This window comes from Mustela lutreola, chromosome 15 (genome assembly GCF_030435805.1).
Source record: "Mustela lutreola isolate mMusLut2 chromosome 15, mMusLut2.pri, whole genome shotgun sequence".
In the NCBI taxonomy this organism is placed as follows: Eukaryota; Metazoa; Chordata; class Mammalia; order Carnivora; family Mustelidae; genus Mustela; species Mustela lutreola.
Genome location: NC_081304.1, coordinates 57,212,240 through 58,291,845, shown reverse-complemented (window position 1 = coordinate 58,291,845; position 1,079,606 = coordinate 57,212,240). Strand labels below are relative to the sequence as shown.

General features: G+C 49.8%; 18 protein-coding genes, 7 long non-coding RNA genes and 1 other non-coding gene across 51 annotated transcripts; 12 read left to right on the top strand and 14 right to left on the bottom strand.

The window, feature by feature from the left end:
* The first annotated feature begins 3,577 nt into the window (after nucleotides 1-3,577).
* ARHGEF15 (Rho guanine nucleotide exchange factor 15) lies at nucleotides 3,578-14,568 on the top strand. 5 transcript variants are annotated; one of them, XR_009348013.1, is made up of 17 exons: nucleotides 3,578-3,712; nucleotides 5,851-6,503; nucleotides 6,795-7,127; nucleotides 7,330-7,384; nucleotides 7,968-8,026; nucleotides 8,129-8,340; nucleotides 8,439-8,599; nucleotides 8,759-8,911; nucleotides 9,013-9,142; nucleotides 10,411-10,485; nucleotides 10,601-10,693; nucleotides 10,773-10,933; nucleotides 11,049-11,201; nucleotides 11,361-11,443; nucleotides 11,555-11,659; nucleotides 12,948-13,655; nucleotides 13,821-14,568. XR_009348013.1 is itself a non-coding variant. In XM_059149006.1 (16 exons), exons 2-16 carry the CDS (start codon nucleotides 5,900-5,902, stop codon nucleotides 13,097-13,099), a joined length of 2,529 nt encoding a protein of 842 aa, XP_059004989.1. In that variant the 5' UTR covers nucleotides 3,578-3,712; nucleotides 5,851-5,899; the 3' UTR covers nucleotides 13,100-14,568. The 5 variants fall into 5 exon arrangements, 3 of the variants coding, with proteins under 3 accessions (XP_059004989.1, XP_059004991.1, XP_059004990.1); XR_009348014.1 differs by having other exon boundaries at nucleotides 13,818-14,568; XM_059149006.1 differs by having other exon boundaries at nucleotides 12,948-14,568.
* Nucleotides 14,569-22,809: 8,241 nt separating this feature from the next.
* Nucleotides 22,810-26,526, top strand: ODF4 (outer dense fiber of sperm tails 4). The gene is made up of 4 exons (XM_059149178.1): nucleotides 22,810-23,615; nucleotides 25,357-25,530; nucleotides 25,798-25,932; nucleotides 26,135-26,526. Exons 1-4 carry the CDS (start codon nucleotides 23,108-23,110, stop codon nucleotides 26,317-26,319), a joined length of 1,002 nt encoding a protein of 333 aa, XP_059005161.1. The 5' UTR covers nucleotides 22,810-23,107; the 3' UTR covers nucleotides 26,320-26,526.
* A 14,124-nt stretch (nucleotides 26,527-40,650) lies between these two features.
* KRBA2 (KRAB-A domain containing 2) lies at nucleotides 40,651-45,818 on the bottom strand. The gene is given in 5 exon segments (XM_059150558.1): nucleotides 40,651-44,792; nucleotides 45,555-45,635; nucleotides 45,638-45,700; nucleotides 45,703-45,740; nucleotides 45,742-45,818. Coding segments are annotated over 5 exon segments (1,500 nt in total). The 5' UTR covers nucleotides 45,804-45,818; the 3' UTR covers nucleotides 40,651-43,536.
* A 3,676-nt stretch (nucleotides 45,819-49,494) lies between these two features.
* Nucleotides 49,495-54,864, bottom strand: RPL26 (ribosomal protein L26). Its single transcript, XM_059150566.1, has 4 exons — nucleotides 54,722-54,864; nucleotides 53,623-53,795; nucleotides 51,958-52,098; nucleotides 49,495-49,661 (listed from the first exon to the last, which is right to left on the bottom strand). The coding sequence occupies exons 2-4, from the start codon at nucleotides 53,788-53,790 to the stop codon at nucleotides 49,533-49,535; spliced, it is 438 nt and encodes a 145-aa protein (XP_059006549.1). The 5' UTR covers nucleotides 53,791-53,795; nucleotides 54,722-54,864; the 3' UTR covers nucleotides 49,495-49,532.
* A 6,096-nt stretch (nucleotides 54,865-60,960) lies between these two features.
* On the bottom strand, nucleotides 60,961-61,581 carry RNF222 (ring finger protein 222). Its single transcript, XM_059150565.1, has one exon. The coding sequence runs from the start codon at nucleotides 61,579-61,581 to the stop codon at nucleotides 60,961-60,963; it is 621 nt and encodes a 206-aa protein (XP_059006548.1).
* A 20,837-nt stretch (nucleotides 61,582-82,418) lies between these two features.
* On the top strand, nucleotides 82,419-137,264 carry NDEL1 (nudE neurodevelopment protein 1 like 1). Of its 5 annotated transcripts, none has more exons than XM_059150563.1 (9): nucleotides 82,419-82,509; nucleotides 105,522-105,619; nucleotides 107,603-107,756; nucleotides 108,603-108,751; nucleotides 110,376-110,512; nucleotides 112,391-112,564; nucleotides 116,155-116,246; nucleotides 119,536-119,687; nucleotides 126,512-127,721. In XM_059150563.1, exons 2-9 carry the CDS (start codon nucleotides 105,534-105,536, stop codon nucleotides 126,603-126,605), a joined length of 1,038 nt encoding a protein of 345 aa, XP_059006546.1. In that variant the 5' UTR covers nucleotides 82,419-82,509; nucleotides 105,522-105,533; the 3' UTR covers nucleotides 126,606-127,721. The 5 variants fall into 5 exon arrangements, with proteins under 5 accessions (XP_059006546.1, XP_059006545.1, XP_059006547.1 ...); XM_059150562.1 differs by lacking the exon at nucleotides 82,419-82,509 and adding an exon at nucleotides 97,495-97,675; XM_059150564.1 differs by lacking the exon at nucleotides 82,419-82,509 and adding an exon at nucleotides 104,017-104,035.
* MYH10 (myosin heavy chain 10) lies at nucleotides 133,495-251,890 on the bottom strand. Of its 6 annotated transcripts, none has more exons than XM_059150553.1 (43): nucleotides 251,747-251,890; nucleotides 244,443-244,818; nucleotides 231,087-231,243; nucleotides 224,491-224,518; nucleotides 210,273-210,375; nucleotides 209,681-209,710; nucleotides 202,872-202,964; nucleotides 194,945-195,008; nucleotides 193,180-193,278; nucleotides 191,135-191,278; nucleotides 190,792-190,887; nucleotides 189,790-189,908; nucleotides 189,069-189,221; nucleotides 186,060-186,233; nucleotides 183,352-183,525; nucleotides 182,950-183,064; nucleotides 178,899-178,961; nucleotides 169,808-170,001; nucleotides 169,591-169,712; nucleotides 167,993-168,062; nucleotides 167,747-167,907; nucleotides 164,622-164,730; nucleotides 164,408-164,539; nucleotides 163,422-163,628; nucleotides 160,405-160,542; nucleotides 159,926-160,049; nucleotides 158,506-158,677; nucleotides 157,341-157,553; nucleotides 153,934-154,078; nucleotides 152,816-153,022; nucleotides 151,045-151,149; nucleotides 149,812-149,964; nucleotides 149,207-149,455; nucleotides 148,685-148,897; nucleotides 146,898-147,110; nucleotides 145,778-145,939; nucleotides 142,284-142,412; nucleotides 139,599-139,687; nucleotides 138,676-138,799; nucleotides 138,389-138,597; nucleotides 136,679-136,787; nucleotides 135,751-135,923; nucleotides 133,495-134,986 (listed from the first exon to the last, which is right to left on the bottom strand). In XM_059150553.1, exons 2-43 carry the CDS (start codon nucleotides 244,785-244,787, stop codon nucleotides 134,842-134,844), a joined length of 6,024 nt encoding a protein of 2,007 aa, XP_059006536.1. In that variant the 5' UTR covers nucleotides 244,788-244,818; nucleotides 251,747-251,890; the 3' UTR covers nucleotides 133,495-134,841. The 6 variants fall into 6 exon arrangements, with proteins under 6 accessions (XP_059006536.1, XP_059006535.1, XP_059006537.1 ...); XM_059150552.1 differs by lacking the exon at nucleotides 251,747-251,890 and adding an exon at nucleotides 251,481-251,631; XM_059150554.1 differs by lacking the exon at nucleotides 251,747-251,890 and adding an exon at nucleotides 251,260-251,373.
* LOC131817124 (uncharacterized) lies at nucleotides 229,442-231,407 on the top strand. Its single transcript, XR_009348338.1, has 3 exons — nucleotides 229,442-229,995; nucleotides 230,103-230,179; nucleotides 230,994-231,407. It is a non-coding gene; the product is annotated as an uncharacterized LOC131817124 (long non-coding RNA).
* A 5,794-nt stretch (nucleotides 251,891-257,684) lies between the features above and the next one.
* On the bottom strand, nucleotides 257,685-257,757 carry TRNAK-CUU (transfer RNA lysine (anticodon CUU)). Its single transcript has one exon. It is a non-coding gene; the product is annotated as a tRNA-Lys (tRNA).
* A 41,666-nt stretch (nucleotides 257,758-299,423) lies between these two features.
* Nucleotides 299,424-302,451, bottom strand: LOC131816288 (uncharacterized). Its single transcript, XR_009348003.1, has 3 exons — nucleotides 302,241-302,451; nucleotides 300,627-300,827; nucleotides 299,424-300,103 (listed from the first exon to the last, which is right to left on the bottom strand). It is a non-coding gene; the product is annotated as an uncharacterized LOC131816288 (long non-coding RNA).
* A 22,319-nt stretch (nucleotides 302,452-324,770) lies between these two features.
* Nucleotides 324,771-336,168, bottom strand: CCDC42 (coiled-coil domain containing 42). Of its 2 annotated transcripts, XM_059149788.1 has the most exons (7): nucleotides 336,019-336,168; nucleotides 335,590-335,695; nucleotides 335,200-335,304; nucleotides 333,545-333,742; nucleotides 329,022-329,243; nucleotides 328,726-328,884; nucleotides 324,771-325,024 (listed from the first exon to the last, which is right to left on the bottom strand). In XM_059149788.1, the coding sequence occupies exons 1-7, from the start codon at nucleotides 336,099-336,101 to the stop codon at nucleotides 324,947-324,949; spliced, it is 951 nt and encodes a 316-aa protein (XP_059005771.1). In that variant the 5' UTR covers nucleotides 336,102-336,168; the 3' UTR covers nucleotides 324,771-324,946. The 2 variants fall into 2 exon arrangements, with proteins under 2 accessions (XP_059005771.1, XP_059005770.1); XM_059149787.1 differs by lacking the exon at nucleotides 324,771-325,024 and having other exon boundaries at nucleotides 328,097-328,884.
* Nucleotides 336,169-353,744: 17,576 nt separating this feature from the next.
* Nucleotides 353,745-356,006, bottom strand: MFSD6L (major facilitator superfamily domain containing 6 like). Its single transcript, XM_059149242.1, has one exon. It carries the CDS (start codon nucleotides 355,820-355,822, stop codon nucleotides 354,080-354,082), a length of 1,743 nt encoding a protein of 580 aa, XP_059005225.1. The 5' UTR covers nucleotides 355,823-356,006; the 3' UTR covers nucleotides 353,745-354,079.
* A 1,070-nt stretch (nucleotides 356,007-357,076) lies between these two features.
* On the bottom strand, nucleotides 357,077-406,657 carry PIK3R6 (phosphoinositide-3-kinase regulatory subunit 6). Of its 3 annotated transcripts, none has more exons than XM_059148844.1 (20): nucleotides 406,490-406,657; nucleotides 391,162-391,263; nucleotides 383,306-383,389; nucleotides 382,795-382,886; nucleotides 382,037-382,105; nucleotides 381,081-381,213; nucleotides 380,711-380,780; nucleotides 379,518-379,701; nucleotides 376,273-376,438; nucleotides 375,524-375,610; nucleotides 374,102-374,525; nucleotides 373,695-373,773; nucleotides 372,794-372,916; nucleotides 370,046-370,156; nucleotides 366,352-366,439; nucleotides 366,012-366,082; nucleotides 365,415-365,505; nucleotides 364,484-364,599; nucleotides 358,276-358,388; nucleotides 357,077-357,722 (listed from the first exon to the last, which is right to left on the bottom strand). In XM_059148844.1, exons 2-20 carry the CDS (start codon nucleotides 391,172-391,174, stop codon nucleotides 357,569-357,571), a joined length of 2,268 nt encoding a protein of 755 aa, XP_059004827.1. In that variant the 5' UTR covers nucleotides 391,175-391,263; nucleotides 406,490-406,657; the 3' UTR covers nucleotides 357,077-357,568. The 3 variants fall into 3 exon arrangements, 2 of the variants coding, with proteins under 2 accessions (XP_059004827.1, XP_059004828.1); XR_009347994.1 differs by lacking the exon at nucleotides 357,077-357,722 and adding an exon at nucleotides 364,658-364,813 and having other exon boundaries at nucleotides 358,348-358,388; nucleotides 364,484-364,554; XM_059148845.1 differs by lacking the exon at nucleotides 406,490-406,657 and having other exon boundaries at nucleotides 382,037-382,101; nucleotides 391,162-391,259.
* Nucleotides 406,658-414,313: 7,656 nt separating this feature from the next.
* On the bottom strand, nucleotides 414,314-478,766 carry PIK3R5 (phosphoinositide-3-kinase regulatory subunit 5). 3 transcript variants are annotated; one of them, XM_059147887.1, is made up of 19 exons: nucleotides 478,616-478,766; nucleotides 438,132-438,247; nucleotides 436,178-436,278; nucleotides 433,587-433,655; nucleotides 432,721-432,859; nucleotides 425,517-425,586; nucleotides 423,494-423,668; nucleotides 422,898-423,051; nucleotides 422,580-422,663; nucleotides 421,558-422,275; nucleotides 421,290-421,446; nucleotides 420,831-420,938; nucleotides 420,257-420,388; nucleotides 420,033-420,126; nucleotides 419,847-419,923; nucleotides 419,135-419,228; nucleotides 418,965-419,047; nucleotides 418,562-418,674; nucleotides 414,314-418,461 (listed from the first exon to the last, which is right to left on the bottom strand). In XM_059147887.1, exons 2-19 carry the CDS (start codon nucleotides 438,232-438,234, stop codon nucleotides 418,314-418,316), a joined length of 2,619 nt encoding a protein of 872 aa, XP_059003870.1. In that variant the 5' UTR covers nucleotides 438,235-438,247; nucleotides 478,616-478,766; the 3' UTR covers nucleotides 414,314-418,313. The 3 variants fall into 3 exon arrangements, with proteins under 3 accessions (XP_059003870.1, XP_059003871.1, XP_059003873.1); XM_059147888.1 differs by having other exon boundaries at nucleotides 420,257-420,385; XM_059147890.1 differs by lacking the exon at nucleotides 433,587-433,655.
* A 26,443-nt stretch (nucleotides 478,767-505,209) lies between these two features.
* On the top strand, nucleotides 505,210-676,605 carry NTN1 (netrin 1). 3 transcript variants are annotated; one of them, XM_059147609.1, is made up of 7 exons: nucleotides 505,210-505,438; nucleotides 520,277-521,358; nucleotides 616,147-616,335; nucleotides 629,637-629,786; nucleotides 632,131-632,184; nucleotides 659,426-659,500; nucleotides 672,667-676,605. In XM_059147609.1, the coding sequence occupies exons 2-7, from the start codon at nucleotides 520,341-520,343 to the stop codon at nucleotides 672,993-672,995; spliced, it is 1,815 nt and encodes a 604-aa protein (XP_059003592.1). In that variant the 5' UTR covers nucleotides 505,210-505,438; nucleotides 520,277-520,340; the 3' UTR covers nucleotides 672,996-676,605. The 3 variants fall into 3 exon arrangements, with proteins under 3 accessions (XP_059003592.1, XP_059003590.1, XP_059003591.1); XM_059147607.1 differs by lacking the exon at nucleotides 505,210-505,438 and adding an exon at nucleotides 519,373-519,473; XM_059147608.1 differs by lacking the exon at nucleotides 505,210-505,438 and adding an exon at nucleotides 519,518-519,747.
* A 5,029-nt stretch (nucleotides 676,606-681,634) lies between these two features.
* On the bottom strand, nucleotides 681,635-926,434 carry STX8 (syntaxin 8). 5 transcript variants are annotated; one of them, XR_009347944.1, is made up of 9 exons: nucleotides 926,324-926,434; nucleotides 920,659-920,758; nucleotides 913,049-913,143; nucleotides 903,322-903,432; nucleotides 880,185-880,309; nucleotides 868,247-868,339; nucleotides 858,252-858,315; nucleotides 778,087-778,188; nucleotides 681,761-681,809 (listed from the first exon to the last, which is right to left on the bottom strand). XR_009347944.1 is itself a non-coding variant. In XM_059148481.1 (9 exons), the coding sequence occupies exons 1-9, from the start codon at nucleotides 926,338-926,340 to the stop codon at nucleotides 716,512-716,514; spliced, it is 804 nt and encodes a 267-aa protein (XP_059004464.1). In that variant the 5' UTR covers nucleotides 926,341-926,433; the 3' UTR covers nucleotides 716,497-716,511. The 5 variants fall into 5 exon arrangements, 4 of the variants coding, with proteins under 4 accessions (XP_059004466.1, XP_059004464.1, XP_059004465.1 ...); XM_059148481.1 differs by lacking the exons at nucleotides 681,761-681,809; nucleotides 858,252-858,315 and adding exons at nucleotides 716,497-716,560; nucleotides 757,071-757,182 and having other exon boundaries at nucleotides 926,324-926,433; XM_059148483.1 differs by lacking the exon at nucleotides 858,252-858,315 and having other exon boundaries at nucleotides 681,635-681,809; nucleotides 926,324-926,433.
* Nucleotides 687,761-699,047, top strand: LOC131816104 (uncharacterized). Its single transcript, XR_009347946.1, has 3 exons — nucleotides 687,761-687,923; nucleotides 690,478-690,557; nucleotides 697,626-699,047. It is a non-coding gene; the product is annotated as an uncharacterized LOC131816104 (long non-coding RNA).
* LOC131816102 (peroxiredoxin-6) lies at nucleotides 703,876-704,699 on the top strand. Its single transcript, XM_059148485.1, has one exon. The coding sequence runs from the start codon at nucleotides 703,933-703,935 to the stop codon at nucleotides 704,605-704,607; it is 675 nt and encodes a 224-aa protein (XP_059004468.1). The 5' UTR covers nucleotides 703,876-703,932; the 3' UTR covers nucleotides 704,608-704,699.
* Nucleotides 810,991-816,965, top strand: LOC131816105 (uncharacterized). Its single transcript, XR_009347947.1, has 4 exons — nucleotides 810,991-811,187; nucleotides 812,824-812,991; nucleotides 814,996-815,110; nucleotides 816,878-816,965. It is a non-coding gene; the product is annotated as an uncharacterized LOC131816105 (long non-coding RNA).
* Nucleotides 823,529-837,426, top strand: LOC131816106 (uncharacterized). Its single transcript, XR_009347948.1, has 5 exons — nucleotides 823,529-823,783; nucleotides 827,507-827,637; nucleotides 835,039-835,268; nucleotides 837,007-837,048; nucleotides 837,155-837,426. It is a non-coding gene; the product is annotated as an uncharacterized LOC131816106 (long non-coding RNA).
* Nucleotides 926,435-926,948: 514 nt separating the features above from the next.
* Nucleotides 926,949-963,422, top strand: CFAP52 (cilia and flagella associated protein 52). Its single transcript, XM_059148480.1, has 14 exons — nucleotides 926,949-927,171; nucleotides 933,735-933,934; nucleotides 934,377-934,513; nucleotides 936,951-937,079; nucleotides 939,572-939,671; nucleotides 940,720-940,836; nucleotides 942,815-942,915; nucleotides 945,688-945,858; nucleotides 951,932-952,080; nucleotides 954,767-954,912; nucleotides 957,412-957,563; nucleotides 958,800-958,902; nucleotides 962,012-962,123; nucleotides 962,972-963,422. Exons 1-14 carry the CDS (start codon nucleotides 927,102-927,104, stop codon nucleotides 963,145-963,147), a joined length of 1,863 nt encoding a protein of 620 aa, XP_059004463.1. The 5' UTR covers nucleotides 926,949-927,101; the 3' UTR covers nucleotides 963,148-963,422.
* LOC131816103 (uncharacterized) lies at nucleotides 960,681-963,165 on the bottom strand. The gene is made up of 2 exons (XR_009347945.1): nucleotides 963,028-963,165; nucleotides 960,681-961,778 (listed from the first exon to the last, which is right to left on the bottom strand). It is a non-coding gene; the product is annotated as an uncharacterized LOC131816103 (long non-coding RNA).
* A 1,675-nt stretch (nucleotides 963,423-965,097) lies between the features above and the next one.
* USP43 (ubiquitin specific peptidase 43) lies at nucleotides 965,098-1,017,129 on the top strand. Of its 2 annotated transcripts, none has more exons than XM_059148478.1 (15): nucleotides 965,098-965,712; nucleotides 972,903-973,034; nucleotides 980,345-980,448; nucleotides 985,843-985,935; nucleotides 987,187-987,322; nucleotides 990,024-990,159; nucleotides 991,319-991,454; nucleotides 993,788-993,899; nucleotides 997,961-998,064; nucleotides 1,000,428-1,000,505; nucleotides 1,001,070-1,001,196; nucleotides 1,001,300-1,001,633; nucleotides 1,003,354-1,003,512; nucleotides 1,004,603-1,004,767; nucleotides 1,015,361-1,017,129. In XM_059148478.1, exons 1-15 carry the CDS (start codon nucleotides 965,203-965,205, stop codon nucleotides 1,016,428-1,016,430), a joined length of 3,396 nt encoding a protein of 1,131 aa, XP_059004461.1. In that variant the 5' UTR covers nucleotides 965,098-965,202; the 3' UTR covers nucleotides 1,016,431-1,017,129. The 2 variants fall into 2 exon arrangements, with proteins under 2 accessions (XP_059004461.1, XP_059004460.1); XM_059148477.1 differs by having other exon boundaries at nucleotides 1,001,300-1,001,648.
* A 2,424-nt stretch (nucleotides 1,017,130-1,019,553) lies between these two features.
* On the top strand, nucleotides 1,019,554-1,026,489 carry LOC131816270 (uncharacterized). Its single transcript, XR_009347995.1, has 4 exons — nucleotides 1,019,554-1,019,639; nucleotides 1,020,468-1,020,607; nucleotides 1,021,216-1,021,300; nucleotides 1,026,373-1,026,489. It is a non-coding gene; the product is annotated as an uncharacterized LOC131816270 (long non-coding RNA).
* Nucleotides 1,026,490-1,030,257: 3,768 nt separating this feature from the next.
* Nucleotides 1,030,258-1,031,234, bottom strand: LOC131815656 (hepatitis A virus cellular receptor 1-like). The gene is given in 2 exon segments (XM_059147431.1): nucleotides 1,030,258-1,030,752; nucleotides 1,030,755-1,031,234. Coding segments are annotated over 2 exon segments (975 nt in total).
* Nucleotides 1,031,235-1,061,011: 29,777 nt separating this feature from the next.
* Nucleotides 1,061,012-1,077,712, bottom strand: DHRS7C (dehydrogenase/reductase 7C). Its single transcript, XM_059149707.1, has 7 exons — nucleotides 1,077,567-1,077,712; nucleotides 1,077,185-1,077,344; nucleotides 1,069,103-1,069,215; nucleotides 1,067,349-1,067,559; nucleotides 1,065,027-1,065,119; nucleotides 1,062,137-1,062,292; nucleotides 1,061,012-1,061,284 (listed from the first exon to the last, which is right to left on the bottom strand). The coding sequence occupies exons 2-7, from the start codon at nucleotides 1,077,336-1,077,338 to the stop codon at nucleotides 1,061,076-1,061,078; spliced, it is 936 nt and encodes a 311-aa protein (XP_059005690.1). The 5' UTR covers nucleotides 1,077,339-1,077,344; nucleotides 1,077,567-1,077,712; the 3' UTR covers nucleotides 1,061,012-1,061,075.
* Between the last annotated feature and the right edge of the window lie 1,894 nt (nucleotides 1,077,713-1,079,606).

Here is a 1,079,606-nt window from a genome sequence, read left to right as displayed (position 1 = left end):
TGGCTCTGCTTTCCTTGGGTATGGGACTCATTTTCTCCCACTATTGACTGGTTTCCTCCATCACAGGGGAGTGGTGGGTGGTGGAAGGGAGGCCAAGTCTGATCGCTTTGGACTTACATTGTTCCTGCTTTGTGACCTTGGAGGAAAAAGAAAGCAGCTCTTTCCCAGGGGCCCGGAGAAGGAGGCTATCTTGGCTGGGGTGACTTATGCATTCCTGGGCCAGTCACTATGGCCAGAGGAATGGGAACCCGTCACTGACCAAACCTGGGTCAGATGGCCACGAGGAGGCTCTTGTGGTTGGTTGGAACCAGATGGAGTGGGGAGGGTTGCGGGGGGAGGCGGCGAATTTCCTAGAAGGTTGTTATTACTCTTACCAAGACGGTAAACCCTAGTTGATGGGATATTATAGTCCAGGAAAAGGTGTAGTGACAAAGACCATGTAGCAACATGATCACTGGTCATTAAGCAATGCTAAGAGAAGGAGGCAGAATACAAACTTGAAACCATGCGGGGCCCTTTGGAATGCAGTATCAAAGAAAGCCTTCACCTGGCGGGGGCGGTGGGAGACTGTATGACTGCATTCAAAACGCTCACTCCCTTTGCAAAAGCACTTGTACAACACAATATGTGTGTGCAAAAGAAAATAATTTGGCGTCTATCGCATGATCGGATTTTCAGAGCTCAGTTTCCTTTTGGAAGGAGACGGGGCAGATGTACAAAGAAACAGACGGTGATTTTTATAGCTCTGCAAAGTCTCATGGTCTGGGTCTTTGTGGTTGCTTTGAGCAGTGAGCCCGGTAGAAACTCTCTGTCGGGAATGTTAGAACATTCGGTGCATTGTTTCAAGGAACTTCCATTCCCCCCAAACACACTGTCCTGCCTCTGGGAGTGGGGAACATGTCTCACCAACAGTCAAGCCGATGAGAAGACTCTAGGTGGGTCTGTTGGGACAGAGAGAGAGAGGAAGGTCAGAGCCCAGGGTGGTCCAGGTCACTCCGGTCCTCTGCTGCCTACGTTCCCTCTCACACTGCCTGGCATGGTTTATGGGACGCCAGATGCCACTCATGTTTGCAGCTAATAACCTTCACTTTGGGGATACCTTTTTTTTTTTTTTTTTTTGAGATTTTATTTATTTATTTGACAGAGAGAGATCACAAGTAGGCAGAGAGACAAGCAGAGAGAGAGAGGAGAAAACAGGCTCCCCACTGAGCAGAGAGCCCGATGCGATCCCAAGACCCCGAGTTCATGACCTGAGCTGAAGACAGAGGCTTAACCCACTGAGCCCCCCAGGTGTCCCGGATACCTTGTTTTTGTTTACTTTTTTTTTTTTTTTTAAATATTTTAAAGTTATCTCTACACCGAGTTGGGACTTGAATTCACGACCCCAAGTTCAAGAGTCACACGTGCTATGGACTGAGCCAGCCAAGCGCCCCTTGGGTTATCTTTTTTAATGTTATTTTTTAGAAAAGATTATTTATTTGAGAGAGATAGCACAAGCAGGGGTGAAGATCAGAGGGAGAGAGAGAAGCATGCGTCCCACTGAGCAGGGAGCCTGATGCAGCGCTCGATCCCATGACCCTGGGATTAAGACCTGAGCTGAAGACAAATGCTTAACCAACTGACTGACCCACCCAAGTGCCCTTAATGTTATTTTTATAAGTAGCAAAATGAATAAGATATTCCTATTTCTAAACAAAACAGGATTCGTTTGGCTACATATGTCTATCTAGCTTTCTTGAGTGGGTCTGTGAGGTAATCTTGGAGAGATGTCCTCTTTTGGAAAGCCCAAAAGGACCTAGAGGTGAGGGCTGGGAGGTTGGATTTCTGGTCTGTGTGTGTGTGTGTGTGTGTGTGATGGAAAACCAGTGGGATCAACAGAGTTGTGGAAATGGTCTGTAGGGAAGGTGAATCAGGGGACTAGTGGGCTATTGGGGAGGGGGGAAATTCAATTCAATTTAGTTTAATTTCTAAAATATTAAACACCTATTATATGCCTGACCCTGTTCCAGAATTTTAGGATATATCAGGGAACAAAATATAAAGATTCTGCCACCAGGAAGCTTAGTTTTTAACATGAAAACATAATTAACTATGAACATAATCTATCAATTTAATGGTAAACGCTGTGGTGTTTTTTTTTTTTGTTTGTTTTTTTAGATTTATATACTCAGGGGTGCCTGGATGGCTCAGTTGGTTAAGCCTCTGCCTTCAGCTCAGGTCATGATCTGGGGGTCCTTATGATGTGGGAAACAAAGGCAGAAGAATGATCAAATTTCCTTACTACCTACAGCCCATTGACTGGTCCTTGAAACAACCAGAGTGACTTTCCTCTAGGGACTCAAGGGCCTCAGTGTTAACACTTTGCTGAGGGCAAGCGGCAATCCTAGCCTGAGTCCCCCACACCCCCCCCCCCCTTCCTGTAAGTCTACTTTAACCTATAAAAATTCCTTTGGAAACTTCCTTTATCTCTAACCACCCTCCCCAGATACATTTTGGCAATCATCCCCCAAGCTTCTAACCCACAGATTTACCTCTAAAGGGTCTCATGACTCAGGTTTGATTAAACAGTAATAAATGACCTTTTCCCAACAACAGCTAGCCCCCTCAAGGTCCTGGAAACCTTGCTTCCAAAATTTCTTAGAGACTTACACTCTCCCTAGCCCCCTCTTGACTTGGAAGTATATAATGGGCCATGGCTAATGACCCCAGTCAGCTCTTCCTGCCCACGGAACCTGTCCCTGTGCTTTAATAAAATCACCTTTTTGCACCAAAGACATCTCAAGAATTCTTTCTTGGCCGTGCGCTTTGAATCCTAATTTCTTTCCTACATCACTTGGATGGAGCACCAGGTCATAGGCTCCCTGCTCAGTGGGGAGCCTGCTTCTCCTTCTCCCTCTGCCCCTGGCCACCCCACTTCCCCTGCGAGCAGAGGGCAGGGTGGAGGGTAGATCCTTTAGTGCCTGGTCGATCACTGAGAAAAATTTGCCTTTCACTTGGAAGGGAACATTTCTATCCCAGTTTTCTGGCTTTTCTTTGCAGTGTTTTGTTTGGGGGTGTGTGTGCACGCATGGATCTAGATCTAGAAAGAGATGCACCTGGGCGTGGGCTGAGGCCCCAGGATTTCAAAACTGCCCTTGTATCTTCCTCCCTGTCACCTGCAGCCAGGCTTGGGTGTGGCTCCTGCCACCCCCTCAGCTGCTTTTACGGCGCACCCCCTGCCCTCTGGACTCAGCTCCCTAAGCACAGAGCAAACTGGAGGTGAGAGGGTCCCCTGCCCACCCAGCCCCAGCGGTGCTGACTTGGACACCAAAGTCCAAGTGCTCGTGGACACCAAAGCCTCCCACTGGGAGAGGCAGAGTCAGCGCCTAGGACCCAGAGAGAGGCAGACTGAGAACAGGGGGCAGGCAGGGGTCCCAGCAAATGTCCGGCACCCACCTGGAGGAGATGGTCTCAGCTCTCCTCTAGCTCCTGGGCCCTCTCCCGCTGCTTCCCTGCCCGCCCCCCCCCCCCCCATACACACATGCACACACGCCTGACACAATGGCCGGGTGGGGCTGAGGAACTGGCTTCCTCTGTGGAGATCTCAATCTGGGCCCTCGGTTCCCGCCCCAGAAACACAGGAACAGACATTCAGAGACTGGGCCCCACACTCCTCGCTCCAAGGGGTTGGCAGGACCCGCTGAAAGTAGAAACTGCTTCCAGAAAGATAAAGGTAAGTTCAGGGGGCACTATCGCAGAGCTGGTAGGGGGCAGAATCCTGGATGGGGGTGCCTTGGTGTGAATAATGGCCTGGCACACCCCGCGAGACAGGTTAGCAGTTAAAGGGACAGGCTAGGGGCGCTTGGGTGGCTCAGTGGGTTAAAGCTCTGCCTTTGGCTCAGGTCATGATCCCAGGGTCCTGGGATCAAGCCCCACATCAGGCTCTCTGCTCAGCAGGGAACCTGCTTCCTCCTCTCTCTCTCTCTGTCCGCCTCTCCACCTACTTGTGATCTCTGTCTGTTAAATAAATAAAATCTTTAAAAAAAAAAAATAAAGGGACAGGCTATGGTGTGAGGTGCGGGACAGAGGGTCAGACAGTAGTGGAGGGACTCAAACACCGTTGGTGTGTGAGTGGCTGACAGAGAAAAGTTTAGACCCTGGGCCCTTCTGCCATCCCAGCCTTGTGCTACTGCTACCCCGTCCTCACCGCATCCCCTGAGAGACCCCCGTCTACACAGCAGGGCAAACCGAATGGTTGGTACAGCAGAGACCACCCTCTGGGCTTGAGGTTCAGCCTTTCCCGGGACCCTCAGGATCCTGGGTCTCTCGCATCTTCCAGACCCTAGTGTGCGCATGTAGAGTGCCGTGTGGTTTGGGGGGGGCTTGTCCGGTTGGGAGGAGGATCCGATTCCTGTTTCCTGCCCCTACTCACTCAGCCCTCGGAGGGGACAGAGGGGACAGGACTGAAGGGTGAGTGCGTGGGGCCCGAGTACCTGGGTCCTGTGAGAGGCCCGAGTGGGGGGCGGGAAAGGAAGTAAACGCAGGTACCTGGGGGTGGGGAGGGATCCTGGAGAGGGCCAAGGCTGGGGAGGAGCTGGAGGGCTAGTGAGGCCACTGGCCAGGCCACCTAAGGAACTTCCTGCCTGAACACAGAGGCCATTGAGCTGTAAGACTCCAGCCTCCGGCCCGCAGCCGCCACCCGGCATCATTTCTCCCGAACCCAGCCTGGGTCTTGGAGGGCTCTGACTCTCCTGCCGACTCCTCTCCGGAGTTTGGGGGCACCGCCCTGAAACCCCCCCCCCCGCCGCCCCCCCGCAGCCTGCTCAGGATTGCTGCCGCCTGCGCCTGCACGCAGGAGGAGGTGAAGCCCAGATGCGGGTATCCCAGCCCCACTGGTCCTCACCTTCTGTCTGGTCTCCTGCCCACCCACCCGGCCTCCTGGCAGGACCCAGGCTGCCTCCGGGCCTCTCAGGCCAGACTGGAGGGGTTAGGTCGGGGTGGGGGGGCAGACAGGGATGGGGACAGGGCAGGACAGACCATGCCCGGGGCCTCCTGGTCTCTTGGGGTCAGAGGCTCCAGGAATCTTCAGGGCAGGAAAAGGAGACTAAAAATAATCCGGAAAGGGAGAGTCCGGAGAGAGGAACTGGGAAATGGGGGGCGGAGGGCGGGCTGGGGCAGGGAAATAGTGATGCATCCCTCACGGCCCGGGCTCGCGCGGCGCGCCTGCGCACACGGCGGCCCAGGCGCTACCCGCCCCCCCCCCCCCGCCCCCCGTCCTCCCCAACAGACGGCGCCGAGGATAGGCGCCCCGGCACACCCCACCTTGCCCCCACACACGCCCAGCAGCCTCCGCTCGCTGGCGCCTGTCTGCTCAGAGCGGTGCGCTCTCAGCGTGTCTCACCGCAGCCGTGTAAATGGCACACGAGCGCGCGCGCACACACACACACAGCACACGCGATCACACACGCGCGCACACGTGCACACACACAGAGCTCGACAGCTAGATGCATCTGGCCACAGGGCAAGCCCAACGTCCCTTACATTTCCAGTTCTCATGTACTCCCCCCCCCCCACACCCCGCCGGCCCCCGCTGGGTCTCTAACTGGGCGCCCCCAAGCCGGCTCACTGTCTCCTCTGGCCTGACTCTGGCAGCAGAAGCCAGAAAACAGAAATGCAGGCGGGGAGGCAAGGAGAGGTGAGCGGTGAAGGCAGGAAGACAGCGAGAAGAGAAGGAAGCCGAGGGCAGGCACCAGCCTGACATCCAGCCTGACATCCTGCCCTTTTTGTTGGCTCACAGTTTCTGCTGGGAGGCCTCAGTCTACCCTCGGGCTGGGGGCACTAAGGGTCTCTTTCTCCCTCCCTCTTCCTCAGGGGATGACTCCAGCAGAGCACCCCACTCTTTTGAAGAGCCCAGAGGGAGATGTCAGCCCAGTCTCTTCCTGCAGCAACACCCCCTACCCAGAAGCCCCCTCGGATCATCCGCCCCCGCCCCCCTTCTCGACCCAGGGCTGCCCAGTCCCCAGGGGATCACCACAACGGCTCATCTCCCCAAGAACCTGCCCTCACCTCCAATGATGCACCAACCCCAGTGGGCACACCCATCCACTGGGACCCCCCTGCCTCCTCCCTCAAGCCCCCTGCCCTCCTGCCTCCATCAGCTTCTAAAGCCAGCCTTGACTCCCAGACTTCCCCAGACTCGCCTTCTAGCACACCCAGTCCCGTATCCAGGCGCTCTGTTACCCCAGAACCTGCTCCCCGGTCTCCAATCCCACCCCCCAAACCCTCCGGTTCACACACTCTGCCCCTTCTCCCCATGCCTGGGGTCCCCGCCCAGGGCGGCTCTGCCTCAGCCCCGGGCACTGTGCGCAGACTGGCTGGCAAGTTTGAATGGGGGACTGAAAGCAGGGTCCAGGCTGCAGAGGCACTAGAGTCGGGTCCCCAAGGGGCAGCAAATGTGAACGGGGAGAGAGAGGCTCCACAGGGCAACCTTGCTGGGAGTGGATCCCAGGAGAACGGCACTCCGGGTAAGTGTGTCATGGGGCCCCGGGTGGGCTCCTTCTAGCCCATCTTCTTTGATCTCGGTGCTTTAAGACTGGGTGCTTTCAGAGGCTATGATCTTAAAAATGGATTTCATGTTTGGAAAATCTGGTTTGCATATTTGCTGGGGTCTGAAGACAGGCGGGTGGAGGAGAGAGAGACTTGAGGCTAGACCGCCGTGTCCCCCTGCCGGACGGGTTCAGGGGAGGGAGGGGGCCTGGGCAGCATGGGGCCAGGCCCCAAGGGCCTCCATCTTAGGACACCTGTGTCTCCCACAGATGCTGGCCTGGCCTGCCCTCCTTGCTGCCCCTGTGTCTGTCACATAGGCCGGCCTGGCCTCGAGCTCCGCTGGGTGCCTGTGGGGAGCTATGAGGATGGCCCCAGGGCTTTCTGCCGTGCCTCCCCACTGAGGGCCTCCCGCTCTCGCCCCAGCCCTCCAAGCATCGGTCTCCCCCCAGTGGTCCTTACGTCCTACCGCTCCACAGCTGAGCACAAACTCCTCCCGCCCCTCAAAGCCCCCAAACCAACTTGGGTCAGGCAGGACACCACCGTCTCTGGGGACCCGCCCCAGCCAGATCTTGATCCGCCCTCGGAAGATGGAATCCATACAGGTACTGGGCCTGGGAGAGAGGGCTTCTGGGCTGGGAAGGGGCCGAAGTAGAGAGGTCTAAAAGCCTCCAGACTGCCACCCTCAACAGGCCCTGGGGGCTTTGGTTCCTCTGCCACTAAGTGTCTTTGCTGGGTCTGGACTCAGGGGTCCTGGGCTGGGGACATGGAGGTCTGTTCTCTTCACTGTGGGCAATCTCTCTCCAGAGGACAATCCTGATGAAACTCCTCAGAACACACCTCCAGCAACAACGGAGGGCAGGTACCAAACCCCTGCACACTTACTCCCTACCCCAGAGCTCAACCCCCACCCTGCCCCAATATGGGGCGAAGCACATCTCGGGCTCAGGAGACAAGCAACTCTGTCCCTTGCCGTGTGACCTGAGACAAGTCACTTCGACTTTCCGAGTCTCAGGGTCCTCATCTGTGGGCGGGGGTAAGCCAACCAGCGACCTCACCAGGGTGCTGAGGGTGGTCTTGGGGGTCCGTTTGACGGTCCCCCACCTCCAGCCTCCCTCTGCAGCCACCGTCCACAAATCTGTCTGGCACCGGGAACATCTCTTGTGTGTCCTTTGGGCTTGTCATTCATTTTAGATTCAGGACCCCCAGCTGGCATGAATTCTCCTGGGCGGGTTGCTCGGTTGCATGGGACAGAGCAGGGGGGTGCGAGCTTGGGTTGATCACATGGAGTGTCCCTGAGGCACAAACAGGGTATCTCAGACAATGGTTCATCCTGAAACAGCTGAGAGAGAGGCTTTACACTAGCGTGTGAATAGCAACTACCCCCCATCCCCAGGGGTGTCCCAGTGGGGGCTCTGAGGCACTCCATCCCTTTCTCTCCACAGAGACAAGGAGGGATTGGAGGAGCTGAAGGAACAGAACTGGGAGCTGCCCCTGCAGGATGGTGAGGGCCTCCAGATGTGGGGGTCCCTGCTGTGACCAGCAAGCTGCAGGGGAAGGGTCCTGGGGTGCTGGCTTTTCCTGATGTGCTCTGTATCCTTTGCAGAGCCCCTATACCAGAACTATCGAGCAGCTGTGCTGTCTGAGGAGCTCTGGGGGGTCAGCGAGGATGGGTGTCCCTCCCCCACAACCCCCGGCGAAGGTCCCACCTTTGCACGGCCCCCTGGACCTCGCAACACACTGTGGCAGGAGCTTCCAGCCGTCCGAGCCAGCGGCCTCCTGGACACACTGAGCGCCCAAGAGAGGCGCATGCAGGAGGTGGGCATGCCTGGGCTCGGGCAGCACTGGCGCAGGGGATGGGGGGGATGGGACCTGGGAGCTGGGCTTTGCACTACGGCCCAGCTCTGCCTCCTCAGAGCCTGTTCGAGGTGGTGACATCGGAGGCCTCCTACCTGCGCTCGCTGCGGCTGCTGACAGACACCTTCGTGCTGAGCCAGGCTCTCCGGGACACGCTCACCCCCCGGGACCACCACACCCTCTTCTCCAACGTGCAGCGTGTCCAGGGAGTCAGCGAGCGGTCAGTGGGGTCCTGTTCCTGCAGCCACAGCAGGCCTCGGGTGGCTGAGCACTCCCTTAGCTTTCTGCTTGCCCCAGGTCTTCCCTTCCTCACGCCCGCTTAGTGCCCAGCTCTTGTGCAAACTCAGGTAGACTTGGCTCTCTGCCCCCTCCCCTTCAGGTTTCTAGGGACACTCCTGTCCCGTGTGCGCTCTTCCCCCCACATCAGCGACCTTTGTGACGTGGTGCACGACCATGCCGTGGGTCCCTTCTCTGTGTACGTGGATTACGTGCGGAACCAGCAATACCAGGAGGAGACCTACAGCCGCCTTATGTGAGCGTGCGGGAGGTGGAAAGCGGGGCCATGCATGCGTGGGAGAGGAAGCTGGGAAGCCGGGTTCGGGGCCAGGGCCTGGAGGTGTCCTGCTTTTGCAGGGACACGAACGTGCGCTTCTCCGCGGAGCTGAGGCGCCTGCAGAGCCTCCCGAAATGCGAGCGGCTGCCCTTGCCATCCTTCCTGCTGCTGCCTTTCCAGCGTATAACCAGGCTCCGTATGCTGCTGCAGGTGCCTGGGGAAGGGGGTAGGGGCGGGGATTGGGGGAAGGGAGGATGGGAGGGGGCCAGGGGAAGAGGTCCTCTGCTCCTCTGCCCCTCTACCCCCACACTGGCCCCCTTGGGGGAATTCTCCCCGGGCTTCTCAATCCAGGACACACCAAGCCTTCCCTGGAGGTAAACAGTTGTCTCCGGGAGCCATCTGGGTGCAGCTGAAAAGCGCCCCTGGCTAGAGACGCGAGTTCTAGACCTAGCTCTGCTGAGAACTGGCTGAGGGACCTTCGACAGGTCCCTTCCTTTCTCTGGGTTTCAAGAGGAATATGGGGGGTGGTCTTTGGGCTCTCCCACCGCATGCCTTTTCGATGGCAGAGATGTCACTCCCAAAGAGGCAAAAATTAGTTCTTCGGGGGGAAAATCTTTGCCATGCCAATGTTGGTGGTACTCCCAAGGGCTCGTAAATAGACACGCAGTGTATCTGGGGTATTAATATGTCATGATGGGTGGGACACTTAGGGAAAAGCTGTCTAAAAGGCTTCCCCGTGGAGAGAGAGGCAGAGTGGGGAGTGGGGGTGGGATCAGATTGAGAAAGACTTTTCCTGGCAAAGTAGAAACTTCTCCCTAAACCAGGTGATGCAATGGGGGTGCCTTGGTGTGAGGAGTCCCCATCTAGATTATCGGCATTTTCATATCCTGTTCAGCTTTGTGTATCCCCAGTGTAGACAACCTAATAATTGTAACACTAGTCATAGCAGTTACAGGGCTACAGAGTGCCCCGTCCTCGACATGGTTCTAAGTGCTCTGTACCTGTTTACCCTTACCAACAACTGTGGGTAGGAACTGTTATTGACCCCACTTCGTAGATGGGAAAACTGAGGCACGGAAAATAATTGAGAGAGGCAACGTGTGAATCTGGGCACTCTTAGTCACTCTGCTACATTGTTGGCGCTAAGAGTTGTGGTTGATAATGATTAAAACAGTAGCCACCCTCTCTTTTGTATTTCCCATGTACCCAGGACTATGCCGAGCCCTTTATGTCTCCTTACCTCACTGAATCCTCACAACAGGGCTATTGGTGGTATGCTAGGTGTGTTTTCTCCCCATTTGACAGATGGGGAAAACTGAGGCTCGGGGAGGTAACCCGAGGTGCTCAGGGTTGTGCAGGCAATGAGAGGTGAGGTCTCTTGGCCTGATCAAGGTTGGTTCCCCAACACGTGAACCCAGATTAAGCATTTTGTCAAGCCAGGTGGGTTCCTATTAACTGAAGCTCCGCCTTGTCCCCAGAATATTCTGCGCCAGACAGAGGAGGGGTCCAGTCGCCAGGAGAATGCTCAGAAAGCCCTGAGTGCTGTCAGCAAGGTAGGCAGCAGGGATGCTGGGGATGGGAGGGGACAGGGACAGGGGCGGGCAGAGGGTGGGTGGGAGAAGAGGTAGGGGTGCGTGGGGGTGGGTGACACGACTCCCCTAACCCCAGATCATTGAGCGTTGCAGCGCTGAGGTGGGGCGCATGAAGCAGACGGAGGAGCTGATCCGTCTCACCCAGAGGCTGCGCTTTCACAAAGTCAAGGTCGGTCCCTGCCCTGGTTCCCACCTTCCCTTTCCCGATCCCCACCCCCAGTGCTGCAACAAGCCCCGTGCTCTCACAGGCCCTGCCCTTGGTGTCCTGGTCCCGGCGCCTGGAGCTGCAGGGGGAGCTGACCGAGCTCGGCTGCCGGAGGGGCGGAGTGCTGTTCACCTCGCGCCCTCGCTTCACCCCCCTCTGCCTGCTGCTTTTCAGTGACCTGCTGCTTATCACTCAGCCCAAGAGGTGGGTCCCAGGGAGGGAGGGCGCCTGGGCTGGGGGAGGGAGGAGGGGTCCGGCAGGATCCCTGTCCTCCCTCTCAACCGCCTCTCCTCCCCAACCCACCCCCTCCACCGGGCAGCGGGCAGCGGCTACAAGTTCTGGACTATGCCCATCGCTCCCTGGTCCAGGCCCAGCAGGTTCCAGACCCATCCGGACCCCCCACATTCCGCCTCTCCCTTCTCAGCAACCACCAGGGCCGCCCCACCCACCGGCTCCTGCAAGCTTCGTCCTTGTGAGTTGTGTCTCCTTCAGAAAACACCCTGGGAACCCTCACTAGGCTTCTCAGAGCCCACCACCCTCCTCCTCCTCTGTCTCCCTCTTCTGCAGCCCTTGTCTGTCCCCAAGAAGGACCTCTTGGTTCAAATGTGACTCCTCCCTCTGTCCCCACCAGATCAGACATGCAGCGCTGGCTGGGAGCCTTCCCAACCCCGGGCCCCCTACCCTGCTCCCCGGATACTGTATATGAGGACTGTGGTGAGTGTCCCCCAGAGGGGAGGAGGGAAGGAAATGTCAGGCTTCAGGGGAAGATGGGGGAGAAGCTAAAAAGAGTCTCTATCCCACTATGTGTCACTCGCCCCCAACCAGACTGTTCCCAGGAACTGTGTTCAGAGCCTTCTGCAGCAGCCAGGACAGAGGGACGAAGGCTGGAGTCTAGGGCTCCCCCCAAGCACCCACACAAGAGCCCCGAAGGTGAGAAATTCTTGTAGTTATTATTCGTTCAGTGAATTTTTATTAAGCACCTCCTGGGTGCTGCTTGCTGTCCCAGGCCCTGAGATTCTTGCCCTGCTGGAATGCATGTTCCAGTGGAGGAGAAACAACAAAGAATTAACAAGATATACAAGTAAATGATACTGGCGCGCCTGACCGGAATATCCGACTCTTGATCTCGGGGTCATGAGTTCGAGCCCCACTTTGGGTGTAGAGATTACAATGCTACAGTGTGTCTGACAGTTATAAGTACTGTGGGAAAACACAAGTGGAACAGAGTCAAGGAGGTCAGGAGTCCCAGGGTTGGGTAGGATTACGATTTAAAATTGGGAGGTCAAGGAGCACCTGGGTGGCTCAGTCATTAAGTGTCTGCTTTTGGCTCAGGTCATGATCCCAGAGTCCTGGGATTGAGCCCTGCATCAGGCTCCCTGCTCAGCGGGAAGCCTGCTTCTCCCTCTCCCACTTTCCCTTCTGTGTTCCTTCTCTCACTGTGTCTCTCTCTTGTCAAATGAATAAATAAAATCTTTTTTTTTTTTTTTTAAGATTTTCTTTATTTATTTGACAGACAGAGGTCACAAGTAGGCAGAGAGGCAGGCAGAGAGAGAGGAAGGGAAGCAGACTCCCTGCTGATCAGAGAGCCAGATATGGGGCTTGATCCCAGGACCCTGGGATCATGACCTGGGCCGAAGGCAGAGGCTTTAACCCACTGAGCCACCCAGGTGCCCCAATAAATAAAATCTTAAAATAATAATAATAAAATAAAATCGGGAGGTCGAGATGTCCCTCCATGAGGAGGCATATGTGAGCAGTGACTTGATAGAGGTGAAGAACTTAGGCACATGGTATCTGGGGGAAGAGTGTTGGGGAGCCCAGACAGGAGTCAGTGCAAAGGCCCTGTGGCCAGTGCATTTGAGCAACAGTAAGGAGGCCAGTGTGCTAGAGGGAGTGAGAAAAGGGGAGAGGGGCAGAGGAGGTCACAGAGGTAATGGGGACCGGACCATGCGGATCCTCTTAGATTCCCCTGAGAAGTCCTGCTCTTCCTCTGAGTGAGATGAGCGGCCATTGCAGGGCTGAACAGGAGGGACTGCCATCCTCTGTTGCTGCTGTGGCCTCCGCCTCTAATGTCATTTCTCGTGATGCTCCAGGCTTCTTCACTAATCCCTGCACTCACTGGGACCCTTGGGCATTAGACCCCATGGGACCTCCTCCTTTCCTTCCCGACCTCTTCCCTCCCTTGGTTCCACCTGGGCCCGTGTCTCTCTTTCCACAGGCTGGCTGAAGGGGTTTCCGGGGGCCTTCCCTGCCCAGTTGGTGTGTGAAGTCACAGGGGAACACGAGAGGAGGAAGCACCTTCGGCAGCACCAGAGGCTCCTCGAGGCTGTTGGGCCCTCTTCGGGCTCCACCAGTGCCTCCCCACCCTAATGCAGGATGGGCGGCGGTGGTGCACAGGCGGGGACAGCTGGCAGCTGGGCGCGGAGAGGACAAAGCTCATCCATCCATCGGATTCGCTGTCAGTGGAAACGCTACCTCTATTGGCAACCAATAGGGACCAAGCTTCGGGAGAAGGCAGCCAATGAAAACAAGGCCGTCGGAGCCTACCGGCGAGGGATGGCTTGAGTGGGTGGCCAATGGAGACAGAGGCCTGGTGCAGAGCAGCCAATGGGTCCTGAGCTGGTTGAGCCGCTGGCCAATGAGTATCCCTGCTCGCTCACAGCCAAGGAAGACTAATAAACCAAGTCAATAAAGTTTTTAAAAAGGGCTGCGCTGGAAATGAAGGCCCGGGATAAAATAGCCAACAGCAGTGAGCAGGGACGTCCAGCCATGGAAGGTGGTCTGGGCCCCAGAGACCTGTGCTGCCCCTGCTTGGTTCTATAGCAATGACTGTCCTGCCCTTTGAGTGTGGGAAGCGCTTCATTCCATTCCTGGGGGGCCTCCTGTGCCCTCTGAAGCCACTTCTTCTCTTCTAGAAGAATCCAGAGTGAGTGTCTCAGAGAATCGGCGCATGTGTCCCTGTGTCTCTGTAGGTGTCAGGGGAGGTGTCCTAGGGAAGGCGGTGTGTGGGGGGGTCCCGCCTCCTCCCCGGGGACTGAGCGCTCTATTTCTCCCCTCACCCCCTGCTTTTCCTGTTATTTTCTCCAAGAAGACAGGAGGTCTGGGCTCCCCCGGAGGTGATGTGCTGGGTGTGGCTTGGCAGCCAGAGGCCAGAGTGGGGTAGGAGAAGCCTGAGCTCTGGGCCAGTGGTCCACGGCAGCTGGAGGGTGATGCTGGGGCTCAGCCACACAGCCTGGTAGAGGAGCCCGAGGGACTGAAGACGGCCAGTAGCCGCGGCCTGAAGCCCCCGGAGGCTTCCTTGCCCCAACCTTGGCCTCCAAACTGAACCGTAACCAGCCATCCATCCAGCTCAGCTTCGGGCTTTACGATGGCTCTGGGCCCCAGATTTTGGGGGAAAAAACAGGAGCTGTGGATCGTGGGCCACCCGGGGAGCCTCTCCAGCTTTCCTGCCTTCATCCTGGACCTCTCATGGAAACTCTGAGCTCACCAGTGGCGAGGGAACAAAGAGCCAGTGTGGCGTCCCAGCCCTACCCCAGCATCTCATTCCAGGGGAGAAAGTGCCCCGGGAGATGCCAGAAGGAGGTGAGGGATGGAGACAGAGCAGAGCCCACAGTTGCTGGTGACTCGGCCTGGCACCAGGCCTTCCCTGAACTGGGCCGTCACACTGTCCCTTCAGCTCACGTATGGCAGCTGGCCCAGGACGGCAACTGCCCCCAACTGCAGGAGAGGCAAGGACTCTGGGAGGCTGGGAGGGAGAAGGGGACTGCCCTTTGGCCACCCAGGACTTTGCACAGTGCCTGGCTTATGAGAAACCCTCAATAAATGTTGGTGGGCCTGTACTGGGGGGAGCGTGTGCTTAAAGGAACAATAGTCTCCAAATTTGGCTTTGTAAGGGGGTGAGGCTGCTTGCAACAACATTCTTTGAGAGCTGTGGTCAGTTAGGCTGGGAGTGGGCCTTGGAGGCCAGGAGCATGGCCCCAGTATGTTGGCCCACTCCTAGTTTCTGAGGAATCTAGGGATCTAGGTTGTGGTAGGTCTGCAGTGGGAGGCAGGAATAGAGGGCTGGTGTGGGCTGGGGAGGAGCACAGGGCCAGGCCAGGTATGGCTGGGGCTCCAGCAGGGGAAAAGCTGCAAGCGAGAAGGACAGAAAGGACAGTAAGTCAGCAGCAAATGTCCTTTTTTTTTTTTTTAAAGATTTTATTTATTTATTTGACAGAGAGAAATCACAAGTAGGCAGAGAGGCAGGCAGAGAGAGAGAGGAGGAAGCAGGCTCCCCGCTGAGCAGAGAGCCTGATGCGGGACTCGATCCCAGGACCCTGAGATCATGACCTGAGCCGAAGGCAGCGGCCTAACCCACTGAGCCACCCAGGCGCCCAGCAGCAAATGTCCTTTACCGACCAGCCAAGCATCTCTGTTCAATGCAATTCAATTCGCCACGTGTTTATTCAGTGCCTTCTAGAACATAGTGATGCGGAGATGAAAAAAAACAAGGGTTTTGCCCTCTAGGAGCCTACATTCTGGGAATGACAAGAAGGAAGCAGCCCTGGGAGCTTTCTAGGGGTGGCCACAGGGGGCCTGAAGTCCAGGAAAAGGAGGTAGTGGTCATGGGAGGGAGCTGGTGCACATGCTCCTTTAAGTTTTCTGGTTGGGGAGCCCCTCCCCACTCTCTACTCTCCTCCCTTCTTCCTCTGAGATATTGAGCCAGACAGGCAGACATGCAGAGGCTGACCCAAAGCTACACAGGTACCCTCTATACACTCCCTCCCAGCTTCCCCCATTCCTGTCCCTACAGATGTCTCCATTCTCCGGTTCAGATGTCCTGATACTGGGATAATGGGGAGATGGGGAGAGGACAAGACACAAGGCACATAAAATGCAGCCACATGTCCCTAAAGGGACAGAAAAGGCAGGGAGGGAAGGGGTTGGCATGTTTCTGTTACCTTGGAGGCCTCTTTATGTTGGGGCGGGGGTGACCTGGGTGTGTCTGTGCAGTCCTGGAGGGGTCTGCCTTCTGCGGGCCTGTGGGGGGGGGCGGGGCACTCAGCATCAACCATAGGGGGAAGGGGTGCGGGCAGGAATGAGGGCCACCGTGCACGCAGAGTGGATGAGGGAAGGAATGGGACTGGGTAAGGAAGACAGAGGAGGCGGAATAGCGGGGAGGCGGTAGAGGTGGTACTTGGGGGCGATGGGTCACCCGTTCCATCCTGCATTCCTCCCCTCTCCCTCCCACACACCCCAGGCATCCATCAGCCTCTCCTTCTTTGTGCAGCTCCTTCCTGCCCCTCTGGGTGCTTTGGGCAACTTTCTTGGAGGTGTGGTAGGAGGGTCCAGGGGAGAAGGCCCCTCTCAGGGCTGCTCAGTCTGCCACTCCAGGCATGGCGGAGGGGGTAGCGGAGACACATGTTGCATTACCCCATTCCTTCACATTCTGCCATGCTGGGGGGATGGAAGAAACAAATATTGTCACAGACTTAGGAAAGGTGCAGGAGGGGACAGAGTGGGGAAGCTGGGCCCTTGTTGGGAGTCTCTCTCCGTGAGTCAATAAGCCCTTTCTCCACCCACAGCCCTGCCCCTCATGTCTGTGGCCTTTGTGTTTGGCGAGTGGATGATCAATGATCATAAAGATGGGACAGGGCACTGAAGGGTCTTTGCACGGGCCCTTTTATGGCTCTGGGTCAACGCCGTCGTGGCGGAGGGGGGTTCAGCCACGACCACAAGCAGCAGGTGGATGAGAAGAGCTGTCACCCCCTTCTCACAGCCTGCTCGCTAGCTCTCCCCCACTGAGCCCTCCCACCTCCCTGAGATCCTTTCCAGAGCCCTTCAGCCTGGCTCTCTGTCCAACCCTGAAAGCTGCTCTCTCTCTCCCTTCCCTCTTTCCTCACAGGGCTCCCTCTCTCTTCAGGCACAGGGGTATGTGATGGTGATGGTTCCTGCTGTCAGGCTTAGCCAGGTCACCAGGGAGGCACTCCCATCGGGGCAAAAGGTAGTGTCCTCCGAGAGCTCCTCCGCCTGCCCGGCGAACCCCTGACCTCGGTCCCCAGAACGCCCAATCCAAACTACAGACTCCCCACCACGCGGCCCCAGAGCGCGTCTGGCCAGGCCTAGGGAGCGCAGAGGGGCAGAACTCCGCTTTCGACTGCGCGCTGAAGGCAGGCACCCCGGGGGGCACGGCGTGGCCCCGACCCTTTGGGCTCGGAGCTCACGGGTTAGCCCCGCCCCCAGTCATGGCCCCGCCCCTCCGCGTCCGGCTCCGCCCCACTCTCCGTGCGGACCTGCACCTCCGGTGCTGGGAAGGCTGGCTTCCCGCCTCCGGGCCTGAGGGGTCCTCCCGCCGGGCTCCGGGTTCGGGACATCTGCCCTCGCGCATGGCAGGGCCTGGGAGACGGCCCGCCCCCGCCGAGGAGCCCCTGAGAGGTTGAGGCGCAAACTGCGGGCGCGTGCGGGTCACCTGATCCCCGGGCTCCTGGGCGGTCCCCAGCGACCGCCCGGCTCTCGCCCCGGCCCTATGTCCATCTCCCAGTGTGGTTCTGGGGCCTGCAAGAAGCTCACCTGTCAGCTCCTCCTCCATCCCGATCGAGCTCTTGGGCGTGACTCTCTGTCCCGCTCTTCTTTCTGCGAAGAACCAGCATCGGTCTTGATGGGAATTATGCCACCCGCCCACCGGAGAGCGCAGAAGTCACTTTTTTTTTTTTTTTTTAAGATTTTATTTATTTATTTGTCAGAGAGAGAGAGGGAGAGAGAGCGAGCACAGGCAGATAGAATGGCAGGCAGCAGAGGGAGAAGCAGGCTCCCTGCCGAGCAAGGGGCCCGATGTGGGACTCGATCCCAGGACGCTCGGACCATGACCTGAGCCGAAGGCAGCTGCTTAACCAACTGAGCCACCCAGGCCTCCCAGAAGTCACTTTTTTGCTATTTGTAAAATAAAATATTTTTTCTGCTCTTTAAAAAAATATACATATATATTACATAATATAGACGTATATATCACATACTATATATATTACATAATATATATCACATTTTCATACATTTAATACATTTTTCATTTTTGTTTATTTACATTTTTATTTCATTTTAGGGGGCGCCTGGGTGGCTCAGTGGGTTAACGCCTCTGCCTTTGGCTCAGGTCAAGATCTCAAGGTCCTGGAATCGAGTCCCGCATGCGGCTCTCTGCTGGGCAGGGAGCCTGCCTCTCTGCCTGCCTCTCTGTCTACTTGTGATCCCTGTCTGTCAAATAAATAAATAAAATCTTTCAAAAATATTTTCATTTTAGTAAACATACAGCGTTAATTTCAGGCGTACAATATAGTGATTCAAAAATTCTATACATAATTAGGGTATATTTTTAGGGTACAATTTACATTCAGAGAAATTCACCCCTTTCAGTGTAAAAGTCAGAGATTTTTGGCAAACATAACTAGCCATGGAGCCACCATCGCAACTGAGAAACGAAGGACTTCCTTCCATCACCCTGGTGAATTCCCCTGTGCCCTTTGTGGTGAACCTCTTCCTCAATTCCAGCCTCTGGCAACCCCTGATCGGTTTTCTGTCTCCTATAGTTTTGCCTTCCCTGTAATGTCATGTAAATGGAATCATAGGGCAGGTAGACTTTCAAGTTTGTAGTCTTTCACTTAGCTTAGGGTATTTGGGGTTCATCCAGGTACGTCATTACTTTTCACTGTTGAGTAATATTGTGTTGTATGGATATATCAATTTTAGTGGGGGGGCATTTGGGTTGTTTCTAATTTTTTAAAAAAGATTTTCTTTATTTGAGAGAGAGCTTGTGAGCAGGAGCAGGGGGAGAAGGGAGGGGGAGGAGGGAGATATGAGGGAGAGGGGGAAAGGGAGGGGGAGAGGGAGGAAGAGGAGGAAAGAGAGAGAATTCCAAGCAGACTCCCCACTGAGCCTGGAACCCCAGGCGGGGCTCAAACCCAGGTCTCTAGGGTCACAATCTGAGCAGATGCTTAACTGAGCCACCTAGGAGCCCCTTCATACGGTTTTAATCTCTGATTCTCTCATAGCTAATAATTCTGCTTTTTTTTTTTTTTTACTTTATTTATTTAATTGAGAGAGAGAGAGAGACAGAGACAACCAGCAGGAGGGGAGCAGCAGGCAGAGGGAGAAGCAGGCTCCCTGCCGAGCAAGGAGCTTGATCCAGGGACCCAGGGATCATGACCTGAGTGTAGGCAGACGCTCAGCTGACTGAGCCACACAGGCCCCGGGATTATTGTTTTATAAGGGACGTCAGGGGCCCACGCCACCAGTGGGACAGTGGCCACTTTCCTTTTTGGAAAGCTTCCAGTCTTGTACGCCATTCTGGCTTCCACTCTGTTCATGTGTCAGCAAGTTATCATTATTTTTATTTTTTATTTTTTTAAGTAATATCTATACCCGCGGGCATTGGGGTGTCTCAGTCGCTTAAGCGTCTGTCTTTGGCTCAGGTCATGATCCTGGGGTCCTGGGATGAGCCCCTGTGGGACTCCCTGCTCAGTAGGGAGCCCACTTCTCCGTCTACCTCTGCCCCCCTTCCCCATCCCTCATGAATGAATAAATAAAATCTTTTTAAAAATAAGTAATCTCTATATCCAATGTGGGGCTTAATCTCACAACCCTGAAACCAAGAGTCGAGAGCTCCACTGACTGAGCCAGCCAGGCGCCCCCATTATCATTACTTTTTGAGTGCTTGGCTTCCTTTCTTTTGGGGAACTGTCCCTCTCCAAGTCCATGTGGCTCTTGGTGGGCTGTTGGTCAGGGCATCTGCCTTCCCATCTCAGAGGTGGGCAGGTGACACAGTTGAGGCCATGCGGACTCTGAGATGTGGAATCCTGATCAGAAATAGACAAGGGTAGAGGAGGTTTAGTGGGGAATTCTATGGGGAAGCAGTAAGCAGGGGAGGGGGGCAGCTCCTGCTGAGGATTCTCCTGTGCTCCCCTGGCTCCTGCTAGCCTGGACTGGACATCCGGCTTCCTGTTTGAGTCTAGGTTCGTTCACTACTGGCCCAAGACATTCCTTTTCGCCTAACTTAGCCTGGGTCGGTGCTTGCAACCAGAGAGCCCCCACTGATACACAGTCATGTCATTGGCTGGAATGCTGCTGCTTGTGCCTCTAACCTTGTGCTTAAAAGGCAGCCCCTCTGAATGGATGTTGGGGTGGTTGTCTTGGGGGGAGTGGCACCTTTATGTGATATTGAACAAAGCACTTCTTCCTCCCATTCAGTGGAGCCCCCTTGGAGGGCCCTCAATTATTGAGCAGAATGCAGACTGGACTTCAGTTCTCACTCACCCCCCACCCCACCCCCAGTTGTGTGCTCTTGTGCAGTGCACATCCTGCACATCCTTTTGTGGAGACCCTGTTGCCAGGTCCCCCCACCCTTCCCTTCATTTCTCTTCTCCTCCTTCCACCTGCCAGTTTACCTCTTCTAAGTGTTTACTTGGACAACATCAAGGCTGATAACAGCTATGTTTACTTTTGTAGCCATAGTTCAGTCTTCCGTGCTTTGTCCATCTGTTGATTCTAAAAGTTGAAACTCAATTAACAGTGTTTACCTTATATATTGTGACTACATAAATAGCTTTCATTGCAGACCTAGTAATCACTAAGATTGCATTTCCTTTCTTAGACTATTTTTAATTACCTTTTGAAAAACAGGACCTGGTACATTCACGGGATCATATGAATTACACGTTCATTATAAGAGATAATTATATAATGAATATCTGTGTACCTATCCTAACTCAGGAACCAATAACCTATTACCAATAACATGTATGTACCAGGGCCATCCTCCTGGTCCCATTCCCTTGCCTCCCCTGTGAAATAAAATAACCACTATTCTATGTTTTGCATTTATCATTCTGCTGACTTTTATTTTGAGTCTTGTTTACATTTTTATTTATTTTAAGTAATCTCCACACCTAATATGGGGCTTGAACTCACAACCCCAAGATCATGAGTTGCACGCCTTTCTGACTGAGCCAGCCAGGTGCCCCTCTGCTGATTTTTAAAAACTTACCATGCCATCATAGTAGTATGTGTGCTTAAATAGTGTTTTGTTTTGCTGTATTTGTTTACAAGCTCTATAAAAATGGTATCGTGTTTACAGCGTAGTCTTTTGGGAGTTAATGTTTTTCGGGAGATACTATATTTCCAAAATTCTCCTGTGTTGTTTTGTGTTACCGTTAGAACTGCTTGTTAGGATGAGAAACTCTTAGAAATTCCAGGAAAATGAAAACAGATCCAAGGAAGGAAACGAAATCCTGAGGATCACCAGCTCTGCTCAGCCTCCTGACCTGGATGCCCCTGACCATGACCGAGGGTTCTAAGGATGGCGTTTGTCCTTGGCAGGGCCAGATCGCGTGCAGACTTGGCACGGAGAGGTCTCTGCTCTGGTGATTGAAGGAGTAAGACAGACAACTTGAGGTGTGAGAGTCGCGTTTCTCATCATGTGGACCAGAGGAGAAGAGGAGGTTGGTCTGGTGAGGAGGAGAAGGACGCTCAGGGATGAGCAGGCACAGAGCCAGACTCTGTGTCTCCAGAATTCCCGTGTTGGCAAGCTAACCCCAAGGTGATGCTTTTAGGAACTGGGGCCTTTAGGCGGGGGTGATTAGGGGCTTTTGGGAGTCTGTCCTCACAAATGGAATCAGTGTCTTATAAAAAAGACCCCACAGGGCTTCTTGGTCCCACATGAGCGTGACAGGAAGAAGTCCGAGACCTCCAGCGGGCCCTCACTGGCCCAGGCTGGCATGATGAACTTGGACTTTCAGCCTCTGAAAATGTGAGGACTACATTTCTGTTGCTTACAAGCTACCCTGTGTGTGGTGTTTTGTCGTGGCCGCTGGACGGACTAAGAAACCAAAGAAAGAGCTCTCACAGGGTTTGAATTCCTAATTCCAACTGTAACTTGGGTCTAGTGAGCACATGACCTTGGGATTCACGATGAACTCCCCTTTTTGCTTAGGCTAATTTGGATTCTCTTGCCATTTCTGTCTCTCTCTCTCAAATATATAAATAAAACCTTTTAAAAAATTAATAATGTAACAGTCACCACTCTCACTTTCTGGGAATTTACTATGAAGCAATGAATGCTTACTGTTTCTTTACCTCATTCGATATTCAAACCAAGTCTGAGACAAGTCTCATTGTCCCAGTGCTACAGATCAGTAAACTGAGGCACATAGAAGCTAGAGGGTACATGCGAGTTCACAAGCCTGTACTCCTCTCTCTGCCTGTTGGACCCCAAAGCCTGTGTTCTTAAACACACATATCACTGCCTCCACAGCGTAAACCAGCTCTGGTGGGATTCAAACTCACATCCCAAATCCAAAAGCCTTTTTTCTTGGGAGAGTTCCCAGGGTCTCTCTTCTCCCAGAAGCCACCATGATCAGGTGACTCATTTCTATTTTCTTAACTTAACTTAAACTCTATTTTCTTAACTCAACTTAACTATTTTCTTAACTTAAAAAGGAAGTTAGAGGGGTGCCTGGGGTGGCTCAGTGGGTTAAGCCGCTGCCTTCGGCTCAGGGTCAGGTCATGATCTCAGGGTCCTGGGATCGAGCCCCACATCGGGCTCTCTGCTCAGCAGGGAGCCTACTTCCCTCTCTCTCTCTGCCTGCCTCTCTGCCTACTTGTGATCTCTCTGTCAAATAAATAAATAAAATCTTTAAAAAAAAAAAAAAAAAGGAAGTTAGAAAAAAAAAAATATCTCAGCTTGTGGAGCTCCTGACTGACTTAGTGAGTGGGGAATGCAACGCTTGATCTCGGTCTTATAGGTTCGAGCCCCACGGTTGGTGTAGAGATTACTGGGGGGAAAAAAAATCTTAAAAAAAAGAAAGATCTTAGGTTGTGCGATGCCCGCCCACTCCTCCTTAACCTATGTCCCTCCCCTTCTAGTACTGAGGGGAAAAAGAAGGGAAGAAAGTACAGAGAAGAGGGAGGGGAATGGCAAGCGTTCACCAGAAACAAATGGGTGTGGGAGGGAGGGGAAGAGGGTGGGGGAGGCAGTGAGAGGGTGCCCCCCCCCCCACTTTGGAAGACAATTCCAAAGAACAATGGAGGGAGGCTATTTCCCTGAGGACTAGCGCCTTCTCCCTCCTGCTCTGCCAGCATTTGTGGGTAGGGTCAGAGCAAAGCACACAGGAAGAGAAGGGGACACCCTCAGAAACCATAACTCTTAGGAGTGGGGCTGTCCCATGGGCCCCTCCCCCACTTGACGAACCCCCCCCCCCCTTCAAGAATATTCCATGGCAGTTAGGAGCCCTGTCTTACTGAATGGTTTGTGCTTTCCCTGCCCCCAGGCCCCGTGGTGCAAAGAGCTCTGCTGCATAAAAATATTTACAAGATGAGGGACGACTGAGTCCAACAAGGGAGAGGGGGAATGGGATGGAGGGGAGAGGGGGAGACAGAGGGTGCACAAGATGGGGGCAGGGGACTTTAGGGATGAGTTCCCTGCATCTGGAAAAGAAAGGGATGAACACTGGAAACTTGGAAGGGAAGGGGGGTGCTGAGAAACAGGAGGGGGTGGAGGAGAGTAGGGAACAAGAAGCCGGGGGACAGAACTCATTCTCTGAGCCCAGTGGGAGCAGGCAGGGGCTCAAGGATAAGCGCTCAGAGCCCCGGAGGGTCTCTGTGTTGCCCCTGCAGTGGAGAATTACCCACAGCTCCCACTGGATAGCGCAGGTGCTGGCCTCCGAGCTCAGCCTGGTCGCCTTCGCCCTGCTGCTGGTCATGGTGTTCTCCAAAAAATGGCTGGACCCCTCTAGAAGCCGCTTCTACCAGCGCTGGCCCACCAACGTCAGTGCCAGAATCTACACGGCCACCCACGTCATGTCCATGGGGCTCCTGGAGATCTGCAGATCCAATGGCTGTTTCCACTCAGAAAACTGGAAAGGTGAGACCCTCCCCAGCCCCATCCCACCCCCAGGGCTCCAGTCTGCCTTGGTCACTGTGGGTCACCTCATGCCCTTGTCCCCTCCTTCTGGTCATCCACAGTGATCTGACCCGCAAGATGGCTTCACAGGTGGAGAACACCAAGGATCGGTCTTCCTGTCCCCATCCATCCTGGCCACATCACTTTGCCTGACTCAAATCACTGCTTTAGGGAAGGTTCTGAGCCTCATCTGGGGCTATCACCATGTTGCAAGGGGCATAGACTCTCAGTGCCGGTGCATCACTCCTTAATCACACAACTCTCCCTGTTATATGGGGAGAAGAGCTCCAGGGAGGTGGAGATTGCCTTCCTCCGGCTTGTGTACCCCGAGGGTCCAGCTTTGGGAGGAGTTCTCAGGATGCTGTCCCTCCCCGGCCCTGGCCCCAGCCTCTTCTGTCTCAGGCCCTGCTTGATCCTTCCTTCCCAGCCTCTCGTCGCCCTTCACTGCCAGTTCCCATACTTAGAACACCACGTCTCCCTTCACTGTTCCATGTCGCTTTCAGAAAGCATGATAGTGGTGTGCCTGGGTGGCTGAGTGGGTTAAAGCCTCTGCCTTCGGCTCAGGTCATGATCCCAGGGTCCTGGGATGGAGCCCCGCATTGGGCTCTCTGCTCAGCAGGGAGCCTGCTTCCCCCACCCCCCGCCTGATTCTCTGCCCACTTGTGATCTCTCTCTGTCAAATAAATAAATAAAATCTTAAAAAAAAAAAAAGAAAAGAATCCTGGCTTATTTAAGGAGGGAAAATGATATTTCATTGTTATCTCACATGTGCATTTCTGGAGCACTTGGGTGGCTCAGTTGGCTAAATGTCTGACTCTTGATTTCGGCTCAGATCCTGATCTCAGAGGGTCATGAGCTCAAGCCCTACATGGGCCATGTGCTCCATGAGGAGTCTGCTGGGGTTTCTCTCTCTAACCCTCTACCCTTTCCCCAGCAAGTACTCTCTCTCTCTCTAAAATAAATACATAAATCTTTTTAAAAAAATGCATATTTTGGGGTGCCTGGGTGGCTCAGTGGGTTAAGCCACTGCCTTCGGCTCAGGTCGTGATCTCAGGGTCCTGGGATCAAGCCCCACGTCAGGCTCTCTGCCCAGCAGGGAGTCTGTGTCCCCCTCTCTCTCTGCCTGCCTCTCTGCCTGCTTGTGATCTCAATCTCTCTCTCTGTCAAATAAATAAATAAAACCTTTTTTTAAAATATGCCTTTCTTGGGATACCTGGGTACCTCAGTCTGTTAAGCCTCTGCCTTCGGCTCAGGTCATGATCCCGGGGTCCTGGGATCGAGTCTTGCATTGAGTTCCTTGCTCGGCAGGGAGCTTGCTTCTCTCTCTGCCTCTGCCTGCTTGAGCTCTCTCTCTCTGAATAAATAAATAAATAATAAATAAAATATTTTTTTAAAATGTGCATTTCTTTTTTTTTTTAAGATTTTATTTATTTATTTGACAGACAGAGATTATAAGTAGGCAGAGAGGCAGGCAGAGAGAGAGGAGGAAGCCGGCTTCCTGCTGAGCAGAAAGCCCCGATGCGGGGCTCGATGCCAGGACCCTGAGGTCATGACCTGAGCCGAAGGCAGAGGCTTTAACCCACTGAGCCACCCAGGCGCCCCCAAATGTGCATTTCTTTAGTTAACCTTTTCTCATGTCATTCAATTATATATTTTTTCCCTTTGTGAATCTTATGTTCATCCTGTTTCTCATTTTCTCCAGATAATTACAAGCTGTGGACCAATCACCCAATCTTTGGGGCGGCCGTGATAACTTTCTGCCTGACGCTCGTGCTGGGCTTTCTCTTTACCATCTGGTTGCACCTGCCGTACATACCCGGTCTTCAAAGACTGCACTGCTTCAGCTGGGTTGGGACTATCATGAGCTTCTTTGAAGGTACCCCATGGCTCTGGAAATGGTCATTGGTTTCTCCCCAGACACATCTTCCGGGTCCTTCTCCATTTTTCTTTCTTTGAGGGTAGGGCAGGGGTTTGGCCAAACAGAACTGATCATCCTTGAGAACTGAGCTCTGCCATTTCCTTGTCCCCGGAGAGGTGGGGTTGGAGGGGTGGATGGTGGTTTGTGGGTGCATCCCAGCAGGTGAAGGAAAATCCCTGTGGGTCCTCAGGTAAGAATAAGCTCTCTCCGGTTCCTGTCTCCTAGTTTTCCTTATTTTCTTCACCATGATGTTGTTTCCTATTAACCTCTGGATCTTTGAGTTGAAGAAGAATTTATCAGTCCCCATTGGCTGGAGCTATTTCATAGGCTGGCTGGTGTTTGTCCTCTATGTCACCTGTGGTGAGTGGCCTGAGGGTCCCAGGAAGAGAAGACCTGGGTGGCTGGGACAGAGGAAGTGTACAGGGAGGCAGTTGGTGGGGGCGGGCTGGTAATTCCCAGGGACAATTTCTTAGAGATTGCCTTTTCCTTTGGCCTCACCTCGCTGGCCACATTCTTCCAGTTCTCCAAATTTCCTCTCCCCCATCCCTTTGTGATTTCCCAGCGGCCCTGTGCTACTTCAACCATAAACATTTCTGGAGGGTGATTTTGAGCCGTCCCGCTGGCACCGTGCACTGTAGCAACTTTTCCAGCCCCAAACAAAACTTGAAGACGAAGCCGGTTGTCTCACACAGCTCGGGCGACCAGCGGGACGTCCGGGATCCTGAGCAAAAGGAGGCATCTCCGTAAACTTGTCGGAAATCCTGGCGCCACGTTCTGCCCATTCATCCAAATCCCTGTCCTCACCCTTTTCTCCCAACCTTGGGGTGGGTGGCGTGGCCGGGCTTGGCCTCCCATCACTGCCAGGAGTTAGAGAGGGAGGATAGTACTTCTCCTCCTGGTGCCTATTTGCTTATAGCTTGGGTAAAGTGGAATAAATGGTCTCTTATGATCATGTCTGGCCATTTTTGAGATAAGACAACAACTTGAAGGAGAGGAAGGGAGAAAGAACAACTTTGTTTCCCAATCGTTCCTGCCTAGGAGGCTTTTGGCACCCTGGGTTCCCAGAATTGCCCAATTTCTCCCATAGCGCACTTGGACACAGGTGAAACTCCTCTCAGGAGCTAAGCCTCTTTCAACTTTGTCCCCACTGTTCCAACATGTTTAGTGGGTCGAGGGGAGTGACCAGGAGGGAGAGATCATTTGTGAACTAGTTGCTTTATTCAGAGTGAACAATTCAAGAGCAAACTGGCCCAAAGAGGCAGGTCATCTGGGGATGTGGCTGTGCTGTGTGCACGAGGCAGCCATCCCACCTTCTGTGTCCAGATCAGGTGACGGAGAAGTCCTAGAGCCCTGTGTCTGGGTACCACCATCTCCGCCTTCACCTCTACCACCACTTCACCTCCACCATCCTTACCTGGTTGCTACCGCTCCCCTCCTAAGCCTCCCTTGTTCTCCACCCTGTAACAGCATGACATGAAGGAAAACATTAGAGCTAGGCTCTAAGCTCAAGACATAGACTGCACCTTTGGGTTATAACCTGAGTCTCACGAACAGGTGCATCACCCACTGTTGGCAGCACTGGTGATGACTATTGGGATTCAGACATCCTGCCCAGAAAGGCTGGCCTCCGAAGAGAGCAGCCGTAACTGATCTTTGTCATAGCTCTACACATGCCAGTCAGCTAGAGGAGGGAAAGGACAAATAATGAGTGGACTGGATATGTTGAAACTACATTATTAGGTTGAACCACACGATACTGCTGTTTTAGCAGTTAAATGCCAGCAGCTTCACAGAGTTCAACCTAATCTATATGAACAATTTCTCTTTGGTTTTGGGGTTCCTTTAAAATTCTTATTTTTATCAGACCTGACCAGCAGTAGTAGGATTCCTAACTGAGCTCCAAGCAAACATTCTGAGCAAAGAATCAGATACAATGGCTTGAAATTTGGGCAGAACAGGCATTCCGCAAATCCCTACTCATGGTCCCCCTTATGCTCCTTCTCCCTGGTAGCAAGGATCTATCGAGGGGCTTATTGAATTAATCATCCTTGGGGAAGGGACATCAAACAGAGGGATGTCATGACCTCAGATATCTATCTATCTATCTATCTATCTAGATATATCTATTTATATAGATCGATATATAGATATATGTAGATATATATTTGGAGAAAGGGAATTTGTAATTTGGAAGAAGTCATAAACTCAAATGCCTACAGAGGCTAGGCAGGTAGCATAAATAAATAAAGGGGGCTAAACTTCCAGTCTATAGTTTCTCTCTTTTGATAAAGACTTAGTATATTATCTATTGCTAGATAACAAATCATCCCAAACTTAAAATAATAAGCATTACATTATCTCATATAGTTTCTGGGATCAGGAATCCTGGAAGAGCTTAGCTGAATGGTTCTTGCTCAGGGTCTCTCATGAGGTCATAGTCAAGATGTCAGCTGGGGCTAGAGTCATCTGAAGGCTTGACTGGGGCTGGAGGACCTACTTCCATTGCTATGACTGTTGGCAGTTCCTTGCCACAAAGGCCTCTTCATGGGCTGTTAGGTTGTTGAAGATAATGCCCTCCACCCCCCAAAGTGAGCGATCTACGAGTAAGGAAGGAGGAAGAGGTGGAGGAAGAGGAGAAGCACCAGTGTCCTTTATGACGTAGTCTTGGAAGAAATACATTTACTTTCACCACATTCTACTTGTCGGAAACCAGTCATTAAGTTCACCCCACACTCAAGAGGAAGGGAATTAAGTTTCACCTCTGAAGGGGAAATGTATCAAGAATCTGTAGATTACATTAAAACCACCATATTCAGCCTTCTGGTCACAAATTATTTACATTCCTCCCCTTGCAACACACATATACCTCTCTCAAGGCCCTGAAAATCCACATCCCAGCAAAGCATCAATCAGCTGAAAGTTCAAAATTCTACTGTGTTGTGAGGAACTAACTAAGTCCTCATGGGGTCTTTAAGGATTTCTCCAATAAGACTGTGGAATATGCACTCAGAGAGGTGTATGGAAGTGAAGGATTCATTACATCCATGGGTCCTAGAAGAAGGAGGCATGATATTCCATATGGAGGCCACATAGAAGGGGTGCCCAGAGAGTAGGCTCAACCATGCAGATGGGGAGCTGAAAGAGTGAGGACCCATAGCCAAGTGTCTTTATTTGGGTCAGGGTGGAGCACACAGGCAAATGTATGAGGGAGTTTTATTAGTGCATTTAAAGGTTACTAGGTTATAGTCAGGGGAGGGCAAGAAAGGAAGCTTGGGCAGGATCCAGCCTCATCACCCTGGTGCACCTGCTTGCATGCCCACAGGAAGGACCCTGCGAAAAGGTGTTCAACTGCAAGCCAGGTAAGAGAGGTTTCAGAAGAAACCAAACCTATTACACTTGATCTTGGACTTCTAGCCTCTAGAACTGTGAGAAAATAAATTTCTCTTGCTTGAACTTCCTAGTCTATGGTACATTGTTACAGCAGCCTTAGCAAACTCATATATCACCTAAATTAGGTCCAGATGCAAGATGAGACTTTGTATGTAATGCCTGAAGCACAGTTGTTCTCACTTTGAATGTCTGTGAACTATAGAGACACGACGTGACCATCTCCCCACATATCCAGAAAACACAGCGGGACAGTCAAGGGATAATCATTACAGACGTTACTGCTTAAAAAGGGCCACAGTGATGTATAATGAACACTGAGTAATGTAGAGAATTGTCAAATGATTATGTTGAACACTTGAAACTGATATAACACTGTATGTTAATTACAATTCAATAACAAGGCTGGGGTGGGGGAGGAATGAGAGGCACACAGGGGTCACTGGTCCATAGCAGTTTTGGAATCCAGCTGGGAAGATGTTGAAATTTCCTTGATTCAGTCCTGAGTGACTGATTCACCTGAGTGACTCAGTCATTAAGCGTCTGCCTTGGGCTCAGGTTATGATCCCAGGGTCCTGGTATGGAGCCCCACATTGGGCTCCCTGCTTGGTGAGAAGCCTGCTTCTTCCTCTCCCACTCCCAATGCTTGTGTTCCCTCTCTTGCTGTCTTTCTTTGTCAAATTAAAAAAAAAATTCAATCCTATTTCTGTCCAGAACCTGTTTCCATGGTTGTTGTTGTTGTTTTAGATATAATGCATATGTGATAAAATTTATCATTTTAGGGGTGCTTGGGTGGCTCAGTGGGTTAAAGCCTCTGCCTTCGGCTCAGGTCATGTTCCTAGGGTCCTAGGATCGAGCCCCACATCAGGCTCTCTGCTTAGCAAGGAGCTTGCTTCCTCCTCTCTCTCTTCCTGCCTCTCTGCCTACTTGTGATCTCTGTCTGTCAAATAGATAAATAAAATCTTTTTTAAAAATCACCATTTTAAAGTACATAATTCAGATGTTCTGGTATATGCACAATGTGCAATCATCACCACTGTCCAATTTCAGAACACTTCACTTCTCTAATTATTCCCCATCCCCCATTGCCTTCAGCCCTTGGAAACTACTAGTTCACTTTCTTTCTATGCATTTGCTTTTTTTGGACATTTCATATAAATGGCATCGTATGAATACAGTTTTTTGTGCCTGGGTTCTTTTCTTAGCATCATGTTTTCAAGGTTCATTCCTGTTGTAAAACGTATCAGTACTGAATAGTATCTTATTGTATGGATATGTCATATTTTAAAAATCCATTGGCAGGGTGCCTGGGTGGCTCAATGGGTTAAGCCACTGCCTTCGGCTCAGGTTATGAGCCCAGAGTCCTGGGATCGAGTCCCGCATCCGGCTCTCTGCTCAGCAGGGAGCCTGCTTTAAATCTTTAAAAAAAAATAAAAAGTCCATTGGTAAGTGCATGGACATTGGGGTTGCATCCACCCTTGGGCCATTATGAATAATGCTGTTGTAAAGATTTCTTTCTTTTTTAAAAAGATTTTATTTATTTATTTGACAGACAGAGATCACAAGTAGGCAGAGAGGCAGGCAGAGAGAGAGAGGAGAAAGCAGGCCCCCGGCAGTGCAGAGAGCCCAATGTGGGGGCTCGATCCCAGGACCCCGGGATCATGACCTGAGCCGAAGGCAGAGGCTTTAATCCACTGAGCCACCCGGGCGCCCCTGTTGTAAAGATTTCTGTCTGAGTTTTCATACATACGTTTTCAATTCTCCAGGGTGTATGACTAGGCATGGACTCACTGGATCACATGGTAGCTCTATGTTAAACTTCTTGGGGGAACTGCCAGGTTGTCTCCAAGCAGCTGTACCACTTTACCTTCCCACCAGTAACATGTACGTGTTCCAAGCTCTCTACATCCTGGCCAACACTTTTATTATTTATCTTTTGGATTCTTGACCTTTTAGTCAAGGGCAAGTGGTATTTCATTGTGGTTTTGATTTGGATTTTCCTAACACATTTCCCCAAGACGTGTCTCCTGTGCCTTTCAGCCATTTGTATGTTCTCCAGAGCTCCACCTGTGAGGCATTGGGCACTACCTTCTGAATCACGCTTCCTTTCCACAAAAGGCAGCCTGTATTTGTAGCTGTATAATTTTCTCAGCCTACATTCTGCTGGTAGAATTTTGGGGTCCAAAGCCCTCTCTTTTCTTTTTGTATTGTCTCTATCATTTGCAGACTGCCATAGACCACATGTATGTCAACTTTATTCTGTGAGACACTCTGTAGCCTCTTGAGATTTTTACTGAGATTGACTCCATTGGACAAACATGGCTTCCGGGCGAAGATTAAGGGACAAAATGCGGGCGCTGCAGCTTAGCATCCCTCATGAATTTGCAGTCAAAGTATTGGCAAAGTATTGGTGACTCCCTTCTAGGAGACTCACCCATATAGGACTGTTTGCTGGAGGTCTAAATGTCTTGCCATGTGGACCCAAGGAATGCTTAAGAGTTCTCATGACATAGCAAGTTGCTTAAGAGTTCTCATGACATAGCAAGTGGAACGTTCAAGAACAAAAAAAAATCTACAAGAAAGAGGAGAGACATCTTTAATGATGTAGTGTCAAAAGTCATACATCATCACTTCCACTGCATTCTATTTGAAGAGAGTCACTAAGTCCCAGCCCAAACTCAAGAAGAGATGAATTAAGCCCTTCTTGAAGGGGCAGTATTAAAGGATTTGTGGACATCATACCATTAAACTTATAACAGGACAGCATGATTGGAAATGACAAGGCACTATTTCAGCCCATGTACATTACTGCCTATTTGCCGGGTCACCTAGATGGCTTGGGGCAGCCCCCAGACCTGAAATTCTTCCAATTCCTGCCAAATTCTCCTTCCACCTCTCCAGTTCCTGAGCCAAGGTTCTGTTCAACTCCATGGTGATAGACAGGGCCCTCCCACTGTCAAAGTTGGAGGCTTGGAGGCAGTAGGAGACCAGCACAGGTATCAGCCCATCCTCAGGAGTCTTGTCTCAGCCTTGTAGGTTCTAGTTTAGTTCTTGAACTCACTTTCAAATCTTTCCTTCCCGACTGCCTACTCCGACAACTTCAGGTTCCAGAATTAGGCACAGAAACATCAGTCTTACATAGCGTATTTAACTGACTTCTCACCTGCAAAAAATAAATCCCTTAGTGGTTCTGCTTCGTAACCAGTAACACCAGTAATACCAGTAACACCATCTGGGCCTGCTATTCAGTCCATCCTCTGAGTTTTCATTTCAGTTATTGCATTTTTCAGTTCTAAAATTTCCATTTAGTCATTCTACATATTTTCTATTTCTTTGCAGAGACCTATTTTTTCATTTGTTTCAGGCATGTTTCTAATTGTTTGTTGAAGCATTTTTGTGACTCTCCTTAAAATCCTTATTGGAAAATCCCAATCCCAAGGGCTGTGTCATCTCAGTATTGTCATCTGCTGGGTATCTTTTCTCATTCAACTTGAGATTTCCGGGTATGCTGCAGGATTTTGTATTGTATCCTGGACATTTAAAAAAATTACATCATAAGACTCTGGATAGTACTTAAATCTGTTTTCGCAGTCCCTCTCTGACATTGTGCCATGGAGAAAAGGAGTGTTTCCTTGCTAGAGTGTGGTGGGAGTAAAGGTCCTGGTTCTCCACTCCTGCCTATTTTAGACAGGGAGAAGGGTACTTCATTACCGCTGGTCAAAGGTGAGATTTCAGGTTCCCCACTAGGCTTCCCTAGGTGGGAGGGGGAAGGGTGCCTTGATATTGCTCTACAGGTGACTTCTATTGGGGGTGAGGTGGGGGCCTTTTTTTTGTTTGTTTTGTTTTTAACCACTGGATGAAAGTTCCAGCTTCCCACTCAGCCTCCTCTGACAGAGGAGAAGATCCATGTCATTACCAGGGGGGTGGGGTGGAAGTCCAGGATGCCCATGTGGTCTCTGTTCTTACTGTGTGTATGGGGGTGGGGGGTTGTTACCACCTGGCCAAAATGTACATCTCGGTTGCCCAGTACATCTCGGTTGCCCACTAGGTCTTGTCTGTCACCACCTCTGCTGGAGGGGGGGAAGGGAGGGTAAAAGATCCTGTTAAGGGTGGAAGTCCAGGCTCCCCTATTCAACCTCTGCTGGAGAATGGCAAAAGAGCCATGGTTTTCTCCATGGTGTTTGACTGGAATAAGGCAGGCATTTTCTAAAAGTTTTCTGTCTTGCTAGGTTGCCTCTTTCCTGATCCTTTGGCTAAAGAGAGCAGACTGTCTCTCTCTCTCTTTCTCTCTCTTTTGGCTTGCTCCCATTGGCATTTCCAAGTCGCTGGCTTGGCCACCACTCAGTCTGTGATACTCTGGGGCAAAAAGAAAACCTGGCAAGCTCACTGTAGTGTTGTTCTTAGGATCCAAGATCCCTAGCAAGACTGTCTTGACTCTATCCATCAGAACCTTCTTGTATTTGTTTTATATTTAATGATCAGGGTTTAAGCTGCATAAGAAATCTGTCTATTCCAGCCCTATCTGGGCCAGAAGTTCAGCTATTTCCCCCCCCCCCCTTTTACTACTTACTTTTTCTAGCCTCTTAAAATAGAAGCTTAGATGATTGATTTTACATCCTTTTTAAAAATTTGAGTTAAAAATATAAATTTCTTATAAGAATTAGTCAATAAATTCTCTTTAAGTACTGCTTTCCCTGCATCCCACAAATTTTGGTATATTGCGTTTATATTACAAAATGTTTTCTAACTTCCCTTGTGATTTTTTTTCCCTTTGACCCATGGGTTATTTAGAAGTGTGTTGTTTGATGCTCAAATACTGGGGCATGTTCTCAAGGTCTTACTATTGATTTCTAATTTAATATCATCTTGGTCAAATAATATACTTTGTATGGTAATAATCCTTTTAAATTTGTTGAGACTTGCTTTATGGCCCAGCATATGGTCTATTTTAATGAATGTTCATGTGCACTTAGAAAGAATGTGTATCCTGCAGTTGCTGGGTACAGTGTTGTTTAAGTATCAATTAAAAAAACTAGTTTTAATTAATAAGTTATATAATGAATAGTTATTAATAAATAACTAATAAGTACATAATCATTTATTTAGTTGAGAGAGAGCATGAACAGAGGGCTCCCCACTGAGCAAGGAGCCCCATGTGGGACTGGATTCCAGGACCCTGGGATCATGACCTGAGCTGAAGGCAGCTGCTTAACTGACTGAGCCACCCAGGTGCTCTGTTTTGGTGTCAGTTAAGCCAAGTTGGTTGATGGTGTTGTTTAAATCAGTATCTGTACTGATTTTCGGGGGTGGGAGGTGACTTGTTCTATTAATTTTTGAGAAGGGTGTTAATATCTCTAGATTTATTATTATTAATTTGTTATTATTGTACATTTACTTGCTTCTCCCTTTGGTTCAATTTTTGCCTCAAGCATTTTGAAGCTCTTTTGTTATGTATATATTCATTTAAAAACTTTTTAAAATTTAGATTCAGTTCAGTTCAATATAGTGTATTATTTAGTTTCAAAGGTAGAATTGTGTGTGTACATACACACGTAAAAAAAGTATTTTATTTATTTATTTGATAGAGAGCGACCACAAGCAGGGGGAGTGGGAGAGGGAGAAGCAGGCTCCCCACTGAGCAAGGAGCCCCATATGGGGCTGGATCCCATGACCCCAGAATCAGGACCTGAGTTGAAGACAGACACTTAACCCACTGAGGCACCCAGGCGCCCCTATACACATTTCAAAAAAAAAAGATTTTATTTATTGGAGAGAGAGGGAAGGAAAGAGGGCAAGCAGGGGGAGGGGCAGAAGGGCAAGCGAGAGGGACAAGCAGACTCCAAGCTGAGTGCAGAGCCTTACCTGGGCTCAGGGGCCTCAGATCATGACCCCAAGATCACAACCTGAGCCGAAATCAAGAGTCAGACGCTAAACAAGCCGCACCAGCCAAGCACCACAAGAATTCCACTTTTCTAGAGGCTGAGTAAGATTCCCTTGAATGGGTATATTTCATTTTGCTTATCCACCCATCCATTGATGGACAGGTGGGCTGTTTCCACCCGTTGTCTACTGTGAATACTGTTGCTGCGAATCAATCTCCTATATGTGACTTTAAGCCAAAGAGTCTGCTGGCTTCAGTAGTAGCCATTTATTTTCCTACAGTGGCCATTAATGCTGCTCCCCCCAAATCTCTAGCTCTTCGCCTTCTGGGGATACGCTAAAATGGCGCCCTCTGGCTCCCCTGTGATTGGTTGGGGTCATGTGACTCGATCCGGCCAATAGCTTGCCAGACACACTTCTTCCAGTTCAGAGACTTTAACTGCCTGTGCGAGCTTCTTTAGCGTTCTTATTGCCGCTGTTTCAGTCAAGATGGTGGCTTCTCTGTCTCCTTGGACCCCAGAATGAGGAGACGCAGAGCTGTCTCCGCGCAGCACTGTGGACTGAATTGTGTCACCCCCTCCCCAAATTCATACACTGAAGCCCTAACCCCAGTGGCTGTATCTGGAGGTGGGGCTTTGGGAAGTAATTAAAGCTAAATGAGGTCACGGGAGTGGTGCGCTGAGCGGGTAGGATTAAAGTCTTCAAAAGGAGAGATGGCGGAGAACTCCTCCCTGGCTCTGCCGCTGCTGCGCACGCGCACCAAGGAAGAAAGGCCTCGTGAGGGTGGAACCAGGAGGCAGCCGCCTGCCGACCCGGAAGAGAGCTCCCGCCGGAGACCCGGCTGCCCGGCACCTTGACTTTGGACGTCCAGCCTCCAGCGCTGAATAAATGCGGGTCTGTCGTGTGAGCCCCCAGCCTGTGGAATTTTGTTATGGGACCCGTGTAGACTACAGTATGTGGTGTGAAAGAGAGTTTAGCGTGGTCGTTACCGGATTGGCGGATTTTAAGATTTTCGGGTCTCCGGCCCCTTAGCAGAGCAGAGACTGTCCTGATCGTACAACCCCTTTGGCTGAAAGGGAAAGAGAAAGGTACAGTGACAGGACGCCTAAGTGGCCGAGTTGGTTAAGTTGGTGCAGCGTCTGCCTTGAGCTCCGGTGGTGATCCCGGGGTCCTGGGATCGACGCCTCCATCGGGCTCCCTGTTTGGTGGGGAGTCTGCTTCCCCCTCTGCCTGCCCCTGACCCTGCTTGTGGGCGCGCGCTCTCTCCCTCTCTCTCGGTCAAATAAAATCTTTTAGAGAAAGACAGAGACAGGTGAAGCTGAAGTCACTCCCTTTACGGAGACCCTCGCAAACCCACGGAGCTGGGGCTTCCTAACGCGGTTCAGATGACGATCAGATGGCAAGGCTTGAAGAAGCTGCCCATACTGCGTAAGGGACACCAATTCATGTATGACGTCAGAATAACTAAGGAAATGTTAAAAAAAGGAAAGAAAGAAAGAAAGAGAGAGAGAGAAAGAAAAGAAAAGAAAAAAGAAAAGAAAAGAGGTTTTATTTTAAGTAATCTCTGTGCTCAAGGTGGAGGTTGAACTCGCGACCCCTGATATCAGGAGTTGGGGCTCCAGGGACTGAGCCAGCCAGGCACCCTGCAAGAGAAACTTTTACAATAATCGTGACAGAAAAATAATAGAAAGATTTTAGCACACAAGTATATACATTTTGCTTTGGGGCCCTTTCCCCTCGATATAGGTTAGGATTTACAGTCTTTGTATCTTTTATCTAATGTCTTAATACTCTGCAGCTTTGTTATTTTCTACATTGACTCACTGCAGGGGCTCCTGGTTGGATCAGTCCTTGAGTGTGCGACAAAAGAAAGTTTGGGATCATGCCCCGCATTGCCATGTCTTTTAGCCCACTTTTCCTGGGGCAGTTCCTTAGTCTTTCTTTTATTTCCTTCAGTCTTTGTCTTTCCCAGCTTTGACCTTTTTGAAGAGCACAGGCCAGCTGTCTGTAGGATGGCCCTCAATCTGGGTTTATCTCTCGTTTCATTGTAATTAGACCCACATAATGCATTTTGGGTATAAATGTCGCAGAAGCATTGGGTCGGACAAATGCTGGAGGTGTTCATTTGATCGCTGGGTTAAGATGACGTCTGGTCGGGTTTTCTGTGGACGATCCCACCTTCGAGAAGTCCTCTGATACACAGTAGGCGGGATGGGGCATGTTCAAGGGTGAGCCCGCAGACCCTCTTTCAGCACTCCGCTCAGTGGCCTTCGTGCGGGGCCTTCACAGAGCCCCTGATACGGCTGAGAAGGCTCTGCGGTGTCCCTGTATCAGCATGTGGTATGCTACCATGATCCCTGGCTTGGTGGTGCCTCCACAGGCCAGCACACAGGTGTCTGTAGGCATTGAATGGATGGAAGTGAGGGGCAGAGGACTGGGGGTGTGGAGGCTCTCTTCCGGGTACAGAAAGTGTCTGCAGTAGGGGAGGCAGCCGTCAGGTGTCTAGCCTGGCCCAACCCTAGTTCAGGTAGAGGGCTCTGCGACTGGGTTGTTACTGGTGATCTGGGTTACTCTTGGAAGGAAGATCCTGGTGGGGGTCCCTGCAACGTAAGGGGGGCATTTCCAGGATTCCTGCCTCACGGAAAGGCAGAAAGAAAGGTGCTCTCCTTTTTTTTTTTTTTTTTTAAGATTTTATTTATTTATTTATTTGACAGAGAGAGAGATCACAAGTAGGCAGAGAGGCAGGCAGAGAGAGAGAGGAGGAAGCAGGCTCCCTGCTGAGCAGAGAGCCCGACGTGGGGCTTGATCCCAGGACCCTGAGATCATGACCTGAGCTGAAGGCAGAGGCCCCAAAGGTGCTCTCCTTCAGGGCACAGCACACTCTGGGCTCGAGGTAGAGTGGAGAGGGGAGAAAAGCAAACATCTGGTTGCTGAATGACTCACCAAAGTTAGGAGGGACCCATCTGTGCAAACGCCAAGAGGCAAGGCTCCTCAGAGCTCATCGGCTGCTAACGCACATGGTCCTGTCAAGGGAAATGCCTAGAAGAGCCTAGAAGAAGAGAAGAGATCTGAAGCCAAAGTTCCAGGTGTGGAGAAGCTGGTCTGAGTGAGGAGCTGGTCAACAAAAAGGATGTTACCATTGACCTTAAACAGAACAGTGGATTCTACGAAAGAGAAAGAGACTCAGGGAAGCAAAAGGCAAAATATTAGGACTACTTGTGAATTGGGAGAAGGTAAAATCTAATTAGATCCAAATGAAAAAAATCTTTAATCAATTATAAATAGAAGAAGTAGACATGAAAGAAGCAAGCTTCTGAAAGGCAAAGTCTCATACTAAAACGGAAGGCCGATTTGCTCAGGAAACTCTTATTTCCTGCCCACTTTGTTTGCTTGGAAAACACAGGAGAGCAGACCATCTGGGGTAATTAATTCTGGGGTAAAAATGTCAGAACCTGGGTAAACAAAGATTAGCGCCAAGATAAAAACAATAAAAGGAACCAGGAACTAAAAGAGAAACCACATTTCAATACATTCAAAGGGATAGGATTCTGGACAAAATTCAGAAGAAGATTCCAGGGACAAACAGATTCTGCCATTGGTTAACTTTTGGAACAAGAGTCCTGGGAAGGACTCTTTCTCTTTCATATTTAAAAGTATCTCAGGTTTTAAATTGATTTCTGTAAAATGTCCACAATCAAGTGGGAAGATTTGTTTTTTTTTTTTTAAGATTTTATTTGTTTATTTATTTGACAGAGAGAGAGAGAGAGAGAGATCACAAGCAGCAGAGAGGCAGAGAGAGGGATGGGGAAGCAGGCTCCCCGCTGAGCAGAGAGCCCCTGAGATCATGACCAGAGCCGAAGGCAGACACCCAACCGACTGAGCCACCAGGCGCCCCAAGTGGGAAGATTTGTAAATAACATTTAAAAACAAAATCAAAACCTCCCCCTTCAAATACTACAACCCAAAGCTATGGGACTGGAAAAGGTTAAGGTAACTGGGCAGAGGTAATTGACCTGCATAGCGATAGAACTTGGCCTTGGCAAGCCGTGCTTTAACGGTCTGTTGCCCTCATGTCCAAAAAGCTTGCAACATAATTGGGAAGCAAGTGTGTAAGTCAGGTCCTCAGGCAGTTTCCCTCGCTTCTCTCAGTGTTAAGGGCACTCCGATGCTTGGCTTCACAAAACCGCTGGGAACAGCATCTCACAAATATCAGAAGAAAGTGTCCCTCTTCTCCGAGAGCTGCAGAAAAGCAGGTTTTATCCCACAACATAAAGCTAGTTCTGATAGGGGTGCCTGGGTGGTTCAGCGGGTTAAAGCCTCTGCCTTCGGCTCAGGTCATGATCCCAGGACCCTGGGATGGAGCCCCGCATCCAGCCCCACATCTGGCTCTCTGCTCAGCAGGGAGCCTGCTTCCCTTCCTTTCTCTCTGCCTGCCTCTCTGTCTACTTGTAATATCTGTCAAATAAATAAATAAAATCTTTAAAACAAAACAAAAAGCTAGTTTTGATAAAGTGGCAGATGGAGAACAAAGCATCTATCTCTGGATCTCCCATCTTTTGTCACCTTCTCGGAAGCGGGGACATGAGCCCTGATGGGGAGCTTCGGCATGGTGGTCTGGGGAGAGGCAGGAAGCGTGAAAGTGGGAGAGGACAGTTTCCATATGACACAGAGAGTAGGAAGAACACTCATCTGGGCCGGTTCAGCCATCTGTTCTGGGTTGAGGGAACCAAGTCTTGGCAAGTATAAGCGACTCTAGCAGGACCTAGACTGGCTGGTGGTCTCTCTCCTTACCGCAAGGGCAGTGGAACCGAAGCTGCTCTTGTGCCTGAGTTGGGACCACACTGTGTGCCAGCTTACACATCAAGTTGGGCCATCAGGTTTAAGCCATTTTCCCATGAGCAATGGGCACCCCTAGAAATTCATGAGCAAGAGGGGTGGTTGTAAGAGCTGACCTCGGACTTGGAAAGACTTGGATCTGAGTCTTGGGCTAGATGTTTCTGAGCAACATTTCCTCTTCTGCCTCATTGTTCAATTCAATGATGGGGTCCTTATTAGAAGGGGACCCTTGGACACAGAGACAGACAGACACACAGATGCAAAGGTGTCATCTGCAAGTCCAGGGACACCTGAAGCTACCAGAAACTAGGAGAGGCACGGAAGTCTCCCCAGCGCCCTGGCAAGGAGCCAAACCTGTGGACACCTTGATCTCAGACTTCTGGCTTCCAGAACTGTGACACAATACATTTCTGTTATGTCAGCCCCCCAGTTCATTGTGGGGTGGCAGCTGTGGGAAATGAGTACAGTGGTCTTGAAAATAACCTAGTAATCACTGTAGCTCCTTATCTGTAAGGTTTGTCCAATCAAGACAGGATCACTAGGCTCGTGTCTCTTCTCCCACCTGCACAGTGGAGAACATTAAGATTCCCAAATAACTTGAGTCTGTTTTGTGAAACGAACAGCCTCGGGGTTCTTCGAACACAACGCAGGTACACGCAGACACGTGAAGCATTACCTGTTTCTTTTCCTTCTGTTAGCCTCTGCTCGCTCACTGTTGGCTCCTCTTTTCATTATTCATTTGTAAGCAAACTTTTAAAATATGAGGATGTTTTAGGTGTTGCAAGTATTTTCTCCCAATGTCACTTACCTTTGTTCACTTTTTTTTTTAAAGATTTTATTTATTATTTATTTGACAGAGAAAGATCACAAGTAGGCAGAGAGGCAGGCAGAGAGAGAGAGGAGGAAGCAGGCTCCCTGCTGAGCAGAGAGCCCGATGTGGGACTCGATCCCAGGACCCTGAGATCATGACCTGAGCCGAAGGCAGCGGCTTAACCCACTGAGCCACCCAGGCGCCCATTGTTCACTTTTTAAACGAGGATTTTCCATAGATGTTTGAGATTTTTATGAAGAGCAAGTGTATTAGCTTTTTCTTTTACAGCTTTTGAATTTCCTGTAGTGCTTAGGAAGGTTTTCTCCATTCCACGATCACGACAGTCCCGCATTTCCCCCAACACTTTTGTAGTTTATTTTCCTGTTTTGGAATCAGACTTCATGTGTTCCCTCCTTAAACACATTAACGGAGTAATGCCACCCCTCTCACTGATGTGGAATGCCACTTTCTTTCTTTCTTTTTTTTTTTCTTTTAAGATTTATTTATTTATTTGTCAGACAGAGATCACAAGTAGTCAGAGAAGCAGGCAGAGAGAAAAGGGGAAGCAGGCTCCCTGCTGAGCCGAGAGCCAGATGTGGGGCTCTATTCCAGGACCTGGGATCATGGCCTGAGCCGAAGGCAGAGGCTTCAACCCACTGAGTCACCCAGGCGCCCCTGTAATGCCACTTTTATAAAAAATTCTTAAAGCAAACAGAGGTCGGTTTCTGGCCTTGGTTCATATTCTGACTTCATGTGCCTTTCTCCAGCAATGGCCACAGAAATGCACCTGGCCATATTCTGTGGGGGCCTGACAGTGGCCACCTGGAGGACTGGAGGACGCATGCGCAGACTGCCCCCTGGGGGCTGCCACCGAGCTCCACTCCGCTGTGATGCAAAGATGCAGGCCTGGTGTGGCTAGATCTTCCAACTTTTCCAGAGATGTATGTGAAACCTGGTTTTCTAGAGTGATGGTGGTGATAGTTTTCAGTTTCGCACACGAACTACATTTGCACGCTGCAAGCAGCTGGTGGGACCCTGGAAGCTTCTGTTCCAGATGCTGAAACGCAGAGTAAGGCCATAGCAGGTCTCAGTGTACACCTCTAACTCTTCTCCCACCACCAGCATTAAGAAGGAAAAGGGGAAGGAAGAGTGGAGATGCAGCAGCTCGGGAGACCTGGGTTCTCTGCAGCCCCTCCCTGGGACAGGCGGGGACGCTGTGCCTCATCTCACCTCTCCCCTGCCTGGGTCCACAATGCGGTTCCTGGTTTGCCTGGCAACCACGAGGCAGCAGGTCAGCAAGAGCGTTGGTAACATGAGTGGAGCTGGGCCTCCCAGACCCTGCCAGGGTGAGTGACAAAGGAGCAGTGCAGAGTGAGGTCCCTGCCAAGGATGGAACAGGATCCCCCCCTCCCCCGGAACAAGCTGGAAGGTGCTGTCACCTCCTTTCTAATAATAATCATGTAGCCTCCCGGTACCACTGTTTAACCAGCAGAGGAAGGGCAGAGGCCTCCAGCTTTCATGTGGGGGATGCGCTCCACTGGTAGCAAGGACAACTAACTCAGCGTTTAGACAAAGCCCTTCCCACATTTTCTCTCCGGTTCTCACAACACCCTGTGAGGCTGGCAGTGTTGCCCCTTCTGTGAGTAGGGGTAGGTACTGCCCCTTACAGAGGAGGGAACTGGCTCAGGGAGTGATCAGAATGGGCTTAAATGGCTCCAGGATACGCAGGAAGAGTGCACGGGGGAATAAAGACCAGATCCCTCTCGTTCCCGTGGTCACCTCTGCAGAACTATTCGTTCCCACGACAGATCCTCCCAGAACATCTCCAGTGGGCTAGGCTTTTGTCTCGGCCATAGGAACACAGCAGGACCCAGATCCAAGGCACTGTCCTTCTCCTTGTCCAGGTCAGCTCTCCTTACCCTGAACCATGACTCAGACTGGCCCTTGCTCTAGTCTCCTCTGGCCAGAGCAGGGACATCTGGCCCATGTTTGCCCTTTGCTCCAGAGTCCCTGGCGACTGGTCACTTCCTGGAATGTACTGACCCGTTCCAGAAAGACATGCTTTGCTATTCTTAAGGCAGAGACAACTGGCAGACTCAGACTGAAACCCTAGCCATGTCTTAATTCTGGCCAACTTTTAAAGTACGCTCCAGGCAGGTCACACCGTTCCCTGCACATGCTGTTCTGAGAGGTGGGACGGCACCTATGGTATTTCTTGAAGCAGGAAATAGAGAGCAGGTGCTGAGGTGGCCACTCCCCAGGGTGTGCTGGGTCAACATCTTCTCTCTTGATTTGTCCTTCATCTCCATCTTTTCCTCTGTGCCCTGTCTTTTCGGATATTGTCTGAAGAGCAGGATTTGGCAGAAGGAATGCGTACTAGAAATAGGGAGGGCACCCCTACCAGCTTCACTGGTAAGACCCCATCAGTTCACATCCTGCAGGCAAACACACTCGGTAGTTGGTAGAACTCTGTCGCCCAGAAAGTTATGCCCAGGGCCAAACCCCCAGTACCTGAGACTCTGACCACATTTGGGGAAAGTGTCTTTGTAAATATAATTTAGGGGAGGCTCTCGAGATGAGATCACCCTCAAATGGGGTGGGCCTTAAACCCAATGACATGGATTTGGTATCCAATGGGTCCATCTAAGAGAAGGAAAAGGAGAACACATATGGAGACCCACAGGAAGATGGGGCAGAGACTGGCCTTGTACAAGCCAAGGATTGCAAGCAGCCATCAGAGAAAGGCCAGAGGCACGGAATGGATTCTCCTTCAGGGCCTCCAGGAGAGGCAGACTCTGCCGACACCCCGATTCTGAACTTCTGGCCCCAGAAGGACGAGAGAGTAAATTCCTGCTGTTCTAGGCTGCCAAGACTGCGGTCCTTTGTCATGGTGGCCCCAGGTCACAGACCTCACCAGGTTTGCCCCTTCAAGCAAGGACTTCCATGGACAATTTGACTGATGGGAAGGTCTACCCTTCGAGCTCCTTTCCCCAGGGAATTTGGTGGTAGTTCCCCAAGGGCCATATGGCGCCCACTCGGCAGGTGCCTGGTCACCAGCAAAAGAGACGTGGGGCCCCCTGTGAGGTGCTGGGCTCTGCTGCTTCTGGAGCTGTGGGATCGAGATCCTCGTCCACATCAGATCTGTCTGCTGCAACCTCAGTCCTTTCTTCCTGCCCCCTCCAAAGGCTACTCTCTAGTTGTTCTTCAGCAATTTCCAGCTCCTCCTCTGTTTGTAAGATGGCCACAGTTTCCCGGGGTAAGTGCGAAGAGTACAGCCCGAGTTTGGCCTTAAAACCAAACATTGCCTCATATGGACTTCGCTGCAGGGACACGTCAAACATCTGATTCCTCGCCATCTGTATGAATCTCAGGCCTTCGGCCCAGCAACGTGAGTGGTTACTCTGCATCCAGGCCCTTACCATGTTCTTGACATCGTGGCTGACTTGCTCCAGGGAGCCTGGGCCCTGGCCAGGGCGCTGTTTACCACAGGCAACCTTTAGGTCTGGCCATACCTTACTGAGCTCATGCACAACCTGGTTTGTGAACTCCACACCACTGCCAGAGTCTAACACGCGAGGTGTACCAAGAATCGTGAAGATGTCCAAGAGGACAATGACCACCTCATGGGCCCGCTTTGCTTTCAATGGCCGTAAAATAATAAACTTGGTTAAGTGGTCCTGGTAATACAAGATAAACTTGAACTCACCGTCAGCATTTGACTGCATGTCCAGGACCTCAACTTGGCACCTGGAGTCAGTGTCCTTCAAAGGCATGGGCTTGGGGGCAAGACCTCTCTTGGGTACCGGGTTCTTCTGGTAGCACTGTTTACAGAGCGTCAGGTACAAGACGATGACTTCTTTGGTGACATTCCCGTACTTTCCTTGTAGCTCCTTGAGCATGCGTGTCCGCCCGCCGTGTCCAATGTTGAGATGTGTATCATGGAGAATGTCAAACAACTCTTCCTTATGCACGTAATACCGAATTCGGTCGCGTTCTCCGTGCGTCGCCTCGATCAGTTTCTCTGTGCCTTGCACAGAGATCACGTCGTATTTTGCCGCACGGCGGTAGTCACGCGAGGATTTCTTCCCCTTTTCCTTAGCTTCTTTGACTTCCTTTATCGTTTGAAAGTACTTTTCTTTGGAAAATACCTTACTGTTGTAACTTTTGCTTTCAACTAACTTGGTCACACTTGCAAGAAACTTTTCTCTCATGTGATGTATCTCCGTTTCCGTGTCACTTGTAGTGGACACATGAGGAGGGTCGTTTCCAGGTTTCTGGGGCATCGTGGACAACTGTAAGAAGGAGCCTAAGACAGGGAGAGAAAAAACAGAGTTAAAATCCCCGATATTCCCTCTGGGAGACTTTCCCTGCCAGTTCCTCATTCTTCATCTGATTTTTGAAGACCACCACAGAAAAGGAAGATCACAGAGGAATAAAGTTACTAAGATATATATAGAAATATGTAGTAATTTTAGACTTTAGGCAAACAGAGTGAATGAAACTATTCGCTCATAAAGTGAAACCTAGTTAACTGGTCTTTATTTATTACATGAGTAGGAGAGAGGATACATGGAAATGCTTCAGGCAGTAGACGGACACTCTCCCTCAGTAACTTTTAAAATAACATAAATAAATGGGAGAATGTTGCTGGAAGGCACCATGATAACTGCAAACTTGAACCTGAAGTTAGCACCAGGAAGGGGCTTTTTTTTTTTTTTTAAAGATTTTATTTATTTATTTGACAGAGATCACAAGTAGGCAGAGAGGCAGGCAGAGAGAGAGGAGGAGGCGGGCTCCCTGCTGAGCAGAGACCCCGATGCGGGGCTCGATCCCAGGACCCTGGGATCATGACCTGAGCCGAAGGCAGAGGCTTTAGCCCACTGAGCCACCCAGGAGCCCCAGGAAGGGGCTTTTTTAGCTTTCCCACAATCAATGTAATCGATTTCTTGGGGCCGAAGAGTCTGTCTGCATTTTAGGAGAATGAAGGAGAAAGTGCTGGGAAATTTTTGAATGACATTTTCCCCTGGTGACGGCACACAGGAGTAGTGAGTGAAGACTGAGTCCTTACCCTGAGGGACCACGTTCTCATAACCGTCCAGCATCGTGTCCATGCAGCAGGCCTTCCCAGAGGCTCTCAAACACTGGCCATATATGGCATATCCTCAGATGTTGCTACCGCTTGAAATGACACCAGCTGGTGCCACAGGGACCATTCTCGGGGCCTGGGCTAAGGAGTGGCTGCAGCAGGACTGGGGGAGACAGTAGAGGGTACCAGGAATGAAGGCACGCCAGCATCAGTGACTCGGAGTGTGATCATGTGACTGTTACAAGGAAGGCAGAAGAAGTAATAAATGGTCTCCTATCCAACCAGAGGAGTCCAGCTTTGTGGGTGAGGAAACAAGTTCTGCCCTCCTGGGAGGTCTGCAGGCTTAGACTAGTTTTGATTCTGCCTGAACTGAGGCCCACATATTTCCAGAACAAAGCAGAAAGTCCAAATGAACTTGGGCATTCCAAGACTGGAGACCCCTTCCAGTACGGGCTTGACGGCTCTGACTAGAGGCGGCAGGGTCTGTCTGTTTCCAGAAATGGAAAAACTCCAACTCTGTGCAGAGAGGTCTGTCAGGGGCTCGTTATGCCAAAAAGAGGTACTCCGGTTGGTACACCCCACCAAGATGGGAGAATTCCTCAGGGAGAGAACTTGAGGGTCAACTGAGACTCCTTAGAACCACTCCGGGTTGTAGGATGGCGATGAGGCCAGGGGAAGAGTTCACGTGATGAAAACAGGAGTAATGGCAATAGGGGGGAAAACAAAATCCATGGGATGCCACCATCGGAGGGAGAGCCGAGAGGCGGGGCAGAACCCTGGAAAGCAGAGAAAGTTGAAAAGGCTTCAAAGCTCTGAGCGACAGTCTTAGTTAAGCTGAGGTCTGGAAGATTCTCCACTAAAAAGGCTTCAAACTCTCGTGTTCAGCATCACTGGCTGACCACAGAACATTCCTGATTCTAAGACTCTGCTGACTGTAAAACCGCTGACTTTCTGATGACTTTTTTTTTGAGGGGGGAAAAAACAGAGGACCTACGTTAAATGAACACATCCAGATTAATATATGTGGAAAACATCCATTTCAGTGTTGAAGAAATAGAATGTTTGCAAATGCTGTTTAAGTGTGAGCTCAAGATCCTCAGTGTAAATGGACATTTTAAAGGCTCAGAGGGGGTACTTGGGTGGCTCAGTTGATGAAGCATCTGACTCTTGGTTTTGAACTCAGGTGGTGATCTCAGGGTCCATCACGTGGGTCTCCGCAGCAGAGTCTGTTTGAGATTCTTTACGTTTGCCCCTCTCCCTGCTCACAAGTGCCCACTATCTCTCAAATAAATCTTTTTTTTAAAATAAAGTCTCTGAGAAGTTCTGCAGTACATAAACCAGTTTGTTTCATCTACTAGTCACACTTATTTATTTATAAGAATTTATTTATTTGACAGGGAGAGCACAGCAGGGGGAGCTGCAGAGGGAGAAGCAGGCTTCCCACTGAGCAGGGAACCCGACGTGGGGCTCTATCCCAGGACCCTGGGATCATAACCAGAGCTGAAGGCAGATGCTTAATGGAGTGAGTCACCCAGGCGCCCCTACCAGTCACATTTAGTCATTTAATCACGTTTAAAAGGAATATGTTATCATCCCACAGCCAAAGGTCCTCAGAAGAGACCACGAGATATTCAGCAGGATCCAGGAAAGCACTTTCCAGACTCGTCCCTGAAACCAGCAGCTCTAATTGAGTGGCTGCCCTGGCTGCTATTTGAGGCCCTTCAGGGGACTGCAAGGGAAGCAAAAGCTTCAAATTCATCCTATAAAAGAGTGAAGACAGGTTGGAAGTAATTTATAGCAAAAAGATTCAAAATTTCAGCCTTTAATCTGAGATACGGTCCTCACAATATGCTAGGAAACGCTACAGTTTGCTAACGGGCCTATTTTGGTTAGTCCATCAGTGTTTGTTTTTTGAGAAATGAGAACGATTTCTCTATAGGTACAGATGGGATTTCATAGAGGAATCTTGGCTGCCCTTCTTGGAAAAGGGGATGATCTGGCCATCCTGGGAACTTGGCTGCCTGGCAACAACTGGCCGCAGGTCGGGTTAGAAGAGCCCGCACTCTCCTGCTTCCCAGCGTCTCTAAGCGCTCTACAAACGTGTCCAACTTATCTGCCCCTCCCTGCGGTCGTCTCGGTTTTCAGCACCTGTTCCACAGCAGCAGGAAAGAACCGTGTCGAGCTTCCTGACGCGGTCTGTGACGGCGGGGTAACTACGGATACATGACCTTGGTTAGGGAAAGCTGGAGCCATCTCCCGTCCTCACCCACCTGTGAGTCTTTGCTTCGGCGTCCCAGACCTGGAAGGCCCTTTCGTTGGTCTTGTGAACTCAGCCGCCTTCCTGATGGGTCCAGCGACTCCAGCCGATTGCCACCTCTCCGTCCTCTGGACAGCCCGGTCTCTGGAGCACTTGATCTTGTGTTCGTCGTCGACTGGTTCGGGCGTACACAACCTCGCAGGTAGGTGCTGATCCCTCTACCGGGCGGTATTGCCTCAGACGGCCAAGGATCCGGCGAGACAAAAGATGCTCAGAGGACCATAGGCAGACGCTTCCCGTGCAGGTGCAAGGGCGAGGCCGGCAAGGGGAGGGCTGAGGGGTGTGTCCCTGCCCGGGGCGGAGTTACTGGGCTTCAGCTCCCTCAGCCACAACAAGGGGACGTACTGGTTTCCTGATGCAGACGCGGGGATAACGCAGGTGAAGCACTTAGCAGAGCCTCCCCGCATCCCCCGACAGACGTCCCGCCCGCTCCTGGAGACCCGCTGCGGGCGCCACCTCCCCTGCGTGCGTGGCCTTCCTCCCTGTACTCCCTCCCGGCTTGGCCCCCTCCGCCCCGCCTCCCAGGCTCGTCTGCACCCCTCCCCGCCCCGCCCACCGATCGCTGCCCCCGACTCCTGCGAGGACCGCGAGTTCGGGGATGAACAAATGAGCGAGGCCGAGAGACGCGGGGAGGATCAACGGCCGCCAAACCCAGGCCGGAGGCCTGGGCTGTGAGGGGGATGCGCTGGGGGTCGCGGCGTCGGGGGCCCGTCCTCCCCTCCCCCGCCACCGCCCGCACCGGAAGCTGCTCCGTGCCGGCCGGAAGACCCGCCCCCGCCGGGCATCTTTTTAACTTCCCGGAGGGACGGGGTCCCGCTAGGGGTTTTCGCCGCCTGTCGTTCCGCGGTCCCTGGGGCTGGGGGTACCTGCGGCCGGCCCACGCGTGACCTTGGCAGTGGGAGCCGCTGACCCCGTCCCTCGCGCTGTTGCAAAGCCCGTGGTCTGGAAGTGAGGAAAGTGAGCTGCATCCCTCATTCTGCATCTAGAAGCTTCATGGGAAAGGAGCGAGGCCGGAGGCGCGAGGGCTGTCCCTTGCGGGAGCCTCTTCACGGAGCCCCGGGAACCAACGTTTCAGAGGAACGTTTACTTCGAACTGCAACGTAAGCATTTGCACTTTGAGGTTTTGGCGCGACTGGCACCAGTGCCCGCGAGATTACGGTAAAAGATGAGCACAGCTGGGGGCAGTGGCTCCTCACTTGTACTCAAGCCCCAGCACGTGGGCAGTGTCACTTACATGCAGCACGCCACAAGCACACCTACATAGTCGTCGCCCAGCAGCAGGGAGATAGCAGGTTTGGCCGTAGCCCACAGGTCTCTTTATCTGAGCTTTCCTCAGTGAGCCATGATGCCCCCCCAATTACCGCCTGCTCTAATAAGGGAGACACCCCCACTATGTTAGCCGAATCTCATTACTCTCGGTGACTAAAAAGAGTTGGTGCTCAAATGGGAAAACCCCCTCTATCTAGATAGTATTTTTCTTTAGCACAGTCCAGGCCCAGGATGGGGGAACCTGCCTCCAGTAGCAAATGCCACCTGACTTCCCGGAAAACCCACCGGCTGGCAGGGGGGTGTTATCCCCAAGCTCCACACAGAAAGCAAAGGCTCTTCATTTTAACAGTTTTTATTTCAAGTCACAAAGAAGACTACTCCTGCATCTTCTCAATTGTTTCTTCCTTGTATTTGCCCTTTTCCTTTCCTACTTGGCGAGATTTGGCTTTCCGTTCCAGGATCTTTTTGCGGTCTTTGTCCAGTTTTAGTCTAGTGATAACCACCTGCAGAGCAACAAAACACTTCTAGAGTTACCAGCTTCACAAGCTAATCAAGTCATACACATTGTTGTTTTTACCGTAACTTGAGAATCAAGTTGGAGTATAAATGTAGTTTCACAAAACCAGAGTCTAGATTCTTCTTGAGACAAATCTAATAGTTAAAGGTCTCCAGGTGATGGTAAATTTAGGTCTTATGAAGGAAGGCAAGGAACAGGGGCAAAGAGCACTGAACCAGGTTTGGGAACACAGCAAAACCACCAAAAAGAAATCTCTGCCATCACAGAGCCTGTACTTTGGTATGGGGAGTGAGAAAACAAAAGACGTGGATACATGTCAGACTCTGATATACAGAAAAACAGGCAATATGGGGGAGACTAAGGACTGCTGGTGAGCAGGGGCTAAATCCTATAGGGTGATCAAATAAGGCCCTACAGTTAGGCTACACTCAGACACCTGAAACCTTGAGCACATTATGGTGAGAGACATCAGAGAGACCAATACTGTATGATGGCAGGGATAGGTACTATTGTAAAAAGTCAAACTTGTGACAAGATTAAAATGGTCAGCCAGGGATGGCAGACAGGACACATGTTAAGGTATAAACTTACAAACTGGGGCGCCTGGGTGGCTCAGTGGGTAAAGCCTCTGCCTTCGGCGCAGGTTGTGATCTCAGGGTCCTGGGATCGAGCAACGCATTGGGCTCTCTGCTCAGTGGGGAGCCTGCTTCCCCCGCCTCCCGCCTCCCTCTCTGCCTACTTGTGATCTCACTTTGTGTGTCAAATAAATAAATAATCTTAAAAAAACAAAACAAACAAACAAAAAAAAAACAAAAAAAAAACCTTACAGACTTTTAAGTCCTACAGATATGATCAGCAGTAGTGATATATACACAATATTGCATCATAATCACTAATCTTGCTGAAAGACTACAACTTTGTTACTCCCACTACTAAAATGAGCAACTGGGAGGACAAAGCTGCTGTATTGGTGGCAAACCGTGGACAGAATCATAAGTCTGAACACATTAGGTTTGATGTTACCCATCAGAAATTCAAGCTAAAATGCAAAACAGCCAACTGGGTGTTGAGGTCCGGGCCAGAGTCCTCTGCCTTTAGAGGTCTGAAGTCCTTAGACTGAAATAAAGAGATGAAGACAATCACAGAGCCACAGTGAAGGAAACTTACATCCTACACTGTGCTACCTGGAAAAGACCAAGAAGCTATCACTGGGCTGGTGACCTGGATAGTAGCCGATCTACTGGTGGGACAGACACAGGACTGGTGAAGGCCAGAGAACAGCAAAGTCCTTGCTCTCAAGAGACACATACTAAAGGAATTAGAGGGAAGCATCACCACGCTGGTAATCCACTAGGGGTAGTGAAGAGAGGCAAAGAAAACACAGGGAAACACTAATAGTGAATTCCAAGTCAAAGAGATGCAGGAGTATTGCCACACCAATCCTTCCAACTTTCCTGTAGTTTGGAAACAGATTTATGGCAGCATCATAAGATCTTTTAAAAACCAGAAGCGAGAAATTACAATATCCGAGAATTCACATCCAAGTTCCAGACAGGTACCTGCATGGGAAACAGACCAGATTTTCTATGCTGGCTCAGACACTACCACTATCCAGGAGATCTTAGCTTGTGGGCTTCGTTTTTTCCCCCCATTTGTAAATGGTTTAATACTTTACAGGGTTGTAGAACTGACATCCTGTTTACCTGGCGTTACTTACTTTTTAAGATTTATTTATTTATTTTAGAGGGAGTGGGGAGAGAGGGAGCAGGAGTGAGACAGTGCATTAGTGGGAGGGGCACAGGGACAGGGAATCTCAAGCAAGCTCTACGCTGAGTGGAGAGCCCCACTTGGGGGCCTCAATCCCAGGACACTGAGGTCACAACCTGAGCCAAAACCAAAAAGTTGGGACACTTAACTGACTGAATCCCCCAGGTGCCCCTGCTTACTCAGCTTTAATACTGAGAATGAACAGGGCATCAGCTCCATTTAATAGAAAAATTACCCTATTTCCTAGATTTTAAGATTTGTTCACCATAGCTTTTGAGGAGAAGATACATTAAATATACATCATGACCGATCAAGATGCCTTGATCTCATAAAAAATTTCAGCCTGATTTCTAGAACTCCATTCAAATACTGTGTTGGCTTTTAAGACTGGTTTCTAGAACCTCTAAAATCAAGGATTCTAGTTCTCTAGGAGGGCCCAGCGAACAAGCAACCACATTTGCCAACACCTCCTGTAAATTCCTTCTCTTCTCTCAGGCACTCTCAGAAACACCTACCTTGCTAGGGTGAATGCCCACATGGACAGTTGTGCCATTCGCCTTCTCTCGCTGCACTCGTTCAATGTAGATGACGTATTTCTTCCTGTAGACCTGGACGACCTTGCCAATCTGCTGACCTTTGTAGTGTCCTCGCACAACCTAAATGTTATGTTCAAAAATAACAGAAATATTAAGATTAACCTTTGGGCGCCATCTGGGTGGTTCAGTTGGTTAAGCCTCTGCCTTTGGCCCAGGTCATGATCTCAGGGTCCTGGGATCGAGCCCCACATCAGGCTCTCCGCTCAGCTCCCTGCTCCTCCTGTCCCCTGACCTGCCTCTCTGCCTACTTGTGAACTCTGTCAAATAAATAAACAAAATCTTAAAAAAAAAAAATCAACCTTGGGATCTAGGAAAGCTACAGATCATGGAAACGTCACTGACTCGAACAGATCTGTGAGACCTTTCAATTTTCAAAGACAGGACGGCTAGCGGAAACGTGCCAATAATTCTCTCTGGCTTGAAGCTGCAAATAAACCATGTCCCCATATAAATCCAGTGATGGACAGCACATCCATCAACTGGTGGTCCACAAGCAGCCGCGAGCTTGGTGAAAGGTTAAAACACGACCCCACTTTGGCTTTAGTAGCAGGTGGACAACAAGGAACTTTACTCCCCATCGAAGGAGGCAAGAGGCCACAAGACTAAATTTACAACCCATTAACGTGTCCAACCCAGTGTCAGGGCAGGCAGCAGCAAGGATGTGTGGGAACCAATTCTTTCCCAAAGTCCAGTTTCCCACCCCCGAGTCCCAGTGATGCTCAGTCATTCTGGAAGCAACCCAAAGTGCTTCTGCACAGATGTTTCTTTCCAGCTGCAGATTTTCTCACATTAAGAGACCTTGAGGGGTGCCTGAGTGGCTCAGTGGGTTAAGGCCTCTGCTTTTGGCTTGGGTCATGATCCCGGTGTCCTGGATGGAGGCCAGTATTGGGCTCTCCGCTGAGCAGGGAACCTGCTTCCCCCTCTCTGCCTACTTGTGATCTCTGTCCATCAAATAAATAAATAAGATCTTTAAAAAATAATCTTGAAAGCCAAGACCACGTCCTGAAAGCACCGACAAATCCCGCACTAGTACAGTGGCAACCAACGGCGGGTGTCAACCCACATGGCCATCTGGAGACTGGCCTTTTACCTAAACGCCCGCTAACCCCATCAATACTGGCGACAGGCACACGCTGCTCTAGAGCCGGGCCTCGATCCTGTCATCCCCAGCTGCAGGTTACAGCTAAGCAAACACAGAAATTTTCACTTGAATCGACCTGACAAGGTGTCCACCGGCAAACATAAAACCACCACGTAAAACTACGGTCCAGGGAGGGCTCCCCTATCTGGGCTTTAACTCGGACAGAGCCCGAACTGGTCCTCAGACGCATCTCTGCTGACCAACCGCACCGAGAAAAAGCGCCTCACAAAGTAGTGCGTTGGTTCGGAACCACCTCACTTCTTCCGGTTACCTGGCCCAGATTCTGGTGCTTGGGACGACTGACACGGTTTCCCGTTGGACTTTACGGCTCCCTCCTGCCCTCCTGCTCCGGGAACCGCGTCTCAGGCGCATCGCGGCCCGAGCGCAATCCCTCTCCCGGGCCCGGCGTGCGGGCTCCGCCGAGACCCCCGCGCGCTCCAGACCTGCACTTCGTCATCCTTCCGGATGGGCATGGACCGCACGTTGTACTTCTGCCTCAGCTCCTTGGAAAGAGGGGAGGACATGATCTTCCTGCGAATGTGGGACGGCGCATTGAAGTGCCGCTTCCGGTTCTTGCTCCGGTCGGAAGTCACGAAGGGATTGAACTTCATCTCGGCTGAAGAGGAAAGTCAGAAGCCGCGTCAGCCCTTAAGGGACCACGGTCGAGTCCACTTTCCACACCGGTAACGGTACCACTGCCAGCTGGGCAGGTCAGAAAGCCCCGGGAACGATCCTAGTCTACCGCGGGATTTTCTGTATTTGTTGATGGGATAAAGAATTCCCGAGAGCCCGGGGTCTCCGTCCCTTAGGCATCCGCCTTCGGCTCAGGTCATATCCCAGGGTCCTGGGATGGAGGCCCGCGGACCGCTCCCTGCTCAGCGGGGAGTCTGCTTCTCCCTCTGCGTGTGCTAATAAATAAAGTCTAAAATAGTAACGATAGTAATTCCCCATCAGTAACACACCTGCTTCAGCTCACACCCTCCAACTCCTGCATCACCGGGTAGTCAAGACGGGACTCGCACCCCTGATGCGTGAAGGCAACGGAGACCCACAACTCACTCCCTTAACATCACACTCTGCAGAGACCGACCACCGTCCACCCACTACAGACCCGGGCGCGAGCGCGTTTAGCTCCCCACAAAACCCATCGGCTCCTCCGTCCCCAAGCCTGGGCAGGACTGCGCATCTCGGGTCCAAAAAGCCTTCCCCTGGGCGAGCGCGGCCTGCCAAGTTCCCTGGCTTTACCAGGTAACTATTTCCAGACCATCTCTAAGGAACTACACTTAGTAGACTTGTCTCCATCCCCAGAGAACGCTTCCCCTCCAGGAGCCGATATGCGGGGTTCCCAAACCCCCCTCTCCTCCGCCATTCCCAAGCTCGGCGGCCCTCAGGCTTGCGGGAATACAGATGGAGGCCATCCCGGCCCCTTTCCCTGGGTGCTATTCATCCGCCGGGAGAGTATCGGACCCCCGGGGTCAAAAGACATCGCGCCCGCCAACGGATGGCCGTGGATTTTCTCGCGCTTGCATGGCCAAAACTCACCCACAGGAGCCTCAGCGATGGCCGCAGAAGGGAAGAGATCCACACGTTACTTCCGGTCCTGTAAGTTGCCGAGAGATCTCGCGAGACCGATCATCTTTTGGCGCGAGAGAGGCGCGGGGTTTGAACGGGAGAAGGAAACTGGGAAAGAAACTGATGACTAGTGCACTCCGGCGGCTTGGAGGGGAACTGCAGGAAACGGCAAAACCGCCTTCTCCAGGACCTGGTGCCTCCCTTGGGAAGTCTGGGTTCTGCAGGTGGGTGCTCCGGAAAGGGTCGTTCCTGGGCGGGTGGTGGCGGGGGCTGCTCAGGGTGTGGCTGTTCCGGTGCGTGGTGAAGAAGCCGGCGCCTCCTTCGCCGGGAAAGAGCAGGTTTTACTAGCGGCCGCCAGGTGGCGCTGGGCCTGCGTCCGCCCGTCACACCGGTTCCGCGCGTGCGCGGGTCTTTGGAAGCGCTCCACCGCCCCGCCCCGCAGCGGCCGCCAGCCTTGCGGGGGCAGGGACGCGAGATCGTCCCCGCCCCGCGCCAGGAGGTCTGCACCTGCGTGTCTAACGAGCTCGCGAGTGATGCCCCGGGTCCGGATCCGAGACCACACTTGGAGGGAGGCCTTTGCAAGCAGAGAGCTGCGTCCCTTTCCGATCGTTACTGCCCGCTGCCTTGCGGTCCGGGGTCTGATGGAAGCGGGGGCGCGGGCCGGGGTCGCCCGCAAACGGACGCGGGGGCAGGCTGCGGGGCAGGGCGGGGAGTGCGGGAGGGCGGTGAGCTCCCGCGGCTTGCCTGGCCGCGCACCTGGTGGGGGATCCGTTTCTGTCGGATAAATAATGCCTTGTCCTTGACGGAGTGATGCGGGATCCTGGACGGAGTGATGCGGGATCCTGGAGGCAAAGACACGCACGTCGTTGTAATTCATAAGACTGAGGCAGAGAGAGAATCTTATGCAGGCTCCATGCTGAGCCCATTGCTCGGCGGGATCTCATCATCATCCTGAGATCACGACCTGAGCTGAAACCAAGTGGTAGCCACTAAACCGACCGGGCCCCCCAGGCGTCCCGCCCTTGGTGCTTCTGTGTGGCAGGAATAGCAGAGAGCTTTGGGGTCAGGGAACACTTCTGGGGTGAGATCACCCTTGGCTGAGTTTGGAAGAATGTTAAAATTAGCTCCATGAGGCAGTGGGAATCGCTGGAGGGAGGGCTTGGAGATGGGAAACAGCTTGACTTAGTGTTTCCAGGAGCCAGGTCCTTGCGGCTGGAGGAAAGAACCTTCAGGGAGAAGCCCGTGGGGCTCTGGGCTGAACTGAATTTGCTTGGGTTGCTAGAAGTTCCAGGGAGCCGCTGCTTGCCCCTGCCTTCCTAACCTTGTCTTCCTTTCTGGTCCTGCAGACTTATCCTCTCTCTTGTTCTTATTAGTTCCCCCAACCCCCTCTTTTCTTTCTTTCTTGCCTTTTTTTTTTTTTTCTTAAGGTTTTGTTCAAGTAATCTCCGCATCCCACGTGGGGCTCAAACTCACAACCCCGAGATTAAGAGTCAAGGGTTCTTCCGACCGAGCCAGCCGGCTCCGGCTAAGCCCCTCTTCTAGGTCTCCCCTATTCTCTTCCTCTCTTCCCACAAAGGCCTGCTCTGTTCCCTCAATCTGCCCATCATTCTCTGTTGTCACCCTTCCCTCCGGAGGACTCCTGAGCTCCCTCCCCCATGCAACACTGAGTCATTGAAATTAAACCTCCAGGCCACCATTTGGAGAGCACAACCACTTTACATGGTGTGAAGATTGCCAGGGTACAGATCGTACGCACAGGTGCAAAGTATGAGTAGCCTCGTGGAGTTTTGACCGGCATAAAATGTCTCATCTCCGCCCTGAGCGACCCTTGGGCCACCTAGCCGGGCTGCTCCCTCTCTCTTCCTTCCGTGCCTCCTACATGATTTGAAACACGTCTTTTTAACTGGACTCCTCGGGGTTGTCTCAAGGCTGGTCTTTGTGAAGCCCTAAGACAAACCAGCTGTCCCACAACCTAAGTCCCTCGGACTCAACTTTGTCCCTGGCCCCCAAACCATCCCATTTGTTTCTTCCTTCTTTCCTGCTTGCTCGCCTTCGTGCAGGTGTTCTTGATATATCTCTCCAACTCTTACTCGTTACCATATCGTAGGCCAGGCACTGAGATCCAGAGATCAGGAAGATCTAGCCTCCCCCTGAAGGAGCACAGTGTCTAGAAGGGAGAAATAGCCCCCTGGACAAATAGGGATAGCAAAGTGTCACTGGGAAGACGGCGGGATGGGTCAACTCTGACAGCGGTAGGGCGTGGGGAGCTCTTCACCCGTGAGCCTTGAACTGCTTCTGGAAAGCTAGGGAGGAGTTCTGTAGGCAGAGATCCACCCAAGCCAAGGCCCAGAGGTCTGTACCAGCACCACCTGTTGGATCTACAAAGAGTTTGTGTTGAGAATTATTTCGTACCAGGTGAAAGGAGGATGCGGGAAAGTGAGGATGGGACCCTGGTATTCTGTGCCACAGCGGGATGCTTGGGTGGCTCAGTTGGTGGGGTGTCTGCCTTTGGCTCAGGTCATGATCCCAGGGTCCTGGGATCAAGTTCCAAATGGGGGACTCCCATCTCCCTCTGCCTGCCGCTCCTCCTGCTTGTGCTCTCTCTCTCTTTCTCTCTCTGACAAATAAATAAATTAATTTAAAAAAGAAAAGGTTATTGTGAGGTAGCAATAAGTGTGCATAAGTGCCATGCCCTTGGACAAGGGGCAGAAGAGAGGAGCAACAGTTCATGTTTAATCCCAGGCTTCTGTCTGTCTGTCTCTCTTTTTAAAATTTTATTTATTTATTTGACAGACAGAGATCTCAAGTAGGCAGAGAGGCAGGCAGAAAGAGAGGAGGAAGCAGGCTCCCCACTGAGCGGAGAGCCCGATGCAGGGCCTGATCCCAGGACCCTGAGATCATGACCTGAGCCGAAGGCAGAGGCTTTAACCTACTGAGCCACCCAGGCGCCCCTGTTTGTCTGTCTCTTGATGAACGGTATCTTCCTGCAGTATCATGATGTCAGGGGGGTTGTTCAAAGTAAAAGCTTTTACCTGATGAAGGAAAGGAAGGGTAGAGAAAAACCAAAACAATCACATTAAATGATCCGGCTCAAAGAGAAGTCCAGAGGAACTGAGAAACCCTGAGTCAAGTATTAAGCTTTCTACCTTCCTTCCTGGTGTGCCTGTTCAGCAGACGATGTCACACTACTAACCAGACAAACCAGCCCCACCGAGCCAAGAGCTGACACTCTCAGCACGATGGGTAGGTGGGCGGCTCCCGAATGTTCTCGGGGCCAGAACCTCACAGGGCAACAGGTGTGTTCACTGAAGATCTCTTTTTAGCATCTAATAGCATTTTTCAGGTTAATTTTTTAAAGATTTTATTTATTTATTTTTGAGAGAGAGTGAGCACAGAGGGAGAGTGAGAGGGAGAAGCAGGCTCCCTGCTGAACAGAGAGCCTGATGTGGGGCTTGATCCCAGGACCCCGAGATCATGACCTGAGCCAAAGGCAGACGTTTAACTGACTGAGTCAACCAGGAGCCCCCTTCAGTTTAATTTTTGAGTAAATAGGACGTTTGCTTGTTTCAAAAAGTATCAAGGGGATGGGGTGCCTCGGTGACTTGATGGGTTAAGGGTCTGCCTTCTGCTCAGGTCATGATCCCGGGGTGCTAGGATCAGGTTTAAAGTTGGGCTCCCTTCTCAGTGGGAAGTCTGCTTCTCCCTCTCCCTCTGACCCTCCCCCGTCTAGTGCTCTCCCACACTGTCTCTCAAATGAATTTTTTTTTTAAGATTTTATTTATTTGACAGATCACAAGTAGGCAGAGAGGCAGGCAGAGAGAGAGGGGGAAGCAGGCTCCCTGCTGAGCAGAGAGCCCCACGTGGGGCTCCATCCCAGGACCCCAGGATCATGACCCGAGCCGAAGGCAGAGGCCTTAACCCACTGAGCCACCCAGGCGCCCCTCAAATGAATTTTTTAAAAAAATTTCAAAGGGAAAGGGAAAATCATCCCCATTCTGTCCCATCAGTTTCTCGTCCCCTTACCCGGTTAATCACTGTTATTAATTTTTTGCGTGCTCTACCCAATTTCTTAATGCATACATAAGCACATAAGAACGTGAATTTTTATTCCCCCTCTCTTCCACAATGTTCCACACCACATTTATCCCATTGGCCATTGTCTCTTGGAGACGTTCTATGGGGATATATGCACGTCTATCTAGATGATACATTTTTAGGACAGGACTTGCTGGATCAAAGTGGAAGTTTTGATTGTTAATGTCAAATTTCCCTTTGTGGGGTTTTCCTTGTATACATCCCCACCACTTCCCCTACTTTCCCTTAGCTTTGGCACCAGAGTGGGTTTTGAATCTTTCAGCGTTTGAGGTGAAAAGAGGTGAAAAATGGTATACCCGCAGAAGTTTTAATTTGCATTTCTTTCACAAGTGTGACTGACGAAATGTTTAAGACCCATTTGCCTGTGTCTTTGGGAGCTGTCTCTCCCATCGAATGTGAATTATCCAGAATGTCAGAGCTCAGGGCTTCCCACATGCTTTGGCAATGTCTCTGGAAGCTTTGAGAAAATAGATAGCTTTATTTAAAAAATAGCTGCTTGGCATCCTTTGAAAATAAAAGAAGTACCGTCTACAGTTCACCACCCGACAATATGGAAACGCTGCAGGACTCATTCGAGTCTTTGTAAGTGTAACATTTTTAGTCCTTTGTAAGTGTAACATTTTAGTCCTGTAATAAATATGTTTTCCACGAATCCACCTGTATTCATCCCCCCCTCCAATAGCACCGATGGTCTTCTCTGGTCTTGAAAAGAGCATAAAGAAGTCCAGAAGTTAAGTGTTTTAAATCAGCCCTCTCTGGGTCCCAAATATCCCCTCCCCCAGGGGTCCCCAAATGCGCACCACTACGGGGGTTTGGGAAACAGCTAAGAGGCAAGGCCCCCCCCCCGGGGAGGTGGTGAGAAACCACCTAGCTGAGAGAGGAGTTGGACGTTTTAGTTGTTTTTTTAATCCCCAAATAAAGATTATGGGCTTTCGCGAACAGAAAACAGCTGTTGGCAAGTGACTCGCCCCCCCAGGTAAGACCCAATCCCAGGCTCTTCGAGCGGCCCTCCTGGCCTAGCCCCAGCACCGTCCAGGGCGGGGTCGGCAGGACCTGGGGTTCAGCCTGTGTGGTGACAGTGGCGTCCCTGTCAAGTGCAGCTGTTTCCCTCCCCACCCTCCTCGCCCAGCCCAGCTGGGAATCCGCCCCGCCCCGGGGAAACTGGTCCAACTGGTGTGACCTCTAATGAATGGTTGGGTCATGAGGAGGAGGAGGACCTGGGCTGGGAGGGAAGTGGGAGCCCCCAGGGCTTAATTGTGCCCACATAGTTCTCCACTGACTCAAGTCTCGGCCATCAGGCTCCCCCCTGATGCCCTGACTGCTGGTGCATCCTTGAGAACCCAGGACTCAAATTCTCAACCATTCCTTGAGGCTGGGGGAGACCTCTGGCTCTGTGGGCCACTTTGCTAGCCTCAGCCCCCTGTTCCCCAGGATGACCCTTTTCCATTATGTCCCTCAGAGATCCTGGACCACAGCCTCTGAGATCAGCTTCTCCCCCAGTGAAGACCTTCCAGGCTGGTAACTTGGGGTGGGAAGACACATGCTGGCCTAACGGTGAGGGTCGTGGATGGTTGCTGAGATCACGGGCAAGGGGCTTTTGGCCCCTGAGCCGCCCCTTTTATTGGTTCCGGAGAGGCAGCTAGAGAGGCCTGGGTGGGAATTCTGACCTGGATGAGTCCTGCTGTTGGGCCCCCCTCCAGTCACAACACAGCCCCACTTGGCTTCAGGCAGATCACCCAGGAGATAGGGACAGCGCCTTGGGGCTGGCGACCCCACAGGAAGGAGGGGACCACCCAACTTCCCACCTTGCTCAGTTCCTGCCTGGAGGAAGGGAGAGTATCTGTAGAAGATCCCAGCCCCTCTAGGGCAGGGGCACAGCTGTTGCTTCTGTGGGGGGGAGGGCACCCCATTTTCTACCCTTGTCTGGAGCGTAGAGTTGGCGTTTGGGCCCCGAGCTCAGCTCCACCGCAGGGATCGTCAAACCCCAGCCTCCCTGACCTGACGGGAGCCGGCATGTGGAGTGGAGGGTGAGGACGCCGTCCAGGCCGCCCTTCCCCAGGGGCCTCACCCCTCCCAGGCGCCGCCCCGTACCCCAGTTCGGCCCAGGGCGGCGCTCAGGCCTGCTTCCTTACCAACAGCACCCAGGGCAGGATGGCGGCCACCACGGCCACCACGGCGACAAGGGTGATGAGCAGCAGGGCCCGCGAGCGGCAGCAGAAGGCCCGGCCGGAGCTGGGGGCCGGGGAGGCCTCGGACAGCTCAGCCAGGCTGCGCCGTGGCAGTACGCTGTCCTGCTCCCCCAGGGGCATCCCATGACGGCTGATGACGAAGATCTGAGGCTCCCGGGCCAGGCCCGGTGGCAGGTCCAAGGGCAGCGGGGCGCCCTGGCTTGGGGCCGGCCTCCACACCTGCTGGGTGGCAGCCAGAGGGTTTGTGTGACCCAGGGTGTCGGGCGGGCCCACGGGCACGGCCAGGGTCTGCGAGCTGCGGTCCAGCATGGAGGGCCAGCGGGAGCTCTTCTTGCTGAGGAAGGTGACATAGCGACAGATCGGGCAGACGATGGTTCTCTGCACTTGGCCGTCCACGCGCGTGGAGAGCAGGTACTTGACAAGGCAGTCGTGGCAGAACACGTGGCCGCAGCTCAGCGTGCGGCTGGCGCCCTCCAGGTCGCGGAACTTCTCGTAGCACACGGGGCACTCGCTGCCGGAGCTGTCCTTGCTCTCCCCTTCGGACATGGCCACGCTGCGAAGGCCCTTCCGCTGTGGGAGGGAAGGGCGGTGAGCCGTGGCCAGGCCATTCTCTCCTTCCCAGGGCCTCCCGCACCTCCCATCTCCTGCCTCCCTGCATCTCCTCCGGGGGGCCTCCCTGACTTACACCAAGACGGGGGCCCCTGGGCCCAGGCCCCTTGGGCGGAGATGAGGGGGTGCTTCTGGAAGGGGGGTTGGAAGACCGATAAGGAGAAACCCCAGCCCCTCTGAGACTCTAGATCAAGGCGCATGGAATGTGCTGCCGGTGTAGCCTGCTGGATACCCTCCCCTCAGCCGTGACAGGGACCTCTGGGTGAGGTCACCACCTCGCCTCTTCCTGCTTTGATGCCCGAAGTGAAGGCGGGAGGACCCAGGTGTCCCCACCCACCCCACCCTGGGAAGCAGGCAGCGAAGCAGATGTTCCCCCAGACTCAGCCTGGTCTCCAGTGTGAGTCTGTTTGTTTTGAGAGAGAGAGAGAGAGAGAGCACAAGAAGGGGAGGGTCGGAGGGAGAAGCAGACTCCCTGCTGAGCTGGGAGCCTGATGCAGGACTCGATCCTGGAACTCCAGAATCATGACCTGAGCTGGAGGCAGTCACTTAACCCACTGAGCCACCCAGGTGCCCTGGAGTAGTCATTTTCCAGGAGATTCTCCGCTCCTCCTCTATCTACCTCCCCCCAATCCTGACTCAGGGACTGGCTGGTCCATTGGATGGTATCCAGCCGTGGATCACATTCCTCTGTGCTAAGCGTGGCCATAAAGCAATGACTTCTTTGAAAACAAAGCTCAGAACTTACACATCCAAATGCCTGCTGGCCCTCTGTTCAGTCACGGCCGAGAGCTGTGGGCTCGGACCTCCACCTGCCCCAGCTGGCTCATTCTTCAGATTCTTACTGGGTGCCCAAGGCTGATTAACCTTGGTAAAGGCAGATTTTCATCCTTCGAGGAGATGTCTGGTGTGCTGGAAATGGCCCAGGTCACTTGGAGCCAAGCCTGGTGAGAAAGTTACCAGGTGAGTGTTAAACATGATCGGGGAGCAAACGAGTGACCCCAAAGATTTTCTCAGCAAGGGCAGAATTGTTGGATTAAGTCCAACAGTTTCCCAAGGAGTTGACTTTGAAGGCAGACACCTGTTTGGGAGGTCCAAGTGTCCTCCCTGAAAAGTCCCCCGTATCAGGGTGCCTGGGTGGCTCAGTTGTTAAGCGCCTGCTTTTGGCTCAGTTCATGATCCCAGGGTCCTGAGATCGAGTCCCGCATTGGGCTCCCTGCTCAGCGGGGAGTCTGCTTCTCCCTCTCCCTCTTCCTGCTGCTTCTCCTGCTTGTGCTCTCTCTCTCTCTCAAATAAATAAAATCTTAAAAGTCCCCTTTATCACAACTGTGTGGCCTCAACTCCTCTAGATCAGCCTCTTTAGAAGGAGCAGTGATCACCTGTCACTGATATTCTCTTCCATCAAGGAGGTAGACAAAAGACCCCTGAGCACGAACAGAAATCTGGGCCAGCCTCCAGACCCAAGAGATGACCTGATGGGAACAGGGCCAGTTACTAGAAAAGACCACAGCTTCTCAAATCATAAATTTCCTGGAATCTCTCTCTTCTCTTGGCTTGGTTCTCAATGCATTTTGCCAAGTTGAAAATGTCCCATAAAGAATAAGGAGCAAAAATATGGAAAGGTGGGGATAGCGGACCTGGGACCCTGGAGGCAACACCAAGAGCTTTTTAAGCTTTGGTCTCTGGGTGTTCAGTGTGGCCCTCCAGGCTGGGGCTGAGGGTTTCAAGGGTTCAGACTTTGGAAATGAGTTCAAATCCTAGATACACCCGTTATCGTCTGTATAACCTCAGGCAAATTATTTAACCTGAGCCTGTTTCCCACCTTACAGGTGGGGTTAATAATATCATTTTCCTCTCAGAGTTGTTCAGGGTATTTTATTTTATTTTATTTTTTTAAAGATTTTATTTATTTATTTGACAGAGAGAGATCACAGGTAGGTAGAGAGGCTGGCAGAGAGAGAGAGATAGGGAAGCAGGCTCCCTGCCGAGCAGAGAGCCCGATGTGGGACTCGATCTCAGGACCCTGAGATCACGACCTGAGCCGAAGGCAGCAGCTTAACCCACTGAGCCACCCAGGCACCCCTGTTCAGGGTATTTTAAAAAAGATTTTGTTATTTATTTGAGAGAAACAGTTAGCATGAGCAGGGGGAGGGGCAGACAGAGAGGGAGAGGGAGAAGCAGGCTCCCCACGGAGTAGGGAGCCCGACACGGGGCTCCATCCCAATACCCTGAGATCACAACCTGAGCCAAAGGTGGGTGCTTAACTGACTGAGCCATCAGGGGGCCCTGGAGGTGTTCAGGCTATTAAATGAGCTAATTTAATTTAATTTAATGAAGGAAGAGTCTGGCACACGGTACATGCTCGACAAATGGTAGGTATCACTGTTAAGACCAGCCGAAGCCTCTCCCCTCCTAGCATTCACCCTCCTCTCCCTCCCTCTCCTTCCCAGTTGTTCCTTATTATGTAGATAACTAAACACACACACACACCCCGACAGAGGGCAGCTCCCCTCGTATTAGAATAACTGTACAAGATGATGAAGATCTGTGGCTCCTGCGGCAGACTGGGCAAGAGTTCCAAGGAGAGATTAGGTAAGCGATGGGCAATAGATAACAATTAAGATGGTGATTCCAAGGTTTCTGTCATTTCTGTTTCATAACACACAGGCAGGTGTCTCAGCTAAATGGGGATTTTCTCAAGGAGACCATGATTCTCTTAAGCCCATGGCTAACATGTCCCCCTGCATTTCAGTGTCCCACAGGCATATGGCAATTCCACCCATCCATCCATCCATCCACCCATCCATCCATCCACCCATCCATCTATCACCCGTCCATCCGTCCATCCGTCCATCCACCCATCCATCCATCCATCCATCATCCACCCATCCACCCACCCTTTCATCCGTCCATCCATTCAATTATTCAACAGATAGTTATTGAGCTCCTGCTGTGTACTAGCTACTAAGCTTTGACATTGGAGACAAGCAGCTTTAAAGCCTAGTGGACATGTGCAACTGTTTTTGAAAAAGACATTTTTTTTTTTAAAGGAGGAATGGTGGTTAGTAGCTGAAGTCTTTTGGGTAATTGAAAAATAGGTATCAAGGTAGACAAGAGAATTAAAGCAGATAGTTAACAGAATGCTAGGGGAAGGAAGGACTTTGGAGGTCATTTAGTTAAATCTAGTTTTATAGGGGAGCAGACCCACCAGATCCAGAGAGGCTTGATTGAGGTCAACTGGGAAGGTGACAGAGTGGGAGACAGCAGAGAGAGAGAGGGAGAGAGGAGATTTCATAGGTGATGTAGAGAATATTAGAAGAGTTGTGGGTAGCTCTTTAGTTGAGTCAGGGAACACTACCCTCCTTGGGATGAGCAGGGGAAGGGGGAGCAGAGCCTCTAATTCTGGAGGTGGAAGAAAAGTAAAAGGGATCCAGGCATGCAGAAGACATCCCAGGTCCCTCCTGGTGGCCTCCCTGGGCAAACCTTTCTTCCTCCTGTGCTTTGGGAGCAACATGTCACTCATGCCTGGACAGTGTCACCCTCCCGCACCTTCCACTCACCTCCCTCTCTCGCCTCCCTTTCTTGGGCTTTCCCTGCCCTCTCCCTCCTCGCGTTCCTCTCTTTCTCTTGATTCCATTTCGTCCTTGATCCTTGAGATCTTCTCATGGGCCAGCCTCTGTCTGGGGTGCTGGTGTGAGGGCAGCAGGAGAAATGCAAGGAACGTGCTCGGGCTAGGGCTCACTCTAGCTCAGTGACAAAGTGGACATTATGTGCTGAAAGGTACACCCCCACTGGCGCCTTGGGAAACTGGGAGAGGAGGCCTGGAAAGCCTTCCTAGCTGAGGTGGGACCAGAGTCGAGCTAATAATAAATGATTATAACAGCAACCATTTATTGAACACTAATTATGTGGTTGGCATCCTTCCTCATAAAACCCTGACAACAACTCCGGGAGGTAGATATTATTCCCATTTTACAGATGAGGGAACTGAGGCTCGGGGCTTAAGTAACTTGTTCAAAGCCGCACGGCTGGGACAGGGGAGACCTAGGGAGCCAGGGACTGCTGCCTCTGGTGAGGGTTTGGATGTGTCTCCATGGAGGGCGGTCCAGACCTTGTGTCACTGGGAGCTGGAATAGGAGATCCCAGCCCCCATACCTGTGTGGAGACACCGATTCAACAAGCATCCATGGAGAAAAATACCTTACAGGAGCTCCAGAATCCAACTAGATATGTTAAATTTGTACAGCTTGCCTTGTGAAGGGGTTTATACATGTATATAAAAAAAGGACTACGTGAAACTTGCTTCACCCTGGTCGGGTCCCTCTTCAAATTGACACTAAACAGGGTTGTGACTACAGCCACCTGGGAGGCAGGGGGATGACCAGGCTGGCTCAAGGTGGGGGCTGACCTCATGAAGCCCTCAGCATGCCCCCCCAAGAACAGTAGCCCACTGTGAGGACTGGTTAGGGGGTATCCGCGGTCCAGGCAGTTCCCACCTCCTTCCCCTCCGCCCCCCCCCCCCGGGGACAGAGAGCCCCATGGGGCAGGGACACTTCTAGGCAGCTGGGCTTCCCTCCTGGGTTCCCAAAGCAAGGCCCCATAGCTTCGGTTGTGACTACTCCCCTAGACACCACACACACACACACACACACACACACACACACACCCTGTGCCACTCTGGTTTCAGCCAAACGCTGGTGGGATCCCGCTCCTTCCCCGCCCCAAGCCAGGCCCCCAGACTCACTTTGGCTGGGACCAAGGAGAGAAGCATCCACCTGGCCGCGGCGTCCTCCGCGGAGCAGGTCTGAACCGCCCACGGGTGCTGGGCAGACAGCACGTCTTCCTGCTGCTGTCACCGCGACAGCCGCCGCCGAGGCATTTCCTAATGACTGAGCTGGTCGGGAGGACAGCGAAGGGAAGTGAATGTCGCCCAACCCGTTTGAGGTCAGGAGGCTCTTGGCGTTGCCCAGGGGTTCGGCGGCTGCTGGAGTCAGGTGATCTTGACTGGGGATGCTCAGAGCTAGGCCCCCTGCCTGAGGGGGAGCCCAGGGATGGGTCTCCCAATGGAGGCAGTGACCCAGGACCCCTCTGACCGAGGCTCCCCGCAGGTGGGTCTCCGCATTCCAGCAATAAGAAAGCTAGCCTCACGTCCTTAACCCTCCGGGACTCATTTCAGGGATCCTCCCCCTACACCCCTGCTCCCCTGCCATGCCCAGGGGAAGGGGTCACATTACCCTCAGCGAGGCTACAGCACCCAACGTCGCATACCAATATTTGGGTGCTGTGTTCGCGTGCATTTGCCATTCATCGAACACCCACAGGGGCTCAGAGCTCCCAAAGACCAAACACCATGCGGATAAAGAACAGGGCTGAATTAAACCAATGAATTAGAAGCACAGACCCGCCTGGAAAGAAATCCCTGACATCATGGGATATAGGGGTAAGCTTCCAAACAGTCTGTAAAATACGATCCTATCTATGGAAATTACACAGTCTTTTGCAAGAGAAAAATCTGGAATAAGACACATCAAACTGGTAGTTATCTCTGGTGGGACTTTCTAACTTAGACATTTCTGTGGTATTTGAATTTTCACTCTGGATGTGTGCGTCTTTTTTTTTTTTTTTTAAATTTTATTTGTTTATTTGAGAGAGAGAGAGAGAGAGAGAGAATGCCCAAGCAGGGAGGAGGGGCAGAGGGAGAGGGGGAAGCAGGCTCCCCGCTGAGCAGGGAGTCCCCCGATGCGGGGCTCGATCCCAGGACCCTGAGATCATGACCCGAGTCCAAGGCAGACGCTTAACCAACTGAGCCACCCAGGAGCCTCTGTGTGCTTCTTTGTGATCAGGAAAAAAAAAAAAAAATCAAGAATAAGGCAGAAACAAAGAGGGGGACGGTGGTGGGGACAATGGGAAGCCACTTGAGGGATTGCCCTCCTAGTTTTCTCAGGTCTGGAGGGCCAGTTCTCAAGAAGTTGGTTTTCTTCTGAAAAAAGGAGCTTCTTGATCCAAGGCACAGTCAGGCCTGAGTGTGACTCAGTAGGGTGCCCCAGGATGGCCCCTCTTTGACCTGTCCCGTCGTGGCCTGGCTCCAGGGGCACCCTGAGGCTGGCTGGGGAGGGCAGTCAAGGTGGTGCACCCCGCCACCTCACCCAGGGACACGGGCACGGCTGAGTGCCAACTGTCGAGACAGTCTCTCGTGTTCTTTCCCCAGGAGCGGAAGGGGAGGAGTTCCAGGCAGTCCCAGATTTAACAGATGGAGATGCAGACTGCCCCAGGGGAAAATTTGTATTTCAGATAAGTAACAAAGACTTTGAGTTTAAGTGTGCTCCGTCCAGTAATGGGGACTGACGTACTAAAAAATGATTCGTTCTTTATCTAAAACCCCAATTGCGCTGGACATTCTAGATGGTTCATTCTGCCTCTCCAGTCTCAGAGGGCTCCCCGGATTTCTCTCTCTTTCCATCAGCACTTCGAGGAGCTGTTCAGTAGCTTGGCTCATGACTCTGCCTACGGCTTTTGGGGGTTCCCAAAAAGGGGACTCAAATACGGGTTCTCCATACCCTGAGTGTCCCCAGGGGAGGGGACTGACCCAGGCTGGGCTGTCTTTAGACTAATGTGATGTGACCCTGGGGTAACGTTTAGTTCCCGTGGCCCCCGGATCTCTTCCACTGGACCTGCCATGAAGCTTGTCTTTGAAGGTTACTTTGAATGTATAGATATTTATGACCGTAGTCTCTCATGGTTTTATGTTCCAAAATAAGAATGCAATTTTTAAAATTCCATACACCTGTGTATACATAAATGTGTACATGCACGCATGTACACACACACACACACACACACGCCTGGGAGAGTAAATGTATCAACCAGAGAAACCTTAGCTCTACTTTCTTAGGTTGGCTCCAGCTGTCTTGCCCCGAGAGCGTGGGGCATAGGACTGTTAAGTGTTGATGGGGAGGGGGGAATTAGCCATCAGGAAAGACTGAGATCACAGGTGCACGAACCAGAAGTATCTGCACTGTAGGATTTGATAGCAGGACCTCTGGGAAATAAAGACCACTCCCTCCACAAGCATTCACACTTGCTCTGGGTCCACCTAGAGAGTATAGCATGCGCTATGTACCTTTGGGTAAGTTGCTTAATCCTTTTGTGCCTCGGTTGCTTCATCTGATAAATGGGGATAATAGTACCGATTCTATAGGATTGTGACAATCAGTGAATGGGGGCAAGTGATGTGCCTGGAACCACGCCTCTTGTATGTTACCTCCCACTATCATCACTGTCATCGTCCTAGCAAAAGGAGAAGGCTGACGAGGTGAGGACAACATGAAGACTTCCTACTTCAAGGGGCCTGGTCAATCCGGTCCTGCCAGTCTCGCCACCCCAGTTTATAGTGTCCTGTCCTTCTCAGCAGAGAGGACAAATGGAGGCGAAAGACTGGAAAGCTAGTTTTCAGCTCAGAGAGGGACGGGACCGGTGGCCTCCACTCCGGTCAGGCCACACTGGAGAGTTGTGTCTAAGTCTGGGGCCACACTGTGGGGGGTTGCTGGGGGACTGATACGTGTTCCGGGGAAGAGCCCCGCTGGATGGGAGGATGGGTCTGGAGACCACGGTGGCCCCATGAATGACTGGAGGTATAGTTCTTGCAGGAGATGAATGGCTGGCCCAGGACAGAGGGTCTCCAGGGGCAGAATCACCTGGAGAACTGATTAAAGACACAGATTCCAAAAACAATCTGAGGGTTTTGAAGGGGCGGGAGGTGGGAGGTTGGGGGAACCAGGTGGTGGGTATTAGAGAGGGCATGTATTGCGTGGAGCACTGGGTGTGGTGCAAAAACAATGAATTCTGCTATGCTGAAAAGAAATAAAAAAACAAAAAGAAAGAAAGAAAGATACAGATTCCAAGGTCTTGCCTTGAGATGTAGCAGGTCTTGGGAGGGGCCTAGGAAAATAGAGTCTATAATTAATTTTTTTAAAGATTTTATTTGTTTATTTGACAGAGAGAGACACAGTGAGAGAGGGAACGCAAGACAGGGGAGTGGGAGAGGGAGAAGCAGGCTCCCCGCTGAGCAGAGAGCCCAATGTGGGACTCAATCCCAGGACCCTGGGATCATGACCTGAGCTGAAGCTTAACCAGCTGAGCCACCCAGCCCCAATAGTCTATATTAATTTTTAAATTGTGTGGATAGGGTGGTGGCTCAGCCATTGGGCAGCTGCCTTCAGCTCAGGTCATGATCCCAGGGTTCTGGGATTGAGCCCCACATCAGGCTCCTTGCTTAGCAGGAAGCCTGTTTCTCCCTCTCTCATTCCGCTTACTTGGGTTCCCTCTCTTGCTGTGTCTCTCTCTGTCGAAATAAATAAATAAAATCTTAAAAAAAATAAATTGGATGGATAAATGAGTGGATAGATAGAACGTGCGGATAGTGCGTGCTGATGGTGGGATCTAGGTATTGTGTGTATGGGTTCTCCGTAAAACTCTAAACTTTGCCATACATTTGGAAATTGTCATAATAAATGCTGGAAAAAGTATTTACTTTCTTAAAAAATGTGGGGCGCCTGTGTGGCTCAGTCAGTTAAAACATCCGACTCTTGGTTTCAGTCTGGGTCATGATCTCATGGGTCTTGCGATCAAGCCCCACGTCAGACTCCATGCTCAGTGGGGAGTCTTCCTAAAGATTCTCTCCCTCTGCCTATCCCACTCCCACCCCTGCTTGCTTGCTCTCTCTTGCCCTCCCTGTCTCTCTAGAATAAATAAATACATATTTAAAAAATCAAAAAACAAAAAGGAAAGAAAAAGTTTAAAATCCTGCTGTAGAGATTCCCTCCCCTCCTTTCTCCTTTCCTGACTGACCATGTTCTGCGTATCCCAAAAGGTAACCACTAACTTGTACCCATTAGAGTGGCTGTTTTAAAAAACAAAACAAAACAAAACAGAAAACCCAGAAGATAACCAGTGTTGTCGAGAATGTGGAGAAATTCAAACCTTTCCACCCTGTTGGCGGGGGTATATAAAGTGGGGCAGCTACCACGGAACACATTATGATGGTTTTTCAAAAAATCAAATGTCGACTTACCATGGGAGCCTGCAATCCCACTTGCGGGTCTATACCCCCAAATAATTGAAAGCAGGGACTCAAACAGATGTTTGCACACCTGTGTTTAGAGTTCACAAGAGGGGCACCTGGGTGGCTCAGTGGGTTAGGGCCTCTGCCTTCTGCTCAGGTCATGAATCTCAGGGTCCTGGGATCCAGCCCCGCATCGGGCTCTCTGCTCAGTGGGGAGGCTGCTTCCTCCTCTCTCTCTGCCTGCCCCTCTGCCTGCTTGTGATCTCTGTCTGTCAAACAAACAAATAAATAAATAAATAAATAACATCTTTAGAGTTCACAAGAGCTGCAGGGTGAAACCAACCCATGCCCCCAGCAGGTGAGTGGTTATACACAGGGTGATACCTACATGAAACATGGTATCAACCTTCATCAAGAAGCACATTCTGCCTCACGCTCGTGGGTGCACCTTGAGGACACGACGATGAGTGTAATAAGCCAGTCACTAAAGGACAAATATCGCAGGATTCCATTTATAGGAGGTTCCCAGAATCATTGGATGCACGGAGACAGAAAGTAGAACAGTGGCGGCCGGAAACTAGAGGAAAGGGAATGGAGTGTCATTTCTTAACGTGTCCAGAGTCTCAGTGTGGGGAGAAGAAAAATGTTCTGCCCACGGACTGTGGGGCGGTCGGTGGCATGGCAGTGTGAACGTGCTGAATGCCGCTCAGAAATGGTTAAGATGGTGAGTTTTATGTCTTATGGGGTTTACCACAATTCTTAGAAGAGTTGACCCCTGTTGTTAGTGGTTATTCTTGCGAATCCTCTTTATCTTTATGCCTACGTGAGCAAATACAGAAATTGATTTGTATCCCTTCTCTGTCCCTCCCCCCAAGAGATAGCGCACCGTACACAGGCTTCTGCCTCATGCCTGTCTTACCTGAATCTACATCTTACTTGAATCTGCAGCTCCACAATCATACGTGGACAGTGTGCTTTTGGCATCCAAGAGCTTAGCAACTAACCCAAGGAATGTCGGGGACCCTCTGGCTTGGGAGAGGGAGGCCAGGGTCCTGGGCAACTTGGAGCTGGGCTCCCTCTTTCCTCCAGGCTGGATGGACGGGGACCGGGAGCAGGGGTGGCTCTTTCCGAGACACTCCTCCGTCCCCATCATCCCTCCGGAGCATCCCCAGGGGACTGGGATTCCCGAAGGTCCTGGCTCTCTTGCTCCCCCGGAGAGATGTCAGGTGTCCAGCAGCAGGGGCACACACAATCTTTCCACCTGCTGTGGGGATGGGGTGGGGGGCACGAGGCAGGGCCCACCCTAAGAGGATGGGGTCACTCCTGCCATTCAGAACCTCGTGCTGGGGCCAAAACTTTGATAAGAAGAGTAAAAGTGAGTCATCCCAAATATTGAAAGCCAAAAGGGACAGGGGGAGGGCAACGGGGTGGCAAACTTGGAGCCAGAAGCTGCAGGCTGCATCCTGAGGCCGTGGGAGGGGGGGAGTGGAAGGGGTGCAGGGGAAGGAAGGAGGTAATCCAGGTGATCTGTGCTGGGGCAGAGGCTCTTGGTCTTGCTAGCACTGCTGTCCTGAGAGAAGACACCTGACAATGATCATCCTCCGCTGACCATGCTCCTGTGGGGGCCCTTGAACTTGCCATATTCTGGCAGTGGAGGCTCTGGGTGAGGCTGGGGCAGGGTGCAGGATGGGGGCTGAGCGGGCCGTGCCCTGTGCATGCTCATGGAGGTTGCAATTAAATGATGCCTGTGGGCCAGGAAGGAGGTAAGTATCTCCTTGCTTTGCTTGAGAGTGTGTGTGTGTCTGTGTGTGTGTGTAGGATCTTGGACCCTCCTCCCGCTCTGCCTCCACTCATCAGCATCTTGACTGGCCTGGGGAATGTGGGCAGATGGGAAAGCCCAGCCAGGGAGGGTAGAGGACCCCCGAAGTATGGAGCAGAGGAGCCTCTGGTCCCCGGGGAAGCTCACGCAGAGACTAAGGCATTAGTGATCCTGAGGGTGCCCTGCTCCCCTCCCTGCCACCAGCCAGCAGAGTCCGGCCACATAGGGCTCCTCAGTGAGGTCACACCCCACACCATGCAGCCCGGGGAGGACTCAGAATGGGCTGCAGCCCTGATGGTCTGCCCACCCCTGTGCAATGGTGGGACCCTGGCCTTGTTTCGTGCCGGCCAGCTCTGGGACCTGCTTTGGGGTTTCCATTTATTCTTGCTCCTATACATTTCCTGGGCTCACCTCCTCCCCCGAAGCCCGCCCAGGAGCCTCTGAAATCTCTATTTCCCCTTTTCCCTTCATCACACCGCTTCAACTCTCCCCATTTACTACATAGTCTGGGGCTGCTGGTAGCACAGGCGAAACCTGGGGCCTTTGAACAGAAAACAAAGATGCTCCTTGTCCAGGCCCCTGCCAGGGCCCCAGGCTTGGTAGGTGGAATAGGGGCTGCTTTGCATTCCCAGCTCCCCCGTGGGCCCTCAGCCCCCTTAGCCCCACTGCAGCATGGTAGGCAGCAGTCACTGAGTGTTTTCACAGGTCTCTCCCCATCCCTCCTTCCCGCCCTCCCTCTGAGGTCTTCCGTGGCTCCCCACTGCCCTCGGTGCAAAGCCCACGCTCAGCCAGCCCACAAGGCCTGCACTGCTTTTCTCCTTGGCTGTCTCATACCATGCAGCGTGGCCATGAGGCCACTTTCAGTTCAGATCCCTTGAGGGCCTTGGGCCTTGGGGGGCTCTGTGATTTTTTTCATGCTTTTTTTCCTTCCCAGTGTGAACATCTTTCTCCTTCATCACCTGCCGCTCCCACCTGCATCCCTCTCTTTTAAGACCTTGAAGGAGGGGGTGTAGCCCCTCTCTGTAGCCCAGGGGCCCCGTATCCTTCAAGCCCAATAAATCAATGTTTGTTAATGAATAAATCTACCTTCACAAGCCTAGCTCAAGGGCATGGGGCTGGGGGCTGGGGCAGTGTTCCAGGCAAGTTCAGGAAACATGGTTTTAACACTTTCTGCTCGACACTCCTTTGGAATCCACACGGAAGTCCCTTCCTCAAAGTCGTGATGGGCTGAGACCCTCCCATCTGGCTGGAGACAGGTGACTGAGCCCACTACAGGGTGTCCGAGCCTTACTTTAGCCACTGCTCACCAATGCTGTCTTTGAAAAAGCGTGGTCTCGAGCAGGTTCTGCAGGAGGTGAGTCTGGGGATGAGGGAGGAAGGCTTCACTACCCAGCATTTTGTCGTCAGTGATTTTTGCCGTACCAAACTGCCCCATGGATAGCCGTTTACTTGATTTGTCTTGAAAAAAAGAGAATCACATTTTAAAAAAGATTTTATTTATTTGACAGAGAGAGAGAGGGAGCACAAGCAGGGGATTAGTGACAGGCAGAAGAAAAGGGAGAAGCAAGCTCCCCACTGAGCAAGGAGCCCTATGCGGGGCTTTCACCCAGGACCCTGGGATCAAGACCTCAGCAGAAGGCAGACACTTAACCTACTGAGCCACCCAGGCGCCCCTAGAATCACATTTTAAACTTAAATATAGACTCTTGCCTCCTAAGCACCCATACCCCTGAAATCACACTTCTGACACTCTATCCTTCTTTTTTTTTTTTTTTTTTGAAAAAAGTTTTTTTTAAGTAATTTCTATACCCAGCATGGGGCTCAAACTCATGACCCAAAGGTCCAGAGTCTAACACTCCATGGACTGAGACAGTGGGGCGGGGGACCCCACAAGTTTCTCCTTGCATACCGCCTGAAGTCATGCACATAGATAATGATGCCCTGAGACGGGGCAGAGGAATGAGGGATGGTGGCTAGTGGGCGGGCTGGTTGGGGGCACGGGAGGGGCGGGCAGGGGGAGACAGAGGCCTGAGATCTTAGTGCAGGAAAGAGGGCGCCTCAGGCTGAGCCCAAGGCTGGGTTTAAATGCTTGAGAGTCCTTAGGCCCGGAAGCCACAGAATGGAATCAATGAAAAGAATCCTGAGAGGAGACACCTTGGATACGAGGATGCAACTGGCAAGGACAGGGGTGTGGGGTGAGAGGTGCCTGCGGAGGAGAAGCAGGGGTGGGGCAGCGGACTAGGCGAGCAGGAAGGCTGGGAGGCAGGTCCCAGCGGGCTGCGCCTGCGCACGAGACTGTGCACCTGCCAGGCACCTGGTCTGCGAGTGCTCCCGCCCCCTTGCCTCTCGCAGATGTGAAACTCCCACAGCTGCCTTGCGGGGCACGAAACTGACACAGCTGCCTTGCTGGGCAACGACCGCAGGTGCGCAGGCGCTCTGGGACAGGTGTGGGAAGGGCGCCCTAGGTGTAAAAGAAACCTCTCCCCACTTCCTGGGGTCGGTGGCAGGAGAAAGAGAATTCAAAGGGAGGCTTTGATGGAGGATCTGCTGAGCCTTCGCACTTTATCTTGGAACTTAAAGCCTCCCTGAGGGTTGGGAGTCCTTGGGACTTGAGAAAGGTAAGGCCAGAGTCAGGGACAGAGTCGGGAGTGAAAAAACTTTACATTTTTTTCTGATTATTAAAACAACAACAACAACAACAACAACAAAAACCAAAAAACTTGCCATTGGGGGAAAAATGTAGAAAATTCATAAAAGCGCACATGAAGAAGAAAAACATAAAGTCTATGCCACTTCTCCAGGGAGTGCCCATAAATGTTTTGGGGTTTGTTCTTCCAGACTATTTACATGTAATATTTACCATATATGGTGATGTTGAAATAGTGATGTATTATATAATATATGATTATCATAAGTTAATAAGTGGGATCACATTGTATACTTTTAGGACCTGATTTTATTTGGTGGTTACCTTGTGGTCTCCAATAGTCTTTTATGCCCCCCCCCTTTTTTTTTCTTTCTTTCTTTCTTTTTTTTTTTAAAGAGAGGAAGGGAGGGGTGGAGGGACAGAAGGAGAGGGAGAGAGAGAATCTTAAGCAGACTCCACACCCAGTATGGAGCCTGAGGCGGGGCTTGAACTCACCACCCTGAGATCATGACCTGAGAGGAAATCAAAAGTTGGATGCTTGACTGACCGAGCCACCCAGATGCCTCATGTCCTCATTTTTGATAGATGTAGTCATTTATTTAATTTACTGATTGACATTTAAGGTGTTTTCAATTTCCCTTACTATAAAAAATTTCTGCAGGAAAAATTTTTCTTTCAAAGATTTTTTCTTTTCAAGATTTATTTATTTGAGAGGGAGAGTGTGTGTGCGTGAGCAGGGATGGGGCAGAGGGAGAGGGAATGGGGAAGCAGACTCCTCAGTGGGTGTGGAACCCATCACCAGGGCTCGATCCCACCACCCTAAGATCATGACCTCAGCTGAAACCAGAAGTTGTCACTCGACAGACTGAGCCAACCAGGTGCTCCAGGCAGTGTTTTTATTGCAAAATCTTGGTGTTGTTTCCTTAAAGTAGTTATTGAAATGGAATTGATGAGTCAAAGTATAATATGATTTTTTAAAAGATTTTATTTATTTATTTATTTGACAAAGACATCACACGCAGGCAGAGAGGTTGGCAGGGGGTTGGGGGGAAGCAGGCTCTCTGCTGAGCAGAGAGCCCAGATGTGGGGCTCAATCCCAGGACCCTGAGATCATGACATGAGCTGAAGGCAGAGGCTTAACCCACTGAGCCACCCAGGTGCCCCAGTATAATATAATTTTAAATACTTGTGATAAATATTGTCAAATTTCATTCTGTAAATGTACCAGTTTAGACTCCCTCCAGCAGCATATAGAATTGCCTTGTCATCCTCACTCACCTTGCTTTGTCTACTATAACTTTATCTTTATCAAAAAACAAAAAATCTGAAATTTTCCACCTCTCTGTTGCCACCATCAACATCCTACCTCATGACACTATCAGTAACTTGTTCAGAACCCTGAAAAATAGCCTCTCCATTTCCTTCCTGCTACCCCTGCCCTCCCTCACCTAGCTCCACATGGTCTTTGTTCCACAGAATAGTCCAAATTATCCTTTTTTTTTTTTAAAGTAGGCTTCATGCCCAACATGAAGCTCTGAACCCACGACCCTGAGATCGAGACCTAAGCCGAGATCAAAAGTCAGATGCTCAACTAAGCCACCCCCGTACCCCTGAATTATTCTTTAAAAAAATGTGTACTAGTTGAGTTTTGGTTCTGTTCAAGACAGACTGACTTGTATCAGACCAGAATTCCTTTAGAGAACAATGTAAAAATTAGATCACTTGCATAAGCACCCATGCTCACCCACACTGACACACACAGTTGTTTAAGGACTTCAGAGAGTAGCCAATGTGGACAGAACTTAGTTAATCAGGATCCTGTAGAGAAAGAAAACACTTTGAGGTGAGGGGCATTGTCTCTACTGCTTTTCTTAAAAAAATTCCTTAAGGAATTTGCTGATTTGCTTGAGCAGTAAATGGTGGTCTAATGTCTTGACATTGTCACAGTGCTCAAAATTTGAGTTCAGGAACTGGCAAAAAGAAGAATCTGGTTGACACCCTGGGGTTTCAGTTGAGATGTCTGCAGGGATATGACCTAGAACTAAGGACAATCCAGACATCAGCCAGTCCATACAGAGTCTGATCAGATCAAACAATTTGACCCTACTCTAGCTGCCTGAAAAAAATGCCAACCAGAAATGTACATCCCTTCTGGAAAAATAATATCATTCAGAGACTTTGCAATTTCTCATTCTACCCAGCATCCAGCATTTAACAAAAACTAACAGATACACTAGAAGACAAGACTATATAAACAAAAACCAAGGGAAAAAATAAGATGGTAGAAAAATAAGAAGGAGAAAAAGTTAGTATTATTGTACATGGACTCCGATGTATTTAAGAAAGTAGAAGATTAACTAGAAATAGTTAAAAAAAATTTTAAAGGTTTTGGTAGTCCCATTTGTATGTATGTATATATGTATGTATGTATGTATGTATGTATTTTGAGAAGGAGAGAGGCAGAGGGAGAAAGAATCCTAAGCACTCTCCATGCCCAGTGTGGTGCCGACCATGGGGCCCATACTTACCACCCTGAGACCATGGCCTGAGCCGGAATCAAGAGTCAGACATTCAACCGACTGAACCACTGAGATGCACCTAAAAATTTTATCTTAACCTGAGTATAGTTGACACACAATGCTACATTAATTTCAGGTGTGCAACATAATGACTCCACTTCTTTATGTGGTATGCTACTCAGCACAAGTGTAGCTACCACCTGTCACCATACAATGTTGTTACAATGTCATTGACTATTTATTTCCTATGCTATGCTTTTTATTCTCATGACTTATTTACTCCATAGCCAGAAGCCTGGACCTCCCACCCTTTTCACCCATTTTGCCCATTCCCCTACCCCTACGAGCAATTCTTTTTTTTTTTATTTAAGATTTTATTTATTCATTTGACAGAGATCACAAGTAGGCAGAGAGGCAGGCAGAGAGAGAGAGAGAGGGAGAAGCAGGCTCTCTGCCGAGCAGAGAGCCCGACACGGGTCTTGATCCCAGGACCCTGGGATCATGACCCGAGCCGAAGGCAGAGGCTTTAACCCACTGCGCCACCCAGGTGCCCCCCCCCCCGCCATGAGCAATTCTTAAATTGAATGGGAAACTGAATGGAAATTCTAAAACTGAGATATACAGTTACTGGAAAAAAAAAAAAAAACTATAGATGAGTTTAACAGCAGGTTAGATACAACAGAAGAGAGGATTAGTAAACTGAAAGATAGGTCAGTAGAAAATAGTCTGGAGCATGGTGTGGGGAGAAAAAAGATGGAAAGTAAGAAAAGAAAAGAGCATCAGAGAATATGTAATGTGGTGTAAAGTTCTAAATACATTTAACTGGAGTCAGTCAAGTAAAGGAGAGTGAGTGACCGGTTCAGAAGCAACAGTTGAAGAGTTACTGATTACAGATTATACGATCTTAATGAAAGACATTAAATCACAAGTTCAACGAATGACACATCTCAAGCAAAATAAATATAAAAAAAATCCCCACATAGGCACATTGTGGTAAAACTTCTGAAAACCAAAGATGAAGAGAATTTTTAAAAATTGGCTGAGAGAAAAAGACACATAACTTTTAGGGGAGTAATAACACTATTGATAGCTCATTTGCAAGACAGGTGACGGGATCCAGGAGACAGTGGAAGTCAAAGCTATGTATTATAAGCTTTAAATGAGTGAAGGAAAATAACTGCCTATCTAGAATTTTATTTTATTTTTTAAGATTTTATTTATTTATTTGACGGAGAGAAATCACAAGTAGTCGGAGAGGCAGGCAGAGAGAGAGAGAGGAAGCAGGCTCCCTGCTGAGCAGAGAGCCCGATGCGGGACTCGATCCCAGGACCCCGAGATCATGACCTGAGCCGAAGGCAGCGGCTTAACCCACTGAGCCACCCAGGCGCCCCCTATCTAGAATTTTTATTAACTAAACTACCCCCACTGTGGGGCTCGAACCCATGATCCTGAGACCAGGAGTCCTGTGCTCTACTGACTGAGCCAGCCAAGCACCTAGAATTTTATATAGAAAAAATATTCTTCAAAAATGAAGAGGGGGAACAAAGAGGTTTACAAATGAAAACAGAGAGAACTCTTTGTCAAGAGAACTGAAATAAAAATTACTAAAGGGCACTCTTTATGCAGAATAAAAATGATCCCACTGGGAGCAAAGAATGAAGGGATGAATGAATGACAAGAGATACACGTGTAGAAAAAATACATGAATATTGACTGTGCAAAAAACCAATATCGTAGGAGTTTAAAAATATGTGAAACATTAAAATAACTGACAATAATAACCATAAGGCAGGAGGGCAATAAGTAGAGTAAAATTGTAAGAATCTCAGTTTGTCTGGGCAGTGGGAAAAGCAGAAGTTATAGTGGATTAATAATTCAAAGATGCACATAATTTCTTGATAGCTATTAAAAGAATAGTGAAAGAATGTATAATTATGAAACTAATGGGGGAAAAGAGAATCATTTTAAAAATCAAATTTAAGAGGTGCCTGGGTGGCTTGGTTGTAAGCGTCTGCCTTTGGCTCAGGTCATGATCCCGGGGTCCTGGGATCAATCCCCATATTGGGCTCCCTGCTCCATGGGAAGCCTGCTTCTCCCTCTCCCACTCCCTGTTTGTGTTTCCTCTCTCGATGGCTCTCTCTCTCTCTCTCTGTGTCAAAGGAATAGATAAAATCTTTGAAAAAAAAATAAAGAAAAGCTTGGGGCACCTGGGTGGCTCAGTTGGAAGAGCGTGTGACACTTGATCTAGAATTCACGAGTTTGAGTCCCACCTTGGGTACAGAGATTACTTAAATAAGCAAATAAACTTAAAAAAAAAAAAAAGAAGAGAGAATGTAAGAAAGGTTTACCTATTTGTATTTCTATTTACCTATTTACCTATTTGAATTTCTTCTGCTATGATCTTATCTATATCTTTTGCCCAGTTTTCTAGCTGGATGCTTTCCTTTTCTTATTGATTTTAGATGGATATAAATACAGGCAAATAGAAACATATGCCTGTGAATATTGTGAATACTTTCTGTTTTAAATCTTTAAGTCTTGCTTTAAGTCAAGTTTTAAACCTTGACGTGGTCAGAACACTAAGCACCTGTTTGGACCACTTGTTCTGCTGTTGGGGAGAAGAGGACTGGCCAGTTGAAGTCAGGGTTTGCATCCAGTAGGAGCTCAAGAAATGTCTATTGGTCAAACATGGGGTACTGCATTACTGCTATGTACAGAGTGAGGAGTTATCTGAACCGGTGGCAGGAGTAGTGAGGAGTGAGTAGTGAACAGTGGATCCCCCAGGCGGGCAAAAACTGAGAGAAACCCGGAGAAAGAGCTCAGCCAGGGCTGGGGCTCTTGGCCAGGATGCTGGGAGCAGAAACGTAGGCTCATACCTAAGTAGAGCCAGCAGGTGGCGCTCTAAAGACGCGCCGTGGCCCTCCAGACTTGCAGGGGGCCAAGATCTTGATCAAGCACCTAGAAGTGGAAAGTGAGGCATAGGGAACTTTAAGCCCTAACTTTTTTGTTCTGTGCTTCCTCCAGAGGTGAAATCCCCAAGATCAAGAGCCCCGTGGATTTTGTTTTTCCTATGATTGCTCTCCCTCTGGGTGCCTGTATAGCACATCTATTCACTTCACTTTGGACCATTGTGCGTCCAAAACTTTGATGAGCAAACCAATGACTTAGGTCTTTTGTGAAAATGCAGGTTCTGATTCAGTAGGACTGCGGTGGGGCCCGAGCTTCTGCATTTCTAACCAGCTCCCTGGTGATGACTCGCGCCCAGCCGCTCTCAGTCTCATTTCTAGGAGCAGGGGGAGGGCTCTGCCCCCAGAGCTTGCCAGCTTCTGGAGTAAACTCTCGCTGAAGTGTCTCTGGTACAAGTTAGAGAGAGCGTGGGTCCCCTCGCTGGGGGACCTTAGGCAAGCTGTGTGACCTCTTGGGGTCTCAGTTTCCTGATCTGCAAAATGGGAAGGGGGTGCCAGCCTGGCTCAGTGGGAAGAATGTGCAACTCTCGGTCTCGAGGTTGCGAGTTCAAGCCCCACGTTGTGTGTAGAGATTACTTAAAAGCAACAACTTAAGAAAAATGAGGAGAGTTACAGCTACTACCTTAGAGAGTGGTTTGAAGGTTAAAGCAACATTTAATATGGTGCCTGGCACATAGTAGGCCTCAACAAGGCTTGGGGCACGCTTAAAGGAGAAGCCAGGTGGGCACCCTGGAGGAGTGGCTGAGTGGACAGAACAGTCTTGAAGAAGGTGCCATCGTCTGAAAAGGAGGAGGTCAGGGAGGTGAGGGCAGAGAGCCAGGAGGAGGGCAGGTCTCCTGATCAGGTGCCAAGACTAAGGATTGCTTTTGAGGGAGATTTGAGGTTGCAGCAGGCTAAGCAGGGATCTTTCTGGAAATGGTGAAAGTGGGTGGGATCTGGACTGCCAGGCACATCAAGTGTGCCTTGTTGCCCCATTTCACATCTTTGGGGATCTTAGGAGGTTGTGATCAGAGCTAAGAGGAGCCAAGGCTCACCCTGGCCCTGCCTTCATGCCAGGCTTTGCCAAAGCCCGTTTAGCCTCCTCCCACTGCGATGGGGTCCTCAGCCGAGGCTCCCATGCTTGCCTGTGTGCTCTGAACAGGGTAGTGTTTCCCCAGCATCGCGAAGGCCGGAGCACATTTACGGACTAACTTCCAGTGCTCTGCTGAACGTTCTGGGGACACAGAGACACAGCCTCCACTCTCCCTGGGTGACCCTGGGGAGGTCGCATGTCACCACTGGAAAGGAATGGTCTGTGTGGGAACTCACTGAAGCATCCACGGACCTGCGTGGCCGGTACTGGGGTCACCTCCATTTCATCGAAGGGGAAAAGGAGACCCCAAGCAGCTCGTTCCAGGTCTCCCAGCCATAAAAGGGGTGGGCGGTGGCCCTCTGCCTTCAGTTCATGGGCAATGCCAGATGCTAGGCAGCTCCTGGCCTCGGTGACAGCTTTGCCCTTGCCCTTCCCCTCCAAATACAAGGACAGGGGCGGACCCGCACGCAGTGACAGTGGGGAAGCTTGAAGGCCTGGCTCAGGAGCCAGGACAGTACCCGATTTCTCTCTTCCCTTGCTTGGCAAGGAAGGAATCGTTTCTCCACTCTAGCCGAGCGAGGAGGCTAGCGGGGTTGCCTCACCTCTAGATCACGGGGTCCCCTCCGCCTTTGCGGCCAAACCCACTTCCTGTCCTTGTACCTCTTTTGTCATATGGTGATTCTCACATTTCCTGTTGACTTCTACTTCCCTTCAGCTGGTTCAGGGCCAGCAACCGTGGGGCCTGCTGTTGGTCTGATCGGCGAAGCCCTGGACACAGGAGCAGGTACAATGCGATGGTGGCGGGGGATGGGGGAGGGGGTGGGGGTGTCTGATTGGACGTCTGGGCCAGGTGAGGGCCAGCCAGAGGCGCCCCAGAGCGGGAGGGCTCCTGGTGGTCAGCAGACCCTCTCTCTGTCCATGGGACTGGGGGCACCGTCAAAGGCTGAGGTCAGTGTTGTGAAGTTGGTTATGTCCCTGTGGGGGGAACACCAGACGTTGCATTGATGGTGGCGTCCTGAAACCCCGTGCTCTATCCCCATCTCCCCAAGATCCCATCACCCTGATTTGTCTTTCCTGGGTACCAGATAGCATTTTCCAGGCTTGCAGACAGGGTCTCTTGGGTTCAGACAGGTTTATCTCATGTGATGCTTAACATTGCGCTGAGCTGACCAGGTTAGGAGATTGCCACCAGGAGTCCCAGCTCCTTGTCTCGTTCATGGGCAAGTCACTCCCCTCTGAACCTATTTTCTCATCTAGAAAACGGCACCATGTCTCTCTTTCAGGGGACTTCTTGTCTTAAGCAAGACAGTGATTATGAAACTGTTTTATAAACTATAAGATGGTATCTTTCAGAATTTGAGATTAGTTTTATTTCATTTTCTAAATGGAACTCCACTTTTTTTTTTCCTAGTATAGAAAACCCCCCCAATACAGAGAAAGTTCAAGTTTTTGCATGATTCCATCCGCGAAGATTACCATGGACCCTTTGACATACAGATTTCTAGACCTCAAAAAATTTTAAAAACGTGTGGCAGTAAAATATACATAAAATTTACCTTAGGTCCACAGTTCAGGGACACCAAGTGCGTTCACGTTGTTGGACACCCATCATCGCCCTCTGGTTCTAGAACTCTTATCGTCTTGCAAAACTGAAACTCTGTCCCCACTAAATACTGCGTCCCAACTCTCCTTTTCCCTAGCTTCTGAAAACCACCATTCTGCTTTCTGTTTCTGAGTTTGGCGACTCTAGACACCTCATATAGGTAGAATCACATGGTATTTGTCCTTTCATGGCTGGCTTGTTTCACTCAGCATAAAGGTCTCAGGGTTCATCCCTGTTGTCACAATTGCCTTCCTTTTTAAGGCTGAACACAATTCTGTTGTGTGAATAGACCGCGTTCTGTTCCACCGTCTGCACGTGGGTTGAACACTTGAATCGTCTCTACCTTCTGGCTATTACGACCCTGAGTTCAGCAATATCTGTGTGAGCCCCTGCTCTCAGTTCATTTGAGTGTATGTCCACAAGTGGAATTGCCGGGATCATATGGCAATTCTATTTTTAATTTTTTGTGGAATTGTCTTACTTCGTACATAGCGACTGTGTCATTTGACAACCCTATGGTAGTGTGCGAGGGGTCTGATTTCTCTACATTCTTGCTGACACTTGTTACTTTCTGTGTTTCTGATCGCAGCCATCCTGATGGGTGTGCCTTGGTATCTTACTGCAATTTTAACCTGCATTTTCCTAGTAATCAGTGGCATGGAACGTCATTCTTTGAGGCTTATTGGCCATTTGTATACTTCTTTGGAGAAACGTCTAATCGAGTCCTTCATGCATTTTTCAATCGAGTTGTTTGTTGTTGTTGTTGAGTTGTAGGAGTTCTTTATATATTCTGGAGAGCAACTGGACCTTTCAAACAAATATTTCTTATGTAAAACTCTGTCATTTAACCCTTTTTTACTTGATAATATCATTTGAGTATCATCTCTGGTTAATTTATAAATATCTCCCTTGTCTTTCCTTTTTAAAAGATTTTATTTACTTATATATTTAAGAGAGAGAGAGTACTTGTGTGTGTAAGAGCACAGTGGGAGGAAGAACAGAGGGAGAGGGAGAAGCGGGCTCCCCTCTGAGCAGGGGGCCTGACACAGGGCTTGATCCCAGGACCCCAGGATTGTGGCCTGAGCCAGAGGTAGATGCTTTGCCACCCGGGTATCCTTACCTTGTCTTTCTTAACAGCTGGGTAGTATTTCAGTGTATAGGTATACAGAATTTATACATAGTGATGTATAAATACCTACTGATGGGTGTTTAGGCTGTTTTCAACATATTGCTATAATAAACAATGCTCCAGTGAATGCACGTCTTTGCATACTAGCCCTATTATTTCCTTAGTGTAAATCCTTACAAGTTTATTGCTGGGTGAAAAGTTATACACCTGTTTACAGTCTTGGTACTTTTGTCTAAATTCCTTCAGTAAGTATCATACTTTTTATGTGTTTCAAATTTCACATCCACTTTTATTAAAGCAACACAGAGCAACACAATGAAAAATACCAATTCCCCTTCCCACCTTCCCACTTCCAAGTTTTCTTTACCAGACACAAACACTTTTAATGATTTTAGTTGTTTCTAAAGTGACTGGATGGCTGTTTTTTTTTTTTTTTCTATTTTAGTCATGATCTATTGACTTTTTATGAAAAGGAAGGATACATCACCCTATCTATAGTAATGCCCCTCCCATCTTCCTGGTCCTTCCTGATAACAAATTTTGCTTAAATCAGTGTTCATGTTTGTGTTACAAAAGTATGTTGAGCTGTAACTATGTAAGTATTGCTCTCTGAGCTCTCCACTTTACTATTATTCTTTCCTTCCTTTTGTCTAATTTTTTCCCCCGGAGTTGATGGTTGCCTCAGGTTTTCATTTTCTTAGCTTTCACCCACATATCACTGTTTCCTCTCCAACAGGGCTTTTAAATTTCTCTCAATAGGATCAGACACATCAGATGATTTCCCAGTTCCCATCTTTATTTCAACTGTACATTTTATTTTATTTTTTTAAAGATTTTATTTATTTATTTGACAGATCACAAGGCAGAGAGGCAGGCAGAGAGGGGGAAAGTGAGCTCCCTGCTGAGCAGAGAGCGGGGCTCGATCCCAGGATCCTGAGATCATGACCTGAACCGGAGGCAGAGGCTTTAACTCACTGAGCCACCCAGGCACCCTAAATGTTCATCTTTATGATCAAGGAACTAGACGCTGATTGGAGGTTCTGGAGGGGGCAGGCGGAGGGTCTTGCTGTCTGTTGGGCTTCTCTGTGACTACTCCAGATCAGGCCAGTGGTTGGGAGACTCTCTAGATCCAGTTGGGTTCCGCTGAGAAAAACTCTCTGATCTCCTGGCTGGAGGATACACGTCAGGCTGTAAGCATTCTGGGAGGCTATCAGGAGAAGGAAGGTAGGATCTCTTCATTCCATACACAGCCTTTGAAGGATCTGCCCTCCCTCCATTACCCTTCTTTTTGTAGTGTGGTGACTTAGCCTTGTCCTAGTCTGGACAAGGGGTGGCCCAGTGTGCCCTAGTCTGGAGCTTTTCTAAACATCCTCCTCCTGCTGGGGTGGGAGAAAGGTAAATACCTTGGCTTGTCATTTGCCTGAGCTATGAAGTCAGCCTCTAAAGTGCTTTGTAAACATAGGGTGGTTTCAACAGATCTTCCTGTGTGTGGCCCCGCCCCGTCCCGCCTTCCGTCGTCGCAGCCAGCACCTCCGGCTGGGGAGCCGTCTGGTCTGCGGGTGGAGACGCCGCGCTGCTTGCGTCTGGGGGACACTGAGTCTCCCCTCCAGCCTTCTCTGATCACCCCATCAGCAGCCACTCAGCGATCTACTGTCCATTTTACAAGATTCTGTTGACATCTCATGTCATCATTGTCTTTCCTGCACTCTGTCCTCCTGGAGTTCTGCCTTTTAGAATTTTTTTTTTTTAAGATTTTATTTATTTATTTGACAGACAGAGATCACAAGCAGGCAGAGAGGCAGGCAGAAAGAGAGGAGGAAGCAGGCTCCCCGCTGAGCGGAGAGCCTGATGCGGGGTCTCAATCCCAGGACCCTGAGATCATGACTAGAGCCGAAGGCAGAGGCTTTTACCCACTGAGCCACCCAGGCGCCCTGTCTCTTTTTTTGGTCCTGTCTTTTTAGTGGTGTTTCAAGAGGAAGTGAGGATACAAGTACTCAACCCATCATGGTAGCTGCCGTGGTTGTCACGCCGGCCCTCTGACCAGCGTGGTACAAACGCACTGACTTCCTCATACCTCTCATAGCAGCGAGCAGCATCATTTATTTTAAACGTAGCTAATCTGATAGACAAGTTGTACGGCATTGTATTCTAATTGACATGTTCAAAACTCATTAACGATACGGCCGAATATCTTCCTACATGTTTATGGGCCATTTTTTGTCTTTTTCTGCAAACAACTTATTTTTATCCATTGTTCTTTTTTTTTTTTTTTAAAGATTTTTATTTATTTATTTGATAGGCAGAGAGGCAGGCAGAGAAAGAGGGGGAAGCAGGTTCCCCACTGAGCAGAGAGCCCGATGTGGGGCTCGATCCCAGGACCCTGAGATCATGACCTGAACTGAAGGCAGAGGCTTAAACCACTGAGCCACCCAGGCGCCCCCCCATTGTTCATTTTTTGAGCGGGGTAGGAAAAGTGCTACATTGGGATATGTGGCCAGCTCTGCAACGAGGCATAGGGTCGATGTTTTATTTTCTTGTATATTCAGTCTCAGAGCACAGGCTTCAGAGAACAGTGGATCTTAATGACTATGTCCACATTTTTGCATGATTTTTTATTCCCTCCCTTGGATTAAGAAAATAATCTGTAGGGGTGCCTAGGTGGCTCAGTTAATTAAGCGTCTGACTCTTGATCTCAGCTCAGGTCTTGATCTCAGGGCAATAATAATGCCCTGATCTCAAGGCAATAAATTTAAGCAGCTCTATACTGGGTGTGGAGCCTACTTAAAAAAAAAAAAAAAGAAAAGAAAAAAGAAAGTAATTTTTGTTCACCGCAGCACGTTTGGAAGACACAAACAAGCAGAAAAAAGAAAATATAAATCACCTTTTCAAACGTTACGTACCTGTGACAATAAGAGTCATTTTAATTTGTATTCGTGCTTTCGACTTACTAATCATAGTTCATCCTCCTATTATTATACACTGTTGTATGACATCATTATTCGTGGTAACGTGGTATTCCGTTGCGTGGCTATGCGATCATTTATTGAGGCCGTACCCTACTGACCGACATCTTGGTTCTTTTGGATTAAAATCTTCATTAACAAGTTCCCCTTCGGATCAGGACCCCATGTAACCTTGTTTCCACTCTGTTAATCTGTTTAGCAATCTCTTTTTTGGGGGAGGGGAAAGGACAAAAGTCACACTTTAATCCTTTTCTGGTTAAATTGTTACTAATGCAAAAACAGACTCTCAGAAATGTTCTAGCACTTTCTGTCTTTCTTTTCCCCCTCTGTGGTTTGGAGGAAGATGGAGAAAGGTCATTCGGGGGTTCTCCCTAGATTCCTCCATGGCTTTTAACCTTGGGTGGAAAGGGTGGAGGGCCAGAGCACCAGGGTGGAGGGATGTTTGTAAAGAGGAGGAAACAGAAGCGGATCGGGCAGGTGTCCGAAGAAGTTACCCCAGAAATACTAGCTTAAGTGCAAAAATCAGAAAGAATGAACTGTCCCTGAGTCTGCCATTGACTGGGTGTCCTCTGCAGGAGTCCCCACTCAGGGGGATTTCTAAGTTCCCTCGTGTCTTCCAAGGCATTCTGAACACAGACTTTGTCACCCCTGCCTTGTGACCCGGACAAACTGCTTGACTTCTCTGAGACTCATTTTTCTCATCTGTAAAGTGGGGACACGAAGAGCTACTTCATAGTGTTGTCGTGAACGGGTGTTTGGCAAGCACTTACCCGAGCCCTGACCCACACTAAGAATCCAATAAATGAAAGCTATTTTTATTGCGTGCCGATTGTTATGTAAGACGAGGATAATGATAGCATCCCACACCGTGTGCATGGAAAAGGACTCTGCCTTCTCAAAAGTGGTTTTCAAAGCTCAGCCTGCAGCTGGGACAGATGCCAAGGAGAGCCCAGTACAAAGTCACCACTGGCCACTGACCTTCCCTTTTGGCTCATTCTTCCCTGGGGCTTGGATGCTGTCCAGATGCGGGCCAAGTAAACATGAGAGTGTTTAACACAGATAAGTGGGAGGCACGAGTGTGAGTCCGACGGGGGAAGCAATAGGAAACACCACTTTCTAAATATAAAATATCTGTGAGCATAGCACAGGGGACCTGAGCATCAGCTGGTTCGAGTCGCCGGTGCAGGGATGCCGGGAAGAGACACTGACATGCTGTCAAGTTGTGCCCAGTGAGGACGGAGCCGGGGCTGCAGTTTTGCTCTTTGTTGCTGTGCATTTTTGGCCAAATTACCCTCTTCTGTAAAACCAGCAGGCTGGATTCTATTTTTGTCCCCCAAATGCTGGCCTTGGTACTCCCGGAGGCATGCAGAGTGATGTTACCCGGGACAGGCATGGACAGTTGCCATCTTAGTAGTTACGGATTTACTTGATGAAATATTAGGGAAACTAAAACTGGTGGTTCATTCCAGGAGTTCATGGATATGATCGTTTAGGATGAGGCTAATGAAGGATGTAAGTCTATTAAAAAAAAAAAAAAAGCAAACCAATTCAGGGGTGCCTGGGTGGCTTAGGTGGTCGAGCGTCAACTCTTGATCCTGGCTCAGGTCTGGATCTCAAGGTCATGAGTTCGAGCCCCGGCTTGGGCTCCACACTGGGCGTGGAGCCTGCTTCAGAAAAAGGGAGGGAGTCAATTTAAAGAAAAGCTCAAAGATGATAAGGAGAAGTGGCAAATATTGTGACGAGGGTAGAATGAGCACATCAGATATCGTAGGCAGAATGATAAGCCCTGGAAGATGTCCACACCGTAACCCCCAGAGCTGTGAGCATGTCCTCTTACGTGGCAAAAATGGCTTTGCAGAGGTGGATCAGGCTTTTTTTTTTTTTTTTTTTTTTAATTTATTTGACAGAGATCACAAGTAGGCAGAGAGAGAGAGGGAAGCAAGCAGCCTCCCTGCTGAGCAGAGAGCCCTATGTGGGGCTCGATCCCAGGACCTGGGATCACGACCTGAGCCAAAGGCAGAGGCTTTAACCCACTGAGCCACCCAGGCACCCGTGGTTAAGGCTTTTGAAATGGGAAGATTATTCTGGGATAGCAGGGTGGGCTTCATGTATGGAAAGGGTCCTCCTGAGAGGAAGGCGGGGGTCAAAGTTAGACCGAGCAATCTGACACCAGAAGGCCTGGTGGACAGAGGCGGCTGTGAGCTAGGAGCCCCTGGAAGGGGCAAGGAGCCTCCTGCAGGAACCAGCCCTGCCAACACCTTGGTTGGGTTCCTATGAGTCTCATTTCGGACACCTGACCTCTAGAACCTGAGGAGGATACCGTGGTGTTGTTTTAAGCCACTCAGGATGTGGTGATGTGCTACAGCGGCCCCAGCAGACGAACACGCGGCCTTTTAGATGCCCTTGGAAGTGGTCCATTCTGCAAGTTCAGGGCCTCCTCAGGACAGAGCAAAGCAAGCTCTGCCAGGGTAAGACGGTCCTCCATCATCCGCCCTCACCAACCCACTGAGGAGGGGCCTGACCTTCCCATGACTGTAGGGCAAGCTGGCCTCAGAGAGGCAGGGACCTCAGCTCTCCTCGAAAGGGTGCTCGGCACCCAGAGGGCAGGACCAGTCCAGACTCACAGGAGCTGCTAACAAGCTGCTCTTTTTACAGAGGAAGAAAAGGAGATGCAGAGAGGGGAAGTGATGGGCAAAATCGCCTGTTGATGGGGCCCAATGTGGCCAGGAAGAAATTCCTAAGGCGGTGGGAGGGAAGGGCTCCCCGGGGCTGAGGCTGACTGCGCCCTCACACCAGGGTGGGGAGCCCTGAGAAGGGGCGTAGCTCCGGCTGGGGGGGGAGGGTGGGTCTTGCCTCCCTTTGATCACCTCATCAGTGTGTCTGGGCCTCCTGCTCTCACAGGGCTGCCTTTAATATCTTTCTATCATGGTCTTCACAACTGTGCTGCCAACACAGGACTTTTGGAAAATTGTTGACACAGCAACAGGCTTGGAGAAAGGGCTTTCCTGCTCCCCTTCCCCTCACTCCTCCCTGGTGTTCTACCACTGGCACTTAAATCGATGCCTGCTCCCCTCCAAAGGGACACGTATTTCCTTTGTATGGAAGGGGCATTTCTACTGTGATTGACATGCCCCCTGGGCTGTTTTTCGTTTCTGCACTTTAGCCTTTTACGAGTCAAAATTGGCCTCCATACATTGGAACATACAGTCCTAGAAAAAGCCCGATCCGATTTCGAGCAGAAATTGTTTCTCATGCACAGCCCACAAACCCCTCCTCTGTCATTTTCCAAGTGGACATTGGGACCCATGCTGTATTTATGTAGGAATTGACAAAGGCTTGTGGGCAATTTCCTCCAAGATCCCGCGGACTCGGGCTAGGTTGTAAGCCCCTGTTAGGTTATGATTATAAACGGTCAGGGTACGGCGCCCCTTCCTGAATCCATGGTCTCCACATGTGTGACACCCCCCCCCCCACCATCCCGCCGAAAAGCAATCCCCATTTTCCAGGTTAGCTATAGTTGACGTCCAAGGTAGTGACACCCAGCCTCCTACCCCCACCTTCTTGCTGTTCTCTTTGGAACGCTTTTGATTAGGAGCGAGCTGACGATGACATGTGTGTTAGTCACCTTGTAATTTTAAAATTTGTCAGCAGCTGCTGATTGCTCATTCTGTTTCATTGGAGAGGTCTTTACTGGAGTTTGAATGATAAAAATGATTTGATGAAAGGAAAGAAAAAGAGGGGCACCGGGTGGCTCAGAGGGTTAAGCCTCCGACTCTTGATTGGCTTGGGTTGTGATCTCGGTGTCATGAGATCGAGACCATGCTCAGCAAGGGGTCTGCGTGAGCTCTGTCTCCCTCTCCCTCTGCCCCTCCTGCCGCTGGTGCTTGCGCTCTCTTTCAAATAAATAAATAAAATCTTTAAAAAATATTTTAAAAAGAGAAAGGAGCATCTGAGAGCCAGGGAAATATCTCAGAACTTAACAAACATTCAACACAAGGCATTTGTTCATGCTCCATGTCCGGTGTTGCCCTCCGTGCCCCCCAAAATACAAAATATTGAAATGTCTTGGCCTCTTTGTTTCTTCTCAGTACTTAACACTACTGGACAGGCTAATGTTTCCTTCTTTCTGTTTCTTCTCTGTGAGCTCATGTCATTAACTGCTCTGTTCCTGGAGCCTAGAACAGGGCGGGCACTCACTCTAGGCGATTTGTTGAATGCCTGCATGAATGGTCGTTCAGTCCTGTATGTCTGGTAATAGAAATTTGCCTGAAATTACCCGATACGCCCAGCGCAGCTCGGAAGAAACGCTCCATCTCTTTCCAGCCTTGTCATTTCATCAGAAGGGTTTGGGGGTGAGCAAAACCGGTGTCACCCTGTCTCCGTGAAGGTATGGAGCAGATCTTGCTTTGGTCTGGGGACAGTCACGCTGTTGATGTAGGTATGATGGCAACAGCCCGTGAGGTTGCCAGGTGTTAACCAAGCCAACAATTAATAGTGTGGAGCCTTCCTTTCCTGGGGAGGCGGCTGTCACTCCGGGGCGTGGGTAGTGACACAGGGGCTGGCTGGGAGCCAGGGCTGACAGGGAAGACAGAAGCTTGGGGGAGTGGAGGCTTTGAAGCCAGGAACACCACGAGGCTGCAGATAGTTCCAGAACGGGAGGAAGCCCACAGCTGAGGTGGGTTGCTGGGGAGGAAATTGAGGCAACTCCAAGATTCATGGGAGTGCGGCTGGGTGTCAGTTTCCATTAACAGGGAGTGGGCAAAGGCTGAGCCAAGAGTCTTAAGCCTCAGTTTAGCCCCCAGATAAGGACAAGGTGGGGTCCTTTCCTCCCAGGTATGAGAGCAGCACTCTGACAGGGAGGCCTGTGATGGCTTCAGCTTGACTTGTCCTCGTTCTCGCCTGTGAGCTACACCCGAGTCCTGCCATGGAAGGATCTGGAAGCTGGCAGCGTTCTCAGACAGACACAGCAGGAAGGGAAGGGACAGCAAGGAGGTCTGGACCCTTCTGGGTCATATACCCAGCTCCTGGCTTTCTGTTGACTTACAGACCTCTGGAGTTTGGGGAAGGAGGGGATAGAGAATCTGACAGGAGAGTGGGGTTTAGAAGGCATCGAATAGCTTTGAGCAGTTTGCTGCACTCGGTTTGATCGAGGAGCTGCTGAGCAGGCAACATACACATCGAATGGAGCCCATCATCTCTTTGGGGTGGTGCTGGGTTACCCCTGCTCGGCTGTTCACGGCTGTCTGGCTCAGGGGTCGGGGACCAAGCAGCAGGGGGCATTTTTTAAAATATAATTTTTATTTTCTTATTAACATATAGTGTATTATACTGGGAGTGTTTTGGAATCAGATGCGAACTGGCTACCATTCTTTATCTTAGAAGGGGGGAATTTATCATCTGGTTGGAGGCTGGGCATTTTGTAGACCACACAGCAAGCCCTTTATCCAACTGATTTATCGAACGCCCACTCTATGCCCGGCACTGTGATGGGAAGTAGGATGAGCTTCTCTATGTGAGACACTGGCACGTATTATCATGTTCTTAATTTCACATCTCTCTTGCATTTTACATAGCAGCCTTTATCATAAGAGTCCTGACAATTTTGTGGAGGAAGACAGTCGCTCCCGTGACAAAGCCTGATACTCAGGGAAAACTCTTGCCATATCTTATCCTCTTGCTCTGGGCAGATTCCTTCCTTCCTTCCTTCCTTTCTTTTTTTTTTATTTGAAAGATTTTATTTATTTATTTGACAGAAAGAGATCACAAGTAGGCAGAGAGGCAGGCAGAGAGAGAGAGGAGGAAACAGGCTTTCTGCCAAGCAGAGAGCCCTATGCAGGGCTTGATCCCAGGACCTGGGATCACGACCCGAGCCAAAGTCAGAGGCTTTAACCCACTAAGCCACCCAGGCGCCCCCCCTTCCTTCCTTTCTAAGATTTTATTTATTTAATCGACAGACAGAGAGCACAAGCAGGCCAGGCAGGGAGGGAGAAGCTGGCTCTCCACCGAGCAGGGGCCCAATGTGGGGCTCGATCCCAGGACCCTGGGATCACGACCTGAGCCGAAGGCAGCCACTTAAACCACTGAGCCATCCAGGTGTCTCTCTGGGCAGGTTTCTTCCTAGCATCTATCATGATTGGACAGAAAGACATTTATTTGTCTATTGGCTTATTATCTGTCTTCCCCATTAGAAGATAAGCTCTACGGGGGTGGGGTGCTGTGACTGTGACACACTTGAATCCCCAAGTTCAAGAACGGTGCCTAGAACTTAGCAAGCGCTAAACTCACAACTGGAGAATGAAAGACTTCATTCTCTCTAGAAAACCACTTCTCACCTAAGGTCCCAGAGCATAATTTTATCCCTGCCAAGAATAATTTTTAAATAAAAATTCCTATTTTTATTATAACTATTCTTTTTTATTTATCAAAAAATGTTATTTATTAGAGAGAGAGCACACAAGCAGGGGGAGGGGCAGAAGCAGATCCCCCGCTGAACAGGGAGGCCGACGCGGGGCTCGATCCCAGGACCCTGGGATCATGACCTGAGCCAAAGGCAGAGGCTTTAACCCACTGAGCCACCCAGGTGCCCTTGAAACACGTTTAACTGACTTTTTGCTAAAGATCTGTTGCTGAGGAATAGTGGGACAGTCAATATTATCCCAGTGCTCAGTGAGATTTGGTTCCTTTGTGGGGAGCCCAGACACCTCCAGAACCAAAAGGCCATGTTCAGTAAGTCTCCTGTGAACTATTTGGGGTTATGCTTGAACTCAGAGGAAGGAACACTCATTTGGGGGCATTAGGTATCGGGAAGGCTTCCTGGAGGAGGTAGCATATGAATGAGATTTCCAAAGGCAGAGAGGAAGGTGGGTTGGCCGGGCTCAGGGAGCAGGTGTGGGAGTCAGTAAGAGGCCCAGAGATGAAGGGAACTCTGTGGGGGACACAGTGGAAGGTCTGGCCGGACCCAGATTGGTGAACTGTAGGAAGTAGACTGTGGACATGTGTTGGAGTTGCTTTGGGAGGGCCTCGAATGCTAGGTTTTGTAGTTTGTACGTTATCACCAAGGCAACAACAGGATGCCGAAACCACTTTTGGAGCAAGTGATGCTCTGTACACAGAGGGATTTTGGAAAGGTTATCCTGATGGTGGTGTGGTCTGCTGGGCTGGGACCGGGAGGAAGTGAAGGGAAAGAAGTTCGGAAAGGGCGGGAGAGAGAGATAGGAGACTGTGAACTAGGGAGATCCAGGAGGAAAATGCTGCGAAAATGGAATTGAGAGAGTTTATGATGGGCGGGTCTCTTGGGTTCGGTGACCTTCTAGAGTGAAATGAAAGCTGGGGGGAGATAATTAAGGGTGACTTGAGGAGGCTTTTGTGCCTTAGTAACTAGGGGAATGACAGCATCTTTGTCAGAGACACGAAGTCATTTTGGAAATTTCAACTGGGGTAAAAGGAGGATTTGTTTGGGGTTCACACATGAGAGGTGGTGGGACCCCTGGTGGAGGTATCCAGCAAGACTCTAGTGACCAGCCAGCCTTTGGGAGTCCTTTGGCCAGCCTGGGTACAGGAGATCTATGCCCCTAGAGATGGGCAGAAAATTCCAGTCACAAAAGATGCAAGGCTGAATCAAACCTTTGCTTATCAGGTCTCTGCTTGCCTGTTTCAACAGAGGGTTCCATGGGCCCCACATCCCCTTGGAGTTTTCGAGGCAGGCCTGTGTTCACCGTGTCACCTTCCATGTGTGATGTGGCTGGAGTCTACGTTCTTATTAGCTTGCGCTTACATTAGTGTCCAGACTTCTCGTAAGGCAGCTGGTCAACCCCTACCTCCCAGTGGAGACTGGCCTCTGTTTCCCAAGTCTCTGTGAGTTACTGCCAGGAAAGGTGGGATGCTTATGCCTGCTCTCAGAGACTGTGATATTGACCTGCTTTGGCTAGATCCATTCCTCATGGAAGCAGAGGATGTAGCAACCTCTTTCATCTTTGTTAAATTCCCAAAGCCGATTTTGCAAATTTTGTTTCCCTTAGAGGCTGCTTTCAGGTCTCACTTCCACTTTACTTCCCCAAGATGGGCAGGGGAGTGGGGCAAAGGCTGTTCACTGTTACTTGGGAGAAAGCACAACAGTGCTGAGGAAGGAGATCAGTTGGGGGCTTTGCGATTATTAACAGCCTTGCCAGGCAAAGCCCATTCATTGAGATGGGGCCAACGCATGTAGGGGGAGTGGTGGGGCCTGGAAGATGACGCCAGCATTTTGTGCAGGGCTTGCCCTGCCATTAGGTGACTCAGTGTATTTCCCAGGACTTCAGCCAGGAGGCGGGGACAAGAGTTGCAGACTTTGTTTTTTCCTTTGGGCTGGGACTGCTGGGTCTTGGCAGGAGGTCCACAGGAAGACCTCCCTGCCTAATTACCTCTCTGTGATCTCATCTAACAGAGCACAGCTTCCTGCCAGGGAAGCAGAGCCCCAGATCCGGAAAGAGCTTCTGCAGTGTCCCCCAGGTCACTGGGCTTGGACAAAGATCTGCTTGGGTTAAAATTCCAGCTCCTCAGGGCCTCGGTTTTGTAAAAGTGTATTACTCGAGGTAATAATTGTGGCCTCACAAGCTGCTTGTGAGGACTGAGGGAGGTAATTTATTTAATGCACTTAGCATGGTGCTCTAGCCCCCAAATATTGTTAATATTAATTAAATTAAATAAAATTATTAATAGACACCCTGAGTGAAAGTATAGTAGTGGTGAAGAGCATGGTTTCTGGAATTAAACCATCCAGACTAGCTGGATTTGGATCTTGAGTCCACTTTTTTCTAGTTGATTGACCTTGGGCAACATTATTTTGCTGACTCAGTTTCCTCACTGGTGAAATGGGAATTTTAACAGCACCGATTTCCCAGGGTCCTTTTGTGGATTAAATTATGCAAACCGAGCATTTCTCGTAATTGCCAGTGCCAGTGCCTACAGATGGCACAACAAAAGGGCACTTCTCTTACTGTCATTATCATGATCTTTTCAACCCTCTTTCAGAGTCTAGCTCAAGGTGCCATCCTTCCCGCAAACACCGTTCATCATGTTTCCAATTTTTATTGATTTGGACACCTATTACAATTCATTTTGCATTGTTCCCACATAGGTCTATTTCCTCAAAAACGTGACTGAACTTCCCAACCTCACCTTGCTTTCACCTTGAAGCCTGTCTTTCACATGATTATCGCGTCCAAAAACCCCACAGACCCAATCCCGAGAGCCCTGACATCAGGGGTAATTACACGGCACATTGTGCACTCAAAGTTCCCAGAGCTGTTTTTTGAAAGAGCTCCGTTCTAGCTTCCGCTTCCCAAGCCGTTGCTCAGCCTCATCTCTCCCCTTTCTGAGCTGAGCACCCCTCGGCCCTCTTCCCTCCCAAGTCACCTAGGAGGCCAGGCTTCAGGGGCCCCAGGGCGATACACCCCCAAATAAATGTACGCTCAGATATGCAGAACACGTAAGTGGATGTTACTTGTATTCCTCCCAGCGAATCCATGCATTCCGACCAACAAGTATTTGAGCGCCCACTTAGTGTGCCAGCTCCCGGGTGGGAACGAGAAAGACCTGGGGGGGGGGTCCTGCTCTCCGGGCACTTACAGTCTGCGGGGGAAGACAAGTCCCGGCACACAGTGCCCGCCGGAGGGAGAGCGCAAACAGCACGCAGATCCCCGTGGGAGTGACAAGGGGGACGGGGATACCCCTGTTACTCTGCAGGGTGCTCGGGGGTGTGCTACGGGGTGAGATCAGACCCGAGAGTCACGCTACGAACGGGCGCCCGGACACACGGACACTCGAAGGACCTCGGTGGCTGAAAGACGCGGAGGCCAGAGGGTATCACCCCCAAATCCCCTCCTTGGGGCGTCACTTCCCGTACCCGCTCAGCTGTTTTGGGGGAGCCGCGACGACTGAGGGCGCCTGCGCAGAGGCCGCCGCCAGCCTGACGTCAGCGCGCCGGGCCCGGCCCGCCCCCCTCCCCCCGCGTGACGCCATCCCCGCCGCAGCCACGCCCCGGCCGCGCGCGCGCTCGCGCGCATGCTCCGGGCCCCGCCCCCGTGCGTCACAGAATGGCCTCGGACACCGAGGCGGCCCCTGACGTGTCGGGGAGGAGCCGGGCGCCGAGGTACGCGGAGTGGAGCTCTGGGCTGCGGAGGGGAGCCGAACCCAGTGGCTGGGCGGGCCTGGCCAGGCCAGCGGAGCGGAGACGTCGGTCGAGCGGCGGCGAACATGCGCTTTTGACACATTGAAGGTGAGCGGGCGGTGCGGGGCCGCTCCCGAGGGGGCCGGGCCGGGTGGCGGCGCCGAGGCCTGTCCCCGGGGGAGCCCGCTGCGCCCGCGGGCCGGGTCGGGCCCGGGCTCTGGGGGCGGCCGACCCCGGGCGACTGTTCCAACCGCTCTAACTGCCCCCCCAACCCCTGCCCGCCCCGGTCCGAGGTGTGGCCCAGGGAGGGGGTGGCCGGGCCGCCGGGGCGAGGGGTGCGCGGACGCAGGCCGGGACGTGGCATCGCGGGCCGGGGCGCTGGTGGCCGCGGCGCGCCCAGCCCTCCCCCCCCCCCCCCCCCGAGCGCCCTCGGCGGGCAGGGCTGTCGGCCGGCTCGGATTCCCAGCTCCCGGGGCCTCTCCGCGCTGGGGGCGGCAGCGGCCCACGTCGGGCTTCGGTGGCATCCCCGTGACTCCCCGTCCCTCCTGGAGTTCGCAGAAGTGTCCCCAGACGGGTTCGGGTTGCCTGTCTGCTCGCCTCCCCCCCCCCCCCCCCTTTTTTTTTTGGCTGGTAAGCAACGAAGTCACCTTTTAAGTTTTGCCGAGGCAGTGCGGGTTCCTTCGGTGTTGATAATTACATTCTAATTCGGCAGCGCCTTGACGCATTTCAGAACGCTGCTTGCTGTCTCGGGAGCCTCATCTCCCTGGGTGGTGCCTGATTCTGTTACCTCCACTGGACGGATGGGGAAGTTGAGCCCAGGTGGGGTGGGTGGAAGGAGGAAGTGATCCACGCCGGAGTTTGGATTTTCCCAGTTGGTGAATGGCTTCGTTTGGATCAGAATTTACGGCTCTAGCCTCGACGTTAAGGTGTGTGTGTGTGTGTGTGTGTGTGTGTGTGATTTTTATACCTTATTCAGCTAGAAAGCACAGCAGAAAATTTGGCTTGCCGAAAATACGCCAGAAGCTAGTAGGGAGAAGATGGATTCGAGTATTTTTGAGCAGACGTACTCAGGATAAGAACTGCTAGTGGGGCGGGGGCGGAGGTGGGGGGAATGCCTGGGAGGCTCAGACAGTTGGCTCAGGTCGTGATGACAGAGTCCTGGAATCGAATCCTGCATTGGGCTTCCTGCTCATCGGAGACTCTTTCTCCCTTTCCCTCTGCCACTCCCCCTGCTTGTGCTCTCTCTCTCAAATAAATATCTAGAACAAAAAAACAAAAAACTGATACTGGGTCGTTAAGAAAATCATTCTCTGTCTTGAAAGGTTCATGGGTCGCTGGCTAATTATTCTGTCTGATGAACTGTGTTGCTCTTAATCCACTTCTGAAATAGGGTAATGGCTTTGCTAAATCGTGCAGCACTAAGTCATGGGTTGAAGAGAAGTAAAGGGGAGAGGAGGAAGATAGCTCTTCTGAATTTTTTTTCCTAAGATTTTATTTATTTATTTGGCAGAGACCCCAAGTAGGCAGAGAGGCAGGTAGAGAGAGAGGGGGAAGCAGGTTCTCTGCTGAGCAGAGAGCCTGATGCGGGGCTCTCCTGAGACCCTGGGATCGTGACCTGAGCTGAAGGCAGAGGCTTTAACCCACTGAGCCACCCACGTGCCCCGGGAGATTGTATTTATGATCAGCTTTGAAAAGGAAAGAATTCTGTAAATGTCACCTTTGGGAGAAGTAGATTTTGTTCAAAGGCACATATCACCTACAGTGAGTTCCAGAAGAACTCTCTCAGTCTCATTAGTCGATACTACAACTTCTAATAGGATGGCAATATCATAGGGGATGGATATATATATTTTTTTACCATTGCACAAAATGTAGCTTCTGGGTAAGTGTAGCATTTTGCACAGGCTATTTTACACCCAAATGAGTTGATTTGTCAGTTGCTGACCATCTGAAGGTCACATACAGTGTGATAATGCCGCTACTTTTGAGATCCATCCTCCCATCTGTATGAGACACAGGATGGAGGGAATGTTTGGGTAGCAGGGGAGAGTACATAATTATCTGCTTTTATTTCAGCCTCATAAGATTATCGATGTATCATTAAAGCTTTTTAAAGAAAATTTTGAGCAGTGAATTTTTCCATATTGGCTAACTTTCTGTAGCCTTAGTATCTCCAGTTACATAGTTTCAAATAACGCAGTGAACACATCCTCCCACTGTAACCCGAAGCAAACTGAACAGACTGTCTTTATAGGCTGGAGAAGGTCTTTTGAATATCTGCAGCGGTGGCAAATTTTGGTCATTTGCAAAAATTCTGATTTTTGGGAAGGGTATTCCTTTTTTTTTTTTTTAAAGATTTTATTTATTTATTTGAGAGAGAGACAGTGAGAGAGAACATGAGCGAGGAGAAGGTCAGAGGGAGAAGCAGACTCCTCATGGAGCTGGGAGCCCAATGTGGGACTCGATCCCGGGACTCCAGGATCATGACCTGAGCCGAAGGCAGTCGTCCAACCAGCTGAGCCACCCAGGCGCCCAAGGGTATTCCTTTTTAATTATTATTTTAAGATTATTTATTTGACACAGAGAGATCACAAGCAGGCAGAGGGAGGGGAAAGCAGGCTTCTTGCTGAGCAGGGAGCCCGATGCAGGGCTCCATCCCAGGACCCTAGGATCATGACCTGGGTGGAAGGCAGAGCTTTAACCCATGGAACCACCCAGGCACCTGTGGAAAGGATATTTCTGATGAATAAAATCAGAGTGATAAAGTGGGATAAAGCAGTCAGGAAGCAGTAAGAATGAGGTGTGACTACAAAGAAATAACTTTTTTTTTTCCTGTTTTTAATTTTGTTCTTCAGGGCTGTTCCGAAAGAGGTTTTAAAAAGTGTTTTCAGGAATGGTGGTATCACAGGACTATGTGCAGTCCTATTTAAGAGATTCACTGCTGAACTATTTTTTTTTCACAATTTAATGGAATTTATGCTGCATACACTATGTGCCAGGCTCTGTACTAAGTACTTTACAAATACTTATTCCCCTAATCTTTTCCCTAATCTTCATAACAGCCCTATTATTATCCTCATTGGGCAGGTGAGGAAGAGGGGGGCACAGAGTGGTTGAGTAACCTGCCCAAGGTCATCCAGCTAGTGAATAGAGGAGTCTAGCTCCAGGGTCTGGGCTCTCCACTGCTGTGCTGTATTGCTTCTACCCCTTGTTTCTAGGCTGAATGTCTTTAATTGGTTTCTTCTGGAAAAGATGGTCATTTTAGTAAAAGGTTTCAGTTGTAAATTGTACTGTTTATGGGACCAATAAACAGGTTGTAAAAGTAGCCTGTTAATTGGAGAAATTGGCGACAACATTCGGTTTACATAAGATTCAGCAAGAAAATAGGAGATGCACGTGTGAAATAAAAACACACATTAAAGTGGTTTTGCTGCTGTTACTTGGCACCGAACTAAGGAGTTGGATAGGCAGGACACAAGAAATGGAGTTAGATACTGAAAAAGCTTCGCAGGAAACTCTGTTTATAACCCAAGTCATCAGGGAATGCCTATGGCAATGTTGATGATTGTGTTAAGAATGTGGCCCCATTTAAGCAACAAAAATCAGGAATAAATGGATACTTTATAGGACACCCAGAAGTGTAAACAGATAGATTCCGTGGGGAACACAACTTAGAGTGGCCTCACTCAGAAAAGTTTCACATTGGGCATGTGAATGATAAGCTGGAGGCAGTCCTGCTACAGATAGTTTGTTTGTAGAAGGATTGGCTCCATGTTAAATCCATTCAAATAAATATTAGGTGCAAGGACGGCATCTGATAGTCATTACGAACTTCCGTAAGGACTCTGGGCCATGGACCACACGACCCCCCACAAGCAGTTGCTGCCTACTAACAGGAAGAGTCCTGAAAACTTCAAAAGTACCCTACCTGTGAAGAAAATGTTGAAATACCGAAGAGGCACCAGTCACCCAATTCCAGAAAGGCATACATGTCACCTAGACAAGGTGCAAAGCATGACAGCGACATCCCTGTGGGACCAAGATGGCTGCCAGGTGACTGTAAGCTACAAAGTAATATATAATCAGCAAATTAAGATTTCATTTTTAAGTAATCTCTATCCCTAACAGGGGCTTGAACTCAACACCCTGAGATCGACAATCACACAGCCTCCTGACTGAGCCAGCCAGGTGTCCCCCTTGTGCTTTCATCACAAGCTCACATGGATCCCGCTTCCCAGGCTGCCCGTGACACGGGACTCCTCGTTTCCCCCGGAGCCACCCATGTAGCTGAGCGGGGGCCGGGCTTCATCTGGGGCCTTCTCTTCCTCCCGGTCCTGAGTCGGAGCCGCTGTTCCTTGCACCTGGTGCTGCCTGGGCGTGGTTTTCTCTGCCTTCTGTAACTATCTCAGGAAGTGTGTGGGAGGTCATCCTCCTGAGTTCTTGCAGGAGAAAAAAATTCTCTCATTGTCTGGATTACCTGTTTCCGCTCAGTTCAGTAGCTCCTAGGATTTTCTTGTGTTCCTGGGTCTTCTCATTTGTCTGGTGCTTCTTGGTTGTCCATTTCTATTAGAGACCGAAGGGCTGGACAGTGATTATTTTAGATAGCAAGTGTGTGGCTGTGGCTCCCAGGCTCTGCCCAGCGAGTCCCCTCTAGCCCTGTTCTTTGGAGCAGAGCCTGTTTGGAGCTTGTACGAGGCTGTGGATGTGGCCTGGTGTGCGTCAGACTGGCCATGTCTAGCAGGCAATGGTGGGTCTTACAGGCCTGATGGAGTATGTGGTGGTGCCCCGTGAGGCAGAAATAAAGTGCTCACAAGTGTTTTTTTGCTTCCACTATTCCCGAAATAGGAATTTAGGTTTTCATAAAGGAAAGCAGTACTTTAGAAAGTAGAGAGGGACTAAGGAGAGGAAGGGTATAAGTCATTTCAAACATTTGTTGAATTTCTCCCATGTTCCATGTAATAAATCACTGGTTCTGCCCTCAAGGAGAGATTTCCCTTTCATTAAAAAAATATATATTTCTTATTTGAGGGAAAGTAAGTAGCACCGAACTTTGCTTCTTGCGTGCCTAAAAAAATATATATATATTTCTTATTTGAGGGAAAGTAAGTAGTACCGAACTTTGCTTCTTGCGTGCCTATGATCTTCGTAACATTTTACAAAGCCATAATTTATTGGAGTGTGTATCAGCATCTGAGTATCATCGATGAACTGCTCATCGATACATGGTTGCCAGTGTTTGATATGTGGTTGCCAGTGTTGGAAGGATGAGTGGAGGACCTGTACCCATGAGGTTCTTCAGGGCTGGATTCATAGATTTCAGATAGATTTCAATTTTGGGAAAGACCTTACAGAGAGCATTCAAGGGACACACTGATTGTTCCCTCACCTTGAGGTGCCGCTTCGTGCACTGATTGTGTCTTGATCTGGATTGTTAATATGCAGTCTGCCCCTTCCTTCCACGAAATGGGAGGTAGGAGTCCTCAAGAGTTGTTGAAACCATGGGGTGATACCTTCAGGGTTTTGGATATTTTTTTGAAGTACAAATACTTCTGTTCTTCACTAACCCCTTACTACAAACTGTGGCTATAAATGAGATCACTCCTACAGCCGGGGACATGGAGTGCGAATGGGGATCTCTGATGAAGGGGTAGGATTGTAAAAATGATCCGTAATATTTAGTAGTCACTGTGCAGACTTGAAGAGACTTGTCATCTGCTCCAGACTCTCATGAGAGGAGAAAACGGAGACCTTGAGGGGTCAAGCGGACGGCTTAAGGAATTGAATGGCAGGATCGGAACCCGAGAGTCCAGTCCGGGCAGGCCTCCCCCTCCGTGAGGTTTCCATTTTCATGTGCTGTGGGTCCTGAGCTCATGTCCCAAGAGTGGAGTGGTCCAGCCAGGGGGGTGCCAGTGGAGGGCTGACGGCGCTGGAGGAGGCCCGCCTGGGGTGCCAGGTACTCCTCCAGTACCTCACCTGACACGTAGCAGTAGATGAGTAAATGCTCGGAAGTACTCGTACTTCTCTGTGCCAGGTGTTCTGCCTGGTGCCATGAGGTGCACAAAGCATGGTCAAGAACCCATCTCTCTCTTTTCTTTCTTCCTTTTTTTTTTAAAAACTTTTTATTTATTTATTTATTTATTTTTTAAGATTTCATTTATTTGACAGACAGAAATGACAAGTAGGCAGAGAGGCAGGCAGAGAGAGAGGGGGAAGCAGGCTCCCCACTGAGCAGAGAGCCCGATGCGGGGCTTGATCCCAGGACCCTGAGATCATGACCTGAGCCAAAGACTAAGGCTTAACCCACTGAGCCACCCGGGCACCCCAAGAATCCATCTCTTTTCAGAGAACTCAGACGGCTTGGTAATTTCGAGTAATTGGAAGATCGGCCAAGATGCCGAAAGTCAGAGAAGGTGGTGTGGTCCGGAAAGATGTGGCTGCAACAGAACACGCCGGTCAGCCTCCAGCTAAGTGTGTTGAGTTACGCGTTTATATCACTCAGCGAGACATCACTCTCGTACCTCTTGGCACACTCACCCTGAAGCGAGAGTTTCTGGTCTGTGACTTCTTGCTCAGCCTGTATGAGTAGCTTGTGCTGTGTGAACTCTGGGTTTCTCTTAATTTACTTTTAAAGCCGCTCGTTAGTTCTTGCTGCCGAGTGTGCATTAGGTGGATTTAATTTTGGTTTCGTTTAGCTGATGTCACTGAACATCTATTGTGCAGACCCGGCCCTTGGTCGAAATAAGAATGATACACAGCCTGACGGGGACACAGGTTTCAGCAAGTGCTTTACCATGTGTTAAGTCTCGCCAGGAAAGCAAGTGTGGGGTATGCTGTAAACAAGAGCGTGGCAGATTTCAGTGCTGTCTGAGGGTAAGAAAGGCTTTCTGGAAAAGATGACAGCTAGGTTTTCAAGGACACATAGGAGCTTTCCAAATGCACTAGGAAGGGAGAGCCCTTCCAGGCGGAGGAAACAGCCAGACCTGAAACAGAATGTCATGTTCAGACCGTTTTGATCAGTGTTGCTGGAATACAAAGTGGGATGTGTGGGAAGGGGGTTGTAGGAGGGAGGGCAGGCATTTTGCTCCAGGTATGAATGTAGAGTGAGCCCAGTGTCCGTGGCAGTTCATTTTCTGGCCAGCCAGTTGGGGTTTTTAGGCGGTCAGTCCAAATGTGACGTCACAGATACTCCACACCCCCCCCCACACACCCCCCATGCTTTGGGAGAGCAACCAAGATGAGAGAGCGTTAAAGTTGGGGATGAGTGAGCTCATGGAGGAAGCTTTGGACTTCAGATAATTAAGTTTTTAGAACTGTAATAATAGTGAATTACTGAGAATGTGGTCCCTGACTTGCTAGTGCATCACCAGGTGCAGGCTCTGCTAGGTCTCCTGAAGCGGTTGTGTGGCAGGGAGGGACGTGCAGGGGGAGCGTCACCTCGGACAGTGACCTTGTTTCTGTCATCTGATTCCTGAAAGACCGGCTGCTGGGGCCCGGGGTACAGGATGGTCCTGTGGGGCCAGTTCACTGGGAGCTGGTGCCTTTACCCAGAGTGTCCCACGTTCCTTTCCACCCGACCACACTGCGGATCTCCTGTCCTGATGTCGTCCGTGGGCCTGGTGGGCCCTGAGGTTGGGGCAGTAAAGTGATTTATGTGTCTGACTTAGAGTCGTTATTCGCTCTCAGAACCTGTCGTGTTTACTTCCCTCCAGAATGCTGATTTAATGTCCCAGATTTTAGACTTTTAGATTCCTGTGTTCTCTCTTTGGAAATTTTTTCTTACTTTGTAGGATTTCATTTTTAACAGCCGTCATTTATTGACTGGTTGATTGTAAGCTCTCTGTGCAGTGCAGGGCTTGACATGCCCCGGAGGTCAAGAGCTGCTGCCTCTGCCGCCCGAGAGCCAGGTGCCCCTGTTCTCTGTTTAATGTCAAAGGTTGTCTTTAATATTTCACAGGCTTTCTTGATCATGGATGGTGAAGATATACCAGATTTTTCAAGTTTAAAGGAGGAAACTGCTTACTGGAAGGAACTTTCCTTGAAGTATAAACAAAGGTAATATTGGAAAGCATCCTGAAAATAGGGGAGGGCATTTAGAATATGCCATTTCTAGCCAATGGATTTCATTTATTTATTTATTTATTTAAGCATAAAGCTGAATTTAGAGTTTCAGATTTAGTTTTGGGATTCTGGAAATAGTCATAGCATTGCTGTATTTAAATAGTATGAAAATGCCATAAATCTTTATTACTCAAATTATTGTTATTATTTTAAGAAATATTTTATTTATTTATCTGGCAGATGGAGATCACAAGTAGGCAGTGAGGCAGGTACAGAGAGAGAGAGAGGAGGAAGCAGACCCCCTGCCGAGCAGAGAGCCTGATGCAGGACTCTATCCCAGGACCCTGAGATCATAACCTGAACCGAAGGCAGAGGCTTTAACCCACTGAGCCAGCCAGGCGCCCCTATTACTCAAATTATTAAAACAATAAGAAAACTTCACGTTTGTGATTTCTTTTGGTTGTTAACCTCCTTTTGTGCTTACTGCGTTTGGCCATTCTGGGCCTGCTGTGTCTGCCCTGATTCCGCCGCCTTGTGTGGTCTTTGGAGATGCCACTGGGCTGGGTGGGGCATGCACGGCAGAGTCTAATTCTCTCTAGGCAAGCATTGTCAGTGTCGGGAGCCAGCAGAGCTGGGAAGGGGGCGAGAAGAGTTTCAGGGGTATGGAATATTTTATAAAGTCTCACTTTTTTTTTTTTCTTTTTCAAAGATTTTATTTATTTATTTGACAGAGAGATCACAACTAGGCAGGGAGGCAGGCAGAGAGAGAGGAGGAAGCAGGCTCCCTGCTGAGCAGATATCCCGATGCAGGACTCGATCCTAGGACCCTGGGATCATGACCCGAGCCGAAGGCAGCGGCTTAACCCACTGAGCCACCCAGGCGCCCCAAAGTCTCACTTATTTTAATTAGTTGGGAAAGCTTTACATAATGACCTTTGAGCACCAACATTTGTCTTAGATTTCTTTTTAAAACATCCTCTAACATACACACAAGTTTTCCTGCTTTTGTTTACAGAGCTTGTTATCAAACTTTTTACCACTGGTTCATTGTTATTGTTGAAGGCTGTTCCTGTATTGTGCCCATGGATCTAGAAGGCTCTGACTGCGGCAGGAGTTCTTAATCTTTTTTATGCCATAGGTACCTTAATAGGCTGGGGAACCTGTGGACCCCTTCTCAGAATAACACTTTCAAATGGATAAAATTAAATCATAGAGGGGCTCCTGGGCGGCTCAGTCAGTTAAGTGTCCCACTCTTGGTTTCTGCTCTGGTCCTGATCCGGTCATGGGAGTGAGCCCCGCGTTGGGCTCCGTGCTCAGCGGGGAGTCTGCCTGGGACTCTCTCCCTTCCTCTCTCTGCTCCTCCCCTCCCCACTGTGGGCACTCTTTCTCTTTCTCTCTCTCTCTCTCAAATAGAGAAAAATCTTAAAAAAAAAAAATTACAAAGGAGAACAACTGTATTGGAAAACATTACCTAAATATTAAACTACTTTGTGGTGTAGTGTATGTGCTGCTTTATTTATACCTTAAATAAGAAGTATCTAGTTGTGAGTATATAAAATGTAAGTCCTCTGGACCTTTAAAACATTTAAAAAATTTTTTAAATTTTCTAAAAAGCTTTTATTTATTTGAGAGAGAACCCAAGAGAATGAGCAGGAGCTAGGCAGAAGGAACGGGACCAGCAGACCACCTGGCAGAGCAGGGAGCCCAGTGTGGGGCTTGGTTCCAGGACCGTGACCTGAGCTGAAAGCAGACACTTAACCAACTGAGGTCCCCAGGGGCCCTCTTTTGGGCCTTTTAACTCACTTTCACTGAACCCCCGAATGCAGAGTCAGAACTGCAGAACAGGTTGTCCTTACTGTGTAGTGTAGTTTACGGTGGTGCCAGCGCCCAGGTCGCATTCTTGAACTGGCGGTGATCATCTTTGGGCTGACTCTGCTTCCTGCTCTGACTCCTCGTTCCCATGTGGTCTCTGATCAGCTTCCAGGAGGCTCGGGATGAGCTAGTGGAATTCCAGGAGGGGAGCAGGGAGCTGGAAGCAGAGCTGGAGGCACAGTTAGTACAGGCCGAGCAGAGGAACAGAGACCTGCAAGCTGACAACCAAAGACTGAAGTACGAAGTCGAAGCATTGAAGGTAACCGCAGCAGGTAGCTGGGGTCCTGCGGGCTCCTTGCAGCAACCCGGGAAATAGAGCTCTTTTTTCGGTAGAGCCTCCGAGCGGCCGGTGGCAGGAAAGTAGCGAAGGCTCAAAGTCAAGTTTTGAAATAAACTTTTCCTTTCCGGGGACCAAAGACAGGTGGCTTGGCATTGAGGCGTTCACTTAGAAGCTCTGTAGCTGTTCGTTTGTTCGCTACATTGCTGCTGTAGTATCGTAATTCCCATCGTTTTCAGAAGTGGCCCAACATGACAGATGGCCTCATTCCAGGTCGCTTTAAAATTGTATTTGTATGAATTACACGTTTGTTTCATTATTGTTCATAGTCTCTCTAGTTTTGAAGTTCAGTTGGGGTTAAAAAAAATTCCTTTTAGAAAAGGGATTTCCACGAGGGAAAAAAATCAGCCCCGTTTGCTGCTGTTCAGCACCGGCCTTTGCCCAGCGCTTGAGCTGTCTCTGTGCCCGGGGGGAGCGCGGTCTGGGGGAAGGTAGGGAGCTCGGAGCCGTAGTTAGCTTGCGGGGTTCTGAGGGCAGCAGTCTCATGGTTGTACGTCTTTTCAGACATTGTTATTCGATTTCTTTCTGACAGGAGAGTTGTTGACTCTCGAGATTTATGTGTTAAGATACTTTGAATGTGGGTTTTTGGATTTTTTTTTTTTTTTTTTTTAGTTTTAAATGTTTTAAGGAGGAGAGTGCTACTTCTCCCATCAGCTCAGAGTGGGGGTGAGTTGCTTGGGTCTCCCCCACGTCCGTGTCTTGGGTTACTTCTTTGCTAAGGAGAGCTGTGTTAGTGACACCCTCACCTTCCTGTGCCCGCACGTCCAGGAGAAGCTAGAGCACCAGTACGCGCAGAGCTACAAGCAGGTGTCGGTGCTGGAGGATGACCTGAGTCAGACCCGGGCCATAAAGGAGCAGCTGCACAAGTACGTGCGAGAGCTGGAACAGGCCAACGACGACCTGGAGCGTGCCAAGCGGTGAGTGGGGCCGGGCGTCCGGCTGGCGGCTGCGAGGCAGGTCTGGCTCTCTGCGCTTGGCCTGTCCCCTGGGTCTTGGTTCCACAACATCGCCCTTCGCGGTTTCACGCCCCATCACGTCAGCACTCACCGCAAATCCTCATGTCCCCAGATCGGATCCTTTGAGGGCTTTCTCCCACTGTCCCCTCCCACCCCGTCGTTCCTGTTGGTTTTCCTCTGAAGCCTGTGTCCTCTGTTCCTCTGTCTTTCCCTCCATGTTCTCAGTCTTCCCACGCTTGTCATCAGCCCTGCGTCTGCTACCTGAAGTCTGTAGTTTCTTCCTTGCCCATCTGTCTGTCCATCCCTACTCCTCTCCCTTCTCTTGGCCTTTCACACCAGCACATGGGTTTTTTGTGGGTGCTGCTTCCCTCACGGTCATGTGGCGTGGCCGGAGCGGCTCCCCTGGGGTTGGAATTCGTAGTTTCTTAACCATCCAAACTGAGTTCCTTTCACTGTACGGTTATTGATATGTGGGTGACTCTTCAGTGCCTGGCCTGGTGCTAGAGGGGAGGCTGCCTTGGGTGTGACAGGTGGGGATGTTTCTCATGACAACTGCTCCAGCAGGGAGCCCATGCAGGTGGCTGCTGGGTGTGGAGGACGGCGCCAGGCACGTTTGCCGCTGGTGTTGCAGCTGCCCCCGAGTCGGCAAGGAGGAAGGAGGCCAGGCGGGTAGAGAGAGGGATGTGAAGGCCGAGAGGCAGGAAGGCTCGGGAGCTGCGTGTATTTCACTTTGCAGCGCATGGAGACGGTGTGGCTGACCAGGATGAGGCCAGAGGGTGGTCGGGCCAGGGTCGGGAGAGCCTTGTGTGCTCTCTCCATTCTGGAGGCAAGGAAGGGCTCTTTGAAGAATTTGTTAAGCCAGGGAGTAGCATCAGATTCTGAGTTTCCAGAGTCATGCTGAGGCATTGGAGGGAGGAGGACCATTTAGGAGCCGTCCAGGGTTGGGGGTGGGGGTGGTTGAGGAGCTAAGCCAGGGCAGGAGGTTGGAGGAGAGCAGGTGGAATTGAGAGACATTTCGGCAGTTGAAAGCGTTTGGTAAAGTTGGCCAGAGCCTTGAGTTAGAGCTGGAGGTCAGGGAATGATGTTTCTGTAGCAAGCAGCACATAGTGGGGTGGGGTGCGTAGTAGGTGCCCGGCACTGTCTGTTGTGAGTAAGCTGAGGGATGCAGAAGGACGAGTTGGTAGGGACCTGGGACTTCATGTTTTAAACAGATTCTTAGTTAATTCTTAATGTTCTCTAAAATTGTTGAAAAGTTTTCTTCCTGAAAACATGTAAACTTCAATTGTTCTGTGTTTAAAATCCAGTGGGGAGATACAGTGTGTAATAAATGTCTGCCTTTTAAGGAACTGTGACGAATTTTGGTGGGAATTTAAGAGAATATATTAAATGGCCCAGAGTAGTGGCAGAAATACTAAATGCTGCCAGAGTCTGGAAGGGACTGAGATCCGTTCTCGTTCAACCGGGCCAGGCTTTCTAGGTCAGGAAATGCCATGAGAGAAACTGACAGTTTCCTTTTGTATTAGCTATTTGCATGCTATTTATTTAATTCATGGACTTCAGTTTATTTTATTTTATTTTATTTTAGGGCAACAATAGTTTCACTGGAAGACTTTGAACAAAGGCTAAATCAGGCCATCGAACGCAATGCATTTTTAGAGAGCGAGCTTGACGAAAAGGAATCCTTGTTGGTGTCTGTCCAACGGTTAAAGGATGAAGCAAGAGGTATAATTGACAACTGAACTTTTATCCTTTACCTTATTATCCCTAAGCCCAAGGGCTATGCTAGCTTCAGGATTCGCCTTTAAAGCTATGTACGTTATCTACTTTCATCAAGCACTATGGCTAAGTGCTTTTTAGTCTCTTAATGTCTACAGTGTCAACTGTAAGAGGTAGGTAGTATTACCCCCATTTTATAGGTCAGAAAACCGAGGCATGGAGAGTTTGAGTTTTGTCCAGAGTCTTAGAACTTTTAGGTTGTGGGGGGGCGCCTGGGTGGCTTAGTCAGTAAGTGTCTGCCTTCAGCTCAGGTCATGATCTTGGGGTGCTGGGATTGAGCCCCACATTGGGCTCCCTGCTTACTGCGGAGTTTGCTTTTCCCTCTCCTCCTTTGCTCCTTCCTCTGCTCGTGTTCTCTTCCCCCGCCCCCAAATTAAAAAACAAACAAACAAACAAAAAACACTTAAAAAAAAAAAAAAAACTTTTCAGTTGGAATTCAGAGACCCTGGTCTGTTTTCCAAAACCTTATTAACTGCTACTATTGTGTGTGTCTTGACTGGTTTGTTTAGCTTTTTCCTTTTCGCTTATATGTAAATAATTTTGTGTTAGGCACATAATAGTAACACTGTGTCTGTGCACTTATCGTAGAAACCATTTTCTTCTTTATAATCTGCATTTTACCACATACGAAAAAAAGAGGGAGGGAAGAAGAATTTTATTCATTTATTAAAGATTTTGTTTATTCAGTTGAGAGAGAGAGAGAGGTAGAGAGAGCACAGGCACAGGGAGAGGCTGAGGGAAAGGGAGAAACAGTCTCCCTGCAGAGCTGGGATCCCAACCTGGGGCTCGATCCCAGGGCCTGGAGATCATGACCTGAGACGAAGGCAGATGCTTAATCATCTGAGCCACCCAGTGCCTCAGGAAGAATTTTAAAGGAAAGCATATAATCATCATAGGCATAATAGTGTGCAGCAGTCTATCTCTCCCCTTCTCCTCCAGCCCCTGGAAACACCCTTCCCTTTTCTGTGTCTGTGAATCTGACAACTCTAGGAACCTCGCAGACATAGAGTCACACAGTATCTGGTCTCTTGTGACTGGCTCGTTTTCACTTAGTGTAGTATCCCCACGGCTCATTCGTGTGGTAGCCGGGGCCAGAATGTTCTTCCTGTTTGAGGCTGAATAAGTTCACATTACATGCATGTACCGCATTTTCTTTATTTATCCATGGTAGACATTTGGATACATACCCAGAAATGGGGCAAGTTTGTATCCTTTTTTAACATGAGTGTTCTGTACATCAGTTGTGTAACTGGAAGAGAAAAATGTTAATTTTAGCTTAAAAATTCAGTATTTGAAAGCAAGAAAAAATTGCAACTGTTTTGAATACTTCCTTTCTAAAACGAAATAGTGCATTTTGATAATAAAAAATTTAAATTTACAAAATTTAAAAAATTTTAAATTTAAATTTAAAATTACAAAAATGAACTTCATTGATTTTGCTGTAATCCCAAAGTGTACATCATTTCAAAATAAAAACAAATGCGGTGGAAAGAGTATTTAGTTTTGTGTCGTGCAGGCTCACTGCGAGTTCTTCTTTGGACTCTGCCCCCCATTTTTTTTTTTTTTTTAACATATGAGCATAGTTAATTGTTCTCCTAGGTAAGAGCATTTGTATGTGATCTTAGCACTCTCAACCATCATTTAGGCAGTAAAGTTATCATTTTTTATACCCCAACAAATAAAAAGTATTACACAGGAAACACTTAATTTATATATATTATAACCATAATTTAGGAAGGACGTCTTTATGGCATTTCAGAGGTGACATTGCTGGTTGGATTTGCTTCCTCTGGTGAGTTTTGTTATCTGTGCCCCATTTTGCAGATTTAAGACAAGAACTGGCAGTCCGGGAAAGACAACAGGAGGTAACCAGAAAGTCGGCCCCCAGTTCTCCGACCCTTGATTGTGAAAAGATGGACTCTGCGGTCCAGGCATCACTTTCTTTGCCAGCCACTCCTGTTGGCAAGGGCACAGAGAACAGTTTTCCTTCACCAAAAGGTTTGTGATGTCTTTTTTTTCTGAATCTGCGGGAGGTTGTTCAGCCTGGGAGGGTTTGCTGGGGAGGTGGGGCGAGGCGCATGTGAGGTTTCAGGGTAGAGTCGCGCGCTATGAGGTGGAAGGAGAGGTTGGTTTCCGGGGCCACAAGCACACGGGGAGCAGGGCGACAGTGGCTCTGTGTAACATGAGTGGCTCAGTCAGTTGCAATGTTAAAAAGTTGAAGGTTTTCAGGCAAAGTTGATCTTTTGATGCTAGCAGTCATCCACACTCATGTCAGAAAATGGAAAAAGAAGAAGGAAAGTGGCCTTTCTGCTGTCTTACCCTGGAGGCTGACTGCTGTTAACCCTGACTCTCCCTGCCATGAGAACGAACCGATCTCGGGGACTAGATGCCTTCACACGCAGCCTACCAAGACAGGTCGAGCTGCCCTTCACGCTCGTAAGACTGGCCCAGGCAGACTCGGCTGTCCTCTTACATGCCCCCGTGGCTGCCGTTTTCAAAGGTGACGTTTGGAGTCACTGATGACTAGTACATAAAGAATGTTCTCTTGCTGTCAGCAAAGGTGTTTTTTAAAAATCTAGATAAGCAGAAAAGCCATTTAGCAGACACTGCATAGAATCCTAGAGAGGAACCCGGAAGCACTTAATTCAGATTTATTTCATTTTTCCAGCTTATAGATGTTTCAGCCACTCCCACTCCTTTCATACTTTTTTCTTCCCAAAATGAAGCTCTCTTTTCCCCTCTTATTTATTTATTTATTTATTTATTTTTAGAGATTTTGTTTATTTGACAGAGAGATCACAAGCATGCAGAGAGGGAGTGGGGGAAGCAGGCTCCCTGCTGAGCAGAGAGCCCCATGTGGGGCTTGATCCCGGGACCCTGAGACCATGACCTGAGTTGAAGGCAGAGGCTTTAACCCACTGAACCACCTAGACACCCCCCCTTTTTTTTTTTAAATAAAGGGTTTTATCTTGCAGAATGATAGGTGAAGGTTTTGTCTCCAGGCAGATAGTGACCTTCCTTGTCTGTGCCAGCCCTTCCCGTAGCCACTAGCCACATGCGACTGTTTACATTTTTATTAATGTAATCGAGTTAAAATTGGAAATTCAGTTTCTCAGTTGCACTAGCTGCATTTCCGGTGCTCTGTAGCCCTTGAATAGATAACTCACCCTGCCTTCTCCTAGTCCTAAGGTGACATTCGGTGAGAAGTGTGGCAATGCTGTATAGTGCTGGGTGTTGCTGTGTGTCCTCATGCTGTTTGCTGCTGAGGACCTAGAGCAGGTCGGGTATAGAGGACGACAGTCACCAGCAGCCCTCACTGTCCATGTTCAGAATGGCTCCTTGGGCATTTGAGGATCTCAGAATTCCTAACATTTGAGATTTAACAAAGGTTTGCTTTTAGGCGCTAATTAGAATTCTGCAGGTAAGTTCTGAAAATGCGTTAGTCAAGCACGAATCAGTATAGTGTGGAGCTTCAGTCGAGGTTAAATCCCAGAGACGTGTACATCCTGTAATAGCTCATTATAGGTTTAATTCAGGGACTTGGTTGCGCTGAGCCGGGTGAGGTCAGTGGGACGCAGAGCTTGCTCACTGTGGCACAGGATTAAGATACGTCAGCCCTAAGACTGGAGTCTTAGTCTGGGCAGACACAGTTTTAGCTGGTGGCAAGGACTTTCACTAACCTTAGAGCTGCTGTGCATTGGCTCCCGGCAACTGCGTGATGGAGAAGGCGGCACAGAGCTAACGAGAAGCAGGATATGAGAGAAGTCAGTGCGAGACCAAGGGGCTGAGCTCGGTGGTCTGCCTGTAACTGTGTTTTACTGGTAACAGCGCCTGTTGCCAAAAAGCATTTAAGACAACTCCCCATAAAAGCACAGATTTCATAATTTGAGGAGAATAAGGGAAGAAGAGATCTGGAAGTCCCTGCTGAGAAAAGTACGGCAGCTTCTTTCTATCCTGTCGAGCGCCGGTCGGATGCTGCACGTTATTCTGGATGCCGAGAGGCTCCTGGTAAATTGGGCAAAGGTGCTACCTTCAGGGTGATGATACTCTGGAGGCCAAGGACAGCGAACAAAGCGACTACGAGCTGATGAGACTCTGGAAAGTGGATGAGAGAGTAACAGCTGCATGAGAGCTTGAGTACTTAACGGTGCTGTGCTAGGCATTTAACGAGTGTATTAACTAATTTAAACTTCACAACGACTTCATAAGTGTTGTTACCAGCCCTCTTTGAAGTATGGACCACTTACTAAGGCTCCCACAGTCTATAACTGGCAGGGATGGATTTGCCTCTTAAAGTTTAGCTCAAGAGCCCTTACCCATCGTGTTGACAGTACCTCAAAAGTAAATTGAAAAAATGTGCGTGACTGAAAACCTTTGCTGAGGGGCTTTCAAAAATATGTGACTATCACCTTGGATAACCCCAATTCTGAACGGGAAGCTTCTTGCAGTAGCCATTGTTCGCAAATCAATCAGCAATTTAAATTTCTTTTTTATTTTATTTTTTAAATTTTTATTTATTTGTTTTTAGCAATTTAAATTTCTAATAAAAGACAACACAGGGTTTTTTAAGTTGGCAAGTTTTAAAGTTACGCTGAAGAATAAATGTGCCAAGGAGAGTTTGGATTAGCTTAATAACAAGAAGCTTTCTCCTTTAGGATACCACAGGCTGTTTTAACATTGTAGCAATGAAAGCAGCCTATTTCCGGTGGGACAGACTAATAGTTTAATGGAACTAAAGTATATTGGGAATTCACGTAGGTGAAGTGTCATTTCAGCTGAGAAGAGTGTTCATGACATGGTATTAGTACAATTGGTTATCCTTTTGGGTGAAAAAAGAATTAGGTATTTGTTGAATTAAAAGGATCTAAATGTAAAAAAAAAAAACTAGGAAAGCATTAGGAGGAGATAGGAGCAACATTTTATAATATTGAGGAGAAGAAGCCAAAACTTCCCCCGCCTGTAGAACAGAAAGTATGAAAGGTTAATACCACGCTGAGAAATTCAAGATCGAGGAGAGAAAGGGGGGCCATCTGTGGTGTTCAGCGCCCTTGCCCATCGATTGAAGGAAAGACAACCCAGTATCAAATCGTAAATCATAAACATGACTTCCTGAAGAAGAGATTCAAATGTCTAGTTATTAAGGAAACAAAAGAGAAAACGAAATGATTGTCAGATTGACCAAAGCAAAAAAAGATCACATCTAATATTACTGAGGGCATGCCATACAGATCACTGACATTGGCATGACCTTACCAGCATTTTGGCAGGATCTCTTCAGGTGGATGAAAGGCCCATATCCTCTGATCCAGCAGTTCTATCCATTTTTAGGAATCTCTTCTCTGGAAATACCTGTCTAGATGTTTTAACGATATGTGCCCTTTTAGCATTATTCGTGATGTAAAATTGGAGATTGTCTCAATAGCCATCAGTTGAAGGAGACAGTTTATGGTGTCTCCGTTTTATAGCTTGTGTCCCCAGTTTGGAACACCGTCTTGACCTGTCCCTGAGTGTATCCTGCTCAGGGACACCCGACCACAAAAGGGAAAGATGCCTGCAAGTGTACTCTTCCCCCTTTCCTTTCCCTCTAGCTATACCAAACGGTTTTGGTGCCAGTCCGCTCACTCCTTCTGCTCGGATCTCCGCGCTCAACATAGTGGGGGACCTCTTGCGGAAAGTCGGGGTGAGTATTCAGCCCTTTAGCCTGAGGTACTGCCCTGGTTTTGAATTCTGAATTTGGGGCGAGAGAAGGAGAAAAAGGGTTCCTGTGTGTGGGGAAAGCTGTGATGATTCAGAGAGGCAGGAGCGTGCAGGGATCCGCGGAGACGGCGGCAGATAAACATGCTGGGGCGCCTGCGGGAGGCTCGGTGCGCTTCACTCTGGAGATCCCCGGGGCTTTCTTTGGTTTCCCCTTGGCTCTTTCTGCCTCATGACTCCTCCGTCTTTTCCTAAGGTAACTGGTCTCTGGCCTGCTGTGTGTTTTATCCCACTCTCGGGTCCTGTTCTTGCTGCAGGTCGCCCTCCGTGTGTCCTCCCCTTGAGCTCTGTCCCCGGAGGACTTTAGCACTGGCCCTCGGACAGGACTTTGTGCTCTTAGTCACGCCTGTCTCCTCGCTCTTGGCCGCTTCAGCTTCTGTGCTATCTCCTTGGCTCTGACCTTGGCTTCCAATTGAGCTTTTGAAGTCTTCCACTTGTTTTTCTGCTTATTCAGTTTTTGCTTGGTAGAATGCCTGCTCTTTGACACCATCAGCAGTGGGACTCTGGGTGAATGAGTGAAAGCTATTCTTGCTTTCATTTCTTCCTGCTCGTTGGTGACCCCGCAGATGGCTTCCTCTGTCACTGACGACTCATGCTCTTTTTGGCCGCAGAGGAGACCCGCTGTCTGGGTCAGTCTGGCCATTGGCGTTCGCCTTCCCTGAATCTGGATTGCAGGAAGCAGTTAGATAACTGGGGATTCATGCCACCGTGAAGTTAGCGTCTCGTGCGTGGGCTCCCTTTCCTGTTTCCCTGGGCAACTTTTACCTCTCTCTTCAGTAATTTTCCCCTGAAGCTGCCCGCTGTCTACCGCTCCTTCACTTACTTGTTTGTGAGAGACATTTTCTGACAAAAGCAGAAATTGGATTTTACTTCACATAATGAAGAAACGGGAGGCCTTTTCTGGCTTATAAAATTATTTTCTGACCATCACATTAATTCTGAATCTGTGTTTCAAATTTGCTATAGAAAGCAACCTGCACAAAGTCCATAGAGTAATTTTCCCTCCTAGCGTAACCATTTTTAAAAATCCCATTTGCTGTAAGAGTTGTGGTATTTGGCTCCAGAGATCAAAATAATATGCTTATTTTTTGGTATCTTACCAGCTTCAAGCAGTAAGATGAAGAATTTAACTCCCATCTCCCACTTTTTAACTCTTTGTTCTTTTGGTAATATTGAAACTTTAAATGGCATGCTTAAACCTTGTTTCTGAGTTTATTAGACCGTATCTCAGCTCCTTGCTGCATGTGTCTTTCTCTCTGTCCTGTCATGAACCCTCCATTAGTTGGTTCTGAAAAGTAACTGAAAATCATTGAGCGGCTTCTACGGTACTCTGTGCGTGTGTGGGTTGTAGTCTGCAGAATCACAGAGAGCCTGGGCTCCTGGGTCGTTTATCTCTGTCACTCAACAAATGTTTCAGGGATTTTTTTAATCATTTTACTCAGAACCATACCACGTGTTTTCATTTTTGTATCAGAGCTGACTTGTATGTTTTTTCCTTCTCCTGGCGTTGTTACTTACCTTCTTTTTCTTGGGGGTAGAAGAAGCCTGTCCTTTCTCAGCTACGTCTCGTGTCTGTAGCTTCTTACCGGTACTCTCTCTGCCGGTGCCCCGAGGGGTGCTGCCCCAGTTCTCTGCCTGGATTACTTCTGCCCGTTCCCAGGCTTCATGTCCGTAGCAGCTTTCTCTGGTCCTTGTTTGTTTTGCTTATGACGTTACATAATTTGTTCAGAAATGGTGCAGAAAGGTGACCTTGGGAGTCCCCGTGCGGTTGGTCCGTCTGGCTGATGGTCCACCTTCCGAGAGGCCGCTGGGACCTCGGGCATGTGGTTCCCTGCCAGCCCCGCACGTTCTTCGGAGTTTCCAAACTCCCTGCTTCTCTGTCCTCCTCTGTCTGCTGCCTCGAGCTGGAGGCTCCAGCCCCTGCCCTGCATCCTCTTGCACTGAGAAATCAAGGCCATCTGATCTCCACCTGTCTATTCTCTTTGACTTCTGTTACTACTCTCCTGTTAGTAACTGTTTATAGCCATTCTTCCTCGTTACCGCGGTGCTTCAAGGACCATGTTCCTGCCCATGGCTGACTTTGTCCCTCTGTGCCTTGGAACCCTTCCCTCCCCGCCCTCTCATCAGTGTCTCCCGTGCTTTTAGCCTCTTACCGTGTTTCAGTATCTGTGTGTAATCTTCATGGATTGCCACGTGTCACATGTAATATTTGTGTATTACAAACTGACTAATTTTTTAATCTTAAAAAGCAAAAGTAAAAAGCAGCAATTTTTTTTTTTTTTACCCTACATCTGTCTTTAGCTGTCACCCTCGTTCTCTCTTCCCTTCACAGCCAAGCTCTCTGAAAGAGGCCTCCGTTTATTGTTAGCATGGGTGACGATGTGCCTCCTCCCCAGACATCCTGGTCCGGACTCTGATTCCTGCTCCCTCCCCCAGAATCGCTCATCGATGAGCTCAGCACCGTCGAACCCAGTGGACGCTGTTCTGCCCTACTTTTGCTTGGAACATTCAACACTGGCTTTTTTTGTTTTTTAATGCTTTCTTTCCTTTGCCTCTCCGATGCTGTGTCACGTCTGCCTCCTGCCTTTCTGCCCATTCCTCTGTCATCTGATTGGGTCTTCATCTGCCGCACCCTTCCCGGGTTGATTTTATTCAGAATTCTGTCCTTGAATTCCCCATTCACAGCCCTGACTTTGTCTGCTACTTGGTGTGACATCTTCTAAGTTTTCATTTCTAGACCACTCTCACTCTTTTCCCCAGTGCCAGACCCAGGACTTGCCTTTGTGCATCTGTCCCACTGAGGCCTCGGACACAGGTTGGGCCTGCTCTGTGATCACGCTCAGCAAGTATTTGAATGAATGAATGTCGTGAATAAGGATATTAGGGGCTTTCTAATAGTCCCCAACTCAGAAAGGGTCAAGAGACCTGGGATCTGTTTACTTGTGCCACATTTTGCTTAGTTGTAAGGTCAGGCTTATATCCGTGTTCGTCCGTAATACTGAGAGGAGTAAGTGCATTGTTCTGAGGTCGTTAGTTGGCCGTCAGCATAAAATTCCCCCTTTCCAATCAGAGAGGTGATGGATTGTGGCTTGAACGGCTACTGCGATCAACAGAGAGACTGTAATTTTAATCTTGAAATAGAAATGATTTGAAATGCAGATTTTTATGTACAGCTACTGTTTTGACAACCAAATCATTCCTCCTTCTTTCTGTAGGCTTTAGAATCCAAATTAGCAGCTTGCAGGAATTTTGCAAAGGACCAAGCATCGCGGAAATCCTATATTTCAGGGAATGTTAACTGTGGGGTCATGAATAGTAACGGCACGAAGTTCTCTCGATCAGGACATACGTCTTTCTTTGACAAAGGGTAAGTAAATCCTGGACATTATATTTATTTTTTATTTTTTATTTATTTACTTTTAAGATTTTATTTGACAGATGGAGGTCACAAGTAGGCAGAGAGGCAGGCAGAGAGAGAGAGAGGAGGAAGCAGGTTCCCTGCTGAGCAGAGAGCCCGATGTGGGGCTCAATCCCAGGACCCTGGGATCATGACCTGAGCTGAAGGCAGAGGCTTTAACACACTGAGCCACCCAGGCGCCCCAATTTTGGACATTTTAAATGATTTTTCTTTTTCTTTCTTTCTTTCTTTCTTTTTTTTTTTTTTTTTTTTGAGTTAGTAAAGTCGCACTTTATTAAGTGAGCTTATTTTACTTTGAAAAGGTAAACTCAGTTTGATAAGCCTACCTGAAGCGGTATCATTGAGGTCTTAAGGGACATAAATCTGTTGTCATCTTCTGGTCCCCGTGGAGTCGGTTGCCCCGAGAACTCTCATGCTTCTGTCTTGGGAAACACTCTTGCAAGGTAGCTGTGCTAGGCTCTGGGAATTAAAGACGATGTGGTAATAGTTCTTGTTCTCAAGGCGCTTGAAGGCTGGTGGACTTGCCTGGCCGGTATTTGTAAGGGTAGAAAACACCATGACCATGTGTGTGTAGACTTTGCAAGACACCTGCTATCTGAAGATTTTGGAAAAATATGAAACCACTGGATCAGATACAGTTTAGGGGACACAAGTTTTGTATGATATGAAGATGTTTTCTGGGGAGTTGAGAGTGTAAAAAAAAATGGCATAAGATTTTAGCACTGGTATGTCCTTAATGCAAAAAGAATTTCGGTTGGTGCCGCTACGTAGAAGTGAAGAGTAGATCTTTTCTGTTTTCACACTACTACATCCTTACATGTACTCTCTCAGGCAGGTAAAATCATATTTTTATGCATCTGCTATATGCTTTTTAAAAATTTATGGGATTAGACTTTGAATCCGACTCTGCAACCCAGCCCCCATCATGACTTACAGGCCAGTATCTTCCTGTCCATGCAGCGTTCTCCCTCAAGTCCAAAAAAGACACTGCGTGGTCATACTTGATTGAAAGCTGTCCTGTAGCTAACGAGCGGTCAGGACCCCGTGGTTTGGCTCTGCCAACCAGGTTCCACGAGGTGGCTGTTCTTGGAACAGCATCTAGGCACCAAGCTCCCTTGCCCGGTCCCTGTTTCGAGTGGTAGAGCCCGTCTGGTCCTGTTCTCTGCATGCAGGACAGAAATGAGTCTAGAGAGGTTTCAGTTTCTTACAGGAGCTTATATTTTCTACTTTCCTCTGTAACCGTGGCACATTTCTGGAAGACTTGACCCGGCACACAGGCCGCTCTGAAAAGCTTATGTCCGCCCTTGTGGAGTGCGGTGTTCTGGTTTCCCTCTCTCCCTTCAGGGACTTCTACCCTGAAGGGCACATGCTTCATTAAGGAGCACGTTCTGAACTGGCAATAAGTAAGTCAGAGCTTCATTCTGACCGCTGGGTTTCCTTGGGGAGTCAACATAAAACCAATTTTCCTCAGGTTTAGGAGTTTGAGGAAACCTTGAGGAGTCCCCATGTTTATATCGTAATGGCAAGTGGAATAAATAGATATTTCACATTCAAGTTGCCATTTCTCCCGAATAACACAGGGAAAGTTGAGGGGCAGATGAGCATTGAAAACAGTACCTAATTATTTTGTCCAGCTTGTACTTTTTGTGACGTCTAACTCACCTCCAGTGGGGCAGTTACAGGTCTGTTTCTGGAACCCTGTTTCTTGCCTCAGGTGCCCTGTAACGTGAGAGTGGGCAGGAACCAGAAACGGGGTGGGGGTGGGGGGGCTGATGCCTCTTTCGCAGTCCTCAGAGCAGTCACGGCAGGGAGGGACCACTCTCCGGGGAGGGACCGCTCTCCAGGCAGGTCCCTACTCCTGGCTTCCACGTGGCCCCAGCGTGGGGCACCTGGGCGTGGCAGGCCCAGAGATGGACCCTGTTTCAGGGGGCTGTGGAGGGCACAGAATCGCCCAGAACCAGGAGCTTTGGCTTCTGTCCCGGAGTGCCTGTCCCCTGAGGAACATGCTAGATGCACGCGCAGGCTTTATTTCCTGAACTGGGCCTAGAGACGGGCTTCCTGAGAGAAACAGTTGCAGATGATACACCTAGTTTTGCTTGAAGTAGTACAAGTTTTCAACTGTACTGTGTTGGTTAAGGATTAAATACACTTTTCTGGGCTGGCCTCTTCTCACGGGTTCAGGTCACAGCGGAGTGGATCGTATGTCCACATTGCAGCATTGACCTTCGTGAGCCACGTGTCCGGTTGCCACGTGTCCGAGGCTGGCTGGTGGCTTCGCGTGTCTGTGGATCCTTGTCGCTTTGCTTTGATTCTGGCTTCCTTCTGGCCTGGCTTTGAACTCTGGCCTTTCTCCCCGGTGACCTGCTGACTAGATAGTCATGACGGCGTGCACCAGCCGCGACAGGAAGCGGGGGAGCGTCCCAGCCCCCACCTCCGTTATGGAGTCTGGCAGGTAGAAGTCAAAACACCATTTCCAAGTGTCCAAGCGTGTAGCTTGGAGTTGTAGCATGAGAGAAAACTCCATTTTCAAAAGCCTCCAGTTGGAACTTCCCTGCCCTGCCTCCTGCTCCCGAGGAGTGTGTCTGCAGGTCCCTGTGTTTTCCCCAGCTGTCCTAGAGACCTGGGGTGGGGTGCTCCTTGGGGGAGGTGCGCACCCCCAGGTCCTGTGATGCCTTGAGGCCTTACCTTGCCCACCAGATGTGGCCCCTTGTTAGGTGTCCGTACGTGTGGCCTGAAAACACTCTGGATGTTCTGGTGGTTTGAGGACTTCCTGCAAACAGGGTTTCCTCTAGTCTGTGCTGGCTTTTGCCAGGTTCTGGATCTCCTTCTTGGCGTTGCTCTGTGTCCTCCAACCACCGACAGCCCCTCGTGCTCGTCATCTGAGCCCCACGTGTGGTGTGGTCACTGGACTTCTCTCAGACCCCCTCTATTTTCGCTGTCATTTTCATTCAGCCTCTTAAGTGTCCCTTACCCTGATTTTGTAAGCCAGTGAGGTCTCGGTGGGGCTGTGTGTAGGGGGGCGTAGACCAATTTTAGGGCAGGCTGTGAAAATAGGACTTGTATTACTGTTTAATGTTTTTTCCTTTTTTTTATTAGGCAAGAAAAGGTCATATTTCCCACGTTGTTCATGGGTAACTGAATTTGTTTGCTGTGCTCTTTCTGCTTCTCTCTCCATCCCGGTGTGCGGTGCAGGACCCACTAACACACTCGTTTCACTAATGCATGGGGCTGACTCTGCTCTAACCGACTTACAGCCTCCGAGTGAGCGCTCAGGCTCCGGTCCGAGCCGGCTCCCTGCCCTCGTTGCTGCTTCAGCCACGCAGCATGGAGGCAGCTCGTGGTCACGGGCCCCGGGCAGGGTCGGGGCAGAGGTAGGGGGTAGCTAGCGGGCCTGGCAGTGCTCCTGGTCCAGGGTCAGCGCTGTAGCGGTGACACTGCCGGGGGTCTGGGTGTGGGGGTCAGGCCCCAGAATCCCATTTGGCTTGACATCCTGGGAGACCGGGCTTCTTCCTGCCGTCCAGAGTCTTCTGTTAGGTCAAGGTGGGCGCCGGTGGTAATGGAGCCTCACCGCCCCCCAGGGACTCTGTCCTCCTGCTCACTCTTGGATGCCCTGTGTACAGCGGGAGGGTAGAGGGAGACGTGTGTGCATGTGTGTGTGTGCATGTGTGTGTGAGAGATCTGCCCTTCCAGGAGCGTGCATTTCTGTCTGCAGCACAGGCTGGAGCTTGTCTGAGCATCTGCTGCTCCCATCTCCCCAGGCTGGCAGGCCGGGAGGGGCTCTGCCAGCGCTCCCCATGCCTGCTCTGACCTTCTTGCGTCCTGTCCGGGCTGCACTCAGCTGCACTAGCCCTTGCTGCCGGGCGGGATCTCGTCTCTGTGCTCTGCTCCGGCACTGAGGCTTCCCGTCCCGCTGACAGCTCTGTCCCGCTCTCCACGTCATCTGCCGTGTCACACAGACCACAGGCCCTGTGCGTGGCCAGATCTGCCACTTTTCAGACTCTTGAGGTAGATTTTGGTGGTAAGACTGTGACATTTCTGGAACCTTCCTGTATAGATGATTCCCAGATCTGTCTCTCCCTCCCTGCATGTTCTCCCTCCACTCAGTCCCATGTCGTCCACCAGGACATTTCCCTGTGGCTCTCTTGCTGTCCCCTGCAGCCCACATGGGGAGTGTGGCGGCGTTGCTCCTCTGGAACCCCTTCCCCATGGCACAGCTTGGCCGTCGCAGGAAAGGGACCTCACCAGACAGTTTCTCGTGCCTGGAGGGTCAGCATTCTTCTCCCTCTGGCCTTTCCCATCCCACTCCTTGCCTCAGGAGACGGGTGCTGGGTGTGAGCCTGGCGGGTTTTGCTCCCCGGGCTGCATCTGGCATTCACTTGAGAATTCTCATTTCGGTCCACGCGGGGAAATGGCCCCGTTGAGTTTCTTGTTCTCCTTTTCTCTGCTGGTTGGCACTGCTGTTTGTCCCCTTAGAGCCGAGCCGCATCAGAGTTACCGCAGGAGTTGCGGCTCGTGGAGGGCTGTCAGGTGTCCTCCTGCAGGAGGAGCCTGGGAAGGGAGAGGGGCCTGGGCGCCCACTGACTCGCTCGGGGGTAAGCCCAGGCTGGCATTCGCTTGCTTTGCTCTCTCCGGCCGCAGAGCGATAGGGGTGAGCTTGCCGTGTGTTCAGGTCTTTCCGGCTCGAGACTGCAGGGGTCCCAGCCCTAAAATCTGCGTGCGGGAGTCCTTCTTGTGGGGCTCTTGCATCCCCTTTGGATGGGTGCCGGCCGCTTCCTGGTGCCAATGGAGCTCGGCCTGACGGCCGGAGTATAACATCCATGTTTCTGAGGCCAAGGCTGTGCGTGAGGCCTGCCTGGTTCTCGCTGAGGTTCCGGGACTGTCCAGACACATGGTGGCGGGGGGCCAGTGCCGTGAAGGCTGCAGGGGGTTGCGGCCCACATGGGGAGTGTGGCGGCATTGCTCCTCTGGAACCCCTTCCCCGTGGCACAGCTTGGCCGTCGCGGGAAGGGACCTCACCAGACAGTTTCTCATGCCTGGAGGTTGTAGAGGACAGGGAACAGATGATTGAAAAGCCCAGGAAGAAAAGGGAGGGTCCCAGGTGCACATCTCGGGGAGGAGGTTGTGCAGCAAGAAGTCTCGTGCCTGCGGGCTGTCCTGTTGCTCTTGGCCTGCACGGGGTTGCTTGTTTTCAGACTCATTTCTGTCCTCCGGGGTCAGTTACTTCGGACCTTAGCCCTTCTTCGTAGTTGTCAGCTGGTTCTTCGTCTCCCTGCATGCCGGTTCTCTCAGGTCACACTTACTTCCGCAGCGCGTGAAAGCATTGTCTTTGTGGGGAATGTGTGTCTGCACCCGCCCCCCCCTTTGGTTTGGTTTGGTTTGTTTTGTCTTTTTTTTTTTTTTTTAAAGATTTTATTTATTTATTTGACAGAGAGAAATCACAAGTAGGCAGAGAGGCAGGCAGAGAGAGAGAGAGGAGGAAGCAAAGCAGGCTCCCCGCTGAGCAGAGAGCCCGATGCGGGACTCAATCCCAGGACCCTGAGATCATGACCTGAGCCGAAGGCAGTGGCTTAACCACTGAGCCACCCAGGCGCCCTGGTTTGTTTTGTCTTTTAAGAGAACCTCTCTCCTTGAGTCTATACTCAAGGCCCTGGCCCCTGCCGCTGAGCAGGTGGGGGGACAGCGATGGCCTGTGGGTTCGGCACAGCCCCCACAGTTGCCCGCACCTCCCGTATTGCTGCCAGGAGGAACCTTCCTGGGAAGGGTGATGCGTGGAAGGCTGGTGTGGTTTCCCTGTGCTTTTCCCCTCTCTGCTTCTGGTGGCTGTGGGGGGCCGGCGGGTGGGTCTGGGGTGGGGATAGTGGGCGGGGCCGCAGCCAGAGGGCGGGGTTGGGAGGCTCTGCATCCTCGCTCCTGCGTGCTGGGGCCGGTTGCGGGCTCTGGGCTGGGTGGGGGCCGGCGGGGCGGGCCCCTCATGTCCACAGACACACCTACCCATATTGCCAAACAACTTAACAGAGTTATTTTTTTCCCCTTTATTAAGATATTCATGTACATTGTAGGAGATTTGGAAAACAATAAAAAGTGGAAAGTAGTAAAAATTATCCACCACCCAGATGGAGGAAAAGTAACCGTCGTTAAATTTCCTTTCTAGAACATAAATGATTTTATACACATGTATGTGCGTGTGTGTGTGTAGCGCGCCCACATTGTGAATTCAGCTACACAGAAGTAAGGTCCATAAAAAAGGTTGTATGTTAGAGTCTGGAATGTCTGTCACTTACTCTTTTCCTGCCCGGCATTGAACCTATACAGTTTGGCGACTTGCTGCTTTTCCACGTAGCATCAGTTACATTCTGAGTATTTTCCCGAGCGGTTAAAGAACTCTGTGGAGTGTGTTTAATGGCTGTGTAAACTGTAAACTTCTTGTTTAGTTGTACCAGTATTTATTCAGACAGTTCCCTTCGGGCAGACATTTAGACCAGCTCTGCAGGGGAAGTCAGGGCTGTGGTGGCGGTGGCCGGCAGGACGGAGTCGTTGAGGAAGAAGCACGTGAGCGCCTTGCTCTCCATCCTCTGATTCTGAAGTCTCTGACCCGCTGATGCCTTCCAGTCGCCACTGTTCCCAGGGCTGCCGTGATTCCACCCTGGGCAGGAAGAGGGCTGATTATAGAGAGCAGGTACATTTCTTGTGTGTCGAGTGATTTTAAATGACCGTCTCTCTCTTTCTCTCTTTTCTCCCCTCCCTTCCCCTCTCTGCTCTGGTCACCCCCACAGGGCAGTAAACGGCTTTGACCCAGCGCCGCCGCCTCCTGGTCTGGGCTCCTCGCGCCCGTCTTCAGCACCGGGTATGCTGCCTCTCAGTGTGTGAGTGCCCGGCCTCCAGGTGGGGGCTCCTGCCCTCCTCCAGCAGCCCAGGACACCCACGCCTCACCCCTCGGTGCCTGGGCCCAGCTTGGGCCCCTGCGACCGCCTCCCCGTGGCCGGCAGAGGGCAGGCTGCATGCGGTGGCGGCTGCCGGGCCCCGCCCAGCCCCAGGACTCTGCGCGCTATCAATGCTGGCTATTTTCTCTTCTCGCCGTGGTGCCGTTGGTTTCACATGATTGCACTTTTGTGGGTCACAAGGTGATACGTACGTGTATTCCTTGGTCACTGGATGCAGAAGTACCCATTCGTCACACCTGCCTCATAGCTCCCACCCTGTTGTACCGATAGGATTTAGTTGTGTTTAAGACATGGCAGACCTTCTAGAAGTTCTCCCCCAGATCAGGTCAACATGTGCCCTCCTCCTGAGCTCTCGCTCAGGCATCTTCAGTGCTCACGATCATGTATCCCCCAGCCCCATTCCCCACAGTTTGGCCTGTTGCTGGAACAGAGTCAGGAAGGTCACTGAATTCGGGAACATTTTCTGCACCTTCTGATTTTACTTTAGCAGTTACCATTCCATAGACTTGCCTCCTGGAGAGCGAGACGCCCGTCTGATCCTCAGGGAGCAGGAGCCTCTGGGCCGGGGTGCCCACAGTGTGGGTCCTCCGCGCCGTCTCCTCCTCTGCGTGGCTCTGGGTGAGGGCGGGGGCAACCTCCTGGCCAGCTTTCTGGTCCTTGAGTTAAGTGACATCTTTCAGAGCGTTTTGTTTTGTCCTCTGAGGGCCTGCGCGGTCGTGTTAGGAAAGGTCGCGCGCCTGAGTCGAGGCAGACCGGCCGCCGTGGTGGTTCTGTGCGTCCTTTGGTTCCTCTCATGCTGCATTACTGTTTACATTTGTGTTACTGTACATAGGTTTGTAAACATTACCGCCCGAGGTATTTGTATATAACCTGGGCTTTGTAGCTTTTATTTATTCAGAATTCATATGGCATGTTAACGACTGACGCTGTCCGACTTGGGCGGCTGTATAGGATCATCATGTGGTTAAAAGAGAAAACAAGAAAATACTTCCCCTCAAAAAAATCTTTTAATGTGGAAACAATAAATTTCACAGAAAACAAAGGATGGAGGTTGCTTTCTTGGGTTCCTGCCTGCCTGCGGAAGATGCGGAATTCCTGAGCCGGGTTCCGGTGTCTGTGCTCCCGCACCGGAGGAGTGGGCGCTTGGTGGCCATGAGCAGGGGCAAGAAAAAGCCTGGCGGCCTCGTGAGGAGGCGTCTCACGGCCAAAACGGGCGTTCTCGGCCAGATCCCTGGGGCTGGTTTCTGCCCGTAGCTGTGATGCCCAGGAGGGCCCTGTGGGGCGGGTGGGGAGGAGGGGCTCGGCCGTGGAGGGGGGCTGTGTTCTAGGTCATGGATCCGGGCGCCTGGCTGTGCTGCCTTTCCCCATGCGTGTCTGTGTGTCAGGACAGGCCGTCCCTTGGGTCTGGGCTTCTGTCCTCCCTCAGGTTGGTGTTGGCAAGTGCGGGAAGGTGCCGGGTGTGTGGTCGCAAAGGCACAGAGTGACTGGATGCAGGAGCGGCTACACTGGGGGCGTGTATGGGTGCATCAGATTCCACACCCCGCTTCTGAAGAGTGTGGTCTGTCGTTTTAAAAGTAGAAGTAAATGAAAAGTGAATCAGATTTGGCCCGGAGACCTCTCTGTGTCTGAGCCTCGGCTCTGTCGTGGAAGCAGAGCTGCTGCCGTTGACGCAGGACAAGTTCTGGGCCTGACTGCTCGGCCCTGGCCCCCAACAACTCCTCAGTTGCTCCCCCACTGAGCGCTGCTGCGATTGGCTCGTGGACGCGTGTGTCAGCCGATGGCCGGGCCGGGCCGGGGCCATGGCTGCGGGAGCCCGTGTGTGGTTCACCAGCTGTCGCTGCCTCTTTGGGCCCAGGACACCGCGGGCCAGGTCCATGCGAGGGCGGCGGTGTGCTGTATTCCCGGGCTCCTTGCTGGGGAGACCTCACAGGTTTGGGGGGGTCTTCTGTAGCTGCAGCAGGCCCTAGCCTGTTATGAGCCCCTGAGGAAGCTGGCTACTTCCTGGCCTCATCTTCAGCATTTGGGATCCTGCAGTGCAAGTCACTGCTTTCTACTTGCTCACGTAGGGCCCTGGGCCACCCGGCATGAAAGTCACGCAGGCTGTTTGCAGGTGCAGCCTCCTGCCTTGGTGCGCGTGTTCCCCGCCGGGCTGCTCGGTGCCCAGGTTAGCCTGGCGCTCATGGAAACCTCCAGGAACGCGCCTGTCCCTCAGTGGGGTCCCCGCTGTGCTCTCTCCTGGTGGAGGGGGTACTCTTGCAGGAGCCGAAGGACTGCCCGTTGCCTCCAAGTGTTTCCACCTCGCCCCCCACCCCCATCCCCCCTCCCCCCTTGCCCCCATCTTCACCCCCCCTGCCCTTACCCCCTCCCTGCTCTGGAATCTTCCCGCAGGAGGGTAGGAGCCAGCGCTCTACTTCCTTTCAGCCCAGAGTAGCCAGAAATCGTGCCCCTCGGCTCAGGAGCGGAAGCTGAGGTGGAATGTCAAGTCTCATGGGAGGACGGGACTCGGGAGGCCTGGGAGCAGGAAGAGCCCACTCACCCCAGTTTACGGGAGGGAAGGTGGGCCCAGAGTTTAAGGTGGCCTGAGCTCCCCCAGCGAACGGATGAGCCAGGATCGGACACCAGCTCAGGTTCGTTTCCTGAATTATGCTCCACTTCTCCAAACCTGAGGCCTCGCTGGCCTGGGTTCTGTTTCCTGCCTCAGCGGATGAGCTGCTTTGGGACCCTTAGAAACGACGGGCTACGGGGCCTGGGGCAGGGCTGTCTCTCTGTAGCAGGAGGGACAGGCTTCGTCCACCTCTGTCTCCCGGCCTTAACTCTGCTGCTCTCAGCTGTCCCCAGGGCGCCCTTAGCCTCTCCTGAGAGCCACGTGGAAACTGGCGTCTTCCCGGAAGGGGGGGGTGTCCAGGGCACAGCGGTGGGCTTCCCGGGGGGCGGCCCGAGGCCACATCTGTCCTGCCAGCCAGTGACGGGAACAGGTCCAGGAAGATCTCAGGCCTTTTCCTCATTGCGGCTTCCTTCCTGGCAGCTCTCCCGTGTGCATCTGCCTGGGAGTTGGGAGCCGACGGCGGGTGCTAGCCTCACTGTCCAGACGGAGGCGTGTTCCTGGGGTCTGTCCTAAAAATGGGGGCCAGCCGAGGAGGCATCTTTGTAAATCACTTTGCTATGACTTGGAGCATCTTCTCTGAAAACTGGTCCGTGACTATTACAGATGTGCTCTGTGAGCATATCATAGCCCTTCTCTAATTTTAAGGAAGAACAGTCCTCTTGAGTGAATGGGAACATAGTGACTTCCTTGGTGAAATGGTGCATCTGTCTCACCCTTCATCCGTCTGTCTGTCTGTGCCCACAGGAGTTAAATTGGGGTTTCCTTTTAGCCCTGAAGCCTTCCCCGAGGGAAACCAGACGCAGATTGAACTGAGATGTAACTTGCTTGTATAGCGGATGTTTTCTAAGAGACGGGTTTGCTGGCCCCATCCTGCCTGGGTCATGATCTGCAGGTGGCAGGCCTGGGCAGTAGTGGCCCCCGGGCACGTGCTTGGATTAACAGTCAGGTGACAGAGGTCTGGATGAGCCCAGAGCCCCACTGCGCCCTGTAAGAAGATGGTGGGCTTAAGCACTGTTGTTTATTTGCAAAAAATAATGATTGCTTTAGCCAGGGAAAAAAAATCAGCAAGTTGCAATATCATCTAGAATTTAGGGGAATAGGTACACTTTTATGTTCCTGGTGTCACTAGATGATTCTCGGAGTCTGCTCAGCATGACAGTGCGATAAGCTTTGAAAACTCTTCTCTTTCTCCTTTGGGTAGAAGAACCCATGGTAATAAGGCAAATGAAATAATCTCGAGAAAGGAACGAAAGGGTCTCACGGCCGCGGAGCGGTGGGATGACTTTGTTGCCAAGCCACTGTGGCGTGGACGCACTACCACAGGCGAATGGGAGCAGTCGGGGGGAGATGGTGGGCACAGGTGAGCACCTTTGTTAAAAACAGTTAAGATGCAGATAGTTTGTGGGTTCTCTAAATTTTTCTATAAAGTTGCCCAAATTAATTTTTTTTCCCAAATTCACTGTTTAACATGGAAGTAATGAAACCAATTTTTTTTCATTGTCCCAGTTGGCCCAAACCTGGGCTGAGAGGCTCGGAGGTTCGAGCCAGTAGGATAGAGCAGGGGCTCTCCGAGCTGCGGGTTGACCGGCGGTCACCCTTGAGGAAGTTAAAAGCTGGGTCCCCCCGGGCTCCGTCCTGTACCGGCCCAGTGAGGGCCGGATTTCAGAGACTCAGACCCAGCACTTCCAAGACATGCCTGTCTTTCACGAACCATTAAGAAAAACGTGCCCCTCAGAACTACGGAACGCTTCTCGTGAGACGTTTTTTTAGACTTTAGACAGATTTCCATATCGCACTCCAAAAATAAATAAAATGTTAAGAGAGATTCGTACGACTTGGCACCATGATTCGACGCTCTGGCTGGTCTTGACCCAGAGTTGTCCGTGTTTTCCCAAACTGTCTTCTGTGCCATGGTGAGTGCTTAGGGCTGGAGAACTTCTGAAAAGCGGCTCCCGCTGTTGGTTCCAGAAGCTGCTTCTAAGCTGCTGAGACCCATTCTGTAGGATCTCATGTTGGGCTCTTGACCTTGCCGGGAGGAGTCTGGCAATGATACCCACGTCATGTCACTGTTGCCTCCTGCTGATGGCGACTGGGGGACGCGTGAGATTTTACACCTGCATGAACATGGGCATCTTAGAACCAGGGCGGTACGTCGAGGGAGGTTGTGCTGTGCTGGGCGGTTTCCCTCAGACCTGGTGTGTCCTAGTCTGGTGCCGTCCCAGGACATCATTGCGTGTGGTTCCGTGATGTCACTTGGCAGGGGCAGAGCCATTAGGCTCCTTTGAGAAAACAGACGTCACTGGCGTGACGGATCAGATACGAATTTCTAGTTTCAGCAAGGGTAGAAGGACGTGGTCCCACTTTTTGCGGATGTTAATGTTGGCCTCAAACGCTGGCATCGTCCTGTCAGTACACCCTTACTGAGAGTTTGATTTCCAGTAAGCAGCACGGGGACACGTTGCACGATTGGCTAGTTTCCCAGATGGCAGCCGGCTGCCCCTGGAAGTGGAGCACCCGCCTGGTCCTTGGAGCCGGTGCAGGACACAGCATCCCAGAAACATGGGAAGGTGCTCGGTGTGGCGTTGTCCCTCCCAGAGTGACAAGAAAGCCTGTGTGTGTAGGGACTCTCCTCCAGTCTCAGCCCTGCCTGGAACTCTCAGAGATACGTCTGCTTCTGTGCGTTCCTAAAGGCCCCCATCCCATGGTCTATTCCAGCATGGCTTTTGGTTTAGGGAGGTGGTCAGGTTCCACTGGGACAGGGTGTGGTGTTTCCTGGAGTGGGACACCCATGAGTACTTTCCTTCTCCGGTCTTGACCCAGACACCTGTGTCCCGCCAACACCAGCTTCAGGACGAAGGCACGACAGGAGAGACCCAGAGCCAGGGGGCGTTTCCAGGGATGGGGACGACTGGTGACAGGGCTCTAGTGTTTCTGATGGCCGGGCTTCAGAAGTAAGACGCTTCTAGCCCTCCTAGGAATGTGTGTTACCCCACTAGAGCAAATGAGTATCATCCCCGGGATGTCTGCATCAGACAAACACCTCTGGGCAGGGGCGGGCGGTTTGGTGTGGGCCGCGGAGGGACAGCCCTAGTAGAGCCTCACCGCGTGTCCACTGGGTCTCTGCAGAGGACAGGGCTTGCCTGTGTCTGGTCGGAGCCCTTCCTGATGAGGAACGAGTGCTGCTGGGCAGAAGCCGGCCTGCTCCTCGGAGTCGCTGATGCACTGAGAACCCAGCATCCATGAACCCTCTTCCTAGGGCTGTCTGTGCCCGGCAGAGGTTTTAGGAACCGCCTTTTCCTTGGACGATGAAGCAGTGGTTTGTTGAGTGGAGGAAACTTACTTCTGAGGGTCTTTGTGGCATCAGAACTGCAACCAGCCCACGTAGCTTAGGTTTCTTCCGATGAGGCTGGCCTGGGATCGCTGGGCTGTGGGGAGACTGCGTGGATGTTAACGCCAGTGAAACCAGCCAACGGGGAAGAATTCTTTTTTGAGAAGCTCCTCTGAGTTCTCTGCTGAATGCCAGGGTACGGACACATGAAACGTGACTGGCACTTCTGCCCATTTTGCTTGGCCAAGCAGAACCGCCCTGGCCCGAGAGTATCGTGGAGTATGTGTATATATGAATCCGCGCCGTCTGCGGGATCGCGCATTCTCCTGGCATTTCATTCCAGCCTGTCCAAACTGGCCGACACTAGAGAGGCTGCCGTTGGAGCTCCCTGAACCCTCCCGACAGCATCTTCGAAGTGCGTCCTGCCCGAGAGCGAAGGATAAACCAAAACCCTCTAGGACCGTTCCGAGCTGAGCTGGCTGGTGAGCAGAGCCCTCCCGGAGGGAGGCTCCATCCTGCCTCCCTGACCCGCTCCCTTGGCCACTAGCGTTTGGGTCTCCAGCCCCAGCGGCCCTTTCCCTCCCCGCACGTGCACGCAGAGGCCAGCGTGCAAGCAGGACGCAGAGCCAGGGCCGCCGAGGGCTACCCCGTCATCCGCCAGTTCCTGGGAGCACAGCGCCCCCCTGAAACCGTGGGCCTGGCTGGCCGCGTTTCCGGTCTGGACCCCCCCCCCCCCCCCCCCAGCCTCAGACAGGCCACAGGCGGGACACGGAGAACAGAAGGTGAGAAGACAGATTCCATGTTGACGTGACTTCGTGTTTATTGAGGTGTGTTTACTGTCAACGGGTGCTTTCTCCTCCCAGTAAACAGAGCAGGCGTGAATATCTATAATGAATAAATTTATTGTCTTACAAAAATCATTGTCTAGAAATATGGGAATACAAGAAAAAAGATATTTGCAGTCAGGTGTCTGGTGGTAACAGCCAGTACAGTTCATCAAGGGGAAAAGCAAAGATTCCAAACCCACGTGACAGTTCTTCCTAACAGATGTTAAAGCTTTTAACCCAAAAGGTTTGTGTTTTCAAGCACGTCGCAGAGGATCAAGGATTTAGAATTAACACTGATTCGCTGTCGCTGAATGTCTCTAATACCACTTTGACTGGAGAGGTACATGATACGAAGCACAGTCAGAACTTATATGTTAAATTGTTACAGAGGCAAATCATAGGTTTAACATTGTCTTAGTACTGTAGTGTCTAAGGCACTTTCTGTAATGTCAGTTTGCTTAACTATCAACCAAAACCAGAATGCTAGATGGTCACTGTAACACTGTCCGGGGGGGACGGGAGGAGAAAGGAACAAGGATTCACATCCACTGGCATGTCAACATTCAGGCAGATGGCGTCGGTTGGGGAGGCTCTGTGAGCCTCCCGCACAAACTTGGAATAAATCTGGGACACAAAACCGAGATTTCCATTTTGGGCTCAAAGCAGTGGCTGGTTTGCAAGGTCAGCATGCGAGCCTGGCTGGCGAGGGAGGGCCCCCTGCGGACCGCCGCGAGCGTCTGCTGAGCCAGTGGGCCCACGGACCGGCCCCGGCCAAGGAGAGTTCACAGGGAGAGACGCGGGGATGCCACCAGCTCAAGGGAGAGGGGCGGGGGATCCCAAATGGATGTGGCCTCCCCCGTGTCCGCCCCACTTCCTCATCTTGCCATAGCTCCTTTCACAGTTTGCGCACTAGGTCGTGCTGCTCGTTCTCGGAGGAAAGATGGGGTCACAAGTGCAGTTCAGGTTCCACAATGTTCTAGGAGACTCGATGTGGCTGAGTCGTCGGGGGCCACACGGACACGGAACGGAGTTACCTGTCTGTAGAGAGAGCATGCAGAGCGACGGGCGGCCGCCACACGGCGGCCCTGGGACCCCCGCCACCGGAGACTGGTCTGACAAATGGTTCTCTTCTCACCGTGAGTTCGAAATGGTCTCGTGAGGACTATATGGAAAACAGATGCAATGAGGAGACTCTGTTTAACGGGCGCGTGTCTCGGGTGTGTATATAGAAAAGGGGCGCGGTTGTATTCAGATGTGACGTGGGATACAGTAGGGTCGGCCGGAAGCCTTAAGACACGGTTGATCTTCCAGGAAGGAGTCCCAGGCGCGGGGGCGGCCCCTGGCAGGTGGGCTCGGGGGCTCATGCGTGTCCCACTGTATCGCCTCCTAGGCCTCCCGGGCTCTACTCGGACTGGGGCGGCTGTGTCTCGTTGACGTCGCTGGTCTTGCTCTCTGTGTCGTCGTCCGACAGCTCCAGGGAGGCCCCCTCGATGTGCAGCTGGCGCCGGCCTGATCGGCTGGATGAGAAGCTGATGGGGCCGCCTCGCCTGGGGAGAAAGGGGAGGACGCGCAGAGGTGAGGCCGGGAACACGCGCGGCTCTCCAGCTCTCCAGCCGCTGAGGACCGCACCCTTGCACCCTTGCACCCTTTCTGCGGGTGGCTGGGGGCGGAGGCGGACGTGATTTGGAAGCCTCTGCGCTTTGCCCGTTCTCCAGCCCCCCTAGGCAGGCCTGGTGCAGCCACGGCCGTTGCCGTAGGAACAGGCAGGGCAGCGGGTGGAGGCCAGGTTCCCTGTGCCCAAGGGGCAGCAAGTCCTTATGGGCCGGTGGCTGGGCCGTGGAACGTGGAACGTGGACTTGTAACACACTTCATAAACGTAACAAAGTGCATAGCGCACTGAACAAGGAGCGGGCATACGTGGCGTGGTCCCTGGGCCGCTGTCCCCCACGCCCCAGCTGACCTGCTCTGCGGGAGGGAGCGTAGCTATCGCCCCCACCCACTCGGCCTCTCCCTGGCACCAGCCACATCCTGTGGGCAGGCGGGGGCGGGCGGAGGGTGGAGGGCACTGTTCTGGGCGGCCAGTGCCTCCACACCAGGGAGGTCCAGCAGGGAGCGAGCGTCCCTCCTCCGTCCTGCTGGAGGACGACCACGGCCAAAACCCCGAACGCGCGAGTGCAGAGCAACTGCCGCTGCCCGAATGGGACGCTCCCTCTGGACCAAACGCCGAGCCCCCGCGCACAGCTGTGCTTGCAGCTCTGGGCACAACCTCTGAGGCCCTGCGGCCTTGTGCCGGCAGCCCTGGGTCGCTCACCTTAGCCGGTTCTTGAGTGTGCTGACCTCGCGGCTCAGGCCCTCGTTGGCCTCCGTGGCATCGTCCAGTTCCCGCTGGAGCTTGCGCCGAGATGCGTTGGCACGTGTGGCCTCCTCCTCAGCCTCCTCCAGCTGCCGCTTGAGCTGTTTCATCCTGGCGGTGGCCTTCTCCATCTGGTGGATGGCACCGAGCCCGTCAACGCCAGCCCGGCCGACTCAGTTTCAGCACGGCTGCGTCCCCAGTGTAGCATGGCTCGGGGCCCTGATGGCCACATGAGCGAGCGCACGCATGCGCACATGTACCTGTGTGTGTGCACGCCCGCCCGCCCGCCTGCGCGGTGGCCCGTCAGTCACCCTACCCCTCTCACGAAGCCCGTGTCTACAAAGCCAACTCTGCTAAAGGACACCGAATGGTCAAATTCTGTTTTCACCCGAGTTTTCTGTAGGAGTAACGACACCTTCAGCACCTTCCCGAGTGACCCAGGGAGCACGAAAAGGAACGGCTGTTCCTGCAGAAACAGGAGAGCCGACGACGGGGACCGTCTCCAGCCCCAGGAGCTGGTACGGTTGGTTTTGTGCCCCCACTCAGCATGGCTGGTTTGGATGTGACGCTTTGATTCAAAGAGTGGACACTGGCCAGCCAGCGCCTTGTGGGTCCGGCTCACAGCCACCCAGAACCACCGTTGGGGGGCGCTTGGTCCTGCGGGTGAGGGTTGGGAGAGTGGGCACGCGTCTAAGTGACCTCTGTGTCCCCAGCACCCCAGTGTCTCATGCGCCCCAGGAATATGAGAGTGAACATCTCAGGTAGCATTTTCTTACTCTTGCTGCTCCAGTGGTTGCCCTGGGCTCCTCCTGCCCCAATGTCCTTGCTAAGCAAAGCATTTCTGGGGCAGGAGGCGTGGTCGCCCCGCTTGGGCTGCGCCCCTTACCTGTTCCTTATACTGGTCCGCGTGTCGACGTTCGTCTTCAACCTGCATGAAGATCTCTTTCAGCTTCTTTTCGGTACGACGGACTAGTTTGTTGGCGGCTGCTCGTTCCCTGTTGAAACAACCCGTGCATGAGTTTGTGCAACTCTAGGAATGATCGTGGAACGCGGCGGACAGGATTTTGTAAGACCTTTTTCTCCGGAAGAGGACAACGTGCTCGAGTGCCTCTCAGGACCTGACCAGAGTCATAGAATTAACACGGCCCAGAAGCTTCTCCCTTGTGACTAAAATATGGATTATCCGTCGTCTGATGCTGACAGACAGGAAAAGTACATTCATCATTTCCTCCTCACAGATGGTGAGCACGCTGGCGATCTTCTGATCAGAGCTACCTGCCCCAGGGATACTGGGTGGCTCAGTCGGTTAACTGGCTGCTCAGGTCATGATCTTGGGGTCCTGGGATCGAGCCCCACACTGGGCTCCCTACTCTGCGGGAGGCCTGCTTCTCCTCCTGCCCCTCCCTGCCCAGCTCGTGCTGGCTCTGTCAAATAAGTTAAAAAAAAATTTTTTTTTTAAACCACTTTCCATATATATTGAGTTCAGATTTTTTGAAGACAAAAACCTCAGCTGGTTACTTTGATTGCCTAACTTTTTAGCTGGGAAAACAAAACCAAGACCTAATTTATGAATGAGTGACTTTTTTTTTTTTTTTTTAAAGATTTTATTTATTTATTTGACAGAGAGAGAGAGAGAGATCCCAAGCAGGCAGAGAAGCAGGCTGAGAGAGAGGAGGAAGCAGGCTCCCTGCTGAGCAGAGAGCCCGACGCGGGCCTCGATCCTAGGACCCTGAGATCATGACCTGAGCCGAAGGCAGCGGCTCAACCCACTGAGCCACCCAGGCGCCCTGAGTGACTGTTTTTGATGTAAAATTTACTGACTGCCCACCAAGATGCTGGGGGCTATTACAGTTACTGGTGAAACAGACAAACAGAAATCCCACACTCCCCCTTCAGTTAGAGCCAAGCATGTCGCCCTGCTGGCGGACGGGGTGCTGAGCCTCGTTAAGAACATAGAATGTCCTTTTGTTCCTTCATAAATGTTATGCAAAAACGGGCATCGAGGGAGTTCTTCCCTGAGAAGAGCAAGTCATGCTAACTACAACGAATGCGAACAAGCCCTTCGCTTTGAGTGCAGCGGAGGCTGATGAGCCGGAGGTTCGGGGAGGCCGTGTCTGGGAGGAGGCCGCGCTCGGAGTCCAGGCTCCGAGGGCAGAGGCGCGCGCTGGCCCGGGCGGTCTGGGATGCGGAGAGCTGCGTCTGCATCATGCGCAGTCCCCCAGTGCCCGGCCTGCTGCCTCCCGCACGAGAGAAGATGCTGGGCTGCCCTCTGCTATGGGAGAAGGAGAGCTTTTGTCAAACCACGCTTGTTCTCTGACAACAAACTAGCATTTCATGGGATGCCGGCAACATCAACTATGGCACCTGGGAAATCGTGGGGACGAGAGGACACTTGAGTCTGGGAAGGGGCAACAGGCGAGCCCAGCCGTCCCCGGGGCTCATAGCATCTCCCTGTCCCGCTCAGGTCATGCGTGCGCGGTCCTTGCCTTCCGTGGCCTGGAGCTCTTGTGGGGCGGGCCTAGCCCGGCCCCAGCCTGGCCCCGGCCTGCAGCAGAGACGTGGTCCGCTGGGGTCAGTGGCAGCAAACCCCTCTTACTTGGCTTCCTGCTCGAGCTGCTCCTCCAGCTGCCCGATCTTGGCCTCCAGGGCGGAGATGGTGGCCTTGAACTTGGACTTGACGGCGCCCTCCAGCTCCTGCAGCTTGGCCTTCAGCTCCTTGTTCTGCCGCTCCAGCTGTTGGCGCGCGTTGTCACTCTTCTGCGCAGCGCTGCGCTCGGCCGCCAGCTCCGCGTTGAGTGTGTCAACCTGGAGTGGAGGGGAGAGCCGGGTTCAGTGGCTCAGCCCAAGGGGCAGCGCGGCCCCTCCCAGTGATAGCACGGCCACCTGCAGCGTGGTCTTGCGGAAGCGGTCGTTGAGCAGCTCCATGTTGCTCTGCTCCTCTTCCAGCTCCTCCTCCAGCTGCGCGATCCGCGCCTCCAGACGCCGCTTCTCATCCAGCAGCGCAGACCTGGCCGGGCCGGGGAGGGGAGGGGAGGTGCCGGCTCAGCTCGGGGCTGCACGGCCCCGGGACATGCGGGCCAGGGGGCAGCTCCCCACCCGGCCATGTCCTCCTCTGCCAGCTTTGTCTGGCTGCCGTCCCCCAGTCCGCCAGCAAGTCCACCCCGCCACACTTCACACTTGCTGCCCTTGTCCCCCCATCTCTCCCCAGGCCTTGCCGGATCGCTGTGCCCCTGCCCACTGGCAGCACAGACGGCAGCCGGGGTTCCCTTCTGGAAGGGCGAGACGACCGCGCGTGCCCTAGCTTGGACGGCGTGGGTTTGCCAGCGCACTGCGGTCAGATGCCCGGTGCGCACCAGGACCTGCCACAAGGCGCATAAAGCACCGTAACTGGGAAAAAGGGCTTCCTGAAAAACGTGCTCAGAGAAGAGCAGGTCTTAAGAGATCTGCTTGATCCAGAAGTGAGGACTCGCATGGCAAGGTGGCCTGCAGCCTGCGGAAATCGGAGCTTTCAGATGCTCCTCCACACCGAGTGTGGGAGTGACCAACGCGGTGGGGTGGCACAGGCTGCATAGTGCAGCCGCAGGGCGGTGAGGCAGGTTGGAGGCCCGGCGGTTTGCGCTCACCTTCCCAGACTCAGAACAGGAGCAGATCAGCCCCTGATTGCCAGATGCCGGACGTTGCGGCCTTCCCTGGGGATGGGTGGGCCCCAAGGGGGAGTGGGCCACAGGTGCCTGAGAGGACCAGGGCAGTGGGGGCACTGCTGTTGGTCTCTAGCCCAGCTGGCCACCTCCCTCCGGGAGACTCACTTGCCAGAGGCGCTGTTGGCGATCTCGTCCGCCAGCTCATCTCGCTCCTGCTCTGCATGGCGGCGCGCTCGCTCGGACGAGGCCAGTTCCTGTGGGAGGTTGCATGCCATTAACCATTTCCCCCGCGGTGACACCGGACTGCCCTGCTGTCCCACAGACAAGCTGGAGACCCGGGAGCATCCAGGCCCCAGGGTGCTTGGCAGCTGGGGTGCGCTGTCCGGTGGGGTGTAGGGGAGAGGCAGGGAGGAAGAGTGCTTGGGCTTGGGCGGGAAGCAGGGCTCTTCCTCAAAGGGACAGGGAGCACAGCCATCCAGGCCCTGTGGCCGCGCGGGCGGCTCCTGGCAGACCAGGGCAGGGCAAGGGACAGCGCCGGGCCGGCCACTTCTCTATAGAAGAACTGCCTCATTGCAGCTCTTCCGTACATTTCTTTGGAAGGAGGACTTGCTGCAGGAAGCAGCTCAGGTGCATTTCTTACCCCACATGGGTAAAGATGGAGAGGACACTCGTGCTGCTGTCCTCAAGGTGTGGAGGAGGGGAGCTGCCAAATCCTAAGGCTGGTTGACAGAAACCCCAGGTTCTAACTCCTCCTGGCCCAGCCGGCTCCACGCTGCTGGTGGAATAGGGCTGCTACAAAGTTGTCTGCCCGTGCGCCTGGCACGTGTGTGCGCCTCTCAGGTTATTAGCACACAGGAGGCAGGTGATGCCTGGGTTCGAGCACACACAGCCCTCACACATGGGACACGGCGAGCCCCGCTGCAAGGGCAGCTGGCAGAATGCTCTGGGCCAGACCCAAGGGCCTCCAGTTCACAAGCACCGGGTCAGCGTCAGCTCCAGCAGCACCAGCCTCTGCTGCCCCTGTGTCCTGGGCCCAGCCAGGGCCCTTCCTGTCCGCCGGCTGGGTGCGCTACACACAGGCTGGGGGACCCATGGGAGAAAGGGGAGGAGCCTGGGGCCTAGAAGCCGAAGAACAAAAGTGGTGTGAGGGGAGGAAAAAGAGCGGAAGGGTAGGGCAGGGCAGGCCCTCTTCTCCCTAATGCCATGGGCCCTTGTCTGAGGGCCTGAAACACACACTTTCTGACAAGGCTGGGAGGGAGCTGGGCAGCAGGTGTGCACGTGGGTTGTGCCCTGGGGCCCGGATCCTGGAGCCCCAACACCTTTGGTCCGAGCCCCGTCAGCTGCATGATGCACCACACAGGTCTTGAACAGCTGCGTCCCTCAGAACCACGTGCACGTTCTTTTAAGCACACCTGGAACGTTCTGGAAGACTGCCCATGCCTGGCCCTGCAGCCCAGCAGCCCTAGCCAAGACGCAGCAAGACCAAAATCAAGGGCAAAAAACAAGGACCCCCCCCCCCCCCATGGAAAACCAAGAATCACACATTTGGAAACTTAAACCACACTTCTAATTATTCATGTAATAAAAAAGAAAATCATCACTGAGATGAGAAAAACTAAGAACCAGGGGGCCCGGGCAGGGGCTCAGTTGGTTGAGCAGCAACTCCCGGTTTCACCATAGCTTGTGATCTCGGGGTCCGGAGACGGAGCCCTGGGTCGGGCTCGGCGGGGAGTCGGCTAATCACAATTTTCCCCCTCTGCCCCTCCCCACTCTGGCATGCTCTCGAGAATAAATCCATCTTTTAAAGAAAAATTAGAATTTAAATGGCAACGTGAGCCCAGATTTTGCAGGACCCAGCGAACACAGAACTTTGAGGGGAATTTGGTTTTCTAGAAGCAGAATCAGACAAGAGAAATGTGTGAAAAATCAGTGAGTGTGCAACTCAAAAAGTCAGGAAAAAAAAATCCATAGGAAATAAAGACCAGAGCAAAAGAAATCAGTAAAACGGAGATCAGAGAAGCTCAGCAGCAGGAACGGCCCCTCAGAGGCAGCTCAGGGTCCACTCGGCATTACCCAGCCCCCAGTCCTCCGCTGCCCCGACGCCGAGGGCGTCCCCTTCCCCTCCAGCCAGCCTGACCCCACACCTACGGCGGCCTTCGCCACCACTGAAGCCCGCCTTTCTAGGGGGTGGTATGGGGGGGTTTCTTTTTTTCTTTTTAACTGGTAACAGCGTTACCAGTTGAGGTTGCTGCTATCTTTTGGGGTTGGAAGAAACTCTAATCATGTATGCAGAAACGGGGACACACTGAATGCATAGTCAGGTCTCCGTACAGGTAGTGACATGGTTACCGTGTGTGTGTGCGGGCATGCCCACCAGGGACGGAACCCCAGACCCTTCGTCAGTCCCTGCTCCTGAGAACTCACTAGAGGGACTGGAAGCATTGCCCACAAGCAGATTCCCCAAGGAGCTCAATGAGACCTACTCGTTCCCTGGGAGGTGTCCCCTGCTTGCTCCTGTGGAAGACTAGGCAGCCTTAGCACAGTTGGGTTAAATGACCCTCACGCTTAGCAATACCGGAATCTATGACCTTTTCTGACGTAGGAAATGAAGCCTGGAAAGTCGCCTGGAGAATTACTAACCGCCCCTCGGCCTCCGGCCAGCTGGGGGACTGGACCCACGAGCCCCAGGGGAGTGTGACTGGCCTGCTTGCTGTGCTGAGGTCGGGGGTGGGCCAATGCCTTACTAGACATGGTCATGAACTTAGGCTGGCTACCCCGGCAGCAGCACACCACTTTGACCTTGGAGAGATTTCAGGGGTGAATACTGAACAAAAGGCTGAGTAAACAGACCTCCTGCAGCTGAAGGACTTCGGCTTCTAGACTCTTCAGTTTCTTTTCACTCTCCTTGGACTGAGCAAAAATTTCATCCCGGGACGCACGCGCTTCTTCTAATTCACGCTGGTAGTCCTTCATCTGAGCCTAAGATCAAGAATATGAAAAGGTTTTAGAGCGGTTTGCATTATTAGTTCTTCAAACATGTATTTTTTCCAGATCAGAAAAGTCCTATCCAGCCACCGAAAATGTAAAACTGTCAGAAGTGACACAAAGTGCCACACGAAAGCATTTAGGACAATGTCCCTTATGAACACAGATGGAGAAATCCCCAACAAACACAATGACAAATTAGGAACATAGCAGCAAACTGAATCCAGCGGCACGTCACAAGAATTAGACACCGGTAGATCCCAACACCCTGGTGGGATTTACCTGCGGAAGGCAAGGCTGACTGGAAACCCCAAATGAAGGGCTATGGCTGCGGGACATCGCGATAAAAGCAGACGCAGCAACGGACTGAATCTGACATGCTTTCATTATAAAAACATTCAGAAAATGAACAGAAAGAGACGCCTCCACTCTGGTAGGCGGCAGCCATGAAAACCACAGCGGATACCACGCTTCATGGTCCAGAGATGGGTTGCCTTCCCCTGAGGCCACCGGCGAAGCAGAAATGTCTGGCTTTGTCCCCTCTGTTTAACACTCTCCTGGTGGTTCTAGTCAAAGCAGTTACACCAGGACAAGAGCAACAGCAAAACGACATCCGGATAGGAAAGGCTTTAAGCAAAGACAACCAGCGGCTCTGCTGACAGCGGGATCCGAGGTGCTGCGAGGGGAATCCACTCTAAGGATAAATGATTTCCGCGGGTTTTAAGACACGAGATCAACACACAAAGCGAAATGCACTTCCTTGCATTATGGACGTTCCAAAAATTAGGAAAGCAATTACCCTTGTGAGCATCAAAAGCAATAAAATATTTAGGCACAAGTTTAGCTTAAGTAGTATATAACTTGAACACTGAAGCTATAAAATAAAATATCACTGAAAAAAGAATTGCTAATTAAGCGGAAAGACTGTTGTGTTCGGGAACTGGGAGCTAACACCGTCAAGATGGCGGTCCCCTCCACACTGTCTCCCCAAGTCAAGGCTATCGAGACTCAACCCGGCTGCCCCTCCCCCCATGACAGAAATTGACCAGTTGATCCTAAAATTCATACGAAATTGCAGGGAACCCAGAATAGGTAAACAATCTCAAAGAAGAAGAAGAAAGCTAGAGATTCACACTTCCCAATTTCAAAACTTACAAAGCCACAGCAATCAAGACTGTGTGATACGGGCGTGAGGAAAGGCATTAGAGACCAACGGAACAGACGGAGTCCGGATACACACAAACCCACAGTCCATGGATTCTTGACAGGCGAGTCCAGAAAGTCAACCGGGGATAGAATGGTCTTTACAGCTGGTGCTGGGACAACTAGATGTCCTTGTCTGGAAGAACAAGGCTGGGTTTACACACCAAAAAAACCACACCACAAAAATGGGACTCCATGGACTTAAATCTGAAAGTATAAAATTTAGACTACACAGGAATAAATCTCCATGACCTTGGATTGGGCCACAGTTCACACAGATCTGATCACCAAAGCACAAGAAACAAAGCAGGAAATAAGCTGGACTCCATCAAAATTAAAAAATCTGCACTGCACACAATACCATCGAGCATGTGGCCAGACTAGAGGATGGAAAAGGTATCTGGAAACCTGTCTCACAAGAAGCACCCGGAACGCACAAAGAAATGTCACAACTCCGTTATGAAAGCTATGGCAGTTGAGGAGGTGAGCTGAGGGAAAAGGTTCCCCTGCTGAGATGACGGCCAACGAGTGCGTGAAAAGACGTTCGTCACTGGTCATCAGGGGCTCCGGCAGAACTACAGTGAACTGGGACGTCACAACATGGGTGACTACAGAAGAGGGTAGCAGTGAATACTGGTGAAGATGCAGAGACAGCGAATCTGCACGCCCGGCTGGTGGGAACGCGAAATGGGACCGTCGCGGTGGGACGGTCTGGCAGGTCCTCCCCGTGAACCAGAGTGAGTGATGAACCTGGCATCCTGCCAGCGGGTCCGCGTGGACCTTGGAGCTGAAAGCATGCGTCCGCACAGGCGTCCGGGAGCTCTCGCAGCAGGACCCCCAGGGGCTGCCGAGCACCGGGTCATGCCGCGGTGTGGAGATGCCCTGCAAACACGGACGGGGAGGAAGCCTGCTGCAGAGCCGCCCTGGTTGCTCCCTGTACCCGACACGGCCGGCAGAGGCAGCGCTCCAGACACTGAAAGCAGATTCGTGGGTGATTTGCGCTGGACGGAGCGGGGAGTGGGGGGTGGTGGTGACAGCAAACGGGGCACGGATTCTTGTAGAGGGAACCACAGTGTCCCAGCTTGGACAGTGGTGATATCTGTACACCCTATGGCTGCATGAAACACTGAAAATGCTTTAAAGCAGTAAGTTGTGTGGCTTGTGAACTGTGTCTCCGTAAAGCCGGGACATACCCAAAACCAGTGTCCTAGACATTCTCCACAACGTGCCGCGTGGCCTTTGTAATTAGCTCGTCAAAAGCAAAAGCTTTGTCCTTAGATTTTTAAAAAAGTGTAAGGAGGGGGGTGGCGCCTTCGGCTCGGGTCATGATCTCGGGTCCTGGGATCGAGCCCCGTGTGGGGCTAGGCTCTCTCTCGGCGGGGAGCCTACTTCCCTCTCTCTGCCTAATAAATAAATAAAATCTTTTAAAAAAAAGTGTCAGAGAGCAAATATAAATTAGTCCTAACCCTATGCTGCGGAGCTGACTTTCCTTTTACCCTTTCTCCTGAGTACGTCGGGCTACCGCAGCTGCCTGCACGGTCTTCCTCCCTCAGGCCCTGTTGTCTCCCCCTCAGCGTCACCAGCCGGTGGGCAAGCCACCCTGCAGCTCTGAGCTTGCATCTCAGTATTTCTCCTCCTCCTCTGAATTTTGTTTGAACACATTCTTAAGGTACAGAATCGCCACGGTCCAGGGAATGGACCTTTGCTGAAAGCTTTTGTCACAACCAACCGATTTCCTCCGGGGAGAAGTTGTGCCTACATGGAGAGGGCCCATGACGGCGTGCCACCAACCACGAGTTATTCTAGAAATCCTGTTGACACAGTGACAGTGACAACCGGCCCATCATCTGGGAACAAGTACTGATTAAATCAGACTCAAGAGAAAAAAAATCCGGCCCTGCACCGGGGTGCCCAACGCCCCCCTCCTCGTGGGTGGCTCCAGGGTAAGCCAAGCATCCCCAGAGGCTGTCAGCCGGGAGAGCGTGATGGCCCTGGTGGATGCTCCCCTGCTGACCACGCCAGCACCGTCCGGGACGTGTGCGTGTCCTGCAGACACAGGAGATACGCATGGGCCATCCTCCTGCCTGACCAGAGCCCTGGCCCGGTGACAGCCCTGCAGCCCCAGGCCGCTGTCCACGGGGCCGGAGGTCACCCACCTGAAGCTTCCGGAGCTGCTTAATCACTTCATCCCTCGCTTTGTTCGCCGCCTCGATCTGGGCTTCGAGGTCCTTCAGGTCGATTTCCAGTTTCTTCTTGGAGGCCACTGCCAGCGCCCGTTGCTTCCGCTCGTCCTCCAGCTCCGCCTCCAGCTCCCGCACCTGGAGGACAGCACCGGGTTAGGCCCAGCCAGACCCACGTGTCCCCTTGCAGGGCCCGGTGGCCTGCCGTTGGAGCCGGGATGCTGGCTTTAACCGTAATGCCCTGCAGGCACCTTCACTCTCCCAGACTACCGTGAGGGCCCATGGGTAGGCGGAGTCCTTGACCTTATAGCCAAGATGACGGACAAGGGGACAACCAGGAGACATCTTGCAGGGACACTCAAGGGCTTATGGAAGGGCCCCATGGCAAGAAGCCGAGGTCTCCCACCAGGACCCTGGGCTGCGGGGGCAGCCAGCCTAAGGCGGGCCTTGAGTAGGTGCAGACAGATCGGTTCAGAATTCAGACCCACAGAAACTGGGAGCTAAGTAAGTGCTGTTCTCAGTCACTGAGTCTGAGGTTATCAGTCATGTAGCAAGGAACGGCAAATACACGAAGTGTTACTGACCTGGGAGTAACCAAACAAGATGGGCCCAGATCCAAGACTGGACCCCGTGAACTCCAAGGGACTGTCAAAACAGTTAGTTTTGAAAGTGAACTTTTAAGTTAGAAATCTGACATATGTTCAGAAAAGTGTACGAATCCTAAGTCCCCAACAGCTTTTTAAAACCAAACAAAATCATCTGGCTTTCTCCCCTCTCAATCCTGGTGTTGCGAGGGTGCGGGGTCTGAACCGCCAAGGCCCCTCGCCCCCTGCGGACGGCTCCTCTCCTTCCCATACGGTTAAGCCCCACTGAACTCGAAGCCGCCGACCGTCGGCTACCTAGTCATGGAGCAGCGTTCCCGCTCGTGAGCAGCAGCGGTGGTGCGGGGGGCACAGGAGTCAGAAACAGGGACATGAACCTCAGACAACAAATGACCAGGGGAGCTGGCTCACCGCCGCTCACATGCTCTGACCCAGCGCCGTGCTCGGAGACCAAGCGGCTCCTGTCCCCCGAGACCACGCGGCCTCCCACCCACCTGCTTCACGAGGAGCCGCTTCTTCTCCTCGTTCTGCTCGTCCCTGGTCTGCAGGTCCCGCTCGAACTGGGCCTTCATGGCCTGCATGTTGACCTCCAGCCTCAGCTTGGCGTCCTCTGTGGCCTGCAGCTCGTCCTCCAGCTCGTCCAGCTGCGTCCGCATCTCCTCCACCTGCTGCTCCAGCGCCCGCTTTGATTTCTCAAGTTCGTGCACCTGCAGCACACAAAGTGGTGGGAAGAGGCCCCCGTTCAGCACGAAGGCCCCCCGGGGCCAGCTTCCCGTGACGCTGCCGCCCCCCTCACTCCAGAGCATGTCGTCTACACGGGACGGAGCTCCTCACTGACGAGGGCCCTGGAGTCACCAAGTTATTCTCCAGTGCCTGTGAAGCCGAGCGAGCTTTGTGAGCACAAGAGCAGGGGAGTGAGCTCAGCGTCAGAGAGCTGGTCTGGGGCCCGAACTGCACGTGGCACCTGGTGCGTCTGACGACGTGCTGGGGCTGGGAAGTGGGCTGCTGTGGGACACAGGCCTCACCTCTCTGGACAGCGGTCCCCGTCCCAAACATCCACCTCGTTCTCGGGCAAGTGCGTCCATCCCATGGCCCCTGTGCTCTCCCCCGAGACACCCCGCAGGTGCCATGCCTCCCCTCTGGGGCGCCCCGGGACAGCGGGAGGCCAGGTGCGAGGTGGCCCCAGGGTCTCCACAGCGTCTGGTGCTTCTCAGGCTCAGAAGCGGCGTATGTGGAATGGATGTTGACTATTCTAGCGAATGACTAATGTGAACACGCGGATGGGGCGCCTGGCGTGACTCCTGATCTCTGGGCCGGGAGCTGCAGCCCTGTGCTGGGTGGAAAGCTTACTTGATTAAAAAAAAAGAAAATGAAAGCAACTGTGGGGTCCTTGCTCTATGCTCTACTGTGTGACCACGGCCGCTTCGGCTCTAGGAGGCCTCTTGCTGCTGGGGCCCATCCCCTTGGGTTCAGAGGGCTGTCAGACACCCAGCTGGAAGGCGGGAGGGCCTTCTCTCTGCCATGATGGGTGCCCACATCCCATGATAAACGGGACTTTAGCTTTCCAAAGCACGTGCCATAGCCTCATGAAATGGGAGATGTGTCCTGTCCATGACGGAACTTGGGCTCAAGAGGAAAAAGGTGGCTTCTGCCCAGAACGGAAGCTGGGGCAGAGCCGACCCCCACGCCTGGCCTGGCTGCCATCCTCTGTACCTCGTGCCCTGGGGGGCAGGTGCGGGGCACGTGCAAATCATTGCCATTCTCATGCTGTGTGCATGTGGTAAAAGGACAGTATCGCAGAAATTTCCAGACCGTGAACGAGTTCCCAGAGCTTTTGAAGCCTTCTGGGAAGACCAAGGGTCTCAACTGGGAAGGCCCTGGTCAGGGAGAGCGGCAGGTGCCTCTGGGCCCCCGCCAGGGTCCCACTGCCCCTGGTCTGAGGGGCCCTCATGGTTCTCGTGTTTGGTGACTACCTGTGACTCGGGGCTGAGGACATCGCCTGTTCAGCGCTCCCCACCACGACGCGGGGAAGGCCACGAGGGCCCGCGGGAGAGATGCCAAAAATCGAGGCCTCCCCATCTACGAGCGCTGCCACGAGGACCCCGCAGAGCCTCTGACGGCTTCTCTCCAGGCATGTCACCCTCTCCTTACGCACCGGCCGAGACACCCCCGGACCACTTCGTGGCTGGGCGAGGCTTCCCTGCATCCTTCAGGGCTTGTGGGGTGGCCCGCCCCGCGCTGCCCCGCGCTGCCCCGCGGATTGTTCCGGGGCGCTACTCACGCTCTTCCCCACGTCGTCCTTGGAGCTCATGACGTCTTCCATGTCCGCCCGCAGCTGCCTGTTCTGCCTCTCGAACTCCTCCTTGGCCTCCAGCGCCTCCTCGAGGGCCCGGGCCAGGGACAGGGCCTTGGTCTCCTTCTCTCTGGCCTCGGCTTCGGCGCGGTCCCGCTCCTCCGCATAGCGAGCGGAGATGTTCTTCTCCTCCGCGAGCAGCTGTGCGGGGGGCGGGGGGGCAGCGGCGGTTACTCGAGATGAGGTTTCAAGAGCCACGGAGCCACTGTTCCCTCTCCGTGGCTCGGACTTCCAGCTGAGCGCAGCCCCAGGAAGGACAGATGGTGTCCCTTCATTTCTGCCTTTCTCCCTTTCCAACCCTCTACAGGTAAGTGTGGTTTTCAACTAAAATTACGTTAATTACTCATTATTTTATTGTAAACCATAAACCGCTAACAGCAGGGCGCTGCCGGGAGGAGACCGTGTGGGTTGCCGGGGTTGCGCCTGGGACACGGGGCGCAGGGGACCCACCTGGTCGAACTTCTTCTGCTTCTTCTCCAGGCTGGAGGCGATCTGGCGCTGGTGGTCCAGGTCCACGGTCAGGTCGTCGAGCTCCTGCTGCAGGCGGTTCTTGGTCTTCTCCAGCTTGTCGTAGGCCAGAGCCTTCTCCTCCAGGCGCTGGCCCAGCGCCTCCACGTCTTTCAGAAGCTTCTTTCTGGCTTCTTCCAGACTCTCGATTGTCCCCAAGTCGTCATCTACTTTCTTCTTGGTGTCCGCGAGCTAGGTTTTACGGGAAGAGAGATCCACGTCAGACCACTGCGCTGGTTTTTACAGGAGAAAGTGAGTTCCAGATCAATACTGCGTGGCTCTGAGCAAACGAACCTTCGCCTGTCACAATTTCTGAGCTGGAAACCCACACAGGGATGACTGGGGGCAAGCGCGGACACAGCCCTGGGGCTGTTTACATGCTCCCAGCACCGTAACCACCAGCGTGGTACCACCATGGCTGGGTCAAGGGAAGGACCCCTCCTGGGCTTCGTCTAGTTCAGCCTAATTAACTGTCCTGAACGCTGAGGGAAGGATGCGACGCGGCAGGGACACGGGGCCGGCGAGGCCTCCCAGGGGTACGCCCGCACCTGGGACTGCAAGGCCAGCACTTGTTTCTCCAGGTTCTTCCTGGCCTCCTCCTCCTCCTCCTGCTGCTCCTGGAGGCTGTTCTTCTCCTCCTCCAGCTGCCGGATGCGACTGCTCAGGTGCAGCTTTTGGCGGGTTTCCTCCTGCAGAAGCTCCTATTGGCGGGAAGAGGTCAAGACGGAAGTCATGTCAGGCGCCGCCACAAAAACGGCTGTAGGTCACGAACGCCAGAGCCCCTCCCTGGAGGAGTGACACCCGGGGACACTAGGACATGGAAAGGACTTGGAAACGCACGTGGTGGTTTTATAAAAGCCCCCACCGCAGCTATGCAAACCCTCCGCTCTGCTCCCCTGCCCGCCCCCGTCCAGGGTCAAGTACTGGGCGTTTCTCACTAGGATCGCCTGTAGGATGGGGCCGCCCCTCCACTGTCTGCCCTTTCTGCCAGACTCCTTTTTTTCAAATGTCAATGCAAATGTGTCTTTCCCTTGACTTTCAGACTAGGAAATTCTCAAAGGCACGGACGGAGGCTTTCTGCGCTGACCAGGATGTGTCACAGCATCAGCGTGACGGGGCTCATGCTGTACTGAAATTCTCAAAGGCACGGACGGAAGCTTTCTGCGCTGACCAGGATGGGTCTCAGTACAGCGTAAGCCCCATCACGCTGATGCTGCTCGCCTGACGATTTTACCCTGTGTCCGCAGCACCTAGCAAATACACTAGGAAGTTAGAAAATTGAATCCAATGAAGACAGAAAACTCCTAGGAAAAAGTGCTACATTATTTTCCTATCAGAGTCATTATCCTGACTCCTCTTGGACTTGAACACATTCCCGAGAAATGTTTCGATTCAAGTTTAACGGTAGGATTTGGTGAGCTTCAACCTCTCCTTTTACGGTAGGGCCTCTGTAAAGTCAAGGTCACGGAATTTCAGCCACAACAGAATAGTCCTGGTGCAAACGGCCAGTGATGGTTGTGCGCGCAGACGGCCGCCTGAAACACTTCCCAGGCGGGATCTGTGTGCAAGTCCGGGTCCCCACCCAAGCTGCCCTTGTGCCAACCAGACAGGGACCAAGGGCTCTGCATCCAGGTGCGAGCATCAGCGATTTCCTGAGCAGGATGATGGCTCCGGATAAAAGTGGAGTGCAAGCCAGAGGTGATCGGAAAGCTACTCTGGGACTTGCCCGCAGACACCAGACATGGCACAGCTACAGTCAGGGGCCCTGACCCCCAGATTACCTGCGTGTCCTGTAGCTGGGACTCGAGACTGGCTGCGTCCTTAGCAAATTTAATGCCCTTCTTCTCTGCTTCTTCCAGGAGACCCGACACGTTGTCCAGTTCATTCTACGAGGAGTATGAGATTTCGTGTATCAGTCCACCAGTGAGTGGACAGGAAGGGCTCAGACTCTCCGCCTGTAAATGCTCACAAACAGAGCAGTATCGGGGGGGGGGGGTGACCCTGAAACTGCCAAGCCCCGTTAAGGCAGGCTTCCCTCACGGGGGTTCTGCTGCCCCCCTCAACAGCACTGGCTGCTGCGGGACAATGTCTCAGTCTCTATTGGACAGACGGGGAGGAGCGTAACAGCGGAGGCCACACATGTAGCGGGTTTCTCCTGACTCCTGTGTGCCCCCTTGTCATTTTATCCTGAAGGGACAGAGGGAACACTAAATCCTCTGGGTTAAGGTTTTGCTTTGCCTCAGAAAGAGGCCCAGAGATCAGCAGATGCTGTACTTTTGGTCCTTTTTCACTTGAAGGTGCATTAACCCTGTGTCAGAGGATCCAGTACGTTCAACGTTCCTACAGAACTTGAGAACTTTATTATAGAGATTAAAAAAATTCAACTCCTAGTATTTAGTCTTTAGTACTTTTTAGGCTTAAAAATCTGGCAGTATATATTTATCAGGTCTATTCAGCTATCTCTTATATATTTATCAGGTCTATTCAGCTATCTCTTATCCTGACTAACCACCCCCTTCCAGTCCCCATGAAATCTTTCCTCAGGGACAGCGGGGCCCCCTTCACTCGGGTTTGTCCCTTGGTCATATTAGCAAAGGGGAGACGTGCAGAGGACACGTCAATATACGTGACTCAGGTCAATGACCTTTCTGTTCCTCTGGAGGGCCCACGTGTCTGCAGTCTCGGTGACAGCGTGGCATGGAGGGCTCTGGACTCAAGAGAGGCCACCAGCCTTCAGCTCTGGCTCTGTGAGCTGTCGGGGGGGTTCCCAGAGGGTGGCGTGCCCCTAGCGTCTCTGAGGCTCCCAGATGCCCTGGGGCAGCGTGAGCATGGGAGGGGAGAGCCCGCACAGGAAGCCGGAGGTGTGCCCGGCTCGCCTCCCTGCCACAGAGATGGGAACACGTGACGACAGTCACTAACACGGTTTACCATCTTGTCTCTCAAGCACACACCGTGCGGGAGGACACACTCGTGCAGGGAAGAGTTAACCGAGGAGGCTGCAGACTGCAGCCTTTACCAGGGCCTGTGGCTGGTGATTTCCAGAAAGTGCCTACCATTCCCTAAATAGAGAGGCTCACTGTGCCGAGCGGGCGGGTGTAAACACTGTAGTACACGGGGCACCGGCTCCCCTGGGATCTGAAGCGTTGGCAGGCAGAGGGGCCAATGGAACCGGCCCCCCAACAAGCCACCAGCCAGAGTCTCCGCGAACACAGAGTGTACATCTTCCCCCGCAACGACAACGTCCAGCTGCCGGATCATTTTTCCTGACTGCATAGGAGTCTGTCCTGACCCGAGCTTACCCCGCTGAGCCACCAGGCACCTGATTCTGATCGTCTTTAAAAATAGTAAAAATAGTATTTATTGATTTTAAGTCCTCTCCACACCTAGTGTGGGGCTTGAATTCACGACCCTGAGACCAGGAGTCACGTGCTCCTCGCGCGAGCTGCCGTGCACCCTCTTGCCGTCTACTCAAGTACTCGTGACCTCGCAGTGGCCCAGCCGGGCCGGGGTTCCAGGGCGTGTGCCTGCTGCGGGGGCCTGTCCTGGGCTTACCTGGAGCTTGCTGGCTTTCTCGGCCAGCTCCACGCGGAGCCGGTCCCCCTCCGACACCTTGGCGTGGAGCTCCTGCACCTGCGCGTCCAGCTTCTTCCTCTTGTGCTCCGACTCAGCTTTGACCTGCTGCAGCACCTTGACCTCGCACGCCAGCTCTTTGTTGTCCGTCTCCAGGCCCTGCTTGTTCTTCTCCAGATTCGCTTTGAACTAGGAGGCGAGGGAAGAGAAATGTGCTATTTTTAGAACATTCCATACAAGGCGCTGCTTTTCCTCTAGGTGGGGTCGCGCCCGCTGCGTGGTCTGCTGTCGGCGTCTCAACGGAAACCTCCCTTCTCCTCAGAGGGTGAAGTTTCTAGAGCAGGGACCCCCCGGGGCACGCTGCCTAGGGGAGGAGACCCAGATACCTAGAGGCTCACTGCGCTGCAGACTTTATCCTTGTTGGTGTTGGGAGGTCGACACGGGGCGCCTTCTGTCCCACATGCCACGGTTCATGACCCGGGACTGGGGACCGGGACTTTAAGGCCGCACTCCGGGGTTCAGTGGGGGCTCCGGGGCTGGACTCCCTGGGTTCCCTCCCCCTTGCTGCTTACTGGCAGTGCGACCCCCTGGTAATCTCTGCACCCCGCGGGCAGAGGCTACCCCACAAGGTGGCAGTCAAAGGCACTGCGTGGCGAGTACTCAGTGTGACGAGGGATACATGGGGATCTTGATGCCATCGCTGCTGCTGTGAGCGCACAGATCAGCAGGTGGCCGGGCGGGGGAGGAGGCTCGGGAAGAACGAGGAAGAAAGGAAGACTGTCTGCCAGCGGGGGGGCAGTTCTGAGGGTGGAGGGGATGTAGTGTGGTCAGGACAGAAGCTGATATGAGACAGAGGGGACAGCGACAGGCATGGTGACACCGTGCACAGTGGCGAGGAAGGGTGGCTAAGCGGCCTGGGGAAAGACAGCAGGACTCGGGGACTGGCAGCACGAGAGACTTCAGGCCACTAGAAGTTTCCAGCTCAGTCGTTGGGAGGGAACGCTGCCAGAGGGATGCCCGGGAAGGAATGTGGGATGGGGACGGTGGCTAGAGGGCCCAGTTACTCCGCGCACACCCCCAAGCCCTGGGCGCGTGCTCACCCGCTTGGCCTGCTCCAGCTGCTCGGACAGCTCCTCCAGCGCCGTGGCGTGCCGCTGTCGCATGTCCTGGATCTGAGCCTCGTGATTCCTCGTCTCCTCCTCCAGGGCCTTCTTCAGCTCCGCGACCTCCTGCTCCCGTTTGGTGCTGCACGAATGCATTTTCAGAGAGAGCAGCTCAGGACCAGCCGGCCAACTGGACCACTTATTTTTTAAAAGATTTACTTGAAAGAGAGACAATGAGAGAGAGCGAGCAGGGGCGGGTGGAAGGGAGCAGCAGCTCCCCGCGGAGCAGAGAGCCCGATGCGGGGCTCGATCCCAGGACCTGAGACCATGACCTGAGCCAAAGGCAGAGGCTTAACCCAGGGCCACCCAGGCGCCCCTGAATTAGAAAAGTACGTCTTTAAGGTGCTGCATTAGTTTTAAATGTGCTCCATCCTCCCCAGAGCTGACGGATGTGGGCTCAGTTATGGCTCTTACAGTGCCAACTCCGGGACCTTGAACACCTGAGCTCTCCACCTCGGTGTGTCCATCTACACACAAGGGTCACCCGAGCACTGGTCTTGGGGCCGCTGTGAGGCTCACCCAAAGGAAGCCCCACGGTCTGTCCCGTAACAGCCTATAACAGCCCTCGGTACATCTGGGACATGGTTAGGGTCACAGAAAACAGATTACATGAATTCCCATGAGAGAATTATTTGGCCTGTTACATTCCAGAAGGCTGCGTGCCCACTACTGTGAGAGTGGAAATCCTTCTAGAATGAGCCCAAGCGCGGCTCCTGTTCCCTGTGCGACAACGGTCACAGTGTGACACCTCTATGGGCCTAAATTTGGACCATTCTAGGCAGCTCGGTGGCCTGCAGGCCGGGGCTCGCTTACCGCGAGGTGCCCCAGCACCAGACGACACCGCAGTACAACAGGAAAAGGGGGTCCTGAAGAGGTTTCAAAAGCCAAGGGGTGGTGAGGGCCCCAGGAGTCAGGACGCTGGTCCCGACAAAGGCGGCACGGCACCCGGCCCGGGAAGGGACAGCTGGGGCGCTCCCTCCTGAGACCTCCTCTGGAGGCAGCTGAGGCTGGGGGCCGAGGGACGCTTGAGCTCTGAGGCAGGCGGAGGAGCCGCACCTCTGACTCAGAGGGACAAAGCCCGGGCTCTGAATGTCCCAAGGTGAACTGAGGGCTCCTCTAGCCTGAACCTGGGGAGCAAAGGTCACACGAAAGTACTCTGTCTTTACGCAGCTTTCCAGGACTTTCACGCTTTGCCATAATGTACACAGGGTGAGCTGGGAGACCAGGCGGCTCTGCTGAGACGTCACAATCTGTCCATGTGGGCACATGGCTTGGCGGAGCCCGAAACTGGCCAGGTGAACCCCTGCCTGCTCAGGGCCACAGGACGTCAGGAGTTGGAGCAGGACGGTGACTTGGGGGTGGACCCTGTGGCCACATCTGTCTCCCTTTCCCAGTGGACCGGGGATGAGGTCAGCTGTGCTGAGCGGCCCGGCGCCAGCTCTGGGCTCACTGGGCAGCCGGACAAAAGGCATCAGCAAAGATTCTGTTGTCCAGCTGGGCTCAGGCCGGTGGGGCCCTGTCCCCAGAGTCTCCTTGAGAGAAAGGGACCCGCAGAGGGGGCAGACGGATGCAAGCACTGGTCCAGACAGACGGACACCTTCCTCTGGTGACTTCAGCTCACCCCAGTGAACGACCAGCACTTCCAAGGATGCGACAGCAGCAGCAGCTCTCCTCCCGCACGTCATGTCCGGGGAAGACATTTGCTCCTAACTCCTATGTGACACCCCGTCCAGAAGCCCTTCCTTCCTTCCTCCAGGCTCATCGACCCAACCGCCCCCGGCTTTCCAGGCAAGTCCTATAGGGAATTCCGTGCCAAGCGTGTGGGAGGCGCTGGCCGAGCCGAGGCCGGCCACTTTCACGTGGACCCCAGCACTCACTGCCTGGGAACTGGCGGGCGGGCAGGCAGGGGGTTCTCGGTGAGAGTGGCGGGCCCGGGCGCTAACACAGCACAGCAGGGGCAACTGTGAGTCTCGGCACAGCAGCCCCCCGGGAGCGGAGCCCCCTCCCCGCCTGTTTGAGCACAGCCATGGTTCGATAAATACGCACGTGTGCTTTTTCCTTTTTTTCTTTTTTTTTGAAGACTGAATGGAAGAAATGATCAAGGCCTTTTTTCCTATTGTGGCCAAAAGTCCAGCTGAGAACAGCTATTTCAACAAAGTCTAGCGCCGTGGTTTCCAGGTTCTGAAGTATGGATGTTTCATGGGGAAGGCCAGGACTTAACGTTGCTGGAAGCAGAGCTGCTCTGCTGCTGGGGGTGGGGGGAAGCGGGCCTGCCTGGCTCAGATGGACTGCAGCAGAGACCCCCGGTGTCTCGGGGGACATGACCTCCATGCGCAGCCGCAGCCACGTGCATTCACGGCAAAGCCCTTGACACACCATTAGGACCCCCCACCTCTGCTGCTTCACCACTGATCGCCCCCCCGATGCCCATAACCTGACCTCCACCTCCTGGGCAGAGCTGCGACGTCACTCTCCAGCCACGCCCCTGGGACAGCCCACCCTTGTCCTCCAGAGGGCACCCCCACATTTCTGTCCCCGTGGCTCTGTCTCATTTCCTACCTCTCTGCCCACACCTGTCTTCCTAAGTGATTCCCTTTCTGCCCTACCTGCTTTATTCCAGGCCTTTCCTGAGCTGCCACCTCAGAGCGAGCACAGCCTGCAGCAGCCCGGACAGGTGTGCGCGCGCGTGTGTGTATGTGTGTGTGTGCACGCAGCCAGCCACATCTCGCAGCCACGGCACCTGGGGGGGCCCTCCTGCCCTGGCATGAGGAGGGAGCAGACAGGAGGCGGCGGCCTCGGCAGCCACGTGGGAGATTCCCAATTCAGGGCTCACAGGAGCCCCTCTGCCTGGCCTACTCCCCAGCTTGGGGCTCTAGCTCTTCTGTGACCTCCACCGGGCCGTTGAGTGGAGGTTTCGGCGCAGGAATCCTCTCCGGCTGCACGTGCCTGTGCCTGCCGGTCGGCTCACCGGTCCCATGGCACACGCCTCTGCCCAACGCGCACTCCAGTCCGGGTACCTGCCCTCGCCTGTTTTTGCAAGGTGAGCACGCACCTCGCTTCTCATCTGTCTACCTGCCGCGGTTCACACCCGCTGCCGCCGCCGGCTGCAGCCTAAGCATGCCTGATCCCACCCATGCCCCCCACCCCGGTACCACGCCGGGCCGCCCCGGCTCTCTGTGGGGCGCACCTGCCCCCCGTGATCCCGCCGCAGCGGCTTTGTTTCTGACCACGGCTATTTTGTTCCCCGTCACCTGCCGGTGTTTCCAGGAGGGCGAGAAACACCCAAAATGCCAGCAGAAAGGCAGGCCCCCAGCCCGTCCGGAGCGCTTCTGCCCGCTGCTCACCGGAGCTCCTGCTGGGCTGCCGTGGTATCCAGGGTGTCCTCCAGCTCCGTCTTCAGTGCCTCCAGCTCCTCGCTGAGGTCCCGCTTCTGCTTCTCTGCCTTATTCCGGGAAGCCTTCTCCGACTCGAAGTCCTCCTGCAGCTCGGCAATCTGGGCCTGCAGCTCCCGCACCGCCTTCAGGGCGTTGTTTTTGTGCAGCGTCTCATCATCCCCCCTGCGGAGACACCCGAGGGACCGTCTGGGTGGCGCCCCCTGCCCCCCAAGATCCAGAAACGGCAGAGCCCACACCGGAACCAAGCCAGCCCCCTCGCCAAAGGGTGACGATTCTCCATTAAAAGGACGGGCAGGCTCATTTTCATGATCAGGACAGAAACAATCTCCTCTCAAGCGAAGCGTCAGATCAAGGCCACCGCTCAAGGTGGCCTCCAGCCCAAACTGTCTGCCTCCCTTGATTCCAGGGATGCCCCCATAACGCAGGGGGAGGCCACCGTCACACATGTGGTCCCCTCACTCCCTCCTGTGGCGCTTCCCTGCGCTCCCATGCCTGTGGACCTTCTGACCGGAGGGGTGGGGTGTCTGCGGGGAGGGAAGGGGCACCAGGGGATGGGACAGCCTGTGTGGACAGCTGTCCTCCTAGATTCTAGCTCTCAGCTCTGAGAGAGAACACAGATCGTCTGGCCAAAGTAAAACCAACTGAGAGGACTGGAAAGAACTTGTTAGGAAATGTACTCCTTTGTAATAAATTATAAATGAAACTCGAAGATCCCTGACCATGCAGCCAAACGGTTATAAACCTCCGTTCCATTAAAAGTGACGCTTTAGAACCGAAAAGCAAATCATGCTTTAGGTGCGGAGGTCATCTCTGAAATTTCTGCTCAACTTCTGAAACTCATCTCTGCTGAGTTGAGTGCCATATGGGAAACTAGTTTCTCCTGGGATGGACTCCCAGGGACCTCAGGTCATGACTCGGGGATCCTGGCGTGCGAAGGCCCAGGCTGGTTTACATGAGCTTCCTGCCAACCTGATGCAAACCAGGGACTCCCGGCTGCTCCAAGTGCCTCGTCACACCCCAGCAAGGAGACGACGTGGCCTCGCCCCGGGTTCCTGTCTGGCCCCAGACGTGAGACCCTAGGCAAGCGCGCAGCCCGCAGCAGCAGGAGGCAGACCTGGCCAGTGCGCCCTGCAGCTCCTCCTCCTTCTTGGCCAGCTGGACCTTGAGCTCGTCGATCTGTGCCTGGAGCTCAGCGATCTGATCCTGCAGGTCAGTGGTCTCTCCATCCAGCTTTCTCTTGGCCTTTTCCAGCTCCTGACGTGTCTTCTCCTCCTTCTTCAGCCTTTCTGCAGGGGAAGAGGCCAGAGAAGTGTTTCGAAACCCACGAGCGGGCGCCGGACAAACAAACCCAACATGTGAACTGGCTGAGGTTGAACATCGCCACTTGACTCAGCAGCACGCCGCTGCCTCGACGGCCCTGGGCCAATGGCTCAGTCATCGACACCCATGAACGTCAAATAGAAGGGGAGAAAAATCAGTGGGAGGATGAAGTTCAGGGAAGAAATTGGGGGGGGGTTTCTAACGATGTCCCTTTGCGAGAAGTGAGCCCACCTGCCTGGAGTGGAAGTGACCCGGCCCCTCTTACTGCGTCCATCGCTGGGCAGAGCACTCGTGTGCAGAGGGCTCAGCAGAGGCGAGGACCGTATGTGCCACTGCCTGTCACCCCACGCCCCTTTCCGGGAATCCCTGGTTGGAACCAGGACCGCAGCTCCCAGGCAGCAGGGGAGGGGACGGGCAGTGGGTCCTGGGATTCCCACCCTCCCTGCCACAGTCCCCCAGGGACTCCCTCACCAGGCCAGGGAACCTCCCCTTCCCGCAGCGGCCCTCACAACACCGTGCCCTGTGCGCCTTGGGTTCTCCCACATGACCGGCACATGGAGACGTGGGGACAGAGTGTCACAGGCCAATCACGTAGGTCCAAAGACTGGGTGCGTGTGCCTTGGGCCCCCCCCAGCAGAAGAACCCCACACGGGCCAGAGAGACCCTCACATAGCGCCTGGGCATCGAGGGCTGTGCCCCTCCCCCTGCAGTGCAGACGCTGGGGTTTGGCTGCCCATCCCAGGAGAGGCTACATGCTCTCCCCAAGAGCCACCCTCTCTCTGTCTCTTCTGCGCAAAGTTGGCCTCCGTTTTGTAAACCTCCCAGGATTTCCCGACACTTGTTTGCCGTCCCCATGCACTATGGCTGCCCTCAGCGGTCGCGCCAGTCCCTGCCACGCTTGGTGGCAGTAGCGGTCCCTTTGTGACTTCCCGTCACTCACGCTGCTCTGAGAGCCACGGCTCACGAGGTCCAGCGGCCCCTACAGCTCACGCCATGGAGGGCCCAGCCGGGTCCGCCCCGGAGTGTGCCTCACCCTGGAAGCCAACTTAAGTACGATCCTGCCAGTCCCAGCCCGTTGCGAAAGCTTGTAGACAAGGCAGGACACGAGAACTGCAAACAGGCCTGTTGTCACACCTGGACCCAAGCAGCTTACCTGGCGGCGCGCCAACACCCATGGGTTCCTGGCCCACGTTTCTCCAAACCCAAACACTAACCTTCTAGATCTGAGATCATCACTTCCTGCTTATTCCGGATTTTGGCCAAGTTTTTGGCCTTTTCTTCCTCCTCAGCCAGCTGGGAGGAACACTCCGTGATGCGGTCTTCCATGAGTTTCTTTTCCTGAGAAGAAAGAACCGTGGCGTTGGAGAAGGCTTCCAAAGCACACCAGGGCCCTGGTCTTCCTCTGAGCACAGGCGCTCGTGTCCCCATCTCGCAAGGGGACAGTAGGCCTGCACGGACGGGTCCTGGTCACTGAGTGGGGATCAGAGTGTGCAAGACAAACACACCAAACGTCTATAGGATCAGAAGGCTGTTTGGCAGATTTCGATCACTACATAGTTTCTTGTCTTTAGAGATCACACAGTTAGAGCCTTAGGACAGTAAAGTACGTAAGTGAATCCAAATTCTTGAGAATTGCTCTCTGGGCGCCCCTTTCACGGAATGCATCAGCTCCGTCACGGAAATATGCTCTTACTTTGATAAATTTGGAATTCTGGTCCTCGAGGAGCAGGATCTCCTCTTCCATCTTCTTGATTTTGGCCTCAGCGGTCACCTTTTCCAGCTGGAGCTTCTGGCGTGCGCCTTCCTCCTCGTCCAGCTGCTCTTCCAGGTCCTGGGGAGTGGAGAACATAGTCAGTGTCGCCCGCCTACCGTCGGACGCGTGCTCGCCAACGTCACATGCCGAAGTTTGCTTTTCAAAGTGGCAAGGACGTCCTGACGTGTCACGGCGTGAGCCCACCCCTGCCGGGTGGGGGTTCAGGGGTTGGAGCCCATGTGGTCGTAACACACCTTGTGAGTTCCCACCCTGCCTCGTGTCCCGCAATAACCAGACGCTACGGAACAGGGTTCGTTCTACACAGAGATCAACGTATGGCCAAGTCCAGAAATTCATCCTGGCTGATTCCGGAATGAAACCCGTGTTAAGTGATCAACTTTACTGTGTAAAGCCCTGACAGACGAGCCGGAGCGCAGAGTAGCACGCAGAGCCCTGCATGGACGGGGCCAGGGACTCTGCCTGGAGGAGTGCCGACTCCCTCCACGTGCCCCCAGCTCCCCCCACCCCCAACTGCCGGGTCATCTTGAAGCAAATCCCAGACCTCCTGCTTTCTCTGTAAAACCTTCCAGCTGTCCTTCTGAATGATACAGACCTCCTGCAAATACGTCTGTTCGCCTGTGCGGGAGCCCAAATAAGGTCCACAGACGGCGACAGAAAAATCCTCCTGAGACACCTTCATCTTCTAGGCTCCCCTGTGTCCCTCCCTCGCTGCTTGGTTGTTTTGAAAAAAACCCAAACAGGTTCTTTGTCCTACAGTTTCCCACAGTCCGCTGTCAGGTGGCCCCCCGCACCATACGCTCCTAATTTCACAAAAGCAGTGAACGTAACAGCGTGTTTAGTATGTCTGTTCTTTGTAAAGATGTAAGAGATAAAAAGGACAAGCAACGGTCAGAGGGAGATGGAGAATCCCAAGCAGACTCCTGCTGAGCACAGAGCTGGAGAGGGGAGGCTCGATCTCACGACCCCGAGATCACGACCTGAGCCATAATCAAGAGCCAGACGCTTCCCTGAGCCACCCAGGTGCCCCTGTAATTTCCATTAATAAGTCAATCCACGTACTCTTCTTGGAAATCTGCATAAGCAGACAGAACAGCGTTAAACGGTGGTGGTGAAAGCGAGGAGATGGGGAGTGCTGTGTTCCCTAGGTCTTCTACAATAATCATTTACTGAAACGTAATTAGACAGTTCATCTTAAAAACAAAATCACACCAAAACCAGCTCCACTAGTTCTGGCTGCAAAGGATATAGATCAGAAGCCCCTCAAAGCTGCACAGGTCAGAGAAAGGACAGAAGAGGGACCAATGAGGCCGAGTTATCCCAGGGGTCGTCCGGGGACTGTAGGGCTTACAGGAGCCTAACTTCTGATACATCTGCTTTCCTTGGATTGAGGTAAAAGGAAAAAAAAATCACCTATTTTTAGAATGTGTCTGAATGAGTTTATATGTCACAGAAAGAGATAATGAATTCAGACAGCAGTGCCAAAAACAAGAAGTTAAAAGAGTCTGGTAAGGAATGAGACAGAAAGTACTGGAAAGGCAAAACCCAACGCAAACTTTGCTGGTCTACGAGGACGTACTTGTTCCCCTAAATAGACTAGAAAAATGCAAGCCTGGGGGTCCCTGGGGGTGCTCAGTCGATTGAGCATCTCACTCTTAATTTTAGCTCAGGTCATGGTCTCAGGGTTGTGAGATCGAGCCCTGGGTCAGGCTCCGTGGTTAGCGTGCAGTCTGCTGGAGGTCCTCTCTCTCCCTCCCACCCGTTCATTCTCTCCCTCAAATAAATCAATCTTAAAAACAAATACAAGATGCAAGCACTTCCCGTGAGTGTACTGAAGCCTGGAGCATAAGAAACGAGGCTGAGGACACTGGAGGGGACTTGGGTGCCCTTGTCCCACAGGAGTCACAGGTTATTTCTGAGACGAGCACATGCCCTTCACAACTGTGGATCATGCCCTATAAGGAGTGGCGGTGAACATTCTGGGTTCCTGTGTGCTCAGATACACAGTCATGCACACGAATTTCTATGTTACAGGAATGTCCTTCTACTTGGATCTTACTCTGTGTCTGCTCCTTTGCGAGTTAAGGGCTCGCCATGGAAATAAATCTCTTTATTCTGATTATAACCGCCTGGTCCTACCGTGGCTTACCAATTCCTAGCTATTAAATGGCTTCCATCAACTTATGCTTAACACGAAGCCCCAGAACTAGATTCGCCGGATGAACGAGCATTTTTTATGGCTCTGGGCTATGGCCCCCCAGCGGGAGGTATGTTGGGGAGTGGCAGGTCTCCTGCTGGCTTAATGCTGGGGTATTTGTCCAGGGAATAAGGTGGTATCTTTTGTGCTTTTGAGAAACGTCTGGATCGCCGGCCTGTTGCCAACATAAGCTACGGGATGAGAAAAAGTTTGAGGAGAGACCTGGAAGGAAGTTCGGTGTGGGACCCAGGAAAGGGCAGTGGCCGTCGGGACACCTGGACACCCAAGAACGTAGCTGGGAGGTGGGGTGTGGGAGACCATGCTGGGGGTGCATCCCGGGGGGCTGGCAGTGAAGAAGGGTCCACACCGCCTGTCTGGGTGTTCAACCACGGCTGTGATTCACGCGAGGACAGCCCATGTCCCAGAGAGACAGCCTGGAAAGAGCTAAGTGTTTATTCCGCCTCCTGGGTCAGAGTCTGGCATGTCCCATGAGTAACGATAACACAGGCCAAACGAGGTCCCAGCGTGCTGTAGACCCCGCGATGTTCCTACTCTGGGTCACTGTGCGTGCCGTAAGAGGTTACCCCATAAAATCACAGATCCGCACTTGAAGATAGTCTATTCCTCGTGCTCCGTGAGGGGCCGGACCTGGGCCTGGGACTCCGGCCACAATCCTACTCCCCAGCTTCTACTCATCGACCCAGCAGACCCACTTGGGAAGCCTAAAACATAACATACCCACCTGAATATGTGCTTGCATTTTCTTCTTTTCGTTCTGGAGGATTTGGTTTCTCTCCTCTTCTTCTTCAACCCTGGATTCCAAGTCGTGGAGAATCTCCTCCAGCTCCTGCTTCTTGGCGGCAAGCCTGGCTCGCATCTCCTCCGCCTCGGCAAAGAGCTCCGTCTCGGCCTGAAGCTGCTCCGTGAGGATGTTCTTCTCCTCCAAGAGCTGCAATCACAAAGAGTGCCCGGCACGGTCATGCTGCCCCTGGGCCCACAGCAGAGAGTCACCAGGACAACGGGGCCAGCGCTCGACACCGAAGAAACTGAGGGTTAAAAATACGCAACGTCGCTGGTGAAACTCTCAGACGGTCTGTAGCTACAGCCCAATGAGCCAGATGAAAGCGTCTGTGGCTGCTTCTGTGGTCTCAGGCGACCCTGAGTGACCTTCATTAAATTCAAGCTATTTCAGAAACTCTCCTTCCGTGCAGATAACTGACAAAGGGGAAACAAACTGATTCAAATGTGCTCACGGTGACAACAGGCAGGGGGTACTGAGGGACAGTCCGGCCTCTGCCACTCATCGTCGTGGCCCTAACACTACCGTTCTGTGCTGGTCTGCAGAACGTGGCCTGAGGCCTGGCTTTGTCAGGGAGATGTAACCACGGGGACGGGACAGTAACTCAGGACCCATGGTGGCCGCGGGCGGTCTCATTCTCTTTTTTCCCTCGGGGTCCCATGCAAGCAGTCCCAGGGAGGGGATGCTGCTGGGAGCCTCAGAGAGGGAAGGTGTCAGACACCCGCCCCATGGCAAAGGTGACCAAGAAAGACCAAGGCAAAAACACAGAGGCCGGCTGACTTCAGCGTCTACAAACCCAACTGTGTGGAGCTGCCTCCTTCCCAAATGCCTGTGCTTTGGGGGAGCAGTGAGGACCCGAGCAGGGTCGGAGGCCAGGGGGGGAATGGCCCGAGTGGGACGGCTTGGGGCGTGGTGGCTGCGGCACGCACCTGCTGGTGCTTCCTCTCCATCTCCTCCAGCTCGCCCTCCACCTTCGTCTGCCTCTCCTTCACCTTCAGCAGCTCCTCGTCCTTGGCCTGAAGCTCCTCCTCCTGGCGGGTCACCTGCAGGAGCGGCTTCACCTGTGGCAGAAGCGTGAGGTGAGAGTGGTGGGGTCGCGCATTCGCCGGCCTCCCCGGGCAGGAGCGCGCATGCAGGGCCCACCTTCGTGAAGACGCGCCACCACTGCCAGTGCCTCAGCTTCAGGTAGGCCGCGCAGTTCCGCTGCAGGACCTTCAGGGCGCTCAGCTGCTGCTGCTTCTTGGCGAAGGCCCTGCAGAGCCCACGACAGTCAGCGTGGAGAGCGGGCAGAGCGGGGGCGCACGTGGCTCGCGGCCCCCTTCCCCGATGCTGCCGCGGGGCACCCCTCGGCTGCCAGGGACCCACATTCACTGGACCCACGTTTGCAAGCAATTGTGTGCTCCCGGCCACCAGTAAGCCCCTACTTCCCCGGGGTGTGAGGACGGGACCGACCTCCCCATCCTCCCTTTGCTGGCGGGCAGTAACCTTCAGGAGCCACTGCTTTTCCTGCACGCCCCCTGCCCCTTTCCCAGGTGATCTCCCTCCTCCTCCCCCAACTCTGTAGGGCCTAGGTCCAGTTAATGCCTCTCCTTCACAGACAAGGACGCAGATGCTTCTGGAACCCGGTCTCGCCGCCAGGTCTGGGGTTTCCCATCTTCCCATGCTGCCTTCTCAGGCCGTGGGACCTGAGACCCCCTTGTTGAATTGTCCGGAATCCAGCATTTTCAATTTCTCACTGGCCTTGGGGAACAGAGCTGTTTCTGAAGTACCCCCCCCCCCCCCCGCCGCGACCAAAACAACACCCAAGGGCCCAGCCAAGTTCACTGGGCTGCCCCTCCTCCTAGGAGGCCACTAGTTTGTCTATGCACGATGGCACTTCCAGGGAACACAGGCTCCCCATGTCCTGCTCCCTCCCCGTCGGGCTCTGTCCCACTACCTCGGGAACCTGGGTTCACTTGAGCTGTCCCCTCTGCCAGGTCTGGTTTGCCCGTGGGACCACATGCTACTTAAAACATTCAGATCCCCCTGGGTTTCGGGGCACTGGGGTGCGCTGTGGCCTCCTTCACTCTCTGTCGCAGTGAGCACGACCCAGGAGCTCTGTGGTCCCAGCCTCCAAGCCCGCGAGCCAGCGACATACTCAGGGCCCCTCAGAGTACGGCTGCCGCAGCAACTAACACCTCTAGGCCTGTGGCGGTTCCTCTCACGACCTTCCCATAGCACCTTGTGAGACTGGCGACAGGGTTCTCCTGGGAAGAGAAGTGCTTGGTGGAATTGGAGAAGATGGTAAGAATAATTTACGATCGTCCTTTTGCCGCAGCAACGACCGGTATGCACTGCGATCACGGAGGACAGTCTTCAGAACGGAAGGTTCCAGGTCTAGGGCACAAACGGCGGCGACTTTTCACCCTTCTGCAGCCTGAAGGTCACGTGTCCTCGCAGGAATCCCAGAACTTCCCTGTTGCCCACTTGCTGGTCAGAATGTCCTCCAGCCCGCTGCGCGGCTCCCTACAAGGCCTTCGTCCTTCTCACAAGGAGCCCACCAGCCGGGCAAGTTTGGGCGAGCCTGAATCACAGTAGTTTCTGCTATAAGAACAATAGTTTCAAAGTATATTTTTGGGGGCTACAGAATAGCTTCTGCCTCCCAGTTCTCCGAGAACACGGTCAGCGTCCTCCTTGCTGACAACCACTGCCCGGTGGCGTCCATGCGTCTCCGGGAGGAAACGGTCAGAACAGGCCAAGAACATGCCAGTCACTCGTCCGAACGAGGCAGCTGGATTTCCTTCCCTGCAACCCTCACATGAACCCGAACGCTGGCCGGGCAAAGGGTGCCACCCCGCTCTGTTCACAGCGGGGATCGGTGACCTGCGTCTGGTACTCAAGTGTCAAAGCCACCTGTCTCCTCCCGCATCTCCTGGCGGCTCCCCTGCACCCCCACCTCAAGTTCATGGACTCCTGGGCACATGCCTGTCTCTCTGCCTACTGTCAGCACGATGCTGAGGGTTCCCCGCTCTCCGCTGACTCTTCTGAGGAGACACCTTCATTCACTGCCGGACCCGAACCCTAAGTCCAGCCCAGCACACACTTTGTGGGACCGACGGGCTGCAGGCACCGAGCCACCCCTTCCGCAGTGGTCACACAGGCGCGCCCGTTCTGAGTCCGTGAGATGAGATCTCTGGTTCTGATTACTGGTCTCCACATGACTCTCACAGGGCTTAGATTTCAGTGAAAAGGCCGCACACGCTTTTACCACGTACGTAGTTCATTCCCCATGCTTCAGACAGTTCTGTGTTTCTGGTCACTGTCAAAGCGTTACCTGGAGGCAGTTGGCTGTGCCCCCTCACGTCCCCGCAGGCACCTGTGGGCTGCGGCTCTGACAGTTACCATGCTGTCTCCCAAGGCTTTTGCTCCTTCTGCCCACGTGTTCTGGCGTGAATCACTGAAAATGTCACATTCTTCTTGGGGTTTCCGCACCTCCTCCTTAGCTGGGATCCCGTTACGTGTGGGCACAGACTCACAATCTCGCGTCCACCTCGTGGGGCAGAAACCCCTCCTGGCACCATGGGGCAGACCAAGCCCCGAGCTGTGGACCGAAGCCTCTGGGCAGACGCCGCCGCCTACAGGACCCCGAGAGCAAACTGTACCTCCTTCCCCAGCGCCGGCCCCCTGTGGGAGGAGGTGAGGAAAAGCCCATCACCAGACCTAGGCCCTTCTGATCAGATCTCGAGTCCAGCAACCACTCTCGGTCTCCATCACCTTCCTTGGGCCAGGGAGAGCCGTCTTCCCGGCATCACCCCAGAGCTGCCCAGGCGGCCCACCCGATGGCCCCACTATAGTCTGTTCTGCCAGCTGGGTGACCTGGAAATCCCAGCTTACCCGGCCATGCTCCCCATGCTCCTGCCCCATGGGGCCACAGCACCTGCTCACAGGATGGTGACATGTTCCAGACTGTGCCATGCTCCCATCAGTGGAAGGCTGCTCTGCCCCCACCCCCATCCCAGAGCCAGGACATTCACATCCTGTGGGTCTCACAGCCTCAGAGCAACCTTCACTGAGAACCTGTGCTGAAGTGAACACCTGAGCCCTTGATCTTCTGCCTCGGTCCCTTGTTTCTTTCCTCAGGGCAACGTGTCCTCGGGTGGGACATCCAGGCATGCACCTGGACGTCCGTGCCGTGAGGACACGATTCCCACAGGACGGGGACCTCATGTCCCACAGTGCTCGGCAGGAGCATGTGCTCGAGGAGCATCTTGTTCGTGACCCCCACTTACTTCCTGGCCAGGTAGCCGCGGCAGACGGCCTGGAAGAAAATGATGATGTCGGTAATTTTCAGGTCCCTTTCTTCCTCCAAGTGGGCCAAAACGCCAGCTCTGAAAAATATCTTGCTCTGTCCGATTCTGTACAAGTTTGGGTCCAGTTCTAAAGCCCGGATCTGGAAAGAGAAAGAGCCCGTTTACTCCTGGCCACGGGACAGACTGTTGGCGGTCCACAGAGCAGAGAGGCCCCGGAAAGCTTACCATCCGCTCACACGCCTGTTTGCCGTCCATGAAACCCTTAGGGATTGCATTGGGAGTGAGGATCTCGTACCTGTAGGAAAACCAGCCCAAAAGTCTCCTGTAAGAATCTGTGGGAACGTCTGCCTCCTAACTGTGATTTCAGGTTCTCTAAGAGGCGAGGAAGGGATAGGACATCATGTCACAGAAGAGTCAGGACGGGACAGGCTTCTGATTCCAGACGATGGGGTGATGGCCTCAGACTTTCTGCAGGTCTGGCTTCTCTTTCTTACAACAGGAGGCAAACTGGTGTCCTGGTGGCTCCCTTGCGCCTTGACCTCAAGGACAAACACCGGGTTCCCCAAGGACAAACACCGGGTTCCAGAAAGTGTGGCAGAGTCAAGGCATGGTGTTTGAAAAAAACCTTACTTGTCATTTTCCCCCAGATGTTCACAGGCCTTTTAAAACACAAGGAGAATGTGGCCCCCTGTGTGATGTGTGGACGTTTACTATGGAACAGAGTAATACCCAGAGGCCTCCACTTCCAACAGCAGGAGGAAGCAAGGGGCGTTCAGCACAGCACTGGTCCAGGCGTGCCTGTGCTTGCTGGGGTGTACATATAAGATCTGGGCACTCAGGTAGGTTGTACCGCAAGAAAATTACATCTTAGCAAAAAAAAAAAAAAAAAAAAAAAACGGTTTAAGGCACGAGTCCTGGCTGTATCACTCGGCTTCGTATTCTGGATGCCAGCTGAAGTGCTCTTTCTCCTATCAACACAAAGTGAAATTCTACCGTGTTTATCAGACAGTGGGGCCACGGTTAAGGTCTCCCGAAACCCCTAAAGACGGGAATCGTTTCTCAGCTGGGTTCTATCTGGAACGGTGTCAGAAAGCGCCTTTCCTTGACCTGCGGACTTGTTTCTAAGATGGAACAGCCAATGCAGTCAGAATGGAAAATCTGATTTCCAGGGAAAAATGGAAAAAAGCAAATGGCACAATACCTAAGGATACATAAATTATACAATATGTATAAAAAAATCAATTTCTCCTGTTTTCATTCATTTCTATTGCAACCACTTTTGTTGATCTTCTGCTATCTGATTCCCCTCCCCACCCCGCGTTAGTAAAAGGATGGCCAGCGTCCACGTGGGCATGCACACGGTGGAAAATGTATATACACGTTTGCACACGAACACACCTACATCCCCAAATGTCTGCAAAGTCGCTTCTGAATGACTTATTGATTTCTGACTTGAGTTTTTAAATCTTTCTGAAGGAACACACACGTTACTCCTATTCTTAAAAAATCGGATAGAAAATAATCACATGTAAATCCCAAGTGGGACTGGGTGCGTGGCCGACTCGGAGGTCCAGCTCCCACCGCCGGGAGCTCCCCTGCCACACACCCTCAGTGGCCTCTGTACAAAGACAGCGCTTGGCAGTCTTGGCCACCAACACGGTAATAGTGACAATAATGATAATCATCATCATCCCTTTCCTATGTGAAAAGGCAACCGAAACCATCCAGGAAGCGAGGAAATGGTCTTCCCTGTCAGCTCCCTGTTCTGAGGTATCAGGAGCAGCTCTGAAAACACCTGGGAACAAGGTCAAAGTCGGCGGTACCTCTGCCGGAACTCCTGGAAGACGATCCGGTTGGGGAAGCCCTGGCGGCAGATCCGGATCCCCTCCAGGACCCCGTTGCAGCGAAGCTGGTCCAGCACCAGGTGCGGGTCCAGTTTTCCAGCCTGACAACCAAGCAAACGACAGTCGGACCCCTGAGTTGCCATGGCCCGACCCGGGGCAGCCGGAAAGAGCCACAGGCACCTAGTGGGACACGCACCCGCTTCTCGTGATTTGGGATGATGCAGCGCACGAAGTTGGGGTTCGTGTTCCGCAGCGTCGCCATCAGTTTGGCGAGAGACTCCTTGTACAGCTGCCCGACGGTCCGGAACATGCCCTTCTTGGTTTTGTAGGCAGAGCCAAAGGCCGTCTCCGTCATGCCCGTCACCTGGTCCAGACCCACAATGCGGTCCACTGTGGGGAATAAGAAAGGGACGGCAAGTAAGGCCCCAGGGACTCTTCTGCGGGGGCAGGAGACACAGCGATAGTGCGGCAGCACAAGCTTTGTGGGGCGGATGAGAGGAGGTGCTGTAGGGAGGTGAGGCAGTCAGCGAAGACACCGCACAAGCCGTGGGACCCACAGCCACACGCCCCCATGGCAGGGTACCGGGTGTTCCAAACCCCCCGCCAGCAGAGGCCTCCTGCTGACGGACACACGGGCTCTGGGAACGGCCTGCCTGTGTCGCGTACCAGCGCGGGGGGAAAGGCGGGGTCGCCACAGGCATGATTAATACACAAAGGGACACGGGGACAGGTCTTAGGGTGGGAAGCGGCCTGCGGATACACGCACCTGCACCGAGCAGAGCCCCTTAAGGAAGAGGCTCCAGTAGGGGGTGGGGCCCAGGGGGAGGGACCAGGGTCCTCTCTCCTCCGTCACCAGACTTTCATGCCAATCACTCAGGTTTCAAGAACAAAGGGGGGAAAGCCTGGAGGAGGGACGGGTGTGCACCAGCTCCGTCCTCCAGGCAAGAGGATGCTCGCAGCGGAGGAGCTCCTGATGGTGATGAGACCAATCGGGACGCCTCACTCTGTGGGCAGCGTGGACGCAGCCGGGGACCCACACGGCCTTGACCCTTCTGAGCAGGACCATGCGCATAGCCACCTTGTGGGGCGTTGCGTGCGGAACGTGTCCTCACTTAAAACAGCCGTGAAGGACAGGAAAATCATGCAAGTATCCGCTCAACGCTACACACTGATGCCCGGCCAGTCCTAACAGCCACCTCCATGTGTGCGGTTTGTTCCCTAGACGTACAGCACGTGGGGATCCGGCCCTGGGGAAGAACTTTGTGAGCAACACCTTGCTCACGTCTCCACTCCCAGTGAGGCTCTCAGGGAACGGACACCCTGACCCTGGAGGGAGGTCCCCGAGCCCACGGGGCAGACCTTCAACACAAGCCGGGGACACGATGGGCTTCGCCTCCAGCCCCATGCACACACCCTGTCCTACAACGCTGGCGAAGCAGAGCCACCGGACTTGGAGGGGGTCAAGGCTCCTCCTGCCTGTGCCCCCAAGGCAGGCCACCATCTACCTCAGAGGCTGCCAACTGCCATTCCTTCCTGTGCCTCCAACCTGTCGCTCCTCACTTGTTCCGGCAGAAGACAGCCCAGCCCTACCCCTGCACGCGCCACCATTCCGTGAACTTCCCTTGACCTTGGGTCTGCCCACTTCTCGGTCTCCTCCATGCCAAGCTCCCTTCCAGAAGAGTTCACACACTTGGTACCCCTTGTGCCTTCCACGAGTTCCTGCTCCCTGGGCACCTGACTGGCTTCCAGTCTGCCCTCCTCCCCCAGCCTGATGCCACTCAGGCAAGGACAGGCCCGTGGCCAGCTGCAGACACCGCCCAGTGCTAGCGTGGCCTGAGTGCGTCTGCTTGTGGGACCAGCCTCTCTCCACCCCTGACTTCTCCTCTGGACCCCATCCCCCTCTGCAGCTACTCAGGTTTCCCGAAGCACTGCGGCACTTGCTGGGGCTCCGAACTCTACCAGGCCCTGAAACCCTTCTGTGGTAAGGCAGCCACGAGGAGAGGTGCACGCTACTTGCCCTGCTTTTCTCAAGGCACATTCTTGTCCGGGGGCCTCTCCTTTGCAACTTGAACCAGCTTTACCTGACGACCCAGCACCAGAGCGCCTCTGCCTTCACAGATTCCTAAGTGCCCAGCATGACATCTGCATCTGGCCTATCGTGCGTGTTGGTGAATCAACACGGCAAATGCTTAATACTGTGACAATTACTGACAGCGAGAACATCACGGAGAGAAAAGATGCTGTGAAAGACATCGGGTCAGAGATCTCTCTGGAGAAGCTCTATTTACTGCCCAATGGGGAAGAATGAGCCTGTGGAGAATCATTCCAGGCAGCGGAAACAGCATGGAAAGAGCAAGGACAGGACTGACAGCAGCCCGTGCCAAGAATGCACGACACTTGGGGAGGCGTGGGGCGCCCAGGCTGGCTGCGGCGCCCAGGACCAGTTGGGGAGGGGTCACTGGAGACGGAATGGCTGTGCCGGTCCAGGCTCTGAGTGAGATGAGGGGGGCGGAAGCAGTGATCGCACAGGAGAGGGAGAGAGGAGATGCGAGACATCTTTCCGTGGGAGGACTGACTCGCTCTGATGATTAAGCTGACGTGGAAAATACGACAGACGCGTCAAGAATAAGTCCCAGGGTGCTGGCTTGAGCAGCAGAGTGGCTGGGGGTGCCGCTGCCAGATGGGTGAGAAGTGATTTTTATGAGCAGGAAGACAGACTCCAAATACTCTACATTTGGAGCACGTAACACACCAGAACGTTCCAGCCTGTTGCTAAGAAGAAAGGACTGCACTAGGAAGGCGGATGTGGGAGCTGCTGACTCGGAGAGCAGTCACTGGACCAGATGGGCCAGCTCAGGGTAAATGGTGAGGGACAGGGGCCTGGGACCGAGCTGGGGACAGAGGAAGAGCCAGATGGGAGAAGGGGGGAGAAGGAGCCGGAAGCAGGAAGGGCGGGAGGTCAAAGTCCTACAGTGGAGAGCCTGTTCTCTGCCTCACTGTCCACCTGGATCTGCCTCCTCTGCCTCCCCTGGAAGGGGTATAGAGGCCAGAGACTGGGAAGAGTGCCTCGACTGCCCTACACCAACTGCTCACCAAAACTGGTCAAGCCAAGCCCCCAAATGTCTTCCATCCATCCCTCGGTTCCATGGCCCTCGTGTGGGCTCTCAGCCCTCCCCCCGGTTCCTCCCCTGCAGCGCCGTCCAACCTGCTCCTTCCTCTTCTCCCCGAGCCACCATGCTCTTCCTTACAAGGACACCTCTGGTTCCAGGGTCATGATAACCGGTCTTTCTGGGAGACCCAACCGAACAGGTTCTTTATTCCCATACTCCAGACCCTTCCACGTCTCCTGCAGCTTGTAGGGCATGGTCTGCATCCCCTGGTCTAGAAGTGTAGCCGGCAATGCAGAGCTCGGTCCTGAGCCAGGGACCCCTGCCCTCACGAGCTGTGCCATCGACTGCTCCAAGTCTCAGTCGCTTCCTGGGTAAACGGAGCCCCCGTGACTGAGCTCAGACAGATGTGAGGTGCCTGGAGAACGTTCTAGAACTCCATGAAGGGACCCCTGGCCACTCTGCCCTCCCCGGCAGCTCCATCTACAAACTGGGTGCATTTTCTCAGACACCAGACCCTCAGGTCTTGTCTTTTTCTCCCTGCCCTGAACACCCGCCCCTCCTTCCAGCCATCCTGACAAACACGCCTTGGCTTTTAAATCCCTACTCCGTGACCCAGCTACCTCTTCTGAGGCCCCCAGGTCTACCCGGCGTCCAGACTCAGTGGGCCCCTCCCTCCTCTGGGCTTCAGATCGCCGAGGCCAGATCCCGGGACAATGCCCCCAGCACTGTGTGTTCCTACTGCCTGGGGCTCCCCTGGGGACAGCTCTCTGGCACCGGGCACACGCACACACACCCCAAGAGCTGCGGCCTGGGGTCTCTGGACCCCTCCAACCACCAGCTCAGACCATGTCCTCTGCTTTCCCATCTTGGCCTCCACGTGGTGCCCAGCATGCAGGAGCCACGTGATGACCTCCCCTGGGTGAGGTCACCCACGAGAATGAGTCCCCTCCAAGGCCAAGGAGGAGGGGCAGTGTGAGGGCGGCCCTTCCCCATGCCGTCAGCTGGCGACTCAGCCCGCAGCCCCAAGCCTGGGCTGCTGTGTACACCAAAGATGGAAATGCCATCACAATGAACCTGATCCCCCAAATAAGGGAACCCAAAACGAGGTATTTGGATTTTGAAAACATTAACGCTTTGGATTTTCAGCCTTTTTTGTTTAAAAATCTAAACGGCGGGGTGGGGGTGGGGGTGGGGGTGGGGGCGCCTGGGTGGCTCAGTGGGTTAAAGCCTCTGCCTTCAGCTCGGGTCATGATCCCAGGGTCCCAAGACTGAGTCCCGCATCGGGCTCTCTGCTCAGCGAGGAGCCTGCTTCCTCCTCTCTCTCTGCCAGCCTCTCTGCCTTCTTGTGATCTCTGTCAAATAAATAAATAAAATCTTTAATTTAAAAAAATAAATAAAAATCTAAACGAGGGTTCAGTTCTAACAATGAGCAAAATTATGTTGTGGGTAAAAGACACTTTGAGAACTTCTTTAAATGATGGAGGCCACACTAGTAATATAGGATTTCACTCTAAGGCCCAGAAAAACCTCTATTTAAAAAGAATATTTTCTTGGGGCACTTGGGTAGCTCAGCCAGTGAAGCCTCTGCCTTCAGCTCAGGTCATGATCTCAGGGTCCTGGGATCGAGCCACACATCGGGCTCCCTGCTCAGAGAGGAGCCTGCTTCCCTCTCTCCCTCTGCCCCTCCCTCCATGCTCACATGTCCTCTCTCTCAAATAAATAAAAAGAGTATTTTCTTGTTGAGGAGCGCCTGGCTGGCTCAGTCGGTGGAGCATGCGACTCTCCATCTTGAGGTCCTGAGTTCGAGCCCCACACAGGGGGTAGAGATTACCCAAATAAATAAAATGTAAAAAAAAAAAAAAAAAAGAAAACAAGCAGTTTCGTCTTGAAAGTGGCAAAAGCAGGTACAGAGAAAGGCAGAAAATGCAAAGGTGAGATTCTAGCAGCTCCTTGAAATGAGACCTGCTACGGCTACTTCATCCTCCCAGTGCTGCAGAGCCCGTGGCTCGGGGTAACCGAGGGCTTGGTTGCCCCCCCCCCACTGCCAACTCCCCTATCTGCCATGTTAGGGAAGGTAGGCGAGCATTGCCTGTGGGCAGGATACATTATCTGGTTGCCTAAGAGCCTGAGAGAACTTGAGTATCTCATGCCGACAAGTCATTCGTCTAAGAAAACTTAAGCGGAGGGGCACCTGGATAGCTCAGTGGGTTAAGCCTCTGCCTTGGGCTCAGGTCATGATCTCAGGGTCCTGGGATCGATCCCCGCATCGGGCTCTCTGCTCAGTGGGGAGCCTGCTTCCTCCTCTCTCTCTGCCTGCCTCTCCACCTACTTGAGACTGAAATAATATCTTAAAAAAACAACAACAAAAAAAAACTGAGGTCCTCATTAAAAAAAAAAAACAAAACAACTTAAGTGCACAGTGACCAATAAGATGAGTCCCACAGACCTAACACCTGTAAGGGCACAGTTAGATTCAGAAGAAAAATGCAATTTGCAATTTGTAATCATTGGTCTCATAAAATAGCTATGAACGGTGTTTTTTTACCGAGGAATGCTGTTTAGTGCCAGAATGCTTAGCTGCTCTCGTCTAGGGGCCAGGCTCGGGGTGCAAGAGCTCTGCGAGATTTTTCACGTTCCTCTCGTCTGCATGGGCCAAATCACTAGTGCTACTGCATCGCACCACTGTATTTAAGCCGCTCTTCGGACACTTTTTGGTAGGAACCAAAAAAGGGGGACAGACATATCTGAATGTTCATTTTAACAGCCAGATGATGAATGAAAACTGCATTGAATATTCCTAGAAAGGCCTCTAGGATCTGGCACTGGGCCAGACACGCAGCACGTTTTTAGGACTCACGTAAACAAGTTAAGACAGTTCTACTCTGGCGTACAGAAATGTCGCCGCCAGGTAAGCGCAGGTTGGGAAATATGGAAGTGCTACAGACTCCATATATCCCCGTTGCGTGGTAACACGAGGGCGCTGCTTCCACTCCTGGACAGGGGGACCAACTTGCTCGTTGTTCTGGAACGTCTGGAAATTCTCAGAAAAATTTGAGCAAGTCCCCAGGTCGACAGGGAGCATGTGATTCTAAGCATCTTCCTCCGGCTCTGGAACTCTTCTCGTTACTTCCCGAGGACGCCGGGCAACTCAGCACACCTGCCCCTCAGCTTGGTCCTGGCGCTCAGGGAACCTGGGGGACTTGCACCAACTCACCGCCAAGGACGCAGTTGCTGATTTTCTGGTTTTCGTTATTAGGGCAGCAGCCACACAGCCGCAGCCAGAGACAGGCTCACACTCACACTGGGAGGCATGACGCTCACAGCCCTGGCAGCAAGTGTCACTGTCTCCACGTGACCTCAGGGACTCATGCAGCAAAACCTGGAGGCTGCTTCTCTTGGCGCTCCCAGCTCTCATTAAGGCTCAAGATTAAAAACAGAAACAAACCAGGACAAGAATTTTCCGCACAACAAAACCCTCCGTCCGCTGAGAAACCTCCGTGCTGTTTAGCTCTGCACACAGACTGCGTCCGAGCCGCCCCCCAGGTTCTAAACAAGGAGAGATCATGGCTGATGGGCAGGACTTACAAGATTGAAGACTGCCATCTTATCAGTTCTGCTACCCGGTTCTATGTGGAACCTTCTTTCGTGACTTCCTGGACCCGAAAAGGACCAGTTCAGCGTTTTTGAAACCAGAACATTGTCCTCTCGGTTGGAAGCATGGCTAAGGGGAAGCTTCCCCCTTAACTGTGACCAGGAGAAAGGGAAGAGCTCAGTGGACATCAGAGATGAAGGGAGACCCCCCAGGGGCCTGTGACAGACACGAAGCCCTCCTGCATGCTGGCCAGCCCCTCCCCGCTGCATCTGTCCAAGTGAACTGGGCTCCCAAGTTCAAGGGCGCTTCTGCAGCAGATTGGAAAGGAGCAGGGCTGGTGGGAGGGGCGTCCTCCAGCAACTGCTGGGACCGGCTCCACGTACTACAATTTTGAGGTTACGATCCCTCCTCGCCGGCTCATTGCTGGTTTAGTTCAGAAAGTCTGGGCTTTCAAAGCAGATCTGGAAGAAAACAGACCTCTGGCTTACAGCGGAAACATGAACGACTCCCTATTCCCTCTCTGGGGATTCCTTCCTCTCACACACTTGTCCTCTGATGCTTCTGGAAGCCCGTCTTTCCTCCTGCCTCTCACCCTTGTCCTCAGAGCCTGCACGGCCTCCCTGCTCCATCCCTAACACTCCGCAGGAGCTCGGAAGCATAAGGTCACACGAGCTCCACGCCCTCACGTCTAGAGGGACACGCACTAAGTTATCGCTGCACCTAAGACAACAGGTTCACAATCTGGACACCTAGAAATCCCTTCCTCCGCCGTCTTCGGAGAATTCAGTGCACACACTAAAGCTCCACATCTTTGTTTAACGCTGGCTACGCTTCTCTGGGGCTGGACTTCCTAAGCACACACTGAGGAGGAAGACCATTTGTGGGAGACCAGATGTAGCCACGGCGGGTGGAAGACCTTTTAAGAAGGAGAGACGGAGCCCGGACACTTGTTCAGCCAAATCACTCAACAGAGGACACCTCTGGTGAGGTGAGGTCAGGGAGCTCAAGGAGCTGGTGGCCTGCCCGAATGACGTCATCCAGGAGGGGCTCGCACGTGCTGCAGGAGCAGAAACACACCTGCTCCACGTTGTGGGGAAAGAGCCCCTGCGCCTGCGCCGTGGGAGAGGTGAGGGCCACTGTGGGGGCGCTGGACAGAGCCGCCGCGTCTGAGAACCGGCTGTGGGACACCCACCCTCCGGATCCCTCACTGAACTGCTTCCTTCTGGGGCACCGATTTCGTGCCAGTGCCGGGGAACTGACGGCAAGCCCACACTGGCCCGTCCCTGCTCTACAAGAGCTCCATCTGGAGCGCTCTTAAGAGTTCAGACATCCAAGAGTACCAGTGATTAGTTTAAAGAGGGCACTCTATTTTGGCAGAAAGGCGAACAGAGCCAGCGCTGACTCGGAACAAATCACACGTTTCCGGCAGCCCCTTGGCTGGAAACTCCTGCCTACTGGTCTGTCCCTATCCCCGTGTCCTTGACCCAGGCCAGACTACCGAGGGCCACGGGGGCGTGAGCACGAGTTCTTCCTTGGGCTTCTGTGCGGCATGTGCTCCAGTGTGTGGGACCCTCCCTGGCGCCATCCGACCCGCATCCCAGCCCCCAGCTCTCCCAGGTGCTTCCTCCCCAGGACGGGGCCTAGAACCGAGGCGGGGGTACTTGAGTGCAGACCGGCACGCTCCTCTTCTTCCTAAGGAAGTCTTGGGATGGTCTGAGGTCTCAGCATCACTGGATTCCAAAAGTCAGAAAGGAAATTTTGTCTGATGAATTTGAACTTTGTCTCTGAATGTCACACCTGACAATTTCACTACATGATTATCAAACTGGCTGATACATTCTTTCTTAGGTCGGGCTATCACGGGGCCTTTAGCCATGTGTAGGCCGTATTTAACAACGGGGCTAGGGCCTCAGACCACCAGGTTCCGTCGTGCGGGGCTCAATTTCGGGTTCAGGGTCTGAATTCGACCCACACCTGCACCTCTGAGCCTTGTTGATCGACTCACGATCTCAAGCTCCAAACAAAAAGCCACGTGACTCGATACCCACCCACGTTCCAAACCAAAGCTAGCCCGAGGAGACCAACACGGGAGAGAAAGGTGGAATTATCTGCTCTCCCAGCATGCAGGACTTAAAGCAAGAACCACCCCTCCCTGGAATTCCTCGGCCTCGAAAACGGAAAGGAGACCCAGAGACATGGGAGACCCTCCTTCCGCACATCCGTTCCCAGCATTCCTTTTGGGGCCCGTGTATCAAAATGGCACCACTGGCAAAGGTAGCGACGTTGCCTTTCAGTAAGCAGTGCTGTGAGTGCAGAAGAGAAGAAGCGATGTGTATGCAGTAGCGATTCGATTGTGGATGCGCTCAAACAGCTGCCTCGGAGGACAAGGGGAGGGAGCATGAAATGAAAGGTTCATGCAGGTCTATGAGCAAAACAAAAACAGGAGCCCAGGAACCAGCCCCCCGCCCCCGCCCAGCCTACCCCGGGCCCCTCCCGGCCACCCTGCAGCCCCCCCCGCCCCCCTCCCCGCGAGCTCCTCCTGGGGGCTTATGTGCTTGGAAGACCTACAGGCTTTGTACATTCACCTGGTGGCTCATGAAGACCAGAAACACTGTCATAGAAAGAAGCTCTCTGAATATTCTGAATCTCTACAGCAGAGACACAGCAAAACAGGACAGAAGAGCAGATACACAAACACGTCGGTTAGTGTGAGAGACATTGGACATCACAAGTCAGCTCTGCAGTCGGGCTGCAACCCTCGCGAGTCGGGGTGCAGAGCCCGTGCGACATTACCGCGCAAATGACTGCGCACACTTGGACACAGGTCCTCACTGAGTCAACTTACGCGGACTCAGAAGAGCCCTCCCCGCAGCATGTGTGAGCATGGGTTCGAATCCATGCTCCGTGATCGCCCGCCCCCTGAAAACCCAGGAGGAAATTTAAGGGTGCTCAGGTGCTACTGGCGTTATCCTTCATAAAATTATCTCGCAATTAGCACATCAGGACGAGACTGAGCAAGCTGGGGCACTCTAGTGCGTGCGTTAGTGGCTTTTACAGTCCAAATTCACATTGCTGTCCACTCGGGCATCCAATACAAATTGTGGCAATGTAATTTACTTCAAGTAGAAATTAGGAACAGAAATACATTATATGTTAATTAAGAAAAGAAAACCAAAACCATGAAACAAATAATACATTATATGTTAATTAAAAAAAAAAGGAAAAAAAATTAGTAACAGGGAACTACCTTTAAGGAAAGTAAAATTCAAATTCTGTTGCAGCAAAATGTTAAAACAACTGTAAACCATTGGGTGACATGTGAATGATCACACCCTTTACCCATGAACATACCCGAGGAGGCACTTTTACATGAAAATGCAATTGTTGGCTTCCCCTCCCCCAGATAAGACCCAGGGCGCGTCAAGGAGTCTGTGCAGCTGGTAGAGAAATCCCAGAACATCTTTCAGCAAAAAGTAGGGCACTATGAATCTCTAGGGCAGGGCTGCCACCAAAAATCTTAATACTCCTGGTTGGGTCTTGAGAGAACTCCGTCAAACCCCTCAGAGTCTGTTTTAACACAAAATGTTTTATACCCTGGGGATTGTGCCTTTGCAGGCAAGTTAATCCACGCAGCCTACTCTCCTGGTCAATCTGTCATTTCCTGCTTCTGCACTGATGTGGCTACAAAGAGAAAAACAAGGAGGTGTTCTTCCCGGGTTACTGTCTTTCTAAGGCCTGGCCTTATCCCAAGACTGAGCCGTGGTGAACTTTCCTCCTAGACCCCCGGCCACACTCCGTGCCTGCCGCTGACTCTCCAAACGCAACACGCGGTCCCGCAAACTGGGCAGACTGCCCTGGGCCCCCTTCTCCGCCATCCTGTCACTCAGACGAGGGAACTGACCACCTAAGCCAATGGGACTTCTGCCCATAGTAGCAAGCCCGTGGGATTTTTCCAGAGCAGAGGTCAGCATGGCCCAGTCACATTGGGGGCAGGTACAGACAAAGGGGCCACACTGGCCTCCCAGCGGCTCCCTGTAGCAAGTCCAGGCCATGTAAACACTACTATGCGGGGTCCGAGCCGTGGGCTAAGTTCAGACACACAAGGCTCTGGCCAGCACCAGGGGAGCCTGTGAGGCCGCTGGCTGTTCTGTAAGCGAGTCAGTAACGCAGGGTCTCTGTGGACACGGAAAGCACGGGAAGGCAGGTCAGGGACGCTCCTGATGTGGTCCCACCTGTCAGACAGCTCACCTGGGCTACACGGTGGGCATGGACCCCTGCGGCTCGTGCCCACCCCATCTCACCCTCTGAAGGCTGCCAGCCCGCCGCGGCCGCGGGCTTCTTTGGTGAGGCATGGTGGCAACGGAGAGGGATGGAGGCAGGAAGGCCGGGAAGGAAGTGGGGGGCCAAGACAGAGGCTTGCCTGTCCTACTGGGGTGTCCTGAGTCTCCCGCTGGGGGGCCAGCTCGGGGGGACCGGAGGCACGTCCCACATCGCCCCTCAATGGACCACACATGTCACGACCACGGTGAGACGGAGGCCAGATGGCCCCATGCCAATGGGGCAGGGCTTTCCCACAACATCATTTTCGGTGAAGAATTTAAAAAAGCAGTCAGAGTGGTTCAACCACATCAGAACCAGCGTGTTAGTCCAGACTCTCATCCCTTTGGTAATAATGGCCCTTTTTTTTCTCCAGTACCTGCTTCTGCTCTCACGCACAACAAAGAGAGAATCCATTTTTCAGGCTTCCTCTGACCCCTGCTCCATGGGCATTTCTTCCACACCCGTGGCCTGTCTCTAGGCCACCTTGCACTTGGCCCCCCATTTCTAGGCCCTTCGCCCCGACCCAGCCCACCGACCGCTTTTTCTGTCCACCTTCTGTGCCGCCCGGGACACCGGCATGGCTCGCACACCTGCTGCAGCGTGACTAGCAGGCGGGCTTCTCCAGCCTGGCTGGACCCCCTCGCTCCCAACCCTCGCTGGGCTCCCTGCCGCCACCCTGGGCTCACTCAACCTGTGGCTCGGGCCCTCCTTCCGAGCCATCCTCACTTCGGAAAAGGCTCCCCGCTTTGCAGCAGCTCGTTCATGGACTCCTGCTCCACCTTGGCCACGTGCGTTTCCAAGTCCACGCCGGGACCACGCCTGGCACCTGGGACGTGCTCGGTTAATGCCAGGCTTCGCGACTCAACAAACTGTCATCCTTCAAGGACCAGGCGACTAACTCTGTGTCCACAACCAACTGCCTCAGCTCCCTGGGCCAGAGGGCCACCCTTCCTCTAACGCCTATCTTTGAAGGCTCATTCCGCCCCATTGTGGGGCACTCATCCCAGCCGCTGCAGGACTCAACAGCTCGTGCGCATTTTCTCTTTCCTGTGCTCGGAGATCTGACCGGAGCACCAGGTGAAGGGAGGGCCCAGGGCTCGTCAAGTGGCAGGGTTGTGGCGAAAGGGACCTGTCCCTCGCATGCTCCCCCCTCACACTGTCTGGCACTGTGAGCCCCGTGCCAACCGGTGCTCTGAGTGGTCTTGTCCACTCTGGTTCCACGTCTCACATCCCCGAGCCACCGCTTCCTAGCGATGGACTCGGGGACCCTCGTGTATCCAGCTGCCGCCAGCTGCTCTGCCCAGAGCTCAGGGAGCCCCCTCGACTGCCCGGCTCATCATCCTGACAGGGAACATGCAGCATCTGGCTGGAGACTCTTGTGGGAAGGCACAAAAATGACCAAGCCTCCCCGAGTCCCTCCTTCTAGGGTCTCAGGTGGACCATCCCTCCTAGGACCCCCGTGCGCCGTGCTGCCTCCCCAGCAGGCCCAGCAGGTACGCACAACCATTCTTGACTCAGGCAGCCCTTTGCCCTCCTCACGTTCTCAACACTCCCTCTGCTCTGTCCTTCCGCCTCCACAGCCCTCACCCCTTCTCTTTCCCCTTCCTGGGCCTCTTTCTCCGCTGAGGAGATGGCTAGGTCACGAGGTCCGCAGGTGCTATGGGAAAAGCAGAAGCGAGCCAGGCTCCCAACGAAGCCTGACCTGGCGTGGAGGCAGGGGCAGATTCAGGGCGGAGAGCCCAGGTGGCCTGAGGCTATGTGAAGGGGACATGCGACCAGGATGACACTGCAGTGAGCGCAAACCCCAGGAGGCACGGCCTCCCGCTGTGCGTGGACTCCCGGCTGTCCTCCTTCTAGTCCTAGCAAACCTTCCAGTCTATGACCAAACGGCCAGACCCTGCAGCTGAGGCTCCTGTAAAGAAAACCACTACGGGGGCTGGTGGAAAGAAAAGATCATCTCTGCGTGGGGTTCTCAAACTTATTTGGCGGCCGCTCCGTGTGTGAGCAGAGGGCTCAGCTGAGCCACACAGCAAGCTGTGGAGGGGCTTCTCTGGCCCTGTGTCCAGCGGCCCTGGAGCGCAACCCAGCCGGGCCCTAGAACAGTCCCTAGAACGGTTCCCACCTCCCGTAGCGTCTAACCGAGAAGGCAGGGTCAGGGGACCCAGGCGGGGTACCAGGTGGGGACTGGGTCTAGCGGCAGCCCTGCTCTAGGGAGAGCGAGTCTTGGGACACAGATCTACGTGGACGAACCACCTAGAAGCCGTAACTGGCAAAGCTCCCAGGCAGGCGTCACTGCAGACAGGGGCGCGTCCTTACCGTCCTTCCAAAGCTCTGCCACGAATCTGTCCGACGACTGGTGCAGGAGGGTGGCCACGTTGTCGTTCAGCGGGTCCATGTTCTTCATCAGCCACTCGTCCGCCTTGTAGTCCACCTGGCGGGTGGCGGGCCACGCGGGAAACACAAACACACACAGGGAACGCTTTCAGCCTTCCGCCAGAAAGCTCGCGGGCCCGCCGGCTGGCCGGGCGACACAGGGGCCATGCGCCGGGCACACGCACGGCAAGGCGGGCGCACACACGACATGCGCACGGCACACTCACGGCATGGAGACTCGCGCATGCACACGGCAGGGCGGGATCGTGCGTGCGCACGCACGCGTCTCCGCACGGCCGTCCCCGGCCTCGGGGACACGGCAGGATCTGCCGGCGCGGCCCGTACCTTGCCCGCGTAGTGTATGATGCAGAAGTCCGCTTTGTCCTTCAGCTGCCGCGGCTTCTGGAACTTGGAGTGGGAGCCTTGCTCCTGAACCAGCTTCTCCACGAAGGTTTTGTCTGTGGCCTTCGGGAACCAGCACTCTTCATCCAGAAGGGCCAGAACGCCAGGGGGGTTCGCCTGGTGACAAGAGGCAGCCACTGAGGGACCACAGCAAGGGCCGGGAGCTGGGGCCACAGAGCTGGACGCTGACTACATTCGGGGGCTGGCCAGGGACAGGACCCTAAAACCTCCATCAGAACAAAGTGTGGTTGCTGGGGGGCGGGGGACGCATGAGAAAGGGGAATTTTTTAAAATGAAAGAAAACCAGAATAAACGCACCCCTCAACTGGGTGGAACGCTTCCAACACCTTACACCCTAAGTGATTGCAGCTCCTGTTTAAGGGACCATGAAATAAGACGCGTCCCCTCACGCTTGGCCAACAGTGGAACCAGAATCCAGCAGAGAATATGAAAGTTGGGGTGAGGATCCATCAGCTGAGCGTCTGGATTTATTCCGGCCGACACTCGTGAGCCAGGCTGTTTAGTTTTGTGGGGCTGGGTCCCTGCAGAAAGGCCCAGAAAACATGGGAGAAAGTGGACCCACGCCACGGGGGTGGGGAGGGCCCGACATCCCTGCCCAGGACGACCAGAATGTGAGCAGGAGGCAGACTTGAGAAGACGTGGACACCAGTGAACCAGGCCTAGGCCACTGGACTTCAGGGCCTGCAAGTTATGTCTCCATAACAGAAAAAGAGCGCAGAGCCCATGCAGGGACTTCCCTTTTGGAGGCAAGTGGGGGACGCGTGACAGCAACACAAACAGTTAAATTGTCAAGGACTAGGTCACTGCATCCGGGTCAGCCATCACAGGCACCCCACAACTACGGCCAGTCGGTGGGACAAGCCTCCAGGTGCACCTATGAAACCGGCCGTCTTCTTGAGCTCATGCGGCCTTGGCGTCCACTAGGGAAAGGCCAGCTGTACACAAGCATTGCTTAACGCACCCAGGAGTCAGTGTGACCATCAGCCGGAAGGCCATTGGCACAATGCACACCAGCAGGCAGAAGCTGTGTGTGGGGGTGTCCCTGCGATGAGCCCCCGGCAGCCAACTGCTTTAGGGCTCCTCCACCTTCAAGAACCCATGGGCTTAGAGCAGCTCAAAGAGCGATCATCAGAGGTGGGCAGGACTAGGTGCCCGCCAAGCCGCCGAGATTAGAGAGGTAGGTCACTCAACGGGCCCCGCTCACCAGACTCTGAAGATCTGTACTCACACTAATGAGGGCTCATTCGTCTTTCTAGCATGATTCTTACATTTTAATACCTTCCAATGAAAATATCCTTAAGTTCTGAAATAGGATTCCGAATGTAATTTAACCTTTTCTAAACGGCTCGGTGACAGCGTCATTATAAATGTCCCCAATTGGGTCTTTGTATTTTTGCTACTTCATCCGTCACTGTCAAGCAGTGTTACTGTGTCTCTTTTCGCTGGGGATTTCTACAGAGCTGGAAGTCTGGGACAAGGTGTCTATCTGAGGCCACAGGCTGTATGGGGGGGGGGGGGACAGGTCTGTAAGTGCCTTGCTGAGCTTCCCTTCCTGACCGCCAGGGAATAGAGCCAAGTCATTAATATTTGCTTAAGATCCTAAGTGAATAAGTTCTACGTGGTCCGATGTATTTCTTTTCTTTTCTTTCTTTTTTTTTTTCTAAAAAGGTTTTATTTGAGAGAGAGAGAAACAGGGTGGGGTGGGGGGAAGCAGGCTCCCCACTGAGCAGGGAGCCGGATGCAGGACTTGATCCCAGAACCCTGGGATGATGACCTGTAGCTGAAGGCAGATGCTTAGTGACTGAGTCCCCCAGGCTCCTCAGTCCTGTCTATTTTTGCGTTAACACTAAACCAAAGGGGAAAGAACACCTGATGCTTGCTAAGAGTGCTGTATAAAGTACACCTGCCCAGAGGCACCTGCCCAGTGAAGCATCTGCCTTTGGCTCAGGTCATACCTCAGGGTCCCGGGATTGAGTCCCGAATCAGGCTCCCTGATCAGTGGGGAGTCTGCTTCTCCCTCCCCATCTGCTGCCACCCCGCTCTCTCTCTCTCTCTCTCTCTCAACTAAAAAAAAAAAAAACCCAAAACAAAACCAAAAAACATGTGCCCAAAAAAACCCCAAAACTTCAAATTAGGAAAAAAAAAAGAGAGAGAGAGAAACAAAACACTGCCAAAATAAGAAGAGCTTTATGCTCCCAAGGATAGTGATGTGAAAAATGAGTCTGGATGCCATGTCCTGCTCCTGGCCAAGGGCGGCGGCCTGTGTAGCCCTGGCAGGTGCGTGTAGTGGGGGTAGGGGGGCTGAGCAGTGCCTCAAGAGCGGTCTGCAGGCAGCAGGCTCCCCCACACAAGGGCTGAGGGAGGGCCTGCCTGGCTGCACGCTTGCTTTTTAAATAGTTCTTTTTATTAAAGTATCACCTTCCTACATCTTTTATGTTAAAAAACTGTCTTAAGACTGATTTGGCCGGGGCGGGGGCTGAGGGCTGGCTCTGTCCGCGGAGGAAGTGACTCTTAATATTGGGGTTGGGGGTTCGAGCCCCACGCTGGGCATGGAGCCTACTTAAGACAAGACCACTTGGGGGATGAGTGGCGGCAGAGCCCGGAAGTCCCGCACAGGATCGCGGCCTTACGGGTCTCTCGATGAGGTCGATGCAGGGCTGCAGGTCGAGCCCAAAGTCGATGAAGCTCCACTCGATGCCCTCGCGCTGGTACTCCTCCTGCTCCAGCACGAACATGGTGTGGTTGAACAGCTGTTGCAGCTTCTCGTTGGTGTAGTTGATGCACAGCTGCTCGAACGAGTTCAGCTATGGGCGGCCACCGGCAGGGTGAGAACAGGACCTGTCAGCTTCCGGGGAACCCACAGGATGCCCACCACACACTCGGCCATGGCACCCACCCCGCATGATCGGCAGTCCCTGCGGCCTAGGCCGGGGACATCAGCAACATGCACCGAGGAGGGAAACTGAAGGCCCTGAGCTCAGTGTGCGATGTGCGTGACCTACGCGTACGACAGCCCGGCGCCTGCTGCTGAATGGTTCCGGACAGAAGCAGAGGAAGAAGCGAGGAAATAAAGAGGGAAAAGGAAGGAAAAGCAAGTGGCCGCGTGGGGTGTGCAGCCCTCAGTTGGGAGTGGGGAGACCGTGGTGCACTTCCGGTCCCCTTTCTCCTCAGCCACGGGCTCTGCAGCAGCTGCAGGAGTCCTCTTGACCTCAGGGGTGGCTGCTGAGATCCCGCTCAGGCCCACATGAGAGGCTCCAGGCCGCCTCTCCGTGCGTTCCCTTCCCTTAGCAGTGTCCCTGCTGGGTGGTGACAGAGGATGACCACGTTCATGGCGGTGAGCCTGGAGACGTGTACATACATCGCTGTCCCTGTTCAGCCTGTGTTCACTGTACTTCCGCAGAAACGATGCTAGCGTGCTGCCCTCAGCCCGAGCAGCTTCCCCGTGCGACAGACACTGCTCTTTCCTCCTGTCAACCCTGCCCACTTCTCTACTCTAGTGGAGGGCTGGAATGGGGAAGGGTGGAGGGGTGGAGGGCTGGAGAGATGGGAGCGTGCAGGGGAGGAGGGGTGCAGGGGTAGAGGGGTGGAGAGGCAGAAGGGTGGAGGGCTGGAGGGCTGGAAGGGTCTATCTTTCACAAGCGATCACCTTACGTAGTAGAAGTTCTCAACCTTCGCTCCCTCCTCCACGCTGTCCCCGCATAGCAGGTGCCCATGAATAACGTCTTTCATTAGGAAAAGGGATCTTCAGTTAGGGAACGTGTAATCCATCTCTGAGGAACGGATTTAGAGTCTGCGAAAGCCGTTCCAACTCTCCCCCCTCGGGGTGCTCTCCTGTTTCCCAACGAGGTTGTGCTCGGAGGGCGGATGGCCTGCCAATGGCAGCAGGGTCTGGGGACAGAGGCCGGCCCGCTGGGGCCGACTCACGCGGAGGCGCGTGCATCGAGGATGGGAGATCTGACTGCCTGATTTGGCCTGGGCAGTTCTGTGGCACGGCACTTCGCCAAAAAGGATTTTTCTACTTCTTTCCCATGGAGCCGCCAATGGCATTTTTCTATCATCCATTCCCACAGCAGTAACGCATGGCACAGAAGGACGGACGGACAAAGAGCTGTGTTGAGAGGTCTCACGTTGCCTGCTTCTCCAGACCCTTCCAGAGAGTCTATGCACTCAGATGTGTGCATGCCACCTTGACTTTAAATTTGTCACTGTGTCTTGATGTGTTTCCACAGATCCGTACTTTGCTGTATGGAGATGCTGGGATTCAGTGACTCAGTTTCCTAACGGTGGACATTGAGGCCTTTTCTGTTCTCTCCCCAGGACAAAGAACGCTTTCTAAATAAAGGCTTTCTAAAGCCGTTCTAGCTTTTTTATATTTTTCTACTGTCTGTCTATTCATAGGTCAAATCTGCCCTTTTTCAAGTCCTGCAGTTTTATTATGTTCTGTATCTTTTTAATATCCTTTTCATTTCCCAGAATTTTACCATTATTTTTCATTAATTCACTTGTCAAAAATGCCGATCCACGAGTTTTGAACACATATTGAGAGATAAAGTGGAGGAAATTCACACCTTTATGGTGCAGGCTTTTCCCATCCAAGAACAAGGCATGATTTCCCGTTTGTTCTTCTGTTTCTCACGGGAGCATTGGGAGGGCGCCTTCTGCTAAACTGTGCCTATTTCTTCTTAAATGGATTCTTCAGAATCTCATGTTTTTGTTGCAGTTGGCACTGGGGATCTTTTCTTTCATTGTATCTCCTGACTGTTTGTATAGGGGAAAGTGACAGATTTTTTTTTTAACGTGACATGTAGCAGGCCACCATCCACGATTTCTCAAGGTTGTTTTTTTTTTTTTTTTTTTTTAACAGATCAGTTCCTCTTAGCGCGGTCTCTCCAGGTGGCAGCTCAGCAGGTAAGACTGCTTGGACCGCTAACATTCAGATCTCATCAGGAGAGACCGAGCATTTTAAAGTTCCTTTTCAAGCAAGACGGCTCACCACCCAGTCGCAGCCAAGGGCAACACGGATCCCCAAAGTGTGTGATTTAGTATTTGTACCTGAGCATCCAAGAGACACGTTTTTAGGAGATCAAAACTACCGTCCTTCTTGCAAAACTTTCACAGACGTGGGTCTCCACACCCAGGAGGGACAGATGCCGAGTGTGTGGACGAACCCAGTCAGAGCGACAGTGAGACAGACAGACAGCACCATCAGACGCTGCGGCTGGGATCTCTGGGACACAGAGCACAATCTTCCGCGGTTCCTCGTCTGTGTCTGTTCCTCCTTGTCCCTCCTGGCAGCTGTGGTTTGAGCCACGCTGGCTTTCTAGCAGTTTCTAACACTTGGTGATTCTCTCCCCTAAAAGACCACTGGGCTCGCTCTCATCATACTGGGGGCTTCTCCTCCTCCAAGGGTCCTCCCCTGTTAACTGCCAAGACCCCTCCCGAGACTCCGCTTCTCAAGCGGCGCCCCCTCTCCTCCATCCCCCAGGTTTCCTCACAGCACCCCTGCTGGACTCGACTAGAAAGGCGGGGACTGCACCAGGGTCACAGGGGCTGGCATGAACACAGACTCAAAGAGGAACAGATAAGACAGCAGGGGGAGGGGAGGAAAGAGCGAGAGAAACGGAGACGGAGAGACATACCTCAAATATCTCGAATCCAGCGATATCCAGGATTCCGATGAAGGATGCGCCCTGACGCTTGGTCCTATCTAGAGCTTTGTTGATCCGGTGAACGAGCCAGCGGAAGAGCCGCTCGTACGTTGCTTTTGCCAAGGCCTCTACTGCAAAATCTGCCTGTGATTAGACAACACCAAACTTTAATTCTGGAAGTGATCTCAACAACACAATATTAGGGTCACCTGGAGTTTCATGGGCTCCCCAAACCCAAGAGCATTTGCTACCAAACCCCGTATCACTTTCCCGTAGCACGGGGGGTTTCGGTACAATGAAACTGGTGATAACCGATTTTGGGGATGGGCAAAGGTGCCCGGGAATAAAGAGAGCCCTCACGACGCCCACAGGGGTCTGCGCATCGGCCCCCATCTGAAAGGAGCCGGCCATGAAACGGGTGCATCCGACCCCCAAAATCTTGGCGCTGGGCCACTCGCATGGGGGCTGGGGAGCCGAGAGCCCCCACTGTGGCCGCGCCCCCAAGGCAGACGACCTGTTTCCCCGGGAGAACCCAAAGGCGACATTTCACATTTGCTTTTTAAACAGTCCCTTAAAAATGTTTCTGAAAAAGAGGAAAGGGTACGAGAGCAGGACGATACACGGCACCAAGGAACACCCACGATCGGGAAAGTCTCCAGGCAACAGTGCGGTGCGTCTTTCAGACAGATGTGTGCCCACAGCGGGAGCTCACCTGCTCCTTGGTCTGGGCTTTCTGCACGTAGTCTCGGCCGACCTTGATCCGGGGCGTGAGGATGGCCCGGGTAAACTCCATCACATTCATCCCAAGCAGATGGCAGAGCTTCTGTGCAACTAGGGTGTGACAAATCTCCTAAGTACGAAACCTTCACCTGGGCCTAGTCGCGACCTACTCAGTAAGAAGCCTTATCTGGACACGGGCTGAGCAAGGCTTCAGGAAGGACAAGGTTTGGGTCTGCGTCCTTTCCAGCGAATCCCACTCAGTCCGAGACAGGCCACAGATCCTTACTCCGGGCTGCTTAACTAAGTCCCAGAGCCTCAGAACCCACGGAGGATGCCCAGGCTTAAAACTGTGTTTAACGGGCGCCTGGGTGGCTCAGTAGGTTAAGCCGCTGCCTTCGGCTCAGGTCATGATCTCAGGGTCCTGAGATCGAGTCCCGCATCGGGCTCTCTGCTCAGCAGGGAGCCTGTTTCCTCCTCTCTCTCTCTCTGTACCTGCCTCACTGCCTACTTGTGATCTCTCTCTGTCAAATAAATAAATAAAATCTTAAAAAAAAAACAAAAAAACAAAAAACTGTGTTTAACATGTCAAAGCTGGAGATCTCATTGTAAAATCTAGATTTCCTTGAAAAATATCAATATTTGGCAACATGGGGCCTCTCTTCCCGGCAGGGGAACAACAGGCCAGAACTTGTACCTACGGTCCCATTCAGATGAGCTGCATGGGGTCTACGGTATATGCTGTCCTGGCCCCATTACCCTACATCCCCCCCGCCCCCCACCCAGGGCTGGGACAGTGTGTCTACTGCCACCCCGGCTCCTCCCTCACTCAGGGACTCATTCGGCGGACGCTCCACTCCAGACGGCTCGGAGGAGTGTTGCACGAGCTCCTTCCCATGCAAACCGCCCACATGCCCAGAGGACAGCACGACGAACCACATGACACGGCGTCACCACAGCAACGCAACAGAAACAAAACCCGCACTGGTCCACGTACCTGTATTTTCTGGCATGGACGCTTGATCCGTATTCCTCTCCTTTTTGAAAGAAATGTTTCCGAACTGTAGCACCGAAGACACTACTTTAAGCATTGCTTTATATGGATGTGAAAAGCAAAAAACAAAAATTATTGCTTCAAAATGTAGCAGAGACATATCCTCATTTATCTTGTGCTAAAAATCAGCTACACAGAACTTTTCGGCAACGTGGGTCCCATAAGGAATTTGTAGGATCGGGGCGGTTCCTGTGATTCGCTTGGTTGTTTTTGGGGCTACGTCCCTCACCCCCCGTGGGTACGTCTCATCGAAGGGGCGGCAGCCTGGCAGGGAAAGCCCACATACACAGAATCTCCTCGTGAGAGAAACCCATGATGTGCATCGCCTCCATGGTCTCCTGGAAGTTATCCTTGTCTTGCTGTCCCGGGATGGGGATGTAGCCATTCGAGAGGAATCTATAGTTATTAAACCCTTCCAGGAGCAAATCCGCTGCAAGGAAAGAGAATGGGATATGGTGTACATCCCTCCGCCCCAAGGAGCCCGCGGCCGATCGCAGGGAGCGGTGGCTCGTGTCCTCCCCACCAACACACATACTTCCTGCCATGCTTTTTCTCTCTTCGTAGACACATTTCAAAACCACACAGTTGGGGCGCCTGGGGTGGTGGGGGCTCAGTCATTAAGTGTCTGCCTTTGGCTCAGGTTATGGTCTTGGGGTCCTGGGATCGAGTCCTGCCTTGGGCTCCCTGCTCAATGGGAAGCCTGCTTCTCTCTCTCCCACAACCCCTGCTTGTGTTCTCTCTCTCACTGCGTCTCCCTCTGTCAAATAAATAATCTTAAAATACATAGTTCTCCAACAGCTACGTCAGAGAGGGAAAATAAGGGGGTCAGCTAAAAATTGCAACCGGGAGTTTTGGGGATGGTGGTTTACAGGCTCTATGAAATCGGCAGCCGGAAGTGATGGCTGTCCGTCGTCCAGACGTGAAAGGTACAGACCCAGACCACTGGCCCAACCAGCGCCCCGAAACCCTTTCTCCAAGCCGTCTGTCTGGCATAAGTTTGCCTTTGCGAGGGCCACACAACCTGTGTGTACAACAGACTATTCTAACGGCTGCTGCATTGGTCACTTGCGTTTTAGGGACCATGGATCAGAATGGAACGCTCCCTTTCGAGAAGTGTGTTTCTCGAGAGGCGGGTGTCTCTCAGGGGGGATAGGAACAGACGGGCTCCTGAGCCCCACGCTCCATGTTCCCACGTGCTCTCCTGCAGACTTTCTGCCAAGCAGACTTTTTGTGGCTCATTTTTTCCCTGCAGGTCTCACTCTCGTTTCTGGGCTGAATGCTTTCGCAGGTGTGTGTGGTTAGCAAGAACCTGAGCCCTGGGTGACAGATGGGAGTACAAGGCCCGTGTCTGTTGGGATCCCTGGATAACACACGTAATGGTCCCATGGAACGAGCCCTGAATTCAAGACTCAGAAGAAATCAGGAAGTTGTACATCCTCCCCTCGCCCTCAAAGACCTCTGATCCAGCAAACTTCTGACCGGGAACTTGGCCCCCACCCGGTCCCAGAGCTTCCAGTCCTCAGGCTTCAAGATAAAATAAACAAAAGTCTACTCTAAGTTCCTTCTAGTACTTGTGGAAGCATACGTAAGTGTTTAGTTGTAAACCTGGGAATAAAAATATTTACTGAATGTAATTTTATTTGTTCTTACTTTTTATGCTTACAAATGTTGAAACAGAACTCAAAAAAAAAATTCTTCGTCTAATTTAAAGCTTCTAATTTTGAATCTTTATTCATCTGAGAGAGAAAGAGCACAAGCAAGGGGAGGGGCTGAGGGAGAGGGAGAAGCAGGCTCCCCGCTGAATAAGGAGCCCGATTTGGGACTTGATCCCAGGACCCCAGGATCATGACCTGAGCCGAAGGCAGATGCTTAACCAACTGAGCCACCCAGGCGCCCCTAAAACTTCTTTTAAAGAAAAAACACATACAGAAGCTAAGGTAACACTGCCCACAGAACTGCTACTTAAAATTGAGTATCCCTCGCATGGCACAGAAGTTCAGTCTTGTTTCCATTTTGCTGTGTGGGATTTCCTCAGCATTTCCTTCTCTAGTTTGCTTTATTGTAAGAATAGAGCATATAACATGTAAAACACATGCTAATGGGCTGGTTGTCGGAAAGCCTTCTCAACAGTTGGCTACAGGTAGTTAGGCTGTGGGGGAGTCACAAGTTACATGTGAATTTGTGACGATAGGGGGTGTGATGCCTCCAGCCCTGTACTGACCAAGGGTCGGCCATGCCGTTTCCCCAAAACGTTTGCGCTCTTTCAAAAAAACTTAATATAAAAAACCATATTCCAATAAATAGAAAATAGTGAGAAACTTTGTAACTTACACTTTAGGTGTTCTCCTGCTCCGGACAGTAACTGGTAAAAGATATGAAAAGTACGCTCATCTTTTGCTTGACGAACAGCACGAGATTTTTCCAGAAGGTCTGAGCGAAGATGGTTAAGGATCGAATTGCAGAGGTGGCCAGCCCTGTCTCAGTGTCTACACAAATTTAGGTTGTAAAACACTTTCTTGGATATCTATTAGCCCTCCTGCGATGAACCATTCTGAACGATTAAAACTTGTGAGTGAAAAAGGAAAATGACGCATTTATGTCCCTTCCTCATCTCTGAGGATCACGGAGGGAGGAAACTTGAAGGTCAGGGTGCTGCCCGAGCCCACCTCTGCCCCACCGGCCCCTAATCTGGGTAATATTCAAAGAACACAGCACCAAACCAGGACCTCTAAGAAGTTTCTAAGAAAGGAAGTAGAGTGGCTGAAAGCAGGAAAAGTCTTCCAGCAGTTGATACAATCTCAGGAACAAGGAAACCAAAGCACAAAGGGGATTAAAATAGCACAGTGGCAGAGTGGCAGAGTCAGGAATCAGAGCTCGGTTGGACCCCATAACCCACAAAATTGACCCTGCATTCCCTGAGAGCCCCTCTTGGAAAGCCTCACGCTGCAGGGGTTGGGTGGGGGCAGGGGAAGCCCTTGACAGCCACAGTGTTGCTCGGACTTTCCAAACACCAGAGACAGCCCTGATCCAATCAGCTACTGGCCTGCTCTTGCTGTTTCTCTAGAGCCGGCTGGGAGCAACCCCACCTGGGGTTCCCACTCGGCACCTGCTCACCCCCAGCCCGCTCCTGCCACTCGCACCACGGCACACCTGCCTGGGCACCCGGGGCGCGGATCTGAGACTTCACCAAGTGAATTAATTCCGTATATGCCATATAGCTAGATTTTCAATTAGATCAACCCAAACACAGCCTCCACATTTGGCGGAACATACGTTTGCGCGAATGCCTTAGCAGACCGATGCGAAGAAACTCCAAATCCATACCTGTCATTTCGCAAGTGATTTTTGTTTCTGGCTCTGAGCGTATTCAGAGACGTAAGCCACAATTCTGAATTAATGGGAAAACGTTGATCTCTCCCTTATCTGAGGGATTGAAACACGTATGTCTATCATGGGATCTCTCATACTTGCCAGAAGGAGCAGAGAATTGTCACCTGGATCCTTCCTAATCGATATACCATCATTCAGAATCATCTGTATTATTACTTTACTCAAATTGATTCTGTACTGAGTTACCACTCCTGAGGGCCGCGCTGGGCCTGTGACATTTCCTCGGATGATTCTACGTAGTTGACATTTGTTTTTCCTCTGGTTGTCTCCTGAACATTCACTGAAACGACTTGAACTCTGCACGTTCGTGGGGCTTGTTTTGGGGGGCACATGCCCATCCCATGGATACCAGGAGCAGACGGTCAAAAGGGGCCCCCCCCACCCCGCTGAAGAGTGGTTCTGTAGGATGGCATGCGCTGGAGTGCATCGTAGCAGCCTTTCCTGGCTCACGAGCAGGCAGTCCTCAGCTCAGCGGGACTCTCCACGGCCCTGGCCACGTGAACAGGGCAGGACCCAGTGTTCAAACAACCACCACCAGCAGAATAACACTTGGGAGTTAACACTGAGTACCTGACTGAGTCACGACCTCTTCAGGCTTCCGTCCAATCATCTGGGTGACCGGAGGGATATCACAGGGGCTCACCCCAAGGCTGGCCAGAGAGGGCATCACTCCTGAGTTTGGAGGATGCCGTTACGAAAAGGATACACGTTTCAATATTGGCCCCAACGATGTACCCAGTGACATCAAAGTTGATCCGAATAAACTTGCCCTGAAAAGAAACCACAACAATTAAAAACAAGTAAGGACACAGAGAATATAAACAAACAAAGTGACAAACCACTGTGCCCCGCCAAGTATCCATGAGTTGCTTACAAAAATGGGTCGTAAATATCACCCCAAAGAGAAAGGGAAGGGAGATTTCCCCAAATTTCTGTAAATTTCCCCAAAGCAGCAACAGGACAGGTTACCTTCCTGGGCTTTAGTATAATAAAAATGAGACCCTAATCATTTCGAACTCAGAAAAAAATTCTTCTACATAATCTGAGATAAGATTTCACAGCATTGAAGGAACACTGTATCTGGCCCTATCATGACAGGCTTGAAAAAAACCGGAATAATAGAATTTCCTAGGAAAATGGAAATCTACTCAAGGAAAAAAAAAAAAAAGAGAGAGAGAGAAAACTTGAATAGATCATAATCATTAAAAATGAAATATAATTACTTTTTCTAAAATGATGGATTGGTCTGATGAAACAGTTTTGCAAATTCCTAAGAAAAATTTAATGGCCTGACTAAATATAACTGTTCTACAGAAACAGAAAATAGTGATTATTTCACTGTTCATTTCATAAAGTTATCATAATCCTGAACACCAAAACCAGTAAAGTGATCATAAAAATGAGAAAGCAAATAAAAGCAAGTATCTCATGAATTAAATGTCTTGCAAAACCACAAACCTGACAAATGGCGACAAATGGTTTATTTGCTGGCCTCTACACTTGCTTGTTACAGGAAAGGTCAAGGGACTGAAGGGCTTTCCTTGGGCCATTGGACAAGCTGATTCAAAGATTTACAGGGAAACGGAAAGGACCTAAGAAAGTCACAGTGATGTTGAGAAAGAGGAGCAGAGCCTCAAGGACTTGCACCACTGATTTCAAAAAGCTGTAAGTTCATTAGGACAGGTTGGTTGGTATTGATAGGTCCATATGGAGATACGGATCAGAGGATCAGAAGGGAGTCCAGAAACAGACCACACACAGACGGTCAATTCGCCTTCAACAAAAGGTCCCAAGATAATTTAACAGAAAAAGGACCAAGCTTTTCACAAAATGGTGCCTGAAAAATTTTGGGTTGTTGCCCTTGGAGGACCACAGTGGTGAACGGATAGAGAAACTGAGGTACAGTCACACGGTGGAATTTACTGAGTGATATAAAGGGACCAGAGAAACACCCACCAACGTGGATGGGTCCAAAAAACCCACAATGTTGTATGAAAGGAACCAGACATAAAACGCTATGTATTCTGGGATTCCATTTACTGGACGTCCTAAAGAAAACAGACCACAGAACCAAAACTGATCAGGGGTTCCCAGGTCTGGGGCAGGCGGAGGCACCGGACGACATGAAGGTAAAAGGAAGGTTCCTGGAGTGAAGGAAATAGTCTCCCTGGGCCACGGGGCTGGCTTCACTACGGAACACATTTGTCTAACCCCGTCTAACTGTACACTTAAGGGCACCTGGGTGGCTCAGTGGGTTAAAGCCTCTGCTTTCGGCTCAGGTCATGATCCCAGGGTCTTGGGATCAAGCCCCACATCGGGCTCTCTGCTTGGCAGGGAGCCTGCTTCCCCCTCTCTCTCTGCCTGCCTCTCTGCCTGCTTGTGGTCTCTATCTGTCAAATAAATAAATAAAATCTTAAAAAAAAAAAAAAAAGGTGAATTTTACTGGATGCAAGATTTAACTCAGCCTTATTTTTATAAATAAGGATCTCTTAGGACCCCTTGGATAAACACCAACAAAAAAATATAATTAAACATCATTCCTCCTATTTCCTATGAACAGATTACACACGTGGGCTACACTCTCTGCTGGGTATCCAGTCCTCTCTCCCAGCCTCTTACACGCTACGCCCCTTTGTATCCTACATTTATTGCATAAATACGTGCTTTAAGTACATAAACGGAGCCGTCAGTATTGGGATGCCACCACAAATTCTGGACAGTATGGGCTGAGTAATGCTGCGGTAACGCTGACTTTTGAAACTAAACACAAAGGGAGAATTCATTAAAATCAATACCTGATTACATTTTTTTGTTCAAGATGATGATTGTTCATGAAGAACTCACCCAATTTTCCAATTTTGAAAACCGCAGACTGAGCTAGGAAAACCAGGTGCAACAAGAAGACACGTGGGGCTCCTGGGGAGGGGGGAGGTACCCTACCTCATGTGACCCGAAAGCCTCACTTTACATGAATCCTATGACCATGGCCTTGAGAGAGGCTAACCTAATGCCCCCTGCCTCCAACGGAAGCAGACTCGGGAGATCGTGCTCTTTTGACGCCTGAAGGATGCTGTGGTAGGGCACCTCTAGAGGGCCAGCAGGGGCCACGGGGACACAGAGGAAGTCTCAGAGGAGGAGCATCACTTGAGCTGAGGGAACTGACAGCTTATGAGCCGGCTGCCAGCTGAATGGTGACTAAAGGGAGGTTCTGTGCTCGTTTTCTTTAAGCTCTTGGAACCAGAACCACCATGAGCGGCAGGAGCCCGTGACACATCACAGTGGGATTTGCCCTCTTGGCCACAAGAGAAACCACGCTGTGATTTTCAAGAGACAGATCCTTCTGGCTGGCGGCAACCTGAAGTGGCCCCTGTCGGCCCCTCTGGGGGCAGCTGTTGCCCAAAATGAGAAACCCATTCAGGGAGCAACAGGCTGGCTTTCATCCAAGGCCAGGTGATGGGTGTGCATCTCCAAACTGCACCAGAATCTTCTATCATGAGCAAAGCAGGTTGAGGGAAGGGGTCTCGTTCCTTAGAAAACGGATGTGAGGATTGCTGGGGTGACACGGACAGAGTGGAAGTACAGGGACACCCCCAGGCTGGTGTGAACAAGGTGCTAAGACTCTAGATAGGCCCAGAGGCCACGGGGTGTGTCGGGAGGGCTGCCTCGGGCTCCAGGTGAAATGGCCACGTGCCTGTTTCCCGCTGGAGGCCACACTCAGTCTCTGACACGGTCACAGCTGTCCCCACAAGTTTTCAGTTCGGGGGGTTCTTACGGGACGAGCAGGGACTGTGTTCGACTTTCTTACAAAACTGTTCCGAGGGCCTGCTTGCTAACGAAGGCCGGTGAGGACATAGGAGCGTGACCGAGCTCTCCTGACGCAAAAGTGCACGATACTGGGGACTACCTGAGTGACTCCACTTGGAGGGAAAATGCAGAATGGCCAAATACAGAGAGGGACTCCCTAGCGGAAGACGGGCCCACCCCTGCCGGTCAGAAACTGGAGCCCCTGCTTTCAGGGTTTCAGGACAAGAGCTCACTTGACGTAAATCTCCCATCTGGAATGCGTGTGGCTTCCCCAGAAACACAACGGGCCTAACCGGGAACGGCTCTTTCCTGAGGGTAAAGCTCTCCTCGGAGTCCCCTCTAACACGAACCAGACGCCCGCATCTCTGAAAGAAAAGCTTTTTCAGGAAATGATTTGTCTCTACGAGATCAAAGGAATGGCAGCCAATGGATCCGAAAGCCTGCGGAGTTGACGGTTTCAAATACTTTCACCGCAAGCCCGTGTCCTGTACAAAATAACTCCACCGGCTCCGCTGTACACGCCCGTGCCTCTCGGTGGCACTTTTCCCTCCCAGCCTGACATGGGACGCCACTCCCCAAACCCTCTGTTCCCCGAGGGTCTGGTCCACGCAAGACGCCCCGAGCTCAACTGCATAGACCCGGATGAAGGTGGGCTCACCAGCAAGAGTGGAGGGAACCACGCGGTAACATAAATATGCGCCTACTGTATACTTACACGCTGTAACATAAATATGTGCTTCCTGTATATTTACTGTAACATAAATATGCGCCTACTCTATACTTACATTGGTGAGGCCCGGTGCCAGGGACTAAGGACCCAAAGAACAGGGAGATGGGCCTGACTGTGAGAGGCATCACACACCAGCAGGACAGGGTAGAGCTCACTCACAGACTGGGAGGAAAGGCAAGAGGACTCTGTGCACAGAGCGACAGAGAAACGACCTCAGATGGGGTTTTAGACCCACTGGGTATTGAGGAGAGACCGGAAGAGAACCGTGGGCAGATCTGAAAGGCATTCTAGAAGTGTGGCTGACAGGATTCGCTCCAGTCTGGACACAAGCCACAAGGACAGGCTGAGGACAGGAGGATACCTAGCTATTTTATTCCTCTGGGTTTCTGTGGCTTTATTTCATCTCACGCATGCACAAGTGGGTGACCTGCTAGGACCACATCCTGACAGAAGATGGAAGGAACAGATTTTTGAATAGAAAAGGTCCCACTGGAACGTGTGAAATCTGAGAGCTCCATTAAGACATCCAAATGGAAAGAACGTAAGAACCACAGTGCCTGGCAAAAGACAGGAGCTCAGTAGTTAACTGAGGGGCCTAAGAGCAAAATCTAAATTCTAGAAGATGTGACGGAAGGATGAGCCCAAACCAGCTACCCTCGAATGCCTGAGAAGCAAAGTGTTGGCTATACCCACTGGGAGTTGCCAAAGGGATGCCCGCAGCCAACTGAGTTCCTGTCCCCTGGCACAACAGATTACCTCACCATTTTTTATGGAACCACTAAAACCAACTACTTGCTGTGGTTTTGTGCAGTTAATGCCTCAGGATGGGTTAGTAGCTAGCTACTGCTATCTCTTTAAAAAAAAATCCTATATAGCGAGGCACCTGGGTGGCTCAGTGGGTTAAAGCCTCTGCCTTCGGCTCAGGTCATGATCCCGAGGTCCTGGGATCGAGCCCCACATCAGGCTCTCTGCTCAGCAGGGAGCTTGCTTCCTCCTCTCCCTCTGCCTGCCTCTCTGCCTACTTGTGATCTCTGTCAGATAAATAAATAGAATCTTAAAAAAAATCCTATATAACGATATAAAGTTGACTTTCTAAGAGCCCACAATGATACCTTTGTTTCTCCTGTTGAACAACTAGCTCTGTGAGAACACTGCCTCAGTGAAAAATCTTTTCTTAAAGAAGATTGACTTTTAACAGATTAGACTGAGTATAGTTGAGACTGTAATCCAGGAGCACAAGTGCTGGGGGAGGGGGCATCCAGCCAAAACTGGGTTTATCGAGGATCTAGATTAGATGGGAGTGCCTTGCCGGAGTTTATCCTGCTAGAAAACTAAGAAACTTTAAAAAAAAAAGAAAAGAAAAAGACAGAAAACGAAGAAATTCTTCCTGCCAGTGGGACACAAAATAGGTTCCTACTAGAATTGCTTCCATCAACCTTGGGCATAGGATATGTAAATAATAAGCTTGAACGAGACTCATGGATAGTAATTACTTTGCAAATAAATTCCAAAAAGCGATGATCCTGATTTAGACTCCAATTGAACTGGGGTTTCTCAACCTCGACAGAAATGGCATTTTGGGCTACATAATTCTTGGTCACGGGGCCTGTCCTGTCCACTGTTGGATGCTGAGCAACTCCGGCCTCTACCCACTAGATCCCAGAGGCGTACCACTACCGTCACCTGAACCAAACCAAAAATGTCTCCAGACACTATCAAATGTCCCCCAAGGTTCTCCCATTGAGAGCCACAGATCCACAGTAATGCAAATTACAGCTCACAGCCTGCCTCTGTCAATATGGAAATCTCTCTAATGACCTGTGGTAGCCAACTTCCAAGATTGCGCCAGTAATCCCCAACGTCTGGTGTTGCCATCAGAGTGCATTTGTGCAGTCCCCTCCCACCGTGTTTCAGGGCTGGTCTTTGTGATCAGTAAAATCCATCAAAGGCTTGGATGTACCAAGGCTTGGATGACTTCCAAGGTCATAAAGAACACCGTGTAGCTTCTGTCTTGCTCTCTTGGACCACCAAGAGGGGAACTCCAGCTGCCACGTCAGGAATGGGCATCCCTCCAGAGAGGAACCAAGGTTCCTTGAGGTGAGGAATCAAGGCTTCCCGCCAAAAGCCACCTGAGTCAGCTCAGAAGACGATCCTCCCGCCTCACAAGCCTTCTGAGGACTGTAGCCCCAGCCAATACCACCTTAGCAACACCTCCATGAGGGGCCCCGAGTCAAAACCACCATCTCACAGACACTCTGAGGTGATACAGGTTTCAAGTCACCGGGCTGAGGGCAACTTGTTACATGGCAACAGGGAACCAACACGGAATTATTTGTCCATCTGTCCCAAACACGACATCACCAGCAGGTAGATGGATCCCGACCACTCAGTAACAGACTTGCAACATTCTTTACCAAAGGGCTGGTTGCAGTTTATCTTTGCCGGGCAAAGAGAAGACCGTCACAAAATGCTTTCTCCTGAATTTCAAGTGTGGCTCGGGGCAGTGGGGGTGGGAATAGACTGGTAACTTGATTTATGTGGAAAAATAAAACATTTTCCACTCAGAATCCTTATAAATCCTCACAGAGATTCACATGCCAAAGCTGGTAGCTCGAGGTATCTTCAATCCCATGATGTGGCCACCAAACACAAGGCTTTCAGAAGCAAGAATTTAGGATTTAAATGTGGCTCAGGCTCAGTGCTGATGATCCAGGAGATAAAAACTCTACCAATGACGCATGGTGTCCCAGATCTTTATGAACCCCAAAGTCACAGCCATGCTTCATGCCGACACAGGTGTATTTGTCATCTCACTCAGTACGTAAAAAGCTAAAATCATTACCTAAAGAACTTGGGTTAAATGAATCTTCAAAATTTATCTTACTTATGCGATATTCCAAACAAATACATCCCTATTTTGCGCCTAACTTGGGAGAGCCTCTTGTACTTAAAATTATCTCTGAGGGTGTCACGGGCTGAGTCACGTCCCGCCCCGAATTCTTATTTGAAGTCCTAAGCCCCAGTGCTTCAGAACAGGACTATATTTGGAGACATGGTCTTTAGAAAGCTAATTAAGTTAAAACGAGGTCACTAGGGCCCTAGTCCCACATGACTGGTGTCCTTACAAGAAGAGAACAGGACACAGGCGCACGCAGAGGGAGGTCTGTGTGGCCGTCTACAAGCCAAGGAAAGAGACCACAGAGAAAACCAACCCGGCCGCTACTTCAGTCGTGGACTTCCAGCCTTCAATACTGAGAAAATCATCAGAATAGAAGTCTCTGGACTTCTACAAATACTTCTAATATCAGGAAGGACAAAAAAAAAACAAAACCCAGAGAATTAACTCTCAACGATATAAGTAGAAATAACTGAAATTGAAGACCCTCTCCGATCTCACTGTGGAAACAGTCATGCATCTGGAGGACTATAATCCAGGGTAAAAGATGGACGGCAGGTGGGCCCCGTTTTGCCATATACGGCTCTGGAGGGAGGTCTGCCACCGACGTATCGACTGTGAGTGGCTGGACGGGGAGTGCAGGGTCTCTGCAGGAAGGCCGATCTGGCCATGCCTAGGACAGCCTCAGGTACTCTGGGACTGATGGTCCAACAGAGAAAGGGACGCTCTCCAGGAACTAATAGAGCCCAACAGCTAAGAAGAATTTTTACAGAGAAGGCACAGTACTGATCCAATATTCTGAGTTCCTATGCTGAAGAATCAGCGAGTATGAACGGGACAAGTGACTATGCTGAACACCAACGCTGTCTGGGACCCATGGACACCCCAGTGCTGTGCGCTAAGTCCTCCACAGGCCTCTCATTTTGCCGCCACATCAAACCCGTGACAAGCATTACAGATCAGCCCTGAAGGCAATTATCCATCCATATAATTATATACAGTAAATATATCACTACAATCACTCCTGGAAAATTGAAAATCCCATGTGACTCATCACGTTTCTACCGGGCAGTACTGGTCTAGCCTACGTCTGTTAGCCTCTCCTTAAAATCCAGGGAGAGGCAGTACTCCAGCTGCTTAATCACGTCAGACATCTACCCAGACGTCAGAGAAATGAAAGGTTTCTGGTGCTTTCAAACTTACGAAGCGAGATGAATTATCATTTTTCACAGTCTTCGCGTTTCCAAATGATTCCAGAATTGGATTTGCTTGCAAAAGCTGCCGTTCAAGTTCCCCCTAAAAGACATTACACATATGCACATACACACACACACACACAGACACACAAAGCAGATGTATTAATCTCATGTCTATACTCCAATCCTCAGCAGAAAATAGGAAACAAAAACTTGTCCTATTCTCCTCTGTTTCCATTGTGGGTGCCACCTGTAACCTTCTTGGCTTTGTTCTTGGTCCCATGAACTCTGCTAAAGGAAAACAATTAGCGTTTATAAAGCGATCAGAAGGAGAAGGAAAGGTGACATGGAGCACAGGAGAGAACTCTGAGGGCAGGGCACATAATCTAGGTGGAGAATTTTTGAAAATAAAACAAATGGGTTTTCATGAAATGAAATCTAGCAGGACGCTGCGATGAAGACAGTAATACACTTCTGTTCATTTCTACTCTGCCTTGTTCCAGGGAGGCAAGGCAGCCAGTTCTAATAATAACCACTAGGGGCGCCTGGGGGTTCAGTCCTTAAGCGTCTGCCTTCAACTGGGATCCTGATCCTGGGATCCTGGGATCAAGCCATGCATCGGGCTCCCTGCTCCATGGGAAGCCTGCTTCTCCCTCCCCCACTCCCCATGCTTGTGTTCCCTCTCTCACTGTCTGTCAAATAAGTAAACAAATAAATAATCTTCAAAAGGCTAACTATAGAGTCTGTGATAGGCTCTGTGTCTTTACGCGCAAATCCAGCTCTTCGACAGATTTTTACAAACAAAAGATGTTAAGAATATTAACAGGTGCCTTGATCATGACCCATGACAGGAAGCTGTATGAGAAAGCCTGATGCTGGGCGCCTGGGTGGCTCAGTGGGTTAAGTCGCTGCCTTCGGCTCAGGTCATGATCTCAGGGTACTGGGATCGAGTCCCGCATCGGGCTCTCTGCTCAGCAGGGAGCCTGCTTCCCTCTCTCTCTCTCTCTGCCTGCCTCTCCATCTACTTGTGATTTCTCTCTGTCAAATAAATAAATAAAATCTTTAAAAAAAAAAAAAAAAAAAAAAAGAAAGCCTGATGCTAGTTCTGGCCACGAAAAGCAGGAGAAAGTGATGCTGTGTTCCTGGGATGTCATGTTAGAACTGCATCACAGGGCTTAGAGAAATCTGTGTTTTACAAACACGGCTCTTACCCCAGGTGTTTCCAGATACCAAGGTATTCTAGACCTAAAGAAAGGATGACAACGCACTAGCAAATGTGATTTTCTGAGCAAAACAGGGTCACAAGGACCCTCCCATGGGAGTCTTGATGGATGGCCAGATGCTAAGTGGAGCACTGTATCGGCAGATCCAGAAAGAAGGACAAATGTTTGCCATGCACACAAACTGGGGCGGGGGAGGACTCCTTCACACAGTGGAAAGGGTGGGGACGCGCTCGGGAGGCACGGGACACGGGGAGGAATGCTCCCCACCCTCCAGTGGTTAGCTGAGCTGTCTAGATCTTGACACGGCTCAAGTCCCATCTACGACTGTGCCAGAAACTTCCTTTCTCAGCATTAGACAATATGCCCCCTGCAGAGGGAGTCTTCCGGTCATGGACGTCAAAACACCAGGTTATTTCTGATGTAGATCCTTCTAAACATTAGAGGCTCCCCAGATTTCTTTTTTAAGATTGTATTTATTTATTTGACAGAGAGCACAAGCAGGCAGAGCAGCAGGCAGAGGCAGAGGGAGAAGCAGACTCCCCACTGAGCAGGAAGCCTGACACAGAACTCGATCGCAGGACCCTGGGATCGTGACAGGAGCCGAAGGCAGACGCTTAACTGACTGAGCCACCCAGATGCCCCTCTCCCCAGATTTCTTAAAATGGGATATCCTGGTAACCAATTTTAACAACTAAGAGCCATCATTAAAGAACAGTAGTTACAGGCATCTGAGTTTAGCTCAGGTCATGATCCCGGGGTCCTGGGATCAAGCCCCGCATTGGGCTCCCTGCTCAGTGGGGAACCTGCTTGAGTTTCTCCTCCTCTGCCCCCTGCCCCCCACCCTCTCTCTTCAATAAATAAAATCTTAAAAACAAAACAAAACAAAACTTAGCTATCATTCTGTAATCCAATAGAGGGCCTTTCTCCTGGAGGTTAGCACTTGTCTTCATCAGTGTGGCCATAACCAACACCTTGTGAACCCCTTGGTGTCCTAGCTCTGCAAACACTGGGCTCTAGAACCCTCCTTACCTCACTTGGTCTGTGGGATCAGAATGCATAACTTGCATTTTCATAAATGGGGCATTATTCTTTACACTAAACATCCACTGTTAGATCAAAGATCTAGAATAGAGGGCGCCTGGGTGGCTCAGTGGGTTAAAGCCTCTGCCTTCGGCTCAGGTCATGATCCCAGGGTCCTGGGTTCGAGCCCCGTATTAGGCTCTCTGCTCAGCAGGGAGCCTGCTTCCCCACCCCGCCCCCCGCCTGCCTCTCTGCCTACTTGTGATCTCTGTCAAATAAATAAATAAAAATCTTAAAAAAAAAAAAAAAGATTGAGACCAGAGTTCTTAAAATCACACACTATCTTCCTGTCCCGACATAACAAAAATGCTTGACTATTTTACTTTTCGAATGTTTTCCTAACTTGGAGGGAAAATGTGTCCTGCATACCCTGTTTTAATACTCCCTAGACGTGGATGCAAGGACTCTCTTCTTTGTGTCAGTGTATGTGGGCGATCTCAGATTCTGTTCTTTCTCCTGCTGGCTCGTAACAGCTGGTTGTATCCCCAGGACCTGTGTGGGTCCATGTGAGGCCAGAAGGATCCCTATGAGTGTCTGCTGAAGGAATGCACAATCAGAGGTCCCCAAACTGCTAGAAGTGAACGTTAAGGGAGGGGCTGGGGGTGAGCCCAAGGCAGTAGTAGGAATCCTTTCTCTCCCCGTAGGACCTGCAGACTGGGGCACGCCTAGGCCTTTGCTGTTGGGGCCACGAGGTTGACAGGGTTGTGGTACTAACTTTTCTCCTAAAGGACTGGTGACATCACCGAGACCAAGTAGAGATCTCAGTAACTCAAGAACGAATCACAAAAAGCTTGACACAAAAGCTAACATCAGAGAACACCCCAAAAGGGTCTTACATTGAGAAATTATCATGAAATTTGACCATTTTGGTGTCGTACAATTTCACATTTTGACTGAACAGCGCTAACATCACTCAACCAAATTATGAAGCCATTTATAAACCCTCAGGGGACAATGACTAAGCGTTAACCCTTCTGCTAGAATCAGATGGGAGATGTCCCCTGTTTCTAGTCTATAGGACAATGAGAAAAGTCTTTTGGGAATGTGGGGGTGGGGGAAATTAGCATTAGCTATTAAAATTATTTTCAAAGTTTTAAGTATGTAGAATTATATGATGCTTTAAAGGATTACCAATCACAATGAAAACCATACCCTTGTGGATATGGTAATACATATGTCCTTGCTGTGTAATACACATAAAAGGACTCTGACATTAGTAAACCTCCAGTTCAGCCAGCAATGGGATGTGGGCTGGGATCGTGCTGGGCTTTGCGGCCAGGCTGGTGGAGCTGCAGGTGTCCCCACTCCCCACAAGAGGGCTGAAAGTCGGTGGGAGCCCCTCACCAACAGTCCCAAGAACCAGACTTAATCTCCATGGGCAGACGGTCATTTCCATACGTGCTACTTGCCATCTGTCACCAGCCTGTCATTTAGGCCAGTAGCTAGGAAGTCACCCCGAAGCTGCCATCCGGATGTGGGTTGAGTCGAAAGTGGGCTGGGAAGATGGGCTGGCCTGAAGACAGTCATCCTTCAGGGACGGTCAAGTTCTAGAAATCAGCTGTTTTCAGATCTGCTCTGAACTTGGCCTGGGTTCAGTGGCCTGGGACTCTGTCAGACTGTGAGGGCCTGTGACAGCAATGTACCGGGAGGGAGCGTGACCCCCAGACCACTTCCAGCTGCCTGGGGGACAAAGCCAAGCCAGCCTTAACCCCGTTAGAAGTATGCCTTGCATTTATAGGTCAATGTTTGTCACTGCTTAAATACTGCGACCTTCCTTTTGCAAATTAGTTTAGATTTGTTTGCATTTCCATCATGAGGATTAAGTGGTAAAGGCAAGCACGAAGGCCTGTGGGGACAGCTCAACAGAATGAGGGCCAACGAGAGCCAACATGGCGACAAGATGGGGAAACTGACACCCTCGTAAATGGCTGGGGGGGCAGGGAGCGGGGTGCAAAAGAGCACCATCACTTGAAGATCAGCAGGGCGGGCCCTCAAAACATGAAACAGAACACCACCATGACCTAGCAATGTCCCAGGTGCACACCCCGGACAGCGGGAAACACAGGTCCACACGAGCACTTGTACACAAATGTTCACTGAGGCATTACTCAAAGTGGTCCCCAAATGGGACCCATTGGAGTGCCCATCAGCCAGTGGACAGGGAAACGGAACGTGGCTTTATGCATGCTACGACACGGATGAACCGTGCAGACATCACACTGAAGGGAAGAATAGCCCAGAAGGCCATGTTCTCTAGCGTTCTCTTCGTATAAAATACGCACAGCGGGCAAATTCATAGGGACAGAAAGTAGATGAATGGTTTCCAGGGGCTGGAAGGACGTGGAAGGGGATGCCTACTGGGATTCTTTTTGGGGTGATGAGAAGGTCTTCAAGTGTACTACAGGGAAAACTGCGTAACTCAATGTACTAAAAATGGCAATGTGGGACTGTAGGAATGCATGAATTTGATGGCATTCATTAATTAAATTAATTAATTTAGTGGCATGAATTAAACCTCAATAGAGCGGTTTAAAAAAAAACAAAAAAGAATGAGCCAAGAGACAGATAAATCAAGGTGCCTCGAAATACCTTCCCCTTTGTCCTGACGCTTCATGCTACTTTCTGGGGACAAAACACCAGAAACACATCCAAATGGTTCCTGGGACCCTGAGCGAGCTTTGCCAGTCAAGCTCACCGTAAATACACAACCCAGGGATGTCAAACCAAAGGAGACCCTCGCCAGGTAAAGGCCTGCAACACAGAGACTACTCTGCGGAGGTGACTCTCAGAAAGGGGTTCGGGGTCCCTGGGGAGGGGAGGGAGCGAGGGCAGAGATGGATCCTCCCGACACGACCCCCTCCAGGGTCGCTGCCGCTCAGGAGTAGCCCCCGTTCCTTGAGCTGGGGAAGCAAAGCTGAGAACCAGCACTCTTCTCAGGTTTCTAGAAACAGAAGCACGGCTGGCTCTGGGCTAGACAAGTGGGAAAACACACGTGGGGAAAAGCAGCATGGAAGCTTCTGGGCTGGGAGTTCATGCAGAAGGACATGCGCAGCAGAGAAGGTGCGGGAAAACCTGCTCCCCAGGGACTCCTGCGACCCAAAGGGAGGCATGCGACTCACACACAACGGGGATCCACGCTGTAGTTTAAAATGACATCGAAACAAAATGTTAACAATAAATGATGCGCGAAATTCCACATCATGAATTTGGAAAACCCAAGTGTGCCCGTTAATCACTTCACACCGACGGAAGGTTTACACGTTCAAAGGTCATGTTAGCTTGTGCCTCAAGGGCACCAAGAAAAGCTCATTTCGGGGCTAGAGGTTCCTTCTATAACTGGCAAAAGAGCCTTTCAGGGCCCTCTAGGATAACGACTTCATTACCCCTTCCAATTTGGGTGAGTGTCTGCTCTTGCTGAAAGGACAAAAGGACATTACAGGCCTTCACAGGCAGGGGACAGCTTTGCTCTCTGACAACTTCAGAATTTTAAAAAAGATACGTGAAAATCCAGGTATCTAGGACTATTCCTGTAGATACCTATGATCATTTCTTTATATTAATAAGTCATTTCTATAACATTATCTTTCCTTGCTTCGTATTTGCTCGAAACCATTCCAGTGCCGGGGAAAGGTTAAGTCCAAGACAGAAGTCCCTTTCCGTCTGGGGCTTCTGGCTTGGGGGCCGCCCTTCCCTCTCAGTGAGCACGAACACTCCAGTTAGCAGAAACACTCCGGTGGGCCATCTGTCCGTTGTTATGCTCTGGGGGACCAGTAGGGGGTGAGTTCTCTAATCAGGAAGAACAACACTCCTCCTCTACCTGCCCCAATACAGAAAATGCTAACGAGGGCGCCTGGTGGGTGCTCAGTCCTACAGTGTCCAACCTTCTGCTTAGGTCATGATCCCCGGGGTCCTGGGATAGAGCCCTGCATTGGGCTCCCTGCTCAGTGGGAAGCCTGTTTCTCCCTCTTCCCTTGCTTGTGTTTCTTCTCTTGCTGTCTGTCAAATAAATAAAATCTTTTAAAAAAAGAAAGAAAAGAAAATTCTACCTTCATCTATTAAATGATTAAACCCTTTAAGGCTAAAACACATAGGAGCCATAAGACATTAATTAGAAACATGTTAACCCCAAAGTCACAAGTCTTCAAGTTGCAGCCCCAGACTTAAAATTTAATGTCGGCACAACGCCGGCCTTCCGTGTATTTAAGGAGAATCGAAATCATTCTGCATGGTCTCTGGCACTCAAAACCCTGAGGGTTCAGTCTTCATAAACATGTGATTCAATGTCATGATAAAGGGGTAAATAAACATCAAAACTCATCTAGAAAACAAATTTGAAGCGAGGGGGCATGCTGCTTGCCAAAGAACACGTCCCTAAGCGACAAATCTCCAAAAGGAGGTGTTCACAGGGGATGTCACTCGGAACTAACCATATCTGCTTCTAACAGAGACTCAACCTAGAGACAGAAATCAGTGCGAGCATTCAAGACTCAGAAGCATGAAGAAAAGCACTTGCCTGATGTTTCACTGGCTTAGGCGACTCCTGCTGTTTGTTACAAACAGATAAATGCAAACGTTAGCGAGTCTGGCCCGTTTCGAGCAGGAAGCCACATCCACAGAATCAGGTCAACGTGCAGCTCAGAACCACGAGAGCAGGTGTGGCTGCCTCACCGACCCCTCCTGCAGATCTGCAGATGAAGGGTAGCAGGACTCTCCTGTTCGTACCCCTTTTCTATCATCAGCGGTCCCCAAATTTCTATCTCCATCTCCAGCTGCCGCGGACAGTTAGCAGCAACAGGCTGCCGTGCCACTTTCGGAAAGAACTGTTAAAGACACTTGAGGACCTTCCTTCGGTGGAATAAGACATCTTGGGAAGCAACACTCATCATCGTTAACAGTTCTTCCCGAAGCTTCGGAGAGGGATTAGGCTTCAAGCTACCACCACTAATTCCACTTGGCCTGTGTGAAAGACCTAATTAATAGCAATTTCCAGGTCAACCTGCTCCCTCCCAAGCGGAGGAAGTTTCTGGGTAGAGGGTGGGAACAGACAAGGGAGCGGGTTCTCCCGGCAGTGTGCCGGGCTTCCTGACGCTGGCAGGCAAACTTACAGGAATATTATGGTCCTTCCGTCCTTTATGCGAAGAAGCAACGTGCGCGAGGTACTGAATGACCTTCTTCGTGTTTTCTGTCTTCCCGGCACCCGATTCACCCCTGGAAGAGGAAAGAGCACAGGCCGACTTAAAGAAAGCTGAGCTCACATATTCCCAAATTACAATGGACACAATTAATGGAGTTGGAACAAGAATTGGTAGAAAGTAAAAAAGAGTGTAAGTAGGGGGGGGGGGAAACCTACTAGCAGAAGTTAGAAAACGTTTTAAAAATTTAAAATAATTAAATTAACCCAAACTTTTTTTTTTTTTTTTTTTTTTTTTAAGGTGCCAGTAAGACAAAGGATAGAGTCATAATGCGGTTTTTTTCCTTGGAGTTTGGGGACTCTACCAGAGAAGTGACATTTTTATAAAAGTTCATGAAACAGGGCGCCTGGGTGGCTCAGTTGGTTAAGCAGCTGCCTTCAGCTCAGGTCACAATCCTGGAATCCCAGGACAGAGTCCTGCATCAGGCTCCCAGCTCCACGGGGAGTCTGCTTCTCTCTCTGACCTTCTCACCTCTCATGTTGTCTCTCACGGTCTCTCTCTCAAATAAATAAATAAAATCTTAAAAAAAAAAAAAAGTTCATGAAACAATTCCTCAGCCCCAGAAGCGCAGCCAACACTGGAAATAGGACTCCTGAAACAGTGAAGATGATTTAATCTGAAGATGTGGAAAGGACTCTGCGATGCCCACTGATGCTCAAATTCAAGTCCAGGCAAGGTTTTCTCAGCGCCTGCCCCCAAACTAGCTGCCGACTGCTCCTTCCCCAGCGCTACCGGTGCAGAAGCTTGTATACACCTTGTCGAACCTTCTCTCGCAAACTGCGGGCTTCGCACCCTGGGCTCCCGGAGACGGGGAACAGGACCCCATGCAAGTGTTTACGATGTGTTTGTGTTAGCTTCTTTTTTAATCCATGTAACCTTGGGCAGTGTTAACACTGAGCCAGTGCACAATTCGTAGAGAAAATAAACACTATGAGTTTTGTTACAAACTGGGACAAATGTCACCGCTTCATGTTTAAAAACAAGGTTGGCACATTTTAAAGGCAGCTTTTTATTTCTACGCAAGGACTAATCTTGAAATTCAGGTAAGCTGCTAGGCACAGGGATACCTAAGTTATGGTCTTTCTGTTCAAATATCAAAGGCTTCCTAAGATCGGATTCAAAGCGAACCTATCTACACAATCAAGAAAATCTCAATTTGGAATAAAAGAAAAATCTTCATATGTGTTTGGATTTTTTCATTAAGGAAGAGAAAAAGCCCCAGAAAAAACCAAAAAACCCCAGAAACAGAAAAAAAGCACCAGAAACCCCAAATATTATTAAACCCATGGCTAGCCAATAATCCTCTAAGCTTGTTTTATCCAAGGCTTGAAAGTCTAATTTTTCTAGTAAACTCTGACCCTTTCCTGGATGTATACTCAGGATTGTACTATGAACTGGCCCCAACTTAAATTTTTCAGGTTTACTGCTTGCATTATTATCTTAATTCTCTGCACCTATACCTACAATCTTAATTGCAGAGGGTTCGGGCAAAGGGAGCCAACTGACCCACTAGTCCTTTGAGTAAGGAAACCGTCTTCTCCAGGCCCTCACGCCACCCTCTGCACTAGGTAGGATCGTGTTAGAACCTTTCTAGCTACAAGACTTGATTCTAGAAACAACCCACTTACTGGTTTATAAGCATATTTTATATATGAAGCTCCTTAACTGCCATCCATTGTTCTACAAAATAGTTCCCTTGTATGTTTTATCATCTACAAGTTTTGAACTGTAGGTACTCAATAGACCGAATTCAAGGGTTTTTCTGCCTGCTGTTTGTGCTTAAAAAGGCCTTTCTTGCACCAGAATGATACCCATCTATGCTCTCATTTTTATAACATTATTATTAAATCCATCTGTATTTTCTTCCAGAACTTTGATGGCTTCACTTTTTACAATGAAATCTTTAATCCATCTGGGAAAAAAAATTATAGTTTGGGGTAAGCATATAATCAGATTTCATCCCCAGATGATTCAGCCCACATCCCAGTATCAATGGTTTGACAAAGACACTCATTATCCCGTGATCTGAACTATTATCTGATATTTACTTCTACATACAGCTTAGTCTAAGGCCAGAAACGTACTGCAAGAGTTTTGAAACAGGACGAGCCACAACAACCCCCAGCACTGGTCTTCTTTAAAACAAAACAAAACAAAACACCCAAGTAGTTTCTGAAGTGTATTTTTTCAAATAAACCTCAAATAATTTTGTCCTGCTCAAATAGTTTTGTCCCTCACCTCTTCCCCCACAGATAAAAAAATAAAAGGTGGCATTCTGAACTAATATTAATATGCATGCCTTTTTTCTTTTTTCTTTTCTTTTTTTTTTTAAGGAGAGAGGACGTCTTCATCTCTAGCTCTCGGGTAAATTTTGTGTTCGTGACAAGCAAGCAGTGTATCTGTCTTATCATCAATCTTTGATATCGTAGGGTCCAGCACAGCAGGGGCCGAATGAATCAATACAGGTCCTACACGTTTCAAGTTTATTCCTAGGCTCTTTTTAATATTTTTTGTTCCTGCTGTTAACATCCTTATATTTTCTACCTGGCTTCCTCTGGTGCCTGGCTAAGGTAGTAACTGCACTCACTCGACAAATACTTAACAAATCGACCAGGGTTGGGTCATTCTTCTGAGCACAAGAGCCAGAGCTGTGAACCTTTGTTTCCATCCTTGCGGAGCTCAAGTTCAGGAGAAGAGAGAAGATGAACCACAAAAACAAGCAAGAGGAGTGTGGGACATGAGGAATGCCTTTAAGGCATCAAGGAAGTGGCTGGGGGGAGCAGGGGGCAAGCAGACAGGAGCGGAGGACACTGGACACCTCCCCGGAGATGCGATGTTCTGGAGAGAGCCTCCCAAAAAGGGAGAACAGGCCAGGGAAATCAGGGGGCACCACGATCAGGCAGGGGGAGAGACAAACGCCAAGGTCTTTGCCAGGAACCAGGGTGCAGGTATAAACGTGGGGCTGGAGGCAAACCAGCAGCGAGGCAGAGAGCTGCAGGGACTCTGGGGGGCAGTGAGAAGCTCCCCGAGTCCTGGGAGAAGATCTGCATTTTATTCACGCATTAATTTCTCAAGAGCGAGTGTAGTGGTTTTTCTCCGTTTTGTTAACTTTATTCAAAATACTCTGTATTTCAAAGCTAATCATGATGTTGGCGGTTGGCTTCAAACAAGTAATTTTTCTGTTAGGCAAGGAAATGAGCCTCTCATTTTGACTGATGATGACTTGTCTGGAAAACAGTTCTGATTGTTCCCTTTCTGCTTAGTTGTGTGTCTCTGTGGTTTCTCCGCTAGCTCCACTCCATTGGACCTGTTTCGGCGTGTCCTTAATACGATCTCCCCCCTCCCTGTCACACTCACTGGCGGTGCTTCAACAATGCTTACGATCTCGGCCACATTTCTGTACATTTCAGGTCTAAGGGGACTTTGACACAGAGGACATGACTGTAAAGACAGAGGTTACCAGCAAGCTCCTGAGAGGGGAGATGGGGAGCCACACATAACCCGTCTTAAAATGTGGCCAGTACCTTCTAAAACAGGAGCCCGTGATGAAGAAAGAACATGGGCCATCTGAGGCCCATCATCACCGCCCAGTTACTGTCCACTTACCTGCTTGCCCACCACTCAGGGAGGGGCACCTTAGGTTACCAAGCCCCGAATTATTTTACGAATCCATAGCTGCTTGCCTTAATGGCTAAGAATGTGGGTTATGGGGTGGGGGCGCCTGGGTGGCTCAGTGGGTTAAGCATCTGCCTTCCGCTCAGGTCACGATCCCAGGGTCCTGGGATCGAGCCCCGCATCAGGCTCCCTGCTTGAGAGGGAGCCTACTTCTCCCTCTCCCACTCCCCCTGCTTGTGTTCCGTCTCTCGCTGTGTCACTCTCTCTGTCAAATAAATAAACTCTTTTTAAAAAAGAAGAGTGTGGGTTATGGTGTCCAGATGAGCTGCCTAGATTGAAATCCTGTCCACCGCTCTCTAGCTCCGGGCTTCAGTTTATACTCCTTTCAGTGAGAGACTAAGTACTTCACAGGCCCCGGAGCACGCCTGTAAGGAGCCTAGCTCTGCCCCCAGCCAGAAGGCTCTTGGCAATAATGCTAATAAGTAGGTATGAGAAGCATGAAGGTATTAACAGCAGTAAAAAAAAAAAAAAAAAAAAAAAAAGCTAATCCCCAACATGTCTCTGAAAGAGGTGGTAGGATCAAAGGCATAGAGTTAGAAATCTCGAAAATAATTTTTTAAAAGGGCAACAGCACGTCCGTCCCAGACAGAGGCAGAGAAATCAAAGCAGCTTGGACAGAAGTAAAGACAGGAGGGAGCCCATCGGAAAGCTTGGCAGGGGTCTCACCAAGGAAGCGGGTCATGAGAATCCTCAGAGAGCAGAGCGACAGAACAAGACCTCAAAGCCAGGAGGACAAAGGGATCTGATCTGGTTTCCACCGAGGAGACCAGACCCACGGACGAAGGCGCTCTGCACGGGAAGGCTGCTCCGTCCGTGCTGGTCCACGCGCTGCCAGTGTGAGGTCAAAGAGGAGGACAGCGAGCAGCCTGCGTCTCGTGCAGGACATCAGGACACAGAAGGACAGGGGTTTCTGGCCTGGAGGTGTTCTGGTTCTCTAGAGAGGTCTTTGGCCCTCGGTGGCTTTGCAAAGACGTGCACAATCCCAAATACAACGTAAAAAGCTACAGCGCTAAGAAGGGGGGAGGAAGAGCGTTGACAGGTGATTGATTCCAGGATCTTTCCTGGAGTCCCTTCTGGACCCTGGGTACGTTTCCCCAACGAGAAACTCCTCACCCAGATCTGAACAGCTTCTTTTCTTCTTCTGTGGATACATCAACTTCAGTGTAGTTTCAAAAACCCCCTCTGCCCCACGGTCTCGCTTCAGATGACCTCCGTTTGAACACTAGCCACACATGACATTAGCTGATGACTGCCGACAGTTTCAAAACTCTGTTAGAAAGCAGTTTATTCGTGAGAGCCGAGGTTCTGTGGTCAAGACGAGCCTGGTCCTCCATCCCATGAACACGAGGGTCAGCCTTGGCTACCATGGAACAGGACGACCACAAAGATTCACGGAGGGAACTCTTGCAAAGAGCTGAGTCCCTTTCCTGGCACACTTGCCAAGAACATTTTAAACTTCTCTTCACCAGCTGATCTGAATACTACTTTCTCCCCTATAACTCAGCTATCATTCAGATACACCTATCAGAATCCAAAAACTCCCCCAGTTTTAAGACTTGAGCACTTTTAAAGCAAGGATCATCTGAAAAGCAAACGGTGGTCCAGAGAAGCTGACGGTCTGGCCTGGAGTCACGGAGCTAGCTCAGGGTGGACGAGAAACCACCAGACATCTACCTCACCCCATGACGCCTTTTCGCCTACACCACACTATTGCCTTAGATGTGTGTTTTAAGCATTTTTTTTTTGGAAGGCAGTTTTAGAGATGGAGAGGAATGCAGAGGTTTCCCAGCTACTCTCTGTGCTGGCACAGGCACAGTCTCCTCCATTAACAACATCATTAAAATGGGACATTTTTTTACCAGGGACCCTACGTCATGATCGCCCAAAGTTTGATTAGGCTTCACTCCGGGTGTGGTTCGTTCTGTGGGTTTAGACAAATACAAACATGTAACGGCGCACATCTATAACACTATATGGGATAGTTTCAGTGCCCTAAAGTCCTCTGCACTCTGCCGGCTCATCTCCCCTCCCTCCCACACCCCCTGTGCTCCCTGTCTCTATGGCTGGAGCCAGACAGTATGGAACCTTCTCAGATGGGCTCCTTTCACGTGCTCGTGTGCCTTTAGCGATCCTCCAGGTCTTTTCATGACTTGAGAGCTCGACTGTTTTCATGGCCCAGCAAGACTCCATCGTCTGGACGTACCAGTGCTTATCTACGCACCCTGCAGAAGGATATCCTGGTTGCCTCCTGGTTTGGGTAATCGTGTACAAAGCAGGTCTTCATGTAGGCATAAGTTGAACCCCAGTGGGCAAATACTACGGAGTGTGACTGGTGGGTCATGGTAAGAATATGCTTAGTTTTGGGGCGCCTGGGTGGCTCAAGTCATGATCCCGGGGTCCTGGGATCGAGCCCCGCATCCGGCTCCCTGCTCAGCAGGGAGGCCTGCTTCCCCCTCTCCCACTCCCCCTGCCTGTGTTTCTGCTTTCGCTGTGTTTCTGTCAAACAAATAAATAAAATCTTTGAAAAAAAAAGCAAACAGTTCAAAATCCAGATGAGTTCAGTCAGCACTAAAATTAATGGATTTCTATAGGATAAAATTCCCGAAGAAAAAAAAATCTCATCACATCCCGACAGAAGGCTGATGTGAGGCAACCACTGTTTTACAACTGTTACATGATTAAATGCACTTAAAAGGAGAAAGACTTGCATTAACCGGCAGTTAGAAAGTAGTAAATGTAAACAGATTATTCTTTAAAAAGGGAGCTTAGAGAACAGAATCATTTCCTAACCAGGGTGACTGCTCTGTAAATTTCAATACTAATGAGAGGAAATTCAACATAAGGATACATTCTTAATAAGATTTCACTGCCCATGACACAGGATTAAGTGTAGAAAACATGGCTTTCTCGTGGTAAAGGAAACCCTGCAAGTCCTCACCAGAGGCTCTGGCAGCACATGAGTTCAAGGACCCTGCAGGGGGCTGGACCCATAAGTGGGGGCCCACACTGCCAGGCCTGGGTCTGCAGAGGGAAAAGCTGGGTGGGTAGCAGCAGGCAGAGGAGACCAGAGGGGAAATGAAGATGTTCATCCTTTTGGAGGAAAAGTAAAGAGTAAGTGATTAAAATAGAAAGCTTAGAGAGAGGCAATCCAACTACCTAAATATATATATATATTTTAAAAACACTGCTTCCGGGGAGCCTGGGCTGCTTAGTCAGTGGAGTGTCCAATTTTAGTATATGTGCTGCTGAAACAAGAACTTGGTAGAGTGTCTGACTCTTGGTTTCAGCTCAGGTCGTGATCTCAGGGTCGTGAGATCAAGCCCTGAGTCAGGCTCTATACTCATCATGGAGTCTGGTGAGATTCTCTCCTCCTGCGCCCTGCCCCACCCACCACTTGCACTCTCTCTAAAATAAATTAATAAATCTTTAAAAAAAAAATTGTTGCCTCCAACTGTATTTTTCTTTGTGATACTATCACAAAGTATCACAAAGTGTACTAGTATCACAAAGAATACTATTAATAAAAAATAACTACTATGTAAAATTGAGTAAATAGTTAATGTCACACAGGAAACTTAAGCAGCTTGGTTGTGTGTTGGCTAAAGTTGAAGAAATCCCAGTTATAACATTCTTGGACTTCTTTGGTGGCTACTCAAAGACACCACAGAACGGATCCTATTCTCTCAAATCTAAGATACATTGTTTCACATTTTCCTACTTCTCAAGTCACAGTGTAGCGTCTAATAGATATGAACAAGAAAAATGTTATTAAATATCATAACCAGGAGCATCCAAGAATTAAGAAAGAGTGCCGAGGCCAAAAGATCTACTGGGGAACTTTCTCCCAGGGTGACTGTAATGTTCCCCAACGCAACAGAGGTTCCGGTTACACAAACAGCCCTGCAGACGTGTATTTAAGATTTGCGTAGTTCATTATACACAGATTTTAGCTCCAAAGAGAAAGATGTAAATACTGGACTTCAGTTAATGTAATGTACACTGAGGTGCTTAAGGGGAAGGGCACCGAAGTCTGTAATTGAACTTGAAATAAAGTTCAATAAACTTAAACTTGAAATAAATCAAGTGAAGGGATTGACAGCTCATCAAAGCGGTATAAAAATTACTTTAAACTGAAAATATCAATCCGCAGCCACGGAAGGAAACATTACCTAACCTTAAGCACAGCCTCCTGAAAATATAGAGGCCATTCATCCCAGGGAGTGTCCTGACTGGGAAAAGACAGACCCAGGAACTACAAAGTCAGCCGTCTGTCAGCATGGTACAGCCCGACAGAACCCTCCACGCTCTCTCCTTGAAGCCCTCTCTTTCTTTTTGGTCAAGCTTAGCATATAAGCCTTTTATTTCTGGATACTCAGCAAATGCTCCTCACGGAGTACTCCCGTGAGTGTGCAGATAATCGTAGTCGTTTCTCCTATTACTCTAAGGCCAGTTAATTTGCAAAGCCCCGGGTGCAGGACGCAAGGTGGAAAAGGAAAAAAATTCCTCCCAGCACGAACAATAAAATGGATCGACGGATGGACAGAGGAGGAACACGGCAATATATCGTACAGCAAATCGAGTGAAATATTAATGGTAGAATCTAGCTGGAGACATATATGGGTCTTGACTCAAAATTCTTTTCAACTGTTCTTTATGCTTGGAAATATCCACAATCAGATGACCGGACAAGTTAAAGGGAAGGAAAGAGAAGGTACTTGCTGACTGCCACTTTGTGCTCAAGAAGACAGAAGGGGACTCTACGAGACTCACTTCAGAAATCCGACCCTATTAATTAAGGACAAAGGAGCCTAAAATTACCCTAATTACAAATGCCTGCAGAGGTCACTTCTGGTGACAAAAGTAGATTAGCGTTCTCTATCTAACCTTTCATTCTATCAACAGCACTCATTCCTTCCCTGAGTGTTTCCTGCATCCCAACCTTTACCAAAAGTCCTCAACAAAAATAGTCAACCCAGGGCACCTGGGTGGCTCAGCTGGCTGAGTTGATTAAAGCTCAGGTCGAGATCTCGGGGTTATGAGTTCCAGCCCCACACCAGGCTCCATGCTCAGCGCAGAGTCTGCAGGAGATGCTCTCTTTCCCTCTCCATCTGCCCCCTCCTCCCACTCGTGCTCAACACGCACTCTCCTGCGCTCTCTTAAATAAATAAATAGATACATCAATAGATAGTCACCCAAGCTCCAAAACCACCTGCTCAGGAAGGAGAGGTCTGCGGAGGTCCACGTCCTGCCCCTGGCTCCCAGATTACTGGATGTGGGGATGTGGGGTACTGTCACCAGACAGCACAGACTGGCAACCCACACATTCTCTTCTGCCTCACTCATGAGCAGAATGTAGTTCGTTTATCCATTTCATGGAGAGTCCCAATGCCTAGATTTCCGTGTGACGATTAACCGATGGTATACGATGAAGGACGTGGGTGGTCTTTGTCCCTGGTTCCTGGGAGGGAGCCTCTAAGTCCTTGGATAGTCTCTGTCATTTATGGGGGGTCCTGAGAGCTTGTGCCAACGAGGGGACTCACGACAGGCCCCTAGATAGTTCCAGGATGGGCACTGGCCACACTGGAAGACCAGTCCAGAGATCAGAGGTTTGGGCACTGAGTCAAGGAAATCACCCCAATATCCCAGGAGGGGAGAGGGGCTGGAGACAGAATTAAAACCCACGGCCCATGATTCAATCACTCATTCCTGCTTGACAAAACCCCTTAAAGACTCCAGACTCTGAAGCTCGGGGGAGCTTCCTGGCTGGGGATAAACATCCATGTGCTAGGCGGGGAAGTGTCCAGAGGATATGGAAGGTTTACAATGGGGATGCTCCCAGACCTTACCCTTGCTGTCTCTGCTCTGGCTGGATCTGATTCGTCATCCTCGTGAATTATCAAACCCAACAGGGCAGTGACCCCCAAATACGTAGCTGGCTGGTCAGAAGTGCAGGTGGCCCGGGACCCCATAAGCTTAAGGCTGGGGTCCACAGCACGAGCACTGTGTGGGCGAGTAGGCCCTGGGTGGGCCGGGTCAAAACTGCATCACAAGACACTTGCATATCAGGTTCTAAATAACTTAAAAAAAAAAAAAAAAAGATTTTATTTATTTGACAGAAGAAAATAAGCAGAGGGAGAGGGAAAAGGAGAAACAGGCTCCTGGCTGAGCAGGGAGCCTGATGTGGGGCTCAATCCCAGGATCCTGGCATCATGACCTGAGCCGAAGGTAGACGCTTAACGACTGAGCCTCCCAGGTGCCCCAATAACTTTTTTTATTAAAAAAAATAATAATAACTTTTAAAGAACACCAGCCAATGAGATAAACAACAAAAGAAAGCAAAAAGTTAAAGACTACTCTAGAATACAGAATTGAAATGAAGAGACCTAAGGCAAGGATCGTGGATTTTAAAAACGAGAAAAAATACGTTAGAGGGGCACCTGGGTGGCTCGGTGGGTTAAAGCCTCTGCCTTCAGCTCAGGTCATGATCCCAGGTCCTGGGATCGAGCCCCGCATCGGGCTCTCTGCTCAGCAGGGAGCCTGCTTCCTCCTCTCTCTCTGCCTGCCTCTCTGCCTACTTATGATCTCTGTCTGTCAAATAAATGAATAAAATCTTTTTTAAAACTGGAAATCGGATCCTACATCAGATACTATAGAACTGATGTGGACCTTCTCAGCGTGAGGATAGCCCGCAGTTACGTGGAGACACCCTTGTCCTGGGAAGTCACTTGAAGAATCCCAGGGTGTCAGGAAGTCTGCAATCCAGTTGCAAATGGTTAAAAAAAAAAAAAAAAAAAGCTTTTGCACATAGAAAACTGACAAGGTAAAGGGTATGCAGCCATTTAAAGTATCATTCTGTCAACCTAAAGTAGGTTTGAATTTTTTAAAAATAAAAATGTGGGGAAATGCATCAGCAAAAGTTTTTAGAAGGCTAAAAATGAAGAAAAGTAGTAAAAAAAATTTTAAATCACAGAAGCTGGGTGATGGGCATACACAGCCCATGTACCATTCTATTTCTGTGTAGCTTTTAAGTTTCAAACTCAAAATGCCTTTTAAAAATGGTATCAGGAAGGTTTTCCCTTGAAAACATACAGTATCACCAGTAATCCATACTTCAGCCTGTCATCTTGGTTCCTACCTCATTGAGATTCGTGCTTTTGTTTGCCCTTTTATCTGTTTCTGAAATATGTTCCCTGTTCAGAGCAGGGTGCCGGGGTCTCCGAGGTTATTAAGACCAGTCGAGGTAAGTCACAGTCCCCACCCTTCCGCCTAGTTGTAAAGCATGGTCTGGGCGACCCAAACAAGGAACCAAGGGCGGCAATGGATATAAAAGAGGGTTGGGGAGAGAAAAATCAGTGTGCGTTGGAACCTGTCATATAGACGGGATTCAATTTGAGGAGATTTCGGTCCCCAGAGGGAAGATGATGGTAAAGGCACAAAGCCAGCCGGGATCCATAAAGTGGGTCAGACCAGAGCTATGGGACCGGCTAGGACCAGACAGAAATGTCCGACAGCTTGCCAGAAACGGGGCCCTGCAGACAGAGGGGTCAGAGGACACGGTGAGATGCTGGGGCTGGAGCCCTGAAACACAGGAGTGGATGGCAGAAATCAGGAAACTGGGTGATGCGCAGCAATGTAGGTTAATTTTTCCGCATGCTGAGTTCAAGCTAACATGTGTTCCTTACTTCACACCGTATGCTGCGCTTGCACCAAAATCCTTGAAAACTGCCACTCCTCTCCTGATGTCCTCCGTGCCTACAGGCTTCAGGGCACCTCCCTTGTCCACCTAGAACACCGATTCTTCAGGAAGCCATCAGAGAGTGTGAGAAGAATCAGGGTCTAGAAACTCATCCAGCTGCAAGCCTGGCCACCTGAGCTAGCAAGCACTGGGATCTGGAAGTACCAGGCACAGCCACTACCCACAGAGGCCCAAGCCCCCCATCCCACCCTGGGACTCCTAGGAATCCTCCGGGCTCACCACCCTGCCATGCTCAACCCCGCTTGGTGCCCAAGACATCGTCTCCGCGGGTCGCTTGGCATTTTCACAGTCTGCTCCCACGCTGTCCTCTCCCCCGATCCAGAACCACAATCCCGTTTCCTCTGCACACCCCGGACCCCCCTTCCAGAGGGAGCAAAGGCCCCCACACCTGCCACCTCTTCACTGAGCAGTCCACGGACCCCCCTTCCAGGTGAGGACCACCCCCTCTCTCCCCTCCGCGGTGCCCCCAGACCTGAGCCCGGCGTCCTGCTCGCTCTCCCTTACGGTGTCTGCAGACCCTGGCATGGGAAGGAGCCCCCAGCCTGCCCCACCACTCCTCTCCAATGGTTCTGGACTTCTGGATTATTCTCTCCCAGGGAGATCATTAAGAACAAAACCTCTCCTCTTGTTTCCAAAAATTAAGCACATTTTATTCCAAAAGAGTGGAAAGGATATGATCTTGGAAAGAAGGACGCTCCACTAGGTGAAAACCTTTAGCCTTACGAAGGGCTGATGACGCGTGTCTGTGTGTGCATGTGCGCATGCGCGGCTGAGCCCCTCCTCTCCGCAGGTGAGGGACACATCCCAGACCCCGCCCCTCAGCACCCTCAATTCCAGTGAGCTCCCCTCTGCCCACGGCCTCACTGCCTGCTTTTCCTGCTCTGCCTCCAGCATCCCCAGCATCATTGGTTCTACTCCATCGAGACCCCTACACTGTCCTGACCTGTCTACTCCCTCCCAACAGTGTGCTCCCCTCTGCCCGTGCCCCATGGGACAGCTTCTCCACCTCATGTTCTCTGTTCCCTTGCTCTGCTGTGCCCCACTTGCTGCAACGGCTCCACCTTTTGATGGACGGGATCTGGTTCCACTCCGCCGCTCTCCCGTGGAGGATGGACCACAGCGATGGTCCCAACCGTCTCCACTCTCACTCTATCTGCTCCCCCCGCCTTGGCCCTGTGTCTTGCTTGGGGCTAGGAAGACCGCAAAGGTGACAGGAGCAGGAACTTGAACGAGGCTCATGCACTGGGGCTCACTGTCTTGCTGCTTCTGGAACCTTGCCCCCCCCCCCCAAGAGCCAGCAGCTGCACCCCCCCCTCCCCAGAACCCACAGCAGAGACAGGAGCAGCCCCAGTGGTGGAAACACCAGCTGAGACAACCCAGTTGCCGGGAGGAGGATTTTAAGCCATGATGTGCCAGGCTGGTTGGCTGTTCAGGAAAAGCTCACCTGCACAACCCCAGAGGCTGAACAAGGCTAGGAGAAAACGTACGCAACAAGCAGACCCGTGCCTGCTACCTCCACCTCTCCTCCCCTGGCTTATATCAGATACCCGAGCTGCGACATCAGGGAAAAGAGAAGTTAGAGACCAGAAGGTTCCAGCCCCTCATTCAAACTCGTCCACGGTAAACGCTGGACCATGCACAGCAAGATTCGGTCAGTCTCCAACAACTGCCCTTCACTCTCCCCCACAGTTTGAGAGCAGCAGGCCTACACCTGCGGTTTGGGATTTTAACTTTTCCACTCTCCCATCCTTTCTCGAGTGTAATCTGGCCTCTGCCTTCATCTCAGCCCCTGGTGCTGGACGGACACACCCAGGGCCCCGGTCTCTGTGGGGCTCACCCCGTCTCCAGGCTTCTGTGCTGGCCGTAGCCACGGACATACACCCTCCTGCCTCCTCAGCCTCCCTGACCTCTGCCTGACTCTTGCCTTTCCGAGGGGCTCCACACTCAGCCTTCTCCCTCCCATCCTCTGGAGGCAGCCCCTCTCACAGGCCTGCACCTGGGGCAGCCCTCTCCTGAGCTCCACATCCAGGCGGGTAGTGAGAGAGGCAGTGCGCACCGCAGCCAGGTCCTCCCCCACACCCACTGCCTCCACTCAGGGCCTGCACTTCCCCTACAGGCCGCCAAACAGACACTCCAGGCCCTCCAGTGACTCCCCTGCACACTTGGCACAGTCACACCTCCAGCTTTTGCCTGCACCGACTGACAGCCTCCCGATCACTCTTCCGATGCCTTTCCTGCCCACACTAAAGCCAGGCTGGTCTTTCTAGCTAACGATTCTTTTCTAAGCCAATCTAATGGCATCCCGCTGTGGATATGGCTTCATTCACTCCCGGTGCTCGAGCATCCAGCACACGAGGCAGGTGACCATGGGTAATGCGGACACACTGCCGACATGTCCAGGAGCCTACCAGGTGCACGCAGAAACTAGAGATGAAGGTTTCCCAGATAAACACTGCAAAATGTGGGAGACGCCCAGTGTGACCACCAAACAGCGACCCTGGATTTAAGCAACCTATACCATCTCAGTCTTAAAATGGTCACTGTAAGGTTTACATCCAATTCTTAAAAATTACTGCTCTACTCTCCCCCTCCCAGACCAAAAAAATAAAATTAAATTAAAAAAAAGCAAACAACCAAGAAACAATTGCTTTAGTTTCCAACAGAATCACAAACAAGTCAGAATGTTCAATATTTACTTACGTGCAAAGAATTGACTGGTCTTCCCGATCTAGAAAACAAAAAAGAACACAAAAAAACAAAGTGACCATTTGCCTGCTTTTTTTAAAGACCTGATATAACAAAGTTGCAGTCGTGGTCCACATCGCGCTGGGGACTCTGCAGACTCTGCGTCTCTCCCGTAACGCTTCCCCGCCCCTTCCAGAGCCCTGAAGCCAGTCTCTTTGGCGCGTGGTAATGCCAGGTGCTGAGGGGGTAAACAACGGCCCCAGCTTCGGGGGCTACATACCCTCATCAAGCCTGATGCGCAAGCCCAGCTCCGTCACTGGCTTCACCTGAGAAGTCCTGTAAACATGCGACCCCGGTCCCTTCCTCATGGAATCAGTTTCAGGCCAGCAGGGGCTGACCCTCCCTCGCCCTCTATAAAGAGGAACCCCAGGTGATTCTGAAGCAGGGTCAGGTTTGCAAACCGCTGCCTTTCAAAACGGCTTCCAGAACACCCACCACTGGAGAGGAACTGGATTTAACTTGACCTTAAAGGAGGGGAAAAAAAAAAATCATCACACACTAAGTGGAGAAGGTGGAAGGGGGACAAACACTGCTGAGTCTAACGGCCGTCTCCAGTCCAAGCGGCATTTGTCCCCAAAATGACAAAAGAACGTGCCACGGGGGGGATCGAACGTGATTTTAAAGTGAGGCGTGATTTGAGTCTTCAGCTCGGTTTTTCAAAGGAAAGGGTGAAATTCAAACCCACGTCCAGCCCACGGACGAAGCCGCAGTGTGGGACATGGGACCTCCAATCACTTCCGAGCCTGCCTGTGTGCTGAACAGGTGAGAAGTGTTCCTGGAGCCGGTGGGGGAGTCTGCCCACGCCCCGCGCCTGCCAGGGGCGAGCGCTGGGGAAGCTTCCCAGACCTTCTCCCTCTGGGTCCTCAATGCGTCCTTCTTTTAACCCTGTTCTGGAGTTAGACGATACCACCGGCTGCCTGCCCCCTAGAACGAGCTGCCCAAGGTCAGGCTGTCTTCTGTCCTTATTCCCACGGTGACGTTAGCCTTGATTAGGGTGGCTGACTGCAGGGCACTGGACCCCTGGGTGCTGGTCCCCCTCTGTTGCAAACTCACCTTGCATCTCTAAATGTGGCATCGACACCTGCTGGCGCCAGCGCCTTGACCTAAGATACTGGGATTTTATCAGGTCCTTGCTTATTCACTGCGAGCACGAGCCCCAAGCCCCCCAGAACGCAAGCCCCGAGCCCCCTATATTCTCCAGGTCTGCCTGAGCAACTTCCATAGAACTCCATGATGCCATGATTTTTACGGCTTTCCCAAACTGGTTATCATAGTACAAACATCAAAATGCATATAAATTAACCAAAATTCAATTGCCTCCTAATTAGTTCAGATGGCTTTCTTCCTTCCAGCTGGAGACCTGCACAACCACAGCCCACCCTTCAATTCTGCAGCATCCTTCACTCCCCGTGCTTCTCACCCCCCGGCCCAACAAAAACCAGAACAACGCTGCTGGCCCCACATATTGACCCTCTGTGTTTGTCCGTCTGGTCTTGTATGGCTTCGGGCCTCAGTTTCCCTAACCGTGCAATAAGGGTATGGGCTTGATCACCTCCAAGATTCTCTCCAACTGTGATCCCACCATCCCTCTCTTCCGCATCATGAATCCTCATTATTCTTCAAGGGCCAACAAAAGCACTATAATAATGCACAATGACCTTGACCTCTAAAAACCTGTAAATGGAAACAAAGCCTCCCCCTGGTATATATGGGAAACAATTTCACTTTCAAAAATGCAACTAGCCTGCTGAAGATTACAGACTCTTCTCCTAGCTCAGTGCTTTCCCAAGCAACCCCAAGAATCCCACACGTGGATCCTTGATAAACCCACGCCGAGTTAAATCCTATGTCAGCAGCGGAAACAGTTTCAAATCAATGACCTCAGCTCCTACCTTAAAAAACCAGAAAAGAGCAAATGGAATTCAAGTGAAATAGAAGCCAGGAAATGAGAAAGAACAGAAATCAAAGAGGGGCGCCTGGGTGGCTCAGTGGGTGGCTCACCTCTGCCTTCGGCTCAGGTCATGATCCCAGGGTCCTGGGATCAAGCCCCACATCGGGCTCTCTGCTCAGCAGGGAGCCTGCTTTCTCCTCTGCCTGCCTGCCTCTCTGCCTACTTGTGATCTCTGTCAAATAAATAAATAAAATCTTAAAAAAAAAAAAAAAAAAAGAAATCAAAGAAATGGGGAGCAGGAAAAAGAGGAAAAAAGGATCCAAATTCTGGGTCTTAAAGAAAAATCATACAATTGATAAGCCTCTAGGTAAACTGATCAGGAAAAAGACACAAAACACCAATATCTGAGGGCGCCTGGGTGGCTCAGTGGGTTAAGCCGCTGCCTTCGGCTCAGGTCATGATCTCAGGATCCTGGGATCGAGTCCCGCATCCGGCTCTCTGCTCAGCAGGGAGCCTGCTTCCTCCTCTCTCTCTGCCTGCCTCTCTGCCTACTTGTGTTCTCTCTCTGTCAAATAAATAAATAAAATCTTTAAAAAAAAAAAAAAAAACAATATCTGAGCATAACTACTCCAAATCCCAGCCTGACAACCAGGATGAAAGGGACAACTTTTTTTAAAGATGAAATCTGCTAAGGCTCATTCCAGAAGAAGTAACTTGATTGGCCCTGAATCTATTAAAGAAATTTAATCTGTGGAACTCATAAAATGTCCACAATACCTCAGTTAAAAAAACAACAGGATGTGTAATTAAAAACCTTACCACAAAGAAAACATACTTCACCGGTGAATTCAACACAACATTTAAGGAAAAAAATCTTATCAAACTTTTCAGAAAACTGAAGAGGAAGGAGGAGCTCCCAACCCATTCTCAGAGATAAGCCTCACCCTGACACTGTGACTACAGAAACATGATAATACAAAAAAATGGTAAATATCTGTCATCGGCAAGGACACAAGAATTCTTAACATGCTAGCAGATCCATTCCAGCAATATACAGAGGGGAGCACAGGACTAACAGGTGACATTTGTCCCGCAAGGCAACATTAGTTGTGTCCAAAGGCACTTTACTCACTGTAACCACAGGCTAAAGAACGTCACCTAGTCATCCAAATAGACGGAGAAAAACATTGGACAAAACTCAACAACCATTCAAGATTTAAAATGCCTGAGCAAACCAGGAATACAGGAGACTTTCACGAATTTGGTTAATGAGCAGCCTTAAAGGCAGAAAACGGAATGCCGTCCCCGAGACCAGGAACGAGCCCAGGATGTCTGCTGTCCCGTCTATTCAACAGCACAAGGCCAGAAAAAAATCCAAAGTGTAAGATGGGAAGGACATGGTGAATGTCTCTGTTGGCAAAGGACACAATGGTCTCCACGGGAAATCCCAAACACTCGACCCAAAAAACCTTCCAGAATAAGTGAGTTTTGCCAGGTTGTAAGATACAAAGCCAATACATGTACTTAGAAATATTTCTATGTATCGACACTACGCAACTGGAAATTTTTAAGTTTAAAGTTCCACTTAGTCCTAAAACACATGTAACGCCTACTTACATTAAGGTATTATTTTACGCAGGTATAAATCTAATGAGAAAGGAGTTTGTGATTTCTGCCATCAACTTTGTGCCCGAGAACTCTACTTTCATTCATTCATTCAATGACTTTCTTGAGCACCTACTATGTGCCAGACACACTGCATTTTATTAATACAGAATCCCCGAGAATCCAAACTTAGGGAAAAAGGTAAGCTCTCTTCTGTTTTTGTGCGTTAAAGCAGCAACTGATTGGTGGGACCCTATGCTCTGAATCCTCCCCTGGTTAGCGGCTTTGCTCACATTGGTAACTGGAAACCTACGTGAGCAGCTTTGGTAACTACCGTGAGCCATACTTTGATGAACGTAGTATGTGTCCCAACCCAATGTGTTATGTAGGACATCGGCCCGTAGGCCCGTAGCCCTGACCTACAGAGTGGAACGTGATGGAATTGTTTAGAAGGGGGTTTTTGGTTAGTATTTTGTGTCACACTTTTCGATTATTATGTAATCAAAGCTATCAACTAATTTTTTTTTAAGATTTTGTTTATTTATCTGAGAGAGAGACAGTGCACATGCAAAAGCAGAAGGAGGGACATAGGGAGAGGGAGAAGGAGACTCCCCGCTGAGCAGAGGGCCTGATTCAGGACTCGATCCCAGGACCCTGAGATCATGACCTGAGCCAAAGGCAGACACTTAACCCTGAGCCACCCAGGTGTCTCTTTTTAATTTTCATATCGAATTTTATTATGGTGGAAAAGAAGATGTCCCACTGCCTTGGTTTTGAACCCTAGTTCATTACCTCTTACTATCTACATTTTCTTGGGTCAAGTTTTTAACTTCTTTGTGCCTCCGTAAAGTAGGGACAGCCAATTCTTTTGACTTCAGACGATGGCTGTTGTAGATTACATCATACACATAAAACGTTTAGCCCAGGGCCCGGCACACAGTAATATTCAGTAAATGCTCATTCTGGCATTGATAATGGTATCAGTGATAATGTGATATGCTGGTAAGCTACACTCTCCTTGCTCCGTAGGCATGTGGCTGGTCGGGCAACCCAGTAGTGGGACGTTAACATTTAATCACTCTTAACTATTTGGTCAGATTCAATTTTCCCATTCAACCTGTCAAGATCACTTGAAGAATTCTCTTTCTTTTCATCAACTGTATTTACTACACTGAAGTTATCTATACATTTTACAGCAGGCATCCTGCATCAAGTATACGGATAAAAATGTCCCAACGGGATCCCGCCGGGGGACACCCCGACAAACTAGACAGCTTCCGTCCGCAACTGGCACCTCCGGGCACCCTTTCCAAAACAGCCACGAGGATGTCACAAAAGACCATGAAATGGCATGGGGATGTCCTGATTCTCTCTTAACACTGTCTCCTGTACTTTCCCTTCCCACTGAGCTAAAGGAATGTGGAGCATATTTCTGTATTGTTCTTAGGCTGTTTGCAACAGATTCTAGAACCTTCCCTGGCAAGTATGTGAAGCTCAACAGCCTGAAACTTCCTGGCCTTTTGAGAAGTTAGAATGGTCACGTGACCATCACCTCCCCCGCCCCCCCACCGCCTTCTGGAAACTCCCCTTCCTGATAAACACTTCAGGGACCAGAGAGGGTCAACCATCCCCACTGGGAGAATGGACTCATTTCAATGGGAAATACGGACTCAATGAGAGAAGGAATATACTTTGTCCAGTTTCTTCTCCTCTGTAAGGCCAAGGCTGCTCATTCCTACAAATGCTTTTCTGCGTATATAAGGCTTCTTCTTCACGCAGACACAGAATGGAGAGCAAAGCAGCTGACCATCCTCTCTCCACGATCAGCAATTCCCCACGGCTGTGGGTCTTTCTCAGGACTCTCTGGCCCTGAAGCTAAGAAAGGGCATTAAACGTCATCTTTTTTCAGCCTGAGCGGATTCTGGATATTCCCCTGTCCTCACCCATCGATGACGCTCTCCTAGGTTTGAAGTACTTCCTGTTGGCCAGGGGTCTGGTCTCATGCACAAACAAGCAGTGGGAGATGGGCAGTGCACTTGGTGAATGCCCTCACACTGCCCTTCAATTTCAGATCCAGCCTTTGCGACCCGCAAGAAGGTGACATGCGGAAGCAACATATCCCGTTCCCGAAGATGACCAAACTATTTTGTAAGAACTGATAGATCTGGGACACCTGGGTGGGTCAGTCGGTGAAGCGTCTGCCTTCGGCTCAGGTCACAATCCCCGGGTCCTGGGATCAAGCCCCACGTCGGGCTCCCCGCTCAGTGGGGAGCCTGCTTCTCCCAGTGCCCCTCACCCCATTCTCTCAATCTCTCTCAAAAGCATAAATAAAAAAATCTTAAAAAAAAAAAAAAAGAACCAATAGGTCTTATCACACTTTATGAAGTTTCTTTCTGAAACGATGAAAGGAGAGGGAGCGTTACTACAGGAGACCTCACACGACACCAGGAAGGCCCACGTTTAATGCTGTCTTTTCAAGTGATAACATGAAATGTGTTTGAAACTGCTACGTTCTGGCTTCCAGGAAAATGTCCCCGCCGTAAACATGGTGTCTAAAGGCATGATGCAAATGAATGACTCTTCCCATGTACATTTTATCCTAAATCCAAAGGGGAACAGTCGAGAACAACCGACTTACCCTGTGCTTTCGAACGTTCCCTGTTTTAAGACAGAAATACTTTATGACCTTCCTTCCCCCAAGGCGGCCTCTACCTTTTCTGTTATTCCTCCTGTGGCTCTTCCTGTGGGTTCTAATTCCTAGTGCAAGACAGCTCTAATCACACTGGCTTGCGCTGGTTGGAGAGCAAATATACACAAAAACTAGATGCTTTTTTGTGAAAAGACAAACATGGCGTAGTTATGATGGCAATCCTAACTTCCTCCAGAAAATGACCACGCTGCCCGTTCCAATCTTAAGAATTCAAAATTCTTCTACAATAAACATCTGTTACACTTTTTTAAGCTGAAAGCCCTTTGGAGAACAGATAGACACACACACACGGAAAACCGACCTGTCCTTCGAAACCGTATCTGGACCGCAGACGCTCCCACTTACCCTGCAGCATGCACCTGTAAGCAGACTCCGAGATCGCATAGATGTGCGGTGGCATCTCGTGGCGTTTCTTCCCTCGGTACATCTCAATAATGTTCTCAGAGTAGATTGGAAGATTCTTGTAAGGATTTATGACTACACAGAAGAGTCCAGAGTACGTCTGGAAGAAAAACAAAATCGTGTTAAAAAATGAAAACCCAAAGCCCCTGAACACATCAGACGGCCAGAAACCACACAGCGCCTGGAGCAGGGGCCTTTGATGATCTGAAAAGGTGGTTAGTAGAGAGATTTGCAAAAATGTTAAAACTTCTCTAAATTTTTTGCTTCGGAAAATAGGTTTTTTTTTCATGAAAGATAAATTACTTATGTTATCTTTGTCATACGTTTGTTTGAAATGCATTTATTTAAAGAAAACAATGGTTTACCATTTTTAAGGGAATTTGTAAATACGTTTTAACTTGGCTATCATTTCGAATACAGTGAGTACCGATGAACATAACCCACACGGATGCTCTTTGGGGAGAGCCTCAATTGTTATTTTTTTTTAAGATTTTGCTTTTAAATCCTCCCCACAGCCAGCGTGGGGCTTGAACTCACAACCATGCGATCAAGAGTCATGTGCTCCACCCACTGAGTCAGCTGGGAACTCATGGGTCCCCAGTTTTTCCGAGCCGCTAGTCCAGAGCACACAAACCTTTCCTGATCAGCACGATAACCACTTTTCAGGATGGACACTGAGTGCACTTTTGATTTGGGGGTTTAAATTCCTTAAGAATGACTTCTGAGAAGAGTGCACAAAACTGTCCGCCTCACACTGGGGTGGTGGCAGGAGGGCCCGAGGCATCTGGGAAAGGGCAGCCCATGGCCCCGTGATGAAGGCCTTCTATTCAAGGGGAGCTGGGGGACCACATCTCCAGAAACTGGGGACTGATGGTGTCCAGCGCGAGGGCCCGCTTCTGCAAGGACAATAGCTGCGTTCACACAGGTGGGAACCCTGGGCAGCTGCCACCAGAAGGCTCTCGAGAGACCACCGGACTCTGAACACTCGAACAGGGGAATGCAGGCCGGCCCGAAGAAGGTAAGTGGTCAGAACCACGTCCGAGCTGCTCCCCCGCAGACTCCCTAGAGTCACGGTCATGGATCACGCCTCCCACTGGGGGGAGGGGCAGAGAGAGGACAAAAGGCGAAAGGCTCTGGCCCCCATTCACCGGAAGCGGGGCACCTGTCTTACTTCTGAGCTGACACTGAGCCTGAGACCTCAGCCCTCGCTGACCACCGGGGCTTCAGACCCCGGCTCTGTCTCGTTCAGGCAGCTCAGGTCCCCTGAGAACCCTGGCCAGCTCCGGGCCTCCCCACCATGGCACATGCCCCCGGCCAGCCTCCCTGTGCTGCTACAGAAAGGCAATGGGGAGGCAAGAAACACAGGGGTCTCCGTAAGGGTGAGGAAACTAAGGCTAGGCAATCTTGATTTCATATTTTGTCGAGTTTAACTTGTATGCAGACAAGTAGACAAGCCACAACGATCTACCTCAAAGAATTTTTCTATGTACCTCACCGCTGTTCCATTCAGAAATGAGATCACAGGCTGTCACAAAGCTACACAGTCTGCACTTCACTTTTTTAAGATTTTATTTATTTATTTACTTGACACAGAGAGAGAGAGAGATCACAAGTACAACGGGGAGAGGCAGGCAGAGAAGGAGGCGGGGAAGCAGGCTCCCCGCTGAGCAGAGAGCCCGATGTGGGGCTTGATTCCGGGACCCTGAGATCATGACCTGAGCCAAAGGCAGAGGCTTAACCACTGAGCCACCCAGGTGCCCTACATTTCTCTTTTATAAGAGGTAAATTACAGGGACGCCTGGGTGGCTTGATCAGTTAAGCGTCTGCTTTTGGCTCAGGTCAGGATCCCAGGGCCCCAGGACTGAGTCCCACATCGGGCTCCCTGCTTCTCCTTCTCCCTGTGCCTCTCCCCCTGCTTGTGCGTGCGTGCTCTCTCTCTCTCTCTCTCTCTGTCAAATAAATAAATCAATCTTAAGGAAAAAAAAAAAGAGGTAAATTACAGACTGGCCAAAAAGAAAAAACCACAAACCAAACAAACAAACAGTAAACCCCCAAGAAAGTAAAAATGTGGAAGTTCGGTCTAACATCTCACAGCATGGGTGACGTGGTAGCAGGTCTTAATGACACTTAAATCAGAAATCATTCCAACATATGTGTCTCCCACCTTGGGGGCGCTCTTCTGAGGTCTAGGATTACAAAGATGACTCAGTCTCACAAATATGAGTCCGTCATCTAAAAACAAGGTTAAATCACCATCGGTATCCTGTGCCTGCCAAGCAGGGGGAGTAAAAAATGTTCTCAGACAATACAATATTCAACCTTACGGCTTCAAGAGCTGCCTTTGAACTATCTGGAAGTTGGCTCCAGTACCGGGTTCCTGTAGAACTGATAGATAATGGGATCGATACTGTGTCCCCCTATCTTCCCCAAGGCATATGGCAGGAGGGCGATATGTTGTTAAAATATGTTTCTGAGACCCTGACGTTCCAATCAGACCTCATTCAGTGCCTGAACACACACATGAGACATTATGTACCTTCAAGAAATACACACTCTAGGTACAAAGACAGTAAATGTGCACTCAACAAACACAGAAAATAAGGCACAAAAAAGAAAGTGGTACAAAAAGAAAAGGAGAAAGGTGAACAGGATTATAAATAGGACAGAAACTCTGGAACAGAATACACAACCAACCCCAGATCCTGAAAGTCAGGGCCATCTCATCAGAAACTGTAAAACAAGGTATGAAATTCAGGCATCGATGGTCTCCGAGGTTCTTTCAAAGGCTATTTAAAAGTTAAAAGAAGGGATTAAAAAAATCGTATTAAAACATAAAATTGGGTGGCAGGAGACAGCCAAGGCAGAGCGAGAAGCTCAGCATCGCTGAAAGTAGTTTGTGTCATGGAATGTGCTTGGCGGCAGGAGCTTAGAAAGGCTGACTCAACAACCTAGTGTGTCCTGCATAGGGGATCCGCTAGCAGAGGTTCAGGGGAGATGCAGGGGAGAAGCATGTTTGTAAAGTGTAGATAGGGCAACTCCATGGAAAAGATACCAAAGGGCAAGAGATGAGGAGTGGGGAGTGGAGACTACTGCACCAGTCCCAGCACAGTGACCGGGCCCCAGTGAGAGGGAAGCGGGGAGTCCTGAGAACACTGACGTGGGAGGGAGACTCAAAAACACTCAGAAGCTCTGAGTATAAAGGCCACGGAAGACACAAGCTAACGACAGCTCCACGTTTTCAAGCTTGAGAGGCTGGAAATGTTACTGATGGATGGGAAGAATGATTTGATGCGTGGGTAAGATAGCGAACCCCCTTGGAGCATACTGAGATGGCGGGATGCTGAAAGGGGATTCACTATAGCAGGCAAGCGCAGAACACCCAGTGAGAGCCGGACACACTGACTGCCAAAGCCATGAGAACATTCTGAAGAACCACAAAGGCCTGAGGGATGTCTGCACAGCCTTTAAGACCCCAGCTCCTGTTGTTGCTGAGCTGACCTAAGGGAGACAGAGTAACACATCTGCACAAAAAGCCTGCCATTTTTCAAACACGCTATGCTGCTTTACGCCTCTAGGCTTGTATGTACGCAGATTGTTCTGCCTGGAATGCCCGTCTCCCGTCCAGTATCAGGAGGTTCTCCCCACCCTTATGAGTGCCAGGCCTCCTGTTAAGACAGGAATGTGCATACACATTATTTCAAGGTTTGAAGGATGCGGAACCAGGAAACAAGTGAGCATGGAGGTCAAGGCCGGGGCATAGAGCGAACATGGGACGGAACTGGGGGGTCTCACACACGCCACTCCCCACCCAGAGCTCTCGGGAGGACATCAGGCCACCACCCAGAAGGAGAGAGATCACCCACACCGTTTGCAAACACTGCACCCACATAAATTCACATGTGTGTTTAAGGGAAAAAAAAGAACCAAAACCTGATAAAAGAAGGAAAACATCATCAACCAGAGGCTTCAGAGAAAACATTTACCTAAGGAAATCACCAATAAGATAAGTTAAAAGAATATTTTCAGAAACAGAGTTAGAGCAGGGACTCCATGTACCGGAACAGAAGCACATGCGGGAAAAGCTGTGGGGAGTGATCCGAGATAGAAAACCAAAACTCCACAGCAGGGAAAGTAAGGAGTAGAACACCATCTGGAAATGCAGCGACAGACCCGGCACGTTTATCCCGGGAGCTCCCTTCGCAATAAGAAGTAGGACGAAGGTGCATAATACAGAGAAAGGAGGCACGAGGGTAAAATGACAAAAATACTTCAAGGACAGATGAAGACAAAAAACAAAGCAGAGGTCACCAAAACAGGAACCACTGTGGCTTCCTTGGGGTAAGAAAGGCCAAAATTCTATAAAAAGAGCGATCGTCCCAAGCACATGTGAAACTGCCCCGTGCATGTGTGCGTGCGCCTGTAAGTGTGCAGGGTGGTGTGGACGCACACCCCAAAATAAGCCATGGAGCCGTCCAACATGGGGGCGCGGGCTCCGACGAGATGACGCATGTGGACAGTGCTCCCCACTGGTGGCCTGACCCCCGGAGGAACGGCACGCAAGGACACGGCTACCGCCAGGACAGGAACAACGTTTGGATTACAGGAGACACAACGCCTAATTGCATAAGGTGAGCACGCCCGGACCTGGATGCAAACATACCAAACCAACCACGTTCCACATTTACGAGAAGGATGGACCATGTGACAGCGACCGAGTATTTGACGATCCAGCATCATTCTTCCTGTCTTCCACAGACGGTAGTTACAAACCCCAATGCTGTGGCAGGGAAGCAAGAGGCCGGGCAGAGTGATTAGCAGCGCACAAGGGCCAGGAGGAGGGTGGACACCCCCAGCTTTCCCTCCGAGCTCCCCCGGGCTGCTCATGGCTACACCCCGAGAGTCATGGGTGTCCTAGGAACACTGGGCCTCGCACAGCACAAAGCCCAGCAGGGGGGGATGCCAACCCCTGGCGGGCTCCCCGTGCTCGTCCCCTTTGCCTGACTGCCTGCCCAGAGCGGAACTCTAGAACGGGCTTTGGGTCAGCAAGAGCGGCAAAATCACGGTCCCGGTTGGCAACCGACAGAGGACGCGACACTGATGACTATGACCACAGGCTACCCCCGCGTGCCCTGTGAGTCCATCTGTGCCGCCCTGTGTTATCATCTCGGATGTGTTCAGGTGAGTGAAAAATGGATTGAGAATTCTGCTGGAGAACTGGGAACCATTAAAAGAAAAACCATAAAGGAGGAGCTGTAAAAATAAGTAAGTAAGTAAATAAATAAAAAGCCTTAAAAAAAATCATAAAAAGAAAACACCAGATGAAAACTGCAACACAGGGGCGCCTGGGTGGCTCACTTGGTTAAAGCCTCTGCCTTCAGCTCAGGTCAGGATCCCAGGGTCCTGGGATCGAGTCCCACATCGGGCTCTCTGCTCAGCGGGGAGCCTGCTTCCCTTTCATTCTCTCTGCCTGCCTCTCTGCCTACTTGTGCTCTCTGTCTCTCAAATAAATAAATAAAAATCTTAAAAAAAAAAAAAATACCAGAGACTCCATGAGGCACGATGAAAAGGTGACCCGAGAGCATCTGTGTCCGCGGAGGACAGAGGCAGGTGGCAGAAGCCGTCTCCGAAGACACAATGGCTCTGGATGTTCCAAACCTGACCAAAGGCATCGAGCCACAGGCAACAAGCCCAAGCTCCAAGCTGCATCTAGAGAAGAAAACTCAGCCCGAGCACATCCGAGCTGAACCTGCTGGCCCCGTGGCAGGGCACGCAACTCGTGGTCTCAGGGTTGTGGGATCGAGCCCCCGTCGGGCTCCGCGCTCAGCAGGGAGTCTGCTGATGATTCTCTCCCCCCAACCCTGCTCCTCCCTCCCTTCTCTCCGAAAATGAGAGAGACGGAAATGTATGTGAAGATACAGAGAGCGGCCGCAGCACACAGGCCAGGGGCTCAGAGCCAACCCTCAGCCTCGACAGGGGGCTACGATGTGTCTGGGCAGCGTCGAGGGAACAACGAAGAGAAGGATCAAAACACATCCCGGGGGTAGAGGAAAGAAGCTCCAACAGTAACAAGAAAGGTGGCTTCATCAGGACGGGGGTGGTGGAGGGCACAGAACTGGCCGGACCAGGACGAAGCAGGAATCAGATGGTCCATCTCAGTCAAACTGTACATGTATATAAGCTGGATATTCTGATTAAAATGCTGATATTGGGGGCCCCTGGGTGACTCAGTGGGTTAAAGCCTCTGCCTTCAGCTCAGATCATGATCTCAGGGTCCTGGGATCGAGCCCCGAGTCGGGCTCTCTGCTCGGCGGGGAGCCTGCTTCCCCCTCTCTCTCTCTACCTACTTGTGATCTCCGTCTGTCAAATAAACAAATAAATAAATAAATAAATAAAAATCTTTACCAAAAAAATTATTAAAAAAATCCTCAACAAAATATTAGCAAGCAGAAGGAATCTAGTAGTATATAAAGAGACTATCTGTTCCTTCTCAGGTCATTTAAATACTCAAAGACATATATAATTCACCACGATAACAAAATAGCCACACAAAAAAAGAAAATCACACTATCATCTCACTGGGTGCTGGAAAAACATTTGATAAATTAACATCAATCAGGATTTTTAAAAAGTTCACCCATTCAGGATAAAAACTAGGAACAGAAGGAAACTTCCCTTAATCTGATCAAGACTAAAAACAAGACAAAGTGGAAACAACCATCATTCTTAATGGGGAAATGCTGAAGCTTTCTCTCTGGGATCTGGAAAGACACAAAGATGCCCATCCGTGATCACCACTTCTTCGAGCGTCCTACACAGCACAATAAAGCAAGGGGAAAAACGTGCCAGAACTGGAAAGGGAAACAGAAAACTGTCATTATCTGCAGACAACGTAAGTGTGTTCTCAGATAATCCAAAAGAATCTTCAGTTAAACTGATACAACCTATTAAGAGGTCTTGGTAAGATTTTGTTTGTAAAAAACATGACAACGGGGTACGCCCGGTTGGCTCAGTCGGAGGACCGAGTGACTCCTGATCTCAGGGATGAGTCTGAGCCCTGTGTCGGGCAGACAGATTACTTAAAAATAACATCTTTAAAAAACAAAACATGACAACAGTATTTCTACATAATGGCACCAATCACGAGAAAATGCTGGGCGCCTGGGCAGCTCAGCTGGTGAAGCCTCTGCCTCCGGCTCAGATCATGATCTCAGGGTCCTGGGATGGAGCCCCACATCGGGATTCCTGCTCAGTGAGGAGTCTGCTTCTCCCACTGCCCCTCCCCCGCGCACGTGTGCGCTCTCTCTCAAATAAATAAAATCTTAAAAAATGAGAAAGAAGAAAAAGAAAACAATGCTGAAACCACCATTTAATAGCATCCAAAAAACCAAATACCCCAAAATAAATCTAACAAAAGATGTACTAGCCTCTACAGAGAAAACCAATCAAACACATTGTGAAAAATTAAGAATGAAGTCAGTGGGTATACGTGAACCGGAATGTCAAATATCTCAGTTCTCTCCCAAAATGATCTTCAGAATCAACAAAATCCCAAACAGAATCCCAGAAAGGGTGGGAGTGGGCAAGAAACTGACAAGCAGGTTCTAAGATTAATATCCAAACGCAAAGGTTTTGACAACTACAGCGAGAGCCTAAAGAATGCCAAAAACGAGCGCAGGCCACACTGGACAGCAGGACTTACCAGAAAGCTGGCATGACCGAGACAGTGGGATCTCAGCCAGAAGACGGACGCATGGACCACATACAGAACTGTGGGCTGAGCATGAACGTAGGAGCACACGATACATGCCATGGAGAAAAGGGCTCTATCAGGAAATGGCACTGGGTCACCTGGACAGCCATCTGGGAGAAAGATGAATCTTGTCCCCATCTCTCCCGCTGCAGAGACTCCAAGTCCAACTCCAAGTGGAACCGGGGCTAACCCCAAGAAAGGCAGCATCACTTTCCCCTCTCAGACCAAGGGCAGGAGGAGAGTGAAGTCAGGACCTTTGCCTCCAGCCCAGCCAGGCCCCTCCGTCTGGACGGTCAGGAGGTCCCAGGCCTTCTTAGGCGGAAGGCCTCCCCCCTATAGCTCCCCTCCCCCAGCCGAGGCAGCAGCTCGGGCCCATCTGGTCCCTGAAGATGGAGGTTGTAGCATGGGCCGGCCACCACCAGGCAAGGACCCCGCCAGGCCCGGCCCGCACCTGTCTGCTGAACTCTGTCCACGTGTGGGTAAACTGCCCCCTGGTTGAGCTCTCACAACACCTGGTTCGAGGACCTTCTGTCTCCCGCTGGAATTCGACTACATCAGGCTTTACCCAGAAAAGCTGAATGCATGGGTTAGACAGACGTGTACCCCAGCACGCAAGATTTCCCTTCCTTATCTACAGACAGAAAGGTGTGCCTGTGTGCCCCAGGGACGAGCCCCGGACTGGGAAACACAGATGCCCAAAATGTGCTGAACGCACAAAGCGGGTCAAGAAGCTTGGTACCGTACGCTCTGACAAGGGGAATGAAATAACTCAACCTTTTTAATTTCAGGGCCCTGAAACCCTCTTAGAAATCAAAGACTTAGAAAACTTTTTGCTTTATATAACTATATATGTTGCCAAGTTTTTGCAATTGTGTATCTATTAATTTTAGAATAACAATACATGTTAACATAAATAACATTTCTCATAAAAAATAACGTTTTCTGAAATCAGAGCGAGAAGGGTGGTGGTATTTCATGTTTTTGCTGGTCTTTTTTTATTATGGGGCTTCACAAAAATAGCTCCATTTTCCTATGTCTTCACATTCAATTTGTTGTGCTATGTTGTCTTGGTTGAAGTGTCTGAAGAAAATTAGCCTTACAAAGATACTTAGTTGGAAAAGGAAGGTGCAGTTTAACTGCCTTTTCACATGACTGTGGAGCTATGTCCTCGATGCTGCATCAAAACCCCAGAAGTGAGAATTGGTTCAAGATCTGAGGCAAGGTGGCGTCTGAAATCCTAACCATGAACTTGCATGCTGTTGACCTACATCAAAATCCAGTGGCTTACCCTTCCTGTGGAAAGACTCTTTTATCCCTGCATGACTTTGTAACAATGTACACATCATTTGGAAAACAGTGGCTCAGGGGCGCCTGGGTGGCTCAGTTCTTAAGCATCTTTGCCTCAGGTCATGCATGATTCCATGGTCCTGGGATCGAGCCCCATGTAGGGCTCCCTGCTCGGTGGGAAGCCTGCTTCTCCCTCTCCCCCTGCTTGTGTTCGTTCCCTCTCTCGCTGTGTCTCTCTCTGTCAAGTCAATAAAATTTTTAAAAAGATCTAAAAAACAAAACCATTGTCTCAATGACTTATACAAGTCTTCCTTTTTCTTTTTCTTTTTTTTTTTTTTTTTGAGATTTCATTTATTTGACAGAGAGAGACACAGGGAGAGAGGGAACACAAGCAGAAGGAGTGGGAGAGGGAGAACCAGGCTTTCTGCTGAGCAAGACACCCGATGCGGGGCTTGACCCCAGGATACTGGGATCATGACTCAGGCCAAAGATAGATGCTAAACCAACTGAGCCACCCAGGGATTCCTAGGCAAGTCTTCCAAATGATGACATTTTACTATTTGACATTAAAAAAAAAAAAATCAGTCATTAATATCACCATCTATCTCATCAGCAAGGGTTTCAAGTGATGACAAGCTGTCACATTCAGTGATAAAACAATTTCTCTAAATCCTAATTTTTTAAAGATTTTCCTTTATTTTTTTTATTTTTTTTTATTAGAGAGAGAGAGAGTGCATGGCAGGGAGGGAGGGACAAACAGACTCCTTGCCAAGCAGGGAGCCCAACGCGGGACTCCATCTCAGGACCCTAGAATCATGATCTGAGGGGAAGGTAGATACTTAACCGACTGAGCCACCCAGGTGCCCCTCACACAGTGTATTAAAAAAACGTGTACTCCAGGATTGACATTTAATAAAATCGATCATCTCTCCTGCTTTCTCAAGGTTGTTCTCACATGCAATGATTAAAATGACCATTAGTATAGTCCAGAGTCCCTGCCTCTTTTTGTGGTAAGATACATGCGGTTTCCCCATCATTACTCTTCTACCATCAGTTGCATCACCAACAGTGGAAAGAGCAAATCATGTCTTCAAATCATCAGGAGAACAGTTGTGCCCTCACGGGCCCCCTGGAAGAGTCTTAGGGAAACCTTGAGGGTCCACAGGCCACACCAGGAGAACTTCTGAATTATACCAAAGAAAAGCAGTAGACATGAAACTTAAAAAATTTAATACTGAGTGAAAAGGAAGACACGAAAGCCATACACCATGAGACTCATTCCTGTAAAAGTTCATAAACAGGAAAAACTAAACTATATTGGTTAGGGGAGGCATACTTAGTTGAGAAAACACACCAGGGGATTTGAAGATACTTCTCAGTAATTAAGAGACCAAGCAGAGAAAAATTAGCGAGGAAGATCTAAACAGAATTTAAGAGCTTACCCTGATGGCCACAGACGGAATCCCATAACCAACAATAACAGAATTAATGCTCTTTGCAGACACAGCGAACGCTCATCAAATGAGACGACACATTGCATTAAAGCCTCAACAAAAACAAGGAATGCTATTATGTGAACTACATTCTTTGACTGCAATGCAATTCATTTAAAAATCAGGAGCAAGGGGCGCCCAGGTGGCTCAGTTGGCTGAGTGCCTGATTCTTGGTTTTGGGGCTCAGGTCATGATCTCGGGATCCTGGGATCAAGTCCCGTGTGAGGCTCCACACTCGGTGGGGAGTCTGCTTGTCCTTCTGTCTCTCCCTCTGCTCTCTCTCAGAAATAAAGAAATAAAATCTTTAAAAATAAATAAATAATAAAAATGAATAAATAAAATAAATAAAATCTTTAAAAAATAAAAAAATAATAAATAATAGTAAAATAAAAATCAGTAATAAGATAACTTAAAAAACCCACATTCAGACATTTTTACACTATCCTTTTGAAGGGCTCATAGGTTAAAGAAGAAATCCTAACAGAAAACAGAAAATATTTAGGACCAAGTAATAAAAATGCCACGTATCCAAATGTGTGATGTGAGCTAAAATCGTTATTAGAGGAGACATTTACGCTTTTCATTAGGAAAGAGGATGAAAATTCATGACCTGAGAAGTTGGGAGGCCAGCGAGAATCCATCCAAAGAAAATACAAGGATTTAACGAAAGTTAAGCAAAGTAAGCTACATAAGTGAACGCATGTTAGAGCTCATCTCTAGAAAGGGGTCCAAAAGGCCCCCCCAAGTTACTACGGGCTCTACATCACCGCACCTCTGCTGTTCCACTTGACCTGACTGGGGAGTCCCAACGCCCAGGTCACATCCCTCGCGATCGTGGTTTCCTGCAGCCCCACTTTCTTACCAGGATTCTTTAAAGTCAAGTGCTCGAACGCCAGTCTCGGGTGGGAACCCCTTCTCCCACCCCCACTAACTGCACACACCACTGCTCCAAACTCCCGGCTCTGCTGGGACCTTAATGCTTCCAGAAGAACTCGGGTCGTCCTGTAAAGAGTAAAGGGGGGGCATGCTTTGAAAAGTAACTCAGACATCATTTGGGGTTCCTGACTTCGGCTGGAAAAAAAAATCAAACTTAATAAAAGACATCTGCAAAGTCTTCGAATCATCTGGAGGAATGGCCACAGTGAACGGAAGTGTCTTTTCGTCGATTCCTTCTCTTTGGCCCACAGCCGCCTTCCCTTTTGTATTTCCCTTCTCTCTCCGCCTTGCAGGAAGCCACAAGGTCCAAAGTGGGGAGTCAACGGGGAAGGGGCTGGCAGAAAGAGCCCTGGCTCCCTTCCACACTGCAGATCCCCCCAACCCCGGTGCAGTCTCATTTCCAGCCCCAGGCAGCACCCAAAACTCATCCCCCCACCAAATCTGAGCCATGAGCTCCTGATCAGAGGCATCGCACTCCCTCACTCCACAGGCGGGACTGGGAGCAGTGCCGCACACACCTTGGGGCGTGGTCTCGGCCAGTCCCAAAGCTGCTTCCCTGTGCAGTCCTTACCAGCGGCTTCTCCTCCCCAGACCTCCTCCTTTCTCAAGCTGTCTTCCCAACCCTGCAGCCTTACTCCGCTGTGCCTGACCTCATGGAGGAAAAACAAAAACGAGAGGCCATGAGGCTTGACCATGCCTACTTTGGCAAAGGTTACGGAAGAACTACTCAGTTCTCAGAGCTTCCCCTGGCTAGCTGCCTCCTAGCAGAAAGATTCCGGCCCTAACATGATTCTTGAAGAGCGCTTCGTGGGCCCATTCGTGGGTCATTCCCCTACGTACTCTATCCCATAGCCCGGCTTCCCTTCCTTATAGTGTGTATCCGGAAGCAGGGACCTGGCCTGTCCTATTTTCCACACCCTCCCCAGCACCTAGAACACAGGTGCTCAGGAAGAGTCTCTAACGATGCTAATTTCCATGGGAAAACTGGCAGAAGTTTGAAGAAGTTCTGAAGGGCCTCAAGCCCCAGCTGCACACCCTTCATAAAAACCCAACCACTCTTCTCCAAATGCGGACCAGTACAAAGCCACCTCTTCTCTCGGCTTCTTTTCATTCTGCGTCTAAGTTCTTGATCGCCTCCTTTAAATCGCTGCACCTGCGTTTAAGAGCCCCTCAAACCCATTTTGTTGTTCTAGAGCTTCCTGCATCTGGCTGGCGTCTTTCCGCTCTCCCTCGTCCAGCCCACCCCCAACCCTAGTAAGTTCAATAATTTCTTCCACACGGTCAGCGGCATTGTCCGTGACAACAACACGCGTGTCAACCACTAACCACAGGACAACCCAGTCTCAATCCCGCTCGGAACGGTTTCCTCTGAAAAACCTCAGCATCCCTGTTTCCCACTTCCCCACGCCGGGGAACGCCATACTCGCGCTCCTGGATGAACCCCTGGTGCTGGCTTCACGCCACACTCCTGGACACACGCATGCTACCTGCATCCTGTTTGTGCAACTCTCACCCCAGCCCCCGATCTTTCCGCCACACGCTGTCCCGGTCCTATCACGTCCCTGCGAACCCCTCCAACAGAAGTCTCCAACTACCACATCCATACGCTCAACTGAAGATCAGATCATGCACAGTTACGTGTGACAATGTAAGGCAGGGCAAGACTCAGGTAAGCACGGGACAATCGGTCTCTAACGCACACGGCAACACGGGGCAGAGCACCCAATGGGGTGGGTGCTCCTCGCTTTCGTTGACTTGGCCAGTCTGTGTCAGTTACACGAATTCCGTGTCAGTTACACTAATTCCCAAGCGCAACCAGAGGGGCGTACTCACATAGATCAGTCCCGAGTAGTAGCGGTCCTTCAGGTTGTGTAAGACAGAAGCCTCATTCAAGCACGTCAATTCTGCCATGTCCTCCACCTTGGAAAACTTGGGAGGGTTCATCTTCTGAATATCGTCTTTGTTGACCATCGCCTTCTTCCCGTTCTCGGCCAGTTCCACCATAACCTCATCTCCCCGCTCTTCCTTGATACTCGCTGCCTCAAAACCATGGCGCTCGGACGGAATCCACACGAGCTTTTTAGCCGTCCAGTCAGCCTGGGTGGCAGGGTTGTAGATGACCGCCCTGTCCACAAAGAGGTACCTCTCTGGGTCTTCGAGTCCAGCTCTCTGGGCCATTGTAAACAGGAGGAGTCAACTACAATTGTCTCTAGGAGAAGAGGAGGAGGAGGACAAGGTTAGAGGTTCAAAAACATACCGTGATGCGCAGATTTTCAGTCTTGGCAGGGTTTTAAGAGAGAACCTTTCCGTCGAGGAGCAGGGGTGATAGACTCCTCCACTGCGTTAGCCGAGTGTCCCGGGGGCATTTCAGGGCTGACCACAAATCGTGCCCGTGGTCAGCTAGAGACCACGCGAGACGCGCCCTCAGTTACCGAGGGCTGAAAAACAAGCTGGGGGAAGGCAGAGCTCCAGAGGTACTTTCATCCTATCTTGCACCCTAACCAAAATTAACCAGGGAGTTAAGACAGCAAAGGGGATTGAGGACAAAGAAAACAAAGGTGCAAAGTAAAAGATCCAGGCATGGCCACGAGGATGGAGCTAGGAAATGCACGGCCAGGGAAGGAGAGCGAAGCCTCAGGTCTATGCCGGCCCCCCTTCTGCCTTCATTCAGGAGACTCAGAGCTCCTTGATACAAACACCCCCAACTCCATCCCCCGGGGGGCTTCTCTGGCGGTGCGAGTGGTCTCGATGCCATCAGATGATGCCACAGTGTGACCTGGCTTCCTGGGACAGCGATGCAAGCACGCTATGGGAGCTCTCCAGGCCTCACCCCTACCCTGCAGCTGCTCCCCCTCCCCAGTTCCCCTGCAGCGAGCCATCATTCATCAAGATTCCCTCCACTGCCCTGCTTTCTTGCTGCGTAACAGACTCCAGTGTGCCCACGCGTGCCCCTGCAGGCCGTGGGGCCCAGAAGCAAACACTGAGTGTTCCCGATAATGATCTGACCCAGGCAGAAGAAAGAAAACAACTAACCTCAGCCCCATTGAGAAACGCAGTTTCTGGGGTGTTCACAATGAATGCATCTCAAGACCTAACTGGTTTACTGAGCACTCCTTTGCCATCCGCCCGCTCGTCTGTGGCCCCAGACACGCTAGTCTCAGCTACCTCTGGTCCTGACCTTCTGGATCAAATGACGGCATTTTACAGTCATCACTCACCTTTCCGAGGTGACTAAGGACTCCTGCCTCACAATGTCTTTTTGGAATCTGATCCCATCATTAAACACTTTTGTGATCACCTTAAATTCCAGTGTAGTACAAATCTCAGAAGCCTGGTCTCCAGGACCTCATGCAAGGCCAGGCAAGAAGCCAACTGAGTAACTAGATTTGTTCTGTTCACATCTTCCCAGGTTTTGCCGCCAGCCCCCCCACCCAAAGGATGATTCTTACTAGACAGAAGGCTGCAAGGCTAATCATGGACTAGCCCAGGGGCGCCTGGCTGGCTCAGTCAGAAGGGCATGGACTCTTGATCTCGGGGTTGTGAGTTTGAGCCCCATGTGGGGTACTTAAAAATAAAATTTTAGGGGCGCCTGGGTGGCTCAGTGGGTTAAAGCCTCTGCCTTCGGCTCAGGTCATGGTCCCAGGGTCCTGGGATCGAGCGAGCCCTGCATTGGGCTCTCTGCTCAGCAGGGAGCCTGCTTCCCCCCCCTTTCTCTCTCTGTCTGCCTCACTGCCTACTTGTGATCTCTGTCAGATAAATAAATAAAATCTTAAAAAATAATAATAAAATTTTATTTTATAAAATAAAATATATTTTTTAAAGATTTTATTTATTTATTTGACAGAGACACAGGGAGAGAGGGAACACAAGCATGGGGAGTGGGAGAGAGAGAAGCAGTCTCCCCGTTGAGCAGGGAGCCCAATGCGGGGCCTGATCCCAGGATCCTGGGATCATGACCTGCGCCAAAGGAGAACACTTAATGACTGAGCCCCCAAGGTATCCCCTAAAAATAAAATCTTAAAGAAAAATAAAGTAGTCCCAAAGTTATTATGAAGCTCTCAGCCCACAAACTTCAAGCTCCATAAAGTCCCTGAAATGGTATAAAAATGGACACTTTAGAAAGGATTTGCTATAATGTAATGTGTTATAAACATCCATGGTTTTGGTTCTCAGACACTGGTGTGGGCATGGGCGTCATGTAGGAGGCTTAGAGAAGCACGGATTGGAGCCCCTTCCCCAGAGTTTCCAATTCAGCAGGGTCTGAGGCAAAGCCTAGTAATTTGCATTCCTAACAAGTTCCCAGATGCAGCAGAGGAAGCTGGTCCTGGGACCACACTTTGAGAACCATCATTCCATGGTTTCTGGTTGCCATGGTGAGCCAATGTCATTAACAGGTATGCTGGGATAGGAAAAAAAGGGTTGAAAACCAATGTTCTAGACTAATTCCTAACCTGATTTAAGGGCTGTGCTCAGGTTTTTTAAATGATGGACTTGAACAAAACAAACAACAACAAAAAAAATGAAACCCCCCAAAAATCACAAAAAGAGGTAACAATAAGACTTCTACAAATAAACAGGCTAACATATTTTCTAACTCAACTTTTATTTGCCTTTTTAGGCATTCGCTTGGGGAGGCGGAACTGGGAATTCAGAAAATATTCCCAGGGCACATGTACATTCTGGAAAATGGTTTCCAAAACCCATCATTACCTCTAGGGACTGGCTTTCGTAAGACTATTAACACACTTTCTGTCTTTCCAAACTTATACTTTGCAAAACTGCTCAGGAGAAGGGAGGCATGACTCTAAGGTGGGAATTGTCCTAGATAAATCTGGACACGGACAACAGGACACACATTCCGCCTTTAAGATGGATGGCCTTCTAGAAGAGAAAATTTCCCGTGATCACAAAATACGGTAACAAGCTACTAGTGTCATTAACAGGTAGGAACTGTTTATCTCACACGACACCTCGGAAGAGGTCTTGTTGCCAGCAGGCGTGTGCACACACATTTCTTTAATTTTACATTGGGCATGTAATTATATGCTTAAATTTCGTGGATGGCTATAAATTAGAGCAGCTCAACAGGTCATTTCTGAGGCAGGCTTTAAAAAAAAAAAGTAAATGATACATTTAAAAATTAGTTCACCAAATTGGTACATTTAAAATTTATCGGTATTTTTTTCTAGGTGAGGAAATTCGGTATTTTTTTCTAGGTGAGGAAATTCTTGTAATTTCAGGGAAAGAAACCAACAGGTCACAAAAAACGTAACTGCAAAATGCTCCCACCTTTGTTGGGGGGAGGAAGGGAGAATTACACATGCATGTGCTTTTTTTTTTTTTAAAGGAATAGATAAATAAATAAATAAAATTAAATAATATTTTTAAAAAGGAACAGATAGTCATTGGGTCTCCACTGGGTGGTGAGATTACAAATTACTTTTACTTTTTGCTTTTCCAGAGCTTTCTATGACTGATCAGACACTGAGAGGACAGCTTCCTGTTCCTGGCTACCTGGTGAGCATCTAGATGGCTCCTGGGTCCTCTTGGGATTGGGGAGACCTCTACCTCCTGACCAAACCTCACATGCATGGTCCCCACCCCCACAGTAAGCCTCAACTTCTCCACAACCAAACACCTACCCCTCCTCCCATCCTGCCCCAAATGCCACCCTGAAAAGTTCTTTTCAGGTCTGGTTTGACAGAGTTCGGGATGCCCGTGAAGAGGTTTCCTTCACTTTAACTCTTCACCTGTGATCGCCTGATATGCGGTATTTTTTCCATGCCATCGTACATACGGTACCTGAGCTTGATAATGCCAGTGTTTAACAGTGAGCCACTCCCAAATGCCTCGCTTTACAACATGGTGGGGGGTTGGGGGGGAATACCACGATTTTAAAAATAGCAAATACTGTTCTGTACCATTAATTATGGGCAGGCACTATTCTAAGCAGTTTACCTTTACTTGGTCCTCCCAACAGCCCTGTGAGGCACGTACTATTAATATCTCTATTCTACAGATGAGGAACCCAAGGCAGAGAGAAAGCCCGTAGCCAGCCCAAGGTCATGGAGCTCACCAGCAGCAGAGCTGGGCTAACCCCAGAGTTCCCGCAGAAATGCAGCCTACAGCAATGGTAGGTGAGGCCGGGAGCAGATTTTGCAGGGCGTGGAGTGCTCCCCGATGCCTCTCCACTAAATAAAAATCCTATTGATTACGGTTCCAAGAATGGAGGCTTAGCATTGAACACACCAGCACCATCTGGCAAGGGTTTTACATTTAATAGAAAAAACACCTCTATATTGGAAAAAAGGGAGTAAGGAGCAAGGTCTTTGCTGCAGACGGAAAGATAATCTGAAGGTTTTTGGTGTCATCTGAAACGAGCATCTGATTATAGCTAAGTCATTCACGAGTCAGGAAGGAGCCCCCTACAGAGCCAGAGCCCATCCCCTTCATTGGTTTTGGACACACCCTGGGGCTCTGTTCCTCACCCCACCTCCATAGCCAATTTTTTTTACTTCCAGTGAAATGCCACCAGGGAAACTTCTCTGCTGCCTCCCAGCATCTACTATGGGTACAGAGAGGGGCAAACAACCCACTTTTGAGAATATCTTGTGTATAACTAGCCAAACGAAAATGATGGATCAATTACCCGCGACAGCATCGCCTTCTGTAACAGAGCAACTATACGGAATTGTCCCACTGGGTTTACCACCACCACTGCAGCCACTTAAGACGACAGGGACCTGCAAACCTATTCATCTACCCAAATTCATCTCAGCCAAAAGAGCACGCACACGCACACGCGCACACACACACACACACACCCCAAACGCTAAAGGGCACCATCTCTCAGGGAACATCTGCAGGCTGGGTTAAAATATTTCCAAAATGCGGACTCAAGGCCAGGAATTTCAGTCCCTCCTATAGGATGAGAAAGGACACAACCCTGAAAGGACACAACTCTCTGAAGCACTGGGTCTCCCCCAACCCCCTGCAATGTGCCCTTCAGAATTCCGTTCATCTGCTCTCCCAGTCTGTCTGTCTTCATTGTGATGATTTCCCTAAGGAGCCCAAATAAAAAGCGAGCCTCTGGGGTCACATCCCTTCGCTGTGGAACCTCGGGCTGCATATCGCACAATGACAGCATGTGCCGTCTCCAGATAAGGACAGGCAAGAACCAAATTTAAGATGCACGGAGTCAAGCGATGCATCAAATAAAATGGCCACTTTTCCAGAATCCGAGACATACAGGGCATACTTCAACGTCAAAAGCGCGGGACTACAAGAATACTCGGTCGGGGCAGACTGAGAAAGGAAATAAAACAATAAACAGATGAGTTTCCCAGACTGAGAGACTATGGAGAACGATGAAGCCCGACTCAAAGAATCCTCACTTCCAGCGTTTAAAAAAACACCGAAAAAAAAAAAAAAAAAAAAAACCCCAAACATAAAAAAAACACCCCAAACCCAAAAACCAAAATCTCGGCAAAGCCGAGGTATTACATTTAGTATATTACATTATTCAGCGAAAACAGCAGCCTTTGTTCGGTTGGCAGGCTGGATCTACCCCGCCTGCTCTCCCCTACCCCACCCCACCCCACCCCTAGCATCCACCGCAGTGGGCTCGCAGGGAGCCGCAGAGGCCCGAAGACACAGATAACGGTCACAGGCGGAGGCCACGCCAGCCCAGCCTCACCCGCGGAGCCCAGACCCGCCGCGTCGCCAGCCTCCGTCCCCAGGCCCCGGCGCCCAGGCCGGCCAGGCTGGGGACCTCCCGGGTCCCTGGGCCGCACCCGCCCACCGCGGGCCCACAAAGCGCCTGCCAACGCCACGAATCCGCCGCTCCCACTTCGCCCCGACCCCATTCCAGTCCCATTTCACGGGATCAGGGTGTGACCCCAGCTGCAGAAGGCCAGCAAGGGAGTCCGCGGCGAGCCGTGCCCGGATCGCTTACACAATAAAGCGATCCCGAGGCGAGGGCTGACCCTCCCCCCAGCCCGGCCCGGCCGCCCTGCCGCAGCGCGCCCCCGCCACATTTCCCGCCTCGCCCCCCCACCCCGCCCGGGCCTCGCCAGGCATCCGGCCCCGGCCCCTGGCGGCCCCCGGCCGCCCTCCCGCCCCCAGCTCCTCCAGAGCCCACCTTCAGCGCGCCGGCCGCGGCTCGGACCCTCGACCGCCGCGCGCTGCCGGGCGGTGCGGAGGAGCCCCTGCCCTCGGGTCCCCCCCACCCCACGGGGCGGGCAGCGCCGTCCGCCTTGCCAGCCCTGAGAACCCCCAACCGCACCCGGGCTACCCGGCCGGCCTAACCCGTCCGAGAACCCACCCAGGGGCCGGCCCTTCCTGTCCGGCGCCCCCCACCCACACCCGGGTCGCGCTTCCCAGCCCGCCGCAGGGCTCCCTCCCCTCCCCGGAGCCCCGAGACCCCCACCAGGGCAGTAGGCCTCCCCGTCCCCCGCGCCCCCACGGACCCGACACGCCGAGGGCCAGGTCCCTGCATGCCCACCCCCCCCCAACCCCGATCTCCATCCCCAGCCCCCAGAGGTCGTCCCCCAGCACACCCAGGCCCTGATCCCTGCAGGGGTCTCAAGCTTCAGGACCCCATTCCCCGCCCCTCCAGAGCTCTCTCCACCCGCTGGGGTCGGTTACCTACCCCGCTTCCCTCCCCAGGGTCGGTCCCCGCATGAATCTCCCGCTCCGCAGCGCGAGCCCTTCACGCAGAGCCGCCCGGGCGTCCCCGTGCTCACGCTTCGGCTCCGCTCTGCCCTCCAGAGTCCCTCCCTCCTCCGCCCCAGCCCGGGACCCTTCCCTCCCCCGCCGCCGTCGCCCCGCCGGCGGCCGCGGCGCTCGAACCCGGGCTGCCGCACCTCTCACCTTCAGCCGAAGATGGTGGCGCCGGCGCACGTCCCCAGCCGCGACCACAGATCCGGCCCCTCAGTCCCAAACCCACCGCTGCCTCCGCCGGGCTCCTTTAGCACTGCCGCTCCGCGCCGCCCCACCCACTCCCACCCTCATTGGGCCAGCCCCACGCCCGTCACCGCCGCCCCCAGACCCACTGGTCCGTTTGCGCGCCCATCTCCAAGGAAGACGTTAGCAACCCGAGAGAAGCTACCTTCCCGAGGGCCGCTCCCTCCACCCACCTGGAAGGGCGCTCATTGGCTCCCGCTGCCCGCCCCGGCCGCCGGCGCCCCGACCTCATAGGCCGCCCCACGCGCCCGTCATGGACTCCGGGAGGTGCGGCCGGGCCGGCGGCGGGCGATTGGCCGGCGCCCGCGAAGATGGACAGCCGAGGCCGGCCCGGCGCCGGCGAGCCGGCGGGGCAGCCGCTGCGGACGCCGCGGGAGCCTCGCCGTGCGGCCGCTGCGGCAGGTGACCCGCGGCGGGAGCCCCGAGCCGCGCCCGGACGCGCCTGTGCCGGCGTCGGGCCGCCTCGCCGGCCCCTGTCCCCGCCGCAGCCGGCGTGTCCCGCAGCGGCACCGGCTGCCACCGCCGAGTCGCGGGCCCCCGACGCTGCCTGCAGGGGCGGGGCCGGAGCGCGGTCCAGAGGCCTTACGTCACCCCCGGAGCCGCGGGGGGCGGGGGCCGCGGCTCTGCGGCTCACCTGCAGTGGGGGGGCGGGGGCGGGGCTCGCGGCGGCTCTGGCCATGCGCGCGGGCTCTGCGGGGGCCCGGGCCGCGCTCCGGCCCCGGGGTGACGGTGCCTGGGCCGCGTAGCGCGGGACGCCTTGCTCCGCTGCGGCAGTTTCGGGGTTTGCGAGGGGCGGGGCCTCCCTCCCCAGGCTGCGGGCTGCGGCGGGATTCCAGACAAGGGGCGAGCGGCCTAGGACAGGAGACGTGGGGGAAAGGACTTCGCTCACCTCATTCAATCGTTCCTTCTTTCATTCATTCGTTCATTCACCACGCGGAGCTCCCCACGCGGGAGGGGCCTGTGAGGAGATTTTGCCGAGCTGTCCTCACCCCTGGCGCCTATGAGCCCCTCGGAGGTCTTAGAAAATGTTTGAGAACTGAGGGGGGGGGGGGTGGCTGGAGGGGGGCGGGTCAGGCTCCAAAATAAGGAAACTGGAAAAATAAATTGAAGTCAATGAATAGTTAATGAAATATCCGCAGAAACGAGTCAGCTGCAACAGGGCTCTTATATAATGACATATACATATAATAGTGTAAGTCACGAGATCAAAATGAATTATAAAACCTGCACATCATCAAAAACGTCTTCAAAAAATTTTACAGCAAAATGCAGTTATTTAATGTGGGAAATGGGTGCATTTTAATGCGTGTGATATGATACATGGAAACTTCCAGTCTGGTAAAAAGTGAATAAGGAAAAAAAATATCAGGAAATGATAAGGAAGGGTTGGTGGAATTCAGAGAAGGCTCCAAGAGGCAACTGAGTGCAGAGTCCTTCCTGGGGAAGTCGGAGTCAGGTCCTGTGTCTGTGCTTTGTCCTAGTAGAGTGACTCTCGTCCCCCATCCCCACCCCCACCAGCATGCTGTGGGGTAAACTGCTCCTTGTCCAGGCGTCTTGTGACTTGGCCCCATGAATTGGACTGCCCTTAATGCTGTGTGCGCATGGAGTATGAGTGAACTGTACAAAGTATCAGAGTGATATTCCTCTTCTGAATCTTTTAGTGTGTTCAGAGAGGACCAAAGACTCCGTCTGTAACCTGTCTCAGCTTGTCGGCCACTGGACATTTCCCCATGCAGTGTTCCAGGCCAAGACCATCCATCCACACACACACACAACTCTGTGAGCCACCAACTCCAGGGGTGCTCACGATTTGAAAACAAATCCTGGATCATCAGAGAGGGCAGGAAACTCACCAGAATGAAACATCACAAAGATATTAGTCTTAATGAGAAACCAGTCATAAAAAGAATGTCCGCGAATGTATGTCTAGTCCTGGTGACACTCCCAACACTTGGGCCCAATGTTTTTAACAGTCTGATGGAAATCTCTACCTGGATGAAAGGGAAATTGCAAAGCGGAGAACCTCATATCTCTTTTCTTCCCATTTCCACTTCATCCCGTCACCCAAACTTACCCTCTCCTCAACTTCCCTTTGTCTGTTAATGAAACTAGCCTTGAAACCCCTGATTCCTTTGTCTCCAGTGGCTCCAGTATCCTGTCCCTCTCAACCCCCATAATCCAGTCAGCCAGGCTCCTCTGTATCTCACCCCACAGACACCTATTCCAGAATGTGCTGCTATTTGGATGAGGAAGACACAGGATTTTTGAACCAGGTAAACTTGGCTTTGAATTCATCTCTGCCATTACTAGATGTTGAAACTTAGAGCAGTTCCTTACTGTCATCTTTAAAAAGGGGATAGGGGCGCCTGGGTGGCTCAGTCATTAAGGGTCTGCCCCCGCATCTGGTTCCCTGCTCAGCGGGAAGCCTGCTTCTCCCTCTCCCACTCCCCCCTGCCTGTGTTCCCTCTCTCACGATGTCTCTTTCTGTCAAATAAATAAATTCTTAAAAAAAAATTAAAAAGGGGATAGGAATAGAGACTTTAAAGACTCATTCAAATGGATATTAACAGGACAATGTAGTGAGAGGGATGGGGGAAAGGCATCACGGAAATGCAATAGGTTGAAACTTGTTTCTTAGTCTACAAGTTCATTTACAAGCGAGAGAGGTCTTTCTCCATAGTAATTTTTCCTGGCAGTCTAGGCTGCTTTGCCCCCAAAAGAGAAAGTTCATAGACCATTGTTTTGCACAGTCTAGGTCATAAGTCCAAACTCTTTCCCTCTGGGTGGTTCCAGCCTGTGAACCTGTTTTGTTCTAAACTGTTTTGTTCCATCTGCACAGGGCTGATATGAAGCATTTTTTTTTATTTGAATGAATTCCAAAATTTGCAAATCAAGAACTATCCAACACCATTAGCCGTCAGGGAAACACAAACCAGAATCATAAGAAGATACCACTTCCCACCCACCAGAATGAGTAGAATCAAAAAGACAGACAATACCAAATGTTGGTGAGGACACAGAGACATGGGTATGCTCAGTCGTTTCTGGGGAGAATAGAAAATTGTGCAGGCACTCTGAGAATTCATTTGCCACTTAAAAATAAAAGCTTCTGTTTATTTATTTGACAGAGACACAGCGAGAGAGGGTACACAAGCAGGGGGAGTGGGAGAGGAAGAAGCAGGCTTCCCGCTGAGCAGGGAGCCCAGTGCTCTGTGGGGCTCGATTCCACGACCCTGGGATTATGATCTGAGCAAAAGGTAGACGCTTAATGACCAAACCCACCCAGGCACCCCCACTTGCCACTTTCTTAAAAAGTTAACTATAGGGGCACCTGGGTGGCTCAGTCAGTTGAGTGTCAGACTCTTGATTTGGGCTCAGATCTTGATGTCCTCCTCGTGAGTAAAAGCCCCAAGCTTGACTCTGCCCTGGGCATGGAACCTACCTAGAAAAATAAAAGGAACACAATCGTGTGCGTGAACCTTGAAAACATTACCCTCAGACACAGACACCACATTTGTAGGACCCCATTTATATGAAATATCTGAAAAGAACTAAACTTGGGAAATAGCATCACAGTAGTTGCCTGGGGTGAGGGCCAGGGTAGGGAAAGGAGGAACAGCACGGGGATTAGCAGGAAATAGACAGGAGGGTTCCTCCTGAGATGGTGAAAATGTTCTAAAATTGACTAATCATGATGGTTGCCCAACTCGGTAAGCTTACTAAAAAAAAAAAAGAAACAAGCCACTGAATTTTATACTGTGAGTGACATGATTTGCAAAATAAACCTTACTAAAGTGCTTTTTTAAAAAATGGGGGGAAAAGAGCTGACACATGAAAATCCACATTTCCGGTTTCCCCTGAAAAATCGGAAGATCGGGAAATTCGAGGACAATTGGTGCAATTGGACAATTGGACAATTGGTGGTGCCTGAGCTGCCGCTCATTCTTAGACAAAGCACGTGGCCCCAGCGCTCCTCAGCCACCATGAACCCCGTGGTGCCTCAGAGCTGACCTGCTTTACTCAGTGACATTCTTTGCCTGATCTTTTTAAGTATCGATAAGAGGTTTTCAGTCCTTGTTATTCCTGTTGAGGAATTTCAGGCCAGATCACTCCAGAGAGATAGAAGAGTGGTATTTTTGAGTTGAAAAGCCGTTTCCCTGGGGGCACTGGCCGGCTGGGTGGGTGGAGCACTCAACTCTTGGTCTCAGGGTCCTGAGTTCGAGCCCCACGTTAGGCGTGGAGCCTACCGAAAGGAAAAAGAAAAGAAAAGAAAAAGAAATATTTTCCTGATGATGGTGAAGAAGTCAGAGGTTTAAATTTGAGTGTCCACAAGAGTTACTGATAGGGGTCCCTTTTCAACATGATTCCTTGGCCGGGAGTATCTTGGGCACAAACTATTGTAAAGACTACGACACAGCTCTCCTGGGGAATAATGCCGGATGGACCCGAGGGTTCAGTGCTCACCTGTGGACATCTTCAATCAGCACGAGTAATGGGAAAACCATTGCAGAGACTCGCATGAGCTGAGAAAGAAAAAAACCTTCTAGAATTTTCTTGGGCCTCTTATACTCTGGAATTCTGAGGGGAAAGAAAAAAACCAAACGAGCCTGAAATTTCCTCATGTAAGACTTCTGTCCAATCATGCAGGATAAGGCTAAGTCAGATCTAATGTGGTTTAGAAAAATGAAAGCATGAGAGTTCCTGCATCCTAATGTCTTAGGGCAAGTGACATCTGTGGCAAATGCTTTTTTTTGGCAAATGCCTATCGAGTGTCTTTTGTGTCTAGGGATGGTGCCAGGTACCAAGGAAATGACTATGTCAACATAGGCACAGTCCCTACCCCTAAGGAGCATACAGTCTAGCAGGAAATATGAGCAAATAGGCAGATAATTTTAATTACAGATAACTATATAATTATAGAGCAGGGGTTTTTATTCTGGAGTCCATGGAAACCTAAAGAATTTAATTCTATAAAACTTCGAATCATATGCAACATTTGCTGCACGCTTTTGTCTTTTCTTTTTTTCTGGGGAGATCTACAGATCTTCGTAGATTCTCAGACAAGCCTCTGGTCCAAAGAGTTTTGTGGGAATGCAACATGGTATGATAAGTACTATACTATGGGAAATACAGCAAAATCCAGGGACTCCTAAGAGGGATACTTAACTCAGAATGGTGGCAGGGTGGGGATGGGGAAAGTTCCAGAAAGTCTCCCTAGAGAAATTTTTTCTTTTGAAAATATAATCTGAATATGACGTGAGCCAGACAGACAGAGGAGGAAAATTCTTTCAGAGAAAACAGCAGGGGACGACGGTAGAGTTTTAATTTGAAAAGTAACAGGACCAGGGGCACCTGGGTGGCTCAGTGGGTTAAGCCGCTGCCTTCGGCTCAGGTCATGATCTCAGGGTCCTGGGATCGAGTCCCGTATCGGGCTCTCTGCTCAGCAGGGAGCCTGCTTCCCTCTCTCTCTCTCTGCCTGCCTCTCGGTCTACTTGTAATCTCTCTCTGTCAAATAAATAAATAAAATCTAAAAAAAAAAAAAAAAAAAAAATTTAAAAAAAAAAAAGAAAGAAAAAAAAAACAACGAAAAGTAACAGGACCCATAACCGGGTCTGTGTTTTGGAAGGATCACTCTGGTTACAGTGTGGAGGGTAGATTGAACCAGGGTACGAGGCCGCTGCGCCAAGGCTGAGAGATGCTGGTGACCTGGTCCCAGCAGGCTAGAAAGATGTGGTGGGTTGTGGGGATTGGTGGTGCCAGGATTAAGGGAGGTATTTTAAATGCCAAGCCAATGCATGAGTGGATCACAGTGCCTTGTACAATGCTTGATGCATCATAAATGGATTGATTTCCTTCCTCTTTCGTGTCCTGAACTAAAAACCCTCCCTCACTGAATCCTGCACACACATTTTTATGGAAAGACCTATCTAAAACTCCTTATGCAGTTTTGCCTTTGTCCCTGTACCCTCCACCAAGAACAGTGCTGTCCCATCAAAATGAAGGTGAGCCAGCCACGTATACCACATACATCAGCTTAAACTTTCTAGGAGCTGTATTCCAAAACTAATGTGAAATAACTGAAGTTGATTAATTTTTAAAAAGTAGGCTCCATGCCCAACATGGGGCTTGAACTCATGACCCTGAAATCAAGAGTCTCATGGTCTACCGACTGAGCCAGCCAGGCGCCCCTGGAATTAAGTTTAATCGTGTATTAACTCACCATGGAGAGAATATTACATCTCCACATGTAGTCAATTAAAAATCATTACCAGGATGTTATACATTCTTTTCCTTGTGCTGAGAGTTAAAATCCAATGAGTGTTTTAGACCTACAGCATATTTTATTCCCGACCTGCCACACTTTAAATGCTCAAGAGTTGTGGCGTCTGGGTGGCTCAGTAGGTTAAGTGTCCGACTTCGGTTCAGTTCACCCTGATCTTGGGGTCCTGGGATAGGGCCCCACATGGGGCTCCACGTTCAGTGGCACATCTGCATGCCCTTCCCACCCCTCCCCCAGCTCATGCTCTCTCTGTCTCTTATTCAAATAAATAAATAAAATTTTAAAAAATAAAATGCTCAAGAGTGACCTGTGGCTAGCGGTAACCATAGAAGACAGAGCACAGTGCTAGATGGTAAACTCCTTACAGACAAGGCCAGTGTGTTCAGCTGGTGTCCCCAGGAACTAGCTCAGGGCTTGATACAGAGTCAATGTCCAGGAACTGCTTGTTGGACAGAAGGATGGATGGATGCATGCATGGATGCATGTATGGAGGCATGGATGGAAAGATAGATGGATGGATGGATGGATGGATGGATGGATGGATAGGTAGATATATGTATGTATGGATGGATATATGGATGGATGGACAGATGGACAGATGGGTGGATGGATAGATGGATGGATGGATGGATGCATGTATGGAGGCATGGATGGAAAAATGGATAGATGGATGGAAAGATGGATGGATGGATGGATGGATGGATGGATGGAAAGATGGATGGATGGATGGATGGAAAGATGGGTGATGGATGGATGCATGCATGCATGGATGCATGTATGGAGGCATGGATGGAAAGATGGATGGATGGATAGGTAGATGTATGTATGTATGGATGGATATATGGATGGATGGATGGAAGGATGGATGGATGGATGGACAGATGGACAGATGGGTGGATGGATAGATGGATGGACAGATGGATGCATGTATGGAGCCATGGATGGAAAGATGGATGGATGGAAGGATGGATGGACGGATGGATGGAAAGATGGATGGATGGAAGGACGGATCCATGGATGAGGACATCTTTTCCAGCTTCCCAGATGTCACTTCAGCTGAGTCAGAGAAGGTGGGCAGGATCGTAGCAGTTGGGAATGGTGGGCTGCCAGAGCCAGAAAGCAAGGGACCAAAGCACAGGTGAGGAAAACCAGTACCGGGAAACAGTGGGAAGTAACAACATTTGACTAAAGTATGGGCAGCACGTACTTTTTACCAGAAAAGAAGGTGGGAGGTGATCTTGGAGTTTGCTGAAAGATGACAGCCAAGCCTACACATCTGGAGATTCTCAAGCTGTTTTTTTTTTTTTTTTTTTTTTTTTAATCAAAGGCATATTTTGTTTAACATATCCTGTCTGGGGGCTCCTGAGTGGCACAGTCGGTTAATTGTCTGATTCTTGGTTTCAGCTTAGGTCCTGATCTCAGGTCGTGAGATGGAGCCCAGCATGGAGTCTGCCTGGCATTCTCTCTCCTTCTCCCTCTGCCCCTCCCACTCATGCTCGCTCCCTCTCTCTCTTTCTTCGCTAAAATAATACATAAATAAATCTTTTTTTATAGATTAAAAAAATAAAATAAGGGCAGCTCGGTTGGTGAAGCATCTGCCTTCGGTTCTGGTTATGATCTCAGGGTCCTGGAATCGAGTCCTGAATCAGGCTCCCTGCTCAGCAGGGAGTCTGTTTCTCCCTCTGCCTGCAGCTCCCCCTGCTTATGCTCTCTCTCCAACAAATAAATAAATAAAATCTTTAAAAAATATATATCCCTCTGATACAGGGAAGATCCTTAATCTCTCTGAGCCTTAATTTACTTGTACGCAAAACAAGAACACCACCACCCACTTCACAGGGTTGTAGGAGGGTTAAACACAACATGTGGCCCGTGTGAAGCTTTCAGCACCAATTAGCAGACAGAAATACTGCTCCTTACTATTACAAGCACAGTCGTCATCAGTATCATTCCCTTTCTAAAGGAGTTATACACAGCCTTTCCCCAGGAGTTGATGGCGTTCCTCCATGGCTCTCCACAGACGTAAGTCAAAAAAGATACATGAGGGAGCCACCTGGGAGGCTCAGTTGGTTACATGTCCGACTCTTGATTTCAGCTCAGGGCATGATCTCAGGGTCGTGAGATTGAGCCCTGTGTTGGGCTCCACGCTTATCAGGGAGTCTGTGAAAGATTCTCTCTCTCTCTCTCTCTCACCTCCTCCCTCCCACTCTGCTTGCACACTCTCTTGGGGGGAAAAAGATATATGATGAATACACAACCAGCAGAGAAAGAAAACCATCTAAAGCTATTAAAGTTCTTACAAAAGGTAAATGAGGAATGTAAGATAGACAAACATGCTAACTAGAAGTAGTATGCAGACCCGGACCACACAGACAGCTGCTACACAAAGGCCCACTTTGACAGACCTACAGACTTAAGAGCTACACACTTAAGAGCATTTGCTCTGTATATTTCAACAAGAGAAACACGAAGGGGTAAATGATAACTCCAACGTTCACAATGCACCTTGATGATGCATGGGGCCTTTCACAGCGAGTAGTGTGACACAGTGGGAGACTGTCTGGACTCAGCCATCAGTTGAGTTGACTCTACCCTTCACAACGACGTGACCTTGGCCAAGAGACACGGCCTCTCAAGGCCTCAGCTTTCGCCTGTAAAATGGGGAGGATGATAGTATGGAACCCACAGGATTGTAGACAATGTTTGCAAAGTCTTGGCTGAGCATTGACTACTAGAAAGTCTTCTCAATAGAAGCTAGCTATTTGGGGTGCCTGGGTGGCTCAGTTAGTTAATCGTCTGCCTTTGGCTCAGGTCATAATCTTGGGGTCCTGGGATCGAGTTCCGCATTGGGCTCCTTGCTCAGCAGGGATTCTGCTGCTCCCTCCTGCTCCTGCTCTCCCTCTCAAATAAATAAATAATCTTGAAAAAAAATCTAGCTATCTTGCAGTGCTCAAACTGGGATCTGATCAAGTCTCTGGGCCCAACCATCAATTTACAGAAAACACAGGGGACAGAAGAACACGTTAAATCACACCAGAAGAATGCAGTCAGCAAAACCCAGACTGTGGGCAATACCACAGGACAACCCAGCTGGTTTTCTTCAGCAAATAAACTGCACTTGATCTTAGCCAAAAGGCCGAGAAGCGATAGCAAATAAACTGCAAAGAAAGAAAATACTCAACAACAAAAAAATGAGGCTTTGCTGTAGATTAAAAGAGATCTAAAATGCATATCAACCATGCAAAATGTGTAAACCTTTTCTGGATCCTGAGTCAAGCAATCAAACAAACTCTATTTGACATATGTATGTACATATGTGCATAATATAAAATTTATGATCCGAGTAGAAATTTTAATGTTGATTGCATACAGGATGATTATGAATTATTATTAAATTTTTTATGTGTGGTGGTGGTATTATGGTCATGTAAAAATAAAGAGTCCTTTTGTTTTAGAGATGTGCATGGGAATATTTACAGATGGAAGAATATGGTGTCCGGGACTTACTCTAAGATGACAAAGGTGGGGAGGCACCTGGTGGCTCAGTTGGAAGAGCATGGGGCTTTCGATCTTGGGGATGTAAGTTCAAGCCCCATATTGAGTGTAGTGATTATTTTAGAACTTTTTAAAAAAATCTATGGGGCACATGGGTGGCGTCAGTAAAAAGAAACTCAGTTTAAGTATCTGCCTTCGGCTCAGGTCATGATCCCAGGGTCCTGGGATGGAGCCCTGAATCAGGCTCCCTGCTCAGCGGGGAGCTTCTTCTCCCCCTCCCATCCCCCTGCTTGTGTTCTCTCTCTTGCTGTGTGTCTCTGTCAAATAAATAAGTAAAATCTTTAAAATAAATACATAAATAGATAAAAATAAAAATAAATTTTAAAAAATTTTAAGAAAATAAATAAAGTGGCAAAGGGACAGAAGAGAGGGTAGAGATGATTTTGCCCATGAGTTCCTGAGTGGGGTGCTGGGCAGAGGGGGTTCGTGATTATCTGTCTTAGTCCAGTCAGGCTGCTCTAAAAGGATTCCATAGAATTGGTGGTTTATAAACAACAGAAATTCGTTTCGCACAGTCTGGAGGCTGGAAGTCCAAGTCAGCAGATTTGCTGTCTGGTGAGGACCGCTTCCTGGTTTGTAGACACCAGTCTCCTGGCTGCGTCCTCACATGGTTGGAAGGGCAAGGAGCTCTCCGGGGTTTTTAAAAAGGGCACTAGTCCCATTCCCAAGGGCTCTGCCCTTCAGACCTACTCATCGCCCAGAGGCCTGCTTCCTAGCCCCATCACAGGAGGGCTACAATTTCAACATACAAACTTGGCAAGGGAGTGTAAACATTCATTCTGTTGTACTACTGGTCTCTCTGCGTTTGCATATATTTGAAATCCTCCATAACTAACATCTACAGATCATTTCTTTAAAAAGATTTTATTTATTTATTTGACAGAGAGAGACACAGCGAGAGAGAGAACACAAGCAGGGGGAGTGAGAGAGGGGGGAGCAGGCTCCCCTGCTGAGCAAGGAGCCCGATGCGGGACTCGATCCTAGGACCCTGGGATCATGACCCGACCCAAAGGCAGAAGCCCAACAACTGAGCCACCCAGGCACCCCTCAAAAGTCATTTTTGTTGATATGACTTATACTGGGAGAGTTGGATCTTAGGGGAAATGATCTGAGATCCTAGAGAAAATAAGGTATTATTCAGCGTGAAGCTCACAACCCTGCCCAAGGTGGTCTCAACTTACCTGTCCAAATTCTTGTCTCCTCCCCTTTCAACAGGGTGGTTTTCCCCATAATGGCCTCTCTTTGGTCTTCCCCACCCGCTTTGCTTCCTTCTGGCCATTTTCTCTCCTTTGCTGGTGCTGTTTCCCATTGGAGAGGCCCCTTCTCTACTCAGCCACCGGGCCAGGTTCTCCCCAGCGTACGGGCTGAGCCAACTCCCCTCGTCCCCGAAGCTTCACGCAACACTCCAGCCAAAGTTTCTTTGAGTTCCTGTTGTCTTTAAACCTACTTTGTTTCCTGCCTGCTCACACCTCTCCTCTAAATTGCAGTTTAAGCTTCTTCAGGACAGTATCATCCCTCCCTGAAGGCAGAGCACAGAGTATGGCCCTGTCCTCCAAATACGTAATCAATAGCCGATAATTGGTTCATCTCGTCATCCCAAATCCCCTGTGTTGCTCTGGTATTCTCATCTCCACCTTGTCCTGATGACTCAGCAAACTGGATTAATCCTAATTCCTCGAACATACCCTCAGCTTGGCCACCAACCACCCTGATTTGGTCTCAATGTTTTCTCTCTCTTTCCAGGGCCTTCCCCAGATCTGTACCTACCGAAATTCTGCCTATTCTTGGAAGCTTGTCTCTTGTGCCTCCTCCTCCAATGGGCCTCACCTCTGCTCCCCATCCCCCCTCCCGCCCAACCAAATGTAATTATTATTTTTTTTCTTTTTGTTTCTAGAGGCGCAAATTCTGTTAGAGTTTTGGCAGGAGGAAATCACCGCAAACTTTGAGACTCTGCCGGGACCTGTGGACAGTCTCTCCTCACCCTTTGAAGGCACAGGTGCGCACACGATGTCATAGTTAATTATGTGAGGGAGGCTCATGGACCCAGGTTACGTTCCTGCCGGGTCCCTTCCTTATAACATTGATCATAATCTTTCTAGTGCTCAGGTTATTCAAGACTTTTTTTTTCTGGATTATGAACATCTTCAGGGGACAATCAACAACAACAACACTCCTTGCTTAACTTCATATCCCCAAGGCACCTGGCAGGTTGCCTGAAAGGTCCTGTTGGGATCCCATTTGTATCTGAGCAAGAATATTCCAGACCCCCTAACTCATTTTCTTCTTGAAAGAAGTCTGGCCACCGATGGCTGCGAAGCCATCCAGGGGATCACGGTATGGTGGGGCAGGAAGCCTTGTGGAAACTCTCCTGGGTGAGAAACACCGCTGGGGAGCTCACGCGAACGCCCTCACTACCCGCCCCCCCCAATGTTAAAATCAAGTTTTCAGAGTTCGTTGTGCAGCATTTTGGGTCCCTTAGGAAATGGTAGTTCCTGCTCTGCCCTTAGATGTGCTCATAAAAGGAGATTTCCTAATTTCCTTCTATTGAGAGCATCAATGGCTGTGAGCCCACTGATAGCAACGCGACTTTTCGTTGAAGGAATCTGGACCTTTACGGGTGGAGGAGGCTGTAGGAAGCCCCTGGTCCTGGGTTCACAGATGCGGTGCCAAGTCAGAGCCTTGCCTGGGAGCTCACAGCAGGTCAGGCTGAGCCAGGAATCGCCCTCAGTCGCTTGCCCACTCTCCACCCGCGGTTCTCTGTGCGTCGGCATTGTTGGCCGCAACAAATTTGTGGTGCACCTACTGTGTGCAGAGCTCCTACTGTGTGCAGAGCTCCTATTGTATGTGGAGAAAAGTAAGGCAGAGCATCTCAGGAAGGGTCACAGAATTCCCGAGATGCTAATGTGTTTAGGTGGGGGTTGGGGAGGGTTGGGAAAGAGCACAGGGAAATGGCACTGGTGCTCAGTTTGGACAGAAGTATGGAGAAGTGGGCAAAGAGCATTAAGATAGTGGGAGCTACATCGAGAAGCCTGAGGAAGACTCAAGTAGAAGGATGCCCATTCTTCTCCCCAAAGTGTCTATTCGTGAATCAAAGAGACCTCCAGTTATCTTCTCTTCCCTACAGTGCCTGACAGCCTGTGAAAATCCCTAAAACTTCTTCCAGATCCCCAGCTGGGGGCCAGACGCTGGGTTTGTGCTAGAAGCAGGTAATATCCAGGGAACGTTTAGCATACTGGTTAAACGGAGACGCTTTGGAGACACAGCATGAGTTCAAACCTCAGCTCGGGAGGGACTTGAACTTGGACAAGTCCCTCAGCCTCTCTGGGTCTGCATCAACTTCCTGCATGTCAGAGTCACAATGTAGGTTCAGGGGCAGGTAAGCCCGGTGCCTGGCAAGCAGGTAACCCCTCAGTAGATGACAGCTATTGTCATTCTTGCTCCCCTGTCTCCCTCGTCCCAGCTCCTGAGTCAACAGGAAGTTGGACGAGAGACAGATGAGCTCTTCTGGACACACCTGGAGTCAAGGTCTATTAAAAGTTCCTCTATCTCTCTTCATAGCTACATCTTTCATTGCAGGGGGCAGAATTCGGAGGAGCTAAACTGGGAACGGAAAATCTGCATCTGACAAAAGGTATGTGCAGACACATGTTTGTGAGTGAGGTCAAGGTTTCAAAATACCCCTGCCCTGACAGATGAGTCAAGCCCTATGCAGCGGTCTTACTGTTTACCACGCATGACGGCACATTCTTGCAGCAGCGACGGATGGGGTTGCTTGCCAGGAGTTATATTGGACGGGGTTACTCATTGGAAAATGTGGCTCCGATGGAGATTTGAACTTGGACGTCCAGGGATTTTGCCCAAAATAAGCTGAATTCCTCAGTTATAATTGTCAAAGAAACATAGCCAAGGGCTCTGGGGGCCAGACTGGCACAGAGCGGTTCCTGCTGGGGAATGTGGGTCCAGGCAGGGGATACTCGTGGCTTTCAGCAGGAGGACAAGGGGCACTGGGCTCGCCTGACCCTCTCGTGGCACTTACCATGTCTGCCGAGGTCGAGGACGGCTGCCAATGGGTTTGCCCTTCGTCCTTTGATTCCGTTTTCACTCCCTCCCTTGGCAACTACTTTGTGATCCCCTAATAATGACGGCTAGCGCGTGCTAGGTACTCATTAGGAGCCCGGCCCTGTGCTGAGCCCCTCATCAGTGTCAGCTCCTATCATCCTTCCAACAGCTCTAGGAAGTGGTATTGGGAGACAGCAGGGCTGACGTTTCTAGCGCTACTGCAACTGAGAAGCGTAAGAAGACGGAAATGTGTTATTCTGTCTATAACGAATCCGGTCTTCTTCCTGAGTCCCCGACTGGCTCCATTCACCTGTGACAGGGTGAAGTGAATTAATCCAATGGACTCCCTGAGGATTTAAATAGTCCTTGGCGGGGTGGTGGGGGGGTCGGGGGGCAGGTGACTCAGTTGGTAGGACATGTGACTCTTGATCTTGAGATCCTAAGTTCGAGCCCCATGTTGTGGCAGGCGGGGAGTCATTATACCTGACAGTGAATTCCGTTCTCCTTCGAGATCTCTCTTTCCTTACGGTTTCATCAAACTGCTTATATCTTTTGTTGTTGTTGAATTGTTCAAGCTCCTTTGGGGGCACGGATGGTGCCTATATTCTGTTGAGTTCCGCAAACTGAATCCAGAGTCTAGTCTAGAGAAGGATGGCAGGTGTTGGCAGACAAAAAGGCTCATATCTCCAATCTATTAGGAGCTTCTTTTTTTTTTTTTAAAGATTTTATTTATTTTTTTGAGAGAGAGAGCATGGCAGGGGGAGTTCAGAGGGAGAAGCAGACTCCCTATGGAGCTGGGAGCCTGATGTGGGACTCAATCCCAGGACTCTGAGCCAAAGGCAGTTGCTTAATCCACTGAGCCACCCAGGCATGACAACTTTTAAAAAATTTTGATCATACAGTGTATGCTGTATACATATATATGTGTATGTAATAAATACTTTATAGATTTATAGATTTATAATATGTATTTTTTATATTATATATATTTAAGAACCCAGAGGGAGAGAGAGGGATTGGGGTCAAGAGACAAGGAGAGAAGTTGGGCTTTTCTAAATATACTTTGCTTTGTAGATACGACTTTGGAACCAGGGAAATACTTGATATAACTATAACCAAATGAAAGTTTTGGGCAAGAGTCATCACTAGAAATCTATAGTAGATAAAAGAAATTAACCTAAGTCTTTGTCCAAGGCATAACCGCATAGAGAAAAGCTATTTGAAGTGATTCGAAAGAATAGAAACTTGAGTGTACACTCTTAGGAGGATAGTCCAAGGACAAAATAATTGTCAGAAGAAGGAGGAGGAGGAGGAGGAAGGAGAGTAATCCTGAACCATCTCCATAATCACACTGTCGGTGGTAGTGTTGATGCTCGGTTCAGCCATGTAAGGGCAACTCTGTTACATTATCCCAAACCAGGATTTCCGTGTAGGAGATCCATGCAGGTTCACAACAGAAGACAGACAAGGCTAAGGAAAAATGTTGCAATATTGACTTTGAATCAGAAGTTTTAGCAAGAATTGATGATAATATTCTGTCATTAAAAAAAAAAAAAATACAGCTGACCCTAGCACCACGGAGGTCTGAAATGTGTGGATCCACTCAAAGGTGCAATATTTGGATTAACACAGTAAAGTTTAGTACATGTATTTTCTCTTCTTCATGATTTTCTTCACATGTCCTTTTCTCTGGCTTACTTTATGTAAGAATACAGCAGAGAAATGTAGGACATACAAAGTATGTGGTAGTTGACTGTTACTGGAAAGACTTCCGGTCTGCCTTGGGCTAAGCCTCCATTACCTTTCTTGGGAGTCAAGAGTTATGTAAGTGGGTTTTCAACTGTAAGGGACTTGGGTGCCCCCAACCCCTGCATTGTTTAAGAGTCAGCTGTATTTCCTGGTTCTGCCCACCAGAAAGGCCGAGAAACAATGAGCACACCCAGGGGATACAAACTGCAGTAAACACACACCATTTCTCATTAAAGAAATCAGGGCTCCTTGGAGAAATGACCCCTTCCAGGTCAGAGGCAGGAACACACAAGATGAACTTGGAAACAAAATATCAAAGACTAAGGCTAAGGCAAAAGGACTCAGAATTAAATCAGGAGGCACAATTCAACTCATCAGGTGTCCTGATAATGATGTCAGTGCATCGAAACATGTTAAATACGAATTTAGATACATGAGTTCACAGCGATGAAAACAACCAAAAAAAGGGAATTCATTGGTTAACTGTGAAGACTTAGGTAAGCAAACAATGTCACAATTTGGAAAACAGAGGTAAAATAGAGGTAAAAAAAAAAAAAAATCAAGTGTTCCTCTTGCCTTTCCTTGTACGAACCGCACCTTGGGAGGCAGCTTAAGAGAGGAGGAGGGAGACGTTTTCTCTTTATAGAAGTATCGCAGTGAAAAAACGACAAAGGATTGATAGAGCTAGAATGACGCTTCTTTGCAAGCCCTGAAGATATCAAGGCAATCGTCGTCAACGGATGTGAAGTCACAAAGAGGAAAGCAACCCACCTTGTGTCTCGTGGTAGAAGTGTGCGATCCAAATAAAATATACACTGTAACGTCATACGTACATCACCAACCTAAATCCAGTCGAGCTTCTGGATCTCACTATCAGCTTACCAGAAATACAAAGAACAGACACGAATGTTAAACATCACCGCAGGAAAGCAATCTGCAAGATTCGTGCAAGTTTGTAGGACCGGGGACCCAGTTTCTTCCACAATAAATTGTAAGGAAATTGAGGAGAAAGAGAGATTGTAAGATCTGTAGGGCAGGGTCAAGAGAGGAAACCTATCAGTAATCATAACGTATGGACCTTTTTGGAACTTGAGTCGAATGAACTGTTAAGAAAAAAATTTATATATAAATATATGTTAAAAACATATGTATGTGTTTATGTTATATTTATAAAATTGGGAAAAATTGAACACTGATTGGCTATTTGATGATAGTAAGGAATCATTGTAAATTTTTTAGGCATGATCTTGATGTTGTGGTTATTTTTACAAAGAATCTAGAGATACATACTTAAATATTTAAGAGAAAATAATACAATGTTGGGACTCACTCAAAATAATCTGGGAGAAGAAGTGGATAGTCACTGTTGAACCAAGTTTGTCCATGTTGGGGCGCCTGGGTGGCTCAGTCATTGGGCATCTGCCCTCTCCTCAGGTCATGATCCCAGGGTCCTGGGATCGAGCTCCGCATTGGGTTCCTTGCTCAGCGGGAAGCCTGCTTCTCCGTCTCCCACTCGCCCTGCTTGTGCTCCCTCTCTCACTATGTCTCTCTCTGCCAAATAAATAAATGAAATCTTAAAAAAAAAAAAATTGTTGGAAGCTGGGGGACCGATAGGTCATGGGGTGGTTCTTATCATACTATTCTTCTCTGCTTTTGCCTGTGTTTGAATTTTTCCATAATACAGTCAAAAATAAATAAGGTTCCAAAAAGGTATTTTTGATTACACGAATAGTGTGTGCCTTTGGAAAGATTTAGATACTGTAGAAGTGGCGAAAGTGAAAAGCACCACTTCCTTCACTCCCCAGCACCACGACCTCAGGAGGAATGACCAGGGCTCAAATGGCTTCTGGCGTCGTGTTTTGAATTACCGCCACACATTGTCGCTGTGCTGCTCTGAGGAGGGGACCCATGCCCGCTCCCTGCTGCTGTCAACTTAGCTCTGGACTCGACTGACCAATGAACCAATGAGCAGAAGTGACCAGTCTGATGAAGAGCCAGCCCACAGCTCTCTTTTCTCTCTGTCACAAGAGCAGTGATGCTCCAGAAGAAGGTTGAATCCCAGAGCAAAGACGACAGAGCCACACCCGCATGCGATATACTGGGATGCACAGTAAACCTTTACTGATTCATCACAGGGATCTATCCTCCTCTCTCCCGGTTGATACAGTTTCCTTCCATGCCTTTTGCTATGCAGCCGTACACGAAACTTTTCCCACAAATGTTCTAAGTGTTGCTCTCTGGTTTGCTTTTATTTCTTGAAGCTCAATAATGTATCATGGGCATTTGAGTATACCCAGAAATAAAATGCATCTGAATTCTCAAAGAGCCCCCAAACAGTTTCTTTTCTTTTTTTTTTTTTTAAAGATATTTATTTATTTGACAGGTAGAGATCACAAGTAGGCAGAGAGGCAGACAGAGAGAGAGAGAGAGGGGGAAGCAGGCTCCCCACTGAGCAGAGAGCCCGATGTGGGGCTCGATCCCAGGACCCCAAGATCATGACCTGAGCCGAAGGCAGCGGCCTAACCCACTGAGCCACCCAGGCGCCCCAGCCCCAAACAGTTTCTTAATGCCAGCAATTTCTGTTTCTTTGAAATAGGGGTCAGTGGGGTGCCTGGATGGCTCAGTCAGTTAAGCGACTGATTCTTCATTTTGCCTCAGGTCATGATCTCAGTGTTGTGAGGTCGAGCCCCGTATCGGGCTCCACACTGGGTGTGGAGCCTGCTTAAGACTCGCTCCCTCCCTCTCGCTCTGTGCCCCCCACCACCTCTGGCTTGGATGTGTGCACTCTCTCTTTTTCTCTCAGGAAAAAAAAAAAAGAAAAAAGAAAAAAAGTTTTAAGTAAAAAATAAATTTAAAAAATTTAAAATAAATAAATAAATAAAAATTCATCCTCTTTAAAAAGTAAAATAAAATAGGGGTCAGTGGAGAGTTCTCCAGCAAACGCTCGTGGGGAACGCAAGCTGAGTGTGTTGGATGGGGGGCTCTGACATCAGAGGCCTCCGTGTCAGTGGTATGGCCGACAGTAGACTCTGCATTTACAGGATTCCACATGCTTTTCTTGCCCAACGAAGGCTGGAAACCTACAGAGCTGATGCAGTGCCTGCCTTTCTCTTTGTAATATTGAAGGCACTGCCTGTGGTCAGAGCCAAATTCTGGGTTTCCGCAAGAGCTCGGAGTCAGATGTGACTGTGTGATGCCTGCAGCCGGGGGACTCCTGACACCCGACTTCTCCGTGATGCTGTCAAGCTCAATCAACACCGGCCTGCTCGGTCCCCTCTGTCTGACGACGGCACCACCGTCCTGCCTGGTACACAGAGTGGGAACCGCAGTGTCTTGTCTGCACTGCAATCCAGCAGCTCATAGAGCTCCGAGGGAGCAGGGGTTCTCTCTGTTTCCTGCTGTGTCCCCCTGACTGTGACATTGCCCGGCACATGGTGGAGGAGAGACTAGGCACTTGCCCGGGTCCTGTGACTTCTCCCTCTCTGACATATCTTTAATCCGTCATCTGTCATTCCCACTGTTACTACCTGTGGTGATGAACGATGGACATAATTTGTTTTTAACGATGATTTATTTGAGAGACAGAGAGAGAAAGAACGAGCAGGGGGAGGGATAGAGGGAGAGGGAGAGAGAATCTCAAGCAGACTCTGTGCTCAGCGGGGAGCCCGACGTGAGCCTTGATCTCACGACACTGACATCATGACCTGAGCCGAAAGCAAGAGTTGGACTTAACCGACTGAGCCATCCAGGTGCTCCAGAGATGGCCGCATTTCTGGAAATGCTCCCACTGGAATGCAAAGTCTATGCCCCCACTCCAGGGCAGGGAGAGAGGGGGACAGAGAATCCTGGGCAGACTCTACACCCAGGGTGGAGACCAGGAGGTCTTGATCCCTGGACCAGAAAGGACACTGTGTTACTTCAGCTAATAGAATACAGTAGAAGAGATGTGCTCGTCTCCAGGCCCAGGATTTAAGAGGTAGGCAATGCCTGCTTCCTGTCTCTGAAAACACTCTCTCTGAGAACTGTGGGCTGCAGACAGACCCTGAGACTGCATGGAGGGGAAGGGGGGCCAGCGGAGATCAGCCCTCCAGCCACTCCTGCCAAAGAGCCAAATCGAAGTGTGAGGCTCTTTGGGACACTCCAGACCTTCCAAGCCCACTGGCTGAACCCCCCTGAGTGACTTCGGCTGGTGTTATGGGGACCGACAGGCAGCCTGGGCGGGTCTGTGCACCTGTAGCTAAGCCCGAAATCCTGATGTCTAAAATTATGAGATATAATAAAACTGTTATCTTTAGCCATTAAATGTTGGGGTGATTTGATAATGCAGCAACTGATAACCAGAACATTCCCCCACCTGAGTGGGAACTTACAGCTTCTTACCCACAACACTGCTCCCTGTTTAGTCTCCTGCCCTTGTGACCATGCTCTACTCAGTGTTTCCTTCTGGGGACACCACGCAGGGCTCCTGCTTTAAAATAAAAAGTTACTGTCAGGGCGCCTGGGTGGCTCAGAGGGTTAAGCCTCTGTCTTCGGCTCAGGTCATGGTCTCAGGGTCCTGGGATCAAGCCCCTCATCAGGCTCTCTGCTCTGCGGGGAGCCTGCTTCCTCCTCCCCCTCCACCTGCCTCTCTGCCTACTTGTGATCTCTGTCAAATAAATAAATAAATAAAATCTTTTTTAAAAATATAAAGATAAAATAAAATAAAAAGTTACTGTCAACAGAATGCAGCCCAACCCCTTCTGCTGGCCTCACTGGTTTTCCACGACCTGTCCCTGAGCCCAATTTTCAAGGCTGTCTGACTCCCCCCTCAGATTTCTTTCTTTCTTTCTTTCTTTTTTTTTTTTTTTTTAAGATTTTATTTATTTATTTGACAGAGAGAGTGCGAGAGAGGGGGCACATGTGTGCACAAGCAGGGGGAGGGACAGAGGAAAGAGAGAAACAGGTCCTCACTGAGCAGGCAGCCCAACATGGGGCTCGATCCCAGACCCTGAGATCATGACCGAGCCCAAGGCAGATGCCCAGCAGACTGAACCACCCAGGCGTCCCTCCCCTCAGATTTTTTTCTTTCTTTCTTTTTTTAAGATTTTATTTATTTATTTGACAGACAGAGATCACAAGCAGGCAGAGAGGCAGGCAGAGAGAGAAGGAGAAGCAGGCTTCCCACAGAGCATCGGAGCTCGATGCGGGGCTTGATCCCAGGACCCTGGGATCATGATCTGAGCCAGAGGCAGAGACTTTAACCCACTGAGCCACCCAGGCGCTCCTCCCCTTGGATTTCTTATGTTTCACGGCTTATAACTTTTGGCCTGCCCCCTTTGTCACTTTCTGGTTTTTATTTTGTTCAGGCAGTTCCTCCTCTGGGAACGAGCCTCCATTTAACATTATAATTTGGAAACATGCCTTTAGCGTTCCTCATAGAGCAGGGAATCCTTGCAGACAGGGCCCCCATCTTATTTACTTACTTTATTTTAAAATTTTTATTTTATTTTGACAGAGAGAGAGGGAGTGTGAGCGGGGAGAGGCAGAGAGAGAGGGGGCAAGACAGAGTCCCAGGCGGGTTTTCACCTAGTGTAAAACCCAACAGAGCTCGATCCCAGGCTCCTGGGATCATGACCCAGAGTCGGATGCTGAAGGAACCGAGGCCCCCAGGTGCCCTCTTATTTTAAACTCATGATCGAGGGGCGCCTGGGTGGCTCAGTGGGTTAAGCCTCTGCCTTCGGCTCAGGTCATGATCTCAGGGTCCTGGGATCGAGTCCCCACATCGGGCTCTCTGCTCAGCAGGGAGCCTGCTTCCTCCTCTCTCTCTGCCTGCCTCTCTGCCTACTTGTGATCTCTCTCTGTCAAATAAATAAAATCATAAAAAAATAAATAAACTCATGATCGAAATGAGCAAAAACAGTAATAAAAAGATAAAAAGAAACTGGCAAAGAACCTGGCTCTGGGAAGACCCCGCATAAGTCTTTGTTGGACAGACAGGTGGACAAAGGGATGACTGGGGTCTCATTCTCTTGTCACATCCCTGTAAACTACTGGTTCCCCTCCCCCAGCCTGGCGGGGCCAGATCCATCCTTCCCCCAAGCCTATTGCCAGCCTGGGTTCTCTCCCGTTTCTCAGCCCCCTTTTCCTCCGCCTTGGTTTCTTTCAGAAGCAGGCGCTCCCAGGTGGCGCCACAGATGGGCCCCCGGCAGCCTCACACTTACACCCTCCCGGTTTAGCAACCCCCGCGGAAAAGAACGTTTCTCTGTACCAGGAGTTCCAGAAAAAGTCTGGGGATGAGGATCCACCAGACACCCGGGAAGCCTTTCCAGAGCCAATCGCGGTGGCCAAGGGGAGGCTGGACCGCGCGGATGGCCCTGGTCTGGGGTTTTCAGCGGATGCTCGGAGATGGAGCGAGGCGGTCGTGGGGGGTGATGGGGTTGTCACCGAGGGAATGGGCACTGGACACAGGGCAGGGAGAGCAGCAGATTCTGCCTGGAAGGAGATGGGAAGCTGTACAGAAAGAGAGTAATCTTCCTTCCGACTGGCCTTGGGCACCTGCTCTTTATTTTAATCACGGAAATATAGGTAACAAGGTCATGTTCGGCACCTGTTCTTTACTGGACCCTTTCAAAAGAGCTGCCTGCCCGACCAGGGGACAAGGTGTCGGGGCCATGAAAACTCTGCACTGGCGCTTCCCGCCTCCTCCATCCCTGCTCCTTGTCCAGACTATGTTGACTTGGTCTCTGATTTACCCCCGTGCACCTAACATGCTTTGATCTCACCTTCCCTGGCTCTTAGCATCTATGAGCAGGCAACACTGGGCCTCCCTGCCCAAGCCTCTGCGTCCCATCCCGGTACGCTCACGCCCTGGGGCAGAGAGCCTCTCTGAGCAGTCAGGAGACCCCCAGTGACATTGCTGAACCCCTCAAGGCAGCCATAGCCCCGTAGTGGGTGGACTTGGCGTTCTCCATGAAGACACAGTGAAGCCCTAACTCCTGGCACCTGTGTGACTTGACTTGGACATTAAGATCTTTGCAGGTAGGATTGAGCTCATCAGAGGCCATCCAGGATCCTCATAAGAAGCAGAGACAGATACTTAGGGAGAACGCCATGTGATAACCCAATATGTGGTCATTCCTTTGGGCTTCCTCGGAGGAAACCTACACCACTCCTGTGTTTCTCTTTTTGCCTCTCACAACCAGCACACACTCCCTGACACCAGATGTGGGGGTTCTCGCACACTTAGGGATTCTCAGGGACTACCTGGGCATCTCACAATTCAGCTCAGCTCCAGTACTATCCACACGGAGACCACATCAGACTCCCGAGCCAAGGGGTAAGGGCTCAGCCCCCCAAGTCTGCCCTGCAGACTCTGCTTCTGATGCACCTGCTGGAGGTTGGAGGCTCCCGCGACCCCTCCTTGGGTTTGAGCACTTTGCTAGGGAGGCTCAGAGAACTAGAGAAACCTTTTATTTACTTGATTACCAGTTCATTATAAAAGGACAGAACTCAGAAATAGCCGGATGGAAGAGACGCAGAGGGCAGGTGTGTGGGAAGGGGCTCAGACCTTCCATGGCCTCTCCAGACCCTTCCTGCTTCCCAAATCTCCATGTGTTCACCATCTGGGAAGCTCTCTGGAAGCCGCTCTTTCCTGATCTTTACGGAGGTGTCATTACAGGCAGGACTGATTAAATCCTGGGTCTCTCACAGTTGATTCAACCTCCAGCTCCTCTCTCCTCCCCAGAAGTCGGGGGGGGGGGGGAGGATGGAAAGTTCCAACCCTCTAATCAAGTGATGGGTTGTCCTGGCAACCAGCCCCCCTTCCTTAGGTGACCTAGGGGCTTTTCAAAAAAATGTAACAAGACACTGTTTATGGCTCTCATCACTTAGGTAATTCCCAGCGTTTTAGGAGCTTTGTGCCAGGACCCGGGACGGAGGACGGAGACCACATATATAATTCTTATTGTAAGTCATAATTTCACAGCAGCCCTAGCAAACGAATACACCTCTCGTGTCCTCCCCTGTCCTGTGACCCAGTGAATTCCCTGGTTTCTGTTACCGCTAACGTCCTAAATAATACACCGTATTCCCTACTCTTTGTTTTGGAGATACAGGGACAAATTAGGCTCTGTCCCTACCTTTCAGCCATCCACCCCGTGGCTCTCAGCTCAGCACCATCTAACATCACTGGGGCCAAAACTAGTGAGGACAAAAAAAAAAAAAAAAAAAAAAAAAAAAAAAAAAAAAAAATCCCATATTGTACCGGAAGGCCATTTCTTACCCCTGATTAATGACAGTAATTCACCAGGGACAGCTCAGACTCCTATCAAAAATGTTAATAGCTTCCTGTCCCATGCAAGACAAAGGCCAAACTTTGCATCCTGGCACTCGAAGCCCCAGGCTGTATTTCCACCATCTCCTACTACACTTGGCTGCCTCTACCCCGTTGCCTTTGTTCCAGCCATAACCAATTAATAATTATTCCACAAGGACCCCTTCTGCGTTCAAAAGTCGCTACATTTGCTCCCAGCCGCTCTGTCTGCAGAGTGATGTCTCTTTCCTGCCTCTCAGGGTCCTACCCAACCCCACTGGTTTCCTAGGACTGCTGATCAATTACCACGAGCAGCAGCGGGGGGCGGGGGTGGCTTGTATGGACAGAAATTTGTCTTCTCGTGGTTATGGAGGCTGCACGTCTGGACCCGGGGTTTCAGTAGGTCTGTGCTCGATCACCCTGAATGCTCCTCAATCCTTCTCTCCCTCTTCCTAGCTTCTGACGGCTGCCGGTAACTGTTGGAGTTCCTTGGCTGGTACACATGTCACTCCAACCACGGCCTCCGTTGTCACATGGCATTTCCCCCGCATGTCTGTGTCAGTATCCAGATTTCCCAGTCATTGGATGGGGGCCCAGCCTAATTTCGTATGATCCCCTCTCTTAACTTGATCACACACCTGCAGAGACCTGATGTTCACCCAAGGTCACATTGGCAGGTATGATGGTGAGGACTTGAGGAAACCTTTTTGGGGGGCCATGCTACCTCCTGCCGAGGTTCTCAGCACCTACCTGGGGCTCAAATATCTGGGGCTGCTGAGAAGCCCCGTTGCAGCCTTGTCTCGCCGCCTCCGCAGTATTGGCACTTATGAATGCCCTTGCACTCGTGAGCCTCAAGGACCGGCATTCAAACCTCCGCTCGATGCTCCAGAGCCCTCTGCAAGTACTTCTTCTACAAATCAGCAAATAATTGAGAAGTGTTTGTCATTTCGAGTTGAGCTGATAAAGGAGAACCGCGGTAAGATGAGAAATGAGAGAGTGGCCATACCGGGCAGGCTAGGGCAGTTTTGAAGCCATCGGAAGGGAACAAAGTTAAGTCGGTCCTAATAACTGAAATGTCCATTTCTCTCACCCTCTTTTGCCTGCCGCTCATAGACCCCTGTTCCCCACTTGCATCCTCTGGGTCAGACTGCTTTGGAATGCCCTGAGGGCCTGGGAAGAGTCTTTGAGACCCAAGAGGGGCCCTTCTCCTGCACGGAGGCTCATGGACAGTGAAAAATCCCCCCTCCTTATGACTCCGTGACAGCCTTCAGTCCCAGATTCTGACAGCCTAGTTGAAAACCCAAGATCAAGAACACAGCAGGAAGACCCGTGTGCCATACCACCCAGATGGGGCGGTGTAGAGCCCACGATGCTTCACCAGGAACCTGGGGCAGGTGATAGGGCCCACACAGGGCTGCTCCCAGCACTGAGCCGTGATCTCCGGCCCCTGTGGTCTTCAGCATGAAGGGAGGTGGAGCTATTGCTGTCTGCCTCAGACAAGAATAACACCGCGGAGACATACTCATCCTGAAATAGCTGAGAAATTGTCACCCAGTTCCTTGACGCCTGTCTTTCGGGGGGAGGGGGGAGACTTGCAGAGAGTGGTCCAGGAAAACACAGCCTCATTTACTCCTCCTCATTAGAATATTTCAATTAGACCTTGAATCAGGCTGTTGGGGGGTGGGGGTCGGTGTTGGGTGGAGGGGTAGGGATGGGGCGGGGAGGGGGGCTGCTCAGTTCCACCAACCTCTCAGGTTTTCTCGGTTCATGCTCAGTTGGACCATTGAGGTACGATCCTAAATCAGGGTCTGAGAGCCCCAGGCCTCCCTAGGAAAACTACCAAAATATTCAAGAGGAAAAGGAAATATTAATAGCAATCCCAATATAGCACTGGCATGGCCTTATCAAGAACTATTTCAAGCATTTTCCTTAGGTAGGTACTGTGGCAGACTGGTAGGATCGCCCCAGATATTCTCTGTCCCTCCTTGTGGGAGAATTCTATCTCCCCCACTACATGGACATCAAGTTCAGCCAAGGAAATGCAAACAGAAGCGACACAGGTCATTTTCAAGGACAAGTGTAAGAGCTATTGCGCTGATGGACTATCGACCCCCATTCCCCCCGCTGCCCTACCACCAGCAACCTTCCGAATAAGAGCTGCTCCTCCAGTCTCACCCCAGGGGAAGAGCGCAAGCCAGCCTGGAATGCACATGTGATACGAGCAAGAAATAAACCTTTATTTCTTTTGTAAGCCACAAGTGTTCAGAGCTGTTTGTTACAGTAGCACAGCTTGAGCCTAAGGTTTTAGTCTCGTGCCCACTCCACAAAGGAGAGAATGGAGGCGCCTGGAGACTGTGCGATTTGCCCGAAGTCATGCAACCCGCACTGAAATCCAGACAGCCCGGCGGAGTCCACACTCTTGACCACTTCCCCATATCGTCACCTCCGAAAACGTCTTGTCGGTTTCCTGCAAGACTCCTTTAGCTGCCAGGATTCCCGTGCACACTGTTTTTCCTCATTTCCCAGGGAGGTGATGAAGACTAACCAGCAGATCATTTGGTCCTTGGGAGTTGACAGCCGACCAGGGAGATACAAACTCTGAGCAATAAAACACAAGTGGTTCTTGAGTGAGCCAGACTCATTGGTACAGAAACAGGAAAGAACTTAATTTTTTCCACACTCAGGAATCAAGAAACGATTTCATCATTGGAGATTGAGCATCTGAAATCAAATTTTGCATAAGAACTCTGATCCATTTAAAAGCTTGTCTCCTGCCCCGGGTTTGGGACTGCAACAGGGAAAGGGGTCATGGTGTAGGGGTGGGGGTCCCCCTGATTTCCTCAGGCTCTTGTAGACTAGCTTTGGGGGAATGAGAGGTGGCAGGGGGAGGTGTCTTTCTTGGCTTTAGTGTCCTCAGCTTGTGGCAGGTGGTCAAATGCCGGCTTTTTGTGACATGGGTCTCTCGCATGAGTTCCCTAGTCTCCCACTGGGGACAGCCCACAGTGAGACTTTCTGGCCTAGATAATGGTCCACCTGGTTAACCACTGAGGACTTAGCCCTCTTCTCCACCAGCTTCTCACTCCCACCTCTGTCTGCTGAGGCAGAGCTCTCCACAGAAGACCCTCCTACCCAGAGTCCTTTTTTGGTTAAACAGCTTTATCGGGATGTAGTAGGCAGAGAGGCAGGCAGAGAGAGAGAAAGGAAATGAAGCAGGCTCCCTGCTGAGCAGAGAGCCCGATGTGGGGCTCAATCCCAGGACCCTGAGATCATGACCTGAGCCAAAGGCAGAAGCTTTAACCCACTGAGCCACCCAGGCGCCCCAACTCACCATGATTCTTTTTAGGTAAGAACCTAAAAAGGGAGGCCCATTTCAAGTCATGTAAGCCTGGCCACTTTCCAAGGGAAAGCCCACTCACCAGTGTCCTATCACACGGTCTAAGAGCGGCCCCTCCCAGGCATCTGTGCCACTGTCCCAACTTCATTTTTGAGGTGTGGCAGGCTCCGGGGTGAGGCTGCCCCGGGGACATGGCCAGGCTCTTGAAGTATGTGAAGATCCATCTTGCTTGGCTCATGGTTGCATCCGATCCTAATGACTCTGGTGGAACATTCCCCATCCAGTGTCCCATGCATAACTTAGCCCCCCCTGCACGACCTGCAGGGGCTGATGCTCTGAGGGCCCCCCGACCAGTTTCTCAGATCCCTTTAGTGAGTTCTGCATGATGGACATCCTATGTTCTCAGCTTGGGGGGCTCAGAGATGACGGGAGAAGTTGCAAGTTAATGTCCCAAAGTGACAACTTGGAGGATAAAGAATGCTCTTTTGTAGCAATGCCTGTGTAAGCGTTCTGCACCTGATTCTGACATTGGGGTGTGTGTGGTGGGGGAAGGGGACCCCACACTAACAAGTAATTTTCAGACACCAACTGGGTATCCTATAATGCAACTCAGTTCGGACACTAGCCACAAGACAGTCCCCTCCCCCGTGATTTGAGATACCAACGGCAAGTCCAAGTTATCCTCTGTGCTTCTGACCAACCTGCAGGAGATCGGAGGTTCCAGTGACCCCCCTCCTTGGGTTCGATGAATTGGCTAGGGCAGCTCATAGAACTCGGAGAAATATTTTTATTTACTAGATCACCGGTTTATTGTAAAAGGACAGAACTCAGGAACAGCCTAATGGAAGAGGCGGTGGTGGCGGGGGAGGTAATTGGTGTGGAAGGGGCTCAGAGCTTCCCCGTCCTCTCCGGGTACCTCCCTCTCCCCGAATCTCCTCCACCTGTTCACCAACTGAGAAGCTCTCTGAAGCCCATCCTTTTGGGATGTTACGGAGGCTTCATTACAGAGTCATGCTTGATTAAATTATTGGCCTTTGGTGATTGATTCAAGCCCCAGCCCTACTTCACCTCCCCCGACGTGGGGGTGGGAATGGAAGTTCCAACCCCCCAATCCTACGGCTGGTTGTCCTGACAACCACCCCCCTCACAGGTGTACTCTCCGGAGTTGCCTCATTAAAACCAAAGATACCTTTTATGGCTCTCTTTACTTAGGGTATTTCTAGAGACCAAATATCTATTTTATTATAAGTCACAATATCACAGCCTTTAACCGTGATGACTCGAGCTGGACTTGAACCCCAAGTGTGGCAGATGTCACCTGCTCAGGAGGTCACATGGCACTTCAATCCCCAAATTCCAGTAGCCCAGGGCCCCTGCCTCCCCGGCTGCAGACTTTTACCAGGTTCCCCTCTGCAAGTTTTCTAGGACTCCAGAAGCATTCCTCACAAGAACTACAAATCTGTCCTGATGCCCAATTCCATCCCACCCAGCCCTATGACTTGGGGTCACTTTCACTCCCTTCTCGCCAGGACCGCCCCTCCTTTAGTACAGCTTCACCCAAAGCATGGTGTAGACCTCTCCCTCAAGCCCCCCTGGCAAGGCTGAGCCAGACTTCTTTGATATTTAACACCGAAAACTTGGAGGTAATGGAAGGGGCCGTATGAAGGGTCTTCCCAGAGGTTCCCTTCTTAGGATCGCCAGATTTAGCAAATAAAATTGCAGGACCCCCAGTCAAATTTCAACTTCAAATAAAAAGCAGATGATTTCTCTTGGTGTAAGTACATCCTATGCAGTATTAGGAACCACGAGATACTTGGGACGTATTTATGCTAAAATATTATTTGTTATGCGCCCGAAATTCGAATTTAACAGAGCATCCAGCACTTTGCCTGGGAACACTGTCCCCTCCTGGTGTCTTTCTGTGGGCCTTATTTCTGTCCCCCATGGCAGATTTCAACTCAACCTCCCACAGCAGGAGTGAATGGGAGAAACCCTCCTTCCCCAGGGTTTAGGCATTTCAGTCCACAAGGCTCCAAGAACAAGAAGCATCTTCCCCTTGGAAAACCTAAGGCTCTCCTTCCAAGTTCCTATTTTGGGGGCCCCCAGGACCATGACTGATCATGGGGACATCTGTTCCTTTTAGGGGAAACCCCATCCACACCCAGAAGAATGGGCTCTTGTCCTTTGTTCCCAAGGGTTCTGAGTCAGCACATTTCCTGATGTCTAGATGCCACATTTGTTCTAGAATAATCTAACTTATATTATAAGGAATTATAAGGGGTGCCTCAGGTCATGCCTGTCTCATTGCCTTTAAGGGACCTCTGTTACCTGACACTGAAGATAAGCCTCTGGGCATCCCTCTTGGACTATCTGATAACTGTTCCCAGTCTTGGACAAGAACGTACCAGGCATCTCCCCAGAAGACACAATTTCAGACCTGCCTTTCCGCAGCTCTGTCCCTGGGGGAAGACACTGGTTCACATTATCATGTAGGGAATTGAAACCCCCCATTCCCTGGCAGGTGACACGGTCACAGAATCAAAGACCCAATTAGAGCGTTTTCCTTACATCAATGCAGCAAGTCGCCCTGGGGTTAAAAATCTCAGTTTCAGCCTACACCAGAGGATGGTCTGTGCTTTGAAATGTTGGTTTCCCCTGCACAGAACCATCGACATTTCTTCAAATCTAGGAGTTAGTCTTCCCGAAGACATCACCTCTCCCCTGCCCCCGTAGACACCCCTGGGCATTCATCCACTTGATAGATTTCTTTTCTTTTTTTTTTTTTTTAAATCTCTGAACGCCTTGCTAGGTTTTTTGATTCAAAACATAACAACGCTTCTCTCATATAGTTCTGCTGGCACTCAATTCTTCAAACACAGGTTAGGTTTTCCAGGTAACTGAGGCTCATCTTTACAAAAACCAACACTGTTCATTTTAATTTCGTTTTGATTGGGGTCTGTCAAACATATCACAGCACAGTGCTACACATAGCTTTTATTAGTTTTTCTGTGTCCCCTATTCCCTAGGCAACCAGATGGTATAGCGCTGTCTCTATCAAGCCCTCTCTCTGTCACCCTGTTGAGAAAGATGTGTTAAAAAAAAAATAAATAATAAATAAAGGGTAAATAGAATTTCCAGAGCTCGGGGCACCTGGGTGGCTCAGTGGGTTAATGCCTCTGCCTTCAGCTCAGGTCATGATCTCAGGGTCCCGGGATTGAGCCCCGCATCGGGTTCTCTGCTCAGCGGGGAGCCTGCTTCCTCCTCTCTCTCTGCCTGCCTCTCTGCCTACTTGGATCTCCGTCTATCAAATAAATAAAATCTTAAAAAAAAAAAAAAAAAAAGAAAAAGAATTTCCAGAGCTCTTAAACACTTTCCTCACAAATGAAGCTCTGGTCTTTAGTACGGGACTTGGTGAAGGTTATCTAGGGGCTCTCGGGGTTTTGTTTGGCTTTGTGGCTTAGTTTTACATTTCCGTCATTTTGAAAGGCTAACATTTCTTCCCTTCTAGATCAGGGAGATGTTATTATCATGAAATCTGCAAGTTCCTTTAGAATGAGCTTGGGCAGGCTATAAAAGTTAGAGCCGTTGCCGAGGGAACCAGGGAAAGCTTGCTTCATGTATAAACCTGGTTATTATATTTAAAATTCAAGTAGTAGTCAGAGAGTCCTAACCAAAAGAGGGAAAACTCTGCTTTTGAAGAAGAAAGTGGGAAATCACTCCTGTCTCAGAGGATAGGACAGTCCCTGAGGCTCATCATTGGTGGCCTGAAGGCAAATGTAAGAGCCACTCTTTCTTTTGTTTCTAAGGAGGACAGGACTAAAAGGCAAGCCACCTTTCCGGGAGGGACCAGGAAGAGAGGATACCAGCACCCTTGCCTTCCTGAGTGCGGAGGGAGAAGCAGTCTGCAAGCTAGACACCAGCTCTGGAGACTGGGTCACTCTAAGAAAGGGAGAACTGTCCCGAAGCCTTTGGATCCCGAAGCATGAAGGTCAGGGAAAAAGCTAACTATCGTTTTCCCCCTTAAAAGGAAATAGGTCTTTAAAAAATTAAGATATTGAGACGGAAGGAAAACAACAGTAAGTTGCCCCTACTTGCCTGCTTGTGTCTCCGACTCAGACTTGTCCCTTTCCCCCCTCCCCCCATGCTCCATCCAGATGCCACATCACATGGGAGGGGGACCCCACTGAGTCCGAGAATCTCAGCTTGCAAGAGGTCATCTGGTTCATCACTCTTAATTAGCCGCTGCAGAAACTAGGACCACAGAGGTCTTCATCAGTGAGGAATGTGAGTTCTAGCTCCTAACCTGGGATGCCTTTTCTCGGAAGCATTTAAGGCAGGAATGTCCCTGGAGAATGTTCTCGCTTCCTAGTGCCCCCTCAGAGATATAAAGAGCCCCGTTTCCAGAGTGTGTTCCACGGAACACTAGCTTAAGAGACGCTCCAGCAATCACTTCTGGACATACGCCCCCAAAGGATTTAAAGCCGGGACTCAGACAGACCCTTGGTCACCGGTGTTCACAGCAGTGTCATTCGCCATGGCCAGAAAGGTGGAAACAAGCCGAGGACGGATGAACGGACACAGGAAATGTGTTTTGTGTGTATAATGGATATGATGCGTTCCTCCTTAAAAAGGAGGAAAAATTCAGACACAGATCAATGTCGGGGACATTCTGCTGAGTGAAAGCTGCCAGTCACCAAAGGACAGATACTATAGGATTCCGCTTACAGGCGGTTCCTAGACGACTACAGATTTGTAGACACAGAAAGAACAGTGTTGCCAGCGGCTGGGAGGGGGAAGGGGAAGTTACTGTTTCATGAGTGGTGTTTCCGTCTGGGAAGATGAACCAGTTCTGGAAAGGGATGGTGGTGATCGTTATACAATGTGATTTTTTACCCCCCCCCCGCCCCGGCTGTGTCTGCCTTACCGCACACACATAGAAAGAGAAGCTCCCCTACTTAGGGGTATCACGGAATGACCCAGCTGGAGGAGCTCTGCCTCGTCCTCCCCACAGCCCCCTCCCCCACAGCCTCTGTCCTGGCCAAGCACAGTGCATTCATAAAGGATTCAGAGAGATCCTAAATCAAAGACTGTTTAATTCAATTTAATCAAGCATTTCCTCAACAGAATACAGACCCTTTTATTTTCACGGGACGCTATTCATAGCCTGCATGATGGGCCACACTCTGGGAAATGCTGGTAAAGAGCTTCATAGCCGTTCCAAGTACTTCTCTCACTGCCAGCAAGCCCTAAAGATAGTCCCTAACAGTCAGACCTCAGTAATATTTACTGGTTACAGTACAGTCGGTGAGCTTGGGAATCGCCCCCACTTTCCCGCTGAAGAAATAGAGCTCAGAAAAGTCCCATCTGCCTCGAAACCCCCCAGAGCGACTCTGCCAAGATAAGTGGCAGAGATGAGCCAGAACTCCTGTTTCTTAGACCCTGGTCTGGAGTGTGTCCCCCAAACCCCATGCTGATCACTTGTTGCCCCTTCTGGGTTCCCGGTTCTGTGAGCAAGTTCATGATAGAGACTCAGAACCCCTGGGCTGCTGACCAGCCAGTGGGAGACCCTACGGGGGACAGAAAGACCCCAGCATGGCAGGCTTCCTGTTGCTGACATTACGGAGCCCCGTAAGGCTGGTGCTCCCAGCACTTCCTTCTCTCTTTCTTTCTCCTAAACAAGGCAGGGGGAGTTTGGAGATGCCCCATCCCTTCCGGCAATTCCTGAATTTTCCCGAGGTAAGACTCATGGGGGTCCCGACTAAAACAGAGTCCAGGGAACTAAGACAAACCGGAAAACATTGCACGATCTCCCTTACATGTGGAATCTAAAACCCACCAAATTCCTAGGAACAGAGATCAGATTTGGGGCTGCCAGAGGCGGGGGTGGGAGGTGGAGGAACTGGGTTGAAGTGTCCAAAGGTACATACTTCCAGCTAGAAGATGGATGAGTTCCGGGGGGTGTCATGGACATCAGGACTGTAGCTAACTATGTCGTAGACAGTAGATCCTAAAATTTCTCATCACAGGGAAAACAGAAGTTTTTTGGTAACTATTAAAGGTGATGCCTGTTAACCTACTGTGATCATCACTTTGTAACATGTATATACATCGTGTCCTTCCGCTGTGCCCCTTGAACTTACATGATTCTGTGTGTCAATTATACCTCCATAAAGTGGGTTCAGTAAATAAGTAGAGCTCCAGTACCCCTTTCTGCTAAAACGTTAGGTATGTAATAAAATAAGACACAGATTCTCAGGCCCCTTCCCTGGAGACTCTGACTCTGTAAGTCTGGGGTTGGACTTGGGAAGGTTTGAGCATCCTGGACCATAAGACTGAAAGGATTTCCTTGGTTTAGTTCTCAGATATGAACTTCCACTGAGCTAAAGTGATCGTCCAGATCCACACAGCTACTTTTTCTAGCTGCTTTTAAAACAGACACAGAAGCAGAATATGTTTTTCCTTGAGGAAAGATACAGGCTTGTCAGTTCTGGATACAAATCCATCTGTAGGGTTCTCTCCATCCAGCTCATCAAACCGATCTCGTTCCTTCCCACTCCGCCCAGAGGAGACCATCTTTCTCTCTAGGTTCCCCTGGGAGGTCCAGCCACCCCAGGAAACGTCCCGGCTGCCATCGTCCTTGCTGCAGACCCAGTTCTGCCTGCAGCGTTGACCCAGCGCTCTTCCTGCACTCTGATGGAGACCACATGGTGTTTGGCTCTGCTCGCCCACCCCACTTCCTTCTGAGCACACAACTATGTCAGGCTTGAACTATGCTGCAAGAGGGAGCTGGCAGCCGGGAGCTCCCCCTCCCCCAGGAGCTCACCCCCACCCAGCCCGGCTGCAGAACCTGAGCCCCAGGCCGATGCAGGACGCCGGAGACAGATGAGCCGCGACGAGGCTGGGCACACGCACAGCATTCTGTGGTCACTTGGCAGAGCCTCCTCGAAGAGCAGATGGAAAAGTCTGAGGACACTCAATTCTCCAAATTCCTTTTCTGAGAGCTTTACCCCGGCTCAGTCTCAACAAGTTAGTGCATTTCAACCCTGTGCCTCCCCACCCATATCAACACGAGTTTTCTATCCTTTGGCTCCCAGGACAGGGGCAGCCCAGAGATCCATAGATCACTGGCTGTGCTGTCTGCCTGTCTTCACCGGTGGGGTCCCTGCCGCAGATAGGAAGAGCCCAGGCTCAGAGCTTCCCTGTTTGTGGGGTCTTCCCTGTGCGGGCTTGTCCCACAGGGGCCTCGATGCTGCACTAGGTCCTGGAGCCCTTGCCAGGAGGAGGAACATGGCTGAGAGCCGCAGACCTGGCTTTCAAGCCTGGCTTTCTGGCTGCCTGGGGGGAGAGCTGAACCCAGCTAGGGCTGTTTTCCCGTCTGTAAAATGGGGATAACAGTATCTGGTTCAGGAGGAGAGTATTAAATGAGAGGCTGTGTCCAGAGCTTGGTGCCCCGCTGAATGCTCCCAGGGTTATAGTGACGACAAGTTCCCTTGAGCTCTCAGGACATGCCTCACTTCTCCACGGCTCCCCTTTGCCACAAGAAATGCCACCAAATACGCCAAGATGGGCCCTTGACTACAGGTATCACAGAGTCTAAATAATGGCCATCCAGAAATATTCGATTCTTTTAACTAAAAATTTACTGCACACACACACATGCAGGCCATCCAGAGGGTCTTTTTCTTTTCTTTTCTTTTTTTTAAGATTTTATTTATTTGACAGAGAGATCACAAGCAGGCAGAGAGGCAGACAGAGAGAGAGGGGGAAGCAGGCTCCCCGCTGAGCACAGAGCCTGATGCAGGGCTCGATCCCAGGACCCTGAGATCATGACCTGAGCCGAAGGCAGAGGCATTAACCCACTGAGCCACCCAGGAGCCGCATCCAGGGGGTCTTAATGTGTGGGGTTTCCCATAAAATAAACACGGGGAATATAAGAATACCTAGAATTTGACCCAAGAATGTGCCATTTGATCTGTATTGCTAAATCACTTTCCAGAAAGGTTGCATCCATTTACACTCGGGCATAAACCCGGGAAAGTGCCTGCGTCCCTTCTCCCTCTTCAGTGTTGCTTATAGGAGGACCACTTGGCTGGCTCGTAAGTTCCACTCTTGATTGTGAGGGCATGAGTTTGAGCCCCATGCTGGCTGTGGAGGTTACTTAAAAATAATACAAAAAAAAAAAAAAAAACACCTTAAAAAAATAATGCCTGCGGGCAGCGGGGTGGCTCAGTGGGTTAAGCCTCTGCCTTCGGCTCAGGTCATGATGTCAGGGTCCTGGGATCGAGTCCCGCATCCGGCTCTCTGCTCCGCAGGGAGCCTGCTTCCTCCTCTTTCTCTGCCTGCCTCTCTGCCTACCTATAATCTCTGTCTGTCAAATAAATAAATAAAATCTTTAAAAACAAAACAAAACAAAATAATGCCTGCAGCAACATTTTTAAAGGCATCACCAGTTTGACCTCAGCTGTCCTGATTGGCGAACCTGCGATTGATTATTGGTATGGCTGAAGGTTTTTCAAATTGACCAGACTTTCATATTTCTTCACTTGTGATTTTGTTTTTTTTAATCCGTACCCTTTGTTTGGTTTTCTGAGGCTTTTTCACTTATTACCAAATTATAGTATTGGAGTGCCTGGGTGGCTCAGTCAGTTAAGCAGCTGTCTCGGGCTCAGGTCATGATCCTGGGGTCCGGGGATCGAGCCCCGCATCAGGCTCTCCGCTCAGCAGGGAGACTGCTTCTCCCTCTGCCTCTGCTGTTTCCCCTTCTTGTACTCGCTCCATGCTGTCTCTCAAATGAATGAATAAAATCCTTTTAAAAAATCTAAAAATTTTTACAATATTAATTTCCAATTGATTTCTTAATGTATAATCATCATATATTAAAAAATGAACCCTTTGGGCACCTGAGTGGCTCAGTGGGTTGAAGCCGCTGCCTTCGGCTCAGGTCATGATCTCAGGGTCCTGGGATCGAGTCCCGCATCGGGCTCTCTGCTCAGCAGGGAGACTGCTTTTCTCTCTCTCTACCTCTCTGCCTACTTGTGATCTCTGTCAAATAAATAAATATAATCTTTAAAAAAAAATAAAAAATGAACCATTTATCTGTCATATGTGAGGTAAATTATGTTCTTTGTCTTTTAATTTGTCCTAGTATATTTCACGTATTCTGGCTCAATATTTTTAGGTAGTGCCATGTTTTCTTTTATGATTTCTGCTTCTGATATGATGCCAATGAATATTATACCCCAAGAGTATATTTTAGTTATATTTTATTCCAGTTTTATAAGTTTAGCCCGTCTAGAACTGTGTTGTTCAGTACGGGGGCCCCAACCACAAACAACTATTTAAATTTCCAACAATTAAAATGAGCAGTTCAGGGGGGATGCCTGGCTGGCTCAGTCAGTCGAGCATGTGACTCTTGATCTCGGGGTTGTGAGTTCAAGCCCCATGTTTGGTGCAGAGATGACTTAAAAAATAAAATCTTTAAAAAAATTAATTAGAATAGAATAGAATAGAACAGAACAGAATAGAATAGGTAGTTCAGGTCCTCAGTGCACTAACCCCACTTGAAGTGCTTGATACCTAGGTGGTCAGTGGCTACTACAGATACAGATTATCTCTGTTACCACAGAAAGTTCGACTGGACAGGGCAGATCTAGAATTTATTTTGTGAAGGACGGAGAATGGTAGGAAATTCAACTTTCTTTCAAAACAGTTCAGGTAGTTGTCCCAACATGTCCTAACAACTCCTTGCTTTGCTCCTGATTTGAGCCATCACATTTACACTATCTGGACATCTGGGAATGAATATTTGGGCCCACTTCTGTATTTCTTGTTCTATTCCTTCATTTTCCTAATCTTCGCCAGGACCACACAATTCCCAACCACTGCGATTCTATATTGTAATATTTAGCGAAGCAATATTTCTTCTTTCCTCGTTCTTCTCCTTCAGAAAGGTTGGCAATCCTCACACTTATTTTTCCTGGTGAACTCTGGAGTCGCTTCATAGTTTTCAGCTGGATTTATGTTCTCAGAATCACGAAAGGTTCTTACTGGACTCCTGTTTTCTCAACGTCATCTCTCACCAAACCCTATGCTCTCACTAGCCTTAGCTACGTGTCCTCCCACAAACACACTCACACTCTGCTCCCTGTCTCTGTGTGCTGTGTCCTCCACCTGGAAGTTGCTCTCCTGGTCCACTCGGGACTCTGGCTCGTTTTCCCAGCTCAAAGCTCCCTGTCTGGGAAGCCCTCTGTGATGGCCATGGGCAAATGTGTTTTATACATTCCTATGATTATGGTTGTGCATCTGTTAACAAATTTGTCGTCTCACTGTGAAAAACAATTTGAGGACAAGCACTATAACCTTTCAACTTTGAATTGCCATCACCTACCACTGCATTTTGGCTCATGGTCTTTCCTCAAAAAATATACATATATGGAATCAAAGAACATCACAAAAGTAGTGCTGGAAAAATTGGCTGGCCCATGCCATGGAAGGCATAGAACATAGAGATCGGTGGGCTGTGAGCTGGCCCGGGCCAGGCCAGAGCTGTACTGTGTTCATTCCATCTGGCAGAGAGGCAGTGACTTAATTGGAGAACAGAAGCAAGAGAAAGCCAGGAGACCCGTGAAGGGCCCATTACAAGATTTCAGGGCAGACGGAGTTAGGCCTGAATAAGGGTGGGTGGCTGGGGCTTGGAAAGGAAGGGACATTGTTGAGAGATGACGCAGTTAGAATTACGAGGAGACTGAGGACGGGCAGGGCCAAAACTATGACCAGGAGCCGAAAATTCTCACGGAATTTTCAGTGCTTTTAAGAATTTTATGTCATTTGCAAACAGTAAAACAAGTTTTCCTATAAAACATAAGTGAATTATTATAATGTTACCAATGATGGTTCTGGAACCAGTGGGGTTGCCTCCTCCAAGTCTTTGGAACTGTTTCCTGGCTTGTGAAATGGGAATCATCATGGCACCTCCCCTACAAGGATGGCCTTGGAGCAATGCCTTGCACACAGTAAGCACTCCATAACTGTTGGCCATTAAAAAGAGATTATTCGTACCTTTCCATACCTAAGTAGCTCCCTACTTGTGAAAAAAGCAAGTAATCACCCAACAGCTCATGGAGCCTCATGTGGGGTAACTCATCAAAAGCTTTCTGAAAGGTGTGATTAGGGGACTAAGGACCACATAGACGAAGAGGGAGGGGAGGTCCCCCCAAGCAAGACCCACTCATATCCCACAAGCGGAACAGGATGCTATTTTCCCATGGCTCCTCATGTCAATGGGGAGAATGTGTGTTGAACAGGAGGCATGGGAACCCATAGTTCGCTTGCTCTTCCTACCTGTGGAAAAGGGTGTGGGAGGAGCCACGATACCCTGTTAATTAGAAACCGCTAGTATCAGCAGATTTTATCATCACCAGGGTTCAGGTCACAGGTGCTCTGGGTACTCCTCAGAACTGGTGTAACATTGGCTGGCTTGGCTTCATGCTACCCATTTCTACCATGCATCCTGCCATCTTGCCCATAGAGAAAGTGAGATGTAGCACCGTGTGTATTAGCTCTCATCATCTCGAGAGAAGAATGCAAACCATCCCAGGAGATGTCTATCAGAGATTCCACCATCTTGTTCATGACAGAAGTGAACATGGCTCCGTGTTTGGATTCTGGTCCTCTTGCCCAGATCAAGTGTGAGAAGTGCCCCACGGTCTGCATCCAAGCATCCACTGGTCCTCCCTGTGAATGGAGGCTGAAGTGGCCATGAGTCTGCCGAGCTATTCTGGAAATCTCTCTCCATCCGTTCTGCCCTTGCCTTCAGACTTGCTGGCCTCAGTTCTCGGGGATGGGGATTCTGACGCGTTAAGGTCTTTGGTTGGCGCTGCCATGTTTGCGAGGGGTCACACTCACAGTTAATGTCTTTGTGTTGGAACAAGGTCTCCACTGTGCCTCTCTGGGTGAAAACAAAATCCCTGAGACAGAGAGCTGACTTCCAGAAAAGGCTCCCGTGCTCAGTCAGCCAACAGACTCCACAGCTAATTGGAACCAGATGTGAGTACTTTCACTGAAATGTATTGCAGGTCACAGATTTATTTTCTGAGAGTACCTATAATAACAATTAAAAACATAAAATGTGTTTTCCCTAGATATTTTCTCCTAGTCAACCAAGCAATATAGTCTGATAAGTTGGGGCTAACCTACGCCAAAACCAACATATTTTCTTTGTTAGAAATCTGCAGAATGTGTCTGTCTGCGGAGGTGTGCACTGGTCAGGCTAGGGACAGCTGCCAACATATGAACAGTTTCCCAAAATATCTGTGCACGCAGGAATGATAAGCAGACTCCATAGATTTGTGGCTGAGAGGTGGAGAGAGAAAAGCCTGGGGGAGAGGCACAGAATAAGTGGCATTAAGCATAATTCATGTAATGTGGCAGATACTTCCTGTGTTTAAAAAACGGGGTCTCCAAAGAGCTCCGCGGCTGACAACATTCTCCACACCAGCCTCTCTGCCAAGGTCAAACGCTGGGCTGATGGCCACCTCCGGGAAGCATGACTAGCAAATTCTGGGGGTTGTTCCATCAGAGAAAGTCTTGTACCAAGACACGGGTTTGCTTTTTTTTTTTAGACACTGTCCAGTTTTCCCAGGAGCTGATCCTCCCTCCCTGCTCTCAGCCCTGGGTCCCACTGGGGTCAACAACACCCACCCCTAACCCATATACATGCCCAGGCATGTGTTTTTAAATATTTTATTTATTTATCTGAGAGAGAGAGAGATCACAAGCCAGGGGAGGGGCAGAGGGAGAGGGAGAAGCAGACTCCCCGCTGATGAGAGAGCCCGACACATGACCCGATCCCAGGATCCTGGGATTATGACCTGAGCTGAAGGCAGACACTTAACCAACTGAGCCACCTAGACGCCCCAAGAGTTAGCTTTTAAAATAGTTAATACATTCACCTGGTTCCAAAAAAAAGTAACACTGAAGACACTAAATAGTAATGAAATAGGAAACTATGAGTCTGTATATGAATAAATGAATTCCTTGAAAATGTGAGATGGCACAGGACATTTACATGGTCTCAGAGGATGTCCCCACAAAATATTCATTACAAAGGGATAAAGAGTAAGTTTACGGTGGAGAATCCTGGCAGATGGCACCTTAATAAAGTGGTTCAGGTTAATGACGACAAATCACGTCCCCATGGGCCACCTGGTAGAGCGCAATGATGAGACAATCACGTATCCTTTTGGTGATAGTCCTACGCAAGATGCAGACCCCGGATCCGTGCCTGAGGAACATCAAAGGCACCCACATCCATAGACCTTCTGTAGGATAACTGGCTGTCATCTTTGTGACTACGAGACCTTCTGTAGGATAACTGGCTGTCATCTTTATGACTACGAGAGCTGAGGAGACAAGAGCAGACTACTCCAGACTGAAGGAGACCAAAGACACAGGACCACTCAAAGTCACACATGATTATGAACCGGATTCTTTGATTTTTAGGAAGGACATTGTTGGGTGAGACGTGAGTGGTTGAAACATGTGTAATATTGATTTCTTGATTATGTTGATGGTGTGTGGCTATGTCAGAGAAGGTCCTAGTCACCAAAGTGTCTGGGAATGAAGAGCATCTTATCAACAGCATAGTCTCAAAAAAACAATTTTTTTAAACCTACTTGCAGCTGTTTTTTTTATACATTTGAGATTGTTGCAAGATCCAGACCTTTGAAATTACCTAGTAAAAATTTTGCCTCTGATCCCTGACCCTCTTCCCGTCCCTAATAATAGGTAATCATAGATCTTGGTGTATTCTTTAGCGATTCTCTTTCCCCTGGGCATATAAGAATGGAGAAGCCAATTCCCACAACTTAAGAGGCACTATTCACTACCAGGGTCTCCGAATTGCGATCTGCTAGAGATCTTAAAGCTTGACCAGAGATCAAGACCTGGTTCTGGGGACCTTGTCCCTCATCCCCGTGGCCCTTGGGGACTTCTGGTGTGGAGTGGGGGGCACCCAGCTCACAGCTGACCCCCCCCCCCCAGGTCACACTATACTCTTCTTCAGTCCTCTGGCTCTCTTCTGTCATCCAAAGTCACACAGGCTTGCAGAAATAAAAGAGATTCCCACTCAAAGAGTTCTTCTGTCCAAGACCACCAACCCATGGGAAACATATAGTATGGGAGAAACTCCTCTGGGGACATGGAAGGACATTTAGATTTTTTTTTTTTTTGAGATTGACATTTCAAAAAGTTTGTATTGTACCCAACCCATCGACCGTTCCAAACTTTGCTTAATGTTAGGTTACTGCAAACAAGTAAAATCACCAACAAGATGTTTTCCCTCTAAGTGATGATAGAGACAAGGACATGGAGCTGAGAGAGAAAGAGGTTGAGAGACTATTTTCCACACATGCCCAGGTGGGAGCTCTGCCGCGCTCTCCTGACAATGCTGGCTTCTAGCTAATTCTTCATGCGTGACCTGGGATGTGGGGAGAGGGGATTTCTCAGAGGCTTTTCCTACAGCCTCTCCCACAGCAGAGCTTTCTCCGTACCTCATCTGTGATAATTCTTCATGGACACTCACTTCAAGAGGTGGATGACTGTTCCTCAGGAAGGAATTCCTCGTGGGCACCATCTCTCCCATCATGACACAATTTGTGTTTTTATTTTATTATTATTATTATTATTAGAGAGGGGTGAGGGGCAGAAGGAGGGAGAGAATTGGAGCCTGACACGGGCTCGATCCCACGACCCTGAGACATGACCTGAACTGAAACCAAGAGTTGCATGCTTAACCCACTGCACCATCCAGGTGCCCTAACAGATCATTCTTAATAAGAAGATAACCTTGGGGCGCCTGGGTGGCTCAGTGTGAGAGCCATGACCTGCCTTCGGCTCAGGTCATGGTCTCAAGGTCCTGGGATCAAGCCCCGCATCTGGCTCTCTGCTCAGCGGGAGCCTGCTTTCCCCTCTCTCTCTGTCTGCCTCTTTGCCTACTTGTGATCTCTCTCTCTGTCAAATAAATAAATAAAATCTTAAAAAAAAAAAAAAAAGAAGATAACCCAATTTTAAAAACGAGCAGGAGACTTCAGTAGACACATCCCTGAAGAAGATATTTGGATGGAAAATGAGCATAAGAAAAGATGCTCAACATCATTAGATGTTAGGAAAACACACCTTGAAGCCATGATGACATGTTCCATCAGAATGGCTATGGTAAAAAATTTGACTGATTTGACCAAGTGTTGACAAGGACGTGAAGGAACCGGAACCCTCAGCCATTGCCTGTGGGAATCAAAACGACGCGGCCACTTGAGAAAGCAGTTTGGTAGATTCTTAAACATCATAACATAAACTCCCCAGAGGACTCAACAATTCCACTCTCAGGTGCACACCCAAGAGAAATTAAAGCATGTGTTGGTGCCAAGATTTATACCAAAAGTTAAGAGCAATGATTTTCCTAACAGCCAAAACCTGGAAACCACCCAGATGTTCATCAGCTGATGTATGAATAAACAAAATGTGGTTATGTCCATGCTGTGAAGAACTACTCATTAATAGTATGAACACAACATCAGTGTGAAGTACTGATGTATTCTACGACACCGAAGGACTGCAGAAATATTATGGCAATTAAAAGAAGCCCCATTATATAGGATTACATAGAGTATGATTACACTGATATGAAGTTTCTAAGAAAGACAAAACTACAGAGCCAGAAAGCAGATCAGTGGTTGCCTGGGGCTGGCAGTGGGAACAAAGGCTGATGGTAAGTAGGCACAAAATAAACCTTGGGGTGATGGAAAAATTTGAAAACAGGGCTCTGGTGATGGTTGTACAATTGTATAAATTTTACTCAAATTGTCTGACTATACCTTTAAACTGCATGAATTCTATGGTATGTAAATTATGCCTTAATAAAGCTGTTTGTTTATTTTTAAAGATTTTATCCATTTGTTTTAGAGAGAGAGAGAGAGAGAGAGGAAGGGAGAGAGATAGCAGGAGAGGGAGTGTCACAGCGAAGACAGAGAATCTCAAAGTCCGCACTGAGCACGAACAGCCCGACATGGGGCTTGCACCCAGAACGCTGAGATCATAACCTGAGCTGAAACCAAGAGTCAGATGCTTAACTGACTGTGCCACTCAGGCGCCCCTTAATAAAGCTATTTAAAAAGAGAAAAGTCATTCACAGGGGGCAAGGTTGAAGACAGAAGACTATTTAGAAAACTCAGAGTACCTTCTCTGGTCTTTGTTCCTTTGACTCTCATCTTCAGAAGTCAAGCTCCTTTAAAAATAAACACGAAACCACCTCTCTGTAGAAAGGCCAGAGTAGTGGCACATCCTTATGCAGTCTGACTCAGCAGACACAGAATGTGGCACAAGGAAACCACCACAATTAGCAAAGCTTTCAGGTTGTGAGAACTGCTCAGATGGTGTGAGAATGGATGGGGTACCTGCTTTATTCTTGCGTGACATGGGGTCAATTCTAGCGTGTTTTTCCAAGACAAACAATGACAAAATGCAGTTGGCCTCAAAGAGAAACTGCAAGCTCCCTCTTCAGGAACAGAAAAGTTGTTCCTAATTTTTAAATTGCAGTCCCCACTCCCACCCCCTCAAAGTTTCTAAATTCATAGAGTCTCTCCTCCACCCCTTCTTCCGCCCCTACTCCTCACTCCATCCTGCAGAGGGAAGGCGATGGCCAAGCATATATCAAGGACCAAGCTGCAGGTCCCCCACCCTGTTCTTCTCTTCCTACCCCCAGCTCCATCCTACACCATCAGGCGCCTCATGTACACAGCTGCAGACACCCCCACCTTCACACCCAAGCTCCACTTTATCACACTGCCATCCCTACAAACAATCTCACCTTGGCCATCCCTCAGACCTTGGGCCACACAGCACCCTGGTGACCAGATCCACCCTTGAGGGCACAGAACCAGGGAAGAGGCTGGCGTAGACCCTGGAAATGGACTTAGGGCCATCTGGGCATGTACTTTTGGAGCCCCGATACCGAAAGTGTGGTCTAATAGGAAGGAGGAACACAGGGCAGGTCTTCTTGGCTGAGAAGGGAGCAGGGCTTCCTTATTCCCAACATAACCTGGCGGTCAGGGTTGGGGGCTCTGATGTCGTGGTCCGAGGGCAGTACTGATTATCTTGAGAGATTGTATGAATAGGCTTCTGATATTCATCCATCCTGGTGATTCTGGAATGAACCCTGCTTAGTCATGGTTTTTGATATACTGCTGGATTCCATTTGCTAATGTTCTACATAGGAATTTTCCATCCGTATTCACAAGTGACATTGATCTCCTGTCTTCTTTATTTGTGTTAACGTTGTTGGGTTTTGATATCAGGGATATGCCAGTTTTGTTAATTGAATTGGGAAGCTTTCCATCTTTTTCTGTGTTCTGTAACAGTTATTTTGTTCCTTCTAATATGCTAGGCATTTATAAAAAACATACCCACTGTAAAAAATTCAAACCATACAGAAAAAGCAAAAAATTCTCCTCGGCTCTCCTTTCATACCTTATGCCCCTGCTGAGAAGTGACCCATTATCGATTCATTGTGTGTTCTCTTTGTTTCCCTACATTCATGTATCTATATATAACGTGGTACTTTTATTTATTTATTTATTTTACGTAAATGGGATTAAGTTCTACATACTGAATTGCAAATTTTTAGGTTTTATGTTTTCTTTCTTTTTTTTTTTTCTTTATAACTTCACATCTTGGAGAACTCACCATCAAGTCAGTCCATATAGACCTATTTCATCCTTTTAAAATTCTATGTAATAGTTTATAGTATGGGCATATTTAAAACTATTTCCCATTTGAAGGACACTCAAGTGGGTTGGAACTACTTCCATGAGTAATACCCGAGAAAATTCACGTCCTCTCTGGCCAGCATCTGCCATGAACACATGTAACTTTTTGTTCAGTTTAGGAGCGAAAGAATTGCATCTTCTTGCTGTTCTAATTTGCACTTCTTCCTACAGCCAATCATGTGTTTATGTGTTGGCCACGTGGAAATCCTTCTCTTTGAATGACTTGTTCCCATTTTTCTCCCATTTCCCACTTAGCTGCTCATTCTTTTCTTATTGGTTTGCTGGAGATTTTCCTTTGCTTTGGAAAAAATTGTGGCCAATATTTTCTCCAAACCTGTTGCCTTTCCCTTAACTGTGTTTTGAGTCTGCATGAAATCCCTTATATTTTAATGAGTCAAACTTGTGAGTTTTTCCTTTATGCTTTTATCCCTTAATTTGAATGTCTGCTATCAAACCCAGTTCTACGAATAATGAGAAATTTTCATATTCAGTCATCAAGAGGGCCCTTCCAAAGTGCTATTCTTTAAATACTTATTGGGCTTTTATTAAGAGGACAGAAAGAAGCTATTTTTCTTTTCTTCTCATTATAGTGGAACACAGCTTTCTTCATATACCACATAAGGGATTTAGCCCATGTGCTGCATGTCACAGAGCATCTTAGCATATCAGCATTATCTGTCTCTTAGTCTTCTTTTGTTCACAGACTCACAAAGGATGAACATGACCTACAGGATTATATAAAAGCCAGTTTCAAGGCAGCGGGGCTCAGGACTCCAAGGAAAATGGGCACCCACAGGGTCCATGGGAGCACAGACTACCAATGTGGGTGGACATTCTAACTCCCCACTCTTCCTTATTCGCACCATAACCTGGTATCTCCCAACTACGTTTGTTTGGGGGACAAGGCACTAAAACATGGATTAGGTGTTGGATTTGAAGTTTGTTTCTTTATTACAGTCAGAGTTTAGGTTCCATTGTCTAAACTTTTAAGCCAGCAAATTGAACTTTATTTCTCTCTTGACAATGCCTTCCCAATGTAAGTTAGCACTAGGTGCTCAGTAGCTATCTGGCAACAACTCCTGGGGCACCTGGGGGACTCAGTTAAGCATCTGCCTTAGGCTCAGGTCATTACCCCAGGGTCCTGGGATCGAGCCCTGCACTGGGCTCCCTGCTTGGTGGGAAGCCTGCTTCTCCCTCTCCCACTCCTCCTGCTTGTGTTCCCTCTCTTGCTACTCTCTCTGTCAAATAAATAAATAAAATATTTTTTAAAAAGACAAAAAACAAAAATGGAAAAACAACTTCTCCCTCCCTTCTTCTCTCTCCTCCTTCCAGAAAATGAGCAGCCCTTTTGAGGAAAGTCAGTGGTTCTGAACCAAAAGATGCACCACAGATTCAACTGAGAAGTTGGAAAAAAAAAAAAAAAAAAAAAAAAAGAAAGAAAGAAAGAAAAGAAAAAAAGAAAAAAGAAGCTCCTGGGCTCTACCCTACATTTGCTGAAACAGAACCACCAGGGACAAAGACATGAATTCTGGAATGTTTAACATGTCCCCAGGTGACGAACGCTGTGCAGCCAGGGTTGAGAAGACCCAGCACTTGAATTTGAACGTATGATACTCTCCTTGAAGAGCGGTTAAATCACCCAGTGGGGATACAGTCAGCCAATGTGACAGATTCTCCAGGACGGATGACCCAGTTTCTTCAGCAATAAATGACATGAAAACCAGAACAGGGGAGTGGAAAGTATGATAAGTGAAAAGATTTGAAACATGTCAGTTTGATGCTCTGTGCAGACCTTGTTTGGGCCCCGATTCAAACAAACCCCAAATAGACATTTCCTGAGACGAATAGAGGAAACAGCATGGATTATTTCATAATAACAAATTATTGTTAGTTTCGTTGGATGTGATATGGGTATGACGGTTGTTTAAAAAAAAAAAAGTCCTTATCTGCTAAAGATAAATACTGACGTATTTATGGATGAAATAATACATCTGAAATTTCCTTTAAATATTCCAGAGGAAAAAAAAGAAAGCACGTGTGGAGGGAATGATGAGGCAAGAGCCCCAGAATGTTGTTAACTATTGAAATGGGACGGCATGTACGAGGGGGTTCTCTGTACTATTTTCTCAACTTTCCTATCGGTTTGAAAATTTCAATAATGAAAACGTTTTCAATTTTTTTTTTTGCGTGTTATTTTTTTTTTCAGTTTTATTTATTTAAGTAATCTTGACACCCCACATGGGGCTTGAACTCACAGCAGTGAGATCAAGAGTTGCAGGCTCCCCTGACTGAGCCAGCCAGGTGCCACGTGAAAACGTTTTAAAAGGACAATTGGAGGGCGCCTGGGTGGCTCAGTGGGTTAAGCCGCTGCCTTCGGCTCAGGTCCTGGGATTGAGTCCCGCCTGCATCGGGCTCTCTGCTCAGCAGGGAGCCTGCTTCCCGCTCTCTCTCTCTGCCTGCCTCTCTGTCTACTGTGATCTCTGTCAAATAAATAAATAAATAAAATCTTTAAAAAAAGAATTCATTAAAAGGACAACTGGGGCGGTGGGGGTGGGTGGGAAGGGGGGGCACCTGGGTGGCTCAGTCGGTTAAGCATCTGCCTTTGGCTCAAGTCAAGATACCAGGTCTGCGACGGAGCTCTGAATAAGGCTCCCTGCTCAGCTGGGAGTCTGCTTCTCCCTCTCCCTCTGCCTCTACCCCCTGCCTCTACCCCTGCCCCCACCCCGCTGCCATGTGCTCTCTCCTTCAAACAAATAAATAAAATCTTAAAAAAAAAAAAAAAAAAAAGAATGGACCATCGTATCCATGAGGATCTGGAGACCAGAGCTGCTCCCATGCCTGGCATCCCCTGCCTCACCTGGGCCTCACCAGTACCTCCATTCTCTGGGTGAACCCGGTTCCTGAAGCTTTAAAGGAGTTCCTCCCAAGGTTGCCTTACCTATTTCTTCCTCCTCCACCCAGGGAGGTGTCTCGTGGCTGACATTTCCCATTCTCCATAACATACTGAGACCCTTGTCTGCCCTGGAGCAAGAAGCCTCATGGTCAGAACCATGGCAAGCACTGGCCCCTTTGACCTTCAGACCTGACCTTCAGACCTAGCCTATGGTGTCCCCAATGGCCTCCATGCCTCCATGGCCCCCTCCACTGGCTCCTTTGGCAGCACTGCAGAAAGTGCTGGAAATGAGTTCCAAGGATGGCCAAAGAGCTGAGCCACAGATCTCTCAGAGGGGAAGGAGGAGTGTGGCCAACAGAACAAGTCAGTGAGGCAAAAAGGCAGAGTTGCCTCGTGCTGGAATCACGGAGGGGGGAAGGACAGGAACGTGGGAGTGTAGCCTTTGTGCACCGGGAACCAGGGGCGTCTGTGTCTTGCCTTGTAGGGGTCTTGTTTCTCAAAGTCGGTTTCTTGATTTTTAACTCGTGCGCCGTACGTGTGAATGCTTCCTAAAAATGACAAGAGGGGAGGGTTTGGATTTGCAGCGACTGTTCGAACACCCCGACACGGGTCCCGCTGGGGCTGCCGGTCCTCCTTGCAAGCAGAGTACCGTCAGAGGCCATCATCCACCTCTTGAACTCCCACCTCTCACGTCCAAGTCCATTGGGTCGACAGATCACACTAGGGAGAACCCGTTCCCCTAGTCTCCCTCACCTGACCACTTGCCTTTTCCTGGACTTCTGGTGCCCACGCCCCGGCTTGCTGCATCTGCCCTCACTCCCTCGTGACACTACCCTCACCTCCAACCCTCTTCCAAGCTCAGATTCCTCCACCTTCTGATTTTGCTCAAAAGCAGGTAGAACGGGGAGTGGCAGGACTCAGGGAGGCTGAACCTACAGGCCCCCAACTTTCTGGGTTGGCGACAGGCCCCCTGTCCACTTGGCCATCCTCCTCTGGTTTGGTTTTTTTCTTTTCTTTCTGCTGGGCAGAGAGGGGCTGCGGTCTTCTCTCAACTGGCTGACGTCATCTCACCTTTGGGCCAACCATTGCTTCGTGCGCTGATTCTGTGGAGAAGCAAGCTTTGAAACCCCTCGTCTGGCAGCGCACGGCGGAGGGCAAGGGGGAGGCACCATGCGCTTGGTACTAAAATCGAGCAGTGTAACGAAAGCATTTCTCTCCACGACCTCAAGGATCCTCCCTGAGCTGGTCCTGCCTGGGTTAACCTTGACATCCCTGAAAAGACAACCAGCAATAAGTCTGGGGTGTACCCACCAATTACGTTCAAGTGCGTAAGCTCTGGAATTATGTTCCTGCTACCGCACGTAGGTAGTGTTGGTGGGACCTCGGCCAAGTGATTTAGCTTCTCTCAGCCTCAGTTTTCTCATCTTTAAAGTGGGCAGATTAGTAGAACATGACATGACATGTCCTCAGCCTGCGGCATCGTTGGGGGGGGGGGGCATGGTAATTGTTCAGTAGCGTTACCACGATGGAAAGTCATCTCACCGGTCTTCAGAGAACTGCTCTAGCTCCAGAGTCTGTGGTCAAAGAGACGGAGATTTTAAGAAATTCAGAGCATTGAGTAGGAGCCTCTGGGAATTCAGGGCAGAGACAGGTGGGAGTCCAGGGCTCAACCTTCCTGGCTTCTCTTGGGAGACCTGAGGCTGGTCTAGGCTGGGGGATCAGGAGCTGGTGGGCTTGAGTCAGATGCCCCAGGAAGAGCTAGCTTGCTTTACAGCCATGCACACAGCAGATCCTCGGGGAAGCTGGGGGCATAGCTGTAGATCACAGCACAGGACAGAGACCTACCCCAGGCCATTATGCCAGAAGGTGCTAGGGCTGGACACCTGCAGTTTATAATGCTTGTCTTGGGTTTCTCAAGTCAGCAGGACCGGGCACTCCCTGTGGACCCGAGGCTCAGGGCGCCAGGTCCTGGAAGAGGCAGTCCTTATTGTCTGGAGTGATTAGAAGACAAGGGGCACCAAAGCCATCCTTCATCCTGAGTGTGCTCTGAGGCTGGCCTCTGGACACCTCAGTCTAGGGCTCTGGAGGGCACCTCAGAAATCCTGCCACCGCGGGCTGGAAGGAGACAGTGACGTCCCCTGCGGTGGCTCTGGGGGATCGCTGATATTTACCATGGCCTTGCAGCTACCTGATTCTTGGGAGGCTGAGCCCCCAACCTCTGGCCAGGACAGGTTCTGGGAGCTGGGGGATGGCGTCTGCGGTGGCTCCCCACTTCAAATCCTGCCCAGCCTCGGGCTCATTGGCACCTGGCCAGCCTCACCTGGGCTGGAGGGGTGCAGGGAAGAAGTGTCTTCTGGCCGGGGCACAAATGAGGAGAGCCAGCAGAGGCAGCCCTTGGGGGCGGCGGCGGGATGGGAAGGATTTCAGGGGGCTCGGAGGGAAGAAGGGGAGAGGAGGCGGGAGGAGGGGGGGGTCACGGGATCCACGAAGGGAACTGGCCAGCAGATCTCTTCCCCCACATTCCTCCCGGAATATTTTTCGTTCCCTTGGTTATAGAAGAATAGCAATTAGCAAATTCAGTAAAAAGAGCCAGAAATGGAGATTGTTTGCGCGTTCGGGGGCCAACGTGCGTTAGTGGAGGAATGTGACCAGAACTATATATAACCCCTCTCTCGGCCCACCCACCTGTCCAGCGGAGTGAGCGATGGTCTTGTTTGTTCTGGGCTGGTATGTGGCTCACTTCGCTCTGGGAGCCCACCATCTGGGCCCGAGCCTCGCAGCCAGTAGCTCTCGGTGACCATATATGGCAAAATGATATATGTGATAAAAAGAAGCCAAATTCTCCAATTGCGTCAGCCCCCGGAGCACGCAGGCTGCCTGGCTCGAACCCCTCCCAGGCCGGCTCCCCGCCTCCCGCCCCACAGCCGGGCTCCGGAAACCCCAGCGGCTCAGCGATTGGCTGGGGATGCGGGGGAGGGGGCGGGGGGTGGGGCCTCCACGCCTCGCCCCGCCCGGCCAGCTCAGGCCGGGACAGACTTCGCTGCGTGATTGGGGTGGGGACAGTGATTAGGGGAGGCCCCACGCTGCGGCGGTGTGTTTGATCCTGGCCCTAAACCAGGAAGATTGGAAGTTGGGTGATGAACCGACATTCTTTCCGGAAAACAGCCTAGTGTGGGGTCAGTGCGTATGTGGGTAATGGGTCACGGGGCACAGTCACCCCCAAGTCCAAGGATATCATGAACCCCTCATTCCTCGGACATCTCTGCAATCCCCGTGACTTTAACCCACCAGGAGAACGTTTACGCTAGATTGCTTAGCTGGGGGAAAGAAAAAAAAAATTTTTTTAAAACCTTCTCTAATTCTTTTTTCCCCTCTGCTCTGTCTGCAACCGCCAAACCTCACCGCTGGGCTCACCCCAGCTCCCTGAGTCCCCATTCTGGGCCAGGCGCTACTTCTGGGCGCTGGGGGAAAGTGACCAGCGCAGAGGAGGGCCTGGCCCTCTCCAGCAGCTCGCCCTGGGGCAGAGATGAGTCCCTGACCATTGCTGTCAAGGGACATGGAGCCCAGACACGGGGGCCGAGGAGGGTCGTAGGAGGAGGAGACACAGGACAGGCTAAGGAGAAAGAGCAAGAGTCCGGTGAGTGTGGGGAGATGCGGGCAGGCCGAGCAGGGAACCTTCTCCAGGACGCACTAAAGGGGCTGGACCTCTGCGTACTCCCCAGCCTCCTGTGGCCCCTGAGCCCACGCCCCCCGAGCACAGGCACGCACCCACGGCCCGGGGCCAGCACCCGCACACACGCACACGCGGGCACGCACAACACAGGAGGAGCACACAACACGTGCGCCGAGACACGTGCTCATGGCCACCCATTGCCCCGTCGTCGCGTGAACAATGAACTGTAGCAGAAGGACAAGGGCACAATGAAGTACAAATGAGAACCCAGGAGAGAAGGCAGGCCTGGGGAAAGCGCTCTGCTGCCGCGTGGGCGGGAGAGCTGAGGTTGGAAGGGGACTGACATTCTGGCAGGCTCCTCCTGCTCCCCCTTTGGGGAAGGCACAGATGGGAATGGAAACAGCTGGTCAGCAGAGGTGGGGTGGGGGGCCTGAGCAGAGGCTAGTAGCCCAGCCTCCCACCACTGACCAGCTCAGCTCAGGATGTGTGTGTCTGTGTGTGTGCAGGGTGTGGGGGGGGGCGTCAGCACCCACTTTCTGACAGCCGCCAGTCCTGGCGCCTCCTACAGCTCCCCTTCCCTGAGCTACGACAGAGGCTGGGACACTGGACGAAGGAGGTCCCTGAGAAGCTGTTGTGTGTAGCCCCACAGGAAAATAGGGTCTGGGGGCCCTGCCTGGCTTTCTGCCCACCAGGGTGCCTATACTGACCAGATGTGTCCCTGGACACTATTGAAGGCATGAGAGCCTGTCCTGAGGGGTAAGTGTCATCACTGACCATGCCTTCAGATACCCGGGTCCCCTGAGCATTCAGAGAGAAGGATAACATTTTAGGGTATGGTTCAATTGCTGCTTCTTCCAGGAAGCCCTCCTTGGCTTTCCAGGGCTAGGCCCTGCCCCCTTCTCTGGGCTCATTCAGACACCACAGCACAGTGGGATGTTCCCAGTGGTTACAAGGGGCAAAGCTCAGGATCTCTTATGACCCAAACTACACACATTGCCTCCGCTGTATCCCGTCGGCCTCACGGAGCCACCTTGATAGGATAAGGGAGGGGACTACATACAGGCACAGTGACCAGGAAGTGAGGATCTTTAAGGGCCATCTTGGAGGCTGGTTACCAGAGTCACCGAGTCTGGGGTAATTTGTTAAGCAGCCATAGACAAGGAAACGTGCATGCCCTCGCAAGGGGACTTGGGCCCAGGGTGACAGGCAGATAAGGTTGGGTGGGACTAAACTCTGGGTCTCTATATTAGATGGGATTTTTCCCATTGCCAGAGGGAAAAAAAAAATCACTTTGAGACAAAGAATAGAAGGCAATTTGTTGGCTCACTTAACAGAAAAGCCCAGAGAAATAGTCCTGGTTTCAGGAAGAGCCGAAACGAAGATTTTAGGAGAAATCGCACCATAATTGCCAGAGGGCAGGCACCGGCAGGTCAGAAGTGTTTGGAGGAGGAAGAGGTCCGTCCGAGAGACAGAATGCTGGGTCTTGGAGCTTCACTGCGCTATTCTGTCCATTTCTGCATGGATGTGTTCAAATGTCTACAACGGGAGTGAAAACCGGCCCCCAAAAGTCAGATCGGGGTGTGTCACAGACACGAGGGTGTCACTTTGTGGGTCTTTCTTGGTACATGCACGGTCAACCACAGTCATGTGCACACAGTTCTCTCATGTGCACACAGAGAGATTCTCAGCATTGTTGCCCCAGCAACATAACTGGACACATGCCCTCTTTCCCCAGAGTCCCCAAGACTTTCCTGATGACCAGCCCTATGCAATGGCCCTCTTCCGTTACAGGAAGTCCATTTCCCTCTGACCGCCATATCTGTTCCGTCTGTCCGCTGCTACCCAGTAACTGGTTCCGATTGAGGTCATCTACCTTGCCGAAGAGGTTGGGTCACTCGGCTTCTTTGGATGCTGGAACAGATTCTGAGCACAAGTGTATCGTCTGTCCCATTGACTGTGCTCTGTGCTGTTCTCGGGACTGGGCTTGGCACACAGCAGATGCTCCGTAAATATTTGTTGAATGAATGAAACATTTTCAAGGAAAATGGAGTTGGGAGGACACAGTAGGTCCAGAGCTAGAGCAGGAAGGCAGAACGGAAGCAACCCCAGGGACCACTAAGGTGGTGTTACAGGCTTCCTCCCTCCTACCTCGGCTCACTCTAGATTCCCGCCATCCTACAGCCTCTCCCCTGCTTCCTCTGCTGGCTTGTCTCCCCCACTCCCGATTCTTAGGCCCCGCCTTCCAGGAACCCCATAGCGTCCCTGACCCCCTTCTCTTATGTATTTAACCACTTCTTCCAAACTAGCCTCTTCCCATCGACACCTGAACATTCCCTGGGTTCTCCTGCTGACATAACCAACAGGTCCTCTCTGAATACACGTCCCGTTCCAGACACCGCCCACCTCCCCTTCCCAATCCGAGTCTTCAAGGGTGTCCCAAGATATTCTTCGTTCTCTTCCCCACCTCACACTCAGTCCTTCCTCGTTGCGCTCTGGCCTCCCCCTCTGCCGCCCTACTGGAATCCCAGCGACACCCTAGTTGCCCACATCCCCTTCTTACACGAACCCTCAATTGCGTTAGACGCGGCGGAACCATCTGTTCCTGAAGTCATCTGGTCCCTCTCCCATCCCTCCATCTCAGCCTCCTTCCCAGGCTCTTCCCTTCTCTCAGGCTGGCGGCATTTCTCAAAGCCAGGCCCCGGGGTCCCCGTGCTGTCCCCTCCATCCTCTCTCACCGGTCGGATCATCTGCATGAGGTATTAAGGCTCTTCTGTTACTATGTGTATGTCTGTGACTCCTGGGATGGTCACCGTTCCTTCTCCTCCCCTTGCTGAGAACATGTTAGGACTTCTCCATCTCCTCGGCACATGGTTGTGAACTTGAGCATGAGCGAAATACATCATTTCAAGGCAGAAGGTTTAAGGATCAATATGCAAACATTGAGTATCTGACTCCTGATTCCGGCTCAGGTCGTGATCTCAGGGTTATGAGATCAAGCCCCACACTGGGTGTGGAACATGCTTAAGATTCTCTCTCCTGCTCCCTTGGCCTCTCCCCACCCCAACTGCTCCCACGTGCTCTCTCTCTCTCTTAAAAAAAAGAAAAAAGAATGGGCATGCAATTTACCATTTCTCTGTCTTGATCCTAGTGAAAGCATGTGTTGTCAAGATGGGTGTTTCATCAGTCTGGGTCTATGACAAGCAAAGCCTTCCCGGTGACCTATTTTGGGTATATAGGATAGTAGGAAATAAATCTTACTGAACTGAGATACGGAGATCTGAATTCTATCCAGCCGTCCAACTGTCCACTCCTCCGTCCATCTGTCCACCCATCCGTCCATCCATCTGTCTACTTATAATGTCTTCATTAAGCTTTGGTGTGGGGTATTGATGGCCTCATAAAATGAATTGGAAAGTGTCACCTCCTGTTCTTTTTTTTTTTTTTTTTCCCTGACAGAGCAAGTTTAGTGTGACTTCTTCCTTAAATATTTGATAGAATTCACCAGTAAAACTGTCTGGGCTAAAAGGTGTTTTTCGTTTGTTTGTTTTGTTTTTGTGGGAAGGGTTTTGACCATTAACATACAAAACCATCTGGATTTTCAGTTTCATCGTGTATCATTTTTGGTCAGTTGTAAATGGCTAAGCAATGTGTCCCCTTATCTGTGTCGTCAAGTTTATTGGCATGGAGTTGTTTACAAAGCTTTCTTCCTGTTCTGTTGTCTCATTTTTATTACAGGCTCTGGGGTGGTATCTTCCCTTTTATTTCTTATACTCATAATTCACTGTCCCTCTCACTCTTTGGTCAATCTCGTTAGGAATTTGCAGTTTTCTTGATGCTTTCGATGACTCAACTTTGGGCTTTGTTCCTTTTCTGTTTCTCTGTTTTCTGTGTCACCAGTAGTTGCTGCCTGTGTTATGTCCTTCCTTTCTTCTACGTACTGGAGGTTGACGATGTTCTTCCTCTCACTTGAAATGGAATCTCAGACCATTGATCTTACATCTTTTGTCTTTTCTAATAAAGCTAGATATTCTCTCTTGAGCACCCCTTGAGCGTATACTACAAATTCTGATGGATTCTATGTTCATTTTATCATTCAGCTCAAAATATTTATTTCCTAATTTTCCTTGTCTTAGAAAAAAAAAAAAAAAAAGACGCTCCAAATGGAGTCACTTATGCTAAGCCCCACGTCACCAAACCGAGATTTAATTTAATTACAGTCTTGGTTCTCCCAGAAATGGAATCTTGATCCAGTCAAGAATCACCTGATGGCACTAGCTGGGTCTACTGCCTGGTAGACCCCCAGGCATCCGTTAAAGGAAAGGGACCTTGTAATGACCAGCCTGCTTTTTTCCAGTAGAATTTCCTTTCTTCTGCTCTGCCTATGAAAGTCCTTTCTTATGTATGGCAACTCAGAGCTCCTTCTATCTGGGAAATGGGATGCTGTCTGGTTCACAAATTGTTGACCAAAGCCCATAAGATCTTTGAAATATACTCAGTTGAATTATGTTTTCTACAAGAAGCAGGTGCCCAAATGATGAGAAGAGGGGTAGGGGGAGGGTGGGAGCGCGTGAAAGGAGAGAGGGAAAGACGAGCTTCGGGCCACACTGCAGCCTCGAGAGTGTCTCCGCCAGCAGGGTGGCCCACTGTGCTTGGTCACTGGCGAGGAGCTACTCAGGGAGGGAGTGGCCTTGGTGTGAACACTGGGGTTGATCTGAAGTTGGGGCAGTTGGGGGCTTTCGGACAACTACGTTTTTCCCAAGAGGGCCTCTGGAAGGGCACAGGTGACTAGTCACCCTCCAGGGACACATGCCTTCCTAAACTGGATCACGGTCCTCTGTTTTTCCGTTTTTAAATTTAAGTTAATTTTACGTAAGTTCTATTAATTAACATATAGTGTGACATTAGTTTCAGAGGTAGAGGTTGGTGAGTGATCAGCCTTTTTTTTTTGTTTTTTTTTAAAGATTTTATTTATTTATTTGTCAGAGAGAGAGGGAGAGAGAGCGAGCACAGGCAGACAGAGAGGCAGGCAGAGGCAGAGGGAGAAGCAGGCTCCCAGCTGAGCAAGGAGCCCGATGTGGGACTGGATCCCAGGACGCTGGGATCAAGAGCCGAGCTGAAGGCAGCCGCTTAATGAACTGAGCCACCCAGGTGTCCCAAGTGAGTGATCAGTCTTATAGAACACCTAGTGCTCCTTCTATCACGTGCCCTCCTTTGTGTGCGTCACCCAGTTACCCCGACCCCCACCCCCTCCCCTGCGGCAACCCTCAGTTTATTTCCTAGCGTTAAGAGTGTCGTATGGTTTGTCTTTCTCCGATTTTATTTTCCCCTCCCTTCCCCTATGCTCTTGTTTTGTTTCTTAAATTCCATACAGGAGTGAGATCATATAATGGTCTTTCTCTGACAGACTTATTCGCTTCGCGTGACACCCTCTAGTTCCCTCCACATTGTTGCGAACGGCAAGATTTTGGTTTTTCGGATGGCTGCATAATATCCCGTCGTGTGTGTACCCACCGTACCTTCTTTAATGCATTCATCTGCCGATAGACATCTGGGATCTCCGCAGTTTGGCTGGAATCACGTTCCTTTGACCTCACTGCCCTAGAACCCCGTTTTTCCCTTCAGAGAACTTACTTCGGTCGCCACAAAACCACCTGCGAGCATGATCTGTGTTTAAAGTTTGTCTCTCCTTGAGAGGGCAGCTCCTGGGAGGGAGACGGAAGCATGACCAGGTGACAGTTCAGTCTCCCAGAGGCCCTGAGGAGGCTACATCGGGGAGGGGAGCTCTACAGTACAAATTTGTATGCATGTGGGTATTTCTAGAATGGATATCTCGGAACCTCCTCGAGACCTTGCGTGTCTTCCTTGTAAAGGGGACCTCCATCGGACTGGCTCCAGAGCCTGGTCCCCATTGTGGGAAACAGTGTAGATGTCTATGAGTCCCCATCGGCCGGAACCCGCCACAGGCCCTCATACCTGATTTTATATGCACATACCGTGTCCCCTTACTATCCCCGTTCCTTTCCCCCAAACCTGCCTTTTGTTCTGCTTTCTCTGAGCCGTGTCAGCCGGGACAAAGGCAGCCTCTCAGGGTCAGTAACTTCTTTCTGGAACTTACTAACATGGGATGAAAAGTAGCTGCGTGGTAAGAATGTAGGCTCTAGACTCAGATCCCAACTCCACGCCCAAGCTGTGGGACCCTGGGCAAGTCACGTACCCTCTCTGAGCCTCGTGGAAATAGCAAAATGGCGGAAACAAACGCCGTTATGAAGGGTAAGCAGAATGTCTGTGGCTCTCTAGTTGGGGCTCATCAGTCTTTGAAAGGCTCTGAGCAATCCTGCAGGAAAGAAATCCAGCTTCCCCCAAACTTACTGGACAGCAGGTCAACAAGGGCCAAGTCCACGTGTGATCCTACGTCCCGTGGGGAGCACTGCGGGAAACACTGCTGTAGAGGGGCTAGCTCTCATCTCTAGAATGCCGTGGCCCTGCAGATGAGATCCAGACAGGCTTGGCCTCCTGCAGAACCATTCCGAGTTGAGTTTGGGGGTTACACCTCTGGGTTTTGTTGAGGGGTACCGGAACTCTAACGTGTCCCATGGCTGTTGTTCTCAGGGTTGTTTGGATGACACTGTATGACCATCCTCTCTTTAATGCCGAAGGGACCGCTTCTCTGGTAAAGGTGGCCCCATTCATAGAGGCATGAGTTGTTTTAAGTGGGGTGCACCGTGGGGTAGGAAGCCCTCTTGTTCCATTATGCATTTTATTTATTGTTCAAAGATTTTATTTATTTATTCGACAGACAGAGATCACAAGTAGGCAGAGAGGCAGGCGGGGGGAGGGGAAGGGGAGCAGGCCCCCTGCTGAGCAGAGAGCCCAATGGGATGTAGGGCTTGATCCCAGGACTCTGGAATCACGACCTGAGCCGAAGGCAGAGGCTTTAACCCACTGAGCCATCCAGGCGCCCCGACCCACTATGCATTTTAAACAAGGGAAAACTGCTACAAAGTTAAGTGACTTGCCCTAAGGTGCATGGAGGTAAGGGGCAGAGCCCAGGAGGCACACCCAGCTGCCTGCCGCATACCACAGACCACGGATGGATGAAAGGACACACGGAACATGGTACAGTCCCATCATGGGTGTCACAGAGCGCTGGGCTCTGAGGAAGATGGCGTCTCCTTGGCTTGAACGGGCCAAGTGAAAGGCCACCGGGTGGGGACTAGGAGGTCCCTTGGCTTCATCCCCCAAAGTGGCCACGCGGAAGGAGGTGACAGGAAGGGTTAGGGCTGGAGGTCGGGGTTAATAGGCCTGAGTCCAGATGGCAAGCAGCTGGCCGGGGCACAAACCAAGAGGGCTTCCTCCCCTTTCTGGTGATTGCAGAGATGAGAAGACAGGGAAGGAACTTGCCACAGATGGGAGAGAGACCAGAGGAATTTGGAACGTGCCCAAGGGGCCCTGCTCGGAGGCTGTGAGGGCAAAACAATTTCTGCTCAGAGCGAGGGTTATTTACAAGGAGAACGGGGACCAGGTCCTTCCCCGGGGAGACTGGTGGGCTCTGGCTGCGGCTTCTTGGCCATGACCCATCATACCAACTCCCGTTTCCAAGACAACCGGAGAACCAGATAGGAAGAACATGAATGGTGATAAGAGGTGGCTGCTGCGGGCCAGGCCAAGCCAGACAAGTAGAGCTCAAAGATCAGAAGTTTTGAGGCCAGTTCTAAATTTAGAGTCCAATTTTGGAGGGAGCCAAAATGCGCTCTCCCCACACGAAGTGTGTCAGAAGAACAGAAGATACAGATCCCGGGCAGCGAGTAGGACGGAGGGGGTGGGGAGGCCCCTTTCAGCCAGAGATGCTAAGAATGAGATCAACCAGGCTCTTTCCTGTTTTGTTTTGATTTTTTTTTTAAACTCTGTGTTTTCAAAGTAGGAGCGCTGAAACAGCTGCCTACCTCATCCCCCCAACCTTCTCGCTTCCCCACTGCTTTAAAAAGTGTTTATTACACAGAGAGACCCTCAGAGCAACTCTGGGTATGTGTGGAAATGGCAAAATGGAAGCCTCCATGTCCCCATCCACACCCAGACCCCATCTAGCCCCCCGCTGGCCCAAACCCCACTCCTTGGGGAGGGAAGAGTGCCTGTCACCCACTGGGGCGGGCTCTTTCTGTTGGTTCAAGATGGGTCATGCCCTCCTTGCACAGTGCCCCGCACTGACACCCATACCGGGCTGATGTCAATGTACCCTTCAGAGAAGTCAACGGAGCCCCAACCTTCCTGCTTCCCACCACGAACATACCATGGTGCCTGAATGGACTCTGGGTCCAAAGACCTGGATGCAGGGGCCCCACCCCTGACGTACACGTCTACACTGGCCTCTTACCTTCCACCGTTGCTAGCTGCTTTGCTAAGCGAGCCTCCCAGAAGAGCATGGATCTCCCAGAGCCACGACTTCCTCACCTGTAAAATACCGGGTTGCTGGGTTAGGTCAGACCCACCCCATGATGTTTCCTGCCTTCGTACCTGCCCCTCTCGTCCCGTCCTACGCTCTCCAGGTCCAAGAGCATCGTGCCCCCAGACGGTCTGCATTTATTGGGCGGCCAACCTCCCAGTCTCCCGAGAGCGCAGTCCAGGACGAGTCACTCTCCTGCTCTGGACCTTTTCATAGCTTCCCACTGCCTACAGAGTCAAGTGCAGCTAGCCCAGCGTGGTGGTCAGGATCCCCCACGATCTGACCCCAGCCTTTTTCACCCCGTTCTTATCTACTAGCAGCCAGAACAATGACCCTCCAGAGGTCATGTCTCTGGGCTGGAACACACATGCTTTCTTGTCCTTCCCTGTACTCTTCCACGTTTCTGCAGGTCTCACCTGCACCCTGCGGATGCCCACGGCCTCATTCTTAGCAGGATGAACTTGAGCAAAGTGATGTGAACCCCGTGTCTGTGTGAGGATGGTAGCACGACAAAGGTGGGGTTATTGATGGTTTCCTGTGACACGAGGGCTGGGAGGATGAAACCGGTCCATCCGGGTAAAGCACGAGAACACTGTCCGCACATCGTAAGATCACAGTGAATGTTAGCTCCCTGTAACCTCCAATGATCTTGCCTAGACCTTTCTTGTACATCCCCAAGCCCCACCCCCGACCCCGGCACGTAGTAGGTGCCCAGTAAACACAGTTGAATATCAAATGTCCTCTCCTTCAGGAAGTCTTCTCCGCTCTCCTTCCTCCAGAGGGAGATCACTCTCCATCCCCATGACCACTGTCTCTGTCAATGTCCCTCCTGGGGTGCAGATTACATTCAACCCCAGCTCTGGCTGTCGGTTTCCTCTGGAGACCATGAGCTCCTTGAAGGCAGGACCTTGCCCATCATACAGGACCAAGAAATATTTGTCAAGTGAATGAGAACTGGGAGCAGAGCCAGCTGCCCTAGCAGCCTCAGCAGACTTACTGGCACTGAAAAGGAGATCAAGGGGCGCCCGGGTGGCTCAGTGGGTTAAGCCTCTGCCTTCGGCTCAGGTCATGATCTCAGGGTCTTGGGATCGAGCCCCGCATGGGGGGGGGCGGGTTTCTGCTCAGCAGGGAGCATGCTTCCCCCCAACCTCTGCCTCTCTGTCTACTTGTGATCTCTGTCTGTCAAATAAATAAAATCTTAAAAAAAAAAAAAAGAAAGAAAAGGAGATCAAGAAAGGTGGGTTTGGGCCCCTCTGAGCTTCCTCTTTCTAGCTGCAATCCTGCAGCTTTTAGGTCTTCTGGTCCCATCTATATGAACTTTATCCTCTAGGGCAGGAGAGAAGCCAACTCAGGACTCTTGAAGGAAGCCTCCCTATTTCCTGCCCCAAGAGCTGGCTGACCTCCCTGGCCACAGAAGGATGGGGTGTGATGTCACAGACCTGGGAAGGAGCCGATGACCCACCCCAAGTCCCTTCCCATTGTTGACAGATGCCTGACGTTCCACCGCAACGTGAAAAACAATGGATTCATAAACCGTGGTTCAACCAGAGACCAGTTTCTCATCTCTAAGGTTTCCCTGGCCCAAAGAATCTGTTGGAGTATGTGAGAATGTAGGGTTCTGTCTGGTTCAAAGACAGAAATGACTTGACTTATCTGAAAAGCCAAAACATGCAGAATCAGATGGGGCGGTCGAGTTTCCCAGGTAGAAGAGGGGTGTACCATTGAACTCAGAGGTTGACCCCCTAGGTCACGTGGCACCTCCCTTGGGTCGTGGGGTCACCAACAGAGGAGTGATAGGGCAGAAGAGAAGTTCTAGGATCTTAGAAGAGTCAAGAAGGCAACATCCAAAATGGCACCCAAAACGAAGATGAGAGTTTCCTTGGTGAGTGAGATCTTTAAAGATTTTAAAATATAAGTATAGATAGTTTAAGGGATTCCAAATCACAGCATTAATATTTTTTGGTAAAAGGATCTCTGCACATTTGGTCTTTCTGTATTTAGGGCTCAATAGGATTTAGCCTATTTAGAGTAAAAATCTTGGAATTCCGGGACACCAGCTGATTCTATCAGAAGAGCACGCGACTCTCAATTTCAGGGTCATCAGTTTGAACCCCACTTCGGGCGTGGAAACTATTCGTAAATAAACAAACTTGAAAAACATCCTTGGAATTCCAGTGGACGAGTAAGTATGTCATTCATTCAGATTCACAATTTTAAACTGAAAATATCTTAAACTTTACATCTAATATCGAAGTGTTTATGAGAACGTGAAGTTCACCATATTTTTAAGTTCGGTGGGTTTTTTTGGACAAATAATTTAAATTTATATACTTGTAAAGATTTCGTTTGTCTCGTCAGACGCGAAAGCACATCGGAGGAAACCAAACACAATAAATGTTTACATGCAATTCAAAATGTTTGAGTGAGTTTAACTTCGTCCCTGGATCACACATTCAAATTCCTTTCAGAAGTGATAGTTAAAATATGTTGGACAGAAATAGAGTAAAAGTTGTAAGCCGAAGCTTAAGGAAGAACTTAGATGTTTTGAATTGTAAGGTCAGCAAATTAAATATGAATTTTTAAAGTCAGTTAAACCTCTGAATCATCTTTGTCCAGAAAATGAGATTTACGGGAAAACCCACCTCGTAGGATTATGGAGAGGATTACATCCGAGACACTGGGTTTAAAGGGTTTGGCATCGTGACCGTTACATGGAGAACATTCCATATGGCATGCCAGGGATTATTAACCCTTTCTTTCTTTTTTTTTTTTTTTTTAAACAACTGGTATTTATTGAGTGCTCATTGTAGGTCAAGAGTTTCTTTTTTTTTTTTTTTAAAGATTTTATTTATTTATTTGACAGAGAGAAATCACAAGTAGATGGAGAGGCAGGCAGAGAGAGAGAGAGAGAGAGAGAGGGAAGCAGGCTCCCTGCCGAGCAGAGAGCCCGATGCGGGACTCGATCCCAGGACCCTGAGATCATGACCTGAGCCGAAGGCAGCGGCTTAACCCACTGAGCCACCCAGGCGCCCTATTAACCCTTTCTTAAAGGACAGTCTAACAATGTTCAGAGGTAAGAGGGATGTTCGGAGACGCAGGATATGAGTCAGAATGTCACGGTGGCCAGAGTAAGATGTCCACCACACACCATTGGCCCTTGGTCCCTCTCTGGCCAGCAAGGTTCGCTCTCGCTGTGTCTGGGGGTCCCCCCAATTATGGCCAAGCTCTCCAGCAGGGGTAGCGTTCCACTCATTATCCTTACATCCCCGTCCCAGCATCCCCTTTGCCAGTGCCCGCAGGAGGCATTTCTCTGGGCTTGCTCCTTCATTCCCTTGATCACCGATCCTACAAATGTCCCCTGATGTTTGCAACCAGGCACGGGTCTAGGCAGTGGAACATTGCAGCCAACTCAGCTGACAACCGCCGTCACCATGGGGCTCACGTTCTGGTAGAGGAGACACACGCTACTCAAAATCAACAGGCAAATCCCACAGTATGTTTTGAGAGGGTTCTTTACGGAGAAAAATCTGCGAGGCTGGGGAATGGGAGCGCCGGGGGTGGGGATGGCAATTAGAGAATGGGTAACCGTGGTAGGCTCTCTGGAGGAGGAGACCTCTGAGCCATTTGAGCCAGGACTTTAAGGGGGTGAGAGGGAATCGTGCACACAGGGAAGAGCAATGGCACAGGCTGGGAGTGGGAGTGTGCGTTGGGTAGTTGTGGAAGATGGTGGTGAGGCTGGAGAGGCATGGACAAGGGGAGGGTAGGAGAAGAGGTCAGAGAGGTGATTGGGGGGCAGTGAGAGATGACCATGGAGGGATTCATGCCTCAGCCAGGACTTGGTCATTTACTTTAAATGAAGGGGGGGAGGGTGCCTGGGTGGCTCAGAGGCTCAGTGAGTTAAGCCTCTGCCCTCAGCTCAGGTCGGGATCTCAGGGTTCTGGGATCGAGTCCTGCATCAGGCTCTCTGCTCAGCAGGGGGCCTGCTCCCCTCCCCCTCCCTGCACCTGCCTCTCTGCCTACTTGTGATCTCTCTCTGTGTGTCAAATAAATAAATAAAATCTTTAAAAAAAATAAACGAAGGGGGGACCGTTCAGATATTTGGGGGAGAAGTGGACAAATTCGTAAACTGTATTTCAGATATTATTTAATCTAAATTTAAATTTAATTTAGATATTATTTAATTATTAATTAATTGAATTCAATTAATTAATTATTAATTTATTCAATTCCTAATTGAATTAGGAATTGATAACTCCTAATAAATTGCAGTAAAATTCTTGTTTTGTGTTATTGTGTTATTGTTCTCAGAAAAACATGCCGAAGCATTTAGACCTGAAGGGTCCTGATGTCTGCAACAATTTTCAAATTATTAGGAATAACAGGGGGAAAAAAAACCCTAGTTACACGTAACAGTGGTCTACTACTGCGCAATGAGCTCAGATTCAGAGGCATAAAACAGTAAGATTACACATGTCGTGTGAGGAATTCTGGGGATTCCCACTGTAAAACAGTAAAGAGGCGAAAAATGAAGAAAGTATTTTTGGCCTGGACTGTGAATCTAGCTGTGGTCATGTTCGAGCTCCTGCACGCAGAATTGTGGAGATCCAAAGATCATCATAGGTCCTTCTATGAAAGAATATACACTTCATTCATTTGATTCACCCCACAAACACTTAATGAGCACCTACTTACTGTGTACCAGGCACAGCTCCAGACCATGAGTTCACATCTCTGAATAAGACAACCGTTGTCCACTCTCATGGAGCTTCACTTACAGCAGGGCTAGCTAAATAATGAACAGATAAGGACATTACGTCGTGATAGGCAGTATAAAAAATACGATGCACTTAAATCCTAGAGAGTGAGCGGATAACTACTTTAGATTAGGCTGTTAGCCAAGAAAGGGCTGGAAAGAAAGGTCGCAAAAAAGAAAAAAAAAAAAAAAGCCAACCCTCCTTTGCTCCCCCAAAATGTTATTATCTCACATGATTTCGGAGGGTCTGGAATCTGGAGCCGCTTAGCAGGGGGGATTCTGGCCCGGGTCTCTCCTGAAGTGCAGTCAAGGTGTTGACCAGGGCTAGAGGCATGGGGTGACTCGTTGGAGGCAGGAGGACCCACTTCCAAGACCTGCAGCACAGCTGTCAGTGGGAGGCCTTGGATCTTCACCCTGTGGACCTCTCCGCGGGGTCCCTGGAGTGTCTTCATGGTGCGACGGTTGGTTTGCCTGCCAACTGAATGAACCCAGAGGGACAGAAAGGAGGAAGCCATGATGCTTTTTATGACCTGGTCTTGGAGGTCTAAAACCATCCCTTCTGCCACAATTCATTCTTCCGGAGCGAGCTGCTGAGTCCAGCCCATACTCGAGTCTATGAGGAATGAGCAGAGTATCAAATAACACTCTTTGCAAGTCCTGTACAAGATTTGTGATTTTTTTTTTTAAGATTTTATTTATTTATTTGACAGACAGAGATCACAAGCAGGCAAACAGGCAGGCAGAGAGAGGAAGGGAAGCAGGCTCCCTGCCGAGCAGAGAGCCTGATGTGGGGCTCGATCCCAGGATCCTGGGATCATGACCTGAGCTGAAGGCAGAGGCTTTAACCCACCGAGCCATCCAGGCACCCCAAGATTTGTGATTTTGATAATTATTAGCATGAGTGTTTTACACCGCTGGTACCTCCCAGGAGGAGGGGTACCGCCTAGACCTTCCGTTTGCCCAGTGGATCCTGACTGTGTCCGCAGGAAAAGATTGTGGGGAAGGACAGAAGAAAGGGCCAAAACTTGGCGTAGAAACAACCATTACCCTCTGTCTTCATCACACCCACTGTGCCCCAAGAAGGAAGAGGCCACTGTGAAATTTTCAGTGACTGCTTCTCCCTAGGATGGCCGGGTCTGCCCAGTGGGGTGGGCCCCCGTTGTCTCCAGCATCTGCTCTCTGGCACCTTGCAGTCGCACTTGGGGGGTATCAGTAGGTACGTGGTGGGGGCCGTGCTGTAGATTCTCACGCTTGCCGTCTGTGCACGTGGCTGAACCCTTCTGTGTGTTCATTCCTGAGGCTCGCTGTTCTGTTAAGGACCCCAGTGTTGCTGGAGACGGGCATCACGAACCCCTCCTCACCAGCATAGTGAAACAGAATGATGCTCCCGAATTCACCCAGTCGCCAGAATCACAGGGACAGAAAACACCCCACACTTGCCGTGTCCCAGATTCGGTGTGAGGTGATGTACGTACGTAATGGAAATAATCCTCAGAGCGACCCTGGGTGCTGCTTGCTGTGATCTCCATTTGCAGAGGACACAGAGGCACAGAGGTGCCTGTGGCTTGGAGGGCTGAGCACCTGCCTTTAGCTGGGGTCACAATTTCCAAGTCCTGGGATGGAGCCCCATGTCGGGCTCCCAGCTCAGTGGAGAGCCTGCTTCTCCCCCTGCCTCTGCCTCTCCCCTTGCTTGTGCTCTCTCTCTGTCTCTTTCTCTCTCAAATGAATAAATAAAATCTTAAAAAAAATATATGCCCAAGGTCATGGCATTCAGAGCCTGATCCAAGAATCTGTGTGCAAAACCATCACACTAGATTGCCTCTTAAAAATTGCACAGGTCACAGGACACTGGCTGAGCCCGTCAGAAGAGCCTGGGACGCTTGATCTCAGGGTCATGAGTTCGAGCCCCACATTGGGTGTCAAGATTACTAAGAAAATAAATAAAATAAAATAAACTTTAAACAAACTTGCACGGTTCATCTTTAGCGTAAATTGCAAGCAGGAGGCGGCACTGAAATCACCTATAAATCACCTATATATAATTGAGCATTAAGATTTAGGAAACTAGAAAGCCCACATAGCGTACAACACTAAGCAGGCAAGAACACAGGGGATGCTGTCCCAGGATCTGCTGTGGGGAGCAGGGGAGGTCTGCAGCTCTCCTCCCCCAGGTCCCACCACAAGACCCCACGGGAGTCTATCACATGTTATTCCTCTGCCAATGTCCAGGTTTGCAAAGGCCACCGCAGCAGGCCCAGGCTGCCAGGGACACTGGTGGCAGGCTTCCAAACGGGCAAAAGGCGGCATATGTTCCTGAGACCCCCTATAGGCAGAAGGGCACTTACAGAGGGGAGGCAGAGGATTTCTGGTCATTGAAACTCAGGTGAGTTTTGTGCAGGGAAGAAGCAACTGACTTCCGTCCTGCGGCGGAGACCATTCTTGGCGTCTGTGAGCAAAGTAGCGTCAGCTTTCCAGACCGTCTGTCTCTGGGTCTGCTCTTGACATTCTCCTTTGAACCGGGTCATGCTGGGTCCTTCAATGGAGGAGTTCAACGCAATCTTGAAGATGCATGCATTGCATATCTAAACGGCAGTCATATTGTTTTTAAGTTAAAAAAATTAAAGTTCCTTTATGAATATAGTCTCCTTGCAGCCACTCTGGCCACCCCCCTTTTGCCCCACCTAGTCCATTCTACACCTACAGGAGGCAGAGACCGCTTTTCCCAGGGCACATCCAACTGTGCTCTGCCCCGGCTTAAGACTGACATGCTGTGTAGACCACGGACAGCAGTGGGAGCCGTCATGCTGAGCCGGGCACCCTGCCTGGCATCAAACAGTGTGGCAGTCCCCAGGGAAGGCGTCCCACTTGCTGGGATGAGACCCTGCAATGCCCCCCACGCCATGAAGCTCAGATTTCACCAGACTTGCCTTTCTAGCACAGGACAGAGAAAGTTCGTGGGTTTTGTTTTGCTTTTCAGATGTAAAGGTCTACTCCCTTAAACCTCATTCCTTGATTTGGTGCCAAACTGGGCTTTTTCTTTCTTTCTTTTTTTTTTTTTTTTTTAAGATTTTGTTTATTTGAGAGAGAGAGAGAGCAAGCATGAGCATGGGTTGGGGGTGGGGAGGGAGAGGGAGAAGCAGACTCTCTGCTGAGCAGAGAGCCTGATGTGGGGCTCAATCCCAGGATGCTGGGATCATGACCCGAGCTGAACCGGATGCGTACCCAACTGAGCCACTAAGGCAGCTCCCAAACTGAGCTTCTAAGCCTCTCGCTATAAAACCAAAACCAAGTAAACTTTGACTCCGAGGTCAACCGCTGGCCTTTTGTGTTTAATTTCTTTCTTTAATACAGCCCTCTGTGTGCTCTTCAGGCTAGAAGAAAGCACAGGGTCCTTGCAAGGACCTTCCCAATGGCCCCTGCGTGATCCGGGACTGTCTACTTCTGCCCTCCCTCTCTCTGGTGCCACGACACCGGCCTCCTGAGCGAGCCACGCCTTCCAGACCCGGGGTGTTCCCATTTTGCATCAGGACAGCCTGACTCTGTTCTCCACCACCGTCTGCAAAAAACCCCGATATCCATCCCTTAAGTCTCCTCCCAAACATTACACAGCGCCCTCAGAAGGGTCGGGCTGGTTCTTTGCCCCCTTCTGTGATCCTGGCACCCGCCACTTCTTGACAGCTGCGGAGCCATCATTATTTAGTTATTTAACTATTTATCACTACTGGTTTAACGTCTCTCCCAAGAGACCATAAACCCCAAGAGGCAGAACCCACACCAACTGTGGCTGAATCTGTCCCCTTTGCTTCCCGCTGTGTTTGGTGTACAGGAAGCGATCAGCTCTTTGCCCATCGGCAGGAGGGTTCTGAAGCCCAGATGTCAGGGTAGCACATGGGGGCTGCGAAGGGAACTATGGGTAGGGCTGAGTGGCTGCCTGGTCCCTACCGCGTGGTCCAGCCTCCTTCCCCGGAGCCTGGCCAGCCCATAATCAGGTGTTGTATTCTTTGATCTCCAAGTGCATTCCTGGGTCCTGGTTTCATCAAGTCCGGGTTTTCCTTCGGACTCTTCCTCCCCCGCTGACCTTTCTTTCTGCGAATTGGCCTTTGATCCTTGACACGAAAGTGCGTGTTCCCAGAGTACCTCGACATGCAGTCATCCATTCCAGAGAGTTCGGCGCTTCTTAAAAAGGGGAAACAGGGTTACCGTCCAAACCAGCAAGTCTACCCCTGTGAGCACATCCCAAGACAGAGGACAACCCACATCCACAGAAACGCTTGCCCAGGAGTGTGCACAGCAGCACCGCTCACAGCAGCCAAAAAGGAGAGTCAACCCAAATGTCCGTCGGCTGATGACTGGGTATGGATCGATACAGCGGAATATTACTCAGCCATAAAAAGGAACGACGCATCCATTCACACGACAGCACAGATGAACCTTGGACACGTTGTACTAAGTACATGAAGCCAAAGGCAGGAGACAAGAGTGTACTCCACTTCCACGAAATGCCCAGAAGAGGCAAATCTGGAGAAATGGAAAGTAGATTATTAGTTGCTTAGCGCTGGAGGTTTGGGAGAAAATGGGTAATGGGTATGGTGGGTTTTTGGGGAGCAGGGATAGAAACGTCTGGAACTGGCCGGGGGGATGGTGGCACCATTCCGTCAACCTACTAAAGACCACTGCAATGTATACTTTAAATGAACGAGTTACATGGTGTAAGAGTTCCACCTCAATAAGGCTGTTCAGTTTTTTGAAAAGCAGTACGTCCTCACCTTGCCACGTCAGGAATCTGAGATGAACCTACCGACAGATGTGGACTTTCTCTTGCCTCTGTCCCCCAGTCCCTCACTCATGAAAAATCCCTAGATGCAAGTACATAAAAGCTTCATCAGAGGGCGCCTGGGTGGCTCAGTGGGTTAAAGCCTCTGCCTTCGGCTCAGGTCATGATCCCAGGGTCCTGGGATCGAGCCCCACATCGGGCTCTCTGCTCAGCAGGGAGCCTGCTTCCTCCTTCTCTCTCTCTGCCTGCCTCTCAGCCTACTTGTAATCTGCCTGTCAGATATTAGGAGAGTCCCAGATGGATTCCTGTCCACTCATCAACCCCTCAGAGGGCAAGAAGCCCCAGGGGAATGCTGTGTGAGACTATCACTAATACACAGATATTGGGTCAGGTGCACAGCTCAAAGATTTCCTTCCCTCCACACCTCATCTTGGCCTTTGACCCCTCCCTTGCCACAGTCCCTCTTGTCCCCTCCCCTTCCCTTCTCAAGCTGTTTTGACTCCTTTCTTGATCAAGGGCAGAAGGCAACGTTTCAAGATGGCGCCCGCAACCTTCACTCCCTGGCGCTACTCCCACGTTCTGTGGTAAAATGGAGATGGTCTGGATAAAATTCTTCAAATGACCACTCGCCCTCTTATCAGTCCTGGTCTGTGGTGGGAGTTGTCTCAACGTCCAAATGTTAGAAGTTCCAGAGAGGGGAAGCACATGGCGCTCAGTGTGGGGGAAGGGGGAGAGAAGCCTGGAAGGGTCAGAGCGCCTCCAGCTTGCACGGAAGATGTGGGACCCTGGCCTGGAGTCTGGGAAGGGACAGAGAGGGTAAGATCAGGTGGGTGGCTGAGGGGGGTGTCCTGATCTCAAGGGCCAACAGCTAATCCCACAGAAGCATGGACTGTCCAACTAGTTGAGAGAGAGAGAGGTCGCTCGGAGAATCGTTCAGCTCTCTGTTCGAATGCTGTCCTCAGCTTTTGGGCCATCGGGGGCTGTGTGTGTAGTGTGGCCTTACACCTGACGGACATGAGGATGTCCGTCTGCCTGGCTGTGTGCAGGCTGGGCTCCTTCTTGTTCCCTTCCTCCCCTCCTTTCCATCTGGAAGAGCTAACAGATCCCACGGGAATGGTGTGTTCTAACCCAGAAAGGGAGTCGGCGAAGGTCTCCCTTCCTCTTGCCTCCCTTTACCCATAAAACACCCAGAGCCCTACTTCCTGCCTTTGCTGACCAGAACCACTCATCTTGGGAACAAATTCGTTCTTTCTGCCTCAACGAGCTGGTGTCTTTTCTTGTTGCAAACGCTCTAATCAGGACCTTAACTCCATCTTTTTCTTGGAAGGTGGCCTCCTGCATCTGGGAGCCCAAATCTGCTCTAACCACAGTCTTGGGCTTTTCTCTGTGGGTCCTGGGCCCAGGGTGGATGTGCTGATGGGCTGGGGAAAGGCGTGGGGGTCTGTCTGCGGCCGCTGCTCTCCGCTGCTCCTCAGTGAGAGGTTCTGGGGGAACCCGGGGCCTTTCTGCCCCTGTCTGTGGGCTGGGGAAGGAGTCTGTGGATTTGTGGCTTTGCCTGGAATCAAGAAATCTGCCTAGACTCACAGAATTTCTTCTTCCCGGCCAGGGCTGGGCCCCTTTGGAACCCTGAAAAGTGCCGCAGTATCAGAGTGACTTAGCCACACATGTGTGAACACGTGTGGGGTGAGATAAGCCTGTGTGTGATCTCAGGGATTCTAAGTGTGACTCTGTTTGCAGCACCCCCCCCCCCTGGTCAGTCAAGCAGGAAACCTGACACTCCAAGGGTAAGGAGTGGGAGGGCCAGGAGGGAGGGAGAGGAGGAGGGAGGGGAGTCTAAGGGGAGAGGGAGGGAGGGGGAGGGGAGGGGGAGGGATGGGGGGAAGAGGGAAGATAAGAGGTAGGGAGGGCTGGGGGGGCGGGGGGGGGCGGGCCAGGGCTGAGGGCTTCCAGGCCCGCCCAGGAAGCCGGTTCAGTGCTGGAAGTCTGGACATCTCAACCCCCACCTTACAGACACAGCAGAAAGGGGATTTGTGTGTTGGGGGAACCCTGTGTCCCACACCCTCTCCCACCCCAGGACCCTCGAAGGGGAGGGGAGGTAGTTTAGAGGCACACCCTTCCCCCCCAAACCTGTTTCCGGCTGCCCAGACTTCCATCTCCTTCCAATGAGAGTCTCGACCCACCCCCCACCCCCCTCCCCCCAAACCCCTCTCCCCCAACTCCCCCCACCTTTCCACCCCCCCCACCCCCCCCCCCAGAGCAGCACTCCTGGACCTCGCCCTCCTGCCCTCCCAGCTTTCCGGGATGGCCCCTGCCTCTGGCTCCTTCCAGAGAGAAGTCCCTTAGGCCAGGAATGCCACCTCCGCAGCCCTCACCTGTGCCGCAGGGGCAGCTCGAGGTAGGACTGCCCTGTAGTTCTGAGTTTCTTTTCTGGGTGTTTCAGGTGAGGGGGCCTCGGGGTCCCGGTGAGACTCTGTGTAAGTTGGTGCAGACAAAGCCAGGGCTACCTGCCGCCCCCAGCGGGATCCCCCCCCCACCCCCCGCAGGGACACTGCCCCAGTGCTCCTGGTGGGGATCCCACAGGCTCCCTGGATCCCTTGTTCCGTCCTGCTCCGACACAGGCTTTGGAGGGGAAGCAACCGTGCTCCCGCCTGGCTGAGGGAGACCTGGCCCAGGGCAGGCAGATCCACTGTGCATCCTGACCTGGTTATCTGTAGCCAGCGCCCCTGAGCAGGCATGCTGCTCCCAGAAACAGGGACAGTGGAGCCCTGTGGGTTTCGCACCCAGATGATGTGTGCGCGAATATACGTTTAAAAAATGCTCGTTTGTTCTTTTTATTGTTTCTTTGGGTTTTTTTTTTTTGTTTTCTTGGTTTTTTTTGGGTCCGGTCTCTGATCCGAGTGCGAAACTTTCCATTTATCTCTACTCAGTTCTGCTGATTTTTTTCCTTTAAGATTTTGTTTATTTGAGAGAGACAGAGATAGCGAGGGGGGATGAGAGCGAGAAGCAGACTCCCCGCTGAGCAGCAAGTCTGACCTGGGATCCTGGGATCACACCTGAGCCAGCAGACGCTTAAGGCTTAACTACCGAACAGCCCAGGTGCCCTGAGTTCTGCTGGTTTCCGACCATCATTCCCGCTGGCTGAGAGATGAGTCCTTCCGGGCCTGCCGCCTAGTCCCATATTAGCGTGGCTGGTACCACAATGCCTGTTGTAGGGTCCTGGTAGGTAGGGGAGCAGGGCTTGGCCACTAGGTTGGGGACAGTCCTTGACTTGCCACCTATAGAACTCTGACTTGGGAAGCTGCCTCCGTGTGAATCTTTGAACCCCACTTAGGAACCCCAACTAAATTTTTTTTGAAGTGATAGAGGAAAGAACGGTACTGGGTACTCACCCCACTGCTGGTCTGTTTCTCTGTGCAAGTTCAAAGCCTCAGACATGTCAGGCCTGAGACTTATTTTCTAGCCCCTGGGCTGCCTAAGTGACCAGCTTCAAGAGGGGGTGATTTCTCCCCCCAATGGGCCATCTTCTCCGTGAATAAGCCAAAAAAGAGGCAGAACTTAGAAACACCTTACAGAATTTAATGTTTTCAGGGAGGGGAGGGACTGAGGCTCGAGGGGGGCAATGGCAGGGTGTTCGCCAGCACAAAGGCACAAGGGTCCCAGATGGCTGAACTGGGCTGACAGGACCGCGAGCTCACCAGAAACCTATCCTCTCTGTCTCCGCCTCAGAACATTCTGGAACCGTGGCTGCTTCTTAAACCCGGACTTGCTGCTGTTCCTTCTTCCTCACCTCTGCCCAGATGTCCGACAGATCCTGAATGAACTGCTGGATCTAACAAGGCCAGGGGACCCAAGTTAGCCCACCCAGCACCAGGCCATCCCGTCCCCACACGTAGCACATCTGGGCATAACCTGGAAGGAGCCACTCTCCTCCTGGGACTGACTTCTTGGGGGCTTTGACTTTCTCTAACTTGACAATCATTCTAGTTGAAGCGACAGGCCTAGCAGACCAGTAGGCACAGACAGGGAGCTCCTGGGGACCGACATGGTGACAGCAGGAAAAAGAACAGTGGACAGTCTGGTGGAGGGAGAGGTGAGGGGACACTGAGCTGACCCGGGCACTAGAAGCCTCTGGAAGGTGGGGGCCAGCAGTGTTGGGGGAAACAGCTCCCCACAATGTAATAGCCTTCAAGCAAGGCATTTACTTGGAACCCAGAACTGATGCCCATCGTGACAATCCTGAGTCACGGAGGGATGCCAGAGTTCTGTTCACCAGCTTCGGTTTCAAAGAACATGGGCTCCAGGCGCCACGTGGGGACCTGGTCTCCTGACGCGGCTCTGGGGAAATCAGTTCATTGTTCTGAGACTCAGTTTCTTTATGTTCAGAAGGGCTGGCCTCAATGACCTCTAAGACCTCAGTTCTATCTCTCCTTTTCGAGAATGTTCCTGGAGATGGGACTACACAGACCATCCCAAACTCTCAACAAACCCGGGAAAACTGTTGCTATTATGGATACAATTCCTGCTTTTGTAAAAGAGGAAGGAAAGAGTCAGTGAATTAAACTATCTTCCCCAGGGTTACAGAGAAGACAAGCCCAGAATTTCCTGAACTATGTTCTTTTAACCAGTCATCACACATGCCCCCAGAAAGGATTCTGTGGTCAAGTTAGCTGTAGAAATGTTATCTGCGTGGAGAGTCTCAGGGCAGGACCACAGCAAAGACCATCTGACTTTGATTCCCTGGGAGTTTTCCAAACCCATTAGCCCATGAACTCCTTTGATTCCCCCATAGGAAACTTACCCACCTCTTGGGGTCCTAGGATTTGCCAAGTGCAATTAGGAAAATGGCGCCCCAGAAAGCTTGGGTTTCGTTCAAGGAACACACTGGACCTTCCACGACACAGTACCGTTGAATTCAGATTCAGCCTTTTGCAGAATCATGTTTCTTAAGGTGTACCGTGGGACCATGCTCCTAAATTCTAGATAAGTGCCTGCCTTCCAGAGCCTGTGCATGGATGGGTCAGGGATGTCGTTGGGACATCCATGCCCTGGGATGCTCTGTAGCCTCCTTGGGAAATTTCAATTGGAGTGAAGCACCAGAAAATGTTTGCTCTGAGCACAAGTACGTCTTCTCATTTTGGTACCAGAACTATGTGTTGCTTTTCCTTCTTGTCATCAGGGGATGCAGAACCAATGACTGACCCTCTCAGGCTCCTTTATACTCCAATCTGCAGTCTGTGTTTCTCACTGGTTCCTGGACCTTTGGTTGGAACTTTTACTTTCCCGGGTCCTTGTTTCTAATTGTCTCAGGCTAGTTGATTACATGTACGTCTGTCCATAGGTTCATGTCCTATGGAAACACGGTGGGATATTTTTAAAATAATGACTTGGGGAGTAGGAAGTGTTCTTGTGGAAGCAAACTGAGGCCGAGAGCAAGTCAGAAAACTCAGTATGGGGAGTGGGCGGGCTGGGAGCTAGGGTCTGAGCAGGGGATGCTTGGGTAGGTCGGAGAGCTGGAGATGATCACCTCCTGCCCCAACCTTGCTTTCCAATAGCTAACGGAGGGGGCCTGAGGACCTCCAGGAGTCCCTGACACCATTCTGCCAGGGACAGGGGTTTGCAGGGGCAAAGTCCTTTTTCAATACCACGAAGACATCACTTGTCTTTTTCTCTCTTGAGCATATACGTTGGGGTGTTTCCACCATAGAAGAGCTCCATCGCAGACGGCTGAATGTGGAAGCAGAAAGCAGAATCCATCCACCTGTCCTTGGGGAAGCCAGACATTAAACGGATTTGTGATTGCGTGACTTGTCCTACAAAGTATTGTTTTGAAAACGTGTTTTTCATCAAGCAGGCGTTGATGGTGATGGGCTTCTTCTCATCATTAAACAGTGACAATTCTTTTAAAATTTTCTGTTGAGAGTTTCTAATATGGGAAATATCAGTAGATAAAAGCTCTTTGCGGGGGGGGTCCTCCATCCCGTTTTAAGAGCGTGCAGGTCTCCTGATACCAAAAAGTTTGAGACTCGCTGCTTTGGAACAAACGTTCTTATTAACTGCCTTCACGGTCTTCCAGTTGTCAGTAACTCTGCTCTAGACGCAGTTTGAGCAGATCGTCCAGTTTGGGGAAAATCCCTCTTTTGGATTGATCAGTGGGCGAAATCCTTCACATTTCCCAAGTCTTACTTTTTTATTTTTTTAAAGATTTATTTGAGAGAGAGAGAGATAGAACAGACAAACATGATTTGGGGGAGGGGCCGTGGGAGAGGGAGGGAGGGAATCTCAAGCAGACTTGCCACTGAGTGCAGAGCCCCATGCGGGACTCGATCTCACGACCCTGAAGTCATGACCTGAGCCGAAACCAAGAGCTGGACGCTTAACTGACGGAGCCACCCAGGTGCCCCAAGTTTTCCTTTTTTTGGTTTTTGTTACATAGGGCAAGTACCTTCCAGTCCATGGCTTTTATTGGCTTGTGTCTCATATTCATTCACCAAACACTTATTGAGCACCTACTGTGTGCCAGGCACCGTTCTAGATACTGAGATACAGTTAGGAACAAGATAAGCACAAATCCCAGCCTTCTGGAGCTGGTAGTCTATTATTTCATGGCAAAGCCTGAGGCTTTTGCCCAAGGAGTGAAGACTTAGTCACGGTTCTCTGCGTGTCATGAGAAGCACGGGTAGTGCGTCTGCTTGTGCGGAGTTCCCCCATCTGTGGGGTGTGTGCTTGTGCGATCGGTAGTGAGATGACTTTGGGGTAATGGTGGATACACGTGGTAATGTTCGATGCACATGGCATTGAACAACTTAGAATCATACAGTGAGACACCTATTTCCTTCCCAATTTCCTTACAGTTACTTTTTAAATTTTTTATTTATTTGAGAGAGAGAGAGAGAGAGCACGCACACAAGCAGGGGAAGAGGCAGAGGGAGAGGGAGCAGCAGACGCCCACTGAGCAGGACCCGGGATCATGACCTGAGCTGAAGGCAGACGCTTAACCCACAGAGCCAACCCCCCCGCACCCCTCCTTTCAGTTACTTCAAAGAGAAAACGTCAGATTGGTACTAGTAAGACCCTAACACTTCCTTAAACTTGTGGATTCCTCCTCCTACCCCCGCAACTCTCTTTTTCCAAGAATGGGCCATGGTGCGAGCCTTCAGCCTCTCTCTAGAATTCAGTAGGACTGATGTGCACAAGTACCGGATTCTACAGGGATCCCGCCCTTGCCCACGTTGACTATGGCCAACAGGGTCTTAGCGCTAATGCGGGGGTTCTCAAAAGCGCAGAACCCAGGCAAGCACCATCATCTGGGAACGTGTTGAAAACTGGAAATTCACGGGTTCTTATCTCAGACCTACTGAGTCAGACACTCCAGAGCTGGGGCCCAGCCACAGCCCCCAGCCCGCAGGGGACTCAGATCCTGCTGAACTTGAGAACCACCGCCCTGGGGGGGTTCATTCTCGCCTTGGACCAACCGACGACCGTCTCCGCTGAATAGACCCAGCTGGGCAGGGCACTTGCACTCCCTCTTACCATGTCCAGCTGTTTGTGCGTGTCCTCCAGGGACACGGTGGTGGTCTCCTTCAGCTGCTTGCTCACGATCTGGAAGAGGTTCAGCGTCGCCATCTTAATGGTACCAAGCAAGAGGGTCTTCTTGGCGGCGGTGTTCTGGATGTGAGCCCAGCGAGATTCCTGGGGTCGGGGTGGGGCCGGGAGGTGAGCAGGTGTGCAAGCACAGGCGTGGGTGGGTGCCCCAAGCCATGCCCCAGTCACGCCCCAGCGACGCCCCCAGCAATGCGACGCCACCCCCACCCCCACCCCTTGCTCACCCAGATAATGACATCGCTGCGAGCGCGGTCAAAGCGCATCTGCAGCCGCGCCAGCTCGTTGTTGTGCTGCAGGATCTCATCGTCCTTCTCCTCCATGTAGTGCGCCAGCCGCGCCTTGGCGCGCTCGATCTTCTCCTGGCCCTCCTGCGCCGACTGCATCAGGTCCTGGTGCATGCTTACCAGCGTCTTGTAGCGTGAAATCACCTCATGGATCTCCTCGAACTGCGACGGGGTCTCCATCAGTGCACTGCCACCCCCCACCCCTGGGGCCAGATGGCGGGGTGCCCCGCCTGCCAAACCTCAGTCTAGGGGTCTCAGCCTAGCGGGAGACCCTGCGGCAAGGCCAAAGGGCAGAGGCCGCGAGGACTTTGGAGTCCACCTGCTGGCCCTTTTGGGTTGCTAAGGGCCACTGGGACTTTATGTTGGGGGTAGGTGCCACTGGAGCTGGGGCCCTCGGTCTGCCTGTTGGCATCGCCTGGGAGCTCTGAAAAGGACACCTGTCTGACTCCGCCCCCAAGAGATTCATTATATATATATATATATATATATATATATATATATATATATATAACTTATTTGTGAGAGAGCACAAGCAGGAGAGAGGGAGGGAGAGGGAGAAGTAGGCTCCTTGCTGAGCAGGGAGTCTGACACAGGCCGGATCCCAGGACCCCAGGATCAGGACCTGAGCCCAAGGCAGACGCTTAACCGACCAAGCCACCCAGGCGCCCCAAGATATTCATTTTAATCAACGGGTTCGAGGTGGTCCCTGGCACCTGAATTTTGCAAAAAGGGCCCCCGGGTTATTCTAGAGGGTGCTGGCTGGGGCTCGGGGGTCAGGAGGGTGAATTTTGAGACATCTCCCAAGGCAATAATTATCCTGTCCAACAAGAATGAATGGAGAACCACTTGTAAGGCAGGCAGTAGGCTAAGTGCGAGGCACAGAGCAGGAGATAAGAAGCCAGACCCTGCTGTTATGAAGCCTATGACTTGGGATGGTGTGGAGGGAGGACAGACAGACAAGGAAAGCATTACAACACGGAGTGATAAACCCTATCGATGACCAAGGAGAGGGGTCTGGTCAAAGACATGTAGCAGTATCTTCAGCAGAAGTCTTTCTGGAATTTGCTCACATTTGCTGAGGTCCCCTTCTAGTGGGGATGGGAGATGCCACCAGTGGCGCACGGGGCCTGCCAGGCGCAGCTGCCTGCTCCAGCCTGGTGCCGGGCCAGGACACTCTGACCTGACCTTGCAGGCCAGCTGTCCTCCGTAGAAGGTGGTATGAGCGCTGGCCTCTCCATCCATAATGCCTCTGTGGGGAAGGGCCACCCAACTCAGCATCAGAGGAGGTGGGAACAGCCAGGCAAGGTTTCCCGGGGAGAAAGGATGCTGCACTGAGACCAGACGTATGAACAGAAGCTGGCTGGCCACGGGCAGGTGGGGGAAGGTGAGGAGAGGGAGAGGGAGCTGCTGCCTGCAAACCTCAGGGACGTGTGGCATATTCAAGATGGTCAAGGGAGATTAGTATGAATAAACTGTGATCAAGATGGGGAGGGACAGATCCATCGGAGGAAGTAACAATAGTGCCCAGGGGCCCCTGAGGAGGAGTGTGGACTTCCTTCATTGAAGGAAGCAGAGAGATTACTTGATGTCTGCATTTCGAAAGGTCATGGAGTACACGCACCATGCGACAGCGTGCGACAGCTAACGAGGGGAGCTACCAGGAGCACCTGTCGAGGACTTGGTGCCGGTCCAAAGGACACAGGCACCAACCAGAAGAGGCTCCCACTGTTTAAAGATGGGACACTTTGCATATCCGAGAGAAAAAGTGCAAACGATCACACATACCAGATACACCGACCATCCAGGAATTCATACTAATGAATCAAGTGCTTAACAAGCTTTTCCTTTAAGACTCACAAAGTAAACAAACAGCTGGTGAAGGGAAGATTCTCTTGAGGAAGGCTTTCTTGGCCGTAGTTTCCTAGCTAACAGGTGAAGAAGAGACAACAAAACATTCCCAGCACCCTAGAACGGTCCACCAACCCCTTTAAGCACAGTGTCTGTCCCCACTGCCAAAGAAACCAGAATTGTGGCTTCTATCACCAAAGATCCACCTTGACCCCTTTTTAGATCTATCAGCGGGATCACACGTATGTCCTCTTGTCTGTCTAGCTTCTTTGGATCAGCATCAGAACGTCTGTGATACTCAAGGCACAAACATGCCACGTGGGAACCTTGTTCAGACCCTGATTGGAACAAAACAATTGTACGCAAAGCAGGTACGTAACAGATGAGGGAAGTCTGAACACTGACGACTTGATGTTAAGGAATTACGATCACATTTTTCCGGGTGTGACAATGGTATTGGCCTCATCTTTTTTTTTTTTTTTTTTTTTTAAGATTTTCCATTTATTTATTTGACAGAGAGAGAGAGAGAGAGATCACAAGTAGGCAGAGAGGCAGGCAGAAAGAGGGGGAAGCAGGCTCCCCGCTGAGCAGAGAGCCCGATGCGGGGCTCGATCCCAGGATCCGGAGATCATGACCTGAGCCAAAGGCAGAGGTTTAACCCACTGAGCCACCCAGGTGCCCCTTGGCCTCATCTTTGAAGGTCACATGCTGAAATATGGATGAAAAAAAAAATCATTTGTTTCCCAGTGGCAGCGGTGGGATGGTCTGGGGGTTGATTTGATGAGTCTATAATTGTCGGAATTAGGTGATGAGTAACGGGCATTTGATAGATGATTCTATTTCTGTATATGTTTGAAATTTTCTGTGATGAATAGTTTTTTTTTTTTTTTTTAAAGAAAAAGTATCCTTGATCAGAAAAAGCAAGTTACAAAGAGGCATGTGGAACACTCTTCAAAGTCTATGGAGATGTACTATGGGACCAAAATAATACCCACAAGCATGAGAATGAGCGGTTAAAAAGTGAGGATGGTAGCCAGCTCCTCAGAGAGGGGAAGAAGAAGGGGGCTTGGAAGGCGGCTGCCCAAGAGGGGTTGCGGTAGTGCCTTATTTAAGAAAAAAGAACTGGAAGCCAATAGGGGGAAATATTAAGAGTTGGCAAGGTGCAGTGGATACCTGGGTGCAATTATGTATTTTTCTATACCTTTCCGTGTGCTCAAAATATTCTGAAAGACTTAGGGGAAGACGGAAAGAGAGGAAGAAAGAGGGGCAGGAGATCACGGTGGGAGAGCGTGGGACAGGCTGGTGGCCAGAAATAAAGGCAGTGTTGAACTCCGGATGAGGGGCACTGGGGGTCTGGAAGAGGAAGGGGCAGGGGCCGGATTCCAGAAATACTTAGGAGGCCAGATCTGATGATTGATGGGCTGCGGAGAGGGAAGAGGGGGAGGAGGTGAGGATGAGGCCCCAGTTCTAACATTCACAGCAGGGGACACACACCACAGGAGGACTGGCTGCAGTGTGTGTGTGTGTGTGGGGGGGGGGTGCGTGGAGAGCTGATGGGCTGAGCCCGAGAGTCCAGACCGAGGGCATTGGGGCAGGAATCTCAGAGCCAGACACAGGCCAGGCTCCTCGGTTGTAAGACACACCTTTCCCTAGGTCTTATTGGAGTCTTCTCTTATAATGTACCTGCTGCTTTGAGACGTTGTCTCTGCTCACTCCTCTCCCCGTGCCCCATGACGAATGAAACTTTTATTGTTGGCATGATGCACATAACATGGATTTGGGCTTCACACATGCTTAATTCTAGTTATAGTATGGGATTTTAAGAGATTAGCTCTGGGACTTCAGAAAGCTGTCCATCTTTTGTCCCCCCCCCCACACCTGCACTGCACTCAGGACACACCCCCGAGAGCATACCCTGTACCTGTACCTGGCTCTCACCACCCCCACAACCCCTCTTCCCATGAGGGGCCCTGCCTGCTGCTGTCACATGGGGGTGTGCGAGGCCCCCCAGGTTGCTCAAAGAGAAAAGTGAATGGTCAGGGACAAAGACCCGAGGACCACTGAAGGAAGGAGTTAGGAAGATGAGTACCCCCCCAGCACCCCCCAAGAGGCTGAGGAGGAAGGGGGGAGGGTGGGAGACAGGGGAGGAGCCCCGAAGAAAGAGCAAAGCTCTGTTTCACGGAGGTAGCCACCAGCCCTGGGCGCCGACCCACCAGCCCCGAGCGCCGGCCTGTGCACGGCGCTAACTCTACACTGGGCTAGGTGTCTGCCAGTTTCTCTCCCTTATTCTCACACCCAAAACGAGGTGGAGCAGGAGACGATGTGGCCTGATCCCACTGCCGGCAAGGCTGGTCCCTGGGGGTCCCAAGCGAAACCTTGCTCCCCCAACACACACACACAGACACACACACACAGAGACTTACACATGCCACCCGGATGCACCTGCGGCCCGGGATCCCTGGGAAACAAGCTCCGCCCCCACCCCCGCAGGGCCCCCTCCCACTCAGCTGTCTGCTCAGAGCAGGGTGACCGTCCTGCCCCCCTCCCCCGCGGCTGCACACCCCCTCTGCTGGCCCCAGGCCCTGGGGCAGTCCCACCCCCGCCCACCCGCTCACCTCCGAGCTCTCCACCACCTTCTCCAGGTACTTGTTGAAGATGGAGTAGTCCTGCAGCCTCCCGCTCAGCCTCTGGTGCTCCAGCCGCAAGGCCGCCATCTCCTGCTTGGCCATGGCCAGCTCGCGCAGGCGCTGCCTCTTCAGTTCCCGCTCCTTGTTGGCCTTCTTCAGGGCCCGGATCCGTTTCTGGTCGTTCTCCTGGGGCGGGGGTGGGGGTAGGGGGAGGTGGCACCCGTGGGACACTGGGCCTGTCCTCCCTCTGTCTGCCGGGGATGGGCAGGGATCGCTGGGCTGCCCGTGTGGGCCAGGAGGCCCGGATTTTCTCCCTGTTTGGTGCTTGGTACTCCGTGACTCAGTTTCTCATTTCTGTAGGAACCAGAGGCCCCGGGGGATGTGCTCCAGCTGGGGGAGGAATTAGTCTGAGGCCGGAGCCGCTGCTGCAGACTGATGTCCTCAGAGAAGGGGCAGTCGGGCCGACACCCCCTTCTTCATTCTGCAGAGCCCTCCCGGCAAGATCAGGGACACACGCACCCCTCGCAGTGCACCTGTGTAGCTTCTGTCCATCTTCAGGGGCTCCCAGGGGGCTCCACGGGTGGAGGACATTGAGAGGCAGGTGGAGAAGGCACAGGGAGGGTTTGTACTCTGCCCCGTGAGCCTGGCAGAGGACCCAAGGTCCCCTAAACCCTAAATGCTGTATCATGATCCCCTGGGGAGCTTTTTAAAAAATGCAGCTGCTGGCCTGCCCCTCAGGTCCATTGAAAACATAGAGTGTCCAGGGGCTGGGTGGGTGGCTGAGGGGCTGAGGCCCTGTCGGATTCATCTGTGCACTCCCCGTGCCCAGCCCCTCCGTGTCGTCTCCCACCCATCCAGTCCCCAAGACACTGTATGTACCAGGCACACGCGAGGAAATGGTGACCCGCAGTCCAGAAGGAAACGGGAAATGACCAACTGTAATGAGCGCGGACATAAAGGGAGAAGCCCCAGGCCTTGCTGAGCCCTAACCAGGGTGAGGAGTCAGCAGGAGCAAGGAGGAGGAGGGGGAGGGGGAGAAGGGAGGGAGGAGGGAGAGGAGGAAGGGGGAGGGAGGGGGGAGTGAAGGAGAAGGAAGGGGGAGGGGGAGGAGGAAGGGGGAGGGGGAGGAGGAAGGGGGAGGTAGGGTAGGAGGAAGGAGGAGGAAGGGGGAGGGGGAGGAGGAAGGGGAGGGAGAGAGGAAGGGGAAGGGGGGAGGGGGAGGAGGAAGGGGAGGAAGGAGGGAAGGGGAGGGGGAGGAGGAAGGGGGGAGGGGGAGGAGGAAGGGGGAGGGGGAGGGGGGAGAGGATAGGGGGAGAAGGGGGAGGGGGGGAGGAAGGGGGAGGGGGGAGGAGGAAGGGAGGAGGAAGGAGGAGGAAGGGGGAGGGGGGGAGGAAGGAGGAGGAAGGGGAGGAGGGTGAGGAGGGAGGGGGAGAGGAAGGGGGAGGGAGGAAGGGAGAGAGGGAGAGGAGGAAGGGGAGGGGGAGGAGGAAGGGGAGGGGAGGAGGAAGGGGAGGGGAGGAAGAGAGAAGGGGAGGGGAGGAGAAGGGAGGGGAGGAGGAAGGGGAGGGGGAGGAGGAAGGGGGAGGGGGGAGGAGGAGGGGAGGAGACGAAGAGGGCACTTGGGAACCCGCAGGCCCTCGCACCTGGATGAACTGCTCGAACTTCTGGATGTGGGCCTTCAGCTGGGCCTCCTTGACACCCAGCTCCTCCCAGCGCAGGTTCAGGGTTTCCATTCGGCGCTGAAATATCTTGGGGCCGGGGCAGCACAGAGGTCAGGAGCGCCCCTGCGCCTCCTGCTCCCGGGGCCTCTGCCCCTAGGCCTCCCGCCTTCCGCGCCATGCTGGGTTCAGAGCAGGGCGTCCCAGGCCCCTGCTACCCCCAAGACGAAGATCCCTTCTCTCTCCTGGGAGGGAACACAGAACCTCCGCGCAGGACTCCTGGCTCCAGCCACTGTTGCCCACATGATGGGTAGGGAGGCGTCCTCAGTTTCTGAACCCCGTGGCCCTTCCCGCACCCCAGGGCCAGGCCCCCACCTCCTTCTTCTGCTCCATAGCGCGGTGCATGATCTTGGCTTCCTTCTTCTTCTCCAGGAGCCGGATGGAGGGAGACTCCGACTGGTTCTCAATGTTCGGGAACTTCCTGCCCAAGACACGGGCGAGAGAGGACTGTGGGTTCTGAGCGCGTGGGACAGGCTGGGGCTGGGCCAACACCAGAGGGGGCCAGGTGGAGGAGGTGGTCCTGTCCCCCTCGGGAGGGAAGGGACTGGCATGTGGGGAGGGAGGGCTGCGTTGGCGTCTGGGAATGGCAGGGCAAGGTGACAAGGGCTGGGGGTCCAATTGGGGCTGTGGGTTGGTGCCAGGGTCGAGGCAGATGACTTGGGGCTCAGGGTTACAGGGGGGAGGGGAGAGGCTGGAAGGGGGCGCATGGGGACAGTGGGCGCCCCCTGACCCGGAGACACTCACTGCAACAGTTGTAGCAGCCTCTCCCCATACTGCAGCCGAAAGTACTCAGCCAGGTCTTCCTCCTCCATGATGCCCAGACTCATCCTGATGCTGCCCCAGGGGGCCCTTCGGCCCAGTCCTCACAGTGGAACTGAGGCTGGGCGGGGGGGGGGGGGGTTGCTGGCTGGGCTCTTGCTTCTCCCTTCCTGCTGCTTCTCAGGGACCCACAGAGGGAAAGACGGCGGGAGACTGGCGGGTCCGCAGCTCAGGGTGGGTGTGGGCAAGTGCCGGGAGATCGGGTTACCCGGCAACAGGCCTCCTGGTTCTGCGGGCCGCCGGCGGAACCCAGGCTCTGCCCTCTGACCCTGGTCCCCGCGTGGACCCCAGTCCCGCTGGAACCCCGCCTTCATTTAACCTCCCCGCAGGAGCTCTGGGAGATTAGGCCTGATCAGGTTCTGGCGTCTAGGCCTGGGAGGCAGGGTCTGGGGGTCCACGGCCCAACAGGGGGTTTCGGTGGAGGGGAGTCCTTGGGGGCTCAGGTGTGTATGAGGGTGAGGGGGCGGCTGGTGCTGGGACAGTCCGCCCAGAAGTAAAGGAGGCTGGGGTGGGGGCCCGCGGGAGGGGGGAGGCCCCGACCTTGAGGACCAAGCGGTGGGTCCGGTAGGCCGGGAGGGTGCCTGGGGACCAAAGAGGCCGCGGGGGCGGGGGGGGGGGGTGGAGGGGTCCCCCGCCCCGCCGGTGTAGCCGGCTCAGGGCCAGGGCCATCAGAATATGAAGAAAAGCTGCCCCCTGGCACCGTGACCGGCACAGATTTCCCACGTGTCCCCGATGAGGGCTGCCTTCCTTCATCCCGTGAGCGCTCCAGACTGGAGACCCCGTGGGAAGCGGGAGCCCCGGGGTCTCGGGCTGAGGGGCGGGCGGTGCCGGCCTCGACCTCGAGTCCCTGCTCCAGACACAGGCTTCCGGCCGAGCGCCGTCCCCTCGGTCCCCCGCCCGCGGCGGCCGCGGGGTTCGGCCCCTCCTGGTCTGGGGCGGGGGTCCCTCCCGGGCCGGGCGGTGCCCCAAGCGCGCAAGCCCACCCCGCGGCATCGCCGGTCTTCTGCCGCCCCCTGCTGGCCGACCGACGCGGGCCCGAGGGGGAGGTGAGGTGGGGGCGCTGCCCAGCCCCCTCCCCAGTGCCCTCAGGAGCCGGCCACCGCCCGCAGGGACAGGGGTGGGGGAAGCAGGACACCCCCTACCCCTCCCTCAGGCCCCCAGCCCGCAGTGGTTCTCACCGGGAGCTTCCCAAGAAACGGGGTCCGCTAAAAGGGGACGTTTCTCTCCTTGTGCGCTCCTAGGGCTGGCGCAGGCAAGCTGGGCTTTACCTTCTTTTTCCCCTTGAGGAGGGGGCTGTCTGCTTCTCGGGTCACCTGTTTGCCAGAGTATATGCACGAATCCTGGGGTGCATCTGTGGCGTCAGGGGGCCCAGGGCCAAGCTCCTTCTGGGGCTTCCTCCGCACCTCGCACGAGAACCTTCTTCAGCACTGCTCGCCATCAGGGGCCTCTGGGGTCTCACTACCCCGCCTCAGAGGCCGTAGGGAGGATGCAGGGCTGTCTGGGAGTCCCAGGCTTTCGGTTCTTTCTGGGTGTACATCCAGATATGGGATCGCCTGGTCACACCTTAGCTCCAGTATTGTGTCCAGTATTGCGTCCAGTATTATGAGGAACCACCGTGCGGCCCTCCAGGGTGACTGCGCATTTCACATGCCCGCCAGCGGGCCGTGACGGTTCCAATCTCCCTACACCTCCACCAATGCCGCGCATCTCTGTTTTTTCAGTAGCAGCCATCCCGATTGGGTGAGAGGTGATAGATAGCTCACCTAAAATTATATTACCTTTAATTACGAGAGTAATAAGGGATGACATTCTCATTCTAGAACATTCAAGTGATACCAGTCTAGCTGGAGCCCAGTTGGTCCACCATCAGACGCTGTGTCCCAGAGCCCATGTTCACATGAGCTCCAAAAATACCCCTGCCGAGGGGTGCCTGGGTGGCTCAGTTGTTAAGCTTCTGCCTTTGGCTCGGGTCATGATCTCAGGGTCCTGGGATCAAGCCCCACATCGGGCTCTCGGGCTCTCTGCTCCGCTGGGAGCCTGCTTTCCCATCTCTCTCTGCCTCCCTCTCTGCCTACTTGTGATCTCTCTATCAAAGAAATAAATAAAATCTTTAAAAAAATAAAAAATTAAAATCTCTTCCATGGGATGTCTCTCCTCCAGGTCCTACAGATACAGAGCTCAGGGTCTGTGAGCTTTCCAAGAGCCTAAACAATGTTTGAGGCCTGGAAATGATTATTGGCTCTCAGATACAAAAAGGAAGCCATGAAATAAAGGATAAATGTTTAATTAAAAGCATACAAACGTAATATCCCAACTTTCTGAGTTTTCAACTTTAGCATTTCACACATTCAAAAGGAATCTGAAGATCCGATTTTCTCACTTCTCAAGAATTTCCAATTCTGCACAGATTTTTGGAAAAAAATCAAAGCAAATTGAGAACTAAATGAGTTACTCACTGACAATTTCAAAAGTGAGGTTGTGAAAATCCTCTCACTTCCCCCACCCAATCCAATTCAGTGTTGATGGGAGTGAATTTTAATTTGCTTGCTATGGTGGGGGTTAGGTCTTCCTTAAGTTCCTTGCAAGGTTGGGTTTCTAAGATGGCCCATGTAGGTTTTCACTAACAGAATTGTGCAAGACAGCAATCTCACTGAACCCAGGAAACATTCTGTTACTCTCTTTGGCAGCTCGCGGAGCCTGAGGATGACAGGCCCCAGTGGAGGCAGTTTCAAGGGCATCTTGCCGCACAAGGGAGAGGTTCTGCCTCTCGCTGGCTAGCCATGCGCCAACTCTGAACCTGGAGTCTGGCCCCAAACCTCAGCCTGCTCCGTGGTTTGTCCTTGAAATAGTAAATAGTAAATGACTCCTTGCTGTGTTCTGATGCCTGCTTTCCCACCGCTTATGTTTCTGAGAACAGAATCCCCACTGGCCCCAACTAAAAGACCTCTGCTGAACAGTGGCTGAAATCATCCCTTTCCTTCTGACCTCAGTGTTCTAGGAATGTGGCCCTCTCCCTGCATCAGGAAGCTGGCGGATGCTCTTGGTCCTACTATGGGAGCTTCACCAGCGACCTCGTGACCTAGGAGAGAACTACGTCAATAGCAATTAGCTTCTTATTCTCTGATCCAAGTTTTTCCATCTATTTTATTATTCTCTTTGCCTTTAGCAAGAACTCTTTGCTTTATCTCAAACAAGTATTTCCACAGTCGTACTTCTCCATCTTCGGACATCAAACCTGATTTTTAAAAGATAAAACGTTACCTTTGAATACACACATATGTAATAAAAATGTAAAGAGCTATGGGGAATGATAGTAGACAAATTTAGGAAAATAGTTACTACCACTTGGTGCTGATGGGGGGAGGGTTACTATAAATTGGTAATGAATAATATCTTAGAAGGGGCACAAGTGTTCATTATATTATTCTACATACTTTTATTATTGCAGAAATATTTAATAATAGATTTAAAGGGAAAGACTTTTGTTTCTGCTCTCACGGTGGTTAAATGTGTTTGTTATTCTCAACACCTGCTGTCTCTCCCCTTAACCTCTATTCAATCACTGGTTTTCGTTTTTCTTGTGAACCTCTGCCAGCATCCTCTCCCTTCCCCTTGTTCCTTGAATCTTGATTGACATTCCTCCTCCAAACCTGACATCTGTTCTTGCTAATAATGCTCTCACTAGGTGGTCCCCATTATGCCTCTTTATCTCCTTGGAAACTGTGGAGTCTTAAAATATCAATGTCTCTTACCTGCCACCTCTGCATTTCCTGTGCAGAGTCACAGAATTTTAGAGCCAGAACCATTTGAGATCATCTATTCCAAACTTCTCATCATGTAGAAGAAAAAAAAAAAAAGGACACTTGGGGATTTAAGTTCATCTTCAGCGGTAGCAAAGCCAGGATTCCAAATGAGGCTAACTTCAAGTCAGATTGAAAACCAGGAGGAGATCTTTGGTCCTGTCCCTGGAAATGTTGTGGAGGTGGGAGGCAGGTTGATGGATTCACTAAACTGAATGCAAAAACTAAGATGATATATTTACAATTGCACCAAAAAGAATAAAATACCTAGGAATAAACTTAACCGCAGAAGTGAAGGACTTGCAGTCTGAAAACTACAAAACGCCGATGAAAGAAGTTGAAGACAACACAAACAAATGGAAAGATAGCCCATGCTCATGGATTAGAAGAATTAATATTGTTAAAACATCCCTACTACCCAAAGCAGTCTACAGATTCAATGTAATTCCTATCCAAATACCAACAGCATTTTTCACAAAACAAGAACAAATACTACTAAAGTTTGTATGGAATCACAAAAGATGCTGAATAGCCAAAACAACCTTGAGAAAGAGAAACAAAGCCGTGGGTATCATAATCTTAGATCTCAAGATACACTACAGAGCTGTAGTGATCAAAACAGTATGGTATTGCCACAGAAGTAGTCACACAGAGCAATGGAACAGCATAGAAAGCCCTAAACCCACACTTATCTGGTCAATTAATCTTCAACAAAGCAGGCAAGAATATACAATGGGGGAAAAGACAGTCTCTTCAATAAATGGTGCTGGGAAAACTGGACAGCTACAGGTAAAAGCATGAAACTGATCACTTTCTAACATCATGCACAAGAATAAACTCAAAATGGATTAAAGTCCTAAATGTGAGGCTTGAAACTGTAAAAATCCTAGAAAAGAACACAGGCAGTAACTCCTCTGACATCAGCCATTTTAACAATTTTCAGATATGTCCTGCAAGGCAAGGGAGACAAAATAAAATATTAACTATTGGGACTACATCATCAAAATAAAAAGCTTTTGCACAGCACAGGAAGCCATTGTTAAAACAAAAAAGCGAAATAATGAATGGGAGAAGATATTTGCAAATGCTATATCCAACAAGGGCCTAATATCTAAAATATATAAAGAACTTATACAACCCAATATCCAAACCCCCCAATCTGATTAAAAACTGGGTAGATGACCTGAATAGACATTAAAAAAAAAAAAAGATATAAAAATGGCCAGCAAATGCTTGAAAAGATGCTCAACATCACTCATCATCAGGGAAATGAAAATCAAAACCACAATGAGATACCACCTCACACCTATCAGAATGGCTGAAATAAAGAAGACAAGAAGTAACAAGTGCTGACAAGGATGTAGACAAAAAGCAATCCTCCTACACTGTTGGTGGGAATGTAAATTGGTGTAGCAACTGTGGAAAACAGTATGGAGTTTCCTCAAGAAACTAAAAGGAGAAACACCATATGATCCAATAATTCCACTACTGGGTATTTACCCAAAGGAGATGAAAACACTGATACAAAAGCACCAATTCAAAAACATACATGCCCCGATGGTTATTGCAGCATTATTTAACAAGAGCCAAGATATGGAAGCAACTTAAGTGTCCACTGATGGATGAATGGATAAAGGAATTGTGGTAGATATATATAATGGAATATTATGCAGCTATATAAAAGGATGAGGTCATGCTATTTGTGACAATGTAGATGACCTAGAGGATATTATGCTAAGTGAAATGAGCCAGACTGTAAAAGAAAAACACCTTATGATTTTTTTTGCATGTGGACTCTAAAAAAGGCAAATGAACAAACAAACCAGTAACAAACAGAATCAGATCTATAAATGCAAAGAACAAACTGACAGGTGCCAGAGGGGAGGGCAGGGGGAGGGCATGATAGACAAAATGGTGAATGGGAGATACAGGCTTCCAGTTATGGAACGAGTAAGTCATGGAAATAAAAGGTACAACATAGGTAACACAGTCAGTGGTATTGAAATAGCATTGTACAGTGAGCACAACATAACATATAAACTTCTCAGATCACCATGTGGAATGTCTGAAACTCAAGTAACAGGCTGTGTTAACTCTACTCAAATAAAACAGAAATTTTAATTTTTTAAAAAGATTTTATTTATTTTTTGAGAGAGCGAGTGAGAAAGCATGAGTGAAGAAAGGTCAGTGGGAGAAGCAGACTCCCCACCCAGCAGGGAGCCCAATGTGGGACTCAATCCCAGGACTCCAGGATCATGACCTGAGCCAAAGCCAGTTGCTTAATCAACTGAGCTACCCAGGCATCCCAAAACAAAAATTTTAAATAAAAAAAATAAAGAGGTGGTTAAGGTAAAATAAGCTCATTAAGGAATTTATCAACTTAGAAAATTTATTGGTGTCCTTATAAGAGAGGAGATCAGGACACAGATGTGCAACTGTGGAGAGGGAAGACTACATGAAGACTCAAGGAAAGAAAGACCATCTGGGAACCAGAGAAAGGCCCCCAATGAGAAGAAACCAATCTTGCCAACACCTTCACCTCAGACTTCTAGCCTACGGAATTCTGAGAAACTAAATTTCTGTTGTTTAAGTCAAACAACAGCAAATCAAAAATCTAAGAGGAAAGCCCCAGTGAGGCAGAAAGTGGTTGGTGGTTGAATGCTTCTCTCTCTCACCCTGTCCCTCTCTCTCTCTCGTTCTCTCAGCAGTCTAGAGCAGAAGAGGGCCAGATACCTAGAACAGGGTTTATATCATTTCCTTTCTCTCCTTCACATTGCTGTGGGATGACTGCTTCACACACTATTGCCAGTGGATAGAGAATTGACATTTTAATGATGTTAAGTCTGTCTACCAAAACACATGATAACGCTTTTCATTTGTTCCAGTCTTTTGTCCTTCAGCAGAGTTTTAAAGTTTTCTTTATATAGGTCTTGTATATTTTTTTGTTAAATTTATTCCCAGAAAGTCTATTATTTTGTTGTTGAAAGAGAAAATTCTAAAAGTTTCCAGAGAGAAAGCAGATCACCCACAAGAAACAATAAATATGTTGACATCAGACTTCTCAACATCAAACTGGATGCAAGAAAACAATGGAATATTTCAAAAGACTCGAGAGCTTTTCAAATCTTAGTATTATTTTATGCATTTTAACTGTTATTAAATGTGATCATGAGGGGATCTTGGGTGGCTCAGTCAGTTAAGCATCTGCCTTTGGCTCAGGTCATGATCTTAGGGTCCTAGGATTGAGTTCCACATCAGGCTCTCTGCTCAGCAGGGAGTCTGCTTCTACCCACCCCCTTCTGTGCTCTCTCTCTCTCTAAAATAAATAAATAAACAATCTTTTAAAAATGTGACCATGAATTAAAAATATTGTCAGGAATGTATATCCTCAAAAACTCTACCACATCAAGACCCTCTTTGAAACCATTTAACAAATTATTTTCTTAGTAGCTGCCCTGGGGATTACAATTAGCATTTTAATTTAAAACAATGTAGTTTGGATGGATAATAACCTCATTTCAATAGTCTACAAAACTTTTGCCCCAGTATACCTCCATTCCCTAACAATATGCTATTATTGTCATATGAATTACATCTTCAGACATTATAAGTCAATAAATCAAGTTTTATAATTATTGCTTTATGCAGTTGTTTTTAAATGACATAGAAGAAAAGAATTATAATAAAAATACATTTATATTGCCTTCTATATTTATGTACATAATTACCTCTCCACTATAGTGCTCTTTATTTCATGTGTGTTCAAGTTACTGTCTGGTGTCCTTTTAAGGATTCCCTTTAGTATTTCTGAGCAGATCTTATAGTGACAAGTTCTCTGTAATTGTTTATCTGGAAATATCCTAATTTCTCCTTCACTTTTGAAAGAGAGTTTGGCTGGATATAGAATTCTTTTTTTTTTTTTTTAAGATTTTATTTATTTATTTGACAGAGAGAGATCACAAGTAGGCAGAGAGGCAGGCAGAGAGAGAGAAGGGGAAGCAGGCTCCCTGCTGAGCAGAGTGCCCAATGAGGGGCTTGACCCCAGAACCCTGGAATCATGACCTGAGCTGAGGGCAGAGGCTTAACCCACTGAGCCACTCAGGCACCCCTGGATAATCTCTATTAATCTATCTTCAAGTTTGTTGATTCTTTCTTTGGACAGCCCAAATTTCCTCTTAAGTCCCTTTTGTAAATTTTTCATTTCAGTATTTGTACTTTTCAACTCTAGAATTCCTCTTTTAATTTTTTTTTTGTAATTTTATTGTTGTTGATATTCTTTATTTGGTAAGGCACTGTTTCATATTTTCCTTTTTTAAAATATTTTATTTATTTGAGAGAGAGAGTTCACTGGGGGCAGGGCAAAGGGAAAGGGAGAAGCAGACTCCCCATTGAGCTGGGACCCCAGTATTGGGCTCAATCCCAGGACCCTGGGATCATGACTTGAGTTGAAGACAGATGTTTAACTGACTAGCCAGGTGCCCCTCTTTTAATTCTTAAGGCATGTATCCTTTAGTTCTTTAAACATATTTATGATAGCTCGTTTAAAGTCTTTGTCTACTAAATTAAACATCTGTGCCCCTCGGTGATGTTTTCAGTTGGCTGTTCATTTTACTGTGTATATGGCATACTTCTCGGTTTCTTTGCAGAGCTTGCAAATTTTTGTCTAAATTTAGGCACTTAAAATAATGTATTGTAACAACCTAAAATCAGATTCCTTCTCCCCAGGTTTTTTGTTGTTGCTGGTTTTTTAAAAAAATCTTTATTGCTGTTTTTCCTGTGGCTGCTTATTTGTTTAGGGAATTTCCTAAATGAATTCTGTCCATTCTATATTCCTTGCAGAGTGCAGCTCTCGACCTCTTGCTGGCCCTTATTTTTTTCCTTAAAGTTCTTATTTTTAAATCTGGTTTTCTAGGGTTTACTCTTGGTTCAGTATAATTTAGTGGTGAACCAATGATCAGTCCAAAGATTTCCCTAAATGCCTTGTGTATGTGTCTCCTACCCTTTTACAAGGGGATCTGTATCTGAAAGCACACATCAAACTTCAGTTTACAAAATGGCTTTAGCTCTTACTTCCTGAGTGCACAGGGTCTGAAGGTCAGCCAGAGGTCAGTGACTGGAGCCTTCTTCTCTCTGAGGTCTCTCCCAAGCATGCACACTGTACAGCCTTCTAGATCCCCAGGAACATGTCGGAGCTTTTCAAAGTCCTCTGTGGTTTTCTAGTTATGCAGAGCTTACTTTTAAACTTCTGTTGGTGTTGGCCAGACTCTTGTTTCCTCTAACCAAAATCACAAACTTTGGCAGCTGATGTGTTGCCAGAAGACTACTATTGTTTTTGGTAGTGCCCTAAGTATAGTTTTTATTTTCTCCCGGAGCTGAGCTGTGAGTCAAATGAAATAAATAGCCACAACACCTTGGCAATGAAGGTTTTCCAGGGAGCTGCGAAAGTGGACAAAATATTGACAGGGCTCTAGGGATGGGGCTCTTAACAGAGCTTCAGAAGAAGTCAGTCTTCTCCATTAGCTTTGAGATTGTTGACTTTTCACGACTACTGGGCCACCAAGCTGTGGAGGGAGGGAGGATGAGAATAATCCCAAGTTAAAATGTGACAGGCACCACAGTCTTATTGAAGCTCAGTAATTTCTCTTGGTTAGATGATTCCCAGTTCATGTGGTAGCTCTGGCACTTTCCCAGAATTCTGAGATGGTTGGGTTTGGTTATTTGGCCAGTATTTTTGTTGCTTTTATGGAAGAGTGGTTCACCAAGGTCCTCGCTTTACCATTCCAGAAGTCAACCTCCCTTGAAAGCATTTTTAAAGGAGAAGTACTTCGCCAAGATGGGACATTAATTCAAAATGAAACAATGAGCTAGGCAAAGTAAGAGAAAGAACATAACTTAGAAATGTGAAATGCTACTTAAATTAGCAATGCCTCCCTCCTAAAAAAAAAAAAAAAAAAAAAAAAAAAATCTGTTACAGATAATTTAGAAGTAACACCCTGGATTGGAAGCATGGCTGGGGGAGGGGCATGGTGACCTGGTGGGAGGAGGAATGGCTGGAGGGTGATGGAACATGTCGTGTTTAATCTAGAGCTGTCAAGGTTAAGAAATCGACAGGACAAAGAATACATTTAAATAAGGGTCATGATACATCAGCATTAACCATGAGGAGGGTATAAAAAGGACGTATTGTTTTCTACAGAATAATTTGATCTTCGCAACAGAAAGCAGAAAATCCTAGGCAGGAAATTTTGAACTATTCCAAAGATGGAAAGGAGTAGAGAGAAAGCACAATAAACACAAAACACAAAATGATTCAGCAAAATATGTCCTGAAATAAAGTTAGGGGAGGCTGAGTCAAACTCACAGATCAAGACCTAGAGACTTTCTGATCAGATGTAAAACAAGATACAGTGATATATTGTTAGCAGGGATCATAGAAGCAAAATTGGAAAACCAACGGTTAAAAAAGCCTGGCACATTAAGAAAATAAATAACTCTACGGTAGCAATTTTAACATCAGAAGAAAAAGAATGAATTTAGGGTAAAAATAAAGGACCAATGGAGAGCTTACATACTAATAAAGGATAATAAAAATATACCAATCATAAGTATATATGCACCCAGGAATGCAGCCTTAAAATATATAAAGCAACGAATAGCTAAGATGGGGAGATGGATATACCAGCAATTATATTTTGAGGTTTTAGCACTTCTTCAGAATATGATACAGCAAGCAGACCCAAAATAAGCAGGATAGAATATTTGACCAAGACAATTAATAATCTGGAGCTACGCTTGCACACACATACCTCTTTATATCTAACAAACAAAGGACCTCGCCATGCATTACAAAGGATGGTATTGGTTACATTTTCCAACTACAATGAGATGCAGATACAATCTAGTAAAAACAGAACATTTAAAAATCCCATATTCCTAGGAAAAAATGAAAACTACATTTGGGCTAACAAAGAAACTGCAAAGAAAATCACGAAACATTTGAAACTGTACTGCAAGGTCAGAGTTTGTACCAAAGCAATACATAAGGGAAATTAACATTCTTGACATTTATTGGAAAACAAGAAATACTCAGAACAACAGAGGCGAGTGTGTAACTCAAGGGGGGAAAGCAACAGAGTAAACCCAGAGAAAGAAGAAGAAAGGACGCAATAGAGCTAATGAAGAAATGAAAACAAAAACAATGGACAAAATTAGCAAAACCCGGGACAGGTCTTCTGAAAACTCTAAACACAAACCTCTGATAAAAGTAGCTAAGCATGGGCGCCTGGGTGGCTCAGTGGGTTAAGCCACTACCTTCAGCTCAGGTCATGATCTCAGGGTCCTGGGGTCGAGTCCCACATCAGGCTCTCTGCTCAGCAGGGGGCCTGCTTCCCTTCCTCTCTCTCTGCCTGCCTCTCTGCCTGCTTGTGATCTCTCTCTGTCAAATAAATAAATAAAATCTTTAAAAAAAAAAAAAAGTAGCTAAGCAAAAAGGAATGTGTTCAGCTAAGTGTGCGTGACGTTTTTTGGTTCATACTTGTCAACTTAGTTGTGAGACAGCTGTTTCTCTTCCAAAGAAAGATGGAGTAGTAGTAGGAGGCGGAGCCCCTACAGGAGGCAGAGCCTATGCCCTGGAAAGCAAAGACTTCCCCAGACAGCCTGTGCATATTTCTACCTGCAAGCGAATCTGGGAAGGTAAGCATTTCACTTGAACACATTTGCTGCCAGGAACACAGTTTGGGTAGAGGAGAGAGAAGAATGAGTGTTGAGTAGGCAAGCAGCAGTTTCTGTCTCAACAACTATACACCAATGCATGTGAAAACTTGAGTAAAAAGGATACAGAAAAACGTACAAGGTCAGATGAATAAACAGAGAACTGAGAATGTTTGATGAACAGTTCTACCATTCGTTAACCAGATGAGCCTTTTTTTTTTTTTTTAAGATTTTATTTATTCACTTGACAGACGGAGATCACAAGTAGGCAGAGAGGCAGGCAGAGAGAGAGGAGGAAGCAGGCTCCCCTCTGAGTAGAGAGCCCGATGCGGGGCTCAATCCCAGGACCCTGAGATCATGACCTGAGCCAAAGGCAGAGGCTTTAACCCACTGAGCCACCCAGGCGGCCCGACCAGATGAGTCTTATCTCTTATGAGTGGCTCCATAAAATAGAAAATATAAAGGCGAGACGGGCATAACCATAATGACAAAACTAGCTTAGGAAAAAGGAAAAAAAGCAAAGTGAACATTTATGCAAAAATCTTCAATAAAAGTCCAACAGCGTATTTTTTAAAAACACAATTTATTGGGATGAAATAGGGATTATCTAAGAGTTCACGGCTAGTGTGAAATTCACTACATGAATGGACTAAGGAAGAAAAAATCACATGACCTTCTCAATAGATGCAGGAAATTCTTGATAAAGTTTGTGCTGAAAATGTCATGAAAATGAGGAAGAAAAGGAAAGGTTTTTGTTTTTTTTTTTAACTTAATAAAACCCTCAGCAGACATCACACTTGATACTTTAGATGCATTCTTTTCAAGGTCTGGAGCAAAACGAACGTGGTATTAGAAGGCTTTGCTAACACACTTCCTGCCTGGACAGTTGCAACGGTCTGCCCAAGACTCCAAAATCTCCGCCCAGCTCAGACCTATTGTTTACAAGGCAAGGGGCAAGAGAGGGTCAAAAACTTTCAGTACATGTGTGGTGGCTTGTAAAACCTCGCCAGAAGCAGCATAATGTTCAGAGGAAGGACTGAGAAATTTGCAGTGGTCGGATCTGCCCTCAAGCCACGTTCCACCGTCTAATAGCCTCAATGCTGGGCAACTCAGTCAGTTAAGCTCTCCAAGACTCAGTTTCCCTGCTGTAAAATGAGCCATAGTGCTGTGAAAATTACGAGCATTCCCATATGCAGGTGTCAAGCCCAGAGAGGGAAGGCACGGTTCAACCTGCCCTAAGGTTGGCAGCTAGGGTCACCAACCTTGCTGTCCATGGCTCCTCCTACAAAATCCACTGCAGACTCGGTTTCTCGGCCCCGGGCCCGTCCCAGCCTCTGATCCCTGGTCCCTGGCCACTTATCCAAACCAGTTGTAACACAGAGACTGACAGAGTGGCTCAAACAGACCTAGCCTGGAAGTTAGTTAGTTCACCTGTAAAAGGAGTTCATGCTCTGACTGAATGGGACAAGCTTTGCCAAGTTCTTAGCATGGATTCTCAGGATCCTTGCCAGTCCAGGGGCGGAGCCCAGATTTATCTTTGAGCACCGACTCTGCTCAGTTGAAAAGGTCACACAGTGAACCACCAACATCGGAATTTTCCAAAGGATCGTCCAGGAAATACTAGTTCTGCAAGATAGTGGTGGGAGTTACTGCGAAGGAGGTCAGCTTACCACATGGCTACGGGGAATTACAGGTCCGACAGAGCCAAACGAGTTTGTTAGGGCTTTACGGAGCCTTTACTAGCTAAGGGGTGCTGTAACCTTCTAAGAGGTGACAGTAGTTTATACCATTTTCTGACACATGGTGGGGGAGGGGGGACACATGGCTCTTCATGTCAGCATTTTCCCAGAACTTGCCCCATGCATGTAACTTTTCTTTTGGCTGATTCTTTTTATTATTGTTGTTTTTGTAATTAAGTAATCTCTCTGCCCAACACGGGGCTCGAACTCACGACCCCGAGATCAAGAGTCGCATGCTCCCCCACCGAGCCAGCCAGGCTCCCCTCTTCTGGCTGATTCTGGGTTGTTAACACTTTTCGGAGTTCTGGTGACTCCTGGAACCTGAGGGGGAGAGGGGAACCCCCACATGTGTAGCTGGTTGGTCAGAGTGAGGGTGGCCTTGGGGGTCCGAAAGGAGATGGGGGCAGTTGTGTGCCCTTAGCCAGTGGAATTTGGCCTAACCCAGGGTGCTGGGTGTCAGAAGTCCTTGCAATTATGCAATGACAGAAGTTAGACATAAAATCGTAGATACCATAGTCTTTAGTATGTTTTACAAACCACTACATAGTGACAGAGAACCAACCAGTCAGTGGCTCTTTAGGACCAGAGTGGAGGAGGGATTCCCAAGGGGCAGGAGGAAATCTGGGGGGTGATGGATAAGCTCATGATGGTTTCAAGGGTGTGGATTTGTGTATATGTCAACTTGTACCATTTAAATATGTGTATCTTATTATATATAAATAATACCTCAATAAAGCTGATTTTTTAAAAAAAGATTTTATTTATTTATTTGACAGACAGAGATCACAAGCAGGCAGAGAGGCAGGCAGAGCGAGAGGGGGAGGCAGGCTCCCCACTGAGCAGAGAGGCCGATGTGGGATGCGATCCCAGGACCCTGAGATCATGACCTCAGCCGAAGGCAGAGGCTTACGCACTGAGCCACCCAGGCGCCCCAAGCTGATTTTTTTTTTTTTTAAGTTTGGGGTTGGGGCACATGGGTGGCTCAGTCAATTAAGCATCTACCTTAACTCAGGTCATGACTGCAGGGTCCTGGGATGGAGTCCTGCATTGGGCTCCCTGCTCAGCGGGGAGCCTGCTTCTCCCTCTGCCTGCTGCTCCCCCTGTGTGTGCTCTCTCCCTCTCTCTCTCAAATAAATAAAATCTTAAAAAAAAAAAAAAAAAAGCTCACTGTCGTCCTCACCTGTCACGACCCTTTCAAGAACCTTCCATGGTTTTCCTAAAGCTTACAGAATTGAGGCCTTCCGTGACCTGGCCCTAAGCTCTCTCCCCAGGCTTGTCTGTCAGCACCACACCATGCAAACCCCACGCCCCCACCTCCCCGAACTGTATTTCTTGCCATTCCCCAAACAGACTCCACGCCCCCCCCCCCTCGGTAACTCTGTTCATCTGTTCCCGCTGGCTGCAATACCGCTCCCCGAGTGACCACTTTCTCCCCACCTGTTAGCTTGGCTTAAATGTCATCCCCACGAAACCTTCCTTGAATTCCTGAGTCAGGAACCATCTGTCCCTTTCCTCACTCCTGGGATGCTGTTTGCGGGGACTTTTCCACCAGGTCCTGTTCTGTCTAGGTATGCGCGTGTCTTTGCACAAAGCCAATCTCCCCGTTAGACCACTGGCTTCTTGGGGTTGGGGAGGGACAATGCATTTTCTCCATTCTTGAGTTCCCCAGGACAGGGGCTATGATTCTTCACAGAGGACGGTCACATTAACTAAATAGCCCGAAGTTTCTCAGTATCCTCCCCGGACAATCTTTGAGACCCTTCAATGTCAGGTCCCTTACCTCCTCCTCCTCTCCCACCTCCTGCTCCTTTTTCTCCTCCTTCCTTCCTTCTTCAGGTCAAACCACGTTTACTAACTTCAGTCCTTCCCCAAACCAAATCCTGTTCCCCATCCTTTTGTCTACATTAGAGGGACACACCCATGTTTGCATTTTGATATTATTGTGGGTTCCGTCTACATAGTAAGTTCTGCCTCCTGTCCAGTAAATTTCAAGTGCACCTGCCTTAAATCTTAATACTGAATTTCCCTCCTTTTCTCCCCTTCCTTAGCCGCACAGCATGGTGATTAAAGCCTCGGGCTCTAGGGCCACCAGGCTGGATGTGAGTCCCAGCTCTGCTACATGTTGCCTTTTGACATCCAGCCAGGTCCTGAGCTGTCACTCTGACATCTGTAAATTGGAGCGGGGGGGACATCGGCTGCATCCTAAGATCGCTCGGAGGACTAAGCGAGCCAGCGCATGTCAAGTATTCGGAAGGTGTCTAGCACACGGTCACCGCTCAGTAGCTACTGTGCATTTCCCTGCATGCTAGAAGCGTTCCTGGAAGGAGTGGCGAGACAGACAGGGCTGGAAAGGGTAACTGAGCGGACTATCACTCAGAGAGTGCATTAAAAATACAGATTCTTGGGGCATCTGGGTCACTCAGTGGGTTAAGCCTCTGCCTTTGGCTCAGGTCATGATCTCGGGGTCCTGGGATCGGGCTCTGCATTGGCTCTCTGCATCGAGAGCCTGCTTCCCCCTCTCTCTCTGCCTGCCTCTCTACTTGCTTGTGATCTCTGTCTGTCAAATAAATAAATAAAATCTTTTAAAAAAATACAGATTCCTGGGCACCGGTCAGGAGGTTCCAACGGAACCACGGAGCCTGTCTTTTTGGATCTGCTCCCCAGATGACTTGGGTGGAGAGCCGGGCTTTGGAAACTGTGGCATAGCAGAAAAGGATCAAAATTCGGGGTAGAGGGGCACCTGGGTGGCTCAGTGGGTTAAGCCTCTGCCTTCAGCTCAGGTCATGGTCCCAGGGTCCTGGGATCAAGCCCCATATTGGGCTCTCTGCTCAGCAAGGAGCCTACTTCCTCCTCTCTCTCTGCCTGTCTCTCTGCCTACTTGTGATTTCTGTCTGTCAAATAAATAAATAAAATCTTAAAAAAGAAATTCAGGGTAGGGAGATTAGGGTTCTGGTGGTGTTTCTTGCCAGCGATCCAATGTGTAACTTCTCCGAGACTCTGTCTTCTTTGCAACACGCAGAAAACCAATTTGGTTGATTCACAGGGCTGTTGGCAGGGGAGTGGAATTGCTAAAGCCATTTATGCCTGGGAATCTGGCTTGTCATGCAGGGAGGGACACAGACTTTGCAGTGAGACAGGCCTGGATGTGAATTCCACTTCTGATAACTGTGCTAGACATTGCTAGTTGACCATCCGACATTCAGCCCCCTTTTCTTCCTCACACAACCCTGATTTTACTCAAAATGCAAACGTGCCGGGCGGAAAATACTCCACCTCCCAGACTCCTTTGCAGTTCTGGGTGGCAGAAATCTGCTAATTTCTGGAAAAGCTTTTGTTTTCCTGATACAGGGTCTCATTCCTGTTTCTCCCTTTGCCCTCTTCTTCTTGCCTGGAATATGAGATGAGAGGGCTGGCGGTGTGGCCGCCATTCTGTTATTATGAGTGGACAAATACGGGATCTACGAGTAGAAGGTGATGGGAGCAGAGGGATGAAAAGACTCCCTGGGTGGCATCACTGGGCTGCTATGCCAGCTCTGGACTGCCTACCCCCAGACTTCTTATGTGAGACAAATCCCTAGTTATTTAAGGCAGAGGCTAATTTTGTTGTTGTTGGTTGTGGTTGTTTATACCCTAAGGCTTCTCAGGGAAAATTGAAAAAGTATAAATTTTCTAGAACCATGTATGACCCAGTGGACATTCATGTATTTGTCTCCTTTCCCCCAGTATGAGACGTTTCCGCATTCATAAAATGAGACCCTTGGAAATCTAGTATCCTATACTTACCTGATTATAAGGTAGAAGACTTGGTCTCTGGTGCTGGCTTCCGGAATAAAGAGCCCTTTCCTGCAGGGGGTGGGGGGAGGGTGGGAGGGTTTGAGCGGTCACCCCACTGACTGGCTAAGCACTGGCACAAATGTGGACCAACTATGGCATCCCCAACCCTATAGAGGCTGTGCATCCCAACCAAGCAGTTGCAAACAATCTCTGTGAACTTGTGTGGAGTAGAGCGTGCATGGTATGGGCCCAAAGACATGAAACTGCTCTTGCTCGGACCCAAGTATGGGAGACAATTCTAGCGATCGGACCCCTGGTGACACACGCACATTTGACAGTAAGAATGAAAACATATTAACTTGAATCCCTGAGCCCCCAATGCAGAGTACGTCACCCAGCATTGGCTTAGGTCTCTGGGGGTGAGTGTGGGCACCCGCTTGGCTTTCATTCCCATTCTTACCTGCCCACAGCAGGGCCTCTGTAGGACCTGGCTCATGCTCTTTTAACCACGGCAATGCACGTGACTCACCAAACAGAGCCCGCTGCCCCATCTGCCAAAGAGAATCCTGGGGGTTCCCACCATTCGTGCACTCCCACTGTGGCTCAAATCAACAGCACCAAGAGTCAGTACCGTGAAGCTCTTGCAAACCTCACATGCCAAAACATGGGGTCTACAAAGGGCGCCTTTTTTTTTTTTTTAGCAAATGTATTTTTCTTCCATTCTTTAAAAAAGATTAAACAGCAAAAAGTCAAATCTCCTTTTACCTTAAAAGTAAAGAAAATCATGAAACGAGATGATCCCCGGGGTAGGGGCTGGGGTCCTGCACAGAATTGTACTCTCTCTCTCCAGACTCCCTTGCAGCCCCCTGGCGGGACGCAGGGCTTGTCCTCAGCAGATGAGCTCTTGTCCAGACCCTTGGGTGCCTTCCCAGGTTGGTACATCGTGACCTTGTCTCCGCCCTTCTATTCTGAGTCCTCCTCCCTCATGGCCTTCACCAGCCAGTCCCGCTCTGTCCCCTGCTCGGAGTCACTCGTGTCGCTGGCCTCCATGACCAGCAGTTTCGAGTAGTTGATTTTCTGCTCCTGGGGCAGTCGGGGCTGAATAGACAGGAACAGGGCCAGCCAGAGTAACAGGACCACGCAGCAGGCCTGATAGAGCACAGCCAGGCTGAAGGACATCACCACAAAGCCCCCCACAACGCTGCCCAGGCTGCACCCTCCCCCAGAAATGTGGCCTTGGAACATTGCACCCAGAGATCTCGCTGTCCCGGGAGTGGCCAGGTCCTCGACGGAGGCCTTCACGGCCCACCACAGGGCCCCGCTGCTGATGGCATTCAAGATCTGCGCAGGGAGGACCGACCACCAGCTCCAGAGGAATGAGTAGTAGAGGAGCTGGGCTGCCAGACAGCCCAGCCCCAGCCCCACCGTGCCCACCCTCGACAGCTTCCTAAGCAGTGTCGTTTTGAACGGATGGAGTAAAATCTCCCCCAGCGAGCCCAGGGCCACCGAGAAACCCATCACCAGCTCGCTGCTCCCATGGTCTTCCATGTGCCAGAATAGAAAGTTCTGCACTGCACTGGTGGCCGCGCCTACCAGAAACACAGTGAGGGCTAGGACAATGAGCCGCGGGGCGCCGCCCACGAGGGACAGCGCTTTGATGGTCTTGTAGCTGGGCTCCCGCCGCCTGCAGATGGGGACCGGAAAGGAGACGCTCACCAGTAAAGCCAGGGTGCCGACCAGCGAGTAGCCATAGAAATGCAACACACCCCGGGGGCCATTTGTCATCAGGACACATTCCAGCTGCCCCACCAAGGCTGTGACACCGCACACACCGGCTGACATGCCCAGCGGCCTCCAGATCCACAGGCTTCTGTAGCGGTCAGTGGCATCCACAAAATCCAAGTATTCATAAAGGCTGTCGTCGGCCACCTGCTCCAGAGGGGCTGTCAGCAGCTCCCAGAACACCAGGGAGCCCAGAGAGAGGAGGAAAGTCCAGTGTAAGCCTTCCAAGGAGAGGTCAAGGCCCCGGGCATTCCCCTGGGCTGCTGACAAGTTGGCTGGACCCCCAGCCAGCAAAGGGAGGACTGTCCTGCCTGAGTTAAAAGCCCCTTCCCCAGGAGTAGCCTTCACCCCTGCAGTGACAGGATGGAGAGCTGGGGACGTGGTCCTGGTGTAGCCAGGTGGCCCGCCGGCCAATACGTGGACAGTTCCCGCAGGTGCCTTCATGAAGCCAGCGGGGGCCACCATCCCGGTGCGGCTCTCGCCTGCGGGGCTGGGCGCCCCCGCCGCATGGCTGGAGGCGGGCTGGGCCGAGGGGACAGTCACAGTTCCTGCGGCCCCCAGCGGAGGAGCAGTGGGGGTGGCCCTGTCGCTGGCGTTACAGGAGCGGTACCCCGGACCTTCGTGCAGCGGCGGCACGAGGACCATCACCATGCTGGCCCCCACCGAGCCGAGCAGCGAGCCCATCAGAAGCACCCTCCTCTTCTGGTAGCTTTTGGCCAGGAAGGCACAGAAGGGACCCCAGAAGGCGGCGATCAGGTGCTTGGTCCCCATCAGGATGCCCACCCAGGGCGCGGCCAAGCCCAGCTGCCTCAGGTAGAGGGTCAGGAACGGAGTCACGCAGGCGTCCCGGACCCCGCACACCAGGTGGAAGAGCTTGGCCACCCCCAGCGCCCTGCTGATGTCCCACTGCGGGTTGGCGCTCATGGCGGCCCGGCTCCGTCAGTCCCGGGCGGGCGAGGGGCCGAGCTGGGCGCGGGGCTGCCGCGGGGCCATGGCCCGGGAGAGGGCGCGGGGCGCGGGAAATCGCCTCCGGCCTCGGGCGGCGGCGCGGTCACCGGGTCAACGGCCGCCCCCCACCCCCACGCCCCGCCACGTCCGGCGGCCGTCCCGGAAGTGGCCCCGCCCCCCGGGACGCCGCACCTGCGGGGCGGGGCCGGCGCACCTGCCGGCCGCACCTGCCGGTCGGTCGCGGCGCGAGGGTGGGGCCTGTGACCTGCTCCGCGCTTCCAGCTAACCTGCTTGAGCTCCTGAGCTGCCTCGGGCGACGAAAACTGGGGGGCGGCGCGGGGAGCGGGAGGGGACTTCATGATGGGGGCTCCCTCCCTTGTCTTCCTCAGGTCTTGGCGCCCCTCTTCCGTCAAGGACCGCCCTGTAACCTTCAGGGACCCGCCTGTCCACCCTCACTGACAGATCCCACCCCCTCCCCTCACGCATCGCCACCCAGAGCTCCACGCGTTTCTGTTTTGCGGGTTTATCTTGCTTCTTGGCTGTCTCCGCCAGGATCCCAACCCCAGGAAGGCGGCCGTCCCAGCCCCTGTAACCCTATGAACGTATTGGATAGTTTTAGTCTACACCTGAGGGTGCCTAGCGGTCTAGTTACCGGCTACACCCTCCATGAGCCACCTCCAGGTAAAGTCACCAGATACAGTGATATCAATCATTTCCGGTTTAAAACCACTCCGACTCACTGGGGACTGTCCCCAGTCCCTCTCTCCCTGGGTTCTGTTGGCGGGGTCAGTGGAGGATCTCAAGTCCATCCACTCCTCGGTCTTCACTCTGTCTAGGGCTGATGTCTACAGAGAGGCGGGCACCATTCTGTACTGGCGCTCCTTGGACCCCTCTGCCTAGACGCCCCCCCCAGGCACCCCCTCTTACAGGGAGTCTTCCAGACTTGCCCCCACTCGCCAGGCAATGAGGTTGAAAGTAAAGCAGCTACATCTGTGCTTTTGGACCTGGGAACCTGAGAAGGGCTCATCCACACCCTCCACCAACTCCCCCCTGCGACCCTGCCCTCTCCTCTGCCGCCTTCCCTCCTGCCCCACACCTAGTCCTAAGGGTGAGGACAGTGGTCCCGTCTCCCTGGTCTTCCCTGTTTTACATCTGGATATACGTTTTGGAACTCAGAAGCCAGGAATTTTCACGTCTTTACTATCCGGCCAGGTATTAGGTCAAAGCAGAATCGCTTTAGTGTGCCTTTATTGAATCTGACATTTCCTCTCCTCCAGGAGGGACACCTGCCTTCCCATGCATGCGTGGATGGTGGCTGGAGGGATGGAAAGGGGCAGACTCAGGAGAGAGGAGGTGCCTTTGCCCTGCTTCCCACTTCCCCCCAGGCCACAGGGCCCTGGACAATGCAGCAGCTCTCACTTGGGTTTTCAGGGGTGACGGGGGAGATTGAGTGGGAGGGGTGGGGCTAAAAATAGACGAAGGCATGTGGACATTTGTGCACGGAGCTGGGTCTTGCTTGCATGTGCGCAGCTTTGCTGGAGCTGTCCTCGGGCCTGGGTGTGGGCCAAGCTCCCTGAGCTCCACGGGCACAGCCAGAAGCCACCCAGCGCAGCCAGGCCTCATCCCGGCTGCTGGTGTGAGTGTTTGGAGGCTGATGGGGTAGTGTATCCTTCTTCTTGGTCTGGGGCTCTTGGACTCAGCCCTTCTGCCGCCCTTTCAGGCTCACTGGACGATGCCAGAGAACGTGTTGATGGGCATCAGAAGGGGCTTGGGCTTGGCTCTGGTCCCTTCTGCCTCCGGCTGGTGTGAACCAAGCCACGATGCCCTGGACTTGTGAGTCCCAGAACACGGCTCTGGGCAGGGAGCAACCTCGATTCTGCGGGTGGAGAGAGGCAAGCTCAGGAGACCCACCTCTGGGGTCAGATGTGCTGGGGCACAGTGAAGACAGCTCCTCCATTACAAGGTAGACGGGAGGAGGCCTTGCAGAGAGAGAAAGGGGAGATAAAGAGCACCCAGGCCAGGAGTACACACCGGGAGAGTAAGTGTGCCTGCGTGGGCCCCTGTGTGCACCCCGTCTTACCCAAATACTGCACCCCAGTGGGGGGGACCACTAAGGGTTGCATTAACTGGGGCACAGATGCCACAGAAGGTCAGCCTGTGTGAGGGGGTCAGCACCCATGCAGGGGGTTAAACCTATTGCAGCTAACATTCATCGAGGAAATCTCCAGAACATTAATATCATCGGCTGCCCCGTTCATTTGCTTTTCTCCCTGGACTTCCAGGAAGCCATGGGGCAGTGGCCTCAGTCCACACCACCAGGTGGACCACACCTGCCCCGCCCCAAGGTCTGCTTGCGTCCTGGGCTAGAGGCAAGGGGTGGTAGGGGCTGGCTCCATGGGACACAGAGTAGGGGCGAGGCCCGACCTCACCTGACCACATCCCTGTACGTTCGCCGACCGTCTTTGTCCAGCAGCAGCGTCAGGAGCCTCTGGTCCTGGCTCTGGATCTGGATGGTGGCTGTCCGGAAGGTGTTTGTCACCGTCTACAACCAAGAGCTCATGTGAGTGTCACCTTCGCGACAGCCAGCCTTGCCAACTCCTCCTGCTCTCTCAGTGTATTTCCACAGTCCAGCCCACCGGGTCCCCAGCTCTCTTCCTGCAAGTGACCTGGAGCCCCTGGGCTCCCCCTTGGACCTTGGGTCTCTCATTCCAGCAATTCTTCTCCCAATCTGTTGTCCTAGACCTCAAACCACCAGGAATGCTGGGGCCGGTGCTTGCCAGGTTATCCAGGGGCCCCTGCGCCCCCAAATCCCAGGCACATGTGTTACATGTTCAGTGTTGGGGGCAGGATTTGGGGGGTTCTCTGAGTCCTGACCACCGTTCTCACAGTGGGATTACACACAAAATTATTTTCCTGGGAAGCGGCCACCTGCCCTCATGACGCAGACCAGACCTATAGCTCCCTGTATCATGGAATCATCTAGGAAACAGACACAGGTGGGGCATTCAGGGGGCCTTTCGCCCCCCGACATGCAGACAGCAGTTCTAGGTGGCTCATTCCCACAACAGTCTGAGCCTTTAGCGTTCATTCTTGTTCAAGAATTCTCAAACCCTGTCTCCTCCTAAGAATCACCTTTCCAAAATATAAAGTTAGAGATCCTGATTTAAGGGCTCTGGAGTGGAGCCCAGGCAAGGACTTTTCTTCCTTTCTTTTTTTTTTTTTAAAGAAAGATTTATTTATTTGAGAGAGAGAGAACAGGGGGAGGGGCAGAGGGAGAGAATCTCAGGCAGACCCCCACCCTCTGCCGCTGAGTGCAGAGCCTGATGTGGGGGTTTCAATCCCACCACCCTGAGATCACGACGGGAGCTGAAATCAAGAGTCGGATGCTTAACCGACTGAGCCACCCAGATGCCTTACAGACAGCCTGCCTGGGTTTCAGTCTCAACTCTGCCACTTATTGGCTGTGTGACTTTGGGCATATTTCTTAATCTCAGTGCTTTTATTTCCCACCTATTGAGAAAAACAAAAACAAAAACAAAAACAAAAACACGGTAGTAATAGCAATTACGTTGTAGGATTATTTTGTGAACATTAAAGGGGAGAGAATACACCAAGTGGCCAGGACATGGTAAGCCCTGTATTTGTTGGCCTGTTGTTACTCTCCTTCTTCTTAACTATAGTTGTGCAAGGAGCCACGCATGAGTAGTGGCTTTAGTTGTCAAAGAGGATGGGGACCATGCTGTGGATTCTTTCACTGTTCTCCTAGCCCAAGCCCCCTCCTGCCATCACTCTATCTAAAGACTCGTTTATGAGTTGGAACAGGTCGGGTGGGGAGCAAAGGCAGAAAGACCCAAGCCTTGCGAGACAGAAGGTGACACAAAGGGAGAGAGGACTCCTCCCCTGCTGTTTATCAGGACCAACGGCAGCTTTGGGGCCCTCAGCTATGGTGGGGCAGCTGCGGCCCTGCAGCGGGCAGTGGAACCTAGTGGACACTGACCAGACTGCCAGCTGGATGACTGTGAGCCCGGGGATGTCGTCCAAGACCTTCCAGAAGTACCTGGAGGGACTGCAGGGAGGCCGGGGTCCTGTGCGGGCTGGGGGATGGGGAAGCCAGATGCATTATGATAGCTTGGGGTACTCCACCTGAACTGAGCCCCACTGGTGAGGGACACTCTGGGTTCCCACAGGGACAAGACTTAGGGTCTGGAGGGACTGACTGTCATCTTCTAAAGCTTTCAGTAGTAGGTGTGGGACGCAGCTCCCAGACTCCCAAAACAGTGCTCCTTCTCTGAGTCAGGCCGCTCTAGGTGACTCCCAGTAGGATCTGGGCTCCCATGACCCAGCCCTCCAGGTAGCCAGAGGGAGTCCATGGGCCTCCTTCCACCTGTGTGCCGTGTGGACAGATGCCTTTGTTTCCCCTTTGTGGCCGGCCTGCTTGGACACATGCAGACCTGCCTGGCTTTGGCCCATGGGGGACCCCAGGACTCAGATTTCTCTATAGATGCAGCCCTGGAGGTCAGTCGGAAAATCCAGGCCAGCCAAATGTGCAAGGGGTCTCCATCTCAGCTCCCAGTTCACTACTGGTGAATAGTGGGCCTACTGGTGAATGGTGTGGGCCCGCCTCCCAGGCCCCCAGAGCTCCAATCCTACCATTCCTGCCTCATCTCCCGCTATTTTCCTACACCAACATCACAGTCCGGCCAATATCGTCGCTGCCTCTTAGACTCAGCAAGCCAGCCACAGTGAGCGCCCTTGCCCTGCCGGTCTCCTAGCAGAGAATGCCCTTCGCTCTAGCTCGCCAGGAGCCTCCCCTGCCGCTGGGCGTTCATCATCCACCCATCGGTGCAGATCCGGCCTGGGATCCAAGAGCGAAGAAGGGCTCCTGGAATTTCCCCCAGGAAGGCGGTGCAGGGTCAAAGGGAACTCGATGGGGCGAGAAGTTTAGATTGTTTAGAGAGGTCATTCGAAACAGAAACTGTCGCAGGGAACTGACCTGCAAAGAGGAAGTGCAGGAGGGTAAAGCGTTCCACCTTGGAGTCTGAGGCTGTGCAGGAGGAAGGCAGGTTTCAGCTCCAGCCAATCCCCTGCAGCGGATGGGCTGTCTCAGAAGCACTTGGGTCAGGGTTTAAGTTCTGGAGGGGGTGGGGGCGGGGACAGGCTAGAGGCTTCAGCAAACATCTGGGAGCACCAGCTGTGGCCCTGAGTGTTCTGAGTGCTGGGGAGAATGGGGAGGACCAGGAGGACGAGGGCCGGGTCCAAGGCACTCGCAGTCCATTGCCGTACGGGGACCATGCCAATTAATGGTGTTTCGCCTGCTCCCCTGGCTGGGTCCCCAGGGCTCTAGCCCTGGCTTACCCAACAGTGCGGTGGGGGGTGGGGCTGGGTGTGGAGGGAAGGGGAGAGAGCATCTAGGAGGGCCTCTTGGGGGAGACAACACCCGAGTTGCAATTTGAAGGAGCTACGATAAGAAGGTGGGGAAGAGGAAGTTGGGACCGTGTTTGAGGCCACGTACAACACCTGAGCAAAGGCACGGACGTGTGTCTTCTAGAACACTTCCACATGCTAGGGGTAAAGGGCCTGCAGATGCTGGCTGGGGTTGTGGACGTAGCGGAAGAGAAGCAACGCCATGCCACAATGAAGTTTCTCTGCCCTGGGAAGTGACAAGAGGGGTTTTAAGCACAGACAGGTACATCCGAGTTTTATTTTAGAAAGAGCACTCGGCAGAGATGTGGTGGGGGGGACCTAAGGGGCACTTCAGTGACATCAGGGGAACAGCTAGGAGGCCGTGGTGTGTGTCCAGGAAAAGGGGACGGTGTAGGTCTGGACTTAGGGTGACCAACCTGTCCTGATTTGCCTGGGACTGTCCAGGCTTTAGCGCAGAATGTCGCACACCCCAGGAAGCAGTCCTCAGTCCTGGGCAAAAGGGCGGTTTGACAACCTAGGTGGCTCAGGAGGGGAATGGTGGGGAAGGGGAAGGTTCGAGAAGTGCTGAGATAGAAAACCAGCAGGACACAGGGAAGGGAGGAAGAGGAGGTCTCTGAGGAGACTCCCAGAACTCTGGCAGAGGTGACTGGGTACTGACGGTACCATGGAGAGGTCAGCCACAGTGGTGGGCGGCCGGGGGTGGGTGAAGAGGGGAGATGAATTAAAGATCATTGTTAGCACATACTTTTAGCACATACTTGGCACGCACTCTTCTGAGAGCTTTGCACGGCCCTTCGTTTTGCTCCGCACAACAACTGGGTAAAGTCAGAGCTATTACTATCATCCCCATTTATAGGTGGTAAGACTGAGGCACAGGCAGGTTGATTAACTTGCCTGAAGTCACACAGCTGGTAAATGGCAGAGCCGAGCTCTGAACCCAGGCCGTCGCCGGGCTTTGGTTTTGCAGGTCTTGAGTTTGGGGTGTTGTAGGGCGTCTGGTTCATGCGGAGTTGAACGCAGAGTCAGAAACTCAGGGGGGCGACTGTCCAGGGGATAGAGATTTGGGTGTCCTGAACGCATCGGACTCAAACCACGTATGTGGGTTCTGGAGTCCAGGAAATGAGAGAAGTGAGCCATGGGCTGAAGTTGAGAACAATAGCTATTTAATGAGCTATTTAAGGAACCCATTTAGGAAAGAGTTCAGGGAAAGGGGCCAAAAAGTCAAAATGAATTGTATCCATTATGTCTCCACTGTATCCATTATATAGAACTTTGAGAAAAAGAGGAAAAAGGAAGGAAATAATTTTTAAAACACTAGAAAACATGTTAGAAACAAAAGATGGGAGTCTCCAGACTGATGATATCCTTTAAAAATCTATGATAATGAATGAGAAAGATTCCACCAAGGCTATTCCAGAACCTTCTATGAGGTGAAACGTCAGAAACTTCTAGAAAGGGAGAGAAAGGAACAGTCTTCTACAAAGACTAGGCAGAAGAAGGCATCCTAATCCCAGCAGCAGTGTCAGAAACTAGAACAACTCGAACCAACTGAGATCAAACTGATAAAATCGAAGCCATACTGGGAATATGGACAAAGCTTTATTTTGGAAAGATGACGTAGACCAACATTTCTACGCTGCAGATTAGAGTAATATGATGTGTTTCACCTAATAATTAAGTACCTTACTTTGTATTCTGTAGACAGAAAACACACATGTCCTCCTTAGGTATTGCAGGCTATTGAAAAATCAATCCTATATGAGGCAGTGAAGAAAAAGCCCTGTAAGTCCTCAAGTTGAGGTCACGTGGGTCAGATGCTCTGGTTGTCCCAGGGGCATTTGGTGATGACTGGAATCAAAGGGCTTGGGTTTCAACAGTCAAGGGGACCCGGGGACAGGCCCAAGGGACTGGAAACTGAGACCCCCTTCAACGACTCTTAAAGTCTATGCTCTCATCGAAAGAAAACCAGCACCTGTGTTATGGGGTGAGGAGGACGAGTCTCCCCTGGGAATTCCAAGCCACAGTCTACCCTTTGATGGGTCTGGGCTATCCATGTTCACTGTCTGCATGATCTGGGAATTTCTGAGCTAGAAATTCACTCAAAATATGGTCCTGGGCTGATAATAGCCCAGAAGCAGAATTTCTCTAGAAGGTCAAGTTTTCGACCCTGGTTTCCCACAGATAAAACCCCAACAGGCAGGAGCTCCCAGCTGAGGAGACCTACAAGGAAGGAAGCATCCATATGTCTGTAGCTATCCATCATGCACAGATATACAAAAGGAGGCTGGATGTTTGCTCTTGGAATAGTAACGCGTCTTCTCCAGAAAAAGGGACTCAAGTGGTTTTACTTGTGTTTTGTTTTGCACTTCCCGTGTTATCACTAAACTTTTGTTTATAGGTTAAAGGGAAGGGAAGGAGTACACTAGTCGCTAGAGAGATAAAGCGGGTCATGGTAGAGATTTTCCTTCCAGGAGGGAAAAGACCTGAGCACATTTCCAGGTTACGAGGGAGGAGTGGCAGATAGGGTCCACGCTGGAGAAAAGGGACCAACGTATTGAACAAGAGCCCAGAAGAGATGCGAGAGGCTCGAGCCATGCGAAGGGTCCCTCTGAGGTGGGACCTCCTCCAGGTGTTTGCTCTGTGGATGTGGGATTTATTCTAGAAGCACTCAGAGCATACAGACTGAGTAGGTAGCTTGATCCCAAGTGTCTCCCTGGTAGTTGGTGTCGTGGGAGGAGTGGGAGTCTGGAACAGGTGTGATCGTGGGAGTCGCAGCCCAACCGAGTAGGGAAGTGAAGTCCAGAGAGGCCAACAGATACAGAGCATATGGGCAGGTCCTAGGTCTGTACCAGTAAGGGAATCGCAATCAGAAAGTATCAATAAGGGCCAAGGGCAACAAGGCTGGAACTGGATCGATGTGGTCCGAGGTTTGTTGCACAGGAGTCTGAATGCTGGTCGTGTGGGGGCAGTCAGAACGTGCCTGGAGTTTCTATTTTTCAGGCATGTTCTAGGTCCTTGGAGGCCCAGCAGCTGGAAAGCAAGACCCTAACCTGCCTTACTCATGCTCAGGACTTCTCAGGTTGGGGAAAGGCAGATTCTTTCTGATAGGAAGATGGGCTTCGACAGCCAAGGCTCAGAAGTGATTTCCCCTTCTCAGAACACCCCAGGCTCCCAGCCACCGTCCCTGAGTACCTCAATGGACCCCATACTTACAGAGAAGGACCTGCCCGCCAAGTTGGAGGACTTGACCACCTCCGTCACGCTGACATTCAGGCACGTGTGGTCTGTGATGGGAGCAGCAGAATGTGGGGCATGGGGGGGGCCCGAACCTGGGAAGAATGAGGTGGGATGTGACCTTGACGGGGGTCATTTTTCTGGCTTCGTTACCTCTCCATTAAAAAGCTGCTAACACCAATGACGCCTAACTCCTAGGACTCAAAGAGTTGAGGTGTTGGCTTTGAACCTGGTCTGGCCTCCAATGAAGGTGTTTGGTGATGTCAATCCACCTGACGAAACTTTTCGTCGTTCCAGAACACCAGGGACCTAACGAGAGAGCTCATAAGTTAATTTATGATATGCACCTAAATTGGAATCTTTTATTGTCCCATTTTAGATTTAGGTAGTTAGGTAATTAGACTGACTCTCTGATTCATCACTGTATAGCTCTAATCAGAGCTAATCAGGTCATTGGCCAGAATTAGATAACTGGGGACCAGCGGTGCCTTCTGTGAACTGGAGAGTTCCTGTTCCGTGGAACGACATTTGCAATACAACATCTCCAGACCCAGCACAGCTAGATCTGGGGCCCGGAGCAGAGGAAGGTGGGTAAATGCACCTGCCTCTCTCCACCCTCCAGTGGGTGTCTCATCAGGCTACAGGGTGTAGCCAGAGACCAGGGCAACGGTATGTTCCCCGCTGCTGACAAGCCTGATGGTGGTCCCAAGCCTCGCCCAGGTACTTGCTGGCCGGCCCTGGGCCCAGCACCAGGAGCGACTCAACCTCACTCTAGGATCTCAGGAACAGGTGGGAAGCCCGACTCTCCTGGCTCTCCCCGTCTACTGTCACTCAACTGTCATTGTCTCCTCCCCCGTCCACCCCGCTTGTCGTGCCTTCTCTGCCTCTCTCTGCTGTCCCCGCTTCTCACCATCAGTGTCACTGGTTGGAAGGGCCTTCAGGACCAGCCCAGTGGCCCGCAGGGACCCGGTGACCACTTGGGCGCGGTGGCTGAGCAGGGCCTGGGGAGGGGGGAGGCAGAAACAGACGGGGTCCTCAGAAGAGCCCTAGCCCTGGGCATCCTTGTGTCGACAGTCCTGCTTCCCGCCCCGGCCCTGACTGAGATTCTTGTCTGTGTCACTCATGGCCAACAAGGGGCTGGCAGAGAAAGGCTTAGAGCACTCTTGGCCCCGGGCAGCACATTCAGCCTCCCAGACCCAAGGGAGTATGTCTCTGCTGTTATCAGTTCAAGTGTCTGGTTGGCCAGGGAGGAAGGGATTTTTGAGCGATGGGACAGCCCCGTTCCTGAAATCAGATGGCCTCCTGGACTGCATGCGAGGCCGACCGTAATCTGCCTGTCTCTGCAAAACTCTCCAAAGGCTGGGAGAAGCCTGGGGGAAGCTTTAATAAAAGGGGCTGAAAGTTCTTCCAGCTCTGTCTGCTCCCATTTGCACGTCCAACACCTGCTTCCACCCTGCTGTACCCTCCTCCTGCCCCCCTTCCTCTGAGCACGCCCACGGCCACGCACCTTCTGGTAGCAGATGGACAGCTCGGCCCCCGGGCCATCAGCCGCGCCCTTCCTCCTGGGGGAAAAGCCATCTGAGGGACAGGGGAGAAGAGGCTGAGGGTGGGGGGGTTCCTGCCCCTCCTGCCCCTCCCGCCCCGCTGTCCACCTCACTGGGGGCAAGCTGTGCTCCTGAATCTTGACAGCCTCTCCCCCTGCATGGAAGGAAGCACCATCCAGGCAGGCTTGGCTGAGCCAAGGGCATCCGGTATTCAGTGGAGGTGAGAGGAGGGAGGACTTTCTGGAAATGGGCTTGACGGAGAGCTGAGGCCACCCCCGTGGGAGGTAGGGGACGGATGCTCACCTTTGAGGAGTCTGGAGTCTTGGACATCCACCTTCAGCTCAGTGAGGAAAATGTCCTCTGTGGGGCCTTGGCTCAGGTCCCTGAAGATCTGGAGGGAAGTAGGGGGGCAGGAGGAGGTTGTGAGGAGGCCAGCTTTGCCATGAGCTGCTCCCCCAGGGCCTGGGTCTCCCACCATCCTACTAATGCCAGATTCTGAGCCACATTCAGTGACTTCCTGCACCTGTGGTCCACATGTCTCCAGCCACGTAACGATTTGATAAATCGGGGAAGAAGCTGGTCTCAAAACCCCCTGTACCCACTACCATCTAATGGGTAGGGGGAGGGGGGCACGGAATTCCACGCGGGGTGGGGCTGTGTCTGGTGAGGGCCAGAGAGGAGAACCACATTCCTGACTTGCATTGCAAGGCAGGCTGGGAAGGAAGGGCTAGAGGGAGCTGAACCACTACGGGCAGTGGGGGGCAGAAATCTGGAGAAGGGGGGCCTCTGAGGGGAGCTGGGTAGCGCAGTGGGGAAGAGTGGCCATGGGAGGGGGTGCTGGGGCACAATCCCGCTTTGGGGGCACCTCCACCAAATCACCTAACTCGAGCCCCAAGCCACACAATTAAATTCGTTCTAGCGGCCTCTGCCCGTGGCTGCCCGCGCCCATAAACCCAGATCCGTGAGGGGGGCAGGTGTGCTCCTGGGGCCTCCGGCTAAAGGCGTTGACCGTGGATGGTGGCCTAACCTTTCCTTTGTGGTGCCGAGATGTCTACTCCTTTTACCTGCGCTGTGAGAGGTTTCTTCCATTCGTTCCACTTTGTGTTGTATTGTCTTTTGGAAACCCAAGAAAGGGCCTACATCCCTCATTGAGGTCAAAAAGAGGGGAAAGACCCACCGTGGGATGCCGAGGGAAGGAGAATCCAGAAGGAGACAAGAATGGCAAAGGCGGCCCCCAGAAACCTCCAGGGGACGGAACGGGGCGGTGCAGGGCCTCCCCAAGAACATGGGAGTGGGGACTTGTGGAAACAGACATTGGGCTTGCACTAGCAGGGGGGCCCCAGCAGAAGCCCAGGACCCGTGCCTGTGGACATCAGCTCTGCCACAGACGTTTGCGGGGGGAACGCAGGACGGGTCTTTGGGTGAACAGGACACAAGGGACCAACATCTGGTGGGGGAGGGGTCTCAAGAGTCCCTTTTCTTGCGACCTTACTCTGCACTGGACACCCTGAGAAAGGCCCTTGACCTATGTGACCTCCTTTAACCCCCAGCAGCCCTGGGGGGTAGGTCTCATTGACCCCCTTTTAGGACCCCGGACACTGAGGCTCGGACATGTGCGCTGACTGGCCCGACGTCACAGGTGGCCAAGCTGGGCTGTCTTTCAACATCTCAGCCGCTGCTCTGGAATCCTCCATGTGCCCTCCTCCTTGCCCTGCCCCTCCCCACCACGCTTTACCATATTTGAAGCCTCACAACACCCCTAAGGCTGGTGAAATTCAGCGTGCCTCCTTGATAGGCGGACAGAATGAATTTTAGAAGAGTTGAGGTGCCCATGACCACAGAGCTAGCAAGTGGAGGGACCAGCAAGGCTGTGGACTCTCTGCCAGCCCACTGGGCCTCTGACCCCACATTCGGCCCCCCCGCTGGCCCACCATTGCCACACAGATCCACCATCCTCACACACTTGCACGCACACACACACTCACGCCCACACATACACCATTTACTGTGTTAGTGGTAGGAGACTGAACACTCAGATTCAAGGGGCCCCTGGCTGGCTCGCTGGGTAGAGTGTACAGCTCTCGATCTCAAGGTTGTGGGTTCAAGCCCCATGCTGGGTGCAGAGATTATTTAAAGATAAAACCTTTAAAAATGAGATTCACACAAAATGCGGACCCATCTCTCCAGGGACGCACAGTTTCGGTGGGGATCAATGCACAGAGCAGGCATGTGACAGATCCGTAGGGAAAAGCAAGGGCTGTCCCCACAGTGCTGTGGACACAGGAGAAGCACCTGAGCCCGCTTGGGGGGCAAGAGGAGCAGAGGTGAGGGCTGGTGAGGACGCGGTCGGGGGACGAGGTGGGGTCGAGAAGGGCAGTCCAGGGTTGGGCATGGTGTGGGCAAAGCCATGGAGGCAGGAGCATCAGGGCGTGTATGGAAAGCAAAGACAGAATGAAGGGGCTGCTAGGTAAGGAAGTCTCCCTGAAGGTTGCAGAAGAGGAGAAGCAGGAGAGAAGGTTCCAGAAGTCAGGTGAGGGGCAGGCTTCATGAGGGGGGAGGTGTGTGCCTTCATCTTGCAATTGTGATGCACACACGGATATCACAAATGTAATTGTACAGTAAAGGAAAAAAGTATCATGGCCCATGGTGCCAAATGCAGAAAAGGGCCCAAAAGAGAGGACAGGAGAGTGTCCTTCGGGCCTGGCACCTGGAGCTCACTGGCAAGAACAGTGTCATAAGAGCCAGAATGCCTGGTTGGAGGACAGAGTGAGACAGAAAATACGGAGATGGTGGTCAGGCCATCTAGCCTGACAGCGCTGGCTTCAGGATGGATGGACATGTGACTCATCTCCTGGGTCACAGTGACAGGCATACAGATAGGCACTAGCCTTGATCCCACTGGAAAAGGGGTACCCTCTCCCCACTGGGGTTGCTGAGTTTGAAAAAAATGCTGGCCCAGGATGACTATGGGTCATCGCCAGGAAGGGAGACGAAAGGAGACAGGTGCGGTACCCATCATCCCTGAAAACCCCAGACCCAGCTTTGCCAAAGCTGGTCAACTCTGCCCTTGCCGGCGAGGTGAGCTGATACATCTCTTCTCCCAACGCCGGTTTTTATATGTCTTGCAACTGCGAGTCTTCCCTGACACAAAACAGGTGCCAGGAGGAGTGGAGGGCAGTGAGCATCCTTCCACCCCGTGGGGACTGGGAGGCCTGCCTGCTGGAGCCCCGTGCTCAGACCCCGTGTCTATGGAGGCGGAAGCATCAGGGAGTGGAGATGCAGGGGTGTGTCAGGGAGGGACACTAAGAAAGCGACAACTGTCAGCAGACGCTGGTCGAACTTGGCACAGAGGGCAGAAACACTGCTCTTCCAAGAGGGCTCCTTTCTGGCTGGATCAGCCTACAAGAGCTAGAAAGCCTTGGGAACCAGAGAGGGTTTTAAATTTCAACTTCTCTGCTGCCATTTGAGCCTGGGAGCTTGAAGACAAGGTGGGAGATAAGGTTGAGACAAAGTCTGGGAAGAGTCAGATCCTCCAGCTCTCCCTCTCAGGCCCTGTCACTGGGCCACACATTTAGCAGGGAAAAGAACAGAAACCTTGCAGGCTAAGGAGGCAGGTCCTGGGGGAGAAGATGAGAGGGTCTTGCCAGGACGAGAATCTGTGATCAGAGACTGGAAAGTGAGCATCTAGGATTTCTGAGGTAAAGCAATTCCTGGTAATCACTTTCTCAGTTGCCTGTCCCCAGTCCACCACAGGGTCAAGGCCTAAGGCATCCCTCCTCGAGAGCAAGTTCTTCTGCTTGCGCTGGAGGTCTTTGAGGCTGGGAATTATCTGATGCATTCAGAGATTGGGAAGCTACAGTTAACAACCAAGACCAGGGAATCTGTGATTCGTGCCCTGGTACCCTGTGTTTCCCCAGAGCCAGGGTGTTAAGGGGGGTGGCATCCCAGGGTCCTGCTGGTGCACTACCCATGGAGTCCCAGGGTGGGGAATACTGACCTTGACAGTGTAGATCTGGAAGTAGATGGGCAGGGTGCCCATGCGAACATAGTAGGTGATGACATCCAGGATGAAGGGGTCCACAGTCCGGGATGTGTCCAGGGAAGGAGGCTGTGAGGGGGCAGAGAAGGTCTTCAGTTGTGGGGGCTCCATGCAGTTGTGGAGGCTGCTATTCTGGTAACAGAGAAACTCTAATGGTCCCACGTGCCCTCTGTTGGGCACCAATCCAGCTGGGCACTCAAACACACTCCAGCCCTTTCCTTCCCCCTGATTTCCACTCCTAATCCAGGCAAGTCCATCCTCAATTCATTCCACTTGCACAAAGACACTTGGGGTGCCTCTAGGTCGAAGGCACTGAGTGGGGTGTTTGGGGTAGACAAGATGCCTGAGATTACAGCCAACGATCACCGAGTCTGGGCTGGGTTCCAGCCACCCACTGGCCAAACAACCTGGGCCTTGAGAAGTGAGGGGATCTGCTGTCTCCTTCAGCTCTTCGGGTATCTCCATATATCAACAGATTAATTTAAACGTGTGGGTTATTAGAAAAAAAAACACTAGTGTCATGTCCTACACACCTTCCTCCTATGGATATAAAGCAGAACCATCAGATATTTTTTTTTTCCTTTTAGATAAACAGAATGCTTACATAGTACCAGAACTGGAAAGCAGCTAGAGTTTATCTCATCCAACCCCTATCTGATCCTATAACTCTCTATAGACCAGAATCTCCCGTCTGGTCTATAGAAACACTGCTCCCTTCAGAAAGGCCACACGGAGGAACAGAGAATGTACTCCAACAAGGCTGTCCTCATCTACACTGTTTCCCATCTCTTCACATGGAAACCGCTTTGGGAGGAAACCATTGGGGCTGTACAAATCGTTAACTCTGAGGGCAAGGAGAGCAGGGAGGGCCCCAAATCCCACGTATATCCCAGCATGAAAATAAAAACTACTGGCAAAAGAGCATAAGTAAGGGGCACCTGGGTGGCTCAGTGGGTTAAAGCCTCTGCCTTCAGCTCAGCTCATGATCTCAGGGTCCTGGGATTGAGCCCCGCATCGGGCTCTCTGCTCAGCGGAGACACTGCCTGCCTCTCTGCCTACTTGTGCTCTGTCAAATAAATAAAATCTTTTTTTTTTTAAAAAAGGAGAGAGCACAAGTAAGATCCTCCTCCTCTAACAGCCTCCAAGTTTTGAGGAAAAAGTATTTCAATACCCAGCTAAACAGTCGCCTGTGCATACACAAAGACATTTTTTGGGTAAGCGGTAACTCAAGAAGGAGGCCTCCCCCCACACCTCCACGAGAAGGTACTAGAAAGCACCCCACTCAAGTAGACTGTCAAGTCAGAAATTAGGTACCTAAAATCAAGGTGCATAGCATCCTAAAAGAGGCTGACTCCCCTCCAAATTCCAATCGAAATCCTGAGGGGGGATTAAAAGAAAAAAACCCCACCACATTTCTAATATTTATCTGGAAACAAACAGAAACAAACACAGTCTGAAAGGTTTCCAAGAAGAAGAGTAAGGGGATAAGCTTGCCCTGCCAGCTATTAAATGAAAAAATGCTAACGTGGCCGGAAATGAATAGATTGACAAGAAAGAGTAAGTGTCCCAGAATAAACTCAAGCATCTGTTAAAAACTTAGTAGATGATAAAACTGGCATTTCAGACTGACGGGGCAAGATGGCTCATGCAATAAATAGCTTTAGGACAACTGGCTGAGCATTTGGAAAAAAGCAATTTGCATGCCTCATACTCAACCCTGAAATCGATCGCAGGCAGGTTATTTAAATGGAAAAACCGAGACCTGAAAAGTTCCGGGAAATGATCAGTGAATATTAATTTAATCTTGGATATAATTCAGTCTGTGGAGAAGACCTCTCGAAGCAGGACTCCGGTATCACAAAGAATAAAGTCCTGTGTGTAACTGCATAGAAATATCGAACTTCTGTAAGTCAAAAACCGCTACTGACGAACTTGACAAGCAAGTAAACAAAGTAGAAGAAAATGTCTGCAACCCCAAAAAGGTTAAAAGTCTCTTAATAGGAGGGGTACCTGCCCGGCTGGCTCGGTCAGTGGAACTAAAAGATTCTTAATCTCAGGGTGGCAAGTTTGAGCCCCACATGGAGGTAGAGTTTACTGGAAAGATATAAAAAAGATTCTCCTAATAGATGAAGGCCTTTTCAAGTCAGTAAAAGATGGGAGCTCCCTCCCTACCGCCCCGCCCAGGAAGGCTGAGGGTACAGCCTGGTTTTGTGGCCAAGAGGATACGCTCTGGTTCCAAGCAGGACTCTACCTCTCATCTTACCACTTCGGACAAAGTTACCTAATTTCTTTGCACCCCGGAAGCTTGATCTGTACAATGGGGACATGGCAACGTTAGCACCCACCCGTAAGAGTGCCTGTACTTGGTAGGGCTGCTGAGTGTCGAGCCCGTGGGAGCTCTCAGGAAGCAGGGGCTCTTACAATCACAGAAAAACCGTCCCACGAACCTCAGAAGAGAAGGGACAAATCGGCCTATACACTTATGGGAGAATGTTCTGCTGCATATTTTCCCCAGTGTCCCCCCACCCCCAAGCAGGTGCCTGCTAAGAGCTCCAGCATGAGCTGGTTGGGGCTCCTCCCTTGTGCTCCCTTCCAGCCTCATCCCACCCTAGGGGACCCCAGGGCTGACTCTTGAGGCCGAGAGCCAAGGGTGGTATCTGAAAACGGGCCCCTCCCACCTCCCCCCTACCCTCACGTCTCCCCTACCATTTCTGCCAGCTTGTGGATGGCCGGGCAGAGTGTGTTGACTGTGTTCTGGTACCACGGGTCTGCGCGGCCCAGGAATGCCGCCAGCTCTTGGAGCTCCGAATGTCTGCTTGTCGCCGGCTCCTGGGGACAGGGGGACAGGGCAGACCCATCAGGCATGGTCTCCTGGCACTTTCTTCCCAGCCAGAGGGTCCCCTAGACAAACTGGCCAATCACTGAACCTCTTGGTTCTCTCTCAGTTTCTCTGCCATGTGAAGACGATTGGGTTTTACTCTCCCGTGAAGCTGGGATACCCTGGATGGAGGGTCACTTGCCAAGGACACTGAAAAATGACCATGAGCCTTGGAAGTGGAGAGACAAGGACTGCTTTGAATTTAATGCTCCCCAAAAAGCAAACAGAGTGGGACAGCAGAAATGCAAAGATGCAAGGGTAAGCTTGTCCCCTACCCCCCAATAAATCAGGGGGCTCCCACTGCCTGAAATTTCCTTTTATGTGACCCCAGGAAGTGTGCTGTGTGTGTGCCTGCATATGTGTATGTGTGTGTGTGTGTGTGTGTGTGTGTGTGTGTGTGTGTGTATGTGAGAGAGAGAGAGAGAGATGGTCCCTGTTTGAACAGACGCTTCCAATGAATTCCATTAGAAAAGCCAAACAAAATTCAGCAATGGGCAGGCTGCCCCCAGGAGGGCACATTCAGCCTCCAGGGCCCGGGTCTGGGGATCCTGGGACATAGAGCTGCCCTGGAAGGGCACTCCTGGCCCCGCATCCTAAGGAAGGACGGTCCTAGCCCCTGGAGTCAGGGATGTGGTTGCTTGGCCCCTAAGCCAGACTCCTGCTGTGGACAGCCCCTCGGTCCTCCCCCACATCCTCCCTCCCCTGCCCCGCCCTGCCCTGCCCTGCCACCTCAGGCGCCAGCACAGGGATGTAGTAGAGCTGCAGGCTGAGTCTGGGGGTCAGGCAGAACTTCTGGGTCTCCCGTTTCCTGGCAAGGGGCAGCAGAGCACAGGGGTAAGGGCAGGTGCTGTGGCTTTAGATAATTCCACGTCCTGGTTCTGATCGTTAGTCTAGACGGTCGGGGGGGGGGGGTGAGCACCCAATCTCCCTGAGCCGGTGTTCTCAGCTATAGAATACATACAGTAATGTCTATCTCAGGGGCGGGGGGCAGTGGCAAGGATTACAGAGCTCATGGCAAAGAGCCGAGCCAGTGAGTGTGGTGCTGGAGTCTGACCGCACCCTTGCTGCATCCTGGCCAGGCCCTCCCACCCTGTCCCCAGCTGTCCCCCCACCAGCCCCCCGCCACAGGGCCCTACCTGAGGCTGTGGTAGGCCTGGGCCAGGCGTCCCAGCATCCTGTCGTCCCCCAGGACCAGCACCCTGGCCGTGTGAAGCCGGGAGACCCCCGGCAGCATCCCCCCATCTCCGCTGGGCAGGCCTGTCCTGCGGTGTAGTCCCTGGGGCCCGTCCCAGCATGCAGGCATCAAGATGTCGGCGGGCCACACCCGCTTCTTGATGCCTCCTTTGCGCTGCAGCCCAGCACGCTCCATCTCAGGGCTGCCGGGGACAGGCAGCTCATCAGCACCCATGGGCAGGTCCCGCTCAATGCCACTGTCAGTGGACAGCATGGACGCCCGGGCCAGCTCCCGGTCTGGCCAGAGGCCCTGCAGATCCAAGGCCTCCAAGTCGGCACTGAGGCGCAACTGGGATCGCGGGCGCAGGAAGAGGACCAGCTCCTTCCCTAGGATGCAGAGAACATGGGGACCGTCAGGGCAGAGAAGTTACGGGAGGCTGGCAGGGCCTCACCCCAGGAAGGCCTGTGGTTCCAGGTTTCTCAAACACCATTCAGCCCAATAGAAGCCCCATGAAGGAACAAAGGTTCTGTGGCCAACAAAGATGGAGAACCCTGAATATTCCTGCCACCTGTAGTTGAGTTCCATTAGTAAACATGTTAAAGGCTCTGAGAAGTCCTGCAGTAAAGAAGTCATCTTCACTCAGTAACTCCCATTTAGCGGACCCTGGGATCTTCTTTATCATATCCACTCCCTGGCTTCCTCCCATCCTCCCCCGGTCTGTAGCTGCCCCTGGGACATAGAGAACAGGCCGTACCTGCTCCAGGAAAGACTTCTAGGCTTTTCTAACCTACTTCCATTTTACTATCCATGAGAAAACTGAGTCAGCCTAGCGTGACCCAGCACATGAAAGGAAGTGCCAGGACTCGGACCCAGTTCATTAGCTCAGGACTTCCTGGCATGATCCACACCCTTGTGCCCCCACCGCCCTGCCTGGATGGAGAAGGGCTGGGGACAGCTGCATGGGAACACCAGTGTGGACAGAAGTGTCAGGCAGGCGGGTCTCTTTGGAAGGGCCTCCAGCTGCGGAACGGTAACTTCTTTTGTGTCACTGTCATTGTGTCCCTTCTTAGGGACATTCATTGTTGGGGTCAGCATGGCCTGCAGCAATTCCTAATCCCAGGAGGCCAGCAGCTAATGCACTGAGCTATTCTGACATGGAGAAAATGGGTCCTTCCGCATATGCAGAACAACTCAGGCACTAAGGAGCACACACGTGGACACACACAGAATGCGGACACACACACACAGACATGCAGACACAGTACACACAGTCACAGGTGGACACAGACCTGTGAAGACAGTTTCACATGCACACACACACACACACACACACCCCTCTTTCCAGCCAGCTCCCCGCCAGCCAGGTGGGAGGCATAGGACTCACAGAGCTGCTCTTCGTCGGTCCACAGGTGGAAGGAGATATGGGGGCTGGGCAGAGGGATGCTTGGCTGTGGGTCCTGCAGGGGGTCACCTGAAAGCAGGAGGAGGGCTGTGGCATTCCCCTCTGCCCTCCCCGCTCCAGCTCCTGTAAGGCCCAGAGGGGGTGCAGAGACCGTCTCTCCCACATGGTCCAGCCCAGGCTTCCTCTCTGTCCCATCAGCTCACCCAAGGCCCAACAGCGCACCTGTCCCCTCCCTGCCCAAGGCTGTTTGAGCGCCCCTCCCCCGCTTCCTCCAAACTTCCTGGCTCGACCGTTAGGACCTTTCACAGACCAGCTCAGTGTCTTTCGGGACCTTTCCTCCCATGGTGGGTCCCCTCCTGCTAACCCCAAGCCAGAAGTACAGCCTGGCCAGGACGCCTTTCCTGCTGCTGTGTTTCTGTAACACAGCCTGGGTCTGATTCTTAAGAGCTGGGTGATGTTGGGCGAGATCTTTCAGCCTCTTTCTAACTCAGGCTTCTGGTCTGTAAAACGAGGGGCACAGTAATTTCTATCTCAGAATTTTACTCTGAGGATTAATCCATGCAATATTCAAATATATGCCAGGTGCCTCCGAACAGCAGCTGGGCCACGTTCTCAGCCCCCAACTTCCAAGTCCCCAGGCTCCCACCCGCCTCAGCCCCGCTGAGGGCTGGCAGGTGCACCGCTGCTCTCTGGCGCCCCCCTGCGGGCCCTCGCTGCCCCCGCCTGCTTACCGCAGCAGCGTCCCCTGGCGGCCGCCGCCGGCCCCAGCAGCCAGCCGTAAATCTCCTCCAGCCTCTCCAGGTGTCCCTCCCGGCTCGGGTTGGGTTCGCTGGCCATCTGCTCCACGGCGGCCACCACGGCGTGGAAATAGCACTCCAGGGCGCGGCGAGGGCAGGCCTGCCGGGGAGGGGCGCCAGAGCCTGGGTCCCGGCCCAGCACCCACCCACCCACCCCAGCTCTGAAGTTGCCTGAAGCTGCTTACACCTGCGGGTCCCTCCTGTCCCTCACACCGAGGCTCCCTGCAAAGTCTGGACCCCAGAGGGGCAGGGATCGCCGTCCTGTATGCAAACTCCGGGAAGGCAGACCTTTGGTCACAGCTGCACCCAGGGCCCCTAGAACATTTTCAACTACAGAGTAGTTGCTCAAGAAAACAGTTGCTGATTATTCCCTGGACTTCTGTCATTCCTGCGCTATCCTGACATACCGTGCTGATATTTACTTGCCATTTGTCTTCCAATCAGCTCATTCTTTTTGGTTCAAAATTACTTCAGAGGGACAATTTATGTTGCTGCTCTATCTGTATAAAAAGGCTAGTGGCTGAGCATATCCTGCAATAACTAAGATGAATATTAACAATCACAAGGCACTATTATTAAATTCTAGCCAGGTACTGAGGCCTGCCAAGCTTTAGAGCTTGGAGCTTGTCTTCTTTCTCTCTCCTTCTAAAAGATTCATTATTTATTTTAGAGCAAGAGCTCATGCATGAGTACTGGGGAGAGGGGGTGAAAACCGTAAGCAGACGTGGGGCTCCCACCAGGGGCTCACTTCAGGGCATTGTGGGGTTCAATCTCACAACCCTGAGCTCGTGACTCGAGCTAAAACCAAGGGTCAGACGTTAACCAAACCAAGAGCTGGGTCTTAACCAACTGCACCGCCCAGGCACCCCTGCTGCCTTCTCTCTTTAAAAGAGGGAAGTTAGTGTTAAAGAAGTTAGGGGTAAAGCACCAAGCTGAGCCCTTCTCCTTAATGGAAATTAACGGAACCAGGTTTTGGAAGCCTCTCTCTGTGCATTCCATGTTCTCAAGCATGGCTGCTTCCTGCTTCCTTTAATATACATGGCATCTGTTCTACCAGCTCATTTGCTCTCTGATTCCATCTTCTATACTCTCCCTCTCTTCCACTCTGCTTTGGCTACACAGGTCTCCTTATTGTTCCTCAAACACGCCAGACATGCTTACACCCCAGGGCCTTTGCACTTGCTGTTCCCGATGCTTGCACATTCTCTGCGATATCCACATGGCTTGCTCCTTCACTTCCTTTAGGACTTGACTCAAAAGTCACCTGACAAGGAGACTTCCCTGATCACACGATATAAAATTTCAGCCCCTCCTCCCAATTTCACATCCTTCTTTGCACATTTCCCCCTTTTGCTGTTATTTATCATACTGTACATTTTATTGATTATCACACACACAGAAAAAGAAAGAGATACACTACAATATAAACTCCTGGAGGACAGGAATTTTTATCTGGATCCCAGCATCTAGAAGGAACACGGCCTGGCATGTCGTGAGTGCTCAGTAAATATTTAATGTATTTATAAATTAAGCACCAAGATGAAAGGGACCCTGAGGGTTTTTCCAACTCGGATTCATATGTTCCTCTAATTGCATTATTTGTTTGTTCTGCAAACATTTATTGGAGTCCCAGCTGGTCAGAATGACGTGCTCTCCCTTAATCGGGAAGCCACGACCCTCCTTGGCAGACCTCTAGCCCAGAACGGAGGTGGGCCTGCCTGTGTCCTTGTTAGAACCTCACATCCTCTAAGCCAGGAGACGAGCTCCTTCAGTGGCGGGGGGGCTGAGGGAAGACAGCCAGAGGATATAATCGAGGACACTTGCTCAGAGGGTCTTACGGGCCATTGTAATGACTCTGGCTAGGACACCGTGTGATGTGATAAATGCACGTGACTACTCAGATCCCCCACTTTCAGGACTGAGACACACCCGAGTCCTGCTGCTGGGAGTGATGACAGCTCTCCACGGTGAGCTGACCTCTTGCCAAAGTTGGCCTCCACTGAAGAAAGCCACCTCCAAGCTCACACCCAGCTCCCGAGGACAGTCCACTCCCAATAACTAGCAGATGGGGAAGGAAGAAAAAGGTCTGGTCCCTCATGGTAATTCAGGACAACTCTGATTCCTACAGAAACAGCTGTGGGCAAACTCCTTCTGGGGCTCAGGAGATTGAAGACAAGAGGGACCGCTGACCCTGAGGAGATGGGGCTGTTCTCCAGTCCCACTGTTGATTTGGCGAGATCTCGCCCCCAAAGCTGTGTCTCTAGGCCCCTTGCTTGGCCTCATCCGCACATTGCTCCGGAAATCCCTGACACCCGCCTTTGCAAAGCAACACCCGGTTCCTGTTCCCCTGACCCCACGGTGCGGGACACACGGCCCCAGGTGGCACCGTCCCCCTCAAAGATGTCCTGTACCTGCTACAGCCCATGGCCGGAGCACCTCTAACCTACTGGAGCCTTGGCTGTGCATAGCCGCCCAGGCTGAGTCAGGCAGAGAAATTAGGATGCAAGCGGGTGAGTGTGAGAAAGGAACGAAATGCCCCGGACAGGAGCAGGGGGCAAGTTAAATAACTAGCAGTGCGCTCAGAGGTGAGAAGATGGTGCAGCCATCAGGGCTACATATTTTCCAGGGAAAACACTCTGATGCGGTGTATTTCCAGTGGGATGGGGGAAATCGGCATTATGTAAGCGCACACATCCATGAGGTATATAAAAACCATATACAGAGTTTGGGAGCTCCTTTTATTAAAAAGGAGCGGTGGGGGAGCGGGGCTGGGAAGTGGCAGAACATAGGTCTGATGTCGGAGATCTGGGTTCAAATCCTGACTCAGCCCGTTTGTATCTGTGTGACCACGGGCAGGTCAGCAACCTCTCTGGGCCCGTTTGGATCCTTCTACCCATTTCACAATGTTAAGATGGGATACCCATGAAGCGCTTAGCGCGGTGCCCGGGACACAGCAGACATTCACTCCACGGCAGCTACGAGGATGAGTGCTGCCAGTTTGGTTCAGGAAACAGACCGCAGTGTTCACTGCTAGTATGTCTGGGCAGACAGGCCTGCGGGATTTTTGTTCCCTCTTCTGACTTACGTGCATTCCCCCCCCCCATCACATTCCGTGAGTGTGTCCCCCTTTTTACAGGAGAAGCGGGAGGGTGAGTGGGAGTGCCGGTGTGGGCCATTACCTTCAGCTTGCTCTGCAGGGTGCTGGTGTGGCAGGCGTCCCCGAGCGCCGCCTGCAGGGCGTGGGAGACCACATGCCGCATGCAGACCTCTGGGGTCTGCTGCACCTGCGCCGCCTCGATCTCCAGCAGCAGGGCGCTGCACACGGAGGGAGATACCAGCTCCGGATCCACGAAGAGGAACACTCTGAGAGCAGAGACGGCAGGGGGCGCCGGTGAGGGTAACCCCCAGGAGGAGAGCCCCCGGAAGGGCACCGTCAGAGCCTCGCAGCCCCCAGGTGTTTTGTTTCTCCAAACACAGGAGCCTGGAGTTTGAAAGTTGAGGTGGGGGGATGGCAACAGGGAGCGGTGGGGACTGGGGCAGATCAGAGCAGGCAGGAGCAGCTACCCCCTGCTGGGGTGGTGAGGGGGGAGAGGGCTAGGTTAGTCTCATGTCCAGGTAAGCCCCAACCGAAATGCTGCTCCCTCCCCTAGCTCCGTGGCCCACTGATGACATCACCCTCCAGGAGGGACCCTAAATCCTTCCTGCCCAAAGGCACTCTGGACCCTGAGTGCACCCCATCTCCTCCCATCACCTGATCATACCCAAAAAACTAGCCTCCTGCACCTGCTCCCCTTCCTGGATACCAGCTCCTCTGGGTCCCTCCAGCTCCCTGCACCCCAATCTGCCCCTTCCGGAGCTAGTTCAGTAGTAGCACCTGCAGGGCAGGAAGCAAGGCACCCCCACTCCATCAGCCCCTCTTTCCAACACGACAAGCAGACATTTGCTCAATCTTGTATAAAGGGCCGGGCACACACAGACCAGTGCCCCAGATTCCACAGTGTGCTTGTGGCCTGAGCTGTAAATACCCCAGGGCTGTCTCTGGCTGCCTGGCTGGTTGATGCTGCATCACCGCCAAGGATGGGGTGGGACAACAGAACTCCAGAGTGGCTCAGTGTCCATGTCACCTTCTGCATGGGAGCAGGATGGCTCAGAAGCCAGCCCAAGAAGAAAGACCTACCCTGCTTCTGGGGAGTCCCCAGAGAAGCCAGGCCCCATACACCCTTGACAATACACCCCCCGGCTGGACACATGGCATGGACGGGAAGCTCTGCTGGGGTTCGTCCCCACCCCTCCCAGTCCCCCTCAGTGAGCAGTCACGGAGTCCCAACACCTAGAGGGCACAGAAGGTAACAGCCTTCCTGGGGCCACTCACCTCTCCTGGTAGGGGTACAGCTCACTCGTCAGGTTCTGCTCGGCAATGACCAGCCTTTGGTACAGCGTCCCTGCAAAGCAGACCACCTCAGCCAGCAAGCCCCTGGTCCCTGGCCCTCCTTCCTCACTTCCACAGGAGGTGCTGGGACTTCAGAGCTCCAGGGACCTCAGACAGAAAGCAAGACCATGACACGCTACTGCTGGGTCTGAACTGGGGCAGCGCTTTCCTGAGGTAACCTTTACCTGAGACAGCTCTTACTTGAGACAGCTTTTACCTGGGACAGCGCTTACCTGGGACAGCTCTTACCTGAGATGGATTTTACCTGGGACAGATTTTACCTGGAACAGCGCTTACTGGGGACAGCTCTTACCTGGGACAGCAGTCTCTGTTTTCAGCCTTATGGCACAATCCAAGGCTACCGTGCAGTAGGGGGCGGGCAGGGTTAGCAACCTCGTGCAAAAGTTGTAGGTTCTCCGGTAGAGCTCTTCTGTGATGCCGGTGGCCTGGGTAGGAGGGAGGAGTCAGGTGCCTGGAGCCCTAGGACAGAAGGCTCTGAACGGGGCAGGAGCGTGGGATGGAGAGGAGGAAGGACGGGTCTGACAGCCAGAGCTGGGCTCACACCTCTCTCCCAAACATACATCCCCAGCGTCTTCTCCCAGCACCCGTGACACACCTCCCGACACCCTGCTCTAATTCACTGTGGCAGGAACCCATCTCCTGTTCTGCTAGCAAATCCACCCCCCTCAGCGCCCTTTTCCTCATTCCTGCAGAGCTCCAGGCTCCAAGCTTGGCTGTCCCGCGGGCACGATGCTCACAGCGCAGTGCCTGGGGGCTCCCCTTCTCCACCCACACCCTAGGCTCCTGCCCTGCTGGAGCCCAGCCCCATCCTGCCCCTGGATTCCAGCAGCCCCTGAACTGCTCATCACGCCCCTCATCCCCCTCGCTGCCCACTCCCACCCCCGGCACTATACACAGCTCCTGGTTCCCATTCTCAAGACGATTTCTCCACGGCTTGTCTATCCTCTGTGCGGGGTCAGCGATGGCCCCCAGCGCACAGAGGAGCAATCCCGAGGACCTCCTTCTGACATTCAAGGCTCTCATGCATTCTACACACCACCTCCCCTGCTTCCCCCACTTCTGCCCCAGGACACCCCTCCGTGTATTAGGGCGAGGGCACAGCTGGAGTGGAGAAGCCAGTTTAGGGCAGGCAGTCCAAGAGTTCTAGGCCCGCCCACGCAGAGACAGGCATCCTCTGAGGGAGAAGACAGTGTCTGGCCCTGGTGCTCATGGGGTTCCACGATGCCCCCACCCTCCGCTCTAGCTCACCTTAGTGAGCACGTACAGCAGAGTATGCAGCAAGGGAATGATGACATGCCGGAGGTCTTCACTTACTGCCTAGAAAACAGGAGACCGTGGGGCATTTACTGGGCTGGGGCTCGAGGGGGGGCTCACCACCTCCTAGCAGGGCACAGGTTGGGTGGGGGTAGGTGTGGGCAGGAGATGGGGTAGAAGGCAAGCATCCCACCACGCCAAGGGGAGGGAAAAGAGCACGGCCTGCCCCAGCAAGGAAGGGGTGGGGTGGGGAGGGAGCATGGGGGTGGAAAGGGCTGGGAGAGCCTGGGGGGTGGGCGGCATCCACTCAGGGTAGGAGCTGGTGCCGAGCAGTAGGCCAGTCCCCGGACCGTGGAGGTGCCCTGAGAGCAGCATCTCCCAAATGGATATGACACAGAGCATGGGGGAGGGGATCCTTTTGGGGAGGTACAAGAACAATTTTGAAACATTTTTAATAGGTATGCATTTATGTTTATCCGCGTTTCCTGTTCCCACAAGTGGGGATTTTCCATGTGTGGCCATGGTACAGAACTTCTTTCTGAAATACGCTAAGTCATGTGAAACCGTGGAAGTCTGCCCTTCAAGAAGTAGAGGAGGGAGACAGAGCTGCTGAAAATCACGCAGGAGGTTCACAAAGGACCAGAGTTGGGGGGAGGGTGGATGCAGCAGTGATGGGACTGAGGCCCCACCTGGCTTGACCTCTCTCCCTCCTCCCCACCCCCCACCCACCTCTCCGAAGCCCAAGAACCCACCTTTTCCAGCTCTCTGAGCAGAATACGGACCAGCACCGGACTCTTCCCCGGATCTCTCTCGACCTTCTTGTGCAGGGACCATCTCCACATGCCTGGCCAGGACAGAGGGGACCCCAGCACATGCAGGCGGGGCATGGGGGCTCTTAGAGGGGATCCCCCTGAGCTGGAACCAGAGCCCTTGGAGCCCCATGCTGTGACTGTGACTGGCTACAGAACTGACCCCTCAGCTGGGTGCCTGGCTCTGGTGACATAGTGGGGAGGGCTTGTCACACGTGGAGGATTTCTGCTCCACTGCCTGTCAAGGACAGTGCATTCTTGGGGTGGAAAGGCAGGGATGTGGGACATGAGTGGGCCAGAGTGTGCGCGTGGCCTATGGGCTGGCAATGTTTAGACCTCAGCACCTGGGGCCACGTGTCTGGAGGTCGTGCAGGTCAAGAGGAATTTTGCTCACATGGGGAACTGGGGAGGTGGCTGAGAAGGAGTGGGACAGAGGCTGCCTGCTGGCTCTTACCTTGGTTGCTCTGCAGGGCTGGGGCCTGAGGGCTGAGTTCCCGGAGAACGGCTTGCACGCTCCGCTGGAGGTCCAGCTCCGCATCTGGGCAGCAGGGATGGGTGGGGGGAGCACTGGGGCCAGGAGCTTTGGAGCTCAGCGACCCCGGCCTCACCCTCGCCCCCATGTCTGCTCTCCCTGAGACCATCTTTCACCCCTTCTTTAAGCCCCAAGAGGTGCCCCAAAGTGATCAACTTAGAGCAGGCAGCCAGCACACAGCTCTCCAATAAGCCTTTCCATCAGCACCTCCCTGTTCTCTGTAAAACCCACGTTCCCCAAAGCACCGTGGGTATTCCACTGGTGGCTCACAGGGCTGTTTTAGGGATACTCATGCTGTCCTAAAACCTGAATAATTAGGCACTTATCTTTATCTGTTCAAAAAAATATGTGTTCCTAAATTTCAAGTCAATTTCATGTCAGATCAAGGATGGGACAGGAAAGGACAGACTGTCCCCTCATCAAACTGAACTCAGGCTTTGCTAAGCCAACTTCCCCTCCAGATCCCAGCCCTGGCCCGGTTCTATCCCTCCCCTATCCCGCTGGCCTGGCCCAGCTTGAGCAGAACACTGTTAGCCAAATCTAGATGCCCCAAGTCTCCTCGGACTGATTTCCCACCTGCCCCACCCTCTTGCAGTCCATGGGCTTGTAACTCCCCTGGTGTCTTTGTGTGATCTGGAGTCGAGCCCCATCTCTGTCCCGTGGTGTGTTTGTCTTGAATGAAGTCTCCTTTGCTACTGGAACCAGTGTCACGAGATCGTTCTTTCTTCAGCTGTGGTCCAATGGCATGCCAAAGCGTGAGCGTGGTACAAGAATGAGCCACTGACATCCGGGAAGCATGGGAGTGGTGGGGAGGCCCCTGGCCCATCTCCCACTGCAGGAAGAGGTTAGCTGGCCGGGGGGGGGGCTTGGGGCTGGGCACCTGCAGCCCATCGCCTGGTGCGGGGCCACACTTCTGGCCACTGTGACACTCCTCCTCCAAGACTTGCATCCTTGAGGCACCTGACTTGGGCTCAGGGCTCCCCAACCACACTGCTGAGCCTTTCTTGGCCACAGCTGTGTCGAATGCATTTCCACGAGCAACTCAACTCTTTCTCCTTCCCTCAGAGCTGGACACCTGTCAGCGCCCTCTCCGTAGCCTGCCCCTGGGCTGTGTCCCCACCTCAATCCCTGCGTGGCCACCCCATCGTGAGGTCTGCTTCTCGGAGACTCCAGACTAAAAACAGGAAGCATGAGAGACACTTCCCACACCATAAATTCCTCTTTTTGACTGGCTCTCATCAAGCGTCTGTCTTCCTTCACGAGCAAGTGTGCCTTTGGTTGTCAGAGAACACCAACCACACGCCTCAGGGGTTCCTCTTTTGTTGGGTTGTCAGGAAACTGACAAAGTGGGGGCCCAGCCTCAAAAACCAGCTCATCTCCAGGGACAGGGACGTTTCCTCTCTGCTCCTCTTTGGGGCTCTTGCTTTATGTTCTACGAAACCTGTATCATAATTGTCTCACACTCCTTTGGAGGATGCAGATAGAGATCACATGTTTTAAACAATCAGCAGGTAGAATGTGTTCAGCCAAGGCGCTGGTGCTCAGAGACCGACCCCTCTGGGGTTCTGGCGTGTACTCGGCTAAGCTGGCCAGGGCTCCCCTGCTTCTCAAAAACCCCCCACCTTTCTCCTGCCGCTCCCCTGGTCCCCTTGGACCTCATCAAAGTCTGTTTCTGAGTCTCCCAGAGGCTGAGAGTGGGAGGCTCTCACAGCTCAAGTTTCTCCCCCGGCCACACTGCTGGGCCGTGCATCACCCCCCACCCTTCCGTGCCCCCCGCCCCCCTGGCAAGGAAATCATGAAGCCTGGCATGAAGGCTGGTCACAAGCTGCCTTTTTACCTACCTGTGTCCACCTTACATGGAGATTTATTTATTTTTTATTTTATTTATTTTGACATAGAGAGATCACAAGTAGGCAGAGAGGCAGGCAGAGAGGGTGGGGGGGAAGCAGGCTCCCCACTGAGCAGAGAGCCTGACTCGGGGCTCAATCCCAGGACCTTGGGATCATGACCTAAGCCAGAGGCAGAGGCTTTAACCCACTGAGCCACCCAGGCGCCCCAACCTTACACGGAGATTTAATGAGTTAATGCAGGCAGAGTTTTTAAGACATTGTTATGTCTACTTTCTTCTTTCCTCCTTCCTTCCTTCTGCCTCCCTCCATCCCCAGCCGCCTCTCCATGGACAGCACAGACTTCAAACTATGATAGCCATCATCTCCTCCCTGCCCCTCACTAGAAGGGCAGCCAAGCCTTTGTCTTCTGAGCCCTGGGTTCTCCTGCCTTGCACAGGGAGTCAAGCTTTTATGTTTCAGAGAAAAATAGAGAAGTTGCCAATAGCCCCAGGGGACAGCCTCACATAAAGTATGTTTTCGAAAGTCTGGGCGGCCGGAACAAGCGCTCAGGCTTTGGTCCACATCTGGCCTACAGACGTGTTTTGTTTGGGCTTGTAGAGTGTCTTGGAAAAAAAAAAAATATCAAATCAGCTGCCAACATGTACAAATCAGGAGATTTTGCATGAAAGTTTGGGTTTCTGGCATCCCTGGAAAGTCTGTTGACACCAGGCATGCATTCTTCGCACATGTTGCAACCGACGGGGCCGGGAAGGGGCTGCCCCCTTGAGACGGGGCCCAGCTACCCCAATTCTTCATAGCGGCCCCCTCTCCTTGTCTGGCTCATCGACACCCTGTACCTGGCCCCTTGAGTTTGAGACCCCTGGCTCTGGGACTGAGACAACCAAGCTGGATTGTCTCAAAGGATAGGGATGAAGGCTGCTGCTTGTAGCTACTGAGGACAGTGGCAACCCGAGGTGGGAGGCTGTGAGAGCACACGTTTATGGGGACCCAGGGAATGAGAAAGATTGGAGCTGGCTGGGACACAGCCTAGGGGGGTGGCAGAGAGCTCAGACAGAGGCAGGTGAGCACTATACTCTACGCTGGAGGGCCATAGCTGTGGTCTCCTGGGTTACCTTTGCCAGCGCATAAGAATGTCTCCAAAGGAACCCTCTCTCTCCCTATGGACCGTGCATACCTGGCCAACCTGTTTGGGGACAGGGGTGTGGCAGCTACAGTGAATTGAAGACACAGCCTCTTCTCATCATGAAGACTTTGTAACCCCTGGGCTTACGAGATCACAAACAGGGGGGAGGCAGCCCGGGCAAATGACCCTGGAATTTGTACTGACCTTGGAAAATGAGAGCTTGAAGCTGGATTTGATCTGATTAAGCAAATGAAAGAAACAGGATATTTCTTGTGCCTCAAGCAGCTCAGGGTAATTTGTATATGACATGCATGTCTAACATTACTCTTGACTCAGAACAGCCAATAATAAAGGCCATTCATTATTACCTTCCCCTCCATCCAGGAATGTGGGATATTACTATTAGGCGTCATGTTACTATTAATATCTAACATTTAAATTGCACGTAAAAGGCGTACACTCAGAGAGTCTTACGGAAGTGTGATAAGACAATGTGAGGTGTTCAACAAAACCGAGTTCATGTTTGTTCTGGGTCGCCAGGAAGACTACATTTCCCAGAATCCCCTGCAGCTAGATGGACGCCATCCTGTCCAGTGGAATGTGGTAGACACAAGGTATGACATAAAATCCTCTGCACTGGGGCGCCTGGGTGGCTCCATGGGTTAAGGATCTGCCTCTGGCTCGGGTCATGATCCCAGGGTCTAGGGATCGAGCCCCACCTCGGGCTTCCTGCTCAGTGGGGAGTCTGCTTCTCCCTCTCCCTCTGCAGCTCCCCTTGCTTATGCTCGCTCTCTCTCACTCTCTCAAATAAATACATAAGACTTAAAAAAAAATCCTCTGTATTATCCTCCACCTCTCTCTTCCTATTCCTTGGCGACTTTGGAAGACGTGTTGGTGGAGATGGTGCCATGAGAGGGAAGGAGTCTCATCCCTGAAGGACTGGAGCCTGGCCTGGATGGTGATATGAGACGTAAGCATTGGTTGTGCTAACCCACCAACATTGGGCTCACGGGTATACCAGCTAGCCTTTCTGACAGACCCTCGGACACGCAGATAATTTTCTGGAATCTCATCTCACTGGCTTCTGAGCAGAGCCCTGGGAGCTTAGTAGGGCAATACAGTTCTCCCTGCTCTGCTTTGTAGATTCCAAGTCAAGAGCTCTTTGTCTCGTGCCGTATTGTCTCTCGGAACACAGAGGTCAGGCCCAGAAGGACCTCGGAGGCTCTCGTCCCATTTGACAGCTGGACAAATGAGGCTGGCATCTGTGCGAGGGCACAGAGCTGTTGGAAGAGAGCTGTCCCTTTGGCGGATGCTCTTCCTCTAAAGCCCCACTCATATGTCCCCTTATAGTCACCTGCTTACCCGGAAAAGGGAGAACAACATTATGTTTATCTATGTGTATCTGGGCTTTGAATACCAAAAGCCAATGCCCCAGATAAAGGTGCCTGGACAAAGAGTCACAGCTCTAAAGGCAGTTCAAGGTCCAGTCTTCAACTTCAGGCCATTTGAAGCTATAGCAGCACATGGCCATTCCGGCTCTGCGTTGCCCTGTGGTCCCAGACAGAATCAGATTTCTCCCAAACGTCCTTGTAGGATGTTTGCCTTTTCCCTCCTTCCCAATCTTGGCTTCACAGAAGAACCACCCGGAGAGCTTTAAAAAAACACTAACATACAGCCTTTTGTTCTGTGGAAACTAGCTTAAATCAGATCTCTGAGAGTAGGGACTAATAATTTCTTTTTTAATAGTTCCCCAGGACACTCGAACGGATAGTTAGGGTAGGAATTACTGTCTTAGCTCTTAAGCTGAGAGCTCTGGACAATTGAGCTGTTAGTCAAGGAAGGAGTCAGGTGCCAAGATGCTCAGAGTTCACAGAGGCCGATTATCCCTGCATAAAGGATGAAGGTCACAGGGTCAGAATGGCTCCTTCCTGGCTTCATGGTGACAGGAGGAGATTCAAAAAACATAACGGGAGGAAGTTTCATTTTTATTATTGCTGTATTTCACTTGTTTTGCAAGACGTATACATTTCTTCAGAAACGTGACCCTGGGAACTAGGCAGCAGACACCATGGCTATAACTCTCTTGGGGTCCAGCCATGACATGAATAAAATCTTCTAAGATTTTTCTAAGCAGACCTGTCTTTGTTGTCTTGAAGTCACCCCATACCTACTTGTCACGGTTTTTTATGTGTCACCTCGACTGGGCCACAGGACACCCAGATATTTGGTCAAACATTCTTCTGGGTATCTCTGGGAGGGTGTTTTTGAATGAATTTTTTAAATCACTAGACTGAATTGACAGACTGTTCTCCCTAATGTGGGTGGGCCTCATCTAATCAGTAGAAGGCCTGCACAGAACAAAAGGCTGACTTGCCCCGTCTCCAAGTAATAGGGAATTCTTTCTGCTAGACTGCCTTCCAGCTAAGACATTGGATTTTTCCTTGCCTTTGGACTGGAACTATACCATAGGCTCTCCTGGGTCTCTAGCTTGCCAACTGCAGGCCTTGGGGCTTGTCAGCCTTCATAATAATGTGAGCAAATTCCCCAAGACAAATCATTCTGCACATGGTTGTACAGTAAGACACCCTTCCTAACATACCCACAGAGGCCCAAGGCATCGGGATGGAGAAGGCTGGTAGAACAATCAAACTAAGTATTTCCTCTGCTTTCTTTCTTTTTTTTTTTTAAAGATTTTTATTATTTATTTGACAGACAGAGATCACAAGTAGGCAGAGAGGCAGGCAGAGAGAGAGGAGGAAGCAGGCTCCCCGCTGAGCAGAGAGCCCGATGTGGGCCTCAATCCCAGGACCCTGAGATCATGACCTGAGCCCAAGGCAGAGGCTTTAACCCACTGAGCCACCCAGGCGCCCTTTCCTCAGCCTTCTTTAGCCAACGAGTGGAACTGGGGCAGGGGTAGATGTGTCCATCCAGATGCAAGGGTTATAGGGACACTCGGGTCACTTGGTACCCACAAAATTACTACCAAAGAGGTTGTAATTTCCAAGGGATGCTCCCCTCAAACTGGAGTACTGGAAAGTATTGCCCTTTTCTGCTCTCCGGATATCAGCCATCCAAGTCAGCTCCCTTCCCTGGGATGGAAATGGCAAATACCAACAAACACTTTCTGGACCATTCTTTTCTCAAATCACTATAAAATCACTAACCCCAGGGCCCATTTCCTCATGTCAGCTGAGCCATAAAACAACTGAGAGGAACACGGTTGGTTTGTGTTTGTGTTCTGACTCAGACTTGGGTCTCCCGAGCTCTGTAGAGATGGATGTCACTGGGTACATTGGTTCCCTGGTTTTCAGAGGGTGAACTTTTTCTGACCTCGACATATTGACCATCTGGACCTCCCGGACTGCCCTTCCAACCAGGGCCAAGGACTTGTCTGGGAATCCCCTGGTCTCAGCCTCTCAGCTGGTCACTGAAATCTGGGCTCAGCACCCAGACACACCATCAACCAGAGTAATGTTGCTCACAGTTTTCTTCCATCCCATGCCCAATCACCCTTGCCCTCATGTGGAACAAAAGCTCAGATTTGCAGGGATGGCAAAATAACTACAGCTTTGGTGCCTGTGCCACACTGCTCTTTTCTATCCCTTAAAAAAATAATTTTTCAGGTGCCCCTCATCTTGACTCTAGAATGACAGAACCCTCTAGGGCTCTAAGAAGGTGGAGAAGGTTATAAACATTTTTAATTTGGGAACACAGCCCATAGAACTGCAGTTCTGATCATGAAACACCCCCCCCCCCTTCAGAGCTCCCAGGGCAAGCATCAGAATTTTGGGATGTTTCCTTCTGCCCATCTGATGTGGGAGGGGGTCACCTGTCGTATGTCTATGTCTATGCAGTAGTGTGTGTGTGTGTGTGTGTGTGTGTGTTTGTGTGTGTGTGTGTGTGTGTGTGTGTGTGTGTAAAGGACACATGTCTGAGAGATGGTAACAACCCAGTAGCTGCACCTGCCTTGGACATGCCCTCCCCTTCCCTGGATCAGGGTCTTTAGGGGCATCAGAGTCTATGTCTCATGAGGAGTGCTGTGGGATTTCCTGGGTGACCGTTGGTGATACACATCTCAAGGGAAGGGTCATCTCTCCTTGTGTCCCAGGTTGATAAGGCATGAAGAGTCTGGGGTTGGGAATGAGCTAGACCTTGGTTCTGATGGTGGTTCTGCCACTTACCAGCTGTGTGGCTTGCACAAATTACCTAACTTGAGCCTCCATTTCCCCTTCAGTGAAACGAGCAAGATTACATTGATACTGTACCTCACGGATCCTTCTGATGAATGCACAGGACAGCCCTCAGTGAAATCATTCAGGGCATAGCGCTGGACTGAGACTGCTAGGGTCAAACCCTGGTTTGACTATATGGTATCTGTAGGTGGCCTTGGGAGCAGTACCTCTCCCCTCTGGGTCTCACTTTCTCCTTCTGCAAAACGGGGTCGATGATAACATCTATCTCATGGGGTCTTTACGAAGACTCAGTGAGATACTATTTGTCAAGTGTTTTTATCACTACTTGACAGATTATAAGCACTACAGAGGTTTTTGTTAAGTAAATACAAACATGTGGTGATAGATCTTGGCCCTCATTGTCATTATCCCCAGTGTCCAAGCAGCTGGGTCTCATACAGGTGTGTGGCTGTCCACTCCTCAAGATGTTCTCGCATTTGGGCAGCTGAGCTTGGGGTCTGGGTGAAGGTGAAGGTGGTCCTCCCAACCCTGGGGGCCTTCTCACCTGCAAGGGAGGCCTTCCCCACGACGAAACCAGGCTTGTGAGACCCCGCTGCCCCCAGTCATACTGACCTGAGCTCTCCATGGGAGGCTGGGGTGTGAGTAAGAAGGATGTGGTCGTCTCAGGCAGCAGAATGGAAAGTAAAGTGGTTGTTTTTCCGCAGAGAGGTGGTTCTGCAAAATAAGAAGCAGTTAGCTAAGTGGTAGGAAGGTATAGAAAGTGTATTTGGGGGAGCAGAGAGGCTCCTAGGGGACTTAGACTCCTAACATTTTGGAGGAATTCTTCTATGGTGCTGGCTGTGTGCTGGGTACTCTTCTAAACATTTTAAAACAATCGAGTTTTTAATATTCATATTAACTGTATAAGGTAGGTACTATCTTCTACAGATGGGGAAATTGAAGCACGGAGAGGTTAAATAATGATTCAAGGTCAAAGAGATGGCAAGTAAAGGAATGAGCACCGAACTCAGACTATCTGGCTCTCAAATGTCATGACCCCTGGCTGCCCCACTGTGACCCCAGTCAGGGGAACCCCCCCCCCAAAGCCTGCTCCCCAGAGCAATAAACTCCAAAACTGAAAAGCAGAACTCTGACCAAATCCAAGAATAAATGAATAAAGATACACCTGAGAAAGCTAATTCAGAGAGAGAGAGAAAAATAAGAAAATATCAGGAATGGTAAGTGTCATATATACTCAATGGAATAAAATATAATGTACTCTGAGTAACTGTAACCTATTGATAATCATATAAAAATCATATAAATGAGCATTAAAATGTGATAGGCAATTGACAATGATTAGAAAAGATAACACAATGCATGCCACATATGTACATATATGATATGTAATATGTTTATTTGTAGCAAAAAAAAAAAAATGAACCTGTATCTCACACATGGTTTTCCAGGGAAATAAAAATGACACAAAAGGCTCCATTGAATTAGGAAAACTGCTTTTGTTAGTGATCAATGAAGAAACAAAGAGAGCCATCAAAGAATTAGCTCTTAAAAAGTAATATATGTCAGGGCACCTAGGAGGCTCAGTTGGTTAAGTGTCCCACTCCTGGTTTCAGCTCAGGTCATGATCTCAGGGTATGACATGGAGTCCTGCATCAGGCTCTGTGCTTGGTGTGGAGCCTGCTTGAGATTCTCTCTCTCCTTCTGCCTCTTCCCCACTGGTACACATGGTCTAAAATAAATAAATAAATCTCTTAAAAAAAAAAACAGTTAATATATGTCTCAGATGGTTCCTCTGATAAGTTCTCTCAAACCAGCAATGAAAAATGTTAAGCTATTTCAACTATTCAAAGCATAAAGAAGGAGAGATTCTCTGAAAAAGCCAACTTAGCCTTGATAGCAAAATCTAATAAAGATAGTTTAAAAATATAGATGAATCACTCCCCACCCACGACGACAGCTGTTTAAAAAAGAAAGCGACAGCAAGGGTTGGCAAGGATATGGAAACATTAGACCTGGTGTGTTGCTAGTTGGAATTCAAGATGGTGCAGCTGTGGTGGAAAAAGAGTATAGTGATTCCTCATAAAGTTAAACACAGATTTACCACAGGACCCAGAAATTCCACTCCTAGGTAAATACCCAAAAGAAGTGAAAATAGGGACTCTAGCAGATACTTGCATATCAGCATTCATGGCAGCATTACTCAAAATAGCCCCAAACTGGAAATACTACAAACATCCATCAACAAGTGAATGGGTAAACAAAATGTGGTATATCCATATGATGGAAAATTATTCAACCTTAAAAGTGGAATGAACTTTGGACACATGCTACATCATAGATGAGCCTTGAAATCATCATGCAAGTGAAATATATCAGGCCAAAAGGACAAATATTTGACTCTATTTACATGAGGCACTAACAATAGGCAGATTCACAGAGAGAGAAAAGTGTAACAGAGGTTACCAGGGCTTGTGGGGAAGGAGGAGAGGAGAATTACTATTCAGTGGGTACAGAGATGATGAAAAATTTCTGTAAATGGACTGTGGTGATTGTACAATGTTGTGAATGCACTTAATGACACCAAATCCATATACTTTAAAATGGCTAAAATGGAAAATTTTATGATATGTATATTTTACCACAATAAAAATTAATGTTAAAAGTATAAAATATCACTGATCAAATTGAATGAATTAAAATTATAATGTATTCTGAATAATTCTAGATGATTGACAATCATAGGAAGGAATGTTAAAATGTGATATACCATTGGCAATTATTAGAAAAGATAAAACAACTGTTGCCGAAGATACAGGAAAATTTTCTCTGTACTCAGTTGGTGAGAGCAGAAATTGGTATAGCTTTCCTGGAGGGTAGTTGGGCAATAAACATCAAAATTCAAAATGTGTATACTTTTTGTCCAAGCAACTCCATTCTTAGGAATTTATCCTAAGGAAATAATTGGATAAGTGCATAAGGAAAGTATACAACAATATCCGTCAAAACATTGTTTATAAAGGGAGAAAAACAGAAGAAACTTTAAGGCCCAATGGCAGAGGGTCAATTAAGCAAATTAAAGTTACTCATGCAATGGAATACTAAGCAGACATAAAAATGATGACATATATTTACATTTACTGAATTAAAAAGATTTTCAGAAGTATTCATCTCAAACACTAGGTAACAAAGCAGTTAACACATTTCTAACACATTAATTTTTAAAAATGTATTTCTAAATTTCCTCAGATGTATTGTAAAAAGTCAGTAAAAACTAAACATCAGGGCTCCTGGGTGGCTCAGTTGTTTAAACAACTGCCTTCAGCTCAGGTCATGATTCTGGAGCCCTGGGATCGAGTCCCGCAATGGGCTCCCAGCTCTACAGGGAGTCTGCTTCTCCCTCGACCTTCTACCTTCTCATGTTCTCTCTCTCAAATAAACAAAATCTTAAAAAACAAAACAAAACAATAAACAGCTAAACATCAAGATGTGACACTGAAGGTCCTGGCTCTAGTTAACATGGAGTAAGTACACTCTGTTGTAACTCTTCCACTCAAAATAAACCTAAAAATTCTGGATGGTATGCATGGAATGGCTATCTGAGGATTCTGAGAAGTAAATGGTATCAGGCAGAATGGGGAAGAAAACCAGTTCATGAACAATCTGGCAATGAGTTTTCTTCACTTCCCCCCTCCCCATTATCCACTGGTCTGGACCACAAAGATAGCCTGAAATTCACAAGTCCACAGAAAGAGCTAGAATAAAAGCCTCTCTTTCTGGTCTTAGCATAAAAAAAAAAAAAAAAAAGGTCCCAAAAGGATTGAAGAGATGGGGGAATTTACTTTTTATTTTGCAATTCCTCCTTCCATATCCCCCAGGCAATCTTTTAATAGCAACAGCAGCAACAGTGGTTGGCCATGGTGGCCAAACAGGTGCCTAAAATTCTGAAAAAGGGAAATTCTTCCCTCTGACTAGAGGAACTATAGTTCCAAGGGCATGGGAAAAATCCTTAATGCTTTCTTCCCTCTATCAGAGGAATAAAATTAAGAAATAACAAACTGAAGATGAGTAATAAAGTGGTAGACCTGAATAAAAATATATCAATTGTTATATTAAATGTAAACAGTCTAAACACACTAATTAAAAGACATAGATAGTCAGCATTTAAAAAAAAACAGAACCAACTCTATGCTGATGACAATAAATTTACTTCAAATATAATGTCATAGGTAAGCAAAAGAACAAAAATATATATATACTACTTGAATATTAATCAAAAGAATGCTGAAGTAGGTGTATTAGTATGAGACAAAGTAGATTTCAGAGCAAGGAAAATTGTCAGAATAAGCTTCTTATTACATTTCATAATGATAAAAATGTCAATTCATGAAGAAGTTATAACAATTCTAAACATTTCTGCACTTAAAAACAGAGCTTCAAAATACACAAAGGAAAAACTAATGAAACTAAATTACAAGTAGGCAAATCCACAATTATAGCTGGAAATTTTAACAGTACTCTCTCAGTGACTGATAGAACCAGCAGATAGAAAATCAAGAAGGACATGGAAAAACTGAATACTATCAACTAACTGAATATATGGAAAAAATGAATACTATCAACCAACTGAATTTAACTGGCATTCATAGAACACTACGTACAACAATAGCAGAATATGAATTCTTTTCAAGTGTACAAGAAACATTCACCAAGATAGACAATACTCTTGGTTATAAAACAAACCTCAATAAATTTAAAATAATTGAATTATACAAAGTAGGTTTGCTGATCATAATGAAATTAAACTTGAAATTAGTAACATAAAAATAATTAGGATATCTCCAAATACCGGAATATTAAACAACACATTTCTAAGTAATCCATATGCCCCCAAAATAAAATAAGTGGGTTAACACTTCCCAACTCATTTTAGGAGTCTAGCATTCTCCTGATATCTAAACCAGACAAAAATAGTACAAGAAAAGAAAATAGACCCATATCCTTTATAAACATAAATGAAAAAAATTCTGAGCAAAATATTAGCAAATGAAGACAAGGAATATATAAAAAGAATAATGCATAACAACTTGGTGAGGTTTATTGCAGGGATGCAAGACTGGTTCAATATATGAACGTCAATCAGAGTAATCTGTTATATTAAAGACTAAAAAAGAAAAACCATATGTTCTTATTAGTTGAGGCAGTAAAAACATTTGACAAATTTTTAATTTTATGATAAATACATTAGAATACATTAGGACTAAAAGGGAACTTCATTAATCTGATATAGGGCTTAGACCAAAAAAACCTCTCAACTAACATACATAAAAATTTTTAAAAAACTGAATAGTTCCCCTCAAAGATTAGGAAAAGGCAAGGACATTCACTCTCACCACTTCTACTCAACAAATCAACATATTATTGGAAGCCAGTGTAACAAGACAAAAAAAAAAAAAAAAAAAAAGTAGAAAAAGAAAAGAGGTGTACATATTGGAAAGGAAGAAATAAAACTATTTGCAAATAAAACAGCCCTATTCACACATAATAGGTGTACATATATAATCCCTAAGAATCTACCAAAAAAATCTCCTAGAACTAATAATGAGTCTGCGAGGATCACAGGATATAATGTCAGCATACAACATCAGGCATATTTCTATATGCTAAGAAAGGAACAACTGAAAACCAAAATTTAAAATGCAATGCCATTTAAAGTAGCTCCAAAAGGAAAAGAGAGAAATACTTAAAAAGAGAAATAGAGCTAACAAAACACTTGTAGGATCTGTATGACGAATACCACAAAATGCTGATGAAATAAATCAAAGAACACCGAAATAAATGAAGACACACCCTGTTTATGACCTGGAAGACCCAATATGGTTGAGATGTCCCTTCTTTCCAACTGATTTATAGATTTAATGTAATTCCAATAAAAATATCAGCAGATTTCTGTTGCAGATAGAAGATAAGCAGATTCTAAAATTTCTAAGAACTGAAGTAGCCAAAAAAAATTTTTTTTAAATTTGAGGACTCATCTCCCTATTTTAAAAACAACCATAAAATTATTAGTGAAGGACTACACACAAATCCAAGGAATAGAATAGAGGGTCCAGAAATAGACACACATTGAAAAAACCAATTGATTTTTTAAAAGATTTTATTTATTTATTTGACAGAGATCACAGAGAGGCAGGCAGAGAGAGAGGGGGAAGCAAGCTCACTGCTAAGCAGAGAGCCCAATGTGGGGCTTGATCCCAAGACCCCAAGACCATGTCCTGAGTCAAAGGTAAGGCTTAACCCACTGAACCACGTGGGCGCCCCCAACCAATCGATTTTTTACAAAGTTGTAAAGACAATCAAAGGGGAAGGATAAGTCTTTTCAACAAATTGTCTGGAAAAATCAATCAATCATCAATACACACACACACACACACACACACACACACACACACAAAGCACCTCAACTTAAATTCCATATCTCAAATCAAAACGAACTTAAAATGCATCACAGTCTGAATGTAAAAGGTAAAACTATAAAGGTTTAGAAGAAAACACAGGGAAAAGTCTTCATGACCTTGGGTTAGAGAGAATTCTTAGATATGATACTAAAAGCATGATCCATAAAGGGAAAAACTGATGAACTGGACTTTACCAAAATTAAAAACTTTGGCTTTGCAAAAGTAGCTTTAAGAAATGAAAAGACAGGGGAGCCTGGGTGGCTCAGTGGGTTAAGCCTCGGCCTTCGGCTCAGGTCAATCCAGGGATTGAGCCCCGCGTTGGGCTCTCTGCTTGGCGGGGAGCCTGCTTCCCTCTCTCAGTGCCTGCCTCTCTGCCTACTTGTGATCTCTGTCAAATAAATAAATAAAATCTTGAAGAAGAAGAAGAAGGAGGAGGAGGAGGAGGAGGAGGAGGAGGAGGAGGAGAAAATGAAAAGACAAAGTACAGACTTGGAGAAAATATTTTCAAATCACAAATGTGACAAAGAACTTGTATCCAGGACATAGAAAGAATTCACAAAACTCCATGATAACAAAACAAATAATAACCCCAAGCAGGAAAAATAATTGTTTAAACAGTTCGTAATATATATATCCTAATTGGGGTGATGGAAACATCAGTCTACACATGTGTTAAAACTCATAGAAGGAGTCGCACCTGGGTGGCTCAGTGGGTTAAAACCTCTGCCCTCAGCTCAGATCATGACGTCAGGGTCCTGGGATCGAGCCCCACATCTGGTTCTCTGCTCAACAGGGAGCCTGCTTCCCTTCCTCTCTGTCTGCCTGCCTCTGCCTACCTGTGGTCTCTGCCTGTCAAATGAATAAATAAAATCTTAAAAAAAAAAACCTCATAGAAGGGTATAGTAAAAACAGTCCATTTCACTGTATATAAATCTTAAGTACATTATTTTTTTTAGAAAGAGAGGAGCCCACACCCTAATTTGTAACTGGCACCATGTGGTTATACGCTTAAATACTTATCACCAAACTCTAGAATTTACTAAACAAAGAAACAAAAAGCACTCCTCACTTGATGGGTGTTTTCACAGGTTTGTAAAACCAGATCCCTGTCATTTACACACGTGACACTAACTGCCTCTGGGAACGCACTTGAGGGAAGGGGCCGGGAAGGCCTCTGATCTTTCAATAGACACCTTTTCGGACCATTTTAATTTTTAAAACTTGTGCATGTTTTATGTATTTTAAAAGCAAACAAGTCTCTATATGGATGGCTGATTTACAGAAAATAGAGTACGTGGACACCTACGACCAGGATGGAAAATACAGATTCTGAGAACCTCTACAGGACACATATCCAGTTCTTTTTTAACAAATTAATTGCGAGGAAGATGCGGTGGTGGTGAGAACACATGTGAAAATTAATGGTGCTGGGGGGTGGGTGGCTAGGAATTCACAGAAATTGAGATTTTTTTTAAAAAAAGACTTTATTTATTTATTCAACACAGAGGGCTATCACAAGTAGGCAGAGAGAGGGGGAAGCAGGTCCCCACTGAGCAGAGAGCCCGATGTGGGGCTCGATCCCAAGACCCTGAGATCATGACCCAAGCCAAAAGCAGAGGCTTAACCCACTGAGCCACCCAGGTGCCCCGGAATTGAGATTTTTATCAACCAAGACGATGCGTGACTTTATTTTTTATTGTGGAACAGAGTGTGCCCAATAGCGTCGGGGAACCTACGAATAAAATGGACACCTATGAGCCTACCATCCAGCAAAGGAAGACTCCTGTCATGTTGCTCTGCGTATGTTAACTTAAAAGCAGGTTAACTTAAAATAAATGACAAAACTATTAAAATAATTGCCCTTCCCTCTCTTCCTGGGCACCTGTGGGGCTCATCTCTGGCCTCTTTCAGCTGCAGCCCCTCCATACCCTGGGTGACATGGGTGTCCCAAAGTGCCAGGTAGAATGTCAAAGTGTTTCATGACAAAATTTTGAAAAAGAGCTTGGTGTGGAGATGAGGGACCCAAAACTCCACCAAAGAAGGAACGTGTTGAGCATTCATTGCTGCTCATTCTTTCTGAAAAGCCTTCGTGGCGTGTTTTTGTGGTTGAGAGTAGACATCGAAACTGAAGGAATTGTGAACACGCAAACCTGAAAATCCAACTGTGGATGAGAGCATGTGGCTGACCCCAGGATGTCCCCAGTCTGGGGGGAGGAGCTGGAAAAGGCAACGTGGGGTGGTCTGAGCCACCGCACGGTGGGGACAGGGCAGACCCTGACTCCAGACCCAGTGATGCAGAGAGGCCAAGAGAAGCTTCCCAAGTGGGACCCAGGATGTGGGATTTCCAGGTCCCCCTCTATTAGCTGTGATTAAGAATGAAAAGATAATCTCTGCCCAACGCACGGGGACCAAGCTATCATCACTTCTTGCTCAGATCATGGTCATCCCCCAATAAGTCCCTCTGCATCCACTCTTTCTCTACACCCCAGTCCTTGATTAAAGCTCTCTAATGGCTTCTCTTGGATCTTAGAATAACACCCCACTCCTCACCTTGCCTAAATCTTGCCTCATTTGGACCCAGTGGACCTCTCCAGGTTCATCTCTCCCCCCTCTCCTTCTGGCTCACGAGGCTCTCATCTCTTGGCTCACTGTGTTACTCACACTTCCCAGACCTGCCTCAGGACCTTCACACGGCTCTGCCTGGAACACCTTTCTCCACAGTAAGCTCCTTCTCAATACTAAGGTCTCATTTAAAATTTTGCCTCCTCAGAGAGGCCTTTCCTGGTCAATCTACCTAAAATAAACCCACCACCCACCCTAGGTGATCCTCTAGCACACACTTTTATTTTATTCATAGCATTTATCAGTTTCAGAAGTTCTCCTGTGTCATGATTAATTTTCTTGGCTATTCATTAGAACACGAGCTGCACCAACACTGGGCCCTCCTGAGTCTATTCACCACAGCATGTCCACTCCTTGGGCAGTGCTGGTACCCAGTAGATGATGAATTAACATTCTGTAGAAGAAAGGTGAAGCATCTTGCCCAAAATCACATGGCTAATGAATGATGAAACCAGGGCTAGACCTCCATCTCAGCTGAGGGGATGAGGTCATGGCCACCTCCCTTGCCCTCTGCACCCCTTCTTCTCCCACCTCCAAATCTCACAGGGCACCCTCTGTACTAGTGAAAAAGAAAGAAATGAACACTCAGGTAAGCTTCTGTCCAGGTGGAATCCACGGATAAGGAATATTGAGCATCTCGAAGGAAAAGAAATCAGAGAGAGATAGATTAAAGATGTGTGCGTGTCTCAGGACTCATGGTGCAAAGTTGGGGCTATTCTGGGCTGGTTTTTAACAGAAAGTAAAAATTTTAAGAGGCGTAAACAACCAGTGTCGGAAAGCCTCCTTAGCCGTTTTTCTCTTCATTCATTTGCTTGCTCGTTCATTCAGCAAACGCTTCTTCGGTGCTTATGAATATTTGCACAGGTGCTGGAGATGCTTTGTGGCCCTCCTGCTCCTCCACAGACCTCTGTGATCTATTTCCTGTCCTTTGGGGCTGTTGACCATAAGACGGTGGGGGAGCCCTCAGGGGACAAGGTTACACCCAGACAGGAAATAGAAAGAAGCAGAACGCGGTCATTCTCAGAATGCATCAACATTACCTCTCTTCACTTCATGATGGCATGCATTTCTTAGGAAATGAAGCTGCCCATTTTGGCACCGAAACAGGTCTCTGATGGTCTTCTTGATGAATCTCATGGGGGCTCATGGCACATCATTGTTGCATGCCAACAACTTCAGGGGCTGTCTGCAGGTGATGGCAGCCTCCATCCTGCCCTGAATGGCTCGTACTTTCTGACTCCTTGGGTATGAGTCCCGTCTCAGCAGTGGGGGTGCACCTTGCACTTAGTGGGTGAATGGGGGCTACCGTTGGGTGGACCGTTTTGTTGGCCTTTTGGTAATCCAGCCTGCTGGGGAGGGTGAGGTTTTGTAATTCATCCATGTGAAGAGGCACTCGCTGTAATGTGTCGGCTCAGAGGGGACTGTTCTAATTCCAACAAGGGCTCCCCACTGTTGGCAGCAACCGTGTCTCAGCCATCTCTGCTCTTCCAGAAGGCTGGGAAACCAGATAAGCACATGGGATTGTCTTATAGGTAAAATACAGAAACAAAGCCTGAGAAAACAGATCCAGGAAAAGAGCAGGAAGTTCCACAGACAGGGAACCTCCAGTTGGGCGGCTCAGAGGCCCCAGGGCTCTCTTCCTAGTTCCTGGGAGTGTTCAAAATGACTGATGTTACTAAGCAAACCAGAGGATCTATGGAACACGGTCCAGTCCAGACAGCAGAAATTGGGCAAGGGTGTGGGTGTTCAGACATGAATGAGGGAGACACGGTCCTTGCCCTTTGAACTGGGGCCCTGACTTTTAAAGGATTTTCTAAGGACAGCATTGTGGCCCTAGCGGCCACACGCCTACCCCACGATCAGCACACTGACACTCTCAGGGACCTGTGTCCACAAGTTCCAGACAACGAACCCATTTCCCAGATTCACCCCAGGGCCCCAGTGACACGCTCTGCCTAGTATAGATCAATAAAACTCACTTTTTGATGAACCACCATGCCAATGGCAAATTGAGAAGATTCAAACCACTCTAGAGTGAAAAGCCAGTATCCTTAACCCTTGTCTGGGCCATTGGCTCCCCTACCCAGAAGAAGCCAGAGATTCAGAAGATCTGAATCTGTGGCCAACTCTTAAGAAGTCATATTTTATATAAAAATCCAGACTCCCAACTTTTACATAAAAGGAATTAACAGGGAGATCTGGCAAGATGGGGTCCACTTCCCTGCATGGCAACAGGCCACAGGTGTGCCCACCCTGTGAGCAGAGGCAGAGACACCCGTGTTCCCTGGTGCTCAGGAGCTTGGTTGGGGCATCATTCATGCCACTGCGGGCCCCTGTAGGCAGATGGTGAGCCATCTGTAAGCGACACTGCGTCTCCACTCCTAATGTTCCACGAGCAGCTAATAATGGCTTTTCAGGGGTGCCTGGGTGGCTCAGTCCGTTAAGCGTTCGACTCTTGGTTTCTGCTGGGTCATGATCTGATCTCATGGGCTGTGGGACTGAGCCCCGTGTTCAGCTCTGCGATCAGCAGGGAGGCTGCTTAAGATGCTCTTTTCTCTCTCTCTGCCCCTCCCCTGTCTTTGTGCTCCCTCTCCAATAAATAAATCAATCTTCAAAAAAAAAAAAAAAAAGATAGTATTTGTGAGCTGGGCACTGGGGTTGCCAATGGTGCCCATGTGAGTCAGTCAACAAACACCCACGGAGTGCCTCTCCACTTCCCTGGGCACCATGCAAGGAGTCCCATTTGTGAATGGACTGGTTGCCTCTGCTAGAATGTTCCCTGAGGGCAGGACTCTGTTTATGCACTGCTGGGTCCCCATTACCTGACGCTGCTTATACCAGTAGAAGGCCCCCGATAAATATCTTTGAATGAACGAGTATTAGGTGCTCACAGGAAGACAGGATAAGGTCACCCTCCCTGACCGTTCTCAGGCCAGGGAGCAGAAAGAAGTCTGTGGGGGTACTACTGGTTGGACAAATGGCACATGAATCGAAGACTGTGTTGGTGCTCAGAATGCTGGTGAAGGAGATGCCCATGTCGGGGAAGGGGACCCAGGCGTGGCGGTGAGAAGGACATCGTCCTCTGCCACCTGTGCATGGGGGTCCAGCTCAGGTCCCACCTTGGACAACACAGGTTGTAATGTCCCATTGTGGCTTTTGTGCCACTACTGGAGCAAAGGGCACATCAGAGATCAGCTCATGTGCCTCCCCCACTGCCCCAAGTCACCGCAAGAACGTAACAGCACAGGAAAGGAATACACCAGCCTCTGCTACCAGTCGGGGAGATTCCTAGCAGCTGGTGTCGGCAGCAGGGAAAGCAGTCTGGGGTGGGTCCCCACCACGCAGGAGAAGCACCCCCGTCCTTGCAGGCTGCCTCTCACCCTGCTCCGCCCCCTGGTGCTCCTTCAGTGTTGCCTTTACTGAGCCTTGCTGTGTGCCTGATCCTATCCCGCAGGCACAGGTAAGAAAATCAGGTCTTCCACAGGGGACCCAGGAAACGGATGGATTCACTCACTCATTACTTCGTTCAGCCCCTTCTAGACAGTGAGACACCGTTCCAGGTCCTGGGGATAGGGCAATCATTTAAAAGAGACAAAAACAGCTGCTCTCATAGAGACTGGACTTTACTGGGTGTGTGACAAGCATGCAGGGTATGGACGATAGATTCGATAATTAAGTCGATAGATTCGATACTAGCTGATGGTCAGTGCTGTAAGGACAAGGCTCGGGAGTGGAATGTGGGGCTCCAGGGCTGGGGGTGAGGTTTCTAGAAGGTTGCTCAGGGAGATCTCATGGAGGAGGTGAGCTCTGGGTGGAAAACTGCGAGAGGCATGGGAATGAGTAGAGCCGAATTGGCCTGAGATGCTCGACTGTATTCTCATGTGCTTGTCGCCCCATGAGTCATCAAGTCCTCCATCTTGGACTCTCCAGTCTTATGTTTTCCGCTGGGAAAACTGTGGCCGGCTAACTGAATAGTTGTGGGGGGGAGATTTGAGGCGCTTCACAATTCTTTTTTTTTTTTTTAATTTTTTTTATTTATTTATTTGACAAAGAGAAAGATCACAAGTAGGCAGAGAGGCAGGCAGAGAGAGAGGAAGGGAAGCAGTCTCCCTGCTGAGCAGAGAGCCTGATGTGGGGCTCGATCCCAGGACCCTGGGATCATGACCTGAGCCGAAGGCAGAGGCTTAATCCACTGAGCCACCCAGGTGCCCCAACACAATTCTTTACGTAGGGACAAGATCAGAGACAAAGGATGAATGACTGGGCTGGGATTCAGAAGGTATCATTCCTTAAATACAGAATATTCGCAATGAACAGTCCTCAGAGCAGGTGCAAAGCCTTGGAGTGCAACACACCCTGGGACCCACCACAGAACCACCGAGGTGGCTGGAGGGGATGGAGCAGGAAGAAGCCAACGGGAGCCGGTTCCCGGCTGCTGTTCCCAGCCCACTGCTGGTGCAGGACAAGGTGGGGAAGACTTCTAGCTACAGGAAGGGCTCAAGGAAGCGGGCTCGGGGATCTCAGAGGAGGATCTGGGGAGGCCTGGCTCAGGGCCCGTGTTCCAGCAATGAAGACCCCAGCTTCTGACGATCCCCCGCCCACCCCCAGTACCCCAACCTTCCCCCATCGCTGGCCCCTGGGCCAGGTTGTTGTTTACATGCAACCTCCCACGTACCCTCCCTGCGGCCAACCCCCCAGGTCTACAACCAGGGAAGGAAAACAGGGCGTTTCCCAAGATGGCAGCTCTGCCGCCCACCTGTCCTCGCTCTGGCACAGGGAGAAGTGACCTCCCCACCACTGACCCACTTCCTTCTCCTCCCACCAGGGCAGTCTCAACCCTGAGTTTGGGGGACAGATGCTATTTCCAGCATTCTGACCTTTGTGCTCCATGGAGAGTCATTCTTGCCGACAGCACACCCCGGTTCTTTGGTTCGGAGCGTGTGATTAGTGGACCCACAGCAGAAATGCAGAGCTCAGCCCGTGAAGCCCACTTGGGCTTTCTAGATTCCCGAGGCGCCAGGAACATGGGGGCCCTGCTCCCAGCTGTCCCCTGGGGATGGGGCAGGCCTGTTTCCCCTGCCGTGTCTGCCTCTGGCCGGGGAGGAAACACCTGGATGTGAGGGAGAGCCAGTCTGAGCGGTGGGGGGTAAGGGAAGGAGAGCATTGTTCTGCGGGGGCAGGGGGGGATGGAGAGGGCCGGGAGCCTGGGAGGAATCTCCCGGGGACCAGATTCACAGCCACCACAGCCAGCCCAGGCAGGGCCCGGGGAGGCGCTGTGGGGCCAAGTGGCGGGGCTGCCTGGGTTCCAACGCTCTCTGTTGCTGTGAGTGACATCTTGGGCTACTGCTTAGAACCTCTGTGCCTCAGTTTCCCGATCTTTAAAGGAAAGCTAATAATAGCACCAACCTCATAGGAGTATTGCCAGGACTAAATGAAAGGATGCTCACCAACGTCTCAGAGGAAAGGCGCAGAGCATCTACCGTCTGCAAGCCCTCTAGGAGCTTCAGCATCCACAGCCAGAGTCGCAAGCCACACATTCCCACAATCCCATCGCCGCATTCCCACAATCCCCCCGCCGCATTCCCACAATCCCCCAGCCGCATTCCCACAATCCCCCCGCCGCATTCCCACAATCCCCCCGCCGCATTCCCACAACCCCCCCGCCGCATTCCCATAATCCCCTCCGCCGCATTCCCACAATCCCCCCCCGCCGCATTCCCACAATCCCCCCCCCCGCCGCATTCCCACAACCCCCCCCGCCGCATTCCCACAACCCCCCCCGCCGCATTCCCACAACCCCCCCCGCCGCATTCCCACAATCCCCCCGCCGCATTCCCACAACCCCCCCGCCGCATTCCCACAACCCCCCCGCCGCATTCCCATAATCCCCCCGCCGCATTCCCACAATCCCCCCCGCCGCATTCCCACAACCCCCCCCCCGCCGCATTCCCACAATCCCCCCCGCCGCATTCCCACAATCCCCCCCCCCGCCGCATTCCCACAATCCCCCCGCCGCATTCCCACAATCCCCCCGCCGCACGCCCTCCCCTGCTCTGTGAGTTCGCACACCTGCCGTCTTACCTATGCACACTCCCTGCCCCTCCAGGCTCACGTGTCGCCTCCCCACGCAGAGCCCCCACCCCCACCCCGAGGTCGCCTGCACGAACCCGCCTCACCTCACCGAGGCCCCCCACGCCCTTTACTTTCTGGGGGTCATTCTTGCCACACTCGGCACCACAGCGGCTGGAGCACAGAGACTAGCCTCGCGCGGCCCGGGGAGAAGATGCTCGATCGTGAGCGCGGAGAGAAGTGGCCGGGCCAGCGTGATGGTCACCTGCGTCCCCGGGGGCAGGACAGACAGAGGATGTCCCAGAAGGGGTGCGGGCGGGACCAGAGGCTGACCCTGACCCGGCGCCTGGCTCGCTTGCTCTGCAGCCCTAGCCACCTTGCCTCACATCTCCGAGCTACGAATCAGGCATCAAACGCGCACCCGGCCCACCTGCCGTTGCTCAGGAGAAGCCTCGGCCGGTGGGTACGCGCGGCAGGGCCCCGCGTGTGTCAAATGTTACACTATTATGGGCACTTAGAGCATTCGGGGAGGAAAGAAAGAGGTCCTCTCATGGGTCCCGGGTCCCTGCTTCTTGTGAAAAGGATTAGATGATTGTCACTTGGCCCAGTGCCGCTAGCGGCCTCCATATCTCGGAAACCCTTCTCCGGAAAGCTTGCTATGGAAGAGCCAGGGGCGTCTTAGCCCCTCGGGCTCCCGGCCGACATCCCTCCTCTCAGCCCCTCCATCCGCTCTTCTCCCATCTGCGTCTCCCCAGCTTCCTCCCAGGACACCTTACACCCCAGCCAGCACCTACCTTGTTTCGGGAGGAACTCGGTTCCACTAAGTCTCCGCTGACGGGCTCCCCACGGTCCGGCTCAGGGAGGCTGCCCTCACCGGAGACCCCGATGACTTTAGTCTCCACGGCAGCCTCCGCTCTGCAGAGAAAGGCCCCGTGTCGCCCAGGCCCTGTTATGTCCCCTCCTCTTCCTTCCCCTTCCCCGTGGCCTTCAGAGCTCCTCCCAGAACACATCCTGCACTGAAGCTGATTTCTGCAGAAGCTCTGTGGTCACCCCGGAGCCCTGGGGGTTCTTTCTTTGGAAGGGGGCACCTCCACAGAGTACCCCCACATCCCCCGCCCTGTGCTGACCAGGCTGTGATGCCCGGAGGAGCCCTGATCTCTTTCCCAAGCTCCAGGCACCCCAAACCCACTGTCCCTGCCCGGACACTGCCAGCCAGAGGGTCATCCAGCATATCCAGCTCAACCTGGACAAACCAGGCTCTTTTTCCCCCAACCCGTGCAAAACCACCTCTCTGCTCCTCATCTCAGAATCAAAAACTTGGGTGTCAGCCTCAACACCTCCTTCTCCCTCACCTGTTCCATAAGTGGAACCAAATCCTGTGTCATAAATTGTCCCCTTTTTCCACCCCATGGGCCACCATAGTCCTCCTTTTTCCACCCCTTCATTGGGCCACCATAGTCCTCCTCCTGAATGACCGGAGAAGCCTGATCTTGCCTCCATTTCCCAGCCAAAGGCCCCTCTCTGGTGCTGAAACACAAATCTGGTCACTTTATGTCCCCAGTACAGCCTTCAATGGCTCCCTGTTACCTTTAAGAGAATGGCCAGACTCCCAAGGCCTGTCTCGACCTGATTGTTCCCTGAACCCAAGCCCAGGTTTAATCCCATCACTGTGACCCATCCCAGGAATCTTGGACACCTTCAGCTCCATAGTGGTCCAGATAGCCCCTGAGCTCCAGGCTGGAGGATGTGCTGTGGGGTCCCTTTCAGTCTTCCCGGCTCCAGCAGAAAAGAACAAAAATACAAGTCAAAGAGCCTGGAGAACAGCAGAGTGCCGTGCATGCTGGGGGAGGGGAGGGTGTTAAGGACATGGCGGTCAGTGGCATCAAAGACTGCAGAGAGGACACGGGTGAGGAGGCTGATGAAAGCATCTGCTGACCTTGGCAATTAGGAGGGAGCATTTCCAGGGAGCAGACCACCTTGGAGGTGGACCCATTGGCTAGCTCCTCACATTCTTTTTTTTTTTCCCTCACACTTCGAAGCCAAGCAATATTTTGGGAAATCTTCAGCACCCTTCTAGACCTTTGGAAAGCTCACAGACACTATGCTCTCAACTGATTTGGCCTAATGGTAAATGGTTCTGGAGAGAGACTGGTTGTTGACAGTGCCGTTTGAATGCCTGGATTCAGCCATGCCTGAAACCCTAATAATGCCTGGATATACTCCTGATTGTTTGTGTGATTCATTGCATTCTCTTGCCCACCTGTTCTCAGTAAGACGGATTTCTGTCACTTGGGTTTCTCCTTTGCAAAAAAGAAGTGACTGGTCTTTTTTCCGCCAAGATTTGGGTGGGTTCTGCAGAAGAGTGCATTTAAAAAAAAAAAAAAAGAGTCCAGGATTTTAAATCATTTGCTCTGTGGGTCAGTCCCCCTGCCATAAGTAATTTTCTGCACCCCCTCACATGACTGGAATTATATTCTATGTCTTTGAGTTCTGCCTCATCTCTCCACCCTCCCCCAGTAAGTCCCAGGGAGGCAGAGGCTAGGTCTTACTCAGGTCTTACTCATTATCCTATCAGTCCCAGGACAAGAGACTCTTAAGAGATTGTTTGGTTCATTAAATACAACGAATGGATGGATGGGGGAGTGAATGAGGGCAGTAAGTCCAGGGCAGGATAAAGACCAGGGACTCCACCCCCGCATGACTGACACTCAGCAGCAGCCTTAGTCAGTGTGGCCACAGTGGGCAACCCCCCTCCTTATCAGTTTCAGCCTAACTGAATCGGAAATCACAAGCTGACGGGGCCTCCTGTGGCCGCGCTGTCCTCTTTCAACAGCTAACATCTTGCTTGGCCCGCACACTGGGTGTGATAGCCACAGGCTGCCTGGTGACCATGGACAGCCCCAGAGCTGTCCTGTGCAAGAAGCAGCTGCGAGATAGGCAGCCAGGAACAAGGAGTAGTGAAGAGGAGGGAGAAAGGAAGGACCAAGGACCCCTACGTGTCCCTTGCACCACCCAACCATCACCAGGGTGAGGTGGCACTGCCCTTTTGACTGATCCCAGGGACGTCTTGCCTCTCCAGAAGCTCTTCTTAGGGTGGAGTCTCTTTTCCAATGTTGCAAAAAGACCCTCTCCAGCCCCTTCTAGTCACCGAGCTACTTTGTATCATTGTCTATCCATCACTAAGCAGCCAAGAGCTTTAACAAATTACATTTGTAACTTTTAAACCCATTACATTAAATCCTTTTGATAACAGCAGTGGGATAGGGGACCAGAGTTGGGATCCGGGCACTGGAGTCACTCAAGCTTGTTTGCTTTGGATGCAAGACGCCCGGGGTCACCTGTGCTCTCACTCCAGCTGCACCTGTGGGAATTGTCTTGGGAAGCTCAAGCAGCAAAGGCAGACTTCATCAGCCCTTGCCATTTTCTAAGGAATCTGCCCACAGGAAATCCCAATAAGCAATGTAGATCTTCCTGAAGATTACAGGGCAAGGACGGCAAAAGCCTGTACACATCTTCTAGCAAGTGATTTAACAATCCTCCATGGGAAAGAGAGATAGCATTTGATGCCACTCATATGTGGAAGTTAAGAGCCAAAACAGAGGAACAAAGGGGAAGGGAAGGAAAAATAAAACGAAAGCAGAGAGGGAGACAAACCATAAGAGACTCCTGACTATAGGAAACAACCTGAGGGTTGCTGGAGGGAAGATAGCTGGGGGAGAGGGGTAACGGGGTGATGGGCATTAAGGAGGGCACGTGGTGTAATAAGCACTGGGTGTTCTACGCAACTGATGAGTCACTAAATTCTACCTCTGAAACTATTAATACACTGTATATTACTTAAATAGAATTTAAATAAAAAACTAAAACTAAAAATCTCCCATGGACATCCTATTGTCCAGACGCCCTTGGTCCGTGCCATGCTGTTGGACTGGTGGGCTGCTTTCTGCTTTCTCTTCTCTCCCCCAGTGACTCTGAATCACACACTCCTAGTTCCTCCCACTCAGACTTTTTCACAAAGGGAAGTCCTCTTAGAAGTGCATTCAGGGCGGGTACCTGGGTGGCTCAGTCGGTTAAGCATCCGCTTCAGTTTGGGTGGTGATTCCGGGGTCCTGGGATCAAGTTCAGTGTCAGGCTCCCTGCTCAGTGGGGAGTCTGCTTATCCCTCTGCCTGCTGCTCCCCTAGCTTGTGTTCTCTTAAATAAACAAATAAAAGCACATTTTTTAAAAAGTGCATTTAGAGCACTATACCTCCATCATGACCACTGACTCCAGGTTTATAATCCCCAAAACTCATGAACAACACCCAAAACCAAATGGCTGTCTGGTTGGTGAGAAAGGCAGGAGAGGTACCCAGATGGAAACACACCTTCCTTCACGTATACAACCATCTCCCGACCTGGGACAGTTATGGAGATGGCTCACCTACGTGGTGGGGGTGGGACTCAAACCAGGGGCTTCCCGCAGCTCCCCTGGGAGGACCTACGGCGACAAGTCAGAGAGAAGCTTGGCCAACCCTCTTGGGCTCCCATTCCCACTCTAAGAAGACTCGGGCAAGACACAGCAGGTACCCACCTGACGTGCACCTCTGCTTCCAGAGAATTCCCTCCAGCCCTCAGAGCATGGCCCAGGGAAGCAGGGGCAGAGGACGACGACATGCTTTAAAGCAGTGGTCCGCCATGAGTGGTCCCAAAATCAGTGGCATCAGTTTCTCTTGGGAACCTGTTAGCAGCTAGTAGTCTCAACTATGGATGTGGAGAGACCGAGGAATACGGTGTCCGGGAATTTCCATCCTTATCTCTGGCAGGGCTGTCCTGTGGGGTGAGTGTGCGTGTAGAATTAGGACCAGAGTCAGGGGACCGTCATAGGAAGCAGGCTTGTGTTCTATATCCATCCACTCGTTCTTTCAGACAGTCTTATTTTTGAGGAAAGAGAATTTTGATTGTAATGTCAACGTGTTTTTTTTTGTTTGTTTGTTTTAATTTTAGTGTTTCAAAACATTACTTAAGGGGCGCCTGGGTGGCTCAGTCCGTTAAGTGTCCTCCTTCAGCTCAGGTCATGATCCCAGAGTCTTGGCGAGTCTGCTTCTCCTTCTCCCCCCACTCTTCTGTCCCTCTCTCACTCTTTGTGTCAAGTAAATAAATAAAATCTCTAATAAAAAAAAAAACTAAGCCACTCACATACATTTTCATTACAAAAAACACTCCTATTACAGAAGTATACAGAGTGAAAAGGAGCACCCCGCCCCCGCACCCCTCCCTCCTAGTATAGTCTCCACCCTGTGATAATCAGTGTTGCCTGCCGGGGTGATTATGCAAAGTGATCTTCCCCGGGCTTTGTTTACCTCGGGAGCACCGAGAGCACCGAAGATCAGTACAAAAGGATCAATTTCTTTCTTTCTTTTTTTTTAAAGATTTTATTTTATTTATTTGTCATAGAGAGAGAAGCAAGAGCAAGCACAGGCAGACAGAATGGCAGGCAGAGGCAGAGGGAGAAGCAGGCTCCCTGCCAAGCAGGGAGCCCGATATGGGACTCGATCCCAGGATGCTGGGATCATGACCTGAGCCGAAGGCAGCGGCTTAACCAACTGAGCCACCCAGGCGTCCCAAGGATCAATTTCTTAAACGTCAAAGTCGGTATTTCCTGGCCCAGCACCATACGCACATGGGTCCAGATGCGGAGGAAATCAGCCCATGCCTCCTCGGACACACCGGCCTCCAAGGTGGAGAAGAAAACTTCCCTCCCCAGGATTTTCCTGTTCTGTGCACCTGTAGTCCTTCCAGACTCCACCGGGGCCTCCGGGCAGGGGCGGAGAGAGCTCTGGGCAGCCCTGGGGGCGGGGCCTAGTCTCCCCGCACCTCCTCTGTCCTCAGGCCAGACGGGGGCTGGAGAAACCGAGCTGGGGAGCAGGTCTGAGCGCTCCCCCAATGTGAAGGAGCCTGGAGCCTCTTGTTTTAGAAGAGACCTATCACAGTCGCTGTGTTCTTGCACTGGAATTCCCACTAGGAATAGGGACAGGTCAGCAGGGCAAGAAAGCTGGACGTCAGGAGGGCTGGGGGTTGACAAGGATCGTTGAGAAAACTCAAAGACCCCAACCCTTTATCATGTGTGCCAACTGTCTGCCCCTCACGCGCACGCGCACACGCACTCAGGCGAGCAGATACATGGGACCTGGCTGGACTCTGTTGGAACCTTCCTCTAGCTGCGCAGGTCTCTCCTACCGTCTGGGTCCCAGTTTTCTCCCCAATGACAATCCTGGTTCTCGCCTTGAAACTTGCTACTAGTTTTGCTCAGAGAAGGCCTCTGTGCGGGGTGGGGGGTGGGGGGTAGGACTGCTCTGTCCCCTCCTGCTGCTCCCATTTCATAGGTCTTGGGGGAATCCCTGGGGCCAGCTCCTGGGCCTGGAGCACTTCCACACAGGGCCACCTTCCTGACTGCTTCCCCCTCCGCAGTGGAAGGTATGGGCTTGTCTGGAGCCCTGCCAACCCCCTGGGCCTTAGCTTCCCCACCCCACCCACTTTCCCACTCACCCCCATGCCTGGGGGGTGTGCCAAGACCCTAGCTTCCACTCTGAAACCACCAGAACTGCAGAATTCCATGACAATGAAGTCAAGCCTCTTGGAGAGCTACATGAACTTTACTTTTCTGGGCCTCACTTTCCCCAGCTCTGACATGAGTGGCTTGAGGGAGCAGCCTAGCTGAGTGGTTAAGAGCCGGGACTCAGACTCCGCGATGTGGGCTTGAATCCCATGTTCTCCTTTCCGCTGTCCCTGTGACCTTGGGCAAGTTCCTTAGTGTCTCTGTTTCCTCATCTGTAAAATGGGTCTAATAGTACCCACACCACGGGGCTGTTGGGAGGCATGAGCATGATAACAGAGGTATGTAAAGCTCATGGGCAGTGCTTAGCACGTGGACAGTAAGTACTATAAAGTGTTTGCTAATATCTCATCTTGTGCTAGCTTGACTTTCAGTGGAGATTTTTCTGATCAGGTTGCAAGAACTAGGAGGCTCGGCCTTCCAAGCCCTGCATTTCTAAGATTCCTCCAACGGGCACCTCACCCTGTGCAGAGAGGCCCACCACGTGCAGGTGATCGGTGTGGCCCCAGCCACCTTTCCAGTGACCACTGAGAGTTGTGGAGTGTTATGGACTGGGTGTGTGGGTCCACCCCTAATTCCTATGCTGCCCCTCCAGGGGGAGAGTAATTAGGAGGTGGGGACTTGGGGAGGTAATTGGGTCTGGATGACGTCATGAGGGTAGAGCCCCCAGCCCTGCCTCCTAAGAAGAGGAAGAGATGCTAGGGCTGCTTCTCTCCACCGCAGGGAGACACAGTGAGAAGGCGACCATCTGCAAGGCCGGAAGTGGGATTGCACCAGAAGCAGAATCTGACAGCACCTTCATCTCAGATGTCCCAGCCTCTGGACTGTGAGGATTAAACACCCTTTGTTTGCCCACTCTGTGGCATTCATGATGGCAGCCTGAGGAGACCGAGACAAGGGACTGTGGTCTGAGCTGGAACGCTTGTGTGCCTGCTGCAGGGAACAGAGAGGAAGTGGCACAGGTAGGGACAGTCTGCCACCTGCCTGTCTCTGTCCCCAGAGGGTGGGGGAGGACAGCCTCTGCCAGAATAGCCAGCTTCCTTTACCCTGATGACAGGCCTGAAGAAGTAGAGGGATCCAGGGATTGGAAAATAGGGAGAAGCCCCCACCCACCACCCCTAGGGCAACAGTGCTGGATCCCAGCACTGGAGAGGGTGGTGGTTGTGAGAGTGGGGGAGGGGAGTCCAAAACCCTGGGCAAGCACCAGGCAGGTGGGGTCCACACACACCTCTGCGAAGGGGCTGGAAACAGCTCTGATGCCTCTGCTTTGAGCAGACTGAAGGGGATGTAGGCATTCCCTGCCCCAGGGATTGTGGGAGAGCTGGTCCCCTGGAGGTGGCACGACTTGGATGTCAGGGACCTCAGGGAAAGGTCTGAGGATGATGACAGACCAGTGCACCTGTCACATAAAGACCAGACAGAGGAAGCTCCAGACTGTCCAGAGGAGGACAAATCAATAAATTGGATGTCATTAAAACTAAGACCATTTGCTCTGAAAAAGGCATCACTGTTAAGATGAATGAAAAGACAAGCCAGAGGTTAGGAGAAAATATTTGTCAAACACGTATCTGATAAAAGACTGGTAACCAGAATATACAAAGAGCTCTGAGAATTCAATAGTAAGAAAACAAACAACCCAATTTAAAAATGGGCAAAAGATCTGAAGAGATATCTCACCAAAGAAGATATTCACATGAAAAACACATGAAAAGGTACTCAAACCTTGCAGTTACTAGGCACTTGCAAATCAAAACAGCAATGAGATATCATCACTACATACCCATTAGAATAGATAAAATCCAAAAAACCATGATGCCACCAAATGCTGATGAGGATATTGGAGCCACAGGGACTCTCATTCATTTGATAAGAATGAAAAAGTTGCACAGTCACTTCAGAAGAGCTTGGCTTTTTTTTTTTTTTTTTTTTTCTCTCTTAACTAAATATACATATGATGGAACAATGGTGCTCCTTGGTATTTACTCAGACAAGCTGAAAATATATGTCGGCACAAAAACCAGCCATGAATGTTTATATCAGCTTTATTCCTAATTGCCAAAAACTGGTATCGACCAAGATGTCCTCAGTCTGCGAGTGAAGAAGCAAACCGGGCACATCAGTAAAACGGGATATTATTCAGCAACAAAAAGAAAGGAGCTGTGAGGCCGTGCAAAGACAAGGAGGAACATTAAATACACACTGCTCAGTGGGTGAGCCGATCTGAAAGGGGTAGTCACTATGATTCCAACTCCATGATACCCTGAAATTCATGGAAGTATGGGGGGCAGCAAAAAGAACCACTAGCTGCCAGTGTAGTTAAGAAAATAGTCTCCATTTCTTGAATATATATTTGCTTATCCAGGAAATCCTTTTCTTTCACAAATTCTATTTCCGCGAAACTTCTCCATCTTACCCAAATTGCCAGATTCTTTGGCGAATTTATAATATCCTTTTGTTGTATTTTGTGTACATAGGATCTGTAGAGATGTCCTTTTTCCCATGCATGATATTGATATTGATAATTTGTACTTATCTCCTAGGACACTGGTTGTCTAATTCATAGATTTCCACTCTTACCCTTCTGTCCTTCCTCCTCCGTCCTTTAGGATTTATACCTTTCTTCCTCAGTCTTTTTGAGATGAATATACTCCCTTTGATGACAGTCATTTGAAATTTGATAATTCTAGTTGTACTTGAGATAATGTGAATTTTGTGGCTGAGCAGCGTCCTGTTTGCATGAGATCAAATGTGTTAATTGTATTGTCCAGATCCTCTATATCTCTGTTACTTTTTTGCCTATTTATTCTGTCAGCTACTGAGGAAAATAAAGCCCTTCCTTAAGGTCGTGGAGACCTTAATTCTGTCAGTTTTTACTTTATAGTTTGAAGGCGTGTTATTGCATGCATATAGATTTATGATGGTGATATGTTTTTGTTGGATTGGCTCTTTAATATTTATAAAACGTGCCTCTTTTATTTATTCTTACTTTAAAATATTTGATATTAGCATAATACCACCAGCTGTTTGTGTCAGGTTTGCATGGTACTGCCTTTTCCTTCTTCTGTTCTCAGACTTTCTGTGTTCTTCTAGTTAAAGAGTGTCTTTTGTGAGCAGCGTATTAAAAAAAAAAAAAATCACTGGACAATTCTAGACTGAATTTTTTCCAGCACTTTAAAGATGTCATTTCATTGTTTTCTGACTTCCAATGTTTCTGTTGAGAAGGGAGGTCTCAGTTTAATTATTGATCTTTTGAAGGTTATATTTTGAAGGTTATATTCCCCCCCTCCTTTGGCTGTTTTTAAGATATTTTCATTATCTTTTTTTCTCCCAGGAGTCTTACAATGAGGTGTGTGTGTGTGTATGTGTGTGTGTTAAAAAACTAAACTCCAGACTTTATAGGGACTTCACCAGCTTTTCCATTAATATCTTCTTTCGGTTTTAGGATCCAGTCCAGGGTACGACGTTGCATTTAGTTTTCAGGTTTCCTGCCTCCTTGACTTTTGAGTTTCTCAGCCCTTCCTTGTTTTTCATGCCACTGACTTCCTGGAGGAGTACTAGTCAGATTATCTCACAGAATGTCCTGCAGTTTGGATTTGTCTGACACTTCCCTCATGATCCGACTGTGGATATGGGATTTTGGGAAGACCAATAGAAGTGAAAGTGTGATTTTGTTTTTCTCCTGTGTGAGATTTGCTGAGTTTATTAAATCTGTGGGTCGTTGTGCTTCCTTGATTTGGGTCGGTGCAATTTTGATGGAAGAGGCACCCCACCAGTTCCAGGCCCTACCACGCCTCTCTCATGCTACCGTGGCGGCCCGAGGTGCCTTTGAGACCAACCTGCAGCTTGGAGCCAAGCTGCTCTGAGCCCCACCTAGACGGAGTGATCCCTGGAGGTCCTGCAGACGCACAAGCAAGAGTAAGGGATCACGGTTTTCACCCACCGGGTGTCCGGTGTGCTTTATTGTTGGCAATCGCTAGCTGGTGCAGAGAGCGCATCTCATGACTCCTTCTTCCTCCATGCCTAGTTCAAAGCTGAACTCCTAGGCACGCTAGGATGCTGATCTGCTTTCCTGCCTTCCCGATGCTGACCTGCTTTTCGCAAGTCACAGGTCTGTTCCAACATCCTTCCCATCTTCACGGCTCTTCTCTCCTTCCCTGTGAGCCAAGTCTAAGGACAGCCCCCATCCAGAGGGCCAACAATGAGCTCCCTTCCCTTCCTCTCGGCAACGGGATGAGGCTTCAGTGGAGTAGTGTCAGAGAAAATCCCAGCACAAATACATTTCCCATAGAGAGGAAAATTTACAAAAAGATAAACAGAACAATCCCCCAAGAATCTGATTGCTGCTGCTCCTGCTTGTGACCGGGTTTATGTTAACGAAGCAACTAGCAGTTACTCGTCATGCAGCAAAATAACCGGGGGAGGGGTTCAAGAAATAGGAGAAGAATCAAGTTTTTTTTTGAAAATAATATTAAATTCTATTCATTTATTCATGGGTATTGCTTTATCCTGTAGTAACCTGTTCACACAACAGAATACATTGCAAAGTCTATGGCTGGCCGCTCTCGGAGCCCAGAGCAAGTATAGGTGGTGAGGACCGGGCGGGGGGTGGTGACGCAGGGCAGAGCCAGCTCCGGTCACTGCTCTCTGGTGGTGAGTAGTCTGGGTTGGGGTTTGGGGGCTCCTGTAAGCCCGGACCTTTGGAGCCAGGTGAAGCAGGAGAAGGAGGGGATGGAGGGTCTCTGGGAGGGATGTGGTCCTCTCCCATGGCTACTTTCGCCACCTGTCCCGTCCAAATCCCGTCCTCGGCCCTGCCCGCCCCCCCTACCGCCCTAGCCCACATATGCTTCCAGCTTCCAAACCACTCAGACACGACAACTTTTATGTTTTTGGCTCTCATGTCCCATGACCCATTCCCCCCAGCCAGGCACAAAGCACCTGGAGGCCAGGCTCTCCCTCGACCCCTCTGGGATCCCGCCCAGGTGCCAGAATGGGGCCCGTGGATTTTGGGACTGGAAGTCTCCATACACACCAGGCTAAGGCCTGACGTGGGAGCGGGGGTCATGGGGCCCAACCCAGGAGAGAAGTCAGCGAGGACTGCGGGGGCTCCCGTGCAACCATCCTCTTACCCTCGCCAAGGCCATTCCTCCTTCCGAGGGTGAACCTAACCACTCCTCACCCCCGCAGTCTCGGTCCTGCCTCAAAGGGGAGCGAAGGGCATCCCAGAGCCCGTGACGGTGTCCCAGTGCCAGGTGGGGGGTGGGGGAGACTTGGCCCTTAAGGGTGAGGCCGCTCATCCGTACTGAGCACCGGCTATGAGCGGGCCACTGGGCCAGGCACTTGGCGGGCAATTTCTTTTTAGGCCCCTGAAGGTCTTAGTGCTGAGGACATGGAGGCTCGGAGAAGCTAGCAGGTAACCGGACTGCTGTAGAACCCAAGGCCCTCCGAGCCAGAAAGGGGCTCCCGGGGCTGAGCGTACACAGGTAAAGCATTAGTGCTGTTTTCCCAGAAGACCCAGGGAACTTGTGAGGCAGAGAGAGAGATGGGGGGAGGGGTGCTACTGAAAGTCTGAGAAGAAGCCCCTAACCTTGTTTCTACCACCTGAATCCCAGAGTAGAGGGGACTGAACTCCAGATACAAAGTGTTTCCAACACTTTGACAAACTAAGGAGGGGGGCCCAGCCGAGGGTTGGGAGAGGAGGCCTAAACCACACCACGGAGCACCAGAACCTCAGATCTTTCTAGAAAGGGTCCTAGACCACACCAATGGCCAGGGCCTCTGGGGTCAGCTCATCCATCCCCCTCCTCTCTACTGTGAGGAATCGGAGGGGCAGTGTAGCTGGCCACAGCCCAGAGGGCCCAGAAACCATCAACCCCCTGCCCGCTGTCCGCCACAAGGCCCACAGCAGGGCCTGATCCCACAGGGGGCCATCCAGTTCTCCATAGGGAGCGAGACCGGCCACTGTGGGAAGGGCCTCGGTGGATGCTGCCTGCTCCGGGCTTCCTGTCCTGGGTTGTGAGGGCCCCACTAGGGCAGAGCTCCGCTGAAGGTCATGATGGGCAGGCAGAGGAGGGAGCAGAGGTCCGGTGCGGCCTGGGACGGCAGATCAGGGGACCGCTGGGGTTGGGCGTGGAGGCTGCTCTTCTCCGGCTTGTAGCACGGGGAGACCTCACACCTGCAGGACAGGTGGGAGTAAGGGCAAGCTCCCCACCCGCCTCACCCCTGCAGCTCCTTCCAGGGTCCTACACACCTTCCCTGGGCTCCCCCCTTCCTACCGGACCACACTCTGCAGGATCTTCCTCTCATCCTGGTCCAGGCACACAGCGAAGGGGCAGCAGTTGGAGCCGATGATCTGCACCTTGTCCACTTTGATCTGTGATGTGCTAATCTGGAAGCAAAGCCCCCGTAAGCCCCCAATCACTGCTCCCGAACCGCCGGCCATGGTCATCCCCACAGCAGCTTTGCGGGGCTGACAGCTAACCTGGGCCAAGGTCCCCAGCCTCCCTGTGGCCCTGCCTCCTCTCCGGCCCTGTCCCTCCCCGACTGCCCCAGGAGAAGGCCCAGGGCCCCACGGTGAGACACATCCGTGCACAGGACTCTTGACCATGGAAGCACCCCGCACCCTCCTGCGCCAGGGTCTCCCGAAGGGACCGCAGCAGAAAGCAGGGGCGTCCTCACCTGGTTGAAGCCCTTCTTGGACTTGGGGTTCTGCCTTTTCACCACCTCCGTCAGGTTTAGCGTCAGGGCCTCCATGCTGGAGTCTGAGGGGCAGGGGCAGCTCAGGCCAGGCTCAGGGCCCCTCCCCGCTGTAGACAGCGCCCTGCCACGCGCACCCTGCCGCCACTCACCTAGCTCCTCCTGCTTCCTGCAGGCCTTGCTGAGATTAACCGAGGTACACACCTTCTCCATGTTACTCCAGCGGCTTCGGCCACTGATGGCCCCCTGGAAACGCAGCCAAGCCAGGCCCTCTCAGCCAGAGGCCCCCCAGACCCTCAACCACAGGGAGTCTGTGCTCCCCTGGGGGAGCTCTCACCTGCTCGCTTCGGCACCAAGAGACCCCTGACTCCTGATCCCTGACCCCCATATGGACCTCGATGGCTCCAGCGAGGAGTGTTAGGTGGCTGGCCTCGTCCACGAATCAGAGGCACAAGAGCTCACAGCACCCAGGCCCACCCTTGCCCCCAAATCCTCTCGCTCCCTTCAGACAGCTCCCATGCACCCAGCCAGGCATGCCAGCCTGTGGTCGCTGGGCTCTCCCTCGCTGTGCGTCTGGACCCCGCACCCTTGCCCTCCCATCCTCAGCCGCGCAGCCAGGCCCTAACACTTCATGGGATCTGCTGAGTACATGCGGTTTGGGGGAGAGCACATTCGTTGTGTGGGGGGGTGGCTTTGGAGACCGAAGGAGAGAAGGATGTCCACTCCCTCCCCCTTCTGTCCACGGGAGATGGCTGCGGCCTCCCAGCTGAAAAACGAGGGCCTGAGGATGTAGGGGGGCTGACTCTGGGTGAGGAAGGGTCAGGAGCAGGACCCCCAGGAACCCGGCCCCAGCAGTGGCCTCACCTTGCTATAAATAATCTGTAGTGTTAGAGGGACGGCCTCGCGGTCCCCATCAATGCCCAGACGCTTGCTGCCAGGACCTGTGGCACATGGACAGACCTTCACTTCCTCTTGTTTCCAGTAGCCCTCCCAGACCGCAAGGCCCCTACCTTCCGAGGCCCATGTCCCCTGGGGCTCAGGATCACCCACCCGAAGCCTTGATGGCACGCATGGCGGCAGAGTGACCCAGCTCCAGGGAGTGGATGAAGATCTCGGTCATCTTCTCCCCCGTGATGAAGGTCAGCTGCAGAGGGCATGGACGGGCATCAGTGGGGCCCTCCCAGGTGCCCCCACACCCAGGGGCTGCTGCAGCATGAGGCGGTTGGCTGCAGGAGTCAGGGTGGGGAGGTTGCCCGCAGCAGGGGTGTCCTCACCTCTGTCTGGTAGACCTGTAGCAGTACCGGCCGGGCGGCGAAGCGACAGTAATAGAGCAGCATGTCCGCCAGGATGGGCAGCTGGGCCGAGGAGCCCTCCAGGGGCTGGGATTCCGCTTTAAGAGACTGCTGCTGGGGGAAGGGGGGGGCGTGGCGGGGCCTGGTCAGGGGAGCCAGGGAGCAAGGGGACGCGAGGGGAAGAGAGATGGACACGCGCATCCATACAGGGATGGAGGCAGACAGAGCCAGGGAAGCCAGGGTGTGATCAAAGGGACACAGAATGGCCGGGGGACAGCCCACAGCCCAGCCTCCGGAGCCCCCTCACCTGACACCAGAGCCCCCAGGGAGCTGGACAAAGCCGGGAGATGAGGCAGGAGGCTGAAGCTGAATGACCCCAGGACCCTTCTGGGACCCACCCTGTCTCTGCCCTCAACTGCCCTCAGTTTGGGCTCAGTCGGGCTTCTCACCCTGGGCTGCCCTGGAGGCCTCAGGGCAGGTCCCCCCAAAACCAGGGCCTCCGAGCGGCCCGTGTGACTGCAGCAGGTGCCCCCTCGCCCCCACGGGGGCTGCTTACCTGGCACAGGACTTCGGGGGGCAGGTGCATGAGGCCCAGCACGTTGCGCTCATACCAGGGGTCGAGCATGCCGAGGTAGTGGGAGATGTCATTGGTGCTCTCCAGCTCCTGGGACAAGGGGGCGGGAGTCATTCCAGCCAGCCGCCCCCGACGGCATCTGCAGCCCCCGTCAGAGCCCCTCCCCACCCTGAGAGGAGTCTGAGAAGTTTTAGCCAGTGTCACGCAGCGAAGTGCCACCACCACGTGCAGGGCAGGGATGCCCCCGCCTCCCAGCGAGGCTCCAGCAGGAGGAGGCGCCCCCTAGCGGCGGTGACTGCTCCCGGTGGCGACTTCTCATCCCTTCCGGTGGCCCGCGGGGGCCTGCTCTGCGCTCCCACGGCACGTGGGACAGAACCCCAAGTCCAGGAAGGGCTTCAACCAGGTGAGGACGCCCCCCTCTCCGCTGCGGTCGCGACCTACCGCAGGGCTGGGGTGCTTCGGGGAGTCTGTGGGGAGTAGGGGCGTCTGGCTGGAAGGGGCAGGGCAGGCGCTGGCCCCATGGCCTCGCTTCACGGGCACGTAGAAGAACTGGAGCTTGAAGAACCGTGTGAGGAGCGGGCGGTTGTTCTCCAGCTGCCTGGTGAGGAGGAGGCCAGGAGAGAGCCGTCCCGCTCGGACCTCAGCCCGCCCCCCACCCAGGGCAGGGCGAGCCCCGTCTCCATCCCGCAACCCCAGGTCTGGCTCCTACCGCAGGTTGCTGTAGGCCCGAGCCACCTTCCCCGAAATCCGATCCGAGCCGAAGACCACGACGCGGAGCGTGGACGCCTTGGGGTCCTCGTCCCCACTCAGGAAGGGGCGGCGGCGCCGGTGGCGCGAGGCGGGGGCCAGGAGCCAGCTGGGCAGCTGCGCACTGAGCTTGGGCTGCGGCAGCGAGCGGGAGCGCTGGGCCCGCGCGAGAGGCGGTGCCGGGCCGTCCAGGGGGCTGCAGAGGCTCCCTGCCCGCCGCAGTGGCAGGCCCGAGTCCGAGCCCCCCTCCAGGCCCCGGGAGTCCCTCCGCAGCACCAGCTGGCCGGTGCTCTTGAAGAGTTTATAGATCCGGTTGAACTTGTGCCCGGGCCTGCGGTGGCCGCGGCGCTCCTGGCTGCCCGGCCTCTTGGGCAGCTCGGAGCAGCTCTCCTCGCTGTCCTCCACGTAACCGCTGTCCACGGCGTCCGAGAGGCCGGAGACGAAGGAGGTCAGCAGCTGGCGGGACAGGGTGGGCCCCGAGGCCTGGGACGAGGCAAGGGACAGGGTGGAGTCGTGGAAGACGCAGGAGCTGGCGGAGAGCAGGGAATCCCTCTGAGCACCGTGCCCGTCCGTTTCCAAGTCCTCCTCCTCCTCCTCTTCCTCCTCCTCCTGCTCATCGTCCCCCAGGATCCCTGGCTGTAGCAGTTCCTGTTCCTTGAGCAGGATTTCCTGCAGGATGTCTGCGGGGAAGCCAGGGGAGGCACCGTCTGGGTGTCTGGGTCCTTGAAACCCCTCTTGAGTGCCCTCGGGAGGGACCACAGGCTCAGACAGACCGGCTGGAGGAGGAGGGGGAGGGGCAGGAGGAGGAGGAGGAGGAGGAGGAGGAGGAGAGGGCGGGAGGAGGGTGAGCTGAGAGCCGCAGCCCTTGTTCTGCTTAGAGCCTGCCTGGGCGACTGGGCCCGTGGCAGGTGGCAGGACGGGAAGCAACTGGGAAGGGGGGTGTTGGGGGGTGGGCACCTCGAGGGCACCAGCCGGGCCACTCACCAAAGCTATCCTGGTTCCAGCTGTACGTGTGACACCTGGCGACAGGGATGGGGATGGTCCGGAGCTGACCAGGTTTGGCAGTATCTGCAAGAGGAGGGGATGGGAGGTGAGGGCTGCAAGGAGCTCGTGGAAGAGAAGAGATTAGCGCCGGGCAGAGGCCAGCCAGCACTCTTTCCCACCTTGGGATGGTGGGGTGCCCGCATGACGGCTGGGTCCACCCCCCCCCCAGGCTGTGTGGGGCAGAGCCACTGGTCCCTGGGGCTGCTCCTCCCCCCCCCCCCCGGGAAAAAACACGCTGCGCTCTCCCAAGAGCCTCACCTAAGACGCTGGGGAAGCCAGCTTTCTCTCCCACTGCCTGCAGCCTGGCCCGGAGCCACTGCCTGGCCTCGACTGCGTCCCCGATGCCAGAAGCTAGCTCCTGGGCCTCCGCGGTCTCCGTGAAGATGTCTTCAAGCTCGGCCAGGCTCTTGGACTGAAACCACAGGACAAGACAGGCCTGCTCCCAAACCAGGGCTCAGCTGCCCGACTCCTCGAGCCCCTAGGTTCTCTCTGATGATGACTGTGGTCCCTCTCCTCCCCAGCCTTGGCACCCACCTCCCCGGGGTCCCCTTCTCAGGAAGTGGTCATGAGAGAAAGGCCCAGAGAGGGGAGGACACATGAGGGCAGCATGGCTAACCCATCACAGCGCTAGGCCTAGAAGTCAGGTCTCCCAGCTTCCCTCTACAGCCTATTCCCAGCCCACCCTGTCCTCAGAAGCTCGTGCCCAGTCCCCTGCCTGGGCTGCCAGCCACCTCTGTTGGCACCTCTGTGGGGACCCAGCATCACAGAAATCTCTCAGCATGGCCAGTCTGCCAGCCATTGCCCAGCCACGTCGGTCAGGGTGATGCTAAGGCCCTGGGGCCGCTAGCACGTACCTGCAGCTGGCCGTGCAGCCCCGGGAGGTCACAGTGGGCCCCAAAGGTGGCCTGGAAGGCGTGCAGGAGCAGGGTGGTGTAGGCGCTGTGGGGCGAGTGCCCGGGCGTGCTCAACTTGTTTGCCACAGCGAGGAACTCCGCCTGTACCTCCACCGGGTTCAGCAACAGCACGGTGCTGGGGGCACAGAGGATGGGCTCTGGGGTGGGGGCGGGGACAGCACTGCCGCACCCCTCACTCACATGGGGCACCCAGAGGAGCTGTTCAGCCCACGGGGGGCCTCCACAGGTAGAGGCCAAGCCCAGGGGAGAGGCAGCGGGCTGGCTCAGGGCTCCCAGTTCGAAGAGCACAGCTTGCAGTCTACTTGAGTGTTTTCCAGGGACCTTCTGAGCGTGAGACTTCATTTTTCCAAAAGAAATTTCACCTTAATTTTTATATCAGCATCTTTCTGACAGGACATTGGGACGGACGAAGGAGGCCTCAAGGGGACTTGGGCCGTCTTAGGGGAGGGGACTTGGGGCCCAGGGCTCATTTTGCAGGGGGAAGGGAACGGGGCAGCCACACGCGGGCGTGCAAGCTGCCCTGTAAGTTCAGGCTAGGGGTCAAGGCTGCCTGTGAGTCTGCAGCTCACAGGTGACCCCCCCTTTTTTAGCTGGCCCCAGCTTGCCTGCACGAGGCTGGGAGTGGAGTTTGTGCCCAGCCCGCCTTCTCCCCAGACCCTGCGCTCCCTCTCTGGGCCAGCCTTGACATTCTGTTCATCATGGAAAACTTCAGACAGACCAAATGTGAACAGAATCGGGAACCCCCCAAGGTGTGGATGGCCCAGCTAGCAGTTAAGCACACACGTCTGTTCTCACTTCGCCCTCCGTCATCCGCCCTCCATCGCTGTGTTTTCGTGAAGCACTCGAGACAGCGCAAAAGCCCTGCTGTAGAGACTGCGGTGGGAGCTGCTGGAACTGTTCCCCCCTCTCTCTCACAGGCTCCGTGCAGAGAAGGAGCGTGAAGGTGGCCTTCCCGCCCATCCCTGCGGATGGCTGCCCCGGGTCGGAGCCCCCCGCTTCCCACCGACAGGACTGGGCTCTGTCAGTCCCCATCCTTCCGGGGGGGGGGGGGGCGGAACTAGTGCTGATCCCTCCATTCGTCAGGAAAAGGGGACAGGCTTGCACAAGCTGTCTCTGCCTGAGCCACTCTCCTTCAACTGAGTGCTCACTCACTCCTTCCACGCAGATGTGAGGGCAGGACGCCACCCGCCGGGCATATGCCCTCCCCTTGCACGCTTTCTCTGCATGCGTGTTCTTACCTAAAGCTCATTTCAGTTCTGTGTGCGCATGCATGTGTGTGTGTGTGTGTGTATACAGTAGGCTTTCATATAAAATGCATCATTTAGGGGCGCCTGCCTGGCTCCGTTGGTGGAGCATGCCACTCTTGGTCTCGGGGTCATGAGTTCGAGCCCCATAGAACTTGCACGAAGAGATTACTTTAAAAAATAAAAATAAAACAAAATGCTTTTTTTTTTTAAACTGTAGGTCCTCATCAAAAAAGGTTTGGAAAATGCTGTTTTAGTAATAGGGAGAAAGATGCTATAGAAAGCACATGCGCCTTTGAGTAAGACTGAGGCTTCAATCCCAGCTCAGACACTTACGAGCTGTGTGACCTTCAGGAAGTCACACTTGGCCTCTCTGACCTCCAGTTTCCCCATCTGAAAAGTGGGGGCAAAGCAAAGTCATGTGTGCCCAGGACCTGGCATGATCGGTGCAGGTGGCTTTTAATGTTTGTTTCATTTTTTAAAGCCTTGGAGCCATTTAGAACTGGGAGGAAAACGCCTCAGCCCAGAGAAACGACCTTATGTACAAAGAATCACCCATGATTCCCAGGTGTTCCTGGTCCTCTCAAAGACTGTTTCCCAGGGGCTGGGGGGTCGGAGGGGGAGGTGGTGCAGGGATGGAGGGAAAGCCAGATGCATGGGGCCGGGAGGGAGGATGGTGTGGGGGTGGGGATGGGGGAACCCTGCCCCAGAACACTCACACAGTAGAGCTGCGGTGACTTCTAATGGGCAGGCCCTGCTCGGCCCTCACCAGCCGCTGGTAGGTGATTCCTGTAGCCAGAACAAAGGAGAGTTGGTCGGTTGACCTGCTTCTCCAGCAGTCATGACCTTGCGGTGGCCCCACACCGGCCTGCAAAGCTCCCCCCGTGCCCCTGGAATGATGCTCAGGTCCCACGCAGCTTGGCTCCTCACGGACGATGGGTGCGTCACCCAAGGCTTCAAGGTGGGTGGTCTGCAGCGGCCCAGGGGTTCCCTGGCCCTCTCGAGGTACAGGGGCTCCCCCGAGGGTGTGGGGGCCCCCAGCTCAGTCTCCTCTGGCCCTCCGCACCTCTGCCCAGCTTCCCAGGGGCTCTCAGGGCAGCTCGGCCTCCCTGCTGCTGTCCCTCCCAGGCTGAGCCCTGCCTCTGCCCCAGCACCAAACTAGCCAACGTCTCACCCTTGCTCCTGCAGCCTGACCCAGGCCCGTGGCTGCAGAACAGACTGTCCACAGGAAGGACATGGTTGTGTGCCCACCACGGGGAGATTCAAGCACCTTTGGTCCTCTCCACCAGCAAGAGCCCCAGAAGCAGGGGCTGGGGTTCGGAGGGCAGGTAGGGGTCCCTGTCAGGGGGCAAGGCTGCCCTAGAATGGGTGTGAGCGGGGAGCAGGAAGGCGAGCCCCTCTGAAAAGTGCAAAGCCCCAACCAGCAGGGATCAGAGGCAGCTGCAAACAGAAAGGCCATGATTTTTGTCCGGTCAACTGCAAAAAATAAAAATTACCAGTTTGTGCTGTTCTCATTTAGGACCTAATTGCTTTGACTTGGGGGCCTTTTGCGTGTTGTTTCTCTGACGTAATTGTCACATGTTTAGAAGTTCGTGTAATAGGAAAGTCCCTGGAACGGGCTATGGCTATGGGGACCTGGGACGCCACCTGGTGGCCACTTGCATTCATGACAGAGGCAAGCTCCCCTCAGGGCTCCCTGCAAGCCAGTCAGTGAAATGCTGTCCTGCGAACTTCAGTTGCGCAGTCTTCTCCTGACCCTGCCGCCCATGGGATGGCCTCCAGCTCTGCAGAGCCACCAGGCCTGGGGGAGTGGAGTGAGATCTGCCATCCCCGCTCCTTCACTGCCCTGCCCGAGGTCACCCTGAAGGACCAGTCCACGCTCTGCTAGGCCACTCTTCCTCGGGGCCACACACAGCAAAGACCTGTGGGCATCCACCCAGCACCCACCCCCTTCTTCACCAAAGGGACCCTGGGCACTGAGCGTTAGGTCACATTTCTCAACCTGCCTTCCAGGGGTTGGGTGGGGGTTCTGGAAGACCCCTTTCTGTAACTCCCACTTTCCTCCTTTCTGTTAACTGGTATAGGGTCACGATGGCCGGAGCTCCTGCAGTCATTATTAGACCATGAAAGGGCATTGAGGGTGAGGTTTTCTGCTAAGCATGGTGGAGCAGAAAGAAAGGAGAAGCCTGGTCTAGAATGTTTGTGCGATTCCTGTGCCAACCCTGGACTGCCTTCCAGTGGATTTTTTTTTTTTTAATATAAGAAAAAAATAAACTCCTATGAGTTTCCACCAATGTTATACTGGGGTTTCTGTCATGGGCAGCCAGCTTATTTCTGATTCATCCTACCCTGTGATTTCTGAAACAGTGGCTCCCCACTCTTTTCCCTACATCTCCTTCTGTGACTCCGTAATACAAGAAATACATATATGGCTTGACTGTTCTCTTTCAGTTCCAGGATCCTATCCGTCCAGAGTCCCACACTGCATGGACTTATTTCTCCTTAGCCTCCTCCACCTAGAACACTTCCTCAGTCTGTCCTGGTCATCCGTGACCTAGACTCAAGAATCCTGATTGGTTATGGTAGAACGTCCCTTGATCTGGGGCTTTTCATGTCATCCCAGGATTGGAGGGAGGCAAGAATCTTTGACAAGTACACCAGAGCAGTGATGTTGCGTCCCTCCTAACCACAGTTTTTCAATCATAAAAATCTTTCATTGATGTTATAACATCAAATACTCAAATTTTTAAATGTTTTGTTTAGTTTTTCTGACAGACCACTTTTGGCCAATTGTAATTAAGACTTTGAAAGGGAGGGAGTGGATTTCAGTTATAATGTTTTCTCCTGCCAGCTGCGTCCTTCCCTCACTTTGCGTTCTTAGCAAAGTGGGGTTTGCAACTGGCATCTGAAATGGGGGTGGTCTAGGGGACTGAGCTCTTAACCCATGGGGTCTGCATTAAATGTGGGTAGTTGATGCCAGAACCGCACTGGGTCTTGGGACACTCAGTTGGTGTCTGGAGTGGGGGAGAATTGGTCGTGGTTTGGGGTGCACAGGTGGGCCTATGCATTTGGTGTGGGAGCATTCTTTGAGGAAGACCCCCATCCGCTAGTCAGAGACATCTGACTTTCCTTCAAGGGTTCTACATCCTCTATTCCATAATCAGAGGCGCCTCCCCCCCCAAAAAGCATGAAATGCAAATGCCTCTGGTCAGTAACGTCCTGAGAGAAGCTTCTGGCCACAGAAGATTATTCAGAATTCACCTGCCACCAGCTCAAGGGCCAAAGTGACTGAATCTAGGTTTGCACCTGCTTCAGCAGAGGGTTGAAGGATTGAAGGCACCAAGTGAAAGGAAAAGTGGCCGAGACTGCCCGGGGAAGGAACGAGCTTGCGAAATGGTAGCTGGGACAGTCCCGGGTTTTCCCGTCATACACAACTCCTGGCTTATGTCTCTGGGCAGAAAGAGCTTTATGCAAATGCAAGAGTAGGTTTCTGGAGTCAAAGGATATGGCTTTTGGGGATCCAACAGACATAGGCTCCAGGGGTGGAGAGCCTGTCAGCTCTGTGAGCATGGGCGAACCGCTCACCTGTCTAGTCTTCGGGTTCAACCTCTGGAAGACGAGGATAAGCTACAACCCCACAGGGTGTTCTAGGATGGGGAAGACCAGCCCTTCCCCGTGGTCAATGCCCGGGCCAGCACCAGCCTCATCCCCAACAATGACAGTCCTGCTTTGGACAGAGAGCTCCTGTAACTTGTCCAAGGGAGTCGGCCAGAAAGTGACAAAGCATAGGTCCTACCAAGGCCCGTGTTCCTTCTCTCACACCCGACTTCAGAGCATGGGCAAGACACGCGAACCTTCTCTGAGTCTTGTTTTCTCCTGCATGAAATAGGAAGACTATGGCTTTTTCCCCTCTGCTCACAGGGCTGTGGTCTGGGGGAGAAGCCATCGGTGTGTGCTTTGGAAACCGTCCTGAGACTCACGGGTGATGCCCCCTGTCGCCGCTCACGATCACAGATCCACTCTTTGCCGGCAGGTTTTGTGGTCTACGCAGCCCCGCGGGGGTTGGAGTAAATACCCAACAAACATGCGGGCTGAAGCCGAGAGGGCTGTGGTGGGCGGGAGCCGGCAGCGCTGACCTGAGGTTTCCTGCCACCCGCGCCGGGGACCAGAGGCGGTGGGCCAGCCTACTGGGGTAGAGCCAGGAAGAAGGGGGCGGCCCGAACGCTTGATAACCTGCCCACTTCCTCTGCCCACCCAGCCACATCAAAGCGGGATAAACTGTTTCACTCGTCGCCCTGGCAACTGGCTCCCTAAGGCACCCTGGGTGGAGGGCCTGGCTCTGGGCTCCCCCGTCAGGACCTGTCTCTCCGGCTCTGGCTGCCCAGAGCACCAGCATCGCCCTTGGCAGTGCTCCGACAGGGAGGGGGCATGAGGCTACCCATCCTACAGATGAGAAACGAGAGCTCCTGTAAGTTAAATACGTGTCTTGCCACAGGGGACACAGCTCCAGAATTTGAGGCCACCACAGCGTCATACCAAGTACCAGGAACCACTAAGTGATTCAGCCTCAGCTTCTCCTCGGAGAGCTCACTCCGCAGCCTCCGTCCCACTGCCTCCCTCGGCAGGGAGGATGGGGGACGGGGACCTGCCGTAAGGGAAAACAGTCCCACGTGCCCTGACAAAAGCTTGGCTACAGCCCTTTCCAACCATCCCACTTCGGGATCATAGAGGAAAGGGTGATTTAGCCCAATTTGCTAGTCACCACTGGCCACGGCTGAGGTTCTGAGAAGTGGGAGGTGAACCTGGGGGAGACGACTGAAGGGATTTTTGTCCCGTAGAAAAGTGCACCCACAGGCTACGGTGCTACCCCCCTCTATGATGTTAACCAATTCCGCATCTAATTCTGCAATCTTACTCTGGTTTATCAAGACACTTCCATCGGGTTCTCATATCTTCCTTTAAACAGCCCTGCCATCTTGCGGGTTCCCTCGGTAATGAGCTCAGTGTCTTTGACGAAGGCTTCCTGTGTTTCTACATGTTAGGGGTTTTTTCTGTTTTTTCTTTCTTCTTTTTTTTTTTTTTTTTTTTTTTTTTTTTTTTTTTTTTACTGTTTGGAAATGACTCTCTGACATGCCGAAGAGTCTGTGATTTCCTATTTCGGTTCTGCTTTCCCTGGAAGAGGACGAGTTCCCAGCACAGGCAGGACACCACCCTCTCCACACAGGTGCTGGCCTTCCCCTCCATCACCAGGACATCTGCGGTGTCACACCGTCCCCCAGGCAGTGTCACGGAGGGAGGCGCTCCGCAGTGAGGGACCAGACTTCCCAGGGTCCTCTGCTCTGAGCCCAAGAACCCTATCCCATCTCCAGCTCTGCCTGCTACTCTGTCTGACTTTTGTTCCCCAGGCGTAGAACCCTGCCGTCCCAGCATCAGACCTTCTCCCTCCACAGCCTGCCCTCCACGCTCGCTGGGCTGCCCAGCAGACTGCCCCACCCAGATGCCCCCCTCCCCTGCAAACATCTCAAAGCATAGCGTGCGTTCAGCGGACAAGAGCCGGCTGGTACTATCTGACATTGGGAACGGTCTCCCTGCATGCAGGGAGGTGATGGTCTCCCCCAGCCCTACATTCCCCGCTCTCCCCTCCTCATTTCAAAGTAAAAAAGAGTCACTTAGATCTGTGATTACCCACCGAAGGCTCTCCTAGGGTATTTGCATTTTGAATCCTTTCTGTCTACCTTATAGGAGGGAAGAAAAGCTTAGCCTTCTTGTTAAAGGAATTCTGGTCCCCAGGAAGAAGCCCTGGCAATGCAGATCTGGTGGTTTGGGGGAGCAGGTGGGGGGAAGGGAATGGAAGAGATTAATCCTGAACTCGCTTGTCCACTTAGGGCGCCTCGCAAAGTTAGACCGGTGAGCTGTCTATTCACCACGTGCCTGAGCACCTCTCCTCCGGGCCTCCCCGGTTTCTAAATTCTTGCACTCACGTCTCTAGGATGCGCAGAGGTCCTAGGAACAGGTGGGCTTTGGGGCCCGCCTACCCTAACCTGAGCCCATTCCCACGGATTGATTGGCAGGAGACGGAGAAGCTGATTGGTTGGGAGAAGACAGATCCACAGATGGGCTGGGAGGAGACAGATGAGCGGATTGGTCGGGAGGAGACAGCCAGCCTGACTGACTGTTTGGGGGCGGACAAATCAGATGGTTGGGGAAGGAAGGCAGGAAGCCCCGCACTCCCCGCCACCACCACCACCACCACCACCACCACCCCCGGAGTTGACACACTAAGCTGCCTTCCTGAGCTCTCTTGGGTTCCAGGAACTCCTGGAGAGCAGGATTTGGTGTTCCTGTCCTGTGTGTGTGTGCAGTGTGCGTGACTAGAGCTAGGTGTTATGGGCGCTAAACAGGGTCTGGTACCTATATAAATTTAAGAGAAAAACAAAAAAACAAAAAATGGGATTATAACATATAGCATTTTGGGGACCTGCTTTTTAACTCAACAGATGACTCGACATCTTTTGCCCTCGGTACCTCTGCCTCTATATCCTTAATGACTGAATAGCTATAGAAAAGCTTTAAATGTTCCCAAATCTGTCAGCCTTCTCTTTGATCCTTTTTGCCTTGGGTGGCAGGGGGAGGTTACCATTTGGTATCTCTTCTCCACTCTGCGTGGGTCCTGTAACCTACTTTTCTTCTATTTACATTCATGGTCTCTTTTTTCCACACTTTGACCTTCAATCCACCTGAAATGTACTTTATGTTTGAGATTGAACTCTTATTTACTGGTTTGTTTTTGAGATAGAACCGTAGCTCAGTTTTGATGGTCGGTCAGTGGTCCTGATGCCATTTATCAAAGGACCGAGTTGATTCCTCCTTGGTTTCAGGCCACTTCGTCATATAACAAATCTTGATTCAATCTGGCAATGCCTCTCTTAGATTACTTCTCCTTAAGTTTGTTTCTCTGTGTAGGTAACATAGAAGAGAGATTCGCATCTCTCTTTCTTCTTTTATATGTTTAGTTGCTATTATAAATTGTTGGTTTTTTTCCCCTATCACTGTGTCCTCTGACTGGCAAATGCCATTAGCGCTCTCTTGACTAGTTCAGTCCGTTCTGTGGGTGAGTCTCTTAGTCCTGACAGATAAGCAATTGCCTGATCTCGGTGTAATTAAAATATTACTTTCTCCGGAAGAAGAAATATTCTATTTTTGCCTATTTGCATAGGCAAAACACCAATAAGCACAGAGAGGAAGGTACTGACTGAAATGGAAATGCCTCTAGCATCTCCCTGTGGGCTGTTACCCCCTTAAGAACACTTCTATATATTACCAGGGTTTCAGGTGTTAGGGATGAAAGTTGAGTTTTATAAAATGTGTTAAGGGCATCACTAAGGACCTTTACATGACATTATTCCTTTGAGGCTGATGAATTACTCCCTCGGGCCACCTCGCGGTAAATGTTACCTCCTTAGGTTTTCTCTTGCTCTAGAACGGCTTGCCGGGCCCTCGTTTTTGTGTTTATTTGGAGCACTTGCCATTTTTCAAGAATTCCTCCTTTTCAGACCCCACATGTACAAACGTGGCACCAGGCCCTTGTCCACACCTGTCACGGCGCCCATCAACCTGTCCGCCCCTGGCCGGGGTCACTCCCCTGGTCAGAGCGCCATCGGTCCACACATGCATTTCCCTATTTGCTCCTGAGGCAAAGAGGACCAGCAGGGGCCTCTGGTCAGTATTACGTGGGCTCCTCTGTCTGACCCAGGCAGTCTCGGAAACTCTTTGGTGAACCAGAGTCCAGGCACAGACCGTGCAGTGGGGTCTCCTCGCCCTGAACCCCTGCTGCTTCCCCTAAGAATTCTCCTTTGCGTTGCTGTCAGCCACCAGGTGCCGCGTGCACCACGAAGTCCCCACGCCTGCCACGCCAGCACTCACCCGGGGCCTTGAGCTCAGCGTCGATGAAGGTGAGCAGCTCCTGGGAGATGCTGCAGTAGGGAACGGGCCAGGTCAGGAAGCGGTGGTAGGTCCTGGCTGCTTTCAGAAGGAGATCCGAATCAGGTGGGAAGTGTGGTGTCTGGATGGAGAGAGAGGTCTGGCTGAGAGAGAGCTGCCTGATACTCCGCAACAGACCCTGCTCCTTTCTGGAATGTTCCACAGAAGGCACTCTGTTCCCGGCAGCAGTATGTCCCGGGACAGGGGAAGAAAGAACCGGAAGTTATCCGCAGGGAGGGAGTTACACATGGGCCGGATGGTACCCGGGGGCCATGCTTTCACCCCACATAAGACCCAACACATGAGAGTGCCCCTTTGTAAAGCTGTCACCCAGGGCGGGGGGGTCAGCCTAATGGTGCCACTGCTCCTGGTCATTTGGGGAATGGTCTTCAGTGGCTGAACCACCTGTATTTGCATATCCCCACTGAGGCAAAGGTTACTTCTTGGCTCGGAAGTGGATGGGATCCCACATATGTGTGGCCGTTCGATGCCACCGGTCTGGGGAAGACGGGCTGCTCACCCCGGGGGAACCGACTCTGGGGGTACAGAACGGGGTGGACCGGAAACCCCTCAGCAGAATCCGTGTCACAGCTCCTGAACGGGCCGTGGATGACAGACTCCCCACGGGAGCCCAGCTGTGCCAGGCACCACAGCATCCGCACGGAGCCCTGAGGCCTCTCATGGTGGCCCCCCTGGAAAGCCATCAGACAGCTGACACCTGTTTCAAGGTCTCGGCTTGTCTCTGGAGGAGTGAGATCCTCCCTCCCCAGCCTCTCCTGCCTCCCCCGGCCCGCCACACTGGAACTTACACAGAGGACAGTTGAGTAGAAGAGAAGGGCCAAGGGCGCGAGAAGGTCATAAGTGCCCTTCTCTTGGACCTGCGGACAGGACAGGAGGAGAGCGTGAGGTTCATCACAGGTGCAGAACAGAGTGGCGTTTTCTTGTTCTGTCCTTTCTTTCTTACGGGAAAAGTAAGGTAACCACAAGGCAATAATTTGGGAAATACAAGTTTAAAAAAAAAAAGCACTCACAATATCTCCCCTCCAAACGCAATCACCGCTCATGTCGCAATGAGTTCTCCTAACACCATTTTTTCTCTGTATTTTCCTCTGCAGACATGTAAATCAGTGTGTGTATATTTTTACTCATTTTTAACCTATTATTATTTATAAATGAATTTCTGTTTTGCTACATCATCTCTAAGACTACCTTTTCCCCCTGCTCCTAGTTACACATTTCCATTTTATTTAGGTTGTATTTTTTCAAATTTGTTGTTGTCTTTTTTTTTTTTTTTTTAAGATCTTACTTATTTACTAGAGAGAGAAAGATAGCAAGAGAGAGAGTGCGAGCAGCGGAGAGAGGGAGAAGCAGGCTCTCCACTGAGCAGGGAGCCTGACATGGGACTCGATCCCAGGACCTTGGGATCATGACCTGAGCCAAAGGCAGACACTCAACCCACTGAGCCACCCAGGCGCCCCTACTGTGTAGCTTTTAATTTATAGATTTCTTTTCCTGATGTCTCAATATTAGAAGTGTTTGTTTTTTCTTCCCTTATGGATTTTTGCTTTGGCAAGCAAGCATCATGTTAATATTCATATACACTTTTTCTTCTTTTCTCTGCAGCTTCGTTTTCTTAAATGTAAATTTTTAATGCACTTAGAATCCCACCTGCTGTGTGGTATGCGCTAGGAAACGCACTCTGCATTTTTTCAGACGTTTAGTCAATTTTCAGTACACCGTTTAATAAATCTCACTGATGCATTTTTTTATACATTAAATTTTGTTTATACCTTTGGATAATGCCCATCTTTTTATTACCTGCGCAATATCTCTTCTGCTAGATCTCTGTCATTTATTAGCTTCATTCTGGACCTTTGAGATTATCTTCCTGCTGTTTTAAATCCTTTTACAATGCACGTTACTTTGTGCACTTTTTTCCACAATTTGGATTACTTCTCTAGGTTCGAGTTCAAGAAATGGGATCAACAGATCAAAGACCATAAACATATTTCTGACCTTTGAAGCACCCTGCCAAGTTACTCTCCAGAAGGACTGTGCCAATTTTAATATGCTGTGCATACGAAAGCACGGGTTTCACTCTAACCCTTCCCTGCATTCCTCATTGTAATCTTTTTTTTGCTGATTTGCTAGGCAAAGACTGTCCTATTATGGTTTTAATTTGCATTTATTTTATTGTAACCGAGGCAACATTCTTTCCATGTTTGTTTCCAAGGTTTATGTACTCCTCAACTCATTCTTTGATCCACTTGCCACCGTACATTTGCACGGGATTTAGAATCCTTCGGTCAACATGCTAAAGGTGTCGACCCCTTCTGGAACTCGTGGGCATCAGAGATGCAGAGAAAGGCCCACCCTCTGTGGTGCACTGAGAATTCTTCTCTTTACCCTGAACCATGTGCCTGATACACCCGCTCCTTGGTCCCTCCTACAAATCCTCCCCTATTGCTACATGGCTGCAGAGAATTGCGTTTATAAACTAAACACCCCAAAGGCAGTTTAAGCAGGCCAACTGAGTTGGCCTGCTTATTATGGTCGGGGTCTAACAGCACCTTGTAAATGGTGGTACCAGAACTGGGGCCTTGGGTGTTCTGATAAACCAAGACAGTTCAGGGCAGCTGAAAAAGTCACATGTTTAAAAAAAAAACAAAAAACACTTAAGAAGACAATTCTTTATAGAAGAGCTAGCACCCTCTTTACGGATCCCCAGCTGTTCTAGAAGCCCAGCCCAGCTGAGCCTGAAACACACCATTCTTCTTAGTCGGAAAAGCCTCTTCATATGGTCTCGCTGTTTAATCGGTTTTCTCTTCTGTGTCTACTTTCCTGGCTCTTTCCAAGGAAAGGAATTCGGGAGAGCTTCCTCCCTCCTCTCTAGTGAATACCCAGACTTGCAAGAAATGTCTGTCTTAGGAAGCAGCTGAAAGTGGGGGGCGCCTGTGGGTTCAGTCGGTGGAGCATCTGACTGTTGAGCTGGGCTCAGGTTGTGATCTCAGGGTCATGAGCTCGAGCCCTGAGTCGGCTCCATGCTGGGCGAGGAGCCTGCCCGAGATTCTTTCTGCCTCTCCCTCTGCCCCTAACCCACTTGTATTTGCTCTCTCTCCCAAAAAGAAGAAGAAGAAGAAGAAGAAGAAGAAGAAGAAGAAGAAGAAGCAGCAGCTTAAACTCAGAATCTGGACTCCTGAATTTTAGGAATCCTCCTTCTCTTACTGAAAGGACCACAAGCCCCTCCTAGAAACGTTCAATCCCCAAGCACTGCTGGAACAGAAAAGTCAGGGGTTCCCAGTGCCCTTTGTCAACCCCCCACGCTGGGCCAAGCACACCCCAGAACCAGCACTCCATGGGGACCTTTCCCTCGCGTCTTTGACCCCTGGCCAGCGCCCACCTCTCGGGTTTTCTGCAGGATCTGCTCCAGGAGGATGAGGAAGTGGCCCGGGTCCCTGCTGACCAGCTCCTGCAGGCTCCAGCAGTTGAGACACAGGCCAGCTGCAAAGGCAGAGAGAGAGGTGGGAGTTCGGGTCAGGTCCGGAGAGCAGCAGGAATCCCCGGGGGCTGCATGGGGGCCCTCCTGGTTAAAGGGACGGACTGAGAAGACTCTGGATCAACAGCCAACACCATCATGCCTCATCGAGACGAGTGCCTGCAGTCCTGCAGAGAGCGGGGCTCATGAGACACAGAGACGGGCTGGGGTCCCCTTGAGAGGCCACGATTCTGCGGCTCTGGCTCCTACAGGGGGTGCTGGAATCTGCAAGGTGCAGGGAAGGAGGGCAGAGGCAGAAAGTTCTGGAAAGAGGAGAAGAAGAGTCATGGCAAGCTCCGTCCCAAAGCAAGACCAAGCCTCCGAGAGAGACCGAGAGTCCACCCTGGGACTGCCTGGCTGGGGGCCCAGGAAGGGGGACACTACATCCGTGTAGCTTTTGAAAGCCAGAGTGGGCACTTCTGTCCTTGTGTAACTTCCCCAGACTTCCTTACTGTGCCAGGCTCTATTTCCGCGTAGGCAGCAGTGGTAAACCCCTGGAAGTTAGTGGGGTGCACATGGAGGCCCGTGTGCCTGTGCGCGTGTGCGCGTGGTAGAGGCCAGCGTAGCGGGGGGAGGCGAGGGGAGCCAGCCGTGAGCTGCAGGGAGTTTGTGCTGCGGGCACCTTCAGGAGCTTGGGCTCCTTACAAGTTTGGGGAGACCCTCACAGCATTTTCATGCGGACATGGAGTTTTGTAAAATTGGCCAAAGTCAGATACTTTTGTCTTCTTTTACGTAATTATGCCACCCCCCACCAACTCTATTGTCTATGCTTAGGTTCCATCCAGACCGTAGGCAGTAAAGGACCACTGACTGACCCCTACTGTGTGCCGATAAGGTGCTAGGCTCTTGCATACATGGACTCTGTCCCCCTGAGTCTCCCCTCCGCCCTTCAGGAAGAAGCTCCTGTGGCCGCCACTCTCCCTTTACAGGTGAGGCAGGTGAGGTCCCAAGTGGTTAACCCATTCATGTGACAGCAGCCAGTGAGAGACAGCTTTAATCTAGATCTGTGTAATTCCAAAGACCAAGGAAAACATCTCAGAGGAGGTGACACTTGGTCTGAGGCCTAGATGAGAAGGAGCCAGCTACGTGTCATTCCGAGGGAAGAGTTCCAGGCAGCAAGTGAGTGCAAAGGTCCTGAGGTAGGAAGGAACCAGGGAAGGAACCGGGTATGTTCAAGGAGCAGTGGCTACCTATCTTATGGGGTTAGTCAGAGAGGCAAGTGGGATATGGGATATGAACACTCTTAGAAGCATGAGAAATGATCAAAAGTAGGCACCAGTCTTCAGAGATAGAATTGCCCCTGCCTGCAGATAAGCCCGTTCCTGGGTCCTGGGAAACATGTGACGTGGAAGCTTCCTGATCACTGAAGCTCGGCTGAGATTCCCCCTTGTCCTATGGGCAGAAAGGAGATGGGGCTCTGGAAGGAACCAGAACCCAATGCAACAGAATTCTGGGGTGAGTCATCTATGAATTCCGAGCAGTTCTTTTGGAATCAGCAGCTGTGGTTCTTCTAAGCAGGACCCATAGCTTCTTCCAGGACCTCTCTTTCTGATGCAAGTGAAGAAAGCAAGATAGCCCTGAGGAAGAGGAGGAGGAGGAGGCGGAAGACATTGGGGGAAGACAGAGTGCCACGTTCTGAGGGGCTACTCTCCATCAGGTGCTGTGCTGCGCACCGGCTCAGGGGAGGTCTAGCTCTAGAACCAGAACCCGCTGGCTTCTGTAAGCACTCCAGGGCTCACTGTCACACACACACACACCCCGAGGCTTTTTGGGCCCCACCAGCCCCTCTACCCTCCCCGCCTCCACCCACTGGACCTACCTGACCAGGAGGTGGAGCAGCGGCTGAGGCTGAGCCCATGCAGGCAGCGGTCCAGGGCATGCTGGATGCGGTCCTCCGTGCACGTCGTGGCCCCTGGCTGCATCCTGAGTCATTGCCTGCACAGGGGACAGACACCCGTCAGCCGGGAGAGCCACAGGCTGGAGAAGCACATGGACCGGCGGCATGGAGCTCCCTCAGCCTCGCCGAGAGTGCAGCACGGGGGGGGCGGGGGTTACAGTCGCTGCAGCTCAATAGCTCAGCGATGCAGGCTGTGAGGTGAATGGGGGCCTGCCTGCCCCACCAGGCAGCAGCAAGTGTCCCCATGAGTGCCTGGGAGGAGCCACACCCCAGTGGGCAAGAGGACTCCTGGAGAAAAATCAGAATCACGTAGGGAGGGGGCTTTTTCTCTGCCCCCCCCCCCAGGCCCCAGGGATGGGCAGGGAGAAGGCTGCCGAACCTCAGTTTCCTTTTCTGTAAAATGGGCTTAACAAGGCACCGACCCCAGAGGACTGTTGGCAAGAATGCCACAGCGGATGACCCCAGTGTGCTCTCAGGCCACGAACGTCATCCCGCCACAGGCTTTGGCACCCTCCCACTCTCCCGCATTCACCCCTTCTGAGAGGACCCTGTTGCTGGCCCGTCAGGCCGGGTCCTGGCGATGAGCCGAGGAGGCCATGGTCCAGCTCGGTGGAACTGGGGAGGGACCAGGAAACCACAAGCAGAAGCCCTGAGCTTAGAGCTGGGCCATGCAAACGACATGCAAAACTGCAAAATCCAAACGGGGACCCAGCTGCGTGACTGGAACCCTTGGCTCGTGGGGGCCCCATGTAGGCAAATCCTCCTACTTCCCCAGCCCAGGAGGAACCGCACGCCTGACCAGGGACACATGGGCCCTCTGTGAGCTGTCCAGCGTCTCCCCACATCAGCAAGGTCCTTGCTGGGCCGTGCTCCTTGGTGTCAGACAGACACCGGACCGCTTAATGGACCAAGAAAGAGGTCATCGCGGAAGGTGATGCTGTGAAGACAGATGGCACCAGGGGCAGGCCAGATGGGGAGCCCATGCTAGGCCATCGGGGAAGCCTCCCTGAAGAGATCACGAAGCTGGATGAGGAAGAGAGGAGAGAAGCGAGAGGAAGAACATTCAGAAAGAAGAGGCAGCATGTGCAGAAGTCTGGGTGCAGGGGCGAGCCTGCCAAGGACTGAGACCCTGGAACAGAGGGCCAGGCCCCCCATCTCCCGGCTGCTGTGGTGGCAGACTGAGCTCGGGAAAACCTCTCACCAGGGATTCAGGACGCTGGCTGTTTCCATGAGCGGCACCGGCAGCCCAAGGATGTCCCTGGGCCCTTCCAATGTCCCTGATTCCTCCCTGGGCAGCCCAGGCAATGAGTTCACTGCCACTGAGCTAGATGGTGCAGGGTGTGGGCTTTGGGGTCCTGGGTGTGCGTCCTGGGAACGGACCCCAGTGACGAGGCCACAGTCTTCTGCTTGTAGTGGAGCCCCAGGACAGGACCCTCTCCAGCTTAGTCCTCCCCAAACTCAGGGCTCCTGGTATCCATTGCAGGAGCTGGGAGCTCAGGCACCTTCAGAAGGATGACTCTGGGGTGTGGATGGCTCACATGGCATCAGAAGACCCTTTGCCCCCCCAGGCTGGTTTTTCCCCACGAGCCCCAGGGTGGGTTCTTGGAAGGAGCTCAGAGGCTGCTCCCCACCGCCCGCTCCTGCATTAAGTCCTTCATTTTGCAGAAGGGGAAGCCTAGCCCCAGGGAGGGGATGGAGCAGCCCCAGGGTGGGCGCCCGGCTGGGAGAGCCGGCTGGGCTGCAAGCAGACAACGGTATCAAGGACTCCTTCTGTGCTCCCCGACTGTGGCCGAGACCCAACTCGGGGGACAAAACGTGCTCAGTGACCCACCTGCTCATGTTCTAAAGAGTCACGGTGAGCCAGCAGCGGGGAGGGGGGCAGTTACCCCAGGGGGCCTCAATGGGAGGGGTCTGTCCAGAAGGGGCACAGCCACCTACCCGTGCTCACAAATACAGGGAAGACTGGGAAGACATGCTGTCAAGAATTCCAGAGGACTCTCCTCTCTCTACCAAAGCCAAGGGCGGGGGTGGGGGTGGGGTTTGTCTTTAAAAGAATCCCTTCTCCAGACCAGACACCTGCCAGGTGGGGGGGGGGGGGGGGGCTGCCATTTTGTTGTCGCGTGACTGCTTAGGAAGCACGCTGGCTTCGGGCTCCCTGTGAGCCACAGCAGGGCTGAGGGGGAAAGCAGGGAGGGCCGGTAAGGAGATGTGAGAGGTCCTTGTGGGGAGGGCGAGGGGTGGGGTCTAGCCACAAAAGCTGGACCCGGGCTGTTTTGTTGGTAGTTGGCCCTGGAGGGCTCCCCGCAGGGGAGGCAGGGGAAGGGAAAGTTAGCAGTAAGAGGCTGATGGGGGGATCTCCTCTGGGGAGGCAGATGGAGAGATGGGTCATCTGTGGCACAGAGAAGTTACACGACTTGCCCAAGGTCACACAGTGAAGAGGTGGCAAAGCTGGGATATGAATGCAGGGGGCCTGGGCCTGGCCACTACAGGGCGCTCTCAGCACAGTGAAGATGCCAGTTATCAGAAGGAAAAGAAAATCCGCTCATGTTCACACCTCCCAAAATGAAGACTTAATTAGCTATAACATGGTCTTGCTTTAAGAGACCTACCTCCCCAGCTATAAGGAATCCTGAGCCCCCCATGTCCATGTCTGTCTACACCAGCTACCCACCCTCCAGCAAGGGGATCAGGACTGGAAGCTCAGTACCTGCTGAACCAGAGCATCTCCAGTCTGGACCTAGGGCTGAACCACAATGACTGGGTTTAGAGTCCCCTCCGCCCAGTCCCTGCAGCAAGGGACACCCGGGTGTCACGAGGCAGACATTAGTCATCCTGCCCTATCGCGTCCCACTGTAAATACAAGATGCAAATCAACGTTTTCAGCCAACACTGCCTCTGCTGCACCCCTGTCCTGAGGGGGTCAGGACACAGTGTCCTGGGGCTGCTCTGAGCAGCCTTCACAGCGCCCCTCCAACGCCTGCTGGCCCACACTCCTTCCCTTCTCAAGGCCCCCGAGACTCCCATCTCCTTAGTGTCCCCAGCAGTTGACTGAAGACGATCAAGGCCTTCTCCAGAGATGGGGCAAGGGATCCCCAGGGCACAGGGCACAGCTCTCAGCATGCCAACTCCCCCTGGCATCATGACACCATCTAGAGTTTTCCCTCAGCTGCTCTGAGAGGCTGACTTGCCCAAGGCACTGGGCCCTGGGAGCCCAGGCAGGTGGGAGCCTGACCAGGGCGAGGTGGGGGGACCCTCAGCCGAGCTGCCCTGGGGGTTAACCCAGAGCATCGTGGCTCACCACCTGGTCCTTTGGCACCCTCATTTCCGTTTGATGAGTCAGTCATCAGCTGTTTCTTGTGACTTGTTAGCAGAACCCTACTGGCTTTGGGGCAGAGAGGAAGGGGAAAGAAGGTGGCACTCCCTCCCTCCCAAAGGATGATGCCTTTTTTCAGAGATCGCCAGGCAAGGCCTGGCTTCCCTCAGCACCTTGGTAAGAGAAGCATCTATTGTGAAATTCCAGCAGCTGCCAGGAATGGGAATGGCCCTCACCCGTGGTGGGGTCATGTTGAAATAGTCGGCAGCCGGGCTTGCCCCCATCTCCAAGTTCCTCTTCTGAGTCAGTAAGGGTGAGTCCTTAGTGGGGACCCTGAGCAGAACAGGGAGGCCTGCAGCTGGGGAGGGGTGAGCCCAGAGGGCACAGAGGGAGACCTCCTCTTCACATGTTCACCTGACCTCATGATGCAAGACAGGGTCATCTTCCCAAATGTGCAGGACTGGTGGAAGGTCTGCTTAGGTCCGACTCTCCTGGGGCAGCCCCACTGGGGCTTCTTTTCTTGGAGGATTTCTCAAACACTGTGGAATGGCAGAGGCAGAGATCCTACATCTCATAGCAGGAGAAATAGGTACCTCCAGGCTCTGGCCGGCACCCACACAGTTCCCCTGCTGTTCTGGAATATTCCAGGCCTATGCTTTGAAACCTTAGTTCCACAGGTGGGAATAAGAAAGGCACCCAGGCATGTGGTCCTGCATGGACCCTCCCCGCGTTGGTCCCTCATCACTCCTCCCTCTGCCCCTGTGGTTTGACCTCCCTTCTCTGGCCCCACTCTTCTCTCCATGACGGTTCAAGGCAGAATCTCTTCTGTGACCTAATTTTAAAATTTCTCACCATTCAAAGCAGGAAGGATACACTCAAAACTAAAGATACTGGGGTAAGAAAGGAGTGAGAAGGAGAGGAGAATGATCTGGGGAGGAGAAAGGGCAACACTTCTTTTTTTTTTTTTAATTTTTTTTAATTTTTTTATTTTTTTTTAAAGATTTTATTTATTTATTTGACAGAGAGAGATCACAAGTAGGCAGAGAGGCAGGCAGAGAGAGAGAGGAGGAAGCAGGCTCCCCGCTGAGCAGAGAGCCCGACGCGGGACTCGATCCCAGGACCCTGAGATCATGACCTGAGCCGAAGGCAGCGGCTTAACCCACTGAGCCACCCAGGCGCCCCAGGGCAACACTTCTTTGGGGCAATTTCTATGTAACCCTTTGACTCTCAGAACTACAGCAAGGTTTTACATACCCCAAATTAAATAAATAACTCAGGTCAACTGGGATTGCGGCGGACAGGGGGACAAAAGTCTACAAAACGAATGGACCCAAATGCATGGTGAATGAGTAACATAACCACATTGAAAGGGACGGGGGAAGAAAGAATTAAATGGAGGAACTTTGGAAAATAGTATTTCGACTGGCTACTATAAGGCTAAAGACAAAAAGAACTACACATCAACATCATTTTGTAATTATTAAACCTGTTTGCCATAGGGATGTGTGTTTAAAATATGGAGACCTCTTTATGTGTGTGCTATGACTAAGCAAACAAGTAAATGTATCATAGGTTATGAGAGCCAGCTTCTCACTGTAGGAGAAAGAAGTGACAAATAAAGAGTAGGGGAAATCTAGAATGAGCCAACCTGGTTAGATGGGAGTTGGAGAAATCAGCATGAACTCATGGATTCTGAATGTATTTACACAGAGATACATAAAGAAGTGAAATGGATGTGTGTATGCTTCTGTTAAAATGCATACATATAGGGGCACCTGGGTGGCTCAGTGGGTTAAAGCCTCTGCCTTCGGCTCAGGTCATGATCCCAGAGTCCTGGGATTGAGCCTCGCATCAGGCGCTCTGCTCAGTGGGGAGACTGCTTCCTCCTCTCTCTCTCCCTGCCTCTCTGCCTACTTATGAACTTTGTCTGAAAAATAAATAAATAAAAAACCTTTTTTAAAAATGTGTACATATATTTTCTGGCTCTACCGAGAGAGCCAGGAAAGGACATCCCAGTAGCAATGAGCACACCTAGTGCCCAGGTCTTGGTTTCTAAATACCATTCTCCACTCACAGGAACCAGGGTTCCTTAGAGGAATGGCTGATTCCAGGACTGGGGCAGGAAATATATAAGATGAACCAGGAACATCTTACAGTGCCAGAAAATAAGTCATTCCTTGAAAATGGATGGGAGTGTCAGAGGACAGGGGAGCCAGCTTGAAAGAGCTTCCAACAGCTAAAGCCAGGACAATTTTAACAACAAAATAAATAATGAAAGTGCTGGATTATAATTTATAGAATGAAATAAATACTCTACAAAATGAGTCTACACTAATGTTCTAAACAGCTGAATAAAGGAATAAATGGAGGAGAAGGAACAGATCTTTTTTTTACAAAAGAATACCAATCAATAAATGTGGCTAGAAGGAGAAAAATACAAAACCACCATTAGGCAAATGCCATAGTAGTAACCATCCTCAATATGACTGTTAGAATCTATGGATGAAAATCTCAGAAGGGACAGCATACCTGCATAGTCTCAGAGTATTTCCTCTAAGAAATTAATTGATTGCAAGGGAAAAATAATAATTTCACAGTGGAGAAACCCAGCACCACCTTAACCTCATAATCCAAGTTAATATGACCAACAATAAAATATGTTCAGATCCTATCTCCCCTGATAGGATGCACTGAGAGGGACACGATGTCATTTCTGCAGGATTCTTACCAAAAACATGCATAATCATGACTGAGTCATGAGAAGACATCCTATAACATAACTGAGCAGTTCTCGCCAGAATGTCAAGGTCATAAAGGTAAAGGAAGATCAAGAAACTGCCATAGATTGGAGGAACTTGAGGAGACACAATGTGGGATCCTGGATGGGACTCTGGAACTAAAAGGAGACATTGGGTGGGGAGAAGATGGCTAAAATCCAAATAAGGTCCACAGTTTAGTGAGCAGTGTTGTACCAACGATCACTTCCTGACCGTACCAAGTTACGTGAGTTGTTAGCATTCAGGGAAGCTGGTTGGTTGGGCTCCATAGTTCTAAGACCCTTTCCATAGGCTTAATATCCTCTAAACATACCTCCAGTTGGTTATTCAATGCCTTACTGTCCTTCGTTACCCTGGTTCAAGTTCCCACGTCATGTGGGGTCACAGTTCCTAATTACTGGTGGGCGGGCCAATGCAGGGCTAGCTGCTTCCCCCCTAACCCAGTGTTCCTCGACTGGGATGGAGAATCTCTCAGGCTCTTGGAGGGTCTCCGAGGGCTCCCTGTGAAACTACTTAAACTGTGTTTCCATTTTGATGGCAATCTAGAAATCAGTAGTCAGTATATTTTGGAGCACGTTCATGACACCTATGACCAAATGTTACCATAAAAAGTCAAAGACTGGTCTTCCTTTGAGACCATTGCCTAAAAGGATAGGGCATGCCTGTTCCAAGGTGTGTTCTTGTGGTCTACTAGGGTTCGGGTTGAACACAATGAGTTGATAGAACGTGTTTAGTAAAAGGAGAAACACTTACACCATCTGAGGAGAAACTAGAATATAAATTAGTGGAAAATTTGTGCCTGGCCTTTTACAAGCGTTCAGTAAATGCTATCTATTAGCTATCAGCGTGCTTTCTGGGCATAAACAATTCTATGGCCCAATTCCAGAGAGCTTTGAGACTGAGCCAGGAAATAAAACACTCTCTGGTTGATTCCACTGATGTCAGGCTTGAGAAGTGATGCCTTCTATCTTTCAAAGACACGCACGTACTAGACTATTTGACTAGGAAGGCATCCTGGAAACCAGTTAGTGCATTCCTCCCATTCTACGGACAGGAAAATGGAGGCTCTGAGCAGAGAAAAGCCTTGCTCAGATTAGAAAGTGGCAAATCTATCACTAGAATCTGAGTCTAGAACCCGGGGGAGTCATGGCACCCTCCTGCTTAGGTGGGAGTCAACCTCTGCCATCCATCAGTGTGACCTTGGCTCTTCTCCTCAAGGTTATTTCTAGAATCCTTTTTTTTTTTTTTTTAAGATTTTTTATTTATTTATCAGAGAGAGAGAGGGGCAGAGAGCAAGCACAGGCGGACAGAATGGCAGCCAGAGGCAGAGGGAGAAGCAGGCTCCCTGCCGAGCAAGGAGCCTGATGTGGGACTCGATCCCAGGACGCTGGGATCATGACCTGAGCCGAAGGCAGCTGCTTAACCAACTGAGCCACCCAGGCGTCCCTCTAGAATCCTTTTATTAAATTTCTTTTCATGGGGTGCCTGGGTGGCTCAGTTGTTAAGCCTCTGCCTTCAGCTCAGGTCATGATCTCAGGGTACTGGGATCAAGCCCCGTGTCAGGCTCTCTGCTCAGCAGGGAGCCTGCCTCCTCCTCTCTCTCTGCCTGCCTCTCTGCCTACTTGTGACCTCTCTCTCTGTCCAATAAATAAATACAATCTTTAAAAAAAAATTTCTTGGGGCGCCTGGGCGGCTCAGCAGGTTGAGCCTCTGCCTTCGGCTCAGGTCATGATCTCAGGGTCCTGGGATCGAACCCCGCATCGGGCTCTCTGCTCGGCGGGAAGCCTGCTTCCCACCTCTTTCCGCCTGTCTCTCTGCCTACTTGTGATCTCTCTCTGTCAAATAAACGAATAATAAAAAAAAAAAATTCTTTTCACATTATCGCATAAGTATTTAACTCCTTCATGTGTCAGCTTTGTAAATTTAGGTTTTCTGACAACATCATTCATTTTAATCAAGATTTAAAACCTTACCAGAGCTGGGTCTAGAATTTCTACATGGTTTTTAAGAAATTGTTTCTGAACCTGCAATTTTAGCCCCTCTCTTATTCTAAATGTTGTAAAATTACTTTAAAAAAGTGCAGATCTGGATTGGATTTGTATTAAATATTTTTACACTACACCACAATTCTTTAAATAATTCTTGTTGACATTCACGTAAGATGTAGTAACTAGGAAAATGGCAGTGTTTCGTTGGGGAGAAGGCAGCAGCTTTAAGACGGATTTACTTTTTTGTTTGTTTGTTTCTTTGTTTTTATGCTATGTCACCCCTCATTATGAGTTCCTTGTTTTGATTCATTTATTGCTCTGCTGGAGCCTTCTGAGTAACTTCACGATGAGTGTGTGGGTGAGGTAGTTTCTGGGCGTTTCTATGTCACAAGCCATTTCATTCATTGAGGCTACGATGAATTCTACCTTTGCCGATTAAAGCGTTGGCGTAATTCATCATTTTTTCACCTTCAGAATGTTTCTAGGAACCCAAAATAATCAACCAAAGGCATGGTTATCACAAAGAGAGGTAGGTAAAATGGTTTGCTACAAATACAGAAATTTGGTACAAGATAGAAATCAACTATTGCTTCATTATATGAATAAAAACCAGAAATTGCATTAGAAAAAAAAAAAAAGAAAAATATGAAGAGAAAATAAACTTTAAGAATAGGCAAGATTTTGGAGTGCCTGGGTGGCTCAGTGGGTTAAAGCCTCTGCCTTCAGCTCAGGTCATGATCCCAGGGTCCTGGGATCAAGCCCTGCATTGGCCTCTCTGCTCAGCAGGGAGCCTGCTTCCTCCTCTCTCTCTCTGCCTGCCTCTCTGCCTACTTGTGATCTCTGTCAAATAAATAAATAAAATCTTAAAAAAAAAAAAAAAAGAATAGGCACGGTTTTAATGAAATAAAACTTTTGAGGGAAACAAAAGAAGGCAAATAAATGGAAATACATACATTATTATGAGCTGGGAACACTCGGTATCAAAGAATTAAATAAAAATGGATCAGAGCCTCAATGTAAAGAGCTTCAGTGATAAAACTCTCAGAAGACATAACAGAGAGGCTTCCTCACCATGGATTTGCCCGTGATTTCTTGCCTATGACACCAAAAAGCAACAAAATAAAGACAGATAAAGTGGATCTCCATCAAAATTGAAAACTCTGTGCATCAGAGTCAAGAGAGTGAAGAGGTAAACCTACCGAATGGGGGAAAATATTTGTAAATCATCTATCTGACGAGGAGCCAATATCCAGAATACATAAAGAATTCCTACAACTCAAGAACAGCAACAACAACAAACAACCATTTAAAAAAATGGACAAGGGACTTGACTAAACAGTGCTCTAAAGAAGACATCCAGATGGCCAACGGGTACATGAGAAGATGCTAACATCACTCACGGATAGGGAAATGCAAATCAAAACCACAAGGAGAGAGAGGCGCCTGGGTGTTTCAGTCAGTTAAGCGTTTAAGTGTCTGCCTTCAGCTCAGGTCATGATCTCGGGGTCCTGATATCAAGCCCCATGTACCCCAGGCTCCCTGCTCAGCTGGAGGGGGACTGCTTCTCCCTCTCCCTCTGCCCCTCCCCACTCCTGTGTCTCACCCTCCCTCTCCCAAATCAACAAAAAAATCTTAAAAAAAAAAAAGAACCCAAAACCACAATGAGATACCACCTTGCACCCATTCAGATGACTACCGTAAACAAAACAGAACAATAAGAAGGGTTAGTGAGGGTGAGGAGAAATGGGAAGCCGCGTGCACTGCCGAATGTGGAATGGTGCTGGTGATTTCCCCCAAAATTAAAAATAGAACGACCACATGATCCAGTACGGAGTATATCCAAAAGGGCTGACTGCCAGGACGTGAATGGACCCTGTAAATCTGCGTTAGGGCATCATTATTCACAAGAGCCAAACTGTCCACAGACACAGGTGAATGGATACGCAAAATACGGCATATACTGAAATGGGATATTCTGCAGCCTTAAAAAGGAAGGAAATCCTGTCACATGCTCCAACACGGAGGAACCTTGAGAACACTGTGCTGAGAAAAATAAGCCAGTCACAAAGAGAAAAATACTGTACAATTCCCTGTCTAGGAGGCACCCAGAGCAATGAGATTCACGGAGACAGAGCTGAATGGTGGTTGTCAGGGGCTGGGGAGGAGACACGGGTGCAGAGTTTTAGTTTTATACAATGAAATGAATGTGTTTCGCACCACTGATCTATATACACTTACCAACATGAAGATGGTAAATTTTATTTTATTTATTTTATTTTTTAAAGATTTTTATTTATTTAGGGGCACCTCGGAGGCTTAGTGGGTTAAGCCACTGCCTCCAGCTCAGGTCATGATCTCAGGGTCCTGGGATTGAGCCCCTCATCAGGCTCTCTGCTCAGCGGGGAGTCTGCCTCTCCCTCTCTCTCTGTCTACCTCTCTGCCTGCTTGTGATCTCTCTGTGTCAAATAAATAAATAAAAATCTCAAAAAAGATTTTTATTTATTTATTTCACACAGAGGGAGAGTGAGAGAGCTCAAGCAGAGGGAGAGGGAGACGAAGACTCTCTGCTGAGCAAGGAGCCCGATGCGGGGCTCGATCCTAGGACCCTGGGATCATGACCTGAGCCGAAGGCAGACGCTCAACGGATGGAACCACCCAGGTGCCCCGAGGTGGTAAATTTCACGTCATGCGTGTTCTACCACAACTTAGAAAGGGAAACAACAAATAATTAATTGACGCCTTTGCAATATTACATAGGAATGTCAATTCTCTGTAAGTTTCAGTCTACAGAACAGGAAGGATAGAAAGAGGGTGGGTAGGCAGGAAGGCTGGCTATTTCAAGAGGCTGCTCTGTGTCAGATACCATGCGGGGCACTTTCACTGGCTTGCCTAGTTTAATGACCGTCATCAGCCCACTACCATAATGAGAGTCACCCATAATTCCTACAGCTCAGGGAGAGCCAGCCACATATTTGCCCAAGTTCTTGGGGTCCCCATTCCTATGAGCCAAGCTGGAAGCACATCCAAAGTTGGCCTGACTCTCAAAGCCCAAATTCTTCCCTGGGCCGTGTTCATAGGAAATGATCCCTGCTGTTTGATAGACACTCAGAGGGCTGAGTAGGGGGTCGTGCCTCTGTGTTATAATTCAAGGCTTCCAGCAAAGACATCCTGCACACAAATTGCCCCAATTCTCATGGCCAGTGATTCATTCCCCACTGGGTTAGGATGGCTCACTTCCTCTGGCCTTGCTGACTCTTCAAAATGCAAACTCTATGGAGGCATATTTAGCTCACTGATGCGTCCCAGACAGCAGTGAAAGTAGAGAGTGGACATCAGAAGGACTGCAGGGCCACAAAAGGGGGGAAATGGGAAAAGGGAAGCAGTGGTGGTTGGAGGGGGCATGGGAGCAGGAAGGTGAAGCAGACGGGCACACAAAGGGAGAGCTGCCAAGGAAACAGAGATAAACCTTCGCTAACTTCTCACCTTTGCTCATGCCCTTCTTTACCGAGGGAAGGGTGCCAGGCTGCTTGGGAAGACCAGTGTTGTGGTTAAGACCAACAGGAGGAAATAAGAGGAGGGAAGGGAAGGAGAAAGACACTCATGTCCGTTCGGCTGACTCTATACCAGAGACTGCTTAGGGCTTGAAGCCCATGACCTTGTTCCTTCTGAGCAACCTTGCAAAACCCTGAACATCCAAGGATCAGGAGCGTCCTGGTGGCTATGTGACTTTCCCCAGGTCTCACAACTAGCACACGGCATGGGCAGGAAGATTTGAGCCACGTGAACCCAGTTCTGTCTGACTCCCTCCTACCCAGGGAATCATCGGAAAGAACCAGAGAAGAGAACAGGATGCCCCAGGCTGCCATTGCTACATTTTTTTAATTTTTAAAAAATGTTTTAGCTTCTTTTAAAAAAAATATTTTATTTATTTATTTGACAGAGAGAGAGAGATCACAAGTAGGTGAGAGAGAGAGGGAAGCAGGCTCCCTGCTGAGCAGAGAGCTTGACGTGGGGCTCGATCCCAGGACCCTGAGATCATGACCTGAGCTGAAGGCAGAGGCCTTAACCCACTGAGCTGCTATTATTCTAAGTATAATAGCAAAGGCAGCATCTGATGCTGCCCAGCACCCCAGATGCTGCCTTTGCTATTATACTTAGAATCATAGCAGCTAATGCTAACTGAGGGGTTACTATGTGCCAGGCACTGTTCTAGGTTCTTTCTATGAATTAATTCACTGAATTCATAGGAGGTACACACATTCTTGTCCCCATTTTACAGATGAGAGGACTGAGGCATAGAGGGCTCTCTCAGCTGGCAAATGATGCCTGGCCTTTCTCAGCATGCCCTAGCATCTTGGTGTCCCTGTGCAATAAAGGGGAACACAAGACGAGCAGACTGAAATTATTGCCAAGATGGGGAATGCGACAAGGACTACAGGAACTTGCCAAGGTAAAAACTCCCAGGCTAACCCCTGAGTACTTGGCATGGGAGGCTATTTTAATCCAGCTGTCTTTCAAATGCAGAGCCTGTCCTGTTTGCCAGCAAAGGCTTGCACGGTAACAAAGCGATAGATAAATAAATGTAAAAGCTCGAGAAAGGCCAATTACACATATATGGGCAGCTTTCTGATTTTTCTGGAAGCAGCCAAAGACGGTGGTTGTCATGAGGACTTGTGTTCATCACAGGCTACTCGCACTTGCCAGGTTCTTCGCCAGTTTGTAAGACAGAGTGACTCCTTCATAGTTTGGGGCAAGGAAGACTGTGTGGAGCCTTCTGACATCCAGATGCTTTGCCATCGGAATAGATCCAGCACAGACCGGTTTCAGCCATTATTCTTCCCCGTCCTTCCACATTTTTCCTCCCTCCCAGAGAGAGAACCACTCAGCACCCCCGCCTTCTCTCTGTCCTTCCAACAACAGGTGCCTGAGCTGAGACACCACACACACATCTCCGTCAGCCTCCTTCTCCTCCCTCTCTTTAAACTCTTGCCAATTATTTAACCAACTGAGCCACCCAGGCGTCCCGTTTTTTTTTTTTTTTTTTTAAAGATTTTATTTATTTATTTGTCAGAGAGAGAGCAAGCGAGAGCGAGCAACTTGCCAATTATTTAAGTAAAAAAATCTCTCGCCTCCTCCCTTGCCAGCCCATTCATGAATACGGTTTAGGGGTGCAAGAGAAACTCCTCCGGCAAGAAAAGAAATCGTCAAGGTTTGTGGACGGAACTGAAATCAGAAACTCGTCCTGCTACTTGGCCAGGTGTGGTTTTTACAACTTTTTACAAAACAGACACTGATTTCGAGAGACCCAGAGAGCCCAGTCTAGAACTCCCTGGGACTCTGAGGGCCTGTTCACTGGTGTTCGGGCAGTGGACGCTGAGGCAGTCTTTCCCTGGTCTCACCAAATACACTCACAACGACAAAGAAAAACTCACAGTCCACACTGAAGACCGACACTTGGTGTGTTTTGGGCATCGTGTCTAAATCAGATGGAAATGGATTTGGGAAATCCAGGTTTCAGTTCTGGCCAAAATCTCTATGGAAGGTGGGCAGGGCTGGCATCATGGCTAATTTAAAGTTTGGCCCCCAAGTGGACGTGCCCCCTTTCCAGACAGTTGGCTGCCTCTGTCCCCTCCGTTCATGAAGATTGGTGGGTTGCACTGGCTGACATGGGGAAGTTTGGGGTGAGGACAATTGGGGAGGAGAAAACAAGAGTCCTACTGTGTCCACATTGTATCACATTTTGAGCACCCAATGTTAAGAGGTGGCATGTGAAGAATGAGCAGGAGGATGATAAGGTGAGCTTCGTGCAGAAAGAGGGGACAATGATGTCACAGACCCTCAAAACAAGAATGATGCGAGGAAGGGCGCCTGGGTGGCTCAGTGGGTTAAGCTGCTGCCTTCGGCTCAGGTCATGATCTCAGGGTCCTGGGATCGAGCCCCGCATCGGGCTCTCTGCTCAGTGGGGAGCCTGCTTCCCCCCACCCCGCCTCTGCCTGCCTCTCTGTCTACTTGTGATCTCTCTCTGTCAAAAAAAAAAAAAAAAAAAAAGAATAATGCAAGGAGGGAGAATGGACTACTGCTATAACATCTAAAACATGAGGACAGAGAAGTGACCACTGGACTTGGATGGAGGTTTGGGCGACCGGGATCAAATATGTAAGGGGGCTAGAAGACCCAAAGAATAGGCTGAGGAGAGAAAAGAAGGTGAGGGAGAGTCAACTCCCTCGAGAAGCTTGCTTGGGTGGGTTTTATAAGATACTCTGATATTCTTCTGCTAAGTTTCTTTTTTAATTTACCTAGCACAAGTTCATTTCTGCTAAGTGTGACCAAAAGGATCCCAAGATGCTTCCAATTATGTCTTTTTAAAGTCCTATATCTGCATCTAAAAAGGGGCACCTGACTGGCTCAGTCCGTAGAGCATGAGACTCTAGATCTCAGAGTTGTGAGTTCAAGCCCCATGTTGGGTGTAGAGATGACTTAAAAATAAAAAATCTTTACATCTAAAAAATTATATAAGGTTACCTGCCAAGGGTTAATCTGAGTCTGAGAAGCAAGATTAGATACCATTTTTACCTTAGGTAAAAACACTTTTTTAAAAAGATCTTATTTATTCATTTGACAGAGATCATAAGCAGGGGAAGCAGCAGGCGGGGAGCAGGGGGAAGCAGGCTCCCCGCTGAGCAGGAAGCCCGATGTGGGGCTTGATCCCAGGACCCCAGGATCATGACCGGAGCTGAAGGCAGACGCCTAACCAAGTGAGCCACCCAGGTGCCCTGTAAAAACATTTTTATAATAACATATACTTTACACATTACTTTTTGATCACACAAAAAACAGCTGTTAAGTATGTAAAAAGTCGACAATGGTCTTGCAAAGTGAAGAAGACGTACTTGCCCCTATTCCTCCTGCAAAGTACAGTATAAGTCCTGGACATTATATACAAAACTAACAAAGGAAAGAGAAAACAAAAAGGGGACATAGTGGTGAACATAATGGAAAAGGATTTCTTTTTTGCCTCATATATCCTAGACTTGGACCCAAGGAGCCAACAACCTGGAGACACCAGTGGGTACAGACAGAAAAAGCCCCAAGAAAAGCCTGGTCTTTCCAGCCAAAGGCTCAGCAAAGAGGCAACCTAGCAAGACACAAAACTTTTAGATAATAACCGCATTGCTCCAGTCAAACACCGCAGAAAGAACTATGGCATCATCTCTACTAGCAAAGACCAAACTGGGGGGGCTGGGGTGGGTGCTGAACTTCGCTCTGACAGGGCTCTAATGAGCTGTCTGACCCCTCCTCCCCCAACCATGAGTGGTGTCTCAGAAAGCCAAGCCTTTCATCCTTCCCGCCAGTAACGAGCCCCTTACAACACTACAGTGTCAGTGAGGACCACCAGGGATCCTGGACTTCCAACCCCACCAGACAGTCAAGAGTCCCCCCACCCCCATCCCCTGATGGGGGCGATGTCGGAAGAAGCCTAGTGAGAGCCAGGACTTTCACTGCTGCCCAGTGGTGATGAGGTCACTTCCTCTACCCCATGGTGTTGATGGAGCAGTAATGAGACACCCTTCTGCCTCCCAGGCAGTGTGGCATCAGTGGAAGCCTAGTTGGAAGCCACACTTCCCACTCCCCCCTCCCCAGAAGGAATCAGGAGCGCCTCCTTCTTGTCAACAGAAGCTGAGAATGGGAGCTGGACTTCTACCCTCCCCTGGTAGTGATGAGGCAGTAGCCTCTCTCTTCAGGGAAGTGTTAGAGGAAGCCAGCTAAATAAGACCCAGAGCCTCTTAACTCTTATAATACCCCCCCATGCCAGGCTTCAGTGGAAAATAACCTATCACACCAAGGACAAGGAATGAAATGAAGGGAATTATATAAATTGAGAAAAAAAAAAAAGACAATCAGTATGTGGCAAATCACAAATGTTAAAATTATCTGGCAAAGCCTTTAAAGCAGCTTCATTAAAAATGCTTCAATGGGCAATTATAAACAAAGAAAAACTAAGAACATTCAGAAAAGAAACAGAAGATAGGAATGCAAAGCTATGGAAATTCTAGAACCGAAAGATACAATAATTTGAAATAAAATCCTCAGAGGACAGGCTCCACAGCAGATGGTGGGGACTGAGGAAAGAATCAGTGAACTTGAATCCAGAAAAACAAAGTTACCCAAGCTGAACAGAGAGAAAACCAACTAGGGAAAATGAACAGAGCTTCAGGGACCTGTGGGGCTCTAACGAAAGGTCTAACATGTATATCCTCTGAGTTCAAGTGGCAAAGGACAAAGCTGGAAAAGTACTCAAAGGAATAGTGGCTGAAAACTTGCAAATTTGGCAAAATACATAAAACTACAGATTCAAGAAGTTATGGGAACCCTAGACAGGATAAAGCCAAGAAATACACACCAAGATATATCAGAGTCAAACTTCTGAAAAATCAAGACAAGGGGAAAAAATCTTGAAAGCAGCAAGAGAAGAATATCACCTTCTCTTAGAGGGAAAGCAACTCAAATGACAGTGGATTTCTCATCAAAAGTCATGAAAGCCAAAAGGAATGGAACAACATTTTTCAAGTGCTTAATAAGCAGCCAGCCCTGAATCCTACATCCAGAAAAAAATACCTTTCAGGAATGAAAAAGAAATTAAGACAATCTTAGATGAAGAAAACTAAGGGATTTTGTCAGCAGCATAGCTACCCTAAAGAATGGCTGACAGAAATTCTCCAAACAGAAAGAGCATGATTTTAAAAAAAAAAAGTGTCTTGAAACATCAGGAATGAAGAAAGAATATGGCAAGCAAATATGCAGATATATACAATAAGCTTTCCTTCTCCTCCTGTTTTCTAAATTATATTTGATGGTTGAATCAAAAATGTTAACACCATCTGATGTGGTTATAAGTATATGCAGAGTAAATACTTGAGACTATTATATAATAAATGAGAAAAGGTCAAGGCCCCTAAAGAGAAGTAAAGCTTCTACATTCCATTAGAACGGTAAAGTGATGACATCATTCAACTGTGACTATATGTGCATAAAATGTAATAGGTAGAGCAGAAACTAAAAAAGCTATACAAAGAGATACACACAAAAACATTACGGATAAGTCAAAATGAAAAAAGAACCCAGAAAACAAATAATTAAGCAGCAGAATTAAACTCTAACATATCAATAATTACATTAAATTTAAATGGGCTAAATATATCAATTAAAAGACAGAGATCAGTAGTGGATTGCAAAACGTGACACAATGGCTTGCTGTCTGTAATAAACTCATAAATGTAATGTTATTGGCAGATTGAAAGTCACAGGTGGGCAAGAACATACCATGTAAACATTACTAAGGAAAAAAAAAGGAATGGTTATATTAATATTAGTAAAAGTACACTTCAAAGCAAAGAAAATTACCAGAGACAGAGAGTGACATTATAGAATGACAAAAAGGTTAAGCCACCGAAAAGACACAGCAATCCCAAATGTGTTTCCCTACGCAATGACATTGCAAATTACATGAAGTAAAAATTGATAAAACAGAAAGGAGATCTAAACATACTCATAACTACAGCTGGAGACATCAACTGCCTTCCCTCAACAACAAAGAGAGCAGCTATATAGAAAATCAGCAAGGACACGTAAGAACTAAGTCACACCATCAGTCAACAGGATCTAGTCAAAACTTACAGAACACCCCACCCAATGACAGCAAAACACACATTTTTTCAAGTACCCATGAGCCATATACTGAGACAGACCATATCCAGGGCCATAAAACCAACCTCAACAAATGTAAGAGAACTGAAACAACAGAATCAAACCAGAAAGCAAACAGAAAGATAAGATAACAGGACAACCCCCAAACACTTAGAGACTAAACACACATCTGGAAAATCCATGGGTCAGAGAGAAAGCCTCAAGGGAAATCCCAAAATGCAGGAAACAGAATGAAAAGGAATATCTAACATATCAAAGGTTATGGGACACAGCTAAAGCAGTCTAAGAGGGAAACTTGTAGCACTAAATATGTACATTGGAATTGCCAGCAGTTGTACCCCTGGGCATTTATCTCAGAGAAATGAAAAGTTAGGTTCACCCAAAAAACATATATATGACTGTTTATAGCAGCTTTATTCATAATAGCCCCAAAATGAAAACAACCCAGATGTCCTTGAGGGGGTGAAGAGTTTAACAAACTATGGTACCCACGGAATACTACTCAGCAGTAAAAAGGAAATAATTATCAATATACACGCCACACACGATGAATCTCCAGATGATTACGCTGAATTGAAAGCTAATCCCCCAAAATTACCTACAGTCTGATGCGACTTATATAACATTTTGGAAATGACCAAATTATAGAACGGCTACAGACTGTGAGAAAATATTCATGATACATGTATGTGACAAATGACTTGCATCTTGGAATTGAACACGTAGGAGTGGACACTTCACAAAAGATATCCAAGAGGTCACTACACACGTGAGAATATGCTCGCCACCATCAGTTCTCAGGGAAACGGAGACTTGAAAACACAGTGCGATCACACTTTACTAGAAGAGCTAAAATTAAAAAGATTAGCAATACCAAATTAGCAAGGGTATGGAACAGCGGAACATCGTTGGCAGAAGCAACAAATGGTGCAGCCACTTTGAAAACCTGCTTGGCAGCTCTGTCAAGTTCACAAATAACCTACCACTTTGACCCAATAATTCTACTTGTTTACTCCAAATAAATGAGGAACTATATTGGCAAAAAGACATGTACAAAAAAATGTTCATAGCAACTTGGTGTAGCACAGCAGCAAACTGGAAACAGCCCAATCCTTCAATAGAGAAGGTGAAAACGTGTTCGGTATATGTTTACCCATTTACTCAGCAATGCAAGAAACAAAACAAAACAAAAAAAGCAAAGTGCTAATGCAAGTACGGTATGCATGAAAACCAAAAACATGGTGTGCATATGAAGTGGACACAAAAAGACAGATACTCCCTGGCTGTATTTACAAAAAGTTCTAGAATAGGCAAAACTAATCTATGGTGAAATAAATAAAAAAAGGCAGTTGCCTCCAGCTGGTACAGGGAAAGATGATCCAGAATGGGCATGAGGGCACTTTCTGGGATGATAGAAATATGCTAGACCTTGCTAGGAATACAGGCTGAACAGGTACACATATTTTCCATAACTCACCAAACTGTACACCAAAATGTGTGTACTTTTGATGCATATAAACCTCAATAAAAATGTCTTTAGAGACTTGTGCAATACCTTTGGGTACAGAATAAATCTTTAAAATTTTTCTTAGCCTATAGTTTGCACCCCACTTTCCTTTTTCAAACACACAGACATTTGCCGCCTGTCTGACCCTGTTATCCTTCTAGTCCTTTCTAATGCATGAATATGCCCCCACACATACCTACACGTTTACACGTACTTTCTTCAAACTAGATGGGATCACAGCATAGACATGGCATTCTATGCAGAGCTGTCTCAGAAAATGCATCTGATTATCACTCCCTCCCTGTCCTTAAGTTTTCGGTGCCTCAGGACAAGTTTTGACCCCCAATCTAGATAATAAGACCCCGAGAGGTCTGGGCCTTTCCTCCCTGGCCAGTCTCATTACCCTCACCTTCCCACTGCATAATAAACATCTCCCTGCCTGGACTCCTTCTGCCTGAAACATTTCCACCACCTTCCCCTGCTTCTGCTGTGACTAATATATACTCTTCTGTCTTCATTTATCAAGTCCCTTCTTCGGGGAAGCCTTGCACGCTGGGCTGGGTGCCCACCGCTGCCCCTGTTCCCCCAATGCCTATTGTTGTTACTGCTTCCTCTACTGGGCTCTCAGCTTGGCAACAGTGGCCCACCTGCCCTACAAACGGTTCCAACTCCAGCCTCTGGAGCGAGGCCCCAGTGGATTCTCCCTGGACATGGGGAGCATGGCAATGTGCTGTGCAAACCGAAAGCCCCACTCAAGCATGTGGCCATGATGTGGCCATACAAGCAAGAGGGGATCTTCCTCAGGCTTTGGGGGAAATCACATCTACTGTAACCTCCCCGTGAGTCAGTCCTGGGTGGTGTTGAACTGGTCATTTTCAGCGACCTGCAGTGTGGGCAGATGGCCCCCTGAGACCTCCTTCGTTCTGCATTTCCCTTCCTGGGACTGAAGGAAGAGAGGTCAGAACGCAAGCTTTCCAGGAGCCGTCCCTAATGCCACAGGGTACAGAACGATTTATAGTGCTAATGATGTGTTTCCTTCTGTACACTTTTCCCTCCGCTCACTGCCTCCGTGCTAATAAGGCAACCACCTCAGGGAAGGCCGGTGGCAGGAAAATGAAAAACTCTGAGCTCCTGGACAGCTCCTGGTGGGATAGGTGAAACTCAGAGCTGGATTTCAATTGATGTAAGAAGAGTCAAGAAAGGGGTTCTTTTTTCTTTTCATAAACTGCAAATTGTAGAGCAGTTGTAGGTTCACAGAAAAAAACGAACAGAAAGTACAGAGTTCCCACATACTCCTTCTGACCCCCCAACTCCCTCCCGCCCACTGTTTCCCCTTTTGTTAATACCTTCCATGACTGTGGTATATTTGTTACAATTGATAAGATGATGTTGATACAATGATATTAACCCAAGTCCACAGTTTACATTAGAGTTCCTTCTGAATATTACAGTTATACAGTGTTATATGCAGTTACCAAATACGAAATGTCATGTATCTACCATGAGAGTGTCACAAAGAATCGTTTTACTCCCTCTAAAAATCCCCTATGCTGTAATCTATTCATCCCTTCCCCTCTCTTCAACCCTTGGCAACCACTGATCTTTGTACTGTCTCTACAGTTTTGCCTTTACCAAAATGTCACGCAGTTGGCGTTATAGATTATGTAGACTTTTCAGATGGGACTCTTTCACTTAGTAATATGCATTTAAAGTCCCTCTGTGGCTTTGCGTGTCTTCATAGCTTATGTCTTTCTATAACTAAATAACATTTCATTCAGTGGATATACCATAATTTGTTTATCCACTCACCTACTGAAGGACATCTCGGTGGCTTCCAATTTTTGGCAATATGAATATAGGTGCAGGTTTTTGTGTGGAAATAAGTTTCAACTCCTTTTGGTAAATACGTAGAAACCCAACTGCTAGATCATATGGCAAGACTTCTTAACTTTCTAAGAAACCACCCAACTATCTTCCGAAGTGGCTATACCATTTTGCATCTCTACCAGGAATGAACCAGAGTTCCCATTTCTCCACATCCTCACCAGCATTTGGTGTTGTCAGTGTTTTGGATTTCAGCCATTTTAATAGTATCTCATTTTAACTTCCAATTTCCCTAGGGACATAGAATGTTGAGCATCTTTTTATATGCTTATTTGCCATCGATATATCTTCTCTGATGAGCAGTTCAGATCTTTTGTTCATTTTTATTTTTTAAAGTGAAATTTTTATTCAAGTAGGACATTTATATATAAAATGTACACAGATCATAAGAGTAGTCTGATGAGCTTTCACAAAGTGATCACACCCATAGAACCAGTGCCCTGGATTAAGGAGCAGAACACAATTGGTATCCTTCTGAACACCACCACCCCCATCCTTGCCTCTCCTGGGCACTATACTATTGCCTATTTTTAAATTGGGTTGTTTATTTTCTTATTGTTGAGTTTTAAGAACTCTTTGTATATTCTGGATACAAGTTCTTTGTCAGAGAAGTGTCTTGCAAATACTTTCTTCTAGTCTATGGCTTGTCTTTTCATTCTCTTTATAGTGTCTTTAACAGAGCAGAAGTTTTCGTGTTAATAGGGCCCAACTCATCAAATTTTTCTTTCATGGATCATACTTTTGGTATTGTACCCAAAAACTCATTGCCAAACCCAAGGTCATCTAGATTTTCTCCTATTATCTTCTAGGAGTTTTCTGGTTTTGTATTTTACCTTTTGGTGCATGGTCTATTTTGAATTAATTTTGTGAAAGGTTTAAGCTTAATGTCAATTTACTTTTTGCTGTAGATACTCCATTGTTCTGGCACCATTTGTTAGGAAGATTATCCTCTCTTCATTGAATTGTCTTCGTTCTTCGACAAAAATCAGTTGATTATATTTGTGTTGACCTATTTCTGGGCTCTCTTATTCTATTCCATTCATCTATTTGTCCATTCTTCATCTACATTACATTGTTTTATTATAGCCTTAAAGTAAGTGTTGAAGTCAGAGTGTCAGTTCTCCAACTTTGTTCTTTTTCTTCAATATTGTGTTGGTTATTCTGCATCTATTGCCTTTCCTTTTGAACTTTAGAATCAGTCTGTTGATACAGACAAAGTAATTTGTGGGGATTCTGATTGGAATGGCATGGAGTTTGCAGCTTGAGTTTGGAAGAAGTGGCAAATTAACAATATTGAGTCTGCCTATCCATGAACATGGAACGTCTTCCCATTTATTTAGCTCTTCTTTGACTTATTTCACCAGGGTTTTGTAGTTTTCCTAATATGGATTCTGGACATATTTTGTTAGATTTATTCCTAAGTATTTTTTTAGTGTGAATGTCAATGGTGTTATATTTATTTCAAATTCCAATAGCTTATTTTTGGTATATAGGGAAACAACAGATTTCTTTGTATTAATCTTGTATCTTGCAACCTTCCCATAAACATTTATAATTCTAAGTTGGTTTGTTCGTTTTTGGTCAATTCTTGAAGATTTTCTACATAGATAATCTGAAACATATTGTAAAGAATTTATATCATTTGTTGTTTTAATGTTTGGTAAAATTCACCAATGAAACCATCTGGGCATGGTGCTTTCCATTTTGTAAGGTTACTAGTTACTGATTAAATTTCTTTAATATAGACAGATCTATTCCACTAATCCATCCTTGTGTGAGCTTTGATTATGTGTTTCAGGAATTGGTCCATTTCACCTAAGTTATCAAATGTGAGGATATAGAGTTTTTTGTAATATTCCTTTATTATCTTTTCAATGTCCATGCGGTGGGTAGTGACTTTATAAAATTCAGCTATAATTTACATAACAGAATATCTACCATTTTAAGGTTCACACTTCACTGCTTTCAGCATCTTCACCAATCTCTGTATCCATCACCACGATCTAAATCCAGAACACTTCCATCACTTCAGAAAGAAACCCCATACCTATTAGCAGTGACTTCTCCCTCCTCCTACTATCTGGCAACTGCTAATCTACTCTCTGTGTCTATGAATTTCCTTACTCTGGATATTTCATGTACATGGGATCCCAACATACCATTTTTGGCATCTAGCTTTTTTAACTTAGTGTGTTTTCTAGATTCATCCATGTTTCAGTGTGCAATCACACTTATTCATTTTCGTGACTGCATAGTAATCCACTGTGTGGCCATATCATGGCCAGTTCTTAAATACTTCCCTTTATGGATCAACATTCACACTGGATACCTGAAGGCCACCTGGTCCAGCCCAGAGCAAAAGAAAAAGACAAGATTATCCAGGTATGCAAGTTTCCCTTCCACATGAAGGAGAGTAAGAAAAGGACCTAGCCTAGAATCTCCTCTGTGATTAAAAAAAAAAGAGAGAGAGAATCCTGCTTGAGTCTCATGGGCTTAAATAAACCACTGACACTACCACCAACTCCTTCCCATGATGGAGTTACCTCTGCCTGCCAGTACCAGACCAGACAGGCACATGCACGCAGAACAAAAGTGGACCTTCTTTTACCTCCATCGACACATGAGAAGACTATGGCTCTGAGAGATAAGGCCACTTTCCCAGGGTCTGCCAGAAGGATCCCAATCAGGTCTGCCTAACATCAAAGCCCTCCTCAGTTCTCGGGTAACACCTAGAATTCTTTCCCAAGCTGCTCTGGCAGCAAGAATTCCTAACCTTTTTGTGCCCTAGATCTGGAGTCTGCAGACCCCTCTTCTGAATAATGTTTCAAATGCACAGAACAAAATACACGGGATGACAAGGAAACAAATTACGCTGAAACTAGTCACCGATTTTTTGTCATAATCAACCATATGAAATAGTCATGTATGTTCTTCTCATTAACACATTAAGTAACAAAATCCAGCAGTCAGTCTAAGCACTATTATCACCTGAAAGTCATCAAAAGCATAAGTGACATTTAAGGTGCTCTCAACATGACCTACAAAGTGATAGGACCACATCTGGATTTCTACTGGGGATCAAGTCACAGGTGCTACTAATATGACTGTGGCTTGTTGTCTGCGTTCATAATGGAAGGAACACTGAGCTTCAGTTAGAGGTGGGTGACAACAAAGATGGCACTCATTTCCCACGCAAGTTCTTGGACCCCTGGGTGAGAGCCGCTGCTCCTCAGAAGCTGTGTGACCCAGAGGTCGCAGGCATGTGGGCTGGGAGAGCAGGGCCTGATACAGATCACCCTATTCAGGAGTGCCCCCGTGAAGAAGAGTCAACCCTCTTGCTCACTCTCCATCCCTAGTCTGGAATTCCTCAAACCCCCTTCTCTTCTGGGAAGTACCCTAAATTGTGTTTCCATTCCTCCTGCTGGTTCCCATCTTCTTCTTAGTCTTACCCATCCTAGATATCTCAAGACAGTTTGATGTCTTCTTAAAATAACACCCTGGAGAGGTTTGGGGAGTTTCTAATCTCTCATATCAGACTTCTTATATGACTTCAGAAGGGCAGCCCCTAAGCGCGGTTCCCCCAGGAGAGGGGGAGGCCCCAGCTAAATGTGTGGTACAGAGACACTGAATGAAAACCTCGGGCAGAGCCCGGTGTGGGGGGAGGGATAGGGGCACAGCAGTTCCCTGGGCAGATAGCCACTGGCCCTCACGCCTCCTGGCGGGGGCGGGGGGCTGCTTGGGTAACAAAGAACGGTGAGCTAAGCTGTGCAACCTCTGGGGACCTCAGTTTCTTCATCTGTAAAACGGATGGGCCTCTCCATATTGGCCCATTATGGGGTGGGGAATGGACAACAAAAAATGTACTTGAATACAGCCCCAAACCAACCAATCATGCATGTTCAGAGTTTACCCCTAACAGGATGAGACCCAGGGCAAACTCACCAAGTAGTGAGCACTTTTGGAGGGGGGGCTTTCTGGCCTCAGTGCACAAAACGACCCCAGCTCCCCACCCACCCCCTGCACACCTCCTGCTGTTTCGAGACACAGCCAGGGAGGGGATGGTTCAGGGCAGAGCCGGAGTTTGGACCCCGACCTCTCAGCCATTCTCTTCCTTCCTCTCCAGTGAAGGCACCCCACCCAGGGCCATGCAAAGCCCCCTCTGTCTTGCCCTCAGTGTCTCCATAGAGAAAGTGCTTTCTGAGCACCCCTTCAGCTCCCGTCTGACCCACGAGGGATGAAGCATTTCCCTTTCCAGCTACGTGACCACCCTCCATCCCCCAGCAAGGGACAACAGCACCAGCTGCAGTGGTCCCAGTGCACGGAGACTACTTTGCTTCCTGTCTAACCACGGTGATAAAGGTGGGAGGACCGCAGGCGGGGGGGGGGGGGGGGGGGGGGGAGACACAGGTGCAGGGAAGCCCGACTCCACAGAAGCTCGTGCCCCTGCATCACCAAGTGATGGCATCACTAAGACACAACACCTGTTTCCATGGTTCCAGAGACCTGCCTGCTCCCCACAGCAGTGATTGGGGGTGGGGGAGAAGGGGACACAAGGCAAGAGGGACAGAGACAGAGAGAGAGGGGATGGGCGGCAGGGGGAGGAAGGGTGGGGAGGAGTGAGGAGGGGGCTTGAAGGTCAGAGTTGACCACAAGTACCCCGAAAACGTCCCGGGCCTGGGACCGATGAAAGAAGTTCGAAAACAAAAACAGAAAAGTCAAAATGCACACCAGCAGCCCCAGTGTTTCCTGTTTTTCTAACAAATCACCAATGATTTCCAAGAAAAGCAAGCCATGCTGCGCTCAGCCCCAGGCACAGCCGCAGAATTTGCACATCTGGCCTGTGCTTCGAGAGCGCCGCGCACCCCGGGGCACAGGATGTGGGGGACAGAGAGGGCTGCAGCTCCGTGGTGCACAGGGGCAAGGGGCCGGGAGCCCTGGGGCATCCTCTCTGCAGGAAGACCCCAGGGCCTTGCAGACCCGTTGGGGGGGGGGGTGTCACGTGGGGGGTGTCACGTGGGCGGGCTTCCCCAGGCCTGTCGATTTCTCTGAGGATTTCCACGCTGGTAGTGCAGGGGCTTCGGGGAGACCCCGTGGGGCCAGGTTTCCCCTACAGGACGGCTAAGCTCCCCAGGACTCAAGTTTCCCCCATCCCCCCATGAGGTCGTGGGCTCTTTCGAAAGCCCCCCAAGAGGGAAGTGCAGACCCCAGAGCTGGGCTGAGGGTCAGCCCCCTTCTCACCTCCCCAGGAAGCACACCCTGCCCCTGCCTGCCCACCGCTCCACGAAAACCCAGCTTCCCCTGGAGAGCCTCTCTCCGGCACCCCTTCCCACGACCCAGCCCTCTTCCCTCCTTACCCCTTAGCACAGCCACCTCTGCCCACTCCTGTGGCTCACCCACAGCTGATGCCCCAGGCCCTGAGCGGATAGAAGCCTCCTTCCTGGACAGCCGTTGCAGCGAGAGGAGGGGGTCTGCGCAGATCCAGCCTGTGGACCGATGAGCCCCCCAGCAGCCCCAGTGGGGTCAGAATCAGCCTGTGGGTGGGAGTCACGGATGGAAGGCAGGCAGGGGTGCCCCACCTCTATCTGCCTTTGACCTTACTCCTCTTTGGCTGCTAAACCAGGGAACAGAGTAATCCTTAGTTTGACCACACACACACACACACACACACACCCCTTTTGCTGAACCATTTGAAAGTTAGCTGCTGGTTGCAGATACCATGACAAGTCACTGTTAAATGTTAGACTGAACTGCATTCCCCAACCCGAAGACACCATTACCACACTGAGCTAAAACATAACTACGGCCCAAGGATCCTCGGCCGCACCCCAGGAGCGCTCGTACTTTGCAGAGCACAAGATCTGTGCCTGACTCCCCAGCATCCCCAGGCGCATCCCCATGCCTGGGGGTGGGGGGGGCCTCATCCCTGGGGCCTAGGGGTGGGCAGCCGTGGAGGGGGGGCGCTGGTCTCAGCAACCACCTTTGCCTGGGAGATTATGCTGGCCGGGGTGCCCAGGAAATACGTGAAATTCCTCCACAGCCCGTGACAACACAAAATGAGAATTCTTCCCCAGGGAAATGGAAGGGACATGACGAGGCTGTATTTCCCCAAGATGGGGTCACCCCATCTCCCATCCTCTTCCATGGAGCAGGCTTGTCCCTCGCCCATCAAGACATGGAGACTGAGCGGGCGTGTGACTGCTTCACCTGACTGATGACAGCAGACGCGACAGTGTGTGGCTTCTCGAGCTAGGTCATAGAGCGGAGCCTTCCTGCCTCGTTTGCTGGAAGCCTTGCACTTGGTGCTTGGAGCAGTCGAGCAAGAGACCTGACCAGCCCCTGGAGGTTGCCATGACAGGAGGAAGCCCTTAGGGGGTATCCGACCTAAATTCATTCACTCAAAGAAAAACTTCCCTTATCAAGCAATTGAGACCACAAGATATTTTGCTCGATGCTGTGGTAGATACAAACATGACTAATACGTTGCCCTTCATTTCAGATACTGAACTCTGCTGGTGCCAGCCTGGAAGGTGCCACCTCCCAGGGGCTCGAATGACCACAGCCAACACACCACGCATGCTCCTGCCCCAGGACCTTTGCACTTGCTGCTTCCTCTGCTGGAGTGCTCTTCTCCCAGATGTCTGCCAGGCTCATTCCCTCCCCTCTGTCCAGTGTTTATGTTATGTTCTCAAGGAGAGCTTTGGGCAAACCCCACCCCTGGCACACCCTGTTTTATTTTTCCCACCTCTTACCACCAACGGACACACCATACATATTACTTGTTATTTATCATACTTGCTGCCTGTCCTTTTCCTCCAGCCCCACAAGGGCCTAGAAGAGTGCCTGGCACATGTTTGCTGGATGAACGAATGCACAATGAATGGGAGGAGGGAAGGGTGAAGAGATTTCAGGGCTGACAAAAGAAGAGAGATGGACAGGGCATTACGCAGAACTCATGTGACTGAGATATGGATGCCACTTTTCTTGTGAATCATCAACCTGAGATCCACAGCAGGGCCCTGGGATGGTGGTGTGCTCCCCCTGCACAGCAGCTGGAATGTTTCCTTAGGTTAAAATCAAGCCAGCTAATAAACTGTCATTCCTCTGATCACCTGACGTTTTGGAAGCATGATCCCTAGGACATATGTCAAAGACAGAAGGGAGGTCCCCAAGAGAGAATGAACACAGGAGAGCAGGAGTGAGCATGTCAGGAAAGGAAGGCTTGTGAAAAGCACCAAGGACACCAAAAAGGGTCTGTAGAGTTATTTTCAGAATAACCCCAGCCTGGGGATAAGGTTAGCCACTCCAGGCTGGTGGGGCAGTAGTTACAGGTGATCTAGAGAAAGGAGAATCACTCACCTGTCTACTTCCTCCATCACTTTCTCAAAGAGAACGGTCATCCTATTGGAAAGTAGGGATCAAAGAGAGCTGACTTAACCAACAGCAAGCATGTGTTCAGGGTCTGCTATGGGAGGGTCTTAGTAGGCACTGGGGATCCAGAAAGCTCAAGGAGCTTGTGGTCAGATGGAAAGAGGGGATCCTGAGAGGTCACCATGCACAGCGATAGAACCATCACCAACAACAATGATAAACACAAACCAGACTAGAAAAACAGGCACGAGACTTGATTGACTCTCTCTCCCATGAAAGAGGCTCTCCAAATGGCCAATAAACATGAAAAGGTACTCAATTTCATTAGTCACAAGGGAAATGCAAATTCAAACCATGATGCAATACCGCCACATACCCACCAGAATGGCCCAAATGAAAAACACAGAAAACCCTGTTTGTGAGGTTGTGAAGCACCTTGAAGCCTCACAGCTGCAGGTGGAGAAGGTGAAAATCAGGACAGCTGCTTATCAAATGGAAAGCCAGTTACCAGTACCCAGTCAAGTGTGACCTGTGCTGGCCCATGACACAGCAATTCCACTCCCAGACCTTTACTCAAAGGACACACAGCACAAAGTTCAGAGCAGCACCATTCCTACTGGACTGTACCCAATGAGTGAGACATCCAGCGGAGGATAACACCAGACAGGTGCAAGAGGAACTTGGTGGTGGGAGAAGGCTTCTCGGAAAGGGTAATTCCCAGACAACTTTTCAGGAAGGAACAACTGCCCTGGGATTCAGGCACAGCTGTGGGAAAACGGACAGAGGTGGGACTCAGGCACAGTGGTGGGAAGATGGATGGAGGCAGGATTCAGGCATGGCGGTGGGAAGACGGACAGAGGTGGGACTCAGGCACAGTGGTGGGAAGATGGATGGAGGCAGGATTCAGGCATGGCGGTGGGAAGACGGACAGAGGTGGGACTCAGGCACAGTGGTGGGAAGATGGATGGAGGCAGGATTCAGGCATGGCGGTGGGAAGACGGACAGAGGCAAAAGCCATGAGAAAGCATGATTCCTTTAGGGAAGGGCATGAGACCAGCTCCACTGGAGGATAAAGTATGACACAGGGCACACTGGGAAATTTTGCCTCATGGGGTGGGGTGGCAGATGGGAATGGCCTTGGATAGCAGGCTACGTGTTAAGGGTTTATTCAAGGGTCTTGCGTGGCCATTGTCAAACCTTCAACCAGCACGTGACACATCAGCCTTGGGATTCAGATGACCACACCAATGAAGGGGTGAGGGGGAGACCAGGGGAGAGACACCTGCCACAGAGGGCTCTGAAGTCATATAGAGAGTTTGCTGCTTAAAAAGGAGCTGAGAATCGCAGATGAGGACAGACACATCTCCAAGTCATAAGGAAACCAGAGTCTGTGAAAGGGGACTGCTATCGATCATCTTTAAAGAATTGAAGAAAATGAAAGATGTACAAGAGAAAATAGAGAGCAAGACAGACAAAGACAGAAACAGACCCTAGAAATGGCTGTCCCAATTTCAGAGAATATCAAAAGCATAGGATCTACAGAGCCACAATCTCTGAGCTGGCCAGCCCCCTGACAGAGCTCTCTGCATGCCATCAAAGGCAGTTTGGGAACACCCAGGAGAGGACCCAGGGATCCCCAGGGGCTGGAATGGCCTCACCAACAGTAATACAAGAAAATACATGAAAGCAGCATCTCTGGATTTGAACGAGTCCTGCAGGAGCCTTGTGAGAATTTCGAAAAGCGTGAGCTGAAGGAGGACACAGAGGGATTCCCCATTGGCTCACTAACCAAACTAAAAGGGTGTTGAGGATCTGCATCTGCACTCTGTTTTGGCCCTTGAAAGCATGCCATTTTTCAACACACAGCTCAGTAGCAGAAGGACATTTACATCGTCACATAGGCACCACTGTCATCTGTCTCCAGAACTTCATCTTCCCAAATGGACACTCCACACCCATGAAAGGCTAACTGCCCAATTCCCCTCTTCCTATTACCAGCTGCTAGTAACCACTGGTTGTCTTTCTGTCCCTCTGAGTTTGATGACTCTGGGATCCTCATATTCGGGGAATCATACCATACTGCTTCTCTTGTGACTGGCTTATTTCACCTCATATAAGGTCTTTAAGGCTCATCTATACTGGAACATGTCAGAATTTTACTCCCTTTTGAGGCTGACTAATATCCCATCGCATGTATATGCCACATTGTATCCACCCTTCATCTGTAGATGGACATTAGGGTAGATTCCAGCTTTTGATAGAGTGCCATTTTTAAAGGGTTTTCAAAAGAGCTCAGAAGGCATGCTTGCCACACAGCAGAAGGGATAAAGGAACTTTATATGATAGAGAAGATTCAGAAAGACCTCAAACTAGTGGGGTCCAAATGTGGATGAGACTCCTAATTGTCCTCCTACATCCTTTTTTCTTTCTTCTATAATAATATAATGTTTGGGTATTTTAGATTACATTTACCAGATTCTCTTGTAGTCAGGTGTGGCCATGTGGCTATATTCTGGCCATCAATACAGGTATATATTGAAGAATGCAATTTCTACATCATGCCTTTGAAAGGAAGAGGCATGCCTCGTTCCTTCCCTTTCTTCCTCTTGCTAGCTGGAATGCAGATATGATGGCCATTGCTAGGCAGCCATTATGCACCATGAGATGAAAGCCACATGGTCAGGCAGGCAGATCAACAAGATGGAAGGAGCACAGATTCCCAACCTACGAACCTGTCACATAAAGTCTGGATGACTTATGCTCAGCCTATTACATGAGAGCATACACCTCCTCTACGGCGAGCCCATTTCTGTGTATCCCCCACAGAGACTGACTTATGTAAAGGTCAGCCATTCTTTGGAGCAGACTGGGTTGGCCAGCTAATACTGAAGCAATTCAAGTTCAGAGGGTATGGTTTCGAGAGACTCTCCTACTGGTTCGGTAGACAGGACCATGCAAATACAGCCTAGACTAACAAAACTTGTCCTCCTGAAATGAGATCAGATGGTTTTGTGAACAATTACATTCCCAAGGCATACCTATGAAGACAATAAAGATCAGTGATCCTAGGATGGCAGAAAAGGAAGAAATAAATAGGCAGGGTACAGAGGAATTCTAGGACATTCAAAATGCTCCATATAAGATTACAGTGATGGCTATGGGTCACTATTCATTTACCAGAACTCAAAAAAAGCCCAACACCAGGAGTGAACCCTGAGGCATTTGGGGGTGACTGTGATGTGTCAACAGAGGTTCATCCTTGGATAAAAAGGTACTATCCAGTGGATGATGCTGAGAACAAAGGAAACTATGCATGTGTTGGGGGGGGGGGGATTATACAGTAAATCTCTGCACCTTCTTCCCAATTTTGTTGCAAACCTGAAATTGCTCTCAAGAATTAAGTCTTTATTTTAAAAAAAATGATAATCCCGTTGCCGCCTCCATCCACTGGGCAGGTTGTAGGAGTAACAGGCAATGAGTAATCCCTGATCTTTGAAAGCACTGAATGGGGAGGAAGACAGGGGGGAAATCGGACTCTGAGAGGCTGAGCAGTGGACCCAAGGTGAGACTGTCCCAATCCAATCCCTTCAACAGAGCCCATACGGGAGCCCTGATGGGGAGCAGCCGGCAGACGGAACCTTGGGCCAAGAAGGGGCATTCTCCGCCCACCTTGGGGCAATGCTGCATACTGCCTTGGGGCAGGGGGAGAACAGGAGAATGGAGAGTGGGTGGCACCTCCTTCTTTATCCACAGCCTCCAACATAGGGCCATGCAGTCTTGAGGGCCTGCTTCTGCCAACTCCCACAAGTCCCAGCACCTTGTTTTTCCAGCTGACTCGGGAATCTTCTGGAACCTTCTAGTCTTCTCCCAACCCCACACAGCTAGCACCGCACAACCCTGAGCTCCTTAGCATCACTAGCTAAGAAATGTGTTTTCTGGACCCTCCCCAAGGCCACGCCCTCAAATCACCTCCCTCGGCCAACTTCTGCCTCTCTAATGTAGGGGTTTTATGACCAATTTCTTTCAAAGTCATGCCCTTGCTTTTCATCCTTCCTTTGTGTCTTAGAGCACCTTATCCCCAAACCAGTATCATCACGCCATGCCCTGCAGGCTGATGTGACGTCACGGGAGTCCTCTGCACTTCTGCCCTGCTGCTGGCCAGCTCATGGATTTGGAGGAAGAATTCACTGCAGAAAACATCTTCGGGGCACGAGAAGTCAGGTGGCTGTGGTGAGCCCCATCTCTGATTACCTGCTTGCTAGAGAGGGAATGCCAGAATATTCCTATCCCCAGGGCCACCAAAGTCCAGGGCACCTTAACAGACCCATCCAGATGCTGCTGTAGGGTCGCAGGCACAGTAGGGAATCCTGGACGCAAGCCCCTTGTGCTCTTCTGTGGGTGGTCCCAGGCTGCGAGGGGGTGCCCAGGGCCACTGGCACAAATGTTTGAGGGGGCAGGCAAGGCCAGTCTCAGCCCCCTCGGCCCTTTTCTCGGGGGGCAGGGGGAGTGGTGTCACTGCCCAAGTTGGAAGGATCGGGATAGGCGGGTTCTCTCTCCTGGGGAGTCTTTCCCACTGCTCTCTCCTCCCCAGAAAGCTCTCTTTCCTCTCCAAAGCATTACTCCCTTTCAAAGGGGGGAGGAAAAAAAAGAAAGGGAAGAAAACCCGAACCTCGTCGTCCGTTGCTTGCTCCAACCCATCCCCCTGCTTGGGAGTGACCCAGGGGAGTCTCTAAAGGGTTCCTCCTCGACTAGCAGACCCAGGTTCAAGAACAATGCTTTATAAGCCATAAAGGGCGATATGCAAACTAACATTGGTTACTGGTAGTATTTGACTTTCTCCCGATTTAAAAACTTGAGTTCTATGCCTCCCTCGGCCTCCTCCAGGGTCAGTATGGCCCGGCCCCCTGGGGAAGGTTGCAGAATCGCCAGAAATCCTCCCAGCATTTCTCCCCCCCTGAAAACGGGGCTCCTGATTGCCCCACAGCCCGCCAAGCAGGCAGGGACAGGAAGCTCCTCTATCTTGTAAACATCGTGTCGCAAACAGACACTTGACTTCCCTAGGTCCCTGTAGAGAAGTGGCCCCAGGTCTGGGAGTGACTTGTGTGGGGCTGGCTCCCCGGGGCTTCCCCACCGTCAGACTTCCAGAACGGCTTGTCTTAAGTCTGACTCACATGGAGGGCGGACACAGGTTCCCAAGGAGAGGGTTCTCTGCATGTGAGGTTTGCCAGGGCCCCTGGGGCCTGGGCGGACCCCCCCAGAGGGGGACATCTGCCTTGTTGTCCAGGAAGGCAAAAACACAGTATTTTTGCTCCTTCGGATGCACTACAGAATCCAATGCAGTTCCTGGAGGGCGCAGTCCCTGGGTCGCGGGAGGACTGAACCCCACGAGATCTCAGATGGGGGTGTTAATCACCTGTCACCCAAGGCTGGGGCCCCAGGCTTCCTCTGTGCAGCGGCTCAACCAGCCAACACGGACAGGGCATGCCAAATCCTGGCCCGCTGGGCACTGGGGAGAAGGGGCTGAACATGACAGCTGGGGGTGGGGGGGTCTCCTCATCGGGAAGATGGGGGAGAGGCAAGAATGCACATTAGGTACTGGAGAAACTGAGGCTGGCAGCCTGGCCAGAGGAAGGGGTACACATTCAGGGGGAAAGACTCCAAGAGCCGGACTCAGGGTTGACATCTGAATGTCCACCAAGGACTCTGGGCTTTCCCTGTGAGGCAGGGCATCCCCAGAGGCTTCCAGAAGCTTCCGAGCCTGGTGGCGAAGGGGTTTTTGTAGGAAGAGTCTGCTGCCAGAGCAAGGAAGGCCCATGGGCGGGATTGTGGGGACAAAAGCTGAATGGCGTGTGGCAGAGCGTGCAGTGGGGAAGTGAGAGAGGCCAGGACCCCAGGCGGCGCCATGACATGGGCCGGGGAGCGGAGAACGGGAAGATGGAGGGAGGACCCAGAGGTGACTCCAAGGTTTCATGTCTGGGAGGCTGTTGTCAGCAGAGACAAGAATGGGGAAGTCCGCAGAGGAAGCCCACTTTGTGGGTGAGGAGCTGGGCTCCTGACAGGGGGTGAGCTTGACATAGTGCGAACAGCAGGCCTGGGCTTGGAGATACACTTGCCGGAGAGGGACACGGACGTGCCCGGGGATGGCTGGGGAAGGAGGTGCAGGCGGGAAGAGAGAAAGCTCCAGGGGAGCTGTAGGCATCAGGGGTCTCGGAAACTCTGGGGAGCCCTACCAGCTGGGATGCAGCCACTGGAATTCACCATCAGGCAGCTGCCAGTGACCTTGGAGGGAGCCGTCCTATAGAGAAGGCTGGGTGGAAGGAGGCATGGCGCAGCCAGGGTCTGAACGTGGCACCCGCCCAGGAAGGTGACCCTCCACGTAGGGCTTGATGGGTGTCCTTCCCCAGCTGTTGGAAGGAGCTAAGAACAAGATAGACCCTCCCACAAAAGCCCATGCTTCAGCACAGGGTGTGGGCGAGGGTCTCCTGCCCTGGATGGTTACACTTTTCTGACCCCCAAAGCGGCCTTGCTTGGGAGGAACAGGCTGTGGGATTTGTGGGGGAACTGGGCAACGTTGGGATTTTGTCTGTTCAAGGCCACCGAACTCCTTAAATTCAAATCCCATTCTCAGAACTACTGATCTGTATTCAACCCGTCAGACACAGCCGCTAGGATTTGGAGAACTAGAGACCTGGGAACGGAGCAGCCTTGGCCTCCTTTCTCACGGCAGTCCTGCCTACACAGGACGTGTATTTCCCCTGAATGCTTCCCCCTGACAGGGAACTCATTACCGCAAGGCCACCCAGTCTGCTGTTGATCTGTTCTGAATTTGTCCTCGATGCTCCCTGTACCCAACTTGAGGCCCCTTTAGGTCTTGTTTTTGGTTTCCTGGGGACCGGTCCTCACGGAGCAGGCTGCCTTCGCCTTTTCCCCGGGACGCTGCCCTCCGAACATGTGGAGATGGATACGACTTGTCCCCAGGGCCCTCTTCTTCGAGGAAAGCCTCTCGGCTTCTTTGGCATGACGTCATCACCGTCTTGGCTATTGCATCTGCGTAGGACATGGTTTCTCAGCATCCCCAGCAGGCACGGGCCCTGGAGCGGAATGGGGCCACCCCGTTGCTAAAGAGCACAGGAAGCAAGGGCTCAGAATTCGTGGCTGACTGCTGGAGGCCAAGAATCAAAGCCAGGAGCACAGGTATGTGTGTGGAAGGCTCAGGAAGGGAGACAAGGAAGGGATGACAGCCCCCAGAGGCCAGGATGCACGAGCAGAGGGACTCAAGACCAGAGCCTTTATCCTGACTTTCCAGGCACAGAGCACTCCCCTGCTCCGGCTGCCAGCCCCAGGGTACAAGAGATGAGTCTATCCCCAAATCACTCAGCAGAGCTTCACTCCAGTGACGACAGCAGGACAGAGACGGATGAGGAGGGTTGACCTTACTCAGGAGTAAGGATGCCAAAGTCCGAAAGAGGTTCCGAGCAGGTCAAACCTGGCACTGCTTGGAAAGAATAAAATACCTTGACCAGACAGACAGAGTTTGCTCTAGAAATGCAGGACGGGCTCAATCCAAGGAGCTAATGACATCATGTGTGACACAAACCTCCAGCAAGGGAAAAGGCTACAAGAGCATCCTGGTAGACGCGGAGGGAAGTAGTCTACAGACTTCCCTCCCATTCATGCTTCCAAAAGTCCTTAGTCATGAGGAACTGAAGGAAACCTCCTTCACACGGGACACTTGACCGGACCCATGTATCAGAGAAACAAAGCCCCGGGCTCGGGCCGGTCCCTGGGCACTCCGGGAGCCGGGACCATCTGCAGCGCTGGCCAGGACGGAGCAGAGGGCTTCTTGTAAGAACGTCGGTAGCAAAAGTGATGCTCTTTTGTCATCTTGAAAATGGCCTGAATTCAAGACTTGATGAGAAATTCAGAAAGCATAAGCATGGTGGGTGGGGGGAGGGGGTGCAGAGAACGGTCAGGAAGTTCACCCCCTGTACCCACCCCCACCACACATATTTGGGTTTTTTTAAGATTTTATTTATTTATCAGAGAGAGAGAGCACAAGCAGGGAGAGGGGCAGGCAGAGGGAGAAGCAGGCTTCCCATTGAACAGGGAGCCCGATGCGGGACTCAATCCCAGGACCCTGAGATCATGACCCGAGCCAAAGGCAGACGCATCACCGACTGAGTCACCCAGACGCCCTGAGCCTGACCATTTATGCAAAACTTTGAAAGAGAGAGGGAGGGAAATTATGTATGTACGCGGATGCACACGGACTTCATGGTTCTGGGAGGAGAGCTCTGGGTGGACAAGGAGAATGTGGGGGAGGAGGGTGACCAGATAGCAGAAAACCAACCTTTCTTAACCCTGTAAGGGCAGTGGCTCCGGATAGGGACAGAACGCAAGCCCAGCGGACAGTGGCACACAGGGGCTCCCGTTGCTGCTGGGCTACGGAGGCGGAGGCCTCCTGCCAGAAGCCCACGGAGACAGCGGTGACACATGCTCCCTGCTGATGATCAGGGCGGAGGAAAAGGGAAGCACCAGTTATAGCACTGATGGCCTCAAGGGCTGAGTGCCTGCTCTATGCTGCACAGCTATGCCTGGGCCCAGCGACCTTGCTGTGATCCACATTCCTGTGTCTCTCTGCCTTGGATCTCTTGGGTCTCACGGTGAATAGAACTTCACTAGGGAAAGCCTTTCCTTCACCCCCCCAAGCTACAGGGGAGCTCCCTTTGTGTAAAATCACAGGCCCTGCTAATTCTCACCATTGTGATGATGGGAAGCGGGTCGAAGTCCTGGCCGCCTGACGAATCACACACGGGCAGGACACTGTGTGGCTCGGGACGCCCAGAGGGAGCCCAGCCTTTGCCCTGCACACAGAAGGTGTTCCGTGAAGAAATGTGCTGAGCCGGGGAAAGGAAGGTGGGAGCTCAGGAAAGGACTGCAGAGAGCACCTGTTACACACCCGTCACACGCCTCCACGCAGATGAGAACGGACATCCCCAGGGACATGCGCGGATGGACCCAAAGTCGTGTACTTGGCGGTGCAAGAGACTGGCAGGAACAAGGCCAACCAAGTATGGGAGGCAGAAGCCCAGACGCCACCTTCTGCCCTCACACCCCAGCCCCTGCCCCCAACAAGGAAACCACACAGCCTCATTTGCCTGGGTCAACAACAGCAGCCAGAAGACTCCAGAGGACACGAAAATGAAAAGCACACCCCTCCCTCCTGACCCCACCCTCCTGCAGGCGGGCAACTCCCATTATTGGCCTGCATGGACTTCAGGCCTCTGACATCTTGGGGAGCGGAGCGGGGGTTCACGGTGACAGCTTAATAGCCACACAGAGGGTCAGGTGGCTCAGGTGAGCAAGCCAACACGCTGCTGGTCAGACACTGTAGGCCAGAGTGGTCGGTGGTCCGGCAGGAGGACACACAAGGTGTGGGGAGGACAGGGTGGGTGGCCAGGGCTGGGGAGTGGAGAGCCAGTGGAAGAAAAGACGTCAAAGATGATGAGGTTTGAATGGGGGGATGGAGTAACAGTCCACTGGGCGGCAGAGGAAGGGAAGAGCAATATACGGAGAAGGAAGAGCGGGTACAAAGGCACTGGGGTTTGCCCGAGCCTCTGGAGAGACAGCAGCAGGGTGGCCCTGAGTTGGCTGGTGGGAGACCTGGCTAGCCATGCCAAGGAGTACAAGCCTTCTCCAGAGTGTGGTGGCAGGTCTGAAGGGTTCACAGTCAAAACTCGTGCTCCGATTTGTTGCCTTATGTGATCATGGCCATGGGAGCAAGGCTGAGCAGGGAGCTGGTGTAAAGCTGGAAACTACTGCCCCAACCCACCAGACCCAAGAAGGACCCAATGCCTGCTCTGAGCCACCAGTTACCCACTGTGTCCTCACACTCAGCCCTCACCATGCTACAGCTCTATCGCCCTTATCCTGAAGGCACCTCAATGAAACCCCTGGTTATCCAGAACTCGGCCATGAGCCTGGAAGCAAACAGAAAAGACACCATGGTGGGCCACCACTCATGCCCCCAAAATCACTATTCTGTGCATTGCCAAAAAAGAAATATTGCTGTCCGTTGTCAAGGTAAGATGCATCTTGATTTCCAAGTCATTAAAATGTAAAAACACATATGTCTTCAATCCCCAGACTATCCTAACACATCATATGTGTTTGCTCTAGGAACATCTCATCTTCCCTTGGGGACAAGTCAGTGTAACCCCTCCTGTGTTCCCTCCCATACACATCTACACCAGACGCTCCCCTGAGTGACTGCTTATCACTCTCTGGCCTCTCTAGAAGTTTCCCCTTTTAAGATGCTGTGATCCAGACCTTGAGCCCACCCACAGCTGAGCCAACCAAGACTCTGGCTCCCAGCAATCCCACAGGGCTGGCCAGGTGAGCCCACTGGGTGAGCCTCTTGGAATGAAGGCAGAGTCAGCAAGGACTTGGGGACAGAAGATAATCATCTCCCTCTTAAGCTGGAGATGTTGGGGAGGGGGTACTTAAAATCCCAATGAGGCCTAGCATACAAAGACCCCAAGCCTGCCTGTCCCAACAGTCCTGGGTGCTTATGCTTCAAAAGGCAAGGAAGGGTCTCCTGAAAAGAGAGGGTACCCAGAAAAAGAGAGGTTGACCATTGGAAACCTTCTTTGTCTTCCTGGATGCACAGGGCGGTGGGCCCGCTGAGGAAGCAGGGAAGCTCCTGATCTGCAAACTGGTGTTCTGCAAACACCCAGGAAGCAGTTCCATGTGCAGCTCGAATTGTCACACTTTTCTCATGGAATCTCCCCACAGCCCTGGGGAGGCCACTGTTAGAGCCCATTTTACAGAGAGGGCAATGGGGCTGCGTGGGGAAGGGGCAGAAGATGCTCAAGGTCACACAGCAAGACCCCGGGGGCGGCAGCTCAAGTCTCCTTTCCACATGGCACAGGGTTCCCTCGCAATGGCTCCAGCGCCTCCCTAAAGGAGCTTATTCAAACTTTAGAAAACTACAGATTGCAGACCTCGGCCCCCGCCCCGTCCCTCCCGAAGAACGTGGCTGGGGCCTGGGGGCTGTGTGCTGTGACAAGCTCTGGGAACCAGCGCCTCACCAGGTGGCCCAGGCCAGGAGGAAGAGTGCTGGCGAGAAGATGAGGCGACCACCGGAGGGAGGAAGGTGGCGTGATCCAGAAAGGGGCCTTCCGGGCAGACCTGGCCTACTTTTAGCCCTCATTTCGCCCAAACCCACCCCTCCGCTCTGCTCTGAGGCTTTTAACTCACTTGATACCACATCCTGCCGCTTTCATCTCGCGTTCCTTTTCCCTCCGAACCATCCAACCACGGCCTTCCTCCTGCTGACCCGCACCTCTCGCTAATTTACTCCCGGGGCCTGGGCTGGGCCAGCGCGCGGGCACACGCACACACCTGCACGCACGCACCCGCGGACTCACGCGGGGACACCCGGGTGTAAACACGGCTCCTGCCACCGCGCCCACGAGCGGTGCTGCAGAAGCGCGGCCGGAGCCGGGGCACCCCCGCGACGCCCGGGTCCTGGCGGCGACGCCTACGCTCATCGCGACCGTCCCCAGGCGGAGCGACGCGGGCTCCTGACCCCGACTCGGGCCGGTCTTCGGGGGAGGAGGGAGGACGCGGCCACACGCACGGCCCCGGCGTTCTACAGTGTCCCCCCCCGGGGCGCCCCTTCTGTCTCCGGGAGTACCGGGACGGCCGGTCGCGGCCCCGCGTGTCCCCGGGCCCGGACACAGCAGGACTGCCCAGCCCGCCCGCGGCGGACGCCGCTCTCAGAGCCCACTGCTCCCCGACGGTGCTCACGCTCCTCTCCCCGCACCTCCCCGCGCGCCCTCCCCGCCCGCCCGGCCACGCACCTGCAGTCCCCGCCGGGCGCCGAGCCCTTCTCCAGCGGCTACTCCCCGCGGCTCGCGTGCGGTCCGGACCAGGCGCCGGTCAGGATCCGCGCGGTGAGTCTCAGCACCCGCCCGGGCTGCACTCGGACCGCGGGCCAGGGGGCGGGTCGGGGGCGGGGCCATGCGGGTGGGGCTGGGGGCGGGGCGGGGCGCCCAGCGGGTCTCTAGCGCCACCTGGCGGCTGGGGCGCGCGGGCAAGGGGCCAGCCGGCCCACGCATCCTCCGAGCCCCTCTGGCCCAGCGCAGCGCCGGAGCCGCGGCCCCAGGGTGGAGCGCGTCGGTCCAGGAAGGGACAGGCCCAGTAGGTGGACGGCCGCGGCCGGAGGGGCCCCGAGCGCCACCGACCCCCCGGGAGTCAGGTGCGGTCGTGTCCCGGGGAGCGGAAGCGCGGCCTCGGCCCCGCAGGAGGGGTGGGCGGAGCCGGGGGGAGGCTTGGGGTGGGGGCTTCGGGGAAGGAGGAGAAAGGGGAAGCTCCGTCGAGCTGCTTCCTTCTCTCGCGGCGACCCAGCGCCCCACTTCCTCCTCCTACTTCTATTTTCTTTGGGCGCTCTTAACCTTTACAATGCCTGCACCCCTGGTGCGCAGACGCGCGCGGGACCCCCAGCCTCCGGGCTGACTCCCCCCGCTCCCCCGCCGGTGGCTGTCACTCGGCCTTTTCTCAGCCCCCGAAGCGGGGGGAGGGGTCGTCTCCAGAGTCCAGACCCTATTCTTGCCCCTTCGGTTTCCCCCACAGACGCCGCCGCTAGGAAGAACTCCGCAGGGAATCGTGCCCTGTGCCTCGCTCCCACCCTTCCAAAATGGGGCTGGGGGAGGGATTGTGCCGGCAGCCCTGGCGAGGCAAGAATAACCCTTGATTGCAGAATCGGCGCAGGGCCAGGCTGAAATTTCCACTTCCACTGTTGAATGGGACTCCTGTGTCACAACAGCTGTTGAAGGCGCCTGAAACTGGCCACAAGGTCGGACGTTACTGTGGGTCAGAAGCCACACCCCTACCTGAGGCTTTGAAAGATGTGAACACCAGTGACTTTTCTCTTCCTGACTCCCAAAATACCAAGAAAAAGCAACTTCCCCAAAGGCACAGAAACAGAAAGTACGCTCAGGCGAACACGACGGTCTGGTTCTAGTCTGCAGTTAGGTCTGGAAGTGCGCTCAGAGCCCGTACTTGGATGCGTCATCCACCCCCCCAAACACACACACACACACACACACACACACGCACGCACGCCACCATGTCACAAATAAGGAACCCGAGCCCCAAAAGACTGAGAGGGCACGCTGAGGTCACACGACTTGATAAGGGTGGGCGCAGACTCTAGTCTCCCCAATCCCTACTCTTTTCCACCCCAAAAATAGGAGAAGGGGGAAGAGGGAGACAGCCCAGAGGTGGCCGGGGTGGGACGCTGGGGTGGCACTGCTCTGGAATCAGGAACTGAGTCGCCAGGATGGCACAGTGTAGCCCGGATTGACGTGTTGGGTGGTGAAGTCACTTGCAAGGGTCAGGAAGACACCAGGGAAATTATGGCATCCTTGACTTCCTCTATGTCCCTGGTATCCTAAAACTGAAGGTGGAGGAAAGCAGAGTTGCCTGTTAGAGCTCACTGCCGGGGAGCTGAGCATGCCACAAAGCCCACTTAGTCTCATCCTGCATCCCCTGCGTTTGCATGCTATCCCATCCTCTCACTGAGCTCCCCCTGTGTCTCCCTGTCCTCAGAGGGCAGGCCACTGACCTGGAGATCTGGTCACCACCTGACACCTATTGGCCAGAACTTGCAACTACAGCCACTCAGACACATCTTCGACCTTCTTTCCTGCACCTCTCCCAAGCAACTGGTAAGACTCAAGGTGCCCTTGTCACTCGTGTGGCCCCTGATTACGTGATACTTTGTACAGCTCTCTGTTGTTGCTTCATTTAAAAATATATGTCTGGGGTGCCGGGGTCTCTCAGTCAGTTAAGCATCTGCCTTTGGCTCAGGTCATGATCCCAGGGTCCTGGGCTAGAGCTCTGCATCAGGCTCAACAGGGAGTCTGCTTCTCTCTCTCCCACTCCCCCTGTTCATGCTCTTTCTCAGTCAAATAAATAAATAAAGTCTATAAAAAATTAAATAAAACTATATGTCTCTCTGTAATCTCTCCTTTTCACTGTCTTGTGTTTTCAGAGGGGTCTAACCCATCTCTGCTTCCTCTTCTAATGTGTATCCTCAAGGCTCTGAAAATAATCACCAAGGAAACACGAAAACTGAATAAATCAAGTAAATGGAGAAGAGACAACATTTCCTTAGTGGTAGAATTTCAATGACTAAATGGAGGAAGAGTGGTAGAATTAGAAAATCGCCATTTGGCAGATGTCACAGTAAGAACTTTTGTAGGCACAAATCATCAGCAGATGCCCTTTGTGGTGGCCAAAGGTGTGATTATGAGTGGGTTATTTGCTTAGACTTCAAGTAGCTCCCCGTGAGACACATGTTCGCTTCAAAGGGAAGAATGGTAGCTTGGTAACAGAGACCAGGGAGAAATATACCTTAACCAAGTGAAAATATTGACGGTATCATAGCAAAGCATCGTCAATATCATTTACCTCTTGATTGGATGTGCTTGATTTCCATGGCATTCTGGTCAAAAGTGCCTTACCCCTGGGGGCACCTGGGTAACTCAGTTGGGTAAGCATCCAACTCTTGATTTCCACTCGGGTCATGATCTCCTGGGTCATGATTTCAGGGTCATGGGATTGAGTCCTGCATTGTTGGGTTCCCCACTGCTTGTCCCTCTCCCTCTGCCCCTCCCCACACTCACGTGTGCACACGTGCTCTCTCTCTCTTAAATAAGTAAATCTTTTTTTAAAAAAATACCTTATCTCAATCTAACCATAAGAAAACATCAGACTAAACCAAATTGAAGGACATTCTTCAAAATCTTCCAATGGCACCAAGGTCAGGATGCAGAAGACGAGGGGCAGTGTCACACAACAATAAAATGCAATGAGAGATTCTGGACTGGATCCTGGACCAAGGAAAAGGACATTAGTGGGTCCATCGGCAACATTTAAATAAATTCTATAGATTCATTAACAGTACTGTATCAATATTAATTTCCTGATTTCAATAATCATACTATGTTATGTTCTATCCTCATATTTAGGGAACCTGGTTGAAACTTTTATGGGAACTCTCTTTGCAACTTTTTTTGGTAATTCGAAAACTGTATCCATGTATACGCTTTAAAGAGCAAAAAACAAATGTTCCAAATCTTACCAACACTTGAAAAACTTCCCCTTTCGTTTTCTGTTATTAAAACCTAAAAAGGAAACTATAGACCACTCTTCTCCACGATGCAGATATAAAAATCTGAAGTAAAATAAGCACAAACCGTATTCAGCCTTTAGTGAAAACAGTAATACGCCACGACAACGTAGGGTTTGTTCAAGGGATGCCAACATCCTGGGGGAGCCTACAGGAGTTTGGACATACTCAATGCCTCAGGTGGACTGGTTTGCCCAAAGCATCACTTATCAAAATTCACGGGCCTGTGTAGAGGGGTTTGTGGGTGGACCAGAAGGAGTGGCCTCCAGTGGAAGTTCTAGAAGGTCAACATAGGAGAGGCTGACGCTCTGACTGATCGACTGCCATCCTAAAATTTAGATGGGATGTTTGGGGAGCAGCTGGTGGATGTGGGGCCGACCCTCACGCCCCCTCCTTCCAAGCCTGTCTTTGGTGTTGCCACCAATGGGACTGTGACCACTATACCTGGCCAGTCTCACAGCTTAGCATCTGGATCTGATGGGGAAAGAATTTCCCTCACAAAGAGCTGCTTCCTTTGGGGTCTTCCAACCTGGACACAGCAGGAGAAGAGCCAGGGGAGAGGGTTGGGAAGAAGCACACAGTGAAGAAGGCTTTGAAAGAAGCTGGAAGACTGGCACAGGGGCCAGGAGTTAGAGCGTCTCTGAGACCCAAGAGGTCAAGCTTATGGCGAGAAGGTGTTCATTTCCCATATGAGGGCATCACATGACGGCATTGTTTATACTCTGTGCCTCCTGAAACAAACCCCCCAAATTTCCCTCTTTTATTTTCCCCAGTTCAGTAAGATTTTCTTTCCCTACACACAGTATGGTTTCTTTTCTGGTGGCATCTTACACTGTGTTCTTCCAAGAGACACATTTTACGTATTAAACATATAGGAATATTCTTCACTTCCATACGTATACATATATATATATATAGATAGATAGATAGATATGTTTGCTCCCATTCCTCTTCAAGCCCATAACCCTCGTGGCTTCCTGTCTTTTTTCCACATTTGCTAGAGACATGATCACAAGAAATATTTCACCTTGGCCTAATCCCATTATCAGAAAAACTGCATGAATGCAAAACCAGCAATGGAACCTTGACCTTGATGTCTAGGAAGCAATGGAATATGGAGAAAACAAGGTGTGGAAAACACACAAGTAAGCTGAAGGAGCCTATCTCCCGCCCCCACACAACACACACACACCGAGGGGGGCAGCTACAGTCCGCTGTGGGCATGTGGGATGCAGGACTGGTGTGGTCAAGGTTTTATAATTTTTAAAGAGAGATCAGAAATTAGAATTATTAATCTGAAATCTCTTGATTTTTAAATGCTGGCAGCTAATTCGATCTTTGAAAACTCTTGGCAGGCCAAACCAGACATGACCCTACTGAGTTCCAGTCTGTGACATCTGTTTTATATTACGCAGGTGGGAGCCGCACCAGTGAGACCTGAGTTATTTCTGTTAATGTGAGCTAATTTGTTCCCACTGGCTCTGGAGACACTTCGTTTATGGAAGGAGGGCCAACGTTAAAAGTTTATGAATGTTGTTCATCATATGAATGGGACACAGGAGAAAAGCCACATAACGACCCTAATAAGATGCACCCTGATGAAAATGCATAGTGACTGGGGAGAGAAAGTCTTTGTCAAGATGACAACTGTGTTGATCTCAGTCCAACAAACAGTATGATATCTGGTGAATGGAATGGAGAGCAAAGACTGTCCTTAACAGCAAAGACATTCCTGTGAAAATGAGAAAAACAAGGATGTCACTCCATGGGTGGTATCAATAATATTCTGAAAGTCAAGGGAAATCAGTAAGAGTCAAAAAATGAATAAGATAAATAAATTCGGGGGAGCCTGGTTGGCTTAGTCGATTAAATGTCTGTCTTCAGCTCAGATCATGATTTCAAGGTCCTGGGATCAACCCCTGCATCAGGCTCCCTGCTCAGCAGGAAGTCTGCTTTTCCCTCTCTCTCTGCCCCTCCCTCCTGCTCATGTTCTCTCTCTCTCTCTGTCTGTCTGTTTCAAATAAATAAATAACATATTAAAAAAAAAGAACCTATGAACTTTATTATGGGATTTAGAAAAGCCTTTCATAAATCGAAAAACACCTTATATTCTTAAATGGGAAAATGATCTTATCAAAGACATCATTCTTCCCAGTTGAGTTTATGAATGTAATACAGTTTCGAATAAAAGACACATAAGGCTTTGAGGAGAGGGAAGGAGATTGACAAAATGATTTTACTTTATTTGATTTAAAAAAAAAATGCTGTGTGAGAATAGTCAAGAAACTTTTCCAAAGGTTTCATAATGAGAGAAGTTGCCATCTGAGATAGGAAAGTTTTCTGAAATCACAGAGTTCCATAAAATCACAATGGCACTATACATGTAAGCTGTAACATCAATGGGGCCAAACTGATCTATCAGAAACAAACACAGGTGTCTGAATGAATTTAATATGTGCTAAAGAAGATAGGATCCACTTGACCCGTTACCCAATAAATGAATCAGAACAACTAACTAACCATAGAGGGGGGAGAAAAGCAAGTGTGGCTTTCTACCTCCAATCCTATACCACAAAAAAACAGTGTAATGAAAGATCCACGTGCAAAAATTAAAATAAAACAAGGGTAGTCAGAAGGCAAAAAGGGAGTGTGTATATACTGTGTATATACTGTTAGAGTTGTAATTGACCTTATAAAGCCTGACACCAAAATAAGAAGTTATGAAGGAAAAGATGGAGTCGGATTTTTTTTTAAGTCAAATAACTTCTCTATATGAAAAACTACCATAAACACTGAATTAAAAGGCAAATGGCACACTAGGGCAAAATGTTTGCAGTAACAAAGGACTCCACCTTTGACAGAAGACATATTTTTTACATTAAAAAAATTAGATTCCCAAAAGAGGAGTGATCTGAGCAGGTAAGTCGACAATTCACCAAATATATACAAGTGGCCATAACTATATGAAAAGTGTTCAACTCTAAGTGAAATGTAAATTAAAAAGAGGAGATATAAACTGCCATCTGGCAGCTAGGAAAAGATAGAAAATTTATATTACCCACAGTTTTCAAACATTTGGAGACCCACTTCTCATAAACTATACAGTAAGTATAAATTTTGTGTTGTGTATGGAAACATTAAAGTGCACATACTCTTTAATCCAATAATGGTACTTCCAGAAATTTATTTGAAGGAAAAATAAATCAGTCTTGTATGAAAGATTGTAGGCAAGAGTACTCATCACAAGTTTGCTTATAATTTAAAGCAGTGAAAAATTTATAAGGAACATGAATATGTAAACACAGAGAATTAGTTTTAAAATATGCTTAATCTATGCGATAGTAAAATTTGAACAATTAATTAATAATATTATGGAAGAATATTTAGTGACATGGAAAAGTGTCCATGAAATATGAGGTTTAAAATGCAGTTTCAGGGGCACCTGGGTGGCTCAGTGGATTAAGCCGCTGCCTTCGGCTCAGGTCATGATCTCAGTGTCCTGGGATCGAGTCCCGCATCGGGCTCTTTGCTCAGCGGGAGCCTGCTTCTCTCTCTCTCTCTGCCTGACTCTCTGCCTACTTGTGATTTCTCTCTCTGTCAAATAAATAAATAAAATCTTTTTTAAAAAATAAAAAAAATAAAATGCAGTTTCAGAACAGTGTACAACTTTTTGACCTAGAAATTCCATTTCTGGGAATCAGTCTTTTTTTTTTTTTTTAAAGATTTTATTTATTTCTTTGAGAAAGAGAGAAAGCATGAGCAGGAGGGAGGGCAGAGGGAGAGGGAGAAGCAGGCTCCCTGCTGAGCAGGAACCTGACATGGGACTCAATCCCAGAACTCTGGGATCAGGACCTGAGCCAAAGGCAGATGCTTAACCAATGGAGCCACCCAGGTGCCCCTTTTAGAATCAATCATACAAAATTCCATGTGTTTGAGTGTAGACTTCTAGTCACACACACCCCAAAACAGCAAGAGAGGAAGGAAAAAGAGACATAGAAAAGGCGAGAAAGATAGAAACCAAGCTAAAATGGTAGAAACAAGCCAAAATGTATCAATCATCATAGTGAATGTCAGTGAAACAAAGTGACCCATTAACAGAGATTGTCGGACTGCATAAAACGAAATCCAATTAGTTGTGGTTTATGAGAGGTAAGTCTGAGGTATGAAGGCCCAAAAGGGTTGAAAGTAAAAGGCTGAAACCAGAAACACAGGGCAAATACTAACTGAAATAAAGGCGGTTGGTTGTGTTAATTTCACATTAAAATAGGCATAAGTGTTATTAGAGATATAATCATTGTAGAGTGATAGAGGTTTAATTCACCAACAGACAGAAAAAAATCTAAACTTAAAACCAATTTTTAAGAATCTAAATAATTAGGGGCGCCTGGGTGGCTCTGTCTTCGGCTCAGGTCATGATCTCAGGGTCCTGGGATCCAGCCCCGCATCACGCTCCCTGCTCGGTGGAAAGCCTGCTTCCCCCTCTCTCTCTGCCTGCCTCTCTGCCTACTTGTGATCTCTCTCTCCCTGTCAAATAAATAAATAAAATCTTTGGGAAAAAAAAGAATCTAAATAATATATAAAGCAATGATTAATAGAGCTACATGAAGAAGTTGAGAAATCTAGTTTCATTGTGACAACTTCCAACGATCCTCTCTGAAGGGTAATACTTCAAAATACAGAATGTAGCAAACCCATAAAAAATTTGAACAAAACCAATTATACTGAACTTGATGAACATAGAACCCTACACCCTATAACTGGAAAACACCATGCTCGTCTTGAGCACACATTTGACAACAGAAATTAATCATGTCTGACATCATAAAGTAAGTCTTAGCAAATTTCAAAGAACTGATGTCATACAGACTAGATTCCTGACCACAGTGTTATTACATTAAATGTCAAAAAAACTTAAGAATTACCAAGAAACTTGACATTTCTGGATAGCCCCTGGCTCAAATAAAAAAATCACAATGGGAAATTTAAAAAAAAAAATATTTAGGGCTGAACAGTAATGAAAATAGTACATATCAAAAGTTGCAGGGTTCAAGGAAAGTAGTAGCTAGAAGGAAATGTATAGCTCCGTAAATGCAAATCTGAGAAAAGAACTGAAAATTTAGTTAAGTGCCTAATTTTAGAAATTAAAAAAAAGAAGACTCCACTCCACCCTCCAAAAGAAAGAGATAAGAAAATAAGAGCCCAAATCAATGAACTAGAAAGGGAATCTTCAACAGAGGGAACCAAATAAAGCCAAGAGATGTTCCTTTGGAAAGAAAAACAAGTATCTGGCAAGACAGAAGAGAAATAGAAAATACAAGTAAATAATTTAAGGAATTAAGAAGGAGATGTAACAACAGATACGAGAGGATTGTGAAAATAAAATAATACAACAAACAACTTTATGATGATGCATTTTAAAACTTAAGATGAAAGGGTTTTTTTTCCCCCCCTAGGAAAAAATATCTTAATAAACCCAACTCAAGAAAAAACGGAATGCCTACAATCCCACAACAATAAAGTGTTGAAGCAACTGGGGTGCCTGACTGGATCAGTCAGTTGGGCACCGACTCTTGTTTTTTGCTCAGTTTGTGATCTCAGGGTCCTGAGATGGAGCCCCCGAACCTGGCTCTTCACTGAGCGCACTGGGCATAGAGTCTCCTTAAGATTCTCTCTCTGCCCCTCCCCCCACTTGAGCTTTCTCTTTCTAAAATAATTAAATAAAGAAAACCTTTAAAAAGTTTTTAAGAAACCACTGAAGTGACCATTTAAAATCTTTTCTCAAAGACAATCCCAGCTAACTTCCAAGGAACCAATCATTTCAAACGTGTGGAAAATCCTTCAGACAACTGAAGAAGGAAAGGTCCATGGCTCACTCCATGAGAACACCATAAGCTAGATATTCAAATTCGAGCAAGGTAGGAGAAGAAGAGAAAGATTATAGGCCAATGTATTTGTGAATCTAGATGTAGAGATATTCAGAGATCAAAAAGATTATGCATTATGGCCACTTGGGTTTATCCCAGGAATGTAAGAGTAATGGGGTGTTAGAAAATTCTATGCTGTCATTCTTCATGGTGCCAGTGAAAAAGGAGAAACGTCATGTAATTACCTGGTTGGATGCTGAGAAGGCATTTGGTAAAGACCTCAATTTATGGGAAAAGGAAAAGAAAGAAAAACCTTTAGAAAACTAGGAACAGAAATTCCTTAACCTGAAATAGGACGTCTATCAAATACCTAGAATAGAAAGTTTCAGTGAGCAAATACTGAAAGTATCCTCTTTAACATCAGGCACAAGTTACAATGTAGATGAAGCCTAAAGACTTCATTCTAAGTGAGTCTTGGTCTCTGAGGTGCAGGGGGTGCCTCAGCCTCATCCCCACGTTCTAGGATGCTCTCAGTGATGTCTTGTTTTTAAATAGATGTTGGCTGCTCTTGATGTTGGCGTGAAGTCAGGACCAACCTATGTTGATATCTTGGAGAACTACTCAGTGAAAGAAGCCAGTCCCAAGGAACCACATAGTATATGGTTTCATTTATTATGAAATATCCAGAATGGGCAAATCCATAGAGAAAGAAAATAAATTAGTAGTTGCTTGGGTTGGGGGTAGTTGAGGAGATGCGGGGGGTAGGGAGGCGGTGACTGCTGAAGTGTATGGTGTTTCTTTCTGGGGAGATGAAAATGTTGATTGTAGCGATCCTTGCCTCATGCTGAATATGCAAAAAACCATTTGATTGCATATTTTAAATGGGTGAGTTGTCTGGTATGTGCGTTTTATCTCAATAAAGCTGTTTTTGAAAGAACAGTAACTGAGCTGAGGGATGTTGCCAAGAGCAGTTATTTTGGAATAAAAAACATCTGGATTGGAAAAAAGAATCCAGTACAAGACAAGGACGTGCAACATTTCCACTCCTATTCACCATTGTATTAGAGGTTGTCACCAGAACATTGGGATAACAACAACGGCACAATGTAAAGTCATGGTCAAGGAAGAAAAAATTCACAGATTATAATATTATTGACATACAAAACTAAAAAGAAGACACAGAAAAATTAATCCAAACAAGAATAGGTGTCTGGGCACAGGATCACTGCACAAAAAAATGGACTCTGTTGTTGTATCCCAGCAACTAACAAAAGGCATATCTTAGGAAAAAATTTACAACACCAGCATAAACATAAGAATTAATATGAAACATACGCAAGACAATTCGCAAAATATTGTAAAATGTCACTGAAGACACTTACGCAGGTCTAAATATTCAGCAAGGTATCCCATTTTCATGGATGAAGAGGTATCATAACGGTAAAGGTTCTCTCCAAACTCATTTCTAATGGAATCATGGAGAAACACTTCCAAAATCAGAGTAAAGACCTCCTAAAATGTGTCCCATTAACCCAACAAGAACAGTGGCCAAAAAAACCCACCACCACCAACCAAACCCACAGACCATCCAAATCAACTTTTTTTCAGAACTCCGGAAATTAACCAAAGGTTAATCCTCGGACGGTGACAACCTAGTGAGCATTTATTCAAGAAAAGGATCCAAATGTCAGTGACAACAGCAGGCTTTCTGTCACCTTTAGCTTGCCCTGTTCCCATCACCTTGTCCCCAGCTCTGAGGTAGACTTGAAAACCAGCAACCTTACAGACACTAAGGGAGGCAGAATGGGTTTGGGGAACCCCAAAGTGCCCCACCTGGAGAACTGTCACTATTTAATTCATCAGGTGGCTCCCTAGAAAAGCCCCACTCACCTGGCTCACAGATTGCCCTATTTTCAGGTCCCTTGTTGGAATCATCAGGAGGGATTACTTAACAGCAGATGCCTGGGGCATCTGTCCCAGTGCGGGCAGACAAAAGGCTGGCCAAAACAGGTAAAAGAAAAAAATCTGGGGAATGAATTATCTATAAGGGATTTTGAAAAGTTCAGACACATACCTGGCAAACTAGAAGGCTGTGCACATGTGTAGGGCTGTGTGAACACCCAATGAAGACCCCATAGGGCCCTCATCTTTCACCTCTGACTGACCTTGAGGATCTGCTTGAGCAGGAAGTGGATAAGGTAGTGTTGTAAACTGTCAGAGCACCGAGGATGTCACCAAACACATACACATAGCCCACTGGCTAAGGATGGGACACTTAGTGTTTTCAGGCACGTAAGGAAAGCTCTATCGAATCCTTAGCTGACCACCAAGCTAACCGAACAGACTTCCTTACCATGCACTACAAATAGCCCAGGCTTGTCACAAGGTTTTTCTGGGAAACTCACTGAGCAAAGAGCAGGACCAACAACAACAAAGAGAACCAACAACAAACTCTGGGATGGAGGTAATAATTTGATTTCCAGATTTAAAATGTCGTGTTTTCAATGAGAAACGATGGCCCTCAAAGAAACAGTGGAGAAAGACCCATACATGGGAAATAAAACAGCCAATATTGGCTGCCCCTTAGGAAGCCTGGGTGCTGCACTTACTAGACAAAGACTTTAAGTCAACCATTATAAATATACTAAAACCAAGAACAACTAAAGAAAACCACGCCTGAAGAACTAGATAAAAGTATGAGATGAAACCTCATTAAGTTTGATGAAGATTCAATGCAATTCCAGGAAAAATCCCAACAGATATAAATGGAGCTTACTAAGGTGTTCTAAATGGTATGGGGAAAGACCGAGGGACCACCTGGGACATTCTTTAAGAAGAATAAATGGGAAAAAAAAAAGTGGAAAATTAAAAAAAAAAAAAAAGAAGAAGAAGTGGGTGGGCAGAGGTGGTGCTGGGTTACTTCCTCCCACGAGATAAAAATGTGTTATAAAACTATGGCTACGTGGTATTGGCACAGGTATAGATATATAAGTTACGAGAAACAGGTCTACAGTTCAGTTAGTTAAAAAGTTTTTTCAGCTTCATTGAGGTATATTTGAGAGAGTACACTGTAAGTATACATATGTGAAGAGTATAATTTGTGAAGTTTCGCCATGCATGTATACATATGAAGATACATCATCACAATCGTGGTAATGAACATATCTATCATTTCCCCAAATTTCCTGTGGCCCTTCTTAGTCCCTTCCTCCGACCCATCCCCTGCCTTCAGGCAACCACTGATTTACTTTCTGTCACTACGCATTAGTTTTCATTTTCTAGAATTTTGAATAAATGGAATCATACAGTATGTCCTCTTTAATTGTCTTCCTTCTGGGGTGTTTTCCAAAACCAGTAATCAAGGATCCAATTCTCGGGACACCAAGTGGGTGTTCAGTAAGTCAATTCAATTCTGACATCAACTACCTGACATTAGCACAGACACCATAGTTGTAGGGCTTGGCCCCACAAGATTGGCCCCCACTTTAGATGCCAGTCACAAATCCCAAGGTTCCCATAGTGACCAACTGTGTGTGTGTGTGTGTGTGTGTGTGTGAGAGAGAGAGAGAGAGAGAGATAATTTTCTAGAAAGGCTCACAGAACTCAGAGAGGCATTTTACGGATGTTTATCAGTTAATTATAAAGCACACAACTCAGGAACAGCCAAAAGGAAGAGATGCATAGGACAGTGTGGGGGAAGGGTCCACAAGCTTGCATGCTCTCTGCAGGTGTGCTACCCTCCCAGCACCTCCACATGTTCACCAACCAGAAATCTCCACCAATCCCATCATTCAAGAGTTTGTATAGAGCGGGACGCCTGGGTGGCTCAGTTGGTTGGGCAGCTGCCTTCGGCTCAGGTCATGATCCCAGCACCCTGGGATAGAGTCCCACATCGGGCTCCTTGCTCAGCAGGGAGCTTGCTTCTCCCTCTGCCTCTGCCTGCCTCTCTGTCTGCCTGTGCTCACTCGCTCTCTCTCCCTCTATCTCTGACAAGTAAATAAATAAAATCTTTAAAAAAAAAAAAAGAGTTTGTATAGAGCTTCATTTCTGAGACCCCCTTCCTAGAGGCTGGTAGATGGGTCTGAAAGTTTCCATTCTTTAATCAAGTGGTCTTTCTGTTAACAACGCCCATCTCATTAGCATAAACTCAGGTGTGATCAAAAGGGGCTCATGATGAAAAGCAAAAGACACTCCTTCCTATTCACTCAGGTTTTAGGAGTTTCTGTGCCAGGAACCAGGGACAGAGACTAAACTATTTCTTTTTTAGCCACAGTTTGGATTTTCTCAGTAGAGTTATTTTGAGGTTCGCTCATGCTGCTACATGTATCAAAAGTTCATTCATTTTTGTTGCTAAATGATATTCCATTGTAAGGATTTACCATAATTTTTCCATTTACCTATGATGGACATTTGGGGTTTTTCCAGTTTTTTGGGCTGCTATACATAAATCTGCTGCGAACATTCATGTACAAGTCTTGGCACAGGTATATGCTTCCACTTCTTTTGGGCAAGTGAGTGTATGGATCATAAGGTAAAATGTTAACATTTTAAGAAACTGCCTGTTTTCAAACTGGTCGTATTGTTCTACATTCCTTCCAATAGTCTCACATCTTTGCTAACAACTAGCCTTTTCTTTAAAATATTTTTTAATCCATTCTAATGTGGCAGTAGTGGTATCTAATTGTGGATTCACTTTGCATTTCCCCAGTGACCAATAGTACTGGACATCTGTTCATGCGCTCATTTGCCATCTGTATATCTTTTTTGATGAAAAGTCTGTTAAAATATCTTTCCAACTTGGAAGTATGGGCTTGTTGTCTTATTATCAAGTTTTGAGAGTTCTTTATATATTCTAGATAAAAGTTCTTTACCAGATTTATGACTTGCAAATATTTTCTCCCAGTCTTTAGCTTTTCATTTCTTATTAGTGGAAATTGCTACTTTTGAAGAAGCCAAGTTTATTAATTTTTTATTTTATAGGATTGTAGGTTTGGTGTCACATCTGAGAAACCTGCATTTAACCTGAGACCACAAAGATTTTTATCCTTTCTTTTCTTCCAGAAGGCTTAAAGTTTGGTGTTTTAAATGTATGTCGGTAATCCATTTTTGTTCAATTTTAAGAGGTGTGGATCCAAAGTTCTGTTTTTTTAAATTTGCTTTTACATAGGGATATCCAATTATTTAGCACAATTGCCTCTGTTGAAAATCAATTGGCCATTTATGCATGGGTCCATTTTCTCAACTGTATTCTCTTTCATTGATAAATTTATATATTCCTATGCGAAAAGTACTTTGTCTTGATTACAGTAGTTTTATAATGTCTTGAAATCGGGTAGTATAGAACCTCCAACTTTAAACTCGTTTTGCTATCCTATGTCCTTTGCATTTTCAGAAAAATTTTAGAATCACTTTGTTAATTTATACCCAAAAATGCCTATTGAGATTTCTTTGAAACTACACATCAATTTGGGCAGAACTGATATCTTAAAAGTATTAGGTCTTTTAATCCATGAACATGGTATATCCCTCCACTTACTTATGTCTTCTTTACTTTTTCTCAGCAGTGTTTTGTAGTTTTCGGTGTACAGGACTTTAATATTGTTATCAGATCTTTTACTAGGTATTTCATCTTTTTGACACTATTGTAAAATGTATTATTTTTCATTTCAATAGCCAATGATAGGTTGCTAGTCTATAGAGATATAATTGACTTTTTGTGTGTTGATCTTACAACCTGAAACATTGCTGAATTTGCTTATTAGTGCCAGTAGCTTTTTGTAAGATTGAGATGTCTACATAGACAATCATGTTGTCTGTGAATAAAGAGTATTTTACTTCTTTCCCTTGTTTCTCTGTGCAACAGTTGTATATTTTCTGTTACACTATGTTTGAGTTTACCAATCCTGTCTCCTGCTGTTAAACAAGGAGTTCTTAGGGCATCTGGGTGGGTTGGGTATCTGCCTTCAACTCAGGTCATGATCTCAGAGTCCTGGGATCAATCCCCACATCATGCTCTCCACTCGGTGGGGAGTCTGTTTCTCCCTCTCCTTCTGTGCGCACTCCCTCTCTTGCTCTCTCTCTCTCTCAACTAAATAAATAAAATCTTTAAACACACACACACACACACACATGAGTTCTTAATTTCAGGTACCAGTTTCTTAGTTGTTGGATGTCCACTGGATTCTTGTTTAGATCCAGTTCTCCATCTTCTCATCCATTTTGTCTGCCTCTTCCTGTTTCCTTTAACATACTTCCCATGGTCATTTTTAAGTCCCTGTTCACCTACTCCAAGACCCAGACCTCCTGCAAGTCCACTACCATTGTTTGTGTGTGCCTCTTGATGATAGGTCATGTTTTCAGGTCTCCATACTTGTCATGTTAATTTCTATTGTATGTTGTACAGTGTTTATACAAGAACCATGGAGACTGAAGTCAATGCTATTTCCTCCCAGCGAGAGTTCATCCTCTCCCACGTTGGACACAAAGAGTGAGGGGTTGACCATCCCAGTCCAATCAGAAATGAGCCATTTCAAGAATAAGTCACAGTTCCAGCTCCACTTAGCCCACTGCTGCTTTCAGATGTGTCCACGGTGAGACCTGTTGCATGTTTGTTATATGACACACTCTCTCTAAGCACTACAAGGTTGCAAGAGATTTCATGTTACCTTTAAAGCCAGCTCCCCAGCCCCCATGCCACCCTAGCCCTCAGCAAATACATCCCTGGGGAAATCAGCCTTCGGTCTGAGGACCTCCTAGATTCTGGTCCATCATGTCGGTACAAGAAGCTATTAAACATGCGGCTGATATCGCTTTCCCCTATTGGCAGCCTCCCTTATGTCAGGCCTGACCCTCAGCCTTTGCTCAGATTCAACAAACATCCTTTGGAAGAAAATTGTGGCTCATCTAACGAGAATCCTTCCTTTTCTGAAAATTTAAAGATTTTATTTTTATTAATTTGACAGGACACAGTGAGAGAGGGAACATAAGCAGAGGGAGTGGGAGAGGGAGAAGCAGGCTCACCACAGAGCAGGGAGCATGATGCGGGACTCGATCCTGGGACCCTGGGATCATGACTGGAGCCAAAGGCAGACGCTGATCAACTGAGCTACTCAGGCGCCCCCTTTTCTGAAATTCTAGTTAATCTAATTTTGTTTGCTTCCACAGCAACGGATGTGTTTACAAAAATGACTTTTATAATTTATCCAGTTGTTTCTAGATGTTGCAACAAAATCTCACACGACTTATTACATTCTTATTACACACTACTTATTATATACATGGAAGTGAAAATCTCCCATATGGAGTCAACACTTAAATGTGAAAAACAAAACTTTAAAAGGAAAATAGGATGGGCCCCCGGGTGGCTCAGTTAAGCCGCTGCCTTCGGCTCAGGTCATGATCTCAGGGTCCTAGGATCGAGTCCCACATCGGGCTCCCTGCTCAGCAGGGAGCCTGCTTCCCTCTCTCTCTCTGCCTGCCTCTCTGTCTATTGTGATCTCTCTCTCTGTCAAATAAATAAATAAAATCTTTAAAAAATAATAAAAATAAAAGGAAAATAGGAGAATATCTTTATGACCATAGGTTAAGAAAGGATTTTTTAAACATGATACCAAAGCCATCGCCATAAAATAAGATTAAAATCTTTAAACCGCTTTAAAAATAACTTCTGTTAATTAACAGATAACACAAGGAAAGTGAAAAAGACTAACTTGAGACTTGGAGAATGTATCTCCAACACATATAACTGATATTTAACCACGAGAATATATAAGACACTCTTATAAATCAGTAAGTTAAAGAATACATCCGATTAGAAAATGGGCAAAAGACATGAACTTGCACTTCTCAGGAGAAAAAATAAGGCATAACTAATAAACATACAAACATAAATTCATTAGTAATTAGCAAATTAAAACCACAAAAGTGAAGACAGTGGTTACCTCTGGGAAAGCCAGTTATGATCAGAGAGAAGCCCATGGCTAGCTAGTTAGGGGAGAGACTATTATTTTATTTCTTGGTGATAGTTACTATTTTGTAGTTACTTATTAAGCTGTGCATGTAGGTTGTGTGTGCCCTTGCCTGAATGCAGGTGACATTTCACAATTTGAAAAAGCTTTAAGCGTTCTTTAAAGGTAGAGATCTTTTTTCCCCTCTTTAGATCAACATTTGTAGCCATGTTAAAGGCTTCTGGGACCTGATAGCCAATCTCCCTCCTTAAGGTAATTTTGCCTCCTTCTGTTCAATCCAATTCTATCTCATTGTATTATCATGTTTGTCTTAAAATGCAATCTCACGGTCAGCATTTGCTGGCATCTGGGAGGAGCCCCATTGTCCCCTTGTGCATAAATATGAGTAGGATTTGGACATTGATGTTTCAACTCAAACCCTGTGTCAGCTGGGCATCAGCCGAAGACAGACAGCATAGTGGTCACTCTCTCCACTTGCCTTGATCCTGGCTATCCTGAAGCCCATAACTGTACCCTGGCCAGCAACCTCTACCCACTGCCCCCCACCCCCGCCGCGAGAAGAGGATTGGACTAACCCTGCTCTCTCCAAAGCAGGGGTCCTTAACCATTTTTACACCGTGGACCCCGCTGGCAGCCCGATGAAGCCTGTTTTTAGAATAATGTATTATATACAGAAGATAGAACACATAAGCCCACAAAGGAAAACAATGATGCTGTATTATATTTTTAACATAAATTAAAAAACAAATTGGAAATCCGGTAACAGTAGCTTCTTTGTCAGCAAGAAACATACCATGAACCAGGGGCAAACTAAGACATCATTTCAATGTCGTGATAAACATAAATGGTATTTCAAGTTATTTGTAAAAACCCTACTATGATGCAAAATACAAAATACCTATTAGTTTGCTAGGGACTGAGTCGCGGGTACCGTTTTCTGCCACTACCGTGATTTGTGGCAAATTCTCATTATTCAAGGAAATGTCAGATTTCGGTTAGAGGTGAGCGAAAACTAAGATGTGTATTCTGGTCCCCTGAATTCAGACACTCCATGGGAAGACCCCTGGAGGACGAGTGGAGGCTTATTCCCACTAGGGGGTGCTGGTATTTAAGAAAGAGGAGTTTGCTCCTCCTGCTAAGAGAGCATCAGGTGCCCATGCTTCCTCTGAGGGGGCTCAGGTGTCACCCCAGACCATCTCCTCCTTGTCTTCCTACACACACACACACACACACACACACACACCGCCTTGACAGTGTAGGTACAACTCTTGGTGTGACCATCTGAAACTCAGATGAGAGCATAGCCTTCCTGCTGGGCGTGGGGGGTGGTGGTTTGAATCCCCCACCAACCAGCCCTGAGAGGGTTTCACCAACATGGCTGCCCACATCCTTGGCTGTGAGGACAGTCCTGACTCCAGGCCAGCTGGGCCAGTGAGAACCCAGAGAAATATCACAGGTGTTAGTTTCAAGCCAACTGCTTGGGACCTGGTTCTCCTTTCTTTGGTGACCGGGTGGGGCACCCGGGGCTCCCAGGGGTAGCTTTGGAGGAAATCGGAGGAGGGTCACTAGCCTTCTGGAAAGTTCTCTCCTCCATATGTGGGGACTCCTCAGGGGAGAATGACGGTCTGCCCCTTGAGTGGTGATGCTGAGATAGTCAGAGCAGCGTAATTCCTCCCAGAATGAGAGTAGAGATAATGTAGCTGTGTGTGCGGAGTGGAGAATGGGGTCAGCTGTCCCCTCCACCGGCTCCCATGGATAGGTGAGCCCACCTTGAAGTCATCTGAAAGGCGGAGTGACCGAGTTGTTCAGAAGCAGACTCAGACCACCTGGGGTTAGAAACCTGAGCCCTCCCCTCTGAGTTAGGAGATGGCTTTGGGCAGGTGACTTAACCGGAGTGCGTCCATTCCCTCTTTTCCAAGATGAGAGGAGACTACCACTGAACAGACCGGGTTGGTATGCGGGGTCCACACCACGGGACACAGAGGGCACTTAAAAGAATGCCCCACTCACAGAAAGTGTCACATGAGACTTTGCCATTATTGATCATGGGCATGAATTTAATGAACAAAATGCACCCGCCGTTCCTTCCTTGCCTCCACTTACCCAGATGCCTGTCCAGCGTCGCCCTCCCTTCACGACTCTGTATTTATCTGAGAAATAAATCTTTCTCCTTTTTCTGAAGCTTTGCCCCTCCCCCTCCACCTCCAGACTGGCCCATCCCTGCCCCCAACGACCTTTCGCCGGGGAGACCAGCAAAACCAGCATCGGTGACGCAGCCCAGAGACCTGGGTCTGGTCCTGCTTCTCTGCTTCTCCTCCCTGAGCCTCAGCTCAATGTCCAGGGTCCCTTTGTCTTAAAATGTAGGGTCTGACATTATTCACGTGCAGCAGAATCCCCGGTGGAGATCCAGATGATCGCCCTAGGAGAAGGTACCTGCTTCTCAGGATGTGACTCACACTTCCCGCGACCTGCGGGGTCCCCTGGGAAGCCCCAGCGGCCTCCGGAGGCAGAAGAAGCGGTGGGAAACATGGCAAGAGGCTTTGCTGTGGTTTCTGCGGGTGGTAAGGCAGGCTCAGGACTGGCTTGTTCGAATCATTCCAGAAGGCTCTGGTGTCCCAGGTGGTTAGGACCCCGGATGGGCGACGAGAGGTTGGCGGGCTGGTGAGAGCTTAGGTGTGGTCCCGGGATCCGCCTGCCTACATCTCCAAATCACCCTCGCTGGGTCGGGGGGAGGGGGAGATGGGGAGGGGCTTTACTTTCTCTAGACTTAGCTAACCCTGGGACAAGCAGGCCCTCCCCGATCCGCAAGACCCCTGATGCCAGAGCATCCAAAAAATAAGAAAATACAGCCCATCCACCCAGTACCGCAAAAAAAGAAAAAAAAGAAAAGAAAGAAAGAAAGGTTTTTTGTTGTTGTTGTTGTTTTTAAAGATTTTATTTAAAGAGAGAGATCAAAAGTAGGCAGAGAGAGAGAGAGAGAGAGGAAAGCAGGCTCCCTGCTGAGCAGAGAGCCCGATGCGGGACTCGATCCTAGGACCTTGAGATCATGACCTGAGCCGAAGGCAGCGACTTAACCCACTGAGCCGCCCAGGCGCCCAAGAAAGGTTTTTTTTTTTTTTTTAATCTCCTTTTTATCTCCTTCTGTTTTTAAAGATTACTTATTTATCTGTCAGAGAGACAGTAAGCACAAGCAGGGGGAGCAGCACACAGAGAGAGAAGCAGGCTCCCCGCTGAGCAGGGAGCCCTATGTGGGGCTCGATCCCAGGACCCTGGGATCACAGCCTGAGCTGAAGGAACCTAAAAACTTCAAGCCTACAGATACAGAAAGTAGATTGGTGGCTGGGACCGGGTAGGGGGTGTCAAAGGGCACAAGGCATCATTGACAGGATGAACAGGTCCAGCCCAGTGACTCTAGTTGACAACATTGTAACATATGCCTGGGAGCTGCCAGGAGAGCGGAGGTTTACTGTCCTCACGGTAATCACAACCACCACAAAATGGTAACTATGTGAGGTCAAAGAGGTGATAATTAACCTTTTCGTAATTTTTTTTTTTTTTTTTTTTTTTTTTTTTTTTGCAGTATGTATGTATCAGACAGAGGCATGGGGCACTTTAAATTCACACCATTTTGTATGTCAATTATATCTTGATAACCCTAGGGGAATTTTTTTTTTTTTTAAAGGAAAGATACAGTCTCTAGACAAGTAAGAGGACTTGGGTCCAGATGCTTGCACTGTCACTTTGTAGCTGGGGCTTTGAGCCATTTACTTAGCTGCCCCATGCCTCAGTTTCCTTATTTGTAAAACAGGGCTTACAGTCCCTTATTTCATACCATCGTGACCATTGGAACGGACACCCATAATGCTCTTAGGACAAGCAGGATGCACAGTGAGGGATAATTTCTTTTTTTTTTTAAAGATTTTATTTATTTATTTGACAGAGAGAGTGCGAGAGAGATCATAAGCAGGCAGAGAGGCAGGCAGAGAGGAGGAAGCAGGCTCCCTGCTGAGCAGAAAGCCCGATGTAGGGCTTGATCCCAGGACCCTGAGATCCTGACCTGAGCTGAAGGCAGACGCTTAATGCACTGAGCCACCCCAGGCGCCCCCTATTATAATTTCTTGACTACACTTCATCTCTCAGGTCTCAACAGATGTGACTTCATTGGTGACTCAGGAGTCCCAGGTTCCCCGCCCACTCCAGCTTTGGTGATGCTCCCTCCTCTGGCCTCTATATTCCTTGTAATGCTCACCCTCGCTGCAATCGCACAGCTGTTTGTGTTACTCTGTACTGAACATCTGCCTTTTCTCCCAGCCCGTAAGTCCTAGGGGAACAGGGACCGTACCTGCCCAGTTTCCACTGTACCATGGTGCATGCATACAGGAGGTAGTCCATAAATGTTTATGCACTAGATAAGCCACCTAAGTTTACAGTTGCAGGTGCATGGACGTCTGAGTGAGAAGGCATTCAGACAGTCGCCTGAAGAGCAGAAATACACAGTGAGAGGCTTCTGGCCCTTTTGTTTGATGGCAGAACACATTCCGGGCCCATCAGCTGTCCTTTTTAGGCCAGAGAGTCTGGAAAGAAATTCTTGAGGTGTCAAAACCTCTGTTGTAGGTGACCAGCTGGCCGTAAGCCCTCAATTGGGAGACACGGTGGAATGTGTACTGAGAGAGAAGCGGCTGCGTTGCTCGGGAGGGATTCGGTCTCGGTTTGCTAAACTAGCTGAATTCCAGAAATACCAGCAGGGAGATTGGCTCATGTCATACCTGCTTCTCAAGACAAACAAGCTGAAAGCCAGGTGGGGTGGGAGGTGGGGTGGGAGGAGAGGTGCCCTAGCTGCTGGGAGAAAGGAAAGGCCAGATGCATGGACCGGAAAAAGCCCCATAGCAGGTGGAGGTGGACGTAATGAATGGAGTCCAGGGACAAGCCTGGACATGCCAACATGTCAAACCTTGTTCCAGCGAGCCCCGGTCTCTCTAGTCCCATCCCGGAGAAAGCAGAACGCGAATAGTTTGAGACTGACCTGCCAAGCAAATGTACAGCAGGAAATTCTCATGAGCCAGAGGCCCCGGCCCCTGTGGCTAAAATCAGGATCTGTCTGTGCTGATTTACTTCCCAGCTGCATTTTAGCAAAAGCCTCAAAAAGGCCACTGGGTTGTGCCCGAGATTGGCAGATGGGGCCAGCCTCCCTCGGGAGACAGAGAGCTACATGAAGTGAGGTCCTAGGAGGGAAAGACCCTATCCCATAGCCTCCCTCTCTCTGCAACTCCTTCCCGCCTCCAAGTCCCAGCTCTTGTCCCAGACAAGTGTATTTGCATGGACTAGAAAAGTAAGTGCCTTTTACAAGTTGAGCCTGAGGCAGACTGAGAGCTGGCTTTGCCAGACGTGCCCAAAGCAATTTTGACCCTGGACCGGTGGTTCTCAGGGGAGATGTTATTGTGCAACTGAACGTTTGTGGTAGAGCAGCTTTAGTCATCATAGTGACAGGGGGACACGACTACAAGTTAATCCTCAGGACCTCAGGGTCCAGACACCTGCAATGTACACAGGGGACCGTCACACACACCTCTGAAGCCTCCCCGTGAACACTCACCAAGATGAAAAAAATCTGTGCCCAGAACCCCACTTTATTTTGTTAACAAACACAAAGGACTTGTTTTGGCACAAATCACAATCTTACCATACATGAACTTCCTGGGATGGCAACCTGACCGAAACGTGTTGACCCACTTTGGAAAGTCCCGTTGCCCGGGGCATCGGCCACTCACGGTGTTGGAATCACCAGAGCCACAAGCCTCAGTCCAGTATCATTTGTTACTGAGGTCTTCCTGGTCAATTCTATGCCGAAATGGAAACTTGCAAACTATTTCACCACATTTAATGGAGCTGTGCCAAGGCGCTGGCATATGAAAATTCATGTTATTTGACTATACATGACTTTATCTTTATTTCTTGCTTGTGTCACTCTTGGGGCTTCTGTAGGGGGAGGAAGTTATGTGTGCGGGGGCAGGGGGCAGGCGGGGGGGGGGCATCTTTGTAAATTTCATTTCAGGATGATAAGGGAGGGTGTTACAGAATATTTGCAATACAAAGGGGGGGGGCGCCTGAGTGGCTCAGTAGGTTAAGCCTCTGCCTTTGGCTCAGGTCATGATCTCAGGGTCCTGGGATCAAGCCCAATGCGGGGATCATGACCCGCATTGGGCTCTCTGCTCAGCAGGGAGCCTGTTTCCCCCTCTCTGCTTACTTGTGATCTCTCTTTCTCTGCCAAATAAAAAAATAAAATCTTAAAAAAAAAAAAAAAGGGAGGAGGGGGCGGTGGGAGGGGGCATCTTTGCCTCCCTTCCACAGCAGGCTGTGAGCAGGTGCACAGCGAAACTTGGGCCTGGGACCCGGCGCACTCCATTTGTATCCATGCCCTGGTTTCTCTAGATTGGACAACACCTTTCCCAGTGAGTGGCACTGACTAGAGCGATCTACCGACTTATCGATGCTGCTGCTGGATATAGCTCACTGATGGGACGGGCAACCACAGCAGAAGCAAACTCTTGGGGTGGTTTAGCAAAGTCCAGAGTTAACCAAACCAGGGACCCAGGGGCCTTTCCCCCAGGCGCCCGAAGTGGTATGTTCGCGCCACCTAGTGGGACCTAGAAAAATAGCAGGTTTGTGAGCTAGATCAAGCGCCTTGATTGGCAGATGGGTAACAAGGACTGAGTGATATTATCAGCTAGTACCCAAAGTCCACAGCCCGCTATCATTTTATAGATATTAACTCATTCTTTGCTTGTGATATAGGCGCTGTTCTACCCATTTTGCCCATAGAGAAGCCGGCACAGAGAAGGTAAGTGACTTGACCATGTGCAAGGAGCTGGCCAGAGGCAGGGTCTGGGATTTGAACCCTGCAGGTCTTGGCTCCGTCCACAGTGGCTGCTCTTAATCCTCCTGCTGTGGCTTTGCAGGCGGCTGCCCTCTGGGGAGACGTTATTCTGAAAGTCCAAGCCCACTGAGTCTTCATGGCTTCTGCAGCCTTTCCTTTCGAGGCTGGAGAAAAGGAGGAAAAAGAACAAGAAAGTAATACCGGAGTGTTGCCTTTGTCTTGTCTTTGTATGGGCTGTGGAAGTCTTTGTGCATAGTGTGAGGAGGAGGCTGTTTTGTTCTTTTGAACAAATAGCTAACCTGAAATAGCTAACCTCCCAATTATGCTGGAAGTGTCACAAGGTCAGGGCTCACATCTCATTCACTTCTGTATCCCAGTACTCAGCCAAGCACCTGACGCCCACCACGTGCTCGGGACCGACTTTGGCTGTAACATCTGTATCAAGATATAATTCTGCATACCATACAGTTATTGCGTTTAAAGTGTACAGTGCTTTTTAGTGCAGTCACGGCGGTGGGTGCCACCATCATCACAGTGTTTCTCGGCCCCCAAAGAAAGCCCATTTCCCATACCTGCACTCCCCATAGCCCCCAAGCCCTATCCCTGGCTCTAAACAACCACCAGTCTACTTCCTGTCTGTATAGATCTGTCTATTCTGGACATTTCAGAATTAACAGAAGCATGTAAGTGGGGCCTTTGGTAACTGGTTTCTTTAACTCAGCATACCGTTTGCAAGGTTCTTCTACTCTGTAGCACACATTAGTATTTCCTTCCTTTTACAGCTGAATAATACTGCATTCTAGGATCATACCACCTTTTATGGATCTCTTCATCACCTAATGAACATTTGAGCTGTTGACCCCTTTGGAGTTCTTCTAAATACCGGCTACTATAAACATTCCTGTATGAGTTTTTGCATAGAGTTATGTTTTCATTTCTCTTGAGTATATCCGTAAGAGTGGAACTGCTGGGTCATAGGCCAATGGTCTGTTTAACCTTTTGACGGATTGCCAGACTGTTTTCCAAAGGCTGCACCATTTTCCCTAGGAAAATTTCCCACCAGGAATGCATGAGAGTTCACTTTCATTACATCCTCATCAACACTTGTTATTATCTTTTTCTTTTAATTACAGCCGGCCTACTCCCACACAGTGCTACCCTATTGTGGTGGGATGGTTGCTTTTTATTCATCCGCTAATAGGCTCCCAGCCTGCTCGTGCTGGGTGGGACCACCACAGTCACATAGCACAATTTGTTCCTTTTACAGAAGAAGCAACGCAAATGAAGGGGGAAGAAAGGACTAACCCGAGGTTAGTAACAGTCATTACTAAGAGAGATAATAACAGAACCTATAGTTTTTCTTTCTTTTAAGAAAGTGAAGAAAACCAAAGCCAATGGCAAAAAAAAAAAAAAAAAAAAAAAAAAAAAAGGAAAAGGAAGAAAAGTCTGAATGGTGTTATTCTCTAAAGCTTCTCTAAGAGACGTTCTTCCCACTATAAAAACCAGAAGACAATCAGTAACTAGTAAGGGGTCCTCTAGGCATACCAGGCACAAAGCAAAGCCCTTTCCACTCGCTTCCCTGTTTAGTGCTAACGGCACCCCTATCTTGCAAAGTTGCAGGGTCCATAAAGGGTTATGGGTGCTAGATCCTACAGGACCCTATATCCAACCCGTTCCTGCTTGGAAGTTAGCAGAGACTTTCCTGGACACGCAAGGACTCAGAAAGTCCCCACGCCCACCTGTCCTTCCCCCAGGGTTATTCAAAGCAGCATTTCAGTTGTGTCAGAAACTACACGGAGAAACTCAGGAATGAGGAAGGTAAACAACGGAGGCAGAAAACCTGAGTTAGTTATTAATGCAGCCAGCAATCTCGATATAAATGTCAAAAAATAATTCCTGAAAGGGAAGACCCATGATTTGCAATTTTAAATAATGGCCTGGGGCTAGAACGGTGGCTCTCGCCTGCCAGCCTGCGGCCGGGCGGCAGCGGGGAGCCCTGCGCCACGTTCCCAGGTGCGGCCCGCGCGTGAACGCACTCGCTGCCTTGAACTTGGAGCAGCCACACGGGAGACAGGCTTGCTCTAGGCTCTTTCCAGGCCGCCTCCTGCTTCTCGCCGGAGGAACCGGAGTTCCTTCATCCTTCCCTCGGGTCCTCTTAAACTTTTCTGTTGCAGGAGTGTGAATGACACTTCCCCCTAGTTTTAAGTGGCGACAGCTCTCCCTCTGTTTTATCGCTTCGGTCTTGTCCGCGGTGATTGGGGGAGGCGTGTCAGCTCGCCATCTTGGATCAAGGGCGACAGGACCAGTTTAGCACGGACCAAGGCGCGTCCCGAGGTGATGACAGCGGGGACGTAATCGCGCGTCCTTGGACAAGACTTTCCAACCCTGTTCTCCCCCGGCGCCACCCCAGCACCCGGTCCAAAAATAGATTCCTCCAAGCCCCGGGCCATCCTGAGCTAGAGTGGGTAGGATGAGAGGCTTCCTCTTGGGCATCCGGGGGTCCCCAGCCTTCCCCATCCTGCCCTCCCGTGCTCCCGGCTCAGCGCGGCCGGAACGGGCGCCGCGGGGCGCGGAGTGGGTGCGCGCGGCTGGGGCTCGGCCCGGGGAGGGCCGGGAGAGCAGGGTGGCCGCGGGGGTGAGGAGCCGCCCGGGCCCGGCCGGCCTGACACCACCTGGCGGAGTCTCGGGGAAGAGTCTTAAAGGCGCGCGCTCCTCCGCGCCCCTCGCACTCCAGCGGGAGCCGCCGAGAGCTCGCCTCCCTCTCCCGCCCGGCGCCTCGGGAGGTAAGTGCCGTCCGGCCCGCATGAGTCGGGGCCCGGGAGAGGGGTGGAGGGCGGCGTGGAGCGGCCCCGCGTTCGGGAAGCTCCCGCCCGGGCCGCGGTCGGAGGGCGGCGCCCAAGTTTGGGGAAGGCCTCGGAGGGCAGCCGGAGCGGCGCAGCGCCGGGGCGGGGACGGCGCGGGGGGCGGTAGGATCCGGCACCGCCTCCGGGACCCGCATCCGCGCGCGGCGCACGGCCGAGCCCTCCGCCCGGCGCCTGCAGCACTTGGCGCGCTCTGCCCGCAGTCCTGGCGAGCCTCGGGCCGGCGGGAGCCGCGACCCCCGCCCCGCACCTTCCCGCCCGCCGGGCCCCCGCAGCCCGCTCGCCCCGCGGTCGCTCCGGGTCGCGCCGGCAGGTCGCTCTGGGCCGCCGGCCAAGCCCTCCCCGGGCCCCGTCGCGCCCGCGCCCCGGGCCACCCCGCCCGGCCTCTCGGCGCTGCGCCCCTCGCCTCTGCCCCAGCTCCAGCCGCTTGCTATTTTCACACCTCCCGGTGCCCCGGCCCCGGCGCCTGATTCAGTGCTTAGTAATTAATTTGGCGTTTCAGAATGGTCAGCGGGCTGGATAATGGGCGCATTCATCCCCCGGGCTAATCTGAACAGAGGTGGGAAGAAAGGCTTTCACAGACAGAAAATGCCATTCGCTGAGCGCTCAAAGGGGCTGTCACTCCCAGAATAAATCGCCGCCGCGCCCGCCGGCTTCTCTGGCCATTTCCATACAGCCCCGGCCCGCGCAGCGGACCCGCCGGCCACGGCCTCGGCTCCCGGGAATCCCTCACTCGAGGCCCTTCGACGGGAAAGTCGGGCGAGGGCGAGACCCAGGCGGGGGTCGAGGGAGACGGGGAAGCGGGGGGCTCGGGTTAAGGCCGCAGGGGACAAAGAGCTTGATTAGAAAATCAAATGCCAACCTAGAAGGAGACGCCGCCAATTCAAGGCGCGGACGTTGGAGTTGGGGCTTGAGGAGCATCGGTCTCCAGCCCCGCCGTTCGCAAAAGAGGAGGGCCGGCGCTCCGAGCCGTTCGCAGCGGGCCGGAGGTCACGCAGCAAGCTTCTGGATCTCCCGAATTATCAATGGATTCCAGCGCACAAGCAGAGCAGATCATAGAAGCAGGGCCCGCTCTCCTGGAATCCCGACCCTCACCAGGAGGCGTTTGGTTCTGGGTTCGCGGGGGTGTGGGCTCCGTCTCCCCGGGGCCTGGAGAGGGGACCCCGTGCCCTCCGCGGCCTCTGGCTGGCCACTCCTGCCCGGACCCTACGGGCTGCCTATCGGTCCGTCTGCGAGTTCCAGAGGCTTGATCCTCTGACCTCCCGAGGTCGCCGCCAGTGTGGGGCACAAGCGGTCTTCGGCTCTGAAAGCCAGGGCCTTTCGCTGGCAGCGCCCTGCGCCCTCCGGCCAAGCGGGATCGTGCGTGCGCTGCGACCGCAGCCCTGACCCGGCGGACTGGGAACCGACAACGCCCCCAGCCCGGCTGTGGGATCTCCGGGTGGGCAGGGCTGGCTTGGCTTTCTCCAGGATGAAGCTCCAGGCGCTTGATTTTCCTGCTATTGGGGCTCACCGGTGTGTCCTCCTCGAGGGGCAGATCTGGCTCTGGACCCTTCTGGACCCCCAGTGGGATCTTCCCATCAAAGGAAAATGCGGAACCAGAAGGAACTATGGCCCTGACAGCCAACATCAGCTGGACTGAGAGGCTGGAGTGACAAGGGAAGCAGCTGGGGGAGAAGGGTTTTTTCTGGGATTGCCGGAGGGGTGTCCCAGAATGCATAGGGGAGGGCATCACCTGCCTCTTCACCAGCTTCCGGGTGGAAGTCCCTCCTCTCTTTTGGGACTCAGTTTCCCTGTCTGCAAAACAAAGATGAAATCGCATTTGGCTCCCAATGGGGACCCTTAGTAGAAGGATCCCACACACCACCCCCACCCCTAGCCACCAATCTGGCCTCACACTCCCCTGGCATCCGTCCAGATATTCACCAGCACCTCTCCTGGGGGCTTCAAGGACTCTCCCAAATTTTTCTTGGGCTGCTTCCACCCACCCTTGCTGCTTTTGGGCTCAAGTACCCAGCTGTCCCTAAAACCACACGGTCTAAGAGCAGGAAGGGTCCTTTCAGAGAGTCTGGGGCCGCTGTGCTGATGGGGGTGGTGAGTCTGGAGTGGCTTGCTGGGGTCACCCAGCTTGTTGAGTCAGAGGACTTGAGCTAGAGGGGATTTCTCAGGCATCGGCTCTGGGGCCCTACCCCCAGAGATAGCTTCCCTCGGCCTGGGGAGGGGCCTAGAAATCTGATTTTAAACAAGCTTCCCAAAGCATTTGGGCACAAGTGGTGTAGGGAATGTATTTAGGGAGATAGTTTAGGAAACTGGGCTCTGTCCCCAGCTGACCCTGCTTTCCCAGGATGGTTTTCTGTGCTTTATATTTGATCAGCATTTACTGTTTCCTACCCCAGGAGGCCTGAAGTGGAGGGGGGAGGGTGTACTGTGAGGAGATACCTGGGGATCCCCCCCCCCCCGAATGTGCAGCCAGAGAAGGAAAAAGCTGTGGATGAGCTGAACATCCCACCAGATGAGGACGGTTGGCGTGGGTTGGACGTTGACCGTCCCCGCAAACCAAGGGGACTTTTCTTACCAACACACTTTTACAGCTGGACCTAGCTCTGTGCACCACAGCCCCCCCCCACAGTACAAATGCGCCCAGAGGCCCCCCTGCCCCCCACTTAGCAAGGCAAACCCCTGCCCACACCAGGGACAGAGCAGCCCACCCGCCATAGGGAACCCATGCCAGCAGTAACCCAGGGGTGAGTTGTGGCCCCGAGCACTGACACCTGGCCCTTCACCAGGCTGGGGCTCAGAAGAGAGAAGGTGTGACGGGGTGGGGTGGGGGGATGGGGGGATGGGGGGAAGGCGTGGAAGAAGGTGGCAGTGGTGGGGGGGAGGAGAGGAGAAGCTGTTAAAAATGGGGCGGGGGGGGGGAGTGGAGGGGACGAGTTCCTATTTATGTAAGCCATTTGTAGCTGTGGATTGTAAAACTGGGCAGGATTCTCTGGAGTAATTCATAGTGTTTGGACAAGACAAACATTGTTCTGCTTTAAACAAACCTCCAGAAAGGTCAGCCTGGTTCATCCCTTTGCTGCGAGTTGCTGAGACTATCCAGATGATGAGAAAATCAGATCTTAGCTGAGGGGGGCCCAGGCAGGAGGCAGCTGTCTCTTCTGAGTCCCTTGGACCCAGGGTGAGGGCACCAAGCCCAGAGAGGGTCCTGGACTCCTGCTGAAACAGGCTGATTTCTGCTCTGGAGCCAGGAGACATGGTACGTGTGTGTATATGTGGGGGGTGGGGGGGTGGTCACAGATTATGGAATTTTGATGCTGCCAAGGATCATTGGAGTTCTAGAGTGAGGCCAGCATGACCTACGTCGGGAGTCTTCCTTGCTCGGGTAAAGAATTCATGGGAAACAAATGTTCAGGGATGCAGACCCGAATTAGACCCTCCAGCTTTGAGCCCAGGCATGTGTCTGGTCATCAGCAACTCCCTGATCCTTACATGTTCTATGCGCTGGCTCGGCTGGGCCGCCTCTCTGTTCCATTCAGCAGACATTTCTCGAGTGCCCACCGTGTGCCAAACCATGCTAGGCATCGGGCATGAGGTCGTGGGGCTGATGCTGCCTTACTGTCCCCCTGCCTGTCTTCCCTAAGTCCTGCTCACTGACTTATTAGTAATTCAGAAAGTGTTATTACCCCAAAGCCCAGTCTTCTGCAGTGCTGGTGTCACTGTCCCCTACCTGATCTCTGGTGGCCCAGGGCAGTGAGTGGGGTGACCCTGGGGTTACTGTACTTTCTTCTTTATGAAACATAAATCTGTTCAGGGCTTTGGACACCTCGGGGCCTCTTGCCTCTGCCTGTTGGCTTGGGACTCCTGATATCCATGGAAGAGATGGAGGGAGGGAGGGCTGGTGGGAGGCAGGAAGGAGACAGAATGTCAATGTCCACATTTTCCAGGAGAGCGGATTGCTGCTCAGAGAGGTGGAGTGGCTTGCCCAGTGCTGTACCCGGAATACCACCGGCTGGCTGGCTTGAGCTATAGACATTTACTTCTCCCAGTCGGGAGGCTGGGAGGTCCAAGACCAAGGTGCCCGCCAGTTTGGCTCATGGCAAGGGCTCTCTTCCTGGTCTGTAGATGAATGCCGCCTTGCTGTGTCCTCACCCCGTCCGGAGGGCCATCAGGTCTCTCCTAAGGGCACTAATGTCATCATGAGGGCTCCACACTCAGGGCCCCACCTCTGATACTATCACATTGTGGATTAAGGCTTCCTTGTGTAAATTTGGGAGGGACGCACCATAGCACCCACTGTCACAGAGGTGTGGCTAGAGGTGGGGGGGGGGGGATGGGCATGACGGGAGCACTGTCCCACTGTGCACCCAAGGAGCTCCCTGAAAGAAGGGCTGGGAAGCTGGGTGTCCCAAAAGACCCCAGAGACCGAGTGCTCAGCCAGAGGCTAGGAGGCTGCTCTGCAGGGTAGGTCACGTCCATGCAGGCTTCTTTCTCCTTTCTGGCATCATTCGGAGGGCTAGCATGGTGGCTACTCCTCGCCTGATGGGAGCATCAGTGACAGAGAAGTCGCCTCCCTCCCCCACCCTGTATACTTTGTTATAGTTGGATAATCAGCACACTCACCCAATGTCAATCAATACTGGTCTGCATCTGTTTCCATCCTGTGCCCCTCTTGGAATGAAGTCCCCTTAACCTTCTCCCTGTGTGACACGTGGACCGGGCACACCTCATTTGACTGATATTGGTGGGGGGGGGGGGTTGGAAATAAGCTCTTATGCACAGTTGGTTTTTGCAATTAACAGAAGCTTCCTCCTTTAGGCAGAGAAACTTTCTATGTATTCGGTTGCCACAAAAGCCTTTTTTTTTTTTTTCCCGGCAAAGTGATGCTTTGTTTTGTTTTTCTTTTTTCACTTAAGTTAGCCAGACCCAATATAGCAGGTTTTCCCCAAGTGCAGTTAATCGGGAGACCTGCCATCTCCTTGGTTGGCTCATAGCCATCTTGAGGAACATTAGCTCTGGGGCAATTTGCTCAGCCTTCTGGGGTCCGCTTCTTCACTAAGTGGGAGAGCAACAAATGGACATTCTGGAAAGCTCTTCCTCCTCTTCTCCAGCAAAGCAGCCCTCTCGGGAACTTGAGTGGGACCTGTCCCGCATCCCTCAGTGGTGGCTGGAATAGATGCCATTGTCAGCTGTGACTTCATAGAGTAACAGTGTCCCGGGATCTCCCATTCTTACAACCATCCTGATCTGTGGTTCTGGAACAACAGAAGATGCCTGACCTCCGCCGACAAACAGTTCGAAATAAAGACCTTCTGGCTTCCCTGTGGACTGGAGAACCCAGAGAGTGTGGCTCCGCTTCTCTCAAATGCTCAGGAGACTGTTGCCTTCTTTCTGGACTGAATCACAAAGGGGTTCCCGAAATCCCGGCTTCTGGAAAAGGGGGTTTACAACACCTCCATACACACAGCAAGCCCTTGGCAAGCGGATGCTAAAAATCCTCCGCCCAGCATTGTGGGAGGGAATGAAGAGCCAGATGCGGTCCCTGCTCCCGAGAAGAAAGCTTCAGGAACATTTCAGGACCGGAGGGTTAGTGGTCCCTCGCTCTGCTCCTTTCTCCCACCCATAAGGCCACCTTTTAGGATGTGAAGGGGACCCTTTGAATTCAGGCAGCTCTAGAATTTGCCAGAAGTTGGAAAGCAGCATCTCTGGATTGAAATCAAGGGCCGTGCTTCCCACAGAGGCTCCAGCGGAGATCTGGTCCCTTGTGTCTTTCAGCTTCTAGGGGCCGCTGGTGGCCGCTGGCCTTCTTGTCTTGTGTCTGTGTCTTCACGTGGCCTTCTCTTTCATCTTGTCAGCGCTCCCTCTGCCTCTCTCTGAGAAGGACACTTGACGCGGTATTTCGGATGCGCCCACATAACCCACAGTGATCCTCCTATCTCGTGGTCTCCAACAGAGCCACGTCAGCAAAGATCATGTCTTGCCCCATAAGGCCACATTCACAGGTTCCAGGGAGGACGACGTGAATTTTCTCCTTGGGGGCGGGGGCATTCTCCTGCCTGCCGCAGCTGGTCACCATCACCGGTTGTCCGTAATTCTGCGGTTTTTAATTACTTAATTGTGAATTTGTAGTGCGTTCCTATTCTATGCCTGGCAGGGTGTGAGACACTGGGGAGTCAGAGGGAGAAGACCTGATTCCTCCCTCGAGAAGCTCATGGATTGGTCAGGGCAACAATGTGGTATTAAGAGCTATGGGTACCCACGATGGATCCCAAAGTGTTCAGATTCCTTATCAAAGTCTGTGTCCCTTGGCCTGTGCTCACCTCTCTGACCTCCTCTTCTATGAGTCTCCATCTCACTCCTCAAGCCCCCACCAAGCTGGCCTCCTTCCTGTTCCTTGGAAAGTCAAGCTGTGTCTCAGGACCTTTGCACTTGCTGTCTTCAGTGCCTAGAAGCACGTTTCTTCCCCTTCCCCAACCTCCATATCCCCACGGCTCCCTTCCTCACTTAACTCTGCTCTGCTAGATCCTTCTTAGAGAGGCAACCCCCGTTTCACCCCAGTGCCTTGGGTGAGACGCACCTTCCCTCCTGGCACTCCCTATCCTGTCCCCTATTTTATGTTCCCAGCACTTACACACCATCAAGTTACTCTTGCCCAGGCCATCTCCACTTCCACAAGCATTTGGACCTAACGATGACTAGACCTTTCCAGAAAATCCTAAACACAAATGCCTCCTGTTTCATTTCCATTTCTCTTTCTGAGAATTTTAGATTTTTTTGTCTTTATGTGTGTTTGGTGGGAAGGTGGTTAGTGGCACATTAGGCTAAAATTCAGGTAGATCAGAATGGGGTGGAGGACCAGGAGGCTCTTCTATGAGGATGTATAAATGCAAGGACTGGGGGTCCGGGGGGGGGGGCCTACTGGTGTTTAAGGGACAAGGATCAAGGATGTTAATGCCTGTCGTGGCAGAGGACTGTTCTGCCCAGTGAAGAATTTTCTTTCCCAAAATGTGAACAGCACCTCTTTGGAGAAACAATGTTCAGGAAACAGCCCATATCCGGGCCCTAAGATAACATTTTTCAAATGCAACTGAGAACCTTTAGCCCTATAATAGTTTTTCGAGCTATTTCTCCCCCAAATCCGTCACCATATGCCAACCCTGTCTGTGTCCTCCTGCCCATGTATACTGTCTCTTGAGATCACCTCTGCACTTTGAGGTTTCCCTGCGAGGATGCCCTGATTCAGAGCTCCAACTCTGGGCTCAGAGCTACCCTGCAACTTTCTCCACCCAGAGGACCATTCCTTTCTCTGACATCTTTGTTTCCTTCCCTCCTGACAATGGTTCCCCCCATGGTGAAGCATTTTCTTTAATAGTTTTCAGAGTGGGACCTTGTCAAAAGGTTTTTGGAAATGAAAATAAATTACATGGGGCTGGTTTCCCCTATCCACAGGCATTTTTCACCCCTTCAAAGAGCTCTGGTATATTAAAGGATTTGGTGGATTTGGGGTTTCTATGGGCTTCTGTGCCCAAGTCCTGAATCCTTGGCTGGCGGAGAAGCCAGCAACTGGGGAGGTCCAAGCTGGAGATGAGGGCCGTCCACAGCTCTGAGAGTTCGTAAACCTCCAGAAACCCTCCACACGATTCAAGCCTCTTCCATGCTCCAAAACCTTTCCCCACAACAGTCCCAGATCCCAAAATCCTGCCGAGGGAATGGAATCACCTTGAGCAATCCTCCGTGAGTCCTGTCGGGTGAGCTGGGCCCTTGAATCCTAGAACCGAGGGGATGCCTCTCGTTCTTCTGGGGTCAGGGATCTGGGAACCAGATCTGGGGATTTTGAGAATAAAAAACCCAAAGTGCAAATAAAAACCCCTAAACAATCATTCATGGGGCAAGCTTCTTTCTTCTCCCACCCATCTTTTAAATCAGTCTCACACGCCTTTACCGTAAATGTGATGACCCCTGTTTCACCGTGAGATGGGCAGAGTGCCTCGCTCAAGGTCACACAAGGTCAGTTCGAGGGGACTTGGAATCACGGTTTGTCTGCGTCCCGTTCTTCCTGTTTCCCAGAGAAAGACTATCCAAAGCAGGCCACCCTGACCCTTGTGGGGAGGCCAGATGCCTGCATCAGACTCCAGAATCTTCCATTCTTTTGCCGCTGCAGTGGACAGCCTCTGTTGGGAGTCCCGGGGACCCCCTGGTTTAATGTCTGCTCTCATAAGGGGACCAGACACACAGGGACAGGTCTCCACTTGTCCTGCTGGTAGCACCTCGAAACACTTTCCTCCGTCCAGCCATGGTAGAGGCCCAAGGGGGCCGAAAGCTTAGCACCAGCCAAGTCCATCCTGGCAGTAAGCAGTGACGGAGATTTCCCGACCCTGGCACTGCATCGCGTTAGTTCAAGTCCCTGGTCTCTGCATCTACTTCCCTGGAACTCAGTTTCCTCCTCCTCAAAGAGGAGTCGATCTACGCCTGTCCTGTCAGGTGTTACGAATATTCTGAACTAGATCGGTGGGATGCTTGGAAGACAGTTTGGCACACAGTAAGCGTTAAATAAATGTTTGATTTAGAAAGTAGGACCCTCGCGCATGCCCACGAGGAAGGCTCTGGGTTATCTCATTTCTTCTGAGCCCTTCCTCCCAAACCATTAGCCTGTGACGCCCTTTGCCCCCCATCGCTGGGCCTTGCCCTCCCCAGCGTCCTCCCGGTGTTCCCGGAGTGCTCCCCCGACCTGCCTTCCCACTCGTGCCCCATTCCAGCCCACCCTCATTCACACCACAGGCCTCTTCTGTGGGACTGCTCTCCAGACCACACTCCCCCACGCCCAGGACTGGGGAAGGGCAGGGGCTGTCCTCCTCAACCCCCCAAACTCCTTCTGTCTTCATCAAAGAAACGATACCCTCGTCCTTTAGGGCCTTCCCATCTCCTCCTCCGAATCCCCACCCCACACCCCACAATCGTGGTCACTCTCCTTTCCTTTGAGGACACCAGCCCCAAGTCTTGAGGCTGGCCCTGTGTGCCTTTAAGACCCGGGGAACAGCTCGTCAGGCACCTGGACCTCCTTAAACCTGGTCCCCTTCACCTCTGCCTCCCAGCAGGGAGCCCCCTCTTGCCCTCAGCAGCCCTCATCATCACCTGAGCTATTGCCTTTCTGGAATCTTCCCTGTGGACTCCAGTTTGAGACCACGATCTCCTCCGCTACTCACCACACCTGTCGTCCTGAATCTTCTAGACCAGCTGCTCTGTCCAATAGAACTTTCTGGGATAATTGAAATGTTCTTCATCGCCTCCATCCAAAGGAGGATTCACAGAGGAACCCTTAAATTTTATTTCATTTTAATTCATTCAAGCCCACATTGAAATAGTTACGGTAGCTGGTCACTACCGCACTGGATCGCACAGTTCTAGAAACCCTGGGCTCAGTTTCCCATTCTCTCCATGTCTTGTCTTCATGTCTTCTCTCTTTAGCTTGGCTTCTATGGTCCATCCTGGCAGCAGTCCTCGGCCCCTTCTGTCCTTCCTCCTGGAAGAAAGCTGCAACTCTGGATTAATCCAATGGTCCTGCTTTCTTGAGGTCTACAAGGGAGCTGCTGAGCACTGCTGGGGTGGTGGGGAGGCTGTGACTTTGACGGTTGAGGCTTGCTTTCCCATAGATGGAACCTCAGCAGGAGTTCGAGTTCTGGCCAGCAAGCATCAGCCTCTCGTCCATATGACCCCAATCAAGCTTTCCCTTGTCCTTGGACCTCCAATGCTCCCACCTGCTCCCCTGCTGTCAGAAGATGCTGCCACTTCCTGTTCCGCTGGGACAAGAGGCTCTTTGGCACGTGACCACCAATTCTATAAGGCCAGCTCTGTCTGTCTCCAGCCTCTCTCCTTCCATTCCTTCCAATCACCCCATCTCTTTCTTACCCCTTGTTTCCACACTTTGTGAGTGCCGTCTACGCTTGCTGTCCCACTTTCAGGACCCATGGAAGTCTGGCGTCTGTCTCCACCCCTCCTCTGTCATTGCTGGCCAAGGTCGCTGGTGACTTCCTTGTTGTTCAAATCCAAAGGACTTGTTTCAGATCTTATCTTGACCTTGAAGGCAGCGACACCGCTCACCACGCAGCCTTCCTTAAAACTTCCCCGTTGGCTTCTAGGGCCCCCGAGTCTTCTGGCTTTCCTCCCGCTCCTCCTCTGGCTCCTTCTAGATTTTCTTGAAAGGACCACATTCTCCTCTTCCTAGCGTGATGCTCAGGCTTCCCCGGTAAGGCTGGTGCCAAGAATGGTGCCCCACCTCCGCCGGACGCATTGCTTGAAGAAACACCTGGGAATTTGCTTTCTCATCCAAGAGTGGCACTGTTGTGTTTTGAACTCCTGCTTGTGCCTGACATGCCTTTTCGGGTGTGTATTTATAAGCACCGCTTTGAGAAGCTCTCACAACACTTGGACATCTGTTTTTTTCATTTGTCCCCTCAGAGGGCAGTATGCTTTAGGGAGGGACACTGACAAACAAAAGGGTGTTGGGAGAGTCTGCCCAGTGGCCAGAAGACTGTCCTGTGAGAACTCACAGAAAGAACTGGAAACATTTTTGCCTCACCGATAAAACCAATAAAAGATGATAGAGGGTTGACTGCAAAACTTGCAAGAGGCTGGTCTTGGTCTGGGTCTCTACCACGTGGAGGTAGAATTGCCTGAACTGTATTAGCGGCAGGGAGGTGGGTTTTGAATGGAGGTAGATGCGTTCTACCATGTCAGAATATTCTGAACCTCCAGGAGATCGTGGGGTCGTGAGTTCAAGCCCCATGTTGGGTGTAGAGGTTCCTTAAGAAATAAAACATTAAAAAAAAATTCTCTGCAGACAGAAAAGACACAGCAGGAGGAAGGCTTGGAGTGTGCCCTGAAAGCCAGCCCAGTAGAACCCCCCAAACAGACCCCACTGGGGTGGGCAGTGAGCTGGACACCCTGACTTGCCTCTTTCAGACCTGTCCTGGCTAGACTGGCTTTCCCTGACTTGTGTTTTTGTGTGATGCCACCTGCTTCTAGCACGAGCTGTCACGCAGAACCTGTCCCACAGAGCTCGCTGCTGTCACTGCCATGGGGATGTTCTTGGGGGATGTAGGCTCAGTACTTAATACTGTGTTCCCTTTATGGCTGCCCCCCCCCATCCCAGGAGATATTCCTGTCTCCTCTTAGTACCGAGAATAGTTGTAATTCTCTTGAGTAATCGGTCTGTCTGTTTCCATCTCATGGACACTGGGAATCGTATAACTGGCGTGGTTTCCTTTTCATTTGGGCCGCAGGAAAGCTAAGGGACGAATAGACCTACCCATAGGAGGTGAATAAGGCATTCTAGGGACCATTTTTGCTTTATTTCCATTTCCTGTCCTCCTGGTTTTTCTTTCTTTTCTTCCCTCTCCTTTCTCTACCATACAAAACTGAGAATGCCCCAGCAAAAAGCATCTGTACTCTCACTATCGTTCTCATGTTTGATGCGTACTTTAAAAAAAAAATAAAAATGAGCTTATACTGTGCATAGTGGGTTTTTTTGAGGGGGGGCATCATGTTTTGTAATTTGCTTCCCCCCCTTTTATAATATCTCATGAACGTCTTTGCATGTAATTAAATGGTCTTCTTTGGATTATTTTATTATTGTTTAAAAATTAAAAACCATTTTATCTATGTATTTGAATGAGAGGGAGAGACAGCTTAGAGGGAGAGGGAGAGGGCGAAGCAGACTCCCTGCTGAGCAGAGCGCTGGCCTGGGAGGGTAGGGGGGAGAAGCTCGATCCCAGGACCCTGAGATCATGACCTGAGCCAAAGGCAGACACTTAACCAAGTGAACCACCCAGGCGCCCCCTCACTTATTTTAAATATCTATAAAGATCTGGCAACCTGATCGTCACAACGAACACGGCTGTATCCACTTTTTGTGTGCCTGACCTTATAAGCATTTACATGTATACCTTCTTTGTGTACATTATGTAATTCATTTTGTGTGTCCACATATTATAAGCCACAGTCTTCGTATATGCTGACTCATGTGGTGCTCGTAATCCGATGAGATGGATGTTACTGTCCCCTTTTTACAAGCGAGGAAAGCAAAGCACAGAGAGATTCGACACTGTGCCAAGGCCACACACTCTGGGCTTTCCACCTGGCCCTCCAGTCGCCCAGCCCACAAGAGTTAAACTTTTCCTCCATCTCTCACCTCACTGTCTAATTTATGCTATTTTGCCAGGTTCTAAGTAGCCTCGTAAGTCACCGAGAATCCTCTCTGCCACACGGCAGAAATAAACAGGGTAGGGAGTGGTAAATGGCACAGAGAAGGCAAAGCTAAAACCTTTCCTGAGGGCAGGAGATGAATTTGGGCTGTCTATCGTGCAAGGGAATGCGTTTATTTCCTTGGGCTGTGGTGCACACCCAAGCTGGCTTGGGTGGCCGTCTCTCAGGGAGGCTGGGGAAGGCGGTTTTCCAAGGAGACAGAGCTGGGGCCAAAAGAGCCCTGAGGCCCCCTTCTTGGATTCTCACAGTTTAGGAGAATGCCAGTAAGACAAAAGGAGACAGTTGATGGAGCTAATAGTCAGCTCTTGGGCCAGAACCAGAACCCTGGGCTTTCAGTCTAGATTTATGACTCGATCACTCATCTCAAAGTAACAAACCAACAGGGATTGAGTTTCAAACTCCCAGCCCAGTGTATTCTTCCCCCAAAGCGCTTTGGCGGCTCTGCAGAATAGTCGAAGGATGCTGTTACTGTCCTCTGTCCTTTTGTTAAGGTGGCAGAGAGTGAGGCAAGAAGGAAAACTTGGGTGGTCCCCAGGATGGCTGGGGAGCCTGTAATTGGGTGGGATTGCTATCCACTTGACAAGAAAGAGAAGGAGCCCTCCCTGGTTTCTATTGCCAGATTTGACCCATGTTTACTAGCTGGGAGATGTTGGGCAAACTTCTTGACCTCAGTTTCCTCATCTGTGAAATGGAATTAATATCAATTTTGCAAAGCTGTAGTGAGGCTCGCGTGAGCTAGTGCGGGGCTGAGCACCCTTGAACATACAAGCCTGCCTCAGGGGACCTGGGGAGGGCTGGGCAGGCGCCCCCCCCCCCCCACCCGCCTGAGGCCGGAAGACGAGTCTGGAAGGGGGCGTGGGCCCGGACTCCAGTCCACCACAGCATCCCTGGGACGCAGGGAGTCGCCTTCCCGGTACACAGGCCCACCACAGGGTGACAACCGGTGTGTGTGTGGGGGGGGGGGGGCGGGCAGGGTAGCAGCCCCTTCTCTCCCGCCTCGGTGGGCTTCAGGAAGAAGGGGTGAGCCGGCAGAGGTTACCTCCCCACCCCCTACCCCTCTTCCTCAGGATTCTCGGCTGTCTGCCCACGGGGGCACGGCCCTGCGCGCGGTGCCACCGGGGCCATCAGGCCCGGCTGGAGGAAGGCCCGACCTCGGCGCAGCAAAGAAAACAAACACAGATGTGTTTGGCCGGGACCAGGAGGGAGCACGTCTTCCCCTCCCCCGCCCCGCCCGCGCGCTCCCCCGGGGCGTGGGGCCGGCGGAAACCTGAGGGGCTGCCCGGGCGGCGCGGGGCCGGGACGAGGCTGACAGTCCCCGGCCGGGTACCCCCCTCCCTCCGTGGGGGTGCTCGCCGGGCCCAGCCCCCTCTCCGGGGTTTCCCCGGGCGCTCTGCTCGCTTTCTCTTTGTCTCTGCCGCCCTTCCTCGGGCTCCCCGGTTCCCAGCCGCTCGCGCGCCCGCTCGCTCCGCTCCCCGGGCCGCTTCCCTTTAACTTTTCTTCTTTCCCGGGGTTAAAACTTCGCTCGCGAGCGGGCGGCTGCTCGCCGACGTTATTGGCCGGCGCCCCGCCCGGCGGCCCCGCCCCCCGCCCCCGCGCTCCCCTCCGCCCCCCACTCCGGGCGCGAGCGGCGGCGGCGGCGGCGGCTGCGGCGGCGGAGCCTTCGGGGGCGTGCGTGCGTGTGTGTGAGTGCGCGCCAGCCAGCGTGAGTGTGTGTGCGCCTCGGGCGCGGGCTGGGCGGCACTCCGACCGCGGCGGGAGCGGCGGGAGCCGGGCGGCCGCGTCGTCACTCCGGCGAGCGAGGCGTCGGCCGGGGCCGGGGCTGGGGCAGCGGCGGCCGCGCGGGGCATGGAGCTGGCAAGCCCGCGCTGAGGCGGGACGCGCCTGCTGGCCGCGAGCGAGAGGCTCTCCGGCGTCCGGCGCGCGGGCTCCCGGCCGGGGCCGGGCAAACTTTTCTTTCTCTTTTGCCCTCGCCAGAGGTAAAGTCCCGAGCGCGGACTCCGCGGCGGGGACGCGCTCTGGGCCGGCCCGGGCGGTAGGGAGGGGGGACCCCAGGCTGCGGGAGGAAGGGGCGCGGGGCGGTGCGGGCCCCCCACCCTCCGCGCTGTCCCGCGCCGGGGCTTGGGGCGCTAGGCGGGCTGGCCGCGGACCGGCAAGGCGGGCGCGGGCATGCCCCCCTCGGGCGGCGTGGAGGCGGCGGTGGCCGGGGAAGCCGAGCGTTCGCCCGCGGCCCCGGCTCGCCGCCCGGCGGTGAAGGACGGGCGCGGGCGGTGCGGGATCGGGGAGGGGGTGGTGGTGGCCCTCCCGGGACTCAACTGTCCCCCTTCCCGCCGCCGGTCCCCGTCCCCTGGGACTGTGGAGAGCGAAGCGAGGCGAGGCGGGCGGGCGGGCGGCCGCGGGGTAGGTGCCGCGGAAGCCGGGCGTCCGCCGGGGCTCCCCGCTCGCCGCCCGCCGGTGGGTGGAGGGCGCGGGGCGGGCTGGCTGAGCGCAGCTCCCCTCTCTCCGCAGGCGCCTTCTGCGGCGGGCGGACCGACTCCTCGGCGCGGCGGGGCCGGGGCAAGCTGGACGCAGCATGATGCGCGCAGTGTGGGAGGCGCTGGTGGCGCTGGCGGCGGTGGCGTGCCTGGTGGGCGCGGTGCGCGGCGGGCCCGGGCTCAGCATGTTCTCGGGCCAGGCGGCGCAGCCCGACCCCTGCTCGGACGAGAACGGCCACCCGCGCCGCTGCATTCCCGACTTTGTCAACGCGGCCTTCGGCAAGGACGTGCGCGTGTCCAGCACCTGCGGCCGGCCCCCGGCGCGCTACTGCGTGGTGAGCGAGCGCGGCGAGGAGCGGCTGCGCTCCTGCCACCTCTGCAACGCGTCCGACCCCAAGAAGGCGCACCCGCCCGCCTTCCTCACGGATCTCAACAACCCGCACAACCTGACGTGCTGGCAGTCCGAGAACTACCTGCAGTTCCCGCACAACGTCACTCTCACGCTGTCGCTCGGCAAGAAGTTCGAGGTGACCTACGTGAGCCTGCAGTTCTGCTCGCCGCGGCCCGAGTCCATGGCCATCTACAAGTCCATGGACTATGGGCGCACGTGGGTGCCCTTCCAGTTCTACTCCACCCAGTGCCGCAAGATGTACAACCGGCCGCACCGTGCGCCCATCACCAAGCAGAACGAGCAGGAGGCCGTCTGCACCGACTCGCACACCGACATGCGCCCGCTCTCGGGCGGCCTCATCGCCTTCAGCACGCTGGACGGGCGGCCCTCCGCGCACGACTTCGACAATTCGCCGGTGCTGCAGGACTGGGTCACGGCCACGGACATCCGCGTGGCCTTCAGCCGCCTGCACACGTTCGGTGACGAGAACGAGGACGACTCGGAGCTGGCGCGCGACTCCTACTTCTATGCCGTGTCCGACCTGCAGGTGGGCGGCCGCTGCAAGTGCAACGGCCACGCCGCCCGCTGCGTGCGCGACCGCGACGACAGCCTGGTGTGCGACTGCAGGCACAACACGGCCGGCCCGGAGTGCGACCGCTGCAAGCCGTTCCACTACGACCGGCCCTGGCAGCGCGCCACGGCCCGCGAGGCCAACGAGTGCGTGGGTGAGTGGGGGGCGCCGCGGGGACGCGGGCGGCGGGTGGCGGCGGCTGCGAGGGCCTCGCGGCCGCGGGTACCAGGGAGCGCCCGCGGCGCCCGCGCGGGAGGACCGCCTGCCGCGTGGATGCGGCGCGGCCCGTGGGAGGCGCGGTCCGGGACGTCCGGGACCGGGAAGGGCTGAGAGCCGATTCACCCGCTGGCTTGGCGCTGGCCTTGACGCTCAGCATTGCGCGCCGTGCGCTCTGCGAAGCCGGGAAGCATGAGAGATGCTTCGGGGCAGAGGGTTTTTCAGAAAACTTGCCGACTGGTCCCCCGGACCCCGGACTCAAATGCAAACATGCGTTGCCTTACCCTCAGTTTGGCAGGACCCAGGGATCCACCACCGCCTTACCCTCCCCGCCCTACCTCCCCACCCCCTTCCCAGGGCTGCAGCTGGGCGCGCAATTGGGAACCCCGGCCCAGTTCCCGGGAAGTTCTAGCTCTCCAACCACAAATCCCTTGGGAGGTGGCAAAGCAGTTTGGGGCCGGTTCAGCACCCGACCAGTATCTCAGTCCAGCACGCCTGTTTGTTTTTCATGGGTTGGGGAGGGAAAAAAAATCCTTCCCCTTTTGAACGGCGTATTTGTGTTAGCAAAAGAGTGATGTGATTTAAATTAATTACTATCTACAGATTACAAAGGAGAGTTCAGTCATTATTTTAAAATAATTGAGTCCTGCTCCAAAAAAGTGTATCAACATTTTTGTGTGTGTTTTGTTAGCGTCAGGGTTAGGTGAAATGGAAGAGCTTTGAATTAACCAAGGGTCCAGCTTCTGGCTTTTTAATGGGGTTTCAAGTCCTGAAAGAAGTCAGACAAAACCGGCACTGGTGAATACTGTTGGGTCAGAAATGAGGCTTAAATAAAGGAGGGGGGTGTGGAGAGAGAGAGAGAGATCCGTTCTATTTCTGAATTGTACAACTTTGCTGCTGTAGAAACTCTCAGGCATCAGTTTTCCGCCCCCGGGGTGCGGAGAGGGGAGACACAAAAACCGAAAAACAGAATTGGGGGTGGGGTGGGGAGAAGGAATGCTAAAGAATTCCAGCCTGAGATGTAAAATTCCAAATCCCACGTTCTGTTTTAATGAAAAGTATTTAGTCCCTAAATGCGCCGTTCCGTGTGCATCTTTTGTGAACGTACAGCGGTCCCGCCCTACCCTCCCCCCCTGCAACCCCCAGGCAGCCCGCGCGGGTTTTCTTCAATCTCTTCCCCCATCGGAGGCACATTGCTAAGTGTGCTGGTCCCCACAAACACACGTTTTGAGGTCTGGTTCTGATTAATTGTGTCATGTTGTTGTCGAATAGTTTGTGCCTCATGACTGTGCATGCAGACTTTTGAGCGAGGGAATGGAAAACATGTCTTGGAGATCCGGGTGGGCACTGAGGCCCAGTCAGGCGTCTGGGGCTGCACAGGGCTGTTTGCACCGGGCCGGCTTTTGCAGACCTAATTGTTCATCCCCCTCATTTAAGGGCCTGAACGGGTTGCCAGATAGAAGTGAAGAGACTTTGCAGGTTTGCGGGGAGCTGGTAGTTACACCCTGACTTTGTGGTCTTTGAGAATAAAATTGCTTTGATCTGCTTCTTTCCTTTAGAAATGTTAGTTTTTCCCATCCCTTCTCTTTCCCCCTCCCTCTTTTCTTTGCTGCCTTTTGTGCATAAAAACCCTTTATTGACATTTAAAGGGCCTCCCACGGCTTTGCTATCAGTTTTAGCTCGCCTGTGCAAATGAAAGATATCTTCGGGTTGTCGACAGCGGGGTCTAATTGGACGAACGCTAGTGAATACATTTGAGGTGAAAAACGGAATCTTGTGCTAACTTTGTGCCTGAGGATTCCTCTCAGCCTGGGTATTGTTCACAATCACAGCCCACCCCCATCTCTCCCCCTCCCTTTGGTTGTGGAGACGGAACCCGTATTTGTCGTAACAATGGTCATGCACTTGAAATAAACCCTATAGTTGAGGATTTTGTCTTTTGACCACAGCATTAACTGTGTGCACAAATTGGATTGACTGCTTTTTTTTTTTTTACAGCCAAATTGAGCAATCAACATATTAACTAATGTAATTAGTAAGTGTTTTTTTTGTTGTTGTTGTTCAAAAAGCTTAATTAGGCCTAATAAGTACATCATCTGCATGACAAATAATCGGCCAACAATATTTTCTGGTTTTTCCTGAAGTTATTTTAATTCTCAGTAGTCAAAGTATCTTTGAATCTTGCCAATTATTCAGTCATCTCATAAAAGCAAAGCCAATTCGACTAAGTTAAAGTTATTTATAGTTTCCCTTTTGAATAGATGTTCTGATATCTTGTAGCTACAGCCTCGGGAACGCCAGGTTGAAGTTCCCATAAAGTCTTAATTGAAGTCTCAGTGATTTTTCCATCGTTCTGCAAAAGAGAAAGCCAGCAAAGACAATTTAGAAGTGATTTACAATTAAAGGTCGAGCTTTTTATGAAAAGGCCCTGTAGTGGAGATATGTGAATGAATTAGTATTTGACAGGTGTTCTGAGACACTACAGGGCACTGTGCTAGAAAAAAAAAAAAGCATTAATAAATCCTTCACACACTAACTTTCGCACTATCAGATTTTTCCCCCCAGCATAATCCCCTCTTGTGAATTTCACACTGTTGACATATCAAGTCAAGCAACCCAGATTATTTACAATGGAAGACAAAATCAAGAAGGATGTTTCTGAATTCCAAAAATCAGTCTTGATTTTTAAAAAAAATGAAGCATTATCGCTCTGCTATTTTGTTTCTGCCTTTATAAGATAATGACACAGTGATTTATAATAGACTAAAATGGCATCTCTCCTTAGGTTACTTCCAATTATACCTACCCTTCCCTGCCCCCCCCCAAAAAAACTCCAAAAATTTAAAAATGACATGGATATTATTTGACTCCACGGTTCTACCAGGGCCGAGGTACTTTCGGATTGCTGGGAAATGCATACAGCCTCTAGGTTTTCTCTGGTCAAGCTTTCTTTTTGGTGCCTTTTCAAGGTTGAGTTCTCTACGGGATAAATGGGAACTTTTCGTAAAGGCTGATTTTATTTTAAATTCAATTTTGGATTTCTTCTGGAAGAAAAAACCCCGCAAAACAATATGAAAGACAAGACCGTGTATAACGTTACAGCCTTGACAGCTCTCAGCGGAATAACTAAATACTTTCTTCCGCCCATATGTATCAGCGGTGCTCCCATGCTCTCACACACATGTGCATTAATATTCTTTGCGTAAAGGAGCATCCGAGCATGGTGGGGGTATATGTACATTCAAGGGAAAATGCATGAACAGTTTTAAACCACCTGGGTTGCTAGGCCCTTTCTCCACCCCCCCTTCTTCTTCTTCTCTTCCTTCTTCTTCTTCTTCTTTTTTTTTTTTTTTTCCAAGAGAGCATCTGAAGACCATATTGTGTTTCATAAATTATTGACATCAGTTTTAATCAGTGTCCCCCTGACGTCGGAGCTGTGTTAGTATTTAGTGCCTGACGAAGCATGCTGTTTAATCTTACTGTGGGGATGTCAGCATGAACCCCTGCCTGGTTTGTGACAGGGTGAGCTTATGAAAACTCGTTCTGCGACTCGCTATGTGGCTTTGCGTTGCCCAGCTGAAACCCAAAACCCACACAAAAGACGTCTCTGCAAGATGAGCACCGTGCTGGGCTGGCCTCCTATGGTCGTGGGTACCTGCAACATAATGCTGGTAATTGTTTAAACATGGCTATGGGGGTTAGGGGGGGTCCTCACGCTGTGAATGGCTCTCCAGCACTTCGGCCTACCTTCATCCCCAGCAGGAGAAGGGGGATTGTGTTGGAGGTGTTGCTGTGAGAAACCCAACGCCCCACTAAAGACTCTTGCAAAATCAGAAGGCCAGAATTATTTGCTGCTTAGTCGAGAGCCTGGCACATAGCTGTAGATCGGTTGAATGTTTTTACAGTCTTGGTGATTATTATAATTATCATCATTATGGCCGTTAAGTCTTGAGAGCTTTTTTTTTTTTTTTGCCGAACACTCGCATTAGTCATTTAATCATCGCCGCCATGCTAATAATATGCAGTATGACGGCACTTACTTTACAGATGAGAAAACCATAACCTAGAGGCATTAAAGTAGTTTTCCCGAAGCTGGGTGGTTAGGAGGTGGTGGAGCTGGGTGTTCATGCTTTGTCCTAATGCATCCTTTGGGCAGACTCTACAGAGCTTGGGCGGTGGGTGGTGGGTTGGTGGGTGGATGGCAGTAACATATCCATGTATAGGAAAGAATTGGAACAACCTGTTACTTCTGCTAGAATTGGAGATGGTTCCCTAGTTGCGTCAGTCATGTTACGTTGTATTAATTATGTTCATACATGTATAAATATGATGTTGCATGTAAGAAATCATCCTTCAGGGGCGCCTGGGTGGCTCAGTCAGTTAAGCGTCTGCCTTCAGCTCAGGTTGTGATCCCAGGGTCCCGGGATCCAGGCCCACATCGGGCTCCCTGTTCAGCAGAGACCCTCCTCCTTCTCCCTCTACTGCTCCCCTGCTTGTGCGCTCACTCTCTCTCTCTGTCAAATAAATAAATAAAATCTTAAAAAAAAAAAAAAAAAGAAAAGAAATCATTCTTCATTTTAGCCATCAGGCCTAGTGGGAGCTGGGAGTTAGTAATATAAGTGAAAAGGGTGTAAATACTTTCTTGCAGGTCTTGGCATCTGCCAGGGGTGATGATGGCCAAGTCTCTTGATTTTAGGGCCCATGATCTTGCTCAAAGGTGGGGAAACACAGCTCGTAATCAGAAAATCCTCTATAACAAGGCCCTTTCTGTTTCCCTAGTGCTCCGTCTCCCCCGGCTTCTCTGAAACATACAGAAGAAAATCGAGGAAGTGGGCTGAGAAGTGTTGTGAAGAGACGAGTTTAGGGGCCTACCCTGGCTGCTCGTGTGCTAGGTGACCTTCACATACGGTCGCACAGGGCCATCGGTGATCTCGGTTGGCCGCACGGCAGTCGGAGTGAGGGTCTCTGCTGGGCTTCTCCCCAGCATCCGGTGGGCAAGGCGTCTGTCCCCTCCTCTGCCCAGAGAGAAGGGAGACAAGAGTTCTATCAGGGTAAACCTCCCAGGGTGGGTCTGTGCATATCCAGCCTTCGCCAAGAAGCCTTCGGCCCTGCCCAGACTTCTCTCTGACCTCCTCCTCCTGTAGAAAAATGAGATCCTCGGAAAAGTATTTGAGACTTTATGTCCAGAGTAAATATTGGAAAGGCAGTGGGTTGAAATTCAGATGTTCCCTGGAAGGAATCCCCTCATTTTCGGCTCACAGCTGGTATCGATATCTCCTCCTTGAGATGAGTTGTGCTTTTCATTAAGTAAATTTTTTGTCTTGGGATTAAACCAACATTGTATTCTTAATAGACTTCTATGTTTACACTTCAAAAGTCCGCTGGGTTGTTATTCGTGTTATCTTGATGGCTTCCACAGGGTCTGATGCGAGGCTGGCCTCACCAACATAAATGGCTCCCTAGGGGACCGGATTATAAAACCTTATCTGTCCATACACCAGGATGGATATTTTGTGAGCCAGCATTTTTTTCTTCTTTCAGAAGTGATAATCATACCTTGGGTTTCCGCAGCGCCTTTCATTAGAGGGAGCCCGGAGGTCTCCGAGGGCTTTTGAAGGGCTCCGGATTTAAGCCTAATACTTGCAGAGAGGCCCACAGCGTTTTGCCCGTTGTCCAGGAAGACCTACAGCAGCCCCCGTGGGCTCCGTGACCTTGGGAGATGTGGCACTGGGTTGGGAAGCTGCGGGACTGCCGAGCTGACAATATTAGTGCAAGGCGGCCGTCAGGCGACATCCCGAAGACAGACCAGTGCCCCCTACAAGGTGCCAACCATTGTAATAGGTGCTTTATATGGATTTTCATCGGCCTTCGGAACCTTGTATAATTGGCGTGCCTTTCCCCCCATGTCAGAAGGCCGAGACCCGTATCCGTGGTCAGCCTTGGCCTGTACAGGTGGCACTTCCTTCCCATCCCCAGCTCCCGGGGGAGGCCCTGGCTGGGTGTGTGTTGAGCCCAGCTACTTCCTTCTGAGCTAGAGAGAAGGGGCTACGGGCGTGCCTTGGACCAAGTGTGGAATGGGTCTCATCTGAGACTTCCCCTTCTAATACTTTGGTGCCTGGCCCTGAGCCTCCTTCCCAATAAACCTTTTTCTGAGATGTCCCCTGACAGTGGAAGAGCTGAGGTCACCAAGGGGACAGAGGTACCATGACTAAGGAGTTCTGCCAGGGATTGGAGATGTGTGTTCTGGCTTTGGCTGTGTGGGAGCCGTCCCTGATGATCCCCGGCCTCCTGCCATCAGGACTAGCGTAGAGGCCATCATTTGGGGGAGAGGAATTGGTGTCACAGTGCCTTTGCACATGTAGAAAAGATCCGGAGGACAGATGTCTCTAGGTGTGGCTATGGAAAGGGGTGGCTTTTCAGCGGGCAAAGGAAATTGGTTGGCTGAGGACCTCAGAAGGCAGAAAGTTACCACCCTAATACACTACATCCACTGATAACCAAGGAGGGTTCCTGCTCAGTCTGGAAGCTGGAAGGAGGTTCCGGAAGTCTGTCTCTGTGGAGGATTCAGGACTGGCCTGGGTAAGGTAGGCGAGGTCTCATTTCCCTCTCACCCCCTGTCAGTGCAGGTGGTCGAGCTTCATGTCGGAGCCCCTCCATGCCCTCTTCCTAGCTGGCGCTCCTGATAGATTTCTAGCTTTTTCCCCAGGTCCTTTTCTGCCTGCAGATATTAAGGAGTATTAGCAGTCATGTGCAATTTATACACATTCTTGAGGCTCCATACCTGAGCTCCACTATCTGTAGGACTGTAGGGACCTTTCAATGGGCTGGGTTTGAATAACTGAGCCTTAGGTAACAAGGAAACGAGAACAGAGCTCGTTTAGTTTCCCAAAGCCCTTGTATGTTGCACCCTTCCCATATTTGATGGGGCATCCCCAAAGGGAGGGACACTCTCTGCCTGCCTAATTATCACTGTTGGAACTTCTGAGTTCATCTCTTCCGGCTTGGGGTGGCCGTGGTGCCTACTTAGCCATCACACCGCGGCTCCCTCCTTCTGGAACCAGGGCAGACATTGCTAATCAACCACAGCACTCTGTTCTTTTAAGGCCAGAGATAGTCCCAGGGCTTTAGCATCCTTTACAACAGAATACCCTGGGCTGCTGTAATGTCTTAGAAGTAGCCTCAGAGATGAAAACCGCATGACAATTTTCAGACCTAGAAGACCTTCCCCAGCTCCCCCAGCTCCCCCAGCCCACAGTCGAAGGGGAACCCTGTAAGTGGTCATTTCTGGAGCTGTCAGTGGAGGTGGCCATCTTTTGGGTTGGGGAGGTAGAGAAGTGTGAAGTGGGTGGGGACCCTCCCTGCTGGTTGGGGCAGGTTGGGGCAGGTTGGGGAGGTTGTGCGTGTGAAGGGTTAGTACGTGTACCCTCGTGCTAAACCGCACACACTGCTGGGCGCCCTGAGGGAGGAACTTTGCCAAACGCCCCGGATGCAGGAAGTGCGGAGGGTCTAGAGCGGAGGCGGATTTCAGAGTGGGCTCTTCTAAAATGTGGGGGGATTGCATTGCAGTCTACCACAACATAGTAACCCCGTGCATTGGCTGTGCGGTTAGCATTTTTGTTTTCTCCCCTGACACCCGCTCTGAGAGACTGGGTTCCCCGAAAAGGGTGCCCTCCGGGAGGGTCATCTCCAGGCTTCTCCTGCCCTGGGCGAGCTCTGGGACTACCCTCCCATGCCAAGGAGAGCATGTCCTAGCCCGCGGGGCAGGGCTCTGGTGCCTGACACTTCCCGGGGTTCCTTCCCACCTGAGGAGTGGGTCCTGGCCCCCAAGCCACATCTGGGTGGCCTTGAGAGACTCTTCCCCCAGCCGCTTTCCCTCAGTGCCCTGCTTCCAAGTGGGTCTGATGGTAACTAACTGACGGCTCCCACCCCGGCATGGAAAAGGAAACACACTGTATTGATAGATACAAGGGTTGTCATTGGAAACATGAAAGTACCTTTGAGTCGGACGCCCCAGGGCAGGGCTTTTGGACACCCTGACATGTTGTTTTTCCGAAGTCTGAGATGCCTGCAGGAGAATATGACCCACATTTAAGTGACAAGCCGGTTTCTGATTGTCCTGCTCCGTAGCAATGATGTTCAAAAACCAAGGTCGGAGAGCCCAGCTTTCTGTTAACTTATATATGGAAGAGCTTGATGTGTGCGTTAGGACTTAGGATTCAGACCAGCAGTGTCCAGCCCCGCGTGCCCTCCACCCGCCCTGTGTGTCCTGTGGGTGTGTCGTTGAACCCCTGTGTACCTTCAATGCCCTCGGAGTGCTGGGAGTTCTGTGCAAGACCTCGGTGGGATATGGGGGGCCAGGGAGTGAGAGGAGCCCCTGCCCCATGCTGCAGAGCAGGGTTGGGGGGAGCTCAGAGGCCCACCACTCGTCTGACTTTGGCTCGACACATGTCTATCCCCCTTCCTCCTGCCGTACTCCGTTCTAAACACTGCACAGACACGACCTCATTTTATCCTCACAACCGACCACCACGTGGCTTCTACCATACCAGTATTACCCAGAAGGAAATTCCTTTCTTGAAGTGTGACATCCGTACGGAAAAGCACTGGGATCCTAAGTATCTAGCTCGAGGACCGCAGATGAATGCCCACATCAGGAACACACCAGCACCCCCAGAGCTGCCTTGGGCTCCCTCCCTGTTGCCATGCGCCCTTCCCAACAGACATAGGCTTTGACTGCTTTTGAGCTCTATGTAAGTAGAGTCATATTCTGGCTTCTTTTGCTCCATGTTCCGTTCGTGGGGCTTCTCCGCAGGTCGTCTCCTCAGTTCCCGTGGCTGTGTAGGGTCCCAGAGCATACACATAGTCCAGTTTAGTTACCCAGCCTGTTTGTGGCGGACACTCGGGTGGTTTTCTAGTGCCAACTCGTACAAAGGATGCTGCTGTGGACGGACTTGTCCTCGTCTTTTGACTTGGGCGCGTGTGAACGCATTTCCGTTGGGCGTGTATCCAGAAGTAGAGTCATCGGATCCTGGGGGTAGCTGTCAGGCCAGCTCTGTGCATCATGGTTCTACATTGTGCAGAAGGCGGATGTCCAAATTTACATTCATACATAATTCTGCAGGTGAAGAAACAGAGGCACGTGAGGGACACGGTCCTTGCCCAGGGTCACCCAGCTAGCAGGTGGGATGGCCCCGGGTCCTGCTTCTCACCACTGTGTCTGATTGCCGCCTCTCATCTTAAATCTGTATATACCCTGTCAAGGAAAACTGTTAATAACTGGGTGGGGGTGGTCAAAGTTTCCCTTTATTTCTCTGGGTCTCAGTTGTCTCTCCCTTAAAGTGAGGGTTTGGGGCGTGAAGACCATCTTTAGCTCTGATAGTCTGTGTTCCAGTGAAATATGCCTCCTTCCTGGGGCGATTTTTGCCATGTTCCCCATGCCCTCTGTTCTGCTGGGAGTCCCTCGAAAGACTGGTCAGGCTCTGAGTGGGGGGCCTCACCTGGGCCGGCCCTTCAAGACCACCGGGGATTTGTCCTTCTCTCCCTCACCAGCTGTTCCAGTTGGGGAGGGGAAGCGTGGGGCACGTTCCTTCTTTGCCCTCCGGCGTGTCTGCTAGCCGGTCTCCTCTCTCCGGATCCTGCATATACAGCTGGATGGACGTCAACCAAGTCAACTCACCTGTGTAACCAGTTCAGCCGTCAAGAAATAAAACATTTCCAGAAGGCCTGCTTACGTCCTTGAGATCACCATCCCGCGGTATACAACCGTCTTGTCTTCTGGCTCTGTGGGTTTAGTTTTGTCTGCTCTGGAACTTTCTGTAGATGAAATCATACTATATGTTCTCTTCAGTACCTGCCTCCCTTTGCTCAGCCTTATTTGCTTATAAATAGTCTTAAACATATGGTATCCTGGAGTCCTTTTTAGTTTGATGGATGATCTCAGCTTCTAGGGGGTACAGATCATCCTGCTTGCTCTGTCTGCTGACCTTTGCTCCATGGGAATGATTTCCTTGTGGGTTTTGTAACGTCTGACTGTGAGCTTATCTTTTTGGGGGGATTTTATGGAAATCCCACTGGTCTGAGATCTGGAGTGTCCCTACCGAGTTGATTTTGCCAGACATCTTCATGGTATCATAGGCATGGGACTGATTTTTCCATGAATTAATCATCTTGAACATTTCTGTATCAAGTGAGGATTTTCCTCTAGTCCCTCCTAGGCCTGGATCGCTGCTGGTCTCTTGCCTTTCTATCCTGCTCCCCAGCCCCCCGATCTGTTCTTACTGGTAGTTCCTGCTGCCAGATACTCAGATGGATGGTTTCCTCATCCCCTTGATCGGTTGTTGTTTCTTGTTGCAGCCAGCCCTGATTGTCCTACATCATAATATCCTAAGACAGCTTCCTCATCTGTGTCTGTCTCCTTCACACACACACACACACACACACACACACACACACACACGTATGCATCACACACATTCCTGATAACCCTTTTCTTACTCCACTTTCTCCTTTTCCTCCCATAACACCTACCATCTTCTAACACATCATGTGATTTACTCCTTAATTATGTTTATCAACCGTCTTTCCATCCCACCACTTGCTCCATTTTAACTACTCGTTAGAAATTAAGTTCCTGTAAGGGTGGGAGTCCTTGTCTGTATTGCTCCTGAGGGTCCTGGCATGTAGTAGATGCTTACTGAGCCTTGGTTAAAGGAAAGAATGCAGGGTCTCATTTGTTCATCCTTGCCTTGGAAGTCTCAAGGCCTCATCTCCTTTCTGTATGTGGGTGCTAAAACCAAAACCCAAAGCCATGAAGGCCTGTTTCTACGTCGAATACCCAGGCTTTCTTTTCTTTGATCTCTTTCTCCTTCTCATCCAGCCCCACTCACACAGACCTCTTGGTCACCACGGTCTCAGTGTTTCTCTTAATACTTCAGCTTGCAGATTTTTAATTCTTCCAGCACCTGGGGATTTCCTTTTATTTCTTGTGAGATCTGCTATGCATTAAATATTTTTTAAAATTACATTTCATCTAGTATTTCTAGATGTTTGCCGTGGTAGGGGTTCTGCATGAGCTCAGTCCACCTCGTTGCCAGAACTCAGAGCCATATATTTTAATCTTTCATCCATCTGGAATTAATTGTGACATATGGTGTGAGGTAAGGATCTCTCTCTCTCTTTCTTTCTTTTTTTTTTTTTTTTCCTCCAAATATTTAGCCAGTCATTCAGTGACAATTACTGGGGGGAAAAATCATTCTTTCTTAGTGATTTGAGATGCCATATTTATTAAATGCTTACGTTTTCTTATAAACTCGCATCTGTTTTCTGGATTTTCCATTTTGTTTCACTGATGGGTCTGTTTTCCTGCCACTTCCCGTCTGTTTGGTTGCTGCATTTTGGTGTCGGGTGTGTTCAGTACTTACTCACTGATCTTTTAACATTGGTTCTTTTCCAGTTATCTTCATTGCTATTCTTATGTATGTGTGCGTGCCTGTGTGCATGGGCTCTGGTTGGGTTTGTGAAACGTCAGGACGCATGCCCTGGATAATTGGATAGCAGTGTTCTTAAAGTGAACTTGGTGATAATGGACAACCTCACACTTTTTCAGTTTTTACTGTATCAACTCAAGTGTTGCACTTCATGATTTAATGATTTAAAACATCTCCGTTAGGGTTGTAAGATACAAAATGGGTAGGATGGACATCTGGATAAATCACAAATTGCGTGTTTCTTTTCGCTGTTCAAGATAATCTGTAAGACGTTTTATTGAGTTATGATTGAAATCCAGTCAGCTGCACTTATTTAAAGAGCGTAAGTTGGTGAGTTTGACATGTGCGTGTACCTATGAAAACACCACCACGATCAAGACACAGTACCTATCCGTCAGCCCCAAATGTTTCCTAATGCTCTTTGGTAATTCCTCCCACACCTCCTGCCCCTTTCTCTGAGAGCACTTTCTGTCATTTTGCATTAGTTTCCCTTTCTAGAGTTTCTGGTAAATGGAATCATATGGTATGTATTCTTTTTTGTCTGTTTTCTGTCGTTCTGCACGATTATCTTGAGATTTGTCTGTGATGCAATGTGCATCACTGGTTCACTGCCTTTTATCGCTGGTAGCAGTCTATTATGTCCCTGCACCTACTGATGGACACTGAGGTCATGTCCTCTGTTTGGCCATTACTGATAAAGCAGCTGTGGCCATTCCTGTGTGTGTATTTGCGGGCACAGATGTGTTCATCTCTCTTGCGTAAGTGCCCGGGAGTGGAGTAACTGTATGAGATGGTACGTGTATGTTTAACTTTAAAAATTTTTTTTTTAAGAAAACAGCAATGCTGTTTTCTAGAATGGTTGTACCACTTTACATTCACACCAGCAGCAAGAGTGTTCCAGTGTCTTGTCTCCAATTTCTAGTCCTTGCCAGCATTTGATATGGTCGGTCTTTTAATTTTAGCCATTCCAAGAGGTACATGGTAGAGGGACACTTAAACCTTTACAGGTTTAAATCTAACACTCCAGACATGTTAGGGGGTACCTGGGTGGCTCTGTCTGTTAAGCCTCTGTCTTCAGCTCAGGTCATGATCCCAGGGTCCCGGGGTGGAGCCCTGCATCTGGTTCCCTGCTCTGCTGGGAGTCTGCTTGTCCCTCTCCCTCTGCCTCTCCCCTCTGCTCATGCTCGCACGTCCTCTCTTTCTCTCTCAAGTAAATAAATAAAATCTTTTTTAAAAAGCTGCCAACAATCCAGAGATGTTTAACATTTCCACTTATTCATATCTTCTTTTACATCCTTCTGCAGAGTATATACATTTCTTTATATTAGCCTCACATTTTTTTTGAAAGAAAGTTGATTTCCATGCATTTATAATTTAGATTACTATTACAAAAGGGATTTTTTCCCCTTCTCATTTTATCTTCTAACTGGATACTGCTGACATGTAGAAAGGCTGTTGGTTTTTTATGTAAGTCATTTGTAAACAACAACATCACTCAACTTTTTAAAAGTAGTTTGCTAATTAAACTAGTTAATTCTCTTCTCTTGGATTTTTTCAGATTCAACTGTAATCCTCAAATTATGGATTTTTTAGCACTTTTTTCCTAACACTTGTACTTTTATTTTTCCTGTCTTACTGCATTGGCTTGAAGTCCAAGTAATGGTATATAGGAATGCTAACATACACCCTTGGGTTTCTGGCCCCGGTGAAAATGTTTCTAGCGTTTTCTCAGTAGGTATATTTTTATTACTAGTTTTAGGTGGATAGTGTTTATTGTGCTCAAAGAAATGACTTTGGTTCCTGATTTACTGGGAGATTTGCTCCTTTTTGGTGTTACTGTTTTAAATTACAAATATGCGGAATGGTAATCCTTTGGATATCAATCAAAATGATCATATACTTTCACGTTGACTATTAATGTAGTGAATTGCATTAATTCATTCCTAAAATTTTTTGAACAGATTTACGGAGATGTAATTCACGTACGATGTAATTCACCCCTTTAAAATATATGATTCAGTGCTTTTGAGTATGGTTATAGAGTGATGCAACCATCACTAAAATTCATTCCAGAACATTTTTGTCCCCCAACAAAAGGATCTTGTACCCATTAGCAATCATCCTCCATTCCCTCTTTCCCAGCATCACCCCAACCCTAGCCAACCACTAAACTCCTTTCAGTCTCTGTAGATTTGCCAGTTCTGGGCATTTCCCATAGAGACATACTGTATGTGGCCTTTGTGACTGACAGCTTTCAGTTAACACTGTTCTCACGGTCTTTCTGTGATGTAGCATGGAGCAGAACTTCATTCTTTTGTATGGCTGAATACTATTCCATTGTATGCATACACAGCTTCTTATTTATTTTTTCATCCGATGGCAGATATGTATGTTGTTTCCACTTTTTGGCTATTAGGAATAACGCTGCCATGAGTATTAATGTGTAAGGTTTTCATACAGAGATGTGTTCCTATTTCTCTTGGGTTATGTATCTAAGAGTAGAGTTGCTGGGTCATATGGTAACTTTGTGTTTAACTTTTTGAGACGCTGCCAGACTGTTTTCCAAAGCAGCTGCACCGTTTTACACTCCCACCTGCAACATATGAGGGCTTCATCTTCTCCACATTCTTCTCGTCAATACTTATTCCCTATCTTTCTGATTATAGCCTTTCTGGTGGGTAGGAAGTGGTATCTCATTGTGGTTTCGTGATTTTCTAAATTTGAGCGAGTCTAGCATTTTGGAATGCGTTTATTTTGTGACACGTTTTTCCTTGCTAATATTTTATTTTTGATTTTTTAGATCTCTTCAAAAGTGAGATTTGCCTGAACTGCTTTTCTCCTTATATTGCCTTTCGTGTCAGGGTTATTCTGAATTTATGCAGTGGAGAGAGAAGTTTCCAGTCATTGCTGTGCCCTGGAATAATTTAAGGAGCATGATAGCTAGCTCTTCCTTGAAGATTTGCCTGAATTAGCCCATCTGGGCCCTGTGCCATTTTTGGAAGTAGTTATCTGATAATGATTTCAATTTCTTCCATGCTTGCATGTTTATTCAGGAATTTTTCATCTGCTTTTTGAGTCAAATCTGGTAATTTGTTTTCCAGGAAAATTATCATTTACCCAGATTTTCATTTTTTTCAAGCATAGTTGTATGTAGCAATCACGAAAGCCATTTTTTAAAAAAAAATTCCACATGGGTCTATGTCATCTTTCTGATTCCTAATACTACGTATTTATTCTCACTCTCTGCCTAGGTTTGGTGTTTTTCTTGATATTTTTCAGAGTGATGGTAATACTATCTATTGAACGTTGTTCAATACTTACTTGTTCAATACTTACTGTGTGTCAGGCCTTGTGCTGAGCACTCTGTGTACACTCAATTTTCAAACCTGTAGAACTTCATGAGCTGAGTACGATTATCCCCATTTTACAGGTGTTGAGAAGTTCAGAAATCCAACTTGCCCGATGTCAGCTGGCTGCAAAGCCCAGAGCTGTAATTCCAGTAGGACCTGTCAGCTCAGTGCTGGAGCTCTTACTGCTTGAGCCTGCCCCTTGTTTTTGATGTTATATATTGCTTCTAGTTTTCTTTTTTCTAGCTATCTGTTTATCTACCTATTTATTTTAGAGACAGAGCGTGTGCATGAGAGCGTGCATTGTGGGGAGGGGCCTGAGAGGGAGAGAGAGACTCTTAAGCAGGCTCCACTCCTGATGCAGCTGGCAAGGTGGGGCTCTGTCTGATGACTCTAAGATCATGACCTGAGCTGAAATCAAGGGTCAGATGTTTAACTGAATCCCACCCGCCTTGGCACCCCAGTTTCCAATTTCCCAATTTCCATTTCACCCTTATTCATTCTTGTTCAGGTTTTTGTGGTCCTCCAGATACTTTTTGTTAAATGCTCTGTTCAGCTAATGGTATGATTTTCTTATTTGTGCTTGACAGTGGAACCATGAAAGGCCGTGCCTTCTCTCTCAAGAGAAGCTTTCGCCACCCACCCTTCGTTTTGATTTGCACCTGCTCCCACTGTCACTGCTTTGAGGATGATGGTGTCATTGTCATTTTGACCTTCTTTTCTGCTCCTGGAGTTATTTATGAATTTCATTTTCATTTCCAGGGGAGTAGGTCCTTAAAATACACATGTTGTAATTAGTGGGTGATTTTATTTTATTGCAGCCGGTACAGTTTTTAACAATCTTGTGTGTGTGTGTGTACAAGATCAGTTCTCTTGATATTCCATAGGAACTGAAAGAGGGCTCTGTTTTTAGGGCACCGTTTAGTGTATTTGTTGTATCAATCTTAGTCATTTTTTACCCCCTCCAAATCCTCTTCATTTTTGTTTTTATGTTTGCCTACTTGGAGCAAAAACTTGATCTTAGTGATAGATGCTGACATTGTTGGTCCCTCTCAGTACTTAACCAATTAGGTGACCAAGTCCTCCAGTCTTTTAAAGACCGAGAGAAATGGCAAAGCGTATAAGGGAAGTGGAACCAAATGGAAGCAGGGTCACGAGATCACCGCTGAAATACCGAGTTCAGAGCAGAATGCCATGAGTGGGACAAAGCTGGTTGTCTGATACTGACACCAGGAAAAAGGCATGCACTGTACCATGAACTTGAATGGGCCTTGGTCTTCTCCTCAGTGGAGAGAGGGTGTTGGCAGAGGAGTTCTCAGTCTTTTCCAGTGCTCCCATTCCAGGATGATGGTTTTGGGGTTCCCCACGAAGTGGTGCCAGGGAGGGAATGAGCTGGGAGTAAGGATGCGAAGCAGAGGAGAAAGGCCAGGGTGACTCCTGGTTGGAACTGGAGCAGTTGGAGCTGACAGCTGGGCTGAGTTTATTGCTTTGGCTCGTTGCTGCTCATACATGAGGCTCTGCCTCATTGCCTTCCAGCCTGGCAAAAGAGGTTCACTGAAACAGAGTCTCTCTGCAAGGACAAGGTGGTGAGCCCACAAGAACTCACTGACATGGGGTGCCACCTCCCACAAGGAGCTCTGACCCCAGTGGCTTGGTTTGGCTCTGGCATACACCCTTGCCCCACCCCAGGAGCTCTGAGCTCCCCCCAAATGGTGTCTCCTTGGGTGGCTTCCTGCAGGAACAGGCAGAGTAGCCATCCCCGTGCCTGCCTCTGTTTCTCCTCCCTCTCCTGCCAAGGGGTGATTAATTCATGGAAGAAGAAGGGGATGCTGGAGAGAGACACGCATGTCACAGGATACCAGAACCATAAGAAAGGCTGAAAATGGATGGGCTCAGTATCCAATTTAAGAAGTGAGGGGGGAAACATTAGCAGAATAAGCCAGAAAGAAAGTGGTGGTGGTGGTGGTGGGGAGACAAAAATAAGACGTCAATGAACTAGAAAACAAACAGTCAACAGAAAGGATTGCAAAGCTGGAAGCTGGTTGTTTGGAAAGGCTCATAAAACAAACAAATCTAGGAAGATTGGTCAAGAAAAAAAAAAAGGGAGAAGGCATAAATAAAAACATTAGGAATGGAAAGAGATATAACAAGAGATCTGGCAGAGACGAAGGTAACCTCATGCATAACTTTATGCTAATAGATTCAAAAGTGTCATTTCTAGGATCATGATCAAACCTGGAGCATTTCCCATTGAGCTGCCCACAGACGAGGTACAACAAAATCTGACATGAAACCAATGAAAAAAACAAACAGATTGGACTTCATCAAAATTTAAAACTTGTGCTTCAAAGGACACCATCAAGAGCATGGAAAGACAGCCTGTAGAATGGGAGAAAATATTTGCAAATCATGTACCCGATAAGGGCCCAGAATATATGAAAAATATCACATCTGCAGAAATCTTCCAACTCAGCCACAAAAAGGCAAACTTAAGTTAAAAAAAACAGGTAAAAGACCTGAATAAACATTTCTCCAAAGAACATCTGTCCATGGCCGGTAAGGCGTGTGAGAAGATGCTCCATGTCATTAGCCAGTGAAATGTGAGTCAGTCTCACACTGAGATGTCACTTCACACCTGCCGGGATGGCTCCTAATCGCAGAGATGGTAGCAGGTGTTGAAAAGAATCAGGAGAAACTGGAACTCTCATGCATACACTACTGGTGGAAACGAAGAGTGGCGTAGTCCCAGTAAGAAAGAGTTTCTCAAAAGGTTAAATATAAACATGGAGTTACCATGGGACCCCCAGTTCTACACCCTGATGTATACTCAAGAGAAGCAGAAATATGTAGGCAGGCAAAGACCTGAATGTGATTGTTCTTAGGAACAATATTCATAGCAGCTAGAAAGTAGGAACAGTCGGAATGTCCATCAGTGGATGAATGGATAAGTAAAGCATGGTATATCCATTCAGTGGAATATTACACAGCCATGTAAAGGAATGGAGTACTGAGACATGTGTAAACTATATCTTGAAAACTTCATGGTCCTTAAAACCAGTCACACAAAGCCTTGTACGGTATGATTCTACTTACGGGAAATGCCCAGAATAGGCAAATTCATACGGGAGGCAGATTGCGGTTGCCAGAGACTGGAGGGAGGGGTGAATGAGGATTTGGGGTTTCTTGTTGGGATGATGAAATGTTCTGGAACAGATAGTGGTTATGTGCAACCTTGTGATGGTGCTAAAAACCATGGAACTGTATACTTTCCAAGGGTAAATTGCATCATATGCAAATTATATTAATTAAAAAAAAACATGTGGGGAATGAGAAATGCTTATTGAAATGTCTATTTCTGAGTCTTTCCCTGGCTTCATGCGGTCACATCTCTGGGAGGTAGAGCCTGCAAATCTGCCTTTGGCTAATAGTTTCAATGAAACCACTGTGCAGAAAGGTTTAGGAATCTCTGTTCACGTTTCCTTGTAGTCGCATTTCAGTTAATCAATATAAAAGGAATGATGGGTGTAGAAAATCACTTTTTGCCGGGGGAAAAACCCGAGGCACGGTTGTAGATAATCACAGTGTCTGCTAAGTTAGCCAGCGAAGATACAAGAGAAAGTTGGCATAATATCAGAGTGTCTGCTGCAATTCAGATGGAAACATAATCCTTCTTTGCAGTGAAGACACTGGGCAGATGTCACCTTCACCAAGCAGTCAGAACCAGCACGACTAGTAATAGGACAGACCCACGTCGTGTGCCTTCTGACAGCATGCATGGACCAGAGATTAAACATCCCTTCTGTGGGATCTCATTGAAAACCCACAACCTGAATTTAAGCACGACAAAGCGTCAGATGATCCCAAACGAGAGATATTGTCCAGTGTAACTGGCTCATACTCTTCTGAAAATATTAGGGTCATGAAAGGCAAAGAAAGGGCGGGGGTGGGGAGAGACCTGAATTCAGTGCCAGGCTGTGGCTCAGATCCGTCCTGGACCAGGAAAGCGTATTAATAGGACAGTTACTGAAGCGTGAAAAAGGTTTGTAGATTAGGCGTCTGTTTCCTGGGTTTTGATCATTCCTGGGTGTGTAAAATACTAACATTTGGAGAAGCTGGTCAGGGGTCCACAGGAATCCTTGACACCAATTCACACCTTTTGGCCGAGACTCAAATTACTTCAAATTGGAAAATGACAAGGAAATCACTCTCCTAGAGCATCGCGATTCGCCGTCTGAAGGGCGTCCGCGGAGCGGGGCGAGCTCCGGCTTTGGAATCGGACAGGACTCAGCCGCACACCGGGCGCCGTCACCTCCCAGCCGGACGTCGAGCTTCTCAGCCTCAGTTCCTCATCTGTGAAATGGGATTAGTCACGTCGGGGTTCTAGCAATGAAATGCTGTATGTCAACGACCAAGTGCGGTGTCTGCGTGTAGCAGGTGCTCAGGAAATACCAGCCCCCCTCCCCCACCGCCCAGTAGTCCCTGCATTCTGAGCGATGCTCCCCACTCTCCAGGCTCAAGTCCCAGTCTCACCTTTGAGGGAGAGGATCGGTCCTCTGGGCTGCACTCTTCTGGCCTGGTGGGGAGCCGCCCTTTCCACCCCCCGAGAAAAAGGTGGATCACAGGAGAGGCAAGAGGAGAGCAGCTGGCCTGGGGAGCTTTCTCACAGGCCCTTGCTGGCAGCCTGCATAAAGTTATACTAACTTCAAACAAAAAGGGTTTTCAGACACAAAGGAAGGCTCAACCTGGCCAGTGCCAGGCCTGGCTTGGCATTGGAATGCAGAAATCCAAGTGCTCAGAGCTCCCAGCCAGGCCGGACCATCCTGGTGGCTCTCCTGACCGCCCCCCTCCCAACTCCAGGAATGCCAAGACCCGGGGGCAGAGCTCCTCTCCTGGGCTCGCTCCCATTCTTGACCCTGGGGACAAATTAATTGGACATAAATAAGAGCCTGTTCCCCCACGGCGTGCGTTCTGTGGACAGCCGAGACCGGGCGATGGGCCCCGGGGGTGGTTCTCCTGTCCACCTGCCTCCGCCTCTAACTCCTTCGCACCCTGCGGCATGTGGGTGCCTGGGCTCGGCTGCTTTCCTTCATGGGTTATTTTTAAAATAAAAGCAAAGCAGGTAGTGTGCAAAGCTGGCCATGTACTTTACATGGTTGCTCAGTCCGTGTTACTACATAGGCCCCTCCGGGTTCTGTCCCTTGGGTCTCCCGTGTGACCAGAGGGACACAAGAGACAGCGAGCTGGCATTAAAGGCACCGTCTGAGACCGTGGGAACGACCGAGTGCATTTAAAGCGTGCTCTCCCTGTGCCTCGGCAGGTCTCTCTCTCCGTGCCTGCCCTTGGGGAGCACACAGGTGCGTAAGTAGGTATTTGCAAATGTTTGTCCCAGATTTGCATGGATCTAGATTTGTCTGTCTGTCTGTCTCATCTTCATTTTACCTCCCTCTATCTGTAATCTGGGTCTGTACTATCTATATGCACAGAGAGAGAGAAACACAGCCTGGAAAGCAGTGGTTAACTACACCAGCGTATGTACACCGTAGAATATAAGGCCTCAGGTAAAGATCGTCAATTCCTGTGCATGTGTGTGTATATGTGTCTGTGTGTCCACGGACAGGACTCCGTGACAGACAGGGTGTGGTACCCTGACGCATCAGAGCAAACGCCCATGCCTGGGAGCTCCCCTGGGGGTACCTGCCCCATAGCCCTGGCACATAGTAGGTGCTATTTTGGGGGAGAGCCTTGGTTCCCAGGACTTTGTGACCCGACGGACTTTGCTGTTACAGCGTGGGTTAGTAATGGAATTAGTTCAGTTAAGGAAGAGCCAGGCCGGAGTCGGTCTGTCTCAGGGCTGACCTAGGCCTTGTACGGAGTGGTTGGCAAAATCAGCCTGTGGGCCAGACTCTGCCCAGGGCCTGGTTTGTAAATAGACTGGCCTTGGCACACGGCCACGCCCATTTGTTTATGGCCCCGCTGTGGCTGCTTTCAGAACAATGTTTGGGCCCTGGAGCTGCGACAGAGGCTGTGTGGCCTGCGGGAGCCCCCACTGGTTGTTATCTGGCCTGTGCCACAACAATTAAGTTTGTTGAACATGTCCTTGTCCCTTTCTGCCAACCCAGGCCCCCTCCAGATCCCTGGGCGATGCTCAAAAGAGCTGGCCGTTCCCACTGCCGTTAGACTTGGGCAAGGTTTGGAAGACCTGTCCAAGAGCCCAGACCGATGGTCACTTCATAGAAATTAATCCTTAAGGAAGTCCCTGTTTCCGTCTTTGCCTCTCCAGCACCTGGAGCCCTGCAGCCCCGTCCCCTGCGAGGGCGTCCACTGTGGGAGTGAGCTGTAGGACTTCTGAAACGCTGGGGACTGAGGACAGTGGAAGGGAAGCGGGGTGCTGTGCCGAGCCCATCTATCTTGCGGTGAACACCTTGGCCCCTCCAGGTGCCCAGGCTGCGGGAAGGGACCCTTCCCCAGCGACCGGCCGGTCTCCCTTTGCTTTGGCGGGGGTCCCTATAGGACACCTGCTGTCTGATTTTGTCGTCTCTAGAGAGGACAGACCAGGCTGCCGTGAGAAAGGAGAACCCGCTCCGAAGGGAGCTCAGAGGCAGACAGCGAGAGGGCCTGGGACTGATTCTCTCTCCCGGAGAACCTAGCAACTGGGTTAGGCTTTCCAGGAGGGTTTTTTTGTCTGATTCACAGGCTAATTTCAGCAGCAGGGTGATTATCTAGAACAATGGGCCATGCAGAGCGACATCCCTGAGAAGCCCAAATGTTACCTCAGAGGAGGAGTCGCTCATTCGGGCCTGGGGAAAGGATGGAAGGCGTAGAGTCATCCGCGAGGCCCAGGTTTGTCTGACCTGCCTCGCTCGCTCTGGGACTGGCTTCTGCTTTCTCTCTGAGCTGGTGTGTGTGGGGGGGGGGTGGCAAGGGAAGGGTTAACACCCCCACGCCCAGCCCTGTTTGTTCGATAACGGGGATATTCATCTTGCCTTGGAGAGGGCGTCTTTCTTTGGAGTGAAAAGTACCCCCCGTGTGGTATTTGTCAAAAGGTGCCCTCACGAGGCCCCAAGAAAGGGTTGAGGGGAGGGAGTCGGAGGGCGAGAATACAGTCGAATTTCTGGAATGAGAGGACTGCTTGGGTTTGGCGATTGACATGGGAGATGATGTCAAGTGGCAGGGGTTGGAGTCTGTCCATCCCTCCCGACTCTCCGCGCTGCCTGCCCCACCCCCCACCCCTCCCAGTTTCAGTTCCAGCACCACCAGGCCCGGGCCCAGTCAGGTGGCAGCAACCCACAGCCCTTCCTGCCCGTACATCCTCCAGCCGAGCAGCTTTGGGATGCTAATGGCCCTTTAGGAATGCTAAATGGAGCATTTCTGTCGCAACACGGGGTGGGGGGGGGTGGGGGTGGGGAATGAGTGGAGAAAGGGATTTCAGTTTTGAAGTTTCCTTAGGGGAGGGCCAAACAGTGGCAGTGTAAATGGACAGAGTTAACGTTTTATCTGGGTTACGGAAAGGAAGAACAAAGTGCACATGCCCTCTTGGCAGCCTCTCGGACGGGCCACATGGGCACTGGAGCAGATCCGTGGAGGCTGGATTGGACTTGGCTGGCGCCCGTGTCCCCTGGGCAGAGGGTTGGAGGTAGGGCAGAGGACCCTCTAGGTGGGTGCCTGCCTGATCCAGATACTTCTGCATACCTTGTGGCCGTCATTCAGCTACTCACTTGGTCGTGTGCACACTCACGCCATCATTCACTTGTCCCTTTGCTCACTCACTCATTCACTCATTCATTCATCATCCACCCAGCCACTCATGCATATCTTCATTCCATTCATTTGCTTATTCCTTTTCCCATCTATCCGTCCATCCTTCCTTCCATCTATCCACCCATCCATCCATCCATCAACCCACCCACCCAACCACCCATCCATCCATCCATTCTTCCATCTACCCATCCATCCATCAACCCACACACCCAACCATCCATCCATCCATCCACCCATCCTTCCACCCATTCCATCCATCCACCCATCCATCCATCAACCCACACACCCAACCATCTATCCATCCATTCATCCTTCCACCCATTCTTCCATCCATCCATCTGTCCATCCTTCATCCACCCATCCACCCATCCATCCATCCATCAACCCACCCACCCAACTACCCATCCATCCATCCATCCTTCCACCCATTCTTCCATCCACCCATCCATCCATCAACCCACACACCCAACCATCCATCCATCCATCCACCCATCCTTCCACCCATTCTTCCAACCACCCATCCATCCATCAACCCACACACCCAACCATCCATCCATCCATCCATCCATCCTTCCACCCATTCTTCCATCCACCCATCCATCCACCCATCCATCCATCAACCCACACACCCAACCATCCATCCATCCATCCATGCTTCCACCCATTCTTCCATCCATCTGTCCATCCTTCATCCACCCATCCATCCATCCATCCACCCACCCACACACCCAACCATCCATCCATCCATCCATCCTTCCACCCATTCTTCCATCCATCCATCCGTCCGTCTTTCATCCACCCACTCATCCGTCAACCCACACACCCAATCTCCATCATCCATCAATCCTTCCACCCATTCTTCCATCCATCCATCCATCCATCCTTCATCCACCCACCCACCCATCCTTCCTTCCCTCCCTCCACCCACCCATCCATTCCTCACATATTCATTCCATTCATCTGCTTATTCTCTTTCTCATCCATCCAACCATCCATCCGGTCATCCAACCATCTGTCTGCCCATCCAGCCATCCATCTGACATCCATCCACCTACTTATTCATGCATACATTTGTCCCATTCATTCTCTTGTTCCTGTTCCGATTCATTCATTCATTCATTCATTCACTCTCTCACTTCTCCACTCCACTCTTTGGCTCACTCAGCCGGCAACCAACAGGTTCAGCAACAGCTGAACCGCCGCTGTGTCCAGGCAGAGTTCTGCTGCTGCAAACACCAGTGCAGACAAGTAGGGTCTCTGCTCTCATGCAACACGTGTTCTGTGGGCAAAACCGATGTTGCAGATGTACATGGTGGGAGGTAACAGCAGGTAGTGATTGCCTGGAGGCCAGCGTTAGACAAGCTACCAGGAGAGGCCTCTCTGAGAAGGTGCATTGGAGCTGTGACCTGAATGGGAAGGAGCCAGCCACATGGGGAGGGAAGGTCTGGTCCTTCCAGGTCAAGAGAGCAAAATGAAGATCTCTATGCAGGAAGGAGGGTGCTGTGTTTGAGGAAGTGGGCTGTGGGAGAGGCCGTGGAGAGTTAGACACGGGGCCACCATCAGGGTGGGCTTTGTGGGCTCGGTGAGAAGGTTAGATTTTATGCTGAGGACCATAGGAAGCTTTAGGAGGGTTTCAGGTAGGCAGATGCCTCGACCAGCCGCTGGTGCATAATAGGCACACAGAGAAGCGGGGAAGGGCCCGAGGCTGGGGGATCAGAGCCAGAGATGCCCAGGAGGTCTGGCCCGTCAGCTCTGCCCCAGGGGCTGCTCAGCCTGGAGACTGTGGGGCCGCAGCCAGGGCTTTTTGGGGCCAAGAAGGGTCTTGTGGTGGTGTGGGGCACCATCCAGAGGGCGAGCGAGGCCGTTAGTACAGCCCGGCCCAAAAATGCCCATGGGCGGACCGTGACTCTCAGCACAGGCGAGCCCTTAGCGCAGCTTGGCCAGGCTCCGCTCCAAGTCCAGAAGCAGGATTCACAGCCCGTGTGGTGAGGTGCAGGTGGGGACGGGTGTGGTGTGGTGGCTCGGTCTCCTCAGCCCCCACTTGGTAGGAGCAGCCATCAAGCTTTGGCAGAGGCAGCCCTTTGGCTGGAAGTGAAAGGTGGCTCTCAGCCCTGGCTCTCTCAGACATCCCCTGCCCTGCAGAACCGCACTGGCCAGTAGGCAGGGACTGGGAGCACACCTCCCAGAAGCTCACAGTGTCACTTGGACACATCGGGTTCAGCATAGAGACAACGGGGAGAAAGAACATGACCAGCTCTCGGAGACGCAGGGCCACACGGGACCATCTCTGCTCTCGGCCCAGAGCATTGTTAATAAGTAAGGTCGGCCGGAATACCGCCAGCCACTCTCCGAGGCCGTTGAGGGCACTTGGCCCCATGGGGACATCCGGGGAGCGTGCTCCAGGCAGGGGAACAGGGGGGGACAGTGGACTGGACCACCCCGAGAACTGGCAGCAGGAAGGATGTTGGATTCAGGTGGGGGGCAGACCTGCCGAGGTCACCCGTGGAAGGGACAGGAAAGAAGCTAGCCAGTCTCTGGAGGGAAGAACTGGTAGGATTCGGGGCTGGTCCAGCATCAAGAGCGAGGAGAAGCTGGTAAGACAGACGGTCAAGAGAACGTGCGTCGTTCTGGTGTGCTTGTCAGGAGCGGCACCTGCCCCACAGCCGAGTGGAGACCCTCTGCTTGCCTCGGGCTCGCCCTCTTGTCCCACCTGCTCACCAGATGTTTTTCATTCTTAGAATTCTTCTTCTTTTTAAAAGATTTTATTTTATTTTTTATTTTTTAAAGATTTTATTTATTTATTTGACAGACAGAGATCACAAGCAGGCAGAGAGGCAGGCAGAGAGAGAGAGGAGGAAGCAGGCTCCTTGCCGAGCAGAGAGCCCGATGTGGGACTCGATCCCAGGACCCCGAGATCATGACCTGAGCCGAAGGCAGCGGCTTAACCCACTGAGCCACCCAGGTGCCCCTAAAAGATTTTATTTTTTTGAGTCACCTCTGCACCTACTGTGGGGCTTGAACTCACGACCCCAAGATCAAGAATCGCACCCACTAGAGACTGAGCCAGCCAGCAACACTCCCCCCTCCCTGTAGGATTCTTCTTCATATAAGATCTCATGGGGAGGGGGTGCCTGTGGCTGGGCACCCCCAGGGCCCCAGGGGACATGGTTTATAAGGAGACGCCTGGTACCAACTTACAATCACCTTTTATTTTTGGCCTCGCTCAATTTGCTGTGTCAACATCAGGCAGACGGGTACGTGGGCTGAAATAATTTCATCACTGAGCCCTCACTTTGACGTGTGACTGGTTGATTGCACACAGATCCCGCGGTGACCCCCTGCGTCTGTTACCTAGTGATGGCTCGGGCTGTCACTCACGTCCTTGCTTTGTCCTCTTTCTGCCGATCGGCTTCCAGGGACCGGAACCTGACCTGTCGGGCTCTCTTTCGGTGACCCTTCTCTTTCTGCTTGGCGTAGCCCATCTCTGTCTGGATTGATTTCTCGGGTATTTTCCCGTCCCAGACCATGATTCCGTGACCGCTGTCTCTCCCTTATTTTTTATCCTTTCTCCACCCATCCTGGTTTACAGGACAGCTCTGTAAAGCCGTCAGATTCGAAGGCAGCCTTGTCCCCTCACCATGCAGGCTCCCTGACCGGCTGGCCACCAGCAGGCTTAAGAGGTTCTGTGGAAGAAAATTTGCTGGAAAATTACCCCCCGCCTCCTCTAAGGGCAACTTTGAATAGGGACGTTCTGTAACGCATGTCATACTCACCTCCCTTCTTACAAAGAGCACTCCAAACACGATGTGGCTTTTGTTTTGAATGATTCAGGCCATCGATATGAACATCGGTGATCCCCTTTTGTTGAATGTAGCATATGGGAGTGGATAGGACTCTGTCTGGCCCAGTCGGCCCCAGAAGGCCAACCCCATCTTAATAAATAGCATTGTGTGGGTGGCTCAGTGGGTTAAGCCTCTGCCTTTGACTCAGGTCCTGATCTCAGGATCCCGGGATCGAGCCCCACATCGGGCTCTCTGCACAGTGGGGAGCCTGCTTCCTCCTCTCTCTGCCTGCCTCTCTGCCTACTAGTAATCTCTCTCTCTGTAGAATAAATAAATAAAAATCTTTAAAAAAATAAATAGTAGTGTATTTAAGGTGTCACTTTTGGGCACCTGGGTGGCTCAGTCGGCAAAGCGTCTGCCTTTGGCTCAGGTCATAACCCCCGGGGTCCTGGGATCGAGCCCCGCATCTGGCTCCCTGCTCTGCTTCTCCCTCTCCCTCTGCCCGCCCCCTACCCCCACTCATGCTGTCTCTTTCTCTTTTTCTCTCTCAAATAAATAAAATCTTTTTTTTTTAAAGATTTTATTTATTTATTTGACAGAGAGAGAGATCACAAGTAGGCAGAGAGAGAGAGGAGGGAGCAGGCTACCCGCTGAGCAGAGAGCCCGATGTGGGACTCGATCCCAGGACCCCGAGATCATGACCTGAGCCGAAGGCAGTGGCTTAAACCACTGAGCCACCCAGGCACCAAATAAATAAAATCTTAAAAAAAATAAATAAAAGCATCACTATTCCTGATGTTATAACAGGGGGGTAATTATATCTCTCTTTATGGGATTTTTGTGAGTATTAAGACCTATGTAGGGTACTTGATGCATGATCTGCCCTCAAAAAAAAAAAAAAAGAAAAAAGAAAAAAAAAGAAAGCTTAAAGAAAAGAATACAAAGTAGCAGTAGGTGCCGAAGACCACATGTTTTCATCATGAGCTTTTTTACTGTGTTTTACCTGGTTTTGTGTTTTGATCTTCAGGTATCAGGACTACTCTCCCCCACCCACTCACCCACCCACTTCATGTTCGTTTTTAAGAAGGTGAGGGAAACTAATTGCTGGAGAACCTGGTGGTTTAAGAGTCCACATTGTAGGGGCGCCTGTGTGGCTCAGTGGGTGAAGCATCTGCCTTCAGCTCAGGTCATGATCCCGGAGTCCTGGGATCGAGTCCCGTATCGGGAAGTCTGCTTCTCCTTCACCCACTCCCCCTGCTCATGCTCGTTCTCCCTCTCTCTCTCTCAAATAAATAAATAAAATCTTAAAAAAACAAACAAACAGAGTGCCCATGGTGGAGTCCGACCGCCTGGGTTCTAATTCAGCTTAGCTCTGCCTCTTCCTGGTCTCGTAACTTTGGACGAGTTCCTTAAATTCTCTGCATCTCGGTTCCCTCATCTGAAAGACAGGGTTGGTAATAAGAGTACGTACCTCACGGGGCTGTCGTGAGTGTGAACTAGGTCCGTATACGTACAGTGGTTAACAAAATGCTTGGGACATAGTAAGCCCTCTGTGTTGTCATTGTGACATTTATCGTGATGCCTGCCTACTACGTGGCAGGCACAGTGCTGATGTCAGGTGACATGAAGATGTCTGAGATGTCGTTCCTGCCTGCAGATGACGCTGGGGGGCGATGGAGCAGATACAGAAAGTTAAACTTCGAGCTACCGTGTGACCCAGCAGCTCCACTCCTAGGTATAAAATCAAACTAACAGAAAGCAGAGGTCAAACAGTCTTGGACGTCAGCGTTCTTGACATTCTTCACAGTGACCGAGAAGATGGAAACAACCCAAAGGTCCATCAATGGACGGATGGATAAACACAACATGGCGTAGATACACACAGTGGAGTATTACTCAGCCATGAAAAAGAAATGAAGGAACGCAGCACCGTTGAACCATAAAGACATTGGGCTGAATAAAAGAAGCCAGACACAGGGGTCACTTAGTGTATGACTTCCTTCATTCATTTTTCCAGGACAGGCAAATCCATTGAAGTAGAAAGCAGATTAGTCTTTCCCCAAGGGCTGGAGGGAGGGCAAAATGGGCAGTGACTGCTTAGAATGGTTATGGGGTCTTCTCTGGGGGTGATGGAAATGTTTTGGAACTAAACAGAGGTGGTGTTCATAAGACCTTGAGAATGTCCTAACTGCCACTGAGTTGTATACTTTAGGTGGTTAATTGTATGTTATGTGGATTTCACCTCAATTACAAAAAAAAAAAAAAAAAGATTCATATAGCTGGGAAGACACCAGAGGGCAGGTCCAAACCCCCAGGACCCTATATGGCTGAGTGTGCGTGTCTTTGAGCCCTGGGGGTGAGGGTGGCTCTGCTTCCACCAGGAGAGCCCCACAGTTCCCAGGGAGGTGGAGGAGGCCTTGTGGAAGAGGGATCCGAGGGCTTCCTCTAGGTTGCTTCAGTGGCTGTGGGACCAATGGCAGAAGAATGGGGCAGATTCTAGGGGAGTGTAGTGAGTGGAAGGGAGGGAAGGAGTGGGCTGGCATTTTCATGGGGTATCCGGTCCTTGAAGGCCCTTGAAGGTGCCCTTGAAGGTGCCCTTGAAGGCATTTGGCTAGGATCTAGGCTAGGGCTTGAAGGCGTAGGGGATGGAAAGGAGAGCAGCATGGACAAGATGGCAGCCAGTTGAGCCATGTTGGGTTTCTCTGGGCAGATGGTGGTCAGGGTCACAGATTGCTTGGCCCCCCCCTAGAGATTCAAGATGGGAGAAGGCCCCAGAATGTGCATTTCTAATAAGTTCCCAGGTGGGGCTGATGCCGGTGGCCTGGAGGCCACACATCATGAACCACTGATAGCCAATGGGGAACCAGGACTGGTTTTTAGGAGGGGACAGGAAAGGTGCCAAGGGTGGTCGCTGGGTGTGTCCTCTCTTGGTGGATCCTCACACCCGGGTCTTGCGCACACCTGGGTCTTGCTAGCAAAAAAAAAAAAAAAAGAACAAAACAAAACTTATGAGGCCACAGTGGTATGGTTTTCCCAGCTCGAGGTTAGAGATCGTGGTCTGGTGGAAGACCTTGATGCCTATTCCCCGGGCCGGAGAAGCAAGGTAGAAAAACGATTCTATGCCGAAAGTGTTGAAATCTGCAGGATGTTTTAATGCATTCCAGGGACATTGAACCAAAATGCTTAAACTTAAACAGTTTGGGGAAATTTCAGGCCATGTGATTATGGAACCAGAATGCTCCCTGAGCCTTTTGACCCATTTTTTGGAAGCTCTCTCAAATATTCCGCAGCAGAAACATGGCTTCTTCAGGTGGGTACTGAACACTTGCTTCTTTGCAGCCCGCAGAGTCTTTAGAGAAGGAAGCCCTCCCACCCTGGGTTTCAAAAGGTTTTGAAATGTTAATTCACAGCCATGAACTCTTCTGACAGCCTGGAATGTTCTTCAGGGCAATCAGGCACCTTGATTATTACAGAAGTGTGAAAGGTAAATTACTATTACCCAAGAAGTTACCCTGCTTTTCAAGAGAAAGCTCAGAAAAATAGCACATAGCATTATGTTCAGGCATTGCGTTTCAAGGATCACATGACGAGGATATCTGACACCCAGTGTATCTGTAGGTGTGACAGTGTCAACTCGTAGTAGAAATCTCACAGCTCTTGCCAGCATTGCCTTTATGTTAAGAGGGGAAGATACAGGGCTGCGGCAAACAGTTTTAGAATTTGTTAGATGCCTATTTAAAACCTGTAAGCCCATCTTCTCGAACTTCTGCTTTCCCATTTTTTCCTATTAAGAAATCCCGCCTCTGGAGACTGACCATAATACCTTTCTTTTCTTTCTTTCTTTCTTTCCTTTTTTTTTTTTTTTTAAGGTTTTATTTATTTGACAGACAGAGATCACAAGTAGGCAGAGAGGCAGGCAGAGAGAGAGAGAGGGAAGCAGGCTTCCTGCTGAGCAGAGAGCCTGATGCGGGGCTCGATCCCAGGACGCTGGGATCATGATCTGAGCCTAAAGGCAGAGGCTTTTACCCACTGAGCCACCCAGGCACCCCTCTTTCTTTCCTTTAAAGGAAAGTCTAATTGCCATCCATCCTGTAACCTTTTACAGATATCATTATTAGCGACTGTGTAAGCTTTGTGGTGTTTTTGCTAAACTAAGCGCAAAATGGTGTTTTTCCATGGTCTGAGCTCATAGGCAGGCTTTAGCCTGTAATCCGAAGGTTCCACGCCTTGCTCTGAATAAAGTTATTACGTGGTTTTAGCCAAGACTGATGCATGCCTCAAGGAAGTTGCCATTGTAACAGCCTTCTTGTCGTGTGGGAAGGAGAGAAATCCATCTTGATCACCTCACCCAGAGTTTTCCAGTAGGACTTACTTATCTTTGAAGCGTTAAGGAAGCAGTGCAGAGCACCCTAGTTATAGGTCCCTTATTTGGCTATTGCTTGGTCAAGGTCTAGTGGGCAGTGGTGGTTTGTTGCTATCTTTGAAGGAGTAGGAGAGAGGGATTATATTGTCTTGCAGGGGAAGACGGTGGGGAAGATAAGGAGTGTATTGCGGAAGTAGTCCTGTTGACTTCGCTGATTATGGTAATTGGTTAGAGCTGTTTGCACACAAATCCGTGAATGCGTCCACCCATGCAAGGCCCCATCAGGCATGCCTTGGTCCATGCATGCATGCATCTGTCTATCCATGCTTGGGTCTGTCTGTGCATGCGTCCGTCTGTCCATTTCCTGCCCAGCCTTGTCTCCTGGCCCCTCCTTGTCTGTCTCACTGCCACATGGGGGAGTCAAGCCCGAGTTCCCTCCTCTCTTCCGTGTATGCATCCTCTCTGTCGATGACCCCACCCTTCCTCTTGGCCATCCAGGAAGCCATGCAAACCCTCACCGTTGTCTCTCTCTGGCCCTGGTGCGTTCATGAGCTCCAAACCTTGCAACTCCCGATTTCTCGCCTCTCTGGGAGGTCCCGTAGGTGTGCATGCGGCACTGCTCAGGCCAACACCTAGAAGACGGCGTGTCTCATCTCCCACCCCCTCCTCCACTCTGCGCAGTCAGTTCCTCAGGGAGTCTGGTTAGTATTACAGGGAATGTTTCTCCCTGTCTCCCACCTCCTCCCGTGAGCCAGCACTGTCGTCTTCCCACCCGTGGCCCTGGTAGCCTCTTCCTTGCTCTCTCGCTTCTGCTGGGGCCCCTCCTTGATGCGTTTGCACAGGGCAGCAGTGTGAGCTCATCAGATCGCAGACCCACTGCTCTTAACCCCGCGAGGCTCCCACTGTGCCGCCCTGTCTCCTCCCGCCCTGCCTGCCTCCCTCCCTCCTTCCCACCCTGGGGCTTCCCCCCCTGCAGCTCAGGCTCCAGTCCCCATGCCTTGCTCAGAGAGGCCTTCCCTGACAGCAACCCCCTCCCCCGCCCCAAATCCGAGGTAGGGGCCTCACACCCCAGGTCATCACAGCTTCTGAAATAATCCTGTTTACACACTTGTACATTTCATGCCTGTCTCTTGACACCAGCCGGGATGTGGCATGAGGGCGGGCACTGAGTCTGCTTTGCGACTTCCGCGCCCCTGTCCTGGGACCGTCCGTGAACTCAGTGACCGTCTGCACCCGAGCGAAGGAGGGAAGGTGTGAATGGCCAAGAGCAGGGTGCACCTGGGCTCCGCAGCCTCTCAGGAGGTGGCCTGTGCTCTTGGGCTAGTGGAGTATGTGGACGTTTCACATACTTCGCCCTTTAGCGGCAAGGTCCTAGCAGGAAAGTGTGACTTAAACGCACGGCCGGAACGAGCACCGTTGACCATGACCGCTCAAGGTCCTCAGTTGTCATTTTGCTCTTCCTCACTTCTCTGCTAGAGTATGCTCTTTAGCATGAGAGTGTATGTTATACATCGGAGCATCTGGGGAGAGGGAGCAAGTGCATGTGTAGTGTGTACCTGGCAAGGAATGAAATATACTGGACACCCCCTCCCCCACTTGGATGAATCCATAAAATATTAAAAAGCGAATACAACACAATACCATACATTCTTCTTCTTCTTCTTCTTCTTCTTTTTTTTAAGATTTTATTTATTTATCTGACAGAGATCACAAGTAGGCAGAGAGAGAGGAAGGGAAGCGGGCTCCCTGCTCAGCAGGGAGCCCGATGCAGGGCTTGATCCCTGGACCCTGGGATCATGACCTGAGCCGAAGGCAGAGGCTTTAACCCGCTGAGCCCCAGGCGCCCCGTATGTATTCTTGTTGGATGATGAAAATCACTAGTTGTATTAAAGGCACCAAAGACTTGTTTTGGTCGCATCCTGTGTGGGCCAAACAGGAAATCCATTGATGGATGACCAGAGTGGTCAGCTGGGTCTCCGGGGTGCCGTAAGTGACTCGTATTGAACAAGAACCCATCGGATGCGGACATGACAGCAACTCCCACAGACTGTGGACATGAGTATGGAGAAGGCATCTGTGCCCAGAGTTGGAGAGCGAGCCATAGAAGAGAATAGATACTTTGTATCTTAGTGTCTTTGAGCCTTGTGCTACCTTAAAGTAACAGTTTTCAGTATAATAGATACATGTGTCGGGTGTGTGTGTGTGTGTGTGTGTGTGTGAGTGAATAAGGTACATTTGCCCCGAGCTGTAGGCATATTCCTTTGGGCACCCCATGCGTGAAGCCTCTGGGCTCCCTGTTGCTGTGGTTCTACTCCATCTCCGTGTCTTACAGAATCAAGTCCAAACTCCGGACAGAATTCAGGGTCCTCCTGCGCCTGTTCCCAGCTCCCGTCTTCCAGCCTCTTCAGCCGGGTCCCCGGTCCTGTTAGGTTTGGGTACTAGGTTTGTGGAGCTCCGGTACTCCGGGCCTGGGTGTGGAGTCCTTGCAGGCAGGCATGTCTGTGTGTCCCGCCTGCCCCTGGAGGAGATGTGAGTGGGGTCTCCGGGCTTGGGGGACGCATGCCAAGTGCATTGTTCCACAGCCACGATGCTCCTTGCCCAGGCCTTGGGTCCTCCAGCCCAAACCCACATATTTCCTTCTGCCTCTGTAGAGCTCCCGGCACTGTGCTCAGTGTCTCCCTGGGGACACTTATACAGGTTTATTGGCTGGATAGCTGCGTAAGCCACGGAGCGAAAAAAGCACTTATAGAAGGACCTTTTTGGTGTGAATAGAGAGTCAGATTATGTTCCCTGGCGAAGGTCCTTTTTCTTTTTTCTTTTTTAAAAAATTGGTCTTTTTTAGACTCTAGGGAGGGAACAGCATGTCAACCCCAAGTTTTTAGCAGGGGATCCACGGTGAAGGAGAGGGAGTGGCAGGTTTCCAAGTCCCGCAGAGCAATCCACCCCTCTGTGAGTCTAGGAGTAAGCTCGTCTGCTTTTCAAAGTAGGGCACCGGCTCTTCGCATCCTTACAAATAGCCTCTGGCTTCCCAGCCTGGTTTCCTCCACGGTTTCCGAAGACCCAGCACCAGGAGCCGCGTGCTGGTGAATTTCACAATCCTGTGGGCATTGCGGGCTGCTGAGACACATTTCTCAGCTGTTAAATTTGAACCTCTTAGACACCAACATCTCACTTCCCCTCCCAGGAATTTTCCTATTAAAACATTTTAAAGGTCTATTCAGCTAGTTTATAGTTATGGGAATTAAACAAAATGAGTAGGAATTAAGTTTTAGGGGACATTTCTTTCTGGTCTTCTGTAAAGATCTGTTGCTTTTGCAAAGCAGAAGAATGAATATTTTTTCCTTGCATATTTCATAATTAATAATGTTTTTTTCTTTCATATTTCATAACTGAAAAGCCCTCAGCAGACCCCTGCACATAAACTATTTTGGTTTGAATGTGGACTGATCCCACTTTCACTTGGGCAAAAACAAAATAATAAGACCAAGGGGGTCATTTCCTTTTCAAGAAGGGTTTGAGTCTGCTGAGCGGCTTCTTCCCCTACTTCCTGACCTTTGAGGTCTTGTCTTGTCTGCATCTCAGGGACCTAGCTTTTTGTCACCGACCGGGATCTGGGGACAGGAGGGCCAGTTTGGAAGATGAGCACGCAGAGCCCAAGAAAAAGTGTTTCGCAGGGTTTCCAGGTGTTTCTAAGGAAGAAAGACTGTGAGTCGATCCCCACGGTAAGAAAATGTTTGAGGTTTTGACCCTCTATTTGTAACCCTAATATGTTCCGCCTTTGTCTTCCTTGGTGAGTGGGCCAGACCCCAGGTTATGCTGCAGGTGGAGTGAACCCCTGAGAACCACCCTCCCAGGAGGGGTTCAGGGGTAGCCTGGGTGTAAGCAGGCAGCCTTCTGAGAGAGCCCTTCCGGGGAGGGTTCTTCTAATGTCTGTTGGGGGTCATGGTGACCCTGTCCCCTCATGTGCTTGCTGTGTCTCATATGGATTACTTCGGGTGTGTGGGACCATGTTCGGTTCATGGCAGGTGTCCAAGAAAGGTTAGCTGTGCTCCTTCTGGGTGGATTTGACTTAAGCTACTGGCAAGGGCCACTTGGAAAATCTCATCTGTGGCTGTTTCCCCTCTTCCGACAAGGGAACGGTGTTCCTTTTGTCTAAACTCACTCCACTATTTAGAGAGGCCGTAGAGACCCAGGGAGTCGACATGGAGGAAGCCCAGCTCCTTCAGCCTAACCCCCACCCCTCCACCTCCCGACCTTGGACAGGTGTTATGGAATTCGAACTTCAATCTTTTGCCACTAATCCAAGCTGCCATTGACCTGCAGCTCGCTTTTAAGAGACATGTGCTTTATGTATCAATTCATGGTGGTTAGACCCCCAACTGGAGCTTCTTGACACTTCTGGATTCTGTTCCAGAACGTTTCTGTCCCGATGCAGGGAGCTCCGTGGTGCCTCCCAAAGAGCCCTTCCTGGTCCCTAGGTGCCGCCTTCCCCACAGACCTGGGTTCCTCCAGCCTCTTGGAACTTTCGGTATTGAGAGAGCAGCCGTAAGCCACTAAGGCCGGGGGGCTCGGGACCCCCACTCCACTTCACCCCCATGCGCTGCCTGAAGGAGTGTGCTCTCTCCAGGGACACAGATCTAATTTTGATGTGACCCAGGTTGAACATCGATGCCCTTGGACAGAGTGATTTTCTTCAGTATTTCTGGGGTATTTAAAGGGCGGTCTCTGGAACCGCCACATTAAGCTCCCGACATGGTCGAAGGCTCGCTCTAAGCCCGTTTTGATCACTTTTCTGGTATAATGATATCTCTTCACGTTCCCGGTAATTAGACTTTATAATCCCTCCGTTCTACTCTGTTTGACCTTTATCTTAAATTAAATTTTTTTATATGAAGTTGAAAAGCAAACAAACAAAAGACCAAAAACGTGTTTGCAAAGACAAAAATGTTATTAAAACGCATTGTAGTTTCTCCTTCCGGCGCCGTCGTGCCCCGCGGAGGCCAACGCATTTGGCTTCCACCGGACCCTGGCCCCGGGGTGGGGGGTAGGGGGTGGGGGGGTGCCCACCTGCCTGACCCGCGGAGGGAAAGCCCATGCGCATGCGCCTCAGCCAGCAGCCCCGATGGGAGGCCTGCGGGCCAGGGCGATGTGGCTGTTGAGGCCGGGTGGCCGATTTCACTTGTACTGTTTTCCCTACACCCGAAAAAGGGGCTTAAACCACAGACATAGAGTCACGTCCAGGGTCTTGTTTCCCTCCAGGAGTCTTCAGATGCTCGGCATCCCATCTCCAGATCCAAATGGATGCTGGGGGCTCACCAGGACCTTGGGTGGCGGGGTGGTCCCTGCTGCCACAGCCCCTGGCAGGTGCTGTAGTTTTGGCATCCCTGGGGAGGAGGTAGGGTATACTCTGGAGAACCCGCAGAAGCCTTTGTCGGGTCTGAGCAGACAGGCAACCCCAAGAGATGGGAGGGAAGCCAGGACCGGGAAGCAGAGCCCGGGTCTGCCCCCGTGTCTCAGCGGCAGCCCCAGCGGGTCTACCTTCCTGTGCGACCCCGCCGTTTCCTGGGTATCTGCTTGAAGGCCCTGGCTGCAGTCTCACAGCTTCACACCAGCCCCCTCCCCGGTGGCCCTGGAGCCTGGGTTATGTGCTGTACTTTCAAGCCAGCACCACACCCTTGGACTGTCTGCCAAGAAGGACCATTGTTCATGAGAATTCCTTGCCGGCTCCAGCTAACCCTTAGATGCACTATTCCAGGGTTGTGCCCTGAATTACTCCTTTTCTTTTTGTGGAAGCCCCCCCTTCCCCGCCCCCGACTGCTTGCCTTTTCTCAACGTGACCTTCTCACCGAGCCTCATTTTGTGGTCTGAAAAGCTTTGAGAGGTGGGCAGTGGGGGTGTGGAAGCGAGGCCCTTCAGGGAGCTCTGGTCCCTAGAGCAGCTCTGCGTCCCAGCCTTGGAGAGGAGGCGGCGAGGCCTGGGGCTCAGGCCAGAAGGATGTCAGGTCACCTTAGCTGGGGGGTGGGGGGGTGGTTTGCAGTGCACTGGGGAAGTGAGTGGAGGGGGGGGTGGGAATAAGAGGGAGGCTGGGAATGAAAACCAATATCTCTCCCCCTCCCCTGAATTGAGCTGATTAACCTGTAGAAATGGAGGCCCTGCCAAGCCCAACTTCCTTGTTTCCAGAAACCTTGGCACAGAGGCCCCCATTTCTGGCAGAGGCCCGTCCTCAACAGGGGAACCGGCAAAGCAGCTGCTGTGATTTTTTCCCCCTCTCATTTCTGGCACTCCCGCACGGGACTGTTTACTTCTCTCTTCCCCTTTCCTTCCCCACCCTCCTGTAGCAGGGAGTTGGTTCTGGTTAATGTTGAAGATCATAACATGATTACCCCAAAGTCTCATGAAATTAAATCACTTTTCTTCAAAGAGAAGAGGGTGGGGGGACCGTCTGGCTGGTAGGCCAGCGAGGGACGAGCGGATATTGAAAGCAGGCTGGCAGCACGCTCTGCTTTGCACAGCGGAGGCCTTGCGAGGAGGAAGGCAGGGCCCACGGGGGCCTCGGCTCTGCCAGGTGTGGCCCGGAGCCGGCGACGGGTCTCCCACCTGGACCCCAGACACCTGCCTCCCGCGTACAGAGAGCTGGGAGAATGTAAAGGTGCCCGTGGGGTGGTGGCCAGAGCCCAAAAGGGAGTCGTTTGGGAAGCATTTGAACTCAGGCAAGCCCCTATGACCTTCTCTATCACCTCCTGCCCGGAGAGCTCGTCAGGTCAGGGTGCGAATTTGGGGGGCGGCTGCTCTGTCCCTGCAGATAGCCTGGGGTAAAAATCTCAGTCTTCGGAAGAAAGTTGCGCTTGTGTCTGGGGTATGCTGGGGGTGCGCACGTGTCCAGCTTTCTCTGGATCGGGTTTTTTAGACTTAGTGACTGTAAGGGGTCAAGAGGACCTTAGAGATCACCCAGTATCCAGTCCCCCCCCCCCCCAGCGGAGGAGTCCCCTTTTGCCCTTAACCCCAACAAAGAGCACCGAGCCTCTACTCTATCCCCTCTGGTGGCAGGTGCTCACTCTCTCACAAGGTCAGTCCTTGGAGAAGGTTCTGGAAGTTGCACCTGTTGATCCCACGTGTGCCTTCTGGGGGCGCAGAGGCATCATCCAGCCTGGTCGGTGCCTGGCACGTAGTAGGTGCTTGGAAAGCATTAGCCATGAATATGGCTGTGGCCTTCTCTTTGGTGTGTGGATGCCTGTTGGGGTTCCCGGGTCTCCTGGGTGCAAGGGGTTTGGTGCCCCTCTCTGGGAGTTTCTCTGGGCTGGTTCCATACCGTTTTCAGGGGTCTTCAAAGGGCATGGGAAAGAGGGAAGGTGTTTGGAAATGGGGCCCAAGGGATTCAGGATTCTTGTTACTAGTATCCCAGCACCCTGAGCTCTCTGGGGCCAGTGACCAACCAGTTCGGGAGGCCCAGGGATTGGCGGATATGTTGAATGAGGATTTCAGGGGATCGGTCTGCTGCCACCGAGGGCCAGAGGTGCCCCTCCGTGCAACGGAGGGGGCGTCCGAGAGAATTCAGCGGTGCTGGCTGCTCATGGCACCGAAACCCAACCGCCGCAGGAAGGAAACAGGTTGGCGAGGTGTACGTTCGGCTATTGCATTTTTAGAAGGATTAGGGATGGGACTCGGCCAGCTTGCGCTGGTTGGAGCTCTGCGCTGTGACTCATGCTCTCAGCCAGGGTCAGCGAGCGTCTCTCTGCGCGCGGCCTTGGGCTGAACTCCTCACCTGGCCAGCCTTCTCGAAAATGTGTGTCATTCCTTACGAAGCAGAGCTGGGGAGCGGGTGAGCGGCTGTGCAGATCAGTGGAAAGTCGTCTCCACCGCTGGAAAAACAACTCCAAGTTCATGACTCCCTGGCTTCGGAGGTGTGACTCTAAAGGATGGAGCCGACTTTCTTGTTTTTCACCAGACTGGGGTTGACGGACCCAGATGAGCTTCCTGTCCTCATGAGTAGCCACTCTGGAGAGAGCAACGCTTCTTCCACTGGCCTGAGCAGACTTTTTACCAGCCTCATGGCAGGTGGCGGGGGTGGGGGTGGGGTTTGTTGCTTCATAACTTCACATAGTTTCTATCCAACAACAACATCACCCCAGCGCCGTTCCTGAAGCCTGTTCCCCGGCCTTGACCCCCGAGGTTTGGGGCTGGATGCTGAAGCCATGTCCAGATCCCAGAGGCGAGGAGCTGCCAACACCTGGGGCATTCAGAACCCCTGAGGGCTAAGGGCATGGCCTCTGGAGAAGTCTCTCTGAGTTCCAATCCCAGCCCCACCAGTTATGGTGGGTGTGACCTTGGGCAAGTTACCTACCTTCTGCGGGTCAACTTCGCTATGACTGCTTCCCTTGGGAGGGGCCCTTGGGAATCTCAGGGATGGTCAGCCCCAGCGGTCTCAGGCCAGGGCCACATGTGTCCTTGCATCAGCCCACAGCCACCTGGAGGAATGGCCCCAGGAGAGAGACCCAACACTGTGGGTACGAGGCAAGACAGAAGTCAGGGGACAGCATGCCTCCCTTTCCTACAGTTTCTCAGCCTCCAACATACCCAACATTAGAGTCCGAGACAGACACACAGAAATACGCATTTTGTGCTGTTACCAGTGTCTGATGTATTTGGACGATCGGTTGTTTTCACCTCCTGTGTGACTTTATCAGCCCCCTCCCAGCTCCCAGGGTGTCCTGCCTGCTGTCAGAGGAGCTTTCTTGCTGGGGAAGCTCCCCTGTACCTAAACTGTAGGAAATCCCTCATCACATTCTTAAATGGTGATAATCCAGTGTGCCTCGACTCTGAGCTTTGTGTCGTAGGTCCCAGCATCTTGCTTGCCTTGCACAGATGTCAGAGGACAGGGCGTGCACTTTCGAAGCCGATCCACCCACGCTGCTCCTTTCCCCCCTCTTTCCTGGAGAAGCACCCCGCCCTGTTCTGCAGCAGGTAGTGGTCTACAGAGTTGGGTGAACGTGGGATTCGCTGTCTTTCCTGTTAGCGGCATCTTGGAATTAACAAAGGAAGAGACAGAGGAAAGAACTGATAACAGCTGGAGATAAACTGTCTCCAAAACATGGGCAACCAGGCCCTGCTGCCCTGTTGGAAATGGAAATAATAATAAAAAAAAGAAAGAAAGAAAAGAAGTGGAAGAAAGGATTGTGGGTTTTGGCCATGAAGAGAAGACAGTGTTTGGGGCTACCCGTCGTTTGAGGAGTGGACCCAGGAGAACATCAGGTCAGTGCAGTCGAGGTGACAGGGAGGGCATCCAGAGGCAACAGGATATTGGAGGTGGGGCATTGGGCTGGGAGGGGAAAGGGCCAGGTTTCCGAGGCAGGCAGTACCGGCAACTCATTTTAGCATTTCGAGGAAGTTGCTTCTGCTTTGCAAGCCTCAGTGTCTTCACCTGCTAAATGGAGGCAGTGATCTGAGCCTTCCCCTTAGGGTAGTTGTGAAGGCTGAAAGAGGGAAGATGGAGATGAAATACTTGATGTTTAGGGTCTTGTGTGATCCCCACCATCACTACCACCATCACCACCATCGTCACCATCGTCATCATCATCACCACCATCATCACCATCACCATTACCATCATCACCATCATCACCACTGTCATCACCATTGTCACCACCATCACCACCACCATCACCACCATTGTCACCATCGTCATCATCATCACCACCACCATCACCACCATTGTCACCATCGTCATCATCATCACCACCATCATCACCATCACCATCATCACCACCGTCATCTCCATTGTCACCACCATCACCACCATCATCACCACCATCGTCACCACCATCATCACCACCATCGTCACCACCATCATCACCATCACCATCACTATCATCACCACCATCACCATCATCACCAACCTGATATATCCAGTAGAGAAAAGTACAGTGAGGTTAGGAGGATGACCTTTAACTGCTAGTAAACTACCCACGAAGATTGGCAGGATGGTGGAGAGGTCACTGGGGAGACTTGAAGACAGAAGAGGTGATGTGTAAACTGCCCTTTTGTCTGATCCCAGACAAGAGAGCCAAACCTCTGTCATCCCAGGGAGCCAAGAGTCCGTCTGAGTGGGTGCGGCAGGGCTGATGGTCGGTTCTGGTCTGTCGGTCCTCAGTGTCTGTGGAGGCTTCTGGGGCTCTGGGTTTCCATGCTGGGCCTGTGAAGCTCATCCTAAGGAAGACGTTTTCTGTGAGAGGTGTTAGTGCCATCGCTTGGCTCATGTGTTCCCATTCCTGGATGAAGGTTAAGGTCTCCTTGTCAACACTCCACATGCTTTTTGTTCTTTTGCCTTTCTAGCCCTCCCTCCCTCCTTCTGTTTGACTTTGAACCCACTCTTTAGGCTATGTAGAAACTGACTTAGGAGTCTGGGGGCACATCCTCTGGAAAGGAGCTGTGTATATAGGGAGGTTCCTGGTGACTTCTATGGTCCTTGTAGCCTCCCAGCTTCCACGTTCACACAGCAGCCGTAGGCCCTGGGAGAGGAGCCCTGCCTGGGGATGGCGGGTTGTCTGTCTTGGGTATGGCCAATCCCCAAGGGGAGAGTGACCTCTTTGAAGCATTTGCCTACGTGAACATTTCTTTCCCCTCTGAACCGTCTTCACCCTTGGCTTCCTGGCCACAGTCTGTCCCCATGTCTCTGCTCAGGCCTTGTCTCTGCTCAGGCCTTGTCTTCTCCCTCCTTGCCTTGCCCTCCTTCCGCTCCTGAGATGCGTGCCTTTTGACGTAAGCTGTGAGGTCCACTTAGCCTTCTAGACGTCTTATCTCAATGACTCTGTTTATCCTTAGAGTTGAGATGTAAATGGCTCCCAAATTATCCACCCACATTCTAGTCTTTCTTGAAACGTCAAATATCATCATCTCAAACCTAGAACATTTGAAATCTTACGTATAAACCAAAATGTCATTCCTCTGTACGGGTGAACGAGAGTCACCCCAGAGCCCCATCTTGGTCTTCTTTGACTTGTCAACCGATCACCCAGTCTTTTTGATTCTCCCTTTATGACGCCCCACTCACCCCTGTTCCTTTCCATTCTTATTGCCAACACTCAAGTTTTCTTCACCCGGAGACTTGACTGCCATCCCAACCAGTCCCCCCAATCTGCCCCATGGATCCTTGACTTGGTTACCATCCCGACCAATGCCTCCAACCTGCACCCACTGTCATTAAGTACATCTTCCCAACATCAGCATCTGCAAGAAAGTAGACCTCTTGGTACTGAGAGAGTTCTAGGCTCAGGCCTGCCCTTCTCCACCTTCTCACTGCTTTGAGGAAGAGATTGATGACTGGCCGGTAAAATTCTGAATGGCAGGAAGCTGGGTGTGTGTGGGGTGGGATAGCCATGGGGGGAAGCCTTTTAATGTTTCCTGGCTGAAGGCAGTGCTTGGCTGAATAATCAAATAAGTCAGATAAACATTTAAATATTTGACTTTAAGACATAGACATGCACGTCCCTTTGCCAAGCTTCTGATGCCGGGCCAAGGCATCTTCCTTGAGTCTGGGTCTGCTGGTTGGGTTCTGTGTTCTTTCTTGCATCAACCCTGACTGCGACGCATGGTCTTGCTTCATTAAAGTGAAGTGATTCTCCAGAGAAGTTTGTAAAGTTATCGGAGACCAGAACCTTTTCTCTTTCTTCCTCCTTCCCTCCCTCCTTCCTTCTTTTTCTTCCTTTCTTTCTTTCTTTCTCTTTCAAAAAATATTTATTTGACAGAGAAAGAGTGATCACAAGTAGACAGAGAGGCAGGCGGAGAGAGATGGGGAAGCAGGCTCCCTGCTGAGCAGAGAGCCCGATGCGGGACTTGATCCCAGGACCCTGGGATCATGACCTGAGCTGAAGGCAGAGGCTTTAACCCACTGAACCACGCAGGTGCCTCTCTTTCTTTCTTTTTCATCTTTTCCACAATTTTTTCCCCTGATATTTCCCCCACATCTCGGCGGATAGCACTTTTATAAATTTAGGGACTTGCTCTGTCTTTCCAGTTAGGTTTTCTTAGAAACAGCACCCCTTTGCTTGCTGTTTTGAATAGGCAGGAACCCTCACGGCTTCCTAGAGCAGCAGAGAGCCACAGAGCCCCGACAGCACTCCCTTGGCTGTGGCCACCGTCCCGAGGTTTCATGGTGAGAACAGACGGTGTAAATGATGCCGGCAGGTGCAGCGAGTAGAGATCAGTCGTGAGCGGTTCTGTGTCTCCCATTTGGATGAGGGAATTCACTGAGTCAGCCCAATCAGAGGAAGAACATCGGAGAGAAGTCTGAAGTCTTTGCCCCAGCTCCAAAAAGTGAATGGCACCGTTACGCTGTGATGGGTCTTTCCTATGATTGGACAGACTTAGGGATTTTAGTTGAAGGGAAGATTTATATGTGTCAGATATGAGGTGTGGCTGCTGGAGGAAGCTAGTAGGATCTTCATCACTCTCATCTGTCCAGCACCTGTTCTGTCCTTTCTCCTCTGTGTATAGCCATGTGGTCCCCGGGGGGAATTGTCTGTGATTTGTCTAATCCAATCAGGATGACTCCATTCTCCTTGCCACACAGCTGGTCAACCCACAACATTTCCCTGGCTGCAGGAGTTGGTTCAGGAATGGACGTGTGACCCAGTTTGGTCTAGAATCCTAAGACCCCGTTGGCTGGAGGCTTTTGTAATAAGGTCCCTAACCCTTCCAGAGGAGATTGTGGAAGCCAGCCCTTTCTTTTCTTTTCTTTCTTTTTTTAAGATTTTATTTGTTTATTTGAGAGAGAGGAGGGGAGGGGAGAGGGAGAGAATCCTAAGCAGACTCTGGGCCAAGCATGGAGCCTGATGTGGGGCTTGACCCCATACCTCTTGATCTGATGACCGGAGTCAAAGCCAAAAGTTGGATGCTCAACCAACTGAGCCACCCAGGTGCCTGGGAAGCCAGCCCTTTCTCTCTTACCTTAGATGGTGTGGTATGTGGATGTGAAGCCTGGAACCACTGCATCCATTTTGCCCCCATGAGGACACCCCACTCTAGGTTGATACTGATACCACAAAGGCCTAGAGGACAGATGGAAGAAGCCAGGTGCTTGATGACATCCCTGAATGAAACCAGCTCTGCGTCCAGACCTTTCAGTTACCCAGACCCACCAAAATCTCTTAAGCTATTTGGCCTTGAGTTTTCCATTGCCTGGCACATGGAGACCGTCATTTGCCACAGGAGTGAGGGCCCTTGCTCACTTTGGGGAGAGATGGCCCTGCTTTGAATGTTGCCTTGCTTCTGGGCCCTGGTCTTTGAGACGCACCTCGAGGACCTGCAGTGTGCTTGATGAGCAGCTGCTGGGCTGGGGAGGCGTATGGGATCCGGGTTTAAAAAGCATCTCCAGTGAGAGTGACGATCCACTTTTATGTACGGGCGCATAATAGCCCTCCTTTCAGCGGAAACGCTCAGCACATACATTTTGAAAAGGACAAGGTTTTGTGGAATCGCAGGGTTGTTAACTTCCCAGGAGCACGTGTTTTGCATGAGATAAGATGTCCTGGTAGCCGCCACGAACATGCCGGGAATAGCAAGAGAGAATTTTCACAAAGGCCCAGGACAATGTGAACAAAAAGCCATTCTGTCTCGTCATCTTGTGGGAGGATCACCCAGACTCCACAGACTGTCACCGTTCCCGTGTGGAAACAGCCACCGGGGTGTTGTTTTCCCAAGATGCTGTTACACCGTGGCCCTCGAGGGAGGGTGGCGTGGCCTGTCCGGGAGATTTCCCTCTGGGGAGCAGTACCCATCCTGCCCCGCTACAGACCCATGGTGGGAGACCTCTGGCCATGTCACAGCTCATTCCACAGCCTTCCGAAGGGGCTTCTTAGCTCCAGTGTTGGTCCCCCCGCCCCCCGCCAGCTTTCATGCTTCCTTCTGATCCTTAAAGCAGCAAGCGTGAAACCAGCAGCTCCACTCCCTTGTACCCTGATGCTGCAGAAACAAACAAATGAAATGAGCTGTGGGACTTGGGCCGGGGATCCCTGGTTTGCAGGAGGCTTGGCTTCTGGAACACAGAGGCCTCAGAACACACTGGTTCAGACAAAGTAGATGTTTATTTCTTTTTCACTTAAGAGCTGGGAGGCGGGCAGTCCTCTCCGTGACGTCATCCAGCAGGACGGGACCCAGCCCTCTGTCTCGTTGCCCCACCATCCCGTGGGTGTTGTGTTTGTTTTCGTGGTGGAAGCCGGTTCCCCAGCACCCTGTCTTCGTTCCAACCTGCCCAGAGTGGGGAGAGAGCAGTTTCTTTAAGGAAGTGATGAGGGAGGTGCATGTGGTGCTTGTGGTCATATCCCGTGACCTCAGACTTCATCACGTGGCCACACGTAGAGGCAGGGCATCCCTGGGAAATATGGCCTCTCGCTGGACAGTCATGAGCCCCCGTAGTTAAAAGGACTGTGGGCAGGATGGGAACTGGGAACAAGGACAATTCATTTCTCTGCTGTGATGCTTCTCTGTCTGCATCTAGGAGGCCCATGGGATCGCTCACAGTCCCTGCGTTGGCCTCTCTGAGCCTCAGTGCCTGCATTTGCAAAGCAGAAATAACTAAAGGGCCGAGCTCAAAGACACATGAGAAGGGGCTCTGCCCACCGTCCACACCGACTTGGGTACTCAGATAGGAGCTGCCGTCATGGCTGTTTTCATTCAGCCGATCAACAAATAGGTCTTGAGTGCCTACTGTGTGTTTGGCAGTGAACAAACTAGAGTCCCCACTCTCACAGCTCACCTTCTAGTGGGGGGACAGTGGTGCACACTCGGGGAGAATTGTCACCTCTTCTGACCACTCTCCTCCCCCAGCTCTTGGTGTTACCAAACATGCGATTTCCAGCTTAGGGCGCTCTGCCAAGAGACTTCAGGTGGCTTTTTGTAGTTAGTGGTAGAGCCCCAGGGAGATGCATTTCTGCTGATGATGTGTGGAAGCCGCGCAATAAAAGCAAGGTAGCACCCCACTTGTCCCTATTTTTAAAGTCACTGTTTTCCCCGTTCTTTTTAGGAGGGCAATTTTTTTTTTTTTGAATGGGATTGGAAGTAGGTGTAGAGAACTGAGTTATGGTATCCTTATAAAGACCAAAAAACATTAAAATCCTTCAATTTCTATTTCTTAAGCATCTTTCTCATGCTAAATCTCTGTCCCAAGTGATGGAAATAAAGTGGAGCCCACCACGAGGGGCAGAGGGGACCATACACCAGCAATGACAATAGGACGATTGGGCGATAGGTGCCGTGGTAGAGGTCGGAACTGGTGCAGTAGGGGTCAGACCTGGCACTGTGGAAGTAAGAAGAGGTGGCACCTGGCCCCGTTGTGGGGTAAGATCAGGGAAGGCTTCCCGGAGGAAGTGAGATCATCAAACAAAGCACTACTGCCACCTTCATTGTCATTGCTCTTGTCACCATTGTCATCACCATCATCATTGTCATCTCTGCTCCCATCATCATCACCACTGTGATCACCACCACTGTCTTCATCTCCATCACCACCATCTTCACACTCACCATCATCACCATTATCATCACCATCTTCACAGTCACTGTCATCCTCACTGTCATTGTCATCTCTGTTCACACCATCACCATCATCACCACCATCATCACCATCATCATCACCATCACCACTGTCATTACACTATTATCATCACCATCATCATTCAGTGTCATCATCACCCAGTGTCACCACCACCATCACCTTCACTATCATCATCACCATTGTTATCTCTGCTCCCATTGTCACCGTCAACACCACCACCTTCATCATCACCACCGTCACCATCATCATCACCACTATCACCATCATCACACTCACTGTTGTCATCATCATCGTCATCTCTGCTCCCATCATCACCACCATCATCACCATTACCACCATCACCATCACTCTCCTGGTCACCATCATCATAGCGACTGTCGTTCCTTGGGCACCTTCTGCATTTGGGGCCCTGTGCCAATTCGGTTCATGAAGGTTAAACAGCTTGACCAAGGTCACGCAGTGAGTTTACCAGTGTGAGAGTCAGGATTCAAGCCCAGGCTGTTTGCTCCAGAGCCTTGTTTCACTGATCACATTCTAAGGACAGGTGGGAGTTGGCCAGGCAGGTTGGGATCGGGAACATTTCAGGGAAAAAGTGTCGCAGGCCCAGAACCCAGAGGTGACAGATGGCTGGGGGCAGTTGAGGACCTAAAGAGGCTGCATGTTTGGAGTCTGGGTGTGAGGGGTGAGAGATGAGGGCGGTGAGGGGGTGGAGTCCATTCCACAAGCCCCTGTTGGTCGTGTCCAGCATGTGGGTGCTATGATGCCAGCTGGAGGAAGATAGGAGAGAAGAGGCGGGGCATGCCTGGGTTGTGCTGTGGAAGGACCACCATGGTCGCCAAGTAGACAGTGGCACTAAGAGGGACGACTGAGGCAGGGAGACTGCAGTTGGAGAAGGGGGAGGCGTCTGAAGCTGACCACCTCCCACACTGGAGAGGCATGGGGCTGAAAGAGGAAGGACACCCCTGTGCCTGCGGGGCCCTCTCAGAGTCCCCTTGTTTGGGGCCGTGATCCCATAGCTGAATTCCAGTAGATGAATTCACCCTCTGACAGTAGCTCTACCTTCTGTGTATTTCCTTGGTGGAGGCTGAAGGAAAGGCCCACATGAGGCCAGAGATGGTCTTTGGAGGACTATGACCTTGTAGAGCATAGGACAAGAGGGGTCTGATGCTGGTGCTCCCGAGTGCCCCCGTGCTATGTCCACAGGGTCCTGAAACCTGGTCCATCCAGGGAGCGTGCTGCATGTCTGCGCCACTGCTCTCAAGGCTAAGAGTCAGGCCTGGTGTGGGGGGTGGGTCAGGGCTTAGGGGGTCCCCTCAGGGAGCTCATGGTCTACTCAGGAGCAGATGCAAAAACACCATCTCCACCAGGAGGTTGAGGGAACCCACTCTGTCCCGTGCTCCGTGCTGCTGTCCCCTTCCCCATCCAAGGCTGCTGCACGGCTTTCAGTGACCTTCCTGGAGAACAGAGCCATCCTGTTCAGAGCCGAGGGCCTCATCACAACCAGAACCCTAGTCCCACCAACCCGGGGTTGGTGGTGAACAGGCAGACCCTGTGGGGAGAGGCAGGAGGCCACGCTGGGGGACCCTGTGGGAGCCCAGGAGCCGATCCACCTGTGGGCCCACCTCAAGGGCCTTGGGCCACTTGTTCTGAGACTTGACATTTCCTGTCATCCCGCCCTTGAGATTTGGAGCTCTCTCTCTGGAGCTGGGGTCAGGAGCTCTGGGTCTTGGGCCTGGCTTTACCACCAGCTCCCAGGGGAAGGTCAAGCCAGCCCCTCCCTTCTTGGGGCCTCCCTGCCTTTTTAAGAAACAAGGGTTTGGCCTCGGAAGGCCTCTGAGGTCCCTCCTAGCTGAGGGGCTGTGTGGTTCTCCGGAGCTCCTAGAACCCCAGCCACCAGGGCTCAGACAGATGGGTGGGCCGGCACCGAGTCGGCATGGGACCCCACTCCCGGGTGGGTGGTGCATCTGAGGCCTGAGACCTCAGGGCAGACCCAGAGGCCTGGCTCATGTTCAGTGGTCCCAGATGGAGGATTTTTCTGCTTCAATTATCTTCTTTGCAGGTTTTGGGTTTTCAGACAGGGCTGGCAGCTTGGCTGAGTCACGGAGACTATTTCCGAGCTGGCTGGAAGTATGCATGGAGGACCTCGGGGTTAGAAATCTGTTCTCCTTCCAGTACCAGGAGCTGGGATGAATTCAAATCCTGAGGAACAGCCTCTCTCCAGGTCCCTTCTGGCCAGCCATCACAAGCACCTCGTCCTCACCGTCCACCCTGCATGGCGTGATGAGCTTGCACGATCTAAGAGGTTGGGTTTCCTGATTAATTTCCGTACAGCCCCCACACCTGGACCTTGGGCAGTGCCGGGTGCACAGTGAGGGCTCTGAGCCCCGGGGAGAGGCTCTCCTCCATCCCGGACATCTTAGAAAACCAGGCAGGAGGGGCCTGATGTGCACTGTCTTGATCATGGCATCAGTGTCACTAGGTGGGTTCCTCCACAGTTTTTCTTTTCATGCCTTGAGGCACACATCGGAGTAGTGCTTTGGCAATCATTTCCTGGGCAGGACACACGGCGTGATGAGAGTTTTTTTCTCGGACATGCCCCCTTCCAGGTCCCTGGTGGGTCTCTCACTGCTGGCCGACCCTAAGGAGTAATTGCCCCTCCCCCGCCCCGAGAATCCCAGTCCTGCCTGCACGGGCCCCCTGAGCCTGGGTGCCTCGGTTACCCTGGGACATTCTCCCTCTGCTCACGCCGAACATCACCACCCCCCACCCCTACCCCGGAGATACCCTTGTGTTCACAGCTGCAGCCCCTTGCGTGTAACCGGCTTTTTCCGGCGGTGGGGTGGTGGGTGGGGAGAGGGGGATCGGGGGTTCTCTCTCCCTTCTCTAACCTGGCTCCCGCCGCCAGCCTCCTGCTGTTCCTGGCGAGCACTTGTTAGATCGGCCAAAAGGTTTTTGTGTGTGTGTGTGTGTGTTTTAAGCACTAACAAAGCTATCTGGACACAGCAGCACAGTTACTAAGCAAAATTAACACTACTCTCTTCTGTGCCGAGAAATCCCAGGGCCCACGTGCCTGCCCATCCTTTTGAGGCTCCGCGGGGAGGGGGAAGGTGGGCATTTGAGGACACGGGCGGACATGGCAAGGCCGCCGGCCAGCCCACGGTTGTAAGCAGAGGAAAGAGCGCCTGTCCCCTCCCAGCGGCAGACAACAGATCATCTTTTGGTGGGCACTGGGGGCCGCTGTCCTAGGCTGACTTGATTCCTCCCGTTCTCCCCCAGCAGTCAGGGAGTCCGTCTGTGACACCGGGCGAGACCATCATTTCCTGTCTCTGGCCACCGATGAGCAGAAAAACGGGCTCATCGATGCGGGTTTCTGGACCGGTTGGCTTCTTGCTGCCTGCCTTCCCCGGCCATCTCAGCTCCAGTACAGAAACCAGGCCAGGCGCCTGGGGAATATCCAGGTTTTTTGTTGTGAAGAGGGTAGATTCAAGAAAGTCAAATGCTCCCCGGGACTAGGAGCCAAGAGAAGGGGTCAGAGAGGCTGGCGGGGATAATGGAGTCTGGGCCACACTCGGGCGCCAGCCCAACCCGAGGCTGTTTCCGGGAGGGGGAGGTGCCCGGGGGTGGGGGAACCCTGCTGCCCCCACTACTTTCCCGTGGTGAGACCCCCTCGGCCCCGAGCCTGGCAGGCGGAGCTGACCCCAGGGACATGGGCTGAGAGAAGGGCCCGCGTGAGAAGGGCATGGGTGCCAGGCGGAGGGTAAGGGTCTCGGGACCGATGGTGACCGTCTCACCAAATATGAGAACACCCTTGTTTTTTCCATGCTATCTGAGAGTGAGCTGTTCTTCCTGAGTGACTTTTCTAGAGAACTGAGCCCCTCCCACCAAACTTGAAGAGTTGAATCATCGATCGTGTTTGTCCATCCGTTGAGGGACACTTGGGTCACTTCTGCCTCTGGGCCGTTGGGAATAGTGCTGCTGTGATTGTGGACAGGCTCGTGCGTCCTTTGGCCCATGGCTTTTTACTTCTTTCTTTCTTTCTTTAAAGATTATTGCTGATTTGAGAGAGAGCACACAAGCAGGCGGGGCGGGGAGAGAGGGAGAGAGATTCTTCAAGCAGACTCCCCTGCTGAGCAGGGAGCCCAGTGTGTGGCTCAAACCCTTGACCAATAAAACTGTGACCCAAGCTGAAACCAAGAATCAGACGCTCAACCGACTGAGCCACCAGGTGCCCCTGCAAATCACTGTTTCACACTGCTTTTTCTTATTGCAGAGGTATAGTAATTAAAAAATATTTTTTAAAATGTAGGCAAGTTAAAAGAACATAAGTTGTCAATAATCCTGCCATCCGGGGAAACTTCTGGTGTACCTATGTATTTACATTTTGGTATATGCCCTTGTTTGTCACTTAGGAACACATATATATACTCAGTTTCTGAAAACAGGATTTCATATTCAAACATATACCATTTTGAGGGGCTCCTGGGTGGCTCAGTTGGTGAACCGATTATGACCTTTGGCTCCGGTCATAATCCCAGGTCCCAGGATCGAGCCCCGAATCGGGCTCCTCCTCAGTGGGGAGCCTGCTTCCCCCTCTGCCTGCCGCTCCCCCTGCTCGTGCTCTCTCTCTGTCTCTCTGACAAACAAATGAATAAAATTTTAAAAGTAAATAAATAAAAAATTTTAAAAAATCTTTGCCAACTCGAATGGTAAGGAATAACACGTAGGTTTTTTTTTTTTTTTTAAAGGATTTTATTTATTTATTTGACAGACAGAGATCACAAGTAGGCAGAGAGGCAGGCAGAGAGAGAGGAGGAAGCAGGCTCCCTGCTGAGCAGAGAGCCCGATGCGGGGCTTGATCCCAGGACCCTGAGATCATGACCTAAGCCGAAGGCAGCGCTTAACCCACTGAGCCATCCAGGTGCCCCTGACACATAGGTTTGAAAAGTGTGCATTTCTTTGAGCGTTTTTTTGGTATATGTCTGTAGGCCATTTGTGTTCCTTCTTTTCAGAATTGCTTATTCATGCCCTCTGGGCATTTTCTTCCTTGGGGGAATTAATATTTTAAAAATTAATTTGTAAGAAATCTTTGTGTATCAAGGATGTAAATTGTTTGTCATATTGACTGAAACAGCTTTATCCCGGTTTGCCCTTTGCCTCTCCGTTTTGCTTTTAGTGCTTCTCGATGTAAAAAAAAAAAAAAGAAAAAAAGCGTTTTGTTTTCATGTAGAGACATTTCTAAATGTTTTCTTGTAAACTTCGACATTTGGTGTTACTCTTTGCGACCCATGCTTCTCTGAGACAGCCATTTGCCTACATTTTTGTTTATCCCAACACGTTCATAACTTAATTTTCCACACTTAAATCTCAATTCCACTCCTGAAATGATCTGATGACTCATGTGAGGTAGAGCATCCAACCTTACATCTTCCCGACCTTGTCCTTTTCCTACTGGTTCAAAACGCTCCCTTTGCCATGTGTTAATTCTCACATATTTTTGGTTCTGTTTCTGGAGAGTTTTTTTTTTTCCTTCTGTCCGATGATATGAATCTATGTTCTGTTGCCAATTCCACACTGTTTTAATATTTTAATTATTTTAGGGCACGAATCCCATGATTACAAAATTCCTTGGCTGTTCTCTTGCATTTTATTTCCAGATGAACTTTAGAATGATTTGGTCAACTTGGAAAAAAAAATTCCTCTGTATTCTGATTGAAATTGCACTACATTTCTAGACGCACATGGAGGGGATTGGAATCTTTATAATACTGGATCTTCTCATTTGCAACCTCTGTGTGTGTCTCTTGGATGTTTCACATGGTTTTCTCCAGGTAGGGTTCTTAAGTTTATACTTGCGGATTTTGAAATGTCTGCTGCCAAGGTGAATGGCATTTTCCCCGATATTTTCTCATTGTTTGCTTTTGGCATATATGAAAGAAATTGCTCTTCATGTATTTATTTAGTAATTGGCTTGCTCACTAAACGGTGAGACTGTCTTCCTGCATATGATGGTAAACCATCATAGCATCAGGATAGAGCCTTCTGTCTCTTTCCAGCGTTTCTGCTTGTCATTCTCTTTTCTTGTCTTGTTGCGTTGGCTACATCTTCCAGAACAACTTTTAGATTGTGAGGATGACAATAGGTAGGCTTATCTTAATTCTGACTTAAGTGGGCGTGTGTCTAAGCCTTTCAAACTCTTCTGCTTAAAGACTGTTCAAGGCAATCCAATCTCATTTTGATGTATCAGAGGCATCTTTATTACATAATTTAAAATTATCCTATAATGTAGTAATATCACCAGGGATCAGTAGGTCTTTTCTGTTCGACTTGTAGGTCCCAGACGTCTATTTTTCTCTCATCTTCATTCTCTCTTTCTTGCATTACTGACTTAGGGAAACGTCCCTTGTATCTCCTCTCTTGTTCCCAACCTGTCTGTTATCAATTATGTCTGCTGTCACTGGGTCTGCTTCCAAAAGTTATCCCTCTCCCGCTTCCTTTTTTAAACCGTTGTTTTAATTGAAATCATAATCCATGAGCATGGAAAACATTTTAAGCACTACAGAAGTAAAAATTCAAAAGCAGAACATTCAAACATCATACTATAAAGTTTCTCCCTCTCACATCAAATGCTTATTCACTCTGAAAAAGGCAATGTTTTGTACCCTTCCAGTTACGTCTGGTGCTTGTACCAGGACATACATGAATACATATCCTTGTGGTTTTTTTTTTTTTTTTAATACAAATCAGGGAACACTATCACACAATTAATGAAGTACATTTTCCCACTTACTATAGTCTGACCATCTTTTTATTTTTTTTTTTTTTTTTTTTTTTTTTTTTTTTTTTTAAAGATTTATTTATTTGACAGAGAGAAATCACAAGTAGACAGAGAGGCAGCCAGAGAGAGAGAGAGAGGGAAGCAGGCTCCCCGCTGAGCAGAGAGCCCGATGCGGGACTCGATCCCAGGATCCTGAGATCATGACCTGAGCCGAAGGCAGCGGCTTAATCCACTGAGCCACCCAGGCGCCCCTGACCATCTTTTTAAATCAGCGCATATGACTCTCTTATTCTGCTGTTCAGTGTAGGTAACACCCTTTATTCTCAGAGTCACTGATGTACTTAGGTTTTCCCAGTGTTTTGCTGTAACGAAAATAGCTACACGGAATGCCTGTATAAATATAAGCCTTTGCTCATCTTCCCTGATTTTCTGCTCCTAATTTCCTTACTCTGATTTCCCCAATAAAGGGAATAGGTGAGCTAGTGAACGCTGAATGTAAACTGAGCATAAATAGGTCCCAGATGAGGGTCCAGTGATTCTCTTGAACAGAGTGAACAGATTTTAGTCAAGGACTTTGTGTTGGTTTTTTACAACTCCAGAGCGGACCCTTGGCTCATTTCTTCCTTGTCACTCTGACTTCTGAGTCGGCCAGAGAAACGATCCCTCCCCTACCCGTCCCCAGGGATGAGGCTGGTGCTACCTGGCCATGTGACCCGCACCCGCCACAGTCGTCACTGTTCTCCGGTAATTCCATGAGCATCACACATGGGCCAGGTGAGGCTGGTCTGGGCAGTCAGGTGTCCCGGGAGGCACGTGTGGTATCGTGAGAGTTCTACATCCCAGGGAGCTGAACCGCATGCCATGGGGGATGGGGGAGGAGCTATCCTGAAGGATGTGGGGAGAGTCATTGCAGAGTGTCCTACCTGATGCCCCAGGTGGAAGCAGAGATTCTCAGAGAGCCACAGAGCCTGGTAGGAGCCTTGTCCTCGAGGCCATTGGCTCCAGGCCTGGCTGGATGCTTCCATTGCAGGACCTGGGATGGCACAGGCCCCAGGATGCTGCTGGGCGTTTCCAGCCACACCAGCGCAGGAAGGAACCAGGCACCATCCCTACCTGGGGTGTGGGCCAGATTGCTGAGTGTGATGCTGCTGAGAGTGGAGGTGTGGGGGACTTTAGGATGTTGAGATTAATGGGAAGTTTGTTTTTCGTTTTCCCTCCGTGTTAACCACTTGACGTGCATTTCCTTTCTGATTTCAAACGCAGTGTGTGTTATTTGAGACCTCTAAGAAAACACAGAAAAATACATAAGGAAAAATGATCTGAAATCTATCTAAAGAAAACACCGGTAACATTTTGGCATACCTTCTTCTGGTATTTTTTCCTGTTCCTTTATATGTACGTGAATCTTAAAGGGGATAGAATTATCCATATTGTTTTGGGATCTAGGCTTTTTATGTGCTTCATCAGGAATGTTTTCCCCTGTTATTAAAAATTTTATAACATCATTTCAATAGTTTCATACAATCTGACTTTATGAGTATAGGGTAATTTATTTAAAAACAAGTCCCTCATGTTAGAAACTTAAGCTGTTTCAATTTCTTTTTCTTCCTTCCCTCCCTCCTTCCTTCCTATTAAAAAAATTCTGTAATGAACGTCCTAGATGTATATTGTATAAGTTCATAATTTCCTTATAATAAATTCCTAGAGGTGAAATTTCCGGGTCGAAGAATATGCATATTTTAAATTTAAATTTGCTCTCCAAAAAGACGAAAGCAGTCACATTTCCACCAGAAATCTAGGAGAATGCCTTAAACTCTTGCCCAATAGTTATTATTTAAAAAAAAAAAAATCTTTGCCCGTATATTAGGCAAAATAATGATCATGTACATATATTTTTTAAAGTAGGCTTTGTGCCCACCTTGGGGCTCGAACTCATGACCCCGAGATCAGGAGTCCCATGCTTTCCCAACAGAGCCAGCCAGGTACCCCACATGTATCCTATTTTCTAAAGTCAAATTGTTTCTTCCGTGAATTTTGATCAACTTTATTTTAAAACATTAACATAGAAAAAAATGTGAAGGACAAAAAGTAACTGATTAACCCTTTTCTGCCTAGAAACATTCAGCACTAACATTCTTCCCCGTGTCTTTAAGTTCATGCTGCTGTCCCTACCAGCTTACAGCTGTTGAGATGCCCTCTCTGTTTTTCAGAGTTCATCTGGAGCCCCTTCCCCCATCAAGTCTTCCTGGTTTTCTCTCACCAGGCATTTTCGCTCCGTTAAATTCGTGATATCCTATCTGCATTATGTTCATACCTTACTATATTTATTGCTTGCTCCTTTTATATTAGTTACGTTCTTGGAGACCATAAGCTCTCTGAGGGCTAGGACCACCTTACGTGTCTGCGACCGTAGCATCATCAACCCATTGTGTGGCTCCTAATAAGGACCTCAGTAAATTTCTTGCTGGGTGGAATGAAGTTGAGTTTGGGCAGACCAAGGGTTGGGGTCTAGCCCAGGGAGTTGCTTCCTATGACTCTTAAGACCAGACGTGGATTCATCTTTGTCCCTTTCCTGATTGCGGAATTCTCCGTATTGTGGTGTGTGTTCCAAAGAGAGATTTGTTGTTCCTGCGAATTGCACACTTGTGTTTGTTGGCTTTTGGCATCAGCCATTTGCCAGCCCAGTGACATCTGGCACTCTTGGCTAAAGGCCTGGCCCTTGGGACGCTCTTAGGAGCAAAGAGTTACTGAGGGGCGGGCCGCCCATGGCTGCTGTAGCCTGGGGCCCCGGTCTAGCTGGGGGAGCAGAGAAATTAGCCTCATCTCGCGTTACACAGCTCAGCCTTGGATGAGGGGATAGAATTATTCATCTTACTCATTGTGGCTGTGTCGGGGGCTGGAAGGCCCAGCCTGCAGGACACGGAGACCCCTGCTGCACCTTCTTATTGGGGGTTTGTGACTCGTCTCTGAGACTTGTGAGGAAAGAATAAATGTGACAAGGTGCTCAACTTCATTGGCTGTCCGGGAAATGCAAATGAAGACCAGGAGGCACTCCCATGGCATACCCACCAGAACAGCTAAAATGAAAAGGAGAGTATCAAGGATTGGTGAGATGCTCGGCGGGCAGGAGTCCAAACTGGTACAGGCATTGTGGAAGCTTGGCTTTACCTGCCAGAGCTGATACGCGTACACCCTTTGACCCAGCAATTCCGCTCGTGGGTATATACTGACCGGAAAAGTGTGCATAGGGTTACAGAGAGCCATGTATTAGAATTCTCGTAGCAACACTATCTCTAACAGTCCATCCGTGCCCACCGGCAACAGCATAGAAGAATAAGTTGCAGTATCATACACGGTGAAATGTCGTACGAAGAGTGAGCGTGAGTGACCCACAGTGACACGTGACAGGTGGCTGAACATAGACGAGGTTGAATAAAAGAAACCAGACACATGTTGCATGATTCTCCTCATGTAAAGAGTGAAAACGGGCAAAGCTGATGAATGCTGTTAGGAGCCAGGATGTCGGTGACACAGATAGTGACCTCGGGAGAGGGTGACCTGAGGGGGCTCTGGGGAGCAGGGAGCATTCTGGTTCTCCATCTGGGTGCTGATTTTATGGGCGTGCTCAGTTTGTGGAAATTCCATGAGCCCATCGCTCACACAAGTGACAAATATTCTATGTCCAGGACAAGTTAAAAATTCATTCGTGGAGGGGCCCCTGGGTGGCTCAGTTGGTTGAGCAAACGACTCTTGGTTTTGGCTCAGGTCACGGTCTCGTGGGTTGCAGGATCAAGCTGCATGTTGGGCTCAGTGGGGAGTCTGCTTGAAGATTCTCCCTCCCTCTTCCTTTCCCCCTCCCTCCTCGAATAGATAAATAACATCTTACCAAAAAAAGTAATTCATGGGATATAGACCCAAAAGAGCTGATGGCAGGGGCGTGAGCTGCTCTTTGCACACGCACGTTCAGAGCCATGTTATTCATAGTGGCCAAAAGGTGGGAGTGACCCAGGTGTCCGTGGTTGGGTATTTGTATACGATGGGATACAATTCAGCCTCAAAAGGGAGTTCTGACACCTGCTTCCACGTGTTGCAACCTTGAAGGCGTGATACCGAGTGCGGTAAGCCAGCCCGGAGAGGGACAGATGTTGCGCAGTGGCCTTACTGTGGGGTACACAAAGTAGGTGAGTTTCCAGGGACAGGAAGTGGAATGGTGGTTTCCAGGCCCTGGGGGAGATGGGGCGTTGGGGACTCCGTGTTTCATGGGGACAGACTTTCAGTTGGGGAAGAGGGAAGGGTTCTGGGGATGGACGGCAGGGATGATTGCACAATGTGTGGTGTGAATGTACTCCGTGCCTTTGAACCTCCCACTGAAAGTTGATTAAGGTGGTAGGTTTTCTGTTGTGTGTGTTTTACTGAGTTTAGCAGGTGCAGGTCCCCCAGAGTGAGCGGGATGCTCACTCTGCGGAGGGGCCGGGGTGAGCCCCGGGCAGCGGGTCCTACAGCTGAGCTCAGGAATGGGGCTCTGAGTGTGAGGGGTGCTTCTCCACCTCTGGAGGGGTTCTCAGGGGTGGAGGGGGCCATTGACGTTGGAGGCCCCACAAGGGTCAGACCAGCAGGCATGCGGGCTGACATGTCGAAACAGTCTGGAAAGAAGCTTCTCTTGCCCCACAGGGCCTGGTCTGGCTGTTGTCTGTGCTGTCAGGTCCGGGGGACACGAGACTGCAGATGGGCGATTTGGCCCAAGGACAGGTAGAATTTCCCCTGTGAGCTTTATTCTGCGGGAGTAAGAGCTGGAACCATGTTGCTGGCGTGACAGCCGGGGGCTGCTGCTGTCCGCGGGATAGGCAAAGTCAGAGGCAAATCCCTGCACCCCAAGGGCTGCCCTGCGCCAGGCCCCTGCCGGATGGCAGGGAGCGCCTCCAAGGGGGCAGGGCCGGGGAGGGGTAGTGGTGCAGAATGCATGCTTCCTGAATGTGCCAGAACCCTGGGGCAGCTGTGTGGTCAGGTGTTCTGTTTTGTATGTCCACTTTGGAATGGGAAAGCGTGTTGTTAACACTCTTAACAGCAGGGACAGGGTTCCCAGAATAGCTGCCTCCCGACACCTGGACTCCGGGGCCCGCCCCAGGCCAGTCAGCTCAGGCCACTCTGTCTGCCCAGTCCTAGGAAATGGACTCTTCCCGCCCCACCGCACCGCCCCAGGCTTGCCCTCCGGGGGCCAGCTGCCGATCTGGGCCACCTCACTGGGGGTGTCCAGAGCCTGGAGTGTTTGCCTGGTGGCCTGGAAAACCCGAGGAGCATTTCTGGGCTTGCAGAAAGGGTGCTCCCAGCTGGCAGGTGAAGGTAGGGGGCAGGAATCCCGAAGCATTTTTCCTGCTGAGAAAATCTGGTTACAGATCTGTGGCGACCTGGGAGTCTTTCTGTGTCGTGACACCACCCGTGGGATCTGCGTGGAGAGTGGGGTGGGGGAAGGATCCATCCTAAGGAGCCATGGGATTTGCCCCTAAACGCTTTCCATGAGTTCCACACCCTCTCTGTCTCTTCACGCTCTTGGTACGGAACGGCCGACCTATCTCGGGTTCTGTTCTTCTTACCCCCAGAACCCATGACTGGGGAGGCGAATGGATGGCGGGCCGACCTGCCTCGCGTTCAGATCAAACCATGCTAGGCTGGGTCTGGGGGAGCCAAGAAATCGTCTAGGCCGGTGGTGCCCACAGCGTGCTCTCAGGGTGCCTGGTGTCACCTGGGAGCTCGAGAGCAAAGCAGATTGCTGTGTCCCACTCCACACCTGCGGAAGACTGCCCACCAGTCTTTTAGCACCCGCTGGCTTGCATGCACCTCGAAGATCGGGGAAACGCTAACCAGGCCACACTTCCTGGCCCAGAGATACAAAGTGGCTGTCTGTGACCCCATGGTGGTTAACCACCGCCGTCGGGGAGCCCCCTGCCCACCGTGTCGGTGAGATCAGGCAGCAGAACCCGACTCTCGGAGCTAAGAGAGGCTGGTGAATCCCTTTGCATTTTGTGCCTCGGGGATGGGAGTTTTTGGGGGGCTACTAGGGTTGGGAGGGTGGAGTGCGGCCCCGCAGTGAACACACAGAGCTGAGGACCCTAAAGGCTGTGGACCTGGTTCCCATCACCCGTTGCTGTGTGGTCAATGACCCTTTTTTTTTTTTTTTTAAGATTTTAATTATTTATTTCTGAGCGAGAGGGAGAGAGTGCACATGTGTGCGTGTAGGCGAGGGGAGGGGCGAGCAGACGTGGATCTCGATCTCATGACCCCGAGATCATGACCTGAGCTGAACTCACTGAGCCTCCCAGGTGCCCTGACATTTCAAAACAAGTTTTTTTTTCTGTTGTCATCGTCACCGTCGTCCAGCACTAAGCCTTTATTGAGCCCTTCCTGGGGTCTCCACCTTGGGGTTAACAGGCTGATTAGCTCCATGTCCCATCTGCCCCGAACTGGTCCCACGTCAGACCTTCGGAACTAAGGCTTCAAAGGACCGTCATGGTCACTCACCACGGTAACAGAGGAGATAGAATGTGGGCCAAGGACCATGTGACTCCAGCATGATGCTTACCTACACTGGGGAGGTCAGGCAGAACCGTCGTGCATTTCCTGCTTGTGACAGTCTCCGAGTTTCATGACTGTGGGGCAGAAGTTCTCCTGCAAGTGCCAAAATGGGTATAGTTATTGTTACCATATGTTGAAGTGTGTTGAGGCATTTTACAATGTCTGTATTGGTTGCAGTTTCCACATGGGTTTTAATTGTGTCTTAATTAAAGACTGAAGTGGAAATCCTATGTATCTCGGCTAGTTGAAAGAAATCCTAAATATTCGCTCAAATAAAACGTGATTTATGCGTTATTAAAATAATGGGACGGACACGTGGATACTCTGGCCCTATTTGTGCATTTCCAGATTATATGAGAGAAGAGGAAGTTGGAGGTGGGGGTGGGGAAACCCCGTGTAACCATGGAGACACGGGATCTTGTGTGCGGCTCCTTTGGATGGGAACCAGACATGGATGCCCATGGTATGGCGGACTCCTCCCACCTTCTGTACAGTTTGGGGTGGCTTTGGGGATTGGTTTATTGTTATGTTTAGCCTCTGGGGGATGGTTGGCAAACTATGGTCCATGGGCACAATCCCGTCTGCCACCTCTTTTTGTAAATAAAGTTTTATTAGAAAGCAGCTACATTCACTCATTTACATACCGTCCATGGCTGCTCACATGGTGACGCTGGATTTAAGTTGTTGTGGGGGGAAGTGTATGGCTGGTAAAGCCTCAAATATCTACTCTCTGGTCCTTTACAATAAAAAAGTTTGCCAGACCCTGGTCTGATGATCCCATTTTGGATGTTTCCTCAATTTTCTTCCTATGTAGGTCGTACATGCTTAAATTCCCCTGATTTATTCATCAAACATGGTGTGATCCCAGCGGTGAGACATCTTAGCTCAGGGGCCATGGGCTCACAAGGAAAAGGTAATCAGAGACCACAGGCTTGATTAAAAAAAAAAATTTCACTGAATATGTACCGGTCAGGGTTCTTTCCTTCTTTTTATTTTTTAAAGATTTTATTTATTTATTTGACAGAGATCACAAGTAGGTGGAGAGGTAGGCAGAGAGAGAGGAGGAAGCAGGCTCCCTGCTCAGGGGGCAAGCCCCCTGATGCGGGGCTTGATCCCAGGACCCTGGGATCATGACCTGAGCCGAAGGCAGAGGCTTTAACCCACTGAGCCACCCAGGCGCCCCAGTCAGGGTTCTTTCTTAGCTGCAAATAACAGAACCACAGAAGTCCCAGTGCACCACCTTGGTAGATCTGCCTTGAAAGGTAGAAATTTCACATTATATGTTGAAATCTGAGAAGTTAAGACATTATTCAGTAAACACGGCATAGGAGACTGGCTCAGAGTGTCAAGAGAGCTGGCCTAGTGTGCTATGAAAGGGGTTCTCAGACCCATCTCCAAATTCCACCCCTCTGTCTTTCAAGACTTCGCTGCCATCTCCTCCAGGAAGCCTTCCCAAGGTGAAAGTCTTTGTCCTCTGTCCTCTGGGAACACTTTATCTCTTACTCTCTGGGAAGATATGATGTTCTCTTTCATATGATAGTTACATGGTTTCATGTTTCCTCTTCCACATCTTTGTGACTTTTCCACACTTATATCTTTTTGCCAGTCTAAGGGGCATATTTTTAAAATCTGCATTTGCGTGGTGGTTTTAATTAGGATATGCCTGATGAGTAGTGAGGATGAGCATCTTTTCATGTTTATTGGCTGTCCGCATTTCCTTTTCTGTTATGTGCATATTCATAGCTATTGTATGTGTTCTATTAGGTTGTCTTTTTCTTATTTGTTTGTTGGTGTTCTTTATATATTCTGGATACTGATTCTTTGTTGTATGTGGTACAATTCTTTTTGCCTGGTCTGTTATTCTTTTTCCCTTCTGTGTTTTTGTTTTTGTTTTTTTGTTTTTGTTTTGTATCCCCTGCTCTGGTTTTGCTTCATGAAATGCTTGGGTGAGGGCCAATTAATACATCCCCTTTGGATGCCCCCTGACTTGGAAGCTTGGTGTCTATATCAGTGAAAAAACCCCAAACCCCTTTTGATGCTGCCCCTTGAGGTGGGAAGAGCAGAATTCCTTTCCCATCTTTTCCCACTCCTGCATCTGTTTCTTTCCAGCTGTATGAGATTCCTGCAGCTGTTGTAACAAAATACCATGAACCAGATAGCTCAAAACAGCAGAAATGTATTTTGTCACAGTTCAGGAAGCCAGAAGCCTGAAATGAAGGTATTAGCAGGGTTGTTCCTCCTGGGGGCTCTGAGGGAGGGCCTGTCCAGGCCTCACTCCTAAATGATGGTGGCTGCTGGTGACCTTGACATGTACACGCATCATCGCAGTCTCCGCCTCCATCTTGACATAGCGTTCCCTACAGTGTGTCTAGGTTTCTTCTCTCTTTCCCTTTCTTAGAATGACACTTGTCATTGGATTTAAGGCCTACCCTGAAGGTATATATGCCTTAGGGAGAAACTACGCATGTTAGATAATCTTCCCTCAGGCACGGGTTACAGGGATGACGGCCATGAGTCCAGTGCTCATGAACCAACGACAGACACCACCTGTCTTTAAACAGAACCGTCCATACAATGACATTAACCATGGATTGGTTTGTGAGAAAGATGTGACCAGCAGCTTTCAGGAACCTGACCTGTATCTCTGTTAGGAGCAGCGTTTCAGGATTTGCCAACTGTTGTTGTTCCGGCTTTACAGACTCTAACTACTGAAGCACTCACAGCGCTGTGGGTTAACTACACAGCTATGAGAAGAAAGGATAGAAACACAGTGAATAAGGAGAGTCAACCACATCTGAAAGAGCCCACCTGTGAAAACGACCATTCCGCGAGAGCCAGGGTGGGGGGTGGCGTCTGGACGTAGGCGCCTCCGGTTGCCAGCACACGTTCCTTAGTGGAATGACACTGAACAGACATCAAAAGGGACAACGAGATGGCATATCACGAAAGATGGCAAGAAAACAAAAAAGTTAATCACAGGAGTGAGATCCGTGTAACACGCAGCAAGGAACCAAAAAAAAAACCAAAAAACAAAAACCCGCCTCCACCCGTAGAATACAGTAAAGTGAGTTCTGATGGAACCGAAATGTGGTACGTGCATGATTCCACTATTAAGGTGTCGTGTGTTACTCATTGACTTACAAAGAGAAGGCAGTGGGGGAAAGCAGGATTTAAAATAGGGTGAGCACAGGATCAGTCTTTTTATTTCCATTAAAAAAAAAATGCTTACTTAGTGGAAGGTCTGAGTGACTCTGTTACTTAGGGCAGGATGAAAGTTACTTTTAGGGCATACCATGTGTGTTTCTGTGCTGTTGGATTGTTTGCAAAAAAGAACGTATTGACATATTAGTTGAGTTTAAAAAAAAAAAAAGAAAGGGGCACCTGGGTGGCTCAGTGGGTTAAAGCCTCTGCCTTTGGCTCAGGTCATGATCTCAGGGTCCTGGGATCGAGCCCCGCATCGTGCTCTCTGCTCAGTGGGGAGCCTGCCTCCTCCTCTCTCTCTACCTGCTTCTCTGCCTACTTGTGATCTCTGTCTCTCTCTCTCTATCTGTGTGTCAAATAAATAAATAAATAATCTTAAAAAAAAAAAAAAAAAAGAAGTGGGGAAAAGTGGGGATAAGGAGAGCCGCGGCATTTCCGGTGAAAGCTGTGCAAAACCATGTCTTCTTCTCCCTCTCTCATCTCGTCTCTCAGAGGTCCTGGTCCAGAGACTGTCACCATCTGTCGCATTGCTATCTATACTGGCTCGTGTCTGCGTCCATCTCCCTCTTCAGACTCTGAACTGCCGAGGGCAGTCTCAGTATTTCTAGAAGCAGACAGATTGGGCGGTCTGTGTGAGATGCTCGGGGCATCCTTCCGCGGGGATGTGGTGGGTGTGCCACAGGGAGCTGGTGCTTCGGGCCTGGGTGTTAGGGAAAGCATCCCCCAGTCTCCCACGCCTCGCTCCTCGGGTGTGCTGGGCAGCTGTCCCCTCTTCCGGCCTGAACCACTTCAGGATGGGAACCCTGGCCCACAGGGGGGGCCCATGCTAGGGAGAGAATGGAGAAATTGACCTGGAGTGCATTCATGGGGAGGAACAAGGGGTGTGTTGAGACCAAATCAGGAAGTTCAAGACTTTGGGGAAGACCTTTGGAGTTTGGGAGGGGACTGTGGGAACTGGAGGTCACTCCACTGGGCCCTCCCAAGACCCCCGTGTTGGCTTCAGCTTTGGCCCGTGGCCCCAGGCATCCTGGAGACCCGTGAATGGTTTCCCCTGCAGAGCCGTGTGGCTGCCGAAGCCGTGTCCCGGGCCCCAGAGGGGCTGGAGCTGGACAGATCCCGGCTGCAGTCTGGAGAAGGGTTTGATCAGTGCCATAAACGCCCTGACCCGAGTGTGCCAGACTTAATTGAAAAACCAGCTTTGCAAACACAATCAGCAGGCCTCCGAAGGAAAGAAGGCAGGCAGGAGCGAGCGAGGTCTGCGCACTGACTCATCTTTCCCCCAGGGGCGGTGACACACGGCTCAGACATTTCCCGTGGCCACAGCCTCCAGAGCCATGGTGGGGAGGCCTCTGGAGGCCCCAGGCAGCCTCTCGGGAGGCTGGCTGCTCCCGGTGCCCCCAGGTGCTGGGCCAGGAAGGGGGCTGCCGGCTCACAGGGAGGAAGGGGACCTCCTGCCCCAGTCTGTGACCCGTCTGAGACTCTTGCTCTCAAACGAAACAAACATGAGCTGATAGGGTGGAGACTCTGGGGACAGGCTGGGTGGCCCTTGTCTTCCAGCTCTCTGTGTTTCTTTCTCCGGGGGCAGATCGGAGAAGCTTCCGAGAGGCAGAGCGTTCCCGGGAGAGACATCTGTGGGTCTCATCATCTTATTGGGTTAGCCGAGCCCATCAGCTCTCAGTGTCGACGAGGGCTCTGTTGTTGTTGGAAAGGCTGTGGGCCTTTAGAGCCTCGTCCACGCAGGCGAGTGTCTGCAGGACTCCGAGTGCTGGAGCAGGTGCTCCCAGGGACGGGAGCAGAGCTCCTGCAGGGTCAGGAAGCAGCCTTGGGGTAGCCCTCCACCCGCCAACTAGCTGTGTGGCCTCCCTTTCACTGGACCTGCATGCCCCATCTTTCGCTCTCGGAGGTCAAGCTGGATGACGGCTGGAGTTTCTGTGAGCTGCGAGCTGTGCACACCCTTGAAGGGAGCGCCATGATGTGGGGGAGGGACTTCCTCCTGAGTCCCCCTCCCCACTCCCCTGCCTCCCTCTCTGTCCGCCCCCCAGCTCCCTGACTGGCCCCCTGTTTTATATCCAAAGCTGAAATTCCTGCCCCTCTGTGGAGCTGAGGAAGATGGGGCCAGAAAACACTCCCCTGCAGCTCGTTGTCATTTCCCTTTAGAAGGTCCTAGAAGACCGGCTCCCGGTGGCCTCTCGACACAGTCTTAACCTGCATCGCTTGGGGACGGCCCTCTCACAGGCCTGTAGAAAAAAACCCTCCGTCCTCCGCAGAAGAGGTGGTAAGGGCATATTATTCCGAAAGCAGACAACCAGTAGAGGGTGGAAGAACATTCTGGTAGGTTGACATACTGAGTGCGGGGTATAAAAATTTGGGGGTGGTGGTGGGGGAGACATCCTGTTCCTTTTCTCCTTGATTGAGGATATCTTGTCTGCTTTCAGGAAGGATTTGTGGCCAAGGTACAAGAGATGGCGTTTGATATGAAAATGTGTATTGTGGCTCCCTGAATGGGGCATGGGGGAGGGGCTGGGAGGCACACACCCCTACCCCCCCACTCCCCATCCCCCTCACCATCCCCCGCCATCGCTGGGCTGGGTGGACCTGGAGCGACACTGGGGGAAGCTGCATGACCTCAAAGGGTGCTTTTAGGAAAGTCTGGATCAGACATGATGTTATAGGAAAAAATGCAGCGTCTGAGGGAACAGTGCGTGAATAGAGAGAAAGCCGAGACAGGGCAGGGAGGCGGAGAGGACACAGCACTGACTGTCATGGGGAGCCCGGACAGGGGCCATGCCGCGCTGCCTTGGGGAACGTGGCGAGGATGTTGTGCCCCAAAGGGAAGGCCGGCCACGGGGGTGGAACAGTGGCTGCGGAGGCCAGGAGTCAGGCCTGGGCGTTTCTGGAGCATGAGGACGGAGAGAGCCACCGGCCGGACTTTGGGCTGTGCCCAGCAGGGTGAGCCGTTTCCTCCCAAAGCCTTGTAGCCACCCTCGATGCCCAACATTTGAGGCTGAGGACAAGGTTCACTGTCCTCCCTGAGATGGGTGGGATCTATGCCTCTTTGTCCCTTGCATGTTTTAAGGAAGAGAGACAGGTATCTTAGCTCTGGCTGCAAGCCATTTCCAGCAATGCCTTAGAGCCTGGCCCACATCCCATCTCTGGCCTTTTCCAAGTAACCTGGGGAGGAATATTATCTGAGCTTTGTTCTCTCCACCAGTAAACCAGGTCTCACTGCATCGCCTACCACAAAGGGACGTGGGGATTGAGCGAACTATTTCTGAAAGCGGCTTTATTGAAGTTGTAATTCCCGTGTTGTATCAGGCAGCCATTTAGAGCGTACAGGTCTGTGGTTTCCAGTCTGTCCAGCCGTGTAACTATACTCAGCATCAGCGTACATCACCCCTAAAAGAAATCCTGTACTCACCAGCTGCCAATCCCCATGTCCCCCCCATCACCCACCCTTGATGGGTGAGAAATAGTCCCGTGCATGTTTATACCATATTTTATTTATCTGTTCATCCCCTGCTAGACGTTTAGGCTGGTGCCCTGTTTTGGCTCCTGTGAATCTGTGGGTGGGTTCTGGGCGGGCGTGTGTTCTCGGTCCTTGGGGCGTGGACCGATCCCCTGGAGGGGTGTCACTGGGTCACGTGCTCATTCCATGTTCAGCTTTTTAACGACTGTTCCCCAGAGTGGCCACACCGTTTTACGTCCCCACCAGGATTGCGTGAGGAATGCGTTTTCCCCATCCCCGTGCCATGCATTTGCCTTTTTTGATCCAAGCCGTCCCCGTGGGTATGCAGGGATAGCTCACGGTGGCTCTGTTTTGCCTTTCCCTGAAGGGGTTGTGGGGTAGAGCCTCTTTGCACATGCTTCTTAGCCACTTGTTGGATCTTCCCTGGAGAAATGTTTCTTTGGATCCTTTGTCTGTTTTTTTTTTTTTTCTTTAAAGATTTTATTTATTTATTTATTTGACAGAGATCACAAGTAGGCAGAGAGACAGGCTCCCTGCTGAGCAGAGAGCACGATGCGGGGCTCGATCCCAGGACCCTGGGATCATGACCTGAGCTGAAAGCAGAGGCTTTGACCCACTGAGCCACCCAGGTGGCCCCTTTCTCTGTTTTGATTAGGAAGTTTGTCCTCAAGAGTGCTTGGAGGAATGCCTTGAGCCTGGGCAGTGCCCTAGAACTCATTCGTAGGGAGATTTCCCGGAACTCAGCATGCCAGACTTCCCACCTGCCCCTGCCCATTTCATTCCAGCAACTTTGTCTGGAGCTGGGGTTCCCTTACGTTTACATCCCCCGAATTGTTCGGCAGCAGCTGCGGGCTGCCCAGGTTACCTGTGGGCTCTATGTAAAGCTTTGGCTTCTTTCATTTGCCTTTTGCTTAAACATATCCCTGTTTCCCCCTGAGCTAAGACTCCTTAGCGAGGATCGAGCTCAGGTTTGGTATGATCTCAGCATTTCAAGGACGTCTCTGGCTCTCTCAGGGGAACCGTCCTGAGCCCTGAGGGAGGGGATGTCCGGGGACCCCGAGGATGAAGCCACCAGGCCGTCCCCCATGTGGCGGGACCAGGAAGGAGGCCGGCCCTGCATGAGTCCAGCCTCCCGGGCGGGGCGGCAAGCGGTCCAGATGGACACAGTGGACAGAGAGCTGGAGGGCGTAATTAGAATTCCCATGGGGATGAGCTGCTCACAGAGTGAACCAGCTTGTTAGTGACCCACTGGTGATGAAAGTCCAGTGTCCTTCTGAAGGACACTTTTCTCCTTTTCCTAGAGGCCATTTCCATTCCGCTCTAAGCTCCCCGATGGCTTTATGTTTCCCCTTGAAGTCCCACGTCCCCGGCCACTCCCTCCCCTGGCTGGGTCATGAGTAATCAATCCTTCTTCTGATGCAGAGGATCTGGAAGCCGTGCCTCTGCAGTGTTAAGGTCCTCCCCCAGCTTCTCTGCGAATCCCGCCTCTCTGAACCTGCTCCCTCTGTCAGTGCCCCCGACTTGGTGCAGGCGCTCATTTTTCTGTCCTGGGACCTCGGGACTTGTCTGTGCTTTCCTGGTCTGGGGATCACCTGTGCTTGCTCTCCGGAGACCCTGCCCACATCCCCTGCCCCCTTCTTGTGTCCGTGCGTCCTCCCCACCCCCTCCGAGGGGTGTGGTCAGCAGCACCGAGCCACACCGAGGTCCAACCCAGGGTTGGTGGCACTGGTCAGTCACGCGTTTCTCCGGGGACGCCACAGAGCACCTCCCTTTCCACCTGTCCCCTCCTCCTCTCCAGATCTCTCATCGCCTCCCATCACCCCCACGGTGATGGCCTGCAGTTGGTCATTGCTCCTTCTGATGTGGGAAAGCTGGAACGCGACCCCATCGGGCCCAGAGGGCTGCTGTCTTTCTCAGCCTGGAGGCGTTTGGGATTCTAGAGAGTTACTTTGACATGTAATTGACATGTGATGTTTTTTTCAGCAGCAACACTCCCCTGTCCCACACCCTGAGGTCCCTTTAAGTTTGGTTCATAGTTAGCAAATGATGATTTGGATGAGAATCTTTGGATTGGGGGAAATGTCTTTTGCTTCCCAGCAACATCCCTGAGCAGGTATGGGGGTGCTATGAAGCTTGACCAACACAAGTGAGGGGGTCTAGGGGAGCCTCCCACACTAAGCAGTGCTTGGGTTCTCAGGTCATAACCCCAGCCTCCCGGTTGTGGGCTCTTGTTTCTGATTGAGCTTTTCTACAGTCTTGTTTTCCGTATTACGAGGCTATACCTGTTCATTGTTTAAAAAAAAAAAAAAAAAAAAAAGCTACAAGACATAGACAAGGAACAAAAGTGACTAAAGAAGTAAAAATGTCAGTGGCTGGTAACCAGCCCTGAGCAACTGTGCTGACCCCGAGAGGATCTGTCACCTCGTTGGGTTTTTGTCTAAGTGCACATGCACGTGTGCACATGTATGTGTGTATGTGTGCGAAGCTGTGGGTCTGTGTGTTTCCCCGTACTGTCTTCAGACTTCTTACGAATGCAGTGTTGTTGTTTCTCACATTACTGGATAGTCTTTTACCCTGTAGTTTTGCCTGGCTGTGTAGTTCTGGATCAGTGGCATGATTTGGCCCGATTTCTTAATCGGGCATTTAGATTTGGACACTTGGCCTGCTTCCCTCTAAGCTTTGCTGTAGGGACCATCCTTCTGGATTGACCTCTGTGCCATTCTCAGTGTTCCCTTAGGGTGGAATCCTGGCTGTGGAATTGCTAGGTCAGAGAGCGGGCACAGGCTTTAAGACCTTTGGTCCATGCCGTGTGTCTGCTTTCCCTAGAATTACCCCAGTTTACAGTCCCTACTTCCTCATGTGTCCTGGGCACAAATTCCTCTGGAAAAATCCCGGCCAACCTGGAAGATGAAAAGTGGCATTCGATTGTTTTAATTTGTAGGTCTCTCAAAACTAGTAAGAGAGGTTGACCCTGATTCCTAAATGTCTATTTTATGAATTACCTCCTAGGGCCATTCATACATTTCTCTAGTAAAGGTTCATCTTTTTTCTGAATGAATTCTTTATATGTTAAAGATTGTAACTTTTGGTCCATCTCTTGCCTTACAGATAATTCTCTCAGGTTAATTGATTTTATTGTTAGTGAAATTTTAAGATCTGCAATGCTTTTGACATAAAATGTTTACAGTTGTCTTGTGGTCAAATAGGTGCTTTCTAGCTTTTCACTTTCGATGTAGCGAGCTCAAGATGATAGAACTCTTGACTTCCCTTTTCTTCCAGTGATTTCTGCAGGTACATTTTTTTTTAAAGATTTTATTTATTTATCAGAGAGAGAGAGGGGGAGAGAGAGAGCACAGGCAGACAGAATGGCAGGCAGAGGCAGAGGGAGAAGCAGGCTCCCTGCTGAGCAAGGAGCCCGATGTGGGACTCCATCCCAGGACCTGGGATCATGACCTGAGCCGAAGGCAGCTGCTTAACCAACTAAGCCACCCAGGTGTCCCTGCAGGTACATTTTTTTACATGTAAACTTCTCATCTGTCTGAAATATAAAAATAGCGATGAGCATAGAGGAGAACTATCCTAGTCCGTGAATGGTATATCAGTTGTCTCAGTGCTCTTCCTACCCAACTGTCCTTTCCTTCCTCATTCCCCCTCACCCATTGCATGATACAAACAGGTCTTGTTTTAGACTTTCTGTTTGATCAAGTTTTCTCTCTATTCTTGTATGCCAGCTCACACTGTTTTGACTCTCGTGGCTCACGCTGTACTTTTAAGACTTCGGGAGGCTTTGGAAACAGAACAGCACCATCCAAAAAGCAAGGGATCGTTCACATTGTCGTACCAAGTCTTTGAATGTACTTGATAATCCCTTTCCTCCCTGGGAAGGGTGAACCATCTGTATTATTTTTAAAGCTTTTCTTCAGGGAGCTTCTGAACCTGTGAGCAGCATGAGGCTTGTTCCCTGCCCCCTGGCCCTGCCACATCCCGATACCCAGGAAAGGCGGGTCGGTGTCAGCCCGGGTCCCTCAGTTCCACGGCGTCTCATAATCACATCCGTTTTTCTTAAAAATCAGCAACCCCGCTCTGCTGACTCATGTTCTCTGACTTCTAGACGCTTTTCTTCCATAATTGGGTGTGCCGGGCACAATCCTTGCTTTTTTCCTTCCTGAGGTGGAGAATTCAGGGTGGAAACGCGGTGAGGACGCATAGCTCCAGCAGGGGGGTGGGGGTGGGGGACGCCCCTTCCCCACTCCCCCTGTAAGGGCTGTTGCCATGACAGTGGTCAGACAGACAGAAACTCCTGTGCCCTCCTCCCTCCAGCTTCTCTCCGGATCCCACTTCCTGAACCCAGAGGGAGCTTGTGGGTGGGAAGCCTGCTGGGTGGTCTGCCCAGACTTCCAAGAGATCCACGGCCACACTTTGTGCAGGGCATCACATGGGCCCCAGGCCACACTCAGACCACGCTCAGCCGTGCTTTCTTTTCCGATGATGAGGCCGACCATGATAGTGACGAGGAGGAGGAGCCCACTGGTGACCAGGCAGTGGCCGGACAGTGTGGTGCAAATCCCAGAGGCCTGCTGTGCACAGATCATCATTTCATTACTGAACGTCTGCCTGCTTTGTGCCCCTACAGCCGTCCATGCTGAGGGTTGGTGGTAGGGGTCAAAGGAGCCTGCCTCTCAGTGCTTGTCCCAGGCATCTCTGCTACAGCAGAGCCGGTAGTGGAGTTCTCAGACCCAGGACCTGACCACACGGACTTGATCCCTGACTCCAGCTCTCCTGTGACATGCAGATAGATGACCTAACTTTACTGTGCCTTGTCCTCATCTGTAGAATGGGGATACTGCTTCACAGGGTTAGTGTGAAGGCTACATGAGTTAGGATGGTGCCTGGTGCATGTTGTTTGCAGGTGTGTGTGTGTGTGTGTGTGTGTGTGTGTGTCTCCTATACTCCTGGGAATTCTTACCATCCTGTGGGGTGCTGGGCTTGTTATCACACTGTCTGATGGAAACATCACAGAGCTGGGTGTCACGTCTGCTTTATACATGGGAAACCCAAAGCTCCGGGAGTCCAAGTCACTTACCAGAGATGGTCCAGCAGCCAAGGGGCAAGGCCAGGAGTCACCCCCAGGCAGCCGGACCCCGGAGAAGAGCCCGGGTGAATGGATGGCTGCAGCACGGGGTGGTCGCAAGGGAAACCCATCCCAAAGGATTGGAGAACAAGAGATAGCATTTAAGGAATTTAATAAGATCTAGGGAAATGGTTGTTGTAAAGGTAAAGAGCATATGGGCAGTCAGGGGAGGAGACTGTGGATCCCATCTCTTGGTTTTGCAAGGGAAAAGTGAAGGGTATGGAATGTGGTAGGCACATGAGGGGTTGCAGACCCTCAGACCAGGTAATGCTGGTCTGCCTGGCTCAGTGCCCGAGCTGTGGGGGCAGGCCCGTGGCCTATGGGACCCGCCAGGAGTCATGGGAGGCAAGGGCAGACATGTGAGCACACTGGAGAGTCGTGGCCTCAAGGGGTGTCATGCTTTCGGGGCACCACAGACAGGAGCTGCAGGAAGCTTGTGTTTGAGCGAAGGACTGAGGGGTGGGGCTGTGAGGCAGGCTGTGCGTGGCCCGCACTTCTCCAGAAGGTTCTGGCCTCTGCCTGAGTGGTGGTGGGTGGAGTACGTGGGAGGAGGGAGGCTAGACAGTGGGCAGGGGCTGGATGGTGGGGGTAGGGGTGGGGACATAGAAGGCATTGGGGTCTTCCTGCAAGGGTAAAGGAAAGCTGGGGTCTGTGTAGACCCCATGATCACCCGGGGCTGCCCTGCAGCCGATGGGGGAGGGGCTGTGGGAGTTCCCAGGTGTGCATGGTGGAAGGGGTGGGTGTAGACACGGTGGAGAGAAGCAGGTGAATCTGGGGTCTCTGTGGGAGGGAATGCCACCAGAACTTGTGCCTTGCTTTTAGGAGCACAAGGCACGCAGGAAGCCACCTGTGGTGTTGTCCTTCTCTGGTGCTGGTGGGGCTCTGGAACTTGGTGCTGCTTGCCTGGGGACACAGGCCAGTGGTAAAGGTGAGAGCGGTGGTTTCTTTGTCCCCAGTTTGTCGCCCAGGGGAGCCTGGTGCAGGCCTCAGAGACGGATGTTAGAGACGGATTTTTGTTGTTGTTGTTTTTAGAGATGGATGTTAAGAGTTGGGGGCCCAGATGCAGAAGAGAAGGCACCAGACTTGGTCGCCGGACTCTCCAGCTGTGCTCAGCCTTTCTTGGGCATATCTGACTCTACAAAAACCACTGTGGGCTCACGGTGGGTAGCGGGGGCAGTTCCAGTGCCCCAGACTGCCTGCAGCCTGGCCCTGGTGGAAAGTCTCCTGAGAAACAAAGAGATTCATTGATGAGTAAGACATGGGTGGCTTGGGGTGGAGTTGATCCTGGGACTCAGAAGAGGAAGTTCAGGCTCGTCTACAGGTGTCCCAGGCCATCTTGACCCCTGTGGTCTAGGAGCAGGAGCTTCTGATCCAACTGGCCCTCTCCAGAATCGTTCCTGAGGTTCACCAGCAAAGTGGGAGGGTGTTGAGGAACAGAACATGAACGTGATGCTCCCAGCCATCAGCCCAGGACCCAGGGAGCCAGTTGGAGGGAGGCAGGATGGTAGAATAAGCACCCCAGCCCGGTGCTTATTCTTTTTCAACTCCCACCCCTGCCAGGAGTCCAGTCTCCCTGGACCTCTGTTGAAAGGTCCTTTGCCTGGAAGGCTCCCCTGGAGAGCCTGTCCTTCCCTGCTGAGGGGGAGCTGTGGGAATGGAGGTGGAGTTCCAGGGCCACCTGATGCCTGGAAGGAAAACCCAGCTGGGTCTCAGGCCCTCTGGTCTGATTGCGGCTACTCTGGAGTTATGTTTATTCCCCCGATGGATTTTTTTCCTCTCTGGGAGGAAGCGGTGCCTCCAGCCCCAGCATCACGTGAATCCTAGTGAATCCTATCACATCAAAGATTCTTAAGTCTAAGGTGTGTGCCTATGTTAAAAGGAAGCAAGTTTGGATTTCTTAAGCCTCTGGGAGGAAGGGGGTGTGGTGGGAAGGGCAGAGCCTTTGGATCTAGACAACTGTGGATTTCCTCCCAGATAACATGTGCGCCTGTTCTCTTGGCTCTAAGATGGGAGGCAGCCCCAAAGACTAAGGGAGGTGACAGGAAGACCCATGCTTTGCTCACACTCCCTCCCCTTCCCCCCCTTTCCTAGGTGCTAGGGGAGGTGATCAGAGAGCAGGTGCATGCTTAAGTGCCTGTCCTCTAGGAGTTTTCATACCCATTTTGAGACCTCTCTGTCCCCCACAGCCATAGCAGGGGTGGCCAGCTCCCTCTTACTGGCTGGCCCTCAAACTCAACCAGCCGGGGCTGAATCCATCTGCTCTCCATCCCAGACCTGGCCCCACTCTGGGTTTCTCCTTTGGTCCGTGAAGTCTCTTGGACCCTAAGGACCTCAGGGTCATCCCAGATGCCTCCCCCTTCTTCAATGCACTGGCATACAACCCCAGGTCTCCCTGCCTGGTTCCCCTGGTGTGCTTCCTCCTCTGTTCCCATTGTCCCACCCTGCTTCAGGCCCCCAGCCCATGCCTGAATGGCCCCCAGGCTCTGTACCACCGCCTGCCCCCTCAAGTTTGCAGGGTCTTGTGGCACGAGGGTTGTTCTTACGGGTCATAAGCATTGTATCCTGATTATCTTAGTGTCTTGGACTCTTTATTTGCTCATTAATACTGAGGCTAGGCTTACATGCCCTAGGCAATTTTCTCTGTCCTGCCTTTGCTTGGGGCCAGGTTAAGTCCCCCTCCTCTGTCCCAGCCCTAATAACTGTGTGTCTTTTAATTATGGCCTCTTGCTATTCCTTAACCAAACATGCACACTCTGCCTCAGGGCATTTGCACTGGCTCTTTCTTCTTCTGAAATGCTTTCTTCCCCTATGTATCTGCATGGTTCACACTGTAACTTCCTTAAAGTCTTGACTCACATGCCACCGACTTGATGAGGCCTCCGTGACCACCGTGTAAGATCACAGTGCTCCTCCCCGACACCCGGCATCCCTGCCCTCCTTTCCTGCCCAAGTTTTCTTCACCATACTTATCTTCTCACAAGCCGTACCATTTCCCTGTGTGCCCTGTTGCTCCTCTCTCCTCAGTCACTAGTGATAAGGACTTTGTCTGTTCACCGCCGAATCCCGTGTCCAGCACTTAGGCTTTCGACTGATATCTGCTGAGTGAATGAGTAAAGAATGAATGAATGTACGACTCCATTTTTTAATGGCCCATCTTGGCCTCTCCTGCACTAGAGCTGGGCCTCCTTGAGAGTGGGAGTCTATTATATTTGTCTCTGTTTTGGCCCTAAGGTGTCCCTGATTCCTTTTTGATGAATGGATGGCTGTCTCAGCCTCCGTCCGAATTCTCTGAGTAGAAACCCAAGCCCATCACTTCAGTCTCAGCGAGGCTGGTTTCTCTACAGCATGCACGCCAGCCCCTCATCATCTGCCCATCGCCTCCGTCACGCCTTCCTTCTCTCCCCTAACCCCTCATGCTCACCTTAGGCTCGTTTTTTCCCTCCCTTTGTCCACTGGCGAACCATGTGCTTTCAGGAACATCATGTGTTCCCACCTCTGGCCTTGCTGTTCCATGTACCTGAAATGCCCTCCCCTTTGGGCTTCTAGGAAACTCCTCTGCGTCCCTCCCTTGCTTCGAACCCTTCTTCCCAGTGCACACCCCAAGATCCCTCCCTTCTAGCAGGGCCCCCCCCACCACGCCCACCCCCTTGGCTAGAGGAGGACATTCGCAAGCCTGCTTTGTGCCCCTTGGGTCTCGCACAGCATCTCACTCCCGGTAGGTCAGAATTACCTGGGGAGCTTTTAGAAACTACTCATCGGGTCCTTACGTTGGAGCTGTTAATCAGATGAATCAGTCCCCCATCTAGGGGCAGGGAGGCCACCCCACCAACCGATCGTGACTGAGCATCCCTGAGCCCAGCCCGTCCCCAGAGTGAAGGGGGGCCACTCCCAGCCAAGGGCATGTGTGTCGGAGCCCCGTGCCAGCACGCACACGGGCACGCATCACACCCACCTGCCGTCCTGACGGCTCTGAGCTCCTTCCCTCACGCCTTCCTGGTGCTCAGACCCATGTGCTTTCTGGAATCTTCCTAGACACTGTCCCTGCTGAGGGGAAGCTGTCATGGGCTGCAGAATGGGCAGCTTCTCCTGCAAGAAGTAGACGGGAAGTTGTCCAGCACCAGGCCAGCCGCTGGGGTCAGCAGCGCCTGTGCTCACTGCCACCCCCATTCCGTCCTTTAGTCTCGAATCTAGAACAAACCGAAATTTATTTTATTCTGAAGTACTTAAGAAAAGAGGGCACCTGGGGGCACCTGGGTGGCTCAGTCCTTAAGCATCTGCCTTTGCCTCAGGTCGTGATCCCAAGGTCCTGGGATCGAGCCCCACAGTGGGCTCCCTGCTCCCAGGGAAGCCTGTTCTCCCTCTCCCTCTGCTGCTCCCCTTCCCCTGTTCCCTCTCCTCCTGTCTCTCTCTCTCTGCGGGGGGTGGGGGGGGAAGTAAATAAAATCTTAAAAAAAAAAAAAGAGAGGGTACCCTAGCGGATACCTATGCGTCCATCCCTAGCTTGATCAAATTACAACATTATGCTTTTTAAAAATTTTTTAAGGAAATTGGTTTCTATGACAACCCCCTCCCCCGCCCCTGCCCCAGGTCTTGCAAACTGAGAATGTGCGCTGTGGAGAGAGAGGAAGGACTGGGAGCCCCCGGGCCAGCCCTCTCCGCCAGTCCTGCCATGCACCTGCATGAATGGAAGGTTCTTTGGGACTGGAGCAGAGCCCCAGGATCCTCCCTGACCTTTCTTCCTGGCTCATCCCTGCCCTCCTCCTCCGTGGGGGGGGGGGGGGGGGCAGGGTGTAGAGGGAGGCTCTGAGCTCTTTAGTGTCCAAAAATGAATACACACGGACGGTAGCAGCATGTAAAGAAGGGGACTCCTTCCTCAGGCCATTTCTCTGCTTCAGGAGTCAGGAGAGGGGCCGAGGGTCCAGGGCGCCCCGTGTTGTTCTGTATTTGTCCTCTGTCACCTCCTCTACCTAGAATGCTTTTCTCCCCAGCCCCTTGCACCCGGCTCCTGTTCACCCTTGTATTCCACACCCCCCAACCCCCTGCTCTGCCCCAGTCCATTATGACAGGAAGCTAGAGCGCGGTGAATGTTTGCTGAGTGATTATTTGTTTCCTGCTCTGTTCGAGAGCAGAACCTGTATGTCGCGGGCATGAGGATTCCGCTAGTAAGAGTTGGTGACCGTTTTGGGGCGTTCTGGGCTGAACCGGCACTTTCCCCATGTCTGATTCCGGGAATGAGGGGGGCGTTTCGGAATGTCCCAGGCCAAAGGCTGCACGGGTCCCTGTAGTTTGCTCAGGACGGGCCCCACTACAGTCCCAGTAGTCCAGCCATGGGGACCAGTGAGCAGCAGGGCAGGCTCCCCGTGCCCTCCCCAGCCCGGCCTCCCCTGCTCCCCAGTGCTGAGGCCAGCAGCCTCCAGGATGAAGCCACAGGGCCTCCTGGTTTGCGGGAATCCCGGTGTGTTGTTTTTCCCCCCAGCGAGGGACTTTCAGTTGTCTTTAAAATGATTGCTCAACTTGAAAACCCCTGCAGGCGGGTGTCTGGGGTGGTTTGGATCCTGGTCAGCGTTTCATTCCTTTCCCCAAATTGCTCATTAGTTCATTTGCATAAATTTTAGTGGTGAGATACCGCCCCAGGCCGAGGAAGCTGGAGTAGATCTGGTAACCGGGCAGTGGAGACGAGTGGCGGGGCCTCCGTCTGGGCCCCGGGCGTGTGTGTCTGCCGTGGTCTCAAGCTCTGCTCTCCACAGAAGCTCCTCTGAGAGCTGCCGTGGGCAGAAGACCAGAACACGCAGCTTCCCGGGGGCTTGATGCCCGGCGTCCGTGACCCTGGTCTGTCCCCGTCTCTCCTCACATTGTCACCAAAGCCCCTGCCCCAGCAGGAGACAGAGGCCAGGCGGACCCCTGGCTTCCACCTGGGCTCTGGTATCTCCTCCCCGTCAGTCAGTCTGTCTACACCGACTTATTGAACGTGCACACTGCCGTATGGACAGCTGGACGCTGGGTGCTGCCCCAGGAAGACAGAGCCGCTAAAGATACAAGGAGATAAGATGCGGTCGGGAGCGGCGCACACAAGACAAGGCAGCTGTGTTAGGTGCCAGGCCTGGGTGGGGGGACAGGGGGCTGGGCTGTCAGAGCTTTGGGGGACAGGGTGGCCGGAGGGGAGGGTGGGCGGAGACGGAACTGGAGACCCACGGGTTGAAGAGGGAGACTTCAAGAGGGTCCTAAGGGTTGGCTAGGAACTCTCTGGGGCTGAGCCCCTGGTTGGACCCCTATGTGGCAGATGAGTCCAGGGCTCCGGTCCTCCGGGTGCACCTGAGTGTGCTGGGGCTTGACGTGAGTGTGGCAGAGAAGGAACCTCGAATACCAAGCCAAGGAGTCTGGGTGTGTCCTTTGGGCTCCGTGGGGTGAGGGCACGCTTCTGATTGGACGAGGCGTGAGGTGGAGACACTTGGGACTTGTGGGTCGAGCAGTGGCATGGGAGCTGAGGAAGGCGTGTGGGGCAGGATTTTACGTGGGCAGGAACTGGGTTGAAGGAGGATGCGGTGGGGAGGCCCTAAGGGGCAGCCCCAAGGTCTCAGACCTGGCACCTGCCCCCCACAGGTATCAGTGTCCCTGAGGCAGCTCACTGAGGAAGAACAGCGTCCCCCAAATCCTGACTTCAGGGTCAGGCTTGGCCTGCCCCACCGGGGTCCAGGCAGAGAGTGTGCTAGGACCTCCTGGATTTCGGTTCCGGGAGAGACGGCCCATGCCGCTCCCCGGGGCTCCAGTTTCCCACTGACTCGGTCACTCTGCTGGACGCTTGGCCCATCCGCTGTCTCCGTGTTGGCCAGGAGCCTCCTGCGAGCCCAGCACGCTTCTGCATCCAGTGAGGGAGGTGGGAAAGAAGGCAAACACGGCCCTTGTCCTCAGCGCTAACCAGACCCGCTGTCAGTGGAATCTAAATTAAACTGTTGGGCCATGACACACAGTAGAAATACATTTCCCATTACGAATCATGACCTAGGACGTCTGTCTCTGCATCATCTGTCCTTCCATTCATCCCTCCATCCAAGACGAATGCACCCTTGCTATGTGTGACTCACCCCGATTCCCTAAACTACCCCCCCCTTATTATTATTATTTTTTTTTTATCAAGAAAGAGACTCTTTTTTTTTTTTTTAAGATTTTATTTATTTATTTGACAGACAGAGATCTACAAGTAGGCAGAGAGGCAGGCAGAGAGAGAAGAGGAAGCAGGCTCCCCACCGTACAGAGAGCCCAATGCGGGGCTCGATCCCAGGACCCTGGGATCGTGACCTGAGCCAAAGGCAGAGTCTTTAACCCACTGAGCCACCCAGGTGCCCCATTATTATTTTTTTTAATGCTGCCCTAGAACCCATTACCCCCATCCTATGACCCGCCGTGGGTGGTTACGGGTTAAGCGCAGCCCTGCTGGGGAGTTGGAGCCAACATGCTTTCACGGGTTAGCACACAGGCTGGGAGAACCTTGTGGGCTCTGTGTGCTCTGGGTCAGCGGACAAGCGGGGGTCACTGCGTGGACAGAGGCAGGAGCTCAGAGCCCAAAACCTCAGCTTCGATTACGGCAGGCCTGGAGGGGAGATGGGGCCGGAGGAAGAGAAGCAGGCCTGGTGCACTATGGACATTGGTGGGGTTCTGGGGTGTGGGTGGCCTTAGCACGATGCTCTGATGGGACGGAGGGACAAAACAGGTGGAGGGAGGGCAGCGCCAGGTGAGCTGGAGGGGAGGCCCTGGGGGGCTGAGCCGGAAGGCTAGGATTGCCGGCAGCTGTGGGAGGTGAGGGCTGGACAGGATTTTTTTTTTTTTTTTTTTAAAGAGGGGGTCCCTGCCAGTAGGATGAGGGGGCAAAGTGGGACACAAGGGAGAGGCCGGGTATCTGAAGAGAGGGACATGGATGACCCTGGGCCTTCTGAAGAGGCACAGAGATGAGGTCATGACCCCGTGGCGCTGGGGACCAGCTCTGCAGCAGAGGAAGGGGGTGGCCCCGTGACAGTGGCTTCAAGATGGGAGCACTAGGACAGGGGAGCTCTTGTCTCTGAGAAGGAGGCTGTGAGGCCGCAGACTGTGGAGGTGTGGAGGTGAGATGGGCAGTGGTTAGGGCCGTGGTTTAAAAAGGGCGGGGGTGCTTGACCTGGGGACTCGTGCAGGCTGTGGGACACCGGGTGGACAGCTCTTGACTGGGCAGATGTTCCTGGAGCCCCGCTACGTATCCAAGCTCTGTGTCCTAAGCCCCTGGGGTTATAGCAGGGAACCAAAGACACACAAAAATAAATTCCTGCCCTCTGGGAGCTTCCGTTCTGCACGGCGGGGACACGTGTGAGCGAAGATGTGAGGTCTGCATTCACGGTAAGATGCCAGGACGGGCGCAAGTCCATGCGCACGGCGCATGCGTGTGGGAAGCCAGGTGCCGCAGCTGGGCTGGGGGAGGGTTGGCCGTGAGCTTGCGGTGCTGGGGAGGGGGGCCAGGCAGGCTCCCCCGGGAAGGGACCTCTGAGCGGTGAGTGGTGAGCGGTGAGGCGTAGCCACGAGTTTATGGGGTGTCCCTCTTTCCTGTGGTGTGACTTGCCCAGAAAGGCGGACTATGCCGGGCAGAGTAGAGGGGAGAGGAGAAGGTGGTTATGGCCATAAAGGAGCCACAGACCTAAAGCCCTGCTCTGGGAGGCCCTGACACTGCTCGCTCCCTGGGCCCTCACCTTGCCTATGTCCTGTCTTCTGCCTCAGTCCCCTCTTCTTGCTGCATTGGACACTCCGCACAACAAAGACAAACGGGACGGGGTATGGGGGGTGCGTAGCTTCGCTCAAAGTGGAGAAAACTGGTGACCATCGCTCTGGCCCCCCGGAGATGTCCTTCTTTCTGCATTGTTCTTGCTTCTGCTGTAGGCAGTGCCCCTCCGGGAAAATCATTGCAGTGAGAGTTGTGTCAAACCCTGGGCACAAACCACACGGGGCCAGCCAGGGCTGGGAGGGTCAAAGAGGGCCTTCGAGATGCACTGGGCATGCTTCCCCAGGGCCTGAGTCTCCGGAGGCCCAGGGTTGCTCCTGCGGTGACCCCATTTGTGACATTCTCCTGGGGGAGCATGCTGCGGCATTGCTGTCTGCGTTCCTATCTGTGTCCCTGTGAGGGACCCAGGCAGGGCACGGCCTGTGGCCGACCTTGTGTCTCTTGCAAGCGTCCGGTTTCCCACACACGCCTTCACCAGTGGCGTCTGAATGATGCTTGTGACTCTGGTCACTGGTCCTGCATTTGCCGCAGTAACAGACGGACATCGTTATGGCCCCATTTCCAGAGAAGGGAACCGAGGCACAGAGAGGTTCACGTGCACACCCAAGGTCAAGTACACCGTGCTGGTGTGACAGGTGGCATCTGAACGCCGGCACCCAGCTCGAGGCTCCCGGTCTTCACTGTGTTTTACAAGCTTTATCTCATCTGATAAGACAGTGCTCATAATTCCTGCTCCCCTTACCAACAGGCAGAGCAGCCGGGGGCAGGGTGGTGGGCCCCGTTGATCGCACAGGTGCACCATGCAGAGAGGCCCCTAAACCCCGTCTCAGCACCTCCCTCCTGCCTCGGGGCGTTTGCGGGTGAAGCAGACGTGAGACCTCGCCCCTCGTCCCAACGGCAGCCGAATGAATCCCGGGATCACAGCTTGTTTGCATTTGTGAAGTTAATTGGTTTTCCAGACAGAACCACAGACTAGTGTCCCTGCCTCCTGCCCACTGTGCACTCCCATCCCTGGGGGTCCTGACAGCCCGCCGCCCAGACATCTCGGGTCCCAGTGCAGGCCGGGTTGTGGGGGGAGGGGGCAGAGGAGGACTGCCGGACCTGGACACGAGAGGCGATCGTGAGGACAGGGGTCCTTGCCCCCCGAGGCCGGCCTGGCTCCTGGCTCCTGGCTCCCTGGCTTGGGGCAGGCGGATGAAATCCGAACTCTGGAGGGAAATTTACTGCACAATAAAGAAAGAATGGGCCGCTTTGGGGACAATTAAAGCCACATTACTGTGGAATTACAGAGGGCGCCCAGGGAATTAGCCAAATCCAAAGCAGCCAGAAGCATCAGGGCCAAGAAATGTGGGGCGTTCAACATGCGGCCCCCCTTCTCCTTGTACAAGGAAACTGTCTGGTTCCCCAACCCCCTCATTTGGGGGCAAGAAAAAAGAAACACTTCCAAAGACTTTACCTGAGGGGTACCGTTGTCAAAACAACCCCCGTCCAGCTCAGCCCGTGCCTTAAATAGTTCTGTTCTGGGTTCAAAGCCCCCCCGAGTCATGGGGAGGTCTGGGGGAAAGGGCTGAGCCCCACCATTTGCAGCTGGGAGCTGAAGACTGTGCCAGGATTCAGAGCTGGAGCTGAACAGGGGCCCTGCGGGCTCTGCCCAGGGCTTTGGTATCCTCACCTGGAAAATGAGCTATTGATGAGGCTGTTGGCAGACCAAGCATATAAAATTAAGCCGCCTTTGTTCTCCATCCCTTTATTTAAGGCTTCTTCTGGTGAGACGAAAGGAAAAGCTGTATGGTGTGGGTCATTTGGATGAGCAAATGCGTCAGTCGGGGCTCCGTCCGTGCCTCCCTCTCCCTCCCTTCGTGGAGAGGACGGGGATGAGGAGATGCTTCTGCGGTCACTAGCCGGCTTCGGGGCTGGGGGACCCTTCCGGAGGCCTCCGCACCTTTCAGACATCCCTTCACTCCCCCGCCATGGCTCACCTGGCCTGGGGGACCATGGCTTAGAGGTCGGAAGCAGCAGAATGAGGGACAGCCTCAGGAGAGGTCGTCGTGTCTGGGGCTCACCTGGGTGCAGGGAGCTGGGCCCTAGGCGTGTTACCCGTCCCTGCTGTCCTTTGTGGCTGAAATGGGCCCAGGCGGCCAGGAGGCAGCTGCTCTCTGAGAACTGCCTCCTGCCCTCTGCTCCCCCTCCCTGCCCATCTCCTCCTTCAGGTCGTGGCTGGGAGGGAGGTATTCAGCCCCACTGTTGGGCTGTGAATAATTTGGAGGAGGAAGGTGAAGGGGTTGTTCGGGAAAGGCTCCTCCTCTTTCCTATGAGGGCCAGCCCCTTGTTTGATTCTTCCCTGGGAGTTGCAGCCTGATGGAGCCAGCAAGCCGCTGGGGTGACTCCTAAATCCAGGGGAGATGTTCAAAGAGCTCAGCAACCCTTAGTTCCCAGCGCCAGCTGTCACGGAGGGAACCCTTAGTTCCCACGTACAGCTGTGCTGGGGCATTTCCACGGGAGATCCGTCAGGCCTGAAGCCTTAGGAACCCTCAAAAAGTGGCTGGTTTTGTTTTTGTTTTTGAGTGGGGGCACTGTCCCGCCATTTGTGCACTGATCTGAATGCCCAGAAGATGCTCGGCAGCAACGCCATCTCTGCCTACGGGGGGGAGGTGACCGTCGTCCCCAGGGCCATTTTCCCTAGATAACTAGAACATCATTCCAGAAGGACCATTGGATTTGTTTTCTGCAAATAACCCCCCACATGTGCCCGCTTCTGCTGTCTCCTCCAGACTTGTGGTCTCTACCCCAACGACTCGGTCAGTTACAGACTGGAAGATTTCTTTAGTACTGCTTCTACCAGCACATGTGTAAGGTTGGACACCAGGCTGGTCCTGGCCTCAAACCTGGAACGATCTCGCGGCCCAGAGGCAGAGCAGTGTATCCTCCAGGGCTGAGTTGGAAGGGACTTTATCAGCCTCCTTCTCCCTCCTCCTCAGAGCTAGACTCTCTTGTACTGCGTCTCTCTACTTGCATGCCTCCAGAAGCGGCAAGATCACTCTCTTCCCTGGGTGGGGGGGCCCTCCTATCCTTGGCTGGCCGTATCTTCCGTTCCTTGTCACTGCCTCTGTCCTGTGGTCAGCCACCTACATTCTTTTGTTTTGTTTTGTTTTTAATTTTTAATTTCTTTATTATTAACATGTCATGTATGACTGGTTTCAGGGATACGGGTCTGTGAATCATAAGTCTTACTGAATTCACAGCACTCATCATAGCACATGCCTTCCCCAATATCCACCCCCCAGCCTCCTAGCCCCTTCCCCTCCAGCAGCCCTCAGTTTGTTTCCTGAGGTTAAGAGTCTCCATTTATGGTTTGTCTCCCTCTCTGGTTTCATCTTGTTTCATTTTTCCCTGCCTCCCTTCCCCTATAATCTTCTGTCTTGTTTCTCAAATTCCTCATTTCAGTGAGATCTTATAATTGTCTTCCTCTGATTGACTTATTTGCTTAGCATAATACTCTCTAGTTCCATCCACATTGTTGGAAATGGCAAGATTTCAGGGTTTTTTGATGGCTGCATAGTATTCCATTGTATATGTGGACCACATCTTCTTTATCCTTTCGTCTGTTGATGGACATCTAGGCTCTTCCCATAGTTTGGTTATTGTGGACATTGCTGCTATAAACATTGGGGTGCCGGTGCCCCTTCAGATCACTACATTTATATCTTTAGGGTAAATACCCAGTAGTGGATTGCTGGGTCACGGGGTAGCTCTATTGTTAACTTTGTGAGGAAACTCCATACTGTTTTCCAGAGAGCCGCCAACATCCCTTAGTGGCATGCAGCTTAATTAAAGCCTTTAACTGTGATCTCACGAACACTTCACCGATACCTAAATACACGATACCTGCTAAGTTTGGTTAAAATAATTGGATTCAGAGTGGGGGTGCAGAGTCGTGGGTCCATTCCTCCACAAAGCATATCCCGATTAAAATGGGGAAAGAATTTGGGCCATTCTAATCATAATGGCCTTCCTGTTCCTGTTTCTTCCTATAGGGCAGTGTGGTCCCATACGGGGATCTTTGCATGGGGACTTGGGGTGTGCTGGGGAACAGCGAGCCCCCGAAGAGCCACTCAAGGAGGACACCTTGAGTGGGACCCCCTGCTACCCTCTGGTGGGACTCATGGATGCCCAGAAGATGATTTTTTTGATTAAAAAAAAAAAATTTTTTTAAGCTGTTACGTAAAAAATCACATTGCAGGCAAAGCACACATGTGATGGGGTTCTGGAAGGCACTGGAGATAGGATGGCCTTGCCGCGCTTGGGGCATATTTTCACCAGGAAGTATTTGTTGAAATTCCCCTGGAACTGGGCGTCCCCATATATTTATTTGCTGAATCTGGCAGTCCTAGTTGGTAGAGGGCATTTGGTGTTGACCCAGTGTGAACCCCCCCCACCACCACCACCTCCGTGAGAGCCCAGTTTCAGCCTGTCCCCGTCCAACGGCAGGGGGCTCTGGCTCCTGGGCTCATGGGGCGCCGTGTGCTGTGTCCCATCCCTGGAGCTGTTTGGGCTGCAGGTTAGGCTGGACCCCAGAGCTTCCAGCCTGAGTCTGAGTTGAAATAAACAACAGGTCCAGGACAGGAGCGCCACTGCCCGTGGGTCCGTGGTGATGGAAATGGGAGAGGTGTCCTGGGAATCAAAAGCATTTCCGCCCGGTGTCACAGGGGCAGAATCCACTGCAAGTCATTAAACCTCCTTCGCCGCCAGCCTCTCCCATGGCCTCACATCTCCAGCCCGGCATGTGCCAGATCCGGTGATGGGACCCATTACAGATGGGAAATGACTCCAGGGAACCAGGGGCCAGGCTTGGCCAGCGCGGCTGGCAAATCAGCCCTCATATGTCCGTTTAATAAAACACAGGGAGTGTGTGCACCACCTCTGGGGAAGCGGGCTTGGAAGGGAGCCCCTTCCGGGCAGGGCGGTCAAGCCACAAGGCGGAGAGGATTTCGGGGCCACCAAAGTCCTTGGGGGGAAGCTTTGCTCGTAGAATCTAGCGTCCACTTCGAGAAACCTCTTGGCCTTCGGGAATGCGTTTCAGCAGCCACACACCGGGGCTTTATCAAGGTCTGTCCTGCCCACGACCATGCCACTCTCTTGCGTGCTGGAGGGTCTGGAGAGAGCGCTGAATTAAGAGTGCCCCTAACGAGTTCCAGGTCTTTGGCAAAGTCCCTTTGCCGGTTGGGGCTGCATTTTTCTCATCTCTCCGACAAGAGGGTAAACTAGGAAATGCTGAAAGCCCACACTAGCTCCAAAACCCTGATTTTGCCCTTGGTGGGGAACAACATCCCCTTTCCCCTTTGGGTTGAGAGATCTTGGGTGAGGACAGGGATGGGGTAGGGGCGTTCATACAGGGTCCTACTGTAAGGAAGAGGCAAGACCCCCTCATCTCTGGAGCTCTGCTTTGCAGCCAGTACTACCCTTGCAGGTGAGAGAGTTTGCATCTTGTACTTAGCGGGACTCCCCCCAAAATGATTCCAGAACAGGGCCCCCAAAATTCCAGAACAGGGTCCGGAAGGTTCCAGAACAGGGCAGCAACAAGGTGAGAGGAGTTTGAAGGGGGATTTGGGAGGGAGGGTCATTGGAAATGGGAATGCCACACAGTGGGCCAGGGCTGGAGACCCCCTCACACCCCCTGAGGCGGTGGGGAGGTGACAGAGCAGGGCCCCCTCTGCCCAGCTGCCTGGGGCGGGGCTCTGGAACGGCCGGGAGGGAGGATCCAAGGAATGAGGGCTGCAGACAGAGAACTGATGACTGCTCAGGGCTCACCAAAGCCTCCTCGGCATTTCCTCCACCGAGAGGGGCCTCCCCGCTCACAAAGATAAGGATGTTCATGCAACAGGAGCCCCTGTTGAGTTTAGCCTTAGTGGCCGAAGGGGCAGCGCAAGGAGCCATGGCGTCAAAGCCCGAGGGGAGGCAGAGAAGCCATAAAAGGGCAGAGGGAAGAAAACGCTAAGATGTTTACAGAGCGAAAAAGTCAGTGGAAAAAGTGACGGCGAGGTCAGGCCGATGCGGGGGGTGGCCCTGGTCCGTCCACGGAGGAGAAACCGGTGCCCCAGCAGGCCATGGCTGTGCCTGGGGGACTGTGGGGCCACTGACTCAGGTACCCGGGTACACGGGACCCCGGCCCAGCCCCAGCTCCCCAACAGCCTGACATCGGGGCGGGGGTGTAGGGGTGCCCCCATGCTGGGCCACTCTCCTTGCCCAGCTGGAGTCCACATTTGGCTGCAGGAGGGAGGCAGGTCCCCCCTCAGATCTCCAATCTGTCCCCCACTCCCAGTCTGTCCTTTTCCAGCAGCCAGGAGAGGATCTGGCTGGGTTGGGGGGGGCGGCTCTCAGCGGCTCTTTTGTCTGACATCTTGACAAAGGGGCAGGCCTTTCCCAAGCCCCACAGGTGTGAAGAGCTTGTTACTCCTAGTGTTTGTTCAGCCCTATTAGTGGCCTGAAGGACTGTTGACAGAGGGCCCCTTTGTGCGCACACGGGCTAAAGCTCTCTAAGCCCTCGGCAAACACAGGCCACTTATCTCTGGGGACTTTATCAGAACCATCTAAGGCCCGACGTGGCTGCTGGGAACGCACGCCTCCTTGACTGGTTTCCCACTCCCGTTTTTATGGCTCATTTTTCCGACCACCTTGATCCACATCTTGTAGATTCTGTTTCTGATACTGGAGATAAAGCTCAGGTCTGGGGGTCAGAGTTTCCGTTTTCAAGTTGGAGCTTTTAAAAAAATCAACAAAACCAAACCACAAAACTGTGCTGTGGCTCTGTGGGCCTTCTGTCCACCGAGAGGAGGCTCGTCGGAGAGATGCCTCCCCGTGAGAATGTGGCTTTGGCAGGGCTCCCGGACCCACCGGCGGAGATCCGTGCTGCTGACACACCTCCTCCCCCAGCCCCCGCTCTGGGAACCCCACATGCCCCAGAGTGGATTCGTTCTCCTCCTCAGAGTGGTTTCCTCTGCCCGATACCCTGCTGGGTGTCCTTGCTACACCCTTTCCTCCTGGAAGACCCAGGTCACCACTGGCCCGTTGGCTGCCCCCTGTCCCCCATCATTGCCTCCTCCAGCAGGTGGAAGCCACAAGGTACCTACGGAATCAGAAACTTCCAGGGCTGGGGCTCAGCCGTCTGCCTTTTGGAAGGCAATTTCAGTGATTCTCTGCACCGGCCTCTGAGAACCGTCCTGTGCTGGGGTCTTGGGTGGGGGAGGGGGGTGGTGAGTGGCTCCTTGAATTGCCAACCAGGGCTCGAGAGGAGGAGGAAGGGGTCATAGCCTCGAGAGCGCCGACGTCAGCCCGATGTCAAGCACAGGTGTCAACTCTGCAGCAGCGGGGCTTCCTGATGTACTTTTTAAAAAGATTTTATTGATTTGAGAACGAGCAGGGAAAAGGGGCAGAGGGAGAGGGAGAAGCAGACTCCCCGCAGAGCGGCGAGCCCGATGCGGGGCTCGATCCCAGGATGCTGGCATCATGACCTGAGTCGAAGGCAGACAGACGCCTGGCCAGTCGCCTGCCCCCAGGTGCCCCTTCACTCCCGTCTCTCTGACAGTTGTCCAGTGTCATGTCTAGGCGAGGCTCGTAAACAGCCTTTGAATTAAAATTGACGCAAGGCGCCCTTCAGACGGACGCAAACCTCTAGGGCCTTGACTGGGAACCAGACTGCCCACGTGCAATGCTTCTGGTCTCTTAGCAATTGTTGCATTTGCTTGGCTCATCCCGGCTGGTCACTGCTTATAGCGTCTGGCTGGTTGACGACTCTGGTGACAGGCTCTAAGGCCTGTGTTTGGGGGATAGGGGAAGGCCTTGGAGGAAGGTGACTGTGGCAGTGGCATTCACCAGACCCATTCGTGCCAGGTTAGTGGCAGAGACTTGGCGAGGGCGAAGACCACATCTGTCCTGTGCACTGTGACATCCCCAGGGGCTCAGGCAGTATCCGTTGAAGGAAAAAATAAATCCATTTGCCATTAGTAAGGCGAATGGATTGTTTTCTGAATGGATCTAGGTGTGTGGTCATCGCTTTTCTGTCCAGCTCACCCGTAGCATAGGCATGAGAGGGTCTGGACCCCCAAAATCTGCCTCATGTGGCCCCTGTCCGGGAAGGAGCCCTTGGGGAACCTGGCTCCAAGTGTCCTCGGGTGCTGGCAGGAGCCAGGTGTGGGGGTGTGGGGGTGTGGGGAGCAGCGACAGCCCGGCCTGGTCACCTCAGAAGCTGAGATCTGGTCTCAGACAACACGCCACAGAAGGCGGAAAGCGTAAGATTTGTAAACAAGGGTCAAACCACTGCTAAATAAATAGATACCAAATAGAGTAGCGAAGAAACAGATAAAAGGGCATACAAGCTGCCTCAGACTCTTAAAAACAACTTAAATATTGGCCTCATTCCGAACCAGGCGTCCAAGAAGTAGTGTCTTTTGAAACCAGACCTCTGCCCTTGGCCCCAGCACGGACGCCCAGCCACGAACTCTACCCTTCATCTCCCTGCGGGCTCCCTGTCCAGCGAGTGGCTCGCGGAGTGGCTCGCGTTCCCACCCGTTTCTTTTGTTTTGGTTCCAGGTCTACTAGCCTGGGGCGGGGGGAGCGGGGCTTGTCAGATATGCAGACTCCCAGGCCCGCCCCAGACCCCCTGAAGCTGAATCGGGATTTGAACCGGATGCCCAGGTGACTCCCACGTGCAGGTCGCGTTCGGGGCGGGCTGGCTGGCCAGCCGGAATGTTCCATCTGTGTCCTGGTTCTCTTCTCAGGTCCTGCTCTGGGCGATGGTCCCCAGAGGGGCCTAGCAGAGTGCCCTCTCTGGCTGTTGAGTCCTTACAGCAGTTAGGACGCTTGGACATGGTTGATGGATTTCCTGTGCCCATGGAGGGCGGGGCTCTGCCCCATTTGCTGCTGTCTCCCCTTGCACTCAGCCAGCTCCCCGTTTGTTCAAAGGCTCTAGGCGGCGTCTGTTGAAGGAGCGCACACGTCTCTCACCCCCTGGGCGTGTTTGAGTTTGCTCTTAGAGAATAGCATCTTAGCCAGCTCCCAGGGGTGAGACCATGACAGTCTCTCTCCAACCCCTCTCTTACCTTCTGAGAAGGCAACCCCCACTTGCTGCTCTAGCAGAGTGGGAGTTTTATTTCTTCTTTAATTTTTTAAAAATATTTTGTTTATTTGAAACAGTGCACATGAGTAGGGGGAAGGGGCAGAAGGAGGGAGAGATGCAGGCTCCCTGCGGGGCAGGGACCCAGACTTGGGGCTTGAGCCCAGGAGCCCAAGATCATGACCTGAGCCAAAGGCAGACGCTTCACCCACTGAGCCACCCAGGTGCCCCCAGCATAGGAATTTTAGATTTACCTGTTTACAGCTAAACTGTCCAAAATAACCGGCTCATGTATGCACCGTCCACAGACTGGAGGCTGCATATGCAAGAAACTGGTTGCCAGCCCTGGGATACCCATCCTGCAGAAGCACGACCCTCAGATCTGCCAGAAAGAAACTTTGCCATTTGGAACTCCACAAAGGAGTTAAATCAGCAGACAAGATTTAAGTAGCTCAAAGCAACACAAGAAATGTCACGAAAGTCGCAAAGCTGTAGATTGCCAGGATGTGGTCTGGGCAGACCACATAATTCTCCATCTGTCCTCTCTTTCTACCCATGCACCTGTCCACCTACATACCTATCCACCCATGCATGCATAATCTGTCCATCCATCCATCCACCCATCCATCCACCCCCTCATCCACCAGCCAGCCAGCCACCCACTCACACACCCACTTACCCATCCATCCACTCACATACACACTCATCCATCCATCCATCCATCTGTCCATCCATCCATCCATCCACCTACCCACCCACTCACACACCCACTCATCCATCCACCCACCCACCCACTCACACAACCATTCATCCGTCCATCCATCTGTCCATCCATCCATCCACCCACCCACCCACTCACACACCCACTCATCTGTCCATCCATCTGTCCATCCATCCATCCACCCATCCACCCACTCACACACCCATTCATCCGTCCATCCATCTGTCCATCCATCCATCCACCCACCCACCCACTTACACACCCACTCATCTGTCCATCCATCTTTCTGTCCATCCATCCATTCACCCACCCACTCAGCCATCCATCATCTACTTTCTAACTTGCCTACTTTTGCTCTTTCTTATTTGTACCATGAGATCTGCTCTGGGCCGGAGGAGGTAAGGGCAAACACCGCCCTGTCCTCAAGGAACCAGCACAGCTCGGGAGAGCATTTATCCTACTTTCTCTGAAAGCTTGCTGCCAAGAGCCCTCGTCTGCCCCCTCCTTCTGTCAGACAGGGAGCCCCTGGGCAGTTTGAGGGTGCGTCATCCATGCCCATGTCCCTCGTGGCCTGTGGCATGGGGCCTGACATGTAGCTGGGGTGCTCAGGTGTGTGTTGAGTTGAACTGGCTTGGGTGGTGCGGTGCTGAGGGTTCAGACAACCCAGGTTTGTGGGACAGGTTTGGAAAAACTCAAGGAATGGTGGTGACAGAAATATGTTAAAACAGGACTTAGAGGACCTCTTGAAGGAAGCATTTGTTGGGCCCCTTTTCCCATCAGATTTTGGAAGGGGTATATGGGGGGAGCAGTCTCCTGTTCCTACCTCCTTGCCCCGTGTTATGCTCCTAGGTCTGAAATGTAGCCACACGTGATGTGTCCGTGGGGATCCCCACTTGACAATTGAACGAGGGCATGGAGGTTGGGGTCTAGACCCGCTCTCTCTGGGTGCCTGGGGTACCTCTGGACAGGACACAGTGCCTGCAGGGCTCCTGGCCCTGGCTCATGGAGGTTCCTCAGAAGTTGTGCTGCCCCCTGCCCCCTTTTCCCCCAGGCTGACCTCTGCTCTCACAAAGCTACCTTTTCCTTCCCTCCTTGAAATCTGATAATGAAACTAATACCCAATATTTTTGCCTCCAAGAGAGGCAGGAGATAAACAAGAAGGCATGAGGGATTAAGGTGTCCTTTTGAGGAAGGGGCTGGGGCCCAGCTGGGAGTGGGGTGACATCTCGGTGTGGAGCCAACAGACCCAGATGGGGATGCTTCGCCTGATGCATTTTTCCATTTGTGCAGAGAAAATAAAACACAGAGAAAAGAAAACAAGCTGTAAAATACTTTGCAGAAGCCTGAGCGTGGGCAATTGCCACTTGATGTCCCCTGACAGCTCCAAGAGGAGGTGGGAGGGAGGGGAGTCCTGCCTTTTGATGTTTGGTCTCTGAGCTTTCTTTTGTGTGACCAGTTGTTTAGGAAGAGACTTCTGTTGGTGTAAGGTGCATATGGAAGAGAGCAATCACCCACGGGTCCCCCTTGGGGTGGGGAATGGAGGTGCTGAGCTCCCTGGAGGGGCTCAGAGTTTCAGGTAGCTTCTTTGGCGGGGGGTGAGGGACAGCTGACACTGTCTTTACAGAGGAGGACACAGTGAGCATCTGTCTCTGTGAAGGACCAGAAGATGCTGCTAGTGAGGCTCTCCCAGTACAAGAGAGCCTTGAGGAAGCCAGACTTGAGTGATCTTTCCAGATCCCTGCACCTAGGCAGGTGTACAAAGCCCCGTGACTTCTGTGCCTTTAGGAAAGGTTCAGATTCTGTGCTGTAGTCCCTGCTGTTCCTTCCAGTAATGTGGGTCCTTTCCTCTGGGGTAGTGGGCCAGGAGCCAGAAGACCTGGGCTCTAGTCCTGGGCCCCCATTTACTGCCTTGGTGGTCCTGATAGGTCACTTCATCCTGAGCAGCCCCGAGCATCCTTGTGTGGCTGAGTGAGTCCAGAGGGACAGTGGACGTGCATATGTATGCTTGATGGTCCCTTGTGCTGGGGCAGAGGCGAGGCTGATCCAGGGGCTAGAGGTGCTGAGGGACCCGTGGTGAGGCTCTCAGGAGTCATTCTGTGGTCTAATTTGCCCTCCAGTTGCTTCCAGACTCAGGTGTGAACTGAACTTCTCTTGTGACCCCTCCCCCACAATGCCTCCCTATTAAGCCGTGTCCTTCTCTGCTTGTCAGCTAGGTGACTAGTGGCATGCCTCTTGCAAGAACATCTGAAGAAACTAGTAATGTCAGAAAAATTAAAGAGGCAAATATATTTTTTAAATCACAAAAGTAATAAATGAATATGAAGCTGGTACAGATTTATGCAGCTTGTAGGGTAGAAAAAGCACACAGTTTTTAGTCCACTATTATAAGAGCATTACATATTGTAAGAAAAAAAAAAACCACCTCATTTGAAAAGTGGGCAAATGGCATGAACAGGCAATGCACAGGAAAAAAAAAAGAGAGAGAGAGAAATACAAAGAAAAACACACGGAGAAATGTCCAACCTCACTGGTAACGGAAGACACACAAATTAAAATCGTGTGTGTGTGTTTTCCAGACAAATCAGCCGAGATGAAAAATAAAGAATTCCAATAGCAAAGGGGTAATGCTCTTTCCTTCCAAGGGCGTGGTGAGACAGTAGCTCTCAGATCCTGTCTGGAGGGACTGGAAGGGACAGGTCTGCTCGCGCTGCCTTTCTCCAGGGCGATTCGGCAGTTTGGATCCTGAGTTAAAACCATGCGGATCCAGCAACTACCCGAGGCATGCCATCTTGAGAAACTCCTGGGGCAGCAGCCATCAGAGCAGAGCACAGATGCACAGGTCCAAAGCTGGTCACCGTTGGTGTTGTGTGTTACAGTCACAAACCCAGAACAACCCAACTGCTCAACCCCCGGGGAGGCCCCGCTTTGAAATGCACCCACTGGGGATTCCAAAGAGCCCATTACACACACACGTACACAGGGGAGACGAGATGGCCTCTCTCAGTCATGCAGAACAATATCTGGCATTAAAAGATGTTCATTATTCTGGGAAAATAGGCCACGGAGGGAGATGCACGAGTGTGAGCCAGGTCTGTAGCAAAGTTTGACAGCTCCACAGCTGAGCAAACGTCAGTTAAAGTCTGCAAGGGACGACCCCTGTGTTCACCGTGGGTCCTTTGGCTGCAAATCTGAGTGCGTACCCCCTCCCCTTTTCTGCTTTTGTTTATCAAATGTCTGGCACTGAGCATTTCTTTAGACATTCCATAAAATGCGATTCGAAACAAACTGAGCACAAAAGCAGGCAAAGCATGCTGAGGAGGGAGCGGGAGTAGACCAGAGGGAAACTGAGTTAGCCTAGAGGTCGGAGCCCAGAGGAGCAGGTCACGGGCAACACGGTGTTGGTCTGAGGGGGCCGCGCGGGATGCCCCGGGTGGGGGTCGGGGGTGAAAGGAAGGTGGGTCTGGGACAGATGTTAACACCAAGGCATGGAGGATAAGAAGGGTGCGAGCAGATGAGGAGGGTTCTGGGGAGAAGAGAGTCCTCCAAGCCACGGAGGGAGCAGGCGAGGGGGTCCTCGCCCATGGTGTGCTCTAGAAACTGAAAAAAGTGGGGGACCACTCAAGCCTCAGAGCGGGGTGGGGGTAGGGTGAGCAGAGCTGAAGAGAGGGGTTGGGGAGAAGCAGGACCAGCTTATTCGGAGCCCCGAGGGTGTGACAGCTGATTGAGATTTTACCCAGAGGAAAAACGGGAGGGCCACGGAAAGACTTTCAGCTGGTGACAGACATCCTCAGACTGGAGCCCAGAATTCCTGCTCTGGTGGCTGTGGGAAGGGAAGCAGGGCCGGCAGGAGGGAAACCAGATGAGAGGGTGCCCGAGGGAAGGCGGGAAGGAAACCCCAGTGCAGGCAGCCCCTGAGCCCTCCGTGGCTTGTGGAACAGCCACAGGTGGCGGGGGCAGTCTGGTGGCCCGAGCTCGGGATGGAGGGGGCAGTGTGCTCCCGCAGAGCAGAACGCCCTGGAAATAATGCAGGAGTCTGCTCGCACTGCCCTCTCCGGAAACCTCAGGCTGGAGGCTTAGCCGGTACACGTGTGTTTCTCATGGTTCCGGAGGCTGGAAGTCCAAGGTCAAGGTGTCGGCAGAGTTGGGTTCCTCCCGGGGCCTCTCTGCTTGGCTAGCAGACCCCCTCTCCTCTGTGTGTGCGCCCCTGTGTGTGCAAACTGCCTCTTCTCATAAGGTATCCTGTCAGATTGGAGGACAGCCCACCCTCGGAGCCTCGTTTTGATGTAATCAGCTCTGGAAAGGCCACGTCCCCAAACACAGGCTGTTCTCAGCAGCTGGGTGAGGGCCTCCACGTATGAATGGGGAGGACGGTCACCACCAGCTCCTCGCAAGCAGGATTGGGGCAGGAGGAGGATGGCCGCCCCAGCTCCCAATTTTAAGGGGTGTGTGTGTGTGTGTGTGTGTGTGTGTGTGTGAGAGAGAGAGAGAGAGATGGGGGTTGGGGGCTGGCAGCCTGGTGGATGGAAATGAACAGTGTCCACATGAGAGGGACGCAGGGGGCTTGCCTGTGGTTCAGGTGTGGCTGGGTGGCTGGTCGATGCTTCTGGATGCAAACAGGGGAGCCAAGGAGAAGCTCCCAGGGAAGGATTGCGGTCCAGCAGCAGAGCTGGGGGAGGCTGGGGATAGTCCCTCCCTCGCCCCTGCCCTGACGCCTCTTCTGCCTCCCACAGCCTGTAACTGTAACCTGCACGCCCGGCGCTGCCGCTTCAACATGGAGCTCTACAAGCTGTCGGGACGCAAGAGCGGGGGTGTCTGTCTGAACTGCCGCCACAACACGGCCGGCCGCCACTGCCACTACTGCAAGGAGGGCTACTACCGCGACATGGGCAAGCCCATCACCCACCGCAAGGCCTGCAAAGGTAGGCAGGGGCGGGGCCTCGGGAATGGGTCCTCCTGTCCTCTCCTCTGTCCTCCCTTGTCCCCATGCACACCGGCCTCGACTGGGACCGCGTCGCTCGCTCGCTCGCATGTACGCACGTGTGCACACACACGGCCTCCCTGGTATTTGGGGGTGTAAGCCGGAACAAAGGGGTGGTGGAGACATGGCCCCAAGGAGAAGAAAGGAGAAGGTGTGAGCCCCTCGAGGGTGCAGGGCCCCGCCCCCGCCCCCTCCCGGCTGCTCCTCCCGGCGCAGGTGTGCTGCATACCAGGGGGCGGGGGTCATGTTCACCGGGCTTACCGGCCGCACAAAGGGCCCTCTTTTACCCGAACCACGCAGACGTATTTCTTTGAATGTGTGTGCGCCCCGGCCCCTGCCCGGGCCTCCTGGCACTCACACAGACACGCACGATCACAGTCGCGGTGAGGTTGGTGGCTTTGGGGGGCAGGGTCTCAGAAGGAACACTTAATCCACCTGCAAACAGCTTTCCTTCTGAGGACAAAAAAAAAAAAAAAAAATTAAAGGGAGACCGGAGACTGATGTTCTCCCTTTCTGCTGTTGTGTTTTCTCTACCTCCCCAACCCCCAACAAAAATGAAGCAATGGTCACATAACTCAGAGCTGTTGAAATGCCAGGAACTCAGTGCTATTGTTGTGGGGGGAAGTCCTGGGGGTCCCCCCCATGCCACATTTGCTTTTGGGAATTCCAGGAACCGGGGCTGCCCCCGTCTAAAACTTGAGGCCCTAGAGCCGGGGCTTTGCCGTGAGCTTGGGTTCCCAAGAAGAGATTTCTCTCCGAGGGCTCTTGGGGCCGTCATCCGGCATGATCGGGGTCCTGAGACAGACTCGTGTAGACCCTGACATAAGCAAGACCCCAGCCACAGCAGGGTCAGGCTCAGACGAGCAGCTGCATTCCAGAAACCCGTCTTATCCGGAAATCTGCCGGATGTCGGACACGTGTATGGACCACCGGCTCCATGACTCGGCCCAGCGCAGAACAACAACGCGGGGCTTCTTTTAGAGGAATTGCTAAGAATTTTTTTAAATGGCAGCAAGCAGAGCCATCACCAACCGGGCCCATGAGACCGGCCCCGCTGGTGGAGAATTCTTTCCACCAAAACGAAACAGGTTCCCAGCCTGTCTCCTTCAGGAGGAGTCCCTTAGGTTCCACAGGAGCAGGGGTGAATCGTGGGTGGCTCCCGGGACACCAACGAGCTGTCCTCCCAAATCTGTGCCTCTGGTGGTTGTCAAGAGAAGTTTACCCCTAAAGATGGCCCGGCTATTGCCACATCCCAAACCAGCGAATCAAGGTGACACTACCCCAGGAGACTTGGAGCAGGGACCCACCGAGAAGGTGGCTGGAAGCAAAGGGACCCAGAAATGTCTCTGGTGGCCGGAAGGCACAAGCAGCAGCATGACCGGGGAGAGAGAATGGGCTTCGGATTTTCAGAGACCAAACTTGGAAGGTGTCCAGGTCCTTCGCCTGTCGTCTTTCCTTTACAGAAGAAATCAAAGCCGAGGACTTGTAAACAACGGTCGCACATAGATTTCTTGGGGATCTGGCAGGGGAATTTTAATCAGCAGGAGCCACTCAGGTGGGCAGCCCTATGCCTGTGGTTGGGATCTCAGCTGTGCACGGAAGGGCAGCGGTCATGCGCCCTCAGAGCAGGAAAGACCTGTCCCCTGGAGAGGCAGGAGGGAGCAGGGCCTCCGTCATTTTACCATTCACCTCCCGTCCCTCTCCTCTGTTGCATGCAGGGAGGCTGGAGAGCCACCTGCAGCCTCTCCTGGCTCAGGCTGAGATGTCGGGAGGCCACCAGGTCCTAGGAGCCTGCAGGTTGTCCTCTGGGGCTCTGCCACTCTGCTGGTTCCCAGGCGGGACAGGTGCAGGCAGACGAAGGTGTGGTCCTGTCTTCTTATTTCAAATGCTGTGGCTGGCCTAGGTAGCTCTGTGGTCCCTCAGAGTCTTGGACAGGAGCTGCCCTCAGCCGTAGTGGGTCCTGCTTCCTGATGGGCGAGGAAAGACACTGCCTGAAGGATCTGTTCTCTGATTAGCAAACGGGAAGAATGTGACCTGAAAGGTCCTGCTGGTTCTCCGGTACGGAAAGTTCTAGATCTTTCCTCTTTGCTCTCTTTTGTCTGGTGTCAGCCTCTCAGGACCATTGGGAACTCTGAATCCCTTGTTCCCCATGGGACATTGCCCACCCAATGGAGACCCTACATCTGGGGGCGTCGTCGGAGGGAGACCAGCTGCGGGCTCAGACCCCAGCAGAGAGGGCCGTGTACCCTTGAGGTCTTCAGACGGCAGTCGCTATGCCCACCCTACCCTCACGGGGTCCATCTGTCCGTCCATCTGTCTGTCCTGTCCAGTGTCTTGTCTTCCCAGGGTGGGTCGGTTTGAGGAAACGGCTCCTTTGCTGGAAGCCTTTTGCCCCGGGATGATGAGCTAGACGCAGCGGTGGCGTGCGGCCCCGGCCTCCTGGGGCTGACCTCCGGGAGCCCCACTGTCGCCTCCGGTTGTGTACTTGCTTGCTCTGTCGCGGGGACATTTCACTGGGGAACTGGGACAACTGGCAGAGGCCGTGGACCCGAGGCTGCTTGGGAATGGCCACTGGGGTCCTCTTTACCCTTGGCTTCCCAGGGCCCGGGAGGAGCCCCAGGCAGGGGGCTGAGGCCACCCAGGCCCTGCTGGCGATTGGCTGGGCTCCCGACCTCGCTCACTTTAGAGCAGGGGTGGACCCAGACAAGAGCAGCTTGGAGCAAGGGCATCAGATTCCAAACGTTACTGTGCAGTCCCCCCATTGGGGAAGTTTCATAGCAACAGATTCGTTGGGTTCTTTCTTCCCTTCCCTGGTTTAGAACCAAACCGGGGCTGGCCAGGCTGGTGCATACAAAGGGCCATAATAAACATGCCCGGGGACACAGGCGGCTGCAGTCCGCCTGCTATTCAGCGTAATTTCACACCACTGGGAAGGCCTCATTATGGCGCAGGCTGTTGTCCCATACAAAGTCAGAGGAGATGAATCTCTCCCTTTTCTCCGCAGAATGGTTTGTGAGGGATACTCATCCTGGAATCTGTCAAAAGATAGGCCGTTTTGTTTACCATTTGTCTTCTTTATGGACTCGGGGGCTCTTTTCTCTTTAGAGCTGGCAAAGAAGACACTGCCGTGTTGGACCATTCCAGCCGTGTCTCTATTTGAACGATATTAATTTATCATCTTCCCAAACCCTCTGTGATGGATAAAGACATTCCGGGAGTCTCCCGTGAACCGAATCGCAATGAGAGTTAAGAAATGAACCACCGCGTCTCGCCAACGCCCCCGCACAAAGGGCCTGCGTCCCGTCTCTCTGGGCAGTTTCCTTCACAGGTTGCCCTGCCTTGCCCGCCTCCACCCTCCAAGGCCACAGTCAATGTGGCCAAAATGCAGACCGCCACGATGGTGTCCGGGTCCTTGGGCGGTCGCAGGGCCCAGGCACGCACCGTTCTCGCCGTCTTGGCCAGTGCACACCTGAGACTCCCAGCCACCCCACCCCCTTCCCATTTCTAATGGCAGCTCTGCGAGAGCTCGGGGAGGAACTGGGCACCTGGGCCCGCCCCCTCGGCCCCCCGACCACTGTGTGGGTCTCCCCATGTCTTTCTCAGCCTTGATTCTCAACCTTCACTAAAGGGCATCCTTGGTATAGTCTAACTTGTTGTCGCCCTTGGCTGCACTTTGGAATTGCCCGGAGATTTGAAAATCTGACACCCCCCTAGGGATCCCGTCTTAATGAATGAGTCCAGATGAGACCCGAGCACTGGGGAATAAGGAAAGGAGTGAGACCCAGGAGCTATGCTGGTGATGCTCACGGGGGAGGGGCGGGACTTATTATCAATGAATTTAAATGTTTTTTTAAGGCTCTCTTGATGAAAATCGAGTGGGACAGGATTGTTTAACATTTTTTAAAAAATTAAATTTTGCCAGGCAAGGCTGGGAGCTTAGCTGGTGTATCCTGATGACTTAGTGTCTGGAGGGAGGCACGGGATTGGATGGTTATCGCAGCTAGATGGGGTGTGTGTGTGTGTGTGTGTGTGTGTGTGTTTGTGTGCGCTTGCACGCACGTGACAATGCGTGCAAAGCAGATTGGATCGTTTGAGGGTTTATTATATTTTTAAATTTTAAGTCCCTTTTAATTCTAATGTTTTTTAAAATTTAAATTCAGTTAGTCAACATATAGTATATCATTCGTTTCAGATGCAGAGTTCAGTAATATGTCGGTTGTGTGTAAACCCCAGTGTTTTATGGGTTTTATGGGTGGCTCAGTCGGTGAAGCATCTGCCTTCGGCTCAGGTCATGATCAGGGTCCTGGGATGGAGTCCCGCATCAGGCTCCCTGCTCGGTGAGGAGCCTGCTTCTCCTTCTTTCTCTACTTGGCGCTCCCCCTGATTGTGCTCCCTCTCTTTCTCTCTGTCAAATAGATAAATAAAACTTAAAAAAAAAAAAAACAACAACACCCGGTGCTCATCCCATCACGTGCCCTCCTTAATGCCCGTCACCCTGCTACCCCATCTCCCCACTCCCCTCCCCTCCAGCAACCCTCAGTTTTGTTTCATGGTTTGTCTCTGTCTCATTTGAGGGGTTAATGACATCACTCTCAGGCGCTGTCCAGGCAGCCCACAAAAACCTAAAAACCTCAGGAATACCCTTTGTTCTGTGGGTCCCGTGTGACATTTATTTCTGGTCTGTGACCCTGTTGGGAGCGCAGGGAAAAGCGTGATCCCCTTAGGGAGGAAGGCGCTCAGTGGCCACGGCAGCTCCCGGAGAGCCCATGACCTGAGGAGTAGGCTCTATCAGGGGGCTGAAACGGCCCAGCACTCAGGGGCGAGGGAAAATCAGGAGAAGAAATTCCCCCATGCAAGAGCCGACTCCAACTGTGGTCTCTGGTGGCGCATCCTTTCCCTGTTCCCGGGGACCGTGGGGGTCAGAACCCCCGATCTCCGGATTTGGCTCCAGGTTCAAAGCCTGTGGAGCATCCTGCAAATCACTTGAGCCCCCTAGACCTCAGTATCCTCATCTGTGAAATCGTGTTCAGATTTATGGCCTCTGAGTCCCAGCCAGCTTCTACATTCCATGGCCTGCGTGCTCTTTTCAAATCTTCAGAATTTTACGGGTCCCTGATAACAGCGGGACAGTGTCCTGCGTTGGTGGAATTTGTGACCCTGGAGCTTGGAAGAGCCGGCAGAACCAGGAAATGGAGTGCAGGTGATGTTGCTCTGGGGGCGTCCCCGCTCCCGTGACCCGCACAAGTGCCCTGCTCCTACAATAGGGTCTTTCAGCTCAGCTCTGTGTCCCATTTCCCTGACACCCTGGCCAGTTGCCCTTGCCACCCCGCCACGGGACACCCACTCTCCTCCTGTTTCTGCTCGGACAATTCGTGGGGAGCCCACGGGCCCTACTCTTGAGCAGAAAAGCCCTTGGATCTCTGAGCTGCCTCAGTTAACGGAGCACATGTTACTCATGTCCAGTACATGAGATGGCGCAGGAGACATCCCAGGCACAGGGTGCAAGCACCCTGTGCCTGGTAGCAGTTAGGATCCTTTGTCCAAGCAGGAGAAGATCCACTAAACAGAGCCACCTGCGGTGGCCAGCTTGCACACAGAGCAGAGACTATCTGATCACCTTAGTGCCTTCGGTGAGCTGTGATGCATGGGGGAACCGGCCCTGCCTGCTGGAGGGGCTCCGCCCCGGTGTCTGCTGTAATGCTGTTGCACACTCGCTCTCAGGGATGGACGTGCTTTGGGAGCAAAAATGACACATGGGGTGCACAGCAGCATTGAGTGCCCAGTAGCTGCTTGTGGAAATGCTGAGGAGACATGTGGGATGGGCTGTGTGCATGTAAATGTACATGTACATGTACATGTAAAAGTGCTATTGAGAAGGGCCTGGCAGCCTCCTGGGGGTTCCTGGCCAGCGTGGGGTCGGGAGCAGGATGCAAGGTCCATGCTCGTCCCCACTGCCCTGCTACATGGGGACCCAGGTGCTCTGGTGCCTCCTCATTGAGCTGCCGTCCAGCCCCCATCACCTGCCCCAAGCCTGTGTGCGTGGACACACACACACACACACACACAGGCACACAGGCACACACACACACACACACAGGCACGCTCTCTCCCCATCTCCATCTCTCTCTGGGAACCATCTGTAGGACCCCTGCCTTCCGCCTCAGCTGTAGATCAGGTGCAGGAAGGCTATGGTTAACTAGATCACGGAGGGTCAAATAACCCAGCTTGGGATTACGGGGCTCCCCTCCCCTTCCTGCTTTCTGCACCTTGATCCAAGTGGGGCAGGGGAGAGGCAAGGTAGTGCAACTTGAAACATTCATTCTTTTGTGCCTTGTTAGCAACTGCTGGGAGAAAGGAAAGCATAGCCACAAAGGAGGTGGACACAGACAGAGTGCTGAGGGGAAGTTTGTGCATAATTTGCGGACATAAATTATCCTCACTCCCTCGTGAGTGTGCAGAATTTAGGAGTGGGGAGTGTTGTGCATGGAGGTTGCTGACGATCTAGGATGTGAGGGGATTACCTTTCGTGCTGCCCCACTTCTTCCCTCCAGGGAGGGAATTTGGCCCAAGTTTATGTACTGACTGCATGATTATTGAGCACCTGCTTGCATGTAGCAGAGGGGTGGTTCCAGTGCTGAGCAAGGCAGACACAATCCCTTGGAGCTCACTTTCTGGAGGGAGGTCAATGGTGAAGAAAGGACAAAAAGTAAGTAGAAGATTGTATAGATTGTGGTGAGTTGTGTCGAGGAAATACACAGGGTGGTAGGAGAGCATGTTATGGTGGGGGGTGGAGCCCCTCTGCCAGGTGGCCAGGGACGACCTCTCTCAGGACAGAACATTCGAGGTGAAATCTGTGATATGAAAAGCAAGAGGAAGCTGAGGAGTGTGCAATACCAGCGTCCGGAAGCAGGAAAGGGAGCTGAGGCGGTTGAGGGGAAGTTCTTGGGAGCGTGGACGGGAGGAGGACCCAATTCAAACAGCATTGAAAGCCATGGTTGGGGGGGCGGGTACAGTCAGGAGAGGAGAGACTAGAGTGATGGATCTGGCTTACTTTTTAAGATGCTCCTTCTATAGGATGTGCCATGGATGGGAGAAAATGTTCCCACATCACAACTGGACAAAGGCCATGATTCACAATACAAGAAGAACTCTCAAAATTCATCAGTAAGAAAACAGACCACTCAGTTAGAAATGGGCGACATACTTGAACAGGTACTTACCAAAGAAGCACAGGTGGCAATTTAATACATAAACCGTTATTAGTCATTGGAGAAATATAGATTAAAACCATGAGATACAATTGTACACCTATTAGAATGTCAAAAATACACAGTACTGCCAATTCCAGGCATCAGCAAGGATATGTAATGACTGGAACTCTCATACACGGCTGGTGGGAATTCAAAACGGCAAAGCCACTTTGGAAGACAGTTTTGCAGTTTCTTATAAAATTAAACATAGACCGGCTATAAAAGTTTGCAGTCTGTGTACCGTGGAGCACTACTGGGCCATGAAAATGAATGAGCAGTTGCTCAGCAGTTGCAGCAGCTGGGACACATCTCAGATGCGTTTGGCTGAGTAAAGAAGGCCAGGCCCAGAGACTCCGAATGGTGCATCCATACGTCGTACATACTGGACAGTCCCAGAATACGATGTTCTGAGAAGGGGAAGCTAGAGGGACAGAACAGATCCGTGGTCCCCAGGAATTGGGGTGGGGGTGCTGGCCGCAGACAAACATGAGGGACTTCCTGGGAGAGTTGGAATATTCTATATCCTGATTGGCGTGGTGGTTCCGGGAATCTACACATGCGATAAAACCCGTAAGACGGTACAGCCAAAAAAGTGCTGTTGCTCCATGCGAGTGAAATGATGATGGTGATTGTGAGAAGTTTTCCATGGGGCCCTCTGACAGCCTGTCTTTGGCCCTCTTGCTTGCCATCTCATGTTACTCACAGCTCTGAGCTCACTTGCCGACCAGTCCCACTCAGGTCGATCCCCCTTTGCTCCTCCTCCTGCCTGGGTCCCCGAGCCTGACCCCACCGGTCTACCACCTTGCCTCAGGTCCCCTCCATTCTGGAGCACCCCAGCCAGCCTTGGTCAGCGTCCATGTTTCTCTTCTTGGTGGCAAGTCCTCCTCACCCCGTTTGGGGAAGTGGAGAAGAAGCATGTTCTTGGGCACCACTTAGTGCCCAACATGTGTCCTCTTTGTCCTCCCCCAGCACCACCTCTAGGCGAGGGGGTCTCCCAGGGCTTCCCCTAAGAGGCCCAACACACATACGAAAGACATGGGAACCCTTTGGAACTGAGTCTGGTTTTCTTTGAGGACGCTGACCCTTCTGTCTCTGGGCACTACCCTCACCTGCACTGAGCATGCTCCAGCCCTCCTCCTCCTCCTGATGGTCCTCCCTTCCTCCCTCTATTTCCCTCTTCCTCCTCCCCCCTCCTTCCTCCTCCTCTCTTCCCTCCTCCCTACCTGACCTCCCACAGCAGCTGGAGCTCAACCTGGCCCACACCGAGGGTCCTGACTGCCTTTACCTTCATTGTGGGTGGCAGCCAGGCACACAGACCAGTCTCACCAGAGCAGAGAAGAACATTCCCCCCCTCACCCAACACCCCAACCAGACATGGCTCTTGGGCCTCAGGTGACCTGGTCAGCTCTGGGGAGAGCCACGTTCACTAACAGCATGATCAGGACCCCCAGGCTGATTGTCTTCCTTTTCACAAGGCCAGCGGTTGGCCTAGGGAAGAAGGTGCTGGGTCCAGGCTTAGCACAAGATGTGTACATGTGTGAGCTGTGATGACCTCTGAAGGCAGGGTCAGTGTTGTGATTGTTCTAAGTCCCCCCTCCATCCTGGAGCAGCTCCCAGGGGGTCTGGGTGCCAAGCCAGCTCCCATCTCCTCTGCAGGGATGTCCCCTGGAGGGTCCTGCCTGACCCCTGGGGCGGGGCGCCCTGGAGCTAGGTGTGCAGGAAAAGCAACCAGATCTCCTGATAGGGTGCAGGAAATCTGTGTGGGCTGCAGTGGATAAGGCCCGCCTTAGACATGCATCCTCTCCTGATGGAGGCCGTGAGCCTTTCGGGACCCAGGACAGGGGGCGTTGGGAGAAGCTGGGAGAGGCAGTGCTCGGGGACAAGCAACCTGGGATCAGGACTGTCTGCCTTTCTGGTCAGCTTTGCCAGGGCTCTGGGTGTGGACAGAAGGCCTGGTGCACCAGGCAACGTGTCCCTTGGGCCAGGACTGCAGTGACCTCCAGCAGTGTGGGGCGAGGAGGGGTTGGGGGTGCTGCCAGAGGCCTTGAAACCATAGACACCAAGCATTGGACTGTTAAGGTGGCAGACCACCCGTGGTCCAGAGAGAACGAGGCACTAACCCAGAGTCACAGAGCGGTCCTGGCAGGACGGGCCCGGACCCGGGTGTGCTGATGCCTCTCCCAGAAACTGTCTGTGTGCCCTGAGCTGGCTGTCCCTGACTGATGGCCTAGAGCAGAGATGGCCCAGGCTTCCCTCCACACTGGGAGGCACTCCAGCCCCCCCCCCCACCCCCGCACGCGTGAGAAACCTAACCCTGCCGTCTTCTCAGGGCCCCGGGATTCCGTCCGCTCTCACCTTCCTCTTTATGGAAAAACCCTAGGGTAGATTGGTTCCCATGACCAGGTGCTGCCTGCCCTATGCACACGGGGTGACCTGCCACAGAAGGGATTGACCTCCTCCAGAAGAGTGGCTCGCTTCCAGGGAAATAGGAGTCACCAGCTGGCCTTCCCGTGGCAGGAGGTGCTCTGCCCCAGACCCTGTTCTCAGAAGGATTAGGGAGGCTCTCTCCTTGGCCTCTTACCAGACCTCTTGCCCTGGGGGGTTGGGGGGTGGGGAAGACCTGCACTCCCTCCTCATCCACATCCCCCCACCCCCCTGCTTGGCCCCGCCCCTCCACTGCCCTGCCCACTGAGGTCCCAGGTGAGCCTGTGCGGAGAGGGAATAGGAGTCTGTGTGTTTGTATCTGTGTGGGTCCAAGCATGTCCATGTGAACGTAAGTTGGGAGGAGTCTGTGTGTGTGTGTGTCGGGGTGTGTTTCCGGGCTGAGCAAATACAGCGGAACCCCTTTGGCTTTCTCTCCCTAAGAGCAGGGGCCCGGGGCCTCCTTTGTAACTGGTGGGTTCAGACTCCCTTGGTCAGCTGCTTTTCTCACCCCAGGCTGCAGAGGAACCCACAGTGGGGCACGGTCATCTGTCTCTTGTCCCCAAACCTTGAAGCTCACCCTTCTTCGCACAGAGGACAACACTTGGGCTTTCCTTGTGTGTGGGTTTTGGAAAGAAGGTCCTTGCTTTTGTGGCTCTGTTGCTTGGAATGGAGAATGAGCGCATCGCAAGTCTGCTGGGATTACATTTGGTGCCGGGGAAACAGAAAGCCCGGCAAGCCCGGCAAGCGGGGATGTCTCCTTCTGGACCAAGAAGTGCAGAGGGGGCTGTCTGGAGAGGGTGAGGGTCTCCATGATGCCCTGAGAGAGCAGGTCCTTACCGCCTCCCCTCCGCTGGGGCTCTCCTGGGCAGCCCGCAGTCTCGTCCTCTGTGGTCTGGCAGACCCCATAGGAGGGCGGGGGACCCGAGGGGATGATGTTTGAGAGCATGTGGATGCCCTCACGTGTTCCCAGGTATCCAGGCGATGGTGTGCCCAGAGGTGACCTGAGTAGCCTTCTGAGGCTCCCCCCCCCCCTTTAGCACCCCGATGGCTTCTCTTCCTGGAATGGTGAATTTTCATGGAAGCCCAACCAGCCTGGCTTGCTGCCTCCGTCAGACCAGCTGAAGGGGACGGGGGCTCATAGTCTCTGTGAAATCTGGGGAGAAAGATGGGAAACCCAGCAGCAAAGCAGCCCCTTCCTTAATCAAAGGACGGGCCCAGAGGATGTGCCGGCTTTCCGCCATCGCTGAGGATGGCCCTCCACCCCAGCCGATGTCAGCTGGCGCCCGTCCCCCCACCCCCCACCAACCCCGCCCCGGGTCTCATGAGCCCTGGCAGCTCACAGGTTACCAGCTACGAGGGGCCACGGGCTAGGGCCATGCCACCCACCCAGAGCAGCCCCCTGAGATTCTGCTCTGCATGGCTCCTGCTTCGGGAAAGGTGACCTGTGCCGCTGGGAGACCTGGCTCTCAGCCCTCAGAGCCCGAGCATCCTTCTGTGACCTCCTCGCAGCCAAGTGCAAGGATCCAGAAGTTACTGGCACACAGCTGTGTTCCGTCAGCGCGGAGGGGAGGAGGTCTTGGCACGAATCAGAGCGTTACCAGCAGGCTTGCAAAGCAGGCCACGGGAGGTCAGCTGGCATGGGCCTCGGGCGTGCACATCCGCCCGGTGCCCCGTGGCCCCCACTGGGCTTGGGACAGCGGGGTCCCGTGCTGTGGCCCTTTGCTTTCATGTGGCCACCTTAGAGACGCTGCCCCGGGCCCGATCCCCCTTCCCACCACAGGAGCAGGGTTTCAGGGCACAGGGGAAGGTCAGAGGGCTTCTCCGGACATGCCCTCCTCCCAGCAGCATCCTCGGTCCCAGTCTTTTCTCACCACGAAAGAAGAGAAAATGAAAGACCAGCGGCAGGGGAGGAGCTTGAATTTAGGGGAAATGGAAGAAGACAAGTTCCTACCAGAAGGATTTACTGCTGTTTACAGGGAAGAGATGGGGAACTCACTGTCCTCCCGTGGATCCTGCACCAGGAGAAACCCGCTGACAACCCCCCACCTCACCTCACCGCACCCCACCCTGGGCTGCTGTGGGGCACCCGCATCCTCTCTGTCCCTGGTTCGTGTCCCCTGACCTCCTCTAAGCTGACTGGGGAGTTGCCCACGGCCAGGACCCCCACCCGGAGAGCTTCCAGAAGCTCCCACATGTCCAGACTCAAGTTTGACAAATCCTCACGTTCCTCTCCTTTCTGCCTCCTGCTTCCAACTTCTCCTCTTCGGCCATTCGGGAACCCCGGACCGACTTGGGGGGCAGAGGGGGCGAGTTCTCAGCGGCAGGCTTGCGCTCACCAAGCAGTGCTGGCTGGACGCTGTGCTCGCACTTCTTGTGTTGGAGGGTTTTTCCCCCATTTGGAGCAGAAACACTTAGCAGCTTCTTGCAGACGGCTCTCCCCACCAACACCCTCCCGCCTCCACGCCCCACACCCAGGCTTCCCTGGGGAAGGGGGTGGGCAGCGGAGGGAGAGACTTCATGTCTGCCTCGCCACCCCCCCGCCCCCTGAGCACACCCCTGGATTCCAGGAAGCAGGAGTGGGCTGGGAATGCGGGCGCCCTGTCCGTGTGGGCACAGCTCCTCTTGCCCGAGCCGCCCAGGCTTAGTGGGCACCTTGGTTGCTTGGGCTCCTGGAACAAAACCCCACAGATGGGGTGGTTTTGACAACGAGCATTTTACTTCTCACAGTTCCGGAGTTGGGACATACAAGATCGGCGACCCCAGTTCCCGTGTTTTGGGGGAGGCCAGTTTCCTGGGGCAGGGGCGCAGCCTTCCTGCTGCGTGCTTGTGCAGGGACACTCTCTTTTCCTCCTCCTAGAAGGGGCTCACCCCAGCCTTCCAGCCTGTTCCAGAGCAGGACAAGGGGTATAGGGGAGCTTTGATGAGCAGCCCCTGACCTCCATCTCCCAGCGCGGCCGCCCCCTTTCTGCAAGGGCCCCAGGAGGGCCCTCCCCCTCGCCACTCTGCACATCTAATTGGGATATTGAAATAGATGGTGGCCGTGGCCTGGTCCTGTGGTTTACGGTTGGCACCTCGGTCCTCCTGGCTGTAGATCAGGGCAGGCGCGGTAGCCTGGCGAGTCCGACCTCCCTGCCCACCCCCTCGGGCCTAGCACACCCCCAGTTTGTATGCGGTCCACACCTGGGGGCCTAGGAAGGAGGCATGGGTGCAAAGGAGTGAGGAGACGCAGACTTACCCTGTAGGGATTCAGACTCTTCTGCTGGTGATGAGCCTGTGGGCTGTGCCTTCCTGGAAACATCGTTTCGTGTCTGCTTTCCTCTCTTCCCCTTGGGGCTTTGGAGGGGCTCCCCTGCTCCATTTCCTGCCTGCCAACACAGCCTTTCATGACGGTCCATTTGGACTTCTGTTCCCCATTTCCTTCTGTTCCTGGAATGTGTGTGTGTGTGTGTGTGTGTGTGTGTGCTTGACCGGGCCTGCCTTCCCAGCGTGGGGGTCCATGCGGTGCTGTGGGGGAGGGGCCAGCCACCCCCCACCGCCCTCTGACCTTCCTGTCACGTGTCCTCCACAGCCTGCGATTGCCACCCCGTGGGCGCGGCCGGCAAGACCTGCAATCAGACGACGGGCCAGTGCCCCTGCAAGGACGGTGTGACCGGCATCACGTGCAACCGCTGTGCCAAGGGCTACCAGCAGAGCCGCTCTCCCATCGCCCCCTGCATAAGTACGTGCCCCCTCCTCCTCTGGGTTCCGGGCTCTGGCTGGGCTCTGGGTTTGGGGTGGGTGGTAGATTATCTTCCCTGAACCCTGCTGATATGCAGCTGCTTGAACGCTTTTCCACGGGGGACGCTGTACGAGACTCCCCAAGCTGGGAGCTCAGCAGAGGCAGCCTGCTCTTCTCTGTCCTGAGAAAGACAGAATCGTCTACTCCCAGGGGGAAGCAAGCCCTGGACCTGAGGTGGCCTTGAACCGGGGCGCGTCATGGCGGCTGTCGCGGGAATTCCAGGATCCCCAGGCCCTGGCAGATTGGGAGCAGAAGGGGCTGATGCTACAGGCTCCCATGCCTGTGCCCCCACGGCCCTTACAACGGACGGTGACTCCCCTTATAGTCCTGGTGGCCCCTTGGACCAGCTGCTAGCCCCCTAGTTGCTGGAACGAGAGCAGGGGATGGGCAAGATGGCAAGAGCCACTCAGGGGCCCTGGCTCGGAACAGACTTCATGTTTTATAACCGGTAGGACTCTCCCAGGTGTTAAGAGTGGATGCTTAGTCTTGGTTGGAAGGCAAGACCTTGGCCTTCCCCATTCCTTGTGCAAGACTGACCTAACCCAGAAGGGCGAGCAGAAAAAGGGGCAGATCCCAGCGAAGTAGGCAGACCCGAGGGTTGAGGTTGGCATCTCTAGAATGGGACTTAGCCCAGGGATTTGACCCACCACCTGTTTTCGTGGGGCTCAGTGTTTTCTTTTAATAATTCTTTAACGATCGAAACCAAAGTCAGAAGGCGAATATTTTATGACACGTGGGATGCGTGCGATGAGAAGTGGTGTGTCCGCGAACTTACACAGGGACGCAGGCATGCCCGCTGTGTACCCCCTGTCTGTGGCTGCGTGGAGCCCTAGCGAAGCTGAGTGGCTACAACAGAGGCCTGTGGCCCACGGAGCTGGCCACATTCACCAGCTGGCTCTTCCTAAGAGAGTCCGCTGGCCTATGGCAGTCACAGGGGTCTGATCGCGGCAGATAACCCAAATCCCAGCCCCCTGGGAAATCGAGCTCCGCATTTCTCCGGCGCAAGCCCCTTGACACGGTTTTCATGACCGCCTCTACGCGTCAGAGTCTCGCAGTCTGCAGAAACCCTTCTCTTCCATCTATCCAAAAAGCTGCAAAGTGAACATTTCTAGAACGCCAGGAGGAAACCCAGCACTGCCCCCAGGGGTTGTGAAAACATAAGAAAAACAAATGGAGCTCAGAAGTGGCTGGTACCTCCACTTCAGAGCCTCCCCAGGGTAGAGGGAGGAGGTTGACGTGGAGCCAGTGGCCCCCAGTCGTCGGGGACAGAGACCTGGGGAAGCCGGATTTCTCACTCTGCAACCTGCTCTGACAGAGGCCAGGTGTAGACTTGGCCATCCGCCCTGGGGTTTCTGGGAGCTCCAGCTACGGGCTGTGTTACCAGGGAATAGGAGGGCTCCTGCCTGTCAGGTCACAGCTCTGGGAGACGGGCAGGAGTGGCCCCCCGAATGGAGGGCTGGGTCTCAGGCATGCCCCCCGGGTCCCAGCCAGCAGCTGTCTCCCAGTTGTCTCCACCCACCAAGCCTCAGGACCCAGCTGATCTGTCTGGAGGTTGAGGGAGGTCTTTGCCGGAAGAGTCAGCTGGTGGCCAGAGTCCGGGGGATTTGTGGAGACTCCTGTGACCCCCCCCCCCCCCCCGTTCTTGTGGTCCGGCCGCAGAGGAGGCAAGTCCCTCCCCTTGGGGACTTTTCCAGAGACTGGCAGGACCTCTTTACCTTTCCTGAGCACAGGGTGGAGTCAGGGGCTGGTAGGAAAGAATTGGCTTTCCAGGTGGAAAGGGAGCGACCCCAGTAAAGCACATGCTTCTCGCAGGCCCTTGGGTTGTCCTTAGTCTTCAGGCCACCAAGAACAGCGTGAGCCTGTGGGAACCTGGACCAGGGGTGCAGACCCCTCTGCATGCGTGAGGTGCCTCCCCAGGCCCCTCACATGCAGCCCCTGCCACGGAAGGCCTCCTCGCCCACCTGGGGAGGTCAGAACAAAACAGCCATGTCATGTGGGAGGTCAGTCCTCCACGCTGTGGGGCCGCCCTGCCTGCTCCCCACTCCTGTTCCTGCCACTTGGAGGGACAGTACTCAGAGGAGAGGCAAAGCCACGTTCTGCCCTCCCCCCCCCCCCCCCCCCACCGCTGGCTGCCTCCAGCTCCCCGGCCCTCCTCGGCTGGGGCTGAGGAGTGGGGAAGGGAGGAGGGCCCAGGGAGGAGTCTGTGACCTGCTCATCCTCTTCCAAGGTCAAAAATAACGTCTCCTTCCCTCGTTGTCTCTTCCTCCCACCCCAAACCTCACAGAGATCCCTGTGGCACCACCGACCACGGCCGCCAGCAGCGTGGAGGAGCCAGAAGGTAAGCGTGTCCCTCTTTGCCAGTGGGGATGGCAGGGTGGGGGGAATCAGAGCTACAAGACTCCCGAGAGCCACTGTCGGGCGCTGCTGGGTGCCTTTGGTGCCCCACAGGCCGGATCTAGGAGGAGGAGCCACAGGGCATTTTCCCAGTGATGCCCCCTCTAGGAATCAAAGGGAGGGGGCTTCCTTCTTGCCCCAGCATGAGACCCACAGCCCTCATGTGCGTCTCATGAGGGACTGTGGCTCATGCACAGTGAGCACAGTCATGCTACAACCCCTCCCGCTCATCCCCCCAAGAGCAGCAAGGTGCCTGTGTGCCCCTTACCGTCCAAGCTGGGGCACATACTCCTTCCTGGAGCTGCCGAGAAGGCAGCAGGTGTGGAGGTATCTTGAGCACAGGGGTCCACGAACAGGGTTCGGGGTGGGGGGTGCAGGGAACCGGGAGAGGAAGAGCATCGCACCCTCACTGCCCCTCACTTCTGCCTGAAATCAGCATCTTTCCGTGGGCCGCCAGCCCCCAGCGGGGTGGGGGCAGGGGGCAGCACACGGAAGTCACAGCGAATTTCACCCCACACACGAGTCGGTGCAGAGATCGTGAAAATCTGTGTGTGTTTGCTGGCGCTTTGCTTCAGAATGACGAAGTCACCGGGCCCGCTGCAAGATCCTGATTTATAATTATTAATAAAGAAGCGTCTGTATTACAGAACTGTATCGTAGAGCTGGGTTTTGGGGAAAATACTCGGATAGGTATAGTTTAGTGTGATGCGTTTCCTTTGTGCTCCGGTGTGTATTATTTGTGCATTTAGAATTACTGCTGGGAGAAAGGGCCCCCGGGGATCCCCTGGCCCTTGGTACTGGAGGGGTTCTGCAGCCTGGGCTCTGGGTACAAAGAGGGCTTGTGGCCTGGCTGGACAGGGGGTGCCTGGTGGAGAGCAGGCCAGGCCTGCCATGAGGTCAACAGCCCGCAGCTAGGAAAGGACAGAGTCCCTGCGGCCACACCGTAGAAAATCACCGAGATCTGGGTCTTGGGTTGTTGGGCAGTCTGAAGTCCCCTTTGTTTGAGCTGCGGGGGACCCTTCCAGGAGAAACAGCAGTGGCAAGGCCTGGTAGAGAAGTAGGGTTCCCCAGTACCTGGGAAGTGGGACGAAGGGGCTTTCTGTAGAGACATAATTCAAAGGAACCTCCCCGTTTGTCCAGCTCTGGGGCAGTGGGGGAGGGGCAGTTTGGAAGCTGGAAGACATTTCCCTCCAGCGGATGCCGACTTCCTCCTTGTGACATGGGTCCCAGGAGGACTCACCTGGGCACGGTCCTCCTCCAGGCGGCGTGCGCAGCTGGGCCAAGGCCAAGTTAGGTCCTGGCCTCTGTCTGTCTGTCTATCTCTCTCTCTCTCCCTGCTTCTGCAACTTGACTTGAAAATGGGCAGTCATCTCGGCTGAGGAGGGAAAAGTCTCCCGCACAACTGACTACTTAGAAACACTTGCAACCTCCTGTGGAGGGGGGAGGTGGGCAGGTGTGATGCTTGTCCCGTGCCCGTGGCTGTGGCCTGAGCCTTTCTGACCTTCTCCGGGGTGCTTCCAGGTGCCCGGAAGTCCGTGGTGCTCCCTCGGGGGAGCCGAGGCTACTCCCAGGCCCGGAGCACCGGACTCCGGAGGCGGCTACCGCCGCACAGAGCCCGGCTCGCCTGTCTCAGCAGGCTGGGGCGTCCTGGGCAGGAGGCCAGGGGGCCCCCTGGGAAGCGGGGCTGGGAGCTCATACTTCCAAGCCTGTCGATTCTTGCAGTGTTTGAATAGGGAAGCCATCCGTGCCAGGCTGCCTGAGAAAAGCTTGTTTACTTTTGCCTGCGTAATGGAGGAGAATTAATAAACGGAGAATTTGTCCTGAAAGCTGATGGACATAACCTCAGCCTGAACCCATTCACCTCGAAGGGCCAGCTCACTCGGTGAACACTGTCCACCTGCTCACGGAGCTGGCTGGGACCCTCTCTGGGGACGGGGAGGTGAGGAACGCCTTGCCCGTGGGAGGTCTGGGGGCCCCGGGTGGGGGGTGGGGACCAGAAACAGGTAGGAAGGGGATCGGGACCACCCACCCCATACCCACCTGCTTATGGTTGCAGAAACCTCCACCTCCCAGGCCTAAAAGAAGGCCACCTGACTTCGGCGGCTCTCCATCAGCTCCGAGGCGATTGTCAGTCTGCACGTTTGTTTGGTTCAGCGGAAGGAGCATGGTTTGGAGCTGGGCGCCACCTGGGGTTGGTTCTCCACTGGTGTGAGGCCTCGGGCAGTGACAGGTTTTGTCCACAGTCCCTTACAGAGCTCTCTGTGGGCGGGAGCGTCCGGGGAAATGGTTGACGGCTGGCAGGGGCCGGCCTGGTTTGTAGCGTCTGCCGAGTTCCTTGGTGTAAACATTCCACCTGTGGCCAGTGTCCCCCCCCCGCCATCCCCAAGCTGGGGCCCTGCGAGGTGCCTCCTGCCATCTGCTCCAAGGTGAGGCATGGATCTGGTCAGCCAGCCTTCTGGGGGGGTCTGGAGAGAACCCGGGGAGCCCCCCAGCTGTAGGAAGGACCTCACCCACAGGTGCTCCCAGGCGTGGGTGCCAGGCTGGGGCTGACCTTACACATGTCCCCTTTGGTAGCCTCTCAGCCCTGCCATCTTTTTCATGGAAGATCGGTCTATATACACCTGCAACCTGGATTAGCTTGGCACTCTCTCGTTTTTGGCTTTCGTTTTGCAAGAGAAGCAATAGGTTGGGTACTGATAACACAGGCCAGGTTGCTGGGGGGCCGGGACAGTGGGGAGGAAAAAGCACTGGCTAAATCTGGAGCCCTGGGGCCTGAGTTCTGCCTAGTCTGGTTTCCTGAGACAGTTGTGTGTCCCCCCAACCCCCAGCCCACTATCCACTCGGGATACGTTCCAAGACCTCCAGTGGATGCTTGAAACCGTGAATAATACGGAACCCTGTTCATACTGTCTTTGCTCATATGTGCCTACCTGTGCAGGGCTTAATGTATAAATCAGGCACAGTGAGAGATGAACAGTAACTCATAATAAAATAGAACAGCTATAGCAAGAGACTGTAATAAAAGTGACGGAATGAGGTCTCTTGCTCAATGCATCTTACTGTCCAGTGCTTGCCTGTCTTCTGGTGAGGAAGCAATGGGGACGTGCGCACGTGAGGCAATGAAGAAGGTGAATCGAGCCGAGCTGAGCTCTCCTGCCTGCTCACCTGCTCACGACGGGGAGGCGAGACTTATGGGCCTGAGGATAGATGGGGAGGGTCAGCTTGCTGGAGGTCTCTTGAGAGGACCTTGGGAGGGAACAGGTGGTGCTGCCTGGGGTGGGGGCGGGGCAGCTGAAGGAACTGCAGGGCGGGGGTGTCGGGGTGGTCTTTGTCACAGCCTTCCCAGCAGCTGCTGTTAGACCCCCAACTTAGCGGGGAGTTGAAAACCGGAAGTCAGTTAAAGGTCAAGAGCTTGCCTCCATGAGAGCTGAGAGGTGGAGACACCCCAGATGTCCATCACTGCATAAATGGGTAAACACGGTATGGCCTGTCTGTACGGGGCACTAGCATTTGGTCACAAAAAGGAATGAGGTACCGATACACACGAGCTTTGCAGAGTGAGAGAAACTGCGTAGTGCGTGATTCCATTTATATGAAATGCCTGGAATGAGCAAATCCGGACACCATAAGTAAGATTAGTGGTTGCCAGGGACTGGGAGGTGGGAGGAGTGACAAGTGATGTGTGATGGATACCTCCTTTTTGGAGGTGGCAGGAAGGTTCTGGAACTAGACCAGGGGGATGGGTCATGTTGTGAACGTGCTTAATGCCAATGAATTGCCTCATTGAAAAGGGTGAGAACGGTAAATTTTAGGTGTATTTTAGTGTAATTAAAAAAAAAATTGCTTAAAACATGCTTAAGGTCAAGTGTCCAAGAGAGATGTGAATGTGGGTAGCTTGGGGAGAGCTGAGTGGACAGCACGAGCCATGGGGACAGGGGGCTGGGGCACAAGCAGCCATCGGGGACATGCTTGCCCTCCTGTCCCTTTGATCACTTGGAGAATTTAGAGGCCATGGGTATCTTCGAGCACCTTCTCACATCATCTCTACACAGGAGTGGCTCAGACAGTTTCTGTGCCTTCCAGGCGTTCAGCAGGGATCATGTTCCCTCCCGTTATGTAAAAAAAAGTCTGGCCACACAGCTTGCATCCTCTTCTTCCTTTTGGGGGTCATTGGGTTTTCTGAGCCTTCAGTACTCCTGCTGTAGGAGACAGGGACCCGTGGGTCCACGCAGGGGGTGCTGCTGGCAGGAGCTGGGGTCCCTGACCATGTAGGCAGCCGATGCCACTTGTAAGAACAGAGTCTGTTAATGGACTGAAATCCTGGTTTTCTTTTCTTTCTTTCTTTCTTTTTTTTTTTTTTTAAAAGATTTTATTTATTTGTTTGACAGAGAAAGATCACAAGTAGACAGAGAGGCAGGCAGAGAGAGAGGAGGAAGCAGGCTCCCCGCTGAGCCGAGAGCCCAATGCGGGACTCGACCCCAGGACCTTGAGATCATGACCTGAGCCAAAGGCAGAGGCCTAACCCACTGAGCCACCCAGGCGCCCTGAAATCCTGGTTTTCAAAGGTGGTATGAAACGGAACATTAGCCCATCCAGGTTCAGCTATTTCGGTCATGACCATCGGATAAGTGTGACCCCCAGGAGAGGCTGGACCAGACGCATGATGAAAGATAAATAGATTCTAGCTCAGCAAAGAAGGGGAAGGAGATGATGTTCATAGAACTCTTACTCTGTGCTAGGTACTCTTCTCAGTTATTAGCTGTTAATCATCCGTCCGCCCCCCAGATGAGGTGGGTACTGTTATTGGCCCCTATGTTGCCCAGGAGAGACGGAGTCACGGAAAGGTCCAATAGGAACCATAGGCAGTGCAGCTGGGATCCCAGGCAAAGTCTCCTGGCCTCGGAGTTAACCTCCATGTCATTCTGTCTCCAGGGAGCTATGCTGGTTGGCCAGTTTAGGGTAATTTTTTAATATATCTTCCGGACCATGTGGTAGCATTCTACCAAAAGACGAACCAATGCATCTGTCGGGACTGAAAACCAATGTAGAGGCAGAAGGGCAGCTGGTTAAAAGCTTCTATGTTTTTGCAAGTGTCTGTTACAGTGGCTCTTGGGGGTGTGTTGGCAATGTGGTCTATCAGCATGGGGGGCTGGCATGGCTGAGGCCACAGGTTCTGGGCATGGAGGGCCATGCAGAGCTCTGTCTTTTTGGTCACAAGGTGGCCCTGAGCACTATGAGGCAGATGAATTGGCTTAGAAGAATATTTGTGAAATGGACAACCAAAGATTAATATCCTCAATAAATAAAGAGCTCTTATAATTCAACAAGAAGGGAGAGATTCCATTATAAAATTGGGTTGAGAGAATGAATTAGAAATTTGGAGAATTTATACACATGGCAATAAGCATCTGAAGTCTTATACTTACTGGGGCGGGGTGGGGGGGGGCAGGCGCCTTTCTCACACACAGGATGATACTTGTATCCTAAGAACATGTCAGTAGAGAAACACCCTAAAAACTGTTACAATGGGTAGGAGCATGGCCAGGATTAACCTTAACACAATTAACATTCAAAGGGCAGTAACTTTTCTTACGTATCCATAAGAACAATATAAAAAGTGTCCTAGTGAGTGAAAATGTTAAGGGATGTCTGCCCTGTAGTAAGTGATCAATGAAGACACAACATTTGTATAATAGAAACAGAAGCCCAATGAGAACAGTACCAGAAATATCAAGTATACAGAAATAAGTGTAACCTTTAAAGTGCAGAATGTAGATTTTTTTTTTTTTTTTAAATGAAGGGTAAAACTTCTTGAAGGGACACTATGGAAAATCAGAAAAATAAGGGGGGGGGGGAGAAAAGGAAGATCTTACCACATTCTGGGAGGGTGGGAGTCAAGACCATAAAGTGCCAATTCTCCCCCAAATAATCTGTTGGGTTAGCATGATTCTTGTCAAAATTGTCATGGGACGGGACAGGATTCGTAAGTTCAGCTAGAAAAATAAATACTCATAGGCAGGAATTTTTTGAAAAGAAGAGTAATGAAGGGTAACTTGGCCTACCAGAGTTTTACAGTATTATAACCAGGATATTTAAATTAGTGTGATAGAGAAATTCCACAAGCTGAGTAGAAGTCCAGAAATAGACTCAAATGTAAATATAAGAACTTAGTAGATGGTAAAGCTGTGATTACTAATCAGTGAAGGAAGAATGACTCAATCAGTAAATGATGCTGGGAAAACTGACTATTTATTTTAAAATAATTATAAATGATATTTCTACTACAGGCTGTAAGCCAACATAAATCCCAGTGGAGTAAATATTTCTATATTTTTAATGAATCCTTAAAAGTCCTAGAATAAAATATATCAGTGTCAATGTAATCTTGGGGCAAGGAAAGCTTTCTAAATATGATACAGGAGTCATAAATCATAAGGGGAAAGATCCTAAGTTGAAAAAAGTGAAAAACTCAGCCTGTCAAAATTTTCTATAAGCAACAGAAAGACACACTAAAAGCAGAGAAAAATAACTGTGATGTGGATGACCAAAGATTAATATCCACAATAAATAAAGAGCTCTTACAATTCAACAAGAAGCGGAGGAGATACTGTTACAAAATTGGGTTGAGAGAATGAATTAGAAATTTGGAGAATTGATACACATGGCAATAAGCATCTTAAGTATTATACCTACCTATTAATAAAGAAACAGCATTAACAATAATACTATTTTTAAACTTACTAAATTGATAACCGTTTACAAAACAAAAAGTAATTCCCTGTTTTGAAGGCATTGGGGAAACAGGCACTCACCCACTCTGGTGATGGGAGGTCAGGTTGGTACTGCCTCTTTGAAGGGTGATTGAACAACACATATCATAAGGTATCTTTGACCCCACACTTTCATTTCTAGGAACTTAGCCTAAGGAAGTAGTGATGTGTACCAAGATTTAGCTACAAGGTTCCTTTTTGTGTCATTGTTTATAGTAACAAAAGAGGGGAACAACCAGATGTCTTTCAGTAGTGTTACTCAGTTATGGGTTCTCCATATAATTTCTTGTAGGAGAATATTGAAATATGAAATGGAAAGATATATTGCCAAAGCAGATTACACATGGAGGGTCAACTTTGGTGAACAGTGGGACCATATGCATGATTAATGATAAGTACATTCTGGAGGGTCAGCTTTGGTGAAAAGTCTGGCTTGTAGAACTTGTTAAGTAAATGATTTCATTGTGCTCACATATTTCTGTGGTTCTTGGCGATGGGGCTAAATTTGCCCCTCTCCCCCAGGGGACATTTGGACATTTCTAGAAGACATTTTTTTTTTTAAAGATTTTATTTATTTGACAGAGAGATCATGAGCAGGCAGAGAGGCAGACGGGGTGGGGCAGGGCAGGCTTCCTGCTGAGCAGAGAGCCTGCTGTGGGGCTCGATCCCAGGACCCTGAGGTCATGACCGGAGCTGAAGGCAGAGGCTTAACCCCCTGAGCCACCCAGGTGCCCCTGGAAGACATTTTTGATTGTCACCACTGGAGAGAGGGTGGTGTTGCTGGCATCCAGTGGGGAGAGATCACCCCAAAGACACAGGGCAGCACCCCCAACAAAGAATTATCCAGCCACATATGCTAATACATGCCTTCAAGGTGGTACACCGGCACAGGATAAAATCCCATGTGTTCGCTCCAAAAGTATTAAGGAAAGATGTCGCCACATTCATAGACGGGCTCATTTGATACTTGGGACATTGAAATGGGGGGCAGCTGAGGGTTTAGAAAGCGATATTTTCTCAAGTCAGCAAAGAAATCTTATGTTCACCTAGGAAATGTTTGCTAGTCTGTTTTCCATGGAAAATGTGGCCCAATCTAAAATAAAACCCCAAATTCTCAGTGTTCCTATAAATTGCTGTATTTTGGAATTAACGTGACTTAACAAATTGTTACACTTTTTATTGTGGAAAAACCTCAGAGCTCCAGGGAGGACAGAGTGGTGGATACCCCCATCCCTGTCACCTAGCCTTAGTGAGTCACATTTTGCCCTCTTCGCTTCAAGCATTTAGTTTTTTTGCTGAAACATTTTTACTTATTGTATTTTATTTAAGATTTTATTTATTTATTAGAGAGAGAGTGAGAGAGAGCATGAGAGGGGAGAAGGTCAGAGGGAGAAGCAGACTCCCCATGGAGCTGGGATGCCGATGCGGAACTCGATCCCGGGACTCTGGGATCATGACCTGAGCCGAAGGCAGCTGCTTAACCAACTGAGCCACCCAGGCACCCTTTCCTGAAACATTTTGTTTTTTTAAAGATTTTATTTATTTATTTGACAGAGAGATCACAAGTAGGCAGAGAGGCAAGCAGAGAGAGAGAGAGGAGGAAGCAGGCTTCCTGCTGAGCGGAGAGCCCGATACGGGACTGGATCCCAGGACCCTGAGATCACGACCCGAGCTGAAGGCAGCGGCTTAACCCACTGAGCCACCCAGGCGCCCCTCCTGAAACATTTTTAAAGAAAAGCTTAGGGATGCCTGGGTGGCTCAGTTGGTAAAGCGTCTGCTTTTGGCTCAGGTCATGGTCCCAGGGTCCCAGGATCGAGTCCCGCATCGGGCTCCCTGCTCAGCGGGGAGTCTGCTCCTCCTCCTCCTCATCTGCCTTTATCCCCCACCTTCTTGTTCTCTCTCTCTCAAATAAATACATAAAATCTTAAAAAAAAAAAAAAAAAGCTTAGACATTACATTTCACCCCTCAATATTTCAGAATACCATTTCGGACAGCTTAAGGACACGTTCCTAAATCTTCTCCATAACGTGGTTACACCTGACAAAATGATGAACCAAACGTCGTTCGTGTCAACTGGCACCCAGTCGGCCTTCAGACTTCCCGCGTCCTTTGTAGCTGGGTTTGCCCGAAGGTTTCGTTGTTAACGCGCTGTGCGCTAACGGGTTTTACAAAGCCTTGTCTCCAGAGCCCCATCTCGTCCCTGGGCACGGGTTGCTTCTGAGGCCATAACGCATGTGGGGTGGCGTGTCTGATGACAAGTGAGACATGTCCACCATCCATCACCGTCATTAATCTCGTGGCTTAACGAAGGGGCTGGACCATGTCCAGCCTGACTGTGGCCCACGCTGTGCCTTTGGGGTGGGGGGTGGGAGGTATGAGCTCTGAGCCTCCTTTAGGGGAATGTCCCTGAGGAGGGGGAACCGCCACAGCAGAGGACATGAGGGAACGAGACACCATCGTGAATCCTTGCCACACTACTCCGTGGTGGAAGCAGAGAGGTTCCCCAGTGATGGACCATGTCCATCAGGGCGCAGGGTGTGAAGCCTGGTTTCTTGGTCCCATTGTGGCTCCAGCAGGCCTGGAGAATTCTTAGTTGGGGTGTGGGGGCTCTCCGGTGCATCCGGGGATGTTGCACGCAGCCCTGGCTTCCCCCCTCCAGACAGTCGTGATAATCCAGGGTCCCCCAGGGGACAAAACAGCCCCGGGATGAGAACCACTGGGGTAGATGCAGATTTCCTGACCTCACCCAGTCCCCCCAGAACACTCCAGGAAGGGAGCCCCGAGGCCAAGCCCAGGGAATGTGCGGCCCGTGTGCGGGATCTGCTTTGTCCCCCCTGGTTGGGGACCGCGCTGATCCCAGACTGATTCAGTTGGAATGAATGGAATTGCCATCTTCTTTGACCATTGGTGACCCCCAGGAAGGGCAGTTTCAGAGAGCCTAGCTTACTGTTTGCATCCCCTTGGCCAGGAGACCCGGCTCTGGGCAGCCTGCCCGAAGCAGACCTCTTTCCTTCCTTCTCACTCTGTCTGTCTCTCCTTCTGTCTGTTTTTCCCTGCCCTTCCTTCTGTCTCTCTTCTCCTCCCCTCTCCCACACCTTTCTTATTCCTTCTCCCGCCCTGGTCCCCTCCCCCTCCCCCTTGACTCTCCCCTGTTGGGGGTCTGCACAAAGGCCTGGGGCAGAGGTCAGGGTGGGGGCGAGCAGGGGGTGGGGGGAGAGCACACTAGCCCACCCCCCTGCCTGGGGACTCGGTCACCCCAGGGAGCACAAAGGAAGCCATTTGCATAGCGGGTTTCAGGACCCCATTGTTTCCTCTGCAGGTGGAAAGGGCCACCAGCCTGGAGGAGGATAAAGGGATGAGCGGGGAGGCCGGGGGAGGCCAGGGGAACAAGTGAGGGGCGGAATATTTAGCCCTTCCTGGGAGCTCTTCCCACTGGGGACTCCAGGGGATGGCTGATGGGAATGGGACAAGTGACAGGTGTCAGTGAGAGAGGGGATTGGAATCCCTGGGGCGTGCCCCCGTGTCACACAGATGTCCCAGGGTCCTTGTTGGTGAGCAGGCTGCGGAGCTGGACAGAGGAAAGCTAGAAGCCTCTGCACAGGGTTCCTGTTGAGGCCCCGGGCTGGGCACCGGTGGGCGGTGCACCGTGGCTGGGCTGTGCCAGGAGGCTGGCAGAGTCCCGGAGCCCATGGTCTGCCCTCTATCTTAGGACTGCTGTCAGCCTTGGCCCCAGCAGAACCTCTGCAGCCAGGGCCCTGGAGCAAGTAAGGCTCCCCGTGCCCAGGGGTGGGGGTTGGGCAGCACGTGCAGTGGTCCCTTCCAATTCTTCTATACCTTGCATTTGTCGCCAGGGCGACTTCGCAGCTGGAGCACCAGGAGTTGACTTTCTCTCTGTTTCGGAGTCTGGAATTCCAAGATCAGGGTGTCCCGGGGGGGTACCACGCGGTCTGTTGTGGGTCATAGTGGCAGCAACCTTAAACCATGTAGTTTTTTACTTAAGAGCATGGATTGTATTTCATGATTCTCTCCCCACCCCAATTAAAGTGTCCCTCTAAGCTAATTGATAGTTTGGTGCTTGGTCTTCTCAACACAAGGAAGCCCAGTGGGCGACCTGATCTATCCGGCTCCTCCCGGCTGGTCAGGAAGCCGACTGAGTCATAGGGCCCCCTGGCCCCTGGGATTGGGGGGTTGCCTTGGGGGCTTTTCTGGGTCTGTGTTGAAAGGACCATGGGGGATTTAGACCATTAAGAGGGTCAGGACCCAGGGGAAGGGAAGAAGGGGAGAATGGACTCGGGCGTTATCTGCCTACTGACTGGGTGTCCTCCTTACTGTGGACATAGACCTTCAGAGTTGGAGGGAGCAACGTAGCCTTGAGGTGGGGAAGCTGCCGGCTGCCTCCTCCTGCACCTAGGGGTGATGCCCAGACTGCCCTCTCAGCCGCACCTCCTGCTGTTCTCTGCTGCTTTGTCCCTCCGCCCCTAAAGCTGTGGGTCCCTGCTGCACTCCAAGGCTTGGACACAAAGATTGGGGACTTTGTGTCTTGGGACCCCAGGGCAGAACCATCTCTACTGGACTGGTCAGGGTCTCCCTGGGGAAAACGACGCCAAGTGTCATTTGCCCTGTTTTATGATCTCTGCTCAGTAGCGAAGGTCTCCGTAGGATTGAGAGAAGGAGAATGTTGTTTCGTTTGCCGAGATTAGAAATGGGCTGGGGTCCAGGCTGGATTGGACTTTCCACCCATTGCCCTCCCCTGCCCCCTTCCACACCCAGCAGGTGGGACCCACCCTCAGTTTCCTGGCCAAGCATTCCTTCTGCCCCACAAGGCCACCTCCTTCGGCGTCAGGGTTGGGAAGTCATTCAGTGTCGGCAGCAGATGGAAAAGGCTCTGACAAGGTGGTCATCTTTTCAGGCTCCGGAGTCCAGGACTGTCCTGGCTCTGGACTTCATTCCTGCCCTTTTTCCTCTTTGTGACAAAGGTACTGCTGTAGACGGAGAAGAGGTGAAGTGGCAGCCATTCTTTGGGGTTATTAGGGGCACCGAGACAGAGGTTCTTGTGCAGATGATTTACTGAGGGTTGTTCTCGGGAGAAGCTGGTAAAGGAGCAAGGGAAGGACAGGGTAGCAGAAGAAGCTAGGAAAACATTTGGGTTTGGGAGAAGTCTGGCCCCAAACTGATCCCGTGGAGAGTTGAAGAATGAATCACACCACAGTTATCGTGCTTAAATGTCAAAGGACTAGACAGTTATACCTGCCATGTAGCCTGGCCATAGGCTGTGGACTGCCTGCCCCCACCCCCGGGAGGGGGGTGTGCAACTTCCCAGCTGTTTGCAAGCAGAGCAGTTTCCATCAGCCAAGGGCAAGCCTCAGAGAAGGTACAAGTGGGAGCCGTTAGCCGCCAGCACCTGCAGCTGGACGTGGGTGCGCTGGCCCCATAAGGGGGCTCTGGGCCGGGTACCAACCACATCTGCTGTGCCTCCTACGCTGTTTTAGGGGAAAACACGTTTTAGTGGGACTTGGGGACCACCTGTAGGTCTTGTGTACTCCAACCTCCCTACGCTGTAAAAAGACCTGGTGGTTATTCTCTGGGGTCCCGTGTCCCCACTCTGGTATCCAGCCAGTCAGTAAGGACTGTGGGTTAGGGCAGGCAGTGGCCACTACAAGAGGCGCTAGCAGCCCCACGCAGGTGTTTCTGGTTGGTTGGCTCCGTTCCAAGCAGTGAGGCAGGGGCCCAGGCTCCTTCCATCATGTGGCTCTGCCCTCCCCTCAGGCCTTGGAGTCATCACTGGTTTGGCAGGAGAGAGCTTAGGGCCCCCGTGGGAGGCTTGTCTGGGCATCACTTTCTCCCGCCCACACGTCCCGTTGGCCAGAACTCAGTCACATGACCACACCTGGCTGCAAGGGGTGCTGGGTAATGTAGTCTGTAAGCCCAGGCGAGACTTCTCCGGGTGTCACGCCTACCCTTGTCCCACTGACCAGAACCCAGTCACATGACCACACATGAGTGCAGTGGGGGCTAGGAAGTGTAGTGTGTAAGCCTGGGTCAGGGGCTTGCCCAGGCATCACTTCTCCTTGTGTCCCATTAGCGAGACTTCAGTCACGTGGTCACACCTGAACGCAAAGGATTTTGGGTAATGTAGTTCGTAAGCTCAGGAGGCGCAAGAACCGAGCACACTCTTTCGCCATAGACCTTTGTTCGCTCTGCTTGACTTCAGGGGCCTCTGTGGCCACCTCTGTCATCGTGGTGCCCCAGTTATTGGCACTGGAAAGAGATGGCAAACTGTGAGGGCCTTTTTTTCTGTGCAGGAAGGACGGGGGAGGGGGTGTGCATCTTGCCGGACAGCTGCTGGGATTTGGGGTGTAGCCACCCACCCCCACCCCCACCCCGGGAAAGTAAGCAAAAGCCACACCGAGTTCCAAGGCATGACCTCATTGGCAGTGGCTTAACCAGCTTGGCCAACCCGCCAACCAACCAGCCGGCAGACACTACAGGGCTACAGGCAAACCCCCTTTCATGACCTTCCTGGGGAGCCCCAGCTTAGCCTCCCCCTCCCTTGCTCCCCTGAACCACCCTCCAGTGCAGACAGCAGCTCCGGGCTATGTCCACCATTGGCTCTGGCTGGAGCAGTGTTTCGAGAGCCAACTGCATCCCCATCGGGACAGCTTTGTTTTCCCTGCGGAACACAAAATCCCCTGTTCGCTCAGAGCGCCGACAAGGAGACCCCCATGGGGCCGGCCCTGTGGGAGCAGATTCCAGTGAATGCAGCGCCCGGAATGGCTTCAGCTTATTAAAGGCGAATACACGGGATAACTCTGCCCTCCAAGTGGGAGCCAGAATGGAGGGCACAGAGCTGCTCCAGGGGATTAGCAAGCGCAGACGGACACTGGCAGGTGCAGCCTTTTCTGCAATTTGGAAGGGTTTATGGAATACGGATCCTGCGCTCTCTAAATCCTTGCCTTGGCCTCTTCTGGGCTGCGGGCTGCAAGTGGGGATTTCTTGTCCAGCCAGGCTCGGTGATGCTTTTCAAGGACCCTGCACCCCTCCGTTCCCAGCATTCCTTGGGAATTCCAGTCCGAGGACTTGTGCTCTCGTCTGTTTATTCATTCCGTCTTCATTCGTTCATCCCGTGCACACTTCCTGAGGGCCGGTGCAGGGGCCTGTGCTGTGTTTACAGAGATGATGGAACCCCGTGGAACTCTCCCTGAGTTCAGGGGACCATGCGGGAGAGATGCACGGATGATTCTGAATCAGACCGTTAACCTGGGACAGTAAGTAAAGCCAAGTTGATCATGTGTCAGTAGCCCCCCCGCGGGGCCTTCCACGGGCCTCCCAAGGTCAGCCTTCGTGAGAGCCCTAGCTGGGTCTGTTCCTCCTTCATCCAAAGCCACAGGTCCAGGGTAGCTCATCACCAGTGCAGATGACGAGCAGGAGAACCTGTGGCATAGCTAGAGATTTGGGGTCCTCAAGCAAAACTCCTAGAATGTCCATCTGCTGTGGCAGAGTTGACTTATGATAACAGCTTAGGGGGCTGTATTTCTCTGGCTCAGAGGCAGATTCAGTCTCCATGTCATTCCCATGTAGAGATGGGACCCCCGCCATCTGCCCCAGCCGGAAAGCCCTCATTGAGCTGTGTTTGTCCTCTCCGGCGGGTTTGCTGGGCTCATCTCCGGTGCAAGGATTTTTGTTCAAGGTTTTGGTGAGCATGTTATAGTGGGTAAGGGGGACGAAGGGGGTGGTGGGGACCTCGAGCCTACCACAAAGCCTGCTCTCCCAAGGGCGGAGGCACGTGAAACCAGTGGGCTCTGAGTAACTGTCCTTGAGCTGGGGGTTTGGTGGGGCACAGGCTGCTATGGCCGGTTACTACTTACAGGAGCTGGTGTTTGTGGAGGCTGGATACGGAGCTGAATGGTGTCCCACACATATGCCCCCACCTCCGGGGGTCAGAGCCCGCTAGTCTTTCTGCACCCAAATTTTCCCAGCAGCCTCTCTGGGAGGCCTGTGCCTGACGCGTCTGGGGCGCCCTCCAGTACTGGGAGACGGAGGCCAAGCCTCAGTTGGAAATCCTGTGTCTGGGGAGTTCTTGGATACCGAAGAGGTGGTTGGTTACAGAATGGCAGACTGGTATAAACGATGACCTTGGCCATCTCTTGACAGCCTAGATGTGTCCAGGTGGGGAGGGCAGCACAGGGATGAGGCCCAGGGTGTCTGCTGGCCTCTTGGTGACCTCCAGCCTCTAAGCCCTGCAATAGTCAGGGGACAGTGGCTGTGCCTCCACCAGGAACGTGAAGACTTCTAGAACTTTCTACGGGAGTGGGGAGTGGGGAGGGGAGGGGCATTTGCATGGTTATGTGGAGCCTTTTGAGAATGCTTTACTTCCCCAAGGCAGACACACTACCCTCGTTCTGCATGTGGGAAGGTAGCGGTTTGGTCTCCATGGGGCGGATTTCAGTATCTGCCAGGGTTCCTCCGTGGCTGGAGGACGACAACCACCCCACCGCCAGGACGGTTTGCAGACACCTGAGTCACAGTTCCTTGAAATGCCATGTACCTTTTTTTTTTTTTTTTTATCATTTCGGATGGAAATCTTTCCCAGATGCCTCGCCAGCTTTCCCTCTCCCTGAGCGGTGCCCACTGAACACGATCCCGCCTTTCAGGTGCTGCGGTGGGTGCAGGGCAGGACAGTGCTGGGATGCTGCCGTCATCCCGAGGCTGTCCAGCTGTGGTAGGACCACTTGCCTCTGTTCTCTGTGGCCCTCGGACGTACCACATGTGCTTCTCTTGGTCTCGTCATTTCCTGCCTCTCCACCTTCCGCCGGCTAGCCCCTCCTCCTCCCCGCCATGGGTCAGTCTCCAGAGGGGCCCCCCACTCTCTAGATCTCTCCATCCTTCCATTCCGTGTTCTGGGATGGCGCCGACAGCATCCATTCTCAGTCCATAAGGAAGGATGCTTAAGCTATGAACAGAGACCCAAAGGGATTTGCTTTTACAATGGCAGTTGGGCTGCTTGGACCTGCTCCTTCCTGGTTCTCCCCTGCCCTGTCCCTGAGACAGGCAGGTGACCTCCGCTTCACCAGGACACTGTGGTCCTGAAGCATCTTCACGCTCTGCCTAGATACCCGTGAAGGAAGGAGGAGACAGGACTAGTCCCTTTGGCTCTCACTTCAGATAGCCGAGGAACAGAGAGTTTAATTTAAGGCGAGGGACCAGTATGGTGGGACTTCTGAAAGCTGCGGTTTTGGGGGTTTGGGGGAAATAGGGAGGCTTGGGACGCTTTCTTCGAAGGTCTTGTGGGCTGATCTGTTGGGTAGGCAGGCGGTGGGCGTGGGCTGGGCTGGGCTGGGCTGGGCTGGAGTGGAGAACAGAGGCCACCTGTGGGAGTTACGGAAACAGGTGAGGTCCAGCTCACGGAAGTCCTGCTTAACGTAAACTCAGAGGCCTGGTGAGGCAGATTTAGGCTTGGCCTGGCAGCAGGCAGGGGCCAGGGAGGGCTGGCCCACCTTCGAGAACCCTTCCAGTGCAGAGAGGCTGGGCTCCCTGGCCTGTGCCCGGTGTATCATTCGGAATAAACCACGGATGGCAAGAATGTGTCAGCTTTGCCAGGGAGCACTGAGAACAGGCTGATGAGTTCTGGGATTGACTGTGAGGTCTGCCATGAGCTCGGCCCGGGAGGCCGTTGGCCCATGGGCTGCCTGTTCGCTTTTCCCGCCCCAGGCTTGCTCTTAAGCCCTGTCTCCTCCAGCAGGCCTCATGCCCCTACCCCGGAGATAAGTTGCTAACGATCAGGCCCTACAATCAGGAGCCCCCAGTTTCATACCCACTTTCCTCTCTTTTTTTTCTTTTTCACCCTGCCTGGGGTCTCGTTTGACGCTAAGGGCCAGAAACTCCTCTGCTGTTTCGGGGGGTTGGGGAGGGAACGCCTCCCAAGACCCTTGTAGGAGGAGGAGTCTGTCCCTGGGAGCCGCGGTTTCCTGAGCACCTGAGAAGGGCCCAGGGGCAGCTGGTGTTAGTAAAAGTGACGTGTCCCCGCCAGCCGGACACCCGGGACACCGGGCATTCAGGGCCTCAGTCTTCTCATGTTTGTGATGGAGATGGCGGTGCTGATCCTCGAGCCCGTCTCCTCAGAGGATGTTACGCCGCTCAAAGGCTGCGGGTGGAAAGCGCACCTGGGTTGGGGGGGCTGCCCAGGTGTAGACTCAACACGGCGCAGGTGTTCAGGCTGGAGGTGGGCTGAGCCCCAGCTGCATCTTGTGGACAGGACAGGATCTGCCATCGGGGAACGGGGTGACCCCAAGGCCTGCGGGACTGGGGTCAGAGGCGGGGCTGGGGCCATCTTTGCAGTGGGATGAATCCCGCCTGTGAGGTTCCCACCATCTGGGGAGGACTGGGGGTGGGCGGCCTGGGGTCCGGAGAAAATTCTGGATGTCCAGGAGCTGGTTCAGCCTGCCGAGCTGTCCTGCCTCCAGTTGGGAGGGCTTTCTGCAGCCCCAAAGGCTCTGGGCAAGAGGCTTTAATCTAATTACATGCTTTATTTCAGCCAATTTGTTTTCCAATCCATCTTGTTCAGCAAGAAGAAAGAGCGCGCTGGGGGCTCACGGCACCCTCTTGTTCCAAGTGGAGAAGAGGGGCTGCTCTCCTGCCTCACGTGGCCAGCGCAGCCCCTGACCTCTCCCGGCCCGGCCCCCCCACCCCCAAAACCGGGCTGGAGGCCGCCCTGCCCCCAACCCCCCCAGGGAGGGGCCCGGGCTGGTCACTGCGCACATCCGAGGGAGGGAAAAGCTGCTTGCTGGTCCCCTTTTCCAGGAGGCCAGTGTCCCTATGTCTTGCACCAGGCTTCCAGGACAGGCTTCTGGGGCAGGTGGAGTTGGGGGTGGGGAGGGCAGGGTACTCATTCCCGTGGGGTCAGCTCAAACCACAGTCTTCCTTCTGGAAGAGCGTCCCTCAGACCCAGGCCTCGGTATTTTAAATCTGCAAATATATTCTCACAATAAGGCAGCGGATTTAGAATCCGTGTTATTAAAGTCCAAACCCGACACCAAAGCCCTCGCACCCTCCCCGGAGACGGAAGATTTATGGGCTCCGGTTGCACTCCCCAGGCAAGGAGCCTTGGCTCGCCAAGGGCCGGGCTTTGTGTCTCCCAGAGTTTTCCAGTATCGTCTTTCTCCACTCTCCCTTCAGAGCCCTGCCTCGGCCCTTTGCTTGCCTGCCTTCTCTGTGTTGGGGTCCTCCTGTCTTCCGCCCTTGGACAGGGGAGCATGGCGGCAGCCGAGCCCTCCCCTCCCCTTTTACTCAACTCATTCAAGGAATATTTATCGAGGACTTACACGTGTCCCGGGCCCTGGGGAGAGAGCAGCGAACAAGGCCGTTGCCCCCAATCCTTGGGGAGGGAAGCAGAAGGTAGACCAGATTGAATATGTGTTGTATACCAGTGCTGGGAGGGAACCAGAACCCCTAAAGATGGGTCTGCTTTTCCGAACAGCCAGAGGCCAATCAGTCCATATTTGAGTGAGAACTGTATTAAAAAAAAAAAAAAAAAATTGCAGCTCGTGCCCAGCAATCCAGTGAGAAGTCTCTAATTCAGAGAGGTGCGGTCATGTACCCAGAGACACACAGCCTCTACCTCCTGGAGCCAGCATTCCCCGTTCCTCCACCGCCTACCTGCTAACGTCCCTCCCCCAGCGTCCTGCAGCCCTGAAGTTCAAGGGTGTTCTGAGACAGGCCATTCCCGCTGCATCGTGTCCCGGGGTGCGGTGGAGATGGACTCTCCAAAGAGAACAGGCAGAGGAGACCCGCTGGACAGCCCCTGGGGCCAGAGCTCCAAGATGTCACTCCTCAGCTACCAGCTGCCAATCCCAGCAGAGGCAGCAGGGCCTCCTGATCCTGGGGGGTGGGGGGCCCACTCAAGCCCTCTCCAGCCCAGCTCTGCCCCCTTTGTTGTCATGGACGCCCAAGCCTGAACCCGTCATTTCTCATGGGTGTCACCCAACAGTTGCGAAAGGTGCTGATCGCGTCCCTTGTTTGGGGAACCTGCATCTGCAGGTTTGGTTGGCTCAGAGGGCTTGGTACCTTGCAGGGATGACTGCTTTCGGCTTATTTTATACTGCGCTGTCCGATGGGTTCAGGGAACGTGCAGGGGTGACCTGCACTGTGCCACATGCTGGGACGAAGGTCCAGGACTCTGCAGGGCAGGGTGGTGGGGGCAGCAAGGCTGTTGTGGAGTGTTGGATGCGTGGCTCTGGGTCCAGAAAGGATGGTGATCTTAGAGGCAGATGAGGCTCCTTTTGGGGGCCCAGACCACCCCCCCCCCCACCATGCCCACACCAGCCGCTGCTTGGTTTGGGTCAGTTTCATAGTCTCTGCTGAGCACCAGGGTCCGGCCCCAGCTTTCCTGCTGCTCGCCATTCCCCTGATTCAGCTGGGGACCCAGCGAGGCTGCTCTGAGGGCATGTGGGCAGCACCTTGTCCTCCCCGAGGTCCCAGGTGAGAGGTCCTGTTCTCAAGAGGCCGTCTCTGTCTGACCTAGCTGGTCTCTGTCACGGCACCATCATTGCTCCCTCCTAAACCCTGTGCGTGGGTGGGACAGTTACTGTCATCACCATGACCCCGTTTTATTGATGGTGAGGATCTTTCTGCGGTTTTGACATGTTGATGCCAGTTGAATTCAGAGAAGAGGAATTTGCACCCCTGCCTCCTTTTTTGTGCGTGTGTTTGCGTTTGGCATTTCACAAGCCACAAGTCCTATATTCCCATCGGTTTAAGCTGCATTTCCTTGATTACTTGAGATTGGCTGTTTTATATCTCCTTGGTCTCCCTTCCCCCTGCCTCTTGTGAATTGCCTGTTCTTCTCCTTTGAATTTTCAGTTGCTTGTCTTATTGGTTTGGAAGAGTTCTTTATATATTAAAGACCCCAGTCCTTTGCTCTCTGTGTTGCAAACGCTTTTGGCTTTTCTGTAGTCATTTGCTCACAGGTGCAGGCACTGCGTGCCTCTCTCCTCTGACTGCCTCATTTTTGCGGGGGCCAGCGGCGGTGGTCCTTGGAGCCGATGTCTGGGGACTCAAGAGCTGCCTGGGAGCCCGGCTTTCCCAGAGAGCTGGATGAACCCTGGGTTCAGTGCTTGTGGGTGAGGATTCTGAAAAGGTGTCTTGGGGCGGGGGGAGCGTTAAGTCACCTGCAGCTGCAGAGGAAGCGGCAAGAGTGGCTTCTCGAGCAGTGCCTCCCCCATCCTCACCATGTCTAATTTATGAAACCCATGGACACCGCCGTGGGCAAATGGGGCTCTGGCCTGAAGGGTTCTAGGCAGCTCCGCAGCTCCCCAGTCCGGTAGAGCTAAAACACACTTTGTCCAGGCAGACTGGCCTCACCTGCCCTTTGTCACCTGCTGGTGGGCAGAGTGGCCCCATCGATATGGTTGGAGCCAGTGGGGTGTCCCTCCTCCTCTCACCTCCTTGAGCTCCTCCACCTGGCTGGGGGAGGGGGCCGGGGGTGGCACCAGGAACCCCTCCCTCCTCTGCACCCAGCCGGTGGAGTCTGCTAACTCACCCACCCTTCATACCTCCGCCTTGGGATGGACCTCGGGGGCTGGCGTCCCTTGCTCATTCCCTCCGCCCCCGCCACAGCCCCACCTTCCCAAGCCTGACAGCCCAAAGGCAGAGAAGGCAGGGGTGCTGCTCAGAGCGAGACCTTGGCCAGCTCCCCGCCCTGCTCCGAGGGAGGCGCCAGATGCAGCGCCCTTGGCTCCGACGGGGGGACACTGGGCCCCGCCTGCCATATGCTCGGAGATGAGCTTCGATCCGGCGAGCAGGCCTGCCCAGCAGGATTTTTGGCACCTGGGACACAGGAGGCAGACCAGAGGGATGAGCTACCCAAGGTGGTGGGAGAGGAGGGAGCGGCGCTGCCTCTGGGATTGGGCCTGTAGGGCCCCCTCTTGGCTCTTGGCTGGGGCTTGGTCAGGGGAGCAGGTGGGGGGAATAAAAGGGAGGTCGGCTGCTCCCAGGAGGAGCCAGGATGCCAGCCAGCCAGGATGGGCCTGCTGTGAGCCACAGATGGCAGCCTCTGGGTCTCCGCGGCTCTCCCGGGTCCCCGGGTCCCTCCCTGGCAGCTCCCATCTTTTTGGGGAGGAAGACAGGAGCCGCGGGTGACTCCGGTGTGGGAACCCCTGCAGCTCTCCTGGATTTACCTGCACCCTCCGCTCCAGCCCCAGAGGGTCCCCTGAGAGAATAGGGGCCCCCAAGCATCCTCCTCACCCCCTCCCTCACTACTCCTGTGCGAGGCAGACCCAGGCGCTGGGGTGGGGGCCCGGCCACTGGTCCAGGGAAGCTGGGACCGCGCCGGACGGGAACCATCGGGCCTTATGGAATGAGATCCGTCGGCTGGGCTGCAGGGTCTGTGTGACAGTGGGCTCGTGCTGGCTCTTATATCAGGGTTGAATCACAGGACGCGGCTCCCCACTTTTTTTTTAAGTTGCAAAATGATCGATTTTAGGTACTTGGAATTTCCTAAGCAATTTCCACCTCTTCCCGTTTCTGCCCAGGTCAGGTAGCATAAGGTCCAGAGATGGCCCAAGATTCTGCCTCTCTTTGTTTGACTTGGTCATGTACATTTTCCTAAAAAGTCATGGAGTTCATTTCCTGTCACTTTCAGCCTAAAGCGGTGTAGGGTAGCAGCCTTCTGATTTATAACATAACTACACTTTTGACTCTGATTATAGTTCCTTCCTCCTGACTTCCTAACGCGGGCCTGATTTCTCTCTCATATTCATAATTAGACATGACAGTGTTTTGTCTGTTTTGTTTTGTTTCGTTGTTTTTGGGTTTTTGGGTTTTTTTGTGCGTGTTTTTTTATGTTTCTTGGTTTGGGGGCTTTCCTGAGAATCCGTTTTGGGGGTATTTACAACGTGTGAGTTTTTTCTGGTGTTTCAACTTCTGCTGCCAGTCTTTCTCCGGCTTTCTTCAGAGTTGGTTTTGCTTGCTTTCTAACTTCTAGAGCCGAATACATATATTGTCATTCTTCTCTGTTTAACAAGAAATCCTGTTCGTTAATGTTGCTGTCAGGAAACATGGCCTGTATGATTCCAGCTCCTTTGGAATTAATTAAGCAACATTTTACTGCTCAGGTTACTGTCTGTTCCCTTATGTGTTCCTAACACTTTTGTTCTTAGTATATTTCAATATGATGTTATTCCAGGCAAAACACTCTCTTTTTTTAATTACAAGGCGAACTTCTTTGTTAGCGGGTGACGAACTTAGAACGTCTTTAAAGAATCTTTATAGTGTCTTCTTTCAAAGTTGTAAGCTTTAAAAACAAGTCGCTTCATTGAGTGATGTCCCTCTGAAATGGTTTTTTTTTTTTTTAAGATTTCATTTATTTATTTGACAGACAGAAATCACAGGTAGGCAGAGAGGCAGGCAGAGAGAGAGGAGGAAGCAGGCTCCCCAACGAGCAGAGAGCCCGATGTAGGGCTCGATCCCAGGACACTGGGATCATGACCCGAGCCAAAGGCAGCGGCTTTAACCCACTGAGTTATCCAGATGCCCCAGTTTTATTTTATTTTAAAGATTTTATTCAAAAATCTTTAAGAGAGACACAGTGAGAGAAGGAACACAAGCAGGATGTGTGGGAGAGGGAGAAGCAGGCTTCCCACGGAGCAGGGAACCCGATGCAGGACTCGATCCCAGGACCCTAGGACCATGACCCAAGCCGAAGGCAGATGCTTAATGACTCAGCCACCCAGACACCCCTGCCTTCAGTTTTAGAACCAAATATGAAATCTCCGCCTCACAGGTTTCCAAGCCCGTGACCACATGTGTAGTGTACGGTCTCACCGAGACTGCCCCCTCTTAAACTCTTACTTCTGATTCATTTCCTAGTTGTCTGGAAAAACATTCACAAGTACCTCTCTCGAAAGGGATATATGATTGGAATATTGTCGGCAGCCTTGTACACTGGAGAATGCCTTCGGCTTGTTGTGGCCTGCACACACATACGAGACAGTCTAGCTGGGTATAAAATTCCGTGGTCACAGACTTTGCCCTCCTCACGACCTGTGGGCATCGCTCCATGGCCATCTGGCTGGCTTCTTCTTGTTGATTTCTAATCTGCCTCTGATTTTCCCTCATCCTGGGATGTCATATGTGTGCGAAGATGTGTCTGGGTGTTGGCCTCTCTTCCTTGATGTTTTTTCAAAAAGTTGGTGAGCCTTCTTGTGCATGTGTCGGTCTGCCTTTAGCTCAGAGGTCCGATCTTTGTTCATTGTTTCTATCCTGCTGGGCTTCTGCTGCCTTCTCGCCCCATCGTACGTCACCCTCCACATTCTCACCATTCTCTCCTTCGTCTTTATCCTTTATTGTCTTTATCCTTTTCCCCTAGAATCTGCGAGAGTTTCCCCAGTTCATTCTCTCTGCGTCCGAATCAGGTGTCTCCAGGGTCCCTTCTCTTGACTGCTTCCGAAGTGGGTTTTGATTGTGCTATTGAGTTTTTTGGTTTGGGTCTTGGTGTTTCCAGCTCTTCTTCCTCTTCTGTGTCACATTCTTTGTATCATCCTATGGCCTCTTTAGCTCAGGCTGGTTTTCCCTTCTGGCTTTCTTCTCCAACTTTACAGAAGCTGAGTCTTTTTAGATCTTTTTTAGTCTGCCCTGCCAGTTCGGTCACATGCTGTCCATGGCTGTTGTCATGCCCCAGCAGCAGACGCTATGAATACTTGTGATAGAGACTGTATGGCCTGCAAAGCCTAAAATATTTACTGTTTGGAATTTTGAAGAAAAAAAAAATTGGGAGATCCTTCTACTAGGACAACTGGATTCCCATCTCGGATACACGCTGGATGGCAGGGGACTAGGTACAGCTCTGGCCCTGCTCCCTGGCTCCTGCCAGTGTCTCCCCTTGATTCACTGTGTTCCTTGGGGGCATCCTTCTACCCACACTGCCTGATTTCCTCATTCTCTGCGACGGTCACTTTGATAAAAATGGAAGTGCAAATATGCAGGCGTGCTGTCTGTCCTTCTGGGCCCTCCCCTTCCTTGAGTGTCCCCTCCCTAAAGGAAGGCACCAGCCCCAGCGCCCCTGCCTACCTCCTGCCCATTGTTTCCTGCTCATTGTCCCTGTGTCCTCTCTTTCTTCGAGATCTCTCCATGCGTCGGATGAGAGGCTGCGTCTCGAGGTAAAACCCGGGACAGGTTTTCTCCTTCTGCCACCATCTGCCTTTAATTAATAGAGACTGCTCCCAGATTCCAGCACGGGGTCATCTATCTGTTTGGTTTTCTTTGGCGGGAGTGTGAATTTTCATTTTTCTCGTCTTTACAGCTCTTTTGGCACCAGGCAAAGAGGGGCTCCAGGGGTCGCTGCCAAGTAGATATGCCATTTTGAAGGAGTCAGAACCACATGTGAAACCTGTGGCTTGTCCCTCCTGAGGCCGTCTCTGTGGCTGTGTGTGTATTTGATAGAAGAAGAAAAGGCAGGAACATTTTCCCTACCCAGGGACCACTTGTCCGATGACCTCAGTTGTGTGGAACACACCCAAAACAAAGAATCCGCTGGCCGCCAGATAGCGGCCATGGTGTCCGTGACCCGGATGTTACTGACTCTACCCAAAGGAGAGTGTTTCCATGTTTTACGTACAGGTCTAAGAGTCTCGGTCTTTGTTTTCCTACTCTCAACCCAGCTGGAATCGACAAATCCAAATGGAGTGGGGGGGACATCTCACAATGAGGGCATGGCCCTTAAGAAGTATTTCTGGGGCTTCTGGGGGGCTCTGTGGGTTGAGTGTCTGCGTTCGGCTCAGGTCATAATCTCAGAGTCCTGGGATTGAGTCTCTGCGGCCGGCCCACCCCAGCTCTGAAATGGGGCTGGTACTCCTATGTTCTCATTGGGCTGGGAATGGATGCCACACACTCTGGGATAATGTCTGTCCCAGGTGGATATCTGGCTCTGGAAAGAACCACTTTCGGTGTTAGCAGGAGAGAAGGCAAGAAGTAAGCTCAAGGTGCCCTGGGAGGAGACTGTCACTGGCTCTGCCACTGTGTCTTCAGCCCCCACAGTGCATGGCAGGTGTTCTAGAACCTTCCTGAGCTCTGGCTTCCTGGCTTTCAGGTGGGACCTACAGGCCCTCCCTCACAGGTGTGCAGAGGCCGCAGCTACACGGTGCTGGGCTGTGTGCCTCAGGGCCCAGCCGGAGAGGCCCCCTGGGGAGGGAGGGCGGAGATGATTTTCCTCCCTACCCGGAATGTAAGCACAGACATGGGCCAAAGGCTTTTGACTTCGGTAAAAAATAACCAGAAGGCGAGGAGGGAGGCGGTTCAAGGCCATCCCGGGGAGATCACCCAGCACTGCTTGCAATCCTGTTAGCTTCTCTAGGTGGTGAGAGCAGGGAGGGAGCCCAGCCTGCTCTTGGGACCGCGGGTCTCTTGCACATCCTGGGTTCAGCTGCGGCAGTGGCTTTGTGGGCGCGTCATCTGTCCCTGTGTTGGCTGACCCGTGGCCTGGAGCAGCTGCTCCCTAGGGTGAGGCATGGGGCGCTGGGCCCAGTGCAGGTGCCTCGGCTCTGTGCATTCGGGCTGCCATCACCTTGCGTTGACCACTTGGGCTTGGTGGCTACAGAATGTGGGCAGTGGTCCCTGGACAGCTGTGTCCCTGCCTCCCAAGAGGTGGCCTCCCACCCCTGTTGGCCAGCCAGCTATCTGGCAGAAGTCACTAGCAGGATAGCCTCCAGATGCCCCTGGCAGGGTGTTCTGGCGACCAGGAGGGGGTCCTGGGGCTCAGACCACAGGGGACCAGGAAGCAGGGGGGCTGTGTTTTCCTCTATTTCCTGGGACTGGTTCCCCACTGGGTGCTCCCCCTGCCCCTCCCAAAAGCTGGCTCAGGAGATAGCAGGGGGCTGCCAGGCCATGGGCACCCTGGCCAGTGGGATGGAGCAGTTTCGACTCTAACCAAGGCACTAGTCAGTGAATTCCAAGACCTGGAAGGAGGCAGCCACATCTCATGGGGCCAGAGACCAGTTCTTGTCTCTGAATATTCTCTGTATCGCTAAGCCAAGGGGGGGGGGGGTCGGGTGAGGGGCACTGGGAGGCCTGACTCCCTCCCCAGCTTTGTCCTGTGCCCCACACAGATCCTTCCTTACCCCCAGGTCAGCTTGGCGATGCCCTCTGCGGGGGGAGGGGCTGCACCTGCTCCTGGGGCGGTCCCCTCGATGTGTGTGTGTCCCCTTTTTAGCCCTCCCAACCTGTCACCCGGACACACCCCCAGAAGCTTCTAGAACATTCTGGGCCCTCCACCGGCTGTCTGGGCCTTGCTGGAACACGGGGTACTCCTCGTGCCCTGCTCTGAGCTTCATGCCCTGCTCACATTGTGTTCACTGAACTGCAGCATGGCATAACCAAGAGAGCAGTCCTTGGGCCTCTCACGTCCGAGTTCAAGGCCCAGCCTGGGCACCAGCTGTCAGGGAGGCCTTGGGCAGGGGGCCTCAGTGTTCCTATCTGCAGAATGGGACCGTCACCCCCACATCCTAGAACGATGGTGAGACTGAGTGAGGCCTGGCATGTCGGGCAGTGGCGTGCAGTGGGCTGGAGTGATGTCTTGGACCCCAGGCGTGGGCTGGCCATTGTGCTGAGGGTGACGGTCCCCTGTGGATCTGGCCAAGCATTGCATCGCCTTGTCAGAGGAGCGGGAAGAGCTGGCCAGGAGAGGGCCCGGTTGGGCCGAGGCGGGTTATTTGCTCTTATGGTTGGACGGAGTCCCTCAGCCCCAGGAGAAGCGGGCTCAGGGGCTAGCCGACCCCAGGGGGCCCTGCACTTTCCGCCTGGCTCGCACCCCGGCTCCAGGAAGCCCCCCAACATGCTCCTGGTGGCCGCAGGCCCACAGCCCTGCCTCGCAGCAGTGGGGCCCATTAGAACTGAACTCCCCTCCGCGGGCCATTCTATTTGCACACTCCAGTAGAGTGGACACCAAAGGCGTTTTCTAATGCTTCATGGGCTGCTAATTTCCTCCGTGACCTCTTTTGTTGGGGTCTGACCCCAGCCAGAGGCTCTGCGCCATGAAAGCCAGCGCCTGACACAGACCCGGAGCTTGGGGTGACAATGAGGCCTCTATCGGCTTTAATCAGGTTCCAGTTGTGTCTTAAGAACGGGGTGGGGGGAATCTGGGCGGCGCTCGGAAGCCCTGGGTGGCACAATACCACAGGCCCCAGTGTCCCCTGCGGAGGCCAAGGGGGCTCCAGGCATCGGCTGAAGGGCTCCTCGGGTTCACCGGGTGGGGGGCCCTTTGTCCCAAGCGCCTCTAGAGAAGGCCAGGCTGCCCTGAATGGCCGCCCCGCCCTGGCCCGTGGGTATCGCAGGCCTCCGGGCATCTGGGGAGGCGGCCTCCCCCTCGCCCCCAGCCTATTCATCCCCAGCCTAATTAGGTTTTTTGTCTGTGTTCTCCTCCCCTGCAGACTGTGATTCCTACTGCAAGGCCTCCAAAGGGAAGCTGAAGATTAACATGAAAAAGTACTGCAGGAAGGACTATGGTGAGTGCCCGGCTCCCTGTCTGGAGGCCATGTGATCAGTGGGGGTGGGGGTGGGGGGGCGGGTTCTGGTGTCCCGTGATAGCCAGGGGCCTGGCTGGTGGGATCCCACGCCCAAGAGACTTGTCAGCTCTTCCCCCGAGGCCCTTGGAGGCACAGGGCGCCAGGGGACTTGGGGGGGGGGGGCGCGAGGGGATTGCAGGGCTGGAGGACTGAGTTTTCTCTGCCCTGGGCAGGGGCTCCCCTGTGGCTGGGATTCCTAGCCTGGCCTCCGGCCTCCACTCTGCCCCAGGTTGGGGGCTGTGTGGCCTCATATTAGTCGCTTTGCCTCTCTGGTCTTGGGTGGCGTTCTCCGTATGATGGGCTTTCAATTCAAGTCTCCCTCCGTGGCTCAGCGTGGGGTCCTCCAGGTGTTGGGAAAGGGGGCAGCAGCTCCGTGGGTTTAAAAGCCTCCTCCTTCCAAATGCTGACTCTGCAAAGGCTGGGGTGGGCCGGGGAATCTGCATTTTAAGTGGTCGCTGGGTCCAGGAGGGTGCTTTATGGCCAGCAGCTCTGGGGCTGACAGCCCTGTCCCTTGAGGTGTCAGGGCCCCCGTGCCCCCTTTCTCTGTTGGATGGTCCTGTCCCGCTCCGTATGCACTTGCTGGAAACCTCCTTCCTGCCAGGCTGCCGCCCAACCCTGGGAGGAGGTAAGGAGCCAGCTTTGTGGTGTCTGGTCCCTGAGAGTGGCTGTGCTGGCTGGAGGCCTGGGCTGGCCAGACAACACGTGATGTGGGGTCAAAGCCTGACTTGGGAGGTTGTTGGGGAGCCTGCTGGAGGAGGGGAGCCCCTCGAGGCCACCCTTGCAGCCGAGAGCCGGGGGTCACTTCAGAGCAGGGGCCTAGCAAACAGGAGCCCCAGGGGATCTGCTGGCAATGGCAGGGGAGGACCCCAGGCAGAGACCTGGGTGTCCACATGGGTAGCTGAGGCCCCTGTCACCCGGCCAAGAGGTCACTGCGGCCTGGAAGGAGGCCCAGGGGCTCTGAACCCAGGCCTGGCACCTTCCACCGTCTGGCCCTCCTCTAGACCCATTGGGCCTGGCGGATTTGGGGAGGCGGCTGACCCTCCCTACCCCCTTCCGTCACCCCCCACTCCCCCTGCTGCTGCCCGGTCCTGTTTGTCACCTGGCCCCCAGAGGTGGTCCCCCAGCCACGGGCTTGGCAGGCCTGTCCACCCCATACCACGCCGGCCTCCTCTGTCCACCTTTCCAGACCTGTATGTCTGGAAGCCGCCAGAACAGGGCCCGATGCCTCCCGGGCTCCCGGGGAGGAGCGACTCCTGTGAGTTGCCTGGCGGCTGGGCAGGAAGAGAGGGAGGAAGGAGCAAAGCAGAAGTGGACCTCTGTCTGTCCCTCTGTCCCTCCATGACCCAGCCCGGCCTGCTGTCTGCCCGGGGCAGGCCATGGGAACCAGACATAAGGGGTTTCTCTTTAATAAGGACAAGGGTCCGGCCCTTTAAATGTAACGAAATGCATGAGGGAACCCAGAGGAATTTGGAGAACTTATAAAACGTAATCATTGTACCCGTGTGAGTGTGTGGACAGACACGGGTACACACGCACGCACACACGCAACGTTATGTCCCCAGAGCCTAGAGCCTGCCCAGGGTGCCTGGCCTGCCCCTTGCTGGGGGTGTGTCTCTGGGTGGCCCCGATCCAGACCCCTGTGGGGCCAACAGCCAGTTCCCCAAAGCCCCGTTCAAGTGTTTGCGCCCACGACAGTGCAGGAACGTCCAGCTGCTGGAAAAAGAAGAAACCTCGAGATGGTTGAAGGGGAAAGGGAGCGTGGTCTCACCCCCGGTGACACGCACAAGGGAGGGATGAGGGCTCAGGCAGGGGGGCCCAAGGGTTTTGTCACGGTCGCAGGCTTGGGGCCTGGGGTTCAAGTGGGGGCTCTGTCCACAGGCCCTGAGAACCAGCGGCCGCAGAGAGCGCTGCCCAGAACGGGGGACGGCATAGTGGGTGTGCTGGGGCGGGAGAGCTTAGAGTTGTTCAGGAAGCATCTTTGGGGGAACACACCTGAGGGCTGGAGGGGGAGGGCCCAGCAGTCCTTCTGTGAGGTGCTGGCCTGCAGCCCCTGCTCGGTTCTAAAAGCAAAGAAAGGAAAAATTAGGCTTTTAAAACAGTTACCAGAATAGCGCGCGTGCGTCACACCTGGTTCTGTGGGACTCGGCCCCGTTTTGTTCTCTTGTCTTCTTTTCCTCCGTTGAATTCAGCTCTCCTGACCCCCAATGTTCTGGGGGACCCTTGTCCCCCCTCGGTGCTCCGCTGGCCCCCATCAGCAGGAGGGCTAAACACCCTCTTGTTGTCAAAGCGGACCAGACACAGTCTTTTTATGAACTTAGAGGGGCCCCATTGGCTTATTCAGGAGGGAGGGAGCAGCTCCCCTCCAGGGCGGGGGCCCGCAGGTGCAGCCCGAGGCCTCGCGCTGGGGCTGGGAGTGGGGAGCTGGTGAGGTGCTTGGGTTCGCAGGACCCTGCATTCCGTTGGGACCACAGACCCCTGGATAACATGAGAGTGGGGACATCCCTCCCCAGGCTGGTGCAGGGGTGTGATGCACAGGAAGAGGACGAGGAGGGAGCTGGCCTGGGGGTCTGCGGGGAGGTGAGGCGGGCAGAGCGGGCCAGGCCGAGGAGGACTGGGGACTGGACTTTCTGGGGGTGCTGCATCATCCCTGCTTGGACACCCAGCAGGGAGCCAACTAGAAAATGTAACCAGTGCCCTGAATGTTCCAGAAGCTGCTGATGAGCACCCCAGGATGGCCGCCCCTGCCACGTGAAGAGCAGGCCCTGGGCCCCCTGTCTCCTGCCGGGGACGTGGAGATGGGTCTCCGCTGACTGGGGCAGGGGGAAGAAGGGGCGTGCGGGCGGGTCCTGCCCTGTGTTCGCTCTGGCACGTTCCCGATGAGAGGGGCTGGGGTGGGCACCAAGCGGAGCAAGGGGTACGGGGGTCAGGGGAGGGCCTCAGGGCCAAGTCCCACTGCGCTTCTTGCATCCACAGAGCGCCACTAGCAGGGAAGGGAGGCCTATTCTCTTCCCATCTGCAGGAGGGGACAGCAGCCCCATGGTCTGGACACGCAGCCCCCCAGTGTGCTGTGGGACTTGGGGCAGGAGCCTCACCAGCCTGGGCCTCAGATTCCTGTCACATGGGGGTCTCATCCAGGGGACATGATGCCTTTCTGGATGAGACCCAGTGTGCTCGGGGCAGGTGCAGGGTGACCCCGTGGTCTGTGGTCACCTGGCCCTCTGTTGCCCTCGAGGGGACCCTGTTGGCGAGGTGCCCATGGAGAACAGGTGCGCGCCTGATTGTCCAGTGTCTGTGATGCCGGCCTGTTGGGGACACTTGCCTGGGAGGGGCCCTGCCTCGTGTGAACGCCCCTGGTGAGTGAGCTCATGTGAGAGCATGTGTGAGTGTGCACAGGTAGGTGGGATTGTGTGAACAGCTGCGTGTGTGCTTGTGGGTGTGCACTTGAGTGTGGATGTGGGCGTGTGAGTGGGCTCCTGTGGAGCTGCCTATGTGAGTGTGCTCACATGTGGGTGCACAAGTGTGACAGTGTGTGAGCACATGCAAGTGTTCCTGTGTGTGCATGTGGGTGTGTGTGCGTGCATGTGTGGCTGTATGTGTGAGCGTGCACACGTGCCTTGTGTGACAGCGGGGTAGGTGGGCAGGTATGAATGCATGTGCACAGACGCACATGTGTGTTTGTGACCCTGTGTGTGTGTGCACATCAGAGCGTGTGTGTGCTTGTGTGATAGGGAGCACACCTGTGTGTGCCTGCGTGGGCCCGTGAGTGTGTGTGAGTGTGCCCGCTTGTGTGTTCACCACCGAGTCCGGGCAGCATCTGTCTGGAGCCCCTCCCCCGGAGTCACGCGCTGCCAGCCAGGGGAGTCAAGGCAATGAGGGTGACAGAATGACACTGTCCCCAGGGCACTGTGGGGGGTGGGCGCAAGGCTGGGGCCGGGGAAGGTCTCAGGCCCACAGCCCTCGCTGCCGCTGCCATAACCTACCATCCAGGCCGGGCCGCTTGGCCTCCTGACTCTGCTCCCTTGTCCATGACGTCCTTCCGGGCCCTGTCCTCACTCACCACACCTGTGCACCCCCCCACAACACACACACATCCCGGGGCATCCTGCTCCCTCACACACCCATCCCCAGCCGGTCCCTCTTCACACACTCATCGAGCACCTGCTGTATGCCCCATCCTGTCCTGGTTACTGAGCTTACGGATACAGAGGAGACACTGGCTTAGCCCCCAAGGAACTTACAGTCTAGGAGGGAGACAGGCACACAGTCAAGAGCGGGGCGGGGTGGACAAGCCTGAGTTCCAGAGCCTGGCTCTTCAGAGAGGGCATAGAGGGAGGGCTTCCTGGAGGAGGGGGCCTCGGTAGCCAGTGCTCACAGGGTAAAGCAAGGCTCCCAGGCAGAGGGAGGAGGGCCTCCCCCCCAGTGGAAACACGCTGGGGAAGCAGGTGCTGGTTGCAAGGGTGTGGGGGCCAGAGAGCCTGGAGTGAGCCCCCAGGGGACCTCAGCATCCACGGCCATGTCCGAGCCCACGGAGAGCCGGGCCTGCTCACGCGGGCCGCCGTGGGCTCCTGGGTGCTGCCTCCAGGCTTTTCCTTCTCCCCGGGCTTCGCAAGTCGGAGGAGAAGGACAGCTCACATTCTGAAAGGTGAGATCATCTCCCTTTTGCCAGTTCTTGGAAAAATGATTCGTTCCCAGAAATGTTTATTAGTCACCCCTTTTGTTGAAAGACATTTTGGCACCACCCGATGGAAAAATCAGAATGCTTTTCACGAGACGATCTGCGTCCAGTACGCCTCCTGAGCTCCCGCAAGGATGGCGTGTGGGTGCGGCTCAAAGGGGAGACCCTGCTGGCATCCGTGGGGAGAGACGGGGCTTGCTGGGCTGTGCGTGTGCGCACGCGCCTGCTTTCTCGAGAGGCCCCGTGGCAGAAGCAGGCCTGGGACCTAATTGGAACTGTCATTCACCCCAACATCCCCCCCCCCCCCGCACCCAGGGACCTCCCGGGGCCTTGCCAGGCCCAGGACGGGGCACCTCATGGCCTTCCTTCCCGTCCTTGACAAATCCACACGAACACCTGTCTCGGGGCACACACCGTGTCCTGCCCGCGTTATGCTGAGACTCAACCAGACACAGGAGTGCGCTCTGGACTGGGGACTGCAAAGCCCGAGAGACTTCCAGGACGCACATAGGGGCAGGAGGGGTCCTTGTGGTGTTGGGATGATGTTTAGAGATGATGGAGCTGACACGGCGGGCATCGTGGCTGGGACCGGCGGGGCTGGCGATGGGCATGGCCGCGTTGGGGAGGGAGGTCCCGGGCGGTCCCCGAGGGGGGTACATGTGGGGGCGCTGCCGCTGGTGGGAGGCCGCCGATGATCGCCGATGATCGCGGAGCTGGCGAGAACTGCTGAGGCTGGAGATCAGATGGGGTCAGGGGAGAGGCTCCTAACTCAGGTCTCTTTTTGTCACACTGGCTCCAGGAACCCCGGGGGAGAGGGAGGACAGTCTCGGCAAACCATGGCCTCTCCCCTCGTAACACTCTGTCCCCTTCCTTTTCTTGACCTTGAGTTCAAGAGCTTTCCTGGTCAGGACCATTCCCGTTAAGTGTGGAGAGCTGGACGGGTTCTCCACCATGACCCAGGGACGACGTGCCTGGGTCTGCAGCCCCCTGAAATCCAGGGGCTTGGGTGTGGGTGCGGGTGTTCCCCCTCCTGAGGCCGTTCCTGGGAGACGCCAGCCCCCACCCCCCCAGTCCCCTATAGCCCCAGGGAGCGGAACACTGAGCAGCCAGCGGCTCGTGGCATGGTGTTTCAGAGGCTCGCTGACCCTTCCCTGGGGGGGTCACCATCCCCCTGGGGAGCCTCCGATTTCCCCAGCCAGATGTGACCTTCCTTCCTCCCCACTCCCAGAGGGCCAGCTCCATATGGAGGCCAGATGTGGGGCTGGGTCCGTGTGAGTCAGGCTGGGGTCGAGGAATGCGGGTGACCACAAGGTTGGACAGGGAGGGCCCAAGGGCCCCCCCGGGACAGCTTGATTGGAACGTGAAGGCTTGGAGGGGGTGGGGGCGGGGAATCTGTCCAAGGTGCCTGGAGAGCTCTGCCCCTGGGGCTGGGGGCACCGGCTGTGTCCCACACCTGTGACAGGCAGCACTTGTCCTCTCTGCCCACCGGGAGCCTGTGCCCAGGGTCACAGAGCATCTTGTTCAGCGACGCAGGGCTTGGATGGACCCCTGCGCCACCGTGGTGGGGATCCTGTGGGTCCTTCCTGCCCCAGACCTGCCCCCAGTCTGTGTACACCTGCTGTGTACAGCCCTGCCCCCAAACCCAAGGGCACCCTCTGGAGCGGGACTGTGGGAGGCATGCCAGGGGACCAGGGACACCCTTCTGAGTGCTCACAGGTGTCTGCTAGATTCCCCTGGGGGAACGTGGCCGGCCAAGGAGCACCCCTAGGACTCTGGGGCTGTGGTCTGGATCCTGCTTTGTTCCTGTTTCCGGGCCTGGTGCCCTGTCTTCAGGGTTCCTTGGAGAAGTGGTTTCTGTCCTTTGGGTGTGGGTTGCCTTTTAGGAGCTAGAGTCAAGTGGGGCATGCGGAGGGTGCATGAGAGGACCCGTGACTGCTGGACACCCCCACTCCAGGGCTCCGGTTGGGGAAGCGGGCTTGGCTGCCCTTTGAGCTCCTGCAAAGGGGCTGCCTGGAGGCTATGTCCTAAATGGGCCCTGGGCTGCAGGCTGTTTGGGGAGCTCGGACGGGCCACACCCCCACCGTGGAGTGTGCATCAATCTGTAGCCAGAAAAGCACCCGCTGCACCAGGCTTTCTGTGAGTTCTGGAGGCCTCATGTCTGGGCGGTGGCCGGGGGCGGTGGTACTTTGGGGGTGTGATGAGGGGCCTGATCTGAAGCCATATTAGCGGAGGTCAGTCTGCTTGCCTCGCCCTCCTTCAGAGGCCAGGACCCCACTGGTGCACCAGCCTGGGGCGGCGCTCCTCCCTGGACCTTCCCAGGGGTACTGGGAGGCGGGCTTGGTTGTCGGGCACCTCCTGGGGCTGTGTGAGGCCATCCTCCGGGTGACACTCCGGCAGCTCTGGCCAGACCTGTGATGGGGGGCAGGGGACAAGCCAGGCTCTTTCCATCCCTCCTGACGGGGAGGGGGCCCTCTGTCCCTTTGGCTCCTTTGAGGAAGAGACCAGCCCGCTGATGAGGGCGCCCCACTCTCCTACCCGAGCCTTTGGCCAAGTGGGGTGGCCAGTCCCCTGACCCCGTCTCACTCGTGAAGGGGGATGCAGGTGGCCGGGCCAGACTGAGACCATTGCCCAGGGAATGGGGCTCATGTCTTCCTCAGAGTCTGACTCTGATTCCCAGCATCCCCTCCGAGGATCCCTGTGCAGGGAGTTGGTCCCAGGTGTCACCCCTCTCCCCTCCCAGGAATGGAGCCGGAGCCCTGGGGCCTGGCTGGGAAACTGAGGCAGCATTCACGTTGCTCTTGGTTCTGAGAGAGAGGGGAGCAAACCAAGATGTCTTTGCTGAGAGGGGGAAAAAGGAGGGACCCTCAGCCGGCCCGCAGGTGGGCGTCCCTGTCTTCTTTGAGGTTTGAGGTGTGACTTTTTGGGGGTGGCAGCTGGGGGACTCCAGAGGACTCCTGTGGGGGGCTATGGCTGGGGGGCTGTGGCCTGCTGTGGCCACAGCTCGCCTCAGCTCACCACCTCACTTTATAGAGGACGGCCGAGATCCCCCGTGGTGGGTACACGGGTCCTGCCTCAATGCCCTGCACCCCGTCTCCACCCGCACACTCGCTGGCCCCCTCCCCCGCCCCGCCTCCGGCAGGTCAGCATCTCCAAGAACAAGACTTGGCTGGGCTCCGGGCTTTCTTACCTTCATGGGGGATGGGGAAACATGTGGTCAGGGCTGCATTTTATGAAAGCAGCTGCAACTCATGACACACTTTCTATACCGGGAGATTTATGGGGCTGCATGGTTTTAATGGTTTCTGCGGGGTTAGTGTCCTCCCCCATTCGTCCTGGCCGCTGTCTCCGAGACAGATGGGTGACAAGCCTTCCCCGGCTGGACCGGCCCAACAGGAAGGTATGGCTGGGCGGGCGGCGGGGCGCCGGGGGAGGCCAGGGGCTGGCCACCAGGCCTGCTTGGGAGGGGCGGCTGCTGGGAAGCCCCTGGGGGCCCACCCTGAGCGGCCCATAAATCCAGGAGACCTCCAGGCGGCAGGAAGCCTCCCCACGGAGGTGTCCCAGGGCTCAAGGCTTGTGGGAAGAGGAAGATGGTTGGCAGCCCCTCTCCCCTCGGGTGGGTGCCAGGGCCCCTCCGCCATGGCCCCTCCCCCAGGGCTCCAGCCCAGCAGGTTGTCCTCAGGCTGAGCCAGCAGATGAATGAGCAACAACTGTATACACTTCTGTTCTTAGAATCTGGCCCAGTCGGGAGCTTTGATGCCAGTAGGGGGTCCCCAAAACCTACCAGCAGGGACATAAGTCAGCTTGGAGCTACTTCCTATCAGTAACTGTCCCCAGAGGTGGCTGTGCCAGGTCCTCTGAGGGCCGAGCTGACAGGCTCCGAGTCTCTTGGATCAGGGCTGGAGCTGGGGACGGAGGCTCGGAATGAATGGGGGGCTCCCCTGTCCAGAGCGAGAACAGGGCTATCTGCTGTGGGCCAGCAGGTCCCCCTGTGGAGGAACCCAAGCATGGGACCCGGAGCTTCTGACTTTTTAGGATGCCTTGGTGACCTGAGGGTCTCCCTGCATTGGGACTCATAGAGGTTGAGGCTCCCCGGAAAGAGGGCGAGGTCTGTTCCTATAGGACATAGAGGGCCTTGCACACCCAGCTGCTGAGAGGAACCCCCCGGTGCCAGCCAGAGGCACCCAGCCTACCCTGGGCCTGCCTTTTGAGTCCACTGCCCAACTCGGGCACAGGCCCTTCTTGCTGACTGGCTTCTGTGGGCCTGGCCCTTGGTCGACCACTCCCCTGCTCCCAGTCACAGCCAGACCTGCAGCGGAGGGGAGGGATGAGAGGTGCACGGTCCCTGCCAGCCCTGCCACAAGCCAGGATTAGAAGAGAAGTCGGTTGTCACAGCCCTGTGTCGGGGGCTGCTAAGTCCTTCCTGTGAACCCCAGAATTGCTAAGGGGGGCTGCCCCGCCCTGTCTGCAGCCTTGCTGATCAGAGCTGGCTACTGATGGTGGGGACTCCCAGGCTGGCCTGGCCCCTAGGATGTTGGCCACAGAGGCCAGCTCCTTGCTCCCTAGAGCCCATGAGCCCTCTCCATGCCTTTCCTCGGGCATCTGCCCCGTTCTGCAGACATGCTGCCCCCTGCGGCTTTGCTCAGTGATGTCCACGGGGGTGCTGACCTCACCCATCTTGCCTCGTGAGTTCCAGGTCCCCCCGCCAATGCCTGCTTTTGTCTGTGCGAAGGGCGGGACCCCCAGCCCCGGGCATGCTTGCAGCCCAAGCCCTCAGCATAAGGGTGGGCATTTGCAGTGTGAACCCCGAGATTTGGCTGCTTACCACTGAGAGCGGGGCTACTTTGTCTCCCCAGCCCAGCCACTGCCTGGCCTCTGCACCAGAGGGGGACCCCCTGGTTCTGTGCTGGGACCCTCTGCCTGCAGGCTGGTCTCCACACGCCTCTTCCTGTCCCAGGTAGTCTCCGTCTGCCTTTCTGAGGGTCACCTCCCTCATTTCTGAAGACGGGATGGGGAATCATTACTGAGCCCCCAGTCTGCCCTCCTAAAGGTCAAGCTAGGACATGGGTGCACAGATGGGGGTGTTGCTGAGGCTCGTTGGCGGGGTGTTGAGTTCTGTGTGGGTGTAGGGGCACACCCGCAGGGACCGTGGTGCTCAGATGGGCAGAGCTGCCTGGGGCCTGGCGTGCCTGTTGGGCGATGCCACGGGCCCCCCAGGGGACCCCAGCCATCCTGGACTCCCGGTGCTGTGGCGGGCGCGCTCACCGAGCGTGCGGAGTGGGTCTGCCTGAGGTCACCGTTTCAATGTGTATTTTGAATATTTTCAGCTGCATGTGCACGGCAGGGACTTGGCCCGCGCACTGTGTGTGCAGCTCATACTTGGTGGGCTGTGTAATGTGCGGACGCGTTGCCAAGGGCAGCGGAACTGTGGATTTTTTCCAGCATAATCACATGAACCCCACTGCCACCCTCCCCTGCGCCCGCCCGTGCCGTCCAGCTCCAAGGCCCAGGAGCTGCCGTCAGCTGCTGGGGTGGAGAGAGAACAGGGACCATTGCTTTGTCTCCGTGGACCGGTGTCCAGTGCTTCTGGCCCCTGAATTCTCGCAGACAGCAGGGTGTTCAGGGATGGGGTACCCCTTTGGGCTGCGTCCTCAGTGTTGAGTGGATCCCCTCCAGGCCTACTGGCAGGGCTGGGGGAATTGGGGTGGGGGAGGAGGGCTGCTTTGGATGCCCTGCCTGGTGTTCCAGAACATTCCTTCAGGGGAGGGAAACTCCAGACCCCGGAAAGGGGAGGCGGGGGTCTCCCGTCCTCCTGCTCCGTGAAGAGCCAGAGAGTAAGAAGGGCCAGCCCAGGGCCTGACCAGGTCAGGCGAGCGCGCTCTGGCTGCCTCCCAGCCTGGCTGGCCCACGTCCTCGGGGCTGCCCTCCCGCCCAGCTCGGGGCCAACACCTAAGGTCCCGAGCCCCCAGTTCCAAATGTACAAGTTTGCTCGGGCTGCCAGAACCAAGCACCGCAGGACAGGGGTTGGAACAACAGAAGTTTATTGTCTCGGGTTCCGGACGCCGGGAGTCTGAGATGGAGGTGTCCGCACGCGGCTTCTCCGGAGGGCCCCCTCCTCAGTTCGTGGATGGCTGCTTCTCTCTGTGTCCTCACGGGGACACTAGTCCCCCTCCTGCCTTCCTCTGAACTTCACAACCTCCGTAATGACCCTCTGGACTCGAACACATTCTCAGGTCTGGGGGGTTGGCACTTCTTCCTGGGACATCTGGGGCTGGGAGACACGGCTCAGCCTGTCAGACCACAGGGTGCTCAGTGCCTGGAGTCACAGCCGCGTTCCCCAGGGGCCTTCTGCAGCATCTCTGTGGGGCCACCCTTTGCTCACCTCGGCTGGCAGGCATGGGGGTGGGGGATGGGGGAGGGCACCATGGCTGGGCCGGGGGGTCGGGGGTCCCACGCAGGGAAACAGTGGTATCCTGACGGAGCCTCATTCTGCATTCAGCTCAGTCCTGAGGAGAGGAAACTGGGGTTCTCAGGGATGCCGGCTCCCCTGTCGCTTAGCCGAGGGGCACTCAGTTGCCACGGTGACCTCCGTGTGCACAAACACACGGCCCAGCCACTTCTGCACGCTGGAGAGGGCTCCCCACCCCATCTCAGAGTTCACACTGAGTGTTGAGTCCCTTGGTGACAAAAACATGGAAACGGTTGCCATGGCAGCCATTCTTTGGAGCCCTCAGACTGGAGTGCAAAGTTCAGGATGCCCAGGAATGGCTGAAATGAAATATGGGAAAATCTGCCATGTCCCTCACCCCAGAAGGATGAGCTGAAGGGTGGCAGACGTGCCCCTGGGCCCCAGCATCCTGAGCCAAATGTGGGGACAGAAGGGGGAGCAGGAAGGGCCCCAGGGATCTTAAGAGAGGCTGGCCAGCATGGGCGGGTAGGCTGTAAGCGGGCAGGTGAGGACCGCTTGGCATGCCTGGGGACATGTCCTCGAGGCTGTGGGAGCCACTGAGCCGGCCCACGGCTCGGGTCTTTAAGGTGTAATCTGGAGACGAGCTGCTGCTGCTTTTCCAGGAGGACCCTAGTCCACTCATCTACCAGGGCACTCCTGAGCCTGGGCCAGGGGGGAAGGTGCAGGGGGTGGCAGTGGGCTCAGCAAGGGCAGCATGCCCTGTTCCGACGATGGTTCATGACCGGGTTTTCCTTGATCGGTCAGTGCAGCAGAGACCTCTCCCCTTCGCCCCTGGAATGATTGTGTGCTCCCCCAGCAGTTACCCAACTGGGCTGCACAGGGCTCTGTTAACCCGAGATGCGCTAGCTGCACAGGTCTGCACTCAAGAGTTTTTTGGGAAACCAACCCATACGCATATAACGATTTATAGACTGAAGGCTCTGAAAAGTCCTGCAGTTAAAGAAACCTCTTGACTTTAACTCAATTTCACAAACATTATTGAAGCAAAGTTCCCCATCTTTTTTTTTTTTAAAGGCATTTCTCCCTACTTTAAAAACCTCTCTTACTATCCTGCAGAAATGACATTAACATTTACTAGGGCACTGATTCTCAAAGTGTGTTCCGGGGAGCAGCAGCAGCGCCACCTGGGAACTGGTGACAGGTGGACTCCAGACCTGTTGAATCAGAAATTCTGGGGTGAGGCCCAGCAGTGTCTGTCTACCAAGCCCTTCGGGGCATTCCAATGCAGGCTCCAGTGGTCAAACCCCTGTACCATGGGACGTTTCAGTTGAGAATTAGGAGGCGAATGGCCTGGGGAATTGGAAAGGGTCGGGAGGGAGGCAGGCAGCCTGGCAGGGATGGGAGGGGCTGCCCTACAAGGACCCTGGACGCTGTAAGGGCGCCATGGCCATCTGGAAGGGCAGGTTCACGGCACTGAGAGCCCATCATGGTTTTCTGGGACTGGGTCAAGGGCAAGGTTGTATGTCTGGAGGTGTCAGGCTTGATGTTCAGTGCTTGGAGCCCTTGTAAACGCTGTGGCAGGAAGGAGGATTGGTGGGGGGTGGGCACTACAGGAGGTTCCCACCTGGCCTGAGGAGTGACAGGCACTGCTCTCACAGAAGGCACCTGTCCTGGGCAGCGACTCTGCCCAGAGTGCTGGGAGGAGGGGTGGTCAGTTCCTCTAAGCGTCTTCTGGCCTTGCTGGCCCTAGAGGAGGTTTGTCCCCAAAGGCAAAGATTCAACAGAGGCATGACGTAAGGCTTCCTGTAGCAGCAGGTGGGGTTCCCCAGATCCTTTTCCGTACCACCCAGTGGGGTACCCTGTGCCGTCCCATCCCAGCGGTGTCTTGTCCATCAGACTGGCAGGCCTATCCTCAGCTGTGCAAGCAGGCAGGGCCCACCTGACTGCAGGAAGGGCGGGGGGGGGGGGGGCAGGCGGCATTCCTTGGCCCCGGGGTCCCACCCTCCTGCCTGTGCTTCCTTGCAGCGGTTCAGATCCACATCCTGAAAGCGGACAAGGCAGGGGACTGGTGGAAGTTCACAGTGAACATCATCTCCGTGTACAAGCAGGGCACGAGCCGCATCCGCCGTGGTGACCAGAGCCTGTGGATCCGCTCACGGGACATCGCCTGCAAGTGTCCCAAAATCAAGCCCCTCAAGAAGTACCTGCTGCTAGGCAACGCGGAGGACTCGCCCGACCAGAGCGGCATCGTGGCGGACAAAAGCAGCCTGGTGATCCAGTGGCGGGACACGTGGGCGAGGCGGCTGCGCAAGTTCCAGCAGCGCGAGAAGAAGGGCAAGTGCAAGAAGGCCTAGCGCGGTGGCCGTGGCGCCAGGGCGGGCAGGCAGGGCGGGGCGTGGGGCCAAGCGGGCTTTCCCGGCGGTGGGGGGCGTGGGGAGCGGGCAGGGGCGGGGCTGCAGGGTGGGGCCTTGGGCCGTGGCCCCGCCCCAGCCTCCCCTCCCCCTCCCACTGCGCGCGCCCGGGGTTGGGAGAGATGAGGACGAGACTTAGCTACCTCACGGGCTCCTTCCAGAGCAGCGGCGCGCTCTCCGGGCAGAGCAGGCCTGACCTGGGGTGGGGGTGGGGTGGACGAGGGGCCGGGGTTGGGGGCCCAGAGCTGTGCAGGTGGGGCCACCCCCTCAGCGCCGGCCGGTTCTGGAGAGGGGGACGTGAGAACTGTGAACCCTGGGGTGGGAGGCGCTGAGCGAGACACCCCACTTCCCCCCCACCCCCCCGACCCTCCTTTGTCTGGGGATCCCCACGCGGACCCCTGGCCGCGACGACTTGGGCCCCCTCAGGCCCTTGGGGGTCCAGAACAGTCCCCAGGTGGCCTGTGGCCTCTGCTGCCACCTGCTGAGTTGGTCCTGGGGGGGTGGTTCTTGGGGCAGGGTGGGGATTCCCTTTGGTGGAGCCAGAGGACTGCGATCCCGGGTTGGCGCCTGTCCCCGCTGGGGTGCGCAATGGGTGCTAGCCCATGCCCAGGGCAGTGGGCCCAAGGACACCCCCAAAGAGCCGCAGCCGGGTGGTCACCGCCTCACGCTGGAGCTGCCTGTTGGAGGAGGCCTTGCGAAGGCAAAACCTCCCAAAGAGTTTCCTTTCTGGAAACTTGGAACCAGCCCCTTTATGACATTTTCCAGGGAAGGGGGAAGGGGCCGTGACACTATTTGTGTAATGAAGTCAGCTCCTGGGAAGGGCCTGGGGCATGGAATGCAGGTTTGCACAGGCAGCTGGGCCAGGCTGGGGGAAGGGGTTTGTCCAGGAGGGCCAGGGTTTGTGGGCTCAGCAAGGTCCCAGGGTGCCCGAGCCTCAGCCAGGTAGTGACAGGGATGACCAGGTTCCTGTGGGCCAAGGAAGCCATGACCACTTCCTGTTGCTGCCCTCACTCCCGCATCCCTCGGGAAAGGGACAGAGACTGCTGGACCAAGCAAGCCCGCTGCAGCCACCCCTGCCTGGGGCTCCCCCTCCGGCTGCGCAACACCTCACCTGCTTCTTTCCGGCTACCCCTTCTTTGTGGAGGCCTTCCGTGCCCCATGGTATGGCCAGGCCTCCTTTCCAAAGCTTTCTGGAGATACTGTCCCCAAACAGGCAGCCCCAGACCTTTGGCCCTTTGGCTCTCTGCACACAGGGCCCATCATCGAGGCCTGGGGCCTTTCTGCTGCCCTGCCTCGGAGCTCTCTGCACTGCCCAGGGGCCTCTGGCCCAGTCCTCACACCCGGCACACTGAATTAGAGGCCTGGCTCTGCTCTCAGTCAGGAAATTGGTTTCATTTTCCCTGCCGGAGCTCGGTGGCTTGCAAGGGTCAGACCAAGTATGAAGCTCAGCCCCTCGTGGTCTGGCTTCCCTCCGCCTCCCCTGCTTCGGCTCACAGCTCAGCTGTCTTACTGAGCACCTGCTCTGTGCCAGGCACTTTACCCACGTGACCTTACCTAAGCCTCATGACGACCCCGAGACAGGGATTCTCAGCCCGCTTCTGCCAGCGAGGACACTGCTCAAGGTCACAGGCAAGTAAGAGGCAGAGCTGGGTTCAGACTCCAGAGCCGGGCCTTCTGGCCACAATGCCCCTCACTGCACACTGCCCTGTAGCCCACCCACCCCCTCGGTTCGCACGGCTGGGTCGCTGCTGAGACACTGGCCCTGGTGACTGCATCTAGCTTGGGGAAGAGAAATCAGGGTGGGGACGGGGACAGGGTCCCGGGGCTGGGCACAACATCTTAAGAGGTGGCGGAAAGAGTGGGTGAGGCAGGGCGTAAACTCGCCACAGGTCCAAGAAGGCAGTCCTTGGCTAATCCTGAAACGTCGTAGAAAGGACATTTGGCTGCCTGGGGGTGTTTGGTGAGCTTCCAGAACAGACTGGGAGAGACGCCTAAGGGGGCAGGGAGAGGACAGCACTGTCCTGGGAAGGAGCACCCAGGCCCACGGCTGGGTGCACAGGGACCCCACCAAGCAGCCAGCCCTCCTCGCCCCAGGCCTGGGAGGTTTGTGAGCACCAAGAGCATCTCTGAGGTCTCCCTAACTGCTGGGCCCCCTTCTTGAAAGGGCCGGCTCTCTTTTCTGCTCACACTTGTCTGGCTTCTCCACTCTGCCTAGAAAGGCTGTGCCCTCCTGGGCCTGAGTGTCACCCTACGTCCCCTGAGGGGCTGGCACTGGTGGTCTCCGAGGCCCCCTCGCCTCTCGCTTTAAATTCCACCAGCCTGCCCCTCAGCTCAGCACCCCGAGGGCGCAGGCTCTCCTGTCCCCCCTCCCCTGCCCCGTGGCCAGGCCCCAGAGCAGCCCGTGGTGGGGGATGGGGGGAGGACCCTGGAGGGAGAGTTCAGTCATCCCAGCCTGCCTCGCCCATCTCGAGGACACAGCCCTCCGCTCCTCTGAGTCCAGCCACCAAGTTCAGCAGCGAGGGCCCATCCCGGGGAAAGCACCCTCTTCCAGCCCGCCCCCTTCCCTGGGAGGAGACGGAAGGAGGAACGGAGGCGTTCCGGTTTGTACAGTTAGGATCGGATGTAAAACGGAGCTAGCTTTTGATTTTGAAGAGTGCATTAACCAGAGTTGTGATATGTAGGTGTCTGAGAAAAACATACCAGATTAGTTTTTAAAAATGAAAACAGAATGCCCACCTGTCCTTTTTCTCACCTGCTGGGTGGTCTGGAGCCCCCGACAGCAACGTGCCTGCCTGACTGACAAAGAGTAACACTGAAGATTACGGGGTAGAAGAGAGGGAGAAGGTGAGGGGCTGCCCCAGGTGCCCAGAGATGGGAAGGGAGGGACCCCTGTGGTATAAGCCAGGGGGGTTGGGGACCTCTCCAAGGCCCCTCATGTCCCCTCTGCCTCCATAGTAGCATGCAGGGAATGGGTACAGACTTCCTTGGGTGTGGCCCAGAATGGAATGAAACCGAAAAATGTCAGGTCTCAACACGTAAAGGAAGTCCCCTATACCCCCGAGAGAGTGAGACTGGCAAATGGACGAACTAGACTCATGGCTGGGGTCACTGGGCCACGGTTCATGGCGACAGCCACGTCATACCCCAGGGGTATCCAAATGCATACTCGTGGGGCCTTGTCCCCTGGCCAAAACCAAGCCGGCCCCGTTCCCACGTCATCAGACCTCTCTTCCCCCTTCCCAAAGGCACTTCCGTCGCCCCCTGCCCCCAGCTCCCTCCTGCGTTTCTGAGTTCTGTTCACTCAGAATTGTAAATGTTTAGTTGTGACCATGACATATTGTTTGGGTCCGTGTTTCTTTCCAATGCATACTAATATATTATGGTTATTATATATGAATATATTTAATGACATGGAAAAAGTTGTGGATTTTGTTTTTTGTTTTTTTGTTTTTTTTGGTTAGAGTTGTAATGGACCCAGATGGAACTTGTAACGTGGGCCCCACAGGATAGAACTAAGTTCAGATATCATTTAAATAAACTCTTGTACACTGTTCACTGTCTCCTCGTCTTTCCTGGTGGCCTGAGCATGCCATGAGGCAAGGAGAGGGAGTCTTCAGGCAGCTCTTGAGGAGTATCATTTCTGCTCTCAGAACTACCCAGGGACCGAGCCCTAACAACCCCAGAGAGACAGGAACGGGGTCACTCCGCTTGCAGAGTTCTAGGGTTTGCTGGCTCTGACTGCGACTTGAGCAAAAGCCTCCCAGATGGGACCGTGTATTTTTCAGTCCCCCAGAAACTGCCGCTGGGATCCATCCCTGCCACTCCCCGGGGCTCTAGGTCAGCAAAAAGAGGTGTCCTCACACACCTTTGAACTTCCCCTCCTGATTCAGACCTGCAGTAGTTTTTGCCTTTCACAGAATCCGTGTCTTCTACTCAGAGCCAAGAAGACTCCAGAGGGAAGACAGTGGGGTTGGGGGAACTCGGTGTGGGTTTCACACCACGGCTGAAGGTGCAGGGCAGGTCCCAGGGGCTGAGCTAACTGGGTTCCTGGGAGGCTATATTTAAACCTCCCAATGGTTGTGCTTTCTTTAATAAAGAATTCAGTCATTAGAAACCCCTTGCGTTGCCATGCAGAGCAGGGGAGGAGGGGCTTGTTACCAGGAAGCTGTAACTTCTGCACCCACCTGTTTCAAAGACAGGTCTTGGTGGCGGGCTTAGGCTGGCCATGGAAGGCCTGGAAAGCCCTTACCTTGAGGCTTGGAGAGGTGACAGAGATGCCTTCAGCTTCTCTGGAAGAACCAGGACCAGCCCAGCTGTCGCAGGGGTCCGGCTCTGAACACAGGGGACTGTGTTCTTGGAACCGGGGGGGGGGGGTGGGGGGGAAGCCCAGCCAGGCGTGATCTCCGGTGTCATCAGCTCAGGAGTGAGTCCCCCGCTGGGGTGGCCATGCCTGGACATGCCGAGGAGAAAGGAAGCCCCAGGGTGGGGGGTGGGGGTGGGGATCTGTGGACTAAAGATCCGCTGAGTCACTAGGGCTAAGAGGCATGTGCCACACACTCACCTTGGGTCATCGAGGGTCAGGGATCCAGTTCTCAAGGATTTTCAGGATGAGGCTTTTTTCGGTCCTTCATAAGAATGCTATCTCTGCCTGAGGGCACTGACTCCTTTGGGGCCCCGCCGTAGCCAGGCCCCATGTGCAGCCACAGCCCCAGCACCCAGGCCAGAATGAAGCTCCCCATTGGTCAGCGACAACATGAGAGCATGGTCTGTAAAACAACCTGCCTCCAACGGCCTTGTGTTCTCGCTGGGGAGGGACACGCTGCCACCTGCCGAAGTCAGTGCAGGAAGGGAGCCCCAGACGCTGCTAAGTGCCGGCCCAGGAGGGCCGACAAACCCAAGGAGACAGCCGCGGGTGCCCAAGGAAGCCAAGCGACTCCATCCGGGACTCCAGGTTCAAAGCCCACACCCTCAGGGCCCGGGACACGTCCCGGGGTCTGCCCAACTTTCCGGGAGGCGAGGCCCCCGCCTTTGTAAAGCCGCCCCTCCTCCGGAGTCGGGGTGCCGGGACTGCCTGCTCATGGCAGAGACGCCTTGGGTTTCAGATTTTGTTGAACAGACATCTCTTTCCACGCTCTCTTAAGACTAAATAAAGGCAGAGAAGGCGCGTGCCAAGAGAAATGAGGAGGCAAGGACGGGCAGAACCGGGAAGACACACAATATATGGGTAGATGAGCTCACTGCTGGGAAGGGGTAAATGCTTGTGATTGGCATGTGGTTGGGAGAAAGTCTGCAACTAGACGAAGCAATTAGGGGAGAAATACCCCATTTAACTTAAGTGGGGCTAGGCTGGAAAACCCAACAGATAAAAGGAGATCCGTGGTCTGAGCACAGAGGTCTCAGGGTAACCCCGAAGCTGAAGATGCGGGGAGTAAGGGGTCTAACAGGCTGGGGCTGGCCTGGTGGACCAGGAGGGAGGATGCGGCCGCAGGCCGGCTGGCTGGTCTCCATGGGCAGCCGCTCTGGAAGCAGAGGGGCCTGTGGGAATTCCCCAGCAGCCCCGTGGACGGACAGGACTCTGCTGGGGCTCCGTGGACCCTGATGGATGCACAGCGGACGCACAGCGTCCTGGGGCTGATGAAGACCAAGCTTTACAGTTATTAATAATAACAAAATTTCAACAGAACGTAAGTACCAGTCATAAGCAGGTGTCTGGACTTCTTTATATGGTATCCAGCCTTTAAATGCTTATCATTCACAGTCAGGTAAGTTAAACAATACTTACGCTGTTATTTTAATATGGTTTATCTTCACAGAAAAAGGCCCTATGTTGCCTCTCTTCTCTGTGCTTAGGGTGAAGTCCTAACCACTCACATGGCTGATGCAGAGCACTGTGGGCCCCTGAAACCCCTCTGGGGCTTGGCGGTGGGGAGACCAGGTCTTAACGGGTTCACTTTCCAAACCAGCTGGAAAATGCCCCCGTTAACGTCAGCCACGTTAACTCCGGGGTGGGTCTCGACCCAACAGATCCCCAAACCGGGCGCATCCCAGTCAGGCGCCCTTCGCTTTGGAGAGGTGGGTGTTTCCCGTGGGAAACTTAGCCCCCAGGAAGCAAAGAAGAGGGGGGATCCTTCCTGCACTGCACCACCCCGGGGCTCAGATGGCAGGTCCTCACGGCCAAACCAGACGGCATTTCGCGCCTCCCCTGTCTGCGGGTCCAGAGAAGTGAAGTCACTTGTCTAGGGCACCCAGCTAGCAGCGCTGGGGCCGGGCCCGGAGCCCACTCCGTCAAAAGAACAGAAGCTGCTGTGTGCAGACATCGGCTCAGTGTTTGGCTTGAAAAGGCCTTTCCGTGTGACTGAGCCAGGATGCTGTGGCTCTGGTTCAAAGACGCCCCACAAGTTGCCGGGGCTCCGTGCTGAGCAAGTCAAGAGGAGGTGAGAAAGTCAAACAGAACTTCAGTGCTGTCTCCCATGAGCCCCAAGGTGGGGGGGCTCCAAGGAGACGCTGTTTATGCGGATTCGGGGGTTTTGCACGACGAGGCTGGAAGGCCGGCTCTGCAGATTCTAGATCGTCCTTTGGGTGATCTGTTAGCAACCACCTGCCTACCCCCTTCCCAACAAGGAACACGCATCCTGGGGTGCCTTACTATCCGCATGGCCTCTCTCCTTCGAGAACACACCCACATCGAGACAAGCCCCCTTCGGTTTCTCATCTCAGCGTCCCAGTCCAGGTCCCTGACAGCGTGGCTCCTGTTCACCGCGGCTGCCGCTCCCCAAGGCCTAGCCTTGCTCTGGTGTGTGCGCAGCCCCCCGAGGTCAGCAGGTGAATAGGATCCAAGAGTGCGCAGTAGAATCCTGGGGCTCCGATGTGGAGACCGTCCAACCCGCTGGGTTTCTTCTTAGGTTAGCGATCACATAGCTGACCGGCGTGTGCCTGTCCCGGAGGCTGTGCCCCACCTAGCTCGGGCTCTCTGCCTTCTGGCCATGTCCTGAGGCCCTCACCTGGTCAATGAGCTGTGAGCAGAGGAAATGGGTTCACTTCTGGACAGAACATTCCACAGCCACTATGAGGGCTCCCAGTGTCCCCCTCTCCTCTGTCAGAGCCTGCCGTGGCTGTCCCCAGGGCTGTCCCCCTAGCTCAGGGTCTGCAGTGAAAAGACCGGTCACTCGAGGGATAGGCAGCAGGGACAAGACACCCATGACTGGGATGGACCCAGGACATTTGGGTCTAGGTGGTTGGGGATGCAGCACTATCCTGTCAGTTCCAGCTGTCACTGGGCAGGGTGCAGGGACCAGGCAGGCCAGGTCCAGGGCTGGACGCCTCTCAGAGAACAGGCAAGCATGTCCCAGCTGCGTGCACACACCAGGGGCAAGGGGGACCACTCAGGTGGAGTGGGGGCTGGCGGGAGCTTAAGTGAGCCCATACTACCGGAGAAGAGCTGCCGAGAGGAGGGTCACCCCCCCCTTTCTGCAGGATGTAGGACTTATCAAGCCTCTGACCGAGGGCCAGGCCTCTGGACTCAGGGCCTCCCGCACACGGCCATCTTTGGTCTCGTGGCCAAGGACACGCCACGCTGGGTGGTGCTTTGACTCTCCCTGTGTCCATCTCTGCCCACGGAGGATCCCGCTGTGCCCTCAGAGGGCAGGAGACCCTGGGATTTCCCTTCCACGGGCCCACTTTCTCCTTTTTCCTCAGTGAAACCTCAGGCTTAGGGAAGGGCCCCATTGCCAACCCTAATTCCCTCCCCCTCCGCCAGGGAGAGCAAAAGCCTGGCCAGCTGGCCACCCTGCTCTCTCGTCACCCAGAACAGAGGGCATCTTTTAACGCGGAACTCCCCGAAGCTCCTGCGGGCTGGGGGTCCTCAGGACGCCCACCGCACCGTTTGGCCCTGGCACTCACGCGCACGCACACATGCAGTGCCCTCCACTCACACACACCGGGTGCTTGCAGCCCGCGGAGGAACCCAAGAAAGGCCCTGCCCTCCTGACGTCACATTCACACCTCTCTGGACCCTAACAGGTGCCTTCCAGCCCGATAATGTCCCATGCCTCCCCACTCCTACCCTACTCCCCAGACCTGGTCTGGGGGCTCGGAGCCCAGTCACTGAGGAAAGCAGCGGGAGCTGCTACTGGGTCTGAAGGCAGTTCCCAAAGTAGAGCCTGCAAATGTCCCCGCGTCATGGCAGCAAGCCCGGGAGCGCGGACTTGGGCGGGTGACAGGTGCGCACTCACACATGCGCCCCTCCTCCCCGTGGGGCCGCGGCTGTTCACTCACCGTTTCCCTCGCGGGCACACGACTTCCCCAAGCAGACGGACGCCTAGCACACTGCGGGGTGGCCGGAACTTCCCCCGCAGCCATGGGGCACGGTCACTTGGGCCTGGCACCCAAATGACCAGTGCCAGAAGCAAACGGGTGGCACGCGGCCTGCGGCCCTGGAGCCTCCCCACTACGGGCCCATTGACGCAACGCGCAGCCGCAGTTCAGAGCTTTGGGGGGGGGGGGCATTTATGGACGCAATGCGCAGCCGCAGTTCAGGGCTTGTGGGGGGCGGGTACTTTAATCGACGCAACGCGTAGCCGCAGTTGAGAGCTTTGGGGACGTTTATTGAGAGCGGGTTCAGGTACCACCTGGGTGCTGGGCTTCTCTGCGGCGCTGGCAGGCATCACAGCTGGTGCGCTCCTTACTGCCATTAGTTGGTGGGCCAGACGGCCACGACCACAATCGCCACCAGCAGTAGCAAAATCACCATGATCATCCCTGGAAAAGACAAGCATGAGAGACGGCTTCAGTGACTCATGCTGGAAGGGCATGACCTAGCCTGTGACCTACCTTTGCGGGGGACAGGGAAATGTGGCTCTGCTTTCGGATTGCACTGATGAAACACCGAGAAAGCAAAGGGCATTAGGGTCTGCAGGGAAAGGTTAAATCCAGAATCCATTGTCTCCACTGGCTACATGGCTCTGCCTTCTTGAACTCAAGATGCTTAGGTCACACATTGGCAAAAGCATCCAATGGAGGGCTGCCTGGGTGGCTCAGTGGGTTAAGGGTCTGCCTTCAGTTCAGGTCATGATCTGGGGGACCTGAGCCAGCCCAGGGTCCCTCAAGGGTCAGGCTCCCTGCTCAGCGAGGAGCCTGCTTCTCCCTCTCCCTCTGGCCCTCCCCACCATTCGTGCTTTCTTGCTCTCTCAAAAAAATAAAATCTTAAAAAATTAAAAAAATAGATATCCAGTGCAGGGATTCCTGCAAAGTCGGCACTGGATACACATCTGCTCTCTCAAGGGTCTCCTGAGTTACTGAAGCCCCCAGAGGGAAGCGAGAAGCACACGAGGTAAAGCAAGTGAACATGTCTAGGAAGTAACAGGTGACTCAAATGTGTAGGATCACGTGGTTCTGTGGCCCCCAGACGGAGAGGCTGTTTCCAGAAAGGCCGGTCCCAGGAGTTCAACTCCCGATGCTCTTACAGGAAGCGCCCCCAGCACATTATGCATCTTATTAACTAAATACCCACTGGCCACATGGGGCTCCTTACATTTCAATGAATTAAAATCAAATATAGTAGAGAGCTCAGTTTCTCGGTTCCACTAACCATATCTCAAGTGCTCAAGGGTCCCATGTGGCCAACGGCTACCATGTCGGACAGAGACAACTGGTGAACTTTCCACTGGACAGAAGTGATGGAAGGTATGGAGGTGGGATTACATCACTGGCTGCTGCACCCCTAGCTTCCATGATGGCACCTGGAGTGGATTCAATGCCCGTTTGTTGAATAAATGGGTGAATGGTCACTCAGTGTGTCCTCAACACTCACCCTACCCTCGGACAGTTTCCCACACTGGGAGTTCTGCTCTCCCTTCTTCTGGACTCGGTTTTGTTAAGTTAGATTTTTCTGGGAAACTGCCCACTTTTTCTGAGTGTTCAAAAATACTGGTGTAAAACCGTTCTCTTAGAACACTAGGCTGTACCCGTGCTCTTCTTTTTGTCTCTAATGTGGTATCTCTGGACATTCCTTTTCCTGATTAGCGCTGCCTCAAGGTGCCTCGTTTGATCATCTCTTCCAAGAACGGGTTCTGATGCTGCTGGTCGTGTCCCCTCATTTCCTGTTTAAATTTCTGCATCTGTATTCCTTAATCCTACAACTCATAGGTTTTCTTTGGATTCACTCTACTGTTCTTTGAACTGAAAGTCAGCTCATTCATTTTCCATCTTTCTTCTAAATATTGTCCCTCTACACCTACAACTTTCTGTTTTAAGATTTTATTTTCAAGTAATCTCTAACACCCAACATGGGGCTCGAACTCAGGCCCCTGAGATCAAGAGTTGCACGTTCCATCCACTGAGGCAGGCGGCTGCCCCTGTCTATAATTTTTGGTGGGAAATAATTTCACTGCTCTTAGTTTCTAAGTGCTATGTATTTTAGATTTTTCAGCAATTTCTTCTTTGGCCCAACAATTACTCAGAAATGTGTTTTAAAATTTCTGGTTACAATGGAACATGCTTATCCAATATATATTTTTAAAAATTTGAGATAATAGTGTATTTTGATGTGAAAATACCTGCGATTTTTACAGGTGACAAAGCCACCAGGACTTCAAACAATAACGTGGTTCATTGCCTGCATTCTTAACTGAAGAAAAGGCTGTATCTCAGTTTTCCCACCCAGTTCATAGATGCCCTGAATTCCCTCCACAGACCTTCAGGGTTCAATGTAGTTCAAGTAGTGAGCATTTTATTTTATCTTTTAAAGATTTATTTACTGGGCACCTGGGTGGCTCTGCTGGTTATGCATCCACCTTTGGCTCAGGTCATCATCTTGAGGATCACGAGATTGAGTCCTGTGTCAGGCTCCCTGCTCACTGGGGAGTCTGCTTCTCCCGCGCCCTCTGACCCTCCTCCCCGGCTTGTGCGCACTCTCTCTGGTCTCAAATAAATAAATCTTTTTAAAAATTTTTAAATAAACATTTATTTATTTATTTCACAGAGAGACAGGGGAGGGGCAGAGGGAGAGAATCCCAAGCAGACTCCCCACTGAGGGCAGAGCCTGACTCCGGGCTCGAGCTCATGAACCCTGAGATATGACCTGAGCCAAAACCAAGACTTGGATGCTCAAGCGAGTGAGGCACCCAGGCACCCCAAGTGGTGTGCTCTTTAAACTCAACCGTTGTAAAGCACAGCATGGGCACAGTGTCAAATATTAAGAAGGCACATAAAAATATATAGCAGGCTTCCCTGTCATTCTGTGACAGTGGATGATTTTTTCCCAATACCCCTCTTTCCTCTAATGATCTGATCTTTTGCAAGTACTCCCTCTTGGGACCTAAGAATTCTCCCCAACTTCGTACGGACACTAACCCAAGCCTCTCCATCAGGAGCCAGCAAAGTGTGGTTCCCCTGGTTGCTGGTCTGTTTTTGTACAACCCCCGAGCCAAGAATGGTTTGTACATTTTTTAAGGGCTGTCAAAGAAGACAAAGAGAAGCTGTGACGCACCGTCTGTGCTCTGCAAAGCCTAAACTCTTTACTATCCGGTCTTTCACAGAAGTCTGCGGATCCCTGCTCTCTATCACTAGGGCCGATAACGACCCAGCTGCAGCCTCGGATCCTCCACCCAGGCTCTGGTTTCCAGCTCTCTCTCCCATTTCTCTCCTCTGGGGATTTCCTCTCTTCCTTGTCAATTTGGCTCTGCATCAGCATTTGAGGGGCGGGCTGTGATATTTTATCTCGCGTTTCAAGACATGTGTAGTAAGATGCACGAGTGTGCATAGGTGAACGTTATCTCAGCCCATCTTCCGGCCAGAGCCAGAAGAACAAATCTCCTCTTCCTTTATTTCTGCCTCCAGAAATATCTTTATGTTGACCAAAAGCTCCCCCTGGGCAGGAATCCCACCACCTCCTGGCTGGGCTGAGAGGTCGTCCTGCTTAGGATCAGGGACCCAGCATGGAACTGGAGGACACAGAAGGATTGAGGAGCACTGGGGGGCACCTGCTAGCACTCCAGAATGCAGGGTAACCCCAAAGACAAGGGGGAGGCCTGGGTGCTGAGAAAAGACGGGAGACAAGGCATGGTGTTCAGTTACGGCTGCTCAGGCAGGATTGGAGCTGGGGGAACACTTGGGGCCCAGAGGCTGGTTGTGCAGCAGCAGTGGTACTGGACTGGAGGGAAGGGGGAGGGCCAATGGAGAGGCTGACACCAGGACCCCTGAGATTCACAGCGGGCAGTGACAAGCACAGTGGAACAAGAGACCGGAGCCAGGAAATGGAGGGCAGAGACTGGCTGAGAAGAAGAAACCATATGCCGGGTTTGAGCTCATACACGGTCAGGGAAGGGGCCTCCAGGCTCCGGTGGCTACTGCTGCTTCCCACCTGGGCCCACCTGCCGCCGCTCTGCCCAATGCCTTCCCTGCAGCTGAGCTGGAGCGTAAACCAGATCAGGTTACTGGCAGCCTTGCAACTCTCAGAGGCCTCAGCAGAAATCCAAACTCTTTAGGGGGGGCCTCGCACGCTCTGCGTCCGGCTACCCCGGCAGCCATTCTCTGCACCGGCTCCAGACACGCACCCTTCAGTTTCCTCAATGGCCAGGGTGACGCTCCTTCCTGTCCCTCTTGGCCCACGTGCTCCCTACTCGTCCCCCAGAACCCAGTGCCAATGTCACTTCCTGAAGGACCTTCTCCCCAGCATCCCATGAACCATGCTCTGGCTGTCCCTTCCATGGCCCTGCAATGCCCCCTTCTTCCGTCATGATTTAGGTGCTCAGACACTGTCTGTCTCCACCATGGGCCCCCGAGAGTCCGACACAGGGGCTGCGCCGGTCCAGCTCCCCTCCACAATGCCCCGTCCCCAGACCCTTTGTTGGTTTCTTTTCTTTTCTTTTCTTTTCTTTTTTTTTTTTTTAATATATGTACAAATGAGTCAATGTATCGACTATCAGGAAGAGACGAGAAGAACCAATAAGAAAGGCAAAGCGGGAACAGTCAACAGAGAGAGAGAAGCTGAGAACATGTGTCAAGGAAGCCAAAGAAGGAGAAGATTGTAAAGGCGGCAATCAAGAGACACCGCACAGACACCAGGAGGCCAGACAGAAGCTTCTGGGCTGGGAGTCCTTCGATGGGACAGTTTAGCAGCCCGGTGGGTGGGCCTCCTAGATCACTCTTAATACAGCAATTCCTCTGTAAGGTGGCAATGGTTCTATCTTGGACACTGTGAGTCGCACAACACGTGCCACAGGAGAGGTGACACAGGCACCCTGACACCCGTGCCAGCTGGAAACGCAGAGAGCGAGCACCTTGATGTCATGGGCTCAGCTGGGCTCCTGTCCAGCGATGAGAGGGGCTCTAAGGCCGAGTGACAGGTACGTCTTTTATATTTTCAAGCCTTTCGGAGCAAACGGGGGCCCTCTGGCCGCGACATTTTCAGCAGGTTTCACTGAACGGGTGGTGTGCACGGACCGTCAAGTGAGGAAGTCCTCTCGAGACGGCAAGTGACAGTGACAAGCCAAGGCCAGCGCAGCCTTTGGGATGCTCCCGGTCAGAAAGCAGGTGTTCACAGACCTTCCCACACAGCAACGCTTTCTCTTTAAGAGTCTGGCCTTCTTGGAGCCAGGCCACGGCTCTGGCACCTTCCTTGAATGGAGTCTCTCTTCTCTGGAGGATGTTTCGGGAAGAGTGACCAAGGCTCGTTCTGAAGCCAGGGAGGGCTGAGCTGCACCGTGCACAGAATACGTGGATGCGGGAACCAGCCCGGAAATCCAGGTGGGACACCCCCCACCACCACCCAGCTCCACCTCGTCCCCTTTCTCTGCACCCGTGGGGCCGGTGCAGGGGGGATCCCGGTCCCCGACACAAAGGGGGGCTTCTCAGGGACGGGGGCCCCAGGCACGCTGGGACTCGAAAACAGGGATACAGAGCTTTGACTCGGTTTTCTCTTCTCTTTCTCCTTCCTCCTTCCCTCCTTTGCAGTCTGTATGGTGGAAACTTTCAGAGATGAGAGTGGATGGGCAGGTGTACTGCATGGGCACAGGGATCAGATGGTGGCCAGTCTGGTTTCACCTGTGCCCTCCCCTGCGCCCTGAACCCCAGCCGTACTTCCTCTCCCACTCCCACTCCATCAAAAGCATCAGAGATAAAGAATCATTAACACAAGTCACCACCACACAGAAGGCGATTTGCCTTTCCTTCAAGACAGAGGCAGGGAAAGCCTCCAGCCCTGGAGACACAGGAAAGTGACTGTGGCCTAGAGGCCACAGCAGGAGACCATGTGGCCTAAGGGGATAGTATTCAGTCACAGTGGGGCGGGGGAGAGAGAGAGAGAGAGAGAGAGAGAGAGAGAGAACTTCCTTCTTTTGCCTCAGAGTGGTGCGTAAACCTCAGGGGGTCTGCTCATCTGTCCCCCAGCTACAGAGATGTGTGACATTTCAGAATGAGGAAAGACAGCTGAACTTCTGGGAACCTGCCAACTTCTGGAACAATGAAGGCTCTCTACCCCACCCCCGGCACAGAAACACCTGGCGAGGCTCCTGACCACGGCACCCCTCCTGCCGAACCCCGCGCTGCGCGTCCCACACCCAGGTGCCCCTCTCAGGGCCAGGCACGGGCGCCAGAGGCCCAATCGTGGAAAAAAATGGCCATTTCCTTTGGTCAGTCTACCAGATGGGGATTACTCAACCACTTACAATATTTACAAGTCCAGCTCGTGGCAATTAAAGAAAGATGTAGGAAAACAAACTCCTTTCAGACTGGGAAGGCACATGAAATGCAATTCTCTCCAGAACTTCTGAAGAGTGTTCATCGGGATTCATGGCCCGTATTTTTTCCAGTGAAACACTGGAAACCTGCAAAGTAATGGGCACTGTGTTGCCAACGCATCTGCCCTGGGTGAGGGTAGGTCACTCTTGGTGCTTGAGGAGGAGGGAGGGGAGGCAGAGGGAGAGCGGGGAGGAAGGGGAGGGAAAGAGGAGGAGGAGGGGGAGTGGAGGAGGAGGAACATGGACTGTCTTCTGGGGAGAGTGAGAGCAGACAGCACAGACCACTTCCCCCTCAGCGCTCAGCTGTAGGGGCTAAGCACAGTGCGAGAGTAGGGGTGGGGGGTAGCAGGGAGAGGCATGCAAAGGGCCTTATCTGAAGTTTCCTGATCTGATCACAGGAGAGCAGCACTGGTTGCTTGTGACTGTCCCCGCATCCCTATACCATTGCTCCTGCGAGCCCCTCTCCCACAGTGAACAGCCTCCAGAGCTCTAGCCTAGACATCTAGGAAAAGACCCCCACGGCTGGCTGGGTTTTTTCCCAGGGGTGCCTGTTGACAGGTGACATTTGCTTATGCATTAAGCAGTAGGTTCTCCCTGATCAAACAGATTTCTTGCAGCAGACTCCTGAGCTGAGATGGGGAGCGAGCCAGAGAAAAGACAAAACTGGAATATTTGTTTTCTAAAGTTCATGTAAATGTTCCCTTTAATCCCATTACTGGGCAAATAAGCTGAGAAAAGAGTAGACACCCAGCAGAGAAGGTGAACGCATTTACAATCTGAGCGTCAGACCACAGGGCACAGAACGGCAGGTGCCCTTGGGACCCCATGCGGGAGCTGGGGGCAAGGCGGCATGGGGTGGGCTCCCCAACAGCCTTCTTGCCTGCAGCCTGGAGCTCAGCCGGCCCAGGAGACAGGTGTGGACAGCCGCTCCCCTCCCCTGCCGCTCTGCTTTCCTGCCACAGTCCCGCAGACAGCGCTTCTATTAAAAACCTGAGCTTGAGTCTTCTGTTCTGACTTTGGTTCTGTTTTCACCTGGCACTCAACACATCCCTGGGATTTCTTCTCTGCTTTGGAGAGTGAACCCCCGGGCAGCACTGGTGGGCTCCGTCCCCTCAGCAGACCTCCCGTCTCCCTCTCCCTTCTGCTTCTGCCCTTGGCCCTCCGTCACCCTCTGCAGGGACACAGCCTGGGACCCTCCACGGACCCTGCTTCCTCTAGGCTGGTGGCTCACTGCCCCTGGAGCCAGAGACACTCCAAGAGGCAGGCCAGTGCCCCTAAACCTCCTCCACCCTTCAATGCCTGTGTTAGATATTAATATTCCTTCCGTTAGGCCTGACGATCTGCAGCAACAGGGATGGCGCGGTCTGGTGTGGGGGCAGCGGTGCTGGCCTGGGGGTCAGGGAGGCCCAATTTCCATGCCTTTATGGTGAGCTCAGTTCCACCCTCTGTCAAAGCCCCGGATACCGACTTCCTAGGTGCATGGGGAGGACTCAGTGAGATGAGGTGTGGGAGGCTCCCTGGGGGCGAATCTAGAGGCCCTTTACAGGCAGAGCGAAGACACTAATTATTCCTGCATCTGGGACCCTCCGCTGGAGCAGGGGGCCTCCGAGCAGCACCTGCGGCACAATGTCCCAGAGAGAGCCAGATGCCATTCATCCCCAAAGGGAAGGGAGGGGCGCAGAACCAGAGGGGACACCTGGGTGACATTTCGTGCAGACACAGAGTCCAGTTCCAGCCACAGCTCGGCCGTGATGACGGGTGTCCAGGAAAGGCTGAATTTTAGGGTCAGGTACCTGGCCACAGCCGTTTGGGTCCTGAGCACAGGAAGGGCAGCTGGGCTAGGCGCAGGCTGCAAGGCGAGCGGAGCCAGCTGAGCGGACGCCAGGTGATAGGAGCAGCGGGCCCTGGGGTTGGCAGGGGTGGTGGTGGTGGTGGTATGAACAGGGCTGGGGGTGGAGGCCCTGTGAGGGGGCCAGGTCAGAGCGGGGGCAGCACCAAGGCCAGGGTCATGGGCCCAAGGACTTAGAGACGTACAAACCAAACCCAAGGGGAACCTAGAAGGCCTGCAGAAAGCCTGACTTCGAAGCCGTGCCAGACCCTGGAAGCCCATCAGCCCTGAGGGTGGTGGGGGACACCGGGCACCGCAGCGGCGCCGGCGAAAGGCATTACGAGTAACGGCAGCGTGGCGAGAACAGAAGGAACACAGAGGAAAGGCAGCTGTCCACGCCGCTAGACATGGGCTCAGAACGTGCCATGCCCCGGTCCTGTGCTGTTCCCACCAGGAGTCAGCAGGGCAGGCAAAGCAACAGTTCCCCCCCTGCTTTGGAGGTGAGGAAGTGGGGGCTCACAGGTCAGCCCTGCCCTGCCCTGACGGGAGCCCCAGGAAGGCTGCGGGCCAACAGCCCAGCTAGCTCTGGGCACACGGCCACGTTCCCTGGGAGGGAGCCCCATGGGGCCGGGCCTCGCTGGGGACCAGGCTCACCAGGGGACCCAACCCAGGTGACGGTGGGAGGCCGTGTCTGTGATGCCAAGTGACAGACTCAGAGAAACACACGAGAAGGCAAAGGATTGGCCTGGAATTAGCCTGTGCTTTGGTTCTGACTGAAAACCAAGAAAATTTAGATGAAACAGGTCTTAACGTTGCCTTGGCATTTATGTTACTCTGAGTGTCTGTCTTCGCCTTTGGACAGGATCATGGCCGGCCCCAGGACAGCACCTGGGCCCACGTGACCAAACCCTGGCTCCTGCGGGAAAGATGAGCTTCCTGAAGGTACTGTGCTCTTCTCGGGAGTGGCTCTGGAAGGGGCAAGCCTGGAGTCCCATGAGGGGGTCTGTCCCGGATCTGTGCTAGGGTGACGTGGGGAGGAGAAAGGGGCACCTTCCTCACCCTGCCCTATGAAGCTCCAGGTCCCATCTGGGGACAATTTGTCTCCCTGGTCCCCAGGATGCCACCCCATCACAATGCGGACGAGAGGTAATGCGTCACGTCCACAGAGAACCTGGAAGAACGTCATTCTGGAGAGAAGGCAGGAGACTGGGGGGAAGGAGGATGGTGTGGGGAGACATCTGGGGGCCAGAGAGACCCCGCAGCCTCGGCAGGAAGCAGGAATGGGGAAGGTGGCCTGACAGGAGTGGGGGATGGGGCAAAAGAGGGGCTTGCCTGGAAACAGGAAATTGAAAGGAATTAAGACCGCAATAGCTGGGAGGAGCTGGCTGCAGGCCTAGGGGAAGGCAGGTTCCCGGGCTCCCAGCTCCAGAGACCAGACCTCTGCCTCACTGGGCATCAGGCGTCTCTGTCACAGCCACGAGGCCCCTGTGAGGCCAACACCTGATGTTTGCTTGGGACAGGACAGTGCATGTCACTAGCTAGGGCACATCATGTCGCAACCAAGGCGTCAGACCTGGGCAGATCTGACCACAGGGTAAGGGTCTGGCCAAGAGAGCCAGATTTCCTCACACCAGAACCTTCTGTGGGGCAGGTCCGACGGGAGCAAAGACACGTGTGTGGCTCTGCGTGGGCCCCAGGTCTCAGGAGAGGGGCAGAAAATCAACCCCCTCCCACACACACAAAAAAAAAACAAGAACACTTGGCCTATGACAGCGCTCCTTGGAGGGGGTATGCACAAATTCGGCTAGTCCCGCTGCTCCCCAAACAGAAGGTGCAGACGAGTTCCTCGGCTCCATTTGTGTTCTGAACGCGTTACTCAGTTCCCTCCCCCAACGTCCGGCAAATCACCACAATCCAACAGCAGAACTCTGCTGTAGAGAGACGACCTTTCCCATCAGTCATCAAAAGCTGCCTCTCTTGAGTCGTCAGGGCAATAATTTAATGCCCACTCTCGGGCGCATCACTATTGGCTAAGAGATATCCCCTCGCTGTGCCGCGGGGTCCCCCTGGGAAAGCGAGCCTGTCTGGAATCTGGCAGAAATTCAAGTGCCTTTGAAAAGACAGTCAGGAACTCTGTTATGGATATCTTGTTTTGACAATTCCCTCTTGACTAAGTGTCAAAAGATTTCTGGATGGCTCCACCCGGGCTACGGATTCAGCATTACGAACCCCTCTCTTGGTGCCGTTTGCATTGGGAGACGTCACCTGGCATCAATTAGGGAGACCGGGCCGGGCGACCAGAGTGGGCTGCAGCCCAAGCTCTAAGTCAGGTACAGAAAGGGCGGGCACGGAGCTATGGCCATCCAGAGGCTACTTTTTCAATACAGCAGATGCTGAGCCCTCTGAAAATTCTTTTTTTTTTTAAGTAAATCATGTGCCTGAGAAGCGGAAGCCCAGAGTAGTATATTTGAACCGAGGCTCTGAGTTCCAAACCCCAGGAGAACATCCCCCGGGAGGGGTGGGGACAGCTACGTGTCTGTTCAACTTGGCATGAGGCCATGTGAGGCCCCCGGGCTCTCCACTCCACGAACCGCAAAGCTTGGACTGAGCGGAGTTGGGCTCAGTCACCACAATGGTGACACTGTGGACGGGTGGCTGACAAAATGGGCCTGGAGGTCCCCCACTGGGCCGTGTTTCCGACTCTTCCTGGCTCAGTTATCCCTTGGAATCTCACTAGTCACCTGACAGCATTTAAACAAATGACACGTTCTTTAACCTATACGAGCCAGAGCCCTTTCCTCTGACTACTTCTTCTTTTTTTTAAAAAAAGATTTTATTTGACAGAGAGGGAGATCACAAGTAGGCAGAGAGGCAGGCAGGGAAAGGGGGAAGCAGGTTCCATGCTGAGCAGAGAGCCCAATGCAGGACTCGATCCCAGGACGTTGAAATTATGACCTGGACTGAAGGCATAGGCTTTAACCCACTGAGCCACCCAGGTGCCCTTTTTCCTCTGACTTCTAACTGGGAGCTTTCAGGAAAGAGATCATCAGCAAAAGTAAGTGTCTCTAATTTGGGAACGTGGAAGGGCGGTGCAAGGAAATAGCTCGCCAGCAAGACGCCTTCTCAGACACTCTCTCGCAGTCATGCCTCCAGTGACATCACAGACGTTCTCAGGGTAACGCCATCAGTGCTGTCCTGAAGAGACAAAGTGAGCAGGAGACGCGTGGGGGTTCTGGGGCAAGAGGAACTGGGAGCAGAGGTCAGGGCAGGAGAGCCCCCCTCCTGTCAATGAGGCGAACAAGAACCCCTTGGATGGGGTGAATGAGTTGCTTGGAGCCTTTCCCCTGGGGACCCCTCCTGCCCCAGAGTACACTGTGGACGGGCCCGTGGAGGGTGTGGGTCAAGCAGACCCACACTATGGACGCACACCGTTCCGGCCACCACTGAGCTTCTAATGAGAGCCACATCTGTCCCCATGAGTGGTGCTAGACACTCTATCTTCATCATGTGTGTGACGGGCTGACGTGCTCAGTAAATGTTTGATCGACAAGATAACAGAAGGCTCCCACTCCTGGGTGGCCAGGAAAGTGAAAACAATACCCAGAGCCTCTAGATTCTACTTCTTTACAATGGATTTTGATTGAATTTTTACAAAGATTTTATTTATCTGAGAGAGAAAGAGAGAGCATGAGCAGGGGGGAGGTGGGGAAGGGCAGAGGGAGAAGGAGACTCCCCACCGGGCAGGGAGCCCCACGTGGGGCTCGATCCTAGGACCTGACCATGACCCGAGCTGATGGCAGACGCCCAGCAGAGCCACCCAGGCACTCCTGGATGTTGATCTATTTAACAAATATCAATCAATCCATCTATAGAGTGCCAGGCACTGCTCTAGTCACTGGGGAGAGGACAGTGAAAAAAAAAGACAAAAGTCCCTGTCCTCACTGAGCGTCTATTTACACCTGTGCATGCTCACACGCATGTGTGCACCTGTGTGTGCCTGACTGCTGGGAGGATACGGCGGGTGAAGACAGACAAAACCCAAAATAAGTAAATGACATTGTGTCCTCAGAGGTGCAAAGTGCTGCAGAGGTGAGTGCTTGCTGGCAGCTCAGAGGCATGGATCCCCTCCCTCCGGCTCCAGGGGCAAAAGCAGGAGCGGGTGCTAATACTTTCCAGAAACCGGCCATCCCACAGTGGGATCTGGAAACGTGCTGTGGGTCAGATGAGTGTGCCTTTCTACGGAGCATCAGGGAACAGCCACCAGTGAACGCTAGTGACAGGTAAGGTCAGCAACAACATATGACAGAAGTTGGCTGGAATGATGAATGACGTCACGACATGTGGAAACAGAAAGCGAACTGATCAGGGAGTGCAGAGAAGACAGGCTGGCGAGGCTGACCTTATCAGGGGGTCCCCGGCACTTTCCAGGACAGGATGCCCTGGCTGGTGAAGGCTGGAAGCCACGCGGTCTCGGGGGACGTGTGGTTTAACACGTGGTCTGACACGAAGGAGCCGTACACGGCTTCTCCGACGGCAGCGGTTCCCCACACGACCCGTTCTGACAGCTCTGTGCCCAAATGAACATCAGAAATGGATGACTGCCGCCTTCTGGGGGGGGGGGGGTTCACTTTCAAGTAGCACTGCCCCCCCCACCCTGCTGCTGCTTGCTAAAATCTAAAGGAAGTCCACATTCTGGTGGCAGGAGGAGGAGGAGGAGGGAGTAAGTGCCAGGGGTCACCAGAAGTCTGGAAGAATCGGGGTGAATGCATTTCAGGGGGATCATTAGTGCTACTTCTGGGGCATCAGGTGGACAGCCACTCTGTCAACCCCAAGGCTGTGTCTGTCCCCCCAATCCTGTCCCCCAACCTCAGCGCTCCTTTGGCCTACAAGATGACACAGACCATGTATAACCAAGAGCCACAGAGAAGAAAGGTGACTGGTAAGAGCCATGGGAGGAAGAAGAAAGAAGGGCTGGAGAGAGCCGCCCGACACGGCCCTTTCCTTTGAAGAGCAGCGCCTTTTCCCAAAGAGTCAGAACCTACGTCATGGTCCCTCGGTTCGGCAACAGAGCCTGTCCCTGTCATCAAGGCAGAAACATGAGCTCCAGTGTACTCTGAAGGTCATCCTGCTTTTTCAAATGGTCACCAGTAAGCCATGTGAAGCTCCCTGGCCCCCTGACTTCCAGTACAGTGTGTGTGTGTGTGTGTGTGTGTGTGTGTGTGTGAGACTTCCCAATTGTGAGGCCAAGTGACAGATGGGAGAACATACATGTATGTATGAATACAGGGTCCAGCTTGACATGGGGAGCGGCAGTGTGGGCTGAACCATCGGCCAGCTGGCATCCACACCATGGCTCTGGGGAAGAGACCCCATCCATCCTCAGTGCCTAAAATTGGGGGACACTAGCCCTTAGCTCCCAGAACTGCCATGGAGATAGGACGAGGTGGGATGCTCAGTGCCGAGCACGCTCCCCGGCCCACGGCATGTACTCAATGGACATCAGCTGCCCTGACTCCTGCTGGAAATGGTTCTGGCTACAAAAGGGGCCTTCACAGTCTGTACTCTTTGAACAGAAGACACTCTGGTCGGCATCCTGTCTGCAAATCACTCTGGTTGCCAGCACCACCGTATCTGTCCACCACACGACACCAACACCAGGAAGAACGGGGACCCCCGAGAAGGATGGGACCACCCTCCGTCACTTTCAAGCATGCTACCACAAACAGAGATTTTGAAATGTGCACTCATGCAAAATCCCCCAACAGCCTGGATGACTGTGTGAAAATGCCCATGTTAAGCAGCAGCTCTTTCTGCTCACGGGTCCCGTCCCTGTGCTTTTTTTTTTCTTTTGCACCAAGGATGGCACAAGAATTCCTTCTTGGCCGTTGGCTCTGGACCTCATCTCCATTCCCAAGCTGCATCATATGGTGCCTGAACCTGGGGCTTTGCATCTTTCCACCTGGGCTCGGAGCCTTGGTGCATGCTTGAATACTTTCTGTGGTCCCGTGGCGGGCTCTACGTTCAGCATGGAGTCTGCTTGAGATTCTCTGTCTCCCTCCTTCTCTGCCTCTCCCCCTGCTTGTGTGCACACGCACAAGCACGCGCGCTCTCTCTCTCTCAAATAAACTCTTTTTTTTTTTTTAAATATTTTATTTATTTATTTGAGAGAGAGACAGTGAGAGAGAGCATGAGCGAGGAGAAGGTCAGAGAGAGAAGCAGACTCCCCATGGAGCTGGGAGCCTGATGCGGGACTCGATCCCAGGAATCCAGGATCATGACCTGAGCCGAAGGCAGTCGTCCAACCAACTGAGCCACCCAGGCGTCCCTCAAATAAACTCTTTTAAAAAATACCCTCCTTAAGAGTACTTCCAGGGGCGCCTGGGTGGCTCAGTGGGTTAAAGCCTCTGCCTTCGGCTCAGGTCATGATCCCGGGGTCCTGGGATCGAGCCTTACGTTGGGTCTCTGCTCAGCGGGGAGCCTGCTTCCTCCTCTCTCTCTGCCTGTCTCTCTGCCTACTTGTGATCTCTCTCTCTGTCAAATAAATAAATAAAATCGTAAAAAAAAAAAAAAAGAATGGAAGTTTATATCAGTTTTGAGGATAAGGCGAACTAGGGAGGTCCTCCCCTGCAGGTGGTCATTGTGGAAGAGGCTTCATGAGACTTGAAAGATAGAGTCCAAGAAAGGCATCTTGATGACACAACTGAGTGTCCCAGGTGCCCTGTAGGCTGTTCCTGCCAACACCAGGTATGCGTCCAAGGTCAGGAGCCACACACAAAACAGAACTGCCCTTCAGACTCGTGTTGTGGGCACAAAAAATAAAAGGCTATTGGAGGATAACACAATGATGCCATCAGCTTCTCCAGACCCAGTCTTTTTGGAAACAAGTAGAACAGAGGATCCAGAATGTCAGATTTGGCTCTTTGAACTATTTGCTGACTTACACTGAACTTGGTCTTGTCAGATAACTTCAGCAACCATTTCAAGGCCGAACAGCAGAGCTGAGTTACGACACGCTGCCAGTGCGAGGATCTGATTTTCCCACCTTGGCCACTGCCGCTCAGTGCGCCATGATCTCACACCTCCTGCCTTGGCACGGGGCTGTTCACACCACCCTATAGCCCTCCACGTTTTCCACACACCCAGCACGCAGACGCTGGCTTTTGGCCTCAGCTCAAAAACGTTCCCTCCCCAGTGACACCTCCTCTCCCATGCCCAAGGCACCCAAGGACTGCTTTTCCCTGGCTGCTTCTGCCAAGGACTGTATCCTGAACACACGCGTTATAGAAATTAGTTCATCACTAGCGTAAACTAACAATCGGTCAGATTCATGGAAAGCACAGCCCTTCCCTGATCGTCTGTAAATTCTTGAGAGGACAGACAGTCCACGCTCTGCCATGACTCTAGTCCCCGTGATGCTCTCCACAGGTGCCCAGCACAGATGTCGTACAATGCGCACTTTCTGCATCACGCACTTGTGTTTTGGTTGACGGAAAAGAAGCTCATCGTTTAGACTCAAATACTGGTTGCGTGGGGGTATGGAGAGTCAGCAGTGGGGAATTCAAACAGCACTTTTACTTGGTGATAATTAACGTGGAGATATTCTAGCAGCTAGACTCGTACTCCGCACAGACTAAGCACTCAATGAGTATGTGCTGAATGAGCGAATGCAAGAGGATGAGCTACCCACAGAACGGGTTACTAGGGAGTGTTGGTTCTAAAGAACTAAAGGGGATACGAGTAAGTACAGCTGGTTCTGCCAAACTCAAAATCAATATATTACCCCAAGTGGTGAATATCGGAATATAAAATTACAGAAGAACATATTCTACTAGGTTCCCGCAGATAGATCCACGGTCACATTCTCTCGAAATGTCGGGATTGTACCAGAGACTCAGAGCTTCTTTTTAACACGGAGGAGGACTTGGACTCAGCTAAGTGGATCCTCTGTATTGCACAAACAGCCCGCATCTTACTCATTCTCTGTAACTTTCTATCCCTCTCTATTCGCAGACATTCCTGAGGAGGAAATCACTAGAAATGGCCTAACGACGGAGACACCATGCTGGCATTCCAACACTGTCACTCCTGCCTGATCGCTGGTGAGTCTGTCCCACCAGGGGGAGATGGTTCAAGAGGAGACTTCTGATCCCCGCCTCACACCTGCTGAGTCCAGATCTCTGGAGGTGGGACCCGGGAAGCTGGGGGCGTCACATCCCTCCACGCCACCCTTCTGGCACTAACATTTGAGAACGGTGTCTTAGAAGGCAGAATCAAGAGCTCACCAGAAGTTCTCCAGCCCCTAAAGTAAAAAGTCAACTATGAACATGCCAGCAAGGGCTGTGCTTTCGCTGGGCACTGTGAAGATGAACGGACGGGGTCCACAGCTAGTAGGAAGGCCACTGTCCTGGTGGGCAAAGCAGGCACCCAATGACTTCCTGCTGATGACAGGCACCCTGGCAAGGAAGGGGTATACAGCCGGGGATGTGTCCGATGTACAAAACTCACCGGCTTTCGCAAGGCTCCTGTCCCCAGCCAATAGGAGCCCTGCCCCCATTTCCTCCCTACAGAGAGAACTCTGCTCTGCGGAGGTCTGCGGGACCACAGCAGCACGTGGATGGCCAAGACTGCCTTGCTTCGAACACAAGGAACCATCTCCATGACTTTCCAGTTACCATCAGGTGGTAACTTTAGCAGTTACCAGTTAGCCAGACTTTGCAGTTACCATCGGGTGGACCCAGATGGTCTGTGCCACTCAGCAACATTGACTCTTCCTCCTCGTGGGAGCCTGAAGGAAGGCCCAAGACAGAAAGAAGCACCAGTGAGGACAAGGACAGCAGGAAGGAGCTGGGATGATTCCAGCTTCCGACGCGATGGCTGGAGGCGACGGGGCCGCTATGATGCTCACTCTCCCGCATGGCGGGTCCTGATCTTGGCCAACGCCCGTATTTCTAGCGCACCCGAAGAACAAAGATTCACCTGCCTGCAGGCACTGGGCACATCGGGGTGGGGTGGTAAGTCCACCGGCGGCGCTCCGTCACCCACACGCGGCCCCCAGCCCTCCCAGAGGGTGCTCCGGAGCTGGCCCGCTGGAGAGCTGGTTTCAAAGCTTGGGCAGCCCCTGTGTTAGCAGCCTTCCTCCAGCATGGTGGGTAAGGAAATGAGAGAGGGAATGTTTAATGATTAGTTCCTTATGGCCCTCACATTCTTGAAGTGGATTCTTTACGCCCGCTGGAACGCTTCTACATTCTTGATAGCGGGACCGTAATATAAGTCCCTTCCTTTCGCAGCGCTGTCTTTTATTGACACACTAAAATACCCTCGGAGCAAGAGATGCCCCCCCTCCCCTCACGCCCCTCCATCGCCATGGCCAAGCTCCCAACGCCCGCCATTCCTTGTTCTCTTTCTAAGAATGCAATAAACATTTCAGCACGGTCCTTTCAATCCGCATTATTTATAATATTCTGAACATCCGTCGAGCCTGACTAGAACGCTAAGTAATAAATCAAACTTAACAACAACAAAAAAGGAAAGGGTGGGGGGCGGATCGCCCTCTGGCAAGGCTAAAGCCTGAGCCGGTTTGTTCCCCAAAGGGCTTAGTTATGTTAGGAAAAGTGAGATGGGGATGAGACTCGGGGTTTAGAATGACACTGAAGCAGGAACTGGAATCTATAGGCATAATCATAACTTTGTATAAATCTCAAACAAACTTACTTCTCTGGGGTGTCATGAGGATAAATGAGATACGTGGGAAGCATTCGGGATACCTCGAATGAAACCAAATGGAGCCCAGTTCTCCTTTCTGGGTCCAAAAGGTCGTCATCTTGGAATGACGAGGCTGAAAGCCTTCCTCCTCTCCTGGAGTTCCAGTCTTTGCTCATTAATGTCCCCTCTACCAGTTTGGATGGGGGTGTCCGGGGGGAGTCCTGAAGTGAGGCCCCAGGGGCCACCCTCGGGACCATCCCCACCTCCACCATCACTGCCCCGCCCCCAGAGGACCAAGCCAGGCCACACACAGTCAGAAGTCTCTCTCTTGAAGGATTCTGCTCCAGCCTGGGGGGTAGGAGGCGGAACTTGTCCCCCACCCATACTGCCTGGCGCTACGCAGGTTTATACCGTCTGACTTTCTCCTCGCAGAGGCAGAATCTGGCTCAAGAGCTCGCTGATGATTTCAAAATTTATCTAAACAAACGTGGAGGCCAGCATCGGCTCTTGGCTAATTGCATAATTGGCCTGAGGCCTCGCTGCCTTGGCGACTTCCCGCTCATTCCGAATCTCGCCCTGGAAACCCAAGCCACTCAGCCTCGCCACGGAGCAGGCGTATGTTTACGTGGCCAGACCTCAGCTTGGTGGCCCTGCAGGCGTGGAGTCTGACGTGCTCTGCGATCTGCTCTAAGTGGTCCCTGTCTATGGCTTCTGGGAGTGGGGGGAGCTGCTGCCTTTCTGGGCTCGTTCAGCAGCACGAGTGTGAGATGGGAGTCACTGAGTCATGACCCGCACTGTGTCATCTCGGTCTCTTGCTGCTTCAGGAGAAATGACCAGAACCCACAGGTCATGGGACTTCTCTGCAAGAAAGCCACTTTTCCTATTAAGTTGGTCAAGCTTGCCAAGGAGTCTGGTGGCTCTGCCATGCTGTCACTCTGCATTTTGACCTCATCTGCCCTTGTTCTATGACTGACGGGGCTTCCTGTTCCGATTTGTCACCTGCCAGCTGGACTGGGTGTCCGTAAGGTCTCGACCAATGTTCTAGAAGGGATCTGATACGGGCTTTGTTGTGTTCACCCACTTCTACCAGTAAGTGTCCCCCCAAAACCCTCAAATTTATGGATGATTTCCATATTTGCTTTTAAAAAGTCCTGTAAAATTAAATTTTCTTTTTCTTACAATATCCCTAGGTCACGGGGACCCCCAAAGTCTTTGTTATGTGATGACTATGGTCGGTGATCCACTGAAATGTTTGCTTCTGATCACAGACACCCTCCGTGCTAGGAGGACTGAGTGGCTGACCCAGATCTCTCGGGTCTCCTCCCTTGCAAGTGTCCACTCTCACTCCATACTTCATGGGGAGTCCTTTCCCTTGGCTCCTACCTCCGAGTCTGGGCTCTTCTACCCTCTGAGCCCCCCCGACATTAAACAGATGATCCCAGGAACCATTGCCACTCTCTGCCTCTCCCACCTTCAACTGCTTAACACATGCTTTCGTCTTATCTTTACTCGGATGGGGTCAACACGTAAGGAGTGTTGAAGCCCATGGTTTTGCAGTCAGATGGCCTGGGTTCAAATCCTTACTGTCCCACTCCCTGTAGGCGAGCTTCTTCACCTGTCTGGGCCTCACCTGCAGAACAGGGATAACGGTAGTATGTGTATTTGTTGGGTACGGTCCCTGTAATGCAATATAGAGCTTGATAAACCTCTGTTTTCCCAGTTACAAAGGCTTTACCAGACGTGTTTCCTGGTGTGCCTACAGCCCCTTCAAATGGGCTCTGTTTTGATCCAGGTTCTGGCTGACAATGAGCCATGGTTATACTTCAGGATACTACCCATCGAGCCCTAGTGACTTGGGCACACAGCTGATCCAGGCTGGCCAGCAGCTTCTGACCCAGCACATGAAGCTGAGTTGAGTGAAAAGATTCTTTTCTCTTTTTGAACTAGGAAATAAGGACCAATGCGGACTTGCTAGGTGTCCTTATAATAAATCTACCTTTGTGGATGGTCATAATACGAGCAGGTCTCTGTTCTTTTGTGCCCATTGGAAAGATCCTCCAAGGAACAAAAGCTTAATTCATATACAGCTCATCTATGTCACAGTACAGATACATGCACTTAAAAGACCAGATTTTGACTTAGGGAACAAATTTCTAGTGGCAAAATTTGGGGTCATCAGCAAAATGGCTGGAAGGCTTTCTGTCTATTTCTTTTGAAATAGACTTTTTAGGCCGTCGGTGAAATACCTAAGACTTGAACAAAATTGGTCTTAGCCCCCTTTTAATATCGACCCCTATTTCAAATCCAGATGCTACAACGTCCATACATTTAATCAGGATGAAAGTCGTTTTTGTTTTTTGTTGTTGTTTTTTTTTCTAAATCAACAGAGTTCACAGGTGAAAGTCTTCATGAGTTAAGGTGAGTACAGAGCAAACCCTTTCCTGGTTAACTTCCTTGTCACTCTGGAGAACATCTCTACCAAAGCCTGGAGCTTTCTGGAGCTAGGGATGTGGGAGGAGGTATAAGAGAAGAAACAGCCAGAAATGACAGCTGGTGAGGGTTAATGAGGGCCCATGATGGGGTCCAGGCGGAACAGAGAGAAGAGAGCCAGTCATCCTCCATCCATCAATAATGCACTCTAAGCCGGGTACCATGTTAGACGCTGGGAACAGACCAATGTTCAAGATGGACGCCATACCTGGCCCCAAGGTTATTACATGTTAATGGGGGAGGCAGACATTCAAATAATCACACAGTGAAATCACCACAGATCATAGATAAATGTGACAAAAGAAACAAATGAAGTGTTATGATAAGAAGTATGTTAATGTTGTGGTCAGATGAAGGTTCTAGTCACAAGACAAGGTGGGCAAAGACTACCCCAGCTGGAGGGAGCAGTAAGCATGGGACACGTGGGGATCTCATGGCATGGAGAGAAAGACACCGACCGTGGCTGGAACTGGCCGATGAGAAGGACAGAAATCAAGATGAGTTTGGTAAGAAGGCCGTGGCTAAGTTTTACATGGTCTTGGGGATCACGGTCAGGAGCTGGGCTTCATTCCGAGCACAAGGGAAGCCACTGGCTAGGATTAAGCAGGGGAGGAGCAACAACTCATTTATGTTATATAGTCATTCATGCCACTGTGTGGATCCTGGACGGCAGGGTCCAGCCTTGGGGTACAGGTCAAGTCAACAAGACCCTGAGGAAACCAACACAGACAGCAACCAGGTGGGAGGGGGGCTGTGGAAGGGAAGCAAGATTTCTTGAATAACTGGTTTGTGGGGTGCCATGCACTGAAATGGAGAAAACCAGGGGCTTCTGGATTGGCTGCAGCGGGATTTTGGTTGAAAGCTCAAATAAGCATGTGGGTGTGCGGTAGAAACCCGAAGCTCTCAGCAGACAGGTCTTGGTTGGTGAGGGAGAGATGGGTGCAGATCAGAAGGCGAAAGAAGACCTTCGGGAGGAAACGTCATGGGAGAGCAGCAGAGCAGCAGGGACAGAAGAGGAGCAGCAGCAGAAGGAGGCGAAGGCAGACGACAGAGGGAGGGAACGCAGAGCTTCGGGACTCGGGAGATGAGGGCCAAGGGTTGGTGGAGGGGGACCAAAGGGAGATGTCTGGTTCTGTCACTACCCGCTGAGGACAGCAGCAGCAGCAACAACCAGAACTTACTGAGGGTCTCCTGCATGCCAAGCCTTGTGACCACGGTCTCAGATACAGCATCTCTACGGCCAGAACCACGAACGGATACCATCACGATGATGAGGACGATGGCGACGATGAGCATGACAATGATGATGATGATGGAACCCGAAGCTCAGAAGAGTTGAACAACTGATCTAAGGTTTCCCAGCTCTCCAGTGTTGGGAACTGAACACAAGTGTGACTAGCTCCGACCGTCAGAGTCCTAGAGACTGTGTATTAGTACAAAGACCAACAACACACCTTCCAAGTCATTTCTGCTTCCCTGGCCAGCTGCCTTGTTCCAGGCAAGCGACTATGGACTTCTCACCATCTTCCTGCCACAGAGCAATCCAATGTTTCCCCCCCGCCCCCCAGCGCCCCCCGCTTGCTCCCTTCAGGAGCCCAAGTCAACGCCCTTCCTAACTGCCAACTCAAAGCCAAACCATATCTGTTCCTCGGTTTCCCTTCAGGAACTAGAAGAGACCAGATGGTTGTGTGTGGATGACGAAGTGCCTGACCTGGAAATAACAAAATAACCAATAGAAAACCTCTCTGAGCTGAAGACGCCAGTTAGCAAATAGACTGAACAATGAAACCCCTTCTTATGAAGCAGTCATAAACACCAGAAAACACACGAAGAAAAGCTTATTAGCAACTAGTGAATGGAGAGTAAAGGAATGAAGGAACATGGACAGGACTGGTATCTTGGAAGTTCTGTAACTTTACTGAGGGCCATGAAGGGAAATTCAAATGGAGAGAGAGAGAGAGAGATGTCTCATATTCCTAGATGGGAAGATTTAATGCTCTGTACCTGTTAACTCTCTCCAAACTCATACGAACATTAATTTGGTTATATTAAAAAAATAGCAGGTCGGCGAGCGGGTGGTTGTCGCTGCTGCTCGTCCTCGTCTTCCCGCGTCACCGCTGCCGCCATGCCCGGAGGTCTCCTTCTCGGGGACGAGGCTCCCAACTTCGAGGCCAATACTACCATCGGCCGCATCCGTTTCCACGACTATCTGGGAGACTCATGGGGCATTCTCTTCTCCCACCCCCGGGATTTTACCCCCGTGTGTACCACGGAGCTTGGCAGAGCTGCAAAGCTGGCACCAGAATTTGCCAAGAAGAACGTTAAGATGATTGCCCTTTCAGTAGACAGCGTTGAAGACCATCTTGCCTGGAGCAAGGATATCAATGCTTACAATGGTCAGGAGCCCACAGAAACATTACCTTTCCCCATCATTGATGATAAGAATCGGGACCTTGCCATCCTGTTAGGCATGCTGGATCCGGCGGAGAAGGACGAAAAGGGCATGCCTGTGACAGCACGCGTGGTATTTATTTTTGGTCCTGACAAGAAACTGAAGTTGTCCATCCTCTACCCAGCGACAACCGGCAGGAACTTTGATGAGATTCTCAGAGTAATTACCTCTCTCCAGCTAACGGCAGAAAAGAGGGTTGCCACCCCGGTTGATTGGAAGGACGGAGACAGTGTAATGGTTCTTCCAACCATTCCCGAAGATGAAGCCAAAAAAATCTTCCCTAAAGGAGTCTTCACCAAAGAGCTCCCCTCGGGCAAGAAGTACCTCCGCTACACACCCCAGCCGTAGTCTCCAGCCGATGGCTTCGCTCAGTGAGCCAGACTTAACACGGCTGCCAATCGTGTTCTCCTGCAACTCTTCATAAAAACATCCTGGTGTGATCACAGCCAAGGTCTTTAGGTTGCTCTACTACTGGCTTATTAAATGAAAATGGCACTAAAAAAAAAAAAAAAAAAAAAAAAAAAAAAAAATAGCAACATGGTGTTTCAGGAACCTGCCAATTATGGTACAACTAGACTATCCCCATCTTGCAGATAAGGAAGCCAAGGGCTCAGGGGAAGAAAGTGGAGTAGATTTTAGGGAAATTAAGGCGGAAGCACAAAAAGATACCTGCATGATGTTCACTGCAGTTGTGTGTGGACGTGTGTGGGCAGAGGAGGAGAAGAGCAGATCACAGGGGCCCTAAGCACTGTCACAAGGAACATGGGCTGTGGGGAATCTCTGGAAGGCTTAGCGGGGGCAGCAGTGCTAGAGGGACAGGCTGGTAAGAGCAAGTCCGTGGTTTACAAAGCCCACCCTGGCTTCAGTGTGGAGAAGGCACTTGAAGGGGGCAGATGTGCAGACAAGGAGGTGAGTCAGGGAGCAACAGGAGGTCCCAGAAGGAGACAGAAGGACAGAAGGACAGGGGCGCCCAGCTTCCATAGGCACCGAGGATGGAGAACTCACACGAGTTGGCACTGGATGGGATATGGCCGGCTGAGCGAGAGGGAAGAGCCAGGGATGACTCCCGAGTGTCTGGCGTGAGAAATGGAATGGGCAGTGGGTCTGCTCATCCAAACAGAAGACAGAGAAGGAAAAGCAGGGCTGAGAGGATCATGAGCCCAAGTCTGGACATCCTGGGGGTTATTTCAAGCAAGTCTGACAGCACAGTACTGCTATAATCCACTGGGATTATAGAGAACTTATCTTTGGGGCTAGCAAGCCATTAGGGGAAAATGTCCTATTTGGGGGTGGGAGTTGGAGGCAGAACACCACCTACTTTACGTACCCCAAATGCGAAGCAGGCATGTAGCCTGGAGTGATAAAGCAGTATAAGAGCTTGGGGGTGGGTATGGCGTCATGGCTGGTAAAAGCCTCCCCAGCAAGACCCTCTCTGGGCTCTTCCCACACTCCTGTCGGAGGCCGAGTCTGCTGCAGCTTCGCGGTTTTCTCTCCTTTACCCCAGCACTCCCAGATATTTAGCTTATGCTTTTGTACATTTGACAAACTGTTGGTTGGCACTTGACACCTCTTTCTTTTCTTTTTTTTCTTCCTTCCTCCCTTTTTTTTTTTTTTTTAAGATTTTTATTTCTTGAGAGACAGAGAGAGAGAGAGAGCATGAGCAGCGGGGAAGAGGCAGAGGGAGAAGCAGACTCCCCACTGAGCAGGGAGCCCAATGTGGGACTCGATCCAGGACCCCGGGATCATGACCGGAGCCAAAGGCAGACGCTTAACTGAGCCACCCGGGCGTCCCAACTGACGCCACCTTCTTACTATAATCTCCCTCCTCTCTGATATCAGAGTGTGTTCTCCTTCATTTGTCACATTCCTTCAGATGTGACACTGTTTCCGAGGACGGTAAGACAGCTGTCAAGAGGAACGCATGTGACTAAAGCCAACCTTTCTGTTGATGACACAGGAACGTCTGCGGGGTCTGTTTTCTTAACCTGTAACCATCTTCATCGTCCTGATCCTTGCAGTTGGCTGTTCATCGTGGTGTTCGGAAAACAGGTCAGCCAAAGGAGAGCTAGCTTTTCCCCTCTGTTTGACACTCCTCTGGCCAACCTGCCAGCTAGGGAGAGCAGAACCGAGGTGCTCTCAATCACCTGAGGCAGAATACCCACCCGGAGGAATCCAAAGGAAATGGTCCAAGCAAGAGTTACACTCGCAAATCTGACTCCAGGAAATGAGAGAGTAGCTTTATGGGGATGTATTTTCTTTTTCTTTACCCAAACTACAGAAATGCGTGTATCTGTCTTCTGGCAAATGGGTATCCCAGACATCAGCACAAGTGGAAGAAAGAGCTTGTCTGTGGTTGCTGTAGAGATTAGACAGGGACTCCCAGGGGGTCAGAGTGGGCGGTAGGGCATCCTCAAGAGGAAAAACGGGGTGTTCGCAAATACAGATCCCTGAACTGTGACCCCGGGTGATAAGCAGCTGAGAGACTTACCTTACAAAGCTCACAGGGCAGCCCAGGGTAACTTGGGAACCCCACACCATCAGAGAATATTTTTGACGCTGACAAAAAGTTGTGGATAATTAGAACTGCCTTTTCTTACACGAAGGAGTTTTCTCCCTTTCTATAAATATTTAACTTCTGTGTTTGCAATAAAAATTCTCCGAGTTTGCATTTCATGGGGTGAAGATATCAACTCAAGCAAAGTGCTCAGCGTGCCAAGCTTCCAACGGAGAGCTTTGGCGACGCATGGAACGGTTCCTTCATTCTCGAAGCTTAAACGGCGCGCGTCTTTTAAAATTTAAAAACAATTTTCTTGAGCAGCTAAATGTTTCCAACAACTTCTGTCTGGAGGGATTAAATGAGAGTTCCTTTTATTTTCTGGAGTCATTTTATTAATCAAACGCAAAAAGGCCATCCATTCAGTGGAGCCTGGTGGAAATAGTAACCCTGAATAATATTCAAGGATTTTCTTTTGAAGCTGAGAGCCGGCAATTACTGTACTGCAAAAGACTATTTTACTATGGTACATTTCCTCAGGAGAGGAAATGATTTTTGAGAATACTGAAGCCTTTTTTATTCTAAAGCAGGCCAGCAACACCTGTACACAATCTTTCTAGACAACAATAAGACTTTTCTGAGGTTTCGTGTCATGACCATTTAATTTAATAGCGCCGAGAGTTTAAACAGGACACTAATACCTCAGTTAGCTGGCACGATTGGCGAACTGGGGATTCCAGTTAACTTAATTTTTCCATCAACTAATAGGAACCCATTTATGCAATGAAATTTCCTCACCAGGATACAGGGGATCTGGACATCTCTTTGCAGGTATGTACAATTTCATGTTTTGTCTCTCAATCTGACATTTTTTTTTTAGAAGAAAAAAAATCAGCATTTTTGCCCCTCCATAAATCTTCAAATTAATAAACCAGTAATCAAGCACATGTGAGAGGCCTCTCCAAAAGGGGGGGGGGGGTTAAATTTCACACTGATAGTCTCCAGCTAAAGAAAATAAACTTAGCAAGGGAAATAAAATATATTCCTCTGAATCTGTGTAGCATTCATTTCACGTGCTACACATCGACCTGCACCTGGGGAGACAGAGACACACAATACATGTTTATTCGGACCCTAGAGGCTCACAGTTTACATACAGGCGAAGTTGAGAACTTCAGAAGACGCCAGAAGTGACAGGTGTTTTAAAATTTTTTTCTTTAAAAGTGTAAAAAGCTACTCTTGCTTTTGAAAAGTCAAGGCAAGTGAAATGTACTTTTTGAAATGATTAGTGGAAAGAAAATAAATTTAGAATTATCCCTAGATCTTTTTTTCCACCAGCGGAAAATAAGAACTGACTTTTTATCTTGACCTCAGCTTGGCAGAATTAGAAAGCTTCAAAGATTCTCAGAATGGTGGGGCGCCTGGGTGCTCAGTCAGTTAAGCTTCCGACTCCTGATTTCGGCTCGGGTCAGGACGTCGGGGCTGTGCGATAGAGCCCAGCATTGGGTTCCATGCTCAGTGGGGAGTCTGGAACTCTGTCTCTCCCTCTGCTCTTCCCCTGCTCTCTTGCTCGCTCCGTCTCTCTCAAATAAATAAATCTTAAAAAAAAAAAAAACAAACAAACAAAAAACCCCCGATTCTCAGAAATGTGACAGGCAAATGGGGAAAAGTAACTAAAGGAACTTTCTGGCATGATTTGCCTTGGGCCCGAAGACCCCCAGTCTTCCTCAGTTTTTCTAGTTTCTAGGTCTCGTACTTGTCTTTTAATTACCAGATGCAAAGTCTTTCCAAGTCATGGGTGGGTCTTGATTTCTTTTCTCTGATGGTTTCCAGCAGGCAACCTTGGCCTCGGGATCTTAAGTTTTCTGGAATGCTAGGTTCCCTTCTCCCTGCTTCCCGGGGCCCCCGCCCTGCTGGAGATCCCGAGCCAGTGGATCTGGGATGGGGCTCAGGAATTTGTATTTTTAGAAAGATTATCACGTGATTCTTATCATTAAGGAAGTTTGAAAAATATGTCCCTGGATAAGACGATCTGCCTAAGAATCATGGGGGGGTGGGCAGGGCAAAGTGGGGGGAGGTGATGGTGCCGGGAGGGAAAAGCACATTCCCAGGCCCCACCAGCCGCAGTGGCAGATTCATTAAGCCTGGGGTGGGGCTTGGAGATCTGCGTTTTCAACCAGCACTTCGGCCGACATCTGGTTGACAGAAACACTGCCCTCCGTGCTGCTGGACACAGACAACCAGAATCAGGAAGAAGCCCCGGAAAGGTCCGCAGTACTGATACAAAGCTGGGGCATCTGGAATACCTGCCTCTCCTCACGCCCTCCCCAGCTCCGGGAGCCCCGGGCTGCTTCCTGTCACTCCTGATCTACCCTAGTCGGGCCACTTCTCCAGGGCCTCAGCAGCGGCCAGGGTTAAGGCCAAAGCACAGCCAAGATGCCATTTTGGCCCCGACCCATGATCTAGGACATGGAGAGAAAAGAGGACAGTCGCCTTAGGGAAAAGTGGCAGAATGTCTTTTGGAACGGTCATGGCTTGGGGCGATCGCACCTAGAAATCACGAATAAAGCTGTCACTGGCAGCTCCAGGAGGAACATGCAGCTCCCTATGAGGTCTGCTTGAAACAAACCTGTCTCCACCACCAGCTGCTATAGCACTCATGCTTAGAGAAACAAATACTTCAAAGACAAACAACACCTTCTCATTTTTCCCTTCAAACATGACTAATTTTGCTCAATACTTCTGAAAAGTTGTAACAAACTTCTGGAAAGCCCACATTCCTGCACTGGGCCCTTGCCAATAACTGTACGGACCTCGCTCTCCCGGAACGCCAAGGGAAGTATCAGATGTGATACAGCTAAAAACTTAAATATAGGGCAAGATCATAACTGGGATGCACAGCTACAATCGAACGCTTCCCCACGTGGTCTGACCCCAGCCTTTCCTCCAAGAGGCTGAACTCCCAACTTACCCGGTAGTTCAGCTCTGCCCACATGGCTCTCATTCACATCTTAAGGATTCCAAATGAAAACAAACTTGAGTTAGCGCAAGCAGGCTGCTTCTCCAGAAAGGACAAGGGAAGGGACGTGGTTCAGCCCACCCACAGGCACTCTTCTCTGACTTGTAAATATCGATGTGCAACACACCATTATTTTGGCTTTGGAAGACTATACTGTCTGCTTCATTGGGGTGGGAAATTACCAGAGGGGGGCAAAAAAAAAAAAAGAAAAAAAATCTCATCTTGAACATGGCCAGAGCTGAAGATTCTTATGCATGAACAGTACAAATGGTTGTCTTTCAGTTTGGAAAGAAAAAGCACCCCCGCCAAAAAAAAGGTTTGCTGGGGAAGCTTTGCAGTGGTATTTTACCTCAACACATCTTTCAAGTTGGATGGCTTGTAAGCGCATGGCTTTGGTTCTGGTCTTCCGCCTTCAGACAACTCTAAGCTGTCTGTGGCAGCTGCAGAGGCCGGGTCTTGAAATGAAATAAAGAAATAATTGCTTCGGGGAACAAAGGAAGAAAAAAAAACCCGCTCTCTTAGCTGGACTGCACGGCCTCCGGGGAATGTATGTGGTATGTGTTCCTGATTAATACTGTGCGGTGTGGTGAGGAGGAATCCCTGAGCAAGCCCAGAGCATCAGAAAGACGTGTGATGTGGTCAAAAGAGCGGCTTTCAGAGGCGTATACCTGGACTGGAATCGCGGCTCCGCCACTGATCTGCTACGTGACCTTGACAGAGGGCCTTGACCTCTGGGGTCTTCACTCCTTAGCTGCAGCATGGGACTAAGACCACCTACCAACTCGAGGGGGTGTGAGGGAGACTGGGGAGGACGACATATGGCACATGCTGACTTTGGTAAAACTCCACACCCACGGTTGTACCTGCCCACAACATCCCCCACCCGCCAGAGGGAGAAGAAAGGGATTCGTCTATAAACCAAAAGAACAGGGAGGAGGCGATACCCACTCAGATGGGTCAGTAAAATGCGGAAAGACAGTCAGGCCGTGGACAACAGGGCACAGATGGTAACAACTGATCGGGGTGGGAATCCAAAGTGGGAAGTTGACTGGTACCCCAGGCCCCTGGAAAGGCTCAGGGGTGGGGATGCACGAGGTAGTTCTAAAGGCAGAGCTGGAAACAGAGGGGGCTGGTTACAAATGACATGAGCCTCAGTTACATCCCAGAGCCCCTTCTGTCACCCTCCACGACCAGGCAGCTACCTCCCCACTATCCTCTCGGGAAAGAGGTTCAGAGGAGAAACTGGACCAGAGGAGTTCTAAACACGGGGCAGCCGACACAGGAGAAGGAAGAGATTAGGTGAGAGGTTGAAAATAGGGAAATTAAATACGACTTTTCATGTGGACCAGAGAGCTGGCTATCCCGTCCCCCTACTGAGCTCCCAGATGCCGCTGGCTAGGCTTCTATTCACCAGACAGGGGACTACAGGTCTCCCCTCGGCAGAAAGGGACCAACCAAAGAGAAAAAACCTGCTAGGGGACATCTGGGGTTCCCAATAAAATAACTAGGTCCTTCCCTGTCTGATCATCCTCCAGGCAAAGTTACAACTCAAGAGACCCCATTGATGCATACACAACTTTTGGGTGTCTTTTGGTGTTTCATTCTTAAACAGTAATGGGTAGCCAAGCATCACTAGACATTTGATGCAAGAGAAAAAGAAACCCCCCCAGTCACTCCCCCTTCTCCCTGCCAACCATCCCCCACCAAAACCATGAAAAGGAATTGAGGGAAAAGAACGAAGCAAACAACAGAAGAAACCGTCAAAGAAACACTAATTGATATCCTTAGAGATATAATGTCTACTAAAAGATTTTGTGTCTCTGAAACCAGAACTGAGCACCACTTAAAAATCAGAAAACCCAAGTTACAAAAATAAGACAGCGGCAGTAAACCAAGGGATAGATGTGAAGAAGTAGATGAAGAAATGTTCCGGAAAGGCACAAAAACACAAAGAAATGAGAAACAGGAGAGAAAACAAGGAAATCATCAATTTCTTTAGAAAGATTTATTTATTTGAGAGAGAGAGAGAGAGAGAGAGAGAGAGAGAAAGCATGAGCAGGGGGACAGAGCAGACTCCCTGCTGAGTAAGGAGCCGACGTGGGGCTCAGCCCCAGGACCCTGAGATCACAGCCCAAGCTGAAGGCAGATGCTTAACTGACTGAGCCACTCAGGTGCCCCAGGGAAATCAACAGAATTAAACCAGGAGGCCCAACAGCCAACCATGAATGTAGAATGTGCCAGAGGGAAAGGAAAGGAAAAAGAGAGGAGGTACTTATCAAAGCTCTAACAGAAGAAAAAATGGTCAGGACAAAGGCAATGAACTCCAGCCGGAAGGGTTCACAAAGTGGCCAACACCAGGACAGGGGGCTGGCATTATTCAAAGGTCTTCCGTGTGAGATCCAGAATGTTCACGCTAAGGAAAAGCTCTAAAAAGCAAAGCAGGACGTGTAACAAGACTCAGGACAAAATGGCACTGGACTTCTCAGGAGCACCACTGGGAGCCAGAAGACAATGAAAGATGCCTTTAGCGTTCGGAACACAAATCGTCCTTGGCGGAAAATTCTATACGCAGTCGATCTGTTAAACTGCGCGAGGCAGAAAGGGGGTATTTTCAGACATGCTGTATCTCAAGAAATACGCTTCTCAGGCAGTCCCCGTCAGAGAGCTAGGAGAGGGTGTGCCCCATCACCTAAGGAGGTAAACCAAGGAAGAAGATAACGAATTCCAAGGAAGGGGGCTCCGAGGGGAGATCAAGGGGAGAAAAGTGTCAGGAAGATATCCACGTCGCAGGGCAGTGGAGGAGCAAGGGACCTGGAGAGCTCGCAGTTGGGTTCAAACGGAAGCTGGGGGCTCAAGAGAGCTGAGCCCCGAACAGAGAGCAGAATGAGGACAAGATGGGTCTGCTGGTGCGCAGCTCACAGATCCAGAGGCAGTTCTCAGTTCCGCAGGGGCCAGAGTTATGAGAAGCAAAGGGAAAGGGTGACACAAAGTCCAGGAAAACCAAAATACCGGGTCGGAAAGGAAGTCTAATTATAGTGAGCTACGCGGCTTGGGGAAAGACACCGACATGATCAAAATGAAAATGCTGAACCATGATCTACCTAACAACTGTGATTGAACTCTGTTGGGGGCAGAGAGGAGGGGTGTGTGCACGCGTGTGCGTGCGTGTGCACGCGCGGGAGGGGGTGGGGGGCAGCCGGTGAAAGGGCGACGTCCACCTTCCATGGCAGAAGTTAACAGACAACATCTCAAACCGCAGTTAGATCAAGTCCTAGGGGTACAAGCATATTCTGCAGAAGGAAGACAGTGAGATCCAGGGGAAACAGCTAGGAGGAGCTGAAAGCGCTCTCCTCGGGGGACCGGGGCCCAGGGGGAAGGGAGGTGGGGCAGGTCACCGTAGCTTTCTGTTCCTGGTTTGAAACAGACCGTGCACTTCTGTCTTTGTGAACTATGCCTGCACACTATTTCGAGTCATCCCCAGGCCAGAGTCTGTGTGAAATGCCTCCCCCTGCCTGCTGGCCATGGGGATCAAGGGCACCTGTGCAGCAGGGGTGGGGGGCTGGGGCGGGTGAGTTCCACCCCCATCTGAACCATACAGATCAGACCCAGTACCCGGGTGCAAGAGAGAGAAGAGAAACACAGACTCTCAACGGTCTCTGCTTGGCTGTCCCGCCAGCACATGGCCACACACAGAAAAGATTTCAACAAGCTGACCACACACTGATGATCATATGACTTTTGAGCGCACCCCAAACTGCAGGAGAAGCATCTCAGATCCCACTGTGCTACTGCACAGAGAAGGAACGTCAAGGAGCCTCTGGCGAGTCCCTATCTCTGGTTGAGAGGCATTTTTTTCAATCTAGGGCATCTCGAACTCTCCATGGCACGAGCAAATAACGGAATCATCATCTCTATGTCCTGTATATACGTACACGGAAGCACACCTCTCACCAGTCCAGGGCGCCACCTTCTGAGGCGGTGCCGACTGCCCCTCCATCCAACTTCCCCCGCCCCACCAGGCTCCTTCCCTTCTAGTGCAGTCTGGGGGGGGGGACACCCCTTGGGGGGCTTTCCCACTTGACCTAAGGTCAGCCACAAGAAGGACATGCAGCAGAGCCACGGAGAGCAGATTCTGGGAAGGGAGGAGGAGCCCATCAGATCTAAAAGGGGTATCAACACAAACACTGCTCATCGACTGAGCGGAGAGAGTTTCTGGGTGTTCTACAAAATCACTGTCGAATTAACATGCTGCCAGCACCGCGGTAAATACTCAGGCCAGGACAGAGCCAGCTCTTCTTGGAAAGCGCTGTCCCTTTCTTTTCTGTTAGTATTGTCACTGGGTAAATAAATAGGTGACAATTCTTTTTGCATTTTGGTTTTCCAGGATTCTCTTCCTGGCGCTGAATTTGGTGTTTCAGCACGAGAGTAATTTAGTGCTTGATATATTCTATTTATGCTCCTGTCTACGGGTAAACGTTTTCAATTTCTTCAGCCGTGCTGATGTTAAACACACTCACATATTTTATCATAAACTACTCCATATCTTCTTTGGAATACGAAGTTTATGAATTATAAATTAAATCTCTCCTGGGATCGTGGCTGGACTGTCCTTGTTCTAATCTGCTCTACAAGGTCCTTGGGTTCCAAGGTGGGAGAAGGAATGAGGCTCTCTGGACAGTCTGGAAGGCTTGCTGGCCGATCAGCCCAGCGTGCTGTTCCATCCGTAAGTCCCTGCCGGCCAGACTCCGTGAGCTTACCCATTTATTTATGCTGTTGTGTATATTTTGCTGTTGTTTCCAAGGAACGGTTCTGTTTGAAATTCTCCAGCCTTGCCTTAGTTGAACTAAGGGGAAGCAGGATTGTTTTTCCTCATACGCCTATGTGTTCCCAAGGGCTGGAAGCTGCCAGCCAACCAGACCAGAACCAGGACTCGGGAACAAGCAGCTTCTTTGCGTGGTCAGAGGGACACATCAGACAAGGGGTCCCTGAACATGAATCTCAGAAGGGTAAGGGCAGAGGCACCCTGAGAGTCCAAGCATGGTCTCAGCGGTGGTGCCCGGTGGTGGGGCTTCAGTGTGGACTGGCTTGGAGACCTCCCCCTGCACGCTTCGGTATGTCACCACCAAGTGGCGGCAGAGAGAGTAACAGGCGCACAGGGCCAAGGGGGCTCCTGGTTCCCAGTCGGGAGACGGAATGCTCTTCCAAGCCGTGGCTCAGAATAAAAATAGAATCTGTTTATTAAACTTGTCTCTTTCATAACACAACACAGGCTAAGAAAGAGAACCACTCAGCAGACACAATAAAGGGAAAGCATTGGGTGTTTCTCTGGCTACCTGTGAAAGCCTACCCTGCAGCTTGCTCCGCTCTGAGCTCGGGCCAGACAAAAAGCAGTCTCCTCCTCCCACCGAACTCGGGCAAGAGTCCCCTTAGCTGTGCCTTTGGACTCCTCCAGCCTGGAAGCGCTCACTTCTGGCCTCAGGTCTGCAAAAGGTGGTTGGTTTCCTCTTGCCCCTCTGTTTCTGATCTCCAAATGCTCAGGAACCCGAGTATTCAGATGTCGTGACCCGGTCCCCCGGCCCCGTCCTCAAGCACAAGGGCCTGACGCTGGGCCAGAGAGCTGGCCATCCGGAGACTATTTTCAACACAGATGAAGGGAATCTGCCAGAAAATGGGACAGAGCATGAAGCCTTCGTAACGATCATGACGGGTACTGGTTGGCTGGGCAAACAAATTCAACGCAGCAACATTCTGGAACTGGGTCGAGTCTTTAAGTAACAGCACACGCCTCCAGGTCTACCGATGGAGGAGGAAAAGGACCTACCAAGCACTTACTGGGGGCCAAGCGTTGTTCTTGTGTCTTAACTTTGTCATCCTCACAAACCTTACCACCAGAGGGATGTCTCTCCCTCTTGCTCCTTGCGCTGTGCCACCCTTGTCCCGAGGAGCTCTCTGCTGGCTGTGGGGTCAAGTTAGCAAGGCTCCGTGGCCAACACTGCAGCTGTTAGGGGCGAGATGACCCACACCCCCAGCTTCCGGCAAAGGAAAAACAAAGGGGTGTTCCAGGTCACACAGCTGGTAAGTAACAGAGGGGGCTCAGATCCACAGTCGGGCTGTGCTGCTCTCCCCCGAGCCCCGTACTTCCCAAGCTCCCCCCCACCGAAGGAAGTGGTTTGTTCCTCCCCTATCAGGCCAGGAAGGCTACACAGAGGGCTGGAATTTAGAGACTAGTATTGAAAATGACCACATCATAACCTGAGCGCGCGAGAAGGGTGCGTGTGAACGGTAAGACGGCTTTGGAGAATTCTTGGGGACCTGGTGAAGGGCCTTTTGGGTTATCTGATTACAGTGAAACAGGGGATGGGAGAGGGTCTGATGATCCCTCACCACTGGAAAACACAGCTGCAGAAGCACAGGACTCTAACTGCTTTTGGACTGAATCCTGCATGCTGTACTTTGCAGAGAGCCTTTACGTTCATGTGTATTTTGCACTCTGCAGTCGCTTGCTACACAAGTGGGAGAAGTCTTCTTTGTTCACGGTGTCGCACTCTTAATGCTGCGGGGAGCCAGATACAGAAGGGATTCCTTGGGGTGAGGGCAGAGGCAACTGCTGCTTCCCCACCATGGCCAGCCTTGGACGACGGTGGAACGAACAGCCGACGCCTGGTGTTTTGCAAGTCGGAGCTGTGTCAGCCTTATGCTCTTTACAACAGACATCAAAGAGCAGACTGGAAAGACTGAATCACCGCGCTAAGGCTTCTGGGCGCGGGCAGGGTGCACGGGAAAGGACTCTGAAAACAAGCATGAACAAAGGGATTGTGGGGTGCCTCCATGGGGAGGGATTGGGGGAACTGGGGGGGGAGCAGGGAATCCTGGGTGTTGGCGTGCATGATGGACTGACTTATGTCCCCCCTCCTCAATTTGTACATTGAACCCTCACCCCCATGTGACTGATTAAGGAGGTAATGAAGGTTAAATTAGGTTATAAGGCTGGGAGTCCTCATCCAACAGGGCTGGTGTCCTTATAAGGAGAAGAGACACTGATAGAGACACTCACGCTGTCTCCCTCTCCCTCTCCCCCTCCTCCCTACTCCTCACACCTGGCACTGGGAAGGCCATGGGAGGACAATGCAAGGAGCAGGGCTGCCAGCACCTGGATCCGGGACGTCCCAGCCTCCAGAACCGTTAGCAAACACATTTCCGTTATCTCGGTCACCTGGCCCATGGTTTTTTTGTTAAGGAAGCCCTGGCAGACGGACACAGTGAGCTGTGGCCTTGGCCCTTGGCCAACACTCGCTATTCTCTGTACACTCCCGAGATACCTCCTCTGTCAGGCCTTTCTCACCCAGCCTGGCCACTTCCTCCTGGATGCTCCTACTCTACACGAAGACATTCTGTCTGGGAACCTGTAGTGAGTCTGTCTGCCCCTACTTTTTTTTTTTTTTTTTTTTTTTTTTTAAAGATTTATTTATTTATTTGACAGAGATTACAAGTAGGCAGAGAGGCAGGCAGAGAGAGAGAGAGGAGGAAGCAGGCTCCCTGCTGAGCAGAGAGCCCGATGCGGGACTCGATCCCAGGACCCTGAGATCATGACCTGAGCCGAAGGCAGCGGCTTAACCCACTGAGCCACCCAGGCGCCCTGCCCCTACTTTTTAAAGACATAAGTCCGTCTGCCCCTTAGACACCAAACCTCTTGAAAGAAGACACCATCTTCTTCAACTTTATATTCCTAGTCTGGGCAGGTGGCGAACATCTCATAATTTCACAGAATAGACAAAGAAACAAATGAGTCTAGGATATGGTCTTGGAAACGTGCGTTTTAGCGTAAATGTAACGACAAGACTTATTCACTCGACTCAACAATCAAGAAGTATATAGCTTGGGTGGGGGGAACAAAGAAGTAAATCATGAAGAGAGAACACTATAACAGCAAGAACATTTCTAGAAGATGACGTGACAAGAATGAAGGACTGGCAGCAGAAGAGAGTACCAATTCCACTCTCTTGTATGAATGATGTATGATCGTGTATAATTAAACGGGAAGGGTTAGCAGCACAGAGAAGCTAAGTGCGTTTCAGAGGGGGACAAATGTGGTGGCTGCATCCTGCCTCTGGTGCCTGAATCCTGCCTCTGGTTTGGGGACTCGGGGCAAGACACTTAACTTCTCTGGGCTTCACTGGTCTCTCTATCTCTCTCTCTCTTTTTTTTTTTTTTTTTTTTTTTAACACACATAAATTTTGCTATAGTATAACACACACACAGCAAAGTTGCTTGGGGAAGAGCTCAGTGGATTCTTGAGTTGCAGTATCTTGTAAACAGAGATAACACATGTACCTGTTGCAGAGGGCAGATGTGAAGGTCAGACGGTGTAACGCGTAGAATGCCCTCTGCCCGGGGCCTGGCGCACAGGGAGCCTATTACTCCTACGGTGACCTGTCCTGCCTGTGACTGCGGTTCCAAACCTGACTCACACAGTGTCGAGCCCTGCGTCATTTTTTACACAGCTTGGTGCAGACTCAAGAAAAAGAGACGCTGAATCCCGCTCCCAATACACCTGCGAATCTAGCAACTCAGCATTAGGATCCCCTTTCTGCCACCCTGCCCGCCACACTGGTTTAACAGACAGGCTCTTCATCTACTTAAAATGCCAACTACGCTTCCAGTTTCAAATGGAGCTAACGGAGGCAGCGGAACAGATCTGGAAGTTTCTTTGGTCGGCACACGAGAGAGAGAACCTCTCAATTCTCAAACAAGCCGAGTAAGGGCTCTGGAGCCAGGCAACGTTTGTTAGGGACACAATCAGAAGACAGGGACAGTTGTGGACCCCGGTGTATTTTGAGCAGCATGCTTATACACCAAGTAACCTCTGTGTACCGAACAAGGCCAGACCAAACCGTCACTTAACTGGGGGTAGCCTGACGAGTAGAAAGAAGTCCTTCCTCTCTACTCCTGAATGTCTTCCCTCCCAGGATTTTGGGCTCAGGGTGCCTGAAATTCCACCGCAGGGGCGTTCTGTTTAGGAATCTGTCATTCTTAGTCTGTTTGCATCTGAAATGGCAAGATGGCTGGCTGGGACGACACTTTCTGTCCCTGGTATGTGAGCGTGAATGAACTTGGGATTCCTGTGCTCTAGAGCAGAAGACAGCAGACCCCGGAGACAGGCAATGACAGAAGAGCAGTGCATGTGAGTACGTGTACAGCGCGTAAGCTGGCGGGGCAGGCGCTGGAGAGGATATGGATCCTCTGCACCTTGGGCCCCCAGCTGGCCCCCCGGGACCCATACATAGGCAGAGGACAGAATCTGGCAACCAAAAGGCGATGGAGGAACTAGTCCCGGGTGTCCTGAGCGGCTTTCCACCCGCCTCCTCACCCTGTTCCGCTCCTGTCTCATCTCTTGCCTCTCCCACGAATGCTCCGGAAGCCGACATATTTCTGTCCTTCGACTTTAACTGAGTGGCACCCATTCCTGCAAACGTTTCTCTGCAAGTCCTCAGAAAACCCAGGTTTTCCTAAGTAGGGAGGGCAGATGTGGCTGGAGGGGAATTTACAGTCTGTGACCAATTAGCCAGATGGGCTAACCTTCCCACCTGGTTTTTCTCTTGTCAGCGTTTCGTGAGCTCCCTCACTTTCGCTGGCCCCCCGTTTGTGGAAGGTCATTTCCCTCTGGCCTTGGGGGTTCACGGTCTGAGGGCCGTTGGGGTTCACGTATGCTCTTGGACTTCAGATGGCCCTGGCGACCAAGACATGCTCTCCCCAACAAGCGTCTTGGCCCAGGCAGCCTGACCTTTGCTTCTAGATGCGTATCTCAACATTGTTTCCACACTTCTGTGAGCTCCAGCTTTGCAGCTGGGGCAAATGTGGTTCTGTGATTAATTCCAAACATATGCCGCACTGAACGCTGGGTCTTAGCATACATATCTGCATATCATTTCCAAGGCAAACTGCGGAACGGATTTTGAGCTGTAAAAACCCATGATCTGAGAGGAGGAGGGGACGGCCTGTTTCAGTCTTTGTTCTTATACGGTTTAACGTGCTACTTCTGGCCTCCAGTCAGGGGACCTGGGCTGCTTCTCGTTCTAAAGGTCATCCTTTCAAATTCTTTGTCACTGTGAATGCTGTGTAAACTCCCTGACTTTCAGTCTGGGTTTGCCTTAATCAACCAGCCGACACTGGGAGATGGAGAGGGCTGTATGTGGTTATCTAGCTGAGATCTTGGAACCCAAACTAGGTATGGACATAAATCACATAAGACAAACATTCATCTCACCTTTTTTTTCTTTTTAAACAAATTTCCAGGGTTGAAAATTCCCCCATCGTTTCCAAAGGCAAAGAAACTGGACATGACACATCCCGACAAAGGCATTACGATGCGTTACATACTCACTTTCCTTTTCAGGCATGGGTTTACTTTCCCAAGAACAGTGCCATTTACAAACACAAAATCACAAATGTTGCTTTTTCTAACCTGCATTTACTTCCCATGCAACCACTGTTTTTTTTAAACTGACATTTCCTCTCTGTCCTTTTTTTTTTTTTTTTTTTTTTTTTTTTTTTTTTTTTTTAATTTTAGAGAAAGGGAGAGAGGGAGTGAGCAAGCACGAGTTGGGGGAAGGGCAGAGGGAGAAGCAGACTCCCTGTCCAGCAGGGAGCCCGACTCCGGGTTGGATCCCAGGACTCTGGGATCATGACCTGAGCTGAAGGCAGAGGCTTAACCCACTGAGCCACCCAGGCGCCCCTCCTTTCCATCTCTTCATTCCTCCGTTGGCGAGGTGGTCAGCATGTGCTCTCTCTTAAGCCATCTCTGGCGTCTTTGAAAATTCTCTACAACTCCACGTTCTTACTACTACTACACAGAGGTCCTGACATTTAAAACCTATGTCATCCACATCTCCCCCAGGGATGTGCAGTAAGTACAGATCTCCATCAACCAACCCCCACTTTCTTTTGTATACTTGTAGTTTCTGATCAGATCATTTATTTGTACCTTCTTCCGGCTCTTTTCATGTTGGCAAACCGATTCCCCGAATCATATGGCATGAAAACAAACTCATAATGTCTAATGCCTATCTTTGGCTGGAAAGGCTGAGCATAGTAATAGGTGGGAAGGGAGTGCGCCTTCTAGGTCGAAGGAAACCCTACACGCCTAGTGGAGAGCCAGCGCTCAAAATAATGTGAGTGGCATTAGCGTATCAGATGTTAGATCTCTGAATACCCAGCTCCTAGTTGCCTGACTTCTATAAAAACTGTTCTAGGAGAAAAGCCTTAAAAATCAGGTGTCAACACCAGATCTTATTTTAAGCCTAGGACAGATGATAAACTAATGACAAAATGAAAAATACACCAATTAAGCTGGCTTCCTGACCCTGGGCAGAATTTTCTGAGCTAATCTCACTATGTATGCCTGCTACTCTGATGAACTTTAGAAGTGTGATGTCAAGGAGCCCCCCAACTCCCTCTGGGATTCTGAATCAGAGTGTGAAATTTATAAACTAACTTGGGGGGAATCTACATCTCTACACTTTAGGCCTGCCTATCTCTACACTTTAGGCCTGCCTATCTATGTAGGAAAATGGCACATCCCTACATTTATTCAAATCTTCTGTCTGTAGCTATAATTTTTCCTACCCGCTATCACCCAAGCAACCTGCATAAAATAGCTGAAAAAACAACTTGCCTGCACCTTTGACCAGGGGCTAAGCCGAACGCAGGCACTCATGTTTCATAGATGGATGCAAGACCCCAGCCGGGACCCAAAGCAACCTTTCCCACGACCCTCCTGATTGCTGTTAAGGAAGGAATCCTTCCACAGAGGAAGACGGACTTGAACGTGTGGCTGCCCTGTGCAGTGCTCTCCACCATGAGAAGAAAGACAGTCTGTGGCAGGAAAGCAGGAAGTCCATGCAGAGATGATAAAGGAGGAACGGTGCACAGCCCCACCACTAACCCCGCGGTGCCTCTGTGTGCATCAGAAACAATTACTTCTTGCAAATCCTAAAACCGCTGCCCTAAATATATGACTCTGTGATGACTGTGACCCTGACTGGCAAGCACGTGGATTTAGAGCTGTGCACACTCCCAACACCTATGCCCTGCGGTCCTAACATAAACAGTCCTGGGGGCACTGAGGATCCTGTTCTGCTCCGTAAGGTTTCAGTTCCTCTAGTTGTGACCTGAAATTCTTCTGGGTATGACCTTCCCCCCACCCCCAGTTCCAGCTCCGGGGAGCACCCCTCCTTTGCTTTTGCTTCAGCTACAGTTGGGTCTCAAACCTGAGTAGTGTTTTAGTTTTCTTCAAGGTCCCCTACTTCTTGTTGAGTTTTTGTAGCTATTGGTTTGTTGTTTGCGGGGTTTTGTTTTAAGTAGGATCCATATGTGGGGCTTGAAGTCACGACCCTGAAGATCAAGACCTGAGCGGAGATCGAGTTGGATCCCCAACCAGGTGTCCCTGGAGCCACCATCAATGTGCCCTCTTTGTTCTCTGTGACATTTTCTAACTGGTCAGGGGTGTTTGTGAGAACCATTTTTTGTGTATTTATCTTATAACTGGCAAAGGGCTTGGCTTTCTTTCTGGTTTTTAGTGGATTCTCTTGAATTTGCCAGGTAGAGTCCTTACAAATGTTTACAAACATGCTAGGTTTGATTCCACCTTATTAATTTACTTATCTGCACACTGTAGAGATGAATGATGGGCATCAGCAGTGAAAGAGGACATTCTTATTTTGTCCCTGATCTGATCTTGTAAATTTTTACCATCAAGCAAGACAGCAGCATTTAGTCTGCAATAGTTATTACTGGGTATGATATCATCTTTAATTCCTAGCTTGAAGAGCTGCTTTTCAAAAAAATCTTTACTTTTTTAATGTGCTTTTCCCTAGTGAGCAATATATACTCTTTTCCAATAATTCCCCAATGTTGAGCAATTTATACACGGTTTTTTCCCGTTTATATATATTATTTGGTTAGGTATCTACTTGTCTTGGCCTTTTTATTTTAAGTCTAGTTTCTTATTGTTGCATTCCACTACTTCTTTGTATACATTTCATGCAAATCTTTCTTCAGATAAGTGTTTTGAAGACATAGTCTTCTAGCCAGTGGCTTGCCTTTCCATTCTTTGAATGCAGTCTTTTACAGAGCGGACATTGTAAATTAATTAAAGTTCATATTTTCAGGGGCGCCTGGGTGGCTCAGTGGGTTAAAGCCTCTGCCTTCGGCTCCAGTCATGATCCCAGGGTCCTGGGATCGAGCCCTGCATTGGGCTCTCTCCTCTGCGGGAAGCCTGCTTCCTCCTCTCTCTCTGCCTGCCTCTCTGCCTATTTGCGATCTCTGTCTGTTCAGTAAACAAATAAATAAATAAATCTTAAAAAAAAAATAAAGTTCATATTGTCATTTTTTTCTTGGATCACGGTTTCTATGTCGTATAGGAAAATTAATCACCAAACTTTAACCCATGTAGATTTTCTCCTAAGTCCCCCACCATAATTTTTATAGTTTTGCATTTTATATTTAAGGCAATGAGCACTTTTGAGTGAATTTATATCTAAGGTGCAAAGTTTGTGTAAAAAATTCCTGTGGTTGTCCATTTGTACCCTCATTTGCTGACAATGACTAAAGACCAAAAACTAAACAAACTATTTTTTCTGCCTTGATGTGCTTTTATTCCTTTGACCCAGGTCAAGTTAACTGTATCTGTGTAGATCTGTTCATGGACTCTCTGTTCTGTTCCATTTATCTATGTGTCCATTCATTTCAAAACATCATGCTCTCTTAATTATCGTGGCTTTATAATAAATCTTGAACCGGGCAAGTGTGAGTTCACTGACTTGTCCTTTGTCAGTAACTGCCAATGTGACTCAGTGTTTAACACAAGTTTGTCACTATTTACAAAACAGCTTGCTGAGATTTCTAGGAGAATTGCATTAGCTCGTCAGATCAATTTAAGAACTGATATCTTGATAACATTGTGCCTTTTGGTCAGAAACAAGAAATATATCTCGAGTGAATTATTTTTCTTTCATGGCTTTCAAGAGTGTTTCTTAATTTTTACATTGTACTTTATTTATTTAAACTTAAAAAAGAAAAAAAAAAAACAAAACAGTTCACCCATCTCTTCCAGCCCCCAGCTCTTGCAACCACCAATCTGTTCTCTATATCGATGAGCTTTTTTATGTTTTGTTTTGTTTTGTTTAAGAATCCACACACGAGGGGCACCTGGGTGGCTCAGTTGTTAAGCATCCACCTTCAGCTCAGGTCATGGTCCCAAGGTCCTGGGATCGAGCCCCGCACTGGGCTCCCTGCTCGACGGGAAGCCTGCTTCCCCCTCTTCCATTCCCCCTGCTTGTGTTCCCTCTCTCGCTGTCTCCCTCTATCAAATAAATAAATAAAATAAAAAGAATCCACACACGAAATATCATATGGTATTTGTCTTTCTCTGGCTTATTTCACTTAGTGTAACACCTTCCAGGTTCATCCATGTTGCTATAAATGACAAGGTTTCATTATTTTTTATAGCTGGATACTATTCCATTTGCACACGAACATGTTGTAAATAATGCTGCAATGAACACGGGGGTGCACATTTCCTTTTGAGTTAGAGTTTTCATTTTATTCAGATAAATCCCAGAAGTGGAACTGTTGGAGCCTATGGTAGTTCATTTTTAATTTTTTGAGGAACCTCCATGCTATTTTCGATAGCAGTCGCAACAATTTACATTCCTCCTGACCGAGCAGCAGGGTGCCCTTTCTCCACGTCCTTGTCAACACTAGTCTCTTGTCTTTTTGATATCAGCCCATCTACCAGGTGTGAGGTGGTATCTCATAGGGTTTTGACCTGCGTTTCCCTGATGATGAGCGATGATGAGCATCTTCTCATATACCTGTTGGCCACCTGCATGTCTTCTTTGGAAAAATGTCTATCCAGATCTTCTGCCCATTTTTAATTGAATTGTTTGGTTTTCTTTTTTTCCCTACTGAGTGGAATCCTTCATATATTTTGGATATCAGTCCCTTATCAGACACATGGTTTGCAATCATTTTTCCCCATTCTGTAGGCTGCCTTTCATGTTGTTGATGACCTCCTTTGCTGTGTGCTTTTTTTTTTTTTTTTAATTTCAAACTGAGAACAGACACTGACTTTTATTAAATGCCTTTTTAGTTTTGACATTCAGCATATATATCATCTTTGTTGGGTTCTGACATCAGAGTCATTCCAACTTCACACAGTGAAGTGAGATGCCTTCCTTCTTTTTTCTGAATTCTGAAACAGCATATATAACACAGGAATTCTTTTTCCTGGGAAGTTTAAAACAATGTGCCTATACAACTGCCCACGGCCAGAACATTTGGGGAAAGAGAAGTGCTTTGGATTGTTTCTTTTTTGCCACTGGACTGGGCATACATTTTCTATTTAATTAGCCTTTCTGGAAGGACGGCTTTGATATTTACAAATAAGTCTACTGCGTATATGTTCCCACGTGGGTGGAATGGTCATCCTCCTCTGAAAGCTTTCAGTTGGAACTTTCTGGCTCACAGGACATTTACATCCTCCGTGCTGTAACAGCTCACTTCAGCTACTATAAGAGTATCTCTAATCAAGAAGACTTGGTAAATGCTGGATGCTGCCCGTGTCCACCCAAGCCACCTGGTAGTGTGGCAGGCAAAGCTGCCTTTTGGGAGCGGGGAGGAGGGCTCGTGACATTTCACTACAGGGTTGATTTCACAGATCTGCTTCTTAAGGAATTCATTCACACCTGCCTCACGTAATCCTGAAAATTAGGTGGTAGAAGATTACTTAACAGTTTTCTATTAAAATAACTATAATAATATAATTAAATATATTTAGGGATAACGCACATGGAGTAAGGAACCAACTTGTGGCAAGCCACTACAGGAAGGAGATGAGCTCATGCGAGAGTTGGCCGGTTTACGAGCGGAGATGGAAGGAAAGGGTTGAGAAGACTGGGTGGCAAGGCCCGGTACTGCCAGGCCTGAGGAGGAGGAGGAGGTTAGGCTGTAGGTATTCACAGCCTTTCCCAACGGGCTCCCAGAAGGCCAAAGAAAGAGGTTCAGCCTCAGGGCAGAGATCAGGTTTATCGCCATCCTTCCTAAACTCACCTTTCCAGGGAACCCCAAAGTAGTGGTTTTTGAAATGGGGAGACGGGAGGAGTGTAGCTGGAAGCCACAAAATCAGCCAGGACTGTGCACAGAGATGGAACCGGGATGTGGTTCCTGGCCCACAGAATGGCAGTCCCATCCGTTCCTGAAGAAATCATAATCCTGGGGAAGAGCTGGGCAGGGGAGATACAAACAGCTTGTGTCTCAGTTCTGAGGTCCCTAGAACCATGGGCCCCCTCAGCATCTATCTGGGAAGACCTACCATCACCCAGAAATCCTGGCCTTTGAGTTGCGCGTAGTGACTGGATGGGGCTTGGGCTGGCTCCCTCGGGGAGAGGGTGTGTTCTCTGCGGATAAGTAGGTGGCCAGGCTGCAGGGGTGAGGGAGAGAGGAGTCCGCTGGCATTCCCTTTCTTCAACGCTAGGCTAGTCCATTTCCGGGCTAGGTGGGCACGTTCCTGCATTCTCATTAATGGAATTCGAGCCCAAGTGATGTATCCCCCCTCCAGCTCTGCAAACACATCGATGCGTGTTAATGCCCCTCTCCTTCCTGATGTGTAGCCCATGCCCTGACCATGACCATGGGGATAAGGATTTGCAGAGCATAGGGGAGAGAGATAAGACGGAGACAGAGTGGGCCAAGAATGGTCCCGCGACAAGGCAAAAACCATTAGGGACAGAATTTAGAGCCGTGATTGTCAGGGGCTGGGTGTGCTGGCGGGGGAAGGGAGAGGAAGCGAAGGGACTGACCACTAAGTAGTGGGAAGGAACTATTCGCCGTGGTGGGAATATTTAATGTTTTGACCGTGATAGTGGTTACACCATATATGTTTGTAAAAACTCATAGAACTGGTCACATAAAAAGTCATAGTTTACTGTGTGTAAATTAAACCTTAAAAGGAAAAAAAAAAAAAAAGAATGACCCCCCCCATGGAGAAGAGACCTCCCTTTCTAAGCTAGACCCAAGACCGCTCACTCAGGGGCTGCTTTATGAAACAGAAATACCGTTCTGTGTCACAGAAGCCACTATATCATACTGATGTGGCTGTTACAGCAGCTTATTCTTTACCTGAGGTGTGTGCACGTGGCTACTAATATACAGAAAACAGTAACACTAGGAAATTGTAGAATTAGGGTCATTTCATCGTCCAAGTTTTGTTTATCTATATTTTGTTCTGTGAACACATATTCATTTTTTTCAAAACTACTAATTTCACATATACAAAGATATTTTAAGGAATGTCACCATATATATGTGTGTGTGTGTATATATATATTTCCAGCCAGAAAGTTTAAATACATTGCCAGGACTCAAAAGCTAATCTTGCCAATTAGTATACGGTCACAGTGATATCCATAATCAGTAGGGCTACGGATGGAATTGTTGAACCAATGGTGTTGGAACAACCAAGGAGCCATCTGGAAAGAGAAAAAGTGGTCTCTCTATCTCAAATTGGGATAAACTCCTAATGGATCCAAAATTTAAAGGCAACAAACAAAACCATTAAAGCTCTAGGAAAAAAAAAAATCCCCAGTAGAATTCCTTCATGTCTTTGGAGTAGAGGTGAATTGACATGACTTAAGAATCTGCGTGTTGGGGCACCTGGGTGGCTCAGTGGGTTAAAGCCTCTGCCTTCAGCTCCGGTCATGATCCCGGGGTCCTGGGATAGAGCCTTACATCAGGCTCTCTGCTCAGCAGGGAGCCTGCTTCCCTTCCCCTCTCTCTCTCTGCCTGCCTCTCTGCCTGTTGTGTTCTCTGTCAAATAAATAAAACCTTAAAAAAAAAAAAGAAAAAAAAAGAATCTATGTCATTAAAGGAAAGACTCATCATTACAATTACATAAAAATCAGAGACTTCTGCAGGCAAAAAGTAATTAAAAGCAAAGTTGGACAAATTCAGAAAAAAATATCTAAAACTCACTCTCGCAAGAGATTCTTCTCCTGAAAGTACAAAGGGCTCCTTAAAATTGATCAGAAAAAGACCAGCAATAGAAAAATACGCCAAGGTCAACAGCATGTTCAGAACAAAAAAGGAAGACAAGGGTAGCTGAGTTCCATCAAAAGGCATTTTGTTTCACTTGCAAGAAAAATACAAAATAAAGCTGTTAAGTTGAACCGTATGAAAGTGCTGATGGCCTACCACTTCTGGCCACATAAATTGCAATTCCATGTGCTTTTACCCAATATGATGAAATGATAGTTTTTCACCATCAGATGGGCAAAATGCCAAGAGCTGAGTGACATACTCTTCCAGCAAGGTTGCGTGAACACTTTCCTATAGTATTGCTTGGAACTGTGCTGCCCCTTCAGAGGGCAATTCGGGAAAACTGACCAACATGCCCATCTCTAGGAATTTCCCCCACAGAGATACTGGTATGTGTATATAAACTAATGGGCTACAGGCAGAAAAGTATATGTGTATGTAATACACTATCTTTCATATGGAGAGATAGGGATATGAGGTATATAGACAGGGACATGATTTGGGGACACACATACACACACACACACCTGTACCTAGGAGAAGACATGAGAAGCAGATAAAAATTAGTTACCTATATGGGAAAGAGGGGAGAGGAGAAGATGGGAAAGAGAGGCCAGATTTCTCGGGGTATACAGAGTTGGCTGTACTGGCAGTTAAAATACATATTCAAAATAAAAAGTAAGTAGAAAAGGTAAGGGGTAAAACTACAGATATTTAAAAACCCTTTGTCATAGTCCTAACTAGTCAATGTCGCTCTATTATACTCTGGTTTGCAGGACTGATCTCCACAAACCACATCACTTTGGGTTTCCTGTTGGGTTTGGCCAATGGAGGTGCTGGCTGCAGGTCAGAGGTCAGGAGAGGGAGAGAGGATGGTGGGTTTCTTCTCTGGTTCTCTCCTTGCTTTAGCACAACCCTGCAGCAGCCACCCTTCTGGTCTGTGGTCCCCTTCTAGGGCTGGAGCTCTTAGTAAAGCTGCCCCCCCACCCCATCCTCCTTCGCGGTGGGGGGTAGGGGGGTGTGGGTAATGGTGACCTGACTGCTCATCCCTAGCGACTGGTCTGTCTTCTGGCTTCTCTCATCCCTGACTACACCTCTGTAAACTATCCAACTCAGTCCGCCATCCACCATTCCTGGCCCATCTAGTCAGTCTTCTGCTTCCTGGAAAAACCATTCAAAATTCATTCTTTCTCATCTTTGCAGCCCAGGGCTACATGGACTCTCTCTCTCTCTCTCTCTCTCTCTCACACACACACACACACACACACACACACAAAAACTTCGCTCCCATGTATCTCTATACTTCCCAGGCTCATGATTATTATCTCCCTCTTTCCTGCTTTTCACAAGTCTTGAAACTCATTCTGCGTTGCCAGTCAATTAAACCAAGACCTCACCCTGAGGTCCTCTGTCAGAGATACTTTAAATGACTATACTTTCATCCACCCATCCATTCAGCACGTACTTTCTGAGAAATGAGCTACTGAGATTCTAATGGCGTATAAAAAACAGACAAGAGCCTTATGTACTCATGGGAGGTCTAACTTTTGTGGGGAGAGAGAGAGAGGGAGAAATATTCTGACCATATGAAAAAAATGCGGAATCATAACTGAAAATGCTACGAAATAAGAGTAAGAGAGCCTGAGACTCCCTGGGATGTGGATCAGAAAGGGCTTCCTGGAGAAAGTGATGTTCTGTGTTTGAGCTGTAATCGATCAATCGACTGATCGATCAGAAAGAGAGGAGGGCACTGACCAAGCAAGGGCAAATAGTAGACAGGAAAGCAGGTGCTTCTGTTTCTCCCTTCACATACAGCCTTCTTCCCAGCAGGAACTTGCTCCCCACCCTGGAAACTTCCTGACTTTTGCGGGTAGCCGCAGTAACACGGGAAAGAGCGCATCTTTGTTCTGCCCCAACCAGTATCAGCTCCTAGCACGTTCCCATGCCTTCAAGTCTTGGTAAAAATCTCAAGCAGCCCTCTCTGTCCCCTGCAGGCACAGTGCAGAAGGTTCTAGTTCCCTCCCTGCAAAGTGAACGGTATTCCAGGGAACCTTTTTCGGCAGTAGAAAACCCATTTTGGACTTGTTACTTGGACGTGTTTTTGTATTAACAAACTCCAGGATAAATGTGATGTGTGCCTTAAAACACACACACAATCAGGAAGTTTTAGGAAGCAGAACTTACTTTTCCTAAAAGTAATGTTTCTAGTTGTTGGCTTGCAGAGAGCAGCTTAATCTTTAATGCTGACTTCACTTAGAAAGAAAAGGGGGGGGGGGTCGGGCGGGGGCAAATTAGTGTGAGCCATTGGCAGAAACAAAAACAAAAACCTTCCCAGAACAAACCCAGGAGCAAACGTCCAGAGCTAGCTGTGAAGAGGTCAGTCCTATCTCTGGGGGTGGGGGGGACGTTTTTTTCTCACCCATTTATAGTGCAAGGGAAAATATCTTCCAGGAAGCCAACATTTGTAAGATTTCAGCTTTTCAAATGCATGGTACTTGTGATAAAGGGTGTTTTCCAGCCTCTTCTTCACCGTAACCTGCCAGCCAACATGGGAAACCATTAGCTCAGGCTGCTACAATTAACTCAGGGCTGTTTCTTGAAAGGCTCACACAATTCCCAGCTACTTATCATGCAAACAACCTGGGGGACTCATTTTCCTTGCAATGCAGTAGGAGGGGTAAATTACTGAGATAAGTAGATTATTGGGAAAAAGTCACACTCAGAGGCCTTACACGATGATTAAACCCTGGGAAATTCATCCCCCGAAATCCCTGGCCCCTGAGAGTACACATTCATTACTGGCTCCTGGATAATCGACAATGGAGAACCTTCTTTGGAAGCAATAAATACCGCCATGCCACTGAGTTTCCATCTCACTTTTCAAACAGCGGGTTCTTCAGTTGTATGCTGAGATTCGCCACAAAGTGAATTAAAGCAAATGGGGGAAGTTATCAGACTTGTAAGTTTTTTTTTTTTTTTAAGATTTTATTTATTTATTTGACAGAGATCACAAGTAGGCAGAGAGGCAGGCAGAGAGAGAAAGAGGAGGAAGCAGGCTCCCTGCAGAGCAGAGAGCCCGATGTGGGGCTCGATCCCCAAACCCTAGTATCATGACCTGAGCTGAAGGCAGAGGCCCTAACCCACTGAACCACCCAGGTGCCCCAGACTTGTAAATTTTTTGTTTGTTTGTTTTTTGGGTTTTGTTTGTTCATTTGTTTTTCGGGAGAGGGAGAGAGAGAGGGCAGGGGAAGGGAAGAGGGAAGGGAGAGAGCAGTCCGAGCAGACCCTGAGCCAAACCTGAAGCCCCACATGGGGTTCAATCTCACCACCCTGAGATCATGGCCTGAGCCGAAATCAAGAGTTGGACGCTCAACCAGCGGAGCCACCCGGGAGCCCCAGACTCATAAGACATGTAAAAATTTCTAAGATAGAAGCACAAACACTAAAGCTAATAAAACAATTACTCTGGGAAAATGTGGTCTTACTGACCTCTCTGTATTAACTTCGTAAACTCCACATGAGTAGAAACCACTCTGAATTTGATTAATAGCCATGGTCAAGGCCACTGTCACACTCTGTCTTCTCTGTAATTAAGTACTTCCTTGTAGGTCGTAATAATCAACAAATTGGCAATTATTGGTGAAGGTGATGATTAGCTTAAAGTCACTTAAATGTAGCCACGGGCTAGAGACAGTGGAGACAGAAAATGAACCATGATCTTCTGGCAAGAGGGAAAAATTTACAAATCAAGAAGCCAGTGGGGGAGCTCTGATAACCAAACTCTAAGTAAGACAACGGATGTGGTGGTGGTGGCTATTAGTATCCACGCAGACTTCCTGCTGCAGAGGCTGAATTGTGAGCAGCTGGGATAAACAGGCACAACACTGCCCCCTGAGAAGCGAGGAGGCACCTGGGAGGCCTCTAAAACAGGGTGGCGCAGCCCCCTCCCTTAGTCTGGGCAACACTTAAGGAATCTCGGCTCTCCGTCAAGCTTAGGGGAGTGCACTTAATTTAAGAAAGGGACCCACTTTTCTTATAAATGAATATGCACTGACTCCTGGGAGCTGAGGCTTCTGTCCACCTGACAAAGCAGAGAAACGGGCCAGGACAGAAGGGCCCAGGAGGCTGAAGGGGGCTGCTGGGGAAAGACAAGTACAAGACAAAGCAGGGACTCTTCTTTTTTTTCTTAAAGGAAAGTTGTGGTCAGTGGGACACAATACAATCTGCTCTTCTGTCTCCACAGGAAACCTTCAGTAAAGTGCAACTGTCAGGTTTCTGGAAGCTGTTTCTGTCCATGTGCAATGGGTATGTGGTTGTTTGGGGAGCTGGGTGTGATACGATGCACTGGGATTCACCTTGTGGGGAGAGGTATGGGGTGCGGGGGGGGCATCTATGCTGATCTGTTCACATTCACTATACAATAGGCTACCCTCAATCTTCCAGAAGTATCTGACATTTACAGAGGTTATGTAACTTGCCCAAAGTCTCAGTGCTTGGGCTGGGATTCACACCTACAGTTGGGTTTTGGAACCCAAAGCCTAAATACTAGACAAGATGTATCCTGGAAGACTTCAGAGAAAAAAACACCAGCCCTGGGGCGCCTGAGTGGCTCAGTGGGTTAAAGCCTCTGCCTTGGGCTCAAGTCATGATCTCAGGGTCCTGAATCGAGCTCTGCATTGGGCTCTCTGCTCAGTGGGGAGCCTGTTTCCCTTCCTCTCTCTCTGCCTGCTTCTCTGCCTACTAGTGATCTCTGTCAAATAAATAAATAAATAAAATCTTTAAAAACAAACAAACAACAACAACAAAAAGCAACACCTGCCCCTATCCCAAAGTGCTATACTTCATTTATCAGAGGACGCATTTCTGGATGTAACACAAGGGATATTTTCAAAGAGGAGGAGCCAGCAGGGTAGTATAGAAAAATTCATCACCGCCCCCAGCCAACAGCTGCCTGAAATATTTATCTGCAATAGCGCAACATTATCTTTCATGACCAAATTGAGATTCAAATCAGAATGTACAGCAAGGAAATAATACAGGAGAGAGAAAGAAAAAGCATTTCATTAAAAAAAAAAACAAAAAAAAAACCCGGGTGGATATATGAATGGAATTCTGCTTTTAGAAAGCACAATGTGTGATGCTGACAGTGAGACAGTTATCACATATATCGTTAATGAGAAAAAAGTGTTTTTCATATCCATATAAAGATACACAGATATCTTGGCAGCCCTTAAAACAGGCGAAGGGGGTGCAAACAGAACGGCTACTAAGAACATGGACAGCTCGAATCCCAGCTCATCCACTTGTCACCTTGGGAAAATCACTTAGCCTTTCTGTTCTTCATTTCTTCATCTGTAAAATGTAGACATTAAATGTCCCTGTCTCATTGAATTGTTCTTGAGGATTCAGTGACTTAATGTAGGAATATGTTTGGGGCGTGTACCTGATACACGATATGTATATCTGATATGTGTACCTGATAACGATAAGCACCTTATAAGCATTAGCTAATATTATATTCTCAATGCAAAATATGGGGAGAAGACATCTCTACCGGCACGGAGCATTTTAGCGGTTAACATAACATAACATAAGCGGTCAACATAACATTTAGCGGTTATCATAACATAAGCATTACAGTGGTTAACATGGTAAGTGAGTCTGCTGGACTACATCGGGCTGTGGCTCACCAGGGAAGAGAGCTGGACTGACATGTTAGGACAACATGGAAGAAAAATGAAAAATGCCCAGAGGATAGAGCAGAGGTCGGCAGGGAGGCAGTGGTGGCACAGGAGGCTGTGGCCAGAGAGGGGAGCTCTTACAGGTGACACAGTTCCAGCTGTAGCCCTGGAGAGCGAAAGGCAATGAGACCACAGTGTTGCACAGACCATCACGTAGACTCCTTCTCCACCCGTTAGCATGATGGCCAGAAAATGCGGGGAGAGACATAACCATGAATCGAGAGTCAGAAACTTCAAGGAACATGGGTGGGTGACTGTAAAGTCCAACCAAATGGTACCAGTGGGGGTTTTTAGCTGTTGAGACCACATCCACTCTAGCTGGTTTACGAAAAAAAAAAGAAAGAAAAAAGAAAAGGGGGTGGTGTTGGAGCTTATGGAACCTTCAGAACAACCAGAAAACCAGATTTGGAGGATAAACAATGACCAGGACCAAAAGAGCCGGCCCTACAGGAGGACAGTTCCACCTCACTGCTGCAGCACCCTGTTGCAAGCCTTGCCTGACGAGAGGTACTAGATTCTAGAATCTTCACAGAGCTTCCCACAAGAACCAAACACTCTCCACCCCTGTGCCCGTCAGGAGATCGGATCTCCCTGGACATCACTAACACCTTGTGCCGGTCTCTCCTATCTCCGCGTCTTCTAAGATAGAAACTGGGCCACATGTGGAACCCTCGTGGCAAGGACCTGTGTAATTCAGGAAGGACGGGGGGCTGAAGTGACAGGTTGAAAAAGCCGACCCAACCTACCCACCCGCAGTGGCAGCAGTTGGAAAGGAGATGTTGGCGCTGCATGGCAAGGGCGTCCTTGGATGGGCTAACAGGAGCAGAGTGCTGGGACGGAGCGGGAGGGGAAGCTGTATTTCTGTGGCTCTGAGATATGAACATCGGGTGAGAACAAAGACCCTCAGCCGAACAAGGTGCTATCAGAGGAAATCTATGCTTTAATTAATAAGCCAGCGCTAAAAGCAATGTTCTAGGAAAAGGGCATTACTTCATGAAGACTTATTATGAGCATCTTCAAAATTCTGGCTCCAGTCAAGGTGAATTTCTCTTTGTACCCTGGATTCACCTGAGTTAATTCCTCACCTTCATCCCCATTGATCCAAACTGTCTTTCAGTGAGCCATTCCTCAATGACCCTGTTTTCATTTCCCTTACACAACACGCACACTGGCAGGAAGTAATCTCTCCCTTTACTCAGAATCCCCATAACATTTTAACCTATATTCCTCAGACATCACTAATCTCATTTTGCCTTGCATTGGAGAGTTACTTAGGTATGTGTCATCTACTTCTTGAGGCAGAATGAACAATCAGACGGACTTCGAGTTCTCCTCAGCATCTAATACAATCACTTGCACTCTAAAGTTCTTCGAAAAGAATACGTTATATCCATCATGTGCTCTTTGCTCTATCATGTGACAATTCCCAATTTCTGTGAGGAAAGAGATCACCAGATATCCAGCCGATCTGTTCTGAGGTTCATTCTAACCAAAATGCCAAATCTTAAAGACGCCCGTAATTCTGGGCCTTGTTCTACCTATACAATGGGCTTGCCACTAGATTATGGGATTGGGAATACATCTTTTATGCCTTCCTAGTCCCCGTAATGCCTACTGTGGTACACACTCAAAGAATACTGGTTGACTCATCTAGTCTCAGAGGTTATGTGGGACACGTGGATAGAACCTGAACTTCGTCTTACTAAGGACGTCTACAAAGACTGCTGTGTGTATGTGTGGGCAGACAAACGGCAGTAACAGGTATTAGGTTAGCTTCACTCTGGAAAAAGTATGGTTTAAGGGGAGACAAAGAGGATGAGAGGCATAAAAGAGGTGTGGCCCTGCAACAATGAGGAGATCTGGTGAGGCACCGTTAGTGAAGGCAGACCCCCACTAATTTCTTGAAGACAGAAGACCAGTGGGGTACGGTTGACAGCCAAAAGTGAAGAGGAAGCTGTGGCATTGAGACGGGGGAGAGCTGGAACTGAAATGGGTGCCAACCAGCCAAGCACAACTCTTGAGAGGCTCCGGACTGACAGTGAGCAAGACGGTTAGAAACTGAACAAAAAAACAGGATTCACTGAAGAACTTTCTGTGGACCCTCCTCCTCCCCCACTTACCAAATGACAAAGCCACCAGGCAGCCAAGTGTTTATGTCTACATTAAAAGCTGGAGAAAGAAACCTCTCTAAAGAAACCCAGCAAACGATCTCTGGGGCACGGGGGCGGCTACTGTGGGTGCTCCTGTCCTAGTATAGATGTAGAGTCCTCTGCTATGTGGCATGCTGGGGGTGGGGAGGCGTGAGGCCCATCAATTGTCCAGATCCATCAAAATACAGAGCTTCCCATCAGCCTTTCTACTTCCGGATTCATACAAATGAGCTCATCCCCAAGATTCATCAGGCATTAGGCAAAGCCCACAGCATGACATAGAAAACATGGAAAAATAAAAGAACTGACACTAGAGGATACAGAAGAAATTCTGATAACAGATGAGAACTTAAAAGCAAACAGCAACATGACAAAAAAAAATCTAGTTAGTATTCTGGAAGGGATTGAGGAAAAATATTGCACCCATAAAAACAAGGACAAAATCCAATTAAAAAAGGGGGGGGACAATTAATAATAAGAAAGAGTTTTAGAAATTAAAAGACCCAGAATCAGACACATTGTTTTGACATTTTGAAAGTGGCCACAATAAAAGACACTAAAATCTTCCAGAGCCAAAACCAAACAACGAGGACAGTGAAAAGATAAATAAGAACAGGGTACAAAGAAAGAACTAGAATCGTATTGGTGTGAACATCTCAGTAGCGACACTGGATATTACTAGACATTAAAGCAAGTTCTGAAGGAAAAGAATTTGCAACTTAGAATTCTAGACCCTGTTGAAATATCAACTAAGCATGAAGATGGAATTAAGCATCTTTACACATGATAACTCATGAGGCATACCACTCTGGGGCCCTTCTGCAGAAAGTTGAGGATACTGTTCAGCAAAATGAAGGTTAACATTTTTCAGAAAAAGGAAGACATGAGAACAGAGAAACGGTATATGTACACAGGTTACCAACAAATAGAGACACCAGGATGGTAAGCCATGAAAACCTCCCCCTCCCCCACATAAACTAAAACCCATCTAATTTAGATTGGACCCAAAAGGTTCTAGAAAGCAAAACCTCCAGGAGGACCAAGAAACCAACAAATAAGTAAACAACAAACCAACCAAAATAAATACATAAAAACCTTGAGATTATCTGACTGAGTTTTTCCATGTGGAAATCAGTATTGTTAGGTATTCTAAAGAGATGTTAATATATTGGGGGAAACTATGAGTGCCTTGAAAACCGAACAAAAGAACAAAGGGAATTATCAACATCTAGAAAATAAAAAAAATTATGTAAAGACAGAAAACACAATAGAGGCATACCACTTGGATCAGCAGTAAACAGCATTCACAGAATCCTAAAACTATCCAGATTGGAAAAGGAAGCCTGAGGGCTAGAGGATTTAGGTTTGGGGGGTGGGGGGAGGGAGGGGAGGGATTCAGTTCACAAAAACTTCAAGAGAAAAATAAAGGCAAAGAATGTAAGGAAAAAAGAAAGGCAACAGGAAACTCCAGGATATGTAGATAGCAGTATTAACTCTGTTTTTTGGTGTATGTGGAAAGCAGTAATTTAGAGCAAGCACATTAGAACAGAAAGCTGGTGGGCTTCCAGAAGGATGGAATGGTTTCAAAATAACAGAGGGAGTTGGAAGTTGGAAGGTATCAGGTGTAGGGTGAAAAAGACATGCTTTTTTTTTACCCCCGAGTAAGAAAAAGGGGGTGGGGGTGGGGGAATCAGAAAACAAACAAAGGAAATATAGTCAACCACAGTGCCTCTCTTGGTTTTGCAATATGTAATATTCGTATTGATATAATAACATGAAAGCTATTTATTAGCTTCTAAAATTGGAATCAACCTAAAATCACAGTACAAAAATCTTGATTGTGGTCAGAATGGTAGGGAAGCATCGTCAACACCTGATAGGAGTGAAGGGTATAGAGACGAGAAATGGAGTGGCAGAAAGGTGAGGCAATCATCCTGTCTGCAATCCAGGTAGCAGGGAATAGAGATTTGAGTATATTACTTAAAGTTACAGTAATAATATACAGAGGAATAAAAGCAGGGCTATTGGAAAGAGAAGAGTTATGGTTATAGAGTTTGAGGAAAACCCTATATATCAGATCAGGAAATCAATAGGTCATGTCCAAAGTCGAGACATTAGAAATGGTGTGTATGAATGTATCAGTCCATAATACGCAACAGAAGGAGGAAAAACAAAGAGGATTCAGAGCCATTGATTCGGGTTTGGGACAGGGGATGAGGAGGGTTGGGGCAAGGGACCGGTTCATTTCTTTCTTTCTTTCTTTTTTTTTTTTTCAAAGCTGTGGCCACGCATTATTTAATTCTTTTAAAAGTAAATATTTACTTTGGAACATGCACATTTTGGCTCATGGCCGCTATGACATTAACCTCTGACACGTACTATTGGGATATACTTATTTCTACGGCAGAGTTTCTGTCCTGAGTTCTCCAGACACGGGCCAGCAGGACACAAGTCCTGGGGGGAACAGTATCCCCATGGCATCCCACAGGCCAGGATGTAAAGGATGTAGGAAGTACTAACTGGGTTTACCAGCCTTCTTAGGGAATTTTTGCGACAAGTCAAGACAAAGAGGAAGATCTCCCCCAGGCTTACTGCCGGAATAACCCTGGGTCTTACCAGACTTCCATGCTTCTGCTGGACAGAATAAGTAAAATGTCTTATATTTTCCTTTTGAAAGCACTAGGAACAGCTCAAGGATTTGCACAGCAGAATGAAAGAGAAGCTGTCACCGAGTTCCTTAGGACTCACAGCTTGAAAGGAAAGAGGAGGCCCACGGGGGGCCTGTGGACCAAGCCCAGCAGGGGAGACTGAGCACTTCCACAGCCCAGGGGGTGGGACCACAGCTCTTAAAGCCACAGATCTCCTCTGTAGGCACAGAGACCCTCGCAGCAGGAATCCATTCACACCAGTCACCCTGGGAGACTGCTATTTATGCTAAAGAAATTTATCCCACTCCATTGTACGTTTCTTGTCCAGAGTTCTCTTGGATCCCTTGTTTACGGCCTTAGTCCTATATTGTGAGCAGGGGAATGGACAGGCCATTTAAGAGGGCAGGGTGGCTAATGATGGGTCTGTTAGCTTTGCAGTCAGTCTTTCCTTTGTGAACCAAACCCAATTTGGGTGCATTTGCTTAAAAAAAAAAAAAAAAAAAGAAAGAAAGAAAGAAAGAAAAGAAAGAATGAAAGAAAAAAAAGAGAAAGCAAAAACCTCATTTGAGATTGAAGAAATGTTAGTTGTGTTCCATCCTTTTTACTGCGGGGGACGAAACACCCACTGCTGGAAGAAACCAAAAATCCTATAATATTTATAATCCATTCCTTTGGGTGAAATACGTACGTAGCCGATTATTTCAGGTGTAGGGGCAAATACTGCGGCTGTAGCTCCAACCTATCAGGAGGATCTTAAAACACAGGAGGCCTTTTCATCACTAGAGGGATGCTAATTTTTATCTTGCAAAAAGTAAGGAGAAGTCCCTACTGAAATGTTTTCTTTTGAGGCAGAACTTAAACGCAAGCTATTGCTTTCATGAATTCTGTGAGCCAAATCCTTATAAATCCTTTCAGTTGACAGATCAATTATTCCTTCTAACAGCTAATGAACTAATAACCCTTGGAAATTTTTCCTTCCCTGGGTTTAAAATAGGGAAAAAAAAAAAAAAAACTTCAGGAGGGAGGAAAAAAAAATCAATGAGAGACTGCATAGCAATAAAAACGAAATTCATTATAGCTTTTTAAAGAGAGCTGTATTTTGTTGGAGAGCTGTGATTTTTAAATTAAAACCACGTCATAGAGCCTTGTATTTTATAAGACACCATAAATATTCTAATCTCATATTGCGTCCTGTCGAGGGATGGGAATGAGAAAGGAAAGGGGAGGAGAAAGGGACAGGCGCGGGGGAAGGACGGCAGCAAGAAGGTGCCGTGGTTGGCTCTCTGGGAACCATGGAGAAGGAAAGCATGGGCTCACGCAGGACAGGGACAGGGAGAGACTTTGACCGTGGGATACACTAGGCAGGGACGGTAAAGAGAAGAAGCCCATCATACTAAGCCTTGTGCATGGAAGGAGGGTTGGGAGTAGCAGGATCTGGCAGAGAGGAGACTTGGGCATTCACGGAGATAGACAGGAGGGGACCACCAAGGGCTAGAGCAGGTGGCAGAAAGGGAACCGGGACACGGGAATGCACGGCAGGGCAGAGAGGCACAAACGTTGCGGGAGAAGGTCAAGGACTTAAACAGATGAGAAACCAGAACCACCTGGAAGTGAGGGAAAGACTTGCTCAAGGTCATATCCCGTATTCAGTTGTACTTGTCCCACAAACAAACGTCTGCTTTATGTTGATTTGCTTGTAACTTAAGTGCTAGACTGGGGGTCCAGCTCCTGGCTGGGGAGCACTGTGCTCTCTGCTTCCTGTCACGCAGGTCCTGGATGTGGAAGACCAAGTGTTTAAGGGAGTGAGTGGTCTTTTCTCTACAACAGTAGCAAGTCTGGAGGATGGCACCCCAAGAGTGCTGCGTGCAGCCGTGGGGGCGCCACACGACTGTCCCCTCTGAGCTCTGGAGGAGCCGCGGACATGGCGTGGAGAAAGGGCAATTCAGAGTCAGAAGGCTCAAGTGGGAATCACAGCCTCGTCTGCTCTAACTGTCCAACGGGGATGACAGTAACTGTGAGCAGGAAATAAAGTGAAATAACAGTGACAGATCCGAAATCATCTGAATGGCTTTAAAAAGGCCTCAAGACCTGCCTGAGGACCAAAGGACAAGCCAAGGCTGGCTTCATGGGTGCGTGACCCGAGCAGGGTGCGGCACGGGGCCCCCATGCCCGGGAGGGCACCATGTGTGGTTTCTGCTCTGCTGTAGCCCCCTGAACGTTTAAAATCTCCCCCTGCATTTGCACCTTTCACTGGGCCCCACAAGGTCCATAAGTCGTCTTGGGTCAAGCTGTCCACTCCAGTGACAGGAGCCAAAGAAGATGTCCATCTGTGGCAAATGACTCCCAGCAGAGTGAGGGGACACGTGCTGGGCTTTCAGCTGCTCTGCATCTGAATCTACCTCGTATATCTGAGGAATTCTTTGCTACCTGAGTTTTGACAGGAGGCAAGGACAAAGGGCCAAACCTTGGCATCCCCTGCCCCCAGCCCCAGCGTGTCAGTTGGTGGCCAGCCACTCGGGTGCTAAGACTAAGGACCACGGAACATTCATTCTGGTGGTGGCGGCAGCAAGGACATGCTCCGGGAACATCAGTGGGAGCCCCAAAAGCTATGGCCTCTGGGGCCCTGCACTGGCAGGGCTGGCCAGCGGGGGGCCCTCAGCAGGTGCAGCAATGAGATCTGCCCTGGAAGGTTCTCTGGGGGGAGGGGGGTAGTGGCAGCCGTGCTGGTTTCTCTCCGTGTGGTAGCCCGATCTGCCAGCCTTCTTGGAGATTTACTTTTCAAACTACTCACTACCCTTTCAGTCAATTCCTTCTGCACTTAAGTGACCAGAGATGGTTTCTGTTGCTTATAGCAGCATTTTTTTGTTTTTGTTTTGTTTTGTTTTTCAGATACAAAGCTGGATGCTGTTGCGGAGTTTCTACCCTGCTCTGATAACGCCTCGGTTGACAGGTTGACAAACGGCAAAGGAATCCTGTGTCTGGAGGAAGAACCTGCTGGGCCCTCTGCCCCTGGGGATGGAGGTACCCACATGGAAGGGCCCTTGGAGGTTATCCGGTCACACCCTTTCCAAAAGTAGGAATCCTTCCAGAATAATTCAGAGTCCGAATTAGATGCAAATACAGATGCTCCAGCTAACCAGAAGGGCATGCTACGCAGAAAGCCTCTGTCACAGGCTGGCCAGCTCCCAGGTACACGCTATCTGGCCAACGGTCCCTTTAGGGTTTCTGAGGATGCCCCCAGCTACCAAGTTGTCAACGATGAAGACCAGGGGACCTTCCAGTCATTCACGGGCAGAAGACGGAATGCCATTCCTCCGAGTATGCAGGTAAGAAAAGAATGGGGGCTCATTCTGCTCCTGATGGATTTCCAGAACATGAGGGGGCTAAGATGCTCTGAGGTTATGACACCAGGGACCACCTGGAAAGGATCCCAACATCCCCCCGCCCCAGCACTGGAGAAGATGGCCACAGAAAAAAACCCTAAGTGTCTAATAGCATGATGCTGCTTCTGGCGTCTGGATCCAGATGCCACGGGGCGATTTCTTTTCCTTCTAGAGGCATGTTCTGTCAAGGAGCTCAATATTCTACATTTTGCCCAGGGTTGGGAGACTGGGCGAAAAGAGTTTGGACGAGCTCATTTTCCAACACCTGCACTGAACTCCTGGCTGAAATGAAATCACTGATGGTTGGCATTACAGCTGTGTGTCTCCAGCGCCACTTGGCCGGCTGGGTATTTTCCGGTCACTGGGTGAGTGACCGTGGTGGCAGGACAGGGCCATTAGCCTGTAACAGCAGAAAGACCCAATCATGAGAGGCCTCCCTACAAAGTCTAAGATGGGCACTCCCCGCTCGGACAGAGCTCGGGCCAGAGGGAGAGTAGGGTTCCTCCCAGTACAGCCCAGCACAGGGCACCAGGACAGGGTTGGCCCATCATGGCCAGCGATCACAGATGAAGATGGTCATCATTTATGTACGAGGGAGGCAACTGGGTCTCATGAAGTCCATAAGCCAGAGGGCAGCAAGGGGGACTGGAGGGTGCAGGCAGCCAGGGGACCAGGGCTGGGGTCACCCGAGCCCTGAGGGCACCAGCTCCTGCAAAAGAGGGTGCAGCCGGCCATGGGCAGGAGGAAGCCGAAGGCCTGCAGCGCCCCGCTTCCCCCTGCCTGGCAGGGAGGGGCAGGCCGAGGAGGAGGGACCCCGGGAGGTCTTGCTGCTTCAAAGGGAAACGAAGAGAGCTAGGCAGGGAGAGAGAGAGGGAACCGGGAGCCTCTCCGAAGGCTTTCCAGAATGAGTAAAGTACTCATACCCGGGGCTTTATTTGAATTTATCACCTCTTATTAGTGTCTTTTGAAATGCGAATTAGCTGATTAACCACCGCTCACAGCCTTCCCACTGTTCTTTATTCTCCCGCATTCAGCAACTTTGTTCTAAATAGGGTAGGCCACAGTAGCCCACCAGGGGGAAATTATTCTCAAGGTTAGGAGAACAGTGACCACAGCAAACTTGGTCCCCGGGGCTGGGTGGAAGCAAGGTGGGGGTGGGCCAGGGCCCCAGGCCAGGCTCAAGCTGCCCACGGTTTCCATGCAAAGGGCTGGGGGTGAGCCCCTCGGCCCATCCGGATGCTTTGGAAACAGACTGCTGGAAAACAGACAGCCCCTCATCCACCCCCCACCATCCCCCTTTTTTGTTCACCAATATTCATTTTATAAAAGTTCATTAGTTCTAGGTCCTGAAGGAACCTTGAAAGCCCCTGCACCTTGCTAGAGCTTTCTGTTTGGGCCTGGGGTGGGGTGGGGGGCTTACGTTCGGGACAACCAGGGATGACCTCTGGCAGAGCCGGGTCCGCACTCGCTCCTGTCTCCAGTCTGGCAACACGACACAAAGGCAGTCCGGCGTGTACACACTTTCCAGGCTGAGGCCCTATTCAGCGGGGGCCACAGCTTGCGCGGAATGGGCCCCCTACAGACAAAGCCAGCAAGTTTCTTAATTAAGTCTAAGTGAAAGACAGACCCTGCTTACATCTTCGGAGAACCTTCCTTCAGAACTTCAAAAACACCCAAGAGACGGCCCTATCAAATCCAGGCACGGATAACTCGCGAACAATTTTTTTTCCTCCCCTCTTTTTAAATACAGAAAGCCAAGCCCCCGGCGCCAATTCCTCGGCCCCTCTCACTTTCCCTGCACTTTGAGACATGCCTCTGGTTTCTAAAACAGGAAACAAAGGGACTTCTTGTGTGTCGGGAGGAACCCTTGGAGGGTCTGCATTTTAGCCCGGGCCCGGCCTTCCCCTAAGCACCAACCGCACTGTCTGAAGAGCTCTCTAACTGGTCTGGTCTTATTATCATTTCCACGAGGTATCAGGGGGGTGCTCAAAACCAGCATGGGTACACGTATTACAGAAGGACAAACCCTAGCAGGGGGTGATGGCAAAAAATTAATTATTAGCTAATTACCTTTGCAAAAATGTGATTTTCATCCCCCCTCCCCTCCCACTCCCCACCCCCCCCCATCCCTGTAATGCACCCGTTTCTCCCCTGGCCTCGGCAACCCCTCTCTCTCTCTCAGACAGACCTTTCTGTTTTCTGGGCTTTGCTGTGATAATGTTCTTTGCAAACAGAAACCAATTATTCTGCAGCAGTAAGTCACCAGGAGTATGAATTGCTTTAATTTTTCCCCCTTTTAGCAGCTGCCCAGGGTGGGTTGGGAGGGGGCCCGCAGTAATGAAGCGGGAATGAATACGAAAGCAGCACTAAGGCCGGGTGTCCTGCAGGGAAAATGATGTTCAAAAATAAAAGTGCGTTTTTTTTTTTTTTTTTTTTTCCCCGTTTGCAAGAAGCTCATCAATGAGTCAGACGTTTCCAAAAAAATGCGCTTTCCACTCTGAATCTGCCTCGCCAAGGCCGCCTCCCCCAGTGGGTCCTGGGCACCTGACTAGCTTGTAAAAATGTCACCTCACCGTTAAAGTGCTAAACACGCCCTGTTTTTCCGCGCCTGTGCTCTTCTCCCTAACCACCCCCCCCCCCAACTCCTTTTGCCTTTTTCCTTCTGCAATTCTTTGCTTTCTCATTAGAGATGCCCAGCAACGTCCAGCAGACAAAGACGCGACCAACAAAGTGTATGGAAAGGGGGGAAAAATTAAAAAGGAAAAAAGTGCAGAGGAATTCTTCACTCACTGATCTCTAGAATACATTAATATCTGAAACTTGGCACAGCCCGCAGGACCCGCGCGGCGAACAATGCGAGCAATGATTCCGACTCTGGGATCTTCAAATAAAGCCCAGCGCTGTGTCACGGCCACCAGGAAGGAGAAGAATGCCGATACTAGCTGACCTTCATTTTGTTGTCTCTTCAGACCTGACTGCGGGACCCCTGTTTGCCTGTTACTAGGATTTCTTGGCTCAAAAATTTTAGCATTTCCCAGGCCATACAAGAGCCAGTTTATTAGGTAAATAAACCAGGCCTCTGGCAGTGTTTTCCTGCTTCCTAATGGGGCCTGGGTGAATGGGAATGAGAACTGGGCTGGAGTCCGGGAGAACGACGAAGAACCAGACCAAAGGCCATCCCACCGTCTTCTCCCTTCGTCCAGAGCACCAGCGGACCACGAGGGCAGATTTTAACAAATAGCTGAATTGGTGTGCTGGCTTTTTTGGTATCTTAGTGGACCTCAGCCCAAGGCTTGGCTCACGGAAGCAAAGAGCAAATGTGGCGAGGGTCTTCCCCTAGAGATCTAGATCTTCCATGGCATCTCACGTACCCCAGGTTTATGAGCAACTAGAATCCATTTTATAACACATTTGAAAGCAGCTAATTGTATCAGATCGCATTCATCTGCTGTAACTTATCTATAGGCCCTCAGGTTATCCATACCGCTCTCTGGTGTCCTTCTGAATGCTGTTAATAAACTTAAGTAATGCAGACCCGGATTTTTTTTTTTTTCCCCAGAGCCTTTGAATCCAGAGGGCCGACCGGACCGGCTGTCTAGACTATCACGATATGGGTAATTCTTACATTTGTGTGTGTTTACAGTTTACTGCCTCTCCTCCTTCTCCTCCCTTGTCCCTGGACTCGCTGCTGTGGCCTCTCCCACCTGCATGGCACCTGCCACCCAAGACGACAACGCCAGCCTGCCCACTCTTTTTGGCCCACCTTCAGGTAGATACACTGCATCTTTAAAAGCTTTCATCTGCCCCATGCAATAGGAGGAAGAGGCAGTATTTCCTTCGTGTAGTACTTCTCCACTAAAAACGACTTTATGTTTGGTGTGGTTCAGAACTTCCAGATTAAAATGTGTCTTTTTTTTTTTTTAAAGATTTTATTTATTTGACAGACAGAGATCACTAGTAGGCAGAGAGGCAGACAGAGATGGGGAAGCAGGCTCCCCACTGAGCAGAGAGCCCGATGTGGGACTCAATCCCAGGACCCTGAGATCATGACCTGAGCCGAAGGCAGAGGCTTAACCCACTGAGCCACCCAGGCACCCCTAAAATGTGTCTTAACCCAGGGCTAGAAGTGGCCACTCTGCTTAAGGCAGCACATTATGGCAAGAGGTAGAGTACACACGCTTTTTTAAAAAGTTACAGTCACTGGAGGCACCATCTTGGAAACAATGGAAAGACAGAACTTTCTCAGACTCCAGAAATGAGAAAGGCAAATTATATAGTCTATGAGATACGACCCCAGAAATGTTTTAAAAAGGTAACGCATGTAGACACAGTCTTCTCTATGGGCCCCAAAAGAGACTGGAAAGATCCACCCAAAGTGTTAATAGTGATCATCTGTAGGGGTGGGTTTTTACTTTGTTTCCTGTAAACCTGTTCTGTTTAAAATAACTAGCAACCTTCCATGAGCTTTTGTGCAAGAAGATCTATTAGGAAACGAGCAAGGTGTCTACCTCGAGACTATTGAAAAAGAAATTGTGGTTCCTTTACTACAACAGGGACCCAAGTGCTGTACCTTAGATGCACACGTGTGAGCACATGTACACACCCCCAAATCATGCGTGTGTGCTCCCCGCAAACACACGCCTGAGAGCTGACCAGAAACACTGTGGGGCGGGGGTGTGTCTGTGGCTACTTATTTCCGAGTTTATTGAGCTAAAAAATGCCAAAGGAGTCCGGAGGAAGTCTCTCTCTCAGCTTGAAGCAACTTGGTTTCACATTTCCAGGTTTTAAAGTAAATTATATTCAAGGATGCTCGGTTGCTTTCAGTAGGTGTGACATTCCAGGCTGGGGGGGGGGGTACTGGCACCTGTTGGCAGCTGCATATTAGCATTTCAAAACCCTTCTGAGGCGACTTAGGAACCTTTCCGTGAGGGAGTTGTAACCCAAAGGACTCTTCTGCCCAACACAGCTGCCCAGACCTACGGGGTGACATTCCTGCATCAGGAATTAGGAATAATAATGCTGCCTTAAAGATGGCCAAGGGAGCTTGCTTACAGGGCAGGGTGGGGGTGGGTAGTGACTGTCCCTGGGGGAAAAAGCCTACCGGTGACATAGGACATTTGTGACATTTACTCCCCAGCTCCCCCCACCCCTGCTTTACCATCCACTTGCTCCTTCTTCACCTCTGCACAGCTCCTGTAAGGCCCTGGTGGAAATGCGGGTCGGGGGGTGGGGGAGCCATATTCACAACAGTCAAGCACCTGTTTCCAACCACCATGTTGCCTTGAGGATGTCATTTTAACGGGATCAGGAAGTAGGTGGGGCCCAATCCGGGGGACCTGTGGGCTTCGCATGAGAGAGCCTTCAGACAACGCCTAAAACAGCTGGAAATTCATTTCTGAAACACGGCATCCCTTCATGGGCACGCAAAAAACATCTTGAGGGTTCCATGGGAAAAACATGCGCCCATCCAAGACCCACTTATTTTAAAAACCTGGTCCTGATATTTTTGCCTTCTGCTTCCCCGAGTCTTCTTTGGAGACTCTTGAATTTGAATGGCAATATCCTCTCTGCGGACCAGCATCCCGCTTGCACGAGCTTCTCCACCTGGAACTCTGGCCTCGGATTTCCCGTCACTTTTAGGCACTTCCCTTGACAGGACTGTGTGAGTGAGCAGCAGAAGCGCTCTCTCTTTTAAACAGTCTGTGCTTATGAGGCCCCTCTGTACTAGTTGTGTGCGTGTGTTTATGTACACACAGACACACCCACACCTCTGGAACACAGTGCGTATAAACTTCCCATCATCCATGTTATCTCGGTGGGTCAATTTCTTTTTAAATCCACTTTCTCGGGCGCCTGGGTGGCTCGGTTGGTTAAGCATCTCCCTTCGGCTCTGGTTATGATCCTGGGGTCCGGGGATCGAGTCCCGCATGGGGCCCCCTCTGCTTCTTCTTCTGCCTTTCCCCCTGCCCCCTGCACTGTGCACACAGGCTCTCTCTCTTTCAAATAAATAAATAAAATCTTAAAAAAAAAAAAAAAAAACCCTTTCTCCACCAGTATTCAATTAGAGCTTTTATTATTACCTAATAAAGACAACAGGGGCAAGGGAGACTCGAACTAGCCAGAAGAAGGAATCTAGAACATCTGACAGAACCACAGACAGGACAGGTCCAAATGATCGCAAAAGTATAAGAATGTAACACACCCACTGAAAAAAGGAGCTATGGCATATGAAAATTAAAGAGAAAAAAGCTGTTTCCTAGACTACAAAACACTGATTAAGGTGTCAGAGAACAAGAGCTCATCAGTATTTCAAAGAAGGGTGACACCAGTCTAATCTCTGCAGCCACTGGGTGGGTGGCTGGCCACTCAATCACCCAAGGGACCACTGCCTGTCCCTACTCTTCCCCTGCCTCTGCCACCTCCCCCAAGTTCTCTTTCTTCCAGGCCTCTCACTACTTCTGAGCCCCTCCCTCTTTTTTTTATTATTTGTTTTATTTATCGACAGGATTTTCAAGCCCTTTACTCTTAAATTTTCTTTCTTTCCTTTTTAAAAGATTTTATTATTTATTTGTCAGAGAGAGAGAGACAGTGGTAGGCAGAGGGAGAAGTAGGCTCCCCGACAAGCAAGGAGCCCAATGCGGGACTCGATCCCAGGACGCTGGGATTATGACCTGAGCCAAAAGCAGAAGCTTAACGGAATGAGCCACCCAGGCGTGCCTATTTTTCACTTTTTCAAGTGCAGTTAATAATTTAAGTGTAGTAACCACTCCCTGAATATAAGGGCTTGAGTTCTTAAAAATCCCCCTGCTGGAGAGAACTCAGTTCTAGAACGTCCGATGTTCCACAGGGGGAAATGGGTGTTTAAATGAAACTTAAAATGCTCCTACAAAGAGCACATAAAAGAACTCTGAATACTGAGACAATGGGGGCGCTGCACATCCTAGATGTAAGTAATACATGGCACCAAGAACAACTTTTCCATTTGCCAAACCCGCTCCCAAGACCTTTCGCAATGTCCCTCTCATCCAGGTGCTTAATCCACACATTCTGGAACATATGATGAGCAACCTGGCTTCGCCTGAGGTTGTCCCGCTTTCCAAACACTGCATCAGCTGGCTGATGCTCGAGGGTTGGGTGATGCTGCTCCTAGCCTCCAGGCCATCCAGGGACCGGACACGGGGTTCCCGGAGCGCTCAAGGTGTTTCGTGACAACCATTTCCCACCCCATCATTCCCTTCATTGTCCTTCCCCCTGGCCCTCCTTCCTTCCTTCAATACTTAGGACGGGCCCCCCATGCCAGGCACTGGGATAAATGCTGGTTCTTCTTTTATGCTGTGAATTGTGTGAGTCCAGGGACCAGGTCTGCCCAGCGGGCAGCATGGAAAAGGTCCCCCAGGAAGCCCTCTTGAAAGAACGAACAAGAGACAGCGCCCACTCTTGGGAGACTAAGGGTCCACTGGGGGACATAGGCAAATGGTCAGTCTATGACCGAGGATGAGCATCCTGTAGGCATCCATCGTCTAATCTGAAGTGCCTCCCTTGTCTCATGCCATCGAAATCCCACCCATCTTTCCTGCACTAACTCCAATGCCTTCCCGTCCCAAGGCCGGAAGTGAGCTTTCTGTTGAGCTTGAACTTGCACGACACGCGGGATGGACCACCAAGCAGCCTCCCCCATCGGCTCTATCCTGGCAGTTATGTTTTGGCTGCGGTCTGTCTTATCTCTCTGGCTTCTAGACCAAGGCTTTGCAAAGAATAGTTTTCTGAGCATCACTAATTCACCACCGAGGGTGCTCACTGGACGGACAAAACCCGAGACTCCCCGAATAGGTCTCACTGTGTGGGGCCCAGACGTCTGCATTCAAGAAGGACTCCATGGGTGCCCTAGGTAGAGACTTGGGGCACAAGACTGCGGACTCCCTGAGACCCAGGGCATCTCATATATCCCAGTGTCAGGTCCTGCACCTCTTCGTACAACTGTGGCACGCCACAGGCCAGGCAGGGGAGTGAATGAAGTGTTTTCCCTTTTTCCCTCGACCCATTCGTCATTAAGTAACAAATCAAGGTGTCCCCAGAAACAAACCGAGAAAGCTTATGGGAACTTAATGAAATATGGTAGAAATATACCCTTTGTGGCTGATCTGTCCTCAGTCTTCTGGTCTATGCTCAGAAAGGGCTTTTCCACAAGAGCCGGGAATGGGTCTGGTTTCCCTCATCATGAATTTAAGATACAGAAGACTGGAACCGAACTTCCCCAAAGAGGTGAGGGACAGACCCACAGAGACGGCAGATAGCTCGGAAAGCATCAGAGACACGTCCTCTTAATTATTGCTAACTTTCTAGATCGGTCAGTTAGGACCTCAGGAACACGGACATGTTCTTCCTCATATCCCTGTGCTTGTGATGTTTGTGATCCTCCAGCCAGATTTTTTTTTTTTTTAATTTTATTTGTCAGAGAGAGAGAGGGAGAGAGAGCACAAGTAGGAGGAGTGGGAGGCAAAGGGAGAGGCAGGCTCCCTGTCGAGCAAGGAGCCCGATGGGGGACTCGATCCCACACCCCCGGGCTGATGACCTGAGCCCAAGACATGCTTAACCAACTGAGCCACCCAGATGTCCCTAGTTTTTCTCCCCACCCCTTTTTTTCTTAAAGATTTTATTTAGAAGAGAGAGAGTGTAAGAGAGCACAAGCGGGGTGTGGGGGCAGCAGAGGGAGAAGCAGACTCTCCACTGAGGGGGGAGCCTGATGCAGGGTTCAATCCCAGGACCTCTGAGATCATGACCTGCACCGAAGGTAGATGGTTAAGGGACTGACCCACCCAGGCACCCCCCTCCCACTAGATTTGAAGCAACGTGCAGGCGGGATGTTGGCCCACGCCCCCTGAGACCCTCGCAACAGCTCAGCATCATTGATGGGACTCAGTACAAGCGTGATGAATGAATGAAAGATGGCACTGTCACAGAGGCCCAAATGCTATAAAGCAGGGTTCATCTGGAATTTGCACCTGCATAGGAATTCCCTGAACACCTGCGGAGGCCAGCGCCTCCTGTCTTCTCTGCCCATCAAAAAGGGCAGCTGCTTCGTTCCCTCCCGTGACCTTTCATTCATCTGCTGGGAAAGGGCTGTGATCTTCCCCAACATACAGACCCTCTCAGCATGTCACAGCACCGCCTCCCCCCCACCCCCACCAAAGAGACCTGCCCTTTAATGTCAACCTGGTAAAATTCCACGTAAAAGTTTGTTTCATTGGAACATTTTCACGAAGGAAAACAACAAAGAGATAGTGAAGGCATCCGGTTTTACTGGTTTAAGGGGAGAGGCTGTCTTACTTAAGTCGGCCGCAAAAGGAAAGAGCCACCAAACACGGCCCTACTTCTCTCCTGCCATCAGAACCCTAAATTCAATTCCTGGATTTCCAGCCCCCCTCCTTTTCGAGATCCCAAACCCATCCCGAAAAGCAGAATTCCTACCCTTTTTAGTATGTGCCCAAGGCATGAACTGCTATTTCATACCCATGGTGCACATGCAGAAGCCCCCCCCCCTTTTTTTTTTTAAGATTTTATTTTTACGTGATCTCTACCCCCAATGTGGGGCTGAAACTCAGGACCCTGAGATCAAGGTTCGCACACTCCATGGCCAGCAGCCTTGCGCGTCGTAATCTGTAAGTTGTAATCGCAAGCAATGGTGTTTCCCTGGTAGGGACCACCTTTTAAAGTATGATGTGAACAAAATGTAAATTAAGCCATTTCACAGGGAAATGAAGACTTCCGGCTTTCCTGGAAAAATCAAAGGTGGACCCACCTGGCTACCAGGCAGCAATCACCTGGGGCTGACCCCTTCAAGGGAGGGGATCCCCCTACCAGGCTCGCTGGCTCCCATACCTGCCTGACCTGGCTGCCTTGGGGTGACCACAGAGAAGGAGGCAGAGCTCCTCTCCCAAAAGTACTTATATTTGTATATTGTTTTTTTAAGATTTTATTTATTTGAGAGAGAGAAAACAAACAAGGGAGGGGGCAGAGGGAGTGGGAGAAGCAGCCTCCCTACTGAGCAGGGAGCCCCGTGCACTTCTTGATCCCAGGACCCTGCAATCATGACTTGAGCCAAAGGCAGATGCTTAATCCACCGAGCCACCCAGGTGCCCCCCTGTTTGTGGATTATGAATAAAAAGTAAAAATGCATGCTTGCCAGGAGGGAAAACGGAGTGTCGGTCACAATAAGACCCAAGGATTAAGTGGATATGAGGAAGGCTGGAAACAGAATGGCCACCAAGGGAAGGCCGCCAGTGGGAGCAAGTGCAGACAAGATGGCCGGAGATCGCCCATTTGGAGGAGGGCAGGGTTCCCACAGGAGGAAAGGAAGAAGATGGCAGATGGGAGAAAGGGTAGAGGGGTTGCACAGGGCCTTAGATGCAGAGCCAAGGGTTGTGGGCTGTGTTCTAGGGGCAGGCTAGACTTCTGGCAGGTTCACTGCCAGTGGCCTGACGAAGGACAGTAGGGTTTCGGAGTGATCAAGCGGGGTGGCTGTATCAGACATACACCGGAGAAAAGTGGGACCAGAAACAGGGACACTGGGGGCCTCTCAGGGAGAGCAGCAGCAACTGGCCTGCTTGAGCGGTGGCAGAAGGAATGCAGAGGGAGGGAGAGGCTGGGTGTGGGTGCTGAGCACAGGAATCATCCTGGCCTGGGAAGCAGAGGCACTGGGGGAGACGGAAAGGAAGGACTGGGAAGGTCGTGCCACATGCAGGTCCCCGTGAGGGGAGCGCTGTTTGCTTTGGTTTCAAGGGCCTATAGGTTGTAGATGAGGGACATGTGTTTGTGGGGGTGGGGGACAGTTGTAAATGATGAATTTGCTCCAAGACCCCGTAAGTGCCGGAAACAACCGGCCATCCTACAAGACAGATGTGCAGACTTGGGGCGCCTAGGCGGGGAGCCGCTGAATGGCGAGGACAACAGGGACCCAGAGATGGGCTTACTTTCTGAGAAAGAAGAGCAGAGGACATCTGTGCCACCTTTCTGCTCCACTGTGGGGACCTTTCTGCTCCACTGCGACAAATAGTGGATATTCTTCCACTATTCTTCCACTAATTCTTCCCTAGGTAGCCTTAGAAACCCAACCAAACTGTTGTCCTGGATACTCCCAACCACTCCGAGTTTTTACTGAGCCCTTGGCATGATGGATGGGGCTCAGTTTACCCAGAGACAGTAAAATCAGAGGAAGGGGGTTACGTGCAGCTGTTCTCTCTACTCCTAGGTGCAGAACAGCCACAACGAAGCCAACGTCTATTTAAACAGGCAAACTGATCATTGTAATGGTTTTTCTATAAAACAAAACAAAACAAAACAAAACCCAAAAAACAAAAAAAACACGCATTTTAAGCCCTATCCCCGCTTCTCAAAGCCTCTCTTAAGAACGAACCTCAAAGTGAGAGATGGCAAAACCAACCTCGACCTTAAAGAGGCCTTGATTTATCATTTCACAACTGGTTCCCAGCACCCCACCTCCCGCTTTCCATTTTTTTCAGAACTGGACTATAAATTCTGCCGTCAGAGCAGGGGAGGCAGACATGGTAGTGATGGATGGTGGACCAAGGGTGGGGAAGGCGAAGTGCGGCCCTGACTGGGAACAGACAGGCATGCACGCTGGCCAAAGCTGGCTGGTTGCTTTCTCACGGAACGTTCTAGTTCCAGCTCAAGCAGCCAGCAGCCCTCTCGCCTCTTGGCCTTCCCCATCTGCCAGCCCAGCAGTCTCTTCTGCTCCTAGCTCCTGGCTACGTCCACTCTTGTGCTGGGGGAAGGAAACTTCTATTCCTGTTTCATCTTGGTTTACGTTTTTGTTTCTTTTTGGAAAAATACCAGATTAATCAAGCCTACCTAATTAAAAAAATAAAGTTCGGGGCGCCTGGGTGGCTCAGTGGGTTAAGCCGCTGCCTTCGGCTCAGGTCATGATCTCGGGGTCCTGGGATCGAGTCCCGCATCGGGCTCTCTGCTTGGCGGGGAGCCTGCTTCCCTCTCTCTCTCTGCCTGCCTCTCTGCCTACTTGTGATTTCTCTCTGTCAAATAAATAAATGGAAAATCTTAAAAAAAAAAAAAAAAAAGTTCACCTGTGTTCCCTTACCTACCTACCTTTTTTTTTTTTTTTTTTTTTTGAGCAGATGAAAATATACAAGTGACGAACAATGAGGACCAAACACAGAAGAACCGATCAACAGTCCAATGAATTAAGTTGCAAAAGGTAAAAGTAACAGCTTAAAGCCAAGCTAATCTACCTTGTTCATGTCCCAGGGTTTCTGCCACGGAGGTGGAGAGTTCCTAACGTTTATCTGTAGGTTCCAACTTTAAGCAAAGGGGGCACTTCCCATTTCCTTTGGGGAAGGCAGAGCTGGGCCTGCGCGTGACCAGGAGGCTTCCAGTAAATGTGGAAGTCCGGCCATCTACCTTTGATGCCCAACAGGTTTATTTCTTTTTGTGCTCTGTCCCCATGGCTTGGTTCTCCCCTGCCCAGCACCAGAGACCCAGTGCCACTGCCTCCACCTACCGAGACACACAGCATCACACCTCACCCACCCCACCTCCCACCAGGGTATAAAATGGTTTCTCACCAAACTTCAACTTTCCTAGTATGGATGATTTCCTGGTGACAGATATTTTTTAAATCAAATTTTGTTACTCTCAGAGGTAAACTCTTTGGCCTCTCCATTCTGCCCACTGCCCCGCCACCATATTCAGCCTTTGTGTCTGTACTTGTAATCTGTTGACTTCAATCCCTGGTCATAACTTGTCAGTGGCCAGCCAGCCAGGTCCAGTTGGCATTTAATGTCTTCCTTTGGGCAGGATTTGAGGGACTGGCCAATCTGACATAAAATCGGGTTTCTCTTCTTCTCAAAAAGGAAAGGAAAGGAGATGCGGCAGCTGACTTGGCAGCCGGGGCCCACAGTTCCAGGTGGCCACGTGTCCTGCCGCCCAAGGGGCAGCCATCTTGTCTGGATGGGCATGTGACATCGCCCTCTCCCCAGAGGCCATATACCTGGTCTGTGGCTCTCCTGTTCTTTACCTGACTGGCATCTGAATTCGTGAACCCTGGGTTACCCCACTCTAAAGGACGACATGATGGAAATGAGCAGAAGACATATTTCTAGGGATGGGTCCTTCCTAGCCTCTGGCTGTCCTCAGAGTCCTAACCCAAATATTCCTGTTTTTCATTTCTCATGGATTCAGGAAATCTAGAAACAAGTCACTGCTGGTGCCAGAAAAGGAATCCCAGTATAGGAAGGGGATTCCTTAGGGGAACATGGGAGGCACTCATTATTGGGGGAGGGGTCTCTCTTCTTTGCCCTCAGTACCCCTCTTCCCTCTCTTCCTCACTCATCTCCTACATTTCCTTCCTGTCCCTGTCCTCCCTGGCCCTCCCCATCTCACCCTCGGCCAGTCACGTGTTACCACAGGAACACACATCTCTCTGTGGTCTGCCCGGCCATCCCACTTAACCCCAATCCTCAAGGCTCTGGCGTGTCATGGAAAGTTAAGAACTTCTGAGAGGTATCATGGGAAGAAAAAGTTCAGCAATGCGATGGCCACAAACCACGAACGCTGGCCGCATCTGGTCACTGTTCTTTACAAAACTCAAAAACTTTATCAAACACTCGATGGGGGGCCTTCCAGCCTCTGCAAATCTAAGGGCTGATTTCACAGGCACCCAAATCAAGTATTTTAGGGAAAAGCAAACAAACTCAGAAACTGGGAGGCCAGGAAGCCAACAGTCTCCCTGGAGCTTCTAACTTGCCGTCTGGCAGCAGTCAGTTAGCAGATGAGAGTCACGCTGGGTCAGGTCCAGTGTTATATCCTTGCCCCTTTTATGACAGTGACAAGGAGGGACATACTCAGAAAGAAATGCCTCTCCTCATTAGATAGATGTCAAAAGCTAGATGTGCCCCAACTTAACCTAGCTGACTCGGAGAACCTATTGTCATTCTGCATGGAACTGTTTTAGACTTTTACTTATTTTTTAGAAAGATGTTATTTATCTATTTGAGAGAGAATGAGAGAGGGAGAGAGCATGAGAGTGGGGGAGAAGCAGACTCTCTGCTAAGCAGGAAGACTGATGCAGGACCTTATCCTGCGACACTAGGATCATGACCTGAGCTGAAGTCAGTCGCTTAACCAACTGAGCCCCCCAGGTGCCCTGTTTTAGACTTTTAAACCAGGAACCCCTAACCTTTCCAAGTTGCTTGTGCTGCTTGAAACCGCAGGACCGTAGAGAAATTACTTCATAAGAATTAGTCCTTATTTTTAATGGCTTTTTAAAATTGCCGTAAAATATAGATAACGTAAAATTTACCACTTTAACACGCAAGGCCATTGCCATTAATTACATCCACAATGTTGTAGGACCATTGCTACCACCTTACTGTGTCTTCACCATCCCAAAAGGAAACTTCATACCCACTAAGGAGTCTCTCCCTGTGCCTCCCCAACCCCTAACTCCTGGCAACCACTGATCTGTCCTCTGTCTCTGTGGATTTGCACATTCTAGACAGTTCACGTAAATGTCATCATACAAGATGTGGTCTTTTGATTCTGGCTTCTTCCACTTAATAGAATGTGTCAAAGTTCCTCCCTATTGTAGCACGTATTGGTACGCGTTCCTTTTCTGACTGAACAGTATTCCCCTGTAGGGTACATGTGGGAGTTCTTGCAATACGATGATGGTGGCTGGAGAGTGTGTGGCCGTAAGCTACCAAACTTTCTTTCTGATGGTCCTAGATATTTGAGTATTGGACCAAATCCAAGTGTACCTTTTCTTTTTTTTTTTAAAGATTATTTATTTATTTATTTGACAGAGAGAGATGACAAGCAGGCAGAGAGGCAGGCAGAGAGAGAGGAGGAAGCAGGCTCCCTGCTGAGCAGAGAGCCCGATGCGGGGCTCGATCCCAGGACCCTGAGATCATGACCTGAGCCGAAGGCAGCGGCTTAACCCACTGAGCCACCCAGGCGTCCCCAAGTGTACCTTTTTTATACCATTCACAATCTACTAAATGTTCTATGCTAACTCAAACCTCACCTTCCCAGGCTGACAAGTCCTTAAAAATAATCTGAGGATTCAGAAAATCCTCATCCCATGATTTCGGTTGCCTTTCAAATAAATCCAATACAAAGCCAATCATCTCGCCTCTTGCTAGGGATCAGAACGACAGATCCAGTCAGAAGACCTCAAGGAGATCAAGGTCTAGCAAGCAGATAAACACCCAAACAATTTCACCACAGCGTGATGACTTTCAGGATGGAAACGTACACTGTGATGAGTTGGGTGCACAAAGTATTCCGCCCGAGGGAGTCCATAAGCGCACTATGTGCGCAGACAATGCTTCGGTTTTGCATCTTGGCCAAGGTCTTCAGAGAAAAGCCTGCAATGAGACAGGTGTTGCTTGCTTGAGTGGCTGGAACCTTATGATCCCATATGTGTAGCATCTACCAGCTTTGCCTAATACACCAACTTGCTCACACGGAAGGGCATGTATCTCCAAAGGTCTTCCTGATCTGAAATCAGATCTGAAAGCGCGTATTAGCGATATACGTAGAAAGCTCACCGAGCTATTCATTCCCTCCTTAAACAACATATTAAAATGTGAACGAAGACAGCAATCCATGGGAAACGTCACTGTTTCTCTCTCTTCCCTCCCTTCCCCAATGTTTTGATTTTGACAGATTTAGAACCTGCAGAAAAGTACAAAAAAAAATGATACTACAAACAGCACCTGTATACCCCTCAGTGAGATTCACCAAGTAACACCGATGGACAACTGTCACATGTAATTGTCTAATAAGTAAATAACAGTGAGTGTATCTGTTTTCTCTCTAATTGTATTGTGCGTGTGTGTGTCTGGCTGAGATTCTGGAAAGTGAACAGCAAACCCATGACACTTCATTCCCAAGAGCTTTAGCATGCATCTTTTAAGAACAAGGACATTCTCCAAGAAAGCACAAAATCACTGTTATAACCAAAAACTTCAACATCAACACAATCACTTTATCCAATACATGGTCCATTATTCAAATGCCCCTCAAGGTCCTAGGACTGTGCTTTCAGCTGTGTGTTTCTCACCACAACCCCACCAAAATCACAAGGTGTCTCCTTTAATCTACAACAGTTATTCTGTCTTTCTCTTTTTTGCGTGACAATGACACTTTCGAAGGGTCCAAGATACTGTCTCATAGGTCGTCCACCAATCTGCACTACTCTCATTATTTCTTTTTTTAAAAATTTTATTTATTTAACTTGACAGAGAGGACAAGTAGGCAGAGAGGCAGGCAGAAAGAGAGGAGGAAGCAGGCTCCCTGCTGAGCAGAGAGCCCGATGTGGGACTCGATCCCAGGACCCTGAGATCATGACCTGAGCCGAAGGCAGAGCCTTTAACCCACTGAGCCACCCAGGTGCCCCTACTCTTATTATTTCTTGATATAGATCAGGGTTAACGATTTGACATAAATACAATGGAGTGTTTACTTCCCGCTGGGTCACACCTGGAGCCATGCAACGCTGGGCTGTCCCCAGTGCTGGTGACCCTGAGTGCGCTGGCTTGGCTCAAGTATCTTTCCTCCGTTATGATTAATAAATAAGCTGCGAGGTTATAATTTGAGATTGAGAATATCCCACTTCCCACAACCTTTTCACCGACCAGCTCCGCATCCACGGATGATTCTGAAACAATTATACTGACAGTTGCAAAACGGTGATTTTATGATTTTATTATTCTTCTCTACTTACTAGCTGGCAAGAAGGCCCTCTCCCCAGCACCACCTCTGCCTTTTTTGATTATTGATGTAGACTCGTAAACCCAGTGTTTATTACCATGATTATGACTTTTATTCCTTCAATTGCCCCAAATCTGACCATTGGGTGTCCCTTTGAGGCAGCTCCTACAGTCTTGTGATTTGCCTTCATCATTGTTTGTACGTTTCCTAGACTTCTGACACAAGAGAGTCTAGCCTGGTCTTACATTTCTCTGCCCTAGACCCAGAATTAGCTGTTTCTGCAAGGAGCCCTGGTTCCTCTTCATGGTGAATAGCACTTAGAAACCGAGAGCTGGGTACTCATTGTACTCACTGCTATTGGAATAGAATTGCTTCTAGGTTCCTTCTCTGGTTGAAAGCAGGAGATTTATTACTCTTTAATCAATGTATTACTGTAATCATACTCAGAATTCAAATCTAACATGAAAGAGTTCATTCTTACTTTTCCCACTTGCTATATGTATCTCCCTGTTTTGTTTTTTTAAGATTTTATTTATTTGACAGACAGAGATCACAACTAGGCAGAGAGGCAGGCAGAGAGAGAGGAGGAAGCAGGCTCCCTGCTGAGCAGAAAGCCTGATGTGGGGCTCGATCCCAGGACTCTGAGCTCATGACCCGAACCGAAGGCAGAGGCAAAACCCACTGAGCCACCCAGGCGCCCCTGTATCTCGCTGGTTTTTAAGTGCATTGATATGTTTACTCACTTTCTTTCTCTCTCCAACTAACACACAAAGTAGATTCAGAAATACTCTGCTAATACCACTCCCAACAACAAACCTCTTAGTGGAGTCTGAGATTTCTACAGTTCATTTTGGGAATATATTCAACTAAGGGTATACAAGGAACTCTACTCAAAAGTTACTTGAATTCTTTTTTACTTAATAAACTCTATATTCTCTAAATTCCACAATCTCTAAATTCCATCCATTTTAGATATTACATCGTCATTTCCTCTTTCATACAGAAGGATTTAGTTCTAAACTCCACCTCTTCTATTTCCCATCTACCATATCATATACTTAAATCATACGTTTAGGTTATTTTAACAACTAAAGTCTAAATTATTATGGCTATGCCATAATAAATAGTGCCATAGTCACTCATAAGCAATGACTGTAACTATGTTTCCTTTTTTTTTGCACTACTCTTTGTTTTCTTGGAGTTACTAATTGCCTTTCTTTTTCAATTGCTTAGATTCCCTGCTACCGAATCTCACACCCTCCAACCGCCTCTCAGTGCATTTTTTTTCATCTAGGAAAAGTCATCTAGCTGACTTCTAAATCTATTCTGGAATGGTGATTTTCTTGGCCTGTTGCAGTTATCATCCCAGGTCTACCCACCGCTATCCTCCAGGGAATTCTCTTTTACTTTTCTCCTTCATTTCTGGCATCAGAGATCCCCTTTCTAGAGTTACTTTCTCATTTAAGGAAAGTACATCTGCCAGGAGCTTCCTCAATACTTCGCTGCCATCCAGTGTTTTTCATGAGATACTGGATGCCATACTGATTTCAGGTCCTTTGAAAACTCTCCCCCACTCTCTTGTGCCCCCTTCCACTTAACTCTGGGAAACTTACAGGAATTTCTCTTTATCCATATGTTTTGAAATTTCATTATATTGTGCTTTGACATGGGTCTTTTTTTCATTTATTAAGCAGGGTACCTAGTGGACTCTTTCAAGATGGTCAATCCTGTCCCTCAGTGCTAGGGACATTTCTTGCATTCTTTCCTTGGAAAATTTCCTTGCCCCTATTTTCTCATTGTGACATTCCTACTATTCAGGATCTTGGACTGGTCCTCTCATTTTTATACCTCCCTTGTCTTTGGTTCTAATTTCTGGAAGGTTTCTTCAACTTTACCTTCCAGTCTCTAAAACCTGCCGGGAGTGGCCCATGGTCCTTTCTGTTTGTCACATTTTTCACAGATCTTCCACAAAGAGAAATTAAATAACTGAAGAATATTAGCCAACCTAATTATAAAACATTAAGTCCAATTGTTGTACATTTGTTCATATCTATAATTATTTAATATGGTAGGCCCACGTGCCAAGCAATGGAAATGGTATCATTTCTTCCAGTAGCTCAACATGACAGCAACACTGTTTTTTGTTAATGACAATGTATTATTGTCTGAAAGGCTGATATTCATATTGCTAGGGATGAATGACTGTAACCAAACAGTTTTCTATACATATAAATCTTTTTCCAGTTCAACAGGTCCACGAGGAACTTCCCAATTCTGAGAGAAATAGGAAAAGCTGGGGAAACACCTCAGATGATTTCAGTGAGAAAGATACAGAGAACATCTCAATGGTCCCCAGGTAAAGAGCCTATAGGCCAGGAATTATCTGCTGTCTCTTAGCGCTAGGTACACCTGCCCTTCTTCACTCTGTCATGCTGCAGTTTGCAAACCACCTTTGGAGTTTGCAAAACACTTTTCCCAGATTCCCTTGCCAGCTAGCTTCCTATTAGATTCTGCCAGTATTAGGTACTAGAAAGAGTTCAGAAAGCAAGAAGGATGGAAGCTTTCCTTCTTCCTCTCCTTCATCTGCCTCCAGCAGGGTCTCTGCAAGTTTCTCGATTCCCTCAGTGATCCCAGCTGCAGCCACAGCAGCCTCTTGCGCAGCGCCAGGTCTCCTCTGGTCTGATGGTCATCCGAACATGGCCCTGCTGTTCCAGCACTGGCCGGGCAGCTGTTCCAGCACTGGCCGGGCAGCAGTCCCAAGAGGGCAGCATGAGTATGTGCCTGTGTTCTGGAACACAGTTCCGTGCCTTCCTTTTCCCATGTCTATGAGCAGTAGCTGCCTCACACAGCTACAATGACTGGATTACCTCATCCTCCTTTTTTTATTCTCTCAATCCTTCAGACTAGTTCTCTGTATTAAATCTCCTCTGTCTGAAATACCTAGTACGATTACCCTTTTTCCTGCTTGGCCCCTGACTGGTAGCACTGAGGGATTAAAAAAGGTTTTTTAAGCAGCTATCCATCCTCATTACCAGAAAGAGTTAAGGCTTCATCTATGGTTATTATCGCAAAACTACAACCTGACTTTATTATTTAGATAAAATCAGACATCTCTAGAAGATGGTGAAGCAACCCTTGTGCGAATTCCTAAACCAAAGTGATCTCCACTGCTTTCCACACTAAGTAGCCAACGCATGACAGACCCTTCTCGGTTAAGTCTAACTGATATCAAAATGGCGGCCATACTGCTAAGACGACCAAAGAACAAAACCCCAAACGCCTTTTACAAGGAAGTAAAAATGAGTCGGGAGAAGGTAGCTTCAGTCTTCAACTTGGCAAAAACACAGTCATGAGGCATCACTCAGGTACTAATTCACTAGCTTCAACACACTTTAAAATGAGTCATGGACATGGCAAGCTTATGTACACAAGACATATTTTTACAAAGTAAGCTGTAGAGTATATCATAAAGATATGATACCATAACTTTTATAAAAATGTACTTCTTGACTATTTCTGTCTTCTGTTCAGTAGCACACTTCCAGATGGTTCCATGCTCCTTGACTCAGCGAGGGCAGAAAGGGGCTGGCTGGGACACACACAAGAGAGCAGAGGAGGACAAGGCTTTGCAGAAGCTGGCTGGGAGGGCAGGAGGAAGCTGAGAAGCAAGGCCTTTGTAAACACACACACACACACATATATATATTTAAGATTTTATTTATTTGTTTAACAGAGAGACCACAAGTAGGCAGAGAGGCAGTCAGAGAAAGAGGGGGAAGCAGGCTCCCTGCTGAGCAGAGAGCCTGATGCGGGGCTTGATCCCAGGACCCTGAGATCATGACCTGAGCCGAAGACAGAGGCTTAACCCACTGAGCCACACAAGCGCCCCAGAAGGCACGTTCTTTTAATGAAATGATGAATAGCGAAGAGCAGTGAGGAAAAGGCGGCTGGGAGTCTGAAAGCTTTCCTGAAGGAAAACAGGAAAGAAGAAGAAAAAGGCCTAGAAAGAGAGGACAGAGGAGAGTACAGAGCGCACAGGGAGAACCCAGCACCCAGAGCCAGAGACACAGCTTAAGAGTGAACGGTTAGGGCTCCACTGACTGTCATAGTCCAGAGCCCATCAAGGCGAGCCCCTGGGGGATGTTCACGCTCCAGGGCTGTGAGCTCAGAGAAGCTACTTAGAATGACACTTGACTCTTGAGCAAAGAGGTGTTAGAGGCACGGACCCACACACTGTTGAAAATATAGGTAGTAACTTTTGACTCCCCCAACATGGATCCACTCACAGCCTACCGCTGACCTTCCAGTAGCGCCTTGCTGGAAACAGTCCATTAACACATGTTCTGTGTGTTGGATGTTTTCTACCCTGCATTCTTACAGTAAACAGAGCTAGAGGGAAGAAAATGCTATTTAAAAAATCACGAGGAAGAGAGAATATATTTGCAGGACTATACTGCATTTATTGAAAAAAATTCTATGTATGAATGGACCTGCACAGTTCAACCCTGCGTGGTTCAAGGGTCAAATGTGTTGTTGGCCTTCTCCCGCCAGAACTCAGGAGCCTGAGCCAAACTAGGAACATCAGCACGGAGGAGAAGAGACATTACCGCCTGTGGGAGTAACTACTACCTTCAAAACAAACCCATCAGCCCAGGGAGGAAAAAGGTTGGATAGAGTCTCAACTCTGTAGGCAGAAATTCTCCAAGGCGCTCCTTATTACTTTCCATCACCTGCAAACCCGACAGTGTTCCAGCAATGCCAGAGGCCTCTGATTTGGCTTCTTTGAAATGAGCAGATAAACAAGTTTGCATGCTGCTTGGACAGAAAAACTCAGTAAAACTACCACGTGCATTCTGAGCTGTACCGGTATTATCAGTAGTAATTTGATCTTTTTCCAAAACAAAAACAAAAACAAAAACAAGAAACCCATGTAATATGTGCCTTAAAAAATACCTAAATCTTCTAATTTGCCACCAGCATGTTATTCTGTTCAGCTGTGCGAGCATTAGAACAGCCACAGGACAAAGAGAAGCTTCCAGATGGCTCTCCTTTCCCTCTCCCCTCATATATAAAATTGTATCACAATTACAGTCTGCACTTTGCAAAGTGCTTAGAAATATTTACTTAGTACTGACAGGCTAAAAGGGCTCTTGTTCTGAAAAATTTGCCCAAGGTCTAGAATTTTCGCCACCTGGCAATAAAGGTGCTTTGGGTGGGGGGAGGGGGGTTGGTGGTGAGGGAAGAATATTGAAAGTCCAGCACATCTGGCTATTAAGTTGACTGGACCCCGCACGTGCTACCCAAAATATTAGACACAGCTAGAAATACTTATGGAAGGAGGAAAACCACAGAAGCCGCTCCAGATCACTTTAAAAAACAGGAAGAAAGAGAAGCAGAGTTGAAAAGGCAGGCAGAAGGGACGTCAGTTTGGGTCACAAAGAGGTCGACCATTGTTCAGAAGGACTGGACGTTTCACTTTGCTGAGGAAGGCGCAGCGAGTATAAAACAGGCTCGCTGTCACGGTTAAGGGGAGCCTGCGTCCCGACCGAAGTGAAAACACACGTCAGAGGAGACAGAGCGCACAGGGAGAGGCTTCATTACCTGCAGCCAAAATGAAGTCAGAGCAGCAAGGTGGGGCAAAGGCCCTCCCTGAGTTATCTAGGATGAAAATGCTATGAATCACATTACTCAAACTGTGTGAAAAGTGTTAATGCCAGAGGGCTGATGACGGGAAGAGGGAGTCTCCGTAAACCAAACATTCCAGGAAGAAAACCTGCCTTTCGGGTTTCAGAAATAAAGTGCCAATACTTTTGATATAGGGATGTATCAGGGATCAGTTACCTGTGCTTTCCCAATACAAACAGGAATAATAAAGATAGGGCAACAGTAAGGCTTCATTCCCCTACATTTATTCGTGAAAGGTCCTCTAGTGTTTGAGGGCATTTTTGTTCCCTTCTCTGTTTTGCTTAGGCAAATCTGGATCGATATAATTAAAATTCTGTCATTTTATAATGGCGCCAAGAAATCTTAGAAATTGTATTACTATAGCTTTGCCATAATTTCATGCAATGAAAAGTTTATTTTTTAAAGATTTATTTATTATTTATTTGTATTATTATTTATTTATGTGAGAGAGAGAGAATGAGAGAGAGAGCATGAAAAGAGAGAGGTCAGCAGGAGAAGCAGACTCCCTGCTTAGCGGGGAGCCCGATGTGGGTCTCGATCCTGGGACTCTAGGATCATGACCCAAGCCGAAGGTAGTCGCTTAACTAACTGAGCCACCCAGGCGCTCTCATTTGTTTTTTAAATTAAAAAAAATTTATTGTGGTTAAATGCATGTACCATGAAATTTAACATGCGAACCATCCTTAAGTGTGTGGTTAGGTTGGCCCTAAGTCCTTTCATGGTGTTGCGTAACCACTGTATTTATTCATTCTTAAAAGTGAGCATTTTCTGGGGCGCCTAGGTGGCTCAGTTGGTTAAATATCTGCCTTTGCCTCAGATCCTGATCTCAGGGTCATGAGATCGAGCCCTGCGTTGGGCTCTCTGCTTAGCAGGGAGCCTCCTTCTGCCCCTCTTCCCACTCAAGTTCTCCCTCTCTCTCTGAAATAAACAAGATTTTTTTTTTGAAAGTGACCATTTTCCAGTTTCTTTTCGCCTCTCTGTGTACTTACAGGTGGGAAACTATACAGGACCGATGCCAACACTACAATGAAAACTCTCAGATCCATAGCTACAAGAAAATTTTAAAATATATAAGGCTTTTCAGAAATCCCAAAGTCATTCTGAAAGGCGCTATTGCTTCAAGGGCTGAAATCTCTAATAAGCACGAGTACGTGGACACGGGGAGACTGCTGAGGGCACACAAACGCAGGTGTGTGCCTGACGTGCGGACATGAGCAGAGGCCCGAGGCGCCTGCGTCACGGACCGCTGAGACTCAAGTCCAATACTAAGAGCGTTCTGCTGCTAATCCGGAGAAATTGATCTGACTGTTCACACGTGCAAGCAGAGAAAACTCATCAATGATTTAAAATGAGTCCCAGATCAATTTTTCTTAACAATTTAACGCCGGTTCAATGACTGGAAATCATCATGATTGCTTGGCCTTGCGACAGAAAGAAAAGGTGAGTTGGAGATTAAATACTGAGTCACTGGTGAGGCTGGGGTGAGGTGAGGAAGGACTCTCTCAAGCTTTAATGAACATGACAACATCGAGAGTTGAGTTTTTTAAAGGTTAGTATCTGGCTGATAACACTGCATGTCCCAGGGGCTCAGTAAGGGAGAATGGTCTATTTTTTTGAATACTACGCATTCCCTTAAAACTACCCAATCCCTTTGACTGCGTCCCAACGTTTGCCCTTCCAGGTGCCAGGTGGGTAAGTCCATTTGGCTCGAGAGGAAGTCACAACGGCAGGTTCTCTGGACCGTAAGCATCGCTTTGCACTTGACCTGCTTTCCAGGCAGGCTCTGAAGCAGGGGCAGGGTGAAGAGCCAGTAGAGTGGGGATTCACTAGGGGACGGAACCACACCACGTGCGCCCACCAGCAGAGGCGCCGTGTACACAGTCAGACGGTACTAGGGCTGGCTGTTAACTGTCACGATTTCTAAAATGACAACTGCTCAACTTTTTCAGCAGTGGCGGTTTCTCCTAAGCGATGCTGGCTTTCACAGCCAGTGTCCAAGCAAACCGCCCCATTCACTGAGCACCCACCAAAACCCGGCGGGGGCCAGGAGGCTCCCTAAACAGAGCAGACACAGGAGATCAGGAAGATAATCTGATACCTGAATTTCTGTTTTGATGACATACGAAGAAGATAATCCACTTGTAAATGAGTGCGACTTCAACAACCCTAAACCCAGATATGCGTCCAGTTAATGCATTTTAGCAGTATATTTTTTAAGAGGGGAGAGGCATGAAAACCTGTACTCAAAACTTCAATCTTAGAGCTGTTTCTCAAAAATTTTTAAAAAAAGAAAAAAAAGAAAAAGCCCACCAACTCTCTTCTAAAAACGTTAAGTGAAAATAGCCCAACTTGAGAGAAAAGCGTTAGGAATCTCTTTCTAGCTACTACTCTTGAACACAAAACCCAGGAGTTACTCCCCCTTCCTTTATTTTCCACCTTTATCAACCCACCCAACTTTCTCTGTATCGTCCATTAAAAATCTCCCTGACTTTCTTGTTTTGTTCCAATGAGAAAGATGACAGACGTTGGTTAACAACACTTAAAACCAATGCAGCAACACGTGACGGTGCGGGTCAAAACCCTGGCTCGGCTATGATTTAATCCTGCAAACCTCCAACTTGGTGCTCGCCAGCCTTCAGGAGACGAGACGGACGCGGTTCTGGCCTAGACCGCCGGCCCGTCTCGGATTTGTCACCCATGTGCATGCGTCGGGTACAGCAGGGTTGCAAGGGGGAGCCCGATTCTCTCCAAAGGGGTCTGGAAAGCAGACGACAGAGTCAGAAGAACCTCAAAGAGCGTCTAGTCCAAGCCACTGGTCTTGCCAGTACAGAGATAGCCAGAGATCTCCTGCTCCCAGGTTTCCCCAGCCCGGGTGATCTCTGTCACAGCCAGAATCCAGTTTTTCGTCTCGTATCAGTTTACAGATACAAAAGAAAGTCCACATACGAGTGGGAAGCACTTGGGTGTCACGGTCAAGTCCTGAAGGGTTAGGTTGAGTTGACCAGACATGTCAAGCAGGTGTCGACGCACTCTTCCCCCACCATGGGCAGTGGACAAAAAAGAGAGGTGAAGTGTACCTCGAGTATGTCCCAGGTGTCCTGACGGTCCTTCTCAGCCCAGCCAGCCCTTATGGGTCCCAGAGGGCCAGCAGAAGGCCCATGAAGTCACTGGTGAATGCACATTACCAGAAAACACGCACGAACACGTACATTGGGGGGGGGGGTAGCTCCTACTGAGGCCCATATGGTGTCATTATCACTCCCGTAGCAACAGGAGCCACTCTTGGAAATCACACCTTATCTTTCCAAGCCACACCAAGCAAAAACAGTAATCAAAAAAATGATTCTACTTTGTGATCATTTCTGACCCCTTGATGATAGACTCGTAGCAGATTACAGAAGCGTGGAGGCCTCTGAGGCTGTCAGATGCCATCAATCACCTTCCATTAAATAAAGGTTTTCCAATTTTGCGCTTCTCTCAAAGGCTTCATTTTGCCCGGATTAAGCCAAAGCAGCAACATTTGAACTTACTGCTCCTATTCCTGCTTCCCAAATAAATGCCGTGAGCAGAAAAATGGGCTTTTCCACAGTTGGAACTCAAAATCAATGCAGACAACAGTGATATGGTCACATATATGAGACATCAGGCCACAAACGCCTCGCACGTGCATTTTACACATTTCACGGGCAACCACAGGGCCTAGGAGGGAAGGAGCACGTAAGGGGTGCCCCGAGCAGGAGAAGTGTCTGTGAGCCGTACGCATTAGGCACTGAAATGCATCTGGGCCAGTCCCAACATGGTCATGAGAGTTCTACAGATTTCTCTCGGGTTCCAAAAGAAGCAGGTCTCCTAAGAGTCGTGCACTGTATGGTTTTTTAATACATGCTCTCTGTCCTCCCCATGACGGAGAAAAGTCATTTTGTCTAAAATGCAGCTGATGGGCCTAAGGGAGGGAAACAGTTGAAAATCGACCGGGAAAAGACATGTTTAAAAAATAAGCATCTTCAGCAGACAGACTCATTTTTTTTTTTAATGCTGACAGATGGGCGGGGTGTAGCAGGACACGTTTGCTGCACTCGCTCACCAAAACCAGAAGCCGCAGGCCACAGTTTCTATAAACATGATCAAGACCCCACTCACATGCATTCTTCTGTCCCGATAAACAGGCTTCATCATTATCATCTGTAATGGCCACATAAATGTGACAAGAGCCAGGAGCAGAGACACAAGAACATCAAGCAATGAAGGGGGGCGTGGGAGATCTCAGGGTCATTCCCAAACAGGCCTGGAGTGGGGGCGGGGGGCGGACTGGATGGATGTGACCGCAAGTACCATGCCAGTGACGTGCTTTATCTGGCCCTCATAGACATTTTTTTAAACGTTAATTTACTGTCAACACTAAAATGCTGGGAGATTTCACTTGAAGATCCAGATTCCAGGCTCCTCCCAAGACAAAGAGCAGAGAGATGACCACACAGCATTCCTAATCGGAGATGATCTGTTGTTTACTCTCCAGTTTGCCCCCGGAAGTCATCGTGGCGGCCCGCATCTTTATGAAGGTTCCTGTGGGGTCTCCGAAAGTATCTGAGGGGATCAAGGGAACTTTGAGCTGGGAAAAAAAATAGGAAGCAAGCATGGAAGAGGAAGCTGCATGGGGCTGAAGGTAAGGAGTGACCAAAGAAGATGCACTGATGGAGAGGGTGCTGGGGGGCAGGCCAGAGAAACAGACTGGCACAGCCAGAGAAATGGACCTTGAACTTCAGGTGCAGTCTGGGTCTGAGATGTGGAACTGCCGGTTGACCATGAAGCCATCCAAGAGAGCCATGAAAGAAGCTTAAAAATAAGGTGCCAAGAGGACTGAGCCCAACATAAGGTCTTTTTTTAAAAGATTATTTATTTATTTATTTGACACAAAGAGAGAGATCGATCACGAGTAGGCAGAGAGGCAGGCAGAGACAGAGAGGGAGGGAGAACAGGCTCCTTGCCGAGCAGAGAGCCTGATGCAGGGCTCGATCCCAGGAGCCTGAGACCATGACCTGAGCTGAAGGCAGAGGCTTAAACCACTGAGCCACCCAGGTGCTCCCCCCTTCCCCCCGACAACGTAAGGTCTTCAGTAGAAGCAGGAAGAAGGAAAGCGATGCCAGCCAAAAGGGGGCTGGGTTTGGAGCTTGGGCTCCCTTGAGCTGGCCTAGCTTCTGTGACCAGCCTCATTGCCATGCCTCTCTGGCAGGCACCCTTGGGCCCAGGCAGCCAGCCCCAATTTTTGTTTGAGAAATCAAGTGTCCTTTCAGGTCTTAGTGTCTCTTACAAACCTGTATTTCCTACTGCCTGGAAGGCTAGCCTGCGTCTGCAAGATTTCTACCCAACTTTCCAGAATAAGCAGCCCCAATGAGGTCACTTTAATGGTGTTGTGTGACCATCTGGCAGTCCATCGTGCTGCCCTGAGCTTGCTGCCTTCCTGTCTCAGCACATGCTCCCCAAAGCTGGCCACCAGGTCTTATGACTTCTTCTTGCTCAGCTACTCTGACCGCAGCATCCTGGCCTCCTTGCCCAGGGATGGCTGCTGTGGCCCCGGCCCTCCAGCCTCCCGTCCCTTCTCAGGGCTCCAACAACCTCCCAATCCCTGTCGAAAGTAAGAACCAGACCCAGCCTCTGCTTCTGGCCCCAGAAGCTAACCAATGCCCTACATGACAGGAACAAATCTTTTATATGGAGAAGAGCTTTATGTATATGATGCAGCATTACTTAAACAGCAAAATGAGGAAACAGGCAAAAAGCCCCCAAACAACAGCACCTAAGTAAAGGACGGTGTATCTATTTGCTAGAACGGTACTAATGATACCAAAAGAAAAAAGGGCTCATAAGAACATGTTAAAAAGATAGAAGCATTAAAAATAGAATACCGTCAGCATTGTGTAAAAATACCACGAGTAGAAAAAAACACTAGTGGTACCAAAAGATAGAAATAGATTTTCTTCCAAGTTTCAATTAGAAAATCAATTAGAAAAGTACCCCAGGCCCTGACAGTCTCTGGCACCCCGCCTCAAGCCTGGCCCGCTCACACCACTCTGAAGGAACAGTGTTAGCTCGGTATGTTCTAGCAAACCGTCCTCTACAGTTCCGACACGGGTCTTCCCACCTTTCCCTCTGTCCGTCCCTCCTTTCTTTCCCCCCTTTCTCCTCCCCCTGCAGGGGCTCACAAGATACACACCCTGCTTACTTTGGGTTTCCACTTCACCAGACCCAGGGAAGCCTATCCTACTCATTCCTCAGGTCCCTCCTCCCGTCTTGTGTCCTGCTGGAACCCTGGAGGCCCTAGGCTGGCTGAGATCCTTCTCCGCCTGGGCACCTTGCAGCCATGGGGGATCTACACTGTGTCCTTCTCCTCCACACCACGGTAGGCACTATGTCCTCCCCACCCATCAGCTTGAAGACAGCCCAGTGACTGGCCCACAGATGGTGCCCAGTGTTGACAGGGAAGAAGAAAAGAATGAATGGATGGGGAATGAAGCTTGAGGACAAGATGGCTTTGAAGGCAGACATGCAGGACCAGGCACTTTTCCACAGACCTGGAATGAAAGACGACCTGGGTGCAGAGACAGACAGGAGGGTCTGTTGAGAATAAGGGAGTGGAGGAACTTAACCGGATTATCTCAACGAAGGAAAAGTAGAGAAAGTAGCAGAAGATAGGCAAGAAAAATATTCCTGAGAAGCAGTAAGAGAAGCAAAAGCATCTGTACAGTTTTTTTCCCGCTCCATAATTAGGTATCTAATGACCTGTTTGTGGTAGCATTTTATTATTTTTAAGATTTTATTTATTTGAGAAAGAAAATGAGCGAGAGAGAGAGCACAAGTGGGGGGAGTGGCACAGGGAGAGAAAGGAGACTCCTCGCCGATCAAGGAGCCAGATGAGGGATTTAATCCAAGGACCCCAGGATCATGACTAGAGCCGAAGACAGATGCCCAAACGACTGAACCACCCAGGTGTCCCTGTGACAGCATTGTAAAACCAATTCCTTGAGAGATCAAATGGTCTCCAAGGTCAATTAAATAAACCAGACAACTCAGAATTCAGCTCCCTACCTATGTTAAATTCAAAAGAGCTAACGTAAGAAGAAATACGTTCGCGCTCACCCAAGGGAAGGCAGTGTCAGCCAAGGTGCACTCAAGGCACCCCTTACCAATTTCATGCCTGGCAATGGCTTCACCACAGAATTATACATTTCAGCGTATCGGAAGGAAAGCTACCCCATTTATAATTCAATGAGGATGTGAACCTCCCAGCTCTGGGATCTCCCTGCACAGCCTTCTTCGGTCATCGCTGTTCTCCTTAAGAGCCTTTTTCCGCTGGCTTCCAATAAGGGTCAGAGCCTCTGAGTCTTACTCATCATGGCAGCTCTGGGCAACAGATGGAAACCCATCCTTCCCACGGCGCTGGCTGGGGGCACACTAGAACTGGTCACTGGGCCACCAGCTTGCTCTCATAACCATGAGGACAGGGCATCTGGGTCCTAAGTGGACTCACTGTGAGCCAGCTGGGGCTCCTCATCAGCCTCCCTGACGCCAAAACGCTGAAGGCCCATCGAGGGGCTCATGTTTGGATGGCGTTAGCACAGTGTCGGCCGGGTGGGTTTCTCCCCACATCACTGAAATTGTGGCTAAAATCGCCATCGACGTGCTCAGACAACATTACGTAATAGTCAAGATGCTGAGAAGCAAGGCCATCCCTCAGCCCGAGTCATTCAGAACTCTCAGTCTGGCCTCTCACAATTGGCTTCGTCCGTCAGACTCAGACGAGGCTCTATTTTGAATTCTAATGAGGACGGGGTACACTGAATATTTAGCTGCGATGACAAAGATCTTGCTTTGTGGAGATGCCCTGACACAAGTAACAGATCTGAAAGTACGTATAGGGACCAGTGAAAAATGCCAGTCTCATTTGTGTTTGGATGCTTGCAAAAGACAATATTGTTTTCTACTTGATGCTCTTTGAGAGCTGGGGGTGGGCCAGAAAAAGGGAGGAAGAGTCACACAAAGATCTCAGGAAAATTTTTACAGCCGGGGCTCCTGAGTGAAAGGTTTACAAAGACGTGCTTGAATCCTTTGTTAACAACCGCGCAAACAAATTCATCACCAGGCCCTTCTGTGTGGCCCCCTTGCAATTCAGTCTGTGCTAACAACTGGAAATTTCCTCTCTGCGGAAGCACCCATGACTTATATATATCAGATCAGCAAGGAAGACACGCTGAGGGGAGGGAAATCAAAGCCCATTTGAGGGTTCACAACCTACCTCTGCACTTAAAATGATGATGTTCCCGCTGCCACCCCAGAGTTAAACAAATGGGGACCACGTGAACAGTAACCGAGGGACATTTGAGTGGGTCACTTAACGCTGACCCTGCAGACAGTTAAAATATACCTCACTTGTATCTTCCTATGCATGTGTGCCCATGTTTACATGGAAATGATCAACTGTGCCTTACATTTGGAAAGTGCAGGGGATCGACCCTTTGCTATGTCTCGAGGCTCCTGGACCAAGCCCTCCAGACCTTTCTTATTGAGATCGTAACGTTACTTCCCTAGCGTCTGGACATCCTCTTGTCAATGCTAGCTACCAATTATGGAGAGATGATGGCTTCAATTTTTCCTGGTTGATTCTCTCTGCTGCTACCAAATCTGATCACTGAGTTTTGAACTTCAGGTAGTTTGTTTGTTTGTTTTTTGGTAGGAGCTCGATTTTAGTCCCTTTTCAAATTTTCTGCTACTTTCTATGGTTTTCTGAAGCCTGTCACTTCTTTCTTTAAAGGTACTAAACATAGATGATTTTCTTATCTGTGTCTGATAATTCTGCTACTGCGAGTCTGTGCAGATCGGTAACTGCGGTCTGTGGCTCACGCTCTGCTGTTTCCACATCTTCCAGGTTATCTTTGACTGTGTGCTGGGTACTGCTCTGAACAATTCATTCTGGGGTAATTCTTAGAGACTGGGGGTAAAGATGTCTTCTTCCAGATAGGCATGTCATTCTTTCTGCTAGTCTTTTGGAGCTCCAGCATGTGAATCTAGAACTCCAGACCAAAAGCAGTATCTGGGGCTTCCTGGCCCAGGCTACAATGGATATCCACAATGCTAATCCATAAGCCTTTCTGGGCCCACAACTGGCCAGGAACTACAGTTTTGCCCCTTTCCCTCTCCAATCTTCTCAGTGCCAAGGCTGCGTTCTCCACACTTCTCAAGGGCACCTTACTTCCAGTTCACTTTTACCCTAAGGGTGCTCTCTGGGGACCCACTTCAATGGGGGAAGGGTCCCCTGTTCCATTTTTCAGCTGGTGTGGGCCCAGGGCAGTAACTTCTACCCCAACTGTCTGTCTCTCTCAGACTACAGAAGTCTCTGACCCCTGCCTGCAAACGGGCTTTATCAGGAAAATAATCAAACCACCAGAAAGTACTTAAGAGTTTAAGGACTGAAGGGCACCTGGTGACTTGGTCGGTCAGGTGACCAACTCTTGATTTTGGCTCAGGTTGTGATCTCAGGGTCGTGAGATCAAGCCCTCTGTTGGGTCCCACATTTGACTCCAAGCTCAACGTGGAGTCTGCTTGGGATTTTCTCTTTCCCTCTCCCTCTGCCCCTCCCTCAGCTCGCACATGCTCTCTCCCTTTCTATAAAATAAATAAGTAAATCTCTAAAAAAGAGAGAATTTAAGCACTGGAAGCAAAACAAAAGGATGTGTTAATACAGTATTTCTGTAAAAAAAAAAAAATTGAACACTGAATTATCATTTGATTCGGCAAACTGACTTCTATGTACACATGCAAAAACTTGGTGTTGAATCGACACTTGTATACCTACGTTTGTACTGGTGTTATTCACCCAATAGCCAGAAAGTCCACTGACAGATAGATGGATAAACAAAATGTAGTATATATATGCACTGGAATACTACTTAAGCCTCAAAAAGTAAGGGATTCGTGTCACACACTACAGCATGGAGAAATACTGAAGACATTCAAATACTGTGTGAACTTACTCATAGGAGGTACCTGATGTAGTCAAAGTCACAGGGAGGGAAAGCAGAGCGGTGGCTGAGAGGGGCCAGCTGGAGAAGGAGTAGTAGTCATTGTTTCACGGGGTCAGAGCTTCCCATGAAGATGGAAGGTTCTGGAGACAGGTGGCGCTGACGGTCCCCCAAGTGCAGGAATGCACTCTATGCCACTGAACTGTGCACTTAAGACAGTTATGATGGCAAATTTTAGGTGTATTTTATATTATGGATCTTTTACCATAATAATTTTTTTTAGTTAGGTTAATAGGGGCGCCTGGGTGGCTCAGTCATTTAAGCACCTGACTCCAGCTCAGGTCATGATCTCAGGGTCCTGAGTTCGAGTCCCAAGTCGGGCTCCTTGCTCCTCCCTCCATCCCCCGCCCCCAGACCTGGCTCAGGCTCTCTTTCTCTCAAATTAAATAAATATAAAATCTTTACCAAAAAAAAAAAATGGTTAGTCAATTTTGGCAAGGGCTGCTGAACCCACTCAGTAGATTCCACAGGGCATAATAACTTTACGGGGTTCATACTGATCAGCAGGAGACTTATTTAGATGGTAATGGCGGGGTGTCATGAAACCAGTGTGACCTCTCTTCGAGCTTGGGAGGCCACACAATGAACCTTTATCAACATGCAAAAACTGGCGCTGCTTACCAACAAACAAACATATATATATATATATATATATATATATATATACATATATATATAAAATAACAGATTTCCCTATAAAAATATAAATGCAATACATTTTCCTTTAAAGGTATCAGGCATCAGAAATGTTAAAAGGTTAAGTTGTTAGGGTGTGGACCTACAGTACCGATGGTATGGGTATGGCTAAGTAAGTATTAGGGAAACGGATTGATGGGGTAAGAGGAAAGAATTCTCTTTAAAGTATTTCCAGTGAAAAGAAGGAAGAACGTCTGTCTATTTCACAATGCTGTATCTCCCTTCTGAGTTCCTACATACACAGTTGACCCTTGTATAACACAGTTTCAACTGCACAGGCCCACTTACACTCAGACTTTTGTCAATAAACATGGTATGGTACTGTAAATGTACTTTCTATTCGTTATGATTTTAACATGTCCTCTTCTCTAGCTTCCTTTATAGGAAGAAATCAGTATATAACATATAGTATTACTATATTAAGCAATATTAATCAATTATTATTGTTAATCAATAATTTTATATATTAATTATACCATATAATTATATTACATAATATATACTACAATTTTAAGACATATATGTATATATGTATAATTACATATTATATATCTATAATATAATACAGTATATATAACACACAAAACGTGTTAACTGATAGTTTATGTTATGGGCAAGGCTTCTAGTCAACAGTAGTCTGTTAATAGTTAAGTTTTGGGGGAGTCAAAACTTAGACGTGTATTTTCGCCTGCACTGGGGGCCTGGGGGTCAGGACCCCTGACGTCTGCACTGTTCAAGGGCCATCTGTAATTCTGTTACAGATTATAGACACCTAAATATAAATGGTGCAGAAGATAAATTTACAGTTAACTCACTCTGAGAGACCCAGTTTTAAAAACATGCATTTTTGCAATTAAGGGAGCCTCTCCATTTCTTCTACTAAAAAAAAAAACAGAGCTCAAGTCAGAAGATTTTATGCACCTTTCTGGGTGTAAACACCAACACTAAGCAATACCATAAAATAAAAAATTGGCAACAGAAGTAACAGTCCTCGTTGGGACTTCATGAGTAACGTGTGCTGAGGGCCACTGTTTGCAAATACAAAAAGCTTCCCGACATATCTAAAAATATGTTCATTCCAAAACAATAACGACATGACTGCCGCACACATAGCAAAAACTTCAAGAAAGTTGTCACTGAGTAGGGAAGTCTCTTCCTATTTTATTTATTTTTAAGAGATTTTATTTATTTATTAATTTAGAGAGCACACAAGCAGCGGGAGAGGGAGAGGGAGAGAGGGAGAGAGAATCTCAAGCAGACCGCGCTGTGTGCGGAACCCCATGCCGGGCTCAATCACAACCTGCAATCACAACCTGAACCCAAATCATGAGTCGGTCGCTTAACTGACTGCGCCATCCAGGCGCCCTAGACTATTCCTAGGTTAGACACGTGAGAGGAAAGCTAATCCTTGCTCATGGCTTACTGTGTGCCACATACTCTACCTGTGTCTTTATCTATATTAAGTCCTTTCTCCCTTATGACAACGCTCTCAGGGCTATACCATTAGCATTCCTATTTCAAAGACAGGAAAACTGAGGCAAAGGGGAGTCTGGGCTTCCCCAAGGTCACCAGCTGGTGAGTGGCAGAGCTGGGATACAGGGCCAGGTTCTAGAGTCCCCACTTCTCAGCCCCCCACCTGCAGGGCCTCCCCACATAAATACGGAAAGTCAGGGAGGGTGGCCAGCACAAGACACCTCACATGCTCCATACAGTTTAACTTTGATAACCAGGTTTTTAAGAGTCAATAAGGTTAAGTTTCTATAGAGATCAAAGACAATGTCAGAAGAGATCTGTCTCCAAACGATCTAGTGCAGAACCAAAGTCTCTGTGGGCAGAAGCTACATGAGAAGGTTGGTAAGGCAGGAAGCACTTCAACAGGAAGCGCTTCTGCCCATGGGGGCAGAAGCACAGAGTGGCCGGCATCTGGTAGATGAGAACCCCGGGGCCAGGGAGCACAGACAGGTGATAACAGGGGAGCAGTGAGGCCCCTCAGATTCCCCTTCCCTGAGGTTTCAGAGTCCATGGCTGCCCGTCCTCAGTCACCCTGTTATTCTAGACCTCAGTCAGCCAGCACATCAGGTAAAAAGGTAATGCCTCTTGGGCCGTACATCTTGGGCAGAGGGTCTCGTTCTAAAACTGGACAGGTCAGAGGGATCTGTCGTAGTTTTCATACCAAAAGGACTAAGAGGCACTGGAGTTTGGAGTGCTATCATACTTCTGCTTGTAATAAATGTATTAGCTCGTGCACCTTTGTGAGACACGGTACCGAGGAACCATCACTGTGGTCACTCCTACTGTCACTACCATTTATCAACACTGGCCTCGGGCAGGGCGCTGCACACAGGCAGTGGATAATTCAAACCACATGGAATGCAGCCCTCCTTCATCAGAAGCTGTGGGGCAAAGCCAGAGCATCAGTATTGCTAGAATCCCTTGTCTTGGCTCGTGTGCCCCCATTTTATGTACAAGGTAGTAAACGGTGAAGCGACTGCCAAAGATAACATCACTACATGTAGGATCTGAACTCAATGGACTTCAGAACCTGGCCTCTTAACTGCTCGGTGGTCCAAGCTCCAACAATTAAGGTTGTGACAAAACAAAGGAATCAAGTGAGCAAGATGGCCTTCAATAGCCACGAGAATGTACCAGCACCAACCTGTATATTGTCACACAAATTCCCAAACAGGTACTCTCGAGAGGTTTCCTATCTTAAATTTAAAAAATTAACAATGTATTATACTTCTCCCACATTTGGAGCAAGTCGCTTCATTTTTCCTTATTTTATTCTTTTTTAAAGTAAGCTCCACACCCAGTGTGGAGCCAAAAGCAGGGCTTGAACTCAGGACCCTGAGGTCAAGACCTGAGCTGAGACCAAGGGTCAGACGCTTCACTGACTGAGCCACACAGGCCCCCTTACAACTCACTTCACTTTAGCAAGATTTGGGTCTCTTTGAGCAATTTCAGTACTTCATCAAACAGGACTGTCTGCGTTAGAAGCGGAACCAAACCCCTGCAATAATGAGACAAATGTGGGAAACAGGAAACAGAGGATGGTCGAGCGGCGAGAGAGGGGCAAAACCGTAAGGGCAGCTTATCCTTTACCGCAAGATGCTGATTTTCTGTCCACCATAGTCACACGCCTGGTCTCCGTGCGGAGCTTCCCGTCTGTGTTCTCCACCAGGTTGGCAAGGTCATCAATTATTTCTAGAAAGGAAGACAGAGATGCTGGTTAATACTCCAGAAACATCCCGCTCACATCACTGTATCAGAGCTGTGGCTGGCCTCCCTACGAATAAATTCTCTCCCGTGCAGTGAGGGAATAGGTAAAAAGCTCATCTATGTTCTCTGAAATCTGCAAATCCAACTCATAAAAGGTGGTGGTGTGGGGGGAGTAGTAGTAAAGAAGAAAACTGATTTCCCGTGAGTCCGCGACACAGAGGAGGGCTGTAGGGAGTCCAAGGGAAAGAAAGCAGGACGCAGCGAAGTTATGCTCAGCCGAGTTGTCATTCCAGCATAAAGCTGGTGGACAGACTACAGGAGACTGCAAGGACTACTGGAGCCCTTCCCGAGAAAACAGCTTGATGATCAAATCCAGCCAACTGAGAGGCTAGTAGAAGTAAAGAACTCCAGGATAAGACAAGCCAGAGCCATGATGGAAGAGATGCCGGGGAGAGCTAGGGCCATCGAAATACTGAGTTGGGGATCAACAGATACACGGGTTACACTGCAAAAAGGTAGATAAGTGCTGTGCAGCAATGCTGTAATTATAACTGAAAGTCAGGAAGCAGTTGGGGGGTTGGAGGATTCGGGGTCAGGGGGAGAAAGGTGGAGGGAAGTTGGAAGTGTTAATTTCTCCATCACTTCACAGAGAAGTCCTAGTTGAAAAGGGAGGTATTGAAAAGGGAAACATAGAGACCCACGGCTTTTCAAAACCACCATCTTTTTTTTGTCAACCTTAGATGGATCTTTTAGTAATTACTATCTCTTGTCAAGAAACCTTTATGTGAAGTTCAGCTTCTATTTTTTTTTACACTAATCTATTCTTTTAAAATTGGAAGTATCATTGACACTACACTAATCTCCTCCAAGTGAAATTAAGCACTTAGCAACACTTAAAATAGTATATATTGTATGATCCTAATGATGTAAAATTATTTCTATCCCACCGCTCGTATTGGACAAACTTACAAGGATATATCTGGCTGATGTCAACCTAATGTGAATAATGATTATTTCTAGGTGCTGGGATCCTGGGTGAACTTCCTTACATTTTCTGTATTGTTTGAATTTCTTCTAACAAGTCTGCACTATTATTTCCATTTTGGTTCCTGTTCCTCACTCCTTCCCTCCTTGCTCCTTCTTTTTTTCTTTTCTGATTGCTTTAGAGATACACTGTCCAATATGAGTCACTGTTTCTGTTAAATAAATAAAAGGAATCAAAGGAAGTTTCCAGAAGGATGCCAGAGCTGAGTTTTGAAGGACGTGTCGCTGAAGAGGCAGGAAGGGGACAGTCCATATGGAAAGAATAGCATGTGGAAGGCACAGAATAGCTGCTCTCTCTCCTGGGTTCCCGCAGCCCTTCCTACAGCCTGTTTACTTACAGACCCTTAAGGTTCACATTCTAACAATTTGCTCGTATGTCCTTCTTTAGCGGAAAGAGTATGACAGAGAATTGCCTTCATTCATGGCTCCCCTTGTGATGCCTGGGAGAGTGCCTAGTACACAGCCAGATAAAACAAATGCACACAGATAAAGGCAGTGGATGCATGAAGTCTAAAAGAGACACATAATTTCAAAGCACTTTGCTGCATCTTAGACTAAGCCAAATCTGTCAAATATTACCTATAGAACACCTGCCTAGAAAACCTTTCACTGCCATTTAACAATTAACTCGTGACTCTCTATTCCTTCATATTCAGTGACATTCTCTCTCCCAGTCTTCCTTCCATCTGTCTCCAAGATCTGTCTAGAGTCTCCTCTTCCCATTAAATGCTGACAATCCCACACTTCTGTATATTTTTACTCTCTAATACTACCATGGTGATTTTACATACCTTTTGGGTTCCTCAATATGTAAATTAAAAATGTGAAAATCTGCTCCGCATAGCGCTCCAAAATTCTGGACCCAGGTAGCAAACTGCCTACTACTTATCTGTGCCTCAAGATGCGTAAAATATCTAAACTAAACTCTTTATCTTCCCGTGAACCTGAGTCCCTCCTACATTCTCTGTCCCAATTAATGGCATCTGACATCCACTTGCTGGCCCATGCCAGAAATCTTCAGTCACCAGGCCTCCCTCTTCCCCAGCTTAGACAAGCCACTTGCAGCCACTCAGGTGACCCTGCCTCCAGGATCTCTTGATCCCACAGTGTCTCTTAAACTGTCTTATTAATACCTCACAAAATTGCGCCAGTGATTCCAAAAACAATGTCCTAACTCCTCTTCCTGTTTGTAGTTCTGTATCTCCTCAGTCTATTCCCCATACTATAGCCAGGGATGTGTTTTATTTTATTTTCAAGTTTTTACTTAAATTCCAGTTAAAAAACAGTGTAATATTAGCATCAGGTATACAATTTAGTGATTCATCACTTTCATACAACACCTGGTGCTCATCACCATAGTGCCCTCCTTAAGCTAGGAACATATTTTAATTTTTTCATATTTTAACTAATTGAAACTTAAATAGCTGTGTGTGGGCGGTGACTACTGCCTTGAGCATCAGAGCTCTAAAGCAATCACTTAAAAAAAAAAAAGAACCCCCCCCAAGGTATAGATTTTAAAACAACAAAAAACAGAGGGAATAAAACTAATACTAAAAAAATGCATGATTTACCCAGAAGGAGGCAGGGAAGAAGGCACAAAGGAACAACAACAACAACAACAAAAAAAAAAAAACGGGACAAAAGGAACATAAATACCTAGAAGGCAGACCTAAACCCAACTATATCAGCAGTCACATTAAATATAAATGGACTAACTCTCTAATTAAAAGACAAAGACTATCAGCCAAGACTAAGAAAGACACAAAGACAGAAAGGAAGAAAGAACAACTATATGCTTCCACAAGAAATTCACTTTGAACATAAGCCACAGAAAACATGTGTAGGAGAAGGCCGACATGGCTACCTCTGCTACACCAGACAGACTTCAAGCCAAGGAGTATTTTTTTTTTTTAAGATTTTATTTATTTATTTGACAGACAAGAGATCACAAGTAGGCAGAGAAGCAGGCAGAGAGAGAGAGGAGGAAGCAGGCTCCCCACAGAGCAGAGAGCCCGATAGGAGGCTTGACCCCAGGACCCTGGGATCATGACCTGAGCCGAAGGCAGACACTTGACCCTGGGATCAAGACTGAGCCACCCAGGCACCCCTAAGCCAAGGAGTATTATTGGAGATGAAAAGAAACCTTTTTTCATGGTGAAAGAGCACATGTGACGAAAACCAAGAAAAATCTCCACATCAGAATATTAAGGAAACCACCTTTGAAAAAACCTACGGGACAAAAATAAAAATCATAGGAAAAACAGAAAATGCTTTGAACTGAATGATAATGAGAATCCAAAATTTACGTCTATGGGATGCAACTAAACCAGAGCTTGGACAGAAGTGTACTGTTCTAAACACAAACAGTGGAAAAGGAGAAATACATAAAACTGGTGATTGGACTAAGAGATGCTCATGATCATTTCAATAAATGCAGAAAAAGGATTTGACAAAACTGAATGTCCATTCATGATACGAATTCTCAGCAAAACAGGACTGAAGGAGCACTTCATCAACCTGATGAAGGACATTTGTGAAAACACCAAACTACCACTGTCCTTAAGGTGATCCCAGTGACACTTGGAAATAAATCTAACCAAAGACCAGCAAGACTTCTACACTGAAAACTGTAACAGTGCTGGGACAAATTCAAGAAGACCTAAAGAAATGGACAGTTGTCTACCACGTGCATGGATCGACAGACTCAGTGTTTTAAGGATACTTTCTCTCTCAATTGATCTGTAGATTCACTGCAGTCCCAATCAAAATTTTAGCAGGTTCTTCACTCATATTTAGAATTTAAGAAACAAAACAAAGGAACAAAGAAAAAAAAATAAGAGAGACAAGCCACAAAATAGATTCTTAACTATAAAGACCAAACTGATGATTATCAGCGGGGTAGGGGAGTGGCAAGGGGGAGATGGAGAGGAGGGGTGAAACAGGTGATGGGGATGAAGGAGGGCACTTTTTTTTAAAATTTATCTTTTATTTATTTTCAGCATAACAGTATTCATTATTTTTTCACCACACCCAGTGCTCCATGCAATCCGTGCCCTCTATAATACCCACCACCTGGTACCCCGACCTCCCACCCCCCCACCACTTCAGACCCCTCAGATTGTTTTTCAGAGTCCATAGTCTCTCATGGTTCACCTCCCCTTCCAATTTCCCCCAACTCCATTCTCCTCTCTAACTCCCCATGTCCTCCATGCTATTTGTTATGCTCCACAAATAAGTGAAACCATATGATAATTGGAAGGAGGGCACTTGTGATGAGCACTGGGTGTTATATGGAATGGCTGAATCACTGTGCGACGTACCTGAAATTAATATGACATTGTATGTTAACTACACTGGACTTAAAATTAAAAATTCATTATTTAAAAAATCCTAGTGTAAAAAAACAAAACAAAACTGGAAAGTCAATTCTAAAATGTGCATGGAAAGTAAACAGTTTAGAACAGCCAAAATAAAAATACTCTTGTCAATGAAAAAATAAAAGTTGGAGGTATTATACTATCAAAATCCAAGCTTTATTATAAATATACAGCAATCATGACCATTTGGTATTGGCAGAATGACAATGGATCAATGGAAGAAGACAGAATCCAGAGACAGACCCCTCTGTGTGTGTGTGTGTGTGTATTCAATTCTCAACAAAGGTAACAGTCAGTCAAATACACAAAGAAAAGTCCTATCAACAACAAATGATACTGATACAAGTGACCACCCAAACAAGGAAGACAATCTTGACTCTGCTCCCATCAGATGCAAAAAATTCATTTGAGATGGTTCAGAGACCTAACCGTAAAACCTAGGAGTGTAAAGCTCCCAGAAGAAAACAATCAAACAGTATCTTCATAACCTTGGGTAGGCAGAAATCTCTTGGATGGGACATAAAGAGATTATGCACAAAGGAAAAGTAGTCAAGTGGGCTTTATCAAAAATTTCTGCTCATCCAAAGACACCATGACAAAAATTAAACAACCCACACTCTGGTAGGTATCTGCAGAACATAATCTGATAAAGTATTCATATCCAGAATATATAAAGAACATACCCATCTATCAACAAGAAATAAGACAGTCAACCTAATCTCATTTTATTTTTTTAAGACTTTATCTGTTTATTTAACACAGGTAGAGAAGGTAAAAGCAGGGGGAGCAGCAGAAGGAGAGGGAGAAGCCAGTTCCTGCCAAGCAAAGAGTCCGATGTGGGCCTCGATCCCAGGGCGAGAAGGCAGACGCTGAAGGACTGAGCCACCCAGGCGACCCAATCAACCTAATTTTAAAATAGGCAAAAGATTTGAGCAGATGTTTTGTAAAGAAGACACACAAATGGCCAATCAACACATGAAAAGGGGCCCAACCTCATCAGTCATTAGGGAAATGCAAATTCAAACCACAATGAGATACTACTTCACATCCACTAGAACTAACAATGCTAATTGCTAGGGATGATTGGGCACAAAGGTAATTGTAGAAGTGTTTGTCAGTTCCAATCAAGTTAACCATTTATCTAACTTAGGACCCAGAAATTTCACTCCTATGCATTTACCAAACAGAAACAAAAACAGATTTCTCCAAAACACCTGCACGGAAAACATACACAGCAGCCTTATTCCTTAGAACCCCAAACTAGAAACAACACAAATATCTATCTGTAGGAGAATGGATAAGCAAATTTGTGTGCTAAGCATATCTGTATAATGGAATATTATTCCGCAATAAAAACAGTGAGCTAATGATTAATGCAGCAACCTAATAAACCTCAAAAGCATTCTGTTGGCTAAAAGAAGAAAATGAAAATCAACCTATATTTCCCAATTCTATTTCTATGTCGTATAAGGATAAACCAAATGTACTGGTTAGAAATCAGAAAGTAGCTGCTTCTGGGTGGTGGTGGGAGGTACTGACTAGATGGGGACACAAGGGAAATTTCTGGGATGATAGAAAGATTCTAAAGGATGACACGATCACATACAGTTGTCAAAACAAAGAGAACAGATCTGTATGTTTTGTCGTATGTGAACTGCGCCTCGATTTAAAAATGTAAACTAAAAAAAAAATTAAGTTTGCAATATTATGATACTCCTAAGATCTTCCAGGAAGGCAGGCAGGCATGTGTTCTGGAAAGACAAAGCAAATGCCTTAGGATCACAAAATTGTAGAGTGGCAAGAGGTCATGTGATCATGCACAGCTTTTCTCCTTTTTTATAGAAATCCCAGCAGCAGGGTGATTAACATTTTGCTGAATGCTCCCTGCAGCTGGTAACTTGGAAACAGGAACTCAGTTTCTTGCCTGAGCTGGAGGGTAACTCTAATTATTATAAAGTTCTACACTTTGAGCCGAGAACCTGCCCGCTCTCCATGGTCTGACTTAGTCATTTCTGGAACACAATGCCAGTGTTCTGTCTTCCACAAGACACCCCTCATCCACCTCCCTAGTCTTCTCTTCTGGGAAAAAGGCACTTTAGCTGGAAAACTCTAACGGACCCTCAGAGGAAGTAATTTCAAGATCTTATGAGACCTTCATGCTCTGGGCACAGAATTCGTCCTACAATGCGACGTGAGGACTGGACATGCCCCTTAAGCTTTTGTCTAAGTCAGCACGGACCACAGATGAGCTTATACACAGGAGCATATACAATGTTTTTATCACCCATTCTTCATAACCTACCAGGCTGTTTCACCTGACAGTTACGTTTCATACAGTTGCCTGGTACACACAACTGATCAGTTCAATTACGTTCTAAAGCCGCCATCTATAATGTCAACTTCAGGCCCGATCAGCCTCTGTCACTAAAAGAGGGTCAAGTGTGAAACATTCTTTGACACTAAATATTTGTCAGTTGTTACGGGTTAATTGGGTTTTTAGAGAGATTCCTTTTAAACTTTATATAAATTATGTACAGCTTAGAGGTATATCAAGACTTTGTAGCGAATGAGCTTGGCAAAGTTCGGTAGGCAACACGGAGGGGCTGGATTCTTTTTTTTTTTTTATTCTAAGTTTACTTATTTACTTTCGCAATCTCTGCACTCAGCAGTGGGGCTCCTACTCATGGTCTTGAGATCAAGAGTCTGGTTCTCCTCTGATGAGGCCAGCCAGGCACCCCAAGGGGGTTGATGTTTTTAATCTCAGACCAAACACAAAGGTTTTCAATGGGTTGGTAAACCTCTTCTGATTACTAGTTTGTTTGTTTACAAAGCTGACTCTACTTTTTTAAGCGATAAAAAATATTTAATAGCAGCTGATAAATGGGGGGGGGGGGTCAAAAGTGATCCAAGCGTCCCAGTAATCACCTCTATGTGTTCTCTCCTAAGATTTGACATAAACATATGATTTTTATGTAATTGCAACATATAAGCCTTTTGCCCCATGCACATGGTATCTTTCACCCTCTTTCATGTTGCCAGGCTCCATTCACAGTTATAATTTCTAATGGTTACAAAATACTCATTCCATTAAATAAACACTCATTAAAAATAGCCCATTGTGGTGAACAGAGAATGCTTCTATATTTACACATAATGAGTCAATGGATTCTTTCCTCCCTGATCATTTTCCTTCTTTTGTCTCATTTCCTTAAGTTAACAACCTGTGGTTAGGACCGCTGAGTGGACTTTGAAACACACTGTCAAATCCCTTTGTAAAAGGTTTAGACTGCCCCTGGGGGATTGGTCTGCTGGCACTGCCCTCCTACCCCCCCACCCCCCTGCAGTCAGCTGGTAGGAACTCCCCGGATTTCCAAGGGCAGGGAGCCTGGGGGAATTCCCACCCTGCAGCCCGCAAGCTAAGGTGGGAATTCCCCCAACCACAGTCTCAAACCAGCAAATTAAACGCAGTGTGCAGAGCACACAGGTGTGGAGAAACCACCAGCTGACTCTTGGGTTCCGGACAGTCCAGCCTCCCGAGAAACTCCTCTTTGCTTCCTGGTAAGGATTTGCATTGGGTTCTGAGAAGCTTCTATTTCGGTCATGTGTTAATTTGAGACACCAAGTGGAGTGGCCATTCTGATGCAGTCAGGAACACCAGACTGTGTACAGTATGATGCAGAACAGACAGGATCAAAGGCAGTCAGAAATACGAAGTATCAAAATATCAGACTCCAAGTAATTATATCCGTCAATTTTCTCTACTCCCAATTAGAGTGCCAGTACATTCTATCTAAAGGCAGAACACGTGCTACCTACTTTCTGATAAGTTTGGGGCCTTCTTGTACTCACAGTAGGTGCCCGTGGTTGTGAATCATTAATTAGACCTTTTGCTTCTACTGCTCATCACACTTAAAGGTTAAAACAAAGAGCGAATAAAGAGCTTTTCCTGAGGGTGTTTGTTTAACTCCCTCTACTCCCTATAATGTAGATTCAGAGTGGGGGGGGTGGTGACCTCTAACAATATCACTAGGAAAAGAGGTCAAATATGTAACAGAAATTGGGAACAGAAGGAAATCTGTGCCTCAGCAAAGGAGAAGCTATAACTCGCTCACAACGGGGCAATTGGTGGGGAACTCCAGCACACCCAACCAGAGCCTCTGGGACCTGCTCAGGCTTTGGAGGCCTAAGAAAACCCCCCCCTTAGCTATTATACCTGCTCCCATCTTCAGAAGGGACAGGTCAATGAGTCTAGACAGAAAGCAAAGACTCCTTTCCTTCTTCCCTCGTTGGGGCCTTAAACTGTCCCAGAAGCCCAAGCTGACATAGAGGAACCTTCTCCACTTCTTCTTTTTGAGATTTTATTTATTTGAGAGAGAAAGAGCACAGCAGGATGCAGGGTCAGAGGGAGAGAGAGAAGCAGACTCCCCACTGAGCAGGGAGCCCAAGATGGGGCTCAATCCCAGGACCTTGGGATCATGACCTGAGCCCAAGACAGATGCTTTACCGACTAAGTCACTCAGTCATTCCAACGCTCCCCCACTTCTAAGAGTAGACGGACAAAGATCTCCCTTGTATGAAGAGGAGCAAACAGGAGTAAGCAAAGAGCTCAAAATGAGGGAGCAGCCTCTCCCTCCCTCACTTCTTCTGCCCAAGAGAAGACAATTCCTTCCAGAAAAGCAGAAATCCGAGGGACCAGTTTCTTTGTTTTAAAACAAGATTCAAGATGGCAGTAACTGTGTGCAACCAAAACACAGAGCCACAGAGAGGTAACAACTTTGTTACTAGCCACACTGCATCCAGACAGAAAAACAAGTGTCCAATTAACCACAAGAAAGGCAACTAAACAGATGGCCATCTAAATACAAGATTCAGACAACAAGCCTGAATGATTTCCCAGAAGTCACAGAAAAAGGTTAGAGAGGACAAAATATGGGAGGGGAAAACCAAAAACGACAGGGCTAAAAGAAATTCCAGGAAAACAGAAGAAGGAACAATGACCAAATAAATAACTAATTTTCCTTGAGCTGACAAAAGACTTGAGTCTTCATGTTAAAAAAACAAAAACAAAACAATAACAAAAAAGAGGAAACATCATTGAGCTCTGAACAACGGTCTTATAAAAGATCTAGAAAGATCTCATGAAATTTTTGAATTTGGGGAAAAAAACATTCTGACTGAAAAAAACATTCTGACGCACTCAAATGGTAGTGCAAAACACTGAATATTTAGTAAAAAGGTGTGAGCGACCCAGGCTAAGCTCATGGATGAGAGGTAGTCAAGTCGGGAAGTACTCGCCCAGCTGGTTTCTGCAGGATACAGGAATGCAACCTGGAACAGAACTGCAGAGTGTGTGACGGTCAAGTTCTTACAGGACCATGCAGAGGTAAACACTCACATCTGTGTGGCGCCCCACAGCCACCGCTAGGCCTTGGCCATCCAGCCACCACTCCGTCATTTCTCAGTTCACTCATTCCATGTTGCAGTTAACGTCGGTGACGCCCTTCAGAGCATCAGAGAACTGGCCAAGTCCTTACCTGCCTGCCGGTCTTAAACCTCACTGCATTGCAAAAGCACCTGGGCTGCCCTACAACTCCTGTCATAAGATCCAACAAGAGGGTCTTCCTACGTTTCTCTCCAAGCCAAATTTAGCAATATCACCTGGACGCTCTGGTCAGCCGTTAGAGCTCTGAACTGTCAAAACGCAAACGCAGCCCAAGTGGAGTAAATAACATATGCAAAGCGCACTCGATGTAAGAGGGCCAAGTGGCTGCGTGCATTCACCCCACACCGCACTCATATTTGGCTCCCGAGGGTATAATCTCCTGGACGAGCTTACATTTGGAGAAAGCATCACAAGTGTTCAGAGCTGGAGAAAAACAAATGATACACATGTCTAAGAAAAACATTTTTAAAATTAACTTATTTATCTGAGAGAGAGGGAGAGAATGCCCACCTGTGAGCTGGGGGCGGCAGGGGGCGGGGCAGTACAGGACAGAAGGTGAGAATTCCAAGCAGACTTCCTGCTGAGCGTGGAGCCCTACGAAGGGGCTCAATCTAGGACCCCAAGATCATGGCCTTAGCTGAAACTAAGAGTCAGGAGCCCGATCAACTGAGCCACCCAGGCGCCCCCCAGAAAAGCATCTTAAAGACAATTATCATTATAACACCCTCCAAAGCCTGTGAGTATATACGCTTTTTTCTTTTCCTGAAAAAAAAAAAAAAAAACACTTAAAGAAGTATTTTGGGGGGCACCTGGGTGGCTCAGCCGTTAAGCATCTCCCTTCAGCTCAGGTCATGATCCCAGGTTCCTGGGATCAAGCCCCTCACAGGGTTCCGTGCTCAGCGGGAGGCCTGCTTCTCCCTCTCTAGTTCCCCTTGCTTGTGTTCCCCCTCTTGCTGTCTCTGTCTATAAGTAAATAAAATCTTAAAAAAAAAAAAAAAGAAGAAGAAGAAGAAGAACGGGGCACCTGGGTGGCTCAGTGGATTGAGACCTCTGCCTCCCGCTCAGGTCATGATCCCAGGGTCCTGGGATAGAGCCCCGCATTGGGCTCTCTGCTCAGTGGAGAGCCTGCTTCCTCCTCTCTCTCTGCCTGCTTCTCTGCCTACTTGTGATCTCCATCTGTTAAATAAATAAATAAAAATCTTAAAAAAAAAAGTATTTTCAGCTGATGAAGAATTGAATGGAAAAAAGAGAAATCCAGATTAAGTCATAGTAAAATAATAAAAAATATTAAATAAGTCCTAATAAGCAATGAATCCTTGACACACAAATGTAAATATTATCATGAAACTTCCATGCTAAAATCTTAACCTTTCTCACATACAGGAAAGCACATGTACAGAAAACAGATGTATAGTTCAGTGAAGTATTAAAGTAAATATATCCATTTAATGATCACACTGGCAAAGAAAAAGGTGGCTTCAAATACCTCAATACCCTTTTTCTTCTTCCCAACCCCCATGTCTCCAACTATCTAATCACTACCTCCACCAACTTCCCTGAAGTAACTGCCATTATGACTTTTACAGAATTGCTTCTGGGCTTTTCTGTATAGTTTCACCACCCACAAAAAGTCAATGATTCACACCATTTTGTAACCACCTATATAAATATTGATTCAGGGAAGGACCATCAGTAGATTTTAAAACCACTGGGTGCGGGGGCAGGAGTTTCTCTGACACGTCAAATTTCTTCGACAACATTTTTCTAGCTACGCCTCTTGAGACAAGAAATACAAAAGTAAAAATAAACTACTGGGACTATAGCAAAACAAAAAGCTTTTGCACAGTGAACAAATATTTGCAATGACACATATGATAGAAACTAATACTAAAAACGTGTAAAGAATTTATGCGACTCAAAACTAAAAAAAAAAAAAAAAAATAACAATTTGATTAAAAATGGGCAGAGGACCTGAGAAGACATTTTTCTAATGAAGACATATAGATGAAAAGCAGATACATATGAAAAGATGCTCGACATCACTCATCATTGGGGAAATACAAGTTCAAACGACAATGAGGCACACCTGTCAGAATGGCTAGACTCAAAAAAAAAGACAAGAAAGAGCAAGTGCTGGTGAGGATGCGGAAAGAGGGGACTCTCGGGCCCCGCTGGCGGGAATGGAAATCAGTATAGCCAATATGGAAAACAGTATGGAGAGTCCTCAAAAATTTTAAAATAGAAACACCATACAATCCAATGATTCTACCAATTGGTATTTATCCAAAGAAAATAAAAACACTAATTTGAAAAGATATATGAACCCCTGTGTTTACTGGACACTATCTACAATAGTCAAGACGTGGAAGCAACCCAAGTGTCCACTGACAGATGAATGGATAAAGAAGATGTGTTGTGGGGCGCCTGGGTGTCTCGGTCATTAAGCGTCTGCCTTCGGCTCAGAGCATGACCCCAGGGTCCTGGAATCGAGCCCCAAGTCAGGCTCCCTGCTCTGCGGGAAGCCTGCTTCTCCCTCTCTCACTCCTCCTGCTTGTGTTCCCTCTTTTGCTGTGTCTCTGTCCAAAAAAAAAAATTGTGTTGTATAAATACAATGGAGTATTATTACTCAGCCATAAAAAGAATCAGATTTTGCCATTTGATGATGACATGGATGGACCTAGAGGGTACGATGTTATGTAAAATAAGTAAAAAACAGACAAATATCACATGATCTCACTTATATGTGGATTCTAAAACATAAAGCAAACACACAAACAACAAAAAAGTAGAAATAGTTCCATAAATATAGGAAGCAAACGGGATTGCTAGGGGAGAGACAGGACAGGAGATGGACAAAATGGGTGGAAGTGGGAGGTCTAGGCTTCCATTTATGGAATGAGTAGGTCTCAGGGATGAAAGACAAAGCACAGTGGTATTGTAGTATTGTAATAGTGTTGCATAGTGACAGACAGCAGCCATACCTCCATAAGCATAGCCTAACATATGGAGTTACCAAGTCACTATATTGTAGCCCTGAAACTAATATAACAATGTGTGTCAACTGTACTTCAATTTAAAAAAACAAACCACCCAACCACTGTGTAAAGAAAGGGCTGATGGGAATCAGTGTATCCATAGTCTCAAAGTGTCACCCCAGGAATTCCTACCTACTTAGAGAAAAAGGTACCTTCACAATGAAAAAAGTACAGCAGGTAGCACTTTAACCAAGCCAGCAAACTTAAGGTCGGCAATATTGAGACAAACTGTCACTTTAGGTTTCCTGATGTCATGCGATGAGAAGGACACAACTCTACCTATGTGGTCTTTTTACCAAAAATATTTACCTTGACTCTAATGATAAGGACACACTCAGGAAAATCCAGATTGTGGGAAATCCTACAGGACAATCTGCCATGGACTTTTCACAAACATCAATGGCTAAGGGGTTCTGGGGAGGCTCAGTCAGTTAAGCATCTGACTCTTGATTTCAGCTCAGGTTGCAATCTCAGGGTTTTGAGATGGAGCCTTGGTTGGGCTCTGTGCTGGGTGTGGAGGCTGCTTGGTATTTTCTCTCTGCCCCTTTCCTCCCCTCACTCTCACACACACTCTCTCTCTCTAAAAATAAAAGTGGGGCGTCTGGGTGGCTCAGTGGGTTAAGCCTCTGCCTTCAGCTCAGGTCATGATCTCAGGGTCCTGGGATCGAGTCCCACATCGAGCTCTCTGCTTGGCGGGAAGCCTGCTCCCTCACCTCTCTCTGACCGCCTCTCTGCCTACTTGTGATCTCTCTCTCTCTGTTAAGTAAATGAATAAAAGTCTTAAAAAAAATAAAAGTGAGGGAGATGTTCTAAATTCAAGGACATTAAAGACACAGGACAACTAAATGTAACGCTTAAATTATGAACAAATGCTGGAGAAAAACACATCAAAAAAAGAAAGTGGTTAAAGGACATTGCTGGGGCAACTGCGGAAATTTAAATATGGGCTCCATGCTAAGCAATATTTCATGTCAAAGTTAGGTTTCTTAGCTGCTAATGATACCATGGTTATGTAGGAGAACATGCTAGTTCTTGGAAAATGCACCTCAAGTATTTAGGAGATATATTCATCTGACTTTTATATGGTTTACTGGAAATTAAAGTATATAAAAAAGGGAAGAAAACAGGGTAAAATGGTAAAAACTGGTCAACATAGGTGCACAGTGACCAGATATGCAAGAAGCACATGTACTCAGCTTTTCTGTTGGCTTGAGAAAAATTTTAAATAAAAAGCCAAAAGAATAAAAAAATCAGACTCAGATCAAGTTAAAGAACACAAGAAGAACAAGATCTACAGTGGGAAGTACACAGCAGAGGGGGTAACTAAAGCCCCAGATCTGGGCCTGGAAGAACAAAAAAGGGAGGCCTAGACACCAAAAAGTGCCAAGAAGACCATGTGGAGAAAGAAGATGAGGAAAGAAACCCTTAAGGCTGTTTCTGAATTCTGGGACCCCTCTAAGCTGTGCATCTGTGGATATGAACTACAGAACAGAAAGACACCCACTCCCAGACTGGCCACTGGCAGGCGCACAAATGGGTCAGATCCAAACAGCACTGTGAAGACTGAAAACTTAGCTGACACTGGAACCACAACCCATGGAAAGCTAGAGGGAGCTTGCGGCCTCAACGCAATCAGGTCAAATGCATGCTAAACCAAAAAATATCAACATCCCTGTAGGATTTAAACAAGAATCAGTATCTCATAACATAAGAATCAAAACGTCTGGGATACAATCCAAAATCACTCAGCATAGGAAGAACCAGAAGATATGCAGTTGCATGAGAAAAGACGATGCCAGTGCGGCCAATGGAGGCCAGCGCTGAGGTGACACAGTTGCTGGAGTTATCTGGCAAGGACTTTAAAGCAATGAGCACAAACATGCCCCAGTAAGTAAAAGTGAACACTCTTGAAACAAATGACAATTTGCAGAAAATTTCAGCAAAGAAACAGAAGATACAGAAAAGAACAAGATGCAGTGGGTGCCTGGGTGTTTCAGTTGGTTAAGCGCTGGACTCTTGGATTGGATCTCAGGGTCGTGAGATCAAGCCCTGCATGAGCCTCTATGCGGTGTGTGAAACCCACGTCAGATTATTTCTCTTCCTCTCCCTCTGCCCCTCCCTACTTGTGCTGTCTCTCTCTCACTCAAAAAAAAAAAAAAAAAAAGCCAAATGCACATTTTGAAACTGAAAAATACAATAAATGACTTAGAAAAACTAACTGGATGGGCTCAACAGCAGTATGGAGCAGAGGAAAGAGGCAGGAACTCGAAGACAGGTCAATAGAAATGACCTAATCTACGCAAGAATAAAGGAGACTTCATGGGGGGGGGGGCTGATGAAAGCCTCAGGGACCTGTGGGACAATGGCAAAAGGTCAAACATTCCTAACATCAGAGTCTCAGAAAAAGAAGAAGAGTATGGGGAAGGAGTAATATTTGAAGTAAGGGCCGACGTTTTCTTAAATGTGGCAAAACACAACAACAATCTATAAACCTACATTCAGGAAGCTCAGTAAACTTCAAACAAGATAAACACACAGAAATCCACACCTACACATGTTATACCCAAGCTGCTGGGCACTGAAGAAAAGAAAAGAAAAAAAGAGAGGAGAGGAGAGGAGAAGACAAGACAAGACAATGTTGTTTTTTGTTTTGTTTTGTTTTAAATTTTAGAGAGAGGGACAGAGAGAGCCTGGAGGGGCGGAGAGGGACAGAGGGAGAAGAAGAGATATTCAAGCAGACTCCCTGAGAAAGGGAGTCTCCCTGTCAGAGCCTGATATGGGGCTCGATCTCACAGCCTGAGCTCATGACCTGAGCTGAAATCAAGAGTCAGACGCTCAACTGACTGAGTCACCCAGGTGCCCCTAGAAAAGACAGTCTTGTAGGGGTACAGAGATTTGAAAGATTGTGTAGTTCTTATCAGAATTTGGGGATGCCAGAGGGAAGAGCAACAACAATTTTAAAACTGCTGAGAAGAAGGGACTGCCAACACAGGACTCCATTTGCAGTGGAAGTCCCCTTCAGGAGCAGAGGGTAAAGAGAGACATTCATTCTCGAACAAATAGTGTTAAGAGACTGTACTGTCAGGAGGCGTTGTAGGATACCAGAAATGAAGGAAAGGCAACGGAAGTGATAAATGCCTGGGTAAATAGATCAGATTCTCCTCTAATTAAGCTCTTTAGTATTTGACAGTGAAAACACAACTCAGCATGTCCGGTGCTCAGTGCACTGACAAGGACAGCATACAAGGGCAGGGTAGAGGGGCTACATGCTGGTAAGGCTTCTATGCTTGATTTTAAGCAGTAAATACCAGTTCTAAGTGGACTGCAGAAGGTTAAGCATATATCTCATCATCCCTAGTAACCCTGAACATAGTTCCTACAAAGACATAAAGTTAAAAAAAAAGAAAGAAAGAAAGAAAAGAAAACCAGAAAAATTAAAGTGCAATACTAACAAAGTTCCTACATAGGATTCCATTTATGTGGTATTTTCAAAACCCCCAAAATGATGGAGAACAGAGCAGTCGGTGGTAGTTGCTATGGGGAAGGGATGGGACAGGGTATGGCTGTGAGAAGAAAAGGACAAGGGAGTCTTTGGAGGGATGGCACTGCTCTGTGTTCTCTTTGTGGGAGCGGTTACACAAATCTATACCACCACGCCCTATGCATACACACAAAGTCAATGTTGCTGCGTGTTAATTTAAACATTAGAGTTAAGAACAATAGAGTGAACAAAAAGAGGTTGGCGTAAAGGAGGAATCTCAGAGAACACTAGTATTTGAAGAATAAAAAGAGGGAAATGCTAGCAGGAGGGAGGCGGGGGTGGGGGGGTGGACAGAAAGACCAAGAATTCCACTCCAGAGGGCAGCCCTGCAGAAAGGGCAGGCAGGACAGACCACGTCTAGTGCAGTGGCAGCTGGGGAGCCAGTGTGGACCATGCTAATAGTTGCTTTGGGTGTGGGGGGTGAGAGGAGACAGAGGGCATTTTGCCGGAGCTGCGGGCCTGAGTGAACGCCAAAATGTGGGAAGGGAAGACATCCAGGCTAGATGAGTGTATCACAGAAAGCGCCTATTATGTAAAACCATAACAACAGCTACTAATATTTACTGAAAACTTGCCATGTGCTAAGCCATTGTTTCCCTATCTTGAGTTGCATATGGTTAGGAAGTTAAAAAACAAATTCCTCGACACCCCTCAACATTAGTCATTTTGTTCAAATTGTTTCATTAAATATAACCACACATCTGGATACATATTCTTGGCTTATGGCTCTGTATCCCACAGTCCTAAACACAAATATTCATGTTAAAAGTAAATGGCATAAAAGTAGAATTCTACTTAACAACAGTTTAATGTTGACAAATAAAGGTTGTGTCCTTAATACTAAACTGCTCTTGAAATGTGAATGTGACATAGACTATAGTACAGCTCCTTCAGGCCTGTGCTGCTAGCCTTCGTTCTAGCTGTGGAGACACCCTTTAGACACGGCACAGTGACAGCCTCTGTCCTTCTCCCGGAAGGAAAGATCGTTCTATACTGAGGGAACCTTCTTTTCTCATCATCCAAGAACTGTTGGGATCAAGGACATTTATACACACACATACAAACACGGGCTGGAATTGGATGGTGAGACACGCTGGCGTGGTCGTCCTGATGATCGGAATATTTTTTAAATTTCTAAATATCATCAGCAGCACAGAAACACAAAATTTAAAACGTCGCTAAAAAAACCCACAGAGCTCAGAGAAGACACTACGAGCCCTAATTTGAAGACACGATCTAAAAGCATAACATACGTTAACTTAGTTCAGGCATAAAACAACTCTACGATAGGAATGATAATTAACCCCTTGCCTAGTTCCCTAGAACCCCCAATAAAAAGTTTACTTAAAAAAAAAAAAGTAAGCTACATTGGAACCCTTGCTAAACAAGGTAACAACAAAAATACACTTCCCATTATTTTAGAAAACTAGGATCCTGGTGATCATGTGTTTGGGACTGACTGACTGATTCATAGATAATCAACCTGTGTTTCTTAGCACCCTGCATGCGTAAAAGGTGCTGTAATGCATGAATCCAATTATATGACCTTCTGGAAAAGGCACAGCTGTTGCGAGAGTACAATGGTCAGTGGTTGCCAGGAGTTCGAGAGAAAGAGAGGAAGGATGAGTAGGTGAGGCACGGGAATTTTAGGGCACTAAAGACATTCTGTGTGATACTGTAATGCCAGATATGTGACATTATGCAATTTTCAAAACCCACAGAACTCTAGAGCACAAAGAGTGAGCCTTAATGAATGTAAATTAAAAAAATCATTTCGGAGGCAGAGAGTTCCGGGAGGGAATGAGCATGCTGGTGGGAGAATCGAGCTGTACCATAAATGTGTAAAACATCGTCACTGAGAGGGATAGAGAAGAGGTGCTGATCCTAGTTCCTTTGGAAATGAGCAAAAACCAAGACTCAAGGCAAAAGTAGCTGCGTATTAGAATGAAATTCTATTTGACAGATTTGTTTTCTTTCTTTTTAAGATTTTACTTATTTATTTGAGAGAGAGAGTGGGGAGGGGCAGAGCTGAGGGTAAGAGAGAATCCTCAAGCAGACTACCCGCTGAGCATGGAGCCCGATGTGGGGCTCGATCCCAGAACCCCGAAAGATCACGACCTGAGCCAAATTCAGATGCTTCACCCACTGAGCCACCCAGGAGCCCTGATAATGTTGTTTTCAGTTGGAGTCTAGCTAACAATTCAGATACTGCTCCTATATACATGAGCAGTATCTGGGAAAAAAAAAATATATATATATATATACACACACACACATATATATTTACACACACACACACACACACACACACACACACATTCTGTTAACTGAACAACTGAGATGAACGATGAAAGGTAGCAGCCAAATTCTCACTGTCGGAGTGGGAATTTAAAGACAGGCAAGGACAATCCATATGATAATGGATGAGAATTAGAGACAACGGTATGCACTTGAGTTTAGCATAAGGTAAACATAGACGGTTACATAGAGGTAATAAGCGTACATACACATACCTGTAGTTCTATGCTTCCTCAGCCAGGAAGGTCTTTAACAAAGCAGTAGCAATGAGCACACTTAGCATCCAGACCTTGGTTTCTAATCCTTTTTTCCAATAAAAAGAGCCAGGGCTCTTTAGAGAAAGAGGCTGACTCTCAGACTGGGGCTGGAAATACGTAACATGAGCCTGAGAGTTTGGTAGCACTAGAAACTGAGGAATCCCTTCAAGAAATGAACGAACAAAAAACTATACCATCAATGGGGGTATGTCACCAGAGCGCAGACACAGGGACCAAATGACAGAACTCCCAATGACTAAAACAGGGAAAGTTTGAGCAACAAAATACATGAAGCAGTTTTGGATTGAGGCAAAAATATAAAATACTATCCATGCATCCATGCAGATAGAAACCCATGACTGCACAAACTCATAAATGCAAGAGAAGAGACAAAATTCCTGCTCAAGAGTCCCAAATTGTTTATGTGGATACTCCGTCTCTGAAGAGGGGGTTGGGCTGTGAGTAGTGACTCCCTTCCAAAGGGTAGAGTATGGAAATGGAGGTGGGGGGTAAAGTGTAACTTTACAGTGGAGAAGCCTGACAAATGCATCTTGGACAGACAATTGAGGTCAACACCAATAGTCACAAGCCATGTCCACAGCACGTACCCTTGATACGACAGGAGCAAAGAGGTCCTGCACCTCTGTGGTCTTCCTCCCAGCAACCCATAACCCCAGTCTTATCACAAGAAAAACATCAGACCAGGTCTGGTATATCCCATACCAGACCTGATCAGTATCCCTCAAACATGCCAATGTCACCAAGAACGAGGAGAGTCTTAGAAACTTCCACAGCCTAGAGAAGCCTAAAGAGACATGGTTATGAAATGTTAACATGGTATCCTGGTTGGGATCCAAGAACAGAAAAAGGTCATTCAGTAAAAAATGAGGAAATCTGAATGAACTATGGACATTAGTTAATAATAATATATTGATATTGATTCATTTATGTAAATACAACGCTAATGTAAGATGTTAATAATAGGTGAAACTAGGTGTGGGGTATTATGCAAACCCTCATGTACTATCTGTTCAATTTTTGTAAATCTAGAACTGTTCTAAAGAATAAGGTCCATTATTTAAAAAAAAAAAAAACCCTTATAGCTAACATCGTATTTTTTTTAAGATTTTATTTATTTATTTGACAGAGAGAGAAAGCGAGCACAAATGGAGGAATGGCAGGCAGAGGGAGAGGGAGAAGCGGATTTCCCGTCAAGCAGGCAGCCTGATGCAGAGCTTGATCTCAGGACCTTGGGATCATGACCCGAGCCCAAGGTAGATGCCAACCGACTGAACCACCCAGGCGCTAATGTCATTCTTAAAGATGACACACTAACCACTTTCCTCTAAGATCAGAACAAGACAAAAATGTCCACTCTCACCACTTCTAATCAATACTTTGGAAAAATAAACCCGGAGTTGGAAAAGTAATACTATCTGATCTCAAGAAATCCTATAAAATTATAGTAGTCAAGATAGTATAGCAAGGACAAAAGCTCAATGGAACAGAAGGTTGTCCAGTAGACTTGCATGTGTGGCCAAATGGGTAACCACCAAGGATATCCATCCAAACCTCAAGTTCCATAAGTAAAGTCTATAGTTGGGGCGCCTGGGTGGCTCAGTCAGTTAAGCATCTGACTTCGGCTCAGTTCGTGGTTCCAGAGTCCTGGGATCAAGCCCCGCATCAGGCTCCCCGCTCAGTGGAGACCCTGCTTCTCTCTCTGCTCCTCACCCCACTTGTCCTCTCCCTCTAGCTCTCTCTCTCTCTCAAATAAATAAATAAAATCTTAAAAGAAAAAAAAAAAGAAATGTCAGCAAGCCTACTTCCTCAGTTCTCATGGGATCCCAGTTTTCATGCAATAGTGAGAACACAGTAGGGGAAACCATCAGTTCCCCAGTGGCTCCTAGGAGCAAGGTACTATTCCTGTGGATCCCTAGGATAACCCTGTGAGGCTAGTGATATGGGAGGAGAAGCTCAAGGAGGTCATCTGTCCACAGGCACATAGCTGGTAAACAGCTAGGGTGGTCTGTGCAATCAACAGATTCTACACGCTTTTCTGTAACAGTCAGAAAGGGAAGAGGGCATCCAATTAAACACCTCAAGACTGCCTTGTTTGTTCTGTTTGTTTTGCTCGGTTTGAAAGATGAGATCATTCAGCTTCCCTCATAAATATCTTCTAAGCAACTGTTAAGTAAATCTTTAATTATTATTTGCCACAATGAACATTTTAATTTATTAGACCAAATATCTGGTCCAGTTGAGTGTTTCTATGTGCTGTGAATCTATGTTGTAGAAACTCAGGGCTTTTTGCATAGGCAGTGGAATTATTTAAATGCTATAAAGTTAAAAATGTAAATATAATTAAAAACTATTTTTAATTGTTACATAAATGTTCAGTTGTTACTTGTTACCCTCTCCCTTGTTGGTCATAATCATGATTATCTACCATCATGACTTTGGTCAAGGATACAACCTTCAATGGTGAAGCCAAGGTCATTTGCTAATACTTTCCCCTCTTAAAAATGCTTATAGAGGGGTGTCTGGGTGGCTCAGTAGGTTAAAGCCTCTGTCTTCGGCTCAGGTCGTGATCCTAGGGCCCTGGGATCGAGCCCCGCACTGGGCTCTCATCTCAGCGGGGAGCCTGCTTCCCCCTCTCTCTCTGCCTGCCTCTCTGCCTACTTGTGATCTCTGTCTGTCAGGTAAATGAATAAAATCTTTAAAGAAATGATTATAGAAAACTGGACAAGGGGTGCCTGGCTGGCTCAGTTGGTAGAGCATGCAACTCTTGATCTTGGGGTTGTAAGTTCAAGCCCCACATTGGGTGTGAAGATTACTTAAAAAATAAAATAGAATCTTCAAAAAAGAAAGAGAACCCTGGACAATTTTTATACCTTCGCTTACCACTTAAGTTTCTAGAGTCTCTCATCAAGTATCTGGACTCAAACTATTAGATCTCTACTCCCTTCAAAAAACAGCCTACATCTCAGATCCAAAAAGATATGTCTGCCTAAGTCATTATCTTTCCTCTGGGACTCAAAAATGCTAATAGAATCAAGCTTATATTTCCATATCTGCCCATTACCAAATATTGAGAGCATGTTCAAATTCTTATAACATAAAACAAAAAGTGTAACATCAAGAAGAGAATATTAGGAATGGAGAGAGTCTTGAACATGATTTCTGGGTTCCTCCTCTCAGAGCTCAAGAAGACAGATGAGCTTTTCGTGAAATGCACAAAACGCCGTCCTTTCTAAGTTAGGGCTTACATTTCCTGTTTCAATCTGGTGTCATATAAATGAAGAGCTTTAAAAATACTTCTGATGGTGGGAATACAGTTTTAAAGCACCGTTACCGGGTCTCTCTCAGATCCCCCTGACAACCCCGAAAGGTAGATGGGGAAATTGTTCTAGTATTTAAAGATGTCAAAACGGGCCCACACAGATTATGTCATTTGTCCAAGTCCCCGGGGGAGTGAGTAGGAGGGCACGAGAAGATGCGTCTCTGGGTTTCGATCCCTGAGTTTACACAGTAGCACATGCCTCTCATGTCTCAGATTACAGCTCGTGTCTGACTGCAGACTAAACACCGTCTGCATTTTTCCCATTCCATAGGCACCTCACCTTGATTTCTCCACACTTCCCTTTTTTTTTTTTTTTAAAGAAGCGCGAGAAGATCCCTGATGAAACCCAGACAGCCGGTGAAGACTTGAACTCTGAGAGACTCAGAACTGCGACATCTGTCAGTCAGAAGGCAGATGCTAACTGAGCACTCCGTTTTTTTCTTTTTTTTTTTTTTTAAACAACAACAACAACAACAACGATGATGAGCTTGAAGAAGAAACATTTCTCCACCTAAGGAGAGAATGCTCCTCCTTTGCAGTAGAGCTATCTGCCTTTTTTTCAACACGTTTCCACACTTCAGACATATTTCGGATGTGTTTCTTGTTCTAGAAAGAGGGCACAGAAGGAGATACGTGCTAGCATTTATCCATTTATTCTGAAGCAGGTAGCTACAGGCAGGCTTCTCAGAGCCACAGTTTGCATGTGCGTCTTTGACTTTTTGACTATAAATGCATTTTTAATAATCCTTTTGTTTTACCTTAATAGGTATTTTTAAACTCTCCAAGCACACAAAAGAAATCCCAATGCAAAGTACCATAGGAAGCAGGGCCCGAGTAAAAGTCAGGGGGAGTCCCATTAATGGAAGAAAATGTCCCAGTTTGATAAATTGCATTGACAGACTGATACTCTGCATTATATATATTTTCTTCCTTTATGCTGATGGTCATTTTACTGCCTCTGGGCTCCAAATTCACCCCTAGAACTGACTTGGAAGCGCCAAGCTGCTCTCCTTTGCAGGCAGCCCGATGCACCGCCTTCTTGCAGAAGTGTGGGATGGACCATGCAAGGGGAGGTGGCCACTCCAGGATCAGGGATGCTAGCATTTTTTCTTCTTCCTGCTGCAGTCCCTGCCCCCTGTGTCTGTCTATGGAGACGCATAACATCCAGCAGTGAGCTGGGGGGATGGCCCCTCAGTGAGCTCAGAGCCCTGGGCTGGTGACCAGCTTGCCGCTGTCCTGCACACAGGGGCACTGCACTACCCTGCAGGGAGCCAGCTCCCACTGTGGGCCTGCCCACTGCCCCAGCCTGCCTTCAGCCAGAGGGAGGCTTCCTCATTGCCAATCCTGGTTGTGGCTATTTTGTCTGTTGGCTTCTGCATCTCTTCACCCCAAGAACAGTGTTTTCTGTGTAACAGCCCTGGTCCAGGGAACCCAGCAAACGTCTCTGCCCTCCTTCTCCAAAGGGGTCAGAGGGGACTGGAGGGCTGTTTTCCATGAACAGACAAACCCAAGAGGAAAGATGTATATATTCTGATCTCTGACATGCCTACAGTGAAATGGTTGAGTCTCCCCTCTACTGCTCTAAAGGGAGGCCCACTGGTTCAAGTTCACCCAAAGTCCTTTGGATCAACTCACAGCACCTCCCTTTTAAACATGAGCATTTAGATTCAGCAGACATTTGTAGAAAGGTTCCAAAACAAACTTTTGGAGCAAAAAAAACACACACACAGATGCATGGATGCATGGACACACACGTCCTCAGAAAGATAAAAGACAATGTCTCCGCAAAACTGTAACAAAAGGATGACAGAAGAATTTGGGGAAAGAAGAACGAGTTCTTAAAATTAGGATGGCAATAACAGTTCCGAGTCTTGACTGTGGTAATGGTCACACGAATCTACACATGTGATAAAATGACATGGAGAGGCGCCTGCTGGCTCAGTCAGTGAAGTGTCCAACTTTTGGTTTCAGCTCAGGTTGGGATCTCAGAGTCATGGGACCGAGCCCTCTGTCAGGCTCTGTGCTTAGTGTGGAGTCCGCCTGAGATACCCTCTCCCTCTGCTTCTCCCCCACCTCATGTAACTAAAAAGTAAAACCTTCAATTTAAAAAATGTTATGAAACCCAACACGCATATACTATACCAAAGTAAAATTCCTGCTCTTGATATTGTCCTATACTTACAGAGAGAATCCTTGACAGAAAGTGGGTGAAGGGTATATGGGACCTTGGTACCATCTTTCCAACGTCTTGTGAAGCCATAATTAGCTCAAAATGTAGATATGATAAAAACTTTTTTTTTTTTTTAAACAAAAGCTAGGAGACGAGACAGATGGGGGAAAGGACAGAATTGTAAGATAGAGTTGAAGACATTACTTCAGAAATAAAGCAGTATGACAAAGCAGTGAGAACTAAGAGAGAAAAATTTTTTTAATCAAATGGAGGATTACTTCTTGAGGCCCGATGCTGACAACAGAACTACAAAGAGAAAGAGAGGAAAAAAGGAGAAAAATCATATGGAGGAAATTAACAATCAAATAATACAAGAAAGGTCCCCAGTATTTAAGGACACAAGCTCCCAGATGAAAAGAGTAGCAAGCACTCAGAGCAATGAGTTGAGGGGGGTAAAATGTCACACCCATATCGTTGTGAAATTTCAGAAACTAGAAATGAATGGTTCATTTCTCAAACTAAATGAAAAGGTTCTAAGAGCTTTCAGAGAGATGGGAGAAAAAAAAAAAAAGTAGCTCATGTATAACGGAAATTTGAACAGCAGACCTTTTTAGAGCATCCCAGCAAGCTGGAAGCAAATGGAGGAACGCCTCCAAAATTCCAAGAGAATTAACTCCAACCTGCAACACATTCATTCTTTCAATCAAACACGAAGGGCCAATGAGGTGACTTCCAAACAGGTCCGCTCTCAGATTGTTTTTACCTCCCACGCCCCCTTTCCTGGAAGTTCCTGGAGAATGTGTTCCACCAAAGAGGGGAGAGGGGAAAAAGAGGAAGACGGTGGTCCAGGTAACAGGGCATGCCCCTGAGAGAGAGGCAAAGGGCATCGTGTTCCCGGTGCAGCAATGCGTGCCATCCCAGACAGGGAGGCAGCTGCCTGGGGGTGGTCTGTCCAGGTTAGACGGGGGAGCGAGGGCTCCAAACAGACGAAGCTGGTGGGCTACTGCTCTGGTATGAATGTGTTCATCACCCCCAAGCTCATAGGTTGAAACTATAACCCTACAGTGATGGTATTAGGAGGTGGGGGAAGTCTTTGGGAAGTGCTTAATCCCTGAGGGTGGATCCCTCATGAATGGAATTAGTGCCCTTATAAAGAGACCCCACAGAGCTTCCTACCCCTTCTGCCCCATGAGACAGGAGCCTGTGACCTGGGAGGACCCTCACCTGACCACGCTAGCAGCCTGATCCCAGGCTTCCAGCCACCCGCTGTTCATCAGCCCCCCCACCCCCCAGTCGACACTCTTCTGTTACAGCTGCCAGAACAGACCACGACAGCACTTCTGGTATCGATCTTTAGAAAGGGATTCCATATCACTGTCAGAGGTAACAGGACGGGGGTGGGGAAGGAATGAAAGATGCTACAGACAGCTAAGCGAATCAAAAAAAAGAAAAAGGAAAAAAGAAAGAAACAGGTAGGGGTGCCTGGGTGGCTCAGTTGGTTGAGCTTCTGACTTTCGGTTTTAGCTCAGGTCATGATCTCAGGGTCGTGGGATCAAGCCCCGTGTTGGTCTCCATTTTCAGTGCAGAGTCTGCTTGAGGTTCTCTCTCCCTCTGGCCCTCCCCCATGCTCACTCTCTCTCCCTGAAATAAATACTTAAAAAAAAAGAAAAAGAAAAAGAAATAAGTATAGTTGCTAACTTTAGAAAAGAGGGTGCAATGAAATGAAATCTGATTCTGGTACACACTATGACTCAGCAGTGAACAATACAAAGTCATAATTCCATAAATACTGCCTTAGCTAAAATGTGTGATGGGGGGGAGAGAAGGGCATCTGGGTAGAACTGCTACAGGTTAAAGTAATATCTTCTTCAGGAGGGGAGGTCCACAGAGCACAAGGTGGAAGACGTCAAGAGCTAGGAAGCACGCTGTGATATTACTGAAGTGCAGATACCGTTTTATAAGCCCAAGGAATCAGATGCACTGCTTCGGCGGGGTAGGACTTTGAGGTGGGGCGGGGGGAAGCCCTGCTTCTTCTAGTCTTTCTAAAACTCTCTGACTTGTCAAAGTACGTAGAGGTATTATTCCGATACAAATAAAAATTTCTGAAAATTAAGTCCAAAGAAGAACTTGGCGTGAATGACACTACAGGCAAATGGGACAAAAAAAGTCACGGTCTTGGAAACATGGCGTAGGCAACAACACCCCACTGAAGGGTGTCAGCAGGCAGGCAACATGAACAGAACTGTACTTTAGAAAGAAAGTCACTGAGATGGAAAACAGCAACAACAAAGGATGGGCTGAAAGAGGGACAGTGCGGGAGTTAAAGGAAATTTCTAGAGGGCGCCTGTGAGCACTGTGGGCAGAGTCTGTGGCAGGACTACTGGAAGGGTGGGGGTGGTGGGCTGCTGGGAGGGTGTCAATCTTTCGATCTGGTGGTTCTCCGACTGTGAGTTTGTGTTCAGTACAGGGATGGGGACAGATCAGATAGCAGAACACCCTCTCACATGTGGATAAAACCCCACCCTGGGTTATGAATCAGTCATTCAACAGCTGTCACCTAGTGGGGATTTCAACCATGTCCTAACCCGACCACCCTTCTAGAACCTCCATCAAAGTCCTAGATCCCGTGCTTGGAGAGGCCAAACCTTAAAGGTAAGGACACTTGGCTAAACACCGCCAAGCCACCCTTCTACATCCCTTCACTCACCAGGGCTCTGGCCTCCATGTTTACGAACCGAGACTATGGAACATCAGTTCACTTTTTTTCCCCCTCTATCCTCCAGCTACCAGAAGATGCACTGGACAAAACGAGGCAGATGATGTGTCTGGATTTTGGAAGACGTGGGCAGAAGGACTGGAGGTTTGACCTCCTGTGGCTCATCCATCAGAATTGTGTCCTAGTTCATGAAACAGTCCCCTGGGGGCCCCGGCAAAGGTTGTGAGCATTGGGGATCCTGGGAAGCAAGTACTAGGGTGTATGAGGAAGTCAGAGTCATACCTACCCAAATGCATTTGGGGACAAGCCACAGACCAGAAGTCACACTGAAGCCCAGGATCTCTGCCCCAAACATGCACGCCCGCCTACATCCCATGCCTGTTTAGAACCCCACTGCTCTCCCATATGGTCCTCAGCCACGGGCAGCGGCATCCCCAGGGAGCTTATCCGATGGGAGCGAATCTCGGGCCCCACCCCGGAACTAATGAATCACAATCTGCATTTTAACAAGACCTCTGGGGGATATTTATGCTCTTTACGGTTTGAGAAGCACAGACTTAGAAGAGAGGGAAGGGAGTCCTTCTGGCTCTGTTGTCCCCAGGGGCTCCCCAGCCGGTGCTGGAAGGCGTGCAAACTGCACTCGCACCCAGGTGTCCGAACCCGCCGAGGCAGCAAGAAAGACGTGTGCTCAGCGTGAAAGCGGTCAGGAGGAGCTGGCAGCTCTGTCTCTTCTGGAAAATGCCCCGATTCCAGGACACCCGGTTATTTCTTAGGAGTAAGATTTTAGACTCAAGTGAGAGCTCGGGCATGAACCGCAGATTTCCCTCTAGAGCTGCCTATTTTACTTAAACAAAAAATGCTAAACATTAATTTTAGTTGTACTTAATTGAATAATTTCTCGGGGGAATAGTTCAGGGAGAGTTTAAAACTGCCTGTTTCCAAAAGCCATTACAAATTGGCATACGCTAAATGTCACTGTGCCAACCCAAACAGCCCGCTTCAAGGTCCCTGGGGCCGCTCTCACTCCAGATGTGCTCAGAACGCCGAGTAATCTAATGCAGGCAAAAACCGTATTTACGCGAAGTTGTATTTTGAATATCCTTTTCCAATTATCTGCAGTGAGATAATAGATCCCTAATTGGAAGCACTGGAGGTGGGGGTGGAGATCAGTCCCCGGGTCTCCCCAGCGAAGGCTTTTCATGAGTAAAAACTAAGAGGGTCCGTCCAAGAGTAAAAGAAAGCTCCTTCGCCACGTTGAATCTTCGGAACTCATCTATAATCTTGGAAAGGGCCCTGTGGTCACCTGTAATTAACTAGCTGATTTACTTCAAAAGACTGATCTTGTCTTTTCCTGTAAATCGCAAACACAAAGGACTGGGGTTGGGGGCGGGGGGCAGGAGAAACGCACTCAAGTGAAAGAAATCCACAAAATGCTTTGTGGGCAGGTGTCCCTGCTCCAACCATCAACCTCCCCGCCCCCGCACCAATCCCACCCAAACACCCTCAATCCTGTTCTGTGCTGGCGTGAACAGCACCCATTCTGAACTCTCATTCCTGACTAATAACACTAGAGACAAGGCCGCTGGGTAAGCCAGAACCATTTCTCACTGATGTGCTAACCCGTGTCCCCAGTTCAATCTACTGATAAGGAATCACCTCGTTATTCTCTTATTTAAGCATGTATAAACAACAAAGTGACGCATTCTATGCTTTTTGCCAGAAGTTTCCATCCTTCCCATTTTTCTAATGTCAACTTAGAATTCAGGTGCAAGTGAAGTACATTCTTTGGTACAAACCGGCAGCCTGTTCGGCGACAGGCGATTCAGGCCCTCAAATGTGCTGTGCAATCCCAGCATGCTTAGTGACTGGAGCTGTCTGTTTTCACAGATGTCACAGAGAAGCCATCTGAAAAACTATGCAAAAATGCAGCTGTTCCTGGCTGTTAGCAAGATACACTTGGAAACCTTGTTCCCTAAAATGTTCAAAATTGCAAAGGGCTTTTCTAAATATAAATTAATTCCCGAATTCCGTGTGTTGACAAGCAAACACTCTAATGTTTATGCTTCAAACTTGACAAAGGAAATTTAAGCATATTACCCAGAAACCTCTAAAGGAAACAAAGTCCTTGTATGGTATTCACTCCATCACATTTTTTTCCTAAAATGTTTAAAAACATTTTTATCCCGAAATGCAGCATGCAAATAGCAAAGCAAAAGACTTGTCTGCACAGTTTAGCAAACAGTTACAAAGCAAAAACTGTATCTAACCATTCCGTGCCTGCTGTCCCAATCGACCAGGGAAAAATCTACATAAGCTCCTTTACTCAACCTGGCAATCAGCAAACTATATGCCCGGCATTGCGTTACGTGCGAATTTCAACACCCTAGCAAGTTTTGCTTGCTGACATATTTGTTCAAATAACAGTCGCAAATTCCTTCACTGTTACCTACCTGAGTTTCAAAGTAAATAAATATATAACTTTATCATATGGACAAGGAGCCTTTTCCCCCGATAAATCTGCACTAAGGGTTTGCGCTCTGGGGATGCTTGACGATATATCACTTCTGAAAACACCGCAAGAAAGGGCTTGGTGGTTAGTAACACCCAGATGTGAACTTTTCTCTCTGACCTGTACCAGCAGTGAATGATGTTCCCAGTGTCCCTCTGATTAACCCCAGAACAAAGGCCTCCCCACTTGGGAGCTACTCAGAACTTTCCCAAGCACCTTGCAAAGAGTCTTATTTTTCATACTGTGTCCAGATCTGAAAAAAGCATTTGTTCCAGTACAGAGACAATGAAATCCCTGGTTACGATGTTCTCTTAACCCTCAGAAAAGAATAATCCGCAGCTCTGCTTTAAGAGAAATAGTTCTACCTTATTAATCACAAAGCTTTCAAGTAAACTTTTCTGTGAGATTCTCAGAAACAGTTCAGCTGTTTCCAAATCACACACTGGAAAATTCCTCCGTCACACGGTCCAGGATAATCAGTGTAAAAACAATATACATAACAGCATCGCTTCCTCCCCTGGTTCCGTTTCTGTTGGGAAAGGAGAGAGACACTCAAACCAAGACGATAAATTTAAGCCAATAATCTACAAACTGGGGGGTGCAAGGTGAATCACTGAATTGTGGCAAGAAAAAAAAACCTAAAACTTCTTTTAATAAGCGGTATTTATTTTTTAACTCAACCATTACTGATTTTAAAAGTCCCACAATATGTACATAGTAGTACATATAATCTTATAAAGGCAATTATTTTTTAAAAAATCCTACAGGGTTGATCTTAATATTTTTAAAAGATTTTAGTTATTTATTTGAGTAAGTGAGACAGAGAAGGAGCAGGGGAAGGGACAGAGTGAGAAGGGGAAGCAGACTCCTCACAGAGCAGGGAGCCCGATGAGGGGCTCAGTCCCAGGACCCTGGGATCATGACCTGAGCCAAAAGCAGCCGCTTAACTGACTGGGCCACCCGGATGTCCTAGGGTTGATCATAATTTTTATAGAAGTGGTACATGATCTCAAAATGTTGGAGGCCAGGTGTTAGGAGTGGTACAGATTATCTATCAAAGGATATAAGTACATGTAGCCCAAGCATCTAAGAGTTAAACATCTTTGTCATTGTTCAAGCAAACATTACATAAGTCCTAAGGGTAATAATTGTGCATTAGTCAGCTTCAGTGGGGGGAGGGTTAAAGACCACACAAACACACAAGCCAAGGAACACAGCAGTTAAGATGTTCGTATTAGGGAAAGTGGACAGAGGGAATATGTGGGAACTTGGTCTTACTTTTGCAACTTTTCTATAAATAAAAACTTAATTCAAAATAAAACACTTAAAAGTGATTTATTGAGGCGCCTGGGTGGCTCAGTCGGTGAAGCGTCCAACTCCTGATTTTGGCTCAGGTCATGATCTCAGGGTCATGAGACTGGGCCCTGCGTCAGGCCCTGCACTGGGTGTGGAGCCTCCTTGAGATTCTCTCTCTCCCCCTCTCGCCCCCCAATCTTTGAGTGTTCTCTGTCTCTCAAATAAAAAATAAAAAAAGTGATTTGTAACTGATCACAGCACCAAAAATTACAAATTATTTTCTTTTATGTATTTTTTTTAAAGATTTTATTTATTTATTCGACAGACAGAGTTCACAAGCAGGCAGAGAGGCAGGCAGAGAGGAGGAAGCAGGCTAACCGCTGAGCAGAGATTCCCGATATGGGGCTCGATCATGACCTAAGCAGAAGGCAGAGGCTTTAACCCACTGAGCCACCCAGGTGCCCCACAGTTATTTTAAATAAAGCAGAGAGGAAGTAAACCCTAAAATAGCACACGTATTTGCGTTACCCCTCCCCTGCCTCTCCCCTCTACGTCAGAGATCGCTTTTACTGATGGACACCTTGTAGGGGCAATTTGGTGTTACCTCAAGGCTCCGCTTCCCTGCAATATTTTGAGAGCTTTTGTTTGTTCAGAGTGCTCTTTGCGTGGGATCTGTCTCTGGAGTTCTGACAGAAGATGACAAACACAGGTTGAGAACTGCCGTACCAGAGCCGAGTGCGGAGCCTGACTCGGGACTCGATCCCAGGACCGTGAGACCATGCCCTGAGCTGAAATCAAGAGTTGGACACTTAACTGACTGAGGCACCAGGAATCCCTCTCCCTCTCCCTTTACTCACCTCTGTCTGGTTCCTCTCCTGTGTCTTCACCTGATTTCTCAAACAAAATCTCAAGACCCAAGTGCCTGGGTGGCTCAGTGGGTTAAGCCTCTGCCTTCAGCTTAGGTCATGGTCTCAGGACCCTGGGATTGAGCCCTACAGCGGGCTGTCTGCCCAGCAGGGAGCCTGCTTCCCCCTCTCTCTGTCAAATAAATTAAAAACAAAAACAAACAAACAAACAAACAAAAAAGCCAACCTCAAGGCCCTTCACCTGACCTTGATGCCCTCATGAGTTCTCTCCTGTCTGGTTTGCACCTTCCTTCCACTAACACTGTTGCAGCGCCGAGAGTTCACACCTGTGGCATCTGTGGCCTCTTCAGAGAATGTCCCTGAATCTGGCCTAGCATCTACCCCAGTGCATGCTGCTGAAGCTGCTCCCTTATTAACCCCCTTGGGAATATGGCCGTTACAAAAGCCACAGCTTTTCTTCTCCATCACCCAAGTCTTTGTCCTGGCCCCATTTTGCTGGTAATGAGCTGTCCTGGATTTATTTATTAAAGATTTTATTTATTCATTGTAGAGGGAGGAGAGGCAGATGGGGATGGGGGGAGGGGGAGAGAGAGAGAGAGAGAGAGAGTCTGAAGCAGACTCCACACTGAGTGCAGGACTTGATCTACAACCTTGAGATCATGACCTGAGCCGGAACCAGGAGTTGGATGCTTAACCAACTGAGCCACCCAAAAGGTGCCCCCCCTGCTGGATTCATGTCTAATTTGACAGTGACCCCGAGTCCACAAGTCCAGGCAGTCAGTTCCAGGGAGCTCCAGCGCCGTGTCACTGGGGACATCCCACCATCACATGATTCCCAGCCCAGCTCATGCATTTGAAGTACCTGAGACTCCTTCAGTCAGACCATCCCTGGGCCTCGCACTCAGAGATTCTGGCTTAATGGGACTGGAGGTAGAACGGCAGCTTTAATATATATGTATTTTTTCTTTGATAGGAAGCATTTGAAACCATTGCCCAAGAAGACTGCTTCCCAAACTTGGCCGCACACAGAATTACATCAGGAAACTTTAGAAATACAGATGCCTGGCTCCTACTCACAGAAATTCTAATCAGGTTGGTTGGGATATAATGAAAAAGATCTATCTGGGGGCGCCTGGGTGGCTCAATAGGTTAAAGCCTCTGCCTTCAGCTCAGGTCATGATCCCAGGGTCCTGGGATTGAGCCCCAAGTCAGGCTCTCTGCTCAGCGGGGAGCCTGCTTCCTCCTTTCTACCTGCCTTTCTGCCTACCTGTGATCTGTCTGTCAAATAAATAAATCTTGGGGAAAAAAATAAGATCTATGTGGTCTCTGTCTCTGGTTCCTGGTGCGGAGTTCCTGAAACTGATCGGGATTTTTTTTTTAGTGATATGAGTATTGTCGGTTAGTCCTAACAAGGCCCTTGTGGCCATACTGAAGTTTATTGTAAGGAGGTGACTCTTGTCCCCGGCAGGATGGCCGCTGGTCACCAGAAGGAACCATGTGGTTAGAGGATTGGCACTTTCGGTCCCACCCCTGCACCTCGGCAGAGAGAAAAGGGGGGTGGAGACTGAGTTTAATCCAATGGCCAATGACTTCATCAATCCTACATGTGTGATAGAATCACTAAAAATTCCTAAACGATGGGCTTCAGAGAGCTTCCAGATCGGTGAACGCATCCACATGCTGGGAGGGGACAGAGGCTCCTGCACTCAGGGCCCTTCCAGAGCTCATCCTATGCCCCTCTTTATCTGGCCTGTTCATCTGTAGCCTTGCTACAGTATGAGCAAATACAGCATTATCCTGAGACATTCCAGCAAATTACCCAATGGGAGGGAGAACAGTGGGAGCCCCCAAATTTGTAGCAAGTGGGACAGAAGTGCAGGCACCCAAAACCGCGGTACCTGATACCTGTCTGGGGTGGGGACAGTCCAACGGGAGCTGTGGGGACTGACAGCCATTACTGTCAGAACTGAACTGCACTGTAGGACAGCCAGGTGGTGTCAGAGGATGTGAGAACTGGTGTAGGAAAACCCTTGAGTTGGTACTGGGTGGAGCCTGGACATGAGGCTTTTTAAAAACTCCCAGGTGGTTCTCATCCGCAGAAGTGGAGAACCACTGCCCAGGATCGCGCGCGCACATCTGAACTTGCCTTTCAGTCCAAGTAAGCCTTCCTTCTTAGCCTTACTTCCCAACCACAGCGAGGGAGTTTTTTAAAATAAATGCACCCGTGCAACTCAGTGCTCCATCATCTGGCCCTCTACTACTTGCTGGTTGTGTTACCTGTGTTAGTCTTCCCTCCCAAGCTGTATTGGAAGCTCTTTGAAATTTAGGTAGTATTTTGTAACTCTTTCAACACTCACAGTGTCAACGACACAGCTAGGTGTACAGCAGTATTCAGCATTTACTGTGGGTTCAAATTTGCTTTTCAGGCAGGATCACTGCATCTAACATCAAGTCCCTCGCTACGGTAAGGCTCCTTGAAGGGACTAACTGAATCACACACTTCTATCTCCAGGGACAGCCATAGTGGTTCTTTGCATTCTTTACACTATAAAATTATTTATGGCCAGAGAATCTAGAGCAGCAATCTTTTTCTCTTTTTTTTTTTTTTTTTTTTAAGATTTTGGGTAATCTCGACACCCAACATGGGGCCCGACCTCACAACCCTGAGTTCAGGAGTCACATGCTCCGGGGACTGAGCCAACCAGGAGCTCTGATTACTTTTTAACAGGATGCAGTGTACCATGTACTCCTGAAAATATGTGGCGTCCGCTGGGATCATTCATTGCTGAAACGTGGAAGGAAGGAGTTCAATGTCAGCGGCAAGTGCAACTGATGGGAGTACATGTTCAGCGTCAAGAATGCTATATCCAAGAATGCCAGTGGCTGCTCACACCGGGTACTGGAAACCTTTTGCTATCAGCTTATTGGTCACTGGGTCATCAACAATCAATGGCGTTAGGAGGATTCACCCCTAACCTGAAAGGCCACTTACACCCCCACTATAAAGCCTGAGTTTTCTGAGCTCTATGGACATCTATCTTGCTCGCACTGATTTTTGCTAGAGCAAGCAAGCAAACTAAACAGGGGAGGTGGGGGGAGGGGGAGAGAGAGGAGGAACACATGTCTGATCTAGCTACCAAATCTCACAGGATTCACAAAAACCCTGCAAGAATTGGGAACCACCTGTATGTGAACTAGAAATGACCTTTCATGTTGGTGTAGGTTAACTGGCAACTGTGTAAAGGTCACCCTCGCTGCCCATATAACTAACCCATTGGAGGGCTGTACAGATTCAACCATTACAAGTCTACCACTTGTAGCCACTTCTGCGAGTTTTGGGCTGCACAAGCGAAGAACTAGCAACACTTCTACTACTCTGTCTCATGAAGGTCTCGTTGACAAATTGGACGTGATCTCTAGTGTTCTTAGATGGGTAAACCCCCGACACCCAGAACGTGGTCAGTAAGCATCTGCTGACTGAGTCCTACGAAGTCACCCGTGGTAGTGAACATGAGCCGCCAGGGACATTCAATCCCAACTCGGAGCAGCCGCCCCACACTTCTGCAACTCCCTTACACCCCTGGACCCTATCCAGCACCTTCCTCATTTCCAGTCCGTGCTCTTGTCTATTATTTCAGAGGGAAGAGGTCCTTTAGCAAAAAACTCTCCTCTCCACCTCTTACCTCACCCACAGACACCCTTTCTGGCAGCCCATTCTCCTCCTCCATGCAGGCCCCACCAACCTGCTGCCGGACCTCGATATGCCGCCCCCCTTCTCCGGGCCTTCGTCCACCACAGCTCCCGCCCGCATCTTCAAGGAGGCGAGCGTGGATCCTCCCTCAGCCTGCGAACACACTCAGATGGTTCCCTTTCTATAAAAACCAGGCCTCAAGCTCGTGCTTTCAAAGCTTCCTTCTTTCCTTTAACACCAACCTGCTGGACAAGGTGGTCAACAATTCCGCCTCCGTGACACAAGCCCTTGCTCACTCTCTGCCTGTGACCACTGGGCTGTGGTACCATCGTTCTGGAGAAGCCGCTCCCGCTGTGGTAAATCGAGGCACTAACCGGGAATTCCAAAAGCCTTCATCCTGTTGGCTTTTCTCCGGAACGGGAAACCTCCCAGAAACCTGGGCCCCCTACTTCCTCACTGCCATTCTCCGGGAGTTGGGGCTCTCGACTTCTCAAACCAGAACAGGGTCTCTCAAGTTGGGACCGTTAGAGGGCATTTGTTTGGGGAAAAAATGTACATTCATGGACATAAAGAAGCAGTGGGGTGGGGGCGGGGTGGGGGCAAAGGGTCTGGAGACTCAGCAGATTCTCCAAAGGATCTACGGCCTCCCTCAGGAGCTTCCCTGACTCCAGTCTTTACATCTACCCAATCCTTACACCTACCTGGGTCCATCAGATCCAGCCTTCACATTACCGACAAAGGCATTTTTCAGACACCATCAGAGGGTGGCAAACTGTGGCCCAGGGACCAAGTCTAGCCCACCTTCTCTTATATACATCAAGTACAAAGTACCAAAACACACAGCCACGCCCACTCATTGCCATACTGACTAGGGTTACTCTCCCAGCCCCCCAGGTGCGGACTGCCTCTCTTTCTTCTATTGGGGTGAAATTCACATAACACAAAATCAACAATGTCGAAGTGAACAATTCAGTGGCACTTCATACATTTCCAGTGTGGACAAACCACACTACCTCTACTTTCAAAGCATTTTCATCACCCCACAAGGAAACCCCCCAACTGCCCCCATCAAGCAGTTGCATCCCACTGTCCCCTGTCCCTGCCAACCACCAATCTGAATCCTGCCTCTACGGATTTACCTATTTTAGGCACTCATATAAATGGAATCATACGGTGCGTGACCTTCCGTGTCTCACTTCTCTCCTTTAGCTCATTACACATGTGTCAGTGTTACGTCCTGCTCGTGGCTGCATAGAATTCCACCGCATGGACGTACCACCGTCTGTTCACCCAGCTGAGGCTGTTTTGAACTATAATCGCAGAGGTAAGTGGTTGAAACAGAGACTGCCGGCCTGCGGCAAAGCTGAATACTTCTTATCTGGATCTCCACTGGAAAGTTTTGCTGAGGCCTGGATTACACAGGCCCCGACCTTCAGAAGTAGTCGTCTTGAGAATCAGCTTGTTAATGGTCACGGCGGTACTGTCTGGAACACAAACACACTGGAAATGAAATGTCTACCATTAGGGACTTGGTTAAATTACGGTGAGTCTGTACTTGAAATAGTATACGACTCCTCAGACAAATCAGGTAAATCTGTGTGCTCACAGGGAATGGTCTCTGGGACTGATTAGGTTTTAAAAAAATGCAAAGGCATATGATACGTGTAGTACATATATCCTTTCCCTTAAATAATCACGGCCTATAAATAAGAACATATCTACTTCTCTGCATAAAACTTTCCTGAGAATCACAAACTTTCACTGACTGCACTGTACCTTTCTGTACTGTCTGAAACTTCTACCTTTGTACATGCCTTCCTTTCTTAGCAGTGACCAAACACAGAAATGATGGTGTGTTTACTTTTCTTCTTTAGTGATCTCTGTATTTCCATGTAATCAAGAAAAGCCAGTCTAATAAACGTATGTGTAAAGAAGAACAAGAAAATTCAAAACAAAACGCTATGTTAAAAGCTGATAGGAGTTATGTATTTTTATAACCTTCCATTTAAAAAAAATTTTTTTAAACCTCTGCAGGTCAGTGATCCTCTAAAGATAAAGGAAAAAACCCCTACCAGTGGTTCGATTTTTATCTGCCAGAAAACTAGACATGGTACCGGGCGATTTTTTTCACATGCTGGTCCCTGTCAGTCACAGACCGGGTTTCTACTCCGGTTTTCGGCTGATTATTATTGAAAAGCATACCACATCCGTCAGACCCAGGACACTGCAGGTTGTGTCAGGCCACAGAGCTCCATACAGCAGGGACCTGGGCCTCAGCACACAAGTCAGCCATGACAGGCTGGCTTGGAGGGTTTATCGATGTTGGCTGATAGTCCCCAAACGTGTTCCAGATGTGCTGACCTCATAAAACTGCCACCTACCACAGGCTGTGAAAGAATCGCTCTATGCACGACTGTATTTTCCCATCCCTCAACTGCAGCAACCCCCAGGGCTCTCTGGCTGGGTCACCCCCAAGGTTCTGACGCTGGGTTGGGCGCCAGTCCTGAGCCTTGATGACAGAACGATGGCCGAGGGGCTCACTAGCACCTGCCCAGTCTGACTGTCCCCAGGGGCCAGGAGCCTGCCCCGTCCTTTTCCCTGAGGCTTCGGCTACTGCTGGGCTCTGGGGCCTGGCCTTCTGCTCTACTCAACCTGTGCCTAAACCCCACTCCCTTTGGTTGGGTCCCCATCACTTGCCGCCGAAGCTCCCTATTAATGGACTATCAACGCCCTACAGCCACCCAGATGGACCGAGACAGCACTCCTACTGCCTCCCCAGGACCCCGCAGTCGACCTGCCTCAACTAGCATAGAGCAGTGGGACCCCTATTTGCCTACAGACTGGAGCTCCTTTCCCCCTTGGTGCTTTTCCCCCCACCGTAAAACTCTGGGTTCGGCATCAGGCCCGGCCCATTACTGATCAAGCCCTAATTACAGTATCAGTATCAGCTTTCTCACGGAAGCAGGCCGGACAGGTGGACCGTTGAAATGTATTTTCTTAAAACTTACAAGGGGAAAAAAAAAAAAAAGAACTGAGGAACCAACTCCAAATTGAAAATAGTTATCTTTCTCGAAGTTGTCTGTTGTTCTAGGCACTCCGTCCATCTTCCAGGACCGCAGAGATAGGATGGAGTTCTTCCCTTGAGGAGTTTGGAATTCAGTGGAGAGAGAGAACAAAGTCAGAAATAAGGATAAATCATCCGACACAAAGGATACTCTCTGACACAGGGTGCCAGATGGGTACCAAGTGCTCCAGGGGTTTAAGGATGAAGAGATCATCCCCTCCTAGGAAGTAGAGAAGAGGTCCACGAACCAGGCGGCATTTGCGGTTCATACTGATGAATGATCAGGATTTCTGCTGGGTGGGATGCAGGCCGCCGTTACTGACGAGGAGAAGGGCGATTTTTCAAACCTGTGTATAAATAATGAGCAAATCTGGCCTCCTGTCTATACGTTCTTCCTAATCAGCTGGCTTTTTGTCCGAAACATGATACTACTTCATCCCAAGTTGTGCATAGAGAAAAATATCTTCTAGGGAGAATCATCATTCAACCCTTTACAAAATCTCAAGAACCTCCATCAAGCGCCCCCCCCACACCCCCAGACAGGTTCTTCCTTTTCAAAAGCCTAACTAGCCATATTTCACATATTCGCTGTAATTTAAAATTATGTCTATTAATATCCGCACGATAAATGACACAAAGATGTGTGCCTGCAAAGGGCTGTCCCATTTAACAGCTGCGCTGAATAATGACAGATAATAGCTACCAGCTACGGAGTCCCGCATGGACTTCGAATGTTACCACCTAGAGGTTTGCACGGTGAAAAGCACACGGTTTTTAACAATTTCCTTATCATTCATTATGATCAAAAATTTGTAGCACTTGTCCAGTAAGGGCAGGATTTGGTTCTTCCTTCTGGGTAAGGGACAGGGAAACTGCACGGCCTCACACGCCCTCCGGAGAGCCTCTGAGATAATCTGTTAATGTCCTGCTCTGCTTAGACCCCCACATTCGCTGGACCTGTGCGGGCCCGTCCCTGCACGCAAAGGCTCAACGCACACTCCTACGGGCCTGCACTTCTATGCACAAGTCAGATTCAATCTCTGCCCCCCTCTCTTAGGTACATGCGCACACACAACTGAAAACATGGCTTCAAGGTCACGCCATTTATCCTGTAGTACTTGTTCCCTCTCTTCTCACATAGGACGGGCCGGCCACCCACTAAAAAGCAACCTGTGAATTAGAACCCAACCTGCCTTTTAATTTGCTCAAGTGCCAAAGCAGCACCCAAGTCCTGAATTTCGACATTCTGAAGGATTTCCCCCTGGGTTAATAAAGAACTGGGGTGGAAAAACCTATTCTCTGATTTTCAGAGGTTCTGATCCGAGACAACAAAATAACTCAAAGGGAGCTATGCCTTGACGTATTTATTAGTTGGAAGGAGGGAAGGCAGTCTGAAATTCCTATTTTACCACTATCTATCCCATTTCTATGATTTGCACAGTAACCTTTGGCTTCCCAAGTTCGCACTTCCCACTTTCTCCTTCGTGGGGGTCGAGGTAGGAGAGTAGCTTCCTAAAGGTTTTGCCAATTTGCGAAGAGAAGGAATTCCCCCAAAGTGTGTTAGTGAGTTGACTGTTTAGAACTAAAGGACAGAATACACTTTCTCATAGAAATAATGTCGTGTATACAGAAGACCGGTCCCCGGGCAGCCCACAGACTTGCATACACCATATCCTAGGCGTCAACAGTGTTCATCCAGCCACACTGATCAACATACGCGACAGTCTCAATGTGCCGGGGAATGCCCAGGGGCACACCATCCCTGTAGGGCAGCAGGACCTTGGCGTCCCCTGGGTGGCGCAGGACACCGTTCAGGACTGGGGTCAGGGGTGGGGGGCGCTAGGTCTGGCTACAATATGATACACGCGTTCCTGAAAATCCTTACCTCCTGCAAAAATCACACTCTGAAAATAACAGGGTTTATGGTAGAAAACACTGCGAGGGCCAAACCACTTGAAACCTATGTAACTCTGTAACCAGAGCACTAACCAAGAGAATGATTAATACTAGGGAGAGGAAGTGGACAGCCCAGGCAAGCAGCGTGGCCGTGGCTGTGACCCTCTCAGGCGATGTTAAAGACGCAAGGGACAACTGAGCAGCAAGGCTGGCGTGCAGACACCGGAAGGTCCTGAGCCAGAGGGAACATCTCTGTGCCCCCAACACACACACCTCCCCGCCCTGGAGTCAGAGTCCCACACACACGGCTCAGGGTGCTTCTCTAGAGAGGGGGCCCTGGGTAGAGGTGTGCATTTTTAATTTTCTTAGAACAGAGTTGAAAGTGCATCTGCTGCCTGTGAGGGCTCTTTTCCTTTCTTGTCAAAGGCTGTAAGTCTAGTCCTGCTGCTTCTATTCCTCTTGCCAAAGAAAAACTGCCTCTGAACCAATCCAACCTCCAGGGCCTATGGACGCCCATTCCTCAGCTGTCTGATTACACTCCCCTGTGTTATAGAACCACGAGTCCCAGATGATCAAAGCACATTCCCTCAACCTGGTCAGAGAAGGACCTGTCCTAGGTCTGCCATTTGCAAAAACTCTGAATCAGAGACGAAGGCACAGCCACTGTTGGGGAGGTGAATTCCCTTAACCTCCAGGCCAATTCGGGGAATTCTTTTGTAGTCTACTCAGTCATTGGAAGTGATTCTTGGAGTGCCTGGGTGGCTCAGATGGTTGGGCATCTGCCTTCAGCTTGGGTACTAATCTCCAGGTCCTGGGATCGAGCCCCATGTCAGGCTCCCAGCTCAGCAGGGAGTCTGCTTTTCCCTCTCCCACTGCCTCTTCCCCTGCTTGTGCTCTCTCACTCTTTCAAATGAATGAACAGACTCTTTGTGGGGAGGGGGGAAAAAGAAGTGATTCTTAATCTCTCAAAGTCCATGAATCTTGGGTGGGGTCAGTCTGATTTCTAAACAAGACTGTCCCATCAAAATGCGGAAACTGAGTCACACATGCAATTAAAAAATTGTTAGCTGGGTGCCTGGGTGGCTCAGTGGGTTGAACCTGCCTTTGGCTCAGGTCATGATCTCAGGGTCCTGGGATCGAGCCTAGCAACAGGCTCGCTACTCAGCAGGGAGCCTGCTTCCCCCTCTCCCTCTGCCTGCCTCTCTGCCTACTTGTGATCGCTGTTTGTCAAATAAATAAATAAAATCTTTTAAAAAAAATGTTAGTAGTCACATTCAAAAAGTAAAAAAAAAAAAAAAAAAATATATATATATATATATATATATATATATTCAGTGGTATATTTTATATAACCAAATATATCCAATATACTATCATTTCAACATGCAATCAATATAAAAATTATTAGCAAGATACTTTGCATTCTTTATACCAAGTCTTCAAGATTCAGCATTACTTTGCACATGTAGCATTTCTCAGTTCAGTCCAGCTACATGCTAGGTGCTCAACAGCCACGTGTGGCCAGTGGCCCCTGGACTAGACAACCCAGGTCTATTCAGATGCTCTGTGGATAGCTAAGTGTCCTACTTCTAAAGATACGTAACTAATGGAATATACAACCCACTGCAGCACACACAAAAAATTTTTTTCAAGTTTATCTTCTTATACCCCACATAAGAATACCTTTCACTTATTAGTTTTGGTGCAACTGCATTAGTCCTTAATTACTAGAACATTCGGTTAACCAGAACATCATGCTCCCTACCTCTGCATAGTTTTCCTTAACAGCGTTAGCAAGAGATAATGCATATGCCATAAATTCACCCATTTAAAGTATACAGTGCAGGGGTGCCTGGGTGGCTCAGTGGGTTAAGCCTCTGCCTTTGGCTCAGGTCATGATCTCAGGGTCCAGGGATCAAGCCCCGCATCCGGATTCTGCTCAGCGAGGAGCCTGCTCCCCCCCACCTCTCTGCTGCCTCGCGGCCTACTTGAGATCTCTCTCTGTCAAATAAATAAAATAAAAATCTTTAAAAAATAAATATACAGGGGCGCCTGGGTGACTCAGTGGGTTAATGCCTCTGCCTTCAGCTCAAGTCATGATCCCAGGGTCCTGGGATCGAGCCCCGCATCGGGCTGTCCACTCTGTGGAGAGCCTGCTTCCTTCTCTCTCTCTCTGCCTACTTCTGATCTCTGTCTGTCAAATAAATAAATAAAATCTTTAAAAAAAAAATTTAAAAAATAAATAAATATACAGTACAGTGGGTTTTGGTGTATTACATAATTCTTTTAAACAGTGGTAAAAATATATATAATGTAAAATTTGCCATTTTAACCATTTTTTTGAAGTTTCTTTCTTTTAGTAATCTCTACACCCAATGTGGGGCTCCTGCTCACGACCCTGAGATCAAAAGGCACATGCTCCACTGACTGAGCGAGCCCGGCGCCCCCTGATTTTAACCATGTTTAAGTGTACCATTCAGTGGCATTAATTACATTCACAGTGTTGCACAACCCTCCCCACTGTCTATTTCCAAAATTGTGTCATCGCCTCAAACAGAAATGCTCCATCTAGAAGGCAGGCGTCCTCTCCGTTTTACCAAGAAAAGCAACAGGGCAAAGTGCATTTATGCAAGATTAAGAGACTAAGAGCAACACCCACGCCAGACATCTTGGCGTTAACGTGATGCTGTTGCGACGAGGAACGCTGTGTGTGTACACACACTCTCTCCAGAAACCTCCCTTCCCTCCCTTTCTGAAGCCGGGAAGTTCCTGGGCTACTACCTCGTTTCACAAAACATTCTGGAATTCTGTGAGCAGCTCGGCACCTTGTCTGCTCCCTTGGACTCAGTCTCCCGCTTCCTAACAACACGATCAAATGCGTTTCGCAGCAACGTTACTGTCGTGGAGGCAAGAGACACAGCTCCGCCGGAATTTGAAGCCTGCCTCTCTGCCTACTTGTGATTTCTCTCTGTCAAATAAATAAATAAAATCTTTAAAAAAAAAAAAAAAAAAGTTTTAAAAAAACCCACATTCGAAGAAAGGAAGCTCACAGGCTTTGCTCTAATGTCAGTTTCAAGCCACAACACACTGCTCTCCAGGTTCTTTTTTTTTTTTTAAGTGGTTCTCAAGGAAAAATAAAGAAGTTCCAATGGACTTCCTCCGGCTTATGATGGTAAAACGAGATGTGGAGAAAACATCTCAGAGTACCCACCAGAGTTAATTAATTCCAGTATAACCTTACACAAGGCCGGTGCTTGTGACCAGATGTGCTGGCTGTATAGTTCAGGTCAGTTTCAGCACATTGCTGAGAGTAACCTCCCATCCCTCACAGAGTCTGGTGGGAAGTGTGCAATCCACAGCAAGCAGCCAGGACACGTGGAAAACTGGGATTTTACATCCCCCGACTCCACTCTTCATGGATTCCCAAACCTCTGCATCTCAACAGGAAAGGAAAGAAAGGGGAAAAAAAATGCTCCCGTCATCCCAATATAGACCATACAAAGTATCAGACGCTAAAAGAAAAGATGAGGAAGCAATTTTAAACCCAGTTACCACAAATGTGTTTGGGGGAACTTTCACCCTTGTTTCTCATAAACTAGAAAAATGTACTTCACGTTCCTTTTGATTTCTAATGATCAATGCATTTAAACTAACATTTCATTTCCAACCCGTGTCTGTTTCAGAGCTAACAGCTGGACCATTTATTTTGCTAGCTGGTGATAGAATTAAATCCTGAGTCTTTGAAAACATTTACAAGCTTTCCCCCTAACCTTCGGTGTACTTTCCAAATTAGGCTACTTTGATTTTTATTAGCTAAAGGTTTACATACTGCAGTACTAACACTGTTACCTTCAGAATAAATTGTTTATAGCTCAGGTGCGGTTTAAGACATTTTCCTCCACGGGATACTCTTGAGATGGAGAAGAAAACTTGAACCGGTTCTCTGTGGATCAACAATTTTTCTTTGTGAGTCAGACAATATTAAGGGCATACAGATAGAGAGGCAGGTGGGGAAGCAGTTGTGAAAACATTTCTAGTCCCCTACAAAACCACGGGCTTCCTTTGCACTTTCCCAAGTGCTTTATAATCACGAAATCGCTACCCTCGTGGAGGGCCCCATAAGGCACTCTCAAGATTTAGTCTGCGGCACCAGCATTTTGACACGGGAAAGACAAGGCATGAGCCCAGACCCCAGACTGGGTGCAAATCAGGGCTCCTTTGCTGATTAGGGAGAGAATCACGCCCCGATAATTTAACCCGAGACTTGGTTTCTCGAGCTCTGCAAAATGGATATAATTACTTCCTCCTTGTAACTTTACTGTGAGCACTTGCCATCGAACAGACATTCAATTAGTGGTTTCGATGGAGCCAAAGAGCCTCCCCTGTCACAAAGCCTTCCGCGGTGTCCCCAGCCCACAACCGGGGATACTGAAACACTGGGGATCCCAAACAGTGAGTACTTGAGTGGCCACACAAATGTGAGTGACCGCACAATATGGTGAGAACTAGGGTCACAGATATTAAAATAGGGGGATCCCAAACAGGGGTTGCACGCAGTATGGCGAGAACCCAACAAAAGAGGTTCATGGAGGAGGTGATGTTTGAGCTCCGACTGTGTCTCGGCAGGAAAGGCAGGAACAGCATCGCAGGGAGAAGAAATAATATGTGAGAAGGTAGAGAAGTGACACGGACAACAGGTGAGGTTGCTGCGGGGTTAGCGTGCTGGACTCTGACCGCTGCTCTTCTGCCCTAAACGGGATGAGGAGCCACTAGAAGTTGCTAGTTGTTTCTAAGAAGCCGGTTCTGTCCGCAGAGGGGCAGACAGAGCACGGCACTGAACACCAGTGGCAGGTGAACCAGCAGCAGTTCTCAAAGGGGCCTTAGGACGAGGAGGTGGTGGCCCAGGTGGGGAGAAAAGACCGGAGAGGCCTTTGGAGGGGTGAAACGAATTGAATTCAGTGACGGCTGTAGCGGTCTGAACAGGAAGATAAATGGGACGGCTACACCAGTGACCTGCAGAACAGGTTGCAGGGAAAGGTAAGGGGTTCGGTGTTAGACCCTCCCTTGCTCTGGGAGTCCCCCTCTGGGTAAGGGTGCTCAGTAAAGGCGGAAATACAGATCTGGGATTTTGGGGAAACAGTGAAACCCGATCAGTACCCCTACGAGGCCAGGGGCGCAGGGATGGGTGAGGATACTGACCAGCCGTCAGGGACAGGAGAGGGTGTGGGGAGAGCACGCAGAGTAAGGAGAAACCGAGGACAGGGTCCTGGACGGCCTGGGATTTAAGGGGTGCTTACCTGTGTGACTCACCTGTTCTTAACACAGCCTTTATCACTAGTTAGTGGCAATGTGAAAACACACTGTCTCCCTAAGGACGTTAAAATTATAATGTTTCATTTCCACCGCTTAGAGAGCACCAGAAGGTATGCAAAAGGCGTATTTGGAATTGAAACAGAAGAAGTTCATATGGCACAGAAGAAAATGAGAACTGGATTAAAAAGGGCTTTGGGTCGCCTGGGTGGCTCAGTGGGTTAAAGCCTCTGCCTTTGGCTCAGGTCATGATCTCAGGGTCCTGGAATCGAGCCCCGAGTCAGGCTCTCTGCTCAGCGGGGAGCCTGCTTCCTCCTCTCTCTCTGCCTGCCTTTCTGCCTACTTGTGATCTCTCTATCTGTCAAATAAATAAAATCTTAAAAAAAAAAAAAAAAGGCTTTAAGGGGTGCCTGGGTGGTACAAATGGTTAAGTGTCCAACTCGATTTTGGCTCAGGTGGTGATCTCAGGGTCGTGAGATTGAGTCCCACATCAGCTCAGCTCTGGGAACAGAGTCTGCTAGAAATTCTCTCTCCCTCGGCCCCTCCCCTGCCCTGCTCATGCTTTTTCCCTGAAAAAAAAAAAAAAATTAAATTTGAAAATAAAATTAAAAGGGCCTTAAATAACTGATACAAGGGATTTTATCATTATCTACCAGATTTTAAGGAAACACCTGAAGCTTTCTGAGCATTGAAGTCATGTGGCAAAAAATGGTATTTTTAAAAAAGACTGATATGAGTAGTGTACTAGTAGAAGAAAACTAGAAAGTCTGCCACGAAGGAGCGACTTGGAAGTAACTGTGGGAAGTGAGCAAAACAAGAGCCAGAGGGGTAATAATCATCCCACTAACAGAACAGAACAACTTGCATGGGTCGTAAAATGGTTTTCGTAAAGCAAACCTCTCACTTGCTGAGACAGAGAACAAGAACCATAATCAGCCCAAGGACTGCCTGAGACACCCCAAGAAGTAGGTGGGTAGAAAGGGAAAAGCCTGGGAAGGTACCTGAGGGTCTGTGTTTGGTGGTAAAAGTGGTGGGACGTGGCACCCATGAGATGAACGGAAGCAAGGACTGACATCCAAAATGGTTGGGATTTTCTGTTTTCAAGATTTTATCTTTAAGGAATCTCTACACCCAAAGTGGGGCTCGAACTCACAACCCTGAGCTCAAGAGTTGTGCATTCCACTAGCACAGCTGGCCAGGTGCCCCTAAAAGGGTCATGATTTTGAAAAATATCAGTTAAGCGACAACAACCACCACAAAAATAAAATAAAATCCACTGAGGTTATACAAGATCACCAACATGCTTAGGACCAAATCTAAACTCCGGGCTACTCGGGTTTTAATAATCAGGATAATGGTTTGGTGGCGATGAATATAATAGAGTGGATGATGATAAACCGTCTGAAAAGCCCGAGCTTTTTTGAAAGATGTTTGGCCCACATGGACGTATGGACGTGGCCGGGCTTGGAGATGTGGGGGTGGCAGGCAGATTTGCAAAAAGAACAAGCCGCATTGTGTGCACGCGGCCTCCCACCAGCTGTTCCTCCCCCAGGTTAGCAGAATGAAACAAACTCCCCCGGCAAGATATTGATTCCCATTTTTCAAGTGCTGACTCCTGGTTTGGATACGGAGCTGAGGTCAGAATTCTTGCGTCCTTTTCCAGCCAAACTGATTTTCGGGACAGGCAAGCAATCACAGAATGCTCTTCCGTGCAATAAATATGAAAATACTTAACCCCCCGGGGGGATTAGGAAGCATAAATCATGTCCTTAAAGGCCCGTGACAAGCTGAAATGAAAAGCACTCGGAGTAGGAAACAGCATGAGACCCCCGGCTACAGCCACGCTCACTGGGTTTGGGGCAGATCGGTATCCTATTAGTTGAATAAGTTTTATGGTTCTGAACGTTATTTGTCAATAGCTACATATCAAGTTGCTCAAACACTTGGTGACTCACCCATCTGTCCAAGTGTGCTACACTCTCCCTGTATCGTCTTGTTCCAAAAGGCTAGTTTCTTTCCAGCCTTTTTTTTTTTTAAAGAACATTTTTTTTTTAAGGTTTTATTTATTTATTTATTTGACGGAGAGAGAGAGAGATCACAAGAAGGCAGAGCGGCAGGCGGGGCAGCGGCGGGGGGAGCAGGCTCCCCGCCAAGCAAGGAGCTTGACGTGGGGCTCAATCCCAGGACCCTAGGATCATCACCTGAGCCAAAGGCAGACACTTAACCAACTGAGCCACCCGGGAGGCCCTAAAAAGGACTTCTTCATGGAGTGATGAGCAGGAGGGTTCACTCATCAGAGCCTTACAACAGCCTGCAGCTGGGGGATCACACGACAAGCACAGAGCCTTTTCCCCAGGCTGGTATTAAGAGATTACAGGGAAGGGGGGTGGGGCGCCTAGGTGGCTCAGTTGGTTGGGCATCTGCCTTTGGGTCAGCTCATGATTCTGAGGTCTTGGGTTTGAGTCCCACATTGGGCTCCCTGCTCTTAGGGGAGCCTGCTTCTCCTTCTTCCTCTGCGTTCCATTCCCCCCGCTTGTGTGAACACGTGCTCTCTGTCAAATAAATAAAATATTTTTAAGAGAGAGAGAGAGAGGGGGTACAGGATGAGGGAGAAATGGACCCAAGTGGAGAGGAGCAAGGCCTGGGATCACCTCTGCCTACTTTCTAGGTAAGCGAGAAAACTGTATGAGTCAGGCAAGTGTGGGCTTCTTAAGCACACACAAGGGGCGACTCAAGGGATAGGAAGTACAAATTGAATTCTAAAAACCACAGCTGATTTTGAGGCGTGTGCTGAACGGCCGGCCTGGCTAGCTTCTCATGAAGGTTGTGTTCCACCAGCTGACAGAGATCAAGGCAACAACACCACCGTGTTAGACGGGGTCTTTCCACCTGACATGCAACACACAGTTCTGCCTTCCCTCCTAATGATCATCTCCTCCTCTGCTTCACGGTCAAAGGCACTGATCTGGAAAGAGCTCAGTCACCACTTTCCACTCGAAAAGTCCAGCTGCTGCGCAACCCAAGGCACTTCTCTCTCCCCGCTTGACATTTACCTTTGGTCCCTGCAATGATTCTACAATTCCGGTTACTCGTTACAAAGTGCTTCCTGGAGGAAAATCAACACTGGCACTCATGGATCCCAGCGCTGGCTTCCGGAATAAAGTAGAATAAGCCTATTTCTCCTTGAAAAATCCTAGGAGGGGCGCCTGGGTGGCTTGGTTGGCTGAGGGTCTGCCGTGTGCTGCAGTCATGATCCCAGGGCCTGGGATCGAGCCCTGCATCGGGCTCCTTGCTCGGTGGGGAGCCTGCTTGTCCTTCTCCCCCTCTGCCTTCAGCTCCCCTTGCTTGTTCTCTATGCATCAAATAACTAAAATCTTTTTAAAAAATTCTATAATCTCCCCTTTACAGTATATCTCTTTGTTTCTTTCTGTATTTGTTCTAAATACCTAGGCCCTTACAAACCCAAGTATGACCCAAAGAGCAGTGGTTCTGACACCGTCCAGAAGCTGTCAGAAAGGCAGACTCCCAGGCCTTGCCTCTGGCCTCTGGACTCCGGATCTGCATTTTAGCAGGATCTGCAGGTAATTCATATGCACATTCCAGTCCGGGACCAGGAGTTGGTAAACATTTTCTGCCAGATGGTAAATATTTTAGGCTTTGCAGGCCATATGTCTCTGGGGCAATTAGCACAAAAGCAACCATAGATAATATGTAATCAAACAAGCAGGGCTGTCTTAAAAAGAAAAAAATAACTTTACGGACACCGGCATTTGGATTGCATATCATTTTCACAGGTCATGAAATACTATTCTGCTTTTGGGCTTCTCAACCCTTTAAAAATCTAGAATCCTACGTTCTTAGCTTGTGTACCGTACAGAAAGGCAGTGGGCCCCAGTCTGCTGAGCCCTGCTCTATACCCTGGGACTGACATTATTTGCCAGCTCCACTGGGGCTTGTTCCCCGAGTCTAGATAATGTGTTCCAAGCCCTTAATGCGGCATGTAGAACTGAATCAAACACAAAGGATGATTTTTCAATAATGCAGGGTACGGCAAGACTGTTACTTTTGATTCTAATAGTCTCAGTCTTAACGGAGACCAAGGCTTATTAACACAATCCTACTTTAGCACAGCAGGGTGCAATACAGCTGGACGAGATCGAGTTGTGAACAACTAAAAGGCTGGGGTTTTTTTCTTGTTTTTTTTTAACCATTTTGCAAAATGAACTTTTATCCCCAATAGCCGTATCCTCTCCATACCGGGGTAACGGCTATGAATTACCACTATTATACTCTCCTCCATATAAATTCTGTCATTTTTATCAGGGAAGGACTGCTGACCAGCCTTCCTGATTGGGCAAGGGGGAGTTCTGGAGCTGGAACGTTCTGCCATATGCCTTTTTTTTTTTTAAATCCATTAAAAAATTCTCACCAGAATATCCCCTGGTGTGTGTGACAAATGAAGACACGTGGGATTTTTCCAACCATGGTCGGGACAGGTAAAAGGAAGCTGGCAGCCAGGCATGGTGGTGGCATAAACCAGCCCACGTGCAGAGCCCTGGAAGGTGTCGCCAGGAAATGCACAAAGAAGGGAGGCCATAAGAAAAGACGGGATAATTCCTTTAAGTCTAATGACCTCTGACCTGAATTACTCCATGAGATCACAGATGGGAGAATTACTGAGTAAGATGACATTAGAGAGATTTTCTGACTCTGAAATGTGGAGATTTGTCCCTTGTACCATTACTCACCGGGGCTGGGAGGCACCTCTCATTTACCCCACGGCCCTCAGACCTCCCTTTGGATTCATCCCGAAAGCCTGCAGATTCCTCCTTTCTCTTTCTCCGATGTACCCCTCCCTCCCTTCTTTGTCACCATCCTTGTCCATGCTTCCCTCCAAATCCAACTGGCCACAGACATCCGTGATATTCCAAATCACCGCCCAGTGAAATCCATGCAAATCACTTTTTCTTCCTCTTTTGCTCACTGTCATTCTGAATAATCTTCTGGAGTTTCCCAATACTTAGAACACGGGGCCCTGTGTCCCCAAAGCTACCACCCACTCTTTCTTCAAAGACAATGGCCCAGCTCAGCCTCCATTTGAGGCCAAAGTGACTCTCCCCCCTCTTTCCAGAGCCCCCTCTTTCTAGCTCATCTACACTTCAGTTTTAGAGCCCCACTGTCTCTGGAAAAATGACACATCCTGCCTCCCCTGACCAAGGGGCAAAAAACTCTCTGCTCCTTTATATCTCCGTACTCAGTGACAGAATCTGTCCATCCAGCGGGCTGGGGTGATCATAGACAAGAAAGAACAATCAGTTGTGTTATGAAACCCCCACCAAATAATATGCGACCTTTCTATTTTTTTTAAATGTTAATTTAATTAAGTAATTAAATAATTTATTTGAAAGAGCACGAGTGGGAGCGGGCAGAGGGAGAGAGAGAATCTCAAGCAGACTCCATGCTAACCATGGAGCCTGACTCGGGGCTCAACCTCATGACTTTGAGGTCACAACCTGAGCTGAAATCCAGGCAGATGCACAACCGACTGAGCCACCCAGGTGCCGCACATGACTCCGTCCTCGCACTTCCGCCCCCGTGCACAGGGGCTCACTCAGTCCCTCGTCTGCTAACCTTTCACACATTGCACTCTTACTTGCTCCTTCACGTCCACCAACTCAGTCCCTCTGCTGTGCCATGCTTCCCGGACCATGCTGGCCCCCTTCTGCACTAGCCAACTCTGAGAAAGATCTTCCAAAAGTTCACAACTAGAGGGGCACCTGGGTCACTCGGCTGGTTAAGCGTCTGCCTTTAGCTCATGATCCCAGGATTCTGGGATCAAGTCCCATGTCAGGCTCCCTGCTCAGCAGGGACTCTGCTTGTTCCTCTTCCTCTGCCCCTCCCCACAGCTCTCATGCTCTCTCAAATAAAAAAAATCTTGAAATAAAAAAAAATGTTTGCAACTAGGAAGACACATCATGTCCAATTAGCATGGACTCAGCAGAATCATCTCCAGCCGAGACCTGGTCTTTCTACCTTAATTTGTAATATTAGCCCTCCAGGGAAAGTTCTGCAGCTCTGTTCAAGGCAGGATCACAATGCTGGCTTCACCTGGAGCTTAGAGAGGCAAACTAAAAATCCTAAAACCCAGGACTAGCTCATCTGGAAGCGAGAAGTCTCGAGAGGTGGTAAAATTCCTATCGTGAACACATCATCTTCACGAAAGAAAACCAAAAGGCTAGTTCTCGTGTGTGCGTGTGTGTGTGTGTGTGTGAATGCACACTTAACATAAATTCTCTTTTTTTTTTTTTCGGGGTGGGGAAGAGGCAACTTCCTGACCTCTCCAGATGATTTCCTTAGGATCCTGGCTGTGGATATTTGCATGGATTTTTCAATAGCTGGTTGTGTAAAGGGAGACAGAGCTTTTGTCTTTACCCCCGAAAAGAATTGAAACAGACTCTTTCTTTCAAAAGTTGGCAGAGCTACGTGGCAGAGGGGTCCAGCTCATTTGTAGAGGCGAACATGTTGCCGTCTAACCCAGATTGATCACCAGCTGGGAGGCAAGGCGTTCCACTGGAGGTTCACAATAACACTGGCGCTTTGCTGCTCTGCTGACGGTCAGCGACAGATTGATGTGGAGTTCTTGGAGCAGGGAGGCTGGCTGCAGAGGAGGGCTTGGGGCAGTGAAGGAGGTCGCAAGTGGATTATTCATGAGCTCCCTGCCTACAAAAATAAAAGTTTCCCACCTTTCTGACCTGAGCCTGGAGAACCGTCAGGGCCTCAGTTTGCTTTGTGACTTGGAAGGCTGAGCAGAGCTTTCCAGAAGAACATAAAAAATGAGTACTTATTGGCACTTTCCAATGAAATGCCAAAATCCACAAAGAGAAATGACCACGGAGCATTTTTTTTCCTTTTCCCACTGCGAGTGGGAAAGAAGAGACATGATGTTTTATGTCACTGCTCAAGAGTTTGTTTTGTGAGAACAAGTGAAGATGTACGGCTTGTGACGCTATCTGCAGCGAGTCTGGCCAGGGTCTCGGGAGAAGAACGGCACGTTGCTGGGTGTCTTTGAGGACAGGGAGGAAGGCAAAACTGTCGGAAGGGAGAGCCTGGAGACACCACGCAGGCAGGCAAGGCACCTTCGCTTGTTTAAGAAAACTGGTCCCACAGTGACAAATTAAAAAAAAAAAAAAAAAAAAAAAAGGATTGACCTGCCAATGGGCTTTATTTCGTGCAAGTGTGAATTATTAAATTTTCCAAAATCTTGCATTTTTTTTTTAAAAAAAAGATCATAACATGCTTCCCACCCTCCAGTTTACTTTTTTAAACCACGAGGATACTCTAGGTACGCGGATACTCCGAAAGTCGTTTTCTGCGCTTGTTTTCTGCCGTCTCCCAAGAAGACGTTTTAACCAGAGACAGGCAGCCCACAAAAATGGGAGCGATCACACAGGCGTCAGGGACCATGCTGCTTGCCACGGGATTGCTAGAGCTTAGAAGAATGCTGGCACATAGATCCTCACTCAATATTTGCTGACTGCCTGGCCATTTGCTGGAAGCCAACTTAGCAACTTGTTATTCTAGCCTACTAGGAATGTTTAATGACAAAGTTTCGGGAGCCGCTTTCCCACAAACTTCAAAAACCATCTTCATGGAGAGACACAATGAACACTGTCCCGGGGTCTTCTGTTACCACTGGGTCCACGGTTACAAGTACTAAATTAAAGCAGAATGTAAAGAAGACATTGGCCCGTGGGATTAATTTCGGCACAGCTAGTGAGAGGGAGGAAGCAGACTACTGTTTTCCTTTTCATGGGAGTGCTGCATGGGTTACTCTCTACAAAGATAGAGAGGAATAAATATGTACTAGTTAATGACGGGAGAAGCAACAGTTTTTTGGCAGTAGTACAAAGCCAGGAAATTTAGCAGTTTCCAGAGAGCTGCGTATGCTTTTCGGTGAAAGGGCTTATGATAGCACTCCCTAATGAAATGCCAAAATCCACACCGAGAATGACTGAGTAGCCTTTCTTTTTTTCCTTTTTCCCACTGCGAGCGAGACAGGAGATGCGTGATATTCATGTCACTGCCAGGATAGTTTGTTTTGTAACAATATATGAAGAGAGACGGCGTATGACACCACCTGTACTGTGCTGTTTGTTAGTATTTTAATAGGTGATTAATCTTGATTTGATAGGATTTAAGATTTTTATTTTTTGGCACATATGCTCAAGCTATTATGTTATAAATCTCCAACTTTTCAGCAAATGTCATCCTGATTGTTCCCTACTGCACAGAACACTACCAGCGAAATATTCAAGGTCAGGAACTTGGATTCTTTACCCACTGTATTCAGGAAAACCAATTTATTGTTCTGTCTCGGTAAAGAGGGGTGACTTCTTTGGGACCTATATCATATTGGCAATCAATCTAGAAAACTTATAATTACTTTTAGGCAATGGGCGTTTGGTAAGTGCATTAATCTGTCTCCGTGAATTTAAACACATGCCCTATAGCTATTACTAAGATAAAATTCAGAGCTGAACATTTCTTATTACTTTTTAAGAATGAAGTGTATGCTTATTATGTTTGAATGGTGCATGTGATCTTCCAGCATAAGTCAAGAGCAAGACTTTGCCGTGGGGGTGAAATCTTGGGAAGGTCTTGAAGTGGTTTTAAAGCAATCTCCACACTGAGTGGCCCTGGTTTGGCAGGTTAATTTCCTAATTTCTCGGAGTAAAAACACTGGCCGCTGCTTGCTCTTAAGACCAAGCCACGACAAATCGTTGTTTAAATTAAGCCGGATGTTAAGCATTTTGGAAGAGAGAAAAACAGAGGTGAATTCGCCACTTGCTAAACTGCATCTGCGACCCCCAGAACGATACCTGTGACACCTGTGCAGTCATTCCTGGCCACGCGCAGAGCGTAGATAATCTGAGTCATCTGACCACACTCCCAGCTGGGTCCCAGCTCCCAGCCAGACATGGCTCGGCCTTCTTGTGTCGGCTCTCGCACTGGAACCATCAGTTTCCTGGCCAATTGAGTGCCATGGTTTTCACATTCTTGTGCTTTTTGTGGGTGGTTAGGCATGGCCCCCCAGCACAGGTTGGGATGTGTCTTATGGAGTGAATGCACGCATTAGATTAATGCACGAATTCAGCATAACTGAATCAACAGTGTATTATAGAACGTGTTTTTAAATAGAAACACACTTAAGAGAAGATTACATATTGATCAACTGGCAAAATGTTGGGACCGGAGCCTCCTAGGAACCTCACCTTGGACATCCCCTGGGATCAATGGCTCAGTAGTCACAAATTCAGTGGTCACAGTGACTGCACAGACCACACGTACGCTAAATAACGAGAACCGGGGCTAATTATTTTTTAAATGACCTTCAGGCAAAACTTTCACTCTTCTGAGAAAGAGATTTTGCTTTTGAAGAGGAAGGGCTAAGCTCTCTACATTATCAAAAGTATTAATGCAGCCAATTTTTATATTTTTAAGGTTTTATTTATTTGACAGAGAGAGAGCACAACAGGGCGAGGGTGGGGGAGGGAGAAGGCGGCTCCTCGCTGAGCAAGGAGTCAGATGTGGGGCTTGATCCCGGCACCCAGATCATGAACCAAGCCAAAGGCAGATGCTTAACTGACTGAGCCACCCAGGCACCCCAGGAATCAGTTTTTAAAGAGGTGCTAAAAACGGCTTTAAAAAAAATGCTTTTAATGACAATACCAGCGCTGGCAAGAATGAGGGGCAACAGGAACCTGCATATACTGCTGGCGGGAATGCAGGCACGAAAACTGATCTTACGTTCTCCAAGGAGAGCAGCAAGCCTATCCCAAGGAAATACGCACAGGAAATAAAAACAGGGATTCACAAAGACCTAAACATGATTGTTTGTGGCGGCATTATTCAAGAGTGCCAAAGATCGGAAGCGACCCACTGTCCTTGCACTGGTGAATGAACTGACAAGCTGGTACGGTGATACGGTGGGACAGTCACCAGCAAGAAAACGGAATGGGCTCCAGATATAGGCACCCGTCTGGACGAAGCTCAGACGCGCTCTCGCCTCAGTGAAAGTAGCCAGATTCAGAAGCCACACAGTGCCTGACCCCATTTCTATTCCACTTTGGAAAAGCAAAGCTGGAATGGGAGAAAACAAATCGGTGACACAGGGGGAGGGGACAGAGGAGGAATCGGCCACAAAGGGGTGTGAGGGAAGTTTCTGGGCACGATGGACCTGTTCTGTATCCCGGTTGCACGTGTTTGTCAAAATGCATAGAACTGCTCCCCTAAAAAGGACAAAGTTTACTAGAGGGGAGTCCCATCTCAAAAACCCCACCACACATACACATAAGGTAACAAAGGACAATAACACATTGACGATAGCCATGCCATTCAATTCTCTGATTTTTACCAAGGCTCACAGGCGTGCTTTTAGCCAGCATCATATAAATGGATGATTTATTTTGTCTTTTAGAAAATTTGGTTTGTCCTGCCCCTCTAGCGAAGACAAGCTCGTGACAGTGGGACCTGTGAATTGGCTTCCCATAATCATCTTTCTCGTGCAGAAATGGTTTTATTTCTTGGGTGTTCTCAGCCTATTGTGCAAGATCTGCCCCTACCCAGCCACTGAGGAAAGGCCAGCTGGGGTCCCGAGACACGGCCTCTTTGGTGGCCTTCCTGCAGGGGGGGGACCTTCTCCTGCTTCCAACCTCAGAACCAGCATGTAAGGAGCACAGACTGTGCCCCCAGGCCCGGGGTGCAGCCGGGGACTCCAGGAGTGAATCAGACAGCCTGCTTCCCATCACTTCCTCGCTGGGTCTTAAAGCAAAGGCACCTGCACGGATCAGATCCCTTAAAACCTCTGGCAGGAGCTCCACATCACAATTCTCTCCTTTGTTTACACTCTTTCTCCCTCTCAGCATTTATCTTCCCTTTCCCCCAGCCTAATCCTCACCATAATCCCATTACCATCTCAACAGTTTGACTCACAGGGTAGTCCCAGCTCCTGGTGCTTAAAGCTGTCTCCTTATGGAAGAAAAACAGGGCCACAGGTGGCACTGCTGTCACACCTTTTCCTCTCACGCGCTCTTACGGAGGATGCACGCTCTTACGGAGGATGCACGAGACTGGTATCTCTACAGAGACCAACGGTTCCAGTGGAAGAACTCAACACGAAGCATTATTTCCGTGTTTAATGTAATCTCCCCAAGTAAGTACGAATTCCCTTTGGATACAGCGGTTTTTGTAATTTTCCTGAGTAAATGCTCCTCTGACAGAAACGTGGACTCTGCTACAGTTCATGGTTTCTAATGACTTACAGGGACTTAAAATACTCTGTGTCAGCTACAAGTAACTAGAATGTCTAGTCCAAAAGTCCTCATTTAGCTCCTGCAATACGTATGTCCAAATTCTCTTCCTAATCTTCTCAATATACCTGTCTTTACGTTTTCCCTCTCGATAAAAAATGAGTATTTAAGGAAACATGGGAAGATAACCCAAGGCATAGGGTTTTCCCCAAATGATCATTGACTTTTGAATACCTCAGAAGACATGAACAGGTAAGGTAAACACACACACCTACACTCATGTACACAGACACACAGAGTCCCCAGATTCTTGGAAAACTGAGCCAAAGTCTCACTGCTTCGGAAATCTGCATTTGACAGTTTTTTTTTTCTTATTTGGTTTAGTTTGGGTGTTATCTGCTATATGCTTTTTTTCCTAAATCCAATTAAATTAAATCGACCATTTACATTTAAAATGCAGAGGCACTAGAGGTGCCTGAGTGGCTCACTGCTCGATTTTGGCTCAGGTCATGATCTCGGGTCGTGAGATTGAGCCCTGTGTCGGGGCTCTGCGCTCTGCACGGAGTCTGCCTGTCCTTCTCCCTCTGCTCCTCCCCCTGCTCTTTCTCTGTCTCTGGAGTAAATAAATACGGTCTTTAAAAAAAACATTCTCTCTCCCTTTCCCTCTGCTCCTCCGCCCTCACGGTCTCTCTCTAAAAAACCAAAAGCAAAATACAATAAAACTCAGAAGCACTTTCTCCCATCTCTCAATATTAGGTCGATGAACCATCCTCCTGGGGTCAAACAGTGAGTAACTATATGGAGATTTCACAGAGAAGACAGGCCCCCACGGCAATTTCATCTTCATTACGACTGGGCTAGTAGGGGACTCGGATTCTGGTTACTAGTAACCTGTAACATCAGCTGGTGGTAACCGTAACATAATCTGGAACCATCTTTGATGTTTTAGTCTAAGTCTCTTAATTGAGTCTCATGCCAGACATTCCCAACACCTGAGAGCTTCTTGGTGGGGTCTTTGCCTGAAACAATGAACCCTATATTCCCTTCTCTCAAACACAAGAGTGGTTGTGAGAGGAAGACTGATGGAGGCAAGGTGGGGGAAGAGGGAAAAACAGTTCTCTTCGATCTCATATGTAATTTAGATGCCAAATACAGGGGGAAAAAAATCTTCGCTCACCAAGAAGTGAAATGTAAATACAAAGTCTTTCTGCTTCTTTCTTTCTTTCTTTCTTTCTTTTTTTTTTTTTTTTAAGATTTTATTTACTTATTTGACAGACAGAGATCACAAGAGACAGGCAGAGAGAGAGGAGGAAGCAGGCTCCCTGCTGAGCAGAAAGCCCGATATGGGGCTTGATCCCAGGACCCCTGACCTGAGCCGAAGGCAGAGGTTTTAACGCACTGAGCCACCCAGGCGCCCCCCACCCCGCCTCTTTTTAAGAAGTCTTTCTGTTTCTTAAGACTGGTTCTTAGTTACCTAATTATAATGCTTTTGTCTGAGTGTCCCAGTGCAATGGGCTGGACCTAGGTCTTCTTTTAGGCCCTTCTCATTTCTAAGGCCCAACCTGGCTGATAGCTGGTGTGGGGATCTGAAGGGTAAATTTCCTAGGCCCCGAAACTCACTGACACTGGTTCATGCTGCAGGTTCATCCAATCCATTGTAAAACTCCAGGAAAACCAAGAAAGGTAGGTATAAATCAGCTCAGTTTCCATAGCTCTAGTGAAAACATGTTTACTCCATGGAGAAAACGCTATTGGTATTTAACGATGACTGTGTTGAATGCTCGTACAGATCATGAAGAACTTAGATGCTCGGGGCTGAATTAGGCAGGAGCCCAGACACCATGCAGCACTTGCCAATACCGGGACTCCGATTATTCATCTTTCTTACAAAATATTGCAATTCTCTGTTCACAACGCTGCCTTTGCCACCAGAGGGTAAATTCCTTCAAGGGGAGGGACCAAGGCCAGGAAGACAAGTTCTAATAGATCTCTGTACCCAGCACTCCGCACACTCTGCAACAAGTGGATGTTGGATATCGGTTTGTTGAATTAATAAATAAACGGTGCCATGAGTCTCTTGCTCCCAGGCGACAGGGAGATTTGGATTGTAGCTAAAGAAGGGAGAAGAGGAGGCTATGGGAAGGTGCTCTAACACAGATGGGGTGACAAAAACACTGTCGTCAAAGAGGCACAGTGGAGTTTGAGAAAATTATCTCATAAAATGAAAGTGGAAAAGGCTACAGAAAAGGCTGTATTTCTAAATATTTTTCAGAGTCATCTTAATTATATATAATTGACAAATCAGGGATTATAAATAGAGAATTGCTACAGCCCTGAACGCATGTAAGTTCCAAGTGGGGCAAGACATTTGGTAGGGTGGGGCCTTCTCTTTGGAAATACAGGGATTATCTTATATTTAGGTATGCAATTTTACAAGAGTAGATAAGTAACAGTAAAGGCACCTGGGACACCAGGGAATGCACAGCAAGGAAAATATTTTGGCAGGCTGGGTGTGAAAAAAAAAAAAAGCACAAATGAAAACATTACAATGTAGCAAGTAATTACAACAGCAGCTGAATGAAAAATAAGATCCTTTTCCTATGGTATCGGGAAGGGAAAGGCAGAGAAGGAGGAAACCCAAATCTGGACAAGAACACAGACACTCCAGGAACATGGTCATATGCCTTGGAGATGGAATGTTCTATGATTCACAAAGTGGGCTGACTACACACCCACAGTCTTTCATCCAAGACACTTAAATTTATTTACGACACCTTATAACTTACAATGGTAAGGGGAAATCTGCAACTGGAGAGTCTAACTAGGGTTCTGGCCATTTCTTCTAAGAAAAATTCGTACCAATGAGTCCTCTGTGGCATAATCTGGGATTTCGGGGTATGGTGTACGACCCTAGTACACACACCCCACGCCAACCCCAACAATACAACTGTGGTTTGCAAGGATCCAGATTCTGGGAGGGACCATCACGGCCAAGGACGTGAAGTATATTAAATACGCAACATTTAGAGGAGGGTCCCACTAGACAGGCAGGGCTGGAAGCCATGTTGAGGTAAACACTGTTTTCCCAGGGACATGACCTAGGCTGGTGAAGGGGAGGAGGAGGAGGAGGAGAGAGACTGAGCAAGTGTCTTTGGGAAGTGCAGAGAGGGTGGTTGTGAGGCTCAGCACGGTCTTTGGAGCAGAAATTACAAAAACTAATTCAAAACCCAGAAGTGGTGGAGCGGAGGCTTGGAAAGCAACCGAAATAGCATTTGACCTTTGGCCCCTCTGCTCTCAGCCTGGGCTGAGCCTCCGGCTGGGTTCACGGGGGCCACCGAGCAGCTGTCCGGTGATAACTGCTTTCATAGCTGTCAGCAACATTTGGTCAAAGCCAGTGCTGGGGCTGTTCCCACTCTCTGCGGATGGGAAAAGAGAGCCTGTGTCTCCCTCCATTTCTTCCCCCGCTTGAGCTATCCTAAATTAGGAAATCATCTGGATTTGTAAAAATAATCACTTCTTGGCATGGTCACGGGATCTGCTGAAATGTTATTTCGGAGCGGAGAACGTGGATGCCTGCAGGTCACGATAGGAAATGAATCTGGCAATTTCGAAAAACACCTGCCGAAGTTCCAGGCCACCTCAGCATTCAAACAACGTGTCCGCCCTTCCAAACATCTTTTGTGTCTTTTATGAGAAAGAAAAAAAAAAGTTCTAAGTTATTACACCTAGTATGAGCCAGAAAACAGCCCTGCATCCTCAGATGTGGATTCTGGGCGTTTTTTCCAACATTTTGTCACAGTTGAACAAACACTCACATACAGTCTACCGTATTTATACGCAGTATTCCGCAAAGCCTGGCGGTATCGACTGGGACAGCTTGGGCCTCGAGTGGCAGAAAATCCAGCTCAGGCTGGGTCAGACGACAGAAAAGGCTTGTCCCAAGGGCTGAGATGTTCAGGGGGCACTGAAGGGTCGGCCGATGTGGAAGTCTAGCAAAGTCGTTGAGGAGGTTCTTCTCACCTTCCTGTTAGCTACATACAGCCGTTGTGACAAATTACCCACAACCCACAAGTCAGTGTCTTAAGACGACACAAACTGTCTGTCTGGCAGTTCTGGAGGTCAGAGTCTGATGCGGGTCTCACGGGCTGAAATCAGGTTGTCCGCAGTGCGGCAGTGCTTTCTGGAGGCTCCAGGCAGCAATCCACTTCCTCGCCTTTGCCAGCTTCCAGAAGGTGCAGGGACTCCCTGGCATGTGGCCCTGTCTGTCTTCGAAGCCAGTGGAGACTGCTCGAGGCTCTCACGTTGCTTCGCTGTGACACTGACTCTCCCTCACCCCCCTTCTAATTTGATGGACCTTTCTGATATACACCGGGCCCGTGCAGATAATCCAAAATAATCTCCCCATCTCAAGGCCCACACCCTTAATCACACGTGCAAAGGCCCGGCTGCAGGTGCCAGGGACTGGGGCATGGGATCTCTGGGGCTGCTCCTGGGCCAACCAGGAGCTCTGTCCCTCCAGCCTCGGGGACAGCTTTGTCCCCAGACTGGCTCCTTCCACAGATATAAAACAGTACTGAGAGTAGTCTGAGTGTCACATCCAGGTGCATCTTCTGGAAAACGAAAAGGGGGAGCCATCTCTTTCTTAGAAGAGAAAGAAAAACTTTGCTGAGGGCCCTAGAACAGGTCCTCCTTTGTCTGGGATGGGCCACCTGCCCATTATCAATCTGACTTTTGACAAGGAGAGTGGGTTCACTGTGATTGGCATAGACTAGTAATTTGGGAACGGCTGTCAGAGAGTCAACCATCAAATTCACTATAATGTAGCAAATGCCCAGCAAGGAAGATAATTACTATCTACAGAATATTTAGCTATTTATGAAGGATGGAGGAGTTGGTTTGAAATCCATTGTTTGCCATCAAAAACAAAGGCCTTTGGACATGATAACAGTGTTGTCAACAGTGGTCATGCCTCTGAGAAGCCCACCCTACCACTGGCTAGAAAAAGACGAGAGGTCCCCCTGCTTCAAGTCTGTCGTCATGTTCGTGCTCCTCGGAGCCTGTTCAGAAGCCAGCATCCCCCGCGCCGGGCGAGTGTGCCTGAGAGGCTGCCCACAGGTCTGCTCCCCAAAATGCACACACTAGGCGTGATGAAACGAAACTGAAGCAGAGCACCCAAAGGCTGAATTCTATGGGCATATCAGGCAGGGTCTAATCAGGAGACATCTATCACACCAGTCATTTTAACAGCGAGAATTTAATACAGAGAATCGTCAGCTAGATACGGAGTCGTTAACTGCTTAATGGAAAGGGTGGACACCCAACTCTAAGGTTTCATGGAAGCTGCACAGGTAAGAAAAGGAAGCAGTTAGAATGATTAACATTGGAAGCCTGGAGAGCACCCCGTCCGCACAGTTGGTGGATCACGTGCCCTGTTCACGAGGTTGTAAGTTCAAGCCCCACGGTGGGTGCAGAGATTACTTGAAAATAAAATCTTTTATTTATTTGTTTGGTAGAGACACAGTGAGAAAGGGAACAGAAGCAGAGGGAGTGGGAGAAGGAGAAGCAGGCTCCCCACTGAGCAGGGAGCCCAATTCGGGGCTCGATCCCAGGACCCTGCGATCACGACCCAAGCCAAAGGCAGACGCTCAACGACTAAGCCACCACAGCGCCCCAAAAATAAAATCTTAAAAAAAAAAAATTAGAAGCCTGGAGGTGGGCTTCGTGGAAATGCAGCTCAACTTTTGGAAGAAGAGGCGTTTCTTCGCTGGTGCTGGGCTCCAGGGAGGAGCTCCAGGAGAGGCAGGACCTGCAAGTGAGCAGGTGGGAGGCGAGCTGGAAGGTGCGAAGTCCTCTGCGTCTTCTGACCTTGCCACGTCCTTCCCCTGCTTCCTGCCGGTGCAGCTTCCTGGAAGGCAGCGGCAAGGCAGGAATGTGGCCCGTGGAATACCAACCGCAGCGTCACGGGGCAGGACACCAAGAGGGCTTGGAGCTGACAGGCAGTGGCTTAATAAAGAGCACAGTAGGGCACCTGGGTGGCTCAGTCAGTTAGGCATCTGCCTTTGGCTCAGGTCGTGATGCCAGAGTCCTGGGATCGAGTCCTGCATCAGGCTCCCTGCTCGGCGAGGAGCATCCTTCTCTCTCTCCCTCTGCCCCTCCTCTCATTCATGTTCTCTCTCTCTCTGTGTCTAATAAATGAATAAAATCTTAAAACAAACAAAAAAAAGTGCATAGGAAGCACCACCATGTCGTCCCCCTCTTTCTGGCACTGGATTGTTCTGCGTCTTTGGGAGCTTAGGGAAGAGACCAGTGGGCTTCAGAATATACACGGCAGTTTAAAGGCATCAAATCCTTCACATTTCGGGACCACTAATTTAGGTTTTTTGGACTGCAAATGTTTCCTCCCTCTATGGCCACAGCCCAACACTCACTGCTGACTCCTAGATGTTCTCACTCCCCCTCCTTCCTGGGGGCACAGGGTAGACAAGGCCACAGGCATATTGGTACCACAAATACCCCTTTAAAGGAGCTACTAGTTCATGAGAATGCCTGAGTATCCCACGGGGAGGCAGGAAATACGCAGCATAGTTACAAGAGCAGACTTCGTCATGAGGCAGATCTGGGTTCGAATCCTACTTCTGACACCCAGTAGCTGTGTGGGCCTGGGACCTCAGCCGCTCAGCCTCCGGTTCCCGGGGTGTTACATGGGGGCAGTCACGGTACTGACCTCATAAGGTTGTTGCGGAGATCAAAGTAACAATGACCACCACGGTACTTTCCACGTGTGCGTTACCTGGTTTTATTTTGAGAGTGTGGACAACATCACATCAGTCTGGGTGTATAGTGTGGTGATGCCCCAAGTCTAGGCTCCATGACACTCACCACGCATGTAGCTACCACCTGTAACTGTACGACGCTGTCACACCCCTGACTCCATTCCTCATGCTGTGCCTTTCATCCTTGTGGCTTGTCCGTTCCATCCCTGGGAGCCTGGACCTCCCACTCCCCTTCCTCCATTGGGCCCATCCCCTCCCCACCCCCCCCGACTGGCGATCACCAGGTTGTTCTCTGTATTTACGTGAGTCACGCAGCAGCCTAAGAGAGAAAAACACCCATGCCTGCTTCTGCTGAACCTGCTTTGTAGCCTGCCATGGCTTTCCTACTGCCAGGCCGGGTCTGATCTCAGTGTATTATATCTACTTTTTCTCAAGTAAGTCTTCCAAACTACAATGAGTTAGTGAAAAGTGGAACTGTGTATTCACCACTGTGGACACAGCTCTGGAAAAAAATGCCGTTCGCCTCCTTGATAGATCCTAACATGGATGGATTGAAAATACGAGCTGATCCATACAATCCCACCCCAGCAAAGTGAAAGAGCGCAGATTGTCATTGTGTGTGTTCAGGGTGGAGTGGGGTAGGTGAGTGCACGTGTCAGTTGGGTGTATCAGAGTCACCTGGGACTTTTTTCCAAAGGCACACACCCTCCCCTACCATCACGCTAGATTTTGGCTCAACCCCCTTAAGGAAATTATTAAGACAGGATTCCTTCAGGAGCTAGAAACCAGTATAAACAAGAGACAGTCTTGTTTTCCCAACAGCAGTGGGCCTGCCATTAAGTCCGGGTATCCAGACCCAAATGTGAGGGGACAGTGACTTCGCAGACAGCCAGGGCCTGTGGAAAGCAGGCAAGGGCATCAGGGGAGCAGGGACCACGGTGGATGGGTCTGCTGGAGGGAGACACAGTATGTCTCTTGCTCAGTCACATACAGACAGAAGTCAGAGCACAGGGCAATTATATAAGGAAGCGCAAAGCCTTCTAGTGAAAGCAGCAGGGAACCCCCAGTTCGACCTCATAATAAAGACAACTAACCTAGTAGCTTGATAACCCTTTGAAGCGAACCAAAGCAGATATCATTCGTGATTGAATAGAACCTCACTGCAACCCCTGACTCTTTCCCCTTTCCAGGATTCTGTTCAGGAAAAAACCCATGGGACAATAGACTATGCTACACAACACTACGTAACAATCATCCGGGAACAACGTTCCTTTTACTAAAGTGGGCTGGAACATGGAAGGATTGTTGGAGGGACCTTCTGGATTCCTCTCCACTGGGGCAGTATTAGTTGAGGAAGTGAGACAGAGAACTAGCTAGAGAAATGTTCCAACTGAGGCCATGACTATTCTCCCCGGGTACCAGCACACGGGGACCCAATGTGTAGGGCACAGCTCTACAAAGTCCAAGGAAGAAATACCCACTCATGCTGGGCCCTAGAGAGAGGAAAGCAAGACCCCCCCAGTCTTCTGCAGAAGGGGTAAGATGGTCTCACTGAGGAGAGTTGAGGAAAACCAGGAAGAACAGGTCCCAGAACAGAGTGGGCACCCCAAGTGGTCACAGCAACATACATATATACATATATATATATATATATATATATATATAATATACCATATAAACACAGTTTGTGTCCCTACTGCAGAACTACTGATAATAAAAGCTATCGCTGGAATCGGTTTCATCCACAGACTTCCATTCTTTCCTCCAAAGAAAAATAGTTTGAACTCTCCAGTTCAAAGTGAGACATTTTATTTATCGCAGGACTGAAATATTCTATTTGCGACTGCGACCGTCTGGGCTGTGCACCTTCCTTGAGTCTGATTCTCAAAAATCAGCAGCTGTAAGAGGCGATTATCAAAGAGAACAGGTGCTTTTGAAAAAGATTTTCTGGGGCGTTCCCATAAAGACAAAGGTACGCTGAGGGATTTGGATGGTGGCTTGCAATTACCAGCGCTCAATGCCAATCTGCAATTATTTCAGGAACACAGGCACGACACGAGGCAAGTGTTTACACCTCTGTCACAAGTCTGTTGCTCGGCATAACCCTTCATCGCGGCTCAAAGTCAGGGGCGCGCCTTACTGAGAGTGGTCTGGGTAAGTGACTGCTGAACAACTTTCTGGCTTTCCACAAAGGGGCACAAGAAGGAAAGAAAAGTGATTTCAACATGAAATCAAGCCACGATCTCTAGTCTCCAGTACTTGTTAAGCACCACACCGATATTCCTAGAGGGCTCTCTGCACTGAGAAATGTCAAGTGTGTGTCTTAAGTGAAGAGCGTCAGAAGTGTGCACGTGATCAACGCTCAAAGCCACGGCAGCAGCCAGACCCAGGGCCCCAAGTGCCCTCTGATGCCCATCTCAGCCTCTTTAATACACACTTTCGATCATGCCTTTGAGCTTTCTGAGGTTTTAATGTATGCTCTGCCATGCAACCTTTCAGAATTCTTCTCCCCTAAGTCATCCAATTTTCTCTCCTTTCTCCCCAAAAGCACTTCCTCGGTCACAGGCGGGGGATTACTGCTTCAGGTTTTTTGCTATGTGCGTGTGTGTGTGTTTTCCCTCCCAACTGGAGAAATGTCAGGCATGTTATTTTCCGAGTGATTTAAACAGCTCTAGTGTTATACCTAAACAGAAAGAACAAAGATGCTAAAATATCCATTATTCCGCCCAGTCCATCCGCAGGGAGTGGCTACAAAGGGCAACGCAATGCCGTCTCCGGGCTGCGGGACTCCAGCCCCACGCAGCTCGCGAACACCCCCTCTCCTGAACATATGGGGCCATCGCGGGAAAGCCTCTGCCTCGGTGAACCCTGACTGGCCAATCAAAACCAGAAAGTTTCCCAGTCCAGTGACTAATACCAGAAATGAACTGTGCGTGGTGAAAGGGGAATGGTGGTGCGCTGGAGAAATTTATACCCTGACATCAGTCGTATCACAGGTGCGCGGGATCACCTGGAGAAACGGAACTTTCCGGAGGGCGAGAGTTCAAACACTTCTTCAAGCAGTGCGCCTGTCATCACTGGGTATGAAACACTGAACGGCCCCTCCACGGTGTCTGGGCGCCGCGGCCCCCGGAGCCGCCACGGACTGAGGACTTCCAGGCCTTTGAGCTGGGCCGGTCACTGCGCGGAGCGCCTGTGTGATCTTACTCGGTATAATCCTCACAGCCCATAAGGTAGGTGTTATCATCCCCGGTCTCCATGTGGGGAACAAAGCTTGGAAAGATTAGGTAAATTGCTCTTGGTCGTGCAGCTACGGGGGTGGGTGGGGGTGGGAGGGGGAAGGGGTGGGGGGTGTCAGCTCCAATTCCAAAGCCTTTGTTCTTGTCCACCCTATGCTCAGTATTCTTCTTCCCCTTCCTCATGCCCTCACGGTCAGAGAAAAGGGTAAAAAATTAAATTAAATTAAATTAAAAGTAAATAAGAATAAAATAAAATAGGAGCACCTGGGTGGCTCAGTGGGTTAAAGCCTCTGCCTTCGGCTCAGGTCATGATCCTAGGGTCCTAGGATTGAGCCCTGCACGGGGCTCTCTGCTTAGCAGGGAGCTTGCTTCTTCCTATCTCTCTGCCTGCCTCTCTGCCTACTTATGATCTCCGTCTGTCAAATAAATAAACAAAATTAAAAAAAAAAAGATTTTCTAAAAAAATAAGAGAATAAAATAAAATTAAAATTAAAATAAAGCAAAGCAAAAAACTACTGGGACAAGCAGATGAACCCCAACAGGTACAGGGTGTGCAGGACAGTCTTGGAAAATCCACAGTGTGGGGGATGACCTATCCTCTGAGGAATGGACTCAATTTGCTAACCACCAAGAGAGATAAATTAAGGAGCAGTTTTTTTTTGTTGTTGTTGTTTTTAAAGATTTCATTTATCCATTTGACAGAGATCACAAGTAGGCAGAGAGGCAGGCAGAGAGAGTGGGGGAAGCAGGCTCCCCACAGAACAGAGAGCCAGATGCGGGGCTTGATCCCAGGACCCTGGGATCATGACCCGAGCTGAAGGCAGAGGCTTTAATCCACCAAGCCACCCAGGCGCCCCTTAAGGAGTATTTCTCAGACAAAAACCATTTTGGTGTTCCGGCTGTTCAGAAGGACTAACATTTTGACAGTGCAACAACAGAACGCAGAAAAAAAGCACTGGAGAGAGGTTTGTGAGCTCTTCAAATTCTACATGAAACACGAGGGTGCCTGGGTGGCTCAGTTGTTAAGTATCTGCCTTCGGTTCAGGTCATGATCCTGGGGTCCTGAGATGGAGCCCCGCATCCGGCTCTCTGCTCTGTGGGGAGCCTGCTTCTCTATCTGCCTCTCCCCACTGACCATGCTTATGCTCTCTCTGTCTCTCTCAAATGAATAAATAAAATTTAAAAAAAAAAAAAAAGAACATTAAAAACTCAGTAAGTATGTTATGGATTCCTAGCCAGTTTCATCGTAAAATTAACAGTGATGTTAAATTCCCACCCTGCTTTCTCACAACGAAGTGACATAGACCTGCGTCCAAAAAAGCCCTTGCCCTACCTCCCACAGCCTGACGGGGTTAACAGACACAGCGGTGGGGGACCCAGAGGCTCCACGAGAAGCCACGGGATCTCAGCTCCACAAGCTCCCACCTGCGAAGCACAGGAGTGAGCCCTTTACACGTTTGCTCTCAACTCCTCCCCGCCAAACCCCGGTGAGGTGGGCACTTCTTGTTGCACTTGAAAAATGAGATAACTGAGCCACACAGAGGAATTAAGTCACATGCTGGAGTCTCGGGCTTCACCACTCAGGTCATGCTGCAGGTGCTCTGGGGTGAAACATGGTGCCTGCCCTTCTAGATTCCCCAGGGATGCAGAGGTAGGGGTTCCCCCACCTCCGGGGTTAGGGAGCAAAGGGAACACCCATCCACTCCCTCCTGCGCGGACAATACCGTAACTGGTGGACATCAGCAAGAAGGACCTTTCTTTTCTCCTTGAGAATTCATCTCCAGGACTTTCTGGAGAATGGCTCACTTGGGAGGAGGGAGAGGAAAAGTGGAAGAAGAGGAGGTGTCCCAACTCAGGACTTCCACATGCTCCTGCTTCTCTGAAAGGTAGGACACGGGCCCCAGAGAAGGCGGGGAAGTGACAACGTTCCCCCTACTATGCAGAGCCACTCACGGGGTGGGAGGTCTCCGGTAAGAGACCCCAGGGTCCACATGTTCTGACCCTCCCAGTCGTTCGCATCTCTGCAGGTGTCCTTATCTGACACGGCAGGGACCGCCCCTCACTACTTTCATACACATTAACTCAGAATGGCTCCTGAGTGGACGTCAGATGCTAGAAGACGCTTTGTGGAAGGGGGTTAACTCTGTGCTATTTTAAGAGGCAAAAAGAACAGAAAAGCTAATGTCTAAGGAAAACCATCTCTTTTCCGACTGAACCGAGAGCTGGGCTCTGTAAATGGTTTCTTGTGGGGAAGTTCACCAGTCTCCAAATAAAAATCTGCCCATTTAATCCTTCCCTTGATTAATCAGTTAATAGTGAGAATGACCAACGAAGTGTGAAATTTTTAAAGTACAACTATAAAGTCTGACTGGTTTGTTTTTGCTTTTGTTTTGTTTTTTTTTTTGCAAAGTAAACGCGGTGTGATGCTGATGCAGGGGGTAGGATGCTGGCACTTATGAGATAAAGCAAATAATCATTTCTATCGGGTGTGGGGTCTTTATTCATTCTGAAAAGAACCCTTTATATCTGCTGACAGGTTCCAGTTGTTCTTGATAAAGCTTTCACGGGACAAGTTTTGAAACCTAGAAGGCCCTAAAACAGAGAGTTCCCGTAACAATACACATTTAAGAAAGGTAAAAAGACAATGTTCTGTATTTTTATCCTAACTACTAACAAAGCTATGATTAGAAATCAGGTAGAATTCTCTGGTTCAATTTCAAGGACTTATAAACATCTTTCTGAAAATGCTGGCTATGGGTCCGTCATTTCCAGAGGCTTGCATTCTAGCACATTCCATGTGACCTGCTGATATCTGACTCTAGAGACCCAACAAATTTCCGATGCTTAAAACTGACCCAATGTGTGGTGGACCCAAAGGAGATGCACCACCCACTTTCCCCTTTAAGGAAGCACTTCTGGCCCAGGTATATGGAGTGTTTTGAGCACATGGCTTTTACCATCAGCCTCCTTAGGGATTGTCTCAAGGGCACAGAGCTATCTTGCCCAAGGACAAGCTCTCCCCATGGCATTCTACATCCAAAGACTGCTTGAGATGGGGGTATAAAGGCTCAGCCCTGTGAATTCAAGATGGCCACTAACAGATGATTTGGGCTGCAAAGCTTCCCACGGTGTTGGCTCAGGTTGTCTTCAAGCTCAGCTTCTCCCTCTGCCCATCCTGCTTACGTGATCTCCCTATCTCGGTGAGATGGTCCCACAGGTGCTCCTTAATTAACATCTTACACACTAAACTCCTTCCCAAGAACCTTGCCCAAGCCCGCCCTGAGCCAATGGTTCTCCGCTCATCCCACATCCAGTGAAACACACTGCACCCCAACACTGATGGGTCGTACACGGGCAGAGAGACGGTGACCAGGTTCTGACAGGGCTCACTGCTGCTTCTGGTGCTGCTCCTCTTCCCACAGATTTATTCAAATCAAACAATTGCTATAACACTTTCAGGTAACTCTCCCCAGAATACCTTGACTGCCCTAAACTCAAATAATGCCACCAACATGGCAACTGGCAGAGTTCCGCAGTCAAAAGCCACTCTTCGTGATCTCATTCTCCCTCCTCTATTACTACTGTTAAGAGACTCAGGTCAAGAAACATCTAAACTGCTGGATCTTCTAGACCCAATCCAAACAGCATCTAGACATCCCAGTGTGACCAGGAAAAAACAGGTCTTCAGTGAAGCTGCGAATTCTACCCTGTATTTTACTGACTCATAAAATGTTGAGGATCCCAAATTTGATGGGTTTGAAGAACATGTGAAGCATCTGGCTAGATGATGAAAGCCTCTTGAATCTACTGGTGCTTCATGTACAAGATGAAGAGACAACATCCAAGATAACGGATGATTTCTTTAAATGTGGCTTAAGAAGCGTGGACACGTAAAATTCTACCTTGAACACGAGAGTAGATTTTATATCTTACCCAGATCTGAAGGATGGGATGTTAACAGATTCAGTTTTCATTTGGTTCATTAACTCTTTAAGGCCATAAAACAGGTAACACAAAAAGCTTTGTGATTCTATTTATGTGTACTTTAGAAGGAACTTCTGGTTGTTACTGTAAATCCTCATGCACTGACTAATGTCTGTGTACTCTGGATAAAGTTTTACATTGTTCAGCTCTCACGGTCTCTTCAGAACTGTATGATTTCCTCTGAGGCTTTGGATTTCACATTGCCTTTGATTTTTTTTTTTTTTTTTAATACAGTAACTGACATGGGTCAGGGCAATGATGGATTGGTGTCTTCCTCCCATTGAAGCCTAATGGGTAAATTTTACTTATACACTAATCACCTATTCCAATCCAACAAGAGTGATGGATACATTACACTGATTCCAAAAAGAAGTTTGCTGACCTCAACTACTTTCAAAATGCTTTAATCTCTGCACATACTGAAACTTTTTACAATTAAAAAAAAAAAAAAAAAAAAGATCTGTTTTGAAGGTAAAATTGACCAATCTTGAGATTGAAAAGGCAAGATATATGTAGGAGTCAAAGCTGTAAGTCAAGTATTTGGAAGTAAAGACTGACTGGAAGCTTATTAAGTTCAGAAAATCTTTCATACTTTTTCTGTAAATACTTTCTTTTTAAAAACTGTGAATCAGAACAGCCACATTTGGAACACTTTCTGTCCTCAGTCAATATTTTTAGATAGTTAGGATCTGGTCCTGAGCCGAATCTGGGCTTGACTCTGGAAAGCAAATCTTTTCACAGCTGCCTTGATGCACAGAAAGCTTTCTGAAAACAGACACTCTAAGGTCTTTTGTTCACATGGTCACACACCGGTACACAGAAGTTCTGGTATCTACTATGGTCACAAGCAGTCCTGATAACCAAAATCAATTTTTCCTGTCTTTAAAAAAAGACGGCACCATAACAACCACATCCGACAGATCTCAAGCTCCTGTGTGTTTGAATGAACATTCCATTTCTTTCTCCTGCCCGAGTGGTGTGTGTCCATTTTGGATTGTCTATTGTATTTAGGTATTTATGCTTTGATTTGCAGTAATTTCTCATGTTATTGAACTGATCTGCATTGCACACAAGCTGTAAATAAAAGGAAATGGCAGAAAGAGTAGAAAAAAAAAGAAAATTTAAAAAATTTAAAAATTAAAATTAAAAAATTTTAAATTTTAAAATTAAAATTTTAAAAATTAAAAAAGAAAATTTAAAAAAATTTAAAAATTAAAAAAAAAAATACTGAGTTTTCTCCCAAGAGAATCCAAGGTGTGACTCAAGGCCTTTCTGGATAAGAAAAGGATGCTTGATTTCCAAGCCTAAGCAGCACAGATTAAGCAAGGAGGCTGAAACAGAGTTTTCCTACTTCTCTTGGCATTCTTCCTCTATGCGACCACACTCCACAGTGCTCCAAGAGTCAGCCTAGAAAAAGACGAGGCAGTCAGCCTGCATTGGTCCTTTGCTTTATTCTGATCAGATAAAGGAGCACAAGAGAACTTTCAGAGAGGCAAGCTTGGAGATACTTGGTCAGCCCAAAAACACCCCCGAGCAGGGAGAGTAGCACTGGATTTGGTACTTTCATGTACTGCGCAGTCCTAGACTATCAGACACACGCCATTCCAAATCCAAATGTAAGCCCACACCTGTCCGTCTCTCGACACACAAACATGCAAGTACTCCATGTCGTTCCCTCTTCCTTCACACGGGAAACTGAGGCCTGACAAGAGCAATGTTAGGTTCCAGGTATGCAAGTACATAGAAGATGAAACACGAATACAGTCATCTCATTAATTTACACCCTAAACCACTTCTTCTAGCCCGAGCTCCTCGTGAGCCTGCCCAAAACACATTTCCCATAGAACGCCACCAACTGACTTCTTCCTACATCCTCTACCCATTTCTGGCAAGAACAAGTACAAGAGAAAGTATTATTTTGAAAACAAAGCGAAACAAAAATGGCTACTCTTGGGCTCTTTGACTGAAAATAATGAGTACTCACCATATTTCCATCCCTAGATATTGGCCAAGCTTGGAACAAGTGAAGTAGCACAAATCTGCCATGGCAGGAGCTAGGAGTGAATCCTGCTTAACCAACTGAGCCACCCAGGCGTCCCTAGGAGTGAATCCTAAAGATCATTACTTTTCCTTTTCTTTTTCTTTCTTTCTTTTTTTTTTTTTTTTTGAGAGAGATTGCAAGCAGGAGGAGGGGCAGAAGGAGGCGGAGACAGAGAACCTCAAGCAGACTCCACGCCCAGCGTGGAGTCCGACACAGGGCTCGATTGCACAACCCTGAGATCATGACCTGAGCCGAAACCAAGAGTGGACACTTAACCAACTGAGCCCCCCAGGCGCCTCCCCCACAAACGGTCACTTCTATTCACAAAGCCTCAAATTTTCTTCCCCAAACAACCCCAAGGGATTCAGATACACATCAGGGTCTCCTTAAGTCCCTTATTCATAAGTACATACACTCAGTAGGGGCATCACTCAATATATTCAGAGGACGGTTATAGACACACTCTAAACAAGTAGCTGTTAATTCTTTAATACAGCTCATTGTGCTTATGGATTTCACACTAACCAAACTGACTGACAGAATTTTATCTTCAGTATCATTCCAGTTCCTAAATGATGGCTTAAAATGGCTACAATAATTTTAGTAGTAACAGAAATACAAGTAAAGGTCTTTATCCGTGCACTTGAAATGTTTTCTCCAAGATTTCCCTCTCCTGGCAGGAGCATCCAGATGGAAAGAGAACATCACATCTCCCCCCAAAATAAATGGTCAGGACCACAGCATGTTCCTGCTCAGGCTGCTTTATGGATTCTAAGTCCATTCAAACTGCTGCTCAGCCCTTCCGTTCCTCCCTTACGCGGTCTTTCCCTGCCTGAGCACTTGGTCCTAACCAGACCACTTCCTTCCTGCTGGCTTCGGGTTTTGTTAACAAAGTTCTTCCATCCCTTTCACCACCCCACAGGCTCAACAACTTCCACTGAGGAAAGCACATTCTCTGACACTCCCAAATAGAGGCCTGGCGGAAGGCCACCAAGCATGGAATGGGCTCCCCACTATTCCAGAAGACGCCATGAAGGGTTTAAGTTCGTCTTCTGTCGCCCGCACCCTCTTTGCCCCTCACCTTCTCAAGAGCACAGGCCCACCTCTCTCATTCTTCCCGAAATCCTCCCATCACAGACAGACCCAATAGTGTGATAAATAAATCGTACTTGGTGTAGGCCTCTTCGGGGAAAAAAAAAAAAAAAAAAAAAAGAGTTGACACAGCAGGCCTAAGTGCTTTTCTCAGAAAGGCCTACTTACAAAATTGGCTCTTGGCTGGTGTTTGGGAAGCTGGATTTTCAGAGGGTTCCCACCATTCAGTGATTGCTCATCTGTGTTCCTAAACTATATAAATAACAGTTTATGCAGAACACCTGCTCTCCTTCTGGGGGGCTGAAAGCGGGGACCGTGCCAGCCAGAGACTGCCTTGGTGACTGACAACCTCCAAAGACCCTGGGCCCTGAATTTCTAATGAGCTTCCTTGTTGGCAACACTTCACAGGTGTTGGGCCACTGCAGGTCTGCGACTTCCCTGCAAAGGGGCCCAGTAGAAGCTCATGCCTGCTCTCCTGTGTTTTGTATTTTTTCACTGTAATAAATCATAACTGTGAGCATAGCCGGAATCAATTCTTGTTATTTGTGGTAGTTTTATAATCATCAAGGGCGCTGAATTAGCAAATGTCCCTACAGGAAATATGTGTGTGTGTGTGTGTACACATTATACAAATATGCCCCATTTTTCCGAAGTTCACATTATGCCATTCCCCGTTTATGAAAGGCCCACTACATTAAGACCTGTTTCTGCTAACCAAAATACATCAAAAAAGGATTTTTTTCCTTTATGAAAAAAGCAAAAACAGCATTCAGCATTCATTTTGTGGTGAGCTATTACAGAGGGAGCACACACCCCAAGTAGCGCCGCCATGTTCCTTCTCCAGTTACTACACTCAGCATCTCGGCATCAAGCTGCCATACTTAGGAACTGCCGTCTGCGACCATCTGTGTTTTGTCTTGATTTATTTTGTGCATCCATTAGCAAGATGTGTCCTAAGTTATCAGAAAAGACTGAGAGAGGTTATTTTTTGGGTGTGGGGATGCTCAAAAATTTCTTCTATGTAAATTAATAATAATTGCTTCTTTGCTTTATGGCATTTTGGCTTATAAAAGACTTCAGGAATGCTCTACTTTTGGATGGTGAGGGAAATTTGTGTGTTTGTGTGTGTATCTAATTTCACAAAGATTTTATCTTAAATCCTAAAAATGAAGTCATCCTGGTAGATACTATTTATTTTTCAAAAGAAAAACAAAGTTCAGAAGAGTTTCATGACTTGCCTGAGCACTCCACGCCACCCCCCAACTGAACACAGCTCAAAGAGTTGGGATTCCATCCCATCCACCTGGCCCCAGAGTGGGGGGCTCTCCATCCTCAGCTCATCTCTATGTAAGAGCAAAAGCAAAAAGGCAGAGCGTAGCCTTGTTTGACCTTGGCTAAGAAGGTATGCACCAGATGATTCCAAGTTTTCACCTCTTTACAAGCATCTGGGAATTACTGCAAAACCAATATGACTACTGATCTGAGGGTTACAAAGGTTAGTAAGTAGGCATATCTATGCTGAGCCCTTCCAGCAAATCACAGATTCTGGAGTGGTCTTGGGGACCCCCGACACAGCCTCCAAGGAGAGCTCCAGGTTTCCCCTTCCTACCAAGGCACCAAGGAGGAGGGACAGTACTATCACTGGGCCCAAGTGGTAGGACCGGGAGCTTCCAGGGTGACCTCTTGCCATCTGTGATGGCTTTGGCCTTTCTTCTGAGATTCTCTTTGGTCTCTCGTTTGGTGTGCTTTTCTCTCAGCCATCCTCCACTTCAGCTGCTATGGCTGGCCTCACAGTCTCCCTCTTGGAAGTCAAATAGGAACTGTGGTGAAGCCCAGGGAGAGAGGAAGCCTGATGAATCACCTAGGCTGGCCATCCTGCGGCAGAGGATAAATGCCCTTTTCCTTGACAACTGTTTCCACAGATTCTTCTTTGGAAAATCCTTGCTTCTCCCTCATGAGATGGCCTTCCAGACTGGCTTCAAGGCCAGAGTAGAGACCAAGACATGGGCCTAGAAGAAAGGAATGAAGAAGGCCCTAGATCAGACAGGCATGTCAATGCATGGGGTCCGATCTGGGTCCAACCCCGGTCATCACCAGAGTTAAAGCTGGTTGAGAAGCACCGGGGTGCAAGCCTCTGGTATTGTTTTTTGCAGAGTGAACAAGTTCAAAGAATCTGGGGTCTTCGTGTGACCAAAGATTTTGTCAACCATGCCTATGTAATGAAGCCTCACTAAAAATTCTCCAATGATGAGGCCTGGGGAGCTTCTGGGTTGGGGATAACACTGATGTGCCCGGCAGGTGATGTGCCTGGAGAAGGCATGGACACCTCCAGCCAAGACCTTGCCCTATGTACCTCCTCCATTTGGCCTTCCTGAGTTCTATCTTTTATTAAAAAAAAACAAAAAAACAAAAAAAAAAACTGGGATCATGGTATAGCCTTTCCTGAGTACTGTGAGTAGGGCTAGCAAACTACTGAATCCCAAAGGGGTATTGGAGGAACCCTGTGTTTACAGCCAATGGAGCAGAAGTACTTATGGACATTTAGGACCTGAGGCTGAGATCTAAGGCAAGGGTAGTTGTGGGACTGAGCCCTTAAACCTGTGGAGTTCAACATTATCTCCAGATAAATAGTGTCACAACTAAATTAAATTATTGGACACCCAGTTGGTGTCAGATAGTTATTGTTGGAACAACACACTTGTCTTGCTAAGTCATTCTCTCTCTCTCTTTCTCCCACCAGACTCCATTATTATAAACTACCCCTCCCTAGAGAGGAGTAATGATTTTTCTCTTTTAGGGAGGAGGTGGCAGAGGGAGAGATAGAATCTCCAGCTGACTCCATGCTCAGTGCAGGGGTGGACATGGGGCTCGATCTCATGACCCTGAGATCATGACCTGAGCAGAAATCAAGAGCCGGATGCTTAACTGACTGAGCCATCCAGGCACCCCCTAATCTTCTTTTTTTTTTAATGAATGTTCTGATAAAAAGCTGATTTTACATTTACCGAATATTTAATACTGTAAGTGAATGGAAAATAATCACCTTAGCCCTAGAGAGCAACTTTCACGGACTATATTAAAAATTTGTTTAACTGAAGCTTCCAGAACACTAGCTGTTGCAGCAGAACAATTTCTATAGATACTGTGACCTCGTAAAAAAATATAAAAAGAGACTCTGAGCTCAGGACAGTAGAGTAAACATACATGCTGCCCCCTTTCTTCCTGAGAGCACAATGCAATGCCAGTAAAAATATTTTTTGAAAGAAGAAATCCATGGTGGGCCTGAAAACACAGAGTGCTATCAGTGAATAAGTCATTGTAAAGGCTTTCTTCTAGAAAGAAGATAGCCGGGACTGTACTGAAAGGTCAACCAAAACTGGAGCCTGAAATACATCATCAGAGTCACAGATAGGGGCTCTTTCTTCCTGAGAGAACTCTGGAGAGTCTCCAAGTTTGGAGTGAGTCAATGGCTACTGGGAGCCAAAGAAAGACCTACAAAGAAGTGGCTGTCAGGCAGGAATTGGGGCATCTGAGTGGAGAATTGTCTACAGAAAAGCTGAGCCAGTTGGCTCTTGGGCCTGTCTTGTGTAGACTAAAGTCTGCAGTACTGGGTCCCAGCTGGAGCCCCCAGAACAGCTCTCTCTAGAGGCAGTCGCCCGTAGTGTTGGTGGTCAGGCTAGTGAATGAGTCAAGGAAGACGCTTTAGAATAGACAGAGAGAGGAAAAGAAATAAAATACATGGAAGATGTCACCCAAAGGTTCAAGTTGTCCTTACCTTAGTTAATTCTGGGATGAGGGTTACAGGGAAGGGTCCCAAATCTCTTCTACCTAAACACATACCCTAAAGGGGAAACCTGACTACTGGTATACCCTGCCCATTGAAACGCAGGACGCAGCCAACCCTCCCATTCAAGAAAGAAAATTTTGGGGTAAATAAGTCCACCTAAATACAAAGAAAGCCTATATTAGCTACCCATACTCCTTGATATGGTCCTTAATTTATAAATACGAAGTCAGTACAGAATTTCATACCATGCATTATTCATCCACTAGGATGGCCACAAGGAAGTACCAAGAATGGGCATCTTAAGCAACAGAAACTTATTTTCTCACAATTCTGCAGGCTATAATATAAGTATGAGATCAATGTCTGGGCAGGGCTGGTGTCCTTCCGAGGGCCTCTCTCTCTGGCAGGCAGAGAGCCCCCTTCTCTCTGCATCCTCACGTGGTCTTCCATCCACGTGTGTCTGTGTCCCCATCTCTTCATATGTGGACATCGATCACAGCAGACGAGGGCCCCTCTTAATGACTTCATTTCAGCTGAATCATTTCTTTAACGACCTGAGTTCCAAACATGCTCACCTTCTCAGGTTCTGGGAGTTAGGCCTTCAACACATGAATTTTGAGGGGATGTAATTCAGCCCGAGACAGCATGAAAGGCAAAGATTGAGATGAATACACCAAAACTCACACAGAGGAAAACAGAAAAAACGAAAGGAGCAAAAGGAGAAATTCTCTGTTCTAACTAGTACCAGTACTAGGTTTAATAGATTTTACAACCTTAAAAAAATACTTTTGAGGGTGCCTAGGTGGCTCAGGCGGTTGAACGTCTGACTCTTGGTTTCAGCTCAGGTCATGATCTCAGGGTCGTGAGATGAAGCCCCGCTTTGGGCTCCACACTGGGCATGGAGCCTACCTGAGATTCTCTCTCCCCCTCTGCCCCTCCCCTTCCTCTCTCTCTTTAAAAAGAAAAAAGGGGTACCTGGGTGGCTCAGTGGGTTAAAGCCTCTGCCTTCAGCTCAGGTTATGATCCTAGGGTCCTGGGATCAAGCCCCACATGGGGTCTCTGCTTAGCAGGGAACCTGCTTCCTCCTCTCTCTCTGTCTGCCTCTCTGCCTACTTGTGATCTCTGTCTGTCAAATAAATAAATAAAATCTTTTAAAAAATAATAATAAAAAAAAAAACAAAGAAAACATACTTTTGTGGGAAAAAGCTACTGTGAGCAGTAAAGCATATTGGTGTTTTAAAAGTACAGTTCGGGGTGCCTGGGTGGCTCAGTGGGTTAAACCTCTGCCTTCGGTTCAGGTCATGATCTCATGGTCCTGGGATGGAACCCCGCATTGGGCTCTCTGCTTAGTGGGGAGCCTGCTTCCCCCTCTATCTCTGCCTGCTTCTCTGCCTACTTGTGATTTCTGTCAAATAAATAAATCTTTAAAAGTACAGTTCTCAAAAAAAAAATATATATATATATATCAAAAGAGCTGAGTAACAGAATGACTACAACAATTATAACAGAAATCAGTAAACAATGCTGGTAAATCTGAAGAAAATACTGGCTTTAGGGAAAAAATGGGGTTGGGGGGGTGGGGGAGCTTCCATTAAAAACAGCAGGAAATATCAGGAGTTTGAAATAGAGTTTAAGCATTCTAAACTTGATTTATTCTGAGATATTTATTTGCTTCAGACTTTCTCAGAAAAACGTAAACTTAGGTATGCATGTTAAAAATAAAAGGGTGGCTGTGGCCCGAGGTGGGTGGCCCAACTGAGCATCTCATTCTTTGGGCGGGGGTGGGGGACATTAGCTTTCCTATAAAAGTGTCATTTCCCAGCTCCTGGCTTTACACGGGAGACCCACTTGCAGCCCCTCACAGGGCACAGGGCCTGCAGCCTCAATTCCCGTCTCCATGTCCGTGTTTACGCGCAGATTCCCAAGGGACATATCTGGTTCAGCTCGCTGTGAGGACCACGAGTCTTCACCTCCGGGGGTACATGCCTTCATTTCTGACACCTGGAGAACTCCCTTTCTTGCTTTCGAGGTCAGCTAAGAATTATAAAACAATTTAAAAAAATGTTTCAACTTACATTTCCATGTGTTTGGAAGAGGACGTGGGAGGACTCCCCCATCAGCTCAGCCTACCATTTTGACCTGGAAGTCTGTACTGTTAATAGAGCTAATAACGGAAAACACTTCGACAGCGGTTACAGCGTGTGAAGCACTAGTCTTTTTTTTTTTTTTTTTTTAAGATTTTATTTATTTATTTGACAGAGAGAGAGAGAGAGAGAGAGAGATCACAAGTAGGCACAGAGGCAGGCAGAGAGAGAGGGGGAAGCAGGCTCCCCGCTGAGCAGAGAGCCCGATGCGGGGCCCGATCCCAGGACCCCGGGATCATGACCCAAGCTGAAGGCAGAGGCTTTAACCCACAGAGCCACCCAGGCGCCCCTGAAGCACTATTCTAACATACTCTGAAACCGGCACTAAAATCCCCATCCTACAGATGAGAAGCTTAGGTGAGAAGATGGAATTTGCTCGAAGTCACACAGCTAGTTGGTTCTTGACTGCTAAATACTGCTCCCGTGATACCTCTATGTGCCCTTTAATCAGTACTTTCTGTCCCCTTTGTCACCCAACTAGACATATTGGTAGGATAACACCTCCTGACGGCTTGGTAGGGGCACATGATTAGCTCTGACCCTGAGCTGCAAAAGAGGTTGACCAGTAGCTTCTGGGCCAGAGCACTTCATTGCAGGAACAAGTCCCTGGAGAGCTCTCTTATCTCTGATGCAGTACCCCAAAATGTTTGAGACGGTGGCTACTGCCTCAGCCAGGGCTCTCCGTTAACCACGCCCACCAATGACCAACAACAGACACGCAACGAAAGATAAAAAATACAATAAGCCTTTCCTAGTTGAAGCTGCTGATGTTTGGGGGTTACTGTTCATAAAACTCAAGTTTTTCATGTTAACACGTAATTGTGTGTTATTCCTTTTTGAAAGAATTCATAAATGTTTTTAAAATGCCTACTTTTACAATGTTCACAATAGCCAAACTGTGGAGAGCGGAGATGCCATTCAGCAGACGAATGGATAAAGAAAGATGGGGTCCATATATACAACGGAGCATTCTGCCTCCATCAGAAAGGGTGAATACCCAATTTTGGCATCAACATGGACGGGACTGGAGGAGATTATGCTGAGTGAAGTAAGTCAAGCAGAGAGAGTCAATTATCATATGGTTTCACTTATTTGTGGCACAGAAGGAATAGCATGGAGGACATTAGAAGAAAGAAGGGAAAAATGAAAAGGGGGAAGTCAGAGGGGGAGACGAACCATGAGAGACTATGGACTCCGGGAAACAAACTGGGGGTTTTAGAGGGGAGAAGGGTGGGAGGATGGGTGAGTCTGGTGATGAGTATCAAGCCAGGCAAGGACTGCACGGAGCACTGGGTGTTATACGCAAACAAGGAATCATGGAACATGACATCAAAAATTAATGTACTCTATGGTGACTAACATAACACAACAAAAAATTAACAAATAAATAAAACACTCACTTTTCATTTCAAATGCAGTTAGTACTGACAGCGATAACACACATACACCACAGCTCTCAGGAGCTCTCGACAATTTTGAAGGATTCAAAGTGGTCCTGAGACCACAAAGTGTGAGAAACGCTACACTAGGAAACGCTCACCAGAGGAAAGCCTAGGTAGTGATATTAATATCAGACCAACAGCCCTAAAAAGGGCAAAACACACTAGAGATGAAGGCGTATCTCTCCCTAGTGACAAAAAGAAACAACCGCCAAAACAAAAGAACCCTGTGCATATATGTGCCTGAGAGCCTTTCCTTGAAAAGCAGAAAACAAAAAAGCGACCCAATCACGTGGAAAGCTGAAGTCACAGACCCGGAAGCAGATTTTACGTGCCCCTTGCAGAAACTGACAGAGGAAGCAGAGAGGTGGGAGGTCACGTCAAGACGCGGACAGGAGCATTCAGGAGGCTGCTCCAGAAAGCCTATTCAAAGCCCTGTCTCCACGGCCTGGTTACTGCACCTTCTCAGGCACACGCGGAGCAGTGACTACTGGTGACCGTTCCCACGCCCCAGAAGACGTCCGAACAAGTGGAGAAGAACCAGTACGCTATGGGGCGTGATTCTCTGGCACCCAGGCAACTCAATGGCAAAATCAACACAAATGTTTGGAAATTAAGAAACAAGGGGTTAAAAAAGAAAAAAACAATGGTAATTTATAGAATGTAATGGACTCAGTGATTTAAAAAAAAAAAAAAAAAAGGCACCAAACGTGGTATTTGTGGTGCGTAGAAGTGCTATGTGAGGGAGGATGTATAGGCTTTTGTATATTTCAAAAGAAGAAATAGCATAAATGAGCTCAGAGCCGCAGTCCTGTTCAAAATTGCTGTTAACATAACTGCTTCCTGACGAGAACTGTTGATTGTGGCTAAAATAAACCAGAGTCCTTCCCAGGAAAATAGAAAACCTCTGTAATTTTCAGGGCTTACTAGGTGTTCACACTGTGAAGCCTTTCCAGCCCCAGCCCCAGATCCCTGCACAACCTCACCCTCGTCCGTTTGCCTCCTGACTCACTCTTCCCCCGGCCACAAAAGCCTTTGTGGATTTCTCAAACTTGCAAGGTTCTCTTCAGCCTCCAAGACCTCACAGGGGATGTCCGGCCACTCCCTGGAGGTGGCAACTGGCCCACTCCCCCTTCGCTGGCCAACTCTAGCCTATCCCTGAGACCTCAGTCACCATCTGGCCATGGAGCTCTGTGTGAGCTCGGCCACGGCAGGCCTCCTCCCTGAAAGCTCTTACCATGACTAGAGAAAACACCCTGATGTCAGGGAGTATCTGTTTAATGTCCATCTCCCCCAGCCAGACAATAATCACAGTAAAACAAAAAAGGGAGGGTTGGTAAGAAGGACTTGGGTTTTTAGGTGCTATCACTGGTTTTCACTATATAAAGAACCATGCTCGATAAATGAATAAATGTTGTTGCCGATGTGCTCATTTCTTCTGCCCAAAAGTGGCCGAATACTTTCAGTTTGGACGTGCTAACTACTGCAAACAATGCAAGAAGCGTAGATGTGCATTTGCAGACCTGTCTCCCTGAGTCTAAGTGAGTTAAACAGACAAAATGACAGGACCAATGAAGTAAGAAATTGGGCAATTTCGCACAGTGGATAGTGCTAACATGATGGATGCCCAGGGCACTGCACAGTGGCAGTCGATGGCCACCCCTACACGGCTTCTGCCCCAACTCTGCCTGCTCTCCCTTCTCATCTTCCAAGGCTCTCTGCACTTCGGGGACGCTGGCCTTCTTGCACATTCCTCAACCTTGCTGTGCTCCTCTCCACATCAGGGCCTTTCCCTATGCTGTTTCCTCTGTTTGAAATGCTCTTCCCTTTAAATCTCAGTACCCATTTCATTTCCTCAGGGAAGGCTTTCCTGAGTCTCAGAATTGGTCAGGCTCTCCTGCTGCATGTTCCGCAAGTACCCTGTACATTGGGGATGGTCCCAGATGCCTTCCTAGCCTTCAGAGATGAAGTAACTCAGAAGCTTTTGCATGTTTGAATGAAGTACAGGCACGAGGGCCCGCTCTGCTAGTCCTAGCAGTCCGCCAAGTCCACTGAATGAAATCCCAGTCAAGGAAACGAATCCGGATTAGCACAGCCACTTAGAGAAAACCATTTCCCCACCTGACATTTATATGTCTCTATTCCAAATTTGGAGGTGGGGGCTTAGGTTCCCATGTCAATTTATAAAAGCCTGCTTGACCAGTAAAGCACTGGACGCAACAGGGAAATGCTCGCCAAGTCTGGGCACGGCTCCTTTGGGGGACAGCTCTGGGCAGCAGATCAGGGGTCACTCAGCTCACACGTCACCTGCCAAGTGGTCACAGGAACTCCCCACACTCAAGCCACTTTATATCTCCTTGAAAGAAAGGCGGTTCCTGACTGTCTTGCTTCCCTAAAGGGCAGTTGTATTTAGGTTCTGGGGGTGCGCAACCCAACGACATTGCTCCTACCATAGCTGCTGCCTTACAGAGCTACAAGCTCGCCGGGCTGGGAGGCATCGCAGCAGCTGGTCCTTCAACCCCTCTGCTCGTTTAACATGTGAGCTCACTGCTGCAAAGGCCAAGGGGAAAGGGGGCACTTATTAAATCATGGAGAGCTCTCCCAGGACAAGGCTGAAACCTCTATAAGTAAGTACTCTATAGCAACCCAAACTTGAACAAAAAGAGTCTTCTTATAGTGGTGTTTCCCAAATGTCAGCTTTTCAATGCCACCTTTAGACTTCTTTGCCGTGTTCGTATTTCACCTGCTCCATATATGCTTAATGTTTTCCTTTAAATCAACTCACTATTATACTTCAATAATAATATATTATTACATAAATATTATGCTTATTATGGTACGTATTATGCTTATTTTTCTCCTTATGTGATTTAATTGAATAAGGAAATTTTATATTGCTGTAAAATCACAGGTTTCAAATGTTAGTCATTTTTATTTCATTGAAATATGCAACTATTAAAATGGAAAGTGTTTCTCAACATATTTCCTAAAATCACCTTGCCTAGCACGCATTGAGAAATTCTGATCCTGGATACGCCACAAAAAGATCCCTTCACCAGCTGCCCACACATTTCTTTCATTAATACAAGACTAAATTCTATTATCAAAGTGCTAAATAAACAGCTTGAGAGGTCTTCGGGTGGGGACTGACTGCGGCACCAGCAATGCAAACATCCTTCTGTGAAGCCTGCTTTGAAGAAGTCTCTTCAAGAGGAAGAGCTACAGACACCTGGAAGACTCAAAATAATTTTTTAGCATAAGAGTGGTTAACCAGGATTCACTGACAACTGATAAAAATACATCATTATTCCTTATATTGGCTTCCTGTTGCTGTTTTAACAAATTATCACAAACTTAGGGGCTTAACACACATTCAAATTTCAGATCTGTGAGAATTCCCTATAGATACCTAACTAAATTTGCTTTTCTCCTCTGAGTCTGTCTCATGTCAATTTGATTTCTCATCCAGCTGGAAGGACCTTGAAGAACAGAGGAAAATTCTTCCTCCCCAACAGTATGCACCAGGTTTTACAGGAGTCAAATATATGCATGTTCTGGAATAAAGTGTGATCTAAGACTAAGAAAGGAAACTCACTACACACACACACACACACACACACACACACACACACACACGCGCACGTGCGCACGCATTCCCTTAGAGTCCTGGAAATCAGAAGTCCAAAGTCAGTTTCACTGGACTGAAGTTAAGGTGTCCCTTTAGGGGCTGTGGGGGAGAATTCATTTTCTGGCCTTTTCCAGCCTCTAGAGCTGTGTCCCCTGTATCCCTTGGCTTGTGGCCCCTTCCTCCATCTTCAAAGCCAGTAGAATAGCATCTTTTCAATCACCACCTTTCCTTCTTCTGCCTCAAATCTCTTTCTGCCTCCCTTTTATAAGGACACTTGTGATGACCTTTTGAGACCAAACACACAATACAGGATGATCTGTCGGTATCCTTAATTTATTATTAACACATTGGCAAAGTCCCTTCTGCCACATAAGGTGCCATTCACAGATTCCAGGGATCAGGATGTGTATTTGGTGGGGAAGGGGGGCTGTTATTCAGTCTACCACATTACTTTCTTAAATGTTCAACAGGAAAATTCAGTTGAGTGGCTCTAACAGACCTTTACATTGGCAATTCACTGAGGTGTATATGAAATCTTTGGTCTTCTGTCCTTCAAGGACATTAGTCATATTTTCTGGCTCTCTGAAAAGACACACTGATCTCCTCAATCTCAGTGCTGACACTGTGAAGGCAAGTGCCCTTCTTTGCCATTCTGCTTTCTTTCAGAAAGCAAGAAGTGCTCAAAGATTAACAGAGAAGCATCAGAAGAACTGGGCCAAAGTTGGGACATCGGAACATCAAAAAGAGTGTCAGGATTGGCACACATTAGCAAAACTTGGTGGAACAGTCTGTTCTTGGTGCTGTTTCTACCATCCTTTTTGGTCCTGACTTTAAGGCTTGGCCAGTGCCAAAATTAGGAACAATTATGTTAGTCAAGTCGATCCCATTCATCTTCTTGTGTTAGTGTTCTTTTCCAAAAGTCCTGCCCTTTTGAGTATGAACTTTAAGGAACTGTTCGGTAAACAGTTCCATGACTCCCCATTCTGGAATGGCATCCAGGTAGTCTACATGAGCCCTTCGTGCCCAACCATCCATACATTTCGGCTTGAACTGAAGGGCACAGAACTCTGTATTTCCACAAGGTGATCTCCTTGACTCGGTTCCCCAACCCCCAGACCCAGGTACAATTTAGGCCTCCAGTACTGGGGTTTTCACTTAACTGCTAATCCTTTTCCTCATTAGGCTTGGTCATCGGCATATGAACAGGGCAGTTACTGGTGTTGGTCTGGCCCTTTTTTAAATCTATGTGAGAAGACTGAAACCTGAATTCCTAAGCTGATGATGATTTGGCTCTTCAGCTTGTGGTTAGGTCCTAAGTACAATGTATTTTCTTAGTAAGGTTTTGGTAGTTGATTCCAAAATAGCCAGCTGGCCATTATCTTAGCTCATTGTTTTTCTCATTTAATGAAAACCAAACGACTAATTCAGTAGGTCAGTAAATCAAATAGAGATATTTACAACAAAAGTGGTATCCTTCTCTAGTGTCCCTGGCTCCTCATTACACACTCAGGTCACAATAAAAATCCGGATGGGGCTGCCACCCCGCTCTCAATACCTACAGACAGAATGGCTTTTTTGATTTTGATAAAAGGAATAAAGGCCAATTGTAGTCTTGGCAGGGATATCAGTTTTTATCCTTACAGAGTCTCTCAGTCCCTATGAAGGAAAATGGCTGACTCTGCCCTATTTCTGAGGAGCAAACGTGCACATTAGAAAACCACCAGCATAACTACAAACTCTCTGGGAGGCCACCACAGAGAAAACCCAGCTTATTTTGGCGACTAAGTGGAAAAATACCTCCTGTTTGCCTATGTCACATGTATGCATCCGGGGCCGGGATGGAGCAGAGGGCTGGGAGGTAAAGAGGAAGAAGGGAAAAGGACGGGGGTAGAAAAGGAGATCAAAGCCGTGACGAGGATGGTACGTGTGTCTGTGTGACTCCAAGTGGACTTCCGCGAACATGCGTGGGATCTGTAGCTGCCATGCGGGCATAGGAGAGACCAGATGAACAGAGAGTGCTCACGTTTGAAGGGGACATTGGTTCTCAAACTCGGCAGCACAAGGAAGCCATCCAGGAAGCCTTAAAGATGTGGATGCTTGGGACCCAACCCTGGAGACTCTAGTCTAACTGGTCTAAGTACTACGGGGAGTGGAACCACGGTCCCTGGAAAGAGTCTACATTCCAGTCCCCAGTCCCCAGAACATGTAAATATGTTACAGTACACGGCCAAGAGGCGTTAAGGTTGCTCACCAATTGACCTTAAAATGGGGAAATTATCCTAGATTATCTGGGTGGGCCAAATGGTATCACAAAGGTTCTTAAACGCAGAAGAAGTAGACATAAGTTAGAGGTCAGGGTGATGCGATGTTAGTAGGACTCAGTTCACTGGTGTTGGCTTTGAAGACGGGAGGAGGGGGCCATGAGCCAAGGAATGGAGGAAGCCTCCAGAGGCCAGAAAAGGCAAGGAAATTAATTCTCCCCTGGAGCTTCCAGAAAGGAATTGCAGTCCTGCCCACATCTTGCCTTTTTTTTTTTTTTTTTTTTTTTTTTTTTCAGCCCAGGGAGATGTGGGTCAGACTTCTGACCTCCAGAACTGTAAGATAATAAATGTGTGTTGCTTTAAAGCCACTAAGTTTGTGGTAATTTGTTACAGCAATAAAAGAAATCTAAAACACTGTTACGGCCTGAGCTTCCAGGAGTTTCAAAGCCCCCCGGGTGACTCTAACAGGCGGCAAAAGTACGATAACCACCAGACTACAGGGAAGACAAGACAAGGACACGCTGGCATGGTTGCTTATGCTGGGAAGATGCATGCTGATCTCACCCGGGAAGTCAGCAAGTCACCCACCAAAGAATGTACCATTGGTTCTTAGCCACCCGCCCAGACATGACTACACAGTGGCTTACCGAGGCACATCACAGGATGGGCCTGCTTCACCATCCTGGTGGCTAGAATCCTTTCTTGTCCAACCGCTAACTATGCTATACTTCCTTTAGAGAAAGAGTAATTGGGGCGCCTGGATGGCTTAATCAGCTGAGCGTCCAAATCTTGGTTTTGGCTCAGGTCGTGATCTCAGGGTCGTGGGATCAAGCCTCGCATAGGGCTCAGCACTCAGTGAGAAGACTGCTTAGGATTCTCTCCCTCCAGCTCTGCCCACCTCTCTATAAAATTAATATATAAATCCCCCCCCCTTTTTTTTAAAAGAACAATTATACCTATAATAAGCAGATTTTCTCTAGAGTTTATTTTCTTACTAACACTCTCTCCAGGAAGGAACTGGCCAATCACTGAATTATACGCAAATATGTAAATTAGTTAGCACCATCAGGAAAAGGACTCAGATATTCTCCCTTCAGTGCTTGAACTAGTAAGAAGCACTAGTAGGATTATAAAGATAGAGGGTTTCTCCATTTGCTTTAGCAATCTACTTATCCACCATAGACGATAAATAGATGAGTTTATTTCTTTATGACAAATGCAGTAGTGTTGTGGGAAGAAATGAACTCATTCTCTGTGGAGATTGAGAAAGGAAGTCCTTGCTGGACAGTATCCATTCCCAGGACTGCTGTGCTTACAGGCCTGTGGTCATTTTTCTTGAAAGCAAACCATCGCGAGCTTCCATGGTACTGTCCCCGGAGCTAAAGCCTTAGAACCTACGGGGGCTTCCTTAGAGAGGAAGGGCAGTGTGGTGAAAGAGCAGTCACAAGGATCCGATGACCCATGCTGGAATTTCGATGCTGGCACTTCTAAGTGATGTGATGTTAGGAGGCCCCTCGGCCACTCTGAGCTCCGTCGCTAGCAAACAGGACTAGCATGGCCTTCATGACGCTGTGTACTGATTACATGCAATGACAAAGATGGAGGCCCTACTGTTTCTACACTTTCACACGTCACCTCCACACAGAAGCTTCTGACGTTCCTTCTCGTTGGTCCTGTGTTCTCGCTGAGCTCTGGGACCAAACCTCCAACTGTCTACTCAACACTGCCACTCGGATGACTCTTGGGCATCTCTAACTGGACATGTGCCACCTGGACTTGGGCTCTCCACTCACAGACCACTGGTCCCCCAACCCAACCAACCACTGCAGTACAAGTGCCATTGGTCACCTGCCTCTGTCCTCTTTCTCTCCATTCCAACAGCTGCACTGCTCATACCATCCGCCACATGGTGGGGTCCCCTCGCACCATGTGCCACAAGCTTGGGAGCTTTTCGCGGGGTGGGGGTGGGGGTGGCACCCTGACAAAGCTGTTTCCCCAAGCCATCCTGCTGTGGTTTTCAAATTATCTTGCTCCAACCAGATCTGTCACATCAAGTCCTGAGCAGCGATCTTCAAGCACTTTTCTGCCCCACGGTCTGCAATTTATGAGGGAAGAGGTGCCAGCTTCCCTGGGTGCGTGGATGCCAGAGTCCCTGTGGCCTGGAGCACCACACGTCAGTGTACAGCGCTCTGAGCAATTTCATCCCATTGTCACATAATGAAAAAGCTCCTCGGACACGTGGCTCATAAAACTAAGTATTTTTTAAAGCAGCGACGAAGGACTAGACATTGCCTATCAAATTTCTTTACATGGCATTCAGCTCACTACAATCTAACTCTGCCAAAAAGCACCCTCGACTGCATTGAACTGTAATACTCCACGGGTGCTGAGCTACTTTACATGTCTTGTAGTCTTCAACTCGCTTCACAAATATCTGAGCCTCTCATATGCACGCTACACGGCAAACGTGCTCACCGCCAGACGTGTTCTTACCGTTTTGTTCATCCAGTTCATTCCCAATTTCCTTCCCCATCTGTTTCTGCCGACTGATGATAGAGGATAGGGCATCCAGGCCTGCATCCTGTTCTGAAAGAAGAAAAAAGGCCACTAAAAACCAAAGGAAAACAATTTCGAGTCCACACCCAGGCATGTAATGCAATTCAATATACTATAAAAGTAACACTTAGGTCTGGAAAAGAGAAAAAAAAACAGTTAATATTAAGAGAAAATAAAGAAAAAAATAGTAAATACCGATCTCATACCTTAAACGAAAACAGTTGTCAGATAAATTAAAATTTTAAATATTACAATGGAAATAACGAAAGATTTGACTACATAACGTTTAAACTTGAACACATAAAGAGCAAATGCAGATAGGTAAGAAAAATATTCCAATTTTCTAAATGGGCAAAGGAGAGAGACATGAAATTCACAAAGGAATACCAAAGGAAAAATAAATAAAGGCTTTGACAGCATTGATTTTTTTAAAGATATCGATAAAAATCAATGATGAGCTTTTTTTTTTTTTTGGATTATCATATTTGGAAGGACTGAAAAGCACGCCAGGCCCAGGGTTAACTGACGTGTGAAAGAGGAGCTCCGAAGCACTGCCATGGGAAGACGGGAAACGTACCTTTCTACAGGGTAAATCATGCCTACGTTGTCACCTCTCAACTGCATGTGTACGAACGTTAAGAAAACATTCAGATGGTAAGCAAGGAGGTATTTACGAGGATATCCCCTGAAACGTCTCCTGGGCTGTTTATCAGTTTACTGCCTTTCGGTCCCAAAGTCACCCTTTTTGGCTGCTCAGTGAAAACACGCCAGGATCCTTTAAGTACTTCTTCCTTTGCCTGCTCTGTTAATAGGCAGGACTGCAGACCCTTGGCATAAGGACCGTGTCTGGCTTCTGGGCTCCCTCCAGCTACCACGACAAGCTCCTGCAATGCTTACAGCTACTCCCTCTGCTGGCGTGGCGGGTGGGACTTGGCGGGTGGGACTTGAGCTCACTGGCTGCGGAGTGCCCCGGGGCCCTGGTGGACCAGCTCTCCCTCCGGAGCGGCAGAGTGTCCTGCCCTGTTGCTCTCCTCCCCTGCTATGGTTAGTAGAAATGTTACATTTTCCCCTGTTCAAATCTCTTTTTCCTGATTGGACCCCAGATGCATACATGTATAGTAGTGAAAAACTGGAAACTATCTAATGCCCAAACACAGGGGTTTGTTTTAAAATATGTAGTATATTCCTAAGTAAAACACTAGATAGCTTTTAAAAAAAGATATCGTATATGAATATTTTGATGTTAAAAGAAGTTCATGATACATAGGTAAGCATGGATACAAAACATATATAACAAAATAGCATTTTTGCTTTAAAAAATGAAGACATATGACTTTGCTAGATTTTGAAAATTTAAAGGGAAAAGAATCCAAGTTATTCGAGATCCTTTCTTTAAAATGTGTCATTGCTCTCTTTGTTTCTGTTTTTGTGTTTCACGGGACAGTCTCCGTGAGCTCTTTGAACTTTTCTCTTCACGTTCCGGGGCACTGGGGAAGAACATTCTGGGGCTGAGTCTAATGATAAGGGATCTTTCTACCCCAGCCATATGCTAGATGAGGGCAACGAGTCATTCGCAGCTTCACTTGCTGATGGGGATTTTTAAATGGCTGTTTCTCGGAAAAGCAGATCTACAAGAACAGAAATCACGAAGGTCTTTTCTTACCCAAGATCACATTAACATTTACTTATTTTTTTCCCTCGTCTTTTTATGGAATTAAGCCATTACACTTAACTTGTTAATTCATCTGGAATTTATTTAAACTAATGGTGTGAGGTAAGGACCCCTCAGTAACATGTCTTTGACACTATGTACATTTTTAACTATACAAATGACCTGCCATCTCCAGGGATTGTTCCAAGGGGCCATTTTATAGCAAAATCACTTTATAATGAGGACCTTTCGGGCTTGAGCAACAACCTTTTGGATGGCCTCCAAGAAAAATCTGTCGTCAACCTAGTGCTGCTATAGGTACCTTGAGGTACAGCTCCAAATGCATCTCAAGCACAGTCTATATGAGGGGTCAAGGGTCAAGGGTCAATGTGGATTTAAAGGTAAAACAATTTAACTAGAATTAGGAAAAGAATCAGGAAAGCCCTGAAGTTGCTTTATCTGGCAGAGACCTAGATTCTGAATGGAGATACCAATACTCCTGCACTCTTTTCTCTCAATCTTGGCTCACCGCCTGACTTGACTACCAAAAGGTTATCTTGCTGATGCAAAACAGAATGAGGGTCGAAAACTCTGGGCCACTTATTTCTGTAAGAACCTGGTAGCTCCTCACTAGGATAAAGTTTCCATTCCATAATGCAAAGACACAGAGGGTCCAGGTAATGGAGATGATGTGTATGTATTAACGATCACACTGATGACCTGAGCTTCTCCAGGCTTACGGTGGCATTACCAAGGGGATGCAGTGCAGTCACCCGAGTGGCACTGAGCAACAGTAAATGCTACTCACAGAGACAGAAGCAATCAAGACCCATGCAATTATGTGAAGCCGTGCGAAAATACCCTAATGGCACGCTCATAGCTCACTGCCCCTAATCTGCCCTCCATCACATAACCCCAGTCACTATGATATCATAACCATTTGCCACACACCACACTCTATCAACCGTCTGTCAGTATTACAACGGTGTTAGTTTAAGGATGGATGAGCACGTTACCCAGAGTAACGGCCCCCTGAAGATGTCCACATTCCAACCCCTCAAACCTGAGATTAGGAGACTTTCCATTGCAAAAGTAACCATGCGGATGTGATTCCGGCTACAGAATCTGAGCTGGCAGAGGGTTCTGGATGATCCAGCTGGGCCCAGTATAACCGTGAGTCCTTCAAAACAGAGAATCTGTCCCAGCTGTGGTGAAAGGGAGACTTGAAGAAGGTCAGGGAGATGCAAGTTGCTGGCTCTGAACACTGAAGAAGGGGACTGGGAGCCAAGGTATGTGGGCGGGGGGGCTCGAGGAGCCAGAAAAGGTGAGGGAACGAATTCTTCCCTGGAGCCTCCAGAAAGGAACCAGCCCTGCCAACACCTTGATCTTGGCCCAGGAAGAGCTGTATTGAACTTGTGACCTGTAGAACAGGAAGATAATAAACTTGCGTATTAAGTCCCTAGGTTTGTGCAAATTTATTGCAGCAGCAACGGAAAACTAATACAGTCATTGTTTCTGAAAATCCCCTCGGAATAATTAGGTGTTTGGATCCTTCCTATCTTTAGACGCTCGGAAAAACCATCCCCTCACTGAACATCATGTAATTGTGGGAGGGCTATCTGGTGGCTCTAGATCAGAGAGGGACAATCATCACAACATGTTCTTGCCAAAAATAACAAACTCAATTCTGATCAAGCCACCAAATCTAACTACCAATTTACAGAAAATATGTGGGGAGAGGAATATGTTAAACAATATATGGGATTACAAATAGCAAGTCTAGATAGTGGGAAAGTATAGGGCGAATGACCTTCCTTCTTCAACAGAGAAACTGCAAAGGGAAAAAGAGAGGGTTGGCAAAAGCACCTATCTATTAAAGACACTTAAGGGACATATCAATCAGTTGCAATGTATAGACCACATTCAGATCCTGAATCGGATGACCTAAAAAAAAAATCCATCGTGGGAAATCTGGGAGATATGAACACTGGGTATTTGATTATCTTAAGGTATTCCCATTAAATTATTAAGGGTGATAATGGCATTACGGTTATATTTAAAAAAAAAAATCTTTACCTTTTATAAATATGCTTTAGAGATACATTCCCAAATATCCACCGCTAAAAGGGTATGTCGTCTAGGATTTGCTTCAAAAATAATCTGGGGGGAGTGGTGCCTGGGTGGCTCAGTAGGTTAAGGCCTCCGCCTTCAGCTCAGGTCATGGTCCCAGGGTCCTGGGATCAAGCCCCACATTGGGCTCTCTGCTCGGCAGGGAGCCTGCTTCCTCCTCTTTCTCTCTCTGCCTGCCTCTCTGCCTACTTGTGATCTCTGTCTGTCAAATAAATCAATAGAATCTTAAAAAAAAAATCTTAAGAAAAATAATAATCCAGGGGATGGACAGTGTGGGGAGGTGGGTAGATGAAGAGATGAAACAAGACTGGTTAGGAGTTGGTAATGGTTGAAGCAACTGATGGGCAAAATGGGACTGTTACCTTATTTTACCTACCTCCTTATTTTTGAAACTGGCCATGGCAAAAGGTTACCAACATTTTAACAGGCAGAGAAAACCGAGGGACATTCCTAAGAGCTGCCACCCCTGACCAAGCACATGACCAGGGCCCCAATGGCTGGAGCTGTGTCTTCCTTTCCTGTATTTTCACCCCAGTTCTGAGCCCAAGCAATGGCACTGAGCATACTTAATTAATATGCTTCCATCAAGGAGTGACCACAGAGGGCCCACTAGGCTTGCACAAGAATGCACTTTATTCCCCGGTGGACATGGGGGAGGGCTTGCGGGCAATACTAGACATTCCTGAGTTTAGGTGATAGGAAAAGTAGTTGATGCTTTGTCAGTCCAGGGCCCAGAAAGAAGCAATGGGAATTCTCACATTTGACGCAAGGAGGAACTCTCCTTGGATAAGGGGAAGTAAGGGACAGAGGAGGAAGGCTGGACACACTGGATAAAATTAATTACTCCATTGGGAAAACTCCCAGATGCTTCTATTTTTGTTTGCGTTTTAAGATTTGGGGAGAGGAATCCTGGCATAGGTAACAGCCACGAGAAAGGGTATCTTCCAAGAAGGTCATCTGTGAAGTTACAGTTGCTGGGGTTTGAAGGTGAGCTGCCCAGCTTTGCCGGGTCTGGCCAGCCACCTTCCCCACCGCTATTCCACACGCCGACCCAGAGGGACCTGAGAACACAGAAGTCCAGAACAAGTGCCCAACTTTCTGCTGGAATCTAGAAAGAATGTCGACGGAATCATGGTACGAAGAGATGGCATTAAAACCCTACGTACAGAGCCCCTGAGTAAAAGTGGAAGGGCATGTTCTCTCCTCCACGGTCAGCTATCCAACTCAAGAGGCAAGGGTCTGTCCTACCCAAAAAGTGACCCTTCTCTCTTCTGTCTCAGGGATTTTTGAGGTGATCTGGTTAATGCTGGCCCCTCACCCGTCTTCTGCCTCATGTCCATCGGTGCCTCAAATTACAGCTTCGGGAGCACAGAAGCCAAAGACTGGCCAACTGGTTGTCATGAGGCTTCATTTCGAAGTTAGAAAAGGAAAGCATTCATTGCCTTGAGTCTAAGTTCTACCGATGAACTGTTATTTTAGGATGATTTTCAAAGTGTTTTCTAAGGGTCAACAGAAGTACAGAAAAGCTCATGGATTCCATGGGTGAAAGGAAGTTAGACACGACCCTTCGGGGCCCTTGTTTCTTCTAGTGCAGGGCCCGGCAATGAAGTAAAACCACGGCAACCTGAGCCCATCCCCAAGCTTCTTCAGGCAGAGAAAAGGCTGATAGGGGTTTAACGTCATGATTGCTTCCATTGTTTTTAGTGTGCATGCGTATCCTTGAAAAACAGCTCACTGGGAAAGTGAAGAGGAATACAGCGCTTTAGAACACCAAGGTAAGGGGAGAAGAAGAAAATGTCTTGAATACAGCCAGTAACTGTGCCCTACTCCTTCATGCGTCCATCCCGTCCCCACCCTCCACGCACCCCCAAAGGTGATGGAGCAAACAATAAGGACGCTCTCTGCTTTGGAGACCCGACACAAAATACGGCAGGCGGCACCCTCTCGCACCTGACCTATAGCAGCCTCCGCACCGAGCGCCCTCTCAGTGACGAGAATACTTCTCCTGATGGAAAGCAGCTTTTCTGGGCCAAAAAAAAGCAACAGTGCCAGAAAATTCATTACTACTAGCAAGCAAGACACTTCTTTCAGGAACATGAACGCAGAAGGATGAGTCACTGTAGGTGAACAGCTGTGCACAGCACCCTATGTGGTTTATTTTGCTTCAGACATAATAATGAGAGAAGTACACAGTATTAAAGAGATAAGGGAGGCACAGGGGTTCATTTACTAGATAATTCCACTGTGGACAGGAGTTCAAGACAGAATTAGACTTCTGCTTCTGGCCAAGAGGGACTGACAGGGATCTGATTTACTTCTGGTCTGAAACAACTGAAAAAGAAACAACTGGAAAAAACAAAACAAAACAAAAACAAAAACAAACACAAAACCACAGGCAAAATACATAAAACTACAGTTGAGAGATGCGGAATGGATCAGGAAATGAAGGCGAGTGCTCCCCAAGGGATGGAAAACAAATGAGATGAGCTCTAGCGCTGCCCCACATATTGCCTGGCATGGGGGGCCCAGCACTGAGAAGCATCCAAATAGGTCAAGGAGGGGAGAGTCCACAGGGCATAGCACAGAGGGGAGAGGGCTGCGCAAAGAGGTTTGCACAGGGCCCACCTTGAGGTGTCAGTTGGGTGATCGTTAACCAGGATCCATGTGTAAGGGAAAGAACCATCTGAAAGCCAGAGTGAATGACCCTCTGAGCTCAGACGGGGTTGGACATAGCTCCCATTCCCACTAACCAGGTCACCTCATGATTTACGGGGCGTAAGAGTTCTCAGAATGCCTGTAGCTCTCTAGCAGGCTAGACCACTCGACGCTGGAGCGGTGAACATCTTATGAAGGGCCAGACAGCAAATATCTGGGACTCTGTGGTTCATAGGGTCCCCAGTACAGCTATTCAATTCTGACGCTGAAGCAGGGAAGCACCCATAGGTAATACATAAGTAAGTGAGCAGGGCTGTGCTCCCACAAAAGTTCATTTGAATTGTATACAATTTCTACAAGTCATGAAATCATCTTCTATTTTTCAGCCACTTAAAAATGGAAGAACTGTTTTTAAGCCTACAGCCCGTTACAAAAACAGGTGGTGATGAGACGTGGCCCACACATCATGGTTTGCTGACTTCCCTAAAAAAAAACACCGTTCTGGTCCACCTGACAAAATAATACTCAAATAACTGCACTGCCCCTCCCCCCGAATCCCAAGAAAACTTCTGGAAATACAAAAATATCTAGTACCAAACAAAAGAAAAATTCACACCTGGCTTCCAAATGAATGTTCCCTGGCTAAGATTAGAAACAAAGCAAGGACGCCTGCTCTTACAATTTCTTGTCGACATTGTATTGGAGATTGTAGCAAGTGCAATAAGGCAAGAAAAAGAAATAAAAGGCATCCAAATTGAAATTAAAAAGTAAAAACACAATCATTAAAAGAATGTCAGAGTGGATCAAGAAAACAAGAGTCAACTACATATTGTCTACAAGAGCCCCACTTTAAGTATAAAGGCACATATAGATTAACAGTAAATGGATGGAGAAAGACAAATTGTACTAACACTAATCAAAAGAAAACAGGAGTAGCTATACTAATTTCAGACAGAGCAGACCTCAAAGCAAGTAATTATCAGGGACAAAGACAATCATCATCTACAGAGAAGAGGGCTGATTCCCAGAAGACACAGCCATCTTTAATGTGTACATGCCTAAACAACAGAGTATCAAACTACATGGGGCAAAAACTGATAGAACTGCAAGGAGAAATAGATAAACCCATTATTAGAGTTGAGATAGAACATCACTCTATCAGAAATAGATCCAGTAGGCAGAAAAATCAGTAAGTTGAACTCGCCACCATCAATCAACTGGATATAAGGCACATCTATAAACTATGTCATCCAACAAAAGCAGAATACATGCACTTCTCAAGCTTACATGGAACATTCACCCAAGATAATCCACATTCTGGACCACAAAACGTACATTAACAAATTTTTTAAAAATAGAAATCATACAATGTCTGCTCCCAAACTACAATGGAATGAAATTAGAAATCAGTAACAGAAAGATAACTACAAAACACCCCAATACATGGAGATTAAACAACACACTTCTAAATAACACATGATCAAAAAGAAATCTCAAGGGAACTTTCCAAATACTTTGAAGTAAATGAAAATGAAAATAAAGCTAAATTCACCAGATTTGGCAAAAGCAGTACACAGAGGGAAAGTTATAGCACTGAATATTTATGTTAGGAAAAAAAGAGAGATCTAAGATCAAGAGTCTTCCCACACTTCAGAAAACCAGAAAAAGAGCAAATTAGGGGCGCCTGCATGGCTTAGTCTATTGAATGTCTGCCTTCGGCTCAGGTCATGATCCCAGGGTCCTGGGATCCGGCCCCGCGTCAGGCTCCCTGCTCACCGGGAGCCAGCTTCTCCTCCTCCCCATTTGTGCTCTCTCTCACTCTCTCTCTCTCTCTCTCTCTTTTTTTTAAAGATTTTATTTATTTATTTGACAGAGAAAGACACAGCGAGAGAGGGAACACAAGCAAGGGAAGTGGGAGAGGGAGAAGCATGCTTCCTGCTGACCAGGGAGCCCAAAGTGGGGCTCCATCCTAGGACCACGAGATCATGACCTGAGCCGAAGGCAGACACTTAACAACTCAGCCACCCAGGTGCCCCTCTCTCTCTTTAAATAAATAAAATCTTTTTTTTTAAAAAGAGCAAAGTAGGGGCACCTGGGTGGTAAGCAATTGCCTTCGGCTCAGGTCATGATCCTGGAGTCCTGGAATTGAGTTGCGCATCGGGCTCCCTGCTCAGCAGGGAGTCTGCTTCTCTCTCTGACCCTCCACCTTCTCATGCTCTCTCTCTCTCATTCTTTCTCTCTCTCAAATAAATAAAATCTTTAAAAAAAAAGAAAATTAAATCCAAAGTAAGCAGAAGAAATAGTAAGTCAATGAAATTTAAATAAGAAATCAACAGAGTAAAATCAATGAAACCAGAAAGATCAATAAAATCAGTAAGCTTCTAACAAAGCTAACTAAAAAAAAGAGAGAGAGAACACAAATTACTAATCAGAAATTTAAAACGTGCACATCACTACAGCTCTAATGGATACTGAAAAGATAATAAAGAAATATTATGGACAACTTTATGCCCACAAATTTGATTACCTACATGATAAGGCCTAACTCCTAGAAAGACAAAAGCTGCCAACATTCACACAAGAAGAAACTGACAATCTGAATAGGTCTGTATCTATTAAAGAAACTGAATTAACAATAAACTCCCAAAACAGAAAACACCAGGCCCAAATGGGTTCACTGGTGAGTTCTACCAAGCAGCAAAGGTAGAAATTACACCAATTCTCTACAATCTCTTCCAGAGAACAGAAGCAAAGAGGATAATTCCTAAGTCACTTTCTGAGGCCACCATTGTCCTAATACCAAACTAGACAAAGACATTAAAGAAAAGAAAAACACAGACCAGTATCACTCTAATAGATAAAAAGAATTCTCAAAAAAATTAGCAAATCAAATCCAATGATGTATAATATACCACAGTCAGTGAGCTTTATCCTAGGTATGCATGCCTCGTTCAACATTCAAAAGCCAATTAATGTAATCCATCATATTCACGGGCTAAAAAAGAAAATCCATATGATCGTATCACTAGACGCAGAAAAAGCACTTAACAAAATCCAACATTCATTCATGATTAAAAACTCCCAGTAAACTAGGAATAAAGGAGAATTTCCTCAACTTGATAAAGAATACCTATGAAATTCCCAGAACTAACATCACACTTGATGGTGTGAAACTGACGCTTTTCCACTAGGATCAGGTACAAGGAAAGGATGTCCTCTCCCAACACTCCTTTTCAACATTGTATGGAAGTTCTAGCTCATGCAACCAGATGAGACAAGACAAGACAAAAAAAATATGTACAAACTGGGAAGAAAGAAATAAAACTTTGTTTAGAGATGATAGGATCATGTAACAGAAAAGATCCAAAAGAATGAAAAAAATCTCCTCAAACTAAAAAGCAATTATAGCAAGGTTGCAGGATACAAAGTTAATATACGAAAGTCGTTCACTTCATTATAAACCAGCAACGAATGGGTGGAATTTGAAATTAAAAACACAATACCATTTATTTCAGCATCCCTCACAATGAAGTACTTCGGTCTAATCTAACCAAATAAGTATAAGATCTCTATGAGAAAAACTATAAACTGGTGAATGGAATCAAAAAAGAACTAAGGGGCACCTGGGTGGCTCAGTGGGTTAGAGCCTCTGCCTTCAGCTCGGATCATGATCTCAGGGTCATGGGATCGAGCCCCACATTGGGCGCTCTGCTCAGCGAGTAGCCTGCTTCCCCCTCTCTCTCTGCCTGCTTCTGCCTACTTGTGATTTCTCTCTCTGTTAAATAAATAAAACCTTCAAAAAAAAAAGAACTAAAAGAGAGATATTCCATGTATGTGGACAGAAAGACCCAACCCCCCCCAACTTTATAGATCTAACGCAATTTTTTTTAGATTTTATTTGTTGCAATAAATCGAATGCAATTTTTTTTTTTTAGATTTTATTTGTTTATTTGAAAGACAGAGATCACAGTAGGTAGAGAGGCAGGGAGAGAGAGAGAGAGGAAAGCAGGCTCCCCACTGAGCAGAGAGCCCAATGTGGGGCTCGATCCCAAGATCCGCATCGGGCTCCCCCACTCAGCAGAAACCTGCTTCTCCCTCTCCCATTCCCCTTGCTTGTGTTACCTCTCTTGCTGCCTCTCTCTCTGTCAAATAAATAAATAAAATCTTAGAAAAAAAAGAGTTATCCTAAAGCTACAGTATTTAAGACACTGTGCTACAGATGAAAGAACAGATCAACAGAACAGAACAGACTGCCCAGAAATGGACCCACAGAAATATCATAATGATCTCTGACAAAGCAGCAAAGGCAAAGGCAGTAGAGAAACACGATCTTTTCGACAAATGGTGTGGGAACAAATGGACACTCATATGCAAAAGAACCTTCTAGTACATTTTCCTGTGTACTGAAAACTGCTCTAAAAAGAAAGAAAAAAGAGAGTCCTACAGACTTTATGAAAAAGCTCTGAACAAATTACTGAGTTTAACAAGGCTGCATGATCCAAGATCAATATACACAAATCAGTTGTACTTTTACACATTAGCAACAATCATTAGTAGAAATTTTAAAATGCCATTAAGAAGAGAATAAAAAATGTGAAATACTTAGTTGTAAATCTGATACAAAACATACAGGACACAAGTAGTGTCATACATTTCTCAAAACTTCTTGAATCGTACATTTTTAAGTATGTGCTGTTTATAACATGTCAAGTATATCTCAGTAAAACTGTTCTGAAAAGGTACTAGAAAGAAAGACATACCCATAATACACAAAAACCATGTACAAAAACAGGCACGTGAAAAATGTCTATGACACACATTAAACAAAAATGTCAAAGCTATGGCATTACCCTATATCATGATTTCACTGACATAAAAGTATGTGTGCTTCTATGTGTATGTGTGTGTAGGAAAAAGCCTGAGGACACATATATTGATCTGTTTACAGTCTGAGATTAGAGGACCAATAAGAGAAGCGCTCCACATTACATATCCCTGTATTGTTTTAACTTTCCATAACAATCATGCATTACTTGTGAAATTTAAAAATGCAGAAGAAACAATTAGGCTTAAAAGCCACTGGACAAGATGAACTTGAAGGTAAGAGCTAAATGGACTTATTTTGTAGAAGAAAAAGAGGGGAGTGTTGTGTTTGGAGAATGAGTCCCATCATGGAGTGAAGGGAGGGAGGCGCGTACATCAGATTCGCCTGGGTTTACGAGACTCAGAGCTCTGGGAGCGCTCTCCCTCCCGGTGGAAATCATTACTTCCATGGGCTCCCTGGTGGACGACACCATCTGTCTATGCCTCAGGATATCACCAAGAGCTTTCGAAGACCAACAGCTTTCCCCGTGACCTTCAATGGTGGTAAGGAACATTCGAGAAGGTAGTAAAATTCTGACAAGGTCTCTGGGCCTGCCCTCTTGCAGTGTTCAATACCTTGGATAATTTTCTGCTGCTGTTGCCGGAGTTCATCAAAACCCAAACCTCTGGTTTCCTCTGGCTCCTCAAAGAGCCAAGGGTTGGGGACTCCTCGCTTAGCCCCTCCAGTCATCAGGCTGGACCTGGAACAAGATGAAATGCGTTACGTAAGTCAAAAAATATAGCTCTGCTGCAAATTACTCCCGCAAGCGCAGAGGTGGCCAGCCTCACATGCTTTGCAAATTCAATTCAACCACAATTTATTGCATCCTTAGTTTATGCCAGCAACTGTGTTCAGTGCTGGAAGAGGTTTGAGGATGAATGAGGCACAGGCCTGGTCCCCCGGGAATTACAGCCTGTTAAGGAGACTACAGCAGCATATAATAGCCTTACTAATCTTCCAAGATATATTTGAGTCAATAATCATAAATGAGGGTCTTAAATTTCATAAACATGAGGCCAAACAGAAGTGGCCTCTTCATTATCTGTCTCATAGGCTACGTGACACCAAAGGCACAAATACTATTTCTCAACAAGATACAACGTTGCAACCACAGATTGCAGCATTTAAAAATGACCACGGCATTTCTTATTAAAGAGGGTTGGGTTGCGTAAGAAAGAAACAGATACAGGGTTTCAAATCCGATCTCACAGACACAATGTAGCACTCATGCCATAATAAACAAATTCTGAATTATCAGTCTTAATCTTTAGTCGCCCTAGTAGCCCACATACCCCTTCTGCGCCAGGCAGAGTGGCGTCCTTGCTGTCCAAGGAACAGGAAACACACACATTCTCAGCCTCGGTTTATAGGATTTTCATCTCCAGTATTTCCCTTCCTGTCCGCACCTGCCCACATTCCTCAATGACCACCTTGTTCATGAAACCGTCTCTGGCCATTTCAAGCCACAAATGAACAGTCACTCCTTTGGGAGACTGGTTCATAGGAGTCATAAAAAATGATGGTGACATTATCATAGTCGTGGTCACAACGGGGGTGACACGTAGCAAGCACATGCAGTGAGCACAGCTCCAGACGGTGTGCACGATTCACTCACCTCTCCCCTACTCATGACTCCTCTAGCACTTTGCACAGTTCTTGTGTTGCCTGGAAATAAGTGCTACCCCATTGCTGAACCTTTTATGTAGGTGAGCCTCACATCTACTAGCTGACAGCAGGAACCGGAAGTCACCCTTGGCGGGACTCGATCCCCCGCCCCAACCCAAAGTGAGCAGCTGTTGACACAGGTTCAAATCCGGGCCCTACCCCCTACCAGCAAATCTGGACAGCCAATCCTACCACCAAGGGCTGCCGGGGAGGAAATAAAATAATCCATTTACCCAACAAACATTTAATCGAGACTTAGTATGTGCTAGGCATTCTCATTCAAGGGAATGAGAACAAAACAGAATATAGGAGAAACAGGCCAAAATCTCTGCACTGACAGTGTACACTTTTTTGTTATAGGAGCTCCTTCCTTTCTGGTGGTGTCAGGTAGGAGGGAGCCCAGGAGGGAAATGTGTGGAAAGCCTTCAGTGTGGTCCTTGGAAGATAAGTTATTCAACCAATGGTAACTAGTCTCGTTCCCTTGCTGAACGCACTGCACGGCCAGGGCAAATACCACGCATACGGGACACTGCGCACACTAAGCACGAAGGGCTGTACCAACTTCATTTTCAGTCGAGCACTCTGCAACCTATAGAAGATGCTACAGATCGAGAAACAAACCCAGGCAAGAAGAAAACTTTGAACTTCCTTGGATTCAGATTTTAAGCACAGGGCTGCCCTCTACTCAAGGACACAGACGTGCCAAAGAGAAGCACAGTTTGCTTCCATCTTGTCAAAATGGCAGGCACTGCTGTAAGGCCTTCCTTTACCAGAGGGCCTCAAGGATCTAAGACTTCAAGATGCCGGATCTGTCCCTAGAATAATCTGATTCAGGCTCATCTAACTCTGAAGATGGGGAAGAAAGCATCGGAGAAGGGGAAGGAAGAGGGAGTTTACAAAGTGTTCTTTGACTCTACCATCTCCTTGCAAACACCACTCTGGCTCAAAATAGGACTCCTACCCTTGACCTTAGCCGAAAGGCCAGGAAGCAATCAAAATAGGACTCCTATGGGAGGCTGTGTATGGAAACAAGTGCTAGGACCAATGCAGTGGGTCAGAGGCCCAGACAGTGACCTCAGCAGCGTGCTGTCTGTCACCAGCTCCGAGCAGCCACCCACTCAAATGAGTACACTGCACCTGCGTGGACAGTGGACATCGTTCCTCCAAAGTTATCGCTGGAATGTCAAGCGGGTGGCTCTTGCCACATTGAGAACTCGTTTTTACAAATGATTAAAGGAGAAAACAGAACAGATGTAATCAAACGGATTGAGCAATCTCAAAAACAAATGAGAACAATGGCCTTTACATATACATCCGTATTTAATGCATATGAGAGAACACGGGGCCGCATGGGCACTGCTTAATATTAACATCAAACACACAGGAGCCCAGCAGACATACGGGAAAGATTTCCCGGGGCTGAAGGCAGACCCACAAAGGCCCTAAGCACTTACAAAACGGCTCTGGCCTCACTCTCACATAGTTCCATATAAAAGCAGTAGTAAGCAGTGTGTGACTGGCCAAAGTAGACCAACGCCACCATTCTTCCCTAACACATCTCTCCTTGGTTATCTGATTCCAAAGCATTGGAAGTTTGGAAAGTTTCCAAGTTTGGAAGTTCAAGGCTGAACTTTGTCTCTGCCCTTGGTGCATATACCTGGTTGATGCCCCAACTCCAGTGGGAAACTTGGCAATGGATACGTCTTTAACTGCGGGCACAGGTAAGATCACAGGCATCAATGTTTGCGGAAGACTTTTCTTTTCGTGAGGTTTTATGTTCAAGTTAATACTTGGAATGATACCTGTTATTACTCAGCATTCTCTGAGGCAAGAAGGAAAATATGAATGACTTTAAGACATGATTCCTGCTTTCAAGGAGTTTACCATTGAACTGAAAACAGAAACTAACCAAATGCAACATAATTTCATTAACCAGAAGAGGATCACAGCTAGCCTCGTATCCCTGGCCATTCCAACGACCTCTTCAGCTCTGTTCTTCTCACCCACAGAACAAGCAAACGAAGTAGGTCATTTCCAACCTGCTTTCTGGCCCAACCCTGGAGGAAGAGGACACCTTCATTACTGGGTAAAGACTCACTTTGAGAAGAGGGAGGCAGGTGTTTTTTATAATCCTGCAGCAGATGACTTTCTATCGGAAATCACTGAATTAGATGATCTTGAAGATCTGTACTTAAATTCTCTCTCATGAAGCACTAAATTGCATAAATAAGAGCAGGAAGAGGGGGGAAAATTTTCCTCCACAAAAACCTATTCTGTCCCCCCATTTTCCCAATTTTAATTCAAGAACACTACTGACCCATTGGCTCAGGATCGAAATCTTGGCATCAACTTTGACTTATAACCCACAGCATCTATTGCATTAGCAAACCCATCAGAATATATCTAAGGTCTGACCATTTCTTCTCATGCTATTGCTTCTACTCCATGTCCGTTCCTGTCTCCTGCTTCTGCTCCTACCCTCCACAATCTAGTATCACCGTCGGCATAAAATACAACACCTGTACTAGAACCTACAAGCCACACTAGCCTCCTTACTGTTTCTAGAACACAGTGCATGCATTCTCATCTCAGGTTCTTTGCATCTGCTGTGCCCCAGATGGCCCCGTAGCCTTGCCCCCTCACTTTATTCTCCTCTGCTGAGGTATCATCTCCTCAGGATGTCCCCTGACTACTCTTATCTCTGGGCTGCCTCAGTCAGTTAAGTATCTGACTCCTGGTTTAGGCTCAGATCATGATCTCAGGGTCATGGGATCGAGTCCCAAGTCGGGCTCCGAGCTCAGCAGAGAGTCTGCTTGAGAGTCTCGCTCTCCCTCTGCCCCGCTCTCTCTCTCTCAAAGAAATAAATCTTTAAAAATAAAATAAAATAGGGGCGCCTGGGTGGCTCAGTTGGTTAAAGCCTCTGCCTTCACCTCAGGTCATGATCTCAGGTCCTGGGATTGAACCCCACATGGGGCTCTCTGCTCAGCAGGGAGCCTGCTTCCCCCCATCCCCGCCTGCTTGTGATCTCTCTCTCTCTGTCAAATAAATAAATAAAATCTTAAAAAATAAAATAAAATAAAATAGTACCCTTCCCTGTAAATCCTCAGCCCGCCTCCTCCTTTTGCATTATTTTTCTCTATAGCATTTCAACAACTAGCCGTTAGATAGGATGTAATTACTTATTTCCTGCCTCCCACACCAGACTAGAAGCTCCCTGGGGTAGGGACTGTCTTGCTCCTCCGTGCTCGGTCAAACAGGCACTGAAGGAAAAAACAAAGTTGAGGGAATTAGCTTATCCAGCGGAAACCAGGCCTGAATGAATGAAATCAGTCCACGGAGTCAGGAAATGGTAGTGTCACACCATCGTGCCGTGTTGTGTGTGATTTCAGAGGCATTTCACAGCCCCGATCTCATTCATACGGTACATAAGTCTGTGTGTAAGTCAGAGCAGGTATTACGGACCAGAAAACCAAGGAAAAGAGATACCACGTGACTTTCTGGAGGTCACACACTTAGTGGCAGAGCTATAGATGACACCCACCTTTTCGCACTTTTTTTTTTTTTAAGATTTTACTTATTTGAGACACAGAGAGAAAAAGAACACAAGCAGGGAGGAGGGGCAGAGGGAGAGGGAGAAGCAGTCTCCCTGCTGAACAGGGAGCCTGATGCAGGACTCCATCCCAGGACCATAAGATCATGACCTGAGCCAAAGACAGACGCTTCACCGACTGAGCCACCCAGGTGAACCCCCGCCTTCACGCTCGACCCAAGGCGCTGTCTCTCCACCACCTCAGGAGAGGCCTCATGAAGGTAGAGAGACTCGACAGAACCTTGCACAGTGGGTAAGGGTTAGCGGTATGGGGAGGGCGGGAAAGGACACACACGTGGATGAGGTCTCTGGGGCAGGGGCTGTGAGCCATACAGGGGCCCGGGATAAGAGTGGAGAGGGTGGAAGCTGGAGGGCTGGGTCCAACAGCCTTAATCCCGGGGCGCGCCTGCATCTGCTCTCCTCACCCCCTCCATCCTCACTCCTGCAGAGCCTTCTCATTTTCGCACGCTCGTTGTTTCTCATCCTAGAAATCCTCCGGTTCACAGCCAAGTTTCCCTAAAGAAGGAACTATGCTCACCAGCCTGACTTCTGCTGCCGTCTAAGGCTGCCTGGTCGCTCTACAAAACTCTTCCTCCTTCCCTGTGGTCTCCTTATGGCCCGAATGTCCCCTGTTGCCGCTCTGCCCCTTGTCCAGTCCTCATATGTCATGGCGACCATAGCCCTTGACAGTAGCCCTTATCCATGACCCAGCCTCTCCTCCCTTGGCTTCCTCCAGGCTACTCTCCCCCACGGGCAGTCTCTTCTCTGGGATTTGCAAGGCCCTCTTCCTCCACCCGCCCCTTAAACAGTCGCGCTCCTCAGCAATTCCATTCAGATGGTCTCTTCCTCCCATCTGATCTCTCTCTGGGCAATGCTCTCTGCTCCTGTGGCTGCAGGCTGTCCGAACAGGAGCCAGCAAGAGAGCTTGGGGGCCTCAGTCGGTGAAGCACCTGCCTTCAGCTCGGGTCATGATCCCACGGTCCTGGGAGCGAGTCTCACCTCTGGCTCCTTGCTCAACAGGGAACCTGCTTCTCCCTCTGCCTGCAGCTCCCCCTGCTTGTGTTCTAATAAATAAATAAAATCTTAAAAAAAAAAAAAAAAAAACCAAACCCCAGGAGCTAACAGGTGCCCATGTACTTTTTCTGCCCTGGTACAAGTGAAACAGGACACATTCTCTTGGGTCCTTATGGCCGTGGGTTCGTAAGGGGGCGCGGGTGGGGGGGGGTGCTCCCCTCCCCAGCAGGGCAGGATCAGAATCTGAAACCCCACATAGCAAAATCCAAGGGAGGCAGGTCTTCTCTCCCCCGCATCCTGATTGAAAATCACCATGCTCGAGACTTTCAGCTTCACCTCTACCTATGAAATTGTCCTGCAGGCTCCCCTTGCACATAGGTCTTCTTGTTTGGGACCTCCAACTGGGTATTCCACTGCAAACCCAATATACCCCAAATCACACCCACCCTTTCACCCCACAGCCTCTCTTCTCCTACGCGCAGGCACTCTTCAGGTGAGTGGCAACACTGGATTCCCAAGTCACCCAAACCTGTCTCCCTTGTATGATTTTTGCTCTCCCCGCCACCCCCCATCTCATCCATTCCCAAGGCCTCCCTCAGGGCCGTGCTCAAGTCTCAGCCCTTCTTTCACCCCCTGCGGGTGCTGCCTTGCTTTAGACCCTCATGTCCCCACGCTCTGGGTCACCTGCGCCCAAATCACCTTGTGCCCTGCGATCAGAACTCTCCTCCTAAAACAGAGATCTAGCCGGGACATCTCCCTGCCATAAAACTTTCGCAGCTCCCTAGAAGCAACAGACGACTTTAAACTCAACAATGTGGCCCCAAGGGTCTCTGCCACTTCGTCTCCCGGCACCCCCATCCCCACCCTACTCTTCCTTCAGCCCCACAAACCGCTCACGGCTTCTCAGACAAAGGCACAAACTTTCACGCTCTCATGTTTTTGTATGAGTCTGGAGGGTCCCCACCCCCCACCCTTTGTCCATCTGGCAAAATTCTATTCATCCCCTAAGGCTCAACTCAAATGTCACTTCTCCTGTTTGGTCCTTCCTGATCCCCTTCCCCACCCCCCCACCCCCTGAATCAATCACTCGCGGGCGCTCCCATGGCACTTTGTTCAAAACCTCCAACGTGGCATTTATCAAGCAGGATTGTAGTGAGTTATTTACTTATCTGTCTCCCTTCCTAAATTATGAGCTCTGCGAGGAAAGAGGCCACATGACAGTCATGTTTATATCCCTCGTAGCCAAAAAGAAAAAAAAAAAACCCAACCCCAAACCCCCAAAAAACCAGTGCCTTGCAACATGCCAAAGAACAAGCACTCAGTACATGTTTATGCAACAGAACCAGGAAAACCACTGAGCTCTTTAGGCAAGAGGGAGACAAAATCAGAGCAGTATCTAACATCTTCATCTTGAGAGATTTAAAAAAAAAAAAAAAAGCAAACAAAACTTAATCAGTTGTTGGGTGCCTCCGAGTCCAGCAGCAGAAACTAATAATGTTGAAGCAGATGAAAAGGGTATCACCAGAAAGAGAATTCTTTTACTGAAACACAGTACAGCTCAACCCTGCTTCCAGAATGACACGGAGGGAGTGTTTCTCTTCTAGAAGGAAGTTAAGGAAGGGAAATGCTAAACACTACGCTCTGGAAGCTAGGAGAGACTGGAAATTTTTTTTTTTTTTTTAAATATACCAGTTATTTTTCCTCCATATTCTTTCAGGATGGAATTTCTCTAACGAATACAATTTCTGAAATGAACACATTAATAAATGGGTTGGATACCTGTCTTATAAAGATTTTATACCAAAAGGTTTCACAGTTGCTTCTAAAGATATAAAAATATTTCATTTTTATTCCCAAAAGCAAATGATATGCATGAAATTATGACACTACCTGGGGGTAGGAGCCGGGGCAGGTAACCCATGTTTCTCCGCTGACAAATGGGCTGAAGTTTGTTGGGAGCTGGTAGGGAAGGGCGTTCTCATCACACAGATATTGAAAGAGCAGTGAATTCCAAGAGGTAGCTTTCCTTTGCTGTTCTTAGTATCTCAGAAAAGATGTCCAAGTGACTATATAAAATGTCTGTTTTGTCTAGAAAAGTATCAGCGTTTGAGTATTCACAGACCACAGGGCGGTGTGCAAACAGGACCGGAGAAGGTATTTCTAGGGTGTCCGTGAGCTGATTCAGAGCCTGTGAAACTCTGCAATTCGACTTATCCAAAAAGATGAGAAAATGCTACCGCGGTATGCAAAGGGTAATTCCTTTCTCCGAACTTTTCTTGGCAGTTTCTTTCCACGAATATAAAGATGCACACGGGCTCAAATTTCAATCAGAAATAGATTCTTTGACATAAATTCTTGGGAGGCAAAATCTGGCAACAATATGCGGCCTGGATTATGCTGAGGAGAGGCCGCAGGAGGGGAGGGGGGCCAGGAGGCTGGTGGAATTCAGGCGGAAGGTGACAGGGGTCTGGATGAGGGAAATGACAAGGGGGAACAGAAAGAGAGGGACAATTCTCGCAGTGACTCACAGAAAAACTCCCCAAGCATTGGTAAACAGACCAGAAACAGGGTATAAAGATTTTCAAACGTGAGGGGCTCAGGGAAGTGACACAACCTAGCGGAAGAGGAATTTTTTTAATTTCCTTCTAGAATCTTCTCAAACTTCTACATAGTTCCTAAGAGCAACCTGAAAGTAAAACTGCTCCTGCTACTCTCTTGTGGCCCTGTTTGCTAGATGGCCAACCTCTCTAGGCCAGGACTCTATCCTGTTTTTCTGTACCCCATCCACCTGTCTATCCACCCTTCCAACAAGTACTTCCTGAGCACCTTTGTCAAGCCAGGCTCTAAGCTTGGGGCTTGGAAGTGAACAAGACAGACCAATATCTGACCTCATAGGAGCTGATACTCTGGGGACCCTAAATGGCCTCACATTGTGCCTTTTGCAAATACTCAATAATTGTTTTTGTGAAGTTGAACACATCATCTTTATTGAGTCTGAGGCCAGAACAGGTAAGAACTCAAACAAGGAAAATATCCTCTTACATATCACCCAAGAAGACCCTTGCCATGGCATCTCTAAAATCTACTGCAGTCAAATATTTTTCTAATTTTATCCGTTCCCATGTTTCCTTTCCTCCCTGCCAACCACACTGCCCAACAAGAAGTATTAATGTTAAGTTACAAACTTGACAAGATAGTTCACAGAAGAACAGAAATGGAAGCTGGAGAAGGTCATGGTCAGTTTTGACCTCCAAACCCAAGTTCAGAAATCCCGGTGTGCTTCTCCTAAGGGTTACCCAAGCAGCCCCAAATCAAGAAAAGAAAACCAAAAGGAACAGTTCTTTACCCTAACTGTTTGATTGCCGGGGGTCCTGAAGAGTAGAAGAGGGAGATACAGGGGTGGTGTAGAAAACTGAAGACTCCTAAGTGAGATGAATTAGCCGCTAGGCCAAATTTCTGGTGACCGAGAGCCATCTGCTGGTTGCTGGTTATAACTGAACTACAGAACACTCAGCAACGAGCATTATACTTATACTTATAAGCAGCTCCTTCCGTAAAGCACTCCTGAAAACGTGTTTGGAAACAGAATGAGCCAAAGTCAAACAATATGTTTATATATGGGGGGAGGGTGCTCAATTACAATGGCCCTACATCTCCCACTCCGTTCTTCACAACCAAGAACACTTGAACAACATATTTGTTGGGCACCCAACTGACATTAACGATTTACGTTTAAGCATTCGGCATGACCAGTGATCTCCATCTTTGCTTTGACTCTACGCCCCCCCCCCCACCTATTTGCTTTTGTCCTCACTCATCTTATAAAAATAAAATGCAGTAAAATATTCACTTAATTGTATGAACTAGCAGTGTTCTGCAACAAAGATGCAAGTGTGATAAATGAAATTTTTAGCAGGCAGAAGGATGATCAATGGTGGTAGAAATCTGTATTTGTATCAGCTAATGTACAAATATCCAAACCTGGCATTAAAAGACAGGCTGCGGGTCTCCGTGAATAATGTGTATGCATCCAAGACGCGCCAAAGCCACCAGTCACCTGCATGGTCATCATTTCCACCACAACCATCTTGTTTTCAATCACATCAGTTCATCTAGTTTCCATCTAAAAATTGAATTCTCAAGACAGGCACCCCAGCTTTTAACTGTGCTTTTCACTTTCCCTCTGGGAACAGGGCCTGGAAACCTCTATGTGCCCTGGGGTATCTCTACGGTCAGATGGACACCAGGATGCAGATGATACGTGACGTGATCAGTCTAGAAAGAGGAGGGTTCAAGAAAGCACCCAAGTAAGAGGGAAAACACGCCAGTTCTACTGACTCCATGACGGCCATGTTGGCTATGTCAAGTCTCGTTTCTCCACCTTCTCTGCCTCCCCCAGCTCTCTCCCTGTTCTTATCTCCTAGACCACGCATGGCCCGTAGCCCACGATTCAGCACTTACTATCAACTCTCATGTACCCTTCTCTAATTGGGGAAGGACAAAAAGGGCTCTCCAAAGGGCAGGCCATTTCTGGATCCCCCTCTGCTAGGAGCCGTGACAGCACGTGGTTAGCTCCATTCACAAAGCACTTTACGGAGTCATAAATATACCCCTTCGCCTCATCGGGACTTCACAACCTTTTGTGGAGTCATGATGACCTGCATTTTTACAAAAAATGATGGAGTCAAAACTGAAACCCAGGTTTTGTAATACCAGACCCTTTGTTCCCACCACTAAATTACACATGCAGAGTTTGCCATATGGGCCTTGAACGTATGGAGGGAACCACTGTGTGTTACGAACCAGGACTAGGAAGAAGGACAAAGTACTTGAAGCCAGTGAGAAATGAACCAGTGAGGGTTCCTATGAGGGAACCATGGAAGGAGACCAAAACCGGAGGGGGGGGGGGGCAAGAGAAAAAAACTACAGCAAAGGACAGGGAGACCTGAGTTCTAGTCTTTCGCTGATTTATTCACCTTGGGTACAATGGCTTCTCCACGCACTAGTGTCCCTACCTGCAAAGCAGCACTCCTCTCTCCTCTCTTACCCACAAAGAGTATTATGAAGCTTAAATAAAATCTAAAAGTGCTTGATAAACAGACAAGAGAGGGCAGGAGAAACAGAAAACCCGTTTGAATAAACCAGAAAATGCTTTTTTTAGTTTCTCACACATTTTCACTTGTAAAAATCCCAAGTTGACAAGTATTAAATAGGCCTTTTTTCAAAAAAAAAAAACCAAAAACCAAAAAACAAAACCCCATAAGTAACTTACGATACAGCGCACGTAGGTGTTTTTTGGGTTCTTCTCCCTGTTACTTCGTAGACGGGAATTTTCTTTTTCAATTCCCACGTGCTTTTTAGAATTTACAATCAATACACACAGGGGTAAGAAATCTTATTACCTTCCCATCAAAAGTCACAAATATATCAGGTTAAAGACTGCAATTCAGGGGCGCCTGGGTGGCTCAGTGGGTTAAAGCCTCTGCTTTCGGCTCAGGTCATGATCCCAGGGTCCTGGGATCAAGCCCCACATAGGGCTCTCTGCTCAGCAGGGAGCCTGCTTCCTCCTCTCTCTCTGCCTCTCTGCCTACTTGTGATCTCTGTCAAGTAAATAAAATCTTAAAAAAAAAAAAAAAAGACTGCAATTCAAAACAAGATACTGTTTGTTGCCCATCAGATCAACAAACCCAGCCAGTTCTGTAACAGGGCGCCGGGGGGGTACTGGGAGGCACTGAGACTTTAAGCAACAGATCTGGCAGTGCCTGAACTTGGATACCCATCCCTTCATTCTAGTCACCCCATATTGGGGGCCATGTCCTACAGAAATAGAAGCCACGTCACCAGGGATCCCGACTGCTGCATTTACTTGTCATAGCAAAAAAACTAAACAACTCAGCACCCATCAAATTGGGGAGTGGCTGGATGAATGACTGCTTATTTATACGGTGGAATAATGCAGCTATTGAAAAGAATTTGTTAGATCTACTGATTTGGAGGTCGGTTCGAATTTAAATGGAAAATGTAAATTACAGAGTGAAATGTATAGGACAACTCTGTTTTCACAAAAAAAATAGGAAAGGAAAATGCATACCTATGTAAATATATTTGCAAATATTTGAATAAACAGATAAACGCAGGGAAGGAAACCATTCAAACGGCTAACACTACTTACTTTAAGATAATGGCACTGCAGGGAAAGAATGCAAGCGAATTAATTTTTGGCTACCTCTCAGTACGGTTTGACTTGTTATAATGAGCCTGTATCGTGTTGATAATTTGTTTCAAATCCAATTAAGGACGAGTCATTTGCACAGGGAAGGAGATCAAGGGGAGGGAAGATATTAGGGGAATAAAGACCCACAACATTAAGTGAAGACTGATAGAAAGTGGTATTGAATGCATCCCTCTGCTTTTAATATCAAGAATAGGAAACAAACACTAAAACAAGAAATGCCAGAATCACACATTTTTCCCCCCCGGGGAAAAGAGCAATGGAAAAGAAAGATCTAAGGGTGAGGAAGGAAGGCGGAGGGGGCAAGAACCGGCAGACAGGCTGGGCAGGCGTCTACAGTCACCAAGGGCAAGTCTTCAAATGACAAACAGGGCCGCTGTTAATGGAGGAAGGGAAAGAGAGGAAAAGGAAAATGAAGACAGAAGGGGGACACGGCTCCTTTTCTGAAACTGGGCAGAACAGGCAAGCCGAGCACTCCCTCACTTTCAAGGGTTAAAAAAAAAAACCCAAATTCTCAAAATCTGCACACTGGGAAGGGATGAGTGGTTTTCTTCTAGTTCTGCTGACTCACATCTCCATCTTCTGGTCTGTTTAGGACATAGCTCTTGGCGGGTGTGAGTGTGTGTGTGTGTGTGTGTACACACATGTATCCATATGAAATATATATGTTCGTATCCTCACACATAAGCATATATGATTAAATATATATGTGTTTTTGTAAGTGTTCTTAAGTATACATGTACTACAACAGCTTACATTGTATGTACTACTTATTACACTATGTTATTACATTATATATGTAAGTATGTATACATATACATGTACACATGCAGGTATATACACACTTGTCTGCATATGTAATACATAAAAATGTACGTATGTATACATGCACTTATATATATATTTTTAAGTTCAAGTAGAACATGTAAACAGCAAAGTCATAAAAAGACGTGTACAGCTCAATGATAATTTGTGGAGGGAACACCCCCGATTAGTCACTATTCTGGCAAGAAACAGAGCGCCGCAGAACACCAGGATTTCTTGTGCCCCCTTCTTACTCACTGCTTCCCAAAAAGGAACCCACTTCTAGGATGTGTAATACCATAAGGAAGGTCTGCCTTTACAGGAGTGGAATCTTACAATATGTGCTCTGAAGTCAGACTCACTGTGCTCAGCATGATGGTAATGTAAGCTCTATCCATGGTGTGGTGTGCAGCCGCAGGTCATCTGTTCTCATCTTCTGTGTAGTGTCACTGTTTATATATGCCATTACATATTTACCCGCCAGAGCATAGGTGTTCATGGAGTTGTTTCCAGGTAGGAATATTAATAACGCTGCTATACACTCTTCTACGTGCTTTTGTATACCTCCGTTTTAAGAGATACAGTTGTTTTTTTTTTATAGGGTTTCCAAAGGTGTTGCAGAACTGAGAGAGAGTTTCACCAGCGGGGGGAGAATTCCAACCACTCCACATCCAGCAACACTTGACCCATCTGCCATTTTAATTTCCGCCAATCTGGTAGGTGCGATGGTCTTGTGTCAAGGTTTTGCTTCGCACTTTCCTGATGACTAGTTAAATCGCACATCTTCTCATATGCTCACCAGCAACTGGGTATCCTCTTTTGTGATGTCCAAATTCTAGTCTTCTGCCTCTTTTTCCTAAAGGGTTGTTGTCATTTTCTAAAATTATCGGTGTTCTTTATATATTCTGGATAGAACTCCGGTGTTGGATATATGCTCTGCAAATACAGATCCTCATTCTGTAGTTTGTCTTTCATGCTTTGTGGTATCTCGTGCTTTTTTTTTTATCTCTTGATAAAAATAAATTTCTTATTTTACGGAGGTCCAACTTATTTTGTGTTTATTTCATGTTGAATGCTCTATGTGTCCTGTAAGAAATGCTTGCCCATTGTGAGGTTGTAATGACATTCTGCTATGTTTTCTCCTATAAGCTCTCATTTCACCTTCCTCATTTAGATCTGCAAGCCTTTTGGTACTGATTTTAATGAAGAGTGATGCAAAGGCAAAGATTCCTTTCCTTCCATATGCATGTCCAGTCGATCTAACATTATTTATTGAAGAGACACTCTTTTCTCCACTACACTGCAGTGCACCTCTATCATGAGTCAGGTGGCAAAACGTGTGTAGACTCTGTATTGTTCCACTGGCTTATTTGCCCTTATGGTAAATCCTGATAACTGATAATGTGAGCCCTCGTGCCTTTTGTTCTTCAAAATTGCCTTGGCTTTTCCTGGCTCTTTTAAATGCCATATAAGGTTTAGAATCATATCTTAAATGACAAAAGAAGAAAAAAACTGGCTGGGAACTCTAAATAGCTTTGTTCTGAACCTAAGGGTGAATCTTGAGAGAACTGACATCTTTTTGATATTGAGACTTCCAATCCCTGAACATGGTCTATCTTCTCGTTTTTCCTTAATTTCTCTAACCAAAGTTACAGTTTTGGGTGTAGAAGTTTCATACACCTTTCATTTGACTTATTCTTACAAATTCATGTTGTTCACGCTATAATAAAAGGCATCTTAACATTTTTAAAAATATTTCTTTGTCGTTCAGCTTTCAAAACCTTCTGAGCAGAGAAGTTACGAGGTCACTGCTGCTCACCTGTTATGTGGATGGACTATATCCATTACGGTTGAGGGGGTATCACAGGTTTGCTCTGTCAACTTGATCAATGGCGTGGGATTGCAATGACTAATATTTATTCATATCTCATGGTCTTTAGATTCATGTGCCTGATCAGTCATCCAAATAGATAATCCTTCTTTCCACTCAGTATCTGACTGGAAGTCAGGCTACTTGATAGAGTTCCTTTCCTATCCCACGGAGAGGGTAAAAAAAAATCTGGACTAAAATGCCTATAGAGATCCATTAGAGTGATTGTCAGTCTTGTGAGTACATCCATCACCAAAAAACTTCAAATAGCTATTCTGTCAAGTTCTGAAACACTTACGAGACATTTAAGAGTATTAGTTAAAACGTTCTACTTCATAATCTCCAAGATATCCTGTGGAGCTGAAAAGATAGTGCAGAGAGTCAAGGGGGCATATGACACTATAATTCATGTTAAAAGTAAAAGAGGTGAGAGGGAGATCAGTGGTGTGTCTGTGTGTGTGTGTGTGTGTGTGTATGTAGAATCTCTCTGGAGGGACAGATTAAGAAACTATTAGAAGTGGTTGTCTCTGGGGAAGAAATGAGGAACTTCACATCTGTTGAAGTGGGAGGGAGCTCCAATCTTCATTGATTACTCTTTTGTACAATTTGGGTGTTTACACCATGATGCACAACTTTTAGATTAGATTTATATTTTTAAAAATTCTGTCAGTTCCCACAAACCACTGGGATATCCCCAAAGGGTCAACATTTTGGTCTAAGCCTTCAACCAAACTGCCTCTTCTACAAAAGGAGTCACAGAAACCACTGTCATGTGATGTACTCAGTTTTTCTCCCCAAGGAAACACAGTCATTACATACACTGTGCGGCTGCTTATCGAACCAGCAGTCAATGCAGAGAAAATAAAATGTACTAAGACAATATACAGTCCAGACTTTTCAGGTCAGTCTCTACCCAAATACTCCACCTTGTCATATGAAGTCTCAGTCCACGCATCGAATTAACCTACTGCATTTCTCCAGAATGTGGAGACCAGGTCAGAGGCTATAACCTCCCACCAAGAGTTAAACAACTGACAGAAAACGTACAAGATCATCTGTCTGCAGTAGAAATCAGCTCTATGAGACCACATAAATGTGTCACTAGAAGAACAATGGTGAAGTTCAAAAGCACATCTCTTGAACCTCTTCAGGCAGACAGGTGGTAGTGGTAATATCCTGGCTTCCTTAAAAAGTGAGCTGAAGGTTTAAAGTGATTATCTAAGTTCCACGTGAACCTAAATAAAATCACCCAAAAGGCCAGTGAGCTACCACTTCTCTGGGACTTCAGGACCAGGAGAAGGGACAGGAGATGAAGGTCCTTAGTATGTTCACACAACTCGAGAACCTTCCTCGTCTGGTGTCAGAAGACACTTGGAGATGTAGTGAGTTACCACTGCTGGAAGAGCTGTGGGAGGAGGGCCGAGGTGGTCACTATGGCTTGCTTTCCTAGCTTTGCTAAGTCTCTTCTCGCTTCTTATCAGAACCCTGATTCTGTTCAAGGCTCCACTGCTCAGGGAACAGAGTTTCAGCCCAGGGAAACATGTCTCCTGGGCAGACCCAAGCCAATCATGGCAACCCCATTCTTCCCTAGCTTTTGGCATAATCTAGCAGGTGATGCAAGCCTAGCCTAGCTCTATTTTAAGCTAGCTTACTGACTGGGAAGCTTCTAGGAATTGCTTCCTCTCTCTTAAAAACAAACAAATATAACTGGAAAATAGGAGAAAATCAACAGAAAGTCTAGAAACAATCAGAGTAGTAAGAAAGTGTTTATGATATTGACAGTGTATGGTATGCGTGGTTTCACATAAACGACAACCAGAAAGCATGACGGCGTGAAAAAGTGAATCTAAAACCAAAAACACAAAATACCTAAAAATACATTAAACCAGAAATGTGTACAGCACACCTGAAGACATTCTGAAAGCCCTGAAAGACAGCTTGGCCCAATGGAGACATGTTCCTAGAGAGGGAGAGCCAGCAGTTACAAGATTGAATGGAATGCCAATTTTTTAAAAGTGATTTTTCCCTTTTTAAAACATTTTAAAAATCCTTTTTTTTAAAAAAAAAAAAAAACCTTCTTAAAGGTTTTAAAAAGGTTTAACCCCTTTTTAAAAGCTGGGTTAGCTGATTCTAGAATTCATGTTTTCTAAAAAAAAAATCAAAACTCTTAAAAAAGAAGTGTAATGACAAGAGGCGAACTCAATCATGTATTAAAGCGTACAATAAAGCCTGGAAAGTAAAGGTGCTGGCATGTGAGTAGTCAGAGAGACCCCCAGAACACACCACAAAGTCCAGAAACAGATGCAAATATATACGTACACAGACATATGATATTACAAAGCTCATCATCTCAAAATTTGTGAAAATAGATCATTCAGTAAAAAATGAGGTTAGTCCAAAAAAATTGGGTAGCCAAGTAAGAAAGAAAGTGGGATTCATACTCTTCACCAAATTAAATTCCAAGCGGATCAAGTATTTAACGGATATGAAATAAAATCCCGAGAGTACTAAACAGAAATACAGGAGAATTTCCTGATAACCTTGGTTCATTACAATTACATATAATAACTACATAAAACTCGACTAAGAAAGAACCATCTTCATATGTTAGATTGTGATAGGAACCCAAAGTTTAATGACCCCATCTCTGGGGCAGACTGTATGGAAAGAGGCACTCACATGAATGGCTAGTGTAGGTCCACACTGGTTCTATGCGAGTTACAACTGCAAATGCCCTCTGATCCAGCCACCCTATTTGTAAGAACCCATCTAGAGACAGATCTTCCCACAAGTGAACTCCCTTTCATTCACCAACATTATTCTATAGTAGAAAAAAGTGTATGTATTAAGTACGTAGGCACACGTATAAACTATATGTGTAACGATCAGAAACAATACACACATCTGTTAGCCGGAAGCTAGTTGAAGATATTACGGTACATGCATATAATGAAATATTGTAAGAAATAATAAGAAATTAATTAGAAATTAATTAAGTTAATAAGAAATATTGTAGCTATAAAATTAATAACAAACCTCCTGGTTTGGGAAGCTCTTGGGTGTATTTGATTAGGTGGTAGAACCGTACAAATCATTTGTGTGAAAGATGGAGGGAAATAAGGAAACATACTCACATTTGCCGGTGTATGCTTAAGAGAACTTTGTAAGGATATACCAACGATTTTTAACAGTGATATTTACATCTGGAAGTGGGGAACAGAGTGGAAGGGAGACTTGTCCCCAAGTCCTGTTAAATGCTTTTCAAACTTCTCAGCCGTGTGAATATATTACTTACACAGGTATGCATTCTTTTGCTACTTCTACTTCTAGAAAAGTAGCCTGCTCATGTGTTAATCACTTGATGCAACATAAAATATGAACCAATGACTCTTTAGGAAAGATACAAATCATCCTTCTTATAACTCGGGCTTTCATTTGAAATAAAACTGCCAGTGACTTAAAATGGGGAAGGGCTGCTCTTCATGTAAAATTTCATGTAGATTTTTCTTTCACCCACCTTGGCTTCCAATACGGTGACACTGACATGAAACATGAGCTGGAGGGATCATACTTTACCAGCTCAAAGAGAGAAATCTGAAATCAAGTGTATAGTTCACACTCTCAGAGGACATGAGCATTCCATTACCATCATTATTCTTTTGAGTTTAGCCATCCGCCTGCTTATTAATACACTATTCCTGACACACAGCAACCATCTCGACATCTAAATAACTTCCTATTTCCTATAATCCTCAATATAGTTGGCAGTGTGAGGATTAAAGCTTAGCCAATTAGCCACCCACCACAGCTGAGTTAATCACATAATGTCTGAGATGCTCACGGAGCAGTGGAGTATGCAAGGATTTTTTTTTCTCTCTACAAAGATTTAACTAATTGTGAGACCCAGCCATGCTCTCAGATATAAAGGGCAGCAGGATTTAAAAATCAGAAGCTGTGTCACCGCTTAATATCTTCTGAGAGACATTGCTACCCAGCGACTTCTTTAACAAGTTTCCAAATGCCCTAAATTAGTCAACCATTGCTTATTTAGACTCTGGTCCTACCGCAAGGTTTACTGCTTTTGAATAATGACCGGTTAATCCGTAAGGTACAACTAAGATCCCATCACATGACAGCTCCGCATTCAAGGGCGTGATTGCCACATTAATGTCGGGTTCAAGGAAATGCTAATCCAAACTGGGGTCTGACAATCCTCTCGCCTCCTTAATCAGGCCACATACGAGGAGGAAAGGAAGAGAGAAGGAAGGGGAGGGGGAGGGGAACCCCCCAGGGAGAGAGGAGGCTAAGGGTTCCAGAGTGGCAGGGGCAGGCAAGGGGGGGTCACACAAAGGAAACCGGAAGCAGGGGGGGGTCCACGTGATCTTGTGTTGGGGCTGCCGGTTATCACGGGGCTCTAAGATACTGATGAGCTGATCTGCCCCAGGCCTGCCACAGGGAGCATGCTGCATGGTGGCCTTGTGGTGTTAATGACAAATTGTGCCACGGAGAGAGCGTCTCTCACATGCTTAAGTTCTGATAAGGCTTTCCGGCCCATGTTATTTCTGTAGGTCAGGACCTAAGGCGAAGGCATGTGCCACCACCCAGCCCCCACTGCCCCCACCATGGAGGACAAAGTGACCCGCAGTGACAGAAAGGATGACAGAAGCAAACAAAAGTGCCGGAGGAATCTAGGGGTCAGAGAAGTAGACAAAGACACTGGAGGAGCCCAGAACCAGGAATTACCCGTGGGGAGGGCTAAGGAAGCCCTTGTAGGTTAGAGAAACCGAGTGGCAGAGAAAGGAATGGGGTTCCTCCAAAGACAGAGTTGAATGGCTCCAGTATCAGGAATGACCGAGCATTACAGCAGTCAGGAGGCAAAAGGACAAGTCTGTGAACCCGAACTGCTCCTGTCTCCATCTGAACTCAGATTCTCAGAAGGCTAGAGAAAGATCAGGGTTTGAGAAGTTGGAGAGGGTAGGGGAGGACTCAAGTGTGGGGGTTAGGGGTACAAAGGGCAAAAATAACACTCTGACGTAGGCAGGTGAGTGAAATCACAGACCGAAAACTCTGACTTACAACCTCAGACGATGACTTCTAGCCCAGACGTGATATCCTTTCATTCACATGCTCACCAAGATCCTTATTTCCTGCGTCTTGCACGTCTGCAGGGGTGTTGTGTTCCCTGCCGAGTTGGGTCAAGGCCGCCTGGGTGTCCCTTTCAAGGCCCGCAGGCAGATTTCCCTACAAATCTTTGAGGCCGCTTTAATCTAGCAGGCACCCTCTCATTGATCAGATCCTCTGGGAACGTCTACTGGACTCGCACTTTGGGGACCGAGTTCTGGGCTGTACTGTGTCCCCACAAACATTCCGATGTTGCAGTGCAAGCCCCTAGTACATAGCTCAGGACACAACGACATTTGGAGATGGGTTCTTTCGAGGGGTAACTTAAAAATGAGGGCATCAGAGTGGGCCATAATCCAGCACAACTGGTGGCCTTAGAGGGAATCTGGACACGGGCACACAGAGAGGAACAACCACGTGAAGTCGGCCATCTACGAGCCCAGGAGAGAGGCCTAGAATAGACTCTCTGTCATGACCCTCAGAAGGAACCACATACTCCTTGATCTGGACTTCTAGCCTCTAGGACTGTGAGCACAGACGTTTCTGGTAGTGACCTTCCAGGCCACCTAGCATTACCTTTCCTCAGTTTCCCTAAAATTCTCCCACCCATCAGTTTACTTTGGGGCCCAAGGAGGCTTCAGATGACAGAGCTCCAGAAGGTTAAGTCAGTGCCAGTCGTGGATCTTGAAGCCAGAATCCACGCACAACCATTTGCTAACAAAACAATGAGTAGCAAGCCGGGCACCGGGGAAAGATGCCATGACGAGATCTGGACCGACAGAATGGGCAGGCACGCTGGAACAAATCTGGTCAGCCAGGGAGGCTGGGGATGGGACAGAAGCCCTCCAGGGTTGGATGGGGGGTGGGGGGAACAGGGAGCAGCCCAAGATCTCTCCTGGCCCCACGGTGACATGATGCGCCAGAAAGAACATCCTCCGTTTGCAAAGGTTTTGGAGTCCACAAAGCCCTTCATGTACCGATCACCTCATCTGGTCCCCATGACAATGAAAGAGAGGCAGCGCCCATATCTGCACCTCAAGGTCAATGATTTTGAAGCCCAGATGCCTGGGAGACCAGCAAGCCACTGAGCTAATCCCCACACCGGGTCCCGCCCTTCTCCAGGGCGAAGAGTTTGCATCTGGAGATGCCCACATCTGGGTGAAACCTGAACTCTGAGACTGAACCGTTTTAGAACCTTGTGCCAGCGACCCAACCCCTCCAGACCTCAGTTTCTCTAGTCTAAAATGGACGCGTGTGCTAAAGATCTCCCGAGCAAGTGCAGGTGCGGACTCGGATGCGAAGTGCCACCGCTAGGAACAAAGGATAAGGGGCTGTATTTCTTAAATGGGAAGGTGCCTTCAAATCACTGAGGATCTTCTTAAAAATGCAGCTTCGGGAGTCCTTGGCTGGCTCAGTGGGTAGAGCATATGATTCTTAACTTCAGGTCCTGAGTTCAAGCCCCAAGCTGGGAATGGAGCCTACTTCAAATAAAATTATTTTTAGAAAATGCAGCTCCAGGACACCTGGATGGCTCAGTCGTTAAGTGTCTGCCTTCGGCTCAGGTCATGACCCCAGGGTCTGGGATGGAGCCCCGCACTGGCTCCCTGCTCAGCACGGAGTCTATTTCTCCCTTTGCCTGCTGCTCTGCTCTGTCAAATGAAAAAAATCTTTAAAAGAAAAGAAAAAAAACAAACCAAAACCCAAAATGCAGATCCAAAAGGTCAGGGGCGGGGCCTGAGCTGTGCGTTTGTAACACGCTCCCAGCTGGTGCTGACACCTGCGCGCAGGTACCACTTTACATGAACAAGGACGTGGAAACGATCACAGGAGAGAAGACAGGTGATAAGCAAGTGGGGACTAGAAAACCCACAAAACCCATGAAGACCTAGCACAGGAGGCGGTCCCCCTGGCATCTTTATGGGACGCGATGAGTAGGGCCTGGCACATAGCAAATGCTTGTCGAAGGGTAACCATCACCATCCATCATGGTCACTACCTCCAGGACCACAAAGCAAGGGTGTGGAGATGCCCCTCATAGCCTCGGCACTTGACCTCTCCTCCTGAGTACACCTCAGTTCTCTTTCTGGACTGCAAAGACCACTCCCTTCAGGGTGAAGGCCCTTCTTGACAGATGGCATGGACTCTGCCCGTGGATCCCCTCTGCACTTGACCCTTCCTCCTGAGTACACCTCAGTTCTCTTTCTGGACTGCAAAGACCACTCCCTTCAGGGTGAAGGCCCTTCTTGACAGATGGCATTGACTTTGCCCGTGGATCCCCTGGCTCGTGTGTTCATTTCACCCACTGCTCGCCGCCAGAGAAACACCCCGCTCACCCGAGGCTTCTCACAAACCCTGCCCAGGACACGATCCCTCCCTCCCGGACTCCTGGGCTTCATCTCTCCACTGCAATGACTTAAGATTTCACTGAACTTCCCGTATCTTTCGTAAGTTCTTTCTAAAAACCCTGGATCACCAGAGGTCTGAGGCTGACAGGAAACTGTTTCCCTCCTCAGCTTGCCACAGGGCCATGGTCTGCAAACCTGGCTGCCTGTGGGCCTCACCTTGGACTCTCCTTCCCCCACCCACACCCCCACTTTAATTGTCTGAGGCGGGACCTAGTAACATGTGGCCGAAGGTTAAAAAACAAAACAAAACAAAACCCACTGCCCTCAGGAAGCCGTATTATTTCTGATCAGGAACTCCACAGAAGCAAGCTCCTCTCCAGAATGAAAGCCTCATCCCTAGAGGGGAAGAGGTAGAGAAGTTTGTTTCTACTCAAAGTTCATTTCCTGCTGTGATGCTTTCCAAGGAGCTTGGAAGTGGGGTGCGGGGGGCAGTTCTAAAGACGTAACCATAAGGGATCATGAACCCCAACCCTGGAAAGCTGGATGGCCTTTCTGGGTCTTCCAACAGAGCTGGGCACAGGACGGCCATCAACTGTGTTGGCGAGTAAATCACTTCCAGGCACAGAACAGGCAGGAATAAACCTGCTCCACTCCCATACCTTCATGAGCCACAGGCGACAAGTCTCCCTAGGACACAGCTTTCCAAGGTGCCAGTGGGGGGGGGGGGGGAAGGAAACAAAAGAAACACCTCTCTTCCCCCACAGATGAGTTCATGCCTTCAGGAGTTTAAAAGATAGCTCCCATAGGACAAAGCAAGCAAAAAATGCAAAGGACATTTGCTGACATCCGTACTCTCCCCAGTCTTCCCTCGGAATGGAATTTGGCTGAACACCCCGATGTACTACATCTAGAACATTAAAGAACACTAAACTGAAAGAAAGTGGGAGTCAAACACTCTAACAGAGCGGAGTGTATTTTACTCATTGAATTAAGCCGTTCAGCACGCCAATCTCTAATCTCTGCAAATACATCTTCACCCACCACGTAGTTCCTGTAAATGAAGGCGTCCTACCTGATGAGATCTGGTTCTGCACCCTCGTTCTTAAAGGATGCCACAAGTAGTCTCTCTCGAGTTACAAGTTCATCCAGCAGGTTCTGTCTTCGGTCTCCTTCAAGCTGTGTTCTGCAGGCGTCTCGTTAAGGTCCAATGGTGGGTGGATTACCTCAGTTTCCCTGTTCTGGTATTAAGGGAGCTCTCCCGGTCGGCTGTGACCATTACAGACCCTAAGCAATTGTGGCCAGAAGAGACCTGAACTGTTCTTCTCATCCTGCTCTGACCTTCAACATCGCAGATCTTCCAAGTAAAGGGCCTTGACAGAACCGAAGCAGGGTTCTGAAACAGAACCTTTCCCCCACCCCCACCCCCACCCCCAGAAATACAGCAGGTAGAAATTATCTTCCTCCCAGAGACTTACACTGAAATGATTATTCCTGTCGGCAGAGCCATCGCACTCAGGAATTCCTCGGGTTTTGGGTTATAGGAGGCAATGTTCAAAGGTGATTTCCTAGACCCTAGTACCCTAAGGTACTCTGTAAGGAAGGAAAGAGGTTCTCTATAGCGCCTTTCTTCTGTGTTAATGCCTATGAACACACCTCAAATAGCTTTTGTAACGTGCTACTCTATGCGACAGATTCGCTCTAAAAGGAGTTCCCGTCCGTTCATTATTTAAACACAAGGCATGGTACTTACCTCTAAAGACAATTACAAAGAAAGAATCGGATGTCAGTGTGTTATTCTAGCAAGCGCATTAAACCAGGAGTCCAAAGCTTACAGTCTCGCTTTGACCACTCTGTCTGATCTTGAGTTCCGTGTTTGGATCTCCATGTCTTTACATGCAATGCCAGAAAACAGATAACCTCTAACACCTTTTCCAGCACAACTCATGAGTTATGGCTAAAAAAATAAACTGAGGCTAAATCCATAGTTTTCTGCACTACCTTTCTTGAAGGAGGCTAAGCGAGTCCTTTTAGGCTGAGTGAGAGTGTGTCTGTGTGTGTGTGTGTGTGTGTGTTTAAAAACAAAATAAAATGTTCAGGGAGGGGGCGCCTGGGTGGCTCAGTGGGTTAAAGCCTCTGCCTTCGGCTCGGGTCATGGTCCCGGGGTCCTGGGATCGAGCCCCGCATCGGGCTCTCTGCTTGGCAGGGAGCCTGCTTTCCCCCCCTCTCTCTGTCTGCCTCTCTGCCTACTTGTGATCTCTCTCTGTCAAATAAATAAATAAAATCTTTAAAAAAAAAAAAAAATGTTCAGGGAGAACATATCCGCCGTAAGAACAACAACGGGAGAAAGCTAACCGATCCTTCTGAAAGGGCGTATCCAACACCAGACATAAAAAGTAAGTACAGAAATAAGCCATCTCGGCAATGATTTTTTCTGGCTTTGAGTTTGTTATTAGATGGCTTTTGTTTTACTGGCCCTGAAGCCCGGTAATCCAGCGTCACCCCGGCCACAATTACCTAGTGCTGGTAACAGTAAGAGTGAGTGAGCCTGCTGCTTTACATTCAGAGACGTTTTTCTATTTAAGAGGAAGATGGCAAACGCTGCATGGAGGCCCAAAATATTTCCAAGAAATTGGCCAAATCAAGCAGTAGCATCGCCCTTTCCCGCAGGAGGCGTGGGACCACGGCCCAGGGAAACTGCAATTTCTGCTGCTAATTTTGAACAGAAAGAGCTGGCTTGCTGGTAAAAGCATAATAATCTTTAAAAATCCAGAAAAAAGGTCCCTGGTAACAGAGAGTAGTTAGTCAAACCAGGAATCCCTAAACCAATGCAGCTACGCAGTATCAGTGGTTTCAGATGATTAAAATAAGTCAATAAATAAATGAATGAATTCTCTGAATATTCCAGAATGCCACACTACCCCCACGGAAAATTGCTACCATTGCTCTTCCATTTCATTCTTGCCCATATGTCACTATGCCCCCAACTACGCCATCTGGGAAACTGTAAGGTAGCAACTGCAACTAAGAAACAGCAGGCTGGGGATGCCTGGGTGGCTCAGTTGGTTAAGCAGCTGCCTTCGGCTCAGGTCATGATCCCAGAGTCCTGGGATCAAGTCCCACATCGGGCTCCTTGCTCCGCAGGGAGCCTGCTTCTCCCTCTGCCACTCTGCCTGCCTGTGCTCTCTCTCCCTCTCTCTCTCTGAGAAATAATTAAATAAAATCTTTAAAAAAAAAAAAAAAAAGAAACAGTGGGCTGGGCATCGGACTTGGCTCAGGTCATGATCTCAGGGTCATGAGACTGAGCCCCGCTTTGGGATCCACGCTGAGTGGGGAGCCTGCTTGAGATTCTCTTTCCCTCTCCCACAGCCCCTCCCCCTGTTCATGCTCTCTTTCTCTAAAGTAAATTTAAAAATCATAAAAAAAATAAAAGGCCAAACATCTGCCTTTTGATCAATGCCAACATCAGGAAAAAGTGTTGATGTTTCCTTTAGGGACAGACTGTCGACAGAGCAGAAGGCAAGAGAAGTTCTTCAGTGGGGAGGGAGAAGGAGGGGACAAGCTTTCAGAAGCTATGGCATGAATTATATGGGACAAAATGGGAATTTTAATTTGCAGAAACTATTAATTACATCACAGTACTAATTCGCTTTGTCCTGTGCCCTATGCTCGGCCTGCTCTGGCAACAAAAGCTGAACCCCCATCCATTCTTAAAATCAAAGTCAGAGTACACTGGCTCAGGATTTAAAGATTTTTTAAAAAATTATAAAAGTATCATTAGAGAAAACAGAAGGGGAACTTTTTGATAATCTTGGAGTAGGAGAAATCTTACTCGTCGAGACTGAAAACGTAGAGGCCATGAAGGAAAAGACAAATCTGACTACATAAAAATTGTAAATATCTGCAAATGATAAATTTGTAAATATCTGCAAAATAAATTTATCAGTGACAAATGAAAAGAAAGGCAAAGGTGAAACGGAGCACAGAAGAAACCGTAATAATAACAAAAGTATTCAATTTTACGTTAGTCCAAGAAATGCAAATGGAAACACAGTATCATTTTCACCCATCAGTTAGGAAGCGTGACCAGGAAGTTCTGGAAAGGGCAGAGGGAGCACCCACTGATACTCCTGGTGAGAATGTAAACCAGCTCAGCCAATGGCCAGACTGCCTTCTCAATGTCATAGCATTCAGAAGATACATTCCTTCAACAGGACCTTCTGCAGATACAGTCACACGTCTACACCAAGACTTCAGAGCAGAGATGTTCACGGCAGCATTGTTTATAACAGCCAAAGAGCAGAAATGTCCTGCCGTCCACTAATAAGGAATTAGCACAACCCCACAGTGGAAGGTTTTGTAGCCTAGAAGAAAAGAGTAGCAACGCTCTTTATGGACTGAAAGATAGTAATTAACATTGCCAAGGGCTTACTAAGTACTTACATGTATTAGCTGATATGGAAACATCTCTAAAACACAGTGTTAACACAAAACAAAAGAAAAAGCAGCAGCAAAAAGTTAAAGAGTGGATGGTGTCTTCCCCTGCATTTAAAAAATACTCAGCAGGACACACATATTTGTCTATTTACTCGGGAAATTTCTGGAAGGATACATAACAACTGCTTCCAAAGAGGAAGAACTGGGGATTCAGGGTGTTAGGGAGTATCCTGTTCATGAAGTATCGTGTTGTATTGTGTGCCAATCATAATGCTAGTTAATAAAATTAGAAGGTGCTTTTATAATAAAAACAGGAAAGAAAGGTTTTAAAATATAGCAGACACCTGTTATAGTATCAAGCTTGTTAAGCATGAACTTTAAGTCACATCAATTTCAAGAGCGGTAAAGCGTGGTGATCGTGTTTTGTAGGTTAGCAGCTAAAGAACAGAATCACAGATGGTTATGGCTACAAGAGACCTTAGCATTCCCCTAAGCTGGCTGGGGTTCTTCTGGTTCTCCCGACTACTAGCTTGTCCCAGTGTGGTTAGTGACAATGCTGGGCAAGAGCCCAATTCATTCTGCTTTAGGTCAGGGTTTGTCTACCACATTGGGCTGACCTTGACCACCAAACCTTCTGTGGGCTTCTCCACCCTGGGGCTCCCAGGACTGCCCACTTAACTTTGCCACTGCTCAGCATCCTGCTAAAGTCAGTAACAAGACGAGTAATACTAATTCAGAACCTCCCCAGAGACTCCCTGCTAACCTGGGAAGCCCGGACGTTTAAGCAATTAGGAATGCCCTCCTCCTTTTTTAATTTGTATTTTAATCTACTGAGAGGACACAGCATAAGGAGATGGAGGGAAGAGGGCAAAAGGAGAAATCATAAATTAATAGCCCCTCTGCATGGCGCACTTATTACGTGGGGGTGTGGTTAACAAGAGGTCCAAGCAGAAAATAGGGCACACAGTCAGCGGCCAGTGCTGGGACTGCCTCCTCCACCAACTGGAAGAATAACCAAGGAGAAAGGTCGGAAGACAGACAAAACCATAGTACTTCGTCATCGGCTAGGCTGGTCTTACACATAAAGACAAGTGATGGGGATGTAGGTAAGGTTGTACGAGATGGGATGCAGACTTCATACTACTAGTACTTGCTACCAAGGCACATTAGCAAAGTTTCCCTGCTGTACTCCATCAGCACTTGGATCCTAAGAGGAAGGGGAACCAAAATGCTGCTGGTCCTTCAGGATGCCCCACCCCACTCCAGCTTCTAGATTTTCTATTTAGTAGAAAGGCTTAAGGATTTTGACAAGTCTGGGACACCTGGGTGGCTCAGATGGTTAAGCATCACCTTCGGCTCAGGTCCTGATCTCCAGGTCCTGGGATCGAGTCCCAGGTGGGGCCCCCAGCTCAGCAGGGAGCCTGCTTTTCCCTCTCCCTCTGCCTCACCCCTGCTTGTGCTCCCTCTCTCTCTCAAATGAATAAACAAAATCTTTAAAAAAAAAAAAAAAAAGAATTTTGGCAAGTCGTGCTTGTGAATTCATCACTCTGGAGAAGGAAGAAGTTTTCAGACACACTTATTTTTTGGTGCCTTAACAGAAGAGTTGCAAGAGGACAGTTTAAGGTCCTAGAGGCCAGACTTCTCCAGCTCACGTGCATTGCATCCTTTTTTTAAGTTAACAAACTGCACTGAATATTTTTCATGTACCAGACTAGGTCCTTACCTCCCTCAAAGCACTGACCACATCTTGCAAGCACTATTTCAATACTGTCATTTTTTGTGCTTTGATATAACTTCTTTACATGATGATGAACCCTGTAAGGACTACCTGTCAGTTCCCACAGTAGCAGGGATCAAAACAGTAAATAGCAGGTAATCCTCAAGGGGGGCTGACTACACACCGAGCACCCGCCCTGCACATCACTGAATCCTGCCGACAATCCTATAAGCCAGGGGTACTTTTACTACTCCTATATCCAGATGAAAAAACCACACACACACAAAACCCAAGGTACAAAGAGGTTAAGTAACTTGTCTGAGGTCACACGGTTAGTAAATGTTGAAAGCTACCTTGTATGCAACACCCCCCCCCCCAGTAGGAGGGGCTGGTCCCATGAGGTGCTCTAAATTGATTCCCTGCAGCTTTTTCTTTTTTCTTTTCTTTTTTTTGAAGATTTATTTATTTGACAGACAGAGATCACAAGTAGACAGAGAGACAGGCAGAGAGAAGGAAGAAACAGGCTCCCTGCTGAGCAGAGAGCCCAATGCAGGGCCTCGATCCTAGGACCCTGAGATCATGACCTGAACCAAGGGGCAGAGGCTTTAACCCACTGAGCCACCCAGGCGCCCCCGGCAGCTTTTTGAACAACCTGGCAATGTATGCGTATTTAGTCCTCCTCTAGACAGACACGAAAGTCTAGAAAGGTGAAGTTGCTCTTTGGCCTTGAGGAAGTACCAGAGCTCATTCAATCTCAGCTCTGTCTGGTTCCAAAGCCGGGCCGTTGCCGCTAGACTGCAGCAGAAATACTTCCAGACAAATTGGGGGGGCGGGTGATGGCAGACTTCATAAAAGTTACGTACATGCATTTTGCCAGGTATCTGAAACAACCACAACAGACAAAACTGCCATCCACCTTTACTACCCAGGGAACAAAGCAAGGAGACCTTAATGTGGAAAACTGCAAAGGTCACGAGACTACAAATCAGAAAATCCCTACTGACCTCAACACCGTCCTGTCCTCACTTTCCTCACCATTCCAGGCACCAGTGAAAAACATCAAGTACAAATACAGTGTTTGGGAACCACCTGACGTCCCCTGGAGCCCCAGGGGCTCTCCCCAGCAGCTTCCTGGTTAGCCCCCAGCACCTGCCTTCATGCAGTTACAGTGATGGCTACACCTATCCACCCACCTGTCTGTCTCTCTCCCCACCAAAAAGACAAAGGGGAGAAAAGTTATTTATAGTTTTTAAAAAATCATTTCTATAGGACTTTTCCCAAGACCCAAAATACCTTTTTATACTGAGCCCCTCTGTAAAGAGACTTTTTTTTTTTTAAAATTCTCCTTCAACTTATAAAGGTGCTGCCTTTGAGAACCCAACAAAAAGACAAGCTGCACATTAGGCCAATTCTAAGAATAATTTCACTTCTACCTGACATTTCACAGGCGGCCCTCCTGTGGCCCAGGACTTTTCTCAACCAGCGGGGTAATGAACAATTCCTGTCTCCAAGAAACACGGTGAATAGAAATTAATGGTATTCAGTAATTTTAAATTCTCTGGCTGCAGGACTTTGGTTTATGAATTGCAAACTAACCAATTCAAAAGCACGCGACTTTCAATTTCACTCCACATTTATTCTTGCCAGGAGAAAATACTTTTTCCAAGAAAAAGCAGTAACATCTTATGCCTTCACTCCGTGAGTTTAATTGTTTGGAAGGCATTTTCTGAGGACTTATCTTTCTGGCAAACCGTAGTGTTCTTTGGAAAACTGCACAAATGCATAAATTTACTAGGTGAAGTGCCATAAACCCTCAACTACCCGACACAGTAAGGACATGTGGTATTCAAATATTCCCATTAAAAAAGTCACCCAACATTAATTAGGCCTCCAAAAAAAAAAAAGGATTAAACAGTCACTCTGTTGGCGATTTACAGACAAAAATTTTTCTAAGAATTACAACATCATAAAGTATACCTAATAAACCACAGTGAACAGTGTTTAAGCTTTCTGATGATTAAGAAGGGTCTCAAGGATTTGCATTATAAACAGGATTTGTCTTGGCATCAGAGCAACATGCCCATTATTAGGGAATTCTAGTGGAAGACGTTCCAGGTGACAGATGACTGTATTATTTCTACTAAAGTAGAATTCGGTTTTTAAACAACTGGCTTTGGGGCCAGACAGCCCTGACTCTGCGTCCGCACTCTTCCATTTCCCAGCTGTGGGGTCTGGGGCAAGTTCCTTCAGTCCTCAGATTCCTCTCCCCGTGTAAAACTTTCCTCTGCTGCGATGTGGGATTTGTTTTCCAGCTCTACCCGTGAGCTGGTATGCAAAGGTTGACCTGGGCTCTGTACCTTTTTGGTAAAGAAAATAACGAACCACCCACAGAAGTAGCTATCCCATATGGCTTAAATCTGGAAATAGCTGGGAAGATGAAAGGCAAGGGAAGGGAAGATGTGGGGAACAGAAAGGGAATTAAAAAGAGGCCTTCATAATGCAGAAACTACCTCCTTTCCATCAAAAGAAATGGTCTCCCTGAAAACGCAGAAGACCTGAGCGCCCCCTTGGGGTAGGAGACAGGAATTCCATCTTTAGTACGGGTTGCATTTCCAGCAAGAGATCCAACTATTTGAAAAAAATCCTTAATATTTCAAAGAATGCTGTTACAGTCCAGCTGAGTTTCTGCTTTATCCTACAACATTCTAAATTATCCACAGTCATGTCCTTAAATATTTTCATAATGTGTTTAATAACTCTGTTCTATATTTTAAAACATTTTTATATATTTTTCATGCTTCGTTCAGCAAATTCTGAGATGACCACAAAACCAAAGTCTATGAGATTTCAAAAGATGGTCAGGTTGAAAGCACTCGGAACAAAGTCAAGGCAATTATTACAGCCACATGCTCCTCCTTAACTAATAATGAGCAGAAGTTACTAATATAAAATGGTTAGAGTGCTTCATTTGTTTCTTTTTTGTCCTGTAGTTTAGCACATAAATATCATAAGGGGCATAATAATCAGTAACCTTGATGGATAGCAAATACACAGTTGCTAATATTAAATCATGAAAGGACTATTTAACATAGGTGCTTTAGGTTAACAAGAAAATGAGCGCACGTAGCTGGACATCACTTGTGGACACTAGCCAGGCCGACTGCAAACCATCTGAAGTCGACATATTGGGACTTGTTGATTTTGATAAAATAAAAACCGTTTGATAATAGATGTGTAGGGGGTGCCTGGGTGGCTCGGTCAGTTAAGAATCTGCCTTCAGCTCAGATCATGATCTTAGAGTTCTGGGATCCCGCCACCTTGGTGGGCTCCCGCCACCTTGGTGGGCTCCCTGCTCAGTGGGGAGTCTGCTTCTCCCTCGCCCTCTGCAGCTCTCCCCGCACACATGCACATGCTTGCTCTCACTCTCCCAAATAAATAAAATCTTAAAATATGTGTGTGTGTGTATACATATATATGTGATAGATATACAGGAATAAATAATACCAGATAGAGGTTAAAGTCACAAACTAAATGTATTAGAATATTCCAGATGTCTTAAAAATAAGCCCCCCACTGTTTACTGAAATTAAACTTTTACCTGAAACCTTAGTGTGTTAGTAACTGAGTATCTACAACTGAGTATCTACTCACGCAATTAATCTAAACAAACCTCCCTCCAGCATATGCTCCCTGGTAGCATAAAGGGGTGACGCTTGGGGAAAATAATGGTTCAAACATTTTCTATTATTTTGCCAAAAAGCTAGATTCCTACACTCTCCCACTGAAAAGCAGTAATAACCATTTCTTTAGATACTCAAATCTGGCTTTTTGGCATGAACTGGTAATTTGAGGAAACGATGAGAGGTTAAGAGAGGAGCACTGTGCGGCCAGTTTTCAAACCGAGATAAACTCAGGTGCAAAGGACTAGTTTAGGTAACGGGTCACAGGTGTTTTCCTCAACTGATCGGATTATGAACTTCTTAAAAAAAAAAAAAGTTTCAACACTTGACAGTGTTGGTGGGAGGTTGAAATGGGGCACAACTTGCTTCAGGCCAGGACTCTCTGCCCGCCCCTCCCCGGCCCCCAAACTCCCAAACCAGGGGCAAGCGTCTGTGCTTCTCGAAGAGTAAGAAGGTGAACGAGTCCCATCTCAATAACCTACATAAACAGGGGAAAATCCCCAAAGATGTACGATTTCTACTGCTACTGGCCTCTTGGAAAAGAAAACGGACCAGTCATAACTCTGGCCACTCCAGCATCGCCACAGCTGAGGTTATGGTAGAAGGTGCCCTCCCCTGTTGACACAGAGGCTCACCATCTCCAGGGCTGTCTAGACAGGGGGCAGCGTGGGGCTTGGTGCAAACACAGCCCCGGCAGAAAGCACTGGCTTCCTAGAGCATAGAGGTTACACCCAAGTCACACCCAAATAAGTGAACGCCTTCAGCGTATCTTGCTTTGCCAGCATATTGCCTGTGAACCACGTAACAGATCCTTAAAATAGAAATCGAGAAGATCGGCAATATTTTGGAAACCCAGGTCTTCCTCAAGCTGTGGAAAAAATCTGGGTGGCCCAGATTCCTTCCTTTCTTAAAATAAGACTGCGTTTCCTCCCACTCTAGAAAAGAGGTAGAAATGTTTACATGGATACATCTGATGTGTTGACACAGCTCTTAGCAGCAGGTCCTTCAAAAGGGCGATCTTGTCCTTCAGATTCTGCAACAAAGTTCTGATGGTCACAGTAAGCTGGAAAGAAAAGAACACATCCTCAGTATGCTGGTCCAGACCTGTGGGATTTACTACAAATATCCAGTAAACACACTGTCATTCCTTCAAGGGCGAGCAGGCAGAGATGTCTGACCTCCCAAGGACACCCGCAGGGCAGTAAGGCATCTGAATTTTGGTCCAGACACCCACCGAATGTATCCATTTTCTACTGTGACCAGGCAGTAATGGGGCCATACCTGAATAGGGAAACTGCCACTTGACCCTCACGGTCTGAATTCTGTCCTCTGAGCCTCTACCCTCCGATCCCATTTGTCTACCTTGGAGCCATGCAGGAACCTGGGTTCCCTAGTCTGCATTCACCAGCGAAAACCCCCCAGTTCCCCCGACCTTGCTTCAAATGACAAGCCATCGAGTTCCACTGCCACCGCAGCCAGTCTTGTTTAAACGCACTAGTGTATTTCAAACCCATGTAAAAGTTTTACAGCGGTGTGTTGTCCTTATACAACGTTAACCACACGTGACTGTTTTTCTGAGAGTGTGTGAATCTTCCCGATCATTCTACAGACCCCGAGGAAATTTTGGTTTGTGACCCTGAGTGCTGCCCTGAAGGATGGAGGGGGGTGGGGAGAGAGGCTCTCGGGAACTGAGAAATATGAAACATAAAACTGCCCATGTAAATTAAATCCAGTCAGCCATGGGTGAAATCAGAGATAATGTTTTCAAAAGACACGATCACAGGTTTCATTTGCTACCTTGTTTGGAGTAGCAATTACAAACCTGCAGTGGAAGGGAAGGGGCCTCCCTCCCAAGATTGGCAGGGTCACACTAAGGAGGAAAATAGCAGGACACAGAGGCTGGCTGAGGGCTACACACATCAAGCAGCCCTCAAAAGTATCGGGCAGCCAAGAAAAGTTTAATCTTAACTATTCTAATACCTCTTGGAACCATGGAAAACCACCTACAGTGTTTATGAGGAAATACCGAGGAAAGCAGATCTCCCCTCATTCAAGAAATAAAGAGCAAAACAAACAAACAAAAAAAGCAAAACACACCCCCGCCACACAAACACACATCCAAACTAAGAAAAGTCTACAAAACTAAAGCTCAAAATCATTCAAAAGACGAAAAAGAATGTAGCCATTAAAAAAATATGATTGGGGGCGCCTGGGTAGCTCAGTGGGTTAAAGCCTCTGCCTTCAGCTCAGGTCATGATCTCAGGGTCTTGAGATTGAGCCCCGCATTGGGCTCTCTGCTCAGCGGAGAGCCTGCTTCCTCCTCTCTCTCTCTGCCTGCCTCTCTGCCTACTTGTGATCTCTCTCTGTGTCAAATAAATAAATAAAATCTTTAAAAAAAAATACGATTGAAATCTCAATATGTTACCACAGAAAGAGAGCCATGATAATCTATTCAAAGAAAAAAAATCAAGTCATAAAATGAAATGTCATCCGTATTGAGAAAAAAATCAATCCAGGAACTAAATACTTAAAATGCCATGGGCCATTACCCCTAAGTAGTGGGATTTTAAAAATTTTTTATAAGAAAATGATTACTTTAATAATCGGGAAAAGTTTTCTATCATCATCATTTAACAGAAACTTCCCAAAGCACAGAAAAAGACAGAAAGTCTAATTTATATTTTAAGCTAACACAACCCTGGCAACAGGCACTGACAGAGATCTTGAGAAAAAAAGAAACCACATGCCAATCTCCCATAAGGATTATAAAATATAAAAGTCTTTTAAAAAGATTAGCAAAGCAAATTCAGAATGATGTTAAAATGATAGTATATCACTACCAAGAAGAATTTATCCTAGTAATTGCAGAACAGTTTGATGGTAGAAAATCTAATAATAAAGCTGACAGTGTTGGTGATTAATACAATATGGGGGGGGGGGTAACTAAAACCAAAACAGAGGGGCACTGGGGTGGCTCAGTGGACTAAAGCCTCTGCCTTCAACTCAGGTCATTATCCCAGGGTGTCCTAGGATAAAGCCCCGCATAGGGCTTTCTGCTCAGCAGAGAGTCTGCTTCTCCCTCCCTCTCTCTGCCTGCCTCTCTGCCTGCTTGTGATCTCTCTCTCTCTCTCTCCTTTCTCTGTTAAAGAAATAAATAAAATCTTTTAAAAATATATTAAAAAAAAAAAAAACAGAAACAATAAAAACTAAGAATGGAACGGTACTACCTTAACAACATTATTCAGCTTTGGTCTAGAAGTTCCAACCAATGCAATAAGATAAGTTAAAGAAATACACAGGGGCTGGAAGGAAGGAGAGGAAATTCAATATTTCCAAATGGATTCGTCTGTTTGGGAAAATTAAGTGAAGGCACTGACAGATTACTAGAAACAGGATAAGAAGTCAGTAATCAACTGTAAATTTAAAAAATCAAGGGCATTTCTATGTTTAAATAATAGGTCGGGAGACCTGTTTTTAATTATTAATTTTAAACATCATTAATAATGCCAACAAAAGGGCACCTGGGTGGCTCAGTGGGTTAAGCCGCTGCCTTCGGCTCAGGTCATGATCTCAGGGTCCTGGGATCGAGTCCCGCATCGGGCTCTCTGCTCAGCAGGGAGCCCGCTTCCTCCTCTCTCTCTGCCTGCCTCTCTGCCTACTTGTGATCTCTCTCTGTCAAATAAATAAATAAAATCTTTAAAAAAAAAAATAATGCCAACAAAATCTCAAAAATATCTAGTACGGTGCCCGGCACATAGTGATTGTGGAGTAATAATTGATGGAGGAATGAGTAAAAGGAAACACTTAATATTGTAAAAATGTAAATGTCCCCCAATTTAATCTTTAAATAAACGACATAACTATTCAAAGTCCCATCTGGAGTTCTTTTATTGGAAAAGAGGTGGTAATTGAGGCACAGTACAAAAGAACTTTAATTAAACTATGCAAAATTATTCTAAACCATGGATAAAGGGAAATATAGGAAGAAAAGGAATATGTGATGGACAGGGACTTTGACAATCAGTTCTGGAGTCTTTATAAAAACCACAATAGGAACAACAGAACAGAAGGTCCAGGAATGGTGCAGCCGCGCAAAAATTCAGTGAATGAAATACAGGATATTTCGTATCTTGGAGGGGGTAAGGTAGGGAATAATTTAGCAAATGGGAAAAAAAGTAAAATTAGATGCCCACAACATAACCAAAATAAACTTCAAATATTTTAACAATATGTGCTTAAAAATAAAAACTGAAGGAAAGCTTAAAGATTATTTAGGTGATCAGATAAAATATTTATACAGTCTCTGGCTATGAAAGATGTTTATCGCCATGATCTCTCCTCTTTCTAAAAGAAGAGACCATAAATAAAAATACTGAAAATTTTGGGGTGCCTGGGTGGCTCAGTTATTAAGTGACTGCCTTCGACTCAGGTCATGATCCCAGGGTCCTGGGATCAAGCCCCACAACGGGCTCCCTGCTTGGCGGGAAGCCTGCTTCTCCCTCTTCCACTCCCCCAGCTTGTGTTCCCTCTCTCGCTGTGTCTCTAATAAATAAATAAATAAAATCTTTTAAAAAATATTGAAAATTTCAAATCCAGTTTAAAAACAAGGGACGCCTGGGTGGCTCAGTTGGTTGGACGACTGCCTTCGGCTCAGGTCATGATCCCGGAGTCCTGGGATCGAGTCCCGCATCAGGCTCCCAGCTCCACGGGGAGTCTGCTTCTCCCTCTGACCTTCTCCTCGCTCATGCTCTCTCTCACTGTCTCTCTCTCAAATAAATAAAATCTTAAAAAAAAAAAAAACAAGTACATGTCTAAAAAATGTCATTTATAAAATAAAAAGCCAAACTAAGAGAAAAAATACTGATACCAAATATGCCAGATCAAGCTTGAATATAGTCAACATACACATAAAGAACACGGAGATTAAGAAATAACAGGTTAGGGGATCAAGCCCCACATTGGGCTTCCTGCTCAGCAGGAAGCCTGCTTCTCCCTCTTCTGCTTGTATTCCCCTCTCGCAGTCTCTCTCTCTCTCTCTCAAATAAATAAAAATCTTTAAAAAATAAAGAAAAAAGAAATAACAGGTTAGATTAAGGACATATACCAGTAAGTCACAAAGGAAGAAATACAAGTATTCAATAAATAAAAACATGCTCAGTCACATAAATAATTTTAAAAATGCATAATAATCTATTGTATAATTTCACCTCCTAACAGAATGAGAAAGATTTGAAAAAGATAATCAGAATTGAAACAGACTTATATGTACAAGAGGCTTAAGATTTCATACGACCTAAATCCAGAAAGTCTACACTAAGAAACTTACTCTGACGTGGGCAATGATTTAGCCACACTGAAAACTCACTTACAATTGGAAATAATCAAACTATCCAAGAGGATGACACCAGCTAAATGAGATCTAAATGTAAAAAGTGAAACCACTGGTTTATTGCAAGAAAACAGGAATAAATGCCCTTACATCCCAGAATAGCAGAAGTTATAAATGAAAATGTGGAGGCATTTAAAGATCATTAGCCAACTCTGTTTAAAAAATCCAAAACTTTCACATGGCAGACGATACCATGGGCATAGCCAAACAACAAATGATAAAAAAAATAAGTTACAATCTATCGCCAAGAACTAAATCTCTGTATTATATAAGGAAATTATAGAGACTAAAAAGACCAACCACCCAATAAAAAAAACTGGGCAAAAGACAAGAACGTCTCAGAAAAATGTATGTAAATAATGTTTAAGCATGTGAAAACATACTTTCCTTGATTAGTAAATGAAAAATGCAAATCTGAAACTACACTGAAATACTATGTCTCACTTATCTGACCAGCAACAACTCCGGAGACTGACAACCCCATTTGTTGTGCTCTGCTGATCAGGGTACCAAAGGTAAGCACCCCTATGGAGGGGAATTCGGCAACAGGTGAAAAAAACCACATACATCCTAGTTCTGAGAATTCACCCTTGTAAAACACCTCCACAAACATAAGGTGGGGGGCGGGGGAGCATAAAGGTATTTACTGCAGCATGTTTCATAACAGCAAAAGTGTAGAAACAATCCAAACACCCATCCTTAGGTTAAATGTGCCACAGCGTATCCATGCAGGAGAGTATTATACAGCCCAAAAGAAGAACAGCAAAAATCTAAGTAAATAAATATGGAGGGATCACCACGATATAGTATTAAATGAAAAGAAAAAGATACACAAGAGTAACTTTTGTGTAAAAGCAAAAGAAATGAGAACACACACAAACATACGGATGTTTATTTCTGCAAAAAGTTAACACGGGAAAAATAAACCAAATTTAATGAAAATGGTTACATATAAGAAGTACTAAAAATTAGGGGCGCCTGGGGGGCTCAGTGGGTTAAGCCTCTACCTTCGGCTCAGGTCATGATCTCAGGGTCCTGAGATCGAGCCCACATCAGGCTCTCTGCTCAGCGGGGAGCCTGCTTCCTCCTCTCTCTCTGCCTGCCTCTCGGCCTACTTGTGATCTGTCAAATAAATAAATAAAATCTTTATTAAAAAAAAGAAGTACTAAAAATTAATATAATAAACCCATAATTTTATGGTCAATTAATCTCTGACAAAGCAGGAAAGAATACCCAATGGGAAAAAATACAGTCTCCTCAGCAAACTGTGTCAGGAAAATTGGACAACAAAATGCAGAAGAAGGACACTGGACCACTCTCTTACACCACACAAAAAAATAAGCTCAAAATGGATTAAAGACTTAAATATGAGGCCTAAAACCATAAAAATCCTGAAAGAGAGCACAGGCAGTACAAACTGGCAGTAGCAATGCTTTTCACAACACTTTTCTAGATACCTCTCCTATGGCAAGACAAATAAAAGCAAAAATAAACCACTGGGAGAACATCAAAGCAAAAAGTGTCTGCACAGCAAAGGAAACAATCAACAAAACAAAGAAGCAATCTCCTGAGTGGGAGGAGATATTTGCAAAGGACATATCTGATAAGGGATTAGTATCCAAAATTTATAAAGAACTGATACAATCCAACACCCCCAAAACAAATAATCCAATTAAAAACGAGCAGACGACATGAACAGACATTTCCCCAAAGAAGACATCCAGATGGCCAAGAGACACATGAAAAGATGCTCAGTGGGACTCATCATCAGGGAAATGCAAATCAAAACTGCAAGGTATCACCTCACACCCAGCAGCACGGCTAAAATCAACACAAGAAACAAAAGTGTTGGCAAGGATGAGGAGAAAAAGGAATCCTCTTGTGTTGTTGTTGGGAATGCAAACCAGTGCAGTCACTGTGGAAAATAGTATGGAGGCTCCTCAAAAAGTTAAAAATAAAACTTTCCAATGATCCAGTAATCACCCTACTGGGTATTTACCCAAAGAATACAAAAACACAAATTCGAAGGGGTACATGCACCCCAATGTTTACAGCAGATTTACTTACAACAGACAAGCTGTGGAGGCAGCCCAAGTGTCCACTGGTAGATGAATGGATAAAGAAGTGATACAGATACACTGGAATATTACTCAGCCATAAAAAAGGAATGAAATCTTGCCATTTGCAACATGGATGGAGCTAGAACATGAGATAAGTCAGAGAAAGATAAATACCATATGATTTCACTCACAGGTGGAATCTTAGAAACAAAACAAAGAAACAAAGGGAAAACGAAAAAGAGACAAATCAAGAAACAGACTCAACTGCAGAGAACAAACTGGTGGTTATCATAGGACAGGTGGGTGGGGAGATGGGGGACATAAGTGATGGGGATTCAAGAGTAACCCAAAAATGAATAAAAACAAATGCAAAGGATAGCATAAAACACAGGGAAAAAGGATCCATTTTAGTAACTTTAGAACAGAATAACCTCAGTATTAATAGTGGGATATTAGTTTTAAAAAGTTAAAAAAAATAAAGACAAATTCAAAGGTAGTGTTTGTGGCAGTACTTGTGTAGTAATCCTGAAACTGTCTTCTGTAAACAATAAAAGACCAAGTGGGCAAAAAGAGATCATAGTTTTTGGAAACCAAAATTCTGACTGCTGGAAAAGAAAAATACAAATTTAGAATGGGGAAGGTTGGAAAGAGACATGGTGTTGGACTGGGATCAAAGGTGCTAAAATGAACTCATGAGCGTCTAAAAAATAGATTTCCTAGTCAAATCCTGCCACTGTTTTTGTAGCACCTGTAAGCTATTTACATTTTTACGCGTAAAATGTAAAAAAAAAAAAAAAAAAAAGGTTATTATCCTTTTGGCAAGAACAGATCTTCCAAGAGGTCAAGACGTCACCTCTTGTCCTGCAAAGCCTGGGAGATTCATTGTCTGGGGTTTGAACTAGACTATGAAATTGTCAGATACTTGTAAGGGGAAGTAGGAGACATTAAACAAGTGTCACGCTTCATTTAGTCTTAGTCGTAACGAGCATCTGATTGGTTATAATGTCAATTCCACTGTCTCACTCACACACATGCGTGCGCACACACACGGAACCTCAGCAGGAGGAGGGTTTTCAGACCTCCAAGCTCAAACAAATCACTTCAAGTACTAACTCTCTCCTGGTCTTACCCTGATTGTATTTTCACCATTTCTTTCATACTGATTTTGCTGTTGGATTTTCTCGGCAATCTCTTGTGCAATTTGGCAGGTAGAATCGTATGTGGAGAACCTGCATCAAAGTCGTAAAGGGAGAAGAAGGTTTAAGGTTCTTTAAAAGAAGACATCCATGTTATCTGCGTTTCAGTTTTATTAATTCTAGCCACGGATTCAAACAGGAGGGGAGGGTAGTAATAGCGACAGTCATAGGGACGCGTGTTGCTATTACAGTAAGTACAATGTGCTGGGCTCTATCCTGAATGCTTCTTTCGTAATAATTCACTTAATCCACACAAAAACACAAGGAGACAGGTCCCACTTCCATCTCCACCTTCCAAGGCAGAAAATCAGGCACAAAGAGGTAGAGAGACTTGCCCAGGTGGTACCCCAGCTGTAAACCAAGGCTGTCCGGCCCTGAGCCTCTGCTCCTAACCACCTTGCCATTCTGTCCATGGCTATGTGTCTGAATCCATTCACTTCCAGAACATTCGGCAAATGTTTATGGAGGACCTCCGCTTGCCAAGCACTACTACAGGCCCTGGAGATCAGAGCAGTGACACAACAGACAAGGTCCCTTGCTCAAGATGCTTAGCGAAGGGAGAAAAAGCAGAGGATAAACACGTAGTATATCAAGCACTAAGAAGAAAAATAAGGCAGGATAAGAGAACAGAGAGTTTCAGGCAAGGTGAGGAAGGAGCCAGCAGGGGAAGAACTTTACAAAACAGGCACAGGAAGTACTATTTATCCTAAAACAAAATGCTCTGGGGACATGGGAAACACACCCTCCCGACAACTAAACTTACGAGAACTCTCTCAGAGCATTTGCTGAGTTTCTATTTTGTACTCATAGCGTTTGAGGCTTTGGAAAACTCACAATGAATTCCCAGTTGTCTCTCATTTTGCCCTTTTGTGACAAAATACTGTCAAACATTTTTTTAAAAAATATTTGTGGAGAGAGAGTCAGAGGCAATATTAAATAAATGTGACCAAATCACATTTCTATCTGTTTCACAGAGAAAAGCTAGGTGCGTGCACACACTGCGTCTCCCCTACTAGGTGGTCTGCTCCGTACAACCAACCTATTTCCCAGCACTGTCCCAGCACCAAATACTGAAAACTGCTACTGGTCCTAACGATCCCATTTCTGCTTGAAAAAGTAAAATGATCCATTTCTCAAAATCTCTGAACTCCCACACAGTATTCGTACACTGAGGCAACTTGGCAAATGTGTTTTTCAGTGATGGAAAAAACAATCTCCAATCGCTTCCCTTGGCAATCTTTCTACAGTAATTCCAGCAGTGGGGGACAGTCGAGCCCTTGATCTGGGCCAGGTCCTGGGTGAAAAATGTTACATTCTGAACTTCACATGCCAAGAAGCACGATCTTTAGCAACTCCCCACTACACAGTAAAGCAGCCTCATGCAAATATTCATGGTTAAGTGTGTGTATGTTCACGAATACAAAAAACAGCAGGGGATACAACACATAATTAAGAGAATAGGAGGAAGGGGTGCCTGGTGCTCAGTCGGTTAAGTGACTGACTGTTGATTTCAGCTCAGGTCATGATCTCAAGGTCGTGAGATCACACCCCAGGTCCGGCTCTGGCCTGAGCACAGAGCTTGCTTGAGATTCTCTCTCCCTCTCCCTCTGCCCCTTCCACCAATCCAAAAGAAAAGAAAGAAAAGAAAAGAAAAGAAAAGAAAAGAAAAGAAAAAGAAAACAGGCTGGTAAGGAAACTGGTCCTGGCTCCAGCTCTGCCACATCTTCCCTTCTCCCCGCCCATATCGTCCTCTCTGAAAAGAGGAGCTTAGGTCTGGCTCTGCGGCCCCATACCACACCTATGAAAAGTAATAAGGTGTGACACAGCAGCTCCTTCCAAATGAAGACCGGAAACGAGAGTAACTGATGGCCTAGGGCACTCAGACTTGACCAGGCTGGGCCAAAAGGGCACATCATGGGCTGAACTACAAGGCTGAAGCAGGAGGGAGGGGCACGTCCTTGACTTGGCAAAAGGCCCAAGGAGCAAGCAAGGGTGAAAGGAAGGAAATGGAAGGACATGTGCCTGGTGCATTTGGCTGAGCCGCCCTGGGTGGGCGGATTCGACATCAAAGGGCACAGATACATGGAAGCTAGTTTCTGCAGAGCCCTGAACACCAGAGTAATCAGTTGAGACTTTTGAAAGAGGGCTTTAGAGCTGTAGGGGACCCTTTCACACATCGAGTGAGCCCTTGAAGAGGTTCTGTGAAATGCAGAAGGCCAAAACCCCAGATAACTCGCTCCCACTCCCCACCTTCCCATGTTGGCTTTGGAGAGCAATGGTCCTAAAACTTTTCTAGGGCTGGACTCACCAGGGGAATCTTCAAACAACAACATCACAGCCAAGTCCTGGCCCCCAGCCCCATGCATTCTGCTTGAACTTGAATGGGGCTCAACCTGGACACGAGGAACTGTGAAAGCTCCCCTGGGTCTTCCGATCTGTACCTAGAGGTCATGGGCAGCCTCATCAGGGTATCAAGCATACAAGTGCCTAAGGTACTAGTTCAGGAATCTGCGTTCGGTTGCACAAATGGCTAGGCACGAGAGAGACGTGGGCGGGAGACAGGAAGACTTTTCCAGCTCTCCAATTCTAGAACGGGTCACCAGTATCTACTGCCTGCGAGGCACAGGGCTAAAAGGATGGGACCACAACATGAACAGATCACATAAAATTTAAGAGAAAAACCAAAGGCTTAATTATCTGATAGGAGGAGTGAAGAGAAAGAGGATGATTGGAGCTTCCAGGCCTGGGTGACTCAGAGGATGGTGATGCCAAAAGGCAGAGACAACGAATCCACAAAGAGGAGCAAAGAGAAGTTTCCAGACCATGGACTGATCTCCTGTTCTGGCACAAAAACACTTAACGCACAGTTAAATTCATATATGTATGAGATTTACTCAGGGAAAAAAAATCTCAGGGGGGAGAAAGATGTGGATGATGAAGTATGGGGGAATACTGGTAATTACAGGAATCCAGTGATGAGTATAAAGGGGTTATATTATACATTACACAGGGTCATAGTATGTATGATACTATCCCACTTTGCATGTATTTTACCTTCCATAACAATTTTTAGAAGGGACCCAAGAAAGGCCCAACCAGAATACAAAACTGGTAAGGTCTGTTAAACTGTAATTTTTCCAGAAATAATGTATCATCAACAAATATGTTGCCCCAGCAGTAAAGTTAATTAGCTTCAGCAAAGAACCACTTCAGAGGCAGTCATCCCTTGCTTCCTCCATTAAAAAGTGAGCTTGCCCCTTGCTCTGATACGCCATTAAAGCTGTCACTGCTATATTCCACTTTTTTTATTATTATGCTCAATTAGCCAACAAGCATTCCATTTTCAACATTAGGATATCACTCAGGAGTAAAGCATCATTGACCTATGGTTTTTCAAGAGCAGGAAGGCAAGGCTGTATGTAGTCAAGTCTGTTTTTATAGGTTTTGTCAAAGTCCCGTTCCGTACTCCCTTCGGCCCTCCTGACCAGCAATCCACTTTGCAAGATAGCTGATGCTAACCCAACAGAGTTCCCTCACTGTTTCACTGTCAGTAGTCAGGGGAGAAAGCTGCTGGGTCAAACTACTTGAGAGTACGAGGGAACGTGATGTGCTCTCAGCATAAACTGGAGAAGAGGCCTGGGGTCCAGTGATGGCTTCCAGCAATCTACATGGACAGCCACCTCTGAGCTTTACTTCCTACCTTATGTATAGTGAGGGGCTTAGCTCCCAGGAGGTGGAGGGCAATTTAGCAATACATATCAAGGGCCTTAAAAATATTCTTATCCTTCAATCCAATAGTTCCACTTCTAGGAAGCAAGTGGAGGAAATAAGGAATGGAACAAAAGGGAGTCTTTGTAATAGCTAAACAAACTCTAACATTACAAAGAGGTACAAAGAGGGAAATAATTAAATTATGGTTATTCATTATATGTACCATGCATTATTACGTACCATGAAAAAATCATCCTTTCTGTAAAAATTTTATGTCACGGAGATATGTGCTCTGCTTTGTGAAACACGCAGGTTTCCCTCACTATCCAAAAATAGTCTTCCTACAAAACCTTTCCTCAGCCGAAATGGTGTAAAAGCAAAGGGGCCAATTACCATAAATATATATGGAAACGTTTTTTGAGCTTTCCTAAACCCCCAAAAATAACCTCTCTGGGACTTTTCTGATACCTTGGGGGCACATCTTGCTAAGGGATACACAAAATAAACCAAGATAAAGCCCGGATGCTCGCAGATACATTTCAAAGCTATGAGAGCTGGATGCTGAGATGCAGAATGTAGTTTCCTGGAAGGAGCTTGGAGTGGGGGATCGCTCTCCTGGACCTGGGGAATGCAATGTCTCTATGACCTTTTGCTACAAAAGAAACACTGAAGGCTAGCTTTGCTTTCCCCTCTTTTTTCATAAAAGCAAAAACCCTCTTCTGATTTCTTTTGGTTAGCGAAAAGAAGTACTAAGGTAAGTCTTTCATAAAACCAAAGTAGCACAATGTAAAGTCTCAAGAAGCTGGAGATACTTGTACGTGATATATAATATATACGCATAGTATATACGCTTTCCTTTTAAAAATCAGTACCGGCTATTACTCCAAATGACAGAGCTGAAGATGTGGAGCTCTTTTTCTCTGGAAATGGTATTTTCTATCAGAGTGTACAACAGGTGTTAAAATTAGGTGGAAAAAAAATCATTAAATCAAGTGAGCCATTTGGCGCTGTTAACCCAGAGCGGAAGTAATGCTTTGATCCTGCAACCTATTCTAGTAGTCACAGTGCCTACAACTTAATTATAAATTATGCCAGAAATATTAACAAGAACTTTCCAGAGCTAGGATATGCTTTTAATCATTAAACCGAAAAACTCCAGTCCGACATGCAGGTAGCAAGATGTTCCTTAGGATCAGAACTTGCTTTTCATCATTCAGTCCTTGGGATGTAATTGTTGAAGAAATAACCCTTTCCAGCTTTTTTTTTTTTTTTTTTTTTTTTTTTTTTTTTTTTTTTAACTGCAGAGCTGCTGCAGCAGAAACAGCCTGACTCAGGGAAGGGTTAGCCGCCTTACAAACAAATGCGTAATTTCCCTCCCTGATTCCTCTAAGTTTTTTGAAGGGCCCACAAGATCTAGGTCCTAGTGCCAACTGGTTACTAACCGGCGGATGACCGTGGATTCTGAACCTCGGTTTTCTCAGACCCGGAGGTAAGAGGGGGGAGGTCACCCGATGCACCGGCGTTCCACAAAAAGGTGACTCGGACTTCACTCTCCCCGCAGTCCAAGGAAGCTTGCACCACCAGCCAGCTCTGCAGCAGGACGGGCGGGAAGTCCCCGCGGCCAGAGGCAGCCCAGAAGGACTAAACGCATGTGTCCGGGAGTCGGTACTCGTCCTCACCTCCCCAGTGTCCACCCGGTTCCCCTCCCGGGCCACCCCCGCGAGCACCGAGGTTGGCGGGACGCGGCGCGGTACCCCTGGGCACGGGAAGGCCCCTCCCCTTCTCCTGAGAGGCTCCCCCAGCCCCAAAGCTTGGCTACCGTCCGCTCCCCGGAAGCCCGGCCTCCCCCGCGGACCCTCGACGCGGCCGCCCTCACCCAGGGCTCACCAGGGGTCCGGGGCCATCGTGCAGTCTCCGCCCGCCGCCGCTGCTGTCGGACACTTCCTGCTCGCGGCAGCTGACTACGGCGGCCCGAGCGGCTCACACCCCGCGGTTCGACCGGGCGCGACCGCAACCCGGCGTTTGCCCGGGGAGCGTACACCTGGGGTTGGAAAGGATGATCGCGAAAGCGAAGCGGCCCCCGGGGAACGTCAGATTGGAGCAATCTAATCTAATCGGTTCCCCCTGAGGGACGCGAACAGCCTGGCCCAATGAAAATTAAACTGTTGGGCAAAAATCTGAGCATTTTCCCGGGAAGGTGGGCGCATCTCAACACTTCCAGCAGTTACCTGAATTTTCATCCCGCTTCAAAACAAAAACAAAACAAACAAACAAAAAACTGGACAGGGGGCACAGCGGCCCGACTGTGCTGTGTAAATTTACTAAAACTCACTTAGAGTGAACTTTATACGTAAAGTGATAGTTCAAAAAAGCTTAAAAATTCTTTTCAACCCTGCTTCCAACAAGGGACCCAAAGAAGTGGTCATTATATCAGTGCTTGATTCTATAGTTGCGAAAAAAGTCACAGATGCTTTCCGTGGAGGGAAAGCGTGCACTCAGCGACCTTAAATTTCCAGGGAAAGGGGAGTGGGGAAAGCCCACCTCGTTTTGCAGCGCGAGCTCGGGGCGCGGCAGCCCGGAGCGCATGCGCACGTCCGTTACCATACCGACTGGCAGACGCTACGCCGCGGTAAGCTGAGAGCGGGGAGAGCCCAAGCTCCTGGGGATGGAGAACCAAACTTCGCTCAAAGCCGAGGTGGCCGAGCTGGAGCTTGAGGCCGTGATTGGCTTCAACGGTGAGGCCTCGAGCGTGTCTGGGCTGGGCGGGTTGCGAGCCCCGGGGACGAGTAGCGCGAACGGGGACACCGGTGTGGGACCTCGGGTGCACCTGGAAGGCAGCGCGGGACACTGGCCAGGGCCAAGCTCTCTTCTGCCCCAGGGCCCCGGGGAGTCCCTTCCTCGCTCCAAGTCTCAGGAACTAGGAAGGCTTCGCAGCACCTAGAAAGGACAAGGGCCTCCTCCCCGGGATCGAGGATGAGTGGGGTGGCCGTAATCTTTCACCCCATGGTCAGCTCCACCTTGGCCATAAGCCCTCGCGCAGCCCCTAGAGCTGCCCGCCCCTCGGCCCCTGGGACCAAGAAACTCCTAGAACCCCAGCTGATGTGCTAATGAGAACGGGCTGGGGACTGAACGTGGGTGTGAGCAGCTGCTTTAGGGAATGGTCTTGTCCCCTAACCCAAGAATTCTTAATGGTGAGGATTTCAGACCCGGATAAAAGGCGGAGAGGACGCCAGGGGGAGCTGGAGAGGAAAGATGCTCGGGTCAGGGGAGACCTGCTGGTTCAGTTCACATCTTATTTAGGACTGCCTGTTATTTTGAAATTTAAGGGGTGGGTGGTGGGAGGAAGTGCTCTTGATGTTGGGTGTGAAGGAAGGAAACAAGCAATACGTTATGATTTAGAAAAAGTAAACCTTTTTAAAAAGTGCGTTGTGTTGCCTGGAAGTTTTAAAATTATGATAATGCAGATGCAGAACCATCAAAGATTAAAGTTTTTAGGCACATTCTGGGACTTGGCTCTTGACTCTTCGTTTTGGTTTAATAGTTTCTGAAAGAAAGTGGGCAGCTTAGTGCATCTGAGAAATCTTTGTAGCTGGTGACAAGGTCATTGGTAAAGAAAGAGAGTGAGTGACCTCTGAGTGCAGGGGGTCACCCCAGTGACCAGTGCAGAGCTTCCAAAACAGAGCTCTGCGACCGAGTTCATTCTGTTTTGTCGAGCTCTAAGAATAAATACCTAGCCCCTTATATTCCATTGCTTCCCATGGCCATGACAGAGGTTAGCTTTCGCATGGAAACAAATTAGAAGCCAATGCAAAGCCCCTTTTCTCATTTTCATGCTAGAACTCCTTGCAGAGTTACATTAAAGTTTATGAATTTCACCTTGAGAGTGTGAAAGTGTAATGGTGCTTGACTATTGTAGGTATTGTATTTTGATGGGAATTTATTATTTAAGCAAACCAAACATAGTTGTATGGCGTATTAAAGCATTTTATAAAGCTACAGTTATTAAGAATTTGATATTGGCACAAGAATAGCCACATTTATCAATTGACTGGAGTAGATAAGGCCATGTTTATCCTATCACGCGAAGAGTTTCTAAACTAAAAACAGCCACAATAGACCAACAGATCAAGGGTCTACAATCTATAGACTGTTGGCTTGGATTTTTTTTTTTTTAAGATTTTATTTATTTATTTATTTGACAGAGGGAGAGAGATCACAAGTAGGCAGAGAGGCAGGCAGAGAGAGAGGGGGAAGCAGGCTTACTGATACTGGGCTTGATCCCAGGACCCTGAGATCGTGACCTGGGCCAAAGGCAAAGGCTTAACCCACTGAGCCACCCAAGCGCCCCATGCTCTGATTTTAAAGTTTTACTAGAACCCAGCCATGCACATTTGTTGATATGTTGTCTATGGCCGCTTTTACACTATGGTAGCATACTTGAGTAACTGTGGTCCATGATGCCTACTGTCTGGCCCTTTATAGAAAATATTTGCTGACCCCTGAAATGGATAAAGGGTAAAGAAATATAAATGGCGGGGCACCTGGGTGGCTCAGAAGGTTAAAGCCGCTGCCTTCGGCTCAGGTTATGATCCCAGGGTCCTGGGATCGAGCCCCACATCAGGTTCTTTGCTCGACATGCAGGCTGCTTCCCCCTCTCTCTCTCTGCCTGCCTCTCTGCCTACTTGTGATCTCTCTCTATCAAATAAATAAAATAAAATCTTAAAAAAAAAAAGAAATATAAATGGCTACTAGCTCAAAATGTTTAAACAAGGGGCGCCTGGGTGGCTCGGCGGGTTACAGCCTCTGCCTCCGGCTAGGATCATGATCCCAGGGTCCTGGAATTGAGCCCCACATTGGGCTCTCTGCTCAGTGGGGAGCCTGCTTCCTCCTCTCTCTCTCTGCCGGCCTCTCTGCCTACTTGCGATCTCTGTCAAATAATCAAATAAAATCTTTTAAAAAATAGTTTTTAAAAAAGTTAAAACAAAACAGATAAAAAACCCTGCTATTAAAACCTTGACTCTTTTTTTCTCAGACGGGCAAAGCTACAAATAGAGATGACAGTAGGATAAGAATAACAAATGGCTCTGATTACTACTGCCAGAAGCATAAATTTTACAACCTTTTTGAAAGAGTTTTTGTAGTACCCATTAAGATTTCTAATGAGAATAATCTTGGGACTTCTAAAACTTGAGCCACTTACTCAAGTTTCCAAAAGAGGGATATCTCAGCGGCTCAGTTGGTTGAGCATCTGCCTTAGGCTCGGGTCATGATTCCGGGGTCCTGCATCGAGTCCCTCATGGGCTCCTTGCTCAGCAGGTAGTCTGCTTCTCCCTCTGCCTCTGCCTGCTCTGCCTGTTCTGCCTGCCACTCTCCATGCTTCTGATCTCTCTCTGACAAATAAATAAGAATCTTCTAAAAAAAAAAAAAAAAAGTTTCCAAAAGAACTATGTACTGTGGGATTCACTGTGGTACTCTGTATCATTGCCTATATACCGGAGGAAACCCACCTGTCCATTGGTTAGAAATTGGTTTAAAAACAATTGCAGAGCACCTGGGTGTCTCAGTGGGTTAAGCCTCTGCCTTCGACTTAGGTCATGATCTCAGGGTCCTGGAATCAAGCCCCACATCAGGCTTTCTGCTCAGCAGGGAGCCTGCTTCCCCCTCTCTCTCTCTGCCTGCCTCTCTACCTACTTGTGATCTCATTCTCTCTGTCAAATAAATAAATAAATAAATAAAATCCTTAAAAAAAAATTGCAGTCCAGCAGTGTTTTGGAACTAGATAGAGGTAGTGGTCCTTTGACAGTGTGTATGTACTAACTGTCCCTGGATCGTCCCCTGCTTCAAAATGGTTTATTTTATGTGAATTTCACCCCAGTAAATTATTTTTTAAATTATAGTCCTTTTGTACAAAATACTACATAACCCTTAAGAAAAATGAGATAGATCTATAGGGCAAGAACAAGGAAAGACGTGAAAGGTATGTTAGCTGTAAAACGCAACTTGCCCAATAGTACATGTGGTATGAGCATATTACAGTTTAAGTCTGTGTGTGTGTGTGTGTGTGTGTGTGTGAGAGAGAGAGAGAGAGAGAGGTGGGGAGTGGTGGACGTGAGTATATATGGAGAAAAGAGGGAAATGTGTTTATTCTAGGGGACATGTGTGATTTTGGCTACTCAACATCCCAATATCTTTTTATTTGAGGAGAATCCCAAGATAGGCCAAGAGGGGTATCTGCTGCCTTTGATCAGGTCTTAAAGGGGCGGAGGCTTCCTCTCCTAACTCATTGGAGGACAGTTCAGAGAAAGGTGACATCATTGCTCAGAGGGGGCCAGAAGTGCCCACCCAGAGCTTCCCCTCTTCAGGACTGGGGCATAAGAATGGAGCCCAGTGGGAATAAGAATTCCTTAGTTCATGTCTCTTGGTCTGGCCTAGCTACTGGTCCTGTCTCTTTTTCAAGTCTGATTTTCCATACTTCCTACCAGTTCTGTGAGCTTTTTCCTTCCAAGAAATTATTTTTCCCTTTAAGTTCTGCCAGAAACAACCTTTCTTGCTAGCAACCAGGAGCCCTAATTATCAAATGCAAAGAAATAAATCTGGAGAAATACACATCTTTGTGTTAACAATGGTATGCAGGGGGTAGTGTAGGGCTCTTTTAGTTTTATCATAAAATAGTTGAACAGAAATTTAGGATGGCACAATGAATACAGAGTATTGCATGCAGAATTAGCAAATTTTGACACTTTTTCTTATTTGAGTTAGTATTTTTAAGAAAAAAAAATCACATTTTCTGTTCTTTCTCCTGACACACTATCATATCCTTTCTCCCTCTTTGGAGACAACCACTTTCCTGAAGGTAATGTGTACTCTTTCTAGCTATGTTTTTACATTTTACTGTACATGTAAAATATTAAATATGCTATATATAAATAATTTATAGCACAAAGTTGCATATTTCTATATTTTATAGAAATATCATCCTGGACACATTCTGAAGCCTGCTTTTTTTTTTTTCTTTAAAGATTTTATTTGCTTATTTGACACAGAAAGAGCATAATCAGGGTCCTGCAAGCAGAGGGAGAGGGAGAAGCAGGGAGCCTGATGCAGGGCTCGATGTGGGGCTCCATCCTAGGACCCCAGGATCAGGACCTCACCAAAGGCGGCTGCTTCACCACCAACTGAGCCACCCAGGTGCCCCATATTATCAGCCTTTTTAATTGTAGCCATTTTGATGGAGAGGAAATGGTATCTCCTTTGAGATGTAATCTGCATTTCCTTGATTACTTGCAGAGTTGCCTGCCTTTTCATATGTTTATTGGCTTTTGACTTTCCCCCCTCATTAGTTGCCTGTTCCACATCCTTGGCTCATCCTTCTGTTAAAGCCCTTTGTGTCTTTCTTATTTCTCTGCCATAGCTCTTTGCATATTCTGGGTAGGATGCTTGTCTGTCTTGGCCATTGCAAATATCTTCAACTGGTTTCCGTTTTTCTTTTCATCTTGTCAAGTGTCACTAAAAACTTTACATTTTTAACATAACTGGACAAATGTATTGGCCTTTTCTGTTAGCATTTGCTGTTTTTGTGACCTGTCGAAGAAGTCCTTTCCTACAACTTGTGTACACGTTGAGTCTCGTTTGTCACAGTTGGGTCCTTGATCTACTCGAGATGTACTGTTTGTGGTTGGTGTGAAGTTGGATCTAATTTTACATTTTCCCATATGGATAGCCATATGATTGCTTATAAGGTAACTACAACTGAGTAACTCTACATATAATGAGTAAATCACTCCCAAAGACACAAACCTTAGTCTTTTGAGAACCTACTGCATGAAAAAGGAATGACCTCAATTAAAGCAAGAGAAATCATTTATTCAATAAATATATTTGGCAATTTGAGCAAAAAAAAAAAAAAATCTACTTAGCTCCCGGAATCACATTATGGACCAAAATAAATTCTAGAGGGAGTTAAATGTAAGAGATGAATTCACTAAAAGACCAGAAGATGATATTAATAAATATTTATGACTCTTTTGATGGAGTAGGAAATAGCCATAGAACAATTTTAAAATACCCAGGAATAAACATACCAAGAAATGTGTGAGATCTTTATGAGGAAAAATTGAAGTTGAAAAAATGGAAAATGCCACTGGAAACCCTGAAGGGAGACTTTGGAAAAACACATCCTACTTTTAGAAAGAAGATCGAATGTGTTATTATAAAAATTATTTTTCCTTAATCTACACCTGGACTACTATTCCACTTGAAGTGATTTTTAACTGATCAAACTGACTTTACAGTTTATACTATAAAACACTATCAAACACAACCCCAGGAATTCTGACCCATGTTGAGTGATAAGGAAGGACTTCTGTCTATTTCATATTAAAACATTTAGCAAAGGTTTGCAGTTCTTGAGATGGTTCTTGGCAAATACCTAGAGGATGGGGGGTTGGGGGATGGGGTCTCACACTGAGAGGGCCTGACTTCTTTAGAGTGCCTGGTGGTGACTTAGAACCAAATTATTTTTATCCAACTTCTGCAGTGACTTCACATTCCTCATGCCTCTGCACTTGCGGAGACAGGCACTCAGGAAATCTGCTTCTCAGCATTACACACTTGGCCCTGGGGCCTCGCTCTCCAACAGTGACATTGCTGGACCTGCGACAGGATCTCTGAGAGCTTGTGAGAAATGCAGAATGTCAGCCCCTCTCCAGACCTCAGATCCGAATCTGCATTTTCACCAGATCCCCTGGCAATTTTATACTTGTTAGGGTATGAGAAGTGGTATACTAGGCTGACCTTGTCGGTTGAATAAAATTACATTACCCCCCCCACACACACACACAAAACACACTTACTTTAGTTGAAATCAGGTTTATTCCAAAAGCGTTCTCTTTTCCGTTCAGTTTTTTAAAAATTGGCCACTTTACCAAATTATTACTATTTTTTTAAAAGATTTTATTTAATTCTTTGACAGATAGGGGGAGTGAGCACAAGCAGGGGGAGCAGCAGAGGGAGAGGGCAGCCGACTTCCCCCTGAGCAGGGAGCCCAACAGGGGGCTCCATCCCAGGACCTGATTCAAAGGCAAACACTTCACTGACTGAGCCGCCCCAGGCGCCCCCTAACTGTTTTGTTTTAAGTAAGCTCCATGTCAAACCCCAGGGCTTGAATTCACAACCCAGAGATGAAGAGTCAGCTGCTCTACGGATGGAGCCAGCCGGGCGCCCCTAATTACTACTATTTTTATTTTTACTTACTTATTTATTTTTTAATGGCTACTCTTCTTTAACCTCTCCCTTTCAGGACACGTGCCCACGGGCCTGAAATGCCATCCTGACCAAGAGCATCTCATTTACCCTCTGGGCTGCACGATCCTGATTCAGGCAATTAACACCCAGGAACAGAATTTCCTGCACGGTCATAGCAACAACGTCTCCTGTGTGACCATCTCCAAGAGTGGGGTTTACATAGCCTCCGGACAGGTCACGTTCATGGGCTTCAAGGTGAATGCGTGAAAGACAGCTCCCTGGCAATAGATAGTGAGGTGCCCCCCCGCCCCCCAGAAACCCGGCTCCCTCTCCAGCTCGGCTCTGTGCTGGCACACATCCTTCCTCTCCCTCTTCTTCCCTTGGCCTCCTCTTTGATCTTGTCTTCATTCCCTAGGCCTGAGGATAAAGTATTTTGGTGTTCACACCGGACCCGGCAGCTTGCAGACTGATAACGCTCAGGAACTGAAAAGTCCCTGCTTAATTCATTTTTATTTTTATTTTTCTAGTCCTTGCTTCTTTTAAAACTGTTGCCGGTTTCTCACCGTTGTGTGTGTTAAGACATGATCTAATTTCCAGAAAAAGTGCAATTACTGATTATTTCTCGCCCAGACGGGGAGCTCTCCCCTCAGAGCCTTTGGAAGCTGGGCTGTGTTCTGATGTGTCTTCCTGCCCCCAGGCAGATATCATTCTGTGGGATTATAAGAAAAGGGAGCTGATTGCCCGGCTATCACTTCACAAGGGCAAAATTGAAGCGCTGGCCTTTTCACCAAACGATTTGTACTTGGTGTCCCTCGGAGGCCCAGATGACGGAAGGTAATGAACTCACGTTAATCTCTAGGTATGTTCTGTGTCCTCTCCCCATGGACATTCTCTGTTGGCCTGTCCCTGTTCAGCTGTGTGTCCTGTGCAAAGCCTATGGTACCACAGGGCCAGAGTTCTCAACCTGAGATGCTCATTGCAAACCACGGGGGAGCTTTATTGTTTTAATTTATTCATTTGAGAGAGACAGACAGAGGGCACAAGCAGAGGGAGATGGAGAAGCAGACTCCCCGCTGAGCTGGGAGCCCGATGTGGGGATCGACCCCACAACCCTGAGATCATGACCAGAGCCAAAGGCCATGCTTGACCAACTGGGCCACCCAGGCATCCCATGGGGTTTCAGAAATCCCGGATACCTAACTCCACCTCCAGGGAGCTGGATTTGATTGGCCTGGGCTTTAGGCGGCCTCAACGCTTCCCAGGCGATTCCAACGTGCAGCTGAAGTTGGGCACTTTTGCTGTAAAAGAAAGATGACATCATCATCATCAATGACAACAGTCGATTTGGCGGTGGGGTGAACACCTTAGTATTATCACCTTAACTCGAAGTGGGAGCTCCGGGGTCATGTGACAGGTGATAAACGAAGGCCACCAACTGGTAAGTAGTAGAGTGGGGAGAACCACCCAGGCAGTGTGACCCCAGAGGTGGTGACATTTTTTTTTTTTAAAGATTTTATTTATTTACTTGCCAAAGATCTCAAGTAGGCAGAGAGGCAGAAGAGAGAGAGAGAGGGAAGCAGGCTCGCCGCTGAGCAGAGAGCCCAGTGCGGGGCTCCATCCCAGGACCCTGAGATCATGACCTGAGCCAAAGGCAGAGGCTTGACCCACTGAGCCACCCAGGCACCCCATCCTTTTCCATGGTTTATAAAGAAAGGATATTGTCCAGCTACACCCAAGAATTCAGAATTCATATCCCCTCCAGCATGAAGAGTTCTCTCCAGGAGCACTGGGATATTTTTTTTTTTACACCTTCATTGAGATATATTTCACATACCATAAAATCCACCCATGTAAAGTATATGGCTGTATACTTTTTGGCATAGTAGTTATCCGAGTGGATTCCTTCCTTTCTTCCTTTCTCCCTCCCTCTCTCCCTCTCTTCCTCTTCTTTTTGCTGAAATATTTCCCCAAAGACATTTTTTACATGTCAAGTGGTATAACCACCACCACAAACAATTGTAGAACATTTTAACACTCCAAAAAGAGACTTTCTGCCCATTAGCGGTCCTTCCCTGTTCCTGCTCTGCCCTTACCCTCCCAGCCCCGGGCAACTGCTCCTCTACTTCCCGTCTCCCTAGATTTGCCTGCACTGACTGGCTCCCCAAAGTGGGATAATACAATAGGTGGCCTTTTGCAACTGATTTTTTTTATTAAGCACAGTGTTTTCAAGGCTCATCTGTCCAGTAATACTCCACTGTATGGCGACACCACATCTTCTCCATCAGTTGATGGGGCTCTGGGTCTTTCCTACCTGGAAGCTATTATTCATAATGCAGTAATGAACTTCATGTGCAAGACTTGGTGTAGATGTATGTCATTTCTCTTGGGCATGAGGGACTTGGTTTTAAGAGTGTTTTTTGAGGGGGAGGGGGATATGCCTCTCAAGTTTTCCACTTCCCATGGTATCTGTCAATTTCCTACTAAGAAAAAAAAATTATGGCTCTTATGTTACCTCCTACCTCCCCATTCCTACCCATCTTGGTTCCACCTGGATTTTAGACGCCCTGTGATAATCCCTTCTACATGGAGGAAACCAAAGTTTGTAACATCCACATTCCTTTTTCTTTATCATTTTGATTCGGATGTTCCCCCAGCATTTGTATTATTGTCTGAACACATTCAGTTTAAGGCTAAGTTGTGTGATTGCACCAGAAGAAAGGAAAGGGAACCCAAAGCAGTACTTCTCCAATTGGGGTCCGCAGACCAGGAGCACCGGCATCACTGGGGACTTTTTTAGAAAAGTGAGATCTCAGTCCCATCCCCCAGCCCGCTCACTCAAGTTCTGGGGGTGAGTCCCGGCAGCCTCTGGCCAAGCCTGCCATGTGACTCTGGTACATGGTCACATTTGCGAGCACTGCCTGATGTCATCCTCTTTGTTGTGCTGTTTTTTTCTGGAATACTTTTCCAAGGAAAACTTTTTACATGAGAGAAATGGGTGGTAAATTTTTATGCCTTGCCTCTCTGAAAATGTCTTTACAGCTTCATTGATGGGGTCCCTGGTTTCCAGCCTCCTTATCATTTTCTGTCAAAGCCTTTGAAGTGTCACCTGCTTGTCTTCCAATATCCAGCGTGACGCCAGGGACGTCTGGGGTTCTATGTAATTCTTTCATTCCTTTTCTTCCTTTGATTCTAGAACCACTAAAAAAAACTTGTTTCTTCTCTTTGAGAGCCTGTCTCCCCCTGACTTTTTCGGTCCCTCTTGTTTTGGCAGTGTGGTCGTGTGGAGCATAGCGAAGAGAGAAGCCATCTGCGGCAGTCCCGCGGCCGGCCTCAACGTGGGCAATGCCACCACGGTGCTCTTCTCGAAGTGCCGGGATGAGATGTTTGTCACTGCTGGGAAGTACGTGCCTGCAGTCAGGGTTTTCAGTACTCATAGCAAGGTCGTTCCAACTTGGGGGAATTCAGTATCAGCCCTGCGACAATACCTGACGTCCTAATTTGCATGATTTCGTAGTCCTTAAAAATCCTTTTAACGGGAGTTCTTTTCAATATGGTTATTTGAGAATTCTGTGTTTCCTAACCGTAGAGGGCTCTGCTCCCCTGCTAAATTCATTCTGAATTCTGGTCTGTTTGTGACTGATAACACCCCACCTACAACTCACGCTCGCAGTGCAACGTGCACAATTGCACGGATTCACTTGCTGGTCCACGTTTCTCAGCACCTGCTCTTGATTTAGGTCTTCTGAAATGATAGCTCGCAAGCGAAAGGGCCAGGAAGCTTCAGATGTTCGGCTCTTAGCCACATGAGATCATTTCCGGTAGGGTCAGCTCATAACCAGCTAATGGGGACCAAGCTGAAGGCCAGCATCTGTCTAAGAAAGACAGCAGCGAGAGCAGGTCTGGAGTCTGAGTTCAAGGTTAAACCTGCAGGAAAGCATCATCTTTCCTGTGGCCGACCAGTTAAAAGTTCCGAACGCTGTGAACGTGGGGCCAACGTCCATGTTGGGTGGAACTCTCTGTTTCAGCTCGTCGTGGTCTCCCTCTGTGAAAGGCACACACCAGGGGCTCCTTTTCCAGCCAGAGTGAGGGATTGCTCATGTCTGCTGTGTGTCCCGTGCCCTCCTTATGACACGCAGCATATATTTGTTCCAGGGCTAATTCTGAGGACAGGTTTATTTAGTGGCTGTGAACCTGGCTGGCTGAACGGGAGCCAGTCCCTAAGGAGTGAATCTTAGTAGGAGAGCGCTGTGAGCTGGAAGCAGGTGGTGATGTAACCCTGTCTTCCGCAGCCACTGGCGACCACACAGTGCGTTCCTGGGTTACAGCCTGGCTGCAGAAGGCTGTGCGCGATGAGGGCCCCACTGGTCCTCAGCAGCTTGGCTTTGGCTGTGGGCATCAGCCCACTCTGATGTCCACGGACAGTGTTCCTCCAGGGGCCAAAGCTTGAATCAAAGCTGCCCCCTTCCAAACTTTTTCTTTTCCTTAGAACAATCTATGTTGTAGATGGGCTTTAACTGGGTATGACAGTGGTAAGTGAGAACAAGGACTCTTAAGGAAGACTTCAGGTCAGACATCCACAGCCGCCTCCGTGATGCTTCCAACTCCAAATATTCCATGATAACGTCCCCCACGGGAGATTCTGCAAATTCCGATTTGACATCCAAACGACATCTGCCAGGAAGGCCACGGAGAAGCTGGTTTTGTTTTTGTTTTTTATTTTGTTTTAATTTTGAAAGTACTCAAGAGAAGTAATCAAATAAGAAATAGATTCATATTCAGGGATGCCTGGGTGGCTCAGTCGGTTAAGCGGCTGCCTTCGGCTCAGGTCATGATCCCAGCGTCCTGGGATCGAGTCCCACATTGGGCTCCCTGCTCCGCAGGGAGCCTGCTTCTCCCTCTGCCTCTGCCTGTCACTCTGCCTGTCTGTACTGTCTCTATTCCTCTGACAAATAAATAAATCTTAAAAAAAAAAAAAGAAATAGATTCATATTCAAATAAGAAAGTATTCAAAATACTTATTTAAGGGCACTTACTATGTGCATAGCTCTGGAGGTTAAAAGGAAATGGAAAACTGAACTTGACTGATCTATTTTTTATTTTTTATTTTATTTATTTATTGGCAGTTAATTTATTTTAGTAATCTCTGCCCAATGTGGGGCTCCAAACTCAAACCCCAAGATCAAGAGTCACGGGCTCTTCTAACTTAAGTCAGCTGGGCAGTCTGGTCAAACTATTTTTAAATTAATCTTTTCTGCCTTTGACTATTAGCTTCAGCTGTTATGTTGACCGTGATACATTTATACAGTTATTAATATTAACGTGCAATGATTAAATGCCAACTGTATACCAAGTCTTATGTCAGATGCTGATTTTGTATGGCTCTAAGGTTGCTATTTCTCATGAAGAGAGAGGACTCTCCGTGATGAAGCATTTCCCTTGTCCCTGAGCCGGGAGACAGATGCGTGGGTCGATCCAGGGTCACAACCTGAGACGAATTAGCATCTGCCTAACTGAGCCACCCAGGTGCCCTGATCGAGTGAAAACTTTTAAGTAGAACACGAAGCCTAACAAACCCTCAGAAATATCCAGTTCTCCTCTCTTCAGCCCCCTTTTCAGGGAAATGCAGAAAACAGAGAAGAGATCAGGAGATTCTTTTTTTTTTTTTTTAAGATTTTATTTATTTATTTGACAGAGAGAGAGATCACAAGTAGGCATAGAGAGAGGGGGAAGCAGGCTCCCTGCCGAGCAGAGAGCCCAATGTGGGGCTCAATCCCAGGACCCTGAGATCATGACCTGAGCCGAAATGAGGCTTAACCCACTGAGCCACCCAGGCGCCCTGAGATCAGCAGATTCTTAAGTGCATATTCCTTTGATTGTGTCTCTCTTCCTTAGTGGGACAATCCGAGTGTGGGAACTGGATCTCCCGAATAGGAAAATCTGGCCAACTGAGTGCCAAACGGGTCAGATGAAAAGAATAGTCATGAGTATCACAGTAAGTATTACTCCAAGTGTGATTGTCCATAATTATTGGAACCAGGTCCTGTTAATAGTATTGACTGAGGGGTGTGTGTGTGTGTGTGTGTGTGTGTGTGTGTGTGTGCACATGCGTGCACACACATTTTGCATACCTAGGTACATGTACCTTGGGCTGAGCGTCGAGAGATGAGGTCTGGACCTCGAGGATGCTGATTGAGGGGGTGCAGGTGAGGGCGAGTCTCACTTCCAGAGCTCCCTTTAGGAGCTGGAGAGGAGCTGCCTAGACACAGCCCCAGGGGAGTCTTGTTTTACCAGGACTTGGGCTCTGCCACCGGACACCAGATGCCTGCCTCCCCTAGACTGAAGCCGTGTGTCCAGAACGCACTCTGTGGCCATAGCCCCTCCTGATGGCATTGGAATATGAAATAATTCTTCTTTTTTTAAATTTTATTTATTTATTTGAGGGAGAGAGAGAACACAAGCAGGAGGATCAGCAGAGAGAGAGGGAGAAGCAGACTCCCCGCTGAGCAGGGAACCTGATGTGGGACTCGATCCCAGGACCCTAAGATCATGACCTGAGCCGAAGGCAGACACTTAACAACTAAGTCACCCAGGTGCCCTTATTCCTATGTCTTTAATGTGGACTCACACACTCATACAGACAACTCCATTCTCCACTGACTTGTTTCTCTTATCTACCACATCAATGTTTTATGCAGATAGACTTTGGAAAATATGAGATTAAAGCAAACACAAGACGCCCTTCAGAGGTATCTTCAGAACCAAGACTGGCAGGCTCTCTCTGCATGTGTATCTAACATTAGTTAGATAGAAATCCCCAGGCTGGCTGGAGTCCCGTATTTCCTCCACTTCCCAGTTTGGCCCTGATTCTGCGCCCCTGGCTCTTCGTGTCCATCCTAAAGTCCGAGGAAATTAAAGGAGTCATGAGCGCCTTTGTAGGTCTTCCTGGGGCCTCAGAGAAAGTTTGTCCCACCCCGATCCGGGCTCAGGGGCATCCCTGAGAAAACATAGGTCTTTAGGCCTCTTTCCTCTCTGATCCCCAGATGGCCGCCGACGACAGCTTTTTCTTCCTTGGCACCACAACTGGAGACATTCTGAAAATGAACCCGAGGACCAAACTGCTGGCAGACACTGGGCCTGCGAAGGACAAGTTCAGTCTGGTGAGTAGAGCTCACCAACGTCTGTCCTGCCCTCCTCTCTTCTGACGATTTCTTCCCTCTCCTGCAGCACAGACTTGCGTGAAGAGTCTGTGGAAAAAAGAAAAAAGAGTGTGTGGTGTCCAAGGCCACACTGAAATTTGCAAAGTGCAATGACTCATTACTGTCCAAGGCCTCATCTCTGGTTCGTATGCAGAGCAAGGGTGTTCCACGGGGTCCCCAGTGAGGGGATCAGACCACACGATTTTTACGTCATCCAAACACAGGGCCATACATACACATACAGAGGTATGTAATTTTTGTCCTAATCTAATAGCTAGATCTTAAATTTTAGCTTTAGCCAGCGCTGTAAGTCATAAGCAAAACCTAGAAACTGTGGATTGTTTCTATTTTGCAGAGTTCCTAACAATTCTGGTTAAAAGTCCAGAAAGACCTCGATATTTAAATCAAAATAAAAGCCTACGATCATAGGATCGTCTTACATATTAAGTGATGCTGTTTCCGGGACCCCAGAAAGTAACCGGGGCTGTCTCTGCTAACCTTTGAATCTGAGAGCTTGTGGTAGGTTCTGCACCTGCCTGTCTCATGTCTGATAATAGAACAGATGGTTCTCGGCTCCAGTGCCTTCCCACTTAGCAGATATTCTCAGGAAGACGTGAAATCTCGCACCGTGTTCCTAGGGAAGATGTTAGAGTTTTCTTAATCATGCAAGCTTAATCATGCTCAAGCTTTTAAGGGCGTACGTAAGAATAAGAGGATACCATAGTGTGGGTAGAGAAGGGTTTAGAAATAATCCGCTCTTTCAAAGCGCTCCATAAAACGCTCCGGAGGAATTCCGATCTGGATATCTTGGGCACCCTCCCCCTCCAGCACTTGGGATCTGAGTGCCTTTCCCATACAAAGAGCCCAGCGGTCTCAAGTGTTCCTCACCCTTCGGGTACTTAAGTGACCTTGAGGGTAGCACTAAGTCCTAACCATTTAGGCATTTGGGGCTGATGGTAAATTCCACAAAGCGGTATCCATTCCAAGATGCCTCTTATACACATGGAAAGAAAACAATTCTTGTGGGATGAAGGGACAGGAGGTATCATTGAAGACATTTGCTTAGAATATTCTGTGATCTTGGGCAGTTACCCGTTTTGAAACTCTACTTAATGGTCGCTCTGTGGTTAGAAGGGTAAAAGGATGGGAGTGGTTTCAAAAGGACCCGGTAGGCATACAGCGCTAACATGAAGACACAGGTGCTGATGGGCATGAAACTAATATGAAAAACAGTGCACAGGACCCCGGGATCATGACCTGAGCCCAAGGCAAGATGCTTAACTGACTGAGCCAATTAACTGTATTATTCTTGAAAGCTTTGAGATGAAATATTGGCCACATATGTTTTAAAATTAGAACTTCAAAAATAAAATAAAATAAAATTCATAATGGGTGATATAAAATGACCATCGTATCTCCCCAAACTTGGAAGATGGCTTTGAACTTAACTGCATCTATTATTGGCAAGATTACGTCCCACATGCTTCAGTTCAGAAACTAGAGTCTCCGAACAATAAGGGCTCTTTGTGCTTTCCTGGGATGTCAACTATGATCTCTTTGTAGTATAAGAATTATGTTCTGGCGCAAGCAGGAGGCACTGAGGAAGTAACGTTGCCCATGCCTCTATCTTCGTCTCTAACTTCATGGGAGCTGATAGGAAATGTTAATTTCGAACACAGTCACAACTGGCAAATGGTTTTACATGGAGGAGGTTTGATGAAGCGTGCTGGCGCCTTGTAGGACCAGGGGGCAACTTCTGGCACGTGAGCTCCTTGCTGGCACCGAGCCCTGGTGTTCAGCCTCAGGGTTCCTCCCAGGCAGTGCCTTCCTGCACTTCGTCCAGGCATGGCCATGCCCCGTGCCCTGGCATCTGCTCGCCCACTGATTCTTAACAATGAAACCATTTGGCCTTTCTCTCAATGTTGTTCCTCCCCCTTAGGGAGTCTCTGCCATCAAGTGCCTGAAGATGGGGGGTCTGTTGGTGGGTTCTGGAGCCGGATTGCTGGTCTTCTGTAGAAGCCCCAGCTACAAACCCATCAAGTAAGTTCCAGACTCCATGGGGTCTGAAGTGGGGGGAGCGGGGGAGACCCACCAGGAGGTCTGCCTAAGGCTGGTGATGATACAATGTTGCCAAACTGACACTTGATAAAAGAATTTCATCTTACCATCCAGATGAGCGGTTGGAATCACAACAGCTGATTTCCCTGCCAGTGGAAAGACAATAGCTTGTGTTGAATCAGGCCAGAGTCAGGCCAGAGTAGTCCACGATTACCCCAGGGGACCTTGCCCTTCTACTAAATGTACCAGTTATTATTCTGTTAATACTTGGAGGAAATAAGGTGCTGCTTATAAGATACCCAGCAAATAACCTCACATTCCAGCCTTTCAAAATGTGTTTATTCAGTGGAATTTATTAAGCAATGGGTCCCTGTTCTGGCTCAGGCACTCTGCTGGTAGTGAATTCATTTAAATACAAGTTTTAGTAGAAATAGCCAGCACTCCCCAGCTACTTCCATGTACCATGTACTTTTCGTGGACTATCCATCGAATCAGTTGAAACGAAATGACATAAAACTTTACCCATTGTCATTAACGCGTATTTATTGAGTACCTCTGGCCAAACCAACGTGCCAGGTGCTATACGAAAAAATAAAATGAGATGCCATCTTTGTCCTCCCAGAGCGGACAGTCCAGTTTGGGGATAAGGTAATATACATGTGAAATAGTCCTTGTAATACAAGATAATACATAAACACAAATCCCATGATCCAGAGTGCCATGGCTATTATAGAGATCAGAGAAGGGGGTGGCCCCACTGGGGCAGTGGGGTTGGGATAGATGCGTCCCAGAAGAGCAGAGGTGGAGGTTGAGGTCACCTTCAACCTAGCCAGACACCCCCTAGACATGTTCCTTATGGCCCCCCTAGCTCAAGGGGAGCCAGGGGTGCTGGCGTGTAGCGTGTCGAAAAAGCATCAGCCGTCTTCATTCAAACACATCTGAGCTATGCATGCACCGCGTACCGGATTGTGTCCTAGGGGCCCTTGGGAGACAGCCACAGCTAAAGCAAACAGAAACAGAGGGAGAACTCCCTGCCCCTCATGGAGCTGACATTCCAGCAGGAGGAAAGACCGTCAATAATAAACCAGTAGTTATACGCTCTTAGAGGGTGACAGGAGACAAATGGAGTTGCAGGGACATGAAGGGGGGTTGGGGTTTGAAAGGGGACAGGAGAGAGGTCGCAATTTCAAATTCTGGGTTCCGGATAGGTCTTGCAAATGCATCTGGACCAGTTCTATGTTTGTGTGGAGGGGAGGAAGACCAAGAGGTGATGTACATGAGCGGTGTTGGTCGGGCTCCAGATATATGGAGGGACTATAAACAATTAACCCCTTCATGTGTGAACGCCTCATTCCGGACACACAGATGTTCCCACTGTGATGAGGATGATGAATGCAAAGCCGTTATCACAGGGTTTGCTCTGTGCCTGTCCCCACCGTAACCCTGTGGGATAGCGTAGCCTCCTGTGGTTGCAGTGGTTCCTGCCTCCTTAGGTTTTCGTGGGCTGAGAAAGCAGCTCTCATGCAGAGTCAAGAAGTAGTAGGATGAAGCAGACCCCTGGGGTTCAGGGACCCCTGGCCTCACCCCGGTAGCCCTGGGTTCCACCTTGTCTCATAGGGAGCCCAGATGTCCACAGCCAGTATTTCTGTCGGCTACTCTCTGGGTCCTCGTGGGCATTATCTCTGATCCTTGCTGCGACCCTGCCAAGGAGAAATTATTTTGTGCCTGAGCGAAGTGGGGCCGGGAGATTTCCGGTAATCTATCCAGGTTCAGGGAGCTCTAGTTAGTCAGTGAAGAAGCCGGGACGGAACTCAATCCTTTCTCCATTAACCGTTCTGCGTCCCAACAACAAATAGATCTTTGTAAAATACTGCCTTTCCCACGCTTATCCCTTGCACAAGCATCTCCACTGCGTTCTTACTGTCTAAACTAAATTAGTTGCAGAGCAAGGTTGGGTTTTTAAGATGCGTTCATTTATATTACTCTTTTTTTTTTTTTAAGTTCATACTCGTTAGATGTTTGGGAAGCAGAGGGATTTGAAATGTGGATAGAGAGAAGAGAGCCACTATTAACATCTTGTTATTTCCTCGTTTTGTGTTCTTCGATTACATTTCAAAACGGTTGTACTTCCTTTGGGTACAAAATTTTATTTTCTGGTTTATTTTTACTTAAGGCAAACGTCATAAACATTTCCAATATTAGTATCTTTTTAAAAACTACTGTGCTAAAATATGCAGAAGCTTTTAAATGTGGTTTTACTGGCGAGGCAAATACCTTAAGAAGTTGCCTGCTGTCCCATAGATGATTTAACTGCTGCCTTTCAACTGGATATTTAGCTTGCTTCCAACCTTCAACTCTTTTCACTAAGGTTATAACCTTTGACATAAAGGTTTCCCCTCCCCATTGTAGGATTATCTTCTACAAATGGAATTAATAAAGTATTTAATTGCCATGATCATTTGTGCCCATTGCTTTCCTGGAATGTTCCCTCTGTCCAGATCCTGCCTGTGTCCCACAACCCATTTTAGACTCTCTCCCCCTGAGGAACCCTCCCATCCCCCCACTACTGTAAACTGTGCTGGCCTCTCCCTCTGCTGACCATGGGCCCCCAGTATTGTGAGTCACTCCTGCCTTTCCAGTCCTGTCCCCTCCCTGAGGGCATGTCCCCAGGTCCTACACCTGATTTCTATCCTCTGTAACAGTCCTCCTCACTGACTGAACGAATCTACTTCACCTTCTTGCTTCTCCATAAAGGAAAATCCAGTTACAAGGTGGCATCACATCAATCACACCTCGAGGGGAAGGACACCAGTTTTTTGTGGGAACAGAAGAATCACACATTTACCGCGTCAACTTCACGGATTTCAAAGAGACTCTCATCACAACCTGTCACTTCGAAGCTATCCAGGACATTGTCTTTCCATTGTAAGTACAAGAGCAAAGTCTTTTGGCTCCTGAAATCAGTGAAAACATGGAGGTCTGATGCAGTGTGCCAAGAAATTTAATTGTATCTTATTCGTGCATTTCAACATGTATTAATACGATTATGATCTTCCATCCTTAAATTTCTCAATTATAGTCAGTTGTCTTAATAACAATTATCATCTAATATTAATTATAATAATTAGAAATATAACACTGGTGCTTTATTATTTAACAACTATTATTAACAATAATTATGTCTGTTGCCTTCACCCTGTGGCTACATTAATTTTCACAGTCCAAATCTGGGCTTCTTTAGAACGTTGGCTTTTCTTTCTTTTTTTTTTTTTTTTTTTTCAGATATATGCATATTTTACTTTTATCAACTCTAAATATGTACCTATCTAGAAGGTTGGCTTTTCTAATAAGGCCATCATGGAAACTTTTCTGTTTTCCCAGGGCTGTCTGGTGAAAGCTTGTTAGTGCCCTTTTCCAAACTTCTTTCAAGTCATTCATTCATGCCTTTCGGGTCTTCCAGACTTGGCGCACTTAATGGCGGTGGACACAAGAGGTCTTCTGGACCTCTCGGTAGTCTTCTGGATTTCTTGGTAAATCCCATCTGAGACAAGTGAACCAACCAACCACCAACAGTTTCGATATCAAAAAAGTCTAGTTTTCCATTACTTGCTCCTGAAACACATTTTGTCTCTGGTGACGTTCATCCCAGGAAGCTGACCAGATGGTTTTGGCTCTGACCTTCCTCAGTATGTAGCTTGAATTTACAGAACTCAGGGTCATTGGTTTATGGGTAGTAAGACTCGCTTTGAAAACTGGATGCTTACGATCATGAGATGGACTTTGAAGTTGGCAATTAGCTTCTTCCAAGTGTTTTGTTTATTTTAAGTAAGCGCCATGCCCAGCATGGAGCCCAGTGTGGGGCTGGAACTCACAACCCTGAGGTCAAGACCTGAGCTGAGATTAAGAGTTGGATGCTTAACCGACTGCACTACCTAGGCACCCCGACAATTAGGTTCTTTTAAATGTTTCTAATGGTGAAAATGGCCAGTGCTTCCCACCAGGGGGATCCTTTTTGGAAACTGTTTGGTTCTTTTCTTTCCATCTTAACTTTTTTCCTCTCTTTCTAAGGAGTTCGGTAGAATCAATCTGTAAAATTATTTGGCCTTGGGGCCTTTTATAAGAGAAGATTTTTAATTATCTTTTCAAATCCTTATAGTTATTGACCTATTCAGGATTTGTAACTCCTCTTTTTCCCCCTCCTCCTTTTTCTTTTTCTTGAAAACCAGCTTTATGGAAATAGAATTTACATACCATAAAGTTTACCCACGGAGTGTGTGCGACTCAGTGTGTGTCTTTTTGCATATTTACAGAGCTGTGTGACCAACACCATAATCTAACTCTAGAAGATTTCATCATCCCAATAAAAAACCTATTAAGAGGCACTAACCATTCCCGCTTTGCGCTCTCCTCCTCTCTCCCCGCCAAGCTGTGGAGAAAACTGAGCTGAGAGGAAGAAGGCACGGTACATGAGCATCATGTACAAGACTGTCTTTTTCCTTTCCTTGTGGATTCGACTGTATTAATGTGTATAGTTTTCAGTTGCCAAGGCATTGATCTGCAGGGAAGAAGTGTGTATGGACCAAGGCAGCCTCTGTGATAGTCTGTGGGCCGGTTTGTCAATTGCATGAGCCAATGTACATTTCAGAGACAATCGCTCGCTGTAGCAAAAGATACCATGTCTCTTTCCAACCTATAGGTATTGTTTAGTTTAAAGTAAGTCTCCGTCTTTTCATAGAATTTAGTCAATTCGTACTTACATCTATCTAATAAGTTTATAGATTTTTTTAAAGATTATTTATTTGATAGAGAGACAGATCACAAGGAGGCAGAGAGGCAGGCAGAGAGAGAGGGAGGGAAGCAGGCTCTCTGCGATCCCACTTGGGGACTCGATCCCGGGACCCTGGGATCATGACCTGAGCTGAAGGCAGAGGGTTTAACCCACTGAGCCACCCTGGCACTCCTAGATTATTTTCTACTTAACATGTTACCTTTCTTGTGTGTTTTCTTTTTTTGTCTTTCATTGTGTTGCAATCGTCTTTTTTGGTCCTGCCTTCCCCTGCCCTACTTCACAGGACTTGTTAACTAGTCATTGTATTTTCATTCACTTAGTGATCAGCCTTGATTTTTTTTAATATGCACGTTTAAACATATTTTTCTGCCAAAGACTAGGGTTCACCAACATTTATATCATGTTTTCCAAAGAAGCAAGAGTCTCAAGGTATTTTATTTCCCTCTTTATCTTCCTCTCACCATCTCGCATGCTAACATTGTTTAGAATTTATAGAATTAAGTTTATGAATTGAATATAGAATTACATAGTTATTGTCTTTTGCAAATAATCACCTTTAGATTTTTATTTTTATTTTTTTACCTTTAAATTTTTAAAGATTTATATATTTCAGAGAGAGAGAGAGAATGAGAATAGGGGAAGGGGCAGAGATAGAGGGAGAGAATCTCAAGCAGTCTCCCTGCTGAGCACAGAGTCCAGTGTGGGGCTGGATCCCAGGACCCTGATATCATGACCTGGGCCATGATCAAGAATCAGCCACCCAACTGACTGAGCCACCCAGAGCTCCTAGTCCACTTACTCTTAATGTAAGTTGTGATATAGCGGTATCAAATCCTCCATTTTGTTATTTGTTTTCTTTTGTCTCATCTGTTCTTTGTTTTATTCTTTCCTACCACCTTTTGCTTTAATCAAAAACATTTGATTAGCCCTCCATTTTAGTTGCTCTGTTGGCTCTCTACCTCTATATCTTTCTTTCCATTGATTTCTTTAGTGGTTGCTCTGAGGATGACCATACGCATTTTTAACATGTCACAGCCTGCAGAGAGTTGACATCGAATGACTTCAGGTAAAATGCAATCTGGGAACTTTGCAACAGTGTATTTCTCTTCCCTTCATTCTTAGTGCTGTTGTTTTCATATATACCTATTAACGTTATAAACCCATGAATTAAAAATCATAATTTTTGTTTTAAATAGTCATAAACTTAAAGTCATGAATATATATGTTATAATTACTTATAATATATCATGAAGATATGTCTTCTAGTTCTTCGTTGCTATTACCTGTGACTTCATGGTATCATCGTTTCCTTTAATGCTCTGAATACATTTTAAATTAGTTGCTTTTAAGTCTTTGCTAATCCAACACCTCGATCTACTTGGAGTCCGTTTCTTTTGACTGCCTTTTTCCCAAAATCATATTTTCCTATTTCTTTGCATGTCTGCTTACTTTTTTGTTGAAATTTCAGCGTGATAGCTAATACACTGTAGTAATTCTGACTTATGTGGTGTTCTCTGAGGATTATTGGCCTGGACTCAAACCGCAGATTTTGTCTTTCTCCCAGAATGCAGCAGCTGACATTCTCATGGCTTCCCACTGCTCCTTTTTTTAATACTCGATACTCCTGTGGGCTTGCGGAATTTAGCATTCACTAAATGCAGAATTGAATCTCATCCTCTCTGTGGTTTCCTTGCTCCTAGGGATTACCCCCTAATTTCCAGGTGTTCTTGTGACCTCAGGCCCTGGCTTCTGATATTTTAAGCCTGTAAGGTCCAGCTCTCTGCCCCCCAAGCTGAACACAGTTGGTGAATGTATTCAGTTAAAAAGGCAAAAAAAACCCTCTCAGGTTGATCCCATGTAACTCTGTCTTCAAAAATAGACTGCTTAAAAAAAAAAAATCAATAGAATTTTTAAAAAAGAAAAGCAGAGTTCCTCTCTGGTCTCTGTTTCTCCTTCCTTTTGGGTTTTCTCCCATGCATGTAGAAGGGAGCTGTCAGATGGAAATTTGGGCAGTGTTTCTAATCTTTTTTTTTTTTTTTAAAAGATTTTATTTATTTATTTGGCAGGCAGAGAGGCAGGCAGAAGGAGAGGGGGGGAAGCAGACTCCCCGCTGAGCAGAGAGCCCGATGCGGGTTCAAACCCAGGACCCTGGGATCATGACCTGAGCTGAAGGCAGAGGCTTAACCCACTGAGCCACCCAGGCACCCCAAGTGTTTCTAATCTTAATTTAGATTTTACTCTGATGGATCTCTCACTGCCAGGATTTCCCCTTTGAATTTTCCAACCCTCAGCTCTGATCTCTGCACACCATCAGCCAGTAAGACTGTGGTTTTTCCACCACCTTCTTCTGTGGCCACCGGAGCTGGGAGAGTGGGGGACACCCTCAGATTAGCCAGTGATGCGGTCATGACCCATAACCCTTTCTGGCTGCATTTTTACAAGAGCAAACGCTTCTTGACTTCTGTGGACTTTTAAATGTTTTCGGCATCTTTGGGATTTTAGGTTCTTGCTGTCATTAAGGCCATCCAGTGTTTTTAACTGTTGCCTGTGGGAAGGTCTGTGTGACTGTGTCACTGCTCCAACATTACAAGAAGTACTCCTTCCTCGTGATTTTGGTATTTTGTGTTTCTCTCTAGGTTTGTCTCCTCGCAGATTCTATCTGGCTGATTTCTCTTTGTCCTCAACGTTTCTGGTCTATTTGATGATGACCTGTCCTGCTTCCCTGTATCTACCTCTGCATTGTCTACCTCTATCCCCATCTCTGTATCTGTCTCTTCGTTTCTGGGCTTTTCGAGGGGAGGCACGTAGGCCTACGGCGCCATCTTGATCCAGTCAGTTTGGATTTTTTTCTGGAACTTCACCTTTCAGATCCAAAACTAGGGAAAATATGCTCCATGAAAAGCTCAGGTCTGGACTAGATTCCTGATGAAGGAGCCTGTCTATCCAGGGTAAGGGAAGTTTGAGAAGTTCTCTAGGTGCCCTCATTCCACAGTATTTGCTTTTCATGAGGAGTCCACATGCCTCTTTAAGAATTCACTGTCCCCACAGAAGAGGCCCCTCCCATAGAAAACCTCTCTTATTTTAAATAACCGTTGTCTTCTAAGGTTGGCTTGATTTGATCAAATAGAAAGCGTATTGTCACCTCAGCCATCCCTTCCAGGATGCACTCTTTCTAAGGAACTAGTCCAGCATTAGAATTGTTTTTCTTTGAGCCCCAAATTAAATATAGGGAAAAGATCCACTTATTTTTGTATTCATTCCAAAGCAAGTAGGTTTTAAAACATGAGAGAGGGAACTCTCTTTTCCTAAATATGCTTTGGAGGAAATACAGACATTTCTTGAGAAGCACTTAAACCTAAAAGTTAACCTCCATAGAGACTCTAAAGCTATAAATTCATAGTTGTAAATCAGATGACTTTATTGTATCCCAGTAGTACTCCTTTTTCTTATTCAAACTGGAATAACCTGTAATTTTTGACGTAATAGTGTTTTACACTCTAATTACGAGTTGTCCTTTAAAAAAAGTGGGGGGCGCCAGGGTGACTCTGTCAGTTAAGTGTATGACTTTGGCTCAGATCATGATCCTGGGGTCCTGGGGTCAGGTCCTGCATCAGGCTTCATACTCAGCAGGGAGTCTGCCCCTCCCACCACTCATGCAAGCTCTTTCTCTCTCTCAAATAAATAAATAAAATCTTTTTTTTTTTTTTTTTTTAAAGAAAGGACAGGCCAATTACTCTGGCTTCACTTCCTTGTCCAGAATCTCATATTTTCTCACAACCAACCAAAGTACTGCTCTAGCTTATCCGCAGACACGAATTCTAGCCCCTGTGTCATTTTTCCCTTTGAAATTATATGATTACTCTATGGGACACGTGAGGTTTAGCTTCTCTTCATATCCATATTCCACAGCTGTGTTTTGACCCCAGGCTACCAGGCCATTTAAAAACTTTGACATTTTTCCTCTTGAGCAACTTTGTCCCAGTTCATCCTCCAGGCAAAGGGCTACAGACGATGGTCTACGGATGTCTATGGATGGTCTACTTGTGGGCATTGAATGCCATTTTACACAAGGGTTCTGTGAGCCCGTGGGGCCCGGAGATCCGGGTGCCCAGCGGGCATCCTTCCCCGGATCCTCGCTCGCTCCATCTGAGAGCCGAGCGTGTACCTTGTATGGCTGCTCTCTTCATTCTCGCGGTGGCTCCTTCGCAGTGGCACTGCCGAGCTGTTTGCCACCTGTGCCAAGAAGGACATCAGGGTGTGGCACACGCTGTCCAACCGGGAGCTGCTGCGCATCACCGTGCCCAACATGACCTGCCACGGCATCGATTTCATGCGGGACGGCAAGAGCATCATCTCGGGTAACGTTGACATTCTTGGGCGTTGGCGCGGGCTCCGGCTGTGGCTTTGGACCTTGCTCTCCTTCCTCGTGGGTCTCTTCGTGTGCACACCCCAGGGCAGCCTCCTGCTGCCCCCCACCTCGCTTCTGATCCCGCCTCCCTGTGGAGTCCCCTTCCAGCCTGGAGACTTTCTGAGCTCAGAATGAACAAAGACAATTCCGCTCCCCCCAACGTTGCTGCACAGAGTGTGTCACTTTCTCTCTGGAAGGAGAATTTATAGCAATTTGATTTATAGCAATTTGATTACCAGACGGATTTGGGGGGTTGGTGAGTACGGGGCGCCCGTGTTAGAAACCCTTCCATTGTTGGAGAGAGAAAAACCTGACTTCAACTATGTTATGCCCCAAAGGGAACCGCTTTTAACTCCATTGATCCTCTTGTGCCAAAATATTTTAACATAAATTACAGACTCCAGTATATTCCACCTCCAAATACTTCAGGGTATATCCCTAAAAACAATGTTTTCCTATGAAACTAAAATTTTATTTTTTTTTTTAAAGATTTCCACATATTCATTTAACAGAGAGATCACAAGTAGGCAGAGAGGCAGGCAGAGAGATGGGGGGAAGCAGGCTCCCTGCTCAGCAGAGAGCCTGATGTGGGGCTCGATCCCAGGACCCCGAGATCATGACCCGAGCCAGAGGCAGAGGCTTTAACCCACTGAGCCACCCAGGTGCCCCGAAACTATAATTTCTTAATATCATCTTATGTTCAACTCATACGCAAATTTGTCCAGTGGTGAAAAAGGAAATTCACTTGTTCACATCACTCAGGAAACAGTTAAGTGGATCTTTTTTCCCTTTTTAAGATTTTATTTATTTGAGAGAGCGTGCACACACAAGTATGGGTTGGGGGAGGGGCAGAGGCAGAGGGAGAAGCAGACGCCTTGCTGATCAGGGGGCCCAATGCGGGGCTTGATCCCAGGACCCCGGGATCACAACCTGAGCCAAAGGCAGATGCTTATGCCACTGAGCCACCCAGACCCTCAAGTGTATCTTTAAGTGCAGCCATTGAAATGGTGATGTCAGGAGCCCATATTGCCCCCTCTTTTCCTGGCTATGTTTCCTCCCCGTTGGCTTCTCCCTTGGGAGAACACACAGCAGACACAAGGAGCTCTTGGCTTCCAGCATTTGCCTCTGATGGCCCTCACATCAGGACATTTTCCATCATCTTCACCCTTGTCCTAGCCACCACCATCCCCTAGATTCTTCTAGTACCTTCTTACCAGGGCTCCCTGCCTCTGTTTTCACTCACCAGCCCTCTCCCCTAGTTTGTTCTCAACACAGAAGCTAGGGATCTCTTAAGGTATGAGTCCAATCATGCCTTTTCCAGGGTTCGTGACTCTAATTCCCTGCAGTTGCCCCAAAGTCCCTCCATGACCTTTCCCCTCCACACACACCTTCTTACCTCTGATTTTGTCTCTTACCACTCATCCCCTGTGGCCATGCTTGCTCTTTTGCTGTTCCTCAAGCACATGATACATGGGCCTTTGCTCTGGCTGCTCAGTCTGCCTGGATTCATCTGTCCCCAGGCAGCCCCATGTCCCACTTGGTTCACCCCCGCACTCCCTCAGATCTTTGATGAAATGCAGGATCTTCCATGAACATCTTCTTGAAAATTGTCCAAGTCAAGAGGTGACACTAAAGCCGATAAGAAAGAGCCAGCCCCCATGAAGACCTGGGGGAAGAGCATTCAAGGCAGAGGGAATAGCAGGGGCAAAGGTCCTGGGGTGGAAAATGGCTTGGTGTATTGTAGGAATAGAAAGATGCCAGTGTGTCTGGAGCTTAGTGAGTAGAGTTGGGGTAAAGGTTGAGGGAGAATGGTAGTAGATGAAGGTGAAGAGCTAGCTAGGGAGCAGAGAGTAGTTACCACGGAGAGTAGTCACCATGGGGGAAAAGGAGTTGGATTTTCTTCGTTAGTGAGAATGACTTTTGAATCTTGGTTTTTTTTTTACTTTTTTTTTTTTTTTTAGATTTTATTTATTTATTTGACAGACAGAGATCACAAGTAGGCAGGCAGAGAGGAGGAAGCAGGCTCCCTGCTGAGCAGAGAGCACGATGCGGGGCTCGATCCCAGGACCCTGGGATCATGACCTGAGCTGAAGGCAGGGGCTTTAACCCTCTGAGCCACCCAAGCGCCCCCCTTTTGAATCTTCTTGATTGAGGGGGTGACATGATTGTAGATGCACCCAGGCCCCCACATAGGTAATTGATTGAGGGAAGCAAGAGTCAGGCCAGAGAGGAAGCCGTTACGATCATCCAGGAGAGAGGTGCTTGTGGCTTGGATGAGTGTGGGCCCAGTCGAAGGATTGGAAAGTGGCTAGATTTGAGATGTTTTTTAACTGTAGAGTTGGGGCTCGCTGATGGGTTAGACTCGGGTTGGGTTTGGTGGGGCCGGGTAGATGGAATAGAGAGGAATCAGGGATGACTGTGAAGTTCTTGGACCTAGATGGTTGATGGCAACCTTTTTTGGAGAGTTAGGGGAAGGAGGGATAGGATTCCTGGCAGCTGTGGGGGGCTGGCCTCTCTCCTCCATCACCACCACGGCTTCCTGGTCCTGATACCTTTATGACTGAAGAGCGCCAGGGTCTGCCCAGAGAGTGGGAGCGTACTGATCCTACCTGCCTTTTGTTCCCCTTCTGTGCCAGCGTGGGACGACGGTCGAATCCGAGCCTTTGCCCCAGAGACAGGCCGGCTGATCTATGTCATTAACAACGCCCACAGGATCGGAGTGACAGCCATCGCTACTACCAGTGACTGTAAACGGGTCATCAGCGGCGGCGGGGAAGGGGAGGTACCATTCTTGAAGGTGGAATCTTTTTCTAGAAACCTCAGTTTAGAGCAACTACCTTATGGAAAGCCACTGGCTTGATTTTTTTTAAACTTTACCCGGAGTCAGGCAGGACCAACGTAAGATTTTGAAGAAACCCTAAAATACATCATAAAGTAATGTTCTAATAATGGAGACACACATCTAGGTATGTTTATTCATGAACGAACATGTAAGATACAGACACGAAAGCATTCTATATGGAATTGCGCTGTGATTCCAAGTTAGTGTTTTGCCAGAATTTTGGAATTGCTTGTTCTTTTTTTCCCTCCAAAGACTAGAGTTATATAGTTGTCTTCATCGTATCTTTTAAAGAAGATGTTATTTTTAGAGTGAATTCTTTCATCTACCCAGATGTTCGACTGTGATTTTAAAGTCGTTACACTTGACCTTCCCTTCGTCCTTTGGAGGAGCCTGAAACCTCTTCCGTTCACACGTTTTTCTCAGCCTCCCCCTCCCCACTCCCCAGCTTTCTCTGCCTCCACCCCCCATCCCAGCCTTCCCTTCTCCGGAAAGGACATTTTCTTTTCCTTTCTATTCCTCCTGCTGTTGGAGGAATAACTTAACAGGGAGAAAAAAGATCCAGCATCTCGATGTGGCCGCTAGCAGAGTTTGGACCCATGGCTGAGCATTTGGGCTCCAGACTCCTACTGCCGGGGCACAAAGTCCACTTCCGCCACTTCCCAGCTGTGTGACCGGGGGCACGTGCTTTAACCTCTCTGTGTCTCCCTTTCCTGTGCAAAAAGGGAAGATAACAACGGACACTCCCAGTTCACGAGATATTTTGCACTGCTTGGTACCAAGTCTTCAAAATCGGCTGAGCCGACGTGGCGAGTCACGTGACCGGTGTTCCAGAGACACGTCCAGCCCTGGACCCAGCCCTGCTCTCTGCCCACCGCCCCCTCAAGGGTTTGGACCCCTGCTTTCACTCTGCGGCCGCGCTGGTGCCGACCCCCGCAGCATCCTTGGTTGCTCCCTCACCCTTTCGGGGCGTCCACCTTGCTCACGCCCAAACATGGCTTGGACCAGATCATCTGCTTCTGGGGGATGACAACTGCGGGAGGAAATCCTATATTACGAATGCATTCATTGCCCTTGGCAATCTTTTCAGAACACCCCATCATCCCTTCCTCCCATTCCCCACGCAGCTGCTACAGACAGACCTTCCTTCCAAAAGGCATAATCTTCAAGGTCTTTGCTAAGTGCTGGAGACCAGGGGCTGCCGGTCAGCAGGTGTGCACGGGTATGAATTCAGCACTTCCCGAAATACTCAAGCACTTCCATTTTCATTGGTAAATGGCCTCGCCTGAGTTGCAAGGACCCCAGTACCACCATCTCATCCCCTTCCCCCCACAAACACACCTCAAACCCCCGCAATCTCACCGCGAAAGGGCTAGTAACGCCCAGAACATCCAAAGTTCCAGGCCTGGGGGCCCACACCATAGGAGTTAGAAAATTTTAGAAAATTTGAAAATCTTGCTGAAGGCTGGATGTACGCCTCTGCATATATAGTGGCTTAAACAAGATTAGAGAATTGTTATGGACACAGCTCATCGGGGATAATTTGGTGGTTCCTCCTCTTCCTACTAAGGAAATGGCTTAGAATGGTTTTCTTACTTTGTTTACGGCCGCTTTCCCCTTTTGGGTACAAATAAGTTAGTCTGTTATCACTTACCCTACTATTCTTGTATTCTTGTATTGTCTTCTGTTTCTCATGCTAGACAATCTCATCTTCTTTTCCACAAGTCTGACATACTCAGTGTAAGAAAGGGGAAGTGTCTGACCACATTATTATGTTTTCTGGTACAGTCATGACAGAACGTTTATCTTTTATACGACATACGATGACTTTCCTTTTATGCCCTTTTATTGCAGTGAAAGCATCCTACTGACTGTTTTGAAATTTCGTGGGTAGGACCCATGACCTATGATATGACTTTCACTTCAGGATAGCAGGCGGGTGTTGGGGGGGGGGGTGGTCGGAAAATATTTGCTGCAGAAAGTGGGTCTTGGCTTTGATGAGGCTGGGAACCTTCGATTGGAAATGATTAAAGCCCAGCAGCTGGTGTGATGCTTAAATACAGCTCTGGGTCCCCAAGAGCCTTCCCGATGGCCTCGGAAGCCCCAGAGCAACGCTCGGCAGAACTGAGCAGACACACTATTCCTCTTGGTTTCGCAGCAGGCATGTGGTACCCTTCTCAGCCTGAAAAGCGCACGTAGGTCTGGGATCGTTGGTAGCATTTTCCTGGCTCCACAGAAGAATTTTCTTGTTCTGCGGCTTAGCGTTCCCACCCTACTCGGCTGAGATGAGAACAGGGAGTTTAAAATAACAAGCACGGCGGAGCTGAAAAAGCTCCTAGATATACATATACATATGTGTGTGTGTGTGTGTGTGTGTATTTTTTGGTAATCCCTTCCAAAGCCGCCAGCTTGTGTTGAGAGCCTCTGCTTGGTGGCTTTCAGGTGAGGGTCTGGCAGATCAGCTGTCAGACCCAGAAGCTGGAGGAGGCCCTGAAGGAGCACAAATCCTCCGTGTCCTGCATCCGGGTGAAGAACAACAACGAGGAATGTGTCACGGCCAGCACGGACGGGACCTGCATCATCTGGGACCTCGTGTAGGTACCCGTCCATGATAGGGAGCGTCCTCTCATGCTGGAAGCTTGTCACAACCCCTGGACAGCGCCTGACTCCCAGCTAACTAGACCAAAGCACGTGAACTTTATTGTTGGTTTCATATAGCAATTTTTTTTTTTTTTTTTTTTTACTATAAGCACTTTAGCTGTGTGTTTTCATTTGGAATTACACCCTATTCCCCTAACCCTCTCCTTGCCCAGCCCCTCTCTACCGCTCCAAGGGTGACTTGCCTTTGTGCCTAACTGCATTAGAGAGACTCGAATAAGACCAGAGGCAGGAGAAAAGAGATCTACATCTAGAAAACGGATCTAGGTATTGCCAAAGAATACGGAGCATTCTAGATTGCAGGGAAGAGAATGGGAATTAAGGCAAGGGCAGAACACTTTTTATTCAATGCATTAAAAAAAAACCCAAACCAAAGAAAATCCTCCCCGGGCTGGTCCTGTGTGTCTCTCACTTTGACCTGCCTATGAAGCACCTAGAGATCTTGCCAATGTGTAGATTTTTACTGAATAGATCCAGAGGGCTGCCTGAGAGCCCGCATTCCAAGCCAGATCCTGAGAGATGCCCCTGGTTCAAAGACTGCACTTGTCGGAGGTCGTAGCCTCCCCTGGAACTCCCTTTTGGGATGACCACACGTGTCCAAGTGGTGTGGGGGGGTGGGGGGGAGGGAGAAGCCATCCGTACCAGTTTTTTAGCGTCCTATCTGCTGCAATGGTTTTTGGACTATGGTGCCCCTGGGAACGATCTGGGCTGCTGATGAAAAGCGCCCGAGTGTGGGCCTCATCCGAACCTGCTCTGGAATATCCCTTGGAGGCAAAGCTCGGGAATATCCCTTTTTAAGAAGCTGTCCCCCATACTTCACCACTTGGGTGGGAGGAATCTTTCCTTCAACTCGGTGGCCTCAAGAATTCGGTGGCATGCGAAGGCAGCAGGGTGACTCTGAATTCAGCCTCTCCTATTTCATGCTTCCTGGGACTCCAGAATTCCCCTGGGGTTCTGTGCTCTGTCTTTGGAAAAGGCACCCCCCCCCCACCCTGGGTCGTTGGGCTATCCCACAGGTGCCCTGGGAGGATCCCAAAGTGGAGGGTCAGGGTCGCTAGAAGTCTGTCTGGGTAAGCACACCAATGCAACCCAAACTTGTACCAGATCCCATCTGAGCAGTAAACACATCTTAGAGGGGAAGGGAAGTCACAGCTTCTGGGTCTCATTTTCAGACGTCTCCGGAGGAATCAGATGATCCTGGCGAATACTTTATTCCAGTGTGTTTGTTACCATCCCGAAGAGTTCCAGATCATCACCAGTGGAACCGACAGGAAGGTAAGCACTCCCTAGCAGGAGTCAGGATCCTTCCAGAAGAAGCTGCCATGTGCTGCGGCCGCAGGAGTGGCCTCTGGACTGGAGCCCCACACTGTCAGAGCCCAGTTTTGCTGATAGTAGCTGCTTAGAAGTACTGGTTTTCATGATTAGGGCATTTCTGAGGCTAGAACCCTGTTGCGCAGCCCGGAGGTCCCTTTGATGACTTTCAATCAAGTTCTTATCTTGTGTCCCTCCTACTTTATCAGCATCGTACTAAAATCTCGATAGCTGGAGAGTCCCTGTCCTTGGGTGAAGATTGGTCCCTCGTTGGGTGGGTGGGGGGAACCCTGCCTCTTGGAGCAAAGGAAAGGCTTCAGGAGAGAGGCACAAGGAAGAGCAAGGACGCTAGGGGGTCATCTACCCTCCTGGCCACATCAGATCAGCCCGGTGTCCGTCTCATTACCTGAGCAACCAATGAATGGATTTGGAGTCCTCTAACCCAGTCTTGGAGATCACTGAAGAAGAGCTTGTGCATTTGTCTTTTCACAAGTCACAGAAAAAGTTGAGTTCAAAGTATAAAAATATTGTAGGAAAAATACTAGAGGGACCTCTCTATGCTCCCCCAACACTAAAGATAGAATCCAGGGATGGGGGGGTGCTCTTAGAGGGCTCAGTTAAACGTCTGCCTTTGGCTCAGGTCATGATGTCAGCGTCCTGGGGTCGAGTCCCATATCGGGCTCCCTGCTCCCTCTCTTCCTGCTCCTTCTCCCTGCTCGTGCTTGTGCTCTCTCTCAAATAAATAAATAAAATCTTAAAAAAAAAAAAAAGAATCTAGGAATGGGGCTTTTCCCTGCTTAAGCTTCCCAGGTGACTGGGGACTACTGTCCAAAGATACTTTTTGTCATAAAACCCCCAGAAATGCCCCCAGGTGTGGGCCAGGGTTTGCCTGACACAGACAGCCTGTTTGGGGGGGGGGCCCAGAGTTCTGCCTCACTCTAGTGTCTGTAAGGTTGGCCTTGCTAGTTCCTTTGTGTCTTGCCCACCCAACCTGGCTTACGTCTGCCCACCCCCAAGCCCGTTTCACTTCCGGTTCCTCTGGGAACAGGGTTGGGGGCAGTGAGGGCGCAGAAAGGATATTAGGAAGCTCGCCGTGAAGTCACCGTAAGCGCTATTAGAACATGGTATATAAAGCTTCTAGATTTGTGTCCCGTTTCCCTTATGCCAGGGAATGGAATGGTCTTTGAGTTTATGAGACTTGAAACAGTCTCCTGCCCTCATCTGGCAATTGTCACCAGAATATTCAAAGCATAAATCATGAGTCAATGCAACGACCCGAAGGGCTGGGGACATGATGGCGTTCTTGCTGTCAGGATGCTGGTCAACCTTGCATTGTTACCGTAGGCGGGAGGGGACGGATGGGATGGGCACTTGGAAATGAACCCGTCCATGAACTGTGGGTTAACAGGAGGTCAAGACGACGTCAGATGGTGACACGGATAAAAGGAAGTAGAACAGGTTACACGATCCAGCTTTAGCTAGGATGATTGGCGAAGGTCTCCTCAAGGAGGTGACACTTGAGCTGAGAACTGAGTGGCAGAGGACCTCACCATGCTTAGCTCTCAGGGAAGACCATCGGCAGAGGATACGCCTGAGGGAAAGCCAAGACACTGTCAGGCTGCCCCGAAGAGGGTCACTATGACTTTGGCCAAGAGACCAGGCAGTCAGCTACCCGAGAAGCGAGGATTTGGGCATGCATCTTTATTCCCTTACGCTTTTCCTATGAAAACAACTCTTTGTGGTTTATTTTTATTTTTATTTTTTTATTTGTCAGAGAGAGTGAGCACAGGCAGACAGAATGGCAGGCAGAGGTAGAGGGAGAAGCGGGCTCCCTGCTGAGCAAGGAGTCCGATGTGGGACTCGATCCCAGGATGCTGGGATCATGACCTGAGCCGAAGGCAGCTGCTTAATCAACTGAGCCATCCAGGCATCCCGAAAACAACTCTTTGTTAAAGTGATCAAGCATCACTGGAAATTAATAAATTAGCTAAAAGAAAAAAATTGTTTTTAAAACAGCATTTCTAGCTCGATTCAGAGGAATATGGTTTCCCGACATAATGACCTGAACAGCACATGTCTAACACCATGAGATATGAAATGCCTGCCCAAGCTCACACTCGTGAGTCCTGGTCAAGTGCTTTGCTTGGAAAGAGATCTTCTCCGAGTGCCTGGGTGGCTCAGTTGGTTAAGCGTCTCCCTTCAGCTCCGCTCATGATCTCAGGGTCCTGGGATCGAGCGAGCCCCACGGGTGCTGCTCTCTCTCCCTCTGCCTCCCCATCCCTCTGCTTGTGCTCTCTCTCTGTCAAATAAGTAAATAAAATCTGGGGGGGGGGAAAAAAGAAAAGAACATTTTTTGAATAGGTTGTTCATTTACACGGTTCAAAGTTCAAGAAGTATAAAAGCAGTATATTGAGAGAAAAATCTCCCTCCCTCTAGCAACCCCCACTCTACCCCCCCCACCCCCGCCGCTCCCCATCCCTAACCTAGGAGGGGCCATATTATCAATTTGCCTCTAGACCTCACGCTGGCGGGGGGTGGTGGGGGTGGTTTCACTGCTTTAAGGCAGAACAGAACCTTGGAAATAGTGCGCGGTGGGGAAGAGCTCGCAGTCAGCGGTAGGGACCAGATCCTGCAGAACTCTCTGGGCCGGTCACTCCCCCAGCAGCTGGACGGGGGACACTTCCCTTCCACCAGGCCCTCCCCTGAGAGCTGAACCGGGAACGTGGACGCTGTGGCTGTTTCCTCCTTCGTTTACAGCTTGCCTCAGACTCCCGAGCGCTTCGTCTCACCCAAAGAGCTTTCTGTCACAATCCGGGCTCACTGGCACAGTCTCCTTCTCTCTAAATAGAACGAGAATGTAAAAACCAACGCCAAAAATACGAAAATGCCTTTCTCCACCCCCTGCCTGAGCCTATTTATAATTCCAGCCCATCTCTCCTCCCGGGGTGTATTTTTGCCACTTTCTATATAAAGTAGAACCATCTTCTGCTAGCGTGTGCGCGTGCGTGCGCGCGCGCGGGCGGATGCTTCCACGGGGCCGAACCATGCCCGACGCTGCTTTTCTGAATTCCAGATTGCTTACTGGGAAGTCTTTGATGGGTCGGTCATCAGAGAGTTGGAAGGTTCCTTGTCTGGGTCGGTCAATGGAATGGATATCACCCAGGAAGGAGTGCACTTCGTCACGGGTGAGTCCTGGGGTGGGAAAAGGCAGCCCCCAGCCCTGCTTATTTAAAAGGGAACCTAGAACCCCCCAGAAGGTGGGAGGCAACAGGAAGTGAGGACACAAGTGTCAACAGGCCCCCGTGGTGAAGAGTCAGGCCCCAGCATTACAGGCGGTGTGGCTGGAAAAGAAAGTGGCAGAAGTCACACTTCCGTGGGAGGAAACTTCTGTCCATAAGCCTTGGGGGCACACAGAAAAGCTAAGCCCTACATTGCTTCCCTTTTTTGGTGGTGGCAATCGATGCAGAAATGGGCCTTTAAATGGTCTGGGTTATCTGGCATGCCTTGCACCGTTATTTCCTCCAGAAGTCTTAAAAATCAGAATTTCCAGGAGGTGGGCATCGACCATACAACTCGCCTTCTGGAACATCATTGACCATCATTTCCTGCCAGACCCTGATTCTTCAGGACATTAACGGATAAATGCTCCGAATGAATTAAAGTTTCACAAACACATCTCCTTTCAACATGATAGAAAACTACGCAGGGTGTGACCCCAACCGCACATACAGGTGCTTACATAGACCTGTATACTTGTACCGAAAAGACCAGAAGGAGCGAAACCAAAGGCCCTCTCAGTGGTTATTTCTGGGCGGTGGGCTAAAAGGGGATATCACCTCTTTGTGTTTCTTTCCCCACAATTTACTACAACAGACCTAGGTTTTTATAACCAAGGAAAAGAGTTCCTATGCAGATTTTCTTCCTTTATCTGGGAACGTGGAGGACGTGTTGAAAATTAGCCACTTGCTTGGAATCAGGACTGTTCTTCCCTAACCTGGGGGAGAAATTACATACACCTGCTGGTCTTTTTCAGGTGGAAATGATCATCTGGTCAAAGTGTGGGATTATAATGAGGGTGAAGTGACTCACGTTGGGGTGGGACACAGCGGCAACATCACCGGCATCCGGATAAGTCCAGGAAATCAGTACATCATTAGCGTGAGTGCTGACGGAGCGATTTTGAGATGGAAGTGCCCGTTTTCCTCCTGAGGCCGCAGAGACTTCTGGGACTGCAGCACTGCCTACGGCTCTGTTGAAAGTTGACCTTAGATAACTCTTAACACTGGTTTGGGTTTCCTCACGTCCGTGATTCTGTTCTTGAGTCAAAATATTTTTATCGTGAAATTTCTCCTTTTCTTTGTAGGATGCATTTTTACCTTCTTAGATTGTATATTAAAATGGGAATGTGTTCAAGAATAAGTTGTCCAGACTGTAATTAAAAGGTTTTTTTTTAATTATTATGAATAAATTCCCAGTTGCTGGTTTCCTGTCTTAATCTCTGCTTTACGACAGTAAAACCCTCGGTCTTTCTGCATCATTTGTCCACACACAGCACTGCTGCTGTTCTCTAAAAATAAGGTCTGCTTACCTTCCTAACCAGCTTTTCATCCTTCAAGCTGCAATGGGGCAAGACTTGGTTTGAGTCCAGATCATGGGTAGGATATTAGGATTGCCTTTCTTCCTTCCAACTCTCTGAACCTCAGTTTGGCCTTTTGTGAAGCGAGAATACCGGCTTAAAATGTTATTTTGAGAATTAAGTGACATAATGAGTTAAAGCGTTGGCAGAACTCCTGATGGAGTAGAGTGAATTTTGGTACCTTCTCAAAGAAACCGTGCATTCTTGGGGATCCCGGGTTAACCATCAAAGGTGAAATTTCACAGATGCTTTTCTGGACGAGGGAAGGCAAGGGGTTGGCCTTTGTATACTGATCATCCAAACATTTTTTTTTCCCCCAGAGAGGAAAAATCATGGCATTTCAAGAAACACTTCAAGTCTCCAAATCACAGTACACTTTTTTTGTTGTAGGCCTGTTTTTTAAATTCTTTAACTAATGCTCCCCCCTCCCCCCGCTTTGTTTTGCATCAGGTCATCTACTGGGACCCTATTTGACACATCAAGGCAGATATTTTAATAAATGATCACCTATCAAATAAGTAACATTTCAGGGCGTTGATGTAATAATGCGTCCCGCTGATGTCTTTCTGAGCCAGAAAATGATGAGAAATTCGTCTGCAAGACTTTGCCTGATTAATTATAAACCTGACAGTTACAGGGTCAAGTGAGCAGAGGCCCCCAGGGTCACCCAGGAAACCAAGGGAGGGGCAAGGCCAAGCCAATTCCGATTGGGCACCAATTCAGCGAGGGGACCGCACAGGAGGCGCGCCTGAGGGCGGGAAAACTTCCTGGTAAGCAAACACCGAGGTTGGAAAGAGCCAGCCTGTGTGCTCGGCCGACCGCAAAGCCGGGTCGAGTTCCGGTTTCTTGGCCTCGGTACTGGCGCGAACCTCCTCGGGCCCGCTAGGACGCTGAAGTCTCGTTTGCAGGTTTTGGGGAAGCGACTCTGACCTGGTCTGCAGTGGAAAGAAGGAAATCACAACCATCCCGGATGATTCTTCCCGGGGCAACGCGCAGTCCTGGAAGGCCTCCCGGACCGGGACAGACGGGCTGGAGGCAGCGCCACCTGTGCGCGCACACCTGCTCCTGCAAGTGGGAGGACCCCGCGGTCACTCCCCGAGCCGGTCCCAGCTCCCGGTGCGCGCCTCTCGCTGCGCCGGAGGCTGCCCCTTGGGGAGTCTCCCTTTTCCCGTTCTTCATATTCACCTCCACGTAATTCCCAGAAACTCAGGCTATCCGGGGCTGGGCAATCCAGCAGGCGCTTTCCAATGTACCACCCCTCTACCGCTCCGCAGCTTGCAGGCTGGTGGGAGTGGGAGTGAAATTCGGGGCGTCGGTTGGTTAAGAGGTAAGGAAAGGTGGGGACCCAGAGCGGGCGAGTCCCGCGCCTCTGCTCGCTGGCGGCGCCGCGGGGCCGGGCCGGGAGGGGTGGGGGCTGGTGGCGCTGCCCTGGGCGGGCCCTGCGGCCGGATTCCCGCGCGGGGCGGGGCGGGGCGGCTCCGCCCCTGGCTCCGCCTCCGCCCGGTCCCGGCACACCTGGCCGGCAGGTAGTCCGCACCCGCCGCTTTTCCGGGGCCGTCAGGGTCGGTTAGCCGCGCGTCGGTCTCGCGGCCGGGGGTCTCGGCTCCGAGGGCGCGCGAGCGGGAGCCATGGACCCGGGCGTGGGAGCCGCGGCGGGAGAGGGGCCGCCCGCGCCCCGGCCCCGCCGCCGCCGCTCCCTGCGTCGCCTGTTCAGCCGCTTCCTGCTGGCGCTGGGCAGCCGCTCCCGCCCGGGGGCCTCGCCTCCTCGGCCCCGGCCCCAGCCGGGATCCCGCGAGGGCGACGGGGACGGCGAGGGGGGCTTCGCCTGCGCGCCGGGCCCCGCCCCGGCCGCGCGCGGGAGCTCAGGGGAGGATCGCCTGCCCGGCGCCCAGCCCCAGCCCCCCGCCGGCGACGGCGCGCGGCCCCCGGGCGCGCAGGGCTTGAAGAACCACGGCAACACCTGTTTCATGAACGCCGTGGTGCAGTGTCTCAGCAACACCGACCTGCTGGCCGAGTTCCTGGCGCTGGGGCGCTACCGGGCGGCGCCGGGCCGCGCCGAGGTCACCGAGCAGCTGGCGGCGCTGGTGCGCGCGCTCTGGACGCGCGAGTACACGCCCCAACTTTCCGCCGAGTTCAAGGTAGGCAGCGCTCCCGCCCCCGCCGCGATGGCCAAAGCGCGCGCCACGGCCGGAAAGGGTCTTCTGGGGGCCCTCATCCGAGGGCACCCAGCGCGGCAGCTCGGCTCGCCGCCTTTGTTCCGCGGTGATGTGTTGTGCTATCGCTTGCCGAAGTCTTCTCTGTGGATTTCTCCCAGGTGTTTTGGGGGTGGAGGGAGGAAGGGGGAGTCGATTTGGGTGTATTCAGCATTTTTGCATTCAACAAACATTTATTGAAGTTGAAGGCCTTTGGGTCCCGGTGGCGATCTAGCGCTGCGGGGCTCTTTCCAGTCTGGAGGGGTGTGGCGTGGCAAGCCTGATTCGAAAGGCCTCTGAGGAAGGAGGGGATGCTGGCGTTGAGAACTGAATGACAAGGACGCCGCCTGGTCAAGGGGCTAGGAGTGACCCAGATAGAGGGAACAGAGAGCCCCAGAGCCTCAGGCCTGGAGGCACGAAAAGAAAACTAGTGGCCTGGAGCGTCAGATTCTGCAAGGTCTTCGAGGCCGAGGCGCTGGTAAGGAGTTTGGGTTTTATTCTAAACCCAGTGGAAGATGAGATCATGTGGGCCGGGTACTGTGCTGAGTGCCCCGGGGAGAGTCAGTGAGCGTGCTCTGTTGGAGAAAGTGCACCTTAAATCGCCCACCATGCCTTAGTTTGGGGTTGCAATTCACTGGTGGCGGGATCACCGTCTACTTTACCCTACCCTGTAGGGTCCTGTGGCCCTGGAAGTTCTGTATGTCTCACGAACCCCCTCAGGGTTCAGCCGCGTGTCTGGGATCCCAGTTGGATTACAGAATTCCTGATCATTGATGCACATGGCTTGCTTCCTGCTACCAAAACCACAGCTCTGGGCAGAGAGCTGAGGCTCCCCATGGACTAAAGATTGTTCTTGGGGGAGGGGAACCTGTCAGTGTTCATTCCACAGGCATCACCGCTCTTGAGTTTCAGCCTGAAAAAGCAATCTTTGCCATGTGACCCACAGGGTGCCAGCCTCCTGCTCTCCTCTCTGTTCTGCAGGTCAGTGGGTCAATAGGATGTCATTCGCATCTCCCTGTGGCAGCATTCGCCTTCTCAATAATGAGGCAGTACGGTGTTCCCCTGCTTATGCTTGGGGGATACATCCCAAGACCCCCAGTGGGTGCCTGAAGCCATAGATTAATGCCGTGTTTCTTCCTACACATGCATACTTACGTGCGGTAAAGCTTACTTTGTAAGTCAGGTACTGTAGGAGAGGAACAGCAGTAACTCATCATAAAGGAACAGTTATAACAGCATACCATAATAAAAGGTAGGGGAATGTGGCGTCTCTCTCTGCAAATATCATATGCTGTACTCACCCTTCTGGCAAGGATGCAAGGTGATAAAATGCCAAGGTGATGAGGCCAGGCAAGGCGGGGGAGGTCGGTGTTGCCACACCATTGAGCTTCTGACCTAAGTCGGGAGGGTTGTCTGCTTCCCCACAAGGTTTGCCCGCGAGGACCTGAAACCACAGAAAACTTAGGATGTGGGGGACTGCTGTAGGGTAGAGTGTGGTTAACAGCATGGTCTCTGGAGCTTTGTGACCTCCAGCGAGTTAACAAATCCCACTGTGCTTCAACTGTCCTCCTCTGGGAAATGGGACAGAATGGTACCCACCTTATCAGATCATCCGTGAGGATGGGTGAGTTCTCTGCATTTTGTTATTCCTGCCATTCTGCCTTCTCACCTAGAGAGGCATGGGGGAGGGAGGGAGGGAAGTAATGTTTGTATACTTCTCCTGTTCTCCTCCAGGTCCTGCCCCCACAGGAGAGACAGAAGTAGCTTGAAAAAAATCTTCCAAATTAGTAAACACTCTCTCGGGTGACTCACCAGGATTTCCTATCTCACCCCTGCACTTTAATCCCCAGGGCCTGGAGGCTCCCTCAGAGCCCCGGTGAAGTGAAGGCTAGTCTGGTTGTTAATTGTTAACATGGGTGATGTCATCTGAGGTTTCCGGGGACTTTTTGGGTAGCCAGAGCCTGGAGGGAGCCGATGAGGACAGCATCTGGGCTCTCAGTAAACCCCGCTGATTACAGACTAGGTGGGCTCCTCTTGTTTTATAATAAGGAAACATCCCTTCACCCAGCAAACATTTCTGGAGTGTTCCGAAGCTCTCCCAGGAACAAGGAATTCACGAGAAGCCCTGAGTGCAAAACCTCCTGGGGCTGCTTTCTAGGAGTTCCCCATCCAGCGGGAGAGGTGGTGTTAATGCAGTGATCCCATAGGCCGGTGATCAGAGCTGGTGACAAGGGCTGGAGAATCAAAATACAAGGCACTCAGAAGGCAGTTGCAACAGGAGGTGGTGATTGATGGGGGGGGGGGGCGTGGGAGGGCATGTCCCCAGAGAAGTAACCATCAGGAGAGGTCAGGGGAGCGTGGGGATGTGCCTGCCTTGTCAGTCACTGATTACTGCGATCACCCCGGGGCAGGTGGGGCTGAGGGGCCTTCTGTGGTCTGGGCAGCGTGAATGCAAGATGAAACAAATTAACAGAAGGGGTGCCCGGGGGGCTCAGGCGGTTAAGCACCTGCCTTCAGCTTAAGTCCTAATCCCAGGGTCCTGGCATCCAGCCCGTCATGGGGCTCCCTGATGATCAATGGGGAGTCTGCTTCTCCCTCTCCCACCCCCCCACCCCCACTTGCTTTCTCCCTCTTTATCAATTAAATAAATAAAATCTTTTAAAAAATTAATTAATTAATGGGAGACTCTTCCCCTGGGTAGAGGGTCTGGAGAATTATTTGGGGACAAGTGTGGAAGGTTCTGTCCAAGAGTTGGGTCTTGAGGAGGGATTGATCGCTTCAGACCAAGGAAGGGGGGAATAGAGAAGTGCCTGGCATGCCGGACTCAGTTACCCCAATCCCAGCCATGCATATGGGATGGCTTTACAGTGTCCTCTTTCCTGACCTCCCAGACACGCAGCCTACGGACAGTAGGACCTCTCTGTTTCAACAGCACATGAATAAACACCTGAAAACAGATCCTGTCCATGGTATTATCTATGACACTTGGCTTCTCTAATGATGTTCATTAAATATGTGCATGGTATAGAAACTTGGCAGGTGCTAAAAACGTCAAAAGTGATTTGGAACTGGACCCTTCAGAGATAGCCTTCATAAACATCGATGTGTATCAGAACATCTACATGTTGGAAATTTCCAGTATTGTATCCTGCTCTTTTCATGTAAATATTATCCTAAGTCTCTCTTCTGGTCATTATAACATTCTGTAAAACTTAATTTTAAATGATTGTGTCATATTTCAATCCATGAACCATTCCCTGCAGAGACATTTGACTGTACAAATCAGTGTCTAATTGACAATGTCTAATTTTTAATTATCACACTGTACTGGAAATCCTGCTACTTAAATCATTGTCCTCAGCTCTGGCCATTTCTTAAATTTGATCCCTTGATGTGAACTTAGGTGATCAAAGCAAAGATATGACTGTTTTAGTTCTATGTGTTTTTTTTTAATCAGTGTTGTTGAGGTTTAACTTATGTCCAGTGCCGTGCACCCGTTAAAAAAAAAATCGAGCTATCCCTGCCATGCAACATTGTGTAAGTTTAAGGTATACAACAAGTTGATTTGATATGTTTGTTGCAATATGATTGCCATAGTTAGCATTAGATAACAGCTCTATGGTGGGTCACACGGTGGTCATTTTTTCCTGTGCCGGGAACAAAGGCTAATGTTATGTTTCAGCTTACTGAACAAAAAGAAATAGCATCTCACTTTTATTTGTTTCTTTGATTAAGAGTGAGGTACAGGATTTTTATGCTGTTTTACTAGTTGTGAGACTGCGCCTGGGTTTTCTTGTCCATGTTGACTGTCCATTCTGCTGGGTCTCAACGCTCTTTTTACTTGTTTCTGAGTTCCTTAACCCTTACGCTTGCCATAAATATTTTCCGCAAACTCTCTCCTTCGTATCCCAGTCCTGGAAGTTGTAGATTTTATTTATGTCATACCTTTTGGTAAAGGTTCTGTGTTATGTATTTCTAGTTTTTCCCATGGCTGTATTAAGGATTTCAGCCATCTGGAGTTTATCTTAGCTTACGTACTTAACCATCACTTTTAGACCTACAGTTTTAGACACACAGTATGCCTCACGTGATATACAAGAGGCATTGCCTTTTACAGGCAAGGATGTCTTCTTCATTGCTCTTATACTTTGAAAGTTCTGGATGAAACAGTAAGACACGAAATAGAAATGGAGTAGAAAAGATTGAAATCAGAAGGGAAGTTGCTAGATGGGTCTAGAAATCCCTATTGTGGCATTATGGCGGTCACTAATGAGGTCAGAAGCAAGATAGAAAATCACAAGTAATCACCATGTAGAACGTATGAAAATCAGATTTCCTTCATGAAAAACCACTGGAAATAGCAAATAACTAGGAATGATTTTGTAAGAGACGTGTTAGAAATTATCAGTGTTGAGAGAAACGCACACGCAGCTAGAGCTATGTCAGGTTGAGGGGTAGAAGGATGAGATATTTCCGTCCATCTCCCCCAAGTGAGGATTTTGCTTTAATACAGCTCTGGTGACATTTTCATAGACTTTGTGTGTCTTCTGTTAGGAATCAATAGGTCAAGTTATTTTGAAAAAGCCCAAACTCTGTACAAATACCTGCCAGAGACCATTCTAATCAGAAAAAAGCCAAAGGACAAAATTCACTGTTTAAAAAAAAAAAAAATTGCAGCATACCAAAAAAAAAAAAAAAAAAAAAAAAAAAAATCACTTATGGTCCCATCCTTCTGTGATAACCATTTAATATACGTCCATGTATTTCTGGGCTTTTCTAGCTGTGGATATATATATAGATAGATACCAAACAACCTCAAATAGGTATTTTTGCACTTTAAGAAAAAAATGATAGGCTCATTGATTTTCTTCTCATTATTTCATCATTTTTAAGGCCCGCTGAGTGTGCCGTAAGTCTTCCCCAGGAGACTTCAGTACTTAGCAGTATCTTTGCTCCTAGCTCGCATTTCCTTATGCCAGATCCCCCAAAGCAGAATCACCCTGTCTCTCTAGAAGGACATGTCCAAGGTCCCAGCTTGTCTGTCTTGAAATTCTTACATTCTTTCTGGAAAGGTTGCGTGGCCTCCCTGCCAGGCTACAAGGAAGAGCATAGGTCTGGAAGGGTTAACACGATTTGGGGGAGGGGAATGGGTTTCACGTGGAAGGAAGAAAACATCAAGGTGTAGACCCATAGGATTGGGAAGAACAAGGTTTGGGGCACCCAAGTCGCTGGGTTAGCCGGAGCTCTCCAACCTGGGGGAGGATAGTGAAAGACGGGGTTGGGGCCAGATGGGAGGAGTGTGAATTGTTAGATGGTGAGTCAGGGGAGGTTTGAGCCAAGGTATGAAGTCACCCAGCTTGGGGGTGAGGGTGGGGGATGGGCCTGCTTCCCAAGCCTGGAAGGAGCCATCATCTGGGTCTGCAGCAGTTAGGACTCTGGCGGGAATGGGTTTCTGCTGAGGGGTCACCGAGACTGCTTGGCACTGACCTACAGGGGCTGGAGAGAGACTCTGAGAGAGGACACTGATGTTAAGAGGGAGAGCTGGTTTTTGGAAATTTTGGCTTGGAGGTGGCTGCTCCCTGCCCAGACAATGCTGGTACTGAGGATGGACAGTGGGATGGTAATGCCCCAGTTACATTGGAATTTCAATTAAACAACGGGCCCCATTTTAGTGTGAATATATCCCAAATAACTGCATGGGCTATACTTCTATTAAACACAATCATTTGCTTATCAGAAATTCACACTTAACTGAGCCCCTTGTAATTTTATTTGCGAAATCTAGCAGCCCTCCTTGGAGGGTCAAGGGACAAAGAAATCTGGAGAAGGAATCCAAACTAGATCCTCCACTGAACCCTGAGCTAGGAAGACCGAGAAGAAAGACTCCCAACTGGTATTTCAGCTAATTCCATCTTGAATTTTGCTCTGTCATATCCTAAAGTTTCCTTTAAATCCCAGTGGAAGGATTAAAGAAGGGGAAAGGAAAAAGACCAAGCTGTCTGATTTGGTTGGCATTGGCGAGGATCATCTGGGCCCAGAGCTTAGACAGCTCGCTAGGGAGCCAAGGACAGCCTTGCATGGGGCGGGGCTTGATGGCAGGCGGGGTCTAAGGGGGCGGGGCAAACAACCCCCGTGGCCTGTGTGCACCTGCTTGTGCACGCGCGCACAGGCCAGGGGATTTGCTTACTCTCAGATGCTCCTGCTTGCACATGCATTTGAAAAAATTTTTTTTTTCCCTGGAAAGATGCTTGAGAAAAATGCTAAGAGTACCACCCCCCCGCCCCCCGCCCCCCGCCCCGGGACCGGTTCCCAGAGCTGGGGAGCTGGGTGGAGGGAAGACTTTTCATGATGGTCTTTTTTTATGTCTTGAATTCTTTAAGTATGTCCATATGTTACCCTTTAAAATAAACCTTAAAAAAAAAAAAAAAAAACCCGGAATATGCCTTCGCGTAGAAAACGACAAAGTTGCGGCACAGTTTGACAGGAGGGGTGGAGGGAATGAAAGCCCCGCGGCTATCTATCGTGTGCCTTGTTTCCGCTGTTGTAACCCCGTCCCTACAATAGTATCTGGCACGTGGTGGGCACCGGGTAAATATGGACTGAACGGGTGAAGGGCTGGCTCAGCCCTTGTGGGATCTAACCACAGAAGTGTGATTCCACACCCACTAGAAAGAGGGGGTGTTTAGGGCACCCGCCCCGCGGTCTTTCCCAACAGAGAGCCGAAGCCGCGGGAGTGAATGAGTCACCGAGGGAGAGAGTAGGGCCAGATGCTTCCACCTGCGGGAGCTAAGAACCAGGGGATAGGGATAGACTGATGGAGGTGGCCAAGGGGAGCAGGCATCCTCGCCATGAAGGGACAAGAGTGTCCAGATCGTCAACCAAGACAACCCTGTGGGTTTCCGAAGGACAGGACGTGTTATCAGCAGGTGCCTTCTCTGTGGACCGCCTGGAGAGCATTTGCAGACACTGCCCTCCAAGGGCAGGCTTTGGCCCATTGTTCTCATTCCATGCTATTTCCACATTGTCAGCCCCGCTCAGGGCTGAGTGGTGACCCCTGGTAGACTTGGTGCTTCCAGGTGCAAACTTGGCTGTTCCCAGGGCCACACTGACCCTTTGACTCTCTACTTTCCTCTCAGAACGCCGTGTCCAAGTACGGCTCTCAGTTCCAAGACAATGGCCAGCACGACGCCCTGGAGTTCCTGCTCTGGTTGCTGGATCGGGTGCACGAGGACTTGGAGGGCTCGTCCCGGGGGCCGGGGGCCGAGAAGGTGGGTCACTCTTGGAACACTGCGTTGTGTTTCGAGGCTCCCGTGTATCCTGCCTCCTGTGTCCACAAAGCTGTTCCGTGCTCCTTTCTCTTAGCTCTGTAGGCTATAGGCGTGACATTTCCTCCCACCGCAGGATTTCTGGTCCTCTGTCCTCCAGGGATCTGTCTAGTGAATAGGGTTTTCCTTTCATTTTAAAGTTTGAAAATCTCCTTCGTGTCTATATTCCAGCATTAAGATGGCCATCTGAGGCCATGAGCATTTCATTCTTTTTAACCATTATTTTCTTATTCTTCTGCTTGTTTTAAGATTTATTTTTAGAGAGCAGAGAGCTTATGCAGAAGGGGCAGAGGGAGGGTGGGGAGAGACTGTCAAGCTGACTCCATGCTCAGCACAGAGCCTGACGTGGGGCTCGATCTCACAACCCAGAGATCACAACTGGAGCTGAAGCCCAGAATTGTTCACTTAACCAGTCATGACACCCAGGCGCCCTAGCCATGAGTATTTCAGATAGTTCCATTTTACCTCTTCCAGTCTTTTTTTTTTTTTCTCTCCAAACACAGGATGGTTGATTACATGTGTGTACTTAGCATTCCCAGATTTTGATGAAACCCCAAATCTCTGGGAGTAAGAAAGCACTACATCATTTGTAAGACCACAGTTAATTGATATCAGCTGTGTTCTCTATGGGTTTCGCTAAATAAAGATCAACAATGGGTTCTGCTTTCCTGCTATCTTTTTATCTCTCAAGGAAGTCAAAGCGAGTGAAGTCATTATCCCATGAGTGAGCAAAGTTATTTTAACAACATCTGTGAATAATAGGCTGTAATTTAAAGAGGTGTCACACAAGCTTTGGTAAATAGTCAGGCACAGGTCACCTGTGTCTGACCTTTGGCTCAGGACATGATCCCAAGGTCCTGGGATCAAGTCCTGCCTCGGGTTCCCTGCTCAGTGGAGAGCCTGCTTCTCCCTCTCCCTTTGCTGCTCCCACCGCTTGTTCTCTCTCTCTCTCTCGCTAATAAATAAATAAAATCTTAAAAAAATAAAAAATAAAACAACCAGTTGCAAGTTTAAGAAAAGGAGGGGAGAAGCATAGATGTCTCGAATAAGAATAGACCTCTTTTAAATAATATAGTGTAATTAAAAGCTCAGAGTTTGACAGACCTGTAACAACAGCCCTTACACTCAGGACAGCAGGTGAACCCATTGCTCAAGGAAAGTAGAGATTGTACACACCTCCTCAGATCACATCTTAGGAGTGTTATATACAGTCTGAGTAACTTTTGGTGTTACGGAGTGCTACTAGGATTATTATCTCCATCATATATATGGGTAAACCAAGAATCAGAGAGGTCGAGTAACCTTCCCAAAGCAACACAGCTCAAGAAGTTCCAGTGTTCCAAGTACAAGGGGGTCCATCTTGAAAGCCTATTTTCTTATTTTAACAAAAGCCTTCTGGGTTACCCCTAAAACACATAAGTGAAACAAAGCAAAGACATCACCACAACGGAACCTGGGAAGGCCACACACTCAAAAGTTACGGTGTTTGTGGGATCGTGTTTCTGGGTTGTGGGCTTTTTCTTCTTTTAAATCAATGCTTTTCTGTTTATCCTGTTCAGACCCTTTCAGTTGCAGGTGACAGAGATTTGACTTGATCCTACTTAAGGAGAGGGCATGTATTGGCTTTTATGACATGTAAGCCAAGGCTTGTAGCAGCTTCAGGTAAGGCTGGATCCAGGAACTCAGATGATGTCCCCAGGTCTTCTGCTATGTGTTTGTTGTTGGCTTCATTCTCAGACTGGCTCCACATACACGATGACAAGAGGAGGCTCAACAATGCTCACTTAGTCTTTTTTTTAGAGAGAGAGAGGGAGAGAGTGTGCATGTGCTTTCATGAGTGAGGGTGAGGAGGAGGGGTAGAAGGAGAGAGAGAACCTTAAGCATTCTCCATGCCCAGTGTGGAGCTCAGTGCGGGGCTCAGTGTGGGGCTCAATCTCATGACCCCGAGATCATGACCTGAGGGGAAATCAAGAGTTGGATACGTAACTGACTGAGCCACCCAGGCGCCCCCAGTGCTCACATAGTCTTTGGGCTGAGTCCCTTCTCCAAAAAGAGGAATGCTAAGCAGAAATACATTTCTGCCACACTGTGTATCCCACAATCTTACAGTGAACACATTTTGAAATCAGAATGATGTATTTTTTTAGAAAGATACTGTGTACTGAAAATGCCTGTGTGCCACGCATCTCCTCTGTTGCTTTCCGTGACTTACTTCACTACTGACTCATAAGAGACAGCTACTAAATTCTTGAGTGGTGACTATGTTACGTAGCCATCCTGCTCTAATGTTTGCGAAGATAGCTCATGTTTTATAGCTAAGGAAGAGTTAGGTCAGGGAAGTTGCCCCAGGTCACCCAACTTCTGTTTGGGGGAATTAGAATCAAACTTGAGTCTGTTTCATAGGTGGGCTGAATCCCTTTCCTTACCAGACAGGTGGCTAGGAAAAGCCTCTCGTCCTGTGTTCCCCTCCTCCTCCTCCCTGGCTGTGCCAAGCAGCGCTTCCTACCTGCAAAGCAGAGTAGGAAGGCTAGACAGCTTTGCAAATTGCCTTTCAGTCTTCCTCTGCTGGCCTCTGGGGGCAGGAAGAGGTATTGGGCTTACAGGCAGGGAGGATCACAGAGAGGTTCAGTAATTTTTTTTTTTTTGAAGATTTTATTTATTTATTTGACAGAGAGAGATCACAAGTAGGCAGAGAGGAAGGTAGAGAAAGGGGGAAGCAGGCTCCCCGCTGAGCAGAGAGCCCGATGCGGGACTCGATCCCAGGACCCTGGGATTATGACCTGAGCTGAAGGCAGAGGCTTAACCCACTGAGCCACCCAGGCGCCCCTAGAGGTTCAGTAATTTGCCCCAAGTCACACAGCAAGTACATGGGAGAGCCAGGGTCCACATCCGGGAAATGGGACTCTAGAAAAGGGTTTCTCAAATTCTGCACATTCCACATCTGGATCCTGTGCAATGTGGCCTCCGCAATATCCCTCTACCCACAGGATGCCGGGGGCACCCCCCGGCTGTGATTGACAACCAATGTCCCCTGGAGGGGTGGCGAAGCGTTCACTGGAACGCTCTGGAAAGTTTGCTCCCAAGCACCGTACACCAGCCACAGGCCTTTCTTTAAGGTGACCTTGAGTTTCTTTAACATGAGCGGACTTGCCAGTGATTCTTTTTACCAGCTTGAGGACTGAAGTAAAAGCAGCCATGGTTGGCCTTCTGCTAGATGTTCTCCATGCTGAAGCCAGGGCCATCTTTTGAGAAAGGACAAAAGGTCATGTCGCTCTCCTTAAATTTCCCCAGTGGCTTCCTGTCATACTTTGGAACACAATCCAGACTTCAGCCTGGGCCTGCCGATGGCTTGGCCTGCGTTCAGGCCCCTCTGCCCCTTGTTCATGGTTCTGGGCCACACCGGCTACATTCTGTTCCTTCCGCAGGCCAAGCCTTGAGGTCCTGGGCAAGAATGGGGGCAGCGGCTGTTGGCCCCAGAGAGGAGCCCGCCCGGGTCTTCACTTGACCTGACTGAGACCGGAAAAGATCTTTTTCCCCAGCTGGGGCGGAAGCATCTCCTGGTGTCTGCTCTCGGAAAACTGGGCCGCCTGCAGAGGCCCGGCTGGGGACGCTTGAAGGCAGAGCCAGACCCGGCACGAAACTTAATTTTCCCTTTCCAGGAAGGAAAGGCACTGTCCTCTGTAACCGAGCAATTTTTTTTTTTTTTCTTTTTGAGGTTATTTCTGTTTCAAAACATGTAAAGGCCATATAGCTAGATGTATGTGAAACGGGAATAGAAAACATAAGGACCACTTTCTTCAGGGTTCTCGAATGCTTTCATCCGGCAAAAAGGGCATATTTTTACCTTCCTACACATGGTCTCACATAGGCAATCTTTTGGGGTATTAATTTTCCAGAAATTGCCGCTCTTACAGAATCAAGAACGGTAGGGGCTGGAGGAGAGGACGAGGAAGCCACCATTTATGACTGACATATGCTGTTCCTTGCAGGACACAGAATTTTTTTTTTTTTTTTTTTTTTTTATTTGACAGACAAAGATCACAAGGAGGCAGAGAGGCAGGCAGAGAGAGAGGGGGAAGCAGGCTCCCCACTGAGCAGAGAGCCCGATGCGGGACTCGATCCCAGGACCCTGAGATCACGACCTGAGCCGAAGGCAGAGGCTTAACCCACTGAGCCACCCAGGCGCCCCAAGAGAGTCTTCTTTTATTTTCATGGTGGCTTGGGGAGGTGGGTGTAACATTCCTGTTCCTTTTATTTATTTTATTAACAGAGATTTTATTTATTTATTTAACAGAGCAAGAGAGGGAGAGAGCACAAGCAGGGGAAGCAGTAGGGAGAGGGAGAAGCAGGGTCCCCGCTGAGCAGGAAGCCCAATGTGGGGCTCCATCCCAGGACCCCGGGAGCATGACCCACGCTGAAGGCAGACACTTTGCTGGCTGAGCCACCCAGGCGCCCCACTCCTGTTCCCCTTGGATGTAGAATAACGCCCAGAGACACCCAGCGTGGCTCGGCTGGCAGAGGGGAGTCAGCCCGGTCTGATGTCCTTGTCCGTGCTTCTCAAATGACCCTGCTATCTCGCCTCCTAGCCTCGCTAGGGATTTTCTCCTTCCATACGCCCTCCCAGGCGGTCCTGCCCTCTGCAGCGCCCAGACCCCCACGTTATCACCTTGATGCAGAAGTAACTTGTGTCACTGTGAGGTCTTTGGCTGCCTGACTGGGAAGAGGCGGGAGGTGCAGCAGGCTCCGAGGGGAGCCGAGAACCAGACAGTTCTGGGAGTGGGGGTGGGGGTCCCGGTGGCAGGAGCTGCTGGATTCTGGTGTGGACACCACTGTTGGATGCCGTGTTTTCAGGCTTTCAGTCCCTCTGCTCATGATTCCCGGGCAGGACTGTCTCACTGGTCTCACTTAGGCCATGTGCCTGTCCCTTGCGATGGGAGGGCAGGACCCCTGATTAAAGAGCTTCCTCACCTCCCTGTTCCAGAAGGGCTGCTGTGACCAAGCGAGGGGCCTCAGCCCTGCACAGCCACACATCCCAGCGTCCGCTCTGCCTCCGGGGTCCGTCCCCTTCCACTCAAACTCCGCTTGCCCTTCCTGGACCCACTTCTCCTTTCGATTTTCCCTCGTCCACTAAAGGAAGACAGGCATTCCCGGGGTACCAGATGGGGCGTTGGAGCTGCTCCTGCGTGTCCCTGCCCCCTCTCTTTGCTGCCCCACCAAGTGCTCACTTAGGAGCTGCGGACACAGGGCACCTGGAGTCCATCCCCTGCTTCCATTCTCATGACTCCTGCTCTCCCGATTGTGTCCCGGGCCCTGGAGCCTGCTGAGCTGTGTCCTCCCTCCGGACCTGCCGCTCTTCTCCATGCGTGGCATCAGGGTAAATCATCTCGCCATGCGTGTCGCTACCCCGTGGGTTCAAAAGCCATCAGGTACTCCCTGCCACGTCTCCGCAACCGCAGACCGTGCTCCCTGTTCCAAGTGTCATATATGTTAGCTCCTCCAGTTCCAGGACATCCCTCCGAGGTGGGCACTGTTATTCAGCATCCCTTGATAGAAGTCGGGAAGTCGTGGGGCCAAGGGGTTAAGTAACAGTCTCATCCGGCTCAGAGGTTGGGCAGCGTTCCCAAGGTGTGTTCTTTCCGAGGGATTGGGTCCCTGGCCGCCGGAGCCCAGAGCGGGATCTCAGTCCTGCTGCTGTGCTGTTCACTGAACCGGGCAGTCGTCTTTAGGACACGGAAGCCCCCCACCCCCACCCCCGTGTGACATCAGACTCGCCCCCAGTCCCAATTTCCGCTTCCCTTCGCACATCCCGTGTGCTAAGACACAGCTTCACAAAACCACGGGGCCAGTAAGAAGGTTCCATCCTGAGTCTTTGCCCCAGTCTTTCATTATGGAAAATTCCGTATGATGGAAAAAGCGAATGAATGATACAGTGGATACCTCCTACCCACCACCAAGACTCTACAGTTTACGTTTTACTAACATTGTATTATCGTGTCTCTGTCCACCTGTATACGCCGCACTCCATCTACGTTTTTCCTCATCTTACTGCTTCTCGATGAATTTTAAATGACGTTTCAGACATGGGTATGTCTTACCGCATGCACTTCCTGTGCATTCCTCTCCTGGCCCTTTGAATGTACTGGCCATAAAGCCTGGGGTGATGTGGCCCCTGGCTGTGGGATTCCTGCAGCCACCAGAGGCCAGGAGAGCCGAGGGACGCATTCCCCGGAGCCCCCTCATCCCCGTTCGTGGCCTGGGGATGCTGATTTTGGATGTCTGGTCCCCAGAACCGTGAGAGAATACAGTTCTGCCACTTTAAGCCTCCCATGTGTGTGAATTTGCTCCAGGAGCACCAGAAAGGGAGTACAGAAGGGGATACAAAGCGGGGCACAGCAGGACTGATGTGGGGTGAAGGAGGCTTACGCGTGATTCTGAGAGGCAAAGCCTAGTGTTCCGATGCTCACGTGCAGACTGGCTCCTGGGAGATGGGGGTGGGGCGGGTCAGCAGGTGGAGGATGGGAGATGTGTGGGCACGTTTGGAGCAGTGGCAGTGTAGACACACAGGGCCCGGCAGGAAGGAGATACAAACAGGAGGTGTAGACATGCAGGGTCCAGCAGGAAGGCTGTGTGAATGGGAGGTGTAGACACACGAGGTCCAGCAGGTGTAGACACATGAGGTATAGACACACGGGGCCCAGCAGGAGAGAGGTACGAACGGGAGGTGTAGATATGTGGGTCCCAGCAGGAAGGAGACGCAAACAGGAGGTGTAGACACAGGGCCCATCAGATATAGATACGTAGGGTGTAGACATGACATGCAGGGCCCAGCGGGAAGGAGATGCAGACAGGAGGTGTAGATACATGGGGTCCAGCAGTGTAGACACGCGGGGTATAGACACGTGGGGCCCAGCAGGAAGGAGATGCAAATGGGAGGTATAGACACATGGGGTCCAGCAGGTATAGACATGCAGGGTATAGACACGTGGGGCCCAGCAGGATGGGGAAGGGAACAGGGACAGGCGAGACCAAGGTCACGGCGGAGGTGGTTTGGTGTGTGGGAGCATTCCCACGCCTCCGCTTCTGCTCTGCTCCCTCAGCACCTTCTCCGTCGGAGGGGATTTGGGAGGTCTAGAGACCAAAGGAGCCATGGAATTGGGGCGGAGTCAACGGAAGGGCCAGGGCTGGGCGGTCCGGAGGCGGTAGAATGATGGGAGCCGTGTCTCATCTTGCTTCCTTCCCTCATCTCTCTGCAGCCTCAGCCTGAAGCCAGCAGAAGCCCCGAGAACCTCCCGTCACCATCAGCTCAGCCTTCTCCAGTCCCAAGCTTTGTGCAGAGTCACTTTCAAGCGCAGTATAGGTAAGAATCTAGGGGAGAGTGGGATGGGCTTGGAACGGATCGCCCGGACTTGGATGCCCGCAACTGGTCTCCTGTTGATCCCAAGACAAGAGACCTAAGCGCCCTTCTCCTCCCATTACAGATCCCAATTAACCTCTCCCTCCTGTCGGCCCTGGTGGTTAGCCTCGCTGGCTCCTGGGCCTCCATCTCCCTCTGAAGGGGGTTCTAGAACCTGACTGTGGAGGTCAGGGCTTCCCCAGCCGGCAAGGCAATCATTGAGCCTTTGGCGAGACCTTTCTCATTCATTCCTGCAGTCGGAGAGCCCAGTTTGCCAAGTTCTTTCAAGCTGAAGATTTCCCAGCAACATGGAGGATAATTACACTGCCTCTGAATTCAGAAACATTCTCTTCAGGCTTTCATATATGTGACAGTTCAGAGCCTGAGATAAGGCAGTGTATTTCCAAGTTCAGAGATAAGATAGTATATTTCCAAGTACTGTGATGGTTTAGTAAAAGCCCTGACTGCAGGGAAGGGGCATTATGGAGAGAAACCCCCCTGGGCTTCTTGGAGGAGGTGTGCCTTTTGATGGGCTTCAGGGATGGCTAGGATTGAACAGGTGGGAGTGTCTCCAGCCTGCACGGAAGCTGTTCACATGTGGGAATGAGCACAGTAATCAGGATTTCAGGGAAGCCATCCGTTACAGAGAGCCTCCCCTTGGTGACATGCTACCGTTGGTCGCTGAGCATATTTGTTAATTAAAAATGCTTCTAAATGAGCCTAGGTGTTATTGTACACGAAGTAAAGCCCATTTCCTTCCTGCAGTGGCATGCACAGAGCGAGCCTCAGTATTGGAGCGGCCGACCGTTGCTAGCCAGGAAAGCTCTGTGCTGGGCGTCCGTCTTATCTGCAGGTGCCCGGCGCAGGGGCTGCTAGAAACAAAAATGAGACAGAAAAAAAGAGGAGGAGAAAGATCGTCTAGGAGGAGGGAAAAGGGAGTCCAAGACCAGGGTAGGTTAGAGTGCAGTGCAGAGACACCAAGAATTGCAACCCGGTACTGCTCACTGGTGTCTTTGTACAGTGAGTTTGCTTATTTCTCGACTCACCCGTTCTCTCGCCCCCCTTGGCTCCCGTGCACACGTGCTCCCTCTCCTCCCTTCTTTCAAGTATTCCAGCGTCTGCTCTTATGCTGGGTCCCCTGGGTAAGTGAGGAGCACCACTCTATGCCCACAAGAGCAAGAGACACCAGCCAGGTACCCCTGGCGTGCTTGTCTCGATCTTTAATTCCAAATACACCCTCAATCTTTACCATTTCACCTACGATGGGCCACTTCCCTTCTCAGCGCCAGAAGGGAGCTGTGAACAGGGTGTGGCCCCCATTCTCATGGAGCTCACGTTCTGCTGGAGCAGGTGTTCGGTAACACACCACACACGTCACAGCGGCTCGCGATGGTGATAACACATGGCTCGGAGTGTGGGGGAGGCAGCCAGCCTTAGATAAGGTGGCCTGGGAGGCTTCATTTTAGAGGGGGGGACATTTGAGCTGAGAGCAGAGTGACGAGGTGTCAGCTATTCACATATCTGGGGACCGGGTCATCCGGTTAGAGAAAACGGCCGAGGCCAAGGGCCTGGGGTTGGAATGACGTCAGCACAGCAGGGGACAGAAAGGGCAAGGTAGCTGCCAGGGAGGGAGGGGGCAAGAGGTATGGCTGGAGGGGTGGACAGGGGTCTGGTGGTGCAGGTGTGGGTTTTCGCCTCAAGGGCACGGGAAGCTGCTGCAGATTTTGAAGCCTGTTGTGGCATCATTTTCAATTTTGGAGATCATGCTAGTGGTTTTCCAAGGGTTTTAGGAGCTTTTCCAAGGGTTCCAAGGGTTTCAGCGCCGGGACCTGGGACAAAGACCAAATACATATTTCTTATTATAAGTCACAATACCGCATGGTCTCCGACTGCTGTGGGGGGAGCCGGGAGGGTTCCCGAGGAAGCGACAAGCGCCGTTTGGGTAGGTGCCTGTAGGATGATGAGTAAGAATCAAGGCGTTCAAGTTTCCAAAAAGGAACCAGTGACAGCTGAAAATTACCCACTTTGAGCGGGATCTTGGGGAGTACAGAAAAAAATCGAGTTAGGGATGTCCGTCTGAGTGAGGGCTTTTGAGCTGTGGGAAGTGATTTTCTGGGGAGGTGGGTGGGGCCAGCTCCGAGCCAAGCAGGTGCCTCCCAGCGGGGGTGCCTTGGCTCTGGGTGCCAGAGCCTGGCTCTCCGCTGCGGAGGGCTTGCCAGCGATGGAGAGTTGCTGTGGTATCATCCCTTCTTGATGAAATCAGAAGCTGGAGGATATATTGTGGGTTAATTCACAGATCCCTGTTCAGGAAGGTTCTCGCTCCCCTGCCCCCCGCTCCCCTTTTTAGGGTGTCGGGTTTTTGACTTTGCAGGAGGAGAGAAGGAGGAGTGGGATCGGGGTGCTGGACTGGGTTATGGACTAGAGGAGAAATAACTGGTTATTTCATATGGTTGGTACCACAACCTAAAAGCACCTGTGAGTTTAAAAAGCAAGGATTGGTGCTATGGTGGGGTTTGCCTATGAGAGGGCGTGTGTGTATGTGTGTGCGCGCGCGTGCATCACCCGTCGTGTGCTCCTTGCTTTGTCATTTGTGCCTTTTTTTTTTTTTTTTAAGATTTTATTTATTTATTTGACAGAGAGAAATTACAAGTACACTGAGAGGCAGGCAGAGAGAGAGAGAGAAGGAAGCAGGCTCCCTGCTGAGCAGAGAGCCCGATGCGGGACTCGATCCCAGGACCCTGAGATCATGACCTGAGCCGAAGGCAGCGGCTTAACCCACTGAGCCACCCAGGCGCCCCTGTCATTTGTGCCTTTTATCCACAGAGCGTCTGATCTGGTCCCCATTACAGGCAGCAATCCCTGCTAGGTTTTCTCAGTGCAGGTCTTGGAGGGAGGGGTGACATCTGACCCGTGTGTTATCAGGGGCACGAGCGCTGGCAGAGACATCCCCTGTCCAGGGAGCAGGTGGTGCTAGGTGCGTCTAAGGGGTGGAAGGTGTTTCGGCTGGCCGCGGAGAGAGGTCAGAGTGCTGACAGGTGTGTCACCAAGGCCCCGGGCTTGTGTCTGGGCGTCTGTACCCGGCGGGAACACAAGCACGGTTCTAGGTCTCAGTAGCGGCTGGAAGGTTGGTTATTGCACCAGAAACAGTTTGACGAGAAGGACTCCCTGAGACGGGTGGGTAAGATCCACAGGCAGCGGGGTGGGTTTCTGCCCCTTCCCCCATAACAAGCTTGGGGGACAATAGGACAGGACTGCGTCTGTCCAGCCAGGATAGCAAGGACAGAAGGACTCCTCGGGCCACATGTGAGGATGGCCAAAGCTTGGGAACGTCCAGAGTCTTCTCTGCGCCTCGTCTGTTTGTCCCACTCACTCTGTCCTCATGGCTCATCTCGGAAAGACAGGTGTATTTCACACCCTTTCTATAGCTTATTTATTATAAAGCCCATATGTTTTCTTCATTCTTTATGTGTAAAATTAGACCGTTCCATGTTTTTACCAGTTACACGTCCCTTGGTCCTTACAGAGGTTTGTGGCTCCGTATAAAAACAGACCTTATCTCCATTTCATACAGTGCAACACTGCAGGAAAAATGCAGCCCAGCTTAGCATTAGTCCGCTCTAAAACACAGACAAGTCAGAAAAAACAGTCCTTTCTATTGGCTCGCTTAAGGACGCAAACAGGGATTTGGAAATTTCCCAAAAACAAAAATCTGTCTTCCAGGCCTGTGTTCTATCTAGGTACATTATGGGGGAAGGAAGAGAAGGATCAGGAGAAACAGGGTGGCAGAGGGGACCCCACAAGCGTCAGGTCCCCCTAGCGCCTGGAGCTCGGTGTCTGATGCACTGTTTTTACCAAAAGATCACCGGGGTTCTCCCATTGGGAAATTTACCAGAAGCAGCAAGTTATTGGACATGAAACACTCAGGTCTAATACTCGGTTTTCTAAAGTCATGGATGGTTGGTAACTCATCCCCGGGTTGCTGAGTGGTTCTGCCCGGCTCGCTTAGGATCGCCTTTGTCAGCACCGGAGAACCTCAGGGTTTCATGCTCTTAAGTAAGGGAGTATTAAGTGTGAAAGTTCAAAGGATATAAGTCAACTGTGTCTTCCTGCTCTGAATCGGTCCATGCCTCATCTGTTTATACTAAGGACTGGAGGGGGGCCGCGGTGAGCTTGCACTCCGGAACCTGAGCCTGGCTTTGCCACTTAAGAACTGTGTGGTCCTTGGGAGAGGTGCTTAACTTCTCTGTGCCTCAGTCTTCTTGTCTGCAAAACGGGGCTAATCCTGGGGGTTATGGGCAGAAAGTGAGTTGATACAAGCACAGCGGTCAGAAGAATGCCCAGTTCTCAGCGAACACTGTTTCCATATTAGCTGCTTTTCTCCAGCCTTGGCTGCTTCACTGGTACAGTGAGGATGGTGGACGCCCATCGGTGGTTCTGCCTCCTGGCTGAGCACAGGTATCGCCTGGGGAGGCTCCCCTCCCCCGCCCCTGCTTGGAACAGCCTCTATGGGAGGCTGGCTGAGATATCTGCATTTTTGGAGAAGCTCCCTCTGTGATTCTGGAGCCCAGTGAGGCTGAGAACCAGGAGAAGGCATGGGCCTAACATCCCTTCCGGTGTGCAGGTCAGCTTGCTGATTCTGCCTCGAGGGGTTTTCGCTCGCCTTCCACTGCCACGCGGGAATCAACCTTTTTTAAAAAATTGAGGTCAAAGTCACCTGACGTAAAGTTAGCCATTTTATTATTTATTATTATTATTTTTAAAGATTTTATTTATTTGAAAGAAAGAGAGCATGAGAGGAGAGAGGTCAGTGGGGGAAGTAGACTCCCTGCCGAGTGGGGAGCCCGATGTGGGACTCGATCCCAGGACTCCAGGATTGTGACCTGAACTAAAGGCAGTCGCTTAGCCAACTGAGCCACCCAGGCGCCCCAAGTTAGCCATTGTAAAGCATAGAGTTTTATGGCACGGACATTACATTATTGTGCAACCAGCACCTCTGTCTAGTTCCTGACCGTTTTGATCACTGCAAGAGAGAACCCAGTACCTGTTAAGCCCTGCCTTCTGCTCTCCTGCCGGCAGCCACCGATCTGCTCTCTGTCTCTGTGGCTCTACCGCTTCTGGATTTATCTGGTTACCCTGATGGGAATTTGGGTTGTGTCCGCCCTTTGATTCTCGTGACTAGCGCTACTCCGAAATCTGTGGGCAAGCGTTTGTAGAAATCCCTGTTTTCAACTCTTTTTGGGTATGTATCTGGGAGGGGGATGGCTGGATCACACAGCAATTTTATACTTAACTGTTTGAGGCTCTGCCGAACTGAGTGGGTGCCGTTCACCATGAAACTCTTATCTTTTGCCTTCACAGATCTTCCTTGACCTGTCCCCACTGTTTGAAACAGAGCAACACCTTCGACCCCTTCCTGTGTGTGTCACTGCCCATCCCTCTACGCCAGACGAGGTACGTGGCCATCACAAGCGGCGAACTTGACTCCCGCCCTTCGTCCTCCCTGGGTACCTTCTGGCCTGGCACCTGCCGTTCTGTCTCTCGCGCATCTCAGCCAGCACATCTGCAGAAACCAGCCTTAGAAAGCTGGCGATGTCCGGTGGCCCGGTGTGACCAAGTGAAAGGTTACTGTGTCCCTTCCTGAGCCCCCAAAAGAATGATCTGCAGCTTGTCTGTCACGCCATGGCCTGGCTTCCATCTCTGGGTCACTTAGAAGCAGGCATGGGCCAGTCGGGGCCTCTGGGCAGAACCAGGGGCAAATCTGCAAAAAAAAAAAAAAAAAAAATCTGTTGCCACCTGCTTTTCCTGGCTTTGTTTCCACGTCCTTTTTGCCTTTCGTGAAGGTGCACGGAAAAGGTTTCTTTAAGGAGCAAATAAAAAAGGGAAGCGGGTGTGGAAGGGGAGGAGAAAAACAGAAAAGAGGAGTGTAGTCAGGTCTGGTAAGAGGCATGGTGGGCTCGGCTTATCGGGGCAGGCATTCCAGAAGCCTGGGTCTTAAGGCCGTTAAGGCATCTGGCCATTGTCAGTGTCATGGAAGTTTGCCGAGTCCCGCGCTGGTGTTGAGATGGCGGCATTTCTAAGATTCTTGGCCTCGTGCGGCACAGGACAGGGGTTGGGACCACTGACTCGGGGGCTAGACTGCCCGGGGTTCCAGCCCCAGCTGTGGCTGTGAGCTGTGTGAACTGACCAGTGTTGCAGGAAGGAGAGGAGAAGCGGGAGCTGGAGGAGGGAGCCTCTGTGTGCTGGTGGGGACAATACCACATAGAACTAGAGATTCCAGAAAGTATGTGTGGAGGGGGCGGGGGGAGAAGGGACAGACTGAGCCCTGTTACCAAGGGGAATTTCAATAAGGAGGACATCATCAGTAGTGTCGAGCCATAGTGGAAGCCTGACCCTTTTACATCTTAAATTTCCAAGTTCGTTTGTGCGCGCCGTGATGTATTTAACAAACAGAACCTTGAGATCACAGGTCTGTACTGTGATTCTTAAATCAGGTACCTTTTATTTCTAACTACGGAAACGATACTGAGCAGAGACCCTTTGGCGATTTGACTCTCTGCTGCCACCTGGTGACAGTATACCTAAAGTACAGTGACCCAACCAGGGAGTGGAGACCAGCCCAACTGTTGGACTTGACCCCAATGCCAATGGCTTTGGCAGTTCATGGCCGTCCTTTAAGGATGTGGACGCCTTCCTATTTTCCAGATTCTTGAGCGTCACCTTGGTCTTCCCCTCTAAGAGCCAGCGGTTCCTGCGTGTTGGCCTGGCCGTGCCCATCCTCAGCACAGTGGCGGCCCTGAGGAAGATGGTTGCAGAGGAAGGCGGTGTCCCTGCGGATGAGGTGTGACGGAATGGCACGGGGGCCTGGTCACCAAATGATGGAACGCTAACTGGGCCAGCTGTCTAGGGCTGTTTAGACTAATTTCTGGTTCCTGGGTGACTCCTCCTGATTCATGAGTTTCTGTTTGATTGGTCACCCCTGGTGCCTTGATGACTGAGCCCTGACCTCTCCCTGCATTTACACGGAATCACCAGAAAAGGATGAAGACTGGGATGATGGTCACAATCCTAGTGATCCCCACGATGCTGCGCACTCAGTAGTGCTTCCCAAGTGCTGGGCGCCATTTTGGGACCTTGGTATTTGTAGCCATTTCAATCCTCATGACCACCTTGTACAGTTGACACAATTATCCTCCTTTGATCAGTGAGCGAGAGAGGAGGCACTGAGAGGTTGAGGGACCCTCCCAGGGTCACAGAGCTGGTCAGTGCTGACCAGGATTTGATGGAGATGGTGTGATTTCAGAACCTGAACTATGTATTTTCATCCTGAGACTATAAACCAGGATACTGAAGGGGCCGGAAATGAAACATGAGGGGCTCCTGAGTACTTTTTTTTTAAAGGAGTCTTGGTAAAGAAGTTGCATTTACTGTGACTTTGAGGGCAGAACTCATAACAGGGGCCCCCACACAAGGGCAGAGTGGAGGTGACGATGGTCAGCAGCCATGTGGCTAATGGGAAGGGTTTGGAATAGGGCTCTTCTGTTTTCTGACCTTGGATGAAGCAAGCAACTGCTCCCCTGTGTCTTTAACTAGAAAATGCAGTTTTACACTTCCCTGACGACCTCATGGCATTTTGAGCAAATTATTATTTTTTTTTTTAATTTTTTAATTTTTTTTTTTTTAAAGATTTTATTTATTTATTTGACAGACGGAGATCACAAGTAGGCAGAGAGGCAGGCAGAGAGAGAGAGAGGAGGAAGCAGGCTCCCTGCTGAGCAGAGAGCCCGATGCGGGACTCGATCCCAGGACCCTGAGATCATGACCTGAGCCGAAGGCAGCGGCTTAACCCACTGAGCCACCCAGGCACCCCATTTTGAGCAAATTAAAAAAAAATTTTTTTGTAGCCTTCAAAACACATACAATAAAGAGCACACACCTTAAGGTTATAGTTTGTTGAATTTCTGCGTGTGTGTCCATCTACGTAACCACCGTGATTACTCACTCTGCAGGCTCCTTCCTGCCCCCAACCCAGTCAGTGCCTCTGATCTTGTCACTGTGTTTAGGAGGATGCAAGTAGGGGAAAAAGTGTGTCGCTTTCTCAGTGAACTCAAAGTGCTTACAGGGATATATTGAGAGAGAGAGAGAGAGAGAGAGAGAGAAGAGGATGGGGTGAGAGTCTTGGGGAAGAAATGGCAGTTAAAAAAAATACCAAAAGGAGGATGGGGCATTGAGTTTGAATAATTACAAGAGTCAGTGAATTGTCAAGAATTTGCAAAGTGTGATGTGTTTGTGCAGGGAAGTAGGACTCACTTAGGGGTTCCTAAGTGCACATGTGGGCATTTTGATAGTAACTTACAATCTGTTTTGGTGTTTTAATTGGCAGGGTTATTCCTCTTCCATTATCTATGGTCTTGAATATATTTGGATTTATTTATATCCTCTTTATTTTATACTTTCTGTTTACCCTGCTTTTTCTTTGTTTCCTTTCCCTCTCCTTCACTGCTGCTTTTCTGTTGAGCAATTTTTATTTTGTCTCTTCTGGTTTGGGGACATATAGAATCTATTTTTATGGTCATTTAGTGGTTATCCTGAAAATGCCAACATGCAGAATTAGCAAAGTCATACGTTAATTTTCGGAAACAACGCAAGGATCTTGATGTACCCAAATCTCCCTTCCACCTTTTTGAGTATTATTGTGGATGGATATTATTTCCCAGTATTTTAATCCCTCCTGCCCTTTCTGCCTGGTTGTAGTACTAGTACAGATTATTATAGATTTATATAGTCAGTGTGTGTTTACTTTTACCAATGTTTACCATTTTCTTTGGCTCATCATTTCTTCTTACAACTCAAGTGTTTTTGTTTTGTTTTTGTTTTTGGATTCAGTTTTTTTTTTTTTTTTTTAAACCCTGAAATGTATCTCTTACAAGAGAATTTCCCAGAGAATTTCCTTGAGTGGCTTAGGTGCTTTGAGATGTTGATCCCTTTAGCCCTCGAGGTGACAGGACCCTTAAGATGGTCACCTGTCTTCTCTGCTATAAGAGCAGCTTCTCCTGCTTACCTCAGCATTCCATAAAAATATGTTCTGCATATGCCATGATGTGGAAAAAGTTGGCAGAACTATTTAGGAGTTCTTTCAGTAGAGATCTGTGAATGGTAAACACTTTAAACTTATAATTTGAAGAGATCTTTATTTTATTTTTACTGCTTGCAGGATAGTTTAGCTGGGTATCCAGAGAGCTTTATTTTTGTTTTATTGGTTGCATGATAGTTTAGCTGGGTATACATTTGAGATTTAACACCCCTGCCCCCCCATTGTCTTCCCGCACCCCTTCCCAAATCAGTCTGAGATTCTGTTGTTGCCATTGAGATAGTCTGTGGTCAGTCTTATTGTCATACCTCCACTGTTCTATTACGACTAATAAGTAGTGTTTCTCACTTTGAAGGGAAGAAAGGGTAAAAGAGACTCTCAGTCAGTTTTAGATTTCTTGCTTAAGTTCCCTTTGAGAAATCAAGAAGGAAAATGATCCTCCTCGTTCCAGGTGATCTTGGTTGAACTGTGTCCCAGTGGATTCCAGCGGTCTTTCTTTGATGAAGAGGACCTGAATACCATTTCAGAGGGAGACAATGTGTACGCCTTCCATGCACCCCCACCATCTGGCCAGGAGTTACTTTCAGGTACGGTGGTGCCTCACATAATTTTATTTGGATAGTATGAGTTACACGTTTGAGAGTTACATGCCTGTGTGCCGAGGCATAAGACGTTTCATTTTGGTACTTGGACCTGCCAGGCTTAGTTTCTCTGATGTTTGCTGTATAGATGGTTGATGATTTAAAAATTATTCAATCAGTCAGGAGTTCTCAAAACCTTGGTGAATATCAGAATCATGTTGGAAGCTTGTTAAGGCAGAGTCCTGGGTCCGACACAGTGAGTTTCTGGTTCAGTAGGTCTGGGGTGGGACCTGAGAATTTGCACATGTAACAAGTTCCCAGGGGATGCTATTGCTGGTCCCGAGGCCACGCTTTGAGAATAAGAACCACTATTCAGGGTGATCTTTGTCTTCATGACTCTTGTAGTTCAAGGTCTGTGCTTGAAGTCCAATGTTTACAAATTGAAACAGCAGATGGCCAAAAAGGTTATGAAATGACTTTTGGTAACATCCCACTTCCTGAAGTTTGGACTGACAGTCTTCGATTGCAGTTCATATACCTTCTGGCCTAATTTGCCGGTCAAGAAGGCCCGTATTTGGAGGACCCTCCACCAGTGTTGCCTTATAGCCCACAAGAATCCTGTACCTGGGTCTGTGTCTTCAGCCAGCCTTGGTGTGGGCTGTGGGAACCAGGTGTCTGTGCTTGCTCTGAGTCACCAGGGAACCCCCTGGGCCTGGAATCTGCAGCAGGACCTTCCCTGGCTCCAGTTATGTGATAGCTCAATGAAAAGACCCTCATTTCAAGTTCAATCAAAGGTCACACACCTGTGCTTGAAAAGTCTGATTTTCAGAACAACTGGAAATTGAGGAGAGTCTAATTCTGTCACATCCTCAAGGATAAACGTTCTGACCTTCTCTCTGTACTTCTGTGGGCTGAGGAAGCCGGAGCCCACTTGTGGCTCTCTGATTGAGGCATAAAAGCAACCCAGATCATTTTGGAGTATTTCTCGGATCGACTTTGAGAAGCCTTAATTAACATCCCTGCCCACGTTTTACTATTACCGGCTGAACGCAATGGCAGATTCACTACCTCGTGTATAATCGTCGTGTACCAGGTACCAGAAGGCACAAGTGCCGCACATAGCTTAATATCTTTTAAGTCTATGAACATAATTCTCTCTCTCTAGCTCATCCGTCTGGTCTCGCGGTCTCCCCACGCTTGGCAGCCCGAGATGGTCTGCGGTCCTCCCTGCCCATCCATAGCGAGAACAAGGTGCTAGTCCTCTTCTGTAACTTGGTGGGGTCAGGCCAGCAGGCCAGCAGGTATGTAGAACCTGATCTTCTTCTCACATGATGTCTGGGCTGTGCAGACACATGCTTGGGAGCCCGTCTAGCATAATTCTAATCTGATAAAATCAAACATCTGTTCTCAAGATTAATGCAGGAGGAGTAGGGGACTTTCTAATCAATAGATGGCAGACGTCACCCTTCACCATTAAGCATCAGAGACTTTGCTGTTAATTTCTGGAATAATTATGGCTCCCACTGCTATCATTTTGTATGATATTGTGAGGCCTGGGCGGTGCAGTAAGACGAGAGAGAAAAACTGGCTGTAAGAAGAGAGAGAAAATGACCACTGTCTTCAGATTATATCGTGGCCTATCCAGAGAGCCAAGAACTGGGAAATGATCAAAGTAGTGAAAAGGTCCAGGTGTGGTTACGTAACAGACAAGACCAGGTCGCTTTCATTGCTAGCCCAGATAAGACGCTTGAAAGCTCTAACTCCGATCAAAGATGTCTGTACTGATAAAATGTTTGTAAAATTCATCTCGAATAATAAACTCATAAGGACATTGATAAAATACTGGGCGAAGGAGAGAGGAGGAAGGGAGAGAGGTTGCTTTATTAAACCAGAATAACATTTCGATTATTAAAAAAATTAATGATGTAGGCTATATACATAAGAAAAAAATTTGAAGCCAAAAAAAATTGTAGTATAGTTGGAAGAATATATACTTAAATCAATGGAATGTAATAGGCTGAAGTACATTTGGGTATTATGTGATAAAAATGGTACATTTCACATTACTAAAGAGTAAATGAATTATGTAGTATATAAGGTGGGCAAATTGATTTTTTTTAATATAATCCATTTTTTACTTCTGCCATACGTTCACATGATTAAATTCTAGATTGATTAAAAGGAAACCGTAAAATGACTTACAGATAATGTAGGGAAGTATTTATGTCTTTTGGGCTGAGAGGACTATTTTTTTTTTTTCAAAGATTTTATTTATTTATTGGACAGACAGAGGTCACAAGTAGGCAGAGAGGCAGGCAGAGAGAGGAAGGAAAGCAGGCTCCCTGCTGAGCAGAGAGCCTGATGCGGGACTCGATCCCAGGACGCTGGGATCATGACCTGAGTGGAAAGCAGAGGCTTTAACCCACTGAGCCAACCAGACGCCCCTGAGAGGACTATTTTAATGCCTAAGGCAGGCAGGAGCTGTAAAGGAAAAGGCTAACGTTTTAGACACTGAATATTTTAAGCACAAACAAGAAAATGTATTTATGTCACGTGACAGGCAGAGGGCGCACAATCCACGGTATAAAAACTCCGCTTGGCAATCAGGGAGAGAGATACTCTTAGTAAAACGAAGCACGGAGATTCACGCCAACTCACGAAAGAAACACAAGCATAGGGCTAAAATATCCAGCTTTGTGCGTAGCAGAAGAAATTCTCACGGTAACAGCAAGAGGCTGGTCACCTTTCGGATCACGGTGAGAGAGTTTTGAAACGTGATAAGGCTCCTTCTGGGCAAGTGTTAAGAGAAAGGGGCACCTGCCTCACTGGTATGTGGGTGTGGTTTTTCTAGGGCATGGCCAGCTTTGAGCTTGAATTTCCACTCCTGGAAATGTATCCCAAAGAAACGAGCTGCCGTGTGCACCCAAAGGTGTATGTGCAGGAACACAGGGCTTCCGCCATCAGCGGGCACTGCTACAATGAAAAGATGGGCAGTGATGTGAACGCCTGTCCGTAGAGGATGAGGGGAGTAAACCCCCCACAGGCAGCACAGTCCCTTTTCTGCTCCAGACCCTAACAGCTTGGGTTTGTGCTGACTTTGCCAAGTTTATTCAACATTCTTAGCCTATTGGGTCTTCGTACAACCTTGCATGGTAGCCACAGGACATTCTGGTGGGTGATTTCTCTCGGCAGTGCCCGTGGCTTAGCCAGGACTGGGGCCACAGCCATATCTGGCGATCTGGGTGCTCTGGGCTCACTGTGAATGCTTGGGTCCTGGTGCACAAAACCTGGTGCACAAAACCATCAGGATGTCTGCTGGACCGGCTTGCCTCTGGATTAATCTCTCCCTGCCTCGCTTCCCTCTGGCTCTGGTGTCCTCTGACCCTGTTGTGGGGGAGAGAGTCTCCCAGCTGGCTGATCGTTGGCAGCCATCCGTTTCCACCGCCACGTCTCTCTTTGGCTTTGTATTTCTGGACCTTTCTGTATGCCGCGGCGTGTCCTGCTGCAGCGAGGTTCTCTGATGGGCAGCCTCGAACCGTGCTTGTGCTCAGCTCGTACTCAGTGGAGAAGTGTCTCTGTTGAGCTGTGTTGGTCTTTCCTTCGCTGAGCTAACCTGATCCCTTCACTTGTTCAGGTTCGGGCCACCTTTCCTGCTGAGGGAAGACAGAGCCATTTCCTGGCTCCAGCTGCAGCAGTGCATTCTCAGTAAGGTCCGCTGTGTCATGAAGAGTGAGGCCCCGATCCAGGTCAGTGTGCATCGTGGGGGACGGAGAAGGGGTAGGGATCTAGGAGGAGCTCAGGCTAGACGGGCATTTGCTTTTAAAGAGGGTGTTTACACTGCTGGATAAAACAGCTTTGATCTTGGGCAAGGAGGTGACCATTCCATGGCCTGTGCTTTTACTCTTCGCACCATCACAATGCCTTTCATGGGCAGAGCCCTTTTCTCGTTAAATCTTTAAAAACACCACTGGGATAGCATTGACATAGTTCTTCTCCATTTTCTACATTTATGGCTTACCTGTGGTTTTTCCTGGAGCATAGTGAATTACAGTAAACTGTAACTTACACGTTTGCATCCAGAATTTCAGGGGACTTGAGGCCTCACCTCTGTGGAAAATGAAAATGGGTGTTTATGTCTAAATGAGAACATCTAGATGTTAAACTAATTTTGTCCAGTGTTTGGTTTTTTCCTTTTTTTTTTTTTTTTAAAGATTAAAAACTCAAGGCAAAACACCTTTTATTGCCTTACTCCTTTATTTATTCCCAGGTAGGTAGTTAACAGGTAAACCCAACAAACACTAAAACCATTCCCTTTGGCCCCCAGGGTATCAGAAACCATTCCTGTGGTTCAGAAGATGTTGACATTTTGTGGGGGGACAGGTCAGGAGCCTCAGAATTTTGCTTCTCTACGTGAGAACTTCTCAGAGGTGATTTCTTCATAATTCATGCTCCTTCCTGCTGGGGGAAGACCATACATTTGATTCAGGAGGTACTCGAAATAACATTTTGTCAAAGACTTTCTCTACGTTTGTACCAGCCTGTATCTCTGAAGGATTTTTTTGCCGTAGTGCCCAAATTAGAGCCTCTCACTTCCCTCTAAATAGGTCAGAATATCTTCTAATAATAGCTCCAGGCCTCTGCCAGCCTTGTCCTCCTGATCTTTGCAAGTGGATGAAACCACTGTTAGGGGAACTTGGCCGTCCTTGTCGTCCACCTTGTCACACATGTACATCTGCCTCTGCACCTCTCTGGGGTTTGCAGAAACCCATCAGGCAATCCGTGGGGCCAGGAGAATAACAGAGGCCACCTCCCACGGAGTATGGGTGCCTTTCTGCAGACTCTTTGGTCACTGTGGGGGTGGGCCTGATTTTCTGTGGGAGAAGAGTGTTCTAAACGGTGGTGGGGTTCCTAGGATAGCCCACGCACTTCACCCATAAGGCTTTCATTCCTTAGAAGATCCTGGCTAGGTGTGGTCATCATTGAATGCATTCAGAATTCTCAACCTGGAGCTCAAGAGAGGAAAAGGAGTGAAGGTTCCAAAATGAATTTTCCTAGCTGGGGATGGAAGACAGGAGAACGTCTTCCAAAAATGACCAGTTTGCTGGACACACTGAATTTGTTTTTTTTTTGTTTTTTTTTTTTTTTAAAGATTATTTATTTATTTATTTGACAGGCAGAGATCACAAGTAGGCAGAGAGGCAGGCAGAGAGAGAGAGGAAGAAGCAGGCTCTCTGCCGAGCAGGGGCTCGATCCCAGGACCCTGGGATCATGACCTGAGCCGAAGGCAGAGGCTTTAAACCACTGAGCCACCCAGGCACCCCCTGAATTTGTTTTGAATCCTGAAAAGCAGGGGTTTATCGCTGTCAAGACATTTTCTGTGGTCACTCTCTAAACTTGCTTTGTGTGCAGACGGGGGAAGGTGTCTCCATGAGGTTTCGTGCCTTGATTGTGTGGGTCATGTTGCTCTCCAAACAGCAAGGCTCAATTAGGAAAAAGAGCACCCCCACTCCCATGGCCAAACCTCACCATACCTAGATTTAAGAAACAGTCTCCTTAGGGAAGTACACCCTTCCCGGGCCACCCATGGATCAAAGCCTCTGGAGACAGCTTGCTTCCTGCGATTGCCTTTGCCTTTGTTAAGGCTGTACATCAACTGGAATGAGGTTATGGTCCAGGCGGGCATGGACCTTACCAGTGTCCCCTTGCTCCTCGCACACAGGAGCTGCCGGGAGGAGGAGGTCAAGGCTGTCTGGGGGCGTGTTAGGTCATGCCCACACACTGTCGCTCTTTCCTGGAATTCCAGTACCCTCTCTCTCACCTCCTCCCCTGTCTGAATTCAACCTATAGCTCACCCATGCTTTGTAAGTACTGATGTGTCTGCCTTTGATCACTGTCAGAATTTGGAAGGAAATTTCATTGTTTTTCTGATTAAAGCTAAGCTCATCGGTGACCATTTTAAGAATGTATTTGCGAGGCACCTGGGTGGCATAGCAGGCTAAGCGTCCAACTCTTGGTTTTGGCTGAGGTCTGTGATCTCAGGGTTGTGAGATCGAGCCCCACGTGGGAGTCTATTTGGGATTTTCTTCTGTCCCTCCCCGCCATACACTCGCACGCTTTCTCTCTCAAATAAATAAATAAATCTTTTTTTTTAAAAAAAAGGACTGTATTTACTTAAAGATTCCATCGATTATTTTTTTTTTAAGATTTTATTTATTTATTTAACAGAGAGAGAGATCACAAGTAGGCAGAGAAGCAGGCAGAGAGAGAGAGAGGAGGAAGCAGGCTCCCCGCTGAGCAGAGAGCCCCATGTGGGGCTCGATCCCAGAACCCTAGGACTCTGAGATCATGACCTGAGCTGAAGGCAGAGGCTTTAACCCACTGAGCCACCCAGGCGCCCCTCCATCGATTATTTTTAATGGTGGTAAAATATACATGACATTGATTTTAGCCATTGGTAAGTGTGCGTTAGTTACAGTCACGATGTTGTAAAACTATCACTGTATCTTTACCCCAAATTTTCAGCATTCCTACCAAAACTCTGTGCCCATTTAACAACTCCCTATCCCCTAGCCCTTAGCCTCTGGTCACTTTCTGTCCCTAGGAATTTGCCCGGTCTTGGTATCTCATGAAGCAGAATCATATGGTGTTTGTCCTTCTGTGTCTGGTCCAGGGTATTTCCGAGGTCAGCACATGCTGGGACACGTGTCTAAATTTCCTTTTTAAGGCTATATAATATTAATTGTGTGTGTAGACCCTGTTGTGTTTATCCATCTATCAATGGACACGTGGGTTGTTTCCACGTTTTGACTCGTGTCAGTAATGCCACTTAAGGCTCCCTTCAACTTCAAAAACGTTAGAATATTTTTAAAAACATGCATCTTTGAAAACGTAGGCAGTATTTCTTTATGTGGCTTATTTTGAAGTATATAAATACTCCTTAAGCATATGGGGTGTAAAATAGACACTGGCTTGCTTTTAGATCCTTGCCTTGTTTTGGCCATTGGGTGATGATGATAATCCTCTTTAAGTCAGGTAAAGGATCGTTACTGAACGGAGTGGTTTTTTCCATTGACTGTGCCAGCATCTCCAATTAAACGTCAGGATTTAAAAACACTGTTCCTTGTTTGGGAAAATTTAGTATGTTAAACAGTGTTAGATTGCTATGTTACAAGATCGCTATGTTACAAGTGTTACAAGGTACAGTGTGTACCTTTTTTTTTTTTTTTAGAGGGGGGAGGGGCCAAGAGAGGAAGAGAGAGAGAGAATCTCAAGCAGGCTCCACGCTGAATGCAAAACCCAAAGCAGGGCTCGATCCCATGACGCTGAGATCATGACCTGAGCCGAAATCAAGAGTCAAGACGCTTAGCCGACTGAGACACCCAGGCACCCCTATGGTGCGCATCTTTTAAAAAAATTATAATAAAAAATTTAAAAAGGACCTTTATATCTGCAGGTTTTGAGTACTAATTTTTTAAAAGATTTTATTAATTTATTTGACAAAGAGAGACACAGCGAGAGAGGGAACACAAGCAAGGGGGAACGGGAGAGGGAAAGCAGGCTTCCTGCCAAGCAGGGAACCCTATGAGGGGCTCGATCCCAGAATGCTGGGATCATGATATGAGCCGAAGGCAGATGCTTCATGACTGAGCCCCCCATGTGCCCCACTGAATACTAATTTTTAAGGGAATACTCAAAATAGGCTATCAACAAAAAGGGTGACGGTCTTTGGATAATTTATTTTGCCCTTGAGCGTCTCAGTGCAGTCTACGCGATGCTGACTTATTTGCTCTGTTTGATGTCTCCTCAGAACCTGGGATCTCTGTTCTCTGTCCGGGTTGTGGGGCTTTCTCTGGGCTGCGGCTACTTATCCCCGCAGGACAGCCATCCCCTCTGTCACTGGGCAGTGGACAGGTAAGAGGGGGTAAGACAACCGGTGTCCTTGTATTGACCGGGGTCCTTAGAAGTTCTGTATCCGTACATTGACTGTCGTATCTGCTCTTGGTTCCTTGCCTCCTGGTTGTTAGATCCTTGGACACATTCTGTGCTCTCGACCCTTAAGTCTACAGAGATGCTGCAATGGCCACCTTGAAGATGAGGGTCACTGAGGTTCTCAGAGATCAGTTAACCTGCTCACTTTTTTTTTTTTTGAGATTTTTATTCATTTATTAGAGAGAGCACAAGCAGAGGGATGGGTCAGAAGGAGAGGGGGAAGCAAGCTCCCCACTGAGCAGGGGGTCCCATGCGGGACTCAATCCCAGGACCCCGAGATCATGACCTGAGCAGAAGGCAGACGCTTAACCCACAGAGCCTCCTGGGCATCCCTAACTTGCTCCGACTTACATAGCTAATGGCCCAGCCTGAATGTGAACCCATTTCAGTCTGGTAGAGAGACCCAAATTCCTTCCATGAGCTCATGTTGCCGAATTCAGCCAGAATGTGCCATCTGGGGTTGGGGAGAATTCTGCCACGGAGTCTTGGGCTCAAGCTGTAGAACACTATGTCTGTGATTGAGGGGTAACGCCAGTGCCCCCCACGCCCCCACCCCCCACTGCCACGGCTTTCCACCTGTCTCGGCTCTGTCAGGCTATGCACATAGGCTGCAGAGTACCTGGGGCCGGTTTTTCTCTGTAAACTGTCGAGTACTTCTGGTCATTTTCCCCACTGACACAAAGCTGCCAGTAAACATCTCTGACTTTCTGGCTGGGCCAGCTGAAGCTGAGTGAACCCTTAATACAGGCATGATACTCTGATTTATCATAAGAAATATGTCTTCGGTCTTGTCGCGGAGAGCTCGTAAGACCCTTGGAATGCTTTCTGCGATCAGTGATAAAGGTGTCTTATTCTCACTCACATGCCCCTTTCGACCACACCCAAGTTTACACTAATGATGAGATCATTTTTGGAAAGAACCTGAGGATGGGGCCAGGTTGCCAGGGGAACTAACCCTGTGATTGAAGATTGGAACTCTCCTTCCCACCCAGAGGCCTCGGGATGGGGAGGGGCTGGAGACCAAATTCACTTCTAGCGGCCAATGATTAATCAACTGTGCTGACGTGAGGAAGCCTCCCTAAACACCCAGAAGGGCCAGTTTGGGGAGCTGCCAGGTGGGTGAGCACACAGAGGGGCTGGGAGGGCCAGTGGTGGCCCAGAAAGGGCATCGAAACCCTGCAGCCCTCCCACACACGTCACCCTCTGCCTGTCTTCATCGGCTGTACCTGTCCTGAGTTACAGCCTTCCACAATGAGCCAGTGATCTAGTAAGTGAAATGTTCCTCTGAGGTCTGTGACCTGCTCTGGCAAATTTATCAAACCCGAGGAGGGGGCCCTGGAGACTCCCAGCTGCGGCCCACACATCAGAATGTCCAGATGACAACCCCGACTTGCAGGTGGTGTCTACACTGGGAGGGGGCAGTCCTGCTGTAGGACGGAGCCCTTCACCTGTGGGGTCTGATGCTGACTTTGGGTAGATGATGCTGGAATTGAGTTGGTTGCTTGATGGTATTGACCGAAGCCACACATTGGAACGGGCGTCAGAATCTGAATGGGAGTCAGGATCCTAGTGAGGAAGGACCCCTCCCTTTGTAAAAACCAGGAACCCTCAGGGTAGGGCGTAAGCCCAAAGGTTCTGTGCCATGTGTGCTTGTCCACACCCTCTTTGCTCAGGACCCGCTTTACGGAGTTAGGGAAGCTGGAGAAGTGTTGGCTCATCCTGCTTGGATCCGAGGGGAGAAGGGAGCACAGGGGTTTGTGGGGGCTCTGAGAGAGGGCCCCCCCTTGCAGCATTCTGGCTTCAAAGTAAATTCCACAGACTGATGCCTGCCTGTCCGCTGATTGTCCCCGGCCCATGACAGAACTGGAGAAGAAACACTTAGGTGGGTTAAGGCATTAGGTCAGGGCCATTGAAAATAATGACAAATGTATAATCATTTTGCATTCTCTATGATAATTTTTTCAATTGAACTTTTATTTTGTCCCCCCATTATTTTTGTTGTATTCTACCGAAGGATCTGCCTGTAACGGTTTAGAAACAGACCAACAAACAGGTCTTTGGCCACAGGAAGTTTGAGAAGCCACGGAAGGTGGGCCACGCTTAAGGAAGAAGGCCTTCCCCAGGCCAAGGCCCTTGTGGTCACGTGTGTGTGTGCCCTGGCCCCGGTTCACACTCCGATTGGTCACTTGAGTTTGGGACATCCGTCCTGGGCTTGGGACATCCCCCCCATAGCTGGGGAAGGAAGCCCGGAGCTTTCTGACTGGCTCCGTGTTCTCTCCTCTCAGGGCTCTGCACCTCAGGAGGCCGGGAGGCCCTCCCCATGTCAAGCTGGCCGTGGAGTGGGACAGCTGTACCAAGGAGCGGTGAGTGCAAGAATGGGGCGCCCATGGGGGGGTGGAGGGGCGGACGGATCACAGGCCCTGCGGCCACAGATAAATCTGGCCGTGCCCCACTCCCTTGACTAGCCCGAAGGCATTGACGCCCTGCGGTCCCAGCTTCTGGGAGACCCTCATGACCAGCATCTGTAGTGAAACACCGCTAGTGGCCGCGGTCATGACCATGCTGGGCGGTGTGAGGAGCAGCGGTGGTGACAGCAGCGAACACGTGTGTGATGTCGGCCCCGCCGTAATGCACGGTTCCCAGATGCGTGAACCGAGACACAGAGCGGGGATGCGGTTGCTCAGTGTCCCACAGCTCAGGGTGGGATTCGAACCCAGGCCGCCTGGTGCAAGTCTGCACGCTCAGGCCCTCTCAGCCTGGCCATGCCTGTCACCCCCCGAGTGCATGTGGCCATATTCTGAAAAAAGCACACGGGTCAGCCCAGCAGGTGTTCATGACTATCCTCCTGTGGGGTCCCTCCAGGAGATGGGGGGGGTGGAGAGCGCGAGGGGCCTCCCCCTGATGCCAGTGGTCCCCACTGCTTGCAGCCTGTTCGGGAGCCTCCAGGAGGAGCGGGTCCAGGACGCGGACAGTGTGTGGCGGCAGCAGCAGGCCCACCAGCAGCACAGCTGCACCCTGGACGAGTGTTTCCAGTTCTACACCAAGGAGGAGCAGGTGGCGCGGCTGGGACTGTGGGTGGGCCACGGCGCCACGGGCCGGAAGGGGACATTCCTGGACCGGAAGGGGGCACTCACCGTCCCCGTGGCTTCCTTTCCAGCTGGCCCAGGACGACGCGTGGAAGTGCCCGCACTGCCAGGCGCTGCAGCAGGGCATGGTGAAGCTGAGCCTGTGGACCCTGCCCGACATCCTCATCATCCACCTCAAGAGGTTCTGTCAAGTGGGCGAGAGGAGGAACAAGCTGTCCACGCTGGTCCAGTTTCCGCTATCCGGCCTCAACATGGCTCCGCACGTGGCACAGAGAGGCACCGGCCCCCCGCCGGGGACGGGCTCCTGGCCCCCCTGGAAGCAGCCGGCCGGCCTGCCTGCCGGCTACCCGCTGGACTTCCTGTACGACCTGTACGCCGTCTGCAACCACCACGGCAGTCTGCAAGGTGGGCATTACACAGGTGAGCCTTGCCTCTCGGCTCGTGGCCGCCATGGTCACACGTCCTGACCGGGGCCGAGCTTGCAGCTGCCCCCGGGAAGAGGTCTCCCAGAATGCCGAGCTCCCGCAGGTCCTGGGCCCACACGGACCCCTGGTCACATGCCAGGCACCTGTCACAGAACGGGGTGTTGGGCGGTTAAGGTTTGGGGATTGGGGGTACACACGCAAGTTCCCCTTCAATGCAGGCTCTGTGAGTGGCACTGGAGCTTCCATGATGAGTGACAGGAGTGCTGCCCTCATGGCACTGCAGTCTAACTGCAGACCCAGTGAAAAGACGCTTGTCGCTTTGGCTCTTTGCCTGCCTGGCATTACAGAGGGTGTTTGACCGTGTCTGTGATGGAGATAAGGCCTCTCTGAGGAGGGCGCCTACAGGCCCAGAGCTCAGGGAACTAGGGAGGTGGATAAGGGGAGGAGGACCATGATGGGAAGCGGTAATAGTATGTGCAAAGGCCCTGGGGCGGAGTTTGATGTGTTTACAAAATGGTGCAAGCCTGTTGTGGCTGACGTCTAGTGACCCAGGACTGAGGGACACAGATGAGTCTGGAGAAGTAGACGCCGCATGTAGGCCATGGGTGAGAGTTCGGGTTTTTTTTTTCAAAAGGTATCGGGAAGCCAGTAAGAGGCTTTAGGCAGAGGCCTGAAGACATGATCTAGTTTGCGTAGCTGTCCTCAACGAAAACCAGGTAGAAGGGATTAAGGATGGGAGTTAGAATCCCAGTTGCTAGGGCTCCAATGAGAGATGGTGTTGGCTGGGACTCAGGAGGGGACAGTCAGGGTATTTAAGATGCATTTTGCAAGTAGGATCAGTGAGACTGGCTTTTGGACAGGGGGTGGGGGAAGGGAAGGGAAGGGCAAAGGCGAGCCCCTACGTACCTGGTTTGGGAGTAGCACAGGGTTCAACCACCTGTGGCCCATGGGCCAGATCCAGTCCACCACCTGTGTCTGCATAGCCCATGAGTTAAAAAAGGTCTTTACATTTTAAAAGGTGATATAAACAACAACAACAAAGGAGAATCTGTGTCAGGGACCATCTGGGGTCATACTTGACCTGTAAAGCCTGAGCTGTTTGCTCTGTGGCTCATTACAGAAAAGTGGGCTGACTCCGCTTTAGTGGGTTCTGGCTCATTCGCTGAGACATGGAGGGAAAGGAGAATATTTTGTAATTGTTGAGAAGGTGGCGAGAATCCTGTTGATGGGCTTTTTCCTAAATAGTTTGTTTTTATTTTCGGGTTTTAGGCAGGAAGGAGGCGTACCATAATCCCAAATGAGTTTGGTTTTTTTTGCATACTGACACAGGTAATGCATTTCGAAACTCCCCGAGGACCCGTGTGAACATTGACATTATTGTCTGGCTCCATGATTTAGGGCTCCCTATTGTTGGAGATTTTTGCCTTAGCGAGGGCTGCAGCGTAAGGATTCATCTTCAAGTCACGGCACGCTTATCTCAGTCAGCATCAGGGAGCGTGACAGATGGATCTTTCTGAGTCCACAGAATTTATCTCTGGTCAAAAATGGACCGATTTTTCTCATTCAGTTACAAACATGTCGATTTTTCAGCTCTGCTTATCTGAAATACCTTTCTGGTTTGGTTTTTGTTTTTGTTTTGTTTTTTGTTGTGGGGTCGGGGGATGCCAGTAATTGGCACTTGGGGTTTTGGACCTTTGCAGCCTACTGCCGGAACTCTCTGGATGGCCAGTGGTACAGTTATGACGACAGCACGGTGGAATCGCTCCCAGAGGACGAGGTTAACAGCAGAGGGGCTTACATCCTGTTCTATCAGAAACGGAACAGCATCCCTCTCTGGTCAGCCAGCAGCTCCCTGAGAGGTAGGTATTTACTGCTCAGGAAGGAGAGGGGAGCTAGAGAGGTACTTGGCCGAATGATGACCAGGACAGGGAGGACGCATGGGATCTGGCATGGGGAGCTCCTCCTGCAGCACAGAGATTTGGGCATGACAGGCCAGTGTCCCATTCATAAGGAACAATATCAGGTAGCAGGTGCCTCTTGGCGGTTTGGGGGTTTCAGTTTCCCTGTCTCTCTTGAGCCAGACTTTAATTTTTTTTTTCTTAAAAGATTTATTTTTCTGTTTTTCAAGCCAGAGACAGAGCACAAGTGGGAGAGGCAGGAGGGAGTACCAAGCAGACCCCTGCACTGAGTGCAGAGCCCGATGCAGGCCCCAGCTCACGACCCTGAGAGCGTGACCCAAGCTGAAACCCAGAGTCAGACGCTCTACCAACGGAGCCTTCCAGGCGCCCCTCGAGCCAGACTTTAATTTCACTTGTGCACATACTTGTGTTCCTGTTAGGAAGGGCAGGGTGGTTGTGAGGGACTCGGGGCCTCGATAATAAACTTAGCGCCTTCACTGTACCCAGTGCCATGTTCATTAAACAGCCTCAACTTGGCTGTCTGGAGGGAGAAAAAAAGAGGTCAGAGTTGACCTCCTTAGGTGATTCATCTCACTCACAGTCCTATCCTTATCTTTGGAATGAGAGAGCTTTTTAAAAAAAAATACTCATATTTTCTTCCTAATAATCATCAGAAGGTCAAATTAAACTACCGACGCCCCCAGAGGCCTGAATCCAAGGAAGTCTGCCTACCTTTTTCAGGAGACAGAATGAATGAAAACACAACTTATGTAGACAACCAGAGTCGGTGACCAAAGTAAGGGGAGGGACAGCCTTTCAGGACCCGTCCATGCCCTGACCTCTGTGCCTGAATGCCTTTCCCTACATTTCCAGCTTGGTCACACGGCAGAGCTGTTAAGGGGGCTCTCTTCTGGTTCTGACGTTTGTTTATGTCCTTCTGCTCTGGTTCTGCAGTCCCAGGGCTCGGGGGTGGGGGTCCAGCCACGCAGGGTCCTCCAAACCGCAACCAGGTGGGGCAGCGTCCAGCCTCCTCCCTGTGTTTACCCCACAGGTTCCACCAGCTCTACCTTCTCTGATCACTGGGTCCTTCGACTGGAGAGCAACCACGGCAGCGCCCAGGGGAGCTTGCTATCCTGGAGCTCCAGCCCTGGCCCCTCCCGGCCCCAGGAGCCCGACACTCCCAAATTCACCACCAGCCTCCCTGATCAGGAAAAGGGTATGTCCTCTCATGTCGGCCAGATTGGCTGCTTTTTATTTTCCATTTCTGGGACTCAGTGGCTTTGGGTGTAAAGACTGCCCATCTCTCCTCTGAGACCAGCCCTCAGCCTCCCCCTCCCTTGTCCACTGCCCTCCAGCGGCAGGTACGTTCCCTCTCGGCTCCCTGGAGCCTTGTGTCTAATGGGGACGATGATGTGTAAATGAGTAAATGCATTAATGGCATAATGAGAAGCAGGGACCAGGGGAAGAGGTAGATCATCAGAGGGATAAGTTTTCTAGGCGGGGTTGCGGGGGTGAGATGTCCCATCACAGGGACGGGGACAAGTGTGGGAGGGCAGGTGGAGAGCTGACCGTGGTTGTCCCAGCTAGATAGTGGCGTCGGCCCTGGCATGCTGGGTAGGGGGCGGTCAGATTCTGGGTGTATGGGAAACTAGAGCTAACAGGGTTTGCCGCTCTGGGGCATTAGGGAAGGAAGGAAGTCAGAGAGGACTCTTGGCTGAGCATCTAAGCAGGTGGCCCGCACTGCAGGTTGTGAGACGGGAGAGGGAAGAGGTCCGTTTTGGAGGGAAATTTCACACGGTCATTTCAAGACCCCTGTAGGACTTCAAGTCGGGATGATAACCAGGGGAGACTGTAAATAGTTGAGAGCCCTCAGCACGTGGATGGCACCGAAAGCCCAGGGAAACTGGGAGGACAGAAAGGAGGAGAGCCTGACGCCACGCCCCGCAGCTGCCGCCACATCCGGTGTCGGAAGCCAGGGGTACCTACGGAAGCAGAGTCTTTCTGGAAAAACCGCGAGCATACATGCACCCACGTGCCTGACTGCATGTGTGTGTGTGTGTCGTGCAGCCTGTGTGTTCTTCCCTCGGAAAGAAAAGCAGCAACGCGCTCTGATTACTTACAGTTTCCATGTTTCCCATTAGCTCCAGAATTCGTTGCTAAAATAAGATGATTATTATTATTATTTTTAAGATTTTATTTATTTATTTGACAGAGAGAGATCACAAGTAGATGGAGAGAGAGGCAGGCAGAGAGAGAGAGAGAGGGAAGCAGGCTCCCTGCTGAGCAGAGAGCCCGATATGGGACTCGATCCCAGGACCCTGAGATTGTGACCTGAGCCGAAGGCAGCGGCTTAACCCACTGAGCCACCCAGGTGCCCGAGATTATTTTTTTAAGGAAGTTTGATATACATATACGGAAAAGTGCATTCATCACGCATGTCTATCAGATGAATTATCATAACAGGTACACACTCACGTAACTCTCATCTGGTGAAGACATGAAAGGTCTGGGGCCTCCCCCACACCCCGGTTTTCTCTCTCCAGCATCACTGTCTCCCTCCTTTCCAAAAGGGGATACCATTCTGACTTCTTTTTTTTTTTTTTTTTTTTTAAAGATTTTATTTATTTATTTGACAGAGAGAGATCACAAGTAGGAAGAGAGGCAGGCAGAGAGTGAGAGAGGGAAGCAGGCTCCCTGCTGAGCAGAGAGCCCGATGCGGGACTCGATCCCAGGACCCTGAGATCATGACCTGAGCCGAAGGCAGCGGCTTAACCCACTGAGCCACCCAGGTGCCCACCATTCTGACTTCTAACACCATAGATCCCTTTGGCCCCTGTGGGAACTTGGCGTCAGTGGATCCCTGCCGTCCATACTCTTTCCCGCTAGGCTTCCTTCGCTCAGCGATCTGTGAGATTCGTGTATGCTGCGTGTAGCAGTGTTTCTTCCACTTAGTTCCATGGGTCTGAAACAACAAAACAAAATCAACCCTCAACCAACTGGGACACAGAAAGTTCTCTGCACAAAATTTTAAGTGTCCACAAGCGAGCGAGTGACAGACATTATCGGTTGATGGTTCACTCCGGTCAAAAGCCAAGAGCAGGGATTTGGGAAGAAAGCAAGCACGATGGGTTGGGGGCGGGGGAGACTCACCGCCTTCTCTCCGTGGGTTCTGAAATGGACCTGGGGCTGGCCTGGAAAGTTCGGCTTGGTCATCAAGGGAAGCACCTCGAGTTACAGACGGAGGGATCCTTCAGTTGTTTGGTGACTGTCCAGAAATCCCTGCAGGTTTGCCGGGGAGCACACAGGAGGGGTCCTCTGCATGGGAGGTGGGCTGCCATCCTTCCCGGCATCTCCACCTCAGCGGATGGGTCCGCTTCCAGCATCAAAACCTCCTACCTTGCAAGAGGCGTTTATGGTTAATTTACATACTCTGTTGTGGTTGCTTTTTGGGGTCGTTTCCGGTTCGGGCTTGGTTCGGTGTTTCTCAGGGTTTGGCATGTTGGTAGACGAGTAGGCAGAACACGGATAGGAGCGCCCCACATGCCTATGACATCTGTCCAGTTTCCTTAGAATGCGTTTCTGTGGAAGCAAAATGTTTAACGAAGTATGTTGGGACTCACCCTGTCTGAGCACTCCTCTTCCCCTCTCATGATGGACATTTTAGGGTCGCATCTGGCGAACAAGAAAGGCCTTCTTTTCCAAGCTTGCCCATCCCCATCAGCATGAGCCTTGGGCGAGCTCATAGATCATCCTGGTTCTGTTCAGTGCCATGGGGCCTCGGGCCACTTCTCACTCCTCCCGGGCAAAAGGCATTTCACACCTGCCCCCCCCCACCCCCAGGGAGGCTAGCTTGCGAGATGGCCCGGCTTCTCAGCCTGGTGCTCAGACAGCGGTCAGGCCCAGCGTTCGAGAACCCCCCCACCCCACCCCAGAGAGACAGGGCTAGGGTATCTCAGTTTGTCACCCGCATCTCCAGGAGGGTGACATGAGAAAGCTGAACCTTGGAAGTCACCAGTCGCCAGCTTGCCTCCTTGGAATAGGGATTAGGGCTGCATATAGACACTCCCCCCCACGCCCCCCCCCCCCCCCCCCCCCCCCGCTCCACAGCTGCCTGGTGTAAATTGCAAAACCAAGTTTATTCGCGTGGCCTTGGCAAGATCCTGGCTTCCGAAGGGAGTGGTCCCTCTTGAGGTTTGACTGAAATGGTGATGGGATTTTGGAACCTGTTGAGACAGTCGAATCCAGCCTCTTTTCTTATTTTCTGGCCTGGGCAGGATCTAACTCCAGCATACAGGTTTCGTTGGCGGTTGGTCCCGTGCCCTGTCTCTGTGGGTTTGGGGGAGAATTTTGTCACCGTCGAAAGGAATATTCAGGTTCTCTGGAGAGGAACATGGACAACTGGGGAGTTCTGTCTTTCCAGTAGCTATACTATTAGATTTCGAAAGGCATTTTAATCCATTTATTTATTTTTCTAAGATTTTATTTATTTATTTGACAGAGTGCACTAGAGAGCACAAGCAAGGGTGAATGGCAGAGGGAGGGAGAGAAGCAGGCTCCCTGCCAAGTGGGTAGCCCAACACGGAACTTGATCCCAGGACTCTGGGATCATGACCTGAGCCAAAGGCAGATGCTTCACCGACTGAGCCACCCAGGCACCCTAAGTGCATTTTAACCGACAGCGATGGACCCAAGTTTTGTGGGAACTATAACTTCTGTCACTGGGGACCGGTGTAGGGAGAAGCTCTTCAGGAAGGAGGATGTGATGGGGCACCTGGGTGGCTCAGTGGGTTCAGCTTCAGGGTCCTGGGATCAAGCCCTGCATCGGGCTCTCTGCTCAGTGGGGAGCCTTTCTCTGCCTGCCTCTGCCTACTTGTGATCTCTCTCTCTGTCTAATAAATAGAACAAATAAAATCTTTTGAAAAAAAAAAAGGGAGGATGTGAAAACACCTTACTTTTGCAAATTTTATTGAAAAAACAAACAAACAAACAAGACCCCAGCGGCTGGGGCCCTTCGCAGAAGTCCCCCCCACCCCATCCCCAACCCCGCCCCGATGCAGAAAGGGGCCCTGGGATTTCATCCTTTCAGCAGACATGCTTCTGATGGTAAATTATCCCTGTGGCTTTTATTGGGCCTTGGAGACTTTGCTTTTCATTTTATCAGTGCTTTACCGGTCCAGACTGTGTTATTTCTGGGTTTTATTTCCATTTTGAAGGTTATCTGGGAGTTTTCAAGCATTTATGATTTGGGGGGGGACGTGATATCTCCCTTTAATTCTTTCTAATTTTATGGGTTGTGATCCCAAGAATGTGGTTTTCAAAAAGCACTCCCTTATTTATGACCAGGTTAAGTACACATTCATTATTTCGTCTGTCTTCTGTGTACGCATGAAATAATGCCCGTTGTGTCTTTTGGAGGGATACGAGCTTTGTGTTGTAACTGCTAAATGAGGTGCGTTGATTTTGGGATTCACTTCACCTTGTCTTTAAATTGACTTTATCAGGGACTGCCTGGCTAGGAAGGAAGTCTAACTATTGCAACCTTCCTGGGTGGCCGTGTTTTTAATCAGGTATCCAGAGACTTCAACAGTTTCTGCTTTATATTTCCTCTGCTTACTGTTAGGTCTTCTTTATAAACTGTCTGTTTTCATTATAATGTGGCTCTTTATCTAGCTTGATGCTTTTCATCTTAAGTTCTACGTTGTCAAGGGGCGCCTGGGTGGCTCAGTCAGTTGAGGGTCCGACTCTTGATTTCCACTCAGGTCCGGATCGGAGGGTCATGGGATTGAGTCTCTTGTCCAGCTCTGGGCTCCACGGAGAGCCTCTTTGAGATCCTCTCTCTCCTTCCCTTGTGTCTCTCCCTCTGCTTGTGCTCTCGCTCTCAAATTAAATACATAAAATCTAAAAAAGAAAATTCTATCTTGTTCAAGATTAGTTCTACCCTTACCTTCTTTCTTTTTATTTGCATTTGTCGGGTATCATTTTGCTATTCTTTGCTTTATGAATTTTTCCTTTGGAGTTAACTTTAAGTGATTTTCAGTAAACACTGTTGCAGTTTTATTATTTTTATTGTATATTTTTAATGTCAGAAATTGAGAGCTTCTCTAAAAGGGGAGCGTTCAGTCCATTGATACATCTTTTTTAAAGATTTGATTTATTTGCCAGAGAGAGAGCATGCACCAACAGGGGGAGTGGCAGGCAGGGGGAGGGGGGAAGCAGGCTCCCCACTGAGCAGAGATCCTGACGTTGGACTCAGTCCCAGGACCTTGGGATCATGACCTGAGCCGACGGCAGATGCTTAACCAGCTGAGCCACCCAGATGCCCCGTGTCCATTCATAGAATTTAAAGTAACAACCATAAACTTGATTTTGTTTCATTGAAAAAATTTTTTCTTATTACTGGTTTTTTCTTTTTTCTTTATTTTTGCTGAGTTGATCATGTTGCTCTTTGTTCCTGTTTTTCCCTTCATCTGGAAGTTCTACCCTGCTTTTCCATCTAATTCATTGTCCCTTCATTCTTTTCTCTCATTCTTTTTTTTTTTTTAAAGATTTTATTTATTTACTTGACAGAGATCGCAAGCAGGCAGAGAGGCAGGCAGAGAGAGAGAAGGAAGCAGGCTCCCTGCTGAGCAGAGATCTTGATGTGGGTTCGATCCAGGACCCTGAGACCATGACCTGACTGAAGGCAGAGGCTTAACCCACTGAGCCACCCAGGTGCCCCAAAATGAGCACTTTGAAATGCTTTTAAGAGTTCCCTCTGGTCTGTTTTAGGAGCCCCCTCCTTCACTTTACTCCCTCCCCTGTTAGATTCTCAGAGATGCTCCAGCCCTCGGTTTCAGGCTGTGAGCGCTGAGCCTTTCCAGATCCCACACATGCAAACATCACTTTGTAGCCCCATCGTGAGACCCGGCGGGGGTACGTGGTACATGGGCAGCAGGCTCTGCGGAGCACCCCATCTTTCTTCTTTCTGTGCTCCTGCGTCTTGAGGTCTGGGTTCTGAATCTTCAGTGTTAGGTCAGAGTCCTTTCCAAGGGTGGGTGACACGCCCATCCCTCTGCAGAGGCACGGGTATTTCCTTGGACCGGAGCCTGGGTGGCCCCTTGGCCAGTTGGAGGACTCATTGGATTAGAATTCTTCCTCTCCAGTGTCTGTAGATGTCAGGGTTGCAGGTGAGAAGCCTTTTTTTTTTCCCTTCCTTCCTGAAAATCATTTGTTCTTTCTCACTGAAAGCATTTGCGAGTCTGTCTTTGACCTTGGAATTTGGAAATTGCACCTGTATGTGGCTAGGTCTGTGTTTTCGTTCATGTACAACCTACAACCTCCAGAGCCTGACCGTCTGCAGACACAGCTTTTCTTTAGGGAAACTGTTCTTTTAATTATCATCTGACTTTTCAAATTCCTGGTATTTGCCTGGTGGGCCCCCCTGGATCCATTTTCTGATTTAGCTTTTCCCTGTGATTTTTCTGTGTCATTTTGCTCTAAGGTGTGAGATGTTCCTTTCCCTTTATCTTTTCTGCCACTGATTTGAGTCTCAGCAGTGACCCTGTGGGCCTTCAATGCATTTACTGCGTTTTAAAACCTAGAAGACCTTTTTTCAGCCCTCTCTTGTCCTATACGCGAATCTCCCCGAGAGCTCTTTTTCTCTGTTCTTCCAGTGGCTCTGTTTCTTTGGGGCCCTGTTCTGTTGGTTCGCACGGTTCCGTTGATTCTATTTATTTATTTATTTATTTGTGTGTGGGGTGTGTAGTGCACAAGTAGGGGGAGCAGTAGGCAGAAGGAGAAGCAGGCTCCCTGCCGACTAAGGAACCTAATGTGGGACTCCATCCCAGGACCTTGGGATCATGACCTGAGCCAAAGGCAGGCTGCCCAACCAACTGAGCCACCCAGGTGTCCCGGTTCTGTTGATTCTTATTCTCTGACTCCCAGACCTCCTTCCATGGGTTGTTTTTTTTGTTGTTGTTGTTTCTGCCCATTGTGGCTCCCTCATTCTTGGGAGTGATGGAAGGGTCAGTCGGCCTTGGCTCCCAAGGCAGCCCTTCCCCTTGCCAGCCTCATCCTCCTGGCCTAGTCACAGAGATGGAGGGGGCTCAGCCATGTATCTTGTCCTTACCCTCTAGGGGACCAGAGGACAGTCAGGGGGTCAGGCTTGCCCCAGGTTGCCTCTGCAACCAGAGATAATGAGGTCTCCAAATACAGATGGGGGCAGAAGATGAGAACCCTTAGTGGAGAGCCTCTTCTCCCTTGGTTACAGCTTTGGTGGTCTGTTTGCTGCTTTTATGACCCACCAAGCTCACTAGTGCCACAGGGCCTTTGCACTTGCTGTTCCCAATGCCGGCATGCTATTTTCCCCCAGTCTCCACATGGCTTCTTCCTCCCTTTCCCTCAGGTCTCTCCTCACTCCTCTGTCGCTGACCACACTACACCCCCTCATTCTTTGTCATAGCTCTCAGCACTATATTCCACGATAGCAAACATGGTTGCTTTCTGGCAAACCCCCTTAGGGACAGGCACGTTGGGCTTTTTTTCCCACAGCTGTATTCCCAGCACCGGAAATAGCCCTTGGCACCCAGCAGGCTCTCATTACGTATCCCTTGACTGCGTCAGGGGGTGGCTCTAAGAGGCACAGTGGAAATCTTTGCACAGACTGAGACCAGTGGACCCGGAGGCTGGTCCTGTTTTATGGGACTAAGGATGGCTGGGTGGAACCCGCCCCTGCTCACAGCACGCATCAGGAGGTCAGACTGATGCTGATTTCATTAGCCGAGGAAACAGAGTCACAGGGGAACAGATAGGGCATTTCCTAGGGCAGCATCTGTCATTCCCAGAGGCATGGTGCAGGCGGGGGCTGTGCCCTCCAGTTGCCCGGCCACGGCCACCATCTGTGTGAGGAGGCCTCGTGGGACCTGGGAAGCCCATCAGGCAGGCCCTGGGGTTTCTATATCCTTCAGGAAGGACTTAACTACTTACGTCTTCCATGTGGCTTAAGGCTCTAGGCCCTTCCTGCTTCCCAAGCTGACCAAGTGTGAACAAGGCCACAATTCCAGGGTGGGGAAGAACCCTCACTTGGGCATCTCTGAACGCTACCTCTGCCTCCAGCTCCCGGTCTCCAGGAGGTCCCCCCAGGGACGAGCAGGAGCAGCTGCCTCCCCTCCCCCAGAAGGGAGAGCTCTGTGAACAGTAAGCATCAGCATGGGCTCTTTCTTGTCCCTTCTGTCTGTATACCACACCCACTGTGCCTCCCCTGCTGCCGTCTGGAGAAAGAGGAGGAAGGGCTCGCATGGGCATCTGCAGTCCCCATGCAAGGGAGCTGCAGGGGTGACACAGGCCAGGCCCCCAGCCTTTCATCCAGGAAGAGGGGCCGCACTGCCAAACCACCTGCCAGGCTGCCAGCTGTGTCCTCTTGTCCTGAAAAGCTGAAAGTCACAGCTTTGTCCTCCAAATAAAAGCTTCCCTTTCTACCCTTCCCAGGGTTGTGGGCAAAAAACATGCATGTCTCAGACCCCAGGATGGGAACTTAATGGGGGAGCAACAGAGTCCATCGAAATTGAAGCTGTAAGCTATTTTGGGTGACATTATGTTTCTTGCTGACCGATCTGAGGAAATGCTTTAAAGAAAATAATACCATGTGAAAAAAAATTATTAAAAGCCACCAGAACGGTCCAGGGCAGGTAAAATTCCCCAGGAGCCTCAGATGCTGTCATACCCCTCCAGGCACCAGTGGGCACTGGGCTCTGCCTTCCCATCACCTCTTCCCCAGGAGCCGGCACTCCCTGAGCTTTCGCCCGTCCCCTGAGAACCCTGGGTCCCTCTGCCTCGAGTTCATCCCAGTTGGCTGTGCTGACAACAGGGGTGTTGTATGGAGGAGGGGTAGGGCTGATCTCATGCTCACCGGTGTGTGTGTCGGCTGTGGGCCAAAGGCTGTGTGGTTGACGTCAGATCTTCTTCGAAATGCATGTGACTGTCCCTGCACCGTGTGGTTCGTGCGGGTGAAGCTTCCCCCCCTTCACAATGACAGGCATCTTGGACATCAAGCAGCAGGCTGAGCCCGGCTGTGGATGAGCCAAGGCAGTATAATGGTTCAGTGACCAATGACTGCGAGTTGCTTTACTTTTTGCATTTATTATGTTAAAATACACAGAACGAAGTTGATCCTTTTGACCATTTTAAGCACACATTTTGGGTGTTCGCATCCACGCCCGTGACTCTTTTCATCTTGTAGATCTGAAAGTCTGTCCATTTCACAGTAATGTGACACCCTCCCCTTCCCTTCGCCCTGGCCGCTACCTGTTCACTCTTTTTCTCTCTGGTTTCGACCCTTCTGAGCTCCTCATGCGGGGAAATCATGCAGTGTTTGTCGTTTTGGGATTGGCTGTGGAAGTTGCTCAATACTCCATCATATGAATTTCAGGATGGATTTTTTCTTTTTTTAAAGATTTTATTTATTTATTTGACAGAGATCACAAGTAGGCAGAAAGGCAGGCAGAGAGAGAGGGGGGAAGCAGGCTCCCCGCTGAGCAGAGAGCCTGACATGGGGCTCGATCCCAGGACCCTGAGATCATGACCTGAGCCAAAGGCAGAGGCCTTAACCCACTGAGCCACCCAGGCGCCCCTCAGGATGGATTTTTTTGATCTCCGTAAAAATCCCCATGATGGGGATTGGGCTGATGCTGTAGATCAGTTGCTTTGGGTAATATCATTTCAGCAATATTAAGCTTTTGAATCCATGAACATGGGATGCCTTTCATTTCTGTCTTTAATTTCTTTCTTCTTAATGTTTGTAGTATTGTACAAGTCTTTCACCCCTTCAGTTAATTCCTAAGTATTTTATTCCTTTTGATGCCATTGTCAAGGGAATTGTTTTCATAACTGTTTCTTAAGAAAAAATATACAGCCATGGTTATCTGTGTATTCCCTTTAGAAACAGTAAGATTTAGGAAAGAATTAAGAAGAAAATCAACCACACACAGCATCCCAGGGCCCCCTTGGTGCCTTGTCACTTTAGTGTTTATCACACACACGTGTGCAAGTGGGATCACATGGTTTTTCTAGATTCTCATTTCACATTACACATCAAAAATGTGTTTCCGGGCGCCTGGGTGGCTCAGTGGGTTAAGCCGCTGCCTTCGGCTCGGGTCATGATCTCAGGGTCCTGGGATCGAGGCCCGCATCGGGCTCTCTGCTCAGCGGGGAGCCTGCTTCCCTCTCTCTCTCTCTGCCTGCCTCTCCATCTACTTGTGATTTCTCTCTGTCAAATAAATAAATAAAATCTTTAAAAAAAAAAAAATGTGTTTCCAATTACAGACAGGTGCTGCGAAACACACAGGGAAGACAGTAAGTGGTAGCTCTGATAAAACTCAATGCACATTTGATTTATTTTTCAGCCCAGGGTAGGATATCTGAGAGTCTCGCACTTGAAAAGTACAAGCACCTAGTTTGACCTGGAAGAGGAGGGACTTTTGCTGAGCATTCTGCTTTGTGCAAATACTCAGCTATAAATGAAATTGATGTTCTGCCATAGGACTAGATTCCTCCAAGACTGGGCTTGACCTGGAGTCTGGGCTGTCTGGGTGTGTAGCTCCCTTTTTTGGCACTGGCTTGCACAGTGGCTTCGAAGAGGTAAATGAATTCCATGGGACAGCAGGTGCACACATGAGTGCTCCCAAGAGCTAGAACCCTGGGGTCCTATGTGCTGATGTGTCCCTGACCCCAGTGCTGCCTGATGCATCAGAGATCTCAACCCATGTCTGCATCATAGTCACTCAATGCACCTGGAGGGAAATTTGGGCACTGATGTTCTTGGTGTCTCTTTCAGGAGGGTTGACGTCCAAGCCTTTGGTACGGGGCATACGAGGTCGAAGCATCAGCATGAAGGAGCCCACCCCTTCCAGAGCCAAACAGGGGCCCTTCAAGACCATGCCCCTCCGATGGTCTTTTAGACCCAGGGAGAAACCCCTGGGTGCATCTGCTGAGCTGGTGGAGTACTTGGAGTCCAGGCGGAGGCCCCGATCCACGAGCCAGTCCATCGTGCCGCTGTTGACGGGTGCTGCCGGCGAGGATGTGAAGTCGGACGCTGCCAGCTCTGCTCAGGGCGAAGAGGGTGGGCGAGCCACTGAGAGGCCGCCGGCTGGAATGCCCTGCCCCTCGAGCCACACCAGCCCCTCTGCAGCCCCCGGAGTCCCAGATGGTCTGAACTCGAGGAAAGCCAAGGAACATGAAAGTCAGGAGATCAGGCTCCCCAGACAGTTTGACCTGCCCCTCATGGTGATGCCTTCAGTGGGGACTGAGAAACGAGCCCAGCCCGAGGGCCAGAAGACCGCGAACTGCAATGGAAGTAGCCAGGCAGGGAGCCACGGCAGGGTACCCTCCCCGACCAAGGAGCCTTTGGGCCCTGCGGTGTTACCTAGAAACAGCGCAGACAACCGCCAGAATACCTTAGCCAGGATGAGGGCCAGCGTGGAGGCCAGAGACCCTGAGGCAGACAGATTCCCACAGGGGACCCTCACCTTGCTGAGATCTGTGTTTTGGAAGAAAGAGCACAAGCATAACAGGGCGGAGGCGGCCCTCCGGGCATCCCCAGTGTCCCTGGCGAGCAGCAGGCTGAGCCCGGCTGTGGATGAGCACACCCGAGGCTCCTCGCCTTCCTTCCAGATCCGAGAGAGCCTGGCCAGGGCGCCCGCTAGCTGCCTGGAGAGGGACGTCTGGTCAGCACCCAGCTCTCTGCGCCTCCCTCGCAAAGCTGGCAGGCCCACGAGGGCCAGTGCCCTGGGCCCGTCACAGAGGACAGTTCCCGGGGACCACACTCCTGTTGGCACCTTGCAGAAGGTGAAATACCACACCCTTTCTTTAAGCCGGAAGAAAACATTACCTGAGTCCAGTTTTTGATGGTGTGTTCCAGTCCCCTCCACCCCAGCCCCCACCAAGCTGGTGAGCTCGAGACAGAGCAGCTGCAAGAAGCTTCTTTTGTGTCAAGAGTGGGCTTTCTGGAAGCCAGTTGTCTTGTGACCCCTGAAAATTAAAAAAAAAAAAATTTTTTTTTTTTTGGTCCCCACCTCTAGATCTCCAACATAGCATGTCCAAATACCTTCCTGTACCGTTGGGTGCTTTCATACGTGTCAGCCACGAGATGGTGCTGTTGAGTCAACATTACCGGTTCAGGGCAAGAAGGGATTTGTTTCCCTAATTCCCCTGCCTGAGGACATACTGGGGAGAGAGATTGCAACGTGGCCCAGTTAGACAGCATATAACCCTGCAGAGAAGCCTCGTAAATAGGAGCCTAAGACATTAAATCAGTTCTTGCCACAGGCTTCTCTTTCTCAAATCTCTAATGCTTCTCTGGGATAAAGCCTTCAAGATGCCAAAACCCGTCATAGTGACCTTCAGGCAGGATTCGGGGAGAGATGGAACAGAAGTGATTGAGATCATAGGAAGATATTTAATATATAGCAAAATAATTGTATTACTGTTTTTCAAGTATTTAAAAAAAAAGAACTATTTTGATACTAGGAATAGAAGTTCTCTTTAAGAAGAAATTAAGTATGAGATCTATATACAGTTTTAATAAAAGCCCATTGGTGAAACATGCAGACGGCTCTCTGAGTTATTCACATTTAACAACTGATCTTTTTTTCCCCTCAAAGATTATAATTTTAAGTTATCTCTGCACCCAGTGTGAGACTCGAATCCACAACTCTTTGAGATCAAGAGCTGCCTTAGGCTGGCCAGGCACCCCTACCAGTGATCTTGTTCTGTTCCCGCTGTGCCGGCTTGGCTCCGTGCTGTCGATATCAAAGTAGTGACCTGAGTTGTGTCTGAAATTTTAAATAAATTGACTTTGCTCTCTTTAAAGAAATGGGAGTCCCCTCAGGTCTCTATCTGGAGGACTCGTACTTGCAAGGTCTGAGAGTCTGAGCCTTCCCCATACACTGGTAGCCGACCGTCCCGTTTCCTTGAGCTTTACTCTCTCCTTTCTAGCTGCTCTGACAAATATCCTGTCACTAATTCTTACTGGGAAGCTGCTACGCCTGACCCTGGGGGTCTGTACTTAGTCTGTTTTCTAGAAATACTTCCTCTTCGATGGGAACAAGACATTAGACTCCAGAAATTAAGTTTTCTTCATACCTATCGCGTGACTCATTAGTATGTCTCAGCTACTTTTATTTTTTTCCTTAAGGAAGAAAGGTTTTTTTTCCCCCCTAGTGAGAAAGACTTTTTTTTTTTTCAACATTTTATTTATTTTAGAGAGAGTGAGCAGGGGGAGGGGCAGAGAGAGAGGGAAATACTCAAGCAAACACCACTGAGTGCGGAGCCCAACCAGGGGCTCAATCCCATGACCCTGAGACCCTGAGATTCCTTAGCAGGAATCAATTCAGATGCTTTAAGCCACTGACCCAGCCAGGTGGCCCGAGAAAGACTGCTTTGAACCACAGTTCCAAAATAGGAAGAGCTGAGAGGACCCAGCCACTTGGCCCCACAGGGTGACATAGAGGCCAGTAGATCTGTGCGCTTGCATTTCAAAAGGCATCGAGGTTCTCAAGTGTGGAGTTGGCAAGTCTCTGGCAACGTGCACCACACGTGTCGTCTTGGGCTCGGGGAGTCTAGGAATCCTGTTATTTCCAGTTCTTTCCTCCTCTGGTGGTGCTCATTTGTCATCTTTGGCTCCCATGCCCTTCTAAGGTCAGTCTCCCTTCCTCAGTCCTCTTGGGGATTGGGTGCTGACTCATGTGTACCCTCTTGGTTTCTCCCCTAGAAGGTCTCAACTTTTGGGGATCCCCTTGGATACCATGAGCAGGTCCCAAGTGTTAGTGGTGGTGTCCGTAATGCGTCACGGGCTGGAGCATTTTCCCTGGATGCCAGACTTGGAGGTTTAGTAAGAGAAGATGACACATGGACCTTGGTAGCTATGTTTGTCATCCCAGGTCTTCCATGGGGATGCCCGAGACCCCTCGGTGTCCCCTTCCCTGAGCCTGCTTTTCCCTCTATAGGAACCTGGCAAGAAAGGCTGTGAGAATAAGTGGGAAAGGATTTTGATCTTTCCAGAATGAATTTCAATGTAATGGTTTTCCTTCCAGGAAAATTGGTCTGTTCTCCTTAAGCCTTGTTTTCTTATTCTTTAACAAGTGTGCGAAATTTCTGAGGGAAATCGAGCTGTAACACCCTATTTTGGAAGTCACAGTTAATGTGAATTGGACAAAGTTGGAGGCATTGACTCCAACTGATGGGTTCATCGACTCCAATTGATGGGTTCCTGTGAGCTTTATCGATCCTTCAAACATCCTCTCCAGACCCCAATTTTCTGAGTGGACAATGTAAGAGTCTCAGGGCACTTGGGTGGCTCATTTGATTAAGTGCCCAACTCTTGATTTGGGCTCAGGTCATGATGATCTCAGAGTTGTGGGATTGAGCCCCGCATCTGCGCTTAGTGCAGAATCTGTTTGAGATTCCCTCCCCCGCCCCCTCTGCCCCCCAACTTGTGCTCTTTCTCTCTCTACAGTAAGTAAATCTTTTAAATAAAAAGGGGTCTCTAATGAGAGCCCTACTCTGAATAGGTTAAGAAGGTGTGTGTAATCGCTGCATTCATGGAAGAAATAGGCTAGTCACACTCCCTTCCGAGTCCCGGTCTCTGAGCTGTGCAGAAAAGGACTCTAGACTGACACCTGCCTGCGGCAAATCAGCCCCACCAAAGAAACAACGCCAAGGTGGTCAGAGAAACACGGGGTCGGAGGGGCCCCAGCTCCAAACCTAGGTGTGGAGAATTCGAAATAACTCCCCCTGTAAAGATCCACTTCTGGCTTTCTATTGCTGAATTCTGAAATGTTCTCCCATCTGTGGCTGTCTGTTATGATGCCGTAGATGACCGTTCATCTTCGTGGCCCTGTCTGGACCCCAGATACCTCGACAGTGACACCCGCATCACTTGTGACATCATGACGAGGTCACAATAGAGCCCGGGGGTCGACATCCTGAAGGTTTCTGTGGTCACATGTTTTCCTGCAGAGGAAGGCAGTCCCCTATCGGACACAAACATAACAGGCTGTGGTGCAGGACCAAGACGGGCTCGGTGTCTTCGGCAGGATGGAGGATGAAGATTAAGGGTAATTCCACTCTGACCAGAGCACTGCGGTTGGGGATTCTCACTTAGAGAATACGAGACTTTGGACCGATTGGAGGACCGGACCTGAGTCACTTCTCAGATGGTCTGAGCAGCCAGTCGGAGGCCCCAGCCGGACATTGAACCACATCCTCCGTGACCCGGGACCTGAGTCTTGACTTACCCTGAGAGACCAGACCCTGGTGCCGGGCTGCCTGGCGTTCCCAGCCCCTGTCTGGCTGTTTGAGTTTAGGAAGTTAGTTTTGCTCTGCTGTGCTTCGAGTTCCTTCTCTGTGAAGTGAGGATAACAACAGCACAGGATCCGTCGGGTGGTTGAGGGTACAGAGGGAGCTAGTTAGCAAACATTAGTTAATCCCTATCACAAGGACTCTGAGCTGCCGGGAGACGATCCCAGTCAGTCGTGCTCTGAGAACCAGAGGTCCTCCTAGTCCTCGGAACAAGCTGGTTTACAGTATCGGAGGGTGACAGAGGGTACATCCCAAGAGAGCTAGCAGGAGACATTCACAGGAGGCCAGGTAAATACTTCCATTGACGTATAATCGATTCTGGAGGTTTGAAAACCTGTTCCACTGCCTTAGAAATGGACTAAAGTTGACTCCGTTTTTAGAGATCCTGGAACTTCACCTGTCTGCCGTTCCAGCCCATTCAGGGGCCATATTTATTTTTGTTCCTGGCGGAACCCAGGCAGTTCTTACCTGGGGAGTGTTCCAAACCGAGATGTTGACGAGTCCGCTGGCAAATCTGTGAGATATACCAGGAGTCATGCTCCTGAAATCTCTGTGACGTTACCCAAAATTCTACTTTCTTTCAGGGGGTTCAACCCTACGTGCCGGGTCATGGCCAGCAGGTGCTATTCAAGCAAAGGACTTCCAGACATAGTCGTTTCCTGTCCTTCTAGCCACATCCCAGAATTCCCCCTGATAGGCTGGATCTGAATGGACTGGCGTGCAGGTGCCTGGGGCATCCTGGTGGCTGGGGCCGTGTCACACACTCCTTCATCAGACCTAGGCAGCCAAGCTACACAGACTGAGCATGCCCTCACCCTCCAGAAGGAAGTGCAGGTGCTCTTGGCCTAAGATGGGAATCCTGGCAGACGGATCAGCTCACGGCCCCTGCCGTGGGCCCCCGGAATATTGCTCTCTTACTCCATTTACTTTCCACCTGAGCCAACACCTCTGTTTCTTCTCCCCTTCTACCTTTTCCTTCTCCCCTTCTTCCCATGTCTTTGCTCATTGATCAAGGGCCCTCCAATTCGGTCCAGCAAGCACATGAACAGCCCCATTAATGTCTAAATCACAGGGGTGGGAGAGATCAAATTTAAAGAACATTCCACTGTCAAAAAAGTGGTCTGACCCATCTGTCAGGTGGTGACACACTCTTTTCTCCATCCCTAGATGGGAAGTACAAATAGAGTTGTGCAAGTGACCAACAGCCTTTTTGTAGAGGACCCAAGTTCAAATTCAGAGTTTGCTATTAATTAGGCCTCATGGCCTGTGTATGGATGTCTTGCCCCCGCGGCAACCTCACAAAGTTGACCCCACAACTTCATCTTTTTTCAGGAGCTGAGGACGATGCCACCTCAAATAGAAGCATCCACAGCAGCCTCAAGGCAGGTCTCTGACCCTCGAGTGCAGTGGAAATACGGTAAGCTGCCTCTTGGGGAAGCTTTGCCAAAATGAGTTCCTTCGAGATTCTTCTGCAGATAAAGGCAGCTCAGAGGAAGGCATAGTTAGGTAAAGGGAAGAGGCTCACAATATGGGGGAAAAGTAGCAGGGCTTACAGACAGCATCGAGGAGTCGAAGAACGACTCAAGAGAGCTTCAACCGGAAACATGGCTGGTCTGAGTTTTAGAACCAGTCACACACTGACCAACGAAGCCTCAAGCCAGTCACTTCATCTCCCTGGTCTGACTGTGGTTATATGCAAAATCCAGAAGGAGGTCCTTGCAATGGGAAGGGTCCTTCAAACTCTGATAATTCTTTGATGGCACTGGAAAATGGTTCTGGAGCCAAACTTTCTGGAGTCTGTGACCAGATCTGTTCTTTACCAGATTTGCAGTTTGGGCATATCCCTCCCCTGTAGCTCGAGGATGATGGTGGAGCATCACGGATGGCGTACCCCACGGGGTTATTGTAAGGATCATACTTATTTGAAAGAGTCATGAGAGTGCCTAGCCCATAAAAATGCTACGCGGGTCTTTGTTTTTATTATGCCTCTTACCTTCTCATTGAGGTGAGCTTCATAAGACCTAAGGCAAGATTTAGAAAGTTCAGGATGCAGGAAAATAGTTCAGCTGGGGACACGTGCTCAGTGGACAGGCTTCAGTTGTGGCAAGGAGGACATAGGACATACTTAATTCTCTCTTAAAATTGAGGGAGCCCTTCTCTTCAGCTCCCCACCAGGACCCTGTGTCTCCAGGAAGGATGAAAGGAGACGACTCCTCGACTTCCTGTCTGTGTGCCCAGCATCTTCTGCTGGGTCCCAGAGAGACAGAACCATACCTGTGCTCGGTCCCCGATCTTGTTGCCATGCGTTGTGGGAGCCCAACCAGGAGACAGAAACCACAGGGGAATTCAGACAAGTTTAATATAGAGAAATATACTGCCTGGCAAAATTTGATGGGAATGTGGCCTCAAGGGTATGCAGAAAAGCTGCTCTCAGGAGGGGCCCCCCGGGAGGCACACCAGTGCAACCTCCAGAGGGGGTGCTAAGGAAGGCTCTTGGGGGCTGCTGGCTACCACGCATACCCAGCACTGAGAAGACGTCTATGTGCTAAGAGAACCAGCAAGAACTAGAACGAGAAGTCCCTTCTTTCCGCAACACCTCTCCAATGTCCTCTGCTGACAAAACTTAGCGTCATGCCAGCTGGAAAAGGAGAGATTTTAGAAGGTCCAAATGCCTGTTCAGAGCAGATAATGAAGTGTGCATTAGAAGGCAATGTGTTGATAACTGGTACCAGCTGTGTTTTTCCCAGTCCCATGTTCTGGATTCTTCTGGATGAGCAGGGCACCTGTCATGGGTCCTATCTTTATGCAGGTGCCCTTCCCCTAACCCTGCAAAGGCGTAAGGAGACCCTATGGGCATGAACTTCAGGCTCTGTGCATTTCCAGTCCCCTGAGCTGCCCATGTCTGGTTTTCAACTTCATTTCCATTACCAGCACCTACGGTGCTTCACTGCGAACATTGTAACACCTTACAACTTTTACCGTTTTCTTTATGTCTGCTGTGGGGACTGGAGTTGACCCAGAAGTACCAGGCACCACAGTGAACCGTTGCACGCATCCACAGGGACACACGCGGACACGGGTGGGATATTTGACACCTTTTCATTTGCAAATCCACACTGTGGTTTTGTAAATAAAATCGCAGATAGGATCCCTGTTAACATCATCTTGTAGGTAACTTGATAGTGGGAAGGGGCCTCGTACATTTGATCATCGTAAAAGAACAATAAACACCATTAGGAACAAATCGGAGGACGCCTAGGGGGGCTCTGTCGGTTAAGCATCTGCCTTTGGCTCAGGTCATTGATTCCAGGGTCTTGGGATGGAGCCTCCAGTCCATCGCAGCTCATCGGGGAGCCTGTTTCTCCCTCTCCCTGCTGCTCTGCCTGCTTGTGCTCTCTCTCTGTCCAAATCAATCAATGAATCAATCTTAAAAAAAAAAAAAAAAAAAAAAAAGACACAAGTGAGAAGGAGCACTGATCTTGGAGTAGTGCAGACAGGGTAGGCAGGGCAAAGACCCACATATGGGGTCTTCATCGGCCACCGCTCCTCCCGCCCTTCCCCGTGCTCTCCTCCCCAATTCCCAAACACGGAGGCGCTCTCACACCCCTTGCCCTTTGCCATTCTCTCTTTCTGGAACACACTTCCCCCCTCCACCTGGAAGATGTCCATGCAGGCTTCAAGCCTCAACTCAGCCGTGACCTCACCTTGGGGAGCCCTCTGGACACCCCGGCGGGCACCTGGCTCCTCTGTATGCTTGGGTTCCTACAGAACTTCGTTCGGGATGGCCCATGAGACCCTCAGAGCTCGAAAGTAGGAGCTGTATGTGCATCTCACCTGCCTGCATGGCTTAACGTAGTCAAGCTCCTTAAGCAACAGAAGGCCAGAAAGTAAAAGCCTGGACATCCCTTACCCTCGCCGGGCCTCAGACCAGGGTGGTCAGAGTGGTCCCTGTGAAACTGCTCAGGACAGTCTCCTCCTGGACACTCTGGAACCTTCCCCGGTGGCCAGGGATGGGCCTCCCCCTTCCACCCCGCAGAGGCCAGCCGCCTGACATGCTGAATTTTCTCTGCAAGCCCACAGCCTGGGGTCCCTCTTTGTTTCCCAGGACAGGAGGACGACACTGTAGACTCGAGCACTGTAGACTCGAGCACTGGAGCACAGTCAGGACTGAGCTCCCTGGCGCCCTCACCAGGAAGGAGAGGGAGCACTGAGGCTGAGCGCGTCTGTGGACTACTTCGAAAAATCCAGAAGCCCGTTAAGGGCAATGCAAGCCTGTCAGTGGTCTCCGACATCCTGAATGGGGCCCATGCTCAGCCTTAAAGTAGTGTCTTAGAAAGGGCACATGATCTGTGGGGGAGAGAGTCTCCCCATGATGGAGGGAGCGGAAAATAGTGCTTTCATAACCAAGTGGAGGCAAAGGACGACCATTTGGGAAAGCATCTTCAGTATTTTATTTTATTATTTTTAAAAAACATTTATTTTAGGGGGACAGAGTGCGAGTGGTGGGAGGGAGAGAATCTCAAGCCGGCTCCCCTGCTGAGCCTGGTGCCCGACGCAGGGCTCCATCTCACGACCTGAGATCATGACCTGAGCTGAAACCAAGAGTCCAGTGCTCAAACGACTGAGTCACACAGCTGCCCTACATCTCCAGTGTTTTAAATGTGTATTTGCAAATTGGAAAGAGGCTTGCAAGCTAGGAATGGTATATAGATTCTCAACCGCGGAGACTGTGCCCTAAACACTCAGATCGGGTTTTCATGAAATCTAATCCCACTCACTTAAACCTAAATTTCACAGAGAGGTAGAGGAAGACTTTCTTCATGTATATCTAAATGTGTTGAAAGATTGGAAAACCCAATTTTGGGGGCCAAAGTTTCTCCTGCCTTCTCTGTCCCATCTCAGGTGTGAGGAGTATCTTTGAACCCCGGAGGGCAGCCCCAGACATTGGGAGGTGGAGGGAGGCAGCCACATTCTCCAGGGGCCTGTTGAACCATGCATGTTGTAGTCTAGGGACAAGAAGGCCTTTCATCCACATGTAATTTTTTTTCTCCTGCAGCGGGGCCCAGGATGTCAGAGGATGGGGGGAAGAGGGAAGGTATGGCTTGGTGGCCATGGTATCAGCAACGTAGATTCCCCGGGTCACCCAGGCTCGAAAGTCCTCAATGAGGCAGAGGGCTGTGCCCCCACCGCCCCGCCCCAGGTACAGAGCCCGGGGCCACGCCTCCTCCTGGCCTCACAGATGCCTGAGCCCCAGGGAGCACTGGATGCTGTACACAGCGGAGGCCGTGGGATCTGCTGCGTGCTAGCTCCCATGTCCCAAATCCCTGGAACCTGAGACCACTCCCTCACATGGCAGAAGGGAGTTTACAGGGGAAAAAAAATGTGAGTCAGTTAAGGACAGAGAGGTGGGGTGATCCCCTGGATGATGGGCGTGGTCCCCGCTGTCAAGCCCAAGGTCCTAAGGAGACACAGGCAGAGGATGGTCCAAGTCAGAGACAGAAGACAGTGAGGATGGTGACAAGGTCTGGAGAGGCAGACTTTCCGGGGTGACAAGCAGCTAGTCTACAACACAGAACTGAAGCCGACTTTCCGAATAGTTTTATTTGAATGAAGAGTATTGTTGTTACTGATGTTTAAACATTTGAATCAGGTGAGTCAAAATCCTACCAATATCTATTGAAATACCTATGGCCCTGAGTGGTCACTTACCCTGTGTTGATATTTTTCCGATCTGAGATGCTCCTTGCTCAGTGTGGGTGTGTGAGTGAGAGAGAGAGAGAGAGTAAATGTGTACATGTGTATCTATATGTAGTAGTGTATTTGTTTATGGCCGTCTGTCTAGTAAATGGATTTTTTTTTTTTTTTTTACAACATATAAGCTTCAGGCACTCAGTATTTTGAAGAGTCCTGAATGCCAACATGAGGCATTTAGGTTTGGTTTTTTTTTTAAAGATTTTATTTATTTATTTGACAGAGATCACAAGCAGGCAGAGAGGCAGGCAGAGAGAGGAAGAAGCAGGCTCCCAGCAGAGCAGAGAGCCCGATGTGGGGCTCGATCCCAGGACCCTGGGATCATGGCCTAAGCCGAAGGCAGAGGATTTAACCCACTGAGCCACCCAGGCGCCCCTTAGATTTGATTTTTTAAATGAATCGGGATCGGGGCATCTGGGTGGCTCAGTCAATTAAGCATCTGACTTCAGCTCAGGTCATGATCTCAGGGTCCTGGAATCGAGCCCCACATCGGGCTTTCTGCTCAGTGGGGAGCCTACTTCTCCCTCTCCCTCCGTACTCTCTTTCAAGTAAATAAATACAATCTTAAAAAAAAAAAAAAAGAATCAGGGACTTGGGAAAAATTTGAATACAAGTATGACATGGGAAAAGTCTCAGGACTTATGAAGATACTGCACTGACCATAAAAACACCACCCTCAGCAAATAACCCTAGGCCAGTTGGCAGAGTGTAACTTGGGTGATCTTTTCTGTTTTCCAGAAAGCCAACACAGCACAAGGACCGGGACAGAATCAGGGTGAGATGTGGAGCACTGGATTGGTGGCAAGGGACCTAAAGCCTATATTTTTTCTTTTAAAATATAAGTACTATACTTATAGAAAGCCAAGAATTACAGAAAGGTAAAAAGATAGGGGGGAAATCATTTTTTGATAGGAAGTTTGGTTTCTAGGGCTGTTTTCCTCATGATTGATCAATTCTCTCAAAGGAATTCTTTCAACGTTTCTGGCTGGTTAACCGAAAAGCTATTTCAAAATTATTTCATTATAGGGATGCCTGGGCGGCTCAGTCAGTTAAATGTCTGCCTTTTGCTCAGGTCATGATCTCAGGGTCCTGGGATTGAGCCCCACGGTGGGCTCCCTGCTCAGTGGGGGGTCTGCTTCTCGCCCTTCCTCTCCCTCTGCCTCTCTCCCCCTGCTCAGGCTCTCCCTCTGTCTCAAATAAATAAAATCTTAAGAAAAAGAAATTAATTAAAAATCAAGTGTTTTTTAAAAAATGTCTTCATTAAAGACTAATAGATCTTTTGATGGGTTAATAAATGTTTATTGCCTTCCATTTGCAAGGTATGGGGATACTGTCATCCACACGTTGTGATTCCTTAAGTATAATTCTGTATTATGTAATTATCATATTTTGAGCAGTTGTTTTGCTTTAAAATGACATAGTACATTTACAAAATGTATACAATCTAAGTGAATCAACCCCTTCCTCCTGACCCTATGTGAATCTCATCGCCCTCCCCGGAAGTAACTCTTGTCATCTGTTTGGAATGTTTCCTTCTGCATCTCTCTTATGCATTGCTTTTATAGGAAAAAGCATGTAATTTTGGTCCGTTTGTGTGTTCCCACAATTGCTTTCCTGCAACTTGCTTCTGTAGTTCAACAGTAGGGCTGGGGTATGTTTCCCTATTGGTGTGGATGGACACACCTCCTTCCTTCCAACTCGTGCTCTGTGCACTATAGGGCTCAGGTACCTGTGAGTTTTTAAACCCCTACTGATGGACATTTCCTTTTATCCTAGTGATTCTGATGTGTTTGTAGTCATAATCATGGTTAAGTTCTTTTTTTTTTTTTTGAAAACAAAAATATCTTTTATTAATGTGTACCCACAAACGAAACTAGTCACAAAGAGTCCCTCATACTATCATGTACTCATAAAATTATCTTAGTCATTAGCAATTAGTGAAAAGATTGGTTCTGTTACTCCTTAAAGACGTGCAGAATTTCTCAAGTTTAAATATCTTACTTACACCAGTGTCCTAAAGTCCCAAGATAGACTGTGGAAAATGGAACCTCAATTGTCTTGAAGGATTGAAAACAAAACTCAATACATTCTACAAGATGGATATACTCACAGGAGGGAATTAAGTATTAACTAAATACCTCCCCTTCCTCCCTTCTCACCTATTCATCCTCTACAATACACATTTTTCTACAGCATAAAATTAGCCAAATTACCAAGTATCAACTTTTCCAAAAAAGATACATTACTCCTGCTCTCCACAAAAAAGTACCATATAGCAAAAAACATATGAATGCAACACCACTGAAATTATTTACTGAGCACTAAGGCTAAATCTATTATTGCAAACTCGACCAAAAAAAAAAAAAAAAAGGCAAAGATAAAACCCAAAAAGCTCTTTGCATTTCTGTAGTGTTTTCCACTTTCCAAAGACTAGAAGTAACAGGTCGTTGGAATTACTGCTACACATCAATACAATTATGGGAATAATTATGCAAGATAAGATTAGAAAATGCCAGCAACAAGATTCACCCTAATGTCATCCAGTGTTTCTGTTAAGAGGTAAGACTAGAATTCAGGTCCTAGTCCTAATTCTGTGTACCACCTCCTTCCCCACATGTTCTTACATACTGTTTCACGGAATGTTACTGGGTAGGCTGGTAGTCACTGTGCTCATGGGTTTCAAGTAAGTTTTGGAAATGCTGGGTAACATGAACCAGACTCTCAGAACTTTTAATGTGCCATCATAAATCTCCAAGAAGGGTATGGAGAATAGAGCTGTCAGAAATTCAAAGTGCCAGTCACAGAGCAAGGGACAAATGTATGTGTGCAGGAAAGGCGGGGACTGGGTGCGGGGGGAGGGGATGGTAATAGCACCATTTAATGGGGCCCTGACCATGGAGGAATGCCATCCAGTGTTGCCAGGTCTTTCCAGAGAAGCTACAAATCTAGGCTTTAATCTGAAATCTCCATGTTTATCATGTTATTTTGAATTTAAAAGAAAAACACTACAGTTTAAACAATAAATTTCTTGGGCCAGATCATTTGGAAAACCCAATATAACATGTTTAACAATCCTATTTGCCCATATAACCTTTATTTGGAGGTCCTATCCATGTCCTAGAACCCCACAGACCAAAGCCAAAGATGTTGTCTTCCTCCTCTCTCTCTGCCTGCCTCTCTGCCTGCTTGTGATCTGTCTGTCGAATAAATAAATAAAATCTTAAAAAAAAAAAAAAGAAATAAACAAACATCCTGCCCTCCTAGGCCACTATGGATTAACTCTGAACCCTAAGCAGGACTTCTTTCAAGGTCTACTCAGATTGAAATTAATACCCAGCCTCCTTAACTGTTCATGTAGCAAAGCTTCTAGTGACTAAAGAGATCCTCACCATTAGCCTTTGCTTAACTCTTAGAAAAACCAAAAATTTAACTGAACCGTGAAAGAAAGGAATAGTACTGGAACTGTTTTTACTATTTAAAAAAAAACCCTTCATCTTTCCAGAACTGTAAAAAATTACAGTTACCTGAGGACAATTTAGAATATTGATTGAAACTAGTAACATTCTCAAACAACACTGTTATCTTTGCAAAATAACTTTTCTAAAGCGGGAAGCCTTTTAAACTTCTCCCTCTTTTTCTATTTCTTTTAGCCTTTTCCCTTTTTTCCTTCTATTTATTTCTGCCCTGCCTCATTCTAAAAATTAGTTCAGAGAGCATGACAATCATGTATACAAATGCTTGGAACTGTGGAACTGGTGTAGCAGAAATAGCATGCAATAAATCACCGGGGCAACTGATTTTCTTTCCCTGGTATCTACTTGGTCCACTCCCTACCCTAGTTTCTTCTAACTGCTAAAACACCCACCCCGGGTCCAGGGAAAACCTTTTTAATACTGTGTATTTCCAGAGCCATGTGAAATCAGATTGACCTGTAGTGGTGAAATCATATTCACTTCTATTTCCCCATGGGGGAAATAAACACCGGTGTACCCCTGTGATTTGAAAGCCTCGGCGAACCTAAGAAATGTTAACATTTGGAGTTACAAGGTAAAAAACAAGAGATTATCACAAAACTGCTTCCAAGTGAAGTCCTTTAAGTCCCACATCAGATCTTCTGATTTTAACTGCTAGTCTGCTTTTCTTGACAGCTTTGGTGACCAAAGTGGTAGCTCTTCCCTCACTGGTGAGCATTCTTGATGGAGATAAGGTTCATATGATCCAAAGAGAATATGTAATTATAACGTGTTCACATTTGGGAGAAACAGTGAATTAAGTTTTAGCATAAAAAATTAGGACTCTATGGCCAATGAGGGTGACTATACACAGATGAACCAGGCACTCTACCCAATATAACTGACATGTTGGACTATCATTGGAAATTAACAGAAAAATCATTCTAGGGCTTACAAGAACTCTGACATGGTGGTATCTTGTCATTGTCTCCCACAGTTAAGGACATAAATCCTTAGAGGGCCACTGGGTCTTAATCCATGACATAAACATTGTCCTCAATAATGTAGATATTGTCTTCTGCTCGGATGCCCACTTTGGCTGCACTTTGCAAAGCTCCAGTCCGAGGGTCGTTCATGCAAACCATGCTACAGAAAGAACAACATGAGTCTTTTAGGAAAAGCAGACCACCTCTAAAGGATGACAAGCACATTCATGTAGATGCAGGCAAGGTTGGGTATCTGCAACGCCCAGAGCCTTTAGTTGTTCCAGCTTGTTTCTTACGCAGACATATTTTTTGGTAATCACGATGGCCAGCACGGTGAACAATACCGCAGCAGTAATGCAAATGCCGATGTACAGTCCCTTACTGGTGGTCGTCCATGGATTCTGTGCCAGCGACACATGAGTTTGATTGCTATACCAAAGGCCATCTGAAGACTGTGTCACAGTGCCATTCCCATCGGTGGGGCAGGAGTACAATGGTGAATCGGTGGGCTGTCTTGTGCTCCTTTCCAGTGGCCCAGTAGGCTGGGTTCCTGCTGTCTACAGGGCAGAGGATGAAGTAGTTTCTGGCTTGAGGTTCTGCGTGAGTGCTGGCATTGAAGAAGTAGAGGTAAAGACCCTAGGTGACCTTGGAACACTAGTGACCTCGGAACACTGGTGACCTCAGCTGGCTTTATCTCCAGTGACAGGGTGCGTTTCATATCATTGAACCACCCCTTGTGCTCAACACAGCAACAGTAGAGACCACGGTCAGTCTGGGCCACATTCTCTATGGTCAAAGATACGTTCCCTCTTAAAATGCTTCCCTTTAGCTTATAACATGGGTGCTTCCGAACAGTGACATGGGATCCATTAGTCCAGACCACTTCATCGGAGCAACGGGACATGGGACATGCCCCTCGACCCCAGCACATGGTAGTGACTCCAGGGGCTCTTGAGTAGGTGCAGGGCAGCGTGATGGAGTGACCCACCACGCCAATCACTTGAATGTAAGAAACTACACAACGCCAATCACTTGAGTGTAAGAAACTACAGCATCCATCAGAAGTAGCAGGAGGCCTGAGATGGCTACCCAAGGTTACATGATGGTTATGGCCTACAGGTACGCCAGGACGGAGTTTTCCAGCTCCTCTGGTGGTCTCCATGGTTAAGTTCTTTAACGCAGGTCTTTTTTCCTCGTCCTTATATTTCTTCAGCTAGGTCTTGCCATCTGTCTTTTATTTATTTGCAAATATTTTATAGAAATATAGATTTTAGAAAATAGAAATATAGATTTTAGAAATACAGATTTTAAAAAAGATTTTTAATTTTATTGCTATGGAAATACATCTTTTTCTCTATTACACCTTAAGTAGCTTTGATATTATTTGTTTGTTTGTTTTTTTAGTGGATCTTGTATCTGGTCAGTTTGTTGACTATCATTTATTTTATTAGTTTTTTCCTCTTAGTAATGTCAATTTGTCTCTCCCAGTTTAACATTCCTACTTCTTCTTAATTTTCTTATTTTACTGTACCCGTTAGGATGAGCAGTGTCTTGCTTATTTGTACTGGGAAAGGCTGGCATTCTAGTCAAGTTAATGACTTTAACCTTTCAACCTTTTAGGTATAAGTATTGTAAATATCCTTCCTGGATGGTCTTTGAAGAACTTAAGAGTTCTTTTGATACTATTTCCTAAGTTTAAGAATAAGTTTTAATTTTTCAACACTTTTCACAGTGAAATTATCATGGTTAGTTTATTTTTATTCTTTGGCTAGTGTTTAATGTGTGCTTCAAAAATGTATTTTTTAAAAAAGATTTATTTATTTATCTTGGTCAGGGGAGGGACAGAGGGAGAGGGTGAGCCAGTCTCACGTTGACTCCAGCTGAGCCCGATGTGGGGCTTGATCTCACGACCCTGCGATCATGACCTGAGCCGAAATCAAGAGTCAGATGCTTAGCCGACTGAGCCACCCAGGTTCCCCTCAAAAAAGTGTGTTCTTTAGGCCTGACACCCCATGGATGAGTACTGGATCAAGTCTGTTGAGTTATTCACATCCTCTAACACTTTACCGATTTTGTCCCTTACTCGATCTATTGATTTTTGAAAAGATGATTGAAATATTTCACAGTGACGATTTTCCCATTATGTCTGTTGGGTTTTTTGGTTTATAGATTTCAAAACTGAGTATCATTAGATGGCCAATTTATCTGTTGTGTTTGTATTTTGTTACTAGAAATGTAAAAGCTTGGGTGTATTTTTTCCCCTTGAAAGTTCTAGCCAACATCCTGCCGTTGGCTTTGACCGGCCTGAGGGAGTCCCTCTGACCACCTTTGAACACTGTGGCCGGAAGTAGTATGCCGGCATGCTGGGTCTGGGTAGCAGGTCCGTGGCTGGCTCCAGCGGTGGGATTGGCCCCCTGTAGACAACATGACTGAGATAGGAAAGGGGGGGTTGTCACAGAAACATGAGAAGGAAGTGGGATGTTGGTCAGGCTAATACCATGGATGTGCGCTTTCTGTGCCTATCCCCCAAATCAAGGGTTTCCATATGTGGAGATTGAGGAGGAGGACATTCTGGGTGGAAGGAAGCTGTGAAAGGTGGATTGTCTGGGAGAAACCGTCGTGTCTTTGGACAAGTTAGAGAGTAGGGGCTGGGCCCTGGAGGGGAATAAAGCTGGTGTCTTTGGGCCAGACCATGGGGTCAGCTAAGACATTTTTCTTACTTTATTTGGCAACTAAAGGGGAATCCCTAATTCAGATATTTCCTGCAAACTTCTCCCCTTCCAGAATTACCAGGCGGAAGAGCAGGACCAGCAATAAGGGCAGGAAGTTCCAAGAAAGGATCCGACGCAAAAGGCTGACTGATGAGTCTCAGGATACAAATAATTCAATCAAAGGAGTGGACCAGAAGCAGAAACCAGGGGCCGCCGGAGAGCGGAAGAGGCGGAGACTGTGGTTTCAGAGGGTGACGCCGAGGAGTGGGTGTCCACGGGAAGCTCGTGACCCTCCCCGAAGGGGTCGGTGCCTGCCAGCCGGCATCAGTATGGACATCGTGACGATCGCCCACAGTGAGCGCCATTTTCCTGCCCTCCCCTTTCTCTGACATAGACTTCACCTTATTTCCTTCCAGTCTCCCTGTTTCTCTTACAGATCGAGACACAGCTACTTTTGACCGGCTTGCGTAGTGCTGTTTTTTTCCCAGCCCACCCACCTGCCTTTCACCCCCTCAACAGACCGATCTCAGCATCTTCTTTTTCCCTCTTTAGACCTTGTGTGTGGACCTCATCTACGAAATAGTATCGCCTTATCCTCAGATTCTCTTCCAGCTCTAATATTCTCTATACCGTGCCAAGTTCCATGTGTCTTCCCATGCCCTTACGACCGTCTTCGAGGACTTATACAAACGCCCTTCTGGTCACTTCCCCTGGTCTTGTAAAAGCCTGCCTGTTCCCATCCAGTGATTTTCGGTGTGCATCTGATATTTCCAGCCACATACACTCAGAAGGTGTTGGGACATTTCCCTAACTTAGTTTGACCTTGGACTCTCTGCTCCTCATCAGTATGGGACTACCTTGTCCAATGCCATGGAAAACCCATTTATTTGATTTGTGTGGATAGTGTATTATTTGGGGAGGGGGAAAGCTTAGATTCGAAATCAGAGTGGCTAGGCAAGACGCTTTCTGGTTGTGTGACTTTTAACTTCTTCAGGTGGGATTAATATTTGTCTTTTCTGCGTCAGACAGTTGCTGTGAGAATCAGATAAGATACTATTGACCCACTTTCTCAAGCAAGAAGCTCTGTATAAATGGGAGGTATGGCATTAAGCTTTAATAGATTCATAGAGAGTGCCATGTTCCAGTGCCAAGTGCAGTCGGGGAGCAAAGCCCAGTCAAAGGGCACGGATTTGCTCTGAGATGCGCAGCATACCTAAAGTCGCACTACTTCTCCCTGTCTGCGTGACTGTGACTCTGGTCCATATTCCACCAGCCCTCTCCTGGATGACTGTCCTAGCTTCCTAATTTGTCTCTCTCCCCTCTTGCCTCTTACAGTGCCTTCTCCACAAAGCATCCACAGTGAGCTTTTAAACAGGCAGTTAGCTCGCAACTGTCCCTGCCTTCAACCTTCCATTGGGAGGACCCATCCTGCATAACCCCCATCTTGCATCCCATTCCTTCTTTGGGCTCTGGCCACACAGGCCTTTGCTTCTCTCCCTCCCAGCTCTGGTTTTTTCTTAGCATTCAGGAAGGTCTCAAACATCACACTCGCTGAGAAGTCCTCCCCGAGCACCTTCTCTAAAGTAGCATCTCCTTCGTTTAGTTCCCTAATAGTGTTCTTCACTGTCTGTGATGGAGAGGGCTTCCAGTCTCCAAGGCATAGTAGGAGCTGTGAAAGTAGCACGGAGTAGGCACTCAGAGATAAATGCTGCATGAATCTGTCAACAAGGCCCTCATGGGTTTCCATCTGGAGATAGTGTCGGACCAGGCTGGTCTGAAGTCCCCAGATTTTATCCCTCATTAAAACACAGCAAGGCCGGTTCTTAAATGCTGTTTCAAATGTTTCTTAAATGTCAAATTTCTTTTTTTTTTTTTTTTAATAAAGATTTTTATTTATTAGAGAGAGGGGGAGGGTGTGAGTGAGAGAGCACCAGCAGGGGGAGCAGCAGAGGGAGAAGTAGAAGGAGACTCCCCGCTGAGCAGAGAGTCCTCGGGGCTCAATCCCAGGACCCTGGCATCATGACCTGAGCCGAAGGCAGACGCTTAAACGACTGAGCCACCCAGGCGCCCCTTAACTGTCTGATCTTCATCTTTTTGGTGAAGCTTACTAGAGCGGCAAGCGAGAATGATGATGCAGTGAATATAGCCATTCAATAGCTCTTCGTAGCTCTTGTGACGAATCCAACGCCCCAGACTATCTTCACAATCTACTTTCAGAACCAAACAGAAATGTATCATGAAAGTGGAGGGATTTCAGGTGAAAGGTGTGCGAACCTGCCGGTTATTCTTCAAAACAGCTGCCGCCGAGCCAAAGGCAACGGACTTTGTGAATCCTGATTGCAAACAGATTGCTAATGCATTTAGATCCACTTTTCCTTGTTGGGCAGATCCTGCTGCTCCTCAGGCTGTTGGAGACGGGGCTCGTGAGCAGCCCATGAATTCCCTACATTCACAAACCCACGTGCAGCGTCCGAGAAGGATTCCAAATCGTTAGGGCTTGTGCGGGGGAATGTGTCTTACCTGGGGATTCTGTTAGAAAGTCAGAGTACGAATTTGCCCTTGAGGTTATCGTATGTCACATGCCAAGGGCAGGGCACCAATTTTATGTCCCCGCAGCATTCTACCGATGCTTCAACTGATCCCTCTGACTCTTCTTTAGAAATTAATCCCACTTCTCCTTTAGGACATCTTCACAGTCATCACTGATTTTGTGTTTGGCCACCAAAACAATGCCTTCTAGCTCTTTCTCAAATGTTGAAAAACTCTGAAAATAACCTACAATGTATTTCTACAGGGTTTATCGGTGAGCTTCAACTGTTTTTTCCCAAGCCACCGAAACTGATCTCTCATCAATTACATGCACATAAATTCAATGCACGGGGGATGTTGCCCACTGTAGTAGAGACAACAATGGCTTGTTGGTGACTCAAGCCTCCCAAGGTCTTACTGATTTAGGTGTGCAAACACAACACCACTGAAAATCATCCAGATTCCAGAGGCTCTCCCCAAACTGCAAATTTCAGTCACGTGGTGCAAGTCTGACCCCGTCGGGGTGGGGGGGTGCTACCACCAGGGTGGATGTTCTCATCCCCCAGCAAATCACTTCTGGTGGGTCCCTCCCCTCGGCCATCCAGCAAGGACATGCAGCTGGTGATGTCCCTATACTGGTACGAGGAACTGTGGCACATAGTGGTCTCGCTTATGGTGCTGCTTTATGGTATCTGGTATACCAGCCTTGCAATGTTTGCTCGTGTCCAGTGATGTTGAATGCTATCAAGAATAATCAAGCAGGACAGGGGATGCCTGGGGGGCTCAGTCGGTGAAGCGTCTGCCTTCGGCTCAGGCCATGATCTCAGGGTCCTGGGATGGAGCCCTGTGTCGGGATCCCTGCTCAGCAAGGGATTCTACCCCTCCCCTCCCCCTGCCCCTTCTGCTTGTGCTCTCTCACACAATCTCTCTCAAATAAATAAAATCTTCAAAAAGAATAATCAAGCAGGGCAGGGAGAAAGGTAAAAGCAAAGGTAATGATTAGCTCATTCAACCACTAAAGCGTCTCATTGTTCGCCTGGAAAAAGTACAATAAACACATGATTTCTCCTCCATTTCCAGATTTTCTGGACACTCTGTAGCCGATGAACTGTTGTAGTTACTACTTTAAACACAGAGGTACTTCATCTGAAAAAATATCTGGAGATTGAAGAAATATATTACAGATGCTTTTTTTTTTTTTTTTTTTAAGTAACATAATGTTTAAAAATAAGTTGACCTTGTTTGGGACATGCCTCTGAATGTCAAATCCCAGAAGGATTTTCCTCGGGTGGGCATTTTTTTTTTAAACATTCCTCTGACTTGGGAGGATGGTGTTCATTTCCTCCTCCTTTCTTTCTCTTTAGTCTTCCAGTGGAGAGACAATACAGGTCTGACTCAGGGGACACGAATGGCCTCCCCATTACGTGGAGGTAAGAGGGTTCCCCAATGAGGGTGGTGTTACTGTCTTCAACGAGGGGCCGCCGGAGGCAAAAGCTCACTTTTCTTCCAGAGGCAACCAGATCTGTTTCCTCTCCCAATACACCTACTTGTGGAATTGCTCCTTGTCCCAGGTCCTGCCCTCCCAACACCACACCTTGTAGGACATCTTTCCCACGAGCTCAGGGCGGGAGAGGCTGGGGAAGATGGGTTTGCCAAAATCTGGACACATTTTGCTCTTGGGATCCTGAGAGAAAAGGAGTCCCCAGAGCTGACAGGAGCCACCAACCCCAGTGCTGTCTGGTTTCCTTGGAGAACAAATTCTTTTGGGTCTTTTGTTTTCCTTTTTAGACTGAAGATACTTCCCAGACCCAAGGAGAAGGTAAGTGGAAATACTATGAACCAGCAGCCGTTCCAGTGTCCATGACTTGTTGGCCAAACAAATAGTGCCTTTACTTGAAGATAATGGGATGGGAGAATGAGAAAGAGGTTGGTTCTCTCTCTCCCTCCCTTTTCTTTGTAGTCTCTGATCTGTCATCTATCTGCTCATCCATCCATCCATCCATCTGTCCTGCCATTGGGGAAGACAAGAGAGAACCGAGTGTTTTATTTAAATACAAATGCTGTAGAAAATTCTGTAGGGTAAGAGTAGCCCATATTGGAGTTCCTGTTATTTTCAAGATAGGAGAGTATATGGCTCATTATAATTTTTAGTTCTTGAGTGTCCAGGCCAGTTCCAAGGAAGCTAGTTATGGTTTTGCTGTGTTTTTCCTTACCTGGGCATAGCGGGGCCCCATGCAATAGGCGCACCGTCCTCTGGAGTCAGTCAGAGCTCTACAGGCACCCATACTGAAACACACTCACGCACTTTAACAAGGATAGATGGATTACGTGTACTTTTCGTAAAAAACACCAAATAAAGCAAGCATTGGAGGGTGACTGAGTGGCTGAATGAGCACCTTGTCTTAGTGGGTTTAGGGGGATGGCCCGTGTCAGGCTACCCCTCAACAGATTACTTATCTACTAGATAAGTAACCTGTCCTCTGCAGTAAGGACTGCAGTGCATTTATTGCATCGATCTCGTGGCTGATGGTGGCTGAGGCTCAGCATATTAGGTACTCCCCCAGTAACTTACTTAAAGTGATTCTTTAAGGGCTTGACTAAGCCTTTCTCAAAGAACCATTCTGAACTAGTTAAGTTTCACGTGATTGGAGGATTTCCTGTCACCTACCTGTTAATCCATTTCTTTTGTTTATCGTGATTTCCAAATAGGAGTTTTTACAAATATAATGAAAGTCAAATACATCCCCTCTCTACAACAGAACGAGTGTTTTCCCCTGACTCTCTGTGTTCTCATTCCCTGGGAAAATACGCTCTCCCCTAGACACCTGTTGAACGACCTGAGCCTGTGTCCACAACAGGTGAATATAGTCAGAAAGAAGAAAATGCAGACCTAACCAGTTCCTCATTTTGCATGGGACTGAAGAACAGGGTGCCCGTGCCATGGGCTGCTTATTCTTCAGATCTTCATCTGCCTGCTCTGGACGCAGCTGTTGCAGGGGCGGTGTGGGTTTGCATTCTTATGCTCTCAGCAGGCGTGATCCTCTTCAAAGCAAGCAGCAGTGGTGGCAGGTGTTGGCGAGGTGGACGTAGGATGCATGGGGCAGGATCCTGGGCCAGGCTGAGGATACAAAGACCTAGAGGGTGATGGGATCTAAGTCAGGGAGCTGGTTAGGGCCATACCTGGGACTAGGGAACAAGAATTGAGTGATCCCCTGTAGTCCCCTATAGTGATAACTCAACAACCCCAACTGTAGAGATTTGGAGATTTAGTCCAAGGAGACGTTCCATGAATGTGTGTGAAAATCTTCCCCGAAGTGTGGGGTCATTTATCAGTGTAAGATACAAATTCCTTGCCCCAGAACATTCTCTGACCTGTATTTGTGGTACAGAGCAACTGTCCAACAAGCAGTCGGACATAAAATTCTAGCCGTGGGAAGTTGGGTTTGAAAGGATTGATTTGGGGGCTGAGCTTGAGCCCCTCCCCCATGTGGTCATTTGGGAGATTCTGTGCTCTGTGACTTTCCAGGGGATGTCAGAGATGAGGGTACCACGAGGGGACACTGAGTAAATAAGCAAGCTGGGTATGTCCTTTTCTTTAACCGAGTCAGACTTGGAAGCACTATTAGTGTTGCATCCTTTCTCTTTCCAGAATCAGAAGACCAAGCACAGTAATAGCCCTCAGTCCCCCAGCTGCCCTTACCCATCACTCATCTCTGAAGGATACCCAAGGCTAAGCTGGGTCTCACTTCTTGTGATGCCCCATAGGAGGAAGGTGAGCTGCCTTGGCAGAGGGATGGGATATATAAAATTTTCCTATCCAGTGCAGGACCTACTGGAAGAAAGGACTGATTAAATATTGCAGTAACCCTTACTGATTCCATGTTATTCTTGTCACTTCTTTTCTTGTTCAAGTTTCTTCTAACTCTTAGTAGCCTGTTTGTCAGTCAATCACCTCAAACTGAGAGGAGTTTTAAATGAGTGGTAAGAAGACTACTTGGGCAAATAATGGCTAACTGCTGTTTTAATATGATTTTTCTTTAATTCATCTTTAAGAACATGGTGAGGTAGGATGGATAGCATGTATCAAAATAACTCTTTGCAAACACTGACATTATAGAAGAACTAGAAGAAGGAAACAGTGCTGAGCACTTAGGTAAATCTAACAGGAAAAGCAAAGGAAGATCAGTCGGAGGAAAAAGACAAACATTAGACGGTCTGCAGATTTTAAACTTTCTGTACATCAGAAGCAAGCTAAAAGAACTTGGGGAGATGGCTATAAAGCTCTACCTCTGTGTCTCTACATACGTAGACTGACAACATTTAATATATGAAGTGCAGTTTTATAAATAACAGACAAATAATAAAATAGGTACATGCGCCAACAAAAACTACATAAAATAAATGTAATTGGCCAATAATCACAAAAAATGTTTGGAGCACAACTGGCGAAGACAGGAAGCAATCAAATGACCTTGGTTGTATGAAAGTGCTGAATCACTGTATTGCCTACCCAAAACAAACAACAAATATGTTAACTAATTGGAATTTAAGTAAAAACCTAAAATAATATATCATTTCTTGGCCTTTTGGCTAAGATCAAGTGTAAATAAAAACTTAAAAAAAAAATGACCTTGGAAAAGGCTTAGAAGAGGCAGAGGATGACCAGAATTTTCAGACGTTTACTGCTGGGAGTGAAAACTGGTGAAACTTTTCTATAAAATCGTGTGATATAACAAACGTCTTTAAAATGTTTGTGTCCTAGCAGTTACACTTCTAGGAAATGGCTCCAGGTTAAAGATGGGCTAATCATTGGGAAAATGTTGATGATATACTTTCAGGTGAACAAGGTGGTTTACAAAATTTTATGTATAATATGATTTCCATTATTATTCAGATGTAAGTATTTAAAAAGGCCAAACCAGACAGCTTGACTCAAAAATGTTAACAATGGCTAGATCTGGTAGGTAGGTAGGTTGGGGGTTGGATTTCTAATTTTTTCTTTCTGCTTTCCAACTTTTTAATATTTTTCTACATGGAGCCATCTGTCACTTACATAATAAAAAGTTTTTTTTTTTTTAAGTTTTTGCTGCAAATAGCAAAGGCGCTAAGATTTAGCATATTCACTTAGCAAACCAACCCTAATGTATGCTTAGCTTGGTACAACAGTTCTCGTTCCAGTTGTCATTCTTTTTTCCTTCAGTCTAGGCCAGAGCTGTCTGTTAGAACTTACTGCAGAGATGGGAATTTTAAATCTATCTGTGCTGTCCAGTATGATACCCACTAGCCACATGTGGTTACTGAGCACTTGAAATGTGACTGGCATGACTCAAGAACTGAATTTTTAATTTTAATTTTAAAAGCTCCATGTGGCTGGTGGCTACCTTCAGAGGTGAACAAGACATTTAAAAAGTTACCTGGTTATATGTGTGTGTGTGTGTGTGTGTGCGTGCGCGCGCACCTGTATCCCCCAAGGTTTTCACAAGGATGAGTCCTTGTACACCTGCATTTGTGTCCACACTCTCTCAAGGTCTCCTGTTTCACTTTCAACAGAGGATTCCCATATCCACAGTCAGATCTAGGTCCCTTGCCTGAAAACTATATTCTTATTTCTGAGTTCATGCTAGACATTTTCACCTTGCTGTCCTCAACATGTTTAGCTCACAGGTCTTCCCATTCTGCATGTAAAAATAGCCCCTCTTCTATAAATGGTAAATTCAATCTTTAGACACCCAGGTGTAAACCTCAATGCCCTCTTTTGCACCCTGTTTCCAACCACAAGGATGTTCATTTGTGTCTATCTGTCATTCCCTCCATTTCTACTTTGAAGTCTTTAACTCCTTATGCAGAGAATCCTCAGCTTCCAGTTGGTCTCTCTGCATCTCTATTACAGTTCCAGGAGCTCCATCCTGAAACCACAGTGTATATGCTTCCTAATATGTCGTTAATTCACATTCATTCTGCAAACACCTGCTGTGTTCATGGCACCATGCCGGGTGCCGAAAGGGGTACAAAACAGGATGGGATATACTTTCTGCCCACGAGGCATTGCAGTCTAGTCTATGATTTGCAACTTGAGCAAAATAAAATTGTCCAGGTGCCATAGTAGAAGCCAGCAGATGGGCTGTGGGAGTTCCAAGAAGTAAGAAATTACAGTATCAAAGAAAATCAATGAAAACATAGGTTTGAAGATTGATAAAATGGATGTAAGAGGAGGGAAGTGGTAGGACCGTTGGAAAGGTTTCAAATAGAGACAAGGAAAGCAGAGGTGGAGCTAGTAAACTGAGAACTTGGCCCCAGATCCCCATGTTGTTGAACAGCAGGTTCAAGAAGGAAAGGCAGAATGGCAAAGGGGGGAAGTAAGGGACCCCAGTGGAGTCATTGGTGGGAAAGCAACTATGCATTCCAAGAGAAGAAGACAAAACCCAACACATGAAAAATGAATGGAAATATATTTTTCATGCACCATGGCTTCTGAACATAAGCCAAGCATCTCCCGTGTTTCCCAGCTGAAAAACAGCCACTTAGTACAATGTCAGGATAAGCTGGCTGTTTGGGCTGTGTTGAACTTCCTGAAAGAAGTTATCATACACCTAAAATGATCAACATTCTTTTTTAGGGGTGACTTGCGGATTGTTTGAGGGAAAATTCAACAATCCTTTTTTTTAAAAAATCTGAATGCAAGATTTATTGTTTCACATCCTTATAATAAATTTGACCATTCTTAATTAGAATTTGAACTGGCTCTAGAACATAACCTCCCTCTAACATGTGATCCACTGATGACCTACTGATGGGGGGGAGGGTGGAATCCAGAGTTTGAGATCTCAGAGTCATTTTCAGTAAAGAACAAGATGATGTTGGTATTTACACCTCCCAAAATAATGGTGGAGATTTATCTAGAGTTCCCACTGCGTACTGGTCATTATGTTACTTCCTGGGATGTCAGAGATGAATGAGACACTGTCCCTCAGATGAGGAGTTTTATAGGGAATATGCAGAACTCCGGTATGGGAGTGAGGATGGATTGTCCCATGTAGGCCATCGTGTGACACTGGAGATGTTTTGGGAACAGGCTAGCTTAGCTGAAGCAGTAGGTTTGCGTAAGACATTAATTACATACAAATCTGAAAGGGAGGTCTGTGCATACTGGGATGGGCAGTGAGGATCCACTAAGAGTTCTTTGCACCAACGAAGCAACAGAATAAAAGCTATACTTGAGGAAAATTTCTATCTTATAACCTATTGTCTTTTTCTATTTTAGAAAACCAAGATGCATGAATCAGACCCACAGCTAAATGAAAGATTTGAACCAGGTAGGGAGGATTCTGACTGGGAGCCTTTGCTGAGAGGACAGAGAATCTAAAGTCATAAAGCCCTGGGTAAAGAGAAGGGTGGTCTCAGACACAAAGAAATTCTTGACTCTGGTATTTCCTGACCCACAGTTGCAAAATGATAGCCACCTTTCATTTGAGAACTGCCTCATGGAAGCCCCGGAGTGACCTCAATCAGGATGTTCTCAAACGTAACTGAGCCAGTGCATTAACCTGCCAAGAATTGGCTTATTTAAGAAACTTGGTGGGTCATTTCACCTCTGAAGGAGCCCATAGCTCATTTATGAAGGAACCAGAAGACTCTGTTGGAAATTCTCTCGATGGTGGTGCTCAACAGTTTGGGTTGGGATTTTATTGCTTTAAGCTGCAAGCCACGATGAAACCCATGTAACGGAGGCCATCTGAAATGTAGTTTCCATTAACATATTAGGATGAGCAAGCAAGGACTTGAAAACAACTCTAATTAACTCAAAAATGTAGAAATTGGGTACCTGGGTGGATCAGTTGGCTAAACAACTGCCTTTGCCTCAGGTCATGATCCCAGAGTCTCGGGATCGAGTCCCGCATTAGGCTCCCAGCTTTGTGGGAGTCTGCTTCTCCTTCTGACCTTCTCCCGTCTCATGCTCTCTCTCTCTCTCTCTCTCAAATAAATAAACAAAATATTTTTAAAAAAGAAATAGAAATTGCACCAGAAAACTAGAGTCTTTGTTTAAAAATAGTCAAATGGGAATTCTAAAAATGAAACATAAATGCAGTATCAGAAGCTCAGAACTCAGTAGGTGGATTTAAGAGCAGAAAGGATGTGGCAGATGATGAGATGAGTAAATGCAACTTCAGGCCAATAGAAAATATCCCTGGAGAGAATATACTGTGAAATGCTCATTTCCTGGAATACTTTGCAGCAAAACAAAACAAAACAAAACAGAAACACAAACTACTAGACATTATTTCCAAAGAAGACATCCAGATGGCCAACATATACATGAAGAGTTGGGCAACATCACTCGATATCAGGAAATGCAAATCAAAACTAAAACTGGCTAAAACTGGCTAAAACTGGCTAAAACTCAAAACCCAAGAAACAACAGGTGTTGGCAAGAATGTGGAGAAGAAGGAACTCTTGGGCACTGCTGGTGGGAATTCACACCAGTGCAGCCATGGTGGAAAGGAGTATGGAGGTTCCTCAAAAAATTAAATACCATGGATCCAGGAATTCCACTACTGGATATTTACCCGAAGAGTATGAAAACAATACTTCAAAATGATGAAAGGTACAGTGTAGGGATGCAGTCAGTGGCATTGTAATAGCATAATGTGGTGGTGGATGGTCAGTACCCTGTTGGGAGCATAGCGTACTGTATAGAGATTGAATCACTGTGTTGTACCTGTGAGACCAATGTAGCCTTGGGTGTTAACTATATTTCAGTTAAAAAAATACAAAGTACTGACATATGCAACAAGTGGAATTGACTCATAAAGTCATGTATGCAAAAGATGCAAGACACACACACACACCAAGTATACTCTACAATTTCCTTTTTATGAAACTCAACAGGTAACAATTATCCATGGGCAGTAGACATCCATGGTGGTTGCTTTTGGGAGACAGCTATGGACTAGGTAGGAGGAAACACACTTGGGTGCGAGAAACGTTCTGTATCTTGATTTGTACAGTGATTATGTGGGCACCGACACGTAACGTTTCACTGAGCTGGACACGGATGGTCTGTGTACTTTATTGTGCATAAGAAATAGCTCAATTTAAAAAATACCAGAAAAGATATTTTTCCCCCTTGTGATCCCTCTTTATTCTTTCTCACCTTTCTTATGCTGGAAGGAAGGCCCCTTGGTATCTTCAGTTACTTCTACGGATGCTGGAAAGTTCTGCAAGAAGGAAGGGGCTTGAGCACATTCAGAAACATGCAGAATGTGTACCATGAGTCACTGCCCTTGGAGATAAGAAAAGTCAAGTTGTCCTTGGAGAGCATCTACTCTGCGGTCCGGAGGAAGATGGTCAAGACCTTGGCTTCCTGGTGAGGAAACACACCTCTTTAGAGGTACTACAATGATGGCACTCAAGGGACATCCTGGAAAACTTCGGCAAAAAGTCATCTAGGCTTTTAAAAATCATTACAAATACACGCACGTGCATGCACAGTCAGCATCTCTTGGGTCTTACAATGTGCAGCAGAGGAATTTAAAAGGAATCACTGTAGCCTAATCGGGAGCTCATTCTTACAGTCTCATGGGAAGAGCTAGAAAGCATTTAGCCCCAAACTGAAGGGCAGAGGGAGGAACTGTGGCTGAGGAGAGAGAGGTCCTAGGGACTCTTAACCCAGATTGCCTCTGCTCACTCCATGTTGCTTTGCCAAGTTCCCTGTTACTCCTCTAAGTCATTACCTGCCCTCTCTGCATTTTCCTCTGAGACAGATCAAGCCACCAGATGTGTCCAGATGGACCAGATGCATGGTCTTACTGGCTTTCTGTTTGGATTTGCAGAAACATGTTGAGTCTCTAAGTGGGAAGTACAGATAACCAGGAGGGTGTTAGTAGAACTGGTGGGTGAAGAACGGGCTTTGAAGAGAAGCCAGCTGAGACTTTGTGGCTGAGCTGAGAGGAAGAGGCCCCTTTTAGTCACTAGAGACCAGTCCCAAGGTTTTAGCCAGATCAAATGCTTGAATTGCTTTCTTTTAAAACATATGTACGAGAACGCTTAGCTGGCCTGGAATTTTCAAATGATTTACCTTGTGGACAGAGAAAGTGGGAGGATATTTATGCATACACCAGGTTATTCATTGTGTAAACCCTCAAAATGCATCTGTGTCAAAAATGAGCATGTCCTTATTGAATACACATGACCCGAGGGGGACCTGCGCCCTCTCCCCCTTCTGTTAGATGGAACCTCTAGGAATGGCCATAGTTGCCTCGCTTCCTGACAGCCAGGCAGTCCCAAGCCAGGATATGAAAATAGAATGGGTCTGAGGTCCCCCTCTCCTCCAGGGTTTACAGAATCAGGGGGGAACCTTGGACAAAGTTCTTCTCACCAAGAAACCTTAGGTTTAAGTAATTCTGTGGATTTGAAAAGGTAGCTTCACATTCTGAATTACTCATGACTCATCAAAAGAAGGAAATACTCTAACAGATCCACTTCCCTTTTTCCTAGTGAGGAGGTGTGTGGAACAAAAGATAAAAAAGTGAGTCCATGTATTTGTTTTTTTAAGTTGAATACTCTCCATTCAATTAGGATGGAATTAGATTACAATGGGAACCATGGGGGACCTTTACTAGATAGGGTTGCATAATTAGACCTGAGAGATAGAGATTTGTACAGTGATTACGTGGGTAATGACATGTAACGTTTTCACTCCATTCATCCGTCTACCCATTTTCCACCCACCCATCCATTTGTCTGTTCATCAGTTCACCCTTTACCCATCCATCTATGCATCTATCCACCCACCCAACCATCTACCCACCCATCCAACCATCTACGCACCCATCCATCCATCCATCGATCCACCCGCCCACCCGCATCCATTCATCCAGCCATCTACCCACCCATGCACCCATCCATCCATCCACCCATCCTGTCAACATTTATTGATTATACACTACGTACTAGACACAGTTCTAGGCTTCAGAGATACTCTAATGGTCAGGGAAGAAAAAGCCTTTTCTCTCATGAAGCCTGCCTTTTAGTCAGGAAGACAGACCAAAAAACCCAAGTAAATGCTTCCTTGTGTGCCACAAAGAAAACAAGAGTGATGACAAAACAGCTGGGAAATGATTGGTGATTACTCTGGGTTCCAGTTCAAACCACTTTGAATATAGACATTCTTCTCTCACAGTTAAGTTTTCTCTTCTAAATTCTTCTGCAGTGAACATTTGGGTCCAATTTGTGAGGTTTTTATGAGGTACATTGCAGTGGTGGGGCAGGATTTATTGTGCTTTCTTGATGGCAAATATGTTTGTATGCAAAGTCTGCCTGAAGAAGCACACAGGAAGCAACTCATCAAGATAAAGGGAGGGTTGTGGAATTCTGGAACAGGAGACAGACACAGAGTTTACTTTATAGCTCACTTGGTCTCCTGAGATCATATATAAATCAGTGATGGTGTATTAAGTTCCTCTCAGCCTCCGTACAGGGGGGGAGCCAGTTCTGTGACTCACTGGCATGTCACTGCTCCGCACAGATGGTTCATTGCTGGAAGGAGGAGAGGCATGTGCTCTCACACAGCACGGTGAGGTTTGGACCGAGGACCCTAGTGGGAGCCCGGAGGTCAAGGTAAGTAGATTATGAGCCATGGCAGCAAAGCTTCCCCCATCCTTGCCCTCTACTTCCCACCCTTCTTCCCTCCCTCATCTTTCGTCCTTCAAACTGCTGAAACCAGCCGTCCACACCCAAGGCTTTGTCAAATTGTTGGTGTCTTCTGATGGCTTCCTGTAAATGCCAGACACGATGCTTTCCATTCTGTCCTAGTCCTATGGTGCTTCACTCTGACTCCCTATTCCTTCTGGAAAGTACTTTTTCTTTGACTTTTGGGACGCCACTCTTTCTTAGTTCCCTTCCAGGTCTGGAAGCGGGGAGCCAGATGGACAATTGGGAAGGGCATAGGTGGGAAAAGCTTCAGAAAGCAGGCGGACCGGCTCCAGGTGAGCTGAGAGGGATAAGGCAATGAGTTCAAGGTGGCGGGAAAGAAGGCAGGGCCATGCCTTCACCCCAGCCCCTCATTTCTTCTCTAAAAGACACATGTAACTGAGCTATTCTGTTGTTCTCTTTTTGTAGAGATGAGTTTCTAGGATCAGCTCACATCAGGAGGGTAAGTGAGATATCTTCCATAATGTCAAAGTCAAACTCTGTGAACCTTTATGTGTAACAATGGTTTTCAAACCTGGGGGCAATCAGCAATCTCTAGAAACATTTTTAGTTGCCACAGCTTGAGTTAGGGGAGCTGGGCCACTAGCTAGCAAGCAGAGGCCAAGGATGTTGCTAATCATCCTACAATGCACAGGACACCCCCCTACAGCAAAGATTTATCCCGCCCCAGGTGTCAGTAGTGCCAAGACTGAGCAGGGCTGATGTACGCTCTTCTTAATTTTCTTCTTAATCTTCTAGGTTTTTTTTTTTTTTTTTTTGAATTTTTGGTTTTTGGGGTTTTTTTTTTAGCCACTGTTAGCATTAGCGTAGTTCAATTTTCTCCAACTTCAGTGAGATCACCTGGAGGACTCATTATAACACAGATCACCAGGCCCTGCCCTCCCAGATTCCCATTCAGCAGATCTGGGGTACAGCCCAAGATTTCACTTCTCTAACGAAGTCCTGGGTGATGCTGCCTTTCTGAGGACCACACCTTGAGAACCCCCTCTGTAGTTTTACTGGGAGAGGTCTAAGTACCGAGTTAAATAAGGGGCTCTCAGACCCCCCTGAGTCCAGCATGCCATGATCCCAGCAGGGGACAGAGGCTGGGCAGTTTTCTTGCTCAACCTCAGAGAGAATGAGGGACCGTGTATGTGTGTGTGTGTGTGTGCGCGCACGCGCGTGCGCATGTGTGTGTGTGCAATACACACATCTTGCTTACCCCGGAATAGTAAATGTGCCACTGGAAGCAAGTGTACATCTTTTGTGGTCTGGTTTTACTCCATGTTGGATCAAGGTCAATGTCCCAGGTTAGTAGACAGACACAAGACAACACTGATCCATGGTTCCAACCAGGAACTCATTTAAATTGAAGCACACTCATGAAAATAATTCTTGAGGCTCTAACTTCATTTTAATAAAACAAATCTTCCTGCCCCCAGAGTAGTGTCATGTGCATTTTATATTATTATAAAATACAGATAAACAAAAATTTAGAAATCCTACCAGCTCAAAATTGCCATTAATGCCAAAGCTCTGTCCATCCACATATATGTGTGTGTGTGTGTGTGTGTGTATACACCTATCTCCACGAAACTCTCAACCACCATCATGATGATAAATGTATTATCCCTCTGAAAATTAGCCTCAAATACCTTTGTAATTTCCCCAAGCAATCACCCATCTACTTTCTGTTACTTAGGTCACTGCATTTTTTGAATTCTTTTTTTTTTTTTTAAGATTTTATTTATTTACTTGACAAAGATCATAAGAGGTAGAGAGGCAGAGAGAGAGAGGGAAGCAGGCTCGCCGTTGAGCAGAGAGCCCGATGCGGGTCTCGATCCCAGGACCCTGAGATCATGACCTGAGCCAATGGCAGAGGCTTAACCCACTGAGCCACCCAGCTGCCCCTTTCTCGAATTCTTGAATGCAACTTGCATTTTCTAGAATTCTATATTTTTCAAAAAATCATGCAATATGCACTTATGGCTTCTTTCACTCAGCATAATTTTTTGAGATTGATCCACATCAATGCATGGGTCGATACTGACTTGTTTTTATGCCTGGGTAGTATTCCCTTGCGTGGGTATGCCACAATTTGTTTATCCATTCATCTGGTTGGTCGACCTTTGGGTTGTTTCCACTTTTTTGGTTGTTACTAAAACTGCTGTAAATATTTGTGTATAAGTCTTTGGGTGGACATGTTCTGTCCTCTCTCTTGGAGAAGTACATAGGAGTGGAATGGCTAGCTCAAATGGGAAGTACATGTTTCAACTTTTTAAGAAATGGTGGTACTGTTTCCCAAAGTGGTTGTAGCATTTTCTGCTTCTACTAGCAGGGGATGAGAGTTCCAGTTGCTCTGTATCTTCACCAATCTTAGTATGGTTCAGTCTTTTTAAGTATAGCTGTTCTGTTATGTGGGGGGTGGTATCTCACTTCGGTTTTGATTTCCCTGTTGTGTTAGGATGTTAAAAGTCTTCTCGCATGCTTGTTTAACTACCTTCTATCTCTTTGGGTAAAGTGTCTGTTCAAACATTTCACTCATTTTGAATTGGGTGGTTTGTATTTTTGTTGAGTTTTGAGAGCTATTGATTTTGATTTTGAGAGCTATTTTTGGATACAAGTTCTCCCTCAGGTAGGTGATTTACAAATATTTTCTGCTGGTTTGTGGCCTGTCTCCTCATTCTGTTAACAGGGAGACCACGGGCTGGAAGAGGCCTTGAGGGTAAGTCTGCTCTGAGGCTCTTGTTCTGTAGATGAGGAAAATTGAACCAGAAAGTTCATGTGACTTGCCAAGGGCTGCACAGTGAATGGGTGACTGAGCTCAGATCAAGTCCTTTGTCTCCCAACAGGTTTGCCTCTTTGAGCTTCATCCATGAAATAATTTAATTTAGGTTATTGACAAGTAAAATATCCAGTCAAACTAGCTATATGTCATTACGAAGACCCAAAGATGCATTATTAAATTCTACCAACCTTCCCCAAACTTAAAAATAAAAAAACTACTGATTGGATTCAAGCTGGTATTCTAAGTAGACAGATCCACTGGATCAGCTTTCTTTAGAATGTTAGTATGCCTAGAACCATTCATCCACTCTAAACAATATCTTGTGATTATTCTCAGACCACCCAAAAGAAGAGAGGACACAAAATTCCTGTTCTGACCCACAACCTGGTTAGATTTGGCTCGAGGACCCTTGTGGGAGCCAAGAGGGCAGCAGATGTTTCTGACCAGTGAGTAGATTTGGGTGGGTGGATGGGAGGAGCTTGTCAAACAGATACTGGGACATAAGAGATCACAGATCTAGAGGACCATAACATTAGAAGGGAGTTTGGAATGCATCTTTCCCCCTCCAGCCCATTCACTGCTATATAAAGGGCATGCTTATTGGCTTTGCCCATAGTCACCCACTGACAGATGAAATGTGATCCAGATGAAAGATGATTGTGACAGGTGTACATGGAGACTAGGAGAATGGGATTGAGGGCCAACCATTCTGATACTGAATGGAGAAAGGAAGAAAGAAAATACCGAAAGCTTTTAAAAGGAGTATTTATTATGTTGGTCATGATCTCAACTGTGGCATCAAATAAAGACAGAAATCCTATGGGGCCCAAGCTATTTTGCTGCCCATTTCTGGCTTATTTTATCTATAGCTCTATGGAGGCACAGAGCAATTTTGCAGACATTTTTTTTCCTTCAACAGTTACAAGCTGACACAATCTCCAAGGTGAAATGTAGCATGGATCCATGTATGTAGGCTTAGTTTTAGGTTTCAAAAGTCAATTCCATAAGCACAGTTTGGTATAGGCAGAAGCATCCTTGTATCTTCTGAACTAGTGAAACCACTTATGGACCATGCCTTGAGCTCCTGGAACATTAGAAAATTGTTACCATATTCAAAAGGTGGGTGGTGAGAGGATTGGAAACCATGTTGTATGGGGAAGGGTTGGAGAAGTTGGAGATTTTGAACAAAGCCTGGAGAACCATTAGCTGGGATGGTAGTAGTGTTCAGTTATTGAAAGGGTACCATATGGAAGAGGGATTCCATTTCTTCTGAACTGCTCTTGATGATTAAACTAGAATCAAGGGGAAAAAACAGACATGAAGACACGTCTGGCTTCCTGAAATGACACCCTTTTTGTTAGTTTTCACTTGGATAGGCTGTCTCACCGAGGAGTGACCTGAGAGGTCATACTGGGTTTCTTGTAAGGAGTTAGGATTTGCAGTCCTCAAGGAGCTCTTACCTGTGCTAAGATTCAACACCTCCACCTTCTTCCTTCTCTTTCCCCTCTTTCTCTTTTCTTGGCGCATTGCCCTGTATGGGTGCATTGCCCTGTATGCTCAGATCTTACTTTCTCTTTGTAGGCACTCCTTGGGAAAATATCATTCCATATTGTCACTAGTAGATTACTAAGTATATATTATTGCTAGTATACTATGAATATACCCCTTTACTAAGGGATGAAGTGAAAGAGAACTCTTCTTTGACTTACAGATGTTTTCTCATTTTGTGAATCGGCATTCTCCAGAGAAACAGACCCAATAAAATGTATATATATGGGAAGAGATTTATTTCAAGAAAATGGCTCACATGAATGGGTAGGATGGCACACTGGAGACTCAGGAAAGAAGTTCAGGTCAAGTTCAGAAGCTGGGGACTGGTTCTGGAGAGGACTGCTTTTAGTTCTAGTTAGGTCTTCAACTGATTAGGCAAGGCCCACCCACATTATGGAGGATGATCTACTCTAATCAGAGTCCATTTAAATGTAATTATCATACAAAAACACCCTCACAGGAACACCCAGAATAATATCTGGCCAAATCTCTGGGTACCCCATGGCCCAGCCAAGTCGACATGTAAGATCAGCCATCCCCCAACCCTGCCATATATAGCCTTTTGTGTCTATACTTGGAACACTTTTTGGCAAGTTTTGTAGAAGCAAGCACATTTATTTACTCTTCTTGTATTAGTCATCAATGTTAATCCTTGCATCTGTCCTCAAGAAGCAAGAACTTTCATTTCCCTATGTGAAGTATCTAAAATAGTCAAATTCATAGAATCACAGAGAGGATGGTAATTACCAAGAGCTGGGGAAGAGGAAATGGAGATGTATTAATCAATAGGCATAAAGCCTCCTTTGAGCAGGAGGAATTAGCCCTAGAGAAGTGCTGTACAACATTGTCCCTATCTCCCAACAATTCTATATATACCCTAAGCATTTGTTAAAAAGTAGATCTCTGAACAAACTGTGAACTGTTCTTACCATAATTTAAAAAAAAAATTAGCTGAGGAGGTGGAGGTTTGGGGAGGCCAAGAGACTTGCCTGAGATCATACAACCCTGAAGAGGCCAAGGGCCCTGGTCTTACTGTGCCTACCACAGATGATCTCAGCCGCTAGGCCATCCAGCCCCTCTGCATAAGTGGACAGATCTTCAGGCTTATAGGAGAGCCTGGCCCTCTGCTTGGCCTCATGTCATTTCACACCATGGGAGTTCTCACCACCTTCCCTGTTCTTTGTCTAGGGAGCAGGCAGCTGGAGTCAGGTATCAGAAAAGGGTGAATGACATTCTAAATATATGACTTGCTACCCCTCCCAATGCTATTCTCTATCTAGGGAAAAGAGGGAGCAAAGTTACAGCAAGGACATCTGCAAGGGGAATATAACTTGTCCAAGATGACTTTGGGATCATGAGGAGCCATAGAGGAAAACCCTATCTAGCATGCTTCCCTATAAATGACTTTGAGCAATAGTTTCTTCATTCAAAGAAATACTGTATTTTATTGGTTCTGGGCATGCCTGTTTTCACACTTTACCATCTCTGACACTGGGATGTGTCTCACGTTGATGGCGTCTTATGTCATAGTCCACTTGGCAACCATATATTTTTTTCCCATAAGAAGATATTTTTTAAAACCATGGTACTAATGAAATATAGTTGTTATGTCATGTGACAGTTGGGTCAGATCAACTGTTGCTTACAATAGTTATTCATCAGCTAGAACTTTAGTTTCACTCTTCAAAATTTAAGAGTTTTCATGCAGTAAAATGAACTTTTATGGGATATGTGAATGGTCTGTGGGTTTTAACCATGTACGGGTTCACGAAATCACCACCACAGTTAGGATGCAGAACAACCCCAATCAGCCCCCAAAATCTCTCTTGTGTTATTCCTTCAGAGTTCTCCTTCCCTCTTCCCAAATGCCCCCCAACCCCTGGCAATCACTGATTTCTTCTCTATAGTTGTATTTTTTTGAGAAGGTCATATAAAGGGACTCTTCCAGTAGGCAAGCTTTGAGACTAGCTTTTTTTCCACTTAAAATGCCTTTGTGATTTGTTTAAGCTACTGCCTACTACATGTGTCAATAGTTGGGTCCTTTCTTCCTGAATGGTGTTTCCCTGTATGGATGAGCTACAACTGTTTGATCATTCACCTGTTGAGGAAAGTTGGATTGCTCCCTTATTTAAGCAGTTCTAAACAGAGCATCTATAAACATTCATGTACAGGTTCCTGTATGAACATAAGTTTGTTTCTTGAGGGCAGATTCCCAGGTTGTGGGATCATTGGGTCACATGGTGTATGCATGGTTTAGCTTCTAAGAGGCTGTCAAACTGTTTTCCAAAGTGGCTGCACCATTTTGTATTCCCACCAGCAAAGTCTGAGAATTCTGGTTGCTCTGTATCCTTGTCAGCACTCAAGACTGTGTATTTAATTTTAGCCATTCTAATAGGTAAAGAGTGGTATTTCTTTGTGATTTTAATTTGCAAGACTATGATGGCTGGTGGTGATGGGCAACTTTTCATGGACTTAATTGTTACTCATATATATTCTTTGATTCAGTATCTGTTCAAGTCTTTTGTCCACTTTTGGAATTGGTTGTTTTCCTATTGTTGAGTTTGAGGGTTCTTGATATATGCTGGATACAAATCCTTTGTGGAATACACAGTTTGCAAACATTTTAACACAAACTCTGGCTTGTCTTTTCATTCTCTTAAGATTGTCATTCACAAGGCAAATGTTTTCATTTTGATGAAGTCCAACTTCATCACATCAAAAAAACTTTTTTGCCTAACCCCTAGGTCCCTCAGATTTTGTTTTCATGTAATGAAAAGTTTTATAGTTTGACCTTTTAATCTAGAGTTCGTTTTGGGTTAATTTTGTATAAAGTATGAGAATTTCAATTGAGGTTCCTTTTTTTTTTTTTTTTTTTTTTGCATACAGAGTTTGACTATTCTAACAGTGTTTGTTGAAAAAGACTATCCTTTCTCCTTTGAGCTGCTTTTGAAGCTCATTCTGAAACTAATGGGCCATGTTAAGTGGATGTGTTTCTGGAATCTTTGTTCTGTTTTTCCCTTTTCACAAAAACACACTCTCAATTATAGTAAGTGGCTCACTTTGGGTTTAAATAAATGGCATTCTATGAATGGGATTTGTCACATCCGTGTAATGTGACTTGTTGACCTAGGATGGGTCTACACAATGGTAAGAATCAGAAGACTAAGGAAGCTTCAAAGAGGCGAGAGTTCGTGCCTCTGCGATGTGGAATCTGGAGAACGGAAGGGCTGAGGTGTACGGCTGTAAGTTCTCCATTATACTCTGAGTCAGTTACACTCTGACTTTTTATACTTCTTTGTTTAACTTTGAAATGTTCAGTATCAATTTTTGTTATTTAAAAAAGGAATGGAGATAAATGGGCACCATCAGTGGGCATTTTAGAGGTACTGGTAATGTTCTGCTTTTTCTTCTGGGTGCGGTTGAGTGGGTGTCTTCCTCTTGCACAAACCCACTGACCTGTCTGCTTAAGCTCTGTGCACTTTTCTCCAAGTGTATCACATACTTTAGTCAAATAATTTACAGAAAATGTAGCCACCTCAGGGATTGGAATTGTGAGCTTAGAGATAAGATATAGATATTTATTTTTCATATTATAACCTTCTGTTATGTTATCCCCCCCCCCCGGGTTTGATGTATTACCTTTACAAAATAATATTTAAAGGGATTTTCAGCATGTCAGCTATAAGAAGAGAAGGAAGTGGACCCTTATTATATACACATGGGGAAGATGACCAGGATAAACCTCTAAGAAAAAAAAAAAAAAGCTGTGGAACAGTATGGTTATAGTATGATGCTTAAAAAAAAAAATAAAGGAAAGACTGGAAAGCATCTACCCATGGCTTGGCTGTTTTTCTTCCTTAACTGTGTATTCCCTTAATTGTGTGTGTAAGGGCCAGGATTCTGAGAGGCAGTGGGGGTTGGTTCCATTTTCAATGTTACACTTTGCTGCACGGGACTTTTCCAGAATGAACTTGTATCCATTTGATAATTATATAAAAAGGAAAAAGAAGTGGGAAAGTTAGTTATAAAATAATAAAATTAATGGACACCCTGATATAGGCATTTTGGTCAATCTTAGGCGGTCATGTCTGTTGGGATCTCTGAGACCATGACCTCAATATCTGTAAGTCTGGCACATCGTAGATTCTCACTTGACACTATTTCAGATAAAACATGGAAATAATAAAAGTATTTCTTGGTACTTGTTCAAGTTAGTGTTGCAGTTTTGTTTTGGTTTAGTTTAGTTTCAACTTCTCTTTTTCCTTTTTTTAAAAGATTTTATTTATTTTTTTTAACAGAGAGAGATCACAAGTAGGCAGAGAGGCAGGCAGGCGGGGGAAGCAGGCTTCCCGCTAAGCAGAGAGCCTGATGCAGGGCTCGATCCCAGGACTCTGGGATCATGACCTGAGCCAAAGGCAGAGACTTTAACCCACTGAGCCACTCAAGTGCCCCCAACTTTTCTTTAGGCTATCTTTTTCACCAATGCACTGTGATAGATTGATTTTTCAGAACAAGACGTAACAAGACCCCGGAGCTGGGGAGGGGAAATCAGGCAGGTGTCAGAGGCCATCTGTCCCCATCACCGGGAACCCTAGCCTACAACACCCTTTCTCATCCTTACTTACATGACCCCTCTATTTCAGATGTATGGCCCAGAGGTAGCCTCCCACTTGACGTAAGAACGGCTCTCTGACACGGATGGCTTGGGGCTGAACCCTTGTCATGAGTACCCGTTCACCTTCAGATAGTCAAGCACCTTATGTGTCTCCCTAAAAAGATGCTGTGAAAATAAGCACTAGATTTGCCCCCATTTTGTCAATGGCACTAATGTTGCAAAAGCCACAGAACGTGCCCCACATCACCCAACCAGTAAGCCGTGGAGGCGGACCCCTTCTGGACCCTTTTGTTTATGTAGCTTTGCATAGCTGTCCGGCCACACTCCTGCAAGCCTTTGGAATTCGAAGATTGAGAGGCATCATTCAGACTTGGGCTGTCTGTCCTCAACCCCCTTTCCAACGTCCTTCCGTCTCCTCAGAGATTGTCTCTGTCTGGAGAACTGGGGCCACCACTCTCATGGGCATCAACACAACAATGCTTTATGTACGCGCTGGACACAAGAGTGTTGTCTTTCAGGGGCACCTGGGTGGCTCAGTGCGTTAAGCCTCTGCCTTCGGCTCAGGTCATGATCTCAGGGTCCCGGGATCGAGCCCCGCATCGGGCTCTCTGCTCAGCAGGGAGCCTGCTTCTCCCTCCCTCTGTCTGCCTCTCTTCCTACTTGTGATCTTTCTCTCAAATAAATAAAATCTTTAAAAAAAAAAAAAAAAGAGTGTTGTCTTTCAGGTGTAGAAATGGTAAGCTAGATCATAAACACAGAAGTGTAAATTACCTATGCCAACAGTCTGAGGAAGAATAAAGCTGCTTACGGTCCCACCACTCAGCTTGAAAAATGCCACTTTGACCAGCATCTCTGTAGTCATGGTTCCTCTGCCTGGTCACATCCCCACTCCTGCCCAGCACAGGGATAACTATTCTAGGGATGTCCTCAGACCCCTTTCTGCCTCCTCTAGAGTTTCATCACATGTGTTTATGCCCAAACTCAAGCTGGTCAGTTTTTCTGCCCCAGAAATTTATCGTGAAGTGAGGGGTGTTTGAGAGACCCAGCTCGCTCTGGAGAATCAAGCTCTGAAATTCTGTGCATTTAGGGTCAGATTTGACATCGCAGCAAATCAAGGGCTGGGACCAGCCAGAGCTGCTTGGGAGCAGAAGTCCTGAATACACAGAGGAAGAGAGCCGACAAAGAGAAGAGAAAATGGGGCAGACACAGAAAAAGAATCAGACAAAACACTCTGTAGGGAGAGAAAGAGAGAAAGAGAATGGAATCCCCCCAAACTGCAGCTTTAAAGAACACTGGTGATTGATGTTTGAGAAAAATTTTCCCTTATTCAATAAATTTCCTTTTTACATGAACGAGTTTGAGTACATTTCAATCTCTTGTCAACCATGAATCCCCGATATTCTGTCTTCTGATATTCTATCTTCAAATAGAGCCACCTTCCAAAAAGCCTGTAGTCTTAGCTGGGGTTTGCCTGAAGACAGAGCCTGGGACAAGGAGTAGGAGGAGGCGGTAATGGGGGAAGGTGACCCCAGGAAGCAGGGGGTTGGGGGACAGGGAAAGGCAGAAGGAAGAGCCAGTAGAGTGCACTTTATGGAGCTGGTTCCCCTGTGAGCAGCTGGGTTCATTCGTGTTCCAGAACCTGCAGGAACCCCATAGAATGTGTCTCCCATTTGCCCCTCATTGCCTGCCAACTCCTGTACCCTGTCCCTCTGGGGACATTAACTCCTCTGCAATTCTGGATGGCATCGTCAAGGGCTGAAAGCATTCTTACACTTTAGAAAAACCCCCAAGACAGAAAAGTGCAGAGGGGGAAGTGGAATGCGCCATAAATGGACTTCCTCTTACGATTCCTAACGTTTTCTTCCCTCTAGCTTACTTTATGCAAGGATACAGTCGAGAATGCATATAGCATGCGAATGCTGTGTGAATTGATGGTGTTATCAGTAAGGCTGCCGGTCGATAGGAGGCTTTAGTAGTTAATTAAGTCTGAGGAGGAGTCAAGAGTTATGTGTAGCTTTTTTTTTTTTTTTTTTTTACTTTTTTTTTGTTTGTTTTGTTTTGTTTTCTTATGTAGCTTTTTGGCTGTGTGGGGGTCAGTGCCCCCAGCCCCTATGTTCACACAGAAACAAACAAACAAAAAAGACTGAATCCTGGTGGTGTGGCACCATTTGGTTGCCTGGATCTAGCCATGCCTGAAATAGGTTTCCAGTTACTTAGGTGAGTAGATGTTTGAGTTGCATTTATGCCACATGTAACCCACAAAGTCATTGCTGAATTCTCAAGGATTCAAATGGGAGATGGGGTGGTAACAAGTATGAGAGGCCCAGGACGACCAAGGGGACCCACTTTGGTTCCTTCCTGTGTCTACACCAACCTATCAATTATTCTGGTGAGGAATTCCAAGTCTGAGAAGACCCACCTGTTTCCAGGAAGGTTGAGGGAGGCAGGAGGGCAGCTGGTGGGGTCCTTCCTGGCTCAGGAGACCACATCTGCCTGGTTGCTGCTGGGCAGCTAATTTAGAGTCTGTCCTCCTGCCCTGGACCCCACCCACCATGCTGATTGGATGCTCCAACTTCAGGAAGCGCACCAGGCTCTGTGTTTCTGACCCTGAATCCTCAGCCCTGCCCTTGCAGCCAACTCCTCTGCTGATATCACTGAGTATATGTGCTTGGAATATTCTGGAGATGACAGCTGAGCCCCTACAGGGCTTTATTTTAGTGTCTGGAATCCCCACTAGCAACCTTGGAACAAGTAGGGCCCTCTGGTTAGGCGCTACTTGACTCTGATGACATACAGATCTGGTAGTTCTTTGGGCTTAGTGGTAAGCATACCTACAAGGATGCTTGCATCTCCTTGAGAGATTGGCCTGATGTCCTCTGGTTCTTGACTTTCCCCGAGGAGGCTCATAGATTTCTTCTGGGCTTTGGTTATCAGTCAAGACCCAGGTTGGAAGCAGTTGTGCACTCAAGTGGGGTGTATTCGTTTTCTAGGGCTGCTGGGATAAATTACCACAAGCTGGGGGGCTTTAAACAGCGGGAATGTATTGTGAGACAATACAGGAGTCCAGAAGTCTGCAATCAAGGCGGTGTCAGGGCCGTCCTCCCCCTCCTCCCCCCGCCCCCGAAACCCATAGGGGAGAGCTCTTCCCTCCTTGCCTCATTGTCGCTCCTGGCAGTTGCCGGTTTCTTGGCTTGTAGCTCTAGCGTTCCAGTCTGTTTTGGTCATCATGTGTCATTCTTCTTGTGTGTCTGCACACAGCTCTCATAAGGATGACTGTCTCATTGAATTAGGGGTGCGCCCTACCCCAGTGTGACCTCATGTTAACCCTCACATTTGGAAGGGACTACGGCTGGGGGGACTAGGGGTCCTGTGGCATCACTCTGTGGTCTGGGATGGTCTCTGGCTTCCATGACTCTGAATCAGTCCCCTCCCGTAACCCACCCTAAGCTGCCCCAGTTCTGCCCTGAGTATCTCACAGAGCACGGTCACCCTGAATTTCCTCATCTGTGGACTTGTCAGCCCTGCCAGTGACTCAAGTTTCCTGAAGTCCAAACATGTTCACAGAGGGGAATGCCCATCAGAGACTGGGAACTGCCTGGAAATTTGCGGGATTACACCTGTGCTGTGCGGGGTGACCACTGAGAGGTGGATGTAGAATCAGCTTGGAGCCACAGTGACATCTGGTGGCCACTCCACATACTGCAGCCAGTGGGCAGGGGGACATCAGGGCAGACCCACGGACACCAGAGGTCCTTCCTGCTGCCTCGTTCTCCATATGGCTTCTATGGGGGAGTCCCAGGGTCGGAGGTCTGACCCCCCCCCCCCACTTTGGAGTCCTGTGGCTCCAGTGCATCCTGTCCTGAAGCTAATCTCTGCCCGCTACTCAGTGGACCCTCCTAAATTCTTGTGACCCAAGCCACATCCTGACATCAGCCTTAACCTTGGGGCTTGGCGGGGTGTGGTGGGATCTGCAGTGATCACATGACCCTGGGCATTTCGCTTCTTAGATTCAGTTTTGTACACGTGCATATGCATACAGTATATATTTCGATTTTGTAAGCGGCTTGGGTCCGGGGGTGGGACATTTGGGCCCTCTTTCATTTATGCCTATTGGAAAAGTTTACCTCAGCAGTTATGATATTAGTGCAAAAAAGCCCGTTCCCTACGCTTTCCAAGATCCCAAGAATCATGAGCTGCTTTGTGTACGAGAAACTACCCTCAGCGGGATGCCCACCAGCAACGAGAAGGGCGGTGTTAAAGGGCGGAGTTTGGCTTTGAATACGCACCAGAAGGCTGGAGTGAGGTAGATATCCGCCCCCCACCCCACCCGGGCCACCTTAGCATCAGCTGAGAAACGTTTTCCCTCCTCGGACCCTTTAGTTCCAGGGAAGAGGTGGATTCTGATTGTGCCCGTGGACCTGGGAGCCTCCAATCACGTGCGGCTGTTTTAATTCACATTCTTGCCGGGGCCATAAAACTCAGAATTCCGCCTCGCTGGCGCACAGACCCCATTTCCAGTGGTCAGCGTCCACCTGTGGCTCGTGGCTGCCACCTTGGACAATGCAGATGGTAGAGTATCTCCACCGTTCCGGAAAGTACTGTTTGGCAGTGCAGCCCTGAAGGGTTGCCAAGTCCTGCTTCTCTTGTTGGAGGTGGACATGGGCAAGTCAGTCTTACATAAGCTGGAGGTGGTTTTCTAAGTTCCTGAGCAGCTGTTGGTCCCAGTGCGTGTGTGTGCGTGCCAGTGCATGTGTGTGTCCCGTGCATGCATATGTGCATGTGCCCATGCATGTGTGTCTGCATGATTGCGTGCCTGTCTCTATGGAGGTCAGACCCATTATGGTTCCTGATTTTCTTCTGCTCAGTGTCACCCTACAGAGTAGGGAAGCTTCCGGAGGTGTGCGCTGGGAATGCTGAGTGGGAGAGACCCAGAGACCCTGCAGAGACTGGGCTGGTGTCCAGGCCACGTTCACAGGGGTGGAGAACATCTCTGGAAGGCAGGTGTAGGTTAGGGATGTGTTGTAGGCTTGTGTTGGACCCCCGTGTGGAGAGGACAGAGGACCAGCACCTTGCCAGGAAAGCCTTTATTCCCAGTGAGGTGACCCATCTGGCCCCCAGCAGTTAGCTCTCCTCTGGGACACTGAGTTTCTCCTTCACCCCACAGGCCACCACGGCAAAAAATAATTCTGGGAAGAAGGTGCGGAGGTACACAGCGGCCTTGGGGATGGGGTTGGCCATGAAGACCTCCTGTTTCTTCCGTCTCACGGTACGCATCACCTCCTCTGCAACGTCCACAGGATGCACCCCGTAGGTCAGCTTCCTGAAAAAGACTAACAGCCCCCAGGAGGGGCGGCAGTTACAACCTCTGGGCACCCAAACAGAGAGATGGGGCCGGGGCTGGGCCTGGAATTATGGGCTGGGACCACCTGCCCACATCTTGGGTTCTCTTGGTTCCCTAGACTAGGCAGAGCCTTGGGTAGGGTGAAGCAGCTCCCTATTCAGAACATTCTAGAAGAGCAGTAATTAGACTGCATTTAAAGAGCGCTTGCTGTTTGCTGGTTGCTGTCATAAAGCCTCTCTGAGCTGGAACCTTCAGTCTTCCCAATGCCTGGGCACGGCCGGTACTGCCATCATTCCTCACTTTCTAAAGGGGAAACTGAGGCACAGACATCAAAGGGATTGCCTGTGTTTGAACACTGAGTGTACAACAGAGGCAAGCTCCAAGTGCAGGCATTGCCTGTGTTTGAACACTGAGTGTACAACAGAGGCAAGCTCCAAGTGCAGGCCGTCCCGTGCCAGACTTTCAGCCTCGGCTCTATGTAGTCTCCCAGGGAAGGGACGATGAGGGGATGGGGAAGATAGAAAGGTCCTGAAGACCAAATCTGGCTGTTCTGCATGGGAAACTGAGGCCTCCAGGGATGCAGGCCCATGGCCAAGGTCAGAGAGCCTGTGAGTGATGGAGCCTAGCCAGGGCCTTGGTCTGCTGGTTGTGGGTTAGGATTCTGTCTACCTGGTTGGTGCCTTGAGACTAAAATTTGGGGGGTCCCCTACCCTCTGTTAGCCGGGTGTGGGGCTCCACCAACCCCCCAGTCTCGTGCTTCGGGAACACACCTCCAGGCCCAGTGACACCAGGCTGCCCCCTCCCAGGCCCCTGTGCCTCCAGATTCCCTCGGAAAGCTCACATTTCCAGATGGAGGCATCCCAGTTTCCCTGGCCCGGATCAACGCGGTAGGACCGGATGAAAGTGGGGCTCACGGTGCTGACGACAACATCGTATTCCTCCACTTCGGCTCGGAGACAGTCGAAGAAGCCTAGCGCGGCGTGCTTGGAGGCAGCGTCTGGAAGAGAAACCAGCCAGGGTGGGTGCGGGGGGGGGGGCAGGGGGAGGCCGGCCCTGCTCCCCGGCGAGAGTGTGGGCCACAGAGGCCCGCAGGCACGTTCCCACATCTCAGCTGACAAGGACCCACATGTCACCCAGCCCTGCCCTGCCCCGCACAGATGGAGACAGAGAGCCCTCCGGGAGTGGTGCACAGAGGCAGAGCTGGGATCCAATCCCGCTTAAACACCTGTCCGCTAGAGGACCTCGGGCAAAGCACTTTCCCTGTCTGAGGCTCGGTTTTCCTACCTATAAAATGGGGACAATATCCCCATTGGCGAGTGATGGTGAAGATGGAAAGAGGAAATGTGTCCGGGACACCTGGCCCAGGTATGAATCCCCAATTCCCTCCCGCTAAGGTTGGTACCAAGTGATTCCCTCCCAGTAAGGCCGGTACCAGCGGGCGGCCCCTGGGAGCCCAGAGCAGGTCTCCCTTCCCACTGCCCAGCCCTTTTCCTCCGAGGTCCTGTCCGCCTGAGCTACTCTCACTGAATCCACAGCAAATGGACGAGGCCGTGGGTTGGGTAAACAAGAACCTTTCCAGAAATGTCACAAGAGCAGAGGGGACACTTCTCAAAGCCTTGGGAGCTTAGAGCTGCCTCTGAGGTCTGATGAATCTCAGCTTCCCATTCCGGGAGTGTCAGCTGGAGGCTGAATGAGGCTGGGAGTGGGGGTCCTGTGGTCTCTGCCATCAGACGGACCCCTGCCGGCGGACCCAGCCCCCTCCGAGGCCGTCCTAGTGGGGAGTGGGGCGCGTGCTTCCCAGACAGCCCTCGCCAGCCGTCGGCCCCTCACCACGCGGGGTTAAGAACACAGAGGTGCGGGGTCCTGGGACCTTGCCCAGAAGACAAGGACAGGGACAAGACAGCTTCTCAGAGCTGCGTGAGGATCTGGCAAGGTGGGACCACCCCTGGGGAGCCCCTTGGAGGAGGGGCCACTCGGTTTGCAGCAGGGACCCCAGTAAAAACACGTACAGAAGGCAACAGGGGCAGCCCCGGGGGAGAGAAGGGAAGGTGGTGCCAGACCTTTTGTTGCTCAGGAAGCTGGAAAGCCTGATTTTTACTGAAACGTCCTAGTATTTAAATAATGAAATACTGAACAATTCCGCACCTCATTGCAATGCCTGGGTTTCTGCCGGCCGCCCCGACTCGCTGACACCAGCTGGGTGTCCGGCCACTTCAGTCTGCGTGGTCTACCTGCAGATGAGGTCAGAGCCCTCGGGCTAAGGGCCCAGTCCCAGGATGGCTCTTGTCCCCGCCTAGTTCAGGCCAGTCACAAGTCCCCCCCTTGTCTTCTGTGCTTCCTACTGAGTCGCTGGGAGATGGAAGTTTCCAACAACCCCTTGCTTGAGATCAGTTCATCTGCCGGAGCGGCTCACAGAATTTGGGGGAAAGTTTTACTCAGTGGATGGTCAGTTTCTTACAAAAGGACAGAACTCAGGAACAGCCAGATGGAAGACATGCAGGGTGGGGGGGCTGGGGTGTGGGAGAAGGTGCTCAGAGTTGCCAGATCCTTTCCAGGCACCTCCCTCTCCCCCGAATCTCCCTATGTTCAACCTGGAAGCCCCCTCAAGCTCCCTGTTTTAGGATTTTATGGCAGCTCCATTATAGGCACGATGGGTTAAATCAAGCCTGGGGTGACAGAACTCAATTTCCAGCCCCTTCCAGTCCCACCCCCTAATTACACAGGCGGTTGGCCCCTCAGGCAAGCAGTCCCCCTCCTTAGGCGACATCCAACATCGCCTCAGGGACATGACAAAAGACACTCTGATCACTCTTATCACTTAGGAAATGCAAGGGTTTTAGGAGCTCTGGGCCAGAAATGGGACCAAGACCAAATATAGATTTCTTCCAAACCACTCTAGGACAATACTTAATGGGTAATTAAAAAGAAGTTGTGGGCGGACGGGGGTGTGTGTGCCTGGTGGCTCAGTTGGTTAAGCATCTGATTTCTGGTTTCCGCTCAGGTCATGGTCTTGGGGTCCCGAAATCAAGCCCACCCTGGGCTCCTCGCTCAGTGGGGAATCTATTTGGGATTCTCTCCCCCTCTGCCCCTCCCTGCAACCCCACTCACACTCACGTGTGCTCTCTCTCTCTCTCTAAAAATAAGAGAAGAAATATATAAGGTACGCACCCTGCCCTCCCACAGACTACCTCATGGTAGGAGGGTAGCTCCCCAGCGGGGTCCCAAGATCATCTGTGGAGAAATCTCTCTCCTCTTTGGACTTTCCTAAAGGACTCCTGCCTCTGGGGCTTCTCTGCACCCCTCCTGCAAATCTGCATCTCTCATTCTCCCCTTCCTCCTTCCCCCTGAAGCTTCCATCCGTCTACTACTGTGTGACGGGCGCCCGTCTCCTCTTTCTGGGTTGTAACCTGTCCTGTCCTTCAAAGACATCTTTATGGAGAACAGGGGTTTGCGTGGGGGCTGTGCGCCCAGGCCAGGAGGCATGGACGGTGTTCAACCAGGGCCGGCCCTGACCCCCTGGGGGGATGTGAGCCTCTGGGGGAGAGGTCACCTCTCTGGTCACCTCCAAGTCATGGGTGCTCAGAAACGGGAATAGAAGGGATGAAAGAAAAACCATTAGACTGCTTCACCTCTGGACGCCCCTCCCTTAGAGCCACGTGCCTAGTGCTAGACAGAACATCCCTTCTAAGACATATAGCCTAAGACGAAACATTTCTGTCATAGCAACTTACAAGCTGTGCGGAATGGGATTCCAAGCTTCCCCTGGATGTTATTCACTAACACAATCTGGCCTGTCCTCCGGGAGATCATGTCGGGAAGCAGGGCTGGAAAGCACAGGACAGAGTCACGGTTACACATGGGAGACCAAGGCAGGCAGGCCCCTCCCCCGGACCCCCTTCCTTGCACAGGGCCCCTCTACCTCCCTGGTGATTCGATGACAGCAGGACCCTGGGCAGGAGCCTGGACATCACTGATCGCACTGATCCTGTGTTTCCTAAGAGTGGGCTGGGCTCGGCCGCTCATTTCTGGGTGGTTTTCAGTGACCGGCCCACATGCAGATCTCCGTGGGGAGAAAGGTCACAGGTCATCCCATTTCGATCCCCCGCAATCCTACCGTGTCTTGAACACCTCTCTAAATCTTTTAACAGCGAGCCTTGCGCCTTGGGAGAACCTGCTACTTGGTTCTGTTTTCAGAGTTCTTCTGTTTATTGAGAGGGAAGGGGGTGAAAGACCCGCGGATCCCCTTACCCAAGAATCCAACACTGCCACTGGATGCAAACAGCAAGAGGTTTATTGTCACGCAGGTACCGGAGGGTGGTCGGCAGCTCCAGCTAACCGAGCACCCCGACCGGAGTGAAGCAGGGTCTTTTATAGACAGGTACAAACAAGTTTTGGGTGGGGCGCAACTGATTGGTGGACAGTTTGAACTTTTGAAAAAGGCATACGTGGAGTTTGCGGATTGGCTCCAGGGACCCGCGCGCGCGAAGAGAGCAGCGGGAAGGGGGGAATGAGCTGATTGGTTCTGAGGGCCCGCGGGCGCGAAAGGAGAGGTGGGGGAGGGGAACAAGAAGGGGGAAGGGAGGAATGCCATCATGGCGTCTCCATTATTTCTATAAGCCACGCGGCTAGAGAAAGGCAAAAGAGCAATTAATAAGCAATTAATCACACAATTGATAACCTAATTTCATACCTAAAAGCCAGCGGTTTACAGAAAAGCAAACAAGCAGTTAGTTATCCTATCTATCTACTAGGGGAGGGGTCTTTCTAGGAGAGGGGTCTTTCAGGGGCTCTTAATTTATGATGATATTCTAAAGATTCCCCTGCAAATGAACTCATGTGAAAATGCAGAAATTTAGAGACAGAGAGAGATCGCAGTGCAGGTGGAATGGGGAGATGGCAACAAAACAAAACAAAACAAAACACCCCACAAAAACAAAAACAAAAACACAAAACATCAAAAACCCCACCAAAAGATGGCTTTCCGAATGGCACTGACACTGAGCCTGGCGTGCTGCAGATGGGCAAGCTGAGGCCCAGAGCTAGTAACTGGACTCAGGTCTCTTAGCACATTAGAGGCCCAACCAGGGAGATGAGCCAGGCCTGGCTGCCCCCGACCCCCTCCACTCCCTGTGTCCCTCAGTTCCATGCCGGGAAACCCTGAACCCTCAGAGGCCTGGCCCAGAACCCTCAGAGGGACCGGACCGGAAGAAACTGTTATCTCTGGGGCCTCGTTTCAGAAGCTCGGAAAAGTGATCTTTCTACTTGAGATAACTCTCCTTTCCTCTGTGCTGGTGTCCCAAACCCCATTATCATGCAGAAGGCAGCTCTAAGATCACACTGCCTCAATCCCATGTTCTAAACTCAGAAATTCTCCATGCATGTAGCCTCCCTGTTGGGGTCCTGCCTTGATAACCTTTGTGGGGGGATGGTAATTCAATTCTTGGTTCTATTCCATGTCAAGTCCAGCCCCAACCCCTATGTTCCAGAGCTGCATTTGAACTTGGCAGGGAGCTCCACCGAAGAGTGGATATTTTACCCTTGAAAGGGGTTCTGCCCTCCCTGTTTCGGCAAAGGGGCTGACACGATGCTGGGTCTCTTGCAGTTTGGGGATAAACCCTTTCCTTCTTTATTTCTGAGGCCAGACACTCTACCCTTGACCAACTGACACTGGTAGGAACAGATCAAGGGTAAGGTCGATATATCAAAATATATAGCAAGACATGGACATGAATGAGAAGGGGAGTGTCGGAGGCAGGCCCCTGGCCAGGGCGGCCTCCGCCATTAAAAGATGGCGCCTGGCGAGAAAGGGCAGGGCTTGGGTGGGGAGAGGGATTTCCCAGAGAGGGAGGTTGGAATATACTAGTGAGATACTTCCAAAATCCCTTTTCTTTTAGCAACATTTATAGCCAGAATGCTGAAAGCCTTCACCAACTAAGTAGGGATTTTTCTGAGGGGGAGTGGAGAACTCCTCCAGAATTGGAGACTCTATGTAACAGAGCCCTCTCTAGCAGCCGGTGGCCCAGAAATCGGTGGGAAGGTCAAACTCACGAGACCTTTGGTCAGTGTGATGGGCCCAAAGTAATTGGCGTCCATGATCTTCTTGTCGAGCTCCAGAGAAATCTTATGGGCAGGCCCCTTGATCTTCATGCTGGCGTTGTTGATGAGGATGTCCACGCAGCCGTAGCAGTCTAGGACCTCTTTGGCCACGTCCTGGACACAGCTGATGTCTGAGAAGTCCAAGAGGACCAGCTTTGGGGTGAATGTCTGCTGAGCCAATGAGAGAGTCAAGACAGGTTGGGAAGACCTCCCTCTGGCAGACCCTAGGGCCCTCGAGCTGAGAGCCACCCCTCTGGAATTTCAAAGCTTACGGAACGACTACAAAATAAAAAATGGAAGGAAAGAGCAGAAACGTCTCTGGGAGGAAGGAAGCTGATGGAGAATCCATTCGTGGGTACCCTTGCTACACCACCAGCAATCCAAACATGCAAAAATGCAGTAAGAAGTATGAACTGTTGGCCAAAGGGACCAGAACTGATAAATCCAAATGAACATCACCCTTTACAGAGGAGGCAGAGCAAGGATGCCAGTGGAGACACCATTATAATATATATGAGCTCCTTTCTGCAAATGGGTTTCCAGATCAGCTTAGGAGCCCCAGGAGACTCCATCACCATGCTCTGCAGCCGCATTTTGTTCTTGACCAAACTGGTACACTCCACACAGTATTTTTGGGGCACCATCTACATGCCAGGTATTGCGTTCGGCCCTAGACACTCAATTGCCATTGAGGCTCCTCATGGTCTAGAGCAGGGAACAGGTTGGAAAACGGATGCTACCATGGGATAAATGTAATCCCAGCATTTGACAAACATTAGTCCCGACGAGGGGGTTCCCGGGTCAAATTTGTTTGGGAAACAGACTATTATATGCCCTGCTTGGGGATACACAATGCACATTCGCCTATCAAAGGCTCTGAAAAGTCCTGCAGTAAAGGACGCACCAGACAAGCTTGACTTTACTCTGCATTTCCCACACAGTTGACCTCAGAGCCTCCTTTTATCTCAAGACCTGATAACATGCCCCCAAACAGAACTTGAATTCTGTGTTGTCTCGTTTGTTCCCTCCCCTCAAATACCGGACTTTGCTGTGAATTATTTTTGCTGTTTCCAAAAAGCAATTCAATATCAGGGCCAAATTGAACCATACCAAACCAAACTGCGAAGACAGCTCTGAAGGCAATTCTCTCAGCAGTGCTCCAGAAACGCTTGGAAACCTTCAACCTCCCAGAAAGTGCTCACCTCCCAGTGGCTTCGTGAAAAGTAACTTCACTTCCCCGACTTCTTGGAAGGAAATATCCTTTGAGGCATTATTTTATTTTAAAGATTTTATTTTTATGTAATCTGTACACCCAACGTGGGGCTTGAACTCACGAGCCCGAGACCAAGAGTCGCACGCTCCACCGACTGAGCCGGCCTGATTTAAAAATCAGCCATAAGCATTTATAATCATGCCCATACCTGTGCCTTCCTAAAGCTTCTGGATCCTCTCTGATTCTGACTTAAATACAATAGGGGGTGGGGAAGGTGAGTTCCCAGAGAACAAATTCTTGGTCTGGAGAATGGTCCAAATGAGCCAATGCTTGTGCCTGGCAGACATGCCTGGGTCGAGATTAGGGAGAGCACGGCCTCCTATTCCCCAAAAGCAGTCACCAGAACTCACCCACCAGGTCCATGAGCTGCTAACGCAGCAGTCAATGAAGGTTACGGGTGCCCAGGAGCTCCCCGAGCAGACTGCCAGAAGGCCTTACCTTGCTGGGGTCAGCCACGCTGATGAGGGCGTCATACAGGATCTCTAGCCTCTCCCAGTTCTTGCCACACAGCACCAGCCTTGCCCCACCAGTGTGGAACACCCGAGCACACTCTGTGGAGGAAGAAGGAAAGAGGGCAGGGTGCACTGTGTGGATGGAGCCATGGACGATGAGCCTCTGTTGTAAGAATTGAAAATTTCGGAGAATTCGAACATCCTATGGCCAGGAGTCCTAGATCATTTCAATCACCCTCCCACCCCAGGACTGGAAATCTTTTTTTGTCATTTCCAGCCTCTGCATGGCTACCTCCAGTGAAGGGGAGCTCAGAGCGGAGACAGCCAGCCCTTCCGTCCTGGGATGGTTCTGATTGTTAAGATGCTCCTCCCTAAGCTGGGCAGAAGGATGCTCCCTTCCTGTCCACCCAGCCCTCTGGGATCAAAGTCCTCCTTATATCTTAATCTAAAGATCCTGGAAAGAGCCATCATGGTTTATTTTTGGACCTAATCCCCCCAGTTTCCCACACATTTTCTCTGTGGCTAGATAGGCCAGTAAGGATTCTTTTTATTTAAAAAGTAAACCTGCCTTGTGTCTAGTTACTTTTATTCCAAAGGAATTCCTGACTCATCCAACATGGGTCCTTCTCAGTTGGGCAAGGGCTGGGTAGACACAAAGTATTTGGGAGGGCACCTGGCTCTTGATCTCAGGGATGTGAGTTCCAGCCCCCATGCTGGGCGTAGAGACTACTTAAAAAAAAAAAAAAATAGACACACTGTGTTCTTGTGTAGCAATAATATTTAAGAACAATAAAAGCTAATGTATTTTGAGTGTTTACCTGTTCTACAGACTCAAGAAAGAGAGTTATATATATTAGCTCATTCCCATGGGAACCACACAAGGCAATGTCTTGGCGGGGATGGGGGGTTCTCAGAAGCCGAATCAAAGACAGGGGCTCAGCCTGTCAGGATTTATTGAGGGAACGTTCTTCAGAGAAAATCCACAAGGCAGTAAGGTCTCAGGTAAAGTCTAGCCTCAGTTGGGTCCGAGGAAGGCTCTGGAGTATAAACCCAACGGCAGAGATGTCCCACTTAGAGGCAAAAAGGACCAGCCTTTTTATATGCTTGGGTCTAAAGACTGTGTGCTGTCTCCCTCCGGGGCTGGGGCAGAGGCTGTGTAACTCCCAGGGGCAGCAATGTCCACCGGCGGAGGTCAAGGCTGTGAGCCCTGCAGCCCACACTCACAGCACCCCGGGAATAGAGAAACTGGCCTCATACGGGAACCTGGGAAGGCATCACCAACACCTCCCAGGTGTTCAAGACCTATGACTGCCTCATTTTATACCAACCAGCAGTGGGCCTGATGGAGCCAGGATGCCAGGGGATAGCTGGGGAGCCCCGGGTGCCCGCCGGAGGCTGGGTATCCTGAACGCAATGGTTCAAAGCGATCTCACAGCTGGTATGCAGGTGGAGAGAAGGGGGCCCGGCCGGGTTATCAGCGGGCATCATGAATGGGGGGGTTGTGGTATTGGAGGAGAGCAGCTGCAGGGCTGGACCATGTGGTCTCAGCCAGATAGGAGCCAGGTGGAGGGATGGAAGGTCCCAGTGAGGTCTAGAAACAGGTGTACTGCGTGAGGCTGAGAGCAGAGAGGAGGGGGTATGTGCACAGCTCTGCTGATGGAGGGAAACCTGAATCAAGAAATAACAGTGTTAATAATGCTGCCTTGAGTTGCTGGGATCACAGGGAAGGGACGATTTCTCTGAATGTAGGTGCTTTATGGAGAAGGAGGCTGTCCATGACCATTCTGGATGGACGAATTCAATGAAGATGTTGATCCGCCTCCAAGTGAATTTGATGCAATAAATTACAATTCCAACATGTCTTGGAAAGGGATGACAAGATCCTAAACTTTACTTGGATACTTTTCAAGCCTTATTTGGAATAATAAAGGCATAAGAAAAGCAAAGAACAGTTTGATGGACAGCAATAAGAATGGACCAGTTCTATCAGTTATTAAAATACATGATAAAGCTACAGAAATTAAAGCAGCCTGTTTGTGGCTTAAGTATGGATAGAAATGTTGAGGCCACTTAGAGGCAAAAAGGACCAGCCTTTTTATATGCTTGGGTCTAAAGACTGTGTGCTGTCTCCCTCCGGGGCTGGGGCAGTCCGGAGGGAGGGTGCCTGGGTGGCTCAGTCAGTCAGGTGTCTGCCTTTGGCTCAGGTCATGATCCCAGCATCCTGGGACCAAGCCCCATGTTGGTCTCCCTATTCTGCAGGGAGCCTGCTTCTTCTCCCCCATGACTGGTGCTCTCTAGCTCTCTCTCTTTCCCTGTCTCTCAAATAAATAAACTCTTTTAAAAAAATAGGGCCACGAGTCCATAAGAATGTGGTATATTGTAAAGTTAGCATGACAAATCAGTAGATAAAGAACATGCCATTGAAAAAGTGGTATTTGAAAAATAAAATAAAGCAAAACAAAAGACAAAATATAAGTGGTATTTGAACTCCTAGCTAACTACTGGGGAGGAAGTGATACACTAAAATGTGTTAAGTAGTTAAATGTTTAGACAGAGTGATACAAGAACTAGAAGAAAGGAGAAATGAATAAATAACCTTGCTTTGGGAAAAGATCTTGTAAGCCTGTCCCCAAAGGAAGAAATCATAATGGAAATCATTTATAGACTTTTTCATCCTTAAAAAAAAAAAAAAAAAAACCTTCCCGACAGCAGAAAACAGAAATGAAAATTAAAACCAAGATGAACGGAGGAAACCTATGTACTTTTATTTTTTAAAGATTTATTTATTTTAGAGAGAAGGAGAGACAGAGTGAGCAGGGGGAGGGGTGGAGGGAGAGAGAATCTCAAGCAGACTCCCCACTGAGCACAGAGCCTGACGCAGGGTTCAGTCTCATGACCCTGAGATCATGACCTGAGTCAAAATCAGGAGGTGGACGCCTCACTGACCGAGCCACCCAGGTGCCTGACGGAGCCTATTTGAAATACATATGTCAGGAAAGAGCGAATTTATTGAATCTATAAAGAACCGTTATAAATCAGTAAGAAAACCAGATGAGGACCCTAATGAAGAAATGGGCTAGCGAGACGGGTAAGTCAGTCATAAGAAAAGCATGGAGAGCTAGTTACTTACAAAAGGTAGCAGTTCCGTGCCAAGAATAAAGACATGCATTTTGAAAGACATGCAGGACACTACTCTTAATCTATCAGAAAATCAAGAACAAAATTGGGGGCAGTCACACATTCTCTGTTGGTGGCAGTGTAAATTGCCACGATCTTTTGAACAAAAAATTGGTCAGAATCCTTAAAACTAAATATACACTTGAACCCTGTTATTTCATTTACGGGCATTTGTTCTAAGGAGATAATTAGGAGCATCTGCGTGGACACAGTTACGATGTTTATCTGGGTACTATTGTAACAGCAAAGAGTTGGAAATGGTTGTTAATGACCAACATCGCAGGAGGTTGTTGATACATGATGGTATTTGTCGAATATTTTGAAGCCTTTAAAACGGATGTTGCAGAAACTGTTTCCCTGCCATGCACCTGACTGTGTGTGTGTGATTGGATATTAAATTGTACATACACATGTGTAACGGAATTTTAAAAAGGAAAGATTGACCAAAGCACCAAGATCAAACAGATACAAAATTCTGGAGTTAGTTGCCAACCCAAGAGGCACATTTTCTTCCTTTCTTTCCCTCTCTTCCTGCTTTCCTTCCTTCCTTCCTCTCTCTCTCTCTCTCTCATTTTGTCAGAGAGAGAGTGCACAAGCAGGGGGAGCGGCAGGCAGAGAGAGAGAAGCAGGCTCCCCGCTGAGCAAGGAGCTGGGTGCCAGACTCCATCCCAGGACCGTGGGATCATGACCTGAGCTGAAGACAGATGCTTCACTGACTGAGCCACCCAGGTGTCCCCCCAAGAGGCACATTTTCAAAGGAAATCACTAAAACCCTGTTTATGGAGTTCAGTACGCCTTACCCTCCAAATAGGATGCAAAATTGGGCAAGGTAGAGGAGCAAGAGCTTGGACTTTGAGGGAGGATTTGGGAAGAGGACTGTGATGTGAGTTTTTGTCCTTTATCTTTGTCCTAGAGAACAGGGAGCAGGGAGCCACTGGGACCATCTGAACAGCGCACTGTAAGTTCCGTGCAATGGGGAACCAGGGGCTGGGTCTGAGTCCACCTGCAATATCTAACACGAGGAGGGGGCCACCAGGTGTGCTCAGAGCAGAGCAGAGGAGGAGGAGGACCCGGCTGCCCCAGGGGCTCTGTCTGCATCCCAAAAAGACCCCGCCCACAAGCACGGTGGGCCAGACCCAAGCCCTGACCAAGCTGCTTGGGAGCCGTTTTGAATTCTGCCCCAGGTTCCGTTAGCAGGGCAGTGGCGGTAGCTAATTAGAACCAACCACAGAGGCTTAACCTGTTGTGGCAGGTGCTGACCTGTGGGAACTCAAGATCCTCGTGAGAGGCCTTAGGAGACCACGGAGCGGGCAGAAACCGGAGGAGTCCGGATTTCAAGGCCACTAGATCAAGGGTGTGGGACCTTGCTTGTGATATTGTTAAAATCTCCGCCCCTGGGTGGGGCTTGTGCCCCATTAGTGTCCCGTGGGATACGTGGCCAGGTCTGATGTTACCCCACACAGACCCCACTCAGACCCCCTCCTCTGCACCTGCTGGCACTTACGGGGTGTGTGTATTCACGGGGCAGGTCAGTGAACGCACACTCTGCTTTTTGCTCGAGACAACACTTTGGGAGCTACCCTCAGTGATCTCCTTTCTTGTGGCAAGGAATAAACTCTCTTTTCTTGCTGTCAACCCTGGCCGGGTCTCATCAAACCAGAGAGAGGGCCCCAGAGAAGCATCCGCCCTAATACCAGGGTCCGAGGGAGGGGTGAGAAACTGGAGGGTCCAGGCCTTGCAGAAAGGGTGAGCGGATATTCCCAGGGAGGGCCTGGGGAGGACCCAGACCAGAGGAAGGGTTTTCTCTGCTCTGTGAATCTGAGAGTGGGGTGGGCTGTTCATCTACCCACTCCCCCCTCCAACTCCAGCGAGCCCAGAATACTGCACCCATCACTTGCAGACTACACTTATAAGCATCAGAAAGGAGCAAAGGACACAGGGTGAAGTATTCCCGAGCAGGCAGCGTTCTAGTGTGTTTCTTGTTCTTTTTACCTGAAAATCCTTTTTTTTTTTTTTATTATATTAGATTTTATAACAGAATTCCCTACAAGAGACTTCATCCCGAAGCTGAAAGCCCGCCCTTCCCCCCCCTTCTGCCGTAACTGAGTAGCAGCCATCGGGGGTGGGGGCCACGGGAGGCAGGAGCCCGGTGGTGTGACCGCTGCTGGGGGACAGCAAGCCTTCAGCCTTGACCCTCCCAAATATGTCATTTCCGCCAACGCAGACCCTGGCAGACTCAGGCGCCCCTGGGTTTGCTTCTCCATCAGCTCAGCTTATGACCACAGCTCAATTTACCCTGTGTCCGTAAGGGTAGCACCAAAATGTCCTTTTCATGCAGCAAACATACCAGGACACACATTTCCTTGCCTCGCTGGGGCCACCTCCTGATTTCAGGGAGAAGACAAGGCAAAGGGACAGCCGGGGGGCATCGTAAGAGGCCGATGATTGGGAGGCAAGCCCTCGGTTTCACAAACACTTCAAGTTCAAGTGCGGTGGCTAAGTGCAGACACAGTGGGTACAAAGTGACCCAATCCCTGACACAGCTGAGCTGGGTGGGCTTGGGGCAACGGTCCGATGTCCTGATCATGGTCTGATTTCCCTGGGCAACAGCTTGGCATTGCTTCCTTACAACTTTCCAGCACTACCCTCCCTGGGTCTGGGCAGGTTCCAGGGGACGGCACGGGGTGTGCCGCGGGCCGGGCCTGGCCTGTGTCGTCAGCGCCGTGCCCCTCACTTTTTTTCTTGCCTCGGACCTCAGGAAGGGAGCCGCGTCCACCTATAATTGCTGTGGTCAGCTGTATGCTCTGGCGAGGTGTTTATTTAAGGACACACACACACCCAGCTTCTCGGATTGCTTCTAAATATTTGGACTTGCTTTTTTTCTGCTTTGCATTCCTTTCTGGGGTGGGTCCATAGGACACGTTATTCATGACACGGAGGAGACTGCGTTCCTCTGAAGATGCCCCGTTGCTCCTGGGATGGGTTTCCCGCGTACCCAATTTGTACAGTGCATTACCATAACTGAAGGAGACTTCAAGCATAAGTTAAAGAGGCTAGCAAGACAATTATGTGCCTCTCAGCGGTAGATAGAACAGCACTAGCTAGTAACCCAGGAAATCGGGAGCGTACGGGACAGAGCTGCCTTCTCAAACGGCAGGATCCGATCGTCGCTTTGTGGGACATTCAACCCAAAGACGGTAGGATGCTCACCCTTTCCGGGAGCCTACAGATGGTTCACCGAGACGGGCTATAGCCGGAACAAGCTTCCACAAATTTCAAAGAAATCATAGAGAATGTGTTCTCTGATCATATTGGACTCTGGCCACAAATCAACAAATCAAATATACAACCACATACTTAAGTGTCTTTCCCTCCGAAGATGGTTGCTTTTAAAGGCATTTATTAAATAAGCTGTGTTGTTTGTTTGTTTGTTTTGAGTGCTTACTCTATGCCAGGCTCTTGCTTTTGAGCCCTGGGTCTAAGGATCCAAGAGGTCCTCCTTGGGAACTGCTTCTGGGACCCATGATGGGCCCCCCAGGGAACCGGTTTATCTGCCTCGTGCTTTATTTTCTCATGTCCCTCCGTGAGCCTGAGTTCACCACCTGCTGAAAGAATATGGATCGGCTCCCCTTGGGAGGCCCAAGGGAAGGAAGTTCTTAGAAAATTCCCAGACAGGGCGCCTGGGTGGCTCAGTGGGTTAAGCCGCTGCCTTCGGCTCGGGTCATGATCTCGGGGTCCTGGGATCGAGTCCCGCATCGGGCTCTCTGCTCGGCAGGGAGCCTGCTTCTTCCTCTCTCTCTGCCTGCCTCTCTGCCTGCTTGTGATCTCTCTCTGTCTAATAAATAAATAAATACATCTTTAAAAAAAAAAAAAAGAAAATTCCCAGACAAGAGGTTTTGAACGTTCCCATGATGGCAGCCCCATGGGAATAGGCACCGCGGGGTGGGGGGGATGCTTTTTGGAAGGGGCGATGCCCATCTTAAAACATGGCACAGTAAATGGCTCCGTGGAGGCTTGTTGAGCGATTTAATGAACACTGGGCCATGTGGGTTCTATGTTTGACAGAACATAACAACAAGAGCAAAAAGTACCCCCAGATTACCATGCGTGGGTGCCACCCCCATTGTTAGGAGAAAGAGTCAGAATGTCAGAATCTTACAGACCTAAGCCAGCAGCAGAAAGGCCCCCTGAGACCATCCAATTCAGGGTCACAGACATACGTGCCCTTAAGAACAGGAGGTAGATGGTTGAGCTAATTAGGCTGAGTGTGGTACGCTAGGGCTGAGTGGGGTATATGGCAAGAGAGAGCACATATTTCAGCCTAATATGTTCATTATCGTTATTACATTATGGACACTTGAGGGGTTCAACATGCTTTCCAACTATCCATTCATTCCTTCGTTCATTCATTCCCCAACAACATCGTGAGGTAGAGACAATCAGTATCTTCACTTTCCTAGATGGGAAATCCAAAGCAGACCAGAGCAGTCACCAGCTGGTAAGCGATGGAACCCAGAATTCAACCCAGAGCCCAAGTCTGGGCTCATAGTTGGTACGTCTCCCCAACGAAGGACTTTGCATTTCAAAATTTCTGCAACCCCATGAAGGCAAAAACAAATCACATCTGTAGACCCAATTTGGCCCCGACGCTCTGTGAGTTTGCAAGCCCAGCTCTCCCAATCCCCTCATTTCTCCCGCGTGGGAGATGCAGCGCCCCCACCCCTGCCCCTAGAAAGGACACTTGCTGGCTAATGACAGATACTGGGAAAGGACACAGCATCCATCTCCCTCCCACCTAGCAGGTCAACTGCACGCCGTCCCGCCACCTCTCGTCCCTAAGGTCGCGAGTGTGCACGGGGCGGGGGCGGGGGGGGGTGCAAAGCTGGCTTACCTTTGCCCAGTCCTGAAATGGCATCAGTGATCACCACCACTTTGTTCTGCACGGCTGACTTTGACCACAGCCGGGACACCTCTTGGTAGATGAACAGAAGACCGCTGATTCCCAGAAGCAGCAGAGGCAGCATGAGCACGGCTGTGACTCCCATCTTGTTCTGGGGGGAAACGGAGGGGAAAGGACTTGGCTTTGCAAAGAGACTCTGAAGAGGACACCTGGTGCAGAGGGAGGCCCCAGGCTGCAGGGTGCGTTCACAGTGCACCCGTGTGTCTTCTCCAGGGAGCGAGGCTCTGTGCGAGCTCCCGGAGGGCTGCCTCTGGGCTAAACACCCAGAGAGCGTGCTAATCCCTGAATATTCATTGAATAGGAAATTACTCACGGTGTGTCCAAAAGCAAATGGAATCCGGGGCCTGCCCTCCCAGAGGTTAGTGACAAATTTAATTAAAATGGGTCTGCATTTTTGGAAGGAAATCCATGTGTTAAGGCCACTCGCTTGGGCCCTAATGACTATTTATAACTCTCAGCACACTGAAGGGCTTTTCAAGGTAAATATAGTGTCTGTTCTGATATTCAGGGACACATGCTGGTCGGGTCCGATTTCAGAGTTCTTGCCAGGAATTTTAAAGCTCGCCGGAGTGCCTGATGATTGGAGGTTTCCTTTGCAGTTCGGGGCTGGGCCTTAGGGATCAGGACCCAGGATTGTCAGTGCAAACATCCCCGCACTCTTGTCCTATAATCCTTTATCAAGAGGCTTCCAGGTAGCTCAGACCAGAGCGGCTGCAAGCCCTCTGGCCTTCCCTTTCTGGCTGGGGACCAAAACCACAGAAAAATGGTTAAGCAGAACGGAGCTTGCTAAGACTGAATCGCTGGGAAGTGGGCCAGGAGCAGAGTTTGGGGGTGTTTCTCCTTAAACTGTTTCACTTCCCTGGGCCTTAGCTTCCTCGTCTATCAAATGGGCGTAGCAATCTCATCCTGCAGGTGTCTTGGCAGGACAGACAAAGATACCGTGTATCAACCCAGCACAGACACAGCTCCCAAGAGGATAACTATTGTCCTCTTGAATAATTAAGACACTAAGAATTTGGAGCACCTGGATGGCTGTGTCGGTGGATCATGCTACTCTTTTTTTTTTTTTTTTTAAAGATTTTATTTATTTATTTGACACAGAGAGATCACAAGTAGGCAGAGACGCAGGCAGAGAGAGAGAGGGGGAAACAGGCTCCCTGCTGAGCAGAGAGCCCCATGCGGGACTCCATCCCAGGACCCTGAGATCATGACCTGAGCCGAAGGCAGCGGCTTAACCCACTGAGCCACCCAGGCGCCCGGATCATGCAACTCTTGATCTTGGGGTTGTGGGTTTGAGCCCCACGTGGTGCAGAGACATAACTTACGCATAAAATACTAAAAAAAAAAAAAAAATAAAGAACACCAAGAATTTATCTCAAATGCTAAATTTTTATTTACATAATAGAATGCTATAGGATTAGAAATAAAGACATAAAAAACTAAAAGCCTCTTCAAGGGTTCTGACTGCCAGAAACAGGAAGACCAATCACAATGATGTCCTCCTGTGTATTGGGCTGAGCTGGAAGAGGGGCAAGGAGCAGTGCCCCAGGGGTAGGAGTGAGGAAATGGTATTTCTTCCTTAGAAATTAGGATGTCCAGAGACGTTGAAGAAAACCCAACTTTTTATTGGTATAAAAGAGACATACAGAAATGTGCACATAGGCATATGTGATATAAGTGTGGCTCTTTCTGGATCTTCCTGAACTGAACATACCCTCTAACCGGTACCCAGATCAAGAAACAGAGCGTTGTCGACCTGTCCCCCCTGTCCCCCAGCATGTCCCTTTCCAGCCCCCGTGGAGTGACTTACTTTCTAGCTTTGAAAAACATATATTGGTTTTACCTGTGATTTTTAAAGCTTTTTATTTAAGTAGAGTCACAAAGTTGCTACTGTTTTGCTGACCGTGATGTTTGCATCCATATTGTTGTGTGAGTCTGGAGATCGCTCCTTTCCATTGTGTGGCCATACCTCACATTTTTTTAAAAAAAGATTTATTTATTTATTTGAGAGAGAGGGTGCATACAAGCAAGAGGGGTAGAGGATGAGGGAGAGAGAGTCTCAAGCAGATTCCGAGCTGAGCTCAGATCCCAGGACCCCGAGATCATGACCTGAGCCAAAAGCAAGAGTGGAACAATTGAACCACTGCACCCTCCCGGGGCCCCCTGATACCGCACATTTTTAATTCATTCTGCTAAAAATGACGCTTGAGATGGAGGTATTTTTTTTTAACTTTTTATTTTTATATACATATATTTTTATCCCCAGGGGTACAGGTCTGTGAATCGCCAGGTTTACACACTTCACAGCACTCACCAAAGCACATACCCTCCCCAATGTCCATAACCCCACCCC

Excerpts from the sequence above, each read along its gene's own strand:
- ARHGEF15 (XM_059149006.1), top strand. The coding sequence starts at position 5,900 with ATGTCAGCCCAGTCTCTTCCTGCAGCAACACCCCCTACCCAGAAGCCC. Across the intron at positions 10,486-10,600 it reads CCCTGAGTGCTGTCAGCAAG|ATCATTGAGCGTTGCAGCGC; the intron begins GTAGGCAGCAGG and ends CCCTAACCCCAG. Across the intron at positions 11,444-11,554 it reads TACTGTATATGAGGACTGTG|ACTGTTCCCAGGAACTGTGT; the intron begins GTGAGTGTCCCC and ends GCCCCCAACCAG.
- ODF4 (XM_059149178.1), top strand. The coding sequence starts at position 23,108 with ATGGAGGGGAGAGGGGGAGACAGAGGGTGCACAAGATGGGGGCAGGGG. Across the intron at positions 25,531-25,797 it reads TATCATGAGCTTCTTTGAAG|TTTTCCTTATTTTCTTCACC; the intron begins GTACCCCATGGC and ends CCTGTCTCCTAG. Across the intron at positions 25,933-26,134 it reads TGTCCTCTATGTCACCTGTG|CGGCCCTGTGCTACTTCAAC; the intron begins GTGAGTGGCCTG and ends GTGATTTCCCAG.
- RPL26 (XM_059150566.1), bottom strand. The coding sequence starts at position 53,790 with ATGAAGTTCAATCCCTTCGTGACTTCCGACCGGAGCAAGAACCGGAAG. Across the intron at positions 52,099-53,622 it reads GGAAGGATGACGAAGTGCAG|GTTGTGCGAGGACACTACAA; the intron begins GTCTGGAGCGCG and ends CATAACATTTAG. Across the intron at positions 49,662-51,957 it reads TGGGCATTCACCCTAGCAAG|GTGGTTATCACTAGACTAAA; the intron begins GTAGGTGTTTCT and ends GTTGCTCTGCAG.
- RNF222 (XM_059150565.1), bottom strand. The coding sequence starts at position 61,581 with ATGTCCGAAGGGGAGAGCAAGGACAGCTCCGGCAGCGAGTGCCCCGTG.
- NDEL1 (XM_059150563.1), top strand. The coding sequence starts at position 105,534 with ATGGATGGTGAAGATATACCAGATTTTTCAAGTTTAAAGGAGGAAACT. Across the intron at positions 105,620-107,602 it reads TCCTTGAAGTATAAACAAAG|CTTCCAGGAGGCTCGGGATG; the intron begins GTAATATTGGAA and ends GTCTCTGATCAG. Across the intron at positions 110,513-112,390 it reads GTTAAAGGATGAAGCAAGAG|ATTTAAGACAAGAACTGGCA; the intron begins GTATAATTGACA and ends CCCATTTTGCAG.
- MYH10 (XM_059150553.1), bottom strand. The coding sequence starts at position 244,787 with ATGGCCCAGAGAGCTGGACTCGAAGACCCAGAGAGGTACCTCTTTGTG. Across the intron at positions 160,050-160,404 it reads AGAATTCCAAATTTATCAAA|GAAAAGAAACTCATGGAAGA; the intron begins GTAAGAGCATAT and ends CTTTCTTCTCAG. Across the intron at positions 154,079-157,340 it reads GCAGCCCAGCAGGAGCTCCG|CACCAAACGGGAGCAGGAGG; the intron begins GTGAGCAGCGGG and ends GCATTCGTGCAG.
- CCDC42 (XM_059149787.1), bottom strand. The coding sequence starts at position 336,101 with ATGAGTCTGGGCATCATGGAGGAGGAAGACCTGGCTGAGTACTTTCGG. Across the intron at positions 335,696-336,018 it reads AGGCTGCTACAACTGTTGCA|GAAGTTCCCGAACATTGAGA; the intron begins GTGAGTGTCTCC and ends TGTCTTGGGCAG. Across the intron at positions 333,743-335,199 it reads AGTTCGAGCAGTTCATCCAG|GAGAACGACCAGAAACGGAT; the intron begins GTGCGAGGGCCT and ends CCCCCGCCCCAG.
- MFSD6L (XM_059149242.1), bottom strand. The coding sequence starts at position 355,822 with ATGAGCGCCAACCCGCAGTGGGACATCAGCAGGGCGCTGGGGGTGGCC.
- PIK3R6 (XM_059148844.1), bottom strand. Across the intron at positions 382,887-383,305 it reads AGCCCTGCAGAGCAACCAAG|GCATGTGGAGATGGTCCCTG; the intron begins GTAAGAGCCAGC and ends TGTCCTGGCCAG. Across the intron at positions 364,600-365,414 it reads TCCAACCAGTGACACTGATG|GTTCGGGCCCCCCCCATGCC; the intron begins GTGAGAAGCGGG and ends CATTCTTCCCAG.
- PIK3R5 (XM_059147887.1), bottom strand. The coding sequence starts at position 438,234 with ATGCAGCCAGGGGCCACGACGTGCACGGAGGACCGCATCCAGCATGCC. Across the intron at positions 425,587-432,720 it reads CGCTGAGCTCAAGGCCCCGG|GAATCACCTACCAGCGGCTG; the intron begins GTGAGTGCTGGC and ends TTCTGGCTACAG. Across the intron at positions 420,939-421,289 it reads CGAAGCACCCCAGCCCTGCG|GAGCTGGAGAGCACCAATGA; the intron begins GTAGGTCGCGAC and ends CCCTTGTCCCAG.
- NTN1 (XM_059147609.1), top strand. The coding sequence starts at position 520,341 with ATGATGCGCGCAGTGTGGGAGGCGCTGGTGGCGCTGGCGGCGGTGGCG. Across the intron at positions 629,787-632,130 it reads TCCCATCGCCCCCTGCATAA|AGATCCCTGTGGCACCACCG; the intron begins GTACGTGCCCCC and ends CAAACCTCACAG. Across the intron at positions 659,501-672,666 it reads GTACTGCAGGAAGGACTATG|CGGTTCAGATCCACATCCTG; the intron begins GTGAGTGCCCGG and ends GCTTCCTTGCAG.
- LOC131816102 (XM_059148485.1), top strand. The coding sequence starts at position 703,933 with ATGCCCGGAGGTCTCCTTCTCGGGGACGAGGCTCCCAACTTCGAGGCC.
- STX8 (XM_059148481.1), bottom strand. Across the intron at positions 880,310-903,321 it reads GCAGAACCAGATCTCATCAG|GTCCAGCCTGATGACTGGAG; the intron begins GTAGGACGCCTT and ends ATCTTGTTCCAG. Across the intron at positions 868,340-880,184 it reads GCAGCAGAAAATTATCCAAG|AACAGGATGCAGGCCTGGAT; the intron begins GTATTGAACACT and ends TTCTTCTTTCAG.
- CFAP52 (XM_059148480.1), top strand. The coding sequence starts at position 927,102 with ATGGAGAACCAAACTTCGCTCAAAGCCGAGGTGGCCGAGCTGGAGCTT. Across the intron at positions 927,172-933,734 it reads GGCCGTGATTGGCTTCAACG|GACACGTGCCCACGGGCCTG; the intron begins GTGAGGCCTCGA and ends TCTCCCTTTCAG. Across the intron at positions 937,080-939,571 it reads ATGTTTGTCACTGCTGGGAA|TGGGACAATCCGAGTGTGGG; the intron begins GTACGTGCCTGC and ends TCTCTTCCTTAG.
- USP43 (XM_059148477.1), top strand. The coding sequence starts at position 965,203 with ATGGACCCGGGCGTGGGAGCCGCGGCGGGAGAGGGGCCGCCCGCGCCC. Across the intron at positions 998,065-1,000,427 it reads TGTCACTGGGCAGTGGACAG|GGCTCTGCACCTCAGGAGGC; the intron begins GTAAGAGGGGGT and ends CTCTCCTCTCAG. Across the intron at positions 1,004,768-1,015,360 it reads CCTCCCTGATCAGGAAAAGG|GAGGGTTGACGTCCAAGCCT; the intron begins GTATGTCCTCTC and ends TGTCTCTTTCAG.
- DHRS7C (XM_059149707.1), bottom strand. The coding sequence starts at position 1,077,338 with ATGGGAGTCACAGCCGTGCTCATGCTGCCTCTGCTGCTTCTGGGAATC. Across the intron at positions 1,065,120-1,067,348 it reads GCCCATCACACTGACCAAAG|CCCTGCTTCCCGACATGATC; the intron begins GTCTCGTGAGTT and ends TGTGCTTTCCAG. Across the intron at positions 1,061,285-1,062,136 it reads GGATGCCTCCATCTGGAAAT|TCTTTTTCAGGAAGCTGACC; the intron begins GTGAGCTTTCCG and ends GGGGGCTGTTAG.